Raw genomic sequence first — 1,153,433 nt, forward strand, 5'->3', positions numbered from 1 at the left:
TACTAAATATGAGGGTAACAAAAAAAATGTTGATTATTCAATTTTATAAGTTGTTACAAAATACCAATACAAATATGATCTTTTCTTTTATCACAGAAATAAACAAGAAATACATGTACTCCAGTTACTAAACCAAACAGTAAGTATATTATATTAAGTACAACCATCACAGCAAATCACACCCATAGTGACTTATAACTTTGCTGCCTATAAATTTGATCTTGGCCATACACCCAAGACTATAGACCCTGCCCACAACCACCACAGCAGATCACACCCATAGTGGCTTATAACTTTGTTGCTTATAAATTTGTTCTTGGATCCAAAAGTTATAAGCCACTATGGGTGTGATATGCTGCGGTGGTTGTGGCCAGGGCACAGAGTCTTGGGAGCATGGCCATATGTGGCCATGCTCCCAAGACTCTATGCCCTGGCCACAACTGCCGCAGCATATCAAACCCATAGAGTCAAACATTTTAACTATGCCATATGGACACTTTTAATGACCGCGGACATTGTGAGTGTTCTTAGAACAGTTTCAACGTACCTACGAACAGTACGGACAGGCATAGCATCCTAAGGACACCCCCATTTTGTTTATTTATGAACATCCCAGGACACATAATGTGCTCTAAGAACACTTTCATCTTGCCAGCGAACAATACGGACAGATTCCTCAGGACACCCTTCATCTCGTCCATTGACGAACATTTCAGAACACTGCATGTGTTATTAGAACAGTTTCAACTTGCCTGCGAACAAAACAGACAGGCATAACGTCCTCAGGACACACCCATTTTGTTTATTTTTGAACATTTCAGGACACCGCGAGTGTTCTTAGAACAGTTTCAACTTGCTTCCGAACAATATGTACAGCCGTAGTGTCCTCAGAATACCCCCATTTAGTTTATTTACAAACATCCCAGGACACTTCAGTGTTATCAGTGAATCTCCCAGTGGTTCTTGGCTTCCTGTTACAGAAGGTTGACTACTGCCAGGAGTGTCCTTATCTAGTTGGGCATGGAGTTCTTCTTCATGTTGCTGTTCATTGTGCAACATTGTTTTGTACTGTGTAAAGTTTACATCAGTTATAGTGCTTTCATTTGCTTTGAAAACGTCTTCATAGGAGTCATAGTTATGTAGTATTTCTTCTTCTTTTCTCCATGGTTTAAAGAGTTGTAGCAGGGACATGTAATATAGTTCTTTATGTTATGTTGAGGAGTCTTTAATGACAATTTGATATGATTAATTTGGTTTGATGAGTTTTACTAAGCTGCCTTCACAATTTGTCACTCTGTATTTACCTTTCCTTTCATCAGGTTTTATATTATTTTTGTATGTGAAGTTTTGGGCTATGTGGTATAGACAAATGGTACTTCTTTTTGGGTAGTATGTGTTCAGTAAATTGTTTTTTAAAATGTCTTGGCTGTTGGGATCATGTTTGGCTATTGTCTCTATATCTTCACATGATTTTAGAACTCTTTTTCAAGATTTAGCTTGACCAAGACTTAGCCATACTATATTTTCAGATTTTCCATATAAAGCAGTACCAGTTAAACAATCTGCTGCGTCATAGGAGCCACATTCTCTTCGGGAGAGCATTTTTATGCCCAAGCTCTATAATTTCTGAGACAGTGTTTTATCTGATGACAGGTCATTCCAGAGGTTTTGGAGCTCTGTATTTCTGCTTTGGTTAAGTATGCTCTAACATATTGTGCAACTCCAGTGGAATTGTCTGCAATGTACTGCACACCTATGTTTGCATTCCATAAGTGGGCAATGATTGCATTGTAATCATTTATATATTTTTCTTCTTCTGTTCTTTTTATGTAATATGTATTTTTAGGTGCTTTACCTTTAACACTATGTCTAACTGAAGACATGAAGTTGTTCACTTGACCTGTTTTGGTAACCGGTCTAGGGAAACCAAACCGGCATTTGGTGTAGTATTTCCCTTTGTTTTTGTATTAGCGACGACAATATTTGCCACATTTGTGTCTTTGAAATTGTAAAATTTGTGCATGAAAATCACTATTTGTTGCTTCTGATGGAATTTCACAAGTGACATATTTTTCAACAAATTGTTATACAGTGGCGTCATTGTCTTGACCAAATTTAGGAGCATCTTTAATCCATAAAAGCATGTGGATATGTGGTGCTCCTCTGGCTTGGTATTCTTTTCTCCTAAAGAAGTGTTGCACTTCTCCAAGGGGAGGACAGGTTTATTACAAATAAAGTGTAGCATAGCAATGAAGCGATGGTGAAAATATCTTGAAACATTAACAGGATCTAGAGAACAAAGTTCTCCAGGTGTTAGTATATCTATGTTTGTTTTGTTTTTGTTTGATATGCATAGGAAATCATGTAAATCTTCCCATGCATATTCTGCACAACTTAATGTAACAAACCAAGTGGGTAGGCCAAGGTTTCTTATCATACAACGTACATCTCTGTGACGTCGAAACCAGATTTTTAATGTTTGATTGTAAAACCTCATCTTTTTGTTGCACTTTTTGTAATAATTGTGTTGCTGACATATTTTGAAAGTGGGATCCTGATTTTAATGTGTGTGCAACTCCGTAACATAAAGTTGCTAGTTCACTTTCAAAGAGTAGGTGGAATATGTATTACACATTTTGTCTAAATCTGGGATCTTCAGAATACATCCGTAATGAGCAATATTCTGATGCTGTTATTTGAATAGGTCTATCATCGTACCTTCCTCCTTTGCCAGTAGGAAAAAGTAGAGGAAAAGCATGTGCTTCTATACTTTTTTCCCATATGCTGATTGGTGATTGTTTTGTTTGACGCATTTGGTACGTTTCTAGTGCATCTTCTATGGTGTCATTAGAATGCAATGGGTGAATTGTATAATGGTCTAAAGTATTGGATATTGTAGCAGGGTCTAGGTGCTCAAATTGACCAGCTTCTTGTGTCTCTTGAATTATTTCCGTGGTATCCTTCAAGTTTTCTTCAATATTAATTTCTTTGTAGTATTCATTACTGTCTTTTAGATATTGCAAAGCTTGTCTAACTTTATGTAAATCTACCAGTTGTTGCCAATTTTTTTGTCTTTTGTAGGTACACCATTTACACCAGTTACTGCACTACAAACCAAACTCCTTCACGTGCTATCACAAATAATTTGGAATTATTTCCACTACCAAAACCCCTACAACAACTCAATTTATATGAGAGCATCATAATTCAAACAGTGCACCTCTTTCAAGCAATAATACGCCTTCAACCAAAAACAGCGAAATTACCTCCCTCTGAATTAGTGAAAGGTATTCGTGGATAAGTAGTGTATTTACCATTAGATCTAAAAGAAAATGTGCACACTCTAGGAGTGCAACGTCCAATAAGCAATCTTTAATTATCTTAGTAAATGGTGTACCTACAAAAGACAAAAAAATTGGCAACTAAATGGACAACGAGCATGGGATGAACTGATTTGCATTTACTTTTGAGAGACAGCACATTCACAGCATTGCATGGATATGGTGATGCCAATAAATGAATTGTTGTACTGCAAATGAAATAATGGATGTCCACTCATGTATGTTTTTTTGTAAATGATGATATATTGATGAATTAACAACAGGGAAGGAGGTGCAATGGTTAGGGAAGCTGTACAGCCGTGCCCACCCACCACTCAAACGTACCCACCCCCAACCAGGCCCAAATATTCAAACCCCCTAATTGACCTCCCCCACCACCCACCCACCCATCACACCCTTCAAGTCCACATGTGTCCTTCAGTGCCCGACACACATGCCATCACTTCCATGTGCGCTTCTGTGCTTGTGCATCCTTGCCCGAGAGCCCTGTTAGCCGACTCGAGCGCCTCAGTGGACTGGCAGTGGTGGAGATGGATGGGGTGGTGGTATTGGATGGCACAGAATCGGGAATAGGTGGCATATGTGCAAGAGTTACCTGTTGGCCAATAAACATGGACTCAATGAGCCTGGAGGTGTTGTCATTGCCCTCCCGCACATGGCGTGCGAGGGTGACTATAGTGCTGGCAAAGCATCCAATGGACCTTGAGAGGCAACGTACTGATGTGCTGTAGCACTCCCTCTGCAGCCTAGATTCCTCGAGCTGCCTCTCCACCAGCTGGGTGAGGGTAGCCTGCTGCTCCTCCATCCGCTGTATGCAGGAATTTAGCTTTGCCATTGAGAGGGTAGGTGACCTCATGGGACTTCGTAGTGATGTGGAGCTGAACTCCAGCTGATGGAAGGATTCCAAGTCATCCAATGTGGGCATCCCCCCCGGTGGCCCTGTATCAGACTGCACTGCCGGGGCACTGTTGTCACTACATGCTGCCTCCTCTGCAGTGCAGCTGCTTTCTGTGGTGGGTTGGGTGGGCATGACGGGTGCCCGTGGCATCTGTGTTGCATCAGGCAGCATGGAGACGGTGGGGATGTTGGTGATGGTGGCCGGCACGTGTGTTGCAGTTGCTACTGGGGGCAGAGATGCCGAACTGCTGGCAGCATCCTCCTGTGCAGGGGCGCTGGCTTGGACCTGTGCCGGAGCTGATTGTCTGGGCTGTTGTGCAGTATCATTGTCACTTGATACGGCTGTGGGAACACACAGGACATGCAATTAGTTATGTGGTGGTGCCTGATGGGTGCATCGCATACATCATACAGGTTGATCATTTAATAGTGGCATTTACATGCATCTGCTTTTTGGCGAAAAAGCATTGTAGTGATATTGTTCACCATATGGCTCATGATGGGTCCTTTGGCCCAGTCATGCACTGCCTGGGGGCAGGGGGGGTTGTTAATGGGTCCTTTGGCCCAGTCATGCACTGCCTGGTGGGGTTGTTAATGGGTCCTTTGGCCCAGTTATGCACTGCCTGGGGGGGCTTGTTAATGGGCCCCTTGGTCCAGTCATGCACTGCCTGGGGGGGGGGTGGTTGTTAATGGGTCCTTTGGCCCAGTCATGCCCTCAACATATACTCAGATGGCATTCATGTTTGCACACTTACCAGCATCTGCAGGTGGGTTCACTCCTGCCTCAGCCTCCCGATCCCATGGATGCCCTCAAGGTGGAGGACACTGCTGCAACGCTCCTCCCATGCTTGTAGCCTCAGTGGGGAAGGGGGTCCTCCGCCTGTTCCACTGCTGCGTTGGAAGTGTGTGGAGATCAGGTTCTGCACCCTCAGCCTGAGGTCGTCCCACCGCTTGTGGCAGTCTTTAACACTCCTCACAGTCACTCCCACAGCAGTGCACTTGCGTACTGCTTCCGCCCACACTTCCTTCCTCCGCTGCTGTGTGGCACGCCGTTGATCGGCACTGAACAGCATCCCAGCATGCTTCACTATATGCTCGACCAGAACAGTTAGCTACGCCTCACTAAAGCGCTGTTTGTGCTGCCTCTGGGCAGGAATCCTGGCAGACATGCTGGCGGTCCCTTTTTGCTTCTCACAGTGTGGATTATGCTTGTGCTGACTCTGGATGGCAATGGATTGTGCTTTACATGATGGCTGTCTCTCTGTTTCCGGTTTCGGCGATCATGGCAATTGTGGTTCTGTGTCCGTGGCGATGGTGGCGGACATGGGTTTTGCGCAACTTGCGGCACCGCGATGTCCATTTCCGTGGGTATTTCTGTGACGCGGTTACAAGATGTCCACGTCCGTGTGGTGTGCGCGACTGACAGCACGTACTCGGACGGTCTTTCCGCAACCTTGCCGATGCGGAAACTTTGTTAACGCCGCCGCGGAATCAATGTGGTCCGGACCAGAAAAGTTGTAATGAGGCCCCTTGATTTTTTTAATTGACATTGACCCTCAGTGCCCTCCGCAAAACCATGAAAACTATCTTATTCACATAAGATGCGTCGCACCATACATATGGTTGAATACATATCATATGTTCTTAATGCATAAGCTGTATTGTAATGACTAACTGTACCAATCAAAATATCAGTTCTATGCCTTGTGGAATTCATAATGTACCACTGAATGCCACTATTCCTGTAACTAAGCTTTTGCAAGTAACAGCGCCTCAATGCCCATGGGCTGCTTGCACGCTATATAAATATAAATAAAGAAATAAATACATTTTCATGTTTTTGTACAAGTATTGTTGTTTGATATTTGAACATACTGTGTGCATGCAATTTTGTTACAGTATGTTAACTCTTTATATTGCACTTTAAATATGTTAGTTCAACATGCTTTGCAAATGTGTGTGTAAAAAGAAATTAAATAGCAGATAGGTTTGGAAGTGACAGTTGATTATAGGAGATGGAAAAATGACAGTAAGTTCATTTTATAGGTTATACAAGCTAAAAGTCAGTTAATCTGTTCATTTGAATCTATAAGAATTGTACATGTACTGTACAGAAAATATGCATACCTGTAGTTTGTGTTCATGCATATGGAAATGAATGCAGCTGCAAGAAGACATTTTGGAGACTTGTACAGTATTTCTTGTAGAAGGTGCTTTCCAATGATATGACACTTGTACTCAGAGAGATTAACAGTACATTTGAAGTGGTGATCTATGATGATGCAGTTAGATGTAGAGGTCTTGGATGTGATTGATAGATGGTCGTGTGACTTCTTAGCTATATCCAATGAGGGAATAGCACAGAAAATGAAGTGAATATGGAAAAAGGACTGTCCATGTTACGATATGTCCACGGACATGGCTGTAGTCCGCGGACATTGCGTGTTACATCTGGGGATTTTGGGGTGGGGAGGCATGCAAATGAGAATGAGCAGACCAAGAGATTGGTCAGTAAAGTTTAGTGGGTGTGTTGTGTCAGGAGAGAGTTTCTCAGATACTCTTTTTGCTGAGAGAAGAACAGATAGCTATGGCTGTGTGTTTCAGAAAACAGATTGTTTGGATTTTGGGAGACTTGGGGATACATTGGTTGAAGGTGCGTGCAGAAAGCTGTGGAGTAGCTGTAGATCTTGGATTCCCACATGTGGAAGTGCAGTGGCATGGAGTATGTGGAATGATGTGGTTGGACTTGCTACCTCTCTGTGCTACTTTGGAGACAGAGCAACATCCAGACATAATTGTAATTCATTGTGGAGTGAACAATTTAGGACATGTGTCTGGAATTTCTTTGCAATTTGCAATGAAAGAAGGACTTGGGAAGGTCATGGACATGTTTCCAAATTCACAAGTAATTTTTTCACGGATTGTGCAGAGACAAATGTGGCTTTGTTCTTCTTTATTTGGTCCACAAATGGAGAAAGCAAGGCACAATGTCAATAAAGCTGTTTGTGCCTTTCTAAGAGATTTTGGCATGTCCTCTTTTCACACTGAAAATATTATGTTTCGTAGCACATTCATTTTTCGCAGATATGGAGTACATCTTACTTATGCTGGCAATCAGATTTTTCTGAGAAATGTACAAAATGCATTGCGACCTTTTTTGGAATTACAGCGTCCATTTTGTAGTAGGTGTTGAGCATTTCAAATTTTTTCAAACACAAACAAACACAACCAAAAGGCTTTTTTCAGAGCCACCACTTCCTCTCAGACAAAACTGCAATGGTTATGATAGGGCAGCACCCCAAAATGTTAGATGTTCGCGGACTGTCCGCAGACTTCTAAAAAATGCACAGGGCCCTGCTTCATTTATTTTCACTTCTATTTTGAAACTGTGAAAGGCGGCTCTGAAAAGAGCCTTTTTTTGTTGATTTTCGTTGTTTTAGATGTTTTTGTTTTTTATACACGACACACTAGGAGAGGAGGGAAAAGCAGAGTAAGGGGGGACACCAACCACGGGGATAAGAAAGGGCGGGTGGAGAGAGGAAGATGTAGAGTGGGTTTTACTTGGGTAGTGAGCAGAACTTCTCGTGCTCTGAGACCAGAGCCTCAAAGCACTTTGAAGTCTCTCCCCCCTGCAGAGTACTGCGTCGCAATACATATACCTCGAAAGGTAAGGGTCATCAGCATTGCGTATGGCCTGTGAGGCAGTTTGAGGAATACGCTGTCACACAGGAGTGTTCCTTGTGGTGACAGGATCGGAAACAGAGGATGAAGTAGAGGAAGTCAACCTACTACGCTCCTCGCGAGGTACAACCTTGCGAATGACCCCAGTGTGGAATGACTTTAGGTGTCGTTTCCTGGTACTTGTCCCAAAGCTGTATGAACCAGGCTTCTGCCGACTGAGTACCATTTTGCACTCTTTGCAGGTGACTCGGTTCGCCCGCGCCTTAGGAACATTACCATGAATGGTAAATAACCGCCACACCCAAGACTCACGCCGAATGCTGCTAGTAGGGAGTCCCTGTACTTCATTCTCGTCATCCTCTTCATCCTCCTCTGCATCCTCACTCCTGTTCCCCTCTTCATCCCCTTGGGGAGGTGGTGGTGGTGGTGGATGTGGTGGGGGTGGTACTGAGGCAGATGTAGCACCAGGTGGCAGTACTGCAGCCATGGATGCCATCAGGTTTCAGATTAAAATCTGGAAAGTTGGCTGGAAAATGTACTGTGTTCTGTAAGATAGCCAGAAACACAATGAGAATGAGCTCTACGGTATGGCCTTTTATAGGGGTGCTTGTGCACGGTTCGCGGACATGCACGCTGTCCGCGAACAGATCGAACACCAAAAAAAGGTTTAAAAAGTCCCAAAAAGTATGTAGAAACTCAGGATTACTATGTGGGACTTGTGCTATGGTGAGTTATTATTGAAAAATATTGTGGATTGCTTGAAAAGGTAGTTTTAAATTGTTCGGGACACGAACATTGTTCGCAGTCAGAACACACGCTCAGCATGGGTGCGGTCATATGATAGCTTCGTGAACATGTCCGCGAAGGGAGCGGGTGTCCGCAGGACATCAAATGCACTGAAACTGTTTTGCGCATGCGCGTTGGTGTTCTATGGACACGGTTCGGGTCCTGAAACTCATTAAAAGTGCATCACAAGTGAAATGAACAATTATGAACAGGCGTTTGTTCTTAGAACAGTTTCAACTTGCTTGCGAACAATCGAGACAGGCATAGAATCCTCAGGACACCACATTTTGTTTATTTGTGAACATCTCGGGACACTTGATGTGTTCTTAGAACAGTTTGAACATGCTTACGAACAGCACAAACAGGTCTAGCATCCTCAGGACACCCCGATTTTGTTTATTTACGAATATTTTAGGACACCGTGTGTGTTCTTAGGACAGTTTCAGCTTGCCTCCGAACAATACGGACAAGTATACCGTTCTTAGGACACCCCTATTTAGTATATTTACGAACATTTCAGGATACTGTCTATGTTCTTAGAACAGTTTCAACTCGCCTGCGATCAATACGGACAGGTCTAGCATCCTCAGGACACCTCCATTTTGTTTATTGACGAACATTTCAGGACACCGCATGTGGTAGTCTGATTGCAGACATTCCGAACACCAGCTCTGTTCTAAGAACAGTTTCAACTTGCATGCGAACATTACGGACAGATATAGTGTAATTAGGATGCTCCCATTTTCATATCTTTACAGACATTCCAGACACCTGCGCTGTCCGCGGACACCTGAACTGCTTTTTAAAAAAAGACAAGAAATTAATTAGGACATAATATAATAATTTTACTTTATTTTATATGGATGTTAAATTTATGATAGAGAAGGTGAGGCGGAAACTGAAACAAAAACAGGCGAATTGGGGGTTTCAGTAGGATTTATATGAGGTGAAGAAGGGATGGAAGTCTCATCAACACATTGTGGTTCATGGAGAGGGTTTGGGGATAATTGACTGCGATATGGTGAGGGGGGACAGGTACATGTGGGACAATGGTATGTAGTTGTTTGTTTCAAGTGATCCTCCACAAAGTTTTTTAAATTGTTAAAATTTGCCATGAGTAGGTCCATTTTTTCTTCTATGTGATGAAGAGTCTTATCCAATACTTTTTTTTCTTTAGTATTTTCAATTTTTGTATGGTCTGTACAAAAAGAAATGTATATGTTAAATGTATATAAAATAATATTTATTAATTGGTTCATATAGTAAAGTGTCTACCATTAGGTTCACTATCTTCAGACATTTCCTCTTGTGGGAAATGCTCCTCTAGCCACTCCAGAGTACTAGACGTTTCTGTGTGAAAAAAACATAATATCAGTTTTTTTGTATCTAATACAGAAAGTTTACAAATATATGAGTAAAATGCAGTACACTTACTAACTTCTGGTAAGGTGTGTTCTTACTGGTCTGTAGATCTGCTGTTGCTCTACGTTGTGGAGTTTCTGTGAGGTAATCATGTTGGAAGACTATCTTTCTTCCTTTGGTATGTTCCATTTTAGAACATATTGTATTTAAATGAATGGTTAATGTGTTATATATGTGGGTTACACTTCTTATTTATTACTACATATAATGTGTATGTGTGCTGGTTTGTGAATTTGTAAAATGTTCATATGTCATGATATAACAATTAAACATACCACCCAGACTTTTTGGGTAGTGGTGCTGTTGTCCGTATATGTCCGCGGACATTAGAAGAGTTCGCTGACATCAAATTCAGTAGAGGGGGTTCAGTATGTTCTATGTTACATGTACATAAAGTCAGAGATATTATTGTTAAGTTGTGCTACTAAAAACCTATGAAATTCATTAAAAAAACATTGTTAAAGGGATGTTATGGATAAATTGCGCTACTAAAAACCTATGAAATTCAGTAAAAAAACGTTTGAAAGCTGTTATTTACCATATGTATATGTATCGCATGATGTGACTGGACCCTAAGGAAAGCAGTGTGAGTACAATGTATACAAATATGAGCATAAACAGGGCAAGTACAGTAATAAAAAAACAACAGAACTATCAGAAAGTGCTGATAACTCTACTGATTATCTTCATGCACAGAAATCATTGCTGTCTTTCAAGCTTGTGTCTTCCCCTATGTATATGTTTCATATGATATGACTGGACACTAAGGGAATTACTATAAGAACATACTTGAAGGATAAGTCTACAAATATAGTACGTTTACAATTTTTAGTTCCTGACTGTTACTGAACAAAACCATGTGGACTAGATATGTCAGTAAAGGAAAAAAGAGGGAGACAGATATGTGATGTCATCAGTGATGTCATCAATGACATTTGTGATGTCATCTTTGATGTCGTGGGTGTTAGTCTTAGCAGTGCACGGTGGTGGCGTGAGTTATGGTTACTTAGCTCAAGGGTTTTTCGGATTTACTTGGAACCACAACGTCGCTTTAACAAAGTTTTTTATTACTGAATTTCATAGGTTTTTAGTAGCGCAACTTAACCATAATGTCCCTTTAACAAAGTTTTAATATATATATATATATGGTAGCGGCCATGTAGTTATGGTTAACTTGCTAATCCCATAGGAAGAGCACTTTTTGGGTGGCTTAGAACTTCGCTCTCCCTGGACGAATCCTCACCAAAAAAGTATATGGCCCACTCTGAATTTGTTTGCACAGTTTAGTGAGGTTGGCTCCGGGGACAGGACACCGATTGGATAATCAGCTTGCATCATGTCCGTGGACATGCAACATGTGTGCTGATTGGCTGGGGTGAAGCGTGAGGTGCATCACATTGATATGATATGATATGATATGATATGGCATTTATAATGCGCCAATACACAAGTGTTTCAAGGCACGACGAGGCAGGGAGGGGGGAACAAGGGGAAGACAGACAACGATCCTACTAGGCCAGGTGTCATTCAGACCGCGCAAGTGCAGGGGAAGGGGGAAGGGAAAAGTGCAAGGGGAAGGGGAGGGGGAAGTGCAGTACAAGTAAGTAGAATAAAGTAAATAAATAGGGCCAGCTGGTGGCAAGTGCAAGGTAAGTGCAGACAAGTGCTGGGAAAGGGGGGGGCTGTAGGGATACAGAAACAGTCCCTCAGTGCAGGGGTTGCCATGGAGGCAGTGCAAGAGGAGAGTGGCTGGGCCCAGGACCGAGGTCGGTGAGAGTGGCCCATTTGCAGATTAGGTGCAGACTCAGTCGAGAATTTAGCAGGGGAGAGGGAGAGAGAAAGCAGAAGCAAAGAAGAAGGTTTTGAGGTGCTTCCTGAACCGGAGCTGGTTCTCCTCAAGTTTCAGGGAGGCAGGAAGGCTGTTCCAGAGGGAGGCTCCTGCCACAGCGAGAGATCTACCCCCAGCTCGTTGCTTCGAGAAGCGGCTGTCCCTGAGGGTGTTGGAGATGGATGAGCGAAGGGCTCGGGAAGGAAGGTATTTAGGCCCCAGGCCCCAGAAGGCCTTGTGGACAATGCAGAGGGTTTTGAACTTAATCCTCGCAGCCACTGGGAGCCAGTGTAGAGATTTCAGTCCTGGAGAGATACGGTCCATGGGAGAGTGGAGGCAGGCAGATTAAGATAGAGGCTGTTACAGTAGTCCAGCTTCGAGAGAACCAGGGCTCGGGAGACAGTGAGCTTCTGGGGGAAGGAGAGGAAGGGAAGAATACCTCTGAGGAGGTGCAGCTGGTAGTGTGACTTCTTATAGATGTCAGATATATGAGGAGAGAAGGAGAGTGTGGAGTCGAAGATGACCCCGAGGTTTTTTGCCTTGCAGGTAGGAGCAGGAGGAGGGCCAAGCGAGGCTGGCCAGGGAGCTACAGGGAAGGAGGGAGTGGGTGTGCCGATGAGTAGAATCTCAGTCTTACTAGCATTAAGACAGAGGTCATTGGCGGCACACCATTCCTGGATGGCAGACAGACAGTCAGAGATGAGGGAAGGAGAGGAGGAGGCCGAGGGTAGCCTGAAAATGAGCTGGGTATCGTCCGCATAGCACTGAAAGTAGGGGCAGAGAGCGGCGATGCGGTGGGCAAGGAGTGCCAGATACTGGTTGAACAGCCAGGGAGAGAGATTAGATCCCTGGGGAACACCACAGGTGGAGAAAAAGATGTCAGAGAGGAAGGACCCAAGTTGGACCTGGGAAGGTCGATTGGAAAGGAAAGAGGTCAGCCACGCCAGAGCCTGACCAGTGATACCCAGGTTATCACGGAGACGGTTGAGCAGGATGGCATGGTTGACAGTGTCAAAGGCAGAAGAGAGATCGAGCAGAATGAGAACACACGGAGTGTTGGAGTCGAGGTTCAAGAGCAGGTCCTCACGGATGTTCAGAAGAGCAGTTTCCGTGCTTCTGGCCGCTCTGAAGCCAGATTGATGGTCATGGAGACTACCAACAGTTTCAGCATGGAGGTTAAGCTGGGAGATGGCCAGTTTCTCCAGGAGCTTGCCCAGGAAGGGAGTGATGGAGATTGGGCGAAAGTTAGCCGGACAGGAGGGGTCGGAAGAGGGTTTCTTGAGAAGAGGGTGCACAAGGGAGTGCTTGAGGGGGGATGGGAAGACTCCAGAGGTGAAGGAGTGGTTGCAAAAGTCAGCCAGGGCAGGAGCCAGGGAGTCGATGTGGTCCTTGATAGTTTTGGAGGAACAGGGGTGAACTTGTTTAGACGAGACTTTCATAGATCGGACTTGTCTGGAAACCTCGTCAGCAGAAAAAAGTGGAAAGGCAGAGAAGGATGGAGGAGGGGTGGCTGCAGAAGGGCCAGAGGAAGAGCCGGGAAGAGAGGGAGGGAGTTGATAGGAGGAGAGTGAGGACAGGATGTCCTGAGTTTTTGAGAAGAAGTGAGAGGCCAGTGCAGTGCAGAGGGCCTGGGAGGGGACAGGAGAGGTAGAGACTGCAGCAGGGTTGGCAAGCTCCTTGCAGATTAAATGGCATTGTTTTGATGTGCCCGCCATTTCAAACAATGTGGCATCGAACAGGGGAAAAATACAATTTCGGGGAGTGTGTTGGTGTGTAGGAGGGCTTGGGGAGGGTGGGGGAGTAAGAGATGGGTCAAATGCTGTATTTGTTTAGGTGGCAGGTGCCCCTGATGTGTTCGCCATTTCCCCGGTCTTCGTGGCTGTCCACGGATGTAATATATGCACTAGTAGCTATTTTAGTTCAGAATGATGTTGGTTTTGCTTTGTTAGTAGAGCATTGATAGTAATTAATATCACCTATAAGTAGCCCATATACCACAGTCAAAAAGTTTGATTCTATGGGTGTGTTATGCCTTCGGCCATGCATCAAAGACTCTAGGCCCTGGCCACAACCACCGCAGCATAACACACCCATAGAATCAGACATCCTTCAAATATCCACAACCCAAAAGTTTGTGTACTGTTTGATTTGTAGAGTTTGTATGTGAAGGTTTGGCTAAGTCATGCAATTAAGATTGTAGAGTTTGTAACAAGCACTGCAGTGCAGCATACCCATGGAAGTAAACATTTTGGATTGTGGTGTACGGTTAGATGTTTCCTTGAATGGTTGTGTTATGCAGCAGTATTTGTGAGTTGAATTATTATATACTTACTGTTTGACTTTTTGTGATTGGATACATTTTATTCATGACGTGGGTAACTGGAGCACATATTCTTTTTCAATCTCTGTGATAAAAGAAAAGATCATATGTTAGTGTAGGTAGTTCACAATGAGCTATTGCATTGCATAATAGACATGTCTGCATTATTTTGAACCTCATATTTAGTACTTTAGAAGTACTATATTTCAAACCAGGTACTGTGCAATTTGCTCAGTTTATGTGTTTGTTTATTATATCATTGGGTCTGTGGGAAAAAATCCATGCTGGATTAAAAAAAAAAACATTTTTGTTATGGTACGATATATTTCTTTCTTTGCTTTCAGTGTTTCTTTGTTGTTTCTTGCTAATCTTCTATCTGTTGGCTTGTTGCAAATTGTTGGGGCAGTTTGATACTTGTTGGTGTATTCTAATTGTTTACTTATAGTTTTACACTAATCTATCTGTTGGCTTTTTTGGGGTAGTTAGATACCTGTTGGTGTATTCTAACTGGTTATAGTTTTTATTTATACTTTCAAGTTAACCATCTAACTGTTGGGTTGTTGCAGATTTTTGGGGCAGTTAGATACCTCTTGGCATATTCTAACTCTTCATTTCTTGTTATATTTTAGTGGTATTGATTTATCTGTTTGGTTGTTGCTGAATCTTGGGGCAGTTAGATACCTGTTGGCGTATTCTAACTGTTTATAGTTTTGTAATTGACGTTTTGTTAATTTTTATGCACAGACTAGTTATTAAATTTTGGTTTTAAGCATATTAAATAAGCATTTACAAGATTTGCTGGTAATCTTTGTTTTAGAGTAATGGTAGTATCATTACATTCAAAGCATCCACATTTCTGTTTTATATATGCAGTGTAGTGGCCTGCATTGGTTGTGGCTCCTGCGTTGTAGATTATACCTGCTGCTGTGAAGGTTTTCTTACCAAGTGATACTTGACCATGGGTGAATCCAGTCAGCTTGCAGTTGTTTTTTGGTACCATCTGCATTGTAATGTAAAAGCATTACTATTACGTATTTACTATGTGTCTGTATTTGTAAGGTGGAGCGATTATCTGAATTGCAGGTAGTACATAATCTGCCATGGTTTGCATTTTGTACAAGTTGCTGAAATGGAATGGATTCACAGTTAGATATGGATACATACACAAAGCGTTCATTAGGGATTTGTTCCTGTGTCACATGGCAGCAGAGAGTGCATGTATGCTTCCAGATGTATGAAATCTGGAAGAATTCATATATAGGTTTGTTTTTGTTTTCCAGTACTTGTATTAAGTACATTAGAAATTCTTGTGGATCTTCCTGTGAGTTTATAGTGAATTTGACCATTCCAGCACAGTAGTCAAATCCTTGTCTTATTCCATGAACACTGTAGGTGTTGCCAGGATTGTTGGTTGCATTTCTATGAAGGACTAACATTTGCAAACATAATTGGTCTGTATTGTGTAAGTAAATGTTGTCAATAATTGGTAGCAATTGGAAAATAATATTTATTGCTACATTTTCATAGCAATTTACACCAGTTGTATTTGAAAATTTGAATGGACCTGACAGTTCTGTGTCCAAGTCATTTGTTCACAGTGTGTGTTGCTTATTTGAAGAAGTTCTTGAGTTACTTTTAGCAGTAGATTCTTCTTTGGTTGTGGTACTTGATGAAGTATTAGCTTCTTTTACTTTCTTTGGAGGAATTGCAGTGAAATCCTGTATCGTTTCAGTTTGAAGTAGTTTTCTTTTACAACGTTTTGCTTTTGTGGAACAGGATAGGTTTTTAGATGGGGGTGTACAGTGAACATAGTCTATTGTATTCTAGAATGCAAAGAATATCAGCTTTTACTTTGCTTGCATCAACGTTGATTAGAAATAGTCTGTCAAGTGTACGTAAGCGTGATAGTGCTACATAGCTCATGCCTTCTTTAAAGACTATGCTGCCAATATCTATCAATGCTTTATCTAGGATAAGACCCTGTGATTTGTGAATGGTGACTGTGTATGCTAGAGTTAGAGAAAATTGTTCTCTGCGTACATACATGTCTTTGAAAAGAAGGAAGCGGGATGTTGAGCGTCCTATCCTTTTAACTTCTGATAGTTTGTCAAAGAGAATATTGACAAACTGAATGTTGTTGTCACGTGGGTATGTTTGAAAGCCAACAACTGTACTAAGTGCTCCATTAACTAGTCCTTGCTCCTCATCAAGGTTACATTTAAGCATTACTCTACAGTTTAAAGATAATTTTAATACTTTCTCCAAACCAGCTGTGTTGGATATAGAGTTTTCCAAGGTATTTAGTCTTGTTGTGGCTTGTTGATGCATGGGTAGTGTCATACCATGTACGTCCAATTTGTCTGTGGAGCAAATTTCAATTATTGGTTGCATTTCTTTTTTCAAAATGGTTTCATTGAATTTTGAACAGCTTGCAAGAGTTGACATCAAGGACATACAATTGACATGTCGGTGTGCTAATTGTTCCATGACATCAGTAGCAAATGAGTTATGGCCATAGAGTGTATGCATGTGCCTGGTTTTTAATATTGCTTGTGCTTCTTGAGATAGTACAGCAACCCTAATACTTTTTAAAATGTTGGTCTGCAGACTGGCAAATGTTTTCTGTTAATTCTCTGTATTGGAAATGTTGCCAAAGGTTGACATTTCCTATGCTGCCAAGAGTTTTATGGCAGAGTTTGTGCCCTAAGGTTTTAAAAATAGGTTCACCTTTCACTGGTGTTAATTGAAGAAGATCTCCGAAAACAATAATGTGTTTTCCTCCAAAGAGCTCTTCATAATCTGTTATGAGTACCTCTTGTAATCTGAGGTGAATCAAAGCCAACATTAGGTTGGAGACCATGCTCACCTCATTTATTAGTAGCATTTTCATTTGTTTTAAAACTCTGTGTAGTTCCATTGCAGCTTCTGTAGAAAGTTTGGAATATTCTAATTTGTTTCGGTGTTCTACTGGAAGGAGTAGTAATCGGTGTAACGTGACACCGCCTATGTTGTAGGCAGCTAAACCTGTGGGGGCAGTTACAACATCTGACAGTTTGTTCTTTGCCAATTGTTGAAGGAACTTGCTGATGATTTTTATTAAGAATGTTTTGCTTGAACCAGCTTGACCACTGACGTATAGCAGTATAGGTCTGTAGTTTTGGCAGGTACAGTTTTTATTTTCATGTTGTGCACCATGTTCAATTTGTTTTGTTACTTCTTGGAAAATGATATGCTGCTCATTGTTCAGTTTTGATTTCAGTACAGTGAAGTCTTCTGTAGCTTGTTCATACTGACACATGGTGTTTTCTACTTCTGTCATAGCTAATTCTGCCTCATTTGCTATTAGTGGGTGTCCCAGTGATTCTTGGCTTCCTGTTACAGAAGGTTGACTACTGTCGGGAGTGTCCTCATCTGGTTGGGCCTGGAGTTTTTCTTCATGTTGCTGTTCATTGTGCAACATTGTTTTATACTGTGTAAAGTTTACATCTGTTATAGTACTTTCATTTGCTTTGAAAGTGTCTTCATAGGAGTCATAGATATCGAGTAACTCCTCTTCTTTTCTCCATGGTTTAAAAAGTTGTAGCAGGGACATGTAATATAGTTCTTTATGTTGAGGAGTTTTTAATGACAATTTGATATGATTAATTAAGCTTCATTTGGTAAGTTTCACTAAGCTGCCTTCACAATTTGTCACTCTATATCTACCTTTCTTTTCATCTGGTTTTATATTATTTTGTATGTGAAGTTTTGGGCTACGTGGTATAGACACATGGTTTCCAAAGTGGTACTCCTGTCTGGGTAGTATTTGTCTAGTAAATTGTTTTTCAAAATGTCTTGGCTGTTGGGATTATTTTTGGGAATTGTTTCTATGTCCTCATATGATTTGAGAACTCTTTTTCTAGATTTAGCAGGACCAGGAATTAGCAATACCATATTTTCAGATTTTCCATACAAAGCAATACCGGTTAAATGGTCTGCAGCTTTATAGCAGCCACATTCTCTATGAGAGAGCATTTTTATGCCGAAGCTGTAACATTTCTGTGACAGTGTTTTGTCAGAAGATAAGTCATCCCAGAGGTCTTGAAGCTCTGTTTTTTCTGCTTTGGTTAAGTAGGCTGTAACATATTGTGCAACTGCAGTGGAATTGTCTGCAATGTACTGCACATCTATGTTTGCATTCCATAAGAGGGCAATGATTGCATTGTAATCATTGATATATTTTGCTTCTTCTGTCCTTTCGATGTAATATGTGTTCTTAGGTGATATACCTTTGACACTAGGGGCCTCATTACGAGGAGCGCGGTAAAAACGGGGTCATTACCCGCATGGAGGCACTAGCGGGTCCGTGCTCGTATGACGCCGCTAATAGCGGTGATTATGAGTGCACGTGCATGCACGAACCCCCATGCCGGTAATGGCCATATCGGCATGCCGCTAAAGGCCCTCCAACCCCCTGATAGCGCCATCACAGGATCCGTCGATACCGCCTCCGCCTAGGAGGCACCCCTTAATACCGACCCGGTAATAACAACATGCTAATATCGGACTCGTAATACTGAACCCGGAAGTAAAGTCATCGCTTCGGAATGGGAAATGCTGTGGCGGCCATCTTTAAAATCACAATCCATTGCCATCCTCCCAAACCACCAGTTGCATTCAGGAGAGACCAGAGGCAATCCCTTCACCATGTCAAAAGCTACCCGTAAAACAACCTCCCGCCTGCGCAAAAAGCGTTTCTCAGAAGCAGAACTTAATATGCTGGCAGATACCCTTGCCGCACATGCTGATGAGATAAATCAGCATAACCTGAAGCGTGAGGCGCAGAAGCGCAAAAAGGAGATCTGGGAGGAGGTAGCCTGCAAGGTCTTGGCTGTTGGACAGTCATTGAAGGATTGCAAAAAGAGGTGGGATGACCTCCGCCTCAGGGTTTGTAATATCCTGGCAAGCAACAAGTGGGAGGCCTTGGCTACAGACAGGGGTCCCCACTCTCCTGCCAAACTGACCAGCTGGGAGGAGACAGCAAGCACGTTCATCATGCCGCCATGCAGCAAATGCCAAAATGCCCCCTCCATACTACCCTGTGTGACACACCTGTAAGATATGAATGCATGATAAATGAAATATTCCTCAGCACCATATAATGCATCTAGCATGTAACACCTTTTGGTCCAACGAGGAATTAGTCTCTCTTAGACGGATCAAAAGATCGCTTGAACACCGCCTAAAGAAAAACCACACCCCAGAAGCTCTGGAAGAATTCACCTCTGCAAACAAAACCTATAAATCAGCCATCATCACCCATAAAGCAGATGCCTTCAATACTAGAATTAGTAATGCGGCCTCCGAAAGCAAAGAGCTATTTACCATACTCAAGGAGCTGGAGAATCCGATCCCCATAATTACCCGAGTCAAACCAAGTAAAGAATGGTGCACCACCATCCAAGATGCCTTGGCCACTAAAATTAAACTATTACAAAACAAAATTATCTCCAAAAGAAACCTCTTGTCCGACAAACACTCCACGACCAACCAGATCTCCACGATTATAGAAAATACTGCCCCCCCTCTTCAACTTCACACCAGTCTCTCATGATAAAGTACTTAGTACTATAGCCAAACTTAAAGCGTCCAACTGCAAAGGAGATAAATTTCCAGCACACCTAATTAAACTCTGTGCCCCCACTCTCACGCCTATAATCACTAACTTTTTAAACACCTCCTTCTCCACAAATCAGGTCCCAGTCAGCATTAAAGCGGCTTGGGTCACCCCTCTACTAAAAAAGCCCACACTAGACCCACTAGTGCCCACAAACTACCGGCCCATAATGACTGTCCCATTCTTACTTAAAATCATTGATAAAATAGCCTACAACCAACTACAAACTCACCTAGAACAAAATAACCTGCTAGGAGCCAGACAATCAGGCTTTAGGCCTAATCACAGCACTGAGACAGCCCTCCTGGATCTTAAAATCCAAATAGACTCTATTAGAGATTCAGGCAAACTAGCCACACTACTGCTACTGGACCTATCAGCAGCATTCGACTTGGTAGATCATGACAAACTATGCAACACTCTAAAAAAATATTTTAATCTTTCCAACAACGCCACACACTGGATCAAATCCTTTCTCACTGACCGTACATCCAGAGTTGCCATTGGAAACTTTGCAGCAGACCCCATAATAGTACCCATTGGAGTCCCCCAGGGATCCTGCCTCTCCCCCACCCTCTATAATGCATATACTAAACTTCTATTCTCAGCCTTAGACGATATGGGTGTCATTTACACCAATTTCGCAGATGACACACAGATCCTCATCCCTATTACAGGCGACTACACCCAAGACACCCTCACCATTAATAAAGTTTACTCCATAATCCAAAACTGGATGTCCCTGAACAGTCTCTGCCTAAATGATGAGAAAACGGAGATCCTCATTGTGGGCTCCCAAAAAAGAATAAGCACCCTCCACCCGGACTACTCTCACATTAATATCGACGGTACCCGGATCCCAGTACTTAAACAAGTCAAAACGTTAGGTGTCTACATTGATGCCAACCTGTCCATGCATAAACAAATAGCAGCCCTTTCCTCGTCCACAGCCTACACAGCAAAACTTATTGCACTCAGTCGCCAATTTCTCCCCCCTGTAAATTGCATCACCCTGGCTAGAGCCCTAATCCTAACAAAACTAGATTACTGTAACGTCCTCTTCCTAGGAACTTCCAAAACCAATTTAAACAAAATCCAATTACTACAGAATAAAGCCCTCAGAGCAGCTTTAGGGATAAAGAAATCTGAACATATATCCAGCACTAGAAGAGAAAACCACTAGCTGCCAATTGAAGCAAGGATCATATTCAAAACCCTTAGTATCGTCTACAAATGTACCACCAACAAAGCACCCAGCTACCTCAACAACTCCATTAAAAAATAAATGTCATGTATGTCGCTGAAATCTAATATTCTGGCCCTCTTAGAAGTTCCTCAATACAAATACAGCAGAGCAGGAGGAAGTAGTTTCAAAGTTCTAGCCCCTTTGCATTGGAACGCACTACCTCTGAGTATCAAAAACGAGGATTCCTTACGAAAATTCAAAAAAGCATTGAAAACCTGGTTATTCAATAAATATTAACCGCTCAAGCCCTACCCTCCCATGACCAACTACACTGCTTCGGGCAGCCGCTGAACTGCAAATAAGGTTGAAACAAAATGGGAAGGGCTAACTGACCAATTGGAATCTGGTATATGACTACATGATATCTTGTAACCTATGTATAAAGAAAAATGTATTATTTGTAATGTAACTGCAACATTGTATAATAATGAGTTTAACTCTCCTGTATCTTTCGCCGTGATGCCCTAGGGTCTGGGCGAGTAACAAATGTAAGAAATAAAAAAAAATAAAAATAAACACCATCACTGATGCCCTGCATCTCTTCTACCCCCCCCCCCCCAGGCACCGATGGAGAAGATGCCAGCCAGGATCCCACCACAGGGGCATCCACATCCCACCAAAGACAACGGCCAGCGACAACACCACCTCTGGGGCAGCCTCACAGCCCACACCAACACCCAGTGTGCCTGACACCGTGGACACTGAGCTGCCTACACCTACACCAGTGGAAGGAGAGGCCGTAGAACCACTGACCAACTTCGATGATGCAGAGGAAGAGTATGTGGACCAGGAAGGACTGACGCATGTGACATGTCCACACTCCCCAGGCCCCGTGACCACCCCCACCCCACATTCAGCCCTCACCCACCTGCAGCAGTGCAGATCCCTGCCTGCACGATTCAGACCTAAGCAGCATCCACGAGAGCAGCACTGCCATTGCAGGCCCTGTCACAGCACCCTCAACCACTGCTGCTCCCACCATCAGCCTTGAGGCATGGCTGGCGAGGGTGGAGGCCAGACAGGACTCTATGTTGGACCTGCTGCGGCAATATATCATGAATGGGGATGACACGAGGCGTGGGATAGCCCAGGCCATAGCGGGCACCACATCCGCCATAGCGGTGAACACAGCCGCCATAGCCGCCAACACAGCCGCCGTCAATACCTCAGCAGTGTTGATATGAGACTGTCTGGGGGCCATCACGCATGTCCTCACATCCATCTTGCTGAACATGCAGCAGCAACCCACACAAGGCGTGCAATTGACCACAGCTTCCTCTCCATCCACCACACCCGCTTCCTCTGCCCCCCCTTCCTCTGGACCCTTCAGCCCTGTGCGTCAAACAAGGCGCAGTGCGAGGCACCCTGAAATGCCACCTCCGGTCCGCAAGAAGTCCCAGAAATAGTGTGGGAGATCTATGGGAGTGGGTCAGATGGTGTTGGCGGTGAATGGAAGTATTAGTGGGAGTACATTGGGGTGTTTCAGAGTTCACTGGAGGTTTTAGGAGTTTACTGGGGGTTTTGGAAGTTCACTGGGGGGTTTTGGGAGTTCACTTGGGTGTTTTGGGAGTTCGCTGGGGGTTTTGGGAGTTCACTGGGGGTTTGTGGGTTGGGGGCTTGCAATTTCTCCACTTGTTATCAATACACCCGTTGTGTTAAAAAAACATTCAATGGCTGGACAGTGTTCATTTTGTGTGTATCCATTTAATTAATGACGGTGTACAGTGCCCAACTCCACACATTCCCTGTGTGAATGTCCACATGGACACAGTGTACAAAGTGTCACTGACACATATCTATCAATGTCCCTGTGAGTCAGAAGTATCCGTCAATCAGTGATTGGCGTACTGCACGGCCATCCTATGCATCACATACTGGCAGGGGTGCTGCTTCCCCTCCATCTTCATCCTCATTATCCTCACACGGTGCATGCATGTCAATGTCAGGTGGCAGTGGTACATTTCGCGCCTTTAACAGGCCAAAGGTCTGCTCAATCACTACACGGGTACGGGTATGTACCCGATTGTACTCCTCCTCATGGTTGTTCCACGGGTTCCACACAGGGGTAAGCAGCCACCGCTTCAAGGCATATCCTCCATCACCTGCAAGCGAATACAGATAGGTCTAGGTGAGTCACTCTGAGCTGCCACCTTCAGGATACACAGTCATGGGCGCAGCTATTTGCTGTTGACCTGCACATGTCCCTGTAGGTATGCACAAATATTGTTCAGATGCATTGTATACTGCAATATGGTGTGGTAGTCTGGATGGCGTTGTCCAGATGATGCAGGGTGAAATCATGCATGCTGATGTGGATGTACTGTGGTTGAAGGACTTTGTTTTGCCTCCCATTTCTGCTGTGTATACTACACTGTGCATGGTCACACTAGCCACATTGGCACAGTTGCAATCCTGTTCAGGCATTGCTTGACATACCCATGGTGGCCAGGTTGTGTGTCTTACATGTTGTCATTGATATGCGTAATTGGTCAAATGTGTGCCAGTGATGTGTCATGTTGGGGGTGGGAGATTCAGGTCAGGAGAGTTTAGCTCTGCGTGCATTCTCCACTCACTGTCAATTCACGCCCAGGTGGAGTATGCATCCCCCCTTTCCCACCCAGGTGGAGTATGCACCCCCCTTTTCCACCAAGGTGGAGTATGCATCCCCCCCTTTCCCACCCAGGTGGAGTATGCATCCCCCCTTTCCCACCCAGGTGGAGTATGCATCCCCACCCTTTCCCACCCAGGCGGTGTATGCATTCCCGCCCTTTCCCACCCAGGTGGAGTATGCATCCCAACACATCACTACCCCAAAGCACTTCCATGGTCCAGTTAGGCAACTCACCAAGCAGCCAGGCACATGGTCCAGCATGTCGCTCCATGTGACGGGGTAGAGTGGAGTTGCGCAGCACCATGGCATCATGTGTTGATCCGGGAAATTGTGCAGCAATGTGTGATGATCTTGCTGGAGTCACATACCATCTGCACATTGATGGAGTGGTATTGCTTGTGATTGCAGTACACCGCCTCTATGGCATTCCATGGGTGCAGTCCAGGGCACCGACACAATTGGGCGGGCATGCCTGTCAGTGCATGGAAGCCTACTTTGGTGTCGGCTATCTCCTGGGCAGTCCGTGGTAGGGATATGTGGGTGCTACCGTGCTTCAGGAGGGCATCCAGCACTTGAAAATAGTTCAGCATGCGTGAAAATAGTGGTTGCGAAATGCCATGCAGCTGGCCCACTGTGTGTTGGTAGGTGCCTGAGGCCAGGAAGTGGAGCACCGACACCACCTTTAGTAGCGGGGGGATGGCAGTGCATATTTCTACGAGGCTGGCAATGTCATTGCCTTTCATGTCCACTATGGTGGTGATGGTGTCCCGGTCCAACCGGTACAGAGTATGGATCTGGTCAGGGGTTAGATTGAATGGACTGGGAATTACAAGAGGGAATAGTGGATGCCTACGAGGTACTACTGGCTGCACTGGTGGTAATTGCTGTGCCTGTCTCACCCTCCTTCTCCACCTGTGTCTCCTCTGTGCTGCCTGTTGCTGCTGTTTGTTTTGTTTTTGTTTGCTATGAGTAGGAAATCATGTAAATCTTCCCATGCATATTCTGTACAACTTAATGTAACAAACCAAGTGTGTGGGCCAAGGTTTTTTATCATACAGCGTACATCTCCGTGACGTCGGAACCAGTATTCTTTTGTACCACGCATGTTTGCCAAAAGATTTGTAATGCACCTCATCTTTTTCTTGCACTTTTTGTAGTAATTGCATAGCCGACATATTTTGAAAATGGGTACCTAATTTCAGTGTGTGCGGAACTATGTAGCATAGAGTTGCTAGTTCACTTTCAAAGAGAAGGTGGAATATGTATTCCACATTTTGTCTAAATCTGGGATCTTCAGAATACATTTGTAAAGAGTGGTATTCTGATGTTGTTATTTGTGTGGGTCTATCATCGTACCTTTCTCTTTTTCCAGAAGGAAAGTGTAGAGGAAAGGCACGTGCTTCTATACCTTTTTCCCATATGCTGATTGGTGATCCGTTAGCTTGTTGCATTTGTTACATTTCCAGTGCATCATCTAGGATGTCTTGAGAGTGTAATGGATGTATTGTTTAATGGTAAAAAATATTGGATACTGCAGCAGGATCTAGAAGTTGAAATTGACCAGTTTCTGGTGACTCATTCATTATTTCAATGGTTTCTCTCAGGTTTTCTTCAATGTTAATTTCTTTGTAGTATTCATTGTTGTCTTTTAGATATTGGAAGGTGTGTCTAACTTTATGTAAGTCCACAAGTTGTTGCCAATTTATTTTTGTCTTTTGTAGGTACACCATTTATTAAGACAATTAATGATTGATCTATTGGATGTTGCACTCCCAGATTGTGTACATTTTCTATCAGATATAATGGTAAATAAACTACTTTGCCACAAATGCCTTTCACTAATTCAGAGGGAGGTAATTTTGTTGTTTTTGGTTGAAGGCATATTATTTCTTGAAATGGGTGCACTGTTTCAATTATAATGCTCTCATATAAATTGAGTTGTTGCAGGGGTTTTGGTAGTGGGAATAATTCCAAGTTATTTGTGATAGCACATGAAGGAGTTTGGTTGTTGTCAAGTTTTGCAGTGGAGTAACTGCAAAGTATTAAGGGGTCAGCAATTATGTATTTGTTTTCTGCTATAAGGTAAAGAGCTCATTCTAACCATTTGGAATCTTCATTGTCTTCTATTTTGTATGTTATGTCTACAGTTTCCGTGCTACTTTTATGAAAAGTTCTGCAGCAACACACACAGACACACACACACATGGGTGGTCATTATGAGTTGGCCGGTAAGGGATTACCGGAAATGGTAAGGAAACCGATGCCTTTAATCCCTTACCACCCAATTCCGAGGTCCCTTAATGGGAACCATAAGGAACATGTGGTCTGACCACACATCCCTTACGGGTCTCGGTAAGTCCATTATTAGTGCCCTTCCCATTCCCATTGAGACCTATGGGGTCTAAAATGGGAATGGGGAATGGTTTGTTCAATGGGGACTTACCGGTCCCTCCAGGCTAGGAATGCACCGGTAAGTCCCCATTGAACAAGACCGGTGCCGGACCCGGTATTGGAGGCAGCCATGGTGCAAATAATGCCATGGCTACCTTCAATCTCGGAATGAGGACCAGGTTTTGGTAGTTCAGCGTATTTAGTTTTACATTTTAGTATTTCTTTTTTGTATGTGTGTAGGAGAAGGTTGCCATCTGTACAATTGTTGCTAGTCTATTGTAAAGTTATTTCATTTTGTAAGTGGCTTTCACTTCCAAAATATTTTCTCTGGATATGCTCTATTTCTTCAAGTAGTTTGTTGGCTGTACCATGTAGAAGATTGTTATTTAAATTGGCTAGTGCTAAAGCAGGACTTTTAGCATAGTACAGTTTATGGACCAGATTTCTTATAGTTGAATGATGTTTGGATATCATTTTGATATGATGGAAGGTGCTTTTGCAAATAGTCCTGAAATGCAGGCTAATGAATGTCCTTGTAGTCCTGAGTATTTGCAAACTGCACAGTTATCTATATGTTGTAGTAGTTTCATTGTGAATGTGTCTTTGCCTTTCACATATCGATTGAAGAACTGGCGTAAAGATTTGAAAGACTTTTTGGCAATATTGCACATTGACTTGCTGTCAATTGTACTCCTACTTTCTTCTAACTTCACCCCTGATCCCCCTCTATCTTCAATACCTTCCTGCTCACCTTGGGGTATCTTTTCCGGTTCAGCTCCGAATCTCCTTTTCCAGACTTCCTGTTCTCTGGTATGATGAGATGACCTACCCCGAGAGGAAGCCACCCTGCCCCTCAAACTCGGGGCAAAAAGGGGGCCCCCGAACCGGGGTAGACCGGTGTAGGGGAAAAAGCCTAAAAGGCACAAAAAACCCCTTCTTTGCAGGTCAGTAGTGGTTCTGGTCAGGACTGCAGGGCATATCAGGAGTATGTCGATAGCGAAGCTTGAGGGGTCCGCTTAATAGGGCAGAGGAAGGAGTGTCTACCTAGGAAGGCAGAACGGCAAGCAGAGAAAGGAGCCCGTAGGGAACGCGACACAATGAGAGAGCATAAGAAGGGGATCCCAGTAGTCAATGAGGGAGAGAAACAAAGGGAGAGGACGAGGAACGGAAGGAGGAACAAGAGAGGGAGGAGAGAAGCAACAGGGGGAATGCGGTGGCGAAAGCCACGGAAAGGAAAACTGCAGCGTACCAACCCGGAGCCTGACGCGAAGGTTGCAACGCGCGGGCTTCCGGGTTGGGTGACGTTACATAGGCTCCGCCGGGGAAGCGCGGAGAAAACTAGACCGCTGGATGTGGACGCCGTCAGCGTGACGGCCAATTCAATGGCCGCCCCATCGCCAGCGTCTCCACAGCCGCCAACGGCGGCCGAGCGTGACAGTATGCCCCCCTCCAAGGCTGGTACCCCCGGGCTTACCCGGATGAGCTCGGTGAAAACTCCTGACCATTCTGGGAGCACGAATATAGGATTTAGGCTCCCAGGAGTCCTCTGAACTAGGGTAGTTCCTCCAGGAAACCAGGTATTCCAACCTGCCTTTGCGATATCTGGAATCACGAATGGCTGATACCTCATATTCTTCGGGCAGGTTCTTGGCATTACTGGACAATCCAAAAGCCTTCTTAACTGAGATATGGGGATCAACAGGCCGAAGGAGGGATGAGTGAAAGACCGGGTGTACCCGGTGCATGGATTTGGGAAGCTGTAATTTATAGGCCACAGGATTGATCTTCTTGATGATCTTATAGGGCCCTACAAATCGGGGGGTCAATTTGGTCGAATGCACCCATCTAGGCAGGAATCGGGTTGATAACCAAACTCGATCACCCTCCTTCCAATCAGGGCAAGGCAAGCGAGACCGATCAGCAAAAACCTTATACCTATGCCTAGTGGAAGCCAAACTCCGTTGAGCGGTAGAATGTGCGGTAGTTATGCGATCCAAGGTAGATTCAATAGTAGGTATATTAGAAGGTGAGGGAAACACAGGAAGTATACTACGAGGGTGAACCCCATAGGAGCAGAAAAAAGGGCTAAGACCCGTAGCCGAATGTACTGTGTTGTTGTAGGCGAATTCTGCCGTGGGCAGAAGGCTAACCCAATTGTCCTGATTCTTGTTGATGTAACACCTAAGGTACTGCTCGAGGGAGGCGTTAATTCGCTCCGTCTGGCCATTGGTCTGGGGGTGAAAGCCAGATGATAAGGCCCTTTCTATCCCTAGTCGGTGGCATAGGGCTCCCCAAAATCGAGATGTGTATTGAGTGCCTCTATCAGAGATTATCTTATCGGGAAGACCATGGAGTCTGAATATGTCCCTAAGAAAAACTTCCGCCATCTGGGGGGCAGATGGTATTCCTGGTAATGCAGAAAAATGTGCCATCTTAGTAAACGTGTCTATGGTAACCATGAGACAAGTCGAACCCTGGGATACTGGCAAGTCTACAATGAAGTCTGTAGAAATTTGAGTCCAGGGTCTGTTGGGTAATTCTGGTTGAGTCAATAACCCATAGGGTTTGCAGGTGGTATTCTTATTCTGTGCGCACACCATACACGTTCTACAGTGCCTTCTAACATCCTGAGATAGTGATGGCCAAAAGAATGAGCGAGAGATCAACTCTGTGGTTCCTTTAACTCCTCTATGTCCAGCTGTCATATGGTTATGGCCCCAATCCAGTACCTTCCGCTGTAGGATTTCGGAGGGAACATACAAACGCTGTCCCACTAGTAAAAGTCCTTCCGACCAACCTATTTGTGGGCGCAGACTCCCAGGTATTGAGGTGACTAAGTCCGGTCTGGTTACCATCTTGATTTCTTGCAGAAAGGAAGAAACTAATCCCACAATCCTGTTTCGAGGAAACAGAGGGTTCCCGATTAGGCGGGTGAGGTTCTCGAAAGACTGTCTTCTGGATAGGGCATCGGCCAAGCAATTCTGAGTGCCTGGTATGTAGGTTATATCAAAATCATACTGGCTAAAGAAATGCGCCCACCGGGCCTGCCTGGAGTTGACACACTCCATACTTCCGAGTACCTTTAGGTTCTTATGGTCCGTGTGTAACACGAAAGGATGGGTACCGCCTTGGAGTAGGTGTCTCCATTCTTCACAGGCGACTTTGAGGGCCAAAAGTTCTTTTTCTATCACAGAGTAATTCCTTTGGCTAGCTGAAAGGGTTTTAGAGAGATAGGCTACGGGATGTTCTGTGCCATCCTTAAGTTGAAGGAGAACAGCTCCCAATGCGTGGGCCGAAGCGTCCGCCTCGACTATGAAGGGCTGGTCCTGATCCGGTTGAGACAGAATTGGAGCGGAGCAGAATCTTCCTTTCAGATCTAAAAAGGCTTGGTTGGCCGATTCCGACCAAAAGAAAGGTTTGGTATCCTTTTTCAGGAGGGCGGTGATTGAAAGCACTATCTGTGAGAAGTGATTGATACATTTTCTATAGAAATTAGCTAACCCCAAAAACCGTTGGACGTCTTTTTGGGATGCTGGAACTGGCCAATCCAGGATGGCAGATACCTTCCTGGGATCCATACTGATTCCTTCTTGAGAGAGGATGTATCCTAAGTATGGAATAGAAGGTTGGTAGAAGAGACATTTCTCAAGCTTGACCAATAGCTGTTGCGAGCGTAGTCGCTGGAATACTGTCCGAAGATGACACACGTGTTCGGAATTGGTCTTTGAAAACACCAAGATGTCATCCAAATAAACTATGACACTACAATATAGCAGATCGGAAAACAGGCGATCCATAAAGCGTTGGAATATGGCGGGTGCGTTTACCAGGCCGAATGGCATCACCCGATACTCAAAAAGGCCAAACGGGGTCCGAAAAGCAGTCTTCCATTCATCCCCATTTCTAATTCGCAGGAGATGATAGGCACTGCGAAGGTCCAATTTAGAAAATATTGTGGAACCCTGGACTGCTTCCAATATGTCAGCTATCAGGGGCATTGGGTATCTGTCTCGAATTGTGACCTTGTTCAGGCCCCGGTAATCAATACAGGGCCTTAGTTCTGAAGTATCTTTCTTAGGTATGAAGAAGAGAGATGCACCTGCCGGTGATTTGGAAGGTCGAATAAGGCCATTAACTAAATGGGAATCCAAATATTTACGAAGGGCCCTCTTTTCCGTAAGAGACAAGGAGAACATGCGACTGAATGGCACCAGGGCATCAGGTAGCAACTCGATGACACAGTCTTCCGGCCGATGTGGGGGTAGTTCCAAAACTGAGTTGTCCTTGAAGAGGTCAGAAAATTCGGTCAATTCTTGAGGAACTTTACAAATCTCGTTTACCCCTTGTTGTAGAGGAGTAAGGACCTGTACCGGCTCTTCTGCGGGATGGATACCGCAATTGTGTTTACAGTATGAGGAAGTGAAGGCCAAAGTGTTCTGTGTCCAATCTATTAGCGGATTATGCATCCTCAGCCAGGAGATTCCAAGTATTACTGGGAAATGTGCTGCTCGAATTAAATCGAACTGTAACTGTTCCGAATGGTGAAAGATGCGAACCATCATGGTTTCGGTGGAGTGGGTGATAGGACCTGATGAAAGCGGAGACCCATCGACTCCTTCCACCTTCTGGACTTCCTCCCTTTGTACAAGTGTTAGCCCGTGTTTGTGTGCCCACATAGTATCCATAAACACTCCTGCAGCGCCACAATCCAACAAGGCCATGGTGGTAAGGACTTCCGTCGGGGTAGTCAATTGGATGGGAACCGCCATAAGACGTGAGTCCAGCGTAGTTGGATGTGACGTCACTGTCACTGTAAGATAGGGACTAAAAGTCCGACCTCGTTCACTCGTCCCCTTTAGTTCCGAGGTCGTTCGTTTCCCGACCGTCTTGGCGGTACTTCTGAGCAATTTCGAAGCAGGTGGGAATCCGAGCCACAATACATACAAAGTCCCAATTCTCTACGGCGTCTTCTCTCTTCGGATGACAAAGGAGTTCTGGTAGACCCAACCTGCATAGGTTCTTCCTTGTTGCTGGGGTGAGCTAGAGAAGGTACCGAATGGGTGCCTTGAGGAAGGCAGACAGGGGACTTATACTTCTTTCTCTCTGCCTTACGTTCACTCAAACGATACTCAATCTGGGTGACTATGGAAAACAAATCCGACAGGGTTGTTGGACGAGCTATTCTTGCCAATTCGTCCTTGATCTCCTCCTTCAGTCCACGACGGAACACAGTATACTGGGCCTGTTCTGGCCATCCTGTGGTGGAAGCCAAGCGCTTAAAAGTGGAGATATACGTCAACAGGTCACTGGAACCCTGGTGAACATCCAATAGCTCTTCTGCTGCTACATGGACTATCTCGTCCTGTTCAAAGGTCTGGCGCAATAAGGTCACAAATCCACCAAAATTACTTATCACAGGATCATTGTTTGACACCAGGGGAGTGACCCAAGCTAAGGCGTTCCCTGTCATGTTGGAAACCATAAATCCCACCTTGGTGTGATCAGTTGAAAACAGACTAGGTCTGAACGTGAAATACATAGAACATGCTTCCAGGAATTCTTTGAGGCGCCTTGGGGTTCCGTCAAACTTGCCAGTAGATAAAGCCATGGGAGGCAAATCATGATCCCTGGGTTCTCGTGAAGTGATCATTTGTCTCAAGGTTAGATTATCAGCCTTAACGTTCTGTAGTTCAACGTTCAAGGCCTGAACTGCGGCCACTAACTCCTGTACCTGTTCAGGGGTGGCCATTGTTACTTCCGGGCGTTGCAATCTGTCAATTGTACTCCTACTTTCTTCTAACTTCACCCCTGATCCCCCTCTATCTTCAATACCTTCCTGCTCACCTTGGGGTATCTTTTCCGGTTCAGCTCCGAATCTCCTTTTCCAGACTTCCTGTTCTCTGGTATGATGAGATGACCTACCCCGAGAGGAAGCCACCCTGCCCCTCAAACTCGGGGCAAAGAGGGGGCCCCCGAACCGGGGTAGACCGGTGTAGGGGAAAAAGCCTAAAAGGCACAAAAAACCCCTTCTTTGCAGGTCAGTAGTGGTTCTGGTCAGGACTGCAGGGCATATCAGGAGTATGTCGATAGCGAAGCTTGAGGGGTCCGCTTAATAGGGCAGAGGAAGGAGTGTCTACCTAGGAAGGCAGAACGGCAAGCAGAGAAAGGAGCCCGTAGGGAACGCGACACAATGAGAGAGCATAAGAAGGGGATCCCAGTAGTCAATGAGGGAGAGAAACAAAGGGAGAGGACGAGGAACGGAAGGAGGAACAAGAGAGGGAGGAGAGAAGCAACAGGGGGAATGCGGTGGCGAAAGCCACGGAAAGGAAAACTGCAGCGTACCAACCCGGAGCCTGACGCGAAGGTTGCAACGCGCGGGCTTCCGGGTTGGGTGACGTTACATAGGCTCCGCCGGGGAAGCGCGGAGAAAACTAGACCGCTGGATGTGGACGCCGTCAGCGTGAGGGCCAATTCAATGGCCGCCCCATCGCCAGCGTCTCCACAGCCGCCAACGGCGGCCGAGCGTGACACTTGCACGGCCATTTGTATACTGGACATTTTGGATTAGTGGAATGGAGAAGTGATACTGAGTTTTCTGGGGATATTTTTGTGAGCAGCATTTCTTGTTCCATTATGGTATTATTAAGTTTTGCATACCCTCGTCCAATGCTATGTATGGCAATTGTGTTTGTTTGCTTTTGTTTGTATGCTTCTTCATTACAATTTGGTTCTGTGCTCGTGGTGTGATTCCATTCACCTCCACAGATATTTAAGAAGTTATTTTTGTTGACATTCTGTTTATTGAGAAGTCTTTTTTGTAGTTTAGTAGTTAGTTTTGTTAGAGGGTACATTCTGTTTAAAACTAAAATAAATAATTTCCTTTTGAGAAGCATTGCACTGTCTATGAGAGCTTCTAAGATTCATTTTCTACGGTTGGTTTTAAGGGTTGTGCATGATTTCTCTCCTGTTCTTATAAGGTTCTGAAGGACGCTGTGGCAGAACATTTTTTGTAAAATACTTTTTTTGGTATGGTTGATTACAACTATATCAAGATTTATAGGTGCAGTGTTAGCAGTAGTGGTAGCTGAATTCTTGTTAATCACTTTATGTTTCATTTTACATTATGAAAGAGTAGGCAAAGTTTCTGTACTGGAAGCTTGTTTTGTTTGAACTTTTTGTACAAATTCTGCTAGAGATGGATGCTTATTTTGGCTTATTTTGGACACTTTTATTTTGATTTGCTCTACTTCTGCACTGCTTTCTACGGAGTTGCTTTTTGGTAGGCATTCTTTGGGGTCTGTTGTAGAAAAAAAGAAAATGTGAGTTCGGCTGTTGTGCAATGTATGTGTGTTGTGTGCATGAGTGTCTGAGTATGATGGTAAGGATGTATGTGGAGGTGTGTGATTGTTCAATGGCCAACTACAACACGTTGGGTATGCTATTCTTGTATTTGTTTGTTACTATACCGGGGTTCAGATGACAATACAAACTAAGCTAGTGGTGAGGGGAAGCACTAATACTGAATCTAATGGTATAGAATTAAAACAGTTGTTTGTTCCACAATACTAACATTCTAGTGTTTTTGAGTAACAGTTAGAACATTATGGTAGAATTGTACTTACTTTTTTGTATGGAAAGAGTAGGTTTCTTCTAATTTGTTTTTCGTACTTCAGATGCTGCTGCTTTTCAGGAGAGTGGACTTCACTGCATTTGTGCATTTGTAAAAGAAAGAAGTTAGTAAATGTGTGTGTTTATAGCACTGTTTTTATTTAGACATTGATTTTATTGTTTGTGTAGTAGTAGTGTATTTGATAACTGAACATAGTGTGAACATGCAGTTTCATTTGCCTATGTGCAGCCTGTATATTTTACTTAGAATCTGTTAATTGAACATGCTTTACAAATAAGTATAACACTAAGTGTATGAAGCTCACTTTGCTTCTTAAGGCTGTGTTATTGGATGTTAGGAGATGAAAGAAATAATCATATACTTGTTTTACTATTTTTTATAGGGTAAATGGCAGAAACTGTATAGAAAAGCATGGAAGGTATGCATTTGTGAAGGTGTGGGTAATAAAGCAGAAGGATTGGTTGTAAAGGCAGTGATGTTGTTTCAGCTGGGAGCCTTTCTAATGATAGTGTTTATCTGTGTGAGTGTATACAGATCCTTGAACTCACCCTGGTTGTGTGTAATTTTATAATACACTTCAAAGTGTTTTTCTACAATTATACTGTTATTTCTACCATCTTTTAATATGAAATTACACTTTTTTAGATAGATGTGTGTGTAAAAAAATTGGAGAGCAGACAGGTTTGCAAGTGATTATAGCAGATGGGAGAAATGACAGCAAGTTAATGTTAAGTAATTATACAGGTTGTACAGGTTAAGTGGCAGTTACCCTGTTTATATGCATTTATTCAAGAGCTGTACATGTACTCTGCAGAAAATATGCATACCTGTAGATTGTGTTCATGCATGTGGATAAGCATGAAGCTGCTAGTAGAAATATTGGAGAGTTGTTCAGTAGTTTTTGTAGTAGGTGCTTTCCAATGACATGAAACTTGTACTCAGAGTAATCAACAGTACATCTGAAGTGCTGAACTATGATGTTGGAGTTATATTTAGAGTTCTTGGATGTGATTGGTGGATGGTTGTGTGACTGCTCAGCTGTATCCAATGAGAGATGGTGCAGAGAGTGAAGTGGAAAGGTTAGAAGGGCTGCCCAAGAGTGACATGCACTGTGGACAACAGGGTGTTAAGGTTGTGGTTTGTGTTGAAAGAGGCTGTGTGTAGTGAAGATGGTAGAGGTGGAGAAAGTCAAGATGTTGGTGGTTGTAGATAGGTTTGTGCAAGGTTTGGAGCAGTATGCTAAATGCAGGAATGTGGCAAACCATTTTGATGTTAAAGGAGTGGTGGTGGTGTGGAGCACTCTGCCTGATTTCAATGTGCAGGGAATTGTACAAGTTTGTGAAGATATGGGCAGGGTGAACAGTCCCCATGTGGAAGTTCTGCTCTGTGGTTCTTTGTATTTGGGCTATGTCAGTGCCCCTGCTTTGTTGGCAGATTTAGAACACTTAGTTCAGGCAGTAATGAAAGTCCTTCCAAATGCCAAAATTATTTTTCTGGTTTAGTACCTAGGGCAATAGGGGACAATAGTTCTGTTTTTTGTTCTCAGCAAAACATTGCTAGGTCTTCAATCAACCGAGGCATGTTTGCTTCCATGCTTAGAGATTGTATGTTCTTTTGTAATAATGAGAACATTGATTCTGGTAATGTAGTTTATTTTAAAGAAGATGGCATTTCTTTATCTTTTTTTGGGAAATGCCATGCTGTTTTGGAACATAAGGGTTGCTTTGGAGAAGCTCATTTGAAGATTTTTGGAGTAAAATAAGAAGAAGCATCTGCAAAAAAACCAATAAAAGGCTCTTTTCAGAGCCAACCTCAAAGGGGAAATGGGGCACACTATTTAAATTTACATTCACCATGCTCAGATTTTTTGATGTGTTCGTGGATACTGCAGTTGTCCGCTGACAATACGTATTACATACGGGGATTTTGGGGTTGAGAGGCATGCAAATGAGACTGAGCAGAGCAAGGGATTGGTCCATAAGGTTTACTGGGTGTGTGTGTAAGGAGAGAGTTTGTCAGAAAGTCTTTTTCCTGAGAGAAGAACAGATAGCTATGGCTGTGTGTTTCAGAAAACAGATAATCTGGATTTTGGGAAACTCATGGATAAATTGATTGGAGGTGCATGCAGAACGCTGTGGAGTGGCTGCACATCTTGGGTTCCCTCATGTGGATGTGCACTGGCAGGGAGTGTGTGGACTAAAGTGGCTGGATTTGGTACTTCTTTGTGGTACTTTGGTGACACAGCGTCATCCAGACATTATTATTATTCATTGTGGAGGGAACAGTTTAGGACATGTGTCTGGAATTTCTTTGCAATTTGCAATGAAAGAAGGACTTGGGAAGGTCATGGACATGTTTCCAAATTCCCAAGTCATTTTTCCCGTATTGCGCAGAGCCAAATGTGGCTGTGTTGTTCTTCATTTGGTCCAAAAATGGAGAAAGAGAGGTGCAATGTCAATAAGGCGTTTGTGCCTTTTTAAGAGATGTTGGCATGTCCTCTTTTCACAATGAAAATATTATGTTTCGTAGCAAATACATTTTTCACAGAGATGGAGTACATCTTACGTATGCTGGCAATCAGATTTTTCTGCAAAATATACAAAATGCATTGCAACCTTTTTTGGAATTACATTAATACATTTTGCAGTTGGTGTTAATCATTTAAAGTATTTGAAACACAAAAAAACACCACCAAAAGGCTCTTTTTAGAGCCACCACTTCCTTTCAGAGAAAAGTGTAATAGTTCTAATAGTGCAACCCCTCAAAAATGTTAATGTCCGCGGACTGGCCGCAAACTTCTAAAAAAAAATGCACAGGGCCCTGCACTATGTATTTGTCACTTCTATTGTTAAACTGTGAAAGGCGGCTCTAAAAAGAGCTTTTTTTGTTTTGTTTTTGTTTTTTAAACACGACACATAAGGAAAGGTGGGGAAAGGAGGGTAAGTAAGGGACACCAACCATGGGGATAAGAAAGGGCACGTGGAGAGAGGAAGATGTAGGGTGGGCCTTATTCAGGTAGTGGGTAGTTCTTCTCGTGCTCCTTGACCGCAGTCTCGAAATCACTCTGAAGAGTCTCCCCCCTGCAGAGTACTGCATCGCAGTACATGCAAAATATTGTGACCCTCGAAAGATAAGGGTCAACAGCATCATGAATGGCCTGCGAGGAACACCAGAAAAAGGCTAAAAAAGTTCCAACAAGTATGTAGATCGCCAGGGACATTGTCTGGGACATGTGCAATGGTGAACTTTTACTGAAAAATATCTTGGATTGTTAAAAAAGGCATTTTTAAAATGTTCAGGGGCCTGGACAGTGTCCGAAAATAAGGACACACGCTCAGAGAGGGTGCAGTCACATGATGACGTTGCGGACACGTTTGCGAATGGGACGGCTGTCCACAGGACACCAAATGTGTGTGATCAGTTGTGCGCATGCGTGCGGGTGTTTATTCCCCGAACTAATTAAAAGTGTGACACATGTGCAGCAGACAGTTACGGACAGGCGCGATGTTCGTAGTATCCATGGGTGTGGTGCGCATGTGCGCAGGTATTCTACGGACAGTGTCTAAGACCCCGAATAAAATAAATGTACGTCATAACATTGCGACAGGTGGACGGGCTAAGTGTTGTACGGACATATCCATTCTGGTTGCGGACATTGCAAACAGGGGGATGTTCTTAGAACACCTTAATTTAAATAATCATGGACATGCAAATGGATGTTGTGTCCTGCGGACACTCCCATTTTAATTACAAACAGTAAGAACAGGCATTGGGTAATTACAGACATCCCGGACATCGAGTGTGTTCTAAGAACACCTCCATTTTGATTGCGGACAGTACGAACAGATATAGGGGCCGATTCATGGAACAAACGTGCGCCGAAAATCTTCGCGCAAGCAGGCGCAAGCGGAAAAAAACAGGTGCACGCGCACGCGTGCGATTCATGGAAGTCCCTGCGCGTGTTCACCTCGGGATGTGCGCCAAACCCGTGCATGGCGCACAAGCCACTGCAACATCCCGAAAGGCGTGCGCGACGCGCACAGTGAAAGCGCACAACCTCGGCGCATACACCAGAAAGTGGGCGGGACACGGGGCGTAACACGCAGAATGGGGAACAACGCGTGAAAATAAGGGCGTAACTGGGGATGTACTGCAGGGAAGCAGACGGAACGCCCACACGCACTCGAACCACACATATTCATGGAATCGAATAGGGCAAAGCCATGCACAGCCAAAGACACGCACAAGCTGAAACACGTCCGACCACACGAAGGCAGGCGGTAGAGTCCCAGCGCATCACAAAAGTGGCAACATACAGCAATTGGGCCTGTGCGAGCGGGGCACGTGTATTGCGGGGGTGCGCGGGAAGCAACACACGCGATCGAGCGGGGTACGTGTATTTCGGGGGCGCGCGGGAAGTTACACACGCAATTGAGCGGGGTATGTGTATTTCGGGGGTGCGCGGGAAGTTACACACGCGATTGAGCGGGGTATGTGTATATCGGGGGTGCGCGGGAAGTTAAATACGTGATTGAGCGGGGTACGTGTATTTCGGAGGTGCGCGGGCAGTTACACACGCGATTGAGCGAGGTACGTGTATTTCGGGGGTGCACGGGAAGTTACACACGTGATTGAGCGGGGTACGTGTATTTCAGGGGTGCGCGGGAAGTTACACATGCAATTGAGCGGGGTACGTGTATTTCGGGGGTGTGTGGGAAGTTACACACGTGATTGAGCGGGGTACGTGTATTTCTGGGGTGCGCGGGAAGTCACACACGCGATCTCATCAGGGTACGTGTATTTCGGGGTGCGGGGGGAAGTATCACACACAACATCAGCAGGGTACGTGTATTCCAGGGGTGCGCGGGAAGTTCCACACGCAATTCCATCAGGGTACGTGTATTACAGGGGTGCGCGGGAAGTTCCACACGCGATATCATCAGGGTACGTGTATTACAGGGGTGCACGGGAAGTCACACACGCGATCTCATCAGGGTATGTGTATTTCGGGGTGCGGGGGAAGTATCCCACGCAACATCAGCAGGGTACATGTATTACAGGGGTGCGCGGGAAGTTCCACACGCGATATCATCAGGGTACGTGTATTACAGGGGTGTGCGGGAAGTCACACACGCAATCTCATCAGGGTATGTGTATTACAGGGGTGCGTGGGGAGCAGCACACGTGAATTGCACGTGTGGGTCCTCCCAGGTGTTCACTCTAAACCCTCCACGGCCTCCCACCACCCCCACCCCCCAGTCACCAGGGGCAGCCTACACCAGGCCCCCACCCATGTCTCCCACCACCCCCACCCCCCAGTCACCAGGGGCAGCCTCCACCAGGCCCCCACCCATGTCTCCCACCACCCCCACCCCCCAGCCACCAGGGGCACCCACCACCAGGCCCCCACCCATGTCTCCCACCACCCCCACCCCCCAGCAGTGCAGGGGCAGCCTCCACCAGGCCCCCACCCATGTCTCCCACCACCCCCACCCCCCAGTCACCAGGGGCAGCCTCCACCAGGCCCCCACCCATGTCTCCCACCACCCCCACCGCCCACCAGTGCAGGGGCAGCCTCCACCAGGCCCCCACCCATGTCTCCCACCACCCCAACCCCCCAGTCACCAGGGGCAGCCTCCACCAGGCCCCCACCCATGTCTCCCAGCACCCCCACCCCCCAGCAGTGCAGGGGCAGCCTCCACCAGGCCCCCACCCATGTCTCCCAGCACCCCACCCCCCAGCAGTGCAGGGGCAGCCTCCACCAGGCCCCCACCCATGTCTCCCAGCACCCCCACCCCCCAGCACTGTGGGGCACCTGCCAGCAGGCCCCCACCCATGTCCAACTCATGTTCCCCACCACCCGCACCCCCCAGCCACCAGGGGCAGCCTCCACCAGGCCCCCACCCATGTCTCCCACCACCCCCACCCCCCAGCCACCAGGGGCAGCCTCCACCAGGCCCCCACCCATGTCTCCCACCACGCCCACCCCCCAGCCACCAGGGGCAGCCTCCACCAGGCCCCCACCCATGTCTCCCACCACCCCCACCCCCCAGCAGTGCAGGGGCAGCCTCCACCAGGCCCCCACCCATGTCTCACACCACCCCCACCCCCCAGCACTGTGGGGCACCTGCCAGCAGGCCCCCACCCATGTCCAACTCATGTTCCCCACCACCCCCACCCCCCAGCACTGTGGGGCACCTACCAGCAGGCCCCCACCCATGTCTCCCAGCACCCCCACCCCCCAGCCACCAGGGGCAGCCTCCACCAGGCCCCCACCCATGTCTCCCACCACCCCCACCCCCCAGCAGTGCAGGGGCAGCCTCCACCAGGCCCCCACCAATGTCTCCCAGCACCCCCACCCCCCAGCCACCAGGGGCAGCCTCCACCAGGCCCCCACCCATGTTGTCATCTCGTCGGGGAGTGAGGAGTCCGGTGCCGCGTCCCAGGCCGCAGCTGCCGGGGGGAGGTCCAAGAGGCGGAGGTTGGAGTTGGACTCCTTGGCAGCAGAAGGGGCCGCTGGGACCCCACAGGGCCCAACAGGGGAAGATGGCACGGAGTCATCCAGGTTGGTGGGGGGTTTGGTGGAGGAGGAGGCCGTGCAAGCACCAGAGACGGGGTCTGGAGGTGCGGATCCCACTGGTGCTAGTGGTGCAGTGCAGGACCAGGGACAGGAGGCAGCACAGGCCGCCGCGGAGGTGCCTGTGTGCATCCTGTCCCTGATCCTGTCACTGCATCATCTTGCACCAGCAGGGATGCCTACGTCCAGACCCGTTTTCAGGCAGGGGATGAGCTCACGTCAACTGGCCTTCCTCTGCCTGCGGACGTGGCTATCCAGGTCCGGGTTGAGCCTGTCCTGGCTGGTGTGGCGTTGCGTCAACGGGCCATGCGAGGTGACCTGCAGTCTTTTCATGAAGAGACTGCAAGTCATCTCGAATGGCTCGTTGACCACGTCAGCCTGCTGGGACAGGTCACCCAGGCCGGATTCCTCCGTCTGATGGGGCTTGCTCCGACCCCCTCCTCAACTGGACCCCCTACGCGCCAGTCGTCCTCTGTGCCATCTTCCCACCCATCAGTCACCTGGGTGCCCTGTGGAGCTGCCTCTGACGGTGCGGCCAGGCTGGTGGAGGAGGCATCCCTGCCACAGTCGGGAGTCGGACGTCCAGCAGGGGTGGCTACATCAACGACTACACCCCAGCCGGCGGAGGATGTGCAGGCAGCAGGAGGCAGTGCACGGGCAGAGGCACAGCAGCAGCAGCAACGTGGTGGGAGCCATGAAGGCTCGGGGCCTTCAACATCGGAGGGGCAGGCATCGGCCGGAGGGCATGAGGACCCAGGACTGAGAGTGTCTTCCGTGTGGCAGTGGTTGGGCCACGCCATAGATGCGGAGCGGCAGCGGGCGGAAGAGGCACGGCTCACAATGGTCAGGGCGGAGAACTCCATGTGGAGGGCCCTGAGGCGGGCCGAGTGCCTCGAGGCAATCCGCAGGGGTTTAGAGGTGGAGACGTCGATGGCCCTGTGGACCCTCGGGGCCATGGAGGAGGACCGCCTCCGGGACATTGAGGAGGAGTTCGATGATGCCCTGACCCGGGACATCCACAAGTGAGCCGTGAAACTAGCCCGCTGCCCTTGTACATAGTTATGTAGGTAGTGTTAGGTTTCATTTTTGTTTTTATTTTATTTGGACCTTTCGGACATTGGCCACATTTTTGTATATAGTTTATTTTATTAGTTAGTGTAGTTAGATAGGTTTCCTTTATTTTGTTGGGATAATGGACCCTGGCTTGTTCCCATGTACATAGTGCGCAGTTGGATTGTATTTTTAACCATGGAGCAATGGCTTTCTTTTTTATTTCCCATTGGATTTTGTTTTGTGGACATTGACTTTGGACAACATTACTTTGGGGGGTGGGGGTGGTGGGAGACATGGGTGGGGGCCTGCTGGCAGGTGCCCCACAGTGCTGGGGGGTGGGGGTGGTGGTGAACATGAGTTGGACATGGGTGGGGGCCTGCTGGCAGGTGCTCCACAGTGCTGGGGTGTGGGGGCGGTGTGAGACATGGGTGGGGGCCTGGTGGAGGCTGCCCCTGCACTGCTGGGGGGTGGGGGTGGTGGGAGACATGGGTGGGGGCCTGGTGGTGGGTGCCCCTGCACTGCTGGGGGGTGGGGGTGGTGGGAGACATGGGTGGGGGCCTGGTGGAGGCTGCCCCTGGTGACTGGGGGGTGGGGGTCTTGGGAGACATGGGTGGGGGCCTGGTGGAGGCTGCCCCTGCACTGCTGGGGGGTGGGGGTGGTGTGAGACATGGGTGGGGGCCTGGTGGAGGCTGCCCCTGCACTGCTGGGGGGTGGGTGTGGTGGGAGACATGGGTGGGGGCCTGGTGGAGGCTGCCCCTGGTGACTGGGGGGGTGGGGGTGGTGGGAGACATGGGTGGGGGCCTGCTGGCAGGTGCCCCACAGTGCTGGGGGGTGGGGGTGGTGGGAGACATGGGTGGGGGCCTGGTGGAGGCTGCCCCTGGTGACTGGGGGTGGGGGTGGTGGGAGACATGGGTGGGGGCCTGGTGGAGGCTGCCCCTGGTGGCTGGGGGGTGGGGGTGGTGGGAGACATGGGTGGGGGCCTGCTGGCAGGTGCCCCACAGTGCTGGGGGGTGGGGGTGGTGGTGAACATGAGTTGGACATGGGTGGGGGCCTGCTGGCAGGTGCTCCACAGTGCTGGGGTGTGGGGGCGGTGTGAGACATGGGTGGGGGCCTGGTGGAGGCTGCCCCTGCACTGCTGGGGGGTGGGGGTGGTGGGAGACATGGGTGGGGGCCTGGTGGTGGGTGCCCCTGCACTGCTGGGGGCTGGGGGTGGTGGGAGACATGGGTGGGGGCCTGGTGGAGGCTGCCCCTGGTGACTGGGGGGTGGGGGTGGTGGGAGACATGGGTGGGGGCCTGGTGGAGGCTGCCCCTGCACTGCTGGGGGGTAGGGGTGGTGTGAGACATGGGTGGGGGCCTGGTGGAGGCTGCCCCTGCACTGCTGGGGGGTGGGGGTGGTGGGAGACATGAGTTCGAAATGGGTGGGGGCCTGGTGGAGGCTGCCCCTGCACTGCTGGGGGGTGGGGGCGGTGGGAGACATGAGTAGGGGCATGGTGGTGGGTGCCCCTGGTGGCTGGGGGGTGGGGGTGGTGGGAGACATGGGTGGGGGCCTGGTGGTGGGTGCCCCTGCACTGCTGGGGGGGTGGGGGTGCTGGGAGACATGGGTGGGGCCTGGTGGAGGGTGCCCCTGGTGACTGGGGGTGCAGGGGGACATGCGTTGGTGGGCAGTAGTGCAAGTTGAAATGTGGGTTGGCTGGGGGTCATGGCCATGGTGGATGGTGTGCCTGCAGGACATGTGCAGGGTAGGCCCCTGTGGTGTGAGCCACCTGCAGGGGCCATGGAGGGTGTAGAGGGAACACCTGGGAGGACCCACACGTGCAATTCACGTGTGGTGCTCCCCGCGCACCCCTGTAATACAGGTACCCTGATGGAATCGCGTGTGGAACTTCCCGCGCACCCCTGGAATACACGTACCCTGTTGAAATCACGTGTGGCACTTCCTGTGCACCCCTGAGATACGCGTACCCCCAATCACGTGTGGAAATTTCCACGCACCCCTGAAATACACGTACCCTGCTGAAATTGCGTGTGGCACTTCCTGCGCACCCCTGAAATATGCGTACCCCCAATCGCGTGTGGAAATTCCCGCGCACCTCTGAAATACACGTACCCTGCTGAAATCGCGTGTGGCACTTCCTGCGCACCCCTGAGATACGCGTACCCTGCTCGCACGGGCCCAATTGCGTCTGGAAATTCCCACGCACCCCTGAGATACGCGTACCCTACGGAAATCGCGTGTGGTACTTCCCGCACACCCCTGAAATACGCGTACCCTGCTCGCACGGGGCCAATCGCGTGAGGTACTTCCCGCGCACCCCAGTGATACATGTAGCCCGCTTGCCGTGCTGGTACAGGGTTAACGCAGCCCTTTGAGCTGGATTGAGTATATTGATGGCTTTTCCCTGCGCGAGAGGCGTTCTTGGGGGCGTAACTGGCGCTGCTGCAGGGTCGCTGCGCCACTGTGCGCCACGGCTGGTTTTGGTGGCTGGAATCCATGAATACGCTGTGCGCGGAAATGGATTTTAGCGCACGCGGCTGGCGCAGGGATTCGCACGCGCACACTGTGCGCCAGCCGCATGCGCCACTTGTGTGCTGAATTCTATGAATTACCCCCATAGTGTCCTAAGAACACTCCTATTTTGGTTAATTGCAGACATCCCGGACATCGAGTGTGCTCTAAGAACAGTTCCATTTTGATTGCGGACAGGACGGACAGGTATAGTGTCTTTAGGACACCTCCATTTTGGTTAATTGCGGACATCCCGGACATCAAGTTTGTTCTAAGAACACCCCCATTTTGATTGCGGTCAGTACGAACAGGTATAGTGTCCTTAGGACACCCCTAATTTGGTTAATTGCGGACATCCCAGACAAGTGTGCTCTAAGAACAGTTCCATTTTGATTGCGTACAGCACGGACAGATATAGGCCCTCATTACGACCCTGGCGGAAAGTAACTGACATGACCGCCATAGCGTAAATAGCGTTTCCGCCATTGCACGATGGAGTAAAGTGCGGCTAATTCTGACCCATCGGGCACGAGCATTACGCCATGGCGGAAGTGCAAAGTCCGCGATGGCGGAAATGACCCCAAACGCCCCTTACCGCCGTCGTACGCCGCCCTAGGTGCAATTCCGCCACCCATCTCAGCGGTCACCGTAATGAGCGGTCAGCGCAAATTACGGTCACCGTAAATATACGGAAACAGAAGTAAAAACATGGGGCCGGAACGGGAAACAGCACGCCGTACACCTATAAAATCAGAATCCCAACACAACCATTAAAAATCCGACCCTGAGACAAATCCCAACCCGTTAGCCACCCCAGTTAAAAAACATAAATATGGGAAAAGTTGCTAAAAAAGCGTGCGATCGCAAGCGGCAGGTCCACTTCTCCCATGAGGAACTCACCGTGCTCACAGAGACCCTCCAGGAGAATGCTGCCGTCGTCTTCTCGACGCAAATGACCAGGACGGCACTTGCGAACAAGAAGGCCATATGGGCCCTGGTGGCACAGCGGGTAAGTGCGGTGGGGACCACACCCCGCAACCCACCGCAATGCAGAAAGCGATGGGACGACTTGCGGATACGTGTCCGGAGCATACTTTCTGCCAACCGAAACATTGCCACAGCTACCGGGGGAGGATCGGAATCACCCATCAAGTTGACCCCCTGGGAAGAAATCTGTGCCTCCACCATTGGAATGGAGAGCATAGAGGGAGTCGGAGGGATGGAGAAAGGAGTGCAGACATCCGAAGAATCAGGTAGGTGGCCCAAATAAAACAATGCTAAATCCACAATGTCCAATCATGTGAAGTACCATGTGTCCCCATAGTGCAATAGAAACACATGTCCAGGAGAACGTCCACATACATTGCCATGATAGCGCCCTTTAAAAGTCAGATTAAATACATAAATAAGTAAAATTCCTAAAAACACCCTCTACATGTGCAGCATGCACACCCTAACTGCAGGCTGCAAAATAACTGCATCCTCAATCCACACAAAAATGAGACCACCTCCAAGGCCCTGACCCAAATCACCCTCAGGTACCACCCCAATGCATGTGATACATTGCCATTCCAATTTCCACAGACCCATAAATAACGCTCGCCCTCCTTTACTCCACCACAGGGTCTGATTCAAACGACGAGCTTCAGGACACCCCTACCAGCACACCTGCAAAGAGGGCCAAGACCAACGGCCAAAGACCCTCCACCTCAGCTGCACGGATCAAGACACGGCAGCAGCACAAATCAAGTGGCAGCATACTGGAGGGGACTTCAACAGGCACCCCAGCAGCCAGCATGTCCACAACAGCAGCACCACAGGTCCCCCCAATGGATGCCACAGAAGGCACTGTTTCTGGTGGCAGCAGCACCATAGGTGACACTGCTTTCATGCCAGCATGCTCCGACACAGAAAACGGTGCTGTCGATGTAGGACCCATCCATGACCTGTCTCAATCCCCCTGTTTGTTTCATCCCGTACACCATGAGGAAACCACGCAGGGGCACCCACAAGACGACGACTGGCCAACCCCCACAAGGCCTGTGGCAAGGCAACATGAGGCGATCAGCCCCTCTGTGACACCACCGCAAATGGGCATGGCCCAGCAGAAGCAACAGTCCCTCGAGCAGATGATTGTGCAACAGCAGCAACTGGCCACGCTCCTCAAGGAGCATGCTGCTGAATGTGGGGGTTCTAAGGCAGCCATTGAAACATCTACTGAGACACTTAGGGCAGAAATGGAGCGAAGTACCGAGACACTAAGGGCACAAATGGAGGAAAGCACCGAGAGCCTGAGGGGGGAACTGCATGTGACGTCCAAAGACGTATGTGGTGAACTTGCCGCTGTGCGCCGTGTGCTCACTGAGCTCACACAAACCCTTAGGGACATGCATGGACGTGAGCAGGCAGAGACATCATCCGTTGCAAGTTCCGTCCAGGGCAGCCCCCAACGTAGATCTGGGAGGAACCTGCGCTCCACAGGCAGGGGTGCCCCTGATACCCGGAGAGGGGGCTTGCAATAGCGTCTGCCCACCTACAATGAGCATCTTTGGACACTGGTGTCCGGGGGGGAGGTAGGAGGGTGGAGGGGGTGTGTTGGGCTTTTTTGGGTGGCGGGTCGATTGGGTGTGTAATATCATTTCACATTTGCCATACATTTCTTCATATTCATCCAATGAGATGTGTGGACATTGATCTTTGTGTACGAGGCCTTTCTTGGCGTACAGTCCACATTGTGCATGTTCCAGACACACACAGTGCCACAAGTCCCGTGTCCATGTAACAGCCACCAGGCGTGAGTGCTAGAAGCATGCATCTATGAGATTCTGACGAATTTCACGGGCCTCCTGTGCCTCGCGGACTCCTTGAGGTGCTGCCACATCCCCACCCTCATCATGACCATCTTCAGGTGCTTGCAGTTCTGCGTCAGGGGGCATGGCCACATTTCTACGTATGCACATGTTGTGTAGCATGACACATGCCATGACCATCTTTGCAACCTTCTCATGGCGGTACAGGAGTGCCCCGCCAGACCTGCTGAGGCAGCGGAAACAAGCCTTCAGTAGGCCGAATGCCTGTTCTATGACTACACGGGTACGTGAGTGGGCATGGTTGTAGTCCTCCTCATGCTGGTTCTGTGGGTTCCGGATTGGTGTAAGGAGCCATCTCTTCAGTGGATACCCGGCATCACCTGTATGTGGGCAATAAAGGATGTTTGTGGAATGACATTGCTATGTACGCATCCCCCCCCCTTCCTGCCAGGTCATTGACGCATCACCTACCCCACATTCTCATGCATTAAATGAGACTCACCGAGTAGCCAGGATCGGTGCCCTGCGTGTCGCTCCATGTAGCGTGGTATTGTAGAGTTCCTCAAGACCATAGAATCATGGGTTGATCCTGGAAATCGGGCACAACAATGTGTAAAGATCCTGTTGGAGTCACACACCATTTGTACATTGATAGAATGATATTGTTTCCGGTTGCGGTACTGGACCTCCATGGCATGTGGGACAACCAATTCCACATGGGGGCAGTCGATGGCACCAATGCAACCCGGTATGCCGCCAAGTGCATGGAATCCCACTTTTGTGTTTGTAATCTCCTGCTCCGAGCGTGGTAAAGAGATGTAGTCGTCTGTGTGCTTCAGGAGGGCATCAAGCACTTGGAATAGTGTCCGTGACAATAGTGGCTGTGAAATGCCATGCAACTGTCCGACTGTGTGCTGGTAGGTGCCTGTGGCCAGGAAGTGGAGTACAGACACCACCTTCAGTAGGGGTGGGATGGCGGTTCGGCTATCTATCATGCTGACAAGGTCAGCGTGTGTCATGTTGACAATGGCGGTTATGGTGTCCCGGTCCAAACGGTAGAGGGTGTGGATCTGCTCAGCAGTGAGGTTGAATGGATTAGCTCGGAGGCGTGGGATTGCGGGCTGCCTGCGTGGTGGTAGTGGCTGTGCTGGTGGGCCTTGCTGCCCCTGCCTTGCCCTCCTCCTCCTCCTCCTGCGTCTCCTCTGTGCGGCCGGTTGTTGTAGTAGTTGGTGTTCGTCTTCTTCTTGAAGTTGGAGTACTTGCAGTGCTATCAGGTCCCCCAGGCCCAACATCGCTAGTCCTGTCGGTAGCATTTTGGAGTGGGTGTGGTTGTGGGAGGGGGTTGGGTGTGCAATTTATGTGTTTTCAGGCTGTATAGCCTCCACCTGTGGTGATTCATTCCACCTGTGCCAGCTGCAGTAACTTTTGGGCGAGCACGTCCCGCACACAACGCTGCAATTTGACGCATGGCATCTTGCAATTACAATCATGTATTTAATCCCGATGGCAGTGAAATATTGGTTTATATGTTAATTCTGCTATGGTCCCATTGTTTCACATACTAAATTTGCAGTCGCGAACAATCTTGTGAAGGGTCAGTGGAATGTAGTACTCGATCAACGGTGGACCCTCATGCAGCACTGTACCGACGTTCACCGACGGGCGGGGAGTCCCATTAGTGATTGAAGCCAGTTACCATTTTCACACACAGCCGCACTACATAGATGTATTTGTGAATTCAAGCGTTCACAGATGCCTTTTCGACGTGATGTTGCAAATGAGGAATTCGAAGGACAGCGCTTTTGGTTTTCAACTAGCGGCGAGGAGACGCCCACAGGTCTGACTGGAAATATAACGTTCTATTGTTGAATGTCCTTGGGACAGGGCCCATGACGAGAATGCAATGATTGATATGAATTGAATGGGATGCGCAATAGCGTAGTGGACGATAAGGCAGGACGTTCCCAAATATATGTTACTTCACTACACTAGAAATCCGGGCAGGAGCACAGTGGATTTTGCAGACTGCATTACGCACAGACTCAATGGAAATTTCAAATGTTATGTGAGTAAATATTCAGGCGTTTTTATACCGGGATGAGGGAATGATGAATGGATGCATGGACAGATGATTTAATTGAGAGTTTGCCATGTGCATGGCTTTTTGGAATCTATCCCCTTCCCCTGCGCTATGTGATGCAAAGCTGCCATAGTGGGACCATCGTCTATCTGCCCTTGTTGAACCCTCCCTGTCTCAACGCGCCTTCAAACACTTGTGTCTATGCACGTTCCTAATCCCATCTCATGGATTCTGTTTTAACAGACGCATGCACACAAACACTAGTTTGTAATAGTGTATTCACCTCGATTTATATCGTTATGATTCGCAAGTGATTTTTGGGTGAAATTAATCCTTTTGAGTGGGCTAGCATGCATATGGTTGTAGATTTAGTGTGTTGGATGAAGTGAGTAATACATATGAAGTTCGGATGCCCATACTATTATTTTTCTTTTCATTTGGGTGACAGGTATCTCCTCCCCTTTTGCCGCTGCCATCTGTACGCCACTCCTGCAGATGGCTTTTACAGTCGACACCTGCAGCTTCGAGTTAATCAGTGGAGCACCATTACGATCTTATGGGACGATCGCCAATGGGCCACATGCCCTTACGCAGTACTAGTGGCTAGGAGCAACATATCAACCATTCAGCTGGACTAGTGCCTACTTCATGGGACGGCCCTGCGGTTCTAGGCGCTTCCATGTTGCCTTTTTGGACGTAAATGTAGCCCCTGTGTACCATGAAGGAACAGGGCATCACACAAGAAGAAGCTGGTCATTTCTTGCGGATACAGCCCACAGTAATGGAAATTATTTGGGAGTTTATGAGCAAATAGCTGTATGGGCTTGGTGATTTTGATGTGCATTAAATTTATATTCAGATATTAACCATGTAGCGTTATTCTTTGCTAGTAATGTAGCATATTCCGATTTGTGGCGCGATGTATTGTGAGATGATCTGCATTGGGTTCCGGCTTCTGAGTAGAGTTGTGTGGTACTGTACTGGCCGCGTTTGCCTACGAAGCCCAGTAAGGTCAGGGATAGGGGCTGCCATTATGACTGTTTTTATGATGTCATGCTCAGGGGCGGGGGATTAGCTTTTGTGCAACAGATGCCGGTCAGCCAGGTGGATTGGTGGAATGATGGGATTATCAGAAAATGCCTGGTCACAGGTGCCTGTGTTTGCGTGCGTTTCTTGGAGGGAGACTGAGGTCAGGTCCATTGGAATTGCTTCTGTATTAGTGCCATCTGTGCCCTACAGCTCCCATTGGCCCCTCTTGAGATGAGCCTGGCTGCTCAGTCACTCTGCCAACTTGTGTGGTACATGCTTATGCTGATGGTTGGTTTGTCTACTGGCAAGAGTACAGGGCTGGTGCAGTCTCCCTCAGGATACTGCTTTGAATGTTGATTTACACTGGTGGCAGGCGATGGGGGACTATTGTTGTTTTGTCTCATGGAATATTTCAGTTCATTTTGGTGTACTTGAACCTTCACATGCCTGTGCTGCATCAGTACGGCAATGGTGACATGCCAAATATGGATGGCCACTCACAAGGCACTTGGAGCCCCTGCATGCATTTGTTCGTTGGCATGCATGGGTGACTTGTACATTTCACTGGTTGCATAGTGTGACTACATTGCGCCTACGAGGAGTTGTGCAATGTAGGCAGGGAGTGGAGTACAGGCACTCAGTAGGGCCATTTACGGTTGGTTCGCGATGCCGTAATTCTCACCATGGCGGAATGGTACTTTCCGCCATGCTTGATGGCGTTAAGTAAATGTCCGCTAGGGTCAGAATTTGCGTACCGTTGCGCCATGGCGGAAATTACGGTTTTGCAAGGCGCGCGTGCGCGTACTTGGTGCAGTTAGCGTTGGCGTTCACTACGGTGTCGCTAATGGCATCGTACTTTACGGTGACGGGTCATAATCGCAACGAGCAGTATTCGATGGCGGTATTACATTTCCGCCATCGTTTTTCGAATTCCGCCAGGGTCGTAATGAGGGCCATAGTGTCCTTAGGATACACCGATTTTGGTTAATTGCGGACATGCCGGACATCGAGTGTGCTCTAAGAACAGTTCCATTTTGATTGCGTACAGCACGGACAGATATAGTGTCCTTCGGATACCCCCATTTTGGTTAATTGCGGACATCGCGGACATCGAGTGTGTTCTAAGAACATTTCCATTTTGATTGCGGACAGTACGGAGAGGTATAGTGCCCTTAGGACACCTCCATCTTGGTTAATTACGGACATTCTGGACACTTGCCCTGTCCGCGGACACCTTAACTGCCTTTATTTTTTAAAATAAGACACAGAGGAATAAAGTAACAACACACATAATATTTTATTATTGTATACAAATATAACATTTATGAAAGAGAGGGGGAAGCAGAAACTGAAACAAATACAGGGGAATTAGGGGTTTGGAGATGATGGATGGGAGGGGATAAAGGGATGGAAGTCTGAACATAGCATTTTTCTTGGTCGGGAGGGTTTGGGGATAGTTGCCTGGGACATGGAGAGGGGGAACAGGTACATACGGGGCAGTGATATTTAGGGGCCGATTCATGGAACAAATGTGCGCCGAAAATCATGGTGCAAGCGTGAACAAGCAAGTGCACGCGCAAGCGTGTGATTCATAGAAAGGCCTGCGTGGCGCACACGTCACAGCAACATCCCGAACGCTGTGCACGACGCGCACAGTGAAAGTGCACAATGTCAGCGCACACACCAAAAAGGGGGTGGAACATGGGGCAGAACTCGTGGAATGGGGAACAACGCATGAAAAAGAAGGCGTAACTGTAGAAGTACTGCAGGGAAATACACAGAACGCCCACACAAACAACACATATTCATGGAATCAAATACGGGAAACCAGCGCACGCCAAAAGAAGTGCACAGGCTTCAACACGTCCGCCACACGAAGGCAGGCGGAAGCGTCCCCACGCGCAGTATAAAAGTGCGCACAAACAACAAACACGCATTTACATCTACGATGAATGACCCATTTGTCGCAGCACTGATCGTGTGACACAGCAGGAGGAGGAGAATAGCCAGGCCCCACATTTTTTTGCCCCTGACCAGCCTTTTTGGGATGCCTGCCGACCAGGTCTATGGCAGTTATAGGTTTCCACCTCGTATCATTCTAGACCTGGTCATGAAGTGGGAAGATGACCTTACATCCCCCACCCTGTGCTCCCAAGCATTGAGCCCCTTGGAGAAGGTGCTCAATGTCCTGCATTTTTTGGCCACTGTGTCATTTCAGCAGACTACTGCCATAGTGGGGGGGTCCTCACAGGCCACGCAGTCACGCTGCCTACACCAGGTGTTTGCAATTATGACTGCGTGCCCCTCAGGCACATGTACATTCCCAGAACACCCGCAGAAAGGCAGGCTGTGGTACAGGCTGTGGTCCAGGACTTTTACAGGCTGGCATACTTCCCCAAAGTGCTTGGTGCCATAGATTTTCCACCTAGGGCCTTTGAGCACATCTATCGAAACCGCAAGCACTGCATTCCATCAACGTGCAGGTTGTATGCGATGCCAAGGGAATCATCACCTCTGTCTATTCAAACTACCCTGGGTCTACCAATGACTGTTTCATATACAGAATGTCTGCCCTCAGCCGGGCCCTGGAAGCTGGGAAGCATGGCGACACATGGCTCCTAGGTGACTACAAATGCCTGTGCACATGCATGCATGCCACACACCGACAAATACACAAACCCAACTAATCACAACCATTATCACCTCCCCAGGGGACAGTGCCTACCCTCTGAGCAACCACATGATGACGCCAATCCGGAACCCCACCACACCACCCCAGGTAAGATACAAGGCTGCCCATATTGCAGCCAGGGGCATAGTGGAGTGCACATTCGGAGTGATCAAGTCACGCTTCCGCTCCCTTGACCGCTCTGGCAGGCAGCTACCATATGCACCCCACTAGTGTGCAGGATCATTGTGGCAGCATGTGTCCTGCACAATATTGCAACACGGCTGGACGTACCGGTGGACATGGTGGTGCCCCCACATCCCCAACCACTGGCACAGGCGCTGCCCATGAGAGGGGAAAGGGCACGTGGGGAGGCAGACCGGACCCAGCTTGTGGCCACATTTATCACCTAAACTACCACCCCTGCGGAGTGCACACAGGCCTGGCACATTCCAGGTGACAATCGATGATGACAAAGAGACAGTCAACTGTCACAACCTCACCACCTTGAAAATGTTGCCACAGAAGTGCTACATTGTGTGCATCCCTAGCTACTTAAACATAACCTATCCTGTGTGACCAAAAGGAACTCATGCAAGGTATGTATCACACCACCCCCCTGCAAAAGAGGCCATGACAATCACTGGTATGTCACCCAAACCCTCCCAACCCACATCACCCTTGTCAGCCACACCATGACATGGCATGCAACAGCAAAAGCCCAACACATGACCAATTATATACGATGTGACATTGATAAATGGAAAGAGGGCCGAGACAATCACACCTGATATGGAAGTAGATGAAATGACTGACCAACAACCTCCCACACATACAAAGTCATACACAAATGCATGCCACCAGTGGTACCATCAACAACACACTGAATGCCTCTTGTCATGCACATTAGCCAAGCCGAATTCGCTAATCCCTAACCCGTGTGCTGTGTGTGTCTCATGCAACACACTGCTCAGAACACAGCACAGTGAGCAGCCATTGTGTTGGCGATACAGCTTGAGCATCATATAAAAAGGACAAGCAACAAAAGTAACCTACTGATGCATGTACACGATCCCCAAATGGTAAGTGATCATGCGCTGGAGGGACATAGCATGCCAGAGAAGGCAATCTGTGTGCACATGTTGGCATGGAAGGGTGGTTGTATCTGTGGTGGAGCATTGTGTAAGTGTGTGTGTCAGTAGGGACATGCACTCAATACATGCATGTGAAATCAAGTGACCCTCAGTGTCCTGTACACATCACATGTGAACATTGCCCATGTGTACACCCCAGCTTGTCAAACCACAACAATCCCCTGACACCTGAAAATTAAACACAACACAGGAACAGCCATTGACCAGCAGAACACATCATGCACATAGTACCCCACAATTTGAATGTCAGAGAGTGCCCAAATACTGTAGCCCAAGCGTACTGTCCCACAGAAAAAGGCCCTCCCTCATTGACACCTCACCATGACCTTCTGAAGAACTGTGCCTGGGGTCTGTTGCCTTCTTCCTTCTAGTCTACCTGGCTTCAGCATCCCCCTACCCCTTGGTTTACATGTTCTACCTTGCGCGTAAATAGGGTCCAGCCCCCTCTGAGGTCACCTTGAGTGGTAAAAATACCAAATCGCAGAGAACTCCAAGGAGCCAAACCCCCAAACCAGGGAAGAAGCCTGTAGCCACAAAAAACCCTGAAAGAGTCCCCAGTAGATGAATAGAATTTGCTGAAAATTACCAAGGACAAGTCCAAGCAGAATGATAGAAGTACAACCCAGGTATCACAGTTCAACAATGGTTCAACAGTATGGGTAGCATTTTCAGTACACAATAATCAATGAGGATGCAACAACTGATGGGTAATGTCACAGCTCCGGTCTCCAAGCGCAGGAGTGGCACGAACCAACCACCCCCACCGCGGTCTGGGCGCCTGCAAGGTTAAACTTACACAGGCCTCTGAGACCCCGGTGGGGAAAGAGGATTAGGGATCCGTTCTTTGGATAGGAATCGGTATTCAGGATAACCAGAAAGAGGGTCAGGAGAGGGGAGGTAGATGGGCAAGGGAAAGTAGGCCAAATACAACTATTGACAATAACACATACTCAATCAGCGAAACCATGTTCTTCATGCATATTATACAAAATGGGATGAATGCAAGCCAAAGAGAGACTTATCTCTGGGGTGAGTGCTGGCCTCCTTCCTGCGCACTCTCAGGTCCGGTAACAGGAGCAGTTCAATGCTACAAAGAGAGTGTGAATTAATATTCTGTGTGTGTTTTCATCACACACACGACACCATTCATGCCTCAAACTTATTGACTCCTCCTCAAAGAAACACTCTTGTCTGCTGCTTTGTTCGTATACTTTTGCTTGCCCCCATGATGGGTCATACACTCTCAATGCAGTAAGGCTGCCGCATGTGTCCCCGTGGTAAATGGAAGAGCAATGTGTCAAGGATCACACATGATACAATGGTCCTCGGGTGAGCTGCCAGACACATGTGGTGAGGTGCGACTTCAGTACAAGTCGTGTTAGGGCAGCGCAAATTTCCATAGGTAGCGCATGTGGCAATTTGCATATGAAAATGATATGCACTGCACTCGAGTCCTTGCTGGGTGCCCCCCGTGCACTGAATAAGTTTCTGGCTAGGAACGCTACTGCGCTAATAACTTAGCTTCTATGGAGCAGAGGGGACTCAAGGATAATGGTGACACCCCCTGTGTGTGCCCCTGACTACTTTGAAAGCTAATTGACATTTGGTGTTCAATGCGGCTTAGCTGTACTGTGCACATCTTCCCCAATGCCTGGCCAAGCTACCCATCACTGGCGCTACTTAGCATGCATGTGTGAGGGGCCTGGAGGAAGGTTGTCTGTGGTGTGGCCCCTTGTGCTGCTCACCTTGCTTGGAGCTTCTGGAAACACGTCTGCTTCTTTCAGACATCTGAGCACAAGCCCCGTGCGTCTTCTTGTGCATGCATGCGCACATGTGCATCACCCAAAGTGGCCAGAGTTTTGTAGTTCTTGGCCCTGTGTCTGCTGGGAAAGGCAGTCGGGATGCTCAATTTCCTGCAGAAAGGGCATACAAGCTTTTAATAAGGCTGAAAATGTTTGTGTGTGTGTGTGTGTGTGAGTGTGTTCATGCTGGTTTTCACTGGGCCATGTCTGAGACCTACATCCAACCTCCCCCCACCATCAGTGTGACTTTGATAGCCAAAGGGTGCAGGCTACTATCTACATCATGAAGTGCATCACGCACATATACAGGCAAAAAAAGAACATATATCAACATCAATAAATGGACATATCAATAATCTACTCACCAACATTGATTGCATACATGCTCTGGAGATAGCATACAAAATCCCCACTAGGGGTGTTAACACAAGTATTACAGCAGCAGACATCCCACAGAGATGACAAAAGGTCAATGCCCTTGTGTAAATGGTTGTAACACCGAACCATCCTTGCGAGCCCATGAATAGGGGAAGCAGGAGTGGCATATGTGAGTCAGGACTCCAAGCTGCAAACACATACAAGAGACAAGCTTGAAGGGCCCAGCTGGAACAGACAGTGGATGCTTTCAAAAGCCACAAAACACCACACTGTCACATAAATGCACAATAGCCAAGCAATTTTAAACTATATTAACTAATTAAACTAACTATAAAAATAGAAAATGGCCACATAAGACCCGGGGGATGGCACCCAGGAGGGGGGAGGTACAGGGTGCACCACAACAACCACATGCAATGATGTCAAGATAAAAAACAAAACTCCCTGGGCTCAACGCCTGCACGGCCCGACCTATGTGGGAGATAAGTCATCGTCCTCCTCACCCTCTGACTCAAAAGGTGGACGTGACACAGTACCCTGATCACTCCTGTGCGCAGCTTGCCCTTCGTAGGCAGCAAGTCTGTGGGACCAGTGAACCTGGTTTTGTGCGGGGATGACTTGTAGGTCAGCATGCAGAACCTTGCGTGATACTCGTGCTTCCTCTTGCAAGGTAGCACGTGTAATACAGAGTTCTTACTGCATGGCCTGGCATGACATCTGGAACACCTCCCAGCAAGCACGTAGCTCAGCCGAGATGGTATTCTCAAGCTGTTCCAACCTCTCCTTTGTCCGCTGCCTCTGGAACATCAAGAGCACACCCAGAGTAGATCGGAGGGATTTATGGTCATCCCTCAGGGGCTCCCTGTGTGCCTCTGCGTGAGCAGCAATTGCGTGATGCAGAGACACCATTTAAGCCTGGTGTGCCCTGTCTGAGGCTGCCATGCCCAGCCTGAGTGAGCGGGCCATGGACAGTGCCGCCCACTGCTGGAGATCCACCTGCCTGGCAGGGGAGCATGGATTGGGCCATACATTCCATGCTCTGAGCGATATTAACAATAGCTGCCCCCTGGTGTTCGGAATTGGCAACCATGGCTTGCTCCCACTCAGTATACCTCGGTGGCACACAGCCACCGCATTGCTGGGATTATCACCCACAGGGCCCAAGGAGCCGCGGTCCATGTTGGGTTGGTACTGCCTGCGACTGCAGGACTATATTCCTCCGTTGATGTGATGCCCCAGGCACATCAGCAACTGGTGTGGAGTGTGACCATGCGTCCCGATCCACCACAGGCGGATGGACATGATGCTCATCCAACTAGACATTGTTGTCAGAGTGATCATCCAGGCTAGACTCATTGCCAGCCCTAGACACGATGGTCTGTAGCACAAGTGGGTTCTCATGGCCTACCACCCCACGACCCCCACTTGTGCTGGGTTGCTGGTGTGATAGCAACCCTGTGTCTGGTATGACATCACCATCCTCTGCCTCCATTGCGTCATCATCTGAAAAGTGGAAAAAACAAACATGAGTTTACATGTCAGAAGCACATAACCCACACACACATAGACATCACATGAAGCAGACATGTCACACACAAATGAGGACCTTGCATGCATCCAGTGGCATTGATATGCAAACACATCCCAAAAGCAGAAATGGATGTGTCTAAATAGCATAACCTACACAAGTACAAAATGTAGTATATCACCTCCATCAGACACCACCTCGGTCTGACACATGTCACAGGTAGAAAAGAGAGATGGCAACAAAGAGATGGCACATACCATAAGCATGTCCTAACTGCAAATCAACCACAGCTGCAAGTGGATCCATACACACAATGACACACGTAATATGCATGTACACATGCATCACTAAACCATCACCACCAATATAGCTTCATCCATCTGCAGCTCGGCCCGTACTGGGTGTCATGGGCCATGTAGATATAGTGAATGTCCCGAGCAAAGCAAGGGCCTGCAACCAGGCATGAGGGACCATAACGGCCAGTACGGTCCGAGCTGCAGGCAATGAAGCCTCCTGAACATGCCTCTGGGCCTGATTGAGCACATTGTGCTATGAATGTGCCCTACTCCAATATTCCGTGTGTAAATTCTGCATGGCCAAGCCCCACCATATCAGCTAAGTGAGCCTGGGCGTACACATAATGCACAACACTGCACCTTAAGGATTATACCGATTGAACATAATATGCGCAATGCTGAAATCTCACCAGCCTTAATGTCAATCAACAACATATCTACTAATAATAATTGTTTGAACATTATAGTTATTTACAGGCCACCGTCCCTAACTTCAGAATTCAATGATGAAGTAATTACTATCCTAAACAACCTTACATCACCTAACACTGAGACTATTCTACTAGGCGATATCAACAGATAGAGGGGTAACCATAAAGACCCAGAGGCTATCAGCTTAGAGGAAGAACTAGAGAACTGTGCCTTCACAATAGTCAACAAAGACCCCACGGCGAACACAGGGAACCAACTTGACTGGATAATCACAAACAAATCCGACACCACACTTCTAGGTACCTACCCATGTGTCTGGACAGGTCATTATAAAATTGAAGTCTTACTTACTCTAAATCAAGAAAGGGCCAAAATAATCAACCCACCCAAAACTGTACTTGATAGGAACTTGAAAAAAATCACTAGAATGATGCTATCAGAAGGAGTAAATTAAATTATGTCTAACACTACTGACGATGACTCATGTGAAAAAAATCATAGTAGCTTACAATCAACACCTAAAAGGCATGCTAGACCTCTATGCCCCTTTAAAAACAAACATGACAGGTCCAATTTAAACCACCAAAAATGGTTCAATTCTGAAGCCATTGAACTCAAGAAAGAGAAACGAAACTTACAAAGGAAATGGTTAAAAGATCCTTCAGAAATAAATAAAACAAACTGGAAAAATGCTGATTGTAGATACAAGACCAAACTCATAGAAATCAAGAAAAATCACTACAACGAACTTATTAGTAAGGCAGCCAATTCTACCGGCAAACTCTTTCAGATCCTGAAAGCGACCGACAAACCTAAAGCACATACCCTGCCGTTCCTACCAAACAAACTAGACTGTGAGAAAGTCCAAACGGCCTTCCACAACAAAATCATTAAGGCCAGACAAGCCATTACAAACTGCCACATTAATAGCCCTTTTACTCCAGAGACACCAAGTAAAATCAAGCCTGAACCCACTATTCATACATTTCAATTCACACCAATAACACTTGATGAGATGAAGAAAATACTCTCCAACACAAGATGCACCTCATGCACAGAAAATGTGTTACCACCAAAACCTATACTCAAAAACATTGACATATCCTCTCCCTTCTTTAGAAGGATGGTAAATGTCATTTAGGGATCAGACTGTACCCTCTCTAATCAAAACAGTTACGGTTACACCACTACCCAAAAAAACAGAACAAGACCAACAGGACCCTGCAAACCTTAGACCAATAACTAACTGCAACTTTTTGTTGAAAATACTGGATAAGGTTGCTACTGAACAACTCCAGAACTATGTGGACTCAAACAACCTCCTACACCCCCAACAATTGGGTTTCAGAACAGTCCACAGTACTGAATCGGCACTGCTAGATCTGCAGACGGAGATGTTAGGTATATTGGACCAGAGCAAATCAGGCCTCCTGATCTTGCTAGACCTCTCGGCAGCCTTCAATCTGCTTGATCACATGAAGCTCCGAGAGGCCCTAGAAAACTCAGGAAACTGCTCACAAGAAGCAACAGAATGGATATCCTCATTCTTACAAGACAGACAATCTAGGGTAGTCTGGGGAAACCAGGCCTCTAAAACCAAACCAGTAGACTGCAGAGTCTCACAGAGAGCCAGTTTTTCGCCCGTGTTGTTCAACCTATATATGCGTTGTCTTTGTACTATGCTGACACAACTAGGCATATTCTTCACTAATTTCGCCGACGATACGCAACTGGTCTTCGAGCTAAGTGGCGATTACAAACAAGATAGCGACAAATTTACATCTATATATAACATCATTGAAGGCTGGATGAAGGAAAACTGGATGTGCCTTAATGGTGCCAAAACGGAATTTATGATCTTTGGATCTGCACTTGCCAGAAAAAAACTTAATCCATCATATTCCTCCTTCAGTATCAAAAACACCCAAATACCAATATCAGAAAAAGTGAAGACACTGGGAGTCTACTTGCAGGCCTCACTAAATTGCCAGTACTACCAAAAACTACTTAAAAAAATTAGACCACTACTCAATCAGAATAATAGCGCCACCATAGCCAGAGCCACAATACTCTCCAGACTGGACTATGGCAATTCCCTGCTCCGGGGCAAGTGGCAAATGCCTGAAGCAGTGTCCGGTGATACAAAATAATGCCATCAGGGCTATCACCGGAAAATCAAGAAGGAAACACATTATGAGCGACAGGAGAGAACTGCACTGGCTGGCAGTTGAGGAGAGAATTACATTCAAGTCCCTGACAATGGTCCATCGATGCCTATATGGCAAAGCTCCAGCTTATCTAAAGAAACAATTCAATTGGCATGAACCAATTAAAAACCTAAGATCATCCAATAAAGGCCTCATCCAAGCTATCCCAGCTAAAAAACAGAACGGTCTTGGCAAGGCATTCTCGGCCAGAAGCATCCTTAAATGGAACGAACTACCTACATCACTGATATTGGAATCAAACTACATACAATTTAGAAAGAAACTAAAGACCCTCCTATTCAAATAAGCACCCGACTAGCCCACCAACTAAAGCACCCCTCAGAACTAATTTATATTGTGTTGTCGTTGTCTCGTCTTAAGTCTTTTTCAAGTCCTGTCTCTTTGGAAATCACTCTGATGCCCGCGGGCTTTAGCGCTATACAAATAAATAAATAAAATAAATTAAATAAAATAAATATCAGTCAGTCAACAAAAAAGCTGCGGAAGACACATGTGTAAATGAACACCTCTTACACACACATAAGTGAGTAGCCGCAATGTTGCACTACACAACATTGAAGCTGCATGCATATGTACATCTGAAAGCGTTCCAAAACACCCCTTTCCCTGTACACCTGTATTGTGAACATGAACAGCATCCAATACAACAAATCAAGCAGCTACAACACTGCTTGCTTTGATGTATGTGAAAGTGTACACATACACATGTGAAGGCAGCTCCACAGTCATCACAAACCAATTTGCAGGCTACATTCAATCTGTGCCCCATACCATTTGGTGCCATGCTGCACATTGACCTATCAACTTAGCTAAACACCCACTAGAGAGTTCCAATACTGAGTACATGTGTCACAGGATGCACCTGTGCCCGTGGCATACATGACAGAGAAGGGATGAAAATCTGACCATACATGCCAGGTCACTTTGACATTGCAGTAGTGAGTAGGCATGTAGAATGGTGTAACACGGCTCAGAAGTGGGTTGATGCAGTGCAGACCATGTGTACCTTACCTACTATCTACATGAACAAGTACATTATGATGTCAATAAATAAACATGAAGGCAGTGTAAGGGCAAGTTCAGGCATCACGTGCAATGTGCATGCAATGGGTTGCATGCCTAAAGGCAAACCCCCCCCCAAGTGAAAATGCAGGGAGGCATTGCATGGCAGCGAAAGTGTGACCAGAGAACTGTGTATTAGCAGATAGTGTTGACTAGCGTCAATTGCATCATCTGAGTCAACTGACAACACAGCATATGAGAATGGGACAGTAAGCAGGGCACATGATGAACCCTCAGTAGTACACCCATGTGTGCAGAAGCCACTACACCAGTTGAACAGAGTCAGGGGGACTGAAACAGGGGGAGGCCTGTGCCCCACACAGACTGTGACACCCTAAACATGTGCATGATGCAGGACTGAGCCAGAGTGGCCATGGAATGGATGATCAAATTCCTTTCAATATATGTCATCCTGGACATGTACTACAATGATCATCCGGGCAAGGACACATAGGAGCATGCATGGAATGCACATGGAGCATGAATGGTCACTCATGTCCCTGCGGAGCATCTGCCATCTTCACATTCCCAGTGAGACACCCTGCATCAAGGACAAAGTATGTAGGCCCCTGTATGAATCTGGCAGGTTGGCAGGGAGAAGTATTCAAGTACACAGGAGTGTTGAACAGGCCATTGCAGTACTCCAACATGACACCCACCAGTGCCATGGTGAAATTGGGGTGCAGTAGGTGGAGGGGCAAGGGAGCATGCCTACGTGGAGTACCCGCATGCAGGCAGTACACAAATGGACGTCAGTCATGCGATGACATAGTCCCAGTGCTGAGTGGAAAGGCACCCCAGGCTACATGCAGAAGGACCAGTGAACTGGAACATGGACTGGAGGGGCAGCCGTGTGACTAGCATGTGAGCAGGGTGCAGGTGTGGTGATGAGGACAGTCACTGTCTGCTCTACATGTCCAGCATCCTGCACAGCAGGCAAGCATCAGTGAAGCATTGCATGACTTACACATGAGAACCATGTACACATAGCATGTAGTGGTAGTCCAGCACAACACATCACACAAGCAAACCCCACATGGTCTGGACAAACACGCGACAACACTCACTCGACGGGGCATCAAAGTCCAGCATCTCTCCCACTCCTTCGTACAATTCTGTCGGTATGAACTCTGCAGCGACTGACTCGTGCAAAGTGAGCTCTTCCTCCTCAGGTGGTGGCCCACTGCCAGTCACCAGAGTCATGTTATAATTAGAGGCACGCTTTTGCGTAGCAGAGTGTCGGAGGTCACCCAACGCTTTTTGCACTCCTGAGCTGTGCACACCTCATGTCCGATTGCACTGACACACTCCACAACATGCTTCCAGTGGGTCAAATGCTGGGCAGTCATAGTGTGATAATTCGGGCCCACTAGCATATCACGGTTGTGTCCCGACACATAGTCCACAAGGAAGTCCAGTTCCTGCATGCAGAAAGGCTTCTTCCTCGACGAGCCAGAGGCCGGAGCCGTGTCTGGGGTTCCAGCATCTGCTGCAGAAGCAACCTTCCTCCTCTTGAGCAGTGGTCCGGACCCTGGCTGGCAAATGCCGCCCTGATCAGTATGGACAGTGGCGCTGGTGGATTGAACAGAGGGAGTGGCAGGTGGAACAAGGACGGAAGTCCTGACTTGTGTCAGTGGCTGCTGGGTGCCCTGGAATGGACCCTGCGCAGCAACATCCGCTGTGCCAGGGTCATTGACCGGGACTGTCCTGGATGGTAGACTCACAGCCGGGGTGGTGTTGACTGCATCTGCCCATGCACTTGCCAACACCCGGCTGCTCGGGGCAGCAGATGACAATAATGCCCCAGGAACACGTGCCTTGGTCAGGGCAGCCCTGCGTGCAATTACGGTGTGCCTCCTAACCTCATGAAAATCATCCTGGGACTCTTCAGGTGCAAACGCAGCATGCGCTGGCCGACCCTGAGCCTGGGTGGTGGTGTCCACAGCTGCACCTGCAGCTACCACTACCCTTGGGCCCACGGCAGTCGATGAAATGGACTGCCGGGTCACATGGGCGCCAGTGCCAGAAGCAAGATTTGCATCTCCTGGAGCCATGAGGGTGGTGGCATGACTGCACCAACACGTGGCACAACATTGTGCCGAAGTGGCGCACCCCTGCTTCTTCCCCCTCTGCAGCCACCCTGGATACCCTGGAGTCCCCCTACTTCCTGGTCACCCCGGCCATGTCCCTGACCATGCCTACCACATGGAGTACACCCAGCTGAGGTGACCCTCACCTTTCGTCGCCTCCCAACCATGGCAGAGATGTAGTAGTGCCGGCACAGATGTAGTATTGCCAATGGGAGGTGTACACGACAATTGTCCTGGGCGATTGGTGTGGAGGGGGTGGGGTACTAGATGTTAACAGCACCCCTGCACCTGCAAGGCTGTATGTGACCCCGGTGATAAAGTGACGGGTCACGCAACGCTAAGGCACCCCAAAACTGCAGTAAAACCTTGCACGCAACCCCCGGTAGCCCACGTGTGTGGAATTAACCTCCCATATTATGTGATGGCACCCAGGGACACATAAAACACATACGCATGGGACAAGCAGGCTACTATGACCTCAAAAACGGGTATGCCATACACAGGGACACCCGCAGTGGGAAAATTAGCGTGCGCGACTCACCATTTGACTAGCGTGATAACGAAAAACACGTGTAGCCAGTACCCCTGCCAAAAAAAGAGATACATCCTTGATCCGCTGTGAAGTTATGATGGTGCGCAAAACAACCAGGAGTAGCAACCTACATCGGTCTCCATGAAAGGCATCTTCAGCAAACTGCTGGCCCCGTTCACCTTTAACCTGTGTTGAGGGAAACGCCTGCGCCCTTTCCTCGTGTTACACGCATTAACACGCGGATGTGCTGTTTTTAAATGTGCTGAATCACTATGCACCCGTGATGAGGGGAACGTCTGCGTGTGTTACGTCAAATACGCGCTTACGCGCTAAGAGCCTTTCCTCGAATTACATGCTGACGTGCTGTTTTTTCACATGCCAAATCACTCCGTATCAAGCTGGCCACACGACAAAACACGGAAGACCACGCTCCTGCCCAGAAGGCCGAATTATTGCCCCCCAGAACCCCGAGCCGACTCCCATCAGCCATCTGCTTCTGCCTACCTGCCTGCTGGCCGCGTACCCTGCAATTTGGTGCCTGCATGTCAGCCATCTGCAGGGGTCCAGTTGCTGTGACCACCCCTGCTAGAACAGAAGACTCCCGACTGAAGTTCCATCGCTCCACAGCCCAGCACCAGGACCCAGTTGCCAACCCACACCTGCCTCGGGGGTCGCCATGTCAGGCGAAACACCATCAGAGACCACTGGCGGCAAGCCACAGCCAGAGAGGCAGAGGGCTACCAGCTTCAGTGCCGCAGAAGTTGGTATCCTGGTGGAGCAAGTCCTGGTGCATTACGATTCCCTCTTCGGAAGACCACGCACCGACAATGAAGGACGGAAGAGGATCCGGAAAGACATCGTGGCTGCCATCAACGTGGAGGGGGTGGCAGCCCGCGACATAGCACTCGTCCGGAAGCGCTGGGAGGACTTCAGGTCCAGGACCCTCAGCAAGGCCCAGCGCCTCTTGGAGGCTGCGCATGCCGAGGGGTGCCGGGTCTGCCTTACAGACAACCAGATGAGGGTCCTGGAACGTATATGCCCAGCGCTCCACCTCCAGGTCCTTGAGAGGCAGACCCGTCTGGAGTCGAGCGGTAAGTGTCCATGGGTACTGATTGGACACAGTGCATGTTAAGGTGTGCCAGGAGTGTGCAGCTTGGACGTATGTCTGGAAAGGCCCATGTATGGATGTGTATGTGCAGGGACATGAGCCTGCTGCATGTGAGTCTAGTCATGTGTGAGTCACATCGATGGTGTATGTGTTCAAATGCATGATGCACAAATGCATGTGGGGATGCACACATGTTTGCATTTCTGTGTATGTACTGTGGCATGGTTTTGGTGTGACACATGGATGCTGGTTCCACCTTCATGTACATGCACGGCATACATGTGCGTGTATGTGTTTGACATGTGTGCGAATGTGATACGCCATGGATGCATGTGACACCGACATGTAGGAGGCTGATTGGCAGATGTGACATAGTTGGCGATGATTTCACTGTGACAGGTGATGGAGATGTACAGATGCATGCATGTCTGGTGGCGTGTGTGCATGTGTTCAGCACTCTGCGTGTTGCATGTGACATCAGGCTAACCTTCGGATGCTCATTCTGTTGTATGTCTATGGATGGTGCTGCTTGCTGCAACATTCCTGTTAATTTGCGCATGTGTGTGGGTTCAAATGATATGTGTGTTGGGGAGTGTGATGCCATCTGTGAAGTTTGACACTGCCACTCATGTGCAACTGTCATGTGTGTATCAGACCATTGTACGGTGTCCTGATGCCTGTGTTCTGTCTCTCCCTGTCTGCAGCATCAACTGATGAAGAGGGCGGAGACGGTGCTGTGGAGCACAGTGGCAGGGATCCCACCACCAGCCGGAGATGCATGGCCCAGCTCTCCTCCCAGGTTGTCATCTCTTCGGGGAGTGAGGAGTCTGGTGCTGCCCAGGGTAGGTCCAAGAGGCAGAGGTCAGAGGTGGACTCCTCGGCAGCAGAAGGGGCAGCGGAGCCCCCACAGGCGTCTATGAAAGAAGATGGCACGGAGTCATCCAGGTTGGTGGTGGATATGGTTGTGGAGGAGGCCCTGGAAGGCCCATGCACAGGGCCTGGAGGAGGGCATTCCACTGGTGCTAGTGGTGCAGTCCAGGGGCAGGGACAGGAGGCAGCACAGGCCACCGCGGAGGTGCCTGTGTGTAATCCTGTCCCCGATCCTGTGACTGCATCATCCCACACCAGCAGGGATGCCTTCGCCCAGACCTGTTTTCAGGGAGGGGATGTGCGAACAAGAACTGGCCTTCCTCTCCCTGCGAACAAGGCTGTCCGGGACTGGGATAAGCCTATCCTAGATGGGGTGGTGTTGCGTCAACATGGTATTCGGGATGACGTGCATGGTTCTCGTGAGGACAATGCACGTCATTTCGAATACCTCATTGACCGCGACAACCTAGTAGGAAAGGTCACCCAGGCTGGGTTCTGGATATTCTAGCGACCCCCTCCTTAACTGAACACCCTATGCGCCAGTCATCCTCCATCCCATCTTCCTGCCCAACTATCACCTGGGCACCCTGTGGAGCTGCCCCTGAACCAGCGGCCAGGCTGGTGGAGTAAACTACCCTGCCACAGTCGGGAGTCGGAGGTCCAGCGGGGGTGGCCACCCCAACAACTGGACCCCAGCAAGAGAAGGACGTGCAGGCATCGACCAGCAGGGCACATGCACAGCAGCAGCAGGCTCAGGGTGGGAGGCATCATGGCTCGGGGCCATCAACATCAGAGGGGCAGGTATCGGCAGGAGGGCAGGAGGACCCTGGATTGGAAGTGTCTTCCGTGTTGCAGCGGTTGGGCTGGAAAATAGATGTGGAGTGGCGGCGGGTGGAGGAGGCACGGCTCACTATGGTCAGGGAGGAGAACTCCATGCGCAGTGCCTTGTGGTAACTCGCAGGGAGTTGGAGGCGGCCATGACTGCATCCCTGCGAGGCCCAGAAAATCAAAGAGTGAGCCGTACGACGTGCCTGCCGCCTTTGTACATAGTTCTTTAGTGTTAGGTTTCCTTTGTTTTTTCTTTTTTTTTGAGTTCATGGACATTGCTCCACTTTGTGTATGTAGTTTTTTCTCCATAGGACTATTTTGTAGGTTTCCTTTTGTTTGTGGATCATGGACCATTTGGACTTTATATAGTTGCAGACTTGGACATTCTTTCTTTTTCAATGTTACATGGATCAATGGTTTTCTTTATTTGGATTATGTTTTTCTTATAGACATTGGCAATGGAACACTTTTTTATTCAACATGAGTTTTTTTTTTTCTTCATTGGATTAACATTTTTTTGTATTATCTGTCATTGTACCTTGATTTTTAAGTTTCATTTCCTCTATGTCAGTTCATTATGTTTATAATACATTTTTGCTATCTTCAAGATTGGTGTTGTGTTCTATCATTGGTTTTGTGCATGTCTCAATGAACATTGCCTCAGTCATGAGTTGCCACTGTGTGGCTCTGTTGTGCATTCCTGCATGGGCATGGTGGTTCATTTAAGACGGTCATGGCATGGGTAATTTGCGAGTGGGTTCTTTGGATGGTGCATGCTGGTACTGGGGGGCAAGGGGGATTAGGGTTGGCATTAGGGACATGGGTCTGTTTTGTTAGGACATGTTGTCCAGGGACGGGGCATCCCTGCTGGTACATGGTGATGCAGTCACAGTGTCAGGGACAGAGACATGCACAGGTACCTCAGCTGCGACCTGTGCTGTCTCCTGCCCCTGCCCCACTTGCACCAGTGCTACCACCCCCACCAGGATCCATATGCGGCTCTGTAGCGGCCTCCTCCTCGTCTATACCCACCATCAAACTGAATGGATCCGCACCATCATCTGCCGTTGCAAGCCCCTGTGGGGGCTCATCCGCCACTTCTGCTGCAGCCGTAGGGGCAGACGCAGCACCAGTCTCCTCGCTCCCATATGATGGTATTCCCTGGGAGGGTGACTGGGCCTTGCATCGCCGGCCAGTGGAGGCATCCCTGCCACTTTCCTCCACAGCACCGTCTCCACCCTCTTCTTCACTCACTGCTGTGTAAAGGGAGACATTGAACATAAGCATCAGGGTACTGAACTATAGTCCCCTAGACACAAAGCAATGGCACATGAGTGGCACTGTCAAACGTCAATTCCATCATGTCCCTCCCCAACACATGGGTCAGTGCAGGCAACACACATGCAGGAACAGGCATGGCACATGCAACATACATTGGCATCCATGTCCAAGGCACCATAGTTGCATCCAATGGTGGGCTGATTCTCACATGCACCATGGGATATGCTGGTCACATGCACCCACATCACCGGAGAGTTATGCATTTGGCCCGGTATACCCCCAGACACAGTGGATACTGGGATGACTAGGCTGTATCATTGAATCAACACATCGTCACAGACATGTGTCATGCATCCATGGTGCACACACTACTCAGACACACGGACATGTTCATGACAGCAGCACACATCTCTCACACCCCAAACATGTAAAATTACAGGCACAGGCATGCATAATGTGTGTGTTCCCCAGGCTGCTCCGCATGATCATTGTAACACATACACCATCCTTGTGGGTCACACCTGACTGGATTCACATGCGGCACCATCATGTCCCTGCACACACACATCCAAACATGACCCATGTCACACATGCAGCCAAGTAGCTAACTACCAGCACATTGCCCTTTTTTTAAATGTGAGTGCATGGACACTTACCGCTCGACTCCAGACAGGCCTGCATCCTGAGGATCTGGTGGTGAAGCACTGGGCGAATGCACTCCAGGACCCTCATCTGCTGGGTGGTATGCTGGCCCCGGTGCCCCACTGCATCCTCTGCTTCCAAGAGGCGCCGGGCCTTCTTGAGTGTCCTGGACTTGTGGTCCACCCAGTGCTTCAGGACGTGTTTGATGTCGCGGGATGCCACCCCCTCCACGTTGATGGCACTCACTATGTCCTTCCAGATCCTCTTCCGTCTTTCCTTGTCGGAGCGCAATGGTGTGAAGAGGGCATCATAATGCCCCAGAACTTGTTCTACCAGGATAACAACTTCCTTTTCACTGAAGCTGGTAGCCCTCTGCCTCTCTGGCTGGGGTTTGCCACTGGTGCCGGAAGGTGTTGTGTTGGACATGGCAACCCCCGAGGCAGGTGTGGGTGCACAACTGGGTCCTGGGGCTGGGATATGGAGTGATGGTACTTGAGTCGGGAATCTTCTGTTCCAGCAGGGGTGGTCACTGCAACTGGACCCCTGCAAATTACAGATGTGCAGATGGCAGATGTGCAGGCACAAAATGGCATGGCATGGTGGCAGCAGACAGGCAGGCAGGAGCAGATTTCTCATGGGAGGCTGCTCGGGGCTCAGTAATTCGGCCTTCTGGGCAGGAGCGTGGTCTTCCGTGTGTTGTCGTGTGGCCAGCTTGATACAGAGTGATTTGGCACGTGAATAAACAGCACGTCAGCGAGTAATTTGAGGAAAGGCCCTTAGCACTTAAGCGCGTCTGTGCTTGAAGGTCCCACGTGGGTTTCCATCGCTCCATGCTCTTCATGGGATGTGGTACGTGTATTACGAGGGTGCGCGTGGACTTTTCCACCCATTTCCGCTGGTGCGAGCAAGGTATGTGTATTCCGAGGGCTGCACGGGGAGTTGTACATGTGTTTTCGCTGGCACGAGCGGGGTACGTGTTTTCTGAGGGGTGCGTGTGGACTTTTACACCCATTTTCGCTAGTGCGGGAAGGATACGTGTATTCCGAGGGGTGCGCATGGACTTTTACACATGTTTTTGATAGCGCAAGAGGGGTACGTGTATTCCGAGGGGTGTGTGGACTTTTAAATGCGTTTTCGAAAGCACGAGCGGGGTATGTGCATTCTGAGCGCTGTGCATGGACTTTTACATGCATTTTCGATAGTGCGTGAGGGGTATGTGTATTCTGAGGGGTGCGCGTGGACTTTTACATACGTTTTGGATAGCGCAAGTGCGGTACGTGTATTCCGAGGGGTGCGTGGGGAGTTTTACACACGTTTTCGTGCTTCAGTGGGCTGTGTGCTGGTCCCCTGGCCTTTGCGCCATGTAGGGGATTTGGCCAATGTTTTTGGCACACAGGCGGGGTTGGGGGCATTACTGGCGCTGCTGCAGGGTCGCTGCGCCTCTCTGCACCACGGCTGTTCATGGATGTTGAAATCCATGAATATGGTGTGCACTGAAATGGGTTTTGGTGCATGCAGCTGGCACAGACTGCCACACGTGCACGATGTGCACCAGCTGCATGCAACAGTTGTGCGCCGAATTCTATGAATTACCCCTTAAATGTTTTCTTTTATGTGGTCCTCCACAAAATGTTATAAAAGATTGACATTTTTCATTAGCATATACAATATTTGTTCCATTTGCTGCAGAGCATTTTCTAATGTCCCTCTTGGTATATTATTTTCACTGTTTGTATGCTCTTTAAAAAAAAAAAAATTGTTAAGTACACATAAAGTAATGGTTATTAATTCGCTCACATAGAGAAGTGTTGTGTCTACCATTAGTATCACTGTCTTCACTCATTTCATCACGTGGGAAATTTTCTTCCAGCCATTCCAAAGTACTGGACGTTTCTGTGTAAAAAAAAAAAAAAATACTTTTAGTGTACCTAATACAGAAAGTTTAGATATATCCAAGGAAAATGAAGTTTACTTACTAGTTTTTGGTAAGTTTTGTTGTTACTGTTGTGTAGGTCTGCTGTTGTTTTTGCTGTGTAGTTTCTGTGAGGTAATTAGGTTGGAGGCATATATATTTTGTTTTGGTATATTCCATTCTGGTGCATATGCTATTTAAATGGACGGTTGATGTCTTACATATATAGTTTCCACCTCTTATTTATTATCACATATAATGTGTTTAGGTGCTGCTTTTTGAACTTATTCAGTGTTTCTATTGCATGATACAACAATGTAAGATACCCCCTGAGTTTTTGGATAGTATTGATGTTGACCACCTCCGTCCGCGGACTAGCTGGGGGCTCCGTATGTTCTATTGTAAGAACATATTTGAAGTATAAGTCTACAAATATAGTACTTTTTGATTTCTCTATTCCTAACTGTTATTTTCGAAGATATATCACTAAAGGAAAAAACAGCAAGTCAGACATGTCATGTCATCAGTGATCTCATCAATGACATTTGTGATGTCATCAATGACATTTGTGATGTCATCTTTGATGTCCTGGGTGTTAGTCTTAGCAGTGCACGGTGGTGGCGTGAGTTATGGTTGCTTAGCTCACCATAACTGGCGAATTTCACGGGTTTTCAGTTTTACTTTGAACCATAACTTCCCTTTAACAACCTTTTTTTCACTGAATTTCATAGGTTTTTAGTAGTGCAACTTAACCATAACGTTCCCTTAACAAAGTTTTTCATTGAATTTCATAGGTTTTTATTAGTGCAACTTAAACATAATGTCCCCTTAACAAAGTTTTTTCATTGAATAAATATATACATAGTGGGAATTTGATAGATGTTTACTAGGATTCCCTTACTTTATATAAATGTAACATAGAACATACTGAACCTCCAGCTAGTGATTTTGATGTCCGCGGACTGTGCATATATCCGCGGACGGATGCGGACAACAGCAACACTACCCAAAAACTCAGGGGGTATCTTAAATTGTTATATCATGCCATATGAACACTGCACAAGTTCAAAAAGCAGCACACAAACACATTATATGTAATAATAAGAAGAAGTGGAACCTATATATCTAACACATTAACAAGCCATTTAAATACCATATGTACTAAAATGGAATATACCAAAACAAGAAAGAAATGCTTTTGACATAATTACCTCACATAAACTGCACAGCTAGGAGCAACAGCAGATCTACAGAACAGTAAGAACACAATTTACCAAAAGCTAGTAAGTAAACTTCATTTTTCTTCTATATTTCTAAAATGTCTGTAATTAAACAAAATGGGGTGTCCTAAGGACACTATACCTGTCCGTAATGTCCGCAGTCAAGTTGAAACTGTTCTATAAACACACACGGTGTGCGGGGATGTTCATAATTAGCCAAAATGGAGGTGTCCTAAGGACACTATACCTGTCCGTACTACCTGAAGAACATCTACGCACATGCGCACCACACCCATAAGTCCTGCGAACATCATGCCTGTCCGTAACTGTCCGTCTCACCTGTGTCGCACTTTTAATTAGTTTCAGGACTGGAACACTGTCCGTAGAGCACCCGCGCGCATGCGCACAGCTGTTCCCGTGCATTTGGTGTCCTGCGGACACCCGTTCCCTTCGCAGACATGTTCTCGATGCCTTCATGTGACCGCACCCACGCTGAGCATGTGTCCTAATTGCGGACACTGTCCGGGTCCCTGAACATTTTAAAAGTACCTTTTCAGGAAATCCACAGTATTTTATTGTAAAAATTCACCATAGCACATGTCCCAGACAATGACCCTGACTTTCTACATACTGTTTGGAACTTTTTGAGCCTTTTTAGGGTACTCAATTTGTCTGCGGACAGCGCGGGTGTCCACAAAGCATGCTCCCGCACCCTTATAAAAGGCCACACCCAAAGCTCATCCTCATTGTGCTTTTGGCTATCTGACAAAGCATTGTCCACTTTGGCTGGTATTTTGCTGCTCTTGCTGCTGCTTTCCATCAGACCTGATGGTATCAATGTTTGCTGCTCCAGCTGGTGCTACATTTGTCTCAGAAAAGCCCTCCCCTCCGCCTCCACCACCTCCCCAAGGGCCTAAAGAGGGGAACAGGCATGAGGATGTAGAGGAGGAAGATGAAGAGGATGACGAGGATGAGGTAGTGGAAGTCCCTACTACCAGCACTCACCGTGAGTCTTGGGTGTGGCAGTTATTTACCATTCATGGTAACGTACCCAAGGTGCATGAAGAACAAGGTCACCTGCAACAAGTGCAATATGGTGCTGAGTCGTGGGAGGCCTGGTTCGTACAGCTTTGGTACGACATCTATGAAGCGACACCTAAGGTCGTTCCACGGTGGGGCCATTCGCAAGGTTGTACCTTGCGATCAATGTAGTAGGTTGAGTTCCTCTACTACATCCTCCGTTTCCACTCCTCTCACCACAAGAGACACTCCTGTGGGAGAGCACATCCCTCCAGCCGCCTCACAGGCCATTCACAATGCTGATGACCCTTACATTCCGAGGGTCACAGTTTTGTGTATGTACTGCAATGCAGTACTCTGCAGGGGGGATAGACTTTGAAGTACTTTCGAGACTGTGGTCTCGAAGCACGAGAAGACCTGCCCACTACCTAAGTAAGGCCCACCCTACATCTCCCTCTCTCCACCTGCCCTTTCTTTTCTCCATGGTTGGTGTCCCCGCTTAACCTCCTTTCCCCTCCTCTCCTAGTGTGTCGTGTGTAAAAAAACAAAAGAAATATAAAACAGAAAAAATCCAAAAAAAGGCTCTTTTCAGAGCCGCCTTTCACAGTCTAAAAATAGAAGTGGCAAATAAATTGATCAGGACCCTGTGCATTTTTTAGAAGTCCACGGACAGTTCACGGACATCTTACATTTTGGGGTGATTCCCTATCAAAACCATTGCACTTTTCTATGGGAGGAAGTGGTGGCTCTGAAAAGAGCCTTTTGGTGGTATTTTTTTGTGTTTGAAAAACTTAAAATAGTCAACACCTACTGTAAAATGGATGGCTGTAATTCCAAAAAAGGTTGCAATGCATTTTGTACATTTCTCAGAAAAATCTGATTACCAGCATAAGTAAGATGAACTCCATCTCTGCGAAAAATGTATGTGCTATGAAACATAATATTTTCATTGCAGAAAGAGGACATGCCAACATCTCTTAGAAAGGCACAAACATTTGTCTCTGCAGAATATGAGAAAAAATTACTTGGGAATTTGGAAACATGTCCATGACCTTCACAAGTCCTTCTTTCATCGTAAATTGCAATGAAATTCCTGACACATATCCTAAACTGTTCCCTCCACAATGAATTATAATTATGTCTGGATGGAGCTCTGTCTTCAAACTAGCATAGAGAGGTGCCAAATCCAACCACTTCATTCCATGCACTCCATGCCACTGCACTTCCACATGAGGGAATACAAGATCTGCAACTACTCCACAGCGTTCTGCATGCACCTCCAACCAATGTATACACAAGTCTCCCAAAATCCAGACAATCTGTTTTCTGAAACACACAGCCATAGCTAACTGTTCTTATCTCAGGAAAAAGATTTTCTTACAAACTCTCTCCTTACACAACACACCCACTAAACGTTACTGACCAATCAGTTGCTCTGCTAATTTTCATTTGCATGCCTCTCCACCCCAAAATCCCTGTATGTAATACGCGGTGTCCGCGGACAACCACCATGTCCATGGACATATGGAGAATCTGAGCGTGGTGAATGTATATTTAAATAGTGTGCCCCATTTCCACTTTGAGGTTGGCTCTGAAAAGAGCCGTTTCTTTTTTTTTTGTTGCAGATGCTTGACAAACACCTGTTATTTTGTATTTTTTTTCTTACTTTACTCCTAAAATATTCACATAACCTTCTCCAAAGCAACCCTTACATTCCAAATCAGAATTGCATTTCCCAAAAAAGATAAGGAAATACCATCTTCTTCAAAATGAACAGGATTACTGGAATCAATGTTCTCATTATTACAGAAAAACATACCAGCTCTAAGCATGAAAGCACACATGCCTTAGTTGATTGCATACCTAGCAATGTTTTGCTGAGGACAAAAAACAGAACGATTATCCCATATTGCCCTAGGTACTAATCCAGCAAAAATTACTTTGCAATTTGGAAGGATGTTCATTACTGCTTGAACCAAGTTTTCAAAATCTGCCAACAAAGTGGGGGCACTGACATAGCCCAAATGGAAAACTCCATAATGCAAAACTACCATATGGGGACTGTTCATCCTGCCCATATCTTTACAAACTTGTACAACTCCCTGTACATTGCAATCAGGCACAGTGCTCCACACCACCTCCACTCCATTAACATCAAAATTATTTGCAACATGCCTGCATTGAGCATACTGCTGTAAACCATGCACAAACATATCTCCAAGCACCAACACCCTGACTGTGTCCACCTCTGCCATCTTCACGACACTCAGAATCTTTCAAGACAAATCCACAACCTCAACATCTGATTGGCTGATCCCTGCCCTCCCCTTTCCATGCTGCATTTGCTGGAAAACCCTGGCTGTGACACGCTGTGTCCGCGGACAGCCGTAGTGTCCGCGGACCGCGTAACTCTTAGGCAGCCCTTCTTTCCTTTTCACGTGACTTTCTGTGCCATTCCCTCATTGGATACAGCTAAGCAGTCACACAACCATCCACCATTCACATTCAAGACCTCTACATCTAACTCCATCAACAGATTTCAGCATTTCAAATGTACTGTTGATCACTCTGAGTACAAGTCTCATATCATTGGAAAGCACCTACTATAAAAACTACTCTACAAGTCTCCAAGATTTCTACTTGCAGCTGCACGCATATCCACATGCATGAATACAAACTACAGGTATGCATATTATCTGCACAGTACATGTACAACTCTTAAAAATGCATATAAACACAGTAACTGACACTTAACCTGTATAACCTATAAAATGAACGTATTGTCATTCTTTCAATCTGCTATAATCAACTGTCACTTCCAAACCTGTCTTCTATCTATTTTTTTTTTACATACACACCTATCTAAAATATTGTAATATTAGAAGATGGAAAAAATAACAATATAATTGTGGAAAAACACTTAGTAGTTGTTACGTGGTACATTTCTGATTCTGCACTTTCTTTTGTTTCTGTATACATCACATCTGAAGCAGGAACACTGGCCTAATGATTTGACATAAGGACTGGCCTAAACATCTAACAGCCATGAAAGCAGATGTCGCAGAGAACCACCAGAGCACAACCAGCCCAGCTAGCTGTGGAATGCCGCAGGCCTCGCAGAGACGGGCATGAACAGCCCTCCCTTCGAGAATGTACACAGTTCGGATGCTGCTGGCTCAAGTCCCAAGGTTGATAAGAGCCTGACTTGCAAAGACAATCTGAAGTTACGAAATGTACTTGATTGCCTTTTCTTCGGCGAAATGAACTATTGTTATGAATACGTACGGCTAATGGGAGGAGATTAATATGTAGCTTTGCATTGTACATAAGTATGAGCCAGGCCTGGGAGGGGGCAGAGTCGATGCAGCCCTCCAGAGCCTGGTGTGTGTGTTAACATTACAGCACTTTTACAACCCCACTTCTGGCTTTGTGGGTTATTTGTGTCCGAGTGCCAAGTGCGTGGAATGCCTGAGACGGTGCGAGGGAGCTGGATTTGCACTAGTATCGGGGAGAGCAGGACGAACGATTGTAACATATGGTGCCGAAACCCGGGAGCTCTTCTGTTCATCAAGTGCACAGAGATAACAGCAATACAACGGGTAAGTGAAAACATTTTCGCGGACCCTGTTGCATGTTGCGGTAGTGGAATTTGGGGAATTTGGAGTCTTCAGGGACTCTAGGAATAATACAAAGATAGGGCAGAGCATTCTTAGGCACCTGTAATACAGTCAGAGCACCGGGGCGTGGAGAGTGGGTGTAGGGTCGATGCTGTAGAGGGCACAGAGTGGGAGGTCTGTCTGAAGGTTGAGTAAAAGAGGAATAAAAAGAGGAATAAAAGAGGGCAGAGCATTCTTAGGCACCTGTAATACAGTCAGAGCACCGGGGCGTGGAGAGTGGGTGTAGGGTCGATGCTGTAGAGGGCACAGAGTGGGAGGTCTGTCTGAAGGTTGAGTAAAAGAGGAATAAAAAGAGGAATAAAAGAGGAATAAAAGAGATTAAAGAATACAGATTACAGAATACAGTTTCAGTGGCAACATGGCAGATGCCGGTCCACTGACAAGGCAAGAGGCGGGTGAAGATCTGTCATATAAGTCGGGGGCAAGGGCTGTGCTGGAAAGGCTGAAGAGCATGTTGCACAATTGGGATGTGATCCCCCAGTCGGTACAAAGGAAGAAGGAGTTTGGGGCTGCCCACGAACATCAGTTACAAAGGGTGGTGAAGGGAATGGACAAGGGAGGAAGTGCTGAATCACAAGAAAAGGTACAGAGTGATCAGAGACGCTCAGATTTTGAAGTAATGCTTACACAAAAGTTCATGATCGGCACAAGATGGCAGCTGCTAGTAGAGATAAGGAGGGTGGTTGAAGGGAATGTGGAGGAAAGGTTAAGATCCGCCAAGGGGTGAGCAGACATTCTGAATGCAGCTGATGACGCATGGCTGAAAATGAAAAAAACAGTGTTAGTAAAGGAGGGGGAGGAGAGAGGACACAAAGAGGGGCAGGAATGTGAGGTGCCAGCACCAGTGCCTTTGGGGGTTGGGGTGGATGACGCACAACGCTGTGGGGATGGCTCTATGTATTTCCGAGAAAGGGAAGGAAGTGGGGGAAGATACCGGAGGGAGGACATTTTGGAAGAGAGAGATGCAATCACTTATTTGGCAAACGGGGTCCTGACAAAATGGGGGAAGGCATGTCCAGACAAAGGGGCAATAAATAAACTGAATTTCAGAAGGACAGGTGACTGTGCAGTGTGCACCTTAGACAAGGAATTGAACAAGATGATAGTGAAAGGTGTAGTGTCAAGCGAATACATGCCAGAGAATGTCAAATCACAACAAGACGCTTTCAGGGCATGTGCACCAGAGAAGCACATTGACAGGCCCACATATGAAGTTGGTGGTCAGTGTCAGCGTCACTTAATAGTGTTTGGGGGGGAAAGAGCAAAGCATGGTGAAGCACAATCAGTGGTGCTGCATCTGGGAAGAAAGATGGTAACTGCATCTGAGCGAGAGTGGCCCGTGGCACCTGACAATGATCCACAGCCAGAGCTAATGGCATCCATAGAAGATAAGGAGTGTCATTTGATGGAGGGGCCACAGCTTGAAGTGGTGGAGATTATCTTACAGAAGAGCAAGAAGCAGGATCAAAGGAAATGTGAGCGCCTCCTGGGTATTTGGAAAGCAGAGGATGAACTAATGATTCAGCTTCTCAATGCAGAGAAAGGGCAAGACAATGCATTTCAGTGCCCGACAGAGAGGGCCTGGGGGCCCACAGCAAAAGATGAGTGGCAGGAGCACATGGACATTTGTGTGGCTCAATGGAAGAACAAACAGAAAGAGGTGCCCAAGAAGGAGCAGTTCAAACAGATGGATGAGAAAGACACACAGTGGCAAGACTGGCTGTCATTTGTTCTCCATGGACTGCTGAGAGAGTTTTCAGCGACCAGGTATTCACCATGGAAGATGCTACTTGGGAAAAATATGACAAGCACTGACAAGTGGCTGCTGACACTGACTGCGGGTGCACCTAGGGAATGGGAGGTACTAGAGGGTTACTATCTATTGGAAAGTAAGGGAGAGTTTGACTTGGACAGTGCAAACAAACATGACAGGCACATGTATGTGGTGTTGCTGAATGTGAGAGTGACAGGGATGCTCAGAGCTGGAAAGGGCGGGACATGTAGTTATGTTTGTTTTAGATGCACTCTAGATTATGGCTGAGGTTAATAGGTGGCAGTGTTTATGCAATACAGTACAGTGAAGGGCTTTAGATGAGTAAAGACATAAATAAGTTGTCTTAGTTTGGTAATGTTTTTTGTTATTTTTCTGCTTCTTTATTGAGTAAGAATAGTTTTATTACAATGTGCTTATGTAGAAGTAGTGCAAGGGTTTTCGTTAGTGATTGATAGATAAAATAAGAAGAGATGAAAAAAAAGTGGGCACATGTTACGTGGTACATTTCTGATTCTGCACTTTCTTTTGGTTCGAGATACATCACATCTGAAGCAGGAACACTGGCCTAATGATTTGACATAAGGACTGGCCTAAACATCTAACAGCCATGAAAGCAGATGTCGCAGAGAACCACCAGAGCACAACCAGCCCAGCTAGCTGTGGAATGCCGCAGGCCTCGCAGAGACGGGCATGAACAGCCCTCCCTTCGAGAATGTACACAGTTCGGATGCTGCTGGCTCAAGTCCCAAGGTTGATAAGAGCCTGACTTGCAAAGACAATCTGAAGTTACGAAATGTACTTGATTGCCTTTTCTTCAGCGAAATGAACTATTGTTATGAATACGTACGGCTAATGGGAGGAGATTAATATGTAGCTTTGCATTGTACATAAGTATGAGCCAGGCCTGGGAGGGGGCAGAGTCGATGCAGCCCTCCAGAGCCTGGTGTGTGTGTTAACATTACAGCACTTTTACAACCCCACTTCTGGCTTTGTGGGTTATTTGTGTCCGAGTGCCAAGTGCGTGGAATGCCTGAGACGGTGCGAGGGAGCTGGATTTGCACTAGTATCGGGGAGAGCAGGACGAACGATTGTAACAGTAGTGTATCATAAAATTACACACAGCCAGTAGAATTTCAGGCATCTTCATACACTCACACACATAGACACTTTCATTGAAATGCTTCCAGCTGCAATAACACAACTACCTGAAAATCACATCCTTCTACTGTATTACCCACACCTTCACAAATACATATATTCCATGCTTTTCTATACAGTTTCTGCCATTTACCTTACAAAAATTGCAAAATAAATATATCATTATTTCTTCTTTCTCCTAACATTCTATAACACAGCTTTAAAAACCAAGTGAATGTCATACACTTAACTACTCATTTACAAAGCATGTTGAACTAACATGATATAAATAAAATATAAAGGCTGCAAATAGTCAAATGAAATTGCATGCATAACTATATTCAGAAATCAAACAAGAATACTACTACAAAGACATAAAAATAAACCTCTCAATTAACACCACTGCTATAAACATACACAATTACTAACTTCTTTCTTTTACAATTGCAGTGAAGACCACTCTCCTGGAAAACAGCAACCTCTGAACTACAAACACCAACTACAAAGAAACCTGCTCATTCCACAAACAAACAATAAGTACAATACCACCTTAGTTTCTCTGCCTAGTCTTTAAATCTCTCCATGATCTTGCTCCCTCTTATCTCTCCTCTCTCCTCTCTTTCAACACTCCCTCCCACTCCCTTTGCTCTGCTGACCACTTTCTTCTCACTGTTCCCCCTTCCCCTTGTGCCACATCCCGGTTCCACTCCTTCCATCTCCTAGCCCCCCTGCACTGGAACTCCTTACCTATCTCACTCCACCCTATTTCTACCTTTTCATCATTCTGCACTTTCCTCAAATCTCTCCTTCTCTATTCCCCACCATGAAACCCCTCCCACCGTCTTGCCCTCTCCCCTCTTGCCTTATCTCCTTAATCATCTACCTCCCTCTCCCCCTCCCCCATCCTCACCCTTAATCCCATCCATTTATCTCCTCCTCCTCTTCCCCATCCCTCCCTCTCTCTCACTTCTACTGCACTACTCTCCTTCTCCCCTTCAGTTTAATTGCTCTACTTACTGTTTTCTTGGTCTGATTCTCAATTTTAAATTGCTTCCACTGGTACTGTTATAATGTTAATTTTTATAGGTATCCTGTGGTTGTTAAAATGTGTTACTGAAACACACTGTGCGCGTGATTCATGTAATTTGTGCACCAAAAAAACAAAGATTTGAGCACCATTCTGCACACAAATCACAATTTATTAAACAGGGATTAGCACACAGAATGGCACACAAATCCCCTTTTTTCAGAGCACAAATAACATAACTCAGCCCCTAGAATATTAGTATTATAAAACAAATAATTGTTTTAATTTTATACAATTTGATTTACTATTAGTGCTTACCCTTACCACTAGTTGACTTTCTACTGTCATCTGAACCGCAGTATAGTAACACACAAATAGAAGAATAGCCTTTCCAACTAATTGTAGCTGCCCAAAGCACAATCACACACCACCAGATACATCCTTACCATCATACTCAGACACTCATGCATATAGCACACATACATTGCACAACAGCCCAATCCATACCTTCTATTTTTTTGTTTCAACAGACCCCACAGAATGCCTACCAGAAAGCAAGTCTGTAGAAAGCAACACAGAAATAGAGCAAATGAAAATAAAAATGTCCAAAATAAGCATCCATCTCTATCAGAGTTTGTACAAGAAATCCAAACAAAACAGCTAATACAGTCATTTAGCAAAACAAAACAATCTTCCAGTACAGAAACTTTGCCTCCTCTATCAAAATGTAAAAGAAAACAGAAAATGATTTACAAGAATGCAGTTACCACTACTGTTAAAACTGCTCCTATAAATCTTGATATTAGGAAGTAACCATACCAAAAAAAGTATATTAGCAAAAATCTTCTGCCACAGAGTCCTTCAGAATCTTATAAAAACAGGCGACAAATCATGCACAACCCTTAAAAACTACCGGAGAAAATGAATCTTAGAAGCTTTGATAGACAGTGCAATCCTTCTCAAAAGAAATTTTATTTTTTTTAGTGTTATACAGAATGAAACCACTAACAAAACTAAGTACTAAATTGCAAAGAATGCTTCTCAATAAACGGAATGTCAACAAAAATAACTTCTTAAATATCTGTGGAGGTAAATGGAGTCACACCGCAAGCACAGAACCATATTTCAATGAAGAAGCATACAAACAAAATCAAACAAACACAATTGCCAACCGTAGCAGTGGACGAGGTTATGAACAACATAATAATACCATAATGGAACAAGAAATACTGCTTACAAAAATATCCCCAGAAAACTCTGTATCAATTCTCCATTTGACTGAACTAGAACGTCCAGTATACAAATGGCCATGCACCTCAATGTGTAACATTGCCAAAAAATCTTTCAAATCTTTACGCCAGTTCCTCAATTAATATGTGAAATGCAAAGACAAAATCAAAATAAAACTGCTGCAAAATATGGATACCTGTCCAGTGCGCAAATACACAGGACTGCAAGGACATTGATTGGCCTGCATTTCAGGACCTATTTGCGAAAGCAGCTTCCATTATATCAAAATGACATCAACGCATCATTCAACTATAAGAAATCTAGTCTACAAACTGGACTATGCTAAAAGTCCTGATTTAGCAGTAGCCAATTTAAATAACAATCTTCTACATAGTACAGCCAAAGACCTACTCAATTAAATCAACCATATCCAGAGAAAATATTTTGGAAGTGAAAACCACTTAAAGAATGAAATAGCTTTACAACAGACTAGCAACAATTCTGCACATGGCAACCTTCTACTGCACACATACAAAAAAGAAATAATAAAATTCAAAAGTACATCCGCTGAAGTACCAAACCATGTGTGTGTGTGTTGCCACAGAACTTTTTATAAAAGTAACACAAAAACTATAGATACAAAATAGAAGACAATGAAGATTCCAAATGGTTTGAATTAGCCCTCTACCTTATAGCAGAAAACAAATATGAAATAACTAACCCCATAATACTTTGCAGTTACTGCACTACAAAACTTGACAACAATCAAACTCCTTCCCATGCTATCACAAATAATTTCGAATTATTCCCACTACCAAAGCCCCTGCAACAACTCAATTTATATGAGAGCATCATAATTCAAACAGTGCACCCATTTCAAGCAATAATACCCTTCAACCAAAAACAGCACCCTCTGAGTTGGTGAAAGGCATTTGTGGCAAAGTAGTATATTTACCATTAGATCTAAAAGAAAATGTGCACACTCTGGGAGTGCAACGTCCAATCAAGCAATCTTTAATTGTCTTAGTAAATGGTGTACCTACAAAAGACAAAATAAATTGGCAAAAACTGGTTGACTTACATAAAGTTAGACAAGCCTTGCAATATCTAAAAGACAATAATGAATACTACGAAGAAATAAATATTGAAGAAAACGTAAGGGAAACAACTGAAATAATTCAAGAGTCACAAGAAACTGGTCAGTTTGAACTTCTACATCCTGTGACAGTATCCAATATTTTAGACCATTATACAATTCATCCATTAGACTCTAATGACACCATAGAAGATGTACTAGAAACATAAAAAATGTGACAAACGAAAGGATCACCAATCAGCAAATGGGAAAAAAGTATAGAAGTACGTGCTTTTCCTCTACTCTTTCCTACTGGCAAAGGAGGAAGGTACGATGATAGACCTATTCAAATAACAGCATCAGAATACCGCTCGTTACGGATGTATTCTGAAGATCCCAGATTTAGACAAAATGTGTAATACATATTCCACCTACTCTTTGAAAGTGAACTAGCAACTCTATGTTACGGAGTTGCACACACATTAAAATGAGGAACCCACTTTCAAAATATATCAGCTACGCAATTACTACAAAAAGTGCAAGAAGACAATGAGGTTTTACAATCAAGCATTACAAATCTATTAGCAAACATGTGTGGTACTAAAGAGTACTGGTTTCGATGTCACAGAGATGTATGTTGTATGATAAGAAACCTTGGCCCACCCACTTGGTTTGTTACATTAAGTTTTGCAGAATATGCATGGGAAGATTTACATGATTTCCTACGCATATCAAACAAAAACAAAACAAGCAAAGATATACTAACACCTGGAGAACTTTGCTCTCTAGATCCTGTTAATGTTTCAAGATATTTCCATCATTGCTTCATTGCTAAGCTACACTTTATTTGTAATAAAACTGTTCCTCCCCTTGGAGAAGTGCAGCAATTCCTTTCGAGAAAAGAATACCAAGCAAGAGGAGCACCACATATCCACATGCTTTTATGGATTAAAGATGCTCCTAAATTTGGTCAAGACAGTGATGCCACTGTGTTACAGTTTATCGAAAAATATGTCACTTGTGAAATTCCATCAGAAGCAACAAATAGTGATCTTCATGCACAAATTGTCCAATTTCAAAGACAAAAATTTGGCAAATATTTTCGTCGCAAATACAAACACAAAGGGAAATACTACACCAAATGCCGCTTTGGTTTCCCTAGACCGGTTACAGAAACAGGTGAAGTGAACAACTTCATGTCTTCAGTTAGACATAGTGTTAAAGGTAAATCACCTAAAAAGACATATTACATAAAAAGAATTACATAAAAAGAACAGAAGAAGCAAAATATATCAGTGATTACAATGCAATCATTGCCCTATTGTGGAATGCAAACATATATGTGCAATACATTGCAGACAATTCCATTGCAAATGTTACAGTCTACTTAACTAAAGCAGAAAAAACAGAGCTTCATGACCTCTGGAATGACCTGTCATCAGACTAAACACTGTCTCAGAAATTGTACAGCTTGGACATAAAAATGCTCTCCCATAGAGAATGAGGCTGCTATGAAGTTGCAGATCGTTTAACCGGTACTGTTTTGTATGGAAAATCTGAAAATATAGTATCGCTAAGTCTTGGTCCTGCTAAATCTCGAAAAAGAGTTCTCAAATCATACAACGACATATGAAAGATTGCCAAAAATGATCCCAACAGCCAAGACATTTTGAAAATCAATTTACCAGACACATACTACCCAAACATAAGTACCACTTTGGAAACAATGTGTCTACACCACATAGCCCAAAACTTCACATACAAAAATAATATAAAACCCGATGAAAAAAGGTAGATACAGAGTGACAAATTGTGAAGGCATCTTAGTAGAACTTACCAAACCAAGTTTAATTAATCATATCAAATTGTCATTAAAAACTCCTCATCATAAAGAACTATATTACATGTCCCTACTACAACTCTTTAAACCATGGAAAAAGGAAGAAGAAATACTAGATAACTATGACTCATATAAAGACGCTTTCAAATCAAATGAAAACACTATAACCGATGTAAACTTTACACAGTACAAAACAATGCTGCACAATGAACAGCAACACAAAGAAGAACTCAATGCCCAACTAGATAAGGACACTCCTGACAGTAGTCAACCTTCTGTAACAGGAAGCCAAGAACTACTGGGACAGTCTCTAATAGCAAATGAGGCAAAATTAGCTATGACAGAAGTAGAAAACACCATGTGTCAGTATGAAGATACAGTGACTTAACTATACTACAATCAAAACTAAACAATGAGCAGCGTAGCATTTTTCAAGAAGTAACACAGGGAATTGCACATGGTGTACAACATGAAAATAAAGAATGTACCTGCCAAAATTACAAACCTATACTACTATACGTCAGTGGTAAAGCTGGTTCAGACAAAACAATCTGAATCAAAATCATCAGCAAGTTCCTTCAACAATTGACAAACAACAAACTATCAGCTGTTGTAACTGCCCCCACAGGTTTAGCTGCCTACAACATAGGCGGTGTCACTTTACACCGAGTACTACTCCTGCCAGTAGGACACCAAAACAAATTAGAATACTACAAACTTTCTACAGAAGCTGCAATGGAACTAAGCAGAGTGTTAAAACAAATGAAAATGTTACTAATAGATGAAGTGAGCATGGTCTCCAACCTAATGTTGGCTTTGATTCACCTCAGATTACAAGAAGTACTTAAAAGAAACTACAAATAGCTCTTTGGAGGAAAACACATCATTGTTTTCAGAGATCTTCTTCAAATGACACCATTGAAAGGTGAACCTATTTTTAAAACCTTAGGACACAAACTCTGCCGTAAAACTGTTGGACCATAGGAAATGTTAACCTTTGGCAACATTTCCAATACAGAGAATTAACGGAAAACATGCAACAGTATGCAGAACTCACCTATGCCAACATTTTAAAAAGTATTAGAGTTGGTGTACTATCTCAAGAAGCACAAGCAATATTAAAAACCCGGCACATCCATGCACTTTATGGCCATAACTCATGTGCTACTGATGTTATGGAACAATTAGCACACACAAATGTCAATTGTATGTCCTTAATGCCAACTCTTGCAAGCTGTTCCAAATTCAATTAAACAATGTTGAAAAAAGAAATGAAACCAATAATTGAAATTTGCTCCACAGACAAACTGGACATTCATGGTATGACACTACCCATGTGTCAACAAGCCACAACAAGACTAAGGGGGTAATTCATAGAATTAAGCGCACAAGTGGCGCACACGGCTGGCGCACAGTGTGCGCGTGCGATAGTCTGCGCCAGCCGTATGCGCCAAAATCCATTTCGGCGCACAGCGTATTCATGGATTTTAGCCACCAAAAGCAGCCGCGGCGCAGAGTGGCGCAGTGACCCTGCAGCAGCTCCAGTAACGCCCCCAAGAACGCCCCTCGCGTAAGGAAAAGCCATGAAAATCCCCAATCCAGCGCAAAGAGCTGTGCTAACCCTGGACCAGTATACAGGGCCGCCACAAAGCACACGGCAAGTGGGGAACATGTATTCCTGGGGTTCGCTGGAAGTTTCACCCGCGATTTCAGCAGGGTACGTGTATTGCTGGGGTGCGGGGAAGTCTAATACGCAATTTCAGCAGGGTACGTGTATTTCTGGGGTGCGGGGAAGTTTAACACGCGATTTCAGCAGGGTACGTGTATTTCAGGGGTGCGCGGGAAGTTCCACACGCGATTGCAACAGGGTACGTGTATTTCTGGGGTGCCGGCAAGTTTAACATGCAATTTCAGCAGGGTACGTGTATTTCTGGGGTGCGGGGAAGTTTAACACGCGATTTCAGCAGGGTACGTGTATTTCTGGGGTGCGCGGGAAGTTCCACACGCGATTGCAGCAGGGTACGTGTATTTCTGGGGTGTGGGCAAGTTTAACACGCAATTTCAGCAGGGTACGTGTATTTCTGGGGTGCGGGGAAGTTTAACACGCAATTTCAGCAGGGTACGTGTATTTCTGGGGTGCGCGGGAAGTTCCACACACGATTGCAGCAGGGTACGTGTATTTCTGGGGTGCGGGCAAGTTTAACACGCGATTTCAGCAGGGAACGTGTATTCCTGGGTGCGGGGAAGTCTAACACTCGATATCAGCAGGGTACGTGTATTTCTGGGGTGCGGGGAAGTTTAACACGCAATTTCAGCAGGGTACGTGTATTTCTGGGGTGCGCGGGAAGTTCCACACACGATTGCAGCAGGGTATGTGTATTTCTGGGGTGCGGGCAAGTTTAACACGTGATTTCAGCAGGGTATGTGTATTCCTGGGTGCGGGGAATTCTAACACTCGATATCAGCAGGGTACGTGTATTTCTGGGGTGTGGGGAAGTTTAACACGCAATTTCAGCAGGGTACGTGTATTTCTGGGGTGCGGAGGAAGTTCCACACGCGATTGCAGCAGGGTACGTGTATTTCTGGGGTGCGGGCAAGTTTAACACGCGATTTCAGCAGGGTACGTGTATTCCTGGGGTGCGGGGAAGTCTAACACGCGATTTCCGCAGGGTACGTGTATTTCTGGGGTGTGGGGAATTTTAACACACAATTTCACCACGGTACATGTATTTCTGGGGTGCACAGGAAGTTCCACACGCGATTGCAGCAGGGTACGTGTATTTCTGGGGTGCGGGCAAGTTTAACACGCAATTTCAGCAGGGTACGTGTATTTCTGGGGTGCGGGGAAGTTTAACACGCGATTTCAGCAGGGTACGTGTATTCCTGGGGTGCGGGGAAGTCTAACACGCAATTTCAGCAGGGTACGTGTATTTCTGGGGTGCGGGGAATTTTAACACACAATTTCAGCAGGGTACATGTATTTCTGGGGTGTGTGGGAAGTTCCACACACGATTGCAGCAGGGTACGTGTATTTCTGGGGTGCGGGCAAGTTTAACACGCGATTTCAGCAGGGTATGTGTATTTCTGGGGTGCGGGCAAGTTTAACACGCGATTTCAGCAGGGCACGTGTATTTCTGGGGTGCGGGCAAGTTTAACACACGATTTCAGCAGGGCACGTGTATTTCTGGGGTGCGGGGAAGTTCCACACGCGATAGGCCCTGTGCGAGTGGGGTACGTGTATTTCGGGGGTGCAGGGGATTCCTACACCCTCCACGGCCCCTGCAGGCAGACCACACCACAGGGGACCACCCTGCACCCCTGGGAATGTCCCGCAGGCAGCCCATCCACCATGGGCATGCCCTCCCAGCCAAGCCACATGTCACCTTGCACTAGTGATCACCAACACATTACCCCCTTACACCCCCACCCCCCAGCTGTGCAGGGCACCTGCCTGCAGGCCCCCACTCATGTCCCCCAGCACCCCCACCCCCCAGCAGTCAGGGGCACCTGCCAGCAGGCCCCCACTCATGTCCCCCTGCACCCCCACCCCCAGCATTGCAGGGCACCTGCCAGCAGGCCCCCACTCATGTCCCCTTGCACACCCACCCCCCAGCAGTGTGGGGCACCTGCCAACAGGCCCCCACTCATGTCCCCTTGCACCCCCAGCACTGAAGGGCACCTGCCAGCAGGCCCCCACTCATGTCCCGTTGCACCCCCAGCACTGAGGGGCATCTGCCAGCAGGCCCCCACTCAGGTCCCCTTGCACCCTCACCCCCCAGCACTGAGGGGCACCTGCCAACAGGCACCCATTCATGTCCCACTAATGTCCCCTTGCACCCCCAGCCCCCAGAAGTGCAGGGCACCTGCCAACAGGCCCGACACATGTCCCCTGCACCGCCACACCTCAGCAGTGCGGAGCACCTGCCAGCAGGCCCTGACACATGTCCCCCAGCCAACACGTCATCACAATCTCGATGCCTGGCCCTTATGGCCAGCCTCCACATGCCAAACACCCACCCAAGTATTGCATCCACCCACATAGAAATGCCAATTACATGACACAACCCCAATGGCAAGTATGTAAATGAAGACATGTCCCTCACACACACACAATGGGTGCAAGTGAATCTCAAAACCCATATCATGACATGCATGAAACCAATGAGATAATACCACACATCGAAGTTTGAAGAAAAAAATGTATTAAAAGCAACATGAATGGAATTAAAATCAAACAAACGACAATGGAAGTTAAAAAAGAAAAGCTGCATGTCTGTAAAATAATGAAAAACAACAAATCATAATCCAAAGGAAAGGTGTCCAAAGTCACAGTTCCAAAACCATTGCTCCATGGGGAAATCCAAACAAAAAAGTAGAATCCAACAGTTAACTATATACAGATGAACAGTCCAGGGTCCATGATCCCAACTGAAGAAATTAAACCTATCAAAAACTCCTACCTAATAAAAAAACTGTATACAAAAATGTGGTCCATTGTCCAAAAGGTCCAAAATAAAGAAAAAACCAAAGGAAATGTAATATTAACCAAATAACTAATTGCAAGGGCAGCGGGCAAGTCCAACGGCTCACATGTTGATGTTCCGGGCCAGGGCATCATCGAACTCCTGCTCGATGTCCCGGAGGGGGTCCTCTTCCATGGCCCCGAGGGTTCGCAGCGACGATGACATCTGGAACTCCAGGTCCTTGCGAATGGCCTCGAGGCACTCGGCCCGCCTCAGGGCCCTACGCATGGAGTTCTCCGCCCTGACCATCGTGAGCCGTGCTTCTTCCGCCCGCTGCCGCTCCGCATCTATCGCATGGCCCAACTGCTGCCACACGGAAGACACTTCCCGTCCAAGGTCCTCCTGCCCTCCGGCCGATGCCTGCCCCTCCGATGTTGATGGCCCCGAGCCATCATTGCTCCCACCTACAGCCTGCTCCTGCTCCTGCTGCTGCTGTCCATGTGCCCTGTCCGATGGTGCCTGCACATCCTCCATCTGCTGGTCTCCAGTTGTGCTATCCACCCCTGCTGGACCGCCAACTCCCGACTGTGGCAGGGATGGGATCTCCACCAAGCTGGCTGTGTTGGTCAGGCCAGGTCCACAGGGGGCCCTTGTGGATTCTGGGCCGGAAGACGATGTGGAGAACGACCGGCGCATAGCCCCCACAGAGGAGGAGAGGTCCACCAGAGTGCGCGTCACATGTAGGAACCCTCCGACCAGGGCCCCACCCAGCAGTGCCACGTCACGACGATGCTCTTCGTGATGGCATGCGTTCTCCACCCAGGAAGAACGCACGTCATCATGAATGACACGCGTGCGCAACGCGACACCCACCAGGATGGATCCCATACAGTCGCAGGACCCCTTGTCCACAGGTAGTGGAGAGGCAGGTGATATGGCACTCTCCCTTACCTGCGGACGGGCCTGGGACGGGGCCTCCCTGCTGGTGCATGATGGTGCAGTCACAGGGTCAAGGACAACGACATGCACAGGCCCCTCCGCAGTGACCTGTGCTGCCTCCTGACCCTGGCCCTGGACTGCACCACTTGCACCAGTGGTACTACCCCCACCAGGCCCCATGTGCAGCTCAGTAGCGAGCTCCTCCTCTTCTGTGGAGACCACCAACCTGGATGTCTCCACACCGTCTTCCGCCATTGGAAGTCCCTGTGGGGGCTCACCCGGCCCTTCTGCCACAGCCGTTGAGGCAGACGCAGCACCAGCCCCTCGCTCCCGGATGATGGTAATTCCTGGGAGGGTGGCTGGGCCTTGTGTCGCCGCCGAGTAGAGGCATCCCCACCGCTTGGCTCCACAGCGCCGTCTCCGCCCTCTTCTTCACTTGACGCTGCGTAGAGGGAGACATAGAACACAAGCATCAGGGCACAGTACAAAATACCCTAGACAGTAAGCAATAACACATGAGTGGCACTGTCAAATGTCACTTCCATCCTGTCATTCCACAACACATGGGTGAATGCACACAACACACATGCAGAAACAGTCCGGGCACCTGCAATCAACATCAACATCCATGATGAAGGGCCCCTGTAAACCAAGATGTTGCCTTCAAAGTCACATGCATCCATGGCCTTTCAAAGTCACACACACACTTCTCAGGCACACACACACACATGTGCACCATACATGTACATGACATCAGCACCCATTCCTCACCCCCCCCTCCATGTCCAGGAACAGAGACAGCCATGCATTCATGTGTGCATTCCACATAGAGCTCCCCAGGTTGCTTTAAAACACATGCACCAACCATGTGGCTCACACATAACTGGTCTCACATGCATGACCATGATGTCCCTGCACACACACATCAATACATGGCCTAGTCACACATACAGGCAAGCATCAGACTACCAGAACACTGCAACATGCCCTGTCTCACACAGCAATGCTTGGCCACTCACCGCTCAACTCCAGACGGGTCTGCCTCCGAAGGATCTGGGCATGGAGCGCTGGGCCTACGCGTTCCAGGACCCTCATCTGGATGGCACTCAGGCATACCCGGCCCCCCTCCGTGAGGCGCCGGGCCTTGTGGAGGATCCTGAACCTAAGGTCCTCCCAGCGCTTCTTGATGTGCTTGATGTCGCGGGTTGCCACCCCTTCCGCATTGATGGCAACCACTATGTCGTCCCTCTCCCGTCCTTCCTTGTTGGCGCGTGATGTTCCAAAGAGGGCATCATAATGCCCCAGGACATGCTCCACCAGGACACCAACTTCGGTGGCAGTGAAGCTGGTGGTCCTCTGCCTCTCTGGCTGGGGGTTGCCAGTGGTGCCAGATGGTGTAGTGCCCGATATGGCAACCCCAGAGGCAGGAGTGGGTGGGCAACTGGGTCCTGGGGCTGGGCTGTGGAGCGATGGAATCCCAGTTGGGAGTCTTCAGTTCCAGCAGGGGTGGTCACAGCAACTGCACCCCTGGCTGATGTGCAGGCAGCAAATAGCAGGGCAAGTGGGCAGCAGGCAGTCAGCCAGCAGCAGATGGCAGGTGGGAGCGCGCTCGGGGCTCTGGGGGGCAGTGATTCGGCCTTTTGGGCAGGAGCGTGGTCTTCCGTGTGTTTTCGCGTGGCCAGCTTGATACGGAATTATTTGGCACGTGAAAAATGTGCACGTCAGCATGTGATTCGAGGAACGGCCCCTAGCGCGTAAGCGCGTCAGGACTCGTATGCGCTTTCATTGGACCAAAGGGCTTTCAAGCGCAAGTGCCTCTGTGACGTGACGCGCGCGGGCGTGCGCAGGCATTTCCCTCGTGACGTTAGCATAGTGGTTCAGCGCGCTTGAAAAAACTGCACGTCCGCGTGTGAATGCGTGTAATCCGAGGAAAGGGCCCATGCGCGTAAGTGACGTGACACGCGCGGGCATTTCCCTCAGCACGGGTTAAAGTTGAGCGGGGGCAGCAGTTCGCTGCACGTGCCTTTCGTGGAGACCGATGTGTGTTGCTGCTTCCTGTTGTTTCACGCGCCATCACAACTTCACAGCTATCAAGGACGTATCTCTTCTTTTGGCGGGGGTATTGGCTACGCGTGTTTTTCTGCATCGCGCTAGTCAGACGGTGAGTCACACACTCTATTTTTCCCACTGCGGGTGCCCCTGTGTATCGCACCCATTTTCGAGGTCGTACTAGCCTGCGTGTCCCACACGTATGCGTTATTCGTGTTAGTGGGTGCCACCGCGTACTGCGGGAGGTTGATTCCACGCACGTAGGCTGCAGGGTTGCGTGCACAGTTTTATTGCAGTTTTGGGGTGCCTGAGCATTGCGTGACCCGTCACTACATCACCGGGGTCACATACAGCCTTGCAGGTGCAGTGGGGCTGTTAACATCTTGCTTCCCACCCCCTTCACTCCAATTGCCGATGTCAATTGTGCTGTACACCTCCCATTGGCACTACTCCATCTGTGCTGGCACTACTACATCTGTGCCATGGTTGGGAGGCCAGCAAAGGTGAGGGGCGCCTCAGCTGGGCGTACTCCTCGTGGCGGGCGTGGTCTGGGATGTGGCCGTGGTGACCAGGGAGTAGCGGGACTCCAGGGTGTCCAGGCAGCCACAGAGGGGGAAGAGGCAGAGGTGCGCCACTTGAGCACAATGTTGTTCCATGTGTCGGTGCAGTCATGCCACCACCCCCTGTGGTTCCGGGAGATGCAGCTTCTGCATCTGGCACTGGCGCCCGTGTGACCCAGCAGTCCGTTCCATTGACTGCCACGGGCCCAAGGGTAGTGGTAGCTGCAGGTGCAGCTGTGGACACCGCCACCCAGGCTCAGGGTCTGCCAGCGCAGGCTGCGTTAGCACTTGAGGAGCCCTTAGAAGATTTACAACAGGCCAAGAGGGAAACCGTAGGGGCATGCAGGGCTGCTCTGACCAAGACACGTGTCCCTGGGGCAGTCATGTCATCTGCTGCCCCGAACAGCTGGGTGTTGGCAAGTGCAGGAGCAGATGCACCCAACAACACCCCGGTTGTGAGTCTGTCAACCAGGACCGTTGCGGTCAATGACCCTGCCACAGCGGATGTTGCTGTGCAGGGTCCATTAGAGGGCACCCAGCTGCCACTGACACAAGTCAGGCCTTTGGTCGTCCCTCCACCTGCCACTCCCTTGGCTCAATCCACCGAACCCACTGGCCATACTGGTCAGGGCGGCATTAGCCAGCCAGGGTCTGCCCCACATTCCAAGAGGAGGAAGGTTGCACCTGCAGCATAGGCTGGGACCCCACACACAGCCACGACCTCCTGCATGTCGAGGAAGAAGCCTTTCTGCAAGCAGGAACTGGACTTCCTCATGGACTACGTGCGTGGCCACAGCCGTGACATGCTAGTGGGTGCCAATAGTCAGACTACGGCTGCCCACCGTGACACCCACTGGAAGCAAGTTGCGGAACATGTCAGTTCATTCGGCCATGAGGTGCGCACGGCGCAAGGGTGCAAAAAGCGTTGGAATGACCTCAAACGCAGCGCTAAGGCTAAGCGTGCCTCAAATTACAACTTGACTCTGGTGACTGGCGGTGGGCCTGCACCAGAGGAGGAAGAGCTCACTCTGCATGAGTCACTCGTTGCAGAGTTCATACTACCTGAATGGTCGAAGGAGTGGGAGAGATGCTGGACTTTGATGCCCAGTCCAGTGGGGGTTGTAATGCGTGTTTGTTGAGGACGTGTGTGTTTTACTTGTGGGATGTGTTGTGCATGATTGCCACTACATGTGACGTGTACATGGTTCTGATGTGCAAGTAATGCAATGCTTCCGTGATGCATGTCTGCTCTGCTGGATGGTGGACATGTGGAGCAGACGGGGACTGTCCGCATCACCACTATTGCACCCTACTCACATGCTGGTTACCAGTAGACCCCTCCTGTCCATGTTCCAGCTCACTGGCCTTTCTGCATGTGGCATGGGGTGACCTTCCTCTCAGCCCAGGCACAATGTCATAGCATGACTGACGTGCATGTGTCCTCTGCCTGCATGCGGGTACTCCATGTAGGCATGCTCCCTTGCCCCTCCTCCACCACTCTGCACCCCAGTTCCACCTTTGCACTGGTCTGCCTCAATCTTGCCATTTGGTACTTTCCTGTTCATGCGTCCGTGTACATGCTAACTTCCAGCGGACAATCTGCCAGACATATGCTGTGTGGTACAAACTTAGTATTTGATGCAGGGTATCTCACTTGTACTGTGCATAGGTCAGATGCCCCGCAGGGACATGAGTGCCCATTCATGTTCCATGTGCATTGCACACATGCCCCTATGTGTCCTTGACTGGATGATCACTGTAATACAAGTCTTGGGTGACATACATTGCATGGCTTCTCATCAGCCTTCCCATGTCAACTGTGGCTCAGTACTTCGTTGCACACATGTTTAGGGTCTGACAATCTGTGTGGGTCACAGGCCTCAGCCTGTTTAATGGCCAATAACTCTGTCTGACTGTTGTAGTGTCTTCTTCACACGTGGGCGGCCTCCAGAGTTTTCATCATGTGTCCTGCTTACTGTCCCATCATCATTTGCAGTGTTGTCACTTGAATCAAATTAAGCTGTTGATGCCAGTCAACACTGCCTGTCAATACACAGGTCTATGGTCTGCCTTTTGATACCATGCTAGGCATCCCTGCTTTTGCACTTGGGTGGAGTGGTGCTTTGCTTGTAAATATGCTACCCATTGAATGCACATTGCACGTGATGCCTGAATTTGACCTTCCACTACCTTCACATTTCCTGACACACACCATGGAGTCCTTGTACATGTAGGTAGTGAGTGACATACACATTTGCTGCACTGCATAGACCCACTTCTATGCAAACTGCCACCTTTCAACAGGTCCGATCACAGAAGCAATTCAAAGTTGACCCAGCATGCATGGCAGGTTCTATTTTGTGTGTCACATGTCTGCCTGATGTGTTTGTTGTCGGTGTGTGTGTGTGTTGTGTGCTTCTGACATGTGTAGTGACCTTTTTTCTCTATATTTTTCAGATGATGACGCAATGGAGCCGGAGGATTGTATTGTCATGCGAGACACAGGGTTGTCACCACTACATCAACACGGCACAAGTGGGGGTCGTGGGGTGATAGGCCACGAAAACCCCCAAGTGCTACAGTCCATCTTGTCTCTGGCTGCCCATGAGTCCAGCTCTGATGATGACTCTGACGTCCATGTTGAGTTGGATGAGCATCAAGTCCATGTGTCAGGGATGTGGACACTCCTCTGTCCGCGACACCTGCACTGAGGGGTCAGACAGTCTTGGTACCTCTGCCCGTGGTGGATCGGGACGCAGGGTCACCCTCCACACCAGTCACTGATGTGCCTGGGACATCACGTCGATGGGGGCATGTAGTCGTGCAGCCGCGGGCGGTGCCAACACAGCGAGGACACCCATCCTTGGGTCCCGCAGGGGTCAAGCCCAGCAATGTGGTCGCCGCGTGCAACCGCAGTATACTGAGTGGGAGCAAGACATGGCTGCCAATTCAGAACGGCAGGGGGCAGCAATGGAGAACATTGCTGAGAGCATGGAGCGTGTGGCCCGATCTGTGCTCCCCCCTGCTAGGCAGGTGCTTCTCCAGCAGCAGGCGGCACGGTCCACGGCCCGCCCGCTCAGGCTGGGCATGGCGGCCTCAGACAGGGCACGCCAGGCTGAAATGTCGTCTCTGCGTCAAGCAATTGCTGCTCACACAATGGCGCACATGGATGCCCTGAGGGAGGAGTATGCTTCCCTCAAATCCACTCTGGGTGTCCTTCTGATGTCCCAGAGGCAGCGGGCAGAGGAGAGGTTTGCACAGCTTGAGCGTACCATCTCGGCTGAGCTACAGGCTTGCCGGGAGGTGCAGCGGTTGTCCAGCCAGGCCTTGCAGGAGGAACTCTGTGTTACACGTGCTACCTTGCAAGAGGAAGCACGTGTATCACTTGAGGTTCTGCATGCAGACCTACGTCACATCGCCACACAGAACCAGGCTCACCCGTCCGGCAGACTTGCTGCCATGGAGGGGCAAGCTGCAGCTAGGCGTGGCCAGGCTACTCTGCCACGTCCTCCTTTCCAGGATGAGCCAGACTCGGACGACCATCTATCTCCCACATAGGTCGGCTGTGCAGGCGTTGAGCCCATGGAGGTTTTTTTTTGGCTCAGCATCATTGCATGTGGGTGTTGAGCAGCACCCTGTACCTCCGCCCTCCTGGGTGCCCCCCCCGGGTCGTATGTGGCCATTTTTGATTTTTCTTTTAGTTTAGTTAGTTAAGTTTCTGTTTCATAGTTAGTTTAATTAGGTAATGTAGGTTTTTCATAGTTAGTGTAATTAGTTCATATAGTTTACAATTGCTTGCTTGTCTATTGTGCTTTCATGTGACAGGGCAGTGTTTTGTGGCTTTTGAAAGCATCCACTGTCTGTTCCAGCTGGGCCCTTCAGGCTTGTCTTGTGTATGTGTTTGCTGCTTGGGGTCCTTGACTCACATATGCCACTCCTGCTTCCCTTAGCCATGGGCTCGCAAGGATGGTTCCGTGTAACAGCCTATTACACAAGGGCTTTGGACTGTCATATCTGTGGCATGTATGGTGCTGTGTAACTTGTGTTAACACCCCTAGTGGGGATGATTATGGTGTTATTGACCACTGTTCTGCTTTTGCTAGATGGGGTGTTTCATGATTAATGTGTACATTCATTGCTATGCATTGTGTATTATGTTTCTTATCTTTACTGTACACGTGCTTGTTGCAATTCATGTGGTAGATAGTGTGTTCCACACTTTGGATGTGAAAGACGGACTGATGGTGTGATTTCTGATGTACGTCTCTGACATGGTCCAGTAATGAGATGCCTGAAGAGACACACACAGATGACTCTAAAGCATTAATCATGTGTGTCATGCCCTTTCTGCAGGGGGATGAGCCTCCAGACCACTTTGCCAGCAGACATGGCCCATTGGACGTCTGGATTCTGGACACGTTTGTTGGTGCCAACATGCACATGTGTGCGCAAGCAGAGGCACAGGGATTGCAGACATACATCCTAGAACTGCTGACGTGTTTCAAGGGACTCCAGGCAGGTGAGCAGCACAGGGGGGCCACAACACAGCAAAGCTTCCACCAGGCCAGTTCCACAGGCAGGCTTAGTAGCAGCACTGACGGTGAGCTTGGACGAATATTGGTGTTGAAGAGCACAATACAGCTCAGATGTGTTGGTGGACTGATGGCTAGTTGAATGTAAGGTTGTCTGGCGCACCTGCAGGGGCAGTGGCATATACCCTCCGGTCCACCATGGGCCATTGAGGCACTTGTATCACCCATGTAGCCTTCTGAGACATGGAAAGGAGCAGCTCACAGGGACATACAGCAAGGGACAGACTCGGGTGCAGTGCATTTCATTTCCATGTACATTTTGAAACATGCACTGCCTATTTTTTTCCGGTCATGGTGGGACACGACTTTTTCTGAAGTCATACCTTGCTATATGCGTCTGTCTGCTTACAAAGGGAACATTGCATGTTGTGTGAATCGTGACACATTGGTGTTCCATTTGCCACGCACCCACCAGCGCCTGACTTACTGCATTGACTGTGTATGAACCATCACAGGGGGAATGTTACGTATGGGTAAGAAGCATCCACACCAGATTGTCTGTTTGTAGAGTAGTTTGTTGCTATGGGGCATATTTGGTGGTGTGTTTGTGTGTTATGGGCACGCACAGATTATTAACTGTGGCTCTCTTTGCAGCATTGAAGTGCTCCTGTAACCGGACCCGAGAGTGCGCAGGCAGGAGGCCAGCACTCAAAACCAGAGCTGAGTGTCTTGTTGTTTTTCTTTCAAACTGCTCTACATAGGCTTGCTGGGGGGTGCACTGATGCATGGATGAATGTGTAATTCAATTTGGTATGGTTTTTTTCCCCTAATCACCCCGAGTCCTATCCAATTCTAAACCCTGTACCCTCTACCCGGTGTTCCTGCTTCCCGTACCTATCCAACCAACGTTCCCTAACCCTCTTTCCCCGCTGGGGTTGCGGATGCCTGTGTAAGCCCCAAGCTTGCAGGCGCCAAAACCCTAGAGGGGGTGGTTGGTTTGTGCTACTCCTGCACCTGGACTCCAGAAGGCCCTGACAATGATGTACACGTTTGTTATGATTGTGTATGTGTTAATGCAAGTACTACATTTTAGTGCATTCCCTACTTTCATGTGTCATTCCTACTCCCCTCTCCTGCCCCTCATTCCAGTTATCCAGTATGCCAACGGCTGTCCCGACTGCATATCCCTGACCCTCCTTCCCCACCAGGGTCTCAGAGGCCTGTGTGAGTTTGACCTTGCAGGCACCCAGACCACAGTGGGGGTGGTTGGTTTGTGCCACTCCTGCGCCTGTACACGGGAGCTGTGACAGTACATATCCGTTCGTGGTGCATCATTCTATGTCATGTACCACACATGGTTCACATCCTGTTGTGACTTTGGGCCACATTACAAATCGCCCGGTATGGAAACAACGGTGGCGGTAAACCAGCCGCCACCATTGTTTCCATGCCGGGCGATCACAAACTCCTGCAGGCGGGAGGTGATGTTCCTGCCAGGTCTGACCTGGCGGGTTTAACACTGCCCGCCTGCAGGCGGACGAGGAAACACTGGCAGCATTACGAGATGCTGCCGGTGTTTCCATGATCCCATAGGACTCAGTGGGAATGTGGATTAACACCATTCCGCCTCCGTGATTCCCGGAAAACCGGGGTTGTAATGCCCCAGTAATTCCGGGAATCACGGAGGCGGAATGGTAATACGAGTCCGGCAGTAACCAGGCGGTTTTACCGCCGCGGTTACCGCCGGACTCGTAATGAGGCCCATTGTTTTACTGTGCTACCTTGGTTGTTACATCATTGTGGTTGTATTTGGACTTTGTGAGGTACTGCTACTTCAAGTCACCTACTGGAGGCTGTTCTGGTTCGTTTTTCTGCCTTGGATTCTGTGTCTTTGCAAATGAAGGTGGACTCTGAGGGTGCAGGCAACTTTTAACACACAAGGTGGGAGATGGTGACGAAGGGGAAGGGTGATCCTGTGGCCAGGTGAAATTGAGGGTTGAAGGCTCCATGACCCAGGTGCAGTTGTTCAGTGGGTCATGGTCATTTGTGAAGGTGGGGGGGGTGTGTTTTGTTGTTGATAGTTGCCTTGCCCTGCAGTGTGATGGGAACCCTGATATTGTAATTGTGGTATCCTATGTACATGATGTGTTCTGCTGATCAATGTATGTTCATGTGTTGTGTTTACCTTTCAGGTGTGAGGGGATAGTTGTGGTTTGACATGCTGGGGTGTACACATGGTGAATGTTCACATGTGATGTGTAGAAGACACTGATGGTCACTTGATTGCACATGCATATGTTGAGTGTATGTCCTTGCTGACCCGCACACTCGCACTATGATGCACAACATGTACAACCACCCTTCGATATCCTCATGTACACTCTGTTTGCCTTCTGCTGCCCACTATGTCCATGCAGCACATGTTCTGTGACCAATTATGGATCCTGTACATGCCTAATTTGCTTTTTGATGTGGTTTGTCGCTTAGATGTGATGCTCAGGGTGTGCATCACACACAATGGCTGTTCACTGTGCTGTGCGCTGAGCAGTGTGTTGCAGGAGTTGGACACAGCACACAGAAGCTGCAGTGTTGATTTTGCAATGCACAATGTGCATGTAGACAGGTATTCATTGTTATGTTGCGGCTACTACTTTTGTGATGACTTATTTTGGGTGGGAGGTTGTTGGTCAGTCATTTCATCTGATTCCATGTCAGGCATCATTGTCTGATGCCAATTTACATTTTTCACATGGCAATGTGTACCGTATTGGTACTGTGTTGGTGTATGGCTATTGTTTGCCATGTCATGTTGTGGTTTGGGAGGGTTTGAGTGACAGAACAGTGATGGTCACGGCCTGTTTTGCAGGTGTGTGTGATTCAGACCTTGCATGTCAGGGTCAGCTGCTTCTAGAAACAACGAGCTGGGGGTAGATTTCTCTCCGCGGCAGGGGCCTCCCTCTGGAACAGCCTTCCTGCCTCCCTGAAACATGAGGAGAACCAACTCCGGTTCAGGAAGCACCTCAACACCTTCCTCTTTGCTTCTGCTTTCTCTCTCCCTCTCCCTTGCTAATTTCTTCACTGAAACTGCACTGAATCTGCAACTGGGAAACTCTCACTGACCTCGGTCCCTGGCCCAGCCTCTCTCCACTTGCACTGCCTCCCTGGCAACCCCTGCACTGCGGGACTGTCTCTGTATCCCTACAGCCCCCCCTTCCCAGCACTTGTCTGCACTTACCTTTGCACTTGCCACCAGCTGGCCTATTTATATATTTTTTACTCTACTTACCCTGTACTGCACTCCCCCCCTCCCCTTCCCCTTGCACTTTTCCCTTCCACCTACCCCTGCACTTGCGCGATCTAAATGACACCTGGCCTAGTAGGATTGTTGTCTGTCTTCCCTTGTTCCCCCCTCCCTGCCTCGTCGCGCCTTGAAACACTTGTGTATAGGCGCGTTACAAATGCCATATCATATCATATATCATATGTGTGCCTTTTGGTCACACAGGATAGCTTGTGTTTAAGTAGCTAGGGATGCACACAATGTAGCACTTCCATGGCAACAATCTCAGGGTGGTAAGGCTGTGACAGTTGACTGTCTCTTTGTCATCATCGATTGTCACCTGGTATGTATTGACCCCTTGATACCTTGGAAAATTCTATCTCCAACACAGCGTGTTTGAGAAAATATTAAAATTATCCTTAAACTGTAGAGTAATGCTTAAACGTAACCTTGACGTGGAGCAAGGACTAGTTAATGGAGCACTGGGTACAGTTGTTGGCTTTCAAACATACCCACGTGACAACAACATTCAGTTTGTCAATATTCTCTTTGACAAACTTTCAGAAGTGAAAAGGATAGGACGCTCAACAGCTCGATTCCTTCTCTTCAAAGACATGTATGTACACAGAGCATATGCAGTCACCATTCATAAATCACAAGGTCTTACCCTGGACAAAGCATTGATAGCTATTGGAAACACAGTCTTTAAAGTAGGTATGAGCTACTTAGCACTATCACGCTTACATACACTTGACGGTCTATTTCTAATCTACTTTGATGCAAATAAAGTAAACACTGATATTCCTTGCATTTTAGAATACAATAGACTACGTTCACTATATACCCCCATCTAAAAACATATCCTGTTCCTCAAAAAGGAAAACGGTGTAAAAGAAAACTAATTCAAACAGAAATGCAACAGGATCTGACTGCAAATCCTCCAAAGAGAAGAAAAGAAGCACATACTTTATCAATTACCACAAATAAAGAAGAACCTATTACTCAAAGTAACTCAGGTACTTCTTCAAAGAAGCAACACACACTCCAAAAAAATGACTTGGACACAGACCTATCTAGTCCATTCAAATTTTCAAATATAACCGGTGTAAGTTGCTACGCAAATGTAGCAATGAATATTCTATTTCAATTGCCACCAATTGTTGGCAACATTTACTTACACAGTACAGACCAATTGTGTTTGCAAATGTTAGTACTTCATAGAAACGCAACAAACAATCCTGACAACACGTATAGTGTTACTGGAATAATACAAGAATTGGACTACTGTGCTGGAATGGTGAAATTGACTATAAACTCACAAGAAGATCCACAAGAATGTATAATGTACTTACTACAAGTACTGGAAAACAAAAACATACCTATAAATGAAATCTTCTGGAATTCATACAAGTGGAAAGATACATGTACTCTCTGCAACAATGTGACACAGGAGCAAATCCCTAATGAGCGCTTCGTGTATGTATCCATACCTAATTGTGAATCTGTTCCATTTCAGCAACTTGTACAAAATGCAAACCATGGTAGATTATGTACTACCTGCAATTCAGTTAATCGCTCCACCTTACTAATACAAACACATAGTAAATACGTAATACTAATGCTTCTACGTTACAATGCAGATGGTACCAAAAACAACTGCAAGCTGACTGGATTCGCACATGGTCAAGTATCACTTGGTAAGAAAACCTTCACAACAATAGGTATAATCTACCACGCAGGAACCACAACCATTACAGGTCACTACACTGCATATATTAAAAAGAAATGTGGATGGTTCGAATGTAATGATGGTACCATTACTCTAAAGCAGAGATTACCAGCAAATCTTGCAAACGCTTATTTAATCTTCTTAAAACCAAAATGTAATAACTAATCTGTACTTAAACATTAACAAGACTTCAATTAAAAAAACTATAAACTGTTAGAATACGCCAATAGGTATCTAACTGCCCTAAGGTTCTATAACAACCAAACAGATAAATGAATACCACTAAATTATAACAAGAAATAAAAAAGTTAGAATACGCCAACAGGTATCTAACTGCCCCAAGTTTTTGCAACAACCAAACAGATAAATCAATACCACTAAATGATAACAACAAATAGACAGTTAGAATACACCAACAGGTATCTAACTGCTCCAAAAATCTGCAGCAAGCCAACAGTACAATAGCCAGAAACAACAAGTGAACACTGAAAACAAACAAACAGACTGTAGCATAACAAAAACAAGTTTTTTTTTTAATCCAACATGGATTTTCTTTTCCCATAGACCCAATGATTTGAAAAACAAACACAGAAATTGAGCAAATTGCACAGTACACTGGTTTGTAATCTACTAAATATGAGTGCCGAAATGAATAAAACATGTCTATTATTCAATGTTATAAGTCCTTACAAACTACCAATACTAACATGATCTTTACTTTTATCACAGAACTTGACAAAGAATATATGTACTTCAGTTACCAAACCAAACAATAAGTATATTACAATAGTTACAACTCATAAATACTGCTCCATAACACAACCATTGAAGCAAACAGTGCATATAACTTCAGTCTTGGGTGCATGCCCTTCAGCCATGCACCCAAGCCTCTAGGCCCTGGCCACAACCACCGCAGCATATCATACCCATGGTGGCTTATAACTTTGGTACTTCTAACTTTGGTCTTGGCCATGCACTCAAGACTGTAGGCCCTGACCACAACAACTGCATGCACCCAAGACTCTAGGCCCTGGCCACAACCACCGCAGCATATCACACCCATAGATCACACCCATAGAATCACACATATTAACTATGCCATATGGGCATTTTTTATGTCTGCACACACTGTGAGTGTCCTTAGAACAGTTTCAACTTGCCTGCGGACAGCACAGACAGGTATTGTGCCCTTAGAACACCCCCCATTTTGCCTGATTACGGACATCCTGGACACTGCTCATGTTCTTAGAACAGTTCCAACTTGCCTGCGGACAACACGGACAGGTACTGTGTCCTTAGGACACCCCCATTTTGATCGATTACGGACATCAAGGACAGCGCAGCTGTCCGCGGACACAACAAACACAACAGACACAACAGGGGTTCCTGCCATCTAAATAAATACAACATTTGACCCATCTCTTACTCCCCCACCCTCCCCAAACAGTCTTACACACCAATACAAGTGGCAGAATTGTATTTCTACACCATTTGTCACTGCACTGTACAAGATGGCGGGCGTTTCTAAAAAATCTGACACACTCCACGCTCTTCACCATCCAATCAGCGAATGCATCACATGTCCACGGACATGACGCAAGCTGATTAGCCAATCAGGACACTGGGCCTCATTCCGAGTAGGGCAGTAAGGGTTAACGGTCACCGGTAACGAGACCGGTGCCATTAAATCCTTACCGCCCTACTATGAGTTCCCTTTGGGGGTCCTTCCTTAATGCCTGCTTTTAGCAGGCGTTAAGGGCGGGACCCGCAAAGGCACTTTAGTACTAATAACGGTACCGTAATTTACAGTACCGTTATTAGCACCTTTGCCTTTCCCACTGAGCCCTATGGGGGCTCAAATGGGAATGGGGAAGGGCCCTGGTGAATGGGGAATGGACCGGTAATTACTCCATTCACCAGGGCAGAGTCAGAACGATTTTGGAGGTAGCCATGCCGCAAATAGCGGCGTGGTTACCTCCAAAGTCGGAATGAGGCCGACTCTCCACGGAGCAAACAGGGAATTGTGTCCGCGGAGCAGACATAGATATCACTCATTTTTTGTGACCTAATTTTTGGTCATTTTTTAAGAAAACTACTGGACGAATTTTCAACAAATTTACAAAAGCACGCTTTTGGCACCAAGCCGCTGCTCCTGCCCCAAATTTGGTGAAAATCCGTCCAGCGGTTTGCGTTATAGGCGTGCACAAAGTTTTTTCCCCATTTACTCTATGGGGAAAAAAAGAAATTTTGGGACCCCCCCTATAACTTTGCCCACCCTGGTCCAAACCTCGCCAAACTTTTCAAAAGAGTGGGCCATATACTTTTTTTGCAAAGTTTGTTGAGGATTCGTCCAGGGAGAGAGAAGTTATAAGCCACCCAAAAAGTGCTCTTCCTATGGGATTAGCAAATTAACCATAACTACACAGCCACTAGAGTGGCTGTGTAATATATATGTATGTATATATATATATATTCAGGGAAAAAACTTTGTTAAACAGGCGTCATGTTTAAATTGCACTAATCAAAACCTATGAAAGTCTTGGAAAAAACTTTGTTAAAGGGACATTATTGTTACAAGTGAAACTGAAAACCCAAGAAATTCATCTGTTATGTTAAGCTATGCAACCATAAAATGCACCACCACTGTGCACTGCTAAGACTAAAACCCAGGAAATGAAAGATGACCTCACCAGACCAGGCATCATTAAAACACTCAGACAGTGTGTGCACACCATCGCACAAGAAAGTCCTTCTACCGTTTTTACTTTTATGTTTGTAACACTCCCTCATTGCCTGCTTTCAAACAGTGACATATCCATACCGCAATCATTTAAAAAAACTCTACATGTAACCCTATCAACATATTAAACTTTCACACACCAATTAAAGTTTTTTTGTTAAAAAATGATAGCTCTTAAAAGAACCTTTTATTTCAATTTCTGCTTTTATATATTTTTGATTATTTGATGGTGTGTACTGAACTAGAACATGTTGTACTGAATTTAATAATTTTTTTCTAACTTTCCTTTTTGTTTACTTCAACTACTAAGACATGTTTTAATCCATATTTACAGGGTAATTCATAGAATTTCGCAGAAAAGTGTCGCAAGCGGCTGGCGCAGAGTGTCCGCGTGCGATTGTCTGCGCCAGGCGCGTGCGCTAAAACCGATTTCCGCGCACAGTGTATTCATGGATTTTAGGCTCCCAAACCAGCCGTGGCGCAGAGTATCGCAGCGACCCTGCAGCAGCGCCAGTAACGCCCCCAAGAACGCCCTCGCGCAAGGAAAAGCCATCAAAATCGCTAAATCATCGCAAAGGGCTGCGCTAACCCTGGACCAGTTCACAGGGCTGCCAAACAAGGAACGCAAAGCGGGTAACGTGCATATCAGGGGTACGCGTGAAGTTATACACGCGATTAGCCAGGGTGCCAGGGTACGTGTATTTCAGGGGTGCGGGGGAAGTTCAACACGCGATAGTCCAGGGAACGTGTATTACAGGGGTACGTGGGAAGTTCAACACGCGATAGTCCAGGGAACGTGTATTACAGGGGTACGCGGGAAGTTCAACACGCGATTGTCCAGGGAACGTGTATTACAGGGGTACGCGGGAAGTTCAACACGCGATTGTCCAGGGAACGTGTATTACAGGGGTACGCGGGAAGTCTTACATGCGATTAGCCAGGGCACGTGTAATACAGGGGTACGCGGGAATTATCACACGCGATTTGGCAGGGTACGTGAATTACAGGGGTGCGTGGGAATTATCACACGCCATTTTGCTGGGTACGTGTATTACAGGGGTGCGTGGGAATTATCACACGCGATTAGGCTGGGTGGGTCCTCACAGGTGCTCCCTGTACACCCTCCACGGCCCCTGCAGGCAGCCCACAAAACAGGGGACTGCCCTGCACACCTGCTCATGTCCCCCTGCACACCCATCCCCCAGCCACCAGGGGCACCCACCACCAGGCCCCCACCCATGTCTCCTACCACCCCCACCCCCCAGCAGTGCAGGGACAGCCTCCACCAGGCCCCCACTCATGTCTCCCACCACCCCCACCCCCCAGCAGTGCAGGGGCCCACCCATGTCTCCCACCACCCCCACCCCCCAGCAGTGCAGGGGCAGCCTCCACCAGGCCCCCACTCATGTCTCCCACCACCCCCACCCCCCACCCCCCAGGGGCAGCCTCCACCAGGCCCCCACTCATGCCCGACTCATGTCTCCCACCACCCCCACCCCCCAGCAGTGCAGGGGCATCCTCCACCAGGCCCCCACTCATGTCTCCCACCACCCCCACCCCCCAGCCACCAGGGGCAGCCTCCACCAGGCCCCCACTCATGCCCGACTCATGTCTCCCACCACCCCCACCCCCCAGCACTGTGGGGCACCTGCCAGCAGGCCCCAACCCATGTCACCCACCACCCCCACCCCCCAGCAGTGCAGGGGCATCCTCCACCAGGCCCACACTCATGTCCCCTATCACCCCCACCCCCCCGCCACCAGGGGCACCCTCCACCAGGCCCCCACTCATGTCTCCCAGCGTGCTACGTGTATTTCAGGGGTGCGCGGGAAGTTCCACTCGCGAATAGCCTGGGCGCGTGTATTTCAGGGGTGCGCGGGAAGTTCCACACGCGAATAGCCTGGGCGCATGCATTTCAGGGGTGCGTGGGAAGTTTTACACGCGATTTCAGCAGGGTACGTGTATTTCAGGGGTGCGCGGGAATTCTCACACGCGATTTGGCTTGGTACGTGTATTACAGGGGTGCGTGGGAAGTTACACACGCGATTAGGCTGGATGGGTCCTCACAGGTGTTCCCTGTACACCCTCCACAGCCCCTGCAGGCAGCCCACAAAACAGGGGACTACCCTGCACACCTGCTCATGTCACCCACCACCCCCACCCCCCACCATCCAGGGGCACCCTCCATCAGGCCCCCACTCATGTCTCCCACCACCCCCGCGCCCCCAGTCACCAGGGGCAGCCTCCACCAGGCCCCCACTCATGTCTCCCACCACCCCCACCCCCCAGCAGTGCAGGGGCACCCTCCACCAGGCCCCCACCCATGTCTCCCACCACCCCCACCCCCCAGCAGTGCAGGGGCAGCCCCCACCAGGCCCCCACTCATGTCCCCTATCACCCCCACCCCCCAGTCACCAGGGGCACCCTCCACCAGGCCCCCACTCATGTCTCCCACCACCCCCACCCCCCCAGTCACCAGGGGCACCCTCCACCAGGCCCCCACTCATGTCTCCCACCACCCCCACCCCCCAGCAGTGCAGGGGCAGCCTCCACCAGGCCCCAACTCATGTCCCCTATCACCCCCACCCCCCCAGTAACCAGGGGCACCCTCCACCAGGCCCCCACTCATGTCTCCCACCACCCCCACCCCCCCAGTCACCAGGGGCAGCCTCCACCAAGCCCCCACTCATGTCTCCCACCACCCCCACCCCCCAGCAGTGCAGGGGCAGCCTCCACCAAGCCCCCACCCATGTCTCCCACCACCCCCACCCCCCAGCAGTGCAGGGGCAGCCTCCACCAGGCCCCCACCCATGTCTCCCACCACCCCCACCCCCCAGCAGTGCAGGGGCAGCCCCCACCATGCCCCCACTCATGTCCCCTATCACCCCCACCCCCTCAGTCACCAGGGGCACCCTCCACCAGGCCCCCACTCATGTCTCCCACCACCCCCACCCCCCCAGTCACCAGGGGCAGCCTCCACCAGGCCCCCACTCATGTCTCCCACCGCCCCCACCCCCCAGCAGTGCAGGGGCACCCTCCACCAGGCCCCCACCCATGTCTCCCACCACCCCCACCCCCCAGCAGTGCAGGGGCAGCCCCCACCAGGCCCCCACTCATGTCCCCTATCACCCCCACCCCCCCCCAGTCACCAGGGGCACCCTCCACCAGGCCCCCACTCATGTCTCCCACCACCCCCACCCCCCCAGTCACCAGGGGCACCCTCCACCAGGCCCCCACTCATGTCTCCCACCACCCCCACCCCCCAGCAGTGCAGGGGCAGCCTCCACCAGGCCCCCACTCATGTCCCCTATCACCCCCACCCCCCCAGTCACCAGGGGCACCCTCCACCAGGCCCCCACTCATGTCTCCCACCACCCCCACCCCCCCAGTCACCAGGGGCAGCCTCCACCAGGCCCCCACTCATGTCTCCCACCACCGCCACCCCCCAGCAGTGCAGGGGCAGCCTCCACCAGGCCCCCACCCATGTCTCCCACCACCCCTACCCCCCAGCAGTGCAGGGGCAGCCTCCACCAGGCCCCCACCCATGTCTCCCACCACCCCCACCCCCCAGCAGTGCAGGGGCAGCCCCCACAATGCCCCCACTCATGTCTCCTATCACCCCCACCCCCCCAGTCACCAGGGGCACCCTCCACCAGGCCCCCACTCATGTCTCCCACCACCCCCACCCCCCAGTCACCAGGGGCAGCCTCCACCAGGCCCCCACTCATGTCTCCCACCACCCCCACCCCCCAGCAGTGCAGGGGCAGCCTCCACCAGGCCCCCACCCATGTCTCCCACCACCCCCACCCCCCAGCAGTGCAGGGGCAGCCTCCACCAGGCCCCCACCCATGTCTCCCACCACCCCCACCCCCCAGCAGTGCAGGGGCAGCCCCCACCATGCCCCCACTCATGTCCCCTATCACCCCCACCCCCCAGTCACCAGGGGCACCCTCCACCAGGCCCCCACTCATGTCTCCCACCACCCCCACCCCCCCAGTTACCAGGGGCAGCCTCCACCAGGCCCCCACTCATGTCTCGCACCACCCCCACCCCCCAGCAGTGCAGGGGCACCCTCCACCAGGCCCCCACCCATGTCTCCCACCACCCCCACCCCCCAGCAGTGCAGGGGCAGCCCCCACCAGGCCCCCACTCATGTCCCCTATCACCCCCACCCCCCCAGTCACCAGGGGCACCCTCCACCAGGCCCCCACTCATGTCTCCCACCACCCCCACCCCCCCAGTCACCAGGGGCACCCTCCACCAGGCCCCCACTCATGTCTCCCACCACCCCCACCCCCCAGCAGTGCAGGGGCAGCCTCCACCAGGCCCCCACTCATGTCCCCTATCACCCCCACCCCCCCAGTCACCAGGGGCACCCTCCACCAGGCCCCCACTCATGTCTGCCAACACCCCCACCCCCCCAGTCACCAGGGGCAGCCTCCACCAGGCCCCCACTCATGTCTCCCACCACCCCTACCCCCCAGCAGTGCAGGGGCAGCCTCCACCAGGCCCCCACCCATGTCTCCCACCACCCCCACCCCCCAGCAGTGCAGGGGCAGCCTCCACCAGGCCCCCACCCATGTCCCCTATCACCCCCACCCCCCAGTCACCAGGGGCAGCCCCCACCATGCCCCCACTCATGTCCCGTATCACCCCCACCCCCCCAGTCACCAGGGGCACCCTCCACCAGGCCCCCACTCATGTCTCCCACCACCCCCACCCCCCAGTCACCAGGGGCAGCCTCCACCAGGCCCCCACTCATGTCTCCCACCACCCCCACCCCCCAGCAGTGCAGGGGCAGCCTCCACCAGGCCCCCACCCATGTCTCCCACCACCCCCACCCCCCAGCAGTGCAGGGGCAACCTCCACCAGGCCCCCACCCATGTCTCCCACCACCCCCACCCCCCAGCAGTGCAGGGGCAGCCCCCACCATGCCCCCACTCATGTCCCCTATCACCCCCACCCCCCCAGTCACCAGGGGCACCCTCCACCAGGCCCCCACTCATGTCTCCCACCACCCCCACCACCCCAGTCACCAGGGGCAGCCTCCACCAGGCCCCCACTCATGTCTCCCACCACCCCCACCCCCCAGCAGTGCAGGGGCACCCTCCACCAGGCCCCCACCCATGTCTCCCACCACCCCCACCCCCCAGCAGTGCAGGGGCAGCAGGCAGTCAGGCAGCAGCAGGTGGGAGCGTGCTCGGGCTCTGGGGGGCAGTAGTTCGGCCTTCCGGGCAGGAGCGTGGTATTCCGTGTGCGTACGCGTGGGCAGCTTGGTACGGAGTGATTTGGCACGTGAAAATCCTGCACGTCAGCGTGAAAACTGAGGAAAGGCCCTCAGCGCGTAAGCGCGTCTGTGACGTGACCCGCACAGGTGTTTCCCACACAGCACGTGATGACAGAGCACAGCACACGTGGAAAGACTGCACGTCAGAGTGTAATCACGTGTGATTGGTGGAAATGGCCCTACACGCAGAAGTGACAAAGCGCGTGATTAGTGGAAATGGCCCTACACGCAGAAGTGACAAAGCGTGTAATTGGTGGAAATGGCCCTACACGCAGAAGTGACAAAGCATGTAATTGGTGGAAATGGCCCTAGCGCGTACACGCCGCGTAAGTGACGCTGGACGTGTGGGCCTGTATAAAAGGTACGTGTAGAACACGTTTTCCTTGTACGTGCTTTTCGTGGAGAGCGAGTGGGTGAATTCTGTACTTCTTGTCGTTTCACACGCGATTTACTTCACGGCGTTTCAAGTTCGTATTCCCTGTTACCTCTGACAGCTTTTTCTCTTTTTTCTCTTTTACTGGTTTACCTGGGCCTGTTCCCTCAAACAGTGTTCCCTTCTACTGTTGTCCTGTCTCCTCAGACAGCGTACAAATCTTCTTTTGGCGGGGGTGTTGCCAACCAAACGTGCTCCTTTTACACGCTCGTTTACCAGGCAGACGGTGAGTCACGCACGTATCTAACATCTGTGCTTGCCCCGTGTGTAGCCTACCCCTTCAGAGGTCATTCTAGGCTGCGTGTGACACGCATACGTTCATTCTTGTGTTACTGGGTGCCACAGCGTAGTGCAGGTTTTTCTTTCTGCACACGTGGTCTAGGAGGGGTTGCGTGCACGTCATCTCCCTTTTTTGGGCCTCCTGTGCGTTGCGTGACCCGTCATCTTTCCCCAGGGGTTACATTCAGCCTTTCTAGAGCACTAGGGTACAATTACCATCTGGTACCCAACCCCTTTGACCCCCAATTGCCCAGGACAATAGTCTACATCCACTCCCATACGCACATTAACATCAGTGCCATGGCTGGGAGGCGAGGATTCCGTAAGGGTGGCAAAGGTGGAAGAGCCACAAGTGGTGGCCGTGGTGGATCCGGTAGGGGACGTGGTCGTAACTTGCAGGGTGAGCCTGTCCCCCCATGTGTGGAGGACCAGTCACGGGCACCCATAATCCCCCCCCCTCCCGTTGAGGCTGATGTGGCTGACACCATCCATGCTCAGCCCTTGTTGGACCAGCCCATTGTGGCACCAGACCTGGCTGACTCCATGGCTGACTTCCAGGTCAGCAGGGCTACGACACGTGCGCTGGTGCACGTTGATGCCATCATGCCACGTGGATCTGGGGCAGCAAGGTCATCTGCTGCACCAAGGAGGCAGGGCAGAGAGGCTGCAGGGGCAGCTGCGGCTCCATCCACCCCAGCCCTCACACACCCAGCCAGGACAGTGTCGGTCCTAGTCCATGCTGCTGACATTCCCCCTGACACCATCACACTAGAGCCAATGCCTGCACCAACTCCCATGCTGAGTGTGCAATCCCACACTCCTGATACAGAGTCCACCAGGGCTCCTGCCCCTAGTGTCCAGAGCGGCGCAGGACACTCAGGATCACCACCACCTTCCAAGCGGAAGAGGAAGAGTGCTCGTCCGGCACAGGCTGATGCCCCAGACACGGCTACACAGTCCGGCCCGTCCAGGAAGCCCAGCTTCACGGATGACGAACTGAATGCACTTGTCGAGTATGTGTCCGGACATGACAACGAGATGGTCATTGTTGCAGGATCCAAGACTGCACCTGCACAACGCCAGGCACACTGGCAGACCGTTGCGGACATCGTAAGTGCCCTTGGAATCGTGAGGCGCACAGCCAATGATTGCTATAAGCGCTGGAATGACCTAAAGCGCAGGGCAAAGAGTAAGCTGGCCTCAAGTCATGCCGCAACTCTAGTGACTGGAGGTGGGTCTCCGGTAGTAGACACGGAACTCACTCCACATGAGTCAGTCGCTGGGACCTACGTCACAGAGGAACAGATCCAAGGCGTGGGAGATCTGGCTGAATACTAGGCATTGTCCGGTGAGTGCACATGCATGTGTGTGTCATCCATGTGCATGGTATGTGTGTGAGGGCTTCTGTTTGTGTGCCAGGTGAGAGTGTGTGCGCCTGAGTGGTATGGGTCAGCCATGTGCTTCATGCAATACTTCCTGCGCAGCTGCATTTGGCCATAGCAGTATCCCTTCTGCCAACAGTAGACATCTAGCCCAACTGCACGCCAGTTGCCCTTGAAGTGTCACCTTGCCACAACATAGTTGCTTATTTTTCACTGTTCATTCAGTCAGATTGTTTGCATTCCCCCACTTTTACTAGCCATGTCGCTGTCCACTAGTCACATGTCTGACATGGCTATGGTGAAGTGGAGTGACTTTGTTACCTGGATATCATTTGTACACACATGTCCCTGTGCAATTGGACCATTTCAGACTGGCAGCTCCAGGTGAAAAATCTGACCTGTTAGAATTAGAAAAGCAATTACATGCGGGAACTGGACTGAATGAATAGGTGCTGCCCTCCTCTCCATCTTCACTCAATAGCAATGGTACATGCCATCTGTGTGATGGCATGTGTGTTTCACCTGGCAATCACAGGTCAATGTGTGATGCCACTGCCAGGCAGCATGCAGAAAATGTGTTCATTTACCATCTTGGTGTCATCAGTGTGTGCCATTTGCCTGCACTTCATACGCAGTGAGGGTGCATGCATGGGAGGGTTTTAGTCATGTGGGACATGTGTCAATCAAGTACTGGTTCTCTTGCTTCTCAGCCCTCATTGTGTGCCATGGTGCTAATGCCTGTTTCCATTTCTTTGTTTTCATGTCTTTGCAGGGGAAGACGCACCTGATACTGCTGGGGTTGTGGAGATGGTGCAGACCCAGGAGGGGTCCGAGGGCCGACCAACCACCAGTGAGGGACGTGGTGTGGTGGTGGGGGAGAACCCACAAGTGCTGCAGGTCGTGCTCTCAAGGGGTGTCTCTGGCTGCACCTCCCCCGAGCTGTACTCAGGTGTTGATTCGGATGAGACCTACGTGCCGTCGCAGGTGAGTGTTCCAGGGAGGGATTCTGTTCTGTCTCACCCACCTGCACCAGGGTCAGAACCCTCCATGGGGATGTCAGTGTTGGCAGCTACGCCTTTGGTGGTTACGGATGCAGGGTCACACTCCGCGACATCTGATCCTGTTCCTGGGCCAGCAGATCAGAGGGGGAATGCAGTCCTGCAGCCTCAGGCTGTGCCGGCACAGCAAGGCGCAGTTCGCCTTGCCCCAGACAGGTGTGGTGCCCGCCGACGTGGTGGCCGTAGGCCACCTGGCAATACCGCATGGGAGCAATCCATTTACGGTATGGCAACCCAACAGGCTGCATCATCCGAGATGATGGCTCAGGCCATGGATAGGGTGGCCACTTCCATTGTCCCCCCAGAAAGGCTGATGGAGCGACTAGAGCAGGCAACCGACTCCATCTGCCAGTCACACAGGGAGGACATGTTGGGGTCCAACAGGGACAGGCGGGCTGCACTGGCGACTCTGCAGGAGGCCATCTCCATTGAGTCCCAGGGCCACAGGGAAGCCCTGAGGCAGGAGCTCCTTCACCTCAGGACGACTCTTGTTGAGCTTGAGGCTTCAACACACCAAAGGCAGCTGGAGCGTCTCACCCATACGCTCTCAGCTGAGATGCAGGCAACGAGGGCGGAGGTCCGGGCATCCCGTGAGTTGTTGCATGGGGACCTCCGCACACTCATCCTCCAGAACCAGACCTACCTCACCCGCATGCTTGCAGCCATGGAGGAGCAGACTAGGGCCTTGCGTGGGCTGCCTCCCATAGTGCAACCACCTCCGGATGCAGCTGCACAGGGTGATAATAGCGACAGCAGTGATACTCCCACAACAGGGTAGCCGTGTGGGCCATGAGCCCATGGAGGTGTTTTATTTTCCCAGGATCCACGCAGGTGGGTTCTGGTGTGCATCCTGTCCTCGGACCTCCTGGGTGGCCTCCCCAACCCCCCCGGGCCCATCAATGGCCATTTTTGATTGTTTCTTATTTTTATTTTTATTGTTATTTATTTTATTCCCTATTTTTTTGGGACGATTTGTTGGCTTCCGTGGTTCCTGTGGGCCTACGCTGCATTGTGGCTGGGCACATGCAGGCTTGTAATGTATTTGGTTCAGATGCTTGGGTTTGAGTCACACACACCCCTCCTGCTTCCCGTTTCCATGGGCTTGCAAAGGGTGTGCCCAAGTGACAGTGAATTACACAGTGACGTTGGACTCCCATGAGCTGTGTGGGCAGTCTGTAGTCAATACTGTGTATACATTCCTAGTGCATATTGCTGTTGTGTTGTACACTGCATGTTGCATTGATGTGTAACTCATCTTCTGTGTCTACCTCCCAATTTGCAGGTCCCTTCCTCATGTCTACACAAGGACCTCTAGTCTGGAGATGGGGTCCATGTTGGCAGCAGTGCACCTACAACTCTACATGGCGCCAACACTGCACAGTTGGTGGTGGTGGGAGTGCAGGCATTTCCAGGTGGTGAGACTAATAATATGTAAAATTTGTGATGTCATGTTAATGGTAGTACGTGCTCAAGTATGTTGTTGGTCCGGCATTGCTGTGAGCATTTCAGGTGTTGCAGGTTTCTAATAGGGACACTGTACATAGTGACACTAGTGTCATGTTGTGGGGATTACTTTGTTTACCTGCAAATAGCATGACATGGTACGGTGTGTCGTGTGGCGGTGCTGGGGTTGGGTTGGCTGACATGGCACTGTCCTCTTGTTGCATTTTGCAAGTGGGTATTCTTTTTAGCTGCTTGAATGTGTAACTCCACAAAACTGCATTGGTGGTGTCTGTGTGGGTAGGGATGCACACATTGTGACACTTCCAGGTGAACAATCTCAGGCTAATATGGTATTCACGGTTCATTCTCCAGACATTCAGGATCAGTGTCAGGTTGAGTCATCATTGATTGTCAGATGGAATGTGCCAGGGCAGTGTGCACTCCACAGGGGTGTGATTTCTAAGTGAAGTAATTAGCCACTAGCTGTGAACGGGCTGCCTCCCCACGTGCCCTTTCCCCTCCCATGCGCAGCAGCTGTGCATGTGGTTGGGGATGTTGGGCCACCACCATGTCCACGGCCAGGCCCCGGCGTGTTGCAACGTTGTGCAGGACACATGCTGCCACTATGATCCTGCACACTACTGGGGGAGCGTATAACAGCTGCCCGCCAGAACGGTCAAGGGAGCGAAAGCGTGACTTTAGCACTCCGAATGTGCGCTCCACTATGCCCCGGGTTGTAATGTGGGCTGTGTTATATCTTACCTCGGGTGGCGTGGTGGGGTTCCGAATTGGCGTCATCATGTGGGGGCTGAGAGGGTAGGTACTGTCCCCTGTGGAGGTGGTGATTGGTATCATTGGTGGGGTTGTGACCTTGCTCAGTATCCAACATGCATGCATGTGCAGTGGCATACATACTCACCAAGCAGCCGTGTATCGCCATGCCGCCCAGCATCTAGGTCCCGGCATAGGGTGGACATTCGGTAAATGAAGCTGTCGTGGGTGGAGCCGGGATAGTTGGCATATACTGAGGTGATGATTCCCTTGGCATTACATACTACCTGCACGTTGATGGAATGCCAGTGCTTGCGGTTCCTATAGATGTGCTCAGATGCCCTGGGGGGACGTAGAGCCACATGGGTGCAGTCGATGGCACCTAGCACTTTGGGGAATCGTGCCACACCGTAAAAATCCAGGGCGGCAGCATGCCTTTCTGCAGGTGTTCTGGGCAGGTATATGTGCCTGCGGACTGATGGGCATGCAGTGATGATGTTCAAGACCTGGTGTAGGCAGCGTGACTGGGTGGCCTGTGACACCCCACCCACTATGGCACTTGTCCGCTGAAATTATCCAGTGGCTAAGAAGTGCAGTACATTGAGGACCTTCTCCAGGGGGCTGAGTGCTTGGGAGCACAGGGTGGGTGATGTGAGGTCATCCTCCCACTCACTCACCAGGTCCAGTATTATGTGTGGTGGAAACCTGTACCTTCCATACACCTGGTCATCAGGCATCCCGAAAAGGCTGGTTCTGGGTGTGAATATTCTGGCCCTGACTATCCTCCTCCTCCTTTGGTAGCCCACTGCCACTGCTGCTAGGAACGGTATGTTCATCCTGGCGTCTGGCTTTTTATTGTTAAAGTGCGCAAAATCATGCTTTGCGCGTGTTCTAGGCGAGCGTGTGACCCGCGCACCCCTGGAATCCAGTTCCCAGTCCAATAGCGTGTAGAAATTCACACGCACAACGGGATACAGGTGCGCTGATGTACTTGCGTGTGTAAGTGCCCGCGCACCCCTGAAATACACGTACATAGGCCAATCGCGTCTACGCGCACTTTTGTCCAATTACACGCGATGACACTCTGACGTGCAGTATTTACACGTGTGCTCCGTCATCACGTGCTGGGTGGGGAACACCCGTGCGGGTCACGTCACATACGCGCTTACGCGCTGAGGGACTCTGGACCAATAGAATCGCGTATGCGTGCTTACGCGCTTACGCGCTAAGGGCCTTTCCTCGGATTTCACGCTGACGTGCCGAATTTTCACGTGCCAAATCACTCCGTATCAAGCTGGCCACGCGAAAACACACGGAAGACCACGCTCCTGCCCAGAAGGCCGAGTTACTGCCCCCCGTGCCCCGAGCAGCCTCCCACGTGCCATCTGCTGCTGCCTGCCTGCCTGCCTGCTGCCACCGTGCCCTGCCATTTGGTGCCTGCACATCAGCCATCTGCAGGGGTCCAGTTGCTGTGTCCACCCCTGCTGGAACTGAAGACTCCCGACTGGGATTACATCGCTCCACAGCCCAGCCTCAGGACCCAGTTGCCCACCCACACCTGCCTCTGGGGTTGCCATGTCGGGCACTTCCACATCTGGCACCAGTGGCAACCCCAGGCCAGAGGGGCAGAGGGGCACCAGCTTCACTGCCACCGAAGTTGGTGTCCTGGTGGAGCATGTCCTGGGGCAGTATGATGCCCTCTTTGGATCGTCCCGCGCCAGCAAGGATGGACGGGAGAGGATCTGGGCCGACTGTGTGGTTGCCATCAACGCGGAGGGGGTGGCAACCCGCAACGTCCAGAAGATCAAGAAGCGCTGGGAGGACTTGAGGTCCAGGACCCTTGTGAAGGCCCGGCGCCTCGTGGAGGGGGGCCTGGGCCGCATGAGTTCCATCCAGATGAGGGTCCTGGAACGCGTACGCCCAGCGCTCCACGCCCAGATCCTTGAGAGGGAGGCCCGTCTGGAGTTGAGCGGTAAGTGTCCAAGCATTACTGTCTGACACAGGGCATGTTGCTGTGTGTTGGGTCTATGATACTTGCCTGTATGTGTGCCATAGGCCATGTATGCATGTATGTGTGCATGGACATCATGGTAATGCATGTGCAACCAGTGATGTGTGACCCACATGGTTGTTGCATGTGTTCAAATGCCGCATGGGGACCCCTCTGCAGATTTTGAACATGAGAGCATGCCAGTCTCTGTACCGGGACATGGGTGGGTGTGAGGGATGGGTGCTGATGCCAGGTACATATGTGGTAGCCATGTCTGTGTGGCTGACCTGCGTGTCTGTGACTTGTGCATGCCATGGATGCATGACACATGTGTGTGACAATGCACAGATTCAGTGAAGCAGCCAAATTGCCCTTGTATCCGCTGTGTTTGTTGTGTTTGGGGCCAGATGGATGTGACTGAGGTGAAGTGTGTGCATGTGAAACGCATGAGCCATGATGCATGTGAGTTCCATATCATTGAATGTTTCAAGAGTCCATTGGACATGCATGGAAATGTCCATGGCATGCAGCATGCCTGTTACTGTGTGTGTTTTGCCTGGACTGACCCATGTGTTGTGGAGGGACATGATGGAAGTGTACTTTGACAGTGGTGGTCATATGCTATTGCTACCTGTCTAGGGGACCATTGTACAGTACCCTGATGCTTGTGTTCTTTGTCTCCCTCTACGCAGCGGCTAGTGAAGAAGAGGGCGGAGACGGCGCTGTGGAGCAAGGCGGCGGGGATGCCTCCACGGCTGCAGCGGAAGGGGTGGGTGAGCCCCCACAGGGGCCTGCTACGGTGGGAGATGGTGAGGAGCCATCCAGGTTGGTGGTTTGCACAGAGGAGGAGGAGGCCGCCACTGGGGCACACATGGGGCCTGGTGGGGGCATCCCTGCTGGTGCAAGTGGTGCAGTCCAGGGCCAGGGGCAGGAGGCAGCACAGGTCACCGTGGAGGGGCCTGTGCATGTCGCTGTCCCTGACCCTGTGAGTGCACCACCATGCACCAGCAGGGATGCCCCGTCCCAGGCCCGTCCGCAGGTAGAGGGGATGTCCATGTCACCTGACCCCCCTCCACCTGCGGACGTGGGAACCCCTGGCCGTGTGGAGAAGGTCCTGATTGGGGTCGCGATGCGCACGGCTGTGATTCGTGATGCCGTGTGTGCTTCCCGGGAGGAGCACGCACGTCATCACGAAGTGCACCGTGCCGACGTGGCCCAATTGGGATCGGCCATCTTCGGGGGTTTCCTGCATGTGTTGGCCAATGTGGCGGCCCTCTCCTCCTCTGTGCAGGCTATCCAACAGTCGTTCTCCTTGCCGTCTTCCAGCCCAGATGCCACCAGGGCCCCCTGTGGACCTGCCCCGACCAATGCAGCCAGCTCGGTGGGGATCCCATCCCTGCCACAGTTGGGAGTCGGAGGTCCAGCAGGGGTGGACAACACAGCAACTGGACCCCAGCAGATGGAAGATGTGACAGCATCATCAGGCAGGGCACGTGCACGACGGCGTCAGTGGTTTCCATCAGCCTGGATGCCATCGTGCTGGCAGAGGCAGTGGCGTCGGAGGCAGCAGCGGGCTCGACGTGGGAGGCATCATGGCTCGGGGCCATCAAGATCAGAGGGGCAGGCATCGGCCGGAGGGCAGGGCAAACCTGGGATGGTGGTGTCTTCCGTGTGGGAGCAGTTGGTCCAGCGGATAGGTGCGGAGCGGCAGCGGGCGGAAGAGGAGCGGCTCGCCATGGTCAGGGCGGAGTTCTCCATGCGTCGGGCATTGAGGCGGGCTGAGTGCCTCGAGGAAGCTCGCAGGGAGTTTGAGCTGAACATGGGGTTATCCCTGCGAGACCTCGGGGCCAGGACAGAGTCCCGCCTCCAGGACATCGACATGGAGTTCGATGATGCCCTGGCCAGCAACATCAACAAGTGAGCCGCAGGACTTGCCCGCTGCCTTTGTATATAGTTATATAGTTAGTTAGTGTTAGGTTTCCTTTATTTGTTTTTATTAATTTGGACCGCTCGGACAATGGCCACTTTTTTGTATATATTTTTTTCATTAGGTGGTAGTAGGTTTCCTTTATGGTGTTGGGCTCATGGACCCTGGTACATTCCTGTATTTAGTTTGTTTTTTGAAGGAACATTTTCTTTTTTTCATTATTGTGTTCACCATGTGGAAATGGTTTTCATTCTTTTCCTTCTACTTGATATTGCTTTGGTCAACATTTGTTTTTGTATTCCTTTTTCTTTTTTTGATTTTTACTTTTGTTCTCCGACATGGACCATTTATTTTGTTATCCACATAGTTGTATGTTTGATTTGTTTTACTTATTTTTAATCTTTAATACATTTTTTATTTTTACTTCCACTTGTGTTATTTTGTCTTTGGTTTCATACATGTCATGATATGGGTTTTGACATTCACTTGCAGCCATTGTGTATGTGTGTGTGACGGACGTGTTCATTTACATACTTGCCATTGGGGTTGTGTCATGTAATTGCATTCACTATGTGGGTGGATGCAATCCTTGCCTGGGTGTTTGTGCTGGGTATGCTGCCCATTACTGCCATGATTGTGTATCGTCAGGACCTGGGGGCAGGGGGACATGGGTGGGGGCCTGGTGGAGGCTGCCCCTGCACTGCTGGGGGGTGGGGGTGGTGGGAGACATGAGTGGGGGCCTGGTGGAGGGTGCCCCTGGTGACTGGGGGGGTGGGGGGTGGTGGGCCAACATGAGTGGGGGCCTGGTGGAGGGTGCCCCTGGTGACTGGGGGGTGGGGGTGATAGGGGACATGAGTGGGGGCCTGGTGGGGGCTGCCCCTGCACTGCTGGGGGGTGGGGGTGGTGGGAGACATGGGTGGGGGCCTGGTGGGGGCTGCCCCTGCACTGCTGGGGGGTGGGGTTGGTGGGAGACATGGGTGGGGGCCTGGTGGAGGCTGCCCCTGGACTGCTGGGGGGTGGGGGTGGTGGGAGACATGAGTGGGGGCCTGGTGGAGGGTGCCCCTGGTGACTGGGGGGGTGGGGGTGATAGGGGACATGAGTGGGGGCCTGGTGGGGGCTGCCCCTGGTGACTGGGGGTGTGGGGGTGGTGGGAGACATGAGTGGGGGCCTGGTGGAGGGTGCCCCTGGTGACTGGGGGGGTGGGGGTGATAGGGAACATGAGTGGGGGCCTTGTGGGGGCTGCCCCTTCACTGCTGGGGGGTGGGGTGGTGGGAGACATGGGTGGGGGCCTGGTGGAGGCTGCCCCTGCACTGCTGGGGGGTGGGGGTGGTGGGAGACATGAGTGGGGGCCTGGTGGAGGGTGCCCCTGGATGCTGGGGGGTGGGGGTGGTGGGAGACATGAGTGGGGGCCTGGTGGAGGGTGCCCCTGGTGGCGGGGGGTGGGGGTGATAGGGGACATGAGTGGGTGCCTGGTGGAGGCTGCCCCTGCACTGCTGGGGGGTGGGGGTGGTGGGAGACATGAGTGGGGGCCTGGTGGAGGGTGCCCCTGGTGACTGGGGGGTGGGGTGATAGGGGACATGAGTGGGGGCCTGGTGGAGGCTGCCCCTGCACTGCTGGGGGGTGGGGGTGGTGGGAGACATGAGTGGGGGCCTGGTGGAGGGTGCCCCTGGTGACTGGGGGGGTGGGGGTGATAGGGGACATGAGTGGGGGCCTGGTGGAGGCTGCCCCTGCACTGCTGGGGGGTGGGGGTGGTGGGAAACATGAGTGGGGGCCTGGTGGAGGGTGCCCCTGGTGACTGGGGGGGTGGGGGTGATAGGGGACATGAGTGGGGGCCTGGTGGAGGCTGCCCCTGCACTGCTGGGGGGTGGGGGTGGTGGGAGACATGAGTGGGGGCCTGGTGGAGGGTGCCCCTGGATGCTGGGGGTGGGGGTGGTGGGAGACATGAGTGGGGGCCTGGTGGAGGGTGCCCCTGGTGACTGGGGGGTGGGGGTGATAGGGGACACGAGTGGGGGCCTGGTGGAGGCTGCCCCTGCACTGCTGGGGGGTGGGGGTGGTGGGAGACATGAGTGGGGGCCTGGTGGAGGTTGCCCCTGGATGCTGGGGGGTGGGGGTGGTGGGATACATGAGTGGGGGCCTGGTGGAGGGTGCCCCTGGTGACTGGGGGGTGGGGGTGATAGGGGACATGAGTGGGGGCCTGGTGGGGGCTGCCCCTGCACTGCTGGGGGGTGGGGGTGGTGGGAGACATGGGTGGGGGCCTGGTGGAGGCTGCCCCTGCACTGCTGGGGGGTGGGGGTGGTGGGAGACATGAGTGGGGCCTGGTGGAGGATGCCCCTGGATGCTGGGGGTGGGGGTGGTGGGAGACATGAGTGGGGCCTGGTGGAGGGTACCCTGGTGGCGGGGGGGTGGGGGTGATAGGGGACATGAGTGGGTGCCTGGTGGAGGCTGCCCCTGCACTGCTGGGGGGTGGGGGTGGTGGGAGACATGAGTGGGGGCCTGGTGGAGGGTGCCCCTGGTGACTGGGGGGGTGGGGGTGATAGGGGACATGGGTGGGGGGCTGGTGGAGGCTGCCCTGCACTGCTGGGGGGTGGGGGTGGTGGGAGACATGAGTGGGGGCCTGGTGGAGGGTGCCCCTGGTGACTGGGGGGTGGGGGTGATAGGGGACATGAGTGGGGGCCTGGTGGAGGCTGCCCCTGCACTGCTGGGGGGTGGGGGTGGTGGGAGACATGAGTGGGGGCCTGGTGGAGGGTGCCCCTGGTGACTGGGGGGGTGGGGGTGATAGGGGACATGAGTGGGGGCCTGGTGGAGGCTGCCCCTGCACTGCTGGGGGGTGGGGGTGGTGGGAGACATGAGTGGGGGCCTGGTGGAGGGTGCCCCTGGATGCTGGGGGGTGGGGGTGGTGGGAGACATGAGTGGGGCCTGGTGGAGGGTGCCCCTGGTGACTGGGGGGGGGTGATAGGGGACATGAGTGGGGGCCTGGTGGAGGCTGCCCCTGCACTGCTGGGGGGTGGGGGGTGGTGGGAGACATGAGTGGGGGCCTGGTGGAGGGTGCCCCTGGATGCTGGGGGGTGGGGGTGGTGGGAGACATGAGTGGGGGCCTGGTGGAGGGTGCCCCTGGTGACTGGGGGGGTGGGGGTGGTGGGAGACATGAGTGGGGGCCTGGTGGAGGCTGCCCCTGGTGACTGGGGGGTGGGGGTGGTGGGAGACATGAGTGGGGGCCTGGTGGAGGGTGCCCCTGGTGACTGGGGGGGTGGGGGTGATAGGGGACATGAGTGGGGGCCTGGTGGAGGCTGCCCCTGCACTGCTGGGGGTGGGGGTGGTGGGAGACATGAGTGGGGGCCTGGTGGAGGGTGCCCCTGGATGCTGGGGGGTGGGGGTGGTGGGAGACATGAGTGGGGGCCTGGTGGAGGGTGCCCCTGGTGGCGGGGGGGTGGGGGTGATAGGGGACATGAGTGGGTGCCTGGTGGAGGCTGCCCCTGCACTGCTGGGGGGTGGGGGTGGTGGGAGACATGAGTGGGGGCCTGGTGGAGGGTGCCCCTGGATGCTGGGGGGTGGGGGTGGTGGGAGACATGAGTGGGGGCCTGGTGGAGGGTGCCCCTGGTGGCGGGGGGGTGGGGGTGATAGGGGGCATGAGTGGGTGCCTGGTGGAGGCTGCCCCTGCACTGCTGGGGGGTGGGGGTGGTGGGAGACATGAGTGGGGGCCTGGTGGAGGGTGCCCCTGGTGACTGGGGGGGGTGGGGGTGATAGGGGACATGATAGGGACCTGGTGGAGGCTGCCCCTGCACTGCTGGGGGGTGGGGGTGGTGGGAGACATGAGTGGGGGCCTGGTGGAGGGTGCCCCTGGATGCTGGGGGGTGGGGGTGGTGGGAGACATGAGCAGGTGTGCAGGGTAGTCCCCTGTTTTGTGGGCTGCCTGCAGGGGCCGTGGAGGGTGTACAGGGAACACCTGTGAGGACCCACCCAGCCTAATCGCGTGTGTAACTTCCCACGCACCCCTGTAATACACGTACCAAGCCAAATCGCGTGTGATAATTCCCGTGCACCCCTGAAATACACGCGCCCAGGCTATTCGCATGTGGAAATTCCCGCGCACCCCTGAAATACACGTACCCTGCTGTAATCGCGTGTGGGAGTTCCTGCGCACCCCTGAAATACACGCCCCCAGGCTATTCGCGTGTGGAAATTCCCGCGCACCCCTGAAATACACGTACCCTGCTGTAATCGCGTGTGGGACTTCCCGCGCACCCCTGAAATACACGTGCCTAGGCTATTCGCGTGTGGAACTTCCCGCGCACCCCTGAAATACAAGCGCCCAGGCTATTCGCGTGTGGAACTTCCCGCGCACCCCTGAAATACATGCGCCCAGGCTATTCGCGTGTGGAACTTCCAGCGCACCCCTGAAATACACGCGCCCAGGCTATTCGCGTGTGGAACTTCCCGCGCAACCTGAAATACACGCGCCCAGTATATTCGCGTCTGGAACTTCCCGCGCACCCCTGAAATACACGTACCCTGGCTAATCGCGTGAAAAACTTCACGCGAACCCATGAAATACACGTAGCCTGCTCCCCCAGGCCCGATCGCGTGAAAAACTTCACGCGAACCCCTGTAATACACGTAGCCCGCTCCCCCAGGCCCGATCGCGTGAAAAACTTCACGCGAACCCCTGAAATACACGTAGCCCGCTCCCCCAGGCCCGATCGCGTGAAAAACTTCACGCGAACCCCTGAAATACCCGTAGCCCGCTCCCCCAGGCCCGATCGCGTGAGAACCTTCACGCGAACCCCTGTAATACACGTAGCCCGCTCCCCCAGGCCCGATCGCGTGAGAAACTTCACGCGAACCCCTGTAATACACGTAGCCCGCTCCCCCAGGCCCGATCGCGTGAAAAACTTCACGCGAACCCCTGTAAAACACGTAGCCCGCTCCCCCAGGCCCGATCGCGTGAGTAACTTCACGCGAACCCCTGTAATACACGTAGCCCGCTCCCCCAGGCCCGATCACATGAAAAACTTCACGCGAACCCCTGTAATACACGTAGCCCGCTCCCCCAGGCCCGATCGCGTGAAGTTGTACCCTGCTGAAATCACGTGTGAGACTTCCCGCGCACCCCGGTATACACGCACACGTATTTTTTGTCAGCGGGTGTCCGTGTTTGTGGGTACCCCTTTGCACGTCATTTGTCCTGGAGGGCCACAGTATAGGACATTCATCATGGCAGTATATAGGTGCTATTTGTTGGCGCACCTTTTGGCGCACATTTCTTACAGCCGCAGAAACGCTACCGCCTGCTTTCTTGTGGCGGTCGTGTTTGTGCCTGTGCGCTGGTTTGAGCGTGCGCTTTTTTGCCCTATTCTATTCCATGAATACGTGTTGTAGGCGAGCGTGTGGGCGTTCCGCGCACTTGTGCCCTGTACTTCCCCCGTGATGCCCACGTTTTTGCAAGTTGTGCCCCATTCCGAGTGTTACGCCCGTGTTCCGCCTACTTTTGTTGCGTGCGCCGCGCTATGTGCGAATTTCGCTGTGGCCTGTGCGATTTTCGCTGTGACCTGGCGCACGCTGTTAGATGGCCTGTGCGCCAACGTGCGCGGCGCACTTTTTTATCGCACACCCGCTGGTTTTCTCGCGCACGGACTTCCATGAATCGACGTGTGCTGCTTTTCGTGCGATTTTCGCAATTGCACTGCGATTTTCGCTATTCCACTGCGATTCGCACGTTTTTGCCCACTTGCGCCGCGCTAATTATTCCATGAATCGGCCTCTTAATGTGTTCACAAAAACTGCTTCAATGCATTTTGTAGGTTTTCAAAAACATTTTGCCCACATCGGTCACATGCAATCCATCTCTTGGAAAAATGTTCACAATATCAAATTTGATACTTCCATTATAAAAAGATCTCTTGCCAACATCCCTTAATAAAGAACATACAACTTTGTTCACATTGCACCTTGCTTTTTCAATGTGTGGACAAAAAATAAAATAAAATTCACTCAAATTTGTCTTTGAGGCATGCGAGAAAAAACAATCTTTACATGTGGAAACAGTTCCATCGAATTCCAAATATATGCTTCTTTGAAAACTGCAACACAATTCCGGTTATATAGCCCAAACTCTTGCCTCCACAGTTAACAGCAATTATCTCTGGATGCTTGAAAATAACCATATTCTCTCAAAATGTGAGCAATTCTGCCTACTTCATTCCTCAATCTCCATACCAGGAAACTTCAAATTCTTGAAATCCAAATTTCCCACATAATCCACACTGCTCACAGTACACCTTTAGCCAATGGAACCCATCATCGGCCGCCAACCAGACACCCTGCTTTCTCAAAGACATAGCTATAGCAATCTTCACAGCACACAACAAAGATACATCTTGCTACCCTTTCTTCCTATACACCACATACAGGAAACCTGATTGGGTGATCCCCCGATGTGCGTAGTCATCTACCTCTGTCCACAGTCCCTGCAGTCCCCTTTCTATGGCAGTCAACCTTAAAAGACCCAGATGGCATGTGCAGGTCCGCGTACTACCTTGGGTTCCACAGATCGCATGTCAATTTGAAGTGGGTGAGGAGGTTTACACACAATTTAAAGAATGTATTCTACAATGGCGCTCTTAAAAGTACCTTTTAGTTTTTTTCAGTTATATATCCTACACCGATTAAAACATGTTTTCCTATGCCCTCCACAGTTTACCATTAATATTGTTCACATTAACTTTTTCAAATCATTTTTAACATTGAAAAGAAAAAAATGATTCCCAGCAATATTTAAATGCACTCCATTGTGGCAAAAAATATTTGCACCATCCAACATGAAAAAAATTGCCAAACCTAAGCCATTTAAAAAAGCACATACACCTTTATTCACATGGTGCCTAGCTTCTTCAATGTGTACACAAAACACATTTGGACATCTCCATATTTCCCTTTCATTGAAAAACAATCTTTGCATAAGGAATTCGTTCCATTAAGCTTTGTAACAAATCCTTTAATGCAATCTGCAAAGATATTGGAGTAGCATAGCTGTTAGGCAGAATTAAATGCAGTACTTTTTGGGAACACCACACACAATTAAGACTACAAGTGACAGTACAAATTCACCTTTGCTAGAAGCCTGTACTACACAGTAAAGTGGTAGTGATGGCTAAGCAGCCAGACTTATCTCAAGAGCAAGTGAGCAGTATCAATAGTTACACAAAGGACAGCAATTACTATGATTCAAACAAACACTGACTCAAGGTTTCTGAGTAAAAGAATATACATTTATTTACACATCAGCTATACAACATTTCACTAAAGTAAAGCAGTTGAGAAATCACACTCTTAGTTCACTACACCAAACCCAATAGATTCTGGACAAGTTAGGCTCAAAATGAAGTATGAGCAAAATGGCAGTAATTTAAAAGGGAGGGAAAGACAAAGTTAGGTAAAAATTGAGCAGCACCAACAGGTAAGTAAGCAGGGCAATCTAGAACGAGGAACTACAGTGATGGAATCAAATCTAAAAGGCTTAGGGGCAAAGTCAATAGGACAAAAGTCTTTTGCTCAAGATCTCACAGTTCAGGGTAGATCGCAGTTAAGTCTTTGACAAGAGCTCTGGACAAAGTTGGTCGGCAGAAAAGTTAGTTTAAAAGTAGAGGAGGACAAGCCCTCGGATTGGCGAAAGGTTTCACACACCTTCACCGCGGCTGGAAGAAACAAACAACCGGATTTGCACGGTACCTTTAAATGGAGAAGAAGCTGTAGCTGAGGCAGACGTTCCTGGCAGGTCCTGCCGACTCACGGTTCCTGAAGCGACTGTCGGACTGACATGAGGTAGGAAGACTGCAGGGTCCTGCACTGCCTCTTTGAAGAAACCAGCAGCAGAGCAAAGCAACAAATAAAAGGTGCGCTCCTTAAAACCCAGGCAGGGTCCGACCTTCCTGGCTATCTGGTTCACTGTAGCTCTGTACAGCAAATTCGACCAGAGGAGGGAGTGCTGGTTTGCAGTTTGGGCGAACTGGTTGGTCCCACCAGCTCTGGGGAAGAAGATTCCTGGTAGATCTTCTCTGTCATTGGAGTCTGAAGATTCGGACCGCAGCACAGCTTCACCAAGCGGTTCAGTCGTGGTAGGGGTCCTCTTCTGTCAGCTCCTCGTTGGTTCTTTCATTCCAGTGGCGACTCTGCCTTTCCAGATCCAGAACCTGTTTTTATGCAGTTTTCCCCCATTCACACAGCCTGGCTGTCAATCACATAGCAGGGTGGCTGTCCCGCCGGGACAGTCACCCCAGCCAATCAGAGCAGAGTACGTCATGGAGTCCTAAACCCTTCCCTCACATTCTGTCCCCCCCAGACATACAGGCGCCTAAGGAAGACTTCTGTGTGGAAGGCCGCAAAAGGACAGTGAACAAAGGAACCAAACTTGGTTTAGCGCACAGAGAAAAACACGAGAAATACTTTTACAAAAAGAAATGGCAAATAAACCCAGCTGGAACTGTATAAAAACGTACATGGTCTAGCGGGTTTAAGTTCGAGGCTACCAAGATAGCCTAAAACAATACCAAGTTTATTTAAGATAACCGCAGTAGGAAAAATAGGGTAGTTACTACTGCCACCAGCCAAGTCTTAATGAAAAGGCAGTGAAACAATGCTCTAAGGGAAACAAAAAGGGATGACTATTAACCCTTTACATTACTCTATGTAAGATAGTTTGTACTGGGTCTGTGGATTTTAAAAGACTAATAAAGTCAATGGCAACTTTACATGTTTCTGAGAGACAGTAGTCAGTCTCAGAAAAAATTGAATCTATGTTGGGAAGTCTGAAAGACAACCCTGTGTCACTGCACTGAAGGTGCTGTGTAACACACAGTAAAAAGATGATGCCTATGGCATAGGTGAGGCTCCAAAGTCCACGAACACAAGAAAATGTTAAATACAAATAGCAAAACACATGTAAGAGTGGGAAAAAAGGCTAACACTCTTACCAGTTGAAAAAAAAATCCTAGAATTCCAGCAAAGCTGCTGAGGGACTCATTAGGTAAGGGAAATTCGCCATTCTTGAGAATTCTCCCTAACAATAGCCCAACTATTTCCTCCGCAATGCACAATAATAATATCAGGACTTTGAATTGAGCCATACTCTGACAAAATGATAATAAATACACCAAGTTTATCCCAGAAACTTCCACTCCCTGCAATCCATTTTAGCAGAAATGGCTGAAGATACAGTATAGCTTTTCAAAAAATGCATCCAACACCCTCCCACCATCCAGACATTCATGTTCTTCCTAGCAATGGCCACAGCCATCTTCCCTGCACACAACAAACAAAACACCTGCTACTCTTTCTTCCTCTAAACCACAACCAGAGCACCTCATTAGCTAATCCCCACAGTGCCCTTTCCATGCCTGGCATCCTCAAAGGACCTGATTAGCATGCCTACTATCTGCAGACTACTGTGGTGTCTGCAGACCTCATAGCACAGGGCAGCCCTTCTCCCCTTTCCACTTTCATGTTTGTAACACTCCCTCATTGGCTGCTTTCAGTCACACATCCATCCACTAATCACATCCAAAAACTCGAACTGTAACCCTGCCATCTGAGTTTAAAACTTCAGATATACTTTTTAACTCTCAGAGTACATGTCATCTATGACTCACAGCCACCTGCATCAAAACCCACTGTAAAACTCTGTAAAATTTCTAATAGCAGATTCAACACCTGCATGTAACACAACATAGTACAGGTATGCTTATATTTGTTTAAGTATTTTTTTCAACACTTTACTAATATACATACATGCAGGGATCCTGCCCCTAAACCTGTCATGAGCTTCTTAATAAGTGCCAGATACTTATAATGGTGTGTGTGTAAACATGTTTTCATGACAGTTAAAACATGCATATGTATATTTACAGCACTATTGCATTTTTTGTAAAAGAATGGAAAAGCAGATTCAGAAGATGTATACAACATTTTTAAATGGCACTTGGTGTGTGTAAGTTTAATATGTTGCCAGTACATCCATGCTGGCCAACAGGAACCATTCCATTCTATAGGTGCAGATCAAGTCTTTGTTGTTTTCTTTGCATTCTGTTACTTGTAATCACACTTCTCTCATTACACAGCTCAGACTACAAGTCCCAAAATGCAACAAATAAAAAAAACCCTGAACTGGACTGGGACATACAAAAGTATGACATTTATATACAATGAAAAATGCAGTGCGTTAAAAATAAATATATTAAGGAGCATTTTCATTCAAGTTAAAAAATGCAAGTATACATTTATAACAGCACTGTGTGTAACTTCTTTGTAAACAAATAAAAAGCAAATGCAAATGCAAAAGATTTGTACAAAATGTACAATTAGTTCCTCTTGTTGGCGTTCATTGTCTAACATGTCTTTATACTGTTTGAAATTGTCATTTGTTATACTTCTTTCATTTGCTTTGAATGCAGCTTCAAATAAGTCATGGTCACCTAATAATTCTTCTTCTTTTCTCCATGCTTTAGAAATTTGCAGTAGGGCCATGTAATAAAGTTCTATGTGTTGCAGAAATTGAAATTATAAATTGATATGACTAATTAGGCTGGGTTTGGTAAATGTCACTAGGCTTCCTCCACAAGTTGAAACGGAATATTTGCGAGTGTCTCCTCTGGTGTGACATTGTTTTTGTTGGAGTAGTTTTGAGCTATGCCGTACATGCACATGTTTTGCAAAGCAGTACTTCTGTTTGGGTAGTATGTGTTTATTAAATTGTTTATTCTGGATGTTGGGATTATTTGTGGCTATTGTTTCTATCTCTTGATATGATTTTAGTACTCTTTTTTTCGGGATGAAGCTCGACCAGGGTTTAGCCATACAATGTGTTCAGATTTGCCATATAAGGCTGTACTTGTTAAATGGTTTGGAGCTTTGTAGCACCCTCATTCTCTATGGCAGAGCATTGTTTTACTGAGATGTCATGCCAGAGGTCTTTTCACTCTGTATTCTCAGCTATGGTGAGATAGACTGTGAAATATCTTGCAACAGCAGTGGAATTGTGTGCAATGTATTGTTTGTCTATATTTGCATTCCACAGGAGGGCAATGATTGCATTGTAATGATTGATGCACTTGGATGCTGTTAGGGAGAATTCTCATTGATGGCTAATTCTTTGCTGGACTTCTGGAGTTTCTTTTTTTGCACTTGGTAAGAGTGAGCTTTTCCCCCACTCTTACCCCCACCCCACAGGTCCTACACTTACTCCTGAGTTTATTGTACTGGAAAAAATTAGACTTGAATTGGAAGTGAAACGTATTGATGCACAAACCGTGCCATGAAACATCAAGAGTTAAGGCTCAGAGAAATGGAGCTGAACCATGAACTAGAAATGAAGAAACTGTCTCTAGAAAATGCTTCTCTCCCAGATTCTTCTATGTCTTCCAGTCCTAAGAGACCCTACATGCCAAAGGAAATTATTGGTATGTATGAGACTAAACTTGATGTTTTGGATTGGTTAGCAATGTTTGAGTACAATCATGGGATTCAAGGTATCTCATGGAATCAGTTGATTCCATGGCTTTTTTCTAGGCTCCCCCCTGTTGCAAGTGATGCTGTAATGGAGTTGGGGGAGGAGGATAAACAGGATTATGAGTGTGTGAAACTAGCATTAATAGCTAGATTTCGGAAGACCCCTTCCCAGTTTCTTAAGTGTTACGGAGAATTCTCTGTTTAGGCTGAATTTCCTAACCTAGTGAGTCCCCCAGCAGCTTTGCTGGATTTCGGGAGTATGTTTTTTTCCATCCTGCCAAGCGTGAGACTCTTTTTCTCCCACTCTTGGACATGAATGTGTGTAATTCCTTGGAATGTCAATGTGTTCTATGGGCTATGGGGTCTTTTACTCCATAGGGTCTCATATGTTTTGCTATATGTGTTACACCGCACCCTACGTGCCGTAACACTGGGGCATCCTAGCGGACCCCCACCATAGACTCCATATCCGGGGACTGACTACTGTCTCCCCGGGCATGTAAAGTCACCATTGGCTTTACTAGACATAAATTTACTAACAGAACTAATACAAACCATCTAATTGTGGAGGTACTAGTAGGGGTAATTCGACTACTCCTGGATCTGTTATTCGAGGGGGCACTGTCCCGTCCCCCCTCGTCGAGTTTTGGCTGGTGGCAGTGGAAACTACTTGTTATGTTCGACCCCGAACATAACCCTATGGGATTCGTCCCATTGTTAGAGATTGATACTTTTTCTCGTTAAATCTCTAACGTACCACCGGTCTACTTATCTTAAATAAGTTTATCGGATGGTATTTTCTGCCAGAACTCGGCTTTTAAAATGGCGTCTGTGTTTGTCTCTGTGACTCCCAAACCAAAGGTTGAGCCCTTTGTTCCACTTTTGGCGGGCCTCTGTACAGAGACCCTCCAAAGTGGTGCCATTCTGTCTGGGTTACCACAGGGGTGTGGGAGGGGGTTTAGGCACCCTGGACCGAGTTGCCTTGCCAACTCCGGTCGCACTCTGGTGTGATTGGCCCAAGTGGTGAGCCTCCCCGCTCACCACTTAGCATGTGTTGATTGACAGCTAGGCTGGATGAATGGGGGTTTTCTGCATAAAAGCAGGGCTTTTGGGACTGGATCTTCAGAAGTCGCCACAGGACCTAAGAATTGACGAGGGTAACGCTGAGCCGACCTGCATGACGACACCTCCGGTGGAGCCCTGCGGAACCGACTCACCACTTCCCGACGACAGAGGAGATCTCCCTGCCGGAGAGTCTCTTCCCCTGACTGGTGGGAACAACCAGTCCCCTTTGCTTTTTATTCACCTCAGGAAGCAGTGGTCGAATTGCCCGTACAGAGTACCTCGGCAACCAGATAGCCACTACCCCTGTACCACGACCAAAAGGTGGTGCCTTGTGACGGAGCACTCCGCGGCTGGTCTCTTCCCTGGTGGTGCACCAGACTTCACTTTTCTTCGACGACGAGATCATCTCTACTCTTGGCAAAGACCCGACGTGCATCCAACACCAGGAACAACTGCCCCCGCCGGAGCTGGCTCACCACAAACAAGGTACTGTGTCCGCCTGGCTTCCCTTTCGATCGGTTCGAGTGAGGTGTCTTAATCCTCTCCTTTCCGTTGGGTCGCCTCCAAGCTTTCTCACGTATTGTTCTGAACTGGTTCAATCTGCCGATAACAATTTGCTACAAAGACTCGAACGCATTTCCACTAAGAGACTTTTTGGGACATATCGCCTTGCCTCTCTCCGAGTGGGCCTGGCCTCTGAACTTTATGATCTATGGTGGTTCTTGCCTTCTTGTCTTGCATTTTTCTCGTGAAGTATTGAACTGTGTTGATTTCGTAACCTACTTATTTTTCTCTCCCGTCCTAACTAATATTAGAGTGCCATCTAGGTTGAGGCATACACCTCTGTCTGTAAATATGTGATGCTGGTAGAACCTAGACTTGTCGAAATATTGTTAGGGGGATTGACCGTTTCTTCTTCGTAGAGTAATTGTGATTGAAGTGTTTGCCGTGATAGTGCCATAGTGTTTTCTATAGATGTTCCGTTATAAATAAATACCTTAATATCTTTACACTGTGCCTTGTTGCGTGTTTGCTTGTCTTACTGTGAAGAATTGCCCTATATTGTATACTCCACATACTGCTTGACTCTTCTTGAGGGAAGTCTGACTGCTCAGCCACAGCTACCAAGTGAATATGTGTGGTACAGACTGCTACCAAGAGGGTTTACTGCCAAACACCTGTGGTCCTAAATCTTTTGCAGTGGTCCCAGAGGGAACTTCACAGGTTTCCACCTAACACTGGTGTACAGCGGTGGGATTTGTATTGAGTATACAGTTTTGAGTGCTTTTCGACACTTTAGGATAACTAACCACAAAACTTAGCACTAAGAAAGCAACTTTCAAAAACATGTCTATGATGGAAACTTACAGTCAAGAAGCCTTGTCAGGTGAAAATACTGAGAGTTTGCGAGCTCTCTGTAGGCAAGAGAATCTTTCTGTAAGAGGCAAGAAGTTAGAACTAATAGAGAGATTGCTGGCGAACCAAAGTCTGGGTACTGGTTCAGAGGAACCAAGTCCTCCAGCAACTGTAGATAACAGTGATGGTGTTGATCTAAATCGTAATTCTGACGATAGCGATGAAGAGACTGACGAGGATGGAGAGGCTAACGAAACGGTCTCCCCTGCTCCTCTACCTGCCTTACCAGCTGTACCTATGGGGCCCATACCAGGTCCCACATGTAACCCTGCTTATTTTGAACTTGAAAAAATGAAGCTCGAATTAGAATACAAACGGTTCTTGGCTCAATCTGAACGAAACCAAGAGCTCGAGTTCAGACGGATGAATGCCCAGGCTGAGCAGAAGCAAGCTGAGTTAAGACTCAGGGAAATAGAACTTAATCACGAGTTAGAGATGAAAAAGTTGTCTATAGAAAATGCTTCTCTCTCCTCTGGTTCCTCTAGGAGCTCCAGTCCCAAAAGGCCCCAGATGCCGAAGGAATTAGTGGGTATGTATAAACCGAGATTGGATGTGTTGGATTGGTTAAAACTGTTTGAGTACAATCATGGGCTCCAGGACATCACCGGGAATGATTTACTTCCCTGGTTGTTCTCTAGGCTCCCTCCTGTTGCGACTGATGTGGTAATGGAGTTGGGGAGGCGGATAAGACGGATTACGAAAGTGTGAAACTAGCTTTGATAGCTAGATTCGGGAATACCCCTTCCCAGTATCTTAAGAGGTTTAGAACCCTCAAAAAGCATGATGGTTCCCCTTGGGCTACCTGGGTGAGTGAAGGGTTAAAAAACTTAGAGGGATGGATTAAGGGTTACAAAGTGAACACTTATGAGGGTATGAGGAATCTTTTTATGTTGGAGTCTATTTATGATGCCTGTTCTCCGGAGCTCAGACAGCACTTGGCTGATTCGAAGGAATTGGATTCCCGGAAGCTAGCTAAGGCTGCTGACTTGTGGGTTGCCAACAGGGCTACTCATAAGGATTCTGGGGCAACTCAGAAAAAGGATGAGGGAAAACAGCCTAAAAAAGACTCAAAAGAGAATTCGAATAACTCAAATTCCAAAGATGGCCCCAAACAAAACCAGAAGGGTAAGCCACCGGGGAAACCACAGCAGCATAGTGTGTCTTCTGGTGCCAAACCGGAAGGAGGTCAGAACAAGCCACCATTCCAAAAAGCATTCAGTAAATGCTTTGTTTGTGGCTCGACTGACCACGTGAAAGGAGATCCCAGATGTAAGGGTAAACCTTCAGGGGTCCAGCTTGTCTCCTTAGCCTTCGCTCCAGAGGAGGAAGTCCAAATGGCAAGTGGAAACTTTCTACTGCTAAATGACGACCCCATTGGAGTCTCAGCCAGCGTTTCTTTAGTATCTCTGGGGTTGTGGGAACAACAGAATTTAGATGTCTATAATTCTATCCCCGATAATACTAAAGAGTATTATAAGGACAGTGTCCAGGTGAATGGTCAGGAGACTCCTGCCATTAGGGACACTGGGGCCAGCATAACTATGGTGGATAAATCGTTTTTTCAGGCTGCAGATGTTGCTAAGGCACCCAAACGCCTCACCAAGTTAGCTGGAGGGCCTGTGCAGATGCTTCCCCAATTACCAGTTCTCATCCAGTGTAACGACATGACTGTGAAGATACCTGTCAGCATACAGAGTGAGGTACCAGGACGCGTACTGTTGGGTAACTATTTGAAAACTCTCAGAGTTGTATCGCATACTCCCAGAACTCCTAGTAAATGGTTACAGGAGCTAACCAGACCCGCAAGAGAGAGGACCATGCGCGGTACTCTCCAGGAGATGATGAAGAAAGAGATCACTCCTGCTCCACTGGAATTGTCGGCAGCTGTCTCCAAGAAATCAGAAGCGAAAGGGAAACCTAAGAATTCTATCTCGAAACCAGCAGCCAGCATTCCAGTGCAGCCAACACGGACTTCCCCGCGGTTGTCCAAAGTTACACCCGTAACTCCACCTCCAGCTGAGGCTGAGAGGGAGGTACAACCCTGTGTGGTAGAATTAGACTCTGAGGAAGGGCTAATGGAAGGCCAGGAACTCATTGGAGATCTGGATCCTGTTGACCATCCTGAGCTGCAGTCTTTACTGGCAGAAGGTGGACCCAGCAGGACAGACTTCAGTAAGGGACAGAGGGAATGTCCAACTCTGGAAGGTCTTCGCCACCAGGCAGAAGCTCAGGCTGAAGGGAAAGAGCCTGGGAAATACAGGTTGCACTGGGAAGATGGCCTCTTCTACAGTGAACCGACCGAGTCTGCACCTGGAGACTACAAACGACTTGTAGTACCCCAAGAGAACAGACCACAGTTCTTGCAGTTAGCCCACGAGATTCCTTTGGCTGGTCACTTGAGTTTCATGAAGACTAAGGAAAGGCTCTCTCTCTACTTCTATTGGCCAAAGATGGGGGCCGAAGTAGATAAACACTGCCGGAGCTGCCACACCTGCCAGACCTCTGGTAAGGTTGGCTCCAAGAATGTGGCACCTTTAGTGCCTCTCCCAGTTGTGGGAGTCCGGTTTGAGAGAGTAGGGATTGACATTGTTGGTCCCCTTGATCCTCCAACCTCCTCAGGCAACAGGTTTATACTTGTTTAGTAGACCATGCTACTAGGTATCCTGAGGCAATTCCTATGAGGACTGTTACAGCTCCGGCTGTGGCTAAGGCCCTCCTTGGTATTTTTACTAGGGTCGGGTTTCCTAAGGAAGTAATCTCTGACAGGGGGTCAAACTTTATGTCCCACTACATGAAAGCCATGTGGAAAACCTGTGGAGTTACTTACAAGTTCTCAACAGCTTACCACCCACAAACCAATGGGTTGGTAGAACGGTTCAACCGAACCATGAAGAGCATGATAGGTGCTTTAGAAGAACCCCTTAAGCGTACGTGGGACCTTCTACTGCCATGCCTTCTCTTTGCTTATAGAGAAGTCCCTCAGGAGGGAGTAGGTTACTCTCCCTTCGAACTACTCTATGGTCATCCCGTCAGAGGTCCATTGGCCCTGATTAAGGAGGGGTTGGAGAGTGCTCCTTCCCCCAAGCCAGTCAGAGTGACTGACTACGTGATAGGTCTCCGGAGGAGAATGTCGCACATGATGACGGAAGCAAGCGATAACTTGAAAGCTGGACAAGCATTGGTCAAGCGCTGGCACGATCAAAAGGCTAACATGGTTGAGTTCGCTCAAGACCAGCTCATTCTCGTTATGATCCCAACAAGGCAGAGGGCCTTGCAAGATAAGTGGATGAGACCCTTCAGAGTTGTGGGTGAACTCAGAGAGGTCAACTATCTGGTGGACTTGGGCAACCCCATGGAGGCTGCGACAGTCTTCCACACCAACCGCCTCAAAGAGTATGTCTCAAGATCCGATGTAGGAGCGTTGCTTCTAGCATCATCCGAGGAAGAAGAAGAGAGTGAAGCTCTTCCGGATCGCCTCAGAGGCTTACCCTTAGATGGAAAAATTGAAGGAGTAAATCTCTCCTCCAATCTGACACCCGAGCAACAAGAAGAGTGCAAATCTATGTTGAATCAGTTTGCCTCTCTGTTCTCGCTTTCACCAGGCTTGACCCTTTGGGGCCAGCATGACATACTCACTGGTGAGTCTCTGCCAGTCAAAAGCAGAGGATACAGAATGTCAGAAAACGTACAAAACCACATCAAAGGTGAGGTCAGCAAGATGCTTGATCTCGGGGTAATAGAGCCCTCTACTAGTCCATGGTCTAGCCCAGTTGTGTTACTACCAAAGGCCGGATCTAAAGAGCTTAGATTTTGCGTGGATTATAGAGCTCTTAACGCAGTCACCAAGACTGATGCCCACCCTTTGCCAAGAACGGATGAGTTGGTGGATAAACTTGGCGCCGCCAAGTTCCTCAGCACATTTGACTTGACGTCAGGCTATTGGCAAATAGCCCTGACAGACCATGCCAAGGAGAAAACTGCATTTTCTACCCCCATTGGCTTATACCAGTTTAAGGTAATGCATTTCGGATTGAAGAATGCACCTGCTACGTTTCAACGGATGGTAAACCAGGTTCTGAATGGGATGGAGGACTTCTGCATGGCATACTTGGATGACATCGCAGTGTTCTGCAATTCCTGGGAAGAAAATGTAACCCACCTAAGAGATGTTTTGCAGGCTCTTGGACGAGCCAATCTGACCATAAAGGCGAGTAAATGACAAATTGGACAGAGTAAGGTAGTCTACCTTGGACATGAGGTAGGAGGTGGAGAAATAAGGCCTTTGCTCAGTAAGATTGAAGCTGTGCAAAATAGGACAACACCTACTACTCAAACCTAAGTGAGAGCCTTCCTAGGCCTCACTGGGTACTACAGGAATTTCATAGAGAACTATGGGACCATAGCTTCTCCACTGAATGTAATCTCCTCGCCCAAATTTCCTAAAAAGGTTAGATGGAACGCGGAGTGCAATCAGGCTTTTGAAAACCTGAAAAAGGCTCTTTGCCAAGCCCCAGTACTCAGAGCTCCTGATTACCGCCAACACTTCATTGTGCAGACAGATGCTTCAAATGTAGGAATAGGTGCCGTACTCAGTCAACTGGATGGGAAAGGTAGAGAGCACCCCGTTTGCTTCATCAGCCGCAAGCTGAAGGATCCTGAAACAAGGTGGGCAACAATCGAAAGAGAGTGCTTTGCTATCGTGTGGGCTCTGAAGAAGTTTAGGCCGTACTTGTATGGTTCTACTATTGTCATTCAGACTGACCACCAACCCTTGAAATGGTTAATGCAAATGAAAGGGGAAAACCCAAAACTATTGAGATGGTCGATCTGCCTGCAAGGGTTTGATTTCACCATTGAGCACAGGTCAGGATGTCACCAACAAAATGCTGATGGTCTCTCTAGGATGTATGTCATCGACTAGAGGTATGAGATTCATCCAGGAGTGGATTAAATCCTCCTGTCCCTTAGTCTGGGGGGGCGAGTGTTAGGGAGAATTCTCTGTTTAGGCTGAATTTCCTAACCTAGTGAGTCCCCCAGCAGCTTTGCTGGATTTCTGTAGTTTGTTTTTTTTCCATCCTGCCAAGAGTGAGACTCTTTTTCTCCCACTCTTGGACATGAATGTGTGTAATTCCTTGGAATGTCAATGTGTTCTATGGGCTATGGGGTCTTTTACTCCATAGGGTCTCATATGTTTTGCTATATGTGTTACACCGCACCCTACGTGCCGTAACACTGGGGCGTCCTAGTGGACCCCCACCATAGACTCCATACCCGGGGACTGACTACTGTCTCCCCGGGCATGTAAAGTCACCATTGGCTTTACTAGACCTAAATTTACTAACAGAACTAGTACAAACCATCTTATTGTGGAGGTACTAGTAGGGGTAATTCGACTGCTCCTGGATCTGTTATTCGAGGGGGCACTGTCCTGTCCCCCCTCGTCGAGTTTTGGCTGGTGGCAGTGGAAACTACTTGTTATGTTCGACCCCGAACATAACCCTATGGGATTCGTCCCATTGTTAGAGATTGATACTTTTTCTCGTTAAATCTCTAACGTACCACCGGTCTACTTATCTTAAATAAGTTTATCGGATGGTATTTTCTGCCAGAACTCGGCTTTTTAAAATGGCGTCTGTGTTCGTCTCTGTGACTCCTAAACCAAAGGTTGAGCCCTTTGTTCCACTTTTGGCGGGCCTCTGTACAGAGACCCTCCAAAGAGGTGCCATTCTGTCTGGGTTACCACAGAGGTGTGGGAGGGGGTTTAGGCACCCTGGACCGAGTTGCCTTGCCAACTCCGGTCGCACTCTGGTGTGATTGGCCCAAGTGGTGAGCCTCCCCGCTCACCACTTAGCATGTGTTGATTGACAGCTAGGCTGGATGAATGGGGGTTTTCTGCATAAAAGCAGGGCTTTTGGGACTGGATCTTCAGAAGTCGCCACAGGACCTAGGAATCCGACGAGGGTAACGCTGAGCCGACCTGCACGACGACACCTCCGACAGAGGAGAGCTCCCTGCCGGAGAGTCTCTTCCCCCGACTGGTGGGAACAACCAGTCCCCTTTGCTTTTTATTCGCCTCAGGACGCAGTGGTCGAATTGCCCGTGCAGAGCACCTCGGCAACCGGATAGCCTCTACCCCTGTACCGCGACCAAAAGGTGGTGCCTTGTGACGGAGCACTCCGTGGCTGGTCTCTTCCCTGGTGGTGCACCGGACTTCACTTTTCTTCGACGACGAGATCATCTCTACTCTTGGCAAAGACCCGACATGCATCCACCACCAGGAACAACTGCCCCCGCCGGAGCTGGCTCGCCACAAACAAGGTACCGTGTCCGCCTGGCTTCCCTTTCGATCGGTTCGAGTGAGGTGTCTTAATCCTCTCCTTTCCGTTGGGTCGCCTCCAAGCTTTCTCACGTATTGTTCTGAACTGGTTCAATCTGCCGATAACAATTTGCTACAAAGACTCAAACACATTTCCACTAAGAGACTTTTTGGGACATATCGCCTTGCCTCTCTCCGAGTGGGCCTGGCCTCTGAACTTTATGATCTATGGTGGTTCTTGCCTTCTTGCCTTGCATTTTTCTCGTGAAGTATTGAACTGTGTTGATTTCGTAACCTACTTATTTTTCTCTCCCGTCCTAACTAATATTAGAGTGCCATCTAGGTTGAGGCATACACCTATGTCTGTAAATAAGTGATGCTGGTAGAACCTAGACTTGTCGAAATATTGTTAGGGGGATTGACCGTTTCTTCTTCGTAGACTAATTGTGATTGAAGTGTTTGCCGTGATAGTGCCATAGTGTTTTCCATAGATGTTCCGTTATGAATAAATAACTTAATATCTTTACACTGAGCCTCGTTGCGTTTTTGCTTGTCTTACTGTGAAGAATTGCCCTATATTGTATACTCCACATACTGCTTGACTCTTCTTGAGGGAAGTCTGACTGCTCAGCCACAGCTACCAAGTGAATCTGTGTGGTACAGACTGCTACCAAGTGGGTTTACTGCCAAACACCTGTGGTCCTAAATCTTTTGCAGTGGTCCCAGAGGGAACTGCACAGGTTTCCGCCTAACACTTAAGAGGTTCAGAACCTTCAAAAAGCATGATAGTACCCCTTGGGCTACCTGGGTGTGTGAATGTTTAAAACTTAGAAGGTTGGGTTAAGGGTCACAAAGTGAACACTTATGAAGGTTTGAGGAATCCTGTAATGTTGGAGTCTATTTTTGATGTCTGCTCTCCTGAGCTTAGACAGCACTTGGCTGATTCAAAGGAGATAGATCCTAGGAAGTTAGCTAAGGCTGCTGACTTGTGGGTTGCCAACCGGGCTACTCACAAGGATTCTGGGGTAACTTAGAAAAAGGAAGAGGGAAAGCAATCAAAGAAAGACAAAAAAGAGAATTCCAATACCTCCCATCCAGAAGAGGTCCCCAAACATATCTAGGATAAGCCACAAGGGAAACCAAATAGGGCTAGTATACCTCCTGGTGCCAAACCAGAGGTAGGTCAGGACACCCCCCCCCATTCCAGAGAGCATTTGATAAATGCTTTAGTTGTGGGTCAACTGACCATATGAGAGGAGATCCCAGAAGCAAGGGTAACCCTGCAGGGATCAGCACTACCTCCTTAGCCTTCTCCCCAGAGGGAGAAGTACAGATGGCTAGTGCCCTCTTTCACCTGTTTGCTGAAGAACCTTTGGCTCTTCAAGCAACTGTATCCTTAAAGTACAAGGGCCTGGGTAAGAAACCACATAGTGATGTGTATGACTCCATTCCTGAAAACTCTAGGGAGTATTATGTGGACAGTGTTCTTGTCAATGGCCAGGACACCCCTGCCATGAGAGACATTGGGGCCAGCAGAACAGTTGTGGACAAAAGATTTTTCAGGCCTGAGGATGTTGCTAAGGCACCCAAATGCCCCACCAAACTTGCTGGAGGCCCTGTCCAAATGGTTCCTATTCTACCAGCTCTAATTCAGTATAATAAAATGGCAGTAAGGACCCCTGTCAGTATTCAGAGTGAGGTGCCTGGGAGAGTCCTGTTGGGCAATGATCTAAAAACTCTAGGAGTAGTATCCATTACCCCCAGGCCTCCCAGTTAGGAGAAGCAGAACCAAACCAAACTGGCTAGAGAGGCCACCTTAAGGGACCACTGTGAGCCTGTGGGAACCTCTACAGAGAACCCCATTACAAGCCCTGATGTTAGTAAGTTGACCTCTCATCCAGGCAAAGTTACGGCTAGGATGTTAGGGGAATGGGAGCCCAAACCAAGGTCCATCATTGTTCCCCCAATTTTAACGTCTTTGACTCCCTCTGCTTCTGAGGAAGAGGTGGATACACCAACTGGACCCCTCTCTAAGCCTAGGAGAACTGGTAATTCTCAGTGCTGGTGGAAAACCAGAAAAGCGAAGTCTAAGGTCAAAAACCTTCAGCCTGTTGGACCTTCTAACGAAGACTCCAACCCAAATCCTAATGTTAGGAGAAACCCTCCTAAGGTAGGTAAGGTTATATCTAAGATGAAGGGGAAGCAGGTACCTTGCTTATCCCCAGCCTTTCCAACCAAGATGCCTGAGACCCAGCCTGCTCCCAAAAGAGAGGTGGTAAAGAACCTTTGAGGCCTCTCTTGATCTAAGGGGGTGTCATGATGCCTACCCCCGGAGCACCAGGCCAGGCCCAGCACCCCCGGAAGCAGGCATCATGCCCTCGGGTAAAAGCCCAGCGGCCCCTTATAAGGGCTCTTTGGACTCAGTCCTGGCGCCAAAGGCGCCAGGCTCATGTTGGACATCAGTCCTGGCGCCAAAGGCGCCAGGCTCATAAAGGGAGGTGTTTTGTGCACTTACCTGATGCAGACCATGCTGCACGCTTCAGGCCTCCCTGAGACCTGAAAGGGACTATTTTTTCATAGGGACTATTTTTCACTCGGGCGTGGCCAGGGAAGGATACATACCTAGTTGGGGAAGGATACATACCTGGGACTTCTTTGGAGGCTATTTAAGCCACGCCCAGACAGCAGCTCATGCTTCGCGTTGTTCTGCTTCCTGCAGCTTAACGCTCACCATGTCTGCTCCTGCTCCTGGACTCCAGCCACGCCCGCCTCGAACCTGGAAGACCTGCAAGGAAGGAAGAGAAGAGAAAGGTGAAAACCAAGGACTATTTTAAACTTCTTACCTGCATCCGGAATCTTCTCGCCAGCATCCCTGAAGAAAGACTTCCATTTAAAAGCATCCCGTTGCTCGCTGCAGCGCCACGCTTCACTCACCTGCACTCGAGACATCTCCCGGCTCCATTGCGGCTGTCAGCATCGGACGACACATCTCTGCACCTAGGGGAGAGAGGAAGAAACAAAAGGTGAGCAGAAGGAACACAAAAGGAAAGCCTGATTAACAGCCATAATACTTACCGGCTTTTCTTCCACATTTCGGGTCGGCGCCGCCCCGTTGGCAGGTACCGTACCCCGGCCCCTATGGGGAAAGGACAAGAGACATTTCTGGGGAATGATAAGGACATTTAGAGGGATCGCCCTCATCACTACTCACCTCGGCAGTTTAACCCCTCGACGCATCGCCTTCATTCTGCACCTGAAATAAAGGACAGATCACAGGTTAGAAAGACAACATAAAGGGGGCCTCACTTGAACTTTGAACTTTCATACTTACGGCGCATCGCACAGGAAAGTCAAGTGAATTTTGCCAGCGCCATTCTGAAAACCAGGGAAGTAACTGGAAGAACGCGCGCCCCTGCACCAGAAGCAGGATGGAGAGTTCATCCTTCCAAACCATAAGGTGAGCTTAAACCGGGGTTTGGAGGAAGTTAGAGAGGAACGAAGTGGGAAAGGGGGGAGCTAGCACACTATTCTGCAGACTGTTAATCCCCTTTCTCATCTGCAGAAGGATATTCCTACGGGCCAGGCAAGCGCGATTTGGAGGTCCTGTCCAATCGGTGTTCCGGGTCCTGCGCATCACGCTAGAAGAGGCCACAGCAATCCAGACTAGACCAGCACCCCCGTGGGAACCAGGTGAGCGTTACAGAATGCGAAGCCTTCCTACAAATTCCCACCCAGGCGCTATGGAAACTTCCGAAACTGACCAGTTGGCCCAATTACTGGGGGAATTACGGGCCGAAGTACACGCCGCTCGTCAAGAGACTAGTGCCCTCAGGAGGGAAGTGATTGTAATAAAGGATAGAGCTGATGACCTGGCTAGACAGCTTTTGCAAGGTCAAGCTGGACAAACTCCTTTACCCAGTTCCGGGGGGAACCCCGCTCCTGTGGTCGCCAGTAACCCGGTGCAGATTAATCTACCTGGAAACATGCCGCTGGCCCCACCTGAACGCTTTCCTGGGGACCCCAAACGATTCGCCGTATTCATGAATCAGTGTTGTTTGCACTTCCTATGCAGACCTGGGGCCTTCCCTAATGATCAGACCAAGGTAGCCTTTGTGTTGTCATATCTCAGCGGCTGTGCTGCCGATTGGTCAGTCCCACTGGTAACTCAAGATGACCCGATTCTTCGTGATTTTCAAGGATTTCAAACAAGCATGGAAAGGTTATTTGCTCGACACTCCCAGGGACAGGCTCTGGATGACAAACTTCTATCTCTGCGACAGGGCAATCAAGACCTTCTATCCTACATTGCAACCTTCAATAGACTAATTGTGGAAACTGGTTGGCCAGAGGATAAAAGAATCACGTTATTCTATCGAGGTCTACGCGGAGAACTTAAAGATGTCCTGGCACAAGTTGTAAATCCGCCGCAAGAATGCACTGAATATATAGACTTAGTGGTTCAATTGGATCACAGGCTGCAAAACAGAAAAGCAGATCGGTCCAAGTTTGAAACCCGGGTGTTGGCCAAGACCCACGCTAACCCCAAGGGGGCTGATGACTCGGAGCCTATGCAAATCGGAGGGGTTAAAGGACCCCTAACTCAAAAAGAACGGGAAAGAAGACGACAGATGCAATTATGCCTTTATTGTGGGTCCTCTGGACACTTTCTACGAGATTGCCCGGTTAAGCCGCCCAAGAAGGTGGTAGGAGCCGCTGATAAAATCCATGGAAACTCTGTATCGGGAAACGACCACGCCCGGCAAGCGTAGGGGTCCGCTTGCCGAGCTTGAAAACTAACTCTCAGACCTCGCATTTCATTGTGCCAATGGTCCTCATAGATCCGGAACAGCCTAAACGGTTGCATGCTATAAAGGCATACATCGATAGCGGGGCTAAAGGAAACTATGTGGATCGAGAATTGGTCTCTAGGATAAACCTCCCTCTGCATCCTAAAACCAACAAAGATGTCATCACCACAGTAGATGGAACCGAAATTGCCTCTGGACCGGTAACACATTCCACGGCTGAGGTGACACTTGTAGGTCCGGATGGCCATCGGGAGGCAGTTGTGTTTGATGTAATCAATGCTCCACAGTTTCAGCTTATTCTCGGAATCCCTTGGTTAGAGACACATAATCCTCGAATTGATTGGCGAGCGAAGAGAATAACCTTCCCGGATTGTGCACAAACCTGCTACCCAGAAAATCCAAAGATTAATCTAGCATCAGTAACCTCTATCCCCGTGCAACTACCTCCAGAGTACCAAGACTTTCAGGACGTCTTCCAAAAGGAACAGGCCAACATGTTACCTCCCCACAGATCGTACGATTGCCAAATCGATCTGGTGCCCGGTGCACAACCCCCTTGTAGCAGGATTTACGCCCTTACTGAACCAGAGAATCTGTATTTGAGACAATATTTAGATCAATACCTCGCCAATGGTTTCATTCACCCGTCAAAGTCCCCGGCATCCTCAGCTTTGTTCTTCGTGCCTAAAAAAGAAGGCGGCCTTAGAACTTGTATCGATTACCATGCATTGAACCAGATAACTGTTAAAAATCGTTACCCTCTGCCTCTGATCCCTGAACTCCGTGACCAGGTGAAGGACGCTTGCGTATACACCAAGTTAGACCTCCGGGGGGCTTATCATCTGGTACGAGTAAAAGAAGGCGACGAATGGAAAACGGCCTTCCGTACAAAATATGGACTATTCGAATACCAGGTGATGCCTTTCGGGTTGTGCAACGCGCCTGCAGCCTTCCAATTCTTCATGAACGATGTCCTTCGGGAACTCATCGATGTCTGTGTTGTCGTGTATATCGATGACATTCTTGTGTACTCCTCTTCGGAATCTGATCACAGAAAGCATGTCAGGGCCGTCCTAGAGAAACTGCGCCAGCACAAACTGTTTGCCAAGCTGGAAAAATGTGTTTTCCATACCACCGAGGTTGAGTTTCTCGGATTCATCCTGACACCTAAAGGGGTCCGAATGGATTCACGGAAAGTGGATGCCATCCTCAAATGGCCATCACCTAGTTCGGTGAAAGGTGTCCAAAGCATGCTTGGTTTTGCCAACTTTTATCGCAGGTTTATCCCGGAGTTTTCATGTGTGGTGCAACCCATCCCTGCACTCTTGAGAAAAAATAAACGTTTTGAATGGACCGAGGAAGCCGAACAGGCCTTTCAGGAGTTGAAAGCTAAGTTCACGTCTGCACCTATTTTGAAGCACCCGTGTCCCGATCTCCCATATATAGTCGAAACCGACACGTCCAGCTTAGCCATGGGAGCTGTCCTGTCTCAGAGAGACCCCGAAACCAACCAACTGCACCCCGTAGCATTTTGGTCCAGAAAGTTCTCGCCGCCGGAGATAAATTATGCAATCACCGATAAGGAACTATTAGCCATTAAGTCCGCCTTTAAGGCTTGGCGGCATTATCTCCTCGGCGCCCGGCATACCATCACCGTGATCACTGATCACCGAAATTTACAATATTTAAAAACTGCCAAGGCTCAATCGTATCGACAGCTCCGATGGGCTTTGTTCTTTGCTGAGTTCGATTTTGTAATCACCTACCGTCCCGGCTATAAGAATGGTAAGGCGGACGCTCTATCCCGAATTGGAATGGAAGAAATAGACACAAACTCAGAACCTGTGCCGATAATTCCCGAACAAAGAATTTTGGGGATAACCACTTTACAAACCCTTGAAGACATTCAAGCACGAGTGAAACAATTCCTGGACTCTTCAGCCTTGCAGGATTGGATCAAAAGGGGGTCTAACTTTTCAGTCAAGGATGGCTTACCTTACTTCCAAGGACGCTTATTTTTGCCAGAAAAGGAATTGCAAGAACTGGTTATTTCCCGTCATCATGATACCCTGATGGAAGGACATCCTGGCATTGCCAAAACAGAGGAAAAGGTTAAACGACAATTCTGGTGGCCTTCCTGGCGAAAGGATATTAAATCTTTTGTGATGTCCTGTGGAGTTTGTGCCCAAAACAAAGGTCAAAAGACAAGACCCGCCGGTCTTCTTCAGCCCTTAGACATTCCACCAGCACCTTGGCACACCCTGTCACTAGATTTTATCACAGACCTGCCCTCTTGTAATGGTTACAATACTATTCTGGTCGTGGTGGATTTATTTTCCAAAATGGCCCACTTTATTCCGTTGAAAGGATTACCTTCAGCCTTTGTTCTTGCCAAGGAATTCCTCGAAAATATCGTCCGTTTGCATGGATTCCCATCCATACTAGTCTCCGATCGGGGAAGCCAGTTTATTTCTCATTTTTGGAAAAAGTGTTGTCAACTGGCACAAATCGACGTAAGACTCTCGACCAGCCACCACCCACAGACCGATGGTCAGACGGAGAGAACGAACCAGACCCTTGAACAATATCTACGATGTATGTTGCACCAATCGGAGGGTAATTGGAAGGACATTTTATGGGTGGCTGAATATGCATACAATAACTCGATACACTCTGGAACTGGTCAGAGCCCCTTTTATACCCTATATGGACATCACCCTCGTACTTCAGACTTGGACTCACCTCTGAGCCTTGAAATGCCCGCAGTGGACCATTTGCATTCTATGATTACTCAAGCCTTCAAGGATGCAACTGCACATTTGCAACATGCAAAAGGGAAATACAAAAAGAATGCGGATCTGCATCGAAGAGAGGCGCCTCCATACCAAATAGGGGATCAACTATGGTTGGCTACCAAACACCTATCACTCAAGGGGCCTCGAACTTTTAATCCAAGGTATTTAGGCCCTTTCTCGATCAAAGCTATAATCAACCCTGTGGCAGTCAAGCTCGATCTACCAGCTAACATGCGGATTCACCCCGTTTTTCATGTGTCACTTTTGAAACCAGTGCACCCAGGAACCAGATTAACAAAGCCACCAGAACCGATTCAGATAGATGGGGAGCCTGAATTCGAGGTGAAGAACATTTTGGATTCTAAGATCTCAAAATCAAAACTTTTCTATCTAATTGATTGGAAAGGGTACGGGCCTCAGGAAAGGTCTTGGGAACCCAGTGATCACGTACATGCACCTTGGCTGGTAAAAAGGTTCCATCGGAATTTCCCAAACAAACCGAAACCTCCAGAAGGAACGACCTTGGGAGGGGCCTTAGGGGGGAGTGCTGTCATGATGCCTACCCCCGGAGCACCAGGCCAGGCCCAGCACCCCCGGAAGCAGGCATCATGCCCTCGGGTAAAAGCCCAGTGGCCCCTTATAGGGGCTCTTTGGAATCAGTCCTGGCGCCTTTGGCGCCAGGCTCATGTTGGACATCAGTCCTGGCGCCAAAGGCGCCAGGCTCATAAAGGGAGGTGTTTTGTGCACTTACCTGATGCAGACCATGCTGCACGCTTCAGGCCTCCCTGAGACCTGAAAGGGACTATTTTTTCATAGGGACTATTTTTTCACTCGGGCGTGGCCAGGGAAGGATACATACCTAGTTGGGGAAGGATACATACCTGGGACTTCTTTGGAGGCTATTTAAGCCACGCCCAGACAGCAGCTCATGCTTCGCGTTGTTCTGCTTCCTGCAGCTTAACGCTCACCGTGTCTGCTCCTGCTCCTGGACTCCAGCCACGCCCGCCTCGAACCTGGAAGACCTGCAAGGAAGGAAGAGAAGAGAAAGGTGAAAACCAAGGACTATTTTAAACTTCTTACCTGCATCCGGAATCTTCTCGCCAGCATCCCTGAAGAAAGACTTCCATTTTAAAGCATTCCGTTGCTCGCTGCAGCGCCACGCTTCACTCACCTGTCCTCGAGACATCTCCCGGCTCCATCGCGGCTGTCAGCATTGGACGCCACATCTCTGCACCTAGGGGAGAGAGGAAGAAACAAAAGGTGAGCAGAAGGAACACAGAAGGAAAGCCTGATTAACAGCCATAATACTTACCGGCTTTTCTTCCACATTTCGGGTCGGCGCCGCACCCAGTTGGCAGGTACCGTACCCTGGCCCCTATGGGGAAAGGACAAGAGACATTTCTGGGGAATGATAAGGACATTTAGAGGGATCGCCCTCATCACTACTCACCTCGGCAGTTTAACCCCTCGACGCATCGCCTTCATTCTGCACCTGAAATAAAGGACAGATCACAGGTTAGAAAGACAACATAAAGGGGGCCTCACTTGAACTTTGAACTTTCATACTTACGGCGCATCGCTCAGGAAAGTCAAGTGGATTTTGCCAGCGCCATTCTGAAAACCAGTGAAGTAACTGGACGAACGCGCGCCCCTGCACCAGAAGCAGGATGGAGAGTTCATCCTTCCAAACCATAAGGTGAGCTTAAACCGGGGTTTGGAGGAAGTTAGAGAGGAACGAAGGGGGAAAAGGGGGAGCTAGCACACTATTCTGCAGACTGTTAATCCCCTTTCTCATCTGCAGAAGGATATTCCTACGGGCCAGGCAAGCACGATTTGGAGGTCCTGTCCAATCGGTGTTCTGGGTCCTGCGCATCACACTAGAAGAGGCCACAGCAATCCAGACTAGACCTACCGCCCCCGTGGGAACCAGGTGAGCGTTACAGGGGGTCCTTTATAAGGGTGTGCAGGTCATATAGCTTACAAAGGAAAACCTTTGGGTGTAACATTGAGCACAGAGCAGGAAGTCACCACCAAAATGCTGATTGTCTCTCTAGGATGTTTGTAACCGACTAGAGGTATGAGGTCCATCCAGGAGTGGATTAAATCCTCCTGTCCCTTAGTCTGGGGGGGCGAGTGTTAGGGAGAATTCTCGTTGATGGCTAATTTCCCTCGCCTAGTGAGTCCCCGAGCAGCTTTGCTGGACTTCTGGAGTTTATTTTTTTTCCACTTGGTAAGAGTGTGAGCTTTTCCCCCACTCTTACCTGTGTTTTGCCAGGTATATTTCTCTGTTTTGTGATTGTGGACTCTGAAGTACACCACTTCAGTAGCCCCCTTCTTTTGTGTGTCACACAGCACCTTCAGTGCCATGGGACAGGGTTGTCTTTGAAACTTCCCCCGACTCCATTTCTGAGGCTGACTACAATCCCCAAGAAAAGGGTAAAGTTACCATTAACTTTACCTAGTCAATCTACCACAGATCCAGTACACCCCATCTTCCATGGAGTACTGGAAATGGTTACTTTGTATCCCTTTTTATCTGTACCTCCTAGAGCATTGTTTCGCTCTTTTAACATTTAGACTTGGTTGTTGGCAGTGGTATCTACCCTAACTTTTCTACTGCGATTATATTAGATAAACGTGGTATTGTTTTAGGCTATTATAAGCAGGCAGAATCAAGAAACACTCAGAGACAGGAGTTCAAAAGTCAAAGGGCCGGAGCCAGGGTCGAAAAGACACCGGGGCCAGTTGCCGAAGATCACACGGTCTAACAGTTCACGATTCAACGGAGCAAAAAGTACTTCGATATTGTCAATGTTCGGAAGAAAAAGTTATAAGAAGGAGGGAAGACAAGGTCAAGCCTTAGAAATGAAGAAAAATGGATTCACCCAGTTTCCTCAACAGAACACAGTACCTTGTTCCAATGGTGCAGCTGGTGCCCTGGCAGTTGTTCCTGTTGGTTTCCCGCAGACCCACGATTCCTGGAGCTTCGTCGAGAAGGAGGACGTCTGAAGGGGGTCTGCACCACACAGGGATGAGGCCGGCAGCAGCGACATTGAATAGAAGGTGTGCTCCTTAAAAACAGGAGAGGCACTACAGGTGGCTATCCGGACAACTACAGCAGTGTGCAGCGATTTCGACCACGGAAGAGGATCCTCTGGCTGTAGAAGATGAGCTGGTTATCCCCACCAAGCTCAAGGGAAGAAGACTCCGGACTGGGTCTTCTCTGAGTCGTTGAAGGGCAGATAGCTCAGGACTGCAGCAGGGCTTCACCGGGACGGGGTAGTTGCAACAGCCGTCATTCTCTCCACTTCTCTTCGGTTCCTTGTAGTTCCAGTGGCAACTCTCTGACTTCTAGCCCAAGAGACCTTCCATTTATGCGAAAAACCCCCAAACTCGCAGCCTGGCTGTCAATCACCCAGCAGGGGGGTTGTCCAGCCCGGACAACTAACCTGGCCAATCATGACAAAGTGCGACTTGGGTTTCCTGGGATACCCTGTGCAGGGGGTGACTAAACCCCTCCCTCACATTCAGCCCACCTAGACACCCAGGCACCTTGAGGAGGGCTTCTGGGCAGAAGCCTGCCAAAAGACAGTGAACAAAGAAGGCATACCTAGTTTGCTGTGCAAAGTAAAACACAAGAAGGACTTTAACAAAACGAAATGGCAAATAAACCCAACCAGAGCCAAAAGAAAGATGATTTGGTCAAGCGGGTTTATGTTTGAGGCTAATATAATAGCCAAGAACAGTACCACGTTTATCTAATATAATCGCGGTAGAAAAGTTAGGGTAGATACCACAGCCACCAGCCAAGTCTAAATGTTACAAGAGCGAAACAATGCTCTAGGAGGTACAGATAAAGAGGGATACGAGTTAACCCTTTCCAGTATTCCACGGAAGATGGGGTGTACTGGATCTTTGGTAGATTGACTAAGTAAAGTTAATGGTAACTTTACCCTTTTCTGGGGGACAGTAGTCGCCTCAGAAATGGAGTCGAGGGAAGTCTCAAAGACAACCCTGTGCCACGGCACTGAAGGTGCAGAGTGACACACACAAAGAAGGGGGCTACTGAAGTGGTGCACTTCAGAGTCCACAATCACAAAAGCAGATAGAAAAACATAGCAAAACACAGGTAAGAGTGGGGGGAAAGCTCTCACTCTTACCAGGTGGAAACAAATAAACTCCAGAAGTCCAGCAAAGCTGCTGGGGGACTCACTAGGTGAGGGAAATTAGCCATAAAGGCTAATGTGATTGTGGACTCTGGAGTACACCACTTCAGTAGCCCCCTTCTTTTGTGTGTCACACAGCACCTTCCGTGCAGTGGCACAGGGTTGTCTTTGAGACTTCCCACCGACTCCATTTCTGAGGCTGACTACAGTCCCCCAGAAAAGGTTAAAGTTGCCATTAACTTTGCCTAGTCAGTCTACCACAGATCCAGTACATCCCATCTTCCATGGAGTACTGGAAAGGGTCACTTCATATCCCTTTTTATCTGTACCTCCTAGAGCATTGTTTCACTCTTTTAACATTTAGGCTTGGCTGGTGGCAGTGGTATCTACCCTAACTTTTGTACCGTTATTATATCAGATAAACGTGGTATTGTTTCAGGCTATTATATTAGCCTCGAACATAAACCCGCTTGACCAAATTGTCTTTCTTTTGGCTCCGGTTGGGTTTATTCGCCATTTCTTTTTGTTAAAGTCCTTCTTGTGTTTTACTTTGCACAGCAAACTAGATTCGCCTTCTTTGTTCACCGTCTCTTGGCGGGCTTCTGCCCAGAAGCCCTCCTCCAGGCACCTGGGTGTCTAGGTGGGCTGAATGTGAGGGAGGGGTGTAGTCACCCCCTGCACAGGGTATCCTAGGAAACCCAAGTCGCACTTTGCCATGATTGGCTGAGGTGGTTGTCCCAGATGCACAACCCCCCTGCTGGGTGATTGACAGCCAGGATGTGTGAATGGGGGTTTTGCGCATAAAAGGCAGGTCTCTTGGAGGCAGGTCTCTTGGACTAGAAGTCAGAGTCGCCACTGGAACTATAAGGAACCGAAGAGAAGCGGAGAGAACGATGACTGCTGCAAAAACCCCGTCCCGGTGAAGCCCTGCTGCAGTCCTGAGCTATCTACCCTTCGACGACTAGAGAAGATCCAGTCCGGAGTCTTCTTCCCTTGAGCCTGGTGGTGATAACCAGCTCATCTTCTTCAGCCAGAGGTCGCCTTCGTGGTCGTAATCGCTGCACATTGCTTTAGTGGTCCGGATAGCCACCTGAAGAACCTCTCCTGTTTTTAAGGAGTGCACCTTTTATTCATTGTCGCTGCTGCCAGCTTCATCCCTGTGTGGTGCAGACCCCCTTCTGACGTCCTCCTTCACCTCGAAGCTTCAGGAACCGTGGGTCTGCGGGACACCAGCAGGAACAACTGCCAGGGCACCAGCTGCACCATTGGAATAGGGTACTGTGTCCTGCTTGAGGAACCACGGTGAACCCCTTTTCTTCATCTTCAAGCCTTGCCCTTGTCTTCCCTCCTTCTTATAACTTTTGCTTCTGAACATTGACAATATCGAAGTACTCTTGGCTACATTGAATCGTGAACTGTCTGACTGTGTGATCTTCGGCAACAGGTTCCCAGTGTCACTTAACCCTGGCTCCGGCCCTTTGACTCTTGAACTCCTGTCTCTGAGTGTTTCTCAATTATGTCTGCCTAACCAAAGTATTGCCTGTGATTTTTGCCTCCAATTCCCTCTCGGTATCTCAGGTGCTAAGTGTGTTTTTGCCCCGGTAGCATTTCATGTCACGGATACGCGTTTCATTATTAGACCGAACTGTCAAAAAGTGATCGCAATTGGCGGTAGCATGTTTTGTTCATAACACCGGTCCATTCAAACACAGGCTACTCACCTTGAGACTTAGTGTACAAAGTGAATTGGTTAGTTGTAGTATATTTTTCGTGTGGTTTTAATCTAATAGAAGTGTTGTGTTTACAACAAATGGTTTAAAAATAAATGTACTTATATTTTTCTACCTGAAACCTTGAGTCAGTGTTTGCTTGAGTCACAGTAATTGTGGTCCTGTTGTGTAATCTCTGCTACTACTCATATACTCTTGAGATAAGCCTGGCTGCTCCGCCACTGCCACCACTCTGACATAGTAGTACAGGCTTGTACCAAAGGTAAAACTTGTATTGCCACCTGTAGTCCTAATTGTGTGTAGTGGTCCCTAAGGGCACTGCACAGGATGTCGTATGTGTTTATAAGGGATTTGCCTTTTACACTGTCTTAAACAGAATATATTAAGCTATTATCTTGACCTTTGCACAAACTGGTCTAAGGAACCCAAATGTGGATGTGTTTGAATTTATTTTGTCCCCAAACTGAGAAAGCAAGGTGCAAGGTCAACAAAGTTGTATGTGTTTTTTTTGGGATGTTGGCATGACAACTTTTCATAAAGAAAATATAAAATGTGATATTGTCAACATTTTTCCAAGAGATGGAGTGCATCTGACTGATGTTGACAATCAGATTTTACTTGAAAACGTTAAAAATGCATTTAAGCAGTTTCTGTGAACACATAAAATATGGATTGAGGTATTGTTTAATAGCTGAAATAAATAAAAAGGAAAAACAGAAAAATAAAGTAGAAGCACTTTTTTGTGAAAGTTTGAAAAAACATTTAAGTTCAGTAGAACATGTCTTAGTTCAGTACATAAAACCAAATAATAAAACATATATAAAACCCAGACAGAGAAAAAAAGGTTATTTATAGAGCCGCCATTTTTGAAAAACAATTTAAATGATTTTAATTCCTCCAGCCCATGCCTGGAATTTTCCAGTCTGAATGCAGGCTGCAGAGGTCCTGTGATTTGTTTTTAGTTCTCTTTTTAACTGTGAAAGGTGGCTCCTGAAGGACCTGTTTTTTTGTATTTTGTGATTTTGTTTGGGCTTTTTGTTTTTAACAGAAGAGGAAAGGTAAGGTGGCGGAAGGAAGGGAGGAAAGGGAGGGAAGGGGCAGCAACCACAGCGGTGGTGGTGTCAGTTGTCAGGGGAAGATGTTGGGCGGAAATTAAATTTCAGGTAGGTCACAGTGTTTCTCATGCTCCTTGACCACGGCCTCAAAACACTTTGAAATAGCTCCCCCATGTAGATCGGTTCCACGCAGTACAAACATAGTAACGTGACCCTCGAAAGGTAAGGGTCAACAGTGTTCTGTATGGCTTGTGAGGCAGTCACCAGGATAATTTGCCCCTCAGAAGTATCCTGTGTGGTGGCAGGAGTGGTTGAGGAAGATGGGCTAGAGACCATCAGCCTGCTTCCTCATGAGAAAGGAACAGCCTGTCTCAGAGCGTCCGGGTGGTTGGGTCTGGTGTGGTGGCAAATGGAAGTGGTCCCATAGGAGTACAGCCCAGGTTTTACACGACTGGGTACAACATTGTACTCAATGTATCTGACATTGGCTGCCTGAGCGTTTGGTACACCCCGAATGGCGGTGAAAAACCACCACACCCATCACTCTGGGCCCTCGAGTTAGGCACTTCCTCTACCTCATCGTACTCTTCATCTTCATCCTTATCTGCATCTCAGTGCATGTTCTCCTGTCAAGGCCCTCCATATGGTTGTTGCACTTGTGGTGGTGGATGCTGGGGAGCAATAATGGCCATAGCAGGTGCCATTGTAGCAGGTTTTGAAAAGTTTGCAGAGCATGTTTTCAAGTGCTCCTGAACTGCCAGATTGAGAATAACTAAAAGTAATGGGTGGGTTCCTTCAGAGGAACTGTCTGTGGACCGCGCAAATGTCCATGGACTACGGGGTAGAAAATAGTTCTTTGAAAGTTGTAAAAAGTAGCAAGATCAATTAAGATTGGGTCTAGGAGCTCTGGAAGTGTGAACTTTTAACTTGAAACACACTCGATTGGATGAACATGTGGTTTAATGTTGTCCGTGGTGACAGTCACTATCCGTGGACATATGGTCAAAACACATGGGTGCAGTCACATGGTGATGTTCGGGGATGTTCGTGCCGCTGAAAGCTGTCCGAGACGCCGGGTGTATGTGCACGGATGTCCACAAATGGGCACGCTGTCCGCAGACTAATTAAAAACCTGTAATGCAAAAAGGGATAAGAAAGGGATGGAGTATCAGAATGGGAAATGGGAGAATTTGGAATTTCTATAAAATGATCATCAGGGGAGGGAGGGAGTGAAGTTTCATCAAAGCCACTTTCATTTATATTTTGGGAATTTGATGGGTGTGATTTTTGGGGGAGAGAGGGACAGGTACACGAAGGACAGAGAAAATCAACCTTTCTAATAACATTATTTTTAAGATAATTTAACATTTTCCTAAAGTTATTATTAAGTTCATGCAATTTTGCAGCCAAGATCATGATTTCATTATGTACAGTTGGGGACATAGATTGTCTTTGTGATTCTTGGGATTCTCCATAGTTAAATTGGGGTGTTTTTTCTTCATGTAAAATATGCACTATAAGAAAAGAAGAAAATATTATGGCACTGATGTCTGTATAAATTGCATTGTTTGTTTATATTGAACTATGTATTTGTTACCATTAGAGTTATTATCTTCACTCATTTCTTCTTTGTGTTTGCCATTTCTGTTAAAATAAAAAAAATAGTGTTTTTTTTGCTTATAAGAAATGTTTATATAATGAATGGTAATACTAGAGATATAAATACAGTGTACTTACTATTTGTTAAGAGGTTGTTTTGGAATTAGCTCCTGCTGTATGTGACTCTGTATGAAGAGTTGTACTGAAGTGATAATATGAGGTGTACAGTTATTGTTTGTGCTGTGTGAATTCCCATATATTGTGTGCTAAATGAAAACATAATTTGTGCATTTTCAAATGAAGATTTGTACAAAAAAGTTTATATTTGGATGTAGTAAATATAAGTAATGTTTTTTTTTATTAATGTATATGTGTTTGTTGGTTGAAGGGTACAGCATTTTCTGTTGTCCCCTGTGCTTCTGGGCTTTGCGAAAGCTACTTGACGTCTGCAGACGTTGGTACTTATAAGGAACATATAGTGAATTAAGGGTGCGCTGCTAAAAACATATGAAAATCAGTGAAAACACTTTGTTAAAGGGACGTTATGGTTAAGTTGCACTAATAAAACCCTATGAAATTCTGCCAAAAAGTTTTAAAGGGATTTTATAGTTACAAGTAAAACTGAAAACCCCCAGAAATGTGCCAGTTCTGGTAAACTATTCAACCATAACTCATGCCACCACCGTGCACTGCTAAGACTAACAGCCAGGACATCAAGGATGGCATCACAGATGTCATTGGTGATATCACTGATGACATCACATAGAAAATACATTTTTATGAAAAGTACCTAGAGTGCGTTATGATTACAATGTTGGTAGCGAGATGTCAGGGGTGATCAGGAGAGCTCTCATGAACTACTTCATGTATTAAAAAATGTACTCATCTAAACAATACTTTATATTGGAATGTTGTTGTTAATACAGGAACCTAAACATACATACACGTAGGCTATGGGTGCAGTATGCATCATAAATGTACAGTATTTTTTATAAGGAAATATTGGCCCTTAAAAGAATAAATACAAACCTATCAGAATGTTGACTAATAGCTAGCAATACAAGACTCACTATGCACTTGTGTTAGTACAAACAATACATATGCAGAGTCACAATGCATAGAAATATGAGGCACATGCAGGGAAATTCCAGTAATGAGGAAAGAAACAGCATCACTAGAAAATGGCAATACCATTAGAGTTGATCACCACGTACACAAATGAATTGTGTGTTTGAGGCCTGCTTATTGGCCTATGTATGTGCACTATAAGCTGAGATCAACTTTTAAAGAAAGTACTTTAAGAACCTATGAGAAGGTTAAAGTGTAGATATATATAACCTTTTGAATTTTTGAAATTCTTACTGTCAGTGAAGAAAACAGCTAGCCTAGATATGTCAGTGAACAAAAATAAGTGGCCCAGATATGTGATGTCATCAGTGGTATCATCAATGACATTTGTGATGTCAGCTCTGATGTCCGGTGTGTTAGTCTTAGCAGTGCACGGTGGTGGCTCAGTTATGGTTGCTTAGCTTACTATAACTGGCTAATTTGTTGTGGTTTTTGCTTTTACTTGTAACCATAACGTTGCTTTAACAATGTCTTTTCAATGAATATATTATATATACAACAAAACTATAGCCTCTTTTGATATTTTGAAGAGTGCACCCGGAAAGCTAAACTACTTTTATTTTCTGACAATTTTGAACTTTTTGACTCTGGCAATTGTGATTGATTAGGCACTAATGGGCTCATGTTCTATGAGAAGGTAATGTAAATGAATGTTGTAAAAGTTTTGGGTAAGGCTTTTACGTCATTCCTTTAGGATACGGCTCATATTCAATCATTTGTATGATGGAAAGGAGGCACAGAACACCTCTATCGCTCTTTGCCATACAAATACTCTACCATTTGCGCCTGCATGGATATGTATGTTGCCACACATGCTGGAGATCTCTAAGGGTTCTGCCAACGTTATGCACCATCAAAAAGTTGGCGAATCCCATATGGATCAATTGTTCACTGCACAACTAAGAGTAAACGTTGCTAGGCTTGCAAGCATGGCAGGCAGCGTTAACTCACTTTGCACTGCAGAATGCGTAAGTGCAGTGCAAAAGGTGGCGTAAACGTGCATATGTGCAAATGACAAACATTTTGTGGAAGGGAGCTGCCTATGTGTATGTCAACACAAAATGCCTGCCCACTGTCAAATTACGCATTTGTACAATATGAATTCCATTTAATTTTGTTAACACGTTTGTATTAAAGGCATGAAACAATACAAATACAACATAGTCTAGAGTAAAATAACAAGGCTCAAACTTTTGTATAATAATCCATTTTAGTAACACAGATTGCTGATATAAGGTATGACACGTTGGGGTTGGACACAGCATGAGTCAAAGTGAAAAGCAATACATCTCTCAATTCAATTTCCCAGCAGTAACAGTTCACAACAAACTACCACCCATGAGAGACAAACCATATCAAAGTCAATGGACTAGAAGAATCTTCAGGGAGCCAGAACAGCCAAAGTCAATTGGAGCACAGTCTATGGAGCTGAGGCACTTCTTAGATTAGAAGACGTCTTGCACAAAATTAGAGAGGTTGTATAAAATCACTTTTAGGGTCACAAGCTGTTAAGCCTGTGCAAAGGAATTTGGAATGAGCTTGAAAGGTAAGGCACTGCAATTCCCAACTGAGAATTACAAAGCAAAAACACAATGAGGAAAGGACCCAAAGCCTAAATAGTACCTCTGGTTTGAAGAAGAGTGGTCCATCTGGATTCTCTCTTGCTACAGCTGTGCAGACCCCATGTTCCTGAGCCTCAGTTGTGGGGACAAGAGAGAGGATATCTGAAGGGCTCCTGTGGCGGTACATGGGAGCAGCTATGGGCTCTTTTTGGTTCAGCGGCACTTCGCGGTTTGAGTGCTTAGCAAACTGCACCATCAAGGATCTCGTATACTGGTTGGGCTTCCTTCACTCCTTGGTTCCTACACTCTGGTGAGGGGACTCATGCTCTGGTTGTCCTGCTTCTGGAGGGCCCTTAGGATACTCCTGGAGCTTCTTGCTGGATTTCAGAAGTTGCACTCAAATATGGATTACTCAACCCCAGACTGTCGGCTCTTGCAGCTGCAAAGAAGTACAGGCAGTCGGGGAAGATGGCCCAGTGGAGTTCATCTCGGGGTAGTTGGTCCCACTAACCAAAGGGGAAAACACGTCCCTTCCGGAGGTTCTCTGTCAAATTGAAAAGTAGTTTCAGCACAGCAGCAGGGCTTCACCTGGCAATTCATAGGTCCAGGAGGAGGCAGCAAGCTTCCTTCATGGTTTCTTTGTCGGGTCTGTCTCCCAGTGGTCGACTCTGCCTCAAGTCCCAAAACCCTCACCTTTTAAGCAGGAGTCTCTTATTCATACACAGCCTAGGCTGTCAATCACACAGCATGGTGGCTGTTCTGAAAGGACAGCCACCAAGCCAATCAGGACTGGTTGCAATCCAGCATTCCTAGAGACAATGGACAGGGGAGTTTCGGGAACCTCCCTCACATCCTGACATTCCAGACACACTGCAGCCAGAGGTGTGGTTCAGTGATGAAGCCCACCAAAGGCAAGACTAACAAAGGGCTCAAATCTGCCTTGACACACAGAGTAAAACCCAAGAAAGACCTCACAGCCAGAAAATGTCACAAAAATAAGACAGAGGCTATTTTTATAAAATAGTCACCCATGGGTGCTGTACTGCAACTAAGGGTTCAGCCTGTGGTAGAAAAGCACAATGGTAGGAAAATTTAAACCACCGCCACCAGCCATTTAAAGTAGTGTGGGAAACATAAATGTTACATGAGAATGTAGGACAAAGGGCTACTACGTAACCCCCTCAGCACTCCAAGATGGTGTGTGCGGGACCTCCAAAGAGAAAAGTTAGGTACAGTTCATTTCACTTTACTATTCTTGGGAACTGTAATCCACACAAGAAAAGGTGGTTAAACGGTATGCGAAATCGGAAAGTATTTTTCTGTGACACTGCACTGAAGGTGCTGTTTGTAACTATACAAAAAGTAGATGCCTATGGAGTTTGTAAGACTCAAAAAACTGTAAAAGCACACAATCCAATGCAGGTCAAAACACATGAAAGAGTGAGAAAAATGTCTCACTGCAGGGTTAAAATTAAAAAGTCATAAAGTCCAGCAAAAGATCTGGAAGTCACTAAGGTGAAGGGAATTAGCACATAAATGAGGATTATCCCTAACATTCACCGTGGAATTCAATAGAAATGATCTGTGACGTGAATGAATGGCATCAAAGCCTTAGACAAGGCTTTCACACCATTCATTTATACTACAGGCGCGTTTAAATTGAGCTCCAGTGAGTTTGACAGAAACACCTTCCATTGAATTCTCCATATGAAATAATAATAGGGATTCTTGGTCAGGCTTTATCCTATCTCAGACTACTCACATACTTCGATCGCTTGAAGGCATATTGTGTTCATCCAGCACCTTGGACTTTTCAGTTGTTCCTGTTGCACCCAAGAGCATAAAGTAAAACTGTGTTGGACTTGGCAAGTGCTCTCAAATGTTGACCAGCAATTCATTACAACTGTTAATTAAAATTGGAATCGATAACTTACTATAATGAACCCTTTTGTGTAAAAAGACAGCATTCCATGAACCCTTCTAAAAGGGCAGAGAAATTACTGTATGTAACCATTATTTGCATCTATATGACATGAACATTGATATTTCGACCCATATCCAGGAATAACATTGAGAATGGAAGCAACGGGGAAGTCATCTCATTGTTATTTCTCCATTGTTAACATAGAGAAAGCTGAGCCTAAACCTGGAAACATTCTCACGTGTACAATTTGCAAAGAAGACTTAGCAGTAAGTCACAACTGTAACTAGCATTTCATTATGTGTAGTAGTTGCTGTCAAAGATGTGCATCTCCTTTGGCATGTACACGGTCGTGGCAATAAATATCAAATGACGATTGCACACACAGCTGTATCTGAAAACTACAGACATTATTAGGGGTCCTTTATTATTATTATTAGTATTAATTATTATGTATTGAGTGTGGACCTAGCTTTGAGAAGAAAAGGAGCGTTTTACAGAGAAATACAACAGTACAGCTGCATAAGGTAAAAACAGAACAGATATACAGTGGGGGTAAGGATACAGAGGGACACAAAGGAGTGGTACTGCTGTACAAGGTGACATGGAGGAAAGGGGTGGACGGCGTCTACCAAGTCAGATGACGTAGGTGGCGACATGATGATGATGTGTTAAGGAGGAGAGATTCCTTGAAAAGGTGGGTCTAGAGTTCTTTTCTGAATTTTTTGAAGTGTGGGGGCAAGGAATGGGGAGGAAGTGCCAAAGTCTTGGGGCATAGGCAGAGAAGGCTTGTTTTCTGGTCCTTTTCCTTTTACAGTGGCAGATTTTTAGTCTCCACATGTCCTGGTTTCTGGTGGTGCACTGTCCACCGGAGATGCTGAGCTTCTCCTCGAGGTAGCTGGACTTGAGAACGATTGCCTTATAGATGATGCATCAAGACTTGAGGGTGATTTGTGCATGCAGTGGGAACCAGTGAAGGTCGCTGAGGGCCAGAATGTTGTTCTATATGCATAGACCCTTGATGAGGCATGCAGCTGCTTATAGGACACTTCTCTGGGGCACAACGGAGGACAACACAATGCCTTTAAGGAGGGCATTGCCCCCATACATGTGGGATAGGACTAGTGCTTGAACGGTGGATCTAAAACTGTCCGGAAAGGAGAGAGGGCTTTGCTTTCCGCAGCAGGGAGAGCTGATACAAAGAAGTCTGAATTTTCTTAGCTATGTGTGTCTTGAAGGAGAGGTCTTTGTCGATGTGGATCAGAGGGACTTGGCGCAGGAGGTGAACTTGGCTGTGAAGCCCTCAACGTTCATGGTTGATAGCCGGTCTGTATGTTTGGGTGTTCGGTGAGAAGTAGGAATTCGGTCTTGCAGGGGTTGACCTTCAAGTATGCACTGGAGATCCAAGACTGGATCAACGAGGGGCAGGTTTTGATTCTGTGGATGTCCTTGATGGAGTCAATCTTGTGGTATAGCTGTGTTTCATTGACATATTGCTGGATGTGGATTATGTGTGTGGCTAGGAGGGCTCCCAGCGGCTCCAAATATAGATTGAAGATCACTGGCAGAGGATGGAGCCCTGCAGAACTCCACAGGTGACGAGTAGCATTGGCGATCTAGAGGAGTCCATCTGAACAAACTGCTGGCAGTTGGTGAGGTAGGACTTGAACCAGTGAAGGACAAGGCCGCTCATCCCCATGCACTGATGGAGGGTTTCCATGATCACCTGGTGGTCTACTGTGTGTAAAGTGGCCGAGATGTTGAGTAGAACCAGGAGGCAGGGGTAGCCATCACCAAGGATGTTGAGGGCATCGTCAACCACCTGTGTGGTTGCCATCTCTGTGCTGCATCTGCGTCTGAACCGGGATTGGTAGAGTTGGAGGAGATTATTGGTATTGATGAGTTGCTGCAGTTGCACGATACCGCATTCTCATTTATCTTACCAAAAAGGGAAGATGGGTGAAGGGGGCATCAGTTACCTAGGTAGTAGGGATCCGGAGTGGGTTTCTTTAGTAGAGGGATGATTTGTCCTGTCTTTAGGGTCAATGCAAAGGTGCCTTTAGTTAGGGAGATGTTGATGATCTCCAGGTAGGGAATAAAAGTTTCTATGGGGAGGGTCTTGAGGATAAATGCTGGGAGGATGCTGTCTTTATGTGATGTACCTTTAAGGGCAGCCAGGGTTTCTACTAGGTCCTCTGTAGAGAGTGTCTTGGATGTTGTACTAGGCGTGGATATTTTGCGAGCTGGTGTCTATGTGCTGGCGAATCTTGGTGATTTTGGCGATGAAGAAGGTGTTGATGGCAGTAGATTTTTCGAGGGAGTGTGGTAGGACAGGATTGGGTGGGAGGTGGACAGAGTTCTGTACTCTGTTGAAGGTGGTCATGCTTTTTGTCAGCTTCTGCTATGATGTTCTGATAGAAGGAGGCCTTGGCTATGTTTATTAGTTGTCGGCAAGTTGCTCAGAGTTCCTTGAGTTCCTTGAGGTGCGCAATGTTGGATGTGGTCCTGGAGCAGCACCACGTTTTCTCTTGTTTCCTGATGACTATTTTGAGTTCTTGCATGTACCAGGAAGCTAACGGTTTCAGTTTGCAGGTGCATTTATTTAGAGGCGTGTGTCGGTTGGTGGAGGCTGAGAGAGTGGTGCTGAGTGATGCCAGTAAAGAGTTGCAGTTCGGTTGTGGGTGTTCAGTCCATGTGAAGTGGAGCTTGGCCATGTGTTCTGTGAGGGCTTTTACTGGGAAGTTCTTGAAGGACCTGAAGGTTTGTCCGATGTATTTCTGCTAGGAGTGCTTGACTGGGGTGGTGTACAGGATTTTGAAAGGCCCAGTCGGGTGGTCAGATCAGACAAGCGGGAGAGAAGAGCTGTAATGGAGGGAAGGCAGTGTGATGATGTTTAGGTCGAGGATGTTACCTTTCTCTTGCATTGGGTCTTTTGTGTGCTGCCTGAGGCTGAGGGTGTCGAGAAGACAGAGAAGAGCTTCCTTCATCATTTTCTTGTTGCCTTGAGAGGTTGAAGTCATATATGAATATGTTTTTGGTGTGCGTGAGGAACATGGAGGTGACCAGTTCGGTGAAGTCTCTGACGAAGGTGATGTTGGGTTTTGGTGGTCTCTAGATAAAATGTAAGGTGACTGTAATCATCAGGGAGAGTGTGAAATGGCAGGAGAGGACTTTGAAGGAGCCAATGTTGTTGACATCAAGTCTGGTGCAGGGCCACAAGGTCTTGTGGGTGACTGAGAGACCTCTGTCTGTCTTGTTCGGCTGGTCTCTGTGTTGGATGCTGTAGCTGTCGGGGACAAGGACATCTAGGATGTAGGTGGATGTGGGTGTCAGCCAGGTCTCGGTAATGAAGATGTCATCATGGTTTTGAGTTGTGATGAGGTTGGAGATGTCTGCTGCAGGGGTGAGAGCTGAGCGGTTGTTGGCGAGCATCCGTGATGTGGATGGTGAGTGGGTGCTGATGGGCTTGAGGCTCATATGGGTGAGGTTGCTGTATTGCAGAGCCCATGTCTTTGGGGAGGGACAATGACGTTGGTGTTGCCTGATGATGGTGGGGATGGCCTGTTTGGACAGAGGGAAAAAACACATATCAGCGCATGCTTATCTGTTGCCTGAGCAGCGGTTTGGTCTCTCGGTCCTCCCCATCCAAACAGGACCAAACAGGAATCGCCCTTCACTTTGGATGCCCTGTTGTGAGATTCCCTTGACCTAAGAATTAAGAGTAGAAAGGAAGAGGCAGGGCTATCAAGGTGGGTTGGGCTTAGGACACGTGATGTAGATCCACTTGCATCTGCTCACCAACTGCAAAAGAAAAGAGGTAGAAGGGGTGCTTACATAAGGAAAAAAGGCAGCAAAACAGGAAGGCACCTACAGTTCTGTAGGTATAAATATGTGTAAGATATATTAACAATTGCACATTTTCTGTTGAACTCAATTATTGCACCATTAAGGTGATTTGAAACAGCCATATCTACCTGCAAAAAGCCACCTAGAAGTCATTGGGCCTCATTACGACCCTGCCGGTCTGGAAAGAACGGTGGGGGTAAAACCGCTGCTACCGTTCTTTCCAGACCGGCTGATTAAGAGTCCTGCAGGCGGGAGGTGTCACTCCCACCAGGTCTGACCTGGCAGGTTTAACACCCCCGGCCTGCAGGCAGACATGGAAAAAACGTCTCTGTCGTAGACAGAACCGGTGTTTCCATTGTCCCCATCCCCATGGAGTACTATGGGGCTCCATTGGAATGGGGACTTACACAATTCCGCCTCCGGAATTCCCGGGTCACCGGGGTCATAATGTCCCAGTGATTCCAGGAATCACGGAGGCGGCATGGTAATACGGGTCTGGCGGTAACCTGCTGGTTTTTCCGGCTCGTAATGAGGCCCATTGGGTTTATAACAGAGGTTTCATCTCTTGTGCTATCCAAAATCCTGTCACATCAAGATGATTTATGATATGATATGATATGACATTTATAACACACCTATACACAAGTGTTTCAAGGAATGACAAGACAGGGGGGGGCAGAGGGAGGGCAGAAATAACGATCTTATTAGGCCAGATCGTGCAAGTGCAAGGGAAGTGGAAGAATTCCCGGAGGGGGAGGGAGGATGGATAAGTGTGAGACAAAGGAAACAACAAAAAGAGTGGACTCAATGGGTGGCAAGTGCGGGTGCTCGGATGTGAAGCTAACAGGTGGATAATAAGTGCAGGAGAGGGGACTGTCGGGTTACAGATACAGACCACAAGTGCAGGGGCTGCCAAGAGGCAGTGCGGTTGCAATTGGACAGGCAGGGACCTGTGCCCATATTCAGAGGGTGGCCAGGTGACCAGTGCATGGATCTGACCAGAGATGAGCAGGGGAGAGGAAGAGAGAAGGGGGAAGCACAGAGGAAGGTCTTGAGATGCTTACGGAACCAGAGATGGTTCTTCTCAAGTTTCAGAGAAGCGGGGAGGCTGTTCAAGAGGTTGCCCCAGTCGAAGAAAGAGATATGCCCCTAACACTTTGCTTGTAGAAGCAACTGACCCTCATAGAGTTAGAGGTGGAGGTGCGGAGGGTTCACGTAGGAAGATATTTAGGTAGAGGGAGTTGGAGTTGTTTCAGTCCCATGCACCAGAAAGCCTTGTGGACAATGCAGAGGGTCTTGTATTAGTTCATTGCTGCCACTCGGAGCCAATGAAGAGATTTTAGCACTGAAGAGATATGATCATTCGTCTTGAGGCCAAGGACAATTCTCACAGTCCTTTTTCTGGATAAGTTGTAGAGGATGGAGTGTAGAGGCAGCTAGATTTAGAAAGAGACTGTTGCAGTAGTCCAGCCTAGAGAGGACCAGAGCTCTGGAGACAGTGAGCTTCTGGAGGGAAGTGAGGAAAGGAAAGGTGCAGCTGGTAGTTTGACTTCTTAAAGATGTCATCGATGTGAGGAGAAAAAAATAATAAAGGGTGCCTGGCTATGCCCTGATATGCCCAGGGGGGTAACTTGGAATATATATATTAAAAAAAAAAACAGGGTGGGAGATCATCACAGCAGGTTCTAGACTGATGAATTCAATATCAAAACAGACAATTGCAAACAGGTATATTTTTACTTTTGACAGATCAACATAAAACGGACAGGTTTTTCACTTTGACAGTCGGGGGTACTGCTAAGTACCATCGTCTTCAATATTGAGGACTTTTCCTTACATTTGTGCACATTCTCTTTCATACATAATACATTTTGATGAAAAAATGAGTAGGTGCTGCCCAGTATGACTCATAGTCCATGGGTTTTCAAAACATAACACACAAAACCATGTGAAACAGAAAGGTGTGTCAAGTCGTTGTGCCAAAAATTGACACTGTGGTGTTTTGGCCAACTATAGCTGTTGATTGGAGCTAGTTGCTGGGGTGGCCTTCTTCAGGATGAGGGCGAGGGGTTGTTCTGTCCATGTGGTATCTGTCAGAGTATAATGAAATGGGGAAGGTTGTTAAGGCTGTGTGTGATCTCTGTGAACATGGTATTTATAATTTACAGAAACTTGTTAGTGGCTTATGTTTGCCCTAAAATACACTAGAAAAGTGTATTATTGTGAAGTTTACCATCAGGAATTGTAGCAGTACATCTTCTGGGACTAGTCACTCAGCTGCTTGTGGTGGTGGCTAGTCAAGCGGTGTAATGACTACACTGCTGACATAGTAGAGGAGTATCTAATTTCACTCTGCTGGTTCTGGACACAATATGTTGGCCAGGGTGTGGCAGTGCCCAGAAATGGCAGATTGAAATCACAGGCCTGGGGAGACAAAGGGAAAAATGCTGTTTTATAATCTGTGAATGCATGCCGAGCTGCATGCTTCATCACTCGGTAGCATTAGTTGCACAATCGAAGGCATGCCTGACTACTCTGCACCGTTTTTGGTACCATTTTCGACCATCACAGGTGCACCTCTCTTTTGACATTCATGAAGTGACAAACAGGATACGCTGATTAATGCGAAGAAAACACACCCATTAATTACCCTGCGCCTATTTGGAACTGACACGGGCAATGCCTAGTCCACGACAGGGTAACAGCTGCTTTTTTTAATATTGCGCATTTCTTGAAGTTGTATTATAAATTTGAACTTGGGTTTGAAATACTTTATCAAGATCTTCACAATATGTCAACCCAGTTTGTCCAATGGCATTTGAAACGTGTTGACTGCATTTATGTATCCGAATTTAGTTCAAGGGAAGACTTTAGTTCTGTGCAGTAGCCATTCACAAAACACGGATTAATGAAGTGCGCCATGCTTTGATTAAACCTGTTCTTTGGGGAATTGATCTCACATCTGCCACTTGGATCAAGGGGGAGACGAGCTAAAATCCAAAGTATATAGTTCTGCTTTTATTGTTGCTGGTTGCTAGGCTGCTATTAAAAAGACACTATGGGGAAATAATGTTAACCGTGATCGATTAATGTCCGTTTGGTTCATTTGAGGTCACTTTCAAGTAACGTCCAATATGCTATATTTTAGAACATTATGTTTTATGTAGCTGCATGTTCTTTCGTAGGCTGAGTAACATGAACCCAGTCTGGTAGGCGTGAATATAAATGCATTGTGTTCCTTATAGGGTGGAATTCGATAACTGACAAAACGCCAGTCCCACGAATGCAAAGGTTACATAAAGGGCCTGTGACGAGTGGGAGGTGAAAGGGTTGATCTCCTGTTTAGCTTTGCTATAAATGACCGATGAATGCGCCTGGTAGAACAAAGCAGCGCACCGTACGTGTTGGACCTATTGTTAAACAGAATCCAGGGTTCGGGACCAGCAAACAAGTGAGCGAATCTTCAATTTTAGAATACAAATGCGTTCTCTTGTACTCAGGGTTGCTCTGGGGGGCTGTGAAGATGCATTATAAAATTGTACCTTACTTTTTTGGGGCTCATTTGTTGCACGGAAAACTATTTCTGCTTGAATTGCCATATATCAGTGTGTTAGGTGTTTTGTATTGAAATGAATACTGCTCCTCTCGTATCAGCTAACTCCAAGGACACGTAGAGAAGTGAACATTTGAAAACACTTGTGCATCCCTTATAGGAACATGCTCAGATACTTCCAAAAATCAAATATAAGGTACACTAAATGCGTCTTAAAACTGCTCTGAAATACATATGGGGCCAGATTACAGAAACTTTGCACCGGTCCAAGTGCAAAGTTTGCACCGTATTAGCACTATGGCAAAGTTTTCTCTATTTTTAAAAACACTGGGACTGATTAAAAAACCATTGCACCTTGACAAGTGCAGTTTCGCATATTAAAAGCACCAAGGCTAAAATTGCCAAAGTGCTAAAAAGATACATTGTTGATGCATTTTTGCATCAGGGCAAAGATTGCCCTAGTGCTAATACCATTCCGTATTAGCACAAAGCAAACCTTGCCCTGATGCAAACATGTGGTGAAAATGCATCTTCTTTGCACTAGGGCAATTTTGGCCCTGGTGCTTTTAATATGACAAACTGTGCTTGTCGAGGTGCAATGGTTTTTTAATGTGTCCCAGTGTTTTTAAAAATAGCGCAAACGTTGCCCTAGTGCTAATACCATGCAAACTTTGCAATTGCACCGGTGCAACGTTTCTGTAATCTGGACCAGGACAAAAATTGTGCTTGGGCAAAAAAGATACAAGTTGACTGCATTATTGAAACGGGGCAAGGTTTGCCCTGGTGCTAATAAGGAATGGTTTTAGCTCTAGGGCACACTTTGCACTGGTAAAACAAAGCATTGAAAATGTATCTTTTTTGCACGATGGCAATGTTTGCCCAGGTGCTAATAACATGCCAAATTGCACTTGTCATGGTGCAATCGTTTTTTAACATGTCCCTGTTTTTTTTAAACCTGTTTTTTTTTAAAAATAGGGCAAACTTTGCCCTTGTGTTAATACCATGCAATTTGTGCACTTGCAGTGGTGTTACAGTTTCTGTAATCTGGCCCCTGAATCACAAATATCGTGTCAGGCATTTACGGAAGAACTGAAGGCTCCGGACTTCAAGTAACCATTTGACTATTTCTGGGTGCCGGTCTTTCACTGTGCCCCATTCTCAACTTCCTTCTCACACGTTGCCGTTCCCCTTATGCCTTTCTCGTCTCATTTTGCAGTCCCCCATCATTTCTCTGACATTATATTACCGATACAAGCAGCACAATTTCCCATCTATATACACAGGTAGAAAGTCGTGTTTCTTTCAGTTTTATACCAGGTATGCTGGGTTCTACTGCGCTTAGGGATTGAGTGGACTGCTGCTCTGGTAGGTGCCAAAAGTTATCCCCATATTCTTTGATCATTAAGCATAAAACTATGTGGCCTCCTGTTGGTGCTTGTCCTTAGAATTTGACAACCCTGTTTGTTTTTATATTTATATTCTGGCCTGAAGAAGCTTGTTTACACAAGCGGAACGCGTGGTGTCTGCCACCCTGTGGGGTGAGTGATTTTGTAACCTGTCTGCCATGTGGTAAGGCTTATTATCTATGCCTGCCTCCGTAATAATAATGTTGTTTGTGTGTGTTGCACGTATTCATGAGAAAATAATGATTGTTTTGCATTGAAAGGTGGCGTGGTCTTGTGTGCAAGGGTATTATATATATATATTACACAGCCACGGTAGTGGCTGTGTAGTTAAGGTTAAATTGCTGTTTCCATAGGAAGAGCCCTTATTGGGCGGCTTATACTCTACTCTCCCTTGAAGAATCCTCAACAAACTTTGCAAAAAAAAAGTATATGGATCACTCTGAATTGTTTTGCAAAGTTTGGAGAGGTTTGGTCTGGGGGGTGCAAAATTATAGGGGGGGTCCCAAAACTTATTTTTTTCCCATAGACTGAATGGGGAAAAAAACTTTGCTCACGACTACAGCCCAAACCGCTGGACACGTTTTCACCGAATTTGGACCAGGAGCAGCAGCTTGGTCCCGAAAGTGTGCTTTTGCAAATTTGGTGAAAATCCGTTAAGTAGTTTTTTAAAAAATGACAAAAAAGTAGGTCACAAAAAATATGTGATATCTGTGTTCGGTCCGCGGACACACTTCCCTGTTCGCTCCGCAGACAGTGTCCTGATTGGCCAATCGGCTTACGTCATGTCCGCGGACATGCAACGTGTTCGCTGATTGGACGGTGAAGAGCATGAAATGCGTCAGATTTTTGGAAACGCCCACCATCTTGGATTTGCGGAGGTCTGCGGACAGCGCAGTGAAACTTGGTGGAAAAATACTATTTAGTAAAGTGTTTTGGTGTGTAAGACTGTTTGGGGAGGGTGGGGGAGTAAGAGATGGGTTAAATGTTGTATTTATTTAGGTGGCAGGCACCCCTGTTGTTTTCGTTCTGACCGTGGACAATAGGGGTTCCTGAAAAGTTTGTAAAATAAACGAAATGGTGGTTTCCTGAGGACACTAAGCCTGTCTGTATGGTTCGTAGGCAAGTTGAAACTGTTCTAAGAACACATCAAGTGTCCTGGGATGTTCTAAATAAACAAAATCGGGGTGTCCTGAGGACGATATACCTGTCTGTACTGTTCGTAGGCAAGTTGAAACTGTTCTAAGAACACATCAAGTGTTCTGGGATGTTTGTCAATAAACAAAATGGGGGTGTCCTGAGGACGCTATGCCTGTCCTGAGGACTCTATGCCTGTCAGTACCTTTCGCAGGCAACTTGAAATTGTTCTAAGAACAATCCCGGGATGTTCGTAAATAAACAAAATGAAGGTGTTCTGGGACACTAGAACTGTCCGATTTGTTCGCAAGCGCGCTGAAACTGTCCTAAGAACACACACAGTGTCCTGAAATGTTCGTAAATAAACGAAATGGGTGTGTCCTGAGTATGCTATGACTGTCCGTATTGTTGGCAAGCAAGTTGAAACTGTTCTAAGAATACAGACGATGTCCTGAAATGTTCGTAAATAAATGAAATGGGGGTGTCCTGAGGACGTTGTCCGTATTGTTCGTAGGCAAGTTGAAATTGTTCTAAGAGCATGTGTCCTGGGATGTTCGTAAATAAACAAAATGGGGTGTCCTGAGTATGCTATAGCTGTCCGTACTGTTCGTAGGCAAGTTGAAATTGGTCAAAGAACACATCAAGTGTCCTAGGATGTTTGTAAATAAACAAAATGGGGGTGTTCTGAGGACGCTATGAAATTGTTCTAAGAGCACATCATGTGTCCTGGGATGTTTGTAAATAAACAAAATGGGGGTGTTCTGAGGACATTAGACCTGTCCGAATTGTTCGCAAGCAAGCTGAAGCTGTCCTAAGAACACACGTGGTGCCCTGAAATGTTCGTAAATAAATGAAATGGCTGTGTCCTGAGGATGCAATGACTGTCCGTATTGTTCGCAGGCAAGTTGAAACTGTTCTAAGAATACAGACGATGTCCTGAAATGTTCGTAAATAAAAGAAATGGGGTTGTCCTGAGGACGCTGTCCATATTGTCCGTAGGCAAGTTGAAATTGTTCTAAGAACACATTATGTGTCCTGGAATGTTCGTAAATAAACAAAATGGGGGTGTCCTGAGGACGCTATACCTGTCCGTACTGTTCGTAGGCAAGTTGAAACTGATCTAAGAACACTTGCGGTGTTCTGAAATGTTCATAAGTAAATGAAATGGGGGTGTCCTGGGGATGCTATACCTGGCCCTACTGTTCCTGGGCAAGTTGAAACTGTTCTAGGAACACTTGTCATGTTCGCAGACATTAAAAGTGCCCATATGGCATAGTTAAAAGGTTTGATATGCTGTGGTGGTTGTGGCCAGGGCATAGAGTCTTGGGAGCATGGGCATATGGTATGGCCATGCACCCAAGACTCTATGCCCTGGCCACAACCACCGCAGCATATCACAGCCATAGTGGCTTATCCAGTGTTGGGTGCATGGACAAGACCAAATTTATAAGCACCAAAGTTATAAGCTATTATGGGTGTGGTATTCTGCGGTGGCTGTGGCCAGGGCCTAGAGTCTTGGATGCATGGTCAAGACCAAATTTATAAACACTGAAGTTATAAGTAACTATGGGTGTGATTTGCTGCGATGGCTATACTTATTATAATATACTTAATGTTTGGTTTAGTAACTGGAGTACATGTATTCCTTGTTAATTTCTGTGATAAAAGAAAAGATCATGTTAGTATTGGTATTTTGTAATGACTTATAACATTGAATAATCAACATTTTTATTTACCCTCATATTTAGAACATTACAAACCAGTGTACTGTGCAATTTGCTCAGTTTCTGTGTTTGTTGCTAAAATCATTGGGTCTGCGGAAAAAAAATCCATGTTGGATTAAAAGAAAATGCTACAATCTATTTGTTTGTTTGTTTTCACTGTTCACTTGTTGTTTCTGGCTAACGTTCTATATGTTGGCTTGTTAAAGATTTTTGGAGCAGTTACATATCATATTGTAACTGTCTATTTTTTGTTAGAATGAAGTGGTATTGATTTATCTGTTTGGATATTGTAAAATCTTGGGGCAGTTAGATACCAGTTGGCGTATTCTAACTGTTTATTTTTTTATATAATTTAGTGGTATTCATTTATCTGTTTAGTTGTTGTAGAATATTGGGGCAGTCTGATACATATTGGCATATTCTAACTGTCTATTTTTTGTTATAATGAAGTGATATTGATTTACCTGTTTGGTTATTGTAAAATCTTGGGGCAGTTAGATACCAGTTGGCATATTCTAACTGTCTATTTTATGATATAATTTAATGTTATTCATTTATCTGTTTAGTTGTTGTAGAATCTTGGGGCAGTTAGATAGCTGTTGGCATATTCTAACAGTTTATAGTTTTTTTAATAGAAGTGTTGTTAATGTTTAAGTACAGTTTAGTTAATAAATGTTGATTTTAAGAATATTAAATAAGCGTTTGTAAGATTTGCTGGTAATCTCTGCTTTAGAGTAATGGTAGTATCATTACATTCGAACCATCCACATTTCATTTTTATATATACAGTGCAGTGACCTGAATTGGTTGTGGTTCCTGCATCGTAGATTATACCTATTGTTGTGAAGGATTTCTTACCAAGTGATGCTTGACCATGTGTGAATCCAGTCAGCTTTCAATTGTTTTTGGTACCATCTGGATTGTAACGTAGAAGCATTAGTATTATGTATTTACTATGTGTTTGTATTAGTAAGGTGGAGCGATTATCTGAATTGCATGTAGTACATAATCTACCATGGTTTGCATTTTGTACAAGTTGCTGAAATGGAACAGATTGACAATTAGGTATGGATACATACACAAAGCGCTCATTAGGGATTTGTTCCCGTGCCACATTGTTGCAGAGAGTGCATGTATGTTTCCACGTGTACGAAATCTGCAAGATTTCATTTATAGGTATGTTTTTGTTTTCCAGTAATTGTAGTAAGTACATTAGAAATTATTGTGGATCTTCTTGTGAGTTTATAGTGAATTTCACCATTCCAGCACAATAGTCCCATTGTTGTCTTATTCCATGAACACTATACGTGTTGTCAGGATTGTTTGTTGCGTTTCTATGAATTACTAACATTTGCAAACAAAGTACTAACATTTGCAAACACAATTGGTCTGTACTGTATAAGTAAATGTTGTCAACAATTGGTGGTAATTGAAATAGAATATTCATTGCTACAATTGCGTAGCAACTTACACCAATTACATTTGAAAGTTTAAATGGACCAGGTAGTTCTGTATCTGAGTGCTTTTTTTTTTAGTTTGTCTTCCTTTCTTGAAGAAGTACCTGGTTTACTTTCCCTAATAGTTTCTTTTTTGTTCGTGGTACTTGATGAAGTATTCGTTTTTTTACTCTCTTTGGAGGATTTGCAGTGACATCCTGTTGCATTTCTGTTTGATTTAGTTTTATTTTACAACATTTTACTTTTTGTGGAAGAGGATATGTTTTTAGATGGGGGTGTATAGTGCACAAAGTCTATTGTATTCTAAAATACAAGGAATATCCGCGTTTACTTTACTTGCATCAAAGTTGATTAGAAATAGACCGTAAAGTGTACCTAAACGTGATAGTGCTACGTAGCTCATGCCTTCTTTAAAGACTGTGTTACCAATGTCAATCAATGCTTTGTCTAGGGTAAGACCTTGTGATTTATGAATGGTGACTGCGTATGCAAGAGTTAGAGAAAATTGTTCTCTGCGTATATACATGTCTTTGAAGAGAAGGAATCGAGCTGTTGAGCGTCCTATCCTTTTCACTTCTGAAAGTTTGTCAAAGAGAATATTGACAAACTGAAAGTTGTTGTCACGTGGGTATGTTTGAAAGCCAACAACTGTACCCAGTGCTACATTAATTAGCCCTTGATCCACGTCAAGGTTACGTTTAAGCATTACTCTGCAATTTAAGGATCATTTTAATATTTTTTCCAATCTAGCTGTGTCGGAGATTGAATTGTCTAAACTATTTAGTCTTGTTGTGGCTTGTTCACACATGGGTAGTGTCATACTATGTATGTCTAGTTTGTCTGTGGCGCTAATTTCAATTATTGGTTGCATTTCTTTTTTTAACATTGTTTCATTGAATTTGAAACAGCTTGCAAGAGTTGGCATTAAGGTCATACAATTGACATTTTTGTGGGCAAATTGTTCCATAACATCCGTAGCACATGCATTATCGCCATGAAGTGCATGAATGTGCTGGGTTTTCAATATTGCTTGTGTTTCTTGAGATAATATACCAACTCTAATACTTTTTAAGATGTTGGCATAAGTGAGATGTTTTTTGTTAATTCTCTGTTTTGGAAATGTTGCCAAAGGTTGACATTTCCTATGCTGCCAACAGTTTTACGGCAGAGTTTATGTCCTAAGGTTTTAAAAATTGGCTCACCTTTCACTGGTGTCAATTGAAGAAGATCTCTGAAAACAATAATGAGTTTTCATACAAAGAGCTCTTCATTGTTTGTTTTGAGTTCTTCTTGTAATCTGAGGTGAATCAAAGACAACATTAGGTTGGAGACCATGCTCACTTCATCTATTAGTAGCATTTTCATTTGTTTTAATACTCTGCGTAGTTCCATTGCAGCTTCTGTAGAAAGTTTGTAATAGTCTAATTTGTTTTGGTGTTCTACTGGCAGGAGTAGTAATCGGTGTAAAGTGACACCGCCTATGTTGTAGGCAGCTAAACCTGTGGGGGCAGTGACAACAGCTGACAGTTTGTTGTTTGTCAATTGTTGAAGGAATGTGCTGATGATTTTGATTAAGAATGTTTTGCCAGAACCAGCTTCACCACTGACGTACAGTAGTATAGGTTTGTCATTTTGGCAGGTGCATTCTTTGTTTTCATGTTGTACACCATGTTCAATTTCTTTTGTTACTTTTTAAAAAATGCTTCATTGCTCATTGTTTAGTTTTGATTCTAGTATAGTTAAGTCTTCTTTATCTTCATACTGGCACATGGTATTTTAAACATCCATCATAGCTAATTCTGCCTCATTTGTTATTAGTGGCTGTCCCAGTGGTTCTTGGCTTCCTGTTAAAGAAGATTGACTACTGTCAGGAGTGTCCTTATCTAGTTGGGCCTGGAGTTCTTCTTCGTGTTGCTGTTCATTGTGCAACATTGTTTTGTAGTGTGTAAAGTTTACATCGGTTATAGTGCTTTCATTTGCTTTGAAAACATCTTCGTAGGAGTCATAGTTATCTAGTATTTCTTCTTCTTTTCTTCATGGTTTAAAGAGTTGTAGCAGGGACATGTAATATAGTTCCTTTTTTGAGGAGTCTTTAATGACAATTTGATATGATTAATTAAATTTGGTTTGGTGAGTTTTACTAAGCTGCTTTCACAATTTGACACTCTGTATCTATCTTTTTTTTCATCGGGTTTTATATTATTTTTGTATGTGTGGTTTTGGGCTATGTGGTATAGACACATGGTTTCCAAAGTGGTACTTCTGTTTGGGTAGTAAGTGTCTAGCAAATTGTTTTTTAAAATGTCTTGGCTGTTGGGATCATGTTTGGCTATTGTTTCTATATTGTTATATGATTTTAGAACTCTTTTTTCTAGATTTAGCAGGACCAAGACTTAGCCATACTATATTTTCAGATTTTCCATACAAAGCAGTACCGGTTAAACAATCTGCTGCTTTATAGGAGCCACATTCTCTATGGGAGAGAATTTTTATGCCCAAGCTATATAATTTCTGAGACAGTGTTTTGTCTGATGACAGGTCATTCCAGAGGTCTTGGAACTCTGTTTTTCTGCTTTGGTTAAGTATGCTGTAACATATCGTGAAACTGCAGTGGTATTGTCTGCAATGTCCTGCACATCTATGTTTGCATTCCATAAGTGGGCAATGATTGCATTGTAATCATTGATATATTTTGCTTCTTCTGTTCTTTTTATGTAATATGTATTTTTAGGTGATTTACCTTTAACACTATGTCTAACTGAAGACATGAAGTTGTTTACTTGACATGTTTTTGTAACTGGTCTAGGGAAACCAAAGCAGCATTTGGTGTAGTATTTCCCTTTGTTTTTGTATTTGCGACGACAATATTTGCCACATTTGTATCTTTGAAATTGTAAAATTTGTGCATGAAGATCACTATTTGTTGCTTCCGATGGAATTTCACAAGTGACATATTTTTTCGATAAACTGTAACACAGTGGCATCATTGTCTTGACCAAATTTAGGAGCATCTTTAATCCATAAAAGCATGTGGATATGTGGTGCTCCTCTGGCTTGGTATTCTTTTCTCCAAAAGAAGTGTTGCACTTCTCCAAGGGGAGGAACAGTTTTATTACAAATAAAGTATAGCATAGCAATGAAGCAATGGTGAAAATATCTTGAAACATTAACAGGATCTAGAGAAGAAAGTTCTCCAGGTGCTAGTATATCTATGTTTGTTTTGTTTTTGTTTGATATGCGTAGGAAACCATGTAAATCTTCCCATGCATATTCTACACAACTTAATGTAACAAACCAAGTGGGTGGGCCAAGGTTTCTTATCATACAACGTAAATCTCCATGACGTTGGTACCAGTATTCTTTAGTACCATGCATGTATGCTAATAGATTTGTAATACTTGATTGTAAAACCTCATCTTTTTGTTGCACTTTTTTTAATAATTATGTAGCTGACATATTTTGAAAGTGGGTTCCTGATTTTAATGTGTGTGCAACTCCGTAACATAGAGTTGCTAGTTCACTTTCAAAGAGTACGTGGAATATGTATTCCACATTTTGTCTAAATCTGGGATCTTCAGAAAACATCCGTAACAAGCGGTATTTTGATGCTGATATTTGTATAGGTCTATCATCGTACCTTGCTTCTTTACCAGTAGGAAAGAGTAGAGGAAAAGCATGTGCTTCTATACTTTTTTCCCATATGCTGAATGGTGATACTTTTGTTTGTCTCATTTGGTACGTTTTTAGTGCATCTTCTACGGTGTCATTAGAGTGCAATGGATGAATTGTATAATGGTCCAAAGTATTGGATATTGTAGCAGGATCTAGAAGCTCAAATTGACCAGTTTCTGGTGACTCTTAAATTATTTCAGTGGTTTCCTTCAAGTTTTCTTCAATATTAATTTATTTGTAGTATTTATTATTGTCTTTTAGATATTGCAAGGCATGTCTAACTTTATGTAAATCTACCAGTTGTTGCCAAAAATGTTTGTCTTTTGTAGGTACACCATTTACTAAGAAAATTAAAGATTGCTCCATTGGACGTTGCACTCCCAGAGTGTGCACATTTTGTTTTAGATCTAATGGTAAATACACTACTTTTCCACGAATGCCTTTCACCAATTCAGAGGGAGGTAATTTTGCTGTTTTTGGTTGAAGGCGTATTATTGCTTGAAAGGGGTGCACTGTTTGAATTATAATGCTCTCATATAAATTGAGTTGTTGTAGGGGTTTTGGTAGTGGAAATAATTCCAAATTATTTCTGATATCACGTGAAGGAGTTTGGTTGTTGTCAAGTTTTGTAGTGCAGTAACTGCAAAGTATTAAGGAGTCAGTTATTTCGTATTTGTTTTCTGCTATAAGATACAGAGGTAATTCAAACCATTTAGAATCTTCGTTGTCTTCTATTTTGTATGTTAGGTCTACAGTTTTTGTGTTACTTTTATAAAAAGTTCTGCAGCAACATACACCCACATGGTTTGGTACTTCAGCAGATGTACTTATAAATTTCAGTGTTTCTTTTTTGTATGTGTGTAGTAGAAGGTTTCCATGTGTAGGGAAGGGTAGGTCAACCCCCCTCCCACTACATGTCCCACCCTGGTTGAGACCCATGACTCGTCGGCAGCCCCCCGGCCTCCCGGGCCTAGGCGGCAGGGCAGCTGCTGGCCGACACGTGGGGCTGCACCATCACGTTATGTGGCAGAGAATAGAGGCCATCTTGTATTAAGCCATCTCCATTTTGCTAGAAACGTGCATATCTAACCCAAGGCAGAAACACTGAATGCTGCAGAGTGACCCCCACCTGACCGCGCTCACAGAGGCCCACACTTCCCTCACCTCCCACTGCATGGCAGATCCGCTGAAGTCTCGTTCTCACGAGTCACCAGACGCGAGCGAACCACAGAATAAAACACTGTAGCTGTTGACCTTCCGCAGTACATCATTGCCCAAGCTATGAACGAGAATACTAGGATGGAACTGAGATCCGCCCAAACCCTGCAGGCCCTGACCCCTGCACCAAGCCCCCCAGCTATAGATGGCGTAGCGCCTTGCACCCCTACCCACTCCACAAGCCCTTGCAATGTGCAGAAACCATTTATGTAATATGTGCCTTGTTGACTAACGTTCGCTGCTGATATACAGGAGAATGGGTAAAGAGAAAGTTGTGCACCCGATATTACATGTAATGAAGAGATATACAAAGACTGGACGGCTGATAACTGTGACCAATAACTTGTGTTGCTCGATTAATACACTCTTTACACACACCTGCTTGACACTTCCTCATATTCGAATGTCAACTGTAAATGTGAAATGCTATGTAAAAAAGTATGACTATCAGCTAGTATCCCATGTAAATACAAATACGAATGAGTGCTTTTAGGAACCCCATGTGTTATTAGTCGCCCCCCACCCATAAGACAGTAAAACCGCCTAGTGCAAGATGCCACGCACAGAGCTGCAAGGCCATTTCCCCCTCCCCCTGCCCAGGCTCTCTCGAGATAGACAGTGTTCAAACAGTAAAGCCTTGCCTTCCCTCCCGACCCTGCTGGAGCCGTTTCAAGCATCCGCCACCCGTCGCTGTGTCAGAGGCCACCACAGCCTGACTCCGTGACTTACGAGCTACCTGGTCCTAAATCCCGCCGCCTTTCAGGCACCGGTCACATGCCCCCCACGGGTCAGTAGTACCTCCATCGACCCCGAGTTAATGGCCCTAGAAAGGGGGGCGACACATGTGTACCAACAGATCATAATAACATCCCTCACCGAAATTGCCAAGGATGGTTAGTCAAGCACCCCCGCCCATGCCCCTGACTATTCCCATGGGACCTGATTGCTTGAACCTAAGGCATTAAGACACTCCAGATCGTGTATCAATGTTCCTGGCTATGTATTAATCTAAGGTCAATGCTTACAAGAGTTGCAACTCAACAGGACACATGAAGTGTGATGAATGGGTGGGAATGTGTGGCCAAAAGGGCAAATGTTAGTTTAGCTATCAATCTTTGTTACAAGGCATGTCCAGCCCAGCGCTACATCCCGATGAGCCCAGCGTGGCGCAGCACCAACGTCCACCAATCCTGGAGAAGAAACTGTATACAATGTATAACACCTAGCCATCACCACCCAATCCCTGAGACTCTGTGGCCCCTATAGCTTACCTCATGAATGACGTGTATTTGTAATATAACTAACTGTCTTTGCTATTGTCAGACAAGCGCTCTCGGAGTTTGCTGAGTCCTTTGCATGCCCTATATTGAATTATATAAAGCTCTTTTGATCTCACCCACACTTGGTCCTGGCCTCATTCCCCTCCTGGGGTGTGTCCATTATTGCCTCTCACTAAAGGGGGTGCGTTTCTGGGGACACTTACATTCACATGCATAGAATTGTTGCTAAAGCTTTTTCAACAATTTCATTCTGTAAGTGGCTTTCACTTCCAAAATATTTTTTCTGGATATAGTCGATTTCTTCAACTAGCTCTTTTGCTGTACCATGTAGAAGAATGTTATTTAAATTGACTAGTGCTAAAGCAGGACTTTTAGCATAGTACAGTTTATAGACCAGATTTCTTATAGTTGAATGATATTTTGATATCGTTTTGATATGATGGAAGGTGGTTTTGCAAGTAGGTCCTGAAATGCAGGCCAATGAATGTCCTTGTAGTCCTATGTACTTGCGCACTGGACTGGTATCCATATTTTGCAGTAGTTTAATTTTGATTTTGTCTTTGCCTTTCACATACTGATTGAGGAATTGGCGTAAAGACTTGAAAGATTTTTTGGGAACGTTCTGATTCAGTTGAATGGAGAGGTAATTCTAAGTTTTCTGGGGATATTTTTGTAAGCAGTATTTCTTGTTCCATTATGGTATTATTAACTTTTTCATAACCTCATCCACTGCTATCTATGGCAATTGCATTTGTTTGCTTTTGTTTGTATGCTTCTTCATTAAAATATGGTTCTGTGCTTGTAGTGTGTAATTTAGTCATTCGTTTTGTTAGTGGTTTCATTTTGTTTAGCACTAAAATAAACAACTTTCTTTTGAGAAGGATTGCACAGTCTATCAAAGCTTCTAAGATTAATTTCCTACGGTAGGTGTTAGGGGTTGTGCATGATTTCTCTCCTGTTTTTATAAGATTTTGAAGGACTCTGTGGCAGAACATTTTTGCTAAACTACTTTTTTAGTATGCTTACTTGGCACTATATCAAGATTTATAGAAGTAGTTTTATCTGTAGTGATAGCTGATTTTTTGTTAATTGTTTTTTGGATTGTTTTACATTTTGATAGAGGAGGCAAAGTTTTTGTACTTGAAACTTCTTGTGTTTCACTAAATGACTGTATTAGCTGTTTTGTTTGAACTTTTTCTGCAAATTCTGCTAGAGATGGATGCTTATTTTGGACACTTCTATTTTCATTTGCTCGACCTCTGTGTGCTGTGTGCATGAGTGTCTGAGTATGATGATAAAGATATATGCGATGGTGTGTGATTGTGCATTGGGCAACTACAACTAGTTGGGATGGGTATTCTTGAATTTATGTGCTACTAAACTGGGGTTCACATGACAGTAGAAAGTAAGCTAGTGGTGAGGGGAAGCACAAATAGTAAATCTAATGGTATACAATTAAAACAGTTGTTTGTTCTATAATATCAAAATTCTAGGGGCTGAGTTGTGTCATTTGTGTGCTGAAAAATTGGAATTTGTGCGCCATTCTGCCTGTAAATCCCTGTTTAACAAATGCGGATTTGGGGAAAGAATGGTGCACAATCTCTGCTTTTAGGAGCAGAAATAGCATGAATTAACCCTACAGTGTGTTTGAGTAATAGTACAAATATTATGGTGGTATTTAACTTCCTTTTTTTGTAGAATGAGCAGGTTTCTTCTTAGTTGTTGTTTGTACTTCAAATTCTGCTGCTGCTTTTCAGGAGAGTGGTCTTCACTGCAATTGTAAAGGAAACAAATTAGTAATTGTGTTTGTATATAGCACTGATGTTAATTTAGACATTGATTTTTATGTTTTTGTTCAAGTATTGTTGTTTGATATTTGAACATAGTGTGTGCAATTTTGTTTGACTATGTGCACTCTTTATATTTTACTTTAAATACGTTAGTTCAACATGCTTTGCAAATTTGTGTGTAAAAAGAAATGAAATAGCAGATAGGTTTGGAAGTGACAGTTGATTATAGCAGATGGGAAACATGACAATAAGTTAATTTTATAGGATATACAAGCTAAAAGTCAGTTAATCTGTTTATATGAATGTATAAGAATTGTACATGTACTATATAGAAAATATGCATACCTGTAGTTTGTGTTCATGCATATGGATATCCATGCAGCTGCAAGTAGAAATCTTGGAGACGTGTACAGTATTTCTTGTAGAAGGTGCTTTCCAATGATATGACACTTGTACTCAGAGTGATTAACAGTACATTTGAAGTGCTGATCTATGATGATGGAGTTAGATGTAGAGGTCTTGGATGTGATTGGTGGATGGTTGTGTGACTGCTTAGCTATATCCAATGAGGGAATTGCACAGAGAGTGAAATGGAAATGGTAGAAGGACTGTCCATGTTACGATATGTCCGCGGACATGGCGGTAGTCCGCGGATGTCGCGTGTTACATCTGTGGATTTTGGGGTGGGGAGGCATGCAAATGAGAATGAGCAGACAAGGGATTGGTCAATAAAGTTTTGTGGGTGTGTTGTGCCAGGAGAGAGTTTATCAGATACTCTTTTTTCCTGAGAGAAGAACAGATAGCTATGGCTGTGTGTTTCAGAAAACAGATTGTTTGGATTTTGGGAGGCTTGTGGATACATTGGTTGAAGGTGCATGCAGAAAGCTGTGTAGTAGCTGGATTGTGGATTTCCACATGTGGAAGCGCACTGGCATGGAGTACGTGGAATGAAGTGGTTGGACTTTCTACCTCTCTGTGCTACTTTGGAGACATTTTAATTCATTGTGGAGGGACCAGTTTAGGACATGTGTCTGGAATTCCTTTGCAATTTGCAATGAAAGAAGGACTTGGGAAGGTCATGGACTTGTTTCCAAATTCTCAAGTATTTTATCTCGGATTCCGTAGAGACAAATGTGGCTGCGTTCTTCTTCATTTGGTCCACAAATGGAGAAAGCGTGGCACAATGTCAATAAGGCTGTTTGTGCCTTTCTAAGAGATGATGGCATGTCCTCTTTTCACAATGAAAATATTGTGTTTCGTAGCACATACATTTTTCGCAGAGATGGAGTACATCTTACTTATGCTGGCAATCTGATTTTTCTGAGAAATGTACAAAATGCATTGCAACCTTTTTTGGAATTACAGCATCCATTTTGTAGTAGTTGTTGAGCATTTCAAGTTTTTCAAACACAAACAAACACCACCAAAATGCTCTGTTCAGAGCCACCACTTCCTCCCAGACAAAACTGCAATGGTTATGATAAGGCAGCACCCCATAATTTTAGATGTTTGCAGACTGTCCGCAGACTTCTAAAAAATACACAAGGCCCTGCTTCATTTATTTTCACTTCTATTTTTAAACTCTAATAAGAATGCATTGCACAGACTTTTTATGAAAAGTAAATGAAAAGTAAATGCACATGTGATGGCATCAGTGATGTCATCAATTACATTTGTGATGTCATCTTTGATGTCCTGTGTTTTAGTCTTATCAGTGCACAGTGGTGGCGTGAGTTATGGTTGTTTAACTTACCATAACTGGTGAATTTCAGGGGTTTTTCGGTTTTACTTGGAACCATATCGTCCCTTTAACAACGTTTTTTTTTACTGAATATATATATATATATATATATATATATATATATATATATATATATATATATATATATATATATTACACAGCCACGCTAGTGGCTGTGTAGTTATGGTTAAGTTGCTATTCCCATAGGAAGAACACTTTTTGGGCGGCTTATAACTTTGCTCCACCTGGACGAATCACCAAACTTTTCAAAAAAAGTATGAGGCCCACTCTGAATTTGCAAAGTTTGGTGAGGTTTGGTCTAGGGGGGGCAAAGTTATAGGGGGGGTCCCAAAATGTCTTTTCTTCCCATAGACTGAATGGGGAAAAATCTTTGTGCACACCTACAGCCCAAAACGCTGCACGGGTTTTCACCAAATTTGCGGCAGGAGCAGCGACTTGGTCCCAAAAGTGTGCTTTTATAAATTTGGTGAAAATCCACCCAGTAGTTTTTTTTAAAAACGATGAAAAAGTAGGTCTCAAAAAATTAGTGATATCTATGACCGCTCCTCGGACACACTTCCCTGTTCGCTCCGCGGGCAGGACACCAATTGGCTAATCGGCTTGCGTCATGTCCGCGGACTGAGGTGAGGGGTGATGAGGATGGGATGGGATATGCCTGCAAGAAGCAAAAAACTGGTGAAAGTCACACAGTACATTTGGAGGTTTTCCACAATATGTCCGTAAAGTACAGGTGAAAAACATTGCATTTTGGCATTCACGGGATGGAGATGTATAATCATGGAATTGTGGACATGTAAATATAGATTGTTGCATCTGCAGTATGCAATCCCAACCTTACCTTGTGGTATTACAGAGTAATAATACATTCCAAATGCCTGTTCCTCTATGTTGTTTATATTGGTTGCCCAATATTTATTAATATTAAATAGAAGCAATTTCGGGTTATTTTACACTCTTAATTAAAACGCTTGATGTTTATAAATTGATGCGATGGTGGTACATCCATAGCGTGGCAAATAAAGGGCTAATGTGTCTGTGTTAAAATGTAATTAAAATAATAATGGAGTCAGACGGGCACCCCTTAGAGCCTAGTATGTCAGGCAGCCACCTGCAGTGTCTGATGGATGCGGATGAGAATAACACTTCTCATGGATGTGGTGAGGCAAGTTGTTGCGAAGTAGGAATGTATTTTGATTCTGAGTGAAGGTCAGCAGCTTTGAATGTTTGGTTGCGAGCTAAGGAAGCCCATGCATCGGACACACAGTATAATGTTCAATTGTTTTTTGACCTTGAGAGAGAGGGACCATTCCGACAGCAATTCAATGAAAGGGGGTTTCTAATAATGGAGATATGAGAAGGTTATGCATTCCAAAAGTGTGTAAGGAACATGTAAATTCAGTGTATGAAGCTTTGTTGGTGCGAATGCAGCGAGCGTTACGGTCTGAGTTACGCCAAGAGAATGGAAATGGTGAATATAATGTAAGTTTGATTTTCGACTATTGCATACTGGAACAAGCATTAACTTATTATTATCTAAAGATTATTTTTGGGTTACATTCTATTCATCTGTTGTGTGTGGCTTATTTCTATTTAACGCAAGTACAATCTTTGTGTGTAGTTGTCTTTTTAATGTGGTTATGGGGAGTTCAGCATCGAGGTGCATGTAGACCACCACTCGGTTCCCCCAGGTTCCGCGCTAATATTTCATTAAAATGTCATGCATGACCATGTCGAATTGTGTATCAGTTTCCACATTGTTTTCTTTCTGTTGAGATTGTTTGATTTCTGTGCTAATCGTTAGTTTAAACTCTATGCCGATTTAATAAGTCAATAGATACATTGTAATCAGGTTTGGGTAGTGAGACACATTTTCTGTTATGTTTTCAAAACAGATATATTCTGCCTTTCTGTGATTGTCATCGATTCCAGATTCCAACAGACAGCTTTTTTAATCAGCAGCCGCAGATTGTTGTAAATAACTGGATCACAGTGACTATATTTTGGGATGATCCCCATGGGCTCATATGTCCTTACGCTGTACTAGCAATTAGGAGCAACATAACATCCTTTATAGTGGTCTAGGCCAAAGTTGATGGAGAAGCACTGGAATTCACTGTGCGACCCAAGCACTTCTTTTACCGAAAATGAAAACCTTGTGTACGCAAAAATAACAACACCTGCCTCACGATAAACATTTTGGATAGCGAGCGAAGAAACAAATTTGTAATTAGTTTGAATGTGGCAATAGTCGGATGTTCTCGGAGCATTTATTGTGAAATAAAAGTACTTTACAAATTGTACAGTGTTGTTGTTTTCTTTCAAAGTACGCTTTACTATTCCGAATTGTGACGTGCTGTGTTGTGAGTCCATGTGTGTTGATTTTCGGGTTCTGCGTCACATCACGTAGGTGATTATTGGCCCGTTTGTGTACGCTGACGAGGAACGTCACTGAGAAAGGTGGAGAATATCACTAGGTTTGGTGATGTGAGGCTCAGGGGCGGGGCATATGATTTAGTAACTGATGATATAATTTCTGGGGAGATGAGGGGTGATGAGGATGGGATGGGATATTTCTGACTTCATTTCGAATGAGTTTACAAACTTTGGTTGTTTTTTTTCAAGAGGGGGCAAAATTAGAGGGGGGGTGCCAAAATAATGTAAAGGCTTATACATGTGGTGCCATTTGACAAATCTACACAAAGCTTTGCAAAAAAGATTATAGATCTATAAATAAATGTTTTTGTAAAGTCTGAATGGATTTTGTGAAGTGGGGGCTAGGTTATATGACGATTGTATGTACATTCATTTGACACTTTTGAAAAAATATAACGTGGGTGGATTTCCAGCAAAATTGCGTAAGGCGCATTGGCAAGGATCTACAAGTATGGTTTTACAAATGTGCCAATGTTTTATTATTTAACAAGTGTCATAATGTAATTCCAAAAAATAGCGGTATACCTTTAGTGACTGAGGGGTAGCATGTAGCCATGGGCAGTGGCCATTTTGTCCTGTTCATGGAATAAGGTCAAAATCTGGACAATCTGGCTACTGGTCATGACCACAAGGGACAAAAGATAGGATTAAAGTGGCCATGTCCACTTGGGACTGGCTTTGTGCTGAAGTTATTCAAAATTAGGATAGATCTGAAAGGGAAGAAAAATTTGTTTGTGGTAATATGGTCATAGGGTTCTCTTTTTGCCTTCTGCAGGCTGCCATGGAAAGTGAGGAGGGCCCTGTATGGAACCCTTGCCTTCTCTTTCCATGGTGGCTATGTTGGAAAATGATTTTTCCAACATAGGCATCCTGGTGTAGCAAACAAAATCCTCTTTTTTAGCACCTCAGGTTTCCGTTTTGGGAACCCAGGCTGCTGATGGCCTTCATCCCCCATTTCAGGGGCTGGAATGGTGGGATAATGGTCCAGAGAACTCGTTATCCACCCTTGCTTCGCTTGGGCTGATAACTTGGGCTGCTGGGCCGGTATCCACCCTTCCAGTCCCTGGAACGGAGGATGAATGACCCAATATTGCCATTATTATAACACAAAATGCAAACGGAAATGTTGGAAAATCTTATGGAGTCTATGGGCCTCCTTCCGAGTATGGAGGTAGTCATGGCGCTATTTGCGCCATGACTACCTCCCATACCGGGTCCGTGTCCGATCTGGTTCAATGGGGACTTACCGGTCCATTCCGACCCTGGAGGGACCGGTAAGTCCCCATTGAAAAATCCATTCCCCATTCCCATTGAGCCCCTATAGGGCTCAATGGGAATGGGGAAGTAGCTAATAACGGTAACACAATTTGTGGTACCGTTATTATGTCTCTGGTCTCTTAGCAGCTCCCGCTAAGGGCGCCTGGTAAAACCAGGTGCCCATTGCGGGACCCGCTAAGGGACCTCTGAATAGGGCGCAAAGGGATTACCGGCACCGATGTCCTTAACGGTGCCCGGTATCCCTTTGCGCCCACCTCGGAATGAGGCCCAATGTACTTTACTGAGAAATATAAAGTAGATGGAGGCTATACGTTTTTGTTTAGTTCGATTTTTTAACTTTGAAAGGTGGTTCCTAAAGGAACATTTCTTTTGTTGTTTTTGGATGTATTATTTTTTTTTTGGCAGGAGAGCTAAGAACAAAAGGTGGGGAGGAAAATGAGGAAAGAGGCACCAAACACTAATATGGAGGGGTAGGTGGACAGGGGAAAATGTTGCGCGTGTGTTATTTCTAAGGTAGGGGGCAGTGTTTCTCATTCTCCTTGATTATAGCAGTGGTGGTGTCTCTTGGGGAGAAGGGATGGCTTTAGCTGATGCCATTTTAAGATAAATAGCAGTTTTGCTAAAAGTATGTAATGTTAATGGAGGAGTAGGAATAGGTGTTGGAGCTGTGCAGGGGAAATTTTGAAGTTGAAAGCACAGATCTTATCGTGAAGTGTGTATGGGTTCTCGGACATGTTATCATGCCACTCGCCAGCATATGGTCATGTGGCACTGTCCGGAACGACTGCAATGAAGTCAGATGTTCATAGGCTCTATGACATTTGTGATCTCATCTTCGATGTCCTGGGTGTTAGTCTTCAGCAGTGCATGCTGGTGGCGCGAGTTATGGTTGCTTAACTTACCATAACTGGCGAATTTCAGGGGTTTTTCGTTTTTACTTCGATCCATAACATCCCTTTAACAACGTTTTCTTTACTGAATTTCATAGTTTTTTAGTAGCGCAACTTAACCATAACGTCCCTTTAACAATGTTTTTTTTACTGAATATATATATATATATATATATATATGTATATATATATATATATATATATATATGGTGAATTAAGAGTTCAGCTTGTGGTGGGAACTCGCAGTTGCAGTAGTTTAGAATGTTCCCTCATTAATATGAATTACTCATTATTTCAATGTCATGACATTATTTTTTCTCCAAATGTCAGTTAACAGATGCCCAAAGCCAACACATGTTTTGACCGTATCTTGGTCTTTCTCAAGGCTCGGCTAATTTCAATAAATTATAGCAAATGAAAATAGCAGTAACTGAAAATATGCATCCATGCAAAATATTTAGATTCATCCACATACATTTTTTGAAAACAATAAGGAATGGTAAATAACAAGAAGGAAAAGGAAACAAATATAAAATATTGAAAGGTAGGGGAGATGGTGGAGGGAGAGGAAAACAGAAAAAGAAAGGCCACATTAATTATATGATGTTGATTCCTTGCAATTAGCAGCTTGTACAGTATAATGTGACTTCAAGTTTCCCCAGAGTTACCTCAGTCTCTACACCATTACTGTTTTCAAACTTTCCCCAAAGTGATGCCGCATTTAAACTGCAGAAATAAGTTGGAGTCCCATTATGAGTGAAGAAAACAGAATTAACCATGTGCTTCTAAAATAGTGAACACTTATTTGGTGTTTGTGTTCTTGAAAACACTAAAAAATATAAATACACCCATGTAACTCAACTATGACTACCACTGTTGGTTTGTTGATTAGTGACCTTGTTTTTGCCCATTTCTGTCAAGCAAGAAGAACATCTACTGCTCACCTTTTCTCTGAAAGAAGATACTGCAGGGATAATCCCCTGCTAAGATGTGTTTAAGTGACTGTGATAAAGGAAATGTCATGCATTCTCAGTTATGTTAGAGAGATTTCCTATCACTTGGGTACAATCAAATGTCCACCACACATGAAGTTAGTGCTGAGATCTTAATTATCTTTAGTCTAAATCAGATGAGGTCCTATTATCAAAGTACGTATATCTGCTAAGAGCTGTATAACCTAAGAGCTTGCAGTTATCATCTATTGGAACATACAATTATCTAAATGTCACATTAAATTCTTAGACTGACACACTCAAATCTTATATTACTGTATCTACATGATTCCACATTACCCAATTAGATTTCAGCACTAGTGTGAGATACACACTATTATATTGCTGATAGTAATATACTAATTGATCTAACCCTAGTGATATTCCATACCCATGTTCAGATTGAAGTTGCAAGGCATTGATTAAATACCTGTTTTAATGATGGCTCCGTTGGTTTTCCCCATGCATTTGCTAGAGTCATCATTTTGGAATAGCCTATTCATACATTGTGACGCCACACACATTGCATGCAACGTCATCCATTAATGAAATCATTTTGCAGGCGCCGTTTTGATCGCACCTTATAGTATATATGTATCTAGAATTAAGGAAATCGTTCCATTTGACAGCTTAGAACAGTTTGTTAAATTGAGATAGTCCTTAATCCATTTTGCCCCTTGGAAATTAAATATTAATGTTACAGCAAAGCGCAATAGATGCACCTGATGTTTTAGCACATGAATAAAAAGTTACAAAGAGTTTCTTAGGCTTATGAAAAACATGCAGCCTCAACTATTTAATTACGTGCTTATTCATGATATCTGTTACCCAAACAGAAAGTCACGAAATCACCAAAACCCCCATACTTAAAGGAGAGCATCCCTGAGGTGTGCCTGTCTAATAGACTTACGTGATGGCCCAACAGCTAAATATTAGCAGATATCTTATATGTCTGCATGTTCTATCATTTATCATGAGCAAAAAACAGTGGTTGTTGCTCAGGCGTAAACCATCTCATATGGCCAATGTATTAGGCATTGCCCATTTGACCTGTTTGTGTTTTAGGGGGTAATTCATAGAATTCAGCGCACAAGTGGCGCACGCGGCTGGTGCACAGTTTGTGCGTGCGAATTTCTGCACCAGCCGCGTGCGCTAAAATCCATTTCCGCGCACAGCGCATTCATGGATTTTAGCTTCCAAAACCAGCCGTGGCGCAGAGTGGCACAGCGACCCTGCAGCAGTGCCAGTTACGCCCCCAACCCCTCCCCGTGCGCCATGCACAGAGCACAAATCCCGTACATGGCGCATAGGCCCCCAACCATGAAAACACCTGTAAAACTCCCCCGCACGCCTCCGAATACATGTACTGCGCTGCACGGGGAGTCTCACACACGATTGGAGCGGGGTACGTGTATAACAGGGGTTCGCGGGAATTTTCACATGCGAACTGCCCTGTGCGAGTGGGGTACGTGTATGCCTGGGGTGCGTGGGAAGTTTCACACACGATAGGCCCTGTGCGAGTGGGGTACGTGTATTCCTGGGGTGCGCGGGATGTTTCACACACGATTGGAGATGGGAACGTGTATTTCGGGGGTGTGTGGGAAGTTTCACGCGGTAAATTCCCTGTGCGAGTGGGTAACTGTATTCCTGGGGTGCGTGGGAAGTTGCACACGCGATAGGCCCTGTGTGAGTACGGTACATGTATTCCTGGGGTGCGTGGGAAGTTTCACACGCGATTGGAGAGGGGAACGTGTATTTCGGGGGTGTGCGGGAATTTTCACACGCAAAATGCCCTGTGCGAGTGGGGTACATGTATTCCTGGAGTGCGCAGGAAGTTTTACACGTGATTGGAGAGGGGAACATGTATTTCGGGGGTGTGCGGGAAGTTTCACACGCGAAATGCCCTGTGCGAGTGGGGTACGTGTATTCCTGGGGTGCGCAGGAAGTTTCACACGCGATAGGCCCTGTGCGAGTGGGGTACGTGTATTCCTGGGGTGCACGGGAAGTTTCACACTGCGATTGAGAGGGGAATGTGTATTTCGGGGGTGCACAGGAATTTTCACACGTGAAATGCCCTGTGCGAGTGGGGTACGTGTATTCCTGTGGTGCGCGGGAAGTTTCACACGCGATTTTGCTGTCAGAGCGGGGTATGTGAATTTCGGGGGTGCGCAGGAAGTCCTACACGTGAATTGGCAGTGCAGGTCCTCCCAGGTGTTCCCTTTACACCCTCCACAGCCCCTGCAGGCAGCCCACACCACAGGGGACTACCCTGCACCCCTGATCATGTCCCACAGGCAGCCCATCCACCATGGGCATGCCCCCCAGCCAAGCCACATGTCACCTTGCACTAGTGATCACAAACTCATGTCCCACAGAACCCCCAACCCCCAGCAGTGAGGGGCACCTGCCAGCAGGCCCCCACTCATGTCCCCCAGCACCCCCACCCCGAAGCAGTCAGGGGCACCTGCCAGCAGGCCCCCACTCATGTCCCACACATGTCCTCCAGAACCCCACCCCCCAGCAGTCAGGGGCACCTGCCAGCAGGGCCGCACTCATGTCCCCCAGCACCCCGATGCCCCAGCAGTCAGGGGCACCTGTCAGCAGGCCTCCACTCATGTCCCACACATGTCCCCCAGCACCCCCACCCCCCAGCAGTCAGGGGCACATGCCAGCAGGCCCCCACTCATGTCCCCCAGAACCCCCACCCCACAGCAGTCAGGGGCACCTGCCAGCAGGCCCCCACTCATGTCCCACACATGTCCCCCAACACCCCCACCCCCCAGCAGTCAGGGGCACCTGCCAGCAGGCCCCCACTCATGTCCCCCAGCACCCCCACCCCCCAGCAGTCAGGGGAACCTGCCAGCAGGTCCCTACTCATGTCCCACACATGTCCCCTAGCACCCCCACCCCCCAGCAGTCAGGGACACCTGCCAGCAGGCCCCCACTCATGTCCCCCAGCACCGCACCCTCCAGCAGACAGGGGCACCTGCCAGCAGGGCCCCACTCATGTCCCCCAGCACCCCCACCCCCCAGCAGTCAGGGGCACCTGTCAGCAGGCCTCCACTCATGTCCCACACATGTCCCCCAGCACCCCCACCGCCCAGCAGTCAGGGGCACCTGCCAGCAGGCCCCCACTTATGTCCCACACATGTCCCCCAGCACCTCCACTCCCCATCAGTCAGGGGCAACTTCCAGCAGGCCCCCACTCATGTCCGCCAGCACCCCCACCCCCCAGCAGTCAGGGCACCTGCCAGCCGGCCCCCAATTATGTCCCACACATGTCCCCCAGCACCCCCACACCCAGCAGTCAGGGGCACCTGCCAGCAGGCCCCCACTCATGTCCCCCAGCACCCCCACAACCCAGCAGTTTGGGGCACCTGCCAGCATGCCCCCACTAATGTCCCCCAGTACCTCCACCCCCCAGCAGTCAGGGGCAACTGCCAGCAGGCCCCCACTCATGTCCCCCAGCACCCCCACCCCCCAGCAGTCAGGGGCACCTGCCAGCAGGCCCCCACTTATGTCCCACACATGTCCCCCAGCACCTCCACTCCCCAGCAGTCAGGGGCAACTTCCAGCAGGCCCCCACTCATGTCCCCCAGCACCCCCACCCCCCGGTAGTCAGGGGCACCAGCCAGCAGGCCCCCACTCATGTCGCACACATGTCCCCCAGCACCCCCACCCCCCAGCAGTCAGGGGCACCTGCCATCAGGCCCCCACACATGTCCCCCAGCACCCCCACACCCCAGCAGTCAGGGGCACCTGCCAGCAGGCCCCCACTCATGTCCCACTCATGTCCCCCAGCACCCACGTCATGACGATCCTCAATCATGGGCCTCATGGCCACCCACATCACACACCAGGCCACCCCAGCCCAAAGACCCAAACAAGTATTGCATCCACCCACAGAGAAATGGCCATTACATGATACAACCTGAATGGCAAGTATGTACATGAACACATGTCCGTCACACACACACAATGGGTGCAAGTGAATGTGAAAACCCATATCATGACATGCATGAAACCAATGAGAGAATACCACACATCGAAGTATGAAACAAAAATGTGTTGAACACAACATGAATGTAATGAAAAAAAAAACCTCAATAATGGGAATAAGAAATAAAATGCAGCATGTCTGGAAAAAAATAAAAAATACGAAATCAGAATCCAAAGAAATCCAAATGAAAATTTTTCTAAAGACTCAGCCAAACAAAGCAAATCCAAGGGAAAATAAATATCTGAAATCCATTGCGCCATGGTGAAATTAAAATAAAAACGAGAAACATCCACTGTTCAACTATATACAAATCACCAATCCAGGGTCCATGAGCCCAACAAATGAAATGAAACTTACAAAAAACACTACCTAATAAAGAACTATCTACAAACAGGTGGGGCATAGTCCAAGCACCCCAAAATAAACAAAAACAGAAAGGAAACCTAACACTATCTAACTATTTACAATGGCAGCGGGCTAGTCCGACGGCTCACTTTTTGATATCCCGGGCCAGGGCATCATCAAGCTCCCGCTCAATGTCCTGGAGGCGATCCTCATCCATGGCCCCAAGGGTTCACAGGGATGACGACATGTTCACCTCCGACTCCCTGCGAATTGCCTCGAGGCACTCGGCCCACCTCAGGGCCCTCCGCATGGAGTTCTCTGCCCTGACCATTGTGAGCCGTGCCTCTTCCGCCAGCTGCCGCTCCGCATCTATGGCATGGCCCAACCGCTGCCACACAGAAGACACTTGAAATCCAGGGTCCTCCTACCCTATGGCCGATGCCTGCCCCTCCGATGTTGAAGGCCCCGAGCCATCATTGCTCCCAGCATGTAGCTGCTGCTGTGCCTGTGCCTGCACCCTGGCTCTTGCTGCCTGCGTGTCCTCCTCCGGCTGGGGTGCAGTTGTGGTGGCCACCCCTGCTGGACGTCTGACTCCCAACTGTGGCAGGGATGTGTCCTCCACCAGCTTGGCCGCTGGGGTTCAGGTGAGGAGGGGGTCGCAAGAAGTTCCAGCACATGGAGGAATCCAGCACCAGTGACCCGTCCCAGTAGGTCAACGTGGTCAAAGAGGCATGCAAGACAACGTGCAGTCTCTCCATGAAAAGACTGCAGGTCACCTCGCATGTCCTGTTGACGCAACGCTATCCCACTCAGGATAGGCTCAACACGGTCCCGGATAGCCACGTCCACAGGGAGAGGAAGGCCAGTTGTTGTGTACTCATCCCCTCCCTGAAAACGGGTCTGGATGTAGGCATCCCTGCTGGTGCCAGATGATGCAGTGACAGGATCAGGGACAGGATTACACACAGGCACATCCGCGGCTGCCTGTGCTGCCACCTGTCCCTGCCCCTGCACTGCACCACTAGCACCAGTGGAATCCCCACCTTCAGACCCCGTGTCCCTTCTGCGGCCTCCTCCTCCACCAAACCCCCCACCAACCTGGATGACTCCATGCCATCTTCATTCGTTGGACCCTCTGGGGTCTCAACTGGCCCTTCTGCTGCCGAGGAGTCCACCTCCGACCTCTGCCTCTTGGACCTACCCTCGGCAGCTGCGGCCTGGGACGTGGCACCAGACTCCTCACTCCCCGACGAGATGACAATCTGGGAGGGGAGCCGGGCCTTGCGTCTCCGGCTGGTGGTGCGATCCCTGCCACTGTGCTCCACAGCACCCTCTCCGCCCTCTTCATCAGTTGACGCTGCATACAGGGATAGATAAAACACAGACATCAGGGAACTGTACAATGGGCTGATACACACATGACAGTTGCACATGAGTGCCAGTGTCAAACTTCAGACATGGCATCACACTCCACGACACACATGTAATTTCAACTCACACACATGAGCATTTCCACAGCAATATTTCACCAGGCAGCAACATCCATACACATACAACAGCATGAACAGCCGAAGGAGAGCCTGACATCACATGAAACACAGGAAGTGCACTAGACATGACCACACGCCACCACACTTACATGCATGTCTACATCTCCTCCAACTGTCGCAGTGATGCGATCGCCATACATGTCACATCTGGTATTCAGCCTTCTATATATAAGTGTCACGTGCATCCATGTTGCATCACAGTTGCACACTTGTCAAATACACACACATGCACATGTACACAGTGCAGATACATGCAGCAGGAACCACCATTCATGTGTGACATCACAACCATGCCAACGTACATACACAGAAATTCAAACATGTGTGCTACCACACCTGCATTTGCACAGCATGCTTACCAACACATAGACCATCAATGTGTCTCACACCTAAGAGGACTCACATGTGGCAGCCTCACGCCCCTGTTTATACACATCCCTACATGGCCCTATGAAACCACATGTGCAACCTGCTCACTACTGGCACACCACCACACGCACAGCGTCCAATCATTATGCATGTACACTTAGCGCTCGACTCCAGACGGGTCTGCCTCTCAAGGACCTGGATGTGGAGCGCTGGGCATTTGTGTTCCAGGACCTTCATCTGGTGGTCGGACAGGTGGCCCCTTGTTGAGGGTTCTGGACCTGAAGTCCTCCCAGCGCTTCTTGACATGTTGTAAGTCATGGACTGCCACCCTCTCCGCGTTGATGGCAGTCACACTGTCCATCCAGATCCTGGTCCGTCCTTCATTGTCGGCGTGCAAACTTCCAAAGAGGGCATCATACTGCCCCAGGACTTGCTCCACCAGGACACCAACTTCCCTGGCACTGAAGCTGGTGGCCCTCTGCCTCTCTGGCTGGGGGTTGCCAGTGGTGCCAGATAGTGTTGTGCCCGACATTGCAACCCCAGAGGCAGGAGTGGGTGGGCAACTGGGTCCTGGGGCTGGGCTGTGGAGCGATGGTATCTCAGTCGGGAGTCTTCGGTTCCAGCAGGGGTGGTGACAGCAACTGCACCCCTGGCTGATGTGCAGGCAGCAAATAGCAGGGCACGTGTGCAGCAGGCAGTCAGGCAGCAGCAGATGGCAGGTGGGAGCGTGCTCGGTGCTCTGGGGGGCAGTAATTTGGCCTTCTGGGCAGGAGCGTGGTCTTACGTGTGTTGTTGTGTGGCCAGATTAATACGGAGTGATTTGGCACGTGAAAATCTTGCACGTCAGCGTGTAATTCAAGGAAAGGCCCTTCACGTGTAAGCGCGTCAGCACACGTAAGCGGTTTCATTGGACCAAAGGCCCTTAGCACGTAAGCGCCTCTGTGACGTGACTTGCACGGGCATTTCCCTCGTGACGTGGGCATAGTGGTTAAGCGTGCATGAAAAAACTGCACATATGCGTGTAATCTGAGGAAAGGGCCTACGCGTGTAAGTGACTTGACGCGCACGGTTGTTTCCATCAACACGGGTGCATGTTCATCGTACACATCCAAAAACTGCACATCCGAGTGTCAGCTTGTGTAATTGGAGATTGGAGGAAAGAGCTTTCCTGTCATGATCCCAGTCAGTGGGCATAGTCCTCATTCAGGCATTAAGGCTAGCCAGGGAACATTAAATCCATCAGCAGGTCAATGGAGGGTGTTAGCATGGCACACAACACCCTCAGGGTCCACTTTGGCATCCACAACGTCCTCAGTGGTTGGTGGCGCAGGAAAGGATTCCCCTCCGACTGTTGTGGGTGTGTGCTGCTGGTCCTGATGTTCATGTACATGTTAGCGCATACACGCGTAAGTGACGCTGTACGTGTGGGCCGCTTTAAAAGGTACGTGTAGGACCCCATTCCCTTATACGTGCTTTTTGTGGAGAGCGAGTGGGTGAATTCTGTACTTCTTGTCAGTTCACACGCGATTACTTCACAATGTTTCAAGTTCGTACTCCATGTTACCTCTGACAGTGTTTTTTATTTTTTTAGGCCTGTTTCCTCAAACAGCGTTCACTTCTTCTTTTGTCCTGTCTCCTCAGACAGCGTACAGTTCTTCTTTTGGTGGGGGTGTTGCCTACGCGCACACGCGCATTTTTTTCACGTTCTTTTTCCAGGCAGACAGTGAGTCGCGCACGCATTTACCAACTGTGCTTGCCCTGTGTGTCGCGTACCCCGTCAGAGGTCATTGTAGGGTGCGTGTAACATGCGTAAGCTTGTTTTTGTGTTTCTGGGTGCCACAGCGAAGTGCAGGTTAATTTTTCTATGCACGTGGTCTACGAGGGGTTGCGTGCACGTTACTTTTTGTTTTTGGGGTGCCTGTGCATTGCGTGACCCGTCATCTTCCCCCAGGGGTCACAGACAGCCTTGCTAGAGCACTAGGGTATGAATTCCATCTGGTACCCTACCCCTTTTACCCCCAATTGCCCAGGACAATTGTTTATTGCAACTCCCATACGCACAACAACATCAGTGCCATGGTTGGGAGGCGACCAAGCGGTAAGGGAGGCAAAGGTGGCTGACCTCCAAAAGGTGGGCGTGGTGGGTGTGGTAGGAGAAGTGGCCAGGATTTGCAGGGTGCCCCTAGACCCCCATGTGTGGAGGACCAATCAGGGACACCCATGCCCCCCGTCCCATGGTTGAGGGAAACATGGCTGACGCCATCCCAGCTCAGCCCTTGTTGGACCAGCCCATTGTGGCACCTGAGCCGGCACAGGATGACTCCCAGGCTGACTTCCAGGTCAGCAAGTCTAAGACACGTGTGCCTGTGCAAGTTGGTATCATCAGGCCACGTGGATCTCGGCCAGCGATGTCATCTGCTGCCCCAAGTAGGCAGGGAGGGGAGGCTGCAGCGGCAGCTGCAGCTCTATCCAGCCCAGCTCTGAGTCTCCCAGCCGGGACAGTGTCGGTCCTGGTCCATCAAACTGACGTTGCCCCTGGCAACATCACACTTCAGCCATTGCCTGCACCAAGACCTATGGTCATTGTGCATTCACACACTCCCAGTACCCAGTCCACCTGCGCTTCTGCCCCTACTGACCAGAGCGGCGCAAGCCACTCAGGCTCTGCTCCACCTTTGAAGAAGAGGAAGAAGGGTGCTCTGGCACTACAGGCTGAGACCCCAGACACGCGCAACACAGTCTGGCACGTCAGGGAAGCCTAGCTTTAATGACCCCGAACTTGATGCACTTGTGAGCTATGTGTCGGCACATAGCCACGGAATGTTGGTGACTGCAGGGTGCAAGACCACAACTGGTCAACGTAGGGCACACTGGCAGACCATCGCGGACCGCATAAGTGCCCTTGGATTTGTGAGGCGCACAGCTGATGATTGCTACAAGCGGTGGAATGACCTGAAACGCAGAGCAAAGAACAAGATGGCCTCAAATCATGCTGCTACTCTGGTGACTGGCGGTGGGTCTCCACAAGAGGACAACAAACTCACTGAACGTGAGTATGTTGCTGGGACCTTCGTCACAGAGGAACAGATCCAGGGTGTGGGAGATCTACCTGATTACGAGGCATTGTCCGGTGAGTGCCCATGCGTGTGTGTGTAATCCATGTGTATGTTGTTTGGGTGACGGGTTCTGATTGAGTGCCAGGTGAGGGTGTGTACTCCTGAGTGTTATGGGTCACCCATTTGCTTCCTCCGATACATTTGCGTGCCTTGGATTTGGGTATGACTGTATCCCTTCTGCCCACAGTTGCCAATTAGGGCCACATTAGTGCACTTTACCTTCAACTGTCATCTTGCAACTACATTGTTCAGATTTTGTAAGTGTTCATTCAGGCTGATTGTTTCCACTCTCCAATTTTACTACGCATTTTTCTGCCCTATTACAACATATGTGATATGCTTCGGTCATTGTTTACAGCCCACACTGGCCCACTATTTTTACCTGGTTATGTTAATGATTACACCATTCAGGTCGATGGAGTATTGGCTACAGAATTTTTTTTATAAGGGCCTGTTTGCATGTGGAACATGACAGATGTTTCCTGTAATGTTAAAGTGACCAACCATTGATCAGCCCACGATGACTGTATTATTGGACACTGGATGTGTTTCAGTGTGTGGCACATGCATATTTAGCAACACTATTCAGCATTAATCTTCGCATCATGTCGATGTGACATGGATGTATGACAGTACTCATTCACTGACATACTGCTGTAGTTTTGTAATTTAACGTGGCTATGCTACATGACATCTATGTGGTGGCATGTGTCATGTATGTATATTGGACATGCCACTCACAGCCTGATGTGTGATGCCAGTGCAACCCAACATGCTGCAAATGTGTTGCTTTTCCATCTTGCTCTCCCCAGTGTCTGCCTTTTTGACTCCACTTCCAACTCTTTGACAGTGCATGCATAGCAGGGTTATAGTCATGTGGGACATGTGTAAATCATGTACTGGATCTCGGGCTTGTCACGGCCTAGGTGTGTGCTATGGTGCTCATGCCTGTTTCCATTTGTTGTCTTTCATGTTTTTGCAGGTGATGACGCACTTGATGCTGTTGAGGTTGAGGAGATGGTGCAGACCCAGGATGAATCTTAGGCACGACCGGGCACCAGTGGGGGACGTGGTGTAGTGGTGGGTGAAAACCCAATGTTACTGCAGACCATACTGTCCAGGGGTGTCTCTGGGTGCACCTCCCCAGACCTCTATTCAGGTGCTGAATCGGTTGATGAGACTTATGTGCAGTCTCAGGTAAGTGTTTATGGCAGGGATTCTGTTCTGTCCAACCCACCTGCACCAGGGGTAGAACCCTCTATGGGGATGTCAGTGTTGGGAGGTCTGCCTTTGGTGGTTACGGATGCAGGGTCACACTCCACAGCATCTGATCCTGTCCCTGGGCAGATCAGAGGGGGAATGCAGTCCTGCAGCCTCAGGCAGTGCCAGCACAGCAAGGTGCAGATCGCCTTGCCCCAAACAGGTGTGGTGCCCGTCGACGCGGTGGCCGTGCGCCACCTGGCAATACTGTATGGGAAAACTCCATGTATGGTATGGGAACCCAACAGGCAGCATCAGTAGAAATGATGGCTCAGGCAATAGAGAGGGTGGCCACTTCCATTATCCCCCCTGAAAGGCAGATGGAGCAACAACAGCAGGCAACAGACTCCATTTGCCAATCACACAGGGAAGACATGTTGGCGTCCAACAGGGACTGACGGGTGGCACTGGAGACTCTGCGCAAATCCATATCAATAGAGTCCCTGGACCACAGGGAAGCCCTGAGGGTAGAACTACATAACCTCAGGCAGACTCTTGTTGAACTTGAGGCTTCCAGTAATTTAAGGGTAGAACAGCAGCTGGAGCAGCTCACACGTTCGCTCTCAGCTGAGCTGCATGCAACACGTGAGGAGATCTGGGCATCACGCGAGTCCATGCGTGCAGAAATGCAGGCAACCCATGATGTGCTGCATGGGGATCTCCACACTTTAATCCTCCAGAATCAGACCTTCCAGACCCGCATGCTTGCTGCCATGGAGGACCATACCAGGGCTTTGCGTGGGCTGCCTCCCATAGTGCCACCACCTCCTGATGCAGCAGCAGAGGATGAGCAGAGCGACAGCAGTTCTCCCACAATGGCATAGCCGTGCAGGCCATGAGCCCAAGGAGGTCTTTTTTTTTCCGCAACATCCACGCAGGTGGGTGTTGGTGTGCACCCTGTCCTTGAACCTCCTGGGTGGCCTCCCCCACCCCCTGACCCCCACATGGCCATTTTTGATTTTTGATTATTTATTTTTACAGTGTGTTGCCTTGTGTGGCTCCCGTGGGCATCCACTGTATTCCGGATGGGCACATGCAGGCTTGACCTGAGTTTGGGTTAGATGCTTGGGTTTGTAAGACACACACCCCTCCTGCTTCCCATTTCCATGGGCTTGCAAAGGGTGTGACCAAGTGACAGTGAATTACACAGTGACGTTGGGCTCCCATGAGCTTTGTGGGCAGTCTGTAGTCAATACTTTGTTGACATCCCTAGTGGATATTGTTGTTGTATTGTATACTGCATGGTGTATTGATATGTGCTTGTGCATCCATGTATTCCTCCTATTTTGCAGGTTCCTTCCTCATGTCTTCACAAGGCCGTCTACTTTGCAGATGCAGTTCATGTTGTATGCAGTACACTGAGACATTTGCATGGCAGCAACACTCTACAGTTGGAAGGGGTCGATGTGCTGGCGTATTCAGGTTGTAAGACTACCACTACTTGAACTTAGTACTGTCATGTTTTTGCATTTTTCCATGGTGCGTTGCAGCATTGTGTTGGTGGTAAGTATTTGGTAATGTGTGCTGTTAGTTATACATTACTGGGAGCATATTGTGTGTGGGCAGTTTCCATTAGGGACGGTGTACTTTGTGACACTTGTGTCAGGTCTTGTGCATTGCTTTGTTTTCTTTCACATTGCATGACATGCCATGGTGTGCTTGGTGGTGGAGCTGGGGAGGGATTGGGTGACATGGTGCTGTTCTCATGTTGTATTTAGCAAGGGGGTAATGAATTTAGCAGCATAGATGTATGTCTTTTGATGACACAGCATTGGTGGTGTTTGGGTAGGTAGGGATGTACACAATGTAACACTTCCAGGTGACCAATCACAGGCTGGTATGGTTGTGACAGTTGACTGTCCCTTATGTCATCATCATTGATTGTCAGCTGGTATGTGCCAGGGCTGTGTGCACTCCACAGGGGTGTGATTTTAGGTGAAGTAATTAGCCACCAGCTGTGTACGGGCTGCCACACCACGTGCCCTTTCCCCTTCCATGCGTAGCGGCCGTGCATGTGTTTTTGGATGTGGGGGCACCACCATGTCCACCGGCAGGCCCCGGTGTGTTGCAACATTTTGCAGGACACATGCTGCCACTATGATCGTGCACGCTACTAGGGGAGCGTATAACAGCTGCCCACTAGCACGGTCAAGGGAGCGAAAGCGTGACTTGAGCACTCTGAATGTGCGCTCCACTATGCCCCGGGTTGCAATATGGGCTGTGTTGTATGTTACCTCGGGTGGCGTGGTGGGGTTCTGAAATGGCGTCATCATGTGGGTGCTCAGAGGGTAGGCAATGTCCCCTGGGGAGGTGGTGATGGGTATCATTAGTGTGGTTGTGACATTACTCAGTATCTTACATGTGCAGTGGCATTTATACTCACCAAGCAGCCATGTATCGCCATGCCGCCCAGCTTCTAGGTCCCGTTTTAGGGTTGACATTCTGTAAATTAAAATGTCGTGGGCGGAGCCTGGATAGTTGGCATATACTGAGGTGATGATTCCCTTGGCATCACATACTACCTGCACGTTGATGGAATGCCAGTGCTTGTGTTTTTTATAGATGTGCTCAGATGCCCTGGGGGGACGTAGAGCCACATGGGTGCAATCAATGGCACCTAGCACTTTGGGGAATTGTGCCACCCCATAGAAATCCTGGACGGCAGCCTGCCTTTCTGCAGGTGTTCTGGGCAGGTATATGTACCTGCAGACTGATGGGCGTGCAGTCATGATGGCCAACACCTGGTGTAGGCAGCGTGACTGCGTGGCCTGTGACACCCCCCCACTATAGCACTTGTCCGCTGAAATGATCCAGTGGCCAAGAAGTGCAGTACATTGAGGACCTTCTCCAGGGGGCTGAGTGCTTGGGAGCACAGGGTGGGTGAGGTAAGGTCATCCTCCCACTGACTCACCAGGTCGAGTATTATGTGAGGTGGAAACCTGTACCTCCCATACACCTGGTCATCAGGCATCCCAAAAAGGCTGGTTCTGGGTGTAAAGATTCTGGTCCTGACTATCCTCCTCCTCCTCCTGCGGTATCCCACGACCACTGCTGCTAGTAACGGTATATTCATCTTGGCGTCTGAGCTTGTTTGTTGTTTGCGTGCACTTTTATGCTGCGTGGGTCCACATACACCTGCTCCCTGCTGGCGTACGTGTTTCCGGATTAGCGCGTGTTTTTTGGTGCACGCATTAGCCCTGTTCGATTCCATGAATACGTGTTGTAGACGCGCGTGTGGGCGTTCCGCGCATTTGCCTCCTGTACTTCCCCCATCACGCCCACATTTTCACGCGTTGTTCCCCATTCCACGTTACGCCCCCTGTTCCACCTACTTTTGTTGTATGCGCTTAGCGCACGCTGTTTGGAGACGTGTGCGCCAGCGTGCGCCATGCAGAATTTTAGCGCACATCCATGGATTTACACGCGCACGACTTCCATGAATCACTGTGCGTGGGTTTCACTGCGATTTATGCACTTGCACAACGATTCGCACGCTTCTGTACGCTTGCGCCGAAAATTTCAGCGCACATTAGTTCCATGAATCGGCCTGTTAGTCTTTTCCATATGTTGATCATCTTCATTCTGCCAATACATACGTAGGTATGATTTATAGGCAATTGACATATCTTACACCTGAATTGGCCTTGTGCTTATCTTGATTATCACTGCAGATCACCATTGGCATACTATCTCAAGCAACACTAATTATTCAGTTTCCCTGACTGGCAGCAAAGGTTAATGTTCAATTGGATAGTTCATAAATATGAAAACAAAATAGATCAATATGTCATAGTTATGAAAACATAGTAGAATACAGGATAAACAGGAGGAAGAATAATAGAAATAACTATCAAATGTGGGTAAATAGTATTAGCAGTACAATGTTATTATTAGTTTACAAGAACCCCCCCATTTTATGATCACTATTTAGATCAAACTCTATTGTCTGCTTTTGCAGATGAGTTTGGATTGTATTTGTCTTAATCTGAGTTCTCGATCTCCTCCCCTCTTGCCCATCGTGGCTTTTTGCAAGTCTATGAACTTGCGACCCCTCTTGTCGTCCATTTGATGCAAGATTTGACAATGTAATGTCGAGGGGAAATTAGGGTCTTGACTCCCAATATGTCATATGCTCCAGAATCTGTATTCTTAGTTCTCTGATAGTGCTGCCAATGCAGACAAATGCAATCACATTTAGACCACAAATTTGTATCTGCAGTTGATCATATCCTTAATGTTCAATTTAACACCTCCTGTGTTAGAAAAATCTTGGGTATTTGAATGCTCAAGTTTACACATAGTGCATGTACCAAATGTTGAAAATCCAGTTCTCTTTGGTTGTAACCAGCTCATGCCAGAGATGGCCTGAGGTTTTGGCAAAAAAGAAGGGTTTAGTTTGGTTCTCAGAGTGGGAGCATTGGTGAAGCAAAGTTTTAGTATTGCACCCAGACAGTTGTTCAAGACCTTGTCTAAATGTAGCAAGTGTCAATGTTTGTGCAAAATCTTGAATATACAGTTGTTGTCCTTAAAATATTGGTGATACATTTAGCAGTCTGTGAATCTTTTCCTGCTTTATTTTTTGTTTAACAAGCTCTTTCTCTTTCTATCCCTTGTACTCTTTCCCAGGCTTTCCATATACAACCTTCTGTCTATCCTCTTTCTCTGAATCTGTTTGTGATGAGGTTGCATTCTTTTTCAAAGATGTCTTGATCCTGGCAATTTCATTGTGATCTTATGAACTCACCCATCAGTATGCAATTCATAATGGTCTTTTAGTGACAGCTGGTAGCATGTAATGTTGAGGTAACTTCTGTGGGTTTTCTATAAGTGCATGTGTTCCGATGTGTACCATCTACATAGATGCGCAAGTCCAGGACATCTATTGTGCTTCCATCACTATGTTGAGTAAATGTGGTTCCAACATTGCTGATATTCAGCCTATTTGCAAATCCATCTAGTTCACTGTGGTCTCCCTTCCATATCATTATGCCATCATCTATGTATCATTGCCACAAGATAACATGCGATTCAATCTAGGATCTTGATAGACATGAACATCTTCAAATTGTCCCTTAAAAAGATTTTCCAAGATGAGTGCATGACCACTCCTTTGGCCTGCTGGTAGTAGTGGTCATTGAACAGGAATTTGTTGTGATCCAACGCACATTTTTAAATTTCTTTTATCGTAGTCACACGTCTATAATGTGAAGCTAAAATGTTCCTGAACATGTAGTCAATTGCTAATATTGCTAAATCATTTTGTATCAGCGTTTAAAGCATCTATACATCTAAAGTCACTAACAAGTATTCAGGAGAGCACTTCAATTCTTTAAGTGTCATTAATATTTGTGAAGTATCCTTTAGGTAGGGTGGTAATACAGAAACATTTGTGCAGATAAGGACATCAAGGTACTCGGATATCTTCTCAGTTGCCCACCCTTTGCCACCAATAATAGGTGTAACCTCAGGCAATTTGTCATAAGGCTTATGTGTTTTCATAAGAAATACATTGTTGCATGGTGGGCTCTTTCACAGTGATAAATGCCTTCTCAGAATCTGTCAGAAGACCCTGTCTGTACCATTTTAAAGTAAGTTCACACAGATTGGATTGAACCTCATTACTCAGGTTTGCTTGTAATTTACAATAACAGCATGTGGTGTCCAGGTGTGTATTTGCCACTTTTATCTAGTCTTCCATATTCATAATAACAATATTGCCCCCGTTATCTGCTTATTTTATGACAATATTCTCGTCCTTTGCCAGATCCTTTAGAATTGTGTATTCAGATGGTTTAAGACTGTCAGAAAAAAACATGTCTGTGTCTGTCCCTGCTTGTCAATAAGTGTATAAATATCTTGAACAACTGCCCAGTGCAAGGTGCTGATGACACTATTAGTCGGTGTTGGTGGAATAAATGCTGATCTGATATTCAATTCATGCAGTATGTCCAACATATGTGTGTTGGTTTCATCTCCAATTGGTAGGAACAGGTGAGTATTTTCAAAATCTTCAAGCATGGGCTCATGGGCATGAACATATTCATCTGGTTCTTCTGCTTGTCATATTTTATTAGCAAATCATTTTTTTAAAGTTCAAGTTTGAGGGTGAATTTGAATAAATCAATTTGTAGATTGATTTAATCACCAGATGGTTGAAGAAACAAATGATAAGCTCTTTTTGAGTACTGCCATTTCAACTTTATTGAATATTCTATTTGAAAGATTGATAGCAAGATTGTTCATTTCCTTCTCAATTGATAACTGGAACTTTCTCTAGTTACCCTCCATGCTTGTTCATCGTGTATGTCTTGGTCTTTTCTGGCCTCGCCTCTTCCATCTTTTCCTCTCCCATGTGTCGGTATATGTTTAGTTGTGTCTAGAAAGCTGACTTTTTTTCAATTTTTTTCCTCAGTTTCCCCTCTTGGATCTTTTTATTTGATTTTAAAAAAAACTTCTTGGCCAGGGGCGTCCCTGCCATTTTATTGTCACTAGTGTTAGCATTCCCTAAGCTGCTTGTCTCACCATCTGATTCGGATTCTATATCTGAAGCGCTTGGTGACGATGCTGGGGTAATATCTCTCGAGTGTGTTCTTGTGTTTTCATTGTATTATTATTATTATTATTATTATTATTATTATTATTATTATTATGATTATTATTATTATTGTATTTATTGATCGCAGAACTAGCTCTGAGAAGGAATGGAGCACTTTACAGAGGTATATAGCAATTCAGTTAGATAAGGGAGTGCTTTAACAAAGTATACAAACAAACACGAATAAAGTTCTCTTAAAACGTGTAAACATGATCCTCCTGTAGTGCTTGTCGTCTCAAAAGAATTTCCTTGATTTTCTGAGCTTGACATCATCTTGGTACTCTTTCAGAATGTCATACATTGTTTAATAGTTTTTGGCCTTAGTTGATTCCAAAGAGTTCATTAGAGAAATGTTGTTTTTAATGCCTTCAAACTGTTCAACTATTCAATTATTCTTTTGTGTTCTCTGTAAGCATGTTCAACTAGAATTTCCATCATAATTTAGGAACCTGTCACATTTACCCGTGTCTCTGCAGGAGCAATGGACGAGCCTCCCTTGACCCCGAGTCTTCACTTCCCCTCTTTCACCTGGAGGAATACCTGTCAAATACAAGGTGTACACTCCATCCTGCATTTGCAGGGGCGCGATTCACTCATGTGATTGGTGCCAAGGTCTGTAGGCTGAGTTCAGATGCCAAACGCTGTTTTATGCCTTCACAGCGAGGCCGAGAGTTCAAGGCACCAGTTTCTTCACTGGCTAGAAAGTCCTTTCCACAAGTGAATGTTGCGCAGAGAATGTTGAGTGTCCAAATTGTCCGTATTGTCTTTGTTTGCCGGTATTTTTGTGGGTTTGTAGCGCTGCTTGTCCGCGGTGAAGGTGTGTGAAACCTTTTGCCAATCCGAGGGCTTGTCCTTCTCTTGTCTTTAAACTAAGTTTTCTGCCGACCAACTTCGTCCGGAACTCTTGGCAAAGACTTAACCGCGAACTACCCTGAACTGTGTGATCTTGAGCGAAAGACTTTTGTCTTATTGACTTTGACTTTGGCCCTAATCCTTTTTAATTTGATTCCATCACTGTAGTTCCTCTTTCTATGTTGCCCTTCTTACTTACCTGTTGGTGCTGCTCAATGTTAGCCTAACTTTGTTTTTCCCTCCCTTTTTTAAATTGCTGGAGTGCAATTTTGCTCACACTTCATTTTGAGTTTAACTTGTCCAGAATATATTGGGAGTGGTGTGGTGTATTGGTAACGGAATTTTTCAACTGCTTTACTAGTGAAATGTTTCACAACTGATGTGTAATACATGTATATTCTTTTACTCAGAAACCTTGAGTCAGTGCTTGTTTGAATCATGGTAATTGCTGTCCTTTGTGTAACTATTGATACTGCTCACTTGCTCTCGAGATAAGTCTGGCTGCTCAGCCATCGCTACCACTTTACTGTGTAGTTACATGTTTGTACCAAAGGTGAATTTGTACTGTCACTTGTAGTCTTAATTGTGTGTGGTGTTCCCAAAGGGTACTGCATATGATTCTGCCTAACATTCTCAGTGGCGGTTGCTTCTGTAGAGTTGCTATCAGCTTTTTTACCTCACAAGCATAATCAGCTTGTGGTCCTACTTTCATTTCTTCTTTTTCTACAAAGACTTCTATAACATTGTGCAATACTTTTACCTACCTGCAAGAATTGCTTCAGCTCACCATGACTTTTGTCCAATTGACTTTGGCCTGGCGTGGCTCCCTGAATAACTCTTCCCCCCTCTGACTCTGTATTTAGCCCTCCTTCCAGGAAGGGGTTAACCTACTTTGCATTGGGGGAAACCAAAATGACTTACCTGCTTTAGAATATTTGTGAGATCTCTTGTTTTATTCTAATAATCTTTTTCTTTGGCATACTCCTAAGTATAGCCCTAAATGCAAAAGTGATATATTAATTTCCACAGTGTTCTAGCTATTGAAGTCACCTGAGGGTGTAGGAAGTGTCTCTGTGCCATTTCAAATGGGTATTTTCTGATTTAGGGAAACTCAGAGTGTGTATTTTGGAGTTCATTTGTGTGTTACTATTATATTGCCCCTTCTGAAGAAGGCTTACTCAAACTGACTGTTAAACAAATTAATAATTGTTTAATCAAGAAACCTTGTGTGTATGAGTTTATTTGAATACTTGGCACTGTGAATCTCTGTGTAACTCCTCTAGAGCTCACATTGACCCCTCTAGAGATAAGCCTGGCCGCTCAACACGCTGCCAACCTGTGTAGTACAGACTAGGTACCCAAAGGTTGGGTTCCTATTGCCAGGCGGTCAGGGTTGTTGCAGTGCACCCAAAGGGTACTGCATACAATCTTGCCTAACAATAGTAATACGCCCAGGTGTTTCTCATCCAATTGTCTATTCTCCAGATGATGTTATCTAGGAATCTGGTTTTGCCACATTCTTCATTTGTGAAATGCTTAGCATAGATGTGACCTCATGAGGCTCAAGGTCATTTTTAACTCCCCGTTTATCATATATTCTTAAAAGTAATAGGCACCAAATGAGTGCAGGTGTCATTTTATATTTGTATTCTCACCCTTTAATTCACAGAATTTCATGAATCAACTAACCTCAAAATGTGTCCATAACCAGACAGTCTGATTTCACAGAGATCACTCAGGTAAGACACAAGCATGATGGAACTATGATTCCCTATGAATTTAGTATATTTATGAACATCATCTGATAAACCCTTCATGCAGGGTTAGATAACGTAAATGTGATACGCTTATAAATAGCAGCAGAGGTTCCCTTTATCTAGGACTGCAAATCAATATTTTCACTTTTTTGCTAGTGATACTAACATAATCATTAGTTTCACTTGCTCTTATGATTGTTAGCACTGTTGTTACTATGTTTTGGAACTGTGTGGGTGCATTCACAAATATCCAAAATGTCTTGGAAATCATTTTCCCTCGTTGGAATACATATAGCAAACAGGATGCATATATTGTCACAATTAGAAGTATTATTGGATATTTTCTGGTGGGACTTGGACTAACATATTTTTCTTTTTCTTTTATTTTCTGCCTTAATTGCTTTCTTTTTTCATATGTTCTTTAATCTGCCTCCCTCCAAAGATCGCATTTAATACTGGAAAATGTCAATACTTAACTAAGCAGCCTTGACGAAAACCTGTGGGGGTTCAAACACGTGTTGACTGTTATTTTTGTTTTTGGCGATTAACATGGCATTAAACGCTTGTTAGATTAAACTCATTCATATAAAAATACGTATTTATTGAAAACTGGAAATATTGAATTTTATTTATTTATTGGATATTTGTAAGGTGCCTATACAACAAATGGTTTTTGAAGGCGTCACAAGACAAGAAACAGGGGGCGGGGGGCAAAGGAGAAAGATAACAATGACGAACCTACATGGCCTTGTGACATTCGGATCATGTAAGTGCAGTAACAAGAAGTGTGAGGGAGAGGGGGGAGTGCAGATCTGCACGAATGCGAAAGAGTAGGGAGGGACGGGAAGTGCAGGGTGAAGAGGAGAGAGTGCAAGTGAAAGGGGGAGAAGGAGGAAGGGGCAAGAGGGTCACATGGGCTAGTAGAGTGATAAGGGGAGGCCAGGAGGGCAAGTGACAGGGATTGCATGGGGTATATGGGATGCTATGGATGAGGGTCCACATGCTAAGTGCGAGGAGGGGGGTGGACTAAGCGGAGGGCCTGGAGCCATGTGGAACTCAGAAGGAACCAGGTAGCCAGTCACTGCGGCAGAAGGGAGTGTTCGCAGGGGAGGGGGAGAGGGAAAGAAGAAGAGTGTTTGAGGAGCTTCCAGAACTTAACGTGATCCGGCTCAAGCATGTGAGGGGCAGGGAGACCATTCCAGACGAAGGCTCCAGCAGGGGAGAGAGATCTACTGCTCACTCTCTGCTTAGAAACACATTTGATCTGCAGAGAGTTGGAGCTAGAGGACCGAAGGGCTCTAGCAGGAAGGGATTTAGTGAGAGAGAGTTGGCTGTAGCGGGGTCCCAGGCCTCAGAAAGCCTTGGGAATGATACACAGGGTCTTGAACTTGATCCTGGCAGTAACTGGGAGCCAGTGGAGAGATTTTAGGGCTGGAAGATGTGATCCCTGGGATTGTGGCCAAGGCTAAGTCTTGCAGCCCTGTTCTGGATTAGTTGAAGGGGGAAAAGGGAGGATATAGGAAGATTGAGGAAGAGGCTGTTGCAGTAGCCCAGCCTAGATAGGACCAGAGCTCTGGAGACATTATGGGGCCGATTCATGGAACAAACGTGCGCCGAAAATCTTCGCGCAAGCATGCGCAAGCATGCGCAAGCGGAAAAAAACAGGCGCACGCGCACGCGTGCGATTCATGGAAGTCCCTGCGCGTGTTCACCGCGGGATGTGCGCCAAACCCGTGCATGGCGCACAAGTCACTGCAACATCGCGAAAGGCGTGCGCGACGCGCACAGTAAAAGCGCACAACCTCAGCGCACACACCAGAAAGTGGGCGGGACATGGGGCGTAACGCGTGGAATGGGGAACAACACGCGAAAATAAGGGCGTAACTGGGGATGTACTGCAGGGAAGCAGACGGAACGCCCACACGCACTCGAAACACACGTATTCATGGAATCGAATAGGGCAAAGCCATGCACAGCCAAAGACACGCACAAGCTGAAACACGGCCGCCACACGAAGGCAGGCGGTAGAGTCCCAGCGCATCAAAAAAGTGGCGCGCGGGAAGTTAAATACGCGATTGAGCGGGGTACGTGGATTTCAGGGGTGCGCGAGAAATTCTACACGCGATTGGCCTGGGTACGTGTATTACAGGGGTGCGCGAGAAAATCTACACGTGATTGGCCTGGGTACGTGGATTTCAGGGGTGCGCGAGAAATGCTACACGCGATTGGCCTGGGTACATGTATTACAGGGGTGCGAGAGAAAATCTACACGCGATTGGCCTGGGTACGTGGATTTCAGGGGTGCGCGAGAAAATCTACACGCGATTGGCCTGGGTACGTGTATTACAGGGGTGCGCGAGAAATCCTACACGCGATTGGGCCTGTGCGAGTGGGGCAGTGTATTACGTGGGTGTGCGGGAAGTTGAAGAGGTGAATTGCCAGTGTGGGTCCTCCCAGGTCTCCCCTCTACCCCCGTCCACGACCTCTGCAGGCAGCCCACACCACAGGGGACTACCCTGCACCCCTGGTCATGTCCCGCAGGCAGCCCATCCACCATGGGCATGCCCCCCAGCCAAGCCACATGTCCCCTTGCACCCCCACCCCCCAGCACTGTGGGGCACCTGCCAGCAGGCCCCCAACCATGTCCCACTCATGTCCCCTTGCACCCCCACCCCCCAGCAGGCCCCCACTCATGTCCCCTTGCACCGCCACCCCCCAGCACTGTGGGACACCTGCCAGCAGGCCCCCAACCATGTCCCCTTGCACCCCCACCCCCCAGCAGGCCCCCAATCATGTCCCCTTGCACCCCCACCCCCCAGCACTGTGGGGCACCTGCCAGCAGGCCCCCAACCATGTCCCACTCATGTCCCCTTGCACCCCCACCCCCCAGCAGGCCCCCACTCATGTCCCCTTACACCCCCATCCCCCAGCACTGTGGGGCACCTGCCAGCAGGCCCCAACCATGTCCCACTCATGTCCCCTTGCACCCCCACCCCCCAGCAGGCCCCCACTCATGTCCCCTTGCACCCCCACCCCCCTGCAGGCCCCCACTCATGTCCCCCTGCACCCCCACCCCCCAGCACTGTGGGGCACCTGCCAGCAGGCCCCCAACCATGTCCCACTCATGTCCCCTTGCACCCCCACCCCCCAGCCAGCCCCCACTCATGTCCCCTTGCACCCCCACCCCCCAGCACTGTGGGGCACCTGCCAGCAGGCCCCCAACCATGTCCCACTCATGTCCCCTTGCACCCCCACCCCCCAGCAGGCCCCCACTCATGTCCCCCTGCACCCCCACCCCCCAGCACTGTGGGGCACCTGCCAGCAGGCCCCAAACCATGTCCCACTCATGTCCCCTTGCACCCCCACCCCCCAGCAGGCCCCCACTCATGTCCCCCTGCACCCCCACCCCCCAGCACTGTGGGGCACCTGCCAGCAGGCCCCCAACCATGTCCCACTCATGTCCCCTTGCACCCCCACCCCCCAGCAGGCCCCCACTCATGTCCCCTTGCACCCCCACCCCCCTGCAGGCCCCCACTCATGTCCCCCTGCACCCCCACCCCCCAGCACTGTGGGGCACCTGCCAGCAGGCCCCCAACCATGTCCCCTTGCACCCCCACCCCCCAGCAGGCCCCCACTCATGCCCCCTGGACCCCCACCCCCCAGCACTGTGGGGCACCTGCCAGCAGGCCCCCAACCATGTCCCCTTGCACCCCCCAGCAGGCCCCCACTCATGTCCCCCTGCACCCCCACCCCCCAGCACTGTGGGGCACCTGCCAGCAGGCCCCCAACCATGTCCCACTCATGTCCCCTTGCACCCCCAGCAGGCCCCCACTCATGTCCCCTTGCACCCCCACCCCCCAGCACTGTGGGGCACCTGCCAGCAGGCCCCCAACCATGTCCCCTTGCACCCCCACCCCCAGCAGGCCCCCACTCATGTCCCCCTGCACCCCCACCCCCCAGCACTGTGGGGCACCTGCCAGCAGGCCCCCAACCATGTCCCACTCATGTCCCCTTGCACCCCCACCCCCCAGCAGGCCCCCACTCATGTCCCCTTGCACCCCCACCCCCCTGCAGGCCCCCACTCATGTCCCCCTGCACCCCCACCCCCCAGCACTGTGGGGCACCTGCCGCAGGCCCCCAACCATGTCCCACTCATGTCCCCTTGCACCCCCACCCCCCAGCAGGCCCCCACCCATGCCCCTTGCACCCCCACCCCCCAGCACTGTGGGGCACCTGCCAGCAGGCCCCCAACCATGTCCCCTTGCACCCCCACCCCCCAGCAGGCCCCCACTCATGTCCCCCTGCACCCCCACCCCCCAGCACTGTGGGGCACCTGCCAGCAGGCCCCCAACCATGTCCCCTTGCACCCCCACCCCCCAGCAGGCCCCCACTCATGTCCCCCTGCACCCCCACCCCCCAGCCCTGTGGGGCACCTGCCAGCAGGCCACCAACCATGTCCCACTCATGTCCCCTTGCACCCCCACCCCCCAGCAGGCCCCCACTCATGTACCATTGCACCCATACCCCCCCACCAGGCCGCCACTCATGTCCACCTGCACCCCCACCCCCCAGCACTGTGGGGCACCTGACAGCAGGCCCCCAACCATGTCCCACTCATGTCCCCTTGCACCCCCAGCAGGCCCCCACTCATGTCCCCTTGCACCCCCACCCCCCAGCACTGTGGGGCACCTGCCAGCAGGCCCCCAACCATGTCCCCTTGCACCCCCACCCCACCAGGCCCCCACTCATGTCCCCCTGCACCCCCACCCCCCAGCACTGTGGGGCACCTGCCAGCAGGCCCCCAACCATGTCCCACTCATGTCCCCTTGCACCCCCACCCCCCAGTAGGCCCCCACTCATGTCCCCTTGCACCCCCACCCCCCAGCACTGTGGGGCACCTGCCAGCAGGCCCCCAACCATGTCCCCTTGCACCCCCACCCCCCAGCAGGCCCCCACTCATGTCCCCCTGCACCCCCACCCCCCAGCACTGTGGGGCACCTGCCAGCAGGCCCCCAACCATGTCCCCTTGCACCCCCACACCTCAGCAGGCCCCCACTCATGTCCCCCTGCACCCCCACCCCCCAGCACTGTGGGGCACCTGCCAGCAGGCCCCCAACCATGTCCCCTTGCACCCCCACCCCCCAGCAGGCCCCCACTCATGTCCCCCTGCACCCCCACCCCCCAGCACTGTGGGGCACCTGCCAGCAGGCCCCCAACCATGTCCCACTCATGTCCCCTTGCACCCCCACCCCCCAGCAGGCCCCCACTCATGTCCCCCTGCACCCCCACCCCCCAGCACTGTGGGGCACCTGCCAGCAGGCCCCCAACCATGTCCCACTCATGTCCCCTTGCACCCCCACCCCCCAGCAGGCCCCCACTCATGTCCCCCTGCACCCCCACCCCCCAGCACTGTGGGGCACCTGCCAGCAGGCCCCCAACCATGTCCCACTCATGTCCCCTTGCACCCCCACCCCCCAGCAGGCCCCCACTCATGTCCCCTTGCACCCCCACCCCCCTGCAGGCCCCCACTCATGTCCCCCTGCACCCCCACCCCCCAGCACTGTGGGGCACCTGCCAGCAGGCCCCCAACCATGTCCCACTCATGTCCCCTTGCACCCCCACCCCCCAGCCAGCCCCCACTCATGTCCCCTTGCACCCCCACCCCCCAGCACTGTGGGGCACCTGCCAGCAGGCCCCCAACCATGTCCCACTCATGTCCCCTTGCACCCCCACCCCCCAGCAGGCCCCCACTCATGTCCCCCTGCACCCCCACCCCCCAGCACTGTGGGGCACCTGCCAGCAGGCCCCAAACCATGTCCCACTCATGTCCCCTTGCACCCCCACCCCCCAGCAGGCCCCCACTCATGTCCCCCTGCACCCCCACCCCCCAGCACTGTGGGGCACCTGCCAGCAGGCCCCCAACCATGTCCCACTCATGTCCCCTTGCACCCCCACCCCCCAGCAGGCCCCCACTCATGTCCCCTTGCACCCCCACCCCCCTGCAGGCCCCCACTCATGTCCCCCTGCACCCCCACCCCCCAGCACTGTGGGGCACCTGCCAGCAGGCCCCCAACCATGTCCCCTTGCACCCCCACCCCCCAGCAGGCCCCCACTCATGCCCCCTGGACCCCCACCCCCCAGCACTGTGGGGCACCTGCCAGCAGGCCCCCAACCATGTCCCCTTGCACCCCCCAGCAGGCCCCCACTCATGTCCCCCTGCACCCCCACCCCCCAGCACTGTGGGGCACCTGCCAGCAGGCCCCCAACCATGTCCCACTCATGTCCCCTTGCACCCCCAGCAGGCCCCCACTCATGTCCCCTTGCACCCCCACCCCCCAGCACTGTGGGGCACCTGCCAGCAGGCCCCCAACCATGTCCCCTTGCACCCCCACCCCCAGCAGGCCCCCACTCATGTCCCCCTGCACCCCCACCCCCCAGCACTGTGGGGCACCTGCCAGCAGGCCCCCAACCATGTCCCACTCATGTCCCCTTGCACCCCCACCCCCCAGCAGGCCCCCACTCATGTCCCCTTGCACCCCCACCCCCCTGCAGGCCCCCACTCATGTCCCCCTGCACCCCCACCCCCCAGCACTGTGGGGCACCTGCCAGCAGGCCCCCAACCATGTCCCACTCATGTCCCCTTGCACCCCCACCCCCCAGCAGGCCCCCACCCATGCCCCTTGCACCCCCACCCCCCAGCACTGTGGGGCACCTGCCAGCAGGCCCCCAACCATGTCCCCTTGCACCCCCACCCCCCAGCAGGCCCCCACTCATGTCCCCCTGCACCCCCACCCCCCAGCACTGTGGGGCACCTGCCAGCAGGCCCCCAACCATGTCCCCTTGCACCCCCACCCCCCAGCAGGCCCCCACTCATGTCCCCCTGCACCCCCACCCCCCAGCCCTGTGGGGCACCTGCCAGCAGGCCACCAACCATGTCCCACTCATGTCCCCTTGCACCCCCACCCCCCAGCAGGCCCCCACTCATGTACCATTGCACCCATACCCCCCCACCAGGCCGCCACTCATGTCCACCTGCACCCCCACCCCCCAGCACTGTGGGGCACCTGACAGCAGGCCCCCAACCATGTCCCACTCATGTCCCCTTGCACCCCCAGCAGGCCCCCACTCATGTCCCCTTGCACCCCCACCCCCCAGCACTGTGGGGCACCTGCCAGCAGGCCCCCAACCATGTCCCCTTGCACCCCCACCCCACCAGGCCCCCACTCATGTCCCCCTGCACCCCCACCCCCCAGCACTGTGGGGCACCTGCCAGCAGGCCCCCAACCATGTCCCACTCATGTCCCCTTGCACCCCCACCCCCCAGTAGGCCCCCACTCATGTCCCCTTGCACCCCCACCCCCCAGCACTGTGGGGCACCTGCCAGCAGGCCCCCAACCATGTCCCCTTGCACCCCCACCCCCCAGCAGGCCCCCACTCATGTCCCCCTGCACCCCCACCCCCCAGCACTGTGGGGCACCTGCCAGCAGGCCCCCAACCATGTCCCCTTGCACCCCCACACCTCAGCAGGCCCCCACTCATGTCCCCCTGCACCCCCACCCCCCAGCACTGTGGGGCACCTGCCAGCAGGCCCCCAACCATGTCCCCTTGCACCCCCACCCCCCAGCAGGCCCCCACTCATGTCCCCCTGCACCCCCACCCCCCAGCACTGTGGGGCACCTGCCAGCAGGCCCCCAACCATGTCCCACTCATGTCCCCTTGCACCCCCACCCCCCAGCAGGCCCCCACTCATGTCCCCCTGCACCCCCACCCCCCAGCACTGTGGGGCACCTGCCAGCAGGCCCCCAACCATGTCCCACTCATGTCCCCTTGCACCCCCACCCCCCAGCAGGCCCCCACTCATGTCCCCTTGCACCCCCACCCCCCTGCAGGCCCCCACACATGTCCCCCTGCACCCCCACCCCCCAGCACTGTGGGGCACCTGCCAGCAGGCCCCCAACCATGTCCCACTCATTTCCCCTTGCACCCCCACCCCCCAGCAGGCCCCCACTCATGTCCCCTTGCACCCCCACCTCCCTGCAGGCCCCCACTCATATCCCCCAGCCCCCAGGTCCTGACGAAACGCAATCATGGCAGTAATGGGCAGCATACCCAGCACAAACACCCAGCCAAGGATTGCATCCACCCACATAGTAGATGCAATTACATGATACAACCCCAATGGCAAGTATGTAAATGAACACATGTCCCTCACACACACATACACAATGGGTGCAAGTGAATGTCAAAACCCATATCATGACATGCATGAAACCAATGAGAAAATACCACAAATGTAAGTAATAAATATATGTATTAAAGATGAAAATGAAGTAAAGAAATAAAACACACAACAATGGGGATGACAAAACAAATGGTCCATGTCCGAGAACTAATAGAAAAAATCAAAAAACAAAGGAATCCAAAAACTAATGTAGTCCAAAGCAAAATAATGGGGGGAAAAATAAGGAAAAACCATTGCCTCATGGTGAACACAAATATAAATCCAACAAATGTTTTCCTAACATCAAACTATGTACAAGAATATCCCAGCGTCCATGAGCCCAACACCATAAATTAAACCTACTACTACTAACTAATAATAAAAATATATACAGAAAAGTGGCCATTGTACGAGCGGTCCAAAAAAAACGTAAAAAATAAAGGAAACCTAACACTAACTAACTAAAGAACTATATACAATGGCAGCGGGCAAGTCCTGCGGCTCACTCTGTGATGTTGCCGGCCAGGGCATCATCGAACTCCATGTCGATGTCCCGGAGGCGGGACTCTGTCCTGGCCCCGAGGTCTCGCAGGGACAACCCCGTGTCCACCTCAAACTCCCTGCGAGCTTCCTCGAGGCACTCAGCCCGCCTCAACGCCCAACGCATGGAGAACTCCGCCCTGACCATGGTGAGCCGCTCCTCTTCCGCCCGCTGCCGCTCCGCACCTATCCGCTGGACCAACTGCTCCCACACGGAAGACACTGCCATCCCAGGGTTCTCCTGCCCTCCGGCCGATGCCTGCCCCTCTGATCTTGATGGCCCCGAGCCATGATGCCTCCCACGTCGAGCCTGCTGCTGCCTCCGACGCCACTGCCTCTGCCAGCACGACGGCATCCAGGCTGATGGAATCCACTGATGCCGTCGTGCACGTGCCCTGCCAGATGATGCCGGCACATCCTCCATCTGCAGGGGGACAGTTGCTGGTGTGTCCACCCCTGCTGGACCTTCGACTCCCGACTGTGGCAGGGATGGGGTCCCCACCGAGCTGGCTGCGTTGGTCGGGGCAGGTCCACAGGGGGCCCTGGTGGCATCTGGGCCGGAAGACGGCATGGAGCACGACTGGCGCATAGCCTCCACAGAGGAGGAGAGGGTCGCCAGAAGGCCACACACATGTAGGAAACCCCCGACCATGGCGGCTCCCAAATGGTTCACGTACGCACGGTGCTCTTCGTGATGATGTGCATGCTCCTCCCGGGAAGCATGCACCTCATCACGAATGCCAGCCGTGCGCAACGCGCCACCAATCAGGACCCTCTCCACACGGCCAGGGGTCCCCTCGTCCGCAGGTAGAGGAGTGTCAGATGACATGGACATCTCCCCTACCTGCGGACGGGCCTGGGATGGGGCATCCCTGCTGGTGCATGGTGGTGCAGTCACAGTGTCAGGGACAGTGACATGCACAGGCACCTCCACAGCGACCTGTGCCCGCTACTGCCCCTAACCCTGGACTGCACCACTTGCACCAGCGGGGATTCCCCCACCAGGCCCCATGTGTGGCTCAGTAGCGGCCTCCTCCCCCTCTGTGGAAACCACCAACCTGGATGTCTCCACGCCGTCTTCCGCCGGTGCAAGCCCCTGTGGGGGCTCACCCACCACTTCCGCTGCAGCCGTGGTGGCATCCCCGCCGCTCTGCTCCACAGCGCCTTCTCCGCCCTCTTCTTCACTTGCCACTGTGTAGAGGGAGACATAGAACACAAGCATCAGGGTACTGTACAATGGTCCCCTAGACAGGAAGCAACAGCAGATGAGTGGCACTGTCATACATCACTTCCATCATTTCCCTCCACAACACATGGGTCAGTGCAGGCACAACACATACAGTAACAGGCATGGCGCATGCCATGGACATTGGCATACATGACCAAGGGACTCATGATTCATACAATGTTGGTTTTAAACTCACATGCATCATGGGTCTTGCCATCACATGCACACACCTCACCGTAGTTCCATCCATCTGGCCTCGTACACCACAGACGCAGTGGATACAAGGATGACTAGGCTGCATCAGTGAATCAGAACATTGTCACAGACATGTGTCATGCATCCATGGCAGTTACAAGTCACAGACACGCAGTTCAGACACACACATGGGCACCATACGTGTACATGGGACCAGCACCCATCCCTCACCCCCACCCATGTCCAGGAACAGAGACTGCCATGCTTCCATTTGTCCATTCCGCACAGAGCCCCCCATGTTGCAATAGAACACATGCACCAACCATGTGGTTCACACATCATTGTACTCACATGCCTGACCATGATGTCCCTGCACACACACATACGTACATGGCCTATGTCACACATACAGGCAGGTATCAGACAACCAGCACACTGCAACATGCCCTGTCTCACACAGTAATGCTTGGCCACTTACCGGCCAACTCCAGATGGGTCTGCCTCAGAAGGATCTGGGCGTGGAGCGCTGGGTCTACGCGTTCCAGGACCCTCATCTGGATGTCACTCAGGCGTGCCCGGCCCCCCTCCGCGAGGCGCCGGGCCTTATTGAGGGTCCTGGACCTCAAGTCCTCCCAGCGCTTCTTGATGTGCTTGATGTCGCGGGTTGCCACCCCCTCCGCGTTGATGGCAACCACTACATCGTCCCAGATCCTCTCCCGTCCTTCCTTGTTGGCGCGTGGTCTTCCGAAGAGGGCATCATAATGCCCCAGGACATGCTCCACCAGGACACCAACTTCCTTCTCACTGAAGCTGGTGGCCCTCTGCCTCTCTGGCTGGGGGTCGCCACTGGTCTCAGATGGTGCTTGCCCCGACATGGCGACCACCGAGGCAGGCGTGGGTGGGCAACTGGGTCCTGGGGCTGGGCTGTGGAGCGATGGTATCCCAGTCGGGAGTCTACTGTTCCAGCAGGGGTCGACACAGCAACTGGACCCCTGCAGATGGCTGATGTGCAGGCACCAAATGGCAGGGCCCGGTGGCAGCAGGCAGGCAGGCAGGCAGCAGCAGATGGCACGTGGGAGGCTGCTCGGGGCACTGGGGGGCAGTGATTCGGCCTTCTGGGCAGGAGCGTGGTCTTCCGTGTGTATTCGCGTGGCCAGCTTGATACGGAGTGATTTGGCACGTGAAAAATCTGCACGTCAGCGTGTAATTCGAGGAAAGGCCCGTAGCGCGTAAGCGCGTCTGCACGCATACGCATTTTCATTGGACCAAAGGCCCTCAGCGCGTGAGCGCGTCTGTGACGTGTCGTGCGAGGGTGTATCCCTCATTGCACGTGATGACAGAACACACGTGGATTTCAACCAATCGCGTGTGAAAGTTCACGGCACCCCGGAACACACGTACCCAGGCTAATTGCGTGTGGAACTACCCGCGCACCCCGAAAAACACGTACCCAGGCTAATCGCGTGTGGAACTACCCGCGCACCCGGAAACACACCTACCCAGGCTAATCGCGTGTGGAAAACTGCACATCCGCGTGTAATGCGCGTAATCGCGCGTGAAAAACTGCACGTCCGCGTGTAATGCACGTATTCGCGCATGAAAAACTGCACGTCCGCATGTGACGTGACGCGCGCGTGCGTTTCCCTCAGCACGGGTTAAAGGTGAGCGGGCCCAGCAGTTCGCTGTACGTGCCTTCCGCGGAGACCGACGTGTGTTGCTGCTTCCAGTTGTTTGGCGCGTCATCTACTTCACAGCTCTCAAGTACGTATATCTTCTTTTGGCGGGGGTATTGGCTACGCGTGTTTTTCTGCATTGCGCTAGTCAGACGGTGAGTCGCAAACGCTCCTTTTCCCACTGCGGGTGCCCCTGTGTATTGCACCCATTTTCGATGTCATCGTAGCCTGCGTGTCCCACGCGTACGCGTTATTCGTGTTACTGGGTGCCACCGCGTACTGCGGGAGGTCAAATCCACGCACGTAGGCTGCAGGGTTGCGTGCACGGTTTTACTGCAGTTTTGGGGTGCCTGAGCGTTGCGTGACCCGTCACCACATCACCGTGGTCACATACAGCCTTGCAGGTGCAGGGGGGCTGTTAAAATCTTGCTTCCCACCCCCTTCACCCCAATTGCCCAGGTCACACCTGGTGTACACCTCCCATTGGCACCACTCCATCTGTGCCAGCACTATTACATCTGTGCCATGGTTGGGAGGCCACCAAAGGTGAGGGGCGCCTCAGCTGGGCGTACTCCTCGTGGCGGGCGTGGTCGGGGACGTGGCCGTGGTGACCAGGGAGTAGGGGGACTCCAGGGTGTCCAGGGCAGCCACAGAGGGGGAAGAGGCAGGGGTGCGCCACTTGAGCACAATGTTGTGCCATGTGTTGGTGCAGCCATGCCACCACCCCCTGTGGTTCCGGGGGATGCAGCTCCTGCATCTGGCACTGGCACCCGTATGACCCAGCAGTCCGTTCCATCGACTGCCACGGGCCCAAGGGTAGCGGTAGCTGCAGGTGCAGCTGTGGACACCGCCACCCAGGCTCAGGGTCTGCCAGCGCAGGCTGCGTTGGCACTTGAAGAGCCCTTGGTATATCTCCAACAGGCCAGGGGGGAAACCACAGGGGCACGCCGGGCTGCTCAGACCAAGACACGTGTCCCTGGGGCAGTCATGTCATCTGCTGCCCCGAACAGCCGGGTGTTGGCAAGTGCAGGGGCAGATGCACCCAACAGCACCCCGGTTGTGAGTCTGCCAACCAGGACCGTTGCGGTCAATGACCCTGCCACAGCTGATGTTGCTGCGCAGGGTCCATTAGTGGGCACCCAGCTGCCACTGACACAAGTCAGGCCTTTGGTCATCCCTCCACCTGCCACTCCCTCGGCTCAATCCACCGAACCCACTGGCCATACTGGTCAGGGCGGCATTAGCCAGCCAGGGTCTGCGCCACAGTCCAAGAGGAGGAAGGTTGCACCTGCAGCACAGGCTGGGACCCCACACACAGCCACGACCTCCTGCACGTTGAGGAAGAAGCCTTTCTGTAAGCAGGAACTGGACTTCCTCGTGGACTACGTGCGGGGACACAGCCGTGACATGCTAGTGGGTGCCAATAGTCAGACTACGGCTGCCCAACGTGACACCCACTGGAAGCATGTTGCGGAACAGGTCAGTTCATTCGGCCATGAGGTGCGCACGGCGCAGGAGTGCAAAAAGCGCTGGAATGACATCAAGCGCAGCACTAAGGCTAAGCGTGCCTCAAATTACAACTTGACTCTGGTGACTGGCGGTGGGCCTGCACCAGAGGAGGAAGAACTCACTCCGCGCGAGGCTCTCGTTGCGGAGTTCATACCACCAGAATTGGTCGAAGGTGTGGGAGAGATGCTGGACTTTGATGCCCAGTCCAGTGAGTGTTGATGCGTAGTTGTTGAGGACGTGTGTGTTTCACTTGTGGGATGTGTTGTGCATGATTGCTGCTACATGTGACGTGTACATGGTTCTGATGTGTAAGTAATGCAATGCTACCGTCATGCATGTCTCCTCTGCCTGCATGCGGGACTCCATGTGGGCATGCTCCCTTGCCCCTCCTCCGCCACTCTGCACCCCAGTTCCACCTTTGCACTGGTCTGCTACATTCTTGCCAATGTGTAGTTTCTTGTTCATGTGTCCTGTGTAGATGCTAACTTCCAGCTTAGAAACTGCCAGACATATGCCGTGTGGTACAGCCTTAGTACTCGATGCAGGGTATCCCACTTGTACTGTGCATGGGTCAGATGTCCCGCAGGGACATGAGTGCCCATTCATGCTCCATGTGCATTGCACGCATGCCCCTATGTGTCCTTGACTGGATGATCACTGTAATATGAGTCCTTGGTTACATACATTGCCTGCCATATTATCGGCCTCCCCATGTCAAAAGTGGCTCAGTCCTGCGTTGCACACATGTTTAGGCAATGACAATCTGTGTGGCTCACAGGCCTCAGCCTGTTCAATGGCCAATGACTCTGTCCAACTCTTGTCGTGTCTTCTTCACACGTGGCTGGCCTCCGGATCTTCCATCATGTGTCCTGCCCACTGTCCCAGCATCATTAGCAGTGTTGTAATTTGATTCACATTAAGCTGTTGATGCCAGTCAACACTGCTTGTCAATACACAGGTGTATGGGCAGCCTTTTGATACCATGCTAGGCATCCCTGCTTTGGTACTGGGGTGGAGGGGTGCTTGGCTGCTAGACATGGTACACATTCAATACACAATGCACGTGATGTCTGAATTTGACATTGCACTGCCTTCACATTTCCTGGCACACACCATGGAGCGCTTGTACATGTAGGTAGTGAGTGGCGTACACATTTTCAGCACTGCATAGACCCACTTCCATGCAAACTGCCACCTTTCAACAGGTCTGATCACAGTGGCTATTCAAAGTAGACCCAGCATGCATGCCAGGTCATATGTTGTGTGTCACATGTCTGCCGGATGCCTTTGCTGTCGGTGTGTGTGTTGTGTGCTTCTGACATGTGTAGTGACCTTTTCCTCTCTATTTTTCAGGTGATGACGCAATGGATGCAGAGGATGGTGTTGTCATGCCAGACACAGGGTTGGTAAGACCACATCAACCCGGCACTAGTGGGGGCCGTGGGGTGGTAGGCCACGAAAACCCCCAAGTGCTGCAGTCCATCCTGTCTCTGGCTGCCTATGAGTCCAGCCTTGATGACGACTCTGACGTCCATGTTGAGTTGGATGAGCATCAAGTCCATGTGTCAGGGGTGAGTGATTCTGATGTGGACACTCCTCTGTCTGCGACACCTGCACTGAGGGATCAGACAGTCTTGGTTCCTCCGCCCGTGGTGGATCGGGACGCAGGGTCACCCTCCACACCAGTCACTGATGTGCCTGGGACATCACGTCGACGGGGGCATGTAGTCGTGCAGCCGCAGGCGGTGCCAACACAGCGAGGACCTCCGGTCCTTGGGTCCCGCAGGGGTCAACCCCGGCAACGCGGTCGCCGCACGCAACCGCTGTATACTGAGTGGGAGCAAGACATGACTGCCAATTCCAAACGGCAGGGGGCAGCAATGGAGAACATCGCTGACAGCATGGAGCGTGTGGCCCGATCTGTGCTCCCCCCTGCTAGGCAGGTGCTTCTCCAGCAGCAGGCGGCACGGTCCACGGCCCGCTCGCTCAGGCTGGGCATGGCGGCCTCAGACAAGGCACGCCAGGCTGAAATGTCGTCTCTGCGTCAAGCAATTGCTGCTCACGCAGAGGCGCACATGGATGCCCTGAGGGAGGAGTATGCCTTCCTCAGATCCACTCTGGGTGTCCTTATGATGTCCCAGAGGCAGCAGGCAGAGGAGAGGTTTGCACAGCTTGAGCGCACCATCTCGGCTGAGCTACAGGCTTGCCGGGAGGTGCAGCGGTTGTCCAGCCAGGCCTTGCAGGAGGAATTCCGTGTTACACGTGCTACCTTGCAAGAGGAAGCACGTGTATCACGTGAGGTTCTGCATGCAGACCTATGTAACTTCGCCACACAAAACCAGGCTCACCTGTCCGGCAGACTTGCTGCCGACGAGGGGCAAGCTGCGGCTAGGCGTGGCCAGGCTACTGTGCCACGTCCTCCTTTCCAGGATGAGCCAGACTCGGACGACCATCTTTCTCCCACATAGGTCGTGCTGTGCAGGCGTTGAGCCCATGGAGGTATTTTTTTTTGGCTCAGCATCATTGCATGTGGATGTTGAGCAGCACCCTGTACCTCCCCCCTCCTGGGTGCCTCCCCTCCCCCCCGGGTCGTATGTGGCCATTTTTGATTTTTCTTTTAGTTTAGTTAGTTAAGTTTCTGTTTGATAGTTAGTTTAAATAGGTAATGTAGGTTTTCCATAGTTAGTGTAATTAGTTAATAGTTGAGTTAGTTTAAAATTTGTAGTCTATTGTGCTTTCATGTGACAGTGCGGTGCCTTGTGGTTTTTGAAGGCATCCACTGTCTGTTCCAGCTGGGCCCTTCATGGTTGTCTTGTGTATGTGTTTGCTGCTTGGGTTCCTTGACTCATATATGCCACTCCTGCCTCCCTTATCCATGGGCTCGCAAGGATGGTTCGGTGTTACAGAATTTTACACAAGGGCTTTGGACTGTCATATCTGTGGCATGTCTGGTGCTTTGTGACTTGTGTTGACACCCCTAGTGGGGATGATTTAGGTGTAATTGTCCACTGTTCAGCTTTTGCTAGATGGGGTGTGTCATGATTAATGTGGACATTGATTGCTATGCATTGTGTATTATGTCTCATATCTTTCCTCTACACGTGCCTGTTGCAATTCATGCTGTAGATAGTGTTCCACACTTTGGAAGTCAAAGACGGACTGATGGTGTGATTTGTGATGTGACTCTCTGACATGGTCAAGTAATGAGATGCCTGATGAGACACACACAGATCACTTTGATGCATTAATCATTTGTTTCATGCACTTTCTGCAGGGGGATGAGGCACCAGAGCACCTTTGCCAGCAGACATGGCCCATTGGACGACGGAATTCCTGACCCGTTTGTTGGTGCCCACATGCACATGTGTGCACAAGCAGAGCCACAGTGATTGCAGACCCACATCCTAGAACTGCTGACATGTTCCAAGGAATTCCAGGCAAGGTGAGCATCACAGGGGGGCCACGACACAGCAAAGCTTGCACCAGGCGAGTTGCACATGCAGGCTTAGTCACAGCACTGAGGGTGAGCTTAGACGAATATTGGTGTTGAAGCACACAATGCAACTCAGATGTGTTTGTGGACTGATGGCTGTTGATAGTAGGGTTGTCTGGGACACATGCAGGTACACCAAGGTTCATTGAGGCACTTGTATCAACCATGTAGCCTTCCGAGACATGGAAAGGGGCAGCTCACAGGGACATACAGCAAGGGACATACTTGGGTGCAGTGCATGTCTATTCCACGTACTTCATGATAAATGCACTGCCAACTTTGTTTTGGTCATGGTGGTACGCAACTTGCTCTGTAGTCATGGCTTGCCATATGGGTCTGTCTGCTTACCCAGGGAACATTGCATGTTGTGTGAATTGTGACACATTGGTGTTCCATTTGCCACGCACCCACCAGCGCCTGACTTACTGCATTGACTGTGTATGACCTGTCACAGGGGTGATGTTATATATGGGTACGAAGCATCGAGCACTGATTGTCTGTTTGTAGAGTAGTTTGTTGCTATGGGGCATGTTTTGTGTTGTGTTTTCGTGTAATTGGCACATACAGGTTGTTGACTGTGTCTCTCTTTGCAGCATTGCAGTGCTCCTGTAACCGGCCCTGAGAGTGCGCAGGCAGGAGGCCAGCACTCAAAACCAGAGCTAAGTGTCTTGTTGTTTTCCTTACAAACTGCCCTGCATAGGCTTGCTGGGGAGTGTACTGATGCACGGATGTATGTGTGGTCCTATTTGGTATGTTTTTTTCCCTAATCACCCGTGATCCTATGCAATTATGAAACCTGTACCCTCTACCCGGTGTTCCTGCTTCCCGTGCCTATCCAAGCAACATTCCCTGACCCTCTTTCCCCACTGGGGTTGCGGATGCCTGTGTAAGCCCCGAACTTGCAGGCGCCAAAACCCTAGAGGGGGTGGTTGGTTCGTACCACTCCTGAGCCTGGACTACAGAAGGCCATGACAATGATGTCCAAGTTTGTTTGGATTGTGTATGTGTTCATGCAGGTTGTACATTTTCGTGCATTCCCTAGTTTCATGTGTCATTCCTCCTCCCCTCACCTGCCACTCATTCCAGTCATCCAGTGTGTCTACACCTGTCCCGACTGCATATCCCTGAACCTCATTCCCCACCATGATCTCAGGGGCCTGTGTGAGTTTGACCTTGCAGGCACCCGGGACATGGTGTGGGTGGTTGTTTCATGAGACTCCCGCGCCTGTACAGGGGACCTGTGACAGTACACATCCATTCATGGTGCATTATCCTATGTCATGTACCACACATGTCTCACATCCTGTCGTGACATTGTTCTGCTGTGCTACCTTGGTTGTTGCATCATTGTGGTAGTACTTGGCGTTTGTGAGGTACTGCTACGTCAAGTCATCTACTGGAGGGTGTTTGGGTTAGTTTTCATGCCTTGGATTTTGTGATTTTGGAAATGAGTGTGGATTCTGAGGGTTCAGGCATCTTTTTACACACAAGGTGGGAGATGGACACGAAGGGTAAAGGTGATCCTGTGGCCAGGTGGAAATGAGGGTTGGAGGCTCCATGACCCAGGTGCAGTTGTTCAGTGGGTCATGGTCATTTGCGCGGGAGGGGGGGTTGTTGTTGATAGTTGCATTGCCCTGCAGTGTGATGGGAACTCTGACATTGTAATGTTGTTGTCCTATGTACATGTTGTGTTCTGCTGATCAATGCCTGTTCATGTGTTGTGTTTTCCTTTCAGGTGCGAGGGGATAGTTGTGGTTTGACATGCTGGGGTGTACACATGGTGGATGTTCACATGTGATGTGTAGGGAACACTGATGGTCACTTGAGTGCACATGCATATGTGGAGTGCATGTCCCTGCAGAACCACACACTTGCACTTGGATGCACTCCATGTACTCCCACCCTTGCATATCCACGTGTACACTGTTTGCCTTCTGGTGCCCACTGTGTCCCGGCAGCACATGTTCTGTGACCTATTATGGTTCCAGTACATGCCTAATTTGATGTTTGATGTAGTCTGTCACTTAGATGTGATGCTCAGGGTGTGCATCACACGCAATGGCTGTTCACTGTGCTGTGCGCTGAGCAGTGTGATGCAGGAGTGGGACACTGCACACATGAGCTGCAGTGTTGATTTTGCAATGCATAATGTGCATATAGACAGGCATTCATTGTGATGTTACGTCTACGACTGTTGCAATGCATTTGGAAACGACTTATTTTGTGTGGGACATTTTGTTGGTCTGTCATTTCATCTGATTCCGGGTCAGGCATCATTGTCCGATGCCACGGTACATTTAGGACATGGCAATGTGTACCTTATTGTTACTGCGTCAGTGTATGGGTATTGCTTGCCATGTCATGTTGATGTTTGGGAGGGTTTGACTGACATGACAGTGATGGCCATGGCCTGTTTTGCAGGTGTGTGTGATGCACACCTTGCATGTCCAGGTCATCCGCTTCTCAGAGCAACTAGCTGGGGGTAGGTTTCTCTCCGCAGCAGGGCCCTCCCCCTGGAACAGACTTCCTGCCTGACTTGAACTTGAGGGGAACCATCTCCAGTTCTGGAAGCACCTCAAGACCTTCCTCTTTGCTTCTGCTTACTCTCTGCCTCTCCCTTGCAGAATTCTTCACTGGAACTGCACAGGAGCTGCTACTGGGACACTCTCACCAACCTCGGTCCCTGGCCCAGCCACTGTCCACTTGCACTGCCACCCTGGCAACCCCTGCACTGCAGTACTGTCTCTCTATCCCTACAGCCCTCCCTTCCCAGCACTTGTCTGCACTTACCTTTGCAGTTGCCACCAGGCGACCAATGTATTATTTTTTTGGCCTACTTCCCCTGTACTGGACTCCCCCCCACCCTTCCCCTTGCACTTTTCCCTTCCCCCTACCCCTGCACTTGCACAATCTCAATGACACCTGGCCTAGTAGTACCGTTCTCTGTGTTCCCTTGTTCCCCCCCCCCTGCCTCATTGCGCCTTGGAATACTTGTGTATGGCCCATGTCATGTCACATGTCATATGTGTGCATTTTGGTTGCACAGGATAGCTTGTGTTTAAGTAGCTAGGGATGCAGACGATGTGGCACTTCCATGGCAACTATCTCAGGGTAGTAGGGTTGTGACAGTTGACTGTCACTTTGTCATCATCGATTGTCACCTGGTATGTGCCAGGCCTGTGTGCACTCCGCAGGGGTGGGAGTTTAGGTGGAAAATGTGGCCACAAGCTGGGTCCGGGCTTCCTCGCACGTGCCCTGTCCCCTCCCATGGGCAGCGCCTGTGCCTGTGGTTGGGGATGTGGGGGCACCACCATGTCCACCGGGACGCCCTGCCGTGTTGCAACATTGTGCAGGACACATGCTGCCACAATGATCCTGCACACTACTGGTGGTGCATAGAGTAGTTGCCCACCAGAGCGGTCAAGGGAGCGGAAACGTGACTTGAGCACTCCGAATGTGCGCTCCACTATGCCCCTGGTTGCAATATGGGCGGCGTTGTATCTTACCTGGGGTGGTGTGGTGGGGTTCCGGATTGGCGTCATCATGTGGTTGCTCCGAGGGTAGGCACTGTCCCCTGGGGAGGTGATAATAATTGAGATTATTAGGGTTGGGATATTTGTCTGTGTGTGACTTGCATGCATGTGCAAGGGCATTTGTACTGACCTAGGAGCCATGTGTCGCCATGCTGCCCAGCTTCCAGGGCCCGGCTCAGGGCGGATATTCTGTATATGAAACTGTCATGGGTGGAGCCAGGGTAGTTTGCATAGACAGAGGTGATGATTCCCTTTGCATCGCATACCACCTGTACATTGATGGAATGCCAGTGCTTGCGGTTTCGGTAGATGTGCTCAGTGGCCCTAGGTGGACGTAGGGCCACATGGGTGCAATCTATGGCACCGAGCACTTTGGGGAAGTGTGCCACCCTGAAAAAATCCAGGACAACGGCCTGCCTTTCTGCGGGTGTTCTGGGCATGTATATGTGCCTGCGGATTGAGGGGCGCGCTGTCATGATTGCCAGTACCTGATGTAGGCAGCGTGACTGCGTGGCCTGTGAGACCCCCCCCACTATGGCAGTGGTCCGCTGAAACGACCCAGTGGCCAAAAAATGCAAGAAATTGAGCAGCTTCTCCAAGGGGCTCAATGCTTGGGAGCAAAGGGTGGGGGATGTGAGGTCATCTTCCCACTCCCTGACCAGGTCTAGGATGATATGGGGTGGAAACCTATACCTGCCGTAGACCTGGTCGTCAGGCATCCCAAAAAGGCTTGTCCGTGGTGCAAAAATGCGTGCCCTGGCTATTCTCCTCCTCCTGCGGTGTCCCACGATCAGTGCAGCAACAAATGGGGCATTCATCGTCGCTGTATATATGCGTTTGTTGTTTGCGTGCACTTTTATGCTGTCCGCGGGACGCCTCCGTGTGGGCGGACTCGTTGACGCCTGTGCACGTCTTTTGCCGTGCACGTGTTTCCTGTATTCGGGTGTCATCGCGTGTGATCGGAGGGGAGCGAGCGTACACGCGATTGGCCTGGGTACGTGTGTTTCCGGGTGCGCGGGTAGTTCCACACGTGATTGGCCTGGGTACGTGTGTTTCCGGGTGCGCGGGTAGTTCCACACGCGATTAGCCTGGGTACGTGTGTTTCCGGGTGCGCGGGTAGTTCCACACGCGATTAGCCTGGGTACGTGTGTTTCCGGGTGCGCGGGTAGTTCCACACGCGATTAGCCTGGGTACGTGTGTTTCCGGGTGCGCGGGTAGTTCCACACGCGATTAGCCTGGGTACGTGTTTTTCCGGGTGCACGGGTAGTTCCACACGCGATTAGCCTGGGTACGTGTGTTTCCGGGTGCGCGGGTAGTTCCACACGCAATTAGCCTGGGTACGTGTGTTCCGGGGTGGCGTGAACTTTCACACGCGATTGGTTGAAATCCACGTGTGTTCTGTCATCACGTGCAATGAGGGATACACCCTCGCACGACACGTCACAGACGCGCTCACGCGCTGAAGGCCTTTGGTCCAATGAAAATGCGTATGCGTGCAGACGCGCTTACGAACTAAGGGCCTTTCCTCGAATTACACGCTGACGTGCAGATTTTTCACGTGCCAAATCACTCCGTATCAAGCTGGCCACGCGAATACACACGGAAGACCACGCTCCTGCCCAGAAGGCCGAATCACTGCCCCCCAGTGCCCCGAGCAGCCTCCCACGTGCCATCTGCTGCTGCCTACCTGCCTGCCTGCCTGCCTGCTGCCACCGGGCCCTGTCATTTGGTGCCTGCACATCAGCCATCTGCAGGGGTCCAGTTGCTGTGTCGACCCCTGCTGGAATAGTAGACTCCCGACTGGGATACCATCGCTCCACAGCCCAGCCCCAGGACCCAGTTGCCCACCCACGCCTGCCTCGGGGGTCGCCATGTCGAGGCAAGCACCATCTGAGACCAGTGGCGACCCCCAGCCAGAGAGGCAGAGGGCCACCAGCTTCAGTGAGAAGGAAGTTGGTGTCCTGGTGGAGCATGTCCTGGGGCATTATGATGCCCTCTTCGGAAGACCACGCGCCAACAAGGAAGGACGGGAGAGGATCTGGGACGATGTAGTGGTTGCCATCAACGCGGAGGGGGTGGCAACCCGCGACATCAAGCACATCAAGAAGCGCTGGGAGGACTTGAGGTCCAGGACCTTCAATAAGGCCCGGCGCCTCGCGGAGGGGGGCCGGGCACGCCTGAGTGACATCCAGATGAGGGTCCTGGAACGCGTAGACCCAGCGCTCCACGCCCAGATCCTTCGGAGGCAGACCCATCTGGAGTTGGCCGGTAAGTGGCCAAGCATTACTGTGTGAGACAGGGCATGTTGCAGTGTGCTGGTTGTCTGATACCTGCCTGTATGTGTGACATAGGCCATGTACGTATGTGTGTGTGCAGGGACATCATGGTCAGGCATGTGAGTACAGTGATGTGTGAACCACATGGTTGGTGCATGTGTTCTATTGCAACATGGGGGGCTCTGTGCGGAATGGACACATGGAAGCATGGCAGTCTCTGTTCCTGGACATGGGTGGGGGTGAGGGATGGGTGCTGGTCCCATGTACACGTATGGTGTCCATGTGTGTGTGTCTGACCTGCGTGTCTGTGACTTGTAACTGCCATGGATGCATGACACATGTCTGTGACAATGTTCAGATTCACTGATGCAGCCTAGTCATCCTTGTATCCACTGCGTCTGTGGTGTACGAGGCCAGATGGATGGAACTACGGTGAGGTGTGTGCATGTGATGGCAAGACCCATGATGCATGTGAGTTTAAAACCAACATTGTATGAATCATGAGTCCCTTGGTCATGTATGCCAATGTCCATGGCATGCGCCATGCCTGTTACTGTATGTGTTTTGCCTGCACTGACCCATGTGTTGTGGAGGGACATGATGGAAGTGATGTATGACAGTGCCACTCATCTGCTGTTGCTTCCTGTCTAGGGGACCATTGTACAGTACCCTGATGCTTGTGTTCTATGTCTCCCTCTACACAGTGGCAAGTGAAGAAGAGGGCGGAGAAGGCGCTGTGGAGCAGAGCGGCGGGGATGCCACCACGGCTGCAGCGGAAGGGGTGGGTGAGCCCCCACAGGGGCTTGCACCGGCGGAAGACGGCGTGGAGACATCCAGGTTGGTGGTTTCCACAGAGGGGGAGGAGGCCGCTACTGAGCCACACATGGGGCCTGGTGGGGGCATCCCCGCTGGTGCAAGTGGTGCAGTCCAGGGCCAGGGGCAGGAGGCAGCACAGGTCGCCGTGGAGGTGCCTGTGCATGTCACTGTCACTGACACTGTGACTGCACCACCATGCACCAGCAGGGATGCCCCATCCCAGGCCCGTCCGCAGGTAGGGGAGATGTCCATGTCATCTGACACTCCTCTACCTGTGGACGAGGGGACCCCTGGCCGTGTGGAGAGGGTCCTGATTGGTGTCGCGTTGCGCACGGCTGGCATTCGTGATGAGGTGCATGCTTCCCGGGAGGAGCATGCACATCATCACGAAGAGCACCGTGCGTATGTGAACCATTTGGGAGCCGCCATGGTCGGGGGTTTCCTACATGTGTGTGGCCTTCTGGCGACCCTCTCCTCCTCTGTGGTGGCTATGCGCCAGTCGTGCTCCATGCCGTCTTCCGGCCCAGATGCCACCAGGGCCCCCTGTGGACCTGCCCCGACCAACGCAGCCAGCTCGGTGGGGACCCCATCCCTGCCACAGTCGGGAGTCGAAGGTCCAGCAGGGGTGGACACACCAGCAACTGTCCCCCTGCAGATGGAGGATGTGCCGGCATCATCTGGCAGGGCACGTGCACGACGGCATCGGTGGATTCCATCAGCCTGGATGCCGTTGTGCTGGCAGAGGCAGTGGCGTCGGAGGCAGCAGCAGGCTCGACGTGGGAGGCATCATGGCTCGGGGTCATCAAGATCAGAGGGGCAGGCATCGGCCGGAGGGCAGGAGAACCCTGGGATGGCAGTGTCTTCCGTGTGGGAGCATTTGGTCCAGCGGATAGGTGCGGAGCGGCAGCGGGCGGAAGAGGAGCGGCTCACCATGGTCAGGGCGGAGTTCTCCATGCGTCGGGCGTTGAGGCGGGCTGAGTGCCTCGAGGATGCTCGCAGGGAGTTTGAGGTGGACACGGGGTTGTCCCTGCGAGACCTCGGGGCCAGGACAGAGTCCCGCCTCCGGGACATCGACATGGAGTTCGAGGATGCCCTGGCCGGCAACATCACAGAGTGAGCCGCAGGACTTGCCCGCTGCCATTGTATATAGTTCTTTAGTTAGTTAGTGTTAGGTTTCCTTTATTTTTTAAGTTTTTTTTGGACCGCTCGGACAATGGCCACTTTTCTGTATATATTTTTATTATTAGTTAGTAGTAGTAGGTTTAATTTATGGTGTTGGGCTCATGGACCCTGGGATATTCTTGTACATAGTTTGATGTTTGGAAAACATTTGTTGGATTTATATTTGTGTTCACCATGAGGCAATGGTTTTTCCTTATTTTTCCCCCCATTATTTTGCTTTGGACTACATTAGTTTTTGGATTCCTTTGTTTTTTGATTTTTTCTATTAGTTCTCGGACATGGACCATTTGTTTTGTCATCCCCATTGTTGTGTGTTTTATTTCTTTACTTCATTTTCATCTTTAATACATATATTTATTACTTACATTTGTGGTATATTCTCATTGGTTTCATGCATGTCATGATATGGGTTTTGACATTCACTTGCACCCATTGTGTATGTGTGTGTGAGGGACATGTGTTCATTTACATACTTGCCATTGGGGTTGTATCATGTAATTGCATCTACTATGTGGGTGGATGCAATCCTTGGCTGGGTGTTTGTGCTGGGTATGCTGCCCATTACTGCCATGATTGCGTTTCGTCAGGACCTGGGGGCAGGGGGACATGAGTGGGGGCCTGCAGGGGGGTGGGGGTGCAAGGGGACATGAGTGGGGGCCTGCTGGGGGGTGGGGGTGCAAGGGGACATGAGTGGGACATGGTTGGGGGCCTGCTGGCAGGTGCCCCACAGTGCTGGGGGGTGGGGGTGCAGGGGGACATGAGTGGGGGCCTGCTGGGGGGTGGGGGTGCAAGGGGACATGGTTGGGGGCCTGCTGGCAGGTGCCCCACAGTGCTGGGGGGTGGGGGTGCAGGGGGACATGAGTGGGGGCCTGCTGGGGGGTGGGGGTGCAAGGGGACATGGTTGGGGGCCTGCTGGCAGGTGCCCCACAGTGCTGGGGGGTGGGGGTGCAGGGGGACATGAGTGGAGGCCTGCTGGGGGGTGGGGGTGCAAGGGGACATGGTTGGGGGCCTGCTGGCAGGTGCCCCACAGTGCTGGGGGGTGGGGGTGCAGGGGGACATGAGTGGGGGCCTGCTGGGGGGTGGGGGTGCAAGTGGACATGGTTGGGGGCCTGCTGGCAGGTGCCCCACAGTGCTGGGGGGTGGGGGTGCAGGGGGACATGACTGGGGGTCTGCTGGGGGGTGGGGGTACAAGGGGACATGGTTGGGGGCCTGCTGGCAGGTGCCCCACAGTGCTGGGGGTTGGGGGTGCAGGGGGACATGAGTGGGGGCCTGCAGGGGGGTGGGGGTGCAAGGGGACATGAGTTGGGGCCTGCTGGGGGGTGGGGGTGCAAGGGGACATGAGTGGGACATGGTTGGGGGCCTGCTGGCAGGTGCCCCACAGTGCTGGGGGGTGGAGGTGCAGGGGGACATGGTTGGGGGCCTGCTGGCAGGTGCCCCACAGTGCTGGGGGGTGGGGGTGCAGGGGGACATGAGTGGGGGCCTGCAGGGGGGGTGGGGGTGCAAGGGGACATGAGTGGGGGCCTGCTGGGGGGTGGGGGTGCAAGGGGACATGAGTGGGACATGGTTGGGGGCCTGCTGGCAGGTGCCCCACAGTGCTGGGGGGTGGGGGTGCAGGGGGACATGGTTGGGGGCCTGCTGGCAGGTGCCCCACAGTGCTGGGGGGTGGGGGTGCAGGGGGACATGAGTGGGGGCCTGCTGGGGGGTGGGGGTGCAAGGGGACATGGTTGGGGGCCTGCTGGCAGGTGCCCCACAGTGCTGGGGGGTGGGGGTGCAGGGGGACATGAGTGGGGCCTGCAGGGGGGTGAGGGTGCAAGGGGACATGAGTGGGGGACTGCTGGGGGGTGGGGGTGCAAGGGGACATGAGTGGGACATGGTTGGGGGCCTGCTGGCAGGTGCCCCACAGTGCTGGGGGGTGGGGGTGCAGGGGGACATGAGTGGGGGCCTGCTGGCAGGTGCCCCACAGTGCTGGGGAGTGGGGGTGCAAGGGGACATGAGTGGGACATGAGTGGGGGCCTGCTGGAAGGTGCCCCACAGTGCTGGGGGGTGGGGGTGCAGGGGGACATGAGTGGGGGCCTGCTGGGGGGTGGGGGTGCAAGGGGACATGGTTGGGGGCCTGCTGGCAGGTGCCCCACAGTGCTGGGGGGTGGGGGTGCAAGGGGACATGGTTGGGGGCCTGCTGGCAGGTGCCCCACAGTGCTGGGGGGTGGGGGTGCAAGGGGACATGAGTGGGGGCCTGCTGGGGGGTGGGGGTGGTGGGAGACATGGTTGGGGGCCTGGTGGAGGCTGCCCCTGGTGACTGGAGGGGTGGGGGTGGTGGGAGACATGGGTGGGGGCCTTGTGGAGGCTGCCCCTGGTGACTGGGGGGTGGGGGTGGTGGGAGACATGGGTGGGGGCCTTGTGGAGGCTGCCCCTGGTGACTGGGGGAGTGGGGGTGGTGGGAGACATGGGTGGGGGCCTTGTGGAGGCTGCCCCTGGTGACTGGGGGGTGGGGGTGGTGGGAGACATGGGTGGGGGCCTTGTGGAGGCTGCCCCTGGTGACTGGGGGAGTGGGGGTGGTGGGAGACATGGGTGGGGGCCTTGTGGAGGCTGCTCCTGGTGACTGGAGGAGTGGGGGTGGTGGGAGACATGGGTGGGGGCCTGGTGGAGGCTGCCCCTGGTGACTGGAGGGGTGGGGGTGCTGGGAGACATGGTTGGGGGCCTTGTGGAGGCTGCCCCTGGTGACTGGGGGGTGGGGGTGGTGGGAGACATGGGTGGGGGCCTTGTGGAGGCTGCCCCTGGTGACTGGGGGGTGGGGGTGGTGGGAGACATGGGTGGGGGCCTTGTGGAGGCTGCCCCTGGTGACTGGGGAGTGGGGGTGGTGGGAGACATGGGTGGGGGCCTTGTGGAGGCTGCCCCTGGTGACTGGAGGAGTGGGGGTGGTGGGAGACATGGGTGGGGGCCTGGTGGAGGCTGCCCCTGGTGACTGGAGGGGTGGGGGTGCTGGGAGACATGGTTGGGGGCCTTGTGGAGGCTGCCCCTGGTGACTGGGGGGTGGGGGTGGTGGGAGACATGGGTGGGGGCCTTGTGGAGGCTGCCCCTGGTGACTGGGGGGTGGGGGTGGTGGGAGACATGGGTGGGGGCCTTGTGGAGGCTGCCCCTGGTGACTGGGGGGTGGGGGTGGTGGGAGACATGGGTGGGGGCCTGGTGGAGGCTGCCCCTGGTGACTGGAGGAGTGGGGGTGGTGGGAGACATGGGTGGGGGCCTGGTGGAGGCTGCCCCTGGTGACTGGGGGTGGGGGTGCTGGGAGGTGCCCCACAGTGCTGGGGGGTGGGGGTGCAAGGGGACATGGTTGGGGGCCTGCTGGCAGGTGCCCCACAGTGCTGGGGGGTGGGGGTGCAAGGGGACATGAGTGGGGGCCTGCTGGGGGGTGGGGGTGGTGGGAGACATGGTTGGGGGCCTGGTGGAGGCTGCCCCTGGTGACTGGAGGGGTGGGGGTGGTGGGAGACATGGGTGGGGGCCTTGTGGAGGCTGCCCCTGGTGACTGGGGGGTGGGGGTGGTGGGAGACATGGGTGGGGGCCTTGTGGAGGCTGCCCCTGGTGACTGGGGGAGTGGGGGTGGTGGGAGACATGGGTGGGGGCCTTGTGGAGGCTGCCCCTGGTGACTGGGGGGTGGGGGTGGTGGGAGACATGGGTGGGGGCCTTGTGGAGGCTGCCCCTGGTGACTGGGGGAGTGGGGGTGGTGGGAGACATGGGTGGGGCCTGCAGGGGGGTGAGGGTGCAAGGGGACATGAGTGGGGGACTGCTGGGGGGTGGGGGTGCAAGGGGACATGAGTGGGACATGGTTGGGGGCCTGCTGGCAGGTGCCCCACAGTGCTGGGGGGTGGGGGTGCAGGGGGACATGAGTGGGGGCCTGCTGGCAGGTGCCCCACAGTGCTGGGGAGTGGGGGTGCAAGGGGACATGAGTGGGACATGAGTGGGGGCCTGCTGGAAGGTGCCCCACAGTGCTGGGGGGTGGGGGTGCAGGGGGACATGAGTGGGGGCCTGCTGGGGGGTGGGGGTGCAAGGGGACATGGTTGGGGGCCTGCTGGCAGGTGCCCCACAGTGCTGGGGGGTGGGGGTGCAAGGGGACATGGTTGGGGGCCTGCTGGCAGGTGCCCCACAGTGCTGGGGGGTGGGGGTGCAAGGGGACATGAGTGGGGGCCTGCTGGGGGGTGGGGGTGGTGGGAGACATGGTTGGGGGCCTGGTGGAGGCTGCCCCTGGTGACTGGAGGGGTGGGGGTGGTGGGAGACATGGGTGGGGGCCTTGTGGAGGCTGCCCCTGGTGACTGGGGGGTGGGGGTGGTGGGAGACATGGGTGGGGGCCTTGTGGAGGCTGCCCCTGGTGACTGGGGGAGTGGGGGTGGTGGGAGACATGGGTGGGGGCCTTGTGGAGGCTGCCCCTGGTGACTGGGGGGTGGGGGTGGTGGGAGACATGGGTGGGGGCCTTGTGGAGGCTGCCCCTGGTGACTGGGGGAGTGGGGGTGGTGGGAGACATGGGTGGGGGCCTTGTGGAGGCTGCTCCTGGTGACTGGAGGAGTGGGGGTGGTGGGAGACATGGGTGGGGGCCTGGTGGAGGCTGCCCCTGGTGACTGGAGGGGTGGGGGTGCTGGGAGACATGGTTGGGGGCCTTGTGGAGGCTGCCCCTGGTGACTGGGGGGTGGGGGTGGTGGGAGACATGGGTGGGGGCCTTGTGGAGGCTGCCCCTGGTGACTGGGGGGTGGGGGTGGTGGGAGACATGGGTGGGGGCCTTGTGGAGGCTGCCCCTGGTGACTGGGGAGTGGGGGTGGTGGGAGACATGGGTGGGGGCCTTGTGGAGGCTGCCCCTGGTGACTGGAGGAGTGGGGGTGGTGGGAGACATGGGTGGGGGCCTGGTGGAGGCTGCCCCTGGTGACTGGAGGGGTGGGGGTGCTGGGAGACATGGTTGGGGGCCTTGTGGAGGCTGCCCCTGGTGACTGGGGGGTGGGGGTGGTGGGAGACATGGGTGGGGGCCTTGTGGAGGCTGCCCCTGGTGACTGGGGGGTGGGGGTGGTGGGAGACATGGGTGGGGGCCTTGTGGAGGCTGCCCCTGGTGACTGGGGGGTGGGGGTGGTGGGAGACATGGGTGGGGGCCTGGTGGAGGCTGCCCCTGGTGACTGGGGGTGGGGGTGCTGGGAGGTGCCCCACAGTGCTGGGGGGTGGGGGTGCAAGGGGACATGGTTGGGGGCCTGCTGGCAGGTGCCCCACAGTGCTGGGGGGTGGGGGTGCAAGGGGACATGAGTGGGGGCCTGCTGGGGGGTGGGGGTGGTGGGAGACATGGTTGGGGGCCTGGTGGAGGCTGCCCCTGGTGACTGGAGGGGTGGGGGTGGTGGGAGACATGGGTGGGGGCCTTGTGGAGGCTGCCCCTGGTGACTGGGGGGTGGGGGTGGTGGGAGACATGGGTGGGGGCCTTGTGGAGGCTGCCCCTGGTGACTGGGGGAGTGGGGGTGGTGGGAGACATGGGTGGGGGCCTTGTGGAGGCTGCCGCTGGTGACTGGGGGGTGGGGGTGGTGGGAGACATGGGTGGGGGCCTTGTGGAGGCTGCCCCTGGTGACTGGGGGAGTGGGGGTGGTGGGAGACATGGGTGGGGGCCTTGTGGAGGCTGCTCCTGGTGACTGGAGGAGTGGGGGTGGTGGGAGACATGGGTGGGGGCCTGGTGGAGGCTGCCCCTGGTGACTGGAGGGGTGGGGGTGCTGGGAGACATGGTTGGGGGCCTTGTGGAGGCTGCCCCTGGTGACTGGGGGGTGGGGGTGGTGGGAGACATGGGTGGGGGCCTTGTGGAGGCTGCCCCTGGTGACTGGGGGGTGGGGGTGGTGGGAGACATGGGTGGGGGCCTTGTGGAGGCTGCCCCTGGTGACTGGAGGAGTGGGGGTGGTGGGAGACATGGGTGGGGGCCTGGTGGAGGCTGCCCCTGGTGACTGGAGGGGTGGGGGTGCTGGGAGACATGGTTGGGGGCCTTGTGGAGGCTGCCCCTGGTGACTGGGGGGTGGGGGTGGTGGGAGACATGGGTGGGGGCCTTGTGGAGGCTGCCCCTGGTGACTGGGGGGTGGGGGTGGTGGGAGACATGGGTGGGGGCCTTGTGGAGGCTGCCCCTGGTGACTGGGGGGTGGGGGTGGTGGGAGACATGGGTGGGGGCCTGGTGGAGGCTGCCCCTGGTGACTGGAGGAGTGGGGGTGGTGGGAGACATGGGTGGGGGCCTGGTGGAGGCTGCCCCTGGTGACTGGGGGTGGGGGTGCTGGGAGACATGGTTGGGGGCCTGCTGGCAGGTGCCCCACAGTGCTGGGGGGTGGGGGTGGTGGGAGACATGGGTGGGGGCCTTGTGGAGGCTGCCCCTGGTGACTGGAGGGGTGGGGGTGGTGGGAGACATGGGTGGGGGCCTGGTGGAGGCTGCCCCTGGTGACTGGAGGGGTGGGGGTGCAAGGGGACATGAGTGGGACATGGTTGGGGGCCTGCTGGCAGGTGCCCCACGGTGCTGGGGGGTGGGGGTGCAAGAGGACATGTGGCTTGGCTGGGGGGCATGCCCATGGTGGATGGGCTGCCTGCGGGACATGACCAGGGGTGCAGGGTAGTCCCCTGTGGTGTGGGCTGCCTGCAGAGGTCGTGGAGGGGGTAGAGGGGAGACCTGGGAGGACCCACACTGGCAATTCACCTCTTCAACTTCCCGCACACCTACGTAATACACTGCCCCACTCGCACAGGCCCAATCGCGTGTAGGATTTCTCGCGCACCCCTGAAATCCACGTACCCAGCCCAATCGCGTGTAGATTTTCTCGCGCACCCCTGAAATCCACGTACGCAGGCCAATCGCGTGTAGAATTTCTCGCGCACCCCTGAAATCCACGTACCCAGCCCAATCGCGTGTAGATTTTCTCGCGCACCCCTGAAATCCACGTACCCAGGCCAATCGCGTGTAGAATTTCTCGCGCACCCCTGAAATCCACGTACCCAGGCCAATCGCGTGTAGAATTTCTCGCGCACCCCTGAAATCCACGTACCCAGCCCAATCGCGTGTAGATTTTCTCGCGCACCCCTGAAATCCACGTACCCAGGCCAATCGCGTGTAGAATTTCTCGCGCACCCCTGTAATACACGTACCCAGGCCAATAGCATGTAGATGAATTGGCCCCTAAGTTTCTGGGGGAAGATGAGGAAAGGGAGAATGACTCTGAGGAGGTGCAGCTGATAGTGGGCCTTCTTGGCAAGGTCAGCAATGAGAGGAGAGAAAGAGAGAGAGGTGTCAAATATAGCACCAGTTTTTTTTTGCCTCAAAAGAGGGTGACGGTAGGGGACCCATGGAGGGGGGCCAGAGGGTTGGAGGGCAGGAGGGAGCTGGGGTCCCAATGAGAAGGATTTCAGTCTTCCTGACATTAAGGCATACATAATTGGCAGCACAACATGCCTGACTAGCAGTCAGACAGTCAGGGATGAGAAAGGAGTAAGAGGAGGCAGTAGAGGTAAGCTTGAAGCAGAGCTGCATGTTGTCTGCATAACACTGGAAGTGAGGAGAGAAAGAGGCAATCAGGTGGGCCAAAGTGGCAAGGTAGATGTTGAGGATCCACAGCGAGAGGATAGATCCTTGAGGAATGCTGCAGGAGAGTGTGATAGTGGAAAGAAAAGGGCCCAGTTGAACCTGGGAAGGTCGGTTGGAGAGGAATGAGGTCAACCAGTCAAGTGCCCGGCTCGTGATGCTTAGGGTGTCACAGAGTCAATTTGTCAGGGCTGCATGATTTACCTTGTTGAAGGCAGAGGAAAGATCCAGAAGGATAAGAATGGATGGAGAGTTGGAATCGAGTTTTGAGAGAAAGTCTTCATGGATGTTCAGTAGAGCAATGTCCATGCTTCTGGCTACTACGAAGCCAGTCTGGTGGTCGTGGAGACAACCAACAGATTCAGGGTGTTAGATCAGTTTGGAGATGACCAGCTTCTAAAGGTGTTTGCCCAGGAAGGGGATAATGGAGATAGGGTGGTAGTTAGCTGGGCAGGAGTGGTCGGCAGGGGGCTTTTTGAGGAGAGGATACACAAGGGAGTGCCTGAGGGGTAGCAGGAAGGAGCCAGTGGCAAAGGAGTGATTATAGAAATCAGCCAAGAATGGCGCAAGGGAGGCAATGTTGTCCATGATCTGGAGGAGCACGGGACGTTCATAGAGAGGACTTGTCTAGAGACCTCTAGAGAGCTCATCCGGTGCTATGGGTGGGAAAGAGGAGAGTAGAAGGGAAAGGGAGATGGGGGCCAAGAGAGGCCTGAGAGCTGGGGAAGGAGGATGGAGAGTACTAATGGAGAGTGAGAACAGGATGTCCTGAGTTTTTTAGTTAAGAAGTAGGAGGCCAGTGAAGTACACATCGCCAGGGATGGAAGGGGAGAAGTAGAGACTGCAGTAAGATTAGCAAGTTCCTTGCAGATTTTAAACAGTTCACACATGTTGTTAGTGGCCCCAGTGGTGCAGGCTTGGATATGGGCGGATGAAGAGTCTGTATTGCCTTGGGAGAAAGCGGCAGGCCATTCTGTCTGAAGGTGTGACTGATTGTGCATGTGCTTAAGAGAGGCTAGGTCAGAATCATACCAGGTGGTGCACTTGAAGGCACATTTCATGTGAATCCTCATGACAGGGGCAAGGATCTCAATGGTGTTGGTGGTAGAGAGGTGAAGATTAGCAAGGGCAGAGTCAGTGTGGAAGTCCATGGCAGGAGTGGGAGGGGGAATGAAAGTGGTGGTAAAAGCAGAAACTGACATTCGCTTCATCGGTCAAATCACGGAGACAGAGACTGGTAGCGCTGGCAGAGGCTTAGCCGGTGGACCTAAGAGATCCAGGTGAGAGGACAGGAGAGCATGGTCAGACCAGGGGAGGGGTGTAGTGAGAGGGTTGGAGATGAGGATGTCTGCTGAGGTGAGAGCATCCAGAGTATGTCCGGCTGAGTGTGTCAGACCAGAGGGATGAATGTTAAGGGAAAGAAAGCCATAGAGGTTGCAGAAGAGTCCAGTGGAAGAATCAGTAGAGTCAAGGTGCATATTGAAGTCTCTGAGGAGGTGAAGCTTGGAGGTGGAAGCAAGAAGAGAAGAGGTGAGGTCAGACCATTCCATGAGGAAGAGGTAGACTGGACCAGGGGTCCTGTAGATGGTGGAGAGAGTCAATGAGAGGGTAAGAGAAGGTTAGAGAGACACCAAACCTGCAGACGAGGCATTGGAAGTATGAGTAGGTCTGAGTGGGTTGGATAGCAGTAGGGAACCATTCAGGGAAGATCAAGGCAACTCTGACTCCAGAGCAGTTAGGCCTGAGTTCAGAGAGGATTTTGTGGCCCTCAGGGAGGGAGGAGTGTGTCAAAAGCAATGACAGAGCTGGCAGTGAAACACGTCTCAGTGACAGTGAGAAGGTCAAGGTCAAAGACTTCAAGAAGGCGACAGATATCAGAGGAGTGTTTAACAGCAGAGCGACACTTGCGGGTAGGGTGGTTAAGCTGGTTGCTACCTTTGAAGGACTTCTGAAGAGGGTTATAGGAATGTTGTATGCCCGTCGGTGGTGGTGGAGAAGGGGTAGGAGGGGTGGTATACAGAGGAGTGGCAGGAGAAGGGAGGTACTTGATTAGAGATGGAAGACGCCTATCAAGAAGGAGGTCAGTCTGAGAGCCCTGGCCCATGACAGTGCCATTCCGATAGACATTAATGATGCACCTAGAGGAAGGAAGCATGCCAAGAGTACTTCCAATCTGGTGCCAATAAATTCTACACGTGATATAGTACCCTTTTCCAAAATTAGAGGCAGAATTCTATCAGGGATTGATAGTTGATAACATAATAACTGTGATATATAATAAATTATGTGTAGCATTGCTATGACATACAATTCATTTAACTGAGCACAATATTCTCACAGTACCTGTTTACAACCCTTTAAACGTTTAGGTGATGTAAAGGCATTGTCACCTAACCTCCTCTCTACACACAGGAAGGTCAATATTATATTGAGTAATGGTACTAGGCGCGGTTAGATAGATGTTGTAGTGCCCTCACCCAGGTTTTGAGTTCATCCATAACAAGCGTTGTCCCTATGTATTCCTCTGCCCCACTCTCACATAAAGTAATGAGTGTCTCAGCACACATTTTACTTCAGCCATTAAAAATAGGTGACATTTAGGCATTGCCTTTTAATTTTTTTATCAATTACAGGTTTTTATTAAGCACCATTAAGGTACTAGTGCATCAGAGCACTGTACAGCAAGCATACACACTATATGATAAAATATAGATGGCAAATAGAATGTCAAGATTAATAGATGCATTCAACAATAACATGTGATTAAAGAACACTGTGCCGTAACCAGCCATTCAAACCTTTTCAAAATGTCAGGTAGTCAGGGATTTTACATAAATCAGAAGGAAAAGAATTTCAATGGTTGCATGTCCATTGATTTTTTTAATCATTTTTTTTTCTTGCTCACTTTTATTAAGGAAAAGCAGGCGTGTTCCATCTGCATCACTCCTCCCAATATTGCCTAACACGAACTTGCCATTTACATTTTCTGGCAAATATTTGAGCAGACAAATTATAGAAAAAAGGATTTGATCAAAAACAAAACAATCAATAGACCTACTTCCATTCCTACAAGAGAGAGCATCACCAGAAAATTAATTTTTAATGCAAGAGTGTCACTGAAACGTAGTCATTTCCAACCGTAGCATCTTCTGATTTCTGTAGAACACTGAACCCCCAAAAATCTTCAATTTGTCCGCCAAATATAGGGGCACTGACAATGCACTTTATGCAGCATTAGTTTAAATGAATTTCTGACTTCTAGAAGAATCAAATTAAGAATTATTTGTATCAGGGACTCCTGATCAATGTCAGTCGTTCAGAAGCATGAAAACCATCCCTTAATGGATCCAAGGTGGATTGAGGGAATTCTCAAAATAAACGTTAGCCAACACTAGCGATTAAACTAATAAATGAACTGAGCAAAAAAATGTTAACAGATTTCACCAAAGCATCTATTAATATGAGGACTAAAATTGATCAAATATGAAATTGGAAATGTAACAGAGGAAGCAAATTCAGATGGAGGTCATAAAATATTAGCCTCAGATAACCAAGTATTAATAGATTGCTGTGGAATATAATAAGGACTACATTAAACACTGTCTTTGAGGTAATTAATTAAAAGCAACAAGAGAACGTTCTAGATTCAATATCCTGAAAACTACCTTGACACAACAATCCCAGCAGCACCAAAAATACTTTCACACTGCACACTCGCTGCTGGGCATCTTAGGGTTTCTACTGTTAATTGAAAAAGTTCAGAAGGCTAACCTAACCAAATGCCAAGCCAAGATTGCAGAGGATCATTATCACTACACCGCATAGGCCAAACTCTGCTATGTCATCCCTTGTGCCTACAAAACAAAGAGGGCCTGATAATGAGTTTGGTGGTAAGTGGATAAAGTGGCAGAACGGAAATACAGCCAGTTTTACCACTTCGCTGAATAATGCTTCCCAGAAAATATGTGCACATTCTGTCGGCAGAATTACCACCAGCAGAAATACTGCTGAGACATGGTGGAATTAGTGCTGGGGCTAATTCCGCTGCCGGAATTTGAACCAGAACAAAAATGGTATTTCCACTATATTGCAAGTGGAAATAATGCTGAAATACTGCAGAAAATCAGCTTTAATTCTGCCAAAAACACAATGCAGTAACATCCACCAAAAAGATGGAGGTAAGTACACACAGGTGATGCACATCAAGTCGCAGGTGCACCCAGTCCACTCAGAAAGAGTACATAAGGCCCTCACCATACCCAAACGCACATCCAAGCAACATGCAGCCACAACCAGACACAAACTATGGGATGCACAACCTGCTAATATTGATTGAGCTACAGCGGCATGCTAGGCCTCAGCAGGGAAGGAGACAGGTCCAACAAAGGCACAGAAGATGTGTGCTGCGGACAGCCAACCATACCATGTGTTCGCCCATTCCCTTGGACACTGACAGACAACCAATTAGTAACACTATCGCTTGTACTGGCACACAACCTCAGACCTGCTGACCTTGATCGAGGCTGATAACCAGAGTACCATCACCATCAGAACTGCCATCCCCCGATAAAGCTCGTGTTCATCCTACACTTTTGTGCCATGCATGGATTTCCAGCACACTGTTGGGCTACTGCATGGGGTGTGCCAGCCAAATTCTCGAAGGTTCTGGTGCAAGTCTTGGATGCACTCATGAGGCATGCCCATCAGCACATTTCCCTGTCCATCAACCAGGTGCAGGTGCACTCTAATGCAGGTTTTGACACTATTGCCCAGTTCCCCCATATCATTGCGGGACTGGATTGCACCCATGTGGCATTGGTGACCCCGCAGGCAGTGGAGCAGACATATTGGAACTGAAAACATTATAATTCCATGAGCATTCAGATGACAAGTGATGCCGATCTCACCATCAGCCACTGCTGTACCTGATTCAGAGGTGGCAAAAATGCACCATGATACTGAGGAACAACACTCTACCAGCTTACATGAACACTCACAGAGGACAGCATACCTTGCTTGTGGGTAAGTAGTCAATCTGCCAATGACATGCCACAGAGAAACACATGGATACTGGAATGAGAACATATGTGAGAAAACAACATGTCCATAATGAATTACTGAGAATACAATGAACGGCCATGGCCCAGACCTGACTTACCACAGAGTACTGCACAGTGACCATAGGTACCTCCAGAGGACATCCTGGCATGCAAGGAAGTAGACACACAATTATTCACAGCAAGTAAGGCCCCTTCCTAATCCAAGAAGCCATTCCCTGACAATTCATGGTCTTAGGGCAGTACATGGCTTAGCGCCATCGCCATAGTGTCAACTGCAGGGGTTATATCAGCAAATAGAAAAACACATGATGAATGATGCTGGACACATTGTGAATGACTGCAAGTGCACCTTACAGGTCTATTCCCCATCACTGCAATTGATGCATGGTGCGTCATCCACATTTACAGATGAGCACACATAGGCCACCTACATAATAGGACAATATACGCGTCCATCAACAGACAAACAGCTATGTGTAACACTGCACATCCTATTTGTTGTAGGTGACTCAGGCTATCGCAGTTACCCTGTTTGAGGACACCTGTTAGGAACCCTCGTACACTGCCTATAATGCGGCACACAGGAGGACCAGGACACACATTGAGAGCACATTTAACTGCTAAAAGCAAGATTTCAATGCATCCACCAGACTTGTCTCTGGAGGACAGCTCAAGGGCAACGTGCTCACCTTGGAAGCTAGACATCACAGAACACCACAGGTTTGATCCCCGGGTCCGCGCTTATAAACCTCTGGGTATTAAGCGTGTTATAAATAACCTATCATATCATATCATGTACAGCCCTGTGAAAGTTGGAAAAATTGTCATGATATGTCAATCCTGCAAAATATGTGCATACGATGGAACATTGAAATGTCTCCAGATGAACACTGCCCCCCCCCCACCTGCCTCTGATAATCAAGAAGTTGCAGGTGACAAAAGGCACACCAGGACATACATGGGGAGGTGAGAAAAGGATGCATTTTCCACCTGGACCTCAAGGATATTTTCTTGTTTTTATTACACACATATGCACCTCTCACACTATTGTTATCATACACTGAATGCACATACCTCACTTAAATTGATTAAACACTAAAAACATTACTGGACTCAACAGTGATTTAATCCATATATAAAAACCCATTTCCCCAACACCATTCCACTCCCCACACCCACATCCCCAATATCATCCTTCTCCCACACCCCCATCCCCATCCCTGTCATGCGACAGGCTACTTACAGAGCCATGTTCATCACCCACTTTGCCCTCTACAAGACAAGAACAGAATACCTTCACCACAAACTCACCGGTTAACAACCTTATAGTTTGTAGTTTGAAGTGTATTTCGCTTCTTTAGCACTTACTCCTAAGCACTTTACAAAAATTAATGAATTGGTTCAAATAAAGAAATGACAGCAGACAGAAATGACAGAGCAAGAACAAGGAAAACCAAACAGAAAGAACATGTAATGTTAATCTGGATCAGGATAATGAACGTCCAGAAAGTCTGCCCATCGCGGGACAAGTGAAGCCATTGCAGCCAGACAAAAAACAGAGACACAACATGGGTGTGAGGCAGGGCTAAACGTCAAAAAGTCATGTCATCCTGACTAGCCAGCTTCAACGCAAGTACTGATCAGCCAAATATGTTTTCCAGCAGAGTCTGTCGTATTGCACTGGAGGCCTGCCCCAAAGCTCTCCTAGGGATTTGAGCATAGGAGCGGAAGGAATTCAAAGTTCCCGTGGAGTTTAAAGGTAAGAGTGCAGCAGAACAGAGACTGAAAGGAAGATGAGAAGCATGTGCGTGCTTCTGCTAATCTGTGCAGCAAGTGGTAGAGCCCAGTTGCTCTTGCGTATCATGACCATACACTCTGCAGAGGTGCAAAATGAGGGAGAGCCACACTAGCCTCGACACTTGAGAGCCAGGTTGCTCTTGCAGCTCCAGCTTCCAAGATTATGAAGTGCTCTAGCCCTATTGCAGCCGTGACGTAAAGCCTAGGAGTGCATGTTCTTCACAATGGAGGATGTCTGGACTTCCAGAACTGAAGTCATTCCAGTGAAATCTAGGTTTAGCAACTCAGGCAGTTTGTCAAAATGGGTATCCATTTGACTTTCTTGAATTGTTCTGATGGAAATCCAGAGCTCCGGTCATCCAACCATTCATGAATGTTATTTTTCCAGGTCACGTTCAGCTCGCTGTAGCACAGAACGTTATTTTGTTCCTACACAGGTGGCATAGACTTTGTGGCCTTGACCCTCACATTTTGAACAGCTTTAGTTCCCAATGACATTGCAGTGAGAGCACCAGTCATCCACATTCTTCATGATTCCTTTGCAGACAGCACATTGCAGCCTTCCCGTTCCCTGACATTCTTTAAAGATTGTTTGTCCCAATCCAAGGCAAATCTCTCAGGCTTTCACAGAGGAGGTGTGCGGCACTTTGACATGTGCTTCTCCATCCTTGAACATTTCCAAAACAGGCACTGCTATATCCCATGGAAGAGGCGCATGACCATCCATTGAATTCACAGACTCTCCGTTTTAAGGGATATTTTTCCAGCTGGTGGTTCTTGCCTCGGTGAAGGTTTCAAGACGATATCTCTGTGTATTGAATGGCTGGAAGTCTTTCAAGAGCATGTGATTGGCAGAGAGGTGTTTGCATACTGGAGGAAGACTTGCTTGGCTGTGTCTTCTGATATGGGGGATATACTCTACTCCACTCCACATAAGGAGTAGGGACATCAGTTAGTGGAGAGGGAACAGGAGGATGTGGTTGCCATTTTCCATCTCTGCTGCTAACAGTAAGCCCTTTGTATCCTGGAAATTGATCAAACATCAGGTTAAGAGAAGGTGCAATAGCAACCCACACCACAGGTGGGTCTCTCATACCAATGGGAGGATACAGTCCTGTTGCAGTCTTAACAGGGGTGGGATACGGCTCTGGTGTGCTTGCATATGGTCCTGGTACACCTTTATGTGCAGGAAAAGCAGGAGCAAGCAACAGGTGACTTTTGGGTCCGTTGCCTGGTTAAGCAGCAGTGGATTTCTGCTCCATTGCTCTTGTGCCAATATAGACCAGTGATCAGGTACTGCACTCTTCCTTGTGATCCTTCCCTTCAAATCTATTAGAAAAGGGGGACCCTCCTTCTATGTCCATGCCCCCACAATCTGGAATGAAATTCCCATTAGCATCCACCACTTAGAGGCCACCGCTTATAGGATCACCTTGCCTTCTGGAAGGCCCTCAAGACCTGGCTTTTCCCCCTGCATCCTGAAGAACACAACCCACAAGTTACTTAACCACCTGTCAGATGGAATCAATTGACCCCTCATGAAATGTACTGAGCAACGGAGAGAATTAACTCCAGCAGACCCCAGGGCATAATCTGTGCCACATCTATGAAACCAAAAAAAAAAAAACAGCCAGGACACATGGGTACGTATTGCACTCCATGTTGATGGAAAATAGCTGAAGGCAGGACCACCCACCCGCACGCATCTGCTATCATGCACTATTTTAAGACATATCGCACAACACCTCAGTCTTAAGAATGCAGCTATATCCCAGGCCAACATTTTTGTCAAGCTGGGCCCATAATAAGTCTGCTGCACTTGCATACTCTACCGACTATCTCAGAGCACCCATCCACATGCCAACTCAACATGGGTAGCTAACAGGGACTTTGACACCCCTACTTACCCTTGTACTGGCTAAAATGCACACACACATTATAAACTCATTTGATGAATTTCCCATACGTTGGACTTCGGACCTCCTAGGGCGTTCACTTATAACGCTTTGATGCTATGCCAATGGGAAAAGGCACTTTACAAATGATAAATTACATTACATTACATAACCATGCCCTCCCCACTCCCACATCCCCAACACAATCCCCATCTCCTCACCCACATCCCCTACACCATCCACCTCACCACCTCACCCTTCCGACACTTGTGTGGTCTCTAGTCTGTCCCCTTTTTGTGTGGGGAAGTGAGCATGACTTGTTTGGTGCTGGGAGCACCTTGACAGAGTGGTAGCCACTGATCCCTCGGTCGGGTGGTCAACCCAAAACTACCAGTATCACTCACTAGAGTTTCTGCAATGTCATGTTGATTGCCCTGGCCATGGTCTCATCTGAGGCCGAGGTTTGCTCAGCCAGGTCCCTCACCCTCTGAATTACTAGGGTGTTACTGGCACTAGATTCTGCAGCACGCTGGCACAGATGTCAAGGAAAGTGGCCACCCAGCTGGTGGCACCCTGAACCACATCAAGCATCGCATTTCAGTGTCCCAAAGTTTCCTGGTAGATCTGATACATTGCCTCCTGCCATTCCTTAATTTGGGTGATGCGCTCCCAGATGGCATTCAATGTCCTGCACTGTCCCAGGAGACATATAGGGCTGCATTCCCTCAGTGCCACCAAGTTTGGTCTCTGTATCATGTACATGGCAATCTGAGTCCTCAGGTGTGTCAAAACAGAGGGCACAGCGAGATGACAAGGCAGAGGGGAGTCCCACATGGGTGATAGGCTTGGTATCTTGTGTGCCTTTTAGGAAACATGAAAGAGTGCATCAATACCTTGATGTACTAGGGTAGGATTTGCTGTCATGTGGTATGTTCACTCTGGGAGGTGTGCCTTGCTTGGACTGTGGAATCATGTGCTTCACTCTCGTACAGGGTCATGTGTGCCCATGTAGGGCAGGACCAATGTGGCTTGTGTATTCTGTTGTACGGTATGCTGATGGGTGCCCTGCTGGCTATTGTGGTGTGGTTGTGACATTAGGTGAGGCACAGTCTTCATGGGGGCATTGCAGCTACTTGTCTGTTGCACTGGTTGTTAGTTTGAGACTAACATCTAGTGGTGTTCATGGTTTGAAATGTGTTATGCATGTGGCACCAGTCTGGTTGATGTGTCTGTACATGGGTCCTTGGCATGCTGCAAAGGGGTGGTGGTAATGTGTCATGCAAATAGGTGACTGTCCTTGTTACTTGCTGTTCCATGTTAGTTGTATCCTACATCATGCCCTTGTCATACTACTTGGTTGGTGTTTCAGAGGGTTCCCACCTTTATGACTCATGATGTACTGACATGCGGTATCACATTGATGGCTGATGCATTCTCTTGGTTACTCTCGCTGGAATGTGTGGAAGTGTGTGTATGTCAACATGTCATTGGGGTTGCTAAGTAAAGGGCCCATAATTCACTCATGTACTCACCAGGGTCTTCCTGGCTGCTGGTTCTGACCTCTGCCAAACCAACACCCTCCTGGCACACCAAGTGGCTGATGTTGCTCACTGTCTCCTCCCATAGGGTCAGCTTATGTGGGTCAACTGTTCCTCCATCTGTGGTTGCTGTCTCCCGACGTTGGTTGGCAATGAGGTTGCAGATGTTTTGAGGTTGTTCCACCTCTTCCGCATTATCTCACTGTCACGTGGGACATGTCCAACAGCCAACACCTTGTCCCTGATCTCCGCCCAGATTGCGTTCTTGCATTGCAGGCTACTCTTTTTTTGTTGTGACCCATATAGCTCCTCTGCATGGGCAACCTGCTCCACAAGAACGGTGAGGAACTGCTCTGGGAACCTTTGTTTCCATTGGCAGATTTCAAGGACCTTCCCATTGCCTTTTCCTCCAGACGTGGTTTGGCTTTCCTCTAGGGATGGATGGCACTCCTTTCTAGTAGATTTTCAATGGATTGTGTTTCTGAAGAGGGCTGCGGTTGTGCTTCTGGTTCTGTCGATTACACTATTTCCACCAGCGGTAATTCACCAATGTTAATTCCGCCGGCAGTAATTCTTCCGACATTTATTCCTCCGGCTGTAATTGCACTGGCGGAATTAATGCTGAATGTGCAGCGGTAACTGTAATTTCCACACAATTCTCACAGAATTGCCATTGAGGTTGAGTTTTCGGTGGAAATTCCACCAGCAAAATTAACATTACTGCAGATGTGTCGTGCCCACCTTCTTATGATTCAGTGGACATTCTGCCGGACACAACAGCGTCATCCTTACCACCGACCTAGTAAATGAGGCACAGTGCCTAACACTAGTTTGGCATTCTTCTCCACCTACAAACCCCATACAATGTTTTATCCTTCATCTAAAAAACACACATGGGCCTAAGACTTATTCCGTGTTTTCCCTCTGACAAAACATACATGTGCCTATCACAGATTTGTTTTTACAAAAAGGAGAAAAGGTACAACAACCTAATCTGGTAAACAACTCATCTGTCTAAGATGTGGTGTTTAGAAATGACCTATAACCATTGGTCCAGAAAAAATAGACTTGGTACACAACATACGTTTGTAAATGTGATCATTGTAATTATCTTTATCAAAATCAATAAACCACTACTAAAGATTGTTTTCTAAAAACCAATAAATCAAAATGTAACCCACATGGTGCGTATAAAATCTACCTATTGGGATAAATTACACCAACAATTCACAACATATAATGAGTAAACAGACACAGGACAATTACAACACATTATGCATTTAAACAAAGTGTCAATTCCCAAAAAAACATATCTCGACATGTTTCAGTTCTTTTACAGCTTCTTAATGCTTGAACTTTCTTCAGGGGAAATGTTACAACACAGCTTTCACCACCATGCTATCACAGATTTGGCATTCACTCTCAACTTTACAGCACACATATATGGGGCTCATTATGAGTTGGGCGGTTTACAATAAAAGTGGGGGCAACTTTTACTGTACCACCGAATTATGACCTAGTGGTAATTCCGCAAGTGCAATAAGCCTTGATGGAATTAGCACCGGCAGAATTACCGCCAACACAGGGCTGAATCAACCCCAGCACTAATTCTGCCAAGGAAATGACCTTCCAAATACAAAACGGTATTTCCACCATTTTACAAGTAGAAATGTGCTGTAATTCCTCAAAAAACAGAGTGCAGTTACCTCCACCATAGAGGTTCCAATAATTACACCACAGGTGCACCCAACCCACTCAAAAAGGGTACATAAGGCATCAACCTTTCCCAAACACAGTTTCCAAGACCCTGCTACCACTAGCTGGTGTTAATTGGGACATGCAGCTACTCCAGCTCCACATTCAGCTGCAGAGGCAGGAAGATCAGCACAGGGTGCAGAGAGGAGGAGGAGATGCCATGTAAGGCAAGGGCCCATACCCCGGGTCAGGCCCTCACCATGGACCTTGACAGACAACCAGCTGATCACCCTGTACCGTCTGAACAGGGAGACCATAATTGAGCTGCTCACACTAAACCAGGATGACGTAGAGAGCAGGATCAACATAAAAACAACAGAACCACAGCAGCTGAAGCTTGTGTCCATCCTAAATGCCTGGCAGCTGGGACCTTCCTCCAGTACACAGTGGGTATGCTGCATGGCATGTCCCAGCCCACACTTTCCAACATTATGGTGCAGGTGCTGGAAGCCCTCCTGTGCCATGGTTCCATGAAGGCACATTTTTAAGAAGTAGCCCACATGCCAAATGTCATTGCTGCCCTGGACTGCACCCATGTGGTGTTGATGGCCCCCTAGACTCTAAAGTGGTATATTGCAACCGGAAGCAGACTCACTCCCTCAATGTCCAAGTCACCTGCAATCCAGACCTCTTCATCACACACTGCTGTGCCCACTTCCCCAGTTCCACCCACAATGACATGGTCATGCAGAACATCACGCTGCCTGGATACAAGGAGAGGCACAGAAGGCATCGGACATGGATATTGCGTGAGTACAAGTGCCATCACACAGTTATCTCACAGACCTACTGAAAAGCTATGTGAAAGTGGGTACATAGCCACAACTGAACAATGCATGCCCTGACAAATCCCTGTACATGCAGGACCTTCACTCACACTGCACAGATGACAGCCTACAACCCACAAGGCTTGGACACGATAGACAATACTATATGAAGTCACCAATGCATATTGCCCAAACAGGATAACAACACACACAAATGACTACATGCACCACAATGCAACATTGCACATCCCTATTCATCAAACAACATAGTTCAACACTGTGCCAAAGGAATGTAACATTGGCAGTAGTAATGCCATGTACTCAGGTACATGAAGCCATCATGCAATAGACACAAACAACACAAACCTGCAGAGGTACAACTAACCAACCATCCGGGGACATTCATGAGAAAAATGCACAGGCCCAACACAAGCATCAGGGCATCCTGCCATGACAAGCACATACCCTGAAATCAACAACTGCTGGCCGTGAGCCGTGTGAATGTGCTGTTACACAACAATGCAAATACTGAGTGATTCCACATATAAGTACTGTGATTATCAGACATGTTGTGGGACAATACTGGTATAATGCATGCCAAGAATGTCTATCAACACGCTGTAAAAGGCAACACATCCACAATGCTCTGTGACTGACACTTATGCCCTTAGCCGTTGCTAGTGCCTCTGGATACCTCCAGCTACCATGGCTAATGACTCCTGTGTGGGTTCCACAGGAGGTGGCCTTCAAAAAGGCACATGTCCGGACCAGGCTCTGCATTAAGCAGACCTTTGGCCTGTTTTAGACGTGTTTTCTGTGTCTTTACTGGACGGAGGGGTATTGATGTAGAGGCCAGAAAAGGTTGAACAAATTATTCTTTTCTGTACCATGCTGCACAGCCATTGCTTCAGGCGGAATGTCCATGTACCCCCTGATACGGACATGCCACCCGCAGAAGAGGAGGAAGCACTGCCTGTGGGTTATGCACTGCCATGCAGTGGGCGGGAAGAGTGCAGGGATGAATGTCTGGTTTGTCAAGAACTGATTGACGATTTTCTATTTAGCACATTGATATCCACATGCTATGCACCACTGTAAATATTGTCAAGTCATTAAATTGAACACATGTACACAATAAGGAATGTCCTAGCATTGTTTCAAGGGGACTGTTATTTAATCTTGAAATGTTCAAACACCCTCCTCCTCTCCTCCCCCTCCCAACAACAACATCCCCAACACACCCTCCCCCTAATTCCCCTCCCCAGAATGCACCCCAAAAGTCCCCCTGCCATGTCTGTGCCTATATACAAATGTACAGTCATTTGCATGGCCTCTTCCCCTTACTAGTCTCCTCCAGCACCTTTAGAGTCAGATTGCGTGTGGAGCGGTGCTGGGCAAACTTCCCTCTGTGGGGGTAAAAGAGATGGACGGCTATGACTCAGGCCCCTGGATGTGTTGCATCATCAAGAGCATGCTGGCCTGCTTTGCCTCAGCAAAGGCCAACATGATCTCTGTCATCCCCGGCACCGTCTGCCCGACGACAGTCAGGTCGGCAGATGTTTCAACTTACTGTCATCTTTCCCACTCTATGGCCCTCACAATCCTCCATGAGGTCCCATGCACACAGTCACTGGATTGCCTGAAGGTGTTGGACCTGTGTGTCTGCAAGGGTCTCGAAGCGCATCTAGTGTGGCTCCATTGTGCGCAGCCGCCTCAACATGGCCTCCTATGAAGTATGGAGTATGGATGGAGGGCTATGGGGAGGACTGGGGCTGGTGCAGGGTGAGCCATGTGACCTGCCATCAGTATCACCCTCTGACTCCTGGCCCTGGAGGCCAAGTGGCTGGGTGTCCCATTAGGGTGATGAGGAGATCTCTTGGGCCAGGTGGGTGGGTGCATGCACAGTGACATCTGCGTCCCTGCTGGCATCTGGCTTTCCTGTCACAACCACAGTGGCCGGCTCTTGGGGTGCAGTTGCAGGTGCAGTACCTCCAGCTGGGGCTTTATCACTGCCATTGTGTGCTGTGCCGGTGCTGGCAGGTGTGGCACTGCTGGGCCCTGGTGTTACAACCCAGCTTGTTCTCTTTCTCTTCCCATGGCTGGGCAGTGCAGGGGTGGTGGTTGTTGTGGTTGCCCTGGAGGCCTGGACATGGGATGTCAATGGGCCTGTATCTTCCTCCTTCTTCTGATTTGCCTGTGAACCTGTTTGAAGAACAATCACATACTGCTATTCATCATGCTTACTTGTATGTGGGCTTGCTAGTAACACACACTATATGGTGGAGGGCCAATGTGTTCTGAAGGATATGGTCATGATGCAGGCCAATGCATATGGCCACAGCAAGGTGGGGGTAGTGTGTGCTGAGGGTCTCAACCCCATTGACATGTGCTCTTTGCCTCTTGTGCTGCCAGGGAGACCTGTACATATGGTTGTATTGGGGATCCATTTTGGCACTTGACCTTTCTTAGCACACATGGGGGCATGTGCTGCCTTGCCCATTCATATTGCTGTGTATGGGTAGGTCCACAGTTGCCTACCTACCCCTGAATGTAGTGCCTGCCTTAACCCTGGCAGCCACCGACTGATGTCCCCAGTGCCAGTGTGGCACAAAATATGTGGTTGCTGTGCCACGACAGCATTGGGCAGCCTTGTAGACCCATGCTGGTGTAGCATGGGTGCCCTATTGCAAAGGGAAGCACCCAGCTCCCCTGCTGGAGTGCGGAGTAGATGATTTTAAATGAGCAATTGTGCCATACCAGCATGGGATAGCCTTGCTGGTATGGCAGCAGTGCTCAGTTGAATCACGGGGGCTGGGTGTTTTCCATTGCAATAGGAAGCCTTCACCATGCCATCAAGGGGGAGCCCTTGTAAAACCACTCCAAGTTGGCGCGTCAGGGGGGCTGTGGTGGCGTGATGGGCAACTGCCCGGATCGTCCATACCTGAACCTGGCCCTGCTTGGATACGCATTGGGTGTTGTTTCCTTTGGGTGCATTGCCATGTGGAGGCATCTCCCCCTGTCCATTGGGGCCATCTATGCTGAGAGACCCATGCTTGGAATGGTCATTTGGTCAGTGCATAGTCAGGGGACGTCAAACTCAAAGTTTGGACTTGGCTGCTGCCTCTGCACTCCCCACTCCTTCAATCCTTTCCATGTGGAGGATGGAGCTGGCCTTCTCCTCCCTCATGGTCAGGACAAGGGAGTCAACGGTGCCACTTCCTATGGCCAATAACTCCTACCTGTGTCTGGTCAGGAGGCTGCATACCCTGGTCTTGAGGTCATTCCACCTCTTCCTGCAGTCCTCCACATCCCGTGGGACTGTGTCCACGTCTGGGACCTTATCACAGATTGCCAACTAGATGGCTGTCTTTCAATGCACCAATGTTTTCCGGTGCTTGGAGGCATATCGCTCATCTGCATGGGTTATAGCCTTGTCAGCAAGGACCTGCAGCCCTGCCTCTCTGAACATATGCTTCCTCAACCTCTTGTCAGGCATCTACCCCTTTGATTTTTCCCGTCACATTGTGCGCCTCTCCTGTGGGTATGGATGGCTACAGGAAGTGGTGGATTAAGGGTGGATTGTGTTTTTGAAAAAAGCCACGGCTATGCTTCCCGTTCCAGCAATAATGCTATTTCCACTGACGGTAATTTTGCCGGCAGAATTTACACTGGTCGGATTTGCGCCAACTGTATGGTGGTAACTGTAATTTCGATGAATACGTGTGGAATTACCATTGTGGACTTAGTTTCGGCAGTAATTACAGTGGACGAAATGACCATTACCGCCATTAGTAAATGTGCTCTCCTGCCAAGTTGAAATACAGCGTTCATTCTGCCTGACACCACAGCGGTAATGGTAACTACTGCTGTATAACTGCCCTACTAATGATAAGCCCCATAGACCCAGCACTACTGTATCATTCTCACCAAGTAAAAACAAACATGTGTGCCTAACGCTGCACTGTCATTCTCACTTGGCTACAAAATTCCTTTGAGGTTATTACTGTTTTGGCATTCTGATTCACCTGGACATGTACCTAACACTGCTTGTTTTCACTGGTTTGGTGTACTCCCTCTCTGCCCACAACTCATGTGTCCTCCTAAAACCACACCTTTGTACTCTAATTCTCTAATTCCCTATCTTTATCTAGGCCCTATTATCAATGTAATTGTACTGTAACGCACACTTTCGCTAATCATAATCCTCAGCTATTATCTTCTCTAGCCAAACAAATTGTCTTCACTAACAAGATATAGGTATAACTCCTACCTCTTCAAACACCAACCAACCAATTAGTTTATCGAGTTTCTAATCAGTTGCCTGAGAATCGAAACTCATTTAAAATTCACAATACAAGCTTGCTCAAACTGAAGTGCAAGGACTTCTTTCCTGCACTGCATTGGAAATGCAGATGTACTGATGTATGTTAGATGGTATTCCAACAGAATGATGGTTTTATACTTTTTGGGGGCCATTATGACTCTGGCGGTAGCCGTGGCGGTAAATACTGGCACGTCTGCCACCGGAGTCATGAATTTTCCGGCACCCAGGAATGGGCAATTACCGGGGCGTTAGAACCCCGGCGGACAGGGTAATGGCCCATTCCCGGGTGCTGAAAAATATTTAAATTGTGATGAAACTCTCCTTCGTACAAATGCGCCAGATTGTATCTATTAATGTATCCAGAATTTAGTTTTATTCTCACATTGATTCCGAACCATTCTTTTTTATATTGTCATATGCCCTTTTTGGTAACGCGTATTTTGGCAAAACAAATTTGCCTTTATCAAACCAGGGCTAAATAATGCATAAACCAATTACAAATGAAACATTATCATTGATGAACAAATCAATTGTTGTGATAGTAAAATATACCATTCATCGTCCAAATAAAAAAAAGAAACATTGTTAAACAACATAAATTTTGATGAGAGACAGAGATTAAGAAGGATGGGTGAAGGTAAAGGAATTTGCAGGAGGAATGCAAAAAAGAGAGACAAACAAAAATAGGAATGAATGCCTTTTCATTCACTTGTGATTTGCTAGAACATACTAATTTGGTATCGGCATATCATCGGTCTCATGTTACTAATAACTGGCATCACATGCTTATCCCAACTGTATTCTGTGAATTATCTGGCTAACACTCTATTGTGTCAGTGAAAGAACCAAGAAACAAAACCATTGGCCCAACTGTCTGTGATTGTGAAGCTAACGTTTTACTATTGGTTGTTCACATGTGATTTGTACATCTTCGTCCCCATGTGAGTAACTAGCACATGCTGATTTCATATCATTATATAATTGATCTTGTGTTGCCAATAACTAGCATCAATTGTTTATCCAAACTTATTCTTAGGTTTCATATGAATTTGTGAATTACGTGGCTAGAAACTACACCATTGTCCCAATTATCAGTGATTGCGCCGCTTGCGCTTTACTAGTGGTGAACCATTACCTGTTAGCTTGATACACATAGGGTGATGAACTTCCGTCTTTCCTTGCCATAATAACTGGGTTAATTATGGGTTAAATCCCTGAAGAAAAAATCACGCCTATTATCTAATATAGCCCAGATATTTTAGTTGTGCGACAGTATAGAACAAACTAATGATCATTAGTATAAGCCTATTATGGACGCATCCAAAACTAATCATACGTCCATAATAGGCATATACTAATGATCATTAGTTTGTTCTATACTTATGAGCCTAACTGGTTAATATTCTAACACTCGTCTTTAGACTTTTCGAAAGATCGCATATATGTCACACTTGAATATTGTGCATGCTGTCTATTTAACTTGCTGTTTTTAAAAAATGTACATGCTCGCGTTTCTTTATGCTTGCACGGCTGTACTGTATCTGCCGTCTTTTTGGTAAACAATTACGTACTTGTTCGCATAGATGGACAAAAGCCAAAAGTAAATCTCACCTTGCAGGTGGGGCTCCTGCGCCTCTTCAATAAACCTGCGCTCTCTTTGAGATGCTGCTTTTAAATGAACCTGAATGGTTTGTTGTTGACCAGCGTCATGGCAATATCTGGTCCTTTCTTTGTTGCTATGATCTTGTCGGCCATCTTTTGGGACGAATAGTATACAAATAGATAAATGACCTTATATGTGGTCCTGTACTCGTTTTTGGCCGGTGCCAAAGATTGATCATTTGCTCTAGTTCACCAACAATGTTTGGTTGTGGATTGGATGGTAGCTTCTCGTAGCAATCTGGGGTGGCTAAGTGTATGACCGTATATGTGGTCCCGTACTCGTTTCTTACAATTAAAGCTCTATTTAACGGAATTAGCTAACAATACATTTATAAATTGATCCTGTTGCTTAAATATTTTGCAACGGGGCATCATATTAATTAACTTCCAAGTGCTTGTAGAATGGATACGCATCGTGCAATCTGTCCATGTGACATGGACTTATTTTAACCTGCTAATTGAGTCCCAATTATGTTGAGAGATATATATTATACCTAACTTTTGATTTGTGTGACTAGGGTACCAGCAGTCATTTCAATAACAGTAAACAATAACAGTAAAAAACATGTTTTGTATATGGTACATTATTTTTGGTTCTCTATTTCTATATTTATTGCTAGTTTTTTCTCCATATTTTCATATTAATGCAATCATAACTACAGCGTGCTGAGAATTATATCCAACATGTTATACTGTCAATGGTGTAGGGGGTGTGTAGACCTGTCACGTGCCCATATAAACAATCATAGTTTGGAACCTATGTTTACTTATATTGTGATTTAATTAAATTGCACATTGTCTTGTTCATAACATTTCACTGTCAGTATTTAAACCAAATTTAAGGGCTTGGAAATGACAAATAAGTCTTGCTTCTGATTGCCGTAATGCCACCTGTAGGTTACCACCTGTCCTGCCAAGCCTTTCTTGTTTCAGACCAATGAATTTGAAGTCTTTTTTGTCTGCCATTTGGTGCTCCTTTTGCCAATGTACAGCTAATGGCAAAGACTGATTTTGGCTGCCAGAGCCTGCTACATGTTCTCGAATGCGAGTCCGGAGTTGTCGAATCGTGCTTCCAATATATATTTTTTGATAGATACATATGATAGCATACACCACATGTTTAGTCTTGCAGTTAATATTTTCTCGGATGGTCATGTGGTTTCCATAGCCATCTTGAAACTTGGTGCTGGTTCATACGCATACGGACACATTGAGCAAGTCCCACATTTTCTGAAACCAAAAATGTCTGGTGTGAACCAATCTGATGACTGGTTTCTGCTTATGTTTGGGAGCAATGACGGATTTACATAATTGCTTAGTGTTTTAGCGCTTGTGAACACTATTTGCGTTCTTTTTTGCGTAGACAAAGTTAGATGAGGATCTAATTGTAATAAATGCCAATTTCAGTTCAGTATTTTCCTGATCTCGGAGTGGTCATGTGAATATGTTGTGATGAACCAATTTTGATCTTGTCTTGAGGTCTATATCTGTCATGGATCTTGGTACCACTTTGAGACAGATATAGAACTCAAGACAAGATCAAAATGTATACCACAGATGGCACCTGAGAATGTTATCGATGTCTCCCATAAAGCGGTCCTCAATGACAAACAACAACTAGCCTGCAAAACCAAAACCAGCAAAAAGACCTTTCATAACCTAAATCAATGGGAAAGAAGGGCATTGGATAACCTGAAGAAAGACAAAAGTATAGAAATAAAAGAGGCGGACAAGGGGGGAAATATTACAATCATGAATCGGTTGGACTATTTAACCATGGCTTATCAACACTTAGCCACCCCAGATTGCTACGAGAAGCTACCATCCAATCCACAACCAAACATTGTTGGTGAACTAGAGCAAATGATCAATCTTTGGCACCGGCCAAAAACGAGTACAGGACCACATATAAGGTCATTTATCTATTTGTATACTATTCGTCCCAAAAGATGGCCGACAAGATCATGGCAACAAAGAAAGGACCAGATGTTGCCATGACGCTGGTCAACAACAAACTATTCAGGTTCATTTAAAAGCAGCGGCTCAAAGAGAGTGCGGGTTGATTTAAGAGGCTTAGGAGCCCGACCTGCAAGGTGAGCTTTATGTTTAGCTTTTGTACATCTTTGCGAACAAGTACGTAATTGTTTACCGAAAAGACGGCAGATACAATACAGCCGCGCAAGCATAAAGAAACACAAGCATGTACATTTTTTAAAAACAGCAAGTTAAATAGACAGCATGCGCAATATTCAAGTGTGACATATATGTGATCTTTCGAAAATTCTAAAGACGAGTGTTAGAACATTAACCAGTTGGGCTCATAAGTATAGAACAAACTACTGATCATTAGTATAAGCCTATTATGGATGTATGATTAGTTTCGGATGCACTTTTCTTTCAAGACCATTTTAACACAGTCGCACAACTAAAATATCTGGGCTATATTAGATAATAGGCGTTATTTTTTCTTCAGGGATTTATCCCAGTTATTACGGCAAGGGCAGACGGAAGTTCATCACCCTATGTGTATCAAGCTAACAGGTAATGATGGTTCAACCACTAGTAAAGCGCAAGCGGCGCAATCACTGATAATTGAGCCAATGGTGTTGTTTCTAGCCACGTAATTTACAACTTCATATGTAACCTAACAATAAGTTTGGATAAACAATTGATGCTAGTTATTGGCAACACAAGATCAATTATATGATGATACGAAATCAGCCTGTGCTAGTTACTCACATGGAGACAAAGATGTACAAATCACATGTGAACAACCACTAGTAAAACATTAGCTTCACAATCACAGAGAGTTGGGCCAATCATTTTGTTTCTTGGTTCTTTCACTGACACAATAAAGTGTTAGCCAGATAATTCATAGAATACAGTTGGGATAAGCATGTGATGCCAGTTATTAGTAACATGAGACAAATGATATGACGATACCAAATTAGTATGTTCTAGCAAATCACAAGTGAACGAAAAGGCATTAATTCCTATTTTTGTTTGTCTCTCTTTTTTGTATTCCTCCCGCAAATTCCTTTCCCTTCACCCATCCTTCTTAATCTCTGTCTCTCATCAAAATGTATGTTGTTTAACAATGTTTCTTCTTTTTATTTGGACGATGAATGGTATATTTTACTATCACAACAATTTATTTGTTCATCAATGATAATGTTTCATTTGTAATTGGTTTATGCATTATTTAGCCCTGGTTTGATAAAGGCAAAGTTGTGTTGCCGAAACACGTGTTATCAAAAAGGGCATATGACAATCTAGAAAAGAATGGTTCAGAATCAATGTGATAATAAAACTAAATTCTGGATACATTAATAGATACAATCTGGCACATTTGTACGAAGGAGAGTATCATCACAATTTCAATTTTTAAGAGGTGGGGGCGTAACCTCTATTTCTCCTGCCAAATGCGACGCAATTAACATTACTTTGCGAATCTAATGTCAGGTCGCAGAATGTGAAGGTCGGCGTCAAACCACCCCATCCAGTTTTCAGCTGAAAAATATTACTCCCCATTCCCATGTGAGTCCCAGTGGGACTCAATTATTGATACACAAAGATGTTGATTCTGTTGTAGAGAGCTGTTAGTGGCTTCTTGTACAGACTGAATATGAATGGTGATTGGTTGGAGCTTTGAGGATTTAGCCGATGACAAGACAGCCCATTTATCTGAAAGGGCTTTAATGCTTATTCTGATGACCTTTACCAGGAAGGGAAGGTTATAGATCAGAATGTAGTTTGAAAGGCTTCTCGGTCTAAATTATTTTGTTTTTAGAAGTTGTATGATAAGATGTCATATGATAGGATATGATATAATAAGTCATTTAAAATGCACCTGTACCTAGTGATTCTAGGCGCAACAAGACAAGGGAGGGAAGACAGAGGGAAGCCAAGACGAATGATCTTAATAGGCCTTGTGTCCTTCAGATCATGCAAGTGTGAGAATGATAAGTGCAGGGGAGAGGCAGGGAGGAGTGCAAGGGATATGGGTGGGGAAAACAGGGCAGCAATGCTCTGAGTAAGTGCAGCCAGGTCAGTGCGGCTCTGGGTAGTGCAAGGAGACAGGGTAACTGTATGGTTACAGTTATAGCCCCTAAGCAGATGGTTGGCCCGCAGACAGTGCAATGGTGACTGATCAAGAAATAGCCTGGTATCCAGTAAGATTCTGAGGGTGGCCAAGCAGCCAGTCGGTACAGCAGACAGGTAGGTCAGGCAGGTCCGAAGGGGAGGGACAGAGAAAAAGCAGAGGGGAAGAGGAAAGTGTTTAGCTGCTTCCGGAACTTCAAGTGGTCTGGCTCAAGTTTGATGGGGGCAGGAAGGTCATTCCAGAGGGAGGCACCTGCAGAGAAGTGAGGTCTACCCCCACTCTCTTCCCCGATAAGCGTTTTGTAAGAGAGCATTCAATGCAGTGCGGGCCCTGGCCCCACTAAGCTTTGTGGACAATGCAAAGGGTCTTGAACTTGATCCTTGCAGACACCGAAAGACAGTGGAGAGATTTTAGAGCTGGAGAGATACGGTCTTTGCGCTTGAGGCCAAGGATATATCTCACAGTCTTGTTCTGGATTAGTTGCAGAGGGCGAAGAGTAGAGGAAGGCAGATTGAGAAAGAGGATTGTGCAGTAGTCTAGCCTAGAGAGAACCAGGACTCTGGAGACAGAGAGCTTCTGGGGGAAAGTGAGAAAGGGAAGAGTCCCTTTGAGGAGGTGCAGCTGGTAGTAGGACTTCTTCGCGGCCTGCAAGATGTGAGCAGAGAAAGAGAGAGTGGAGTCCAAAATGACACCAAGGATGTTTGCTTCACAAGGAAGGCAAAGAAAGAGGGCCCAAGGCGGGCAGCCATAGTGAGAGAGGTATGGGTAGAAACAGGGGTAAGTGCCCTCTTTTTTGTTGTCGGGGGGCCTAACTTGTGAGGGACAAATCAGTTAGAACAAAATGCAGGTGAGAAACAGGCTAGCCCACACTTTAAAATACAGAAATTAATACATACAATACATCACACTTGTACTAACCTCACAAAACCGATGTTTAGTCACCCTTAAAGTGTTTGTACTAGTTGAGTACATCAGAATCATTGTTAAATTTTGTTCTACCTGTTTTAATTTCAGTATATTATGAATAAACATTTGTTTTATCAGATTGTGACTATTACCTGCTGTATAAAGACTGATTAATCAATACATCTGCGCAACTGTGGTTCACTACCAGTACCTAACAGTGTCAAAGGGATGGGCAGCCTGTTTCTCACCTCATGTTGTTCTAACAGAGTGAGAGAGGGACAGCAGGAGCAGGGATCCCAATGAGAATGAGAATGATCTCCATCTTACTGGCATTAAGGCAGAGATCGTTGGAGGCGCACCAATCCTGAATCGCGGATAGACATTCAGGAATGAGTGAAAGAGGAGAGGAAGCTGAGGGGAGCATGAAGGAAAGCTTAGTGTCACCCGCATAACACTGAAAGTTAGAGGAGAAGGAAGAGATCATGTGGGCCAAAGTGCCCAAGTAGAGATTGAAAAACCAGGGTGAGAGGATAGAGACCCGGGGAAGAGAGAGAGATGGTGGAGAGAAAGGGACCAAGTTGGAACTGGGAGGGGCGGTGCAAGAAGGAAGTCAACCAATACAGGTCCTGATTTGTGATGCCAAGGTTCTCACGTAGTCGATTGATCTGTATGGTGTGGTTGACTGTGTCAAAAGCAGAGGAAATATCACGGAGGATGAGGACAGAAGGAATGCTGGAATCAAGGTTAGAGAGTAGATCTTCACAGGTGTTCAGGAGAGCAGGTTCAGAGTGTCTGGCAGCTATGAAGCAAGACTGATGGTCATGGAGACAACCAACATATTCAGTGATGAAGATAAAGCTGAGAGATGGACAGCTTTTCCAAGAGCTTGCCCAGGAATGGAGGGATGGAGATCGGTTGATAGTTTCCCAGGCAGTAGGATCCGCAGAAGGTATCTTGGGGTTTGGCCGGTGTACAGGGGAGTGCTTAGGGGGAGAGGGGAACGTTCCAGTGGCGGAAGAGTGATTACAGAAGTTGGCATATACTATGGATTTTGAGAGATGTATTATTAGCCCCTTATTAGAGTTAAGTGTTGAAGATAAAATATTATGATGGTGGAGGGGAGGGTATCTCCTTCACTTGTGGAATGTGTGAGGATGGAGGATGTTGAGTGTTTTTTCAGTTGAGATTGACCTGAGACCTGACGATTTTGTTACAGCCCATGCAGGGTTTGTCAGTGGTGCAGAGGTAGAAAAGTCATGCAGTCAATATGTGCCCTGGGGTTGGTTTATATTAAAAAGGAAGTTACATATTTTGTCAAATATTTCCAATGATTATGGAATTGGTGGTCCTCTGCTCCTTTCAAAATATGATAGTATGAAAAGAATCACTAAATTGACAATGAAAAGGGTACACATAATTACATGACTGCACAGAGTCAAACACATTTGTATCTATCATCAAATCAAAGAAAACCAGAGAACGTGCCCTGTTCTGAGCTGGGGTTGGCTGACAAAATTGTGTAATTGGTATTTTAAATATCTTCTATGATGCACTACATGCTTCAAAGTCTACCTCAGAGTGTGTGAAGTTGACGTGCTAAACTCAAGCTTTAATGGCAGTGTATCAGTCTCAGCAGAACTTTGATCTCATTAGGAAGTGGCTGGGGTAAGGAGAAGGAAAAGATGATCCAAGATAATATTATAAGCTCCTTATGATGAAGAGTATATCTTTTGAAAAGGGAGCATTCCCTTTCTTTTCTTTATCGTTATGTAGGGTTTTGGCCAATATTTTAAGAATCATCGATGTGCTAGAACTACAAAACTAGGGCATTGTTAACTTGTTGAAACATTACACTTCAAATCTTTGTTTAAGCTGGTATTTTCTGTCCATTTTAGGGCCGGTTTTTTGTAAAGTGAGCTCCAAGATGGAACTCAATACAGTGACGCTGTTACTGCTGATCATCTGTCTATCCTGCGTGATTGTTTTTCGATTAAGTAAAGGGGTGAGCAAACTTGGACAACTGCCACCTGGCCCAACTCCACTGCCTTTTATAGGCAACTTGCTGAATATGAAGACAAACAACATGGTCAAATCGCTCAACAAAGTAAGTCAAATGAAATCTATCAGTTTGTCTGTTGTTTATTGTTTGCCTTTATAATGAGATTTGGAATATAACTCGTTTAATTTCAGTATGGCATTTAATACATCATTACCAACAACCACACTCTCTCTAATGCACAATATAAACCCCAGATTTGAATTTTTTTGTTCCAACCTATATACTAATTTCAATTTAAAAACCTCTCAATTTCTGTTTTCGCTTCCCCTTCCTTTACAGGCCAGAGACCCTGACTAACAAACAGTGTGAGTATCACAAAACATGAATAAACCAGTGATTGCCTGGTCATTAAAAATCCCTCAAACATACACCAAAGGTTTGAGGAGCACAAAATAAACTTCACAGTTCTGAAAGAACCATATTTTCTTTAGACAAACCTACTTTTTCACTAGATAGTCTGCTGTCTGAAGGTTTTAAGTTGTTCACAAAAACAGTTATGGGTGGAGAGCCAGGTTGCTAAGCAATCAATACCATCTAAACAAAACCATATAATACTTCATATCTAACTTCTTTCTGAACCCAAATACAACAATCACTATGATGGATGAATATCATTCCTCAGGCCCAGCAAGATGTTCCCAGATAAAAAGTCAGGACCACTTTAGTGGTTGGCATCCTGAAAACATATCACCAAATCATGCTAGTAGGAGACTACCGGAAAGCCTCTCCAACTTCAAGAAAACTGAAACCTACAATTAAAGCCAGAAACCTGTGATTTAACAGAGACCATAATGGCATGAAAAGACTTAGGTGGGTAATTTACACTAGATGCTAACCGCATTGAGGGGACTACCAACGCTGCACTTTTGTGTGGCTTGAGCCCTGCCTGAAACTTTCAACACTCACAAAGAAGTGTGTAAATGAAGGAAAAGTAAATGAAGGCAGCATTTTCTTTTTTCTTCGCTTTTAATCTCTGCTTTGTGAGAAATAAAACACTTCCTGCAAATTGCACTTTGCAGGCGGTGTTTCATAATGGATTCTGATGGAATCGAATCCTGTTGTTTTATACCTGCATGAAAATCTCATGTAGGCATAACACCGGGTGCTCTTTCAAGATGGAGGAGGAACGCAAAGCGGAGAAACAAACTCTGCTTTGTTTCCCACCTATTCCTTGGAAAGGCACAGAAATGAAATCAAGCACAAAACGAAAAATTAAACACATGTTCACGCTTTGATTTTGCACTCCAATAAGTGTAAAACGGCCCTCATATAGAAAAATGGAATGAAATGGAGTAAAATTCTTTTAGTAAAAGGCATAGGAAAATGCTAATTAAAAAGCCAAAACCCACCACAAGGCTATTCTGAATAGAGAGAATGCTACCAAAATCACATATCTGAGGATAAACATAAAACAGGAGATCAAAATCTACCATGAGCAAGCAAGTCTGTGATTTACTGAAAGTCAACCATCAACCAATGGAGGCTCTACCCTATGACATTGCAGCATTCTGTGTGACCATACTTGACACAACTAAAGAACCTATAAGTATCTGCTGCTTGGATGATGCCATTGAAGCCAGATATGCCTCACTACTAACAGACCTGGGAATGTCGACCCTTTGAACTTCGAGGGAATAGTCGTCTGCAAGAAAACCTTTTCTGTTCAATGACCACAATTTCCGGCTAATATCTTATTTTAAAAGAAAAGTACGTCTTAGCCATTAGTTTAATTTAGTTTCTTTATTAATACCGCACGTCGATCCCTGAGGTAACTGGGCGCAAGAGACTTAAGCAAGTTTAACAGGTTACTTACATTTTCATGGTAGATGGGGACAAGAGAAAAAAGTTAAGTGCCATGGTAGATGGGGACAAGAGAAAAAAGTTAAGTGCAGAGGACCAATGTTACATAATGGTCGCATGTTGAAACACAATGAGGTATAGTACACAATGAGATACAGAAGAGATGTATTAAGCAGACGTTAAGCAATTCTTGTGGGTGAGCCTGTCTTAATATTGGCTCTGAAGGTCCAGAATGATGGTTCCATTCTAAGGTTAAGGGGTAAAGCATTCCATAGTTTGGCAGCTAGGACCAGGAAGCTAAAAGCACTCGCTTTGTTTAAGTTAAATTTAGGTATGGAGAAGCAGTGTGAGTACAGAGTCCTGGCTGGTCTGTCTGATTGACGTTTTGTTAAATCTAACAGCCAGGTACTTGGGAGCTGTGTTCGATAGACACTAAAGGGTGAGGACCAGAGATCTGAGGGTTATTCTGTCTCGTACTGGGAGCCAATGGGTGTCCTGTATAAAGTTGGTGATGTGGGAGGATCGAGGAATATTCAGTGCCGCTCTTAAGGCATTGTTCTGAAGAATCGAGAGTTTGTTCAGTTTGTGCTCAGAGGCGCCTAGGAATAGGGTGTAGTCAATTTTCGAATGCACTAGTGCTCTTGCTAAGGTAATGCAGCTAGTGGGCGAGAAGAAAGACGTGCATTCATTGATCAGCTTGTTTGTGTAAACTGTGGAGGATGCAGTAGCATTCCCTTGTTTTTTTAGCGAGAGAGTCGAATCCAGGTATACACCTAAGGTTTTCATTTCTTTGGACACTTTGATCGAGTTTACATCAATGATGATGGATGCATTACGCAGGTCTAATTTGTTAAGACGTTGTTGAGAGCCGACAATCAGCAGCTCCGTATTTTCATCATAAAGACATAAACTGTGATCTGCCATCCACGCTGGATCTCCAGGTATAGGCCATTAATCAGTTTAGAGTCCTTGTCGTAGCATCCTGAAATTGTGATGAGAACCTGAGTGTCGACAGCATAATTATTTTATGTGACACCCTTGTTGTTGAGACGGTCAAACAGAAGCTTCATAAAAATATTATAGAGGGTAGGTGATACGCATGATCCTTGTCGCATGCCGAAATAGATGGGGATAGGGTCCGCTCATGCGGAGGGTGAGAAGACCCTGGTCGTGCGATTGGCCAGGAAGGATTGTACCCAGGCGGTGGCCTCACTAGAAAAGGCGGCTGCCGACGCCAAATGTTAGGTAAAGCTCCGGTGGTCGACAAGGTCAAACGCTGCTGAGAGGTCAAGCAGCAGGAGTATGGCTAACTTGCCGTTATCCTTCACCTCGTCCATCTGGATTTTAAGTTCCAGAAGGGCCGTTTCTGTTCCGTGCCTTGGCCTAAAGCCAGATTGTCTGAGCCCCAATACATTGTTGTACTCCAGATGTTTCTGGATTTGTAGATAGGCCACTCTATCTACGATTTTTTAGGATGCAGGGAACAGTGGTGATAGGGTTGTAGTTGGTGGGACTGTTGGGGTCTAAATTGTTTTTTTTTAAGAGGGGAATGACCCAGGCCTCTTTAAGGCTGTTGGGTACTGAGCTGGTTTTGAAGGAAGAGTTGATTATGGCTGTTATGAAAGGGCCCAAGTCATTAGCGTCTTCTTGAATGATTGTTGCTGTGCATAAATTCCCTTGGCATCTGGATGGCTTGTGGCCTTTGATGATATTTTCTACGTCTTTCACACAGGAATCCATGGGAGTTGATGGAGACTCAAGTTTCCTAAGGAAATTGAAAACGTTCTTGTGTTCTAGATTTGGCATTGACGATTCTATTGCCATAGGTTTCTTTCTTAGCAGAGAAGATGGCTGATTTGTAAGTGGAAGCGGTGCAGAGAAGCGCTTTTTGTTAGCTGGGGTGGGCGTTTTTCTCCGGGAAGATTCTGCCACTCTTTTGGTGTTCCGGAGGCTTTTCAATTCAGGGGTAAACCATTTCTTAAGATGGGCTACTGGTTTAGCTTTGGTAACTTTAATGGGTGCAACATTGTCTACTGCTGCCTCAAGCGTTTTGTTGTATCCAGATCTATGTAGTTTGCAGGGACAAGGACATTATTGATGAGAGGGCGTAGGATTTGCAATGTTATGTTACGATTGGTCCTGGCAAATATTTGCAGACCTATGGTTGGAATTGAGCTGGTTGGGGCATTGCCTTGGATGGAGAAAGTGATGACGTGGTGGTCGGACCAGGCAGATTGTTCGTTTTTGAGTATGGTAGTAGCACAATTATGGTCTATCAACCAATCCAGTGTTCTGCCTTTATTATGCGTCGGTGCTGTGACGCGGTGCTTGAAGCCGAGTTGAGTGATTGAGTTTTCCAAGGATAAGGCATTTGAGTCCTTGGGATCGCCAAGGCCTAAGTTAAAGTCACCAAGCAGGATGATTTGAGATCCTGGTTTGGTGTTGTTAGTCAGTAGGTCAGATATGTCTTCCTCGAAGGAGGAGATGTGACCCGGAGGCCTGTAGATAAGCTGCATACAGAATATTTGGGATGCTGAAAGAGGGAGCTTATCTGTTAGAAGCTCAGAAGAAGGGAGGCAAACAGACGAGGTGGCTCTGAGGCCTAAGGAGGTTTTAGCTATAAAAGCTACTCTGCCTCCTTTACCTGTGTCTCTATCTTTTCTTATTATTGAATAGCCATCTGGTATGACCAGGGATAGTCACGGGCCTGCTGCCTGGTGCAGCCAGGTGTCAGTAATGACCAGAAAGTGTAGGTCATTAGATGAGGTAAGGTAAGCAATATCGAACGCATGTGCAACCAAGGACCGGACATTGATGAGAGCGCCTCTGATGGTAGGGCGTTCATCAGCTGTATTATGAGTTTCATTTGTATTAGGGATTAGGCTATCTGGTGGCCGGATTAGAGATGAGGACTGGTGGTCTTTTCTAGAGAGTGACCTGCAGAGAGAGAGTCGGTATCTGAGTCTCAAGTTTCTGTCTTTCACTGAGTAAGGGATCCAGGGTGTAGGAGGTGAAGCAAATCAGCAAATCCATTCTATAGGGCTAAAGGGGGAGCTGGGCGCGATGGCCTGTTTAGCATCATTGCGAGACACAGTCGCCAAATGCTTAGGGGGTGGTAGTTGTCGAGGCAGTGATGGTTGTAGTCTAGGAAGGGCGTAGGACGGGTTGATTGAGTTAAATAGTGGTAGAATGGTTGCCATTGTTAGTGTGGTTCTGCAGAAGGCTGCCATGAGAGCGAAGTGGTGTGCTGGTTCACTTGGGCAGAGTGAGCTAAATCACCTAAATACGTTAAGCTGGGTCACTTAGGCAGAATAGGCTGGTTCCCTTCAGTGAGGTATGCTAGATCACAATAGTCTAGTTCACTACGCAATAGGCAGCTCACTTCAGAAGTTAGGTATGCTAGTACGTAATAGGCAGTTCACTTCAGAAGTTAGGTATGCTGGTACATAATAGGCAGTTCGCTACAGTGAGGTATGCTAGTACACACTAGGCAGTTTGCTACAGTAGGGTATGCTAGTACACACTAGGCAGTTCCCTCAGAAGTTAGGTATGCTGGAAGATAATAGGCAGTTCATTACAATGAGGTATGCTAGTACATAATAGGCAGTTCGCTACAATGAGGTATTCTAGTACATGATAGGCAGTTCTCTACAGTGGACTATGCTAGTTCACAGTGGGCAGTTTAGTAAAGGAGGATGGGCCAGATTAGCTTAATGCAAAAGGCTAGATCATATAATGCACATAAAGTGTTTCACCTGCAGTACAGCCCGCTAATAGGACCAGATCTGTTGTCTGTGAGCAAAGAAGCTACATTCTCAGCGATGCAATGCATTAAACAGTTAAAGGTGGCCAACGTGCGTACTAAGAGGGGGGCAGTCCAAATATGCGGTCAGGCACGTACAATAGGGTGGTGCATGCAGCGAGTAGCACCTGCAGTGGGAGATTGGCTGTGGCTGAGGCAGGGGGTTGGAGTGCAGTGGCTGTGCAATGACGCTGTGCGTTGGAGATGGCAGACTGCTTAGAGAGCAAGTGTATGAGCAGGGATACTTAGGGCTGCTCCAGTTTTAGGATATGCTTTCAGCGAGAGAGTCTGTAAGTGGGCACAAATGTCCAAAGCATAGTGCTCAAAGTGCAGTGCTAGTATCAGATTTGCAGGGTAGGAAGTAGATCTCTGCGGAAGGCAAAATGTAATTTGGGCAGGGAGTCGTGGCCCTGGCCACTGGAAGTCTCTGCAGCAGGCACAGGACATACGCCTTTGTGTGCGCCTTGTTGGGGGCCGGCTAACGCCACCGTTGGCCCAGGATAGGTCAAATAGATAGGCGAGGAGGGGCCTTGTTAGGCAGGTCAGTGCTGTGGGCTTCTGGTTCGGGATACGGCATTGGAATCAGGTGGCCATTTTAAAATGGGTTTCTCTCACAACACGGCACAAACAATCAGCAGAGTGCTGGGCATCGCAATACTTGCACTAAACAGTGCGGTCAGGGCACAAGGTTATTCAATGATGTGGACCCTTCTGAAAAGCTCCCGGTTTGCAAGGGGAATGGGGCGGATGCACCCGGTAGCGGTGAGTGGCCACGTGCTTACCTAGGCACAACTGTAGAGAGAGTGAGGAAGTCGTGGGTGGGCTGCTCCAGCAGCTCAAGGAAAGAGAAAGGAGCTCCTGTGCACGCACGCTGATGGATCTCTGCAGCAGGGCACAGCTGTAGAATGAAAGGAAGTCATGGGTGAGCTGCTCGAGCAGCTCATGGAAGGAGAAAGGAGCTCCTGCTCCTGTGTAGGCTGATGGATCTCTGCAGCAGGGCACAGCTGTAGAAATCCTAGCTAACCTTCTGAAATGTCAATACCTGTTACTGTTTAATCTTACATAAAGAGCTGACCATCATTCCTCTGCTTAAAATGTTCAATGTTGATCTAAATTCCCTCTCAATGTACCAGCCTATCAGCAAACAGCAACTAGAAGCTAAACTATTGGAAATAATAGTACTACTACTAGAACACAAGTGAAATGAAATACATGATCTGTTCAGTGAATCCCATTAGGTTTCCACCCTTCCTACAGTCGCCGTATTGAGAAAGAAACTCCTTTGCTTCAGGCATTCTAACCACCTATCTGATGTGTCGACCACTCTATCCTAACCCAAGAATTATAATATGAGATGGGAATCTGAGTTAAACCTTTAATGTGCTTCCTTTGTTGCTGCAGGACAGACCTTATTAATAGAAATTGGGAAATTCCAACTAGGGTCCTGGTCTGCAACCTTCAAAGTTCCTCAAGGATTTGCAATAACCAAATGGATGCATAATTTGTATTTGGGATTCCTTTACCGTAATGGTAAAAATGTATAGCCTTCTGGCACGATTTATTGCCGAGGGCATTCAAATTATGGTCCAAATGGGCCCAAATGACAACCAATCAGAATGTATTGCTTGGTGTGTTGCTGACATCAATCTTTGAACGCCAGTGACTTCTGTGAGAGTAGAGACAAGACTGAAATGATTCTATATGGCAATGCAACACACTCATATTCTCTTGGCCTGAATTGCTAGTCCCTCTCCAAACTTCAACCAAGAAAACCCGAAACCATGATGAAATCCAGAACTTAGACCTGTTTTATGCTACCCAAATGAATTCAGTGGTGAAAAATCTAAGTGCAAAATTCACATGTAAAAACACACTAATCACCTTCTAGAACACAGATTGGAACTTTCAAGTGCTCAGACCGTACAGCATTTGGCTTACTGTGTTGGTATCTACCCAGGAGCTCCACATTTTTAATCAAAGAACTGTAACTGACCAGGAACATAGCTTCCACTACATAATTTGTTCATGTGTTAAGTGTTCTGCTTTCCCTTTACTGTCTGCCACAGATGTGGCCCCTGTTACAGAGTTTATCAATCATTGTAACCCAAACCTCATCCCAACCAGGATCATATACTCATCACCAAAAAGACATATTGCACTAGATGCCGTTCAGGAAAAAGTTGTTTTAGGGTAAACTCTCCACACGAACACCAAAAAGGTGGAATGACCATCGTAAAGACTCAAAACACTCTCCAGAAATGTAGATGTAGGTTTCCCTTTCCCCAGGGAATTCCCAGTCCTACACACATGAAGCACTCTTCAACTGATTGGTTCCAGGATTTTATTCATCCTTCATATAAGAAAGGACTTCTGTCCCTCTTGCTGCATGGTTGATTCCTGAGCGTACATTGGAGTGCATTGGTTTTGCGGTGTTGTGGATCACAGAGTTCTAATAAGATCTAGAGTGACGTGAGTGAGATTGTTGAGAAGCAGTGCACTTGATGCCGCTTGGCAGCTGTGTGGTTGGTGATTAGTGGTGATGTTAGGGATGCGCTGTTGGGAGAGAGTAGTGAAATACATGTTTGAGTAAAGTTTACCTCATGTCAGAGGAGGTGAGTGTCTGGTCATTGATTCTGTGGCCAGAACAGGTCCAAACAGGATTTGCCCATTTCTTCATCTGTATTTGTATTTGTTTATTTATAAAGCGCCTTACGCCAAAGCGCTGTACATGGAACAACAATACATGAAACATGAACGATATAACAGTGAAGCAATTACAATATGAATCGATCAAGCAATAAAACAGTGTGAAGAGCAATTAACTGAGTGGGATAGGGAGGACGGGGAGAGGGACAGGGTAGGGGGGGAGTGGAAGAAGAGGGAAGGAGGAGGAAGGGGGAGGGTGGAGGAGGAAAGGTAGGAGAAGGGAGGGGGGGAAGTTGGGGATAAGAGTGAGAAAGGGGGGGTGGAAGGGGGAGGGATTTCAAGGTGGGGAATGGAGTAGGAGAGATTTAAGGGAAGTGCGGAATGAGGTGAAGATGGGGGAAGAACGGATATCAAGAGGAAGGGAGTTCCAATGTAGGGGTGCTAAGAGTTGGAAGGAGCGAAAACGAGAGGAGGCGCAGGGGGTTGGGGGTGAATTGAGGAGGAAATGGTCAGCGGAATGAAGGGAACGGGAGGGGGAGTAGAAGGATAGAAGGGAGGAGAGATAGGGGGGCAAGACCACGGAGAGATCTGAAGACAAGGCATAGGCATTGGAATTTAAGTTGGGAGTGAAAGGGAAGCCAGCCAAGGTAGGAGAGAGAGGTAGAGATGGAGTCACGGGGGGTGAGGAGACAGAGGGTGCGAACAGCAGAGTGGTAGATGGATTTAAGAGGGTCAAGGTGAGAAGTAGGAAGTCCAAAGAGTAAGTAAGGAAGATCAGTAGAAAAGGCGGGAGAAGATAAGTGAGGAAATAAGAGTTTAGTGGCGTGGAAAGTGAGAGAGGGACGGATTTTGCGAATGTTGAAGAGGTGGAAGCGACAGGTGCAAGAAGTTAGGGAGATGTGCTGGGTGAAGGAGATGGAGGAGTCGAAGAGGACGCTTAAGTTACGAGCTTGAAGAGAGATAGGAAGGTTGGAGGGAGGGAAGTGAATGAAAGGAGGAGGAGAGGGAGGGGGATGAGAGGTAGAGGGAAAGAATAGCACTTCTGTCTTGTCTGTATTGAGAGAGAGAAAGCGGTAAGACATCCAGTTCTTAATGGCAGTAAGGCAGGAAGAGAGTTGTAAGTGGAGGTCAGTAGAGAAGGAGGAGAAAGAGAGGAAGAGTTGAGTGTTGTTGGCGTAGAAGTGGTGGGAGATGCCAAACAAGGAGATAACAGGAGCAATGAGGGAGGTGTAGAGAGAGAAGAGGAAAGGGCCTAGTACAGAGCCTTGGGGTATGCCATATTCAAGAGGATAGTTGGGAGAGGACCAGCCACCCCAGGAGACTGTAAAGGAGCGGGAAGAGAGGTAGGAGGATAACCAGTTGAGAACAGAGCCTTTGAAGCCAAAGGAGAAGGGGGTGATCAACAGTGTCAATGGCTGCAGAGAGATCAAGGAGAATGAGGATAGAGGATTGTTTGGCATGGCGAGCTGTAAGAAGGGAGTTAAGAATAGAGGTGAGAGCAGTTTGAGTTGAGTGTTTGGGACAAAAGCCTGATTAGAAGGGTGGTAAGAGAGAGGAATTAGTGACAAAGGATGAAAGTTGAGAGAAGGCAAGGCGTTCGAGAAGCTTGGAGAGGAATGGGAGAAGAGAGATAGGTCTGAAATTTGAGGTGAGACGTGGGTCAGCAGAAGGTTTCTTTAGAATGGGGATGATAGTGGCATGTTTAAAGGCAGTGGGAAAGGTAGCTGAAGAGAGAAAGATGTTGAAGAAGGAGGTGAGGTAGGGGATAAGAAGAGGGTAAGGGAGAGGGAAGGGAGAGGGTCAGTAGGGGCAGATGTGGGGTGGGCTTTGGATAAGAGGGTGGAATCTTCAGATGGGCAGACGGGAGAGAAGAGGGTCAAGCAGGAAGGGAAGTCAGAGGGAGGGGTGTGCATTTTTTGCCGAAGGGAAACAATCTTAGAAGAGAAGAAGTTAGCGAAGTCAGAGGGAGAGAGAGAGGAATTGGAGGAGGGATTAGGAGTGGGGGGAGAGAGGAGTCGAGAGAGAGTTTGGAAGATACGGCGGGGATGAGTGGCTTGAGATTGTAGTAGATTGGAGTAGTAGGAGGATTTAGCAGAGGTCAAACAAGAGTCATAGATGAGTGGTAAGAGAAGTATGAGGTTTTGTTAGATAGGGAGGGAGTTTTGAGCCATATCTCTCGAGAAGTCTGAGTAGGTGCCTCATAGACAGGAGTTGAGGAGTGAGCCAAGTTTGAGAGAGTTTCCGGGTTGGGCGGAAGAAAATAAGGGGGTAGAGTTGATCAAGGGATGATGAAATAGCAGAGGAAAGGGAGGAAAGAGCCTCATTCGCCGATAATGAGGAAAAGTCATGGAGAGATGGGAGGAGAGAAGAGCAAGAGTTAGTAAAGACGAGGGGGTCGTAGTTGCGGAAGTCTTGCCGTGAGTAGATTGGAGGGGAGGAGTTAGGAGGGAAGGAGCACGGGAGAGGAGAAAGGGAAAAGGAGAGTAATGCATGTATAATAATCTGTGCTTCGCTTTGGATGCCCGGGCAAGAGACACCCTTTATCTAAGAACAGAAGGAAGGTACAGGGCTATGCAAGTGGGTGGAACATAGGTTGCATTAAATAAATCCATTTGCATGGAAGAGATGTGGTCGGGTGGAGCTTTGTTTGGCTAGCCATATAGAACGTGCCGAAATCGGACCTTTCCTACTTCCACCCCAAACACAGAAAAAGAAAGACAAAACAAAGCCTTTGTGAAAGCTCTTTGTTATCATGTTTGTGATTGTTAGTTTTAATAATTCCTTCTACGTATCTCTCCTCCTTTCACCCTAAACCAGTGGTCAAAGTGGGCGGGATCGGTTGGAAGCGGTGATACTCTACTGTTTTTTTTTTTGTATTGCCATTTAAACTTTATTAAACACTTTGCATTATACATCATTTACCAAAGCATTTCCACATAGTCCTATACAGGAAGAAAGATATATTTCTGCATTAAGTTTTACTGTTCCTATACTTTTATTTAAAATCAAACCATTCCAAAATGGTTTTGCTTTAAAATAAAAGTGCAGGAAGAACTTGAAACTTGCACTTTCAGTGCACTGCACTGAACATTCCCTTAAACAGCAGGCGCATGTGTTTTGGGGCTTAAACAGCAGACGCATGTGTTTTGAGGTTTGTATTGTGCATGGGAGTGGGTGTGGTGATGGGGCTTGTGGGGAATTGGGCAGGCCAGTTCCACTTCTTCTTTGTGTACACTTCGACCACTGCATTAAACATAGAAAACAATAATGCGACTAGAAATCCTTATGAAACCCTGCATCTTAGTGCCTCTCACAATTGTTCCCATTAATGAAGGAAAGATGCAAGTGATTGTTTTCGTAGTACAAACATGGGGACACGAGGGGACAAACATGGAGGGGACGGAGAAGGTGTAACATTAAGAGGTAAATGCTGTGCAGGAGTAAGAGCAACAGGAGGAGGTGGATGTAGGGCAGTAGGATAAACATGAGAGGTAGAGGCAGATGAAGGAGGAGAAGAGAAGCGCCAATTGGAGGTTGTACACATTGATGATATATGGCAGGAGGGGGATACGCATTTAGGGCAGGAGGAGAAGTTGCAGTGTGAGGATGGTGAGGAGAACGCTGACAGAGCAAATACTGGTCTATCCAATCATGTTGAGGGGGCAAGGTGTGGCAGAGAATGAGACAAGAAAAATAGTAGTGCTCTTACTCTTTCCACCACCAAAGTAGTCTACTCCAGTGCTGTGGAAAAAGCATCCTCTGCCATGACCATGGCGTGGTGACATATGCGAAAGATGCCTAGCCACAGACAATGCAATATGCCTTTAGTGGCTTTGCTGGCTCCTTCTTCCTGTGTTTCAAATGATTTCTGTGTCTGCATATAGGAGCAGCCAGCATGTGCACCTGTTTGGGCATACTGGCACAAATTGCCTGCATTGCAAGTGGGCGGTCTGCTGGAGGAGGTGGTGGACTGTGCAGTCCAAAATGGGCTGACTGGGGGGCCATCAACTCAATATGTCCCACTAATGTATGTAATGGGGATTACCAGTGGCTCTTTGATGAAATGGGCTATTGGGTAACCATATATTTCTGAAGTTTTCTGTATTTTTGCTGGGACTACTCTCCTCACATGGCTAATTCTACCTATTACCACTCTCCTCCTCTTTGCACCCTTTGCTATAGTAAACTGCCTCCAAAATCTCTATTTCCGTCCCTGGAACTCCCAACACACAAATTCAAACACTTGGACATTTTCCAGCACAGTCTTTCTCATACCTCCTCTTTCTGACCATCGGTGCTATATATGCTGACATTGCCTTGTAAATATTCCTCTATGTTTGTCTGTTTACCTGTTTTCTGTCCCCAGTTTGTGTCCTACCCTTAACTGAGCATCATCAGAGATACCCTAAGAAAGACATTGGGCCTCATTACAAGTTTGGTGGTAGCCTTGCCGGTAAAACCACCAGGCTGCCGGCAAACTTGCAGTTTTTTCTGGCACCCACGAACAGGCAATTACCGGGTCATTACGGCCCAGCCGGACCCGATAATTACCAATTTGTGGATGCCGGAATTAAATGCTCCCCATTCCCATTCGAGCCCCATAGTGCTCAATGGGAATGGGGAAGTCGGAGGCACCGGCACCATTCAGAATGCATTCAGAATGGTGCCGGTGCATCCGACATGCTCTGCTCGCGGGTGCCGTTCCGCCCACCAGGTCCGACCTGGCGGGTGAAAAGGCACCTGAAAGCAGAACTCGTTGTTTGCTGGTCAGGCAAGTACGGTACCGGCAAGCTTACCGGTACCATAGTTACCATACCGGCAAACTTGTAATGACCCCCATTATGTCTGCTTTCTCTGATGTAGAGGGGATAACCTGAACAAATCTCATCATGGTAGTTCTTTGGTAGAGGAGAGGAATAAAAGAATACTCATGTTTTGGCTTTCATCCAGCATGGAAAACCTGAAAAATTGTCATTTTTGGTGTAGTCTGAAGGGAACCACCAAACAAAAATCTCATGTTCTTGGCTCTAGGTCCTGTTGAAAGGAATCTCTCCCCAACACAAAAGGTTTTTTTTTTGTATTATCAGGGGTAGGTCTTGAGAACAGAACAACAGTATCACAAACACCAATGACATTTAATCAGGATTTGACAGCTACACCTCAATCACTAGTAGGCATTCACTGGAGCTATCTGTTTTATAATCACAAACTTCTCCAAACAGCCATGCTCCACTTTTCAGTGCATATTGACTTGAGGCATAAAACAAGTCTTCATCTTTAGAGCAGTAATGTTGGATATGTCTAGGTGTCTTACAGCAGTCTTCCGCAGGTTAGCTGCTCAAAATGGGCAGCTAACTTTTGGCCTGGAATGTGGTCAGATACAATCATTCTGGAAGCACTAAAGTCTCACTCAGTCAGTAGATTATTGATAGGGAGCCCTTTAGGGTTTCTATTGTACCTTTCACAAGATGTTATGGAAAGACAGAATGCTTAATCAAATCAGAACTGTAGTAGATCTTCACCCTACGCATGTTGAATTTGTTAAGTAGATTTGTATCCAACTGATCTGCTGAAGGTCCACTGTATGTCCATACGAAATCATCTACTTTACAGATTCCCAGTTCTATGAGGAAAATTACCTAAAGTGTTTTAGCCTATGCCCATCCTTGATAGTGATCACAGAAGATAGGTGTAATGCATGTGTGAAAATGAGCTAAAACATGGTGCCAGTGCGTGGTCATTTTGGACATCCACTTCCAAACTGCAATGAAATTCTACGTTCCTGTGAGCTCAGTTAGAAGGCAGACAAGAATTCTGCAATGGTTGCAATATTATATTATGAAACAGAGGGGCTCACTATGAAGGATAGTTGCTGTATTGTTTGCTCAAGGACAAGCTGAGAAGGGAGTCAGGGATGTGCAGGTGCATTGCTAAGGGGTGTTGGGAAAGAGCTTGGGAGAAAAACTGGGTTTTTCCCCTACTGTCTGGATTTTTTCCGCTCTTTGCCTCCCATGCTTGCTGTCTGTCCTTCGGTCGGGGACGGTTTTCAATCCATCAGAAGAGAGGTATCCTGATGGTAGAGAGAGAATTGGAACCCCAGGTGATGAGGTCTCGCTTAGAGGGAGGACTCTCCACTCCAGACCCCGTTAGTACGCATGATCTCTCTGCCTTCCTGCTTTGGGACTGGGTTGTGTTGCCGTGGCCAAGATGAAGCTTTATCTTGCAACTGCCCTAACAGTGATGTAGACCTTATTATAACTATCCTTGCTTGAGTGTTTATGTATAACCAATTGAATTCATTCCAATAGTTCTCTGTATGCTTATTACGTGTGAATAAAGGGCTTGTAATGAGGCAATTATATTCCAATTGTTTGTCTAAATGTGTATTATTGCCTTTCTGAGTCCATGAGCTTTTGATCCGTGTAATAGGTTGAGTAGTTCTGAAGACATTACACAGGTTTGAAAAAGCAAAACAATAGGTCAGGTGGTGCAGTGGGAAAGAGCAATGTACTGGGCATCTCTGGTTGTATTTGGAGTGTAGATGTTTTACTTCCTGAATCTGTTCTTTACTCATTGTCATTTCTATGAATTAAATCAGTCTGCATTTGCATATTTGGATCATATCTTGGTTTGAGTTCTCATGAGGGTAAAACACCCACTTTATTCTTGAAATGAGGGTCAAGAATTATTTCTGGAGGTACCCTGTTATCTTTCATTGAGGCTATGTGTGGATCCCCACATGAAGGTGAGAACACCTTCCTCACCAGCTGTGTTGTATCCACTTCACAAACAAAATCATAGGCCCTTTTCAGGATTTACTTTTTGTGACCTCGTCAAAATGGTGTAACATGCTGGAATCATTGATGTCACTGTATTATTCAATCAGCCACTCCTACATGTGCAGAATAACATTTCAATGGGTATCAGTTGTAGTCTTTGGGTTGTGCTGTGGCAGCTGGTAATGGTGAGGCTGGCCTTTAAGTTCCCTGTGTTACCCACTTCTACCTCCAAGGAAATGTGTTGCATTATTGGTCCACAAAAGGAAAAGTTCATTTAGGGTAAATTGGCAAGAGACAAGTCATTTGTCAGTGCCAATAGCACACACACTCCAATCAGCCGATAATTATACCAAGCATGCAAGTGGTGTTATCACATTTCTGTGATACATGATACATACCTTTCCACTACCCAAGTAGGCACCCTGATCACCTGTAACCCCCCTGCATTCTTCTGCACCCAATCGAGATGTTCTTATTAAATAATCCCTAATCCAGAAGGAATGACCATATACAGGGCCTCATCACAAGTTGGGCGGTATGCTGGTGGTATTCTGGCGGTAGATTCACTGCCATACCACCCAATGCAATTACTGTTACCACAACTTTGTCTGGCGGTATCAGCGCCCATTGTTTTTGACCATAGGACTCAATGGGTCATTTGCAGTGCAATTACTGCCGCGTTATTTGCACTGCGGTAATTGCACCGAAAATGGGTGGAAAGGCAGCACATTCACCCCAGCTCAGAGCTTTCCTCCAAACTTGTGTTTGGGCCAAGCATTAATTTGGCAGCAATAGTGTTACTGCCACCTTTTTACTTTTACCGCACCACCCAACTGCTGATGAAGCCCAAAGTATTCCTCTGCTTCAAAGAAAGAAGCAAAGGAAAAGATCCCAAACAAGGACAAATCAAGGCCGCCTTCAAGCAAACTATTAAAGGGGAAATCTTAACATTTTAAATTGACATTTCAATTTGGTGGTGAATGACAAGGATTACTCTGGCCTGATGATGTGAAAAACATAATCATCCCAAAAAGTACAAAATGTAAAAATAGAGAATTGTGGGAGGCACATTGAAATATATGTTTTTGATGCTTAGGGGAATAATTTGCCTAAGGGTTGATTGTGCCAAACACCTGAAATGTGTCAAAGCGCTTTTGTCTATTAATTGTGTGCTTTCACCCCAGACTATCGTCAATAGTGATTGAGACGGTGTTAACAATTTTACCACTAGGTGGGGTGGCTCATTGTCATTAAGAGGTGGTGAGAGTGCCTGCTCCTAAATGTACTGTTCCTGGACATAGGTGGGTTTGATTTTAAAACCTGGTGTGCCGTGATGGATTGGGGACCAAAGTTCAATCTGGAGGGAACCCTATCAATTGGGAAACACCTCATCAATTGGATGAATTAGCTGAGTTAGAGGATTTGATCGCTCCACTATCTCTACTTCTTTTGCTTACATTAATTTATTTATTTTATGCCTTTATTTTTAGATTGGGCCATGCTTTTTACATGTGTTTTTATTATAGAGATTCATATTTACTTATTTGCTACCATATCGTGTATACTCTACATGTCCACCTAACCTGCTGACAACACATTCAACAGTAGTGAGAACTAGCTTTAGTATGCATATTTATATTTGTATTTTTTATATATGATTCAGAATTGACATGGATTGCATATGTCCCACTTGAACAAACCCAGCCTACAATATGGCACAAGAAACAGGTACTTTTAATCTGAATAATTTGTTTCATTTCAAATGAAATATCACATATTTAAAGGCAGTCTCTGACCTTACGATGCAGGTGAAGTCACCCACAATACTTCAAAGTAATGTAGACAGCTTGACTAAAGAGAGGAAATTATAACCTGACTGATGTTGTCTCTCTAATGTTTTCATTCCAAACATAATATCAAGCTTATTTTCCATAATCACTCTAACAGCCATACATAGAAAACAATATTCATGTCTATGCTAGAAAAGAGGCTCAAATACTTCACAATGTAGAAAAAGACACTGACATTGTTTGATATCACTTTGTGAAACTATCAATCTATACTATAACACAGTTCCTACCCGAAACCCCTCTCACATGAAATAGAAATATGAACCAGTTTCCCAAATAAAATGTGAAACAATGTACTAATCTTTCTCAGAAAACAAGAAAACATTAGCAAGCATTAGCATCATAGACATGTGTTGCTCTGATGTATATATAAAACCCATTGTTGGACTGAAGAACCGGACACTATCTGTGACAAAGCAGTGCTTCCTAACTTGGGCATTGTTACTATTTGATACCTTTTATGACATTTCATGGTTTTCAAATATTTGTAAAGTACTGGATTTCTCTGGGTTTCTGTTGCTTTTGGAAAGATGTGACAGTGCTCCTAATTCACTCTCTGTTTTCAAGGAATTGGGTTCACCCTCACATCACTGCAGCTCTATGTGTTCATTTAGGAATATATGTTAGCCATTGTATCGACAGTGACAGACAGCAATCAAATGTACTGTCATTCCACATTTCACATTTGAGATGTCTCATGCATCCAGAGCTTCCGAATTGCAGCAGAACATTCCTGCTATGATGATGCTACTTATGGTTTCAATTTTAAATATGCATCACAAATTGATACACCTTGCATTGTATCCCCCATTCAAGTGATCTAACTTTTAAACAGGATTCCTGAAATCTGTCTTCATCCTACCTGGGGTTTAATTAAGTCTTGGGGAAACTGTCTATATATTCTGGAGTAATATTGAAAACCTTCTTTGATCTCTTTCAAGGGACAAGGGCAGGTAGGGATGCTAAGTGGACTCAGGCAGTTCTACCAGGAACGTGTTTTCTTTTAGTCTGTGCACCTGTCCCAAAATACCTTTCAGCTAATCTGGTCCTGCCTTGGGAAAGGCCTCTGCATTCAGTCATGCATGGCAAGAGGCCTTTCTAAAGGCATATGCTCTTGAATTAAATCTAGCCTATATCTTCTGTCAGGCAGCCACTGTTAGGGAGAATTCTCCAGAATGGCTAATTTCCCTTACCTGTTGAGTCCCTCAGCAGCTTTGCTGGATTTCTAGGATTTATATTTTTCACCTAGTAAGAGTGTGAGCCTTTTTTTGTGTGTTGTACATTGTTTGCTCATGGACTATGGAGTCTCACCCAATCCATAGGCAACATCTTTTTACTGTGTGTCACACAACACATTTAGTGCAGTGACACAGGGTTGTCTTTTAGATTTCCCACTTTAAACTCAATTTTCTGGGACTGACTACTATCTCCCAGAACTTTTAAAGTTGCCATTGACTTTACTAGTTTTTTAAATTTACAGACCCAGTACAACCTATCTACCAATAGAGTACTGGAAGGGTTAATATTTATCCTTTTTTGTCTGATTCTCATGGAACATTATTTCATTCCCATTTAAGACTTGGCTGGTGCCAAAGGTTGCTACCATTTGTATCCTACCGCAAGCTATGAAAATAGCCTCGGTAACATTAGAGGCTATGGTGGTAGCCTCAAACTCTAACCCACTGGACCCCATTTACATTATTTTGGTTCCGGTTGGGTGTAACGGAATCTCGCGAATTGTAACACTACCAATGTAGTTTACCAGATCCAATGCCCATGCAATAAAAGATACATTGGGATGACAACCAGGGCTATTAAAACACGGATCTGTGAACACAGATCCAACATCAGGACAAAAAGACGCACAGCCCCACTTGTAGAACATTACATCACAATGGGTCATTCAGAAAACGATCTGGCATGGACAATACTGGAAAAAAGTATTAATACCTAGAAGAGGTACTCTTATTGAAGAGAGAACAGATGTGGATCTTCCGATTACAAAGCCACAAAATTGGCCTAAATGAAGAAATTTGCTGGCAGGCTCTGGCAGTACAATGAGTAGTCACTGCAGATGTAGCACTGCCAATACTATAAGCTGTTGCCCAGTACCTTTAGCTGGACATATTCAGGCAGAGCTAATCTTATCCCTGGTACCACACTTCCATTTGGATTCAGGATGTCACCTTTTTCTAAAAATTGTCTTACAAAACATTTAGACTTTAAACGGTACCTAGTGTACTGTCAATGACTTACACGTGCTATAATTGTGCACAGGTAAATTGAGTGGTAATGCAAGTGGACTCACAAGTTTAAAACAGCAAGCTCAGGATGGTGGGCCACAAGTAGAATAATATACCAGAGGGATAACATCAGGAAATCAAGCGCCCCGGATCCTCCAGACAGTGGACTTTATTACTATTGCCCGTTTCCAGCAAGATAAACAACAGAAAACACTATCGTAATAATAATAATAATAATAATAATAATAATAATAATAATAATAATAATAATAATAATAATAATAATAATAAAATAATAAAATAATAATAATAATAATAATAATAATAATAATAATAATAATAATAATAATACTATTAATGACAACAGATACATAGGACAATTACATATGCAGAATTTGACAGATTTAGGTCATTACAGGTAAGGGTATGAGTTCTAAAATATTGCCTTACCTGCCTTGATCAAGCACTTAAGAGGCTGATGATGCCCCATCTGTCTTTTAACCCTATAGGGCCTGGACATTTATCCTACATGCCCATCTGGAAACCCAAAGATTTCCTCAAGACATCCCTAGAAAGGAGAATTGTAAAGAAATTGTAGATTTTGCGCAGAATATATCAATATCATACCTGTCCTGAAGAAAGCGGCAACTAACTGCGACTGCTGAAACCGGTTGACTTCTAGTCTTGGGTTTATGACCCTGACTCCAAGACCCACTATACATGTGATAATAGGGCTTGAATAACTAAATAAATGAATATATAGAGAGCATTTAAGTGTCCCATTCAGCAACCACAAATGAGACACTTACAGTTTTTAGTTATGATTCGACCAGTTTTTTGTCGAAATTATATTTCATTTATTTTTTATTGATAAGACACAAACATTGGAGGAGGGAATATTAAAGCCAAAACCGACCACCAATATATGTGCACTTTACCTTTTTAGTATAGGAAAGTAGTGAAAGAGGAAAGGGAAAGGTCCTCTACATTCCATTTGTAGTCATCACAGCAGCAAATCCTATGGCTCATATGACAACTACATATGTAGACTAGTGACACAGAGCAAACAAGTTATTGCAAAGGGACTTAGACTGAGGAATAACTCCCTACTAATTAAATACTTCTGTCCATTATGTGCTGTGAACTTTTGGGTATAGGCAGGAGGCGATAGCCCCTTGAATCTATTTGTATCTATTCAATTCTTGTTTGAGAATGCCATAGTGGTGATTGTGTAATAAGTAGCCTTGGCTTCGGATATCAGGATCCGCCATTTGAAATGTAAGGCCTTGAGGTATAGAATACCCTTTGATTTTTTGGTCTTTTGCCTGCATTCAAGGGCTTTGATGTACCATTTGTTGATAGAGATCCCTGGAGTATAATAGGGGGTGGACAGTGGAGGAGGCCAGATATTTCCAGAGTGAAAATATCGGCTAACTCCTTGATGTCTGGCAAAAGGTTTGTAAAAAAGAGGTGAGGATAAGAGAGTAAAATGTATGCAGAGAGTTAAATGTATACTGTGCTTACATCGATTTCTCTGCCACATTTGACTCGCGTCTGAGGGACCGGGTATGGCACAAACTAAATACACGGAAGATCCCTAAGGGTTTACTTAAAATGCTAATGCTGCTATACTCAGATACCTATGTGCGAGTGTGTTTGGATGCTATGGGCAACTTATCTGCATTGTTGCCAACCAGTAATGGAGTCAAGCAGGGTTGTATAGTGGCGGCAACCCTGTTTAATCTCTACTTGGCTGATATGCAAATGGCCTTTGCAAATCTTGATTCAAATCCAGTAAAGATAAGCATGTCTGTGGTCGGTTGGCCTATGCCGATGACTTTTTAATATTGGATTATTCTCCCATAGGCCTACAGAAGATGCAGAATGCCTTGGCTGCCTATGCGAGTCTAAACGGTTGACTACAAACATTGAGAAGAGTAAGGTTATGGTTTTCCCGGTTAAAAAACCACCCAGGAAATATGTATGGGTATTGAATAATGAGAGACTTAAGCAAGTGTATACCTATGAATATGTTTGTATCATAGTAGATGCCAAGCTTAATAGTGAAACACTCTGGATGTCATTTAAGACCAATTGTTTAGTCTCAGCCAACGCCCTTAGTGTCTTCTTAGGAAGAAATGCTGGTTATTCAATGCTTGCTATACTATTGATATACACAACCAAAATAAGAGCAATTCTCCTGTATGGTATTGAAATTTGGGGGATAAATATAGTGCCCGTTTGAAAGTGTTTGAATCCAAGTTACTCTGCAAATTGCTGCGATTGCCTCAAAATGTCTCTGTCGAATATTTATACCTGGAGTTTGACTTAAAAAGTTTGTTTGTTTGTTTGTTTATTTATTCATTTATAGTGTGCACCAGACCCAAGGGTATCAGGGAGCAAAAGGCATGAAGAGGGCTGTTAAGCTTTGGTTACAGTACAGTAAAATATCATACATTATTTACACATTGTAGCAGAAAGCATCAAAAGACAGTTATATACAGTATGAACGATGAGAGACAGTTATATACAATATGTGCAAGCAGGGCAGAAGATGTAGTGAAAGTATGGTAGAGAGTCAGATCTCATGTTCCTTGCTCCAATGAATGGGGTTGGATCTGATGTCTGAATAAGGTAAGTCTTCCCTTAAGGTAGGTGGGAACGAGTTCCAGTATTGGGCAGCTTTGACCAGGAAGCTGCTTACACCAGTCATTGTGCATTTAAATCTAGGCACCTGTAGGAGATTGGCATTGGCTGTTCTCGCAGGGTGGTTCGAGGATTGTCTTAAGAATCTGGAGGTGCAGTATTGTGGGGCTGCTTGGTGTAGGCATTTGCATGTCAGAGAGGCTGTTTTAACGAGAATGTTGTCTTTAGTGGAGAGCCAGTTATAGGGTCTCCTGAGGTCAGATATATGGGCTTTCTTGGGAATACTAAGGGCTGCTCTCAGGGCATTATTTTGCAGAATCTGGACCCTTATTAGTTATGTATTTGATACTCCGACATATAAGGCATTGCAGTAATCTAGTTTGGATAAAACAAGTGCTCTTGCTAGGGTGATGCAGTTGTTGGATGAGAGGAATGGTGTGGCTTCTCTAATTAGCTTGCAAGTGTAAGCCGTAGCTGAGGCCATGGAGTTCACTTGTTTTTGAAGATTAGATTGGAGTCTAAGTAGAAGCCAAGAGTTTTAACTTCCTTGGCTACTGTGATCATATCATTGTCAATTTTGAAGTTCAAATAGAGGTGGCCTAATTTGTTAAGGTTAGCAGGGGTGCCAAGGATGAGGAGTTCCGTTTTGACATCATTCAGGCATAGTCCATGGGAAGCCATCCATGCCTGGATGATGAGGTACACTCTGTTCACAAAGGCCAAATCCTTGTTATAATCTCCCATCAACGGGATGAGGATCTGAGTATCATCTGCATAGTTAGTGTAGGTGATACCCAGGCTGTTTAGACCATTAAAAAGGGACTTTGTAAAGATGTTGTACAAGGTGGGTGAGACGCAGGAGCCTTGGGGCACACCGCAGGTGATGGGTATGGGGTGGCAGCTGCTAGAGGTGAGAAGACCTGCATTGTTCTGCTGTCCAGGAAGGATTGAATCCAACCTATGGCTTCTTGTGAGAAGTGGGCAGCTGAGTCCAAGTGGTTGCAGAGAATCTTGTGGTCGACCAAGTCGAACGCCGCAGAGAGATCAAGTTGCAGTAGTAGTGCTGTTTTACCGTTATCTCTAAGGGTATCTATTTGTGCTTTATGGTCGATGAGCACAGTTTCTGTACCGTGTAGAGGTCTGAAGCCTGACTGACATACTCCTAAAAGGTTGTTGAATTCCAGAAATTGCTGAATTTGGAGGTACGCCATCTTATCTAAGATTTTTAACAGGAAAGGAACTGTGGTAATGGGGCAGTAATTAGGTATAGATGGGTCAAGAGTTTGTTTTTTAAGAAGTGGGAGGACCCACAACTGTTTCAGGTTGTTAGAAATGATGCCCGTGGAGAAGAAGGTGTTTATGAGTTTAGCAATGAAGGGTGAGAGGTCACGTGCAGCATCCTTTATAATTTGTGCTGGGCAAGGGTCGCCGTGGCAGTTGGACGGTTTGATTGTTAGGATGACTTTTCCAACTTCTAAGATAGATACTTTCTTAAAGTTGAAGATGGGAGTAGGTGTAGTAAGGGGAGTATGAGGTAGGGCGGTCAATGGCGAGGGAGCAAGGATTTTATTTGGAGTTGTGGCAATGATTTTAGTATGGGAATGGGAGAGGAGGAGTGTTTCTTTTTTATTATTGATCTTAATCTGGAGTGCCGTTATCTTATTAGATAGGGCACTCTGTATATTACTACACCAGTTTTTGTCCTTGAGGAAGGTGTCAGGGCAGGTGTCAGGGGCTTGGATGGGCGTTTCTATTTCTGTGAGGATTGTGAACAATTCTTTGGTGTTAGAATTGGATTGGGAGATGCGCAAGTTGTATGACTCTTGTTTGGCAAGGATGATTTCTTTTTTGTAGAGGGATGCTAGTTTGTTAAGGTTGTTTTTATTAGTGTCAGACGGCTCTAGTCTCGAGGTTTGTTCGCATTTGCATTTCTCTAGTCTGATTGCTTTTAGGTGAGGAGAGAACCATGTATTAGCATGTTTTTTTGGTTTTCTCTTTCTGATTTTCGATGGTGCTATGACATCTAGCACGGATAGCATTACTTTGTTGTATTCTTCTACCAAGGTAAATGGGTTAGTAAAGGCAGGAAGAGAGTTTAGAGTGGGAAGAATGAGAGGAATGAGTTTGTCAACTGTAATGTTCTTTTTGTTTCTAGTGTGGATGGCAGGAGCTATGTTGTCGGCGTGTGAGGGAGCTGTAGCTTCTATGGAGATGGAGATCAGGCGGTGGTCGGACCAGGGTAGTGCTGTTATACATGTAATGGAAGTCTGACAATTGTGCTCTGCTATCCAGTCAAGGGTCCTGCCTTTGGTATTGGTTGCACCTGTTACCTTTTGGGTAAACCCTAATTCCTCGAGGGAATCATTGATCTGTGTAGCGTTAGGATCTGATTGGTCTTTGAATCCAAGGCTAAAGTCTCCTAAAAGGAGGCATAGTGAGGAGATTTTAAGGTTATCAGAGAGGATATTGGTCAGATCTACTTCAAAAAAGCCAAGAGGGCCCGGGGTCTGTAAATAAGGTGGATGGATAAGGTCTGGGTGTCTGAGATGGTCAGCTTTGCAGTGAGGGATTCACAAGAGTCTACATTTAGTGGAGGGGTGAGTCTCAGTGCTAGACTAGATTTTGCAATTATGGAAAGGCCTCCGCCTCGGGAGGTTGTGCAATCTATTCTTAGAAGCGTGTAGTCCTCGGGAATGGCTAACATGATCGCTGGGCCAGCTGCTGAGTGAAGCCAGGAATCAGTAATGGCAAGGAAGTGTAATATTAGCACTTTGGGAGCGACACAGAACGATCATGAAGGTCTGATGCCAACCGTGTTGGAGAGTCTGATAACACAATTGGCGCCATGCGTGGGAGGAGTAGTTCAGATACAGGGGCAGGCGTGGGGCGGCAAATGGAATGGATTGTTAGATAGACTCCGTAAGCTTGTGCTATGCATGCGGGTAAGGTAGAGACATTTTAGTATTATGCCTTGTAGATACCAAAAGTTAGTATTGGGCAGGGGCATTACTTCAGAGCTTGCAGGAGTTCAATGTACAAGTTCTAAGGTCGCGCCTAGTGCAGAAAGTAGATAGTGTCTTACCAGAGGGGCGGCAGCGTGCAGGGGCCCAGGGCCCATACGGCTCCAGGCAAGCTCTCGACAGGTTTGTGCCTAAGTGGGTGCCTTCGTGAGGGCCGGTTCGAGCCTGCTGGCACATGATTGGCTAATAATGCAGGTTTGTGGACCAATAGCAAGGGGCGGTGTTGCCAGGTGGGTGCTTCACAACACTGAAGGTGATGCAAGATAGTGGGCGGCCATGTTGAAATGGCATTCGCCTCATGGCTACTAATGGCGATTTTAGCAGCGGAGTGGATCCAGGCTGATAGCTGCAGTCTGGAAGGGTTGAGGGGCCAACCTCAGGATGCGGGCAAGATGAGAGCACCCATGAATTCTGGGCTAATTTTTAGCAGTGTAGGGCGGCGGGCATCTGAGTGCTGCTGAAATCGGCCGGCAGCTTATGCACCATCCCAGTGTAGAACTGTGTAGTGTAGGACAAGAAAAGTGTAGAACAAGAATACATAGGCAGATGTGTAATGTCCTTTGATAATCATTGTAAATTGACGAATAACACCATTGTAGTTGACTATGTTCAAGCGTTTTTGAGGTTGGATGGGTGTTAAATAACATCTATCGAAAATATACTCAAGATTTTGTCTCAAATGCAGCCCGAAATAGTCAGTTGAAGTCTTGGCTAAAAAAGAAATTAACTACCTACAGTTATGAACAACACATAGTCGATCTGGCAACAAAAGCAGATAGTGGACCCTATTGTCAATCTAGGGTAGCTTGGACAATGCCAACTAAATATATAACGGCATATCCCCAAGACTGTCCGAACCTACCTCCTGATGAAATGTAATACCTCAGAGGCCCCTGAGACTATGGGAGCAAGGTTGTGCTTGTGTCGCCTCTGTGGCTGCAAAGAAATTGAATCACTAAGGCATACAATAACAGAATGCGATAGCCTATCAGAGTTACGGTACAAGCTTTTAAAGTCTTACAATAATGCAAGTGATTTTAATGAGATCACTGATTTATGGCAAAAATGTATGATAGGTGATGATATCAACCTTATGTATTTTATCGTGTCATTTTATCTGCAAGTTGTTGACATTTTTAAATGCTTAGTATGATGGCTATGGCTTTGTCTATAGCTGTTTTAGTGATTGTTAATTTTAAATACTGCTACGAAATGAAATGATATGTAATGTAATTTTATGTTGTTTGTATATACAAAGCCATTTAGACTAAAAGTATATTAAATACAACTAAAACTAAACTATAAGAGAGGTCATATTCTAGGTCACATTCCAGGTTATACCCTCATCAACCTATCGCCATCTGTTCCTTTGAAAGTTGAAATTACTGATTTAGAAAGCATCTATCAACCTATTTCAATGGTGGGCGTATAGATTATCTAAAAAAAGACCAGTACATTTGATTTTTCTGATGGAAAATGCTAGCATTTAAATGTATTTTGTTTATTCTGGAAACAGAGCCTTTGTCTTGAGTACACATAGCTGCTCAGCATATATTGTTCTACTGACGTTACTGATGGGGCATGGACATTCTGGCTTTACAACAGAGATTAATGTTACTGTTGTTTCTGGCTGGCATGTCCAATTTGGGTCATTTTAAGCTCGCAGCTCACATTTATACTCACAGTTTGAAAACGAAGTGTGATTGATACATACTTTCCCATGCATTAAAAAAAAGTGAATTTTAAATTGTTTTTGCATGTAATACCAACATGACAGTAGGTTGTTCTCAAAACAGATCAAGACATAGTACACATTCTAACTTTATGAATTACTTACTCATTCCCATTTTCTCTGTAGAGCACTACAATTCAAGTTACACCATTTACCATTTCTCAAATGTCAGCACAAATGCAGAAGCCCCTTTAAGTTCATTTTTTCTGTGATTAAAGCATAGATATATAGCAAGTATTTCCTTACAAAAGTGTGAATGGTGAATCTGTATTTTTATCGGTTTTGTTTGTAGAACAAACATTACTGCTTTTTCATTAAAAAGTATCCTTGTGACCTCAAAACATGTCATAGGGAGTATCACATTCAATCAGAAAATACCTCAAGTACCTACCTCATGACTGCTTTTCTGCATGGAAAACATTAGCTGTATGGAATTAACTGAGCTCTCTGTATTTTGGATTCCCAGTTGAACTACTGAGAAAAAGTGGATTTTTATTTTAATATTTTTTCTATTAATGAAAAAGGTCCTTTTGGTTTTCCTCATGTGCAGTTGATATTAAACTTGTCCTTCTGCACAGAGTTTCTAGATCTAGGTCCTCTTTATTTCTTCATCTAGTCTCGATTTTTTCCATGAATCCCACATCGCCTTCTAGAGTTTTTGGTTTGGTACATCTGGCAGTGCTGGCTGCTGCATTTTTCTTCTTTGTGGTTTGGGACTTCCAGAAATATTCTCCATACTCACAAATCCTTTCACCAGGTTTGTAAAACTGCCATGTATTCTGCGACTAGAGAGGGGTAGAAAGGCTGATTTATTGTGGATATTAAGGTTACCTTTGTGTCCTAGTTGTAATTGCAAGTAATTGCAACTCTACTCTGGTGAACAGATATTTTTAGGAGGCCATCCATGTTAGTGAAACATGGAACACTTCTGTGAAGTTAGCCAGGACAATTTAAGGTAGCTTGGAGAGCAGTCAAGGCTAAGTAACAGGAGTAGTGGGGGTGATCTGAGGTCTTGGATGAGCACACCAAATAGTATATGAATGAACCTTACACAGGAGTATATAAATAAATATGCAATGTATTATGCACAGAACAAAATAAATTGAATAATGGCAAACAAAGTAAGTAACTACTCAAACCCAGTCTATGTAAAACATATGTACAATCACTTTTCGGTCAATGCAGTAAAGTGCAGATTCCTGGTAAAACCTCTGATGAGGGAAAGCAAACACACTTTATCGGACATGGATATCCCTAACATAAGAAGTCCAGCCCAACAAAGATTTGAGCCCTGTGCTCAATGTTATGTTTGTGCATAAAAGTGTTTGTCGATGCATAAAGCTTACAAAGGAAAACATTCAATGGGAAGGAAAAGTTATAAGAGGATACTGGAGTGTGTAGAATTTGGTTCAGAGAGTTGGGGAGGATCTGCTGTGGAGGACAAAGCTGTCCCCAACTTTCGGACAGCTTGAGGAAGCAAGATCTACCCAAGCAAGGGATCCTTTGTGGCTTACAACTGGTTGGAGGAAGTAGGGGCCACCGGGAAGTGGTATGACTACTCACCACACTTAGCTCACTCCAGGTTCAAACTTGACTGGTTTGAAGATGGTCAAATTGAGTGAGAAAAGTCCTCCTTGGTTAAGCTACAGAGTACAGAGGCGATGCGGGTGCAGATGTGGGTCTGATTAACAACTGGAGCTGGATCTCTCATCACAAAAGCAGGACAATGAAAGCACCAATGCAGCTAGTCCCTTGTTGAGGGACGTCTCTGTAGGCAAAGACCATGGTAAAAGGATATCCCACTTTCATCTCTGGTGCTCCTCAAGAGCTCCAATCATGCTTTTGGGAGTTATATTAAACCTCTCAACTAAGCCATTTGTTTGTGGATGATAAGCTGATGAAAACTTATAGGCGATCCCAACTCCTTCTACATGGCCTGAATATATTTCGACATGAAGTTGCTGCCTCTGTTTGGCCTTCCAAAGATGGGCACTCACGTTGGGCCTTACTGAACTCTTCCCTAGGCATGTCCTTTTCCTCATCAGGTACAGGAGCTGGGGTAGGTGAGTTGGGGGGATAGTCTCTGTCCCTACCCTTTGCTGTTTGACACCTTAACCTCAGGTTTTCCCTTTGGATTTGGCTCAGCCTTTGACCTTGCCAGTTATCCTTAATACTCCACCATTCACAGCTACCGTTACAGGCATAACTGGAAACTTGTGAGGGGTCCATCAGCCAACATAATGGGCACCAGAGGGGCTCTGAATAGCTCCTTGTGCTTTACCAAAGTGGTATCCACTACAGTTCTTATGGCCCAGTGTCCCTGGTAGGAGAGGTTTCCACACCATCTACCATGACACTATCCCTGCAATAATGCTTGGTATTGTCAGGAACAGACGCATGTGCCAAAACCCTTGAGGAGGGAAAACAAACACACTTTATCACAATGGCCAACTCCAGAAATTGATTACCCTAACTTAAGAAGTCCAGCCCTATGAAGATTGGAGCCTTGTGCTCAATGTTGTGTTTGTGCGTAAACACATTTGTCGATGCATAAAGCTGACAAAGGACAATCTTCAATGGGAAGGAAAAGTTAGAAGAGGATACAGGAGTGTGGAACATTTGGTTATGAGTCTCAGGGGAGGATCTGCTGCAGAGAACAAAGCTGTCCCCAACTTTCAGACAGCTTTAGGAATCAAGAGCTAGCCAAGCCAAGGCAAGGACGACAAGGGATCCCTTATTGTTAAAAACAGTTTGGAGGAACTAGAGGCCACCGGTAAGTGGTATGACTACTCACCAACCTTAACTCACTCCAGGTTCAAACTTTCCAGGTTGGAAGATGGTCACCTGAAGTATGAAATCCTCTCCTTTGTCAAGCTACAAAGTGCACATGTGCTATAGGTGCAGATTAAGGTCCAGTTTACAACATGAGCTGGATCTCTCATCACAAATGCAAGACAAAGAAAGCACTGATGCAGCTGGTCTCGGACACTGGAAGAATGGCGGGAAAGTCACCAGCAGCAACCGCCACTGTCACACAGTGACACCTACGGCCCCCAAATCTCACGGAATGACACATACTTCTCTCTCATGCCCCAAATCAGTAGGGATGATGATATTTGGCAAGAAGATTCTTTGCTGTTGAAACTAGAATTCCCCCAAAGCTTGAGTGAAAAGTCAATGGAGAAACACTCCAGCACGGGTGCCAAGTTACAAGCTGGTCAGTCCATTGGAGGGCCCAAGGACAATTCCGAGAAGCCTTGTTTGCAGGGCACTCAGGAGACATGTAATGTATTTGGTCGCAGCACTCCAAGGGGTTCAAGCACCTTTGCAGGTCATCTGAGATTGAGTGCAAAGCAGGACTCTACCGGGACAACAGCAGGCTCAGGTTGCACTACCTTCCCTGCGCGGTTCCAGATAGTCCTTGGATCTGCTTCACTTCTCTGGGTGCTGGGCTCCGCTTATATGTCAATTCGACCTTTGGGAGCTCTGTGGGTCTGCAATCAGGACCCCTCCTCATATCCAATGAGTCGATCTGCCCACTCATGCCCCACCAACAGTGGCCCATTCAGAGACCACTGAGGTTCGCATGTACACAAGCACACCAGACATCAAGGCACCAGTAGTGTGGATTGGGACCATACAGTCCCAGCAAACATCCTGGGTACCCACACACGTGACATGCCTTAGCCCATGAAAAGCACTGGATTTTACAAGTGATTGCATGCCCAAATAAGGTTTCCCTGGGGCACAAAGATCAGTAGGAAGGCCAAGGGACAAAAGGAAAAAGGGAGAAACCAAAAGTCCTTGTGGCATAGCCATGATGGACACAAGCCACTGTCATGAGCCAAATGTGGTAAGCATGGTATGACTTGGTAAAAGCTAATAAAAATACACAAAAGAGTTTTGCTGCGAGCAGTCTACTCCTAGGCATAATGTCCAGCTACCAAAAAATACTTAAGGGATGTCTAGAGCCCTTAAACGCAAGGACCCAATGCACGGAACAGTAATGTACTTTGCAGACTGAAATATTGCCAAAAGTGGCAACAAAGTCAAAAGTCTAAGGGAATAAAGTTTCCCAGTACTTACTGTCAGGAGGACAAGTCAGTTTCCTCATAACTATGACCGACAGTCCAGTGGAGTGCAGCTGGAGTCTGTGCTCCACTGGCAGAAAGTTAAGACAGGAGGCTGAAATAAAAGACAACAGTTGGGGAAGTTTTATCTAACACTGTCGGCTTGCTCTTTGCCTTGATTACTAGTTGTCCTTTTTATTTACTTACTTTAATTCATATGAAACATATTTTTATTCAAAGCGCTGGACAGTGAGAAATGCATTACATTTAATAGGGGAAATTGACTACATAATCCAAAGCACAACAATGAAGTTTACTGAAAAATATTACGAGTAGACAGAATGTTGGAAATTACATTTCAGTCGCTTTTTAATCTGGGAGAGGGTAGGGCAAGCAGGAATATGAACAGTGAAATAATTTCAAAGTAGAGGAGCAAGACGTTGGAAAGAACGGAAATGAGAAGAAGCACAGGACAGAAAGAGGAAACTGAGAGGAAGAATGAAGCTTCTATCTCTCGTTCTTTCACCTTTTCCATTGGTTTTCTATTCCTCTTCTCGTCTTCCCATATGCCTATGCTATTTCCATTAATAACATTGTTCCTGCCAGAGGCCACAGAGTTTGGTAGTGGGGTGAAGATCAGAGCGAGCACAGTCCCGTGGAGGTTATCAGTCAGGGGAGCGCGAACCAGGATGCTTTATTGTTGTCCTGGATTGAAGATTGTGTGGGTAATTTGGCATAAAGAAAGTTCAGAGTCCTGACAGCGAGGGGGCACATGCTTCTGGATCCAGTGATGCTTGCATGGTCATGTGCTTCAGGGAGATGAGACCTTTGTGCAGGAGTTGTACTCCAGTTTTAACCAACGGATCAGGTGAAAGAATTGTCACAGAGGGTTATTTCTAGTCATCTGGGATTCAGGGGTTCATTGCCTTTTCTTCAGAGCATCGAGGGGTGCTGGTGCAGGATTTTGGTCCTTCTTTGAGCCTGAGGATGGATGGTTGAGGTATATTGTATTCTGAGGGACTAAAGTTGAAAGGAATTGTATTTATTTTATTTCATGTTTTATTTATTGCACATTTGTGTGGTGCCTATACAGCAGAAAGTGTTTCCAGAGGTCAAATATGATTTAAACGAATGAAAAAATAATGAAAACAAAATATCTATTTTTTTTTAATTGGGGAGACAGGCCCACCAAATGCCCCATTTCCCCACGCTTCCAACCACACCCCACACCATTTAACCCTTTACCCCCATGCCCTGTATTTATATTTTTGGAAATGTTGTCATTATTATTTAATTTGTTATTTTTCTTTTTTTTAAATCGCTGATTACCGTTCCCAGATCGAACAAGACTAAGTGGGAAGGGAACAGAGTAGGAGAAAACAACAATAAAGAGTCCTACTAGGCCTTGTGACATTCGAATCGTGCAAGTGAAGCAACAGGAAGTGCAGATGTAGTAGAAGAGAAGGATGAGGGCTATATTGTTGTATTGCAATAGAGGAGAATGCAGAGCAGAGATGTATTGCAGTGAAATGAGTGATGGACGGTGGAATACAAGTCAGTATGGTTGCTAGATTCGGCATGTGAAAGCCATTCTTGAAAGAGCTAAACCACAGTCATAATAGTAGATGATGTGTCAAGCAGAACCAGGTTAGAAGACTTGGCACGGAGTGAAAGGATATTGGCTGGCACACAGACTAAAGCTTGGAAAGCTGTTCATATGCTACATCAGGCTCAATCCAGGGCTCAGACGCACCCAGTTTCATAGCTCAACGTCATCATTGAAGGCAACCTATACTCTGCCAAGAACCAGAACCAGAACCAGAATCACGTGGGCACTGGATCGTGGATCTGCCTGTATTACATAGGATGGAAAGATCTACTAAAGGTGGTAGACCATGTGTTGCACTTAGATGGATTTTGGGGATGGGCAATGTGTTGCATTGAGATGGACTTTGGGAGAGGGCAATGTGTTGCACATAGATGGATTTTGGGGGCGGGTTATGCGTTGCATTTAGATGTATTTTGGGGGCATGTAATACATTGCACCTAGATGCATTTTGGGGTGGAACTGGGCCATTCATTGAGTATAGCCATTACATTTAAACCTGTTGCAGTCCATGCTTATGGAAGTCTAGCCGCAGGAACTGCCACACACCTGCACGCATCCAGCCCAATACACCAACTAAAACACAGAGCACACCATCTCTACCAGAAGTAAGCAGCTACATTTCATGGCAAGAAATTCAAATTGTTATAGCTACACACACAATGACTATCTCTTGCATAACTCTTCCAGACTACCTCTCTATACTCCCTCTTCCCACCCATCCACATGCCAATTTCACATGGATGGATAGCAGGGACTTGCCCATCCACTTTTATCCTCACATTGGGCCTCATTACACGGATGGCGGTAAGGGATTACCAGCACTAGTAAGGGCACCGGTGCCGGTAATCCCTTACCGCCCTACTATGAGGTCCCTTTGCTGGTCCCTACCTCAACGGCTGGTTTTACCAGCTGTTATGGACGGGACCCACAAAGGGACCTTGGAGGCAAATACGGTACCGCAATTTGTGGTACCGTAATTTCCGCCTTCCCCATTCCCATTGAGCCCTATGGGGGGCTCAATGGGAATGGGGAAGGGCCAATGGTGAATGGGGAATTACGGCCCCGCCAACCTTGGAATGTGGCGGTAATTCCATCATTCACCATGGCGGGATCGGTAAATTACCGGCGGCAACCATGGTGCTAATAGCGCCATGGTTACCGCCTGCCATGTAATGAGGCCCATTGGCTATAATGCACACACGCATACTAGCATCTCCTCGAATTTCCCATACCTTGGACTCCCTCCAAGGGCCTTAAAACTACAGTGCATTGTGACCATTGCTTTGGTGAAAGGTGCTATACAAATGACTTCATGAATGAATGAATTAATGAATGCAAGATCTTCATCTTCAACTATGTACCCTTAGTTCTTTTGACTGATCTTCTTTAGGTATTTCTTTTGTAGGCAACCCGAGATATCGTGTCTATTATTTCAAAGTCTCTTTTCCTTGGAAAGTTATAGACGTATACTCAGCCACCTACTTCACAGTCCCGTTTCAGGTTGTAATATATAATCGAAATGACCACAGACTTCTCCACATTTTATTTGAAATAGGGAAATGCATGTTGCAGGTGTTTTGAAGATTTTTGACATACTCAAGGCCTGGTCTTGTCTTCAGAATAACAGATTCCGAGGTAATTCCATTATTTTCCTGGTCATAAACTGAAAAAGAGACATTTGGATGCCGACTTAAGGTTCAATGTCAGATCGATTAGAAGTGGTGGCAATCGTAAGTCGCAAGTGGTTCCAGAATTGACCACAGACTTCTTTAGAACGACCACAATTGTCTTTCTATATTGCTCTTACTCCTGCTAGATGCTGGACGGGAATGTGTAATTTCCTCTTTTCTCCAAGAATTTCCTGTATCGTAGTCATCACTTCTCTGATAAACTGACTACCCTAGTCCGACTAAATTCTTTGAGGAAGGCTGGAAAATATTTTGTTGGTCAATAAAGTGGTAGTGGTCTTCACTGTAAGATGTAAGCAGAGTGCACAGAAAAGCAAAGTGCAGTCAACTGGCAGCTGGAGGTTGTGTGAAAGACTTGAGCTTGTGTTTCCAGTTGGACCAATGTTGGTGTTTACAATAAGCTATTGTCAAGTTGCGAGCCTGGGGTGGTGTGCACAGCAGAGTGTAGTAAACTGGCAGTTTTAGGTGGCATGAAACAAATATTGGTGTGCACAGCAACCTACATTGAAGTTGGGATCCAGGGCGTGTGTGCCGTGTGGAGTGCACAGCAGAGTGCCGTTAACTGTCAGTCAAAAGCAGTGAAAGGTGATTTTCAGCTGCTTTACTCCCCCTTTACTGCCCCTTGCTGCTCATTCAATGTATGCTCACATCCTTATTCAGGTAAGCGTGAATACATTATATTTTTGCTGCAGGAATTTTGGTGGGCTCTTAGTTTGGGGTTAACAGTTGTGAGCCCAACATCTATGTCTTAATTTGAATGCCTACTTCACTTCCATTCAGGATAAGTACTCTGCTGTCGAGAGTAATGTCTATGTTAAGGAGGAAAGTAACGGTGGAACACAATGTGAAGCCAATAAAAAATATGACAAACCCTCTTAGTGTGAGTAGGGAAACCCATGAAATTGGCTCTTAAGATGCCCAGAGCCTTGCCCGAGTGCGAGTGAAAATGATGGGGGTTCTTGCAGAAAAAAAGGGGAGATTGCAAATTAACCATCTGACGTAGAATTGCTATTGTTCGAGTAACCTATGAAGGACTTAAAGAGCAATATTGGCACAGACTCATCAGGGGCACTTGAATCTGATGAGGTTTTTCTCAAAAGTTAATCCACTCAACTTCATGAGCCTCCCTCGATGATTGGTGATTTTTCACTGCAAGTGCCACCGGTCATTAAGCCTACCCTCCATTCCGGCCTGAAGTTTAAAGACTCCAAATGCATTTTTAATACAATAAGTGCAAAGTAAAATTGTCTTGAAGCCTATAGTTATGACAGAGTCATTGTGAATAATTAACATAATCGATGAACTCAATTGGAGACTAATAGCCAAATCAGGTTGCTTCTCAATGTATGGGGTAGAGACAAACAAATTAAAACACAGAGCAAATATACTTACTAAGAAAATTAAAAACATCAAAAATACAAGCGCTAGGAAATTCCAGCGAAAGGCAATATGTTTTGCAATGTAACAAACCCAAGGCTAAGCCATCACCCATCCATCAAATAAAAAGAGAAAGAAAACCCAGTGCACGAGTTACCAGTGACTGCTCAAGAGAATAATACACCTGAAATGGCAATAAAAAACAAGCACGCCTTGAAAAATGGTCGACCCAATTTGGTCGAAAGACAAATGGTCGAATTTTTTTTTTATTTTTATATATATTTTTCAGGTTTTCGTTTAGGAAAAAAAAGGGTTTTTAAGCAAAAAAAGGGAGTTGTGGGGGGACCCCCCCAAAAAAAAAAAAAAATGTGAATTACTAGACTGTCAATGGAGATGTTACTTGAACAAGTGTAATCATTTTGTTCTCAGTGGTATGATGGTTTCAGGAGGTACAATAACAAAATCATTGGTAGTGGCAAGCCAGTCCTTAGCTCATCTGATCATGTAAAAAACACCTCACTCTAAGCGGGTGGCCGAAGAGTTCTATATCAAGGTGAGGATCAGAGGCCATGGAAAGTTTCTCTAATTGACTCAAAATGGCTGATCCAAACTTGGAGGGACAGGATTGGCTGTGGCTAGCCTGCATGTTACCTCACAATGATTTCTACTCTGACCACTTTAATGTGTGTTCGAGCACAACTGTGTATAAAGCTGCTCTCATGGAACACTTGGGGCCATTCTCACTGTTCAGACTCTGCAATAATGGTCTTTGCCTCAGAGGTTTTGACATTATCTCTGGCAGGAAACACGGTTGACGGTCAAACCTTTGATGGATGGTTATGACCTCTTTCACACTCCCACACAACTGGGTTCAAAAGGCTGTACTTATGGTGATCTAATAACTACCATCCGCAGCAATCTTAACAAGACCTATGTACAGTGGGGGTTGACTTCACAGTCATTCTAATGGTTAAAATATTTTAGGTTGATCTGGGAATTTCAAAGAAATGTGGATGTCTTTTGGTGAATGTTTACTAGAACCCACTGAGAGCTTCACAAACATCATTCTTTAACAAACTGACCAGTATCCTAGAGGGCTGGTATTAAGGACATTTGCTGAAAATCTTGTAAGTTGGGGATATTAACTATATGAGACTCTTCTATCCTGCAGTGATGGGCACATGCTGGAATGCTGTGATGAATATGTTGTGTCTTTAGAGAATAGGCAGGAATCTTCATCCTGAAATTCCACCTCATGACATTCCACCATCACCCCAGTGAGTCTGTATGTGCCCCCTAAGACCCCCTTGCCCCGTGAGTCAGTGTGTGCCCCACACCCACCCCCTTACCCTGTGAGTCTGTATGTGCCCCCACCTATTCCTTTGTGCACCACGTTTGTTTGTATGTGCTCCCACCCACCCCCTTGCACCCCGTGAGTTTGTATGTGAACCCCACCCACCTCCATTCCCCTAGTGAACTGTCTTGGTTGCTGCCTACTTCCCCTGACCTTCCCTCCCCCTGTTAACTTCAGGCACTACCTCAATTGCCTCCAGGCATAGTAATCATAGCCACCTGTCTTTCGCAGCCTCCTGCCCTCTCCTACTCACCCCTCCATCCCCTCTGTTGTTAAAGTCAGGTGTTAGCCCAACTGCGGTCAGGCATAGTAATTGTATCCACCTATCTTTCACATCCACCCTTCCCCTCCTCTCCTTTCCCCTCTATGCCGTTCTTGCAGCCACCCCCCATTTAAATGTCAATTAGCACTTAGTCTTCCATTTGTCCCTTGACCTCTGATAGCAGCTTGTCTGTCCCCTCCTTCCCTCCTTGTTTTCTCCTTCCACTCCCCCCTAGCACTAATCTGAATCGTCACTTGACCTAATATGATAGTCACTTTTGTGTTCCTCTCCTCCTCTCTCTCTCCACACCCCCACTTCCTCCCATCCCCCTCCCCCTCCTCTTGTTACTCATGCACTACAACAATTGCCATCAGGCAAAGTAATGTTACTGCTGGTTTGTCTCTTTCTTCCTTCCCCGTCTTCACCTTAACTGTTCCTTGCACTTGCACTATCTGAAATGTTGTCAGGCTGATTATGATAGTTTTTTTTTTCTTCACATTCTAATTGTTTCAAGGACTGTAAGGATGTAATTGTATTTCTCCCATGCTCCCTCCCTCCTTGAAGTGCTTTGAGACACACTGTATGTAGGGCCTATTCAAATAAACAATCAAATCAAATCCCACATGGAGGAGAGGGCTACAGTACCCGACATCTTTACTACTCTTTGATACTTGTATTTCTTTAACATGTTTGAAACTCAGTTCACTGATCACGCAACTCTGCAGCTTCCCTTTGCATTAAACATAGGATTAAAAAACATCTTCCTAAATACTGTTTCCCTTGCTGGTAAACAACTCAGCTGGGAGATTAATTTGGAGGCCTAAGCACGTCGGTAGGTTCAATAAAAATAAAGCTGAATGTATACAGTGCAAAGCTCAAATAGATATTAGAAGGATTATGTCGATGCACAGCTATTTTCCAACTTCCTTAAAAACGTCACAGCTGGTTTAGTGAAAGATATGTATCTACACAAAATGCAATTCATGTTTCACAAAGTGGTTTATTGGAGGAAAAAAAACGAAGTCGTAGCCTTAATCGCAATCGTAGCCTTAATCGCAAAAATAAAATGGATCTTGAGTTCCTTAACAAACAAAGAAAACGTAAACATACAAAAACAGGTTACAATCTCACAAACAAATGATGTTGCAGGTTGATGCTGAATTCCTTTTGCATTCTTTTATCCGTAATCAAAATCACACCTTCTGGAGTTTGACAATTCAATCACATAATGGCTTTCAACACTTTTCCTGGTGGAAGACATCAATATATAATCCTGGTACACAATTCAACAAATTATCTTTTTATCGTACTTCTTGATGTCTCCAGTAAGATTTTCTTGGCACTGGTCATAAAGGAACTGAAAGGATGGACTGATTATCTACAGAGTATCTACCTATTAAAAAAACAGGGAATTCTGACAAAACAGCCAATTTATAATACCCTAATACACCCTAATACAACTATGGCCTCTGACAGGGTAAACTGGGAAAAGCTTTGTCCTAAGCTATTAAAATGGGGTGTCCTATTGCACTCCCAAATATGCTCACACATATTCACCTAGACACACCGGTGCAGGTTAGACTGGATAGAGAGGGTAAACTCACAAAATCAATTTTTACCGACCAAGGTCTACCTAATGGATGTGTTCTTGTGCCCTCACTTTTTAACCTGGAAATGGCCAACTTGGGGAAGCATCTGAAAGGGATCAACGCCTTGTCACCTTGTCTAAGTTCAATTGCAATACAGCATATGGCATATGCCCACGATTTGTTTCATTTTGGACCAGACCCTGATAGAACTACAGCACTCTATTGACACATTGATTTCCTTCATAAAGGGACTTGACACAGAGATGAACCCAGTGAAGTCTAAGATCTTAATTTGTAATACCGCACAAAACAAAAAACGAAATATTCAATGGCATATGGAGAAAGCAGTGTTAGAGATTATATCAATGTGGAAATACCTGGGCTTTATGATTAAAGAGAGGCATAGTAGTGTTTATGAATTGGAGGACATGAGTCCTTTGATCACTGTCGATGCTACAAAAATGAAATAATATAACCAGAGAACACCATTCTCAAAATATTATAAGGCAAAGGTCATATCATCCCTGTTATATGGAGCGGATTTGAAATGTGTAGATTGCCCCTGGTTTAAAGTTAAAGAACAATGGTGGTGTCAGTGCTTGCATTTGCTAACTGGGGTGCCAATTTCCTTCATTATGATCTGGGCTTATTATCAATGCAGGCAATAGCAAATTGGAAGAGGCAGTCACCATATGCTAAACTATTGGGCCATCATGAGAATTCACGTTGTATGGACTTGAATAGGATGGTGATTTAATCCTTACGTCCAGCGCTTAATTGCTATTTTATTAGATGAAATAAACAAAAATAAAGGTGACCTAAGATATTCTAACACAACAACATAAACAAGTTATGGTTACATGATTGCATCACTACTGGAATATCAAAATGTATATATATTCTAACACAACAACATAAAAAAGTTATGGTTACATGATTGCATCTCTACTGGAATATAACGATGTATATATAAGCTATTCTATTATTTAAGTTTCAAAAGTAACCCAATAATTTGATAATATTTCCAAACGAGCAGTGGAGATGAAGTTTAATGTGTTGCTGACTTTGAAAGTTTTAGGCAACAAACGCAAGTTGGCTAACATGAGGCGCAGATGGTTTTTAGGGATTGACCAGCAAGAGTCGGGAGCCTTTATTTACATAATACCTAATGTTACAGTCATAAAGAGAAGTACATTTCACAAGATTTGTGTTTAATACAATCAGTATACATACCATATAGAAACACATTTTAAATGTGAAGCAAACATCATTAACCACTGCAGCCATTAGGTATGCACAGCAACTATTTGGTGACTGGGATTCATTGAGTGGTTATTCATGGAGCGGTCAGAGCTTTTTCACTTATGGTTACTTTGATTAAGGTTTTTAGTCTAAAGATAAATCTTTGCATTTGATTTACTATGCTCTATTTTAGTATTGACCTGATTGATTGAATTCTTTTTTAGAACTTGTTAAATGTGTTTTTCTCTTTTTTGTTGTATTTGTGAAAGGTTTGTAGAAAACCATTCACAATAAAAGCAACTGTAGTCATTCATTCCACTTTGTAAATAGGCAAGTGACTGTTATATGTACTTGTTGTCACACGTGGAATGGATCATGGGTGCAATGAAGTCAATCTATAGACTCTATGTTGTCAATGTTTTTTTGTAATTCTCTTTATTAAAATATTGGACTTTGACAGCACAATCCAACACCGTGGTTGTACTAAAATTATCGCATGGGTTTTTACACTGCAAGCACCATCAAAACAGAGTTATCAGAGGAAATTGAAGGCGAACAGCAAAGCTCCTCAACCCATGAGGACTTACATAAGAAGACTGTGCCCAATGTGTCATGGAACCTGTAACCACCCACTCCCTAGATGAATAGGCAAGAGTCATAATTCCCTAGGTTTGGACTAGAAGCCCTCTTGATCATGTAGTTCTGGTAGAGTTCCGAGAAGTCTTTGGGTCTTGCCGAAAGTGGTTATTGTCCTGCGGTAAATGCCCTCCATGTCTTAGAAGAACATGATATCCTGCAGCTAATTTTGGAATGACAGTGGGAGGGGTGCTTGCTGCGGGTCCTGGCAAAATAAGGACTAATAGAAGGCCAGAAAATCTCCTGCCATGCAATGAAATATCGTTTGTATCACCCAATAGAGCAATCATTGTTGACAATTCCATTTGCATATATACTGCTGTAATGTAATGTAATGTAATGTAATGAAGATAACTGTATTGAGTGCAGACCAAGGTCAAAAGGCAGCTGAGCGCTAACCACTAGGCAGGAAAATCCTACAAAATCCACACTCTTCTCAAAACAAAACGGTCTTAAGAGTTCTACGGAAGTACAAACGACCTGAGATTTCTCTCAGGAAAGCTGGAAGGGAGTTCCACAATGTCAGAGCAAGCACCAAAAATGTAGTGCCCTCCAGCTCGAGATTTTGCAAAAGTACAAATTGTCAGAGGCTGACTGCAGAGAACATCTGAGAACGTAATGAGTCAATTTGGACTGAAAGAAAGAAGGCCCAGTGTGAAATAGATCACAATGTGCAATGCAAACTGCATTAAATTGTATATGGTTTCTGACAACAAGCCAATGGATTTGGGCTAGTAACAAAGAGACAGAGGACCACCTCATGGTGTTCAGCACCAGACGTGCCAGACGTGCTGTAGTATTTTGCAGGATTTGGAGTTGATGGACCAGAAATTCAAGTTGACCTAAATAAATGCCACTGCAGTAGTCCAGCGTGCCCATAATAGAGGTTGTGACTACAGTAGCGTGGTACTGCAAAGGAACACATGGCAGTCCCTTTTTGATGTGTCTCAAGTTGAAGAAACTGTACTGAAAACTGCAGCTATCTGCCCTTCTCTAGAACCACAGAGGAGTAGCTTGAACCCTAAGATCTCATAAAGGGGATAGAGGCAGGACAAGGTCCCAAAGATGCAGGCCAAAAAATGGAATGCAAAAAAGAATTATCATTAGTGGGACCAGCTACCATAATCTCTTTTTTATCACTCTTGAGCCTCAACCAGTTTTGAGACCTCCAGCGTCTGATCTCAGACAAGCAAGACGTTAATTTGAAACGTGGGTCAGATACCAGGGAATTTAATTTGAAATTAATTGTGTATCATCAGCGTATGTATAAACGCCTATGCCAGATGATGCAATTAGATTCGCCAAGGGTCGCAGATATAAGTTAAACAGTAAAGGGGATAAAGAGGACCCTTGTGGCACACCACACACAATAGGCGTGGGGGTGCACAGAAGTCTGATAAGGTAACTGTGTGCATGCTGTCCACCAGGAAAGAAGAAAACCAAGCCAAGACAGGAACTGCCAGACCTGATTGTTGTTCAAAATATTGCAGAAGAATTTTGAGGTCAATAGTATCAACTGACACAGAGAAGTCAATCAGAACCGGAACTCCGACCTCCCCGTGGTCTTGCAGCAAAGCCAAGTCATTCAGGATTGATACAATCACTGATTACGTCCCCATAAGTGGCCTAAAACTAGAATGAAAAGAGTGCAGCCACCCATTTTCTTCCAGGAACCTTGAAAGCTGAGGAGTGACAATGTCTTTTGTCAGTTTCATGATAACTGGAATAAGGGAAATAGGGCAGTAGCTGGCTGGGGACAGGAGATCCAGTGAACATTTCTTCAGCAGTGGCATAACTATTGCATACTTCAAAGAAGCTGGAATTACCCCACCTATCGAAGACTGGTGAAGCGTGCTAGTAAAAAGTGCAATAGTATCCAGAGGGAGGGACTGAAGGAGCTGTAATGGGATGGGGTCAGAAGAAGCTGTTGAATTTTTCTTACACATAGCAGCCAATACAATCACATCAGAAACAGGCTAAAAGCAGGTACAAGTCACATGGTCACCACTACTAGGGGAGCCGTGGAAACAGATTTCACTATACCCAGTCCAGTCGACACAATCATCTTACTGATCTTGTCAATCTTATCTGCACAAAACATTGCAGGTATCTTGAGAGTGAGAAGGATCAAAAAAGCCAGGAAGGAGAGCAGAGAGTTACTTTGTGACTCTAGACAACTCAAGAGTTGCACAAGACACATCACATGCTAGACTTTGCATACTTCACTGCCAATTTATATTGAGATAAAATCTGTTCATACTCTGCTTTGGCTTGTATCTCACAGCAAATTTGCTGATTGCCCTCTGCCCAGTGACACTGCTGATTCCTAGCTCTCAGGTCCAGTGAAAAGCAGGGGGCTGAGGGTTTCTGATGACATATTCCTCGCTTAAGAGATGCCAGCAGTTCAGCGGGGAGGGACATTGCCTTTATTACAGCTCCACACTAATCAGCCTGATTCACCAAGAGAGTAGTATGAACACTGTGTTTCAGAACCTCTGTGAATTGCCCAGAAGGAACATTAGCCCAGTGACATCGGCTGGCATGAGCTTTGTACAATGCCTGACTGCAGCGTGCAGGTAGAAGAAGAAATTGGAGGAGAAAATGATCTGACCAGGTAACTGGTAATGGGTGAAATGTCACAGAGAGAAATGTATCTGAATAAATCAGATCAAGAATGTTTCCTCTGTTATGGGTCAGAAGGTAGTTACACAGATGTAGTTGACAATACGAAAACCTGGCAATTAAATTGACCACATGAGTATCAGTTACGCCATTTTGCCAGAAATTAAAGTCACCTAAGAGAATCAAATTGGTGTGAACAAGAGCCAGATCAGCTATCAGTCAGGAAAAACAATTGATGAAATCATTAGTCAGTTAAGAAGGTGGATGATACACCAGCAGTAAGTGCACTGATACATTACTTGAAGGCGTGAGCCGAATCAGCAGCAACTCACAAGGAATATCATAGATATGGGAATTGTTGAATACTTCAGTGATGCTAAATGAATAAGGGCAAGTCCACTGCCCTGCAAAGAGATTGACCGGTCAGCTCTAAGTATTTAAAATGAAGGCGACAGGTGCTGGACTATGTCAGGACCAGATGAATCTGGAAATCACATTTCAGTCAGCCCCAGAATGTCCCGTTGATACTTCACCAGCAGGTAAAATATCTCTTGGCTGTGTGCCACTGCTGAACAAGCATTAATCAGAAAGCTAGACAACAAGGAATCACTACACTCACCCCTATACCCAAGATCAGCCACAATATCAGAAATAGTGTCCTCAACTGGCTCTACACATGGCAGGCTAGTGGGAAGACAAGTGCCCTCAGGGGCTATCTTCAGCAGCTCAGCCTGGGAAAACCTAATAATATAGTTTGAGTGCCCACCCCCTATCGGGGCCTTAACATGGAAGGAAGTTATTCTACTTTATTCTTGACACTTGTTTATAGCCCAGGGCCCAGATGGGACCTGGATGGGGACAGGCAGCCTTGGCATAAGCTCGTCTTTAGCGCGCATCAAGCACACACGCAGCGTCTGTCGGCTGTGCTGACTGGTCTCTCGGCACATATGTGCAAAGTGGGAAGACCAGCTGACCGGTGACGCAATCGACCGAGTAGGCAGTGCAAAAATACTGCCATGGAGCTCAGTGGTCCCCAACGTGGTGAAAAGGGAAAGAAAACCAATAGTTGCACACACACTTCTTCCAAAAAAATTTGAGGTAGGAGGAAACACACCCCAAATTTAAAAAAAAAGACTAAAATCAGGCAGCAAACTGTAAACACCCCCCTCTAACTTAATAGCTCACATTCTGGGAGCATCCCAACAGTATTAGATGAGTGCATATTTACTCCTTTGTAGGATCTGCGTTTTTGTGGTACTGAATGGACAGAATGAATACAGTTACAAACAAAACAAGGTTGCACTAAGGACACCCCCCTCTTACTTGATAGCTGCCAGCCAGCGGGTCTCCCGGCACATATGTGCAAAGTGGAAAGATCAGCTAACTTGTGAAACGATCAACCCAGTAGGCAAGGAGAAAATATTGCCGTGAAGCTCACTGGTCTGCAGAGCAGTGAAAAAAGAAAGAAAACCAATACTTGCACATACGCTTCTTCAAAAAGTTATTTGGTGTAAGGGGAAATACAACTCAATTTTAAAAACACTAGAATCAGGCAGCACATTGTAAAAACAGCCCCTCTTAATTAATAGCTCACTTTCTGGGAGCATCCCGCCCGTATTTGATGAGTGCGCATTTACTACTATGTTGGAGCTGCGTTTTTGTGGTACAGAATGAATACAGACAGAACAAGGTTGCAATGGGGATGGGCCTTGTCGAAATGCATCAGTAAACCTTGTCTAGGATGTATCGTGTTCCTCTATATTTGCATTAAAGAATCTGTCCACTTTGTATGTGCAATATCATTACTTATTTGAAACAACACAAGTACTAATGTCTTAATGTGTTGTGAACTATGCTACACATTGGTTGAGCAGGCTCTTTCTTAGGACAGGTGTCCTTAGATTTCAATTTTATTTCCACTTGCATCCCCACAATTTTGCTGACAACTTCCAATACTTTGATCCTGAACTCTGAATCTCAATGCATTCCCATGACAGGTAAATTAATGTAGCTGCCTATGCAGGATAGTGTATATACATTAGGGCTGTACCGAATAACATATTTAGTATTCGGCCGAATACCGAATAGTTTGTCAACTATTCGGCCGAATATGAAGCCGAATAGTTGCTTTATTTAATAAATCATGTTCCAAACTTGAAAAAAACACACTTATTAAAGAAAACAAATAAAGGACCATTTTAAATGCATTCTATGTGTTTATTTCTCTTCATTGTAATTAATGTAGCATCTTTATTTAAAGTATAAAAGCCAGAAATGGAGCAGATTTAACCAAAATGAAGGGACCAAATGTACAGAAGATTGTTGCATATTCATTGCCAGTTAAAGTAGGAGGCTTCACAAATGCAAAAGGACTGCCTTTGTGAATCAGATGCATTGCCTTCTCTACCCAGTTGCAAAGTCGATGCGGTCGAGTTTCGAAACAAACTTCTTTGCAGTTCACATAGAAATGTATAAAATGGTTGATGCAGGACACAAGTCAAGAGGAAATCTGAAATCTGCGAACTCCATCTCACAACTATTCACCCCACCCAAACAAATGCTGCTCACTTTTCACTTATCCTAGCCACTCTTTCTCACCAATACACAAACATATGCAACTTATAATTCCTGATAAAATATCAGATAATGTTAAACTCAGGACTCAAGTCCTTAAAAAAAGAAAAGGGGGGACTATGACATACGCAGTGGGAAGTGACATGACCGGAACTGAAAGTATCTGTGCACATTTCTTTCAGTTTGTTTTTTCCAACTAAAAAAAGTGTGCATTGCATATGATATGATATGATATGGCATTTATAATGCGCCTATACACAAGTGTTTCAAGGTGGGACGAGGCAAGGGAGGGGGAACAAAGGGAGGACGGACAGCGATCTTACTAGGCCAGGTGTCATTCAGATCGCGCAAGTGCATGTGAAGGGGGGGGACAGTGCAGTACAGTGCAAGGGAATATATAAACATTGCCAAAAGAAAAGATGTTCCTGTATTGTTGCAGGCTAAGTATAAAAGATTAGCACCTTTTTTGTCTAAGAATCTGTAACAAAACATGCCCTAAAGAGCAGATTACAATATAAGATATTTTTCAGCTGTGTAATAGCAATTTTTCTGGTCTAATTCTATTCAGTTTTGCAAACTGAAGTCTATATTTGCCTTTCTGAGTTCATGTTGCATTTTATTCAAATGAGAATGTCAAAGTATTCGGCAAGAGCTAAATAGCAAGAAACTATCTGGCAGGAGCCGAATAGCTTTTTTTCAGCTGGAATTCAGCCGAATACTTACATATATATATATATATATTTATATATATATATATATATATATATATATATATATATATATATATATATATATATATATATATATATATATGGTTAAGTTGTTCATTGCATAGGAAGAATACTTTTTGGACAGATTATAATGTTGCTCCCCCTGGACACACCCTTACCAAATTTTTCAAAAAAAATATATGGCCAACTCTGAATTATTTTAGCAAGTTTGGTGAGGTTTTGTGAAGGGGGGAAACGTTATAATAGATAGTGGAATAAAAATTGCTCATGCCTACAGCCCAAACCGCTGAATGTATTTTCACCAGATTTGCGGCAGGAGCGGCAGATTGGTTCCGGAAGTGTGCTTTTGTAAATTTGGTGTATATCTGTCCAGTAGTTATTTTTAAAACAGGCAAAATGTAGGTCACCAAAAGTTTGGAATATCAGGGTCCCTCCATGGACCCATTTCTCTGTTTGTGCTGCGGACATTACTCTGATTACTCCGGAAGGCCGTGTAATGTCTGCAGACAATGAACGCGCCCACTGATTGGCTGGAGGGAAGCATCATGTGCATCATATTTTTCCAAAACGCCTGCCATTTTGTATGCACATATATCCATGGATCACGCTGTGGGGTACAGGGTTCGGAAACATGTTTTGGGGCATTTGGTGTTGGGAAGAGGGGCTGGGAAGTGTGGGGGAGTGTAAGATGGTTGATATGATGTATTTGTTTAGGTGGAAGAAGACTGTGTGGTGTCCACGGCGGTCCACAGACACTGCAGTAGTCCGCGGACAGGTCCTGCATAGTTGTCCGATTCCTGCCTTATTCCTGAGACACTGTAAGTGTTGTCAGGATTTTTTGTTGCATTTCATTGAAGGAGTAGCATTTGCAAACACAACTGGTCTGCACTGTTCAAGTAAATGTTTTGAACAATTGGTGGCAATTGGAACAGAATATTGATTGCTAAATTTTCATTGCAATTTACCCCAGTTGTGCTGGAAAATTTGAATGGACCTGGCATTTGTATGTCTGAGTCATTTGCTGGAGCACCACTTGTTTTTTTTTTGAAGACATACTTCTCTTTGTTTGTGCTGTTGGATGTGCGTTTGTGCTTTCACTAGATCATTTTGTGTTTGTGCAACTTGATGGAGTAGCAGCTGTTTTCAATTTCTTTGGTGGTACTGTTGGGAGACCTTGTATAAGTTTGGTTTGCATTAATTTTCTTTTAACAAAATTGACCAGAAATAGTCTTTCTAGTGCACGTAGCTGTGACAGTCCTACGTAACTCATACCTTCTTTGAAGACTGTGCTGCCAATGTCAATCAATGCCTGATCTAGGGTTAGACCTTGTGATTTATGAATAGTGACTGCATATGCAAGAGACAGAGAAAACTGTTTTCTGCTTACGTACATGTCTTTGAAAATAAGGAATTTGGCTGCTGAGCATCCTATCCTTTTAACTTCTTAACGTTTGTCAAAGTGGATGTTAATAAACTAAATGTTGTTGTAATGTTGATATGTCTGGAAGCAAACAACTGTGACAGGTGCTCAATTAACTTAACCTTGCTCCACGTCAAGGTTACATCTTAGCATTACTCTACAGTTTAAACGCAATGTTATCATTTTCTCCAAACCAGCTGTGTTGGAGATAGAGTTTTCTAGGCTATTTAGTTGTGCTGTGGGTTGTTGACGCATAGGCGGTGTCATACCATGCACTCCCAGTTTATCTGTGGAGTTAATTTTAACTATTGGTTGTATTTCTTTTTTAAACATTGTTTCATTGAATTGTGCTAATTGTTCCATGACATCAGCAGCAGATGTGTCATTCCTGTATAGCTCATGAATGAGTATACTATTTAAGATAGACTGTGCTTCCTTAGAAAGCACACCAATCTGAATGTTTTTCCAAATGTTAGCATAGGTGAGGTCTGCAGACTGACACATGCTTTGAGTTAGTTCTCTGTATTGGAAATGTTGCCTGAGATTTACATTTCCTATGCTGCAAAGTGTGTTATGGCACAGTTTTTGTCCCAAGGTTTTAAAAATATGTTCACCTTTCACTGGTGTTAATTGAAGAAGATCTCTGTAAAAAATAATGTGTTTTCCTTCAAATAGTTCTTTGTAGTTCGTTGTAATAACCTCTTGCAATCTAAGCTGAATCAAAGCCAACATTAGGTTCTAGACCATGCTTACCTCATCTCTTAGGAGCATTTTAATTTGTTTCAGAACTATGCGTAGCTCCATAGAAGCTTCTGCTGAAAGTTTGTAGTACTCTCGGTTGTTTTGGTGTTCTACTGTAAGGAGCAGCATCGGTGTAAAGTAACACCACCTATGTTGTAGGCAGCTAAACCTGTGGGGGCTGTTACAACAGCATAAAGCATGTTGCTTTTTCAATTTTCAGAGGAACTTGCTGATGATTTTTTATGTTTTGCCTGAACCAGCTTCACCACTTACATACAGGAGTACAGTTTATAATTTTGAGAACTACGCATGTCAGTTTTGTGCTATACACCACATTCAATTTATTTAGTTACTTCCAGGAAAATGCTACATTGTTCATCAATGAGTAGTGATTTCAGTAGAGCAAAGTTTTCTTCAGATTTCTCATATTGACAGATGGTGTTTTCTACTTCAGACCTGGCTAATTCTGCTTTATTTACTATGAGTGGCTCTCGAAGTGGCTCTTGACTTCCTGTAACATAAGGTTAATTGTCCTCAGGAGTGTCTGCATTTAGTTATGCTTGAACATCTTCCACTTGTTGGCGTTCATTGTCCAACATGTTTTTTTACTGCTTCATATTTATATCTGTTATACTGCTTTGACTTACATTGAAAGCATCTTCATAGGAGTCATGGCTGCTCATTAAATGTTATTCTTTTCTCCATCATTTAAAAAGTTGGAGTAGGGACATGTAGTAAAGTTTTCTATGTTGAGGAGTTTTAAATGATATCTTCATATGATTATTCAGACTAGATATGGTAAGTTTAACCAGGCTGCCTACACAACTTTTGACTATGTATTTACCTTTTTTCTCATGTAGTTTAATATAATTCTTGTATGAGAAATGTTGGGCTATGTGGTATAGACAAATGGTTTCCAAATCAGTACCTGTTTGGGTAGTATGTGCCCAATACATTGTTTTTCAAAATGTCCTGGCTGTAGGGATCGTTTTTGGCTTTTGTTTCTATGTCTTGGCACAATTTGAGCACTCTTTCTCTGGATGCAGCAGGACCAAGCCTTAGCCACACTATGTTTTCAGATTTCCCATATAAGGCTGTGCCTACTAAACGGTCTGCAGCTTCGTAGCAACCATATTCTCTATGGGAGACCATTTTTATGCCAAAACTGTATAACATTTGCAACAGTGTTTTGTCAGATGGTGAGTCGTCCCAGAGGTCTTTCAGATCTGTTTTCTCAGCTTTGGTTAACTAGGCTGTGAGATATCGTGCAACAACACTGGAATTATCTGCAATTTACTCAACATCTATGAAACTGGCCTAGGGAAAACAAAGCAACATTTTGTGTAGTATTTGACTTTGATTTTATATCTGCGTTGACTATACTTGCTACATGTATGTCTTTGAAACCACAAAATGTGGGCATGTGGGCATGTAGCTCACTATGTGTGCTTTCTGAATGGATTTTGCAAGTGACATATTTGTGAATGAACTGCAAAAAAGTGGTATCACTGTCCTGAACCAATTTAGGAGCATCTCCTATCCACAAAAGCATGTGGATGTGTGGTACTCCTCTGGATTATTATTCCTTTTTTCCAAAAGAAGTGTTGTACTTCTCTGAGGGGGGAACTGTTTTATTAGAGATGAAGTGCAGCATGGCAATAAAGTAGTGATGGAAGTACCTTGAGACATTTACCTGGTCAAGAGGGCAAAGAGTAGAGGAAAGGCTTGTGCTTCCCATATGCTGATTGGAGATCCTTTGGCTTGCCACATTTTATATGTTTCCAGTGGATCATCTATGATGTCTTTGGAGTGCAGTGGGTGAATTGTATACTGGTCTAAAATATCAGATGCTGTAATAGGATCTACAAGTTCAAATTGCCAGTTGATGAGGAATCCTGAATTATTTTGGTGGTTTTTCTCAGGTTCTCTTCAATGTTTATTTTTTTGTAGTATTCATTGTTCTGTTTAAGATATTGTAGGGCTTCCGTAACTTTGTTTAAATCTACTAGGTGCTGCCACATTTTTTTGTCTTTCGTAGGTACACCATTCACTAGGATAATCAAAGATTGATCTATTGGCCATTGCACTCCGAGAGTGTCTACATTTCCTTTACGATGTAATGGCAAATTAACTACTTTGCCAACAAATGCCTTTTAGTAATTCAGAAGGTGGCAACTTGGCTGTTTTAGGTTGAAGGCATATTATAGCTTGAAATGGGTGTACTGTTTGAATTATAATGCTCTCATACAAATTAAGCTGTTGGAGTGGTTTTCCACGTTATTAGTGATAGCCTGTGTTGGCATTTGGTTATTATCAAGCTTTGTAGTGCAGTATGTGCAAAGTATTGAGGGGTTAGCAATTTAGAATTTGTTTTCTGCTATTGGGTAGAGAGCTAATTGGAACCATTGGGATTCCTGATTTTCTATGCTATATATACATTTTTGGTGCTCTTTGTATAAAAGGTTCTGCGACAACACACACATACTTGGTTTGGTACTTCAGTAGATGTGCTTTTAAACTTTAATATTTCTTTTTTGTACGTGTTTATTGGAAGGTTGGCATCTGTCAGGTTGTCGCTACTCTTTTCTAAAGTTACTGGATATCGTAAATGTTCTTCACTACCAAATTATTTGCTTTGGATGTAGTCTATTCCTACCAGGATGGGTGTGCCATGTAGGAGAATGTTATTAATGTTCCAGTTCTAAAACAGGACTTTTTGCATAGTACAATCTCTGGACTAGATTCCGTACAGTGGAATGGTGTGTCACTAACATTTTGATGTGGTGGAAGGTGCTTTTGCAAGCAGGTACTGAATGTTCCCACACTTTGTATATTTGCTCATTGGACAGGAGTCCATGGTTTGCAACATTTTCATTTTCTTTTTTTCTTTTACATAGTGATTGAGGAATTGCCATAAAGATTTGAAGGAATGTTTTTGTATGTTACACATTGAGGTGCAGGGCCATTTGTAGACAGGACAGACTGGTTCGGTGGAATGGAGAGTTGATTGTAAGTTTGTTGGGGATATTCTTTCAATGAGCATTTCTTCAGCTACAATAGTGTTGTCTACCATTGTCAAATGCAGAGTCTTCTTCACTGTAATCACTTAACACCAGACCCCCTCCTCACCTGTGCCCACTAATGCTGATTTCTGTTGTTTCTTCTTCCTTTTATCGATTTTTATTTTTGTAGAGGTACGACCTCCCATGGATTGTAGCCACTCTGCCGCCTGTACAAACAGGACCAGCAATGGACCCCCTTCCACGAACGTCAACAAGAGGAAAAAAGCCCAAGGCAAAAAAACCTCTTAGCCAGTACGGCATGTAAACTGCAGTCGAATTTGACAGAGTTCCAATGGATGGTAGTTTGAACAGTCCTTTTGCGATAATTCTTGGTTGGATGACTCCACAGGTAAGGTACAGACCATAAAGATGTAATGGACACCCAAAGGCAGGGTGCTTCTGGTACAAGGGCTGCAATAATAGCAGCGCCACTGAAAAAAGGAAGCAAAATTCCCTGCAGCACACTCAGTGGCACGGAGCAGAAAGGCAGTAAGGCCACTCAGGTAAAGATCGTGGATAAAGGACCAGGACGGTAAGTAAAACACCAACACTGATGGGACGTCCAAAGTAGTGAGGAAGGAAAAGAAAGGGGAGCAAAAGGGACAAAAGGAGACGGGTGAGCAGAGATCGAGATAGAGAGACCAACAAGTGGATGAGCGAAAAACCGGGACGAGACCAGAATTTTTTTTTAGGAAAACCCTGCTCATAAATCTAGTGGGGAAAGCAGGAAGAAAACACAGAGACAAGAGAAGTACGCTAGCGTGTTAAACCAAGAGCGGAAACCAAAGGGGTTGCAACGTTCCGAGCGGCACAAAGGGGCATGGCTAAATACAGAAGAGAGGAACAAACACAGAAAGACTAGAGCGAGCAACAAGGAAGTGGAAAACTAATGGTGGCACAGCTTAATGGTGGTGCAACCTCCAAGCGCTCCATAGCCGCCATGAAGGCATGCAAGGGCATGCAAGGGAAACGCATGACAGTATGTCACCTTCCTAAGGCCGGTCCACTGGGCTTATCCTGGTTCGACGATGGAACTGACAAACCAACTTGGGGGCATGAAGATGAGCCACAGGTTCCCAGGAATCTTCCGAATGACCATAGCCCTTCCAGTGAACCAGGATAACTCCCACTTTGTACTCCTCCGTGGATGTATCCGAAACTGGAGGAGAAGCAGGCAAGGATCGGTGGTACCAGTCATCCCTGTATTCTTTGAGCAGAGAGGAGTGAAATACAGGATGAATCTGCCTCATATGGTGGGGTAGTCGTATCCGGTAGGCAACTGGATTAATATGGTCCAGAATAGGATAAGGGCCGAGGAACCTTGGAGATAGTTTGGAGGGACAAACCCAGCGGGGGCAGATATTTAGTAGAGAGCCAGACTTTTGTGCCCTTGTCCCAAGAGGGTGATGGCAATCGACGTAGATTAGCCTAAGCACTAAATCTGCGCTGACTGTCCAGTAGACCTTCCTTAGCAAAATGGTGGGCTTCAGAAATATTGGCTAAAACAGCATCTACAGATGGAACCTGTGAGGTAGAAGTGACCTGAGTAGGTGGAAATCCTGGTGGAAAGCTGTAGGAACAGTAAAATGGGCTAAGAGTAGTTGTGCTGTGCTGCGTGTTATTGTAGGTGAATTCAGCTGGGAGCAGAAGAGCGACCGAGTTGTCCTGCTGATGGTTGATATAACAGCGTAGATACTGTTCAAGGGATGCATTAAGGCTTTGAGTCTGACCGTTAGTTTGAGGGTGGTAACCTAAAGACATTGCAAGCTCTATGCCAAGACCCTTACACAGTTCTTTCCAGAAGCGTGAGTTATACTGTCTTCCAAGATCAGATATTATCTTATCTGGTAAGCCATGCAGACGAAAGCCATCTCTAGTAAAGACTGAGGCCATATCGGCTGCAGTGGATAACCCTGCGAGGGGGGAGAAATGGGCCATCTTTGTAAAGGTATCCACTGTCAACATGATGCAGTACAACCTTCAGAGGGAGGGAGTTCCACAACAAAGTCTGTTGTGAGCAGACTCCATGGTCTGGTTGGTGGTGGTTCTTGATGGATTAAGCCTACTGGACATTGTAGATTGTATTTGGCATGACAACAGACTGGACAAGTACAAACATACTCAATGACTTCCTTGGAAAGATATGGCCACCAGAACTGTCTTTGGATAAGGTCAAGAGTGTTCCGGGTTCCCCCATGACCGTCATGGCACCATTTGAGGACATTGTGCCTGGAAGCCAAGTCTGCCAGGAAAAATTGATTGTTTATCTACCACAGTTTATCCTTTTCAAACCTGACATCATGTGCCCTTCCTTTATGTGGAGACTGAAGACCACTGGTGGCATGTTGTACCCCCTTCAAGAAAGAGCATACCTGACTGTTGATCTTCTGTAGAGGAAACATTGGATTCAGTGGGTTATCCAAAACAAATAATTTATCAGGCATCCTAGAAAGAGCATCAGTCAGAAAATTCTTAGAATCCGGTAGGTATGATAGAATGAAATCGTCCTGTGAAAACAAATGTGCCCACCGGGTTTGGCGCAAGTTGACACACTCCATCCGCTGTATAAGCTGTAAATTTGTGTGGTCTTTGTAAAGCAAAAAAGGGTGAGCAGCGCCCTGCAGGAAATGACGCCATTCTTCACAGGTAATTTTCATAGCCAATAATTCCTTTTCTATCACAGAATAGTTGGCCTGACTGGGGGTAAGAGTTTTAAATACATAGGCCACAGGGTGCTCAATACCATCATAATCCTGTAACAGCACCGCACCTAATGCTGTGGCAGATGCGTCAGCCTCTACTATAAAGGGTCGATCTTGATCAGGCTGGCGTAAAATGGGTGCACTGCAGAACAGTTCTTTAAGCTGATGAAAGGCTTTCTCTGCCTCCTTGGTCCATGAGAACGAGGTGGCTGGGTTCTTTAGCAGTGCTGTGATTCATAGTATGTTAGTGGAAAACCTAGAGATGAATTGACAACACAAAACCCAAATAAGGTACAGAGGTTGCGTAAAAAACACATTTGTCCGGGTTGACCAGGAGGTGGTTTTCCTTCAGACGCAACAGGACTTAGGTGTATTTCGTGAAGTTGGCGAGAGGCAGAGAAAGTAAGAATATTATCCATGTAGACTATTCATTCACAAGGCCGAAAGGCATCACACAATACTCATAGTGCCCGAATGGGGTACAGAAGGCAGTCTTCCATTCAACCCCCCGAGCGGACCCAGAGAAGATGGCAGTTCCCAGTTCGTAAAATATCACAGCTCCTCGAACTTCTTCAAGGACATCTTTTATAAGAGGCATCGGGCACCGGTCTCTTATAGTAACACGGTTGAGACCGCAATAATCGATGCAAGGTCTGAGCTCCTCCGTATCCCTTTTGGGGACAAAAAATAAAGATGCCCCTGCTGGTGAGCGTGAAGGTCAGATTAGGCCATTTCGTATGTTGATATCCAGGTACTGTCTGAGTACCTCTTTCTCTTTGAGTGAGAGGGAGAAAATGTGGCCAAATGGCATGAGAGAATTGTTTTCTAGTTCTATAGCGCAGTCCTCAGGTCGATGTGGTGGAAGTTCTTGTTGGTCCTTCTCCATGAAAACTTTGCTAAAGTCACATAAAAGAGCAGGGATAGAATGAACTCCTATAGTTGAAGGCTGAGAAGTTGAAGCAGTCGTGGTCTTAACGTTAGTAAACTGATTCCATGGGAGGCAAGATTGAAGACAATGGTCGGATCCGAATGACAACTTGACAACTGGTTATTCCTCCAATCAATGGTGGGGTTGTACTTGCATAACCAGGATATACCTAAGATCACTGGGAAGTGGGCCCCCCTGATGAGGTCGAACTGTATGGTTTCTGAGTGTTGTATGATGGTCATGATAAGCTTGGTGGAAGTATGGGTTATAGGACCAGAGCTCAAGGGTTTGCCATCTACTCCTTCGACCTTTTGATCTTCTTCCTTTTCTATGCGTTCTATCCCTGATTTGCTGGCCCAGATAATGTTCATAAAACACCCGGCTGCTCCACAATCAATCAGAGCCAACACATTGACATCCTTTTGCTTGTTCTCCAGTTGCACCAACACCACATGAGACGATTATCCTAAGAAGGCGTGATTGAAGTCACTGACATGGATACATAGGGACTGGGTAACTCCGCTCAGAAATGTGTCCCTACTAATTCCGATGGTGAGCGTTTTCCAGCCGGCATAGAGGAACTTCGGGGCAGTCTCTCAATAGGTGTCTGTCAGATCCGCAATACATAAAGAGATTGTGATCCTTACGTCTCCTGCGTTCATCAGCAAACGGAGGACCTCAGATGGTTCTGATTTGCATAGGCTCTTCTTTAAGCTGCTTTGGTGAGAAGGGTGTAAGTATTGGTGATTCTGGTGGGAACAGTGTACTGCGGCCTTTCCTCCGTTCGGAGCGTCTCTGCGACAGGCAAAAGTTTATTTGTAGAACTGTTGTAATAAGTTCAGACAGCGTTGTGGGCCGTAAAACCCTGGCTAATTCATCCTTCAGTTCTTCACCCAAATATCTGCGGAATATGGTGTACTGGGCATTCTTGGCCCACGCAGACTCTGAAGCTACCCACTTGAACGTAGAGATGGATGTCTGGAGATCTTTTGTTCCTTATCAGATATCCAATAATTCTTCGGGGGCAGATGGAGAGAGGAAGATGTTGGGTGGGCATCATGGAAAAAGGGGACACTGTCCCTCAAGCTCCCGGACCACAGCCTCGAAAGCACTCCGGAGTTGCTCCCCCCTGCAGAGTACTGTACCGCAGTACACACACAGGAAGGTGAATCCCAAAAGGTAAGGGTCTGCTGCAGTGCATATGGCCTGCAAGGCCAGTTCAGGGATCCACTGTTCACAGTAGTGTCCCTTGTGGTGACAGGAGCAGATGTGGAGCATGCGATAGAGGAACTCAACCTGCTGCCTTGATCGGAGGGGTTGACCCTCCAAACTGCTGCCTTGTAGTTCGACCTCAGGTGTCACCGCATGGAGGTGGTCCCGTAGCTGTACAGCCCAGGCTTGCTGCGACTGAGAACCATACTGCACTCAGTGGAGCGAACCTTGGCCACACGTGCCTTGGATATCCCTGAACAGTGGTAAACATCCTCCAGCAGCAGGTAGTGGGGACTTCCACTACCTCAGCGTTTTTCACTTCTTGATCCTCCTCTGCATCATCACACCTGTTCCACTCCCCAGGCCCTCCAAAAGGTGGTAGTGGTGGTGTTGGGGGTGGTGCTCAGGAGCCAGGAGCCAGCAGCAGCCATGCTTGCCATTTGGATCAGCACACACATCACAGCACAAAAGGAATTCCTGCAAGGAGCCAAAAGGAATTCCAACAAGGAGCCAAAAGCAATTCAGCAAGGAGCCAAAAGCAATTTCAGCAAGGAGCCAAAATGAAATTCAGCAAGGAGCCAAAAACAATTCAGCCATGAAAAATAGGGTAGTAGGGTACAGCCATTTATAGGGGTGCAGGGCAATGCTCCATGAACAGTAGCACGCTCCCCTGACACTTCGAACTCCAAGCTGGGGTCAAAAAGTTGCAAACATCTCTAGATTAAGCAGGGCACGGTCTAGGACCTCTGCAAGCCAGAATATCAGCTCATAACACCTTGGATTGACCCCCAAAATATTTGTTTACTGTTTGGGGCACGATCCGGACCCTCGAACATTGCAAAAGTACTGTTTTCTGCAATGTACGGAGTGGTATTTTGGAAGTACACGCTTACAAACACCCCACAGTGTGCCATTGCACATGTACCTCTTTGTTTGAATGATTTAGGCCTCTTTTCCAGTTGCAAGGGCTCCACAGCAGTCCTGCAAAATGCTACATCCCAGAGCTGCTCAGCATTCTGTTTTTGGGTTTGCAGAGCAGAGTAGCGGGCAACATTGCTTTGTGCTGGAATTGCTTTTGGAGAAATTCTCTGAGCTATATTACCTTTGCAACTAATGGCAACCATAGCTGCTGCCTCAATGCCAGCAGCACCCACACCCTCCCCCTCACCACCACGTCCTTCCGAAGGGCCTGGACAAGAGAACAGGTGTGCTGATGTACATAGGGATCAAGAGGAGTTCTAGGATGAAGTTGAGCAAATCCCCAATGTCTGCAGCCGGTGTGACTGCTGGGTATGGAAGTGGTTTACCAGCCTAGGAGATGTGCTGAAATGTTGTGCTAACCAGTTGAGATGCACTTATTCAGCTACGACACCACCTCCATGCGATGACACCTCAAATCGAAACACAAGGCAGCAGTGCGCAGGGTACTGCCCTTCCAAAAATGCAGTAGGTTACTTTCCTCTACAGCATTCTCTGCATCTTCTCCTGCCAATACCAAGGACACTCCTGTAGGGCAGCAGATGCCTAAAGCATCCTTGCAGGCCATATGCTGCACAGCAGACCTTTACCTGTCAAGGGTCATTGTATTGTGCATGTACTGCAACACTGTACTGTTCAGGGGGTATCTACTTTGAAGTGCTTGCGAAGGGTTGGTCCGGGACCATGACAATGACTACCGCCTACTTAAGTGAGGGCCACCCAACATATTCCTCTCTCTGCACTTACCCTATCTTATCCCTTTGGGTGCTGCCCCTCTCCGTACCCTCCCTTCCCTTCCTTTCCTTCTGTGTTGTGTGTTACAAGACCAAGAAAGATACAAAACGTAAAAAGTAAACAATTAAAAATGGAATTGCCAATGAAAGGATGCAGGCCACCGCACAGCCTATACACTCCACAGATTGTGTGGTGAATAATGTGAGGTATGGCTCAATGAAAAACATTGCAGTCGGTTTGAGTAGAAAGAGCTGGCTGTAAAAAGAGGCTTTTTTTCGTGTTTGTTCGCGTTTTCGAAGGATTGAAGTGTGCAACACCTACTAGAAAAATGCTTCCTGTACTTCCAAAAGGGCAGCTATGCATTTTAGATAGTTCGCAGAAAATCCTGATTGACAGGATCAGTAAGATGAACGCCATTTGTGTGAAAAATCTTTGTGCTATTAAATGCACTATGTCCATTATGATAGTAGGACATGGCCACATGGCGGAAAAAGGCAACAATAGCCTTCTTGACGATGTGCCTTACTTTCTTCATTTGCAGACCAAATCAAGAAGAATGCAGCCACATCTGTATCTGTGTTATGTGACAAAAAAGTATGCAAGAGTTCGGAAACATACGCATGACTTGGCCAAGTTCCTCCTTCATCGCAAACTGCAGAAAAATTACAGTAACATGCCCTAAATGTTCCCCTTCACAATGAAGAACAATAATATCTGGGTGATCCCATGGCACAAAGAGGAACCATAATCAGCCACTTCATTGCACATACTCCATACCAGTGCACATCCACATGATAGAATCCAAAATGAAGCCACTGCATACAGTGTTTTGCACATTCAGCTAATGTGTCTAGGACTGCCCAAAATCCATACAATGTGCCTCCTAAAACACACAGCCATAACAATAGGCTTCTGAATTCCTGTCTACAAATACAGCCTCTACCACAATCTCTACGTACATATCATACCCACAAATCTTATTGAGCAATCTCGTAGCCTCCACAGTCCCATTTCCATGCCTGCCATCCTCAAAAACCCTGGATGCGACACGTGCAATCCTGGAACTACTGCATTGTCTGCATCCGTGGTGCATGGTGTGGGAGTGGGAGGATACATTTCAACCAGGGTAGAGGATTTCGTCTTTAGTGGTGGCTCTGAAAAGAGCCTTTTTTCGTTATGTGCTTCTAAACAAACACCTTTGTTTTTTGGTTTTTATAGGGGTTTTTATTTTCTTCTCCTCCTCACATTCTTACATTCTCACATTCTTACAATAAACTCTTCAGGACAGCCTGTATATTTTAAAACAAAACACCATTTCCAATAGTGGACAAAGAAATGTAATTTGCATTGAAAAGGCACACAATCTTGAGAATGAATGCTGTCAATGTCACAGGAGAACATCCCAGCAGCACACAAAAAATTCCACATGTTTCCGTTGATAAGACACCTTCCGACCTCTGACTGGGGACAAAGTACATTGGGATAGTCCCATACTCTTCTTGGTTCTTGGTGGTATGGATGAGAAATCCACCTTGGCAGTGAAAAAAAACACTTCACTGCTTTCATCAACTACTTTAGTTGCCGGAACATGTGTGAACAAGCCATGTAACCCAAAAGCAGGGCTCCGTAATGCACCACGAAAACATGGACAGTAGCAAAAGTGACGACTTCTCTGAAAAGGTCAAGCACAACGCCAAAACTGCACATATCGACGCTGCACCACAAAGCCTTCACTCCTTTCAAATCGAAATTGCCATCAAAGTCTCTTTCCAGGGCATATCTGTGCAGATCTAGCACAATGGCATCACCCACGAGCAACACTGTGCGTCTCTCCATCTCTGCCAGCCTCCCTACACAGAGTAATGAAAAAAGTATTACCTCCCCTTCCTGTGAAGAACACCCTCAGCACCTGATTGGATAATCCCCACATTCCCATTCCCATGCTCAGCATGCTAAGAAGGGCAGGATGTGGCACGTGCGCTTCCCCAACTACCGTGAGGGCCATGCCCCAGTAAAGCAGGATCAGTCCTTCTTCCCTTTCCACTATTTTTTTCCAGCACTCCCTTATTGGGTACTGTTAAATAGTCACACACGGATCCACCGATCACATCCAAGACCTTTGCATGTAACACTGTCAGTTCTGTATAATACTCCATATGTACCGATACATATCAGAGTGCAAGTCTCGTGTGATTTGAAAGCACCACCAGTAGAAAGTTATGTGAAACAATGCAAGTTTTCTGCATCCAGATTCATCCACATCGGCACCCATCAACGCAAAGCATTTTTACAACTCTGTTATAAGTGCCTCTGAGCAGGGTATCTGGCACTGAACCTCCACAAGGTACTGAAAAAGCACACTGGCATTCCTCCCATCACCTACAATCAAGGCCCACTTCAATGGCATGTGCTTTGAAAGTTTTCATTTACCCATATCAGCCATTGTTATATCCAAACAGGAACTCTCTTCTTTCCTTCTGACAATGGTACCATTTTCTTTCCGCACTAACGCATCTCGTACAAAATTCGTAAGTTATCGCAAAAAAGCAGCACTGAATGTATTCTGCCAACCTAAACCAAGTACATACATTGCATGCATAAAACCAGGGTGCCTGCCACTTACCTTTCACAGAATGTAACATTAGTTAGAAAGGCAAAGAAATGTATTTGTACATTGGCAACAGTACCAATCGTAAATGTGGATTTATAAATCCAAGAAGTGTAATAATTGCTGTACTCATGTAGCAAGCATATATGTGCAGAAAAGTTAATGGAATGCCACACACAGACACACTTTGCTTTCCAAACTGTACACCTTTCCCAACCTTTTTCTCACCCTTCCACAACTAGAAATAATCAATTTGCAAAGTAAATAGTCCTACTCCAATGCACACAATAGCTAAACGGCACATCATATGGTACACTTACAAATGAACCACATACCCCCTTACCAACAATTCTGATTCTCCCAAATCCCCATTCATATACAAAGCCATGCAATTAAAGACGCACATTAAGGGCATCATTACACGTAGTGCAGTAAGGGTGTACCGGTAAACCCTTACCGCCTTACTACGAGGTCCTTTTGTGGGTTGGTACTTTAATGCCGCAAAGGGACCAGGGTGCTAATTACGGGGCAAAAATGGGAATGGGGAAGGGCAATGGGGGAAGGGGAAATTACCGCCCCGCCAACCTTGGAATAGGGTGGTAATTCCCCTTTCCTCCCAAGCGGTACCGGTATTTTACCGGCATGGACCAAGGTGCTAATAGCACCTTGGTCCTCTGCCTACCGTGTAATGAGGCCCTAAGTCTTCCTGCCAACACATCCCCCTACCCTTTTATCTAATGCATTCTCCAAATGCAGTCAGTATGCCCTTAAAAAACAGATTGGGCCTCATTATGAGGTGGACACAAAAGACATACCTTTAATGTCTCTATCAAAATGTAGAAATGAAAATACATTTTGTGAAAGGTACTGAAAAGAGTGCAACTGTCACTGCTGGTAATGGAGTTTGTGCCAATGCTAATCACACCACAAGGAAGCATTCCAAAAAAGTATTTTTAAAAACAAATCTCCACCACAGAGTTCTTCAGAACAAGAGGGGAGAAATCATGCTCAACCCTTCAACCCAACCGCACAAAAGTAAACGTGGAAACTGTTGTAGACAGTGCAATGCTCTTAAAATGAAAAATCTTTCAATTAACTTTAATGAGAATGAAGTCCCTAACAACATTACTCTGTAAACTACCATCACTATTTAGAAGCAAATGCAATATCAGAATAGATACCTTCACAACATCAGGACAGGTCAGTGGAGGCACACCACCAGCACAGAGGCATACTTCAATGAGAAATCATAAAAACAAGAGCAAAGAAATCAAATTACCATACATAGCACTGTACGAGGGTATGACAAGGTACACATTAGCATAATGGAAGAAGAAACACTGCTTTCACAAATATCCCCAGCAAACCTACATGCCACTGTCTATGGTGCGGAAACAATGTGGGGCATCTAGGAATGGCCTTGCACGTCAATTTGTAACAGTCGCCACAACTCTATGAAGTCATTGCAGCAGTTCTTCAAGCACCATGTAAAAGTCAACAACAACAAAAAAAATAAAATTCTATAAACTGTGAACTCTTGTCCAGTGTGCAAATGCACAGGGGAACGCATTCGTTAGCCTCCATTTCTAGACCTGCTTGCAAAAGCACCTTCCACCATGTCCTAATGTTAGCAACACACCATTATACTGTAAGAAATCTCGTTTACAAAATCTACTGAGAAAAAAATACACAGACACAAAACTGCCTGGTCCATTAAAATTTTACTACACAAGTGATTTCAATTAGTATGCAAATGTAGCAAGCAATGGTGTATTGCAAATGGTACTAATTGTTCAAAACATTTATTAAAACGGCTCAGACCAGTTGTGTTTACAAATAATAGGCCTGCACAGAAATGATGCACACAATCCTGGAAATACTTACAGGGGCTCAGGAATAAGGCAGGAATTGGACTACTGTGCTTTAATGGTACATGCACGTTAAATAGACAAGTAAATCCACAGGACGTGTTAATGTACTTAGTGCAGGTATGGGAAAGCAAAAACATACCCATGAAAGAAATCTTTCAGATTTGTCTCAATTCATGCGTTCCACTGAAGCCTATTTTACAATGCGCTCTTCCCCTGTTGATAGAGAGGTATGGGAGGTTTCCATTTCCATGTGGCTACAAAAAGAAAATCAGATGGACAAGTGTTACCATGTTATCGTGCATTTCTGATGCCAAGTACTCCAGCTATGTACACCTTCCTGTCCACTGGTTGCAAGTAGGTTTCACATTGTTGCCTTGTGTGTGTGCTGTGTCAGGATTTTGTACATATTGTTGGTTGAATGGGTGTGGTGATTGTTGTTCCATCCGAGTATGTACTTCTATACACACAGATTACATAGTACTGCACAGTACTATGATGTAGTGGGTCTGTATACTTAATAAACTGCTGGGAGCAAGGGCAATGTTCCGAAGAATTGAAAAGAAAATACATGTAACAATATCACAGTGTTGGTATGCATGGCTGCATAACGTTGTGGTGGGTGTAGCCAAGGTCAAGGCTCTTGGTTGCAAGGCCTACGTCCTACAACCTTTGGCCATGCACCCAAGAGACTAGGCCTTGGCCACACCCACCACAATGTTATGCAGTTATGCAAGAGAACATGGCACCAGGTACCACAACCCAAAAACACAATACAGCCATCAGCACTCCTACCCAACCTCCACACCATGATACAGCCATCCATGCAAACATGTAGGTAGGTAGCAAAATCCACAAACATAAAACAGCCTCCAGCACCTCGACCCACTTCCACTCACATACTATTTTTCTACTGTCATCAAAACCACAAAATCTTCAGAACATTGCCCCTGCTCCCAGCAGTCTATTAACTACACAGAACTAATACAGCATAGTACAGTACAGTACTCAGTAATGTGTGCAATGGGCACAACCTTCAGAACATTGCCCCTGCTTCCAGCAGTGTATTAAGTACATAGAAGCAATACATCATAATACACTGCAGTACTCTGTAATCTGCGCTATGGCCACAACCCAACCACATAAAACATCCACTGGAACCCTTTGCACTTCTATACACAAAGTAATCCAACACATCACCCAGTGGACACTGTTAAGGAGAATTCTCCAGAATGGCTAATTACCCTTACCTACTGAGTCCCTCAGCAGCTTTGCTGGATTTATTTTTTTCACCTGGTAAGAGTGTGAGCCTTTTTTCCCACTCTTACATGTGTTTTGCTGTGTGTGTTTAACATTTTTGTGTCATAGACTGTGGAGCCTCACCTACTCCATAGGCATCATCTTTTGTCTGTGTGTTACCTTAAGTGCAGTGACACAGGGTTGTCTTTTTCAGACTTACCACTGTAAACTTCATTTTCTGGGACTGACTACTGTCTCCCAGAACATGTAAAATTGCCATTGACTTTATTAGTCTTTTTAAATGCACAGACCTAGTACAAACTATCTTACATGGAGTTCTGGAAAGGGTTAATAGTTATCCCTTTTTGTCTGTCTCTCATGGAACATTATTTTGTTCCCCTTTCTTTAAGATTTGGCTGGTGGCAGTGGTATCTACCCTATTATTCTTAGCACTGTCTATTTAAATAGCCTTCGTACTGTTTTAGGCTAACTTAGTAGCCTCCAATTTAAATCCGCTGGAACCCATTTACTTTTATTTGGTTCCGGCTGGGTTTATTTGCCATTTCTGTTTGTAAAGGTCTTTCTCTTGTTTTACTCTGCGCGCCAAACCAGGTTTGGTTCCATTGTTCGCTGTTCTTTGGAGGCCTTCTGCACAGAAGCCCTCCATAGGCACCTGAATGTCTGAGGGGGACAGGATGTGAGGGAAGGGTTTGAGACTCCCTGCACAAGGTCTCCTTGGAGACCCATGTCGCACTCTGTATGATTGGCTGTGGTGACTGTCCCGCCAGGTCAGCCACCCTGCTGTGTTATTGACAGCCAGGCTGTGTGTATGGGGGAAAACTGCATAAAAAGCTGGTCTCTGGGACTGAGAAGGCAGAGTCACCACTGGATTGAGAGGACCTCTACCATAACTAAACCTCCCGGTGAAGCCCTGCTGCGGGTCAGAATCTCCAAACTTTGATGACAGGGAAGATCTGCAAGGAATCTTCTCCCCTTGAGCTGGTGGGACCAACCAGTTCGCCAAACTGCGAGCAAGGCCTCCCTCCTCTGGTCGAATTCGCTGTGCACAGCTACAGTAAACCGGATAGCCAGGAGTACTGGACCCTGCATGGGTTTTAAGGAGCGCACCTTTTATTTGTTGCTTTGCTCTACTGCTAGTTTCTTCCCTGGGCAGTGCAGGACCCTCAAGTCTTTCTACTTCATGTCAGTCCGACAGTCGCTTCAGGAACTGTGAGCCTGCAACACCTGCTAGGAACTTCTGCCTAAGCTACAGCCTTCTTCTTCATTTAAGGTACTGTTCTAACCCGGTTGTTCATTCCATCCGACCGCAGTGAAAGTGTATGAAATCTTTCGCCAATCCGAGGGCTTGTCGTTCTCTATTCTTTAAAGTAACTTTTCTTCTGACCAACCTCGTTTCGAACGCTTGGCAAAGACTTAACCGCAAACTACTCTGAACTGTGTGATCCTCTGCCGACAATTGACTTTGGCTCAGGCCTCTTGATTTGATTTCCTCACCGTAGTAGCCTTTTTCTAGATTGCCCTGCTTACTGACTTGTTGGTGCAGCTCAATTGTTGTCTAACCTTGACTTTCCCTCCCTTTCAAATTACTGGAGTGCCATTTTGCTCACACTTCATTTTGAGCTTAACTTGTCCAGAATCTATTGGGTGGTGTGTGGTGTATTAAGAGTGTGATTTTTCTACTGCTTTACTTTAGTGAATTGTTTTACAATTGATGTGTAAATTAATGTATATTCTTTTACTCAGAAACCTTGAGTCAGTGTTTGTTTGAATCATAGTAATTTCTGTTCTTTGTGTAACTACTGATACTGCTCACTTTACTCTTGAGGTATGTCTGGCTGCTCAGCTATCGCTACCACTTTACTGTGTAGTACAGGCTTGTAGCAAAGTGAATCTGTACTGTCACTTGTAGTCTTACTTGTGTGTGGTGTTCCCAAATATGATTCTGCCTAACAGACACACTGCAGGACTGTTGACTCTGTCATGGCCAGCCATGCACCCAAAACTGTAGGACGTGCTAACAATCACCACACCCATTCAATCAACAATATGTACAATGCTGACACACCACACACACAAGGCTAATGTGAAACCTACTTACAACTAGTGGACATACTTTTTGGGGCAATGCCTCCAGCCATCCATTCAAGGTGCTAGGGGCTTACCACACACAACACAGCCTAGTACACCGTATGGGAAAATGCCCATGTCATGTGCAACCCACTCCCCATCTGCAATTGAGCCTGCCAGCACTCACCACAGAAATAGGTTCCCTCAGGACTTATCGTGCCATAGTGAAGGCTGCCTTCAGAAACCATACAAGCTAGTTGCCTGAGAAGATACCTGCAAATTGGCACAGTACGCATGGATACACTCACTTACACTTTCCATCCCCTCTCGCCATCACCATATGTCGGAATGCATGTTTTGCAGCCCCATTTGGCACCACGCTGTCCTCTGCTACAGCATGGCGGCATTCCCAAACTTATGACACACATCACGCTTCCCTCCAGCCAACCACTGGGTGCATTCGATCTCTCCCGAAAGCATTCCAAACTCTAGGCCAATCAGATTTTGACTGCGGAGCGAACAGGGAAATGGGACCGCAGAGCGGAGGCAGATAGCAGTAATTTTTGAGATGTACATTTTACCTGCTTTTAAAAAAGTACAGCACTGATTATCACTAAATTCACAAAAGCACACTTTCGGGACCAAGCCGCCGCTCCTGCCGCAAATGTCATGAAAATCCATCCAACGGTTTTGGCTGTATGCGTGTGCAAAGTTTTTGTCCATTCAGTCTATGGAGAAAAAAAAAATTGGCCCCTCCACCTGTAAGTTTGGCCCCCCTATACGAAACCTCACCAAACCTCCCCAAAAAAATCAGAGTGGACCATATACTTATTTTGCTAAGTTTAATGTAAATTCGTCCAGGGGGAGCAAAGTTATAAGCTGGCCAAAAAGTGGTCTTCCTATGAGATGAGCAACTTAACCATAACTACACGGCTGCTACTGCTGGCCGTGTAATAGAAGCCGGCATACATTATATCTGGTGTAGAGGTTTAATAACAACTCCAAATCTCACTGCTGCAGTAAGTTTTCCCACATTCTCTGTGCCACCCTGGCCACCCCAAAGTGCCCTCAATAAGCTTAGCCTAAATTCTGGCTGTTAGCTTACCCTCACCTTCCGTACAAATGGTTCTGTTTAGTAACTCTGATGTGCGCGGCTTTTTTGAGAAATGCATCAGTTCATTCAAAAAGATACATGATACATTACATACAATAGTCTGGCATTAAACTAGACCCAAACCAAGGTAGTCCTCTCCCTTTGGGGATTTCTTCCTCTGAAAATAAGTCATTCATATTTTGATCTATCAGCTTTCTTAATTTCCTGTGCAAGAATACATCTTTTAAATGGTTCTTTTAACACCCCAGCATCACTTTTTTCCCATTACTTCTCAATTAAATCCCATATATGAGAGATCAAACTCTAAAATCTAAAGTTTTAAATGGATAAACTAAGGAATGTTCTCCACTTTCTGTATCCTTTATAGTTCACATTCATTGTCACACTGCACTCCTGCCAAGGCATTGAACCACATCGAAAGCCAAGAGAGGAGTTGTTTAAGAATAATCCCATCACCAATACGGGTAATTTATTCTCAGCTACCGTTCATTTTTGCGGGTAGGCAAACAAACACAGTCCTGCCTCATATGTGGCTGCAAACACAGCCATTTAACAATGCATCTACTCATACACTCATTCTTGGGCACCTGAATGTGTGGGATCATGACAATTCTGATCTGACTCTCGGGCCTCCTTGTTGAGAGATTCTCTTGGAAATATTGGTCAATGAGTCAACTCTGTTGCTCATGTAAAAGGCTATATTTTAGACTGCCTCCTGAACCTTAATCTCACTGTATCTTCTCCTACTATTGAGCCATGCCCTTGGTCTGACCATTTTATTGGCCTGACCATTTTTACATCTTGTTCGACCTGAACACTCCATGCTATCTGTAAAGAAGTTCCTCTTAATCGGTAATACTCAACTAGAAATATAAACAAATATGCCACAGTCTGATTTATATGCCTGCATCTCAGACTCACTTGGAACATACTTGTGGCTCAAACAATGACATCAGTTTACTGGTTATACAATTTACTGATACAACCTCATCAGCTATACACATGCTTGCCCCTCTTTTATTAAAAAAAGAAGACTGTAGTATCTTCCACTTATATTATCTTCACTGATGATTTATTAGATGCTAGGAAACAGAAAAGTTCACTACAACGAACAAGGAGGAAAAACCCATGCCCTGATTCACATGACAAGTATAAAGATGGAGCCCTTCACTTCAAGAAAGTGTTGTTCTCGACTAAGAAATCATATTTTGAAACCAGAATTGCAAATGCCAAATCTGACAAGAAATAATTGTTTAAAGATTTAAGGAAGCCTGAAGGTAAGAAAGAAAAAAACAACCCTGTTCAGGTCAGCAACTCCTGGTGAACTCTCACTATCCTCTGAAGACGCGATTAGAAAGATCGTCCTAGAACTTAAGCCCACATCATGTCCCTCAGATTTCTGCCCTTATAGTATTATTCAAGACTCTGTACATCTTCTTCTCCTTCAAATGGTAAGCTCCTCGTTTAATACATCCTTTGTTCCTCCCAGCCTGAAGGAGGTTTGGATAAAACCTATCTTGAAAAAGCTCACATTGTACCCCAGCAATGTCAATAACTATCGTCCCATTACCAATGTGCCATTTATATAACAAATACTGTATAGGATTACCTATTTACAATTTCAAGATCACATTGAACATTACAGCTTACTTAGCCCCTGTCAGTCATGCCAAGTACGGCACAGAAACTGCTACGATTGATCTGCACTCAAACCTCACAGAAATAGTTGAGAAGGGCAAGCTAGCTCTTTTGATTTTACTTGACTTATTGGTTGCATTCGACTTGGTGGACCATTCACTCTCACGGGGTCGGTTGAATCACCTAGTCAAATGCTTGGACTCTACAACTCTTGGTTTGCCTCATTTATTGGTATTAGATCAGCACGTGTGGTCGTTGGTAACTTTAAAGCCCTTTCGGATACCCTCCTTTGTGGATTACCGAAGGGCGCTTGGCTCTTGCCCACTCTATTCAATATATACACTTGTCTGCTGTTTGACATGCTTGATAGAGCCAGTAGCATGTATACAAATTATGCGGACGATACTCAGATTGTCTTGAAACTTAGTGGAGACTACAGTTCTAGCATATCTCTTGTTAATAACATCTATGATATCATACAAAATTGGAAAATTCTGAATTTGCTTCCACTGAAGAATGATAAAACAGATCTCAAGATGTTAGGCTCACCACAGAGAGTATAGAAATTGGATATACAGAATTCTCACTTTCTTATTTCAAATTGTCTCATCACGGTTAGTTCTCATCTAAAAATGCTTGGTGTCATCTTGGATTCTGGTTTAACTATAAACCAACATGTTGCTCAAATTAAATCCTCCTGATTCTATACTAACAGCCTTTTGAGGCAAATTAAACCCTGTCTGTCTTCTGAACACATTGTGCATCATTACAGGTCCAGCGGTAACTCTGCCGGTGCTACTGGCCGGTTGCTGCCGGACCCGTAATAATTTACCGGTGCCGGACTTCCCGGTGCCACTAGGCTATTACAAGACCATTGGCCGTGAAGTCAGGCGCTGTTACATTTGTTAATCCACACGGAATCTATGGGAGTGAGGAGACGGGCGCACCGGCACCATTTGCAATGGTGCCGCTGCTCCCGTGACAAGTCTGCCTACCGTGTCCGCTGCGCCCGGCAGGATCAGACCTGCAGGGCACAGCAGCTCTGCCAGGCAGCCTTGTAGTTTGCCTGTCCGGAAACAAAGGTGCCAGTGAGCTTACCAGCACCCTTGTTTTCCAGACCGGCAACATTGTAATGAGGCCCATTGCCTCCTTAGCAACCGTGTTAGTCAACTCTCATCAATATTACTGGAATGGTTTACTTGCAGGCACAACGAAAAATAACCTTCACAGTCTGCAAGTAATTCAGAATAATGCAGTCAGGACAATGGCCCTCATTACGACCCTGGCGGAAAGTGACTGACCGGACCGCAACAGCGTAAATAGCGTTTCCGCCATTGCACGAAGGAGCAAAGTGCGGCTAATCACGACCCATCGGGCACGAGCATTACGCCATGGCGGAATCCGAAAGGCTGCGATGGCGGAAATGACCCCAAAACGGCCCTTACCGCCGCCGTACGCTGCACCAGGTGCAATACCGCCACCCATCTTAGCGGTCACCGTAATGAGCGGTCACCGTAACGAGCGGGCACCGCAAATTACGGCCACCGTAAATATACGGAAACGGAAGTAAAAGCATGTGGCCGGAACGGGAAACAGCACGCCGCACAACTATAAAATCCGAATCCCAACACAACCATTAAAAATCCGACCCTGACACACATCCCAACCCGTTAGCAACCCCAGTTAAAAAAATAAATATGGGAAAGGTAGCCAAGAAAGCGTGTGACCGCAAGCGGCAGGTACACTTCTCCCGAGAGGAACTGACCGTGCTCACCGAGACCCTCCAGGAAAATGCCGCCGTCGTCTTCTCCAGTCAAATGACCAGGACGGCCCTTGCCAACAAGAAGGCCATATGGGCCCTGGTGGCACAGCGCGTAAGTGCGGTGGGGACAACACCCCGCACGCCACAGCAATGTCGCAAGCGGTGGGACGACCTGCGGATCCGCGTACGCAGCATACTTTCTGCGAACAGGAACATCGCCACAGCTACCGGGGGGGGTTCAGAGTCGCCCATCAAGTTGACCCCCTGGGAGGAAATCTGCGCCTCCACCATAGGAATGGAGAGCATAGAGGGAGTCGGAGGGATGGAGAAAGGAGTGCCGACATCCGGAGAATCAGGTAGGTTGGCCAAGAGAAACAATGCGAAATCCACAAACCACGAACATGTGCAGTACCATGTGACCCCATAGTGCAATACATACTTTGCCCTGACAGCGCCCTCTAAAAGTCAGAATGAACAAACAAATCAATCAAGATGCCATAAACAACCCCTACATGTGCAGCATGCACCCCCTAACTGCAGGCAGCCAAATGAATGCATCCTCAATCCACACGAAAATGAGACCACCTCCAAGGCCCAGTCCCAAATCAGCCTCATGTACCACCCCAATGCATTTGATACGTTGCCATTCCAAATCCGACAGACCCATAACTAACGCTCGCCCCTCTTTACTCCACCACAGGGTCCGATACCAACGACGAGCTGCAGGACACCCCTACCAGCACGCCTGCAAAGAGGGCCAGGACCAACGTCCCAAGAGCCTCCACCTCAGGTGCAAGGATCAAGACACGGCAGCAGCAGGAATCAAGTGGCAGCACACTGGAGGGGACTGCAACAGGCACCCCAGCAGCCAGCAAGTCCACAACCCCAGCACCACAGGTCCCCCCAAAGAACGTATCTGATGGCACTGCCTCTGGTGGTAGCAGCACCATAGGTGACACAGCTGTCATGCCAGCATGCTCCGACACGGAAAACAGTGCTGGCGACGTAGGTACCATCCATGACCTTTCCCAATCCCCCTGCATGTTCCATCCCCTACACCATGACGAAACCACGCAGGGGCACCCTGAAGACGACGACTGGCCAACCCCCACAAGTCCTGTGCCAAGGCAACATGTGTTGAGCAGCCCCCCTGTCACACCACCGCAAATGTCCATGGCCCAGCAGAGGCAACAGTCCCTCGACCTGCTGATCGAGCAACAGCAGGAAGTGTCCACGCTACTCAAGGACCATGCAAATGAATGCGGGGGTTCCAGGGCAGCCATGGAAACATCCACCGAGACACTCAGGGCACAAATAGAGAAAAGTAGTGAGAGCCTCAGGGGAGAAATGGAGAGAAGCACCGAGAGCCTGAGAGCACAAATGGAGAAAAGCACCGAGAGCCTGAGAGCACAAATGGAGAAAAGCACCGAGAGCCTGAGGGTGGAACTGCATGCGACGTCCAAAGACGTTTGTGCTGAACTTGCTGCTGTGCGCCGTGTGCTCTCGGAGCTCTCACAAACCCTCAGAGACATGCATGGACGCGAGCAGGCAGAGACATCATCCGTGGCAAGTTCCGTCCAGGGCAGCCCCCAACGCAGATCTGGCAGGAACCTGCGCTCCACGGGCAGGGGTGCCCCTGATACCCGTAGAGGGGGCTTGCAATAGCGTCCAACCACGGACAGCATGCATATTTGGACACTGGTGTTGGGGGGGGAGGTAGTAGGGTGGAGGGGGTGTGTTGGGCTTCACTGGGTGGCGGGTCCATAGGGTGTATAAATCAAATCACATTAACAATACAGCATCTCATAATCATCCAATGACATGTGTGGACATTGATATTTGCGTACGAGGCCTTCATAGGCGTACAGTCCACAATGTGCCTGTACTACACACACACAGTGCCACAGGTCCCCTTTCCGTGTAATAGGCACCATGCGTGGTTGCTAGAAGCATGCATCTATGATGCTCTGTCGGATTGCACGTGCATCCTGTGCCTCATGGACTCCTTGAGGTGCCTCCACATCCCCACCCTCATCATCATCATCATCTTCAGGTGCATGCAGTACAGCGTCAGGGGGCATGGGCACATTCCTACGTATGCACATGTTGTGCTGCATGACACATGCCATGACCATCTTAGAAACCTTCTCATGGCTGTACATGAGTGCCCCGCCAGACCTGCTGAGGCTGCGGAAACGAGCCTTCAGTAGGCCGAATGCCTGTTCAATGACCACACGGGTACGTGAGTGGGCATGGTTGTAGTCCTCCTCATGCTCGTTCTGTGGGTTCCGGATTGGTGTAAGGAGCCATCTCTTCAGTGGATACCCGGCATCACCTGTATGAGACGAATAAAGGGTGTCAGTGGAATGATAGTGCTAAGTAGCCCCCCCCCCTCCTGCAAGGTCATTGACGCATCAAATGGGCCACGATGTCATGCATGGAATGAGACTCACCGAGTAGCCAGGATCTGTGCCCTGCGTGTCGCTCCATGTAGCGTGGTATTCTTGTGTTCCTCAGGACCATAGAATCATGGGTAGATCCTGGAAATCTGGCACAACAATGCGTAAATATCTTGTTGGAGTCACACACCATTTGCACATTGATTGAATGAAATTGTTTCCGGTTGCGGTACTGGACCTCCATGGCATGTGGGACAACCAATTCAACATGGGTGCAGTCGATGGCACCAATGCAACCCGGGATGCCGCCAAGTGCATGGAATCCCACTTTTGCGTTGGTAATCTCCTGGTACGTGCGTGGTAGTGTGATGTGGTCGTCGGCGTGCTTCAGGAGGGCATCGTGCACTTGGAAGAGTGTCCGTGAGAACAGTGGCTGTGAAATGCCATGCAACTGTCCCACTGTGTGCTGGTAGGTGCCTGTGGCCAGGAAGTGGAGTGCAGACACCACCTTCAGTAGGGGTGGGATGGCGGTTGGGCTATCTATCATGCTCACGAGGTCAGCATGTGTCATGTCCACAATGGCGATTATGGTGTCCCGGTCCAAACGGTAGAGGGTGTGGATCTGCTCAGCAGTGAGGTTGAACGGATCGGCTCGGAGGCGTGGGATTGCGGGCCGCCTGCGTGGTGGTAGTGGCAGTGCTTGTGGGCCTTGCTGACCCTGCCTTGCCCTCCTCCTCCTCCTTCTCCTCCGTCTCCCCTGTGCGCCCGGTTGTTGTACCTGTTGTTGTTCGTCGTCTTCTTGTAGTTGTAGCACTTGCAGTGCTATCTGGTCCCCCAGGCCCAACATCGCTAGTCCTGCCGGTAGCATTTTGGAGTGGGAGTGGTTGTGGGAGGGGTTTGGGTCTGCTATATATGTGCTGTCGGCCTGTATGGCCTCCACCTGTGCTGATTGAATGATTCTGTGGCAGATGCTATCCCTTCTGGCCGAGCACGTCCCGCACGTAAGGCTGCATTTGGCCGCATGGCATCTTGGGATTGGAATCATGTATCTAATCCCGATGGCAGTGTGATGTACTTTGACTGATCTTCATGGTATGCTCCCATTGTTACACATGCTATGATTGCAGCCGCTTACATACCTGTGAAGAGTCAGTGGTATGTAGGGCTCGATCGATGGCCGACCCTCATGCAGCACAGTAACGTACTTCACCGACGGGCGTGGCGTCCCATTTGTGATTGCAGCCAGTTAGCATCATGACACACAGCCGCACTACATTGATGTAATTGTGAATGCAAGCGTTCACAGAAGCCTTTTCGACGTAATGTTGCAAGTGAGGAATTCGAAGGCCAGCATTTTGGGTTTTGAAGTAGCGGCGAGGATACGCCCACAGGTCTGGCTGGAAATGTAACGTTCTATTGTAGAATGTCCTTGGGACATGGCCCATAACGAGCAGGCAATGAATGATATGAATTGAATGGGATGCGCAATAGCGTAGTGGACGATAAGGCAGGACGTTCCCAAATCCATCTTGCTTCACAACACTACAGATCCGGCCAGGGGCACAGTGGTTTTTGCGGACTGCATTACGCACAGACGCGATGGAAGTTTCACATATTATGTGAGTGAATATTCATGCGTTTTCATTGCGGGATGAGGGAATGATGAATGGATGCATGGACTGATGATTCCGTTTAGGGTCTGCCATGTACATGGGTTTTTTGATTCACTCCCCTTCCCCTGCGCTATGTGATGCAAGGCTGCCATAGTGGGACATACGTCTATCTGCCCTTGTCGGATCCTCCCTGTCTCGACGCGCCTTCATACACTTGTGTCTAGGCACGTTACTAATCCCATGTCATGGGTTCTATCTTGACGGACGCATGCACAGTAACCGACGTTGCCAATGGTGTATTTAGCTCGATTGATTTCGTTATGATTCGATACTGATTTAGGGGTGTGTATATTCCTTTGGAGTGGGCTAGCATGCATATGGGTGTGGATTTGGTGTGTTGAATGAAGATTGTAATGCATCATGAGTCCCGTAATGCAATCGGTTAATTTGTGTTTCTTTTGGGTGACAGGTATCTCCTGCCCTATTGCAGATGCCATCTCTACGCCACTCCTCCAGATGGTTTTTACTCTCGACTCCTGCAGCTTCGGGTGAATCAGTGGAGCACCATTTCGATCTTATGGGACGATCGCCAATGGGCCACATGCCCTTACGCTGTACTGGTGGCTAGGTGCAACATTTCGGCCTTTCAGCTCGACTAGTGCCTGCCTCATGGGACGGACCTGCGGTTCTTGCCGCTTCCATGTTGCCTTTTGGAACGTTGATGTAGGCCCTGTGTGCCATGATGGTACAGGGCGTCACACAAGTGGAAGCTGGTCAATTATTGCAGATGCAGCCCTCGGTGATGATGGTTGTTTTGGTGGTATTTTGCAAATTGCTGTGGGGCCTTTGTCATTTGGATGTGCATTTAAATTGTATTCCGATATTTGTCGTGTTGCGTTGTTCTTTGCAGGTGATGTGGCGATTTTCGCTTTGTGGCGGTATGTATTGCGAGATGATCTGCATTGTGTTCCGCCTTCTGAGTTGAGTTGTGTGGTACAGTACTGGCCGCGTTTGCCTACGTAGCACAGTATGGTCACGGATAGGGGCTGCCATTGTGACTGTTTACATGATGTGCTGTTCAGGGGCGGGGGATTGGCTTTTGGCCGACTGGTGCCTGTCAGCCAGGTCGATTGGTGGAATGATGGGATGTTCAGAATGTGGCTGGTCACAGGTGACTGTGTTTGCGTGCGTTTGTTGGAGGGGGACTGGGGTCATGTCCATTGGAATAGCTTCTGTATTGATGCCATCTGTGCCCTGCAGCTCCCATCGGCCCCTCTTGGGATGAGCCTGGCTGCTCAGTCACTCTGCCAACTTGTGTGGTACATGCTTCTGCTGATGGTTGGTTTGTTTACTGGCATGAGTACAGGGCTAGTGCAATCCCCCTCAGGATGCTGTTTTGGATGTTGCCTTGCGCTGGTGGCAAGCGATGGGGGACTACTGTTGTTTTGTGTCATGTGTTCTTGATTTTCATTTTGATGTATTGTACCTTCACATGCCTGTGCTGCGTCAGTACGGCTATGGTGACATGCCGTACATGGATGCCCACTCACGGGGCGCTTTGAGCCCCTGCATGCTTTTCTACGTTGGCATGCATGGGTGAATTGTGGATTTCACTGGTTGCATAGTGTGAGTACATTGCGCCTGCCAGGAGTTGTGCAATGTGGCCAGGGGGTGGAGTACAGGCACTCAGTGGGCCATTTACGGTTGGTTCACGTTGCCGTATTTCTCGCCATGGCGGAATGGTACTTTACGACGTGCTTGATGGCGTTCAGTACATGTCCGCTAGGGTCAGAATTCGCGTACCGTTGCGCCATGGCGGTGATTCCGGTTTTGCAAGGCGCGCGTGCGCGTACTTGGTGCAGTTAGCGTTGCCGTTCACTGCGGTGTCGCTAATGGCATCGTACTTTACGGTGACGGGTCATGATCGCAACGAGCGGTGTTCGATGGCGGTATTGCATTTCCGCCATCATTTTTCCATTTCCGCAAGGGTCGTAATGAGGCCCAATGTGTAACTTAGGCCCCAGAACCATACCACCCAGTTAAGACTTGATTTACATTGTTTGCCTCTTCACCACGCACCTCTTATAAGATTCTAACCTCATCATACAAGTGTCTTTCTAATTAATCTCTAAGCTATTTGACTGAAAGAATAGCCAGGTCTACCAAACAATCTTGGCTTCTTGTTCCTCGGTTCAAGATAAGAAATGTTGGTGGCCGATGTTTCTCTGTTCAGACTCCAACCTGTCTGTAATGCATCTTGCCTATCAAACTTTAAGAAATTTGTTAAGACATTTCCCTTTAAATCCAATGATTAGGATAATCTCAGTGCGCTGCTGTTTTTCATGGTGACAACTCCTTGGTTTTCTTTCCCCTCTCCAGATCTCTGAGGCATTCAGGCATGCTGTGCTCTATAATGAATCAATAACAATAACAAATGTCCTTATATGAAGTGAGCTGCAACCTGACAATTAAATACGAAGATACCCCAGCCAAACTTCAAAAAATAGCACTGTTTGTGTTGAGTTGATCCTCCCACGGCAAGATGCTGAAAACCAAAACACCTATGTAATTAAACATGGTTATCCTTTTCACTCTTATCCCCTCTATACAAAAGCCTCGAGAACTTGTTGCATTCATACACCAGGCTAGAGCCTTTGTTTTGGCTACATTCATTTTCAGGTCCACACCATAGCAATAATCTACAAATGCAGCAAGACTTCTAGTACAGGCAAATTCTGTCCTCTGCAGAATAATAGCATCACCTGCAAACAGTAAAACAGGAATTTGGTGGCCATGTGTGGGTATAACTTTCCCTCCCTTTAATTAAATAGAACATTAATCCCGCTAACCACTATTTCCCAGAAAAGCTTGATATTCTTGCTACAGATCACCTTCTCTGATTTCTCCCATATCAGATCCCTTGATTCATTTTTCTTGTCCTTAACAAGCCTTGGATTTGAGTGTCTAGCTTATCAAATATTTAAGGAGCTTTCTCCACCTCCCCACATTTTTAAACACTCCATATTTTAAAAATGGTTTTCATTAGTTTCCAGGATCAATAACAGTTGTTTTTGTTTGTTTTACTTGGAGTTCAGCAGCATAAAATACAGCCGACCAAAACACTTTTGCAGTATTTTTAAAATCCATCATGTTTCCCCTGATTGTGGACCAACCTATTAATGAAATCCAAATTAACTGCTGATCAATGCAGCATATATTACTGACATATAAATACAGGATAACGTATTTTACCACACAGCAATTATGATTTAATGAATTACATTTTTTGGTTCCAGTTATGATCTGCAATATACACATGCCAGTAGTCAGATATTTTGAATCTATTGTATTACGCACAGATTCCCATTTGCCTAGCAGGTTATATTTTGGAATTTGTGCCTCTATTTGTAATTGTCTGAGCAGTTTTTCACCGATAAAGCCTCTTGCTTGAGTCAAAAAGATGTTTGAGAGAACCTAATTTGTACATCCAGTAATTTGAATGATGCAGAGTTGTACGGGAGATATGCTGTGTATTGTATCTTCTGAATTATCCATTGGCTGACTTAGGCCCTCACTGGATGTTTGCTATGGATACAACTTGTTCATGTCTAACTCATTGGGCCTCATTCCGAGTATGGTGGTAAGGGATAGCTTCCACCGCTAACGAGACCGGTGGCGGTAATCCCTTACCGCCATACTCCGAGGTTCCCTTTGCGCCCTCGCCCTTAACGCCTGCTTTGAGCAGGTGTTAAAGTCGTGGGCGCAAAGGGGCCTCCAAGCCAATAACGGTGACCGTAATGAACGGTCACCGTTATTTGCATCTTCCCCATTCCCATTGAGCCCTATGGGGGCTCATTTGGGAATGGGGAAGAGCCTTGGTGAATGGGGAATTACCGCCCCGCCAACCTTGGAATGGGGCGGTAATTCCGCCATCCACCAAGGCGCTGCCGGTCCGGGTACGGCGTCAACCAAGGCGTTAATAGCGCCATTGGTTAGCGCCGTACTCGGAATGAGGCCCATTGACTCTAGATATTGTAAATTCCTTTTAATGAATGGACAGTTCTGAATCTATCTTTCTCATGTTTGACGTGTGATGAACTTGCTAGACCTTGGGCTGCATCATGTGGACATCTTCCCCAAACCCATGTTCAAGTGGCTTGGCAAAGGACTCTATAGGACTAAAATGTGTTTCCTTATCACATATAGAACATGGACTTACACCCTCTATTTATTTTCCAGGTCACTGCCGTTGTTTGGTGTACTGTCTCTGGAAAACATTTTAGTTTCTAATTTGTGTGTCTTTTTGCTAGAGGATTCTTATTGAATCTCATTGCTTTTCTTCATACCATTTGTTACACTGTTTTCTCTTTTATTTGTTGTCCTTTTGGAGGAGGCCATCCATATTTGAAAGATAACATTCTTGACTCAGACTCCTGTTTGTGAACTGTGATTATCACATTGTTCTCCTTGCTGAATTTCAAGTTCCTGTGTTTATCTACTTTAAACTAAAGGGATAAGGAAGTGTCTTTATTGGTCGAATTCAATCTTTCCGCAAACTCAGAGGTGTTTTCTTTCCTACCAAATCCACATTTTACTCTCTTCGATTGCATTTGAATTCAAAATATGCTCCTCCTGTCATTGTCCACTGTGGTCTTTTGATTCGATTTGACAGTGTGCCTATGGTCATTAGTATTTTTCCCATTTAGAACTTAACATTTCACTAATTCTCTCAGTCAATTGATTGACCTCTCACTCCAATTCAGAAAACATTTCTGTGGTGGCCTGTGCTCATATCTCTTTTTCTTCCTCAGAACATAAGTATCTCGTTTTTTGCAGTAATTATGTTAATTTGGATAACTACTGTTGAATGTTTTGCTTGTGCTCCACTTATCCTGAAACTGGAATCTATGACCTTGGAATCTAGGAGGAGCAGTAGGGTGAAAGCTGTCTTGGTAGTTGGTTCTAGGAGTAGATGATTGGTTTCTTTCCCAAGATAAATTATGATTTGGATGCCGCTGGGAACCTTCCCATGGATCTTGAGTGTCTCACTAAGGTGGGGGAGTGTGTTTTTAGCACGGAATAGGCTGCATTCCTAAGTACCAGGAACCTATGTAAGTATTAGTATTCAGTTTCATGTGATGCTTATTTTGCAGGTCAGGTAGAGAACTAATCTTTGTGCTTTGAAAAGAGGGTCTTCGCTGCCTGTTAGTATCTTTAATAGGAGATGAGTATGCCTCTAAGTTCAACAGAGGGTTACTCTTCACATCAGCTTCCTTGTTATGCAGCATCTGTTTGCGGCTCATTTCTTCATTTTATTTAGTTGTTGGGTTCTGTTCCTCATTGTCCTTGTAGCTTGGGTGATAACCCAGTCCAAGGACCTAGAGTCACAAAATGTGCAGGATTAGAGTTGCTACCTATTTCAGAAGGGCGTGGAAGAGTTTAGGTTCATATTCAAGAGCTTTAGTATCAATATGTCAAAATATTTGGAAAATGCACGTTTAAGTTTTTGAGAAAACTCCAAAGGAGATAGATCGTCAGTGCACATTCAGTTATAGGCTGTCTGAAAGGATTTGTAGGGGTTTCCATGTGTTCAAATATTGTAAAATGGCTGCTGCGTAAAATGATTATATTCTTTGAGTCCATAAAAGAAACTAGAAATATCTGGGGGGAAAGTACATTTTGTGTTATCAGTACTGTTTTCTTCTTTTTCCTTTTTAACCCAAGTAATGACAAAATCTGTTGGGACAATTATTTATGTTTCAAAACAAAATAGTTCACATTCTTATGGTGGGAGAGCCTTGCACTATTGTATGGCCTTTAACGGTTTGTTTGAGTCATTCACAAAAAGTTTTTGTGGATTTCTTTTTCTATGTTTTTTAGAGGTCTGTTAAGAATTCCCTATATCGTAATAGTAAAAACTGTAATAATACACAACGTGGTGACATCTGAATGATGAAGAGCACACCAAGGCATGCCTGAAATATTACTGACTGCTGGTCTGCCATGAAGTCTGATAATTTCCCACATGAAAGTTACTAATTTGCTCAACATGAGAAGTATTAAAGGCTGAGCTATTATTACCCAGATTCAAACCTGTGACCTGCAGGTTACCCATACATCTCTGCAGTAGGTGCATTCATCTACTGAGATATCCTACTATAGAGTTGAATGTGCTGTCCTACTTGAATAATATTCAGGCATGCAAAATACATCATTTTTCTAACCCAGCCACACCCAATTACTAACACGCTGCAGCCTTTTCCTCCATTCCATGAGCCTTTTCAGTTAGTTTGTGTATTTTTATAACTGGAATAATCTTGAAACTGTCTGAATTTCTCAGAAACTTCCTGAATCTTATCTAGAGATTCATATAAGACTGTGGGTCACTGTTGAGAAAGTTCACCCATGCTTACAGGCCTCCTCCTTCATTACCTGCCTAACAGAGTATGGAGTGCCTTATTTGTAAGCGCCTTTAGAAAAGTGCACTACTTATTACTGTCATGAAATAGTTCATCAGATTTCAGACATGTCATTTACAAATTAACATTCACTTTTCCCAGCAATTGATTACTGATCCATTTGGGAATGTGCAGGTATCATTATAACTATAATTCAATGTACATTACTTGACACTATTTTGCTAGTGGAATAATCAGTACTAAACTGTTTAGTGGACTGGGTAAACCATGTTCGGACAGTACCCATGTTCTGGTCCAACTTACTGTTAATAATTCCTGTACTGTAGTGTCAATTGTATCCAGAAAAAGTGTAATGAATCTACACTATTTACCAGAACCCTGGTAAATAGTGCACATTCCCTACCTACTATTTACAAGGCCACCATTGAAACAGCTGTGCGGGGGGTCTTTGAAGGGACCTAATACTGCAGTAATGATTGTCTTGGTTTATATAAAGAGTTTGTATTGCAATGTAACAGGACAATGGGTCAAGAGCGCCATGTCTCTACAATTTGCTAAATCACAGGCTAAATAAAAATCTGATTCTCTACTGTTTACCAGGGCAAATGGTAAATAGTGCAACATTTCTACTATTTACAAGGACAGAGAATAAATAGTGCTTATTCCTTACTGTTTCGATAGGGCCACGTAAGCAGCTCTGAAAGGGTCTTAGAGGGAAGCTAGTCAGTATAGTAGTGTCATTGGGCCTGATTATGACCCAGGCGCTAATGGGTTAACGGCGCCGTGAAAGGCTGCAGCGCCGTTAACCTATTAGCGCCTAATTACAAGGTCCCTTTGCGGGACCCGACCTTAACGGCTGGTGTAGACCAGCCGTTAAAGTAGGGACCCGCAAAGGTACCTTGGTGCTAATTACAGTGCCGCAATTTGCAGCACCGTACTTAGTGCCTTCCCCATTCCCATTGAGCCCTATGGGGCAAAAATGGGAATGGGGAAGGGCCATGGAGGAAGGGGGAATTACCACCCGCCAACCTTGTAATGGGGTGGTAATTCCCCCTTTCTCCATGGCGGAGTCAGTAACTAACCGGCATGGATCATGGTGCTAATAGCACCATGGTCTTCCGCCAGGGTTGTAATGAGGCCCATTGTCCTGTTTAATAATAACATGTTACTATCACGTGCTGGGGGAAGGCTAAATAGTGCACAATTTCTACCAATTACCCGTACAAAGGGTGAACGTTCTCTACTATTTACCATGATGTCATTAAAGGAGCAATAGTATTGTCTTATAGGGAAACTAGTCATGAGTACAGAGCAGCCCTCCAATCAAAAAGCATACCTGTATGTTTTATTCCCTTAGATTTGGCAAATACTCCCCGCCTAAAAAAACATAGAGGAACTGATGAGAAGGTGTATCACTTGTTGTTGCCTGCACTGCTGTATTCATCTGATCAGACCAAGGGCATCAGCAGGGCGTGCTACAATGAGGACCTCTACTATTGTGGCATGTCATATGAAGAGGCACATAAGAAAACTACATCATAAAATTGCCATATCCTTTGAAGAAACATCATTGTCCCAATGAGGTACTGCTTCGCTGGTGACTTCATTTTCTCTTCAGTATAGAATGGCACATGAAACCTGACATTTCAGGGTCAATGGAGATTATGGGCCTGATCACGATTTTGGAGGAAGCCATGCCCATAACAAGGGCATGGCTGCCTCCAAAATAGGGTCCGGGTCCGCGTTCCTTCAATGAGGAATTACCGGGCCATTCCAACTTTGGAGGACTCAGTAATTCCTCATTCAATTTACCCGTCCCCATTCCCATTTGAGTCCCCATAGGGCTCAATGGGAATGGGGAGGGACCTAACATCTAGGCCCGTTAATAACAGGCCCGTTGTTAGCTCCCTGGTCCCCTCTGACCAGACATCCTTTCCGGGTCCCGCGAGGGAACCTCGTAATAGGGCGGAGTGGGTTTAACGGCACTGGCACCATTACCGATGCTGTTAAACCCATTCCGCCTGCCTCGTAATGAGGCCCTATAAGTCAGTGTATCTGTTATCTAATACATCTACATGTTTGTGTGCTTTAGATATATATAAAACAACTGTGCACACAAATATTCATAACGTATTCCATATATTACAAATATAAAATAAAATATAAAATAAAAATAAAAATAAAACTCCTCCTCCTAAAATAACTATAAAGATCCCAGTTAGACACCCATCAACCGATTTCAAATTCAATGGAACCCCTTGATGTCATTCCTCAGTTATTTCTTCAATATCTATGATGTCCCGTCAGCTTTATACAATCGCTTTGCACTTCATTCCATACTCTAACTGTTGCCAAGACGTGCACCATTCTCTGTTCAGCTAATGTTCTGTACCAGAATTCATCAGCTGTTATTGCACCGATTTCAATTACACATTTTCCACAGTAGAGTCTGTTAATATGTATCATATCACTATATTCTGTTAGCAGATGTCTACGACACCAGTCGGCCTTGGATATCAAAAGAAGCATCTGTAACTGATGCTGACAAGTTAAAGAGGCTTTTCTAAGGTACAAGCAAGAGCTAAATACCTCCCAGTTGCCATCAATTCTGAACACTGAATTGCAAGTGAAATCCTAAGCTTTCTGAAAGCTATGTCTCAGAGACTGAAAAGAACCAGACCAAGAGAGAGGCTGGAAGAGTTTGGTGAGAGGCACAGACACGATGAATTGCAAATCCAGGATAAATCCTGCAAAGAAAATAAGCCAATACAACTTTCATAGAATGGGAGTTGTTTGTTGATCTCCTAGTTGTGTTTGCAAAGATTCCTGCAGTGACATTAATCATAATCTGGAGGCTGCTAGTCGCAGATACTACTAGCAACAGGGAGTTGCAAAAATTGACACTTCAGCCTAATATTGCAAAGGCAACTTGACCTAGGTGATCTTGGATTAACACTGGTTTTACCTGACAGAGAAGCATGAAATGGTAGGCAGTAATAAACATTATTTGAATCCACTATGAGCTATAAGAGTTCCTCATCCACATCCTGACAGTTCATAAAAGCTTCTGCACTTAATGTAGTATCCTGTCAATACTATCTCCGCACATAGTCAACTACCCACAATGACACAACGTGTTTGTTCCTGTACTATGTGTAATATCTGAAACCCATGTTAACCTCTTAGAGTGTATTATGGTAGTAGGTAAACACATATAATCATTTTCTGTTAAAGGGTTTTGTTCAGGGTCTATCAAATGATTATAATAGATTCCCAAAATTTGATCATCCTTGTGTGCCCCAATCAGCTCTTGGTCTAGTGTAGCATAACTCCATTGTGCTACTGGTTGATCTACCTCCTTTGGTACTTTAGAAGGTGTTACTGCATCAATTTGTATTTCACCAAATAAATGTTCAATAGGTAGCAATTCTCCCATCACAGCCCCAATTTTAGCCAGGTCATCTGCCTTATCATTTCCCTCCTTATCCTCTCCTGGAGTTTTTAAATGCCCACAAATTTTCCTCCAGTATATTGTTAAATCATCCTCTGACACCAATTTGTCTATGGCTTGTATCATTTAACATGTTTAGGGGGCTTTTTGTTGTATGTAATCATGCCTCTCGCTTTCCAGCCAGGTAGATATTCCACAAAGCTATTTTGTGCATAGTCAGAATCATTCACCAGGACAATTTCACAAAATGTATTATCAACTGCAGTAGCAATTGCTTTATAAATGGCTGCCAATTCCGCTACTTGACTGCTCCTAGCTCCAATTCTCATCCCTATACTGGGGACGCCTTCACATTTCAACCAGACATTTCCTATTCCTGACACTAATTGTTTATTACTGTCATTTTCAATGTGAAAAGCACAACTATCAACATATACAGTTGGCAAATCCTTGCTTGTCTTTTCATAAAAAGCTTTGTGTGGGGATTGCCCACAATCCTGTAAACTAGATTCCACTTCTACTCCATTTGATACATGTTCAGTTGCACAGTCATGTAGATCTGCTAAACCTTGAGCAACTGGGCTTTTTTTATTTTGGCCATATCTCACTTCTACAGGAAAACCTTGTAATGCTAGCGTCCATGAAGTGATTCTGGACTGTGCTAGGTTACCTGACCTGATTCTTTTACTCTCTAAAAACTGCAATGGTTGATGATTGGTCTCAATAATTACCTTTTCTCCCTGAACAATGGGGCGGAAATGCTGTAGCGCCCACACAGTGGTCAAAAGGGCCTTTTCACATTCACTGAATTTAATTTCAACTTGGTAAAACACCTTACTTGCATAGGCAATGGTTTTGTGATTCAAATCATGTTTTTGTAATAGCACTGCTGACATACACTGTTCAGAGAAACCTATTTCTATAAAGAAATCCCTATCCTTTATGGGGTATGCTAAACATGGTGCCTTTACAAGACATTCCTTTAATTTAGCCACTGCCTCAGACTGCTCTTTTTCCCGTTTCCAGGGTGTATTCAGCTTTAACAGCTTAGTTAATGGTTGAGTAATTTCAGCATAATTTTCAATGAACTTTCTGTTATAGCCCGTCATTCCTAATAAACTTTTTACCCCTTTCACATTTTTAGGGTCTTTTAGTTTTTGTATAGCCTCCAGTTTCTTCTTTTGTGGGTTTAGTCCATGTTCAGTCACTTCATGGCCTAGAAAATTCACCTTTTTCTTGCATCATTGTGCCTTTTGTAAAGATACTTTGGCACCTGCTTTCTGCAATTGGCCAAGTACATGTCTCACTTCATCAAAATGGTTTTTCAAGCTTTCATTTTTTATCAGTACATCATCCACATAAACTATGGTACCTCTTTCCGCTGCATCAGGCATGGCCTTTCTCAAAAATATTCCAAATTCACTCCCACTATTGACATACCCAAATGGAACTCTAACCCACGCGTATTGCGTCTTATCAAATGAAAATGAAAATAAATTCTGAATCTCCTCTGCCAATGGCACGCACCAATATCCAGAGGTGAGATCTAACGTTATAAACACTTTTGAACCATCTACCTGAGCTAGGCCCTGATCAATGAATGGCAGTGGCCATCTGGATACTGGCACTCTTTTATTTAACTCCCTCAAATCTGCACATAGCCGCCATTGACCATTTGGCTTCAATACACCTAAAATAGGTTTGTTGAATGTGCTATGAATGGGCCTGATGATTCCCAGAGACTCCAAATTTTTAATAATCTCTGCCAATGACTCTAAACATGCCAGTGTTAATCTATACTGGCGCACAAATACTGTGTCTCTCTGTAACGCTGCCACTTTTAAATGTTTTGGCATATCAGCTTCCACTTCAATGGGCTGATTTTCTATTCCATTTTCATTTAAGTTAAATGTTATGCAATCCTCTTGATGATGGCACACTGTCTCATTTGAATCATAATGGTACACAGAATGAATTTTAAATATTCCTTTGGGCTGAGAATTCAGATGTTCTGGCAACTCACCCTTGGCATCTACATACTTTTCAGGTATATTTCCAATCACCATGTTATTCAGATCTGCAGTATAATGTGATTTTTTTATGGCCATTCCTAATGAGGAGTTTTCCTCTAAATGAATATCTTGACAACTTTTATTATTCACCATGATTTTTACAGACCCTTCACCAATATCTACCAATGGAATGCATTCATAATCCAGGCCTTGCTGTTTCATGGATTCATTCAAGCACACAAATGCATCAGAATCTTTTATCTGCTGTCCATTTTTGCACTTCAGTGTTATTGCAACCTGTTTGGTGAATGCAGGGATAATAGTATCCTTCTTCATTTGTAATTCAATTGCATATGGGACCAGCTGTAAGCAATGATAAGCCCTTCTTCTGTCTTCAAATTCAGGTGCAGGTCCACCTATGCGTGACCATATTTTTTGATTAAGGAAATCTAACACCATACACATTCTGTGCATGATATCATTGCCCATGTAAAAGTCATTTTGTGTTCCACTCACTATCCATACATTATGGTAAATTGTTTTCTGCCCAATGCTAATTTTTAGCATACATCTTCCTGCAATTCGGTTTTCAAGTCTGGACTGTCCAAACCAGAGACATATTGGTTTTTAAACCTAAATTTCTGGATCTCCTCCCTCTCCATTATTTTTTGCAACAATTTCTCATTAATGAAACTCCTTCCCTGTTCAAGTGCTAAAGTGGCTTTTGTTGTTTTAGAATAGTCATTTATACCAATGTAAACCCATTGGTTGCTCATCTTCCATGTGTATTTCAGCAAGAGTGGTGAGGTGTTTTTCTGAATCTGCTTTAGGAGCAATATTCTGTTTGCATGTTTTCTCTTTTAAATAAAAGCGTAATGTGTGCTCATCTATGGCAGTTTGTCATCTTTTCCTTGGGTCCCAGTACATCTGTACAGATTGTTTCTCATTTTCACTCTGCATTTTATCTTGGCACATCAAAATGACAGTGACGCTAGGTATACAGCTATTCTGGAGATATAGCTCTACTGCATCATTTGGTTTGGCAACTGTGTGACATTCATTTATATTGCTGTTTTGTGATTTTATTTTCTTAGGTCTCAATGATTTTTTGGTTAAGGACCACAGTACTCCATTCACCGCATCTATGAGAGGAGACAATCTTTTCAGGCAATCTGTTCCCATCAGAAATGGAATATCACAAATGGATGTGACCAATACCTCCTGTTTCATTCTGTCTTTACCTATCTTTAAGTCAACCTCGGTGACACCTATAATAGGCACCTCCTCCCTGTTAAAATTATGCACTGGACCTTGATTTTCCCTCACTATGATCTGATTCTGTGGGGATCTCCCTTCATTGATACTCTTTACCAATTCTTTAGACATAATTGTGGCCTGTGCACCAGTGTCAATCATTGCAAATGTATTGCATTTTTCTTCTACAGTGATGGGAGCATAATACCTGTCTTCAACTTCCTCTAACACACATAGGAAGTGCAAATTCTTACTGATTTCAGGGATCACCTATCTCAGTCCTTTTTCACTTTTGGCTAAGCACATTGGTAAATGGAAAGACATTTTTCCCTCCTTTTTGCCCATTTCTGTGTGAGAGACTTTATTCATTTCCCCATGTTCAGAGGTTTTTTGGAGTGTGGCCACGGTTCGCCCATCCATCCAGGTATCATCAGAGACCACATTACAACCCTCCAACGGAACATGTGTAACAACACCACTTGGCAATTTGTCATTGTCTCATTCTATGCTTTTGTGATCATTTAGTGTAGTACTAGCCCTTTTAACCTCTTCAAAAATATGTGGCTCAAAGAATTCTTCAGGTGATTGACATGTACCCTCCTTTTGAGTATTTCTTTTTACTGCCTGTGTTTAGTTATTGTTCTGATTGCCCAGGGAAGGAGTTATAGCATCGCCACTTGCTCCCTCTTCACTGGTATTCCCCATGCATGAGTCATTTTTCTTAAATCTGTCTCTTTGTTCCTTTGGAATTTCAGGTGTTTCTTTTTCATTTGTACAAATCTCCAATGTCTGATTTAGCTCTAGGTTAAACCGAACTTCTCTCTTAGAAGTACTTGCGCTTTCTGTTACATGTTAATTTACTGATACTTTCACTTTTAAATCATTAGGCATCTCAAAGTCATTATGCAAAATTACATCAGACCAATCTGTCTTTTTGGCACTGCCGGTATCATAAGTACTAAGTCACTTTTCAGAAACCCTCCGGTCATTGCTAGGGCCTTCTGCCCCCTCCTTGGATGACTGTTTTTGCACAGTACAGCGCTTTCCTATTTGCTCAGCTAACATTTTCACTTGGGCCTCGAGGCACTGGAACATTTCCATCTCTCTAGAATCCTCTCTCTGTGGCCTAGATCAATATTGGTTGTTTTCCCCCTGATTGGATCTATTCTGATACCTCTCAGGTGAGTGATTTATGTTGGGATGGTTCCTGAACTCTGATTCATTTGTGGAGGGGAGCGGGGTGCACCCATCCTTTGGTTGTAATCCCCTGGTGGGGAATCATTGTACTGACGTGGAGTGTAGTTCATGTTCTGCCTCATGTCCTGTCTCTCAGGTTGTGGGTACTGGCCCCTATGTTGATTCCCATTATCAGCAGATCGATCCACATATCGGGGTCTATCCTGATTACCATATATCATGGTATTGGGGTCAAATCTGCTCTGTGTCCCCAATGTCTGATAGGGACCATCATTTCTTTGATCCTGACTTTGTCTCTTGTTATTTTTCATACCTGACATATCAGGCCGATAGCCTGCCCGGGGCCTATCTCCTAAATACCTGGGGCTGATGTAGCTCTCCCTATTACTAGGATCATGTGATTGAAACATTGGTACAGGGTGTGTTGACCTTTGTTGATTACCCCTTTGTTCAGGTGCCAAATTATTTTTCCTTGGACTTTGAGCAGACTCAAGGGACATTTTGGCTGACCTGGTTTCCATCACTGTTGCTGAGGGTTCTTTAGATGTTGGTCTATTGTCTTTCATTTTATCACTTTCTCTACTCTGACAATAGAGTACTTCATATAGTTTTGTGCTTTGGTGCACAATCTACTCAAGGGACTTGTCACAATCAAATTCACGGACCAATTGTGATGAAATGTCTTTCTGTAACCCATAGAAGTATGCAGTTTTAAACTCATTAGAATTGGGGTCAAAAGATACATCAAAGCGAGAAAATTCTCTTTTTAAGTCTTGTAAAAATTGGCGAGGGGATTTATTAGGCCCAGCAGTGATTGTGTAAGTGACTTTCTTTGCCTCCTGCAATGACTGGAAAGGAGAAAGATGACGCCTACTCTCTTTTTCAAACTCTGCCCATGTCATATTCTGCTGTTCATTCAATTCTCTTATGATACTGGCCGTTGGAGCATCTAAAGTTAAATGAAAATACTGCCTGTACTGTTCCTTAGGTATTTGGAGGGCTTTAAAAATGTCATGAACCGCATCTAAGTGATCCTCTATGCAGCATTCCCCTCCCTTTTTAAATGGTTTGATCAGGGCTTTAATGGATTTCATTATCTTTATGGGGCTACTTGTTGCAATGCATGGAATTGCACTACTTGGTGACTCAACCCTGGTTCCAGGTGTATGGGATTGGTGTCGGCCCCTAATGGGACTATCAAATCCCCCAAGGGCGCTGCAACCAAGTTCAGTCACCGGCCCAGTCACTGGGGCACTAGCTCTTTGGGTAGAAATAGAATTCACCTCAACTCCATTGAATGCGGGGCCCTGCCGCCTCTCCTGGGAATGCACATTTGCTGTTCCAAGTCCTTACACTTTTTAAGGAGCCTGTCTGCTTCGTTTTGCAAATAGTTGTTTTCATCACTCATTTTATTAATTACCTCCTGCATGTCGCACATTTGCATTTGGCATTCATTAAATTCTTTGTTTCTCTTGTCTCTTTCTTGACACATTTTAATAATTTCCTGTTCTGCATTTTGGAGATCACTTTCTTTTTCATAATGTTCTTTTTGTAAAATCTGCATTTCTGAAACCATCTCATCTTTATCTTGTCTAATGTGATCCACCAATGCCTTTAAGTGTACCAATTCTTGTTCAATGTCCTCAAACTGTTTCTTGCTTTTGGACAATTGAATATCAAAATCTCTGTATTTTAACTGCATGTCTTTCTGACATCCTTCTAATTCTGCTCTTAACATTTCCTCCTTTTTGCTTGCCCCATCTAGGTCGGCTTTTAACCTGTTAATCAGCTTAGTATCATTTTCTTGCATTCGCAGGGACCTATTCAAAATAAACCAGATCTTGGCGCATAGCCGTATCAGACAATCTTTCTCTGCATGTTTATCAGTTGCATTTAATAACCTTAGAAGGCAGACCTGAATTATGCTACCTTCTGGAAAAATATTGTCTAGTTTTTCTTTCTGCACCTCACCATGAATGCGGTCATGCCATTCTGAGGCACTGTTCGATGACCACGTCCCATGTGCATATAACTTTGCCTCTAAATATTGCACTAGCTTTGGGAATGTGGCTTCCATTTGAGACACTCTGAAATTCGCTTTTAGTGACACACTGTTATTATGAAATGGGTTCCCTTTAATGTGCAGATGGCAGTGTGAGACACACTTGCCACGCCCAGTAGGTGCTCTATGATCACTTTCCCGGCCAACGCACCATAACTATGTAGGGTATTTTGTGTAGATTTGGGGCCTAGCAGTATTTTCTTACCGCCAAAAACAAAGGTAATTTAGCAATAACTACTCCTTGCATTTAGATTGGGTTTGTCTTTATGGTGGTATAGTGATGGTGCATTATTTCAGTACACAAATACATTTTGTTGGTATGCATTTTGTTGTGGTATAATGATGAGCATAGCTTTCTTTTTATATGTGGCCCTAATATACAAAACCCCCTTCTTTTGTTTACACTGTTCTTGTGATCTCTAGAGGCCTCAGACTTCTACATTATTCAGAAACAACACATTTTCATATGGCATGCCATCTACGGCTGTTATCACTGATTTATCTACACCAGTGAGCTATGTTTCCATAAATCATTCACAATAACATGTGGTATTATCACTAATTTATTTACTTTAGTGAGACTATGTTTCCATAGGCCTCTCTCTGCTGATTCATATATGCTCAGCAGACTATTGCATTATATTCCACTCAGAAGCCACATACACATACCCTGAGTGGAATCACGCGCACAACTATTTATAATGGCTCATGACATTGCTTCATCTGTAAAGGAAACTTGGCACATTAAACATCATTCCCTCTCTTGCAGAGTATTGTTTTTAGAGACACCAAATGAAGAACAGAAGCAGAACACTCTTAGGCAGACTGTGTGTTATCACAATTTCATTTCAAAATGATACATTACCACTCTGGTGAGACAATCCTTTCTGAAATAAAAAATAAGAGAAACAAATACAATAATACCACGAATTTCATTTTACATTTTCAACAAGAAAAAGAAAGATTACATCATTTGTCTTGCAACAGTATAACGTGGCAGTTAAACACAGGAGAATTCCCTATCGCTGCACTGCCTGCCTAATAGTAGATCATTCATCCGGCAGTCACAGCAATCTCACTCCATTTGTATATTTACCAGCTATTTGTAGCTCTCCCACATGCAATCTCCCTTGGCCAGTCGCCTTCGATGAATGAACCCAGGGTTTTCTTTGTGTTTGAAGTTTGAAGTGCACAGCGAGAACACAGAGTTCTCAAGACGGTGCCAAGTGACTAGGAAACCCCAGTCACAGAAGGTCAGCAATGCAACTTGGACGACCCCTCCCAGCAGCCCAGCCAGGCGATCTCACAGCAGCTCCAGCCACGCGACCTCACTGTAGCTCAGCAAAATGTCTTCTCCCTGTAATTCTGTCAGAGACACTCCAAAAAACCTCTGTTACCTCCCCTAAGTTTACGTAGCACCAATCAAAATTCATAGATTGCCTCCTCCTTCCTCAACAATAGCTTCCTTTTACAGAAAGCAACTGTTTCTAACTGAGTTCCTGGCATTGGAATTTTGCTTCCTGCAAAGACAGTGAACAGGGCAAAGAAAAATTGCACGTTTAAACAATGAATCTCAGCCTGCCTCATTTTGCACATGGAGTACACATTATAATGTTATGGAGGCAGAATCATGTTATTATTTGTTAGTTAAGTTAATTAATCAAATATCTAATGTGTCTCCTGTAGGCGAGGCATTTCAAGTGAGAGAAAAAAAATGGTGTGCTTTTAAATAGGTATTGAGAAATAAAATGGTGTGCTTTTAAAATAGATAGCCCATGCAGTGGCGCTGCACTCCAAAACACGCTAAATTATACTACAAATCCCAGGTGTGAAGGATACTCTACATCCACGAGCACTGTCACTTTTTGTTCAACACCTGCGTGGCAGAAGCCACGATGAAGAGTTTACCAAGTGTGCTAAGGGTTTCATGTCCACTCCTCTTCTATGTTATTTCCCTACAAGGGTCCAACATACCCACTTAAGAACTATTTTGTGATTCATGTATTACCTTGTGAGATGCAGTCTCTCATCTCATGTAAAGGCCAATGGGGTTGTCACTAGTCACAGGACCTACCTGCTACCATCTACAGAATTAAGTTTGGAATGGCAGAGGTAAATGGGGATCATCCTTTCCCGCCCACCTATTAGCAGGATTATATTGAAGCAATAGAAGCCTCAAAGGGGCGCATTACTGGTCTGGTCATGCCTCCAGGGTAATAGTTACAAGCCTGGACAATCCAAATTCACATTGGGCAAGTAATTGCACACACGTCCGCCCATCGAGAGCACACACAATGCTTAATAGATACAAAAGAAAAACTGTCAGATGGAGAAGTACCACTCAGCATGTCTCACTGCTTTAAAAGTGTTTGCCACAAATCTGCAGCAGCACAGCATGCAGAAGACATGAGACCCTGTATCAATTAGGCTCCCGCCAATCCCCTCATGACTCTCATTAGCGCAGACAGGTGTATTCGCTCATGCATAGAATGGTCCCAGGAGAGGGCAAGGTGTGTATTAAATCTGCCAGCATTTGGATGCTGGGGTGGGTGGCAGGTGGTGGCAAACAATCAGTGGAGACCAGGGGCGTACAGAGGAGACTACAGAGTTGCAAGTTACTAAAGAAGACTGAAGAGAGATTAAAGTAGGACGTAGGAGAAATATTATAGGGCGAGGGATTAAATGAAGAGGTTGGTGAGAAATTAATGGAGTACAATGGGGAAAGATTAAAGGAAGAGGTTCAAGTGTGGTAAAAGGAAGAGGTTCAACACACACTAAGGAAAAGAAAGAAGGACCATTTTGGATTAGAAGAAGAGTTAAGAAGAGTCACAGAGATGTTTGTGTGAAGGGTAGAGCTGAGAGTAGTAAGAGGCAAGAGAGGAGGGAGTAGTAAAACCTACTGCAACTTCAACAAGACAAGAACATCAGGGAGAATAAAAAGGAGTGGAGGAGGAGAGAAAAAATGAAGACGATGATAGAGAAAAGAAGAACAAGCAAGAAAAAAGAAAGAAGATATGTGGGTGGATTTAGGAACAAGGCAGTGCAGAATATTGTGGAGGCTGTAGAAGAGGGAATAAAGTAATAAGCAGTAGGCACAGAAATGGCACCACCTCATGAATGAGCACATTGCAAGCAGTTCAGTAGGTTGGCAGAGAGGAGATCTGGAAAATAGCTCAAGGACCCTCAAACCAGAAGGTGCTGACAGAGTCAAGGAAAATGCATGAGTGCCAGACATCTCTCTGCTCCTGGTGGAATGCTTGAGTCAAGAAAGTCTTTCCTGTACCGACCTGGAGGAGAAGAAACCAACAATTTGAGGATGAGAGCAGTAGATGGCACACCATGACCCTATACGTGCAAATAACTGTGGGAACACTTAAAATCCAAGCACTATGACTGATTGTATTTGTTACCCACTAGAAATGAAGGAGCCTCAAATGGACAAAGGACAGAGAAGCCCAATTAAGAGGTAAAGTGCCCTATCACTTCTTTAGAGGCACCCAGATAAATGAACAGGAATAACCTGGTGTCCACATCTTTTCTGCTAGCAAGAACACACCTGAGAGTTGTGTTTTGTCTTGATTAACTTATCTAACTATTCCATATTTGAAATTATCCCACATAAATATATTTTAATTGTGATACAAGTGTCTGGCTCTTGTGCTGATCTCAAGAACCTTTGTGACATCTACCAAAAAACAATGCAGCCTCTCTGTGAAGATCAATGTAAAGTGTTGTCAATTACCCAGAGACAATAATGTAACAAATAGGATGCACAAAACCCAGAGAACATACTGTGGGATTATATCAATGTTAGGATATTTGAAAAACAGGAAGATGACTATTAATGGAGATCCACAATGACTCATCTAAAAGTAAGGAATGCCCAGCTAGGCATAGGAAGGAGATTTGGGATCAAAACATAAAGCAAACCCCAGACTTTATTAACTTCCATCAGGGGTTGACTCCAGAAGTCATCTGTGCAAGCCCTACTCCCCGTTCATCCATATAGTTCATTGAGGTCAGGCAAGATCATTCAATAATAACTGTTTTACTTAAGGTGAAAAACAGTATCCCATGCATTGTAAATGCCAACATGCAATCTTTAGAATATGTGCAGGAGGATCTTCACCATCACTGACTTGAAAAAAACATAAAAGTGATCCTAGTGATTCACTTAAAAATATGTCATGGTTACAGAAAAAAACACAAAACCATCTCTTAAGTAAATGTCTTGAGATCTAGGCCCAAAATGAATTTGTTAGCCTGTAAAGGTGTGCCACAATGTTATTCAAACTAGCAGAACAACACGACTCTCTTGCCACTAGCCCTCAAGAATACTCTATGAAAATTGAAAATATATACATTTGGAATTGAGAAACCCAACATTATGTCATCCAGTCCTTGTCCCATATTTATGTTCCCACTTTGTCCTCGTCATTCTAGCTAAACCACTTTTGTTAGGAAATATTCTATTTTTGCACCATTCCTTCCATCCATTCCTATGAAACCTCAGTCGTTTTACTTGTTTTTAACACTGCCCTGATTTTTTGGAGGTCAGATAAGCCTTCTGCTTTACTTCTCTTGTCTGTCTTGCTCATTCTTGCTGGGAAACTGACTTGGCCCTGAGACTGTCAGGACTGAGAGACTAGGAGCATGCCGATCCAGAAAAAGGTGGCGGTAACAACTGTTACTGGCACCTTTTCCAGACCGACAGACTCTGAGTCTGCCGGTAGGGGCAGTGAACTACCGGCAGGCCTGACGTGCCGGTAGTTCAGGCCCCTGCCAGCAGATAATTCACTGAAGCACCGGCACCGTTAACAATGGTGCTGAGGCTTCGGTGGTGTCCATCCGACGGGAATGGGAACTTACCATTCCACCGCTGCCCTTAATATCTCAGTAATACCTGGATATCGGGTGGTGGTGGAAATGGTAAGCTGAGGTTGCCGGTAAGCCGCTGCTACTGCCAGTAAGCCACCAGTACTACTGGCAGTTTACCAGCAAACTCGTAATGAGCCCTATGTCGCTATTCATGAATTATGGTATTTTTAAAACTGCAAACTTTACCTTACAGTGAAGTACAGTTAGAATACTTTTGTATTCTTATAAATTTGTACATAATGGCTTTTTGGGTACTTTGATAATGAACCTAAGACAAGCTGGTGGTAGCTGTTTGGTTTTTACAATTTTTCTGATATCTTTCTTGTGCACTTTTGCATTTACTGCAAATGGCTACTAAAGGTGGCTAGCATCCTAGGACAGCCGTGCCACTAGATATTTTGCTTCTTCTTTGGTAATGTTGTTCTTTGGCTTTCTTTATGCTTTTTCAGGTCAGGAATTGCTTATATGGAAATCCATTTCCTGGCAAAGCTGCTTCTTTCACGGGCAATGGGGCTTTGTGTGTGTGAGACAGAGGAGGGTTCTGAGTCTATCTGGACCCAGTCCACATCCTGTGGCTCAAACACATAAAGCCAAAAGTCTTTTACTGGATGGATGTGATGACCAGTGGTTGTCTAGGATTGGACAGCCCCTGGATGTTTGAATGGTGCAGAAACTTACCAGTGGGAGCTTGCTCCGAGCTTGAGTCTTGGTTATAAGGAGGGTTCCTGCTTCTGTGTAACTGGTCATTGTTGGAACCAAGACTTCTACAAAGAAGATTAGCCCAATGACGACCCATGGACGAACCCTGCAGCTGACTAGCATTGACTCCAGTGATTGGCCCAGTGAAGCCCAGATCTTGTTATTTCAGAAGACTTGCATTGGTGCTTTGACTATTGGACTGGTGGGAACATCCATTGTTGACCCCAGCTCAAGTAAACATCCCTTCTGAGCCTTTGAAAGTGACCCCTGACTTCCGCTGGATTGAACAGCTCTTTCCTCGGGTACCTCGCTGCTACTGTTGTATTTCCGGGTTGAGCATTGGAACTTGTCAGATCTTAAAACTATGCCAGTCACAGGTTCTCACAATTTCAGCTGTCTCACTCCAATAGAGGTTTTGCTAGGACTACTTCTGTGTTTGCCTCTGTACAATTGCCTGTCATTGCCTGGCCATGGTTACCTTCATTGGAACAATTTCTCAACTACCTTACCTGCAGAAGGTATGTTTTGGAAGTTATGACTTTTGGACAGAATGCCCCAATATCATCTTATGGTTGGACTTTATAGGATTGAGGGAAACTGTAATTGTGCTTCTACTGACTATTTTTGTCTGTTCTTCTTGCATCTGACTGCTCACCTATTTTATCCTGGTAACTGATTCACAGGCAACTCCATCCTCCTATTGGTGAATGTGTATATATGTCATGCATAGATTTGATTGGCTATACTTAACTGTGATTTTTTTTTTGTATGCTCTTGGATAACTAAAGGCCTAATAAATGACTGTGTTTTGATATACTTGCTTCTAATTAGAAATATAAAATAGCGCTGTGTGTGGACTGATTTTAGATCTAGACAATTCAAACTTTTCCTGGACTAAGCTTTGAATGCATGCTCACCTAACTTGAATTGGGTTTTGGCTAACCTCTTAGGGTCTTTCCTGTTTGCCATAAATGTGGTGGCATCCAAAAATCCTCCCACCTGGTCTGATTTTGGAAATTCAACTTATCATCTTTCAATCCAACATTGTCTTTTTGTGAAGGCACCTTTGCCAAGGAACACCTCAGTTCTCCATTATTGCCTACATTGCAAACGATATCTGATTGAAAAGACACCCTTTTCTTCTATAAATACAAAGTCAAGGCTAAGATTAAATGACCTCATGAAATTAGAATACAGCATAGAATCCAGGTAAAGGAATACAACTCTTTAGTAGTAAGTACTTTATTTCGGCTTGCAGCATTTACCAAATAAACTCTTCATACAAACACTAATCAGACACATTAAAATAAGCGATATGTTAGCTTAAAATGTGCTGAGAGCACCATAAAAAGTCCTGCAAGTAAAAATGGAATTCAAGTCTGCTTTCCAAATATGTAAACGAAGCAGAGACATATTGACATACATGAGTTAAAATATGTACATCAACACAAGGCAGAATTAAAACCATTGCAGCAGAGACTGACCTAATAGTATTAAAAATAAAATGCTTTCTCAGCCACTTCCATCTTAGATCTAATAATTTTGTGCACATTAGCAAATAATGAGGTGATCCTCAATTACACCGCTACCACAGGAACAATGCCTAGTCTTAAATTGCTATGACATCCAACCCTTTAATGACAAGACATTTCATCTTTACTTCAACTCAATTCATCAATATGACTGATGAATGACCTGGTCCCTCCTATCGAGGTACCACGATGTCGTCTTCCTTTTGTATAAAAAAAATATATTTTATTAACATTGACAAAGCTAATCAGTTCAAGATGCTTAATACATCAATTAGCATAAGGATTCAAAATCCCCTCCTAGTTTAACTTTCAAAAAACAAATACGTCTTGCTTCGATGCCCCAAAGGGATTTACAATACTCTCCTTTATACACTTCACAGAAGAGTGTTTTAATAACCAGAAAATTAGTACTTCCCACAACTATGCATTTTATAGAATACAAATTTAAATCATAGTTCCATGTCGAAAGCTCAACCACACCAGGAAACCCTCTGTTTTCTTAGTGTGGTGCCTGTACTGGACACCACACTATACATTTCGGGGCCTGTTTCCCCTTGTTCAGGTGTAACTGCTACACATAATCATGGGCTGTCAAAAACAAAAACAAAAAAGTACCCATAAGTGGGATATTCTGTCTAGTTAACATCAGCACTAAACGTGTAAATTCCCAAACTTGTCTGTTCTCTTAGTCTCATTTCTCTCTTTCTGCTTGTTCTTGATCATCACCAGTTATGGAAGCTGTAAGGGAGATGAGGTATGTATTTCAATAATCAGTGCTACTTAAGCTGTGATATGTACATACATGAATATCATGAACACTAGTCTGGTCAAACTGCAGAGACTGGAGCTTTTTTATAGTTGCACATGATGGTCCACTGCTTTTTGCTCCATAATATAAATACAAGGGGGAATTCATGAATCTCATCAATAAATCAAAAACATGGTAGTTGGGGCACTTTTCCAAAATGCTCTTTGACTTTTAAACTGACTTTGCCAGACTTTTCAGAAGTCAGAGGGCAGGTGATTGAGTTACTTTGCAACCTTAAGCGGTTACCAGATGCAGAATGAATTTTAGGTAGCAGGGACATTTTGGTTTTCTGGGCTGCAGGACTGATGCAAGAAAGAATGAGTCATCTAGTAAAAAGGGTCAGTTTGTGAAGAGGCCTAAGGTTTATGATTGAAGAGTTCAGAAAGGGAACAGATGTAATCGTGCTCATTGCATTGAAGTCGCGTAGAGGGGGTTGATCATTGGCTTAGACCGGCAATAAAGTTAAGGCCAGGTTGAAACTAGAGTCTGTATGTGCTGGACTACTGGTCGCATAAATAAGCATATCTTAAGAGGAGCCAGGAGTATGGGGCAGATGAGATCGCAATCAGTAGTTCGAAGAAAAGCTGTTATTCACGCCTTCCCTCTATTGCTAAAATATTAAAGCAGACCATATGAGTTGTTACTCAGTAATGAATTATGTTATATGTTAATGTTTCATTGTACCATGATGTTACCTACCATGGACCAATTCCCCGCAAAGGCGGACTTCAAACGCGAGCTGAAGATGGTCGTAAAGATTGTCAGTGGCCAATGAGAAAGAATTAATTTGTGGAAGATGTAACTCTTTTTGTAAATGTTTTGACCAAACATATTTGGGCGGTGGATTGTAATAAAATATCGGGGAGTGTTTTAACTGTTGCAAACTTGTATTAAAGATGTCAATTGATGTTGTTTGTTTAGATTTGGGTTAGTTTGGTCATACAACACAATCTAACTGCTCTCCAGAAAATTGTACAATGCACTTGTGTAATGTACAAAGCATGCACTCATCCTTCAAGTGGTGGGCCCGCTTGGGTTTTGGTGATTAAGGGGCCCCTACAAATCTTACATCGTCATGGCCCTTGATCCCTTTGCTTGAGAGTGAAAAAATGGATTACAAAAACAAAAATTAACATTACAGCCCTTGAAAAACATGCAGTCAGATAGAATAGAAACGTTTGAAACAATTTAATTTAAAAGAGATGTCATTAACACCCACAACGTCAGACAGAGCATTAACTAAAGCTATTTTATAAGAATTCGTATTTCCATATGTGAGATCCTTACAACACGAATTTGAATTGTTTTCCCTCAAACCTGCAAGTCGATCTTCTCCCAGAACAGTCCTTTTTGTGATATAATTGTTCAGTCTCTTTGTTGAGATGGCATTGAATGCATTCACTGCCATAAGGACAGGGATTGTGGAAGCCACAGAGATACCAACGCCAGCAGCTTTCCTCCCAACTTTTTTGAGGATAAGAATCAGTGTGTCCATCAGGGGCTAAGTCCAAACCTGGCCCTACTGGTGCTGCAACAAGGTCACCTTGAGCAGCCTGGACTATGCCTGCACCTCCTGTCACCAGTGGATTTTCTGAGCATCCGCGCTGGGAGGTTGTCTTAATTGAGGTGCTTGCCACCCTAATGTTCTCCAGACAATTCACGTTGGCCTTGAGAGCCACATCTCTGTCCAATGCAGGTACCTGATCTGGTACCCTGGTGTAGGCTGTGTTTTGGCCCCCTTCAAAAGAAAGATCAGAGAACCAGTTATGTCTAGTTATGATGCAGCATCTTTTGTTCTCAAGTAAGCAAGAACATACTCATCTCAGCATAGGCATTTGTAAGCCGGTTGACACAGTCGACCAGAAAGCTTGAGTTACCCACTCTTTAAAATTAGAGACTGCATACATGTTTGATGTTATAAGGCCAACCTTCAGCAATTCCAAAAGTTTAGCCACATTTACAATGGACATGTTTGCAGTCTGTGAGGGGAATAAAGAAAAAGTTTGGTAATACGAATGTATAAAAGTACATGACCAAAGCACATATCCATGTCTCACCATCTGAGTTGATATTTCTATTTTGATTTATTTCCTTTTCAAAACTTGTATTTTTAGTTCATGTCACGTCCAATGCATACATCCATTGCTAATATGGAAACCAATATCAAATCAGCTAATAGCTCCAATCTCCTTGCTAAATAATCATTGTTTAGTCTCAAGTGACCCTTATAATTCCAGGTCAATATCTCAGCTCCAATACCTAAGAAAGTTAAGGCAGACGATAGTCCTCTCACAAGTGCAGAGGTTCAGGGGATTCTGTCCTCTTATATAAATCCCAGCTGGAGTGCTGACCAGGATGTAGAGCACGATAGGTCACTCTGGCAGCCCTGAATAACTTCTGTAGGATGGTGAATATCAATGATTTCTGGGCCTTGAGTCTGTTAGATATTTCAGCAGCCTTTGACACCATGATCATTCCATCCTACTGGTCAGACATTAGACATATCCCTGGTTGGGAGTGATTATTGTTTGACAAGGTCAGTACAATCACTGGCTAGGCATCTCTTTCAATAATCTCTCGTGTCTGTCACCTCGGTGTGTTCAATGCTCATATTTAAGCACTCCTAAATTGAATCTGTGCCTGAGATATCTTGACTACCTTGTTTTGTGTTATGGCCGCCTCTATGGATGCTGATTACGCAAAGGCCAATTTATTTTTGAGAAAGCAACTTTGGGGTTACTGGGCTTTATTTAAGGAGATAAATGGAGGAGGTTTGCCTATGGATGGAATGGACTACATTACAAATAAAATCCCTCAAAAAGTAAAGTTCTCTTGTGTAAGTCCAATAAATTAGATAGTGTACATTCTAATGATTGGGGAACTTGGTTCTCCAATGTTTGCCGTCTGCTTTTAGAGCATTGGTCAACAATGGTGACAAGTGGGGAAGCTTCATGTACTTGTTGATTCATCTTTATCATGGACTCAACATAAAACACAAATCTATTGGGTCTGCTTCTTTCATTGGTAGTGGTTACAGTGATTCTTGGGCTGGTTCTCCTACACACGAGTCCAAATGTTCAACACCTTTGTGTCCAGTTCTCTTGATTACTGCAATACTGTAGATGTGAGGCTTCCTAAAGTAACCAACTTCATTCAAATCACATCTTTCCATATGTGATGAGTCTCCATTGACTGCCTGTAGAAGATAGGGTGTGTTTCAAGTTTATCTACCCAGTAAATTGGGCACTGGAACATCTGCTTCATCACTCCATCCAGAAGTCAGCTATTTCTTATATGCTATCTAGGTCACTTAGATCTGCTACGTTTGCTCTAGTGAGTGATCATAAAATTGGTCAGGTGGTATGGGGGATCTTTTTCCAGTAAAGCGGTCCACTATAACTGTAAGGTGCATTTAGCCACAAACTTGAAACCCAACTATTTCCCTGCTAGCTTGTTTCACACTGAGCAAAGTTAAAGTTGTAGGGCCTTGAGAATTTTCAGAGTGAATGTGACTTTTTATAGAAATCTCTATGATACCATACCATACTACTTGGGTGATCCCTTAATGTTGAACTCTTTATTTATGCTCCAATGGAGCATTGTTATCGTATGCGGCTATTCATTTTCCAAATTCCCTTTCTCCAGAAAATTTATATATTTTTCTGAAGGTACGCACAATAAGGGAATTATTGAGCATAAGTACACATATTTGATGTCAACATATAAAGATGGACATTTAAGAAAGTGGCAGATTATATTAGAACTGTGGAAACTATATGACTAAGTAGAAGGGGATTTAAAGAATATAAATGAACAAGGGGAAAAAAACATCTGTTGTAGCCACAGCCCCACCCTTCCGAGAGACAGTACCAGCGCAACCCAGACCCCAACACCTGCACAGTCACCAGTCCCGCCCCTTTCGGAAGAAAGCACCAATTTGGCACAGGCTCCAATGCCTCCACACACGCAGGATCCCGTACAGACTGCCGTTGTACATACACATCCACGGTATAAACCTGAATGCAGAATCAAAACTAAAAGCATCATGGGCAGGCTGCAGCAAATAGCTTAGTTCCAGAACCGATTATAGCGTGTGTGGCTCTAGAAGCAGCTGGTCAAAAGATGGAAGAGGAGTTTCACAGGGTAACTAAGAGAAGGAAGAGGGAAGGACCATGCCCAATGATAAATGCTGATACGTGGACAGCAAGGGGAGACTCTGCTAAAAATGAAAAGAGTGGTGGTTATGGATGTTAAGCTAGAAACAGACAATGGGATGAGAGAGGGAAGGAGAAATTAAGAGGAAACACTACACAGGGACCAGAAACAGCAAATCTTTGGTTATGAGTCTGAAGCTTCAGAGAGTGAGGGAGTGCAGGAGGAGGACAAGGAAGACTGGGACTCAGAGGAACAAGTGCAATTAGTGCATTATTGTAAGCTGAAGCATGAGAAAGAAATGGAGAAAGAAGAAAAAGCACAGCGAACAGAAGCAACGTTAATACAGAAAAAGTTAGCTAAGGTAAGCATGGAAGGCGGGTGGGTTACTAGTGCCACAGATGGGTGACTTCAACAAGAGCCGCCACAAGGATGGTGCAGTTAGCAAGAGGTAACTTCCAGAGAGGATGCGGAGGGGGATTTGGAGGATTTGGACCATGATTCGGGCAACCTTGTTGGTCATGTGGGAAAGTGGGACACATGGCACGAGATTGTCGAAGCAGCCTCCCATACAGTATCATCCAGGTGCACCCCCAGACCGGTATTTGGCCTATATCCCACCAAGGTACCATCATACACCATTTATGCCCCAGGTTCCACATCAGCACCCAGACCCATGTATTCTCCAGGGTCTGCACAGCCATAGAACTCAGGTCCAATGCAGATAATGGCCCCCACACAAGGGTAGCCCATAAAGTATCTGAAATAAAGTATCTTCTGTAGCCTTCTTTAGCTTCTTAACACAGCTTTATCACAGGTTACAACAAGCTGTTAAGTACAGAACCACTGGGTCCCATCACCCAGGCTCAACTGACCTAAGCTGGAACCCTGACACTACTTTCAACACCAAACATTCCACTACCTCACATCAGCATTCCATACATACAGATAAAGTACTTCACAACACATCTCCCTCTTTTCCAACAACACCAAAATCACATGAAGCACATCATAACACATCTTCCTCTGCACACACACAGACCCACAAGAGGAAACTCACACTGAGCACACTGGACGTTTCTTCTTTTTAGTGAGAGATCCAACTCATAGATTTCTGTCTTCCTCTGTTGGGACGCTATCCATACACTTAACTTCACTTCACTATACTACTCCGGGAAGGCGCTACCTTCCTCTATTGGGACAATATCCCTGCATTAAACTTCAGACTTCACTACACTGGGAAGGCGCAACCTTCCTCTATTGGGACAATATCCCTGCATTAAACTTCAGACTTCACTACACTGGGAAGGCGCAACCTTCCTCAATTGGGACGGTATCCCTGCACTTAACTTCAGACTTCACTACACTAGGAAGGTGCTACCTTCCTCTATTGGGACGATATCCCTGAACTTAAGTTCAGTCATATCACGCTTCTGACATTTGTATTGTCCTTAACATCTCGAGAAAACCCACACAACACAGAATAAATACATTAAATTGTCACACTCTATAAGTCCATGTTGCCTTTTTTACTTAAATCTGCAATGCCTCAACAAGTTATAACTAGCCCACTAACACACATGCTCTTACTTCATGCCCTACCAGACATACGTCATGCAGTTCCTATCGTTACGCTTAAAACGTTAACTGTATTCTTATAATGTCCAAAAGAGTCCATATGTGCCTGCAATTCCTCAAAAGGTTACACTTAACTTCTGTGCACTGACCTCTCATATTCAAACAATTGCATTTAGCCACTTCACACATTGCAACGACTACTTTTGCCATTTTCCTGCTTACATTTAGACTGCTTCACATACATGAGCTCACATAAAACCAATAAAGCTTCCCTTCTTTCGAATGCTGTTACATCTGTAAAGGATACATTTCCCGTGGCTCGGGCACAATTGCATAGCACACTCTGCCGTAGGGCATCTCCACTTCTTGTATCCTCACCGGCATACTACACAGCAGTCTCAGCAGCCGGGCCTCTTCACTTCTCGTATCCCCGCTGCGATGACATTTTCCAATCTCTGCCATAAGGCTTCTTTGCTTCTTCTATCCCCCTTGTAATGCTTCACATGACGGACTGCACTGGATAAATAGGGGAATTTCTGTTCATTCCCAATCTTCTCTGCCTCACACAAATCACCAACTTTACTTCCCCCACTTAAAACTCCTTTTCTTCCTGCTTTCGGCACACATTGAGAAACGTAGCGGGTCCATTCCTCAGAATCTGTTTTGCCATCAGCAGATCGCGTAATATGCAGCTGCTGCTCTTTTCTGCACCAAGAGTTCTGTGACACTGTCTTGGGAAGAACGTCCATTCGAGCATGACCTGCACTGATGTTTGTCATTCACTCATCAGTTACAGTCATCACCTTACTCATGACTTAAACAAACTGCACTCCACAAATCATCTGTCTTCAAAGTATACATTTCCAAGCACTTATGCTTCTATCTTCAAACACGTGTATATTTTAAACATCAATAAGTCTCACAATTCTTTGGAAAACAACTCTCAGGAGCCATACTTCCTTTCCTTTTTATGAGGCTCTGAGACTGACTAGTTCCCCTTCAATCTTCTCTGCCCCTGAGATCAGCGCAATTGCTGATCTTGTCTCTGTCACTAGAGCTGCTCTGGCATTATCTCTGGACACTATACTTCTCATTGTACTGTCCCCCACCAGCTCATGGGCACCATATCTTCTACGGTTTCACTTTATGGACCAAAGTTTTCCTCTACTTCAAAAGTTCTACCTTTGGGAGGCTGCTTCAATATTGGGGTGTTTTGCCTCTTCTTCATACGTCTACTTTTGGGGGCCTGCTTCTCTCTTGAAGCGTTTTGCCTCTGCTTCTAGCTCCTACTTTTGGTGCCTCACTCATGGGGCTTCACTTCACTTCTGGGGCTTCACCACACTTCCCCATTCAGTTTGCTTCTGACTGTACCTCAAAATATTTGCCCCATGTCTCTGCGCAGGTTCTTCCCCCTTCTTAGGTGATGGGACTTACTTCTTGTTCTCTGGGGGGCAGTGGTTCCTCTTCTTCTTCTGCTGCTCCCCCCTCAGCAGTCTTCTTCTTGGTTTGTCTAGGAATAGAAGCACATTATGTGGGAGCAAGTATCCTGGGGGCAACTGTTACCCACTCCCAGGGACACATATGCACCCACAATAAGATAGTCCATAGTGAACCCTGGCTTGTGGGGTCTAATCAGTCACCCTGAACCCAGAAAAGGAACCCACGGTTGGAGTGAGATTAGGAGATAGGATGTTCACCTCCATGGTGGATACAGGGGCCACCATGTCCGGTATAAGGGAACAAAAGTTTCTTTTAACCAACAGAAACATTGACATGCATGGATTCTGTGGTGCTATTACTACAGTTCCATTCACATACATTCTATTCACAGAAGATCTACACATCACCATAGTGACACAGAATGTGTTATCACCATTATTATACAGTACAGAGACACCCACACACTTATTGAGAAGACATCTCTTGAGCAAATTGAATATGACTATTTCATTTACAGAGAAAGGGATAGTGTGCTCCACACCAGGCATGCACTACACCAGAGCAGCAGCAGTAGTCCAAGCGCTATGCAGCACCAGCGTGGTTGGAGAATTACACATAAACAAACAAATGTTCATGTATACACAGTCCTGATAGGATGGTTTCCTGGGGTGCAAAACATGATGTTCCACCTGCACACATAATGTGTATTCAGACCGGCTGTCCCACAGCAAAAGGCACCATGAGTTATGTTTACCCTTCACATAAAAGCAGTGATCACCAGAAAAGACACAATCATTCTAACAGGCACAGAGGAAGAGAGAATAGAATGGTGCACGGTATTGTGTATAGACCCCACATTGCCACTAAGAGAAATAACTGAAGAGAAATTGTTCACAGAGAGGGGAGTCGAAGAGGACATATTGTTTGAGATATACATACATTATCAAACGGCTATACAACATAGAGAAATACCACTAACAGTATTCACTGCCACAGCACCACCATCACGATTATATGAGGACAATGCAAAAGTGCCCAATTGCCTATGGGTTGACAACCCCATGACGTAAGGTTACTGAACAGCATCGGAACAGTGCGAATCAAACTCAAACCAGTTGCAATACTCCCTAGAGTGAAACAATACTCATTATCTGAAGAGGCAGAAGCAAGGAATACATGAAACCATTACAGCACTGTTTGAGCAAGGCATCCTAGAACCACCTACTTCCCCATGTAACACACTTATCTATCCTGTGAAAAAGCAAAAGGCTTATCATGGAGGTTCATACAAGATCTCTGCCCTTTAAACAACATAGTGGAAGCAGAATATCCATTTTTGCCCAATCCAGCCTCAATACTCTGTGATATACCCTCGATTCAGTTTATTTCAATGAGATTGATCTCAGAAATGCATTTTTTTCGGTGCCATTCCATTCAGATTCTAAGTATCTCACCATGTTCACATACCTCGGACAGCAATACCAACACCCCCATTTGCCATAAGGTTACTGTAATTCCCTCAGTGTCTTCAAAAGGGTCCTTCAGATGGACTTAGGAAACATACAAAACCTAGCATAGTGCTGAAGTACATAGATGATTTGTTAGTTTGCAGCACAACAGAAGAACAGTGTAGGGAAAACACTACAGAGCTCCTAAAACTCCTCGTAGACATGGGGTACAAAGTTGACAAAGAGAAGTTTAAGTTTGGCCAAAAGGAGGTTGTGTACTTGGGAAAGATACTATCTTTAGCAGGGAGAATAGTAACCCCAGACAGAGCCACAGCAGGGCGAAAGTCAGCACTGCTGGGTACAGTCAAGGAGACACAGCAGTTCCTAGGGTTGTGTAACATTGTCGGACATGGATTCTTGACTACTCCACATATGTCAGGCCCTTACTGCAATCACTAACATATGCCCAAAAAAGGTCTTGAATGGACAGACGAGATGACAGAATGTTTTGAATATATTAAGATAGCAATCAGCAATGCCCAGTTTCGGCAACGCCAGATTACAACAAGCCATTTTAATTATTCTCACATTTGAATGGACCGGTAATGACAGCAGTTCTCACACAATGATCATCCCTGAAACATAAGCCCTTGGCATACTACGGTGGACTTTCAGACCCAGTAAGGCAAGGCCATTTCCCATGCGAGCAGGCTCTGGCAGCCGCTGCATTTACAATTCAGAAATCTGTCTGTAACAATATATGTTGAGCATGCAGTTTTTACCATTCTGTAAAGAAACAAGTCAACACTCACCACACAGAGACCATCTTGGTATGAGGTAATATTGTCCAACCCAGCAATTACCATAGTTAGATGCTACATTGTGAATCCAGCAACATTTGTAGCAAAACCTGTTGAGTCACAAGATCAGATACAAAACTCTGCTGTGTATGAGGGAACTTCTGAAGAAAGCAGCAGAGTGAGTGTGGATACAGTAGATACAGGAGAGATACTTTGCGTTGATGGGTCATCAATAATGAATCAGGGGTGTGGTCAGGGGCACACAGGTGCTGTAGTGGTGAGATATGTGAACGGTCAGGAAGAAGATTATCAGACAATAATGCAAAAGAGATTACCGTCTCACTATTCAGCACAAGTAGCAGAGCTCATAGTACTGATAGAAGCACTTAAGGTATCATCGGACAATTACATCACTATATTTACTAATTCAGCATATATAACATCAACAGTACAATCAGGTCTATCAAGATGGAAAAGTAGAGGATACAGAAGGTAAGATGAGATGGGTCCCTAGTTCAGCATGCAGCACTGATATCTAGACTAATAGATATTCTCAGAATCTATCATTGGAACTTTCGTGACTATGCAGGTGTCCCCCTCCGACTCCTCAACTGGTTCTTCTGGGAAGTCATCTGAGGACAGGTTCTTCTTCTTTCCCCTCTGAGGTACTGTCTTCTTCTTTCCCTTCTTCTGGAAGAGATGAGGGCGGGCTCCCCCAGAGGCCACTTTGCATAATAAGCTGTCTGTCAGGCAGTGGGGACTCTGAGGAGCCAACCCCAGTCCAGGGAAAAGCTGTGAGGCACAAACATGCTTGTGCCCTTAGAAGGTGCAGACAGATTCTGCTTGGTAGGTTGGTAATCCAAGGTAGCAAAGTACCAAAGAATCCAGTGATGGTCAGGTAGGAATTCCACAGGTAAGTACTGCAGCGGGATCAGGATTCAGTTCAATCAAAAGGGCAGAGAACTAAAGGACTCCAGGTACCGGAATGCAACAAGCAGGTAACCCAAGGTCATGTAAGTGAACAATAGTCAAGAAAAAGGAAATGAAAGTGGTCCGGGAACGTACAGCTGATCAAAAAGTATGTTGGAAAATGGGAGTCCACAAAGGCAGAAGGAGAAACAGAGAACTGCCAACAACGGGAATGAAGCAACATAATGCTGAATGTGGGAGGCAACAGAGAAGTGCAAGGATGCGCAAAAGCGTTAGAGGAGAGAGAGCAAGAGGATACCATTAAGCAAAACAACTAGCATCTCTCCTAGCAGTAGAGCAGGGTTGCAACGTACTGAGGCAATCCACTGATGCCTGGATATACATGGTGGAGGCCATGTTGCTGGAACACTAGACCGCAGAGACAAGTTCCAATGGTAACCTGTCAGGACCATAATGGAGTCTTCCAGCGATCCCATACCTTACAGGACCACTTCATGACAAATATATTGAAAGCAATTGTGAAGTGCACAGCACACAATTTAGGAACAGATCCAATTTCACATGGAAATGGAGCTGCGAATACAGTTGCCAAACATGCAGCTTATGTATCCTTTCCAATTGAAAGCAAAGTGCCTGACACAGCAGTGCAGCAAGAGCAATTACCAGAATCTTACAACTCACTGTTTAAGGCGCACATTGTAGAGTTGCAGGAAAGAGCATCACTCCAATAGAAAGCATTATGGGTGAAGCAAGGGTGCACATTATCAACCACTGATATGGTATGAAGACAGGATGTCACAGGTAAAGTAGTGATACCTTTAGAATTACTGTTTGGGTGGTCGATAAAGGGCCCATTGAGAAAGAAGGGTTCATGTTGCGTGCGTCATATTGGTGACTGGGGGAATGGCGATGTTGACGCAATGTTGCGATATAGTATGTATCTTGTGTAGTTCACAAGGAAAGGATAAGTGCTACTTTTTTGTGTTACTTTGTGTTTAAGTTGATACATTTTAGATTTGCACACACGCAGCAAAATGATGTCAAATTTTATGATGCAAATAGAAACAGTGTAAGGGTGTGGTGTGCCTCATAGCACCGAAAAGGTGGGCAGTGAGGAGCTTCATATGCACATGCGACATTTGCAATGGAGAAACCACTGTGAACATACATGCACAGACATATATACATCTGGGTCTTTAGTGACATGTGTTCAGGATGGTTGGGGGTACATGGTGAATATCCAAATATGTATGCGGTAAGTCCTCTCATAGCTAAAGTTTGTGCAGGCCCAGAAGCCTGGGTTGGTGAGATGAACTCTGTGTGACTGGGAAAACTGGTTTAACAAGGTTGAGGACTGAGGAAGGGCAACGGGTGGCTGCAATGATTTCAGATGGTCTGCTACAGCCAGGCTCAGGTTTGTATGACTTGGTTCTAATGCAGGGTGGAGATTCAGTCTTTTTGAGTACATGGGCATCTGTTGTTTGTTGTCCATGGAAGTCCGGCCAACTGGTGGAGTTAGTTTGAGACCAAGTAATACAGCCGGTGTGAAGGGACATTTAAGGGCAGAATGGACAGATGGTTTATGGGTTTAGATCAGGTTCTCAGCATGTGCCCAATGGCCATGCATGCTCAATTGGTAGTTGTATAGATTTGTCTGAATTAGGAACACCACCAAGACTTTGGTGGATAAGATATTTATCAGCATTTCAAAGGGAACTTGATTTTTTCTTCCCCTCTTCCTATCCCTTACTTTGTGTTAAGTTGATCAGCGGTCCATCCGCACATTGTTAAACATTGCCTTAGAGCATCTTCACTACTCTACACATGCACCCAAGCATCATATCGCTGCTGATGTCAGCCAAGATTGGTTTGTTCTATCATCGAGCATGTGGACACATTTGCGGGCAATTGTACAACATGCCACATGTTCAGTCCTGGCCACAAGTTGAAAACACTGAAAGCAACATTAATGCACCCTTCAGGGCCCTTCAAGGAACTCTATGTTGGCTTCAATGACATGGCCAGCAGGTTAAGTCATTTTTCTTACATGATTGTAATAGTATGCCCATTTTCTCGATGTATTGAGGCATATCCATGTGTACACGCTGATGCAAGTCTGTAGCCAAATGTTTGATCAGCAAGGTATTTCCAATGTGGGGAATATGTGATAACCTGAGGTTCGGTAATGGCCCTGATTTTACAAATTAACTCTTCTGTGAGATAACAAAATTACATGGAATCAAACGTAAGCTTTGCACAGCATACCATCCACAAGCCAATGGAATAGTGGAAACTTTTGTTGAAGAACAAGTAAGCAAAAATGCAACACACTGAGGAGGAGCTGGCTATATTGCCTGCCTATAGCACTGCTCATTTTGCGTAACCAGCCATGCAAGGACCACCACTTGTCACTGCAAGGTGGTGACAAATGGGGTACTACTGCCTTAAAACAGAGAATTCTGAATCTTCAGGCATTTTTTTTAATTCACAGATATGTATTTACCATAAGCAGTAACACAAACCCCTAGATGTACCTTTTTTCTTGCAAGATGTGGCTCACACGGATTTTTGTTTTTTTACACACAAACAAGATCACTCAAACACACAAACACATGCTGAGCAAACAACGATTACAGATGCAGCCTTATTTTCCCCATTTTGATTAAAAGCCTACAATTACCAGCATGCAAATTAATGGTAACCAAAATAAATCTAAAGAATCACAATGAAACTAAAACGTTCACAAAGCCAGCTATGTTTCACTTGCCATGCAGATTTATAAATTTATGCACCCTTTCCGTTTATAATCAGCCATCATTTGCACCTCTGGTGACAATGGCCACAACCCACATATCCCATTTACTTTTGTTACTGATTTTTAACCCCTTGTTGGGACACTGCTTGACCCCTTCAAGACCAGATGCAACACATCCTCTGACCATGCACACATCTTTTTATTGTTTGCTTTGCAAGAAGAACAGAGGGAGAGTGCAAGGGAAGAGGCCCAGGGACTACAGACACCACAATAAATACACAGCGCTCCTTCTGGAGTCTGATACGAGGAGCTACCAGTGGTTCCAGATCTACTGGTTGGAGAACCTGGGTATAGAGCCTCCAAAAATGATAAAGTGTGCCACCTGACTAACCATGATCCATCAGTCAGTCCTTACACCAGTTCTTTGCTCAGTCAGTCGTATGGATTGTACAATCTGCATATAGCTTTGCTTTCCCTTCTGAAATCTACCCTCTGTTCATAACCAACATTCATTGCTTTTCTCAGTTTAGTGAAAAATATGGCCCTGTCTACACCATTTATTTGGGCTCCAAACCTACTGTGGTGTTGAATGACTACGCCGCAATAAAGGAAGCGCTAATTGATCAAGGAGATGATTTTAGCGGCCGCGGAGACACACCTATGTTCCACCGATTTACTCAAGGAAATGGTAAGAATATCAATCTCAGATTTCTGTATGGAAAAAACATATTTAACTAAAACTGTTTTTGGAAGTTTCGCAGGCGGTTAAGGAAATGATGCACTTTACTCAGAAAGGGACCTTTGGAAAAGCATTGTGGTTGTAATGGAGTATACAGAGTGTTCTATGCAGACTGTATAGGGCATTCTTTGTAAGTGGAGTTTCCTCAGTAGTTTTCTCTATAAAGTAAGTGGAAAGTGGAAAAAGTATCTCAACATTAGCAGAATCTTTAACATCATTCCTCCTTTTTGTATCTTCTATAGTTCTTAACTCGGAAACACTTTACAATAGTTATTGAAATTGTATATCTAGTAGGGATATCACAGAAAAGATAAACGAAAAAGACAAACATGCATAATAATGGTCCTGAAAAAAGCAAACATTGCAGGAAACAAATGAAGCCAGCCCACTGGTGTTAGCAGTGTGGACATCACCGTTCTTATTCCCCTGGGTTTTGAGAAATTGCATGGAATGGAGTGCCATTCACACAATTGAAAGTGCTGTTGAGCTACACCCTTAATTTGATTTGATAAAAGCAAAGGGTTCTTGGCTAACATCACTTTGGTATTCCCCACATTACATTGAGATAGCTCTCGATTTTTAGTGTGAAGTATTCTGAGTTTGTAATTCAGTTAGTGCTGCTGAAGTGTTATACCAATCAGTTCTGCATTGCTGCTTGGTGGTCTCCTCTGTTGGAATGGCCACCCGAATGTTGGATAACTGTGAACATGAGAGTGCAAGTGATATCCCATTGTGTAAGTTTGTTTTCTCAGCCATAACCCTACTTCTTGTACTATTCTCTCTATGCAGGTCAATGTCCTAAAGTAAACATTTATTAAATAAATTGTTTCAGGGAAACAAATACACCCTGTAAGATTTATCAGCATGCTGCAGCCCATCTAGTCACAGGCATTTGGTAATACAGCCACATCATCCCATCCTTGAAAGAGCTACACTGTGTACTCCTCCACCCTTAAACCATCGTGCATCAAGGTGAAGGATTGACATCTAGGAAGGGTGTAAAAAGCCCTAGCTTTTTTGATTCTTATAAATAATAAATTGACATTGCTAATCCATTTTATAACAGGTGGTCTGCTAGTTTCCTGATCTGAAATCACTGTTCTCCAGTGGCACTGAGAAGCTTCAGGGGACACAGGTGTCCTGTTTGACAGCTGCTGTGACAGCCAGGTCACTGAAGTGCAGCGGTTGCTTTAATGTCTACGCCTCTGTTACAAAACCATCATAATTATGATAGACTTTCCACCTGATAGCAGGATAATCTTGCAATATGAGCAGTGCCTATTTTGGGTTGGTGGTTGTTTATTGACATAATTAATAAAGCCACTTCAGATTTGTAGTATACCAGTGCCATTCCTGTGAGCTATGGCAGCTATTGGAGGATATGTGGATTCAAGGCACTTGGCTTAGTGAATTCTAATGATTGGGACAAAAAGCAGGAAGCATTCCCCTGATGACTATCTGGAAGGAAAGGTGACACCTCCCTTGCCAGGACTGGAATCTCCCAGCTTGAGATGCTCCTGAGAGCTTGGCTTCAAAGAGGCAATTCCATGACAAAGGCCTGCCTCATAGTAGTGGGCTGTACACCAGAGAGCCTGTAAAGCTGCAAGCTGGGCTAGGGGTGCAGTAGCAACAGTAAGAGAGCACAAGTGGAATTGAGGAAGGATGACTCCATCTTACTCTTCTGTGGGGTTTTCTCTGCTTACTGCCCAACACCTCCGGCACAATAAGGCCCTCTGTGTATGGCATGTGAAGGCAAGGGTTACTGTCACAAGGACAGATCAGCGGTAATTCTGCCAATGTGGCTGTTTTTGGGCAGTAAGGCAGAGGAATTACCTCCATCATTCTTCTAGATGTTTTCCTACCACCTTTACTCCAAACTTCGGCAGTGTATACCATCATTTGTGGCCAAACTGCCAAACTCATTATAAAGCCATTTGTCTGTTCTCTGGAGCTCTTGTGTTTAGACTTCTCTTTCTGTGCCCCAAACTGAATGATTTCAGTCAACTTGTTGGATGAACTCCATGTTTCAATTCCATGTGTGAAACAGTTCAACTTTGTATGCTTACCCATTGACTGGCAGAGCTTCCCATTAGAGATTACAAAGGTAAATGATGTGTTCTGTGACACACAAGCTCTTTAAAGACCAATACCAGAAACAAAGTAGCACCATTTATTGTAATATCTCATGATGCTAATATAGCGGAAGCATATTATATACCACTTCTACTACTAAACATGCCTTTGTTGCTTTCTGTTCATCTCAGACATTTTAATTGGTGGCTTTCTAGTCTGCATAAAAGGGTATGCTCTTCTTGCTACATGTTGTCTGAAAATGGGTATTATGTCAGAAATGTATGAGGTGAGGAAACCTATATTCTAGGTCTACATTGTCGGCACTATGTAATTGTCAACAATTTCCCCCTCATGTTGTATTCAAAAGGATTGATTCTCACTGGGAACCTTCTGTAAGAATACACACTCCTCAATGAGTCATACAGTACAGCTATACATCATGTTCTTAGCCCATAAAAGCACATATTGATGCAAAACAGAAAGACAATTATCATGAGAACAATATATAAAAACACAAGATAAGAGCAACCATTCTTCAATAAAACCATCTGCTTTCCTTGTTTCATGATTTAATAAAAAAAACTAGAATCTAGAGTAATTACTTCATGATGCATGGTTCCCTTCCCTCCTACAGTGAAAAAAGACATACTTGTCTAAGGCCGTCATATTTGGGACAATATAATGGAAAATTATCAACGGATGCCACCAATTGTGGGCCAGATACTTGTATTTGATGATGGCCAATCACTTGTGAAATCAAAAATTGGAAGGACATTTGAGTCTTCAAAATAAGGTTCAGGTTAACCACAATGTTAAAGAATACATAACTTAAAACTTTGACAGATTTTTGATGGAACTGATCACTGAATCGGTAATCACCATACAGTCATCAAAGAGATGGGAATAGCAAATTACATCCAAAATAATTGCTATGTGCCGTAACCATTCTCAGGAGAGGCTCCCGAGGGTGGAGGTTAAATCCACACATTACCTCACTATACCCTTTCCAATTTGAAGTTTTAGGGGGAAGAATCCAATAACCCATTGGTTTGGTAAGAATATTATACCTTACAGATGTATGGTTTGATTATAAAAACAGTGATGTCGGCAAACTCAAAGGGATCCCAAAGATCTGTTTTACAAATGTATTTTCAGTAAGCTGTAGGGTTGTTTTATTTTTAAATCACCAGATTTTAAAACCATACAATGCAATAGGCAGAGCTTCCAAACTATTAAGCTAGGAAGTGGGAGCACTTTTCCTAATTGGAAGGTCAGTTGAAGCAGTGCTCATTTTTGTCCTTGATGAGGTAAGTTGCTGTTGCTAATTGGCTGCGAACCAACACTTATTTGTCTGGAAACTAACTCTCAGGTAATCAAAGGAACTCCCTCCTTCATAGATTCCCCTTTTTCCGGAAAATGTTAGCTTTAATAATTTTAGATACCTGGCAAGCCATTACCATTGTTTTCAATGTAGTAATCATCATTTCCCTTTTTTTGTAGAAAACAACAACTAGCTGAAGCCGTTTCCTTAGGCCTACCCACACTTTAGAGATAATTACTGTATTTTTGCCATACAATAGAATGACAATCTTTCTGTTAGCAATTTTAGGGCCATCAGCCTGGATATTCTAACTGCTAAATCATTAATATACAGCAGGAATAAAATTGTCACCAAGACACATTCCTGTTGTACACTAATATAGGGAATGGGCCTATTCTCTCACCACCTTGCCCCTACCCCACAACTGCGGTCTTGTGCTCATATAACCTTATTATTGGGTTTAGAATGTCTAACTGTATTTTTATATCAATTAGGATTCTCCATGAAATGCCCCTCTCTACACTATGGAAGGCAGTTTTAAAAAAGAATACATGCAATAAATAGCATTTCTTTCCTTAAGGTCACAAGCTTTTCAAGGAAAATTAAAGATCCTGATGTATTTTTCCCAAACCTTTTTTAAAGCCTGGCTGGAAATAGGAGAACATTCTTTCATCTTGACCCAATTTTCAAGATGCTGTAAAAGGTTCTTTCCATACAGCTTAGAGTGGCTATCAATGGAAGATATCGGTTGATAGTTCCCAGGGGATTGATACTCCCCTTTCTTGAAAATCAGAACAATTTCTGCCTGATTAGAACTGAAAGGTACATAACCTACATTATTCAACACATTAAAAAAAAAGAACATTAGAATGGACAACCGGAGCTGGGGCTCTGTATTGAAAATGGCAATAGGCAATGTGTCCCCTCCTGGGGCTTTACTGATATTTGAGAATTCAATGCAGAACTCACTTCAACCTCTGCAATAATTAAGGGTACTGAAAGATCTTTTAAAATATCCTCACAAATAAAAAGGTTCCCATTCAGAAACCCACAGAGGTTACCAAAATGCTTGAATCACGTTGACCTGGTAATGGTCAATTCAACTTTGTGCTAGTAAAATAATTATTGGATTAGAGCTCAGAAATGGTTTGCCAAAAGGTATGATGTAATTATTTTTTGATGACTTCCATTTTTCTGATTCAGATGCGTTTTTCTTTTTGGTAAACATCTCTTTGTAAGTAGCTCAAAGATTAGGGAAGCAGGCGGACCTGAAGACATGTGTAAGCGCATTTAAGAGCTCTGATTTTACAGATTGATATTCCTTGCATTACCATGAGCTATGTGTCTGATCCTTTTCCTTAACAACCTTCATTGGTTAAGTAACACATTTACCCCTAGCAGTTAGAGGGATTGATAGATGGATTGTACAATGTGTTTATTACTATCTCTTTCTAGTAAACACCTCTCAAGAAAAGGACAATAGAACACAAACTTAATGGAGCATTAGATGTGACTCATCTACTGTTATTTTAGAGCCGAATAGCTGTGCATAAACTGTCATCTATGTATTTGGAAGACTTACAACTATTGAGGAAAATGATCACTCACAACTCTGGTCGAATGGTGAACACTTCATTAGTACAAAGCAGTGATAGCACAAACCCAACAGCAACACAAGACAAACATTTCTGAGCGTCACCTTCCCTCTGATCCCCCAGGGTTGATGCTTTCCAATGTAATGGTCTTTCCCAACAGGTCATGTTTGCATACTAAATTCATCCAGCTAGCAAAGAAAAAAGCCTCATTATATCAGCCTTTGATACCATTTCAGTTCTTTCATGTACGCCACTGTTGTCAGTGAGTTCACCCGGTCGTAACTCAGTCAAGGTGCCTACACTCCTTAAAGTTTCCCAAACACGTTCAGGCAAGCAAGAGTGTTAGAATGTGGTGGCTTCTGCTCTCCTGTGCTTCTTTTCTTAAGAAAGTGAGAGCCTAGATCCTGCTTGAATATGCCTAATGGAAAACATGCCAGAAGCGAGAGATGAGACAGAGAGCATTCCAACAAGCTAAGCAAGAGGCCTTCATTGCAAAGGCATGGGCAGTGCATCCTACAGTCTCTACCTCATGAGCAATACATGTTATTTGAGCACGGCAGATTACAGGGCATAGTCACTATAATACTGCAGTACCAGGCACAGGGAGTGCATCATATTTTCATTTCCAAATGTTCCTCCACAGTCCCATCCTATGAGACCTTCACTCAGTCTCATTACAATCATCTCCAGAGGGACAAACATCACATTCCAGCAGGTCATAACACTTGATATCTTCTTCAACCTGACAGTAAAGCACTGGTTTTGACACTTCAGAATAGTTGTTACATAACCGATAGTAAAGGCGTTTGCCCACCATTGACAGACAAGACTGTCCCGAGATTATGACAACCACTATGAGCAGAATCTGTCTGATAGGTGCCCCCAGGGATACCAGTTGCTCCTCAATCTACATCCCGAAGGATCAGGATGCCTCCGGCCTAGTGTGCAGGAGGCTTAAAGTGTGCCGAATGTTTGTAATGATGCCAGAAATATTACTTGCATGTTCTGGTATAAAAGTGCAGCACTCACTCTTCGCAACTGCACAGATGTCTCCCTGAAAGGCCAGAACCATTTCTAATGTCATGCGATTCTGACGAACCATGTTTCGGAGGGCCACCTGTTCCTGGTACAGCATATATAAGGAGGAGGCTATCCTATTTGCAATATGCTCTACCAACAGTGAGAGATGTGTTAACCAATTTCTGTTTATCTTAATCCTCAGTGCTTGGTATCAGGTAACCCTGAACTGCAATGAAGTCCTCCTTTGAAAAGCTTTGTTTAGGATGAGCCAGTGCGGGGAATGTAGAGGTATGATGCACTGCAGGCAGAACATATACCATGTAGCAACTCCGTCCCCACTGAATCAGTAACTATGGGTATGCCTTATCTCCACAGGTGAAAAATGTTCTGGGATAAGTAGCATCCCAGGGAAATGTGAAATTCTAGCCGAAAGCAAATATAAAACATTATTAATTACCAAAACAGAATAAGTAGACAGATAATATTGGAATCTTCTGGTTCCCATGAACACAGTGAAGTGCATCACATTTTCATTTCCCAATGTTCTTCCACAGTGCCATCCTATGATACCTCACTCCAGTCTCATTATAATCATCTATAGAGGAACAAACATCATATTGCAGCAGGTCATAACACTTGATATTTTCTTCAACATGACAGTAAAGCACTGGTTTCGAAACTTCAAAAACTGTGTTACATAAACAATAGTAAAATCTTTTGCCCACCATTGATAGCAAGATGGTCCTGAGATTATGACACCACTATGAGCAGTATCTGCCTGATAGATGCCTCTAGGAACCCTGGAAATATCTGACACTGGCACGCTCTTGGCGGCTTCACTGTCAGTGGTGTCGGTGGTCGTGGGAGAGCTGGAGCCAGTCTGTGGAAGATCGTTTGGCGGTGAAATGAAACCACCAACTCGGGAGGCTACCGTGCACAATGTGTCACATGAATCCAGGCCGGATGCTGGCACACTTCACTGCTGAGTCGGTGGTTACCAAAACTTGAAAGGGACCAAGCCATCTCCATTGAAGTGCAGACTTTCTCTGTTGAAATTTCCTTAAGACCCAGTGTCTTGGGTGCAGAGGGTGGCAGGGTCCCTTAGCTGGTTCATGCAGAGCTGCCCAAACCTGGGCATCAAGAGATCAACCACCTATAATTAGCGTGCTACAATACTTCATCAAGGTATCATCTTCTAATGATAGGCTTGAGACAGCTGGAGGTGCACATCCCTCCTGATAGGGCGACCACTAAGAATCTTGAGGAATGACAACCTATATTTATGCTGGGGATTTTTTCTCATAACAAAAAGAACCAGGGCAGGGCAGGGAAGGGCAGGGCATGGGGCCATTTTAACCTATTTTCCATAAACACTTTAGAAAGCCTTTACTTGAGGTCACCATTTCGGCATTCTGCATGTGCGCTAGACCGAGGATGATATGAACAATGTCTTATCCCTAAAGCTTATGAGTAGTGAGTGTGCACAACCTCTTTTTTCTATTCTCTTCTGTTTAGGTTTAGAAGTGATAGTATTTACTCTGTATGAGGTGAAAACCCACTGAAAATGTGCCTCTGTGAAGGGCACTACAAATTCAAGCAAAAACAAGACCTTAGCTACAAAGCCAGTGGTATGGACTGCACTCCCAAAAACCACATAGTGGTATTTAATTATATTTGTGGGAGACTCAATGAAAAAACACATATAGGTTCAAACAAATATTTTTTTTCAGTTTTCTTTTATTCACAATTTATCTTTAAATATAATGTCATCAGTGGTCTGCAGGAGCATATCAGAGCCAGGGCCTATGTATTTCGGCCGATGACATCCTTCTTCAGGGCGAGTACTGTCTATTCATTAGGTCAAAAATTAGAGTTGGTAGTCCATTGCCAAACAACATTTGATTGTATGATGCACATTGTAAAACCCAAATTCAAGTTCATGGCACTAATGGTATATCACGGATGCTTAAATCCTTGAAGCATCCGTGATATACCATTAGTGCCATGATATTACCAGATGTCAACAGATATTCATTTGTATTGAAAACAGATATGTATGACCATATTTCCAAAATATATATGTACGTAAAGTTGAGTTGCATGGGTAGAAAAAAGTGAAATAAAATAAATAAAGAGCACAATTGTGTCAACTCGTATGAAACGCAATATGTCATCTTACTGTGTATGAGCTGATGTGGTCATGTTCTAACCTGATACTGTTTGCAACTTCGATGTCCCTGTAAGGTAATTATAACTATATCGTCACTTTGATGTGTTGGCACAAGATATACCATACAAGTGAGTATATACAAAATACAATGATTTCTTTCCTATTCAACTTGCAATTGAAAGAAAACGCATTGGAAAAGTAGAGTTTTGTGTCACTCAGTAAGAACTTGAATCTCTGTTAGGAGATGCAGAAAAAATTATAAGGATCGTGTGTTGATTATACTAAAATGACCTAGCGAAATGACTAGTATTACTGCGCTTGTGTGGTTCGCCGTATCTCTTACCTGTGAGGCGGTCAGTGTACGCCCTTTGAACGCCATGGAGACGCATTGTACGAAGCATTAGTTATTCGTTGTTGCAATGCGTTGTCATAGTAACTGTGTTGGTTTTCAACACTGCACACGGTCGGCCATCTTGGAATGATCAGTGTATGCCTCTACTCCGTAGGTGTGTTATAATAATGGGAATTGATTACTGTTACTGGATCTCTAAATCTCTCAATTGTTAATGATTTGAATAACTGAATAGATAACTCCTTGTGATGCGGCGATATAAAAAAAGATATCAGCAGTCGGTGTAAGACACGGTAGTGCCTAATTAAAATGTGTCTTGCGTCTGCTCGTCGTCAATGGAACTCATTCTGCAATGACAAATATGGATTCGAAGTATGTAAATAAAGGGGCTTGCTGAGATACTGGTATTGGCTGATTTCTGAGCTGTGAATCACATGTTGATGAGCAACCATAGTAACAGTTGTAACAGTGAAACAGGTTGCAAATGTTATTGACCGAAGTTCTAAGCTGTGTATTCCATGTTGATAAGCAACCATAGTAACAGTGTTATTAACCGAAAATGTAAGTATGTTTGAACAGCATGAATTTCTTATACAAAAGCTGATGATATAGTGGTCTTGGTTGTGACATTAGTAGTATATAAATCAGTAAACAAAAGATCTTGGTGTTGCTGATTCAATGCGACTGCATTAGTCGTGATGCTTCGATGATTTTATAGGAAGCAGCTCAAATCAAATTCTTCGTTGATTCCACCAGGTAAGAGAGCAATTAATCTCTCAATCCAGAAAGCCTCTTTTTGTGCTTGTATTTTTTTAATGTCTGTGCTGTAGCCTCTAGTTTATACTGTTTCTAACACCATAAATTATAATTGTATTCTCTCACAAGTTATTGGGTGTGACACTGTTTCGCCCTTAATGATGTTATGGCAATTCCCAGAATTGAGGCATGGAAAGGTTCTTGGATGTTTATCTGGTGTTTTGAATGTTGTTCTGTCTCGGGCAGCAACTAACATATTTCAAAGGTTGTTGCTTTTCAGATAGACAAATGCTGGTGGACGTGAAAACAAGTCCTTTGTTCTACTTTTGCTAGTCAAAATGCTCCACCGATTTAGGATGCTTTGCTTAATTTGCAGACAAATCTGGGCTCTCTTGGTTTAGTGTGTTAAGTAAAAGATTGTCACATCCTTTGCATATATACAGATGATGTGGAACGTGTAAATAAAGTCTATGCAGTGATCCAATATTGGATAGCCAGTACTGGGATGTGTTGGAATTCCACCAAAACCGAGCTCGTGCCATTTGGCTATCCCCAGGCCAGATCCAAATTGGATAGTCACCATGTGGGTTTTTGCATTGAAAATCACTTTATCAAAACTGTGGTTAAAGTTAAAACATTGGGCGTGACTTTTGAGCCTTCTCTAAACTCAAACTTGCACATTGAATATGTCTGTCAAAAAGCTCAATATTTTCTTATGCTGCTTAGGTGAGTCAAACTGTATGTTACAGAGGCTAACTGTGCGATTCTTGTGCACGCTCTGATAATGCTGAATATTGACTAGTGCAATGCTTCGATGATCGGGGACAGTAGGAATTGTGCTAGGTGTCTTCAAGTCCTGCAGAATGATGCAGTACGGATTGTTAAAGGGACACCAGACACAAGCCTACTTCCTCTCACACGAGGATGTTACATTGGCTTTCTTTGGAAGTGTGAATTCACTTTAAAACTATGACTATTGTCCACAAATGTTTGTGTGATAAAGCTCCTGACTATTTTAGAGAATGTGTCAAAGTTCAGCATCACTACAGATCTACTAGAGGTAGTGATTTGGTTTGTGTCTCTATCCCTAGGAGTAGACAAGCAAGGGGTATGGGCAGATCTTTCACTGGCCGTACTGTTACTCTTTGGAATCAATTGCACAAGGAGCTGCATTCAAAAACGGATTTATTGAAATTCAGGAAGGGGCTGAAGACTAACCTGTTTGAATAATTTTTTTTGTTGGTATTAAGCCTATATCATCTCTGCTTTCTTCATTCCTGTTAGGGAGAATTTGCCAGAACCTTTGCTGGATTTCTAGGATTAATTTTTTTCACCTGGTAAGAGTGTGAGCCTTTTTTTCCCACTCTTACATGTGTTTTTTTCCTGTGTGTGTTAACATTTTTGTGTTCATAGAATGTGGAGCCTCAACTACTCCATATGCATCATCTTTTTACTGCCTCTCAGAGGATGTAAAGTTGCCATTGACTTTATTAGTCTTTTTAAACTCACAGACCCAGTACAAACTATCTTACATAGAGTTCTGGAAAGGGTTAATACGTATCCCTTTTTGTCTGTTTCTCATGGAACATTGTTTTTTGTTTCCTTGGCTGGTGGCAGTGGTAACTACACTATTTTTCCTACCTCGGTTATCTTAAATAGCCCTGGTATTGTTTTAGGCTATCTTGGTAGCCTTGAACTTAAACCCGCTAGACCATGTACGTTTTTATATGGTTCCGGCTGGGTTTATTCGCCATTTCTTTTTGTAAAAGTCTTTCTTGTGTTTTACTCTGCGCGCCAAACCAGGTTTGGTTCCTTTGTTCACCGGCCTTTCACAGGCTTCTGCACAGAGGCCGTCCTTAGGTGCCTGAATGTCTGAGGGGGACAGGATGTGAGGGAGGGGTTTGAGACTCCCTGTACAGGGTCTCCTTGGAGACCCATGTTGCACTCTGGTATGATTGGCTGTGATGACAGTCCTGGCAGGATAGCTACCCTGCTTTGTGATTGACAGCCAGGCAGGGTGAATGGGGGAAAACTGCATAAAAAGCCGGTCTCTGGGGCTGGAAAGGCAGAGTCGCCACTGCATCGAGAGAACCAAAGAGAAGCTGACGGAAAAGGACCTCTACCACGACTGAACCTCCCGGTGAAGCCCTGCTTTGGGTATGAATCTTCAAACTTCGACGACAGGGAAGATCTGCAAGGTTTCTTCTCCCTTTGAGCTGGTGGGAACAACCAGTTTGCCAAACTGCTCGTCAGGCCTCCCTTCTCCGGTCGGATTTGCTGTACAGAGCTACAGTGAACCAGATAGCCAGGAGGAATGGACCCTGCTTCCGTTTTAAGGAACACACCTTTTATTTGTCTTCCTCCTTCTTGTCAGTCCACAGTCGCTTCAGGAATCATGAGCCTGCAGGACCTGTCAGGAACGTCTGCGTCAGCTACAGCATTCTTCTGCTTTAAAGGTACTGTGCTATCCCGGTTGTTCGTTTTGTCCAGTTGCGGTAAAAGTGTTTGAAATCTTTCGCCAATCCAAGGCCTTGTCGTTCTCCATTCTTTCAAGTAACTTTTCGTCTGACCAACTTCATTCTGAACTCTTGGCAAAGACCTAACCGCGAACTACTCTGAACTGTGTCATCCTCTGCAAAGACTTTGGTCCATTGACTTTGGGCCAGACCCTCACTGTAGTTCCTTTTTCTAGATTGCCCTGCTTACTTACTTGTTGTTGCTGCTCAATGTCTGTCTAACTTTGTCTTTCCCTCCCTTTTAAATTGCTGGAGTGCCATTTTGCTCACACTTCATTTTGAGCCTAACTTGTCAGAATCTATTGGGTGCGGTGTAGTGTATTGGTAACGTGATTTTTCTACTGCTTGATAATAGTGAATTGTTTAATAACTGATGTTTACATAAATGTATATTCTTTTACTCAGAAACCTTGAGTCAGTGTTTGTTTGAATCATAGTAATTGCTGTCCTTTGTGTAACTATTGATACTGCTCACTTTACTCTTGAGATAAGTCTGGCTACTCAGCCATCGCTATCACTTTACTGTGTAGTACAGGCTTGTACCAAAGGTGAATTTGTACTGTCACTTGTAGTCCTAATTGTGTGTGGTGTTCCCAAAGGGTACTGCATATAATTCTGCCTAACACTGGTGTACAGCTGTGAGGATCAAGTATAGTGATTACACTTAGTGTGCTGCTATTACCTTGGATCAACTAACCACAAGTCTACACATCACTCAAAAGCAATATTAATCATGTCTGATATGGAAAGCTACAGTCAGGAGACCCTCCTTAGTTACACTGTGGATTATCTGAAAAGTCTGTGTAGAAAAGGAATCTCTCTATTAAAGGCAAAAAGTATGAATTGATTGAAAGGTTGTTACAGAAACAAAGTCTGGAGGGTGGGTCTGAAATACCTGACCCCTCAGCAAATGTGGAAAATAATGCGGATGATAACATGTCTATTATTTTTGAGTTAGAAGAAGTAGATGTGTCTCATAACATAGGCCTCACTGCTCCATTACCTGCTCAACAACCTCAACCTTTTTCCACTGGGACACCACCAGGTCCTACACTCAGTACTGAATTCATTGCTCTAGAAATGATGAGGCTTGAATTGGAATTTAAACGTTTAAATGCTGAAGCTGAACAAAAGCATCAAGAACTTAAGCTCAGAGAAATGGAGATGAACCATGCCTTAGAAATGAAAAATGTGTTTTGAAAATGCTTCTCTCCCAGAGTCTTCTAGGTCTTCCAGTCCTAAGAGGCCCTGTATGCCTAAAGAAATTGTGGGTATATATGAAGCTAAGCTTGATATTTTGGATTGATTGGCAATGTTTGAATATAACCATGGGATTCAAGACATTACAGGGAATCAGTTGCTTCTTGGCTCTTCTCTAAGCTACCCATTGTTGCATCTGATGTTGTGATGGAGTTGGGGGAGGTGGATAGGATGGATTCTGAGTGTTTGATGCTAGCTTTAATTGCTAGATTTGGGAATACCCCTTCTCCGTATCTTAAGAGGTTTAGGACCCTCAAAAAGCATGATGGTACCCCTTGGGCTACCTGGGTATGTGAATGTTTGAAAAACTTAGATGGTTGGGTTAAGGGTTACAGAGTGAACACTTATGAAGGTATGAGAAATCTTGTTATGTTGGAGTCAATTTATGAGGCCTGTACTCCTGAGCTGAGACAGCACTTGGCTGATTCTAAGGAGATAGACCCAAAGAAGTTATCTAAGGCTGCTGACTTGTGGGTTGCCAACAGGGCTACTCACAAGGATTCTCGGGCAACTCAGAGGAATGACGAGGGAAAGCAGCCAAAGAAACATAACAAGGAGAATTCAAATACCTTCAATCCAAAAGAGGGCCACAAAGAGCAACAAAAGGGTAAACCACAAGGGAAACTGAATCAGGCTAGTGCACCATCTGGACCCAAACCAGATGGAGGTCAGAAAAAAACCCCATTCATCAAGACATTTGGGAACTGTTATGTTTGTGGGTCAACTGACCATGTGAAAGGGGATCCCAGAAGCAAGTGTCAACCTTCAGTGGTCCACACTGTCTCCTTAGCCTTCTCCCCAGAGGAAGAAGTCCCTATGGCAAGTGGAATCTTTCACCTACTGGCTGATGTACCCATGAGAGTCTCAGCTAGTGTTTCTTTAGTGTCCCTGGGCTTGTGAGAACAACAGAATTTAAATGGCTAACATTCCATCCCAGATAATACTAAAGAGTTTATAAAGATAATGTTCTTGTGAATGGCCAGGAGACTCCTGCCATCAGAGACACCGGAGCCAGCATAATTGTGGTGGATGAATAATTTTTCAAGGTGGATGATGTTGCTAAGGCACCCAAACGACTCACTAAGTTAGCTGTTGGCTCTGTGCAAATGCTTCCCCAGTTACCAGCTCTCATCCAGTGTAAAGACATGACTGTCAAAATACCTGTTAGTGTGCAGAGTGAAGTGCCTAGGAGAGTCCTGTTGGGTAATGACCTGAAAACTCTTGGAGTTGTGTCCAGTACCCCCATGCCTCTCAGTAAAACGAAACAGGAGCTCACTCGGCCCGCAAGGGAGAGGACCTTGAGAGGCTCTCCAGAGGAGATGATAGAGAAAACTATCACTCCCACTCCACAGGAGTTGCTCACTGCTATTCCTGGAAAGAAAGAAGCAAAGGGGAACCCAAGACCTCAAGGAAAAAGACAGACAGCACCCCTGTGCTACCAACAAGTACATCCCCAAGATTGTCCAATGTCACGCCTGTGACTCCTCCACCTGCTCAGGCAGAGTGTGAGGTACAACCATGTGTGGTTGATCCAGTTTCCAAAGCATCAGATCTGGAGGAAGACACTGTTTTGGTGGCGTTGGTGGAGATCTTGACCCTGTTGACCATCCTGAGCTGCAGTCTTTCCTGAAAGAAGGTGGACCCAATAGGGCTGACTTCAGCAGTGGACAAAGCGAGTGTCCCACTCTCCAAGGTCTTCGACAACAGGCTGCTTCTCAACTTGATGGGCAAGAAGTTGGAAAGCATAGGTTGAGCTGGGAAGATGACCTCTTCAACAGTGAACCGACTGAGTCTATCCATGGGGACTGCAAAGGAATTTTAGTGCCCCTAGCAAACAAACTCCAGTTCCTACAGTTGGCCCATGAGATACCTTTCGCTGGTCATTTGAGTTTCAAAAAGACCAATCGAAGGCTCTCCTTATACTTCTACTGGCCTGAGATGGGTTCAGAAGTTGACAAATTCTGTAGGAGCTGTCACACTTGCCAAACCTCTGGCAAGAGTGGAGACAAGAATGTGGCACCCCTGGTGCCTCTCCCAGTGGTGGGAGTTCCTTTTCAGAGGGTGGGCATCAACATTGTTGGTCCACTTGACCCTCCCACATCCTCAGGGAACAGGTTTATCCTGGTTGTAGTAGATCATGCTGCTAGATACCCAGAAGCAATACCTATGAGGACTGTTACGGCTCAGGCTGTGGCTAAGGCTCTTCTTGGTATTTTTAGAAGAGTAGTGTTTCCTAAGGAAGTGATATCCGACAGGGGATCCAATTGTATGTCCCACTACATGCAAGCCATGTGGAAACACTGTGGTGTCACTTACTTTTTTTTTTTTATTTGTTTTGGCTTAAGCCTTTACAAAGATGATACAAAATATTTAGTAAAAAAACAAAAGCACATAAAAGTTACATTACATGTCATAATTTTCCACCAGCCCTGGCATTTTTCTGTTTTTTTTTTGTTGAATCTATGTTTTGAGTACATTTGTCCTTTACTTTATCATGTTAAATAATCAATCCACTTTCTGTTATCACCTGGATGGCTGCAAACGTCAAAGCTGCATTGCTTCCTGAGGTAATTCTGTCCCAAAAGAAGTCTGAAATTATATCTTCCTCTCTCCATACAAAGTCTCTGAAAAGTCTTAGTCGTTGAAGCCATGTACCTTCACATTCCATTAGAACATGTCTTAATGTTTGTTTGGCAGGATTGACACAGATTGAGCATAGTTTTTTTGCTACATCCCCTTGGTTGCGCTTTTCCAAAACAGCCCCACACTGGACAAGATTCAGTCTCATTCTAAGAAAGTCTGAGCGCAATTTCCTGTTTGGGGATTTTAGTAGATAGCAAGAGAGACACCCAAGTTTCTTTTCTCCCTTCAGAAATGGGTTTTGAATTGGTGCTTCTCTTACTCTCTCTACTGTTTCAATCCAATCCCGTTGTTCTAATCTTCTTTTCACTTTGAGTGGGTTTAGGACTAAAGTCTCTTCGTTCATATCTAAAGTCTTCAGTCTTTCCAATGTTTTTGCCTCTAATAGGGTGAGGATAGTTGATTTCTTTAGCAGTGTTTCATGTCTGAGGTCTCCATATAGTGTTGAGTCTTTGCTTGTTGTTATTTCTCGAGACAGTGAGATGAGCTTCCAGTCTGCCATACAGTTCAATGATTTTAGACCTAACTCGGATCTCAAACTTTTTAAGGAGGCACAGTTTGGGAGGCCCAGAGCTTTTTTCCATATGCGGCCCTCAAAATTGTCCCAGTTTATGGACCAAAGATCGGGTTTGGCTTCTAGACCGTACAGAATGACTGGGACAACTTTGGCGAGGTAGAACTTTACCAGTGGGAGAATGGAAAATTTACAAAATTTATAATTTAATTTGATCATTTGTGATGTGAATTGTGTCACTTTAGCCATGATTTCACTTTCTGTTTTGTGATTTGCTGGATGGGCATAGATGTTATATCCCACGTATTTTATGGTTTCTACTGTTCTTATCCGTTCTCCTCCCATATTCCAGTTTAAACACTTTATTTTTGAGAGCGGATGTTTGAAAATCAAGATATTTGATTTAGCCGGATTTACTGTCAATTTGTTTAATCCCACATACTCGTTCAGTTTGTCGAGTAAGTGTTGTAAGCCAATTGATGTTCTGTCCAGGAGAACTATATCATCCGCGTAGGCGAGCCAACATATTTTTCTCCCATTTAATATTGGACTTACCAAAGCAGATGGTTGCAAAAAAAGGCCCATATCTGCTAAGAACAGGTTGAAGAACAGAGGTGCTCCCAAGCATCCTTGTCTTACCCCCCTGTTAACTTCAACCAGTCTTGAGAGGTGTCCCATTGCTTCGAGCCGTACTCTCAAATTGGTTTCTCTATGTAATTCCACTTGGATGGACAATAGTGGTTCTGGCATTCCCCATTTCCGGAGTTTCTCCCAAAGTAGACCTTGTTCTATTTGGTCGAAGGCTTTGGACAAGTCTATCCAGGCTCCGTACAATGCTTGTTTTTTCCCCCTTCTTTTTTGTTCACTTAAGATGTTTAAGATCAGGCCATTAAGAGATGTTTAATGGCCTTTACGGAATCCTGTTTGAAAGCGTGATAGAATATTGAAGTCTTCCACCCATTTTAAGATGTGATTTAGTAGAAGTTTCATAAAAATTTTGCTTTCAATATCCAGCAATGCTATTGGTCTGTAGTTCATTGCTACACGGCGATCCCCATGTTTAAAGAAGGGTATTATGAGGGCCGTTTTCCAAGATGCTGGGAAAGTCCGTTTTTTTAATATTTCTTCAAAGAGAGCAGATAAGAGTTTTGACCACAACACAGGTTCGCTTTTCAGTGCCTGATAGGTCAAGCCGTTTAATCCCGACGCTTTAGATGTTGAGGAGTTGATTATGATTTCATGCATGTCCTCTTCATTGAAGTTAAGTTGCCAACGGAGTTCTGGCATGCCACTAATTTCATGGTTATTATCGCTCTTATATGTCTCTGTCAAGTACCTCACCCAGCCTTCTTCTGACACTAAGTTACATAGTGATTGGGTGTAATCCCCTTCAAATTGGTTCATTATTTCCCAGAAGTTCTTGCTGTTGTTTTCTCTGAGGGTTCTTAGTATGTGCTCACCGTCTGTTTGCATCCGAATAGCTTTATGTGAGATTGACCATGATTTATAGTTTGCTTTTTGGTTTTTTATCTCGATTTGCATTTTTTCAAACGAATATCCTGCTTTACGAATGTCTCTCAGAGCTTTTCTATGCTCTCTTTTCCTCCTTTGTGTAGGTTCATCAAAGGCATGTAGATGTTTCTGTTTTGTTTCTCCCGCTAAATATTTGGGCGCTAAGGTTGCCCATAGAAAATTGGTGAATCGGTCTGGGTTACATTGTGTTTTCCAGATGTTTTCAGGAATCCTTTTGAGCTTCCCATTCAATTTGTCTCCCCCATCTTTGTATTTGACAACTCTGAGTTTTCCTTTTTTTTCTTCTAACAGTTGTAGTTCTCTCTCAGTCTCTGTTGTTAAGATGTTTTCAAATAGCAGCTCCAATCTGCTGTGGTCACTGCCAATTTCCTGTTTTATTGTTAGAGTGGAAGGCATAGCCTGCAGGGTTTTTGAAACAAAATGAAGTCTAGCGCAGAGGATGAGTTCCCTCTTCGCCAGGTTATGTATGGTTCACCCTCCTGCGTGCCAACTACCATGTGAAGATCCCATTGTTCCATAAATTCATGCCACTTTTTTCCCCTGCTCATTTTTCTGTGGATTCTTCGATCTGAGTCTCCTTTCTGTGGATGTGAACAGTTCGAGTTGAAGTCTCCTGCTACCACAATTTTACTGGATGCTGAGGTAGTTTTCAAAAATTCAAATAGTAGTGCTAGGTCTTCCAAAAAACAACTTAGTTTTGATGTCACTGGGTTCCAATAAATATTTACAAAGATACAGGTATTAGTGGTTTCTTGTAAGTTTATTTCAGCTCTACATGCCTGGATACCATGGGGACTTTTCCATATTTCTGTAGCATTTTTAAAAACTTGGTTTTTCAATGCTATCAATAAGCCTCCTGAAGGACGACCTAATGGTTTTTGCGCAGCTGATAAACATATGACTGTATAACCTTCAATGTTTAGTGGATTTACCAGCCAGGTTTCTTGCAACAGAATTGCATCTCCCTGATTGAATATATATGTCTGTGTTTCTTTATCTCTGATGACACTAGAGCCTCTTGTGTTCCAACTAAAGATACTTATATTTTTCCTTCTAAAGTCGCTGACTGCCCAGCCCCAGCTTCTGTAGTACTTCTGTCAGTATTTCTGGAAGGAGCGCGAGGGTATTATCTTTTGTCTTGGGATCTCTTTCTGAGTTTCTATTCCCTGCGAGGATCGCCTCATTTTGAGATGTTCTTCTTTTGTTTGGGCATACAGGGTTATGGTGTTCGCTCATGATGTTTTTTTCCCTATCATTGCATTAGACTTCTAATCCATAGGATTCCAATTCAATTGAATTTTGGTAGGTAGCATTTTTTGCATTTTCAGACGTCAATATGAGTTCTACTAAAAATGGGTCATTTGACATTGGAAATTTCACGTTCTCAATGTTACCGGAATCAAAGGAGTGCAGATTTTTGATTTTATGCATTATGCCTAAAATTACTCCTCGATTCAAAGCTTTATGTTGCCTATAGTTTGAGCGCAATCTCAACCAGACTCTTTGGATGGTATTTTCTATTTGTATGCTTTGGGTTGACTGAACACATACTATAGAAGGGGTTTGAGTGTCTGAAATGTTCTGCTCACGGTTTGAAGGAATGACAAGTCTCGTAAATTTCCCTTCTCCATTTTGAGTTTTGTTATCATTTGTTTTAGATATGTTTTTTCCCACCATGTTTGCTAAGACATTTGGATTAGGGGAGATTAGGCTTGGGTCTTTGGCGGCCGCCTGTTTCTTTAATAGGAAGATAGGGGCGATTTCCTTGTTCTCATGTTGGCATAGAGCAATGGCTTTCCCATTGGATTTATTTGTTTCGAGCTGGGGGCTTTTTTTTTTTAGAAAGATAGGGGCCCATTTTTCTATTTTTGCTGTGGGCTCCTTTTGAAATTTACCATTTGAGTTGTTTTTCGCTGATAGTTTATCTGATTTTGGCTGCCCTTTCAGATCCTTGTCTGCCTCTTTGTTTTCCTCTTTTGGATTATCCTTTTGCTCTGTCTCCTCCTCTGTTTGCAAGCCGATGCTTGCTTTTGTTATTAAAGCTATGTCATCCAGTTTGTTCCTTTCCATTATTTTGATTTTCTTAGGGATAGCAGTCTTATGCTTCTGGTTTCCCTTTTCTGCAATAGATTTATTTACTTTTGTGTGGTTTTGCGGTACTTTAAAATCGCCCGTAATACTCTCTTGTTCCTCACTATACTCATTTGGCTGTATTATATGATATATTTTTCCATTCTCTTTGTCGGCTTTGTCGCATTTCCGCCCTCTGTCTTGTTTTTTTTTCCTTTAGGGTGTATAGATTTGGATCTCCCTCTCCTTGCAAGACGGTTCCATCTTTTTCTTCTACCTCTTGATGTTTGCTCCCCTTGTCCTTGCCTTTCTTTGGGTTCACCCGTTGGTATGTTTTTTCGTTTATCATATTCTGTTTTTTGTATGTTTGTATGTTTTTTCCAGTTTCTATATCTTCCTCCATTACGGTAGCAAGTCTTAGAAATTCTTCCATTATCGAGTCTGAGAGCGGTGTGTCATCAAGTGAACACTGGGGTTTTCTCTGCTTGGACTAGGGACGGGTGTCCTTTCAAAGTTGAGAGAACCTCTTGCAACAATCTATTATTAAGGTTACCTATTTCATTTTTTTCCTTCAAAGATTGCTGGATGGAGGAGATGTCAAGTCCTTGCTTTACAATCTCAAGGTTTAAAGCCTGGATTGGAGTGCTCAATTTTGTGTTAATAGCATTTGCCAAACCCACTATAGTAGAGTCACATATTGCAATTTCTTTTGTCATTTCTAACAATGTCCCATTTTGCGATTGAACCTCTCCTTTTAACATCTCGAAGACTGAAACTAAAGAGTTAAGAACGAAATTCAAAGCTTTCAATGTATCTGTATTTAACTTTGTTTGTGTCTTCTCATCGTCTTTGGGATCTCTTTCACTTTGTTCCTGAAAAAGTTTTGTAACATTTTTTGTTGGTTGTAGGTTTTTTGGCGATGGAGGAATAACATTATCCTCCTCAATTTGAATGGGGACTTCTTTTTCCAGATTTGTTGATGTGAAATGTATTTCTGTGCTAGAAGCCGGGGTTTGGGAAAGCCTAAGGTCTTCCCATAGGATGAGTGATTCTCCTTCGATGTCACTGTGACTTTTGTATCGTTTTTTCCCAAAGTGATTTTCTATTTTACTTTGTATCCTTTTTGTTGTGATGGTATATTCTAAGCCCCGCTTCCAGTTGTTCACTATTGCAGTATTTGGATCTTTCTCCATGGTGCTTTTTAGTGGGGTGCTATGAGTTTCTTCGGCATGTACCAGTGCTTGGATTTGTTGCACGGTATTTGAATTTATATTCTCCTGTGCATGTTGCGCAGTTGTTATACTTGCTTCCTGATTTTTACTTAAATACGATCTGTCCCCTGCTCCTTCCATTTCTTTTGTGCTGCGAAGTTTCATTCAACTCTTTTTTAGGTTACAGAGCACTCTATAATGTGTGCACTGTGGAAAAAAAAAAAAAAGTGCAAAATAATGTGTGTACAGTAGCTTGAAACCTAAGTGAGATGGACACTTACTATATCAGAGATACTTATAGTCTAGGATGTGTATATCCCGCTGATCTATCAATGAACCCCTTATGAAGTTCAGAGAGGTAAATGGGTCCCAAATCTTAATGGGTAAAACCAGCGTGATCCAAGGAAGAAAATATCCCGCAGTCTCGCGCGGTAAACAAGCTGAAGTACGATAGTGTACAGGTATCGTACAGCCCCTTACCTCAGTTTCACTCCACCTGTTGTTGGATAGTACAGGCTCTGTTCAATTCCCAATGTGGATGTGCTGAGTGGACCTTTATAGGGCCAAATGCGCCCACACGCCAAACAGCCGCACAACAGCCAACGCCCTCCACCCCGACCGGGCTCAACGCCGCAAGGGTGAAAGCGGAAGCTTTTTCAGTGTGTTTTGGGTCACGTGACTCCTCATGTGAGCAGAAGCAAGGCTCCGCCCCCTCCTGGGAACGAAGCGACACGCTGCCGATATCAAAAACAGCTGATGCTGTAAGTTTCGCCGTGCAGCTTCTATTTCCTGGGTCTCTGTTGGACAAGCAAGGTCCTCAGCACAGGCAGCACAGACAAGTTCTCTACAGCCTACCATCCACAGACAAATGTACTGATAGAGAGGTTTAATCGAACTATGAAGAGCATGATAGGTGCTTTAGAGGAACCCCTTAAAAGAAAGTGGGACCTTCTACTGCAATGCCTTCTCTTTGCTTATAGAGAAGTCCCTCTGGAGGGTGTTGGTTACAGTCCCTTTGAACTTCTCTATGGCCATCTAGTCAGAGGCCCCTTGTCCCTGATTAAGGAGGGGTTTGAGAGTGCTCCTTCCCCCAAGCCAGTCAGAGGGACTATGTGATAGGTCTCCGGAGAAGAATGTCACACATGATGGCAGAAGCTAGTGATAACTTAAAAGCAGGTCAGGCTCCGGTCAAACATTGGAATGACCAGAAGGCCAGCATGGTTGAGTTTACTCAAGACCAGCTTGTATTAGTTATGGTTCCAACAAGGCAGAGGGCCTTGCAGGACAAATGGATAGGACCCTTCGAGGTTGTGGGCAAACCTGGAGAGGTGAACTATTTGGTGGACTTAGGCAGACCTAAGGAGGCTCCCAGAGTCTTTCACACCAATTGCTTAAAGGCATATGTCTGGAGACCAGAAGTGGGAGCTTTGCTTCTAGCTTCAGCTCAAGAGGAGGAGGAGAGTGGACCGCTATCTGACCTTCTCAGAGGCTAACCTTTGGATGAGAACATAGGAGGAGTCAATCTCTCTTCTCAACTGACTTCTGAACAACAGGAGGCATGCAAAGTTTTGTTGAATCAGTTTGCCTCCCAGTTTTCACTTTCACCAGGCTTGACCCCTTGGGGCCAGCATGATATTCTCACGGGTGACTGTTTACCTGTGAAAAGCAGAGGTTACAGAATTTCAGAATATGTGAGATCCCACTTCAAAGGAGAGGTCAACAATATGCTTGATCTTGGGGATATAGAGCCATCTACAAGTCCATGGTCTAGTCCATTTGTTCTAGTACCAAAGGCAGGATCCAAGGACTTGTCATTCTGTGTGGACTATAGAGCTCCAAATGCAATCACTAAGACTGATGCCCATCCTTTGCCAAGGACAGATGAACTGATGGATAGACTTGGTTCAGCCAAGTACCTCAGTATATTTGATCTGAAGTTAGGCTATTGGCAAATAGCCTTGAAAGACCATGCCAAGGAGAAAACTGCATTCTCAAACCCAGCAGGCCTCTACCAGTTGAAGGTTATACCTTTTGGACTAAAGAATGCACCTGCTACATTCCAAAGGATAGTCAATCAAGTTCTGAATGGGATGGAAGACTTCTGCATGGCATACTTGGATGACATTGCAGTGTTCAGCCCTACATGGAAAGAACATGTTGATCACTTAGGATATGTTTTGCAGGCTCTTGAGCAGGCCCATATGACCATAAAGGCAAGCAAATGTCATATTGGTCAGAGCAAAGTGGTCTACCTTGGTCATGAGGTGGGAGGAGGTGAAATAAGGCCATTGCCTAGCAAAGTACAAGCTGTACAAAACTGGGCCACCCCTACTACTCAAAACCAAGTGAGAGCCTTCCTAGGTCTCACTGGGTACTACAGGAATTTCATAGATAACTCTGGGACCATAGCTCTTCCCTTGAATGTGATCTCCTCTTCAAAATTCCCTAAAAAGTTTAGATGGAATGAGAAGTGCACTCAACCCTTTGAAAACCTGAAGAAAGCCCTTTGTCAAGATCCAGTCCTAAGAGCTCCTGATTATCACCAACCCTTCATTATGCAGACAGATGCATCCAATACAGGTATAGGTGCAGTCCTTAGTCAACTGGATGAGAAAGATAGGGAACACCCCATTTGCTTCATCAGTAGGAAACTGAAGGAACCAAAAACAAGGTGGGCAACCATAGGGCGTGAATGTTTTGCCATTGTGTGGTCTTTGAAGAAGTTTAAACAATACTTGTATGGATCTACTTTTGTGATTCAAACAGACCACCAACAATTGAGATGGTTAATGCAAATAAAAGGGGAAAACCCAAAACCTCTAAGATGGTCAATCTGCTTACAAATGTTTGATTTCACCATTGAGCACAGAAAAGGATGTCACCACCAACATGCTGATGGTCTCTCTACGATGTTTTTGACTGACTAGAGTGAAGAGATTCATCCAGGAGTGGATTAAATCCTTCTGTCCCGTAGTCTGGGGGAGGGAGGGGAGGGCGAGTGTTAGGAAGAATTCTCCAGAATGGCTAATTTCCCTTACCTACTGAGTCCCTCAGCAGCTTTGCTGGATTTCTAGGATTTTCTTTTTTTACTTGGTAAGAGTGTGAACCTTTTTTCCCACTCTTACATGTGTTTTGCTATGTGTGTTTAACATTTTTGTGTTCATAGACTGTGGAGCCTCACCTACTCCATAGGCATCATCTTTTTACTGTGTGTTACACAGCACCTTCAGTGCAGTGACTCGGGGTTGTCTTTTCAGTCTTCCCAACTCCGACTCCATTTTCTGAGACTGACTACTGTCTCTCAGAACATGTAAAGTTGCCATTGACTTTATTTGTCTTTTTAAACTCACAGACACAGTACACACTATCTTACATAGAGTACTGGAATGGGTTAATATTTATCCCTTTTTATCTGTTTCTTATGGAACATTGTGTTGTTCCCTTTTCATTAAGACTTGGCTGGTGGCAGTGGTAACTACCCTATTTTTCCTACCGTAGTTATCTTAAATAGCCCAGGTATTGTTTTAGGCTATTTTGGTAGCCTCGAACTTAAACCTGCTAGACCATATATGTTTTTATATGGTTTTGTCTCGGTTTATTCGCCATTTCTTTTTGTAAAAGTATTTCTCGTGTTTTACTCTATGCGCCAAACCAGGTTTTGTTCCTTTGTTCACTGGGCTTTCGCGGGCTTCTGCACAGAAGCCCTCCTTAGGCGCCTGAATGTCTGAGGGGGACAGGATGTGAGGGAGGAGGTTGAGACTCCCGGCACATGGTCTCCTTGGAGACCCATGTCGCACTATGGTATGATTGGCTGTGGTGCTGTCCTAGCGGGACAGCCACCCTGCTGTGTGATTGACAGCCAGGCAGGATGAATGGGAGAAAACTGCATAAAAACAGGTCTCTGGGGCTGGAAAGGCAGAGTCGCCACTGGATTGAGAGAACCGAAGAGAAGTCAACAGAAGAGGACCTGTACCACGACTGAACCTCCCGGTGAAGCCCTGCTGCGGGTCCAAATCTTCAAACTTTGACGAGAGGGAAGATCTTCAAGGAATCTTCTCCCCTTGAGCTTGTGGGAACAACCAGTTTGCCAAACTGCTCATCAGGCCTCCCTTCTCTGGTTGAATTTGCTGCACAGAGCTACAGTGAACCGGATAGCCAGGAGGAACAGACCCTGCTTGCGTTTTAAGGAGCACACCTTTCATTTGTCGCTTTGCTCTGCTGCTGGTTTCTTCCCTGGGCAGTGCAGGACCCTCCAGTCTTCCTCCTTCTTGTCAGTCGGACAGTCGCTTCAGGAACCGTGAGCCTGCAGGACCTGCCAGGAACGTCTGCCTGAGCTACAGCATTCTTCTGCTTTAAAGGTACTGTGCTATCCCGGTTGTTCGTTTCGTCCAGCCGCAGTGAAAGTGTGTGAAATCTTTTGCCAATCCGACGGCTTGTCCTTCTCCATTCTTTAAAGTAACTTTTCGTCTGACCAACTTCGTTCTGAACCCTTGGTAAAGACTTAACCGCAAACTACTCTGAACTGTGTGATCCTCTGCAAAGACTTTGGTCTATTTACTTTGGGCCAGGCCCCTTTAATTTGATTTCCTCACTGTAGTTCCTTTTTCCAGATTGCCCTGCGTACTTACTTGTTGGTGCTGCTCAATTTCTGTCCAAGTTTGTCTTTCCCTCCCTTTTAAATTGCTGGAGTGCCATTTTGCTCACACTTCATTTTGAGCCTAACTTGTCCAGAATCGATTGGGTGCGGTGTAGTGTATTGGTAACGTGATTTTTCTACTGCTTGATAATAGTGAAATGTTTAATAACTGATGTGTAAATACATGTATATTCTTTTACTCAGAAACCTTGAGTCAGTGCTTGATTGAATCATAGTAATTGCTGTCCTTTGTGTAACTATTGATACTGCTCACTTTACTCTTGAGATAAGTCTGGCTGCTCAGCCATCGCTACCACTTTACTGTGTGGTACAGGCTTGTACCAAAGGTAAATTTGTACTGTCAATTGTAGTACTAATTTTGTGTGGTGTTCCCAAAGGGTACTGTATATTATTCTGCCTAATAATCCCACCCTTGTTATCGGGTTCTTTGGCGCCCTGTTGTCTGTGGGCTTTGGCACCTTATAAATGCACAAAATGAAAAAATAATAAATAAAATAATATTTGGGAAAAAATGATAGGAGCTCCACGTAACCCCATTGGAAGCCTTGTGAACATTTACTGAGTCAATTTATGGGTGAATGCAAAAAGAATCTGACTGTCAGGATGTATAGTTATAGAGGAAAATCCTGAATGCAAATCCACAATCGTAAAGTATTTGGCTGATTACAGAATACATGACAAAATTGTAGCTGAATTGGGAACAACTGGAAACGACGGCAACACTGCTGCATTAACTGCACATAGGTCCTAAATAAAATGATAAACCTCTTTGCCTGGTTGCTTAGAGGGTAAAATAAAAGTATTACAGGGGCTGTAGTTTGGGACAATAATGCTTTACAAGAGAAGAGATTCTATCACAGGACGAATACCCTCTTCAGCCTTTCAGGAAAGGGGATACTGCAGTCAAAGGGCAACGGTCTGGCAGGGCTCAGGGTAATTTTACGTGGTTATGCATTGACCATATATCCAGAATAATGTGCATGGGTTGACCATCATTTGATTGGGAACCGATTGAACTGAGCCTGCCTCAGACAAGAGGTGGCAGGCCGGCCTCAGAATCCAAATGGGTGATCTCCTGCAAAACTGGCAGCACCTGGTACACTTTGTGAGGTGAAATGTCAAAGTATACGCTATCCATGGTACAGTAAATAGAGCAGCTCAGTTTACATAACATGGCACATCCAAACAAATTCACTAGGGAACAAGGGCTCAACAAGAAAGTTTGTTGGTTGGTTAAGGGACCTATCCAGTGGAGTAACTTTGCTGAAAAAGTTGGGGGGGGGGACATGACATCTGAAGAAAAGTTGCCCCAGCCAAATGAATGGGTACAATATGGTGTGCCATGAAGTTGGGAAGGACAAACACTCCTGTCCCCCCCTAAAATTATGCCCATGGACCTATCATAAACTTAAGCAGAGTGGGCATAGGGTGAGGTATTGGAGTCCCTGCCTAATTAACTAGTTCAGAAGAATGCATCATTTGTGTAAACTCAGAAGCTTTTAAAGTGGAGTGTGTCAATGAGAAATGACAACAATACAGTCAACAAATGGGGCAGAAGGATCAATCTAAATGAGTGGTGCAGCAAGTTCAGGCACCCCATTGGCAATACTAAACATTGATCAATAGGGCTGGTGGTGGAGACAAGAACCTTGCCATCTTACTTGGTGCCGTTGGCTATTCACCTCAACTATCATACTGAGGCCGATGTGAACACTTGGTTTTACAGTATATGAATTCTGCACAATAGTTGCATTGGTCGCTATATGTGTTAGTGCAGTACCTTTCAGAATTTTGCCCTGGCTGAAATGACTGTGACCCTCCTGTCCCTCTTCCTCATCCTGCCTTGCACACCGAGAGTGGGGAAAACCATCCCCCTTTCCAAGTGGAGGTTGCAACCTTTGTATTTGCAATGCCATTTACTTGGATTCAGAACTTTCTTTTTGTCTCTCAACCTACTCATGAAAATGTTGTGCGGCCAGCCAGAACTTCCACTATTCCCTTTCCTTCCCATTCTATCAACGCTTCCTTAATTCCTATGGCACATGTTTTACTGCAATGTCATCACAAACTGGGCCCCCACAGTTTCATCCGCAATCCCAGAATACTGTTCAAAGTATCTCTTCAGATGTTCAAGATATTCTGACAGATTTTCTTCATTCGCTTGCGCACATGAATTAATCTTTGACCAATCAGTCTTTCAAGAACAATAATATTTTGCACCAGCCTATCAGTAAATGCTTTCAAATCTCCAGCCGTAGCCAATTCTTCAGTTGGCCAATGTGTGCATACTTTAAGCAACATGAATGTATCTGTGGGCAGCACTGCTCATAACAACTGATGCAGATCGACACAAGTGGGTGATACCAGTTAATAATGACCTGCAATTCCTCTTGAAATTTAACAGGGTCTTCTCGTATCTTTGGAAATCTTTGAACAATGTTATACAAATCAATATCTGTCCATGGGGCATGTACGATCAGTAGGGTATCTCTCCCTTCCGGGAGCTGTCTGACCGGGACTATATCAGTGTTGGCATTTAGCGTTGTGTTAGGAAATCCTTCAAACAACCCTGCGGAGGGGGAAAACAGGTTAGAGATCTGAGCTCAAAGCTTATGAGTGAATGGGCCAGCCGTAACACTTATTGGAGTGGACTGGAGATAGGTCGGCGGTTGATAGTAGTCCAGGCTAACCTCTCATCTACTAGGTGTTACTCTAAGAATAGCCAGATTATGCTGTCCAAAATATCTTCAGGACTTTCTTGTACCGGGGACACTGCTTGAAGTACGTTATATAATCATTTATACCCAGCATTGTGGGCTAGTACCTGCAGGTTTTATTGCTCATTTGTCCCAACTTTTACTTGATCCTGGAGATTCTTTTGAGTGTCTTTTGATGCCCGGGTCTTAGACTCAGCCTGCCTCTTGATGGCTTCAGTATATCAGTCAAGATAACTGTCAAATTGACGTTGGTATAAACGTGCACCTCCCTTTTCTAGTACCTTCCGCAAATTCAGTATCCTGTCTAAATCAAATATACCTTCCTGTGGAAAGTATCTAGGTGACACAGTCTGTGTATATTTGTGCCATTATTCGAGGTACTTACATGCTTTCGGCGAATAGTGAGCAAACATTGACAGGGTAATTCATAGAATTTCGCAGAAAAGTGTCGCAAGCGGCTGGCGCAGAGTGTCCGCGTGTGATTGTCTGCGCCAGGCGCGTGCGCTAAAACCGATTTCCGCGCACAGCGTATTCATGGATTTTAGGCACCCAAACCAGCCGTGGCGCAGAGTATCGCAGCGACCCTGCAGCAGCGCCAGTAACGCCCCCAAGAACGCCCTTGCGCAAGGAAAAGCCATCAAAATCGCTAAATCATCGCAAAGGGCTGCGCTAACCCTGGACCAGTTTACAGGGCTGGCAAACAAGGAACGCAAAGCGGGTAACGTTTATATCAGGGGTACGCAGGAAGTTTTACACGCGATTAGTCAGGGTACATGTATTACAGGGGTACGCGGGAAGTTTTACACGCGATTGGCCAGGGTACGTGTATTACAGGGGTACGCGTGAAGTTTTACACGAGATTAGCCAGGGTAAGTATATTACAGGGGTACGCGGGAATTATCACACGCGATTTGGCTGGGTACGTGTATTACAGGGGTACGCGGGAAGTTTTACACGCGATTTGGCTGGGTACGTGTATTACAGGGGTGCGCGGGAACTATCACACGCGATTTGGCCAGGTACGTGTATTACAGGGTATTACAGGGGTGCGCGGGAATTATCACACGCGATTTGGCTGGGTACGTGTATTACAGGGGTGCGCGGGAAGTTACAGACGCGATTAGGCTGGGTGGGTCCTCACAGGTGTTCCCTGTACACCCTCCACGGCCCCTGCAGGCAGCCCACAAAACAGGGGACTACCCTGCACACCTGCTCATGTCCCCCAGCACCCCCACCCCCCAGCACTGTGGGCCACCCTCCACCAGGCCCCCACTCATGTCCCCTTGCACCCCCACCCCCCAGCAGTCATGGGGCAGCCTCCACCAGGCCCCCACTCATGTCCCCTTGCACCCCCACCCCCCAGCAGTCATGGGGCACCCTCCACCAGGCCCCCACTCATGTCCCCTATCACCCCCACCCACCAGCCACCAGGGGCAGCCTCCACCAGGCACCCACTCATGTCCCCTATCACCCCCACCCCCCAGCAGTGCAGGGGCAGCCTCCACCAGGCCCCCACTCATGTCCCCTATCACCCCACCCCCCAGCCACCATGGGCAGCCTCCACCAGGCCCCCACTCATGTCCCCTTGCACCCTGTAGGGGAGGACTGGTCCAAGAAGACCCCCCTCGCCTACGCTTTCTCCCCAGGTGAGGACTATGGGTCCTTTGGGCGTCCCCTCATGCCACCCGGGCCCAGGTGGTGGAGGGTTCACCCACTGGAGACATTGCCCGCACGTATTAATTGCCCACATGTATTAAAATTCAGCTAGGCCCAGAAACCATTTTGTCTGGTAAAGATGGTGTGAGCTCAGCACACTGTAGTGCGGCCCCCACCCTTGGAGGGTTTCAGATTATCCTTGTTGCCGCAGCACCCTGGCAGATCCGCTGCGAGCACGTTCCCACGAACAAGACGGACATGAGCTAGCGTAATACACTAACATTGTAACAGTTCACCTCCCGCAGTGTTTCATCGCTCCCAGCATGACCCGGCCAGCAGGCCTAGGCAAATGAAAAGAACAGTAAACTGGTTGTTATATGACAGACAATCTTTGTATATTAATGTTGAGACCACTTGCAAAGGATGCGTTTCTTCCATAAAATCCCTTATATTACAAAGCCTGTAAGATGTATAATTACAAGAGATCATGCTCCCATGACATAAGCGATGGTGAGCATATACCATTGCAGTTGGGTACTAATAATAACGGAACGCACAAGGAATCTGTTTGTTACGTGTATGACTGGAAAACTTACACCCCATGGGCTCGCGCCATAACTGAACTAATGCTGCTAGAGGACACAAGAAAAACGAATGTAACCATACAAAGGGCCCATGTGAAGAACGCACGAGAAGGCACATGTCATGTGTGCATGTCTAGGCCCCACATGCGCCACCACCGTCACGGACAAGTGGCGGGTTACTTTCTATGTTCTCCACCAATCCTAATTCTACCTCACTTATTGCATATAAGTAAATGCTGTACTTATTAAAATATAATGTATGAATAAGGCGCTCAGACTGGGTATAATCGAGACACATCCAGCAAAGCTTGAAATGCATGTTTTGTATTGCTTACAATAAGTATTATAGAGTGTTCAAATGTTTGTGATGTTTTTACCTAAATCGGCAACACACGAGGGAGATACCTTTGGGAAATACGTGCAAGGCCATTCCCCCTCCCACCCTGCGAAGGCTGCCAAGGCATGAGAGCAGAGACCGCGCCGCGCTGCTTTACCTCCCCCAACCAGACTGGAGCCGCTTCAAAGACTTGTAACCCCCTCTGTAGCACCCAAGGCCGCCACCCGCCACCTGCATTATTTACAGCGCAGCAGTAAACCTCTGCCTGAACACACGCGCCCCCTCGTAAACATCGCAACCCACCGGACCATCCTAGACTTATGGCCCTGTGCAATCAGGACACCCAACACTTTGACAACACACAGCGGAACATACATTACAACTTCTAACAAGGCAGTAAGACATGTACCGCCCGTCCCAGGCCCTGAAGCTTAGCCCCTCGACCTATGGCCCAGGTCAACAGGACACTGGTAACCATGTCCTGACGTATTACCTCCAGACCCCTCACAAGATACATTCCTCCTGTGTTGCATTAACCTGTTGTATAACCTATTGAAAGATTTACTAAAGAAGATAATACCAGAATGTTTGAATGACTGCGGTGTGCACGGCTTAGGGCTAACAAGTCAGGAAAAGACATTCATCTCTGCCACTGGCCGCGATGGCCCCACAACACCGCCTGGATGAACTCTGCCACCCTGCCAGGCCCAGCCCAACCCACGAGGCTGACCAGTGACGTCCACCAGCCAAAGCCAACCACATCGCAGCAGCACCTATAGTTAGTCGTCGCCACCCAATCCCCTTGAACTTGTGCCCCCTATAGTGTGTAGGTTCTTATGATGTTTTTTGTAAATATATACGCCTGTCTTTGCTATTGTCAGACAGAGCGCTCTCGGAGTTTGCAGAGTTCTTTGCATGCCCTATTCTGATTGATAAACTCCCATTTACGCTCACCCGCACTCTGTCTTGGCCTTATTCCCATCTTGGGAGAGTCCTTCATTGTCTCTCATTGCGGGGAGGATCGTGCTGTTTGGGGACGCTTGCCTTCAGTGGTGACCCCGATAGCGTGATATTATTTCTTCCTAAACTCGTTATAACCGTCCCCTTTTGGCACGAGAATCTCCGGTCGAAAAGGGATACGCACGGTGAGCCGGCTCCGGGAGGCTGCCCGCCAACGGCGACCGGTACACTAAGAAGTGCGCACTCATTAGAGAAAGGGTACGGGATCCCGGTTGAAAAATCCCCTTTGAGTACCGCTCGCCGGAGTCGGGGCTGACTGTTGAGCTGACGGCGACACTGCCTGGACGGACCCAGTTTCGGAGACTATCGGTTCAAGACGGGCACGTGAGTACTGAGTGTGAGCGATCGTAAAGAGAGCGGGGAAAGAAGTGTAGGACTGGGAACGAAGAGGGGGTACGGAGATATACTAAATATCATTCTAAAATTTCCTTTCTTTTTCTTTGCATATGGCCATTAGGATTACAAGGTGAATAAGAGATAGAAGTGACGGGAACCTAGCTCCGAAAGGGGGTGGAAGGCGGCGCCGCATAGTGCTATATTGACTAGTGCTGGGAATATATGACGAAGTGAAATATAAGATAAAAGTGTTCAGCAAAAGGGGGCACTGAGAATATATTAGTGATCGCTATTACTTCTTTCTTTTCTTTTTCTTTAAGGGTAGGGGGAGAATAAAAACCAAGATTAGCACGAAACTGGGAAGAAAGTAAGAGAAAAGAGGGCCTACTAGAAGGGGGAGAGCAGGTTAAAACATATAAACATATGCATATGCGCATTCATCTATCTAAGTAAGACAGACAAGGACAGCCGGCTAGGGAGGAAAGGGAAGGCAGCGTGAATGGTGTGCTGAGTGTTACCAAGAGGTGTGTGCACCTCGTATGTGTCAGGGGACAATTTGAGGTTGCGAATGTGTAAAACGGCTATAAATGTATAATTGTCAAATGGTCATGATAAGTGTAACCGGATGAAACTTTTTTGAAGGCAACGGTGATACAGTGACGTGAGTGGGTACCTTTTAATTTCCGGGTTGCTATTGTCAAAATAAATGATGGGTTGCTCTTGTATGTGTCCCCCAAAGAAAACAAAGTAGACATTGTGTACAGCCAGTTTTGTATTGTGCAGCCAAGGGAGGGAAAGCCCAACCGAGCATAACATTGAATGTGAAGTAGAACACGAAAAATAATATTGATACTACAATCACATTGGAGTTGCAGAGACACAGAGACACATAAGCACTAGGAGGGCACACAGAAATGGGGGCTGAAACACCCTTATCACATATTTGTAAAAGTCTTCCAGGGTACGCGGAGCGGATTAAGAAGTATCACGACCAATGGGTAACTGAGTTGAAGGGAGAGGGGCTACCCCAGATATGGCCAGAGGGAGGGTCATTTGACAAAAGCGTTCTGGATATGGTGATGACATGCATTTTCTTGAAGTACCGAGGGAAGCACAGTCTAGGTGACCTAGGTGACACAGTCTGTGTATATTTGTGCCATTATTCGAGGTACTTACATGCTTTCGGCGAATAGTGAGCAAACATTGACAGGGTAATTCATAGAATTTCGCAGAAAAGTGTCGCAAGCGGCTGGCGCAGAGTGTCCGCGTGTGATTGTCTGCGCCAGGCGCGTGCGCTAAAACCGATTTCCGCGCACAGCGTATTCATGGATTTTAGGCACCCAAACCAGCCGTGGCGCAGAGTATCGCATCGACCCTGCAGCAGCGCCAATAACGCCCCCAAGAACGCCCTTGCGCAAGGAAAAGCCATCAAAATCGCTAAATCATCGCAAAGGGCTGCGCTAACCCTGGACCAGTTTACAGGGCTGGCAAACAAGGAACGCAAAGCGGGTAACGTTTATATCAGGGGTACGCGGGAAGTTTTACACGCGATTAGTCAGGGTACGTGTATTACAGGGGTACGCGGGAAGTTTTACACGCGATTGGCCAGGGTACGTGTATTACAGGGGTACGCGTGAAGTTTTACACGAGATTAGCCAGGGTAAGTATATTACAGGGGTACGCGGGAATTATCACACGCGATTTGGCTGGGTACGTGTATTACAGGGGTACGCGGGAAGTTTTACACGCGATTTGGCTGGGTACGTGTATTACAGGGGTGCGCGGGAACTATCACACGCGATTTGGCCAGGTACGTGTATTACAGGGTATTACAGGGGTGCGCGGGAATTATCACACGCGATTTGGCTGGGTACGTGTATTACAGGGGTGCGCGGGAAGTTACAGACGCGATTAGGCTGGGTGGGTCCTCACAGGTGTTCCCTGTACACCCTCCACGGCCCCTGCAGGCAGCCCACAAAACAGGGGACTACCCTGCACACCTGCTCATGTCCCCCAGCACCCCCACCCCCCAGCACTGTGGGCCACCCTCCACCAGGCCCCCACTCATGTCCCCTTGCACCCCCACCCCCCAGCAGTCATGGGGCAGCCTCCACCAGGCCCCCACTCATGTCCCCTTGCACCCCCACCCCCCAGCAGTCATGGGGCACCCTCCACCAGGCCCCCACTCATGTCCCCTATCACCCCCACCCACCAGCCACCAGGGGCAGCCTCCACCAGGCACCCACTCATGTCCCCTATCACCCCCACCCCCCAGCAGTGCAGGGGCAGCCTCCACCAGGCCCCCACTCATGTCCCCTATCACCCCACCCCCCAGCCACCATGGGCAGCCTCCACCAGGCCCCCACTCATGTCCCCTTGCACCCTGTAGGGGAGGACTGGTCCAAGAAGACCCCCCTCGCCTACGCTTTCTCCCCAGGTGAGGACTATGGGTCCTTTGAGCGTCCCCTCATGCCACCCGGGCCCAGGTGGTGGAGGGTTCACCCACTGGAGACATTGCCCGCACGTATTAATTGCCCACATGTATTAAAATTCAGCTAGGCCCAGAAACCATTTTGTCTGGTAAAGATGGTGTGAGCTCAGCACACTGTAGTGCGGCCCCCACCCTTGGAGGGTTTCAGATTATCCTTGTTGCCGCAGCACCCTGGCAGATCCGCTGCGAGCACGTTCCCACGAACAAGACGGACATGAGCTAGCGTAATACACTAACATTGTAACAGTTCACCTCCCGCAGTGTATCATCGCTCCCAGCATGACCCGGCCAGCAGGCCTAGGCAAATGAAAAGAACAGTAAACTGGTTGTTATATGACAGACAATCTTTGTATATTAATGTTGAGACCACTTGCAAAGGATGCGTTTCTTCCATAAAATCCCTTATATTACAAAGCCTGTAAGATGTATAATTACAAGAGATCATGCTCCCATGACATAAGCGATGGTGAGCATATACCATTGCAGTTGGGTACTAATAATAACGGAACGCACAAGGAATCTGTTTGTTACGTGTATGACTGGAAAACTTACACCCCATGGGCTCGCGCCATAACTGAACTAATGCTGCTAGAGGACACAAGAAAAACGAATGTAACCATACAAAGGGCCCATGTGAAGAACGCACGAGAAGGCACATGTCATGTGTGCATGTCTAGGCCCCACATGCGCCACCACCGTCACGGACAAGTGGCGGGTTACTTTCTATGTTCTCCACCAATCCTAATTCTACCTCACTTATTGCATATAAGTAAATGCTGTACTTATTAAAATATAATGTATGAATAAGGCGCTCAGACTGGGTATAATCGAGACACATCCAGCAAAGCTTGAAATGCATGTTTTGTATTGCTTACAATAAGTATTATAGAGTGTTCAAATGTTTGTGATGTTTTTACCTAAATCGGCAACACACGAGGGAGATACCTTTGGGAAATAGGTGCAAGGCCATTCCCCCTCCCACCCTGCGAAGGCTGCCAAGGCATGAGAGCAGAGACCGCGCCGCGCTGCTTTACCTCCCCCAACCAGACTGGAGCCGCTTCAAAGACTTGTAACCCCCTCTGTAGCACCCAAGGCCGCCACCCGCCACCTGCATTATTTACAGCGCAGCAGTAAACCTCTGCCTGAACACACGCGCCCCCTCGTAAACCTCGCAACCCACCGGACCATCCTAGACTTATGGCCCTGTGCAATCAGGACACCCAACACTTTGACAACACACAGCGGAACATACATTACAACTTCTAACAAGGCAGTAAGACATGTACCGCCCGTCCCAGGCCCTGAAGCTTAGCCCCTCGACCTATGGCCCAGGTCAACAGGACACTGGTAACCATGTCCTGACGTATTACCTCCAGACCCCTCACAAGGTACATTCCTCCTGTGTTGCATTAACCTGTTGTATAACCTATTGAAAGATTTACTAAAGAAGATAATACCAGAATGTTTGAATGACTGCGATGTGCACGGCTTAGGGCTAACAAGTCAGGAAAAGACATTCATCTCTGCCACTGGCCGCGATGGCCCCACAACACCGCCTGGATGAACTCTGCCACCCTGCCAGGCCCAGCCCAACCCACGAGGCTGACCAGTGACGTCCACCAGCCAAAGCCAACCACATCGCAGCAGCACCTATAGTTAGTCGTCGCCACCCAATCCCCTTGAACTTGTGCCCCCTATAGTGTGTAGGTTCTTATGATGTTTTTTGTAAATATATACGCCTGTCTTTGCTATTGTCAGACAGAGCGCTCTCGGAGTTTGCAGAGTTCTTTGCATGCCCTATTCTGATTGATAAACTCCCATTTACGCTCACCCGCACTCTGTCTTGGCCTTATTCCCATCTTGGGAGAGTCCTTCATTGTCTCTCATTGCGGGGAGGATCGTGCTGTTTGGGGACGCTTGCCTTCAGTGGTGACCCCGATAGCGTGATATTATTTCTTCCTAAACTCGTTATAACCGTCCCCTTTTGGCACGAGAATCTCCGGTCGAAAAGGGATACGCACGGTGAGCCGGCTCCGGGAGGCTGCCCGCCAACGGCGACCGGTACACTAAGAAGTGCACACTCATTAGAGAAAGGGTACGGGATCCCGGTTGAAAAATCCCCTTTGAGTACCGCTCGCCGGAGTCGGGGCTGACTGTTGAGCTGACGGCGACACTGCCTGGACGGACCCAGTTTCGGAGACTATCGGTTCAAGACGGGCACGTGAGTACTGAGTGTGAGCGATCGTAAAGAGAGCGGGGAAAGAAGTGTAGGACTGGGAACGAAGAGGGGGTACGGAGATATACTAAATATCATTCTAAAATTTCCTTTCTTTTTCTTTGCATATGGCCATTAGGATTACGAGGTGAATAAGAGATAGAAGTGACGGGAACCTAGCTCCGAAAGGGGGTGGAAGGCGGCGCCGCATAGTGCTATATTGACTAGTGCTGGGAATATATGACGAAGTGAAATATAAGATAAAAGTGTTCAGCAAAAGGGGGCACTGAGAATATATTAGTGATCGCTATTACTTCTTTCTTTTCTTTTTCTTTAAGGGTAGGGGGAGAATAAAAACCAAGATTAGCACGAAACTGGGAAGAAAGTAAGAGAAAAGAGGGCCTACTAGAAGGGGGAGAGCAGGTTAAAACATATAAACATATGCATATGCGCATTCATCTATCTAAGTAAGACAGACAAGGACAGCCGGCTAGGGAGGAAAGGGAAGGCAGCGTGAATGGTGTGCTGAGTGTTACCAAGAGGTGTGTGCACCTCGTATGTGTCAGGGGACAATTTGAGGTTGCGAATGTGTAAAACGGCTATAAATGTATAATTGTCAAATGGTCATGATAAGTGTAACCGGATGAAACTTTTTTGAAGGCAACGGTGATACAGTGACGTGAGTGGGTACCTTTTAATTTCCGGGTTGCTATTGTCAAAATAAATGATGGGTTGCTCTTGTATGTGTCCCCCAAAGAAAACAAAGTAGACATTGTGTACAGCCAGTTTTGTATTGTGCAGCCAAGGGAGGGAAAGCCCAACCGAGCATAACATTGAATGTGAAGTAGAACACGAAAAATAATATTGATACTACAATCACATTGGAGTTGCAGAGACACAGAGACACATAAGCACTAGGAGGGCACACAGAAATGGGGGCTGAAACACCCTTATCACATATTTGTAAAAGTCTTCCAGGGTACGCGGAGCGGATTAAGAAGTATCACGACCAATGGGTAACTGAGTTGAAGGGAGAGGGGCTACCCCAGATATGGCCAGAGGGAGGGTCATTTGACAAAAGCGTTCTGGATATGGTGATGACATGCATTTTCTTGAAGTACCGAGGGAAGCAGCTGCAGAATAGGAGGGAAATATTAGATCTTTGGCGGTTATTTGAAGAAGTACCACCGCCTAAAGCGCCAGCACCAAATCCTGATCTCCCATCCACTACAGACAATCCACTGATGATACATAAAGATATCAAAGAAGTGCCAAGTGTAGCGCCACCAGTAGAAGTAATAAGTTTATATCCGATATTAAAGAAACCTGTACCCGCAGAAGGATACAGTGATCCAACGTATGTACCTCCCCCGACAACTACTACACCCCACCGGCCCACTGCACCCCCACCATATGAAAGTACAAGGGAGCGAGGCCAGGCGAGTACACAAAGGGGGGACATAGAGAAACTCACAGATGATTTACAGTCAAGACTCTCAATAGCAAAAGATGAGCTTTCAAGAATAAAAGACATGTGCGGACAAACAGCACTTAATGCGACTAGATCAGGGCGCACGTCTAGAGCGCCAGGCGAGACAAGAAGAGCTGAAGAGGGGTGGAAGAAAGGTGAGATACTGTTCAGAATTGAGGAAGAACCAACCCGAATAATTGAAATAGAGACACGTGAGGGAGATCCTGACAATGATGAAAGGCCTATGGGGGATAGAGAGGAATTACTATGCAACATAAGGGACGAGTTAGAAGAAAGTGACAGATTGAGCATGGCTATGGGAGAGGGAAGCGAAGGAGGGGATGGCACATGTTCAGTGAGAACACTGGACGACGAGTGGTCGGGACGACTAAGGAACAGAGTGGGAAAAATGGCATCACTAGAAACATCAGCATCCAAATCGGGTCCGGGTGCTATACAGAAAGGGAAGCTACAGCTCCCGTTGATACACAGAGGAGGAGGGAGACCTAACTATATCCCATGGGCACAAATGGACAAAGCCAACTTATTAAAGTTATTGCCCCCGTTATCAGGAGGGGCAAGTAAGTGGATATACGCCTTTGAAAAACATACTGCTGGGGTACCCCTAGCTATAGGAGATGTAAAAAGTCTGCTCGTGTCAGCGGTGGGCGATCAGGCTGAAAGAGTGTGGGGTAAAGCCGGTTTCCCAGGAGTTACGTTAGATTGTGACCGCCATGATGGGGCCTCCTTCAACACAGTACGGGCTAGGGTGTGGGACGCCTTGCGCGAAACATTCCCAGATACGCCAGACTTGCAGTCGGTGATGCAATGTACCATGAATGAGGGGGAGGAGGCTATGGATTACATTTTTCGGGTTCAAGAGATGTGGAGAGCGGAGACGGGCACGCCCTGGTATCAATCGACATCTTTATTTTACTTCATTATAAAAAGAGGGCTCCCCAAGGAAGTGCAGAAAGCGCTCGACAAGATTGCAGGCGTTGAAGCAAAGGGATGGCCAGAAATACAAAGCATAATAATACACCATTGTAAAAGAATAAAGGAGAGGGAGAAGGAGGTGGCACAGAAAAGGTTGGCAGACGAGGCAAAGTTAGTACAGACAAAATTGGTGAAGGTCGCAGCAGCAGTAGCTGCACTCCCACACAGCAGGGAGGGAGAGGACGAGGAGGAGGGGCTGATAGCAATACAAGGAAGGATGGCAACTAATTGGGCGGGAACAGGACAGCGGCAGTGGAATGAGCAAGAGCAAGGTGGAGGTCCGCAGTGGCAAGAGTGGACCCCTCGAGGGGGAAGAGGTGGGTACAGGGGCCGAAGAGGAGGCGGAACGGGGTATGGGGGAATGGGAGGAAATGGATGGCAGGGCCCTAGAGGTGCACAAGGAAGTTGCTGGAACTGCGGGCGATGGGGCCACTATTCTAGAGAGTGCAGAAGCAGACCCAATAACGGGTTCCAAGAGGTAGGACAATATGGCCATCCCCACCCGGGAAGCCCATATGGCCTCCCAATGGGGCAACAACAATTAAGAAACCCAAGCCAAGGTAATGCCGGCCAGCAACAGGGACCCCAATATAGAACACAGAACCACCCACAAAACATGCAAAACAACGACAGTATGCAATACACACCAGGCAACCCTTTCGCGACAGCAGCAAACGGGGCCCCCGCACCAGCACCTTACAACGGCATGTCAGTAGTCTCAGGTAACTTATTCAATGAAGGGGGGGCGATGAGACACCCCGCATAGGACAGCCCACAGAGAACACTTGCGTGTCCAGTTCCACAGTGCAGCAGAGGAACCATTGGTAGGGGCGCAGATAGGAGACAGGCAATTTGTATTCATGGTTGATTCGGGAGCGGAGAAATCATGTGTCAGGGAGGGCCGGTTCCCGTTATCTAACAGGAAGTTAGAGACGCAGGGGTTCTCTGGGGCTGTAATTGAAGTTCCTTACACAGAAGTTTTAGATGTAACCGTAGGAGGCAAGACTGTAAAGGCACCCTTACTGTATTATGAACAGTCCCCTATAAATTTGTTGGGAAGGGACCTTATGAGTAAACTTAACATGACCATATCATTTACCGAAGGAGGAATAGTGTGTTCTACACCCGGGATATGCCCCTTGCGCGCAATGTTGGTAGTGCAAGCCTACACAACCACACAGGAAATACGAGGGCTGCCACAGAATGAAGAGATGTTTATTGAAGGGCTAAAGACTTTGGCCCTTATAGTTCCCGAACTAAAAAGCATGGATTGGAGGATTCCAGCAGAGTTCCTCTTCCGCCCCATAGTGTGTCCAAACGCAGCACCAGGATCAGTGGTGTCGTTGGATTTGCACGCTGTGCAGGTATCAACGAAACGGATCGCTGTGATTGGAATGGACAGAGAAGGATGTGAGTGGCGCACAGTGCTGTGTACAAACGCCAACCTCGCCCTATGCGAGGTAACAGATGAGGATCTCTTTTCAGACACAGAAGCAGATGGTGAGATAGTAATGGAAATAGCGATGCCCTGCGACATTTTGATCCAAGCCAGAGAGATCCCCGTCCAATTGATGGCAGTGGTAGGAACACCACCGTCATTTTTTGATGACGACATGAGGTTAGTACCAAACAATTTATGGACAACAGGCCCCCATGATGTAGGGCTGTTGCATGGAGTACAACCTGTGATAATAAAACTAAAACAAGGAGCTATCTTGCCCCGAGTTAAACAGTATCCATTGTCCCGTGAGGCTGAAGAACGGATAAAAGAAACGATAAATGCACTACTAGTACAAGGGATAATAGTGCCTTCAAACTCACCATGTAACACATGTATTTATCCAAGTAAAAAAGCGAAAGGGGGGTCTTGGAGGATGATACAGGACTTACGCCCCCTCAATGATGTAATACAGAAAGAGTTCCCTCTAGTCCCGAACCCTGCATCAACACTATGCAGTATCCCAAAAGCAGCATCACATTTTACAGTAGTGGACTTGAAAAACGCATTTTTCTCAATACCCCTGGCGGAAGAGAGTAGATATCTTACAGCGTTTACACTGGGGGGAAAGAGATATGAACATTGCAGACTGCCACAGGGATACTGTGAGACCCCGAGCATATTCAACCGCATATTGCATGAAGACTTGGGAAACCTATCCGTAGAGAGTACGATTATTCAGTACGTGGATGATTTATTGGTGTGTGCACAAGACGAAGCAACATGTAGAAAAGATTCAACAACGCTCCTGACTTTACTGGCCAACAAAGGATACAAGGTAGACAAGGAGAAGTTACAGTATTGCTTGACTGAGGTCCTATACCTGGGACAGCTCATATCAAAAGATGGAAAGAGAATAATTCCTGACAGGGTGGAGGCAATAAGGTCAGTAGGAGAGCCCACGACAGTGAAAGACATGCAGAAATTCTTGGGGATGTGCAATTACTGTCGAGCATGGATACTAGACTATGCAGCATACACCAGGCCCCTCCTACAAGCACTCAAAGAAGCACAACAGGAGAATGGAAAAATAAAATGGTCAGAAGAAATGAGCATATCGTTTCAATCACTGAAAGAGCTAATTTCAAGCGCTCCAGTACTAGCAAACCCTGATTATGGACATGAATTTTACCTATTTTCCCATTGCAAAGGAACACTTATGACAGCAGTACTGACACAAAAAACATCCTTAGGACACAAGCCCCTGGCGTACTATAGTGGTACTTTGGATGCCGTGATGCAGGGTCATTTCGCGTGCGAACAATCGCTCGCAGCAGCCGCATTCGCGATTGAGAAAAGTGCCACAATAGTAATGGGATGCCCTGTGACATTGTTTGTGGAACACTCATTATTTGCAATACTTGAAAGATCGAAAAGCACACTGACCACACAGCGGGCAACAGCATACGAGATCATATTGTCCAGCGCCAACATCCACATAGTGAGATGTAAAACAGTGAACCCCGCCACATTCATCACAGAAGCGTGCACGTTAGAGGATATGCAAAATCACGACTGCGCAACCCACACAGGAGAAGGAGGGGAAGACACAGTGGTGTGTGAAAACGCTCTCAGCGAGGGGGAAGTGTACTTTGTGTATGGGTCCGCATCAATTGATATGAACACGGGAGAAAAACACGTTGGCATGGCGGTAGTGAGATTAGAGGAAGGTGAGTTTGAAACATTAGTACAGTACCGCCTCCCGTCGCATTACTCTGCACAGGCAGCAGAACTGATTGCGCTCATAGAAGCACTACATGCAGCAAAAGGATGTGCAGTAACAATATACACAGACTCAGCTTACATGACGACAACAGTACATGGAGGTCTAGCAAGATGGGGCCGTAGGGGATTCAGAAGGGCAGATGGAACACCAGTGCAGCATGCAGAATTGTTGAAAGAATTAATAGAGGCCCTACAAAACCCTACTGCTGTAGCAATAGTGAAGTGCCAGGCCCATACATCCAACACAGACGTTGTGTCTTTAGGGAACTCGGCAGCGGACGCTGCCGCCAAGGAGGCTTCCTATTTTCAGAAATACGACACAGGTGAGTTTATGATCAAGACCACAACAACCGAAGAACTATCAGAAGGTTACAACATGATGTCCTTATCACAAATACTAGAATTACAGCAAGGAGCGAGTGCAGAAGAAAAGTTGACGTGGACAAAACGGGGATGCAGCCAATCAGGAACAGACCTACTATGGCGGCAAAATAACTCAGGGAAAGTGGTAATGCCACTGCAGTTACTAGAAGTTGCATTTCAACAGCTGCACTTCCCAGCACATAACACTAAACAGCACATTACAGCAGAAATACAGGAAGAATGGTTTGTGCCCTGTCTCCAGGAGCATGTGTCTCGATTGACAATGGAATGTACAACATGCCAAATATACAACTCAGGAATGACATTACGCACACTCCGGGGAACAATTCCAAAACCCATTGGCCCCTTCAGAGAACTACATATAGATTATGCAGACATGGGAGAAAGGTGTAATGGCTCACGTTACATGATTGTGGTGGTGTGCCCATTTTCAAGGTGGGTGGAAGCGGGACCATGCGCGCGACCTGATGCCAAAAGCGCCGCCAAGTTCCTAGTAAGAGAGGTGTTCCCGCGCTGGGGAATTTGTGACGTGATTCGCTCAGACAACGGCTCTCACTTTGTGAATGAACTCTTCAAGGAAGTGACCACATTACTGGGTATAAAACATAAATTATGTTCGATTTATCATCCCCAAAGTAATGGCGTAGTGGAAAAGATGAACGGCCTGTTAAAGGGCAGGTTATCAAAACTATGCTTCTCATTGAAGAAAAATTGGATTTACTGTCTACCCCTAGCGCTATTTGAACTCAGAAATCAGCCAAGCAAAGACCACCATTTGTCCCCGCACGAGATCGTGACTGGGAGACGAATGAACACAGCACACTCTCCACTGCGCGAACACTCAGATGCTCACAGAAGCGCCGCAATATTGGGAGATGAGTTCACAGACTATCTAAGAAAATTAACAAGGGCAGCGCGCGCAATATCAAAGCAACTCTCCCCACCCTTCACTAGAGAAGAGGGAAACATAACAGGACCTGTCACGGAACCAGAGCAACAGCTACAGCTGATGCCAGGGGACTCAATTTATGTCAGAAGCTTTGTACGTCGGTGGAATGCACCACGATTCCATGGTCCATACGAGGTAGTATTTTGCACGCCCACAGCAGTGAAGGTAAAGGGCTTGCGGTACTGGGTGCACTTGACCAACGTACGAAAAGCATACAGCAATGTACAAGAGGAGATAGATGAGGAGGCACAGACAACAGCAAACGATGCAAATGAGTGAGATGTCTAAATACCGACTTGTGTGTGTGTGTCAGCACTGGACTTCAATGGAATAATGACTGACAAGGATATTACGAAAAAAAAAAAAAAAAAAAATGTGTGTGCGTGTGCTTTCTTTTTTTTATCTTGTTGAGTGGTATGTAATTAATGAAATAATAATATTATAACGTGTATATACCCTTGTCTGTGAATACCCCTCCCCCGCACCCCCACCCGCTTCCATTCCCCGTCAAATGTATTGGCACAAATGGTGCCAACAAAACGTTTACATGCATGCACTTAATGCACTTTTATATCTCAAACAGGAGCTTCCATGGCATCTAACGGGCAGCCTGCAACGGATAGAATTAATAGAATGAGAGAATTAGTATATGAGAGATGTAGATATTCGTATGAGTGTGGATTATCAGTATGCATCACATTGTTTTTTATGATAATGTTTGGCTTGGTTACATATTGGTTTATAGCGTTCATCTCTATCGAGATGTACGAGCGGGGAGGCAACACAGTCTCTCCACCAGAGGTATCCACTTACAATGCCCACAGTCTCAATGACCGAAACCCGTCTGCCATATCATGGTTATATAACACCCCCACCAGCCAGCTTGCCCCCACCCCAGAAAACAATCTGCCAGATAACATCAGGAAAGAAAACGATAAGCTACTAGCAATGCACGAAATATTATATGATGAATGGGCCAAGGGGGGCGGGAATGAGAGAGGGGGGTCTAGTTTGTCCACTGCCCAGGGGGGTGGGAAGTACATGAGTAACAAGAACAACAGACGAAAGAGAGAAGCAGGGAGGAGAAAGTACGATGAGTACTATGGGCTAGGTCTAGATGAGATGGAAGATCCACGACACCCCATCAAACAAATAAGTGGTATGCAGACATGAGTGCCACAGCTAAACAGACCACAAACGAGAGCTGTTATGTCTGTTCCCTCATCCCCCATGCATCAGGTACACCCAAAGTGTTGTTACCTAAAGAGTTGCCTATTGTGGATGCCCAATGGCTCCTTCATCTCATGTTATGCAGGATTAAGAACACCTTCCAGGCACACAAAGTGACTTTTCAAATGCTGCAGAACGAGAAAACGTGTTACCCAAAAACGGCAGGAGTAGTATGTTTGAAAGAACCATTTTTCGTGATACAAGGGACACTTTTTTCTGACAACAAGCGGAAGGATGAAGAAGTACTGTGCAAAGCGGAGGCACTAAGAGGTGTGACGCCGGATAAATTGCAGTGGATAGAGGAAACATGCACACCAGTATGGAGAGAACACATCTCAAAGCTAACTTGGGTAACTGCCATTGAAAAGCCGTTCAAACTGCAGAGCGAAATGGACTATAAACTGTGCTTTAAAGGAGGAGGGAGAACCCCCATGGGAACAAATAAGAACTGCAACAAGACCCTCACCATCCCAGACCTAAGGAAAGGGACAGCGGCCCTGATGGACACGTACTGGGTGTGCGGCAAACAGGCATACCTGCACCTCCCCCAGTCATGGAGTGGCAGCTGCTCAATGGCCACTCTGCACTCAGCCCTAATGGTGATACCAGAAAGCCACGTCAATGGGACACAGGAACGCATGCAGAGTGTGGCTCAACCAACTGCAGAGACACAAATATATGTCCTGTCGTCTGGAAACAAGGAAGAAGTGCTGACCCGTAACAGGCGAGCATCAAATTACATATCAAAGGCATCATCAGAACTATTGGCTCAGATCCCAGACAAATATCGATTATTCAGCTCAGCAGAAACATTTTTTGCCTCACTCGTCTCAAGTGTCCAAGCAAGGGCAAACGCAAAATGGCTCCAGATAACACGCTGGGAATTGATTCAGCTGGCGAACGACACTGAAGAAGGATTCAATATTATCAAAGTGGAACTAAGAGCTTTACGACTAATGACCATGCAAAACAGGTATGTTCTGGACCTGTTGACGGCGATGGACGGTGGTGTTTGCCGAAAAATAGGAAGTGCCTGCTGCACTTTCGTACCTTCTGAAGACGCAGAGAATGGCTCCCTGTCCCATGTGATTAAAGCAGTCCACAACCTAGGAGAAAAAATGAAAATGTAAGGCGGAGCAGAAGCAAGTACATGGTTCGACAACATCTTCTCCTGGGTTCCCTCATGGCTTGGAACAACTGTGAAATTTTTAATACCAGCTGTTGTGTTCCTCCTTCTACTTTTTTGCCTGTGCCAGGTGGGTCTTCGAGTTTGTACTAACGCAGTACCAAATGGTGCAATGATGATGGTGACAATGGGCAACTCACACGGTACAATAAAAACGATGCAAGAAGCACAAGTGCAAACAGCAATAGATAACGAGCCCAAGTACCAACTGGTGCCTATATACCACGATAAAGATATTGTAGATAAGTTGTGGCACACCACCATCAAAGAGCCCCGTATACTAGAATGGTATGAGGAAGTCTGGGTAGATTTGGAAGGAGATGGTGGGTGCATATATCTAATGTGTACCCCAGATGAATATGCCCGGAGAGGTGAGAGCTTAAGGGGGGTGTGCAGAGCATGGATGCCCATCAAAGGAACTCCTGCATGGGATGAGGCGGTGATGGACGAAGCAGAATGTAGGAGGATAGAGGATTTAAAGAATTTGTTACTTTAGTAACGAAAGGGGGGAAATGTAGGGGAGGACTGGTCCAAGAAGACCCCCCTCGCCTACGCTTTCTCCCCAGGTGAGGACTATGGGTCCTTTGGGCGTCCCCTCATGCCACCCGGGCCCAGGTGGTGGAGGGTTCACCCACTGGAGACATTGCCCGCACGTATTAATTGCCCACATGTATTAAAATTCAGCTAGGCCCAGAAACCATTTTGTCTGGTAAAGATGGTGTGAGCTCAGCACACTGTAGTGCGGCCCCCACCCTTGGAGGGTTTCAGATTATCCTTGTTGCCGCAGCACCCTGGCAGATCCGCTGCGAGCACGTTCCCACGAACAAGACGGACATGAGCTAGCGTAATACACTAACATTGTAACAGTTCACCTCCCGCAGTGTATCATCGCTCCCAGCATGACCCGGCCAGCAGGCCTAGGCAAATGAAAAGAACAGTAAACTGGTCGTTATATGACAGACAATCTTTGTATATTAATGTTGAGACCACTTGCAAAGGATGCGTTTCTTCCATAAAATCCCTTATATTACAAAGCCTGTAAGATGTATAATTACAAGAGATCATGCTCCCATGACATAAGCGATGGTGAGCATATACCATTGCAGTTGGGTACTAATAATAACGGAACGCACAAGGAATCTGTTTGTTACGTGTATGACTGGAAAACTTACACCCCATGGGCTCGCGCCATAACTGAACTAATGCTGCTAGAGGACACAAGAAAAACGAATGTAACCATACAAAGGGCCCATGTGAAGAAGGCACGAGAAGGCACATGTCATGTGTGCATGTCTAGGCCCCACATGCGCCACCACCGTCACGGACAAGTGGCGGGTTACTTTCTATGTTCTCCACCAATCCTAATTCTACCTCACTTATTGCATATAAGTAAATGCTGTACTTATTAAAATATAATGTATGAATAAGGCGCTCAGACTGGGTATAATCGAGACACATCCAGCAAAGCTTGAAATGCATGTTTTGTATTGCTTACAATAAGTATTATAGAGTGTTCAAATGTTTGTGATGTTTTTACCTAAATCGGCAACACACGAGGGAGATACCTTTGGGAAATACGTGCAAGGCCATTCCCCCTCCCACCCTGCGAAGGCTGCCAAGGCATGAGAGCAGAGACCGCGCCGCGCTGCTTTACCTCCCCCAACCAGACTGGAGCCGCTTCAAAGACTTGTAACCCCCTCTGTAGCACCCAAGGCCGCCACCCGCCACCTGCATTATTTACAGCGCAGCAGTAAACCTCTGCCTGAACACACGCGCCCCCTCGTAAACCTCGCAACCCACCGGACCATCCTAGACTTATGGCCCTGTGCAATCAGGACACCCAACACTTTGGCAACACACAGCGGAACATACATTACAACTTCTAACAAGGCAGTAAGACATGTACCGCCCGTCCCACGCCCTGAAGCTTAGCCCCTCGACCCATGGCCCAGGTCAACAGGACACTGGTAACCATGTCCTGACGTATTACCTCCAGACCCCTCACAAGGTACATTCCTCCTGTGTTGCATTAACCTGTTGTATAACCTATTGAAAGATTTACTAAAGAAGATAATACCAGAATGTTTGAATGACTGTGGTGTGCACGGCTTAGGGCTAACAAGTCAGGAAAAGACATTCATCTCTGCCACTGGCCGCGATGGCCCCACAACACCGCCTGGATGAACTCTGCCACCCTGCCAGGCCCAGCCCAACCCACGAGGCTGACCAGTGACGTCCACCAGCCAAAGCCAACCACATCGCAGCAGCACCTATAGTTAGTCGTCGCCACCCAATCCCCTTGAACTTGTGCCCCCTATAGTGTGTAGGTTCTTATGACGTTTTTTGTAAATATATACGCCTGTCTTTGCTATTGTCAGACAGAGCGCTCTCGGAGTTTGCAGAGTTCTTTGCATGCCCTATTCTGATTGATAAACTCCCATTTACGCTCACCCGCACTCTGTCTTGGCCTTATTCCCATCTTGGGAGAGTCCTTCATTGTCTCTCATTGCGGGGAGGATCGTGCTGTTTGGGGACGCTTGCCTTCAACCCCCACCCCCCGGCAGTCAAGGGGCACCTCCACCAGGCCCCCACTCATGTCCCCTTGCACCCCCACCCCCCAGCAGTCATGGGGCACCCTCCACCAGGCCCACACTCATGTCCCCTATCACCCCTACCCCCCAGCCACCAGGGGCAGCCTCCACCAGGCACCCACTCATGTCCCCTATCACCCCCACCCCCCAGCAGTGCAGGGGCAGCCTCCACCAGGCCCCCACTCATGTCCCCTTGCACCCCCACCCCCCAGCAGTGCAGGGGCAGCCTCCACCAGGCCCCCACTCATGCCCCCTTGCACCCCCATCCCCCAGCAGTCATGGGGCACCCTCCACCAGACCCCACTCATGTCCCCTATCACCCCCACCCCCCAGCCACCAGGGGCAGCCTCCACCAGGCACCCACTCATGTCCCCTATCACCCCCAGCAGTGTAGGGGCAGCCTCCACCAGGCCCCCACTCATGTCCCCTATCACCCCCACCCCCCAGCCACCAGGGGCAGCCTCCACCAGGCCCCCACTCATGTCCCCTATCACCCCCACCCCCCAGCACTGAGGGGCAGCCTCCACCAGGCCCCCGCTCATGTCCACTTGCACCCCCACCCCCCAGCAGTCATGGGGCACCCTCCACCAGGCCCCCACTCATGTCCCCTATCACCCCCACCCCCCAGCCACCAGGGGCAGCCTCCACCAGGCATCCACTCATGTCCCCTATCACCCCCACCCCCCAGCAGTGCAGGGGCAGCCTCCACCAGGCCCCCACTCATGTCTCCCACCCCCCACCCCCCCAGCACTGAGGGGCTCACTTCACCAGGCCCCCACTCATGTCTCCCACCACCCCCACCGCCCAGCAGTGCAGGGGCAGCCACCATCAGGCCCCCACTCATGTCCCCTATCACCCCCACCCCCCAGCAGTGCAGGGGCAGCCTCGACCAGGCCCCCACTCATGTCTCCCACCCCCCACCCCCCCAGCACTGAGGGGCACCCTCCACCAGGCCCCCACTCATGTCTCCCACCCACCCCACCCCCCAGCACTGTGGGGCACCCTCCACCAGGCCCCCACCCATGTCTACCACCACCCCCACCCCCCAGCAGTGCAGGGGCAGCCTCCACCAGGCCCCCACTCATGTCCCCTATCACCCCCACCCCCAGCCACCATGGGCAGCCTCCACCAGGCCCCCACTCATGTCTCCCACCACCCCCACCCCCCAGCAGTGCAGGGGCATCCTCCACCAGGCCCCCACTCATGTCCCCTATCACCCCCACCCCCCAGCCACCAGGGGCAGCCTCCACCAGGCCCCCACTCATGTCCCCTATCACCCCACCCCCCAGCACTGAGGGGCAGCCTCCACCAGGCCCCCACTCATGTCCCCTTGCACCCCCACCCCCCAGCAGTCATGGGGCACCCTCCACCAGGCCCCCACTCATGTCCCCTATCACCCCCACCCCCCAGCCACCAGGGGCAGCCTTCACCAGGCACCCACTCATGTCCCCTATCACCTCCACCCCCCAGCAGTGCAGGGGCAGCCTCCACCAGGCCCCCACTCATGTCTCCCACCCCCCACCCCCCCAGCACTGAGGGGCTCACTTCACCAGGCCCCCACTCATGTCTCCCACCACCCCCACCGCCCAGCAGTGCAGGGGCAGCCACCACCAGGCCCCCACTCATGTCCCCTATTACCCCCACCCCCCAGCAGTGCAGGGGCAGCCTCGACCAGGCCCCCACTCATGTCTCCCACCTCCGACCCCCCCCAGCACTGAGGGGCACCCTCCACCAGGCCCCCACTCATGTCTCCCACCCACCCCACCCCCCAGCACTGTGGGGCACACCTCCACCAGGCCCCCACCCATGTCTACCACCACCCCCACCCCCCAGCAGTGCAGGGGCAGCCTCCACCAGGCCCCCACTCATGTCCCCTATCACCCCCACCCCCAGCCACCATGGGCAGCCTCCACCAGGCCCCCACTCATGTCTCCCACCACCCCCACCCCCAGCAGTGCAGGGGCATCCTCCACCAGGCCCCCACTCATGTCCCCTATCACCCCCACCCCCCAGCCACCAGGGGCAGCCTCCACCAGGCCCCCACTCATGTCCCCTATCACCCCCACCACCCAGCACTGAGGGGCAGCCTCCACCAGGCCCCCACTCATGTCCCCTTGCACCCCCACCCCCCAGCAGTCATGGGGCACCCTCCACCAGGCCCCCACTCATGTCCCCTATCACTCCCACCCCCCAGCCACCAGGGGCAGCCTTCACCAGGCACCCACTCATGTCCCCTATCACCCCCACCCCCCAGCAGTGCAGGGGCAGCCTCCACCAGGCCCCCACTCATGTCTCCCACCCCCCCACCCCCACCCAGCACTGAGGGGCACACTCCACCAGGCCCCCACTCATGTCTCCCACCACCCCCACCCCCCAGCCACCAAACTTGCATGCATGTGTACACCTCCGCCAACTGTCACAGTGTTTTGATCGACATCCATGTCACACCTGACAATCATTCCTCCACATCCTGTGCCATGCAAGCCCACACACACAAGCACCATCCATGTGTCACACATGAGACCCCTCGCATGTGTCACCCTCACGGCCCTGTACACCCCCCCTACTTGGCCACATAAAAATACATGTTCAACCTGCACACTCCTGGCACACCACCACACGCACAGCTTACAATCAGTATGCATGTACACTTACCGCTCGACTCCAGACGGGTCTGCTTCTCAAGGATCTGGATGTGGAGTGCTGGGGATATGCGTTCCAGGACCCTCTTCTGATCTTCCGACAAGTGGCCCCGGCGCCCCTTAGCATCCACTGCCTTCAGGAGGCGCCGGGCCTTGTTGAGGGTCCTGGACCTGAAGTCCTCCCAGCGCTTCCTGACACGTTCGTAGTCGCGGACTGCCACCTCCTCTGCGTTGATGGCAGTCACGATGTCCATCCAGATCCGAGTCCGTCCTTCCTTGTCGGCGCGAAGAGGGCATCATACTGCCCCAGGACATGCTCCACCAGGACACCAACTTCGGTGGCAGTGAAGCTGGTGCCCCTCTGCCTCCTTGGCCGGGGGTTGCCACTGGTGCCAGATGTTGCAGTGCCCGACATGGCAACCCCAGAGGCAGGAGTGGGTGGGCAACTGGGTCCTGGGGCTGGGCTGTGGGGCGATGGAAAAGCATTCTGGAGTCTTCGGTTCCAGCAGGGGTGGTCACAGCAACAGCACCCCTGGCTGATGTAAAGGCAGCAAATGGCAGGGCACGTGGGCAGCAGGCAGTCAGGCAGCAGCAGATGGCAGGTGGGAGCGTGCTCAGGGCTCTGGGGGGGCAGTAATTCGGCCTTCTGGGCAGGAGCGTGGTCTTCCGTGTGTGAACGCGTGGCCAGCTTGATACGGAGTGATTTTGCACTTGAAAATCCAACACGTCTGCGTGTAATTCGAGGAAAGGCCCTTAGCGTGTAAACGTGTCAGCACACTGTACATTCATTGGCCCAAAGGCCACCAGCGTATGCGCGTCTATGAAGTCACATGCACGTTGAATAGGGCACACGTTGGAAATGTTGCGTGTTAAAAAAATGAAAGACACGTCCGAGTGTCAAAGCTGTAATTGGTGGAAATGGCCTTAGCGCGTGCGGAAGTGACAAAGCGTGTAATTGGTGGAAATGGCCCTACACGCAGAAGTGACAAAGCGTGTAATTGGTGGAAATGGCCTTAGCGCGTACACGCAGAAGTGACAAAGCGTGTAATTGGTGGAAATGGCCCTACACGCAGAAGTGACAAAGCGTGTAATTGGTGGAAATGGCCTTAGCGCGTACACGCAGAAGTGACAAAGCGTGTAATTGGTGGAAATGGCCTTAGCGCGTACACGCAGAATTGACAAAGCGTGTAATTGGTGGAAATGGCCTTAGCGTGTACACACAGAAGTGACAAAGCATGTAATTGGTGGAAATGGCCCTAGCGCGTACACGCCGCGTAAGTGACGCTGGACGTGTGGGCCTGCATAAAAGGTATGTGTAGAACACCATTTCCTTCTACGTGCTTTTCGTGGAGAGCGAGTGGGTGAATTCTGTACTTCTTGTCGTTTCACACGTGATTTACTTCACAGCGTTTCAAGTTCATACTCCCTGTTACCTCTGACAGCTTTTTCTCTTTTTTCTCTTTTTCTGGTTTTCCTGGGCCTGTTCCCTCAAACAGTGTTCCCTTCTACTGTTGTCCTGTCTCCTCAGACAGCGTACAAATCTTCTTTTGGCGGGGGTGTTGCCAATCAAACGCGCTTCTTTTTCACGCTCTTTTTCCTGGCAGACGGTGAGTCACGCACGTATCTAACATCTGTGCTTGCCCCGTGTGAAGCATACCCCTTCAGAGGTCATTCTAGGCTGCGTGTGACACGCATACATTCATTCTTGTGTTACTGGGTGCCACAGCATAGTGCAGGTTTTTTTTTCCGCACACGTGGTCTAGGAGGGGTTGCGTGCACGTCATCTCCCTTTTTTGGGCTTCCTGTGCATTGCGTGACCGTCATCTTTCCCCAGGGGTCACATTCAGCCTTGCTAGAGCACTAGGGTACAATTACCATCTGGTACCCAACCCCTTTGACACCCAATTGCCCAGGACAATAGTTTACAGCCACTCCCATACGCACATTAACATCAGTGCCATGGTTGGGAGGCGAGGATTCCGTAAGGGTGGCAAAGGTGGACGAGCCACAAGTGGTGGCCGTGGTGGATCCGGTAGGGGACGTGGTCGTTACTTGCAGGGTGACCCTGTCCCCCCATGTGTGGAGGACCAGTCAAGGGCACCCATAATCCCCCTCCCCCCTGGTTGAGGCTGATGTGGCTGACACCATCCATGCTCAGCCCTTGTTGGACCAGCCCATTGTGGAACCAGACCTGGCTGACTCCATGGCTGACTTCCAGGTCAGCAGGCCTATGATACGTGCGCTGGTGCACGTTGATGTCATCATGCCACGTGGATCTGGGGCAGCAAGGTCATCTGCTGCCCCAAGTAGGCAGGGTGGAGAGGCTGCAGGGGCAGCTGCGGCTCCATCCACCCCAGCTCTCACACACCCAGCCAGGACAGTGTCCGTCCTAGTCCATCCTGCTGACATTCCCCCTGACACCATTACACTTGAGCCAATGCCTACACCAACTCCCATGCTGAGTGTGCAATCCCACACTCCTGATACAGAGTCCACCAGGGCTCCTGCCCCTAGTGTCCAGAGCGGCGCAGGACACTCAGGATCACCACCACCTTCCAAGCGGAAGAGGAAGAGTGCTCGTCCGGCACAGGCTGATGCCCCAGACACGGCTACACAGTCCGGCCCGTCGAGGAAGCCCAGCTTCACGGATGCCGAACTGAATGCACTTGTCGAGTATGTGTCCGGACATGATAACGAGATGGTCATTGTTGCAGGATCCAGGACCACACCTGCACAACGCCAGGCACACTGGCAGACCATTGCGGACATCCTAAGTGCCCTTGGAATCGTGAGGCGCACAGCCAATGATTGCTATAAGCGCTGGAATGACCTAAAGCGCAGGGCAAAGAATAAGCTGGCCTCAAGTCATGCCGCAACTCTAGTGACTGGAGGTGGGTCTCCAGTAGAAGACATGGAACTCCCTCCACATGAGTCAGTCGCTGGGACCTACGTCACGGAGGAACAGTTCCAAGGCGTGGGAGATCTGCCTGATTATGAGACATTGTCCGGTGAGTGCACATGCATGTGTGTGTCATCCATGTGCATGGTGTGTGTGTGAGGGCTTCTGTTTGTGTGCCAGGTGAGGGTGTGTGCGCCTGAGTCGTTTGGGTCACCCATGTGCTTCATGCAATACATTCTGCGCAGCAGCATTTGGCCATAGCAGTATCCCTTCTGCCAACAGTAGACATCTAGGCCAACAGCACGCCAGTTGCCCTTGAAGTGTCACCTTGCCACAACATTGTTGCTTATTTTTCTCTGTTCATTCCGGCAGATTGTTTGCATTCCACCACTTTTACTAGGCATTTCTCAGTCCTGTAGTCACATGTCTGACATGGCTATGGTAAAGTGGAGTGACTTTGTTACCTGGATATCATGTGTTCACACATGTCCCTATGCAATCAGACCATTTTGGACTGGCAGCTCCAGGTGAAAAATCAGACCTGTTTGAATTAGAAAAGCTATTACATGCGGGAACTGGACTGAATGAATAAGTGCTGCCCTCCTCTCCATCTTCACTCAATAGCAATGGTACATGCCATCTGTGTGATGGCATGTGTATTTCACCTGGCAATCACAGGCCAATGTGTGATGCCACTGCCAGCAGGAGCTCCTTCACCTCAGGACGACTCTTGTTGAGCTTGAGGCTTCAACAAACCGAAGGACAGAACAGCATCTGGAGTGTCTCACCCGTACGCTCTCAGCTGAGATGCAGGCAACTAGGGCGGAGGTCCGGGCATCCCGTGAGTTGTTGCATGGGGACCTCCGCACACTCATCCTCCAGAACGAGACCTACCACACCCGCATGCTTGCAGCCATGGAGGAACAGACTAGGGCCTTGCATGGGCTGCCTCCCATAGTGCAACCACCTCCGGATGCAGCTGCACAGGGTGATAATAGCGACAGCAGTGATACTCCCACAATAGGGTAGCCCTGTGGGCCATGAACCCATGGAGGTGTTTTTTTTCCCAAGATCCACACAGGTGGGTTTTGGTGTGCACCCTGTCCTCGGACCTTCTGGGTGGCCTCCCCAACCCCCCCGGCCCATTAATGGCCATTTTTGATTTTTTTTTTTCTTTCTTTTTTTTTTGGGACAATGTGTTGCCTTCCGTGGCTCCTGTGGGCATATGCTGCATTGTGGCTGGGCACATGCAGGCTTATCATGTATTTGGTTCAGATGCTTGGGTTTTTGTCACATACACCCATCCTGCTTCCCGTTTCCATGGGCTTGCAAAGGGTGTGCCCAAGTGACATTGACGTACCTGGTGACATTGGACTCCCACTACATGTGTGGGTAGTCTAGTCATTACTGTGTATACATTCCTAGTGCATATTGCTGTTGTGTTGTACACTGCATGTTGCATTGATGTGTAACTCATCATCCGTGTCTACCTCCTAATTTGCAGGTCCTTTCCTCATGTCTACACAAGGCCCTCTAGTTTGGAGATGGGGTCCATGTTGGCAGCAGTGCACCTACAACTCTACATGGCGGCAACACTGTACAGTTGGAAGTGGTGGGAGTGCAGGCATTTCCAGGTGGTGAGACTACTAATTCCTTACATTCGTAATGTCATGTTAATGGTAGTTTTGAGGGTCAGTGGCTGATAAGTGTTATTGCTAAATACCTGCTCAAGTGTGTTGTTGGTCCTGCATTACTATGAGCATTTCAGGTGTCGCGAGTTTCAATTAGGGACACTGTACATTGTGACACTTGTGTCATGTTGTGGGGATTACTTTGTTTACCTGACATAGCATGACATGGCACGGTGTGTCGTGTGGCGGTGCTGGGGATGGGTTGGGTGACATGGCACTGTCCTCATGTTGCATTTTGCAAGTGGGTATTCATTTTAGCTGCTTGAATGTGTTTTTTCACAAAACTGCATTGGTGGTGTCTGTGTAGGTAGGGATGCACACATTGTAACACTTCCAGGTGAACAATCTCAGGCTGAAATGGTTTTGACAGTTGATTCTCCAGACATTCAGGATCAGTGTCAGGTTGAGTCATCATTGATTGTCAGATGGTATGTGCCAGGGCAGTGTGCACTCCACAGGGGTGTGATTTCTAGGTGAAGTAATTAGCCACTAGCTGTGTACGGGCTGCCTCCCCCCGTGCCCTTTCCCCTCCCATGCGCAGCAGCCGTGCATGTGGTTGGGGATGTGAAGCTTCCACCATGTCCACGGCCAGGCCCCAGCGTGTTGCAACGCTGTGCAGGACACATGCTGCCACTATGATCCTGCACACTACTGGGGGAGCGTATAACAGCTGCCCGCCAGAACGGTCAAGGGAGCGAAAGCGTGACTTAAGCACTCCGAATGTGCGCTCCACTATGCCCCGGGTTGCAATGTGGGCTGTGTTATATCTTACCTCGGGTGGCGTGGTGGGGTTCCGAATTGGCGTCATCATGTGGGGGCTGAGAGGGTAGGCACTGTCCCCTGTGGAGGTGGTGATTGGTATCATTGGTGGGGTTGTGACCTTGCTCAGTATCTGACATGCATGCATGTGCAGTGGCATTCATACTCACCATTCAGCCATGTATTGCCATGCCGCCCAGCTTCTAGGTCCCGGTTTATGGTGGTCATTCGGTAAATGAAGCTGTCGTGGGTGGACCCGGGATAGTTGGCATATACTGAGGTGATGATTCCCTTGGCATTACATACTACCTGCACGTTGATGGAATGCCAGTGCTTGCGTTTCCTATAGATGTGCTCAGATGCCCTGGGGGGACGTAGAGCCACATGGGTGCAGTCGATGGCACCTAGCACTTTGGGGAATCGTGCCACACCGTAAATATCCAGGGTGGCAGCATGCCTTTCTGCAGGTGTTCTGGGCAGGTATATGTGCCTGCGGACTGATGGGCGTGCAGTGATGATGTTCAAGACCTGGTGTAGGCAGCGTGACTGCGTGGCCTGTGACACCCCACCCACTATGGCACTTGTCCCCTGAAATGATCCAGTGGCTAAGAAGTGCAGTACATTGAGGAGCTTCTCCAGGGGGCTGAGTGCTTGGGAGCTCACTCACCAGGTCCAGTATTATGTGTGGTGGAAACCTGTACCTCCCATACACCTGGTCATCAGGCATCCCGAAAAGACTGGTTCTGGGTGTGAATATTCTGGCCCTGACTATCCTCCTCCTCCTCCTTTGGTAGCCCACGGCCACTGCTGCTAGGAACGATATATTCATCCTGGCCTCTGAGCTTGTTATATTGTTTGCGCGCAAATTCATGCGTCGCGGGTCGACGTATGCCTGCTTCCTACTGGCGTACGTGTTTCTTTGCGCGTGTTGTAGGCGAGCGTGTGAAATTTCCCGCGCACCCCTAGAATCCAGTACCCAGGCCAATAGCGTGTGGAAATTCCCGCGCACCCCGGTATACACGTGCGCTGATGTACTCGCGTGTGAAACTTCCAGCGCACCCCTGAAATCCAGTACCCAGGCCAATAGCGTATGGAAATTCCCGCGCACCCCGGTATACACGTGCGCTGATGTACTCGCGTGTGTAAGTGCCCGCGCACCCCAGAAATACACGTACATAGGCCAATCGCGTGTACGTGCACTTTTGTCCAATTACACGCGATGACACTCTGACGTGCAGTCTTTCCACGTGTGCTCCGTCATCACGTGCTATGAGGGAAACACCCGTGCGGGTCACGTCACAGACGCGCTTACGCGCTAAGGGCCTGTGGTCCAATAGAATCGCCTATGCGTGCTGACGCGCTTACGTGCTAAGGGCCTTTCCTCGAATTTCACGCTGACGTGCAGGATTTTCACGTGCCAAATCACTCCGTATCAAGCTGGCCACGCGAAAACACACGGAAGACCACGCTCCTGCCCAGAAGGCCGAATTACTGCCCCCCAGTGCCCCGAGCAGCCTCCCATGTGCCATCTGCTGCTGCTGCCTGCCTGCCTGCCTGCCTGCTGCCACCGTGCCCTGCCATTTGGTACCTGCACATCAGCCATCTGCAGGGGTCCAGTTGCTGTGTCCACCCCTGCTGGAACTGAAGACTCCCAACTGGGATAACATCGCTCCACAGCCCAGCCCCAGGACCCAGTTGCCCACCCACTCCTGCCTCAGGGGTTGCCATGTCGGGCACTTCCACATCTGGCACCAGTGGCAACCCCAGGCCAGAGGGGCAGAGGGGCACCAGCTTCACTGCCACCGAAGTTGGTGTCCTGGTGGAGCATGTCCTGGGGCAGTATGATGCCCTCTTTGGATCGTCCCGCGCCAGCAAGGAAGGACGGGAGAGGATCTGGGCCGACTGTGTGGTTGCCATCAACGCGGAGGGGGTGCCAACCCGCGACGTCCTGAAGATCAAGAAGCGCTGGGAGGACTTGAGGTCCAGGACCCTCGTGAAGGCCCGGCGCCTCGTGGAGGGGGGCCGGGGCCGCATGAGTTCCATCCAGATGAGGGTGCTGGAACGCATACGGCCAGCGCTCCACGCCCAGATCCTTGAGAGGGAGACCCGTCTGGAGTTGAGCGGTAAGTGTCCAAGCATTGCTGTGTGAGACAGGGCATGTTGCGGTGTGCTGGTTGTCTGATACTTGCCTGTATGTGTGACATAGGCCATGTATGCATGTATGTGTGCAGGGACATCATGGTAATGCATGTGCGACCAGTGATGTGTGAGCCACATGGTTGTTGCATGTGTTTAAATGCCACATGGGGAGCCCTATGCAGATTTTACACATGAGAGCATGCCAGTCTCTGTTCCTGGACATGGGTGGGGGTGAGGGATGGGTGCTGATGCCAGGTACATATATGGTAGCCATGTCTGTGTGCCTGACCTGCGTGTCTGTGACTTGTGAAAGCCATGGATGCATGACACATGTGTGTGACAATGCACAGATTCACTGATGCAGCCTAGTTACCCTTGTATCCGCTGTGTTTGGGGTGTAACGCAACAAAAGTAGGCGGAACACGGGCGTAACACTCGGAATGGGGAACAACTTGCCAAAACGTGGGCGTCACGGGGGAAGTACAGGGCACAAGTGCGCGGAACGCCCACACGCTCGCCTACAACACGTATTCATGGAATAGAATAGGGCAAAAAAGCGCACGCTCAAACCAGCGCACAGGCACAAACACGACCGCCACAAGAAAGCAGGCGGTAGCATCTCTGCGGCTGTAAGAAATGTGCGCCAAAAGGTGCGCCAACAAATAGCACCTATATACTGCCATGATGAATGTCCCATACTGTGGCCCTCCAGGAAAAATGACGTGCAAAGGGGTACCCACAAACACGGACACCCGCTGACAAAAAATACGTGTGCGTGTATACCGGGGTGCGCGGGAAGTCTAACACGCGATTTCAGCAGGGTACGTGCATCACAGGGGTTCGCGTGAAGTTATTCACACGATCGGGCCTGGGGGAGCGGGCTACGTGTATTTCAGGGGTTCGCGTGAAGTTTCACACGCGATCGGGTCTGGGGGAGCGGGCTACGTGTATTACAGGGGTTCGCGTGAAGTTCCTCACGCGATCGGGCCTGGGGGAGCGTGCTACGTGTATTTCAGGGGTTCGCGTGAAGTTTCACACGCGATCGGGCCTGGGGAGCGGGCTACGTGTATTACAGGGGTTCGCGTGAAGTTCCTCACGCGATCGGGCCTGGGGTAGCGGGCTACATGTATTACAGGGGTTCGCGTGAACTTCCTCACGCGATCGGGCCTGGGGGAGCGGGCTACGTGTATTCCAGGGGTGCGCGTGAAGTTCCACACGCGAATAGCCTGGGTGCGTGTATTTCAGGGGTGCGCGGGAAGTTCCTCACGCGATCGGGCCTGGGGGAGCGTGCTAAGTGTATTTCAGGGGTTCGCGTGAAGTTTCACACGCGATCGGGCCTTGGGGAGCGGGCTACGTGTATTACAGGGGTTCGCGTGAAGTTCCTCACGCGATCGGGCCTGGGGTAGCGGGCTACGTGTATTACAGGGGTTTGCGTGAAGTTCCTCACGCGATCGGGTCTGGGGGAGCGGGCTACGTGTATTACAGGGGTTCGCGTGAAGTTCCTCACGCGATCGGGCCTGGGGTAGCGGGCTACGTGTATTACAGGGGTTCGCGTGAAGTTCCTCACGCGATCGGGCCTGGGGGAGCGGGCTACGTGTATTCCAGGGGTGCGCGTGAAGTTCCACACGCGAATAGCCTGGGCGCGGGTATTACAGGGGTGCGCGGGAAGTTCCACACACGAATAGCCTGGGGGCGCGTGTATTCCAGGGGTGCGCGTGAAGTTCCACACGCGAATAGCCTGGGCGCGTGTATTTCAGGGGTGCGTGGGAAGTTCCACACGCGAATAGCCTGGGCGCGTGTATTTCAGGGGTGCGCGGGAAGTTCCACACGCGAATAGCCTGGGCGCGTGTATTTCAGGGGTGCGCGGGAAGTTCCACACGCGAATAGCCTGGGCGCGTGTATTTCATGGGTGCGCGGGAAGTTCCACACGCGAATAGCCTGGGCGCGTGTATTTCAGGGGTGCGCGGGAAGTTCCACACGCGAATAGCCTGGGGGCGCGTGTATTTCAGGGGTGCGCGGGAAGTTCCACACGCGAATAGCCTGGGCGCGTGTATTTCAGGGGTGCGCGGGAAGTTCCACACGCGAATAGCCTGGGGGCGCGTGTATTTCAGGGGTGCGCGGGAAGTTCCACACGCGAATAGCCTGGGCGCGTGTATTTCAGGGGTGCGCGGGAAGTTCCACACGCGAATAGCCTGGGCGCGTGTATTTCAGGGGTGCGCGGGAAGTTCCACACGCGAATAGCCTGGGCGCGTGTATTTCAGGGGTGCGCGGGAAGTTCCACACGCGAATAGCCTGGGCGCGTGTATTTCAGGGGTGCGCGGGAAGTTCCACATGTGATTTGACAGTGTGGGTCCTCCCAGGTGTACCCTGTACACCCTCCACGGCCCCTGCAGGCAGCCCACACCACAGGGGACTACCCTGCATCCCTGGTCATGTCCCGCAGGCAGCCCACCCACCATGGGCATGCCCCCCAGCAAAGGCACATGTCTCCTTGAACTAATGAACACCAACTCATGTCCCCTTGCACCCCCACCCCCCAGCACTGTGGGGCACCTGCCAGCAGGCCCCCACCCATGTCCAACTCATGTCTCCCACCACCCCCAAACCCCAGCAGTGCAGGGTCACCCTCCACCAGGCCCCCACTCATGTCTCCCACCACCCCCACCCCCCAGCCACCAGGGGCACCCTCCACCAGGCCCCCACTCATGTCACCCACCACCCCCACACCCCAGCAGTGCAGGGTCACCCTCCACCAGGCCCCCACTCATGTCTCCCACCACCCCCACCCCCCAGCCACCAGGGGCACCCTCCACCAGGCCCCCACTCATGTCACCCACCACCCCCACACCCCAGCCACCAGGGGCACCCTCCACCAGGCCCCCACTCATGTCACCCACCACCCCCACACCCCAGCCACCAGGGGCACCCTCCACCAGGCCCCCACTCATGTCACCCACCACCCCCACCCCCCAGCCACCAGGGGCACCCTCCACCAGGCCCCCACGCATGTCTCCCACCACCCCCAAACCCCAGCAGTGCAGGGTCACCCTACACCAGGCACCCGCTCCTGTCTCCCACCACCCCCCAGCCACCAGGGGCACCCACCACCAGGCCCCCACTCATGTCACCCACCACCCCCACACCCCAGCAGTGCAGGGTCACCCTCCACCAGGCCCCCACTCATGTCTCCCACCACCCCCATCCCCCAGCCACCAGGGGCACCTTCCACCAGGCCCCCACTCATGTCACCCACCACCCCCACACCCCAGCAGTGCAGGCGCAGCCTCCACCAGGCCCCCACTCATGTCACCCACCACCCCCACCCCCCAGCCACCAGGGGAACCCTCCACCAGGCCCCCACTCATGTATCCCACCACCCCCAAACCCCAGCAGTGCAGGGTCACCCACCACCAGGCCCCCACTCATGTCTCCCACCACCCCCACCCCCCAGCCACCAGGGGCACCCTCCACCAGGCCCCCACTCATGTCACCCACCACCCCCACACCCCAGCAGTGCAGGGTCACCCTCCACCAGGCCCCCACTCATGTTTCCCACCACCCCCACCCCCCAGCCACCAGGGGCACCCTCCACCAGGCCCCCACTCATGTCACCCACCACCCCCACACCCCAGCCACCAGGGGCACCCTCCACCAGGCCCCCACTCATGTCACCCACCACCCCCACCCCCCAGCCACCAGGGGCACCCTCCACCAGGCCCACACTCATGTCTCCCACCACCCCCAAACCCCAGCAGTGCAGGGTCACCCTCCACCAGGCCCCCACTCATGTCTCCCACCACCCCCACCCCCCAGCCACCAGGGGCACCCTCCACCAGGCCCCCACTCATGTCACCCACCACCCCCACACCCCAGCAGTGCAGGGTCACCCTCCACCAGGCCCCCACTCATGTCTCCCACCACCCCCACCCCCCAGCCACCAGGGGCACCCTCCACCAGGCCCCCACTCATGTCACCCACCACCACCACCCCCCAGCCACCAGGGGCACCCTCCACCAGGCCCCCACTCATGTCTCCCACCACCCCCAAACCCCAGCAGTGCAGGGTCACCCTCCACCAGGCCCCCACTCATGTCTCCCACCACCCCCACCCCCCAGCCACCAGGGGCACCCTCCACCAGGCCCCCACTCATGTCACCCACCACCCCCACACCCCAGCAGTGCAGGGTCACCCTCCACCAGGCCCCCACTCATGTCTCCCACCACCCCCCACCCCCCAGCCACCAGGGGCACCCTCCACCAGGCCCCCACTCATGTCACCCACCACCCCCACACCCCAGCAGTGCAGGGGCAGCCTCCACCAGGCCCCCACTCATGTCACCCACCACCCCCACCCCCCAGCCACCAGGGGCACCCTCCACCAGGCCCCCACTCATGTCTCCCACCACCCCCAAACCCCAGCAGTGCAGGGTCACCCTCCACCAGGCCCCCACTCATGTCTCCCACCACCCCCACCCCCCCAGCCACCAGGGGCACCCTCCACCAGGCCCCCACTCATGTCTCCCACCACCCCCAAACCCCAGCAGTGCAGGGTCACCCTCCACCAGGCCCCCACTCATCTCTCCCACCACCCCCACCCCCCAGCCACCAGGGGCACCCTCCACCAGGCCCCCACTCATGTCACCCACCACCCCCACACCCCAGCAGTGCAGGGTCACCCTCCACCAGGCCCCCACTCATGTCTCCCACCACCCCCACCCCCAGCCACCAGGGGCACCCTCCACCAGGCCCCCACTCATGTCACCCACCACCCCCACACCCCAGCCACCAGGGGCACCCTCCACCAGGCCCCCACTCATGTCACCCACCACCCCCACCCCCCAGCCACCAGGGGCACCCTCCACCAGGCCCCCACTCATGTCTCCCACCACCCCCAAACCCCAGCAGTGCAGGGTCACCCTCCACCAGGCCCCCACTCATGTCTCCCACCACCCCCACCCCCCAGCCACCAGGGGCACCCTCCACCAGGCCCCCACTCATGTCACCCACCACCCCCACACCCCAGCAGTGCAGGGTCACCCTCCACCAGGCCCCCACTCATGTCTCCCACCACCCCCACCCCCCAGCCACCAGGGGCACTCTCCACCAGGCCCCCACTCATGTCACCCACCACCCCCACCCCCCAGCCACCAGGGGCACCCTCCACCAGGCCCCCATTCATGTCTCCCACCCCCCCCACACCCCAGCAGTGCAGGGTCACCCTCCACCAGGCCCCCACTCATGTCTCCCACCACCCCCACCCCCCAGCCACCAGGGGCACCCTCCACCAGGCCCCCACTCATGTCACCCACCACCCCCACCCCCCAGCCACCAGGGGCACCCTCCACCAGGCCCCCACTCATGTCACCCACCACCCCCACCCCCCAGCCACCAGGGGCACCCTCCACCAGGCCCCCACTCATGTCTCCCACCACCCCCAAACCCCAGCAGTGCAGGGTCACCCTCCACCAGGCCCCCACTCATGTCTCCCACCACCCCCACCCCCCAGCCACCAGGGTCACCCTCCACCAGGCCCCCACTCATGTCTCCCACCACCCCCAAACCCCAGCAGTGCAGGGGCAGCCTCCACCAGGCCCCCACTCATGTCACCCACCACCACCACCCCCCAGCCACCAGGGTCACCCTCCACCAGGCCCCCACTCATGTCTCCCACCACCCCCAAACCCCAGCAGTGCAGGGGCAGCCTCCACCAGGCCCCCACTCATGTCACCCACCACCCCCACCCCCCAGCCACCAGCGGCACCCTCCACCAGGCCCCCACTCATGTCTCCCACCACCCCCAAACCCCAGCAGTGCAGGGTCACCCTCCACCAGGCCCCCACTCATGTCTCCCACCACCCCCACCCCCCAGCCACCAGGGTCACCCTCCACCAGGCCCCCACTCATGTCTCCCACCACCCCCACCCCCCAGCAGTGCAGGGTCACCCTCCACCAGGCCCCCACTCATGTCACCCACCACCCCCACACCCCCAGCACTGTGGGGCACCTGCCAGCAGGCCCCCACCCATGTCCAATCCATGCCCCCCTGCACCTTGGTCCCAACATTCCCCAATCATGTCCGTAATGCCCATCCTCCCCTGCCAAAAGGCACAACCAACTATCACACCCACCCACATATCAAAGGCAATTACATGTTACACCCCCAATTTAAATAATGCAATTGAACACATGTCTGTCACACACAATGGCTGCAAGTGAATGACAAAACACCCAACATGACATGCCTGAAAGCAATGAGATGATACGACACATTGAAGAATCAAAAAAAATATGTATTGAACAGCAAGTAGAATGGAAATGAAATAAGAAAAAACACAAAGCAAATCAAACAAAACAAGATGAATGTCCAAGAAAATAATCTGAAAAATTAAAATAAGCCAATGAAGAACCATGAAGAAGATCATCCTGGGTCCATGAGCCCAACTAAATTAAACCTAACTATGACTACTAACTAAAAACTGAACTATATACAAAAAAGTGGTGCATTGTCCAATCGCAACCAAAAAAAAATCAAAAAAACAAAGGAAACCTAACCCTAACTATACAACTATATACAAAGGCAGCGGGCTATTCGGACGGCTCACTGGTTGTTGTCATGGGCCAGGGCATCATCGAACTCCTGGTCAATGGCTTGGAGGCGGGCATGTTCCCTGGCCCCGAGGTCCCGCAGGGATAACGCAGTGTCAAGCTCAAACTCCCTGCGAAGACCCTCGAGGCACTCAGCCCGCCTCAGCGCCCTCCGCATGGAGTCCTCCGCCCTGACCATCGTGAGCCATTCCTCCTCTGCCCGCTGCCGCTCCGCACCTATCCGCTGGCACAACCGCTCCCACACGGAAGCCACTCCCATTCCAGGGTTCTCCTGCCCTCCGGCCGATGCCTGCACCCCTGATGTTGATGGCCCCGAGCCATGATGCCTCCCACGTTGAGCCTGCTGCTGCCTCCGACGCAACTGCCTGTGCCAGCACGACGGCATCCAGGCTGATGGAAACCACCGACGCCGTCGTGCACGTGCCCTGCCCGATGATGCCGTCACATCCTCCATCTGCTGGGGTCCAGTTGCTGTGGTGTCCACCCCTGCTGGATCTCTGACTCCCGACTGTGGCAGGGATGGGATCCCCACCGAGCTGGCTGCATTGGTCGGGGCAGGTCCACAGGGGGCCCTGGTGGCATCTGGGCTGGAAGACGGCAAGGAGAACGACTGGTGGATAGCCTGCACAGAGGAGGAGACCCCCGAACATGGCCGATCCCAATTGGGCCACGTCGGCACGGTGCACTTCGTGATGATGTGCGTGCTCCTCCCGGGAAGCACGCACGGCATCACGAATCACAGCCGTGCGCATCGCAACCCCAATCAGGACCTTCTCCGCACGGCCAGGGGTTCCCACGTCCGCAGGTGGAGGGGAGTCAGGTGACATGGACATCCCCTCTACCTGCGGACAGACCTGGGACGGGGAATCCCTGCTGGTGCATGGTGGTGCACTCACAGGGTCAGGGACAGCGACATGCACAGGCCCCTCCACGGTGACCTGTGCTGCCTCCTGCCCCTGGCCCTGGACTGCACCACTTGCACCAGCAGGGATGCCCCCACCAGGCCCCATGTGTGCCCCAGTGGCGGCCTCCTCCTCCTCTGTGCAAACCACCAACCTGGATGGCTCCTCACCGTCTCCCACCGTAGCAGGCCCCTGTGGGGGCTCACCCACCCCTTCCGCTGCAGCCGTGGGGGCATCCCCGCCGCCTTGCTCCACAGCGCCGTCTCCGCCCTCTTCTTCACTAGCCGCTGCGTAGAGGGAGACAAAGAACACAAGCATCAGGGCACTGTACAATGGTCCCCTAGACAGGAAGCAATAGCAGATGAGCACCACTGTCAAAGTACACTTCCATCATGTCCCTCCACAACACATGGGTCAGTCCAGGCAAAACACACACAGTAACAGGCATGGTGCATGCCATGGACATTTCCATGCATGTCCAATGGACTCTTGAAACATTCAATGATATGTAACTCACATGCATCATGGCTCATGCCTATCACATGCACACACTTCACCTCAGTCACATCCATCTGGCCCCAAACACACCAAACACAGCGGATACAAGGGTAATTTGGCTGCTTTACTGAATCTGTGCATTGTCACACACATGTGTCATGCATCCATGGCATGCACAAGTCACAGACACGCAGGTCAGGCACACAGACATGGCTACCATATATGTACCTGGCATCAGCACCCATCCCTCACCCCCACCCATGTCCAGGTACAGAGACTGGCATGCTCTCATGTCCAAAATCTGCATAGGGCTCCCCATGCGGCATTTCAACACATGCAACAACCATGTGCATCACACATCACTGGTCGCACATGCATTACCATGATGTGCCTGCACACATACATGCATACATGGCCTATGGCACACATACAGGCAAGTATCATAGAACCAGCACACCGCAACATGCCCTGTCTCACACAGTAATGCATGGACACTTACCGCTCAACTCCAGACGGGCCTCCCTCTCAAGGATCTGGGCGTGGAGCGCTGGGCGTACGCGTTCCAGGACCCTCATCTGGATGGAACTCATGCGGCCCCGCCCCCCCTCCACGAGGCGCCGGGCCTTCACAAGGGTCCTGGACCTCAAGTCCTCCCAGCGCTTCTTGATCTTCAGGACGTCGCGGGTTGCCACCCCCTCCGTGTTGATGGCAACCACACAGTCGGCCCAGATCCTATGCCGTCCTTCCTTGCTGGCGCGGGACGATCCAAAGAGGGCATCATACTGCCCCAGGACATGCTCCACCAGGACACCAACTTCGGTGACAGTGAAGCTGGTGCCCCTCTGCCCCTCTGGCCTGGGGTTGCCACTGGTGCCAGATGTGGAAGTGCCCGACATGGCAACCCCAGAGGCAGGTGTGGGTGGGCAACTGGGTCCTGGGGCTGGGCTGTGGAGCGATGTAATCCCAGTCGGGAGTCTTCAGTTCCAGCAGGGGTGGACACAGCAACTGGACCCCTGCAGATGGCTGATGTGCAGGCACCAAATGGCAGGGCACGGTGGCAGCAGGCAGGCAGGCAGGCAGGCAGCAGCAGATGGCACGTGGGAGGCTGCTCGGGGCACTGGGGGACAGTAACTCGGCCTTCTGGGCAGGAGCGTGGTCTTCCGTGTGTTTTCGCGTGGCCAGCTTGATACGGAGTGATTTGGCACGTGAAAATCCTGCACGTCAGCGTGAAATCCGAGGAAAGGCCCTTAGCGCGTAAGCGCGTCAGCACGCATACGCGATTCTATTGGACCAGAGTCCCTCAGCGCGTAAGCGCGTCTGTGACGTGACCCGCACGGGTGTTCCCCACTCAGCACGTGATGACGGGGCACACGTGGAGATACTGCACGTCAGAGTGTCATCGCGTGTAATTGGATAAAAGTGCGCGTACACGCGATTGGCCTATGTACGTGTATTTAATGGGTGCGCGGGCACTTACACACGCAAGTACGTCAGCGAACCTGTATCCCGTGGTGCGTGTGAATTTCCACACGCTATTGGACTGGGAACTGGATTCCAGGGGTGCGCGGGTCACACGCTGTATCCCGTGGTGCGTGTGAATTTCCACACGCTATTGGACTGGGAACTGGATTCCAGGGGTGCGCGGGTCACACGCTCGCCTAGAACACGCGCAAAGCATAAATTTGCGGACTTTAACAATAACAAGCTCAGACGCCAGGATGAACATACCGTTCCTAGCAGCAGTGGCAGTGGGCTACCAAAGGAGGAGGAGGAGGATAGTCAGGGCCAGAATATTCACACCCAGAACCAGCCTTTTCGGGATGCCTGATGACCAGGTGTATGGGAGGTACAGGTTTCCACCACACATTATACTGGACCTGGTGAGTGAGTGGGAGGATGACCTCACATCACCCACCCTGTGCTCCCAAGCACTCAGCCCCCTGGAGAAGGTCCTTAATGTACTGCACGTCTTAGCCACTGGATCATTTCAGCGGACAAGTGCCATAGTGGGTGGGGTGTCACAGGCCACCCAGTCACGCTGCCTACACCAGGTCTTGAACATCATCACTGCACGCCCATCAGTCCGCAGGCCCATATACCTGCCCAGAACACCTGCAGAAAGGCATGCTGCCGCCCTGGATTTTTACGATGTGGCACGATTCCCCAAAGTGCTAGGTGCCATCGACTGCACCCATGTGGCTCTACGTCCCCCCAGGGCATCTGAGCACATCTATAGGAACCGCAAGCACTGGCATTCCATCAACGTGCAGGTAGCATGTAATGCCAAGGGAATCATCACCTCAGTATATGCCAACTATCCCGGCTCCACCCACGACAGCTTCATTTACCGAATGTCCACCCTAAGCCGGGACCTAGAAGCTGGGCGGCATGGCGATACATGGCTGCTTGGTGAGTATGTATGCCACTGCACATGCATGCATGTTGGATACTGAGCAAGGTCACAACCCCACCAATGATACCAATCACCACCTCCACAGGGGACAGTGCCTACCCTCTCAGCCCCCACATGATGACGCCAATTCGGAACCCCACCACGCCACCCCAGGTAAGATATAACACAGCCCACATTACAACCAGGGGCATAGTGGAGCGCACATTCGGAGTGCTAAAGTCACGCTTTCGCTCCCTTGACCGTTCTGGCGGGCAGCTGTTATACGCTCCCCCAGTAGTGTGCAGGATCATAGTGGCAGCATGTGTCCTGCACAACGTTGCAACACGCCGGGGCCTGGCCGTGGACATGGTGGTGGCCCCACATCCCCAACCACATGCACAGCCGCTGCGCATGGGAGGGGAAAGGGCACGGGGGGAGGCAGCCCGTACACAGCTAGTGGCTAATTACTTCACATAGAAATCACACCCCTGTGGAGTGCACACTGCCCTGGCACATTCCATCTGACAATCAATGATGACTCAACCTGACACTGATCCTGAATGTCTGGAGAATGAACCGGGAATACCATGTCAGCCTGAGATTGTTCACCTGGAAGTGTCACAATGTGTGCATCCCTACCCACACAGACACCACCAATGCAGTTTTGTGAAGTTACACATTGAAGCAGCTAAAATGAATACCCACTTGCAAAATGCAACAAGAGGACAGTGCCATGTCAGCCAACCCAACCCCAGCACCGCCACACGACACACCGTGCCATGTAATGCTAATTGCAGGTAAACAAAGTAATCCCCACAACATGACATCAGTTTCACTATGTACAGTGGCACTATTAGAAACCTGCAACACCTGAAATGCTCACAGCAATGCCGGACCAACAACATACTTGAGCACGTAGTACCATTAACATGACATCACAAATGTTACATATTAGTAGTCTCACCACCTGGAAATGCCTGCACTCCCACCACTACCAACTGTGCAGTGTTGTCGCCATGTAGAGTTGTAGGTGCACTGCTGCCAACATGGACCCCATCTCCAGACTAGAGGTCCTTGTGTAGACATGAGGAAGGGACCTGCAAATTGGGAGGTAGACACAGAAGATGAGTTACACATCAATGCAACATGCAGTGTACAACACAACAGCAATATGCACTAGGAATGTATACACAGTAATGACTAGACTACCCACACATGTAGTGGGAGTCCAATGTCACCAGGTACGTCAATGTCACTTGGGCACACCCTTTGCAAGCCCATGGAAACGGGAAGCAGGAGGGGTGTGTGTGACTCAAACCCAAGCATCTGAACCAAATACATTACAAGCCTGCATGTGCCCAGCCACAATGCAGCGTATGCCCACAGGAACCACGGAAGCCAACAGATCGTCCCAAAATAATTGGGAATAAAAGAAATCAAAATAAAAATAAAAATAAGAAACAATCAAAAATGGCCATTGATGGGCCCGGGGGGGTTGGGGAGGCCACCCAGGAGGTCCGAGGACAGGATGCACACCAGAACCCACCAGCGTGGATCCTGGGAAGATAAAACACCTCCATGGGCTCATGGCCCACACGGCTACCCTATTGTGGGAGTATCACTGCTGTCGCTATTATCACCCTATGCAGCTGCATCCGGAGGTGGTTGCACTATGGGAGGCAGCCCACGCAAGGCCCTAGTCTGCTCCTCCATGGCTGCAAGCATGCGGGTGTGGTAGGTCTGGTTCTGGAGGATGAGTGTGCGGAGGTCCCCATGCAACAACTCACTGGATGCCCGGACCTCCGCCCTCGTTGCCTGCATCTCAGCTGAGAGCGTACGGGTGAGACGCTCCAGCTGCTGTTCTGTCCTTTGGTGTGTTGAAGCCTCAAGCTCAACAAGAGTCGTCCTGAGGTGAAGGAGCTCCTGCCTCAGGGCTTCCCTGTGGCCCTGGGACTCAATGGAGATGGCCTCCTGCAGAGTCGCCAGTGCCGCCCGCCTGTCCCTGTTGGACCCCAACATGTCCTCCCTGTGTGACTGGCAGATGGAGTCGGTTGCCTGCTCTAGTCGCTCCATCAGCCTTTCTGGGGGGACAATGGAAGTGGCCGCCCTATCCATGGCCTGAGCCATCATCTCGGATGATGCAGCCTGTTGGGTTGCCATACCGTAAATGGATTGCTCCCATGCGGTATTGCGGTATTGCCGGGTGGCGTACGGCCACCACGTCGGTGGGCACCACACCTGTCTGGGGCAAGGCGAACTGCGCCTTGCTGTGCCGGCACTGCCTGAGGCTGCAGGACTGCATTCCCCCTCTGATCTGCTGATCTGCTGGCCCAGGAACAGGATCAGATGTCGCGGAGGTCTCATCCGAATCAACACCTGAGTACAGCTCGGGGGAGGTGCAGCCAGAGACACCCCTTGAGAGCACGACCTGCAGCACTTGTGGGTTCACCACCACCACACCACGTCCCTCACTGGTGGTTGGTCGGCCCTCGGACCCCTCCTGGGTCTGCACCATCTCCACAACCCCAGCAGTATCAGGTGCGTCTTCCCCTGCAAAGACATGAAAACAAAGAAATGGAAACAGGCATTAGCACCATGGCACACATTGAGGGCTGAGAAGCAAGAGAACCAGTACTTGATTGACACATGTCCCACATGACTAAAACCCTCCCATGCATGCACCCTCACTGCGTATGAAGTGCAGGCAAATGGCACACACTGATGACACCAAGATGGAAGATGAACACATTTTCTGCATGCTGCCTGGCAGTGGCATCACACATTGGCGTGTGATTGGCAGGTGAAACACACATGCCATCACACAGATGGCATGTACCATTGCTATTGAGTGAAGATGGAGAGGAGGGCAGCACCTATTCATTCAGTCCAGTTCCCGCATGTAATTGCTTTTCTAATTCTAACAGGTCAGATTTTTCACCTGGAGCTGCCAGTCTGAAATGGTGTAATTGCACAGGGACATGTGTGTACAAATGATATCCAGGTAACAAAGTCACTCCACTTTACCATACCCATGTCAGACATGTGACTAGTGAACAGCGACATGCCTAGTGAAAGTGGTGGAATGCAAACAAACTGACTGAATGAACAGTGAAAAAGAAGCAAATATGTTGTGGCAAGGTGACACTTCAAGGGCAACTGGCGTGCAGTTGGGCTAGATGTCTACTGTTGGCAGAAGGGATACTGCTATGGCCAAATGCAGCTGCGCAGGAAGGATTGCATGAAGCACATGGCTGACCCATACGACTCAGGCGCACACACTCTCACCTGGCACCAGAACAGAAGCCCTCACACACACACCATGCACATGGATGACACACACATGCATGTGCACTCACCGGACAATGCCTCGTAATCAGCCAGATCTCCCACGCCTTGGATCTGTTCCTCCGTGACGTAGGTCCCAGCGACTGACTCATGTGGAGTGAGTTCCATGTCTACTACTGGAGACCCACCTCCAGTCACTAGAGTTGCGGCATGACTTGAGGCCAGCTTACTCTTTGCCCTGCGCTTTAGGTCATTTCAGCGCTTATAGCAATCATTGGCTGTGTGCCTCACGATTCCAAGGGCACTTACGATGTCCGCAACGGTCTGCCAGTGTGCCTGGCGTTGTGCAGGTGTGGTCTTGGATCCTGCAACAATGACCATCTCGTTGTCATGTCCGGATACATACTCGACAAGTGCATTCAGTTCGTCATCCGTGAAGCTGGGCTTCCTGGACTGGCCGGACTGTGTAGCCGTGTCTGGGGCATCAGCCTGTGCCGGACGAGCACTCTTCCTCTTCCGCTTGGAAGGTGGTGGTGATCCTGAGTGTCCTGCGCCGCTCTGGACACTAGGGGCAGGAGCCCTGGTGGACTCTGTATCAGGAGTGTGGGATTGCACACTCAGCATGGGAGTTGGTGCAGGCATTGGCTCTAGTGTGATGGTGTCAGGGGGAATGACAGCAGCATGGACTAGGACCGACACTGTCCCGGTGTGTGAGGGCTGGGGTGGATGGAGCCGCAGCTGCCCCTGCAGCCTCTCCGCCCTGCCTCCTTGGTGCAGCAGATGACCTTGCTGCCCCAGATCCACGTGGCATGACGGCATCAACGTGCACCAGCGCACGTGTCGTAGCCCTGCTGACCTGGAAGTCAGCCATGGAGTCAGCCAGGTCTGGTGCCACAATGGGCTGGTCCAACAAGGGCTGAGCATGGATGGTGTCAGCCACATCAGCCTCAATGGGAGGGGGGGAGGGGGGGGATTATGGGTGCCCGTGACTGGTCCTCCACACATGGGGGGACAGGCTGACCCTGCAAGTTACGACCACGTCCCCTACCGGATCCACCACGGCCACCACTTGTGGCTCTTCCACCTTTGCCACCCTTACGGAATCCTCGCCTCCCAGCCATGGCACTGATGTTAATGTGCGTATGGGAGTGGATGTAGACTATTGTCCTGGGCAATTGGGGGTCAAAGGGGTTGGGTACCAGATGGTAATTGTACCCTAGTGCTCTAGCAAGGCTGAATGTAACCCCTGGGGAAAGATGACGGGTCACGCAACGCACAGGAGGCCCAAAAAAGGGAGATGACGTGCACGCAACCCCTCCTAGACCACGTGTGCAGAAAGAAAAACCTGCACTACGCTGTGGCACCCAGAAACACAAGAATGAACGTATGCGTGTCACACGCAGCCTAGAATGACCTCTGAAGGGGTAGGCTACACACGGGGCAAGCACAGATGTTAGATACGTGCGTGACTCACCGTCTGCCTGGTAAACGAGTGTGTAAAAGGACCACGTTTGGTTGGCAACACCCCCGCCAAAAGAAGATTTGTCCGCTGTCTGAGGAGACAGGACAACAGTAGAAGGGAACACTGTTTGAGGGAACAGGCCCAGGTAAACCAGTAAAAGAGAAAAAAGAGAAAAAGCTGTCAGAGGTAACAGGGAATACGAACTTGAAACGCCGTGAAGTAAATCGCGTGTGAAACGACAAGAAGTACAGAATTCACCCACTCGCTCTCCACGAAAAGCACGTACAAGGAAAACGTGTTCTACACGTACCTTTTATACAGGCCCACACGTCCAGCGTCACTTACGCGGCGTGTACGCGCTAGGGCCATTTCAACCTATTACATGCTTTGTCACTTCTGCGTGTAGGGCCATTTCCACCAATTACACGCTTTGTCACTTCTGCGTGTAGGGCCATTTCCACCAATCACACGCTTTGTCACTTCTGCGTGTAGGGCCATTTCCACCAATCACACGCTTTGTCACTTCTGCGTGTAGGGCCATTTCCACCAATCACACGCGATTACACTCTGACGTGCAGTCTTTCCACGTGTGCTCTGTCATCACGTGCTGTGTGTGAAACACCTGTGCGGGTCACGTCACAGACGCGCTTACGCGCTGAGGGCCTTTCCTCAGTTTTCACGCTGACGTGCAGGATTTTCACGTGCAAAATCACTCCGTACCAAGCTGGCCACGCGTACGCACACGGAATACCACGCTCCTGCCCGGAAGGCCGAACTACTGCCCCCCAGAGCCCGAGCATGCTCCCACCTGCTGCTGCCTGACTGCCTGCTGCCCCTGCACTGCTGGGGGGTGGGGGTGATAGGGGACATGAGTGGGGGCCTGGTGGGGGCTGCCCCTGGTGACTGGGGGGGTGGGGGTGATAGGGGACATGAGTGGGGGCCTGGTGGGGGCTGCCCCTGGTGACTGGGGGGGTGGGGGTGATAGGGGACATGAGTGGGGGCCTGGTGGGGGCTGCCCCTGCACTGCTGGGGGGTGGGGGTGGTGGGAGACATGGGTGGGGGCCTGGTGGAGGCTGCCCCTGCACTGCTGGGGGGTGGGGGTGGTGGGTGACATGGGTTGGGGCCTGCTGGCAGGTGCCCCACAGTGCTGGGGGGTGGGGGTGGTGGGAGACATGAGTCGGGCATGAGTGGGGGCCTGGTGGAGGGTGCCCCTGGATGGTGGGGGGTGGGGGTGGTGGGTGACATGAGCAGGTGTGCAGGGTAGTCCCCTGTTTTGTGGGCTGCCTGCAGGGGCCGTGGAGGGTGTACAGGGAACACTTGTGAGGACCCACCCAGCCTAATCGCGTGTGTAACTTCCCACGCACCCCTGTAATACACGTACCAAGCCAAATCGCGTGTGAGAATTCCCGCGCATACCTGAAATACACGTACCCTGCTGAAGTCGCGTGTAAAACTTCCCGCGCACCCCATAAATGCATGCGCCCAGGCTATTCGCGTGTAAAAATTCCCGCGCACCCCTGAAATGCATGCGCCCAGGCTATTCGCATGTGGAACTTCCCGCGCACCCCTGAAATACACGCGCCCAGGCTATTCGCGAGTGGGACTTCCCGCGCACCCCTGAAATACACGTAGCACGCTGGGAGACATGAGTGGGGGCCTGGTGGAGGGTGCCCCTGCACTGCTGGGGGGTGGGAAGGGTGGGAGACATGGGTGGGGGCCTGGTGGAGGCTTCCCCTGGTGGCTGGGGGGTGGGGGTGCAGGGGGACATGGGTGGGCGCCTGGTGGAGGCTTCCCCTGGTGGCTGGGGGGTGGGGGTGGTGGTAGACATGGGTGGGGGCCTGGTGGAGGGTGCCCCTGGTGGCTGGGGGGTGGGGGTGATAGGGGACATGAGTGGGGGCCTGGTGGAGGGTGCCCCTGCACTGCTGGGGCGTGGGGGTGGTGGGTGACATGAGTCGGGCATGAGTGGGGGCCTGGTGGAGGGTGCCCCTGGTGGCTGGGGGGTGGGGGTGATAGGGGACATGAGTGGGGGCCTGGTGGAGGGTACCCCTGCACTGCTGGGGGGTGGGGGTGGTGGGAGACATGAGTCGGGCATGAGTGGGGGCCTGGTGGAGGGTGCCCCTGGATGGTGGGGGGTGGGGGTGGTGGGTGACATGAGCAGGTGTGCAGGGTAGTCCCCTGTTTTGTGGGCTGCCTGCAGGGGCCGTGGAGGGTGTACAGGGAACACCTGTGAGGACCCACCCAGCCTAATCGCGTGTGTAACTTCCCACGCACCCCTGTAATACACGTACCAAGCCAAATCGCGTGTGAGAATTCCCGCGCATACCTGAAATACACATACCCTGCTGAAGTCGCGTGTAAAACTTCCCACGCACCCCTGAAATGCATGCGCCCAGGCTATTCGCGTGTGGAACTTCCCGCGCACCCCTGAAATACACGCGCCCAGGCTATTCGCGAGTGGGACTTCCCGCGCACCCCTGAAATACACGTAGCACGCTGGGAGACATGAGTGGGGGCCTGGTGGAGGGTGCCCCTGCACTGCTGGGGGGTGGGGGTGGGGTGGTAGACATGAGTGGGGGCCTGGTGGAGGCTGCCCCTGGTGGCTGGGGGATGGGGGTGCAGGGAGACATGAGTGGGGGCCTGGTGGAGGCTGCCCCTGGTGGCTGGGGGGTGGGGGTGCAGGGGGACATGGGTGGGGGCCTGGTGGAGGCTGCCCCTGGTGGCTGGGGGGCAGGGGTGGTGGTAGACATGGGTGGGAGCCTGGTGGAGGCTGCCCCTGGTGGCTGGGGGGTGGGGGTGGTGGTAGACATGGGTGGGGGCCTAGTGGAGGGTGCCCCTGGTGGCTGGGGGGTGGGGGTGCAGGGGGACATGAGCAGGTGTGCAGGGTAGTACCCTGTTTTGTGGGCTGCCTGCAGGGGCCGTGGAGGGTGTACAGGGAACACCTGTGAGGACCCACCCAGCCTAATCGCGTGTGTAACTTCCCACGCACCCCTGTAATACACGTACCCAGCCAAATCGCGTGTGATAATTCCCGCGCACCCCTGTAATACACGTACCTGGCCAAATCGCGTGTGATAATTCCAGCGCACCCCTGTAATACACATACCCAGCCAAATCGCGTGTAAAACTTCCCGTGTACCCCTGTTATACACCTACCCAACCAAATCGCGTGTGATAATTCCCGCGTACCCCTGTAATACACGTGCCCTGGCTAATCGCGTGTAAAACTTCACGCGTACCCCTCTAATACACGTAGCCTGGCCAATCGCGTGTTAAACTTCCCGCGTACCCCTGTAATACACGTACCCTGGCTAATCGCGTGTAAAACTTCCCGCGTACCCCTGATATGAACGTTACCCGCTTTGCGTTCCTTGTTTGGCAGCCCTGTAAACTGGTCCAGGGTTAGCGCAGCCCTTTGCGATGATTTAGCGATTTTGATGGCTTTTCCTTGCGCGAGGGCGTTCTTGGGGGCGTTACTGGCGCTGCTGCAGGGTCGCTGCGATACTCTGCGCCACGGCTGGTTTGGGAGCCTAAAATCCATGAATACGCTGTGCGCGGAAATCGGTTTTAGCGCACGTGCCTGGCGCAGACAATCGCACGCGGACACTCTGCGCCAGCCGCTTGCGACACCTTTCTGCGAAATTCTATGAATTACCCTGTCAGTGTTTCCAGTTACAAGATATGGGTTAAGACAATACAATCATGGGGCTCTCATCCAAAATATTTCATTTGCTCTCATCCAGAACACATTCACCCCAATCCCTGATCGGTCCTACACTACTAAGACTGATACTGCAGTCTCATGTTTTCTTATGTCACTAGGGAGCATGGATGTGCTGATTTTAAACTGCGGCGGCCAACTGCTATTATCATTTCCTTCTTCAGATTAGCAGTCCAATAGGCAGGGTACTTTTACTCCTGTATCCTCGGGTAATTGCACCAGATTCCTGGTATTTCAATTTCGATTCTAACAACAAAGATCAACCGCCCGTTTCAGGCCCATGTTCACCAATCCGCATTTTTCCAGTCGTCTCTTTTTTCCACGCCTGCTCTGGCGGCCCTCCTTGGGACAGTGGACACTCTGTCCAGTTCACCCCTCTGACGAAATAATCTCTATTTGGCCCACCGTGATCACTGGGAAATGTGCCCACCAGGGACGGCATTTCACCAAAATGCCAGGGGTAGCGGAAGTGACATCACATGACCCTTGACCCCCTGATGACATCACAGGAAGTGATGTCATTTGACCCCACCCCAAAGTGATATCACGGGAAGCGATGGAACACGACCTTTCACCCGTTGACAAAACAGGAAGTGGCATCACATAGCATTGTACACTATGAAAAATATGGTTACGGCATCACTATAATGTGATGTACATTTCATACCTGAATGGATCGCCATATGTATCGTTAAGATCAGTGTGTAATAGCCCATATTACCAAATTACTGTGATTGTAAGCAGACATCCATGACCAAATGATAATGATGTGTTATTATATAGCAGTTACGCATAAGCGCTTTACATAGAAGAAATATACACCCAATATCACCCAACCTGTACACCCAATATCACCCAACCTGTGTTGGTACCCATTTATCGACCTCAGAAGGATGAAAGGCTGAGTTGAGGCGTTTGAGGACAGACTAAATGAGTGACTCACCCCCTGAAGTGTGCCTGAAATAAACCTTTAATGAGTCTAGCAATTATTGTATAGAATTCCAGAAAGACACATTTTTTGGCATTCCTCTTCTTTCTTATTTAGGTTCAGTGCTGAAAGTGTTAGACTTGTGGCCCTCATGTTCTCTTTCTTCTTTTTTTAAGAGGCCTGAACAAGAAAGCTAGCCACTCCAGAATTAAAGAGGCACATGGAGCTGGCCACAGCCCAGGACCTTGCATTGCAAAAAAAAAAATATATGTATATATTTTTTAGAGATCGTAAGGGAGACCTCAGAGGTCGCACTTGCGACCTCTGGCGACCCACAAATGACATCCCTGGCGCCCACCAGCCCCCAGACCTGGCCACAGAGCAGTGGGAACCTGATGTCTAACATCACCAATCTTGTGGAAAAGGATCACTCACATCTCTGGTGGATTGAGACACTTTATTAGTAGAATTCAATGACAGGACGAACCCAACATCAACACAAGACAAGCCCCCTTCTTTTATTCCCACCAGAACCCATGCTTTCCAGTGTAAGGGGTAGTACCAGCAGGTCAAGGTTGGACACTAAATTCATCTCATTAGATCAGCCTTTGACACCAGCTTTTCTCTTTCACATAAACCAGTGTTACCAGAGAGATAACTCTGTGGAGTCTCAGTAAAACATCAGAAACGAGAGATGAGACGGAGAGCATTCCAAAAAGCTAGACGGGAGGCCTTAATTGCCTACATTGCAAAGACATGCGCAATACTTCATACAGTCTCCACCAAGAACCTTTGCTTAAACCTGACAGGTTACACCGCGTAGTTGCTACAATACTGTAGTGCGAGGCACAGGGAGTCTTTTCCCAATTTTCCGCCACTCAACCCTCAATAGATATAATCAGACAGACACAGTCATTGTCACTCTCATCACATGCAATACCCCTTAGAGACTCGGAACATTCCCAAAAAGGCAACGACAACCACTATATAGTCTATATGATTGATCTGTGTAGCCGTTCTAAAGGTTGGAGCAGCAACTGGTGCCTGGCTGTGGGCTGGCATTACAGCTCCTCATGCCAAAAGTAAAAAGAACATATGACAAATCAAGAAATCAGGAAAGTTTCTGTTCTCATGTTTCGGTATGTCAGTGTCCATATCAGATATTCCCCAAGATGTAGATTCCGCCAGAATCATATCGCTAAGAGCTTTCAGGTGTTCGGAATTGAGGTTAAAATCACCAGCTATGATTGTTAAGGATTTTTTTTCAGCCTTATTCTTATCTTCTTAAGTGGTGAATAGTTTTTCAAGATTGCATTGTACAAAATCTACTTGGTCAATTATATTTGGTCTCTGATAAACATTAGCTAACAGGATTGGCATTCCCTCCCAAAAATGCTATTTCAAGGCATATCATATCCCTGTACTATGTTTGACCAACCTTAACATGCAAGATTGGGTCAACCCATATAAACAACCCTCCACTCAGCTGCCCACCTAGGCCCTGTTGAGCATTCACATAAAAAATGGCACAGCCAGATTTGGTTAAATTATCAACTAATCTAATTTCTTGAAAACAGATAACATGGAAACGTTCCACAAACAAGTGCGACTCTTGATCTTCTAGTTTGTTATTTAGTCCTACTAAGTTCCATGATACTTTGTGGTTGTTGGAAAACGTATTTAATGAGGTATTCCTTGTCACATTTGTGGAAACGTTAAGATAATTATTACAATATAAGTCTTGTGGGTAAACATGGCTTACATGGATATGTAGACCTGGGGAGGAAAGGCCTACAAACAATTATAACAAGGCCATAAACAATTTTTGAATTTTTCAGCTTCAGTCTAATAACATCTTTATCTTTATCGAAAGGATCCTGCAGTCTTTGGGCTTCCAAAATGTCACCACTGATGATAGATGAGCAGCCTTGCTTATGATGGAGCCAACTATACTTGATTGTTATATTTCCTTTACCAATATTTGGGAAGTTAATCATCAGAAAGGAATTAGTAGGTAATTGATCAAGTGAAACTGAAGACGAATTGGCAATTGTTGATTCTGAAGGGTCTAATCCTATCAAAATCCTACGGGAGTGGGAACAGATGTTGCCTAAGATGCTAGCATATTTTATAGAACGTTTGGGTGAACTGGCCCTTTCAATCTCATATTGTTTTACAGCAATTCTTTTTCTTTTATGATACCAGTGATCTCCAAGTGGGGAGCAAAGGTTACCCCAGCATTGTCGTTAGTGTGAACAGTTGGCCCTTCCTTTAAGACTGCACCAATAGTGCAGCCTGTAGAGCTAAGTGGTTTTAGGAGGGATTCAACAATTTATCTTGTGGCAATACACCAGACAAGGTCTAACTTCCACTTCGCTTGCAAATATTACCACTGCTCATTGTGTTAATACATGTTTAAAGTACCCCTCTTGATCTTGGAGAATGCTGCTTAAAGACTGGTTAAAGTAAGCATACAAGACACGCTGGGAGCAATAATAACTGTATCACAACTCTCTTTCACTGATATGATTCTTGTTAATGAAAACGTGCTTCAGAGCAGCACTTTGTCCACGATTATCACTTGAGATTGTTCAAACAACTCAACTGATAGTTATGAGTTCCCCCATATATCAGTGTTTGGGAAAAATCCATGAGTATAGATTTTTCTAGGTAGTTTTTATATTGGGCCCTTTTCCTTGTGGGCCCAGCATGGTGTTGCATAGCAAGATAATTAATCAGAATCAGGAAGTTTTTCTAATAAACAAGAACAGTGAGGTCTGCTGAAGTTTAATTTTGACTGCTTTAAGAACATTTGGTTCTCTGTATTCATGCCAGGTATAATGCATCATTTCCTATTTGGGTTGCTATCAAAAGCATTCAGTAAAACTTCGATTTGATTCATTAAATAATGTCCCTGCTAGATATGCATCAAAGAGAAAATTTACTTTTATTTCAATCAGGGGAAATTCAATCATACTTGCTTTACAGCCATTGCAGGAAAGTGCAAAGTTGAGGCGGCACGCCCAATGAATTGCGAGACAACCTCAGTCTAATACCCTTTCCCCCTACAATCTGTGTTATTCTCATGGAGATAACCTGTGAAAATACCTTTCTTCTGCAGCAATGCGGGGAACCCAATTCTTGCCTCGCAGAATAGACATGTTTGGTTGGTACTTTAAGCATTGACAAGTATCAGCCTATCAAACCTACTGGTGGAATCTCAGATGAACTAAATTACAACTCGATGCACCTTGTGCACTTCACGTAGACAGACCTTTCTAGTTCTGTCTAGCTGCTCTCAATTTGGGCTTGCTGTTGGCCACTCTGCTCCCATGTTTTGCCAGCAAAAATAAATTCCTCCTATCTTCTCCAAAATCAAAAACATTCTATCAAATAATACCGTATTTGTAGACCATTAGAAGGTAGCATCATTCAATGGTGCAGTGAAAATGTATGAATTGTTATAATTGTACATGCCCAACCGATGAGGTCCCAGCATTATATAAGAAAACTGTGCTTTAAATTCAGAAGATGAATCTGAACATGGAACTTTGCAATGTTCCAAATGGGGGTTGTTAATTCATCTGTACTGGATTTGTTTGTAAAACAAAACGTATCAACCTATGTGACAAAACAGACATGATCAGCCATGTCAAACAATTCTATCATGATATCAGGTTTTAATAGAGTTCCTTGGGTAAAAGTCTCAGGTATGCCCTTAATATGTCCTTACATACTTCGGCAACAAGGACACTACGAGAAAACAGTGACTCACCTATCTCAGATTGTATGTGGATGAATTTGCATGGTACAACCACTCTATGTTCTGAATTTCTTTTACCCAGATCAGACCCGAAGAAAGTGGGTGAATTCTTACGGTTCCATGGACTGTCTCCTGCACACCCCTCTTCTGAAGTGTATTAGGGTAGGCAGAAGCCAAAGACACCGGACTACTAGAACTAGGTGTTGCTGTCCAAAATCAACCATAGTCCCAAAAATGTTCTTCTTTCGTCGTCTCAGGATTTGTTGCAGGTGGTATGTGAAAACCGTGTTCCTTTCACCAGGTCTGAAAGAGTTTCTATTGACTGTCGACATTGGATGATTCTTCCCATTTTCCTTCATCATTAACCCATTCCCACCTTTGCGTGCCTGCTGTCCAAGTTGTGCAAGAAGAAAAGTGCTCCAATTTGGGTACAGTTGCGTAACCATTTGGATCTGCTTTCAGGTGGTGAATTGAAACCTGCAAATTAACAAGGGGGGTCCTGTGAGTCTCTCTCCCAGACATTAGTCCTGGCTACGAGAGACTTACCTAGAGTCTTTAGCTCACTATCTTTCACAGAGAAGACATTTCCCAAACATATCAGTCTTTGTCCTGCCCTGGGGCAGTCCAGCACCGAAATGCTAGGCAATTCTCCTCTGAACAAGAGTACCAACAGAAACCCCAGACACGTGTTTCGGTCTGGTTGGACCTCATCAGTAGGGTGGATCTGTGCCTCTCTAAGAATAGTGAGCAAGGGGTCCACGTCTGGATTCCCCTAGTAATTTAGGGTGAGACCCAAAGTTACTTAAATATGCAAATTAACAAGGGGGGTCCTGGGAGTCTCTCTGCCAGACATTAGTCCTGGCTACGAGAGACTTATCCAGAGTCTTTAGCTCACTATCTTTCACAGAGAAGAAATATCCCAAACATATCAGTCTTTGTCCTGCCCTGGGGCAGTCCAGCACCGAAATGCTAGGCAATTCTTCTCTGAACAAGAGTACCAACAGAAACCCCAGACACGTGTTTCGGTCTGGTTGGACCTCATCAGTAGGATGGATCTGTGCCTCTCTAAGAATAGTGAGCAAGGAGTCCACGTCTGGATTCCTCTAGTAACTTAGGGTGAGACCCAAAGTTACTTAAATATGCAAATTAACAAGGGGGGTCCTGCGAGTCTCTCTGCCAGACATTAGTCTTGGCTACGAGAGACTTACCCAGAGTCTTTAGCTCACTATCTTTCACAGAGAAGAAATATCCCAAATATATCAGTCTTTGTCCTGCCCTGGGGCAGTCCAGCACCGAAATGCTAGGCAATTATCCTCTGAACAAGAGTACCAACAGAAACCCCAGACATGTGTTTCGGTCTGGTTGGACCTCATCAGTGAATTGAAACCTGACATTCTTTTTTGGAGGTGGGTAGACCTGGTAGGACTGCTGTTCTTCTACCTAACAGCCCTCATTTAATGAAGACCTGAGTCTTTTACTTAACTCCTCCAATCGTTCAAACTCCTCTATTATACTCTTAGGCGATTTGAAATGGTGGCAAGGGGATGCCAAGGAAAAAGAAGCCCTTGAGCTAGAACAACTTCTTACAAACGCAGGACTAACAATACACAATGACAAACCGACCCGCACATGAGGCCATATCCTGGACTGGGTGGCAATCCGAAATATGGCGATGCACAACTTTAACACTAACCCTTGCATGTGGGAAGACCATTGCAAGGTCAAATGCTTAATTTGTCTACTTGCACCCAAGATATTTTTTCGTACGTTACCAAAGAAAATTCTAAACAGAATTATTACAAATTCAAGACAGGAGACCTAGAAACTTGTATGCCGGCTGTCATGAATGAATCGTCGGACTTAGATCCTCCAGACAGACTTGCAGAAATTTACAAACTTCAAATCACTCAACTACTAGACAATGCTGTGCCATTAGAGACAAAGACAATCAGGGAGTGCCCTAACCAACAAGAATGTTTTACTGCAGACTTAAAGATCTTAAACAGGAAAAAATACACTCAGAGCATGTATAGGCAAAAAATCAGAATACTGAGAATAGAAATAAATGGAAAATTATAGAAAGAAAATACAAGACCAGGATTCTACAGTCCAAAAAAGCCTACTGTGATGCACAAATTGTACAGGCTGAACACAATACCCAAAAACCTTTTGAGCTATACATATCTTTGGAAAACCCCACTGCCCTCACTCAAGGCATTAATCCTAATAAGGAAGACTGTGAAAATGTGCAAAAGGCATTTCAAAACAAGGTCCTATTAGCCAGCGAAAACATTTAAAACTCACAAAGTATCATAAAGACACCTTCAGAATAAGAGATGGAAACCCACATCGAGAACACCAGTACCATAACCAAATTTGGCTTTCAAACTAGGACTATTGTCGAGACTACTCAAATGCTAGCAAACATTAAGCCTACCTCCTGTATTGGGGACCTCCTTCCATCCAAGATCATACTTAAAAATAACAGCATCTTTGTCCCTTTCTTTACACGATTCATAAATACTTCTTTTTTACATAAGAAAGTTCCCACGTCTATTGAAGAAGAAAGTTACACATATTGCTAAGGACCCAGCAAACTTGCGGCCAATAACCAACACCCCTTTTTTACTATAAATACTGGACAAGGCAGCGACTATCCAACTACAGGCTCACTTTGAATCTGCTGCCAATTTTCATCACAAACAATATGATTTCTGTACAAATTAGGGAACAGAAAGTGCATTACTAGACCTGCAGATGCAAATAATAAAAAGTATAGATGAGGGTAAAATGGGCCTACTTATTTTATTAGTTCTCTCTGCGACATTCGATATCCTAGACCACGCCAGACTACTGGCAACACTGGTTGATATCGGTCAATGCTCAAGCCATGCCGTAGAATGGATTAGATCCTGTTTGAGTGAAAGAACATCCAATGTGCTGGGGTACTGCTTGTTCAGACCCCATCTCCATCAAATACGGCGTGCCACCACGGACCTCTATTTCCCCAATCCTATTTAACATCTACATAAGGCTCTTATGTGATAAACTTGAAAGTATGGCCTTTCATTTCACCAACTACGCTGACGACTTCCAGTTTATCATGGATCTTAGTGGTGACAATGCAAAAGACACAACAACTCTCAATCACGTATACTCAATCATCCAGGAGAGGATGATTGAAAACTGAATGTGCCTAAACAGCTCCAAAACAGAGCTCATGATCTTTGGAACAAGTCAGGCCAGAAAGAAGTTGGACCAAGTGTACACAAACTTTACTTTAGACACCTGCACCATCAAGGTGCTTGAAAAAGTTAAAAGTCAAGGCACAGTATTTGAGGCATCCCTCAATGCAGATGAGCATGTCAACTATGTGATTAAAAATGCACACTATCATCTTAAAATCTTAAGACAGATAAATCCCTTGGTATGACGTAAAAACTGCTAAACACTAATTCAAGCCATAATCATGCCCCAGCTGGACTATTGCAATGCCTTATTATGCGGAGCAAGCAAAAAGAACATTCAAAAGCTACATACTGTTCAAAATGACGCTATCAGGATAATCTACAATGCTACTAGGAAAGAACGTATCTCACACTACAGAAAGGAGCTTCAATGGTTGCCTGTAGAGAAACAAATTCAATTTAAGATGTTGGCTCTGGCCCATAAATGTCTATATGGAGAGGCTGCAGACTACCTAAAGCAAACACTAAGAAAATACTCCCCAAACAGGACTTTGCGCTCAAGTGCCACACACCTCCTGGCTATACCACAAGCTAAATGAGCTTGAGGAAAAGGTAGTTCTTTCCCTCTTAAAGTGGCAAGTAACTGAAATAAACCTCCTATATCTCTGCGATCAGAGGAAAAATGTGAAAACAACTCTGTTCGAATGAACTAGTCCCCTTCAGCCATTTAGTTTGTACGCTCTCTGTTTTGCGCCCTGATGACTGCGGGCTATAGCACGGTAGAAATAAATAAATAAATGATAACCTCCCCTGGTTGCCTATAGCTAGGACCAAAAGTGTCTCTATCATTGAGCTTCTCAAAAACCCATGTACCCTGCATTTTAATACTCTCTTCAGTTAGGTGTTTTTTCTCCACTTTCAAAGAGGCTCCCGGTCATGTGATGACAAGCACTTGATCTGGCATTGTGAGAGGACTGAAATAAGTGTACATTGGCATGCCATATAGCATTTCATATGGTGTCTTACCATCACATTGTTACTGATGTATCAAATTATGTGTCCCCATTACAAAAGGCAAATGATCTACACAGTTACCAACAGAAGAAAAGATGCATTTCTCTCAGCATGTTTATTAATCCTATTCCCTGTCCAACAATCCCTTTGGAATCTGGCCAAAATGGGTTTGAGAATTGCAAAATGCCTCCCCAGCAAGACAGGGCATTTCTTAAAGGCTTTACCTGCAAAGGCTGGCCAATTGTCAGCTTGGAGTTATGTAGGTGCTGTTTTAGGAGATCACACACAAAGTATGACTTCCTTGCAAGAAGCTGCTTCGATTTTGGGATTAGTTCAGGTGAATCTAGTACATGAGAATACAACAATTTACAAGTAATATTATTTCTTATTTATTTCTAAGAGACCTATGTGAACCATGAACATGTGTTCAGCATGCTTTTGAGAGCATAACCTAAACAAGATGATTTACCTCTTTGCATTTCCTAATATTTTGCTAATTGTTTTCCAGACATTAGTGGTTTCAATTCAGAATCTTTTAAATCATGTTGTACCCACTATTCTAGGTCCAGATTATATACCATTGATCACCTGTCCTCAATCAGAGTCAATAATGATAAGCTTGTCTGAAACATCTGATTGGAATGCCAGGAGAAGTTCTGGTAACTCAGCTGTCTGTGATCATGCGTCTCTTATGTTTTTTTGATTTTTTGTCTATACATTGAAAGACGTTGGGGGTCCTTACGAGTTTGCAACCTTGGAGGACCCGGTAAATCCGCATTCAGAAAACCATTCCCCATTCCCATTAGAACCCCCTTAGGGCTCAATGGGAATGGGGAAGAAGCAAATAACGGGCCCGCTAATAGTGGGCCCGTTATTTGCTCCAAGGTCCCTTAACGGGTCTCGCTAAGAATGGCTGGTTAGACCAGCCGTTCTTGGTGGGACCTGCTAAGGGACCTCGGAATATGGCGGTAGGGGGTTAACGACACCGGCATCCTTACCGGTGCCGTTAACCCCCTACCGCCATACTCGGAATGAGGCCCATTATTATGGTAGAATTTGCCTTCAACTGAAGCACATGTGCTGAGGTAATTTGGCATTGCCACAATGGCTGGAATTGCAGAGCCATCTTTGTAAAATATTTCTGAAAACATCCACCATGGAACGTTTGGTACTATCGGGGAATACACTATTGTACTCCCCTTTTTCTATCACCATAACAATTACAATGACACTCCAATCATGTTACCTTTTTGGTTTTTATCAGAGAAGGTGCATCACATGGATAACACAAAATATCCGATGTTTTTAATCATACAAAAAGAGAAAACACAATAAACATGAACCAAAGTTGATTCAGTAGTTAGTGCATCAAAGGGAGAGATGAATCCTTCACTGTCATTCTCTAACAGACAGTGGGCCTCATTACACGGTAGGTGGTGAGCCATGGCGCTATTAGCGCCATGGCTCATGCCGGTAAAATACCGGCACCGCCTTGGTGGTAAGGGGATTTACCGCCCCATTCCAAGGTTGGAGGGGCGGTAAATCCCCCTTCTATCATTGCCCTTCCCCATTCCCATTTCTGCCCCATAGGGATCTATGGGAATGGGGAAGGCGCTAATTACGGCACCGCAATTTTGCGGTGCCGTAATTAGCTCCGAGGTCCCTTTGCGGGTTGGATTTTAACGCTTGCAAAAAGCAGGCGTTAAATCCCCCAACCCGCAAAGGGACCTCGTAGTAAGGCGGTAAGGATTTACCGGTACCGGTATTTTACCGGTACCGGTAAATCCTTACCGCCATCCGTGTAATGAGGCCCAGTGTCATACAATGAAAACATACACAAATACAGCGGCAACACAACAAGTAACAAAACTCTTTCAAAAGACAGTGACAATATACTGTGGTTAAAAATACGTCTACACTGTGGTGTTTCAGCCGTCTATAAGGGCTAAATGTGCCTCATATCTGACACAGCCTTCTTCAGGACAGGGGGCTGTATAATATGAAGTTTCTTAGAGTGCTGAAAAGGGGAGAGAAGGGAGAGTAATCAGGAGATAGCTCAAGTGGTACTTGATTTACCATGAATAAAGCAAGAGCTGAGCTATGTGACAATCTTTTAGAGGAAACATAGCTTACCTATGGAAGTAAATAACCACAGGCACCTTTGAAGGGACACAATCTCATCTGTGGAAGTTCCAAGGGATCCTATTTGCAAAAAGAGAGAGTTGACATATTTTATTCAGTCTCCTCTATCTCTAATATTTAATGGTAGAAGCATGAACAAATCTGCTGCCAGTATATAACTAAACTGTGCACTAACAACAGAGGTTGCTGACAGATTTAGCTCAGTTTACCTCTAAATTGGGCTTTGATCTTGCAGCAGAGCGTACTTCTGTGCCGGCCTCATTGGAAAAATGACGTCCTAGAAAAGGACATTCAGTTACTTGCCAGAAAGTATTAGTGTATAGCTAGCGTAATGAAAAGGTAGGTGTGCGCTCCATACCTTTATTTCATTCGTTGCTGCGCAGCGCTCGCAGGCTGCGTTTGACAGGCTCAGCGTTGTAGAACTCAGCGTAAGTTGCTGAGTCACTCTGACCGCTCGTAGACCTGGAAACACAGCACTGCTAACACCGTTGCTAGGTCTGAGGTTTGAGCAGGATCTGATGTTCGTTCTAAATCTTTATCATTGTACAGGGCTTGAGGTGAAATGCTTTGAGTCATTTGATTGTGAAAGTGTTGCTCTGCTTTACAATCCAAAATGATAATGAGACATAGGGCCTCATTTCGACTTGGGCGGTAAGGGATAATGGTCATTGATAAGGAGACCGGTGCCATTAAACCCTTACCGCTCAATTCCGAGGTCCCTTAGCGGGAGCCGCAAAGAACGTGTGGTCTGACCACACGTCCTTTACGGGTCCCGCTAAGGGACCAGGGCACTAATTACGGGCCTGCTATTCACAGGCCTGTAATTAGCGCCTTACCCATTCCCATTCAGCCCTATGGGGGCTCAACTGGGAATGGGTAATGGTTGGTTGAATGGGGTCTTACCGGGTCCGCACAGGTCGGAATGTCCCGGTAAATCCTCTTGAACCAGACCAGACCCGGACCCGGTTTTGGAGGCAGTCATGGCGCTGATAGCGCCATGGCTACCTCCAAACCCGGAATGAGGCCCATGGTTTATTTTTCTTAAACTCAGGATCCTCCCTTGTCTAGTGTGCTCTCCCATTTAGCAGAGAAACAGCCATCTCTTTCTCTTCACATGATATTATATAGGAAGCAGAAAAGGGCTAAGTGTTATTTGAATGGGCTTCATGAAGACTCCTCCGTCTTCTAAGTGCTGTATTTAAGGTGTTGTTATTGCTCCATTTTGAACAGTACTTGATTTATCATCCTTGGATGGAAATTGAGTTTCACTAATCCATAAAGAGGTGTTAGCAATGAGGCATAGTTAGGCTCATAAGTAGACATGTGATAGAGTAATGTTTCAAGCTTTCTGAATAAAGAAGGAATTTGACAGTGCACACATTTATATAGAAATTGTGAGGTGAGCTCCCATTCCTCATATGACAATTCAAATCCCAAATGTGTAACCTCTGTTTGTGCTATATTGTAAGTTTGTAAAACTCAATATAAATCCTTTTGAAGATTCATTCCGAGTTAGCCGGTAAGTAATCCTAATTACCGGCTTGCCGGTGCTACCATGTCCATGATCTCCAGCTGCCTGAAACACCAGCTGATTACGTGCTGGCATGCACACGCATTCCGGTTTGCCAGATAAGGGTGCACCGGCATGCCAGTAATTCCAACAACCCTCCCCCAAAATGCCAACACTGGCATCACGCTCCCGTGTCCACCGGCACTGGTAACAACAGTGTCACAGTTACTGTGACCGGAAATACAGTGATGCAATCGTCAGAGCACAGGACACATAACCATATCGTGAGTACATATTTTGCTAATTGAAGAGGACATCAAGAGTCACTGTAACCTGGAAGCACAAGCCATGCTTTAGCGAGGCCGAACTAAACATGTTGGCGGACACCATTGTGGAACATGCAGAACAACTCTTCTGCACCGACCAACACAAGTAGACACAGAAAGAAGACCATCTGGGAGGAGGTTGCACAGAAATAATCAGCAGTTGGCACAACCCCCCACACTCTGCGTGACTGCCACAAAAGGTGTGATGACCTGCGTCAGAGGGTGTGCAACCTCCTGTCGGCTCAGCGCAGCCAGGGCATGGCCACAGGTGGTGGCAGTGCATCCCCCATTCACCTGCAGCCCTGGGAGGAGACGTGCAGCAGTGTGCTCCACCTCAAGTCAATTTAAGGTGTTGGTGTTGCAGAGGTCGGAGCCATGACATCCAAGGAGCCTGGTGAGTACACGTACCCCAATGTCACATCAACATCCCTGTCCACCCTGCACACATTACAGCTGCAAAACACGTCAAGTGCATTATGCACAACACCAATACAGCCCTACCACCCCCCCACCTGAAACCTGGTTGCACACAACGACATACTCCTTCACCTCAAACCTCACTCACACCCCAACCACAATTGTTTCTGCCGTGCTAGTCCAGGCACAAAGTCACGCCAGTGCAAAGCACCTACACCACCCACAAATGACCAGCGTCACACACCAAGGAAACATGTGACTCTCTCATCCCAGCCATCTGGACCCATATGCACAAATGTCCACCAATGGCTACAAGTGCTGCAGGCAGCAGGCACATGGGGACCCCATCCATGGCACAACCCTACACAAGATGACATCACACAGCTTGGTGCCACTCCCCTAACACCCTACCCAGAAATTGCAAGTACACCACAACAGTATCTCCGGCACACCACACACCATGTGGGTACATCACACATCCACCCGCACAGTATCCATGACACAAGAATGTGTGCACCATGCCATGTGCCCCGCCATGTCCCTGACACAGCACTGTCATTAAAAAGCCAAAGCATTCATGTCTACCTCATCAATCCACATTCTTCACTGATACCCTGTCTTTCTGACTCCCTCAGGCACATTGTCTGCTAATCAGGATGCCCATCACAATACACCAAGGGGCACCAGGTGTCTATGCCGAAGGACCACCACCAACTTCAACCCAGGAATCCACAGCCTCAACAGGCAGACTTGCAGCTGCAACCCCAGCTGCATCCATCCAGCAACCGCAGTCCCATGTGGTCCCCCCTGCACAGAAACTGCAGGCCCCTGTTGTCCCTCATGCACAGCAACCGCATGCCCCTGTGGTCCCTCCTGCACAGCAACTGCAGGCCCCTGTTGTCCCTCCTGCACAGCCACTGCAGGCCCATGTGGTCCTTCCTGCACTGCCACCACAAGCCCCACAAGCTGCACCCACCGCAGCAGCCCCTGAAGCAGCAGTGCCGCCACCACCACCACTGCCACAAGGCCATGCACATGCGTGCATCGTAGATGATACAGTAAACAAGGATGTCTGGAAAGTGGAGACACAATAGACCAGAGCATTGAGGAGCCCCTGCTCTTCAACCCCATGAGCTCAGTTAGCCCCCCACATCCGCTCTTCCCCAGTGTGAGGGATATTGATGGCTGCCTCACCAGGTTGGAGCAACGGCAGGATGCACTCATATCCCTGGTGCGACAGCACCTTCAGAAGGCCCAGTTTATGCAGGAGAGTGTGCAGGCCAGTGGCAGACATAATGCGAGTGCACTTGGTCGATGCACACGTGCTATTGTCCAGATGTCACAGAGGATAAGGGAGGGCAACAGCATGATTTCTCCCATTCCCGAAACAATGCCCATGTTGCTCCAGGCCTTCCTGGACCGATGGCCCATGGCACTACCACCCGCTACACCTACAAGCACAACATCAGGTAGTTCTGTGCAGAGCAGCCCAAAGCGGCAGCCCAAGGCGGCTCTGGTGTACAGCATGCAGCTGCACACCAGAGCCTAAAAGGGGACGCAAGTAGGCTATGGATGCATACGTGCCCTGTCTGTGACTCATGCAATTGTACATAGCAAAACATGACAGGAGTTGGCCAAAGACATTTGGGGAGGGGGAGGGGGAGTGGGAGAGATAGTTGGGGAGGGGGTGTGGGAGGGATAGTTAGGGAGGAGTAGTGGGTAGGGATAATTGGGTGGAGGAGTGGGTAGAGCTAGTTGGGGAGTGGGGAGGGATAGCTGGGGAGGGGGAGTGAGGAGGGATAGTTTGGGAGGGGGAGTGGGGAGGGATTGTTGGGGAGGGGGATTGGAGAGGGATAGTCGCGGTGTATAGCATTGGTAGTTAAGTCATTTCACATTTGTATATATTTTCTTAGCACAAAATATAGTTGGTGTTGAAAAAAAATAATTAATGGACATTGATTTTTCAGTGTGCGTGATTTCATTTATGTGCAGTGCTAGTTCTAATGAGATGCATGTGTGAATGTGTGGTTCTAACAGGCAGGGGACCTGCCAAAGTGGTGTGCAGATAAATGGTGTTATGTGGGTGGGAGCATACGTATTCTCTGTCTGTGCATCAGGTGTTGTGGTTTGCTTGACTGTTTTTTTTGCTTCTTGTTGTCACTATGGGTTGGTGCATTCTGGTACATGTAGTTCTTTTGTTCATTCACGTTGACATGCATGCACTGCATTTAAAAAAAAAAAAAATGAGACACGCCTGTCAAGACCTTGCACTCAGGCATGCTATTACTGTGTTGCACCTTAAATAACACCTCTACACTTGCAAGTTTGATGCACTCACAACACAAAGTAAGTTTGTCTGCCCTTAACTTTTGTTACTTTACTTGTTGTAGTATTGTTGCAATTGATGATCCTTGCTCTTATTCATGGTCTACCTTCCCCTTTAAACTCCCTATTTTCCCTCTGTGCACTTTCATGGTGTTTTCGTTATTTTATGTGCACATAGAAGTAGGATGAATAATGGATTGATACATACATTGTGCATAGTCACTGGTGATGGGTGTTATACATGCCCGTAATACAACAGCGCACATGTTCTTGTAGTTAGACTCACCCAACAGCCAGGTGAGCTATGGTGTTTTCTGCCCCCACCCAATTCAACAGTGCACATGCCCTTGCAGTTTGACTCTCCCAGCAGCCAGGCGCGATCTGGTCTTTTCTGCCCCCCCCCCCCCCACTCAACAGTGCAGATGCCCTTGTAGTTAGACTCACGTAGCAGTGAGGTGAGCTATGGTCAATTCTGCCCTTCTGCCCCAATTCAAAAGTGCACATGCCCTCATAGTTAGACTCAGCCCAGCAGCCAGGTATGCTGTCCACCATGACGTGCCATGTACTGAGGCAGGCTGGAGTTGCGCAGCACAATGGAGTCATGGGTAGAACCAGGAAATCTTGCGCAGCAATGGGAGATGAGGTGGCGTGTATCACACCATCTGCACGTTCAGTAAATGATAAAGTTTTCTGTTGCGTTACACTGCATCCACAGCATACCTGGCCACCAGCTCCACATGTGTGCAGTCCAAAGCACTGCTTACGTTAGGCATGCCTGCAAGGGCATGGAAGGCTATTTTCGTGCCATTAACCTGGTCAGTTATCCTGGGTAGGCTGATGTGGTCTCGAACGTGATGCAGGGGTACATCAATGACCTGGAACAGGACACACGACAAACAGGGTTGCAAGATCCCATGCAGCTCACCAACAGTGTGCTGGTATGTTCCTGTGGATACATAAATGTACAACAGACACTACCTTGAGCAAGAGGAGGATGGCTGTACGGATATTTATGAGGCTGACCACGTCGTCATGGATCATTTCCACTATTGCAGTGATGGTGTCCCTAAATTGGCACAGGGTGTGCATCTGGCATTGGCTTAGATTGAAAGTTGTGGCCCTTAAGCGTGGAATTGGTGGCTGTCTGTGTGGTGCAACCTGCTGGACATTTGGGTTTTGCTGGCCCATGATGGCCCTCCTTCTCCTCAAGCGCCTCCGCTGCTTTCGCTCCCTCCCTGCCTCTTCAAGTAATAGGCCTGCATGCATGGCCTCCAGCTAGAGTACTGTGACTGCTAGCATTGTGGTGTTGAATTGGGTGTTGGGTGTGGGAGTGGTCCTTTTGTGCTGTAGCGCTGTTCAGTGGGACCACCTGTGCTGCTTTTGTGCACCTGGGGGATGTTTCTACACACCCGAATTTACTTAACACCTGGTCTGCGATGCCAGTGTTTCCGGCATCGTTTTTATGTTGCTACCGGCATGGCCATGACGGTAATTGTGTTTCCATGCAGCTCGGAATGTGCACTTACTAACGCCATGCCAGTATCTCAGGCACAGCTGCCGCGTCCCTCCACAGATTCCAGTGCCAGTGTTACCGGCATTGCAACTCAGACTAAGCCGGCTCAAATCTACCGGCAACGCTATTTCCGGACTGGCATACTTGTAAAGAGGCTCAAAGCATTTCTTAATTAAATCTACCTGTTCTAGGTGAGTATTCAAATAACCATCTGCACAGCAGATGTCATCCACATACTGCCAACAATTCAGTATGCCTTCTAACAGGCTCTGTATTCTACTTGGGAATGTTCCTGGGCTGTCTTTTCCAGCTCTGAGGAATTCCTTTGAAGCAGAAGTGCCTCCCCCTGGAAGTTGAATTCAGCACATTTGAAACCCTCAATGTCTAACACTGTTTTGTATTTCCACCTGCGGATATTACTCAACAATCCAGAACTCTGCATACTTTGAACTGTATTAGTAAAGATGTGTGCATTGAGAACTCTGAAGTCCAAAACTAAATGGTCATTTCCATCTGACTTACCCAATGGAACAATTGGTGCAGTGTATGAACTTGTCTATTGTTGGTTTAACAATTGCTCTACCATAGGGCCTACTATATATAAAGGATAGGTTTTGCTGTAATGAGGTATTGTTTCTGAGCACTAGATGAAGAGTATGCCAGTATATTCTGTGGTTTAAATTCAATAGCACGGCCTACAACGGTCTTGAATTGTTGAACTGCTCCTACAGCATCCCCTACTCTGCAAAAGAACATCTCACCAATCGCTGATCACCCCACTTAAGCCCAATTATCTGCCACTGGAGCTCCCCCCTCCTTGGGCCTGCATATCCATTCCAGCTACTTTGCTACCCCCATACTTTGCTTATAACCCTCTTGGAGTGCCCCCATGTACAGCCCTCTTGCTTCCCAGCTAGGTTTACACTGTAGAAATTCTATGCGCACATACATAGAAGTGGAATACATTTTATTCAATTTTTGAGCAAAAGGGGCATAAATTAACTGGGTCACTAACGATTTTGCCATAATGTTTTCTACAGTGGCAGAATATTACATCTAAAAGGGGTCAACCACTTCCTTCCAATGAATTCTGGTATTCATAGGAGGTCATGTTCAATCCTCCCCTTGATCTTACAGGGATAGTGAGCCATTCTTTTATTTTCATTAAGCTCAGGATCCTCCCTTGTCTAGTGTGACCTTTCGTTTAGCAGAAAAACTGCCCTCTCTTATCTCCCCAAATGATATTGTGTATGAAGTAGAAAAGGACTAGGTTTTATTTTACAGTGCTTCATGCAGACTCCTCCACCCTCTAAGTGCTGTAATCCAGGTGTTGTTATTGCTCCATTGTGAATGGTACTTGATTTATCGACCTCAGAATCATGAAAGACTAAGGAGGCCCTGCTGCAGTGTTTGAACTTGTGAAGTGCAGGCTCCCCTTCTGTCTGAGACCAACACTTTACCTGTGTAGCTATTCACTCTCAATAAAGAATATGCACTTTCCAGATTCCCTAAGCATCAGTATTAGAACTAGCTACTGGGTTTTGCAGGCAATGCATTCTCAAACACTGGTGCAACCCTGTTGAGGACACCTAACGCCTGCACCTGAAGAAAGAAAATTAGTAGTGCTTTAGAGCTAGCATCATATTTCAATGCATTTCCCCCAATATTTATATTATCCCAACCCTAAGACTAAACTGCTTTCTTAGCTGAGCTTTTAACTCATGGAGTGTGTAACATATGATCCAGTAAATGGCAGATGAGATCATTGATATGGTGCGAGGAACAGATCAACATGGTGTTGTGTTTGGTTCTTCCAGTAACCCTACATGTGCTTCAAGCTTTACCTCTAAAAGAGCAGCTAGACAGCAACGGTGGTGCTGACTATATGGACCACTGAATGAAATGGAGAGCGTCTTTCTGGTTTTCTGATAGTAAGTTGTAAGAATGCTGTGCATAGTTTTAGAAGACCCTCAACATAGTCCCCGAAATAGATGGAAATGTGGGTTAGCAAATTGGGCTTCAGATAACCCAGAAGATTCTTCGTGATTGTTCTGTTAAGATAATTCAACACAATATATTTCCATAAATGCTTCTCATTTTACAGTATAAAACAACTGATTTTTCTATGTTCACTTACATCCCACTCTCTATTTATGACAGGAATTGCTTTCAGCAATGGAGAAAAATGGAAAAACCTTCGCCGATTTGCTTTGCTGACATTGAGGAACTTTGGGATGGGAAAAAGAAGCATTGAGGAGCGAATTCAGGAGGAGGCCCAATATCTAGTTAAAGAATTCAGAAACACAAAAAGTTTGTATTTTATAAATCAAGTGTTAAGTCTGGGATTTCCCTTCGCTGTGAATAGTGAGAGTTGGATGTGAACTAAATATTGCATTTTTGTAGCACCCCACGTTTTGATTTTAACACATTACTTTATATTTCACCATTAAAGATCCCTACTTTCAGTAATAATTTCGTTTTTAAAGCCCAGGTCTAAAGCTGCACAGAAATATCTTTGAAGAGTAATGTGTAATTTGGGACAACATAAAAGACCCACCTGTCTCAAAGTCTTGTTTTCATTACCTATACCATATTCTAGCCCATAGTCTCCTGATTCAAATCACTGAGTGCAATGAAGCAGCCTGTTCCCTTACAAAGACAATGGGCCTTATTACACGGTAGCGCTAAGAGATTACCGGCCACGGTAAGTTCACCGGTGCCGGTAATCCCTTAGCGCCCTACTACGAGGTCCCTCAGCGGGTCCCGTCCTTAACGCCTGGTCTGTCCAGGTGTTAAGGACGGGACCCGCTGAGGGACTTCAGAGCTAATAACGGTACCTCAAATTGCAGTACCATTATTAGCTCCTTTCCCATTCCCATTGAGCCCTATGGGGGCTCAAATGGGAATGGGGAATGGTATTTGGAATGGGGACTTACCGGGTCCTCCAGGGTCGGAATAACCCGGTAAGTCCCCATACCGCCTACCCGGTCCCGGTATGTGGTAAGGGAGTAGCCATGTCGCTAATAGCGGCATGGTTACCTCCTACTCCTACCGTGTAATGAGGCCCGATGTTACTTATGAGGACTCTGCACATCAAGGATAATAACAATATATGGATAAAATGTTACTTAGTACCTAGAGAGAAAGGTATTTTTAAATATTTAAGATTCTAACGGGACGATTGTTAAAACATCATTTTGTGCAAGTGATGAGATAAACTGGCGCATTTCATTACTTGCATCAAAAAGGTTTTACTCTATTCACACAAGTCGCCTAAAAGTGTGCATCATAGTACCCACATTAAGATGCACTTTTAATCAATTGTGTGCATTTCCTCAAATAAGGGGAAAGCTCAACATATTTCAATGGTCATCCCGAATTCAAAAAGGGGTTGATCCTTAAAATGTGCAGGAAACAAATATTCATCTGTGCCTCTTGTTAAACAGTAATGGAAACGTGAAATACATGAAAAGCAGAATACTCTTCAGGAATTTCTGGGGCCCATGATACAGACTCCTTTGGGGCCCCGTTGTGAACCAAAGAAATGACAGGATTCAGAATCTCTGGTCGTTCCCCCTCTTTCAAGATCTCAACCCCTAGCTCGATATTCCATCCTGCAGCAGGGAAAATATGATTGACTACTCCCTTCTGGGCCCATTTCGCTCTTCGGACTTGCCAGATTCAGAATATTAAACAAGCAGCATTTGAGCATTTTAAGGGCAGCATGCCCAGTCTGTAAAGGCACGTTGCCACAATTAATCCAAAAAACTATTCAAAGTAGTGAAAAATGGAGTGTACAAGTTGCAAGAAAAAATACATGTTTTATTAAACGAAAACAGCTGGGAGAAAAGAAACAGGCAGCTCTATCGAACTGAACTGGAAACCATGTTTTCAACAGTATACTACAGATTTAAAAGCAAACAATTATAGCAATGAACATAAATCTAACATGTTGAATTGTGTCTGGAAATCGGGCCATGAAGGAATGCTATGAATTGACAAATCTAACTGTAGTTTCCTTTCTCGTGATGAATAAACATATCACCCCTTCAACATTACCTAATGCGATAGTCATCGCAAAACTCTGCACTTGGCATTGTTCGAAGTGCACGTTGATAGAATGCTGGGTGCTGATTGGACAGTTATGTTGGAGACAACATCAGACAATAGTATCCATCGAGAAGGACCAATGACCTTATTAGTGGAAATCAGTGAGGGTAAAACTTTGTTACTTTCCCCAGAATACTGCTACCCCCTAGCCTTGATTGGATTCCTTAGGCCCTCGCCGCTGCACGCCCTTGCTCCCCACCACCTGTATCGATACATGTTGCCAACTCTGGACCCAACCTTCTAGTTATCTTCTCACGATGAACAGCTGCATGAAAATAATGTGTATGCGGCCCAAAGGCTAGAAATTAATTCCTTCCATTTATTTGTTCTACCACACATGTTTATTCCTTATCTACGCACCCTGCGGTCAATGGGGGCGTTTTTGCTCCCCTCATGTGTTCTATTTTGGTATTGCCCCAATCTGAGCCCCCTCATGCATCATACTGCGTCCTTCACAATCAATGTCTATTCATGAGTTTATTGTTTGGGAAGTCTAGAGAGCAACTTCATGTCCATGGGAAAATACTCCATTGCAACAATTAATTGGACTTTGCTTGTCATCCCTTTCCATCATGACCTTCACTCCATGAGCTTCTCTGCTGAACAGAAATAATAAAATTCAATTAAACGGATACTGCAGGTTTCTCTAAACCATGATACTCTGCAGCTTTCAACAGTCACTGGCTCTATGACTGGTACCAATATGGACATCCTCTGGCTCCATGTAGCAAATAGCAATGCAACTTAATACAATTCAGCCTACATAATAAAAAGAAAGTGCCACCTCCCTACCCTTTTACCTAAAGCTATAGATGTACTGACCCTTGTCCCCTCTAAAACTACCCCTCTGCCCATGTGTTTTTCTGTACCTCCCCAACCTAACAGCTCCCTTTTGTCTGGCATCACTATATGTATATTCTAATTACCATATGATGATACCAAACCAGGTGACCACCATGTCACTACCCAAGCCTAAGGCCTTGCTAAACTAGTTTTCGTAGCCTGTATTTGAGCTCCCCTTTGGGACGCTAGATTTGCATCTTTACACAATGAGATTACTTGTGTTCAAGCGTAGGTACAAGACACATTTTAACAATAACATGCATGAGAAAGATGTATTTCACTTGCATGGCACAGATAAATAGCACAGAGCCAGCATAGAGATACGGCTCAGATTAGCAGTCTCCCTAAATGTTAAAGCGCTCAAGCATGTACACAGATTGCAGAGCTTTTGGATACAAATTAGAGCTATGGTTTTCAAGTGCTAGTGCTATTACTCAGCTAAGAAACAAATGACTTTGTGGTGTGCAGTATATCAATGGTCATTATTATTAAATACAATGCATTACTGTAGCCAATTATACTATGAGAGGGACTGTTTTAAAGATCATACCCTCAGAAATAAATTACTTTTAGGGACTGACAATTGTTAACATTTTATACTGGCAATTTTGATAGTTTTGACAAAAAAAGATTAAACGAGTAGCCTGCGATCACACCTGTTGGTTAAAAGGTGAATCTGACATTTGAACCCAATCAGAAATGTCTGCACTTGTCCACATTGTTTCCCAGTTTTTATCATAGAACAAGGTGCAAATATTTGTAAATATTTCACTTCAAAAAGTCAAATAAACCACTATTGGTTTAAGAACTGACTTGAAAAACTGCACGAATAACATAATAACCCAACATGACATTTGTTTAAAAAAATTCAACTAAGCATTTTATGCAAAAGGACAATGATTATAGCTACATTTTCACCATCGCAATGGCGACGATCATATTAAGTAATGTGAGCCTAAAAAGGTTTAATCATGGATTTTTGTTTGCATTCTAAATCTCTAATATGACCCGAGACACATATTTGAGAACTGCTATTTATGATGTGCAGAGGTACCTTTAAAATTGTATAAGAAAGCAGATTTTTGCCAAATGAGCAGACCTGAGAACTCACCAGAGACCTGTGACATTTGGTTGGCTCTCTTCTCTCTAGAACCCCTTGCACTCATACGGCCTACATAAAAATAAAGATCTGGCAATAGGCTAAGCAATGCCACCAGTAAGTCATGGTAGAGAGCACAGTGCTACATAGTGACATAAGATGGTTTGTACAGGACCAATGTATAGTCCGCTGGCAATACCGTGATGTGAGCCTCAACATTTTACTTCCAGTGTCTCGAATCTGACTACCTAATCACCTCTCCCTACTAACATTGTATGCTTCTCATTGGAGGGGTTGCTGCCAGTTATAACAAACCTCATTTGGAGGGAAAGAGCTCAAGACCAGACTGATGCTATGTCCTTTTTATATATATATATATATATATAACTGGTGCGTTAAGTTTCTGTCAGAACAGTATATTACAAGGCCCGCGGTAGTGACCGTGCAGTTATGGTTAAATTGCTAAACTTACAGGAAGAGCACTTTTTCGGTGGCTTATAACTTCGCTCCCCGTGGAGGAATCCTCACTAAACTTTGCAAAAAAAGCATATTGCCGGCTCTGAAGTTATTTGCCAAGTTGGGCGAGGTTACGTGCAGGGGGGACAAGTTATAGGGGGGATCCCAAAAACATTTTTTTTCGCTTAGACCGAATGGGGAAAAACTTTGTGCACAGCTACAGCCCGAACGGCTGAACGCATTTTCACCAAATTTGCGTCAGGAGCGGGGTTTGGGCCAGAGAGCGTGCTTTTGTGTGTTTGGTTGAAATTGGACCAGTAATGTTTTGCAAAATACTGAAATGCACGTTCCAAAATATTTGTGATATCTGGGTACACTCTGCTGACCCATTTCCCTGTTCGCTCCGTGGGCAGAAGTGTAATTGGATCGCGGTACGGCATGGTGTCGGAGAAGTTTGGACGCGGCTGGTGGTTGGCTGGAAGAAAGCGTGCTGTGCATCCACATTTTTTGGGAAAGCCGCCATGGTGTATCAGAGGACAGAGTGGCGGGGGAATGGTATGGAAAATGTACCATACGCATTGTGTTGGCGGCAATAAGGGAGGGAACGGCTGGGGTAGTGAGAAGTGGTTCATGTGACATATGTAGGCAAGTATTTTCTGATTGGAGGCAGCTGTCGTAACCAGTCCCATAGCTTCTGCCGCGACCAGTTTGCTGCAACCTCTCTTCGTGGTGAGTGGTGGCAGGTCAATTGCAGATGGTGAGTGAATTGCACATGACATAGGTTGGGTGGGAGTGCAGGTGGCGGTGCGCTGTGGATGGATTGCGGTAGTTGAGCACATGGAGGCATGCATGGGTGATTAAAGGTGCAGTGGGTCTATGGAAGGATTACATTATTGGGTGCATGGCCAAAGCTCATAGGCCGTAGGCTGTAGGGCATGCACTCAAGAGTGTAGGACTGCAACATACCCACCGCAGGAAGGCATGTTTGACTCTGTATCTGGTACAGGGTGGCGCTTGCATAGTGCGGTGTGTGTAGATTGGTTGCAGTGGGTCAGTGTTGCAAACTGAATGTGGGAGGTTGGCAGTGACAAAGTACTTTGTGAATGGGAGTGGGTACACCCATAGTATGTGAATGAAAGTGCATAGGGGTGCAGGAGAGAGTGTTTTGTTTGTACATTGTGTTAACTGTTTCAATGTGTTGCTGCATACCTCCATGGTGGGGCGCAGGCTGGGTAGGACTGCTGGTGGCAGTGGTGTGTATGTCGATGGTCGTAGTTGGTGACATGGTGACATGCAAGGTGGCATTACGTTATTGTAGGTGTTTTCAAGGCCTATGCTGTGTGCAGATTTGTTGAAGTAGGCCCAATGTTGTGAAAATGTTGTGGTTAGTGACATTTGCGAATGGCTGTGGATAGGGGTGGTGGAGGATGTGGTATATTTGTGCATTCTGGTAAGTGCAACCTGTTTTTGTGATTGAGTGTTTCAAGGTACGGGGGAGTTGGGGTGAAGTGCTGCTACCTACGTATGGCATGTTTGTGCAAAATGTTAGCTGGCCACATGTTGTTAACTGTTGCAATTTGTTGCTCCGTAGCGCCATGGCAGTGTATATGTTGGGTAGGAGTGTTGGTGGCAGTGGTGTGTATGTGGATTGTCATAGTTGCTGATATGGAGACATGCATGGTGGTATTACGTTGCAGTGAGTGTGTTGAAGGCCTAGACTATTGGGTGCATGGCTGATGGCTGTAGGCCATGCATTCAAGAGCCTAGGCCTTGAGGACACCCACTCAGTAATGCATTTTTCAATGTGCATCAGTTAGAGGGTGGTGACATGTAAGGAATGGGTGTGGAGCACATTTAAGCCGTTATAGGCCACTGTTGCAAACAGATCATGGGTAGGTTGGCAGCGGCACAATACTTTGTGAATGGTAGTGGGTACGCCCATTAGTATGCTATTGAAAGTGCACAGGGATACAGGAGAGTGGGCCTCATTACGACCCAGGCGTTAAGGGGTTAACCGTGCCGTAAAAGGTTGCAGTGCCGTTAACCCCTTAACGCCTTACTACGAGGTCCCTTTGCGGCTCCCGACCTTAACGGCTGGTCTGTACCAGCCGTTAAGGTAGGGACCCGCAAAGGGACCTTGAAGGTAATTACGGTACCGCAATTTGCAGTACCGTAATTACCGCCTTCCCCATTCCCATTGAGCCCTATGGGGCAAAAATGGGAATAGGGAAGGGCCAATGATAAATGGGGAATTACCGCCCACCAACCTTGGAATGCGGTGGTAATTCCCCATTTCACCATGGCGGATTCGGTAAGTTACCGGCGTTAACCATGGTGCTAATAGCGCCATTGGTTAACGCCAGGGTCGTAATGAGGCCCAGTGTCTTGTTTGTACATTATGGTAACTGTTGCAATTTGTTGCTGCATACCTCCATGGAGGTGCGCTGTGGTTGGAGATCCTACAGTGAAAAGTCACGCACTGTGGGCCCTGAGTGCAATGCTTGTATACTGTCAGCATGTTACAGGGTATGGTTGAAGGGCAGCTTATATGTGCATGGACAGTGTGCTGTGTGCACAATGCTTGCAGTATGGGCAATGTTGTTAACATGTTGTGGTAACGTTGGCAGTGAAACAATCCTTTCTGAGTGGAAGCGGGTAAGACAATAATAAGTGAATGAAAGGACCTAGGGGTGCCGGAGACAATGTAATGTGTATACATTATAGTAACATTTGTATGAAACGATGTGCAACCCCATTGCGGTGTGGAGGTTGGTTAGGAGTGCTGGTGCCAGTGGTGCATATGTGCATAGTGGTAGTTGGTGACATGCTGACATAAATGGTTGCATTACGGTGGGCGGAATATGTGCATAGAGCACACCCACTGGAGCAATGCAGGAGATGCCTTCAAGAGCCTGGGCCTTGAAGACACCCATGGCAGTAATGCATTTTTCAATGTGCATCAGTTAGAGGGTGGTGATATGTAAGGAATGGGTGTGGAGCACATTTAAGCCACTGTTGCAAACAGATTGTGGGTTGGTTGGCAGTGGCACAATACTTTGTGAATGGTAATGGGTACATCTATAGTATGTGATTGAAAGTGCACAGGGATGCAGGAGAGAGTGTCTTGTTTGTACATTATGGTAACTGTTGCAATGTGTTGCTGCATGGCTCCATGGCGGTGGGCTGTGGTTGGAGATGCGGCAGTGAAAAGTCACGCAATGTGGGCACTGGGTGCAATGCTTGTATACTATCAGTATGTTACAGGGTATGGTTGAAGGGCAGCTTACATGTGCTTGGATAGTGTGCTGTGTACACAATGCTTGCAGTATGGGCAATGTTGTAAACATGTTCTGGTTACGTTGGCAGTGAAACAATCCTTTCTGAGTGGAAGCATGTAAGACACTAGTATGTGATGAAAGGGTGTAGGGGTGCCGGAGACAGTGTAATCTTTATATATTATGGTAACAGTTTTATGTAACGATGTGCATGTCCATTGCGGTGTGGAGGTTGGTTAGGAGTGCTGGTGCCAGTGGTGCATATGTGCATAGTGGTAGTTGGTGACATGCTGACATGTATGGTTCCATTATGGTTGGGGGAATGTGTGCAAGGAGCACACCCACTGGAGCAATGCAAGTATGGTGGTGTATGAGGCACACGGTGGTGATCTTTGGAGAATGCGTGTGGAGCACATTGTCGACGTGCTGCAGCAGCACAAGTGAGTTGCAAAGTGTTTATTGTGCATTCTATGGTTGTGGTGATAGTTGGAACCTGCTACAGTATTTGGTGTGCGGCAGGAGATGGTGCAGTGAGAAGTTGTGTAGTATGGCCACAGGGTGCAGTGTGTACGTAATGTGAGTATGGAAGTGGGTATGGTTGAAGGGCAGCTTATATGTGGTTGGTTACTCTGCTGTGTGCAGATTTATTTAAGTAGGCCCAATGTTGTGAAGCTGTTCGGGAGGGACTTTGTATCAAGCTCCTTTTATGAGCCTGGCTACTGCTGAGCGTTCTCTTGCCGGCATGCCCTCTACTGGTAAGTGGCCTGCTGAGATGGCTGACCTGTAGACCCCAATCGTCCTAAAGGCCTTCCCATCCCGTAACAGGTGTGCCAGAAAATTCAAAATTGCAACTATAGGTGCTGAAATAGGATGAACATTTCTCCCTCTGCACCATTTTGTCCACTTGGCCCAAGCCACGTCGTAGCTCCTCCGGGTGGAGGGAGCCCAGGTTTCCGCGATAAGCTCTGCAGCTTCAGTCGAAATGCCAGGCAGTTCCCAGTGTCTCCTGATACTCTGCACGCTATCAGCGGGAGCGTCCCCCTCACTCTCATAGGGTGAAATGATCCCGCTGGGTCCATGAGCAGGTGCTGCCCTTCCGGAAGCAACAGAGGCGTGTCCGTGGTCATCTCCATCAATGTCGGAAACCACACTTGCGACTTCCACATCGGGGCTATAAGAGTCAACTCCGCTCTCTCCCGGCGACACTTCGCCAGTACTCTGCTTAACATCGCGAAGGGAGGAAACACATAATGTATCTGCCCTGACCACGTCTGGAGAAAAGCGTCCGTGCCCTGTGCGGCTGGGTCCAGCCTCCAGCTGAAAAAGCTGTTTGTCTGTGTGTTGAGCCGTGACACGAATAGGTCGTAGTGCACCGGACCCCATCTCTGGTTCAGGTGGCGAAACTCCTCCGGCCCCAGCATCCAGTCGCTGGAGTCTGTCAGATAACGCAAGTTCCAATTGGCTCTCGCGTTGAGCTCTCCCGGTAGGTACTCTGCTGTGACCGACATTCTTGACTGGAGGCACGAGTGCCAGAAGCCCTTTGCCAGTTCTGCTAACAGTTTGGACCTCGTACCGCCCAAGTGATTTATATATCTCGAGGCTGATATGTTGTCCATTTTGAGGAGCACGCAGGAGCTCACTCTCTCCTTGGTGAATGCCTTGATGGTGAATGACCCTGCCAGGAGCTCCAGGCAGTTTATGTGGAGCTGAAGTTCTTCCTCGCTCCATTTCCCTCCGGTTTCCAGGGACCCGCATCTCGCTCCCCAACCTTGATGACTTGCGTCCGATTCTATCACTAGATCTGGTTGGTCTCCAAAGATGGCACGCCCATTCCAGGCATCCATATTCTTCAACCACCACTCCAGTTCTGTGATAGAGTCCTGGTCTGGGGACACTCTCTGGTGGTATCTCAGACCCTGTTGAAGGTGTCTGATCTTCAGTCTCTGCAGGGCTCGATAGTGTAAGAGCCCAGGGAAAATAGCTTGGATCGATGCTTCTAGAATCCCCACTATCCTCGCTAGTCTCCTGAGAGAGATCTCTTGCTCTTTTAGGCAGTCTCGGATCTCCTTTTTGATATCTTTGATCTTTTTGTTCGGTAATTCCAAGGTTGCTTTTCTGGTGTCTAGGATGAACCCCAGGAAGTCTAGCCTTTGCGCTGGCTTGGTCTGTGACTTCTCTCTCTTCACTATGAAACCCAACGATTGTAAGAGCTCCTGAACCCAGGAGGTCTGATACATCAGAGTATTCTGATCCTGGGCTAGAAGGAGAAGGTTGTCCAGATATATAATCATTCGAATACTCTTCTCCCAGATCGCTGCTGCTACTGGCTTCATCAATTTGGCGAAGACCCAGGGCACTGAGGCTAGCCGAAGGGCATTGTGCTGAAACGCCACAGCTGCCCCTTCCACCAGAATTCTAGGTAGTCTCTGAACTCTGCCTGCACTGGCACAGTGAGGTAGGCATCTTTCAGGTCTATCCTGGTTTGCCAGCCTCCCTCTCTCAGGGTGTCCCAAAGCTGGTGTATGCCTTCCATTTTGAAATGCCGGTATACCACCCAGCTGTTCAGTTCCTTTAGATTTATGATGGGTTGCACTTTTTCTTTCCTGTGAACCAGGAACATAGGACTGACAAAGCAAGGGTTTGCCTCGCAGATCTCTATGGCACCTTTCAGCTGGAGTTGCTGAAGCTCGTGATGTAGCTTGTCCCGGCCTGCTTGTTGCAGGTTGATCTCTGCCGGGCGATATGCTTGCGCTGGCGCTTGGATGAAGTCTATGTGTAGCCCTCTTACTGTCTGCAGAACCCATGCATTGGAGGAAATCTTGGTTCTCCCCCCCACTGGAGGATAGTACCATTCTCTCACCTGGTGTAAAGTTCTGACCATGGCCGGCTCCTCTTCCTCTGCGACCTCCAGGGAAGCGACCTCTTGATGGGAAGAAAGAGTCTTGCTGTTTCGACTCCCAATACTGCGCTCTTGAATTCTGGGGTTTTCTTCCTCCTTGGTGGCGACTGGCCGATCGACCCCGATGGCGGCCGGTGCCGGCAAAAACTCTGCCAGGAAATATCCTGCAGATGGATGCCTGAGCCTTCTCTAAAGAGGTGTAAGCGGTAACAAATTTGCCCATCTCCTTGCCGAAAGTATCTCCAAATAGGAGTCCTTGGGCCGCCTCCCCTGCTTCGTAATTCACCAGATCACTTAACTTGGCATCAGTCTTGCGTAGAAGGACTCATCTCGTCTCGGACGAAATGTGCAATTGGCATTTCCCAGCAGGAATACCGCCCTTTGGGACCAGTTCGCTAGGATTTCAGGGTCGATTTCCTCTCCCGTGTCTCTGGCTCTCTTGGCCAGGTCCATTATCTTAGCCAGGGGTCCTGCGATGTCCAGGACCTTCTCCTGACAACTCCGCCAGGATCTATCAATACCCTTCCTCGGGGCTTTGCTTGTTTTAGCTACAAAAGTCAGCATCTTTGGATCTAGATCCGGCGTCTCTGCTACTTTGCCTGGTAAGTCTGGGCGAGGGCATTCAGCTCGTAAGCGCTACCTCACTTCTTTGTCTAAGGCTTTTCTTAGCCTGGCAGTCATATATTTAGTCACTCTAGGAGATGGTTGCTAATCGGAGGTTTTCGGGTTCCTAATGTTATCGGGATAAAACATATCGGAATCCTCCTCTAGCTCTTCGCCCAGATGTTTTTCTTTGCGGGTTCTCTTGCCGCTGGGTTTCACCCATTCCTCCTCCTTCTCATCTCCTTCTAGCGAGGATCGTTCATCCTCTGCTGGCTCTTCTTCTGAGCCTAGGTCTACGGTTCCCATATTCTCCTCCCCTGGGTAGGGGGTCTCGAGGCTTGGCACAGCCAATCGCTGTATAAAAGCTTCCTTAAGCTTGGAGAAGGCGTCGGCAGGCTCTGGGGCCTTATCAGGTGTTACAGGTTTGCGTACTCCCCTTAGTTTCTGTAGTTTCTGTAGGCGTGCTGCTCTTTTTCAATGCACTCTCCCTGGGCTGGGTCAGCATAGACTCAAGGGTCTCCAGCTCTCTTGAAGGGGTTTCACCCCCTGTGCCACTGTGTCTGCCAACAAGCTCCCCAGCACTTGTTTAAAACTGTCAGCGAGGTCCAGGGACTTCTCCTCCTCCCTCCATTCAAGCTCAGACATTTTAATAGTGCTGTGTGCCTAATACCTCTGCGGTGTCTATTGCATGCCCACAGCTTTGTTGGTTCAGCACGGGCAAAGAGGATTATTCTTTAATATCCTTCTATGCCCCAAACTCCACAATCCCCCCAAAACGGTAGGGTTGTTTATTATAAAGTAATTATATATATATATATATATATATATATATATATATATATATATATATATATATATATATATATATATATATATAATTATTTTTTTTTTCTTTCTTATATAGCATTTCTTTTTTTTTTCTAGTGGCTGGCACCTGTGTTCTGCTGACTGTCTGTGTACTCTGGTGAGTATTAGTGGCTTCCTTGATTGCAGTTTATGCTGCTTTCTCCCTGCAGAGCCCCTTCTCTACTTTCATCAGATTGTGGGCTTTCTGTCTCCATGATATCACTTGCAGTGCAGCCCTGCTGGTCGGGCTTTACTCCGCTTGTTGATCCGCGAGGATCGAGTAAAAGCTGTTTTTTGTTCTATATTTAGAACATTGGGAATGGCACTTAAATCGTGTTGTAATGTGTTGTAATCTCCAAAGGAGGGGGCTGCCACGTCGCTCTCTTCAATCGCTCCGCCCCTCCAAGGGTGGGGGCTGTAGCATACTGCCCGGAAAAGGAAGAGCGAGCCCCCGGGCGTGTCGTGAATGCGACACAGGGCTTCTCTCCCTTCCAGCCATCCAACGAAGGCTTTCTATGCCTTGTATACTACCGCGACTCTCAGTGCACGCGCACGCGCGGGCTGGTTAAAGCCCTTGATAAGGTAAATTACCTGTGACAGGCCCAATCATTACTTAAAATTTATAAATAAACTTGTAAATACTTGCGCGCTACCTGAGCCATATCTCCTATACGTCTAGGATATGATCTCCACAATGTAATCCTCGTTTTAGCTATCTATGTATCTAACTATACCAGCAAAGATCGGGGTAATCATAAAATGCACTTATCTGCTTGAAGAGCAGGAAAAGAAGAGGAGGATCCTAATGGAGAGGATGTGGTCATAGCAAGGGACAGTGCTAGATGGACTACAGATATCTTGGAACTTGTAGTTTTGTTATGGGAAAAAAGAAAAGTGCTGAACACAAAGACATCTTTTTCTGTTTTCCTTATGTTATAGTTGAAACTGCTGAAGAGTAATAAAAGAAGTGAACGCATAATGCTTGCCTCCAGTCTTGTCATAGAATGCAACATTTACCACACCCACGTGACACTGCAGGTTGCTGTTCCTTGTTTATCAGTGGGCGTTATACAGTTAGGAGTACTTTAACCACACATTGGTAGGTTTGCACAGCCACCCACGAAGTAAAGCAGCAGTACTTTAAATGTGGTAGTCTTCTGCATGAATCTGTAAGGCTAGCGACAGGGGCGGTGTTACCAGCATACAATGGATGGTATATGCATGGGTCTAGGCGTGGAACGGAAAGACGTGCCCTTCCACAACTACTTACAAGTGCATTTGAAGATGCGGAAATGCGGCCACTAATGGAGTCCCACGAATAGTTGCAGTGTGATTGCACATACGACAACTAGGTGCAGTGTCCCTAGGAAACATCCATATTGCTCATCTGTAGTTATCTCGGCCAGTAGTGTGCTGTACAGATTTATCATGCACTTTTAACAAAAAAAGAGAACCTTCTGACACACTAAACAACATTTACTATGTACATCTGTAATTGGCACGATACACCAACTCAATTCGGAAAAGGAAGGGGTAGCGCAAATGGATACATAAACCAGACAATTTGCCCTTTTCACACGTTTATCATGAGGGCAGGCAAGGAATCAGTAACAAACTGTTGTTAACGGGATGTTATGGTTATGTTGCCCTACCAAATACCTATACTCTCTACAGAAAACGGTACGCTAAAGCAACGTTCTGCTTACAGTACCCTACTAAAAACCTATGTAATTCATTAACAAATACATTGTTAAAGGGACGTTATGGTTAAGTTGCACTAGCAAAAACCTATGAAATTAAATGGAAAAACAGTGTTCTTGGGATGTTATGGTTACAGGTAAAACCGAAAAACCTACGAAATTCGGCAGTTATGGTAAGCTAAGCAACCACCATGTGCACTGCAAGGACTAACACCCATGACATCAAAGATGCCATCACAAATCTCATTCATGACATCACACATGACATCACATGTGTATGTACTTCTCATGAAATATGTGTAGAAGGGATTCTTATTATGTTGCGAAAAAAGTGTCAAGAATCATTGCAAGAAATATACCCTAATAAGTGCATTGAACGATGCATTGATATAAATAGCATCCTATTATGGGGTTCTATCTAGTATACTAAGCTACTCATACAGAAACATAACATTGTGTGCAGCGTACAAGATGAAGGTATGATATTCGTAATGTTAATATGTTGAATAATGAAATGATGATTGTTTTCTTAACAGATTTTTGTGTACTGTGAAATATGTAATAAGTTTGAATGTAATAATTTGACTTTATATACATGTCATATGGAACTGACTAGATCTCTTCTTATGAACTTGATGTCCGCAAACTTATTTAATGTTCGCGGACATGTTCGGAGAACAGTACCACTACCTTAAAAACTGTGGGGGGGATGCGGTGGGGGGGGGGTATGTTTGATTGTTATATCATAATATAGGAACATTTAACAAATTCAAAAAGCAGCACACAAACACATTATATATAGTAATACATAAGAAATGTAAGCCATATATGTAACACACTAACCATTCATTTAAATACAATATGTTCTGAAATGGAATATACCACAAGAAGATAAATTGGCTTCCAACATAATTACCTCACAGACACAACAGAACTGAGAACAAGACCATACCCACTGAATACATAGGACTTATCTTACCAGAAATAGTAAGTGTACTTCATTTTACTCATATATTTATAAACTTTCTGTATTAGATTAAAAAATATATTATCTTTTTTTTTTTTTCTCACAGAAATGTCTAGTACTCTGGAATGGCTAGAGGACAATTTCCCACATGAAGAAATGTCACAAGATAGTGAAACTAATGGTAAACACTTTATAATATAAACCATTTATTTATCATTTTTTTTATATACATTTAACATATATATTATTTTTTTGTACAGAGCATACCAAAATAGAAAAAAACTTCAGAAAACCCTGTTATGGATAACAGTCTTCACAATACAGAAGAAAAAATGAATGTATTGTTGGCTAATTTTAATAATTTAAAAACTTTTGTAGAAAATAATTTCAAACCAAAAACCTCGTACCATTGCCCCACATGTACTTGTCCCTCCTCACCATATCCCAGTCAATTATCCCCAAACCCTCTCCATTATCCAAAACGTTTTGATGAGACTTCCATCCCTTCTTCACCTAATACCAATCATGTTGAAACCCCAAATTCTCCTGTTTTTGTTTCTGTTTCTGCCTCACCTTCTCTGTCATATATTATTAGTATATGTTAAATAAAGTTTCATTTTTATACTGTATTGTGAATAGTTTCTGTTTTTTTTTTAAAAACAATAAAAGTGTCCGTGGACAGCGCGAGTGTTCTGAAATGTTTGTACATAAACGAAAATGGAGGTGTCCTGAAGAACACCACACCTGTTCGTACTGTTCGCTAGCAAGTTGAAACTGTTCTAAGAACACACGTGGTGTCCTGAAATGTTCGTAAAGAAACAAAAATTAAAGTGTTCTAAAGAACACTATATCTGTCCGTAATGTTCGCTATCAACTTAAAACTGTCCTAAGAACACAATTGGTGTCCTGAAATGTTCGTAAATAAACGAAAATGATGTGTCCTGAACAACAGTACAACTGTTCGGAGTGTTCGCTAGCAACATGAAACTGTACTAAGAACACACGCGGTGTCCTGAATTGTTCGTAAACAAACAAAAATTAAAGTGTCCTAAAGAACACTATACCTGTCCGGTATTGTTCGCTAGCAAGTTCAAACTGTTCTAAGAACGCTATTGGTGTCCTGAAATGTTCGTACGTAAACGAAAATGGAGGTGTCCTGAAGAACACTATACGTGTTCGTAGTGTTCCCTACCCAATTGAAACTGTTCTAAGAACACAATTGGTTTCCTGAAATGTTCGTACATAAACGAAATTACACGTGTCCTGAAGAACACTATATCTGTCCTTACTGTTCGCTACCAAGTTTAAACTGTTCTAAGAACACACGCGGTGTCCTGAAATGTTCGTTTCACGTGTGACACACTTTTAATTACTTCAGAACCCGAACAGTGTCCGTAGGACATCAATGCGCATGCGCTAACCAATCTCCGTACACTTGGTGTCCTGCGGACAGGCGCTTCCTTCGCGGACTAGTTCGCGAACGGATCATATGACCGCACCCACGCTCATTGTGTGTCCTGAAATGCGGACACTGTTCGTGTCCCCGAACAATTTAAAAGTACATTTTCAGTTAATCCATAATATTTTTCAATAAAATCTCACCATGGCACAAGTCCCACATAGCAATCTTGAGTTTCTATATACCTTTTGAAACTTTCCGATCCTTTTTTTGTGTTCGCTCTGTCCGCGGACAGTGCGCATGTCCGCGAACCGCGCACCGCGCACAAGCACCCCTATAAAAGACCACGCCCAAGAGCTTATTCCCATTGTGTTTCTGGCTATTCTTCAGAACACAGTGATTTTTGCTGCCACCTGCAGACTACACCATCATCGAGATGGCATCCTTGGCTGCTGAACTGCCACTTGGTGCTGCACCTGCTTCAGCACCACTCCCACCCCCTCCACCACCACCACCTCCCCAAGGGCCTGAAGAGGGGAACAGGAGTGAGGATGCGGAGGAGGAAGAAGAGGATGATGAGAATGAGGTAGAGGAAAACCCTACTACCCGCACTAGGCGTGAGTCTTGGGTGTAGCGGTTATTTACCATTCATGGTAATGTTCCTAAGGCTCGTGTGAACCGTGTTACCTGCAATGAGTGCAAAATGATACTCAGTCGCAGGAAGCACGGTAAGTACAGCTTTGGGACCACTACTATGAAGCGACACCTGAGGTCATTTCACTCTGGGGCTATTCGCAGGGTTGTACCTTGCGAAGAACGTAGCAGGTTGATTTCCTCTACTTTATCCTCTGTTTCTGATCCTGTCACCACAAGGACCACCTCTGTGGGACAGCGTCTTCCTCAAGCTGCCTCACAGGCCATACAGAATGCTGATGACCCTTACCCTCGAGGGTCACAGTTGTATGTATGTACTGTGACACAGTACTCTGCAGGGGGGAGCGACTTCGGAATGCTTTTGAGACTATCGTCTCAGAGCACGAGAAGACCTGCTCACTACTCAAATAAAACCCACTCTACATCTTCCTCTCTCAGCTCGCCCTTTCTTATCCCTGTGGTTGGTGTCCCCCCCCCTTTACCCTCCTTTACCCTCCTCTCCTAGTGTGTCGTGTCTGAAAAACCAAAAAAAATACAAAATTACAAAAATCAAAAAGAAATAAGGCTCTTTTCAGAGCCGCCTTTCCCAGTGAAAAAATAGAAGTGAAAATAAATGAAGCAGGGCTCTTTGTATTTTTTAGAAGTCTGCCGACAGTTCGCGAACATTAAAAAAATTGGGTTGCTACTCCATCACAAACATTGTCATTTTCTCTGGAAAGAAGTGGTGGTTCTGAAAAGAGCCTTTGGGTGGTGTTTGTAAGTCAAAAATTGTAAATGCTTAACATCTACTTCAAAATCGTTGTTGTAATTCCAAAAAAGGTCACAATGCATTTTGTACATTTCTCAGAAAAATCTGTTTGCCAGCATAAGTAAGATGGACTCCATCTCTGCGAAAAATGTATGTACTACAAAACATAATATTTTCATTGTGAAAAGAAGACATGCCAAAATCTCTTAGAAAGGCACAAACAACCTTATTAACATTGCGCCTTGCTTTTTCCATTTGTGGCAAATGAAGAAGAACGAAGCCACATTTGTCTCTGCGCAATCCGTGAAAATATCACTTGAGAATTAGGAAACATGTTCATAACCTTCCTAAGTCTTTCATAGCAAATTGCAAAAAAATTCCAGTCACATGTCCTAAACTGTTCCCTCCACAATGAATTACAATTATGTCTGGATGTTGCTCTGTCTCCAAAGTAGCACAGAGAGGTAGCAAGTCCAACCACTTCATTCCACGTACTCCATGCCAGTGTACTTCCACATGTCGGAATCCAAGATCTACAGCTACTGCACAGCTTTCTGCATGCACCTTCAACCAATGTATCCACGAATCTCCTAGAATCCAAACAATCTGTTTTCTGAAACACACAGCCATAGCTATCTTTTGTTCTCTCAGCAAAAAGAGTATCTGAGAAAATCTCTCCTGGCACCATTTAAATTCTCAAATATAGTTGGTGTAAGTTGCTATGCAAATGTAGCAATGAATATTCTATTTCAATTACCACCAATGGTTGACAACATTTTCTTACACTTTAGAGACCCATTGTGTATGCAAATGTTAGTACTTCATAGAAACGCAAAAAACAATCCTGACAACACGTATAGTGTTTATGGAATAAGACAAGAATTGGACTACTGTGCTGGAATGGTGAAATTCACTATAAACTCACAGGAAGATCCACAAGAATTTTTAATGTACTTACTACAAGTACTGGAAAACAAAAACATACCTATAAAGGAAATCTTCCAGATTTCATACATGTGGAAACATACATGCACTCTGTGCAACAATGTGACACAAGAAGAAATTCCCAATGAACGCTTCATATATATATCAATACCAAATTGTGAATCCATTCCATTTCAGCAACTTGTACAAAATGCAAACCATGGTAGATTTAACTCTACCTGCAATTCAGATAATCGCTCCACGTTAGTAATACAAACATATAGTAGATACGTAATACTAATGCTTCTACGTTACAATGCAGATGGTACCAAAAACAACTGCAAGCTGACTGGATTCACACATAGTCAAATATCACTTGGTAAGAAAACCTTCACAACAATAGGTATAATCTACCACGCAGGAGCCACAACCAATTCAGGGCACTACACGGCATATTTAAAAAAGAAATGTGGATGGTTTGAATGTAATGATAGTACCATTACTCTAAAGCAGAGATTACCAGCAAATCTTACAAACGCTTATTTGATGTTCTTAAAACCAAAATTTGATAAATAAACTGTATTTAAACCTTTAAGTAAATTTGTGTTAAAAAAAAAATAAACTGTTAGAATACTCCAAAAGCTATCTAACTGCTCAAAGATTCTACAACTAATCAGATAAATGAATACCACTAAATTAGACCAAAAAATACACAGTTAGAATACGCCAATTGGTATCTAACTGTCCCAAAATTATAAATTTGTGTTAAAATAATATAAACTGTTAGAATACTCCAAAACCTATCTAACAGCTCAAAGATTCTATAACAACTAATCAGATAAATGAATACCACTAAATTAGGCCAAAAAATACACAGTTAGAATACGCCAATTGGTATCTAACTGTGCCAAAATTTAACAATATCCAAATAGATAAATCAAAACCACTAAAATATATTAAAAAAATAGACAGTTAGAATACTCCAATTGGTATCTAACTGCTCCAAAATTTTATAATATCAAAACAAATGAAGAATCTGTTACTGCTCCAAAAAAAATACAACAAAGCAAAGTATAAAGCATTAGCCAGAAACAACAAGTGAACACTGAAAACAAACAAACAAATAAACTGTAGCATAACAGAAAAAGGGTTTTTTTTAATCCAACATGGATTTTTTTTTCTCCCACAGACCCAATGATTTTAGCAACAAATACAGAAACTGAGCAAATTGCACAGTACTCTGATTTGTACTCTACTAAATATGAGGGTCGAAAAAAAAATAAAAGTATATTGCTTATACAATGTAATAAGTCATTACAAAATACTTATACTAACATGCTATTTTCTTTTATCACAGAAATGAAGAAGAAAAACATGGACTCCCATTACTAGACCAAACAGTAAGTATACAATAATAAGGACAACCATAGCAGCATATCACATCCATAGTATCTAATACCTTTGTTCCTTATACATTTGTTTTTCACCCAAAGTTATAAGCAAATATGAATGTGATATGCTGCGGTAGTTGTTGCCAGGGCATACAGTCTTGGGTGCATGGCCAAGTGGCCATGCACCCAAGACTCTATGCCCTGGCAACAACCACCGCAGCATATCACATCCATATAGTCAAACATTTCAACTATGATCTATGGGAAACTTTTAATGTCCGCGAACAATGTGAGTGTTCTTAGAACACTTTGAATTTGCCAGCGAACAATACGGACACCGTTTTCAGGACACCCCCTACGAACATTTCAGAACAACGCGATAGTTCTTAGAACACTTTCAACTTAACAACGAACAATACGGAGCATCCTAAGGACACCCCCTACGAACATTCCAGAACACCGGGAGTGTTCTCAAAAACGTCTTCAGAACACCCCCATTTTGTTTATTTGCGAACATTTCAGGGCACCGCGGGTGTTCTTAGAACACATTCAACTTGACCGAGAACAATACGGACAGCGTCCTCAGGACACCCCCTACGAACACTCCTGGACACCGCGAGTGTTCTTAGAAGCGTCTTCAGAACACCACCATCTTGTTTATTTGCGAACATTTCAGGACACCGCGAGTGTTCTTAGGACACATTGAACTTGACAGATAACAATACGGACAGCGTCCTCAGGACACCCGCTACGAACATTCCACGACACCGGGAGTGTTCTTAGAAGCTTCTTCAGAACACCACCATCTTGTTTATTTGCGAACATTTCAGGACAGCGCGAGTGTTCTTAGGACACATTGAACTTGACAGAGAACAATACGGACAGCGTCCTCAGGACACCCCCTACGAACACTCCCCGGACACCCCGAGTGTTCTTAGAAGCGTCTTCAGAACACCACCATCTTGTTTATTTGCGAACATTTCAGGACACCGCAAGTGTTCTTAGGACACATTCCACTTGACAGAGAACAATACGGCCAGCGTCCTAAGGACACCCTCTACGAACATTCCAGGACACCGGGAGTGTTCTCAAAAAAGTCTTCAGAACACCCCCATTTTGTTTATTTGCGAACATTTCAGGGCACCGCGGGTGTTCTTAGAACACATTCAACTTGACCGAGAACAATATGGACAGTGTCCTCAGGACACCCCCTACGAACACTACCAGGACACCGTGAGTGTTCTTAGAAGCGTCTTCAGAACACCACCATCTTGTTTATTTGCGAACATTTCAGGACACCGCGAGTGTTCTTAGGACACATTCAACTTGACAGAGAACAATACGGACAGCGTCCTCAGGACACCCCCTACGAACATTCCAGGACACCGGGAGTGTTCTTAGAAGCTTCTTCCGAACACCACCATCTTGTTTATTTGCGAACATTCCAGGACACCGCAAGTGTTCTTAGGACACATTCAACTTGACAGAGAACAATACGGACAGCGTCCTCAGGACACCCCCTACGAACATTCCCCGGACACCGCGAGAGTTCTTAGAAGCGTCTTCAGAACACCACCATCTTGTTTATTTGCGAACATTTCAGGACTCCGCGAGTGTTCTTAGGACACATTCAACTTGACAGAGAACCATACATTTGTTTTTCACCCAAAGTTATAAGCAAATATGAATGTGATATGCTGCGGTGGTTGTTGCCAGGGCATAGAGTCTTGGGTGCATGGCCAAATGGCCATGCATCCAAGACTCTATGCCCTGGCAACAACCACCGCAGCATATCACATCCATAGAGTCAAACATTTCAACTATGATCTATGGGAAACTTTTAATGTCCGCGAACAATGTTAGTGTTCTTAGAACACTTTGAACTTGCCAGCGAACAATACGGACACCGTTTTCAGGACACCCCATACGAACATTTCAGAACAACGCGATAGTTCTTAGAACACTTTCAACTTAACAATGAACAATACGGACAGCGGCCTAAGGACACCCCCTACGAACATTCCAGGACACCGGGAGTGTTCTCAAAAACGTCTTCAGAACACCCCCATTTTGTTCATTTGCGAACATTTCAGGACACCGCGGGTGTTCTTAGAACACATTCAACTTGACAGAGAACAATACGGACAGCGTCCTCAGGACACCCCCTACGAACACTCCTTGGACACCGGGAGTGTTCTTAGAAGCGTCTTCAGAACACCACCATCTTGTTTATTTGCGAACATTTCAGGACACCGCGAGTGTTCTTAGAACACATTCAACTTGACAGAGAACAATACGGACAGCGTCCTCAGGACACCCCCTACGAACACTCCCCGGACACCGCGAGTGTTCTTAGAAGCGTCTTCAGAATACCACCATCTTGTTTATTTGCGAATATTTCAGGACACCGCGAGTGTTCTTAGGACACATTCAACTTGACAGAGAACCATACATTTGTTTTTCACCCACAGTTATAAGCAAATATGAATGTGATATGCTGCGGTGGTTGTTGCCAGGGCATACAGTCTTGGGTGCATGGCCAAATGGGTGTTCTTAGAACACATTCAACTTGGCAGAGAACAATACGGACAGAGTCCTCAGGACACCCCCTACGAACACTCATTGGACACCGCGAGTGTTCTTAGAAGCGTCTTCAGAACACCACCATCTTGTTTATTTGCGAACATTTCAGGACACCGCGAGTGTTCTTAGGACACATTCAACTTGATAGAGAACAATACGGACTGCGTCCTCAGGACACCCCCTACGAACACTCCTTGGCCACCGCGAGTGTTCTTAGGAGCGTCTTCAGAACACCACCATCTTGTTTATTTGCGAACATTTCAGGACACCGCGAGTGTTCTTAGAACACATTCAACTTGACAGAGAACAATACGGACAGCGTCCTCAGGACACCCCCTACGAACATTTCAGGACACCGGGAGTGTTCTCAAAAACGTCTTCAGAACACCCCCATTTTGTTTATTTGCGAACATTTCAGGACACCGCGGGTGTTCTTAGAACACATTCAACTTGACAGAGAACAATACGGACAGCGTCCTCAGGACACCCCTACGAATACTCCCCGGACACCGCGAGTGTTCTTAGAAACGTCTTCAGAACACCCCCATTTTGTTTATTTGCGAACATTTCAGGACACCGCGGGTGTTCTTAGGACACATTCATCTTGACAGAGAACAATACGGACAGCGTCCTCAGGACACCCCCTACAAACACTCCCCGGACACCGCGAGTATTCTTAGAAGCGTCTTCAGAACCCCACCATCTTGTTTATTTGCAAACATTTCAGGACACCGTGAGTGTTCTTAGGACTTATTCAACTTGACAGAGAACAATACCGACAGCGTCCTCAGGACACCCCGTACGAACACTCCCCGGACACTGCGAGTGTTCTTAAAAGCGTCTTCAGAACACCCCCATTTCGTTTATTTGCGAACATTTCAGGACACTGCGAGTGTTCTTAGGACACATTCAACTTGACAGAGAACAATACGGACAGCGTCCTCAGGACACCCCCTACGAACATTCCCCGGACACCGCGAGTGTTCTTAGAAGCGTCTTCAGAACACCACCATCTTGTTTATTTGCGAACATTTCAGGACACCGCGAGTGTTCTTAGGACACATTCAACTTGACAGAGAACAATACGGACAGTGTCCTCAGGACACCCCCTACGAACACTCCCCGGACACCGCGAGTGTTCTTAGAAGCATCTTCAGAATACCACCATCTTGTTTATTTGCGAACATTTCAGGACACCGCGAGTGTTCTTAGGACACATTCAACTTGACAGAGAACAATACGGACAGCGTCCTCAGGACACCCCTACGAATACTCCCCGGACACCGCGAGTGTTCTTAGAAACGTCTTCAGAACACCCCCATTTTGTTTATTTGCGAACATTTCAGGACACCGCGGGTGTTCTTAGGACACATTCATCTTGACAGAGAACAATACGGACAGCGTCCTCAGGACACCCCCTACAAACACTCCCCGGACACCGCGAGTATTCTTAGAAGCGTCTTCAGAACCCCACCATCTTGTTTATTTGCAAACATTTCAGGACACCGTGAGTGTTCTTAGGACTTATTCAACTTGACAGAGAACAATACCGACAGCGTCCTCAGGACACCCCGTACGAACACTCCCTGGACACTGCGAGTGTTCTTAAAAGCGTCTTCAGAACACCCCCATTTCGTTTATTTGCGAACATTTCAGGACACTGCGAGTGTTCTTAGGACACATTCAACTTGACAGAGAACAATACGGACAGCGTCCTCAGGACACCCCCTACGAACACTCCCCGGACACCACGAGTGTTCTTAGAAGCGTCTTCAGAACACCCCCATTTTGTTTATTTGCGAACATTTCAGGACACCGCGGGTGTTCTTAGAACACATTCAACTTGACAAAGAACAATACGGACAGCATCCTCAGGACACCCCCTACGAACATTTCAGGACACCGGGAGTGTTCTCAAAAACGTCTTCAGAACACCCCCATTTTGTTTATTTGCGAACATTTCAGGACACCGCGGGTGTTCTTAGAAGACATTCAACTTGACAGAGAACAATACGGACAGCGTCCTCAGGACACCCCCTACGAACACTCCCCGGACACCGCGAGTGTTCTTAGAAGCGTCTTCAGAACACCACCATCTTGTTTATTTGCGAACATTTCAGGACACCGCAAGTGTTCTTAGGACACATTCAACTTGACAGAGAACAATACGGACAGCATCCTCAGGACACCCCCTACGAACATTCCAGGACACCGGGAGTGTTCTTAGAAGCTTCTTCAGAACACCACCATCTTGTTTATTTGCGTACATTTCAGGACACCGCAAGTGTTCTTAGGACACATTCAACTTGACAGAGAACAATACGGACAGCGTCCTCAGGACACCCCCTACGAACACCCACCGGACACCGCGAGTGTTCTTAGAAGCGTCTTCAGAACACCACCATTTTGTTTATTTGCGAACATTTCAGGACACCGCAAGTGTTCTTAGGACACATTCAACTTGACAGAGAACAATACGGACAGCGTCCTCAGGACACCCCCTACAAACACTCCCTGGACACCGCGAGTGTTCTTAGAAGCGTCTTCAGAACACCCCCATTTTGTTTATTTGCGAACATTTCAGGACACCGCGGGTGGTCTTAGAACACATTCAACTTGACAGAGAACAATACGGACAGCGTCCTCAGGACAACCCCTACGAACACTCCCTGGACACCGCGAGTGTTCTTAGAAGCGTCTTCAGAACACCCCCATTTTGTTTATTTGCGAACATTTCAGGACACCGCGAGTGTTCTTAGGACACATTCAACTTGACAGAGAACAATACGGACAGCGTCCTCAGGACACCCCCTACGAAAACTCACCGGACACTGCGAGTGTTCTTAGAAGCGTCTTCAGAACACCACCATTTTGTTTATTTGCGAACATTTCAGGACACCGCAAGTGTTCTTAGGACACATTCAACTTGACAGAGAACAATACGGACAGCGTCCTCAGGACACCCCCTACGAACACTCCCTGGACACCGCGAGTGTTCTTAGAAGCGTCTTCAGAACACCCCCATTTTATTTATTTGCGAACATTTCAGGACACCGCGGGTGTTCTTAGAACACATTCAACTTGACAGAGAACAATACGGACAGCGTCCTCAGGACACCCCCTACGAACACTCCCCGGACACCGCGAGTGTTCTTAGAAGCGTCTTCAGAACACCACCATCTTGTTTATTTGCGAACATTTCAGGACACCGCGAGTGTTCTTAGGACACATTCAACTTGACAGAGAACAATACGGACAGTGTCCTCAGGACACCCCCTACGAACACTCCCCGGACACCGCGAGTGTTCTTAGAAGCATCTTCAGAATACCACCATATTGTTTATTTGCGAACATTTCAGGACATCGCGAGTGTTCTTAGGACACATTCAACTTGACAGAGAACAATACGGACAGCGTCCTCAGGACACCCCTACGAATACTCCCCGGACACCGCGAGTGTTCTTAGAAACGTCTTCAGAACACACCCATTTTGTTAATTTGCGAACATTTCAGGACACCGCGGGTGTTCTTAGGACACATTCATCTTGACAGAGAACAATACGGACAGCGTCCTCAGGACACCCCCTACAAACACTCCCCGGACACCGCGAGTATTCTTAGAAGCGTCTTCAGAACCCCACCATCTTGTTTATTTGCAAACATTTCAGGACACCGCAAGTGTTCTTAGGACACATTCAACTTGACAGAGAACAATACGGACAGCGTCCTCAGGACACCCCCTACGAACACTCCCTGGACACCGCGAGTGTTCTTAGAAGCGTCTTCAGAACACCCCCATTTTATTTATTTGCGAACATTTCAGGACACCGCGGGTGTTCTTAGAACACATTCAACTTGACAGAGAACAATACGGACAGCGTCCTCAGGACACCCCCTACGAACACTCCCCGGACACCGCGAGTGTTCTTAGAAGCGTCTTCAGAACACCACCATCTTGTTTATTTGTGAACATTTCAGGACACCGCGAGTGTTCTTAGGACACATTCAACTTGACAGAGAACAATACGGACAGCGTCCTCAGGACAACCCCTACGAACACTCCCTGGACACCGCGAGTGTTCTTAGAAGCGTCTTCAGAACACCCCCATTTTGTTTATTTGCGAACATTTCAGGACACCGCGAGTGTTCTTAGGACACATTCAACTTGACAGAAAACAATACGGACAGCGTCCTCAGGACACCCCCTACGAACACTCCCCGGACACTGCGAGTGTTCTTAGAAGCGTCTTCAGAACACCACCATCTTGTTTATTTGCGAACATTTCAGGACACCGCGAGTGTTCTTAGGACACATTCAACTTGACAGAGAACAATACGGACAGCGTCCTCAGGACACCCCCTACGAACACTCCCCGGACACCGCGAGTGTTCTTAGAAGCGTCTTCAGAACACCCCCATTTTGTTTATTTGCGAACATTTCAGGACACCGCGGGTGTTCTTAGAACACATTCAACTTGACAGAGAACAATACGGACAGCATCCTCAGGACACCCCCTACGAACATTTCAGGACACCGGGAGTGTTCTCAAAAACGTCTTCAGAACACCCTCATTTTGTTTATTTGCGAACATTTCAGGACACCGCGGGTGTTCTTAGAACACATTCAACTTGACAGAGAACAATACGGACAGCGTCCTCAGGACACCCCCTACGAACACTCCCGGGACACCGCAAGTGTTCTTAGAAGCGTCTTCAGAACACCACCATCTTGTTTATTTGCGAACATTTCAGGACACCGCGAGTTTTCTAAGGACACATTCAACTTGACAGAGAACAATACGGGCAGCGTCCTCAGGACACCCCCTACGAACATTCCAGGACACCGGGAGTGTTCTTAGAAGCTTCTTCAGAACACCACCATCTTGTTTATTTGCGAACATTTCAGGACACCGCGAGTGTTCTTAGGACACATTCAACTTGACAGAGAACAATACGGACAGCGTCCTCAGGACACCCCCTACGAACACTCCCCGGACACTGCGAGTGTTCTTAGAAGTGTCTTCCGAACACCACCATCTTGTTTATTTGCGAACATTTCAGGACACCGCGAGTGTTCTTAGGACACATTCAACTTGACAGAGAACAATACGGACAGCGTCCTCAGGACACCCCCTACGAATACTCCCCGGACACCGCGAGTGTTCTTAGAAGCGTCTTCAGAACACCACCATCTTGTTTATTTGCGAACATTTCAGGACACCGTGAGTGTTCTTAGGACACATTCAACTTGACAGAGAACGATACGGACAGCGTCCTCAGGACACCCCCTACGAACACTCCCCGGACACCGCAAGTGTTCTTAGAAGCGTCTTCAGAACACTACCATCTTCTTTATTTGCGAACATTTCAGGACACCGCGAGTGTTCTTAGGACACATTCAACTTGACAGAGAACAATACGGACAGCGTCCTCAGGACACCCCCTACGAACACTCCCCGGACACCGCGAGTGTTCTTAGAAGCGTCTTCAGAACACCCTCATTTTGTTTATTTGCGAACATTTCAGGACACCGCGGGTGTTCTTAGAACACATTCAACTTGACAGAGAACAATACGGACAGCGTCCTCAGGACACCCCCTACGAACACCCCCCGGACACCGCGAGTGTTCTTAGAAGCGTCTTCAGAACACCCCCATTTTGTTTATTTGCGAACATTTCAGGACACCGCAAGTGTTCTTAGGACACATTTAACTTGACAGAGAACAATACGGACAGCGTCCTCAGGACACCCGCTACGGACACTCCCCGGACACAGCGAGTGTTCTTAGAACCGTCTTCAGAACACCCCCATTTTGTTTATTTGTGAACATTTCAGGACACCGCGGGTGTTCTTAGAACACATTCAACTTGACAGAGAACAATACGGACAGCGTCCTCAGGACACCCCCTACGAACATTTCAGGACACCGGGAGTGTTCTGAAAAACGTCTTCAGAACACCCCAATTTTGTTTATTTGCGAACATTTCAGGACACCGCGGGTGTTCTTAGAACACATTCAACTTGACAGAGAATAATACGGACAGCGTCCTCAGGACACCCCCTACAAACACTCTCTGGACACCGCGAGTGTTCATAGAAGCGTCTTCAGAACACCACCATCTTGTTTATTTGCGAACATTTCAGGACACCGCGAGAGTTCTTAGGACACATTCAACTTGAGACAGAACAATACGGACAGCGTCCTCAGGACACCCCTACGAATACTCCCCGGACACCGCGAGTGTTCTTAGAAACGTCTTCAGAACACACCCATTTTGTTAATTTGCGAACATTTCAGGACACCGCGGGTGTTCTTAGGACACATTCATCTTGACAGAGAAGAATACGGACAGCGTCCTCAGGACACCCCCTACAAACACTCCCCGGACACCGCGAGTATTCTTAGAAGCGTCTTCAGAACCCCACCATCTTGTTTATTTGCAAACATTTCAGGACACCGCAAGTGTTCTTAGGACACATTCAACTTGACAGAGAACAATACGGACAGCGTCCTCAGGACACCCCCTACGAACACACCCTGGACACCGCGAGTGTTCTTAGAAGCGTCTTCAGAACACCCCCATTTTATTTATTTGCGAACATTTCAGGACACCGCGGGTGTTCTTAGAACACATTCAACTTGACAGAGAACAATACGGACAGCGTCCTCAGGACACCCCCTACGAACACTCCCCGGACACCGCGAGTGTTCTTAGAAGCGTCTTCAGAACACCACCATCTTGTTTATTTGTGAACATTTCAGGACACCGCGAGTGTTCTTAGGACACATTCTGTAAAGACCGGTGGGGGGGTCTGTACTTCTGCTCTCTATATGGTAGAGGAGAGGCACAGAGGACCCCAGCCAAGATTCTCTAATACGGTAGCTATGGGCGAGCAATCAAGGCCTAGCTTCTCAGGAGGTGATGCAGGCTGGTTCTTAAGTACAGTGTATCCCCAAGCCCCCACAAAGGAATGTCCACACACTGTATTACTGAAAACACCGTCTTTATATAATTAATATTCAAGGGTTATGTACACTTATCACAATAACGCACTTTGTGCTCAGGAAAATCAATAATGGTAAATATCTACAATTCTAAAGTGGTACCACTAATATTAGACCTCATTAAAGTGCATTCATAATACTGTTAAAATGGCACACAGATCAATAAGAAGGAAACCAGCAATAGAGAGAGGAGAGATAAAAGATGGTTGAAACAATAGGCAGAATACTGGCCCCTACCACTGGACACAGTTCTGTGTGGAGATCCCCCCACCTGGGCAACCTGTAAAATAAAGAGATATAACACAAGCCCAGTCCATATATTGTTCAATAGTCTTATTCTCTCCTGCAATGTTTTTACCCCCCCAATGTACCTGGTGGAGTCGAGTTCTTCGAAGAGGCGTCGACAGATCCTTCTTGAATGACCCCCTTTAAGGCAGGAGTCACGGATCGTCGAGTGGCGTCGAGAAACGTCGAAGACCTCGGGGTTCGGCGACGGGGAATCGACGGCCCTTCTTGAATGCCTTCCCTTTCAAGCGGGAGGCACGGGGCGTCGAACGTCCGTCGACAAACGAGGTAGAACGATGTCAGAGAGGCGGCAGCTTCGTCCGAGCGGTGCTCGTCGGCGTCGGGGCGTCGGCGTCCTGCAAGGCGGAGGTGTGCGGGGCACCTCGATGACAATAGTTCTGGACCGCAAAGATTGTAGAGACGGAAGCCCAGCAAGGGCGTCGAGTCGCTCGAGTCTTTGGGGTCGTGAGGTGGCGGGAAACCCACCGGCGGATTCTCCTCGGCGCGTTGGTCGTCCTCGACTTTCTCCGGCGGGACAAAGCGGTCGACGATGCGGACGAGGGAGTCCTTCAAGGCAAATGTTCTTAGGCAAGGAGCGGACGGCTCCGGTCGTCGGCGGCACGGCGTCAAGTGGTTCCCACGGCTGGGCAACACAACTTCGACGGGCCTCCAGCGGTTACACAGACCTGCGAACCCTGGTCGACGGCAATGGACTTCGACAGCGTCGATGTCCGGGTGCTTCACTTCGATCTCCTCGGCGGTCCCGTCTCGGGTCGGCAGCCTTTCGAGGGTCTGACTTCCAGGGCGCTTTGGCGAAGATTCAGCGGTGCTCGATGGTCCCTCGGAGCACGGGAAGAGGGCGCCTTACCAGGTCCTCTCTCGGGTCAGTCCTCGACGATTTCGACAACCTTCAGTTTCGGTCGAAGCAAATGCCACAGCAAGTCTTCTTCTTCCAGCTGGACGTCGAGGATCAGCAAATCCAGTTACTCTTGAGTGGAGACTCAGCTTCTGAATGCTTCTGAACGTTCCTGAACGTTCCTGAACAATCTCCAGTGGTGAGAGGTCCCCAGATATACTATTCTGTCTCTCATCCACACTGCTGGCACACACACAGCAGCCAATCACACAGAAGGGCATTCATGCAGTCAGTCAGCCAATCAGGCACACAGTGCATTCAGGCCACACTCCTCCCTTTCAGACACTCACAACAAGGAATGTGGATTGGGACAAGTACCCAGCCATTCAACACTACACACTGCATTCAGGCCAGTTTCGGGCAGGGCTGTCTCAGTCTTTGTCTCACATGCCAGAAACCAGACAACCACAACAAGAAGTGTATATTGGTCACACACTCCATTCACCCAGGTCCCACCCACAGGAGGTACCCACAACATACAGTCAAAGGGGAGGCTCCAGTCAGTCTAGCTGGGCCTTCACAACAACACCATATATGGAACTTCCACCCAAGAGCCAGTCAGGGGGAAGGTACAGAGTCAGGGCTTCCCAGGACTTTGGGAAAAACAAGACAACAGGCCATAGAAAGCAAGAGGCCACAGGGGCCATCTTGTTTTCTATCAGGAATCAACTGATCCCAATGGCAGGGCCTGGGTATCCCAAAATGGAGGACACCCAGAGCACCTGTCCAATTCAGCATGGAGCTGCCACCAGCCCATACCCTGCTCTGTGGGCCACCCACAGGTGCCCAAAAACATACACTAGGGGCACAGGGTTGTACCCCTACCCAGGGGTGCCATAAGGGTATCCCATGGGTCTGTTCACCAAACCAAAAGAGAGAGCTGCACTGCCAGGAGTCGCAAATGGACTCCTGGGCAGAAAACATAACAGAACACACGATAAAAGGCAGAAAAGGACAAGGATTCAGAGGCCCTGTCCCTCTGATGCATTTCCAGCATCACACATTCAACTTGACAGAGAACAATACGGACAGCGTCCTCAGGACAACCCCTACGAACACTCCCTGGACACCGCGAGTGTTCTTAGAAGCGTCTTCAGAACACCCCCATTTTGTTTATTTGCGAACATTTCAGGACACCGCGAGTGTTCTTAGGACACATTCAACTTGACAGAAAACAATACGGACAGCGTCCTCAGGACACCCCCTACGAACACTCCCCGGACACTGCGAGTGTTCTTAGAAGCGTCTTCAGAACACCACCATCTTGTTTATTTGCGAACATTTCAGGACACCGCAAGTGTTCTTAGGACACATTCAACTTGACAGAGAACAATACGGACAGCGTCCTCAGGACACCCCCTACGAACACTCCCCAGACACCGCGAGTGTTCTTAGAAGCGTCTTCAGAACACCCCCATTTTGTTTATTTGCGAACATTTCAGGACACCGCGGGTGTTCTTAGAACACATTCAACTTGACAGAGAACAATACGGACAGCATCCTCAGGACACCCCCTACGAACATTTCAGGACACCGGGAGTGTTCTCAAAAACGTCTTCAGAACACCCTCATTTTGTTTATTTGCAAACATTTCAGGACACCGCGGGTGTTCTTAGAACACATTCAACTTGACAGAGAACAATACGGACAGCGTCCTCAGGACACCCCCTACGAACACTCCCGGGACACCGCAAGTGTTCTTAGAAGCGTCTTCAGAACACCACCATCTTGTTTATTTGCGAACATTTCAGGACACCGCGAGTTTTCTAAGGACACATTCAACTTGACAGAGAACAATACGGGCAGCGTCCTCAGGACACCCCCTACGAACATTCCAGGACACCGGGAGTGTTCTTAGAAGCTTCTTCAGAACACCACCATCTTGTTTATTTGCGAACATTTCAGGACACCGCGAGTGTTCTTAGGACACATTCAACTTGACAGAGAACAATACGGACAGCGTCCTCAGGACACCCCCTACGAACACTCCCCGGACACTGCGAGTGTTCTTAGAAGTGTCTTCCGAACACCACCATCTTGTTTATTTGCGAACATTTCAGGACACCGCGAGTGTTCTTAGGACACATTCAACTTGACAGAGAACAATACGGACAGCGTCCTCAGGACACCCCCTACGAATACTCCCCGGACACCGCGAGTGTTCTTAGAAGCGTCTTCAGAACACCACCATCTTGTTTATTTGCGAACATTTCAGGATACCGTGAGTGTTCTTAGGACACATTCAACTTGACAGAGAACGATACGGACAGCGTCCTCAGGACACCCCCTACGAACACTCCCCGGACACCGCGAGTGTTCTTAGAAGCGTCTTCAGAACACTACCATCTTCTTTATTTGCGAACATTTCAGGACACCGCGAGTGTTCTTAGGACACATTCAACTTGACAGAGAACAATACGGACAGCGTCCTCAGGACACCCCCTACGAACACTCCCCGGACACCGCGAGTGTTCTTAGAAGCGTCTTCAGAACACCCTCATTTTGTTTATTTGCGAACATTTCAGGACACCGCGGGTGTTCTTAGAACACATTCAACTTGACAGAGAACAATACGGACAGCGTCCTCAGGACACCCCCTACGAACACCCCCCGGACACCGTGAGTGTTCTTAGAAGCGTCTTCAGAACACCCCCATTTTGTTTATTTGCGAACATTTCAGGACACCGCAAGTGTTCTTAGGACACATTTAACTTGACAGAGAACAATACGGACAGCGTCCTCAGGACACCCGCTACGGACACTCCCCGGACACAGCGAGTGTTCTTAGAAGCGTCTTCAGAACACCCCCATTTTGTTTATTTGTGAACATTTCAGGACACCGCGGGTGTTCTTAGAACACATTCAACTTGACAGAGAACAATACGGACAGCGTCCTCAGGACACCCCCTACGAACATTTCAGGACACCGGGAGTGTTCTGAAAAACGTCTTCAGAACACCCCAATTTTGTTTATTTGCGAACATTTCAGGACACCGCGGGTGTTCTTAGAACACATTCAACTTGACAGAGAATAATACGGACAGCGTCCTCAGGACACCCCCTACTAACACTCCCCGGACACAGCGAGTGTTCTTAGAAGCATCTTCAGAACACCCCCATTTTGTTTATTTGCGAACATTTCAGGACACCGCGGGTGTTCTTAGAACACATTCAACTTGACAGAGAACAATACGGACAGTGTCCTCAGGACACCCCCTACGAACATTCCAGGACACCGGGAGTGTTCTTAGAAGCTTCTTCAGAACACCACCATCTTGTTTATTTGCGAACATTTCAGGACACCGCGAGTGTTCTTAGGACACATTCAACTTGAAAGAGAACAATACGGACAGCGTCCTCAGGACACCCCCTACGAACTCTCCCCGGACATCGCGAGTGTTCTTAGAAGCCTCTTCAGAACACCACCATCTTGTTTATTTACGAACATTTCAGGACACCGCGAGTGTTCTTGGGACACATTCAACTTGACAGAGAACCATACATTTGTTTTTCACCCAAAGTTAAAAGCAAATATGAATGTGATATGCTGCGGTGGTTTTTGCCAGGGCATAGAGTCTTGGGTGCATGGCCAAATGGCCATGCACCCAAGACTCTATGCCCTGGCAACAACCACCGCAGCATATCACATCCATAGAGTCAAACATTTCAACTATGATCTATGGAAAACTTTTAATGTCCGCGAACAATGTGAGTGTTCTTAGAACACTTTGAACTTGCCAGCGAACAATACGGACACCGTTTTCAGGACACCCCATACGAACATTTCAGAACAACGCGATAGTTCTTAGAACACTTTCAACTTAACAACGAACAATACAGACAGCTTCCTAAGGACACCCCCTACGAACATTCCAGGACACCGGGAGTGTTCTCAAAAACGTCTTCAGAACACCCCCATTTTATTTATTTGCGAACATTTCAGGACACCGCGGGTGCTCTTAGTGTTAGGCGGAAACCTGTGCAGTTCCCTCTGGGACCACTGCAAAAGATTTAGGACTACAGGCGTTGGCGGTGAACCCACTTGGTAGCAGTCTGCACCACACAGATTCACGTGGTAGCTGTGGCTGAGCAGTCAGACTTCTCTCAAGAAAAGTTGGGCAGTATGTGGAGTATACAAAATAGGGCAATTCTTCACAGCAAGACAAGCAAACACGCAACAAGGCTTAGTGTACAGATATTAAGGTATTTATTTATAACAAAATGTCTATGAGAAACACTAAGGCAAATCACGGCAAACAAATCAAACACAATTACTCTACGAAGTAGAAGATCAATCCCCCTAGCAATATCGACAACTCTAGATTCTACTGGTACCACTTATTTTCAGACAGAGGTGTACACCTCAACCCAGATGACAATGGAATATTAGTTTGGACGGGAGAGAAAAAGATAGGCAGGTTACGAAATCAACACAGTTCGATCCAAGCGGATAAAATGCAAGGCAGGAAGGCAAGAATCACAATAGATCGTAAAGTTCAGAGGCCAGGACCACTCAGAAAGAGGCAAGGCGCGATGTCCCAAAAAGTCTCTAGAGGAGATGCATTCAAGTCTGTATTGCAAATTGTTATCGGTGGATAGAACCAGTTCAGAACAACGAATGAGAAAAGCTTGGAGGCGACCCAACGGAACGGAGAGGATTAAGACACCTCACTCGAACCGATCGAAAGGGAAGCCAGGCGGACACAGTACCTTGTTGTGGAGGGCAGCTCCGGCGGGTGCAGTTGTTCCTGGTGTTGGATGCACGTTGGTTCTTTGCCAAGAGTATAGATGATTTCGTCGTCGAAGAAAATGAAGTCCGGTGCACCACCAGGGAAGAGACCAGCCGCGGAGTTCTCCGTCACAAGGCACCACCTTTTGGTCGCGGTTCAGGGGTAGTGGCTATCCGGTTGCCTGGGTGCTTCTGCACGGGCAATTCGACCACTGCGTCCTGAGGCGAATAAAAAGCAAAGGGGACTGGTTGTTCCCACCAGTCAGGGGAAGAGACTCTCCGGCAGGGAGATCTCCTCTGTCGTCGGGAAGTGGTGAGTCGGTTCCGCAGGGCTCCACCGGAGGTGTCGTCGTGCAGGTCGGCTAATCGTTACCCTTGTCGGATTTTTTGGTCCTGTGGCGACTTCTGAAGATCCAGTCCCAAAAGCCCTGCTTTTATGCAGAAAACCCCCATTCATTCAGCCTAGCTGTCAATCAACACATGCTAAGTGGTGAGCGGGAAGGCTCACCACCTGGGCCAATCACTCCAGAGTGCGACCGGAGTTGTCAAGGCAACTCGGTCCAGGGTGCCTAAACCCCCTCCCACACCCCTGTGGTAACCCAGACAGAATGGCACCACTTTGGAGGGTCTCTGTACAGAGGCCCGCCAAAAGTGGAACAAAGGGCTCAACCTTTGGTTTAGGAGTCACAGAGACGAACACAGACGCCATTTTACAAACCGAGTTCTGGCAGAAAATACCACTCGATAAACCTATTTAAGATAAGTAGATCGGTGGTACGTCAGAGATAAATGAGAAAAAGTATCAATCTCCAACAATGGGACGAGTCCCATAGGGTGATGCTCAGGGTCGAACATAACAAGTAGTTTCCACTGCCACCAGCCAAAACTCGACGAGGGGGGACGGGACAGTGCCCCCTCGAGTAACAGATCCAGGAGTAATCGAATTACCCCTACTAGTACGTCCACAATAAGATGGTTTGTACTAGTTCTGTTAGTAAATGTAGGTCTAGTAAAGCCAATGGTGACTTTACATGCCCGGGGAGACAGTAGTCAGTCCCTGGGTATGGAGTCTATGGTGGGGGACCCGCTAGGGCGCCCCCGTGTTACGGCACGTAGGGTGCGGTGTAACACACATAGAAAAACACATGAGACCCTATGGAGTAAAAGACCCCATAGCCCATCGAACACATTGACATTTCAAAGGAATTACACACACATTCCCGTCCAAGAGTGGGAGAAAAGAGTCTCACACTTGGCAGGATGGAAAAAAAACAAACTCCAGAAATCCAGCAAAGCCGCTGGGGGACTCACTAGGTTAGGAAATTCAGCCTAAACAGAGAATTCTCCCTAACACTCGCCCCCCCCCCCCCCAGACTAAGGGACAGGAGGATTTAATCCACTCCTGGATGAATCTCATACCTCTAGTCGATGACATACATCCTAGAGAGACCATCAGCATTTTGGTGGTGACACCCTGACCTGTGCTCAATGGTGAAATCAAACCCTTGCAGGCAGATCGACCATCTCAGTAGTTTTGGGTTTTCCCCTTTCATTTGCATTAACCATCTCAAGGGTTGGTGGTCAGTCTGAATGACGAAAGTAGAACCATACAATTACGGCCTAAACTTCTTCAGAGCCCACACGATAGCAAAGCACTCTCTTTCGATTGTTGCCCACCTTGTTTTAGGATCCTTCAGCTTGCGGCTGATGAAGCAAACGGGGTGCTCCCTACCTTTCCCATCCAGTTGACTGAGTACGGCACCTATTCCTACATTTGAAGCATTTGTCTGCACAATGAAGTGTTGGCGGTAATCAGGAGCTCTGAGTACTGGGGCTTGGCAAAGAGCCTTTTTCAGGTTTTCAAAAGCCTGATTGCACTCCTCGTTCCATTTAACCTTTTTAGGAAATTTGGGCGAGGAGATGACATTCAGTGGAGAAGCTATGGTCCCATAGTTCTCTATGAAATTCCTGTAATACCCAGTGAGGCCTAGAAAGGCTCTCACCTGGGTTTGAGTAGTCGGTGTTGTCCAATTTTGCACAGCTTCAATCTTACTGAGCAAAGGCCTTATTTCTCCACCGCCTACCTCATGCCCAAGATAGACTACCTTACTCTGTCCAATTTGGCATTTGCTTGCCTTTATGGTCAGATTGGCTCGTCCAAGAGCCTGCAAAACATCTCTTAGGTGGGTTACATGTTCTTCCCAGGAATTGCTGAACACTGCAATGTCATCCAAGTATGGCATGCAGAAGTCCTCCATCCCTTTTAGAACCTGGTTTACCATCCGTTGAAACGTAGCAGGTGCATTCTTCAGTCCGAAAGGCATTACCTTAAACTTGTATAAGCCAACGGGGGTAGAAAATGCAGTTTTCTCCTTGGTATGGTCTGTCATGGCTATTTGCCAATAGCCTGACGTCAAGTCAAATGTGCTGAGGAACTTGGCGGCGCCAAGTTTATCCACCAACTCATCCGTTCTTGGCAAAGGGTGGGCATCAGTCTTGGTGACTGCATTAAGAGCTCTATAGTCCACGCAGAATCTAAGCTCTTTAGACCCGGCCTTTGGTACTAACACAACTGGGCTAGACCATGGACTAGTAGAGGGCTCTATTACCCTGAGATCGAGCATCTTGCTGACCTCACCTTTGATGTGGGTTCGTACGTTTTCTGACATGCGGTATCCTCTGCTTTTGACTGGCAGACAGTCACCAGTGAGTATGTCGTGCTGGCCCCAAGGGGTCAAGCCTGGTGAAAGCGAGAACAGGGAGGCAAACTGATTCAACATAGATTTGGACTCTTCTTGTTGCTCGGGTGTCAGATTGGAGGAGAGATTCACTCCTTCAATTTTTTCATCTAAAGGTAAGCCTCTGAGGAGATCCGGAAGAGCTTCACTCTCTTCTTCTTCCTCGGATGACGCTAGAAGCAACGCTCCTACATCAGGTCGCGAGACATACGCTTTAAGTAGGTTGGTGTGAAAGACTGTCGGAGCCTCCTTGGGATTGCCCAAGTGCACCAGATAGTTAACCTCTCCGAGTTTACCCACTACTTGGAAGGGTCCCATCCACTTATCTTGCAAGGCCCTCTGCCTTGTTGGGATCATAACGAGAACGAGCTGGTCTTGAGCGAACTCAACCATGTTAGCCTTTTGATCGTGCCAGTGCTTGACCAAGGCTTGTCCAGCTTTCAAGTTATCGCTTGCTTCCGTCATCATGTGCGACATTCTCCTCCAGAGACCTATCATGTAGTCAGTCATTCTGACTGGATTGGGGGAAGGAGCACTCTCCAACCCCTCCTTAATCAGGGCCAATGGACCTCTGACGGGATGACCATAGAGTAGTTCGAAGGGAGAGTAACCTACTCCCTCCTGAGGTACTTCTCTATAAGCAAAGAGAAGGCATGGCAGTAGAAGGTCCCACTTACGCTTAAGGGGTTCTTCTAAAGCACCTATCATGCTCTTCATGGTTCGGTTGAACCGTTCTACCAACCCATTGGTTTATGGGTGGTAAGCTGTTGAGAACTTGTATGTAACTCCACAGGTTTTCCACATGGCTTTCATGTAGAGGGACATAAAGTTTGACCCCCTGTCAGAGATTACTTCCTTAGGAAATCCGACCCTAGTAAAAATACCAAGGAGGGCCTTAGCCACAGCCGGAGCTGTAACAGTCCTCATAGGAATTGCCTCAGGATACCTAGTAGCATGGTCTACTACAACAAGTATAAACCTGTTGCCTGAGGAGGTTGGAGGATCAAGGGGACCAACGATGTCAATCCCTACTCTCTCAAATGGGACTCCCACAACTGGGAGAGGCACTAACGGTGCCACATTCTTGGATCCAACCTTACCAGAGATCTGGCAGGTGTGGCAGCTCCTGCAGTGTTTTTCTACTTCGGCCCCAATCTTCGGCCAACAGAAGTAGAGCGAGAGCCTTTCCTTAGTCTTCTTGAAACTCAAGTGACCAGCCAAAGGAATCTCGTGGGCTAACTGCAAGAACTGTGGTCTGTTCTCTTGGGGTACTACAAGTCGTTTGTAGTCTCCAGGTCCAGACTCGGTCGGTTCACTGTAGAAGAGGCCATCTTCCCAGTGCAACCTGTATTTCCCAGGCTCTTGCCCTTCAGCCTGAGCTTCTGCCTGGTGGCGAAGACCTTCCAGAGTTGGACATTCCCTCTGCCCCTTACTGAAGTCTGCCCTGTTGGGTCCATCTTCTGCCAGTAAAGACTGCAGCTCAGGATGGTCAACAGGATCCAGATCTCCAATGAGTTCCTGGCCTTCCATTAGCTCTTCCTCAGAGTCTAATTCTACCACACAGGGTTGTACCTCCCTCTCAGCCTCGGCTGGAGGTGGAGTTACGGGTGTAACTTTGGACAACCGAGGGGAAGTCCGTGTTGGCTGCACTGGAATGCTGGCTGCTGGTTTCGGGATAGAAGTCTTAGGTTTCCCTTTCGCTTCTGATTTCTTGGAGACAGCGGCCGACAATTCCAGTGGAGCAGGAGTGATATCTTTCTTCATCATCTCCTGGAGAGTTCCGCGCATGGTCCTCTCTCTTGCGGGTCTGGTTAGCTCCTGTAACCCTTTACTAGGAGGTCTGGGAGTATGCGATACAACTCCGAGAGTTTTCAAATCGTTACCCAACAGTACGCGTCCTGGTACCTCACTCTGTATGCTGACAGGTATCTTCACAGTCATGTCGTTATAATGGATGAGAACTGGTAATTGGGGAAGCATCTGCACAGGCCATCCAGCTAACTTGGTGAGGCGTTTGGGTGCCTTAGCAACATCCTCGGCCTGAAAAAACGATTTATCCACGACAGTTATGCTGGCCCCAGTGTCCCTAATGGCAGGAGTCTCCTGACCATTCACCTGGACACTGTCCTTATAATACTCTTTAGTATTATCGGGGATAGAATTATAGACATCTAAATTCTGTTGTTCCCACAACCCCAGAGAAAGAAACGCTGGCTGAGACTCCAATGGGTTTGTCAGCTAGCAGTAGAAAGTTTCCACTTGCCATTTGGACTTCCTCCTCTGGAGCGAAGGCTAAGGAGACAAGCTGGACCCCTGAAGGTTTACCCTTACATCTGGGATCTCCTTTCACGTGATCAGTCGAGCCACAAACAAAGCATTTACCAAATGCTTTCTGGAATGATGGCTTGTTCTGACCTCCTTCCGGTTTGGCACCAGAAGACACACTATTCTGCTGTGGTTTTCCCGGTGGCTTACCCTTCTGGTTTTGTTTGGGGCCCTCTTTGGAATGTGAGTTATTCGAATTCTCTTTTGAGTCTTTTTTAGGCTGTTTTCCCTCATCCTTTTTCTGAGTTGCCCCAGAATCCTTATGAGTAGCCCTGTTGGCAACCCACAAGTCAGCAGCCTTAGCTAGCTCCCTGGAATCCAATTCCTTCGAATCAGCCAAGTGCTGTCTGAGCTCAGGAGAACAGGCATCATAAATAGACTCCAACATAAAAAGATTTCTCATACCCTCATAAGTGTTCACTTTGTAACCCTTAATCCATCCCTCTAAGTTTTTCAACCCTTCACTCACCCAGGTAGCCCAAGGGGTACCATCATGCTTTTTGAGGGTTCTAAACCTCTTAAGATACTGGGAAGGGGTCTTCCCAAATCTAGCTATTAAAGCTAGTTTCACACTTTCGTAATCCGTCTTATCCGCCTCCCCCAACTCCATTACCACATCAGTCGCAACAGGAGGGAGCCTAGAGAACAACCAGGGGAGCAACGCATTCCCTGTGATGTCCTGGAGCCCATGATTGTATTCAAACAGTTTCAACCAATCCAACACATCCAATCTCGGTTCATACATACCCACTTATTCCTTTGGCATCCGGGGTCTTTTGGGACTGGAGCTCCTAGAGGAACCAGAGGAGAGAGAAGCATTTTCCATAGACAATTTTTTCATCTCTAACTAGTGATTAAGTTCTATTTCTCTGAGTCTTAACTCAGCTTGCTTCTGCTCAGCCTGGGCATTAATCCGTCTGAACTCGAGCTCTTGGTTTCGTTCAGATTGAGCCAAGAACCGTTTATATTCTAGTTCGAGCTTCATTTTTTCAAGTTCAAAATAAGCAGGGTTACTTGTGGGACCTGGTATGGGCCCCGTAGGCACTGCTGGTAAGGAAGGTAGAGGAGCAGGGGAGACAGTTTCGTTAGCCTCTCCGTCCTCGTCAGCCTCTTCATCGCTATCATCAGGATCACGATTCAGATCAACACCATTACTGTTTTCTACAGTTGCTGGAGAGATTGGTTCCTCTGAACCAGTACCCAGACTTTGGTTCGCCAGCAATCTCTCGATTAGTTCTAACTTCTTGCCTCTTACAGGAAGATTCTCTTGCCTACAGAGAGCTCGCAGACTCTCAGTATTTTCACTTGACAAAGACTCTTGACTGTAAGTTTCCATCGTAGACATGTTTTTTGAAAGTTGCTTTTTGTGCAAAGTTTTGTGGTTAGTTATCCTACAGCGTCGAAAAGCACTCTAAACTGTATACTCGATACAAATCCCACCGCTGTACACCAGTGTTAGGCGGAAACCTGTGCAATTCCCTCTGGGACCACTGCAAAAGATTTAGGACTACAGGCGTTGGCGGTGAATCCACTTGGTAGCAGTCTGCACCACACAGATTCACGTGGTAGCTGTGGCTGAGCAGTCAGACTTCTCTCAAGAAAAGTTGAGCAGTATGTGGAGTATACAAAATAGGGCAATTCTTCACAGCAAGACAAGCAAACACGCAACAAGGCTTAGTGTACAGATATTAAGGTATTTATTTATAACAAAATGTCTATGAGAAACACTAAGGCAAATCACGGCAAACAAATCAAACACAATTACTCTACGAAGTAGACGATCAATCCCCCTAGCAATATCGACAACTCTAGGTTCTACTGGTACCACTTATTTTCAGACAGAGGTGTACACCTCAACCCAGGTGACACTCGAATATTAGTTAGGACGGGATAGAAAAAGATAGGCAGGTTACGAAATCAACACAGTTCGATCCAAGCGGATAAAATGCAAGGCAGGAAGGCAAGAATCACAATAGATCGTAAAGTTCAGAGGCTAGGCCCACTCGGAGAGAGGCAAGGCGCGATGTCCCAAAAAGCCTCTAGTGGAGATGCATTCAAGTCTGTATTGCAAATTGTTATCGGTGGATAGAACCAGTTCAGAACAACGAATGAGAAAAGCTTGGAGGCGACCCAACGGAACGGAGAGGATTAAGACACCTCACTCGAACCGATCGAAAGGGAAGCCAGGTGGACACAGTACCTTGTTGTGGAGGGCAGCTCCGGTGGGGGCAGTTGTTCCTGGTGGTGGATGCACGTTGGTTCTTAGCCAAGAGTAGAGATGATCTCGTCGTCGAAGAAAATGAAGTCCGGTGCACCACCAGGGAAGAGACGAGCCGCGGAGTGCTCCGTCACAAGGCACCACCTTTTGGTCGCGGTTCAGGGGTAGTGGCTATCCGGTTGCCTAGGTGCTTCTGCACGGGCAATTCGACCACTGCGTCCTGAGGCGAATAAAAAGCAAAGGGGACTGGTTGTTCCCACCAGTCAGGGGAAGAGACTCTCCGGCAGGGAGATCTCCTCTGTCGTCGGGAAGTGGTGAGTCGGTTCCGCAGGGCTCCACCGGAGGTGTCGTCGTGCAGGTCGGCTAAGCGTTACCCTTGTCGGAATTATTTGGTCCTGTGGCGACTTCTGAAGATCCAGTCCCACAAGCCCTGTTTTTATGCAGAAAACCCCCATTCATTCAGCCTAGCTGTCAATCAACACATGCTAAGTGGTGAGCGGGAATGCTCACCACCTGGGCCAATCACTCCAGAGTGCGACCGGAGTTGTCAAGGCAACTCGGTCCAGGGTGCCTAAACCCCCTCCCACACCCCTGTGGTAACCCAGACAGAATGGCACCACTTTGGAGGGTCTCTGTACAGAGGCCCGCCAAAAGTGGAACAAAGGGCTCAACCTTTGGTTTAGGAGTCACAGAGACGAACACAGACGCCATTTTACAAACCGAGTTCTGGCAGAAAATACCACTCGATAAACCTATTTAAGATAAGTAGATCGGTGGTACGTCAGAGATAAATGAGAAAAAGTATCAATCTCCAACAATGGGACGAGTCCCATAGGGTGATGCTCAGGGTCGAACATAACAAGTAGTTTCCACTGCCACCAGCCAAAACTCGACGAGGGGGGACGGGACAGTGCCCCCTCGAGTATCAGATCCAGGAATAATCGAATTACCCCTACTAGTACGTCCACAATAAGATGGTTTGTACTAGTTTTGTTAGTAAATGTAGGTCTAGTAAAGCCAATGGTGACTTTACATGCCCGGGGAGACAGTAGTCAGTCCCCGGGTATGGAGTCTATGGTGGGGGACCCGCTAGGGCACCCCCGTGTTACGGCACGTAGGGTGCGGTGTAACACACATAGAAAAACACATGAGACCCTATGGAGTAAAAGACCCCATAGCCCATCGAACACATTGACATTTCAAAGGAATTACACACATACCCGTCCAAGAGTGGGAGAAAAGAGTCTCACACTTGGCAGGATGGAAAAAAAACAAACTCCAGAAATCCAGCAAAGCCGCTGGGGGACTCACTAGGTTAGGAAATTCAGCCAAAACAGAGAATTCTCCCTAACACTCGCCCCCCCCCCCCAGACTAAGGGACAGGAGGATTTAATCCACTCCTGGATGAATCTCATACCTCTAGTCGATGACATACATCCTAGAGAGACCATCAGCATTTTGGTGGTGACACCCTGACCTGTGCTCAATGGTGAAATCAAACCCTTGCAGGCAGATCGACCATCTCAGTAGTTTTGGGTTTTCCCCTTTCATTTGCATTAACCATCTCAAGGGTTGGTGGTCAGTCTGAATGACGAAAGTAGAACCTTACAAGTACGGCCTAAACTTCTTCAGAGCCCACACGATAGCAAAGCACTCTCTTTCGATTGTTGCCCACCTTGTTTCAGGATCCTTCAGCTTGCTGCTGATGAAGCAAACGGGGTGCTCCCTACCTTTCCCATCCAGTTGACTGAGTACGGCACCTATTCCTACATTTGAAGCATCTGTCTGCACAATGAAGTGTTGGCGGTAATCAGGAGCTCTGAGTACTGGGGCTTGGCAAAGAGCCTTTTTCAGGTTTTCAAAAGCCTGATTGCACTCCTTGTTCCATTTAACCTTTTTAGGAAATTTGGGCGAGGAGATGACATTCAGTGGAGAAGCTATGGTCCCATAGTTCTCTATGAAATTCCTGTAATACCCAGTGAGGCCTAGGAAGGCTCTCACCTGGGTTTGAGTAGTCGGTGTTGTCCAATTTTGCACAGCTTCAATCTTACTGAGCAAAGGCCTTATTTCTCCACCGCCTACCTCATGCCCAAGATAGACTACCTTACTCTGTCCAATTTGGCATTTGCTTGCCTTTATGGTCAGATTGGCTCGTCCAAGAGCCTCCAAAACATCTCTTAGGTGGGTTGCATGTTCTTCCCAGGAATTGCTGAACACTGCAATGTCATCCAAGTATGGCATGCAGAAGTCCTCCATCCCTTTTAGAACCTGGTTTACCATCCGTTGAAACGTAGCAGGTGCATTCTTCAGTCCGAAAGGCATTACCTTAAACTGGTATAAGCCAACGGGGGTAGAAAATGCAGTTTTCTCCTTGGCATGGTCTGTCATGGCTATTTGCCAATAGCCTGACGTCAAGTCAAATGTGCTGAGGAACTTGGCGGCGCCAAGTTTATCCACCAACTCATCCGTTCTTGGCAAAGGGTGGGCATCAGTCTTGGTGACTGCATTAAGAGCTCTATAGTCCACGCAGAATCTAAGCTCTTTAGATCCGGCCTTTGGTACTAACACAACTGGGCTAGACCATGGACTAGTAGAGGGCTCTATTACCCTGAGATCGAGCATCTTGCTGACCTCACCTTTGATGTGGGTTCGTACGTTTTCTGACATGCGGTATCCTCTGCTTTTGACTGGCAGACAGTCACCAGTGAGTATGTCGTGCTGGCCCCAAGGGGTCAAGCCTGGTGAAAGCGAGAACAGGGAGGCAAACTGATTCAACATAGATTTGCACTCTTCTTGTTGCTCGGGTGTCAGATTGGAGGAGAGATTCACTCCTTCAATTTTTTCATCTAAAGGTAAGCCTCTGAAGAGATCCGGAAGAACTTCACTCTCTTCTTCTTCCTCGGATGACGCTAGAAGCAACGCTCCTACATCAGGTCGCGAGACATACGCTTTAAGTCGGTTGGTGTGAAAGACTGTCGGAGCCTCCTTGGGATTGCCCAAGTCCACCAGATAGTTAACCTCTCCGAGTTTACCCACTACTCGGAAGGGTCCCATCCACTTATCTTGCAAGGCCCTCTGCCTTGTTGGGATCATAACGAGAACGAGCTGGTCTTGAGCGAACTCCACCATGTTAGCCTTTTGATCGTGCCAGTGCTTGACCAAGGCTTGTCCAGCTTTCAAGTTATCGCTTGCTTCCGTCATCATGTGCGACATTCTCCTCCGGAGACCTATCATGTAGTCAGTCATTCTGACTGGATTGGGGGAAGGAGCACTCTCCAACCCCTCCTTAATCAGGACCAATGGACCTCTGACGGGATGACCATAGAGTAGTTCGAAGGGAGAGTAACCTACTCCCTCCTGAGGTACTTCTCTATAAGCAAAGAGAAGGCATGGCAGTAGAAGGTCCCACTTACGCTTAAGGGGTTCTTCTAAAGCACCTATCATGCTCTTCATGTTTCGGTTGAACCGTTCTACCAACCCATTGGTTTATGGGTGGTAAGCTGTTGAGAACTTGTATGTAACTCCACAGGTTTTCCACATGGCTTTCATGTAGAGGGACATAAAGTTTGACCCCCTGTCAGAGGTTACTTCCTTAGGAAATCCGACCCTAGTAAAAATACCAAGGAGGGCCTTAGCCACAGCCGGAGCTGTAACAGTCCTCATAGGAATTGCCTCAGGATACCTAGTAGCATGGTCTACTACAACAAGTATAAACCTGTTGCCTGAGGAGGTTGGAGGATCAAGGGGACCAACGATGTCAATCCCTACTCTCTCAAATGGGACTCCCACAACTGGGAGAGGCACTAACGGTGCCACATTCTTGGATCCAACCTTACCAGAGATCTGGCAGGTGTGGCAGCTCCTGCAGTGTTTTTCTACTTCGGCCCCAATCTTTGGCCAACAGAAGTAGAGCGAGAGCCTTTCCTTAGTCTTCTTGAAACTCAAGTGACCAGCCAAAGGAATCTCGTGGGCTAACTGCAAGAACTGTGGTCTGTTCTCTTGGGGTACTACAAGTCGTTTGTAGTCTCCAGGTGCAGACTCGGTCGGTTCACTGTAGAAGAGGCCATCTTCCCAGTGCAACCTGTATTTCCCAGGCTCTTGCCCTTCAGCCTGAGCTTCTGCCTGGTGGCGAAGACCTTCCAGAGTTGGACATTCCCTCTGCCCCTTACTGAAGTCTGCCCTGTTGGGTCCACCTTCTGCCAGTAAAGACTGCAGCTCAGGATGGTCAACAGGATCCAGATCTCCAATGAGTTCCTGGCCTTCCATTAGCTCTTCCTCAGAGTCTAATTCTACCACACAGGGTTGTACCTCCCTCTCAGCCTCGGCTGGAGGTGGAGTTACGGGTGTAACTTTGGACAACCGAGGGGAAGTCCGTGTTGGCTGCACTGGAATGCTGGCTGCTGGTTTCGGGATAGAAGTCTTAGGTTTCCCTTTCGCTTCTGATTTCTTGGAGACAGCGGCCGACAATTCCAGTGGAGCAGGAGTGATATCTTTCTTCATCATCTCCTGGAGAGTTCCGCGCATGGTCCTCTCTCTTGCGGGTCTGGTTAGCTCCTGTAACCCTTTACTAGGAGGTCTGGGAGTATGCGATACAACTCCGAGAGTTTTCAAATCGTTACCCAACAGTACGCGTCCTGGTACCTCACTCTGTATGCTGACAGGTATCTTCACAGTCATGTCGTTACACTGGATGAGAACTGGTAATTGGGGAAGCATCTGCACAGGCCATCCAGCTAACTTGGTGAGGCGTTTGGGTGCCTTAGCAACATCCTCGGCCTGAAAAAACGATTTATCCACCACAGTTATGCTGGCCCCAGTGTCCCTAATGGCAGGAGTCTCCTGACCATTCACCTGGACACTGTCCTTATAATACTCTTTAGTATTATCGGGGATAGAATTATAGACATCTAAATTCTGTTGTTCCCACAACCCCAGAGAAAGAAACGCTGGCTGAGACTCCAATGGGTTTGTCAGCTAGCAGTAGAAAGTTTCCACTTGCCATTTGGACTTCCTCCTCTGGAGCGAAGGCTAAGGAGACAAGCTGGACCCCTGAAGGTTTACCCTTACATCTGGGATCTCCTTTCACGTGATCAGTCGAGCCACAAACAAAGCATTTACCGAATGCTTTCTGGAATGATGGCTTGTTCTGACCTCCTTCCGGTTTGGCACCAGAAGACACACTATTCTGCTGTGGTTTTCCCGGTGGCTTACCCTTCTGGTTTTGTTTGGGGCCCTCTTTGGAATGTGAGTTATTCGAATTCTCTTTTGAGTCTTTTTTAGGCTGTTTTCCCTCATCCTTTTTCTGAGTTGCCCCAGAATCCTTATGAGTAGCCCTGTTGGCAACCCACAAGTCAGCAGCCTTAGCTAGCTCCCTGGAATCCAATTCCTTCGAATCAGCCAAGTGCTGTCTGAGCTCAGGAGAACAGGCATCATAAATAGACTCCAACATAAAAAGATTTCTCATACCCTCCTAAGTGTTCACTTTGTAACCCTTAATCCATCCCTCTAAGTTTTTCAACCCTTCACTCACCCAGGTAGCCCAAGGGGTACCATCATGCTTTTTGAGGGTTCTAAACCTCTTAAGATACTGGGAAGGGGTCTTCCCAAATCTAGCTATTAAAGCTAGTTTCACACTTTCGTAATCCGTCTTATCCGCCTCCCCCATCTCCATTACCACATCAGTCGCAACAGGAGGGAGCCTAGAGAACAACCAGGGGAGCAACGCATTCCCTGTGATGTCCTGGAGCCCATGATTGTATTCAAACAGTTTCAACCAATCCAACACATCCAATCTCGGTTCATACATACCCACTAATTCCTTTGGCATCCGGGGTCTTTTGGGACTGGAGCTCCTAGAGGAACCAGAGGAGAGAGAAGCATTTTCCATAGACGACTTTTTCATCTCTAACTAGTGATTAAGTTCTATTTCTCTGAGTCTTAACTCAGCTTGCTTCTGCTCAGCCTGGACATTAATCCGTCTGAACTCGAGCTCTTGGTTTCGTTCAGATTGAGCCAAGAACCGTTTATATTCTAGTTCGAGCTTCATTTTTTCAAGTTCAAAATAAGCAGGGTTACTTGTGGGACCTGGTATGGGCCCCGTAGGCACTGCTGGTAAGGAAGGTAGAGGAGCAGGGGAGACAGTTTCGTTAGCCTCTCCGTCCTCGTCAGCCTCTTCATCGCTATCATCAGGATCACGATTCAGATCAACACCATTACTGTTTTCTACAGTTGCTGGAGAGATTGGTTCCTCTGAACCAGTACCCAGACTTTGGTTCGCCAGCAATCTCTCGATTAGTTCTAACTTCTTGCCTCTTACAGGAAGATTCTCTTGCCTACAGAGAGCTCGCAGACTCTCAGTATTTTCACTTGACAAAGACTCTTGACTGTAAGTTTCCATCGTAGACATGTTTTTTGAAAGTTGCTTTTTGTGCAAAGTTTTGTGGTTAGTTATCCTACAGCGTCGAAAAGTACTCTAAACTGTATACTCGATACAAATCCCACCGCTGTACACCAGTGTTAGGCGGAAACCTGTGCAATTCCCTCTGGGACCACTGCAAAAGATTTAGGACTACAGGCGTTGGCGGTGAACCCACTTGGTAGCAGTCTGCACCACACAGATTCACGTGGTAGCTGTGGCTGAGCAGTCAGACTTCTCTCAAGAAAAGTTGAGCAGTATGTGGAGTATACAAAATAGGGCAATTCTTCACAGCAAGACAAGCAAACACGCAACAAGGCTTAGTGTACAGATATTAAGGTATTTATTTATAACAAAATGTCTATGAGAAACACTAAGGCAAATCACGGCAAACAAATCAAACACAATTACTCTACGAAGCAGACGATCAATCCCCCTAGCAATATTGACAACTCTAGGTTCTACTGGTACCACTTATTTTCAGACAGAGGTGTACACCTCAACCCAGGTGACACTCGAATATTAGTTAGGACGGGAGAGAAAAAGATAGGCAGGTTACAAAATCAACACAGTTCGATCCAAGCGGATAAAATGCAAGGCAGGAAGGCAAGAATCACAATAGATCGTAAAGTTCAGAGGCTAGGCCCACTCGGAGAGAGGCAAGGCGCGATGTCCCAAAAAGCCTCTAGTGGAGATGCATTCAAGTCTGTATTGCAAATTGTTATCGGTGGATAGAACCAGTTCAGAATAACGAATGAGAAAAGCTTGGAGGCGACCCAACGGAACGGAGAGGATTAAGACACCTCACTCGAACCGATCGAAAGGGAAGCCAGGCGGACACAGTACCTTGTTGGGGAGGGCAGCTCCGGTGGGGGCAGTTGTTCCTGGTGGTGGATGCACGTTGGTTCTTTGCCAAGAGTAGAGATGATCTCGTCGTCGAAGAAAATGAAGTCCGGTGCACCACCAGGGAAGAGACCAGCCGCGGAGTGCTCCGTCACAAGGCACCACCTTTTGGTCGCGGTTCAGGGGTAGTGGCTATCAGGTTGCCTAGGTGCTTCTGCACAAGCAATTCGACCACTGCGTCCTGAGGCGAATAAAAAGCAAAGGGGACTGGTTGTTCCCACCAGTCAGGGGAAGAGACTCTCCTGCAGGGAGATCTCCTCTGTCGTCAGGAACTGGTGAGTCTGTTCCGCAGGGCTCCACCGGAGGTGTCGTCGTGCAGGTCGGCTCAGCGTTACCCTCGTCGGATTTTTTGGTCCTGTGGCGACTTCTGAAGATCCAGTCCCAAAAGCCCTGCTTTTATGCAGAAAAACCCCATTCATTCAGCCTAGCTGTCAATCAACACATGCTAAGTGGTGAGCGGGAAGGCTCACCACCTGGGCCAAACACTCCAGAGTGCGACCGGAGTTCTCAAGGCAACTCAGTCCAGGGTGCCTAAACCCCCTCCCACGCCCCTGTGGTAACCCAGACAGAATGGCACCACTTTGGAGGGTCTCTGTACAGAGGCCCGCCAAAAGTGGAACAAAGGGCTCAACCTTTGGTTTAGGAGTCACAGAGACGAACACAGACGCCATTTTACAAACCGAGTTCTGGCAGAAAATAGCACTCGATAAACCTATTTAAGATAAGTAGATTGGTGGTACGTCAGAGATAAATGAGAAAAAGTATCAATCTCCAACAATGGGACGAGTCCCATAGGGTTATGCTCGGGGTCGAACATAACAAGTAGTTTCCACTGCCACCAGCCAAAACTCGACGAGGGGGGACGGGACAGTGCCCCCTCGAGTAACAGATCCAGGAGTAATCGAATTACCCCTACTAGTACGTCCACAATAAGATGGTTTGTACTAGTTCTGTTAGTAAATTTAGGTCTAGTAAAGCCAATGGTGACTTTACATGCCCGGGGAGACAGTAGTCAGTCCCCGGGCATGGAGTCTATGGTGGGGGACCCGCTAGCGCGCCCCCGTGTTACGGCACGTAGGGTGCGGTGTAACACACATAGAAAAACACATGAGACCCTATGGAGTAAAAGACCCCATAGCCCATCGAACACATTGACATTTCAAAGGAATTACACACATACCCGTTCAAGAGTGGGAGGAAAGAGTCTCACTCTTGGCAGGATGGAAAAAAAACAAACTCCAGAAATCCAGCAAAGCCGCTGGGGGACTCACTAGGTTAGGAAATTCAGCCTAAACAGAGAATTCTCCCTAACACTTATAACACATTCAACTTGACAGAGAACAATACGGACAGCGTCCTCAGGACACCCCCTACGAACACTCCCCGGACACCGTGAGTGTTCTTAGAAGCGTCTTCAGAACACCACCATCTTGTTTATTTGCGAACATTTCAGGACACCGTGAGTGTTCTTAGGACACATTCAACTCGACAGAGAACAATACGGACAGGGTCCTCAGGACACCCCCTACGAACACTCCCCGGACACCGCGAGTGTTCTTAGAAGCGTCTTCAGAACACCACCATCTTGTTTATTTGCGAACATTTCAGGACACCGCGAGTGTTCTTAGGACACATTCAACTTGACAGAGAACCATACATTTGTTTTTCACCCAAAGTTAAAAGCAAATATGAATGTGATATGCTGCGGTGGTTGTTGCCAGGGCATACAGTCTTGGCTGCATGGCCAAATGGCCATGCACCCAAGACTCTATGCCCTGGCAACAACCACCGCAGCATATCACATCCATAGAGTCAAACATTTCAACTATGATCTATGGGAAACTTTTAATGTCCGCGAACAATGTGAGTGTTCTTAGAACACTTTGAACTTGCCAGCGAACAATACGGACACCGTTTTCAGGACATCCCCTACGAACATTTCAGAACAACGCGATAGTTCTTAGAACACTTTCAACTTAACAACGGACAATACGGACAGCGTCCTAAGGACACCCCCTACGAACATTCCAGGACACCGGAAGTGTTCTCAAAAACATCTTCAGAACACCACCATCTTGTTTATTTGCGAACATTTCAGGAAACCGCGAGTGTTCTTAGAACACATTCAACTTGACAGAGAACAATACGGACAGCGTCCTCAGGACACCCCCTACAAACACTCCCCGGACACCGCGAGGGTTCTTAGAAGCGTCTTCAGAACACCACCATCTTGTTTATTTGCGAACATTTCAGGACACCGCGAGTGTTCTTAGGACACATTCAACTTGACAGAGAACAATACGGACAGCGTCCTCAGGACACCCCCTACGAACATTCCAGGACACCGGGAGTATTCTTAGAAGCTTCTTCAGAACACCACCATCTTGTTTATTTGCGAACATTTCAGGACACCGCGAGTGTTCTTAGGACACATTCAACTTGACAGAGAACAATACGGACAGCGTCCTCAGGACACCCCCTACGAATACTCCCCGGACACCGCGAGTGTTCTTAGAAGCGTCTTCAGAACACCACCATCTTGTTTATTTGTGAACATTTCAGGACACCGCGAGTGTTCTTAGGACACATTCAACTTGACAGAGAACAATACGGACAGCGTCCTCAGGACACCCCCTACAAACACTCCCCGGACACCGCGAGTGTTCTTAGAAGCGTCTTCAGAACACCCCCATTTTGTTCATTTGCGAACATTTCAGGACACCACGGGTGTTCTTAGAACACATTCAACTTGACAGAGAACAATACGGACAGCGTCCTCAGGACACCCCCTACGAACACTCCCCGGACACCGCAAGTGTTCTTAGAAGCGTCTTCAGAACACCACCATCTTGTTTATTTGGGAACATTTGAGGACACCGCGAGTGTTCTTAGGACACATTCAACTTGACAGAGAACAATACGGACAGCGTTCTCAGGACACCCCCTATGAACACTCCCCGGACACCGCGAGTGTTCTTAGAAGCGTCTTCATAACACCCCCATTTTGTTTATTTGCAAAGATTTCAGGACACCGCGGGTGTTCTTAGAACACATTCAACTTGACAGAGAACAATACGGAAAACGTCCTCAGGACACCCCCTACGAACATTTCAGGACACCGGGAGTGTTCTCAAAAACGTCTTCAGAACACCCCCATTTTGTTTATTTGCAAACATTTCAGGACACCGCGGGTGTTCTTAGAACACATTCAACTTGACAGCGAACAATACGGACAGCGTCCTCAGGACACCCCCTACGAACACTCCCCGGACACCGCGAGTGTTCTTAGAAGCGTCTTCAGAACAGCACCATCTTGTTTATTTGCGAACATTTCAGGACACCGCGAGTGTTCTTAGGACACATTCAACTTCACAGAGAACAATACGGACAGCGTCCTCAGGACACCCACTACGAACATTCCAGGACACCGGGAGTGTTCTTAGAAGCTTCTTCAGAACACCACCATCTTGTTTATTTGCGAACATTTCAGGACACCGCGAGTGTTCTTAGGACACATTCAACTTGACAGAAAGCAATACGGACAGCGTCCTCAGGACACCCCGTACGTACACTCCCCAGACACCGCGAGTGTTCTTAGAAGCGTCTTCAGAACACCCCCATTTTGTTTATTTGCGAACATTTCAGGACACCGCGGGTGTTCTTAGAACACATTCAACTTGACAAAGAACAATACGGACAGCGTCCTCAGGACACCCCCTACGAACACTCCCCGGACACCGCGAGTGTTCTTAGAAGCGTCTTCAGAACACCACCATCTTGTTTATTTCCGAACATTTCAGGACACCGCGAGTGTTCTTAGGACACATTCAACTTGACAGAGAACAATACAGACAGCGTCCTCAGGACACCCCCTACGAACATTCCAGGACACCGGGAGTGTTCTTAGAAGCTTCTTCAGAACACCACCATCTTGTTTATTTGCGAACATTTCAGGACACCGTGAGTGTTCTCAGGACATATTCAACTTGACAGAGAACAATACGGACAGCGTCCTCAGGACACCCCCTACGAATACTCCCCGGACACCGCGAGTGTTCTTAGAAGTGTCTTCAGAACATCACCATCTTGTTTATTTGTGAACATTTCAGGACCCCGCGAGTGTTCTTAGGACACATTCAACTTGACAGAGAACAATACGGACAGTGTCCTCAGGACACCCCCTACGAACACTCCCCGGACACCGCGAGTGTTCTTAGAAGCGTCTTCAGAACACCCCCATTTTGTTCATTTGCGAACATTTCAGGACACCACGGGTGTTCTTAGAACACATTCAACTTGACAGAGAACAATACGGACAGCGTCCTCAGGACACCCCCTACGAACACTCCCCGGACACCGCGAGTGTTCTTAGAAGCGTCTTCAGAACACCACCATCTTGTTTATTTGTGAACATTTCAGGACACCGCGAGTGTTCTTAGGACACATTCAACTTGACAGAGAACAATACGGACAGCGTTCTCAGGACACCCCCTATCAACACTCCCCGGACACCGTGAGTGTTCTTAGAAGCGTCTTCAGAACACCCCCATTTTGTTTATTTGCAAAGATTTCAGGACACCGCGGGTGTTCTTAGAACACATTCAACTTGACAGAGAACAATACGGACAGCGTCCTCAGGACACCCCCTACGAACATTTCAGGACACCGGGAGTGTTCTCAAAAACGTCTTCAGAACACCCCCATTTTGTTTATTTGCGAACATTGCAGGACACCGCGGGTGTTCTTAGAACACATTCAACTTGACAGAGAACAATACGGACAGCGTCCTCAGGACACCCCCTACGAACACTCCCCGGGCACCGCGAGTGTTCTTAGAAGCGTCTTCAGAACACCACCATCTTGTTTATTTGCGAACATTTCAGGACACCGCGAGTGTTCTTAGGACACATTCAACTTCACAGAGAACAATACGGACAGCGTCCTCAGGACACCCCCTACGAACATTCCAGGACACCGGGAGTGTTCTTAGAAGCTTCTTCAGAACACCACCATCTTGTTTATTTGCGAACATTTCAGGACACCGCGAGTGTTCTTAGGACACATTCAACTTGACAGAAAACAATACGGACAGCGTCCTCAGGACACCCCCTACGTACACTCCCCAGACACCGCGAGTGTTCTTAGAAGCGTCTTCAGAACACCACCATCTTGTTTATTTGCGAACATTTCAGCACACCGTGAGTGTTCTTAGGACACATTCAACCTGACAGAGAACAATACGGACAGAATCCTCAGGACACCCCCTACGAACATTCCAGGACACCGGGAGTGTTCTTAGAAGCTTCTTCAGAACACCACCATCTTGTTTATTTGCGAACATTTCAGGACACCGCGAGTGTTCTTAGGACACATTCAACTTGACAGAGAACAATACGGACAGCGTCTTCAGGACACCCCCTACGAACACTCCCCGGACACCGCGAGTGTTCTTAGAAGCGTCTTCAGAACACCCCCATTTTGTTTATTTGCGAACATTTCAGGACACCGCGGGTGTTCTTAGAACACATTCAACTTGACAGAGAACAATACGGACAGCGTCCTCAGGACACCCCCTACGAACATTTCAGGACACCGGGAGTGTTCTCAAAAACGTCTTCAGAACACCCCCATTTTGTTTATTTGCGAACATTTCAGGACACCGCGGGTGTTCTTAGAACACATTCAACTTGACAGAGAACAATACGGACAGCGTCCTCAGGACACCCCCTACGAACACTCCCCGGACAACGCGAGTGTTCTTAGAACAGTTTCACTTTGCTTGCGAACAAAACGGACACATATTGAGTCCTTAGAACACCCCCCTGTCAGGATCTCTGCTTCCAAAAGGTCAGGGTTTTCCCAACTCCCTTGGAAGCAGATCCATAACCCAGGTTCTGAGTGCCAACCAGTCCCAATTGGGACCTTTTGGACCCAGTCCTGGCGCCAGTGGCACCAGGCTCATAAATATGCCCAGTCCCAGCGCTGGAAGCGCCGGGCTCATAATGCTTGGGTGGACTTACCTGCAGCAGACCATGCTGCTTACTTGCCTGCCAGTTGAGTCTCTGATCCTCTTCTGTTTGGAACTACTTTTCCTGTTGGGTGGGGCAGGAGCCACTCCCTAGATTCAGAACACTGGAACTCTTCTGGAAAGCAGGAACTCTTTTCTTACCTAGGCGTGGCTGTGGAAGGAGACACCTAAGCACTACAGGAGGCTATTTAAACCACACCCGATGGATGAATCTTGCTTTGCGTTATTCTGCATCCTCAGCAGCAGAACGCTCATCGTGTCTTCTGCATCTGATCCTGGGCCTAAGGAAAAAGGCTTACCATTCTGAATCCAGTCTTCAGCAACACCTATAAAGACAAGAAAGAACAGGTTAGCATTACGGTCTTCAGTGACAGCTCTTCACTTACCTGGTCCATCGGCTGTCACCAACGCCTCGCGCTGCATTCCGGCATCTGAAAGACAAAGGCTTACCTACTCTTCGCGCGCTCCGGAGGTCTTCACACTGCATTCCGGCATCTGAAAGACAAAACAAGGTGCGTTTAAAGACATTGGGGAACTTTAATACTCACGTGCCATTACTCCTTTCCACATCTAACCCAGTGGGTATTCCAGCACCCTGCAGCCGCCCCGAACTTGTACCTGCAAAATAAAAAGACAGTTAGAGCGCATCGTGAAGCAGGCAACAAGCGCTTACTTACGTGCTTCCAGGCGCTTCTATTCATCACACGGGCTCCATCTTCAACTCACTTCAGCCCGCCATCCGCCATCGCCGGAAACCTGCAAAACAAGAGACATCATTACTAAAGACTTTAAAGACATTAGAATTACTCGAAACTTACCGTTCGTGCAGTAAACTACGGACAGCAGTCCTCTGAAGTCAAGAGGCCTGCTCCCCTTATCCAGTGAAGAAACTGGTTACAGCACCCTGCCTCGAGGCAGATGGAGAGCACGGCGTTCACTTACCTAAGGTGAGAGCGTTAACCTTTGGGGTTCTACAGGAGAAGAGAAAGGGAAGAAGAGAGAGACATTCAATAACCCAGTTCATTAATCCCACATTTTCTATCTGCAGACATCTTACCCTTCGAGCCAGACATACAGTGCACAGAGGTCCAGCCCAAAGAGCCAGCCGTGTGTTACACATCACCTTTGAAGATACGGCATATGCCCAGTCAAGACCGGCGCCTCTACGGGAATCAGGTGAGCGTTACACCCCCAGTCAGTTTATTTAGAACATTTCAGAACACCCGTGATGTCCGCAAACAAATCGAACACAAAAAGAACATCTAACACATAAAAAACACAACTTTCATCCTATCTCATACACTCCCGCCCTCCCCAAACACTCCTACACACCAACACACTCTACTAAATACACATTTACACATTTTGAACAAAGTTTCACCGCGCTGTCCGCGGACGTCCGCGAATCCAAGATGGCAGGCGCTACCGAAAAATCTGACGCGCTTCAAGCTCCACGTCGTCCAATCAGCGAACACGTTGCATGTCCGCGAACATCACGCAAGACGATTGGCCAATCAGGACACTGTCCGCGGAGCGAACAGGGAAGTGTGTCCGCGAACCGAACACAGATATCACTAATTTTTTTTACCTACTTTTTGGTCATTTTAAAAAAAACTACTGGACGGATTTTCACCAAATTTGCAAAAGCACGCTTTCGAGACCAAGCCGCTGCTCCTGGTCCAAATTTGGTGGAAATCCGTCCAGCGGTTTGGGCTGTAGGCGCGAGCAAACATTTTTTCCCATTCAGTCTATTGGGAAAAAAAAGTTTTGGGACCCCCCCTATAACTTTGCTCCCCCTGGACGAATCCTCACCAAACTTTGTAAAAACATTCAGAGTGACCCAAATACTTTTTTTGCACAGTTTGGTGAAGATCCGTCCAGGGAGAGCGAAGTTATAAGCCACCCAAAAAGTGCTCTTCCGATGGAAACAGCAACTTAACCATAACTACATGGCCACTACCATGGCCATGTAATATAATATATATATATATATATGCACGTTTATCCACCTCAGAAATAGGAAAGGCTGAGTCAACCTTGCTTGAATTTGGTATGGTGATCTGCCATTTGAACACAAATCTCTGTAATGAGTGCTTAACAAACTGATCTATCTTCTGAACAATCATAGCACTCAAACATATCAATATGCATTTCAACTTTCAGTATGGCTTATTGTAATGTGGATGCTGCACTCCCAGGCTTTCCAAACCAACGATATTAATCACCTCTCCCCCTCTTTTCTAGTACTGAGAAGAGGAAGAGGGATGCAGTAATAAGGATGACTAAACACTGCAAACCAATGCCGCGTTCTAGTCATTGGAAACTAGTAAGTGAGACCAGGATAGTCAAAAGAAACACAGCTGAAGAACCAGTGAGAGCTAGACAGAGTCGACAAGTGCATCCGACTTGTTCTGGTGCTGTTTGGGACACAGGAGACAAGCAGATTGCAGAGAGTAGCTCAGAAGCTGAAGGAGACGGCGTGCAGTGTGGACAAGCCAGAAGAAGTTTGCCGCATCGCTGTCACAGGCAGTTGGATCTGCCAGACATAGAGGGAAGCGGAGCAGGAACGAAGCGGCTCACGAAAGGCATTGTCGGTCAGCGGGTGAGATGCAGAGAGGAACGGAAAAGCGTGACAAACGTCGGACACGCAGAGAAACACTGTTAAGCCCATGTAAGGCAAATAGGTTACTGCGGCCGCTTCAGGGTGACTGTTGCATGTCAGTCCCAACTCGAGAAAGACCAAACAGAGAAAGCAACATGATTGAGACAGACACTTGAGACAGACACGGGTGAAGGCAATAGAATTGAGACAAGCAAAACTAAAAGCCCAAAGAAGGCCATACAAGTAATTCAGAAATGAACATGTGAAATGTCCAAGTAAAGGCAATAGAATTGAAGCGAACATTGCAGATAATATAATGAAAATGAAGACAAACATTGCACAAAGCCTAAGTGAAGGCCACAGGTTTGATACGAAAATTGGGAAAAATCTAAATGAAGGCTGCAGAACTAATATAGAAACAAACAGTGTTGAAATGCCAAATAAGGCTTTGCTCTTCAGGAGAGTCTGACCCAGTGATGAAGCATATTAAACAACAATAGTGTGGTAAGTGCAAACCAAATAAGTGTCCAATCAATGTTCTATAAAAAATAGGACTTTAATTAAACTAAACGGATCGACAAACTATTAAAAACACCAAAAACCCACCCCTCAAGTGTGACATAGAAATAATTCAGACTTTGGTAGCAAAGGGAAATCTGGGTATTAAGGAATAGTTGCATGAAGGTAAATAGTCTGTAAGAAAGTCAAACAAAGTTCAAGAGCATGTGTTTAAGGCATAGGGTGTGGTCTTAACTGTCAGTAGGGCATATCGAACAAGGCCAAAAAGACAGTACTACTGATGTATACCTTTTATATTCTTTTAGGGGCAAATAGCATGAAGCTCGACTTCTGAGTGCTTTCCTGTGCCATGAGTCAGTTTGAGGTGGCAAGCCGGCATAATGATTGTCTAGAGCACACTGTAGTTTAACAAGCAGCAGTGATGTATGGTTCAAAGAACCCTGGCACAGAAAAGCATTGGATGGATGGGGTCTCAGTGTGAAGGAAAGTTGCAGTATGTGCATCTATCTTCTCAAATGACATGAGAGCCTAGGCTCGTTATGTCACCAAGCCATTGAACCTGTGCGCGCATGCAGCAAGGGAGAATGCAAATGGCGTTCAAAGAGAAACAGATACATTGAGCTGATGGCCGGTGGGGCTTTATATTCGCTCTGTCTCCTGTATCATATTTATGCCCACTTTCAACATATATTTATATAAATAAAAGTCAATTGTTAAATCTGACCAGTCATTGATATATTTTCCTCACCCACTACAAGTGACGACGAGGACTGGTCTCAAGCCCCACCACTCCCCGCCCCCTCTTCTAATACAGCTCACCTCTCAGCGTTGCAGCTGCTGCCGCTCCGCTCCTTCCAGCTTCCAGCCACTCGTTTTGTGAGGAGCTGACCTTTTCAACCCGTCTTGGAGCGTTGCAGTGGCCCCTGCAGCTCTGCTCCTTCGGGCTTCCAGCTCCTCCTCTCCTGGCAACGTCTACACCCTGCAGGTACCGTGCGTGCATGTATTCCCTAATTTTGTACAACATACGCTAGGCGGCGGATTAACACCGCGCCACAGCACGTCTTCTATTTTCACTGAATCAGTCCATTTCTTCTGTCCGCTCATGTGCATTCATTACCCATGAGCTTGTATAAATTTAAAGGGACACTCACAACTTTATACAATGCTGATCTCATGCTTGCAGCAGATACTTGTGACATATATTAATGTACACATATAACTCTGTGCAGGAACCTGTGCAATGGGGGTTTGACACCACTCTAAACAAGTGTGTATAAAAGAAAAGAAAGACCATTTTTTTTTCTCTCTGCATGAACGCTTACAAGTGTTTCACCTTCACCCCTGACAAGTATTGCGCTCAATCTTGATAATGTCTTTCAATAGTGTGCCCCCACGCATGTTTTTTCTTCCAGAGGTTGGTGAACCAACAACACCGTGGAGAAGATGGATCAAATCCTTTGAACATTATGCAGGAGTTGTATGTGTTCAGAATTGTAGAGTGGAAAAGAGAACATCGCTATTATTGCATTGTCTGGGCCCAGCAGGGCAGGAGAAATTTGAAGATCTGCCAGATCTGCCTCCTGATGAGGATATTGATCTGAATGAATATGAACGTTCCGTAAAGAAAATGAGCAAACACTATGAAAAAAAGTTAAGCACGATCCTAGAACGTTACAAGTTCGGGAAGAGAGTGCAAGAGGAAGGGGAGAGTGTTGAACAATACATAACTGAATTGAGGAAATTAGCTAAAATGTGTAATTTTAAAACTCAATTGGATGAAAGACTGAGGGATCAATTCATGTTGGAGTGCAGAAGCAGTAAAATCAGGGAAAGATTATGGTCAGAAGATGACCCACCCTTAGATGCAGTTTTACGTGTTGCCAAGGAGGTAGAGCACACAGAAAGATGTGTTAAAGAATTAGAAAACAGAGTTCAGACGGTCGAGATCAAACATGAGATCCCAAAAAATAATATCACAACGACAAATGTAAGCAAGAATAATGAATCAATAAACCAAGTGGCCGAAATGGCAGGTAGTTGGAGTGTTCCTGAGAGAAATCGCAGGCCACCATGAAATGAAGACAAGAGAAATAGAATATTTTCCAGATCGCAAAATATTAATCCCAGGAGGAAAAGCCCACGCAGACACAGAAACAGTCCAAGGAGGAGGAACACTGGCAGATGTTTTAGGTGTGATAGCACAGATCATTGGGCTGACAACCTGGAGTGTCCTGCTCTCAAAACTATTTGTGGCAAATGCAAAAGTTAATGACATTATGCCAGATGCTGTAGGGTTCAAAATACCTTGACTAACTGGATAGGAGATGATAACTACAGTGATGAAGATGGAGAGGAATGTGTATGTGTTGTGACAGACAATGACAATGAAGAGGAACTGGAAAGTCCCAAGGCCACAGTGTGTGTTGATGGCATTGACATGCATATGATGATAGACTCTGGTGCCAAATACACTCTTGTACCACAGAATTTGTGGAACAAAGATAAACATGAATATTTACATGAGCCAGATATACAACCCAGGGCTTATGGAGGAGTCAAAATAGACATAAAAGGGTGGTTCTGGGGCACACTAAAGTTCAAGGATGGGAAAGCAAATGGGAAAATATACATTACGAAGGCAGGTCGAACAACTTTATTGAGTTAGACTCACCAAAGCAAACTCAAAGTCAAGTTAGATGCTTGTCCCAGCAAATCAGTGTTGTCAATTGAGAATAATACAAGTAAACTCAAAGAATATGATGAAATGGTAAAAGGTGTTTTCAGGGAGGAAATTGGATGTCTTCACAGATGTGTGCATGAAATCAAGATGAAACCTGGACATAAATCCATTTCACAAAAATTCTGCACTATTCCATTATCCATGAGGGATGAAGTGAAAAAGGAGATCAAAATTCTGGAAAGCCAGGGTATTATAGAAAATAAAGATGCCAGCGAGTGGGTCTCAACATTAGTTGTCCACTGGAAGACATCTGGTAAGCTGAGAATATGTGTGGACATGCGGGAACTTAATAAGTGTGTGGTTCCTGACAGACACCCACTTCCGAACATCCAAGAAATTGTGTCCACTATAGGTCCATCGAGATACTTTTCCACTCTTGACTTAATTTCAGCATACCACCAGGTAAAACTACATAAGGACTCCAGGAAGATGACAGCATTCATCGCACCAGATGGTTTGTACCAATATAAAAAAATGCCCTTTGGGTTAATATCCGCTGCCTCAGTCTTTCAAAAAATTATGCACAAACTTTTTGAAGGCGTTCCAGGTATCATTTGCTTCCAGGATGACATTTTAGTACATGCCATTGACCAGAAAACACACGATGAAAGACTACAATATGTGTATAAAAAGTTGTATGAAGAAGGCATGACTCTAAGTAGAGACAAGTGCAACATTAACCGTCGTGAAATTGAATATATGGGTCACACAATTTCAGCTGAGGGTATACGACCAAAAAAGCAATGGCTGATGTTATAAGGAACAAGCCAAGGCCAAAGTCCAAGGAGGAAGTACGCACTTTCATTGGGATGGGAGAATACTATTCAAAATGTATACAAGATTTTGCTCTTCACACTGTTCCTTTGCGTGAATTTTAAAAAAGAAGGCATTTGAATGGAGTATTGAATGTGAAGAAGAATTTGAATTGATCAAACTGGCTCTGACAAAAGCACCATCTTTAAAGAATTTCAGAAGTGGCAAGAAAGCTATTATTACTACAGATGCCAGTAACTTAGGTCTAGGTGCAGTTGTCACTCAAGAAATCGACAGAAAAGAAGTTTTGATGGTTTCGCATCCCAACTACTAAAAGGTGCAGAAAATCTTATGCTGCCATAGAAAAATAGACATTGCCCATTAAATGGACAGCAGAAAAGTTCAGGAACTTTATTTGTGGTATAGAGGTAGAATTCCGCACCGATCACAAACCATTGTTCCATGTCATCATGAATAAAGGGTTGGATAAAGTGTCCAATCGTATAAAGAGATGGGTAATATTCTTGCAGGAGTAGAATTGCACAGTACGATATGTACCAGGTGTGAGAAATCATGCTCCTGACTGATGATGGGAATGAATGGGAATGAAACAAACTCAGAAGTTGTCTTAAACATAGAAACTGTACCTGTATCCAAAAAGGAATGGGAAGAAGCGGAAGAACAAAACATTTTAATGATGAAGTTGACACCAACAATTCAAAGTCAAGATTCCCTAAAGAAGACAACATTTGAAGAAATGGGTCTTGTGGAGTATTGGAGAGTTGCTAATGAACTGAATGTGGAGAATGATAGAATCAGAAGAGGTGACAGAATCATTCCACCTGCAAGTATACGACAGAGGATTATTGAATTGGGTCATGAATTGAATTTGGTCATGTTGGTCATCAAGGGATAGTGAAGACTAAGCAAAGAATACGTGACGATTTTTGGTGGCCGCAATGCGACCTACAAATCGAGAGATTCATCAGAGACTGTATCCTTTGTAATGAAAGTGATAGAACATATATGAGTGTGAAATATCCTATGGTGGTGACGAATATTTCAAAGAGAGTCAGGGAAGAATTAGGCATGGACATATTAGGCCCAATTTATAGCGATGGCAGGCAAACATTTTGTCTAGTAGTCATTGATCTTTTGACCAGATGGGTAGAAATTTTAATTAAGCCATGCATGACTGCGAAATTTGTCACAGATTTTCTGTCTGAAATCTGTGCAAGAGAAGGATTTTCAAAAAGCATCATGACAGATAATGGCGTTCAATTCCGTTCAAAAAAGATGCAAAACTTTTGTGACAAGAACTCCATTGTGCACAAAAGGAGTGCCATTTACCACCCACAGACGAATGGAGTAGTTGAGCGATTCAACAAAGTACTCAAGGACGCCATTCGCTGGGATTGGGCAAATGGATTGGAATGGGAGGAAGCAGTTAAAAAAAAAATACTGCCTTACTGCCCACCGTTTCACCCCGCATTGCACAATGGGGTTATCCCCGTTTGAATTTAGTAGAGGACACAAAGCAAATACAAAATTAATGCCACCTTGGATGGAGAGAGTAACCACTGTAAAGAAAGATTTTGGGGATGTATGTGAGAACATTAGAAGCACTCAGTTAAAAAAACAAGAGAGCTCATGACAACTCCTTGTAAGATAGAAAATAGAGGATATCTCCAACAGTAGGGGGATTAGTGAGAATCAAACTTCCCCCTGTAATAAGAGATGGGCTATGTAAGTGATTGAAACCAGTAGGAGTAGTTGACGTTTTTAGGCATGCAGTGAGAGTTGTGGATGGAAGAGTTTGGAACATGGAGAGGGTGTGTGTGGTAAGACCGTTCTTATGAGAGAACCCAGTGGTCATGTTTCGAAGAGAAGAAAAGAATGCAGAAGGTGGTGTGAGCACAGAGAGGAATGAAAGAGGTACCAGGTAAGTGGTGAAAGAACAAAAGATGTCAAAATGTTCCTTGCCAAAACATAAACCAGATTTGTCACATGAGTAAAGGCCAGGGAGGACCATTCGCAGATCCTACCAGATGGAAGATTATGGCCCTCATTATGACCCCGGCGGTAAGTAATGGACATTACCGGCATGGCGCAACTAACGTGTCCGTGCTGGCCTGAAACCGTTAAAAGCGTTAAATTACGACCTCTCAGGCACGAGCATTGCGCCATGCCTGTAATGTAATCTGCGCCATGCCGTTAACGTCCCAAAAATGTCACCTACCGGCATTGTATGCCGTGCAAGCTGCACCACGGCCACCCTACCCACCGATATTAGCGATCACCGCAAATAGCGGTGACCGCTATTAGCGGTGACCGTAAAGAAGCAGATCCGGAAGTTACGCAATCGCACCGGAACGGGAAACAGCACGGCGGCCATCTTTAAAAACACAATCCATTGCAATCCTCCACAACCAGTGCACATCTGACCCCGAGACCCGCCACAAACCTTCACCCACATCCACCCATCGTCAGAATGCCGAATGTTGTCAAAAAATCTTGCGATCGGCTGCGGCAGGAGAGCTTCAGTAGGGAAGAGCTCACATTGTTGGAGGAAACCCTACTGGAAAACGCGGACATCGTATTCTCCACTGAAATGACCAGACCGGCAATAGCACAGAAGAAGGCCATATGGGACCTAGTCGTACAGCGGGTCAGTGCAGTAGGAACAACACCCCGCACCACAAAACAGTGCCGGAAAAGGTGGGACGACCTCCGTCTCAGTGTAAGGAGCATACTGTCTGCCAACAGAAACCTGGACATGGCGACTGGTGGAGGAGCAGAGTCACTGATTAAAATGGAGCCGTGGGAGGAGATATGTGCCACAACCATTGGCATTGAGAGCATCGAGGGGGTAGGTGAAATGGAGAAAGGAGCCCCAACATCAGGTGACGCAGGTAGGTGCCTCAAATTAAGCCATGCTAAACTTCCTGAAGTCCAGTTTCATGGGAAGCACAATGTTGCCTAATAGGGTTAACGCAACACATCAGCAGAAGACTGCCAACAGGCTCATTGACCTACACCCTGTACACATGCAGTATGCACACTCTCACTGTAGGCACCCACATTCCTGCATGCTTCTCCCACAAAAAAGGGAGACGACCTGTATGCCACTGCCTCCAAAGTGCACCATCTAGTCATCAAAATCATGGCAGTCATCACAATGCCTGCTCAATGTCCGCAGACCCATCAATAACACCACACCAACCCTCCACCTCTGCTGGACCAAAAAAACCCACAGCAGCCAAAATCGACTGCCACAACACAGGCCTGGGCAACGATAAGCACTAAGGCAAACAGCACGGTACCACCAGCAACAGACATCCAACAACTGGTGGCCACTGATGGAAGCAGTACGATTGGGGAGACTGCTGCCATTGCAGCTTGCTCTGATAGTGATGTGGGGAAGGATGATGATGTCATAGAATGTCCCCCGACTGCCCACCCTCATTCCCCTACCTGTCCCCATGTAGCCTGCATGCTGATAACACAAAGGGGCTATCCCCTGATGACTCCTGGCCAGCCACTCACTGCCCAGTGGAATGTGTGGAGGAGGGGAGTAGCTGAATGAACGCGCCAATGGCATCATCCAATGCCCAAAAATACCAACAGTCGCTGGACCAAATATTAACAAGGCAACACCAACTGTCCTCACTCCTCACTCAGCATGTGGCCGAATGTGGAGGTGCAAGTGCTGACATGCAAAAATGTGCAGAGACTGTGAAGGCAGCCATACAATCCTCCACCAAGGATATCTGTGTCGAATTTGCCGCGGTGCGGCACATGCTCTCGGAGTTTGTACAGACAATGAGGGACATGCGTCCTAGTGAGCAGCCGAGTACCTCCTCCACTACCAGTTCTGCCCCAAGCAGCCCCGTCCGCAAGTCGGCCAGGAACCTGCAGAGTACAGGCAGGGGTGCCCCGGGGGCCGGCAGAAGGGGCTGCCAATAGATGCTGCCCAGTGGAACAATTCCACATTAGGCACTTCAACACAGGCATCCACGGACTTTTGCGGGGAGTTGAGGGGGGAGGGGGGAGTGGGTGTGTTGGGGAGTTGAGGGGGGAGGGGGGAGTGGGTGTGTTGGGGAGTTGAAGGGGGAGGGGGGAGTGGATGTGTTGGGGAGTTGATGGGGGAGTGGGTGTGTTAATTGAATTCACATTTACAATACAATTTTTGCTTGCTCACAAATCACATGTGTGGACATTGCTCATTGCGTATGTGTGCTTTATTGGTGAACAGTCCACAGTGTGCATATCCCAGACACACACAGTGCCCCAATTGCCATCTCCATGTGACACCCCCCATCCGTGTGTGCTAGAAACATTGGTTGATCAGAGTCTGACGCATGTCACGTCCCTCCTGTGCATCGCTGCCTCCCTGAGGCGCTGCCCCATCCCCACCATCCTCATCTTCATCGTCAGGTGGTTGCAGTTCAGCGTCAGGGGGCAGGGGCACATTCCGTCTGATGCACCTATTGTGTAGCATGACACATGCCATGATGATCTTTTCCACCTTCTCATGGCGGTACAGGAGTGCCCCACCAGACCTGCTGAGGCAGCGAAACCATGCCTTCAATAGGCCAAATGCCTGCTCAATCACCAAACGAGTTTGTGTATGTGCACGATTGAAGTCCTCCTCATGCTGGTTCTGTGGGTTCCGGACTGGTGTAAGGAGCCACCTCTTCAGGGGATAGAATGCATCACCTGTATGTGGGCAACAATGTATGTGTCAGTAATTATATCAAATCTCAAATCATGACGTGCCACCATGACATGCATTCAACTGTTACTTTGTACCACTTTTACATGCACAAATGGATTAACACTATGTGACCGGTATATGTGTATTCCTCTCATGGACTGTTTTGCATGCCATCAACCAATGTATGCAGGGGGGTCCAGTGCCTTGTGAGTGCCCATCCACTGTGTTTGTTCATGGTGTTTGTTTTGGTGATATGGCAGGTGTCCTGTGATATCAACGCTCTCATCATGGCAACATTGCTGTCAGCCTCATGATGACCCCACTGAGCACTACTAATGTTGATAGGCAAATATTGTGGGCCTTGATGTCTGTGTAGTGGTGTATTGATGTTTTTGTCCGTCATGTGCCTCCTTTGTGCGCAGTTATGGGGGACTGGCCTTTCAGTTGATGGTGTTTGGTGCCGTGTATTGGCTGAAGTCATTGCATGTAGGTGCGTTTCGTTGAGGTCAATGTGGTCCGAATCGGTACAATGCACTTGAAGATGGTTGTGTCATGGTTGGGACACACCTTCATTCACATGGTAGGGCTGCTTACATCGGGCATTATGTGTACAGGTGTCAGTTGACGTTTGGGCTGCTTTAGGGTATGAGCTGTCTCCATTGGTCGGTAATGATGCAATGCCGCTAATTGCACTTTCACGGGTCATGATCTGACCTAGCGGTAAGCGATGGCGGTAAACATTTACCGGCATCATTTTACACTTACCGCCGGGGTTGTAATGCGACCCCGGCTGTAAGTGAAAAACGATGCCAGTAAATGATTACCGCGGTCGCTTACCGCTAGGTTCGATCATGACCCGTGAAAGTGCAATTAGCGGCATCGTAGTTAACGGTGCTGCTAACAGCACCAAGCTCGCACGCATGCGACCTTCCACGCCGTAAGTACCGGCATCGCGCAAAGGTGGGCAACTCACGAACCAAGCGGACATGCTCTTAACGCCATCGTGAAGGCCGTAAAGTACCTTACCGCCATGGTGCTAATTCCGCCATCGCGAACTAACCGTAAATGGCCATGTGCAGTGTTCCCAGATGCCACAGGTGCACATAATCAGCACAGATGGAGGCAATACAGACTCACCAAGTACAAAAAGATCACACCCTACCCCTTCCCACACCCAGTCACACTCCACAATGATTCCAATACGACTAGCAATGTTGGGGCTGGATGACCTGATTGCAATGCAAGTGCTACAACTACAGCAACAACAACAACAACAACAACAGGCAGCGCAGAGGAGACGCAGGAGGAGAAGGAGGGCAAGGCAGGGCCAGCAAGCCCCACCAGCAGAGCCAGTGCCACCACGCAGGCAGCCCCCAATCCCACGCATCCGAGCCAGTCCATTCAACCTCACCGCTGAGCAGATCCATACCTTGTACCATTTGGACCAGGACACCATCACCACCATCGTTGACATGATACACAACAACATCGTCAGCATGATAGAAACACCCACCGCCACCCCCCCCCCTACTGAAGGTAGTTTCCGTGCTCCACTTCCTGGCCACAGGCACCTACCAGCACACAGTGAGGCACTTGCATGGCATTTCACAACCATTATTCTCACGTACACTGATCCAAGTGCTCAATGCCCTCCTCAAGCACACAGGCGACCACATTTCCTTACCACGGTCTGCCCAGGAGATTGCAAACACCAAAGTGGGTTTCCATGCACTAGCCGGCATACCTGGTTGCATTGGTGCCATCGACTGCACCCATGTGGAATTGGTGGTCCCACATGCCATGGAGGTAGCGTACCGCAACCGTAAACTATTTCACTCAATCAACGTGCAAATGGTATGTGACTCCAACAGGATCATCACACATTGTTTTGCCCGATTCCCCGGATCAACCGATGATTCAATGGTCCTGGGTAACTTGACAATACCACACTACATGGAGCGACATGCAGGGCCAAGATCCTGGCTACTCGGTGAGTCTCATGTCATGGCCATGGAAATGTGAAGTGGGTAGGTGATTGACGTAACAATGCATACTTTACCTGGCTGAAAGCGGGGGGGAATGATGCATACTTTACCTGTCTGAAAGGGGGGGGTGAATGATGCACACTTTACCTGGCTGAAAGGGGGGGGAATGATGCATACTTTACCTGGCTGAAAGGTGGGGGGGAATGATGCATACTTTACCTGGCTGCGAGTACCAGAGGCAATGGAGCCATCTCATACCCTAAAGCAGCCAAAACGTCAACTGACACCTGTACACATAATGCCCGATGTAAGCAGCCCTACCATGTGAATGAAGGTGTGTCCCAACCATGACACAACCATCTGCAAGTGCATTGTACCGATTCGGACCACATTGACCTCAACGAAATGCACCTACATGCAATGACTTCAGCCAATAAACGGCACCAAACACCATCAACTGAAAGGCCAGTCCCCCATAACTGCGCACAAAGGAGGCACATGACTGACAAAAACATCAATACACCACTACACAGACACCGAGGCCCAAAAAATGTGCCTATCAACATTAGTAGTGCTCAGTGGGGTCATCATGAGGCTGACAGCAATGCTGCCATGGTGAGAGTGTTGATATCACAGGACACCTGCCAGGTCACCAAAACAAACACCATGAACGAACACAGTGGATGGGCACTCACAAGGCACTGGACCCCCTGCATACATTGGTTGATGGCATGCACCACAGTCCATGAGAGGAATACACATATACCGGCAACATAGTGTGAATCCATTTGTGCATGTAAAAGTGGTACAAAGTAACAGTTGAATGCATGCCATGGTGGCACGTCATGATTTGAGATTTGATGTCATGACTGACACATACATTGTTGCCCACATACAGGTGATGCAGGCTATCCCCTGAAGAGGTGGCTCCTTACACCAGTCCGGAACCCACAGAACCAGCACGAGGAGGACTTCAATCGTGCACATACACGAACCCATGTGGTGATTGAGCAGGCATTTGGCCTATTGAAGGCACGGTTTTGCTGCCTCAGCAGGTCTGATGGGGCACTCCTGTACCGCCATGAGAAGGTGGCAAAGATCGTCATGGCATGTGTCATGCTACACAATATGTGCATCAGACGGAATGTGCCCCTGCCCCCTGACGCTGAACTGCAACCACCTGACGATGAGGATGAGGATGGTGGGGATGGGGCAGCACCTCAGGGAAGCAGCGATGCACAGGAGGGACGTGACATGCGTCGGACTCTGATCAACCAATGTTTCTAGCGCACACGGATGGGGGGTGTCACATGGAGATGGCAATTGGGGCACTGTGTGTGTCTGGGATATGCACACTGTGGACTGTTCACCAATAAAGCACACATACGCAATAAGTAATGTCCACACATGTGATTTGTGATCAAGCAAAAATTGTATTGCAAATGTGAATTCAATTAACACACCCACTAGCCCCTCCCCCCTCAACTCCCCAACACATCCACTCCCCCTCCCCCCTTGACTCCCCAACACACCCACTCCTCCCTCCCCCCTCAACTCCCCGCAAAAGTGCGTGGATGCCTGTGTTGAAGTGCCTAATGTGAAATTGTTCCACTGGGCGGCCTCTATTGGCAGCCCCTTCTGCCGGCCCCCGGGGCACCCCTGCCTGTACTCCGCAGGTTCTTGGCCGACCTGCGGACGGGGCTTCTTGGGGCAGAACTGGCAGTGGAGGAGGTACTCGGCTGCTCACTAGGACGCATGTCCCTCATTGTCTGTACAAGCTCCGAGAGCACGTGCCGCACCGCTGCAAGTTTGGCACAGATATCCTTGATGGAGGATTATATGGCTGCCTTCATAGTCTCGGCACATTTTTGCATGTCAGCACTTGCACCTCCACATTCCGCCACATGCTGAGTGAGGAGTAAGGACAGTTGGTGTTGCCTTGTTAATATTTGGTCCAGCGACTGTTGGTATTTTTAGGCATTGGATGATGCCATTGGCGCGTTCATTGGGCTACTCCCCTCCTCCACACCTTCCACTGGGCAGGGAGTGGCTGGCCAGGAGTCATCAGGGGATAGCCCCTGTGTGTTAACAGCATGCAGGCTACATGGGGACAGGTAGGGGAAATGAGGGTGGGCAGTGGGGGGACATTCTATGACATCATCATCATTCCCCACATCACTATCAGAGCAAGCTGCAATGTCAGCAGTCTCCCCAATCGTACTGCTTCCTGCAGACACAGTGCCTTCAGTGGCCACCAGTTGTTGGATGTCTGTTGCTGGTGGTACCATGCTGATTGCCTTGGTGCTTATCGTTGCCTTCACCTGTGTTGTGGCAGTCGATTTTGGCTGCTGTGGGTTTTTTTTGGTCCAGCAGAGGTGGAGGGTTGGTGTGGTGTTGCCTCGGGCCTGGCCATCTTGGAAGGTGTGGTGCCAGTCTCGTCCTCGGCAAGGTCCGAATGGGAGCCTGTGGTGGAGCAAAGAAGGGAAAGTGTTATTGATGGGTCTGCGGACATTGAGCAGGCATTGTGATGACTGCCATGATTTTGATGACTAGATGGAGCACTTTGGAGGTAGTGACATAAAGGTTGTCTCCCTTTTGGGTGGGAGAAGCATGCAGGAATGTGGGTGCCTACAGAGAGAGTGTGCATACTGCATGTGTACAGGGTGTAGGTCAATGATGCCTGTTGGCAGTCTTCTGCTGATGTGTTGCGTTAACCCTATTAGGCAACATTGTGCTTCCCATGAAACTGGACTTCAGGAAGTTTAGCATGGCTTAATTTGAGGCACCGAACTGCATCACCTGATGTCGGGGCTCCTCTCTCCATTTCACCGACCCCCTCGATGCTCTCAATGCCAATGGTTGTGGCACATATCTCCTCCCACGGCTCCATTTTAATCGGTGAGTCTGCTCCTCCACCAGTTGCCATTCCCAGGTTTCTGTTGGCAGACAGTATGCTCCTTACACGGAGCCGAAGGTCGTCCCACCTTTTCCGGCACTGTTTTGTGGTGCGGGGTGTTGTTCCTACTGCACTGACCCGCTGTGCGACTAGGTCCCATATGGCCTTCTTCCGTGCTATTGCCGGTCTGGTCATTTCAGTGGAGAATACGATGTCCGCGTTTTCCTGTAGGGTTTCCGCCAACATGGTGAGCTCTTCCCTACTGAAGCGCTCCTGCCGCAGCCAATCGCAAGATTTTTTGACAACGTTTGGCATTCTGACGATGGGTGGATGTGGGTGAAGATTTGTGGCGGGTCTCGGGGTCAGATGTGCACTGGTTGTGGAGGATTGCAATGGATTGTGTTTTTAAATATGGCTGCCGTGCTCTTTCCCGTTCCGGTGCCATGGCGTAACTTCCGGATCCGCTTCTTTACGGTCACCGCTAATAGCGGTCACCGCTATTTGCGGTGATCGCTAATATCGGTGGGTAGGGTGGCGGTGGTGCAGCTTGCACGGCAATCGATGCTGTTAGGTGAAGTTTTTGGGACGTTAACGACATGGCGCAGATTCCATTACCGGCATGGCGCAATGCTCGTGCCCGAAAGGTCGTAATTTACCGCTTTTAACGGTTTCAGGCCAGCACGGACACGTTAGTTGCGCCATGCCGGTAATGTCCATTACTTACCTCGAGGGTCGTAATGAGGGCCTAAATCTCCTTTGGTCAGCAGGAGGCTAGGAAAGGGAGATATGCAGTATGTGCATCTATCTTCTCAAATGATATTAGAGCCTAGGCTCGTGATGTCACCAAGCCATGGAACCTGTGCGCGCATGCAGCAAGGGCGAATGTGAATGCCGTTCAAAGAGAAACAGATACAGTGAGCTGAAGGCCGGTGGGGCTTTATATTCGCTCCGTCTCTTGTATCATATTTATGCCCACTTTCAACATATATTTATATAAATAAAAGTCAATTGTTAAATCTGACCAGTCATTGATATATTTTCCTCACCCACTGCAAAAGTAGATTTTTGGCTCCATTGCTTCAGAGTTTTGAGTTGGATCAAAGTGGCGATCAGTCAATGTCTATAGTTTGGTGTCTTGATGATGCTCTCAGCAGTGACTCCAATGAGCTCTACGTGCTTGAAGTATCCCACATCATTAGGGACTGCCAAAGTCTTGTCTAGTGGTCTTTGCGGTGCTATGGGGCCCGCTTTGGGTTCCTGAGGAAATGTGAGTCTGTCTTCTGCCTTTCCCAGCAAAGAGGTTGCCAGGGATACTTAGGGGGCTGCTACTTCAGCTGGCAGATTCCTTCTAACTTGTTTTCATCAGCATTCAGACTATGCTCCACCAGGTCACCTCAATTGTTACCCACAGGTGGTTAGAGGAGAGTCTGGTTTATCCCTGAAGTCCTTCTTTTCAAATAATCAATGGACATTTGTTCAACCTTTGCCCAAACAAGGTCCAAGTTGTTCTGAAGCTATTTTATTTCCATCTCCCAGTGTGTCTTGTTCGCAGGAAGTTAGCAGGCTCTCAAGAAGAAAGTTGGGCCTGGGCATATGTAAGATGGCTGGCACTTCTCTATTGTGTGTGTCCTCTCCCAGCTACACTGCACTTCCCCCGTTCCCTGTATGCCTTAGACCAAACATACTCCAGTAACTATAACTGTGTTCTGGGTTCCCGAATATTTTGTTGAGGCCCCTTTGTAGCTCTTAGTGGATGCTCCTCATGTTCTCCAGGGAAATATTACAAGGGTTCCCAGTAGAAGACAAAATACAACCTGGTTAGGCCTGCCATCTGTTGCAGGTGACACTCCCAGTGCCAGAAGCACATACAACAATGTCTCTCCAGCAGAAGGTTACAGTGCAAACCAATTGGATACAATAAATAACTTCAGATTGGGTTTTGGCAGTATAACTTTATTTTCTCATATGCCAAGTTATCTAACTAGAAATAGTTTATATTTATTTTTAACCAAAACACTTGAATTAGACAAATGAAGATATCCATCTGTCAGGTTCTCGAGCTGTGTCTTCAGGGTCTCCTCTAAAGAGAGTAACTTTCCTTCTGAATGTATCACCCCATGTTAGAAAACAACACAGGAAGCAATGGGTTCAGACAAAAAGGCAGAATGCAGACTGTCTGGGAATCCAGGATGTGGAAGAAAAGAAACACAATAGGTTAGACCGAGTATAGGTACGCCCATTCACTACGTACTTACCCCCGCAACCCCCCGCCCGATTCCCTTGTCATACCTAAGCTCTCTGTTTTGATGGAGGTTGCACTTCGGAAGCCAGAAATCCCTCCATTTTATAACACAGTCCATAGAACAGACAACTGGCCATCGCCATTGAGGATGCGGGTTGCTGGGATAGTAGTAAGTAAACGTCTGCAAGGACATAATCTGAGCGGCACGAGTGCACAACACTAAAGGAGTAAGAAAAGCTGTATTAGAATCCTTGTGGATAATGGTGTCTGAAGTCAAGTAAATCCAAAGCAGGGTCCACGCAGAACAAGTTTGATTAGCAGGACTGCAGAAACAACCAGTTCACCAGTACAAAATCTGTTAGACAAAAGGGAATCCAAAAAAACAGACGAATTCGAAGGACCAGAAAAGGGCAAACAAAAGGTAAAACAAGCAGTGAGCCAATTCCAGGATTCATGCTGTCAGAAGCTGAAAAAACAGAAACCACAAGCGCCAAGCAGGAAGGGAAAAGGCAAGAGATGCAGTCGAGACAGGTTGCCAAACGGTCTGGTAATCACAGGACCAAATAAAGGACAGAAATGTCCAGAAAAACGAAACACAGGAACATACTTGGTTTGAGAAGCAGCAGGGAACTGTTCCGTGCCGATTCCATCTTCTACAGGGGCACCCGAGCGCAGCGCTCTGGATGACATGATGACTTGACATATTGTTCCGGCATGTTATGTGATGTTTGTCGTGGCTGCATGGGCATCCGTTAGACAGTCGACACTGTCACCATGGCAACCTCCAAACCAGGTGTCTGCGTCGAGTATGAACAGGGGCCATGGCAGCAGTTAAAAGTCATTTGACCAGAGCGGTCTGTACTATTAGAGGCATCTCATGGTTGTTGGTGTAACTTTGATGTTAGGAGACTGTTTGAGGAAGGTACATGTTATACTCTATCTACCATGTGGCCAAGTCACGCTGCATGTGCTGGCATGTCAGTAGACAAAGCCCAGCAGAGTACACAATTGTTCATTATACTTTTTACCATGTACATTAGACACTGAGCTCTGTTTAGCAGAGCACACCTTCTTCAAGAGTAATTTTTTTCCTCATATGTTGTCACTTGCAGTTTGTGCGACTCCTGCACCAAATATGATACGATAGATTCTTAGTTTTTTGATTCATAGGTGATTTTATTCTTCATGTATTAGTTTCATACATTCCAATCATCTAAGTTTACATTCTTCAAGAGTAAACCTCCATTATTTCACAGAATATATATCAAAATCTGCTCTAGATACCCTGTTACGAAAGAGTGTGTTTAGGCAGTTCTTCCTCATCCTTGGTGCCAATCTTATGGAATGCTGTGCCGGAAAACTTGTGCATAATGATCAACCATGTACGGAGGGTCTAAAACATTTCTGGTTTAATGACTCCTCCTCATTGTCGCCTTCTCCTGTTCTCCTGCTTTCTCTTCCTACTGCTTTGATGCCCTGGGGCCTTAGTTTGCACTGTACAAATACTTTATACGCGCATACATACGCTCTCTCACAAATAGTATTTCGTCACTTGTCTCCATCCAAAAACCAGTGAGCAAAATACTTCTATGAATCTGTCTTATCATCTAGTTAGAAATCTCACCTGAGGCCATCTGTTTTGGAGTGTTGAGAACCAGGCTTATGCTGGATGTCTACCTCTCTGTAGGGGTGTGGTGCAATACAAAAGCTTTGGATTCTCCTCATGCCTGTGTTCTGTTTGGACTTTGAAGTAAGACCCTAAACTGTACATTTTTAACTTGTGCATGGCCCACACCACAGAAACCTCTCTTTCTCAAAGGTGGCCCTTTCTCTTTTCAAAAGCTGCAATCAAATGTAAGCAACAGGTTTCTTTCCCCCTAGCTGCACTACAACTGCTCAAATTACAAATGCACAGGTGTCTGGATGATGAATTCCTGTCGATAGTCTGGAATCTTTAGAACTGGCGCTTTGCAAAAGACATTTTTAGGCTCTCAAACTCTGCTTAGGAGGAAGGGATCAGATTTCTTCTCTATGCCATATATTTGAATGGCCAAAGGATAAACCAATGTTCCGTGATGAAAGACCAATAATACCAAGAGAAACCAAGGAATTCACCTACCTGTGTCTGAGTTGTAGGAATCCGCTAATAAAAAAAACACTATCACTTTTGCCTGGAGAGGCAGTTTCTTACCACCACCCACAGGGTGTCCTAGGTATGTCACAGTACCCTGCTCTATCTGGCACATGGATGCCTTGAGAGTCAAGCCTTCAACAACTCTTTAAGGGATGATGGATGGTCTGTGAATAAATACTGCAACTATGTCTACATAGGAAATGCTGATTCGACCAACCCAGTGAGGACCTGGGTCACAATCCTCTGAAAGTTGCAGGCACAACAGTAGAATGTGTGCAGTTCTGGGGTGGAAAAGCTTACCTCTCTTTTGCTCTGTCGGTCATTGCCGACCTGTCAATAATCAGGACCTATTGGTGGGACAAATCCCCTGATTTTATAGCAACTCAACAATAATTCTATATGTTGCCAGAGGTTACTCAGCCTCAAAAGGATGAGATTTCAATGCATACAATTCAAAAGCATATTAATACAGCGAGGAGGTCATTAACCCCATCAATGTGTGCAATCATGAGAGCCTATACCAAGAACGGAAGTTCTAGGGAGTGAGAAATGTCTTAATCTTACGGAGCTGGTTGATCTATTACCATGGGAGTGCGGCTTTCTTTATGATGTGCTGCTGAAAGGAGATGTTGCTGTTCACAATGAAATCAAATGATTTGGCACACAGGCCAAGTTGGGGTGTTAATCCCTTATGCTCCATCTTGTTCAGCTGTCCTTGGATTGTTTCCTATTTGGAGAGGTAGGTCGAGGAGCACACATTTCATTTTGGTTGGGATGAGTTTTAGGTATGGCCCTGTCATCCATGTCTGAATGCATGGCAGAGTTATACCATGGGTGCAGTTTCCTTTAAGGTACCACTGGATTTCACCCAATCACTGGTGTTGACAAATGAATAATCAAGGCATAATACCACCAGTACCAAGTATGGACTAAAGATCAACAGGGAGACAATTGAGCCCAGTGGTCCTCTGGTAGATAACCGGGTGGTGGTAAGTTCTGATGGCAACCATTTGGACAGCCTGATACCTGTTTCTCTTCCCACAAAACCTAGTCTTTGTGGAGAAGGCTGATCAGAGTCTGGTTATCCACCATATAGAAGGCAGTGGATATGTCCAGGAGGACTAGGAGGCAGGAATCCCCCGTGTCCATGAACTGGAGTAGAGAATCAATGACATGGATGGGTGCTGTTACGGTGCTGCATTTAGAATGGAAATCAGAATGGTTATCCAGGAGCAATGCTGACCAGTTGATTTGTTCATGAAGTTGATTCACCACTGCTTTCTCAAGGATTTTACAAACAAACGGAAGGCTTGTGACTGAACGGTAGTTGCCAAGGTCTTTTTGGCCCAGTCTGAGCTTTTTAAGGAGTGGGTGGACTATTAGAGGGAGCCATTAACAATCTGAAGGTGTGTGATGAGAGCATGGCCCAAGATCTCTTTTAGGAAGGTAGGATACCATCAGTATAGGAGGCTCCCTATAGTGACACAATTGTGTCAGGGACATATTTCGTGGTAATAGAGGTAAAGTCCCGGCGGGGTACTGTGTCCTAGAGTGGGATAGATAGCAGAGGTGCAGATGATTTGGAGGCATCATTTTGATGTCTAATACTGTCAACTTTTCTAATGACGAACATTGATGGCATTGCATTTCTCTAAACAACTCTGGTATTTCTGGGTCTGGTGAGCAGTTTGCACAGCGCTTTACTGTTGTGAAGAGGGATTTGCACCTATTAGAGGCTGCTGTCGTTTTTGAGGTGTAGTAGGTGCTTTTGGCTCCAATAATCAGGGCCCAGTGTTTTGATTGTAAGTCCTTAAGTCTGCAAATTTGTATATGTTGTACTAATATCTTTTATGTCCTCTGAATTTTCTCTCTGGTAATTCCTGTGGGCAGCATGGGGTGGTGGTTTGACTCCGATGTGCCATATTTTTAAAGGGGCATGTCTGTCAACCAACTTCTTGGATGTTTGTTTGATGGTTTCCAATAGGTAATTTACATTTAATGTGGCAGGTAGGTTGGTCAGGCTGATTCCCAATGCATCCACAGAGATATTTTTGAAGCAGCATCATGGGACATGGTGTGTTTGGCTTGTTCTTTATGGGAAGGGAGGGTGTGTGAAATGGTGAAAGTGATTGTCTAACAATTCAAGTGGGATGGGGAAGAAGCATTCATTGATGGGGAAGAGGAGAAGAAAAATGTCAAGTATATTTCCCATGATATGAGTGTTATGTGCAGGAATCCTGTTATGCTGAGGAGCGAATCTCCAGTGTTTTTAGTTGACTGAGTTCTGTGAAGGTTAAAATCCCACAGGAAGGGGGAATAGCTAAGATGGCCAATGGACAGAGCACTAAACACAACCTCAGTGCCACCATTCCCTAATGTAGTAACAAGAGGCTGCTTCCTCCGCCTGTGGGTGCTGGACTTGGACAATGGACCTGAGGAGAATTTGGTGCCCCTCTCAGAGCAAGCGAGTGAGGACTGGGGCTGCAAACACGGTTCTTTCTCTGCCGGCGCCTGGCAATCCCTGCTGGAACAAGGCTTAAAATGCTGGACTGAGGGTCAGAGACAGAGCCAGAAAATTTCACAGAGGTCCCCCACTCTGGCTGGAGGCTGTGCCTGATGCTGGATCCGACCCACCTTTCGTTGGAGCTGCGTGGAGAAAGGGGAGATTGAGTCACAGTATACTGGGCTCAGGACTCAAGATGGCAGATGTGGGTGCAGCGCCACAGCCTCATAGCCCAGCACAACAGCAGTAGTGAGTCCTACCAGAGACTTGATACGCCAACGTATATTCCCGCAGGCCAAATGAGAGACCCAGGGCCACCGGGGCTCGAAAGTGATCAGAACGGGGGGCTCTGTTGAGCGCTGAACAAGATGGCCGCCTGAACGTATCTCTCCGTGGCTTGCAGATCCCACGATCCTTCTTTGGGCATTTTCCCGTTCTGGCACCTCGCCCTGGAGGGCACGACTCATCTTCTGAGGTGAACCAGCACCACTTGATCCCACTCCCGTCTGGATTGGAGCCGGGGATCCTGAGATTCGGGCGCCCCTTTGCCCTTCCCCCACCGTCGGCACGGCTTCGCGCCAATACCGGGCCTGGCTGGGGAAGACATGTCTGCCTCCTTGCGCTCCTGAGGCTGCAATCCGCTCCGGAGAGGGCCTGCGGTACGCCCCGGGCCCCTGGCCCTCATCGCCTGTTCCTGTCGGCCCCACCATGCGGGGCCGTGCCCCCCTGGGGCCGTGGACCCCTCGCTTGCCCCGGGGCCGCCCCCTATCGCTACGGGGGTGCCGCGGCTGTGCCGCTGCCGCTGGGCGGCTCTTCGTCCCCACTGGACTGTCGGCCCCCCACCGCACATCATGGACTGCCGACCGCTCTGGGGGGGCCCGGTGCTGTGATCCGTGGTCCCGGCCCCCACCACCTGCTTCCACCTGGGCCCATCCTGCGTGAGCGGACCCCCTGGAGCCGCGGCCCCGCGCTGGCCCCTGGACTGCCTCCGGCTGCTGCGGGGGTGTCGCGGCTGCGGCCGCTGCTGCGTGGCGGCTTGGGCCTCCCGGAGGGATTCCCTTGGCGCTGCCGTGGCCTGGCCTCCTCCGATCTTGGGCCGCATCCTGCTGGTGGCCCCCCTCCCACGGTTGGATCCCGGTGGCGGGGTGGTGCCGCGGCATGCCCCTGGACGTCGGGTGCCGCGCCCCCCTGGGGGTTTGTGCGACGGAGCCAGAGGAGATAAAGGTACGTCAAGGGGGGGTGCTGCTACGCGCCCCCCCGCTCAACTCTGAGACTCTGGGGCAGCCACTGACACAGGCCCCTTCCTGTGCTGTCTGTGCCTGGGCTTTGGGCCCCGCTGCATCTTCACCGGACCACCCTCCTGGAGGCACCCCAATCCTTGTTGGCCGCCCGCATCTCTGCACTGGGGGATCTCCTATCTCCTGGGTGGGCCTGGGCGCTCCTGGAGCCACCACTTCCTGCGGGATCTGTCATTTACTTGGGGCCTCACATCGCTGACTCTGGGACCGCGGACATCGCCGCCCCCGCCCCTTGGGTCTCCTTCATCTGTGCTCCCCTGGCATTCTCCCCCGGCTCTCCCTGGACTTGCTAAGCCGCCACATTCTGCTCTGGCAGCCGTATTATCTTATTTTCTCTGACCCACAGCCTCTGGTTTCCACGTGCTACCTCCTCTTTTCACACCATACTCTGCACACTGTGTCACGAGGTACAAGACCTGAGTTCCCCTCGCCTTCTCCCTGGGCTGCTGGGGATCCCCCCTCTCTCCGCCCGACCTCCGACGCCGCCGGGATGACCAAGGGGGGCACGAGGAAACAGAGCTCCATCAACATGTTTGTGAAGGCGGCGGTGAGATTGCCAGAGGAGGCTGCTGGACAGGCCCCTGCCACCTCATCTGAAGCAGCCCCGGAATCCCAAAATATTATGGACTTTATCCGGGAGGGCTTCACTACACTTCACTCAAAACTGGACGACATGAACGGCACTATATCCTCCATTAAGGCCCACATCGAGAGGACGGACAGCCGAGTGTCAGAAGTCGAGACACGGGTCGGCTCCGCTGAGGATGCGCTGGGTGCCCTGAGCTCCGAGGTTGTTGCTCTCGCCAGCGAGTCCTCGAGGTGGAAAAGAAGAACGAGGACTTGGAATCCCGCTCAAGGCGCAACAACCTCCGCATTATCGGGGTTCCCGAGAATGAAGTCCATGAGCCAATGGAAAACTTCGTTGAGCACACATTGCTGTCGCTCCTTGACTCACCCGAGCTCTCCCCGCACTTCGCTATTGAGCGGGCACATCGCGCCCTGACAGCTAAACCTAAGCCCGGTGCTCCACCTCGGCCCATCATAGCTCGTGTGCTGAACTACCGCGACCGTGACGCCCTCCTCAGGGCCGCAAGGCTCAAGGGTGAGCTACTACTGGGCGGCGCAAGGATTCACCTTTACCCAGACTTTTCAACAGCCGTCCAACGGGACCGCAAGACCTTCCAGGCGGTGAAACGAAGGCTGCGAGACCACTCAATCAAATACGCTATGCTCTACCCCGCCAAACTTCTCATAGAGCACGCGAATCAGGTGTTCTTCTTCACAATCCCTGAGGAGGCCTCCAAGTTTATAGACAAACATTTCCCTGGCTGATCCCCCTCCTCCGACCATGGTTCTACAGTTACCCTTTGGGCCCGACGGGGAGAGGCCAGGCCCAGCCGCCTTCCCGTTTCGGGCCATATTGATCCTCTATCCCGTAATCGACTTGTTCTGCTCATTCTACAAACACGTGCCTTACCACTATGTGCAAGTACTTTGCCCAAGTTACATGTTATTCCTACTGCGGGCACTTTTTGTTCTACTGGATCTGCTGTAGCCCGGAGTGACGCGGTCAGCCCGGCCCGCAGGTCCCCAGGCGCTGATGCCTCTGGTTTGGTTTTGGTTGAGGGGAATTGGGATTGTCATCCCTCTGTTTGGGGGGATGTGGGTGGGGGTGGGACTTGTTTGGGGGTATGTTATTAAAAAGTTGGCGCTGGCAGCGAAGGCAGACTGTGGTGTGGCACTCAGGAGCTGTTGCCGCAGGGCTGCGAATCTCACCCACTGGTCATTGACATTTTCTCTGCTTCAAACGCTACTACTTCTGTGATCGAGAATGACTTGACCTTTATGAGCTGGAACGTACGGGGGTTGGGTAATTATAAAAAGATGAGGTAGCTCCAGCTGCAGGCCGAGCGCCACGGGTCCAAGATTCTTTTCTAACAAGAGACACACGCTTGCACGGAACAGTGCATGCGTTTCACCAGAACCTGGGGCCCCCATAGATTTTCCACTGATTACTCTACTCAAAGCCGTGGGGTCATGAGCCTCATTCACAAGAGTCTCAAGTTCACCCTCATTTCCTCACAAATTGACCCCTGAGGCCAGTATGTACTGCTTCATGCCATGCTCCAACACAAGGAAGTGGTTCTGCTGAACATATACGGTCCTAACATAGACGACCCAGATTTTTATGTGCAGGTCACGTCCCTCCTTGAAGGCTTCCCCCTTGTCCCCATCCTCTGGGGGGGTGATTTCAACACGATTTTTGATGTAGCCCTCGATAGATCTGGGTCCAAGCCCCGCCATCTCTCCAGGGCTGCTTACGCTGCACTATCATCCCTACCCCGCCTGGCCATGGTAGATGCGTGGAGGTTCTTTTACCCGGATTCCCGCATTTACTCTTTCTACTCCTCAGTCCACGATTCCTATTCCCGCATTGACAGATGGGTGATCTCCAACGAATTGGTTAAGAACGTCACACGGTTAATGATCTTTCCCAGGACTCTGTCTGACCACTCTCTGGTTACCGTTGCCATCGGCTGGGGTCCTGATCCCGGCCGGACCCGTAGCTGGAGGTTGAAACCCCTTTCCCTTCTGGACCCGGAGTTCTGCTCCGAGCTCGAGGTGTCGATTGAAGAGTTCTTCGAGACAAATACGGGCTCGGTAACATCTCAAGCCACTTTATGGGAGTCCTTTAAGGCTTATATTAGAGGGATTGCGCTGTCCAAGGAGAATGGGGTCCTTAAGTCGATCTGGAGAGATCTTGCCGTGAGTGAATCCAGGCTATCGACCCTGGAAGCTACATGCTCACTTCACTCCACCCAGAGTAACCTGGTGGACATCGGGATGGAACTGGACACGTTCCGATACCTTGTGGATCGTAAACAGAGGTTTTTGGATAATCCTGGCATGGCGAGGAGATACGGGGATGGTGAACGACCTGGTCGATTTCTGGCGAGACTGATCTGTCACGAGACGGGGTCCCCACACATACTTGGCATTGAGAGGCCTGACGGCTCCATGGCTGTCTCCTCGCAGGACATTAACAGGGAATTTTTCCCATTCTATGAAACCCTATATTCTAATTCAGACGAGGTGTCAGTGGCGGAGATCGATTCCTTTCTCGATGCCCTTCCTCTGTCAACCCTATCTCCGGAGACCGCGGGTTCCCTTGAATCCCCACTCACACTTGAGGAGCTGTCAGCCGCTATTGACTCCTTATCCTCGGGGAGAGCCCCTGGCTCGGACGGTATCCCGGTCGAATTCTATAAACATTATAAGTCACAGCTGCTCCCTCACTTGCTGGCCCTTTGGGAGGAGTCGGTGGAGGTCGGTGTATTTCCCTCTTCACTCTGAGAGGCCACAATCACGGTATTACTTAAGTCTGGTAAATTCCCCTCGCAATGTGCTTCATATCGCCCGCTCTCACTCATAAATTGTGATGTCAAAATATACGCCAAGGCTCTGGCGCTCCGGTTGGTTCCCTTTTTGCTATCTATCATCCATCCAGAACAGACGGGCTTCATCCCAGGTCGCTCCACCTCCCTGAACCTGAGGCGACTATTTAACATAATTAACAGAATCAGCCCCGAGACGCACGCAGTGGCCGCCACACTCGACATGCAGAAAGCATTTGACTCAGTCTCATGGCGGTATCTATGGCGGGTCCTCGAGAGTTGCAAATTCGGCCCCTCCTTTCTTTCCTGGGTCAGATTGCTTTACTCGGTACCCGTGGCTAGGGTCCGCACCGACGACCTTTGCTCCCCTCTCTTTGAGATCGCCAGGGGGACGAGACAGGGGTGCCCCTTCTCTCCCTTGATCTTTGCTATAGCAATAGAGCCCTTTGCTGATATGCTCCGCCAATTCCACGCTCATAGAGGCCTCCGTACAGCGGGCCAGGCGGACATAGTGTCCCTATGCGGATGACGCACTGTTGTGTGTACGCTCTCCTTCCATCAATTTACCCCCAATACTGGAGGACATCATTCAGTTTGGCCGGATCTCGGGCCTTAAAGTGAATTGCTCGAAATCCACTCTCTTCCCATTTACGGAATGCACTTCCCCCCTCCTGACACCCTGGGTTTCACATGGGCTCAATCCACATTTACCTACTTGGGGATAGAGGTAACGCGCCAGCAAGCACTGACCTTCAAGGAGAACTATCTGAAGTATCTTACACACCTGACAGCTAGGATCCGGGTCTGAGACAAACTCCCGATCTCCCTCGCAGGCAGAATAGGGCTGTTGAAGATGGTGGTGTTGCCCCAGCTGCTCTACAGGTTCACTTATGTACCCTTGTGGCCAGGGGGGGGCGTCTTCCGAGAGCTGACTCGTACGGTTAATTCCTTTCTTTGGCACTCGGGTGCGGTCCGCCTAAAAATCGATACCTTGTCTACCCCCATGACTAACGGGGGCTTCGGTGCACCTGACTTTCTTAAATACTGGCTGGTATCCCAGATCCAATACATTTCCTACTGGTTTAATACAGCAGACCCTCCCCCACATGTCAGACTTGAGAAACTTGCGGTCTGTGATCGCGTCATCTGCTCCTTGGTGATACAACCTGCTCCACTGGCACTGGAGTCACAGAACCCGGTCGCCTGCACGTCCCTCGCCTTGTCGAGGATGTGGAGGCTGACCGGAACTGCTCACGTCTTCCATGGCAACCTCCCTCTTTGGAATTTCCTCCCAGGGGTCCCACGAGTTCCACCGGGCACGGTTCGTCGCTGGGCTGATGCTGGCTACGAGTTGTTGCGTGATGTGTTTGACCAAGGTATATTTGTTGAATGGCCGATCTCCCTCTGCCCTTGAGGAGTGACCAGAGTGTATGGCTCCAATATTCATCCCTCCGCAGGACCCTTAAGCGTAATTACCAAACGTTCCCCGCATTACCACCTGACGACCCTGCCATCGAGGAACTCACCTCCCCCCTGCCCATGAGGGGCAAGATTTCCAGGTTATACTCTATGTTGCAATCCAGATCTGTCCCAGACTTCGTTAAACTGAAGTGCGCATGGGAGGTAGACCTTGGTGTTGAAATGTCAGATGAGCGCTGGGCACACCTATGCGAGCGCACGCATCGAGTGTCCTTCAACTCCCGGTTTAAACTTATTCAGTTCAAAGTATTACACAGGTTCCATTACACCCCGATCAGATTGCACCGCATGTTCAGGGATCACCCTTCTAGCTGCCCTAGATGCGGTCAAGATGATGCGACTACATTCACATGATTTGGTCATGCCCCGCTTCTCACAGTTTTGGGAGGCAGTTTGCTTGACGGTGTCTGCTGTGCTCGACCACCCCATTGTTCCTTCCCCGGTGTTATGCCTCTTCCATGACCTCCCAGGCCTCTCCCGGAACTCCAAAAACTAGCTGGCCTCTGCTTGCTTCTCGCAGTGCGATCCATCCTGCTCTGCTGGCTTCGCCCCTCACCTCCCACACACGCCCAATGGTTAAGAGCGGTCACGTGGGCCTCGGACTCCGAGGAAGCCTGGTCCCATATGCAACCCACCCATTCCAGACCTAGGAACATCTGGCTCAGGTTCAGCTCTTACATGTCCGATCTCAACACGACAGCGGAGGCCTCTCCCCCACCTGCTCCCCTCCACCAGCTCGGATCTTCACCCCTATCATAGATCTCTGTTGCCCTCCGCATGTTGTAAATGTGCCTATTGATTGAGTTGTTATGTGAAGCAACCTCTGCGCACCCTCACTGTGTACATTGTATTCATATTGTAACTGCTTGTCGCTGTTCGCCTGTGTTTTTTTGCCACGCTGAATGATAAAAAGAAGTTTAAAAAAAAAAGAAAGTGATCAGAACAAGTCATGATTACACCGAGGGAGTCCAGGCAGGGGAAGGGAGCCGAGGCAGGGGTGATGCACGATGAGTCCCAAGGTGAGATTTAGCACAGACATGAGCGAAATTGACTAGGACCTGAGGTGCTGATGATCAGGAAGTCCGGAGATGCGCTCTGTCCACCGTGGTCTGAGGGGGATTGAAGCACACCTACTGAAACATGGATAGTTGATACCCCAGGTTTTTCCCCTCCACGGGCCATATATGCACAAGGCAGCTCCTCATCATCATTGAATAGAGGGAGACCCTGTGAGTGAAGACATAGTGGGAAATTGGTTCCAGATCGGCACCACAAAACGCAAGTTGAGATTACTAAGCATTATTCCCTGAGGACCCTCCTTTGGGTTTTTCAGCACCCCACACAAGAGGAAGAGTCAGGGCAGGATCCACCACAACAGGAGTGAAGGCAGGTGGGTCAGCCAGGACACTAACCTAACCGCCCAGTGAATAGAGCGGTGGACTCAAGCACAGAGAGGTTGGTAAAGATAACTGAACGGAAGGGAGAGGTGCCCAATATGGCAAACGCAAACAAACAGGTCAATGTGGCAATGCTCAAAGCCTTTCTGCAAGGCAGTCCTGCAGCGGACAGAGGTCAATGAAAAAGGAAGCCAGCTGAGGGCGCAAAAATCGATGACAGCCCGCTCACCCACGGCTTGATGATATCCATCATTACCGATCACAAGGTGGACATATCCACTCTTCTCAGATCAGAAATAGTTTACATTAAGGATGCATTTACAAGAGCATTAGCGGACAACAAGACGGAGATTGGGAACTAGGAGACCTGCTATCAGCAAATTAAAGGGCTATTGCTACAATGGAGACCATCATCGGCCAAGGGAGCCAAGATCTATAATCCCTCTCCAAAACATGCTATGTCCTGCAGAACAGATGCAATGACCTGGAAAATCATTCCCGCTAAGACAACCTGATGATATCCTGGCCAGGCTCCATGACTTTACGACAAAAGAAGCCCTGCCTGGGGAAGATAGGAAATGGAGCCCCATAGATTTTAAAAGATCTAAGGTGCAACTCTTTCAGGATGTCACACAGCGTACCCTGACAAAGAGAAGAAGTATAAAGCCGATAACTGAGAAACTATTGCAGATGGACATCAGGAACTGTTAGACTTATCAATTTTGCCTCCAATTTACACCAAAGGAAAACATCTTCATGATATTCAAAGTCGAGGAGGGAGCAGCTCTACTGGGCCTTGTCTTCGGGGAGAACACAGAGGGCGATAGCTCCTAAAGGCCTAGCCAGATCCGGGAGGACGATGGCGGGAGGAGAAGACTGAAATGCAGGCATCAGTAAGTGTCCATGGGAAGACGAGCTGTAAAATTGGAGAAACGTCTTCAACCCCGTTCTCTGCTCAAGGGTCATGAGCCTTCTGGCCCGGAAACACTGTATATGTCTCCATCAATGGAGTATCTATCGTGTGTGGGGCATCCAAGCATTTGAATCCCATGAGGGAGAGGGGGAATGGGTTACTGAATTGTTCTTGTAGTGTTTACTATTCTTAGTTTTTCAATGGGGGATGCTTTGGGAGGAGGAGGCAGCAATATCAAAGCTTTGAAGGGTAAAGGGATTATTGTTTGTGTGAGGGAATGTGTAGAGCACACTTGTACTTCCTTTTTGGAGAGGTCAGGGTGGGATAGTTTGTGTTGGGAAGGGTAAAGAGGTCCACCACACCAGTGAATAGAGGACCACACAAGGACCTCACAAGCAACAAGACACTACAGGTCAAACTTCTGCTCATGGAGGGGCACAGCAATCTGATTAAGAGAATACAGTTGTTGTAGGAGTTGAATTAGGAAAGGATAGATATAGTGGCTCTCCAGGAGACTCACCTTCTTCGCCAAGAGCAACCACGACTGCGCAGCAAGGCTTAACCTATACAAGTTCACTCACACAGCTCCTTAAAAAGAGCCGGGGAGGCACTCCTTTTCCACAAAAGGCTCAACTTCACAATGCTGAATATTATTAGCGATAGAGAAGGGAGGTATGTGATTGTGAAGGGCACAATTGGAGGTCAAGTTTTTACAGTTGCCTTTGTGTATACACCAACTAGGGGGTAAGAGCAATTCTACCTCCACTTTCGACAAACAATAGGGGTATTAGGGAAGGGGAATGCCATATGTCTGGAGACTGGAACTGCAAAATGGATTTGGAGTGGGATAGATCATGCACATCCAAGGTTCCACTAGAGAGCACATCTTCTAATAAAATTAAAGAGGGCATCACTGAGACAGGTCTGATAGATTGCATCGCATACATACACGGGTCCGGATTACACCCAGTACTTGGCGATTCACAAGTCATATTCTTGCATAGGTAATATTTTCCTACTGGCATCTTCATTACATCACATAATAAATCTGGATATAAGAACTGGGGGTCATCTTTGACTCTACTCTATCCTTCTATTCTCACATCTCAAACATGTCCAAAAATGTCCACTACCAGCTGCACCTCCTCAGAGGTAGTCTGCCTATTCTCACCTTCCCCCAGAGGTTCACTGTCTCCAGAGCCCTGGTTCTCTCCAGACTTGACTACTGTAACAGTCTCTTTCTCAATCTGCCTACTTTTACTATCCGACCTCTTCAACTTATCCAGAACTGAACCGCAAGACTTCTCCTTAGCATCAAGTCCATGGAGCGCATCTCTACGGCGCTGAAATCTCTCCACTGGCTCCCTGTGGCTGCAAGGATCAAGTTCAAAACCCTCTACATAGTCCACAAGGCTTTCTGGGGCTGGGCCCCTGACTATCTACAGCACTCTCTTCCCAAGTACTCTTCTTCCAGAGCCCTTTGCTCTGCCTCTTCCAACTCTCTGTGGGTGAGCCGTTTCTCCAAACAGAGATTTGGCAGTAGCTCTTTATCCTCGGTAAGTGCCTCCCTCTGAAACAGCCTCCCTACCTCAAGTTCCGTAAACTCCTCAAGACATTTCTCTTATCCTACACCTTCTTTCCCCCTCTTCCCTGCTAACCCCTTCTTTCCACCTCTTTCTCATCCACCCGGCTCAGTTAGCTGACTGGTTGCCTGGTGCAACCCCAGAACCTCGCCAGTCCTGCACTTGCCTCTGGGCCTGACAAGAGTGGTTAAGAACTGCTTGGTGGTGTTGAAAGGAAGGAGGTGCCTGATTTCCCTAAGCCACTGTTATAGTTTTAGAAATGAAAGTCGAGAAGGGTCATAGATGATGCCAAAGTTTCAGATGGGAGAGATGAGAGAGAGTTTTTGGCAGGGAAGAAGAGCACCTCCGTTTTGGTACAGTTTAGCATCAACGAGTGCAAATCCATCCAATATTTAATGGCAGAGAGCCGGTTTGAATGTTTGATGGAGAGATCAGAGGAGAGTAGAGGAAAAGAGAAGATGACTTGGGTGTTGTCTGTGAAGAGCTGGTATGAGAACCCAAAGGAGGAGAGTAGTGCCCCAAGAGCAGAGGTGTAGAGTGTAAAGGGGATTGTTCTCAAGACATAGCCTTGTGGAACACCAACAGTTAGAGTAGTGAGTTGAGAGGTGCTATTGCTGCAGGAGACAGAGAATTGGTAAGGTGCAAGGATTGCTTCAATCCAGGCAAGGGCTAAATTGCAAATCCCAAGAAGAAAGAGAGAATTAAGGAAATAAGAGTGATTGACAGTGTCAAAGCCAGCAGATAGTGCAAGGTGAATTAATATAGAGGATACATTGGACTGTGTTATGATGTGTCTAGTGTCCTAGTACGTGAGCGTGTGCAATGTGGAGTGTGGTGACATCATGGTGTTCGAGAGAGTGGTGGTTGACATCTGTACTGGCCGGATGGGACGCCGGTGCTCTCGCACAAGGCTTACGCCGTTATCTAATAAACATACTTGAACCTACTGAAGGCTGAGTGTGACCACCATCCTTCATCATCCTTCATTCTAACACGGGCGGCGAGGATGGGATTGCTGCTGCGGAGGGGGTTGCAAAATGTGTGGGGACATCACCCTCCTTGCCACCTGTCCCATCCGGCAGAACAGGGCGCTTGAGCTGGCGTCCACGGCAGAGTAGCGGTGCTGTGTAGTTTGCGACTAACTAATACATGAACCCCGGTCACAGCCTATACCACCCCATGTGACTCCCGGTCACAGTCTCTAACTCCACGTGACCCCAGATCACAGCCTCCAACTCCACATGACCCCAGGTCACAGCCTCTAACACCAACACCATGTGACACCAAATCACAGCCTCCAACCCACGTAACCCCAAGTCACAGCCTCTAACTCCACGTGACCCCAGGTCATAGCCTCAAACTCCACGTGACCCAGGTCACAGCCACCAACACCATGTGACCCTAGGTCACAGCCTATACAACCCCACATGACCCTAGGTGACAGCCTCTAACACCATACACCATGTGACCCCAACAAATGCAACAGGACACGGCCGAAACCCTGTCACACTGCAGGACAAACAGCCCGCTCATAACTCAACACCATTGAGCCAGCCCACTCCTACCACAACATCACACACAATCATATACCTCACACCTCGCCACATACATCAGAGTAGCGCACTTCACTGCATACCACTGCGCACTGCAGCACGTAACCGCAACCCACACTCCTGCTCCATGACGATACAAGGAACAATATTGGTTTGCATTACAATAAACTGAGACCAGTTGAACTCACACAGCATTACATAGTCAATACTTGCTGCCCTCTCCGAAACCCAGGAGAGGATGTAACAGTGTCACCCTGGAAGAAACCCACCCTCAAGTCTGTCCCCTTAGGGGAACACCACAGACCTTCCTCACCAAAAGGAGAAGTCTGTTGAGGTATAACCCACCGTCAAGTCCTTCCCATCTGCAGGGACTCGGAAATTACAGAACAATTGTGTATGTAATCCGTCCCACCTGAAAGGGAAAATGCCATAACATGACAATAGAACTACATCATCAGCTCGTTGTCCCGGGTGGGGGGGAGGGGCAGCTCGAGGCAGAAGGAAGAAGGAAGTCTGTGCATCAATGGTTTGGCGTGTTAGTTATGTTGTCGTTGACGGGAGAGTAGTTGTGGCAGGCCTAGTTCTGAGGGGCAGCACAGAACCAGTGGATGTGTGTTTTGTTGTTTTTCGGTCTCAGGGGATTTGGAGTCCTGTTAGGCTGTATTGATGAGGATACAGGTTAGGTTTTAGGGATTTGGTCATGCTGGTTAGACTTTTGGTGGTTGAATTTTCATTGTGTAACTTTCCATGTGGGCTCTGTGTGGTAATCGCTGTTCTGGAGGGCTCTGTGTTGTAACGCCGTTCCCAAGGGCTCTGTATTGTAATGCCGTCCTGGTGGGCTCCATGCTGTGATATCATTTTGGGGCTGTGGTCTCCTTACGGGGGGAGAATTGTTATGATGTGTCTAGTGTCCTCGTGCGTGAGCACGTGGAATGTGGAGTGTGGTGACATGTTATGTTATGTTATTTTGCATTTATATAGCGCCTTATATACCATTGGTATGGTCTGAAGGCGCTGGTAGGTTGAACGCCCTTGGGAACCGAAGTTCAGATCAGTAGAGAGAATAGAGAGAGTCAAAAGGTGCGTGTGAGCACCGAGTATGTGTGCAGCTTGTGCGATATCCATGTAGTAGCTGCTTCTTAGCGGTAGGTGTTGTGATTGAGAGATCAGGAGAATGTGTTTGTTCAGGCAGGTTTTATCCAGAATGGCTGCAGCTGCGTTAGGCCTGAGGAGAACGCCTGGCTGGGGGTGTGAGACCAGCAGCGTCAGCTTAGAATGATGTGGAGTGAGCGGCGGATGTTTCTATGAGAACAGTTATACCGAATGGTGTCATAGTATCCCTGTGTTCTAGTTGAGTGGTGATGTAAGGGAGAGGGTAAGCATGGTGGTGTGCTATGATGAGTTATATGCTCTTTCAAGCGTTCTTAGCATTCTAAACCATACTATATACGTCACGCAATTCGATGCGTTCCAGTCCGTACCATGGATGGACACCTATCCATTCTATGTACTCCAGTCTGGTCTAATGCACTCTGGTTCGCGGTCTAGTCAACTCTGTGCATGTGTTATTGTCCGCCACACGACTGTCCACTTGTCTATCCCACGCATGTACTCTTAATAGCGCCAGGCATACACTCTTGACAGCGCCAGGCATGCACTCTTGACTGCGCCAGGCATGCACTCTTGACTGCGCCAGGCTTGCACTCTTGACTGCGCCAGGCATGCATTCTTCTTTGTGCCAGGCATGCACTCATGATTGCTTCATGTTCTACGCAATTTATTAGTTCAACATACTCATCCATTCTACGCACTCATCAGTACTGGATGTATCAGTGCTCATTCGTTCTACGTACTTGTTGGCTCTGTGCGACGCGTCGGTTCATTCTGAGCACTCGATCGCTCCAGGCACTCGTTCGCTCTAGGCACTCGTTCGCTCTAGGCACTCGTTCGCTCCAGGCACTCATTCGCTCCAGGCACTCATTCGCTCCAGGCACTTGTAAAATTATTATTATTATTATAATAATTTTTTTCTCTCGTGCATGCTATGCGTTTTATGTGTTTTACGCACTACCTCCTCTACGCACTCACCCCCTCTACGCACTCACCCCCTCCACGCACTCACCCCCTCTACGCTCTCACCCCTCTACGCTCTCAGCCCCTCTACGCTCTCATCCCCTCTACGCTCTCATCCCCTCCACGCACTCATCCCCTCTACGCTCTCACCCCTCTATGCTCTCACCACTCTACGCTCTCATTCCCTCTACGCTCTCATCCCCTCCACGCACTCATCCCCTCCATGCACTCATCATCTCTGCATGATGTTTTAATGAACATGAACATCATGGTGTTCGAGACAGTGGCGGTTGACATCTGTACGTGCCGGATGGGACGCCAGTGCTCTCGCACAAAGCTTACGCTGTTATCTAATAAACATACTTGAACCTACTGAAGGCTGAGTGCAACCATCATCCTTCAATCTAACTGAGTGCTTAGCAGTGACGATGAAGTTGGACACATTCATGAAAGCAGTTTCCATGGAGCGATAGGAGCGTAAACCTGCTTGTAGCGGGGCTTGAAAGCTGTGGATGTCTACGAAATTGGTAAAACAGTTGAATATAACCCTTTCGAGCATGATAGAGTATTGCGGAACGAGAGACACATGGCGAAACGTAGCTGGTAGATGTGGGTCAGCCCATCGCTTTTTTAGGAAAGGGATGACCTCGGCTGTTTCGAAAACAAAGTGAAAGCAATTGGAGTTGAACGACAGGTTGAAGAGTTAAGCTAGGTGAGAGGCAACTAAAGGGACAATAGGTTTGACTAGCTGTTGAGCAAGAGGGTATGATGGGGCACACAAGGGGTTAGTTTTCATCAGTAGAGATATCACTTTGTCAGTATAAGTGTCACTAAAGTGAGAGACATAGGCAGAGGATGATGGTAGAATAGGCATGGTGCAAAAGATAGATGGAGGGAGTGTGAGGAAGGTCAGGAGAGAGTCTCTAATTCTGGAAATGTTTGCAGTGAAGTATTCAGCTACCTCATTAGCTGTGAGAGTAGAGTTGATAGTCATACATGTAGGAGTGAGTTTAGGGTGCCATGTAGCCGGCGAGGATGGTTGGAGTAATAGTCAATTCAGGTTAGGTATAATTTCCTTTTCACTCTATCAAGAGATAGAGTTGTTGTGCTAATGTGATTGGGTATGCCTAAATTTGCACAGCAGCGAATGCATATGTATGAGGAGAGAGCATATGAATGGGGTGACCCAGCGCTGAGGATGATGAGACTTAGCGGTGAAAGTAAGCAGTGGTAAGAGAGAGGAGAATGGGTCATATAGTAGGGATGGGAAGCTAGACAAGGTAGTATTGATGGAAGAGGCATCAGGTGTGAAGGAGGAGAGTGAGAACTGTAGGTCGGAGAGAAAGGAGGGAATGGCAGATGATTTAAATTTCATTTTAGTAATAAGTGAAGCAAGTGGTGAGGAAAGGTCAGAGGGTGGAAAAGAGATGGTGGTGGAAACAATTGAGTGATCAGATATGGATGGTGTGACAGTAGTATAAGGGAATGAGAGAGAAGTGGAGATGAATAAGAGATCCAAAGAGTTACTCCCATTGTGTGTAGGTAGGTTATGAATAGAGTGGATAGTGTGGTCACTAAGAATAGACTGAAGTTCAGATTTCTGAGATTTGGTTGGAGAGGGAAGGTTAAAGTCACCAAAGAACATGAGGTGATGTTTAGTGGAAAGAGAATAAAGGAGTTGCCCAGGATCATCAAAGAATGGTTCAGTGGGACCAGGAGGCGGAATAGATGGACATGATGTGAACCGAATACGGCAAAGCAATGGTAGGGATGGTGAATTCAAAAGAGGTATGAGAGGACGTGGCATTGGATATTTGTGAGACATTGAGGTGGGTAGAGAGTAGGTGTCCAACGCCTTTACCTTGACCAGTCAGTAGAGGAGAGTGAATGAAGGATAATTTGGAGTCATGTAGGGCCATCAAAATGGCAGTGTCAGATGGAGAAATCCAGGTTTCGGTTACAGCAAGTGGGTCTAGGGGAAGAGAAATGGAATGAAAGTAGCCAGTGAGAAAGGACATTTCCTTGCACACATGCTGAGCATTCCATAGTGCAATGTTCAGTTGATGAGGTGAGGAGGATTATAGAAATTGAGTCACAGAAGAAGAAAGGCGAGGTGGATAGATGTTATAGGAGGTATGGTTAGCTTGTGGGCTTTCTTTGTTGGAAGGAGGTTGAAGAGAGATGGAGTAGTGGGATTTTCGAGATGTGAGTTTTATAAAAGGATTAGAAAAGGAGGAAGTTGTAGCATGATTGTAGAAAGCGGAGAGAGAGTCGAGTAGGAGGAGCAGCAGGAGTGAATGCTTTATAGGTGAGTAGCACAATATAGATGGACAGCACTGTAATTAGGAATCTAGGGGTACTTGCATGTGCAGGTGCATGCAAATAGTTGTTTTAATGGAGTGCTGGAGTTAGATTTGAATGCTGTTTTTGTGTTTTATGTAAGGCATTTTGTGGTAGCCTGTGGCAAACAAGGGCTAACAGAAAATATAAAATGAAATAGAGGAAGGATATAGTAGCAACCCTTAGCTGTGTCTTCCCTCTGTCTTCTTCATAGTAAGTGCTAGCCCCACTAAGCAGCTGACCCAGCCAGTGCTAGGGTGTGTCATAAACACTCCCTGGGCCAGCTGCAACCAGCTTCCAGCCCGGGGGAGCCTTTATAGGTCCCACCGTGCCAGAGAAGATCTCTTCTTTGGTGGCTAAAATGCGCGACACCCACCCCCTCCATGAAAAAACAGGATGCATGTGGGCACTTTGGGTATGTTTTGATCACCAATTCAGAGACATTTCTGGCCTCTTGTTCACTTTCTGCCTCTTCTCCTCAGAGGAGATTCCAGAAACAGAAAGGGCAAAGCCCTCTCCTGGCCTGCTGGAACCAGCTTCTGACCTGCAGGGCCTTTACATGTCACGGCCACACCAAAGAGGAACCCTTTTTCTAAACACAGACACGATAAAACACTGCTATATCTATAGCCTCTGCAGCCTCAACATTAATGCATGTGTTTCTCATTCTGTGTTGCTATATGATGTTTCAATTATATGGCAAAACTAACTGCAAGTGTTACGTGCACCTTCTGCCATGCAAAACTCAAACTGATCTCACTGTGGCCCTTACTAATAGGTTTTTCTCGGCCCAAGCAGTTTTACCTGGCTGGGACGCCGTACGTGTATCCCATCATGCATCCCAACAGAGGGCACTGTGATGAAGCCGATCGAGACATCATTGAACACTGGTTAAAGTCCCCTCCAATTTGGCCAGGGGAAAGCAGCCGCTACCTGATCCTGACCTTGGGTGGTGGTATTATGAGGGAGGATCACAGGGGAGGAGATGGCTGTCACAGAGATGATGTGACTCCATTAGAAGAGAGGCAGTATTCTCCCCTTCTCTGTGAAGAAGAACATAGAATTCCAGAGTTGCTAATGGCATGATGCCATATCTGAACCCCTCTAGCTGTGAAACCTTAAAGCCCTTTTTTGTCAGACATCCTAAACAAAATTCCACTCACACTTCGTATGTGCATAACACCCACATAATATCTTATCTCTCTGGTGTTTGTGATTTAAGGCCAGATATAAGGAAATATAACTTTAAAAGATTTGAAACTCCTATGCACTCCAACTTCCATAAAGCCTTAAGTACTGAGACGAGGAAGAGGAGGAAGGAGTCAATGTGGAATCAAAGAAACATCAAACTCAACATGCAGACTAGTTATTATACTGGTAATTTAAACCTGATGAAGAACTTTAATGGAGGAAAGGAGAAGAGAGCTGCAGAGCAGGTAATGTGGGAAGTGTGACCAACAGCAGAAGGAGAGGGGGACACAGACAAGCCGCACTGGGAGAGCTAAGCGATTGCAGGAAACCACCTGAAAGCCTGATTCACCAAAGGAATGGGAGACCGTTGAGAGAGCAGCAAGAGAACTAGTCTTGTGGGACTGCCTCGGTTCCATCGACGAGGATTTGGGAAGCCGACGTGGGAACCAAAAGAGGGTCTGCACAACCACAGAATCTTTCCCATAGAAAGAACTTTGCTGGAGCCACACGTTACACCGGAGAGTCGACCCAGTGAAGTTGGGGCTCCTGGGACGTGTCTGCAAACTAACAAACAATTGAATAGTCAATTTGAATACCGACCGAATAGATTGGAAAGGCAAAGATTGTACAAGTCTACTGATATTAATGTCAATTTGGGGAAAATTGGAACAAGCATTGCCACCAGCCAAGAGTTATTAATGAAGAAGTTGAAAGGCAAATGTACAAATCTTCTTATATGAAATGTCAATTTGGGGAAACGTGGAACACGCTTTGCCACAAGTCAAGAGATGTTGATGAAGAGGTTAACACAAAGAACTTGAAAAAATAACTATATATGAGATGTCAATATGGGAGAAGTTGAAACAAGCAGTACCTGAAGGCAAAGATGTATAAGCAGTGAAGGAGTGTAACTTTGTTATACTTAGAAAGAAACTGAACATTGTAGAAAGACTTGGTGAACAAAGCAGATCAGGCAGTGAACTCTTTTTGGAGAAATATACCTAGCAGCAGACTGCATTAGGGTATCTGCAAATTCCAGAAAGGGGGATTCATGGCAGGGGAGTATGTATACCAGGTAATCCATAGAGCATATGAAATGGACATATTGAATGATACAGGATAGTATATCAGGATATCTAAAGAGTCAAACGAAGAATTACTGGCAAGGAGATTATACTAGGAAACCATCCTTGGAACAGTAGTGTGAAGGAGACATTTTGCCATCCTGTCATTTATGAAGTAGTTATGAAAAATAGACAATTTTTCTATCCTTTGCATTTGAACAAAATTATTTTGCTAACCTCCAAACAGTGTTCTGGGAAAATAAATGTTATGCTATTTCTGAGGAATCATTGTTTCAAAAAAAGACACTTTATGCCATGCTTAAGAAAGTGCTTCATGAAAGAAAATTTCCAGCTACTATTAAAGACTCAGACTTTGAAGAATTATTTGGTTATCCTGCCTGAAATATTCCAGGAGAAGTGGACACCTCCTGGATTCAAGGATTATTTGTTGCATTGTCATACTTGATTTCTATACACATTTTATTAAGTAAAATGCACATTTACCTTCTACCTTTGTTTGTTTAAGTGTGAGGGTCAGATTGTTAGGGAGAATTCTCTGTTTAGGCTGAATTTCCTAACCTAGTGAGTCCCCCAGCAGCTTTGCTGGATTTCTGGAGTTTGTTTTTTCCATCCTGCCAAGAGTGAGACTCTTTTTTTCCCACTCTTGGACATGTATGTGTGTAATTCCTTTGAAATGTCAATGTGTTCGATGGGCTATGGGGTCTTTTACTCCATAGGGTCTCATATGTTTTGCTATGTGTGTTACACCGCACCCTACGTGCCGTAACACGGGGGCGTCCTAGCGGACCCCCACCATAGACTCCATACCCGGGGACTGACTACCGTCTCCCCGGGCATGTAAAGTCACCATTGGCTTTACTAGACCTAAATATACTAACAGAACTAGTACCAACCATCTTATTGTGGACGTACTAGTAGGGGTAATTCGATTACTCCTGGATCTGTTACTCGAGGGGGCACTGCCCCGTCCCCCCTCGTCGAGTTTTGGCTGGTGGCAGTGGAAACTACTTGTTATGTCCGACCCCGAACATAACCCTATGGGATTCGTCCCATTGTTGGAGATTGATCCTTTTTTCTCGTTAATCTCTAACGTACCACCGGTCTACTTATCTTAAGTAAGTTTATCGGATGGTATTTTCTGCCAGAACTCGGTTTGTAAAATGGCGTCTGTGTTCGTCTCTGTGACTCCTAAACCAAAGGTTGAGCCCTTTGTTCCACTTTTGGCGGACCTCTGTACAGAGACCCTCCAAAGTGGTGCCATTCTGTCTGGGTTACCCCAGGGGTGTGGGAGGGGGTTTAGGCACCCTGGACCGAGTTGCCTTGCGAACTCCGGTCGCACTCTGGAGTGATTGGCCCAAGTGGTGAACCTCCCCGCTCACCACTTAGCATGTGTTGATTGACAGCTAGGCTGAATGAATGGGGGTTTTCTGCATAAAAGCAGGGCTTTTGGGACTGGATCTTCAGAAGTCGCCACAGGACCTAAGAATCCGATGAGGGTAACGCTGAGCCGACCTGCACGACGACACCTCTAGTGGAGCCCTGCGGAACCGACTCACCACTTCCCGACGACAGAGGAGATCTCCCTGCCGGAGAGTCTCTTCCCCTGGCTGGTGGGAACAACCAGTCCCCTTTGCTTTTTATTCGCCTCAGGACGCAGTGGTCGAATTGCCCGTGCAGAGCACCTCGGCAACCGGATAGCCACTACCCCTGTACCGCGACCAAAAGGTGGCGCCTTGTGATGGAGCACTCCGCGGCTGGTCTCTTCTCTGGTGGTGCACCGGACTTCACTTGTCTTCGACGACGAGATCATCTCTACTCTTGGCAAAGACCCGACGTGCATCCACCACCAGGAACAACTGCCCCCGCCGGAGCTGCCCTCCACAACAAGGTACCGTGTCCGCCTGGCTTCCCTTTCGATCGGTTCAAGTGAGGTGTCTTAATCCTCTCCGTTCCATTGGGTCGCCTCCAAGCTTTGCTCGTTTGTTGTTCTGAACTGGTTCAATCTGCGGATAAGATTTGCTACAAAGACTTGAATGCATCTCAACTAGAGACTTTTTGGGACATCGCGCCTTGCCTCTCTCCGAGTGGGCATGGCCTCTGAACTTTACGATCTATTGTGATTCTTGCCTTCTCGCCTTGCATTTTATCTGTGAAGTATTGAACTGTGTTGATTTCATAATCTGCCTATCTTTTTCTCTCCCGTCCTAACTAATATTAGAGTGTCATCTAGGTTGAGGTATACACCTCTGTCTGAAAATAAGTGATACCGGTAGAACCTAGACTTGTCAAAATATTGCTAGGGGGATTGATCGTTTTCTGCTTCGTAGAGTAATTGTGTTTGATTTGTTTGCCGTGAATTTGCCATAGTGTTTTCGATAGATGTTTCGTTATAAATAAATACCTTAATATCTTTAGACTAAGCCTTGTTGCGTGTTTGCTTGTCTTGCTGTGAAGAATTGCCCTATTTTGTATACTCCACATACTGCTCAACTCTTCTTGAGGGAAGTCTGACTCCTCAGTGTTAAGGAAAATTCTCTGTTTAGGCTGAATTTCCTAACCTAGTGAGTCCCCCAGCAGCTTTTCTGGATTTCTGGAGTTTGTTTTTTCCATCCTGCCAAGAGTGAGACTCTTTTCCTCCCACTCTTGGACATGTATGTGTGTAATTCCTTCGAATGTCAATGTGTTCTATGGGCTATGGGGTCTTTTACTCCATAGGGTCTCATATGATTTTCTATGTGTGTTACACCGCACCCTATGTGCCGTAACACGGGGGCGTCCTAGCAGACCCCCACCATAGACTCCATACCCGGGGACTGACTACCGTCTCCCCGGGCATGTAAAGTCACCATTGGCTTTACTAGACCTAAAGTAGTACCAACCATCTTATTGTGGACGTACTAGTAAGGGTAATTCGATTACTCCTGGATCTGTTACTCGAGGGGGCACTGTCCCGCCCGCCCTCGTCGAGTTTTGGCTGGTGGCAGTAGAAACTACTTGTTATTTCTGACCCCGAACATAACCCTATGGGATTCGTCCCATTGTTGGAGATTGATTCTTTTTCTCTCGTTAATCTCTAACGTACCACCGGTCTACTTATCTTAAATAAGTTTATCGGATGGTATTTTCTGCCAGAACTCGGTTTGCAAAATGGCGTCTGTGTTCGTCTCTGTGACTCCTAAACCAAAGGTTGAGCCCTTTGTTCCACTTTTGGCGGGCCTCTGTACAGAGACCCTCCAAAGTGGTGCCATTCTGTCTGGGTTACCCCAGGGGTGTGGGAGGGGGTTTAGGCACCCTGGACCGAGTTGCCTTGCCAACTCCGGTCGAACTATGGAGTGATTGGCCCAAGTGGTGAGCCTCCCCGCTCACCACTTAGCATGTGTTGATTGACAGCTAGGCTGAATGAATGGGGGTTTTCTGCATAAAAGCAGGGCTTTTGGGACTGGATCTTCAGAAGTCGCCACAGGACCTAAGAATCCGACGAGGGTAACGCTGAGCCGACCTGCACAACGACACCTCCGGTGGAGCCCTGCGGAACCGACTCACCACTTCCCGACGACAGAGGAGATCTCCCTGCTGGAGAGTCTCTTCCCCTGACTGGTGGGAACAACCAGTCCCCTTTGCTTTTTATTCGCCTCAGGACGCAGTGGTCGAATTGCCCGTGCAGAGCAACTCGGCAACCGGATAGCCACTACCCCTGTACCGCGACCAAAAGGTGGTGCCTTGTGACGGAGCACTCCGCGGCTGGTCTCTTCCCTGGTGGTGCACCGGACTTCACTTTTCTTCGACGACAAGATCATCTCTACTCTTGGCAAAGACCCGATGTGCATCCACCACCAGGAACAACTGCCCCCGCCGGAGCTGCCCTCCACAACAAGGTACCGTGTCCGCCTGGCTTCCCTTTTGATCGGTTCGAGTGAGGTGTCTTAATCCTCTCCGTTCCGTTGGGTCGCCTCCAAGCTTTGCTCGTTTGTTGTTCTGAACTGGTTCAATCTGCCGATAACATTTGCTACAAAGACTTGAATGCATCTCCACTAGAGACTTTTTGGGACATCGCGCCTTGCCTCTCTCCGAGTGGGCCTGGCCTCTGAACTTTACGATCTATTGCGATTCTTGCCTTCTGCCCTTGCATTTTATCCGTGAAGTATTGAACTGTGTTGATTTCATAACCTACCTATCTTTTTCTCTCCCGTCTTTTTCTCTAACTAATATTAGAGTGTCATCTAGGTTGAGGTATACACCTCTGTCTGAAAGTAAATGATACCGGTAGAACCTAGACTTGTCAAAATATTGCTAGGGGGATTGATCTTTTTCTGCTTCGTAGAGTAATTGTGTTTGATTTGTTTGCCGTGAATTTGCCATAGTGTTTTCGATAGATGTTTCGTTATAAATAAATACCTTAATATCTTTACACTAAGCCTCGTTGCGTGTTTGCTTGTCTTGCTGTGAAGAATTGCCCTATTTTGTATACTCCACATACTGCTCAACTCGTCTTGAGGGAAGTCTGACTGCTCAGCCACAGCTACTAAGTGAATCTGTGTGGTACAGACTGCTACCAAGTGGGTTCACGGCCAAACGCCTGTAGTCCTAAATCTTTTGCAGTGGTCCCAGAGGGAACTGCACAGGTTTCCGCCTAACATCCACATACTGCTCAACTCTTCTTGAGGGAAGTCTCACTGCTCAGCCACAGCTACCAAGTGAATATGTGTGGTACAGACTGCTACCAAGTGGGTTCACCGCCAAACGACTGTAGTCCTAAATCTTTTGCAGTGGTCCCAGAGGGAACTGTTTCCACCTAACACTCAGCCACAGCTACCAAGTGAATCTGTGTGGTACAGACTGCTACCAAGTGGGTTCACCGCCAAACGCCTGTAGTCCTAAATCTTTTGCAATGGTTCCAGAGGGAACTGCACAGGTTTCCGCCTAACACTGGTGTACAGCGGTGGGATTTGTATTGAGTATACAGTTTAGAGTGCTTTTCGACACTGTAGGATAACTAACCACAAAACTTTGCACAAAAAGCAACTTTCAAAAAACACGATGGAAACTTACAGTCAAGAGTCTTTGTCAGGTGAAAATACCGAGAGTTTGCGAGCTCTCTGTAGGCAAGAGAATCTTTCTGTAAGAGGCAAGAAGTTAGAACTAATAGAGAGATTGCTGGCGAACCAAAGTCTGGGTACTGGTTCAGAGGAACCAATCTCTCCAGCAAATGTAGATGACAGTGATGGTGTTGATCTGAATCGTAATTCTGATAAAAGCGATGAAGAGGCTGACGAGGACGGAGAGGCTAATGAAACTGTCTCCCCTGCTCCTCTACCTGCCTTACCAGCTGTGCCTACAGGGCCCATACCAGGTCCCACAAGTAATCCTGCTTATTTTAGATCGAACTAGAATACAAACGGTTCTTGGCTCAATCTGAACGAAACCAAGAGCTCGAGTTCAGACGGATGTATGCCCAGGCTGAGCAGAAGCAAGCTGAGTTAAGACTCAGAGAAATAGAACTTAATCACGAGTTAGAGATGAAAAAGTTGTCTATGGAAAATGCTTCTCTCTCCTCTGGTTCCTCTAGGAGCTCCAGTCCCAAAAGACCCCGGATGCCGAAGGAATTAAATGGGTATGTATGAACCGAGATTGGATGTGTTGGATTGGTTGAAACTGTTTGAATACAATCATGGGCTCCAGGACATCACCGGGAATGCGTTGCTCCCCTGGTTGTTCTCTAGGCTCCCTCCTGTTGCGACTGATGTGCTAATGGAATTGGGGGAGGCGGATAAGACAGATTACTAAAGTGTGAAACTAGCTTTAATAGCTAGATTCGGGAAGACCCCTTCCCAGTATCTTAAGAGGTTTAGAACCCTCAAAAAGCATGATGGTACCCCTTGGGCTACCTGGGTGAGTGAAGGGTTGAAGAACTTAGAGGGATGGGTTAAGGGTTACAAAGTGAACACTTACGAGGGTATGAGGAATCTTTTTTATGTTGGAGTCTATTTATGATGCCTGTTCTCCTGAGCTCAGACAGCACTTGGCTGATTCGAGGGAATTGGATTCCAGGGCACTAGCTAAGGCTGCTGACTTATGGGTTGCCAACAGGGCTACTCATAAGGATTCTGGGGCAACTCAGAAAAAGGATGAGGGAAAACAGCCTAAAAAAGACTCAAAAGAGAATTCGAATAACTCACATTCCAAAGAGGGCCCCAAACAAAACCAGAAGGGTAAGCCACTGGGAAAACCACAGCAGAATAGTGTGTCTTCTGGTGCCAAACCGGAAGGAGGTCAGAACAAGCCACCATTCCAGAAAGCATTCGGGAAATGCTTTGTTTGTGGCTCGACTGACCACATGAAAGGAGATCCCAGATGTAAGGGTAAACCTTCAGGGGTCCAGCTTGTCTCCTTAGCCTTCGCTCCAGAGGAGGAAGTCCAAATGGCAAGTGGAAACTTTCTACTGCTAGCTGACGAACCCATTGGAGTCTCAGCCAGCGTTTCTTTAGTATCTCTGGGGTTGTGGGAACAACAGAATTTAGATGTCTATAATTCTATCCCCGATAATACTAAAGAGTATTATAACGACAGTGTCCAGGTGAATGGTCAGGAAACTCCTGCCATTAGGGACACTGGGGCCAGCATAACTGTGGTGGATAAATAATTTTTTTTCAGGCTGAGGATGTTGCTAAGGCACCCAAACGCCTCACCAAGTTAGCTGGAGGGCCTGTGCAGATGCTTCCCCAATTACCAGTTCTCATCCAGTGTAACGACATGACTGTGAAGATACCTGTCAGCATACAGAGTGAGGTACCAGGACGTGTACTGTTGGGTAACGATTTGAAAACTCCCGGAGTTGTATCGCATACTCCCAGACCTGCTAGTAAATGGTTACAGGAGCTAACCAGACCTGCAAGAGAGAGGACAATGCGAAGTACTCTCCAGGAGATGATGAAGAAAGAAATCACTCCTGCTCCACTGGAATTGTCTGCCGCTGTCTCCAAGAAATCAGAAGTGAAAGGGCAACCTAAGACTTCTATCTCGAAACCAGCAGCCAACATTCCGGTGCAGCCCACACGGACTTCCCCGCGGTTGTCCAAAGTTACACCCGTAACTCCACCTCCAGCCAAGGCTGAGAGGGAGGTACAAACCTGTGTGGTAGAATTAGACTCTGAGGAAGAGCTAATGGAAGGCCAGGAACTCGTTGGAGATCTGGATCATGTTGACCATCCTGAGCTGCAGTCTTTACTGGCAGAAGGTGGACCTAGCAGGGCAGACTTCAGTAAGGGACAGAGAGAATGTCCAACTCTGGAAGGTCTTCGCCACCAGACAGAAGCTCAGGCTGAAGGGCAATTGCCTGGGAAATACAGGTTGCACTGGGAAGATGGCCTCTTCTACAGTGAACCGACCGAGTCTGCACCTGGAGACTACAAACGATTTGTACTACCCCAAGAGAACAGACCACAGTTCTTGCAGTTAGCCCACGAGATTCCTTTGGCTGGTCACTTGAGTTTCAAGAAGACTAAGGAAAGGCTCTCTCTCTACTTCTATTGGCCAAAGATGGGGGCCGAAGTAGAAAAACACTGCAGGAGCTGCCACACCTGCCAGACCTCTGGTAAGGTTGGCTCCAAGAATGTGGCACCTTTAGTGCCTCTCCCAGTTGTGGGAGTCCCATTTGAGAGAGTAGGGATTGACATCGTTGGTCCCCTTGATCCTCCAACCTCCTCAGGCAACAGGTTTATACTTGTTGTAGTAGACCATGCTACTAGGTATCCTGAGGCAATTCCTATGAGGACTGTTAAAGCTCCGGCTGTGGCTAAGGCCCTCCTTGGTATTTTTACTAGGGTCGGGTTTCCTAAGGAAGTCATCTCTGACAGGGGGTCAAACTTTATGTCCCACTACATGAAAGCCATGTGGAAAACCTGTGGAGTTACTTACAAGTTCTCAACGGCGTACCACCCACAAACCAATGGGTTGGTAGAACGGTTCAACCGAACCATGAAGAGCATGATAGGTGCTTTAGAGGAACCCCTTAAGCGTAAGTGGGACCATCTACTGCCATGCCTTCTCTTTGCTTATAGAGAAGTCCCTCAGGAAGGTGTAGGTTACTCACCCGTCGAACTACTCTATGGTCATCCCGTCAGAGGTCCATTGGCCCTGATTAAGAAGGGGTTGGAGAGTGCTCCTTCCCCCAAGCCAGTCAGAGTGACTGACTACATGATAGGTCTCCGGAGGAGAATGACGCACATGATGACGGAACCAAGCGATAACTTGAAAGCTGGACAAGCATTGGTCAAGCACTGGCACGATCAAAAGGCTAACATGGTTGAGTTCGCTCAAGACCAGCTCGTTCTCGTTATGATCCCAACAAGGCAGAGGGCCTTGCAAGATAAGTGGATGGGACCCTTCCGAGTAGTGGGTAAACTCGGAGAGGTTAACTATCAGGTGGACTTGGGCAATCCCAAGGAGGCTCCGACAGTCTTCCACACCAACCGACTTAAAGCGTATTTCTCACGACCTGATGTAGGAGCGTTGCTTCTAGCATCATCCGAGTAAGAAGAAGAGAGTGAAGCTCTTCCGGATCTCCTCAGAGCCTTACCTTTGGATGAAAAAATTGAAGGAGTAAATCTCTCCTCCAATCTGACATCCGAGCAACAAGAGGAGTCCAAATCTATGTTGAATCAGTTTGCCTCTCTGTTCTAGCTTTCACCAGGCTTGACCCCTTGGGGCCAGCACGAGATACTCACTGGAGACTGTCTGCCAGTCAAAAGCAGAGGATACCGCATGTCAGAAAACGTACGAACCCACATCAAAGGTGAGGTCAGCAAGATGCTCGATCTCGGGGTAATAGAGCCCTCTACTAGTCCATGGTCTAGCCCAGTTGTGTTAGTACCAAAGGCCGGATCTAAAGAACTTAGATTCTCCGTGGATTATAGAGCTCTTAATGCATTCACCAAGACTGATGCCCACCCTTTGCCAAGAACAGATGAGTTGGTGGATAAACTTGGCGCCGCCAAGTTCTTCAGCACATTTGACTTGACGTCAGGCTATTGGCAAATAGCCCTGACAGACCATGCCAAGGAGAAAACTGCATTTTCTACCCCCGTTGGCTTATACCAGTTTTAAGGTAATGCCTTTCGGACTGAAGAATGCACCTGCTACGTTTCAACGGATGGTAAACCAGGTTCTGAATGGGATGGAGGACTTCTGCATGGCATACTTGGATGACATCGCAGTGTTCAGCAATTCCTGGGAAGAACATGTAACCCACCTGAGAGATGTTTTACAGGCTCTTGGACGAGCCAATCTGACCATAAAGGCGAGCAAATGCCAAATTGGACAGAGTAAGGTAGTCTATCTTGGGCATGAGGTAGGCGGTGGAGAAATAAGGCCTTTGCTCAGTAAAATTGAAGCTGTGCAAAATTGGACAACACCGACTACTCAAAACCAGGTGAGAGCCTTCCTAGGCCTCACTGGGTATTACAGGAATTTCATAGAGAACTATGGGACCATAGCTTCTCCACTGAATGTCATCTCCTCGCCCAAATTTCCTAGAAAGGTTAAATGGAACGAGGAGTGCAATCAGGCTTTTGAAAACTTGAAAAAGGCTCTTTGCCAAGCCCCAGTACTCAGAGCTCCTGATTACCACCAACACTTCATTGTGCAGACAGATGCGTCAAATGTAGGGATAGGTGCCGTACTCAGTCAACTGGATGGGAAGGGTAGGGAGCACCCTGTTTGCTTCATCAGCCGCAAGCTGAAGGATCCTGAAACAAGGTGGGCAACAATCGAAAGAGAGTGGTTTGCTATCGTGTGGGCTCTGAAGAAGTTTAGGCCGTACTTGTATGGTTCTACTTTTGTCATTCAGACTGACCACCAACCCTTGAGATGGTTAATGCAAATGAAAGGGGAAAACCCAAAACTATTGATATGGTCGATCTGCCTGCAAGGGTTTGATTTTACCATTGAGCACAGGTCAGGGCGTCACCACCAACATACTGATGGTCTCCATACCCGGGGACTGACTACCGTCTCCCCGGGCATGTAAAGTCGCCATTGGCTTTACTAGACCTAAATTTACTAACAGAACTATTACCAACCATCTTACTGTGGACGTACTAGTAGGGGTAATTCGATTACTCCTGGATCTGTTACTTGAGGGGGCACTGTCCCCCCTCGTCGAGTTTTGGCTGGTGGCAGTGGAAACTACTTGTTATGTCCGACCCCGAACATAACCCTATGGGATTCGTCCCATTGTTGGAGATTGATCCTTTTTTCTCGTTAATCTCTAACGTACCACCGGTCTACTTATCTTAAATAAGTTTATCGGATGGTATTTTCTGCCAGAACTAGGTTTGTAAAATGGCGTCTGTGTTCGTCTCTGTGACTCCTAAACCAAAGGTTGAGCCCTTTGTTCCAGTTTTGGCGGGCCTCTGTACAGAGACCCTCCAAAGTGGTGCCATTCTGTCTGGGTTACTCCAGGGGTGTGGGAGGGGGTTTAGGCACCCTGGACCGAGTTTCCTTGCCAACTCCGGTTGCACTCTGGAGTGATTGGCCCAAGTGGTGAGCCTCCCCGCTCACCACTTAGCATGTGTTGATTGACAGCTAGGCTGAATGAATGGGGGTTTTCTGCATAAAAGCAGGGCTTTTGGGACTGGATCTTCAGAAGTCGCCACAGGACCTAAGAATCCCACGAGGGTAACGCTGAGCCGACCTGCACAACGACACCTCCGGTGGAGCCCTGCGGAACCGACTCACCACTTCCCGACGACAGAGGAGATCTCCCTGCCGGAGAGTCTCTTCCCCTGACTGGTGGGAACAACCAGTCCCCTTTGCTTTTTATTCGCCTCAGGACGCAGTGGTCGAATTGCCCGTGCAGAGCACCTCGGCAACCGGATAGCCACTACCCCTGTACCGCGACCAAAAGGTGGTGCCTTGTGACGGAGCACTCCGCGGCTGGTCTCTTCCCTGGTGGTGCACCGGACTTCACTTTTCTTCGACGACGAGATCATCTCTACTCTTGGCAAAGACCCGACGTGCATCCACCACCAGGAACAACTGCCCCCGCCGGAGCTGCCCTCCACAACAAGGTACCGTGTTGCCTGGCTTCCCTTTCGATCGGTTCGAGTGAGGTGTCTTAATCCTCTCCGTTCCGTTGGGTCACCTCCAAGCTTTGCTCGTTTGTTGTTCTGAACTGGTTCAATCTGCCGATAACATTTGCTACAAAGACTTGAATGCATCTCCACTAGAGACTTTTTGGGACATCGCGCCTTGCCTCTCTCCGAGTGGGCCTGGCCTCTGAACTTTACGATCTATTGTGATTCTTGCCTTCTCGCCTTGCATTTTATCTGTGAAGTATTGAACTGTGTTGATTTCATAACCTGCCTATCTTTTTCTCTCCCGTCCTATCTAATATTAGAGTGTCATCTAGGTTGAGGTATACACCTCTGTCTGAAAATAAGTGATACCGGTAGAACCTAGACTTGTCAAAATATTGCTAGGGGGATTGATCGTTTTCTGCTTCGTAGAGTAATTGTGTTTGATTTGTTTGCCGTGAATTTGCCATAGTGTTTTCGATAGATGTTTTGTTATAAATAAATACCTTAATATCTTTACACTAAGCCTCGTAGCGTGTTTGCTTGTCTTGCTGTGAAGAATTGCCCTCTTTTGTATACTCCACATACTGCTCAACTCTTCTTGAGGGAAGTCTGACTGCTCAGCCGCAGCTACCAAGTGAATCTGTGTGGTACAGACTGCTACCAAGTGGGTTCACCGCCAAACGCCTGTAGTCCTAAATCTTTTGCAGTGGTCCCAGAGGGAACTGCACAGGTTTCCGCCTAACACAGATATACAGGGTAATTCATAGAATTTCGCAGAAAAGTGTCGCAAGCGGCTGGCGCAGAGTGTCCGCGTGCGATTGTCTGCGCCAGGCGCGTGCGCTAAAACCGATTTCCACGCACATCGTATTCATGGATTTTAGGCTCCCAAACCAGCCGTGGCGCAGAGTATCACAGCGACCCTGCAGCAGCGCCAGTAACGCCCCCAAGAACGCCCTCGCGCAAGGAAAAGCCATCAAAATCGCTAAATCATCGCAAAGGGCTGCGCTAACCCTGGACCAGTTTACAGGGCTGCCAAACAAGGAACGCAAAGCGGGTAACGTTTATATAAGGGGTACGCAGGAAGTTTTACACGCGAATAGGCATGGTACGTGTATTACAGGGGTACGCGGGAAGTTTCACACGCGATTAGCCAGGGTACGTGTATTACAGGGGTACGCGTGAAGTTTTACATGCAATTAGCAAGGGTACGTGTATTACAGGGCTACGTGGGAATTATCACACGCAATTTGGCTGGGTACGTGTATTACAGGAGTGAGCGGGAATTATCACACGCAATTTGGCTGGGTACGTGTATTACAGGGGTTCGTGGGAATTTTCACACGCGATTTGGCTGGGTACGTGTATTACAGGGGTGCGCGGGAATTATCACACGCGATTAGGCTGGGTGGGTCCTCACAGGTGTTCCCTGTACACCCTCCACGGCCCCTGCAGGCAGCCCACAAAACAGGGGACTACCCTGCACACCTGCTCATTTCCCCCAGCACCCCCACCCCCAGCAGTCATGGGGCACCCTCCACCAGGCCCCCATACATGCCCCCCTGCACCCCGACCCCCCAGCACTGAGGGGCACCCTCCACCAGGCCCCCACTCATGTCCCCTTGCACCCCCACCCCCCAGCAGTCATGGGGCACCCTCCACCAAGCCCCCACACATGCCCCCCTGCACCCCCACCCACCAGCACTGAGGGGCACCCTCCACCAGGCCCCCACTCATGTCTCTCACCCACCCCACCCCCCAGCACTGTGGGGCACCCTCCACCAGGCCCCCACTCATGTCCCCTTGCACCCCCACCCCCAGCAGTCATGGGGCACCCTCCACCAGGCCCCCACACATGTACCCCTGCACCCCCACACCCCAGCAGTGCAGGGACACCCTCCACCATGCCCCCACAGATGTCCCCATGCACCCCCACTCCCCAGCAGTCATGGGCACCCTCCACCGGGCCCCCACTCAGGTTCCCCTGCACCCCCACCCCCCAGCAGTCAGGGGCACCTGCCAGCAGGCCCCCACACATTTCTCCCACCACCCCCACCCCCCAGCACTGTGGGGCACCCTCCACCAGGCCCCCACTCATGTCTCCCACCAACCCCGCCCCGCAGCACTGTGGGGCACCTGCCAGCAGGCCCCCACACATTTCTCCGACCACCCCCACCCCCAGCACTGTGGGCCACCCTCCACCAGGCCCCCACTCATGTCCCCTTGCACCCTCAGCCCCCAGCACTGTGGGCCACCCTCCACCAGGCCCCCACTCATGTCCCCTGCACCCCCACCCCCAGCAGTCATAGGGCACCCTCCACCAGGCCCCCACTCATGTCTCCCACCACCCCCACCCCACAGCACTGAGGGGCACCCTCCACCAGGCCCCCACTCATGTCTCCCACCCACCCTACCCCCCAGCACTGTGGGGCACCCTCCACCAGGCCCCCACTCATGTCCCCTTGCACCCCCACCCCCCAGCAGTCATGGGGCACCCTCCACCAGGCCCCCACACATGTACCCATGCCCCCCACCCCCCAGCAGTGCAGGGACACCCTCCACCAGGCCCCCACACATGTCCCCCTGCACCCCCACCCCCCAGCAGTCATGGGCACCCTCAACCAGGCGCCCACTCATGTTCCCCTGCACCCCAACCCCCCAGCAGTCAGGTGCACCTGCCAGCAGGCCCCCACACATTTCTCCCACCACCCCCACCCCCCAGCACTGTGGGGCACCCTCCACCAGGCCCCCACTCATGTCTCCCACCCACCCCACCCCACAGCACTGTGGGGCACCTGCCAGCAGGCCCCCACACATTTCTCCCACCACCCCCACCCCCAGCGCTGTGGGCCACCCTCCACCAGGCCCCCACTCATGTCCCCTTGCACCCCCAGCCCCCAGCACTGTGGGCCACCCTCCACCAGGCCCCCACTCATGTCCCCTTGCACCCCCACCCCGCAGCAGTCATGGGGCACCCTCCACCAGGCCCCCACTCATGTCTCCCACCCACCCCACCCCCCAGCACTGTGGGGCACCTGCCACCAGGCCCCCACTCATGTCCCCTTGCACCCCCAGCCCCCAGCACTGTGGGCCACCCTCCACCAGGCCCCCACTCATGTCCCGCTGCACCCCACCCCCCAGCACTGTGGGGCACCTGCCACCAGGCCCCCACTCATGTCTCCCACCCACCCCACCCCCAGCACTGTGGGGCACCCTCCACCAGGCCCCCACTCATGTCCCCTTGCACCCCCACCCCCCAGCAGTCATGGGGCACCCTCCACCAGGCCCCCACACATGTCCCCCTGCACCCCCACCCCCCAGCACTGAGGGGCACCCTTCACCAGGCCCCCACTCATGTCCCCTTGCACCCCCACCCCCCAGCAGTCATGGGGCACCCTCCACCAGGCCCCCACACATGTCCCCCTGCACCCCCACCCCCAGCACTGAGGGGCACCCTCCACCAGGCCCCCACTCATGTCTCCCACCCACCCCACCCCCCAGCACTGTGGGGCACCCTCCACCAGGCCCCCACTCATGTCCCCTTGCACCCCCACCCCCCAGCAGTCATGGGGCACCCTCCACCAGGCCCCCACACATGTACCCCTGCACCCCCACCCCCCAGCAGTGCAGGGACACCCTCCACCAGGCCCCCACACATGTCCCCCTGCACCCCCACCCCCCAGCAGTCATGGGCACCTGCCAGCAGGCCCCCACACATGTACCGCTGCACCCCCACCCCCCAGCAGTGCAGGGACACCCTCCACCAGGCCCCCACACATTTCCCCCTGCACCCCCACCCCCAGCAGTCATGGGCACCTGCCAGCAGGCCCCCACACATTTCTCCCACCACCCCCACCCCCCAGCACTGTGGGGCACCTGCCACCAGGCCCCCACACATGTCCCCCTGCCCACAGGCCCTGACAATCCTCAAGCATGGGCCTCATGGCCAGCCATCACAGCCCAAAGACACAACCAAGTATTACATGCGCCCATGATACTACTCCAATGGAAACAATGTAAATGAACACATGTGTCTCACACACACACAATGGTTGCAAGTGAACCTGAAAACCCATATCATGACATGCATGGAAACAATGAGATGAAACCACACATTGAAGAATGAAAAAATCAAAATAATGTATTAAAACAGTAATGGCAATCAAAATTAAACAAAATACACAAGGAAAAAAAAAAGAAAATTAAGCTAACTGTCCCTTTTCAAATTAAAATCAATAAATGATAATCCAAAAAAATGTCTCCCAAAGTTCCAGTCCATAAAAAGTAAATGAAGGGAAAAAAGAAATAGAAAACCATTGCTCCATGGAAAAAAATATTCATAGTAAAAAAAATATCCAAATGCAAATCCAAATGCAAAGTCAAACTATGTACAAAGTATTCAGGGTCCATCATCCCAACAGAAGAAATGAAACCTACCAAAAAATGGAACTATATACAAAAGGTGGAGCAGTGTCCGTCGACTCCAAATCAAAATGAACAATAAAGGAAACCTATCACTAAATAACTATATACAATGGCGGCGGGCCAGTCCAGCGGCTCACTCAGTGGTGTTCCGGGCCAGGGCATCATCAAACTCCTCGTCTATGTCCCGGAGGCGGTCCTGTTCCATGGCCCCGAGGGTCCGCAGGGACTCAGACATGTTCACCTCCAACTCCCTGTGGATTGCCTCGAGGCACTCGGCCCGCCTCAGGGCCCTCCGCATGGGGTTCTCCGCCCTGACCATCGTCAGCCACGCCTCTTCCGCCCGCTGCCGCTCCGCATCTATGGCGTGGCCCAACCGCTGCCACACGGAAGACACTTCCCGTCCTGGGTCCTCCTGCCCTGCGGCCGATGCCTGCCCCTCCGATGTTGAAGGCCCCGAGCTATCGTGGCTCCCACCTACAGCCTCCTGCTGCTGCAGCTGCTGCTGTCCATGTGCCCTGTCCGATGGTGCCTGCACATCCTCCTCCAGCTGGGGTGCAGTCGTTGATGTGGCCACACCTGCTGGACGTCCGACTCCCGACTGTGGCAGGGATCTGTTGTCCACCAGCCTGGCCGCACGGTCAGAGGCAGCTCCACAGGGCACCCAGGTGACACATGGGTGGGAAGATGGCATGGAGGACGACTGGGGCATAGGGGGTTCTGTGGAGGAGGGGGTCGGAACAAGGTCCAGGAAATGGAGGAATCCAGCCCTGGTGAGCTGTCCCAGTGGGTCAACGCGGTCAACGAGCCATGCGAGAAGACTTGCAGACTCATCATGAAAAGACTGCAGGTCAGCTCGCATGGCCCGTTGACGCAACGCCACCCCACCCTGGACAGGCTCAACCTGGTGCAGGATAGCCACATCCGCAGGGAGAGGAAGGCCAGGTGTTGTAAGCCAATCCCCTCCCTGAGAACGGGTCTGGAGGTAGGCATCCCCGCTGGTGCAAGATGATGCAGTGACAGGAGCAGGGACAGGATTGCACACAGGCACCTCCGCGGCGGCCTGTGCTGCCTCCTGTCCCTGATTCTGCACTGCACCACTAGCACCAGTGGAATCCCCACCTCCAGACCCCACCTCTGTCGCTTGCACGGCCTCCTCCTCCTCCAAACCCCCCACCAACCTGGATGACTCCGTGCCATCTTCCTCCGTTGGGCCCTGTGGGGTCCCAGCTGCCCCTTCTGCTGCCGAGGAGTCCAACTCCAACCTCAGCCTCTTGGACCTCCCCTCGGCAGCTGCGGCCTGGGACACGGCACCGGACTCCTCACTCCCCGACGAGATCAGAACCTGGGAGGGGAGCCAGGCCTTGCGTCTCCGGCTGGTGGTGCGACCCCTGCCGCTGTGCTCCACAGCACCTTCTCCGCCCTCTTCATCAGTTGACGCTGCAGACAGGGAGAAATAAAACACAGGCATCAGGGCACTGTACAATGGACTCATACACACATGACAGTTATACATGAGTGGCATTGGTAAACCTCAGACATGGCATCACAATCCCCAACACACATGTAATTTCAACTTGCACACATGAGCCATACCACAGCTATATTGCAACAGCCAGCACCATCCATTCACATACAACAGCATGAGCAGCCAAAGGTCATCCACACATCACATGCAACATAGGGAGTGCACTACACATGCACACACACCACCAAACTTGCATGCATGTGTACACCTCCGCCAACTGTCGCAGTGTTCCGATCGACATCCATGTCACACCTGACAATCATTCCTCCACATCCTGTGCCATGCAAGCCCACACACACAAGCACCATCCATGTGTCACACATGAGACCCCTCGCATGTGTCACCCTCACGGCCCTGTACACCCCCCCCTACTTGCCCACATAAAAATACATGTTCAACCTGCACACTCCTGGCACACCACCACACGCACAGCTTACAATCAGTATGCATGTACACTTACCGCTCGACTCCAGACGGGTCTGCCTCTCAAGGACCTGGACGTGGAGCGCTGGGGATATGCGTTCCAGGACCCTCATCTGATCTTCCGACAAGTGGCCCCGGCGCCCCTTAGCATCTGCTGCCTTCAGGAGGCGCCAGGCCTTGTTGAGGGTCCTGGACCTGAAGTCCCCGCAGCGCTTCCTGACACGTTTGTAGTCGCGGACTGCCACCTTCTCCGCATTGATGGCAGTCACGATGTCCATCCAGATCCGAGTCCGTCCTTCCTTGTCGGCGTGCAACCATCCGAAGAGGGCATCATACTGCCCCAGGACATGCTCCACCAGGACACCAACTTCGGTGGCAGTGAAGCTGGTGCCCCTCTGCCTCCTTGGCCGGGGGTTGCCACTGGTGCCAGATGTTGCAGTGCCCAACATGGCAACCCCAGAGGTAGGAGTGGGTGTGCAACTGGGTCCTGGGGCTGGGCTGTGGAGCGATGGAAAAGTAGTCGGGAGTCTTCGGTTCCAGCAGGGGTGGTCACAGCAACAGCACCCCTGGCTGATGTGCAGGCAGCAAATGGCAGGGCACGTGGGCAGCAGGCAGTCAGGCAGCAGCAGATGGCAGGTGGGAGCGTGCTCAGGGCTCTGGGGGGCAGTAATTCGGCCTTCTGGGCAGGAGCATGGTCTTCCGTGTGTGAACGCGTGGCCAGCTTGATACGGAGTGATTTTGCACATGAAAATCCAGCACGTCTGCGTGTAATTCGAGGAAAGGCCCTTAGCGCGTAAGCGCATCAGCACACGTCTGTACATTCATTGGCCCAAAGGCCACCAGCGTATGCGCATCTATGAAGTCACGTGCACGTTGAATATGGCGCACGTTTGAAATGTTGCGTGTTAAAAAAATGAAAGACACGTCCGAGTGTCAAAGCGTGTAATTGGTGGAAATGGCCTTAGCGCCTACACGCGGAAGTGACAAAGCGTGTAATTGGTGGAAATGGCCCTAGCGCGTACACACGGAAGTGACAAAGCGTGTAATTGGTGGAAATGGCCCTAGCGCGTACACGCGGAAGTGACGCTGGACGTGTGGGCCTGCATAAAAGGTACGTGTAGAACACCATTTCCTTGTACGTGCTTTTCGTGGAGAGCGAGTGGGTGAAATCTGTACTTCTTGTCGTTTCACACGCAATTTACTTCACAGCGTTTCAAGTTCGTACTCCCTGTTACCTCTGACAGCTTTTTCTCTTTTTTCTCTTTTTCTGGTTTTCCTGGGCCTGTTCCCTCAAACAGCGTTCCCTTCTACTGTTGTCCTGTCTCCTCAGACAGCGTACAATTCTTCTTTTGGCAGTGGTGTTGCCAACTTGCACACGCGCTACTTTTTCACTCTCTTTTTCCTGGCAGACGGTGAGTCACGCACGTATCTAACATCTGTGCTTGCCCCGTGTGTAGCCCACCCCTTCAGAGGTCATTCTAGGCTGTGAGTGACACGCATACGTTCATTCTTGTGTTACTGGGTGCCACAGCGTAGTGCAGGTTTATTTTTCCGCACACGTGGTCTAGGAGGGGTTGCGTGCATGTTATCTCCCTTTTTTGGGCTTCCTGTGCGTTGCGTGACCCGTCATCTTTCCCCAGGGGTCACATTCAGCCTTGCTAGAGCACTAGGGTACGATTACCATCTGGTACCCAACCCCTTTGGCCCCTAATTGCCCAGGACAATAGTTTACAGCCACTCCCATACGCACATTAACATCAGTTCCATGGTTGGGAGGCGAGGAATCCGTAAGGGTGGCAAAGGTGGACGAGCCACAAGTGGTGGCCGTGGTGGATCCGGTAGGGGACGTGGTCGTTACTTGCAGGGTGACCCTGTCCCCCCATGTGTGGAGGACCAGTCAAAGGCACCCATAATCCTCCCCCCCCTGGTTGAGGCTGATGTGGCTGACACCATCCATGCTCAGCCTTTTTGGACTAGCCCATTGTGGCACCAGACCTGGCTGACTCCATGGCTGACTTACAGGTCAGCAGGCCTATGACACGTGTTCTGGTGCACGTTGATGTCATCAGGCCACGTGGATCAGGGGCAGCAAGGTCATCTGCTGCCCCAAGTAGGCAGGGTGGAGAGGCTGCAGGGGCAGCTGCGGCTCCATCCACCCCAGCTCTCACACACCCAGCTTCACGGATGCCGAACTGAATGCACTTGTCGAGTATGTGTCCGCACATGATAACGAAATGGTCATTGTTGCAGGATCCAAGACCACACCTGCACAACGCTAGGCACACTGGCAGACCGTTGCGGACATCGTAAGTGCCCTTGGAATCGTGAGGCGCACAGCCAATGATTGCTATAAGCGCTGGAATGACCTAAAGCGCAGGGCAAAGAATAAGCTGGCCTCAAGTCATGCCGCAACTCTAGTGACTGGAGGTGGGTCTCCAGTTGAAGACATGGAACTCACTCCACATGAGTCAGTCGCTGGGACCTACGTCACCGAGGAACAGATCCAAGGCGTGGGAGATCTGCCAGATTATGAGGCATTGTCCGGTGAGTGCACATGCATGTGTGTGTCATCCATGTGCATGGTGTGTGTGTGAGGGCTTCTGTTTGTGTGCCAGGTGAGGGTGTGTGTGCCTGAGTTGTTTGGGTCACCCATGTGCTTCATCCAATACATTCTGCGCAGCAGCATTTGGCCATAGCAGTATCCCTTCTGCCAACAGTAGACATCTAGCCCAACACCACGCCAGTTGCTCTTGAAGTGTCACCTTGCCACAACATTGTTGCTTATTTTTCTCTGTTCATTCAGGCAGATTGTTTGCATTCCACCACTTTTACTAGGCATTTCTCAGTCCTCTAGTCACATGTCTGACATGGCTATGGTATAGTGGAGTGACTTTGTTACCTGGATATCATTTGTTTAGACATGTCCCTGTGCAATAGGACCATTTTGGACTGGCAGCTCCAGGTGAGAAATCAGACCTGTTTGAATTAGAAAAGCTATTACATGAGGGAACTGGACTGAATGAATAAGCGCTGCCCTCCTCTCCATCTTCACTCAATAGCAATGGTACATGCCATCTGTGTGATGGCATGTGTATTTCACCTGGCAATCACAGGCCAATGTGTGATGCCACTGCTAGGCAGCATGCAGCAAATGTGTTGATCTTCCATCTTGGTGTCATCAATGTGTGCCATTTGCCTACCCTTCATAAGCAGTGAGGGTGCATGCATGGGAGGGTTTTAGTCATGTGGGACATGTGTCAATTAAGTACTGGTTCTGTTGCTTCTCAGCCCTAATTGTGTGCCATAGTGCTAATGCCTGTTTCCATTTCTTTTCTTTCATGTCTTTGCAGGGGATGACGCACTTGATACAGCTGGGGTTGTGGAGATGGTGCAGACCCAGGAGGGGTCTCAGGCCCGACCGACCACCAGTGAGGGATGTGGTGTGGTGGTGGGTGAAAACCCAAAACTGCTGCAGGTCGTGCTCTCAAGGGGTGTCTCTGGGTGCACCTCCCCCGAGCTGTATTCAGGTGTCGATTCGGATGATGAGACCTATGTGGCATCGCAGGTGAGTGTTCCTGGGAGGGATTCTCTTCTGTCCGACCCACCTGCACCAGGGGTAGTACCCTCAATGGGGATGCCAGTGTTGGCAGGTCCGCCTTTGGTGGTTACGGATGCAGGGTCACACTCCGCAACATCTGATCCTGTTCTTGGGCCAGCAGATCAGAGGGGGAATGCAGTCCTGCAGCCTCAGGCAGTGCCGGCACAGCAAGGCGCAGTTCGCCTTGCCCCAGACAGGTGTGGTGCCCGCCGACGTGGTGGCCGTACGCCACCTGGCAATACCGCATGGGAGCAATCCATATACGGTATGGCTATCCAACAGGCAGCATCATCAGAGATGATGGCTCAGGCCATGGATAGGTTGGCCACTTCCATTGTCCCCCCAGAAAGGCTGATGGAGCGACTGCAGCAGGCAACAGACTCCATCTCCAGTCACACAGGGAGGACATGTTGGCGTCCAACAGGGACAGGCGGGCGGCACTGGTGACTCTGCAGGATGCCCTTTCCATAGAGTCCCAGGGCCACAGGGAAGCCCTGACGGTGGAACTCAGTCAGATCAGGACGACCCTTGTTGAGCTTGAGGCTTCAACACACAGAAGGACAGAAGAGCAGCTGGAGCGTCTCACACGTACGCTCTCAGCTGAGATGCAGACAACTCGGGCGGAGGTCCGGTCATCCCGTGTGTTGTTGCATGGGGACCTCCGCACGATTATCCTCCAGAACCAGACCTTCCACACTTGCATGCTTGCTGCCATGGAGGAACAGACTAGGGCTTTGCGTGGGCTGCCTCCCATAGTGCCACCACCTCCTGATGCAGCTGCAGAGTCTGAGGAGAGCGACCACAGTGATTCTCTCACAATAGGGTAGCCGTGTCGGCCACGAGCCCATGGAGGTGTTTTTTTTCCCCAGAATCCACACAGGTGGGTTCTGGTGTGCATCCTGACCTCGGACCTCCTGGGTGGCCTCCCCCACCCCCCTGGCCCATTCATGGCCATTTTAGATTTTTTTTTTTGTTTTTTTTTAAAAATTCATATTTTTTTTAACAGTGTGTTGCCTTGTGTGGCTCCCGTGGGCATCCGCTGTATTGTGGCGGGGCACGTGCAGGCTTGTCCTGATTTTGGGTTAGATGCTTGGGTTTGTGAGACACACACCCCTCCTGCTTCCCGTTTCCATGGGCTTGCAAAGGGTGTCCCCAAGTGACATTGACTTACACGGTGACGTTGGACTCCCACTACATGTGTGGGTAGTCTAGTCAATACTGTGTATACATTCCTAGTGCATATTGCTGTTGTGTTGTACACTGCATGTTGCATAGATGTGTAACTCATCATCCAAGTCTACCTCCTAATTTGCAGGTCCTTTCCTCATGTCTACACAAGGCCCTCTACTTTGGAGATGGAGTCCATGTTTGCAGCAGTGCACCTACAACTATACATGGCGGCAACACTGTACAGTTGGAAGTGTTGGGAGTGCAGGCATTTCCAGGTGGTGAGACTACTAATTTCTTACATTCGTAATGTCATGTTAATGGTAGTTTTGAGGGTCAGTAGCTGATAAGTGTTATTGCTAAATACCTTCTCAAGTGTGTTGTTGGTCCTGCATTACTGTGAGCATTTCAGGTGTCGCGAGTTTCAATTAGGGACACTGTACTTTGTGACACTTGTGTCATGTTGTGGGGATGACTTTGTTTCCCCTCACATAGTATGACATGGCATGGTGTGTCGTGTGGCGGTGCTGGGGATGGGTTGGGTGACATGGCACTGTCCTCATGTTGCATTTTGCAAGTGGGTATTCATTTTAGCTGCATGAATGTGTCTTTTCACAAAACTGCATTGGTGGTGTCTGTGTAGGTAGGGATGCACACATTGTAACACTTCCAGGTGAACAATCTCAGGCTGATATGGTTTTGACGGTTGATTCTCCAGACATTCAGGATCATTGTCAGGTTGAGTCATCATTGATTGTCAGATGGTATGTGCCAGGGCAGTGTGCACTCCACAGGGGTGTGATTTCTATGTGAAGTAATTAGCCACTAGCTGTGTACGGGCTGCCTCCCCCCGTGCCCTTTCCCCTCCCATGCGCAGCGGGCGTGCATGTGGTTGGTGATGTGGGGGCACCACCATGTCCACGGCCAGGCCCCGGCGTGTTGCAACGTTGTGCAGGACACATGCTGCCACTATGATCCTGCACACTACTGGGGGAGCGTATAACAGCTGCCCGCCAGAACGGTCAAGTGAGCGAAAGCGTGACTTAAGCACTCCGAATGTACGCTCCACTATGCCCCGGGTTGCAATATGGGCTTTGTTATATCTTACCTCGGGTGGCGTGTGGGGGCTGAGAGGGTAGGCACTGTCCCCGGTGGAGGTGGTGATGGGTATCATTGGTGGGGTTGTGACCTTGCTCAGTATCTGACATGCATGCATGTGCAGTGGCATTCATACTCACCAAGCAGCCATGTATCGCCATGCCGCCCAGCTTCTAGGTCCCGGCTTAGGGTGGACATTCGGTAAATGAAGCTGTTGTGGGTGGACCCGGGATAGTTGGCATATACTGAGGTGATGATTCCCTTGGCATTACATACTACCTGCATGTTGATGGAATGCCAGTGCTTGCGGTTCCTATAGATGTGCTCAGATGCCCTGGGGGGACGTAGAGCCACACGGGTGCAGTCAATGGCACCTAGCACTTTGGGGAATCGTGCCACACCGTAAAAGTCCAGGGGAGCAGCATGACTTTCTGCAGGTGTTCTGGGCAGGTATATGTGCCTGCGGACTGATGGGCGTGCAGTGATGATGTTCAAGACCTGGTGTAGGCAGCGTGACAGCGTGGCCTGTGACACCCCACCCACTATGGCACTTGTCCGCTGAAATGATCCAGTGGCTAAGAAGTGCAGTACATTGAGGACCTTCTCCAGGGGGCTGAGTGCTTGGGAGCACAGGGTGGGTGATGTGAGGTCATCCTCCCACTCACTCACCAGGTCCAGTATTATGTGTGGTGGAAACCTGTACCTCCCATACACCTGGTCATCAGGCATCCCAACAAGGCTGCTTCTGGGTGTGAAAATTCTGGCCCTGACTATCCTCCTCCTCCTCCTTTGGTAGCCCACGGCCACTGCTGCTAGGAACGGTATATTCATCCTGGCGTCTGAGCTTGTTAGTTTTTTGCGCGCAATTTTATGTGTCGTGGGTCGACGTATGCCTGCTTCCTGGGTGACATGAGCAGGTGTGCAGGGTAGTCCCCTGTGGTGTCGGCTGCCTGCAGGGGCCGTGAAGGGTGTACAGGGAATACCTGGGAGCACCCAGCCAAATCGCGTGTGGAAATTCCCGCGCACGTACCCGGCCAAATCGCGTGTGGAACTTCCCGCACACCCCTGAAATCCACGTACCCTGCCAAATCGCATGTGGAACTTCCCGCGCACCCCTGGAATCCACGTACCCAGCCAAATCGCATGTGAAACTTCCCGCGCACCCCTGAAATCCACGTACCCTGCCAAATCGCATGTGAAACTTCCCGTGCACCCCTGAAATCCACGTACCCAGCCAAATCGCGTGTGGAAATTCCCGCGCACGTACCCGGCCAAATCGCGTGTGGAACTTCCCGCGCACCCCTGAAATCCACGTACCCTGCCAAATCGCGTGTGAAATTTCCCGCGCACCCCTGAAATCCACGTACCCAGCCAAATCGCATGTGAAACTTCCCGCACACCCCTGAAATCCACGTACCCGGCCAAATCGCATGTGGAACTTCCCGCGCACCCCTGAAATCCACGTACCCAGCGAAATCGCGTGTGAAACTTCCCGCGCACCCCTGGAATCCACGTACCCAGCCAAATCGCGTGTGAAACTTCCCGCGCACCCCGAAATACACGCACACGTTATTTTTCAGTCAGCGGGTGTCCGTGTTTGTGGGTACCCCTTTGCACGTCATTTGTCCTGGAGGGCCACAGTATAGGCCTTCATCATAGCTGTATATAGGTGGTATTTGTTGGCGCACCTTTTGGCGCACATTTATTACAGGCGCAGGGACGCTACCGCCTGCTTTCTTGTGGCGGTCGTGTTTGTGCCTGTGCGCTGGTTTGACCGTGCGCTGTTTTGCCCTATTCTATTCCATGAATATGTGTTGTAGGCGAGCGTGTGGGCATTCCGCGCACTTGCACCCTGTACTTCCCCCGTGACGCCCACATTTTGGCAAGTTGTTCCCCATTCCGAGTGTTACGCCCCGTGTTCCGCCTACTTTTGTTGTGTGCGCCGCGCTATGTGTGATTTTTGCTCTGGCCTGTGCGATTTTCGCTGTGACCTGGCGCGCGCCGCGCACTTTTTTAGCGCACATCCGATGGTTTTCTCGCGCACGGCCTTCCATGAATCGATGTGCGCTGCTTTTCGTGCGAATTTCGCACTTGCACTGCGATTTTCGCTATTCCACTGGAAATCGCACGTTTTTGGCCACTTGCACCGCGCTAATTATTCCATGAATCGTATTTATAGTTTGGACAGAAGGACTGTTTATTTAATTTTGATGACAATACACAGTCGATCTTTAGCTTTAGTTTCCTAGGTAGGTCATCCAACCCCTTTAAGCTTATAAAATATTACCACTTTGTGGCCACCTCTCATTTTTTACCCCTCAAAGTGCCCTATAACATTTACACCAGAATTGACTTTGTTAGAGGTACACCGAGGAGAAGAATGGGAAGGTTTGGAGGTACAAATCAGTGTGCTCAAGGCCATGTTGTTAGCTGCCAAACTGATAATAACTTCGATATGGTGCAAAATAAAGCTTCCTTCAACAGCACAATAACTGAACAGACTCTGGTAGATAGCTGCGATGGAAAAACTAATGGCTCTGAACAGAGGCGCATCGGCAAAATATGAAGCGACATGGGGATCCTTGATTCATCACTTATCCTCGACAAGCTTGAGCTACTTTAAACCTATACCTATGCGGGCGATCTTCCAAATGTCCACCTATGGTCCCGTATTACTGTTCTGGTGTGGTAAAGGCCACACATATGATGGTGTAGGTCGTCAATGCTGGATGAAAGAAACCTCCCACAGGATTATGTTGGTAGAGAGTGTGACTGAGGCAAACGAGAGAAGGTGAGAAGGTTGGTGATTTCATCCATGAAGGTGCCACACTTATAAGGTGATTGGTATACAAGATGAAAAGGGGTGGACTGCTAATGTGAAAGTGAGATGTAACATGTACTGAGCTCCATAGATTCTAATGCCATTTGGCTGTGCAAATTGAATGGACATTCGGTCTTATAGATGACTGCTGCAACTCCCCCAATCCTCCCTGACCAGTCAGCATGTTCTATGATGTATATAGGTGGGACGAACATGCCGAAGGCATGTGAGGCAGTGGGAGAAAAGTCAGATTTTGGCAATGAAAATGGTGTCTGTCTCATGACTGGATGAGCCCATTGATGTTGACTGCCTTCAAGATGGCAACATTAGCATTAATAAGCATTAGGGCACTTAAGCAGAGTTGGGCAGATGCAGCGGTGGTGATAAGGGGAGCTTGAATGAGATTTGTGAGGTTGGGTGGTCGGTGCTGGCAAGCTTGTTTGTGGGATCTAACCCTAACGAGCATTGAGATTGTGGTTTAGAAGACAACTGGTTATGTTGTATTGGCTTCTGTGGTAAAGCAAGTCAGGCCCTTTGGCTCTGCCAGGACGTAACAGGAGGAACCCTTCCACAAGGGAACATTGTGACATATGAATATTAATAGTATTTAGCTCAGGGTTAGTTAGATGCTTCAGGGATAATGGAACTGCACCCTTTAAAATATCTTATCTAAAGACAGCATTTGTTGATTAAAGAATCTTCTCTTTATAAATTCCCCCTTTTCACTCCCAATAAAGCAAGCTCTTCTGTGATGTGTAGAAGTGTGTACCATTAACACAAGCTCCATCCCCAGCACTCAGTAATGATACAGAGTGGGATTGAAACAATAAGACCCTCTTTATCACAGCAAAATATTATTCCGGCAGGCCCTGAAAACCTCTGTGTCTATGCTAGCAAAGGCCAGCACCTATCTATAGGATAATAATCCCCAGGATACCATGGAAAAGGAACTTATCGCATCACTTGAGGCCATTAACTTGCAACAAATAGTTTGTAAACCCACCCACAATACTGGTAATACACTTCATTGGATTTTAGTCAAAAATCAAAAAATAACAGTTACATCAATCTCTGAATGCGCATGGTCTGGCCATTTTATGGTTAACTTTACATGCCATACTGTCAATAGACAGATACAGCCCTCTAGAAAAACTATATCTGTGGTGACTTGGCGTAATAGGAAGGCAATAACCAGCGAGAATGTTAAGGATAAGGTTTGCCCTCTCCTGCCATCGTTAAACCAGTATATACCGCTAGACTCCTTCACTCAGGCCTTTAGAAAAGCCGCTAATCAAGCCTTTGAAAAACTGGCACCTCTAAAACAAACAAAAAAGTAGCAAATATACCTCATTGAATAAATGGTTTTCTAGTGACATCCTTGAAGCCAGAAGAGCCAAGCGTAAAGCTGAACGTCTCTGGAGGAAAGATCAATCCGAGTCATCATTGGCACTTTATAAGCAAGCAGTTAAAGCTTATAAACTGCTTATTTTTCAAACCAAATCAGAACACTTTAATAAAAGGATCCAATATGCTAAGTCACAATCGAAGGAAATCTTTTCTATCCTCAAAGAACTGAAAGACCCCCCTATTACATTCGCTGATCAAGAAAGCGACAAGTGGTGTCAAGATATCCATGTAGGCTTCACTGAAAAAAACAATAAACATCAACAGGCGATCAAAGTACAGAAAAAACAACTATCAGAATGCAAGGAAACCCTCCCATTAATACTGACAAATAAGAATAGCCCAATGAACCACCACTCAAATCTTTTTTCCTTTGAAAAAGTCACACTTGTTGAGATATTGGCGGTTATACATAAACTAAGGCCATCTTCGTGTCAGGGAGATACTTTCCTCGCTAACCTATTCTAGGAGTATGTGGATACCTTAGCTCCTTGGGTAGTACAATTTGTCAATCATTTGAAGAAGCCTATGTTCCTGCTCATTTTAAGGAAACTTGGATTACACCTCTTATTAAAAAAAAGAAAATTTAGATCCATCAATACCGAATAATTATAGGTCTATAACTAATGTTCCGTTTTTACTCAAAATTATTGATACGATTGCCTACCTGCAGTATCAGATGTTTGTGGATGCAAATGAAATACTGGCAAATGAACAATCCGGATTTAGGGCCAATCATGGAACGGAGAATGTGCTCTTGGATTTGCAGGTTAACATTGCTAATATCATTGAAAAAGGAAACGCTGCTTTACTTATGTTACTCAATCTTTCTTTGGCATTTGATCTCATAGATCATACTTTCCTGGCTGAGAGATTAAGAAGAACGGGCAAATGCTCCTCGTCAGCCATAAACTGGTTTAAATAATTTCTGGGCCCAAGTATGGCTGCTGTCGTGAAGGGGAATTTCAGCTCCCTGAAAACGTTGTTGACATGTGGCATCCCGCAGGGATCATGCTTGTTGCTGTTACTCTTTAATATTTTCTCCAAACTCTTATATGACATGCTCAAAAATATGGGTGTTCAGTGTACAAACTACACTGATGTCACCCAATTGGTTTTTGAACTGACAGGTTCATACGAAAAGGATGTGCACAGAGTTAACAAAGTGTTTAACGCCATAAAAAAATTGATGGCCAACAACTCCCTTGCCCTTAATGAGGCAAAACCAGAACTGTTAATTCTTGGCACTCCTCAGAAAATAGATTAATTAAACCAACATATCAAAAAAATTAAGATTAATAATAGCTTCATTGAAGTTTCAGGGCATGTCAAGACCTTGGGCATTTTTATGGATTCTCACCTCTCTTATAAAAGACATGTCTCCTACCTAAAATCATCATGTGCATTTCACACAAATTTCATCTGGCAGATTCAACCTTTCTTATCTGAGTAAAATCTAGCACTGATCGTAGGAGCAATAATCAATTCAAAATTGGATTATTGCAACAGGAAAAGTGGTTACCAACCCCATTGACATCTTCGCTCATGACCAGGTCAGCACTCAAGAGAAGGCTAAAGGAAATAACTGCCAAAGAACTACATGTACTAGAAATAGGCAGCAGACATTTTAATCACTAGGACCTTCACTTGTCTGTACGCCCTAAGATAAACTCTTTAACATGTATGTTGAGTGGTGAATGAATGAAAGCTGAGGGAGCTGACACCCCCACTTTGTGCTGGAAAATGGCAGGCTTCCGTGGTAAATCTTTGTTCCTTGGGGTGATTTTAGTGAGTGCACCGTGAAAAAGAGGAGATGGATGGAGCTTTTGGTGCTCTGTGTAGGCATGTCTGGCTCTGTTATGCCAGCTCAGATTTTCAGAACTCCATTCCAAAGTGACTCAACTAATTGTAATGCTTCATTGAGCACCTAGAAGCAGTGGTGTCTCGTGAATTTATGAATGTGAGGGACGTAAATCTATGAGTCTATGAGGGAGCAACCATGGGAGCCAGAAGCAAATGAGCTGGGTGTCAGGGAAATCCCCTCAAAACGATTCTTAAAATAAAGGTTTAAAATTATGATTTTTACAGCACACTCTGTGGAAAGTTGGGTAGAAAGCCACACAGCTTACAATCAATTGTGTATGGTAGCACATCTAACATAGTCACCAACAGACCGCAGGACAATTTTTCAACTCATTTTCATTGTTAAGTGACTTCAATAAAGCAGTCCAACTAAGTCAATGCCTGGTCTGGGATGCCCAAGGGAAGCCCTTATTTATATATTTTTATGACAAGTTATAATCTGGATGATAAACCCTTATATAACGCCCCTCTCTTTGAATCCCCCTGACCTCACTGAGCCAAGAAGTAGGTTTGTTTTGCAAATTAAAAGATTTATTGAAAAATTAAACAAGATATATATCACACTTTTATAAATAAATTAATATTTGATAGCACACTTATGAATATGACAGTGATCAACAATGGATAATATTACACTAGCACACTTTTTTAATTACTTAGGAGTTGGTATAGAGAGGATAAGGTAGCTGAGAATGCTTTCATGGTTTCAAGGAAATGCAATGATGGAAAAGAATGCAGCACAGGGATAAACTGATATGGTTTCAACAAGAGATAATATAATCACTTTTCCCCTTGTGGCAATTCTCTCCCCCCTTATGTAATATAAAGAGATGGAAGGAGAGCACACAATTTTCAGGAACATAATCAAATGCAATACAAATTCCAGTTCCCCCTAGCAAGCTTAGAGCAACTGGTATGCTTTTAAACAGGCAAAAATATTTGTACATGTGATATGCAAAGAAGTGAAAAATATGCTAAAAATTATTTTAATTCCCTATAGGAGATTCAGGGAAGGTGATAGCTACTTAAGATTGGTTCAGGTCAACACTATATTACGTTCTTAGCTTTAAAATGAAAGTTAAATCTCGCTCCTAGAACATGCGGTTCAAAAGATAGGGACGATTTAGTGGAGGTAGATTCTCAGAAATAAAGTAAGATTCAAATAACAAATGACACTTTCATAGGTTTGAAATGACAGAATGGACACACGATTTCTCTGCAGTTCTAAATAGGTGGAAATGGTTTGAATTAGAATATTTTAAACTAAGAGATTGGTTTTGCACAGCTCTGGCTGGATACTCACTCCTAATTTTGGAAGGAATGGGCCTCGTCACAGATCTGGTCAACAGGTTTAGCTGTGGTTCTCTCTGCTCTGTGGGTCTGGATCTCTGGTTCTGCCAAAAGTTCTTGGCACTGCACAGCAGTCTGGTCTGCGGTTCTGGATACAGCACTGCTCTCTGGGTCTGGTTCTGGCAAAAGTTCTTGGCTAGAATCAAACAGCACAGCCCGGCTATTTTATTCTGATGTGCCCCTTGGAAGTCTGGGGTAAATCAGTTTGCAAAATTGTAAGGCCAGCTGAGAATACTTTTAGCTTGCAGTAGGCCTTCTGTTTCAAAGTTCTGGAGTCTGGAGTCTGGTTTTCTAAGTTCTGGTCTCTGGATAGTGCCTGAATTTGGATGTCGGCCATCAAAGTGCTTTGCAAGAAAGTGGAAAGTCAATCCCTACCTGGGTCTCAGTGGCTCTTTTTATGTCTTTTGAAAGTGGGTGGGAAGGCTAACTTTCTATGCCCAACCCTCTGAGGATCCTGATAGGCTAGAGGATTCTCTGTCGCCCGACTGGGGAACTGAGTTGTGAGTCAAAGTGATGCCACCATTTTACAATCTATTGAAGAAACACCCCTTTGCTTTTACTTAGACCCCGATTTTTCATAATCAAACATGTTTCCCCATTATACAAGTGGTTCATGATACATGTACACATCACAGATGAATTAAGACCGGTCTCTGTTCAAGCCTCATGTTCCTGCGAGCTTGGGTTCAGAAACGACAGCATTTTGCACTTTTAGTGGGTTTTGCCATGTTGGTTTTTCATCAAATCTTCCACAGAGGTACACCCCCTCCCTACGCATATTACAGCAAGTTTTCATTTCTCTAGCATAAACCCTGTGTCTGCAATATTGATAAATCCTGGGGTTTAACCTCAGAACATCCCACAACCTTGAGCTTAGTCTCAAATTGTAGGTACATTTTTCATATTAAGAATCTCCAAATTGTACATTTCTGTCAGCTTCATACAATATTTTATAAGCAATTTAATAAAACATACATTTGCCTCTCCTTCAGTACACCCATTTGCTTGTCCCCGTCCCCAGGAACTTGGCTTGACTCAGAGATCAAATGTCTTTCCTTCCGCCGGAGCAACTGTTGACAAGTACACCTCAAATCAGCATATCAAATTCAGTAGAAAGAGTCTTATGTGTTGACTGAGGTCCGCAGACCAGGGTGCCACTCTGCATCTAGTTAACATGACCATGTGATCTCCTGTGCTGTTGCTGGTAAGGGCAGGTGTGAATGTTTCCCATGGACAGAGGCCTCTTGAACTTTTAATTAAATCAGACTGCCTTCTAGCATAGGGCCCGGGAACAGTAGGTGTTAAGAATTCTCATTAACCAGCAAGGCTTTGAAGTTTCCAGCTATCTCAGGTTCCTTTTCAGCTCCTGAAATACCGTTCTTGTGTCAGAGTTTAGATTGCTAGCGCCGGTTAGTGTCAAGCGCCAGTACTGCACCCATTTTTGGGAGCTGTCTTGAATTAATACATTTCAAAAAGGGGATTTTACTTGATAGCATATGATCCTTGCTAACATTGTATTAATGTGGATTCTGCAGTAGAGTAATGTAGAACTCCCAACCAGAAGTTGGATTTTTTGTCTGGTGGTTTTGTGCCCATGATTTTAGCCATTTTTGATATTATTAAAACAGATTTTGAACAGCACCCTATTCCTTTGTACTGATTTCGCCCATGGCGCTTGTGGCCCATCACGCTCGCACTGGTGGGTGGCAGGTCAGGCAACCATTTTGGTGTGCATAAAAACTGCGCAGTTTTCCTGGGTTTTGGCGCAAATGTGGGCTTTTCGGCCATCTTGGATTTTCTAAGCCCACAGCACCAAATGTTGCAGCATAATAACTTGAACGTGGGTCGATAAACCTGACAAGCCCCCCGCCTGATTGCACTTTGATTTCGAGTCGAGAAGGAGTCGGGTGCACAGGATGTTTTGATCCACGCGCTGCGATTTCCGCATCATCTTCTTCTGATTCCGCAGATGGCAACGTTCTGCATCTTTTCCTCCATCAGGGTGGATTGATCGGTTCTCCTCGCCGGTCCTGATGGGAGTATTGGGCGGTACCCCGGGCCCCTCGGATCTTTGCTCCCAGTCCCCGGGTCGTCCTCCTTGGTCAGTCTCCATGGTTTCATCTCTCCTAGGATGACAAAGCAAAAGCGGCAGAAACATATTCGTAGACATTTCTCCACCACTATTAATGGTGGGGCGAACATATACATTTTATACATCAGGAGACCTTTGCATTCAATTTTATAGACTATATGTGAAATATTTTAGGGTTGGACTTGTATTAATCTGGAGCTGTCCCCTTAGGGATTGCAGAGGACTCCACCAGTTGCTGCAGAGTGTACCTGGGATGGCAAAATGTTAGTTGATTTATATGGAGCCACTTGTCTTCCCCTTCCACCAAACTACCCTTGGGGATGCAGATCTTGTAGGCGACTGGGGAGATCTTGCCTACAATTTCAAAAGGTCCCTTCCATGTTGGCAGAAATTTCCGCTGTTTGGCCTGGTTCCTTTGGAAATTGTATAGATAGACCCGGTCTCCCACATTGTATTCTTTCCTAGTAGTCTTTAAATCATAATGAGTCTTCATGCTATCGGCTGATCTTTCTAGGTTTCGCTGAGCATAGGCAAAAGCATGTTGAAGGTGCTTCCTTAAATTTTCAACATACTCGTGAGTTGTGGAGGCATTGATCAATGTTTGCTCTTGGGTCCTGTGGAGCAAATGCTGCGGAAGCACCATCCTGTGTCCAGTCATCAGCTCAAACGGTGACATTTTAGTTGCAGATGAAGGGGTAGATCTGATGGCCATTAGGACCAGGGGTAATCGGATATCCCAACTTGGCCCAGAATCTGCCAGAAACTTTTTTAAGATGCTCACAATGGTTCGGTTGTAACGTTCTACTGCACCAGAAGAGGCTGGCTGATAAGCACTGTGTAGCTTCCTTTTAACCCCCAGTATCTCCCACATCTTTGTCATTACTTCGCTGGGAAAATGGCTACCTCTGTCTGACTCAATCCTTTGGGGTAGACCAAAACGGGAAAAGATGTGGTTGATCATCAGGGCAGCTGCTGTTTCTGCCATGCAGTTTGGGGCCGGGAGACATTCCACCCATTTAGTAAATAAGCATGTCACCGTCAACATGTACTTATTTCCCCTAGAGGAGCGAATCACGGGGCCTATGAAGTCGACTTGCAAATCAGACCATGGCAGTTTCATCCCCCTCTTTTGGAGAGGTGCACAGTGTGTGAGGGATGCTGGCTGAAATTGTGCACACACAAGACACCCCTTCAAGTATTGGTCGGTGCCTGCCCCATGTGTGGCCAGTATGCAACCTCTCTTAAGATCTCAAGTGTTGTATGAAACCCCCTATGACCGGTGGTGGCCGCATCATGGGCGTGACTTAACATCAGGCTTCGGAATGAGGTAGGAACCACCCACTGATCATGGCCAGCTTGGGATTTCCTTACCAACAAACCGTCTTGGATTCGGAAAATTTTTGGACATTTCATCAACACTCTAAGGTCCTCTTTCCCAATGTAATCGGTATCCGTCAGGGGAAAGTTCTCAGGGTCCTCAATGTGTTGCAAAACTTACCAATTATTGGATCCCCCTTCTGAGCTGTAATCAAATCAGCATCTGGGGTCTCCTTACTCTATTGTGCAGTTGAAAGATCATTGTGAGCATTTGTCTGGGACCTAGTGATAGCAGTGACCTGGATTTCCCCAAACAGGTAATCAATGTCTATTAGATTCCTTTGGATGGCCCCGGTTTTGGCCAGCTGGTCAGCTAAGGCATTTCCAGTTTTGTCTGGTCCCTCTACTTTGGAATGACCCTTGATCTTTTTCCGGTGGATGGTCATCCCATTCACGGTGACCAGATCATCAATGTTTTGAATTAACTTCCCATGTTTCAGGGGTTTGTTATTAGCACATATCATGCCTCTGGTTTTCCAATTGACCAGGTGCTCCACGAACCCGTTCCGTACATAATCCGAGTCTGTGATTATGACCAGTTTGTAGAGTTGATGTTGGACAGCAGTGAGGATGGCTTGATGCACAGCCATCAACTCTGCCACCTGACTACTTCGGGGACCAATCTTGTACCAAGTAGAGGGTTCTGGGGGCTCATTCACCCATGCATTCACTATGCCGGCCACAAGTTATTTTTCCCCCGTTGTTGTCAACATGGTAAGAGCATCCGTCCACATAGACAGTGGGCATTCCCTCACACTTGTCTTCTTCAAAACTTTGTGTGGGGAATTAAGGTATGCCTCCATGATGTCCTTGATTTTTAGACTTTCGTCCTCAAGACAGTTTTCTCTGGCACAATCATGCAAGTCAGCCAGACCTTGCGCGAGGGGACTCTTCTTGTTTTGGCCATATCTGACCTCCACAGGAAAGCCTTGCATTGACAGAATACAGGAAGTAATCCGGGAATTACTCACATTTCCAGCCCGGATTCTGTCACTTTGGAGATATTGCAGAGGCTCGTGTGGGGTCTCCACTATGATGTGTTCCGTCTGGATAAACGGGCGGTAATTCTTCAATGCCCACACCGTTGCCCGGAGTGCCTTCTCACAATCGTTGAATTTCTCCTCCACGGAGGATAAAGTTTTACTCGTATAGGAGATTGCTTTATTGACCTTGTCATGCTTTTGATATAATACTGCAGTCAAGCATGTATTAGAGAACCCTGTCTCCAAGAAAAACTCCTTGTTTCTGACAGGGTAAGCTAGGCAGGGTGCTTGTGAGAGGCTTCTTTTGAGCTGTCTTACTGCCTCGGATTGTTCTGGACCCCATTCCCACTTGACCCCCCCTTCAAGAGATGAATCAGGAGTCTGGTGATGTCTGCGTAGCCCTCAATGAACTTTCTGCTGTAATTAGTCAGTCCAAGGAGGCTCCTTAGTTCCCGCAGAGTTGTGGGGTCTTTCATTTTCTGGAGTGCTTCCACTTTCTTTTCCTGGGGACATAGACCCTGAGGAGTAATCTCATGCCCCAAGAAATTAACACAGGTTCTACACCACTGTGCTTTCTGAAAAGTTTGCTCCGGCGGCCCTCAACTGTGTCAGAACATAACGGATCTCTGCTATGTGTTCCTCCATAGATGAACTTTTGATGAGGACATCATCTACATAAGCCAGGTTACCCCTTCCACCCAGGTCGGGCATGGCCTTGTATAGGAAAATGTTGAATTCATTGCCAGAGTTGAGGTATCCGATGGGAGTCTGGGTCCATGTGTACTGCTGGCCCCCAAAGGTAAAAGCCAGCTTGTATTGGTCCTCCCTACTGACAGGCACAGTCCAGTATCCATTGGTCAGGTCTATTGCAGTGAATAACTGTGACCCCTGGATCTGGGCCAGCCCTTGGTCATTGTAGGGAAGAGGCCATCGGGAAGTATGGACTCGTTTGTTGAGCTTCCTAAGGTCGGCACAGAGTCTCCACTGGCCGTTTGGCTTCAATATTCCCAGCCCCGGATTATTGAAGGGCTGTGTACTGGACGGATTATTCCCCGGGACTCAAGGTTATTAATTATTTCAGTAAGGGACTCCATGGATGCGAGAGGCAAGTGATATTGCTTCACAAACACTGGAGTCATTCCAGGGTCTGTGGGAATTGTTGTGTGGATGTCGGTGCGACCACAGTCATATGGTGTACCGCAAAGAGATCTTGGAAATCCAAGAAAACTTGTTTCAACTTTTGCTTCTGTTCCAGAGTCACACAGGCATCAGCTAGGTTGACTCTGTCTTCCACCATCTGCCTGAAGCCTAGAAGGACTTCTGGTTTTGCTATCTCAGCAAGTCCCTGGTCAGAGTGCTGATTTGGACTGATGGCTGCAAGTGGGAGAGGCAGCCCTCATGGACCTGGAAAATCACCTCATCCCTTCTGAAATCACATCTTCCTTACCATAAGGGCAGGAAGTGTCCACCAGGAAGTTCCCCCCATGCCGGGTAAAGATCCTGTCTGGTGTTGTGTTGTCATCACTGTCACTGTCAAAACAGTCCTTCTGGATTGGTCCTAACAGTTCATTTTCTAAATCAATGGAAAAATGTCGGTCATCAACCGCCATTCCAATAATGGTGCCTGCGGCTAGATTAATGCTCTTTAAGTCGCTGTTATCCACCTCTATTGGAATGGTGTCATGTTGTATGTTGACTAATGGTGTTGGGTTTACCCCCAACCCTTGCTGTTGGAGAGAAGCATTTAGATGAATATAAGCATCAGGGTTTTTCAATTTCTGTCCTCTTTTAACTTTCACTTCCAGGGAGAATTGTCGGGTCCTTTCTGGGATGGTGAATTCCTCTTTAATCTGAATTTCAACTGCATAAGGTAGCAATTGAGCTGACCTAAATGCCCTTTCTGGATCATCAAAGCCCATGGGATTATCCGCTAATCGGGACCAAGCTTTGAAGTTTATTAGGTCCAAACTAATGGCAAAGCGATTGAGAATATCACTGCCTAAGTAAAAGGCGGCAGTGACGTCTCGCACGACCCAACAAATATGGACTATGTTCATGTTGCCAATCGAGATTTTGAGCATACACCTGCTTGGCAGGAGATGTTTGGAATTGGGTGCTTCCAGGTCCATTTCCCATTTGTCTATCAGTTTGAATGTGGGAATGGCTGCATCTTTTGGGAGTTGGCGGAACATGGCTTCGCTGATGAAGCTCTTACCGTTATTCACACACACTCGGACGAGAACAGAGTCCTTCCCATCATTTAACTGAACAGGGATGAACAGCTGCTCTCCAATTCGCTGAATATCAGCCAGGCTCTGAGCTGATTTCACATCTTTCTGGACTATTGGAGTGGGAATGTCTGATTGTGGATTAGTAAAGAATTTCAGAGTGTTTCCTTCCAGTGTGGAATACCACCTTAAACTGGAAGGAAGGTTGATTTTCAGAAATAGAGAGGACGCCCATCACCGGTCTGTTGTCCTACTTCTATTACTGTCACGTCTGGAATTTGGTTGTTCTGGAAGTGAAATTCTACTTGGTTAGATTTTTGTTCAACCATGTGGCATGTGCCATTTAAACTAACTTGGTTGACACTCTGTTTTAATTTTATTGGCTGGCTAGTCTGGGTCCAGAGGACCTTGTTTACGCAATCTAGTAGGGGTGAAAACCTTCTCAGGAGGTCATTCCCTAGTCAACAAGGGGTGCCCTCTGGAGTCACTACTATGACCGGGTGTTTCACCTTGTGTCACCCAATTTTGATGTCCAAATCTGCAGTCCCCTCGACAGGAATTTCCTTCCCGTCAAAGTTCTGAAGTTATCCAGGAAGAGAGGTGAGAGGAATTCGGTAATTCTCCCCCTTCCTGCATTTAGTTCATCAAAGGCCCTTTTGGACAGAAGGGTAGCTTGGGATCCAGTGTCCACCAGTGCCAAAATTGTACCCCACCCCTGCACTTGAAGCGGGGCATAGTATCTTCTCAACTTCTCCTCGAAGGGGCACAGATAATGCACATTTTTGGACAACTGGTGGGCTAATTTTTTAGTTTTGGACATTGCGAGAGAAGAGATCTGGTCAGAAATCTGTGGAGAGTCATGGGAATCTGCAAGAAAAAGTTGGCAACTGGAAATCAGAGCCATTGTGGGTTCCCCTGGTTCGGGTTCTGGGCCGCCGCCCCCTCAACCCCCCTTTATGGAGGCAGTCACCAGAATGGGTTTGAACCAGGGGATTTTGAAGCTGTTGGTTCTGGGATGAGATGATGGGCGGCACTAGATCAGTCCCCACATCTACCCAGTCTGGATTTGGATCCCTTGGGACCCATTTTTCTTTGGGAGGAGTACCCCCATCTCTGAAGGAGAAGATCCATTTCCCAGGATCCTCTGAGGATCCCTCTCTCTCAAATTGGAAGATCTGTACCTCCTCCACAAAATGGGTCTGTTTGGTTTCTCCTACCTCCTCTCTGCTCCTTGGGTGGCAGACTTTCAGGGGTAGGAGATTTTGTTTCTGGTTCCTGGGTTTCCAGGGGCTGTTTACAAGTGGGGAAGGAAGCTTCCTCCAAGGCTTTACACCCCCCTTCCCCTTGTGCCTCCTCCCTGGGAACTGGTGGGTTATCGGGGTGCTGCCCCCGTCATTGTTCTGGAGCACCAAGCCCAGAGTTTGTGGCATTCTGCACCGGCATGCTCATCTGAGGGTTCTGTTGGGCCCTCAGCATGTGACCCAGATCCCGTGCCATATTTTGGACCTGGCGCTCTAACTGTGAAACCCGCTCAGGCTGATACAGGGTTCGTTTTTCTCCCCTGGGCTGATCCTGGGAAGGTTAGCTATCCCTTCTCTGCTAGTACCCTGGGTTGGGAAGATTTGGGTACCCCTCCACCCTTGGCCTCCCCTCTCCCGGATTAAGTGGTCTGGGCTCAGGGAATTGGGGAAAGAAGGATGGATGATTTTGGGGTTGGAAGTTGGGTGGATACCTGGGAAAAAAGTTCTGCCCAGTATTTGGGGAATTTCTGCCCTCCTGTGGGAAGTTAGGAGGGGAGTTCGCTGGGTTAGGTTCTTGGCTGGATCCCCCCTTGGGCCGGAGGAGTCCACACATAACCCAGGATGTGTCGGTTTCCCTTGTAACGGGTCTTACATAATCAGGGGAATGAGGGATCCCATTTGTGGGACTACCTCCTTGACTCACTGTTTGTGACTGGCCCGAGGGCCTTCTGGGCTTAGAATTAGTCTGTGCAGGCAAGTTTTTAGGCCCCCCATATCCAAATCCAAAATGGGGGCAACCTTTATCTCTGCCACTTTTGCAGCAGCGGGGGTGCTGTTCGGTTTGGGGCTTTTCTGCGCATTACTTTAATTTTCTATGGGCTTCTGCACCTCATAGATTCAGGTAGCCTGTTCAATGACCCAGTCTAGTGACCTTTTCTCATGAAAATCTCTCACTCGCTGGGTCATGATGTATTTGGGTGGCATGGAAAAAAGTGTTAACAAATTCTTTGCAGTCCGTGCTCACCCTTCTGGTAGTCTGCCCAAAGGCACGCTTCAATTCCTGCACACATTATTGTGGGGCCTGATCCTCCCCACATTGCAAATTGTAGGCTGCCTTGCGAGCCTCTTGGGGATTTCTGTGAACAGAAAAATATTTCAAGATGGCCACCCTATATGTGGACCATCTTGAATGATTTTGGTCCTCCAGCCCTGCAAAGAAACTGGAGTATTCTGGGGAGAATGTCCATTTTACATACTGAATGCAGCTCCTGCTGTCTTTCAGGTGGAAAGTCTCCATCATTTGCTCGTAAAGCTCCAAGTGTTCCCAAACAAAATACTTGGCGTTCTTGTGATAAGGGGTGATGACACTCCTTATTGCCTTAATCTGTTTTAAGGGGGCCTTAAGCAAGGCCCTTTTTGCCTTATTGGCCTTTTTGGTTCGGGTAGCCCTGGTCCATTCATCCTCTGACTCAGAAGCATTGCTCCCAGAGGTGCCCGTCTGATCTTCCAGGTTTCCCCGGATTCTGCAAGCCTGGGAATGGCTGGCAGAATTTGGGGACCTGGTCTCTTGTGTCCTGTGACGCTCAGAGGAGTCTTCAGATCCCTCCTTGCTGCCAGGATTTGAAGGGTACCCCCCACTGACCTAAGTGGGCAGAGGTTTTCAAGATGCCCTTAGTGGGCCTACTCTGCTGGGGTTCCCCACTAAATTGCACTGTACTTAGGTGCCCATACCCGGATGCCCGCCCATCAATTCCTGGGTGGTACTGGCCTATGAGCCCCATACTTTTGGCTGGATAGTAATCTGCCATCCCTGTGGCCCTGTGCTCATGTGCGCCAGGAGACATGGAGGTGGCAGAGTCCAGGGACTGGGAGAGGTGAAGGCCTCTGGTACTAGGGCTCCTGAGGTTATGCTCAGGTGTTTCCCTTTCCCAGTGAACCTCATCTCTATCAGCCCCTGCTCCCTGTTGCCATGCAAGAGCCTGTGCTTTCAGTTCCTCAGTCATGGCCTTACTAGACTCTATCAGTCTCTCCTGCGTGGCTACCTGTTTCTGCAGCCTATCATTGTCCTGGCAGAGAGCCTCATTCTCTCTCTGTGCTTCCTGGTTTGTCCTGGAATACTGGCACTCAGGAGAGGGTTACCTCCTGAGTCCCATCTCTACTGGCCTGCTCCTTTCTTGCCAGAGCATCTTCCACCCTCCTGGTGTGCTCCAACAAGTATTGATGCTCTTTTTGGAGGTCACCCAGTCCCTGGATGGCCAGGTGATTTTCTTCCATTTTTCTTTTTAAGTGGCAGAGTTCCTGGCCTAAGGTGTCCCTTTCGTGGCTAAGAGCCTGCCTCTGTGCCGCCAGGTCATCCCTCTGCCTTTGAAGGGCACCAGCTTTCTGGCGCTCTTCCTCAAATTCTGTCTGGGTATCCAGGTCTTTCGGAAATCAGTTTGTTGCTCTCTGCCTTCTCCCTATCTAGGTGGCTTTGCAGGGTGACTACCTGCTCTGTGCATGCCCTATTGAAGTCCAGTTGTTGCTCCAGCTTTTTCTGGCTCTGCAGTAGGGTGTCCAAACCTTCTTGGTACTCCTTCTGCAAGGCCAGAAATCTGGTATCCTGGTCAGACTTTTCCTGTTGCAGGATACCCATATCCTCTTTGATTTTAATGAGATAGTGTCTACTCTCATTTTCTGACTCCTGGCTCCTGTGCAGCCTCTACTCAGAAGAGACCAGGTCAGATTGGGCCTTCTCTAATGCCATCTGTTGCCTATTTGCCAGATCTTGGCCTTCAGAACATTTGTCCTGTATGGCTCCCATATATAAATATAAATATGCCACTATACTGACAATCTTGTCGTGCTCATCTTTGGCTTTAGGGGCCATATATAGTTCACTCAGGGCCACATGTAATGGACCCTGATCTCTCCATGTGTCTGACCCTGTTGCAGTGATCTGGGGTGCGATTGCTGCAACCACACCGTCTGGTCCTGTTCCGTCCATTCGCCTCTCACAAATAGCTTATGTAAGAGGTGCTCTCCTGCTATTTTGATATCTACCAAGGTCGTCATTCTGGAAATTGATTTCCTTCCTGACTTACAGAAGTTAGTATTTTATTTTGCAACTAAGACCGTCTCCTTAGAGCATCCTTCTTTTGAGGGGTGCTTTTACAGTGTAACACAGCGTGGTGATCCAACAGGATTTATGTATCCTGTCAGTTAGCACACTGTATTAAGCTGCACAAGTAGTAGATCTAATCCAGACGTCCCGGCTCGAGCCCCCACTCTGTTAAGTGACTTCAATAAAGCACTCCAACTAAGTCAATGCCTGGTCTGGGATGCCCAAGGGAAGCCCTTATTTATATATTTTTATGACAAGTTATAATCTGGATGATAAACCCTTTTATAACGCCCCTCTATTTGAATCCCCCTGACCTCACTGAGCCAAGAAGTAGGTTTGCTTTGCAAATTAAAATATTTATTGAAACATTAAACAAGACATATATCACACTTTTATCAATAAATTAATATTTGATAGCACACTTATGAATATGACAGTGATCAACAATGGATAATATTACACTAGCACACTTTTTTAATTACTTAGGAGTTGGTATAGAGAGGATAAGGTAGCTGAGAATGCTTTTATGGTTTCAAGGAAATGCAATGATGGAAAAGAATGCAGCACAGGGATAAACTGATATGGTTTCAAAAAGAGATCATATAATCACTTTTCCCCTTGTGTCAATTTACTCTCCCCCCCCCATGCAATATAAAGAGATGGAAGGGGAGCACACAATTTTCAATCATTATAATCAAATGCAATGCAAATTCCAGTTCCCCCCTAGCAAGCTTAGAGCAACCGGTATGCTTTTAAACAGGCAAAAATACTTTTAAATGTGATTTGCAAAGAAGTGAAAAATATGCTAAGAATTATTTTAATTCCCTACAGGAGATTCAGGGTAGGTGATAGCTACTTAAGATTGGTTCAGGTCAACACATCAGTGATTCATGAATGACTATCAGGTTGAAAACGAAGTTCAGCAGCTGCAAGCAAAAGGACAGCTATTTTTAACGTGTGGTAAAACTTGAGTCATCGATGGCAATTAAGGAAGAACCATAAGGAGTAGAAAGTAGGTTTTGGGCTTGTTGAAAAGATTAGGTTCTTAGCTTTAAAAGGATATGCGGTTCAAAAGATACGGACGATTTAGTGGAGGTAGATTCTCAGAAATAAAGTAAGATTCAAATGACAAATGACACTTTCATAGGTTTGAAATCACAGAATGGACACACAATTTCTATGCTGTTCTAAATAGGTGGGAATGGTTTGAATTAGATTATTTTAAACTAAGAGATTGGTTTTGCACAGCTCTGGCTGGATACTCACTTCTAGATTTGGAAGGAATGGGCCTCGTCACAGATCTCGTCAACAGGTTTAGCTGTGGTTCTCTCTGCTCTGTGGGTCTGGATCTCTGGTTCTGCCAAAAGTTCTTGGCACTGCACAGCGGTCTGGTCTGCGGTTCTGGATACAGCACTGCTCTCTGGGTCTGGTTCTGGCAAAAGTTATTGGCTAGAATCAAACAGCACAGCCCGGCTGTTTTATTCTGATGTGCCCCTTGGAAGTCTGGGGTAAATCAGTTTGCAAAATTGTAAGGCCAGCTGAGAATACTTGCAGCTTGCACTAGGCCTTCTGTTTCAAAGTTCTGGAGTCTGGAGTCTGGTTTTCTAAGTTATGGTCTCTGGAAAGTGCCTGAATTTGGATGTCGTCCGTCAAAGTGCTTCGCAAGAGAGTGGAAAGTCAGTCCCTACCTGGGTCTCAGTGGCTCTTTTTATGTCTTTTGAAAGTGGGTGGGAAGGCTAACATTCTATGCTCAACCCTCTGAGGATCCTGATAGGCCAGAGGATTCTCTGTCGCCCGACTGGGGAACTGAGTTGTGAGTCAGAGTGATGCTAACATTTTACAATCTATTGAAGAAACGCCCTTTGCTTTTACTTAGAACCCAATTTTTCATAATCAAACATGTTTCCCAAACATACAAGTGGTTCATAATACATGTACACATCACAGTTGAATTAAAACCGGTCTCTGTTTAAGCCTCATGTTCCTGCGAGCTTGGGTTCAGAAACGACAACATTTTGCGCTTTTAGTAGGTTTTGCCATGTTGGTTTTTCATCAAATCTTCCACAGAGGTACACCCCCTCTCTACGCATATTACAGTAAATTTTCATTTTTCTAGCATAAACCCTGTGTCTGCAATATTGATGAATCCCGGGGTTTAGCCTCAGAACATCCCACAACGTTGAGGTTAGTCTCAAATTATAGGTACATTTTTCATATTAAGAATCTCCAAATTGTACATTTTTTGTCAGCTTCATACAATATTATATAAGCAATTTAATAAAACATACATTTGCCTCTCCTTCAGTACACCCATTTGCTTGTCCCTGCATCCCAGGAACTTGACTTGACTCAGAGATCAAATGTCTTTCCTTCCCCCAGAGCAACTGTTGACAATTACACCTCAAATCAGCATATCCTATTCAGTAGAAAGAGTCTATTGTGTTGACTGAGGTCAGCAGACCAGGGTGCCACTCTGCATCTGGTTAACACGACCATGTGATCTCCTGTGCTGTTTCTGGTAAGGGCAGGTGTGAATGTTTCCCATGGACAGAGGCCTCTTGAACTTTTAATTAAATCAGACTGCCTTCTAGTATAGAGCCCGGGAACAGTAGGTGTTAAGAATTCTCATTAACCAGCAAGGCTTTGAGGTTTCCAGCTAACTCAGGTTCCTTTTCAGCTCCTGAAATACCAGTCCCCTGTCAGAGTTTAGATCGCTAGCGCCGTTTCTGTCAAGCGCCGGTACTGCACCCAATTTTGGGAGCTGTCTTGAATTAATACATTTCAAAAAGGGGATTTTACTTGATAGCATATGATCCTTGCTAACATCGTATTAATGTGGATTCTGCAGTAGAGTAATGTAGAACGCCCAATCAGAAGTTAATTTTTTGTCTGGTGTTTTTGTGCCCAAGATTTTAGCCATTTTTGACATTAATTAAAACAAATTTTGAACAGCACCATATTCCTTTGCACTGATAACAGTAACTGTGCATCAAGGGTAGAGCAAACATGACAAGTTTTGACAATGGCCTATATTCAATGTAGGCCAGCCTAGCAAAGTAATAACACTTATCATGCTTGCTTTACCCTTGATTCACACTTACTATGCATCAGGGGTAAAGAAAAGATCAGTGTTATTACCTGGCTAGACTGACCTACATTCAATGTAGGACACTCTAGTCAGGTAATAAAATGTGTTGTGTTTGCTTTACCCTTAATGCACAGTAAATCCAACATAAGTGTTATTACTTGGCTAGAGTGGCCTACATTCAATGTATTAACTTGTATCACGTTTGTTTTAGCCTTGATGCATAGTAACTGTGTATCAAGGGGAAAGCGAACCTAAGTATTATTACATGCATAGACTGGTCTACATTCAATGTAGTCCATTCTAGCAATGCAATAGCATTTCACTTACCATTTGTATTTACATTTGATGCATAGAACTGTGCATCAAGGGTAACGCAAAAAATAATGCTATCCCCCAAAAGCTCCCACTGCTAAATATAATAGACACTAACACTTTCACCCGTGCATTTACCCATCATTCATGCATCTTCTTGCATGCACATTCATAAAAAAGCACCCACATACATACATGCATACAATCCTGACATACATACTTATATATACATATTACATAAACAAAACACTCACCTTACCTGCCTGCACCCTCCACACATGCCTGCATCACCACAGGGAGGACTGGATGGCTCTTCCCTCCTCTTTGTGACATAAACATGCTGACTAACAGGAGCAGAGTCTTCTCATGTCAGCACCTTCAGGTTGCGGGTCTCTACAACACAAACATGCTGACTTACAGGAGAGGACTCCTCTCCCGTCAATCATTGTGTTGATGCTGATATCGCAAAATGAGAGATGGGGGGGGGGCAGTCTTCTGATGCGCCAATGCAATCTAATATTATGCACTACATTCCTTGCAGAGTCGAAATGCACTGCAAACAAAACTCATGCGTAAGTGGGTCGAGCCACTGTAAATACAACAAATTGGGGATGATGATGCTTACCATTCATGCAAGAGGGTGACCTGCCATTCAGGAGAGGGGCCAGCATACCCCTGCTCATAGTGGTGGGCAGCCAATGCCCGAAGGATGAGACACAGCTCCAACCTGGCACCCTGATGCTTCACCAAATGTTAGCTTATGACACGGCCTTAGTTTTGGGAGTTACTGGGTGCTCCTTGTGCATCTGTACACTAAGCACATAGATGCTGCTGACCACCTCCTACACTTGCTGACAACTGAGCATCATGCTCCGCAGTGGCATTTCACCACACCATTCTGTCCTTCCATACTACTGATGGCCGGCACAGTCATGTCCTGCCGCAGTCCCAGCAGCATGTGCAGCACTGGATCAATGCCTGGGTAAAAGTGCTCCTATGCTGGTGCACACACAGGCCCCGTGGCAGCAGTAGCTGGAGGTTGAATGGCCATGATAGGAGGAGGAATGTAACTGGAAATTAAGAGGATATCTTCGCACAGCGACAGATGGGGTTGAGCATCCAGCATATGAAGGAAGGATCAGTATTTCGCCCAGGAAAGCCATTGAAGTGCACGCTTCTAACATAGCACCTGATCGGCACAATCATCGAAAAATACATTTTGCCTTTTCAGATTCATATCATGCATTGTCATTGTCCACGACAATTAGATATCCTTTTTCTTAATAACCCGTTTTCCTTTCTACACTCAGTGTTGTTTGCACATAAATGGTATTAGCAGCACAAAATGAGTCAAAACCAAAAATGTGACAACTTTACAATGTTGGGTAGATGTAATAATTGAGCATCTTCTAAATAGGCCACACCTCATAATCAGGTGAGTAGTAAACAGGGGGCATTTGCAAATGCTGCCTGATTTTATTGTAAGGAACAAACTCATGCAACATTGTGTTGCTTATTTACTATATTTACCAGTAACATCACAAAGCTGATCTTTGAGTGTGTGTGTGTGCGTGCGTGCGTGCGTGTGTGTGTGTGTGCACGTGTAAAGTCTATCAGAACAATTAAGCACGGCCAATTGACCACAACAAGTAGTTATTTCTTGAGGTAGTTAGGTGCATATTTACAAAATCTGAATGGAGTGGAAATGCACCAAAATGTCGGCCAGGTAACTGCGACTTCGGTGTATTTCTTTTTACTGAATCGCATTACTGCACCCAAGCAGAGCGTGGGTTTCGGTGGTGTCTCCCATAATCTTTGGGTGGAGTAACGGGAGTCAGGGGTTGCAACGTTCCCCCCCGCTTAGCATTCTGGTAAGCGGGGGACAAGAAAGTTAAAAAAACAAAGTGACCATTTGCGTTATGATGGTATAATCACACCAATTTTGAACAACACAACTACAAATTATATTATCATTCAGACAGAGCGAAAAGAAATGTCACCATGTATTTTTATCTTAATTCAGGGTTTGCGTATGTTGCACTTAAACTTGATTGATTCTCTTAATTGATGCTCTTTTCTGAGTTTGTTCGTTTGCATAAAGCTTTGTTACTGCCTGAGTAAAGTGTAACAAATGTGCGTGTGTTTATTGCAAAAGTCAAATGGCAGGAAACATTAGCTGCATTAAAGACGTCTGCATTGAGGGAATAAATAGCCTAGAATAGCCCAGTGTCCATGGCGAATCAATAGAGAATATAGAAAAACTAACACATGCATGTATTATATCTAAACTGAATTGCATAACTGTATTGTATTGTTTTGTATTTTATTTCTATAGTGTGCCAAGCCTTATGCATCTGGGCACATTTCTTAAAAGTATTTCAAAAAAGGTAGCAGGCGCTCCTCTCCAGAAAGAACATGGCATGAAACCTGTTCTGAGATGAGAGTTTGCAGCACACGCTTTTTGCTCACTGTACCTTTCACATTAGGGAAATTATTATTTGCATATCAGTCTTTGTCCCACCCACATGGGCAGTCCAGCACCGAAATGCTATGGAAATTCCTCTCTGCACAAGAGTACCAACAGCAACCCCATACACGTGTTTCAGCCTTGTTGGGCATCATCAGTGAGGTGAAGCTGCGCCTCTCTAAGCACAGTGAGCAGGGAGTCCACGTCTGGTTGCCCCCAGGTAACTCAGAGTGACCAACCCCAAGTTCCTTGCAAATATTTCAAAAAAGGTAGCAGGCGCTCCTCTTCAGAAAGAACATGGCATGATAACCTGTTCTGAGATGAGAGTTTGCAGCACATGCTTTTTGCTCACTGTACTTTTCACAGATGGGAAATATCACATTTCTTACAAGGTTACATAAGTCGCAACAACATTAGTACAAATTACCATGAATATATAACATATATTAGTACCCGGCGAGAGTCAAGCAGAATGTAACACGCATTCCGATTGGCTCGCTGGAAGCCTCCCTGCGGCTGAGAGGCTGCTTGGCCCCCCCGCCTGGGACTCGGGTAAGTCTTTTTTTTTTATTCCCTTTCCTCCCTCCTCCCTCCACCCCCACTTACCTTCTTGCTGCTGCGTCCCAGGCGGGGGACGATGGCAGCCTCCAGCCGTGTGGAGACTCGGAGTGTCTCCACACGGCTGGAGGCTTCCCTTGTCCCTTGCTGGGGACGCAGGTACGTTTTGTTTTTGTTTTACTTTTTATTTATTTTTTTGGACCCCACTTACCTTCTTTTTGATCCTTTTTCAGAAGTGGACGCGCTGGGAACACTTGTGTTCCCAGCTCGTTCCCTCCCGATAGCCGCTATGGAAAGGGAAAATGGACTCCATTTTCCCTTTCCCGGTTGCCATCTTCTTGGTCGTTTCTCTTTTTTGTTTTTATGTCCCGAAACGCTGCAGCGTTTCGGGCTAGAACAAAATGATTTTAGTCCCCCAGTCATGCAGATATTGTGGGCCGGGGTAATAATAGCAATATGACCCTCACAGCGGGGGCATTACCGACTCAGGTAATGCCCCAGAGCCGCGAGTGAAGGCCCTCGCTTCGCTTGGGCCTATAACTATGAGCCCCGGGGCATTACCTGCGTCGGTAATGCCCCCGCCGCTCGGGTCATATTGCTTAAATATAACATATAAATTCAATGGTGAAACAGTCTTTCTATTCTTAGTTGTCATTCGTAAAAACCTCCAGGGGTTTGTAACATGGTATATTTGCACGTGCTCAAAAGCTGTTAACATTGTCTGTGCCCTCATCAATATTACCCTTGTCCAACGAGCCCTGTCGCTAGTAGTGTTCACCTCTTCTAACCCAATTACTTTCTTTTTAATGCAGCTTTTAAAAAATGTCCACATTACATTACATTTTTACATACATGTCTCTATGTGTTGTCCCGTTTCAGTGTTGCCCTTTGATCCCACATTATACCTCAGTCGAGCTGTCTCCAACGTCATATGCTCAATTGTCTTTGGTGATCGATTTGACTACGAGGACGAGAAGTTCTGCACTTTGCTCAGACTGATCAACGACAACTTTAAAGTCATCAGCTCTCTTTGGGGGACGGTAAGAAAAGTGATTTATCTGATGTAGTCTGAGTCACTAAACTATTAATCCTTTTAATGTATTTAAATTAAAGAACAATAGTCAATAGTTCATATGTAATATTCCACTATAATTTGCTGTACATTTCAATGAGTGAGTATAGTTTGTTATCTGGATTACACCTCTTTTTAGCTGACCATACACAGACGGTAGTTGAAAATAATAACATACTGGGTTGATATATACCCCTCAAAATAGACGACTTTGGCATTTCATGGCTGTTGGTCTCCAAAGACTCCTAATGTTGTTCATATTACGCGATTGAACATTTCTTAAAAACACTCAAAACGAACATCTTTGTAATTAAATCTTCATGTAAAGTGATAGACCATAAATGGTGAGACATGCAAGTCTCAAACCAAAACAATTATCACAGACGTCGGAAGCAGTCGCTCTCAGTATGATTCTCGACTGATGCGCAGTGCGGCTTGATGTTTTGAGGTCCTTTCTTCAGATTGCTTGACTGGGCTCAATTCTCGTGTGTAGTGTATGCAGCGTGCAAGTGTGCAAGCATGGCATGGTACGGTATAGCGGGTGGCGGCTGCGGTGGTGGCAAAAAGCGAGTACCCACAGTGACAAGCAGCAGTGGTGACAAGCATAGTCCTCTCCCCAACCCAAGCACAAGAAAGAGTGGAGTGGAGGAGAGGAGCAGAGAGTTTTTACCCCGCCAAGAGACTTGCTTTTACCACGCCAAGAGACTTTCTTTGTCTTACGAACCTGGAGAGCCGGGGAGCCAAACATACCGACCATCACCCTGTTAGCTCAGCAGTTGTGGGTGGGGAGCGCAAGCCAAAACGAGCCAAATGGTTAGGTGAATGCTGAGTGTCTAAACTACTTAAAGTTTTATGTTCAAAGCACATTCTCTATGTACAAATTTGGTGTGTCTTATGAATCTAGTAACTCGCATTCAATAGCTTGTGGATACATGGTCTATTGTGTTTATTGCTCCTTAATTGTTCACTTTTGCTGAGGGGAGTGGTTTTCTTATACTTGTTATTTATTGCAGCCTGAGTGTGTTAGCCAATTGCCACCTATTGCTATTGGTTTAAAGAACACAAGCAAAGTGGTGAGAGGAGCGGTTTGGTGGTGGTCTGACAGAGGCCGTAGGAGCTGGAATTCTTGCTCATTTGTAAAACTGTGTGCCATATAAAATATGTGATTTTACAAAAAGACAGTGGCAAGCTATCATTTTTTCACTACCATTCTGCACAGCAAGTAGCTGCTGTTCTCAAAAGCTTTTGAAACGTATTTCCCAACAAATACATGAACACCAAATCGTCATTGGGCAAACCGCCACTACCACAAGCTGTCATGGTAAGCTATTGAGGAGCCAAACCAAACGCTATATAGTTCCTCAACGCAAAATTAAATCAAGCATACGTACTACAAAGATGGCAACTAAGTCCATAAATATCAGAACATCAAAGGGGGGTATTACTGTTATTGACATTGCAGCAGGCCAGGCTAGTGGAGCCAGCAAAATTGGAAAAAGCAATGTTACAGGATTTTTCTTGCCAGCTGTTGCGGTTACAGGACATACTCTGGATGAAAGGTGCATATCCAATGCAGCCAGCTCACCTTTATCAAATAACAATATTGATAATAACAACTCTTTGTTAAATCTGTGCTTGGCTTATGTTCAACTTCAGCGCACAAACAACAGTCCATCAAACATATAGTAGCCAAAGTAGTTGATATTATATTGATCAACAGTACAAGTCCAGCACCTGGACCATTGTCTTCTCTGAATGATGAGGGGATTGCTTCCTCACCTGGATGGCCGATTGCCAATTTAAGTATGTTAAATACTCCACCCTCCATGTAAATGCAATCTCAGATGCACGTCAGTGGCATCCAAAATGTAATTGTCGAGGAAATTATTATCCTTCGGCAGAAGACTTTGCACGCATCAATTACCATTTTGAAAGCAAAGCAAGATGGCCCACACTAAATTAAGGCACAGACACAAAAGACAAAACAGCAGGAGAAACAAAGCTCGTAAGGGGAATGTTTCAAGACCCCTGGCAAATGATGGTAGTTTAGCTAATATTGCAAATAGGAAAAGGGTCGAGGCAAACACAGGTTTTGAAAAGGCCAAGACCCAAACACTACAGTCTCTGCCTATTGATCCAAATGCCATACCAGCAGGCACCTTCGACAAATGGTTACAGGTGCCTGTCCCTTCTAATATGGTTTTATCATCGATTACGCCACCTCAGATTCAATTTTAAAATCTAGTGCCCGTCAAGCACGTGCCTACTTCTGTGACTTGGAAACACAATGTGAGAAAGTGGACATTTTGGCCAGTGAAGCAAATCTTCACATGAGCCTAAATAAATAAACCAAGGGGCCTTTATGCCCACACCTTGTAAACTACCCATTTGAGGATGGCAAACAAAGTTACCAATATTGTCCTACAGGCAACGATGCTGACAAACTTCAGAATACTTGAGCATTAAGTCATGTTGTGGATATTACTACAGATGCAAGGCCCTTCTTAAATTGGCCAAATTTAATATGATTGTTCCAACAAGTTCCCAATTTGAGGATTGTGACTACGAACGATATTGTCAGCATAGTATTACCCTATGTTTGCTCTACAAGCAATTGGGCAACAGTGACGTTTGTTTCCCAGGTGGTCATAGACATGTAGTGGCATCGGCAGACCAAATAATACATCTTGGCTACGAATTGCAGATACAGCAGCCACAGGCCAAACAAGCGAGCACTACCTCCACATTAGGCGTAACAGAAGAGAAAGCAAGCTACTGCACCTAGACCTTATTATACAGACAAAGTAGATGAAGGACGTTGGTGCTGCGAGTGTACTCTTTCTGATGAATGTGCAGATTGACAGAGCAGTATTTCTTCAATTCTGCTTTTAATGTCGTGGAACACTAGAGCGTACAGCTCTTTACTCATGCACCCAGGGTTGAAGGGTATATGTGCCTGCAATATATTTCTTTTACAGGAAACTTAGCTGATGTCTTCTTTCATTCTTGATGGTTACCAGGTGTTTACACAAGCACCCAGTAAATCCAGCAAGTTCCGACCAAAAGGAGGAATTTGCATAGCTTTAAAAGTTTGTTTTGATGTCGACAGCTATGACGTTGGTACAGCCAGTACTAATTGTATGGAGCAGTGATAAAAAAAATCCCACGGATGACGCAGACACTTGTTCTGAACATTTACGATGCTCCAGATGGTGTCCAGACCAGAGCATTGCTTACCAAAGTTATTTAGATCTTGAAAGGTTGAGAGCTATTCTCCGGTGGAAACTAATAATATTGACAGGAGACCTAAACGCTCATTGCATTTGTATTGAGGGCAAAATAAGGCTGGAAAGTGGGGAAGATGTTCTTAATAAACATATTTTGGGGTTGCTTAGCAAGGGATGTAAATGGTTTGACATTCTCTTGAGTTTTGGCCTTGAACCTCCCTTGCCTTCAGATTGTGATACTCTACTCCATGTAAAGACTAGAACAGCAGACGCAAGTGCCACTTTTCTCAATAGTGTTTTTGCTACACAGTCCATACACAGTTTAGTTAGAAAACATGTGATTAAACACACTACGCTTACTGACCAGACAATGTTTGCAGGTGACTCAGGACCTCGCAATACTCAGTTGACAAGTGAGTGAGTTGGCCAGCACCACTTGCAACGTGCAGGGAAATCGCATTGTATGGACAGAAGCAAACATAAGAAAAATAAACACCTTAGCATTGGCTAGTCCTTATACTCCAGCCAAGTAATTGCTGGCTGCAAACGGAGATATGGCAGTACTGCTATCATTATTATGGCCCCAAACCTGTTGGACATAAGTCAAGCTGACACAACACCCTCCTGATATTTGACATGGCCATATATGCTCAAAAAGCAAAACTTCACTTGGCCATCACAACTATGAAGGGAGAAAGATCTTTCTCATTGAAAATTTTGAAATTGGAAACTGCCAAACATATAACAGAGAATAAAAACTGGTGAAGGCTGCACAATCAGAGTATTTCCAATTCAAATTGGAAGATGATGTTTGTGTGAATAAAAACCCACGACTCAAGAACCTTCTCGGCACTTTCAGTAAAAACGCCACTAGAACTATGAAACATTTCAGAGCAGGTTTGGAACATCTACATTAAACAACTACACTTAGACCCAGCTTGTTCCAGCAAGGAGGAAAAGTTACCAAAACCAGATTCTTGCATGGGGTGGGGGACTGCAGTTCGAACTACTTGATGTAACCATTATAGCAAATATAAAAGCATCAAGAGCTCCTGGTCCGGATGGGTTGGCCAATGTTGTATTAAAATGCCATCCACCGTTATTGGGAAAACCTGTTGTTAGCTATGTTCTAAGACATTAGTAGAGCTGGCACTGTACCAAGTAGTTGGAGATGTTCACTATTAATAAGTGTGCACAAGAAGGGTAGCCACAATTTGGCTGTAAACTATTGATAATAGCAATGTTAGATAACAGCAGCAAATTATTTGTGACTATCCTCTTGAGATTACTCACAAAGTAGGCAGAGGTAGCCAACATTTTAAAACCCCAACAAATATGTTGTAGAAAAGTAAGGTCAACAACACATGCGCTCCAGCTCTTATCTGTGGATATACTACGTGGCACGGACAGAGGGCTATATATACACTTCATTGACTACACTGCAGCATTCAACAGCATCTGAAGTCCTCAGTTATGGGCCAAACCCAAGCGCTGGGATGTAGATACCACTTCGCTGCACTACGTTAAGAAGTTCTATACTAATACGACAGTGACCAACACGCTCTCCCAGGATGAAACATTTCTGCACCAATTACTACGAACAAAGGACTCAAACAGGGCTGTGTTTTAGCACCTCTCTTGCTTAACCTCTATGAGGCTGATATGGCCTCAATGTTGTTGGGGTGCAAAAACGCCCCCCCTAATAAAGGTGGGAAGCTTACCTCTTGGATTTCCTTTGCCGATTACACAGTTTCGTTTCATTAGATAAGACGCCCCTCTCTTCAGCACTCAATTGATGCCATGTATTCATATGCATCTGAAAATCATTTGCAAATTAACAGAAATGAATCAAAGCAAAACAAAAGAACTAAATGGGCCATGTTTGGCATATGGGTGGTGAGCGAATGCATGTTGTAGACCAATACTTCCTAAGGCTTCCCTTTTATTGTACTGCTAGTGCCCAGCAATATCCGCATTACATTTCGCTTTAAGCCATGCTCAAATGGCAAGTAATTACAAATATCATAGCAAGCACAGCGGGTGGGTCTATTGCAAGATTTGTTGTGATCTATAAGAAAGGAGTAGTTCCTGTATATTATATGGGGTGGGAATCTTGGCAAATCTTCAGGTGAAATGGTTACAATTTACTGAAGGAAAGTTGTTTAGATCCTTATTTGGATTCCCAACAAAGGTCCATCTCGTGGGTACCATCATTCAGCACTTTGATAAAGGATAAAATCTTTCTCTTGAAACTTAAGACGATATTTTTAGCCTGGGACCGTATAACCTCTATTGAATATCTCACACTAGAGAAATGCTATGTATTGTACACAACCCAGAGTTTTCTGGGTAGCAAACCTCGTAGCTATCTTACAAAAATCTGTAGTGGTAAACTCAAAAGAGTCATTCTACATCTGCGACTGAATCTACTTCCTGTGCTAGAGGCCATGGGTGCCTTGAAACAAACATTTTGTGGACAACGTTTGTGCCACTTCTGTAAAAACACCATTGAAACTAGTCGCCACATACTACTGGTTGCCCTAATTGATTAGACTATTATGGTCAAGAGCTATACTCAATGTAGCACCATTGAAATAATTGGCTTAGATTAGTTTTGGTCAACTAGATACTCTGCTCATTCACTGGTGATCGTCGCCTCGGCCATGCACATTTGGGAAATAGTTTTACTTAAAATTATTGCGCTTCAGACTTTGGAAATTTGAAGCAAGATTTCTTATCTACAATATGTGTTTTATTGTATTTATTCTATCCTTTTTTTAGATTGTGGAAAGTTTTTGGATTTATATCGGTTTTATTGTTTCTTACAAATCTTGTGGTAAATGTTGTAATCTTATAATATGCAAACGGATAGATCATTAGCAAGAAGCATTACATAAAAAACAAATTAAAAAAAGTTTACATCTGGCTATGTTTACAGCACAAAGTGGATGCTCTGGCCGCCCTCATGTAAAATTAGCAACACATTTGGTACATTTAGTTTGAAGCCTTTGACTAAGTTCTTTTAGCAGAAGGTCATACCAAAGTTGATGTATGGTTTTGAGCTAATACAGTTCTCCATGTTTGAGCATTTGGGAAAAATGGAGCAATTGACTGTTGTTGAGTGGATTTTGCACCCCGCTCAACATAGCTGTTTTGAAGTTCCTGGCACATGTCAAGTTGTTATAATTTTAATGGATTTCCAATTTGATTTTATTAGTTATTGCGTGGATGAATTATTTTTGATTGAGATTGTTTGTTGTAATCAGATTGTATTATGTACTGATGTGTTTTTTTGTAAAGGTTGATTGTATTAACCAATACAAAAAAGAAAAATGATATATATATATTAGCGGCCTTGTAGTTATGGTTAAGTTGCCAAACCCATAGGAAGAGCACTTATCGGGCAGCTTATAACTTCGCCCTCCCCCCCGGATAAAACCTCCCAAAACTTTGCGAAAGACGTATATCGCCTGTCAGATCGATCCTGTGAAGTAAGGTGAGGTTTTGTGAAGGGGGGCAAAGTTATAGGGGGGTCTCAAAATTCACGGTTTTCCCATAGACACAATGGAAAAAAAATATTTTGCTCACGCCTACAGCCCAAACAACTGGATAGATTTCCACCAAATTTGTGACAGGAGTGGCGGCTTGGTCCCAAAAGCCTGCTTTTGTAGATTTGGTGAAAATCCGTCCAGTAGTTTTTTTTTAAATGACTAGAAAGTAGGTACAAATTATTTGTAATATCTGGGTTCGGTCAGCAGACTCATGTCCCTGTTCGGTCGGCGGACGGGCCTCTGATCAGTCCAGGGGCCGACATGGGGTCCTCAGCCATCGGATGTGCTGTATGATTGGGTGGTGAAGAGTGTTAGGACCGTCATATTTCTGGAAACGCCTGCCATGTTGGATTCAGGGACAGCGCCCGTAGTCTACAAACTGTGCACTGGGGAAAAAGTCTGAAAAACACATTTTAGGTTATTAGGTAGTGGAAAGAGGGGCTGTGAAGGGTGGGTGAGTGGAAAAAAGATGATATGGCACTGTTTTTGCAGGTTGAAAAGGCCAGGGAGGTGTCGCAGCTGTCTGTGGACACTGCAGTCGTTCACAGACAGCACCGTGGACAACTGTTTTTATAGGTGAAAAACCAGTTTGGAAAGGCTGCTGAGTCTGCAGTCAATTCCAGTGTCCACAGACATCATTTTGATTGCAGTGGTGTCCGTGTGAGTTGTATTACTTGATGGAGTATGGTACGTACTTCTTATATAGTTTATTGCATTGTGGTGGTTGAGGCCAGCGGCTAGATTCTGGGGGGCATGGCCACATGCCAGGGCAACACGAATATGTGCACTGGGCACAACCACCACAGCAGTATAGTAATTATATATATATATATAGTACATGGCCTGCGGTAGAGGCCATTTAGTTATGGGGAAGTTGCTAAAGCCACTTTATAGGCAGCTTATAACTTTGCTCCCCTCAGACAAATCCTCACCACACCTTGCAAAAAAAGTCTGGTGAGGTTTGGTCAAGGGGGTGCAAAGTTGTAGGGGGGTCACAAAAGTTATTTTTTCCCTTAGACTGATTGGAGAAAAAACTTTGCTCACGCCTACAGCCCAAACCGCTGGACGGATTTTCACCAAATTTGCGCCAGGAGCAGTGGCTTGGTCCCAAAAGCGTACTTTTGTAAATTTGGAAATTTGGAAATCCGTCCAGTAGTTTTTTTTAAAACAACCAAAAAGTAGGTCTAAAAAAATGTGTGATATCTATGTCCGCTCCGCGGACACACTTCCTTGTTCGGTCCGCGGACAGGACTCCGATTGGCTTAGAGAGCAATGTGGTGTCAGCGCACATCTGACGCACCCGCTAATTGGATGGTGAAAAGCATGAAGTGCGTCAGATTTTTGTAAATGCCCGCCATCTTGGGTTCGCGGAAAGCGGCCGGTGTCCGCGGACATCGCGGTAAAAACATATAAAAAAAGACAACATTGCACTTGTCAAACCTATCAAATAATCTCTGGGGAGGTGAGAGGTGATGAGGATGGGATGGGATATGGCTACAAGAAGCAAAAAAACAGGTGTTTTTTTCCATGAAAGTCCACGAACAGTTTGGATGGTCGCAAAAAGTCCTGAGAAGTTCGTGGACACCTCTGCATTACAGGGTTGTTGAAAAGCATTTCTTGGATGGCTTATAAGCTCGGCGCCACTTAATGAAACTTCATGAAATTTTCCAATATGATTACTGACATGATTCTGAATGAGTTTGCAAAGTTTGGTGGGATTCTGCCAAGAGGGGGCATAATCAGAGGGGGGCATCAAAATAATTTAAAGGCTTATACATGAAGTGCCAGTTGGCGAATCTACACTTCCTTTGGCAGACTGATAACAGATCTAGATATAAATGTTTTTCCGAAGTTTGGTGGGATTTGTCAAGAGGGGGGCAAAATTAGAGGTGGGGTCCCAAAATAATGTAAAGGGTTATAAATGAGGTGCCATTTGGCGAATCTACACTTAATTTGGCAAACTGATAACATGTCTAGATATAAATGTTTTTCAAAGTTTGGTGGGACAAGAGGGGCAACATTAGAGGAGGGGGTCCCAAAATATTGTAAAGGCTTATAAACGTGGTGCCATTTGACAAATCAACGCAAAGGTTTGCAAAAAGATTATAGATCTAGATATAAATGTTTTCGTAAAGTCTGAATAGATTTTGTCAAATGGGTGCTAGGTTATATGACTATTGTATGTGCATACATTTGACACTTTTGAAAAAATTAAACGTGGGTGGATTTCCAGCAAACTTGTGTAAGGAACATTGGCAAGGACCTGAAAGCATGGTTTTGCAAATTTGCCATTGTTTTATTTTTTGAGAAATGTCATATTCTAGGTACAAAAAATAGTGATGTACCTTTGGTGACTGAGGTGTAGCCTGCGGTCATGGGCAGTGGCCAGATTGTCCAGGTCATGGAATAAGGTTATGACCTGGCCACGAGGGACAACACATGGGGTTAAAGTGGCCATGTCCACCTGCGACAGGCATTGCAGTAAAGTTATTCAAAATTGGCATAGGTTTGAAAGGGAAGAAGAATTTGCTCGTGGTAATGTGGTCATAGGGTTCTCTTTTCGCCTTGTGCAGGCTGCCATGGAAAGCGAAGAGGGGCCATGTACGGAACCCCCCCTTCCCTTTCCATGGTGGCCATCTTGGAAAAGGATTTTCCTTCCTACACTGGGACGCGGCAGGTGTCCCAGTGTAGGAAGAAAAATCCTTTTTTTAGCACCCTGGGTTCCCGCTTTGGGAACCTAGGGTGCTAACGGCCTTCATCTCCCATTACAGAGGCTGGAATGGGGGAAACATGGTCCAAAGACCTCGGTATCCACCCTGCTTCGCTTGGGCTGATAAGTTGGGCTGCCAGGCCGGTATCCACTGTTCCAGTCCCTGGAACAGGGGATAAATGCCACAATATTTCCATTAGCATAACACAAAATGCAAATGGAAATGTTGGAAAATCTTATTGAGTCTATGTACTTTACTGAGAAATATAAAGTAGATGGAGTCTATACGTTTTTTTAGTTCTATTTTTTAACTGAACGGTGGTTCCTAAAGGAACATTTATTTTATTGTTTGTGGATGTATTTCTTTTTTTTTTGGCAGGAGAGCTTAGAACGAGAGGTGGAGAGGGAAATGAGGGAAGAGGCACCAAACACTAATATTGAGGGGCCGGTGGACAGGGGAAAATGTTGCGCGTGTGTTATTTCTAAGGTTGGGGCCAGTGTTTCTCATGCTCCTTGATTACAGCAGTGGTGGTGTCTCTTGGGGAGGAGGGATGGCAGCTAACTGATTCCATTTTAAGATAAATAGCAGTTTTGGTAAAAGTACGTACTGTGTACCAGATTGTTAATGGATGAGTAGGAATAGGTGTTGGAGCTGTGCAAGGGACATTTCGAAGTTGAAAGTTCCTAGATCAGTATAAAATGCAGTTCCGAACTGTCCGCGAAGTAGGAATAGTACCCATGACATCCAATATGACATCACAAATATGATTGATGACATCACTGATGGCCTCACATGTTCATTTACTTTTCATAGAAGTCCCTACAAGGGGTTGTGAATGTAATGTTGGCAAAAAAGTATCAGAGGTCATCTGGAGATGTGTGATGAACTACATACTAGATTATGCAATGTATTGCTCCAAAGAACATTCCATTGCAGGGTTGTTTCTAGTACAGGAACCTACTCATACAGAAACATAGGCATTGGCTGCAGCATACACCATAGAGATGTAATATTTCTAATTTTCCAATGTTGGATAGTAAAACGGGGAATGCTTCTGTAGCACACTTTTGCGTACTGTGAAACATATACTAAGTAGGTAATAATGCATCACTTACTACATACTTGTATTACTACACACAAAACATTAAGAGACCACAAAGTATACAAATATGGGTCTTATACAAGAAGAGTGAAGTAAGTAAACAAGAGGCAGTATCATGAGCCGCTGTGTATAACCAACATGATTATCTTTATACATAGAAATGATTGCTGTGTATCAGGCCTGCTTCTTCCCCTATGTATGTGCATCATAAGATGTGATTGAATTCTAAGGAAAGTACTGTAAGAACATTTGAGAATAGCAACGTCTACAAATGTAATACCTTTTGAATTTTATGTTTTTGACTGTCAGTGAATAAACTCACCTGGCCTAGATATGTCAGTGAACAAAAAAGAAGGGCCTAGACATGTTATGTCATTAGTGATGTCATCAATCATATTTGTGATCTCATCTTTAATGTCATGGGTGTTATTCTTAGCAGTCCACGGTGGTGGCGCGAGTTATGGTTGCTTAGCTTACCATAACTGCCGAATTTCAGGGGTTTTTAGTAGCACAACTTAACCATAGCGTCCCTTTAACAACGTTTTTCATTGAATTTCATAGGTTTTTATTACTGCAACTTAACCATAACGTCCTCTTAACAAAGTTTTTTCACTGAATTTCATAGGTTTTTGTTAGTGCAACTTAACCATAACGTCCCCTTAACAAAGTTTTTTCATTGAATATATATATAGGAGTGAGTGCATTATGGACGATTCCACTACCCATTATAGCAGAGATGGACTAAGAAAAGGAAGGCCTTTTTCAGTGTGTCGCAGTTTAGAAAGCAATTGAATTAGAGGAGTGAATCTCAGAAGGGCGAGGCTGGACCAGCCCCAAGAAGCCTTGGATGTATCAGGCTGGGATGAACAGATATTAGTTACAATCGTGTGAAAGAACAAAACTCCTGTTCAGAAGACATGCACGAAAACGAGGAAGATGTCAGAGGTTATTTACATAATAGCATTTTAAATGCACCAGCACTCAAATTTGTGGTATTCAGTCACGTGAAGGGGTGAACATTGACAATCATGACAGACCACACCTAAGCAAGGAGACAGAGCGTGCCTCCAATCCCTCGTTTTCTCCAGAGCAAAGAACATTTTCAAGGCCAAGTTCAAAGGCTTAACTGACATGCAGACCACTTAGGTGATGATAGATGATATGCTAATTGGTAGGAAGCTATGGTCAAGATCAAACCACCAGCACCTGGAGACCAGCCTGCGTGCTGCTAGCGTAGGTTGAAAAGTACTGACGGATGTAAGGGTGCCAACCAATTATAGGGGACATGTAGTTAAGGGCCCTATAGCTTGTATAACCAATGGGATGTCATGTATTTAGTGACGTTCATAGTGACCTGGTTGAGGGGAGGGCTTAGTTGCCCCACGTGATGCTAGAGACCCTATCACTTTCTTAGACTAGTATGGAATGTATACCTAGATGTTCCCTCTAAGCCTATCACATTTACTGCTAGGTTTTTGTAGTTTGCCACGTAGGATGACGTTAACAAACATGTAGGTTGCTATAAAAGTCATGTTTTTTATGATCTTCATTGAGATCATGCTGTGAGACATCCGTTGATGTCCGTTGTGCTCCCTGTTTTAGATAATTGACATTAAAACAGTCAACTTTGCCAACTTTCGGAGGTGTTTTTATTATTGATGTATGAGTATCTTCTGCATCCCCATTCATCTCAAAGTATTGCTACCTCGTCTTAAAGGGCTCGGTTGGTTAAGTGCCCTATAGCTTGTATAACCAATGGGATGTCATGTATTTAGTGACGTTCATAGTGACCCGGTTGAGGGGAGGGCTTAGTTGCCTAACCTGATGCTAGAGACCCTATTACTTTCTTAAACTGGTATGGAACGTATACCTAGATGTTCCCCCTAAGCCTATCAGATTTATGACTGGGTTTTTGTAGTTTGCCACGTAGGATGACGTTAGCAAACATGTAGGTTGACGTCGGCAATGACAAGTTTTTGCTATAAAAGGAATGTTTTTTATGATCTTCATTGAGATCATGCTGTGAGACATCCATTGATGTCCGTTGTGCTCCCTGTTTTAGATAATTGAGATTAAAACAGTCAACTTTGTCAACTTTCGGAGGCGTTTTTATTATTGATGTATGAGTATCTTCTGCATCCCCATTCATCTAAAAGTATTGCTACCTCGTCTTGAAGGGCCTGGTCGGCTGTCCCGGTTCACAGGGTGTAGCTGTTCTGAGGAGCTTTAAGTGCAATGTAGAATAACGGTTTGCGTTCTTGATGATAGATAAAATACAATAGTTGCCAAGGACATATTTTGGTGTGAACGAAGCCTTGGATGAACCCGTTGCTAAAACTAGATTATGATCATCTGCCCACTAGGGAGCGTTGGAACAATTTGCTCTGCAATAGAATGGCTGGGTAGATCAAATAAATAGGAAAAATGTATTCCCAAGGAGTGGAGCCTCAGTTACATTTTTTTATCAAGCCACCTGGTTCCCAAGAGATATCCAGAAGAATGTGTGCTAGTGAATGCAACATGTTTCAAATGTTTCAAAACAGGAGTTGCAAGAAGTGTTGCAGAGTAAACTTCCACAAGGCCAGAAACTGCCTTGGTTTGCCAAATTGACTGAGCTCATGGGTAAGTATATTACTTTGTCTAATTTGTTGACTTGACTGTTCACACTCACTACATAATTGGGTCATTTTGGTGGGACTGCACATCAGACGTTACAAGAACTTGACTCGACCAATGAGGGTATTCCATATTAGTACATGTTACATGTATAACTTTAGCAAATCAGGATGAAGTATTTTCTGCTGACTACACAGCTAGGTCATTCATAGGGGGCTGCACTCAGGATGGTAACAAATGGGGGTTACTAATGTATATTGTGTTTAGATTTCCCTATAGGTTGGAGCCAATAGGGTGTGTAGGTTTAACATGTAATTCATATTTTTATTTTTGTTTTATTGTTTCATGGTTATACATATTAACCTTTAGCATTCAATTAACAATTAAGAGTATTATTACATTGTCGGTAGAGCATTAAAAGAAAAAAGTCCTCAATTATCCAATCACTACATTAATTTCATCATTAAAATATGTTTATACATCTGATCTAAATGCCAGCACATCAAGATAACCAAATCCAAAAAGCATTATCAATCAAGAAATACACCTAATACCAACATAAGATTTTCAGCCATGTTTTAGCGGTTCCAAGTGCAAAGATTGTAAAAACCCAACCACTGGCAGTGATATTGATGTTGTATGGCCAGCATGGCAACTATACCAGAAGTGTTCCCGTTTTCCCAAAGTGAAAAGATTGTGATACTTTCTGAATTATGTCGACCACTTACATTGTAAAGCATTGCAAAAGACCAGTAAATGCTTCAAGGTTTCAAGTTTAGCCCCTCATTACAAAATCTACAAATCATTGTGTCTGTGTATGCCATGATATCATATGGTATGATATTTGATTTGTAGCTTGCCCATATACAAGTGTTTCAGGGAGTGACAAGAAAACAATGATCTTACTAGGCCCAGTGACATTGAGAGCGTGCAAGTGCAGGGGAGAGGGAAGAGGGAAAGTGCAATATCTATTGCCATATTTAACCAAGATATCCTTTGTAGGGGAAAAGTTCCATCTAAATTAAGAGGTTGGTCATCACCAAGAAGACTGACTCATACTTCTTAGACCATGCTAGATTTTCCACAAATTTTAAGAAAAACCGATTTAACAATGTTCCCATGTGCTTCCTAAAGCTGGTCTGTAGCCTTCCTGTATCTGTTTCCCAGGTTACAAGATGACCCAACAGCAGGGTTGCAAGCATCTTGCAGTCGGCATCAACAATGGCTAAAGGTCGCTTGTTGACAGGATTTGAACGGGAGCCCTTCTTGTAAATAGGAACAATGTAGGCAGCAGACGATGAATTAGGAAAAGTGAATGTATCTGCCCCATGCTTAAAGACAATAGATAATATAATAGCACAGAATTCCGGATCACCCTTAAATAAAACATTTGATAACTTATTGGGGCCAGCGATTCGTGATCTGCTAATCTTCATTATTGCTGCTTCGATACTTTCACAGTCTATGTCAGGCTTCCAGTTCTCATTTAACTCCCCCAGATTAAAACCCTGCAAATGACATAGAATACATTTATTTAAAATGGGCTAATCACTTATGCTCAGACACTGGATTAAGTGGCTGAGCTGACTGTGACACCTCTACATTATTAATTAGCCTCCAAAAGGTTGAGAGTTTTTATTTTGCAAGGTTAGTAGCATACATTTGGCATCCCTTTGGTTCGTGAGCACACAGATTTCTCTCAGCCAATTTCTATAAACTAACTTTACATTTTTTATTTTAATGGAGGTTTCTTTCAAATCAAGGCCCCCTTTTGTTTTTTTTAAATATCTAAACTGCACTCTGATGTCCTTCTTCTTAGCAGCAACCTCCACATTTTAAGCACAGGGATGTAATTTCACCAAAATGCTAGGGTTAGCAGATGGAAGTGGAATCACACGACCCTTGACATCTGATGACATCAGCGGAATTGATGCCATCGACGCCACACTGAAGTGACATCACAAGAAGCGATGGAACATGGCCCTTCACCCCTTGAAAAAACAGGAAGTGGCATCACATAGCATTGTTTCTAAGTACACTACAAAAAATATGGTTACAGTATCACTGTAGAGTGATATACATTTCATACAAGAATGGATCACCATATGTATAGTTAATTTCAGTGCATATGGGTTCATATTACCAAATTGCTGTGAATGCAAGCAGACGTCCATGGCCAAATGATAATGATGTGTTATTATATAGCATTTACACTGAAGCGCATCATGTAGAACAAATATACATAAAATATCACCCAACCTTTGTTGTCAACCTCAGCAGGATGGAAGGCTGAGTTGACCTTGTCGGGAGTTGAAACTGCAACCTGTATATCACACATACATTGCAGCAGTAAGTGGTCAACCCACTGAGTTATCTTACAGGCTATAGCTATCAGAAAACCAGCCACTACAGAAACAAAGAGTCACATGCTGCTGGTCACAGCCCAGGAGCATCAATTTAAAAAAGAAATATATAAATATATATATTTTTTAGGGGTAGCAAGGGAGACCACAGGAGTAGCAAGGGAGACCTCAGGGGTCACATGTGCGACCCCTAGCGACCCGTACTTGATGTCCCTGTGTAAGCATGTAGATGCTTCTTAATTGAAAGGTTTTAGAAGATTTGGAAATAATCTTGGTCAATTTTAGGGTATCTTCCATTAAATGATCTAATTTATCTATTGGGATTCTTAGACATTTCCAATAGAGCAATGAAGTTCTGAGACAGCTTGTCAGGGTGTCATTAACGCGATTCACTGAACATGCGCTCCATATCGATCTATTCCCTGCTGGATTGACCATTAAGTTGCAGGGACCTTGTCCAAATTCGTTCTCAACTCGTAAATCAAATTCTGCCATAAGAAGACAATGATCATTCCACTCATTATCATTGATCTTAAGGGATTTGTATTTAACGAATAACCAATTAACCACAAACATACCAATAATAGTAGGATGGGAGGACCCATTGTGCCAGGTATAATTACTTGGAACATCTCCTTTAATAGCCCCATTCAGCATACAAAGGCCAGGGCCGCACACACCTTTTAACCAAAGCCACCCATGGTGTAGCTTGGAGCTCTTTTTTCCTCTGGTTTGCACCCTATCATCTGCTAGATCCACATCTATACATGCTACATTTAAGTCACCAGACAGGATGATTTGGCTATCTAGTGTCACATTACTCTAGTCATTTATATGTAGTAGAATGTGGTCTAAACATTTGATTGTCAAAACCGATGTACCAGTGAACATTCAAGATCAATACATCTAAGACACTTGACTCCAAAGAGAATTTAACGTAGGTAGATAAAACACCTGTACAGCCTTTTTTAGAGTCGATATCCAGAGAGGCGACCTAAACATCCCTTAGTGGCAGACTGAAAGATTGGAACATAACCTTCCAAGGAAGGAGTGAACATTAACCATGTCTCTTGTAAAGAGATAATACTATGTTTCTTCAAGACGAGACCAACCAAGGGGTTGGTAAATAAAATATGGTTTTAGCGTGTGTTCCACGACACAAGGTTAAAGCAGTCATCAAAAGTAGAGCCACTAAGAAGAAAGGGTACTATGCTCACGATTCAAGGAGCAAAAAGTTCCCGATATTCAGGACCTATCACTAGTTGGCTCAATGACTGAGGACTTGCTCTGAAACACTTGAATCTCATGGGCATATCTAAAGCCCTGATCAACTGAGATAACTATCTGCCTTGGAAGCGGTTGTTCAAGAGGTCTTTTCTCTTGAGATTTACCAAAGGGGGAATTCAGAGAGTGGAAAGATAGATCAATGCCAAATGCTCTCAAGGATTGCAATTCCTTCATAATGGACTTGACATTTTTTTCGAATTTCTGCATCTAAGCGCTCAATCTGTCCCACATAGATCAATGAAATCTACACGCTCTATATCTTTTGTGGAGATTGCCCATAGATTAGGGATTTCTCTGAGTAGACTAAGAATATTCAGGCAGGTTAGCACTTCAGTTTTGTTTTTAGGCAGTACACTTTTCAATAGGATTTTGAACAATTGGGCAGAATTGGAACATCTGCAGTTGATGCAGTTTTCCATAGTCAAGCTCGGTGCCAGGGCCGAGGGAAAGCGAAAGCTGAAAAGGCCTATGTCAGTTTCAACACCCTCACTACCATTTAAGACTCTTTAGACTTGATTACTGCTTTTAATTTTAACGCCTGCACCCTCTTGCCAAAAGTGGACATTATGAATGCTTCCCAACTGGTTATTTTCCCCTGCCTTCCCACATAGTAGGGAGGCACCCAGACTGGGGTTCAGATTTCTGGACTCAGATGAGAAGAAGACTCCCGGCTGCGGGTGTTGAACACGTTGGTGTTCTTCCTCATGATGATTATACATTTCGGAAAATCTGCACCATTGGGGGGGGTGGCAGTTTGCATAGAGTACGAGAAAAGAGTTTTGTCCCCCAGGAGAAGGGGAACGAAAGACATAATCATGACTTAATTATCCTGTGATCGACCTTCAGAGATCAACCTTCAGACTCTCTGGGCGGGCTTTGTTGATTTAATTGTTTCTTCACTGATGCCTTCTCCTGGACTGCTTTACATTTGGGTTGCCTGGTTAAAGAAAGCACCAACATTTACAATGCCTGCCCATTAGTATTTCAGGAAGACTTCTTTTTAGATTTTTCTGGCCCGATTGGTTTGTCTTTCGGGCAGATTTTTCAAGTTAATCTTATTTCTGCCCATTTTTCACGAAACTGCAGGTAATTCCTCATTGAGACCGTTTGATCCAAATCAAGTTTCTATGACAGCAACGTCAAACAAAGTTTGACTTTTCAGGGACAGATTTTTATTCTGGATACAGTTCAGAATCGAGATTTCGGCACCCGCACGAAACGTTGGATCATGTGAAATGGAAATGGTTTTGCCTTGGAGAATGGGAGGAAGAAAGGGGGTGTCTTCATCTGAACCACACCGTGTCGGGAGAATTCACAAGTGGGGTCTGGATCAGCCCCACACTTGTTCCTCATATTAGCCCTGGGGGAGGTCACCCTCTTCAAATGACTCATGGGGAAAGACACCCCTTCAAATATTTCCCACAGGTCCCTGGGTATGCCTCTGGTTGTGCAAACATTCTTATAATATATTATGCACATATATATTTTCAAATTAAATAAAAGGGATGCCAACTGAGTCAAATACATTTGAGATTCCACTTCTAGTCCTTTACAGAGGGAAACCAGCACACATTCGACTTGATTTATATCCAATAAAACATCATTATGGCCATCAGACAACTTAGTACCCACTTGTCTTAATGCTGCTGACAACCTCTTGGCAGGCACAGACACTGGTGTCGAGGCAAATGATGAAATAGATGTATCTTAGTCACGCAATATACCCTCCAAAAGGTCGGGAGGCATATCAGGTGAGAGTGAGACATTCCCCTACTGTTCTACAAGGCACAGAGCTGCAACAGTCACTTTACCAATGTCATTGACATTAGGGATATCAGGAACGCTTAGCAAAACATTGTCTTGGATTGATGAACTCCTAGACACACTCCCGATATCACTGCAGGTCTGACTCTATGATCCCACCTCCGGTAACGGTTGAAAAGCAACTGAATTGAAAAAGGAGCTGATATTTGGGGACTTCGGACATTTTGAATTGGTCACAGATCCCTAGGGATTGCGGCAGGGCTAGAGGATGACACGTTTGCAGGTCCTACCAACGTGCCCTCCCCAGGAGATAAGGGCAATGGAATTTGGACAGCCATTTCCACTGCTCTCTCACAGACCACAGTCATTCTTGGTAAATTGGTTTTGCTCCTTAGATTGTACATCCACCTTACATCCATGGGCTGAGGGCAAGCTGGTGCAATCGCTATAGTGCACGGCGAAATAGATAGGAAAGCATTCTCTCAATCACCGGGGGAGTTGAAGGTGCGTGTAGTCAGAGTGCAAGAGTCAAGTGCAGAGTTTGTGTCGAGCGCCACCTGCAGGCTAAGAGTAAAGATGGATAGAGCCGATGACTGGATGATGACCCTCTAGGCATCAGTTGCTGAACTGCAAACTGTATCGCACAGTGCCCAGTGTCGGGTGTTTTGAAAAAGAAAGTCTGCCAACAGACACAGTAGAAAGACTCCTGGGACAGAGAGGATCCTCAGCCATTGCCACTGCTGCTGCAAACTGTACCTATCACACACTTCTACACAATATACTTGATATTTGCAATGTATTATAATTTTGTGATTTTTGTCCACAAATACTGTAACTCAATGTGGGTGGATCAAGAGCGTTTTCAGTTTTCAGTTCTATGGAGATGAATGACCCTCCAGGCCCTAATTTGCATGTATTAAAACCTGTTTCCCTTGTAAATTGTGCACTCCATTATTGCTTCCTTGGATAGATTTTTTGCGATCGGTTTTTGGGCCTACCGTACACAGTCTACCTAAAAATCCCCCATCTATTATTTTTTGTTTCTGAAAACAGATTAGATAAATGTCCTAGAAAACAAAAGGGCTTTTAGGTTCCACTTCAGTAGGAGCATCAGGAGGAAACAGCCCATAAGTAAAAGCTAAATATGCGGGGCTTGAAACGCTGAGTGGGTTCATTAGCTCTCTGCGTGGGATAATCATCCGTTTGGTCAGAATTAGTGGTTGACGACAGGGATTGGTTACTGGCCCTTTCAGAAATATAAACCGGAATGATGAGAGCTATATTGGTGGGTGAGATGTCCTTGAAGGGGGTGCCTCCTTGTGTTTGATGATCCCATTTGAGTGTACATAACTATGCTATATATTGTGCAGTGGGTAAGGGAATTTAGAAGAGACCAGCGCCAAGAGTGCTGCTCTTGTGGCTAATACGTTGTTTCAACCTATATTGCATTTAGGATTAGAGCATCTAGGTAATGTACACTTATGACATGGCTGAGCGATACCGTATAGAACGTTGGTGTGAGTGTTCTAAATGTGACACTTGAGTGCTGGAGCTGTCTGGTAGTGGGTGGGTGTTTTGACTTATTATTATCTCCATGTTCTCTGGCATGTGCACCATGAACACATATTTTGACTTTGGTAATCTTGCCTTCTTTTCATTATGTAGAAGGTAGATGTTTGGCAGCCTGTGTTCAAGTGTTACTGTGTATTCAGTACTTTTTTGTTTGTGGTGTAAGGAGGATGGGCCTCATTCCGAGTAGGGCGGTAAGGGTTAACGGTCACCAGTAACGAGACCGGTGCCGTTAAACCCTTACCGCCCTACTACGAGTTCCCTTTGCGGGTCCTTCCTTAAGGTCTGCTTTTTGCAGGTCTCAAGGACGGGACCAGCAAGGGGACACCTGGGTCAATAACGGTACCGTAATTTACAGTACCGTTATTACCGCCTTCCCCCTTCCCATTGAGCCATATGGGGGCTCAAATGGGAATGGGGAATGGCCCTGGTGAATGGGGAATTACCGGTCGCTCCGACCTCGGAATGGACCGGTAATTACTCCATTCACCAGGCCGGAGTCTGGACGAGTTCGGAGGCAGCCATGCCGCAAATAGCGGTGTGGTTACCTCCGAACTCGGAATGAGGCCCATGTGTTGAAACCTTGCATGAATGTTGGATATTAGCTGCTGAGTGATATAAGTGAAGGTCATTCGTCCTACTTTCCTGACATGTTCAGTTTTCCTGTAACTAAACAGAAGTAAGAATACATTCAACCAACCTTTTTACATCAGTGTCTGTGCTGTGCTTCATTGAACTACATGTTCATATAACAACAGAACGTCATATGGATATTAGTTTGTATCAAACAACATGGGTTATCCCTCTGTAGTAGCTAGGAGGGTTACCTGTGTACTTATAGTGTCTTATAAACCTTCAAAACGGTTTGAAGCTGGTATTTTCTATCCAGGTGTCTTTGGAAATTCGAGTTTCCTTGTTTGGCCTTTGGCACGAAAATATCCTGGTGCAAACACAATTGCGTAGAAATGGTTTCTTTTTCCATGTGTTTTTCACAATGACTTTGCGGAGTACTTTTCCCCCGTGGCCTTGTACTATTCCTACTTTAACGAGGACACTTACCCTACTCAGCAGAAACAGGTCCGGAGAGCCCATTAATTTAGCAGTTAACGTAACAGCCTAGCTATGAGTAGCTACTATATACAGTAGTGGTAAGAGGGTAAACACAGGAAGAGATGTGTGCTTAGTGGGCATTGTACACACATACAAAGAGTAGAATGGGGTAAGGTCATCAATGTGCAACATCATTTTTCTTTCATGCTTTCAGATGTACAATATCTTCCCCTCCGTCATGAAGCACTTGCCGGGACCACACAACAGAGCTTTTGCAAACTTTGAGAAGCTAAGATGTTTTGTGTTGGAAAGAATAAAAATGCACCTCGAATCGTATGACCCCACTTGCCCACGGGACTTCATTGACTGCTTCCTCACCAAAATGAAGCAGGTAGGTGTGCATGGCAAGAATCATTGATGCAATTGTGGTAGACATTTTGAAAATCCTGCTTTTGTTATTTTCTACTAATGGCCTTATAACTTCTTGTGATATTGTGTGTTAGTGGAATCCTAGGTCATATGATCATTGAGATATCGACCGTATGTGATGTAACATGCTTTAGTTGCCATACTGCAATACAATCAGCCAAGTTGCTCAAGTGACATGCAGCATCCTATAGTTTGTGCTCATAGGTGTGTCAAAGCCACATCTAGTGTAGTGAAAAACTGATGTTATGGCTAAGAAGACGGGTGATGGCATTCTCCAGACGGGTGATGGCATTCTCCAGACGGGTGATGGCATTCTCCAGACGGGTGATGGCATTCTCCGATAGATACATCTATGCAAATGCGTTGGCCTTGACCACACTATGTCCACACTCACTGAATGCAGGCATTGGCGGTCCATGTTTCAGCAGGACATGGCATTGACTAGTCACGCATTATTTTCAGATTTAGCAATTGCAAGGTATTTTGTAAGAGAACACAAGTGGAGCGCCAGCAACAACCTTCTGATATCTGCCTCATTATCTTGATCTATATCTTGCAAATTGCTAGGATACATCTTACCTGTTCAGTGTGTTTTTTTGAATAAAACCGCCTTTTTGTTGCTTTGTCTAATGGCGTTTAGTGATACAAAACATACCGAGGAGACAAACAGCATCTTGAGAAATTAGGTATTTTCAGTGGCTTTTTGATACAAAATAAATAAGGCACATAAAAGAAACGAAATCATATTCAGGATTGCAAGAAGATAGGCAGTGCGCCCACAATGAACAGAAAAAAGAAGGTCATATATTGGGGTTACATTGGGCCATATTTACCAAAGGAGCTACTACTTTCCTAGCTGGAAGGAGAGACCTGTGTAAAAGATACATGTTTGACTTAGGTCTCAGCCAGCTCCACTAAACTAACAATGACATTCCCATCTCTCCAATTCAAGTTTTAAAATGATTGTGTACGTAATTGCTGTCATTAGAAAATAAAACAGCGTTAATTCAAGCAAACCTGCATTCCATATCTTAAGTTCCTCTAGTACAGTAGAAGAGACATCTCTGTCATGCCAGTTATGTATTTCTCGCGGAGAGAGTGTGCTGTGGATGTTTCCTGTTTTTTCTTGGACAATCATCTCCAGAGTAATTATTACCTAATAGCATGGAGAGAAAAATGTATACTATGACATCATTGGTGTGGAGGCTGATACACACACACTGGTGTGCTGCTTGCTTGTCAGACTAGTGTTACACACGTTTCTTCAACACATGCTTACACTATTACATGCACCAGGATGCTTAAGTGCCTGAGAAAGGTGTGCACATGTCTTGTGGACAGCGAATCATGTGCAACCAGTGAAAGATGTGGTGAATGACAAGGGCAATAGTGCAGAAACAGTTGACCAATTCTGCATCAGCCGTTTTTCAGGGATAGTTTTGGTCCAAAATAGAGGGAAAGCGTGTCAATGAAATCGCCATTTCTGGTGAACAAAATGTGATATGTCCCAATGTTTCACCTATGAACAGTAGCATATCATACTTTGAAGTCAGCCAATCATACTTGCTTCCTCCCATACTCACCTGAAGCTCAAGGCCCATCAATCAATGTAATCACACTTGGTATTATTGGGCAACTCTGCAGTTAGGAAACACAAGTGCCAGCATACATTGATAAATTGTCAATTAGTCCTTATCTTCCGCGGTCTCTATGCAAAATGAACATCTTAAATTAGCCTGCTTGAGCAGGAAAATATCTCTGGATCATTAGCTCAAGGAGGCCTGTCCTGTGGGGATGTTGAACGCGCACCAAACTGTTACCCAGAACCACCTAGACATGTTTCCATTTCTACCCATGCCAAGGCTCGGATTTCACATTGGCAATGATAACTTACTGGATTCATAAAGGGTAAATATACAACACAACACATTTTGTATAAAGGCATTTGACCAATTAAATATTTAGGTATCATAACAATTGAGATCATTAAAAAAAGTTTATTTGGAAAAGCAAAGTATAAGACATCAGATAAAATAGCTAAAGGCTCTGGAGCCAAATCTGGGCATACTGGTCCCACTTGGAAAATCATTTGCTAAACTGAAGGTTGATGGCTGGATGTTTTCTGTGTTGCATTTGTCACCCTAATATGGACGGGTAGGCCCAGAGGTATTTCCCTCACCGGCTGTGCCTAGAGACTCTATATTCACCCAACGGATAACACCTAAGGATTCCCAATGGGGCGGAAACATGTTTGGGGTTTCTTTTGGCTTCATGCAGAAGGGATTTGACCTACCAGATTTGCATATCGCAGAGTTCCTAAGAGAAATAATAAACGTACACCGCCCAACAAGGCCTCTCAGATCCAGCAGCGACATCTGTTTGGAACCAAAACCATAAAACAAATGAACTTTCAGAGGATCCTCTTTCTCTCACCTCGCCCCAAAAACCTGGAACGAGCTACCAAAGAACATACATAACACAAGAGATCACCTCCTATTCAGAAATATACTCAAATCTTGGCCCTTTACCAGGGATAGAGGTGTACCAAAAAAGTAGTGGAACTGTGACTCCGGCAGGAGACAGAGTAGGAAGGAAATAAGCAATACACGCCTCAACCTGGTACACAAAGATCATAAATAACACAGCTGAGAACTTGCCACGCCATCCCTCCTAACAATTAGACGGACAGGAAAGAAAAAGGGAAAGAATATGCCTACTCCATAGTGCAACTGGATACATAGGAAAAGAATTCTAAGGACTCAGAGAAATATAACCCAAAAGCTCAAATTTCTGCATACTTAACTCACACAAAAATCCACACAACCACCCTCTCGAACAGCTAACTGTACCCACTTCACCACACCGCAACAACAAACAAACAACATATAACTCGCACCAACAGCACATAAGGACTCACATCGATCCGATATTCACACCCAAGCTCAGCGCACAGAGAAAACCGAACTGGAGCTGCCAAAGGGCTATCACTTTTCTCAATTTCCTACTCCCTTTTCATGCGATTAACCCCGCCGCCACCTTCTTGTTTGAAGATCCGCCTGAACGCCTGGGGACCAATTCCATTGGTAACAGTGCGTGGTACAAATACCTTTAACATTAACATTTAACATTAACATATGGTCGTTCTCATTTTGCATTGGCAATGCGACTTAAAAACAGTGACCTGAAGGGTTTCACAGAGCAAAGACAGAGGTTCAGATTGATTCACAACCTTCAAGCTAGAGACCTCTAAGGAGGGGTAAAGGGGTGCGTGACCCAGAACCCTACTTTGGAGGGGAGTCCCAAAAGGCTTCCTGATCCAAAGAAGTCTGTTTCCATTGTTAATCAAACATAAATAGCACATGTCAGGAGATTTTATGGCATGCTGCTGAGGCTAAACCTATCGCCTGTATGTTATTGACAAGCACATTCTGCTCTGATTAATTCATCATGTGATGCTTTCTATGTTCACTGTGATATACATGGAGTGTGCATTCACTACTTCAAAACTCCTGCAGCATTCTCCCCTGAGTTGCTCAGAAGATAACTCAGTATGTAAAGCACTCATTTTAGGGATCTATGTTCATATGCAGGATTACAAAACCAAATTCCAGCAAGGCCGACTCAGGCTTTCATATGTGTGAAGTTGATAAACCTGTATGTATATGAACTTTGTTTTGCAGCACATCAGGTGCTATTATCAGCAATGTACCTGCACCAGATAGCAGTTGCTGTAAATACAAACATAGCATCAGTATGGTGAAGGACTAGAAATCGTTTCTTCAAATGGGAGGGTTGTAAAACCTAGGCAGTCACCCCTAATGATGAGCATAATGTGTTAGTCTGGAGAGGTGATTAGGTAACCAAATTCAAGACTGTGGAACCAAAGCATTCATCCTTGTAGGCAGGCGTTAAAGTGTTCCTGGATAAATCATCTTATATCACTGACAGTACTGTGCTGCATTCTATGAAAAAGATTGCCTCACATGTTGCTGGCATTATTTAGCTCATTACCTGATCTTTCTTTTTATATAGGCAATTTGGGCGCAAGGTGTTTTAGTCATAAGGCAGTGGACCAGATATTGCAGGGCTCTGGCAAGCATATTTTAAGATCTGCTCATTTTACACAAACAACGGTCTGCTTTCTTGTAAATTAAAAGTTGTATCTACACGTTTATAGATAACAATTTCACAAGCCTGTGTTTTGGGTGTATTTAAAGCTTCAAAATACAGATAGAAACCCAGATAAAATCGTTTAAGTTCACATCAATTAGAATGCTGATTGTTAAATACTTCCCTTGATGATGGGGACAATGAAGATAGAATAATTCCCATTTTGCATAATTTGCTTCTATAACATTTTGTTTTTAAAAATGGTATTGTTGGGTTATGTGAATGGTATACTTTCACAGTGAGTTCTGTGACATTGGCTTATGGTAAGAACTGGAAGCAAATGTGGTAAAGTGCAGAAATTGCTGAGTGGGCACAAATCCCAGCACAACCTCTTAAGCAATGCGTGATCCTCATCTTATTTAATCTCGTATTGCCTGAACTTTACAATTCCCTAAGCCTTTGAAAATGTCGCCCTTCACAGTGATTTAGTTCTCAAGACATGGCCTTAAAAAAACTCACTTGTGTTTTTACTGGCTCTGGTGTTTTTTTCTCTATAATAATAGAGAGCCTTGATATATTGCACACCACATGCACTTGCCTTTGCTCTCTAATGAAAACACTACTTGAAAACCATATCCCTCTTCCAATCTTAGTCTATCTGGACATGATCACTCTCCTGGTATCTTCTTATCGTCGTCCACTAAGTATGCTTTGGTATGTGCAGCTTTCTCCTTACTTCCAATTGCTGTCCTGCATCCATGCTTGAGGACATTTTCTTCTGTGACACAGATAATCTGAGTCATCTGTCTATTCTGGATTATGTGCACCTTTTTCATACGATCTGTCTCCTGTATTTATACAATGGAGTTTGTACCTTCCTCATTACTGCTATCGATGAAAGGTGGCCTGCTTTTATGCTAGAACACAGGCACCCTTATTGTGGACTGCTAATGTTATCCTTGAAATGTTACTTGTTTATCATTTTGATTACAGCAAGAATGAAGAGGCTAATGGGACTGAAAGGGAGTACCCATGCTTATTTTGATTGCTGCAAGTCAACATATCAAGCTTTGGGATGATATTGCAATGATGGGGGCTCAACCACATATTCAGATCCCTTAATTCCTTTGTTCGGTGGAGGTGGGGGGTGAATGTGTCCTTGCACTGGGCCCCAAAGGTGTTTAAAATGGCCCTGCTTACAGCCATCAACCTTCTTTTGAGATATTGCTTCTGATGTCTTATAATTTGCTTTTCATAATACCTCCAACACTATGTGTGTGATTTATTCCAAGCATTCAAGCAGTTGCCCTTCAATGTTTTATTGTATACATGAACATATCTTCAAATATAACCTATATACAGGAATTACATATCATTAGTTAAAACAACAATTTTGAAATACAGCCCATATATGCTTGATTCAGAAATGCAATTGTTTTGAGGTGAAGATAGAAGCCTCACTGCCCACATGTGTATCTATAGATATAGTGAATATGATTAAGTAGCTAGGCATTGGTTGTGCATCTATCATAAAAAAGTGCAGATGCCACAATTACAAATCTTCTCACTGCATTCTCTACCAGAGACATGTAGTTAAACTGTAAAACAGTCTCTTTAACTGCAGTGATTGGTGCATTTGTTGTAATACAAATGTAAACAGTCAATTTGGAGAATAAAGACCAGTTTACCTCTCATGCCCTTTGGAATACCCTCATACATGATAGATGATAGTCTCCAGTTAAGGTCTGGGAAGAAGTTACTGCCTGTCTCTTTCAATAACGGGATTACCATGGTGCAGTGTGCCGCAACTTGCTTAGCAAGGCCTAGGGCAGATCAGTGGAGGTTCCCCTGGCTTAGCCCGCAATGCCCCAGATGTATGGCAGGGGCTCATCACACTAAACAAAAACATGCCCCAATACCTTTAAGGGAAGCTTCTCATTGTAATACACCCTATCCTATTAAGGAGCAGCGAGGCCAAAATTATGATCAATACTGAGTTAGTAAAATTCACATCCTCCAATAAAAGTTCCAACAAACAACCTCAGCTTATGGGATCATCATATCACAAGTGCTAAGGAATCGGGGATCACAATTTTCTATTAATAAAGGCAGAATGTATTCAAAAGAGAACACAAGACCCATAGACATAATACTGAGTAGGACCACCAAAGTACCTATGTGAGTTTGTTTTTGTTTTGTTTATTTGTTATGTATTTGTTAGATGACAGCCCCTTACCTGTCTTGGATTGCCAAGTGTCTCGTTCCAGAATCGTCTGATATTTTATGTTATGTGCCTGTCTTTTTGTGGCACCCCGATGCATGCGGGCTATCGGTGCCTAACAAATAAACAAAACAAACACAACCAGTAATAGTGTGCAGACTGTGTCCGACTGACTAAGAGAAACTAAAACATGAACTGCTGTGTTGGGTATGTCCTAAGAGTCAGACCTGGCAAAATACTACATTAGTAAGCCCTGTGACTGTCCCTCTAGAACCATTCCTAGGAATATTACTGTTGTGCCCTAGCAACATTGATGGCTTCCGTTTGTGTAACTCCAAATCCATGGCCCACTGAGAAAGGGATCCTGTTGTGCATGAGTACATTAACCCACTACATACATTTTTGTGAATGCATTGACAGTGATTTCACTCATGCTTGCCATACCCACATGCATAGTCATTCATGATGCTGTGACACAGGTGGTACTTTAAATTAACACTCATACAACTTCTCTTACATCCACTCTTACTGCATTCTCTATGCAGGCAAACCCACCCAGAACATTCAAACACACACTATCACATTCCTCCTCATTCACCCACCAGTCACTCACGCATACACCTTATCTTACATCCACTGTCACTGAATTCTCTACAAAGGCATGCACAAAAACATTCAAAAACGCACTATAACATTCCTACTCGTTCACCCACCAGTCAGGCACTGATAAACCTCTTACGTCCACTCTCCCTGAATTATTCACACAGGCACACACCCACCCACCCAGAACATTCAAACACACACTATCACATTCATACTCATTCACCCACCATTCACTCACTCATACACCTTCTCTTATATCTACTATCACTGATTTCTCTACACAGGCATGCACAAAAACATTCAAAAACACACTCTAACATTTCAACTCATTCACGCACTATTCAGTCACTCATAAACCTTCTCTTACATCCACTCTCACTGTATTATTCTCATTCCCCCACCACTCACTGACCCATTGCACATAAATACATATGATATGCAATTCACACATGCAAAATATACATCACATTTTTAAATGTTGGGTGTGGACTTGGTCAGTGCCTGCCCAGACCTGGTTTGTCGGGCCCCCGCTACGCAAGGGCTGTGGGTCCCACTGCTATGCCAGTTTTCCCGCAACTTTTTTCCCTGGCCTCAATCTCAGATTGGAGCTTGTGTAAGACTCTGTATGAGGGACTGCGAATGGGGGGACTTCCAGCATGGATTGGAGCCACAACAGGATATTAGGCTGCCCTTGCTGCCAACCTTTTCCCAGGGGTCCTGCTTATCCAGCCACATGCCCTGATCTCTTCATTCCCTGGTGTCTTTCTTCAAGTCTTATTTCTACAAAGGTTAGCGTTAGATTGTCTGTCTTCCTACAGTGGTACCTTTGGTGCCAGGTTTCTCTACCTCCTTTGTAACTATATTCCACTCCACCCCGTTCTCTACCCCTGCTCCTCTAGTCCTAATCCTTTTATGCTCCACCACTTCACCTATTCACTACCTCCTCCTTCACCTCTTTGATGTTACCCAACTTTCATGTAGGTTAGCAGCTTGAATGCAATTCAAAGAGGTTCACATGAACGGTAAACACTGTTGTGATAGACAAATGCACATTGGGCCTCATTACGACCCAGGCGGTAAGTTACCGCCTGGGTCGTACCTTTACCACCATGGCGTAAACTACGTTTACGCCATGGTGGTTGGCGGACTTACCGCCCCATTCCGAGGTTGGCGGGGCGGTAAGTCCCCAATCCCCATTTACCCTTCCCCATTCCCATTTTTGCCCCATAGGTCATAATGGGAGTGGGGAAGGCGTTAATTACGCCACCGTAAATTACGGTGGCGTAATTAACAACAAGGTCCCTTAGCGCCATGGATTTTAACACCTGCTAAAAGCAGGTGTTAAATCCTGCATGGCGCTAAGGGACCTCGGAATCAGGCGGTAAGGGTCGGCGCTGTTTACGCCGCCGTAAACCCCTTACCGCCTGGGTCCTAATGAGGCCCATTGTATTGAGTTTGTATGGAAACACACAGTTACAGGGAAAAATTACAGTTGCAAAACAACACGTTTTTTTTTGGAAGGCTACATGTATTGTAGCAAAGCAATTGTTGGCTCCTTTTCCTTTTGCTAAAGCTGACATAAGGTAGGTAGGCTTTCTGGATTTCAGAAAAATCACTTTATCTGAAAATGTCCCCTAGATGGCAGCACTGACTTCGGTAGACGTAATACCTTGCTGATGAGGTTTGGAAATAGAGTTGAACTTCAAACAATGGCTACTGGGTGAGGTTGTGGAATGTGTGACTTAGCTTAAATAGAGTATTCTACTTTTGCATTTAAATGAAAATTCAAAGCAAGGTCAGAGCTGCCATCAAGTGGACATTTTGAAACATTTGCATACTGACTATGATCAAATGTGATCAAAAGTGAAATAAGTCATAGTATACACTTCCATTAATAATTATCTATTGTTTGTGCCATGCACTTTAAAAAAGTAAGAATTTGGAGTTAATTATTTGATTTCAATGCTGAAAATATTCAGCTAGAGAACAGTCAAATGTACTATTTGATCAAATGGTGACTTGTGTTCCAAAAATCGTCTTTCAAAGACTAGTTGATTCAAGTTCATTTACTGCAATGAGCCAAGGAAAGGTCACTTCTATTTCTATATTGCAAAGCTTTTAGCAAAAAGTTATTGGACAGTCCAGTTAAAGAATTTGCATGATTATGTGCAGCATTTTCAATTCCTAATTCCCATCTAATTTAATATACAGCTGTTTTTAATGGCTCCAGATTCTATGTAACTTTTCAATTAGTAAATATGCAAATGTTCTTTTTTTTTTAACAGCGCTCCATTGTTATCTGTGTGATGAGACGATTAGTTCCCATAAGTGTTTTAATTTGTTTTAAAGTTGTTCAGGTCTTTGTCCTGCATGCCGTTTTGAAAATGAATATACAGATACACCTGCCTCTGTCCTTCCTCTTTTGAACACCATGGTTTATATCAACTTTGATTAGTGCATGTATAAGGGCTCATTGAAAAATGATTCTGGTTCTTACCTTTACCCATGTGAGGTAACTGGCGCCCATGACATTTTAATTTGATTATTTGCATTTGAGATATCAAGGACTGCATCACATTAATCTCTGATTGTTTTACTTCAAAATAATTATTTATAATATACAGACAGCAATCAAAGATACATGTTTGTCTACACTTAAAAAGAAAACACTTGCCTGCGATTTCATTGAGGGAACTAATGAGTAAATCCTGATAAACACAGATTTTGAATAAAAATGTGAACACCCTGGAAGAACACCAGAAGAATTGGAAACTATGAACAATGAAAACAGGAAACCCTAAATATAACTGAGCAGAATCAGCACAATAAAAAAACGTGCATGCGTTAATTATGCCGATTATATATAGAGAAAAAGATAAGTCATAACATTGCCCATGAAACGGAGTGTTGGACCAGTTGCAGGGCAGAAGTGAGTAGAGGGGAATTGGAAAATGGTTTATCTAAAAACCTCTAAGAATAGGAGGCAATCTGCACTTTCAGTGGAACTGCACCAAATGTGTGCAATTCTAGTGGATCCATCTTCTAGCTTCAATTCAACAAAACGAGATCCTAAATAGTAGGTCAGTGGCCAATTACTCACGTGTGCCACACTGCTACAGTAATAATCTCGTTAATCAAACTGTGGTACCTTTTAGATACACATTCATTTAATTGGTTATAATATGGCCACAAAGAACAGGAGACATAGATCTCTTGGGGAGACATATGCAGGGCCAAATTGTGACATAATTTGAGATTTATTCATGTATATACATTGTTTTGTTAAAGGGATGTTATGGTTAGGTTGCACTAATAAAAGCCTATAAAATTCACTGAAAAAACCTTGTTAAAGGGACGTTATTGTTACAAGTGAAACCGAAAAACCTCAGAAATTCAGCAGTTATGGTAAGCTAAGCAACCATAACTCGTGCCACCACCGTGCACTGCTAAGACTAACACCCAGGACATCAAAGATGACATCACAATTTTCATTGATGTCATCACTGATGGCCTTATTGTTAGGGAGAATTCTCTGTTTAGGCTGAATTTCCTAACCTAGTGAGTCCCCCAGCAGCTTTGCTGGATTTCTGGAGTTTGTTTTTTTCCATCCTGCCAAGAGTGTGACCCTTTTCCTCTCACTCTTGGACATGTATGTGTGTGATTCCTTTGAATTGTCAATGTGTTCGATGGGCTATGGGGTCTTTTACTCCATAGGGTCTCATAAGTTTTTCTATGTGTGTCACTCCGCACCCTACGTGTCGTGACACGGGGGCACCCTAGCTGGTCCCCCCACCATAGACTCCATACCCGGGGACTGACTACCGTCTCCCCGGGCATGTAAAGTCACCATTGGCTTTACTAGACCTAAATTTGCTAACAGAACTAGTACCAACCATCTTATTGTGGACTTGCTAGTTTGGGTAATTCGATTACTCCTGGATCTGTTACTCGAGGGGGCACTGTCCCGTCCCTCCTCGTCGAGTTTTGGCTGGTGGCAGTGGAAACTACTTGTTATGTTCGACCCCGAGCATAACCCCATGGGATCCGTCCCATTGTTGAAGATTGATACTGTTTTTCGGTAATCTCCAACGTACCACCGATCTACTTATCTTAAATAGGTTTATCGAGTGGTATTTTCTGCCAGAACTCGGGTTGTAAAATGGCGTCTGTGTTTTTCTCTGTGACTCCTAAACCAAAGGTTGAGCCCTTTGTTCCACTTTTGGCGGGCCTCTGGACAGAGACCCTCCAAAGTGGCGCCATTCTGTCTGGGTTACCTCAGGAGTGTGGGAGGGGGTTTAGGCACCCTGGACCGAGTTGCCTTGCCAACTCAGGTCGCACTCTGGAGTGATTGGCCCAGGTGGTGAGCCTTCCCGCTCACCACTTAGCATGTATTGATTGACAAGCTAGGCTGAATGAATGGGGGACGTCTGCATAAAAGCAGGGCTTTTGGGACTGGATCTTCGGAACGACTGGACCTAAAGAATCCGACGAGGGTAACGCTGAGCCGACCTGCACGACGACACCTCCGGTGAAGCCCTGCGGAACCGTCTCACAATCTCCCGACGACAGAAGAGATCTCCCTGCCGGAGAGGCTCTTTCCCTGGCTGGTGGGAACAACCAGTCTTCTTCTTCTTTGTGCTTTTTGATCGCCCTGGACGCAGTGGTCAAATTGCCCGTGCAGAGCACCCGGCAACCGGATAGCCACTACTCCGGCATCGTGATCGAAAGGTGGTGCCTTGTGACGAAGCCTCCCGCGGCTGGTTTCTTCCCTGGTGGTGCACCGGACATCTTCTCTTCGACGACGAGAGCATCTCTTCTCTTGGCCAAGACCCGTCGTGCATCCACCACCAGGAACAACTGCCCCCGCTGGAGTGGTCTTCCACAACAAGGTACCGTAACCGCCTGGCTTCCCTTATCGATCGGTTCGTGTGAGGTATCTGATTCCTCTCTGTTCCGTTGGGTTGCCTCCAAGCTTTATTCACTCTTTGTCCTGAACTGGTTCAACCTGTCGCTAACCAAACTGCTAACTGAGACTTGAACGCATCACCCATAGAGACTTTCCAGGACATCGTGCCTTACCTCTCACCGAGTGGGCCTGGCCGCCGAACTGTATGATCTAGTGTGATTAATGCCTTCTTGCCTTGCATTTTTACCTGCTTCAGTACGAACCGTGTTGACTTCATTACCTGCCTATCTCTTCTCTCCCTTCCTCACTAAATATTCGAGTGTCATCTGGGTTGAGGTATACACCTCTGTCTGAAAATAAGTGGTGCCGTAGAAACCTGGAGTTGTCGATATTGTGTTTCGGGGGATTGAGCTTTATTCCATTCTGCAGAGTAATTGTATTTTGATTTGTTTGCCGTGGTTCGCTTTAGTACTTTCCGTAGATGTTCTGTTATTAATAAATAACTTGCTACCTTTATACTAAAGCCTGGTTGCGTGTTTACTCATTTTGCTGCGAAGAATTACCCTATCTTGTATGCTCCCTATACTGACCAACTTTTCTTGAGAGAAGTCTGACTGCTCAGCCACAGCTACCAATTGAATCTGTGTGGTACAGACTGCTACCAAGTGGGGTCATCGTGACACCTGTAGTCCTAAATCTTTTGCAGTGGTCCCAGAGGGAGCTGCACAGGTTTCCGCCTAACACTGGTGTACAGCGGTGGGATTAGTATCGAGTATACAGTTTAGAGTGTTTTTCGACGCTGTAGGACGACTAACCACAAAACGTTACAAAAGCAACTTTCAAAAAACATGTCTACGATGGAAATTTACAGCCAAGAGTCTTTGTCAGATAAAAATACTGAGAGTCTGCGAGCTCTCTGTAGACAAGAGAATCTTCCTGTAAAAGGCAAGAAGTTAGAACTGATAGAGAGATTGCTGGCGAACCAAAGTCTGGGTACTGGTTCAGAGGAACCAAACTCTCCAGCAACTGTAGATAACAGTAATGGTGTTGATCTGAATCGTAATTCTGATGATAGCGATGAAGAGGCTGACGAGGACGGCAAGGCTAACGAAACTGTCTCACCTGTTCCTCTACCTGCCTTACCAACTGTGCCTACGGGGCCAATACCAGGTCCCACGAGTAATTCTGCTTATTTTGAACTTGAAAAAATGAAGCTCGAATTAGAATATAAACGGTTCTTGGCTCAAGCTGAACGAAACCAAGAGCTCGAGTTCAGACGAATGAATGCCCAGGCTGAGCAGAAACAAGCTGTGTTAAGACTCAGGGAAATAGAGCTTAATCATGAGTTACAAATGAAAAAGTTGTCTATGGAAAATTCTTCTCTCTCCTCTGGTTCCTCTAGGAGCTCCAGTCCCAAAAGACCCCGGATGCCGAAGGAATTAGTGGGTATGTACGAACCGAGATTGGATGTGTTGGATTGGTTGAAACTGTTTGAATACAATCATGGGCTCCAGGACATCACCGGGAATGCGTTGCTTCCCTGGTTGTTCTCTAGGCTTCTTCCTGTTGCGACTGATGTGGTAATGGAATTGGGGGAGGTGGATAAGACGGATTACGAAAGTGTGAAACTAGCGTTGATAGCTAGATTCGGGAAGACCCCTTCCCAGTATCTTAAGAGGTTTAGAACCCTCAAAAAGCATGATGGTACCCCTTGGGCCATCTGGGTGAGTGAAGGGTTGAAAAACTTAGAGGGATGGATTAAGGGTTACAAAGTTAACACTTACGAGGGTATGCGAAATCTTTTTATGTTGGAGTCGATTTATGATGCCTGTTCTCCCGAGCTCAGACAGCACTTGGCTGATTCGAAGGAATTAGATTCCCGGGCTCTAGCTAAGGCTGCTGACTTGTGGGTTGCCAACAGGGCTACTCACAAGGATTCTGGGGCAACTCAGAAAAAGGACGAGGGAAAACAGCCTAAAAAAGACTCAAAGGAGAATTCGAATAACTCACATTCCAAAGAGGGCCCCAAACAAAACCAGAAGGGTAAGCCACCGGGAAAACCACAGCAGAATAGTGTGTCTTCTGGTGCCAAACCGGAAGGAGGTCAGAACAAGCCACCATTCCAGAAAGCATTCGGGAAATGCTTTGTTTGTGGCTCGACTGATCACCTGAAAGGAGATCCCAGATGTAAGGGTAAACCTTCAGGGGTCCAGCTTGTCTCCTTAGCCTTCGCTCCAGAGGAGGAAGTCCAAATGGCAAGTGGAAACTTTCTACTGCTAGCTGACGAACCCATTGGAGTCTCAGCCAGCGTTTCTTTAGTATCTCTGGGGTTGTGGGAACAACAGAATTTAGATGTCTATAATTCTATCCCCGATAATACTAAAGAGTATTATAAGGACAGTGTCCAGGTGAATGGTCAGGAGACGCCTGCCATTAGGGACACTGGGGCCAGCATAACTGTGGTGGATAAATCGTTTTTTCAGGCTGAGGATGTTGCTAAGGCACCCAAACGCCTCACCAAGTTAGCTGGAGGGCCTGTGCAGATGCTTCCCCAATTACCAGTTCTCATCCAGTGTAACGACATGACTGTAAAGATACCTGTCAGCATACAGAGTGAGGTACCAGGACGCGTACTGTTGGGTAACGATTTGAAAACTCTCGGAGTTGTATCGCATACTCCCAGACCTCCTAGTAAACGGTTACAGGAGCTAACCAGACCTGCAAGAGAGAGGACCCTGCGCGGAACTCTCGGGGAGATGATGAAGAAAGAAATCACTCCTGCTCCATTGGAAATGGCGGCCGCTGTCTGTAGGAACACAGAAGTAAAAGGGAAACCTAAAACTTCTAAACCGAAACCAACAGCCCACATTCCAATGCAGCCGACACGGACTTCCCCGCGGTTGTCCAACGTCACACCCGTAACTCCACCTCCAGCTGAGGCTGAGGGGGAAGTACAACCCTGTATGGTAGAATTAGACTCTGAAGAAGAGCTAATGGAAGGCCAAGAACTCATTGGAGATCTGGATCCTGTTGACCATCCTGAGCTGCAGTCGTTACTGGCAGAAGGTGGACCCAGCAGGGCGGACTTCAGTAAGGGACAGAGAGAATGTCCAACTCTGGAAGGTCTTCGCCGTCAGGCAGAAACTCAGGCTGAAGGGCAAGAGCCTGGGAAACATAGGTTGCACTGGGAAGATGGCCTCTTCTATAGTGAACCGACCGAGTCTGCACCTGGAGACTACAAACGCCTTGTAGTACCCCAAGAGAACAGACCACAGTTCTTGCAGTTAGCCCACGAGATTCCTTTGGCTGGTCACTTGAGTTTCAAGAAGACTAAGGAAAGGCTCTCGCTCTACTTCTATTGGCCAAAGATGGGGGCCGAAGTAGAAAAACACTGCAGAAGCTGCCATACCTGCCAGATCTCTGGTAAGGTTGGGTCCAAGAATGTGGCACTGTTAGTGCCTCTTCCCGTTGTGGGAGTCCCATTTGAGAGAGTAGGGATTGATATCGTTGGTCCCCTTGATCCTCCAACCTCCTCAGGCAACAGGTTTATACTTGTTGTAGTAGACCATGCTACTAGGTATCCTGAGGCAATTCCTATGAGGACTGTTACAGCTCCGGCTGTGGCTAAGGCCCTTCTTGGTATTTTTACTAGGGTCGGATTTCCTAAGGAAGTTATCTCTGACAGGGGGTCAAATTTTATGTCCCACTACATGAAAGCCATGTGGAAAACCTGCGGGGTAACTTACAAGTTCTCAACGGCTTACCACCCACAAACCAATGGGTTGGTAGAACGGTTCAACCGAACCATGAAGAGCATGATAGGTGCTCTAGAAGAACCCCTTAAACGTAAGTGGGACCTTCTATTGCCATGCCTTCTTTTTGCTTATAGAGAAGTCCCTCAGGAGGGAGTAGGCTACTCTCCCTTCGAACTGCTCTATGGTCATCCCGTCAGAGGTCCATTGGCCCTGATTAAGGAGGGGTTGGAGAGTGCTCCTTCCCCCAAGCCAGTCAGAGTGACTGACTACGTGATAGGTCTCCGGAGGAGAATGTCGCACCTGATGACAGAAGCAAGCGATAACTTGAAAGCTGGACAAGCATTTGCCAAGCACTGGCACGATCAAAAGGCTAACATGGTTGAGTTCGCTCAAAACCAGCTTGTTCTTGTTATGATCCCCACAAGGCAGAGGGCCTTGCAAGATAAATGGATGGGACCCTACCGAGTAGTGGGTAAGCTCGGCGAGGTTAACTATCTGGTGGACTTGGGCAACCCCAAGGAGGCTCCGACAGTCTTTCACACCAACCGACTTAAAGCGTATGTCTCACGACCTGATGTAGGAGCGTTGCTTCTAGCATCGGCCGAGGAAGAAGAAGAGAGTGAAGCTCTTCCGGATCTCCTCAGAGGCTTACCTTTAGATGAAAAAATTGAAGGAGTAAATCTCTCCTCCAATCTGACACCCGAGCAACAAGAAGAGTGCAAGTCTATGTTGAATCAGTTTGCCTCTCTGTTCTCGCTCTCACCAGGCTTGACCCCTTGGGGCCAGCACGAGATACTCACTGGTGACTGTCTGCCTGTCAAAAGCAGAGGATATCGCATGTCAGAAAACGTAAGAACCCACATCAAAGGCGAGGTCAGCAAGATGCTTGATCGCGGGGTAATAGAGCCCTCTACTAGTCCATGGTCTAGCCCAGTTGTGTTAGTACCAAAGGCCGGATCTAAAGAACTTAGATTCTGCGTGGATTATAGAGCTCTTAACGCAGTCACCACGACTGATGCCCACCCTTTGCCAAGGACAGATGAGTTGGTGGATAAACTTGGCGCCGCCAAGTTCCTCAGCACATTTGACTTGACGTCAGGCTATTGGCAAATAGCCCTGACCAACCATGCCAAGGATAAAACTGCATTTTCTACCCCCGTTGGTTTATACCAGTTTACGGTAATGCCTTTCGGACTAAAAAATGCACCTGCTACGTTTCAACGGATGGTAAACCAGGTTCTAACCGGGATGGAGGACTTCTGCATGGCATACTTGGATGACATAGCAGTGTTCAGCAATTCCTGGGACGAACATGTAACCCACCTGAGAGATGTTTTGCAGGCTCTTGGACGAGCCAATCTGACCATAAAGGCGAGTAAATGCCAAATTGGACAGAGTAAGGTAGTCTACCTTGGGCATGAGGTAGGCGGTGGAGAAATAAGGCCTTTGCTCAGTAAGATTGAAGCTGTGCAAAATTGGACAACACCGACTACTCAAACTCAGGTGAGAGCCTTCCTAGGCCTCACCGGGTATTACAGGAATTTCATAGAGAACTATGGGACCATAGCTTCTCCACTGAATGTCATCTCCTCGCCCAAATTCCCTAAAAAGGTTAAATGGAGCGAGGAGTGCAATCAGGCTTTTGAAAACCTGAAAAAGGCTCTTTGCCAAGCCCCAGTACTCAGAGCTCCTGATTACCGCCAACACTTCATTGTGCAGACAGACGCTTCCAATGTAGGGATAGGTGCCGTACTCAGTCAACTGGATGGGAAAGGTAGGGAGCACCCCGTTTGCTACATCAGCCGCAAGCTGAAGGATCCTGAAACAAGGTGGGCAACAATCGAAAGAGAATGCTTTGCTATCGTGTGGGCTTTGAAGAATTTTAGGCCGTACTTGTATGGTTCTACTTTTGTTATTCAGACTGACCACCAACCCTTGAGATGGTTAATGCAAATGAAAGGGGAAAACCCGAAACTACTGAGATGGTCGATCTGCCTGCAAGGGTTCGATTTCACCATTGAGCACAGGTCAGGGTGTCACCACCAAAATGCTGATGGTCTCTCTAGGATGTATATCATCGACTAGAGGTATGAGATTCATCCAGGAGTGGATTAAATCCTCCTGTCCCTTAGTCTGGGGGGGGCGAGTGTTAGGGAGAATTCTCTGTTTAGCCTGAATTTCCTAACCTAGTGAGTCCCCCAGCAGCTTTGCTGGATTTCTGGAGTTTGTTTTTTTCCATCCTGCCAAGAGTGTGACCCTTTTCCTCTCACTCTTGGACATGTATGTGTGTGATTCCTTTGAATTGTCAATGTGTTCGATGGGCTATGGGATCTTTTACTCCATAGGGTCTCATAAGTTTTTCTATGTGTGTCACTCCGCACCCTACGTGTCGTGACACGGGGGCACCCTAGCTGGTCCCCCCACCATAGACTCCATACCCGGGGACTGACTACCGTCTCCCCGGGCATGTAAAGTCACCATTGGCTTTACTAGACCTAAATTTGCTAACAGAACTAGTACCAACCATCTTATTGTGGACGTGCTAGTAGGGGTAATTCGATTACTCCTGGATCTGTTACTCGAGGGGGCACTGTCCCGTCCCTCCTCGTCGAGTTTTGGCTGGTGGCAGTGGAAACTACTTGTTATGTTCGACCCCGAGCATAACCCCATGGGATCCGTCCCATTGTTGAAGATTGATACTGTTTTTCGTTAATCTCCAACGTACCACCGATCTACTTATCTTAAATAGGTTTATCGAGTGGTATTTTCTGCCAGAACTCGGGTTGTAAAATGGCGTCTGTGTTTTTCTCTGTGACTCCTAAACCAAAGGTTGAGCCCTTTGTTCCACTTTTGGCGGGCCTCTGGACAGAGACCCTCCAAAGTGGCGCCATTCTTTCTGGGTTACCTCAGGGGTGTGGGAGGGGGTTTAGGCACCCTGGACCGAGTTGCCTTGCCAACTCAGGTCGCACTCTGGAGTGATTGGCCCAGGTGGTGAGCCTTCCCGCTCACCACTTAGCATGTATTGATTGACAAGCTAGGCTGAATGAATGGGGGACGTCTGCATAAAAGCAGGGCTTTTGGGACTGGATCTTCGGAACGTCGCCACTGGACCTAAAGAATCCGACGAGGGTAACGCTGAGCCGACCTGCACGACGACACCTCCGGTGAAGCCCTGCGGAACCGTCTCACAATCTCCCGACGACAGAAGAGATCTCCCTGCCGGAGAGGCTCTTTCCCTGGCTGGTGGGAACAACCAGTCTTCTTCTTCTTTGTGCTTTTTGATCGCCCTGGACGCAGTGGTCGAATTGCCCGTGCAGAGCACCCGGCAACCGGATAGCCACTACTCCGGCATCGTGATCGAAAGGTGGTGCCTTGTGACGAAGCCCTCCGCGGCTGGTTTCTTCCCTGGTGGTGCACCGGACATCTTCTCTTCGACGACGAGAGCATCTCTTCTCTTGGCCAAGACCCGTCGTGCATCCACCACCAGGAACAACTGCCCCCGCTGGAGTGGTCTTCCACAACAAGGTACCGTAACCGCCTGGCTTCCCTTATCGATCGGTTCGTGTGAGGTATCTGATTCCTCTCCGTTCCGTTGGGTTGCCTCCAAGCTTTATTCACTCTTTGTTCTGAACTGGTTCAACCTGTCGCTAACCAAACTGCTAACTGAGACTTGAACGCATCACCCATAGAGACTTTCCAGGACATCGTGCCTTACCTCTCACCGAGTGGGCCTGGCCGCCGAACTGTATGATCTAGTGTGATTAATGCCTTCTTGCCTTGCATTTTTACCTGCTTCAGTACGAACCGTGTTGACTTCATTACCTGCCTATCTCTTCTCTCCCTTCCTCACTAAATATTCGAGTGCCATCTGGGTTGAGGTATACACCTCTGTCTGAAAATAAGTGGTGCCGTAGAAACCTGGAGTTGTCGATATTGTGTTTCGGGGGATTGAGCTTTATTCCATTCTGCAGAGTAATTGTATTTTGATTTGTTTGCCGTGGTTCGCTTTAGTACTTTCCGTAGATGTTCTGTTATTAATAAATAACTTGCTACCTTTATACTAAAGCCTGGTTGCGTGTTTACTCGTTTTGCTGCGAAGAATTACCCTATCTTGTATGCTCCCTATACTGACCAACTTTTCTTGAGAGAAGTCTGACTGCTCAGCCACAGCTACCAATTGAATCTGTGTGGTACAGACTGCTACCAAGTGGGTTCATCGCGACACCTGTAGTCCTAAATCTTTTGCAGTGGTCCCAGAGGGAGCTGCACAGGTTTCCGCCTAACACTTATAAATCTGGCCCACTTGGTTTTGTTCACTGACAAATGAAAGCCAACGGGTTTTCTGCCCTGAATGTAAGAATGTTTAAATTGAAATGTTGTTATTTATGTTGTTATTTTATGTTATTTGGCAGCCCTCAATATAACATTGGTATGACCTCAAAGAGCTGGTAGGTTGAACACCCTCAGGGGCCGAAGTCCAGGTCAGTCGAAAGACTAAGGTGTCATAGGGTTCTTGGGTGCAACAATTTTGTGTGCAACTGAAGTGATTGCCTGATGGTAGCTGCATCCTAGCATTAGGTGTGATGGTATTTGATATCAGTTGAATGTGTGCAGTCTGGAGGATGTTCACCAGAAGTGGGTTCTGGCTGCGTTAGGCCTGTGTATGTCATGGCCACTGGTCAATGGCAAGTCACTTCACATCCTGCAGGGTCTCAATGGACCCAGTCTTGGCGCCTTTGGCACCAAGCTCATTATAAAGTGTGCTTTGCACACAGACTGTTGAAGGCACGTGCATCTGGGCAGGGCAGGGCCCTAGTAATGCATGGAAGGCACGTGCAGAAGGCAGGATGAGTGGCAAGGTGGGGCCTCAGGGCAGGGCCTAAAGGTAGTGGCTGGGGCCAGGCTATATAAGCCGGCCCCACCCGCATGCTGGTGCTTCGCGTTAGTCTGCTAGAGCAGCGTAATGCTTACTGCCGTTCAGAAGACCGTACCAGTTTCAGCACATGTATCCTCAGTCTCATCTTACCTGAGTCAGCCGCACCTTGGCTGGAAGCACTGACATCGCTTCCCCTTCTGCAGCCACGTGCATATCTTACATGGATCTGCAGCCCCTTGCGGGTGCTGCCTGGCATCTTTACCGCCCATCAAGCACCGATCAGCTGCACCTGCAAAGGGAAAGGAAACACAAGGTTAGCAAATTGCATAGACTTTCATACTCTAAGCAGCGAGCTTCAGGTAGAGGCCCCTTACCTCTGGTAGCTCCTCCGGAGTAGACTTTGTCATCACACGTTCCTGGGTCATCTTCATACCTAAGCGAGAGAGACAGGACAATATAGGGTTACTGACAATTATCATGGAGGAAGATTAACACAATCAATACGAACAATAATCATAGTTACAAAACTTACCTTCAAGATGGAATGGTTGCAGCCGGTCTGGACCTTCACGCCAAGAACCAATGACGCAACTAGGTCCATCTACAGCACCCTTGCTGGAAGAAAGCAGGACGGATAGGTAATCTTTCAATCAAAACAGGGGAGCCTGCATGGGCAAACTCTTGCTCACACCCTTCTGACACGAAAGGGTTGAGGGGAATCCCAAAGTCACCACGCCATTTTCACTGTCTCTCATCTTATCTCAGGAGCACAACCAGTATCCTGGGTCCTTGATAACGCAGTGGCTAGGGGAGAGAGCTGAGCCGTGGGAGCCAGGTCCAGGGACGGCTCCAACCACACCTCAACGCCCCCACGGAGACCAGGTGAGCGTAACAGTGTAGGACACTTATGTGTGCTGCTAGGCTGATTTCCGTGGGGTATAGCTGTGTTTTATCAGAATGTTGAGGGCTTCATGAAGTATTGTTCGTATGTGAGCAGCTAGGCTGGAATTGATTGAGGGGTGTAGCTGCGGTCTAATTGTGTGTTGGTGTAGAGAAGAGAGTAAGCATAGTGATATGAGAGGTGATTGTCTGGGAGGAGGATTTGATCTAACAAGCTCATTATTTCGGATTACAAGTCCGTGTTTGAGATTGCTGCATTCAGAGTAAACGTATTTGTGACTTGGTAGGCGCATTGTAGAAGAGGTTAACCTTCTTGTATATTGTAGAAGTAGTTACCTTAGGGTTTGGTGTCAGCGCAGATATAGGCCAATAAGTAGGCCATACACACACAATGCATTTGAGTACTTGATGATGAACTATAATTTTATTGACATTTTGTATGATGTTGTTTCTGTCTTCTATACTGTAGTTTGCTGGTATGTGTCTCTAATTTGTACGCAGTGTGGGTCTTTATATGCATTGTTTGTACTAACACACATATGTAGTAAGTCTTGACTTATTATGTATGTATTCCATGCTAACATTACTGATATGCAAGGATAACTTTGATTATTTTACAAAGCAAAATTACCAGAATAAAGATATTTTACTTCTACAGTGTCTGCTGCACCCATTAATTATGTGTATATATGATTAGCTTCCTGTATTAAGAACAACACTGTAATATGATGTTTTCTTTACATAGGTATATTAGTTCATATGTTTAGTAGTTTTGCATGGATCTCCAAATCACCCCGAACACCTTGTTACAAACATTATAAACAGAACCCCTTCTAAGTACTTGAAAATTGTGATGTCCTCTTTGATGTCCTGGGTGTTAGTCTTAGCAATGTAAGGGGGTGGCACGAGTTATGGTTGCTTAGCTTTCAATAACTGATGAATTTCTGAGGGTTTTCGGTTTTACTTGTAACCATAATGTTGCTTTAACAAAGTTTTTTATTGAATTTCATAGGCTTTTATTAGTGTAACTTAACCATAACGTCCCTTTAACAAGTTTTTTCAGTGAATTTAATGGGTTTTTACTCATGCATGCTATTTTCCTACAATTAATTAATATCATTCTTACCCCAATATAGCAACATTTTTGTCCAATTTACAATTTTTCACCTTAAAACTCTGCCATTTCCCAGCTTCTAGCATCATTTTTAACACTTCTATAGACGTTTTGCAACTCTGTCCACTTTTTTTGCATCCGTCGACATCCGCGAAAATCTGACATCATCACAGAACTTCCAGACAGTGCCACATGAGCATGCACTCGCACGCGGCACGTTGAGGCATCCGAGAACGCGTCCGCACTTTGCGATCAGGCCGTGCTTTGAGGACAGTTTGGAGGTTCATTTTCTACTGATCTAGGATCTTTCAAGCTCAAAATGAACCCTTGCACAGCTCCTACATCTATACTTTCTCATTATTCATTAACAATCCAGTACAAAGCACAAAATGGCATTATGTATTGCCAGCCCTCCTCCCCAAGAGCCACCACCACCAGCTGGAGGTCCTACACAACAAAAAAAGTGCAGTACTTCCAAAGACAATGAAGAGGACGAAGAAGATGAGGTAGAGGAAGTGCCTACCTCTAGCACCCAGAGAGAATCATGGGTGTGGCAGTTCTTTACCACTGTTGGGAATGTACCAAAGGCTAAAGCTACCAAAGTGAAATGCACTCATTGCAAGTTTGTACTCAGTCGCAGACTTCCTGGACAGTACTCCTACGGGACCACCTCCATGCGCCGCCACACCAAATCCAACCACTGTAATTCTCTGAGAAAGGTTGTTTCTTTCTCAAGTAGTAGGTTCTCTTCCTCCACCTCATCTCCCTCAAGAAATACTGTAACCACACAGCCTACTTCTGTGAGACAAAAAATCCCCTCTGCTACCTTGCAAGCAAGAGGCTGTTGATCCATATCTTTTGAAGTCAACAGTCCTCTGTATATACTGCAACAGACTACTCTGCAGGGGGAAGCAATTTTGAAGTGCTTTTGAAGCTGTAATCAAGGAGCATGAGAAACACTATCAGCTGCCTTAGGAGTAAGAAACGTGCAACATCCTCCCCTGTCCACCTGTCCCTCCATATTATTGATTGGTGCCTCTTCCCTCATTTCCCTTCCCACCTTACGTTCTAACCTCTCCTGCAAAAAAGAAAATAAATCAAAAAACATCAAACCCAAGGTTGCTTTAGGAACCACCTTTCACAGTTAAAAAATATAACTAAAAATAAATCTTATAGACTCCAGCTACTTTACATTTCTCAGTAAAGTACATGGACGCAATAAGATTTTCCAACATTTCCATTATCATTTTGTGTTATGCTAGTGGGAATAATGTGGCGTTCCAGGGTCTGCAAATGGGATAACAGCGCGGCACGCCATGTTATCGGGTCAAGTGAAGCGAGGGCAGATAATGAGTGCTCTGGACTCTTATCCCCCATTCCAGCACCCACAATGGGGGATGAAGGCCATTAGCACCCCGGGTTCCCAAAGCGTGAACCTGGGGTGCTAAAAAAAAGGATTTTTCTGTACATAGCCCGTCTTCCCTTTCCATGCCAGCCTGCAGAAGGTGAAGAGAGAACCCTATGACCATATTACCAAAAGCACATCATTTTTTCCCTTTCAAACCTATCCCACTTTCAAACAACTTTACCACATAGCCGTTTTCAGGTGGACATGGCCACTTTAACCCAATTTGTTGTCCCTCGTGGTCATGGCCAGTAGCCAGATTGTCTCGGTCATGACCTTATGCCATGACCCGGACAATCTGGCCACTGCTCATGGCCACAGACTACACCTCAGTCACCAAAGGTATACCACTATTTTTTTCTACCTACATTATGACACATGGGCACATTTGCAAAACCATGCTTTAAGGTCCTTGCCAATGCTCACTACATGAGTTTGCTTGAAATCCAAAAATCCATTTGTGATGTCATATTTGATGTCATGGGTGTTAGTCCTTGCAGTGCACAGTGGTAGCGTGAATTATGGTTGCCTACTGTACCAAAACTTGCACATTTTGGGTTTTTTTAGGTTTTTACCTGTAACCATATGATTTTTCCATCAAATTTCAGAGGTTTTTTAGTAGTGCAGCTTAACCATAACGTCCCTTTAACAAGGTTTTTTGTAAGTGAATTTCATAGGTTTTTAGTAGGGCACTTTAACGATAACGTTGCTTTAGGCTACTTTTTTCAATAAAGGGGAAATGTTTTTAGTAGTGCAACATAATCATAACGTCCCTTTAACAATGTTTGTTGTTAGTGAATTTCATAGGTTTTTAGTAGGGCACTTAAACCACAACTTGTGTACATTATAGTTTTTTTAGGAAGGGTGCTAGGGTTTCAGTTGCACAATTGAACCATAGTGTCCCTGTAATAATGTGTCTTTCATATATTGCATTCGTTTTTAACAGGATACGGTTAGTTTTCTAAGATGTACTGTACAACATAACGAAGACATTGGCTCTAAAGGAATAGGCTAAAAGGTTGTGAACAATGCATCCGTTTGCGGACATCGTGTGGAGTCCAACGTGGCCAGAAAGGGAGGGGTGGTCATAAAAAGAGGTAACATACAGCAAAGACAAAAAACAGATACAAATAGCAGCAAATGCGTAAATGAAAAGGGAAAATGTCGTAGCTGTACACAATCTGTACTTTTGCAACAAAGTGCACAAAGGCATGGGCTATGCAGCATAATGGAAAGCACCAACAAGAGAAGTAGCGTTTGCCTTCATCAATGTAACCGCACACCTGCTGCACAATCGAACAAACAACGAGGAGGCAGCGGTACAAAAGGCAACTATAGAGAACAGAGTGTCAGTGCAACGTGGTAAGTACACAAAAGTTTATGTTGTAATTGAACAGGTCCTGTAGTGTACAATAGTAGCAAAGCATGATGTTTTCTGTTTGTGTTCAGCAATGGCTTCCGCACTTGAATGACTGGAGGAGAATTTTGCCCATCAAGAAATGATTGAGGATGGTAGGCCCATTGTTACCGGCCACACTGAGGAAACGGAAAGTGTGCCTGCAAGGGCAAGCAGCCTTGAGTGGCTGGAGGAGAATTTCATGCATGACCAAATGAGTGAGCATAGTAACCCCATAGGTAGGGAATGCAGTGGCAAGATGAACACAATTGCAATGTAAAACTGCATGTGAAGTAACCACGTGTTGTCTTTCAACAAAACATACCGCTATGCAAAGCAGTACACCAGGAGCGGCACCTTTTCCACAAGAACATACGGTGACCGCAACTGAAGTAGACGCTGGGCATATACAAGTAGACCGCCTGAATGCCAAAATCGATGAAATGCTCCTCCAATTTGCTGCCTTGAGAAATTTTGTACAAGAACATAAAATGGGGAAAATAAGATATCACTGGCCAATTTGCACATGCCCGCCTTCCCCATTTCCCGGCCCCGCTTCCCTGCAACTTGAGTGTCATGAGAGACGGTTCGATGAGACCTCAATCCCCTCTTCCCTTCAGCAGCAGCTTGTTGAAATGGGAAAATCCTTAATATATGTATCTGTTTCTGGACCCCCTTTCCGAATAGTCGCTATATCTGTGTGATAATAAAGAATGATATGTTAATATGCAGTAATTGTGTATGTCCTTTTTTCTTTTTGTTTAACAAGGCTATTGTAAGTGTGAAGGTGCACAGCAGGACTGGGGATGATTGCCCATGAGAAAAAAGGGGAAGGCGGATGACCGACGCACCTTGGAGCCCTATGTGCAATAACAATCAAAGCATCCGTGCGACGCCACTACGGGACGCATATTTGCATGCACACAACCGGCTCTTAATATTGCTGGAGGGTCCGTTTATCAGTGGCACAACTGCTCACATGTGTATATTGTCCAGTGACACCTGGTTACACTGTCCCTGGTAAATATATGCGAATAAACTTATGATGTAGTTCTAGCAGCTGGAACCGTGCACCCACGTCCTGTGAGTACTTTTGCACGTAAACATTCCACCTACTGTGTCAGGCTCACAGAAAATGTGCAACGTACGTCTGCCATACGTTTAAGTAGTCCGGGCATGGCTAGAGTATCCGTAGGAGAACTATGCACGTGACCAAAAGCTATAAGGGACAAAGTACATCCGGCAGACAAGCATGTAATCGGAGAACAATGGCAACGTCACCATGGTAATGGATCAACGGTGCGCCTGGTCCCTTATTTGGCAGTTGCATCCCAGACCTGTACACATCGGAAGAGGACATTTGAACAGTGTGTAACAGTGATAGTGCACCCTTGCAGAGATCCTACACTCCTCCTTCTACATATAGATATTGTAGGGAAACAGTTACTACCATGTTGCAGTGTCACGTGCTCCACAACAGCCCTATAAAAGGGCACACCCCACAAGTTCTATGTTGGGCTTTCTAGCGAAGAGCACCAGTGCACATTGGATCGGGCAGAAATAGCTTTCTCACCAATTGTGTGCCTGCAAAGTACTTCTCCAAGTAATGGCCAACAGAGCTTGTGCTGGTACCTCTCACTCCGGAGAACCCACACCCTCACCACCAACACTTCCTTGTAAAGGTCCTGAGCAAGGGGACAAGTGTCAGAATGTGGAGGGACATCAAAAAGGAAACGAGAATAAAGTATAAGGAATCCCCATAGCCTGCATCCACCGTCAATCCTGGGTATGGAAACTATTTAGGTTCATTGTAGATATGCCAAAATCATGTGCAAACCAGGTGCAGTGCACTGAGTGCAACATAGTACTCAGTCACGGAAAACCAGGCTTGTACAGCTATGGCACCACCTCCATGTGGCAGCACCTGAAAGTGAACCACCAGGCAGCCATTCAGAGGGTTGTCCCCTTCCAAGCAGGCACTAGGTTATTGTCCTCTTCAGCATCTTCCGCATCAGCTCCTGCCACCACTTGGGGCTCTGCAGTGGGCCACCGCGTACCGCAAGTAACCTCAGAGGACATATGCAGTGCAACAGACCCTTATCTTTCATATGTCAAGATATTGAGCAAATACTGCGATGCAGTACTGTGTAGGGGAGAACATTTGCAAAGTGCTTGGGAGGCTTTTGAGGCTTCGGTCCGGGAGCATGACAAACACTGCTCCTTACTCAAGTAAGGGGTACCCTGCATCTTGTGCTCTCCAGGTACGGTTTCTTATACCTGTGGTTGGTAACTTTTGCCAAATCTCCCTTGCGCTGCTGGCTTTTCTGGCGTGCCTTATAACAACAGGAAAAATATTACACAGCCAGAAGGTCGGGGAACCAAAAAGTCTCTTTTCAGAGCCAATTTGCACTGTTCAAAAATAGAAGTTCAATGTAAGCATGCAGGCGGTGATGCTGCCTATAAGCACTATGTGCAAAGATGGCAATAATGGGTGGTGAGACGCCATCAAAAGCATTGCACGCATTTGAAAGAAGAAGTGATGGCTCTGAAAAGAGCCTTTTGGTGCTGTTTGCATTTTCAATGTTAAAAGTGGTGAACAACGACAGGGAAAATGCTTCCTACACTTCCAGGAAGCACGGCACAGCATTTTGGATGTTATGTAGAAAGAGCTCATTGCCAGCATCAGCCAGATGAACTCCATCTGAATGAAAAATGTTCCTACTACGAAACGTAATGTTGTCATTGTGGAAGGAGAACATGCCAACATCACGCAAAAAAGTGCAAAAAGCCTTATTCACATTCCTTTCCTCTCCTACCCCCAGAAGGTCCGTGTCCCCAGAGCACTGTTTCTCTCTAGGCTGGAGTATTGCAACAGCCTCATTCTAAATGTGCCTACTTCTACTCTCTGCCCTCTGCAATTCATCCAGAACAGGACTGCAAGACTTGTCCTTGGACTCAAGCCAGGGTTCGTATCTCTCCAGGACTGACATCTCTGCATTGGCTCCCAATGGCTATGAGGATTAAGTTCAAAACCCTCTGCATTGTCCATAAGGCCTTCTGGGGCCTGGGGCCTCAATATCTTCAACTCTCTCTTCATAAATATCTTCCTTCTCGAGCTCTTCGCTCATCTGCCTCCAACTCTCTCAGGGTCATACACTTCTCCAAGCAACGAGTTGGTGGTAGATCTCTTTCTTTGGCTGGGGCCTCCCTCTGGAACAGCCTCCCTGCCTCCCTGAAACTTGAGGAGAATCATCTCTGGTTCCGTAAGCACGTCAAGACCTTTCTCTTTGCTTCTGCTTTTTCTCCTCTTCTCCCCTGCTGACTTCCTGGCTGTTACTGAAACAGCACTGGTTACCTGGCCACCCTATGATCTTGGGTCTGGGCCCCCTCCCCTGCCACTCACACTCCTGCACTGCCTTCCTGGTAACCCTCTCACTTGGGAACAGTTTTTTTATGTATCCCTACAGTCCCACTACCAGCACTTGACACCTGATGTCTGCACTTACTCTTGCACTTGCCACCTGCTGGCCGTACTTTTACTTGTTTATTTATCTTATTATCCCATGTATTGCACTGTCACTCCCCTCATCCCCCTCCACACTTTTCTCCCTCCCCTTCCCATGCACTTGCGCGATCTAAATGGCACCTGGCCTAGTAGGCTCGTTCTCTGTCTTCCCTCTGTTCCCCCTCCCTTGCCTCATTGCACCTTGAAACACTTGTGTATAGGTGCTTTATTAATGCCATATCATATAACATCATTATAACATATCATATCATATAATTGTGCCGCACTTTCTCCATCTGTTGGCCACAGAAGGAAGAACGCAGCCACACCTGTCTCTGGGCAATGCGAGAAAAAATGATGTGTGATTTTGGACACATTTCCATGAGTTGTCGAAATGTCTCCTTCATTGCGAACTGCAGTGAAATGCCAGTAAGATGCCCTAAACTGTTCCCTCCACAATGCACAATAATAATGTCGGGATGAGCAAGCGTCACCAAACTGGCACAAAGAGGAGCCACATCAAACCACTTCATCCCACGTTTTCCGTATCAGTGCACGTCGACATTATAGAAACCAAGGTGTGCTGCGAGTGCACAATGTTCTGCGTAAACTTGTACCCAATGTATCCACAAGTCGCCCAACAGCCATATAGTCTGCCTACTTAACGGCACACCCATCCTCGTAGCCATGTCCACTCCTATTGGCAAACAGACGTTCTGGCACAATCTGTTGCTGTACGCCACACCCACAAATTCATATTGACCAATCCCAACTCCTACAAAGTCCCATTTCCATTGCAGCCACCCTCAAAAGACCCGGATGTGGCATGCACGCACCCCCAAAAGGAGCGGCTTTCGCTAACATATTGCCCTGTGTACAGGGCTGCACCAACACATTTTAAGCGTCATAGAAAGTGGGTATCTTTATAGAACTTGTCAAAGGTTTTTTTTTCTTCGAATGTTGCTAAAAGGACATGTAAAGTAACACCTTTTGCTGTGCTCCTCGTTAGAGTTTGGTCTCGGCCTGTCCTCTGTACATTAGTACACATGTATATGCTGCATACATTGTACATACGGCAACAAATTACTAATTGCAAGAGGGGGAAAAAATTCACCACCACTTACAAACTTCGCACTATAAGAACCAATGTTCTCATGGGCACAAAAGAACATCGTAGCATGGAACACAAAGGCAGACATACATGTGAATCGCTAAACAGTAGTCCCATTTCCATGGCATGCACATTAGGAAAGACAGTATGTAGCATGTGCTATTTTCCCATCTACCTCGAGGGTAGGGGCCCAGTAAAGCAGGTCTGGTCCTTCTCTCCTTTCAAGCACTCTTTTAGCAGCACTCCCAGATTGGCTACTGTTAAGGTATTACATAGGCATCCATCAATTACATCCAAGAACTCTGCATGTAATGCTATCACATCTATTTAACAGTGAATAACAACCATTAAACACGCAGATCTGAAATAGCCTGTAAATGTAAAACACAGCCATTGGTGTCCGGAAACGGTTACTCTGTTCTATTGTTCAGTCATTTTTACAATGGTTTACCCCATTCAAGCACGTCCTATCAAATATGTTCTAATTGCACACAAAGTTATCCTGCAGTCTTTAGGCCCACACTATGCAAAGTGCATACATTTCAAGCTCAATGACAGATTCCACCCGCACGTCATACATAAGAACATCAGTTAAGCAATACAAAAAGTTATCTCCACATTCACAACAGCAACGTTCCTAAATGTGCATAATAAATTGAAACCCAGAAGCAATTCCTGCACTAATGTAGTAAGCATACATATGCAAAGAACTCCATACAAATCGATGCCCAAAAATATTGTGCTTTGCACTCTGTACATCTTTACACACCTTTTGTGTCATCCTTCCACAATGCGCGGTAGTGCACTTTTGTTGTACTGTAGCATATAGATGTGCGCCCATTCACCAGAATTTACTTCATTGTTAATGATCACAACTCTACGGTTGCTTAGAGTAATGCCCACATATTAACATAGTGTCCACAGCTTAAATGTACAAACCACTGCACAGCGACAAACTTGCAGTGAAATGGCTGCCTACCCTCCCATTAACCCACTCATGCACATTGCACCTATATACATGTAAAACTGTGCACACCCACACTTCCCTTTCTTTGCCAATGTCTACTACATAATGCCTATCAAACGGCAACTCCGTAGAAAGCAACGCAGAAAGATAGCCACACAACCTAAAAAACACAGAAAGTAGGCATCCACTGCAAACTCAAAATGAACACAAAGGTGAAGGAGAAGAGGTAATTCAGTCAATGAGGAAAACAGAAGCATTTACCACTAAACACAGTGCACGTGATCTGGTAAAAGCTGTGAATTAAAAGAAAACCACTAAGTGCAAGGCAACACACACTGCTGCTAAGGCAGCACATACAAATGGTAATGTAATCACAACCAAGCATTCTAAAATAGTAATTTGACAAAAAATTTCCAGCACAGAGTCCTTTAGAACCTCACAAGTATAAGGCAGAAATCACGCTCAACCCTCAAAACCTACCGCAGAAAACTCATCCTAGAAGTTCTTGTTGACAGCGCTATAAGTGTAAAGTGGAAATTGTTTATAGTAATTTTAAAGAGAATGAAACCACTAACAACATTAATTTGTAAATTGCAAGCAGTACTTCAAAACAATTGCCATGTCAGCATAGATACCTTTGACCACATCTGTAAAGGCGAGTGGAGTCGCACCACCAACACAGAGCCATACTTCAGGGAAGAAGCATACAAACAACACTAAACTAACCAAATTGCCTTACATCAGAGTGGACGAGAGTATGAAAAGATACACAATTCCATAATGGAACAGGAAACAATGCTTTCAGAAATATCCCCATCAAACTTAGATGTCACTCACCAATCCACCAAACCAACACGCCTCACCTACAAATGGCCTTGCACATCAATGCGCAACATTCGCCATTGCCTAATCAAAAATTTGCAGTAATTCCTCAATCAGTATGTCAAAGGCAATGACAAAAAAAAATCAAAATACTACAAATTATGGATTCCTGTCCAGTGCGCAACCACACTGGAATACAAGGTCATGCCTTGGCCTGTTTTTCTGGACCAGCTTGATAAAGCACCTTCCACCGCATTAATATGTTAGCAACCCACCATTCAACAATCCGAAATCTAGTTTACATACTGTACTATGCAAAAACTCCAGCTTTAGCACTCCAACATTTAAATGATGTTCTCCTACACGGTACAGCCAAACAAGTGCATGAAATTGAGCACATCCAAATGAAATACTGTGGAACTGAAGAGCACTTACAAACTCCAGCATTTTCATGGAACAGTACTGAGAACAATGCAGCTACAGAAAAGAAATACAAAAGTTCAAAAGCACTTCAGCTGAAATTCCAAACCAAGTATCTGTGTGTTGTCGTAGAACTTTCTACACAAAAAGCATAAAAAATGTAGACTTAATGCAGAAAATAGAAGACAATGAGGAATCCCAATGGTTTAAATTAGCTCTGTACCTTCTAGCAGAAAACAAGTACAAAATTACCAACACCTCCATACTGTGCACATACTGCACTGCAACACTTGACAATAACCAAAGGCCTTCACGGGCAATTACTAATAATTTGGAACTATTTCCACTGACAGACACACTGTGGCAGCTTAATTTGTATGAGAGCATTATGATACAGTGTACCCATTTCAAGCAATAATACGTCTATAACCGAAAACTGCAAAATTGCCTCCCACCGAATAACTAAAAGGCATTTGTGGTAAAGTAATATATTTACCATTAGATCTGAAAGAAAATGTAGACACTGTGTGAGTGCAAAGGGCAATACACAAATCTTTGATTATCCTGGTAAATGGTGTACCTTCAAAAGACAAAAATATGTGGCAACACCTCGTGGACTTAACCAAAGTTAGAGAGGCATTTCAGTACCTAAAAGAAAACAATGAATACTCCAAGGAAATAAGCGTTCAAGAAAACTTGAGAGAAACAACGGAAATAATTAATGACTCCTCGACAAGTGGCCAATTTGAACATCTAGTTCCTAGTGTTGCCTCCAATATTTTAAACCACTATACAATTCACCCACTTTACTCCAAAGACACCATAGACGATGCACTAGAAACATATCAAATGCGGCATGCCAAAGGAGCGCCAATCAGTATATGGGGAAAAAAGTGTAGAAGCACAAGCCTTTCCTGGGTGGGTACATCTACCCACCCCTGGAAAATCTATCTTCCCCACTGGAAAAGGTGGAAGATATGATGAAAGAAGCACACAAATAACAGCATCCGAATACCGCTGTTTACAACTGTATTCTGATGACCCTCGATTTAGACAGCATGTGGAGTACATATACCACCTGCTCTTTGAAAGTGAACTAAGAACACTATGTTATTGACTTGCCCACACATTAAAAACAGGTTCTCATTTCCAAAACTTGAAGGACGAAGTTTTACAGGCTAGTGTTACAAATCTCTTGGCAAACATGCGTGGCACGAAAAAATACTGGTTCTGACACCATGCAGATGTGCGGTGTATTCCACGCAACATTGGCCCACCCACATGGTTTGTCAATTTAAGTTGTGCTGCATGGGAAGACTTGCACACTTTCCTACCCATAGCAAACAAAAACAAAAGAGGTGTAGACATGAAAACATCAGGAGAGCTGTGCTCACTTGATCCAGTAAATGTTTCACACTACTTTCATTATCGCTCCCTTGCCATGCTGCACTTCATTTGCAATAAAATACTTCCTCCCCGTGGAGAAGTGGAACACTTCTTTCTGAGAAAAGAATATCAAGCCAGAGGTGCACTACACATCCTCATGCTTTTGTGGATTAAAAATGCTCCTAAATTTGGTAAGGAGAGTGATGAAACTGTTTTGCAGTTCATTCATAAATCACCTGTGAAATCCCTTCTGAAAGTACCCATAGTGACCTACGAGCACACATTTTGCAATTCCAAAGACACAAGTGTGGAAAGTATTGTCAATGCAAATACAAGAAGAGAGGCAAATACTACACCAAATGCTGCTTTGGTTTCCCTAGACCAGTTTCAACAATAGGCCAAGTAAACAGCTTCATGTCTTTGCTTCGACACAGTGCCAAAGGAAAATCTCCTAAAAACACATACTGCATAAAAAGGAGTGAAGCATCCAAGTACATCAATGATTACAATGCAATTATTGCCCTCTTATGGGATGGCAATGTTGATGTACAGTACATTGCAGACAATTCCACTACTGTTGCATGGTATGTCTCTGACTACTTAACCAAAGCAGAGAAAACAGAGCTCAAAGACCTCTAGGATGACATATCCTCTGACAAAACACTGGCACAAAAATGTTACAGTTTTGGCATTAAAATACTGTTCCATAGAGCATGTGGCAGCTACAAAGCCACTGACCACTTAACCGGCATAGCCTGATCTGGGAAATATGACAGCATCGTGTGGCTAAGCCTTGGCCCGGCTGTATCCAGAAAAAGAGTACTTAAATTGTACAAAGACATACAAACTTTAGCTAAAAGCGATCCCAACAGCCAGGACATTTTAAAGAACAACTTACTGAACACATAGTACCCAAACAGGAGTACTGCCTTAGAAGCATTGTTCTTGTACCAGGTAGCCCAAAACTTCTCATACAAAAACAACATTACACCAAATGAGGAAAAAGGTAGATATAGAGTGGAAAGTTGTGAAGGCAGCTTTGTGAGACTAACCAAATGCAGACTAATTAACCTAATGAAGTTGTCCCTAAAAACTCCTGAACACTAAGAACTGTACTACATGGCTCTACTGGAACTTTTTAAACCATGGAGAAAAGAAGAAGATTTATTAACCACCTACACCTGCTATGAAGATGCTTTCAATGCCACTGAAAGTACAATTACAGATGCAAACTTTACACAGTACAAAACCATATTGGACAGTGAACGCCAACAAGAAGAAGAACTTGAAGTACAACTAAATGTAGACACTTCTGAAAGCAGTGAACCTTCGCAAACAGGCAGCCAAGAACCACTTGGGGAGCCACTCCTAGCAAATAAGGCAGATTTAGTCATGACACAGGTAACCACCACTATGCTTGCTGCAGTATGAGCACTCTACAGAAGAGTTTGCAGTACTAAAATCCCAACTAAACAATGAACATCAAACCATTTTTGTAGAAGTAAGTAAAACTATTGAACATGGTATACAGCACAAAAGTAAAACTTGCACCTGTGACAACTACAAACCTATACTGCTGTATGTAAGTGGTGAAGCTGGGTCAGGTAAAACATTCCTAATAAAGATTATCAGTAAACACCTCCAACAAATAACAAACAACAACTTTTCTGCGGTTATAACCACCCCTACAGGTTTGGCTGCCTACAACATAGGTGGAGTCACTCTACACCGATTGCTTCTCCTTCAAGTAGAACACCAAAACAAATTGGAGTACTATAAACTTTCAGCAGAATCTGCTATGGAACTACGCAGAGTTTTGAAACAAATGAAAATGCTCCTAGTAGATGAGGTGAGCATGGTATCCGACCTAATGTTGGCTTTGATTCACCTCAGATTGCAAGAGGTACTCAAAACAGAATAGGAAGAACTCTTTGGATGAAAACATGTCATTGTTTTTGAAGATCCCCTTCAATTGACACCAGTCAAAGGGGAACCTATCTTTAAAACCTTAGGACACAAACAGTGCCATAAAAGTCTAGGAAACATCTGGAATGTATATCTTTGGACTTTGGCAACATTTCCAATACAGAGAACTACTAACTCAAAACATGCATCAGTCTGCAGACCTCACCTATACCAACATTTAAAAAAACATACGGATTGGTGTACTATCAAAGGATGCGCAGTCTACCCTCAATAGAAGACGCATCCATGAGCTGTACGGGCGTAACACAAGTGCTACTGATGTGATGGAACAATTAGCTCAGAAAAATGTAGGCTGTATGGCCTTAATGCCAACTCTAGCAAGCTTTGCACAATGTAATGCAACAATGCTGCAAAAAGAGAAACAACCACTAGTAGAAAGTCACACCACAGACAAACTGGATGTACACGGTATGACAATATTTATGTGTCAGCAAGGCATAGCACAACTACAAGCCTTAGAGAACTTCATCTCCAACACTGCTGGCTTGGAGAAAATGTTAACATTGTGTGTCAACTGTAGAGTTATGCTAAATCATAACATTGACGTAGAGCAAGGTTTAGTTAATGGAGCACTTGGTACAGTTGTTGGCTTCCAGGCATACCCATGAGACAGCAGCATTCAGTTTGTAAACATAAAGTTTGACAAGCTTTCATAATTCAAATATATAGGACGCACAATGGCACAATTCCTTCTTTTCAAAGACGTATGTACGTAGAGAACAGTTTTCTCTGTCGCTAGCTTATGCAGTGAATATTCATAAATCGTAAGGTCCCACCTTAGATCAAGCATTGATTGATATTGGCAACACAATCTTCAAAGAAGGTATGAGTTACGCAGCACTGTCGCGGATACGTACACTGGAAGGACTGTATCTAGTAATTTTGATGCAACTGCAGTCAGTGCAGACATTCCTTGCATCATAGAGTATAAGACTACGTTCACTGTACACACCCCATCTAAAAATGTACCCTATTCCTCAAAAACCAAAAGGTTTGAAAAGAAGGATCATTCCATCAGATGTACTAAATGCTTGGGCCACAATACATCAAAGCAATTGAAAGAAACTCATACTACATCAACTACCAAAAGCACATAAAAAAGGAGTAAAATATTCAAACCATACCCAACTCCACCCACAAAAAAACATGCCTCTGCAAAGAAACCACGTACCCTTCCATCAAAGGCCTCAGACACAGAAGTACATGGCGCATTAACATTTTCCAATACAACAGGTGTTAATTGATAGGCAAATGTAACAATCAATGGTCTATTCCAAATACCAGCAGTGGTTGAAAACATTTATTTAAATGGTGCAGACCAGTTGTGTATGCAAATGCTCGTCCTTCACAGAAATGCAGCCATTTACAGTGTCTCAGGAATAAGGCAAGAATTGGACAACAGTGATGGAATGGTGAAATTCACATTAAACCGACAAGAAGATCCATAGGAATCTCTAATGTACCTACTACAAGTACTGGAAAGAAAAAAACATAATTATAAATTAAATCTTTCGCATTTCCTACATGTGGAAACATACATGCACGCTGTGCATCCATGTCATTCAGGATCAAGTCCCTATGGAAGCCTTGCTGTATGTACCAATACCTAACTGTGACTCCATTCCATTTCAGCTACTGGTGCAAAATGCAAACCATAGCATGTTCTGTACGTCGTGCAATTCTGATAATCATTCAACGCTACATATACACTCACATAGTCAATATGTGATATTAATGCTCTTAAGATACAATGCAGACACTACCAAAAACAACTGCACATTTACTGCCTTCACACATAGACAGATATCACTTGGCAATAATTACTTCACAACTGTAGCCATAATCTACCACACAGGGGACTCCACCAATGGAGACCACTATACTGCATACATTAGAAAGAAATCGTCATGGTGGGAATGCAATGATACTTCCATCAGTCCAAAGCACAGACTACCTGTAAATCTTGCAAATGCCTACTTAATATTCTTGAAGTCGAAATGTACTCATTGATGCACAAACGTACTATACTTTACTCCCCAGCACCAACAAGTACCTTCATAAGTGCACAAACATACGAAACATTTTTTTGCTTCCGCACTAGGGACATAAAGTAATGTACTATACTGAAAGCATTGATGAAAATGCACTACAGTGTGTGTTGGACAATTCTATTCCCAATAAATCCAAAGAGTACAGACACACAAGCAGTACGTGTACACCAAGCACAGTACCAGTATTTTCCACTAGATATATGCCAGGGAAATTTCTAAGTATGAGGGTTCAAAACTATTCTCATTATCAGACAGTACCACTTCAAAATGTACACAAATGTTCAAATAACCACAGGAATGCACAAGGTTCTCTACATACCCTTTACCAATGGGACACTGTAAACAGTTACAATAGGCCACCTGGTATCTAACTGCAAACTGAAGACAACAATGTTATTTACAGCATTACAACTACCCAACTCAACCTTCAAGAACTACTGTGCTACTCACATATTGTCTAACACTTCCAAAGTATCAGCAGTTACAGTGAGCCAACAGGTACGTAACTACCATCACAATTCTGCACTAGCGCAGAACAATGCCATAATACTTGCAAACCACCATCAGCAACCAAACGCATAGACAAAAAGAGGTGCAAATAAGAAATCAGGAAAACATTTACAAATCACCACCTGATATACAACGCCACCCATCCTACCAACATGTATATGCCAAATATCGTACACCATTACATTTCCTCCTACTTGAAGAGTTCACCTTAAAAAGTGCTGCAACCAGGGCAAACGTCACTGTCTTTCATTGCGCACCATAGTAGAAAAGAAATTTAGAAATGTTTCTTTTTAATCCAGCAATTATTTTTTTTTCCACAGACCCAATTATCATGCAAAGAACAACAAGAACTGCGCTGATTGCACTGTACACTGGTTCAAAGCATAGTACTTAGGGGTGTACTAGTTATGAGGGTCCAGAAAAAAAGAAATGTATGCTATGTAGTGCACTGCTAGGTAACGAAATACCTGCACAAACATATTCTGTTCTCTTTTCCCACAGATAATGCAGCAAACAGTACTGCAACATTTTACACTCCATACACAAAACACAGTGCAGGCCTTCCTCAATCCAAACAGTAGGTCTGCAGCCATTGCTATTATACTTCTCTACAATGTCCACAGTGCAATGTGTGAACCTATTTCTGCTATGCGCATACCAATACCACCATTTACAATGCACACCTACATTAGCTTTTGCCTACGCCCTACACGCTCCACTACACCCTGTACATTGTAGGGCCTCCAGCCATACACTAAACATTGTACACCCTCCCCACTATTGCTGCTGCACTGCAGAACTATACATACAAATATCTATTCACGTACCACTAACCCCACACATAACACAGCCACCTACCCCTTAGCCACTGCAGTTCACATTGACTGCTATTTCATCCACACAATACATAACCTGTTTCCTACGTGCACTGCTCTCCTGGGCCTATGATAAGTGCACCCACTCAATTAACACTGCTATATTATGATATGAAAATATGATATCATGTGGCGTTTATAACACACCTATACACAAGTGTTTTAAGGTTACCTACCCGACATAGTGCACAATCACAACAATACAACTTCATACATGCATCAATACATTTTACGTAAGTCTCGTAACTGCTGCAACATTTGGATCCTTGCTTTCCACTAGCACCGTGTAGACCATTAGGTCATTTTCATTGTTATGTACACCAATTTCAAAAACGTGTCCAACTCATATTTCACTACAGCGCATAGATCATTGCTCCTCAGCCATATTGCAACCACTGCCTTAGTGCTTCACTTTTTAAACGTCTGTTTACCTTTTTTATTGTATAAAGGTAACCCCATTTAAACCCCATAAGCGCCTTACAATGTTAGACAAACATACAAAATAACTCCTTTCCTTCCCTGAACCATATCTCTGTGTACTTGGCACTACCTTCACCATAAAGCCACTACCAACATTCGTAAATACATGCTACAATCGAAACACGTTGCTGGCTGATTCCTTTTTTTTTCATCTCCGGAAATCAAAACCTAACATACCTCTCCTTCAAAAGGACAACGCTCATTACAAAACAGCCTTGAGGGAAAAGCATATTTCGCTCCAAGGTCACACATTGTATAGAGCTCTAGCAAACAAAGTTGCATAACATACAATGCAGTTCCTCTGCCCATGTGCCGCACAGCTAGTCTGCAATGATCCCATAAGCCGGACAGTGCACTTTCTCGCCCACCCAATAGAAGCATGTATTTTGCCGAAATTATGTAAGTACACCTTTACATCACATGTGTATTACGATTAACCTTTAATAACGTCCTCCTCAGTATGCATATTTACAAATGCACTCTACCGCTCACTTTCTCTCTGTACATTACACAGAGCTTTGTGACAGCAGTAAAAAAACGCTGTTACAGTGCCATATCTCCACCATTTCCCGTAAATTGCAACTGTTATTGTACTGTCTTGTGCTGTTATTCTTACCCACCACCTCCAAATGCAGATGTACAAGGCAATATGAAAATGGAACTTAAGCCATTCACTAAAGCACCACACTTTCTGCGCACTCGTACACTGCTAAATTCCCTGTTCTACCCTTATTATGCCCTTCCTCACATTTACTACATCTACCCACCCCCAGTGTACTGAACATTATAACGGCCATAGGTGCATGCAGCGGTCAACCAGCACACAATCATCTACAGCTCACATTTTATTGAAGTACTTCTTACCAAAAGCAGCTCCTCCATTCTCCAGCAATCCAAGGTCACCCCCATTACGTTTCTTGTATTACTTTCTTTGCACACACACACATTGTGCCGTGGGTCCAACAACACTAGGTTCCACTAACAAGTTTTCTACTAAAAAAACACATGAAAACAGTGTCTATTCCAAATGGTTCCAAGACATGTTCTTGTGTGCAGCCATACAATCACAGTATTACATAGCTCTCAACCTCTCAAGTCACAAGGGCGGGGAAAACACATAATTACGTTTTAAGCGGTTGAGAGTCCATTGAAGAGAATGGATGGATCAGGAGTTTAGCGGGTGAGTAAACGCTTTCTGTGGCGGGTGGCACATGCCAAATGCGGGTGAGTTGAGAGGTATAATACTACAAACCAGACACCAAGGCAGTGGGTTAACATATGATGCTATGCACTAACACACAGTTCATGGTCCATCAGGCAGGCAGCTATCACTACATTATCCTTCGCGCAAACTTTTGTTCTGTACGCTGCAACTAATACTGGCTACTTACATCTACTCTTATTCCTCTTTCTGCTCAGATGTCTTTCACATTACTGCGCTTTCCACACATTCCACATTCGAATGGACAGCTGGTGGACCAAGCATTTGAACATTATCATAAGCAATTTCTTCTCTGTCGTTATTATCTGGGCCGACCGATATGGCCCGGTATGTCCATTTGCGGTTCCTGCTATAGGAGACAACCTGCAAAACTGTCTTCTATAAGGCATCTTAAAGGCACCAGATACTACCTTCTCTACCTTTCAAACAAAATGTGTTCCTCCACACGGCCCACCAACCACCTCTACCTACTCCTTTTTGCACTTTACTGCACAAACACAGAAGCACAGAAGTGCACAAATGGCATTGGTCACTGGATTTTGTTCACTAAATAAAAGAGCAGTGAATGTAGCCAACTGACACATTGTTGGTTACATTGTGTGGCAAAATAATGCACTTCCAACCTTTCACTGTAGTGTTACTAAACTATGGAATGTTCTGGAGCCGCATACTCTGTGTGTGCATGACCACCTTTGCTTTTGTTTATGTTGTTCCTTTCCAGAGCTAAGTGCTCACATGACACATCGGGCTACGCTTGGCATGCACATGAAATAAACATCTCCAGTGCACGTCATGAGGAACGGCTGTCGACAAGTGAAGTCACTGATGCCAATGACTGCCGTGATGGTGTATGCAGCACACAGGCATATATAACGGAACCGGTGCACCCATTATAAATGCGCATACTAAAATCTCCAACCGCTTCTGTTGCCCATCTGAACAAGTATGCCAAACAAAGGTAACAGTCAGATGGCCTGCCCTCCTGTGTTTGGTTTGACTGCATTTAATGGCGTTCATAAAGTTGTTGGCTGGAGTGTGTGTTGGACAGTACAGTATCCATACTTTACATGTGTATTACTTATTAGCTCAAGTCCTGTTGCATCTTCCTTCGCTCTCAAAGTACACAGTATTATGCCTGATACACCATACTGTACATTAATTGTGGCATCTCAATCCGTGAATGCCAACAAGGCCAATAACTTACACCATATTCAAGTGCAGTCACTGCACCCCACCTCTACTAGTTTACCAACTGCAAAATGTCCTCCACAACCGTGCTGTGACAGTTAGCACTCACATGACATATATTTATTTCCAACAGTGTACGCTGGAGTTACATATCAGTATAAGACCTGACCCAAAGAAGGCATCGTTCTCAAACCTACTTTCGAACAATGTCCAAATTCCAACGTCAAAGACCAGTAGACATCCATACACGCCAGTAGGCGTATGCCATTCCAAACACATCATAGTACACCGATTACAAAAATCCCTCAATAATCTGCAGTACACTCCCCATCCCGAATGGCCTCTTAAGATAGTCGCCAGCGCACCTACCCCACAACGCTTCATATGTTTATATCTGCGTACATGGGTCATGGCGCAAATATTATGCAGTAAAACAATCCTTTCATCACCCACTTTCCAACTACACTCCCTGATCCAAAACTGTGTTCACAGCCACACTACTCCTAAAGCAAATGGTGTCTTATCTCACAAATGCTGCTGTAGAAACTCACCATGTCCTCCACAGTGATTCTGCAATGGTGCAGACTTTACTACACTTACATATTTACTAATGTATATTATGCCACAAGGCATGCTTGTAATAAGTTATGCAAATGACCTAACTCAAACTTCAAGTACTCTTTCTACATATGTGTGCATTCCACATATCAATATGACAATACTCCCATACATGGCAACATTGCATTGCGGTTTTGTTGCCAACAGCCTACTCCTTCACCACAGCCACTGCAAAGCAATAGACCCATTCATAGAAACATGTCACCACTTAACTTTCCTGTCCACAGGTACATATTGGTACAGTAGTGAACCCAATCAAAACAACATTCTATAACCTACCTCCATCCAGTAGCCACCCTGTTATGTCCAGGCACAACGCAACATAGCACTCCGACTGCAAATATCATCATCATGTCTCGAATGCACTCCCCATCCCCAATGGAGTCTGCCTCTACTCACCAAAAATTGATAGTCACCTCGACAATTGACCACCAATAAAGTATATGTGAGTACCTGCATACAAATTCATTCCATGTGCCTATGCCTCATTGCCCTCTCTAACGCAAGGCCTATGACCTTCGCCCATGAACCCAACAGCCTAGTCCTTCAACACACCTAATCCACATACCAACATCACAGTACTCCCATACATAGCAGCATTGCATTGCGGTTTTGTTGCCAATAGCCTACTCCTTCGCCACACCTAATGCAAAGCAATATACCGATGCATGGAAACTTGTGACCACTTACCTTTCCTGTCCACAGGTACATATTAGTACAGTAATGCACCCAATCAAGGCAACATGCTGTAACCTACTTGCCAAGAGCCCCAGCCATGCATACAAGCCATTTGGGTTTTTGCAGGCACAACACAACATAGCACCTGGCCTACAAATAGCCTCATATTATCTGCAATGCACTCCCCATCCCCAGTGGAGTCTGCCTGCACTCACCCAAAAAATTATAGTCGCCTCTGCAACTGGCCATTGTTACAGTATATGTGCGTACCTGCATACAAAATTCTGCCATATACCAATGCCTGGCTGCCCCCTTAAAGGAAGCCTGTGCCCAAGCCATAGGCTCTTGGGTACATAGGCCAAGGCCATTTCCCTGTTTGCACCGCGGACAGAAGTGTCATTGGCTTGCGGTTCGGCGTGCTGTCGGAGAACTTTGAACACGGCCGGTGGTTGGCTGGAGAGAAGTGAGATGTGGTTCATGTGACATATGTAATTAGGTGGAAGAAGATGGAAGGTGCCTGCAGTATTCGTGCATTTTGCGCCAATTCACGGGTACCTCGACAGGTGACTACCTTGTGTAGTGAATGGAGGCAGATATCGTAACAGCCTGATAGCTTGTGCGGTGACCTGTTTGTGACAACGTCTTTCCGTGGTGATTGGTGGCAGGTGAATTTCAGAACGGGAGTGAATTACACATGACATAGGTTGGGTGGGAGCGTGAGTGGCTATGCTAGGTGGGTGTATAGAGGTAGTTGGGAATATGGTGGCATGCATGGATGCATTACATTGCGGTGGGTGTATTGAAGGTCTAGACTATTGGGTGCATGGCCGAAGGCCATAGGCCGTAGGCCATGCACTCAAGAGTCTAGGGCTAAAAGAGTTTAAAGGTGCTTCACAAAAAAAAGTGTATTTGGTATTTTTTAGTTTTTTATTAATCTTCCTTTCCTCCTTATATCAGTCTCTGAACAGCATCCTACAGATTCTGGAAAAACAAGCATTACCCAGAATGGCAATGACTCTCCGTCAGCATTAAAATAATAACAATAAACAGTAAGAGAGTCAATATTGTCATTGAAGAAAAGCAACATATTTACACGCTGCATAACTACACCCATGCCTTTAGTCACATGGCACCTTCAAAGATTTTGCTGTGGATTCAACACATTTGGTTTGTTCTATTGTGTTCTCTGCAATATTTGAAAAAACACCACTGTTGCTAATGGGAACATTTGCATTTGTCTCTCCATGAGGACTTCAACAAAGGAATCAAACTTGGGGCACTGATGTACACCAAATACTCTCCTCCACAGTACACCAACAAGATATCTGGATTACCAAAAGTAGAAATGGTTCTACAAAGAGAAACCAGTGCCCCCAAATTGCATCCATGCTCACTCCACCACAAAATATCCATGACTGGAAATCCAAAATCTCTAGAAACAACTCTTGATTATGCATATGTTTCCAATTCAGCAACAAAAATATCTCCATCTACCCAGACACAAACGTCTGCCATCTTCACCATAGAATCAACACAGCAATGAAAACAAGTATAACCCTCACTTTCTGTAAAGCACACCCATAACACTTGATTGTCTAATCCCTACAGTACACTCCAATTTCCATGCCAGCCATGCTGGGAAGCCCCGGATGTGACACTCCTTGTCCGTGGACTACCGCGGTGTCTGCAGACCCCGAAACACAGGGGCAGCCCTTCTTCCTTTTCCACTTCACTTTCTGCAGCACTCCCTCATTGGCTACTGTTCAGCAGTCACACAACCATCCACCAATCACATCCAAGAACCCTACATCTAACTCTAACTCTGTGATCACAGTTCATCACTTTAGATCTACTCTTCAACAATCTGAGTACAAGTCTCCTGTGATTGCAAAGCACCTCCACAAAAAGTACTGTAAAACTGTCCAAGATTTCTTCTTCCAGATTCATCCACATCTACATCCATCAACACAAAATACAGGTATGCATATATTTTGTAGGCTACATTTGCAACTCTTTTACAAATGCATATGAACAGGTTACCTGCCACTTAACATGCATAATGTACTCAATAAGCATACTGTCATGTGTCCCATCTCCTACCATCAAGTGGCACTTACAAAGATATGTGCTTTCACAGTTTATTCTCGTCTTTCCTTCTGTCATTTTTATAACCACTTCCCCCACTAACATACCTACTATAAAATGCCTAGAATGCACACAGAAAAGGAAAACTGCATGTATTTTACCAGAGCATACCAAGTACATAGATTGCATTCATTTGAACAGGGTGCCTGCCACTTACCTTGCATAACCTACTAAACAATCATACTGTCATTTACCCCATCTCCTAACATCAAGTGGCACTTACTTACAATACTATGTGCTTGCACATTTTTCTTGGAATGCCCACTTGCATAACTGTTTTAAACCTATTTTATTCCATTTTATCACCACTCTCTTTCAGATGTATTTGTAAATGAAAAAAGAAAACCCCATTGGAAACATTTTTAAAGAAAATGTAGGTGGTAGGTCCTACGTGAATGCCCAGAAGGCACACAGAAAAGGGAAACTGCATGTATGCTAAGAAACCATAGCAAGTGCATATTTTACACAATTGACAAAACTCACCATTGCTTAAAAAGCAAAGAAATGCATTTGTGCATTGGGAACGGTGCCATTTGTAAATGTGGATAAATAAATCAAACAACAGAAAGGATTTCTGCCTTCTTGTAGCAAGCATCTATGTGCGGAAATGTTAATGGACTTCCCCACACGGAAACCTTCTCCTTTCCCATCTGTTCATCCATTTCCAAACCAAATAGTACAACATCAAATCACACACTTCCAAAAGTGCACCTCATAGGAAAGACTTATAACTACGCCACTGGCCCCCATAGCAACGATGCTGATGCTCCCAAGTCCCCATTCATATACAAGGCTGTGCAATTTCTCACACACACACACACACACACACAAACACACACACACACACACACACTAGCTCTTCCTACCAACAAATCCTCCAACTATTTTAAGAAATGTATTCTCAAAGTGCAATTACAGTGCCATTAACACACATTTGTACTAACTTCCTTCTTTTGCAATTACAGTGAATAACAGTCTCCTGAAAGCCAGTGGCGTCTCAAGTAAATAGTACAACCCAAAAGAAACCTACTCTTCACATCCAACAAAGTGCAATACTGTCATAGTATTCTGCCTGTTACTGAGACAGTGCAGTGTTGTTGTACTGTAGGCTACACAACTCTAGCAACCCAACAGCATTTGCTTCACTCTTGCAGGTGCACACTTTGTATTGTCATCTGAACGCCAGTATAGTAACACACAGATACAAGTACAGCCTTCCCAACCTGAAGTAACAGCCCATTCCACAATCACACACCTCAATATATCAGCCTACCCTCATATTCAGACACTCATACACAGTGCACACATATACATTGCACAACCTCCAACCCCACATTTTTCTTTTTTCTCCAACAGAAACTAAAGAATGCCCACCAAAAAGCAACTCGATAGAAAGCAACACAGAAATGGAGCAGATCAAACTAAAAGTATACAAAATAGCCATCCGCTTCTAGCAGAATGTGTACAAAAAGTTCAAACAAAACAGCTACTATAGACACTGGCCAAAACTAGAGCAGCTAGCAGGAAAGGAAGTGTGACTCCTCTTTCAAAATGTAAAAACTAAAACGAAATATATTAAGAAGATTACAACTATCACTAGTGGTAAAACTGCACCTACCAATGTTAATGTACCCATAAGTTAGCATTCCCAAAAACATATTTTACACAAATTGTTCCACCATAGGATCCTTCATAATCTTATAAAAACAGGGGAGAAATCATGCCCCACCCTTAAAACATACCACAGAAAACTCATCCTGGAATCTCTCATAGACAGTGCAATCCTCCTCAAAAGGAAATTATTTATATTAGTTTTAAACAGAATGAAACCATTCACAACATTAATTATCTTTGGAAATATCTAAACAGATGAGTGGAGTCACACCAACAGCAGGAGCCATATTTCAATGAAGAGGCATACAAACAAGAGTAAACAAACACAATTGCCATACATAGCAGTGGCTGGGGTTATGAGAAGGTTGATAATACCATTATGGAAGAAGAATCACTGCTGGCAAGAATATCCCTAGCAAACTTAGCATCAACTCTCCATTCCACCGAACCAATACATCCTGTCTACAAATGGCCGAGCACATCAATGTTTGAAGTGCTCAAACAGTATTTCAAATCTTTACTGCAGTTCCTCAATTAGCATATGAAAGCCAAAGACAAATTCAAAATTAAAATATTACAAACTATAGACCCCTGTCCAGTGCGCAAATACACAGGACTGCAAGGACATTCATTAGCCTGCATTTCTCGACCTGCTTGCAAAAGCACCTTCCACCATGCCAAAATGCAACACACCATTGCATTGTACGAAGGCTCTCCTTCACACACTGTACTATGCAAAAAGTCCTGCTTTAGCACTGGACCATTTAAATGACTTTCTCCTACATGGTACAGCCAAAGAGCTGATCAAAGAAATAGACCACATCCAAACCAAATATTTTGCAACTGAAGGGCACTTAAAAGTCCAGTAACTTTATAAAAGAGTAGCAACAACCTTGCAGATGTCAACATTTTTATTACACATGTACAAAAAGCAAATAGCAAAGTTTAAAAGCACATCTGTTGAAGTACCAAACCAAGTATGTGTGTGTTGCCGCAGAACTTTTTATAGAAAGAGCATCAAAACTGTAGATCTAATGGACAAAATAGAAGACAATGAGGAATCCCAATTGCTCCAATTACCCCTATATCTTATAGCAGAAGACAAGTACAAAATTACTAACCCCTCAATACTGTGCACATACTGCATTGCAAAACTTGACAATAACCAAATGCCTTCACGGGCTCGCACTTATAAATAGGAAATATTCTCACTGCCAAAACCACTCCAACAGCTTACTTTGTATGAGAGCATTATAATCCAAACAGTACACCCATTTCAGGCGATAATACGCCTTCAGCCAAAAACAGCGATGTTGCTGCCCTCTGAATTACTGAACGGCATTCGTGGCAAAGTAGTTTATTTACCATTAGATCTCAAAGAACATGTAAAGACTTTAGGAGTGCAATGGCCAATAGATCCATCTTTGATTATCCTAGTGAATGGTCCACCTACAAAAGACAACAAAAATGACAGTAACTAGGAGACTTAAACAAAGGTTAGAGAAGCTCTGCAATATCCTAAAGACACCAATTAATACTACAAAGAAATAAACATTGAAGAAAACCTGAGAGAAATCACCAAAATAATTCAGGATCGCCCAACAACTGGCAAATTTAAACTTCTAGATCCTACCGCAGCCTCCAATATTTTAGACCAGTATACAATTCACCCACTCCACTCCAAAGACACCATACACAATACACTAGAAACATATAACATTTTGCAAACCAAAGGATCTCCAACCAGCATATGGGAAAACAGTGTAGAAGCACGAGCCTTTCCTCTACTGTTTCCTACTGGAAAAGTTGGAAGGTACGATGAAAGATGCACACAAATAGCAACATCAGAATACCAATCTTTACGAATGTATTCTAAAGACCCCAGATTCAGACAAAACATTGAATACATATTCCACCTCCTCTTTGAAAGTGAACTAGCAACTCTATGTTACAGAGTTGCACACACATTGAAAACAGGTTCCAATTTTCCAAACATGTCTGCTACGTAGCTACTTCAAAAGGTGAAAGAGAAAGATGAAGTTTTACAATCAAGTATTACAAATCTCTTGGCAAACATGCATGGTATGAAAGAATACTGGTTCCAACGTCACGAAGATATATGGTGTATGCTACGCAACTTTGGACTGCCCACATAGTTTGTCACTTTAAGTTGTGCAGAGTATGCGTGGGAAGACTTGCATGGTTCCCTACGCAAAATGAAAATAAAGCAGGAACAGACATGAACACACTAGGAAAACTTGCTTTATTGCCATGCTACACTTTATTTGTAATAAAACAATTCCTCCCCCTGGAGAAGAGGAACACTTCTTTTGGAAAAAAGAATATCAAGCCAGAGAAGCACCACACATCCACATGCTTTTGTGAATTAAAGATGCTGCTAAATTTGGTCAGGACAGAGATGCTACTGTTTTGCAGTTCATTCAGAAATATGTCATTTGCAAAACCCCTTCAGAAATTGCACATAGTGACCTACACGCACACATTTTGCAGTTTCAAAGACACAAATGTTGCATGTATTGTCGGTGAAAATATAAAAACAAAGTCAAATACTGCATGAAATGCCGCTTTCGTTTCCGTAGACCTGTTTCAGCTGCAGGACAAGTAAACAGCTAGGCAAATCACACAAAGAACACATACTACATAAAAAGACCCAAAGCATCAAAGTGCATCAATGATTACAATGCAATCATTGCCCTCCTATGGAATGCAAACATAGATGTGCAGTACATTGCATACAATTCCAATGCAGTTGCACAATATGTCACAGCCTACTTAACCAAAGCAGAGAAACCAGAGCTGAAAGACCTCTTGGTTGACATATCATCTGACAAAACACTTTCACAAAAATTGTACAGCTTTGGCATAAAAATGCTGTCCCATAGAGAATGTGGCTGCTACGAAGCCACAGACCATTAAAATCAGCACCTCCTTGTATGGAAAATCTGAAAACACAGTCTGGCTAAACTTTGGTCCAGCTGCATCCAGAAAAAGAGTACTCAAATCATACCAAGACATAGGGCCTCATTACACGGTAGGCGGTGAGCCATGGTGCTATTAGCGCCATGACTCATGCCGGTAAAATACCGGCACCGCATTGGCGGAAAGGGGATTTACCGCCCCATTCCAAGGTTGGAGGGGCGGTAAATCCCCTTTCCGCCATTGCCCTTCCCCATTCCCATTTCTGCCCCATAGGGCTCTATGGAAATGGGGAAGGCGCTAATTACGCCACCGCAATTTTGCGGTGCCGTAATTAGCTCCGAGGTCCCTTAGCGGGTTGGATTTTAACGCCTGCAAGAAGCAGGCGTTAAATCCTCCAACCCGCAAAGGGACCTCGTAGTACGGCGGTAAGGGTTAACGGTCACCGTTGCCATTAACGGTGACCGTTAACCCTTACCGCCGTCCGTGTAATGAGGCCCATAGACACAATAGCCAAAACCCATTCCAACAGCCAGAACATTTTGAAAAACAACGTACTGGACATATATTACCCAAACAGGAGTAATGCTTTGGAAACCATGTGCCTATACCACATAGCCCAAAACATCTCATTCAAAAATAATATTAAATCCAGATGAGAAATAAGGTAAATACATAGTCACACATTGTGAGTGCAGCATGGTTAAACTTACCAAACATAGTCTGATTAATCATATGAAGCTATCTTTAAAAACTCCTCAACATAGAGAACAGGACTTCATGTTCCTATTGCAACTTTTTAAACCATGGAGAAAAGAAGAAGATTTATTGGACACCCATGGCTCCTATGAAAATGTTATCAATGCAAATCAAAGCACTATAACAGATATAAACTTTGTGCAATACAAAAACATGTTGGACAGTGAACGCCAGCAAGAAGAAGAATTTAGAGCTCAAGTAATTATAGACACCCCTGAGAGAAGTCCACCTTCTCTTACAGGAAGCGAAGAATCACTTGGACAGCCACTCACAGCAAATGAGGCAGAATTAGCCATGACTGAAGTACAAAACACCATGTATCAGTATGAGAAATCTGCATACAACGTTGCTCTACTGAAAGCACAACTAAACAATAAGCAGCGTAGCATTTTCTTAGAAGTAAGTAAAGAAAATGAACATGGTATGCAGCATGAAACTAAAACGTGTACCTGTCAAAACTATAAAACTATACTACTGTATGTAAGTTGTCAAGCTGGTTCAGGCAAAACATTCTTAATAAAAAATCATCAGCAAGTTACTCCAACAATTGACAAACAACAAGCTTTTTCAGCTGTTGTAAATGCCCCCACATGTTTAGCTGCCTACAACATAGGTTGTGTGACTTTACACCAATTGCTACTCCTTCCACTAGAATGCAAACTACAAACTTTCAGCAGAAGCTGCTATAGAGCTATGCTGAGTTTTATACCAAATGAAAATGCTCCTAATAGATGAGGTGAGCATGGTGTCCAACCTAATGTTGGCTTTGATTTACCTCAGATTGCAAGAGGTCCTTAAAACCGACTACAAAGAACTCCTTAAAGGAAAACATGTTATTGTTTTCGGAGATCTTCTTCAATTAACATCAGTAAAAGTTGAACCTATTTTTTAAATCTTAGGACACAAACTGGCAATAAAACTCTTGGCAGCATAGGAAATGTAAATCTCTGACAACATTTCTAATACAGAAAACTAACTGAAAACATGCGTCAGTTTTCAGACCTCACCTATGCCAACATTTTGAAAAGCATTCAGATTGGTGTACTTTCTAAGGAAGCACAGTCTTTCTTAAATAGCAGACGCATTCTTGAGCTAAACAGGCATAACACATGTGCTACTGATGTCAAGGAACAATTAGCACACAAAGTGTAAACTGTATGTCCTTAATGCCAACTGTAGCTAGCTGTGGACATTTCAATGAAACAATGTTGAAAAATGAAATGCAACCACTTGTGCAAATGTACTCCACAGACAAACAGAGGTGCACGGTATGACAGTACCTATGTGTCAACAAGCCACAGCACGAATAAATACCTTAGAAAACTCTATCTCTAACACCGCTGGTTTGGTGAAAATGTTAACAATGTGTTGAAACTGATGAATAACGCTAAAGCGTAACCTTGACGTGGAGCAAGATTTAGTTAACGAGCACTTGGTACAGTTGTTGGCTTCTAGACATACCCACGCGGCAACAGTATTCAGTTTGTCAATATTCACTTTGACAGACTTCCAGAAGTTAAAAGGATATGAAGCTCAACAGCCAGATTCCTTCTTTTCAAAGACATGTATGTAAGCAGAGAACAGTTTTCTCTGTCTCTAGCATGTGCAATCATCAGAAGATCTAACCCTATATCAAGCATTGATTGATATTGACAGCACAGTCTTTAAAGAAGGCATGAGTTACAGAGCACTGTAACGCCCACGCACACTTGAAGGACTATTTCTAGTCAATTTTGATGCAAGTAAAGCCAACGCTGACATTCCTTGCATCGTAGAGTAGAATAGACTACATGTACTCTACACATCACATCTCAAAATGTACCCTGCTTTTCAAAAAGGCAAACATTGTAAGAGAAAACTAGTGCAAACTAGTGCAAACTCAACTTATACATGATCTCAAAACAGTACCACCAAAGAAATTGAAAGCAGCTGGTACTTCATCAATTCACAACCACAGAAGGATGTATTGAAAAGACAAATGCATACCCAACTGCACAAACAAAGAGAAAAATAAGCATGTGGACTTTCATGAAATGACTCAGACACATAACTGTCTGGTCCATTCAAATTTTCCAATACAACTGGTGTAAATTGCTATGTAAATGTAGCAATCTGTGTTCTATTCCAATTTACTTAAAAGGTGCAGTCCAATTGTGTTGGGTGGTTGGAGCTTAATGGAACTGTGTATTTCTGTGCTAACATATGCCCTTTAATTCATCCATGAACTGGTGGTTATTCTTTGGCTTGTTATCTTTCCTGCTGCCTGTATGTAGGGTTCCAAGGGACAGAGCTCCTGCAATCCATATTTTGGAGAAGTCGGTTTTCTATGGGGTTGGAACTCTATTGTACAGTGGTGCTGGATCCGGTGTTCACCTGTTTCAATTTAGAATAGTCTAGTTTGATTCATCAAAGTTATTTGACACCATTCTTTGTTTTTATTTTGCCTGAAGGTAAAATGCATGTTTAGTCAGGTAGTATTTGTCACGTTGTGACATTCATGTTAGTGTTGTAGGAGATTGTTGTCTGTGGGGCAAATTCCGGATTTGGCGGTATTTTAATACCGTGGTATTTTGGCAGTAAATTGGCCTTACCTCATTTGGTGGTAATTCAGTATTATCCTATTTTGGTGACAGTTTACTACGATCTTATTTTTGTGGTAATTTGGTGTTCGCCTACTTTGGCAATATTTCTTTGTTTTGGTGGTATCTTATTTTTGTGGTATAGTGGTAATTTTAGTGGTGACCATACCTTCCATCATACAGCCCTGTGATAAGACAAACGTTCCCTCTTTATAATTATGACCCCCCTTTGGCTTACGACAAAGAACCTTTGGATCTGTCACCTTTTCAGGGAACCCAGTAAGATGATACAGAATGCCACTAATTGCATGTATCTCATGTTACTGAGTTATTTACATCATTAACCTATGTGCCTTGGAGGGCACCACTTTCTCTTCAGCATGCAGAGAACAGTCCATCCACACACACGCACAACTTTCTACCTTTCATATGTATATTCTTCCTTGTTTACTAACTTTAACTTGGGCGGTAGCAAAAGTGGTAAAGATTTTCTTACCGTGGTGTAAACATCAGTACCTCCCAGTTATTCCTTCCCCTTGAAACAGTGACCAACAGACGCATGAAATGAGGTACACAAATCAAACCTCAGTCTTATTTCGGTAATTTCAGATGTTGTTATTATTTGCCTCACATTATGTATTACACAACCAAAAATAATAATGTTTCATTACTTGATATTACAATTACATGTTCTTACCAAGAGTGGATACAGCTTCAAGCCTCTAAAAGATAAGAGAAAACAAACACATCTCAAAATGGGAGATATTTTGAATGTGGTGCGCAGCTCTTTTTACCCAGTGCAGACATGCAGAAAGAAAAACATGACACTTTTGTTTTCAAACCTAACTCACTACGCTGTCATCCAATAAATACAATACATTCCATACATTCTCACGCGCTCCTCAATTATGACCTAACTTACAAGAGCTAGTGAAGTCTGGATCTCTTGCTGCGGGATCTTATCTGTGCGAGCCTCACACAGCCCAAGGGCACAGACTTTGGAATTCCAGTCACTCCGATGCCAGCAACATGACACCCCCTCTGCACTGCTTTCAAGCTATCTTCAATGATGCAGCCTTGGAGTCCAGCATCCCAGGGAGGCACAGATAGAAATTGAATCTCAGGAAGCACTCACTACACCCCCAGCTCAGCTGCTTAAATTTCCTCTGCCTGTCGATCACAATTTAACTCAGCCTTCACTGACGTGGTTCTGACACCCCCAGACTTCTACCAAACACATTACAAGAGCTGTTATGTAACAACGTATTTCCTGCCAGAACAATGGAAGCTTTGTTGTACAAAAGTCAGCTATTCATCTAGTTTCCTACTGTGCATATTTTCTCTTCTCCATAGAAGAGCACTAAAAACGAATTAATTTTCTTCTGTATTTACCAACTGCATTACAATGTTAATTTGGGAAAATTAGTTGGTTACTAGGCTTTTGGTTAGTATATTCTGTTATATAGGTTATTTCCACAATGCAGTTTGTCACAGATAGCAATACTTAATTTGTAAATATGCACATAGAAACCCTGTCTTTTTCTGCATTCTGTTTTTTTTTTTTTTTATGTAAACCTAATGTGGCATTTCACCTCTTCCTTATAATATCCCATCTCTTCTCTACCTTCAGGCTAATTCCATTACAATGCTCAACTGTACCCCTAATGTGCACCCACTTTAAAATTACTGCCTTTTCATTTGGTATTTCTAAAAATGAACATCCATCTTACTGGCTGCTACCGAAAACATTTTACTGAGTGTTTTTTTTTTTAAATAAACACTCATTTTACTAGCTGCTGCATCTTAGAAAAGCTGCCATTTGCACCCATTTCGAAATGGCTGCTTTTAAACACTGCCACTGAAACACCCATTTTGCTTCCCTTGGAACATGTACACATGTGCTGTTATTTGCATGAATTAGCACCCAAATATCCATACAGTGTACAGATTATCAGACTGGTTTCTAAGCTGATTGCTTATACTTTCCGTGGCAACACGTGTTTCAACCATAGGATTTTCTCAAGGCTGTGCAGTTTTGTGATCTCGGTGCAATTGTGCAGAGATTGTGACAGGTAAATGCAATTTTTATGATCAGTTTCATACATGTTGGGAGACCAATTTGATTCATATTTACATTGGGTACATGTTTAAAGTACATTGTATGAGGTATACACATTTTAATAAATATTGCAGTATTGTATAAGCAATGAAATCAGAAGTGGTGAGTCGTGAGTGTGGCATGCACAGTGTTGCATGTGAGTGAAATATAGTCATGTTGACAGTTGGTTATTAGTTAGGTAATCATTTACATATATATATATATATATATATATATATATATATATATATATATATATATATACACAATAGAATTAGTTTAAATACAATCCAAGGTAGAAAGGGAGAAAGCGGGACATGGTAAGTATTGATCCTTAGTCAGGTACATAGCGGTAGTCGGTCAGATTAGTTGGTATGAGAGGTGCTTACCCAGAACATGTTTGTTTGTTGTCCCGAGTGGGTTTGGTTCAGTTGTAGGTCCTATATTAGTGCCACAATAGCGTCTGTGGAGAACATAGTGCATTTAGAGATTGATGGTATTCATGGCAGGTGCCTTGGGGCCACATGCCAGTGTTGCTGCTATAGCATTTAACCGGCTTGCTGCGGATCTGCTTTCAAGGTGGCATGTTAGTTCATGCGCTATCTAATTGGTGTGAAATGATGGGTGTGTGTGAGGCCGCAGCTCCGGGATGTGTTTGCGGTGCCCAGGACGTGGTTGAAGGGATGGATTTTGCCATTGGGGCCGTGTTTGGATACATGGGCTTGTGCGGTTGTGGTTGGTATTGGCCCAGTGTTCCCTCATGTCCATGGTGTCATGGTATGTGTGGGGTGAAGGTGTTGCTGTGACACCTTTGTGACCAGAGTCCGTGGGGGCCAGAAGATACAATGATATGTGTAAGGTGAATCATATTTTGAGCCATGCGTGTCCAGTTGGACCGGCAGCTGGTTTGGTCTGTGTCATGGTGAAATGGTGGAAGCTGCAGTGCGTTAGTGGCAGAGGGCCTGTCAGGGTCGCCGTCAATGGTTCCTGCTCACCTCTCATGTCCATAGGGGTCATGCTATACGTATAGTATATAAGTATACGTGGAGCGTCTGGGATGCATGTGTCTGTTGTTGTTGTCGACGAGTGATGGTAAGCTATTGGGGTTGCTGTGTGAGCCGTGCGGGGACCGCCAAGGCATGTCCCGGCTGTTCCGGTTGTTGGCTAGGCGTGGGTTGCTAAAGTATGTCTTGGGAGTGGATGAGAGTGAAGGGCTGCATGCGGACTGTGTATGCCCTGGTTGCCGACCCGTAGTGGATATGGTGGCAGGGTGGGTGGGTTTAGATCATGGTTGAGCATTTTCCCTGGTGTGGTTGCATATTGCCCTACGTGCGTCAGGTTCCCTGGATAAGTTATGTCCTCAAGGTAAGGCAAATGGAGGGGAGGTCGGGAGCGATTCATGGTGGGTGCACTTATCAGAAGAGAGAATCACCTGTTCCCTACTGAGTGTGGGGCGCGCTGGTGGTCTCTCGGGTTTTGGTTACCCTAATTGTGAGACGGATGAATTAGTGTGCCTCGAGTGGCAGTACCGTAGTTGTTGAGACATCGTGGGGTAGTGGAGGGTGCTTCCTAGGGGGTGCCAGTAACTGTTAGGGGACTTACCCATGCCTGGATGGGTGTTGTATGTGCTTCTGGTCGCTCTGTGATCATCTGGTTAGCGATCCCGTTAGACATTTCCTGGTACCTATAATAGTTTGATTCCTATCAGCTGATACCAGCTGACTGTTGATAGGTTGTCAGCTGGGTGATGTTTAGCAAGATCATTGGCCTATCTAGTCATAGGATTCAGATGTGGTAATGTATTGCTGTGTTGGGAAGTAGTCCCATTAATGGTGTATAGTGCCACATTAAGGTGGCGCAGTGGTTGCAGTCTGCGGATGTGAATGGCATTACTGCGCATGCTGTTGATGTTAATACAAAGATTGGGGTAGCGGTCTGGGAGAGGGTGCATATTCCAATTGCAAGGGGAATTAATTGCTGCATTGTTTGGCTCAGTCCATTGTGTTGTGATGCACAGTTTATGTGCGCGGACGCATTTATCAATAACATTGGGATGCTCCCAGTGGTAATTCTAAGGCTTGTATGGTCTGTCCAGTGGTTGAGAGTGCATGTATAGCAGACTGCACATTGGTCCATTAATAGTAGCGGTTGCCTTTCTCGATAGGGATTGACGTGCATGGGCAAGAGTTAGAAAGAGTAGGGCGTGGCACCATGGATCTCCGAGTTTTGTTGTTAGGTTACTAAGTATGTTGGGATGGTGTTGCTCAGATGGCTGCCACCCCAGGTGACTGGGCTAGGGAGTTCCCTCCATATAGTCTCTAGCAAGGGTGATAGTTGATGTTCCCATTGAAAGTCTGAGTATGGTAGATTGAATGGGGTGGTGTACCTTCCTGTGTGCCTTGGGGGTTTATCGTGGATGCATCGTATTGTCATGTGAGTCAGTGCCTCTGGTGGAGCGTCCCCTTAAATGGGAGTCTTTTCTCAGTGCGTGTACTTTGTCTGGTTGGTCTGTCGTTATAGTATATTTTCTCTAATGTTGGGTATGGTATGACAGGATGTCCATATGCTGGGATTGGCTGTTGGCTGCTGCTTGGCAAGTACTGGGTAGGAGTCATAACTGGTAGGGGACCATCATTTTGGTCATATGATATGACTAACATGTGTGGTATGTTTTCATTCCCATGCTATGACTATTTACAAAATGACATTCAATTTATGATCAGATTTAAGGCCAAGCATTACATTCCTGTATTTGCATATAAGTTTGGCCTCCCTCTGTCTGAGGCTTAATTATCTGTCACCACCACTTGTTTCTCCCTTGATAACTTTGCGTCCCACAAATCTCATGTCCTCTTTTCTTTCCCATTGATGCTTCTCCTGCCAATGTTGAGCGACTGGGTATTTGGTGTCCGGAGATTTGAGTGATCTGAGATGCTCCCAGATTCCCGTACGTAATTCTCTGACAGTACTGCCGATGTACAGCAGTTTGCATGTACAAATAATTACATATATTACATATTTGGACTTTCAATTAATAAAGTCTGTGATTTTGTGGTGGTGATTATCTCTAAAGGTGCGAGTCTTAGTGTCTGGTGCATATCTGCACATGGAGCAATTTCCACATTTGTGAAAGCCCAATGGTTTAGCCACAGTGAGCCAGTATTCCGTAGTCAGTGTCTCTGATTTCATAAATGAGGGACTGAGCAAGGTCCTTAAAGTTGGTGCCTTGCTGTAGGACACCAATTTGTGATGTCTTCATTGATCTTTAGTAAGTGCCAAGGTCTTGCCAGTATTTTTGGGATTTTGTGACTGTCCTGTTGGTATCCAGTGACATATCTTATTTTGTTGTCTGTGTTGTCCAATCTTTATCTGTACTGCAGTCTCTTTGAATGAAGCGATCCTGAAGGAGCTTGCATTCTCTGTTGAATTCTCCTTGCTGTTGCAGTTTCTGCCAGCCCTGATGAATTCCCCTTTGAGGATGTTGTTTATGACTGATTTGCAGTGACAACTTTGTGCATAGAGTACTGAATTAACTTCCGTAGGTTTTCTGAAGGTCCAGGTCTCTCTTCTACCTCCATTGATCGAGATTGCAATGTCCAGAAAGTCTATCCTTTGGTCACTATGTGTCCCTGTGAACTCTATGCCAAAATTGTTAGTGTTCAGGTATTCCTTACCAAATCATTAAGACGTCATCTATGTATCTGAAACACTTGTGTATTGATGGCGTGAAGTCCTTGTTTGCAAATGCATGTACCTGTTTGTAGTGGTTCATAAACAGATTTGCTAGAGAGTGGCATATGTTGCCCCCATCGCATTACCTTTCATTTGTCGATAACATTTCTGATCAAACAGAAATATTGTGCTGTTCACGGAGAATTCTAGAAATTACTTAGTTAGTTCCACATGAGAGAAGAAGGATGCCAATGTCTTTGCAAATGTGAAGTTGTCTGCCCTTAGTGCTAGTGCATGCTCGAATAAATGTATAGAGAGCTTTGACATCAAGTGTTACCAGTAAATATTACTGTTTCGAGTCAAGTTCAAGTAGTATAAGCAGGGTATGCATGCTGTCTCTCATATATGTGGGAATTTGTATCACTTCAGGCTCCAGTACATTGTTGATGTATTTGGTGAATGCTTCTGTGACCCATCCTATGGCACTTAGTATGGGCCTCCCTTGAGGTATTGTGTCATAGTTTATATGTACCTTGGGCAGAAAGTAGATGGTTGGTAATTTAGGATGTCTAGGTTTCAAGTTTCATGTTCCTCCTCTGTAATTAAGCCGCGTCTGTGCTGCCTGGTGACCAATTCCTTGGCTTGGTTTGTGATGGTTGTTGTTGGGTTGTTTGTTAGGGTTTTGTAGCAGCCTGGTGTCTGAAGATGGTGGGAGGCCATTTGTATGTAGTCAGATCTATTTAAGATGACAATGTTGCCCCCTTTATCCGCCTTCTTGATGATAATGGTTTAGTTTTTTTGGAGATTGTTTCGAGAGCTTTAATTTCCTGAGGTTTAAGATTTTGCGAGTTTTGGTACTTCTGATGTCTGGCTCCATCCTCAAGAGTGTGAAGGTCTCTGGTGACTTCTTGGTAAAAGATGTCAATAGCATTGTCCCCATAGATTGCAGGGGTACATTTTGATTCATTGCATAGTTCTGGTATATCCATATTGTGTTCTTCTATGTTCACGTCTTTAATGACTTCTTCTCTTGTACGACTGGTGCTAGTGTCATCTGATTCTAGGTTCACTAACAGATGTGTGTAATCCAGATTTTCCAAAATCAATGGTACTGATGTTGGGGTTCTCAGTTGTGGCTGTACACCAGTTTACTTGTTTGGCAAAGAATTGTTTTAATTTAAGTTTCCTGGTGAATTTAAAGTGGTCAATGTGAGCTTCCACATGGTCCATGGTAGAGTTAGGGGCAAAATGTAGCCTTTTGTTCAGTATGTTTTGTTCCATCAGGTGGTTGGTTGGAAAAGTTCAGTACCAGGTTTATCTCGTGGGGTCCCTTTGCTGTAGTAGAGTTTGGGATCTGTTAAGTCTTATGGCACTTTCGTGTTTGATGCTCATGCTTCTTGGTCCCTCCGCTGGTACCTCTCTTGGTTGGCATTTTCTTGTTTGTCCCCTACCAAGTGTTCTTGGAAGCATACTTTCTTGGTGTTTTGTGTTGTCTTGTATCCGTTTTTTTTGTAGCATTTTATTTCTTCTAAAAAAACTGTACTCCTTTTCTTTCTTGTTGTTGCCTCCATGGTTGCCTCTGTGGTTTTTTCTTCCATCTGATTAGTATGGTTTGGTGTTGTTTCATTATCACTGTCTATTTCTGAGCTTGCAGGTGAGCTATTTGGCGTACTTTCTCGTGAGTTGGCTCGGTTGCTGTTGTTGCATTTGGGTTGGAACGTATATACACGGTTGTCTCTGTAGTCTCGTTCATCCCTGGTGAATTTGCAACATTTTCTCAGTTTGACCTCGTCTTGATGGTTTTAGAAAATTTTGTACATGATTTTGTAGTTGCGTTCCTTACTGTTGGTTAGTGCATTACAGTTGTCTATTTCTGCTTTGAGGCGGTCTACCTCTATTGTGAGTTTATGGAGTTCCCTTTCAGCATACTCAATCAGAGGTTTGAGCATGGTTCTTGAGCCATGTATTAGGTTTTCCCTCCTATTGCGTTGCCAAGTCCGCGTCTTCAGGGTTGCTGAAGTCTAGAAAAATGATGATTCTAAGACCTCTGTGTATTTTCTCTTGTTCTATATAAGTTTGCAAGGTGAAGATTTCCCAGAATGTGTACATTTTTTGGTACAGCATCTCTCCAATTTTATAATTTTTTGACATAAGTTCTCTGGCAGGCTTGGTTTGGGTGGGAATGCATGTTCAGTGGAACCTCTTGGGGTGAAGAGTTTTTTCTATGTCATCTTTCCTGCGTAGGAGATAATCAGCCATCTTTGACTGTTTACCTACAGAAGCAGCAGTGTTCCTGTTCCTGTATTAGTTATGTAGGGTGGTTGGAGCTTAACGGAACTGTGGATCTTTGCGCTAACATATGCCCTTTAATTAATCCTTGAACTGGTGGATATTCTTTGGCTTGTTATCTTTCCTGCTGCCTGTATGTAGGATTCCAAGGGACAGAACTCCTGCAGTCCCTGTTTTGGAGAAGTTGGTTTTGTTTGGAGAGTTGGAACCCTAATGTACAGTGGTGCTGGATCCGGTGTTCACCTGTTTCAATTTAGAATACTCTAGTTTCATTCATCAAAAATATTTGACACCATTCTTTGTTTTCTTAGAAAATACTTTGGGCCTCATTACGAGGCTTGCGCTCCCGTAATGAAGGGTGCCGGTAAGGGACCGGCACCATTCATTACGAGATGCGCAATTACGAGGTTCCCTTTGCGGGACCCGGTAATGATGCCTGGTAAAACCAGGCGTCCTTAGCGAGTCCCAAAAGGGGAACAGGGAGCTAATAACGGGCCGTTATTAACGTGCCTGTTATTAGCTCCCTCCCCATTCCCATTGAGCCCTAAGGCGGCTGAAATGGGAACGGGGATGGGTTCCTTCAAGGAGGAATTACTGGGTCCTCCAAAGTCGGAATGACCCGGCTATTCCTCATTGAAGGAACTCGGTACTGGGACCCGGTATGGAGGCAGCCATACCCTTATTAAGGGCATGGCTGCCTCCATACTCGTAATAAGGCCCTTTGTGTTTATTTTGACTGAAGGTAAAATTCACGTTTTGTCAGGTAGTATTTGTCACGTTGTGACATGCATCTTAGTCTACAGATTATCAGACTGGTTTTTAAGCTGATTGCTTGTAGTTTCTGTGCCGACACTTGTTTCAACCATAGGTTTTTTTCAAGGCTTACAGTGTTTCTGGAATAAGGCAGGAATTGGACTACTGTGCAGGAATGGTGAGATTCACTATAAACATACAAGAAGATCCACACGAATTTCAAATGTACTTACTACAAGTACTGGAAAACAAAAACATACCTATAAATCGATTCTTCCAGATTTCATACATGTGCAAACATACATGCACTCTCTGCAGCCATGTGATGCACGAACAATCTCTAAGAAGCACTTTGTGTATGTATCTATACCTAACTGTGAATCCATTCCATTTCAGCAGCTCATACAAAATGCAAAACATGGCATATTATGTACTACTTGCAATTCCAATAATCGCTCCACCTTACAGATACAATCACATACCCAACACGTAATAGTAATGCTTTTAGGATACAATGCAGATGGTACCACAAACAACTGCAAGCTTACTAGCTTCACAGATGGGCAAGTAGCACTTGGCAAAAAAACCTTCACAACAGTAGGCATAACCTACCACATGTCACCACAACCAGTGCAGGTCACTATTCTGCATACAGTAAAAAGAAATGTGAATGGTTTGAATGCATTGATACTTCCATTACTCTGAAACAGGGATTACAAGCAAATCTTGCAAATTCCTACTTAATATTCTTGAAACCAAAATGTACTCAATGATCTACAAAAGTAGAATAACTCACTGCCCAATACCAACTATCACATATGTAATTGCAAAAGGAAAATAACCTTCTACCCTGTGAAACTGGAACTACAACTATCCAATAAAGACATCAGTTGCGCTGATATACATTTTTATTCCCAATGCCCCAATGATTACAGTCACAGAAACAACAACTGTAGAAAAGACACGCTAATATTGTTTCCACTATAGTACTTAAAAAGAAAAGTATGAGTGTCTAGAAACTGTCTTCAATAACCTCTGAAACCACAAAGTGCTAGAATAAGGCAGCAATTATCTAACAAAGCCCATACCAATGCAAGAAATACGCAAATACATGTAACTCCACCCATTGTGCTTCAAAGACACTTCACAATAATGAAAAATGTAAAACCACCAACAAGAATGAACGTGCCTGAAGACATACCCTGCAAAACTAAGAAACTGTAAACAGAATACGCCAACTGGTATCTAACTGCAACCATAATACTTCAATATTACTTCCCATTAGTACACAATTTGAAATCCACCACCAAAAATGAAAGTTATTCTGAGGAAACCCTTCAACACTTCTTAAGTATAAACAATCAACATACAAATGCTGGTATCTTACTGCACCCACAGTACTGCAATATTACTTTTAGCGGTCAAACTGCCAAAATCAACTGTCAGCAACCACAAACATACCCTCAACAACGTTCAAACTATCAACAGTTAGAATATGCCAGCAGGTATTGTGTGGCCCACTCCCCGTCTTACACGTACAATGCAAAGAAATAAGACACACCCTAACGGGGAATGAGACTAAGAGAACAGGCTGCGAGAGTTAGGTGTCTTTATGTAAAATTGGCATCCAGAGAACTCTGCTGCCCAAGAGCGCTCTGGGAAACAATACACGTACAATAGATTATATGAGCAAAAAGCATCATCAATGATGTCAGGAAGAAAGATTACTAAATATGCTGTGGTTGGGCACATGTTCGCGTTGCCTATAGATGTGTAGGTGTTGCTCCTTCCGGATTGGCTGTTCGGTTGGCGGGAGGGTGAGCATCACAAGGTCCATCTGCCTGTGTCCGGGCAGGGTTAGGGTCATGTCGCGATGAAGCAGGGTGGACACTAACTAAGCTAACATGAGATACTATCATTAGGCATGCACTAAATAATAATCACTACAGCTCCTTTGAGCAAATCATCATAAACTTATAAATTTCATATACACGATCACACCATCACTCATTAAGACTTATACGGAGTACTGGGCTTGGGGGCCTTGGCAGGGTTGATAACATTGATCATGGGGTGGGTCTGGACGCATTAAAGAAACTAGGGGGCATTCTGACATTTGTTAGTTCTAGAGTGCAATATATTGTGACAGAGGTCTGATTGTGGTTTGGGGCACACGGAGGTGGGCTTCATGGCAGGGTCGCGTATCTGGTACATTAAGAGAATACCTTGCAGGGACACAGGGTTATACTGGCAGTCATTTTCCAAAAACGGAGGTAAGTGGGCACAGGCAGGTTTGTGGAGATGGACGAGCTACAAGGCATGGATCAGGCCGGTTCACACATGGGGCAGTGATCTCAGTGGAAGGATGAGGCGTTACATTTATTTTGTTGCAATTACCTCCAGCTCAGGCATGAGAATGGAGTTGCGAAGCGTTCAGACAAAATGAGAAAATTGTGGAGGCCAGGAGCGCGGTGAGCGCAGCGCTGCAGAGGGGAGAGAGACCTTTCCATATTATCGCAATGAGGCCTAGTCCAAAATGGAGTTGAGGGTACACAAAAATGGAAGCCAAGTGTCTCTGCAACAGTCCCACCTATGTCATCGTCAGCACGAGGGCTGGTTATGAACATAAGGACAATGGAAGCGTCCCCCACTGTTGGTCGGGCAAGTGATGCACCTTGTGCTGAATGCATGAGGGGGTCCAAACGACCCCTCACTCCAACACATTCCCCCCTCTTGTTACCTCTAAAGTAACAAACTACTTTTTATTATTATTCTCATTTCGATAATACTCTGCTTCTGCTATCGCTTCATCCCACGCAGGTGTACCTTTTATTGGCATCCAAGCCCGACATACACTTCCCAGGCTATGGCAATTTCTAGCATACTCGTCAGGAGTGCATGTCATGTATATTCCTCCATCCCCATCCATGTCCACCCACACCTCTCTAAACCATTGAAACTCCCTTTGTTCTTTTATGGTTGTGTGATATAAAGTATCCACCCTATCCTCATTCTGGTGGTAGACAGTTGTCATGCAATACTGTGGTGGGTTTGATTCTCCAGTTTGCATTTGTGCATCTATCATGGTGGCTACCGTTGTCTGTCTGCCCATTGTTTCCATCATCATTGCTGAATTAGGCATAGATTTTGCACAACATCAGAGACCTAATTGGCACACACAGATAAATAGTAAAATAAAAACGATGACTGGGACAAAAATCTTCATCATGATGCTGAACCAGGATGGTATCCAATTGAACATGTTGTCAAACCAGTTGCTTGGCTCTATTCCTCCTTCTTCCCGCATTCTTTCCCAGGGACTGTGTACTGCTGAGATGGCATGGGAAAGGGTCCTATTATCTGTGTCTTCAGAAGGTACGAATGTACAGCATGCGCTCCAGATTTTTCGGCAAACACCACCGTCCATCACTGTGAGGAGGTCTAGGACGTACTGGTTTTGCATTGTCATTAGAAGCAAGGCGCGAAGTTCCACCTTGATCACATTGAATCCCTCTTCAGTGTCGTTGGCCAGTTGGATCAGATCCCAGCGGACGATCTGCAACCATTTGGCGTTTGTCCACGCCTGGAGTCCTGGCGTTAGGAGGGAGGCAAAGAATGTTTCTGCAGAGTTGAAGAGTTTGTACTTCGCTGGGATCTCCATGAGGAGATTTGTTGACTCATCAGAAATATAGTTTGATGACCTCTTTTTGCGGGGCAGTCTGTTTTTTAAGTCTTTCATCCGATATGCCAGCCGATCCTCTCCCCCCATGGATATTGCTTTTGGGTATTACCATCAGTGCGGACTGCAGTGTGGCTAGGGCGCAAGTGCATCTCCATGATGCTGGCAGATGCATGTAGGCTTGTTTGCCACACACCCAATACATGTCCATGAGCGCGGCTGTACCTTTTATAATATCTGGGATAATTATCGTTTTGTTGCTTCTCTTGTTGGCCCCCATTGGCACTTTCCCCTCTCCATGGAAACAAAGTTCATGTGATATTTCTTTTTGCGTTTTGATAGGTTTTTCGAGAGCAGTAACCCATGTGAGTTTTGCAATGTGTTGGGACCAGACGGGAGCACATGTTTCTTTGACCCTTTCAACGTTTTCTTCAGTTAGTCCTCTAAGTGCTTCAGCTTTGCACTCGATTGTCTCATCATGCCATTTATTGTCTGCAAATCTCGTTCCTAATATAACGAAAAAAGGTTATTTGATGCAAATCACTCCTTGTCACTTGCTTGTGCTAGTTTTCGTGTTCTGCAACATTTCTATAGTCACTGTGTGTGCCTGGAAGGTGCTCCGAATCCTACACAATACGAGGTGAATCAAACAGTGGGAGTCTGACAAGGGCACTTCTTGGAGTATGAGTATTTTAGGTGTGCCAGATGTGTGCAGAATCATAGAGCAAACATATCAGCTCTCGTTTGTGGCTTGTTTAGCTGTTGTACTCATGTCTGAGTACCATTTGTTAGACTGGTCGGGGTGGCGGGGTTCTTCTATTTCATCTAGTCCCAGGCCGTGGTAAATATATCTTTTCCCTCCTGCCCTCCTTTTCCGTCTCCTCCTCCACCCTTCCCCGTCATTTATTGTTTTAACTTTTTGATAGTGTATGGGAAAGACTCCTGCCCATGCTGTGTCATTTCGTTCATTAGCAGCTTGCCAGGCCTGTGGGTCTGGCGTATCTGATCTATTGGTGGCAGGAATATTAAAGTGCAGTATAATGCCTCGTGAGGTAGGTTCTGTGGTTGCTTGTACATCACTATCTATTGACTCCGGCCCACCCTCCCCAAAGTAGTCCCCATCCTACTGATTGATTTCATTCACATTATTTGGCCTGCTAGCAGCAAGTGGAAACAGGGGGGCTGTTGTTGATCAGTTTTTATGTAACATAGTGAGGTTTGCAGTGGCAAAGGTATTATGTCTCCACATGGTTTTTACACCCGCCCAGATGAGTGCTGAGCCTTCACGTATTAGGTTTATCACAATCCCCCCTTTTTTCATACATCCTATAATGAAAGACACAGTATAATACCATGCCATAAAACATAATATTGTAGCAAACAGTATTGCACAGTACTTTATCCCACATTCAATGTTATAATATTTGTTAGCTCTACTAGCTACCCTATTGCTTACTAACATGGTGCCGTCATCGGTGATTGCACTCCTTTCTGCCATTGTTTCACCTGAAGGGGCGATTAAAATTGTTAAGTAACATGCATACATGTGTTTCTATTTTACAGTTAATATTTTTCTACTACTCTAGTACTTTATATATGTTATATATATTTTTTTAAACTGTACTGATATTCTCTTATATTTTCTACTTTGCAATCTACTTTGCAATCACCAAATACTCTTTTATACACATAGTCAATCGTATTGCTTTTCATTGATCAGGAGAGAGAGAGAGAGAGAGAGAGAGAGAAAGAAAGAGAGAAAGAGAGACAGTTCAACACAATTATTTGTCACTCTTTTATTTTTAAAAAATTTTTTTTTTTTTTTTTGTTTAATTCCTGTCTGCTTTTTCATAGTGTTTTACCTTTCTTTTACCCACTTGCAACTTCACTGGTGTCATTGTTTTCATTTTCATTGATTGCACTGTCACGTGTCCGTCTCACATCAGACAGATGCACCCAATATTTCAATCCTTTAACTTTTATTGCTGTGGGTGTGCAGTAAATCACTTGGTAAGGGCTGTGAAATCTTGGAGAGTTCCATCCCCGCACAAACCTTCTCACATATATATATTTTTGCCTGGCATTAATTGACCCTTTGGACTGTCATTTGCTGGTATTGTAGTGTCTGTTGCAGCATTTTCTGTAATTGGTGGTGCAATTTGTTTTGCTATGTTTCGCACCGCTCGTGTCAGGTGGGTGAGATATTCCTTAAACTCATCCCCCAGTACTGTGGCAGCTCTGTGTGCATCTGAAGCTCCTCTCACAGGAGATAATGGCATGTGAATGCACCTTCCTGTCACTATTTTGTGCAGGCTCAAATGATAGTCCTTACTTGGCTGTGTTCTGAGTTGGAACAGTGCTAGGGGCAAGCAGTAAACCCAATTCTTTTTCAGTGTATTGCATAGTAAATGGAACACAATTTGTGCTTGATCCCTAGTAACAATGTTACTTCCTTGAAAAGGTAATTCACAAAGTGTGTGCCATTGTCTGATCTTTTTACGTCACATATAACCCACCTAGAGAAAACTTCCTGCACCAAGAACCTTGCAGCATCTGGGTGCAGGCAGGGTCCAACTTCCACCCACCTTGAGAAGGGGCACACTATCACAATTAGGTACGTCACATCGCTACATCTTTCCCCCATATCCTCATAGTCTATGTGGAGCTCCCTGAATTGACCCACAGGGCATGGTAATGTTCCTCTCAATGTCCTTAATGTCATTCCTGAGTTGTATGTCTGACAGGTTGCACATTCTATTGCGAATTTTGACAGCTGCACCTGCTGGCTTGGGACAAACCAATGTTCCTGTATCTCTGCTGCAATGTCTTCCTTCGTTACATGTGTTGGGAAATGCAGTTGTTGAAATGCAATTTCTAATAATTCCATGGGTATCACTACCTTTCCTGTTAGTTCTTGTCTCCATATTAGATCAGTTGACGACTGTTTGCACCCTCTCCTTGCCCACAATTCTTGCTGCTATGCAGGTGCACGTTTTTGTAACTCTATTATTTCGGCAATTGGTGTGTGACTGTATCCTTCTTCTAATGTGTCTGTGCTTGGTGTTTTTACAACGCATTCTATTGTGTGAGGAACATTGAAATATGCTGCTTCTTTCGCTGCTGCGTCTGCTGCCGCGTTTCCCAATGAGATTGCATCTGTGTTGTTGGTGTGTGCTTGGCACTTCACCGAAGCTACTACTGATGGTTAAGCTAATGCTTCTATCAAGTCATTTAGTAAGGCAGCATGTTGTACTGGCGAACCATCTGCCCTTCGGAACCCTCTGTGCCACCATCGTGACAAACCGGAGTGTACTGTTGTGGTAGCATATTCTGAGTCAGAATATATTGTTACTGCACATCCTTTAGCAGTGTGTAGCGCTTCAATTAGCGCTGTCAATTCCGCTACTTGAGCTGAGTTATGGGAAGGGAGGTGCTTTTGTACAATAATCTCATACTCTTCTTCTTCCATCCTCACAACTGTCGCCCCCACGTGCTTTTCTCATGTTTGATTGTCTATCGATGCTGACCCATCCACAAAGTATATCTCTCCTTCCTGTAATGCATTTTCACCAACTTTGGGAATATCATCTTCCTCTCCCTCGTACGTGGCACAGTCATGTGTTTAGATATCTTCAACTGTGCATGGTTCTGTGATAAATGTGGCTGGGTTCAGTGTCTTGCACCTGACCACATGAACGTTTGGGCTCGAGATTATTATCTCATAGGCTATTGCCCTCTGTGTTGTCAGTGTTGATTTGGACCTTTCTAAAATTGCAAAAAGTGAATGTTCTGCGTACAGTGTTACTGAGCATCCCTTGATGATCGTGGCACTTTTTTCTATTGCAAAGGCTGCTGCAGTGAACTCCCGGTCATAATCAGGGTTCGCCAGAATTGGTGCGTGTGTGTTGGCGTCCTGTAGTTTGAAGAATTTTGCCATCATTTCATCTGACCATTAACAGTAACAGTGGGCGTGTGTTTGCTGCATAATCTAGTATCCATTCACGGCAGTAATTACAGATGCCGAGAAATATTTGCATGTCCTTCACTGTCTTTGGTATGATCACGTGGCGTATTGCTGCTGCTCTGTCAGGTAAAATTCTTTTGTCGTCCCTAGAAATCAACTGTCCTAGGTAGAGCACTTGTGCTAGGCAATATTGTAGTTTGCCCTTGTCCACCTTGTATCCTTTTGTCGCCAACAAATTTAACAATGTTAATGAGTCTGCTCTACACTGTTCTTCACTTTTACTGCAGACAAGCAAATCATTTACGTACTGTATTATTGCGCTTTCTACATCAATGTTGCAGAGATCTTCATGCAAAATTCTATTAAAAATACTGGGGCTCTCACAATATCCTTGAGGTTACCTACAATGTTCGTATCTGTTCCCACCAGCATAAATGCTGTGAGGTACTGGGAGCTTGGGTAAAGTGGTATTGAGAAGAAGGCGTTCTTCAAATCCACTGCTATGAAACATGTGGCCTCTTTAGGTATGCAGCACAATATTTAAGCGGGGTTAGGCACTAATGGGAATTCTTTCTGTATGATGTCATTAATTGGGCATAAATCCTGGATCCCATTCCAAGCCCCGCCCTTTGCTTTTTTAATTGGAAAAATCTATGTGTTGCATGGTGAGTTTGATGGCACTATTATTCCTTGTTTTAACAGTGCATTTATTGTTTCTCGTATTCCTTCTTCCGCCTCCCTTGATAGTGGGTACTGTTTTACTCTTGGGGTATGGCACCTGGCTTCAGTTTTATTCTAATGGGCGTAACCTCTTGTAGTAGCCCTATATCAAGGGGGCCTATAGTCCATATTTCTGGCCGGACCTTTTCCATATCTCCCTCAAGTTTGGTGGGTAGTACATTAACACTGGCCATGAGGGGGTTGTGTATCTCCCTGTGTTAAATCATGATGTGACATGGTAGACTAATTTCCATTATTATTTCCCCATCACACTCGTCAGTAAACAGGTCTTCATCAGTTAAACCGCGCAACATTATGTTTGGTCTATGCACAGCACAGTTCTCCACTTGCATCCATGCGTGTCTAGTCCTATCACTGCAATACGCTTACTTGAAACCTGTACCCCTTCCAAATCAATGGACAAAATTGTTCCTGGTACAATATCTGTGTTCACAATTCAGCGGAAGACAAAATCTGGAGGAACTTTACACTCTCTTCTTGTTATCTCAGGCACCACTCTTGCCAACACCATGATGCCATAAATAAACATATCCATGTCTATGGGCACCCCTCTTACCGCAACTTCATTTGTCATCGTGATAATCATCAACATTGCCCGCACGGGGCACACTCCTAGGGGAAGAGAAAACTATTCCCCGCTCAGTAAACTATATGGTCATATTAAATTTACTCAGGAGGTCTCTTCCCAACAAATTTATTGGCAAGTCTTTGTGATACAGTAGAGGTGCTCGCACTGTTTTTCCCCCCACCGTTATGTCAACGTCTTTTGAGTAAGGAACTTTTAAAATAGCCCCAGAGACGCCTTGCATTTCCAAATTTCTGCCCGAGAGTGGGAACCGGCCTTCCATGAGGCACGATTTTTCAGCTTCCGACTCCACCATAAAGAAGAACTGTTTGTTGCTTATCTCTGGCCCCACTAGTGGTTCCTCTTCTGCACGTAGGGTAGTTGATAGGACTGGACACGCAAGTTATGTCTGTGGGCTGTCCTAATCTGCATAAGTCTCTGTTCCTGGAACAGAGAATACATTATCTCCCACCACCGCTACACCACGGAAAGGTGCCGGTGTGCCATTTGCAGATGTTGCGAAAATATTAGTGTTTGCATGGCCATAGTGTTCTGCCTTGCCATTTGTTGTGGCATACCTCTCTGCTGTGGTTGTTGTTGAGGCTGCTGTCTTTGTTGCATTTGTGGTTTGTTATAGCATTGCTCGCTCTGCATATTCCCTCCCATCGTTAATCCATAAGGACTGCCTGGGTGTGGGTGACCATACTGTTGTTCATTTCACATGGGGGGCTGCCCTTGATAGTATCCCATAGGTCGCATTCTACATTCGCTTGAATAATGCCCCCACTTCCCGCAGTTCCAACATGATCCTTGTGGTCCTCCCCTCAACCCAGGTCCTCCGAATCCTCTGTTCCCCATTCCTCTGAACCCTCCTCTTGGTCCTCTGTACACACACGTGCTCTCGTAGACCTCCCTTGCCACTGTGGCCCTCTGTACTGTTCCTCTCCATCCCACTGCACCTGCCCATTTCCTGTCCATGTTGCAGCCATCCTTGCTGGGCTATTTCCTCTCCCTTCTTCTCCTTCACCCTGTCTGTCTGTTGATGTTGTGGCATTCAGCGCTGCGACTGTCACTAATTTATTTTGCACTAACTTTGCCTCGTCTGCCAACCTTCGCTGTGCTATCTCCTTTTCTCTTTCTTTGATCCTCCTACAATGGTGTACAATTATGCTCAGAATCTCAGGCCAGCCCTTGGCTTCTATCCCAGCTATTTTATCCAAGGCCTTCTGTACTTCTTTCGGGAGCCCCTTTTTTGATTATAAAGTAGAACAAGGTGGTAGATTGGTCCCACTGCATACCGGTTTCACTTCTCCACAGGTCTTACACCCGGAGGATGAACTGCATAGGCTCCTCCTCCTCTACCATCGTGCATTGCATTACTAAATGTAGATCTGGAGTGACTGGAAACATTCTCTGCAATACATCCCATACTTGAGCTCTAACGTTATTGAATGCTGACCCATTATGGTGGTCACAATTCGTAGTCACTCCCGGGAACCCCGCCTTCACCCACACTGCATCCGCTTGATCACCAACAGCTGACACCAACAAACTCTTTACGTCCCTTATAGCTAGAGGGACCCCTGCTGTGTGCTTTTCGAATGCATGTATCCACTTCCTCACCCCAACCTAAAGTGGAGGGAGTAGTTTCAAGTTATTCTTGTCCATCTGTGCCCATTGTATGTAGTGGGGCTTTCCGGTTCCCTTGTGTATCGGGGCATTTGTAGTTTCGCTTTTCCTCCTTTCTTAATTACCGTTCCCTTCTTTGTTTACTCACCAGCATGTTCCATACTCTTTGTCTTAATCTCCCTTGCCATCTTGGTGCAGTCCCTTCATCCTCCTGGTCAAAGTGGAATGGCAACGGAGATCCCACGGCTGCCGCTCCCTCTTCTTATTCATCTAGATCACTCCATACTTCTTCTACATCTTCCTCTGACTCCCTTTCTCCTTGCCCCTCCCCTCTCTTATCTGGGGTTGCAGGTCGTATTATTTTTACATCTTTGCTATTCGAATGAAACAGGAACTCACCCGATTGCCACTCTTGTTCCTGACCTTTTGGGATTGGCGGTGGCGGCCGCAGGGACGTTGTAGAGCCCCCTGCAATGCTCGGCAGAGGCCACCCGTTGTTAATGGTGGTACTTCCCCTCCCCCTGGCAACATTTGGCACCTGTCACACAATGCTCTTAACCGTGTTATCTCCATCTGTGCATGTACAAGCTGTTTAAGTCCCCTGTTAACCACGCCACATTCACTGGTGGGGCACTAGTTGGTCCATATAGCCCTCCTGTCTCATAGGGAGGCGGGCGGTGGCTGATGCTGTTGTCCTGGGCGCTGGTGTGGTGCACGCTGGAACATACAGGGGCTCACTGTAACCTACTGCAGGCCTTGTCAATAATCGGTAAATTTGCGTGGGGTAATTTTCTGTTGTTAGTGTTACGCAATCTCCCCCTGCAGACCCTTCTCCTTCCTCCAGTTTCTCCTCTTTTCTGATTATCACATCTTTACTTACCTCACCACTAGGTGCTATCTCTTTGAACATTCGCCACAAATCTAGCACCTCCCTTCTGTTTTGCAACTGCTTTCCTCTATATTTTACCAGCACGTGTGTCGATACTAGATCCAGTACCCTCTTATAAAATTACCCTCCCTCTGGCCGTATAGGCTGTATGCTGTCACCTTTTATTTCCACCACCCACTAATCATGGTACTTTAGAATTTTTTCACTAAACAGGGGGAGATGTTGACAAATATGTGCTAATGGTGTGGTCCCTCCCATAGTGACGTATGTGTTCCTCTTACTCGTGTACACCTCTTTTTTTCTCCAAATTAACATACATTCTCAGTTACTTAACACTCCTTATACCACATCTTACCCAACTTTCTTTAACTCTTTGCACCAAAACATGTCAACAATCTTTTCACTTACATCCCTTTTGCTGGATCCAAATTATATCAACATTTAATATGAATTATTCTTCAATACTCAAAACATTTTTGATCATAAATCACAGTTTTGTCAGCACTATTTCTTGTTAATGCTTATATTTGTTAAATCACAGATACAAAGGTACTCACTGACAGACCAACATGTAACACTTCGACACAAAAAAAACACAAAGAACATGTAACATGAATTACCTTCCCTTTGTTCCCTTTTTTACTTATTTTACCTTATCGTCCCTCACTCTTGCTATCTCATGCACTCCCCACCTGTGAACCCTCAGGTTACCTCTCCAAGAGTTCTGCTCACACGGAAAAAGAATAATCTAAATTACTACTCCGAGTCTACTAAATATATGAGACTCCTACTTTTTCTCTTTATCTTCACTTGTTACCTGGACTGGATGAGACAATGCTACGCAGCGCCGCCTTCTACCCATTCGGGCTAGGCTCCCTTATTTCTCTTTACCTCTTTTTACCACAAAACCTAATGGCCATATAAATGATAGATAAGAAAAAGCCTCAGTGACATTCGCACAGACCCTAAACTTTATCCCAGCTTTTATATTTCTACCCACTCCTTTATCTGTTCCCCTTTTTTCCAGACCCTCTTCTTTTCTCTTAAAGGTCTCACAACCAGTACTCACATGTTCAGTCGGGTGGTCTGAGAGCCACCATTCACGGTCTATCCACAATCTGGTCCGCACTCCAACCAAGCCGTGGCCCACCTTGGCGAGCAGTTTTTTGTTGGGTATTTTGCAAGTGGGAACCCTTTGATCCTCTCTTTTGTGTGCACAAACTGGTCGACCGTGGAGGCGATGGTTTTGATGGGGGGCATCCCGGATCTCGCCACACGGCACGGGGTCTCGGGGCACCTTTCCCAATCACATCGCGGGGGTCACCAAAATGTGTGGCCCACTCCCCGGCTTACACGTGTAATACAAAGAAATAAGACAGACTACAACAGGGAATGAGACTAAGAGAACAGGCTGCGAGAGTTAGGTGTCTTTATGTAAAATTGTCACCCCAGAGCACTCTGGCAAATAATACACGTGCAATAGATTATATGAGCAAAAAGCGTCATCAATGATGTCAGGAAGAAAGATTACTAAATATGCTGTGGTTGGGCACACGTGTGCGTTGCCTATAGATGTGTAGATGTTGCTCCCTCCGGATTGGTTTTTCGGTTGGCGGGAGGGTGAGCGTCATGAGGTCCATCTGCCTGTGTCCGGGCGGGGTGAGGGTCAGGTCGTGATGAAACAGGGTGGCCACTAACAAAGCTAACATGAAATACTATCATTAGGCATGCACTAAATAATAATCACTACAGCTTCTTTGAGCAAATCATCATAAACCTATAAATTGCATATACACAATCACACCATCACTCATTAAGACTTTTACGGAGTACTGGGCTTGGGGGTCTTGGCAGGGGTGATAACATTGATCATGGGTGGGTCTGGACACATCAAAGAAACTAGGGGGCATTCTGACATTTGTTAGTTCTAGAGTGCAATATATTGTGACAGAGGTCTGATTGTGGTAGGGGGCACACAGAGGTGGGCTTCATGGCAGGGTCGTGTATCAGGTACATCAAGAGAATACCTTGCAGGGACACAGGGTTATATTGGCAGTAGTTTTCCAGCAGAGGGGGTAAGGGGTTACAGGCAGTTTGTGGAGATGGATGATTTACAAGGCATGGATCAGGCCGGTTCACACATGGGGCAGTGATCTCAGAGGAAGGATGAGACGTTACATTTATTCTGTTGCAATTACCTCCGGTTCAGGCATGAGAATGGCTCTGCTAAGCATTCAGACACAGTGAGAAAAAGGTGGGGGCCATGAGCGCGGTGTCCGCAGCGCTGCAGAGGGGAGAGAGACCTATTCGTATTATCGCAGTGAGGCCTAGTCCAAAATGGAGTCGAGGGTACACAAAAATGGAAGCCAAGTGTCTCTGCAACAGTCCCACCTATGTCATCGTCAGCACGAGGGCTGGTTATGAACATAAGGGCAACGGAAGTGTCCCCCACTGTTGGTCGAGCAAGTGATGTACCTTGTGCTGAATGCATGAGGGGGGTCCAAACGACCCCTCACTCCCACACAGTATTTAACTGCCCCCATAATTCTGCAATATTACTGTTCAATACCACAGTACTTGGAAAACATCAACAGCAACCAAATGCAGAAAGAAATACTGCTAAAAAGAGGAAACAGGTAAACAGTTAGGATGCACCAACTGGTATCTAACTGCAACCATAGTACCACCACTTCCAAAACAAAAATCAAACACCATTTAAATTACTCCTACTACAACAGTGCACCTTAAACGTTGCTGTAGGTAGTGCACATGTCACCAAAACAGACTGTGCCATATAACAACAAATAAACGTAGTCCTGCATGTTTTATTTTCCCACAGATCTAATGATTATGCAAAACAAACACAGGAACTGAGCACATTGCACAGTACACTGGTTTAAAGCATAGAACTTGTGAAGTATTAATTATGAGGGTCAGGGGTGTTGCTAGGTCTGGAAAAGATCAGGGGCTAAGTTCATGACGGGACTTGCGGGACTCAGGGCTAGGTAGCATTTTGGCCGTAGAACCTGAGCTTCTATCCAGGGCTACAACCAAAAGACCCAGGGCTATAGCCCCGTCAGCCCTCCTAGCATGGCCACTGATGAGGGTCCACAAAGTACACAGATATCTGAAATGTGATGCAATAAGACATTACAAAGTACCTACCCTAACATGTTATGTTTGCTTTTATCACAGAATGAAACAACAATTTGCAAGAAATGGAGTAAGAAATGTAAGAAATCGCACATAGCCACAAGAAAAAAGTTGAAGCAGGCGTGCTCCCCAAACCGGCAAGGCAGCCCAAGACAGACTCTGATGGAATAGAGTGACAGAATGCTGCTTCCGATGAATTTGTAAATGTTTTAGAAGAAACACATACTAAAATCAGAAATTAAGTATGCTAGGGTCGAGCATGACAACGATAATGTAAGAAAGTTTCCAAATGTTTTCTAAAGTTTGTATAAACTAAATGAAAAAAAAAAAAAAGAAAAAAAAAAGAAACAACAATTTCTCATACATTTCCACATAACAGGCAAAACAATTGCACAGGGCCTCAACAATACACACAGTAAGTATAGCATTATTGGTGTCATACTTCTTTCTAATCTGAAAATTGCATTCTGTACACATATTTGTGCAATCCATACACCAGTATCACAATGGTGAGTGCATGGCTGTATCATGCTGCAGTGGCTGTGGCCAGGCCCTAGACTCTTGGGTGTATGGCCTGCGGCCTTTGGCCTCTGGCCATGCACCGAAGAGTGTAGGGCCTGGCCACAACCACCACAGCATAATACAGTTATGCATGTAAACATCTGCCCACTGACCACAACTCACACACATAACACAGCTGCCTGAGACCCTATCCACTTTAGTTCACATACTGTTACAGTACTTCCAGCCAGTGGACAGACTCTTGGGTGCACACCCAAGACTCTACTAACTGCCCATAACCAATACAGCATAATACAGTGAAGTACTCAAGAATCTGCCCAGTGGCCACAACCCAGACACATAACACATCCACTTAAACCCCTGTCCACTTCACTTCACATACTATACCATTACTCCCACCCACTGCACAGACAATGATTCACCCAAAAAACGGAGGGCAGTCTAACAAGTAACCTGCCACAGACCCTATCCACTTCTGTACACATACTATTACACTTCTTGCAGCCAGTGGAAAGACTCTTGGGTGCATGGCCTCCATGCACCCAGGAGTCTAGTAGCTGACACACTCACCACACCATAATACAACCATGCACCCAACAATCTGTACACTTGCCACAACCCACGCACATAAGCCAGCCGCCTGAAGCCCTGTCCACTTCTGTAAACATAGTATTGCAGTACATGCAACCAGTCAGCACACTATTGGGTGCACTAAGCAAGCCACCTGAGGCACCGTTCACTTCTCTACACATACTATTGCAGTACTTCAACCCCTATCCAGTTCTGTACACATAATATTACACTATTTACAGGCAGTGCACAGATGATCCACAATAGCTGGCCACAATTACCACAGCATAATACAGCCTACCCAAACATCCTCATATCATCTGCATTCCACTCCTCTACCCTAATAAAGCCTGCCTGTAGTCACCACATAAGCTGCTCACCTGACAACTTACCGGCGAACTGCTGCAGTGTCCAGGGACAGCCCTCACACAACAATCTTCTTCAACCTCAACAAATACATCATATAAACGTTCTTCCACTCCCCCACCCTTTGCAGCCCCTCTACCCAATGGCAGATGCCCCAAAACATGTTTTCTAGGCGTTGTCACTGCTGCGCTATCCACGGATATCAACGGATACATCCTGGCGGACATTTTGGAAAAATGGGACGCACATCGTGCTTCCCTCCGGACAATCAGCGGGTGCGTTGCATTTCACCGGACATCACGTTGTCCCCCGGGCCAATCGGAGTCCTATCCGTGTAGCGAACAGGGAAATGGGTCAGTGGAGACCTACATTTTGCCTTTTTAAAAAAATACTACTCAATGGATTTTCATCAAATTTACAAAAGCACGCTTTCGGGACCAAGCCGCCACTCCTGCCAGAAATCTGGTGAAAATCTATCAAGCGCTTGGACTGTAGGCGTTAGCAAAGTTTTTCTCCATTCAGTCTATGGAAACAATGTTTTGGGGACCCCCCTATAACTTTGCCGCCCTCTTGACGAAGCCTCACCAAACTTAGCAAAACAAGTCAGAGCGGGCCATATACTTTTTTGCAAAATTTGGCGAAGATTCATCCAGGGGGAGCGAAGTTATACGTCTCCCAAAAAGTGCTCTTCCTATCAGATGAGCAAATTACCGTGTAATATATATCTGTTAGGAGATGCATTTCCTGAGAAGAAACATCAAGAATTTAAAAAGTTAAATATTATGTGGTGGCAATCTTTGTCAGTTAAAATACTTGCAATTCCCTGGTGTAGAGAGTACAATTAAGAAACTGTCATAGGATGGCCATGACTATGAAGCTATATCCAATATAACTCCCTCTGGGAAAGCGCAGATTACAGCTGATTGCAGGTTAATAGATGCACAACTAGAAAGAGATGAAGTACTAATTTAGCAATTCTGAGTTTGGAAGAAGGCCTTGATGAACGAACGTCGATGGATACATTACTATTATATATCCCGCAAATTTGAAGGATACAACTAATGTGTCTGCAGAAGTCCCTGGAGCAGCAGGTCTCACAGTTTGGAACAAATATGAAGAATACAGTACTCTATACCACACATTTTTAGGATATTGCAAGTCACCGAGGAGTGCCATAACAAAATAGAGGAAGGTGGCCAACGGTTGAGTTGCTTTATAAAGTCACAGAACTCTGAGGTTCTTTCCTTACCTGTTTTATTCCTTGTTAAATATAACACACACACTGTCATCCCTTTAAATATCTGGCCTCTTGCTTAACCCGCTGGTACACAATTGTTAATACATACAATCAGTGTAGCATTGGTTCAGATCCAGAAAAAAAGAAAAAAAACACATTCAATTTATAATCTGTTGCAGAAAAAAACAGTTTTAGCAGTTTAATTAATTAAATCTAAAACTGTGCTCTGCTTCAAAGTATTAATAGGCAGATACATTCTGGATCCCAGGTATTAAACTCCAGCAATGCGTAACATTAACATAGTACCATAAACAAACCCATACCAACTAATATGTGCAAGTGTCGCCGAAAAATATTTCAAAAGAAAGGAATTTGAATAGTTTGTCATTGCTTTAAATGTGTGCTTCAGTGACTTTTGGAATTCCACTCTCTGCTGGCTCCAGCAGCGGGCATTGTGACATCATAACAAGTGTTATAAATGATTGTAGTGATTAGTGATGTCATTTTCTTAGTACAAGTCAGTAGCAATGTCACAACGAGCCTGTAATAAGAACACTATTTGCATCTTTTCTGCAGGCTGTCATGTATTATACAAATAACAACCCGAGCTCATTTTCTCCTGAGCTGTACATAAATAGATCATGCATAAACATCACATCTTATTTTCGTCCATTTGTATGGCGGAGAGGAGGGGTGGACCTTAACTTGCATTTCTGGCGCTTCCCTTTCTGTCCACTATACAAATGTTCCAGCATTTGAACTGGCATGCATTTCCATGCTAGCCCAGATGCTTGGGATCGCAATGGGGTCCACTGGCTTTATGCACCAGCAAAAAGCAGGCGGACCCAATAGGGATTCATTGTAAATGCTGCCTGCCATGCGTGCATGATGGGAGGCATTTACTTTATTTGCTTGTTCAAGTGCAAACGTGCAGATCAAAAGGGAGAGTGCATGCTCTGCAAATGACCAGTATGGAGCGTTGTGGACCTGACTTTTTGTATGAGTATGTGTACTGTTGGGAAGAAGATGTTCCTATGCCACCCCCCTAGTGCCCCTCTACAGTATTCAGATTATGTGTTGGCCAAGTGGGGAGACACTCCCCCCCCAGCACTAGTGTTTCATAATATAACATTGAAATGTGCACAGTAATGTAATTCTTGTCCCAAGCCCTAGACACCATTCTGTACAACCACATCCGCCATCTTTTCAATAAGCCCAAAAATCACTCCTCTGCAAAGCCATCTCTCCCATTCCCAGTGCCGCGCACAGAGAGCCCACAGCCCGCCACCCTCTGCCAGCTCTGTGCGAGCCTTGTTCTCACAGAAGTCCAACCATTTATTGTTGCAATTGTTTAGTATCATTCCCAATGAATGTGCTCTCTGCAGATCATGAGACCAGAACTGGCCCAGGTCTGAGTGCTCATCCATCTCCACTAACTTGCCCATACCCCTTTGACCCCCTCCTCACCAGGCCCTCCACTCTCTTTCATGTAGACAAACACTTGCCCCTTGATCCCTGTGTACTGACCATTCCCGGACCACTGCTGTGAGCTTAATCCTGTATTGTAATATTTTGCCCACTAATACTAACACATGTCCGCATACATCATGAGTCATCAGGTAGATCAAACTCCTCAAGGAAAGCACATAGGAGGGTGATTCAGTTATCAACGAGACCCCAAAAATGCAGTGGTTGGAATGTCTGTAAATTAGTCTGTGGTCTCAAAGGGACCTCCATGTAATGATTTTTATGTCTGCCATTATTAACTCATTATCTGGTCCTGTTGTTTAGCTTAGTTCGTTTTGTAGCTCCTCTTCCCTGACCTTCACTGTGAAGATGAGCCCAGCAGACCCACATGCCATCACACCAACTGGGAAGCAGATGGAGCAGGCTGCATCTTAGTATCCACCCAATCCACATTGTAATTATCGACTGCATGTGATTGATATAACAAATGATGACATTTTGTCTTATAAGGTGCTGCCCGTGTAATTTTTGGCAGAGCGCTCTCGGGCAGCAGATTCCTTTGCTTGCTAAATTTATTCTATATAAAGTCTGTTGACTCTTGCAATTCACCTCTTAGTCTTATTCCCTTATGGGGTGTCAATTTCATTTTTCTGGTGAGAGGACATATGCTAATAAGGGTGTTGGTGCCTTCAGTAAACATAACAGGTCTTTGTTGCTGCATTACACGGTTCAGTAAAGTGAGCTCCACAGTGTATTATTTGCAAAATAAAGTCTGAATTTCATGGAAGGATCCACCACCATGGCACTTATGTGCATTTCAGTCCTCTTATTTCAATGTTAATGCTTGCATGTGATGCAGGGCTTGCATTGTGTTTCTTTGCACTTCGCAGTGTAAAGACGTGTACATGCACAAAGCATTATATGATCAAGACTGTAAAATGTGGTTCCGCAATTGCAGGCTATAACGACCAGTACTTGAATTGAGAAAAGCGCCCAAGGCTTTCTTTTTTCTGTGGACTTCTAAGAATATTAAGGAGACAACCAGTCTTCTCATATGTCTCCATTATGGCCACATGGTTTATTTTACATGGAATTTTTTACTCTTGCACAGCGTTTCTTTTCTGTTTCAATTGTTCCAACTCCTCATTTGTTAGCTAGGTGTTGTATAAAGCAGTTGAAGAGGACCAGGACACCAGCACCATGGCCGGTGTAACTCTGATGAGATTGTAAGTTGCTGTTATAGACTGAAAAAGTACATGCAAATGATGTCTAGCCATTGTGTCTGTTGTACTAAGGGCCCCCAGAGGCAAGCCAGTTTGATCAACGGGGCAAGTGAGTTGGATTCTGTAACAGAGAATTATATAGCATTATCAAAAGGAGGCAGTCCTTGTCTGCTGTTTCTTATTTCAACCAATGCTGCATTTTCCATGGTTTATGTGCACATAGCTCTGTGTCTAAAGAATAAAGGGATTGACATTGGCACTTTAACAGAAGCTTGTGTTTTGTGTTTGGAAGACCTGGACATTCGACTTGAGCGCAGATGGCAGTCACACTTTGATTGTTTGCATCACAGATCTGAGCAGGTGGCTGACTTGCTCAGTCAGCGTAGAAAGGATGTGCTTGTTTGGAAATAGGGTCACAATGTTAGATGACATTGTGACATTGAGAAAACGCGTTTCTAGCATGCAGACCATAGATAATGTTAGTTGTGTAAACCTGCCTCTTGACATGACTACCAACCAAGTTGTATGATGAATAGCAGGAAGACCTTTAAACACACGCATTCAGCTCTTAAGACTATAAACAGGCTAATGTTGTAAACGGGATTATTTTGTATGTGATATATATTTGTGTATGTACGTAAATTGTATAACAGAAAACTAAAATAAATCTTATTACATTCACGTGTTTTCACATTGTTTTAAATGATAATTCTGAGGCTTCTTGCATGTCTTTAGGAGGAGCAGAACCCATTGACTTCTTTCCATACCGAAACTTTAGTGATGACAACACACAACCTGTTCTTTGGTGGGACGGAGACTGTCAGCACAACCTTGAGATATGGATTCCTGATTCTCATGAAGCACCCGGAAGTAGAAGGTATGATATAGTATGGTTCTAAAGCACGAAGGGCGCCCAGGGATAATACATTGGTCAGGAAATAACTCCAACTCTGAATTCATTTATGCTTCTGGATAATAACAGACGCTGCCTGTCAATGCTTCTTCTTCAGAAGTTTACCATCCAACATAGGAGACCACTTCTCACCAGTAACAATATATTATCCCGGAGTAAAAAAAATAAAAAGAAAACGAAACAAATATATATTCCCATTGATGTAGATATGTTTACACAGGATCTTAGTCGAGATTAATTTATAAAATGTTGTAACAGACCTAAACTGTGGGCATAAAAAGCGTGAGTTGACATTCAAAACTGGATGGAAAAAAAACGCAAACGAAAATGGACACCAGGAGAGTGCCTTGACAATGTTGTTACAGAATTATGTTTTCTAAGCAGTATACCGGTTACTGCACTGCTAATTAGATGCTTCAAAATGAATGATAACTAATTTAATGAGCTGCATATACAAGTGGGATTGCACACTATCCATGTTGTGGCATCTGCCCATGTTACTGAATTAGGTACTTGTATGTGCATTTTTGGGGAGGCTATTGCCCTGCACCCTTTATTGATTATTTTTCAAGTGAACCCACATATTGGATATATGCCATGCAGGAACAATGATTATAATGATACACATATTTAATAATAACAACAAAACAATGTGAGCAAAACCATTATAACATTTAAACAATGTTCTTGTTATGTGGTAGGCATTCATAAAATGAGTAAAAGTGAAGGGGCTGGTGTAAGAATAATTAGAGCTGATGGGTGGCCAGTGTCTTGCACTTAGCTCATTCTCATGGCTTAAAATTATGTATGGCTGTTTAGATATTCCTTATTTTGATAGTCCTAAACTCTATAACATCCTTGATGGCTTTGAATCTTGTGTTATTTCTATGCGTATTTGTTTCTAGGCCGTCAAAATGATAATAGCTTGTATCCTTTTCAAACTTGATTTCCATAAAGTAGATTTAATTTAGCTTATTTACTTTGCTCCTAGGACACATGTTACCATGCCGACAGTTGCAGCTTAATTGCTAAGCAGCTATTGCTGTGAGCACCAACTCGGTCTCCACACTACAGTGCTACCAGGAGTACACTGCTTTCACACTTTGACAGAGATGAACCTGCCACTCTGTCATATTATGCAGCATTGCAGCATGTATGTTGCATCTGTCACACAGGCGGGCCAATTATAATCTTCCATCTGGCTGAATTGCAGTGTCCATGAACTCATCTCTGTAGAATTTAGCAGTCCAATCATCTAGTTACACTTCAATGTTTCAAAAGATCTCCTTGATTTCTGAGATCCTTAGAACAGCATTGACAGATCCTGTGTGAACATCAGAGAATACAAAATATAATGGTGCTGAAAAATTAGCTCTGAGCCATCCATCATGTTTTTACTCAGGCCGCCAACATCATGACCACAGTCACAGCAAGCTACCTCAATCAGTCAAGGCACACCCATATCTCTGCTCTGTACACCATCAATCTTTTTCCATAAACTCATGCCTATTCCCTGCTTACCCTCATCCGTGACCTGCACACAAAACAATACATGCTGTAAACCTGTAACCACACTGGTCATAAAAAAGCCCTAACCTGCACACTCCCGACTGCAGCCTGCACACCACTGTTGTGCCAGACCTGCTGCACACCTTCGATTCTACCCTGCGTAACTTAGCTGATCTAATGTGTGATTCATTTCTGTTCTTGAGGTGGTCCTGAACAGAGAGGTGCACATGTCAAACACCATAGGTGAAAAAGTACATTCATTTTGGTTAAACCTGCCCGCCTATCAGCAGTTGGAGATTACAGGTTTCTTGATATTCTGTATATCACACCCTTTACACAGACCTGATGAAGACTGACTAAAAGACATGATCAACAGTGTACAACCACAGAAGCTATGTCCTTAATCTGCTCTCACCTTAACCATCAGTTAACATATACTAACGGCATTTGCATTGTCTCTACCGGGCTACCTAAAGTTCAGAAGTGAGCCAACCTGAAATATAGGAGGAGCCTGGGCTTAAGGCCAAACAGATTTTGTTTTTTAAACCTGTTTTTGATTTGTGATTTACCTATAGGTCTGTCTGGCAAATGCCCCTGTGTGTCTACTCGGTGAGACTGAGATCATCAGGCTTGGGAGGTGTGGCTGTTTGTGGAGAGGTGCCTTCACAAACCATACATTAGAAATTGCAATCAAAATGAATATCAAACAAATAACAATAAATGCTGTATACATTTAATACATTGCCAATTACACATCCTTCCATGTAACAATTCTTGCATTTCTTATGTTGATACAGACATAACATACACTGTCCAAGCATCGTAACTTTATTCAGCTAAATAACCAATGAGTTAACAGCTTTTTGAATCATGCTAGATTCTTTTTTTTATGGTTATTTGCTTAAAACAAATTAATCTTTAACATTTTATACCACATGAACCAAAGTAGTTAATACAAGAAAGATTACACATTCAGGTAATTTTGCAGCCACTTAAAACTATATATGCATAAAATATAACATAAATATATATCACATAAAATATACAATTTCATGTAAATATCTAAGTGTATAAAATGATGACCTTTCATATTCATACCATCAAAATTCAATACTGCAACCTGGCCAGAGCCCTGTCTTTCGTAAAGAGCAACACCTATACATAACAACTATCTAACAAATTAATGGACCTCAGGAAACCAACCACTGCAATCATGTCAGAGGTTACATTGCCACCAAACATCTGCCCCAGAAATATTGGAGATCAACCCATTCCAAACTATGGAAAAAGTGTTGGAAGTATTTTATTCTGATTGATTGCAGCTGAGGACACTCTACTACCAGATGTTTAGTGGTTTCCAAAATGTCTGCCGTCTTGAAGGCACTACAGATCTTTTCGTCTCAATCTATTTTATTGTATCTGAGGAGAATTATTTTGATGGAATTAAGTTCCAGCTAAATTTTAAGAAATTACTCCTCACAATTCTACTCAAATAAATGGAAACAAGGGGCCAAGGTTCCCACGTTCTTATGTGCTCCTGACAGATAAAACAATGAAGAATAACAATGCACTTTTTCTATGGCAGAATACCAGTCCCAGGTACCTAGATACTTTTTAGTGCTTTTTAGATGAATTAATAGCTCTTCATGACTCAACCCAATATCCAATAGCATTCTGTCACAAAATACATACAGAGATTTCAGCAAACACAAACCTCTCTGCTTTACACCAGAATTCATCACCTCATTTAGGTCCCGGTAAAGAGTACCTTCTTCTTCTTTCAGAATTTGGAATAATACATTTATGATTGTCCATATTCCCCTGCTTCTTAGCGACCAAATCCCAAATTTATATCTAATTACAGCGATAGGGATCGATTATGGCCCTTGTAATACCCTTTGCCAAATATGCCCTTCAATTATTGGAAAATACTGTAAAATAGTCATGTCATAGAATTCTATGCCATAAGTAATTTTGGGGCTAATTTTCCCCTCATAGAATCTTAGAGCCGGAATAATTGAACATTTGCCATATTTGCCATCAACCTTGTTGATCTGATTCACAAATTCAGAGGATTTCTTTAAATATATATATTCCCTCATGGCTGATTTGGCCAGATTATCAAATACTGGCAAGCCCAAATAAATGAAGCGATCAACCATCTCCAGTCTTTGCACACCACACCAAAAGGATGGAGATTTGGCTTTCTTTTTAGCTTTGAATTGAATCACAACAGGGATGGAAATGCTTTTTTTTCCTGATCACTTGATCTTTGACATGCACTACCAGCAACCACATGGTTGCTGGGAGCCTTTCATAGGCCCAAAACTAATGTATCCAAGGACGATGGCCAACGCCTCTTTGCACCACTGTCCAGCTCCTGCTGCAATACTCAGATCACCTTTTTGAAAAAGGTGACCTGAACATTTCAAAACAAGAGCGCAAATGAAATGAGCAAATTTTCTGTGCTCCTTTCATGTATGGATTTTTTTTGTCAACCTGGTCCAAAGTCTTCATCCACCAATTGGACTTCAATCACACAACAAGCTACACTATGGAAGCCTAGACATAAGTGCTCCAGGAAACAGGCTAAGTCCTAAAATTCCTTGCAGGATGCTGTCTCAGATATTCAGTGTCTAGAAAATCATGCATTATAGAGAGGTTTCTATGCTATTACACCTTCAATGAGCTACTAAAACAAAGCATCGACTTGCTTATAGATGTCATTTTAATTATGGTTGGCACACTGCACCATTAATCTATATACAAGAAGAAATGACCAACATGCTTCTGCATATCTTTCAAAAGTGACTGCCTTGCTAGAAACACTCTTAAGGGGTACTCCAGATTGGAACTCACTGACTTTATCATTCAATTTACGGAGCATGATTTGTGTACACAAGCAAGAAATAAGGTCCTAACGGACACCATTTAATTAATTCATTAGTTAATGTATATACAGCAAAGAAACAATGTTTGTTTGATCACATAAGAATGTACATAGATGAGAAATCAGATTTGATGGGAAGCAGTGCGTTTCTTACAATGGGGTGAGATCTAGTAACTAGGGAGAATTCTCCAGAATGGCTAATTTCCCTTACCTAATGAGTCCCTCAGCAGATTTTCTGGATTTCTAGAATTACGTTTTTTCACCTGCTAAGAGTGTGAGACTTTTTTCCCACTCTTACATGTGCCTTGCTGAGTGTTTTACATGTGTGTGTTCATAAACTGTGGAGACTCACCCACTCCATAGTCATCATTGTTTTACTATGTGTCACACAACACCTTTAGTGCAGTAACACAGGGTTGTCTTGTTCAGACTTCCCACTCTAAACTCCATTTTCTGAGACTGACTACTGTCTCCCAGAACATGTAAAATTGCCATTGACTTTATTAGTCTTTTTAAAACCACAGACCCAGTACAAACTATCTTACATAGAGTGCTGGAAAGGGTTAATAGTTATCCCTTTTTGTCTGTCCCTCATGGAACATTATTTTGTTCCACTTTCATTAAGATTTGGCTGGTGGCAATGGTATCTACCATATTTTTCCTACCAAGGTTTATTGAAATAGCCTTGGTACTGTTTTAGGCTATCTTAGTAGCCTTGAACTTAAACCCGCTGGACCACATTTACTTTAATTTGGTTCTGGCTGGGTTTATTCGCCATTTCTTTTTGTAAAAGTCTTTCTCGTGTTTTACTCTGCGCGCCAAACCAGGTTTGGTTCCTTTGTTCGCCGTCCTTAGGTGCCTTAATGTCTGGGTAGGGCAGGATGTGAGGGAGGGGTTGTAGGACCCCTGCCACGGGTTCCCTTTGTAACCCAAGTCGCACTCCTGTATGATTGTCTAGGTGACTGTCCGGCCAGAACAGCCACCCTGCTGTGTGATTGACAGCCAGGCTGTGTGAATGGGGAAAAACTGCATAAAAAGCAGGTCTGTGGGACTAGGGAGGCAGAGTCGCCACTGGATCGAGAGAACCAAAGAGAAGCTGAAGGAAGAGGACCACTACCACGACTGAACATCCCAGTGAAGCCCTGCTGCGGGTCCGAATCTCCAAACTTCGATGACAGAGAAGATCTGCAAGGAATCTTCTTCCCCTGAGCTGGTGGGACCAACCAGTTCACTAAATTCCAAGCATGGCCTCCTTCTCCTGGTCGAATTTGCTGTGCACAGCTGCAGTGAACCGGATAGCCAGGATGCTCAGACCCTGTTTGGTTTTCAAGGAATGCACCTTTTATTTGTTGCTGTGCTCTGCTGCTGGTTTCTTCCTTAGGAGTGCAGGACCATCCAGTCTTCCTCCTTCATGTCAGTCTGAAATCTGGTCTTCGTTCCGTCTGACTGCGGTGAAAGTGTTTGAAATCTTTCTCCAAGCCAAGGGCTTGTCCTTCTCTACTCTTTTAAGTAACTTTAGCTCTGACCAACTTCTTTTCGAGCTCTTGGCAAAGACTTAACTGCAAACTACCCTGAACTGTGTGATCCTGATCAAAGACTGTGACCCATTAACATTGGCCCAGGCCTATTGATTTGAATCATCATTGTAGTGAGCCTTTACTAGATTGCCTGACTATTCACTTGTTGGTGCTGCCTAATTTTGTATAACCTTGTCTTTCCCTCCCTTTTTAAATTGCTGGAGTGCCATTTTGCTCACACTTCATATTGAGCTTAACTTGTCCAGAATTCATTGGGTGTGGTGTAGTGTATTAAGACTGTGATTATTTTTTCTGCTGCTTTACTTAGTGAATTGTTTTACAACAGATGTGTAAATAAATGCATATTCTTTTACTCAGAAACCTTGATTCAGTGTTTGCTTGAACCATAGTCATTGCTGTCCTTTGTGTAGCTTCTGCTACTTCTCACTTTACTCTTGAGATAAGTCTGGCTGCTCAGCCATCACTACCACTTTACTGTGTGGTACAGGCTTGTACCAAAGGTGAATTTGTACTTGCACTTGTAGTCTTAATTGTGTGTGGTGTTACCAAAGGGTACTGCATATGATTCTGCCTAACACTGAGGACAATACATGGGTGGCCTTACAAGGATTAAGGACAATCAAAATTAGACATTTTTAAGTGCAGATAGTTGGCATGGCCAGCTGTGTTAGGGTTGTGACCATGATGGATGAAGTGCTAGAGTGGAGCCAGAGATGATTAGGGATAGAAGCATGTCAGAGACAAGGGAGAAATGTTAGTTAAAAGGCAGATGAAAAGTGCTTGAACATTCCAGTAGTACAAACGATCACTCTGTTTTGACATGCAGTACAATCCTGGGACATCCTACATCAAGTAGTGAAACACTGGCTAACGACTTCCTATGCAATTCCCTACACATATGCCTATGAGGCACAGGTGGATTCAGGCATCAGCCAGTATGCCCTTTAAAATGTTTTTGTCCCCTCGAGGTTAAGTGCCTAATCATCACATGAATACATCTCTGTGAACTGTCCTCAACTTCTTTGGTCAGCAAAATGAGTGCATAAGGGTTGACCAATTTGTGAGCAGCTCTTACTTGCTACTCAATGGTGTCTACTTTGTCCAATTCACTACAAAATTCGGTGTGTGCCTGTGAGAATTGGTAACCTGATCACCGTCAACCATGTAGTCAGCACTGCATGCTGAACCAGTGCACCTTCAATTGCCTGAATCCAAAATATCAGTCATCCCCAGGTCCCATTACTGTAGCTGAGGTTGGCACACATCAAGGACTACAAAGCAACATTTGGCAGCACAATTTAGACATTTCAAATCCCAGCTGAGAAAGTGAGGTACCTGAGAAAATCTCTTCTGGAGAGCACTCCAACCTAGTTAGATGGCACAAGTCAATCCTGGAAGATCTACCTTGCCTGGAATCACTTCAGTTCTTGGAACAGCAACACATTGAGTCATGGACAGGGATGCCATTTGGGGGTCACCAGGGGTCACAGTTGCAACCCCGGAGGTGTCCTTTGCTACCCCTAGAAATAAAATGTAAATTTATTTTAAAATGTTTTTAAATGTAAACTCCTGGGCTGTGACCAGTGTCATGTGGCTCTTTATTTTTGGAGTAGCCTCTTAAAAAAACAGGGGGTTCCAAAAGTGTAACACCTTGAGCAGTGAACTAAATTAGAAAGAATAGGAATAACAAATAATTTGTCTTTCTGGAATTCTATCCAATAATTGCTAGACTGATACAGGCTTATTTCCAGGCACACTTCAGGGGGTGGTTCGCTGATTTAGCCTGTTCTCAAACACCTCAACTCAGACTTTCACCCTTCTGATGTCGATAAATGAGTACCAACAACACAGGTTGGGTGATATTGTATGTGTATTTGTTCAATGTAAAGCGCTTACGCATAAGTGCTATATATTAAAACATCATCATCATTTGGCCTTGGACATCTGCTTGCATTCACAGTAATTTGGTAATATGGGCCTAGTCACTCTGATATTAATGATGCATATGGTGATCCATTCTTGTATGAAATGTATATAACATTATAGTGCTATTGCAAGCATATTTTTCATAATGTACTTAGGAACAATATGTGATGTCACTTCCTGTTTTGTGAAGGGGTGAAAGATTGTGTTCCATTGCTTCCCATGATGTCACTTCGAGGTGGGGGGTCAAATGACATCACTCTCTGTCATGTTATCATAGGTCAAAGTGTGTTATGTCACTTCCGCTACCCCTGTCATTTTGGTGAAATGACATCCCTGGTCATGCACACTGTATTCAATAAAGGAGCAGGCCTACTTGACTTCCTGTCAATGCTTGGCACTGACATTTAACCTTTGCTTATCATTATAGCAGGTGTAGTAATCCTGGTTATAAAAACTGAAAAATAGCAAGGCAATTCTACTACAGGTTTAGGTACATCTGCAAAGACAATGTAAAATCCCTCTCTGCTGTACTCACATCTGCAAGCTAATGTGAGAACCAACTCATCTTTCCTTATCTCCAACTCTTTTGAGCAAAAAATATAAATTTTTGGTCCAAGTAAGATGACTTTAGCAGCACCAGGACTGCAATATATTGTACCTGGAAGACATCCAGGTCCTCCTGTGTGCCTCCAACAGAACACATCTCTAGATGTTCTTCCCAACTGATTGTAGACCATAGGAAGACACTACCACACAAGTCAAAGCATGGACTGAGGAAGAAGATTTATATGTGACAATAACACTGATCCCTCATCATGCACAAATGAGCAGTACTGGGTGATAAACTATCGCAGGTCATCCTCTTCCACTGGTGCCAGAAGGATGCATTTTTCCTACTAGCCACCTTTTGACAGAGCAGAATGTTCATGAAAATGTAATACTTTTTTACCTTGGCAAGCACTGTCCTTGATAATGAAATCTCTTGGCTGTTGTATATGCCATCAGAGTCACAAACTGGACAATCATCAGAATCTTCTAAACAAGAGACTGGCAAGGTGGCCACAACATCCATTCTACTTACCACCATCTTGAAGAGACTAGGTACTTTTTGGTCATCTTCCTTTGCAAGGATCCCAAACAAGAACACTCCTGTATGGACAACAAAGAAGAGAGAATCAGTGTTGCTGTTTCTACAGAGGCACTCTTGAATAGTTTTTCTGGAGAAATTCTGAAACAAGGCCCAACAAGAGGCACCAATTAATGTTTTTCTGAGTAGTTGATGGTAAATCTCCATGAAAGGATGTCGTAAACAGCATAAATATACCTGTGATTTAAGCAGTTTACTATCTAAGGCAAGCAATATTTGCCTGGAACCTGCCTATTGACTTGGACAAAGGTTTGGTAAAACACATGGAGAGATGCACATTCACATATGTGTATTCAGACATATTGGATTTGATAGTTTTTCCTTAAAAAGGTAAGCATACACAAACCATTAGTAAACCATTTCAACAACCTTATATAGGACACCTGTCTTCATTACAAGTGACATGGGATGAGCTAGCAGAGCCAAACAATCTCTGTACATATTTTTCTATGCAAAAAGCACAGAACGTGAAGAAACATGAACATATACATTCATATATTTTATTTGCATATAAATAAATTTGTTAAAACATTGTTTCATATTTGGCAAAAATAACCACACATAGTAACTTCACTGTTGTTTATCATGACAATGTGCCTCTGAGAGAATTGATGTTCCTCATCACTTACATATTTTCCATTTTGAGCAGAATGCAGAATGTCACCTTGATCTTGATGAAACATCCACTTTGAAGGTGCCTTCCATAAATGCTTGGCAATTTAAAGCAATTGCAATTCTTGAAGGGACCATTTCCCTCTTGTGGCTAGAGTGCAGCACCTGGCTCCCCATCCTTCCATGCTCGCATCCAATTCTGTTAATACCTTGTAGCAGATACAAAAATATCTCTGGCACTTAAGGCCTCCATGTGCTCCTAGCAACCAGTGTTGTTCTACTCTCATCTCTTCTGAGGGGATCACAGGCTGTGAATATGTGAGAATTCACATCAATTGTAAGTTCTTCAATTTCTGCAAGGCACGGTAAAGTAAAGGACTAGAAAATATATCCTCAATGAAGGATGTTAAATGTATGGTTACCCTTGCTAACTCTGACGAGCACCTGTTCTATTCCCAGGAGGGCTCAAATCACCCTATTGATTCAAATAAAATGTTATATCAGAGGTTTTGGGGTGGCTCCTACTGTATTCCCCGAAATCCCCTGAAACCCCCTGAAACTCTATCACATGGGAGGTAATGAGATATGATTTTTCCCAAATTATCAGGAACTCCAAACTCTGTAATAAATCAATCATCATAGCTGCATGTTCCTATAACTTGATTTGCATCCTAGGAGATGATTATCATATCATCCAGGTATATGTTGAGCCTCAGACCTTTGTTTCTGAGCTGAGCCACAACTGGTTTTATCAGCTTGGTGTTGATAAAAGCTTTATGAGCAGAGTTGGACATTCCCAGAACTGGCCTGCCCAATGGAACTGGAGGACACATATGTGTGGTTTAAAGATTGGAATTGACAAATAGCACACTTCTGATCCAAACGATACAACAAATCCTTGGGAAGCAAGATGTCTCTGAGGCTGTGATTGTCTTCTTTCATAACCTGAGAGCATATAACAAATCCACTGAACTCTCTGAGGTTGATCACAACCTCACCCAAACCCTTTCCTTTACAAGTAATGCATTTCTGAAAAATCCATAAGGGTAGTGGGAGGTGGCATACGCAGCTCATTTGAATGCCAACTTCACTACTTATTTGCTCATTACTTCTTGTCTTCTGTGCAACATGGCTATATGCCAGTAGTTTACTGGCCCAGTGAAGAATTCTACGTGGGAGCCTCTGACTGTTCCAAATTCAAGCATCACCTGAATATATATCCCAAGCACATGGAAGTATTGCTATCCTGCCCTCCACTAGTGATGCAGTGCTGCACTAAGGACATCCATAACAGAGTTGCATGTATTTTGCTTTGCTGGTCATCTTCATCCATGACCTCTGCCCCCTCAACCTCTGGCTGTGAAGACGTTATGTACCTTCTGCCTTTGCCACTAGTGTCCAGTGTTCAGCATACAAAGGCCAGATGAGTGGCACCTGTATCTTATTCCCATTGTGAAAGAGTCATAGATAACATTCTCATTACTTAGAATTGTTCCTTTTTGAAGGCTGTATACGTGCCTGCAAATGTTTCCATTTTTTTTGTAAAGAGATCTACAAATAGGTGCCCTTTAACTACTGGACCAGCCTCTGGAGAGGATAGCGTTCCATGCTTACAATCTGTTTTGATGAGAAGGTTTTTATGCCTTTCTGTGTAGATTATTCATTTGCCATCTCCACAGAATCATATGGCACTCTGCACCCAACCAGCCATGACTTGTGGGTCCACTGAAATTCCCATGTCTGACGCCATACCAGCGAGGCCAGGGATCCTTGCTAGCTTCCTTGCGACAAACAAGAGTTTATTTTGACATGACCACCAGGCTTGTGCCAAACCTTTTTCAGGAACTTGTGTGGCCTTTTACAACATCTCGCCTTGGTTTTGATGTATTCTGCTACAACAGGGAAGGTGTCCAATGTGAGGAGTTTGGGGGACCAAAATCCTTAGACCAAACATTAGCTTATATGTCTCTGCCTCTGTCATCTGTTTCAACATACCCAGATGCCACTCTTCTTCAGCCAAGCACTCTTGTGGAAACTGCCCGTGGGGGTCAAATGAGTAATCCATCATCCTGTTGCTCACTAGGGATGAGCTATCAACTATCAACATGTTTGCCCAAATCAACCACCTCTGGTAGAAATAGTCTGTTGTCAGGATGTTCTCCCTTTTTTCCAATAGTTTTTCCTGAGCATGTCAAAGTCATCTGAGACAAGACAGGAACACGCCCTGGATCAAAATAGTTGGCCTATCAAACGTGCATGGCCCAGGGCCACACACTCACACATAATTCTAAAATGAGAGCTAGATAAGTGAAATAGGTCCATTACATAGGCAAAACTCAATAAAACCTAGATCCTTAAAATACTGACCCTAAGAATAAGATGCAATAACAGTCTTTTTGATGATTGAGGTATTGAGATATCATTGATTGCATATTTGATTTTCAAGTAGCTTAGAAAGACGACACAGAGAAGAACAGGCCATTTGTATGCATGCTGATTTGAGGAGTGAAGACAGATGTCACAAGACTAGTGTATTACCGTTTTTTTCAGGGATTGATGTGAGATCTTTTATTTTTATATGAGATGTTGTAATTTTTGACATTTTCAACAACATTTTTTTTTTTATAGTTGGTTTAAAACTTGCTTCCTGAACCTCTTGAATAAAGAAAGTGAAGGATAATGCTCGTCTCTGTGTCTTTCATAGAAGCATTGATTCTATGAACGACAGAGGGGAGCATTATCCTACAGCAGAGGCGTTATCATCATTATCACGTATTCCCTAAGCTATCTTCATCATTCTTCAGAAAAAATGTCCTACTAAAACAACCCACTTTCACAAAATTCATAGCATGTCATTTTATTTCACCCACTTACTGTCTATTTACTTCACAAGCTTGATCGAGAAGACGGTTAATGTACATAATATTATATGATAATATATTATACATTATGCAATGTTCTAAATATAAGTATATAATTCTTTCGTGGGATTTTCAAAAAAGACTCTTATGCGTTAGGAAAGTGTGGGCCTTGCATACCATTTTAGGACAATGTTTACAAAAGATAAATATTGATGGATTTTTGCTGATTATTGTAAGAACCAGTCGACATCAGCAACCCAGGAGGTTCAAATTTGTATGAGGCTAGTGACCCTGGAGAAGAGGGACGAGGATCTATGAAAACAGGGAAAGGAGGAACAACCTCAGATTTTTCGGTGTCCCTGAAACGGAGGGAGAAACGGAGAGAGACTTAATTCGAGTGGTGAGAGTCATTATTACCCTCCTGTTTGCAGAAGAGATGACCAGAGAACTCACGTTCCACCGGGTGCACAGGGTGGGGGGAAAGGCGGGGAACCCTCGGTCGGTCCTGGCCCCGTTCCACTAATACACGGAAAAGGCAAAGGTGCTGGAAGAAGCGAGGAAGGTGGGGGAGATTACCTACAACAACGCTCAGATCACAATTTTCCAAGATCTTTCCGCCTACACTTTGGCCAAACGCAGAATGTGCCACCCCTAACGCAGCTACTAAAGGAGAAGGGTGTACGCTACAGGTGGGGGTACCCCTTCTCCTTGGCCTTCGGATATATGGGCCAACAGACAATGCTGGTCATGGAAGAGGACATAAGGGGAGCCTTCCAGGACTATGTGACGGAGCCGACCCCCGGGAGGGGCCCAGTTGGCCCAGTGGCAGTCGGTGTGGGCGTTTCTGGCCAGTTGGGTACCAGGAGAAGGAAAACCAGCACGAGGAAATTTTAAAAATTTAACACACCGCTGCCCGCAACGACTCGGAGGGCTGACGAATGGGGTGACCCGAACAGCGGCAGATCGAGAATGGAAGTTCTAGAGTTTTCACTGAAAGTTGAGTCCCCTTGAACAGCAAGTATAGCAGGGGCTACCAAAGGGACGAAGCGGGGGGGCTCAAAGAAACAAGCATTGCACTGAAAGCCTGGCCGAGGAGGGCAGGCTGGTGGTCCGGCCAAATGCCAGCAATGGCAGAACTAACTGGCTGGACGCCAGGAAGGGAGGAGGGAGGTCACAAGTTAGTTGGGGTTGTTCTTTTAGGGATAGGGATCGGGGGCAGTTGGGGGAAAGTTTAAGGCCCACCCAGGGGGAAGGAAAGGGGAAGGAAAGAAATCAAGAGTCGAGACAAAGGGAGCAGGAAGGGAGCAACAATGTGATGAAGTTGACCAAGAGAGAGGGAAACCTAGATTATGTCTGATAATTTGCCGGCCCTGCGAGTGGGTACCCTGAATGTGCGGGGTCTGAACACCCCCACTAAGAGGTCTCTGGTTTGTAGAGAATTCAGGAGGGCGAAACTGGACCTGCTTTTCTTGCAAGAGACACATTGGGCACGGGGGAAGGAAGCCAAAATGCGGGAGGGGGAATTGGAGAGGTTCTCTGCGCATCCCGCAAGACAAAAAAAGGGGGGGTGGCCATCGTATTAGCAAGGGACATAGGCTTCGAAAAGGAGGCCATACTGAAGGACCCCGAGGGCCGCTATTTGTAGGTAAGAGGCTCCCTACAGGGTGCCCCCCTAACTCTTGAAGTAGTATACAGCCCGAATGAAGGCCAAGCTCAATTCTGGGAAGAGGTGAGAGGCAGGCTCAAGCTATTTGTGCAGGGCATGGTGGTGGTGGGGGGGGACTTCAACATGGTTCTGGACCCGACCACAGATAGAAAGCAGGTAGGTCCCCAACCCAAAGCATTAGGTCCACAGATGAAGCCATGGAACGAATCTTCCAGAGGGTTAACTCGGAGCCGGGCCTGGTGGATACAATCCCGACCCCCAGGACGGACGACCCCTTATTTACATACTATTCTGCCATCCATACCTCGTATTGAAGAATAGATTACATCCTAGTGGATGAGACCCTCTGCCCATATATCACTGGCCATAGGTCGACCCTGTCCCCTGGTCGGACCATGACATGGTCCACGTGACCATAGCGGAGGGATGGCGTAAAGACCGCAGAGGACGCTGGAAATGTAACAATGACCTATTAAAGGATGAGGTCCATGCTCAGGAAGTGTTAGATGCTATAACGGAATTCTTTGAGCTAAATGACAATGGGGAGGTTGGCACACACACATTGTGGGACGCCTTCAAGGGACCCTACGAGGAGTTCTCATCAAAATAGGAGCCCAGAAAAAAAGGGAGAGGGAGGCCCAGCAGAAGACCTTGAGAGAAAAAATAGTCCGACTCCAGCCGGGGGGTCCCTCGGATCAACCCCTCGGGCGCGACCGGGTGGCCACCCTGGAGGACTACGGGCTCCAGCTAAAGGACCTCCTCCTACACAAAACAGAGAGGAGTCTCCAGCTGGTCAAGCAAAAATATTACGATAAAGGGGACAAAGCGGACAGGATCCTAGCCTGGAAGCTGAGGGAGTGGAATGGTGAAGGCGGTGAGGAATGCCCAGGGATCAATAGGTTACGATACTCTGCACATAGGAGAGGCCTTCCGCCAATATTACGAAAAATTATATTCATCAGAATATGACGGGGGCGACCCCCAGATAGAAGACTTCTTGAGCTCCAAGTCCCGGCCCTGATGAGGGAGATGGTGGAGGGGTTACCGAGGAGGAGGTAGATAAGGTGATTAGTGGGATGAAGGTGGGAACTTCCCCCAGGGAAGACGGCTTCACAGTGTACTTTTACAAAAGGTTCTGCTCTACCCTAGCCCCGCACCTAGTGAGGGTTTTCAATTCCGTGCTGGAGGGGGGCATTCTCCCCGAATGCATGATGGGGGCCATAATAGCAGTGCTGCCCAAGGAAGGTAAGAACCCTGCAGAATGTTCTTCCTACTGCCCCATATCATTGTTAAACATAGATGTAAAGATCTTGGCTAAGGTGGTGGGGAGGCTGATGGGAGGGATAATGCCGAAGCTGGTCCATGGGGATCAGGTGGGTTTCATAAGGGGAAGGCAGGGGTCGGACAACATTCATAAAACAATAGATCTGTTTCATTACGCTCAAGAATCTGAGCTTGATGCATGTGTCCTCTCCTTAGATTCAGAGAAAGCCTTCGACAGGGTTGAATGGAGATACATGGAACTCCTCCTCCAAAAAATGGGCTTCTGGGCACACATTAGAAACTGGGTATCCGCACTCTACAGAGCCCCCACAGCAAGGGTCCAAGTGAAAGGGAAGTTGTCAGAGTCATTCCCCCTCTCCCGAGGGACAAGCCAGGGCTGCCCACTCTCTCCCTTGATATACGTCCTTACGATGGAACCGCTAGCTATAGCGGTCAGAGCACACCCGGATATCAGTGGGATTAGAAGAGGTGAGGTGGAATTTAAGCTTTCCCTGTTTGCGGATGACATCTTAGCCTACCTCATAGAACCCGGCTCCTCGCTCCCCCTTTCTTGTCCTTGGTGCCTCGTTTGGGTGCTTCTCGGGGCTGAAAATCAACACAACGAAATCAGTATTACTCCCAATGAGAGCACGAGTCCCGGAGCTAGACCCCCTGGATAGGTTCAATGGGATCGCAGTGGGGAAGGACTCTATACAATACCTGGGCGTCCTTCTTACCAGGGACCTGTCAAAACTCACCACCACCAACTATGACCCCATAATGGCAGGGATCACATCAGACCTGAGGAGATGGGGCAAGATGATTCTGTCCTGGTATGGCTGGATGACGGCGGTAAAGATGAATGTACTGCCACGGCTCCTGTACCTCTTTACGGCACTCCCAACCAGCGTCCCCGAACAAACCGTTGGGGATCTACAGAACGCAATACGAGACTTCATATGGCAAGTGAAACCCTGAGGACCGGGACGACCATCCCAACTCTACCAAAGGAGGAGGGAGGGTTTGGGTTACCGGATTTTCAGCTTTATTTCTGCGCCGCCCAGCTGCGCGTCCTCCTGGAACATATGAAATAAGCGATGGGGACATACTGGTCATATTTAGAGGACATGGATGCCCACTCTCTAAAGGTTTGTGACCTCCTGTGGGCCCCGCGCAAGACAATCCCGAGAAACCTGAAAACCCACCCGACCTTGGGAGTTCTTTGGGAAATCTGGAAAGAGGGCCCACAGACTGGTAACCTTACTTCATGGCCATCCCCGATGACCTCTCTTTAGGGCCACCCTCTCAAACTGGGTAGTAGGGGGTTCCGGTAGTCCCAGACCTGGTGAGACATGGGAATGGAATGGGCGGGGCAGATGTTCAGAGAGGGCGAATTTCTAGCATACGAGGAACTGAGCGACACTCTCTGTCATGAGTCTCTTTCTATCTTCGAATACCTCCGCCTCAAGGGAATTCTCTGCAACCAGTCATGGGGTCAAAACCTGAGGAGACAGCTGACCCCCTTTGAGAAGCTCCTGGACACGGCGACTTCAAGGAAGGGGGCTGTACCTAGTATGTACAAAATCTTGAACACCAACAACCTTCCGGGAAGGAGGAGTTTCCGCTCATTCTGTAACAACCTGGCAGGAGAGGATATTTCAGAGGACGCTTGGTCAAGGATATTCAAAATAGCATTCCATGGGAACTTATTCACCTCGGACATGGAGCATAATTTTAAGATTCTGCAGGGGTGGCATAGAGATCCAGTGAAACTGTCAAAGATGTTCCCAGGGGTGTCACCAAAATGCCCAAGGGGATGCGGCCAGGTGGGCACCAGGAACCACATGTGTTGGCACTGCCCAAAAGTCCAAGACTTCTGGGGGAAGCTGATGAACTTCTCCCACTAAACCCTCTGACGATGCTGCTGGGGCTCCCCCCAGAGGAAACAGAAATTCATAGGTACCCAAGGATGTGGGAAACAATGTTGAGGGAGGGGCAGGGTGGCCCTGGCGCAGAAGTGGAAGAGCCCGGAAACCCCCAAGGAAGACTGACTGAAAAAAGTGAAGAACATGTTCCTGATCGACAAACTGACTGCAATGGTGAACAACGATTCTGGTTCATTCCTAGCGAACTGGTATGGGGTGCAGCAGACCTGGAGATGGGATGTTCACTGACACCAAGGCGAGGCCCTGGCATGAATGGGGGGACGGCGTCAGAGATGTGCAGTAAACAAACCGGATGCCCACGGCCCGGGGGACGGCAGCCTCAACTCAGCAGGCAATATGGTCACCAATCACATCATCTCCTAAGTACAGGATTCGAGGAGAACATTTAGAGTATCCCAAGATCAAAGTTCTTGTTTGGGTGCCAGGATTGGGGGGAGGGTCGGTGTTGGGGCACGGGGATAGGGGGAGGAGGGGGATGGGTTTAATGGGCTAGTTGAATGTATACACTTCAAATCTGCATTGAATCTGTTTGTAACATTACGAAAATGTGAATAAAACCAAAGTTTTAAAAAAAATGCTGTTTCAAAAGTGTTCTGTTTTTTTTTATATCTTTGAATGCTTTTGTGGCAAATGCCAAAATAAATCATATATCATTTAGATGCATTGATTTTCTTGTAGCACCATTAATATTCTTGGAAGCCAGACATAATCAATGTGAAGTCGAGAGATGCCATATGGAGTTCCCTAATTCTTGGTTATTCTACATTGCAAACCATGTGTAGTAGTCCTGCCCTGTGAAAATTTGAGGCACTCACACATGCCATCTCAGCGCCTGCTCTAGTTTTTATAAGGATCAACAACAATCCATCAATATTTATTATACCCTTAAACATTGTCCTAAAGTAGCATGCATGGCCGATACCTTTTTGACTTTCTGTTTTGACCAACATCCTAAAAAATGCATATTGATATTTAGGACAGTATATTCAAAACAATATAACTGGCTAGCATTTCTTATGTAGGACTACGTACTGTATTTTCCCATTCATCAAATTAAACAGGACAAATATAATTGTAGATTCATGTACTTAGGGGAAAATGCTTAGAATGTATCTATCCAATAGGCTTGTCTTTGCTGTAACATTTTCAACATATACCCACCGCTTTTCAGTAAATTATGTGGTTTCGGTATAATATCTTTCACCTGTGCTATATTATGTCTCGCTTGTACAAAATATACTGCTATGGGTAATTGGACATTATTTGTTCTCACATTAGATTTATGCTCTGACTATATCCCATTTAGCCCTATGAGACGCCATCTCCACTTAGCAAAATGCAAAGGGAAATATTATTGCATATATTACATTATTCAAATTGCATGTGTTAACTGAAGCAGTTTGATCACCTTTACTCAATATGGAGTATGTATTAGGTCTTCCTTAATTGGGTTCATACAATTTTGACAACAAAGACAAGGATGGGCCCCTTATTTCTGAAGTGTCGAGTGACAACTAAGGTTGGCAAAGTCTTTTCAGCTCTTACTAGATCATTCTATGAAGATCAACCTCATCGGATGGTTTATTCAAACTGCTTTCTGGGTTCCTTTATGCCTGAGTCCTACAATATGGGTTGCATGAAAGAAGCTCCCACAGCACCTAAGGATATATTTAACAAACACAAAAGGGCAAACTACATCCTAACAATGTCTGGATGGTGGAGTACATTAAATCAGGTAAAAGGAACATAATCTAAGAGGATCTATTTTAAAATATCCAACAACCAATTCCATATTCTAAGGCACAAAGATCCAGTTTGTTTCAGCTGGGAAAGCATCCTTCAGTACACATTTGAAATGTAAAGTACCCCAGAACACTTCTTCACCTGGGCTTTGCAGATAATCCCAGGAATACGCTGTCCTTTGGGAATCTGTAGTTAGGAAAAATGTCTACTACCCAAACAACCCCAGAGGTGAGGGCTGTATCATGACTGCCTCACGCTTCTCAGGATAAAAAACTGCCATTCATTCCTCTTGCCTTCCTTTGACTCTACACCATGACCCAATAGCCTAGCAATGGGCACAATCGAATGAAAGACAGAATAAGATGTAAGCTTGTATACATCAACCAGAAATAATTGATCAATGATTTTGGAAGCATGGATGCACTCTTAGTGTGCTTTCAAGAAAACTGGGCCCAGGAGCTATGGCTAAGAGTTAAAAGCTCCAGAATCATAACATCAAACAGAAAGGGAATTATTTGACAAATCTATGCTGTATTTGTGAATGTTATGCTCAGTCTTTACTGTGACATGAACTACTGAATCTGAATGTTAAATCATTGACTGTGGGGCATTAGTCTGACACAGTGTGTACTCCATTCCCCACCTGGCACAGCAGATCGCACCACTGTGACACCATTAGCGAGGGCCACAGGCCTTAACGTGCCCAAAACAGCTGTTATGGCAGACCTCAGATCTCTCTACCCAGAATTAGCCCACTTCTCAGTAAAGCAAGTTTATTGTACAGAAACGGCTGGGAGGGGCTAGATGACTCCTTAGAGACATAACTAACCCGCGTTTCCTCGAGCCATACAAAAGATACACTTTACATACATTGTTACAACATTTAACACACTACCACATATTTTGTTAGAAAGTTATTCCTGCAAATCTGATTGGCTAACCATATACAAGGAAATCTAATCCCCTAAATTCCCATGCTCTTATTGGATATATTCACCTAAACACCATCCCCTTCAACATATGTTTACATTAGATCATATTTATGAGTACAACCCCTTTTGGGCTCTTTCGATACTTGATCATGACATCATCCCATGATTACTCATTCACCTACAACAATCCTGATTTATTACAAATTCCATTTGGTCAGGGAGTTCTAACTCCGGGTGTGATGCACATGGCTTTTACAAGAATACTCCTTCAATATGACGAGGGAGAGAAATAAACATGTTTCCATTGAATCAGCAATAAACATCTTGTCTTCCCAGACTTGCTGGTGTCCCGGCATTTATCGTTTCCTGCTTATTTGTTGCAACTGCCATTTCAGCGCACAATGCCTATAGTCCACATCCTAGTAATCTTCCTGAAAACATAATTGAACCCCATATACCATTTGCCACCTCTGCCCTTAAGCACCTCTTGCCCCTTGTTTATTAACTGGCCCCAAGTTGACCCTGCCATGTGGCCGGACTTCCCTGGTCACTGAATAACAAGTATCCATGTTCTCAGGAAGATTATATCCCTTATCCACAATGACACCACGTCATAAACCTATGACCAACTAGCACTTCATTGTATCCTGCTCTCAAATGACCATTTGATTCTATCACAACTGGTCAAATGTACTTAGATGCCTTCCTCCTTCCTTTGACACCAGTCAACAAACTCTCCAGTCACACAAAGTTTATCTCACCAACTCAGGCTTCTGCGGCCTACACAAACCCCAGATATGAGAGACCTGCTGTATATGACCTTCCCATGTATTCACAATACACCCCTGTTGTCCAAATGTCCCAAACAAATCCCTCTTGAAAACCCCAGAAACCTATGAAATTTAGTAAAACAACTTTGTTAAAGGGATGTTATGGTTAAGTTGCGCTACTAAAAACCTATGAAATTCAGTGAAAAAACTTTGTTAAAGGGATGTTATGGTTCAAAGTAAAACCGAAAAACCCCTGAAATTCGGCAGTTATGGTAACATAAGCAATCATAACTCGCGCCACCGTGCACTGCTAACACTAACACCCAGGACATCAAAGATGACATCACAAATGTCATTTATGGCATCACTGATGACATCACATGTGCATTTACTTTTCATAAAAACTCTGTACAAGGGATTCTTATAATGCTGACCAAAAACTGTCAAGGATCATTGGGATAAATATCATGAGCTAATTAGTGCATTAAGCAATGCATTGATATAAATAGCATTCTATTATGAAGTTCTATCCAGTATACTAAGCTACTCATGCAGAAACATAGGCAGTGTGTGCAGCATACATGATGAAGGTGCCATATTCATAATCTTGCCATGTTGAATACTGAAATGATAACTGCTTTCTTATTAGAGTTTTGCGTACTGTGAAACATGTAATAAGTAGATAATAAAACCCACTGAATACATAATTATTACAGACAAAACACAAAGAGACAACAACACATACAAATATGAGTATATACAGGGACAGTGAAGTAAATAAAAAAGCAGAAGTAGTAGCAGAAAGAGTTCATAACCTAACTGATTGTCTTTATGCAGAGAAACTATTGCTCTGTTGCAAAGCTGCTACTTACCATATGTATGTGTATCACATGATGTGACTGCACCAAAAGGAAAGGAGAGTGAGTATAATGTATACAAATATGAGCATATACAGGGAAGGTAGAGTAATAAAAATAAAACTATGAGAAAGTGCTGATAACCCTAATGATTATCTTCATGCACAGAAAGGATTGCTCTCTTTCAAGCCTGTGTCTTCCGCTATGTATATGTTTCATATGATGTGACTTGACCCTAAGTCTACAAATATAGTACCTTTTCAATTTTTACTTAATGACTGTTACTGAAGAAAACTATGTGGCTTTGTCAGTAAAGGATAAAAAGGGAGAGCCAGCCATGTGATGTCATCTTTGATGTCCAGGGTGTTAGTGTTAGCAGTGCACGGTGGCGTGAGTTATGGTTGCTTATGTTAACATAACTGCCGAATTTCACTGGTTTTTCGGTTTTACTTTGAACCATAACGTCCCTTTAACAAAGTTTTTTCACTGAATTTCATAGGTTTTTAGTAGCGCAACTTAACCATAACGTCCCTTTAACAAAGTTTTTTTACTGAATTTCAAAGGTTTTTAGTAGCGCAACTTAACCATAACATCCCTTTAACAAAGTTTTTTCACTGAATTTCATAGGTTTTTAGTAGCACAATTTAACCATAATATCCCTGACTTCATATACATGTAACATAGAACATACTAACCCCCTCGTAGTGATTTTCATGTCCGCGTATGACCGCCATGTCCGCGGACATATCGAAAATCTGAGCGTGGTGAATGTAAATTTAAATAGTGTGCCCCATTTCCCCTTTGAAGTTGGCTCTGAAAAGAGCCGTTTTTTTTGTTTTTTTTACAGATGCTTGACAGACACCTGTTATTTTGTATTTCTTTTCTTGTTTTTTTTCTTACTTTACTCCTAAAATCTTCACATAAACCTTCTCCAAAGCAACCCTTACATTCCAAAATAGAAAGGCATTTCCCGTAAAAGATAAAGAAATGCCATATTCTTTAAAATTAACAGCATTACTGGCATCAATATTCTCATTGTTACAGAAGAACATGCCAGCTCCAAGCATGAAGGGACACATGCCTCGGTTGATGACACACCTAGCAATGTTTTGCTCAGGACAAAAAACTGAACTATTGTCCCATATTGCCCTAGGTAGTAAACCAGAAAAAATTACTTTCGCATTTGGAAGGATCTTCATTACGGCTTGAACCAAGCGTTCCAAATCAGCCAACAAAGTAGGGGCACTGACGTTGACCAAATGGAAAGCACCATAGTGCAAAACTACCACATGCGGACTGTTCATCGTGGCCATATCCTCACAAACTTGTACAATTCCTTGTGCATTGCAATCAGGCACAGTGCTCCACACCACATCCACTCCTTTCACATCAAAGTTCTTTGCAACATGCCTCCATTGAGCGTACTGTTGTAAACCATACACAAACATATTTCCAAACACCAACACCCTGACTTTCTCTACTTCTGCCAGCTTCACCACACACAGTCTCTTTCAACACAAATCCACAACCTCGACATCTGATTGGCTGATCCGTACAGTCTTCTTTCCATGTTGGATTTCCTGGAAAAACACGGATGTAGCACGCCTTGTCCACGAACAGCCGCGGTGTCCGCGGAAGGCGTCCACTTTACTCTCTGTGCCATTCCCTCATTGCATACAGCTAAGCAATCACACAATACGAATAACGTCCTCAGAACACCCCCATTTTGTGAATTTTCGAACATTTCAGCACAATTATCATTTAATTATTCAACATATTAGCATTACAAATATTATACTTTCATCTTGTACTCTGCACACAATGCTATGTTTCTCCATTAGTAGCTCAGTATACTAGATAGAATCCCATAATACAATGCTATTTATATCAATGCATCGTTCAAAGCACTAATAACGGTATGATATTTATTGCAATATCCTTGACACTTTTTTCGCAACATTATAATAAAAATCCCTAGTACATAAATTCCATGAAAAGTACATACACATGTGATGTCATCAGTGATTTCATCAATGACATTTGCGATGTCATCTTTGATGTCCTGGGTGTTAGTCTTAGCAGTGCACGGTGGTGGTGCGAGATATTTTTCATAGTTTACCATAACTTGCGATTTTCAGGGGTCTTTCGGCTGTACTTAGAACCATAACGTCCCTTAAACAAACTTTTTTTAATATCACGCAAACAATATACAAAAATGGCGTGCAAAAACCAACTTCTCACAGATGGCTTTACACAGAATGTTGCAAAGTAAGAATTTATGCTCGTTCACAGTTAAGGTCAGCTGCTTCCATTTTTTTCTCGGTCCCCGGAGAGGCTCACGAAGCGGACTATAAGGTTGTATTGTGTTTTGACCTTGACAGACAGAGATTGTGATGAAGGACTTCTCTTGAAGGAGTGTTGCTAAAACGTAAGAGAAGATAAGGATGAAATTTCTGAAACGAAACCACTTTTATATATTATACCACTATGCGAAAGATCGTTCGCACACGCGGAGTCGTATTTTGGGACTTCACTACTCGTAGACAATGGAAATTGCAATTGTACTGTAAGTAACCCTTTAGATTATTTTATACCAAATATAATTACAATAGCGTAGCATTAAAGACCGCTCAAGTTGAAGTTGTTCGTTGAAAGTGGCATAATGTTTTCTACCGCGCACTATCACCGCCGAATTGATCCCCTGTCGTTTAGAGGGCTCTGAAAAAGGCAGACGACACAGGGTGGGTTAATAGAAATAATTTAACTGGTCTATAGGCGGTCAAGCGCTCTACCCGCTGTGCCACTTCACTGTAGCCTGTCAAGTGGCACAGCGAGTACAACGCTCGCTTTGACATCCGTGCACAGCTTGCTAATGCAAGTACGAATCCCGGCAAGGCCAAACTCAGCCTTTCATCCTTCCGTGGTCGATAAATGAGCACCACACACCGTGGTTAATAATAAGCACCGCTTAGATACCTCACGGTTCTTAGCGCTATATGAATGGGAAAATATTATTATTTTATTATTAACATACTCCGTTGCACGATCTTCGATAGCAAATAGTTTCACGTCCTAATAAATAAAATGATGATTTTTAATGAAGATCGGCTGGTGAGACAAATTTATGTTTTTTAAAACAGCTATGTGGCCCAATTTTGCCTATGTCACGATTTACAGACTCCAGCGGATGGGGTCTTCAACTGCCAGGTGCAGGTCCAAATATGCACCTTTATGACCCTCACCATTTTATGGGACAATCACCAAGGACCAATATGCCCTTAGGCAGTACTAGCGGCTACAAACAACATACCAACCAATAGGGTAGTCTAATGGCTTGTTGTTGGAGCAACCTTCCGATTATCAGAGCGACCATTTACTGCTTTTATCATAAACTAACAGCCTATCTACCTCAAAGGAACAACACATGGCTCAAAATAAACTTTTGCTGATCGACAGCAGAGACAATAGGAAATCGCTGAATATTCGCTAAACATTTCATGTGAAATAAATGTACTTTACCAAATGTACAATCCTGCTGTTTACTTTTAAACCACAGTTTCATATTCCGAATTGTGGCGCACTGAGTTGTAAGCTGATCTAACACCCTCTGTACCGCAAAGGAACATCGCGTGCCTCAACAAGAACTTTTTGCGGATCGACAACAAAGACAAATGCAAATTGCTGAATATTCTGTAAACATTTGATGTCAAATAAATGTACTTTACAAAATTTCCAATCTTGCTGTTTGCTTTTAAATCACTGTTTCATATTCCGAATTGTGGCGCACTGTGTTGTGACATAATATGTGTTGTCTTCGGGTTCTGTGTAAAGTCACTTAGGACTGCAGAGGTCTGGGTGCGTTTGATGACGCACCCTGTAACGTCACGGAGAGAGGCGGGGAATATGAATGCTTTGATAATATCAGGCTTAGGGGCGGGAGATATGATTAAGTGTCGCAAAAGCAAGTCAGCCAGGTCAATAGCGCCAGTCATAGGATTATCACATAATGTCGGCGCACACCAGCCGGATTTATCGTTTCTTTAGTGGACAAAAAGTCGGTTAACGCCCATAGGAAATTGTACTATTAGCGGACAAAAGGAGTGGTCTTAAAACACTTTCACCCTGACAACGAACAATACAAACAACGTTCTCAGAACACCCCCATTTTGTGTAATTGCAACCATTTCGGGACACCGCGAGTGTTCTTAGAACACATTCAACTAGACAGATTACAATGCGGACAGTGTCCTGAGGACACCCCCAGTTTGTGTATTTATGAACAATTAAGTACACCGCGAGTGTTCATAGCTCATTTTTACCTTCCTTGCGAACAAAAATTACACAAACTCCGTCCTCCAAACACCCCACCATTTAGTTTATTTACAAAATGTCAGAACAGCCGTGTTCTCCGCGGACAAATCGAACGCAACAAAAACGTCTAGCACATAAAAAAACAAAACATTGAACCTATCTCATACTCCCCCACCCTCCCCAAACACTCTTACACACCAACACACGGCACTAAATACAATTTTTTATCCACGTTTCACCGCGCTGTACGCGGTCGACGGCGAATACAAGATGGCGGGCGCCACAGAAAAACTGACGCGCTCCACGCCCCTCGCCGTCCAATCACCGAACACGTCGCATGTCCGCGGACATGACGCAAGGCCATGGGCCAATCGGGGTGCTGTCCGCGGAGCGAACAGGGAAGTCCGTCCGCAAAGCGAACACAGATATCACTAATTTTTTTGCCTTACGTTTTGGTCATTTTATAAAAAACTACTGGACGGATTTACACCAAATTTGCAAAAGCACGCTTTCGGGACCAAGCCCCCGCTCCTGCCGCAAATTTGGTGTAAATCCGTCCAGCTGTTTGGCCTGTGGCCGTGCGCAAAGTTTTTTCCCATTATGTCTATGGGAAAAAAAAAAGTTTTGGGACTCCCCCCTATAACGTTGCCCTCCCTGGACGAATCCTCACCAAACTTTGCAAAAAAATTCAGAGTGACCCAAATACTTTTTTTGCAAAGTATGGTGAGGATTCGTCCAGGGAGAGCGAAGTTATAAGCTGCCCAAAAAGTGCTCTTCCTATGGAAACACCAATTTAACCATAACTACATGCCCACTACTGTGGCCATGTAATATATACCTGGGGTATATATATATACATATATATATATATTCACTGAAAAAACGTTGTTAAAGGGACGTTATGGTTAAGTTGGACTCATAAAAACCTATGAAATTCAATGAAAAATCTTTGTTAAAGGGACGTTATGGTTAAGTTGCTCTACTAAAAACCTATCGAAATCAATGAAAAAACTTTGTTAAAGGGACGTTATGGTTACAAGTAAAACCGAAAAGCCCCTGAAATTCGCCAGTTATGGTAAGCGAAGAAACGATAACTCGCGCCACCACCGTGCACTGCTAAGAATAACACCCATGACATCAAAGATGACATAACAAATATGATTGATGACATCACTGATAGCATCACATGTCTAGCCCCTTCTTTTTGTGTTCACTGACATATCTAGGGCAGGTGAGTTTATTCACTGACAGTCAAAAACTTAAAATTCAAAAGTTATATCAGCCCAAGCAATCATTATCCCCCCATTCCAGCCCCTGTAAGGGGGGATGAAGGCCATTATCACCCTAGGTTCCCAAAGTGGGAACCTGGGGTGCTAAGAAAAGGATTTTTCTTCCTACACCGGGACGCGTTTAGGAAGGAAAATCCCTTTCCAAGATGGCCACCATGGAAAGGGAAGACGGGGTTCCATACAGGGCCCCTCTTCACTTTCCATGGCAGCTTGCAGAAGGCGAAACGAGAATCCTATGACCATATTACCACAAGCACTTTACCACAAAGCCTGTCCCAGGTGTACATGGCCGCTTTAACCACCTTTGTTTTGTCCCTCATTGTCGTGGCCAGTAGCCTAATTGTCCGGATTAGGACCTTATTCCAAGACCCGGAAAATATGGCCACTGCCCATGGCCACAGGCTACACCCCAGTCACCAAAGGTAAATCACTATTTTTTGTACATACATTATGACACTTGTCCATTCAGACTTTAAGAAAACATTTATATCTAGCTTTATAATCTTTTTGCAAATCTTTGTGTACATTTGTGAAATGGCACCATATTTATAAGCCTTTACAATATTTTGGGACCCCCCTGTAATTTTGCCCCCTTTTGACAAAATCCCACCAAACTTCGTAAAAACATTTATATCTAGATCCACTATCGGTTTGCCAAAATAAGTGTAGGTTTGTCAAATTGCACCTCATTTATAAACCTTTACATTATATTGGAACCCCCATATAATTTTACCCCCCTTGACAAAATCGCACCAAACTTCGCAAAAATATTAATATCTAGTTCTATTATCAGTTGGCCAAATTAAGTCTACATTCATCAGATAGCACCTCATTTAAACGCCTTTACATTATTTTGAGACCCCCCCTCTAATTTCGCTCCCTCTTGACAGAATCCCACCAAACTTTGTAAATACATTTGGAATCAGGACGGGAATAAAATTGCAAAATTCCATGCGGTTTCATTGAGTGGTGCCAAAGTTATATGCCATCCAAAAACTGTCCCCAAACATCTGAAGTGCTTCTTGCAGCCATATTCCATCCGGCCCCTAACATTCCCAGAGATTATAGGATAAATTTGACAAGTGCAATGTTGTGTTTTTTAATCTGTTTTTACCGCGATGTCCGCGGACACCGGCCGATATCCGCGAATCCAAGATGGCGGTCATTTCCAGAATTCTGACGCACCTCACGCTTCACGCCAACTAATCAGCGAACACGTTGTGTGTCCGCGGACATGACGCAAGTCTATTAGCCAATCGGTGTCCTGTCCGCAGAGCGCGCAGGGAAGTGTGTCTGTGGAGTGGACATAGATATCACTAATGTTTTTGTCTTACATTTTGGTTTAAACACAAAAAAAACTACTGGACGGATTTACACCAAATTAACAAAAGCATGCTTTCAGGACCAAGCCGCTGCTCTTGACACAAATTTGGTGAAAATCTGTCCAGCGGTTTGGGCTGTAGGCGTGAGCAAAGTTTTTTCCCATTATGTCAATGGGAAAAAAAAAAAATGTTGGGATCCCCCCTATAACTTTGCCCCCTCTGGACCAAACCTCACCAAACTTTGCAAGAACATTTAGAGTGGGCCATATACTTTTTTTTGCAAAGTTTGGTAATAAGCCACCCAAAAAGTGCTGTTCCTATGGGATTAGCAACTTAACCATAACTACATGGCCGCTAGCGCAGGCCATATAATATTTGTGTATGTGTGCTCAGGACTACCGTATCCCCTCACAGTGGCTTCCCTATCTGTGGATTTCCCCTCTCATGTGTGCGCATAAAGCTCCTCACTTTCCATCTTTATGCGCTATGTTGTACGCCAAACAACTAAATTGTATTCAAACTGTACCGGCATAGTTGTCATTATGTTGCTGCGTGTATGCAAACCCAAAATGTATCAAACTACACACAAAATAACAATGATAGTAATACTCATCACATTCCAACTAACTATACTAGATACATACCAGATTGGAACATTGCGCCAACATCGCGTCTACCCCAATCAACAATGTGGGGTGTGCAATGTAAACCTTTTTTCTACATTGATATCAATGGTGAACGTCCCAACAAAGCCTTCATGCAAAGACTGTTTAGGCATGTTTGAGGCTGTCTGCAGTTGGGTGGGGGGTTCTACCCATTGGTCTCGGACTCTGGGCATCTGTAAGGCAGTGAGTAGTATTCCAGGACCAATGACTTCTAACGCAATCATTGGGGGCAGAATGTATAGTAAATCTATTCTAATGGAGTTGAAATTAAAACCTGGCCAGATCACGCTTCAGACCTTAAAATGAATTTGTGAGTTAGCGCTGGAGGAGAAGAAGCACATTATCTCAGCTAGGGATCTAGTGCTCTCCTCCCATGTTACACTTAAGGCTGCCCTAATTAATGCTGATCGGTGGTGCTTCATGCTGTCATAATTCATGAGAAGAACATGGGCTCAACATTTTTTTTATTACTGAAACTTGATTCAATGATGTGTCCCATGCTATGCTCCATATACTATTTCCTAAAGGCTATTTAATCCAATGTATTAACCACCCCATGAAATGAGGAGGTGTTATAGCCGTTATCTTTAAAGCTGGCTTAAAGGTCTCCCAACTAGGCCCTCTTAATTGGGATGACATGTCTCAGGTGGGACATTTGATAATCTGTCTTCTTCCATCAGTTTCATACAAGATCTTACTGGGACACAGCCAAGTGTTTTCTGGAAATGTCTTAGTTATGTCTCTCTACTACAGGAATTAAGCATTGTGAGTTGGTTTGCATTGGTAATTTTAACATCTGATTTGACAATTTAAATGCTCCATACTCTAAGGAGTTCTGGGAGGTTTTGAAAAGTAATAGCCTGAAGCACTTGGTGCGACCCGCTTCCACTTATAGGGGCACTGTTTTGACCCTATTTTGGTTCATAGTGCAGGAATAACCATGATTAACATCTTGCCCACCACATGGTCAGATCACTTTATCAGGTTGTTTTCTTTTGACAGTATGGAAAGAATATGCACTCCCACCCCTGCTTGCACGGTTATGCGTCACAGGACTAAAGGTCTGTTGAATATACCAGGCCCTGCTTTATGGGAGGCTCTGGAATGCAAAGACTTGTCTTTGAAATGTGATGATTATTTCAAACAGGGCACCTCAATTATGGACGCGGCATGCACCAAATCTGCACCTCTTGTATTGCAATTAACAAACCAAAAATATATCTTTGGTTTTCTCACAGTCCTGCTTTGTTGATATCAAATGACAGAATACTGGAAACTCAGAACAACAGACTTGACTTTAACTACTAAAAGGGCTTTGAAAGAATATAAGGAGCTAATCTTCAAAGCCAAATCAAACTTTTTGCATAATAAGATTGTGTCAGGCAATAATCATCTCAGAGAACTTTTCCCAGTTATTGCACATTTTATTTAGCCTGGCAATATCTCTATGTCTACCGACCCTCCAATTAACAAAGTTAGTGTGTTCAATTGGTTATTTTCAAGCCATTCAGGAGAAGATTGTGCAAAAATGACAGCCTGAAATCAAAACATCATTACACCTGACCTTGAGTCTAAAGGTACCACACACCAATATTCTCAAGGTCTGTACGATTTTAAAATATTTTCAAAGGACTTCATTCTAAATCTGATAAGTACCCTCAAACCTACCAATGATTTGCTATTTGATTTACTGGCATGCACCGTTCATGACCCTATTTGTTAATGCCTCTCTTTCTCAAGACATACTGCCTTCTACTCTAAAACATTCCATTGTAACACTGCTGTTGAAAAAATCTAATCTGGACCCAAACAACATACAGAATTTTCACCCGGTTGCAGGACTTTCCTAACCAGGCAAAAACCTGGAAAAAGATGTCACAGTTCAGCTGCAGGATCATGTTGGAAAGAGTTCTCTGCTCGTCCCTTATCAATCTGGGTTTCGACTGGGATGTGGCACTGAAACAGTGCTGATGGCAGTTTGGGACAAACCTCTTTGGGTATCTGATGAGGGCAGGATTTCCTTGTTAGTTATGCTAGACATGTCTGCAGAATTTGTCACCGTAGACCATAGCATTATCTTGGAACATTTAAGGAAGGTTGGGAATGTTTCAGACCATGCCATTAAATGGTCTGTATCTTTTCTGAACATCGACTGCCGGTGAATTTAGGTGGTTATATGTCAGACTCTCTTCCTCAGGGGTATGGTGTACCCCTCTAACCCCTGTTGTTCAATCTATGTATACAGACTGTTATGAGCATTTTGAGGAGTCATGGGTGGGTTTTCTATCCTATGCTGACAATACCCAGATATTTCTGACACTGGGTTACTATAGGGACTCATTTCTCAAAGTTGGGTAGTGCCTGTGAGATGTTGGAAACTGTATGTCCTACAATTGGCTCCAACTTAATCCCAGTAAAACAGAGGTGTCCCTGTTTGGGCCAAAACATCTCCTGTCAGATAATGAGAAACCCACCCATGTTTCATTGGTTCTTACTTGAACCTTGCTTCTAAAATCAAAATGTAGGCTGAATTTGGCAAGCCAATTTAGGATGCGAGAAACAGGTAGGAGCAAAACTCCAATCAGTGTTTTACTCCTTAGAGCCTCTTCGGCTCGCCCTTACATATGTCCCATCAAATGATCATGCCGGTGTGGTTTGAGCACTGGTTACCTCCCAACTGGATTATGGCAATGATCTGCTGTCTGGGATCCCTCACAAACACTTGCACCGGCTTCAAAGGGTGCAAAATGTGGCACTGAGTTTGATTTTCAAAGTCCCTAAATCTTCTCACATTTCTGACCTGTGTTGTTCTCTTCATTGGTTGCCTGTTGGAGACAGAATCAACTTTATAGTCCTCTGTCTGATTTATAAGTGCCTAACCAATATGCCACTGTCATACCTGACAGATAAACTAATGTGATAATAACTGCCCCATAAGCTATTTTCAGCTGGTACACTACTGCTGGTGGTACCATTATCCTGCTATGTTTCCAGGGGAGACAGACAGTTAGCACTACACAGACCTCGGCTATTAAATTGCCTTCCCTGGGAGATCAGAATGGAGGGCTCTTATCTAGTTCTGTAAAGGATTTGAAACATTTTGCTTCAAATAATTCTCCCTCGGTTGTGTTTGGAATCTGCGCTCATGTGTTACCGTCTTGAAGCATATTGCCCTTTTTGCCTGGTATCATCTGCGCCTAGATGCAGTTAATTACACTCAGTTCTTGCATTACAAATGCTTCAAAATCAAAATGAAATCAAAGTTAAACAAGCAGCTGCCTCTAGTAACAGAGGTGGTGAAAGCTGAGTATCCTGGGCAAACTCTGATACAAAATGACATGCAAAAACAGGAACTCTGCCATAAATAATGACAAAGAGGACATTATTGAAAAAGCCTTCAATGTTTGGAAACATTGATGGTTTAAACTCAATGCACTTAAATGTGGGTCTCATTACGAGTCTGGTGGCAATTCGGCAGTAAATCCAATGTCGTTATCGTCTGAGGACAAACAGAGGTACTCAGCGGTATAAATCCCCATGTATTGACTCCATGGGACTCCATGGGGAATTTTGGAGGATTTACTGCCTGTGGTATTACTGAGCATTAAATCTGCCGATTTTGAAGGAAATCTGGAGGACTTCCATCAAAAAGCTGGCGGTTTCCTCCAAAAAATCAGCAGATTTACTGCACAGTAATTCCACCGGCAGTAAATCTGACAAAACCTATAATTTGGCCGTGCAGCAAAAACGGTGGTAACTCTGTGACAACCAAAAGAAATGGCGGTAATGGAATTACTGGCACTTTTTTCCCTCACCAGCAAACTTGTAATGAGGCCCTGTATATTATCTTTCTCATAGAATATTACTACTGATCTTGTCCCCATAATACATTTCTGCTGCAATCCCCTTGCAGAAAGCATCAGTTGGACTATTACTATTTACATGACCTATTTCTAAATTACTGCTAAATTGGGGAGGGTTCTCATGCAGTAAGTTCAATGTCAAAGTATTTCTGTGGTGTAAATTAAGTTTATCACTTTTCTCCCAACAGTCAAATTACATGAGGAAATTGACAGAGTTATTGGCCGAAACCGCAGTCCAACTATCAATGACAGGAGCGGGATGCCCTACACCGATGCAGTGATCCATGAAATTCAGAGATTTGCTGATATCGTCCCTATGAACCTTCCACATGCAGTGATTAGACACACCCAGTTCAGAGGATACACACTCCCTAAGGTGCAATAATTGATTACTTTTACAGTTAATGCACTCTATGCTTTATTTTTTTCATTAATGTGTAACTTCTGTAAAACATACCATGTTTTCCTTTTTTTAAAGATCTTACATTTTTCAGAGACATCCAGTACAATCAAATAGAGTGCAAGTGGATCTACAAATGTGCATGAAATTCACCAGGTGAACCAGCTGCAGTTTCAGGGCATATAGGTGTGTGGTATGGAATGCAACTATACTCAGCAATAGAAAGTGCACCATTGTCTGCAAAGTTGAAAAATAAGTTAATAAAGTCGAACGGAGGATAGCTTAGGGGCAACGTGCTCGCCTTGGAAGTAGACGACATGCAACAACACAGGTTCGATCCCCAGGTCCGTGCTTAGAAACCCCTGGGTATTGAGCGCGTTATAAATAACCTATCATTTTATAACAAGGAGTAAAGTAGTGAATCTGAGTGAAATGTATTAATCTGGAATCAAAAGTAAGGAGTCTTATTGTTGGCCAATCAAAGGTCATGGCTGCAAAGTTATGACTTGCAATATTGTTAAAGTATAATATGAAGACGGAAATCCTATTAATTATATTCCTCATGTTAAAAGATATCTGATAGTTTTCATACCGAGCTTGCAAAACTCTGCCATCTGAGAATGGATCTCTTCTGTTATTATTTTGACATAGATGGAGGAAAGCACATTCTGTATTTGAAATAGGAGAGACTTTTTTTAAAATGCATCGATCCACCACTGAATCTAATGTTAATCCAATGTTAAGATCAAGTGGGCGGCATAAAGATGAAGTCAATATTGTATCAGTGCTATGTAATGTCACCTCATATGATCCTCTTCAGATAGTCTCATAGGAACACAGTACTTATATATGAGAAGTTGGCATTTTGTAATTGACAGCCTAGTGCATATGGTGTGCCCTCAGTGGAGAGTGGTTAATGCCTTACAACATGAATATACACCAGACACAATTATTGCTGTTGTTTGTCAAGTGCAAATCTAGATTATTTTAACATGCTTGAAACAAGCTTCAAACAAGCTTGAAATATTCTCTACCTAAATATATCACATTTGCTTCAGTGCTAGGCACATTTCAGCCTGTGCTCAATATCATGTGTATCTGTTATTTAGCCAGGAGTAGAATGCCAAAAAATGCTCATATCAGCAACTAGGAGGGATAATCCCCAAAACTTGGCGGGGATACTGTTAGGGAGAATTCCCCAGAATGGCTAATTTCCCTTACCTATTGAGTCCCTCAGCAGCTTTGCAGGATTTCTAGGATTTATGTTTTCACCTGGTGAGCGTGTGAGCCTTTTTTCCCACTCTTACCTGTGTTTTGCTGTGTGTGTTTAACATTGTTCGTGTTCATAGACTGTGGAGCTTCACCTGCTCCATAGGCAACATCTTTTTACTGTGTGTTCCACAGCACCTTTAGTGCATTGACACAGGGTTGTCTTTTTCAGACTTCCCACTTTAAACTCAATTTTCTGGGACTGGCTAATGTCTCCCAGAACATGTAAAGTTACCATTGACTTTATTAGTCCTTTTAAAAGCACAAACCCAGTATAAACTATCTTACATAGAGTACTGGAAAGGGTTAATAGTTATCCCTTTCGATCTGTCTCTCATGTAACATTATTTCGTTCCCCTTTCGTTAAGATTTGGCTGGTGGCAGTGGTATGTAAATAGCCGTGGAACTGTTTTAGGCTAAGTTAGTAGCCTCAAACTTAAATCCGCTTGACCCCATTTACTTTTTTTTGGTTCCGGCTGGGTTTATTTGCCATTTCTTTATGTAAAGTTCTCTCTCATGTTTTACTCTGCCTGCCAAACCAGGTTTGGTTCCTTTGTTCACTATCCTTTGGAGGGCTTCTTCACAGAAGCCCTGCTTAGGCGCCTGAATGTCTGAGGGGGAAAGGATGTGAGGGAGGGGTTTGAGACTCCCTGCACAGGGTCTCCTTGGAGACCCATGTCACACTCTGTATGATTGGCTGTGGTGACTGTCCTGCCAGGATAGCCACCCTGCTGTGTGATTGATAGCCAGGCTGTGTGAATGGGGGAAAACTGCATAAAAAGCAAGTCTCTGGGATGGCAGAGTCGCCACTAAAATGAGAGAACAGAAGAGAAGCTGAAAGAAGAGGACCATTACCATGACTGAACCTTGCGGTGAAGCCCTGCCGCAGGTCCGAATCAACAAAATTCGATGACAGGGAAGATCTACAAGGAATCTTCTTCCCTTGGCTGGTGGGAGCAACCAGTTTGCCAAACACCAAGCAAGGCCTCCCTCCCCTGGAAGAATTTGCTGTGCACAGCTGCAGTGAACCAGATAGCCAGGGGGACTGGACCCTGTTTGGGTTTTAAGGCACGCACCATTTATTAGATGCTTTGCTGCTGGTTTCTTCCCTGGGCATTGCAGGACCCTCCAGTCTTCCTACTTTGTGTCAGTTCGACAGTTGCTTCAGGAACCGTGAGCCTGCAGGATCTTCCAGGTACTTCTGCCTCAGCTACAGCCTTCTTCTTCATTTAAGGTACTGTTCTAACCCGGTTGTTCGTTCTATCCGACCGCAGTGAAAGTGTTTGAAATCTTTTGGCAACCCAGGGCTTGTCCATCTCTATTCGTTTAAATAACTTATCCTTCAACCGACTTCTTTTCAAACTCTTGCCAAAGACTTAACCGCTAACTCACTATGATTCTGCCTAAAACTGGTGTACAGCGTTGAGGATCTAGTATAGTGATTACACTTAGAGTGCTGCTATTACCTTGGATAAACTAACCACAAGGCTAAACATCACTAAAAAGCAATTTTAATCATGTCTGATATGGAAAGCTACAGTCAGGAGACCCTCCTTAGTTACACTGTGGATTATCTGAAACATCGGTGTAGAGAAAGGAATCTTTCTGTTAAAGGCAAAAAGTCAGAATTAATTGAAAGGTTGTTAGGGAAACAAAGGGCATCATTACGAGGAGTTCGGTAGGGGGTTAACGGCACTAGTAGAGCTGCTGATGACAGGAAAAAGGTTTATCCTGATTGTAGTAGACCATGCTACTATGTATCCTAAAGCAATACATATGAGGACTGTTACGACTCAGGCTGTGGCTAAGACTCTACTTGGCATTTTTACCATAGTAGGATTTCCTAAGGAAGTGATATCCGACAGGGGATCCAATTTTATGTCCCACTACATGCAAGCCATGTGGAAAAACTGTGGTGTCACTTACAAGTTCTCTACAGCCTACCATCCACAGACAAATGGACTGGTAGAGAGGTTTAATTGTACCATGAAGAGCATGATAGGTGCTTTAGAGAAACCCCTTAAAAAAAAAGTGGGACCTTGTACTGAGATGCCTTTTTTTTGATATAGAGAAGTCCCTCAGGAGGGAGTTGGTTACAGTCCTTTTGAACTTCTCTGTGGCCATCCAGTCAGAGGTCCATTGGCCCTAATTAAGGAGGGGTTGGAGAGTGCTGCTTCACCCAAGCCAGTCTGAGTGACTGACTATGTGATAGGTCTCCGGAGGAGAATGTCACACATGATGGCAGAAGCTAGTGATAACTTGAAAGCAGGTCAGGTTCTGGTCAAACATTGGCATGACCAGAAGGCCAGCATGGTTGAGTTTACTCAAGACCAGATTGTACTAGTTATGGTGCCAACAAGGCAAAGGGCCTTGCAGGACAAATGGATAGGACCCTTCAAGGTTCTGGGCAAACTTGGAGAGGTGAACTATTTAGTGGATTTAGGCAGACCTAAGGAGGCTCCGATAGTCTTTCACACCAACCGTTTGAAGGCATAGGTCTTGAGACCAGAAGTGGGAGCTTTGCTTGTAGCTTCAACTCAAGAGTAGGAGGAGAGTGAACCTCTAACTGACCTACTCAGAGGCCAACCTTTGGATGAGAACATAGAGGGAGTCAATCTCTCTTCTAATATGACATCTGAACAACAGCAGGAGTGCAAGATTCTGTTAAATGAGTTTGCCTCCCTGTTTTCACTTTCACCAGGCTTGACCCCTTGGGGCCAGCATGATATTCTCACTGGTGACTGTTTACCTGTGAACATCAGAGGTTACAGAATGTCAGAACATGTGAGATCCCACATCAAAGGAGAGGTCAAAAAGATGCTTGATATCGGGGTTATAGAGCCCTCTACAAGTCCATGGTCTAGTCCAGTTGTTCTAGTACCAAAGGCAGGATCCAAGGAGTTGAGATTCTGTGTGGACTATAGAACTCTAAATGCAGTCACTAAGACTGATGGCCATCCTTTGCCAAGGACAGATGAACTGGTTGATAAACTTGGTGCAGCCAAGTACCTCGGTACATTTGATCTGACGTCAGACTATTGGCAAATAGTCCTGACAAACCATGCCAAGGAGAAAACTGCATTCTCAACCCCAGCAGGCCTCTACCAGTTTAAGGTTATGCCTTTTGAATTAAAGAATGCACCTGATACATTCGAAAGAATGGTCAATCAACTTCTGAACGGGATGGAGGACTTCTGCATGGCATACTTGGATGACATTGCAATGTTCAGCCCTACTTGGAAATAACATGTTGATCACTTAGGCTATGCATTGCAGGATTGTGCGCAGGCCCATCTGACCATAAAGGCAAGCAAATGTCAAATTGGTCAGAGCAAAGTGGTCTACCTTGGTCATGAGGTTGAAAGTGAGAGTCCCCCAAAAAGACAGTTAAACTCTACAATGAGAGGCAACAATGGACATACCCCAACAGGGAATGAGACCAAGACCAAGTGCTGGTGAGATATAAAAGGCTTTATCTAAATCAATATAGGGCATGCAAAGGACTCTGCAAACCCCGAGAGCTCTCTGTTTGACAATAGCAAAGACAGTCATATTTATTACAAAAATACGTCATGGATGAGGTAAGCTATAGGGTGCACATAATCGTGGGGATTGGGTGGTGAAGACTAGCTTCTATGTACAATGTAGGTGCGGTGCTCCATGATTGGCAGAGATCCATATGGTGGTATTGTGGAGTGCTTGGGTCAGCTGGGCTCATTGGGGTGGAGTATCGGTCACGAGCTGTCCATGTGGATACATTGCTGCTGCACTACCCTTTTGCCCTTGTGGCCACACATACACATTCATCACTAATTTCTATGTCAATTTAACATATAAATCCTACAACTCATTAATCTAATACCATAAAAGAGACAGAGAGAAACAGTATACAACTCTGCTCGTTCGAGGGGCTCTCTTATTGTGGTGTGATACAATCTGTCCACTATATCCCTGTCATAGTACAATGCCACCATTCTATATTTAGATTTAGGGACCTCACCTGTTTGTACCTGAGTAATCTGCACTGCTCCTTTAGCATTGCCCTTTGTCACCATCATCATTGTACCATTAGGAACCGAGTTTGCGCAGCACCGAAGATCTAGCTGGCACACACAAAAAATCAGGAGCAAAAACACGATGATGGGTATCAGCATTTTAACAGTCATTCCGAGCCAGGAGCCTACCCATGAAAAAATGTCGTCAAACCAAGAGCTTGGTTCCACACCTCCTTTCTTCTTCATCTGCTCACCCAGGTTGTGCTCTGCTGTGATAACATGAGGCAATGTTCCGTTTCTGGGTCGCAGAAGGCACGAATGTGCAACATGCACTCCCGATTTTTTGGCAAACACCTCCATCCATCGCCATTAACAGGTCTAGGACATACCTGTTCTGCATTGTCATTAGCCACAGGGCCCTTAGCTCCACCTTGATCACGTTGAACCCCTCTTTAGTGTCATTGTCCAGTTGGATCAGCTCCCAGCACGCGATTTGAAGCCACTTTGCGTTGGCTTGCGCTTGGATACTGGGGACGAGGGAGGCGAAGAATGTTTCAGCGGAGTTAAATAGCCGGAATCTGTCTGGAATTTGTGCTAAAAGTTCTGTGGAAGCTTTGGATATGTAGTTGGATGACCTCCGTTTTCTTGATATCGGGCTTTGCATGTTGTCCGCGGATAGGGCATATATTGGCGTCTCATCTGTTGTTTGTGGGTGTTCTGGAACTTGGACGGCTTGCAGTCCCTTTCCCCCTTCGATATGACTCTCCGGAACCACCATCAGGGCGCAGTGCAGCGTTGCCAAAGAACACGTGTCTCTCCAGGATTGTGGAAGGTGCAAGTATGCCTGTTTACCGCAGACCCAGTAAGTATCCAACAGGGCGGCTGTCCCTTTCTTCATATCTGGAATGATTAGTGTTTTGTTACAGTTCTTGTTTGTGCCCATGTTATGTTTCCCTTCACCGAGGAAGCACAGTTCATATGTAATTTCTTTTTGCAGTTTCAAGGGTTTTTCCAGGAGTGTGACCCAGGTGAGCTTTGTGATGTGCTCGGCCCATACTGGTGCGCATGTTTTCTCGACCCATTGCAGTTTTTCTGCTGCCAACCCTCGTAGTGCTTCTGCTTTGCATGTCACTTGTTCTTCTTTCCATTTGTTTTCCAAAAACAGTATTCCTTTAATCACCAAAAATGTTTCCTTCAAGCATATCACTCCTTTAGGTCTCGAGTAGCACGTTTTTTTTCATTCTGCAGCATTTCAAAAGAGACTGTGTGTGCCTGGAAGGTGTTCTTTATTCTACATAGGGTGAGATGAAGGAGACACTGGGTGTCTGCAAGAGGCAGTTCTTGGGGCAGGAGTACCTTAAGGGTACCTGAGGCGTGGGGTATTAGAGAGCATACGTAGCAGCTCCCATTGGTCGTTTGTTTGGCAGTGAAACTCATGTCTGCATACCATTTGTTTGACTGATGCGGGTGTCTGGGGTCTTTTATCGTGTCTAGCCCCAGCCCGGAGTACTTGTCGTATTTTCTCCTCCAAACCTCCCTCCTTCTCCGATTGCTTCTGGGGTGTACGCTCTCATATTCTAATGCATGTTGTATTGGAGGAGACTCTCCTGCCCCCGCCTTTTCCCACTCGTCATACAGGGCAAGAAATCTTTCACTCATTTCCGAAATTACCTTCCTTTATACCTATGGGGGATTCATACCTTATAGATGTTTCAAATTTTGCTGTGACAGCGGTGGTGGTGACATCATACAACCAGGATAAAGCAGAAGGATTTCGATCATTTAACTCATAAACACTATATTCAGAGGCATTGTGTGGGGAAATAGGACGTGGGGTTACTCTCTTATTGTCTGTATCATTTAAGTGTTGTGTACCATCGTGGTGGGTGTCATGCCCCCATATGAGCTGGAAGTCGTCCCATATAAGATAGGCTCGTTGTTTGATCATACTTGTCTGTTCCCTCCCCCTCATTTATATCGATATACATAAATGTAACTGCCCAATATAAAACTAGGCCAAGCATCAGTGTGAAGAATATTACAGCACATACAAACAGGCCACACTCATACGAATATCTACGTAAGTCAAAATTAATGTTCCCACGTCTATCTGCTCTAACAACATTCGTGGGGGGTCCCGTCTGTTGCCATCGTTTCTCCTACATGGTGAAAAATAAAAGTGCATTAAGCATCCCAAAGCATCAAAATACATTTACTATTAACATGTTCATTTGTCAATCTGAGAGAGAGAGAGAGAGAGAGAGAGAGAGAGAGAAGTGGTAAGAAAACCATGAAGATGGGGGTACAGAGAAAGAGAGAGAGAATAACATTTTTGCAGTTCATTATCATTATTATGTACATCACATGGGTACTGGCAAGGAAGCAAATATTTTCCCTTTCATTATCACGTCTGTGTTTCCTCCTCGTCCACTTTCCCTTCTTGTCCTTGTGTGACACTATCGTACGCTTTTCATAGGTCTGTCAAATGTATCCAGTATCTCAGGCCTTTACCTTAACTGCTGTTGGTGTGCAGTACACTACCTCATACGTGCCATGAAATCTTGGAGCATTCTACCTATGAACGAAACACCATCTCCCCTGGTATCAGCTGTCCTGTTGGGCTGCCTACTACAGGTGTTGTTGTCTCACTTGATTCCTCGCATGTAAATGGGGGTGCTAGTTGCCTTGCTATCATATGGGCGGCTTTTGTGAGCTTTGTCAAGTATTCATTGAATTCTTCCCCTAGCACTGTAGCACTTCTGTGGGTGTCTGAATGTCTGTGGAGTGGGGAATTTGCAGTATGCATGCGCCTTCCTGTTACAATTTCATGCAGGGACAAGTGATGGTCCTTGCTGGGTTGATTTCTCAACTCAAACAAGGCCAGAGGCAAAAAGTACACCCAATTTTTCTTGAGTGTAAAACACAACTTTGACAACCTCCCTTTAAGAAGGCCGTTGATCTTCTCAACCACGCCATTACTTTGCAGGTGATAAATAGTGCACAGTTTATGTTTTATTCCTAGCAGGGCAGTAACCTCCTTGAACAGATCATTGACAAAATGCGTGCCATTATCAGAGCGAATTACATCACAAATTCCCCAGCGCGGAAACACTTCCCGCACTAAAAACTTTACAGCGCACTTCGCATCCGGGTGGGCGCACGGTCCTGCCTCTACCCATCTTGAAAATGGACAAACCACTACTATCATGTAGCGTGACCCATTGCACCTTTCTCCCATGTCTGCATAATCAATATGCAACTCTCTAAAGGGGCCTGGTGGTTTGGGCAATATCCACCGCAATGTTCTCAATGTCATTCCTGAATTATATATTTGACATGTTGTACACTCCATTGCAAGTTTTGAGAGTTGTTCTGGCAACCCTGGGATGAACCAATGTTCTTGTATTTCTGCGGCAATGTGCTGTTTTGCATGGTGAGCTGGCAAGGGAAGCTGTTGGAATGCTATATATAGCAGCTTGCGGGGTATCACTACCTTACCTGTATTATTCTGGCACCAAAGGAGGTCCATGGACGACTGGCTGCACCCTCTTTTCTCCCATAGCTCCTTTTGCTCATCTAACGCCCCATTTTGTAGTTCTAATATTTGAGATATGGGCATTGAGTTATACCCATCTGGGGGATCCTCTTCCACGCTTTTCTGTGTCAAGTACTCACCTGTTCTCTCTTTTGTTAAGTAGGATGCTTCCTTTGCTGCCGCATCTGCTGCCGTGTTTCCCAAAGAGATGACGTCAGTATTGTTTGTATGGGCCTGGCATTTTACTATGGCTACAATTGTAGGTTCTTTTAGTGCCTCTATCAATTCCTTAAGTAACTCTGCTTGTTGCACAGGGGACCCATCTGCTCTGTTAAATCCTCTTCTCCCCCATCTAGCCAACCCCCCGTGTACTGTAGTAGTCATATAGGCTGAGTCTGAATAGATTTTGACAGCACAACCTTTGGCCTCATGTAAGGCTTCAATGAGTGCTACTAGCTCTGCTGCTTGTGTTGAATAATGTGCTGGTAATCGTTGCTGGACGAGTACTTCATATTCACCTTCCTCTAATCTCACAACAGCTATTCCCACATGTTTTTCTCCTGTTTATGAGTTTATTGATGCTGAACCGTCTATGAAGTATATTTCTCCTTCAGCCAGTGCATTTTCACTTACTGTGGGCATATCTCCATCCTCACCTCTGTATGTTGCACAATCATGCATTTGCATGTCTTCCACTGTGCATGCTTCTGTGATGAATGTGGCAGGGTTGACTGTTTTGCATCTCACTATGTGTATGTTGGCGCTGGGCAGAATAACTTCATATGCTGTGGCTCTCTGAGTTGTTAATGTGCTTTTTGATCTTTCTAATATGGCGACTAATGAATGTTCCACGAACAGTGTCACAGAACACCCCATCACAATTGTTGCACTTTTTTCAATTGCAAATGCTGCGGCTGCGAGAGATTGCTCGCAGGCGAAGTGTCCTTGCATCACTTCATCCAGTGTTCCAATGTAATAGGCCAATGGTTTGTGCCCCAGTGATGTTTTTTGTGTCAAGACTGCCGCCATGAGTGTCCCGTTGCAATGTGAAAATAAATAAAACTTGCGTTCGTAGTCTGGGTTTGCGAGTACTGGTGCTGTTGAAATTAGCTCCTTAAGTGTTGTGAAGGCCTCATCTATTTCTGCTGTCCATTGTATTTCTGTGTTTTCTCTTTGCGCTTCCTTGAGTCCCTGCAGTAATGGCTTTGTATATCCTGCATATTCTGAAATCCAGGCTTGGCAGTAGCTACACCTGCCGAGGAATTTCTGCATCTCTTTCACTGTTTTTGGTTTAATTACTGCTTTGATGGCAGCTACCCTGTCTGGTATGATTCTTTTACCATCCTTTGAGATCAGTTGTCCCAAATACAACACTTCTTGTTGACAGTATTGTAATTTTTCTTTGTCTACTTTGTAACGTTTGTGGGCCAACAATGTCAAAAGAGTAATAGAAACCTTCCTGCACTCTTCCTCATTTTTTCCACAAATCAGTAAATCATCCACGTACTGAATAATTGTGCTTTCCGTGGCAACATTTCCTAGATCTTTGTGCAAAATCATATTGAATATATTTGGTCTTTAAGTGGGCGTAGGTCCCGGATCATCCTCCAAGCCCCTGCCTTGTGCTTTCTTGATCGGGTAAATGCAGGTATTGCATGGTGAATTAGATGGCACTATTATGCCCTGTGCTAACAGTGCGGTAATTGTTTCTTTTATCCCTTCGTCTGCTTCCCGGCACATGGGGTACTGCTTTACTCTGGGTGATAATGCTCCATGTTTTATTTTGACTGGTGTCACCTCATGCAACAGTCCCACATCATGTGGCCCGGTGGTCCACAGGTCAACTAGCACTGATTGCATGTCATTGTCAAAAAATGAAGGTGGCGCTCCTACCACTGCCATCAGCTGCACTGGTACCTGTCTTGTCTGTATCATGATATCACAGGGGATTGCTATTTCCATTATTATTTCCCCATCGATGTCTGAATCTGTGACAAGGTCTTCGTCTGATAAATCTCGCAATGCAATGTTAGCATTGATGCACAATACTGTGCGCCACTGGCAGCCATGTGTGTCCATTCCAATAACCGCTATCCTTTTCGCTGATACCTGTACTGCATGCAAATCTAATTACATCACTGTTCCTGGCACTATCTCTGGACGTGCTATAGGATGGAAAACAAACTCTGCAAGCACCCTCCATTCCTGGAGTTTCAACTCTGGAATCATTCGTGCCAGTGTTTTCAACCCCTGAATAACATATCTGGGTCCACTGGTACGCCGTGTATTGCTGGCGCTGTTGCTCGTGTGTGCACTACCAACAGGACTCGCAATCGGCAGATCCCCGTGGTTGAGCAAACTATTCCCCTTTTGGTAAAAAAAATAGTCACATTGAGTTTGCTGAGGAGGTCCCTCCCCAGCAAGTTGATTGGAGATTGTTCATAGTACAGCGGGGGAGCTTGTACTGTTTTGCCCCCCACTGTTACATCCAAATCATCTGTGTAAGGAACTTCGACCACCGCCCCAGAGAACCCCTGCATCTCCAATTTACGATTAGATATTGGAAACTTGCCTTCTCATATGGATGACTTTTCAGCGCCTGAATCTACCATAAACATGAATTGTTTGTTCCCTATCTCCGCCCTCACCAATGATTCCTCTGCTGCATCAAGGGTCGTTGACAGTACTGGACACGCAAGTGCTCTCTGTGGGCTGTCCTATGCTGGCTGCCTCGTGGTACCCCCATGGTCGAAAACATTTCCTGATACCATGGCCACCCCTCCAAAGGGTGCAGTTGCACCATTTGCGGTTGTGCCGAAAGGGTTCCCCTGTGTGTGTGTCATCTGCTCACGGCATTGTGGGTGTTGCTGAACATTATGCATTTGCACCCTATGTTCCTCTGGGCACCTCTGATCTTGCTGTCCTCTTCCCCCTCCACCGTCAATTGGCAGCCCATATGGTCTCCTTGGGTGGGGGTGGCCAGACTGCTGTTCATTTTGATAAGTATTCATTGGCCTGATCCTACACTCCCGTGAGAAATGCCCTCACCTCCCGCAATTCCAACAATTCCCTTGTTCCCCCCTTGGGCCTGGGCCTCCATACCTGCCATTCCCTCTGTACCCCGGACCACCACCTCTGTGCTCTCTGTACCCACCTCTTCCTCCCCAGGTGCTCCACAATTGCCACTGCGGTCCTCCGTACTGCTCTTGTCCGTTCCACTGTGATTGCCAATTTCCCACCCAATTGGCTGCCATTATCCCTTGTATTGCTACTGACCCCTCCTCCTTCTCTGCTTCTCTATCTGTGGGGAGCCTTCAGCAGTTTCGTTTGTATTAATTTTGCCTCGTCTGCCAACCTTTTCTGTGCTATCGCCTTCTCCCTTTCCTTGATTCTTTTGTGGTAGTGTACTATTATGCTTTGTATTTCTGGCCAACCTTTTGCTTCTATTCCTGCTATTTTGTCGAGTGACAAAATAGCAGGAATTCTTTCTGAACTTCTTTTGGGAGCCCTCTATTCATTATAAAGTAAAACAAAGATGTTGATTGATCCCAGTCCGTACCCATTTCCGCTCTCCACATCTCCTGCACTCGTAAAATGAAACCCATGGCATCTTCCCCATCATTCATTGTACATTGCATTACTGACTGCACATCTGGTGCATCTGGGAAGGTGTCTCTCAAGGCATCCCTGGTTCTCGCACGTACTGTATTGAAAGAGGCACCATCATGCTGGACAATGTAATGTTATTCCTGGGAATCCGGCCTTTGCCCAAACCCTGTCAGCTTGATCACCCACTGCAGATACCAACAAACTTTTAACACCACCAACAGCTAGCGGAACCCCTGCTGTGTGTTTCCCAAATGCATATATCAATTTACTTGCTCCTCCCAACAGTGGTGGCAATAATTTCTACAAGTTGGCCTTATCCATCTGAGCCCAGGGTATATAATTTGGCCTCCCTCCTCCTCTGTGTATCAAGGGCAGCTGTAGCCTACTCTTTGTTCCTTTCCCAATGCTCACCTTTGATCCTTTCTTTCCCAATGCTTCCATACTTCCCACTCTACTCCTTAATCCCCCATTCCATTCTTCCTCCATAGCCCTCCCCAGAGGTATTTCATCTAACCTCACTGGCGTCCCTCCTGCCGCGAACCCTATTCTTCTTCCTTATAACTCATCTTCCTCTATGTCACACCACAACTCCTCCACCCCTCCAGTGGCCATTCCTTCTTCACCTGTGCTTCCCTCCAGCGTATGTTTTTCTAGCTCTATTATTCTGGTCGGCTCATCCTGTATTCGGAATAGCTCCTTCTTCCACCCTTCTTCTATGGATCTGTCAGGCGTCTGCACCCTCTGTGTTTGCTTGATCCTGGAAGTGCCCGATCCACTTTGTTCACATATATCTCGTAGTCTAGACAATCCATTTCGGGCTCTTGATAGTCTGGAATCTAAGTCTTCTGTGAATTTTTCAATGTCTATTGTTGGGGTTCTCACCTGTCCACTTGTTCTAGGAAAATCATATGGTGGGGGCGCAGTGGGTTAGGGTGCATTTACGGGAGTTGGTGCAGACACACACACTGGGTCACTGTATTCCTCAGCAGGCACTGGATTATTCCAAAGGGGATACAATCGTATTAGCTCTACTGGCCCTTCCTTTCCTTCACCCTTCTTCTCGCTATCCTTCTGTTGCCAGGGGAGAGGTAGTCTGTTCTTCTGCTATTTCCTTTCTTTGGATTGGGGGAACTTCTTCAAATCGCCTCCATAAGTCTAATATGTCCCTTCTATTCTGCAATTGTTTTCCTTTGTACTTCGCAAACAGGCATTTGGCCACCATGTCGAGCACGCTTTTGTCAAATGACCCTCCTTGGGGCCATACCTGGGGTAGCCCTTCCCCTTTTAATTCCGTGACCCATTGGTCATGGTATTTGGTTATACGTTCCGCATAGCCTGGCAAATTTTGGCAAATATGGGGTAAGGGTTTTTCAGCCCCCATGCTGTTGCCCCGTCTTTCACCCTCTTGTGTCACCCTACGTTGATCGGGGTACCTCATGTGCACACCCCTAGTGATGGCAGTTCTTAAATACTAATGTATCCATGTTATAGCCTGTGTACTAGATCTCTAGAGGTCACACTTACACTGACCACTTTTCATCAAAGCCCGATACAACCAACTTGTCACTTTGTCACAACATTCCAGTCACAAAAGAGGCATGACATATTCAATAAATGACGTCAATTTGACAAACGTTTTGCTTACAACATATAACATATACCTCTCTTTCCTTCCTTCACTGTTCTTTATTCAAATGGTCCCGTTTTTTCTAACCCGTCACACCCTTTAACCCTTAAGTTGTCGGAATATCCCTCATAGATTTTTAGAAAAGATAAAAAGAAAAAAGCATTTTCTAAATTATACTCCGAGTCTTCTACTCAGCTGAGACTCTTACTTATATTTTTTCTGTTTTACTTATTCCCAGTACTAGTCAAGATAGCACTATGCGGCGCGCCTTCTACCCCTTGCAGAGCTAGGTTCCCGTCTTCCATTTTCACCTTGTAATCTCCTTAACTTTTCCTAATGTCCATGTGCAACAGAAAGAGAAAAGTATGAAAGCACCAATTAGTTTACCCTTGAAAGAGCCCCCGTTTTAACTTAGCTTGAACTCGTACACGCTTATCTCTATCCGACTCCTTTTAATGTCGCTCACACTTAATACTCACGTGCCTGTCTTGATCTGAGACCCTCCGGACCCGGTTCGTCCAGGCGGCGCTGCCCTACGCTCAACGGCAGCCCCCGGCGAGCGGTACTATGGGTTTTTTGAAGTGGGACCCGTACCCTCTCGCCCTACTGCGTGCGCACGTCTAAGCATACCAGTTGCCGTAGGCCGGCAGCCCTCTTGAGGGGGCGCACCATGCGTCTCTGCTGTGGCCGGGGGCGTCTCGTGCCAAAAAGGCTCAAAAAGAATACAATCGCCTCGAGGTCACCACTTGAAAGTGAGAGTCCCCCAAAAAGACAGTTAAACTCTAAAATGAGAGGCAATATTGGACACACCCCAACAGGGAATGAGACCAAGACCAAGTGCGGGTGAGATATAAAAGGCTTTATCTAAATCAATATACGGCATGCAAACTCTGAGAGTGCTCTGTCTGACAATAGCAAAGACAGTCATATTTATTACAAAAATAAGTCATGGATGAGGTAAGCTCTAGGGGGCACATAATCGTGAGGATTGGGTGGTGAAGACTAGCTACTATGTACAATGTAGATGCAGCGCTCCATGACTGGCAGAGATCCACGTGGTGGCATTGTGGAGTGCTTGGGTCAGCTGGGCTCATCGGGTGGAGTATCAGGTCACGAGCTGTCCATGTGGATACATTGCTGCTGCACTTACATTTTGCCCTTGTGGCCACGCATACACATTTATCACTAATTTCTATGTCAATTTAACATATAAATCCTACAACTCATTAATCTAATACCATAAAAGATACAGAGAGAAACAGTATACAACTCTGAGCTTCCTTAATACATCATCATAAAACCGCTGTTAACAGAGGACCCAGTATCATGAGTCCAGGTGTCTTATCAGGGGGCACGGGTTAGGGTACCTCTATTATTCTACTCTGTTAGATTTAGTAAGAGACAGCTTTACGGTATGTTAGTACAATAGTGAGTAATTGCCTCCATGGTCAGTCGAGGTTAGGGTGAACTGAAATACCATTGGGTCAGAGGTGCACATAGCTGGCACCTCAAAAGGCGGGGGGCTGTGGGGCCGTGTTGCTCATAATTCTTCTTAACCAGGGCATGGTGGTACACAGTGTTTTTATGGTGGCATCAGGTGTCAGGGGGCATGGGGGAGGGTGAATACTTAGTGCAGGCCCAACATGAATGCAGGGAGGTGTAGCTGTAATATTCTAACATCAGTAAACCAGGGACCTTCAAGCCCCAGCTGGGCCTTGGAGAGAGGAGGGTGGGAGTTGAATACGTGGCTCGCTAGGAGGAGGGGGAGATGGCCTTGTAATTTTTCACGGGTCTACATTTATCAAGTAGTATGCACATCATTATAGAGACGGAAAACTGAGGTATGTCAGCACAATTGCATGTTTACATATATGTATTAATCTATCGATGTATCGTATGAGTTTATGGGCACTATTTATTTTACACTTCTTCGTAGTTCATAAGTAATGTGTTCACAGAATCAATAAAAAAGCTTTTGTTAACATCACATCATTCACATTTCTTCTTTTTGTTGTGGAGGCACATGGGGAAAGCTAGCATAGAACGTGAGGTAGGACCAGGTTGATGTATATGTCAACATCAGTGACAAGTTACAAAGTTATACTTATGATTGGACTGATGTACATGCTCAAGGGTAAAAACAATTACTTCAAACGACATTCCATTTGACAACAGGTGGGGTGTGTTACTTTAAACAGCTTGTATATGTTACAACACTTGAAATCATATCATGCATGGAGATGTTTTACATTAGCCCTCATTACAAGTCAGGCGTTTAGGGATTAACGGCGCCGTAAAGAGCGTCGGCGCCGTTAAACCCTTAACGCCTGATTCACACTTTGACACCTCCTTTTTGCAGGCGTTAAAGTCCAAGGCGCTAAGCGACCTTGGTGCTAATTACGGCACCGTAATTTACGGTGCCGTAATTAGCGCCTTCCCCATCCCCATTATGCCCTATTGGGCAAAAATGGGAATGGGGAAGGGCAAATGGTGAATGGGGAATTACCGCCCCACTCACCTTGGAATGGGGCGGTAATTCCGCCATCCACAATGGCGGAATCCGGTATGGACCATGGTGCTAATAGCACCATGGTCCACCGCCTGACTTGTAATGAGGGCCATTGCCTTTTAAATATTGCACAGTAGCAATGACCTTTGGTTGGTGATAACAGATTCGAATATACATATGTTGGTCAACTTTACATGTAGGTGTGCTGGGATAGACAAGGGTTGTTCCATTTTAATATGAACATCCATTTTAATATGAAAAATCAACATTACGAGTTTTGAACCTCCTCGCAAATGGCTTAGCAGCATGGATAAGACTGGGTGGCACACAGGTTTAACATTCTGACACTTCAAACGGGGAACAGGGTTGGGGTTATGCACAACATATATCATGGATGTGGGGGTCTGTGGGAGGTCAAGGCATGTTTGACAGGGACAGCTTTGTTTTTTCACAGACCTCAACTTAAGGTCTGGTCACCGCCAGGGCAATGATGTACTGCGGAAGGTAAATGATACAGGGCCTCATTACGCCCAGGCGGTAAGGGGTTTACGGCAGCGTAAACAGCGCCGACCCTTACCGCCTGAGTACGAGGTCCCTTAGCGCCATGGAGCTTTTAACACCTGCTTTTAGCAGGTGTTAAAATCCATGGCGCTAAGGGACCATGGAGTTAATTACGCCACCGTAATTTACGGTGGCGTAATTAACGCCTTCCCCACTCCCATTATGCCCTATGGGGCAAAAATGGGAATGGGGAAGGGTAAATGGGGATTGGGGACTTACCGCCCCGCCGACCTCGGAATGGGGCGGTAAGTCCGCCTACCACCATGGCGTAAACGCAGTTTACGCCATGGTGGTAAAGTCACGGCCCAGGCGGTAACTTACCGCCTGGGTCGTAATGAGGCCCACAGTGTTTGTTCTGTTACTTGTTCGCGCCTAGTTGCTCGTGAGAACAGGCCTTCAGTGGAGCCGCAATGCGGAGCAGGCTGGGGCAAGTGCGGGCTCGCTGTGCATGATCAAGAGGGGGAGAGCTGCAGCTCTGCAGGCTGCTTGTTCCACGGAGTCCTGAATTAGTGTACTGAAAATGGAGTCTAAGTGTATTACAACATGGAGTATGCATCATGCTACAAGGTGAGTCGTGCATCTCGTGCGTCAGCCTTAGCCCTCCTGCATCCTGGGCCCAGGCACATGGATGGCTGCTGACGAGTCATAAGCCTCACGTAGGAGAAGAGTGTAGGGGGAGGGCGGTCCTAAAGCCCTTTCCTCCCATACAAGGTAGGAGGAGATGAAATAAGTCCATTGCCTAGCAAAGTACAAGCTGTACAAAACTGGGCCACCCCTACTACTCAAACCCAAGTGAGAGCCTTGCTAGGTCTCACTCGGTACTACAGGGATTTCATTGAGAACTATGGTTCCATAGCTTCTCCTTTGAATGTAATCTCCTCTCCAAAATTCCCTAAAAAGTTTAGATGGAATGCAGAGTGCACTCAAGCCTTTGAAAACCTGAAGAAAGTCCTTTGTCAAGCTCCAGTCCTAAGAGATCCTGATTACCACCAACCCTTCATTGTGAAGACAGATGCATCCAATACAGGTATAGGTGTATTCCTTAGTCAACTGGATGGGAAAGGTAGGAGCACCCCATTTGCTTCATCAGTAGGAAACTGAAGGAATCAGAAAAAAGGTGGGCAACCATAGAGCGTGAATGTTTTGCCATTGTGTGGTCTCTGAAGAAGTTTAGACCATACTTGTATGGATCTACTTTTGTGATTCAGACAGACCACCAACCGTTGAGATGGTTAATGCAAATGAAATTGGAGAACCCAAAACCTCTAAGATGGTCAATCTGCCTGCAAGTGTTTGATTTCACCATTGAGCACAGGTCAGGATGTCACCACCAAAATGCTGATGGTCTCTCTAGAATGTTTATAACTGACTAGAGTGAAGAGATTCATCCAGGAGTGGATTACATCCTCCTGTCCTGGTCTCTCTAGAATGTTTATAACTGACTAGAGTGAAGAGATTCATCCAGGAGTGGATTACATCCTCCTGTCCCATAGTCTGGGGGCGGCGAGTGTTAGGGAGAATTCTCCAGAATGGCTAATTTCCCTTACCTACTGAGTCCCTCAGCAGCTTTGCTGGATTTCTAGGATTGTTTTTTTCACCTGGTAAGAGTGGGAACCTTTTTTTCCCACTCTGTGTTTTGCTGTGTGTGTTTAAGATTTGTTGTGTTCATAGACTGTGGAGCTTCACCTACGTCATAGGCATCATCTTTTTACTGTGTGTTACACAGCACCGTTAGTGCAGTGACAAAGGGTTGTCCTTTTCAGACTTCCCACTTTAAACTCTGTTTTCTGGGACTGACTACTGCCTCCCAGAACATGTAAAGTTGCCATTGGGCCTCATTACACGGACGGCGGTAAGGGTTAACGGTCACCGTTAATGGCAACGGTGACCGTTAACCCTTACCGCCGTACTACGAGGTCCCTTTGCGGGTTGGTGATTTAACGCCTGCTTTTTGCAGGCGTTAAAAACCAACCCGCTAAGGGACCTCGCAGCTAATTACGGCACCGCAAAATTGCGGTGCCGTAATTAGCGCCTTCCCCATTCCCATAGAGCCCTATGGGGCAGAAATGGGAATGTGGAAGGGCAATGGCGGAAGGGGGATTTACCGCCCCTCCAACCTTGGAATGGGGCGGTAAATCCCCTTTCCGCCAAGGCGGTGCCGGTATTTTACCGGCATGAGCCATGGCGCTAATAGCGCCATGGCTCACCGCCTTCCGTGTAATGAGGCCCATTGACTTTATTAGTCTTTTTAAAAGCACATGCCCAGTACAAACTATCTTACATAGAGTACTGGAAATGGTTAATAGTTATCCCTTTTTCCTGTCTCTCATGGAACATTATTTTGTTCCCCTTTTGTTAAGATTTGGCTGGTGGCAGTGGTATCTACCATATTTTTCCTACTGCAGTCTATGTAAATAGCCTTGGTACTGTTTTAGGCTACGTTAGTAGCCTCAAACGTAAATCTGCTGGACCCCATTTGGTTCTGGCTGGGTTTAGTCACCATTTAATTTGTGTTAAGGTCTTTCTCGTGTTGTACTCTGCTCGCCAAACCAGGTTTGGTTCCTTTGTTCATCGTCCTTTGGCAGGCTTCTGCACAGAAGCCCTCCTTAGGTGCCTGCATGTCTGAGGGGGACAGGATGTGAGGGAGGGGTTTGAGATTCCCTGCACAGGGTCTCCTTGGAGACCCATGTCACACTCTGTATGATTGGCTGTGGTGACTGTCCCGCCAGGACAACCACCCTGTTGGGTGATTGACAGCCAGGCTTTGTGAATGCGGGTAAACTGCATGAAAAGCAGGTCTCTGCGGCTTGGACGGCAGAGTCGCCACTGGATCAAGAGAACCGAAGAGAAGCTGAAAGAAGAGGACTACCACCACAATTGAACCTCCGTTGAAGCCCTGCTGCAGGTCCAAATCTCCAAACTTACACGACAGAGAATATCTGCAAGGAATCTTCTTCCCTTGAGCTAGTGGGACCAACCAGTTCGCCAAACACCAAGCAAGGCCTCCTTCCCCATGTCAAATTTTCTGTGCACAGCTGCAGTGAACCGGATAGCCAGGAGGACCGGACCCTGTTTGGCTTTTAAGGTGCGCACCTTTTATTCGTTGCTTTGCTGCTGGTTTCTTCCCTGGGCAGTGCAGGACCCTCCAGTCTTCCTACTTTGTGTCAGTCCGACAGTCGCTTCAGGAACCGTGAGCCTGCAGGATCTGCCAGGAACTTCTGCCTCAGCTACAGCCTTCTTCTTCATTTAAGGTATTGTTCAAACCCGGTTGTTCGTACCATCGACCGCAGTCAAAGTGTTTTAAATATTTCACCAACCTGAGGGCTTGTCCTTCTCTGCTCTTTTAAATAACTTTTCCTTCGACCAACTTCGTTTCGACCTCTTGGCAAAGACTTAACCAGGAACGACTCTGAACTGTGTGATCCTCTGCAAAGACTGAACAATTAACATTGGCCCAGGCCTGGTGATTTGTATCCTCATTGTAGCAAGCCTTTTCTAGATTGCCAACCCTGCTTACTTGTTGGTGCTGCTTAATTTTGTATAACCTTTTCTTTCCCTCCCTTTTAAATTGTTGGAGTGCCATTTTGCTCACACTTCATTTTGAGCCTAACTTGGCCAGAATTGATTGGGTGTTGTGTATTATATTAAGAGTATGATTTTTCTGCTGCTTTATTTAGTGAGCTGTTTCATAAATGAATGTGTAAATAAATGTATATTCTTTTACTAAGAAACCTTGAGTCAGTGTTTGTTTGAACCATAGCAATTGCTGTTCTTTGTGTTACTATTGATACTGCTCACTTTACTCTTGAGATAAATCTGGCTTCTCAGCCATCACTACCACTTTATTGTGTAGTACAGGCTTGTACCAAAGGTGAATTTGTACTGTCACTTGTAGTCTTAATTGTGTGTGATGTTCCTGAAGGGTACTGCATATGATTCTGCCTAACAGATACTATTGACCATTGGGGATGGTTACCCACTATGCATTACTATAGCTGCAAAATAGCAGAAGCAAGACTCAATAACAGAATAGCAGTAGCACAAACACGAATGCCATATCATACTATTACAGTCAGTCACCAATACATTCAGTCTTTAGAGGTATGGTACGGCAACACAGTAGGCTAACAGTACAGGTTGGGTTTGGTCTGGGGACTGGCTACTGCTCAGATCAATGCAGTCAAGGTTGTCTGGGTTCATCACTGGCCAATGCACAGTGTCACATGATACAGCACTGAAAGATGTGGCATTCAGCTTGTCCTGGACTTTTCCCCTACATATATATGTATTACACAGATAGCAGTTGACAAGATAATGTTGTTTGCCATTTATGAAAACATTCCATATAAGACAATGTATTTCTGGGGCACAACATCTCCAACTCATACTTATTGGGCTATGAAGGTGGTGGTGGGGAAGTCGGTGGGCTGAATTTAACAAACTAAGGTCTGGAATTAACAGATCTCACAGGCTATTTTTTAAAGACTCTGGACAAATGTGGAAGAGTAGTTTTGTCTTTCCCCTCTGTTCCTGTATCTGTGGCATTTTCCTCCTTTCTACTGTGTAGTAGCACTGGTTTCTACAATGTCTGTGGTGCCCTGGATTCAGATGGGTCATATTTGCCTTTCTCAGAACCATTGTTTTTATTAGAATCATTAATGGAAGACGAGGAGCTTCCCATATCCGGCACCTATTCATGGTGTGTTGATTCACCAGGGTGATAATTAGATATATTATGAAAGTCTTCTCTGCCTTCTGCAACTAAGACACAGGACTGAGCCTACCTTTTTAAGACGTTTTCCTTGAAACCAGTAGCTTCTTATCACAGATAGATGGCACACACAGTTACAAAGGCTAAACACAACCTCCTCTTACCTTAAAGGAATTATAAGAATGTTTTCTATAATCAGAATTTTGTGTTCTCACACAACTATGGCACAACTAGTTACATCCACGCAATTTAATTCCCTCCTGTCTCCAATTCCAAGACTTTTTATTCACTGCTAATATTTCCTCTCATTCATCAATAAAAGTTGTCTCACCCTATAAAACCAATGAATCTATTTGTAGTTCTGGACCAAACTGCTATTGGCCTACAACATAGCCTAACACAATTAGATCAGTTCTCGACTAATGATGGTCTTCTTATTAATTTCAGTAAAACTAAAATTATGATCATTAAGGTTAATAGAAAAAGAATAAAGAGATATAATTGGGCAATTGAAAATGCACCATTACAGGAAGTATCTTCTTATACGTATCTTAGTGTTTTAATAACGAATAAACTAGATAAAGTGGCATTAACTAATTTCATAATAAAAAAGACCATGGTGTGGTTTTTGGCAATTAAAGCTTATATTAAAAAGGAGTTGGACAATTTATTGAGGGGTTACTGACACTATAAAGATCTTGTATTCCACCCAGTATCTTATATGGCCTTGAAATCTTTACAGTCAAATAAGTAAAATGGCTAAGTATTTTAGAGGGGCATCTTTGGAGGAAGGCATTAGGTCTCTCCAATTCAGGCCATGTAGAGGCCATCTGCAATGAATTAGGACTTATACCGTTGGGCACACGAAAGAAGATCTCTATGTGCATCTTTTATTTTAAGATTTCTGAACATTTTAATAACTGGCATTCTATGTATTCTTGTTTTGTAAATCAAACTCGTTTTAAGTGAAATGCTTTAGCATTAAATCCATGGTTAAAGGACAGTTAGAAATGTTTGGATGAAATAGGTTGTGCTTTTACTGTTGACAATAATTTGGCAGTTAAATGTAGAGCGATAAAGAAAAATGCTGCTTTATGGATCAAGGTTTTAGATCTGTCAAACTCTCAGAAAAAACATCTTTTTCTACTTATATTTTATAAAGCTTTCCTGGGGATGCACATTGCACGTACCTAACAAACATACAAAATAAGAAGGTAAGATGCTTAATAATGTCCCTTAGATTAGGACAGCTCCCTACTTTATCACGGATAGGTGCATGGCAATCTATTCCAATGTCAGAACGATTATGTAGACTTTGTGGTTCTGAGATAGAGACTTCACTTCATCTTTTAATGGACTGTAAACTCATAGCTGACATCTATGAAAAGGGTTATGGAAAAAAAGTTACATGATCTGCGTTCTGTGGACAGTGATCAGTTTTGCGCTCGACTATATGCAGGAGATAATCTAGTGATGAATTGTACATTTTTTTTACATTTGGCAAGACATCCTCTAGAAATTAATATAAATATTGCCAATTGATGGATTTTATTGTGAATATATTATGTATTTATGTATGCTTATTTTAATTTTAATGTGTACTTTTCGTCTGCATTTGTTTTATAAGGTTATATCTAACCAATACAACACATACAAAAAAAATATGTTTAAGTCTTTTTCTTCACTTATAGTATGCTGTCCCATCAACAAAAGTAGCACAAAACGTTTCAGAAAATGAATATAATGTCCTTCTTCTGCAACATAATTCTGAGAATGTATTTTGCATCTAGTATTTAGTATGTAGAGAATGCGCAATAGCAGGGGAGAGTCCAAAAACATGTCAGGTCAAAGTAAGCATAGAGCCAAGCAAAAATGCAGGAGAAAAAGTGGAGTCGGGAAGCAGGCATAATTTTGTCTCTCACAAAAAGATAGCACAGTCAAGTTTAAGACAACTAATATGTTCTCTCATCACACCAGTATGCATATTTATTTAAAGCCAACACATGTTATCTGCTCCTGTCACAAAGACATCAAAATATCTTTCTTAAAAACTCGTATTGTGTAACATAACCAAAAGCTGGAACATTCAGTTAGCAGGAAGGCAGTAAAACAAGCGTCACAGCAGAAGAGCAAGCCAAAAAGCAGTCAAAGAAACAGAGTTAAAGGATCTGGTGCACGAAATGGAATAAAGAAAATAGCACAGGGTAAAACACAAAGGGTCTCTTTACGATTGTGGCGGTGAGGCAACAACAGCACAGGTAGTACTACCGGCGCCGTTGTTACAATACCGCAACATTACGATCTATGAATGGTACCGCTGCTACCCTATGGGGGCTCAAATGGGAATGGGGACGTACCGGCTCCGGTTCCCAGGCAACAGGAATTGCCAGCCCCACCGAGGTCGTAATGGGCCGTTAATTCCACTTTCGCGGGACCCTGAGCCGGACCCAAGTTTGGGGGTAGCCATGCCAGTAAAAACAGCATGGCTACCTCCAAACTCGTAATGAGGCCCAAATACTTAACTAGTTTGATAAGTTGTGGCAACTGTCTGTGTGCAGCCTGCATCTTTTCAGTGGGCAGCCATGAACAGCATTCTGGGTTGCGTGATGAAATCACACGACATTGATGCTTGGCGTATTTCGTTTTGATCTGCACTCACAGTAAGCCTGCTCCATGGATAGTGCTGGTGAAGTTGCCTTAGCAACTGGCATGTGGTGCGACTTCACAGATCATGACAAGAATATGACAATGCATCATACTTGGGCCTACCAGTATATATTCTGAGAAAACTACAACATGCCTTGAAAAATGAAGCTATTAGACAAACCCTACAGTACAAATAAATCGCCCATATTATGTTTATTTCTTTAGGAATTGCCTTATCTATAGGTCCCCCCATTTATTGAACTCTCTCCTTTAGTTTAATGTAAACAATGAACCTTCTAGATTCTACAAAAGAAAACTATAAATGCATTTGGTATTCTACTTTGGAGTCACTCAATCCCACGTTTCTATTACTGACAGCTTAGAGCTAAGAGGACATGTTTTTGTCATAAGTGCACTGTACCAAAATCAATAATATAACATAACATAGTATAGACCATGCTTTTGTGACTACCACTTACTGAGAACAAAGAAAATCAAACTGAACACCTTGCTTGACATCGGCACATGTAACCTTTCATATCAGTGACTAGGAAGCAAGTGGGATATATCTGAATTGTTTGATATAAAGAAATAGACTACATTTAACATTTCTTTTGTGATGAGAGAATATAACAGCAGCAATGGAAATGTCCCTTAATTGGTTGGGGGCAAGATATTATTTTCAGTGGATGCACAGTGTGTGCCAAATGATAGATCTGAGAAAATAGTTGTTGCAAAAAGAATGTCTTTGAAGTGTTTGAAGGTGCTACAGCACATTCAATGGTTGCACTAGGTGTGAAATGTTTTCATTGTGGATGAGAGAAAATGCTAGTTGTGAAAGAAATGTATTCGAATTCGTTGTAGGCATGAGCAAATTATAATTTAGTGCTGTAACCAAATTCTTGTAATGAAAGAATATACTGATTTTGAAAACAAATCTTTGGAAGCATGACAGTACATTCCACAGTTATACTGGCTGTGCCAGGTGAGAGAAAGGACTGCTTGTAAGGAAACAAGTATTACCATTTTTTGTTTGCAGGAGGCATTTATGCGAAGTGCATGTAAATTAAAATGCTATGAATTTAGAATGAGATAGAATTTTCGTTTTGAACAAAGCAATTCTTACATTCTGTAGATGAAGTTGTAGGTGAATGACCCAAAACCCGAACAATAAAAAAAACAATTCCAAGTAGGCCAAAAAAATTATGCACCGTTTGCAAGGAAAACAAGGTTTTATCACATGCATAAAGTATCAGAAGGTCCAGCAGTACCGAACTAACATGGATCTCGCCCCACGCAAAGGAGTTACATCTTTTATAGCGGAAAATCGCAAATTAACAAAACCATGCATAATGAAGATTGCAACATGATCCTTCACTCCCCGTTGGCTAAGACCTACATAACATTCTAATTATCCCCTATAGTCCATTGCCACACATTATTTAAAACACATTCCCCTAAACATGTGACCTATTACATCATCACTACGAAACGCAGGAGTTGATTGACAACCAGGTACATTGTTGTCATAATGTATTTTTCCAATGAGTAACTATTGCCAACCATCATGTGATATGCACCACTCCCTCAGAGCCTGAATAAAGTGTGAATAGAGAGGTAAACTCTGCTTGGAAAATACAATGGGCCTCCTCATTATACTAGACACTGTTGTACACACAGACAGCTCTCTGACCTTGTAGATAAATGTAATGCATCACCTCTGCTCCTGCTATCCAAAATCACAGTACAGCCCTAGGACGTCTACCCACTTATCTCTTGGGAACCTAGATGGCCATGAATGACATGATTAGGGCACCATTCATAGGTTTGAATGTTGTTTATTTATTGATACCTTGAGCTCAGCGCCTGCAGTTCAAATAGGATGACTGTTTTTCGGTTGAGGGCAGTAGTGCTCCAAATCTTCACCAGGCATCTTGGCATCACAGACCCCATGCCCTTCTCACATGAATTCAACCTTCAAAGGGCGCATCCCCACCTTTCCTCCCTGGAAATAAGATTGCTTTCCCAGCTCCTCCAAGCTCTGCAGCTGCACTCAATTAGATGTTATCGTCACAGCATGACTGCCTATGTCGTTGGTGGCATAACTTCACTCTACGGAGGATGCAAGGTCTCTAGATCAACTGGACAGAGCCGCAGCTCCATGTTAGGCCTGTTTCTCATACTCCTATAACCACACCCTGCAACATTCCCTAAAATCCAACATGGTGGAACTCCTGCTACCTTAGCCCATGGACCTCGCCTTTACCTCAACACGTCTCTGACTCCATCTCACATGCCTAACTATGACAGCTACCTACTAGCACATCGTTGAAAACATAACACTGTACACTTTCACTTAATGCAAAATACATCACCCTATCTTTAACCCCTGCATCCCTAACATGAATACATTGTTGCTCTTTCTGTTTAGCTATATGGTATTTCTAATATGTGTCAAAGTGGATTCATGTGCATTCTGTCATGGCCAACGAGAACTACTAACACTATTCTGCCTGCAGATATGATTTGCGCAGTCTAAATCTCTTTACCTGCCTGGGACATTGCACTTGCATCCCAACAAAGTAAAGTATGTTCGGGGGTCAATTGTGAGACAGATGAGTGTAAATCCTAGATAAAAAAAATGAACTTGAATAGTTCTTTGGAGGCAGGGATAAATCAAATCTCGTAACTGAATGTTCCAGTTTTTGGTTATGTTACACAGTACGAGTTTTGAAGTAACATATTTAGATGGCTTTGTGACAGGAGCAGATAATATGTGTTGACTTTAATTAAATATGCATACTGGTGTGATGAGAGAACACAGTTGTCATAAACATGAGTGTGCTATCTTTTGTGTGAGTCAAAATTCTGCGTGCTTTCTGACTCCGCTTTTTCTCCTGCATTTTTGCTACTGTCTTGGTTCTATGCTTAACTTTGACATGGCATGTTTTTGGACTCTCCCCTGGTATTGCACATTGTATTTGTGGAACTGAGCTTTACTGGAACCTTTGTTTGTTTGTGTGATGCCCCTGCATAATACTTCAGGTGCCTGAGTTCTCTGGATTACTGGATTTGTATTTATCTGTTTTTATTTCTCCAGAATCCTCTGGTTTCCCAAACAACCTCTCTGGAAGACCTTTGCTGATTTTGTTACCCCTTTAGTTGTCGGTCCGCATGCTGCCCGGGCCACGTCCTTACAAACTTGTACCAACATTATCCTTGTGATCTCTTGGCCCTAAGACGTCTGACGGTTCCCTCAGGGGTGGATGGCAGTGAATCCTTAGACCCTCCTTCATCTATTGTGTGTCTTTGTTATCACAGGCTGGAAAAACCAGGCATGTGTACCCCAGCTTCTCACCCATAACCATTGTCACCCCTGTTATATCTTCTACCCGGAAATGGTGGTCTAGGAAGGAAAGTCACCCTCCATTGAGTAGACCATGTAGAGAAGTAGTTCACGAGATCCTGAAAATTCTATTATTGACATAAGCGATGGTATGAAATTTCAAGTTCTATTTTACTGATTAATATGCAGGAACATTTGTTTTAGAGTGTGTAAATAAATAAAAGATCCCGCATATGTCACAGGAATCACTTATGCTTTGAGATAAAGCTTCTAATTAGCAGAACTCCTAGGTAACAGACGTTGTTGCCACAGTCGGGTGAAACATTGAAGTTGGGCGGAAGTAGAATCCCATGGTTGTTGTTCTGGAACTACATTTACTCTTCAACAGGTTGGCTTGCATGTATGCTTAATGGTGAGGAGCCATGATGGAAGTGTAATATGACTGCATAGTTATAGCATTCAAAACCAAATACTCTGATTAATTCTAAGAGAAGTTACAAATCAAATTGTAAAAAGCAACAATACTAATTAGGAATCCAGTGGCACCCCAGATTTCTGACTGTGATATCAAAATCGAATTTCCCAGGAATATGACTACAACTTAATTTTCCAATATAAGGTTTATCTCTGTCTTCAAAATTATGTATGCCAGAAGTATGATTATGTGTTTTCATTTCAATCTATATTGTCTCTGTTTGTGGTTAAAACGCTGTCAATTTGTTAAGTTTGTGGATAGTTTCACCAGTTATATTTCCATGTTCTACCTCTCCCTCAACCTAATCCTATTTAGGTTTCTCCCTCGTAACTAAAGCATATTTTAAATGCCTAACCCCCTCAACTAACACTGATTTTAATGGTCTTCGCCCTCAAATAAATTCTGCATTAATTTTCTACCTTTCCCTCAGCAAAACCATGTTATTATTCAACCTCTCTCGCTTTCACGTCAACTGCTCTAACAGCCTCCAAAATCTCAGATGCCATTTGTACACCCTTTTGGCCCAAACTCAACAAATCTCCTTGTCCATACACCAGATAAAGTTTGGGCAAGCTCTAGTACCCAATGTTTGGGTTTTGTCAATCTGCCCATATATGTTTGCTTAGGCTAATTTTGCAGATTATGACAAGACACCATAATTACCCTTTTTGATAATGATCATAAAATTAGGAATAACTAATATATTCACACGTTGTGTTAAGTCTGATCCTTTCATTTGACATTATCACAGTGTTCTTACAGTATTTGTCATCATTATTTTATATTTGTATATATTTGTAATGTCCATTTATGTTGCCCATCTTGAATTGTGGAGTAATTTATGATTAAAGAAAATGTGATGAAAACAATTGGTGCAGACACATTTAGTATGGTGTCTTTCATCTCCTTGCCATTCTTACTGGTTGGCTTTTTCTTTCAGGGCACCCACATTATTCCTGTTCTGACTTCTGTGCATTTCGACCCAATACATTACAAGGACCCTGCAAGTTTTAACCCACAACATTTCCTGGATGAGAATCAATGCTTTAAGAAGAACGATGCCTTCATGCCTTTCTCTTCAGGTATTCTTTAATGTTCAAAGTGTTTGATTATTGTATCACTATTATGTGGTTTATTTCTACAGCAAACCATGCACACCTATTGTAGATCGGGTAAGTATTAGCCATGCACAGCTGCTGTCTTTTAGGAGTCCAGGCTTACCTTTACATTATACTACTTAAACATCAACAGCAGCAGCATCATGTCATTCCAACAGAAATCATCCTTACTGTATTTCAGTGAAGATCCTTTTTCTGGCATTACTGCACAGTACTCATTACTGGCTTGCTCTTAGCTAATCAGAACGCTTGCAATGCAGACCGTATCATCAGATGTAGACTGCATTTCAAATAATTTGATTTTAGGAGCAGACAGGGTGGAAACAGAAAGCATGTGCTGCATTGAAGAACAAAAGTGAAATGTCACTGAAAGATTACTTCCAACAACAAACTCCCTCTCTGGAAGGATTTCCTTTCTTACTACTCAAACATGGAAACATTATTTAACTGCAAAGAAACCATCTACTTTTGCATTACACCTAATGAATGCTTATGTTAAAACCTTTCCCATTCAAACAAGTTAATGTAAAACATGTATATTTATAAAGGCCGCCATGCTATTTAAATACTGCAATATAAAACAAAAGTCAATTTACTAACATGTTTTCTCTGCTTACCTCACTTTCTATAAAACAAACAAATATGTTTTAGTTCACCACGCCAACTCCTAAACGGTCCTTGCTGTTACCACTATGTGCTGACAGCCATTTAGACCTACAAAGGGGTATTATCATTTGGAGTAATGACATGGTCATTAAAATATTGACCTTTCCTTTGCCTCAGGCCTTAAATTTAGGGGCAGGACAGTCGTCCTCCCTCTCTCTATAAGGGTTAAATATTAACTCTTCGTCAGCATCCACTAACTCAAAACACTTAAATGTATATCACGCCCTGTTATAAATTACTAGAACATGTTCAATGCGAATTACAGATAAGCAGTGTCTGCGTGTTGAGAAGTTCAAAATGTGATACCTATCCAACATTTCGTAAACTAATGATACAGTTCTTCCAGAATAAACATGCCATCCACCCCCTATTTGCTGGCAAAAGCAGTGAAATAATTACACATTTGTACCTAAACCCACAAGCATTATGGCCTCTTATATTGCTGCAAGCCGAACTTATGGTCAAGTATGTGTGCTGCCACTGCCAAAAAATATGTTTTGAATACAGAGCTTTGGGCGGGGGAAATTCAGACTACCAGGAAAAATGCTGGAATCCTGACAGGTATCAGGATCTACTGCTACTTTTGTGAATATTGCCTAGAATCCCTTGGTTCTGATTGGCTGTTTGTATTCCAATATCCATGCCCAGTTGTTAATGTGGCAATAAGCCCCGAGACTGTAGGCCATTACTGCCTAAGGTAATGGCCCCAAAGTTACAAGGGCCCAGGGCATTACTGTATGTGGTAATAGCCCGCAGTTGAGGGCTTATTGCCATTAGTACCAAGGCCTGTTAGACCGGGGTACTAAAAGCATTTTTTTCTGTTCTGAAACGCTCCAACATTTCAGAACAGAAAAAATATAATGTCAAAGAAATGGCCGCCGGAGAAGGGAAAATTGAGTATGTTTTCCCTTTCAATGGAGACCATTAAAAAGATAGGAAAACATGTATACAAATAAAATGCCCACCATGGGAAGGGAGAAGGGACTACACGTTGGGTCAATACACTCGGCATTTACCTGGAAATTAATCTGAATATGAAAAAACATGCAGGACAGGTTAACGTTTCCTGTGCCTATACCACAAGGCCTATTAGACAAATAAAGCCTTATCTATCTGAATCTAACCCTGCTTCTCTTGCTACTGCTCTTGTAAATTCTAGATTAGACTACTGCACTTCTAGCCAATACCTCTAAATCTAATATTGCCACAGGCACAGCCAAATATCCATGCACCATAGAATGCAGTTATGGCTATGCCATTCCGGTCTATCACCACACACACTCGTCCACACTGAAACCCCTGACATACCTCAACACCTCTGTCACTAGCATACTGCGACTACCAATAAAAAGAAAATTTGGTATAGATGGGCACACAATGAATCTTCAGCAAAAGCACTCTATCCTAAACCACCAACAGCACCCACCCACATGCCTGAGCTTTGGGCAGCCAGCCATCTAAGTCCTAAACCAGTGTAAATGCACAAAAGCATCTCTTAATCTAAACTCTTAGAACCTCCACCACATTGACTGTGGTCACCGAGGGTGTTCCAATCACAATTCAAATTGAGGCCATACAAATGGGAAAAGAGCACTATATAAATATCCAAATACAATACAATACAATATTACAAGTAGCCCAAAAGAACACAGAGTGAGCTCTATGTGTCCTTGCTAGAACGGACTATGTTACTAATGCTTGTAGATCTTTGCAACGGCTCCCTGTTAAATAACGCATTACTTATAAGTTGTTAACCTTGACTTATAAATGTCTTGCGACCAATGCTCTGGGATACTTGATCAAGAGGATGCTGCATGCATCCTCCAATTGCTACCTCTGCTCCAACTGTTCTAACAAACATTTTCAACCACGCTGCAAGCTGGATAGTTTTGGTGGAACAAGTTTTGAAATAGTTGCTCTACGTATATGAAACATGATGCCAGGTGAACTTAAAAGTTGCTCAGACTTCTTACAGTTTAATAAACCTTTAAGGATCTTTCTCTTTAAAACTAATGACTAGCCTGTGTCTCGTCAGTGCTCCCCTGGCTTGACCCTGTATTTCTTCTCTTCCCTCTTACCTGTGCACTGAGGCTTGAGGGCTTGTTGCACATTATAAATAATTGTTAATAATTTGACCCACCTGATCTCTACCTTCTCTTCTATCTTTCAGTGTTATGCGGGTGAAACTCAGCTCTCTTCCAGGCTTACCCCAGCCTCCTCTCCCTCCTCGCTCATTCCTGACAGTCTATCTGTGATTAGGATTGGTTCGCCTCCAACAATCTCTGCCAGTAAGAAAGAGATCCTTCTCATTGGGTCCCCTGCTCCCACTTTCCCTCTGTCACTCTAGCTGTCACTCTGGCCACCCTCCTTGGGCCCTCTATCCTCGCTCTCCTGTGAGGAAAAATACCTTGGTGTCATCTTCGACTCCATGCTCTCCTTCTCTCTTCTCATCACAGACCTTGTCAAGAAGGCCCACTTCCAGTTGCACCTCCTCAGAGGTATTGTACTTTTCTCACCTTCCCCCAGAATCTCACTGTCACAAGAGCCCAGGTTCCCTCCAGACTGGACTACTGCAATAGCCTCTTTCTAAATCTGCCTAATGCTACTCTTTTCCCCTGTAACTAATCCAGAACAAGATAGATGCAGTCCCTTGGCCTCAAGCCCAGGGACTGCATCTATCCAGCCCAGTGGCTGCAATGATCAAGTTAAAGACACTCTGCGTCATCCACAAGGCTTTCTGGGCCTAGGCAGCAATATATTCAATTCTCTCTGCCTAAATACCTCCCTACTAGAGCCCTTCACTCAGCTACTTCTAATTCTCTGAAGATCAAATGCTTCTCCAGGAAGAGTGAGTGAGAGGGATATCTTTCTCCTCTGCAGGTGCCTCCCTCTGGAATGCCCCTCCTGCCCCTATCAGACTTAAGCTCGACCACCTGAAGTTCCTGAAGCAGCTCAAGACATTCCTTTTCTCCAATGCCTTCTCTCTCTCACTTCCTTGATAACTCCTGTCTGCTGAATCGACTGATTGCTTTGTATCCTCAGAGTCTCAATGGGTACCAGGCTACTCCATGACCAGTCCTCCTTGCACTGCCTCCTGGCCTACCACACACTTAGGGACTGTAACTAACCCTTAAAGCCCCTCTGCCTCCTGCACTTACCCAGAGCTGCAAGAATCCAGTTCTATCAGCTCAGCTTCTTCAACTTTTGTTCAGTTTGACTTTTTTGCCTTCTTTTTGCACTTTTTCTGGCTTTATGGGACATACCTTTGGGGTTAATCAAATCAGCCTCTGAAATTTCATCAGAAGAGCCATTAATTTCCAATGCTGCAACAGTGTTTTGGCTTTTATTATATTAAGCTGTTTTGAGTGCCAACGTTCTCTCCTGGTTATAGAAATGTTACAATTCTGTCTCCCACATTCAGTTGGTCTGAGTCCAACTTAGTAGACTCCAAATCGTGTCCATTATGTCCATCTCTTCTCTCCTAAGTGTCAATAATGGTCAAAGTGTCAAATTCAAAGCATTATACAGGCACACACTTATCAGCTGCAAAGGTAGCACTGCAAAAGGGGAGGGGGCTCTTCCTGATATCTGTGAAAGAGAACCCATAATAAAAATGAATCCATGAATACAGGGGCAGAGGTAAGTATAATCAAACTTAGTGGTAGGACAAAATGTGGTAAATAGGTCTTAAAAGCTTGCTCTCGTAGAAAATGGGTGTTAGCCTTTTGTGCGCAGATAAAGCTGCAGTGGTTGGTGATTTAGTGCAGAGTCTGCGATCCCAGGCCAGTGCTGAAAGAAGTATAGCACAGTTGTTATTTTTAGAGGTGACAGATTGGAGCTTGCAGGTTCCTCCAACGAATAATGAATGCATGACTATTTTATCAGATTTTCTAAAGGAGATGAAAAGAACCACAGCAGTTTCAAATTGCCCTGTAGTACATTTTCCTTGGAAAATGGGTTAGTGTGTCCCCGATATGCAACATTAATGTAGCAGTGTGCCCTAGGTTCAAGGCTCTGGCGGTGACATGGTGGTAAGCTCTTCTCATGTGAACAGAGATGAGGCGACCACGGCAGATGAGTAAAGTTCCACTGGTCATCTCAAATGTTTCAATGAATGAATGAACTTTGTGCTGTGGGAATTGGGGGGTTGTGATGTCACATGTTTTAATTGAGGGAGTTTGGGAAGGTTTGTAGACCCCATTGTTGAACATAATGTATGCTTTTCTACAAGATTTCAAAGTGCAAACACAAATCAGCCCCGTGTGCTGAGATTTTTTCATGTTGCCCAATCACGAATACTGATTTGTTCTAGATTTAGGAGCATTTCTTTGACAGTGCCTTTTCATGCAGTTCTGTTCCGCAATCTGTTTGAATTTTCTGTCCCAGCTGCGTCTTGGGCCCTGAATAAAATGGTGTTACTTCTTGGACGGTGTACACTCCTGTTTGACTACTTTTGTAATATTTTGGCGAGTTTTTTGAAGTGACCCCTGACACAATACCCCCCTGTCTTTCACACGAAATTGGTGGGTCAATTAGTCTCAATGGGTCCATCAACTGAAGGTAGCACATTTCAGTGTTGCATAACATGTCCGTATATAACAGTACCATTTCATGTATCTTGACGGAGGGTTTTAGTGCGAACTGTATGGTTGCCTTATGGCCTCTGTCAGTAGTCGCACTATCCGCCAAGATATTAACTGCAATATTAACATCAAACAGTTTGGGTTTGCTGAGGTTGGTATGTGGCCTTTATGAGTACTGCACTATTGAGGTTTCTTTAAACCAGCATGGCTTATTGTCACGGCCAGTACCAGCATTTAGGGGAGTCAGACAGGGGTGCGTTTTTGCCCCTGCCTGTTTAACATATACATGGCAGACATTGATGGGTACCTCCAGCCTAAAGCCTTGATAACTCTGAAATTCCATGATCTGCATCAACTTTGTCTTGCATATGCAAATGATTATCTGATATTTGACAGGACCCCCCCAAGGGATTGCAGCATCTCAGAATTTTGCTAAATTGTATTCGTAAGCCATTACTCCCTCTAAAACCAAGGTGATTATCATGGCTCCTTGTAGGAAAAGGAAAATGTAGACATGGCATTTGGGCACAGAGCTCTCTGCAATATCTGAGCTTCCTTATCACAGCAAATAAAGACAAACAATTGATCTGGTCTCGGCTTCTTGGGAAAACAAATAAGCTGACCAATCAATTATGTAGAGTGGACTCCAGATTTGGGAAATTATCCATCCTGCCTACGATAAGATATTATGAAGCAAAATGTGTGCCAAAATTACTATATGGGATAGAAATGTATGATCTGGCTCTAATAGATCATACATCTTTTTTAGAGGCCAGGATGTGGCGGAGAATTCTTTGTGTACCAAACTCCTTTCCACATAAAGTAATAAGATATGAACTAGGTATTGTGTCAATGAAGTCAATTGCTCAATGGAGGTATTTAACATTATATCATAAAATTCAACTCCCATTGAAGGATTCACTCTTTGAGGATCAAAAAAAAAATTACTATTGAAAGTGGATCACAAATACTGACTGAACTGGCTCAGTCTTGTACTGACCTATGAAATAAATGTGGCTCTGACCTTCTAGAATTGAACAGTAATCCCTGCAAGGTGAAGAAAAGCTTGCATGGCTTGGACTGGATATTGACCCTGGGGGGACTCCACCAATACACAGCATTGTCACACTTGCAAGGTTATCATAAGAGAAGAGTTGTAGTGGCTCCCTTCCACACGATTTATACTGATAGAGATGTGTGTCAATCCTTTTTGAGATTTAGGTGGAATCTTATACACATAAAAGAAATTCTAAGAAAGTATGGTCAGGCAGAGTACCTGATGTTAGGTTGTAGATGTTGTCACATGAATGACTCAGAGGAAACATTGAAACATATTTTATTGTACTGTCCTAATTTACAGGGTTTGCATCTTAATATTTTTGGGAAAAATTGGTTTGGTCTAGATGGTTTTAGTTTAGAGACTATATGGAATAGTTGCTTATCTATATCTCTGACATCTGTTGTTTCTAAAATTGTAATGTTTTTAGGGCTTTGAAAATTGGAAGATTGAATGTTGAAGTCTTTCTTTAGTTTTTTTTTTCTAAATAATGAATGTAATCTGTTATCAGGTTTGTATGAAATGTTTTTTTTAAATTTTGTACAAAATGTAAAAGGTAAATTTGATAACCAATAAACATTGAAAAAAATAATTAACAGAGGTATCATCTACCTTCTCATTGAACAGCCCTGGGGTAGCCGAGAGGCTCGAGATGTCTCTCTGTACTTCCTCAGCCCCACCCTCAGGAGCAGGTATCGGACAGCATGTGTAATTACCATGCTACATTCCTTTTGTAGAGAATAATAGAGATTTAGCAACACATTGTTGTCAATGGGGCCATATGTAATTGTGTATTGGATGGAGACTTGCAGGCTGCCTGCTTCTACGAATGGAGACTTGCTAGTATTCTCTGTGACTGCTATTGGGAAATACATTTTTATTTTGTTTACCAATGACTTAGGATCAACCTGGGTCTGCCCTATTTGGTGTTCTGGGGATTGATCTGTACCCACACCCTCTCCAATATTGAGGCAGTCCATGACCCGAATGTTTCTAAGGCAGTTTCTTTTTAGCCAGCATCAGACAAACTTAACACAGTCTGTGTGTCTTGCTGTATTAGTATATAAGGAGAACGTGGACTAACAGCAGACAATTTGATATAAAACAGCATATCCCAACATGTTTAGCTCCTTATCAGACAACAACTATTCTATGGAACTTCTTCAGGGGACACAAGGTAGGTACAACTTTCCAATCATAACTGACAAAACTGATTTCACTTTTACACTTGGAAATATATAATGTGTTAGATTGGTTATCACCTACATTTAAATATTTCCTTGTGGTCATTGAATTCTTCGGTCTCATCAATTGACGTATGAGCGTCCTCTCGCCTTAACCAACCACCTATTAAACAACATATAGCAAGTATATCAAAAAAGGTAGCTGGCGCTCCTCTCCAGAAAAGAACATGTCATGATAACCTGTCCCAGCTCACTGTGCTCAGAGAGGCAAAGCTTCACGTCACTGATGAGGCCCAACAAGGCTGAAACACGTGTATGGGGTTGCTTTAGGTACTGTTGTTCAGAAAGGAATTGCCATAGCATTTCGGTGCTGGACTGCCCATGTGGGCGGGACAAAGACTGATATGCAAATGAATATTTCCCATCTGTGAAAGGCACAGTGAGCAAAACGTGTGTGCTGCAAACCCTCACCTCAGAACAGGTTATCATGCCATGTTTTTTCTGGAGAGGAGCGCCAGCTACCTTTTTTGAAATATTTGTAAGGAACTTGGGGTTGGTCACCCTGAGTTACCTGGGGGCAACCAGACGTGGACTCCCTGCTCACTGTGCTCATAGAGGCAAAGCTTCACCTCACTGATGAGGCCCAACAAGGCTGAAACACGTGTATGGGGTTGCTTTTGGTACTCTTGTTCAGAGAGGAATTGCCATAGCATTTCGGTGCTGGACTGCCCATGAGGGCGGGACAAAGACTGATATGCAAATGGATATTTCCCATCTGTGAAAGACACAGTGAGCAAAAAGCGTGTTCTGCAAACTCTCACCTCAGAACAGGTTATCATGCCATGTTCTTTTTTTGAAATATAGCAAGTATAGCTGTTTTGTGATAAGGAAAGAAACTTGTTCGGATATGCTGTTTAACATCAATGTGATCATCATGAACGAGTGTTTGATGAAAGTAATAACACACAATTTCTACAAAATAATTGTCATAGAATTGCAAGCACTAAATTTGTTTCAAAACTGCATCAGTTTTCCTCACTGAAATTAAATTGTTTTTAAACTTGATCAGACCAAGTTGAAATTAAATCATAATATGTTTGATGTTTTCGTGTTAATTTGTAAATCATATTGAAATCTAGGGAGTCAGAGGTATAATATTGTCTATAAGTGTTGTTTATTTGTTTGCACTTGTCACTTTTGTATTTAATGAAATCACAGCCATTTTAAATTATTGTAAAAATGAGTGCACCCTGTTTAAAAAAATGAATGAATACAATTGTATTGTTTGTAGTTTGACCAATCACCTGGGGTTAATCAATGCAAAGCCTTCTTATGTATAGATGTTATGAGTCTAGGAGCAGCCCTTTCATGAATCACACTAGTGTCTCGCTTTTGATGAGAGCACACCAAGATATGTAATGTTGGTGGTATGACATCACCACCAATCACCCCCAACAGTTTGTGGGGCATCACCGCCAGAATATCCTGTCACTGGCCACAGTTGCTAGCCATATTGATGCCAGTTGTCAGCTGAATTGGCAGGGATGTTACCAAGGCATGTCAAATGCTTTAGCGATGCTTCCTCCCAGCCCTGGGACATGCTTGGACCCTCCTCCTTTCTACCACTGGAGGTGACGTGGTGTTTGCTGCATGGTCACCCTTCTCTGAGGCATGTACGTGGGGAAACCTCCTGTGCCAATGGCACAACAGATTCCATATAATTAAAGACTCCAAGCCACAGACCTTCATGCCACGTGACTTGTGCCCAGCTTAATAATTTTTTTCATATCGTTCCATCATGAATAAACCTCAAGCCCTTCTCCTCTGAGGATCTTCACTATGGGCAGGTCAACATAGTCACAAGACCAGGACCCAATGGGATGTGTAGGGGATATCAATGTCACTGATCACCAGGACTACTCTTGGTTTTTCACCTCCAGCACAGCACAAATATACTATTCCATCTCTGCCTCTTCCTGTACCTGCCACAACTCCTCCCCTTGAGATACCCTACCTTCTGCTGCAGCACTATCACAGACTGGTCTCCTACCTGAACCCCCTAGACAGTTATTTCCCTCATCCACAGCATCACCCTCACCCTGTTGGATGGAGGCAAGGTTCTCCTCTATGCTGCCCACCTATTTAGGATCCAAACCAAAAACTCCCTCCAGGGTGCTAGAACCCCGTGATCTTAAATGAAATATATGTCTACCTGCTCTTCCAATGCATCAATAGGTGCATCAGCATGAGGCCTTACCTCCCCACCTTTCTGCCTTTCTCTATTGGGACCTTGTCTAATGTCTACACCCTGTCTCCCACTGCTGATGTTTCCCACAATGCCTCAGCCTTCTCCACTCAGAGGATCAATGCGGGCCTGTGTCCCAGAAGAATGACACAGTGCCCACAAAAAGCACAGAGGTTCTCCCTCTTATCAATCAAGGGAACTCCTATTTCCCCTGTAAGGTGAAATGCAGCTTCTTCTCCTTCCCAGGCATTGTCCCTTTTCAGTTTTAGTTTTGCAGGCATGCCATGACATCACAAACACTGAGAAATATGAATATGTGTTAATCTTAGGGCCCACAAGTATGTGAGAACCAGCACAACTACAAGTCTACAAACAAATGAACAAACAGAACTTAAAACCACCCCAATCTATAACCTACAATTTACAATTGCAAATACTGCAATCCAATACGTACCATGCAATAACACTGCACACAACAAAGAGGATCAAATGTATTTTTATGTGGAGAAGCAAATAGCTCTGTGGAACTGTTTGGGGTTTTATAGCTTTTAGAATTGAACACAAAAGGAGAAAAGTACAAGATGAAACAAAGCAGAACAGAATGTCTTCCAACACACTAAACAGGAAGGTACTACAAAAGGGACCAAAACTAACAAAAATGACACCTCTAAACTCAGCAAAAGGATTCTCCCAATACTCCAAAATGCCAATGACCCTCCAATCGTTAGTCTGCCCTGTGTATCACCCTCCCTCATTTCCTCATAGAGTATATTACACATGAAGGAACTTGGAATGAGTGGAGTGTTGTATAAGGGAAACATTTTGTTTGGGGGATGTGTGGCCTCTAAATGGAAGCACAAATACATTACATGTTTTCCCCATGTCTGCCCATATTAGTCATGCTTAAAATGGCATGTGGTCTGAGCCGCAGACCAGACGTTCTTCCTAAATGCATAGTCCAATAAAAACACTGTCATATTTAGTGAAATGCAACCTGTGAAATTTAGTTTTGCATGTTGCAATATTATTGTACAGTACAATACGTTTTTTGTTTCAATAGCCTTGTGTTGAACGATTGTCCATGGCTAATATTTACACAAGAAAAGTGTTGTTCACTGAACACTTTTGTTGGGATAATTCCTAGTGCTGAATGTCCTTGATATTTTTGTTTAATACAATGTTCAGTGCTGGTTCAATATTGGTGATTCTAGGCGTGGAATAGGGACTGCCCAAAAAGGTATAAATAGTGAACGCTTGGCCCTTGCACACGGCTGTTTGGGTAGCGGAAAAGCAAGACCAAGAGGCAGATGACTGGAAGGAGAGGAAGAACAGTGAGTTTTTCCAGATGGGACGGGTCAACTCCCTGATAATTTATTTTCTGGATTTATTTTCGTTTAATAATTTTTATTATTAATCATGTTACGTAGATACAGAAAATGTGACAAGAGACACAGGAACAACATTCAACCAATTAATAATTAAAGGAACAATTAATATTGGCTGCACTGTTTTACATATACAAAATAGCAGTAATGGCAAATTAATATTATGTGATATACAAGGACACACAAGGGAGACAAACAAGACATATACGGAAGACGATAGGAAAGATAGTTGAAGGAGTAATCGTTCCCAGCAGGAACCATCCACAGCAATGCTGTTCACTATTATTAAGGTATAACATGAAGACATTCCATTACTTATTGAATGTTTGCTTAGAATTAGAAAAATAGGCATGGCATTTTTCAATACGATGAGTAGAGCAGATGAAATTCCACCAAGCAGAGAAATACAATCTGGAGAAGTCTTTCCAATTGGAAGTAATATTATGAAATGTGATAAACAAATTATATAAAGAAGGTGATTCAATTGATTGTAAATATGGTTTGACAATAGTTCCAATCATAGGATTGCATTGTGACAATGGGCCTCATCACGGCTTCGGCGGTAACCCTTAAATCCGGCGGTAGCGCTATTACCACCGGATTTAAGGGTCCGCCGAATCAGGGCTTTGGCGGATTTCGCCCCAGCTCTGAGCCTGGGGGAAATCCGCTGAAAATGCGCGCTATTACCGCCGGCGTGAAATCCGCCGGCGGTATTAGCGCGAAGATTCCCCATTGAGCCCAATGGTTAATGGGGCATTCCCGAATGGGCTCAGTGGGGAATGGGGCATTCCCGAATGGGCTCAGTGGGGAATGGGGACTTACATTACTGCCGAACTCGTGATCCGGCGCTATTAGCGCCGGGGAGTTCGGCGGTAGAGCTAATACCGCCCGTGCTAATAGCGTTACCGTTACCGCCCAAGTTGTGATGAGGCCCAATGGCTCTCGAAACTGAAAAAATCTTTTGTACACATAGCCAAACTTTTGTCCAAAAGGAATGTACAAATGTGCAGTTATATATTAAATGAAGGAAGTCGGCATGTGGCAGGACCAACAATTGTTGTGCAAGTTAGTACCAATTTTTGCAATTCTTGAAGGGGTCAGAAATGCACGGTGTAGGATAAAATAGTTGTTTGAGTTAAATTAGCTGCCGCAGATGTGGAATAGTATCATTTCCAGATTTCGGAACACGTGTCTGGAGAGGGTTGGAAGTTCCATTCTACTTCGGATTGCCTAGTGATATTGGAGCTAATTAAATTGCTAGATGAATTGTCATTTAAGAAGGTATACCATTTGGCCACTTTGATGGAGGGTTTATAGATTAATAAAGCTAAAAGAGATGATGGGGCCTGTTGAATCAATGTATTTAGTGATTTTGTTTGATGAAAAAGGTAATCAGTTTCAGGGAAAAGATATTGGTGATTAAGCTATTCGAAAGATATTTCTATAAAGTTATGGAATATATGTTTAATAAGCTTGACACCTGATGAGTACCATCTGTTAAAGTTGTTAAAATTTGATTTGATTGGAAGGACTTATTAAACCCAAATGAATGCTGTCCATATCCACTGAAAAGAAAGCCTTGCAGGTAACTTACCTCAAATGGATTTAAATAAATGTAATGAAGGGTAAGAAGTGATTTTAGGCAAAGTGGAAGAGAGTAGAAAATTAGAACGAGAGAGAGGGACAATATTATTAGCCTCAATATTTTTCCAAGTATGCTTCAATATAAAGGCTTTATAATACAATTGAAAGTTGGGAAATGTTACTCCACCAGCATGTTTACAAATTCTTAGTTCATTGATGGCAATTCTTGGAGTTTTTTTATTCCAAATAAATTTAAGAAGTAATGAGTCCAGTTTTATGAAGAAGTTGACATGAAAACCTATGGGTATCATTGATAGAAAATAAAATACTGTAGGGCTAATCATCATTTTTATAGAGTCAAGACATTCCCACCATGACAAAAAGAGTGGAGTCAAACCAGAAATCATCTTGGTAACCTTCTCTAAAATGAAATTAGTGTTTGTTTGTTTGTTTATTTTATTTGTATAGCGCTCCAAGCCCTGGGGTAGGAGGCTGCTTAAGAATACAGTTATAGCGTTGAGAAGTATCTTTGTGTTGCATACTTCGTACATGCTTATAATACATACATGTACATACAGTTATCAATATCCAATACACATACAATACACACAATATACAATTTACAATATAAATACAGTCCATAAACCAGTTGCCGCACAGGGGGTGTAAAGGTCTGGTGTTAGTGGGGCTACTCTTTGTTTAGGAGCCAGCTGATGACCTTCTTCCTGAAGATCTGGAAGAACTCGATAGTTTTGATGTTTAGAGGTAGGGTGTTCCAGAGTTGGGGGGCAAGTACTGTGAAGCTTGCCCCTTCAGCTCTTATTTGGTGGAATCTGGGCACTGTCAAGCATAGAGTATTGGAGGATCTGGTGGATCTGATAGCAGGTTTCAAGGTGAATTTGTTAACTAGATATGGTGGTGCTAGATGATTGAGGGACTTGTACGTGAGGCAGATGGTTTTTAAGTCAATTTTCTGGCGTATGGATAGCCATTTGCAGGCTTTCCTAGTAGCGGGATATGTTCTCGTCTGGGAATGTTGAGGGCTGCGCGTTAAGTTTAACAGTAGTATGGATATTTTTGGCAATATGAAGACCTCACTATTTAGTAGTGAGGCTTTCCAGATGGGATGGGTCAACTCCCTCCTAATTCTTTTTGAACTGCCAAGCTGGATTCTGGCTATTTTGAAACATTATTTAAAAGAACTTGAATTCTTTTTGAGCTGCTTGGGGAAAGGGATTTGCTACCCACCCCCTGACCCCCGAAAGCTTTTCATTCTGGATTGGCTATATGCTCACACCGGTAAGCATTTTATCCTATTTGATGCATTTATTATGAAAGGCTCATAGTGCAGTAATAGGTTGCTTTTTATAATGTTTTCTAATTATTCACATTTTTTTAAATTTTTCAATTTTTTCCTGATTTGTGAAATGTTCTATGCATCCAATCCTGTCCAGTCCTCATCTCTCTATCCTCTGCAGTTATTGAGTTTGAGGTTGTTTGTTTTGCCCTTCATTTGATATCGCATTGAGAAAGGTATTGAAGTATTGATTGAGACAGAAGTCCCTATGAGTTTGCCTTTCATGATTTGGTGAGGCAGATGCTAGATTGCCTAGCATGATTTGTGAGGTTGACTATCACAACCTGGTGAGGCAGATAGTTGGTTTTTAAGGTGACTGATTCCTTGGAGAAGGTTGATCAGTCTTAGTTTTGATTTGGGGTAGAGGCAATGACAATGGTTCAGCTTTTCAAATAATGATGTGTTACATTTTTAAGTGTGTTGTTTATAGTGATGATAACAATGGTAATGTTTCTTTGTTACACATTTCCCATAGTTAAAAGATGTACTTGTTACAGGAGAGTGTAAGAAGCATTCTTTGAGTGTTCATTACTGAGTGATAAATATTTGAACATGAATTTAAGGAATGATGCATCTATCTAAATACATTGTGTATCGATATGTTATGAATGGTACATGTCTTTTAATACACATATGAAGGGTTTCCAGATGGTGTGACGAGTGGACTGTTAATACAAATATATGTAACATTGGTAAACCTCTCCTCTGTTGGCAATTGAGAGCAGCTGCCTACTGCAGGGGTTGTTGCCTGCTCTCTTTACTGTTGCACAGTGACAGGTACATGATTTTCCTTACCCCTACTCCTACCACAGCTGCTGTTGCACGGGGCGATGGACACTCCTTAAGGTAGAGGGAAGACTCTAGAGGTAGCGGTGATAAAGATCATGTCATTCAGACTGACTCGACAAATTAAAAACCAAAAGAGAGACCTATAATAACAGAATACAAAATGCTAAATCAGGCACAAAGGAGCTCTTCGCCATACTCAGGGAGTTGGAGATTCCTGTTCCACCCATAGATTCCTGTTCCAAAGGTGCCTCTTGGTGCGCTAATATCCAAAAAGCCCTTTTGCTGCAATCCAAAATAGAAGCCAAAAAGCAAAGTCTGACCCTGAGCACTAACATCAGCAAGCCTCATGACCCACCACCTAGACTGGACCACCCTTTTAATTTCTCCCCGGTCTCCTCTAAGGAGGTAGAAGACTCTAATAGCTAGTCTAAAACCTTCTAGATGGCAGGGGGACACTTGCCCAGCTACTGTCATAAAGGAAGGAGCAAAGGAACTCGCTCCATTCATTACTTCCCTGATTAACGCATCCTTTGAAACCAGCATAGTCCCAAACAATCTCAAGGAGGCTTGGGTCATGCCACTCCTCAAATACCTAACCTTGATCCTAATACCCTGTCCAACTACAGACCTATAACTACTTTACCATTCCTCCTGAAATCCTTGATTGAGCAGTGTATCTCCAAATACAAAAGCACCTTGAAGACAACAACCTCCTAGGCCTGCATCAAACAGGGTTCAGGCCTAGACATGGCACTGAGACGGCCCTCCTCGATCTAAAAATCCAAATGGATGAATCTAAAGATAGAGGAATACTGGCCATCCTCCTTCTGCTCGACCTCTCAGCAGCATTTGACTTGGTTGACCACGCAACCCTCACCAAACATTTGACTATGGCAGCCTCTTTCTCCCCAAACGGTGCAGCCTGGAATCAATCCTTCTCAGCAAATAGGACTATGAGGTTTATTTGTTACTACTGACTCAGCCAAACCAGTTCATATCCTCTGCTGAGTCCCTCAGGGCTCCGGTGTCTCCCCCATGCTATACAATATCTTTATGAAGCTCCTACTCGACCACTTGGACGACCTGGATGTCACCTAAACCAACTATGCAGATGACACCCAGGTCCTCATCACTCTTATGGGTTGCTATGACAAAGATACGAAAACATTGAACAAAATCACTTCACATTCAGGCATGGATTGCTACCCATGGCCTCTGCCTGAATGATGACAAGACTGAGCTACTTCTTATAGGCTCTCAATCTCTTCTAAACAAGCTTGACCCTGATTACAATGTTTTCAACCAAATCAAAGTCTCCAGCGAGGTCAAAACCCTTGGCATCTACCTATACTCAACCCTCTCCCTCACAAGGTATGTCACTGCAACTCCCTCAGCAACAGCTTACACTTCTAAGCTGAATAAAGCTTGCAAACCATTTCTGTCTACCAACAGCTGCAGAGCTATGATCATATCCATGCTGGACTATTGTAATACCCTATATCTAGGTTCCAACAAATGCAACATAAATAAATTACACATGCTCCAAAATAATGCACTTAGATCTGCCCTTAGCATACCAAGAAATAACCATGTCTCAGAAATAAGACTTGACACAGAGTGGCTTCCAGTGCAAGATAGAATTACCCTTAGAACCCTAGTAATACCGTGCAAATACCTCTCTAACACTGCTCCAAAATTCCTAGTTGATAAATTCATCAGGAATCAATCTTCCATACCTACTAGGACAAATTACTTACACTGCCTCACCGTTCCTAAATATAAAATACAAAAATCGGGAGGGTCCATTTTCCCGGTGCTAGCAGCCAAGCTCTGTAACTCCCTGCCTACAGCACTTAGAGCTGAACCATCCTTTTGGATCTTCGCACAGCAAAACTAAATCCAAAACTTACTAATTGTCTGACTAAATCATCTGACTAAATGACTAGTTCTGTATCATCATGCTTTTGTTAGACGTATCACTTTAACACTAACACCAAATCACATTATCCTTTATCAGTACTCTGTATTTTACTGTAATAGTATCATGTGCATCTCTCTGGCATGTGTACTTGATATGTAACACAAGTCAACTGCCATATATTTTGTCTTTGTAACAACTGTTTTTATGTTCAAGTAGAAGCGCCCCGATACCTCAGGGTTTGGTGCACTCTATAAATAAATAAACTAAACTAAACTAAACAAATTCACTGCAGATGGCACTTATTGGCTAGACGATCCCGATGAATATACCTGTTATTAAGCATGAGATTGTAAACTCTGATTTGAACAATTAATCATAGAGCAAGACCTAGAAGCCCACCACATATCATTGTGGGTTCATCTGTGACTTGTCAGCAACCAAGGACCCGCGCCTTTGGTGATTCAGTGGCTAATCTTCTCTTAATGATGTGTCTGCTACCATGGGTCCTTTTTCAAGGTATTTGTGCAGACCTTATTCAGAGGCTGGTAAAATGAGCCCTTTTAGATGGTGTAACTATGTCATCTGTTATCATTACCTATACATAATTCATTTAACATAGCATGCTGTGGTAGTCTTAATTATTAACAGTAAATTATTTGTTTAAGTTAACATTGCTTGATAAAGTTAAATGACTGGAGCAAGGCTTTGATTGGAAAGTCAAAACACATGCTTTACAAGAACGGTGATTTTGCAAAATGCTTTTTCAATGTAAATGTTCTTGTTTTCATTCTTCTAGGAAAGAGAATATGCCTTGGAGAGAGTCTGGCCCGCATGGAGCTATTTTTGATGTTTGTCACCATCCTGCAAAACTTCACCTTGAAGTCTCTAATTAGACCAGCAGAAATTGATCTCACAGCATCAGAGAATGGTTTGGGGAAGGTCCCATGCCCTTATCAGTTCTCAGTGATACCGCGCTAGCAACGATCAGGAAAATCGCTGCATGCATGTTATGCCCGATCTTCATATTCGTTAATCATCAGTTAAATAAGGGAATTAAACGGATAAAGATGTCTGTAAATAGAAACCCATCGTTGGATATAAACCTGTGTGTTTCTTGTAACTCCCTCGAGAGCTGAATGTTTTAAAGTTAAAGTGTATATTGTTGATTGTATATCCTTTTAAGTAGTGGTGTGTCACACATGCATGTTGAACCTTGTCCCCTGTTAGAACGCTAAACATCACTGCTGAGCCTTTAATCAACCCTCTCTGGGTCTATTTGCTTGTGTGGTTATTATTGCAGTATGACTCTGTTTAGCCAATAACTAATCTATGTTGCTGGAGATTCACTTCTTTGCGATTAGCTGTGGTTGGGATGTCAGTGGTAAGTAATTTTGCACTTTGCATGGCATACAGCTGCACTTCAATTATGGCATGAGTAAGAACTGCTTGATTTCACAAAATGATGTCACAATCAATAGGTAAAGCACAAAGCATAGTGGGCAGTGGAGTGGGTTCCATATTCTACATATTCTACTACCCTTCTTGAATCTATACAGCTTCCTTAAAAGTGGTAATATTACCTAATGGCATGCCCACTCCTCAGAGGACCATCAGGCACTGTACTGTAAGTGAATGATGAAGCTGTCTTCCTTTTTACTACAGTTGGAGTTTGGTGGTTAATAGTTACTATGGAACTGTGGTGGCTGTGTTTGAGCTCATTTTTTAGTTAGGCCAAGCAAAGGATATGCTGGGTGACTTTGATCACTTTCTGGATTGGTCTCTAATGTGTTGTTACAAATTATGTGGTATCAAATTATTTCTTGGCCCAGAATTATGGGAAAACAATAATTTGCTTTCACGGGAGAACATCTTCCAGATATGTATTCAACACTTCACCTGATTATATGAATTATATTGAAGAAAACCACACATTGCCCAAGAGCAGGGCACATTGTGATGTCTAAAACTCTAGTCTTGGAGTAGTCAGGTAATGAGAGTGTCATTAAGTCTACTGGAATGACCCTGTCTATTTGACTGAGGGATTGTAATGCACCATCTAGACTGATTTCAGCAAGAAAGCTCATACACAAAAAAACAACATTCAACGAAGTAATGACTTAATTTGCCTAATACAATTGTGCAAAATACATGAAGATGAGACATGAAACATCTTGCCTACTAGAGACTATTTAGCCATGTCCCAGACAACAGCAGCCTCTGAGCGACATTGCTGCTTCTGTAAAAATCCGGAGACATTGGAAACAATATTCCATCTACTAATGATATGTCCTGAATTCATGGAAAAGAGATTGACGATTTGCTCACACTTCAACATCTCATCGAAGCAAATGGATGCTGAAACACGATGGACACGATGAACGGACAAGAAAACAAACTCATATTTTTAGTTGTCCAATTTTTGCAGAACGTTCTAGAACTAGCGAACAGACTTGCTAGAAATGGTCTAATGATAAATAGACATACTAACACAAGAAAAGCTGAAAACATAGCCAGAAAGAGAAGTGTTGAATTATGCAATCCTCTAGGTTCGATAAATGAAAAGTTTATAATAAACTATACTATTTTAGTAAATAAAAAATGTTTAAAAAATGTCCATATGATATTATGCCTGTGGCTATTTTTGATGACCCTGATTAGCTCTTTCTAAATCCCCAATTGTGGAACAAATTCTGAAATCTCAGGAACAAAAAGACATTTCCAGGAGACGTAGGGCAGTAATGATTTTGCAGCAATACAATTATAAAGATATATTGATTAAGCATTCACTCTCAGGCTTTCCTTGTGATTATCCTGTTTCATTATGAGTGTCAAAAGAGAAAAGCGTTGTATCAACAGATGTTTCTTTTTCACATTTAATTTAATAATTAAACCTAGATGTCTTTTGTTTTGCGGGTAGAAGAAGATGTCAGATATTGGAACCTGGATTGCTTGTGGCTAAAAACATCTGCTCATGTGAAATACATGTTCACAAATGTAGGGCAATGTTGTTGCTCATATCATTACATAGTGTACATGTTATAGCCTCCTTTTTAATTAAGCATTCATCTCTCTTCATGTCTCTCCCGCTCAGTCTCATTTTGGATTGGATTGAATTGCATAGGCGGAGCAGGGTATAGAGCAAACAATACTCCCCAAATGTCCACTTTGCATGCAGGAAATCTACCAGCAACTCTACCATAATTAACATTGATGCGAGTAGGGGGACGGGTCCTTAATCGACAGTGTTTCAGGCCATCTTTGAACACATTTAAACTGAAGACAGAGTACATGGCCACTACAAGATGGGTTGTTGTCTCAACATGTTCTCTTTCAGAACTATGCAGGTGACACCCACATAATCTTTCAACAGCCTAGAGATGACAAGAATAATTTCAAGTACATAATAATTATCATTCTAAATATTGAAGAATGGAAGGCTCAAACTGCCTTAGCCTGAATGCCTAATTGTCTCCACTGTTTTTTTTTTAAGATGAAAAAATAGACTACAAAGTGATGCACCTACCACATGCCGATATCAACCACTATAAGTGAAACAGAATTGAGGAATATATTTGGATTCTACCCTGACTATGGTTCAGCGAGAGAATAAAGTGTTGGGTTGCATCCGATTATTGTTTGGTGATCCTCAGACACAATATTCCCTTTCCCTAAGAAGATCAGAGTGCTACTGAAGCCAGAACTAGTATTAGCATGCATATCGATTATGGACATGTCTACTACTTGTGGAATATGCCATAGATGGTCTTGAAATATTTCAAAATGTGTCTGCCACAATAATTGTCTGCACCCCTAGAAAATCACATACAACTTCAGTTCTTCTAAGATATACTGGGATACAGTATCAGTCACAGTGAAATAAAAAGCACTGCATATTGTTTCGAAAGCCTTACATGGAATAGGTCACAATATCTTTAGCAGAGTCTCAAATCTTTAGCATAGACATACATTTGCTTCTCCAAATAGACCACTATGTTCTGTTGGCAACAACATCCTTTGCTCATAATGTTAAAAAAAGATCTAGATCATGAGGGAAGTTGTTCAAGTGTTATTATCCTCACGACAGAGAGAACATTGTAATATCAGCACATTCATTCCATTAATGCATAAGCTCAAAACATGAAGACTCAGGGGTAGCCCTCACTGACAAACAGTGGGAGATGATATGTGGTACCACACACTCAGGTGCTTTTTTGCTCCTGGCTGCAGCAAATTCAACTTAAGACCCTCCACAGGGCATACATCACGCCTGCACGCATACATCAATATGACAATACCAAACCCGGCAATTGCCCGAGATGCAGAACAGATCCGGCGTACTTTGTGCATATTCTGTGGTCATGCATTACCTTGCAACCCTATTGGGAAGAGGTGATAGGGGTCATGGCAGAAATGTTGGGGCAGAGTATTCCTTGTTCACTGCTGTGCTGCATGTTTGGGTTTTAGCCGGGGGGTACCTAAGCAACACCAAAAACTATTAGCAACCTTCATGATAGCAGCTAGAAGGTGCATCCTTATGAAATGGACAAGCGCAACCCCGCAGGGGTAAATAAGTGGCTGAAGGTCTTAATCCGGCTCAGTGATACAGACAGTGAATATGCAATCCTCTGCAGAATGCAGAACTGACCTAAAAACATTTGAAATCCCCTCAGAGTGTACCTGGTGACCCAAGAGGACACCCTGAACTGACCACACAGGGTATGGGAAAAATTAGGACTCTACTGCACATTCCACATCAAGATGAGAGTGGGGCGTTAGGGCTAGAAGACGTGCTCGCAGGTTGTGCCCGACATTGTGTTTCCACTACAGTGTAATTTGCCAACTGTTTAATGTTTAATGTTATGTGCTATGATATATATGTATGGCTGATGATGGATTGATGTGAACCAATCAATAAAGAAATGTTTAAAAAATAGTACCTTCATTCACATTAATTTCTTTGCACTTTATTTACTTACCAGCCTCGCCAGGTGTGTCTGCTCCAGCCTCGACTCTGCCTATCCCCTCAATTCCTTCAAAGTGCAGCACACTGCTACACCTCTCCTCCCATGGTTGCAGCATCAGTGGGGAATGTGGTCCCTCTCCTGTGTCCCAGCTTTGCTCTCTGTTGGCTGACAGTATGTTCCTGACCCGCAGCCGCAGGTCGTCCCACCTTTTGTGGCAGTCCTTTTCTGACTGCCTGGTCGCTCCCACAGCTGAGACCTTCTGGGCAGCCTCAGCCCATATTGCCTTTCTTCTATGCTGCGTGGAGCGCCTCTGGTCTGTGCTGAACAGTTCGCCAGCATTGTCGACTATGTGCTCGACAAGCACGCGAGTTCCGTCTCATTGATGCAAGGTTTCCGTTGCAGGCTGAGTAGGACCCTTGATGTCATGTTCCTCGTGGTTTTGATGCAGACACAGTAATTGTGGGCCTTGTAGTACCAGAGGATTGCAGTGGATTGTGATTTAAGTAATGGCCGCTGGTCTCTTTCTGGTTTTCGCAATTATGGTATTTCCGGCACCAGTGTTTCTGTCTCCGCTAATGGCTGAGGTGGATACGGATGTACTGCAGCCATTTGGCCCGGTGCATCCATCTCTGTGGGTGTTACCGTGATGACGGTGGCACCGGTTCCGCACTGTGCTGAGGCGCGCGCCCGCCAACCCTTAATTCTACCTTATTTCTACATCCATGCAGTCAGAGGCACTGTTAGCAAGGGGGGTTAAGGGGGCTATAGCCCCGGATTCTTTGGTTGTAGCCCCGGATGGAAATCAGGGGGCTACAACCAAAGGCTAGCCCCGAATATGCCTGGACTCACTCACTTGCTCACTGCGCACTGCACTTGACTTGTTTCAGAAAATAGTTTCTATGGTTATTCTTGGTTTAAATAACCACAGTAAAACACGAGTACGATTCTCATTATCGTGGCCACCAAAAAGCCCTCTCCGACATTATAGCGAACATGCACGCCAAGCCACCCATCAAGACCACGTCATCCCCGATGTTCGAATTCAAAGACATCACTGGGCAAGAGGTCATCACCCTGCTCAAATCTATCAAACCTTCAAATTGCAAAGGTGATGCCTGCCCAGCCAGCCTCATCAAAGACTCTGCACCTACCCTAGCCCCTTTCCTGACTGCCTTTATCAACTCCTCCTTCCAATCAGGCCACGTCCCATCAGGACTCAAGGAAGCGTGGGTACACCCACTCCTCAAGAAACCCTCACTCGACCCAACCGTCCCAGGGAACTACAGGCCCATCATGACTGTACCATTCCTGCTCAAAATTTTTTTGGACAAAGCAGCCTACCTGCAAGTCCAAAAGTTCCTAGAGGACAACCGTCTCCTCGGCCTGCGGCAATCTGGGTTCCGGCCCCGACATGGCACTGAAACGGCCCTCCTAGACCTAAAGAACCAAATGGATGATCTCAGAGATGCAGGCAAACCTGCCCTCCTACTGCTCCTGGACCTATCCGCAGCGTTCGATTTGGTTGACCACAACACCCTGTGTCACCATCTAGCCACCAAAGCCAACTTCTCCCCTAAAGCTTGCCAGTGGATCACCTCCTTTCTCCAAAAAAGGGCCATGAAAGTCTTTTCTGAATTTGCCGCCGCCACCTCTAGCCTCCTCACTTGCGGTGTCCCTCAGGGATCCTGCATCGCACCCACACTCTACAACCTCTTTACTAGGCCCCTTTTCAGCATCCTGGACTCCCTTGGTATCTCATATACCAACTATGCGGACGATACGCAGGTACTCATCCCACCTAGCAGACACCAACACCCTCACCTCTATCTACTCTACCATCCAATCCTGGATGGCGGAGAATTGGCTTTGCCTCAATAGCGAAAAGACCGAATTCCTCCTCATTGGGTCACCCTTCACTCTGGGTAACCTCGGAGATCAGTACGCCTCCTTCACCATCGAACCATGTTAAGACACTTGGAGTCTACCTTGACTCCGACCTGTCAATGAATAGACAGGTCAATGCTATCGATGCATCCTCAGCCTACTACTCCAAAGTCCTCAACGCTGCCAGGCCCTTCTTGGCCCGTCAAAGCTGCCTCACAATTGCCAGGGGAATTATCGGATCAAGATTAGACTACTTTAATGCCCTTCTCGTGGGGACAACCAACAAAAACCTGGCCAAACTGCAGCTAGCCCAAAACAATGCACTAAGGGCAGCCACCGGCACCGCAAGAAGAAACCATATCTCCGAAATCAGAAGGCAAGTACACTGGCTCCCTGTCAAAGAGAGAATTGTCTTTAAAACTCTTGCTCTCACCCACAAATGCCTTCACAAACTTGCCCCACCCTACCTGACTAACAGAATTACCAGGCACACTGCCACGAGACCTCTCAGATCCCTTTATGCCAACTCAATTGTCAATTGTCACGCCTACTACGCGTAAAGTGCGCACTGGTGGCTCCAGCTTCCCCACCCAAGCAGCCACGCACTGGAACGCTCTGCCACCTCACCTAAGACTCATTGGGCCTCATCACGACTTTGGCGGTAACCCTTAAATCCGGCGGTAGCACTATTACCGCCGGATTTAAGGGTCCCCCAAATCAGGACTTTGGCGGATTTTGCCCCAGCTCTGAGCTGGGGGGAAATCCACTGAAAATTTGCGCTCATACCGCCGGCGGGAAATCCGCCAGCGGTATTAGCGCGAAATTTCCCCATTGAGCCCAATGGGGAATGGGGCATTCCCGAATGGGCTCAATGGGGAATGGGGATTAACATTACCGCCGAACTTGTGATCCTGTGCTATTAGCGCCGGGGAGTTCGGCGGTAGGGCAGATAGCGCCGGCGCTAATAGCGCCGGCGTTACCGCCCAAGTCGTGATGAGGCCCATTGTGTCCCACCTAGCCTTTCGTAAGCAGGGACGTCATTTGGGGGTCACCAGAGGTCGCAACTGCGACCTCTGAGGTCTCCCTTGAGACCTCTGTGGTCACCTTTGCGACCTCTAGAGAAAAAAAAATATTGTTTTTTTTTTAACTTTTCTTTTTTTTTTGTAATGCAAGCTCATGGGCTGTGGCCAGCACCATGTGGCTCTTTAGTTTTGGAGTGGCTGGCTTTCTTGTTAAAGCCCCTTAAAAAAAGAAGAAAAAGAAGAAAAGGATTGACACAAGTCTAACACTTTCAGCACTGACCCTAAATAAGAAAGATTAGGAATACCAAATAAAGTCTTTCTGGAATTCTATTCAATAATTGATACTCATTAAAGGTTTATTTCAGGCACACTTCAGGGGGTGAGTCACTGATTTAGTCTGTTCTTAAGCGTAAGTGCTATATAACAACACATCATCATTTGGTCATGGTGCTTGCATTCACAGTAATTTGGTAATATGGGCCTATACACACTGATCTTAACGATACATATGGCGATCCATTCTTGTATGAAATGTACATCACATTATAGTGATATCGTAACCATATTTTTTGTAGTGTACAATGCTATGCGATAGCACTTCCTGTTTTGTCAACGGGTGAAAGGTCGTGTTCCATCACATCCCGCGATATCACTTTGGGGTGGGATCAAATGACATCACTTCCTGTGATGTCACCAGGGGTCAAGGGTCGTGTGGTGTCACTTCCGCTACCACTGGCATTTTGGTGAAATGAGGTCCCTGTTCGTAAGGCTACCAAAACAAGACTCTTTGTCTAACTTGAATCTGTATCATCATCCACTTCATATATGCCTGCCAATCTGTAACTAAGAGCCCTCCTGCCACCTCTCTGTAATCCCAAATCTGCGTATCCTCTGTAACAGCGCCTCGATGCCTTTTGGCTGCAAGTGCGCTTAACAAATGAAAATAAATAAAATAAAATAAAATAAAAATTATCAGTACAATCTAGGATGGAAGGGATCACTAGTAACTGAACATTGTCAAATTAAAACAAGCAAGTGTACCTAGCACAATTAAATAATTTCCTTTTTTAAAAAAAAATAAGGAGTTCCTTTTGCAACCACGTGTCTCCCAAAATGTCCTTTCTTCATGGAAAGGTATGTGCACAGATGCAAACGATCTCTCTCTTCTGTGAGCATCACAGCAATTTTTGTAATTTCTGTGCTGGCATCTGATTGGTTAGTAGTGATTCGGGAGTCAGGACGCATGCAGCTCATAGGTACAAAGGAGCTGGCCTTACTCCATTCCAGTACTGACTCAGTGGGAGCAACGTTTGCTTTCAAACAGGTTATGCTGGAAACGGGCAAAAGGTTGTGGAATTTGAATGAGTCTGTACAGCTACACTTCTCAAAAAAGGCCCTGTTCCACCCCAGTGAGCCTCATTCTCGCCGTGCCCCCGAAGGGTGAGAGGGCTGGAGCCCTTCCCTCACCGCCAAGACCCGACCGACGTGATCCCTGCCACTCGACCAGCACGTGATGCCTGACCCCAGCAGACTAAGCATGCAGCTTACTCCACGCACATGGTGAGGCCAATCTGCGCCCATATAGGCCACTTGAAGCCAGCAGCACCTACAAGCTGGTCTTTTCCCCTGCCAGATTTCTCCATCCGTGCTTTTGCACACCTTTGCACCGGAGGTCCACCATCTTTGTCCTCATTTCCGGCCTGACCCCAAAATGGCGGTCGCATCGCGGCGCCGAAACGAGGCTGCCAATAGTTGCTGAGCAACTAGCTTGATCCGTGCCCAATCCGCAACGCCGGCAGGCGGAAGCCGGCTCCCGGAAGAAGGCCCGTGGAAAAAGGCCCTGTTCCACCCCTGTTCGCCCCGGGACGCCACGGCCTGCGGCCACATATGCTCGAGCAGCCTCCACCAGCCCATATGCTCGGACACTGACTACTCCCACCCTTAATGCTCTGCACTGCTTTGCAAGACCGTTACGCACAGGGGTCAGAGCAGGAGCTCCCCCACAGCAACCCGCACTGCAGGAGCAACACAGAGTCACCCTGTCCCTTGACCTTTGTCCTATAAGGTAAGCCTGCGGGCTTTATCTACCCCTTACACTATCCCCAGACATGCATGTTACTTCCATATGTGCCGCCCAAAATGCCATAGTCATACTATTAGCTACGCACTCAATGCATATGTACCTTGCTAGCCACCCCTTGTCCTGCCCAGTCTATGCCACTAAAAAAAAAATTATTTCATTATTTTACCCTACCTCGAAAAAATTAGCCCTCATTCCACAGTGTGCCCATGCAAATTCGAATCTAGCCATTTTGATGTGATATTCTGCCATTCGAATCTAGCCATTTTGATGTGATATTCTGCCATTCGAATCTAGCCATTTTGGATGTGATATTCTGCCATTCGAATCTAGCCATTTTGATGTGATATTCTGCCATTCGAATCTAGCCATTTTGGATGTGATATTCTGCCATTCGAATCTAGCCATTTTGATGTGATATTCTGCCATTCAAATCTAGCCATTTTGGATGTGATATTCTGCCATTCGAATCTAGCCATTTTGATGTGATATTCTGCCATTCGAATCTAGCCATTTTGATGTGATATTCAGACATTCGTTTCTAGCCTGCTTAGCGGCCCTGATCCACTGCGTAACTGCCTGCCCTAGCGGCCCCGCTCTATTGTGTCATTGCATGCCACTAGTGGCTCTGCTGTACATCTCTTGTCTACAAATGCAGCCCCCCGGCACACACCCCAAAGCGCCTACACACCTCCCTTCCTCTCTATCCCTCTCCTTCACAGCCCTCTCCCTTCTGGCCATCTACAGCATGACGCACCCAGACCGGAATGCCCACCCATGCCTTACCCCACCATCTGACCTCATACACACCACAGCGCCGTCTGCACTCCACTCCACACTCAACTACCCCACCAATCCGACCGGACATCACCCACTCCACCTCAGGCTCCACAGACTAAGAACACGCACCAAACACCTCCTAACTCTCCGCAGCACTCCACACTCCGCACTCCTTAGGAACAACAGACTCAGCTCTCGCACCCATACATCAGCCGCCCAGACTCACCCCTCTGTCCACGCTCACTACCCTAGCACCCATCACGCTGCACCTATCACGCCCCAGCTTCACACCCCCAAATACACATCGCCCACCCCCAACACCACCAACGCCAACACTCACACCCTACGACCAGACTTAAGATGCGCTCTCATCAATGCTCGCTCTATCCATGCCCATGCCATTGAAATCAATGACCTTATCACCACCCACAATCTCGACCTACTTGCCATATCCGAAACCTGGCTCCACGAAGCCTCCAGTCCTTCCATCCACCTCGCTCTCCCTCAAAACTATACCATTCTCAGACAGGACCGAAAAAACTCCAAAGGTGGTGGCGGCGTCGCCCTCATCTTTAAAGACACCCTCTCCCTAAGAATGTGTAATCAACAATGGGACAACAACGCTGAGCTACTCACGGCTAAACTAGCCCTCTCACCTAACTGCACCATAAACTTCTTTATCACCTACAGACCACCAGGATCACCCCTAGACTTCCAAAAACAACTCCTCCTAAACATAGGCAACAACCTCAAAAGCACCACCAAAAGCATCCTTCTAGGGGACTTTAACCTTGGTTTAGCTGACCCAAAGGACAAAGCAGCCGCAAATCTAGCCAAAGAACTATCAAACATGGGGTTCGAACACAAAATTACTGCCCCCACTCATAACAAAGGCAGATCCATTGACTGGCTAGCGGATCACAACTGCTCATCTGCAATTACCTCCATCTCGGCCCTCCCATGGACGGACCATTACCTCATTCAATTCTCCATTCCTACCACGCCTACTCATAAAACCTTAACTCATGCCCCACCCGCTAAAGTAAGAAGCTCCAAAAAACTCACTGCTTCCAACCTCGCCCCTCTCCTCGACATCCCTGAACTCAAGCCTCCTTTCATCCATGACCCCACCTCTCTAGCCAACATCTACTCCAGCACACTCACTCAAGCCATCGATCTCATTGCCCCTCTAGAAGAAAAAAAAGGAAAAAAATCAATGCACTGCAATTCATGGTTCACTGAAGAACTATCTGACCTTCGCACCAAGAAACGCAAAGCCCTATCCAGATGGCAAGCAGCACCTAATCAATCCTCACTTAAAGATTTTAAAGAGATCTCCTTGACCTACAAAAAAGCCATATTCCATGCTAAATCCGAATCCTACAATCAGAGAATTATTAATGCCAGCTCCAAATCAAGAGAAATATTTTCCATATTCAAAGAACTCTCCACACCGGCCTCCGTCCCAGATGAAATCATCAAGGATGAAGCCTGGTGCACAGGCATCCAGGCTGCCCTCCTCAATAAAGTTAAAACTCTCCAAGACAAAATAGCCTCACAACGCAAAGCCCTCAACACCCCCACCTGCTCACCCACACTCTCCACCAATAACGCTCTCTCACAAACACCCCTCTTTGCCTTTAGAGAAGTCTCAGAAACGGAAGTTAAAGACCTCCTCAAAAAAATGAAACCTTCCACCTGCAAAGGGGATATCTGCCCACCTTCACTAATCAAAGAGTGCTCAGAATCCCTCACCCCCATCATTACAGCCTTCATCAATGCCTCCTTCGCATCTGGAACTGTACCACATTGCCTAAAAGAAGCTTGGGTCCGCCCGCTCCTGAAAAAACCCTCCCTCGATCCTTCCTCCCCTAACAACTATCGCCCCATCACCACCGTCCCCTTTCTCCTCAAAATCTTAGACAAAGCCGCACACAATCAAATCCAACACTACCTGGAAACCAACTCCATCCTAGGCAAAAGACAATCAGGCTTCCGCAAAGGCCATGGGACGGAAACTGCCCTTCTAGATTTAAAAAATCAAATTACCAAAATAATGGACACAGGCAAACCTGCTCTCCTCCTTCTGCTCGACCTCTCTGCAGCATTTGACTTGGTCGACCACAGCATTCTCACATCTCACCTCCTCAATGCTGCACACTTCTCTCACAAGGCTACCACTTGGATCACATCCTTCCTTGAAGGTAGGGCCATGAAAGTGTACTCAGACCAGGACAGCGCCCCCCCCACCACTATAAACTGTGGTGTCCCACAAGGATCCTGCACTGCTCCAACCCTCTACAACCTATTCACCAAACCCCTCTTTGACTTACTGGACTCCCTCAACATAGCGTACACAAATTACGCAGATGACACGCAAGTTCTCCTCCCCCTCTCCGGAGACTACGACCTAGACTCAGAAGCCCTCCTCAAAATCTACTCGACCATCCAAACCTGGATGGCTATCAATGGTCTCTGCCTAAACGGAGACAAAACCGAAATCATCATCCTAGCCCCCAACGAAACACTAACCAAACTTAGCCCCAACTATTCTCACATGCTCATCGACAATATTAGCATACCTGTCTCCTCCACCGTCAAGACCCTAGGAGTCTACATTGACGCCACACTCTCAATGACAAGACAAACCAACGCCATCGCCTCAGCTTCTGCTCTGACTACCAAACTCATCTACGCCATAAAACCCTACCTCACCACGCCTAACTGCCTCTCCATAGCCAGAGCTACCATAGGAGCCAGATTGGACTACTGCAACGCCCTCCTGGCAGGCACATCGTCAAAGAACCTAAACAGACTCCAAATAGTGCAAAACAATGCCCTCCGCGCTGCACTACACATTCCCAAAACTGAACATATTTCACAGGCCAGAAGACTTGTCCACTGGCTCCCAGTTAAGGAAAGAATCAACTTTAAAATCCTTACTCTCACACACAAGTGCATCAATCATACAGCACCCCCCTACCTATCTGAAACTATAACTAAGAACTCTTCCACCCGTCCCAGAAGAAGCCACCATGCCAACCAACTCCGAGTACCCACTGTAAAAAGAGCCAAAGCCGGCGGCATTGGTTTCCCACACATAGCTCCCAAGCTCTGGAATGCCCTCCCTAACGCCCTCAGAGCAGAACCCTCTCTGTACTCCTTTCGCAAATCTCTCAAAACCACTCTATTCAACTAACTCCATCCTTCCTTCACCCACTCCAGCTCGCACACGTCTGTTTCGAAATATGTCTGATACGTAACGTGCAATGTAATGAAAACTGCTTTGTTGTAACCACCTTCCTTCTACGGTAACCAGACTATGTATGTCCTCATGTAACAGCGCCACGATGCCCCCGGGCTGATGTGCGCTCTAAATAAATCCGAATAAATAAATAAATAATAAATAATGGATGTTTATCGCACATAGAATTAACACTGTTCAGGCTCTGTCAACGTCGTGCATACTTCATATAAGGGTGGACAGCAATGGAGAGTGACCCAGGGACAGCGGTCTCTATTACCAAAAGAAGAACTTTTAAAGTGAGTAAATCAACCTCAATCTGTAAATAAATCATCCACAATTGTTGTCAAGGTCAACTTAAACTCTCTTTAGAGGTCATTTAGGGTTTTAGTTCCCCTGCCCGCTGGCTTTCTTTCGTCTTCCATGCAGAGGCCAATACATTGGTCTGGTGATAGACTGCAGCCAGTTGCCTCCTCCGTCATTACTTTATCTAAGAATTTGCCACAGAATTAAGCCCCAAAGTGGAGCGGATGGTCTGAGCATATTTGGAACAGAGGAATCATTGTTCCAGAGGCGTCGCTAGGAGGATCTGGGGGGGCTATAGTGCTGGATCCTTTGGTTGTAGCCCCAGATGAAAGTCAGGGGGATACAACCAAAGGCTAGCCCCGAACATGCCTGGACTCACTCACTTGCTCACTGCAGGGACACCATCACGGCATCTTGCTGATCGTCGATCCAGTTTGAGACTTCATGAATAATACACACGGGTAGATTCGTTGCAGGCAGCAACGTTTGTGAACAAGATTACATCCCATTTAATTTAATAAATAAATACATGGGAACGAACACACAAACGTCGTTGCCTGGATCTACCCGTGCCATCCGCGGCAGCGCCTGCTCCTTGTGAGGGGGCAGCACCGGGCCTCAACCGCACGTGCCCATGCTCTCTCGCATGTGCAACAACAGGTGCCTGCCAGTGCACTCTGAGAGACTGCCACACTCGGCGAGCTGCCACCCAACCTGCCCTGGTGTGACCACCGTACCGTGTAAAGAATCTAATTTAGCCTGGCCCTTCATGCACACCACCTGCTTTGCAATACAGTAGGTGATATTTATATGATGGCATTATTTATTTATTTACTATCAGTGTCTGTGTCTCCATTCCCGGCATCTACCCACTGTAATGTGCAAAAGCTGACATTTCTGCCTTGTTCTGGGGACTGGGATCACCTAGCCGGTCCTGTCTGCAGCACACTTTACTGAATTCTAAAAGTAGATGACAATGCAGAGTTGGGGCCATGGGGAGCGGGCAGGTGACGGGAACTGGCTCCTGTGACAAAATGTCACTTATAAACCATGGAGAGAGGGGTCTGTGGCCTGTTGGGACATTTGGAAACTCACAACCACACTGTACTAGGAGCCAGGTTAGTAGATAGAACAGTTTGGACTGGAGGCCACCAGGGGGCGCACAGGCAATGGCTGCCTGAGTGTGTAGCTCCCGCCATGACCGGGCTTCGGCAAGGGATTGAGCCCCCCCCCAAACTCCCCCGGCGGGCCCACCCCAACGATTTCGCCGGGCGCCCCCCCCCGAGCACCTCCTGGGCGAAAGAGCGGCTTTCGAGGCCCCCGGGAGACAGAAGATCAGGACCCGGGATTCCCCGCACTGGGTGAGGAGCGCGGCCCGGAAGGCCGCGGAGACGGAGGAGAGGTGGGCCCCTCCCGCAGCCAGACAGGCATATAGCCCGGCCCGCCCTCCCCCCCCCGACTAGCCTTTTTTCCCCGACCAGGGGCGGGGACCGGGGCCGCGGCGGCCCGAAGACACCACTGTGGTCCGGGAGACGCGCTCCCCCCTCTCCACGCGCTTCACCCCGGCCTGGCGGAATAAGCCCAGGGACCCTCCCCCGAACAGAAGACGGCGGGACCCACCCGAAGTCCGGGGGCCCGTGGCGGGCTCTGGGGACCCGTGCCTCCCCCTCAGCCCACGAGGATCAACCGAGGCAGACGGAGCGAGTCGGGGTGGGAGGCCTCCCCTCCCCCCTGGATCTTCAAACGCAGGCTGCCACAGCCCAACGAAAGAAGAAGGCAGCAGAATCTGAGGAGGCCCGGGGACCGCTCCCCGCGGGCGTGCGGACCCCCGGAACACTCTGGAGGTGCGAGCCGCCCCCCCACTCCCCCCAACACAATAGCACCATCAGACAGGGGGGTTACCAGGGTGTGAGGCCCCCGCCTGTCGAAGGTGGGGCGTGTGCCCGCCCGGGGTTGCCCTCCAGAAAAAGCAAGCCACGGACAAACAGCTAGGTCACCGCTGGTCGGGCGCTGGTTCTAGATCGCCCCCTCCCCCCTGCAGAATCTAAGAAGTCCACGAAACTGGACCTATAGGCTACCGGACCCCCGGCGTCCCTCCAAGGGGTACCCAGCAGAGGCCCCGATCCCCCACGGAGAGTCTGGACAGGGTGTGAGGCCCCCGCCAGGTGACGGTGGGGCGTGTGCCCGCCCCCCCTGCAACGTTCTACAACCCCGGCTGGTGCCGGCCCGGGACGGGTCTGCCCCAGTGGTCGGTCCCTCGGCCCCGGGGCCCCCCCCGCGGACGTCCCCAGGAGAACGGTCTCCCCGCTGGGGACATTGAGGCCCAGACAGTGGACCACGGGAAGGCACCTGATGAGCTGCCGGGAGTCCCTGAAGGAATATCGCTTCCAGGAGGGCAAAAAAGGCGACAAAGGTACAAACCTGAAAAGAACCATGGCCCAGTCGGAAGACACACCCCCCTCCTCCTCAGCCATGGAAAGGGGCTTCGCCTCAATTTTGCAAGAAATCAGGGACATGCGTTCTGATATCGCACAGAAATTTGAAAAAATGGACCAAAGGGTGGAAAATATTGAGGATAGATTGCTTCAGGTCGAGATGCAGCAAACAACCTCGGCACCCCAAGAGATTCAACTCAACATGAGGCTGGAAGCCCTGGAAAACAGGGACGAGGAGAGAGCCCGCCAGATGGACGATTTCGAAAATAGGGAGAGGAGGAACAACCTCAGGATTTTCGGGGTGCCCGAAATGGAGGGGGAAACGGAGAGGGACGTCACCAGAGCGGTGCGGGACATTATCACTCTCCTGTTTGCGGAGGAGATGACTACAGAGCCTACATTCAACAGAGTGCACAGGGCGGGGGGCAGAGCGGGGGGCCCCCGTTCGATCTTGGCCCGGTTCCACTACTACTCGGAAAAGACTAAGGTGCTGGAGGAGGCCAGGAAGGCCCGAGAAATCACTTATAATAATGCCCAGGTCTCCATATACCAGGACCTCTCCGCATACACGCTGGCTAAGCGGAGAATGTGCCGCCCCCTCACGCAGCTGCTAAAGGAAAAAGGGATACGCTATAGATGGGGCTATCCCTTCTCCCTGACATTCGAATACATGGGCCAAAGATCGACCCTGATCACAGAAGAAGACATCCGCGGTGCGACCCAGGAATACGTGGTGGACACGAACCCCCGGAGGGGCCCTTCTGGCCCAGGGGGGGGCGAACCCGGGGACCCCGGCCCATCGAGAGACAGGAGAAAGAGAACCGGGACGTGGAAATTTAGGAAAATGAACACTCCATCTCCAGCAAAGGAAGGCAGTCGGAACGGTTCCGAGGACTGAGAACGGACTCGATCTGTTATGATCTAAAATGGCACTTGGAGGAGTTGGAGGTTTATTCACTATCTGCATCCCCACGAACTAGGAAGACAAAAGAAATTAGGAAGACAAACCAATACCCTGCTGTAAGATCCAAAGTGGTAAATATCTTTGACCATTGAATCTGTGCAGAGCCTTGATCAATAAATAGATGTGGCCAAATTGACACAGGTACCCTCATGTTTAATTCTCTCAAATCTACACACAAGCACCATTGATGATTGGGCTTTAGCACACCTAATATGGGTGTATTTGAAGTACTGTGGATAGGTCTAATGATTCTTCTGGATTCTAAATGTTTAATTATTTCTGCTAGGGACTCCACACAGGTCAAGGGCAGCCTATATTGTCACACAAATACAGGCTCCCTATCATGTCCTTCTGGTAGTGTAGCAACATGTAAATCAGTAAGCCTGCAATCAGAGGCATCTTTGGCAAATGCCTCTTCGAACTGCATGAATATTTTTCTCAACCGGTTTCTCTCTTCTTCATTAGTGCAAGCATCTGCAGCTTCAATGTGTTCCTCCACCAGTTTATAGAATTCTGGAAACTCCTCTAACAGAGGGACTTTTGTGCTTTCCTCTAGTTGTATGGGAGTGTCTCTTTGGAGAGACCCACACCTTCAACTATCTTGGCACATCATCTTACATTTCAATTTGCTGTACTTCAATTTACTGTTTATATTTTCAGATTCACCCGCTTTAAATAGGATGCTATTATCCTGATGTCAACAAATCAAATCCTTTGATTCTTAAGGGTATACAGACTGAATTATGTGTATCCCATTTGGTGTAGAATCTAAGGACTCGGGAAATTCATGCTGTGAAGTAACATAGCTTTGATTAGATCAGTTGTGTATCCCTAATGTTGTACCTTCTTACAAATGAATGCCTTGGCACCCCTTGTTATTCACCAGTATTCAAATGGGGCCATCCTCAATATACCCCTGCTGTCCTCAGGGGAGGAAGGATAGCTCAGGTGCACTGCATTTGTATTGGAAGCTAGACAACACTGTGCACCACAGGTATGAATCCTGATCCTGCACTTAGAAACAACTTTCTGATATTTAACGCATTATAAATTAACAATAAAATAAAAATCAAGTAAATGGATTCATTGAGACACATACTTGCATGGGGCCCTTTTTATCTGTTGTCCCTTTCTGTACTTTAATGCTATTGCAAATTGCATTGTGAAAGCAGGAATAATAACATCCTTCTTTACTTGAAGCTCAATGGCATATGGCATCATTTGAGTACAATGATAAGCGTATCATCTGTCCTCAAATTCATGTGCTTCTCCCCCCAGCCTCGACTAAACCTTTTGATCAAAAAAATCTAAAACCATACACATTCTGTGCATGACGTCATTTCCTAGACAGAATTTACTTGTGGTTCCACTTACAGTCCATACATTGTAATGAATGCGTTGGACCATATTGTGATTCTCAACATGCATTGTCTCACAATTTGTTGCCCCAAGTTAGTGTCATGTAGGCCAAAAATATGTTGATTTTTGTACATTTTGAAACTTGGTATCTCTTTTCTGTCAAGCATTTGTTTAAACACATTTTCCTTAATGAAACTGTTCCTGCTCTAGGGCCAACATTGCTTCAGTTCTTTCTTGATGCCCATTAACAAGCACAGATATCCAGGCCTTACCTTCTTTCATATTTATTTCTGCAATTATTGAAATATATTTTTCCTGACCTGACTCTGTAGTAATATTTCGTTTACAGTTTCCCTCACTTAGATAAAAACGCAATGTGTTTCCATCTATCTGTTTTTTCCAGTTTTTCTTGGGGTCCAAGTACATCTCTAAAGATTGGTTTTCTTTTTCTCCTTGTATCTCTCCTAGCCGGTCAGATAGCACAGCATGCAAAGCACTCGCTTTGACATCCTGCATAATCTTGCAAAGCCGGTCCCGGCAGGGCCAATCCTTTTGAGGTTGATAAATGAGCACCACACACAGTGGGTAATAATAAGCAGTGCTCAGATGCCTGAAGGTTTGCAGTGCAATATAAATGCAAATTATTATTGATTATCATTATTTCACTCTGGCACGTGAGGATGACAGTGACAGTGGCTACATAACCATTCTGAAGATTCACATCCACTGCACTCTGTGTTCTAGCAATGGTGTGGCCTTCTTTTGCACACCCTTGGGACATTACTTGTTTAGGTTTCAGTATTTATTTGGCCAAAGACCACAACACCCCCATAAGGGAATTTGTCCCTAACAGGAATGGTGTCTCTTAAATGGGTTTCACCACCATCTCCTGTCTCTTCCTATGCTTCCCTGCATTGATGTACACTTCAGTGACACCTTGCACTGGTATTTCTTCTCCATTGGTATTATGCATGAGGCCTTCAATTTGTCTCAACTTCAACATGTCTTGTGGGTATTTCCCTTTGTTTATGCTGTCCAATAATTTCCTTGACATTACGGTTGCCTGTGCACCAGTTTAAATCATTGCAATTGTATTACACCTCTCTTCCATAGTAAAAGGGGCATAACACCTGTCCTCGTATTCTTTAAGCATGCAAAGGAAATGTGAATTGCCCTGATCACAGGGCTTATTTTCTTCAGGCTTGCGGTGCTTCTTGTGTGGCAAATTGGCATATGAAATTACATTTTACCCTTTGGGACCACCAGTGTTCTTCCCCCATTCCTCATCTGTTTTTTTTCCCATTGCCTGATCTCTTTCTCTTACCTCCACTCTGTAACCAAATTGTTCTGTATTTTCATAAGCATCATGTGGCAGAACATCAGTTGTTTCTTGTGTCCAACACTTACCTATTTCTTGTACCGTACCAGTTATTTTTCTCTCATGGAACATCTGTGGCTCGAAATATTCTTCAGGGAGTTCATTTTCATCTGATCTTTGTAATATTTCAATTTCTTTTGGGACATGATCACTATTAGAACTGTCAGGCAATGCAATCTCCACATTTGCTTTAAAGCATCACCTACACCTCCAAGCACTCTAATCCTTCCATATCCCTAACCTCATCCCTCTGTTCACAAGGACAGTTCTGGTTGAATTCAACCTGATCACGCTTGTTTTGGCACTTTTCAGGAGACTGGTTCCTGTTTGTTTTCCCTGATTTGCCAGGGCACAGGAGGTGGGGAGCATGGGGTGACTGTCCTCTGACCATGGTCAACCTGTGGAGAGGACTGAACAAAATGATGAGGTGCATAGTTCACATTATGTCACTCATTTTCCATAAATCGTTCCCTTTGTTGATTTCGATTTTCACTTAGCTTATTTACATACCTTGGTCTTGCCTGATAGCCATATACCATTGTGACAAGGTCGAACCTACTCTGGCGCCCCAATGCCTGGTATTGTACATTATACATATGACGTTGGGTGTTATAAAGCCCTGACATATCATAGTGAAATCTCACCTCGGGACGAATTACCAAGATACATAGGACTGATGTAGGAGCTTCTGTTGCTGTGATCTATGGATTGGAACACAGGTGTTTGGGGTGGTGCTGCCTTCCCTTGCATGGCTATGCCCCTCTTATTATGTGGTGGGTCATTCTTTGTTTGAATTTGAGGTATCTCCAATGGCATTTCCCAAGACTTTACTTCTATTACTGCAGTGGTAGATTTGTTAGCTTTTTGGGGTCTGGGTTCCTTATTTCTAACCTCCCCGTCTCATGAATGATTATTTCATAGGTTTTAGTGGTTTGTTCAATAATCCATTCTAAGGTGGGATCCCTATTTAATTCAGGGGCCAGTTTTGAAACTGTATCCCGCTGCAATCCATAATAAAACGTTGTTTTGAACATTGCTGAATGAATGTCACATGCCACATCAAAACAAGTAAATGCTTTTTTCAGGTTTTGCAAAAACTGACGCGGCAACTCATCTAATTAAGCCGTCGTACTGTACGCTGTCTTCTTGGCATCCTGGATGTAGCTATATGGTGAGAATTGTTTCCTAATGTCTCTTTCAAAATAATCCCATGATAAATTCCTCCGCTCCTTTGAAGCTAGCAGAGGCGGGGTCCATGGTGAAGTGGAAGAATCTACCATATTGGGTTTTAGGAATTTCAAGCGTCTCAAGCTCAGTCACACTCTCGAGTTGTTCTTCTTTGGATATACCTAAATCCTTTTTGAATGGTTTGAACAAACTCTTGACTTCATTATTTTGAGTGCCTTGCACAATGCATTGCAGAATAGATCATTCTAACCCCCCCGCCCCTTATCTGCTATGGGTAAGCAGACTCAGCCTTGAGTATTGGAGAGCAACCAGCTCCTGCCGAGTGAACAGTAGCTGACACATTTTCTAGACTGCAGTTACAGGACAAGAATAGCTCTGTATTCCTGATACCCCTACACTGTGCCTGGAGGTCTTGTGTTACACTGTAGAGTGCAGCATTTTCTTTCCTTAGATTGGCTATTACCTCATTCATTTCTGTAATTTGCATTTTAAAATGATCAACTGTTTCCATCATTTTATCATTCTTATCCATGAACCAACAAATGTGAATCTTCCATCACCTGCTGACTGCGATACTTTCGGTATGCCTCTATTTCTGATAATGCAATGTCTCTATCTTTTTAAAAACTCTACAAAACAGTTTTGAAATGTTCAATGTATCCTTCACTCTAAGGGAACTGTCTTTCTTCTGTATCAAGTGTGCACTTACATCATCATACTGGGCCTGTACCCTTGCACAATGCTCACCCTGTTTCAATTTCTCTACTAAATTTAAAATGTCCTTTCGCATAGCTGGCAGGTCTGTGTGCAAGGCTGCAATTATCTCATTGTCCTTCGCTCTCAGTTTACCTAATTTATGTAGATTAAACCATGACTTCGCGGTCAGGCGAATCAGGCATTGTATTTGTTCTTTTTAATATCCTGAATTAAAGAGTCTCAACATATATGTTTGTAACACACTTCCATCAGCAAAAATCTACTCAGAAACGTCCTTGTCAATCTCAGAAATGTTGCGTTCCCACCAATATGCCGGAAGATCATGTTGCCAGTGCGTACATCTTTGTCTTTGTATAAGTGCAAAGGTCAGTAATCCCAACTTCTGTTATGTTACAGTACACTAATGTACACACTATGCCACAGCAGTAAATGCATTGTCACAACACCACCCAAGTGCACAAACAATTACTTGTACAAAAGCAATTTAAATAGAAGGGAAAACATGGATTTTAAAGTGCACCCAGCACCATCATTATCCTAAACACAATGGGCCTCATAACGAGTTTGGAGGTAGACGTGAGGTTTTTACCGGCATGGCTACACCAAACTCGGTTCCGGGTCCCGAAAAACCACTGCCCCTAGTTTGACCAGCCCTTCAGTATGTTTCCAGAAGCCTTTCAGCTACTTAACAGTCACCTTTGTACAGCATTGATTCTCCAGGCCCAGATTAACATGCAGCATTTTCATCCTGTTATCTGCACAAACAAAGACCATTTACAAAATGCATTCTGCTGCCTACACTGCAGTTCAGCTTCAACTTTAGTTTGTTAAGATTAATGGTTAATGGTTACTACTTGGGTTAACTGTTAGACCCTACACTAACACTACACTGTCATGCTATGCTATGCTATGCTATTCAATCAATTCAAGCTGTGCTACGCTCACTCCTTTCTTTGGTTTGAATGAGTCTCATCAGTGACTCACATCAGTTTTCAGCCACACACTGGCTGGAACGTTCTATATGAGTCTGAGGTCCCGCTAAAATTGTTTCATGGTTGAAATTCACCCTACTTATTCCTACAGACCAACATAATCAAGTTCTTTAATAATCATTGTTTGCCATTAAGACTATTACAATGAGTTATCCATATAGATTCAGCCATCAGCTGAACTTGAAGATAATTTTAGGTGAATTTGTTAATCAGAGATCAAAATGATCGCTCATTATTTTGCAATGCTCTAAACATTTCTTCAGCATATCGATGTAAAATGAAGAATTTGTGAGCTTCCATCACAGCGACGTATTTACAATAAGTCCAACTATGTCCTGGCCCAGGATGCCAAATTGCCACTGAAGCAGCATTTTTTTAGTAGTTTATTTCAATTAACTCTTAAAATAAAGTTACTAGTGTGTCTGATCATGACTGAGTTGTTAGCAGCGATTGCACCCTGATTTCTGAAGTATTGTATATATGCTTGATATTTACAAAACCTTTATTGTTATGGTGACTTTTGTTGATGTAAAAATAAGGTATGAGTACCAAACCCATCTTGCATTAAGTATTTAGTTATTCAGTCATAGAACTCTCATGGAAATATATGAGAGATATGAAGCTCTTTGATACTTCTTATGTTCCTAAAATGCTTCTTAATATGCAAATCAACCACGACCCCATTGATTTTCTTGTTGCTACTACCCATTATCACTGGAGGTAAAAATAACTTTTACGTTAAAAAAGAAAACTGCATGATATACATTTTTTAAACCATTGCAAAATGAGTGGTTTCTCTCCAGAAAAGTAAAGGTTAACAATGATGCATCCTTTTACAATATTAATTGCATGCCTATGCTTAAGTCAAGTAACGAGTTCCCACAGGTGGGCACTCGAATGACATTCAGAAGCAAGCAATACTTTCACTCCCCAGTCTTACATTTCAATGGTCTGTGGCTGCCCAAAAGATGCAAGCATGAAATAGATTGTACAGAAGTTAAAATGGAGAAGATTACATCTAAATGCATCAAAAATCCTGTTAAATGATATATTACATAAGTCATATATAACTCGCCTGTACAAAAATGTTTCTTGGTGAGACAAGACAAGGAAGGAAAGACAGAAGGAGGACAAAACAACAATCTTACTCTGTCTTGTGTCATTCAGATCGTGCAAGTGGGGGGCGGGTGAAGAAGTGCCAGGGGGGGAGAAGGGAGGTCGGAGGAGGAAAAAGAGGACAAAGGAACTCGTAAGTGTTACCAGGGAGGTGGCTCATAAGTGCAGAGAGTCGGGGGACTGTAGGGTTGCAGATACAGTCCCTAACTGTTTGGAAGGCCCAGAGGCAGTGCAAGGGCAACTGGTTGTGCAAGAGTCTGGTCAAGTAAGTTCAGATGTTGGCCAGATAACCAGTATGTGCAGCAGACAGGGAAATCAGCATGGGAGAGGAGAGAGAAAGCAGAAGCGAAAAAGAAGGTCTTGGGTTGCTTCAGGAACCTTAGGTGGTCCTGCTCAAGTTTGAGAGAGGACAGGATTGCTGTTCCAGAGGGAGGCCTCAGCCGAGGACAGAGATCTACTCCCCACGCTGTGCCTGGAGAAGTATCTGACCCTCCGAGAGTTGGAGGTGGATGAGCGGAGGGCTTGTGAAGGAAGATGCTTAGGAAGAGAAAGTTGTATACAGTGGGTCTTGAACTTGATCATTGCAGCCACAGGGAACCAGTGGAGAAATTTCAGGGCTGGAGAGATACAATCCCTGGGCTTGAGGCCAAGGACAAGTCTCACAGTCCTGTTCTGGATTAGTTACAAAGGATGAAGTGGAGAGACAGGCAGATTTAGAAAGAGGCTGTTGAAGTTGTTCAGCCTAGAGAGAAGACCTGGTCAGTGAGCTGCAGGGGGAAAGTGAGAAAAGGAAGAATACCTCTGAAGAGATGCAGCTGGTGCAGGAGAGGGCGGAGTCGAAGATGACACAAAGGTTGTTAGCCTCACAGGTAAGTGCAGGTAAAACAGCAAAGGGTCTGGACTAATCAATGAATGTAAATCCAGTGTTAAAAGCAACACTGTGAGGAGGACCCATAAGATCCTATAAAAGACGAAAAACAAGTGCTACCACAGGCACACATACCTCACATGTGATTCTATCTGTCATTACAGAACATATTCTAAGCCATGATATTTGTATATTGTATGATGATGGAATTTGCCAAGTCCGAACTTCATATTTTTCACATAAAAGCCCACACAAACCAGTATAAAAAACAGCTACTATTTATAAGTGTTTGTGCTGGCCATCCTCATAGACAATAATCTGCTGTATCCCCACTTTACTCAATCCACACGACAGCCTGTTATACTTAAAGTGAAAGATCACAAATGCACATGGGTCAAATATATCAGATTGTGACGGGGTGCTGCTGTATCTGCAAGCGGGCCAGTCAGTTAGAGGTGGCACTCAGTGAAATACTGATATCACACTCTAGCAACTGTTATACTTAAAGATCCTATATAAAGCAGCTTCTAAACCATTGCAATGATGCAATAGATACTCAACATACCACTGCTCTCTTCATTAAGGACATGGCAGGATTTCACAAATATGTGTCACTGGACAGTGGGATTGCGGGTTTGATCAAAAGGGCAGCATGCATAATTTTCTCTTCTAGGAGAAAAATTGAAGAAACTTCTAACTAATGGCATGGGCATTAAATCAGAATGTACAAGGAATGACTTTAATGTTGCCATTCCTTGTAAATTCACTTCACTTTCAGATTTCACCCAACTTTAAATTGGCTTATTCAGAGGCCCAGCAAATAATCAATGATGAATATGCAGAGATTAGAGCAACAACCGAATTGGCACAGCCACAAGGGTTTAGGTTCACAGCAAAAATGTTTAAAAACAAAAGTGCATTTTATTTAGGGCTCATTTAATGATACACGTTTCACACAACATATATGAATTATCATGTCTTTGTGTGCCACATTGTTCCAATTGTGTCCTAACAAAGAGTTGAAGTTATCCATCACAACACTGTAAGCTTTTTTCGAGAAGCATTTCAAGCCAAAAAGGTCCTGGCATCCCATCAATGCGTTATTGTGGTTCACCTGCCAGGGCACTATTTTGAAAGACCTGTTGTAATGTATTATCATAATCATCATCATAATACATACAGCTGTACGATGTCTGTGCGACTAGGCATTACATCGGCTAAAATAACACCATAATAAGCTTTTTTATTGCTTCATTAAAGCTCTCAACTATGGATACCTTGATAACAATGCATGTGACTGTGTGATGTATGTGTACTTTCTTTGGAAACAATATAATGACTTGTTCAATAACTCTTTACCATGTCAGTCTTTAGTTTGACAGGTTTTTGAACGTTTTTGAAAATTAATTTATAAGCATTACTCTTTGGAAGGATTTTCACCAAATATGTGCCAGAGTGGCGGCTTGGTTCCGAAAGCATGCTTTTGTAAATTTGGTGTAAATCGTCCAATCGTTTTTTTAAAAACAACCAAAAAGTAGGTCCGAACAAATTAGTGATATCTGGGCTCGGTCCGCAGACTCACTTCCCTATTCGGTCCGCGGACACCCTCCTGGGCCAATCAGAGAGCAGTGTGATGTTCACAGACATCATACACACTTGCTGAATGGTCAATTAAAATTGTGAGGTGCGTCAACATTTTCAAAACAGACGCCATGTTGGATTCGCGAATAGTGCCCATAGTCCGCAGACATCGTGGTAAAAACATATTTAAAAACACAACATTGCACCTGTCAAACTAATGAAAAAATCTCTGGGGAGGTGAGAGGTGATGAGAATGGGATGGGATATGGCCATAAAAAGCCAAAAACAGGTGTTTTTTTCTTCTATGAAGTCCACAAACACATCTGATGTTCAGGGGCATCCATGCATATTTCTGCATTGCAGGGTCGGTTAAAAGCAGTTTTTAGATGGCTTATAACTTTGGCGCCACTCAATGAAACTGTATGAAATTTGCCAAGAGGCAGCAAAATTAGAGAGGGTGTCCCAAAATATGTGAAAGGATTATACATTTTACGAATCTGCACAAAAGCTTGTGAAAAGATTTTAGACCCAGATTTGAATGGTTTTACAAAGTTTGGTGGGATTTTGTCAAGAGGGGTAAAAGTAGAGGGGGTCTCGATCATATAACTTTATTGTCGTTTGATGAATGTGCACAAACGATTTCAGAATGATTATAGACCCAAACTTGAATGTATGTGCAAAATCTGAATGGATGTTTTGAAGTGGGGTCTAAGTCATATGACTATTTATATACGTACATTTTGACACTTTTCAAAAAATAAAACATGAACAGAACAGATTTGCAACAAACTCGTGCAAGGAGCATTGGCTAGCATGGTTTTGCCAATATGTCTGTGTTTATTTTTTGAAAAAGTGTCATAATATACGTACCCATGACCACGAGGGACCGGCAATGGGGTTAATATGAGTGTGCCCATCAGAGACAGGCTATGAGGTAACGTTTTTCGAGAAGTTTGAATGGGCAAATAAATTCTACACATGCCTACAGCCTGAAGTGATAGACAGGATTGCATCAAAAAGATGCTGTGACCGCCACTGCATACACTGCAAGCCTCAATGGGCTTTGAGACTATGCTAATCAGCAGATAATTACCGAGCATGTCAAACCAGGCACCCACCTGGTCACCAGGAACCCCTCCAAATCATTAACCACCCTTATTGCTGTCCACAGAGGGACAAGATATTGGGATTGCATCTCAGACTAATTTCCACAACCTCGCAAGTGACTGGCATACGCCTAGAGGGTCAAAAAATGTGTCAGCTGACTTCTAACAATAAATATAGCACCAACAATTGTTTTCAAGACTGCTTTATTACAGCAACAGTTACTTATTGAATAACCCAGCACTCGGGTGAACAGGGCTCACTCTCCTATTCGAAACCTAACACTTGAATAAGGAAGGGCACCTTCACAAAAGGACCCCATCACCAGCAGCAGGGTAATCCTATTAAAGTTCTAGATCAAGCACAGTGATCTACCCATCCTACCGCCTTGCATTCAATTCATAATCGTGTACTCTGATTTGATTACTGGGGCATGCAGCATGGATGGAGAACTCGGTTTGAATGGGAAACAATATTCTGCTTGCGGCTACAGATTGAAGAGATGGACTGGATTACAACAAACCTGCGCGAGGGGCATAAGCAAGGAGCTGTAAGCATGCTTTTGCAGATCTGTCTGATGTTATATTTTTACAAAGTGTCCAAATGTAAGTACAAACAATAGTGAAATAACTTTGGTGCATGGACAGTGGGCCTTGCTCTCGGCAAGAATGCCACTACAATGCCTTCAAACCCTTCAGAATGCAGCAGTGTGTCTCGCTCTTAGAGACCCCAGACTTGCTCACTCTCAAGATCTTTTAGATCAACTAAACCGGCTTCCTATTAGAAGCCGAGTTAGGTTTGAGGTACTCTGTCTCCTTCAGCATGCTACTCACAATGTCGGGGCAGAGTTCCTGCGCTCTGAACTTGTGCTCTCCATTCTGGGGCGTTCATTGCTCTCAATTTATCAGTCTTTTTTATGCGTTCATAGATTTTGACGTGCCAGACTGGGAGGGAGAACTTTCTCAGTTCTTGCCCCATTGCTTTGGAACGCCTTATCGCTGGACCTTCTTAATCTTCAGGAGTTTCTCTCTTTTCGAAAAGGCTCTAAAAACCAACCTGATTTAGCCTGCCTGCCCAAATGTTTCCCTCTCACCATCAGCGCTTTGATGCTTTGCAGTCTTTGTGCACTCTGCAAATACCATATAAAATACAATGCAAGGACGAATGCCTAGTCTGATTTACTTATTGGGGCATGTGGCATGGACCAAGCTGTAGGTTTAAATGGGAAAAGTAATTGTGCTTTTGGCAGCTTGAACTGCTGGTGCAAGGAGCATTGGCAAGGACATCAAAGCACAGTTTGGCAAATGTGTCTGTGTTTTATTTTTTGAAAAGTGTCATAATGTAGGTACAAAAAATAGTAATATATCTTTGGTGACGGAGGTATAGCCTGTTACCATGGGCAGGGGCTAGATAGTCCAATTCATGGCTGAAGGCTATGACCCGGGCAGTGTGGCTACTGGCCATGACCACAAGGGACCGGCAATGGGGTTAAAGTGGGCATGGCCATCAGGGACCAGCTGTGCGGTAAAGATTTTCGAAATCTGGATAGGTTTGAATGGGAAAAATAAATTCTGTTTGTGGCTACAGCCCAAAGTGCTGGACAGGATTGCAGCAAATAATCGCGAGGAGCATCAGCAAGGACCTCAAAGCACGGTTTTGCAAATCACTCCTGTGTTTTATTTTTGTACAAACAATTGTGATATAACTTTGATGCCTGGGCAATGGGCCTGCCCCAGAGCAATGACAAATGGGTATTCTGATTTGCTTATTCGGGCATGAGGCATTGCCGAAGCTCTAGGTTTGAATGTGAAAAAATATTCTGCTTGCGGCTACAGACTGAAGAGCTGAACTGGATTACAACAAACTTGCGCGAGGAGCATAAGCAAGGACCTGAAATCATGCTTTTGCAAATCTGTCTTCTGTTTTATTTTCCCAAAGTGTCCAAATGTAAGTACAAAAAATAGTGATATAACTTTGGCGCATGGACAGTGGGCCTTGTCAGCAAGGACAAATGCCTAGTCTGATGTACTTATTGGGGCATGTGGCATGGCCGAAGCTGTAGGTTTCAATGGGACAATAAATTCTGCTTGCAGCTGCAGCCCAAACTGCTGGTGCAAGGAGCATTGGCAAGGACCTGAAAGCATGGTTTTGCAAATGTGTCAATGTTTTATTTTTTTGGATAAGTGTCATAATGTAGGTACAAAAAATAGTAATATACCTTTGGTGACTGAGGTATAGCCTGTTGTCATGGGCAGTGGCTAGATTGTCCAGTTATGGCCAGAGGCCATGACACTGGCAATTGGGCTACTGGCAATGATCACAAGGGGCCGGCATGGGGGTTAAAGTGGGCATCGCAACCAGGGACCAGCTATGTGTTAATGTTTTTCGAAATCTGGATAGGTTGGAATGAGAAAATAACTTCTGCTCGTGTCTACAGCTCGAAGTGCTGGACAGGATTGCGAGGAACATCAGCAAGAACCTCAAAGCAATCTGTCATATATTTTATTTTTTCTAAAGTGTGAAAATGTAAATACAAACAATTGTGATATAACTTCGAACCGTGGACAAGCGGCCTTACCCTGAGCAAAGACAAATGTGTACTCCGATTTTCTTATTGGGGCATGCAGCATGGCTGAGGCACTAGGTTTGAATGGGGAAAAAAAATATTCTGCTTGCAGTTACAGCCTTAAGTGCTGGACTGGAGTACAACAAACCTGCACGAGGAGCATCAGCAAGGAAATGAAAGCATGCTTTTGCAAATCTGTCTTGTGTTTTATTTTTCCAGATTGTCCAAACGTAAGTACAACACATAGTCATATAACTTGGGCGCATGGGCAGTGGGCCTGGCCCTCGGCAAGGAAGAATGCCTACTCTGATTTACTTATTGGGGAATGCGGCATGGCCAGGGAACTACGTTTGAACGGGGAAGACATAGTCTGCTTGCGGCTACAGACTGAAGAGCTGGACTGGATTACAACAAACCTGCACGAGGAGCATAAGCAAGGACCTCAAAGCATGATTTTGCAAATCTGTCTTGTGTTTTATTTTTACAAAGTGTCCAAATGTAAGTACAAACAAATAGTGATAGAACTTTGGTGCATGGACAGTGGGTCTTGCTCCTAGCAAGGACGAATGCCTAGTCTGATTTACTTATTGGGGCCTTTGGCACGGCCGACGCTGTAGTTTTATAAGAGACAATAAATTCTGCTTGTGGCTGCAGCCCGAACTGCTGGTGCAAGGAGCATTGGCAAGGACCTGAAAGCATGATTTTGCAAATGTGTCAGTGTTTTATTTTTTGAAAAGTGTCAAAATGTAGTTACAAAAAATAGTAATATACCTTTGGTGACTGAGGTATAGCCTGTTGTCATGGGCAGTGGCTAGATTGTCAGAGTTATGACCAGAGGCCATAACACTGGCAATCGGGCTACTGGCCATGACCACGAGGGACCGGCAATGGGGTTAAAGTGGGCATGGCCACCAGGGACCAGCTATGTGTTAGCGTTTTCCAAAATCCGGAGATGTTTGAATGGGAACAGGCCGAAGATCTGGACAGGATTGCAGCCAACATTTGCGACGCGCATCAGAAAGGTCCTCGAAGCATGGCTTTGCTAATCTGTCATTTGTTTTATTTTTTCTAAAGTGTCAAAATGTAAGTGCAAACAATTGTGATATAACTTTGATGCATGGACAGAGGGCCTGGTCCTCAGCAAGGAAGAATGACTAATCTGATTTACTTTTTGGGCATGCGACCTTGCCGAAGCTCTAGGTTTAAATGGGAAAAATATTCTGCTTGCGGCTACAGCCTGAAGTGCCTGACTGGATTACAACAAACCTGCGCAAGGCGCATCAGCAAGGACCTGAAAGAATGCTTTCGCAAATCTGTCCTGTGATTTACTTTTTTGAAAGTGTCAAAAACTAAGTGCAAAAAATAGTGATATAAATTTTCTGCCTGTGCAGTGGACCTGGCCCTCGGCAAGGACAAATGTCTAGGCTGATTTGCCTAATGGGGATACGGCATGGCCGAAGCCCATGCCACATGGATTGAGGAGACTGGCCATGCAAGCCCTGAGCACTGGCCATTGGTCACATTATGAGGGTATAGTGGACACTGAACTAGGATGCAAGGTAGGAGCAGTGGATAATGGTGCTGGGTTTGTGGGGCTGGGGTCATGGTTGAACCTCATGCCCCAGGAAATTCAACCATGACTTGCATCCCCAGCATGCAATGCTGATAACAACACATATCAGTATGCGTTGCAAAAGAAAATTTTGTTAAAGGAAGTTTTATAGTTCTTTCATGTATGTTAAAAGAGGAATTATCAATAACTTATATCCAGTGATGTAACAATCATGACACATTTTCACTCATAAAAACCTATGAAATTGAGTTACAAAACTTTGTAAAAGGGACGTTATGGTTAAGTTGCACTAATAAAAATCTATGAAATTCAGTGAAAAAACATTGTTAAATGGACATTATTCTTAAAAGTAAAATCAAAACTCATACCACCAATGTGCTCTGCTAAGACTAACACCAAGGACATCAAAAATGACATCACAAATGTCATTGATGACATCACATATAAAATTCATTTTGATGAAAAGTCCCTGCCAGGGGTTGTTTTTAAAATGTTGGTGACGAGATGGCAGGAGTGATCGGAAGACCTATCATAAATTACTTAATGTATTAAAGAATGTACTCATCTAAACAAAACATTATATTGGAGTGTGATTGTTAAAACAGGAACCTAATCATGCATACACATAGTCAATGGTTTCAGCATGTACAATAGAAGTACAATATTTTTAATCTGGTAATTCTGGATAGTAAAACAATGAATGCTACCTTATTAGAGTTTTGAATAATGTTAAATATGTAATAAATATCTTATAATTCAAGACTTACTATATATTTTTTTATTTATAATGTTTTTCATTTTCATAGCCTGCACAAGCCCTCTGACATCTGGACGTTAGAGTGAACCAGTTACATGACGCCCGTAGGCACAGAGTGATATCATACATAGCAGAGTTACAATTAGCAGGTACTGCAGACTCCCTTGAGCAGCTCAATTACATAGCCTTGTTTTAAGAGCTTTACGGAAGGACAGTAGAAGGCCTCTGTTCTTAAATTGTGTGGGATGGAGTTCCATTGTTTCGCTGCTATAACTGGGAATCTCATTCCACCCGTTTTAGTATGTTGGAACTTTGGTTGAATTAGTCTTTAAGTATATGGTGTTCTGATAGGCCTAGTCGAGGGAGATTTGGAGATTCTTTGAGCCAGATATGGTGGAGCCGCTTTGAAGATACATCTGTGGGCGATGGTTAGAGTCTTGAATTCAATTCTTTCCCAGATGGGAAGCTAGTGTATTGGCTTGCGGGCAGCTGATATATGTTCTGATCTGGGAAGGTTTAGAGCCACTGGTAGGGCATTATTTTGGATGGTTTGGAGTTTCTTTATATTGTGAGGTGAGGTGTCTGCAAATAATGCATTGCAGTAGTCTAGCCTGGCACTCACTACTGTGCGGGCAATTGTCAGGCAGCTGTCTGTCGATATAAAAGGGTCTGAAGGTGTTTAGGAGTTTGATTACATAGGACTGCTGAGAAAGCGATGGCGTTGACATGTTTGGATAGGAATAGTGAAGTGTCCAACTAGACGCTGAGGGATTTGACAGCAGGAGAGACTGAGATTGATATGCCATCAATAATGAAGGCCGAGTATGCAGATTTCCATTTTTAGGGCAGCTGTGTGACCAATGATGAGCAGTTCTGTTTTCTCATTATTCAGACAGAGGCCATGGGTCACAATCCATGCTTGGATGATGGAGAATGTAGAGCTTAACGTGGAAGTGTCATCAAAGTATGTGCCAGTGAGGGGGAGGAGAATTTGTGTGTCATCAGCGTAGTTTGTGTAAGCTATGCGGAGGGAGTCCCGGAGGTCGAATAGGGGTTTCGTGAATATATTGTAGAGAGTCCGCGAAACGCAGGACACTTTTGGTACACCACAGCTGACGGGTGAGGGTGTCAAGCTGGCATTCTCTGAGGAAATGTTCATTATTCTTCCTTCTCGGGAGGAAGCGATCCAAGAAGCTGCTTACGGTGAGACGGAGGATGAGTGGGTGAGGTGACTGCATAGAATGTTATGGTCAAATAAGGCGAATGCTGCAGACAGATATAATAGTAACTGTATTGCAAGTTTGTCTTCATCCCTGATGTCATCCATCTGATTTTTTAAGTCAAGGAGAGCTGACACAGTTCCATGTCCTGGGCGGAATCCTGATTGGCAAACACCTAGGATATGGTTTGCTTCTAGGTGGCCATGGATTTGGTCAAAACCTGCTCTGTCGAGTATTTTTAGCAGAAAGGGAACAGTCGTGATGGAGTGGTAGTTGTTTGGTGAGGCCAAGTCGAGGGTATTTCTTTAATAGTGGTGAGGCCCAAGCTTCTTTGAGGCTAGAGGGTGCCTGTTTAGAAAGAGGAATTCATGATTGCTGTGATAAAAGGACCAGTGCAACGGTGCAGTCTTTAATTAAGGGTGCTGTGCATACATCTCCTTTACATTTAGAAGGCTTTAACCTCAACAAACTAGACCTATGCTAATCCTCTCTCGTAATTGATGATAATAAGATCACTGTAGCCAAGGAAGTCAAAACCCTTGGCGTCTACTTAGATTCCACTCTCACCTTCAAAAAGCAAGTTAATGCTATGGCTTCCACCACATCTTACACTTGCAAACTTATCAGAGCAGCCAAACCATTCCTTTCTCCATCTAACTTTATCAACCTAGCCAGGGCTCTGATCCTGTCCAAACTGGACTATTGCAATGCGTTATATGTAGGTTGCAACAAATATATCACAAACAAAATTAAAATCCTACAGAATAACGCCCTAAGAGCGGCCATTAGCATCCCTAAGAAAGCCCACATTTCCGAGACTAGAAGATCTGTCAATTGGTTATCTACGAAAGATAAAATCTTCCTCAAATCTGTCTCTTTGACCCACAAATGCCTCGACCAAGCAGCCCCTCAATACCTTATAACTAAATTCACCAGACCAGCTTCTTCCCACCCCACTAGATTGGTTAACTCCAATCTCCTCCATGTGCCCAGATTTAAACGTACAATGTCGGGTGGGAATAGCTTTCCTGTAAAAGCAGCGCAATTTTGGAATTCGCTACCACCGACCTGCAGGGAGGACCTCCCTTACCGCCAATTCAGATCGAAGACCATTCAGTGGCTCAAGGAACGTGATATATAACGCCTGCCTGCTGCGCCACACTACTATGACTGTAAACTTGTACACATTGGTGTTAAACTGATCTGCGTAGACACAATTCATGATATAACCTGATTTTGTATCTGTATATTTTTCCGTAACTTATGCCTCACCGGCTTCAATTGTCTCTGATGCTCCAGTAATGTAACCTCAGCTGGACTTCATCCTTCTGTATGTAACAAGCTTCGCAATCCAATTGATGTCTCTGCGCCTTGCTACCCCTGGGTTAGGTGCGCACAATCAATAAATAAAATACTAAATGTAGAGTTTCCTGGTGGAGATTGTGTTGAAGCTGAATAAGGGGGAGTTGGAGTGTTCAGAATAAGAGTGGTGGTGACCTTTGAATCAGGATGGGTGCGATTCAGGGTGGCTTGTATGGCGAGGATTTAATTTTGGAGCATGCCCATTTTTTGCAACTTGCCATTCCGAATGCTGTCACACCAAGCACTGTCTTTGGTCAGAGTGGAGGCTAGGGGGGACAGGGACTTTTAGTTCCCTGAAGATGGAGAATAATTCTCTAGAATTAGAGGTGGTGTTAACAATTCTGGAGTTCAATGTGTTAGCTTTGGCTTGGATGATTGCAGTTTTATATTTCTTGGAGAGGTTTAAAAACTCCTGTGTGAGTGCATCAGAGGGGTGGTTTCTCCAGGAGTTTTCAGTACATCTTTTTTTTACTCTGAGTGCTGGGAGGTCCTGGGTATACCAGGAGTTCATGTGAGCTAAATGTCTTGCTTTTTTTAGAGCTAGCAGAGTGATAGAGTCAATCCCACCAGTCAGGGTATTGATGTAGAGGTCCACAAGATTCTTTGTGTTAGAGATCTCTAGGGACTCAGGATTGAGGGCATCAATGAATGGCAGGAGAATGTCTTTGGTTAGCATGTGGGAACTGCAGGTTAGGGAGAGGAGCAGCATGTTGGTGGGTGGTTTGGCATGTAGTTCGAGGGGGATGGTGAATGTAATGACATGTTGGTCTGACCATGGGCATGGAGTACTGGATATGAGGGAGGTGTGGCAGTTGAGGACAGCTACCCAGTCTAAGGAGTGCCCTTTATTAGGCGTAGAGTTGTGGATGCAATTAATAAAGCCAATGGCCTATAGAGAATTTGCAAGTGAGATGGCTGGTAGGTCGTTTAGGTCATTGAGGCCGACGTTTACATCCCGCATGTAGATCACTTGAGAGGAGGGCTTAGTGTTCTCTTCTAAGGTCTGAAGAAGGTTCTCCTCAAATGTGAAGCTCGGGCCGGGTGGATGGTAAACCAAGTGGACAGTGATCATTTTGGTAGAGTATGTGGGCAGTTTTAGTGACAAGATGTCACAGTTATTGTTCAGTGAGGTGTTAAGTTGTCTAATACGTAGGTGATATTTGCTGAGGAGGGTGACTCCGCCGCCTCTGGCATTCGATATATCACTCTTGAAGATAGTATATCCTGGTGGGGTGGAGAGGGAGAGAGCAGGCCCTTTAGCAGTGTGCAGCCAGGATTACGTGATCGCAAGGGCATTGAGGTAGTTGAATGTGAGGAGGTCGTGAATGTCTAAAGCGTGAGCTAACAGGGATCGAGCATTGATTAAGGCTAGGTTAAGGGACGGAATCACTGGTATTGGACACACATGTAACACTGGTAATGGGCATACAGGCATAAGTGGTAATGGGCACACTGGTATCACTGGTAATGGGCACACCGGTATCACTGGTAATGCGTACAGAGGCATCACTGGTAATGGGCACACAGGCAGTAGGGGGAATCTCGGTGGGGTTGTGGGGCTTATAGCTTCGTTTCACAGGTCTACATAGATATTTGTTTGTTGCAGTTGTTAGTTCTTAGGAGTCTCGCAAGTTGGTTGTTGTTGCAGGAGCAATGGGTTGAAAGCTGTAGGTTTCTTGTTGGAGTATCAAAGGGTTTGAAGGCGTGATCGAGTCAGGCTACAGGAGAGATGCTAAAGGATCCCAGTGAAGAGATGGAAAGCGATCTCGCTGTAATTGGAGGCAGGAATGATGATGGTGGAACGCCAATGTGCACAGGTAAGGATTTAGACATGTAAAGTGTGAGGACATGTTTACAACCCCGAGATGGTACGTACCATTGTGGTGCTGCGGACATCCAGGACCTCTCAGGATCCTGAAAGGTCCCAACAGGAAGACTCTGGAGCCTTGTTTGAGGGCCTTTGGTGGTAGCAGGCTACGCCTGCCTGCTAACAGGATATCCGGGAGTATCAGGCCCATGTGGCCTATCAGCATTTGTCAGAGGCGGGCATAGTGCAAGGCTCAACGCTCTGCCCAAGTGTGGCACCACAACAGCAGCCATCTTGGAGAATGATTGTGCTTCATATCTGCAAAGCCAAGCAGGGCTTCCTTCCATCACTGGTGCATCGTTACCCAGTTGGATTGGGTGGTGTGGGCACTCTGGTGCCTTCAGGGTAGTACTGGTCCCGACAGGAAAGTTCTGGGGCCTTGTGTGAAGACCCACAAGGCATACAAATCAGAGGCACATGCAGGGAAACTCAAGCAAGGATGAAACAAAGTAAGCAAAGAATCAATATCACCAGAAAATGTCAATAACATTAAAGTTCATCATCATGTATACAAATGAATTGTGCGTCGGAGGCCTGATTATTGTCTCATATATGTGCACCTTGAGCTGAGACCACACCCTAAGGAAAGTACTTTAAGAAAATACAAGATGTTTAATGTCTAGATATACAACACATTTCAAATTTTCATATTCTGACAAAACCAACCTGATCTTGATATGTTAGTGAACAAAAACAAGTGGCTCTGATATGTGATGTTATCAGTGATGTCATCAATGACATTTGTGATGTCATCTGTGATGCTGGGTGTTAGCCGTAGCAGAGTACAGTGGTGGTGCGAGTTATAGTTGTTTAGCTATGACTGGTGAATGTCTGGGGGTTTTTGGTTTTACTTGTAACCATAATGTGAGTTTAACGTTTTTTCACTGAATTTCATAGGTTTTTATTAGTGCAACTTAACCATAATGCCCCTTTAACAACGTTGTTTCGTGAATTATTGCATATAGTTGAATGCATCATCATTGAAATGGGCTGCATGAATCAGCCTACTGTAAATATGTATTTGGTTGTCCAGGCAGCTCAGAATGTCACTATGGTTGTTTGGGTAATGGCATCCTTGCAAAGTGTTCCAAGCAGGGGTATTGTTAGGGAGAATTCTCAAGAATGTGCTAATTTCCCTTACCTTTTGAGATCCACAGCAACTTTGCTGGATTTCTAGGATTTTATTTTTTTACTTGGGAAGTGTGTGAGCCTTGTTTCCCACTCTTCCATGTATTTTGATGTGTGTTTTACTTTTGTGTTCTTTGAATATGGAGTTTCAAAACGACTCCATAGGCATCATCATTTTCTATGTGTCATAGAGCACCCTCAGTGCAGTGGCACAGGGGTGTCTTTCAGACTCCCCAAGGTTTAAATACCTTCTCTGGGACTGACTAGTGTCTCGCAGAGCATGTAAAGTTAAATTGACTTTACTAATCTTTTTAAATTTACAACCCAGCACACACTATCTTCCTATGGAGTGCTGGAGGGGTTGCCTAGCTACCCCTGAGTCAAAACACTTATGTAACAGTCAAATGTGGCAGTGGTTTTAAAAAAACTACATGATTTTTCCTAATAGCTAAAAATCGGGTCAGCCATGTTTTCCAATATGGCGGCCAAGACCAATCTGTAAAAACAAACACCTTTTCATTTTGGAAAGGTCCTTCTTGTGTTTGTCTCTGCATGCCAAACCAGGTTTGGTCCCTTTGTTCATTGGCCTTTGGCGGGCTTCAGTGCTGAAGCCCGCCTCTGGCACCTGAATGTCTGGGGAGGACAAGATGTGAGGGAGGTGACTGAAAATCCCTTTGCTTAGTCTCCTAGGAGAACTGAATGCACTCTGATGTGATTGGCCGGCTGTCTGTCCAGCAAGGACAGCCACCCTGCTGTGTGAGTGATGGCCAGGCTGGAATGAATGTGGGAAAACTGTTTAAAAGCAGGTCTCTGGGACTTGGAAAGCATTGTCGACCACTGGAACAAAAGAACCAAAGACGAGCTGAAGGAAGACCACTGCTGCAACTCCTGGTCCACCGGTGAAGCCCTGCTGCAGGTCTGAATTGCCTGAAACTCCATCGACAGAGAAGCCCATCAAGGTTAACTTCTTCCCTTGAGTGTAAGCCACCTGGACACCGTCCGCATCCTGGTCGAATTTTCTCCAGAGTGCTGTTGAAAACTGGATAGCCAGTGGGAAGGATACGAGTTTGTGGTCTTTAAGGCACTCACACCTCAAACTAATGTTTTGCCAAGCTGTTGGCCTCTTCCTTGCGCTGTGCAGGAACCTCCCGATGTCCTCCTTCTTGTCCCCGCGACTGAAGCTCAGGAACAGCAAGATCTACAGGAACAACTGCCTCAGCTACAGCTTTTCTTCATTTACAAGGTACTGTGCAAGTGTGGTGCAGAACTCTGTTCGGCCGTGGTGAAAGTTTGTGAAACATTCCTGATGTTGAAGGCGTGTCCTTCCCTAAACCAACACCTAACTTTTCGTCTGACCAAATTCTTCTAAGATCCGTGGCAAAGACTAAACCGTTTACTACCAGAACTGTGCTATCCTATACAAGACTCTGAACCATTGACTTTGGCCCAGGCCTATTGAATTGAATTGCTGGTTGTAGTGAACTGAAACCATTTGCCCTACCTCTAAAAGTATTTGTGCTGATGATTCTTACAACCTTGTCTTTTTTTCCCCTTTTTAAAGTAACTGAAGTGCCGTTTTGCTCCCACTTCAGGGAGCGGAACTTGTTCAGAAACTGATTGGTTGTGTATTGTAGTGTATTAGATTGTGATATTGAGCTGCTCTTATTGGTGGAATGGTTTCCAATGGTTTCCAAAGGACTGTTTGAATCACTGTAATTGCTAGTCCTTTGTGCAACCTATTGTACTGCTCACTTTACTCTTGAGATAATGCTGGCTGCTCAGTCACTGCTACCACATTACTGTGTAGTACAGGCTTGTACCAAAGGTGAAATTGTACTGACACTTGTGGTCTTAATTGTGTGCAGTGTTCCCAAAGGGCACTGCACATGATTCTGCCTAACACTGGTGTACAGAGGTTGGATAAAGTATAGTTGTTACATTTAGAGCTACTCTTACCTTTGTTCAAATAACCTTCAAAAGGCTAAGCACCACTAGAGAAGCAATTGTTTTACCGTGTCTGATATGGATAGCTACAGACAGGAGACCCTAGTCACTTTAACAGTTGATCAATTGAGAGAAATGTGTAAATCTAGGAATCTCACTGTAAAAGGCAAAAAGGCGGAACTGATAGAAAAATGTTTGGAATATAAAAGACCGAGGAGTGGTCTGAAACACCTACCCCTACAGCAAATGTGGAAAATGTTGATGATGATGATCATATGTTATATGTCTGAGCCAAACTATAATGTTATTGATGAGTTAGATGAGGCAGAAGAGTCTCAAAATGTAGGCCCTGTTTTACCTCAATCTGTTCATAGGCCTCAACCTTTGACTCCAGGGACCCCATCAGGTCCAACACTAAGTCCTGAATTTGTCTCTCTTAAAAGGATGAGACTAGAATTGGAATTTAAAAGAATCCAAGCCCAAACTGAAAGCAAACATCAAGAACTTAAGCTCAGAGAAATGGAGTTGTTGACTCATGCACTTGAAACGAAAAGGTTGTCTCTTGAAACTGGTTCTCTCCCAGAGTCTTCTAGGTCTTCCAGTCCTAAGAGGCCTCACATGCCCAAAGATGCAGTAAATATATATTAGGTTAAGCTTGATATTGTTGGATTGGTTGGCTGCTTTTGAATATAACCATGGGATTCAAGACATTACAGGGAATCAGCTGATTCCTTGGATTTTTTCTAGGCTACCCCCTGTTGTAACTGATGTGGTAATGGATTGGGGGAAATAGACAGAAAGGCGTATGAACGTGTGAAACTAACTTTAATAGCTAGGTTTGAGAAGACCCCTTCCCAGTATATTAAGAGGTTTAGAACCCTCAAAAAGCATGATGGTACCCCTTGGGCTACCTGGGTGGGTGAATGTTTGAAAAACTTAAATGGGTGGGTTAAGGGTTACATAGTTAACACTTATGAAGGTTTGATATCTCTGTTTTTGCTGGAATCTATTTATGATGCCTGCTCTCCTGAGCTGAGACAGCACTTAGATGACTCTAAGGAAATTGATCCCAAGAAGTTAGCAAGGGCGCTGCTGACTTGTGGGTTGCCAACAGGGCTACTCACAAAGATTCTGGGGTAACTCAGAAGAAGGATGAGGGAAAGCAGCACAAGAAAGACAACACAGAGAATTCTAATACCTCCACTCCAAAAGAGGGCCACATACATAACCAGGGTAAGCCCCCTGGGAAACCAAATCAGGCTAATGTGCCTCCTGGTGCTAAACCAGAAGGAGGTCAGAAAAAAAACCCATTCATAAAGACATTTGGGAAATGTTATGCTTGTGGGTCACTGACCATGTGAAAGGGGATCCAAGAAGTAAGGGTAAATCTTCAGGGATCCACACTGTCTCCTTAGCCTTCTCCCCAGAGGATGAAGTACCAATGGCAAGTGGAAACTTTCACTTACTGGCTGAGGAACCCATGAAAGTCTCAGCCAGTGTTTCTTTAGTATCCCTGGGTCTGTGTGAACAGCAGAACTTAGATGTCTACAATTCCATTAAAGACAATACTACAGAGTATTACAAAGACAGTGTTCTTGTGAATTGTCAGGAGACCCCTGCCATCAGAGACAATGTGGCCAGCATTAAGGTAGTGTATGAATCGTTTTTCAAGGTAGAGGATGTTGTTAAGGCACCCACATACCTAAGCTTGCTGGAGGCCCTGTCCAAATGCGTCCATAGTTACCAGTTCTCATCCAGCGCAATGACATGACTGTCAAGATACCTGTAAGTGGGCAGAGTGAAGTACCTGGGAGAGTCGTGTTGGGGAATGACTTAAAAACTCTTGGAGTTGGCCTCCCAGCGAAAAGAAGCAGGAGCAGAATAGGAAAGCCAGAGAGAGTACCTTAAAAGGCTCTCAAGAGGAGATTATAGAGGAAACTATAACTCCCAGTCCACAGGACTTACTGACTGCAATCTCTATGAGAAAAGAGGAAAAGGGGAAACATAAAACCTCCAAGAAAAAACCGGCCAGCCCTCCTGTGCTGCCAACAAGGAAATCCCCGAGAGGACTGTCCAAAGTCACACCTGTGACTCCTCCACCAGCTGAGGCTGAGTGTGTGGAACAAACGTGTGTGGTTGAATGAGCTGCTGAGGAATCAGAGCTGGAAGAGGACCTTCCTCCTGTTGGAGATCTGGATCCTGCAGACCATCCTGAGTTGCAGTCTTTACTGGCAGAAGGTGACCCTGTAGGGAAGACTTCAGTAGAGGTCAAGGAGAGTGTCCTACTCTTGAAGGTCTTTACCAACAGGCAGCTTCCCAGCTGGATGGGCAAGAGCCAGGGAAGCATATGTTGTACTGGGAATATGGCCTCTTCTACAGTGCACCGACTGAGTCTATCCCAGGGGACTACAGAACACTTGTAGTGCCTTTAGAAAACAAACTCTAGTTCCTACAGTTAGCCCGTGAGATACCTTTGACTGGTCACTTGAGTTTCAAGAAAGCCAAGGAAAGGCTCTCTTTGTATTTCTACGGGCCTAAGTTGGGGTCTGATGTAGATAAATTCTGTAGGAGCTGTCACACTTGCCAAACTTCTGGCAAGAGAGGGGCCAGGAATGTGGCACCCTTGGTGCCTCATCCAGTGATGGGAGTCCCTTTTGAAAGGGTAGAAATTGACATTGATGGTCCCTTAGACCCTCCCACATCTTCAGGAAACAGGTTTATCCTGGTTGAAGTAGACCATGCTATTAGGTATCCTGAAGCCATACTTATGAGGACTGTTGCAGCTCAGGCTGTGGATAAGGCCCTACTTGGTATTTCTACCAGAGTAGGTTTTAATAAGGAAGTTATCCCTGACAGGGGATCTAATGTTATGTCCCACTACATGCAGGCCATGTGGAAAAACTGTGAAGTAACTTACAAGTTCTCAACTGCCTACCATCCTCAGAGAAATGGTTTAGTAAAGAGGTTTAATCGTACAATGAAGAGCATGAAAGGTGCTTTAGAGGAACCCCTTAGAAGAAATTGGTACCTTCTACAGCCATGCCTTCTATTTGCTTATAGAGAAGTCCCTCAGGAGGGAGTTGGATTTAGTCCCTTTGAGCCATGGCCATGCAGTAAGAGGCCTCTTGGCCCTGATTAAGGAGGGGTTGGAGAGTGCTCCTTCCCCCAAGCCAGTGAGAGTCACTGACTATGTCACACATGATGGCAGAAGCATCAGATAACTTAAAAGCAGGTCAGGGTCTGGTCAAACATTGCCATGACCAGAAGGTCAACATGGTTGAGTTTACTCAAGACCAGCACATTTTAGTTATGGTCCCTACAAGACAGAGGGCTTTACAGGACAAATGGATAGGACCCTTCAAGGTTGTGGGAACACTTGGAGAGGTCAACTATCTGGTGGACTTAGGCAATCCCAGGGAGGCTCCCAGAGTCTTTCACACCAACCGTCTAAAAGCTTATGTGTCAAGACTAGAAGTGGGAGCTATGCTTCTAGCTTCAGCTCAAGAGAGGAGGAGAGTGAACCTCTACCTGACCTACTCAGAGGCCAGCCTTTAGATGAGAGAATGGAAGGAGTCAATCTCTCTTCTACTCTGACACCTGAGCAACAGGAGGAGTGCAAGTTTCTGTTAAATCAGTTTGCCTGCCTGTTTTCACTATCACCATGCTTGACCCCTTGGTATGATATTCTCACTGGTGACTATTTACATGTTAAAAGCAGAGGTTACAGGACGTCAGACCATGGAAGAACCCACATAAAGGAGGAGGTCAAACAGATGATTGATCTCGGGGTAATACAGCCATCTACCAGTCCATGGTCTAGTCCAGTTGTACTAGTGCCAAAGGCAGGATCCAAGGAGTTGAGATTCTGTGTGGACTATAGAGCCCTTAAATGCAGTCACTACGACTGATGCCCACCCTTTACCAAGGAGAGATGAACTCGTGGACAAACTTGGTTCAGCCAAGTACCTCAGTACATTTGATCTCACTTCAGGCTATTGGCAAATAGCACTGACAGACCATGCCAAGGAGAAAACTGCATTCTCAACCCCAGCAGGCCTCTACCTGTTTAAGGTAATGCCTTTTGGACTAAAGAATGCACCTGCTACATTCCAAAGGATGGTTAATCAAGTTCTGAATGGGATGGAGGACTTCTGCATGGCAAAATTGGATGACATTTCAGTGTTCAGCCCTACTTGGAAAGAACATGCTGACCACTTAGGAAATGTGTTGCAGGCTCTTGAGCAGGCCCTTCTGACCATAAAGGCAAGTAACTGTCGAATTGGTCAGAGTAAAGTGGTCTACCTTGGACATGAGTTAGGAGGAGGTGAAATCAGGCCATTGCCTAGCAAAGTACAAGCAGTACAAAACTGGGCCACCCCTACTACTCAGACACAGTTGAGAGCCTTCATAGACCTCACTGGTTACTACAGGAATTTCATAGATAACTATGGGACCATAGCTTCTCCCTTGAATGTAGTCTAATGAGGAGTGCACTCAAGCATTTGAAGACCTAAAGAAAGCCCTTTGTCAAGCTCCAGCCCTAAGACCTCCTAACTATAACAAAACCTTCATTGTGCAGACAGATGCTTCAAATACAGGTATAGGAGTCAGCTGGCTGATAAAGGTAGGGAGCACCCTATTTGCTTCATCTGCAGGAAGCTGAAGCAACCTGAGACAATGTGGGCGACCATTGAACGTGAATGCTTTGCTATTGTGTGATCACTGAAGAAGTTTAGACCACACTTGTATGGATCTACTTTTTTGATTCAGACTGACCACCAACCCTTCAGATGGTTGATGCAAATGAAAGGGGAAACCCCTAAACTACTGAGATGGTCAATCAGCCTGCAAGGGTTTGATTTTTCCATTTAACACAGGTCTGGGTGTCACCACCAAAATGCTGATGGTCTCTCCAGGATATTTAGGATGTTTGAGTGACTGGAGTAAGGAGATTCATCCAGGAGTGGATTAAATCCTCCTGTCCCTTAGTCTGGGGGGACAGGTGTTAGGGAGAATTCTCAAGAATGTGCTAATTGCCCTTACCTTTTGAGAACTTTGCTGGATTTCTAGGATTCAGTTTTTTACCTGGGAAGAGTGTGAGCCTTTTTTTCCCCACTCTTCCAAGTATTTTGATGTGTGTTTTACTTTTGTGTTCTTTGGGTATGGAGTTTTGAAACAACTCCATAGGCATCATCTTTCTCTGTGTGTCACACTGCACCCTCAGTGCAGTGGCACAGGGGTATCTGTCAGACTCCCCAAGGTTTAAATACCTTCTCTGGGACTGACTACTGTCTCCAATTGCATGTAATGTTAAATTGACTTTACTAGTCTTTTTAAATTTACATATCCAACAAACACTATCTTCATATAGAGTTTGGAGGGGTTGCCTAGCTTCCCCTGAGTCTAAACACTCATCTAACAGCCAATTGTTACCCTTTCCCACTTGAAATGGCTGGTGGCAGTGGTTTTAAACAAACTACCATGATTTTTCCCGACTGTGAACGCCGGTAGCTAAAAATCGGGTCAGCCATGTTTTCCAATATGGCGCCCAAGTCCTATCTGTAAAAACAGACTCCGGTCAACTTTTTTCCCCATTTCTTTTTGGAAAGGTCCTTGTGTTTGTCTCTGCGTGCCAAACCAGGTTTGGTCCCTTTGTTCGTTGGCCTTTTGGCGTGCTTCAGTGCTGAAGCCCTCCTCTGGCTCCTGAGTGTCTGGGGTGGATAGGATGTGAGGGAGGTGCCCGGAACTTCCAGTGCTTAGTCTCCTAGGAGACCTGAATGCACTCTGGCGTGATTGGCCTGCTGGCTGTCCGGCAAGGGCAGCCACCCCGCTGTGTGCGTGACAGCCAGACTGGAATGAAAGGGGGAAAACTGTTTAAAAGCAGGTCTCTGGGACTTGGAAAGCAGAGTCGACCACTGGAACGAAAGAACCGAAGACGAGCTGAAGGAAGACGACTGCTGCAACTCCTGGTCCACCGGTGAAGCCCTGCTGCAGGTCCGAATTGCCTGAAACTCCATCGACAGAGAAGCCCTTAAAGGTTAACTTCTTCCCTTGAGTTTGGTGGGAGCAACCAACTCATAAGCCACCTGGACACCGTCCACATCCTGCTCGAATTTTCTACAGAGTGCTGTTTAAAACCGGATATCCAGTGGGAAGGATACCAGTTTGTGGTCTTTAAGGCACTCACAGCTTAAACTGACGTTTTGCCAAGCTTGTGGCCTCTTCCCTGGGTAGTGTAGGAAACTCCCAATGTCCTCCTTCTTGTCCCCATGACTGAAGGTCAGGAACAGCGAGATCTGCAGGAACTGCCAGGAACAACTGCCTCAGCTACAGCATTTCTTCACTTACAAGGAGCTGCGCAAGTCCGGTGCAGAACTCTTTTCGGCCGCGGTGAAAGTTCGTGAAACTTTCCCTACTTTGAAGGCTTGTCCTTCCCTAAACCAACATCTAACTTTTCGTCTGACCAAATTCTTCTAAGATCCCTGGCAAAGACTTAACCGTTTACCACCAGAACTGTGCTATCCTGTACAATACTCTGAACCATTGACTTTGGCCCAGTCCTATTGAATTTAATTGCTGGTTGTAGTGAACTGAAACCATTTGCCCTACCTCTAAAAGTAGTTGTGCTGTTGATTCTTATAACCTTGTCTTTTTACCCCTTTTTAAAGTAACTTAAGTGCCATGTTGCTCCCACTTCAGGGAACTTGTTCAGAAACTGATTGGTTGTGTATTGTAGTGTATTGGATTGTGATATTGAGGTGCTCTTACTAGTGGAATGTTTTCCAAATGACTGTGTAAATAAATTTATATTCTTTTACCAATAAACCTTAAGTAAGTGTTTGTTTGAATCACTGTAATTGCTAGTCCTTTGTGTAACCTGCTGTACTGCTCACTTTACTCTTGAGATAAGTCTGGCTGCTAATCCACTGCTACCACATTACTGTGTAGTACAGGTTTTTACCAAAGGTGAAATTGTACTGACACTTGTAGTCTTAATTCTGTGCAGTGTTCCCAAAGGGTACTGCACATGATTCTGCCTAACAGGTGTAAAGGGCTCTGCCCAAGGAATTTGACAGAGTTGCCTAGCCCAATGGTGCTGGAGGGCTTTTTGCTGTTAGCTTAAATAAAGGCATTTGGAACTCTCACCTGTCTCCAGTTTTTGGATCCAACATATTTGGCGACAGGTTTGTGGAACCCCAGAAGCCCTCCTGCCAGGTTTTGTTCCTTGATGTCTCCTGGTTGTGGGATCAGTGCAGCTCCTCGCTGAAGCCAGGAGGGTCCTGGCTGCTTGTCGCATTTTCGTGTGGATAGCCGAGTCCCTGCTGCTAAGGATCGCTCAGAGTGTGCTTGGCTCGGTGATACAGTGATGATCTAGCCGCTAGTGGGAGGCACTCCATCCCCAGTGGAGCCTTGCACAGGTGCTGAGGACTTCCCAATTATGCACAAGTGCTTCCTAAGTACACGGATTGTGCTACGCACACACGGGTGAAAGTGTCCCCTGCACGAGGTCTCAGCGCGAACGTTCGCTTCAGCTGCAGAAGCCTATGTGGCTGCGTGTACACGTTGTGCATGTTGTTGCCTAGCAACATAGTAGGCATTGGGAGTTTGCTATGGATAGCGTTCTGTGTCTAAGCAAACGCAGGAAACTGACAAGTCTTCTTGATTGTTGGTGCTTGTGTTCATCTCAGAATTGGTGCTTCTACATCCCAGTAATTTTTGTTGTACCAGTGTGTGCTTTACAGAAGTGAATATGGTGTAATTGACATAGCTTTTTCATCATAAATAATTTCCCTGGACAATTCCTGCCGACGCCAGGGTGAGCTAACTGTCAAATGGAGTGCCTGCAAAAAGGAATTCTGGGCTACCTGTTGGCAATCCATTGACCCAGTTATAGCATTGAGCGTTGAAGAGTGCTTCTGATGCACTCATTGGGACATGAGGGCAGACACATATTCCGGATTCTCAGATTACCGGTTCTGGTGCTGGAGAAGGTGACGATATGCTTAATTCTTATGAGGTGATAATGAAAAAGATGGATTTATTCAATGAAAAAAAAAAATCTGCATCATATTGCAGACTTCTCTTCTCCACTAGAGACCAGGGTGATGATGAGATTATAGAGACTTTTGTGACTGCGCTCAGGGAGCTGGCCAATAAATGTAACTTTGGGATGACATATGGAGAGAGTATCAGGGACCATTTTAAATTGGAAAATAAGGAAAACAAAATAAGGTAGGGAAATATGGGCTAAAGTGGATCTGACCTTGGAGGAGGTGCTGGATCTGGCAGAAAGGATTGAACATATGATATCTTGTGTGAAAGAGCTAGAGAGAAAAGAGCAAAAAACACCAGTCTTGTCTCATGAAGCGCAAAAATATAACAGGACCACTTCTGCAGCAAGAAGGGGTTGGCGGTGTGAAGCCAACTGCTAGAGGTGATGCTTTCAATGAGGATAATAAACATGAAGCACCCAAGGGCATACCCACTCCAAAAGTGAAAGCATGTTATAGGTGTGATAGTGTTTCTCATTTTGCCAGTAACGTAGTATGCCCAGGACACAAAGGGCCTCATCACAAGTTGGGCGGCAACGCCGGCGCTATTAGCGCCCGCGCTAATAGCCCTACCGCCAAACCCCCCAGCGCTATTAGCGCCGGATCACAGGTTTGGCCAAACAATTAATGCCCATTCCCCGTTGGGCCCAATCGGGAATTCCTCATTCTCCATTGGGCCCAATTGGGAAAATTTGCGGATTTCCCACCGGCGGTAATGGCGCCGAAAATTTGGCAAATCTGCAGTGGATTTGCCCCCAGCTGATAGCTGGGGGGAAATCCGCCAAGCCCATGATCTGGTGGACCCTTAAATGCAGCGATAATAGCGCTACCACCGCATTTAAGGGTTACCGCCAAACTCGTGATGAGGCCCAAAGTTTTGTGTGGACAGTGTGGCAGGAGAGGGCATTTTTCAAACTGTTGCCAAAGCTTTCAACTAAGGCGAGTCAGAAAACTTAATGATCTAGGAGAGTGTGAAGTAGTAGTGGATTTCTGTGCAGATAAAGAGGATGTAGGCAATTGCGGGTCAGTGAGTGAAGTGGGGCCTGAAAGAGGTATGGATAGAAAACCCCATGAAATGATTGTGGTGAACGGTGATGGAGTTTGCATGCTGATTGACTCAGGATTGGACTATACGATAATTAATAAGGAAGTGTGGCAGAAAAGGTTTTCCAGGACAAGTCCCTTCCCAGCAAACATCAAAGCGAGTGAGTATGGGGGAATTCATACTGGCTTTGTGGGTGTTTCATGGCCAAACTGGTGTGACAAAACAGACAGACTAAGGCAAAGGTATACGTGTCTGAGAAAGGAGGATGTCTTTTATGATGGTATGAAGAGCCGGACATGGACATAGTGAATGATCCTAAGATTCCAGGACACATAGCTGTGGCATTGGATTGCAGTGGTGCGAGGCCTGGGTATAGATTTGGTAAAGTATTCATTGAAAGTCTGGGTTGTCTGAGGGGTCGTGTATAGCAAATACGATTGATGAAAGGAACAACACCCATAGTTTCAAAATGCAGATGTGTGCAGTTGACATTGAGAGAGGAGGTTTCAAAGGAAATGAAGAGTCTCATGTCTGAAGTCATTGAACATTTAGCAGCTTCAGGGTGGTGGCCTCCCATGGGTGTGGTAGGGAAGGGTAGTGGAATGGTTTGTTTGTGTGTAGTCCTTAAGGTGCTAACAAATGTCTGAATGTGGACCGTTTTCCTTTACCAACCATTGGGGAATTGCTTGGTGCTGTAGCGGAAGCTAAGATATGTTCCTCTCTTGATCTCACCTCAGCATATCACCAGTTGGTCTTGCACCCTGATTTGTGTAATCGTACCACTTTCTTTACATATGATGTGGCCTTTTGATTTAAAGGAATGCTGTTTGGCTTAGTTTCAGCTATGGTGTTCTTTCAAAGAGTGATGAACTCTATTTTGGAAGAAATAAAGGGGATTGCTTTTTATCATCAGGATGACATTCTGGTCACAGGTACAGAAGAAGTGGGTCATGATAGGAAATTAAGTATAGTATTGAAGAAGTTACGAGAAGCAGGTTTAACATTATACAAGGCGAAATGCAAGTTCACAATGCTGAAAGTCCCAAAGAGAGTTTAGTAAAAGCTTTTTTAAAGCCAGAGTCTTCCAAAAGATAAACAGGGTGTACTCTCTTTTATCAGAAATGTTTCTGATTGCTATGGTAATAGCAGAGCTTTATGTAAGAAGGATGTGATTTGTGAATGGACAGAGGCTTGTGAAGGTGAGTTTAACTACATCCATTCTGTCTTGTTTTGATACCTGCAAGGAAGTGTGTATCATGACCGATGCCAGTGCCACAGGGCTGGGCACTGTGTGCTACAGAAGAACAATGCAATTGAGAGAGTTGTCTTTTTTTCCTCGAGGGTGCTCAGGAATAGAACTCTGCTATTCTGTAATAGAGAAAGTTTTTGGGGTTCTGTGCGGGAGTAACACGTTCAGAGCATTCACGTGGGGGAGGAAATGTTTAGTTTTAAGTGATCATAAACCATTAGTTACGTATCCAAGGGTTTGGATGGAATATCCAGAAGAATGACAAAATGGCTTACTACATTGCAAGGGCATGCATTTGAAGTGCAATGTGTACCAGGCAAGGAGTATTTGTCACGAAGCAATGTGGGTAGTAAAAGTAACTGAGGAAACGGCAGAGTCCTCACATACATTTTTGTGGTATGTGAAGGAGTCATAACGAGAGAGGAAAGGGAAGTGTCTAGTAAAATACAGAAAGTAAGAAACCTAGTGGAATGTAACTGGTCAGGCTGGAATAAAGAAGTCTAGAGACATTTCATTGGGTCAAGGATGACTTACGTGTAGAAGGTGGATTTCTATTGCGTGCAGGTCGGATTGTGCCACCATCAGGTGTGAGGAAATGGTTACTAAACGAAGGGCATGCTGTTCACCTGGGTATTGTGAGGTGGATAATCTGGTGCAAGCTGTGTTCAGCCTCAGATAAACTACTCAAAACTCAGGTTCTGCCTTTGAGGCCCCTGGAATTTAGCAACCTACTATGGGAATTTGTGGCATTGAACCAATTGGGTCATTTCCCAAGGAAGGGGCATAAGAAAGTGTTCTTTGTGTTGGTGGACCTGTACTCAAAGTGGGTAGTGGTGAAGACAGTACAAGTAGGAGACTCTAGGGCTGCTGTGCAATTTCTGGATAAGGTGTTTCAATGGGAAGGATTGCCAAGGAAAACGTTGACAGACAATGGGGTTCAGTTTACCTCGAGAATACTGATGGAGTTTCTAAGGGACATTGGAGTAGAACATCACAAAACCTTTTTGTTCCATCCTGCTATGGATGAAGTAGTAGAGAGATTCAATAGGACGTTAATGCAGAGCATCAGAATGGCAGTACAAGGTGGCAGTCAGTGACTTGGAGCAGAGTATAAAGAAGGCAGAGTATACGTACACAGTGTTTCTCTCTGCCACGATGGGGTTCATACCCTTTGAGGTGTTGAGGAGGAGAAAGGCTGCCACCTGTGTGTGTCCTCCATGGCTAGGAAGTATGGCATTTGTAATATGAGGCGAAGAGGTGTTGAGAGGGAGAATGGTCAGCGAGAAAGAGATGATCAAGGAGAGATATGACTCTGAAAAGAAAGCGAGTCTCACCAGGGTGGAGGAAGGTGAGAAGGTATTGGTTTGCAGAGCCTGTAGTGTGTCAAAAAGAGAGAGTAAATACAAGAGGCCATTGGAAGTAAGGAAGGTGTTCAAAGATGGGGTACAACTAGAAGATGGCATGGTGTGGAATAAGAGTATGATTGCCAAGAGAAGTGAGAGGGGTATCAGAATGTGATAAGAGTGTGGGCCCCAGTCTCTTATGCTTGAGGATGTTGTGAAAACTTGGATTTTTTTTGCATTCCAAATACTTATTTCTCAAATCCTGTGAAACAGCTTTTTCAAAAATATCGATATCATTGTCTGTGGCGAAATGTGGGATAAATTTGGACTTTGGTTTCAACGTTGCCTCTTCTGTCAAACCTGCATCGAATACAGTCTATCACACAAAGAAAGATCAGCCATTAAAGAATTGAGACACAATGATGACATAACCGTAAAACAGGTAGATAAAGTAGGAAAAATGGTCCTTTTGAAAACAGAATACTATGTTACCATGACATTACACCACTTAAATGATGACCAATGTTATGAGAAACGTAACCCCTTAACTGCCAAGGGTGTTTCACCCCAGTGCCAAAACCTTTTTTGGTGATTTTGTTATGTTGCCATTCAATCCCTTGTTACCTTTTTGTTACATGAGATATCTCGGCCAAATTTGGCCTCTTTCGTCCCACATGTAGGCGGTCATAACGCCACCAAGGAATCTTTGCTTTAGGGGGGTGAGAGAAAATAACCAAAAAGTGAGAACATTTGTTTTATTTCTGAAAATGCCAATAAAATGACCTATGTTTTTTTTCTTTGTAAACGCTAGTAACAAATAGTCTGTGTGCTGATTTAGGCATTTTCCAGGCTTTCAAGAACAGGTTGAGTGGAAACCCCAAAAACATATTTTGATATGGTTACCAGCCGTTTTGTGAGAGGTAAGCGATTTTGGCCTTTTTTTCCAATAGAACATATGTGGACGGAATGGAAGAGGAGGGTAGGAAAGCTGAATGGGAAGACAGAAAGGCATACATTTCTGAAAAGTAGACAAAATTCCAAGTTTAAGAAGGGGTGATTTGCGGAGGTCAGACAACAACTATGTAAGGGAAAATTCCATTGTTTGGGTAAAAATTGGGGAAATGGCAGAATAAAGGGTAGGCGCTGGACATAGTTGGCCCGGTAAGGAATCCTAGTTTGTTGTAGGGGGGGAGGAGGGTGAGAGAAAATAACCAAAGAGGGAGAACATTTTTTTTTTCAGAAAATGCCAGTAAAATGATGTACAAAGAAACCTATGTTTTTTTTCCTTGTAAGAGCTAGGAACACATAGTTTGCTTTACTGAATTCGCCATTTTCCAGACTTTCAAGAACAGGTTGAGTGGAAACCCAAAAAACATATTTTGATATGGTTACCAGCCGTGTTGTTAGAGGTAGGTGATTTTGGCCTTTTTTTCCAATAGGACATAACGTGGACGGAATGGAAGAGGAGGGTAGGAAAGCTGAATGGGAAGACAGAAAGGCATACATTTCTAAAAAGTAGACACAATTCCAAGTTTAAAAAGGGGTGATTTGAGCAGGTCAAGCAACAACTATGTAGGGAAAAAATCCATAATTTGGGGAAAAATTGGTAAAAGTACAGATTAAAAAAAGGTATGTGGTGGACATGGTTGGCCCGGTAAGGCAATGACTTCAGCGAATTTTGAGAGAAGCAATGCTCCGCTACATTCCCCTGTCTATTCCAGTTAGGAAATCACACATTTTTTCTAATGTTTCACAAAACAAGCAATAGCACAAGCCAAAAACTGAGCCATGTTACAGAGGCTTTTTAAGCATACGGCCTGAACAGACGAATTTCGCATGAGTAAGTAAGGAAAACAAATGTGGTGAGGAATGGGACGCATACATTTTTTGAAAGACCACAGGCAGATCTTTTTAAGGGATAGCCGACTTGTGCAGGTAACAAAAGTGTATAGTGCCTAAAGCAGCAACTAAATGTAGGTCACATTTGAGAAATCAAAGGGTTGTGTGCCAAAGTGGAGCAGCAAAGGTTCACAAATGGTATGAAAACCACGCAAACACAACAAATGTCCTACCTTCCTGCATTTCCACAGGTGTCCTGATGAAAATGGTACCTCACATGCGTGGGTAAACCTGCCTGGGTGCAAAGGGAAAAGGCTAAACCACTGGTAACCCAAGTGTTTCGGCAGAGCAGATTGTGCGGGAATTTGCTATTGTGGACAACCTACAGATTTGGGCCTGGGGTGTCGCAGCCACCAAGTAAAACAGGGAACCCCATGCATTTCCGAAAAGAAGACACCAGCAGGAATCTACAGAGGTCTGGCTTGCACGAATTGCCCCACAATGTATCACCCACAATCCCTGGCAAAATCTGAAATTTGGTGAAAAAACACAATTTTCAGATATTTCCCAACGCCGACCCACCGAAACACGGAATCAACAATGCATTTCCTACCTTCCTGCGTTCCCACAGGTGTCTCAATAAAAACGGTACCTAACATGTGTGGGTGAACCTACCTGGGTGGAAAAGAAAACATTTTGACTGTCTACAAGTCCAACAGCAGTCCCAGGGAGCCTCAGCAGGGTCCCCGACCTTTCCCGGGGGGAGAAGCCACAACGCAGCCCAGCCAGAGCTCCAGGATAGTTGGGGGTAATGTCCCTGGCCTTGGTGGGCTGCCTCCAATATGGAGCGACCATCCCCAAGAAGAGCAGCTGTCGCAGAGAGCCCTGGCAAGGTCCTCATCCCTTCCCAGAGGGACATTCTGTAATGCAGTCGAGCCAGAGCTCCAGGATTTCTCAGGGGTGATGTCCCTGGTCTTGGGTGGTGGTCTCCCATGTGAGTCGACAGTCCACACGTCCAGTGGCAGTTCCAGCAGGGTCGCATTCTTCTCCAGAGGAAATGCCTGTAACACAGCCCAGCCAGTGCTCCAGGCTGGGCTTGGGTATGGCCGACCCACATGGGAGATGGGTACCCAAGGCCAAGGACATCACCCTGACCATCCTGGAGGTCTGGCTGGGATTTGTTATAGAAATTACCTCTGGGAAGGGAGGGGGACCCTGCCAGGGCTCCATGGGACTGCTGCTGCACTTGAGGATGGTCAACCCTCATGGGAGACGGGTGCCCAAGGCCATGTACGTGCTCCCCAGCCATCCTGGTATTCGTGCTGGCCTGCGTTACAGCTTCGCCCTCTGGGAAAGTACGGGGATTGTCCTGGTGTCTCCCGGGAACTACTGCTGGGCTTGGGGACGTTCAAACCACATGGGAGTTAGCTAACCAAGGCAAGGTATATGACCCCCTACAGCTCTGGCTGGGCTGCGTTACAGCTTCTGCCTCTGGGAAAGGACAGGGACCGTGCCAAGGCTCCCTGGGATGGCCGCTGCTCTTGGGGATGGTCAACCCACATGGGAGACAGCCACCCTGACCATCCTGGAGCACTGGCTTGGCTGCATTACATAATTTCCCTCGGGGGAGGGAAGGGGACACTGCCGGGTCTTGCTGGAGCTGCCTCTGTGCTTGTGGTTCGAGGTGATGTCCCTGGCCATGGGCATCTGTTTCCCATGTGGGTGTACCGTCCCCAAGCACAGCGGTGTTAGGGAGAATTCTCACTTATGGCAAATTTCCCTTACCTATAGATTCCCCCAGCAGCTTTGCTGCATTTGAAGGGTTCATTTCTTTTTACCTGCTAAGAGTGAGACTCTTTTTCCCACTCTTAGGCATTTTTGCTATGTGTGTTCTAGGCTATTTTTGTGTTTAATGCCTATGGGACCTTTTCTCTCACCCATAGGAACCATCTTTATGCACATGTGTCACACAGCACTCTCCATGCAGTGACACAGGGGTGTCGTAGCGACCCCCAAACATAGACTCCATTCCCTGGGACTGACTACTGTCTCCCAGGGCATGTAAAGTCCCATTGACTTTACTAGTCAATCTCTATGAACTAAACCAGTACACCCTATCTTAATATGGAAGTACTGGAAGGGGTTAATAGTTTTTCCCCTATGTTCATTTTCGAGAGGGTACCTTAAAGTCCCCCTCTACAAAGTTTCTGGCTGGTGGCACTGGTTACTACCTTTTATATTCGACCGCAAATATTTTCCTATGGGATTTTCCCATTGTTCGAGGCTAATACTTTTACTGATAGCCTCTAACATACCGCCAGTTTATTTTATTATTGACTTTACTCCGGTAGGTTTTATTTGCCAGAACTTTGATGATACTTCTTTCTCGAGTCTTACTCCATTTTCCTAATCCAGGTCAGTGATACTTTGTTCGCTCTTTTGGCTGGCTTCTGCCTAGAAGCCCTCCTTTCGGTGCCTCAGAATCTGGGGTGGGTCTGTTGTTTGGGAGGGGAAGTAGAACCCCTGGACAGAGTTGCCACAGCAACTCAGGTCGCACTCTAACCTGATAGGCTGGAGGGTCTCCCGCCAAGATGACCACTCCACTGTGTGAGTGACAGCTAGTCTGTATGAATGGGTCTCTTTCTGCATAAAAGCACGATCCTGAGGACTGGAAGAGCAAGGCGTCACCACTGGAACTACGAACCGAAGGGGAGAGAAGCCAGAGACAACTTCAGCACCTACACCATCGGTGAAGCCCTGCTGGATCGTCTCACCACTTTTCTTCCACACGACGAGAGGAGATCTTCAGCAAAAGAGCCTCCTTCCCTTGAGCTGGTTGGGTCAACCAGTTCACTAATCACTTCCTCGGACCTGCCTTGGTCGAATTGAAAGTGCCCAGCACTTGGAGACCGGATAGCCAGGCAGCTATCGACCCGGACCGCGATTAAAAGGAGCGTACCTTTTAAACTTCGTTTGGCAGCACCACGGCTGGTTTCATCCCTGGGTAGTGCAGCGACTTGAATCTTCCTCCACGACGAGAGCCTCTCTTCCTCTGTTGGATCCCTCGACCTGCAGGAACTACCAGGAACAACCACCACCGCAGGAGCTACTTATTCACGTTCAAGGTACATTGTTCCGCCAGGCCGCCCTTTTTCTGTGGTAGCCCTAAAGGTGTTTTAAATCATTTAGCTACTTGTGGGGTCAGCCGCCCTCTCTCTTAACATTGTCTTTCACCTCGCATCTACCTCTTCAACAATTTTCTACTAAAGACTTGACTGCAGCTACAAGAACATTTTTGCTCCTAAACTCCTGGTCCTGTACCACTGACTCTGGCTCAGGCCTATGGACTCTGGCTGATTTGTTAGATCTGCTCTCACTAGATTAGTTTTCAATGAGAAATGTGTGGATGCACCTAAATCTTCCAAACCCCTCTTCCTTCCTACTGTTTTAACTTGTGGAGTGCCATTTTGCTCAGTTTTCATTCACTTATCTTTTGGCTAAAGAGTTACTGTGCATTACTTGTTCACAAAACTTCAGGGCAGTGTTGCTAGGGGGTGTCTGAAGGTATTTCAGTTTAACTTGTGCTTTCCCTCCCTTTCGGTACATTGTTAGAGTGTCATTTGTAGTTGGTTTGTTGTTGTTCTAGTGGTCTATACCTCCAGGTGGGTTGAGGTAACCGCTCTGGAGACAGTTACCACGGAAAAAGTGGTGGATTTCCTGAGAAAAGTCTTTGACAGAGAAGGGGTGCTGGCGGGCATTGTTACCAATAATGGAGTGCAGTTTATTTCAAGCCACATGCAAGATTTTTTAAAGAACATGGTTATACGGCATCATAGGGTCTCCTTGTACACCTGCGGCCAATGGTCTTGTGGAAAAGATGAACAGATTTCTTAAAGGTGCGATTCAGCTAGCGGTGCCTAATGGTCTGTCATGGAAGAGTGTGATCTCTGAAGCGCTTACGGTGTATAGGTACACCCCGTCTGCAATTACTGGTTGCTCTCCATTTTAACTTATGCACAGAAGAAAACCAGGCACTAAACTGAGGGTGTCTGCATTGGGGGGGTGGCACCCATTCAGGGGTGAACATGCAGGAAGTGTTGGAGCGGGTGGTAGGAAGCAGGATGTGGTCAAGGAACGGCAGGCGTGTAGTAAGCCCTTAACTGGGGTGTAGGTGACCGTGTTCAGGTTAAGAATCCTAGATGTGTGGTTAAGGGTTGCAGTGTATTCATGCAACCTCAGGTGGTGCTGAAGACGGGTCGAGGATATGTCAAGTTGGATGATGGGTCTATGCGTGGTTCCAAGGGAAGGTACCTGCGTTGATGTGGGGTGAATGTTCTGGTGTTGAGGGTTTGGACTCAACTGTTTCCGTTGGTGAAGTTGATGGGGTGTGGCAGAGCTATCACCCTGTGTGGGAGAGTAAGATGCCTGCCAAATTGAATGACTCTGTTATAGGAGCTATTGTAAAGTAGTACTTCCTTCCTCCTATTTTGTTGTGACTGCATGGTGGCTGAATGGGGATGCGTAGTGTATGAGTGAGTCTTCCATGGGGTATGTGTTAATTGTCTGTTATGCAAAATAAGGAACAAGTGTGTTATTATGTTGTACAGCTGCTATGTAAAGTATTAAAGGGGGAAGAAGTATTACAATGTAAACTGGGGCTTACCTGAATTCTCTTAACCCAGCGTTCTACCTGTGCTGATGTATCTCTCTGTTTACTAGTGGAATGGTGCCACATTCCTCATAACAGCAGTTGGTTGGTGATGGCTGGAGAGTCCTGCTGGACTCAGGGTTGCTGCAATAAACATTCTTCCCTAATCACCCAGTGTCTTCTTTACTACACCGTGCCTGTATTACAGGCACGGCTACGGCCAATGTCATAATGAGGGCCAGAGACAACGATCTTACTAGACCAGGTGTCATTCAGATCGCACATGTGCATGGAAAGGGGAAAAGTGTGGGGACAGTGCAGTACATGGGTTAAATAGAAAAAATAAAACAATAAGTAAAAAGGATAGCCAGCTGGTGGCAAATGCAAGGGTAAGTGCAGACATCAGGTGTCAAGTGCTGGTAGGGGGACTGTAGGGATACAGTAAAAAGTCCCCAAGTGCAGGAGTTTCCAGGGAGGCAGTGCAGGTGTGCAACTGGTGGGTGAGGGGCCACGGGCAAGAGATCAGAGTGTGGTCAGGTAACCAGTACAGTTTCAGTTTCAGCCAGGAATTCAGCAGGGTAGAGGATTAGAGAAAGCAGAAGCAAAGAGGAAGGTTTTGAGGTGCTTTGAGAACCTGACATGGTTCTCTTCAAGTTTCAGGGAGGTGGGGAGGCTGTTCCTGAGGGAGGCCCCAGCTGAAGAAAGAGATTAACCACCAACTCGTTGCTTGGAGATGCCACTTACCATGAGGGAGTTGGAGGCGGATGAGCAAAGAGCTCATGAAGAAAGATATTTAGGAAGAGAGATTTGAAGGTATTGAGGATCCAGGCCCTACAAGGCCTTGTAGACAATGCAAAGGGTTTTGAACATAATCCTCACAACCACTGGGAGCCAGTGCAGAGATTTCAGTCCTGGAGAGATATGATCCCTGGGCATGAGGCCAAGGACAAGTCTTGCAGTCCAGTCTGGATGAGTTATAGAGGTCAGAGAGTAGAGGCAGGCAGAATTAGAAAGAGGCTGTAGCAAAAGTCCAGCCTGGGGAGATCCAGAGCTGTGGAGACAGTGAACTTCTTGGGGAAGGAAGAATACCTCTGAGGAGGTGCAGCTGGTAGTGAGACTTATTAGAGTTGCCAGAGATGTGAGGAGAGAAGGAGAGTGTGGAGTTGAAGATGGCCCTGAGGTTGTTGGCCTCACAGGTGGGAGCAGGAAGAGGGCCAAGAGAGGCCGGCAAGAGAGAGAAAGGAAATGAGGGAGCGGGTGTGATGATGAGGAGAATCTCAGTCTTACTGACATTAAGGCAGAGATCATAAGGGGCACACCACCCCTGGATAGCAGACAGACAGTTGGAGATGAGAGAATGGGATAAGGTGGCTGAAGGAAGCCTGAAAATGATATTAGTGTCATCCGCATAGCACTGAAAGTTTGGGCAGAGAGCAGCAATGCGGTGGGCAAGAAGTGCGGGTATTGGTTGAACAGCCAGGGAGAGAGATGCTAGGCAGAATTATATGCAGTACCCTTTGGGAACAGAACACCACACACAATTAAGACTCCAAGTGACATTACAAATTCACCTTTGGTACAAGCCTATACTACACAGTAAAAGTTGTAGCGATGGCTGAGCAGCCAGACTCATCTCAAGAGTAAGTGAGCAGTATCAAATATTTACACAAAGGACAGCAATAACTATGATTCAAACAAACACTGACTCAAGGGTTCTGAATAAAAGAATTTACATTTATTTACACATCAGTTGTATAACATTTCACTAAAGTAAAGCAGTTGAAAAATCACGTTACCAATACACCACACCACTCCCAATAGATTCTGGACAAGTTTAAACTCAAAACGAAGTGTGAGCAAAATGGCACTCCAGCTATTTAAAAAGGGATGGAAAAACAAAGTTAGGCTAAAATCGGGCAGCACCAAAAGATAAGTAAGCAGGGCAATTTAGAAAGAGGAACTACAGAGATGGAATCAAATCAAATAGGCTTAGGGCCAAAGTCAATAGGACAAAAGTTGTTTGCTCAAGATCACGCAGCTCAGTGTAGTTCGCGGTTAAATCTTTGACAAGAGTTCCGGACGAAGATGGTTGGCAGAAAAGTTAGTTTAAAGAGAAGAGAAGGACAAGACCTCGAATTGGCTAAAGGTTTCACAAACCTTCACCGTGGCTGAACAAAACACTAAAATGGATTTGCACAGTACCATTAAATGGAGAAGTAGCTGTAGCTGAGGCGGACATTCCTAGTAGTTCCTGCAGGCTCACGGTATCTGAAGCGACTGTCGGACTGACACGAAGTAGGAAGACTGGAGGGTCCTGCACTACCCAGAGAAGAAACCAGCAGCAGAGCAAAGCAACAAATAAAAGGTGCGCTCCTTAAAACCCAAGCAGGGTCTGACCTTCTTGGCTATCCGGCCAACTGTAGCTCTGTACAGTGAATTCGACGAGAGGAGGGAGTCCTGGCTTGCAGTTTGGGCAAACTGGTTGGTCCCATCAGCTCAGGGGAAGAAGATTCCTGCAGGATCTTCTCTGTTGTTGGAGTTTGAGGATTCTGACCTGCAGCAAGGCTTCATCGGGTGGTTCAGTCATGGTAGGGGTCCTCTTCCATCAGCTCCTCATTGGTTCTTTTGTTCCAGTGGTGACTCTGCGTTTCCAGACCCAGAGACCTGCTTTTATGCAGTTTTCCCTCATTCACACAGCATGGCTTTCAATCACACAGCATGGTGGCTGTCCTGCCAGGACAGTCACCACAGCCAATCATTTAGGAGTGAGACATGGGTCTCCAACGAGACCCTGTGTTGGGAGTCCTAAACCCCTCCCTCACATGCTGTCCCCCCCAGACATAAAGGCACCTAAGGAGGGCTTCTTCATAGAAGCCCGCGAAACGACGGTGAACGAAGGAATCAAACCAGGTTTGGCACGCAGAGTAAAACACCAGAAAGAGTTTTACAAAAAGAAATGGCGAATAAACCCAGCCGGAACCGTAATAAAACGTATATGGTCTAGCGGGTTTAAGTTCGAGGCTACCAAGATAGCCTGGAACAATACCAAGGATATTGAAGATAATCACGGTAGGAAAAATAGGGTAGTTACCACTGTCATCAATCAAGTCTTGATGAAAAGGGAGCGAAACAATGCTTCAAGATAAACAGACAAAAAGGGATATGTATTAACCCTTTCTAGTACTCAATGTAAGATGGTTTGTACTGGATCTGTGGTTTTACAGAGGCTAATAAAGTTAATGACACATTTATGTGTTTCTGGGAGACAGTAGTCAGTCCCAGAAAATGGAGTCTGAGTTGGGAAGTCTAAAAGACAACCCTGTGTTACTGCACTGAAGGTGCTGTGTAACACGCAGTAAAAAGATGATGCCTGTGGAGTAGGTGAGGCTCCACAGACTATCAACAACAATATTATAAACACACACAGCAAAACACATGTAAGGGTGGGAAAAAAGGGCTCAGACTCTTACTAGGTGAAAGAAAGAAATCAAGCAAAGCTGCTGAGGGACTCAGTAGCCAAGGGAAATTTACCATTCTTGAGAATTCTCCCTAACAAGAGGTTAGACCCCTGGGGAACACCCCAGGTAGAGATGGAGATAGAGGAGAGGAAGGAATGCTTAATGATAATTGAAATGATTAATTTCACTCTTCAAAACAATATCTTCTCATTCAATAATCAGATTTACAGACAAAAACAAGGGACTGAAATGGGTGCGAAATTTGCCCCACATATTTAAATCTGTATATGGGCCATTATGAGCTGGAACATGCATGGCAACAATCATCATTTACAGTTGACAAGCAAATCATTGATTGGGGTCGCTTCATAGATGACATTATAGTTATATGGAATGGAAACAAGGAATCACTTCATGATTACCATAAACACCTGAACAACAATAACTACAATTTGAAACTAACCATGCAAGAAAGCAATGAAAGAATAAGCTTTCTAGATCTGGAACGCTATAGAGAAAACAATATAATACAAACAACCTTATATGTCAAACCCACATCAGGAAACAGCATTTTGCATGCCAGAAGCAATCACCCTAACCATGTCACAAAAAATATACCATATGGAGAATTCTTAAGGATAAAACAAAATTGCACACAAAATCAAGAATTGAATGTACACGCAGTACTAGCAACACAAAAGTTAAAAGAAAGAGGATATGATACTCGACAATTGAATCAAGCATACAATAAAACAATGCTGAAAACAAGAACAGATTTATTACAAAATAAACCGAAATTAAGGTCAAGAGATGGAGCAAACAAAGTAAGGTTCATAACTACTTATAGTTTGGAATCCAACAAAATTAGGAACATTGTGACAAAACATTGGTGGATTTTATGGTTAGGTGATGACCTACTTCCATACTTGGATGAAACCGCATGCGTAACCTTTCCACAAAACCTCTCAAACAATTGCTAAGTCCATCACACTTTCAGGATAACAGAAAAGATAGTGGCATACCCCAGATGTGGCAAGAAACAACCCTCAAGGGAAACTATAAATGTGGCAAGTGTGATCAATGCCCATATTCGGAAAATGGGAAAACAACAATTTTCATGCCAAATGGAACTGCATATCATATTACAGAATTCATATATTGCACACACAAGGTTTGTAATTGATGGGATAAAATGCATGTGCTCAAAAATTGTATATTGGAAGGACAATCCATTCCTTAGAAAATAGGATTGCAGAACATCTAGGATCAATTAGAGGTAACGAATTAAGATATCCATTGGTGTATCACTTCTAAAAAGAACATGCACATATGGATGGTATAAAGCCCTTCGGCTTGGAAAACATCAGCATGCCATTAAGAGGCAACCGATACACTTGAGACAACACGAAGCAAATTGGATTTGATTAATGGACAGCTGCATCACAGTGTTAAATTTGGATTTAGAAATGAGCCATTTTTTGTGAATATGTAAAAGGTCAGAAGTCATCTTGATCAAACTGTTTTGATATAATTGTAATGTTTGGTTGTATTGAGTGTAAAAACATTAATAATTTCATTTAGTTCAGACTCATTCATCAATAAGAAACATATCACTGGTTTGGGCAATTCTAGAAAAGGGTCACAACATTAATTGCAAAAAAAGCAATTACAAGACAAATGTTCGGGTTGTGCGATAGTACAATAGAAAGGTGAATGCCCTTGCTTTAATTCCCAAAGCAAGATGGTGGTCAGCGTGATGACCCTAGTGCGTAATTGGGGGCGCGTCCAAGTCATCACGCTGACTATAAAGAGTGGCCATTTTCTATTTGAAAGTGGTTATCATGCCACGAGGTAAACGCTATGGTTAACAAAAAGGAAAAAACGCTTTTTACAAAACAAGTAAGCAACAAGTAGAACCTTACCATAGTGGAAGATAGTTTGTGTCAGACTCTAGACGTTAGAACAATTGGATACTAACCAATCTAATTTCATTACAATAGGTACCACCCTGTAAAAGAGAAAGAGTTTGACTCTTAATAATATTACGGCCAATTGCCATCTCACGACCGCTACTATCAGATGTTTTGCAATAATGCACCTATCTTACAAAGGCAAAAGGAGCAAAAGTGAGTAGCGAATAACCTTTTGTCTTCACTTCGTTCATATAAGAGCATTGAAAACATACATTGCATAAACCAGCATGGTATTTTTAAATTGACCACAAGGGTAAGGAAATATTCAATATGTTGTTCTTTGTTTATTAAACGTAGATCCAAAAATCATGTATCCCTCCTGATGAACCATTATAATGAAGAAACACGTGTCGAGGGAACTACTAAGTATATCAACTAAATACATTGTAATTGCTATATCATTTGAAGATAAGAATCACTTTTGAAATTGACAAAATAATCCGAAGTCGATGTACCATTTAAAGAGGAAAGAATCTTGAAATTTGAGAATTTAATTTGAAACTGAAATAATTGCTTGATCACTATATCATAAGCCTATAAAACTTTGGTGCATAACAGAGAATGCCACCATGGTTGCCTGGGTAGTGGCATTGTTGCAGAGTGTTCCAAGCAGGGTTATAGAGGGCCCTGCCCAGGGAATGCGACACAGTGGCGTAGCCCATTGCTGCAGGAGGGTATTTTGCTGTTAGCTTTAATGGAGACATTTGGAACTCTTACCTGTCTCGAATTTTTTGATTCACCAATTACACAGATCATCATCTTGTCTTTCATACTTAGATAAGACATCAATGACCAAAGTTACAACAGTTATTATTTATTGAGATTGATTAAATCAGTGTGTCATTGAATATTTACATTTTCGGTTATTGTGGCACTTCGGGGGTGATGTGGGGGGTTGGTGTAATGCTGTTTAGTCAGGTCATTTACAGTGTGAATAGCCCCCTCTATAACGACTGTAGCTCATGCTCTCTTTTATTATCGTTATATCAACAACCTCAGCCATGTTATAAAAGGGTCTGAAGCGACCTACAACCCCCCTCATCATAGTAGATTTTGCATAACAGCTTGTCCGGAATGTTGCCCTCCCAGAAATACAGCCACAAAAGATGTTTCAAACACAAAGGGCCTCATTACGAGTTGGGCACAAAGGGTTAACGGGCACCGGTTAGGACACTGGTGCCGGTAATCCCTTTGCGCCCTATTCCGAGTTCCCTTAGCGGGTTCCTTCCTTAATGCCTGGTTTTACCAGGCATTAAGGACGGGATTCGTTAAGGGACTTTAGAGCTAATAACGGTACCGCAATTTGCCCATTTGAGCCCCCCACGGGGGCTCAAATGGGAATGGGGAATGGCTTTTTCAATGGGGATTTATCGGGCCCGCAAAGGTCGGAATAGAACGGTAAGTCCCCATTGAACCAGGGCGGACTTGGTACCGGTATTGGAGGTAGTCATGGCGATAAAAGCGCCATGATTACCTCCATACTCAGAATGAGGCCCATTGAAAGACCTATATATATATGTATGTTATCTATTAACTTTGGTAGGAAAAAAACCCATTGAAAATACCATTCCCCATTCCCATTTGAGCCCCCTTAGGATTCAATGGGAATGGGGAAAGTGCAAATAACGGTACCGCAATTTGCGGTACCGTTATTTGCTCCCTGGACCCTTTGCGGCTCCTGCTAAGGCCGCCTGGTAAAACCAGGCGGCCTTAGCGGGACCCGCAAAGGGACCTCGGAATAGGGCGCAAAGGGATTACCGGCACCGATGTCCTTAACGGTGCCCGGTATCCCTTTGCGCCCACCTCGTAATGAGGCCCATGTGTTACCGTTCTGGGTTCTAAACATCTTCTGCACATCTTGCATGCGTATGCCATAAACCACATTCAGCATTTTGGACCTCATTACGGGTTGGGTGGAGCAGTAAAAATGCAGCGGTAACCCTGTTATCGCTGCAGTACTGCTACGTAGTATGGGCGGAAAGATGCAAATACATGCCTCAATGACTCACACCTGCCACACATAGGACTCTATGCAGCTTTTTGCCCACATTTATTGGGCGCAAATTGCGCTGGGGTACATGCATCGAAAATGGATGGAAAGTCTGGCTATAATGTGGGATGGTGGTATAATTACTTTGAGCCTCTGGACAGCAAGGAAGAAGCCCACAGGGCACTCAGCATTTGTATGATTGTTTTGTATCTGCACTGCCTGTCGGATTTCGACCAAAAATACTATTTTAAAGAGCTGGCGAGGTCCCTTAAATATAACTTTTAGTGCCACCTTGGAGCCTCAACACCCCTCCCGAATGTTCTGAAAACGTTTGGTTCACTCGTGGCTGAACATAAATATGAGTGCAGCGCCTTTGAAGCTATTAGATATTGTCCCCAAAGTATATGATGGCATTACTGAGTTGTTTGAGGGTGCACTTGAATTGTATGATTGCAGCAGAAAGTCCATGCCAAAAAAGTATGATTTGCCAGGCACTGCGTGGCTTTGGATTGCCCAATGATTGTGTGTTTAAACCTCGGACGTTAACGTTTTTCTTCCCATCCTATGATAAGTGGCATTCTGACAAAGTATGTTTATGGGGTCACTGGCCTAGAGTTCTATTTACATTTAAATGTTTTTCTCCAAAAACATATTAAATGAGCCAAAAGCAGGTCCTTGTACTCTTAACGAGATATCATTTGGGTTGCCGTCATTAACTCATTAAACAACCAACAATTTCATCATCGGCACGTCGGTCATGCCAGTCGAGTTGCCAGAAGCGCAGATTGCATTCTAACCTTTCAACTAACAGGCAAACAACATATTTGCTGCCACCATATCCTTTACAACGTATGCTCTGTCGGGCTAGTTCCATATTTAATATTAATATTATGGTATTTACTTGAGCGTGGACCTAGCTTCAAGAAGTAACAGAACACTTTACAGAGCTGTACAACAATACAGACACATAATGGAGCAATTTACAGAGGCATACAACAGTACAGATGCATAAAGGAGTGCATTCTAGAGGTGACAACAGAACAGATATACAATGGGGTAGGATACAGAGTGGCACAGAGGAAAGGTACAGCTGCACTGGGTGGCGTGGGGGCGAATCTGATGCTGACAGGGAGGTGATAACGTAGTGTTGGGGCGTAACAAGAGAAGGCTTGTTGTCCAGTCCTTTCCTTTTTGCAGTAGTGGATTTTAAGTCTGTACGTGTTCTGGCTTCTGGTGGTGCGCTGTGCACTGTATATTCTGAGTTTCTCTGCAAGGTGGCTGGGTGTCTTGAGGGTGCCTGCCTTATAGATGAGGCAGCAGGCCTTGAAGGTGATTTTTGCATGCAGCGGGAGCCAAGTGAAGGTCAATGAGTGCCGGGATGTTGTGGTATGGTATGAGGTGGCATTTATAATGTGCCTGCACACAAATGTTTCTAGGCAGTAGTATGTATCTTCGTAGACCCTTGATGAAGCGTGCTGCCTATGCAACATACTTCTCAGGGGCATAAGGGTGGACAGCGGGAGGCCTTTGAGAAATTCATACATACATTTTACATTTTTCCATAGCTCATCAAAATTAATCCAGTGACAGGCTTGTCCTGCTGAGACTAGGCACTAACTTGGCACAATGAGAACTCAATGAGCACAGTATGTAATTGGACAAAACAATGGTGCACAACCAGAGCTCAAACTGAACATACCAGCAGCACTGTATCTCTCTGTTGATTCCTTGCATCAGTATCCTCTTATGGTTAAAAGGGCCTTGTGGGCGGCAGATTGGACGGATACAGAAGCTGAAAGATCTTCCTCTAAGATTCATATGTTATCAAGAAATCTCCCCAACCTTCTCAACATCACTCCAGAGTATTTGAAAAAAAATCTGCAAATCCAAGATCCAGAGATCTTTTTATGAGATTCCGACTCAATGTATTACACACAAAAGTTACATTACACGGCCATGGCAGAAGGGTCAAGGATAACACATGGTGACTATGTAATACTCAGGAGGAAACACAGCAACATCTGGTCGCCCGGAATTGAGAACGGAGAGAACCCTCTTGCTGTATGAGAAGATGAAGAACACCCTAGTCACGGACGCTGATGTGTGTTGGGAGACACTCTATGGGGGCGTAAGCGCATCAGTAACCAGGCATTTGGTTAACTTCCTAGAGAGGGTCTTTTCGAAGAAATTCAAAGCACTTCCACTCGAGTAACATATAACTGATGCCTTGATGGCTGTTAATAATGTCAAGAGGTGACTCTTCCAGTGGTAGAAATCCTACTGACCGCCAGTAAAGGATCCGGCAAAAATAATAATAATAAAAACGAAGATTGGCTTGTCCCGAAGAAGGACTGCTGGAAGTGACCCATAGTTCGATGAACTTTGTTCTTTTGGTCCTTGGAAGGGGGCCTTTATTCTGCTTTTGATTTTGGATATTGTTTATTTTTTTTGTTCCTTTAAATAGTACTGTTCACTAGGGAATGTTGTGCATAGCAAAAGGTTTTTATTGTAAAACTGAACGCTCCTACTCTTCAAATGACTTTGCCCTGCTGCACGAGGAAGGAAAAAGCCCACAGGACAGCCAGCATTTATATGATTGTTTTTTATTTGAATTACCTGTTGGATTTAGACAAAAATACTATTTTAAAGAGGTCGCTTAAATATAATTGGTTGAGCCACCTTGGAGCCTCTACACCCCTCCAGAATGTTCTGAATACGTTTGGTGCACTCGTGGCTGCACGTGAATGATTGCATTTTCATTGGTGTCCGAGACAATTGTATGTCCCATTCCGACCCTGTTAACAAGCAGATATACACTTCTTTTACATACGCCGGAATCTAAATCATGAATAGGCCTAGTTTGGTACTTTAGAGTTAGTGGTGCCTACAGGAATTCTTTACTATTTTCTTTCCAACAAAGAGTGGCTCCGTTAGTTTACATTTCCCCCCAGAAGAATGAAAAAGACAAATTGAATGGAAGGAACAAAACAATCTGGAGGTATTGTAATGGGTGGTTAAAAATTAGCAGGATACAATAGGATTCAATGCAGGGGAGTTGGTGTGTCCTGATTGCAGCCAGTGTGACTAAGACCATTTAATCACCCCTGCAGAGGACTGCCTGACAATTATACCATAAATGAGTTATTGGACCAAAAAGAAGATCCTGCTCTTGCTCCGGGTCCTTGTGTCTTACAATGAGTGGCGGGGTGAGGGGTGGGGGGCTGGGAAGATTATAGGCATGTGCAGAAGGAGACTCGCCAGTAGTAGTCCTTGACCTCTGACGAGGCAATTTGGCATCTCTCAGCATGGTTTGTTGCTGAAAGTGGAGATGGCACAGCATAGTTTTAGTGTCAGAAGAACATTTATTAGGTGTGCACCTGCAAAGTGTGTGCCCACAATCACTGTAGAAATTCTACATGCTCTTGATTCTGGACCCTTTCAATCCTATTTGAAAAACATCACAGCCACCTCTGAGAAAATAGAAGAGGGTGCCTTGAATAGCCCGCTTTCCTCCTCATAATTAATTCAGTATTGTTAAGATGGATTTCTGAACTCTGACCTGGAGGGGCAGAGGTTCAGAAGGCCAGCCTAGTTTCTTGGAACAGGGTAACCTCTGGACAAGCCAGACCAATCAGGGTAGCGATGGCGGCGGTCAAGACTAAGTCTCAAGAGGGGTGAGGGAGACGGAAAGACCTCAACGAGCACACAAAGCAAGGACACTTACAAATTACTCCAGACAGGTGTTATATTAAAAATATAGGCACATTTATTACGAGGCCTTTGTAACATCAACCATAGCAAAGAATCACAATAATACAAAAGTAAACCAACACATCACAATTAATACAATATATATGCAAGACCGAGGGGTCTAAGGAGTTATGAGCACGTAATATGTAGACCACCTAGATGGGGAGGAAAACAGGCAGTGCAAGTAATCATTAGACTCAGTTCGACAACAGAAACACACCTAACTAGGAGGAGGTATGAGCCCTACGAAGAGAGGAGCCTTATGCTCAAAAGTACCTGCACGCGCTTGTGCCAATGGACAAAATAACGTCTCTTCAAGGATCTCGGGCAGTTCAGGAAGGTGAAGGAAGCGATGAAGAACAAGTTCCCACTACTCAAGCAAGGACTCCACTTGTTGGCAGAAGCAGGGTGAGAGTGCGGGATAGAGTCGCTATTTCGCTAAAGCGGTAGAAAAGAAACGGGCTCCTGCGCGAGGGGCCACCAGTTGGGGTATGGACTACTCACCGGTCCCCGACGCAGGCAGACCCAGATTTCTCCAGTTCAGTTCACGTTGCTGGCAGGTTCAGCTGCGATGATCAGGATGTCTTGACACCTTGTAGATTCTGTGTAGCAGGATGCAGGGTCGAGGGTGTCCCAAATGCAGCGGACGTGCACAGGTTGTTACTGCAGCAGGGCAACACGGCAACCGTGTTTACTCTGGTCCGGGTGCACTCGTCTCACTTCAGACCTGGGAATGCCAAGTGTACGAAATTCGGTGTGAAGGCGCCGTGGACGCAGAGCAAGCAGTAGACCAAGTTTCGAGGGCTTCCCCAAAACAGCGGCAGTGACAGAGCAAAGCGTCCTGCGTAAGCTGGTCAGCCCACTGGTTGGCCCAGGGACACTTCCGAAGAGGCTTACTTGCAGGGTTTGATGAAGGTGCCGGGAATAGTTGATCGCACTATTCCAATTGGTCGAAGCGCCTTCACAGACCTTCTAGGACGATCAGATGCAGAGGGGTCTCGTAGGACGACAGCAGTTCAGGGTGCCAAACCTACAGCGGGTCACCAGTAGTTCCTCGACTCAGCTTCTTGTTGCAGGATACTTGGCTCCTTATCCCTTGTTCGGTGTGAACTCAGGAGATCGACATGGTAGTGGTGTTTTCAGCCTCCTCTTATCCAAAGTTCCCTTTGCGCCAAAACAGAGAGGACCCAATGGGAGATCTGCTCACAAACGCTTACACCATATGTGGACCTATCACGGACCACGGTGGTCCCAGGCATTCAGGACACTCTAGACTCTCTGGCACCCAGGATGCGTATTGGGAACAGACATCTCAGCCCACATACTGAAGGCACACAGAAGGCATGCAGAAGCCCGCGAAAGCGTTGGGTTTTGCGGGAAAGTGCATGACCAAATAAGGATGGACCCGGGTCGGCTCGACCTGGGGAAGGTGAAGGGGCAAGACAGTCAGAAGACAGGACAAAGAACCTCGTGGCATGGCCATTTTGGAGCCAAGCCACTCATTTGTGTCAAATGCAGTAAGTGCGGATAACATGGCGAAAAAGGGTTCAAAACACAAGAGAAATGATAGATGCCACCAGTCCTGTCTGTGACACACTTGCACAGTTCATAATAAGTCCAGTGAGAGTTTCTAGGGCCTTTGGAATGACTAGAGACCCAAGAGCGCGGTAAAATAAGATACAGTGCACTCTTGTTTCGTGTTACACAACAGCTACAACATGAGGAAAGGACTAAGGGAAACAAAGTCTCCCAGTACTGACTGTCTTAAGGGCATGTCGGTTTACCCATAAGAATTGAGCGAAAGTCCAGAGGAGTGCAGCAGAAGGCTGCGCTTCTCTGGCAAAGTCTAGATCAGGGCGTAAAACAACAGCAAAAAGTTTGGGGGTTGCCACATGGAGGGAAAATTACATACACTAATGAAATCTTTCCTGACAAGTATCTAAAGACATCTCCTCTTTTTAATCTAGGCAGTGTAGACCTTTACCAAAGCCGTAATGTTCAAAGATGTCGGTGCTATCAAAGCTTAAGAATACATGAGATGAGGTTAGAGGTGACGTCTGGTTCAGATGTGCATCATGTTGAAGAAGGAGTAGGGCAAGTGAAGAGTGGATTACGTTTTTATTAAATCAGCAAATGAATGAATGTCAACATGTTTGATGTCCATATGAAAATATAATAAAGTAAGATTTCAAAATGTTGTGAAGGTAAACCTTTTTCAAATAATCATATGATATCCGCAGATGACATAACAATGATCATCAGGGGCAGTGTTGAACGCATTAGACCAAATGCATCATGGAATGATGTGCCCCTGACTGGTTTACACAAAGGGTATTCAAACTTTGACTGAATGTGAAAAGGAAGTACCTCCATGAAAATATCAGAATGTTATCATCCAAAGAAGACAAGTCATGTGCAATAGGTGTGGGAAATGTGGCATGGAATTGAGGAACGATGCTGGTTTGCAGAAGCATTAATATGCCTTAATATTGTGGAAAATGGGGAGACTGCGTGTATGAAATCATGATGGATAAAAGGATGGCCAAGCATGTGGACATCATCCATCTCCTGGGCAATATTGCAAAAACACAGGTGGATCAGGTTTCTCTGTTTGCATATAGGCTATTTCATCCATTATGCCAATTCAATGTCCATTGATAATTATGGATTAACTGAATATACATAAAAAGTTGTGGTTAACATGCCAAAGATTCTATGACAAGACCGGAGGCGAGCATTATGCTTTTTCTTCTTTAATACTGCCAAATCAGAGCTTTTAAAATATTACATGAATACCTCATTATTATTTCTTTTAAACAGTAAACCACTGACATAAAAGACAACTTTAACACACATGAGTCTGTAATCCACTTCGAGATAGTGCTCCACTACAACTTCCATGAGGCCTTAGGTGGCCAGTAGTCTTAGCCTCCTTCTCGTCCTCCAATGAGGCTTCCCCTGCTAGTATAAGTCTCTCTATCCTGAAGGTGCCTTCCTCTTCTTTTTTGCTGCTTATACAGCTAAGTACCTTTCTACCATTCTAAGATTGTTGGTAATGTGATTAATATCAGAGTTGTGATAGAACATGTCATGAATACAATATTTGCGCTTATTTAGCAAGGATTACTTAATACGCGACGGTGCAGCGCGTATATAGGCGCTCATGAGGTGTTTTTTGCTTCGGGCGTTTATTTCAATGTAATTGCTCATCAGCATTGTATGAAGGAAGGAAATGGCCCGTGAGTGTAATCGCTGGCATTAGGGCTCGTCTCCTCCCGTAATTAGACCGTAAACGTTCTTCGGAGCTACAAGCTCATGAATAATGCTGTGGCGACGGCCAGATAGGCTCTGCGCATGCACGCGCATGCTCTAAAAAGCTTTTACACTTCTAACGGTCACGGAAGCTTCAGAAAAGATGTTCTTCTCGGTCCTAAGGCTCAGAAGCCCGCGGCAAACACCGTTTCAGGGGAATTAAGCTCCTTTCCAGAGGCACGCACTGCTCAGAAGAGCAGGATAAAAAAAAATATCTTTTATACTTTACATATTTGAAGATCATTACTTCAAAGACAAGACCAAGCTTGCTATTTCAGCACAGGTCTAAAATACAATCCTCCTATCATAAGTGACACAGTTCCCCCTCAGAGGATAATAATGGCATCTGACAGGGGTGATGAAAATTGGGAGGAATGTGAGGAGCAGGACACAGAGCAGCAGGAAGAAGAAATGGACCTTTCACTCAGTTTTAAGAGAGTGTTTGGGGATTCCCTGGTGAGAGCAGTTGCCCAGGGAGTTCAACCCATACAAGAGAGGCTATTAGCCCTTGAAAACTTATTGGGCACAAAGGCTGGCTTGCAAGAAGATCCAGGTGAGGGACCTTCACTGAGCCTCTGGAGAATGCTAATAGGGGGTGTAAAGTGGCCCGGAAGAGAAAGCACTCTTCAACCCTCCCCCCCCCGGGCTCTATTAAGGGGATAAGAGAGAAGCCCCAGGAGGTAGCTGATGCTTTTAAAAGTTTGAAAGAGGCTTTCCTTTCAAAATCAGCAGTGCCCTGCCTCATACCCCCTGCCCCAGGGGTGGATAACATGGGGGATGCCATTTCATCATCCAAAGAGTTTGGACAAGAGGAGGAAGAGGATGATGAAAGTTTGAGCATCAACAAGGTACCAGAGCAAACCACGACAGCCGGTACCAATAACGCCAGCACAATGGAGTGTACCCCTAAGGATGACATATCCGATATGTTCGAGCTGGAAACTATTCGTCACCCTAGGTCCACAGAAAGGACCCTGTCGCCGAGTGTGGCGACATATATGGCGCAGAAGATTAGAAAGCCATTAGAAAAAGAGATTAGATTTTGCCTTAAGTCAGAGTGCCCCAGGCCAGAGCTTAGTGGCAAAGTATCTGAGAACTAGACCCTAAGATGCTCACCTTCGTCACCAAAGCGAGCAAGGATCTCAGGAATGGCATGGACGGTGCATGGAGATCCTGCCAAGACACGATGCTAGACTTGACAGGGCCCTTAGCAAAGATCAAGGACCTTGGGGAGAGAGCCAAGGAAACAGGAGAGCCAGTGGATCCATTCATATTAGCAGGCTGGGCACAAGGTGCCGTATGTTTGCTGGGCAACACAAACTCTGCCATTTCAGCAGAACACAGATGGTCAATGCTGCTGAAGGTAAATGCGAAGATAGACACGAAACTGGGTGACTTGGTGGGAGAGGGTGGGAGAGGGCGCTCAGAGTCTGCTCTTCGGAGACCCCTTCATCAAGGAAATGAGCATATTCGTAGGAACGTATACAGCACGGGAGAAGGCACAAGCTTCGATTAAGAAGGTGTTCCCCGGATGGGTTTTTGCCAGGGCCTGTCTATACAGAGGGCGCTCGACCGGCGGTTTTAGCTCGAAAAGAAGGCCCCAAGGACCGAGAGCCCAATACTGGGAGATGTGTCAGCAAGATGCCTTCTTTCCCAACAGAGGCAGAGGCTTCAGAGATAGAAGAGGCAGAGGATATTTCAGACACCAGAATAATAACTTAGGTGACAGAGCGCAAAGCAACTTATGGGAGGCAGGACTTTGCTATTTATACGCAATTGGCGCAAGCTTTCATCAGACGCTTGGGTACATCAGACGGAGCAGGTTTACCAGCTAGATTTCCTTTGCCTCCCCAGTCAACAAGTCCCCCTCCACGCATACACTGCTCAGAGGCGGAGAAAGAGTTATTAGACAGGGAGATTCTAGCGCTAGCCAAAAAGCATGCCATTGAAAGAGCTCACCCCGACTCTGTAGGTTTTTTGAGCAACATGTTTTTATTGCACTGAAAAGGAAAGGTGAGGCCTGTTATCAACCTGAAGGAATTAAACAGCTGGCTAGTCTACAGGCATTTCAAGATGGAGGGAATCCATCTACTAGCGGACCTTCTCAGGAAAGAAGATTGGTTAGCACGCTTAGATTTAAAGGACGAGTATCTGACGGTACCCATCGCACATCAATGTCGTCACTTTCTACAATTCACATGGAAGGAGCAGAGATGGCAGTTCAAGACTCTGCCGTTTGGCCTAGCATCCGCCCCATGGGCATTCACCAAGTTACTCAGCCACTCACTGCAGCTTTAAGAGAAGAAGGTCTTCGAATGGTCATCTAGTTAGATGACATTCTGTTTATGGCCGAGGACAAGGAAAGGTTACAACGGCAAGTCCAATGGGCAATGTCTTTGATCTCAGGGCTAAGATTCCTGATCAATTCAGAAAAGTCAGCACTAACGCCGTACAAAAGAATAGAATTCTTAGGCTTAATAATAGACACGAGAAAGGCCACTTTGGAACTCCCTATGCCCAAGATTAGAGCGATAAAGAGAGATCTGAAATCAGCTCTTGAAGAGACTGGCTATATCGCTTCGGAATCTAGCCAGGATAGTTGGTCTTCTGGCGGCTTCAATACAGGCAATATTTCCAGGTCATCTACATTATCGAGCCCTTCAGAGGCTCAAAATGTAGATACTTGCCGAAGGGGTGGAGATATCATCACCTAGTCCCACTAGACCAGGAGAGCAAGTCAGAGGTTCAATGGTGGCTCGGCAACATGGAGGCCTGGAATGGTCCTGACATATTTGGAGACCTACCAGAGATGATTATAGAATCAGACGCCAGCAGATCGGGCTGGGGAGCAAGATGTGGTCTCGTAGAGACAGGGGGAAAATGGTCTCAGGACGAACTAGAATTACACATCAACTCCCTAGAGCTCCTAGCAGGATCATTTGCAGTCCAAGCATTTATCAGAGAATGGGCAAAATGCTGTATGCTTTTAAGGATGGATAACATCAGTGGTTTGATATATCAACAAACTAGGGGGCACAAAGTCCAAGATATTGGCAGAGCTTGCTAAGGACTTCTGGCATGCCTGCATGGAGAGAGAGATAGCAGTCAAAGCGGAATATCTTCCGGGAGCGAAGAACACAGTAGCAGACTGGAACTCCCGGTATTTAACAGACTCCAGCGATTGGAAGCTGCACACATCAATCGTCGAGAAGTTACAGAGAAAGTGGGGCCCTTTCAATACAGATCTATTTGCTTCGAGACTCAATGCCCAACTACCAAGATACTTCAGTTAGAGGCTGGATCTAAGAGCGTCAGGGACGGATGCGTTCCTGCACAGCTGGACAGATCACCCCTATTATGCCTTTCCCCCCTTTGTGATGCTGGCGAGGGCTCTAGCAAAGGCCCGCAGAGACAGAGCGGATCTAGTGTTAGTGACACCAGAATGGAAATCGCAAGCCTGGATTCCAGTTCTGATGGAGCTTTCCATGGATTTTCCGCAGAGGATTGCCCATAGGGTGGATCTCCTTCTCGATCCAAGGGGCACTCCTCATCCTCTGATTCAGAACAACTCTATGAACCTAATAGCCTGCAGAATTTCAGGCGCAGGTGGTGCTTGCCAGGCCTTTCAGAAGAAGCTACAGAACTTATCAAGGTATCATGGGCCCCGTCCACAATTCAGAGCTATAATTGCACTTGGCAAGCCTGGAAGTTATGGTGCAGGGGGAGGAGTATTTCGCCCGTTTCAGCCCCTATAGAACACAAATGGAACTTCTTAGCATCCCTGACCTCTAGCGGGAAGGCTTTTAGGACAGTGGCAGTGTATAGATCAGCCATTTCAGCCGGTCACGACCAAGTGGATGGAGCACCAGCAGGAGAACACCCAGCAGTTTCGCGGCTGCTCAAGGGAGTTAAAGTGACAAACACCCCATTACCCAGATATTCAGTCCTCTGAGACGTCAACAAGGTTTTACAGTTTTTTGAGCAATGGCCAAGAAATGACCCATTGTCGGGGAGGCAGTTATCTGGAAAGCTGGCTACCTTACTCTGTTTAGTTTCATGCAGAATGGTATCTGATGTTAAGGCACTAGAGATTGACAGAAAGATTTTCTATCCGGAAGGAATAGCGTTTAACCTAGCGCAACACACTAAGACTAATTCTAAAGTGATCTCCTATCCCTATTTTCCTGATAACAGCAAGCCTTGCGTAGCACAATGCATCAAATGTTATGAGGCAGCGACCGCATCAGTAAGGCCGCAGAATATCACGCAGCTGCTCATAGCACGCAGAAAACCTTACAAGGCAGTAGCCCCAGCTACTGTAGCGAGATGGGTGAAAGAGGTTATGGAACAAGCGGATATAGACATTTCTGTCTTCGGATCTCATTCAACCAGAGGATCTATGGCTTCCGGAGCTTTTGCAGCAGGATTTCCGATGCAGGAGATCTTGAGGGCAGCAGACGGGTCCAGTGACTCAGTTTTCAGAACCATCTATTTTAAGCCCGTAGCGAATATTGCAATGGCAGTAGTACAAAGCTTTGAACAAGCATAATGGTCGCCTCCGGTCTTGTCATAGAATGAAGATTGCCAAAGCGCATAGCGCAGGAAGTCTTGATTCTATTAAAGATACGGAGGCGAGCATTATCCCTCCCAGGAGGAATGTCGCTGGGGGAGAGATGTTATCTTCAACTGTGTGTTTCTGGTATGGATATGTTGTTGAGACCAGCGAATTCCCCTCCCTAACAATCTCATTCTCTTTTTATTCAAGGGGAGGAGCAGAAAAACTCCAGAGATTAATTGAGAGGCAGACAGAGAGTCGGTAGAAAATCTTCAGAAAGTAAAGAACAGTGAGGAATCAGCTGCAGTTTATGGTTAGAACAGGACATGGAAAAGTTTCAGTTTCAACAAAAAAGAAGAGGAACGCACCTTCAGGATAGAGAGACTTATACTAGCAGGGGAAGCCTCATTGGTGGACGAGAAGGAGGCTAAGACTACTGGCCACCTGAGGCCTCATGGGAGTTGTAGTGGAGCACTATCTCAAAGTGGCTTACAGACTCATGTGTGTCAGTTTTCTTTTATGTCAGTGGTTTACTGTTTAAAAAAATAAATAAATAAGGTATTTATGTTATGTTTGAAAAGCTGTGATTTGGCAGTTTTAAAGAACAAAAAACATAATGCTCGCCTCTGTGTCTTTAATAGAATCAAGACTTCCTGCGCTATGCGCTTTGGCAATCTTCATTGCATCTTCCGAAAGGAGTGCAAATCAACTTAAGTAAGGAATCACCCCGCTATCGACAAGCTAGTAGACACCATAAAAGTCCAAAGGATCTAATTGAATCTACAAACATTGTGAAAGGACAAGAACGCATTACATGAATTCATAACTAACCCTCCTGTTGAACCATTTGATTGTTACTGAGGAACACGTGGTAAGGGAGTTGTAAACCCAAGGATATTGTGAAAAACTGGAGATTGTCAAAAACTGGAAATTCTTATCATATTATAATGTGAAGTAACATTATATTATTGAAATTGAAGACAAAAAATAAAACAATACTCAATTTAAATGTGCAAACCAAGCGGTTATTTTTTTAAATAAACTGAGGCACAAGAACGCAGGTGACTCTAATAATTATATGAATATACATAGCAGGGTCTTAGGTAGCAGCATTTAGTGTTGGATAAATGCGTTTTTCCATGAGAGGAGAGGTTTTGGTGGCTTCTACCTTTGGCACCATTTGATAAATCCATATGAAACGTTGAAAAATAAAATAAAGACAGGACTCTGAATGATTTCGAAATGTTTGGTGCAATTTTGTCATGGAAAGGCAAAGTTATAAGGGGAGCCACAACATTTGTAAAATCTGGATGGACTTTAATGTCACCACATTTTTCTCATGGCTAAAGCCCGAGCCGTTGGACGGATTTGGACCAAGCGCGCTCAAGTATTGGTGACCTGGTCCTGAAAACATGATTTACACATTTGATGTTAATCCGTACAGCAGATTTTTTTTAAAATGTAGGACTAATAGGTTAAAACGATAGTGCTGTCAGTTAAGGACAGCAATTGGTTAATGAAGCAACACAAGGTTCATCAAAATTATTTCAAATGTGCTCCAAGTTGGGTTTGCGATCCATACTGTTTGTCGGCTGACAAAGCGGTAGAACAAATTGTAAAAACGCACATTTGAGTTGCTCATTAAAGTGTTCTTGTGCCTTGGGGTGAGTAGGAAGGTGTAGAATATATGTTTTCATTGCACATAAACACTGTTATGTTTTGTGCAGTGTCCCCAGTCTATGGGTCCTGGTCACAGACATTGGAATACGTCCGTGGGCTAATTTGTTGTCCACAGACATCACTGCATTAACTATGGTCGGATTCTTATTCCAATGCGATTTATTTGACGTATATTGATTGTATATATGGCGGAGTGGGTTTTATTATATTGCATTTACAGCATGCTGGGCTCAGTTTTATTAAGGAGGTGCAAAGTTTCCTTGTGACCATAATCAGTAGTCAGAGTGTTTGGTGCGGGAAGGGGGTGCAAAGTTGGCCTGTGGCTGTGGCTAATGGGCAGGTTATGTTGGGCATGCCTGAACAATGTGGCCACTGGCCATGGACCTCAGGAATGATATTTGGGATGAATTTGCCAGTAGACCCATCCTGCTGGAAGGGCCATTGTGGACTGTGACATGATTAGTTAGGGTGGACAATATGGGCTGAAACAGTCCCTTGGGAAGTGAGGGGTGGGTAAGAAGGTGTTGAATATATGTTTAATCACGCAAGAAAACAGCATTATGATTTGTGTGACCTTTGTGGTTATGGGAGCATGTTCATAGACATTGGAATACGACAGATGACTAATTTTCTGTCATCAGATATCACTGCATTAACCATGGTGGGAGTCTTATGCCACACTTGTGGTCATTTGTTTAATGTATGTTGGTTGTCTATAGGTTGGGCAGGGTTTAATTATATTACATATAGGGTAAACTGAGTGTGTGGCCCAGTTTTGTTAAGGGAGTGCAAAGAGACATTGTAGTCATATGATGGCAGTACTTGAGGGGGCTGCCTGGAGTTGGATGTGGAGGTCAGTGGGGGTAGTGGGAAGAGCGCAGACTAGCAGCGGGCTGGATGAGAATGGGGCAGAGGTCAATGGCGGTAGTGGGAGGTGGCAGGACTTGAGTGGGCTGACTGGCGTTGGGGTCGAAGATCAATGGGGGTAGTGGGAAGTGGCTGGACTTGAGGGAGCTGCCTGGCATTGGGCAGATGTTAATTGGGGTAGAGGGAGGAGGGCGGACCAGCAGTAGGCTGCCTGGGGCTGGCGCGGAGGAACAGTGGTGCTAGTTGGAACCAGCATAACTTGAGGGGTCTGTCTAGTGTTGGAGCAGAGGTCAATGGGGGTAGTGGGACGAGGGTGGACTAGCAGGGAGATGCTTGGGGTTGGGCTGATGGTCAGTGGGGGTAGTGGGAAGTTAAGGAATTGAAGAGGCTTTCTGGGGTTCACGTGAAGGTCAGTAGGGGTTGTGGGAGGCTGTAAAAATGTAGGGGGCTGCCTGTGCTTTGGGACCATGTCAGTGGGGGTAGAAGGAGGTGGGTGAACTAGCAGGGGTTTGTCTGGGTTTCTAGGGAAGGTCAATGGGCATAGTGGCAGGAGGAAGGACTGAGGGAGCTGCCTGGGGTTAGGGCAGAGTTCAGTAGCGGTAGTGGGAGGATGGTGAAACTTGCAGTGGCATGCCTGGGAAATGGGGGAAGGTCAGTGGGGGTAGTGGAAGGTGGTAGGACATGAGGGGTTGCATGGGGTTGAGTCAGAGGCCAGTGTGGGTAGTGGGCGGACAGCAGACTAGCAGGAAGCTGAAAGGGGTTGGTGCAGTGGCCAGTGGGGGGAAGTGGGAGGTGGCAGGACTTGAGGCAGGCCCGGCTTCAGTAGGGGGGCCAGGGGGATGAGACCCCCAAGACCTCCCCTTGCCCTGCTCTAGAAAGGAGGCCTTTAATGTGGGTCACAAGGGAGTGGGGGCGTTGTGTGTGGAAGGTCATTTTGCACTAAATGTGCATCGGGCACCTCAGAGGGATTGGAATTCTGAGAGGCTGCACTGCAGTAGACACAGCCAGGATTTGTTTGCTTGGCCTGGACAATGATCTATGCACCACAGCCCTGAAAACACAAATGACCAGGGAGATGAAGGGCCCTTCACACCTCTAAGTGAGGTAGCACACTTAATCAAGCACACTTACTTGAGCAGGCCTACAACTATTTTCTCAAACCTTAAATCACAAAGTTGGTTTATGTAATTTAAAGTATGTTCATTTTTTTTGGGAATATACTGGTTTCTGACATCATGCTTAATAACATGCTTAACTATATCAAACAATAAATGATACATGATGTGGCTTGCACACAGATGTCTGCAGAAGGTACATCAATCGACTGGAGCCTGTAAGGGTTTTGAAGAAGGAAGCTGAAACAAAAGTGGAATGGTGGTGGTTATAGACTTTTATTTGTGTATAAAAAGACCCTCCCTATCCCTATCTTTGTGGTTTCCCTGAATCAAATTTAATACTAAATGGTCCATCAGAATGTCTGTCAAATCAAACTCCACCATCCTGTGTCACAACCTACTTCTATCCCTCACACTACAACTAAAGGATAATCTAACAGAAAGTTCCTTCTCCAGTGAACTGTCTCCATTCTCCTTATGCTCAGATACAGTTTGAAAAGAATGTTCTCTTGCAACAAGAATGCCTTCCCCTGGCTTGCTAATTTCACACAGCCTATATATCATTTCAATGTACATGAAAATGCCTTCCTTCTCCTGGTATAGGTCTATACAGTTTACATTAAATCCATATAGAATGACTCCCTTCCCCTGGCCTCTCCAGCAGAACTCTCAGTTTGGCAACCAGGAGAATGACTCCCTTCTCTTGTATTTATTGGCACAGTTAACAACAAAGTCAGAGGGAATGACTCCGTTTCTCTGGTGTCTTAAGAGTTTGTCACAAGAACTTCACACCCTTCCCCAGGGGATTGACTCTCTTTTCCTGGTGTCTAAAACGTTATTTCTCACAATCTTCAACTTGATTTGCACTTTGCCACTCTGTTTTGGTGTTAGGAAAGTCCCAAATCCATCTTGGTTGATCACTGGTCTTAGTGTCACCACTGAAATGAGAAAGTTCTCCTTGCTTGCTCAGTTCCTTTTTGTTGGGGTCCCAGACCCTTCACTGGGCGTCAGTGGGCTTATTACTGCCACTGTGACAAGGAAGCTTTCCTCTAATGCTTGGTTTCCAATACTTGGAGTCTCTGACCCATCTCTGGTGGTTAGTGGGCTTATTGTCACCACTATGTTGAGGAAGCTTACCTTCGATGCTGGTGGTCATTGGACTTGTCTCCATTGTGACGAGGGAACTCTCCTTGTGTAACGCTAACCTGGCTCCCACGGAGGTGCTGGTCTGGGTTGCTGTGGCCTCTTCAAGCGTGATGCGCAGAATTCGGACCACCGATTGAACAGGACCCCCAAATCTTGCTTGTCTGGCCCGTAGGAATATCCTTCTGCAGATGAGAAAGGGGATTAACTGTCTGCTGAATAATGTGCTTGCTCCCCCCTTTGCCCCTTCGTTCTTCTCTGACTTCCTCCAAAACCCCTGGTTTAAGCTCACCTTATGGTTTGGAAGGATGAACTCTCCATCCTGCTTCTGGTGCAGGGGCGCGCGTTTGTCCAGTTACTTCACTGGTTTTCAGAATGACGCTGGCAAATCCACTTGACTTTTCTGAGCGATACGCCGTAAGTATGAAGATGCAAAAGTTCAAGTGTGAGCCTCATTTTATGTTGTTTTTTCTGTCCTTTATTTCAGGTGCAGAACAAAGGCGATGCGTTGAGGGGATAAATTGCCAGGGTAAAATCAGGTGAGTTAGTGATGAGGGCGACCCCTCTAAATGTCTTTATAATTCCCCAGTAATGTCTTTTGTCCTTTCCCCATAGGGGCCGGGGTGCGTTACCTGCCAGAGATGCTGCGCCGACCCGAGATGTGGAATGGTTCACCAAGAATAGCCGGTAAGTAATATGGCTGAAAATTCGGCTTTCCTCTTGTGTTCCCTTGCTCACCTTTTGTCTCTTCTTCTCTCCCTTAGGTGCAGTGCAGAGATGTGGCGACCGGCACTGAGAGCCGCGATGGAGCCGGGCGGCGTCTCGGGAACAGCTGAGGAAACCACAGCGCTGGAGCGAGCAACGCAGGGCTTTTAAATGGAAGTCTTCCTTCAGGAATGCTGGCGTGAAGATTCCCGATGCAGGTAAGAAGGTTGAATAAGTTCTTGGTTTTCACCTTTCTCTTCTCTTAATCCCTTGCAGGCGTTCCAGGTTCGAGGCGGGCGTGGCTGGAGTCCAGGTGTGGCTGTCCGGGCGTGGCTTAAATAGCCTTGGAAGAAGTTCCAGGTGAGTATTCTTCCACAGCCCCAACCAAGTAACAAAATAGTTCCTTCAGAAAAATAGTCCCTCCTAAGACTCATTTGGCTTGGTTCTTCATGCAGCATGGTCTGCATCAGGTGAGTGTGCAGCATGGTCTGCTTCAGGTAAGTGCACCAAACACTTCCCCTTATGAGCCTGGCGCCTTTGGCACCAGGACTGATGTCCAACATGAGCCTGGCGCCAACAGCGCCAGGACAGAGTCCAAAGAGCCCCTATAAAGGGCCGCTGGGCTTTTACCTGGGGGCGTGATGCCTGCTCCCGGGGGTGCTGGGCCTGGCCTGGTGCTCCGGGGTTAGGCATCATGACACCTTGGATGCTTGGTTTGTATTGATCAGAGTCTCCGACCCATCACTGGTGGTCAGTACACTTATTGTTGCCACTGCAACGAGGAATCTCTCCACATATGCTTGGTTTTGTACTGGTTGTGGTTTTTGACCCATTTCGGGTGGTCATTGGGCTTACTGTCACCACTGCGAAAAGGAAACATTCCTCGGATGCTGGGTATATAAGTGTCACCAACCCGTCTATCTTCCAGCCTATTACCCCTGCGGGTCTCTCGCAATTCCTGTTACCTTTGAGGGATTTTGGAATGCCACTGGGACTTCCTGGGACTGGGGTTCTTCACTCCAATGCACTGGGCTTCTCTCTCTGGTTTCCACAGCACGGCAGCAGCTCCAGGCTCTGGTATGCTGCTCAGCTCCTCGCTCCTGCTTTGCGTTCATGTCTGCATCAGCCCAACCCACGGAGAACTCCTTCCACACTTCGCTGACATGCTACGCTCTGCTCCGAATCTGGCCTGCCCACAGCTTTTGAAACTGCTGCTGGTTTCTGCACTTGTTGCCTCTCCTGGCTGGGTTTGACAACAAGGTAAGCGCTTCTTCCATTTCTGGAGGAGTTTTAATCTTTGGAGAATTACAAGAGTCTTTTGTCTGTTTTCCTTAGGCGATCGCTATGCCTCCTAGGGGCTTCCTCGTCCTAGTACTACTGGACCACAACAAGTTACAATATAGCATCTGAGTACAGTGAGGCATATCTTGTGGTGTACTGGCATGCTGGATGATGGGGCTATTAGGGGAATGTGGTGGTTGTGGCCCAGAATATACATCCTCATCCCCAAGATGGGAGCCCTCCTGTGGAAGGTCCTCTCTCTTGTTACCACCCCTATCGGGGATTATTGGTTAGTGGCTGCACCACCCTAGCCTTAGAGGGATCGGATCCCCCATGTGGAGAATTGATGTTATTTCCAAGATTTTTCACAGGGCCCTTACAAATTGCATTGAAAATATATATTCTGCTACATTAACAACTTAAGCATAAGTGAAAAAATAAGGTTGGTAGTAACAAACTTTTAATTCTGGAGTGGAGAGTAGTAAAATCTAAAAGTGATAGCTGCAAGGATTTCAATGAAACATTACCACTATCATTACTCTGCAACACATTCCATGCCATAATTCTTTAGTATGTCTGTGCATTACAAAAGGGGACAAGCCATTAGCAAATTACTCTTGGTCCTGCCACCAAAAGGTGCAGATCAGTCTTGGATGCTAGGCAATGTACCCTCTACACTGGAACACAAGCAACCACAGACATGTTTAGGCATTGTGGTCTAGCAGTTTAGCAGGGCTGCTCACATAGTGGCAGGGTCAAGGCTGATTTGCAGACAGTAGTATGGAAGGCTGACCAGCGCAATTCTGGTAGTTATGATTGATTTGAGACTTACATTCTTTATAAGTTTTGCCTACTAGGTGTAAGCCAGAACTTTTGCAGTGGAACACAGATAGGATGGAGACAGGTTTTGAGGAGAAACACACATCCTACGGGCGTGCTTGGTCTTTTAATGACCCAATGACTAGCCATGGCTATGTGAATGCCAATGGCATTACTTCTTATTTCCAGCTACTCACTGCCAAAACATACCCCCTGGGAACTCTTTGAGAAATCTATATCACAAAGTAACACCAATCTTTGTGCTGTACAGGACCTGGCAGTGTTATATCTAAGCAATCTTTTGAGTGTTTAATTACGTAATTGCTTCTGTAAATGAGCTGCTGTTGTGATACACATCTCTTAATGTGTGTCTTCAGCCAGTTGATTTTATAAGCAATATCTGTGTCAATGCCTCTGTTCCTTGCACAGGAGCCCTGTCTAAAACAATCAATCGCTAAGCCAGCAGTTTTGTCTTCTGTATAGGTATTAGGTATTAGACAGACATTTGCCAGGCAATTACATCATATGCCCAGGTACTCACACAGTTCCCCTGCTGTTCCCACATTATGGCCAGGTGATACCCTTGTGGCAGTGCCTGGCAAATGCCATCCATGCCTAATCAAAAGCCGATGCTGTTGGATTTTTGGCCAATGCATGTTGTTTTCACTTTGTCTGCCAGAACTTTTAATGATTTAAACTGATAAGTACAGAATTGATAACCTCATACTGTTTGAGTAACTTAACAGTTTTTGCATGCAAACAGAATATATTGTGTGTATTCTGGGTCTTGTTTGCAAAGTATGATGCTGGGTGTTTAGGCAGTGTCCTAAATTGAATTCATTTAATGTGGTTCCCCACCAGTGATGAGGAGGGAAGTGGCTTGGGAGGATTGTCCCCACCCCGCAATAAACATTTGCCTCTCTGAAGATTGGAAAATAACACAAGAGAAGAGTGTTTTCTTTAATGTTGTGGGCAAAGTATAAACGAGACATATTTTAAATCCAAAAACAGTATTTAAATATGTCCTAAAGAATGCAATCAAAGGTCGATTTGATATTTGAACAAGGGACAAATGCCATTGACCCCTCCCCCTGCTCTGCCTCTTCCCCCTCAAACACAAACAGTGAGGTCTTATCGTTTTAATGTGTCTGAGACGCAAATTATTTACAACAAGATGTGATTAGAGATGCAAAATGGGATTTTTGGGTGATTAGAAATTAAGGGGACGCAGAACAAGCTGTGTGAAACAATGACCTGGTCATGCATTTCATTTCACTTTGTCTCTTATGACCTTTTGTATACGTTCTCATTATTTTCTATGCTGGAGCTTGTAGGCTCCATTCAGGATGAGGAAAATAAAGATACAATCATGGGGGTGTCTTTTTCCAAAGGAAGCAGAGTAGAAAAACTGGTGGTAAAAGAATTAATCACCACTTGGTATGCACTGCAGGATTTTGCTTGATTTGACAGATAAAGTTGGAGAACAGATCAGACTTAACATGTTTGCCTGTTCTTGCATGTCCCCCTGCCAAATCTGATCGTTTTTCCACCAGCATGTATTTTTATGTTGGTGAACACTAATGGATTTCTATGGAATCCGCCTGACTTTTACACCCTGGTAAAAGCAGGCAGAGTCAAAAAGAAACCACAATGGATGGCTCCCACAATCGTTAATTGTGGGATGGATTTACACTTTCCCAGACAGGTAGTGGAAAAGCAAAGATCTAAGGTGATATTTACCAGTGTTTTATGCTTTGGTGGAAACAATTCAAAAATGCATGATGGGGCACTTTTGCAAAAACCTGATAATATGAGTGGCTCCCTCTGTGCAATTTAAGATTCAAAACCAATTGACTCCATTACTCTTTTTCATCAAAACATTTCTGCAATGATGTATCCTTTACCAGGTTGGTTTATCATGTGATTTGTAAGTGATTGTATACAATTGAGTATTATTTTTGGTATTCAAAACCAAACTCCAACACATATTTTTACCAACTTGAGCTTGGAAGATGCATGGTCAAGGATCTAAAGATAGCCTCAAGTTCTTGCTTTACCAAAGTGTGTTATCCTGGGCAAATCATTTAATCACACTGTCCTCTAGAAGTGATTTAGTTCACAGTTAAAGCTATTTTTTTTAAAAAACCTTACTCATGGTTTAATAGATGGGCAGTGCATGTTTCAGGACATGCCAAGAATACAAGCACACAACTTTCTTTGAAAATATCAGGCCACAATATTGAAAAAAACACATCAACCATAAAGCCATCATATTATAACCAGTATATAAACAGTATTACCGGACAATGATGTACAGGGGCAATCGCATGGGAGCAAGGCCCTCTCCTCCCTGCCAAGCCCCACTGGGAGTGATACCAGGAAGCCAGAACCCCTTCAACCTGCACTGTCTGCCTCCTGATCCAAGCCCGCCCCACCACCTCCCACCCTGCTCTCTCCTGCATGCTAGTACTCCCTTGTACACTCAGCTCAATTAAAATGTTCTGCAAAAATGCAACAATATAAAACAATTGAGTGCTTCGAATTGTCATTTTGTAAGAAACTAAATTTCCTATCCCTTGCATCAGTATTCAAGACGGGTGGGGGGGCTGTCTTTTAAACCAACATGGCTGGGCTACAAGCACCTCCACCGGGGGCCTGTTGGGAGTAGCCACTGATTTCAGGGTGGCATTGCCGAGCGCACACCATCTGAGATGGAACAAAGACTGGGGGCCTCGCTGCTCAACCCTCACAGAGGAGGAGAAAGCATCACCCGCAATTCTCCCCAACCATGCCAAGAAAGGCATGGTGTGGGTGTCTGGGGTAGGTGGGATTGGAATGGTGGTCAAAGGGTCCTGACCTGATGGAAGGTAACTGGGGGGGTGAAAGGTAAAGGAGAAGTAGATATAATAGAAATGGGATGAGCAGATGGCAAGGGAAGATAAGAAGATTGATGTTGCCACACTCTTTTCCTTGTTTCTCTTTGGCTCTAGACTTTTTTTTTTATAGAGCTGAGCAAATGTATTTTCCAGGTCTTGGAAGGCATTTTTTGCTGGATCACGGATCTGGGAAATCTAGATTAATGTCAGTCCTTTGTTAAGGGTACTCAGAAACTTACACCAAATGGAAATTGGGCCCCCCTGATCACAAATCTGGCCCACCCAGATGAGAATTCCTGGGGCTGGGCCTGACTTGAGGAGGCTGACTGGGGTTGGAGAGGAGGTTAGAGGGGGTAGTGGGAGGAGTGCAGACTAGTAGGGCGATGCCTGGGGTTTGCGAAGATGTCAGTGGGCGTATTTATTTATCGTATTGTTAATTTATAAGGCGTTTAATACAAGTGAGTGGTTTCTAATTGCAGGATCCGGATTCAAACCTGTGTTGTGCTGCGTTGTCTTGCTTCCAAGACAAACAGGATGCCCTGAGCTATCTTTCCTTCCCCAGTAGTGAGTAGTGGGAGGTGGCAGGACTTGATGGGGCTCCCTGCAGATGGGACAGAGGTCAGTGGGAGTAGAGGAGGAGAGCTGGTCAAAATAGCATGGAGCTGCCTCGATTTCGGTTGAGGTCAGTGATGCTCGTGCTAATTGGCAGGACTTGATGGGGCTGCATGCAGTTGGGGAAGAGTTTAGTGGCGGTAGTGGTAGAAGGTGGTAGGGCTTGAGGAGCTTCTTGGGATTGGGGCAGAGGTCAGTGTGGGTAGTGGGAGGATGGCAGACTAGCAGAGGGCTGCCTGGGGTTGAGGTAGAGGTCAGTGGGCGTAGTAGGAGGTGGCAGGACTTGAGGGGGCTGACTGGGATTGGGGGCAGAGGTCAGTGGAGTTTGAGGGTGGAGGGAAGACTAGCATGGGTCGGCCTAGAGTTGGGGCAGCAGAACAGTGGGGTTATTGGGAATTGGCAGGAAATGAGAGGGCTGTCTGGGGTCGGGCGAGGGCAGTGTGGATAGTGGGAGGTGGCAGGACTGCAGTGGTTTTACTTATGTTGGAGATGGAGATCAGTGGTGGTAGTGGGATGAGGGCAGACTAGCAGGGAGCTGCTTGAGGTTCGACTTGGCGTGGCTTCCAGGGGATGAGGCCGAGGTCAGTGGGGGTAGTGTGAAGTCACAGAAATTCATGGGGCTGACTGGGGTAGGAAAAAATGTCAGTGGGGTAGTAGGAGGGCAGCGGACTAGCAGGAGACTGCCCAAGCGTTGAGGCAGTCCTTCAGGTGGTTGCCTGCAGTTGCTGGCAGAGGTCAGTGGGTATAGTGAGAGGAGGGATGACAAAAAGGGGGCTGCCGGTGGTTACGGGAGAGGTCAGTGTGGTTAGTGGCAGGTGGCAGAATTTGAGGGGGCTGCCTGGGGTTGGGGTGGAATTCATTGGGGGTAGTGGCAGGTGGATGTACTGGCAGGGGCCTGCCTGGGGTTTGGGGGAAGGTCAGTGGGGGTAGTGGAAGGTGGTAGGACTTGAGGGGGCTGCCTGGAATTAGGATATAGGTCAGTGTGGGTAGTGGGAGGAGAGCAGACTAGCAGGGGGCTGCATGGGGTTGAGGTACAGGTCAGTGGGGGTAGTGGGAGGTGGCAGGACTTGATGGGCTGTCTGGGATTGGGGTGGAGGTCAGTGGGGTTGCAGGGAGTAGGTCAGACTAGCAGAGGGTGGCCTAGGAATGGGGCGGAGGAACAGTGGGGTTAGTGGGAATTCTCAGGTTTTGAGAGGGCTCCCTGTGTTTTGGGCGGCGGTCATTCGGGCTAGTGAGAGGTGAAAGGACTTGAGGGGGCTGCCTGGGGTTTGCGAAGATGTCAATGGGGGTAGAAAGAGGAGGGAAAACTAGCAGGAGACTGTCCAGGGGTTGAGACGGAGGTCATTGGCGGTAGTGGGAGGCAGGAAGACAAACAGGGGGCTGCTGGTGGATTGATCAGAGGTCAGTGCAGTTAGTGGCAGGACTTGAGGGGCTTGGGGTGGAGTTCATTGGGGGTAGTGGGACGTGGGTGGACTAGCAGGGGCCTGCCTGGGATTTGTGGGGATATCAGTTAGGGTAGTGGAAGCTGGTAGGACTTCAGAGGCTTCCTGGATTGAGGTCAGTGTGGGTATTAGGAGGTCGTCAGACTAGCAGAGGGCTGCCTGGGGTTGAGCTAAAGGTCAGTGGGGGTAGTGGGAGGTTTCAGGACTTAAGGGGGCTGTCTGGTATTGGGGTGGAGGTCAGTGCCGTTCGAGGGAAGAGGGAGGACTAGCAGGGGGCAGCCTAGCGTTAAAGCGGAAGAACAGTGGAGTTAGTGGGAATTAGCAGGAACTTAGAGGGATGCTTGGGTTTGGGGCAGAACTCAGTGGGGATAGTGGGAGGTGGCAGGACCTGGGGGGTCTGCCTGCAGTTGGGTGCAGACATCAGTGGTGGTAGTGGGACGAGGGAAGTCTAGCAGAGAGCTGCTTGGGGTTAGGGTGGATGTCATTGGGGGTAGTGGGAGGTGGCAAGACTTGAGGTGGCTTCCTGGGATTAAGCCAGAGGAGGTCAGTGGGGGTAGTTTGAGGAGAGCAGAATAGCAGTGGGCTGCCTGAGGTTGGGGCATAGGTCAGTGTGGGTAGTTATAGGTGGCAGGTCTTGAGGGGCTGACTGGGTTTGGGGCAGTATTCAGTGGCTTAGTGGGATGTGGCAGGTCTTAAGGGGGTTGCCTGCAGATGTGGTGGAGGTCAGTGGGGTTAGTGGGAGGAGAGCAAGTTAGACTATCATGGGGATGCCTGGAATCAGGCCTGAAGCCACTGGGTGTAGTGGTCGTGGGAGGACTTGAGTTTGCTTCATGGGGTTGGGGCAGAGGTCAGAGGGTTTAGTGGGAGCAGGACAGACTTGCAGGGGGCTGACAGGGGTTGGGTCGGAGGTCAGTGGGGGGAGTGGGAGGTGACAGGACCTGAGGGGGTGCCTGGGGCTGGCAGCGGAGGTTAGTGTGGGTAGTGAGATGGGGTTGGACTAGAAGGGGTATAACTGGGGTTGTGGCAGAGGTCAGTGGGGGTTGTGCGAGGTGGCAGGACTTGAGGGGCCTGTAAGGGTTGGGGCAGAGGTCAGTGAAGGTAGTGGCAGGAGGGCTGACTAGTATGGGGCAACCTGGTCTCGGGGTGGTGGTCAGTGAGACAGAAGTCATTGGGGGTAGTGGGAGGAGGCAGAACTTGGGGGGGCTGCCTTGGGTTGCAACAGAGTTCTGTGGGGGTAATGGGAGGAGAGTAGGGCATACTAGTAGGGGCTGCCTGGGGTTGGGCTGGAGGTCAGTGGGGGTAGTGGGAGGTGGAAGGACTTTAGAGGGCTACCTGGGATTGGGGAGGAAGTCAGTAGGGGTAATGGGAGGAGGCAGTACTTGAGGGGGATGCTAGGGTGGGTCAGAGTTCAGGATTAGTGGGAGGTTGCAGGACTTCTGGAAGCTTATTTAATATAGCAGATGAATGTATACTTTTACAATGTGTGGGTGCTGCTTTGAGGTAGTGGTGATGTGTCACAGTTTTACCAGGGAGTTGCTTTGAGTTACGGGGTACAGGCAGCAGTTTTGCCAGGGTGTTTCTTTGAGTTAGTGTTGATGATGCAGAGAGTTGCAGGGGTGCTGCTTGAGTTAGGGCGTACTGGTTGCAGTTTGGCCATGTTGCTGCTTTGACTTAGGGGGTACCGGCCACAGTTTCACCATGGTGTGGCTTTACGTTAGGGGGGACGATATGCAGTTTCACCAGAGTTGTGCTTTGAGTTCGAGGGACAATGCGCAGTTTCACCTGGGTGCTGCTTTGAATAATGGGGCTACAGGCAGCAGTTTTGCCAGGGTGTTGCTTTGACTTTGGGGTTATGGCCTGCAGTTTCGCTGGGCTGCTGTTTTGAGTTACAGGGGCTGGGGTTGCAGTTTCACTGGGCTGTTACTTTGAGTTGGGGGATGATATGCAGTTTTGTGGCAGTGCTACTTTGTGTTGGAGGGACGTGTCGCAATTTTGCCAGTGTGCTGCTTTGAGTTAGGGGGGCGGTCTGCAGTTTCGTCAGGGTACTATTTTGAGTTAGGGGGACCGGCCACAGTTTGGCTGGGGTGATACTTTGAGTTAGTGGGGTTGGGCCGCAGTTTCACCGAGGTACTGCATGGTGGTGTAATGGTGCTTACATGTTGGTATTGCTTGATTACTTATTGACATTTGCCCGACGCAAAGATTGTTTGATAGCGCTAGTTTTTGCTTCCATGGGGGTGTGCTCTGGGCGTTCCAGGTGCAACCCATTAGTCTTTGTACTGCAGGTTACTTTGCACTTCAGAATCCATGACTCAGTGCCCAGCAGTAAACCTTTTGTATTCTCAATGTTCTTTATAGCGCTGACTTAGAGCTTTTTCTATGAATCGTCCCTTGTGAGTAGAAAGAGAAGGGGAGACATGATAGGGTGAGAACATACATTCTTTAAATGTAACGGGCTGTGCAAATTGTTCATGTCTTCCCCGGGACTCACTTTGCCAAGAAATGACTGTGACCTTTGACCAATTTCTGTAGAAAATCAATGTTATTTTTCTCTCACTGCACCTGCCCCTCCGACCTGCTGATCTTGCTATCTTGCTTCTATTTTCTGCCAATTATTATGAGTACCTGGCCAGATCCAACCTGTTTACATGACCTCATCATGGTTGATTGTAGCCAGCATCCATTTTATGATCTGAAAATAAAAATATTTGGTTTTAATTGCTGGCTGTTTGATGATTTATATGGTAATCAACATTGCCATCGTTTAAAACAGGTTGGACAGCTAAAGATTGTCTTTATCATTTGATGAAAATATGTATCTACTTGAAAATTGTACGTTCGTTGAGAAAAGTTGATTGCAGTGCTTTCTAGAAATATATTGGGTTTTCTTAGAGGAACAATATTTCCTCTAGATGCACAGGCAGCGCACCTGATGATAGGAAAGGGACAGGGATGAAGAGCCACAAGGTGGGTAAGAAAGTAGTTTTATTAGCAGCCCGAAGAGGAAAGCTCTTCTGTGGCTGGCTCACATCAACAGACAGCAATTCAAAACGGCACAATTACCAGATTGGAATCGGACAAAGTCACATTGCATGGAATTTAGACATAACATATCTTCTCCCCTAAATGAACAACCACATAAAAGACAACCAACGCACGTCCTTTCACTAAATGACACTCATCAAACATTTTCTTAATGTACTCCTGTCCCTTCTCCACCATTCTCATGATTTCTTCACGGTCCACACAAACTGAGCCCATCCACCCATTACATCTTTGGTCCCCGGCTCACAACCCTTCATAGAACCAAAAGGAGACACCCTTGTCACTGTGTGTAGCATTGTGCAGTACCCCCAAACCATCTGTCTCACGACAGTCCACCAGAGTAAAGCAGACCTCAGGGCCAATTGAATACCACCCTTAAAAAACCTGTTGACCCTTTCCACTAAACCATTCGCCCTGGAATGATATAAGGCTGTGCGTACAAGTGAACTGGAATATACTTTTGAAAACATCTTCAGCATTTCCGAAACAAACTGACTTCCATTGTCAGTAACTAACACTTTGCGAAATCACTCTTGGAAAAACACATTCTGCAGAAACCTAATCAATTCAGTCGTTGTTGCTTCTCTTGCAACTCCCCACTCCCCCCATTTCGAGTGCTAGTCTACCAGAACAAACAATTACTTAAAATAATCACCTAGTCTTTGAATCAGCCCCATCACGTCCACAGCAATTCTCTGCCATGTTTGATATGGAATCTTTACAGGAATTAAAGGCTTCTCACGCACCACCTTAATTTTGTTGCTCATTAAACATTCTACACACTCTCCCACTTGCTTCTCCACTGCCCCATCCATGGTAGGCCAACAATAGTTCTGGCGCAACCTCCTTTTTGTGCTTTTAACACCCAAATGACCTTGGTGGGCCAGCTCTGTTAGCTTCCCCATAACATTCTCCGGAGGCACGATTTAGTACCTCTTCTCACCCTCGACCCCACTAAGGATCGTTCATCTTTGATCTCAAAGTAACGTTTGAACTTGCTGTCCAACACATCTGTGTTGGGCCATCCAATAACAGTCCGTTCAACAATCGCACTCAACACTTCATCCTTCACAGCTGATGTTCCCATTCTTCCTCACTAATTGCTCCTCTCTTGGTGCTTGCCACAACCAACAATGTTCCCTTGTTACATTCTTCTTGATCAGAAGAACCAACAGGCAACCTCGATAATCAGTCTGCTACTGGATTTCTTTTCCCAGGCAAATAGCACACACAAAAATCATGTCCTTGAAGACCCAACAACCATTTTGAAATCCCGGGAGAGCCATTGCTCCATCCCACACTAGACATCATCTGCACAAGAGGTTTATCGTCTGACCTTACAATAAAGCGCTTGACCTACAAAAATAATTTGAAATGTAAAATTGCCCAACATATACAGCCAAAGCCTCTCTCTCAACTACAGAATAGTTTTACTACGCACTCTATAAAGGTCTGGAGGCAAACACCACCAACGGTTCTTATCAATTGCTGTCACTCTCAGTCAAGAGGCACCTAAACCTAAAATAATGGTGTGAACAGTAGGGAAGGTGCTACTCATACGGCAACATTTTCCCAAGGAGGGGGCATTAGCAATAACTTTCTTAATCTTCTCAAAAGCCTCCTTACATTCATTGGACCACATATACCTCACATCCTTTTTGAGTAATGATCGAAATGGCGCAATTCAAGAACTGGAATCCAACCAAGTCACACTGCATAGAATATGGATATAGCAGACAGTAGGTAAACTTAGATTATGTAAGGAAAAACATGCAGTATCATTCTTGTTCATAGGCGAACAATGTCAGTGAGTCATAACAGATGTGACAGCTGATGGCAAAATCAAAATAATCTGCTAATAAAATGCTCTATACTCAATGGCCCATTCACCAGGATATTACAGAAACCATCATGAATTTAAAACGGGTAATCAAGTCTTACAATGCCAAAGAATAATGCAAGTGTTAATGGGGAAATATCCATTTATATTGGGACATTGAAGGAACATTTGCAAGCAGATACACTCTTCTTTCACATCCTCCCTAACCTAAATACCACTACTGACTATTGTTGGGGAGAAGAAAGCCCATCACACCCCCCTAGGCACTTCAAGGTGAGAAGAGCCACATTCAAAGAAATATAATAGGCCAGGGTGTAGCGGGCATCCTAAAAGTTCCCACATGTACATAATATTGGAAGCAACCTAGACATTTGGACATAGTGCGGATATGTAAATGAACACCATTTTTGTAGACATTAGCAGCAATAATGAAAGCATAGGGCCTGCACAGCCATGCAGTATTTAGTGTGTTTGACGCAGGCCACAAACATGAAAGGGAAATCTGGATAGGCCCAAGCTCTGATGAGAGAGACCCACAGCGCCAATTTCCACAGAAAGCATTCTTTGTTTTAAGATTGTTGCCAATATGTTTGTTCTAAAAAGAATGTGCACTGCAAGGCCACGAGTCAGAGCTGGGCGCCTTGGTACACATGTTATCACAAACAAGCCAAAGCTTGCCTTCACCCCCCACACATCAAACTACGAGTTATAGCCCCTACAACTGCCCTAATCCAGAGACCCCAGAATTCCAATATACCAGTTGACCCCAGACCACCGACCATAAACCAATCAACCATAAACGACCTGAGAGCATGGTCGCCCCACCGTCATTGTATAATAAATATAGTTCAAAAGAGCGGATGACGCAATCAGGAGCGAATGAAGGATGTGTGGGTCAGTTTGATCTTGAGACTCCCCTTGTGCCAGTCTTCGAGCCTGCTAGGTGCATTGTATAATGATAGAGTAGCATTGTTCACAAATGTATTTAATTGCTTCTTCAGCCTTGATTCCCTGGAGATGATGAGCCCTGCAGAACCCACGTGATAGAAGACGGACGAACTGGGCTGGGACCAATGATCTAGCATCCTCTATCGAGCAGGACTACCATGTATATGGTCGCACCAACCAGCCACGTGGGTTTCCACTGTATATGATGATGTCACTTATGATGCTCCATCTCCTTATAAGATTCTGCTTGTACAGTTGTTGGCAGAACGTACCGTGGCAGCAGTGTTCTTTGCTGATGCACCTATTTTTGTAGAAATAAATGCTTGGTATCCTTGCAAGAGTTTCTTAGGTCTTTTTCACTATCAAGTTGTATTTTTTCTGGTGTGAGAGTTTAGGGGCGTGCCTTCACCATGCGTATTCTGCTACTTTAGAGTCAGTGGTGCATGCAGGAATTTTTGACTATTTTCTTTCCCTCAAATCGGAGCATAAATGCATCCATGAATAATTTAAGCAGATTTGTCTCTTCTCTTATTTTAACAAAGAGTGGCTCTGTTAGTCTTCCCAGAAAGACGATATGGAGCAACACTGACTGGGTCCCCGGTTCGTACTTAGAAACTGGGTATTAAGCGCGCTATAAATACCCAATTACAATTGCAATTGAATGGAATGTACAAAACGAACTGGAGGTATTTTAATGGGTGGTTAAAAATAAACTGAATAAAATAGAGCGCAATGCAGTGGGTTTGGTGTGTCCTGATTGCAGCCAGTGTGACTAAGACAATTTAATGTTCCCTGCAGAGAACTGCATGTCAATTATACCATGAATTCTTATTAGGCCAAACGAGGCTCCTGTTCTTGCTCTCGGTCCTTTTGTCATACAATAAGTGGAGGGGTGGGTGGCTGGGAGAGATTTTTGCCTGTGCAGAAGGAGACTCACCAGCAGTTGTTCTTAACCACTGGTAAGGCTCTTTGGTATCTCTCTGGATGGTCTGTTGCTGAAAGTGAAGATGGCACAGCATAGTTTTAGTGTCACAAGTACATTTCTTAGGTGTGCCCCTTCAGAGTGTGTGCCCACAATCACTGAAGGAAACTCTACATGCCCTTGCTTTTGGAAACTTTCCATCGTACTTGAAAAACCTCACAGCCACCTCTCAGGAAAAAAAGAGAGAGTCCCGCTTCCTCCTCAATAATTAATTCAGTATCTAAAGACATCTTATCTTTTCATCTAGACAGTGCAGACCTCTTTGCAAAGCCATAGTGTTCAGGCATGTCTCCATTCTCAGAGATTAAGAATAAATGAGATGTGGTTGGAGGTGCCTTCTTGTTCAGATCTGTATCATTTTGAAGAAGGGGTAGAGCAAATTGTGTCATCCACAGAAGACGAGGATGTACAATAGGTGTGAGAAATGTGGCATGGAATTCAGAGGAACTATGCTGGTTTGCGGCAGCACTAATGTGTCTTAATATTGTGGAAAATGGGGATACAGCATGTATGAATTCCTGATGGATACAAGGATGGCCAGGCACTTGGACATCATCCATCTCCATGGGCAATATTGCGAAAAAAAGGCGATTCTGAGTTTACATAAAGGCTATTTCATCCGCTGTGCCCATTCAATGTACATTTATAATTAGGGATTAACTAAATATACATTGCAGGGTCGGAGGAAGCAACCCTGTAGTGGTGGTTAAATAGGTTTTTCCATGAGAGGAGAGGTTTTGGTGGATTGTACCTTTGGTGCCGTTGGACGAATCTGCATGAAACTTTACAAAAATAAATAAAGACAGGACTCTGAATAATTTCACAATGCTTATTGCAATTTTGTCTAGAAAGGGCTAAGTTATAAGGGGATACAAAAAGGGCCAGATTCATGGAATTATTTGAGTGGTCAATATAGGCTTTGCGTGCCAAACTGCGTGTAAAATCATATTTGCTGATTCATTGAATCGACTGTGTGGCACTTTTTCATACTTTGCAGGGACTTTGCAAAGGCTTGTCATGTCTGTGCGAGCAGTCGAGTACCTTGCGCGAGACACCATGTAGACCAGGGATGTAGCTTGCGCAGAGGGCAGCGAAAGGAGTGGAACTCGCAAAATGAGGAAGAACAAGGGAAAATGGGGGCGTTATGAGGGACAGCCTACAGGCAGTCCATCACATGGCCACTATTGTGCGGAACGATACGTATTCATCGGTCCGACCGTGCAACCTCTCAGCGGAGAAATGGGCACGCAAAGCACTCAATCTATCTGCCACCCGAAGGCAGGCATACAGACACTTGCACATAGGAATCACCACGCCGAGGTAAGATTGGGTGTCAGATTTAGGGGTGCTTGTATGCAGCCAGGATTCCGATCTAATTTATGGGTGCGCATACGCAGTTAATCGGGGTGCAGGAACAGTTTACGGGTTTTCGCACGGAGATGATCCTAGTTTTATCCAAGTTATGATGAACCGTACGCATTTTGTCATGGTGCAGGAACAGTTGCGGTGGACCTTCCTTCACTGTTTTAAGGGTGCATGTTGTTTTCAAGCCCGGGGAACACATAAGGTAGCTGTTTCTGGCTGTTTTTGCTTTGCGCGGGGGCATGTCGGGGGTGTTCCGGCCGCGACTTACGTGTATGGTTACTTTGCATGAACAATTCCATGAATACCTGAGTGCACAGGAAAATGTCTGTGCACAGGCTTGCACAGAGTCATTCTCGGTCCGTGGCCTTTGTGGGATCTTTGTGCACTATTCCATGAATCGGGCCCAAAATGTGTGAAATATGGATATACTTTCATGTGACCATATTTTCCTCATAGCTAAAGCCGGAGCCATTGGACAGATTTGCACCAAATATGCTCAAGAATTGGTGGACTTGTCCCAAAAACATGCTTTGCAAATTTCATGGTAATCCATACAGCAGATTTTTTTTTAAATGTGGAAATAATAGTTGCACATAATAGTGCTATCAAATGAGGGCAGCGATTGGTCAATGACAGAACACAAGGTGCATCTAAATAATTTGAAATGGGTTCCTATTTGTGTTTTCGATCCTTTCAGTTTGTTGGCTGACAAAGAGGTAGAAACATTTGTAAAAACACACATTTGTATTGCTCAATAAAGTGTCCTTGGGGTGACTTGAGATGGGTATGAAGGCGTAGAATATATATTTTCATTGCACAAAAAAACACTGTTATTTTTTGTGAGGCATTCACGGTCTCTGGGTCCTGTTCATGCACCTTGGAATTTATCCATATACTTACTGTTTGATTTTTTTGTGTTTGGATATATTTTTTTCATGAGGTGGGTAACTGGAGCAGATATTATTTTTCAATTTCTGTGATAAAAGAAAAGATCATGTTAGTGTACGTAGTTTATAAAAACTTATTATATTGCATACACAAGATTTCTGCTTTATTTGGACCCTCATATTTAGAATTTTACAAACCAGTGTACTGTGCAATTTGCTCCTTTTCTGTGTTTGTTGCTTAAAACATTGGGTCTATGGAAAAAAAAGAAAATCCATGTTGGATTAAAAAAAATATTTTTTTTATGGTACAGTACATTATTTTCTCGGTTTTTAGTGTGTACTTGTTGTTTCTGGCTAATGTTCTATCTGTTGGTTGTTGCAGATTGTTAGATACCTGATGTCGAATTGTAACTAATTATAGTTTTTTATTTATATTATTAACTTTGCTAATATACCTGTTGGGTTGTTGCAGATTCTTGGGACAGTTAGATACATGTTGGTGTATTCTAACTGTTTATTTCTTTTTATAATTTAGTGGTATTGATTTATCTGTTTGGTTGTTGCAAAATATTGGGGTAGTTAGATACTTGGTGTATTCTAACTGTTTATTTCTTCTTATAATTTAGTGGTGTTGATTTATCTATTTGGTTGTTGCAGAATTTTGAGGCAGTTAGATACCTGTTGGCGTATTGTAACTGTTTATAGTTTTCTAAATGAAGTTTTATTAATGTTTATGAACAGATTAGTCATTAAATGTTGGTTTTAAGAATATTAAATACGTGTTTATAAGATGTGCTGGTAATCTTTGCTTTAGAGTAGTGGTATTATTATTATATCCAAACCATCCACAATTCTTTTTTTATATATGCAGTGTAGTGACCTGCATTGGTTGTGGCTTCTGCATGGTAGATTATACCTATTGTTATAAACGTGTTCTTACCAAGTGATACTTGACCATGTGTGAATCCAGTCAGATTGCAGTTGTTTTTGGTACTATCTGCATTGTAACCTAAAAGCATTAGTATTACGTATTTACTATGTGTTTGTATTTGTAATTTGGAGCGATTATCTGAATTGCAGGTAGTACATAATCTGCCATGTTTTGCATTTTGTACAAGTTGCTGAAATGAAATGGATTCACAGTTAGGTATTGATACATACACAACGAGTTCATTAGGGATTTGTTCCTCCAGAGAGTGCCTGTATGTGCCTGTATGTTTCCACATGTATGATATCTGGAAGATTTCATTCATAGGTACATTTTTGTTTTCCAGTACTTGTCTCAAGTACATCAGACATTCTTGTGGATCTTCTTGTGAGTTTATAGTGAATTTCACCATTCAAGCACAGTAATCCAATTCGTGTTTTATTCCATGAACACTGTAAGTGTTGTCAGGATTGTTGGTTGCCTTTCTATGAAGGACTAACATTTGCAAACCCAATTGGTCTGTATTGTGTAAGTAAATGTTGTCAATAATTGGTGGCAATTGAAATAGAGTATCAGAGTTACTTTGAGTAGTACATTCTTCTTTGGTTGTACTAATTGATGAAGCATTCGCTTCTTTTAGTCTCTTTGAAGGATTTGCAGTGAGACCCTGTTGCATTTCTGTTTGAAGTAGTTTTTTTTTATAACGTTTTGCTTTTTGTGGAACAGGATAGGTTTCTAAATGAGGGGTGTAAAGTGAACGTAGTCTATTACATTCTAAAATGCAAGGAGTATCAGTGTTTACTTGCATCAAAATTGATTAGAAATAGACCGTCAAGTGTATGTAAGCGTGATAGTGCTACGTAGCTCATGTCTTCTTTAAAGACGGTGTTCCCAATATCTATTAATGCTTCATCTAAGGTCAGACCTTGTGATTTGTGAATGGTGACTGTGTAGGCTAGAGTTAGAGAAAATTGCTCTCTGCGTACATCCATGTCTTTGAAAAAAGGAATCGAGCTGTTAAGTGTCCTATTCTTTTTACTTCTGGTAGTTTGTCAAAGAGAATATTGACAAACTGAATGTTGTTGTCACGTGGGTATGTTTGAAATCCAACAACTGTACCAAGTGCTCCATTAACAGTCCTTGCTCCACGTCAAGGTTACTTTTAAGCATTACTCTACAGTTTAAAGATAATTTTAATATTTTCTCCAAACCAGCTGTGTTGGAGATAGAGTTTTCAAAGGCATTTAATCTTGTTGTGGCTTGTTGACCCATGGGTAGTGTCATACCATGTACGTCCAGTTTGGCTGTGGAGCAAATTTCAATTATTGGTTGCATTTCTTTTTCCAACATTGTTTAATTGAACTTGGAACAGCTTGCAAGAGTTGGCATCAAGGACATACACGTGACATTTCTGTGTGCTAATTGTTCCGTGACATCAGTAGCACATGAGTTATGGCCATAAAGCGCATAGATGTGCCAGTTTTTAATGTTGCTTGTGCTTCTTGCGATAGTATACCAACTCTAATACTTTTTAAAATGTTTGCGTAGGTGAGGTCTGCAGACTGGCACATGTTTTCTGTTAATTCTCTGTATTGGAAATGTTGCCAAAGATTAACATTTCCTATGCTGCCAAAAGTTTTATGGCAGAGTTTGTGTCCTAAGGTTGCAAAAATAGGTTCACCTTTCACTGGTGTCAATTGAAGAAGATCTCTGAAAACAATAATGTGTTTTCCTCCAAAGTGCTCTTGGTAGTTTGTTTTGAGTACTTCTTGTAATCTGAGGTGAATCAAAGGCAACATTAGATTGGAGACCATGCTCACCTCATCTATCTATTTTTTTGTTTTTACACTCTGCGTAATTCCATTACAGCTTCTGTAGAAAGTTTGTAATATTCTAATTTGTTTTGGTGTTCTACTGGAAGGAGTAGTAATCGGTGTAAAGTGACACCGGCTATGCTGTAGGCAGCTAAACCTGTGGGGGCAGTTAGAACAGCTGACAGCTTGTTGTTTGTCAATTGTTGAAGGAACTTGCTGATGATTTTGATTAAAAATGTTTTGCCTGATCCAGCTTCACCACTGACATATAGTAGTATAGGTTTGTAATTTTGGCAGGTACATTCATTATTTTCATGTTGTACACCAAGTGCAATTTCTTTTGTTACTTCTTGAAAAATGGTATGCTGCTCTTTGTTTAGTTTTGATTGTAGTACAGTTAAGTCTTCTGTATCTTCTTCATAATGACACATGGTGTCACTACTGTTCTACTTCTGTCATAGCTAATTCTGCTTTGTTTGCTATTAGTGGCTATTCCAGTATTTATTGGCTTCCTGTTACATAAGGTTGACTACTGTCAGGAGTGTCCTAATCTAGTTGAGCCTGGAGTTCTTCTTCGTGTTCCTGTTCATTGTGCAACATTGTTTTGTACTATGTAAAGTTTACATCATTATAGTGCTTTCATTTGCTTTGGAAGTGTCTTCATAAGAGTCATAGATACCTAGTATCTCTTCTTCTTTTCTCCATGGTTTAAAAAGTTGTAGCAGGGACATGTAATATAGTTTTTATGTTGAGGAGTTTTTAATGACAATTTTATGTGATTAATTAAGTTTCATTTGGTAAGTTTCACTAAGCTGCCTTCACAATTTGTCACTCTGTATCTACCTTTGTTTTCATTGTGTTTTATATTATTTTTGTATGTGACGTTTTGGGCTATGTGGTATAGACACATGGTTTCCAAAGCGGTACTTCTGTTTGGGTAGTATGTGTCTAGTAAATTAAAATGTTGTGACTGTTGGGATCATTTTTGGCTATTGTTTCTATGTCGTTGTATGATTTGAGAACTTTTCTTCTAGATTTAGCAGGACCAAGACTTAGCCATACTATATTTTCAAATTTTCCATATAAATCAGTACCGGTTAAATGATCTGCAGCTTCATAGCAGCCACATTCTCTATGGGAGAGCATTTTTATGCCTAAGCTGTACAATTTCTGAGACAGTGTTTTGTCCAATAATAGGTAATTCCAGAGGTCTTGCAGCTCTGTTTTTTCTGCTTTGATTAAGTAGGCTGTAACATACTGTGCAACTGCAGTGGAATAGTCTGCAATGTAGTTCACATCTATGTTTGCATTCCAGACAGGGCAATGATCACAATGTAATCATTGATATATTTTGCTTCTTCTGTTCTTTATATGTAATATGTGTTCTTAGGTGATTTACCTTTAACACAATATCTAAATGAAGACATGCAGTTGTTCACTTCACCTGTTTCTGTAACTGGTCTAGGGACAACCAAAGCAGCATTTGGTGTAGTATTTCCCTTTGTTTTTGTATTTGTGACAACAATATTTCCCACATTTGTGTCCTTGAAATTGTAAATGTTGTGCATGAAGATCACTATTTGTTGCTTCTGATGGAATTTCACAAGTGACATATTTTTCGATTAACTGTAAAACAGTGGAATCACTGTGTTGACCAAATTTAGGAGCATCTTTAATCCATAAAAGCATGTGGATATGTGGTGCTCCTCTGGCTTGGTATTCTTTTCTCCAAAAGAAGTGTTGCGCTTCTCCGAGGGGAGGAACAGTTTTGTTACAAATAAAGTGTAGCATAACAATGAAGCGATGATGGAAATATCTTGAAACATTAACAGGATCTAGAGGGCAAAGTTCTCCAGGTGTTAGTATGTCTATGTTTGTTTTGTTTTTGTTTGTTATGCGTAAGAAATCATGTGAATCTTCCCATGCATATTCTGCAAAAATTAATGTAACAAACCATGTGGGTGGGCCAAGGTTTCTTATCATAAAACGTACATCTCTGTGACGTCTGAGCCAGTACTCTTTAGTACATGCATGTTTTCTAACAGATTTTTTATGCTTAATTGTAGAACCTCATCTTTTTCTTGCACTTTTTTGTAGTAATTGCGTAGCTGACATATTTTGAAATCGGGTACCTGATTTTAATGTGTGTGCAACTCCGTAGCATAGAGTTGCTAGTTCACTTTCAAAGAGTAGGTGGAATATGTATTCCACAGTTTGTCTAAATCTGGGATCTTCAGAATACATTCGTAACAAGCGGTATTCTGATGCTGTTATCTGAATGGGTCTATCATCGTACCTTCCTCCTTTCCCAGTAGGAAAGAGTATAGGAAAAGCACGTAGTTCTATAGAATTTTCCCATATGTTGATTGGTGATGCTTTGGTTTGTCGCATTTGGTACATTTCTAGTGCATCATCTATGATGTCACTAGAGTGTAATGGATGAATTGTATAATGGTCTCAAATATAGGATAGTGTAGCAGGATCTAGAAGTTCAAATTGACCAGTTTCTGGTGACTCTTGAATTATTTTAGTGGTTTCCTTTAAGTTTTCTTCAATATTCATTTCTTTGTCATATTCATTATTGTCTTTTAGATATTGCAAGGCTTGTCTAACTTTATGTAAGTCTACGAGTTGTTGCCAAATACTTTGGTCTTTTGTAGGTACACCATTTACTAGGATAATTAAAGCTTGCTTTATTGGACGTTGTACTCCCAGAGTGTTCATATTTTCTTGCAGATCTAATGGTAAATAAACTACTTTGCCACGAATGCCTTTCACTAATTCAGAGGGAGGTAATTTTGCTGTTTTTGGTTGAAGGCGTATTATTGCTTGAAATCGATGCACTGTTTGAATTGTGATGCTATCATATGCATTGATTTGTTGCAGGGGTTTTGGTAGTGCAAATAATTCCAAAATATTTGTGATAGCACGTGAAGGAGTTAGGTTGTTGTCAAGTTTTGTAGTGCAGAAAGTGCAAACTATTAAGGGGGCATTTATTTCATATTTGTTTTCTGCTATAAGGTACAGAGGTAATTCAAACCATTTGGAATCTTCATTGCCTTCTATTTTGTATGTTACGTCTACAGTTTTTGTGTTACTTTTATAAAAAGTTCTGCGGCAACACACACACACATGGTTTGGTACTTCAGCGGATGTACTCATACATTTTAGTATTTCTTTTTTTGTATGTGTGTAGTAGACTGTTGCTATCTGTACAATTGTTGCTAGTCTGTTGTAAAGGTATTTCACTTCCAAAATATTTTCTCTGGATATGCTCTATTTCTTCAAGTAGGTCTTTGCTGTACCATGTACACGATTTTTAGCATAGTACAGTTTATAGACTAGATTTCTTATAGTTACATGATGTGTTGATATCATTTTGATATGATGGAAGGTGCTTTTGCAAATAGGTCCTGAAATGCAGGCTAATGAATGTCCTTGTAGTCCGTTGTGTTTGCGCATTGGACAGGTATCCATATTGTGTAGTAGTTTCATTTTGATTTTTTCTTTGCCTTTCACATACTGATTGAGGAACTGGCATAAACATTTGAAAGATTTTTTGGCAATGTTACACAATGACGTGCACAGTCATTTGTATACTGGACGTTCTGGTTCAGTTGAATGGAGCGGCGATACTGAATTTTCTGGGGATATTCTTGTAAGCAGTATTTCTTGTTCCATAATGGTATTGTAAAGTTTTTCATAGCCTCTTCCACTGATATGTATGGCAATTAAGTTTGTTTGCTTTTGTTTGTATGCTTCTTCATTGAAATATGGTTCTGTGTTGGTGGTCTGACTCCATTCACCTCCACAGATAGTTAAGAAGTTAATTTTGTTGACATTCCGTTTATTAAGACGTTTTTTTTGTAATTTAGTAGTTAGTTTTGTTAGTGGTTTCATTCTGTTTAACACTAAAATAAATAACTTCCTTTTGAGAAGGATTGCACTGTCTATCAAAGCTTCTAAAGTTAATTTTCTACGGCAGGTTTTAAGGGTTGTGCATAATTTCTCTCCTGTTTTTAGAAGATTTTGAAGCCCTCTGTGGCGGAACATTTTTTCTAATATACTTTTTTTGGTATGTTTACTTGCCACTACATCAAGATGTATAGGAGCAGTGTTAGCAGTAGTAGTAGCTGAATTGTTGTTAATCACTTTTTAATTTGTTTTACATTTTGAAGGAGGAGGGAACGATTTTGTACTGGAAGCTTGTTTTGTTTTGCTTAATAACTCTATTAGATCTTTTGTTTGAACCTTTTGCACAGATTCTGCTAGAGATGGATGCTTATTTTGGACACTTTTATTTTCATTTGCTCTACTTCTGCTTTGCTTTCTACGGACTTGGTTCTTGTTAGGCATTCTTTGGGGTCTGTTGAAAAAAAGAAGGTATGGGTTGGGCTGTTCTGCAATGTATGTGTGCTGTGTGCATGAGTGTGTGAGTATGATTGTAAGGATGTATGTGGTGGTGTGTGATTGTGCATTGGGCAGCTACAACTAGTTGGAATGAGCAGGTTTCTTCTGAGTTGTTTGTACTTCAGATGTTTCTGCTTTTCAGGAGAGTGGTCATCCGTGCAATTGTAAAAGAAAGAAGTTAGTAATTTTGTGTTTTTATAGCACTGATGTTAATTTAGACATTTTATGTTTTTGTAGTAGTATTCTTGTTTGATAAGAGAACATAGTGTGTGAATGCAGTTTCCTTTGACTATGTGCAGGCTTTATATTTTACCTACAATATGTTAGTTCAATATTCTTTGCAAATGAGTAGAATATTAAGTGTACAAAACTCACTTGGTTTTTTAAGGCTGTGTTATGAATGTTAGGAGAAATGATGAAATAATTATTTTGCAATTTTTATAAGGTAAATGGCAGAAAATGTATAGAGAAGCATGGAATGTATGCATTTGCGAAGTTATCGGGAATACAGTAGAAGTATTTGATTTATAGGCAGTGGTGTTATTTCAGCTGGGAGCTTTTCAATGATACTGTCTATCTGTGTGAGTGCATGAAGATGCATAATCTTATCCTGACTGTGTGTAATTTTATAAGTGTTTTTCCATAATTATATTGTTATATCTCCCATCTTTTAATATTATACTTTTTTTTAGATAGCTGTGTGTGTAAAGAAAAAATAGATAGCAGACAGGTTTGGAAGTGAGAGTTCATTATAGAAGATGGGAAAAATGACAGTAAGTTTTTTTTTATAGGTTATACAGGTTAAGTGGCAGTTACTCTGTTTATATGCATTCATAAGAGTTGTTCATGTACTGTGCAGAAAATATGCATACCTGTAGTTTGTGTTCTTGCATGTGGATATGCCTGTAGCTGTAAGTAGAAATCTTGGAGACTTGTACAGTAGTTTTTGTAGTAGGTGCTTTCCAATGATATGAGACTTGTACTCAGAGTGATCAACAGTACATTTGAAGTGCTGAACTCTGATGATGGAGTTAGATGTAGAGGTCTTGGATGTGATTGGTGGATGGTTGTGTGACTGCTTAGCTGTATCCAATGAGGGAATGGCACAGAGAGTGAAGTGGAAAGGGTAGAAGGGCTGTCCAAGAGTAACGTGGTTCGCGGACATCGCAGCTGTCTGCGTACAGGGTGTGCCACTTCCGGGGTTTACCTGCAAATCTAGCATGGAAAGAGGACTGTAGGGATTAGCCAATCAGGTGTTGAGGTTGTGGATTTGTGTTGAAAGAGACTGTGTGTAGTGAAGATGGCAGAGGTGGAGAAAGTCAGGGTGTTGGTGCTTGGGGATATGTTTGTGCATGGTTTATAGCAGTATGCTCAATGAAGGCATGTGGCAAACAATTTTGATGTTAACGGAGTGGAGGTCTTATGGAGCACTGTGCCTGATTGCAATGCACAGGGAATTATACAAGTGTGTAAAGATATGGGCAGGATGAACAGTCCCCATGTGGTAGTTTTGCACTATGGTGCTTTCCATTTGTGCTATGTCAGTGCCCAAACTTTGTTGGCAGATTTGGAACACTTGGTTCAAGGAGTAATGAACATCCTCCCAAATGCCAAACTTATTTTTTCTGGATTAGTACCTAGGGCAATATGGGACAATAATTCTGTTTTTTGACCTCAGCAAAACAGTTCTAGGTGTGCAATCAACTGAGGCATGTGTGCTTTCATGCTTAGAGCTGGTATGTCCTTCTGTAATAATGACAATATTGATTCCAGTAATGCTGTTTATTTTAAAGAAGATGGCATTTCTTTATCTTTTATGGGAAATGCCATGCTGTTCTGGAATGCTGGAATATAAGGGTTGCTTTGGAGAAGGTTATGTGAAGATTTTAGGAGTAAAGTAAGAAAAGAAAATACAAAATAACAGGTGTCTGTAAAGCATCTGCAAACCCCCCGTGCCCCCCCAAAAAAACTGCTCTTTTCAGAGCCAACCTCAAAGGGGAAATGGGGCACACTATTTAAATTTAAATACACCACGCTCAGATTTTTTGATATGTCTGTGGACATGGCGGTAGTCCGCGGACATCGCGTATTACATACGGGGAGTTTGGGGTGGAGAGGCATGCAAATGAGAATTAGAAAACGAAGGGATTGTTCAGTAAAGTTTACTGGGTGTGTTGTGTAAGGAGAGAGATTGGCAGAAAGTCCTTTTTCTGAGAGAAGAACAGATAGCTATGGCTGTGCGTTTCAGAAAACAGATTATATGGATTTTGGGAGCCTCATGGATACTTTGGTTGGAGTTGCATGCAGAACACTTGGAGTAGCTTCAGATCTTGGATTCCCTCATGTGGAAGTGCACTGGCATGGAGTGTGTGGAATGAAGTGGCTGGATGTGGTACTTCTCTGAGCTAGTTTGGAGACAGAGCATCATACAGACATAATTACAATTCATTGTGGAGGGAACAGTTTAGGACATGTGTCTGGAATTTCTTTGCAATTAGCAATGAAAAAAGGACTTTGGAAGGTCATGGACATGTTTCCAAATTCCCATTAATTTTTGCTCTGATTGCACAGAGACAAAACAGGCTGCGTTCTTCTTTATTTGGTCCACAAAAGGAGAAAGCCAGGCACAATGTAAATAAGCCTGTTTGTGCCTTTCTAAGAGATGTTGGCATGTCCACTTTTCACAATGAAAATATTATGCTTCGTAGCGCATACATTTCTTGCAGAGATGGAGTTCTGCTGGCAATCAGATTTTTCTGAGAAATGTACAAAATGCATTACAAGCTTTTTTGAAATTACAGCCATCCATTTTGCAGTAGGTGCTGACCATTTGAAGTTTTTCAAACACAAACAAACACCACCAAACAGCTCTTTTCAGAGCCACCACTTCCTCCCAGACAAAAGTGCAATGGTTATGATAGGGCAGCACACCAACATTTTAGATGTTCGCGAACTGTCCGCGGACTTCTAAAAAATGCACAGGACCCTGCATTATTTATTTGTCACTTCAATTTTTATACTGTGAAAAGTGGCTCTGAAAAGAGCCTTATTTTTTGTTTTTTTTTGTTGTTTTGTATTTTTTTTTTTTACACATGATACACTAGGAGAGGAGGTGAAAGAGGGTAAGGAAGGGACACCAACCACAGGGATAAGAAAGGGCAGGTGGAGAGAGGAAGATGTAGGGTGGGCCTTATTTAGTTAGTTGGCAGACCTTCTCATGCTCCTTGACTGTAGTCTCGAAAGCACTCCGAAGACTCTCCCCATTGCAGAGTACTGCATCAAGGGTCAACAGCATCGTGAATGGCCTGTGAGGCAGCTGGAGGGATACGCTGTCCCACATGAGTGTCTCTTGTGGTGACAGGAGCCGAAACGGAGGATGTGGTAGAGGAACTCAACCTACTATGTTGATCACAAGGTACAACCTTGCGAACGGCCCCACCGTGGAATGACATTAGGTGTCGCTTCATAGATGTCCTACCAAATCTGTACCAACCAGGCCTCCCACGACTCAGCACCATGTGGCACTGATATCAGGTGACCTTGTTTGCACACGCTGTTGGAACTCCACCCTGAATGGTAAACAACTGCCACACCCAAGACTCACGGCGATTGCTGGTAGTAGGGAGTTCCAGTACCTCTCCTCTTCATTCTCTTCATCCTCCTCTACATCCTCACGCATGTTTCCCTCTTCAGGCCCTTGGGGAGGTGGTGGTGGTGGAGGAGGTGGGGTTGGTGCTGAGGCAGATGTAGCACCTGCTGGAGCAGCAAGCATAGATGCCATCAGATCTGATGGAAAGCAGCAAGAGTAGCAATATCAGGAATTAGCAGCCAAAGTAGACAATGCTCTGTCAGATAGCCAGAAGCACAATGCGGATGAGCTCTGGGGTGTGGCCTTTTATAGGGGTTCAGGTGCGCACTCCGCGGATAGATCGAAGACCCCAAAAATGCTCAGAAAGTTCCAAAAAGTATGTAGAAAGTCAGGGTCATTGTATGGGACATGTGCAATAGTGAATATTTACTGTGAAATACTTTGGATTGCCCAAAAAAAGTACTTTTAAAATGTTTGCGGTCCCGAACAGTGGCGACAATTCAGGACACACGCTCAGCGTGGGTGCGGTCACATTATGATGTCGCGTACACGTCCGTGAAGGGAACCGGTGTCCGCAGGACACCAAATGCACATGTACGGTCCTGCGCATGCGTGCGGGTGTTCTACGGACACTGTTCGGGTCCTCAAACTAATTAAAAGTGCGACACAAGTAATACGGACAGTTACAGACAGGCGTGATGTTCGTAGGACTTATGGGGGTGGTGCGCATGTGTGCAGATGTTCTACAGACAGTACGGACAGGCAAAGTGTCCTAAGAACACCTCCATTTTGGGTTAATTGCAAACATTTCAGACACCCAATGTGTTCTAAGAACAATTCCATGTTGCTTGAAGACAGTACGGACAGATATAGTGTCCTTAGGACACCTCCATTTTGGTTAATTGTTGACATTCCGTACACCTAGTGTGTTCTAAGAACAGTTTCATCTTGCCTGCGGACAGTACGGACAGGTATACAGGCCGATTCATGTAATTCCTATCAAGTGTCGCACGCGGTTGGCGCACAGCGTGCCCGTGCGAATGTCTGCGCCAGTCGCGTGCGATAAAATCAATTTCCGCGCAGAGCGTATTCATGGATTCTCACCTCCAAAAGCAGACGTGGCGCAGAGTGGCGCAGCGACTCTGCAGCAGCGCCAGTTACGCCCCCAAGATCGCCCTCGCGCAAGGATAAGCCATCAAGATCGCAAAACCATCGCAAAGGGCTGCGCCAACCCTGCACCAGTTTACCGGACTGGCAAACAGCAAACGTAAAGCGGGGAACGCATATTACGGGTGTCGGGAACACGCGTGCGCGAGAAGTTTCACACGCGATCTGGCCAGGGGGAGCGTGTGCGTGTATTTCAGGGGTGCGCGAGAAGTATTATACGCGATTGGCCTGGGCGCGTGTATTTCAGAGGTGCGCGAGAAGTTCCACACACGATCGTGCCTGGGGGAGCGTGTGCGTGTATTTCAGGGGTGCGCGAGAAGTTCCACACGCGATTGGCCTGGGCGCGTGTATTTCAGAGGTGCGCGAGAAGTTCCACACGCGATCGGGCCTGGGGGAGCGTGTGCGTGTATTTCAGGGGTGCGCGAGAATTTCCACACGCCATTGGCCTGGGCGCGTGTATTTCAGAGGTGCGTGAGAAGTTCCACACGCGATCGGGCCTGGGGGAGCGTGTGCGTGTATTTCAGGGGTGCGCGAGAAGTTCCACACGCGATTGGCCTGGGCGCGTGTATTTCAGAGGTGCGTGAGAAGTTCCACATGCGATCGGGCATGGGGGACCGTGTGTGTGTATTTCAGGGGTGCGCGAGAAGTTCTACACGCGATTGGCCTGGGCGTGTGTATTTCAGAGGTGCGCGAGAAGTTCCACACGCGATCGGGCCTGGGGTAGCGGGGTACGTGTATTTCAGGGGCTCGCGGGTGGTTTTACATGCGATCAGGCCTGGGTGCGTGTATTTCAGGGGTGCGTGAGAAGTTCCACACGAGATTGGGCTGGGTGTGGGTATTCCAGGGCTGCACGGGAAGTTTTACACGCTCGCCTACAACACGTATTCATGGAAACGAACGTGGCCAATCCGGAAACACGTACGCCAGCAGGAAGTAGGCGTACGTCCACCCGCACAGCATAAAAGTGCACGCAAACAACAAACAAGCTCAGACGCCAGGATGAACATACCGTTCCTAGCAGCAGTGGCCGTGGGATACCGCAGGAGGAGGAGGATAGTCCGGGCCAGAATTTTTACACCCAGAACCAGCCTTTTTGGGATGCCTGATGACGATGTGTATGGGAGGTACAGGTTTCCACCTCACATAATACTCGACCTGGTCAGTGAGTGGGAGGATGACCTCACATCAACCACCCTGTGCTACCAAGCACTCAGCCCCCTGGAGAAGGTCCTCAATGTACTGCACTTCCTGGCCACTGGATCATTTCAGCGGACAAGTGCCATAGTGGGGGGGGTGTCACAGGCCACGCAGTCACGCTGCCTAAACCAGGTCTTGGCCATCATCACTGCACGCCCATCAGTCCGCAGGCACATATACCTGCCCAGAACACCTGCAAAAAGGCAGGCTGTTGCCCAGGACTTCTACAGGGTGGCACAATTCCCCAAAGTGCTAGGTGCCATTGATTGCACCCATGTGGCTCTACGTCCCCCCAGGGCAACTGAGCACATCTATAGAAACCGCAAGCACTGGCATTCCATCAACGCCCAGGTAGTATGTGATGCCAAGGGAATCATCACCTCAGTATACGCCAACTATCCAGGCTCCACCCACGACAGTTTCATCTACAGAATGTCTACCCTAAACCGGGACATAGAAGCTGGGCGGCATGGCGATACATGGTTGCTCGGTGAGTATAAATGCCACTGCGCATGCATGCATGTCAGATACTGAGTAATGTCACAACCCCACTGATGATACCCATCACCACCTCCCCAGGGGACAGTGCCTACCCTCTCAGCACCCACATGATGACGCCAATTCGGAACCCCACCACGTCACCCCAGGTAAGATACAACACAGCCCACATTGCAACCTGGGGCATCGTGGAGCGCACATTCGGAGTGCTCAAGTCACGCTTCCGCTCCCTTGACCGTTCTGGCGGGCAGCTGTTATACGCTCCCCCAGTAGTGTGCAGGATCATAGTGGCAGCATGTGTCCTGCACAACGTTTCAACACGCCGGGGCCAGGCCGTGGACATGGTGGTGCCCCCACATCCCCAACCACATGCATGCCCACTGCGCATGGGAGGGGAAAGGGCACGGGGTGAGGCAGCCCGTACGCAGCTCATGGCTAATTACTTCACATAAAATCACACCCCTGTGGAGTGCACACAGCCCCGGCACATACCAGCTGACAATCAATGATGATTGTAACTGACACACAATATGCCCACATAAATGTAGAAACAACAACACACATGACCAAATACTTACCACAATACAATCGATATAGCATAAACATGACAGTACTAAGGTAAAGGATACGTAGTCTTACAACATGAGAATGCCAGCACATCCACCACCTCCAACTGTACAGTGTTGTTGCCACGCACATCTGGAAGTCCACTGCTCACAACATGAGCTCCATTTCCAAAGTGGACGGCCTTGTGAAGACATGAGGAATGAAACTGCAAATTAGGAGGGAGACATGGATGCACAAGCACACATCGATACACCATAGAGTGCACAATACAACAACAATATGCACTAGGAATGTATACACAGTATTGACTACAGACTGCCCACACAGCTCATGGGAGTCCAACGTCACTGTGTAATTCACTGTCACTTGGGCACACCCTTTGCAAGCCCATGGAAATGGGAAGCAGGAGGGGTGTGTGTCTCACGATCCCAAGCATCGAACCCAAACTCAGGACAAGCCTGCATGTGCCCAGCCGGAATAGAGTGGATGCCCACGGGAGCCACACAAGGCAACACACTGCAACAAAAAATCAAAAATCAAAAATCAAAAATGGCCATGTGTGGGCAAGGGGGTGTGGGGGAGGCCACCCAGGAGGTCCGAGGACAGGGTGCCCACCAACAGCCACCTGCGTTAATGTTGCAAGGAAAAAAACACCTCCATGGGCTCATTGCCTGCACGGCTACTAAATAGTGGGAGATTCACTGCTGGATTCGCTCCCCTCAACCTCTGCTGCTGCTTTCACAGGAGGTGGTGGTGCTATGGGAGGCAGCCCACGCAATGCCCTAGTTTGGTCCTCCATGGCAGCAAGCATGCGGGTGTGGAAGGCCTCGTTCTGGAGGGATATGGTGCGGAGATCCCCATGCAACACCCGGCGTGTTGCCCGGACCTCCACCCGAGTTGCTTGCATCTCTGCTGAGAGCATACCGGTGACGCGCTCCAGCAGCTGTTCCGTCCTGGTGACAGTGGAAGCCTCAAGGTCCACAAGAGTCTGCCTGAGGTGCCGGACCTCTCCACTCAGGGCTTCCCTCTGTCCCTGGGCATCTATAGAAATTGATTCCCTCAGATTGTCCAGGGCCGCTTGTCTGTCTCTGTTGGACGCCAACATGTCCTCCCTGACTGATTGGCAAATGTAGTCTGTTGCCTGCTGTAGTAGCTCCATCTGCCTTTCTGGGGGGACAATGGAAGTGGCCACCCTCTCCATGGCTTGAGCAATCATTTCTGATGATGCTGCCTGTTGGTTGGCCATACCGTAAATGGATTGCTCCCATGCGGTATTGCGTGGTGGCGGACGGCCACCGCGTTGGCGGGCACCACACCTGTCTGGGGCAAGGCGAACTGCGCCTTGCTGTGTCGGCACTGCCTGAGGCTGCAGGACTGCATTTCCCCTCTGAACTGCTAGCCCAGGAACAGGATCAGATGTTGTGGAGTGTGGCCCTGCATCCGTAACCACCACAGGCGCACCTACCAACACTGACATCCCCATAGTGGGCTCTACCCCATGTGCAGGTGGGTTGGACAGAACAGTATTCCTTCCATGAACACATACCTGCGAATCCACATAGGCCTCATCCGAATCAACACCTGAAAAGAGTTCTGGGGAGGTGCAGCCAGGGACACCCCTGGACAGTATGGCCTGCAGCAAGAGAGGGTTCTCCCCCACCACCAAACCACGTCCCCCACTGGTGCCAGGTCGTACTTCAGATCCCTCCTGGGCCTGCACCATCTCCTCTCCCTCAACAGCATCAGGTGCGTCATACTCTGCAAAAACATGAAAGACAAAAAATGGAAACAGGCATTAGCACCATGGCACGCTATTAGGCCAGACAAGCTACAGTACCAGTACTTGATTTACACATGTCCCACATGACTATAACCCTCCCATGCATGCACTGCCCATGAGTTTGAAGGGGAGGAAAATGTCAGACACTGATGACACCAAGATGGGAGAGCAACACATCAGCTGCATGCTGGCTAGCAATGCCATCACACATTGGCCTGTGAGTGGCATGTCCAATACACATACATGACACATGCCATCACACAGATGGCATGTACCAAAGGCATGTCATATATGTGACAATAGGGCAGAGTGATGCGCAGTAGAACCAGGTGAATTCCTACAATCAGCCCGAATGAACACAGATAACTAGGCTGCATCAGTGAATCTGAACATTGTCACAGACATGTGTCATGCATCCATGGCATCCACAAGTCACAGACACGCAGGTCAGAAACACAGACATGGACACCATACATGTACATGGCATCTGCACCCATCCCTCACCCACACCCATGTCCAGGAATAGAGACTGGCATGCTCTCATGTGTCCATTCCGCATAGGGCTCCCCATGTTACATTTCAACACATACACCAACCGTGCTTCACACATTACTGGTCTCACATGCATGACCATGATGTCCCTGCACACACACACGCGTACATGGCCTATGTCACACATACAGGCAAGTATCAGACAACCAGCACGCTGCAACATGCCCAGTCTCACACAGCAATGCTTGGCCACTTACCGCTCGACTCCAGACGGGTCTGCCTCTCAAGGATCTGGGCATGGAGCGCTGGGCGTACGCGTTCCAGGACCCTCAGCTGGATGGTACTCATGCTGCCCCGGCCCCCCTCCACGAGGCGCCGGGCCTTCATGAGGGTCCTGGACCTGAAGTCCTCCCAGCGCTTCTTGACTTGCTTGATCTTGCGGGTTGCCACCCCCTCCACGTTGATGGCAACCACAAAGTCGTCCCAGATCCTGTCCCGTCCTTCCTTGTCGGCGCGTGGTGATCCGAAGAGGGCATCATAATGCCCCAGGACAAGCTCCACCAGGACACCAACTTCCTTCTAACTGAAGCTGGTGGCCCTCTGCCCCTCTGGCGGGGGGTCGCCAGTGGTCTCGGATGGTGTTTGCCCCGACATGGCGACCCCCAAGGCAGGCGTGGGTGGGAAACTGGTTCCTGGGGCTGGGCTGTGGAGCGATGGTATCCCAGTCGGGAGTGTTCTGTTCCAGCAGGGGTGGACACAGCAACTGGACCCCTGCAGATGGCTGATGTGCAGGCACCAAATGGCAGGGCACGGTGGCAGCAGGCAGGCAGGCAGCAGCAGATGGCTCGTGAGAGGCTGCTCGGGGCTCTGGGGGGCAGTAATTCGGCCTTTTGGGCAGGAGCGTGGTCTTCCGTGTGCTTACGCGTGGCCAGCTTGATACGGAGTGATTTGGCACGTGAAAATTCTGCACGTCAGCGTGTGAATCGAGGAAAGGCCCTTAGCACGTAAGCGCGTCAGCACGCATACGCGATTCCATTGGACCAAAGGCCCTTAGTGCGTATGCGTGTCTGTGACGTATCGCGCACGGGCTTTGCTTTTCGTGGGGTGCGATGCATGTGTCTTGCAGGCGTTGGGGTTCACACGCTATTACTTCACAGCGGGTGGGTGTTGGCTAGGCGTTCTTCTACACGCAAGGCAGACGGTGAGTGGTACCCTGCTCCCCCAGGCCCGATCGCGTGTATAACCACCCGCGAGCCCCTGAAATACACGTACCCCGCTCCCCCAGGCCCGATCGTGTGTAAAAACACACGCGAGCCCCTGAAATACACGTACCCCGCTCCCCCAGGCCCGATCGCGTGTAAAAACACCCGCAAGCCCCTGAAATACATGTACCCCGCTCCCCCAGGCCCGATCGCGTGTGAAAACACCCGCGAGCGCCTGAAATACACGCGACCAGGCCAATCGCGTGTGAGAAAATTCTAGCACACCCCTGAAATACACGCGCCCAGGCCAATCGCGTGTGGAACTTCTCGCGCACCTCTGATATACACGCCCATGCTCCCCCAGGCCAGATCGCGTGTGGAACTTCTCGCGCACCTCTGAAATACATGCGCCCAGGCCTATCGCGTGTGGAACTTCGTGCGCACCTCTGAAATACACGCGCCCAGGCCAATCGCGTGTGGAACTTCTCGCGCACCCCTGAAATACACGCGCACAGGTCAATCGCGTGTGAAACTTCTCCCGCACCTCTGGAATACACGCGCCCAGGCCAATCGCGTGTGGAACTTCTCGCGCACCTCTGTAATACACGCACATGCTCCCCCAGGCCCGATTGCGTGTGAAACTTCTCGCGCACCTCTTTAATACACGCACACGCTCCCCCATCGCGTGTGGGCTTTCTCGCTCATGTAGGACTTTGGCGCACATTTTTTTCCTGCGCAGGGACGCTACCGCCTGCTTTCGTGTGGCGGACATGTATGGGCCTGTGCGCGTCTTTGGCCGTATGCTGTTTTTCCCTATTCGATTCCATGAATACGTGTTGTAGGCGAGCGTGTGGGCATTCTGCGCACTTGCCTCCTGTACTTCCCCCGTGACGCCCACATTTTCACGAGTTGTTCCCCTTTCTGCTTGTGACGCCCCGTGTTACGCCTACTTTTGTTATGTGCGCCGCGCTATGTGCGAATTCGCTGTGACCTTATCGCACGGCGTTCGATGACCTGTGCGCCAGCGTGCGCCCCACACTTTTTTAGCACACATCCCACATTTTGCGCGTACACGGACTTCCATGAATTGATGTGCAATGTTTTCTGTGTGATAATCGCACTTGCACTGCGTGCACCGTTTTTTCGGAGCACATTAATTCAATGAATCGGCCTGATAGTGTCCTCAGGACACCCCCATTTTGGTTAATTACTGTAATTCCAGAACACCTGCGCTGTCCGCAGACACCTTAACTGCCTCTTTAAAAAGAATAAGACACAAAGGACTGAATTAAAAGACACATATTATTTTTTTTAATTATATACAGATTTACAGGCCGATTCATGTAATTCCTCTCAAAAGTGTCACATGCGGTTGGCGCACAGCGTGCCCGTGCGAATGTCTGCGCCAGCCGTATGCGATAAAATCAATTTCCGCGCACAGCGTATTCATGGATTCTCACCTCCAAAAGCAGACGTGGCGCAGAGTGGCGCAGCGACCCTGCAGCAGTGCCAGTTACGCCCCCAAAAATGCCCTCGCGCAAGGAAAAGCCATCAAGATCGCAAAACCATCGCAAAGAGCTGCGCCAACCCTGCACCAGTTTACCGGACTGGCAAACAGCAAATGTAAAGTGGGGAATGCGTATTACGGGTGTCGGGAACATGCGTGCGCGAGAAGATTCACACGCGATCTGGCCTGGGGGAGCGTGTGCGTGTATTTCAGGGGTGCGCGAGAAGTATTACACGCGATTGGCCGGGGCGCGTGTATTTCAGAGGTGCGCGAGAAGTTCCACATGCGATCGGGCCTGGGGGAGCGTGTGCGTGTATTTCAGGGGTGCGCGAGAAGTTCCACACGCGATTGGCCTGGGCGTGTGTATTTCAGAGGTGCGCGAGAAGTTCCACACGCGATCGGGCCTGGGGGAGCGTGTGCGTGTATTTCAGGGGTGCGCGAGAATTTCCACACGCGATTGGCCTGGGCGCGTGTATTTCAGAGGTGCGTGAGAAGTTCCACACGCGATCGGGAATGAGGGAGCGTGTGCGTGTATTTCAGGGGTGCGCGAGAAGTTCCACAAGCGTTTGGCCTGGGCGCGTGTATTTCAGAGGTGCGCGAGAAGTTCCACACACGATCGGGCCTGGGGGAGCGGGGTACGTGTATTTCAGGGGCGCGCGGGTGGTTTTACACGCGATCAGGCCTGGGTGCGTGTATTTCAGGGGTGCGTGAGAAGTTCCACACGAGATTGGGCTGGGTGTGGGTATTCCAGGGCTGCACGGGAAGTTTTACACGCTCGCCTACAACACGTATTCATGGAAACGAACGTGGCCAATCCGGAAACACGTACGCCAGCAGGAAGTAGGCGTACGTCCAACCGCACAGCATATAAGTGCACGCAAACAACAAACAAGCTCAGACGCCAGGATGAACATACCGTTCCTAGCAGCAGTGGCCGTGGGATACCGCAGGAGGAGGAGGAGGATAGTCCGGGCCAGAATTTTTACACCCAGAACCAGCCTTTTTGGGATGCCATCATCACTGCACGCCCATCAGTCCGCAGGCACATATACCTGCCCAGAACACCTGCAGAAAGGCAGGCTGTTGCCCAGGACTTCTACAGGGTGGCACAATTCCCCAAAGTGCTAGGTGCCATTGATTGCACCCATGTGGCTCTACGTCCCCCCAGGGCAACTGAACACATCTATAGAAACCGCAAGCACTGGTATTCCATCAACGCCCAGGTAGTATGTGATGCCAAGGGAATCATCACCTCAGTTACGCCAACTATCCAGGCTCCACCCACGACAGTTTCATTTACAGAATGTCTACCCTAAACCGGGACATAGAAGCTGGGCGGCATGGCGATACATGGCTGCTAGGTTAGTATAAATGCCACTGCGCATGCATGCATGTCAGATACTGAGTAATGTCACAACTCCACTGATGATACCCATCACCACCTCCCCAGGGGACAGTGCCTACCCTCTCAGCACCCACATGATGACGCCAATTCGGTACCCCACCATGCCACCCAGGTAAGATACAACACAGCCCACATTGCAACCTGGGGCATCGTGGAGCGCACATTCGGAGTGCTCAAGTCACGCTTCCGCTCCCTTGACCGTTCTGGCGGGCAGCTGTTATACGCTCCCCCAGTAGTGTGCAGGACCATAGTGGCAGCATGTGTCCTGCACAACCTTGCAACACGCCGTAGCCAGGCCGTGGACATGATGGTGCCCCCACATCCCCAACCACATGCATGCCCACTGCGCATGGGAGGGGAAAGGGCACGGGGTGAGGCAGCCCGTACGCAGCTCATGGCTAATTACTTCACATAAAATCACACCCCTGTGGAGTGCACACAGCCCTGGCACATACCAGCTGACAATCAATGATGATTGTAACTGACACACAATATGCCCACATAAATGTAGAAACAATAACACACATGACCAAATACTTACCACAATACAATCGATATAACATAAACATGACAGTACTAAGGTAAAGGATACGTAGTCTTACAACATGAGAATGCCAGCACATCCACCACCTCCAACTGTACAGTGTTGTTGCCACGCACATCTGGAAGTCCACTGCTCACAACATGAGATCCATTTCCAAAGTGGACGGCCTTGTGAAGACATGAGGAATGAACCTGCAAATTAGGAGGGAGACATGGATGCACAAGCATACATCAATACACCATAGAGTGCACAATACAACAACAATATGCACTAGGAATGTATACACAGTATTGACTACAGACTGCCCACACAGCTCATGAGAGTCCAACGTCACTGTGTAATTCACTGTCACTTGGGCACACCCTTTGCAAGCCCATGGAAATGGGAAGCAGGAGAGGTGTGTGTCTCACGAACCCAAGCATCTAACCCAAACTCAGGACAAGCCTGCATGTGCCCAGCCAGAATACAGTGGATGCCCACGGGAGCCACACAAGGCAACACACTGCAACAAAAAATCAAAAATCAAAAATGGCCATGTGTGGACAAGGGGGTGTGGGGGAGGCCACCCAGGAGGTCCGAGGACAGGGTGCCCACCAACAGCCACCTGCGTGAATGTTGCGAGAAAAAAAACACCTCCATGGGCTCATGGCCTGCACGGCTACTAAATAGTGGGAGATTCACTGCTGAATTCGCTCTCCTCAACCTCTGCTGCTGCTGCCACAGGAGGTGGTGGTGCTATGGGAGGCAGCCCACGCAATGCCCTAGTTTGGTCCTCCATGGCAGCAAGCATGCGGGTCTGGAAGGCCTCGTTCTGGAGGGATATGGTGCGGAGATGCCCATGCAACACCCGACGTGTTGCCCGGTCCTCTGCCCGAGTTGCTTGCATCTTTGCTGAGAGCATACGGGTGACCCGCTCCAGCAGCTGTTCCGTCCTGGTGAAAGTGGAAGCCTCAAGGTCCACAAGAGTCTGCCTGAGGTGCCGGACCTCTCCCCTCAGGGCTTCCCTCTGTCCCTGGGCATCTATAGAAATTGATTCCCTCAGATTGTCCGTGGCCGCCTGTCTGTCCTTGTTGGACGCCAACATGTCCTCCCTGACTGATTGGCACATGGAGTCTGTTGCCTGCTGTAGTAGCTCCATCTGCCTTTCTGGGGGGACAATGGAAGTGGCCATCCTCTCCATGGCTTGAGCAATCATTTCTGATGATGCTGCCTGTTGGTTGGCCATACCGTAAATGGATTGCTCCCATGCGGTATTGCCTGGTGGCGGACGGCCACCGCGTTGGCGGGCACCACACCTGTCTGGGGCAAGGCGAACTGCGCCCTGCTGTGTCGGCACTGCCTGAGGCTGCAGGACTGCATTTCCCCTCTGAACTGCTGGCCCAGGAACAGGATCAGATGTTGCGGAGTGTGGCCCTGCATCCGTAACCACCACAGGCGCACCTACCAACACTGACATCCCCATAGTGGGCTCTACCCCATGTGCAGGTGGGTTGGACAGAACAGTATTCCTTCCATGAACACATATCTGCGAATCCACATAGGCCTCATCCGAATCAACACCTGAAAAGAGTTCTGGGGAGGTGCAGCCAGGGACACCCCTGGACAGTATGGCCTGCAGCAAGAGAGGGTTCTCTCCCACCACCAAACCAGGTCCCCCACTGGTGCCTGGTCGTACTTCAGATCCCTCCTGGGCCTGCACCATCTCCTCTCCCTCAACAGCATCAGGTGCGTCATCCTCTGCAAAAACATGAAAGACAAAAAATGGAAACAGGCATTAGCACCATGGCACGCTATTAGGCCAGACAAGCTACAGTACCAGTACTTGATTTACACATGTCCCACATGACTATAACCCTCCCATGCATGCACTGTCCATGAGTTTGAAGGGGAGGAAAATGTCAGACACTGATGACACCAAGCTGGGAGAGCAACACATCAGCTCCATGCTGGCTAGCAGTGCCATCACACATTGGCCTGTGAGTGGCATGTCCAATACACATACATGACACATGCCATCGCACAGATGGCATGTACCATAGGCATGTCAATAGGGCAGAGTGATGCACAGTAGAACCAGGTGAATTCCTACAATCAGCCTGAATGAACACAGCTGAATACGGAACAATGTGCTAGCAAGATGCCACTTGAAGGGCAACTGGCGCGATGTAGTGCAAAACGCCTACTGTGGCCAGAAGGGATATTGTAATACCCAAATCCCAGGGCACAGAATGCATTGGATGAAGCACATGGGTGGGCCAAAACACTCAGGCACGCACAACCTGACCTGGCACTCAACCAGAACCCCTCCCACAAACAACATACACATGGATCACACACACATGCATGTGCACTCACCGGACAATGCCTCGTAATGTGGCAATTCTCCCACACCTTGGATCTGCTCCTCTGTGACGTAGGTCCCAGCAACATGCTCATGTAGAGTGAGTTCTATGTCCTCTTGTGGAGACCCACCTCCAGTCACCAGAGTAGCAGCATGACTTGAGGCCAGCTTTTTCTTTGCCCTACGCTTCAGGTCGTTCCAGCGCTTGTAGCACTCAACAGCTGTCCGCCTCATAAACCCAAGGGCACTTATGCTGTCCGCGATGGACTGCCAGTGTGCCTGACGTCGAGCAGGTGTAATCCTACACCCTGAAGTGACCAACATTTCGGCGTCATGTTCGGACACATACTGCACAAGTGCATCCAGTTCGGCATCATTGAAGCTAGGCTTCCTTGGCGTGCCGGACCGTGTAGCCGTGTCGGGGTCATCAGCCTGTACTGGACAAGCACTCTTCCTCTTTCTTTTTGTGGGTGGTGGGGATCCGGAGTGCCCTACGCCGCTCTGGACACTAGAGGCAGGAGCACCGGTGGACTGTGTAGTAGTAGTGTGCGATGGCACACTGACCACATGACTTTCTGCAGGCATTAGCTGAAGTGTGATGATGGCAGGGGGAACCTCAATCTGATGTACCGGGACCAACACTGTCCTTGCTGGGGGAGTCAGAGCTGGGGTGGACGGAGCTGCAGCTGCCCCTGCAGCCTCCCCACCCCGCCTACTCGGGGCAGCAGATGATATGGCTGCTCCTGTACCACGTGGCCTGGTGACACTGGCTTGCGCCGCCACCCGTGGCCTAGACTTGGCGACCTGGAAGTCAGCCTGGGAGTCACCCTGTGCTTGGTCAGGTACCACAACGGGCCGGTCCAACAAGGGCTGAGCAGGGATGGTGTCAGCCACGTTTCCCTCAACCATGCGGGGGGGATGTGTGTCCCTGACTGGTCCTCCACACGTGGGGGGCTAGGGGGAGTCTGAAAATCCTGGCCACGTCCCCTACCGTGCCCACCACGCCCACCTCTTGAGGCTCGGCCACCTTTGCCAACCTTACCGCTTGCTCGCCTCCCAGCCATGGCACTGATGGAGTTGTGCGTATGGGAGTTGCAGTGGACAATTGTCCTGGGCAATTGGGGGTCAAAGGGATAGGGTACTAGATGGAATTCGTACCCAAGTGCTCTAGCAAGGCTGTATGTAACCCCTGGGGAAAGATGACGGGTCACGCAACGCACAGGCACCCCTAAAACAGAAAATGACGTGCACGCGACCCCTCGTAGACCACGTGCGTGAGAAAAGGAACCTGCACTGCGCTGTGGCACCCAGAAACACAAAAATGAACGTATGCGTGTCACACGCAGCCTACAATGACCTCTGAAGGGGTACGCTACACACGGGGCTAGCACAGTTGGTAAATACGTGCACGACTCACCGTCTGCCTGGGAAAAGAGCGTGAAAAATACACGCATGTGCGCGTTGGCAACACCCTCGCCTAAATAAGAATTGTACACTGTCTGAGGAGACAGAACAAAAGGAGAAGTCAACGCTGTTTGAGGAAACAGGTCGGAGAGAAAATCAGAAAAATACTGACAGAGGTAACAGGGAGTACGAACTAGAAACGCTGTGAAGTAAATCGCGCGTGAACCGACAAGAAGTACAGATTTCACCCACTCGCTCTCCGCGGGAAGCACGTACAAGGAAATGACGTACTACACGCACTTTTTAAACCGCACCACACGTCCAACGTCACTTCCGCGTATACGCACTGAGGCACTATCCTCCAATTACGCGGGCTGACACTCGGACGTGCAGTTTTTGGTCTTGTAACATTCCCCCGGGTACAGGGACACGCCCGTGCGTGTCACGTCACAGAAGCGCCTGCGCTGTCAGGGCCTTTGGTCCAATGGAATCGCGTACACAGGCCAATCGAGTGTGGAACTTCTCACGCACCTCTGGAATACACGCACACGCTCCCCCAGGCCCGATATCGTGTGAAACTTCTCGCGCACCTCTGAGATACACGCACACGCTCCCCCAGGCACGATCGTGTGTGTAAACACCCGCGAGCCCCTGAAATGCACGCGCCCAGGCCATTCGCGTGTGAAACTTCTCGCGCACCCCTGGAATACACGCGCCCAGGCCAATCGTGTGTGAATCTTCTGGCACACCTCTGGAATACACGCGCCCAGGCCAATCGCGTGTGAAACTTCTCGCGCACCCCTGGAATACATGCGCCCAGGCCAATCGCATGTGGAACTTCTCGCGCACCCCTGAAATACACGCGCCCAGGCCAATTGCGTGTGAAACTTCTCGCGCACCCCTGAAATACACGCGCCCAGGCCAATCGCGTGTGAAACTTCTCGCGCACCCCTGAAATACACGCGCCCAGGCCAATCACGTGTGAAACTTCTCGCGCACCTCTGAAATACACGCACACGCTCCCCCATGCCCGATCGCGTGTGGAACTTCTCGCGCACCTCTGAGATACACGCTCACGCTCCTCCAGGCCCGATCGCGTGTGGGCCTTCTCTGGCGCACATTTTTTTCCTGCGCAGGGACGCTACCGCCTGCTTTCATGTGGTGGACATGTATGGGCCTGTGCGCGTCTTTGGCCGTGCGCTGTTTTTCCCTATTCGATTCAATGAATACGTGTTGCAGGCGAGCGTGTGGGTGTTCTGCGCACTTGCCTCCTGTACTTCCCCGTGACACCCACATTTTCACGAGTTGTTCCCCATTCTGCGTGTGACGCCCCGTGTTACGCCTACTTTTGTTATGTGCGCCGCGCTATGTGCGAATTCGCTGTGGCCTTATCGCACGGCGTTCGATGAACTGTCCGCCAGCGTGCGCCGCGCACTTTTTCAGTGCACATCCAACATTTTGCGCGTGCACGGACTTCCATGAATTGATGTGCAATGTTTTCTGTGCGTTAATCGCACTTGCACTGCGATTTTCGCTATTTCACTGTGAATCGCACATTTTCGCACGCATGCGCTGTTTTTTCGGCGCACATTGATTCCATGAATCGGCCTGTTAAAATGTATGAAAGAGACGGGGAAGCAGAAACTGACATAAAAACAGGGGAATTAGAGGTTTGGAGAGGATGGATGGGAGGGGATGAAGGGATGTATGTCTCATCAAAATGTTTTTCCTGGTGTTGAGGGTTTGTGGATAGTTGACTGGAACATGGAGAGGGGGAACAGGTACATGTGGGACAATGATATTTATTTTTATTCTTTTATGTGGTCCTCCACAAAATATTTCAAAAGATTGAAATGTTCCATAACCATGTCAATTTTTTGTTGTATGCGCTGCAGAGTATTTTCTAATGTCTCTTTTGGTGTATTATTCTCAATGTTTGTATGGTCTGTTAAAAAAATATATGTTAAGTACACATAAAGTAATGGCTATTAATGTTTCTTTTTTATATAGAGAAATGTCTACCATTAGTATCACTGTCTTCATACATTTCCTCACGTGGGAAACTTTCCTCAAGCCATTCCAAAGTACTGGACATTTCTGTGTAAAAGAAAATATATTACTTTTAGTGTACCAAATACAGAAAGTTTAGAAATATATAAGAAAAATGAAGTTTACTTACTAGTTTCTGGTAAATTGTGTTCTTAGTGTTGTGTAGGTCTGTTGTTGCTCTTAGCTGTGCACTTTCTGTCAGGTAATTATGTTGGAGGCATATCTTTTCTGTTGTGGTATGTTCCATTTTAGTACATATGGTATTTAAATGGATGGTTGATGTGTTACATATATAGGTTCAATTTCTTATTTATTATTACATATAATGTGTTTATGTGCTGCTTTTTGAACTTCTTTTTCAGTGTTTATATAGGATGATAGAACGATCTAAGATACCCCCTGAGTTTTTGGGCAGTGTTGATGTTGTCCGCGTCCGTCCGCAGACATTGGCGCAGTCCGTGGACATCAACATCCCTAGCAGGGGCTTCAGCATGTTATATGTATATAAAGTAAGGGAATCCTAGTGAACATCTATCAAATTCACATATGTTTGTTCAGGAAAATAAAACTTTGATACAGGGACATTATGAACAAGTTGCGTTACTTAAAACCTATGAAATTCAGTAAAAAAAATTATTAAAGGGACATTATGGTTCCAAGTAAAACCGAAAAAACCCTGAAATTCGCCAGTTATGGTAAGCTATGCAAACATAACTCACGCCTCCACCGTGTATTGCTAAGACTAACACCCAGGAATCAAAGATGACATCACGATTGTCATTGATGACATCACTGAAGACATTACATGTGTATTTACGTTTTATAAAAACTCTGTACAAGGGATTCTTATCATAATGTCAACAGAAAAGGTGTTAAGGATCATTGGAATAGATATCTTGAGCTATGTAGTGCATTAGACAAAGGCATGTTCATTGGCATTGGAATAAGTTAGATATCACTGCATTAACTATGGTGAGAGTCTTATGCCACACTTGTGGTCATTTATTTAATGTATATTGATTGTCTGTAGGTTGGGGAGGGTTTTATTATATTACATATAGGGAAAAGTGAGTGTGTGCCCCAGTTTTGTTAAAGAAGTGCAAAGTGTCATTGTGGCCATGTCTGATAGCACGATTGCTTGGAAAATGGGAAGGGGTGCAGAGTTGTTCTTTGGCTATGGCTACAGGCCAGATACATTTTGGCTATGGCCATGGCCACTAGGGACTTATTGTGGGGTCAAAGATGCTACTGGTCCAGGTTTGGTACTTCTATATTCTGACATGGTACTGGTGTATAGAAAGTGGGTGAAGGCCACACTCCAGGGATTGTGGAAAGTGGGCATGTCAACAAGCAATGGAGAGTGGAGGATGGCTATATGAGGCGGTGTAGTGGATGATAGAGGAGGCTGAAGGATAGGTCAATTTGATATTGTGTATGGCTTGCAGGTATTGAAATAGAAAGTGTCTTGGGAAGATATTTTATCATATAATTAGGGCCAATGAATAGTGAGTTTGGGGTGTAGTTGTAGGGTAGCTGCCCAGACAATCTTTACCTGGTCCTGTTATTGGTGTAGGTTTAGTGCAAGTATGAAATTGTTAGTTTCAAAGCTTAACATTTAGGATACTGATGATGTTGAAATCTCTGTTGGAACCTGAGTGATCTTTTTGGATGATATTTATGGAGCTGTTATAGAATGTCTGTAAAGACAAGAAAACACGTGAAATAAGAGATGGAGAATATATGTGCACATTTCAAAAACTTTTTTGAGACTCATAGGTAGTACATTGTATGTACTAAGTTTTTTACAACGTTTGTGTAGTGTACTGTGTTTGTGTTCACAAATTGCACATTACAATAATTGGGTCATGGGAAAACAATCTGAGGTGGATAGAAAAAAACAATATGGTAGTATACTATGAGCTTCAATATTCAATCTGTATCCTTGCACAAGTTCTACTAACAGTTCCAGTTATGCTCTCCACTTTGTTGAACTTGTTGAACGTGTCTTGCTTTGTTCCAGCCTGCAACTTTTGTAGAAAGTTACCAGAAATTGGGGAAGTATGTAAAAGTATTTTTTTATTCATGATATAGCTAGATAATTCTAACCTTACATAAAAATGAATAATAGCCATTTAAGCACTTTTTTCCAAATTGTTTAAAATGTAATGTATGTAAAAGTATTCCAAATGTTATAATTACATTAGCATGTCATGTGAAATTATAACTGGTTACTTATATTGTGTTACTATGTAACTGTGGAACTACAAGCTTGCAGTTATCCTTTTTAATACAGTTATGTATGCATCGTTTTAGTTCCATGTCAATATTTATTTCATGGTAATTTTTAATAATTACAATCATTTTGGTTTGCACATGTTATATAGTGGATACTGTGGTGGAGTTTCCACAGTTGTCAAGGATATGTTCTCTTTTATAATGAGTTCTACAAATAGACTCTTGAGAATGTGTATCATTTGTAATAAAAGTATTTAATTTTGCTTAAATACTTTTTTTAATCGGTTGTTCATATCAAGCACAAATGTCTTTTGTAATGTTTGTAAACTGATCTTTCAATGAGACTTTGTTAATATTGGGAATATCGAAAAGTGGATTTGTTTTGCATAAACCACACCCTTTGTTGTTGACACACTGCAGACCCCCACAATCTTACGGGTTTCCATGATGAAATAGTCGTGTCTGCCCAAAACAACACCTTTAGAAGGCCTGTCTAAGAGTGGCAATGAGTGTCTGCACAATAACCACTGTAACTCATCTGTCTTTACCTAACTCAAACACACACAAGACCCCCAGAACACACACCTCACAACATCACTACGAAGAAACAATATACGGACTACATGCAGGGCCATCATCACAAAATCAATTTTCCATACAATAACAACACCCCCACCACCACGCAGAAATCTTACAAATCCAAATACATCAGGAGATGACACAACACAACCAACACTTGATGAACTCACCCACACAAACCCCACGATACACATTTGATAAACATGGAAATGAATAAACATAACAACACACCAAAATGAAAGAGGACTATTAATGATTGTGAATGCCAATAACCTGCACCGATGTAGCAAATGGACAACAACATCCCTTGGTGTGAAGTAACAGTCCACTCTTGTGACAGAATGTGAGCACCTGTGCCTGCAGATGCCAGATCATAGCCACACCTATGCCATGGAACATCACTTTTACCAGTAAGAACATAACTGCATGACCAAATATTTTGGCCACAACAAACGCAGACCGCATCACATATACAACTCTTAGTGAAAAACTGCACTGTAAAAAAAATGTATCACACCAGAAGACATCACAAGCACCAACCTTACTAAAAACACAATAACAGAGACGGCCCACACTAATACAATTCAGTAGAGGCAACTTGTCCGAAGTCAATAAGACCCACCCTCCTGTGGTTCATGCTAGACTGGGAGGTCACTCACATTACACAGTGACAACGTCCAATCTTCCATTGCCAAAGCAACAGGTGACATGGAGGCATGAAACAACCTGCCAATAGCACCAATGTCCGGGTGGATGATTTGTCTCAATGCCACACTGCTCGAGTGCAGGTCCTCCCTCAATTCACAAATCTCCAGGCGAAGATCCCCAAAGCCTGCTACAACTAAATTGCTCATCTTGGTCATATTATGAGAGACTCCTGCAAGATGTGTCCTGTCTGCTACATACATGAAGCTATCCTCCCATTCAGATAGCCTGGCAGGCAATTAGCCTCCATGTGTGCATCGCCTATGGAGGTGTAATGAATTTAGTCTGCCCTGTTGTGATGAGCCAACATCTGTGGAAGACATCCTGCTCCTGATCGACCAGGCCCACCCAGCACTGCCGACTTCACAGAGGTTTTGTTGGTAATGGTGCTAGCTTAGATGCAGCCCCTGTAGCTGTGGAAACACGAGACATCTTAACCCACATGTGCCCCAGTGTCCTTAGCACCACTAGCAGGTGTCAGTTGTTGTGCTATGGTCACACCAGACAAGGGAAAGGTCACCTGGGTCTGTCACTCTGACTCGTCTATTGACATGAAGAGGAGGGACTCCTCCTCATCCTTGCTGGTGAGCTCAGGCCCAGGCATGAGTTCACGAAATATGTCATCCACATCAGTAGCCATATTTTCTGAGGGGGAAGCCTCATCAGGCCAGCATGCAAGGCTCATGTTCTGATCCAGACCTCCAACATTCAGTGGACATGTGGTGTGCAGTGAAATGTCCTGCCATGCCATATCCATTGCACATATGCCAAGGACACAATGACACTGACAACCATGCATGATCCCTAATTTCCATCTCCTCACTTGATGCTCACCCCGTCTAAATCATATTCCCCTGCCATCCCTCAGCCGATACTCAGCTCTCCTTTTCACAACCCACCCAGTTGCTCCCAGTGCTTAATTTGTGGGGGTGTTTTCCAGGGCTCCTCCCTGGTACTTATTTTTGAGCTGCAGCACTTATTGTCCCAGACTCACCTTAGTTATGAGGTGGTGATAATCAATGCATCCATAAACCACAATGAGCAGGTGTGAGCTGTAGTGTAACCCCAAATATGTCAACACTGTGGGGAGCCGCTATGGGTGGCAGCAGCAGTGGTGGGGGACTGCCCACCCGCAGTGTCACAGGAGTGCTAGAAAATATTTAGCACTGCCACTTATTTTTATACAAACTAAGCACTGGTGGCCCCCTGTACAAAGACCACCCTGTGGCCATCACCCTCATGTTTAGGATTCAAGAGTTAATGACCACTATCTGCAGATTTATATGTGACATTCCCTAATTGGCCCTTTGGAAGACAATACTATTAGAAGCAGTGTATGCTGAATTTCCTGAAATGCCCTCTGCCCCTAACCAACCCAGCCTTGCTCATGTGATAGAATACATGTGCTGAACACACCAAAGTCAGACACACAGCTACTCAGTAGCCATTCTGGATTGTGGCTACCCTGTCTAATGTGTTTACGGTGACATGCACATTTGATATGAGAACAATGCAACAAAGGTCAAAGAAGTAGTATTGGTTATGGAATAACATGGCTATATGATTGTTGCAAACCAAGTTTAGTAATAACGGTGACACTGACTGCTTGTCTAAGCAGTCAAATTGAAAGAAGTTGTCCGGAAACCAGCATAACTAACTGTGTTATGTGATCTAACGTGACCTAGCATGAATAAATGAGAGATCAATTTGAGTAAAAAGGCTACCCCAAGCAATGTATTGATATTCTCACAACATAGTCTTAAACTTGGTGTGAGTCAATACTTTAGTTGCTAGACTGTAAACAATCAACCCATTGCACAACGGTATTAGATTCCTGATTTCATATTGCATAGACAGCCAATGGATGCACAAGATCCTTAGAAAACATTGGTTTCTCCTGCTGATAGACAAGGATATTTATAGCCACCTTGACAGAACTCGAAAGATTATCCACACAAGAACACCTTCTCAATTTCAATTTGACTTCCTTTGTCTTGTCTTTAAATCTCTTCTTGATCTTGCTCCCCCTACCTTTCCTCTCTCCTCTCATTCTCCCTCTCCCCCCTCTGATCTGCTGATCTCTTCCTACTCACTGTTCCCCCTCCTCCTTGTGCCCCTTCCCATTTCCGATCCTTTCAGCTCCTTGCCCCCTACACTGGAACTCTCTACCTCTCTCTATCCGCTCCATTTCCTCAGACCCCTACTTGTGTTCCTTCTTGAAATCTCATCTTCTTCATTCCCCATCCTGTTAACTTCATCACTTCTCTCTTACTCTTCCTCTGTTCTGTTTCTCTTTTACAGTCCTAGGTAAATTCTTCTATATATTTTTTGATGGTTTGTCTCACGTTTTGCATGTATGCTTCAATTTATTCTATGGTATTAAGTTGTTGTAATGTAAAGCACTTTGGATTAAAGTGCTCTATACATTTAATAAATACAAATCCAAATCCATCTGGTGCTGCATGCATGTGTGGGATGGTGGCCATGATTAGCTGTGAGAGGTAAATGTGACAATTTAGATTGACCCACAAGTAAATACATTGCATGGATGGCTATATTTTGTATTAGATTCCAATGTCAGGATGACTTATTATTCTCCCTTGCTGTGTCTATGTTTTTGCCATAAAGCAGAAATAACACTTTTCAGTTTCTAAGACACCATGGTGACCTTTAATGTTTGATGAGAATATGCTGAGCAGTTAGGTACCCCTTCATTCTGCATATAGTGCTTACCCTGGGTGGTATCCCAGAACCATTGATAAAAATCACTTCAGCAGATATACAAACAATATCTGGTTTTATTTGATTACAAATTTAAACGATATTACCAAATTATTTTCATTAGTAGAAACATTAGATATTGAAAATACTTTTAATCATACTCTCCCATTCTTCCTCTCTCCATTCATCCTGATTATTGAAAATAATGTCATTTGCAAACTCATTGGTTACAAATATGTTGTATGAGGAAGTGTTTTTCTGAGCTTATATAAAGAACCAGCAAAAACTCGTATTTACACCAGCTCTAATTTCTTGAATTTGATTAGTCCATTCTTTCTTATTTTTTTTACAGAAAATATTATACTGCCAGAGGCTCAGCTTCTCAATTGTTGATGCATCTATGAGTCATGCTCTACATAACGTGTCATGTTTCTGCTCTGAATGCTTAAGATGCTGAACACTCCTCAGGAGCAAACATAGGTGTAGAAAGCTGCGGGTGTCATATCATAGCTGCAGGTTCTTAGGGATTCATCGTCCTCTAGAACCCCATCTGCAGAGACGTACCCCACAACAATTACCATATTGCAATGTGGTAGGATGAACAACTTGAAATCTGATGTAATTTAACATAAGGATGATTACCTTCAATGCATTAACTTTGTGTGATGATTGTTCTTTAGGATATTTCAAATGTGGCCTGGTTTCTTTATTATCTGTAGGGAACACCACAATACAATTTGGAGCTTTTACAAATGAATACATAGGGAGAAAGATTGCTCTCAGTGAAAGATGGTTAACATCACTTTCCCTTTGTAGCAGTTTAGATAATCATGTGACATTCCAGTCAGTGTTGGGACAGGTCCTGATTACTCTTGATTATCTGGTCTGTGATGTCATGCTTTATCCCTTTTGTGAAAAATATTATAAAGACCTTTTACAGCGATGTTGCTCTTCTCGACGCCATTCATGTATTAATTCCTCCCACTACATGTATTAGTTACCTTGTTATTTATACATTGTGGGTAAACGCTTACCTGCAATGGCAGTGCTGCATCATCTATTCGATGGTCGCTGCCAATTAGGCATGGGGCTCCCTATATGTGGTTACTGTAATGTGAAAAGCCATGTTTGAGCATTCACTTAATTCCCTTCCTCAAAACGTCATCACATAAATGCTCATCCGTAAGGACGATCATGCAGAATAGCTTTTTAGCTTTCTCTGGTGTGTGATTCGATACCACCTTAAAGCAAGTGGCCACACCTCAGATCGTATGGTGATTGTACAGTCTTTAATAACATGAATGTTACTATAATGTTAACAGCCCATAATTAATCTGTGCCCATCATGCAGAAGTTCTTATTGTCCATAAATTCTTGAACCTTTAAAAAAAAATGTATAACTCATAGATTGCATTACTATTAATCACTAATGAACAGCGGTGGCTTCTTCATACCAAGGGAAGTGCCATGTTTAAATAATCATTTATTATTGTCGTATTTGAAAATAATCACATATTTGTCCATGACCTGGATCGTATGGAGATATTAAGCTTCCTCTATTGTGTTGTTCTTCACCATCTAGGGGCAACTTACCCCAACTTTGAGCGTATGGTGGCTCAAGGTCTAAAGTTCAATTAGCACCCTTTGCAGGTGTGGCAGCCAGTCAAGTTGCTCCAAACCTGGTCTGAATCTACTGATGCAAGCCCAGGTCTGGAGCAACCCGATTGGTCGCCACAACCAGCGCTTCTGTTTTCCTTCCTCCCCTGCCTCTCACCCCTAAATCCACCACCTCAACACCGCCCCCATCAACGCCTTACCTGAAACAGTCACCTTCTGCTATTAGCACCTAGAGGGTTTGCCTCATTGTGCTTGTAGCAATAATACTGCTATTCTGCGGCTTCATTGGCCCGGTAACGGCACCAGGGCCCGGTGTTAATACCCTTGCTCTGCTTGGGCCTCGGACGATTACCGGCTGATGAAGCCCACAGAGCACAGTATTATTGCTTAAATAGTGTTGTTCAAACCCTAATAAATCAAAGTACAGTCCCAACCTACCCAGGCAGGGAGCTTCTTAATTGTTATCCATGTGTTTTTATTCTGGTACAATAGAACATTTTTAATGTATGTATATAATTAAGCAATATGACCCGAGCGGCGGGGGCATTACCAACTCAGGTGATGCCCCGGGGCCCATAGTTATAGGCCGAGTGAACCGAGGGCCTTAACGAAGGCCCCGGGGCATTACCGGAGTCGGCAAAGCCCCCGCCGCGAGGGTCATATTGCTATTAGTACCCCAGCCCGCAATATATGCGTGACCGGGGCACTAAAAGCATTTTATTCTGTCCTGAAAAGCCACAGCGTTTCGGGACAGAAAAAAAAACGACCAAGAAAATGGCCGCCGGGAAAGGTAAAACGGGAGTCTGTTTTCTCTTTCCATGGCGGTCTTTGGGAGCAGACGTGCTGGGAACACAATTTCCGCTCCCGAAAAAAAAAGTAGCAGAAGGTAAGTGGGGTTGGGAGGGCGGGAGGGAGGGGAAGAGGGTAGAGAAAAAGGGGAACTCAGGAGCAACAAGGTAAGTGGGGTGGGGTAGGGAGGAGGAAGGGAAGGGGAAAAAAAAGAAACAAACGCTTGGCTGAGTTCCCAGCGGGGGGCGAAGGCAGCCTCTCAGCCATGGGGAGGCTCGGAGTGGGGATGGCCCCGCTTCGAGCCTCCTCATTGGCTGAGCGGGTGCCACGCCCCCCCCTGCCGAGGACAAGGCTTCTGGAATCCAGGCTGAGAATCAAAGGATTCTCGGCCGAGTAAGGACCCAGCGAGAGCCAATCAGAATGCGTGTGCATTCTGCTTGTCTCTCGCCGGGTACTAATTACTATTAGTCAATGAGGAATTAGGAGGGATACTTTCTTCTTTTTTTGTATCGTTCTTTCATTGTTTATATCTGTATACATTTCTATGCCATACTTAATGCACTGTAAATCACATATTGACATATAGAACGATGATACATCATTTACAAATCGGCTGATCTATCAGATTTAGTTTTATGCCACTCAATCGCTTAATTTAGCCCTTCTGACAAGCTTCTTGTCAGGAAAATTAATTATTGTTCATGTTTAAGAAGTTTAATCTCGATTTCCTTTATTGAAACCCCCTTTTAAAAAAAATAATAATATTGTCCAGTAAAAATCTTTGTGGCAATGTCACTTTTCTATGCAGTGCTTCACTAGAGGGGCCTTTTCAACTTTTATTTTTATACAGCTTTTATGTTCAAAGATGTGTGCCTGGATCGTTCTGCACGTTTTCCCTACATATGTGAGACCACACGGACATACACTTAAATTCTATGTTCAGAGCCACAATTTGTGAAACAGTTTTGAATCCAAGCGTTAGATAACCATAAATCTAGCTCTTTGTCCTTTTAGTGAGTTTTTGAATTCCACATTTCCCACACGGGTGTTGGCCTATGATGGGGCCTAGGCCCCGTGCTGTAGTTAGAGTTTGCATTGTATTATGACTGCTTATTAGACTGTTTTTACCTGTACGGTTCACACTAGTCTTGCTCTTTTTTATGGCAAAGATTGGTAGTGTGACTGATTCACCTTCTCTATGGAACAGTTTCCATTGTTTACATATTATATTTTTGATCATCAGCCTTAGGTCTTTGAAGATTGTGATATGCAACAACTTATTTTCTGTGTCATTTTAAATTACATTCTTGGTTCAAGCAAAGCGTCTCTATGGTTATTAAATGCTGTCTTTGCTGACTTTCTAACTAGTTTCTTGCGGTAACCACGATGTCAGAGTTGTTGTGATAGAAGCACTGCTTCTTCCGCAAAGTATTCCTTAGTACTGCTATTTCTTTTGATTCTTAAAAAATTACCTTAGGGTAGGTTATGCCTTAAATGTGTGATTTTATGAAACGGTTTAATCAAAGGTTTCCCTCGTTCATGATAAATAGTCATATCCAAAAAGTTTATCTGTTCTCTACTTGAACCATATGTACCAGATGTACATTTCAGATGTCTATTTTGTTTATTCAACCATGTTATGGAAACAGAAGTTCCTACATCTATGCTTGACCATATCACAATGATATCATCGATGTAACACTTCCACCTTTTTACGTTGGAGCTCAAAGGATTAGTAGCAGGATATATGATAGCTTTTTCAAAACGCTATGCATAGAAGTTGTCTAGGCTGGGAACCATGGAGACCTTTCGTGTTTGGCATGGAGGGACTTCAAGTCTGCCATCTGGCATTGACTCTTTCCAAATATCGAGTGTTATGCATACAGTTCTCCAAGACTGCTGAGATGCTCAGAGCAAGATAGACAGACATCACTCCATGAAATGGAAGTCAAATGTGTATCTGGCTTTGCAGATAACTATTTGGGAAATGCATCTGTTTACAAAGAAATGTGCACATATTGTTTGGTGTAATGCCTGCATGGTCACAGATCACAGTATTCTATAGACATGTGCAGGGAGCATCGGAACTTACACTAACATTTTGCTAAGTAACTATTGTCGAGTAAGCAATGGTGTGCTGTGTGTTTGTGTAGAATTTAGGTGATAAGTGATTTATTATGGATGGCTAGTAGCTTGCGTCTTGATGTTTTTTACCCCTGGATATATTTATACATGTCATGTTTTTCTCTTGTCATTCTTATCCAGTGTCTCTAGCAGCTGAAGATGAACCCATGCCTGAGGAGGAGCTGCATGCCAAGGACAAAGCCTCCAGATGACATTGTAGACCCAAGCCACTATTTGAGACATCTATCTCCAAGGAAGGGCATGTGTCTGGGTTTGTGGTGTCATCCAATAGCATAGCTGCTGAGAAAGACGAACAGGAGAGGTTATTGTTGTGCATACATCAGCAACAGAGAGACAGGGATATGCTTCCCAGGCGACAGGGGATCCACACATCCCGGTGACCTGCTTTGTGCTGTCAGGGCTGCATGTGGCGGAGGAGGTCATTAGGTCCTGCCCTCTGTGACTGGTGGAGGATCTGAGGTGGCTGTGCATACTGAAGATATGAGCGTGATACTGGAAGCTGTGAAGGACAAGGTGAAGGGGCCAGCACATCCTCATGTCCCAGACTTATCAGTTACAGTCATACATGCCTTCTCTGATGCCTCCACCCAGGCAATGGACGGTCCTTTGGCAGACAAGACAATCCAGGCCACAGTGCTGCCACTGGTGGTGGGTGGATTGCATCAGACTAATGCTCTATGTGATGTTGTGCTTGCCACTAAACAGCAGACTTCACAGAATCACAAAGAGGTGGCCATACTCTTCACTCACCTGGCAGGAGAACTGAACAGGCATAGTCTCTTTTATCAGGCCACTCCAATGGCCCTCTCCTCCAAGTCTACATCTGGGCCCCCAGACTACCTCAAGTTAGGCCTCTGTGTGTGACCATTGCACTGGCTCCTCTGTTGGAGTCCCGTCATCAGCCAGTTTGGATGTGCCTTTGTCCCTGGTGGAAGATGAGGTCCATACCATGTCAGAAGAGGTGCCCATGAATCGACTGCAGGGAGAGGTGCAGTCTTCTGGGCCTGCATGGTACCCAGTGGAGAACAGGCTGTGGTGGCCCAAGAGTAATTTCAAGAGAGTGATAGCATTGGTTCCTCTCTTTGCATCTGTGTGGAGGGAGAAGCAGTAGTAGGTAGTTGGAGGTGCTGCATCACAGGAGGTGTGAAATCATCATCAAGGCAGATTGAAGGGCGCAACAGATCTGCAACATCACCAGTGCAAGGCAGAGTTCAGACTAAGTGTGAGCAAAGAGGTGGCACACATGAAGCAGCAGGAGGAGGGGTGGTGCATAGCCACAACTGCGGCATGTGCAGTTGCTATTTCCAGAGCCAGGCCTGAGGTGGAGGGCATCATAGTCATGCTCAGGCTTCAAGCATGGAGGAGTCTCTGAGGACTGCCAAAGACATTGAGGCATGGATGAGGAAAGTCATAGAGGGAAGCCCAATTGCGGGATTGCAGTGAGCAGGCACAGTTGGCATTGTCCAGGGCATTGGCGGTAATTCAGGAGGACAGTGACAACTGATCATTGTGTATAGTTGTGTGTGGGTTTATTCCTGCTTTGGGAAGGGTAGTTATATGTTTATTTAGCACGGTTTCCATTTACTTTTGTACATATATTCCAATTGTACTTGTCTTGTCTGTTTATTTGTTGCATGTCTTACTTTTCTATGACAATATCTGGTTTTGCATTGTTATTAGAGAATGTGGTAAATATGTTTGCTTGCTGCCAATTGTGAGTCTGTGTGAGTTAGTATACATGTCGCTATGTGTTTGTCTGTGTTATGAGTGTCCCAAGTTTAGATGCAATACTCTGTGGTCAATCCATTATAGGGGTAATTCGGCTCAAAATGTTATTGGCCTAATGGATAGGACATGTATTTCATCGCATACATCAATCGTTCTTAATTACATTTCCAATGCAACTTACCCGAGTTCTTCTCACTTTAACACATGCGAAAACGACGGCTCAGGTACCGCCATCATGTGCCATTCTTATCCATTATTCTATCGCCTCAAGTTCAAGTGCCCTTGCGGCACTGATTCGGATCACCTGACCCTAGCGCTGACATCACTAGACACTCCAAATGAGCTCCACCTATTCCAATGACGTTAGTGGGCAGCATAGTCAAACGCGCACTGTCATCAACGTCATAACGTTATCCAATGCAGAACCAGGAACTTAAACACACACATCCACAAAAAATGTTAAACTTTTGTTTCTTTTTACAAAACTGATAGAAACATTTTATTTTGAGTAAAACAGCAATAGTCGGGAGTGTAACATTGCACTTTTTATTTTGACAGAACGATGAAGAGAGTTAAGTCCATGAAAACTTTGCAAAGTTTTTCAAACACAATTCTTCATAGCTAGCGAACTTCGCATAGTTTTAAATTTTGGTGTGATTGTGAACGCTGATCTTCTAATGCCGAATCCGATCATCAATCGATTAATCCAAGTCTTTCTGTTCTTCACAGAAAGTTATGTTCGATGACCGATGACTATTCTACGCACGTGGCACTCCATTACAGAGGAGAAATGTGTGATTTAAAATTTCTAGAACCTACAGGCTGCCATGCTGCTCCTTTCTACAGCAAACGCGAAAGGAAAGATTGTTATCTGGTGATCATCGCAGATGATGGTTATAATATATTTGTAGTTGATCATCATTGTCCACATATTGTTGAAAAAGCCGTCGGCAGTTAGGCTGTACCTGTGACAGGCACACATTGGGATCAGATAACTATGTAAAATCAAAAATGCACTAACATATTTAAGTACCCACTTCATAATTGAATATACAAAGTACATTCTTATGTTGGATATATGTTTAAGTTACAATTAACAAGCACAATGTCTAATCTTTGTGTCAAATTGACCATTACTCCATCACAATGTTCATCATGTAGCACAGAGCACACTTTCCATACACACATGTATAAACATTGTTTAAAATGTTGCTTACATTTGTGTTTTGATATTCCATACTTTCGATGTGATGGAGGCCCAACCGCTTCGAAAGATAGTTTTCTAAAATAGAACTTTACTTTCCGGCGTAAGCTTTCAATATAGGTACGGCAAGATACAGAAGGGGAAGGCAAAGGGGAACAGAACAAACGATCTTACTAGGCCTTGTGTTCTTCAGATTGTGCACGTGCAAAAGGGATAGAGAGGAGACGTGCCAGGGGGAGAGTGCAAAATGCTAGCTCAAGTAAGTGCCATCGGGGTGGCCGGCTCTAAGTAAGTGCAACTAGGGAGGGGACTTTGGTGATGGCAGATACAGTCCATAGTGTGCCGTATGGCCTGGGCCCCATAAGCTGTGGAACTGCTAGCACTATGGGGCATGCATTGCACATAGTAAATACATAACACAACAGGCGGAAACTTGTTTTGTGTTGGCAATAAAAAGGCTGTGGTTTTTTATTAAACATAATGCTACTTAAAACATAATTTAGTATTATGGGTATTCCCCAACAACATCCGTGCAGTGCTTTCTTACTTCTGTAGTTTTGGGCACTTGTGCCAGGAAATGGAAGTTGCCCTTCTTTGCTGACAGGGTGTCGCCAGTTTAAGCTCCCAGGTCTGTGTGTCTGGGACCTGCAAATTGTCCGGTGAGCACTCCTGTGGCTGATGGCAGTTTCCTTCCAGGCCCATGCAACCTTCCCATCTCTTCTCTTTCCATTACTTTCATGCAACAACCGTTGTACTGTGCTTGCCTAAATGTACCTTTTATTGGTGTGGGTGAGATCCAGGCAAATCAGAGGCTGGGTCTGTGAATGCAGAGCCCTGATACACTTGGGTCTGAGTATTCTGTCTGCTATTCTGCTCCTGCATCTGTTCCTATATAGGGGAAATGTGCCCTGGGCCATGCCAACATATTGTTACTGCCCCGTCCCCCAAGAAATGGCTGGCCTGTCCCGACAGCCACTTTGCACCTATGTTTGTGGCTTCCTGCCTTTCCACTCTCATATTGCTAGAATATTATGTCCATCTTTGAAGAGAGTGCAAGACACTGGGGGTTTTGGTGTAGGCACAACATGACTGATAGCATATTTTGTTATGGCCTGAGTCCCCTCCCTGTCTGGCTCTTCCTGTGAGTCCAGCTTCAGGAGAGAACAGGGAGGGGGCAAGGGGAGTGTGTTGCCTTATGGTTGCCTTTCTTGCACCCCCTTCCCCCTCAGTACCTCATGGGCTGCTCCCAAGCTTAAGGCCCTGTGCCCTTGTGCTCCATAGGGTGTTCCCCCTTATTCTGCGGCACTGGTTATACATTTCAGAGGGTGGCCAGGTAACAAGTTAGCACAGCCGAATGAGAACATCAGCAGGGCAGAGATAGAAAGAAAGCAGACGAGTAAAGGAAGGTCTTCAGTTGCTTCCAAAACCTGAGGTGGTCCTGCTCAAGTTTGAGAGAGGCAGGGTGACTGTTCCAGAGGGAGGCACCAGCTGAGGAGAGGGATCTACCACCACCCGAAGCCTGGAGAAGCGTCTGACCCTCACAGTTGGAGGTGGATGAACAGCAGGATCAAGAAGGAAAGTGCTTAGGAATAGAGTGCTTGTTGTAGTGTTGTCCCCGGCACCAGGCTGTCCCAACAGTATAGGCTACAGAGAACTAGGGCTCTGGAGACAGTGACCTTCTGGGGGAAAGTGAGAAGATGAAGAATAACTATGCAGAGGTGCAGCTGGTAGTTGGACTTCTTAGACACATCTGTGATGTGGGGAGAGAAGGAGGGGTTGGAGTCGAACATGACTCCAAGGTTTCTGGCTTGAGCGGAAGAGGAGGGATAAGATGCCAGGCAGGGTGGCCACCGTTAATTGAGGATAGATTGGACAGCCGTCCTAATTGAAAGGATCTAAGTCTTGCTGCCATTGAGGCAGAGCACATTCAAGTGAAACACTTTAAATAATCATATCAGCATTTATTGTTGACAAATAAATAATTTACTTCACAAACAGTAATTCATTAAAAAGCACATTGTCTTGTCAATTACATCTCAAGTCACTTACTATTTCATTTCTTGTACAATGAAAACTGCTTGCAGGCACTTTGCATTAGCTTGAAACAGACAGCCTTTGTCAAACATGGTAAAGATCAGCACACATCATTTAAATCTCGAAGTAAACCTTTCAGTTCAGGTTTTGGAGGGCAAACCTCTTTTTCAATGTTACGAGGCACAACCTGGGTCCTAGAAACAAAATCTGGTTCAATTACATGCGTTTGTATGACCAGCACATTCAATGTAAGATATTTTGCAAATTCAAAATACATCTGCTGGAAGATTGACTTTGCCAGCCACTGTTTGCTTCTATCGGTATGCTATGTGTTGTAACGAGGAATATCAAACATTCCTGCAGTTTTTGCTTATTGCCATACAACGATTTTGTTGTGTGCAAGTACAGCCAGCCTTGTTCTGGCCTCCATACTGTCTATGCTGAAATGTAACCTTTTAGGCCTGTACTTTAGGCACATATTGTGGGTACACCTCTAAATCTCCAGTGTGGCTGAGTCCCCTCATGTCTTTTGAAAGCATTTTGTTGCAAACAATCTTCTGAAGTGCTGCGTGAGTCGTTCTATGAGCACATTCATGGAAATGTATGTTTTCTTGCCAAGAATGTATGTTAGAACAATGCCGCATCTCTGACCACCATTTTTCAAATAGAATATCAACAGATCCTTGACAAGTTTTTGAGCTCCACCAAAAATTGTTGCTTACAGACTGTGACCAATTTAAAATGTTTTCTCTGGCCTTTTTTACCAGTAGCTGAATTTTTTTTAAAAATTGATTTTGCTATGTGCCATACATCTTATTGATGCTTCAATTCTGGAAACTGCTCTCGCATGCCCCTGGCAACTGAAACATGCTTGCCAATGGCTATCAGGTCTATGTGCAGTCCACTCTATTGCAGAAGTTTAATGGATTTGATGAAATCATATTTTTCAATGTCAACAGAAGAGGTACATTCAGTTACTTGCACAACCACCAAACTCACTACTGTTTTGGTTTCCATGTCTTGTAAGTGTTAAGTGCAGTATTTAGCAGAAAAACCAGGACTGTCGCACTGTCCAACACCAGCAAGGCAGAGCCTTTTGCCAGTCAGAGCATTGTAATAGGGGGAACAAGAAATTCCTCTGATATTTGTAGTATTGGGTTTTTGAAAGAAACTGGAGACCCACAAGTTAGAAAAACGTGAAAGTGTACTGAACGTTGATCCACAAAACAACATTTCCAGCAGGCACTTTTCCAAGTATGGATTGAGCAGACAATGAAAGTGAATTATGGTGGTGTAAACAGCTACTCTTGATCTGCATACTGGTGCTTTTAACTAAACAATTGAACTCCACCAATGGCTCCCCACAAATACTCTGACACAATTTATGATTGCATTTCACCATTTTCATGATCTCGATCAGGCAGCAGTAGAATACAACGACTTTTGGTTCCTTTAGTAGCCAATCGTCTAGAGTTACAGTGGATTGCGATTCTATTGAGGTGGATAAGTCCTCAACACTAAGAAGAGTGTAGTCCACATCACAAGCACAATCATCAATTAGTGGTGATTTGGTTATTTATGCGTGTGATACTTCCGATATTTCCACATCTATTGGGGAAACAGGTAACATATTCAACTTCCAAGAAATCATTTGTTTATAGGGTGTTCATTGTGTGGGTAGCTCAGCAAGCGAGTCATCAACACCTGCTGTGTTGTCTGTCTCTTCTGTTTGATGTTATGTGGTGTAACAATGATCAAGGCATACTTTCCATGGGTCACTGCTGACATTTTATTTGAATTCCGACCATTGGGCTGCTGCATCACAACACTGAATCTTGTGTGAACCATGCTCAGACTAAACATGTATCTGCTCCCAAGTCATGTCTGTTTGGCAACCAACATCATCGGTAAGTCTAGTTGCCTGAGTATTTATGCTCTTCCTCGTCCCAGGCATCTAATTTAAGAGAAAATAAACATGTTTAATTCATAGAACACGTACAGAATAGATCAATTCCAACTTGAAAATGTAATATCAATGGAGTTAGTCCTAAACAACTTATTTTTGTTTAAAAACCTTTATGTTATGCAGCCTTTTTTTGTGGATTTTCCTTGGAACTGTCTAATTAGATTTGGCAACCAACTGACCAAGCTGAAAAACAACATTTTGAAATTGTATTATCCTTGATATTTTCTCTTACACGGAAATAATGATTTATCCCCATATCAAAATATAACAAAATGTCATTATGGAAGCAACTAGAACATATTAAATATTACTGTACTGTAAAAATGGATGATAAATGATATTTTACAATATGTTACGTATACCTTTTGTCCTTGTGTGTCTTCAATTTCAGCCACTTCAGTAGCACAGTCCTTGTACATATTAAATTCAAATAAAATGTAATAAATATTCAAATAATGTAATGGTAAAAGCTTCCAATCACACAAACTACATCTTGAGAAAGTGGTTTTAATGATTGTCAACCTTGCTATATGAGTTAAACTCTCTAAAAAAGTATGTTTCCACACCCAATGACCATTTTTAAATTAATAATAATGTCGACTCAAACAATGGTGTATGTGTGATATTTTTAAAATACATATATGAAAACTATAGCTTGTAACCTTCAGAGATGTCACAGGGAGTTGGTTTGACTTCACACTGCAAAAAATATTGATTAAACTGTGTCCCTTTAATGTCATGCAATGTTATTTTGTTTCATCCATTCCATTTTTCGCTAAACAGCTAAAGTTTCTGAACTAACAGAAACACAATTAATATGATGAAAGGGGTGAATGTTATTCAGTGACATAGTACATGTTTCTGAAGGTTTACTTACATAGGTGCATGCGTTTCTGTGATAAATACAGCAAGGTTGTTGATGTAATACTTTGCAATTTGCTGACAGTATTGCAAATCAGCACAAAACAATGGCAACTTAAATGTAAAAAACATATTGTTAATCTATCACCATTGGTATAAATCAATACATTTTCACTTCTATTACCTCATCCTCCTGACCAGTTGCAGTAGAAGAATAGTACTCCGCCTATGTAATGAAAATACAAAAGATGTAATAGCAAAATCCCAAAAAATTACATTGAAAAGGTCTTTATTGACAAAGAAGCCTAAAAGTTAACATTATACAAAATATGAATCAATGAGTTTTTGGTTGGAATCAGAACAAATACATATTTTGTATAATCGAATGTGAAGGATTGTTCTAAAACATTTACTTGAAAGGTGAGTGAGGTCGTTGTGGACTCCGGAATAGTGATCAATGTAGCATCCTGGTCCTTTATCGATTCAAATAGTCAGAACATTGTTCGTTAGAAAATGTACATTGGTATTGTAACTAAAACCAAAAAAGAAGTTTGTGTGTAAGTCTCACAATTAGGATTTGGACCTGTCTGTGGTTTCCTCCATGCTAACAGTCTTTACTTCCATCTGTGCGGTCTACGTAAAGACAGACATGGTAATTTACCAAAAAAGATGACATAATATTAAAAAGATGCAATGGGTGTGTGTGTTTGGTAAGGCTCCCATTGTATAGATCTATTTGAGTATCTCACAAAGTAATTTGAAGGTACAAATGTATAAACCAAAGAAGATTGTGTCAAGAAGAAAAAACATGCAATGAAATATCAATTGAATTAGTCTGCAAAAATGGAAATACTTTTTATAGTACCTGCTCACTGACTATTTCCATATGAGCGTTCACTTCAAATACGTATTATACCTGCAAACCTAGAAAATGGTAAAATACTTTTAAAAATGTAGCATCCACTACTCACCTGGGTCAGCGTGAGCAAAAATATAGATGGTAATTCATAGAAAATTGCACAAAAGTGGCGCACGCGGCTGGCGCACAGTGTCCCCGTGCGATACACTGCACCAGCCGCGGGCGAAAAATCTTTTCATCGCACAGCGTATTCATGGATTTTAGCCTCCGAAACCAGCCGTGGTGCAGAGTGGTGCAGCGACCCTGCAGCAGCGCCAGTTACGCCCCCAAGAACGCCCTCGCGCAAGGAAAAGCCTTAAAAATTCACAAATCATTGCAAAGGGCTGCGCTAACCCTCCACCAGTTCACAGGGCTGCCAAACAGCAAACGCCAAGCGGGGAACGTGCATTTCAGTGGTTCGCGGGAAGTTTCACACGCGATTGTCCTGGGTACGTGTACATCAGGGGTGCGTGGGAAGTAAAACACGGGATTCCATCAGGCAAGTGTATTCCAGGGGTGCGCAGGAAGTATCACATGCGATTCCATCAGGATATGTGTATTCCAGGGGTGCGCTGGGAGCACCATACGTTATTGCATGTGTGGGTCCTCCCAGGTGTTCCCTCTATACCCTCCACGGCCCCTGCAGGTGGCCCACACCACAGGGGCCTACCCTGCACATGTCCCGCAGGCAGCCCATCCACCATGCCCATGCCCCCCAGCCAACCCACATGTCACCTTGCACTACTGCCCACCAACGCATGTCCCCCTGCACCCCCAGCCCCCAGGGGCACCCTCCACCAGGCCCCCACTCATGTCCAACTCATGTCTCCCTGCACCACCCAGCATCCAGGGGCACCCTCCACCAGGACCCCACTCATGTCTCCCATCACCCCAACCCCCCAGCAGTGCAGGGGCAGCCTCCACCAGGCCCCCATTCATGTCCCCCAGCACCCCCATCCGGCAGCATCCAGGGGCAGCCTCCACCAGGCCCCCACTCATGTCTCCGATCACCCCCACCCCCCAGCAGTGCAGGGGCAGTCTCCACCAGGCCCCCACTCATGTCTCCCACCACCCCCACCCCCAGCAGTGCAGGGGCAGCCTCCACCAGGCCACCACTCATGTCTCCCACCACCCCCACCCCCCAGCAGTGCAGGGGCAGCCTCCACCAGGCACCCACTCATGTCTCCCACCACCCCCATCCCCCAGCAGTGCATGGCACCCTCCACCAGGCCCCCACTCATGCCCAACTCATGTCCCCCATTACCCCCACCCCCCAGCAGTGCAGGGGCAGCCTCCACCAGGTCCCCACTCATGTCCCCCAGCACCCCCACCCACCAGCATCCAGGGGCAGCCTCCACCAGGCCCCCACTCATGTCTCCCACCACCCCCACCCCCCAGCAGTGCAGGGCACCCTCCACCAGGCCCCCACTCATGTCCAACTCATGTCTCCCATCACCCCCACCCCCCAGCAGTGCAGGGGCAGCCTCCACCAGGCCCCCACTCATGTCCCCCAGCACCCCCACCCACCAGCATCCAGGGGCAGCCTCCACCAGGCCCCCACTCATGTCTCCCATCACCCCCACCCCCCAGCAGTGCAGGGGCACTCTCCACCAGGCCCCCACTCATGTCTCCCACCACCCCCACCCCCAGCATCCAGGGGCACCCTCCACCAGGCCCCCACTCATGTCTCCCACCACCCCCCAGCAGTGCAGGGCACCCTCCATCAGGCCCCCACACATGTCCCCCTGCACCCCCACCCCCCAGCATCCAGGGGCACCCTCCACCAGGCCCCCACTCCTGTCTCCCACCACCCCCATCCCCCAGCAGTGCAGAGGCAGTCTCCACCAGGCCCCCACTCATGTCAAACTCATGTCCCACAGCACCCCCACCCAACAGCATCCAGGGGCACCCTCCACCAGGCCCCCACTCATATCTCCCACCACCCCCACCCCCCAGCAGTGCAGGGGCACCCTCCACCAGGCCCCCACTCATGTCTCCCACCACCCCCACCCCCAGCAGTGCAGGGCACCCTCCACAAGCCCCCCACTCATGTCCAACTCATGCCTCCCTGCACCCCCACCCCCCAGCATCCAGGGGCACCCTCCACCAGGCCCCCACTCATGTCTCCCATCAACCCCACCCCCCAGCAGTGCAGGGGCAGCCTCCACCAGGCCCCCACTCATGTCTACCACCACCCTACCCCCCAGCAGTGCAGGGGCAGCCTCCACCAGGCCCCCACTCATGCCCCCCAGCACCCCCACCCAACAGCATCCAGGGGCAGCCTCCACCAGGCCCCCACTCATGTCTCCCATCACCCCCACCCCCCGGCAGTGCAGGAGCAGCCTCCAACAGGCCCCCACTCATGTCTCCCACACCCCCCACCCCCCAGCAGTGCAGGGGCAGCCTCCACCAGGCCCCCACTCATGTCTCCCATCACCCCCACACCCCAGCAGTGCAGGGACACCCTCCACCAGGCCCCCACTCATGTCTCCCACCTCCCCCACCCCCCAGCAGTGCAGGGGCACCCTCCACCAGGCCCCCATTCATGTCTCCCACCACCCACACCCCCCAGCAGTGCAGGGCACCCTCCACCAGGCCCCCTCTCATGTCCAATGCATGTCTCCCTACACCCCCACCCCCCAGCATCCAGGGGCACCCTCCACCAGGCACCCACTCATGTCCCCCAGCACCCCCATCCACCAGCATCCAGGGGCAGCCTCCACCAGGCCCCCACTCATTTCTCCCATCACCCCCACCCCCCAGCAGTGCAGGGGCACCCTCCACCAGACTCCCACTCATGTCTCCCACCACCCCCACCCCCCAGCAGTGCAGGGCACCCTCCACCAGGCCCCCACTCATTTCCAACTCATGTCTCCCTGGACCCCCACCCCCCAGAATCCAGGGGCACCCTCCACCCGGCCCCCACTCATGTCTCCCACCACCCCCACCCCCCAGCAACCAGGGGCACCCTCCACCAGGCCCCCACTCATGTCTCCCACCACCCCCACCCCCTAGCATCCAGGGGCACCCTCCACCAGGCCCCCAATCATGTCTCCCACCACCCCCACCGCCCACCATCCAGGGGCACCCTCCACCAGGCCCCCAATCATGTGTCCCACCACCCCCACCCCCCAGCATCCAGGGGCACACTCCACCAGGCCCCCACTCATGTCTCCCACCACCCCCATCCCCAGCATCCAGGGACACTCTCCACCAGGCCCCCACTCATGTCTGCCACCACCCCCACCCCCCAGCAGTGCAGGGGCACCCTCCACCAGGCCTCCACTCATGTCTCCCACCACCCTCACCCCCCATCAGTGCAGGGCCCCCTCCACCAGGCCCCCACTCATGTCCAACTCATGTCTCCCTGCACCCCGACCCTCCAGCATCCAGGGGCACCCTCCACCAGGCCCCCTCTCATGTCTCCCATCACCCCCAATCCCCAGCAGTGCAGGAGCAGCCTCCACCAGGCCCCCACTCATGTGTCCCACCACCCCCACCCCCAGCAGTGCAGGGGCACCCTCCACCAGGCCCCCACTCATGTCTCCCACAACCCCCACCCCCCAGCAGTGCAGGGGCAGCCTCCACCAGGCCCCCACTCATGTCTCCCACCACTCCCACACCCCAGCATCAAGGGGCACCCTCCACCAGGCCCCCACTCATGTCGCCCACCACCCCCACCCCCCAGCAGTGCAGGGACACCCTCCTCCAGGCCCCCACTCATGTCCCCCAGCACCCCCACTCACCAGCATCCAGGGGCAGCCTCCACCAGGCCCCCACTCATGTCTCCCATCACCCCCACCCCCCAGCAGTGCAGGGGCAGCCTCCACCAGGCCCCCACTCATGTCTCCCACCACCCCACCCCCCAGCAGTGCAGGGCACCCTCCACCAGGCCCCCACTCAAGTCCAGCCCATGTCTCCCATCACCCCCACCCCCCAGCAGTGCAGGGGCAGCCTTCACCAGGCCCCAACTCATGTCCCCCAGCAACCCCACCCACCAGCATCCAGGGGAAGCCTCCACCAGGCCCCCACTCATGTTTCCCATCACCCCCACCGCCCAGCAGTGCAGGGGCACCCTCCACCAGGCCCCCACTCATGTCTCCCACCACCCCCAACCCCAAGCATCCAGGGGCACCCTCCAGCAGGCCCCCACACATGTCTTCCATCACCCCCACCCCCCAGCAGTGCAGGGGCACCCTCCACCAGGCCCCCACTCATGTCTCCCACCACCCCCACCCCAGTAGTGCAGGGGCACCCACCACCAGGCCCCCACTCATGTCTCCCACCATCCCCACCCCCCAGCATTGCAGGGCACCCTCCACCAGGCCCCCACTCATGTCCCCCAGCACCCCCACCCACCAGCATCCAGGGGCAGCCTCCACCAGACCCCCACTCATGTCTCCCACCACCCCCACCCCCCAGCAGTGCAGGGGCACCCTCCACCAGGCCCCCACTCATGTCTCCCACCACCCCCACCCCACAGCAGTGCAGGGCACCCTCCACCAGGCCCCCACTCATGTCCAACTCATGTCTCCCATCACCCCCACCCCCCAGCAGTGCAGGGGCACCCTCCACCAGGCCCCCACTCATGTCTCCCACCACCCCCACCCCCCAGCATCCAGGGGCACCCTCCACCAGGCCCCCACTCATGTCCCCCAGCACCCCCACCCACCAGCATCCAGGGGCACCCTCCACTAGGCCCCCACTCATGTCTCCCACCACCCCCACCTCTCAGCTTTGCAGGGGCACCCTCCACCAGGCCCCCACTCATGTCTCCCACCATCCCCACCCCCCAGCAGTGCAGGGCACCCTCCACCAGGCCCCCACTCATGTCCAACACATGACTCCCTGCACCCCCACCCCCCAGCATCCAGGGGTACCCTCCACCAGGCCCCCACTCATGTCACCCATCACCCCCACCCTCCAGCAGTGCAGGGGCAGCCTCCACCAGGCCCCCACTCATGTCTCCCACCACCCCCACACCCCAGCAGCGCAGGAGCAGCCTCCACCAGGCCCCCACTCATGTCCTGCAGCACCCCCACCCACCAGCATCCAGGGGCAGCCTCCACCAGGCCCCCACTCATGTCTCCCATCACCCCCACCACCCAGCAGTGCAGGAGCAGCCTCCACGAGGCCCCCACTCATGTCTCCCACCACCCCCACCCCCCAGCAGTGCAGGGGCACCCTCCACCAGGCACCCACTCATGTCTCCCACCACCCCCACCCCCCAGCAGTGCAGGGGCACCCTCCACCAGGCCCCCACTCATGTCTCCCACCACCCCCACCCCCCAGCAGTGCATGGCACCCTCCACCAGGCCCCCACTCATGTCCAACTCATGTCTCCCTGCACCTCCTCCCCCCAGCATCCAGGGGCACCCTCCACCAGACACCCACTCATGTCTCCCACCACCCCCACCCCCCAGCAGTGCAGGGGCACCCTCCACCAGGCTCCCACTCATGTCTCCCACCACCCCCACCCCCCAGCAGTGCAGGGCACCTTCCACCAGGCCCCCACTCATGTCTGCCACCACCCCACCCCCCAGCAGTGCAGGGGAACCCTCTACCAGGCCCCCACTCATGTCTCCCATCACCCCCACCCCCCAGCAGTGCAGGGGCAGCCTCCACCAGGCCCCCACTCATGTCTCCCACCACCCCCACCCCCCAGCAGTGCAGGGGCACCCTCCACCAGGCCCCCACTCATGTCCCCCACCACCCCCACCCCCCAGCAGTGCAGGGGCACCCTCCACCAGGCCCCCACTCATGTCTCCCACCACCCCCACCCCCCAGCAGTGCATGGCACCCTCCACCAGGCCCCCACTCATGTCCAACTCATGTCTCCCTGCACCTCCTCCCCCCAGCATCCAGGGGCACCCTCCACCAGACACCCACTCATGTCTCCCACCACCCCCACCCCCCAGCAGTGCAGGGGCACCCTCCGCCAGGCCCCCACTCATGTCTCCCACCACCCCCACCCCCCAGCAGAGCAGGGGCACCCTCCACCAGGCCCCCATTCATGTCTCCCACCACCCCCACCCCCCAGCAGTGCATGGCACCCTCCACCAGGCCCCCACTCATGTCCAACTCATGTCTCCCTGCACCTCCTCCCCCCAGCATCCAGGGGCACCCTCCACCAGACACCCACTCATGTCTCCGACCACCCCCACCCCCCAGCAGTGCAGGGGCACCCTCCGCCAGGCTCCCACTCATGTCTCCCACCACCCCCACCCCCCAGCAGTGCAGGGCACCCTCCACCAGGCCCCCACTCATGTCTGCCACGACCCCACCCCCCAGCAGTGCAGGGGAACCCTCTACCAGGCCCCCACTCATGTCTCCCATCACCCCCACCCCCCAGCAGTGCAGGGGCAGCCTCCACCAGGCCCCCACTCATGTCTCCCACCACCCCCACCCCCCAGCAGTGCAGGGGCACCCTCCACCAGGCCCCCACTCATGTCTCCCACCACCCCCACCCCCCAGCAGTGCAGGGGCACCCTCCACCAGGCCCCCACTCATGTCTCCCACCACCCCCACCCCCCAGCAGTGCATGGCACCCTCCACCAGGCCCCCACTCATGTAAAACTCATGTCTCCCTGCACCTCCTCCCCCCAGCATCCAGGGGCACCCTCCACCAGACACCCACTCATGTCTCCCACCACCCCCACCCCCCAGCAGTGAAGGGGCACCCTCCGCCAGGCTCCCACTCATGTCTCCCACCACCCCCACCCCCCAGCAGTGCAGGGCACCCTCCACCAGGCCCCCACTCATGTCTGCCACCACCCCACCCCCCAGCAGTGCAGGGGATCCCTCTACCAGGCCCCCACTCATGTCTCCCATCACCCCCACCCCCCAGCAGTGCAGGGGCAGCCTCCACCAGGCCCCCACTCATGTCTCCCACCACCCTCACCCCCCAGCATTGCAGGGGCAACCTCCACCAGGCCCCCACTCATGTCACCCATGACCCCCACCCCCAGCAGTGCGCAGTGCAGGGGCACCCTCCACCAGGCCCCCACTCATGTCTCCCACCACCCCCACCCCCCAGCAGTGCAGGGGCAACCTCCACCAGGCCCCCACTCATGTCTCCCAGCACCCCTACCCACCAGCATCAAGGGGCAGCCTCCAGCAGGCCCCCACTCATGTCTCCCATCACTCTCACCCCCCAGCAGTGCAGGGGCAGCCTCCACCAGGCCCCCACTCATGTCTCCCATCACCCCCACCCCCCAGCAGTGCAGGGGCAGCCTCCACCAGGCCCCCACTTGTGTCTCCCACCACCCTCACCCCCCAGCATTGCAGGGGCAACCTCCACCAGGCCCCCACTCATGTCTCCCATGGCCCCCACCCCCCAGCACCAAGGGGTACCCTCCACCAGGCCCCCACTCATGTCTCCCACCACCCCCTCCCCCCAGCAGTGCAGGGGCACCCTGTACCAGGCCCCCACTCATGTCCCCCAGCACCCCTACCCACCAGCATCAAGGGGCAGCCTCCAGCAGGCCCACACTCATGTCTCCCATCACCCCCACCCCCCAGCAGTGCAGGGGCAGCCTCCACCAGTCCCCCGCTCATGTCTCCCACCACCCCCACCCCCCAGCAGTGCAGGGCACCGTCCACCAGGCCCCCACTCATGTCCAACACATGTCTCCCTGCACCCCCACCCCCCAACATCTAGGGGCACCCTCTACCAGGCCCCCACTCATGTCTCCCACCACCCCAACCCCCCAGCAGTGCAGGGGCAGCCTCCACCAGGCCCCGACTCATGTCCCGCAGCACCCCCACCCACCAGCAACCAGGGGCAGCCTCCACCAGGCCCCCACGCATGTCTCCCATCACCCCCACCCCCCAGCAGTGCAGGAGCAGCCTCCACCAGGCCCCCACTCATGTCTCCCACACCCCTCACCCCCAAGCAGTGCAGGGGCAGCCTCCAGCAGGCCCCCATTCATGTCTCCCATCACCCCCACCCCCCAGCAGTGCAGGGGCACCCTCCACCAGGTCCCCACTCATGTCTCCCACCACCCCCACCCCCCGGCAGTGCAGGGGCACCCTCCACCAGGCCCCCACTCATGTCTCCCACCACCCCCACCCCCCAGCAGTGCATGGCACCCTCCACCAGGCCCCCACTCATGTCCAACTCATGTCTCCCTGCACCTCCAGCCTCCAGCATCCAGGGGCACCCTCCACCAGGCACCCACTCATGTCTCCCACCACCCCCACCCCCCAGCAGTGCAGGGGCACCCTCCGCCAGGCTCCCACTCATGTCTCCCACCACCCCAACCCCCCAGCAGTGCAGGGCAGCCTCCACCAGGCCCCCACTCATGTCCAACTCATGTCTCCCACCACCCCCACCCCCCAGCATCCAGGGGCACTCTCCACCAGGCCCCCACTCATGTCTACCACCACCCCCACCCCCCAGCAGTGCGGGGGCACCCTCCACCAGGCCCCCACTCATGTCTCCCACCACCCCCACCCCCCAGCAGTGCATGGCACCCTCCACCAGGCCCCCACTCATGTCCATCTCATGTCTCCCTACACCCCCACCCCCCAGCATCCAGGGGCACCCTCCACCAGGCCCCCATTCATGTCTCCCATCACCTCCACCACCCAGCAGTGCAGAGGCAGCCTCCACCAGGCCCCACTCATGTCTCCCACAACCCCCACCCCCCAGCATTGCAGAGGCAGCCTCCACCAGGCCCCACTCATGTCTCCCACCACCCCCACCCCCCAGCATTGCAGGGGCAACCTCCACCAGGCCCCCACTCATGTCTCCCATCACCTCCACCCCCAGCAGTGCAGGGGCACCCTCCACCAGGCCCCCACTCATGTCTCCCATCACCCCCAGCAGTGCAGGGGCAACCTCCACCAGGCCCCCACTCATGTCTCCCACCACCCCCACCCCCCAGCAGTGCAGGGGCAGCCTCCACCAGGCCCCCACTCATGTCTCCCACCACTCCCACCCCCCAGCATCAAGGGGCACCCTCCACCAGGCCCCCACTCATGTCTCCCACCACCCCCAGCCCCCAGCAGTGCAGGGGCACCCTCCACCAGGCCCCCACTGATGTCCCCCAGCACCCCCACCCACCAGCATCAAGGGGCAGCCTCCACCAGGCCCCCACTCATGTCTCCCATCACCCCCACCCCCCAGCAGTGCAGGGGCAGCCTCCACCAGGCCCCCGCTCATGTCTCCCACCACCCCCACCCGCCAGCAGTGCAGGGCACCCTCCACCAGGCCCCCACTCATGTCCAACTCATGTCTCCCATCACCCCCACCCCCCTGCAGTGCAGGAGCAGCCTCCACCAGGCCCCCACTCTTGTCCCCCAGCAACCCCACCCACCAGCATCCAGGGGCAGCCTCCACCAGGCCCCCACTCATGTCTCCCACCACCCCCACCCCCCAGCAGTGCAGGGCACTCTCTACCAGGCCCCCACTCATGTCCAACACATGTCTCCCTGCACCCCCACCCTCAGCATCTAGGGGCACCCTCTACCAGGCCCCCACTCATGTCACCCATCACCCCCACCCCCCAGCAGGGCAGGGGCAGCCTCCACCAGGCCCCCACTCATGTCTCCCACCACCCCAACCCCCCAGCAGTGCAGGGGCAGCCTCGACCAGGCCCCCACTCATGTCCCGCAGAACCCCCACCCACCAGCATCCAGAGGCAGCCTCCACCAGGCCCCCACGCATGTCTCCCATAACCCCCACCCCCCAGCAGTGCAGGAGCAGCCTCCACCAGGCCCCCACTCATGTCTCCCACACCCCCCACCCCCCAGCAGTGCAGGGGCAGCCTCCACCAGGCCCCCATTCATGTCTCCCATCACCCCCAGCAGTGCAGGGGCACCCTCCACCAGGTCCCCACTCATGTCTCCCACCACCCCCACCCCCCAGCAGTGCAGGGCACCCTCCACCAGGCCCCCACTCATGTCCAACTCATGTTTCCCATCACCCCCACACCCCAGCAGTGCAGGGGTACCCTCCACCAGGCCCCCACTCATGTCTCTCACCACCCCCACCCCCCAGCATCCAATGGCACCCTCCACCAGGCCCCCACTCATGTCTCCCACCACCCCCACCCCCCAGCAGTGCAGGGGCACTCTCCACCAAGCCCCCACTCATGTCCCCCACCACCCCCACCCACCAGCATCCAGGGGCACCCTCCACCAGGCCCCCACTCATGTCTCCCACCACCCCCCCCCCAGCAATGCAGTGCACCCTCCACCAGGCCCCCACTCATGTCCAACTCATGTCTCCCACCACCCCCACCCCCCAGCAGTGCAGGGGCAGCCTCCACCAGGCCCCCACTCATGTCTCCCACCACCCCCCCCCCAGCAGTGCATGGCACCCTCCACCAGGCCCCCACTCATGTCCAACTCATGTCTCCCTGCACCTCCACCCCCCAGCATCCAGGGGCACCCTCCACCAGGCACCCACTCATGTCTCCCACCATCCCCACCCCCCAGCAGTGCAGGGGCACCCTCCGCCAGGCTCCCACTCATGTCTCCCACCACCCCCACCCCCCAGCAGTGCAGGGCAGCCTCCACCAGGCCCCCACTCATGTCCAACTCATGTCTCCCACCACCCCCACCCCCCAGCATCCAGGGGCACTCTCCACCAGGCCCCCACTCATGTCTGCCACCACCCCCACCCCCCAGCAGTGCAGGGGCACCCTCCACCAGGCCCCCACTCATGTCTCCCACCACCCCCACCCCCCAGCAGTGCAGGGCCGCCTCCACCAGGCCCCCACTCATGTCCATCTCATGTCTCCCTGCACCCCCACCCCCCAGCATCCAGGGGCACCCTCCACCAGGCCCCCATTCATGTCTCCCATCACCTCCACCCCCCAGCAGTGCAGAGGCAGCCTCCACCAGGCCCCCACTCATGTCTCCCACCAGCCCCACCCCCCAGCATTGCAGGGGCAACCTCCACCAGGCCCCCACTCATTTCTCCCATCACCCCCACCCCCAGCAGTGCAGGGGCACCCTCCACCAGGCCCCCACTCATGTCTCCCATCACCCCCACCCCCAGCAGTGCAGGGACAACCTCCACCAGGCCCCCACTCATGTCTCCCACCACCCCCACCCCCCAGCAGTGCAGGGGCAGCCTCCACCAGGCCCCCACTCATGTCTCCCACCACCCCCACCCCCCAGCATCAAGGGGCACCCTCCACCAGGCCCCCACTCATGTCTCCCACCACCCCCACACCCCAGCAGTGCAGGGTCACCCTCCACCAGGCCCCCACTGATGTCCCCCAGCACCCCCACCCACCAGCATCAAGGGGCAGCCTCCACCAGGCCCCCACTCATGTCTCCCATCACCCCCACCCCCCAGCAGTGCAGGGGCAGCCTCCACCAGGCCCCCACTCATGTCTCCCACCACCCCCACCCGCCAGCAGTGCAGGGCACCCTCCACCAGGCCCCCACTCATGTCCAACTCATGTCTCCCATCACCCCCACCCCCCAGCAGTGCAGGGGCAGCCTCCACCAGGCCCTCACTCATGTCCCCCAGCAACCCCACCCACCAGCATCCAGGTGCAGCCTCCACCAGGCCCCCACACATGTCTTCCATCACCCCCACCCGCCAGCAGTGCAGGGGCACCCTCCACCAGGCCCCCACTCATGTCTCCCACCACCCCCATCCCCCAGCAGTGCAGGGCACCCTCCACCAGGCCCCCACTCATGTCCAACTCATGTCTCCCATCACCCCCACCCCCCAGCAGTGTAGGGGCACCCTCCACCAGGCCCCCACTCATGTCTCCCACCACCCCCACCCCCCTGCATCCAGGGGGACCCCCCACCAGGCCCCCACTCATGTCCCCCAGCACCCCCACCAACCAGCATCCAGGGGCAACCTCCACCAGGCCCCCACTCATGTCTCCCACCACCCCCACCCCCAGCAGTGCAGGGGCACCCTCCACCAGGCCCACACTCATGTCTCCCACCACCCCCAACCCCCAGCAGTGCAGGGCACCCTCCACCAGGCCCCCACTCATGTCCAACACATGTCTCCCTGCACCCCCACCCCCCAGCATCCAGGGGCACCCTCCACCAGGCCCCCACTCATGTCTCCCATCACCCCCACCCCCCAGCAGTGCAGGGGCAGCCTCCACCAGGCCCCCACTCATGTCTCCCACCACCCCCACCCCCCAGCAGTGCAGGGGCAGCCTCCACCAGGCCCCCACTCATGTTCCGCAGCACCCCCACCCACCAGCATCCAGGGGCAGCCTCCACCAGGCCCCCACTCATGTCTCCCATCACCGCCACCCCCCAGCAGTGCAGGAGCAGCCCCACCAGGGCCCCACTCATGTCTCCCACACCCCCCACCCCCCAGCAGTGCAGGGGCAGCCTCCACCAGGCCCCCATTCATGTCTCCCATCACCCCCACCCCTCAGCAGTGCAGGGGCACCCTCCACCAGGCCCCCACTCATGTCTCCCACCACCCCACCCCCCAGCAGTGCAGGGGCACCCTCCACCAGGCCCCCACTCATGTCTCCCACCACCCCCACCCCCAGCAGTGCATGGCACCCTCCACCAGGCCCCCGCTCATGTCCAACTCATGTCTCCCTGCACCTCCACCCCCCAGCATACAGGGGCACCCTCCACCAGGCACCCACTCATGTCTCCCACCCCCCCAACCCCCCAGCAGTGCAGGGCAGCCTCCACCAGGCCCCCACTCATGTCCAACTCATGTCTCCCACCACCCCCACCCCCCAGCATCCAGGGGCACTCTCCACCAGGCCCCCACTCATGTCTGCCACCACCCCCACCCCCCAGCAGTGCGGGGGCTCCCTCCACCAGGCCCCCACTCATGTCTCCCACCACCCCCACCCCCCAGCAGTGCAGGGCCGCCTCCACCAGGCCCCCACTCATGTCCATCTCATGTCTCCCTGCACCCCCACCCCCCAGCATCCAGGGGCACCCTCCACCAGGCCCCCATTCATGTCTCCCACCACCCTCACCCCCCAGCATTGCAGGGGCAACCTCCACCAGGCCCCCACTCATGTCACCCATGACCCCCACCCCCAGCAGTGCGCAGTGCAGGGGCACCCTCCACCAGGCCCCCACTCATGTCTCCCACCACCCCCACCCCCCAGCAGTGCAGGGGCAACCTCCACCAGGCCCCCACTCATGTCTCCCAGCACCCCTACCCACCAGCATCAAGCGGCAGCCTCCAGCAGGCCCCCACTCATGTCTCCCATCACTCTCACCCCCCAGCAGTGCAGGGGCAGCCTCCACCAGGCCCCCACTCATGTCTCCCATCACCCCCACCCCCCAGCAGTGCAGGGGCAGCCTCCACCAGGCCCCCACTTGTGTCTCCCACCACCCTCACCCCCCAGCATTGCAGGGGCAACCTCCACCAGGCCCCCACTCATGTCTCCCATGACCCCCACCCCCCAGCACCAAGGGGCACCCTCCACCAGGCCCCCACTCATGTCTCCCACCACCCGCTCCCCCCAGCAGTGCAGGGGCACCCTGTACCAGGCCCCCACTCATGTCCCCCAGCACCCCTACCCACCAGCATCAAGGGGCAGCCTCCAGCAGGCCCACACTCATGTCTCCCATCACCCCCACCCCCCAGCAGTGCAGGGGCAGCCTCCACCAGTCCCCCACTCATGTCTCCCACCACCCCCACCCCCCAGCAGTGCAGGGCACCGTCCACCAGGCCCCCACTCATGTCCAACACATGTCTCCCTGCACCCCCACCCCCCAGCATCTAGGGGCACCCTCTACCAGGCCCCCACTCATGTCACCCATCACCCCCACCCCCCAGCAGTGCAGGGGCAGCCTCCACCAGGCCCCCACTCATGTCTCCCACCACCCCAACCCCCCAGCAGTGCAGGGGCAGCCTCCACCAGGCCCCGACTCATGTCCCGCAGCACCCCCACCCACCAGCATCCAGGGGCAGCCTCCACCAGGCCCCCACGCATGTCTCCCATCACCCCCACCCCCCAGCAGTGCAGGAGCAGCCTCCACCAGGCCCCCACTCATGTCTCCCACACCCCCCACCCCCAAGCAGTGCAGGGGCAGCCTCCAGCAGGCCCCCATTCATGTCTCCCATCACCCCCACCCCCCAGCAGTGCAGGGGCACCCTCCACCAGGTCCCCACTCATGTCTCCCACCACCCCCACCCCCCGGCAGTGCAGGGGCATCCTCCACCAGGCCCCCACTCATGTCTCCCACCACCCCCACCCCCCAGCAGTGCATGGCACCCTCCACCAGGCCCCCACTCATGTCCAACTCATGTCTCCCTGCACCTCCAGCCTCCAGCATCCAGGGGCACCCTCCACCAGGCACCCACTCATGTCTCCCACCACCCCCACCCCCCAGCAGTGCAGGGGCACCCTCCGCCAGGCTCCCACTCATGTCTCCCACCACCCCAACCCCCCAGCAGTGCAGGGCAGCCTCCACCAGGCCCCCACTCATGTCCAACTCATGTCTCCCACCACCCCCACCCCCCAGCATCCAGGGGCACTCTCCACCAGGCCCCCACTCATGTCTACCACCACCCCCACCCCCCAGCAGTGCGGGGGCACCCTCCACCAGGCCCCCACTCATGTCTCCCACCACCCCCACCCCCCAGCAGTGCATGGCACCCTCCACCAGGCCCCCACTCATGTCCATCTCATGTCTCCCTGCACCCCCACCCCCCAGCATCCAGGGGCACCCTCCACCAGGCCCCCATTCATGTCTCCCATCACCTCCACCACCCAGCAGTGCAGAGGCAGCCTCCACCAGGCCCCACTCATGTCTCCCACCACCCCCACCCCCCAGCATTGCAGAGGCAGCCTCCACCAGGCCCCACTCATGTCTCCCACCACCCCCACCCCCCAGCATTGCAGGGGCAACCTCCACCAGGCCCCCACTCATGTCTCCCATCACCCCCACCCCCAGCAGTGCAGGGGCACCCTCCACCAGGCCCCCACTCATGTCTCCCATCACCCCACCCCCAGCAGTGCAGGGGCAACCTCCACCAGGCCCCCACTCATGTCTCCCACCACCCCCACCCCCCAGCAGTGCAGGGGCAGCCTCCACCAGGCCCCCACTCATGTCTCCCACCACTCCCACCCCCCAGCATCAAGGGGCACCCTCCACCAGGCCCCCACTCATGTCTCCCACCACCCCCAGCCCCCAGCAGTGCAGGGGCACCCTCCACCAGGCCCCCACTGATGTCCCCCAGCACCCCCACCCACCAGCATCAAGGGGCAGCCTCCACCAGGCCCCCACTCATGTCTCCCATCACCCCCACCCCCCAGCAGTGCAGGGGCAGCCTCCACCAGGCCCCCGCTCATGTCTCCCACCACCCCCACCCGCCAGCAGTGCAGGGCACCCTCCACCAGGCCCCCACTCATGTCCAACTCATGTCTCCCATCACCCCCACCCCCCTGCAGTGCAGGAGCAGCCTCCACCAGGCCCCCACTCTTGTCCCCCAGCAACCCCACCCACCAGCATCCAGGGGCAGCCTCCACCAGGCCCCCACTCATGTCTCCCACCACCCCCACCCCCCAGCAGTGCAGGGCACCCTCTACCAGGCCCCCACTCATGTCCAACACATGTCTCCCTGCACCCCCACCCTCAGCATCTAGGGGCACCCTCTACCAGGCCCCCACTCATGTCACCCATCACCCCCACCCCCCAGCAGTAAAGGGGCAGCCTCCACCAGGCCCCCACTCATGTCTCCCACCACCCCCACCCACCAGCATCCAGGGGCAGCCTCCACCAGGTCCCCACTCATGTCTCCCATCACCGCCACCCCCCAGCAGTGCAGGAGCAGCCCCACCAGGGCCCCACTCATGTCTCCCACACCCCCCACCCCCCAGCAGTGCAGGGGCAGCCTCCACCAGGCCCCCATTCATGTCTCCCATCACCCCCACCCCTCAGCAGTGCAGGGGCACCCTCCACCAGGCCCCCACTCATGTCTCCCACCACCCCACCCCCCAGCAGTGCAGGGGCACCCTCCACCAGGCCCCCACTCATGTCTCCCACCACCCCCACCCCCAGCAGTGCATGGCACCCTCCACCAGGCCCCCACTCATGTCCAACTCATGTCTCCCTGCACCTCCACCCCCCAGCATACAGGGGCACCCTCCACCAGGCACCCACTCATGTCTCCCACCCCCCCAACCCCCCAGCAGTGCAGGGGCACCCTCCGCCAGGCTCCCACTCATGTCTCCCACCACCCCCACCCCCCAGCAGTGCAGGGCAGCCTCCACCAGGCCCCCACTCATGTCCAACTCATGTCTCCCACCACCCCCACCCCCCAGCATCCAGGGGCACTCTCCACCAGGCCCCCACTCATGTCTGCCACCACCCCCACCCCCCAGCAGTGCGGGGGCTCCCTCCACCAGGCCCCCACTCATGTCTCCCACCACCCCCACCCCCCAGCAGTGCAGGGCCGCCTCCACCAGGCCCCCACTCATGTCCATCTCATGTCTCCCTGCACCCCCACCCCCCAGCATCCAGGGGCACCCTCCACCAGGCCCCCATTCATGTCTCCCACCACCCTCACCCCCCAGCATTGCAGGGGCAACCTCCACCAGGCCCCCACTCATGTCACCCATGACCCCCACCCCCAGCAGTGCGCAGTGCAGGGGCACCCTCCACCAGGCCCCCACTCATGTCTCCCACCACCCCCACCCCCCAGCAGTGCAGGGGCAACCTCCACCAGGCCCCCACTCATGTCTCCCAGCACCCCTACCCACCAGCATCAAGCGGCAGCCTCCAGCAGGCCCCCACTCATGTCTCCCATCACTCTCACCCCCCAGCAGTGCAGGGGCAGCCTCCACCAGGCCCCCACTCATGTCTCCCATCACCCCCACCCCCCAGCAGTGCAGGGGCAGCCTCCACCAGGCCCCCACTTGTGTCTCCCATCACCCCCACCCCTCAGCAGTGCAGGGGCACCCTCCACCAGGCCCCCACTCATGTCTCCCACCACCCCACCCCCCAGCAGTGCAGGGGCACCCTCCACCAGGCCCCCACTCATGTCTCCCACCACCCCCACCCCCAGCAGTGCATGGCACCCTCCACCAGGCCCCCACTCATGTCCAACTCATGTCTCCCTGCACCTCCACCCCCCAGCATACAGGGGCACCCTCCACCAGGCACCCACTCATGTCTCCCACCCCCCCAACCCCCCAGCAGTGCAGGGGCACCCTCCGCCGGGCTCCCACTCATGTCTCCCACCAACCCCACCCCCCAGCAGTGCAGGGCAGCCTCCACCAGGCCCCCACTCATGTCCAACTCATGTCTCCCACCACCCCCACCCCCCAGCATCCAGGGGCACTCTCCACCAGGCCCCCACTCATGTCTGCCACCACCCCCACCCCCCAGCAGTGCGGGGGCTCCCTCCACCAGGCCCCCACTCATGTCTCCCACCACCCCCACCCCCCAGCAGTGCAGGGCCGCCTCCACCAGGCCCCCACTCATGTCCATCTCATGTCTCCCTGCACCCCCACCCCCCAGCATCCAGGGGCACCCTCCACCAGGCCCCCATTCATGTCTCCCACCACCCTCACCCCCCAGCATTGCAGGGGCAACCTCCACCAGGCCCCCACTCATGTCACCCATGACCCCCACCCCCAGCAGTGCGCAGTGCAGGGGCACCCTCCACCAGGCCCCCACTCATGTCTCCCACCACCCCCACCCCCCAGCAGTGCAGGGGCAACCTCCACCAGGCCCCCACTCATGTCTCCCAGCACCCCTACCCACCAGCATCAAGCGGCAGCCTCCAGCAGGCCCCCACTCATGTCTCCCATCACTCTCACCCCCCAGCAGTGCAGGGGCAGCCTCCACCAGGCCCCCACTCATGTCTCCCATCACCCCCACCCCCCAGCAGTGCAGGGGCAGCCTCCACCAGGCCCCCACTTGTGTCTCCCACCACCCTCACCCCCCAGCATTGCAGGGGCAACCTCCACCAGGCCCCCACTCATGTCTCCCATGACCCCCACCCCCCAGCACCAAGGGGCACCCTCCACCAGGCCCCCACTCATGTCTCCCACCACCCGCTCCCCCCAGCAGTGCAGGGGCACCCTGTACCAGGCCCCCACTCATGTCCCCCAGCACCCCTACCCACCAGCATCAAGGGGCAGCCTCCAGCAGGCCCACACTCATGTCTCCCATCACCCCCACCCCCCAGCAGTGCAGGGGCAGCCTCCACCAGTCCCCCACTCATGTCTCCCACCACCCCCACCCCCCAGCAGTGCAGGGCACCGTCCACCAGGCCCCCACTCATGTCCAACACATGTCTCCCTGCACCCCCACCCCCCAGCATCTAGGGGCACCCTCTACCAGGCCCCCACTCATGTCACCCATCACCCCCACCCCCCAGCAGTGCAGGGGCAGCCTCCACCAGGCCCCCACTCATGTCTCCCACCACCCCAACCCCCCAGCAGTGCAGGGGCAGCCTCCACCAGGCCCCGACTCATGTCCCGCAGCACCCCCACCCACCAGCATCCAGGGGCAGCCTCCACCAGGCCCCCACGCATGTCTCCCATCACCCCCACCCCCCAGCAGTGCAGGAGCAGCCTCCACCAGGCCCCCACTCATGTCTCCCACACCCCCCACCCCCAAGCAGTGCAGGGGCAGCCTCCAGCAGGCCCCCATTCATGTCTCCCATCACCCCCACCCCCCAGCAGTGCAGGGGCACCCTCCACCAGGTCCCCACTCATGTCTCCCACCACCCCCACCCCCCGGCAGTGCAGGGGCACCCTCCACCAGGCCCCCACTCATGTCTCCCACCACCCCCACCCCCCAGCAGTGCATGGCACCCTCCACCAGGCCCCCACTCATGTCCAACTCATGTCTCCCTGCACCTCCAGCCTCCAGCATCCAGGGGCACCCTCCACCAGGCACCCACTCATGTCTCCCACCACCCCCACCCCCCAGCAGTGCAGGGGCACCCTCCGCCAGGCTCCCACTCATGTCTCCCACCACCCCAACCCCCCAGCAGTGCAGGGCAGCCTCCACCAGGCCCCCACTCATGTCCAACTCATGTCTCCCACCACCCCCACCCCCCAGCATCCAGGGGCACTCTCCACCAGGCCCCCACTCATGTCTACCACCACCCCCACCCCCCAGCAGTGCGGGGGCACCCTCCACCAGGCCCCCACTCATGTCTCCCACCACCCCCACCCCCCAGCAGTGCATGGCACCCTCCACCAGGCCCCCACTCATGTCCATCTCATGTCTCCCTGCACCCCCACCCCCCAGCATCCAGGGGCACCCTCCACCAGGCCCCCATTCATGTCTCCCATCACCTCCACCACCCAGCAGTGCAGAGGCAGCCTCCACCAGGCCCCACTCATGTCTCCCACCACCCCCACCCCCCAGCATTGCAGAGGCAGCCTCCACCAGGCCCCACTCATGTCTCCCACCACCCCCACCCCCCAGCATTGCAGGGGCAACCTCCACCAGGCCCCCACTCATGTCTCCCATCACCCCCACCCCCAGCAGTGCAGGGGCACCCTCCACCAGGCCCCCACTCATGTCTCCCATCACCCCCACCCCCAGCAGTGCAGGGGCAACCTCCACCAGGCCCCCACTCATGTCTCCCACCACCCCCACCCCCCAGCAGTGCAGGGGCAGCCTTCACCAGGCCCCCACTCATGTCTCCCACCACTCCCACCCCCCAGCATCAAGGGGCACCCTCCACCAGGCCCCCACTCATGTCTCCCACCACCCCCAGCCGCCAGCAGTGCAGGGGCACCCTCCACCAGGCCCCCACTGATGTCCCCCAGCACCCCCACCCACCAGCATCAAGGGGCAGCCTCCACCAGGCCCCCACTCATGTCTCCCATCACCCCCACCCCCCAGCAGTGCAGGGGCAGCCTCCACCAGGCCCCCGCTCATGTCTCCCACCACCCCCACCCGCCAGCAGTGCAGGGCACCCTCCACCAGGCCCCCACTCATGTCCAACTCATGTCTCCCATCACCCCCACCCCCCTGCAGTGCAGGAGCAGCCTCCACCAGGCCCCCACTCTTGTCCCCCAGCAACCCCACCCACCAGCATCCAGGGGCAGCCTCCACCAGGCCCCCACTCATGTCTCCCACCACCCCCACCCCCCAGCAGTGCAGGGCACCCTCTACCAGGCCCCCACTCATGTCCAACACATGTCTCCCTGCACCCCCACCCTCAGCATCTAGGGGCACCCTCTACCAGGCCCCCACTCATGTCACCCATCACCCCCACCCCCCAGCAGTAAAGGGGCAGCCTCCACCAGGCCCCCACTCATGTCTCCCACCACCCCAACCCCCCAGCAGTGCAGGGGCAGCCTCCACCAGGCCCCCACTCATGTCCCGCAGCACCCCCACCCACCAGCATCCAGAGGCAGCCTCCACCAGGCCCCCACGCATGTCTCCCATAACCCCCACCCCCCAGCAGTGCAGGAGCAGCCTCCACCAGGCCCCCACTCATGTCTCCCACACCCCCCACCCCCCAGCAGTGCAGGGGCAGCCTCCACCAGGCCCCCATTCATGTCTCCCATCACCCCCAGCAGTGCAGGGGCACCCTCCACCAGGTCCCCACTCATGTCTCCCACCACCCCTACCCCCCAGCAGTGCAGGGCACCCTCCACCAGGCCCCCAGTCATGTCCAACTCATGTTTCCCATCACCCCCACACCCCAGCAGTGCAGGGGTACCCTCCACCAGGCCCCCACTCATGTCTCTCACCACCCCCACCCCCCAGCATCCAATGGCACCCTCCACCAGGCCCCCACTCATGTCTCCCACCACCCCCACCCCCCAGCAGTGCAGGGGCACTCTCCACCAAGCCCCCACTCATGTCCCCCACCACCCCCACCCACCAGCATCCAGGGGCACCCTCCACCAGGCCCCCACTCATGTCTCCCACCCCCCCCCAGCAGTGCAGGGCACCCTCCACCAGGCCCCCACTCATATCCAACTCATGTCTCCCACCACCCCCACCCCCCAGCAGTGCAGGGGCAGCCTCCACCAGGCCCCCACTCATGTCTCCCACCACCCCCACCCCCCAGCAGTGCATGGCACCCTCCACCAGGCCCCCACTCATGTCCAACTCATGTCTCCCTGCACCTCCACCCCCCAGCATCCAGGGGCACCCTCCACCAGGCACCCACTCATGTCTCCCACCATCCCCACCCCCCAGCAGTGCAGGGGCACCCTCCGCCAGGCTCCCACTCATGTCTCCCACCACCCCCACCCCCCAGCAGTGCAGGGCAGCCTCCACCAGGCCCCCACTCATGTCCAACTCATGTCTCCCACCACCCCCACCCCCCAGCATCCAGGGGCACTCTCCACCAGGCCCCCACTCATGTCTGCCACCACCCCCACCCCCCAGCAGTGCAGGGGCACCCTCCACCAGGCCCCCACTCATGTCTCCCACCACCCCCACCCCCCAGCAGTGCAGGGCCACCTCCACCAGGCCCCCACTCATGTCCATCTCATGTCTCCCTGCACCCCCACCCCCCAGCATCCAGGGGCACCCTCCACCAGGCCCCCATTCATGTCTCCCATCACCTCCACCCCCCAGCAGTGCAGAGGCAGCCTCCACCAGGCCCCCACTCATGTCTCCCACCAGCCCCACCCCCCAGCATTGCAGGGGCAACCTCCACCAGGCCCCCAATCATTTCTCCCATCACCCCCACCCCCAGCAGTGCAGGGGCACCCTCCACCAGGCCCCCACTCATGTCTCCCATCACCCCCACCCCCAGCAGTGCAGGGACAACCTCCACCAGGCCCCCACTCATGTCTCCCACCACCCCCACCCCCCAGCAGTGCAGGGGCAGCCTCCACCAGGCCCCCACTCATGTCTCCCACCACCCCCACCCCCCAGCATCAAGGGGCACCCTCCACCAGGCCCCCACTCATGTCTCCCACCACCCCCACACCCCAGCAGTGCAGGGTCACCCTCCACCAGGCCCCCACTGATGTCCCCCAGCACCCCCACCCACCAGCATCAAGGGGCAGCCTCCACCAGGCCCCTACTCATGTCTCCCATCACCCCCACCCCCCAGCAGTGCAGGGGCAGCCTCCACCAGGCCCCCACTCATGTCTCCCACCACCCCCACCCGCCAGCAGTGCAGGGCACCCTCCACCAGGCCCCCACTCATGTCCAACTCATGTCTCCCATCACCCCCACCCCCCAGCAGTGCAGGGGCAGCCTCCACCAGGCCCTCACTCATGTCCCCCAGCAACCCCACCCACCAGCATCCAGGTGCAGCCTCCACCTGGCCCCCACTCATGTCTCCCATCACCCCCACCCCCCAGCAGTGCAGGGGCACCCTCCACCAGGCCCCCACTCATGTCTCCAACCACCCCCACCCCCCAGCATCCAGGGGCAGCCTCCACCAGCTCCCCACACATGTCTTCCATCACCCCCACCCGCCAGCAGTGCAGGGGCACCCTCCACCAGGCCCCCACTCATGTCTCCCACCACCCCCATCCCCCAGCAGTGCAGGGCACCCTCCACCAGGCCCCCACTCATGTCCAACTCATGTCTCCCATCACCCCCACCCCCCAGCAGTGTAGGGGCACCCTCCACCAGGCCCCCACTCATGTCTCCCACCACCCCCACCCCCTGCATCCAGGGGGACCCCCCACCAGGCCCCCACTCATGTCCCCCAGCACCCCCACCCACCAGCATCCAGGGGCAACCTCCACCAGGCCCCCACTCATGTCTCCCACCACCCCCACCCCCAGCAGTGCAGGGGCACCCTCCACCAGGCCCACACTCATGTCTCCCACCACCCCCAACCCCCAGCAGTGCAGGGCACCCTCCACCAGGCCCCCACTCATGTCCAACACATGTCTCCCTGCACCCCCACCCCCCAGCATCCAGGGGCACCCTCCACCAGGCCCCCACTCATGTCTCCCATCACCCCCACCCCCCAGCAGTGCAGGGGCAGCCTCCACCAGGCCCCCACTCATGTCTCCCACCACCCCCACCCCCCAGCAGTGCAGGGGCAGCCTCCACCAGGCCCCCACTCATGTTCCGTAGCACCCCCACCCACCAGCATCCAGGGGCAGCCTCCACCAGGCCCCCACTCATGTCTCCCATCACCGCCACCCCCCAGCAGTGCAGGAGCAGCCCCACCAGGGCCCCACTCATGTCTCCCACACCCCCCACCCCCCAGCAGTGCAGGGGCAGCCTCCACCAGGCCCCCATTCATGTCTCCCATCACCCCCACCCCTCAGCAGTGCAGGGGCACCCTCCACCAGGCCCCCACTCATGTCTCCCACCACCCCACCCCCCAGCAGTGCAGGGGCACCCTCCACCAGGCCCCCACTCATGTCTCCCACCACCCCCACCCCCAGCAGTGCATGGCACCCTCCACCAGGCCCCCACTCATGTCTGCCACCACCCCCACCCCCCAGCAGTGCGGGGGCTCCCTCCACCAGGCCCCCACTCATGTCTCCCACCACCCCCACCCCCCAGCAGTGCAGGGCCGCCTCCACCAGGCCCCCACTCATGTCCATCTCATGTCTCCCTGCACCCCCACCCCCCAGCATCCAGGGGCACCCTCCACCAGGCCCCCATTCATGTCTCCCATCACCCCCACCCCCCAGCAGTGCAGGGGCAGCCTCCACCAGGCCCCCACTCATGTCTCCCACCACCCCCACCCCCCAGCATTGCAGGGGCAACCTCCACCAGGCCCCCACTCCTGTCTCCCATCACCCCCACCCCCAGCAGTGCAGGGGCACCCTCCACCAGGCCCCCACTCATGTCTCCCATCACCCCCACCCCCAGCAGTGCAGGGGCACCCTCCACCAGGCCCCCACTCATGTCCAACTCTTGTCTCCCTGCACCCCCACCCCCCAGCATCCAGGGACACCCTCAACCAGGCCCCCACTCATGTCTCCCATCACCCCCACCCCCCAGCAGTGCAGGGGCAGCCTCCACCAGGCCCCCACTCATGTCTCCCACCACCCCCACCCCCAGCAGTGCAGGGGCAGCCTCCACCAGGCCCCCACTCATGTTCCGCCGCACCCCCACCCACCAGCATCCAGGGGCAGCCTCCCCCAGGCCCCCACTCATGTCTCCCATCACCCCCACCCCCCAGCAGTGCAGGAGCAGCCTCCACCAGGCCCCCATTCATGTCTCTCATCACCCCCACCCGCCAGCAGTGCAGGGGCACCCTCCACCAGGCCCCCACTCATGTCTCCCACCACCCCCACCCCCCAGCAGTGCAGGGGCACCCTCCATCAGGCCCCCACTCATGTCTCCCACCACCCCCACCCCCCAGCAGTGCAGGGCACCCTCCACCATGCCCCCACTCATGTCCAACTCATGTCTCCCTGCACCCCCACCCCCCAGCATCCAGGGGCACCCTCCACCAGGCACTCATCCATGTCCCAAAGGACCCCATCCACCAGCATCCAGGGGCAGCCTCCACCAGGCCCCCACTCATGTCTGCCACCACCCCCACCCCCCAGGCAGTGCAGGGGTACCCTCCACCAGGCCCCCACTCATGTCTCCCACCACCCCCACCCCCCAGCAGTGCAGGGCCGCCTCCACCAGGCCCCCACTCATGTCCATCTCATGTCTCCTTGCACCCCCACCCCCCAGCATCCAGGGGCACCCTCCACCAGGCCCCCATTTATGTCTCCCATCACCCCCACCCCCCAGCAGTGCAGGGGCAGCCTCCACCAGGCCCCCACTCATGACTCCAACCACCCCCACCACCCAGCATTGCAGGGGCAACCTCCACCAGGCCCCCACTCATGTCTCCCATGACCCCCACCCCCAGCAGTGCAGGGGCACCCTCCACCAGGCCCCCACTCATGTCTCCCACCACCCCCACCCCCCAGCAGTGCAGGGGCAACCTCCACCAGGCCCCCACTCATGTCTCCCACCACCGCCACCCCCCAGCATCAAGGGGCACCCTCCACCAGGCCCCCACTCATGTCTCCCACCACCCCTCCCCCCAGCAGTGCAGGGGCACCCTGTACCAGGCCCCCACTCATGTCCCCCAGCACCCCCACCCACCAGCATCAAGGGGCAGCCTCCACCAGGCCCCCACTCATGTCTCCCACCACCCCCACCCCCCAGCAGTGCAGGGCACCCTCCACCAGGCCCCCACTCATGTCCAACACATGTCTCCCTGCACCCCCACCCCCCAGCATCTAGGGGCACCCTCTACCAGGCCCCCACTCATGTCACCCATCACCCCCACCCCCCAGCAGTGCAGGGGCAGCCTCCACAAGGCCCCCACTCATGTCTCCCACCACCCCAACCCCCCAGCAGTGCAGGGGCAGCCTCCACCAGGCCCCCACTCATGTCCCGCAGCACACCCACCCACCAGCATCCAGGGGCAGCCTCCACCAGGCCCCCACGCATGTCTCCCATCACCCCCACCCCCCAGCAGTGCAGCAGCAGCCTCCACCAGGCCCCCACTCATGTCTCCCACACCCCCCACCACCCAGCAGTGCAGGGGCAGCCTCCACCAGGCCCCCATTCATGTCTCCCATCACCCCCACCCTCCAGCAGTGCAGGGACAACCTCCACCAGGCCCCCACTCATGTCTCTCACCACCCCCACCCCCCAGCAGTGCAGGGGCAGCCTCCACCAGGCCCCCACTCATGTCTCCCACCACCCCCACCCCCCAGCATCAAGGGGCACCCTCCACCAGGCCCCCACTCATGTCTCCCACCACCCCCACACCCCAGCAGTGCAGGGTCACCCTCCACCAGGCCCCCACTCATGTCCCCCAGCACCCCCACCCACCAGCATCAAGGGGCAGCCTCCACCAGACCCCCACTCATGTCTCCCACCACCCCCACCCCCCAGCAGTGCAGGGGCAACCTCCACCAGGCCCCCACTCATGTCTCCCACCACCGCCACCCCCCAGCATCAAGGGGCACCCTCCACCAGGCCCCCACTCATGTCTCCCACCACCCCTCCCCCCAGCAGTGCAGGGGCACCCTGTACCAGGCCCCCACTCATGTCCCCCAGCACCCCCACCCACCAGCATCAAGGGGCAGCCTCCACCAGGCCCCCACTCATGTCTCCCACCACCCCCACCCCCCAGCAGTGCAGGGCACCCTCCACCAGGCCCCCACTCATGTCCAACACATGTCTCCCTGCACCCCCACCCCCCAGCATCTAGGGGCACCCTCTACCAGGCCCCCACTCATGTCACCCATCACCCCCACCCCCCAGCAGTGCAGGGGCAGCCTCCACAAGGCCCCCACTCATGTCTCCCACCACCCCAACCCCCCAGCAGTGCAGGGGCAGCCTCCACCAGGCCCCCACTCATGTCCCGCAGCACACCCACCCACCAGCATCCAGGGGCAGCCTCCACCAGGCCCCCACGCATGTCTCCCATCACCCCCACCCCCCAGCAGTGCAGCAGCAGCCTCCACCAGGCCCCCACTCATGTCTCCCACACCCCCCACCACCCAGCAGTGCAGGGGCAGCCTCCACCAGGCCCCCATTCATGTCTCCCATCACCCCCACCCTCCAGCAGTGCAGGGACAACCTCCACCAGGCCCCCACTCATGTCTCTCACCACCCCCACCCCCCAGCAGTGCAGGGGCAGCCTCCACCAGGCCCCCACTCATGTCTCCCACCACCCCCACCCCCCAGCATCAAGGGGCACCCTCCACCAGGCCCCCACTCATGTCTCCCACCACCCCCACACCCCAGCAGTGCAGGGTCACCCTCCACCAGGCCCCCACTCATGTCCCCCAGCACCCCCACCCACCAGCATCAAGGGGCAGCCTCCACCAGACCCCCACTCATGTCTCCCACCACCCCCACCCCCCAGCAGTGCAGGGCACCCTCCACCAGGCCCCCACTCATGTCCAACACATGTCTCCCTGCACCCCCACCCCCCAGCATCTAGGGGCACCCTCTACCAGGCCCCCACTCATGTCACCCATCACCCCCACCCCCCAGCAGTGCAGGGGCAGCCTCCACCAGGCCCCCACTCATGTCTCCCACCACCCCAACCCCCCAGCAGTGCAGGGGCAGCCTCCACCAGGCCCCCACTCATGTCCCGCAGCACACCCACCCACCAGAATCCAGGGGCAGCCTCCACCAGGCCCCCACGCATGTCTCCCATCACCCCCACCCCCCAGCAGTGCAGCAGCAGCCTCCACCAGGCCCCCACTCATGTCTCCCACACCCCCCACCACCCAGCAGTGCAGGGGCAGCCTCCACCAGGCCCCAATTCATGTCTCCCATCACCCCCACCCTCCAGCAGTGCAGGGACAACCTCCACCAGGCCCCCACTCATGTCTCTCACCACCCCCACCCCCCAGCAGTGCAGGGGCAGCCTCCACCAGGCCCCCACTCAGGTCTCCCACCACCCCCACCCCCCAGCATCAAGGGGCACCCTCCACCAGGCCCCCACTCATGTCTCCCACCACCCCCACACCCCAGCAGTGCAGGGTCACCCTCCACCAGGCCCCCACTGATGTCCCCCAGCACCCCCACCCACCAGCATCAAGGGGCAGCCTCCACCAGGCCCCCACTCATGTCTCCCATCACCCCCACCCCCCAGCAGTGCAGGGGCAGCCTCCACCAGGCCCCCACTCATGTCTCCCACCACCCCCACCCGCCAGCAGTGCAGGGCACCCTCCACCAGGCCCCCACTCATGTCCAACTCATGTCTCCCATCACCCCCACCCCCCAGCAGTGCAGGGGCAGCCTCCACCAGGCCCTCACTCATGTCCCCCAGCAACCCCACCCACCAGCATCCAGGTGCAGCCTCCACCAGGCCCCCACTCATGTCTCCCATCACCCCCACCCCCCAGCAGTGCAGGGGCACCCTCCACCAGGCCCCCACTCATGTCTCCAACCACCCCCACCCCCCAGCATCCAGGGGCAGCCTCCACCAGGCCCCCACACATGTCTTCCATCACCCCCACCCGCCAGCAGTGCAGGGGCACCCTCCACCAGGCCCCCACTCATGTCTCCCACCACCCCCATCCCCCAGCAGTGCAGGGCACCCTCCACCAGGCCCCCACTCATGTCCAACTCATGTCTCCCATCACCCCCACCCCCCAGCAGTGTAGGGGCACCCTCCACCAGGCCCCCACTCATGTCTCCCACCACCCCCACCCCCCTGCATCCAGGGGGACCCCCCACCAGGCCCCCACTCATGTCCCCCAGCACCCCCACCCACCAGCATCCAGGGGCAACCTCCACCAGGCCCCCACTCATGTCTCCCACCACCCCCACCCCCAGCAGTGCAGGGGCACCCTCCACCAGGCCCACACTTATGTCTCCCACCACCCCCAACCCCCAGCAGTGCAGGGCACCCTCCACCAGGCCCCCACTCATGTCCAACACATGTCTCCCTGCACCCCCACCCCCCAGCATCCAGGGGCACCCTCCACCAGGCCCCCACTCATGTCTCCCATCACCCCCACCCCCACCCCCCAGCAGTGCAGGGGCAGCCTCCACCAGGCCCCCACTCATGTCTCCCACCACCCCCACCCCCCAGCAGTGCAGGGGCAGCCTCCACCAGGCCCCCACTCATGTTCCGCAGCACCCCCACCCACCAGCATCCAGGGGCAGCCTCCACCAGGCCCCCACTCATGTCTCCCATCACCGCCACCCCCCAGCAGTGCAGGAGCAGCCCCACCAGGGCCCCACTCATGTCTCCCACACCCCCCACCCCCCAGCAGTGCAGGGGCACCCTCCACCAGGCCCCCATTCATGTCTCCCATCACCCCCACCCCTCAGCAGTGCAGGGGCACCCTCCACCAGGCCCCCACTCATGTCTCCCACCACCCCCACCCCCAGCAGTGCATGGCACCCTCCACCAGGCCCCCACTCATGTCCAACTCATGTCTCCCTGCACCTCCACCCCCCAGCATACAGGGGCACCCTCCACCAGGCACCCACTCATGTCTCCCACCCCCCCAACCCCCCAGCAGTGCAGGGGCACCCTCCGCCAGTCTCCCACTCATGTCTCCCACCACCCCCACCCCCCAGCAGTGCAGGGCAGCCTCCACCAGGCCCCCACTCATGTCCAACTCATGTCTCCCACCACCCCCACCCCCCAGCATCCAGGGGCACTCTCCACCAGGCCCCCACTCATGTCTGCCACCACCCCCACCCCCCAGCAGTGCGGGGGCTCCCTCCACCAGGCCCCCACTCATGTCTCCCACCACCCCCACCCCCCAGCAGTGCAGGGCCGCCTCCACCAGGCCCCCACTCATGTCCATCTCATGTCTCCCTGCACCCCCACCCCCCAGCATCCAGGGGCACCCTCCAACAGGCCCCCATTCATGTCTCCCATCACCCCCACCCCCCAGCAGTGCAGGGGCAGCCTCCACCAGGCCCCCACTCATGTCTCCCACCACCCCCACCCCCCAGCATTGCAGGGGCAACCTCCACCAGGCCCCCACTCCTGTCTCCCATCACCCCCACCCCCAGCAGTGCAGGGGCACCCTCCACCAGGCCCCCACTCATGTCTCCCATCACCCCCACCCCCAGCAGTGCAGGGGCACCCTCCACCAGGCCCCCACTCATGTCCAACTCTTGTCTCCCTGCACCCCCACCCCCCAGCATCCAGGGACACCGTCAACCAGGCCCCCACTCATGTCTCCCATCACCCCCACCCCCCAGCAGTGCAGGGGCAGCCTCCACCAGGCCCCCACTCATGTCTCCCACCACCCCCACCCCCAGCAGTGCAGGGGCAGCCTCCACCAGGCCCCCACTCATGTTCCGCCGCACCCCCACCCACCAGCATCCAGGGGCAGCCTCCCCCAGGCCCCCACTCATGTCTCCCATCACCCCCACCCCCCAGCAGTGCAGGAGCAGCCTCCACCAGGCCCCCATTCATGTCTCCCATCACCCCCACCCGCCAGCAGTGCAGGGGCACCCTCCACCAGGCCCCCACTCATGTCTCCCACCACCCCCACCCCCCAGCAGTGCAGGGGCACCCTCCATCAGGCCCCCACTCATGTCTCCCACCACCCCCACCCCCCAGCAGTGCAGGGCACCCTCCACCATGCCCCCACTCATGTCCAACTCATGTCTCCCTGCACCCCCACCCCCCAGCATCCAGGGGCACCCTCCACCAGGCACCCATCCATGTCCCAAAGCACCCCATCCACCAGCATCCAGGGGCAGCCTCCACCAGGCCCCCACTCATGTCTGCCACCACCCCCACCCCCCAGCATCCAGGGGCACCCTCCACCAGGCCCCCATTCATGTCTCCCATCACCCCCACCCCCCAGCAGTGCAGGGGGAGCCTCCACCAGGCCCCCACTCATGACTCCAACCACCCCCACCCCCCAGCATTGCAGGGGCAACCTCCACCAGGCCCCCACTCATGTCTCCCATGACCCCCACCCCCAGCAGTGCAGGGGCACCCTCCACCAGGCCCCCACTCATGTCTCCCACCACCCCCACCCCCCAGCAGTGCAGGGGCAACCTCCACCAGGCCCCCACTCATGTCTCCCACCACCGCCACCCCCCAGCATCAAGGGGCACCCTCCACCAGGCCCCCACTCATGTCTCCCACCACCCCTCCCCCCAGCAGTGCAGGGGCACCCTGTACCAGGCCCCCACTCATGTCCCCCAGCACCCCCACCCACCAGCATCAAGGGGCAGCCTCCACCAGGCCCCCACTCATGTCTCCCACCACCCCCACCCCCCAGCAGTGCAGGGCACCCTCCACCAGGCCCCCACTCATGTCCAACACATGTCTCCCTGCACCCCCACCCCCCAGCATCTAGGGGCACCCTCTACCAGGCCCCCACTCATGTCACTCATCACCCCCACCCCCCAGCAGTGCAGGGGCAGCCTCCACCAGGCCCCCACTCATGTCTCCCACCACCCCAACCCCCCAGCAGTGCAGGGGCAGCCTCCACCAGGCCCCCACTCATGTCCCGCAGCACACCCACCCACCAGCATCCAGGGGCAGCCTCCACCAGGCCCCCACGCATGTCTCCCATCACCCCCACCCCCCAGCAGTGCAGCAGCAGCCTCCACCAGGCCCCCACTCATGTCTCCCACACCCCCCACCACCCAGCAGTGCAAGGGCAGCCTCCACCAGGCCCCCATTCATGTCTCCCATCACCCCACCCTCCAGCAGTGCAGGGGCACCCTCCACCAGGCCCCCACTCATGTCTCCCACCACCCCCACCCCCCAGCAGTGCAGGGGCTCCCTCCACCAGGCCCCCACTCATGTCTCCCACCACCCCCACCCCCCAGCAGTGCATGGCACCCTCCACCAGGCCCCCACTCATGTCCAACTCATGTCTCCCTGCACCTCCACCCCCCAGCATCCAGGGGCACCCTCCACCAGGCACCCACTCATGTCTCCCACCACCCCCACCCCCCAGCAGTGCAGGGGCACCCTCCGCCAGGCTCCCACTCATGTCTCCCACCACCCCCACCCCCCAGCAGTGCAGGGCAGCCTCCACCAGGCCCCCACTCATGTCCAACTCATGTCTCCCACCACCCCCACCCCCCAGCATCCAGAGGCACTCTCCACCAGGCCCCCACTCATGCCTGCCACCACCCCCACCCCCCAGCAGTGCGGGGGCACCCTCCACCAGGACCCCACTCATGTCCATCTCATGTCTCCCTGCACCCCCACCCCCCAGCATCCAGGGGCACCCTCCACCAGGCCCCCATTCATGTCTCCCATCACCCCCACCCCCCAGCAGTGCAGAGGCAGCCTCCACCAGGCCCCCACTCATGTCTCCCACCACCCCCAACCCCCAGCATTGCAGGGGCAACCTCCACCAGGCCCCCACTCATGTCTCCCATCACCCCCACCCCCAGCAGTGCAGGGGCACCCTCCACCAGGCCCCCACTCATGTCTCCCATCACCCCCACCCCCAGAAGTGCAGGGGCAACCTCCACCAGGCCCCCACTCATGTCTCCCACCACCCCCACCCCCCAGCAGTGCAGGGGCAGCCTCCACCAGGCCCCCACTCATGTCTCCCACCACCCCCACCCCCCAGCATCAAGGGGCACCCTCCACCAGGCCCCCACTCATGTCTCCCAACACCCCCACCCCCCAGCAGTGCAGGGGCACCCTCCACCAGGCCCCCACTGATGTCCCCCATCACCCCCACCCACCAGCATCAAGGCGCAGCCTCCACCAGGCCCCCACTCATGTCTCCCATCACCCCCACCCCCCAGCAGTGCAGGGCAGCCTCCACCAGGCCCCCACTCATGTCCAACTCATGTCTCCCACAACCCCCACCCCCCAGCATCCAGGGGCACTCTCCACCAGGCCCCCACTCATGTCCAACTCATGTCTCCCATCACCCCCACCCCCCAGCAGTGCAGGGGCAGCCTCCACCAGGCCCCCACTCATGTCCCCCAGCAACCCCACCCACCAGCATCCAGGGGCAGCCTCCACCAGGCCCCCACTCATGTCTCCCATCACCCCCACCCCCCAGCAGTGCAGGGGCACCCTCCACCAGGCCCCCACTCATGTCTCCCATCACCCCCACCCCCCAGCAGTGCAGGGCAGCCTCCACCAGGCCCCCACTCATGTCCAACTCATGTCTCCCACAACCCCCACCCCCCAGCATCCAGGGGCACTCTCCACCAGGCCCCCACTCATGTCCAACTCATGTCTCCCATCACCCCCACCCCCCAGCAGTGCAGGGGCAGCCTCCACCAGGCCCCCACTCATGTCCCCCAGCAACCCCACCCACCAGCATCCAGGGGCAGCCTCCACCAGGCCCCCACTCATGTCTCCCATCACCCCCACCCCCCAGCAGTGCAGGGGCACCCTCCACCAGGCCCCCACTCATGTCTCCAACCACCCCCACCCCCCAGCATCCAGGGGCAGCCTCCACCAGGCCCCCACACATGTCTTCCATCACCCCCACCCCCCAGCAGTGCAGGGGCACCCTCCACCAGGCCCCCACTCATGTCTCCCACCACCCCCATCCCCCAGCAGTGCAGGGCACCCTCCACCAGGCCCCCACTCATGTCCAACTCATGTCTCCCATCACCCCCACCCCCCAGCAGTGCAGGGGCACCCTTCACCAGGCCCCCACTCATGTCGAAAACCACCCCCACCCCCCAGCATCCAGGGGCACCCTCCACCAGGCCCCCACTCATGTCCCCCAGCACCCCCACCCACCAGCATCCAGGGGCAACCTCCACCAGGCCCCCACTCATGTCTCCCACCACCCCACCCCCAGCAGTGCAGAGGCACCCTCCACCAGGCCCACACTCATGTCTCCCACCACCCCCACCCCCCAGCAGTGCAGGGCACCCTCCACCAGGCCCCCACTCATGTCCAACACATGTCTCCCTGCACCCCCACCCCCCAGCATCCAGGGGCACCCTCCACCAGGCCCCCACTCATGTCTCCCATAACCCCCACCCCCCAGCAGTGCAGGGGCAGCCTCCACCAGGCCTCCACTCATGTCTCCCACCACCCCCACCCCCCAGCAGTGCAGGGGCAGCCTCCACCAGGCCCCCACTCATGTTCCGCAGCACCCCCACCCACCAGCATCCAGGGGCAGCCTCCACCAGGCCCCCACTCATGTCTCCATCACCGCCACCCCCCAGCAGTGCAGGAGCAGCCTCCACCAGGCCCCCGTTCATGTCTCCCACACCCGCCACCCCCCAGCAGTGCAGGGGCAGCCTCCACCAGGCCCCCATTCATGTCTCCCATCACCCCCACCCCCCAGCAGTGCAGGGGCAACCTCCACCAGGCCCCCACTCATGTCTCCCACCACCCCCACCCCCCAGCAGTGCAGGGGCACCCTCCACTAGGCCCCCACTCATGTCTCCCACCACCCCCACCCCCCAGCAGTGCATGGCACCCTCCACCAGGCCCCCACTCATGTCCAACTCATGTCTCACTGCACCTCCACCCCCCAGCATCCAGGGGCACCCTCCACCAGGCACCCACTCATGTCTCCCACCATCCCCACCCCCCAGCAGTGCAGGGGCACCCTCCGCCAGGCTCCCACTCATGTCTCCCACCACCCCCACCCCCAGCAGTGCAGGGCAGCCTCCACCAGGCCCCCACTCATGTCCAACTCATGTCTCCCACCACCCCCACCCCCCAGCATCCAGGGGCACTCTCCACCAGGCCCCCACTCATGTCTGCCACCACCCCCACCCCCCAGCAGTGCGGGGGCACCCTCCACCAGGCCCCCACTCATGTCTCCCACCACCCCCACCCCCCAGCAGTGCAGGGCACCCTCCACCAGGCCCCCACTCATGTCTCCCATCACCCCCACCCCCAGCAGTGCAGGGGCACCCTCCACCAGGCCCCCACTCATATCCAACTCATGTCTCCCTGCACCCCCACCCCCCAGCAGTGCAGGGGCAGCCTCCACCAGGCCCCCACTCATGTCTCCCATCACCGCCACCCCCCAGCAGTGCAGGAGCAGCCTCCACCAGGCCCCCGTTCATGTCTCCCACACCCGCCACCCCCCAGCAGTGCAGGGGCAGCCTCCACCAGGCCCACATTCATGTCTCCCATCACCCCCACCGCCCAGCAGTGCAGGGGCACCCTCCACCAGGCCCCCACTCATGTCTCCCACCACCCCCACCCCCCAGCAGTGCAGGGGCACCCTCCACTAGGCCCCCACTCATGTCTCCCACCACCCCCACCCCCCAGCAGTGCATGGCACCCTCCACCAGGCCCCCACTCATGTCCAACTCATGTCTCACTGCACCTCCACCCCCCAGCATCCAGGGGCACCCTCCACCAGGCACCCACTCATGTCTCCCACCATCCCCACCCACCAGCAGTGCAGGGGCACCCTCCGCCAGGCTCCCACTCATGTCTCCCACCACCCCAACCCCCAGCAGTGCAGGGCAGCCTCCACCAGGCCCCCACTCATGTCCAACTCATGTCTCCCACCACCCCCACCCCCCAGCATCCAGGGGCACTCTCCACCAGGCCCCCACTCATGTCTGCCACCACCCCCACCCCCCAGCAGTGCGGGGGCACCCTCCACCAAGCCCCCACTCATGTCTCCCACCACCCCCACCCCCCAGCAGTGCAGGGCCGCCTCCACCAGGCCCCCACTCATGTCCATCTCATGTCTCCCTGCACCCCCACCCCCCGCATCCAGGGGCACCCTCCACCAGGCCCCCATTCATGTCTCCCATCACCCCCACCCCCCAGCAGTGCAGGGGCAGCCTCCACCAGGCCCCCACTCATGTCTCCCACAACCCCCACCCCCCAGCATTGCAGGGGCAACCTCCACCAGGCCCCCACTCCTGTCTCCCAGCACCCCCACCCCCAGCAGTGCAGGGGCACCCTCCACCAGGCCCCCACTCATGTCTCCCATCACCCCCACCCCCAGCAGTGCAGGGGCAGCCTCCACCAGGCCCCCACTCATGTCTCCCACCACCCCCACCCCCCAGCAGTGCAGGGGCAGCCTCCACCAGGCCCCCACTCATGTTCCGCCGCACCCCCACCCACCAGCATCCAGGGGCAGCCTCCCCCAGGCCCCCACTCATGTCTCCCATCACCCCCACCCCCCAGCAGTGCAGGAGCAGCCTCCACCAGGCCCCCATTCATGTCTCCCATCACCCCCACCCGCCAGCAGTGCAGGGGCACCATCCACCAGGCCCCCACTCATGTCTCCCACCACCCCCACCCCCCAGCAGTGCAGGGGCACCCTCCACCAGGCCCCGACTCATGTCTCCCATCACCCCCACCCCCCAGCAGTGCAGGGCACCCTCCACCAGGCCCCCACTCATGTCCAACCCATGTCTCCCTGCACCCCCACACCCCAGCATCCAGGGGCACCCTCCACCAGGCACCCATCCATGTCCCAAAGCACCCCCATCCACCAGCATCCAGGGGCAGCCTCCACCAGGCCCCCACTCATGTCTGCCACCACCCCCACCCCCCAGGCAGTGCAGGGGCACCCTTCACCAGGCCCCTACTCATGTCTCCCACCACCCCCACCCCCCAGCAGTGGAGGGCCGCCTCCACCAGGCCCCCACTCATGTCCATCTCATGTCTCCTTGCACCCCCACCCCCCAGCATCCAGGGGCACCCTCCACCAGGCCCCCATTCATGTCTCCCATCACCCCCACCCCCCAGCAGTGCAGGGGCAGCCTCAACCAGGCCCCCACTCATGTCTCCAACCACCCCCACCCCCCAGCATTGCAGGGGCAACCTCCACCAGGCCCCCACTCATGTCTCCCATGACCCCCACCCCCAGCAGTGCAGGGGCACCCTCCACCAGGCCCCGACTCAGGTCTCCCACCACCCCCACCCCTCAGCAGTGCAGGGGCAACCTCCACCAGGCCCCCACTCATGTCTCCCACCACCGCCACCCCCCAGCATCAAGGGGCACCCTCCACCAGGCCCCCACTCATGTCTCCCACCACCCCCTCCCCCCAGCAGTGCAGGGGCACCCTGTACCAGGCCCCCACTCATGTCCCCCAGCACCCCCACCCACCAGCATCAAGGGGCAGCCTCCAGCAGGCCCCCACTCATGTCTCCCATCACCCCCACCCCCAGCAGTGCAGGGGCAGCCTCCACCAGGCCCCCACTCAAGTCTCCCACCACCCCCACCCCCCAGCAGTGCAGGGCACCCTTCACCAGGCCCCCACTCATGTCCAACTCATGTCTCCATCACCCCCACCCCCCAGCAGTGCAGGGTCAGCCTCCACCCGGCCCCCACTCATGTCCCCACCACCCCCACCCCCCAGCAGTGCAGGGCACCCTCCACCAGGCCCCCACTCATGTCCAACACATGTCTCCCTGCACCACCACCCCCCAGCATCTAGGGGCACCTCTACCAGGCCCCCACTCATGTCTCCCACCAACCCAACCCCCCAGCAGTGCAGGGGCAGCCTCCACCCGGCCCCCACTCATGTCCCGCAGCACCCCCACCCACCAGCATCCAGGGGCAGCCTTCACCAGGCCCCCACGCATGTCTCCCATCACCCCCACCCCCCAGCAGTGCAGGAGCAGCCTCCACCAGGCCCCCACTCATGTCTCCCACCACCCCCCAGCATTGCAGGGGCAACCTCCACCAGGCCCCCACTCATGTCTCCCATCACCCCCACCCCCAGCAGTGCAGGGGCACCCTTCACCAGGCCCCCACTCATGTCTCCCATCACCCCACCCCCAGCAGTGCAGGGGCACCCTCCACCAGGCCCCCCACTCATGTCTCCCACCACCCCCACCCCCCAGCAGTGCAGGGGCAGCCTCCACCAGGCCCCCACTCATGTCTCCCACCACCCCCACCCCCCAGCATCAAGGGGTACCCTCCACCAGGCCCCCACTCATGTCTCCCACCACCCCCACCCCCCAGCAGTAGGGGGGCACCCTCCACCAGGCCCCCACTCATGTCCCCCAGCACCCCCACCCACCAGCATCAAGGGGCAGCCTCCACCAGGCCCCCACTCATGTCTCCCATCACCCCCACCCCCCAGCAGTGCAGGGGCAGCCTCCACCAGGCCCCCACTCATGTCTCCCACCACCCCCACCCCCCAGCAGTGCAGGGCACCCTCCACCAGGCCCCCACTCATGTCCAACTCATGTCTCCCATCACCCCCACCCCCCAGCAGTGCAAGGGCAGCCTCCACCAGGCCCCCACTCATGTCCATCAGCAACCCCACCCACCAGCATCCAGGGGCAGCCTCCACCAGGCCCCCACTCATGTCTCCCATCACCCCCACCCCCCAGCAGTGCAGGGGCACCCTCCACCAGGCCCCCACTCATGTCTCCAACCCCCCCCACCCCCCAGCATCCAGGGGCAGCCTCCACCAGGCCCCCACACATGTCTTCCATCACCCCCACCCCCCAGCAGTGCAGGGGCACCCTCCACCAGGCCCCCACTCTTGTCTCCCACCACCCCCATCCCCCAGCAGTGCAGGGCACCCTCCACCAGGCCCCCACCCATGTCCAACTCATGTCTCCCATCACCCCCACCCCCCAGCAGTGCAGAGGCACCCTCCACCAGGCCCCCACTCATGTCTCCCACCACCCCAACCCCCCTGCATCCAGGGGCACCATCCACCAGGCCCCCACTCATGTCCCCCAGCACCCCCACCCACCAGCATCCAGGGGCACCCTCCACCAGGCCCCCACTCATGTCTCCCACCACCCCCACCCCCAGCAGTGCAGGGGCACCCTCCACCAGGCCCACACTCATGTCTCCCACTACCCCCACCCCCCCAGCAGTGCAGGGCACCCTCCACCAGGCCCCCACTCATGTCCAACACATGTCTCCCTGCACCCCCAGCATCCAGTTGCACCCTCCAACAGGCCCCCACTCATGTCTCCCATCACCCCCACACCCCAGCAGTGCAGGGGCAGCCTCCACCAGGCCTCCACTCATGTCTCCCACCACCCCCACCCCCCAGCAGTGCAGGGGCAGCCTCCACCAGGCCCCCACTCATGTTCCGCAGCACCCCCACCCACCAGCATCCAGGGGCAGCCTCCACCAGGCCCCCACTCATGTCTCCCATCACCGCCACCCCCCAGCAGTGCAGGAGCAGCCTCCACCAGGCCCCCATTCATGTCTCCCATCACCCCCACCCCCCAGCAGTGCAGGAGCATCCTCCACCAGGCCCCCACTCATGTCTCCCACCACCCCCACCCCCCAGCAGTGCAGGGCACCCTCCACCAGGCCCCCACTCATGTTCAACTCATGTCTCCCTGCACCCCCAGCATCCAGGGGCACCCTCCACCAGGCACCCACTCATGTCCCAAAGCACCCCCATCCACCAGCATCCAGGGGCAGCCTCCACCAGGCCCCCACTCATGTCTGCCACCACCCCCACCCCCCAGCAGTGCAGGGGCACCCTCCACCAGGCCCCCACTCATGTCTCCCACCACCCCCCAGCAGTGCAGGGCCCCCTCCACCAGGCCCCCACTCATGTTCAACTCATGTCTCCCTGCACCCCCAACCCCAGCATCCAGGGGCACCCTCCACCAGGCCCCCATTCATGTCTCCCATCAACCCCACTCCCAGCAGTGCAGGGACAGCCTTCACCAGGCCCCCATTCATGTCTCCCATCACCCCCACCCCCCAGCAGTGCAGGGGCAGCCTCAACCAGGCCCCCACTCATGTCTCCAACCACCCCCACCCCCCAGCATTGCAGGGGCAACCTCCACCAGGCCCCCACTCATGTCTCCCATGACCCCCACCCCCAGCAGTGCAGGGGCACCCTCCACCAGGCCCCGACTCAGGTCTCCCACCACCCCCACCCCTCAGCAGTGCAGGGGCAACCTCCACCAGGCCCCCACTCATGTCTCCCACCACCGCCACCCCCCAGCATCAAGGGGCACCCTCCACCAGGCCCCCACTCATGTCTCCCACCACCCCCTCCCCCCAGCAGTGCAGGGGCACCCTGTACCAGGCCCCCACTCATGTCCCCCAGCACCCCCACCCACCAGCATCAAGGGGCAGCCTCCAGCAGGCCCCCACTCATGTCTCCCATCACCCCCACCCCCAGCAGTGCAGGGGCAGCCTCCACCAGGCCCCCACTCAAGTCTCCCACCACCCCCACCCCCCAGCAGTGCAGGGCACCCTTCACCAGGCCCCCACTCATGTCCAACTCATGTCTCCATCACCCCCACCCCCCAGCAGTGCAGGGTCAGCCTCCACCCGGCCCCCACTCATGTCCCCACCACCCCCACCCCCCAGCAGTGCAGGGCACCCTCCACCAGGCCCCCACTCATGTCCAACACATGTCTCCCTGCACCACCACCCCCCAGCATCTAGGGGCACCTCTACCAGGCCCCCACTCATGTCTCCCACCAACCCAACCCCCCAGCAGTGCAGGGGCAGCCTCCACCCGGCCCCCACTCATGTCCCGCAGCACCCCCACCCACCAGCATCCAGGGGCAGCCTTCACCAGGCCCCCACGCATGTCTCCCATCACCCCCACCCCCCAGCAGTGCAGGAGCAGCCTCCACCAGGCCCCCACTCATGTCTCCCACCACCCCCCAGCATTGCAGGGGCAACCTCCACCAGGCCCCCACTCATGTCTCCCATCACCCCCACCCCCAGCAGTGCAGGGGCACCCTTCACCAGGCCCCCACTCATGTCTCCCATCACCCCACCCCCAGCAGTGCAGGGGCACCCTCCACCAGGCCCCCACTCATGTCTCCCACCACCCCCACCCCCCAGCAGTGCAGGGGCAGCCTCCACCAGGCCCCCACTCATGTCTCCCACCACCCCCACCCCCCAGCATCAAGGGGTACCCTCCACCAGGCCCCCACTCATGTCTCCCACCACCCCCACCCCCCAGCAGTAGGGGGGCACCCTCCACCAGGCCCCCACTCATGTCCCCCAGCACCCCCACCCACCAGCATCAAGGGGCAGCCTCCACCAGGCCCCCACTCATGTCTCCCATCACCCCCACCCCCCAGCAGTGCAGGGGCAGCCTCCACCAGGCCCCCACTCATGTCTCCCACCACCCCCACCCCCCAGCAGTGCAGGGCACCCTCCACCAGGCCCCCACTCATGTCCAACTCATGTCTCCCATCACCCCCACCCCCCAGCAGTGCAAGGGCAGCCTCCACCAGGCCCCCACTCATGTCCATCAGCAACCCCACCCACCAGCATCCAGGGGCAGCCTCCACCAGGCCCCCACTCATGTCTCCCATCACCCCCACCCCCCAGCAGTGCAGGGGCACCCTCCACCAGGCCCCCACTCATGTCTCCAACCCCCCCCACCCCCCAGCATCCAGGGGCAGCCTCCACCAGGCCCCCACACATGTCTTCCATCACCCCCACCCCCCAGCAGTGCAGGGGCACCCTCCACCAGGCCCCCACTCTTGTCTCCCACCACCCCCATCCCCCAGCAGTGCAGGGCACCCTCCACCAGGCCCCCACCCATGTCCAACTCATGTCTCCCATCACCCCCACCCCCCAGCAGTGCAGAGGCACCCTCCACCAGGCCCCCACTCATGTCTCCCACCACCCCAACCCCCCTGCATCCAGGGGCACCATCCACCAGGCCCCCACTCATGTCCCCCAGCACCCCCACCCACCAGCATCCAGGGGCACCCTCCACCAGGCCCCCACTCATGTCTCCCACCACCCCCACCCCCAGCAGTGCAGGGGCACCCTCCACCAGGCCCACACTCATGTCTCCCACTACCCCCACCCCCCCAGCAGTGCAGGGCACCCTCCACCAGGCCCCCACTCATGTCCAACACATGTCTCCCTGCACCCCCAGCATCCAGTTGCACCCTCCAACAGGCCCCCACTCATGTCTCCCATCACCCCCACACCCCAGCAGTGCAGGGGCAGCCTCCACCAGGCCTCCACTCATGTCTCCCACCACCCCCACCCCCCAGCAGTGCAGGGGCAGCCTCCACCAGGCCCCCACTCATGTTCCGCAGCACCCCCACCCACCAGCATCCAGGGGCAGCCTCCACCAGGCCCCCACTCATGTCTCCCATCACCGCCACCCCCCAGCAGTGCAGGAGCAGCCTCCACCAGGCCCCCATTCATGTCTCCCATCACCCCCACCCCCCAGCAGTGCAGGAGCATCCTCCACCAGGCCCCCACTCATGTCTCCCACCACCCCCACCCCCCAGCAGTGCAGGGCACCCTCCACCAGGCCCCCACTCATGTTCAACTCATGTCTCCCTGCACCCCCAGCATCCAGGGGCACCCTCCACCAGGCACCCACTCATGTCCCAAAGCACCCCCATCCACCAGCATCCAGGGGCAGCCTCCACCAGGCCCCCACTCATGTCTGCCACCACCCCCACCCCCCAGCAGTGCAGGGGCACCCTCCACCAGGCCCCCACTCATGTCTCCCACCACCCCCCAGCAGTGCAGGGCCCCCTCCACCAGGCCCCCACTCATGTTCAACTCATGTCTCCCTGCACCCCCAACCCCAGCATCCAGGGGCACCCTCCACCAGGCCCCCATTCATGTCTCCCATCAACCCCACTCCCAGCAGTGCAGGGACAGCCTTCACCAGGCCCCCACTCATGTCTCCCACCACCCCCACCCCCCACCTTTGCAGGGGCAACCTCCACCAAGCCCCCACTCATGTCTCCCATCACCCCCACCACCCAGCAGTGCAGGGGCACCCTCCACCAGGCCCCCACTCATGTCCCCCAGCACCCCCACCCACCAGGATCCAGGGGCAGCCTCCACCAGGCCCCCACTCATGTCTCCCATCACCCCCACCCCCCAGCAGTGCAGGGGCAGCCTCTACCAGGCCCCCACTCATGTCTCCCACCACCCCCACCCCCCAGCAGTGCAGGGCACCCTCCACCAGGCCCCCACTCATGTCCAACTCATGTCTCCCATCACCCCCACACCCCAGCACAGCAGGGGCAGCCTCCGCCAGGCCCCACTCATGTCCAACAGCAACCCCAACCACCAGCATCCAGGGGCAGCCTCCACCAGGCCCGCACTCATGTCTCCCATCACCCCCACCGCCCAGCAGTGCAGGGGCACCCTCCACCAGGCCCCCACTCATTTCTCCAACCACCCCTACCCCCCAGCATCAAAGGGGCAGCCTCCACCAGACCCCCACACATGTCTTCCATCACTCCCACCCCCCAGCAGTGCAGGGGCACCCTCCACCAGGTCCCCACTCATGTCTTCCACCACCCACATCCCCCAGCAGTGCAGGGCACCCTCCACCAGGCCCCCACTCATGTCCAACTCATGTCTCCCATCACCCCCACCCCCCAGCAGTGCAGGGGCACCCTCCACCAGGCCCCCACTCATGTCTCCCACCACCCCCACCCCCCAGCATCCAGGGGCACCCTCCACCAGGCCCCCACTCATGTCCCCCAGCACCCCCACCCACCAGCATCCAGGGGCACCCTCCACCATGCCCCCACTCATGTCTCCCACCACCCCCACCCCCCAGCCGTGCAGGGGCACCCTCCACCAGGCCCACACTCATGTCCAACTCATGTCTCCCTGCACCCCCACCCCCCAGCATCCAGGGACACCCTCAACCAGGCCCCCACTCATGTCTCCCATCACCCCCACCCCCTAGCAGTGCAGGGGCAGCCTCCACCAGGCCCCCACTCATGTCTCCCACCACCCCCACCCCCTAGCAGTGCAGGGGCAGCCTCCACCAGGCCCCCACTCATTTTCCACCGCACCCCCACCCACCAGCATCCAGGGGCAGCCTCCCCCAGGCCCCCACTCATGTCTCCCATCACCCCCACCCCCCAGCAGTGCAGGAGCAGCCTCCACCAGGCCCCCATTCATGTCTCCCATCACCCCCACCCGCCAGCAGTGCAGGGGCACCCTCCACCAGGCCCCCACTCATGTCTCATACCACCCCCACCCCCCAGCAATGCAGGGGCACCCTCCACCAGGCCCCCACTCATGTCTCCCACCACCCCCACCCCCCCAGCAGTGCAGGGCACCCTCCACCAGGCCCCCACTCATGTCCAACTCATGTCTCCCTGCACCCCCACCCCCAGCATCCAGGGGCACCCTCCACCAGGCACCTATCCATGTCCCAAAGCAAAACCCATCCACCAGCATCCAGGGGCAGCCTCCACCAGGCCCCCACTCATGTCTGCCACCACCCCCACCCCCCAGGCAGTGCAGGGGCACCCTCCACCAGGCCCCCACTCATGTCTCCCACCACCCCCACCCCCCAGCAGTGCAGGGCCGCCTCAACCAGGCCCCCACTCATGTCCATCTCATGTCTCCTTGCACCCCCACCCCCCAGCATCCAGGGGCACCCTCCACCAGGCCCCACTCATGTCTCCCATCACCCCCACCCCCCAGCAGTGCAGGGGCAGCCTCCACCAGGCCCCCACTCATGTCTCCCACCACCCCCACCCCCCAGAATTGAAGGGCCAACCTCCACCAGGCCCCCACTCATGTCTCCCATCACCCCCACCCCCCAGCAGTGCAGGGGCACCCTCCACCAGGCCCCCACTCATGTCTCCCACCACCCCCACCCTCCAGCAGTGCAGGGGCAGCCTCCACCAGGCCCCCACTCATGTCCCCCACCACCCCCACCCCCCAGCATCAAGGGGCACCCTCCACTAGGCCCCCACTCATGTCCCCCACCACCCTCACCCCCCAGCAGTGCAGGGGCACCCTCCACCAGGCCCCCACTCATGTCCCCCAGCACCCCCACCCACCAGCATCCAGGGGCAGCCTCCACCAGGCCCCCACTCATGTCTCCCATCACCCCCACCCCCCAGCAGTGCAGGGGCAGACTCCACCAGGCCCCCACTCATGTCTCCTACAACCCCCACCCCCCAGCAGTGCAGGGCACCCTTCACCAGGACCCCACTCATGTCCAACTCATGTCTCCCATCACCCCCACCCCCCAGCAGTGCAGGGGCAGCCTCCAACAGGCCCCCACTCATGTCCCCCAGCAACCCCACCCATCAACATCCAGGGGCACCCTCCACCAGGCCCCCACTCATGTCTCCCACCACCCCCACCCCCCAGCAGTGCAGGGGCACCCTCCACCAGGCCCCCACTCATGTCCCCCAGCACCCCCACCCACCAGCATCCAGGGGCAGCCTCCACCAGGCCCCCACTCATGTCTCCCACCACCCCCACCCCCCAGCCGTGCAGGGGCACACTCCACCAGGCCCACACTCATGTCTCCCACCACCCCATCCCCCAGCAGTGCAGGGCACCCTCCACCAGGCCCCCACTCATGTCCAACTCATGTCTCCCTGCACCCCCACCCCCCAGCATCCAGGGACACCCTCAACCAGGCCCCCACTCATGTCTCCCATCACCCCCACCCCCCTAGCAGTGCAGGGGCAGCCTCCACCAGGCCCCCACTCATGTCTCCAACCACCCCCACCCCCTAGCAGTGCAGGGGCAGCCTCCACCAGGCCCCCACTCATTTTCCACCGCACCCCCACCCACCAGCATCCAGGGGCAGCCTCCCCCAGGCCCCCACTCATGTCTCCCATCACCCCCACCCCCCAGCAGTGCAGGAGCAGCCTCCACCAGGCCCCCATTCATGTCTCCCATCACCCCCACCCGCCAGCAGTGCAGGGGCACCCTCCACCAGGCACCCACTCATGTCTCCCACCACCCCCACCACCCAGCAGTGCAGGGGCACCCTCCACCAGGCCCCCACTCATGTCTCCCACCACCCCCACCCCCCAGCAGTGCAGGGCACCCTCCACCAGGCCCCCACTCATGTCCAACTCATGTCTCCCTGCACCCCCACCCCCCAGCATCCAGGGGCACCCTCCACCAGGCACCCATCCATGTCCCAAAGCAAAACCCATCCACCAGCATCCAGGGGCAGCCTCCACCAGGCCCCCACTCATGTCTGCCACCACCCCCACCCCCCAGGCAGTGCAGGGGCACCCTCCACCAGGCCCCCACTCATGTCTCCCACCACCCCCACCCCCCAGCAGTGCAGGGCCCCCTCCACCAGGCCCCCACTCATGTCCAACTCATGTCTCCCTGCACCCCCACCCCCCAGCATCCAGGGGCACCCTCCACCAGGCCCCACTCATGTCTCCCATCACCCCCACCCCCGAGCAGTGCAGGGGCAGCCTCCACCAGGCCCCCACTCATGTCTCCCACCACCCCCACCCCCCAGCATTGCAGGGCCAACCTCCACCAGGCCCCCACTCATGTCTCCCATCACCCCCACCCCCCAGCAGTGCAGGGGCACCCTCCACCAGGCCCCCACTCATGTCTCCCACCACCCCCACCCTCCAGCAGTGCAGGGGCAGCCTCCACCAGGCCCCCACTCATGTCCCCCACCCCCCAGCATCAAGGGGCACCCTCCACCAGGCCCTCACTCATGTCTCCCACCACCCCCACCCCCCAGCAGTGCAGGGGCACCCTCCACCAGGCCCCCACTCATGTCCCCCAGCACCCCCACCCACCAGCATCCAGGGGCAGACTCCACCATGCCCCCACTCATGTCTCCCATCACCCCCACCCCCCAGCAGTGCAGGGGCAGCCTCCACCAGGCCCCCACTCATGTCTCCTACCACCCCCACCCCCCAGCAGTGCAGGGCACCCTTCACCAGGCCCCCACTCATGTCCAACTCATGTCTCCCATCACCCACACCGCCCAGCAGTGCAGGGGCAGCCTCCACCAGGCCCCCACTCATGTCCCCCAGCAATCCCACCCATCAACATCCAGGGGCAGCCTCCACCAGGCCCCCACTCATGTCTCCCAACACCCCCACCCCCCAGCAGTGCAGGGACACCCTCCACCAGGCCCCCACTCATGTCTCCCACCACCCCCACCACCCAGCATCCAGGGGCACCCTCCACCAGGCCCCCACACATGTCTTCCATCACCCCCACCCCCCATCAGTGCAGGGGCACCCTCCACCAGGCCCCCACTCATGTCTCCCACCACCCCCACTCCCAGCAGTGGAGGGGCACCCTACACCATGCCACCACTCATGTCTCACACCACCCCCACCCCCAGCATTGCAGGGCACCCTCCACCAGGCCCCCACTCATGTTCCGCAGCACCCCCACCCACCAGCATCCAGGGGCAGCCTCCACCAGGCCCCCACTCATGTCTCTCATCACCGCCACCCCCCAGCAGTGCAGGAGCAGCCTCCACCAGGCCCCCATTCATGTCTCCCATCACCCCCACCCCCCAGCAGTGCAGGGGCATCCTCCACCAGGCCCCCACTCATGTCTCCCACCACCCCCACCCCCCAGCAGTGCAGGGACACCCTCCACCAGGCCCCCACTCATGTCTCCCACCACCCCCACCCCCCAGCAGTGCAGGGTACCCTCCACCAGGCCCCCACTCATGAACAACTCATGTCTCCCTGCACCCCCACCCCCCAGCATCCAGGGGCACCCTCCACCAGGCACCCACTCATGTCCCAAAGCACCCCCATCCACCAGCATCCAGGGGCAGCCTCCACCAGGCCCCCACTCATGTCTGCCACCACCCCCACCCCCCAGCAGTGCAGGGGCACCCTCCACGAGGCCCCCACTCATGTCTCCCACCACCCCCACCCCCCAGCAGTGCAGGCCCCCCTCCACCAGGCCCCCACTCATGTCCAACTCATGTCTCCCTGCACCCCCACCCGCAGCATCCAGGGGCACCCTCCACCAGGCCCCCATTCATGTCTCCCATCACCCCCACTCCCAGCAGTGCAGGGGCAGCCTTCACCAGGCCCCCACTCATGTCTCCCACCACCCCCACCCCCACCTTTGCAGGGGCAACCTCCACCAAGCCCCCACTCATGTCTCCCATCACCCCCACCACCCAGCAGTGCAGGGGCACCCTCCACCAGGCCCCCACTCATGTCCCCCAGCACCCCCACCCACCAGGATCCAGGGGCCGCCTCCACCAGGCCCCCACTCATGTCTCCCATCACCCCCACCCCCCAGCAGTGCAGGGGCAGCCTCCACCAGGCCCCCACTCATGTCTCCCACCACCCCCACCCCCCAGCAGTGCAGGGGCACCCTCCACCAGGCCCCCACTCATGTCCCCCAGCACCCCCACCCACCAGGATCCAGGGGCAGCCTCCACCAGGCCCCCACTCATGTCTCCCATCACCCCCACCCCCCAGCAGTGCAGGGGCAGCCTCCACCAGGCCCCCACTCATGTCTCCCACCACCCCCACCCCCCAGCAGTGCAGGGCACCCTCCACCAGGCCCCCACTCATGTCCAACTCATGTCTCCCATCACCCCCACACCCCAGCACTGCAGGGGCAGCCTCCGCCAGGCCCCCACTCATGTCCAACAGCAACCCCACCCACCAGCATCCAGGGGCAGCCTCCACCAGGCCCCCAATCATGTCTCCCATCACCCCCACTGCCCAGCAGTGCAGGGGCACCCTCCACCAGGCCCCCACTCATGTCTCCAACCACCCCTACCCCCCAGCATCAAAGGGGCAGCCTCCACCAGACCCCCACACATGTCTTCCATCACCCCCACCCCCCAGCAGTGCAGGGGCACCCTCCACCAGGCCCCCACTCATGTCTTCCACCACCCCCATCTCCCAGCAGTGCAGGGCACCCTCCACCAGGCCCCCACTCATGTCCAACTCATGTCTCCCATCACCCCCACCCCCAAGATCCAGGGGCACCCTCCACCAGGCCCCCACTCATGTCCCCCAGCACCCCCACCCACCAGCATCCATGGGCACCCTCCACCAGGCCCCCACTCATGTCTCCCACCACCCCCACCCCCCAGCCGTGCAGGGGCACCCTCCACCAGGCCCACACTCATGTCTCCCACCACCCCCACCCCCCAGCAGTGCAGGGCACCCTCCACCAGGCCCCCACTCATGTCCAACTCATGTCTCCCTGCACCCCCACCCCCCAGCATCCAGGGACACCATCAACCAGGCCCCCACTCATGTCTCCCATCACCCCCACCCCCCAGCAGTGCAGGGGCAGCCTCCACCAGGCCCCCACTCATGTCTCCCACCACCCCCACCCCCTAGCAGTGCAGGGGCAGCCTCCACCAGGCCCCCACTCATGTCCAACAGCAACCCCACCCACCAGCATCCAGGGGCAGCCTCCACCAGGCCCCCAATCATGTCTCCCATCACCCCCACTGCCCAGCAGTGCAGGGGCACCCTCCAACAGGCCCCCACTCATGTCTCCAACCACCCCTACCCCCCAGCATCAAAGGGGCAGCCTCCACCAGACCCCCACACATGTCTTCCATCACCCCCACCCCCCAGCAGTGCAGGGGCACCCTCCACCAGGCCCCCACTCATGTCTTCCACCACCCCCATCCCCCAGCAGTGCAGGGCACCCTCCACCAGGCCCCCACTCATGTCCAACTCATGTCTCCCATCACCCCCACCCCCAGGATCCAGGGGCACCCTCCACCAGGCCCCCACTCATGTCCCCCAGCACCCCCACCCACCAGCATCCATGGGCACCCTCCACCAGGCCCCCACTCATGTCTCCCACCACCCCCACCCCCCAGCCGTGCAGGGGCACCCTCCACCAGGCCCACACTCATGTCTCCCACCACCCCCACCCCCCAGCAGTGCAGGGCACCCTCCACCAGGCCCCCACTCATGTCCAACTCATGTCTCCCTGCACCCCCACCCCCCAGCATCCAGGGACACCATCAACCAGGCCCCCACTCATGTCTCCCATCACCCCCACCCCCCAGCAGTGCAGGGGCAGCCTCCACCAGGCCCCCACTCATGTCTCCCACCACCCCCACCCCCTAGCAGTGCAGGGGCAGCCTCCACCAGGCCCCCACTCATTTTCCACCGCACCCCCACCCACCAGCATCAAGGGGCAGCCTCCCCCAGGCCCCCACTCATGTCTCCCATCACCCCCACCCCCCAGGAGTGCAGGAGCAGCCTCCACCAGGCCCCCATTCATGTCTCCCATCACCCCCACCCGCCAGCAGTGCAGGGGCACCCTCCACCAGGCCCCCACTCATGTCTCCCACCACCCCCACCCCCCAGCAGTGCAGGGGCACCCTCCACCAGGCCCCCACTCATGTCTCAAACCACCCCCACCCCCCAGCAGTGCAGGGCACCCTCCACCAGGCCCCCACTCATGTCCAACTCATGTCTCCCTGCACCCCCACCCCCCAGCATCCAGGGGCACCCTCCACCAGGCACCCATCCATGTCCCAAAGCAAAACCCATCCACCAGCATCCAGGGGCAGCCTCCACCAGGCCCCCACTCATGTCTGCCACCACCCCCACCCCCCAGGCAGTGCAGGGGCACCCTCCACCAGGCCCCCACTCATGTCTCCCACCACCCCCACCCCCCAGCAGTGTAGGGCCCCCTCCACCAGGCCCCCACTCATGTCCAACTCATGTCTCCCTGCACCCCCATCCCCCAGCATCCAGGGGCACCCTCCACCAGGCCCCACACATGTCTCCCATCACCCCCACCCCCCAGCAGTGCAGGGGCAGCCTCCACCAGGCCCCCACTCATGTCTCCCACCACCCCCACCCCCCAGCATTCCAGGGCCAACCTCCACCAGGCCCCCACTCATGTCTCCCATCACCCCCACCCCCCAGCAGTGCAGGGGCACCCCCCACCAGGCCCCCACTCATGTCTCCCACCACCCCCACCCTCCAGCAGTGCAGGGGCAGCACCAGGCCCCCACTCATGTCCCCCACCACCCCCACCCCCCAGCATCAAGGGGCACCCTCCACCAGGCCCCCACTCATGTCTCCCACCACCCCCACCCCCCAGCAGTGCAGGGGCACCCTCCACCAGGCACCCACTCATGTCCCCCAGCACCCCCACCCACCAGCATCCAGGGGCAGCCTCCACCAGGCCCCCACTCATGTCTCCCATCACCCCCACCCCCCAGCAGTGCAGGGGCAGCCTCCACCAGGCCGCCACTCATGTCTCCTACCACCCCCACCCCCCAGCAGTGCAGGGCACCCTCCACCAGGCCCCCACTCATGTCCAACTCATGTCTCCAATCACCACCACCCCCCAGCAGTGCAGGGGCAGCCTCCACCAGGCCCCCACTCATGTCCCCCAGCAACCCCACCCATCAACATCCAGGGGCAGCCTCAACCAGGCCCCCACTCATGTCTCCCAACACCCCCACCCCCCAGCAGTGCAGGGGCACCCTCCACCAGGCCCCCACTCATGTCTCCCATCACCCCCACCCCCCAGCATCCAGGGGCACCCTCCACCAGGCCCCCACACATGTCTTCCATCACCCCCACCCCCCAGCAGTGCAGGGGCACCCTCCACCAGGCCCCCACTCATGTCTCCCACAATCCCCACTCCCAGCAGTGGAGGGGCACCCTACACCATGCCACCACTCATGTCTCACACCACCCCCACCCCCAGCATTGCAGGGCACCCTCCACCAGGCCCCCACTCATGTCCAACTCATGTCTCCCTGCACCCCCACCCCCCGGCATCCAGGGGCACCCTCCACCAGGCCCCCACTCATGTCCCCCAGCATCCCCACCCACCAGCATACAGGGGCAGCCTCCACCAGACCCCCACTCATGTCTCCCACCGCCCCCACCCCCCAGCAGTGCAGGGGCACCCTCCACCAGGCCCCCACTCATGTCCAACTCATGTCTCCCATCACCCCCACACCCCAGCACGGCAGGGGTACCCTACACCAGGCCCCCACTCATGTCTCTCACCACCCCCAACCCCCCAGCATCCAAAGGCACCCTCCACCAGGCCCCCACTCATGTCTCCCACCACCCCCAGCAGTGCAGGGGCACCCTCCACCAGGCCCCCACTCATGTCTCCCACCACCCCCACCCCCCAGCAGTGCAGGGCACCCTCCACCAGGCCCCCACTCATGTCCAACTCATGTCTCCCACCACCCCACCCCCCAGCAGTGCAGGGGCAGCCTCCACCAGGCCCCCACTCATGTCTCCCATCACCCCCACCCCCCAGCAGTGCAGGGGCACCCTCCACCAGGCCCGCACTCATGTCTCCCACCACCCCCACCCCCAGCATCCAGGGGCACCCTCCACCAGGCCCCCACTCATGTCTCCCACCACCCCCACCCTCCAGCAGTGCAGGGGCAGCCTCCACCAGGCCCCCACTCATGTCCCCCACCACCCCCACCCCCCAGCATCAAGGGGCACCCTCCACAAGGCCCCCACTCATGTCTCCCACCACCCCCACCCCCCAGCAGTGCAGGGGCACCCTCCACCAGGCCCCCACTCATGTCCCCCAGCACCCCCACCCACCAGCATCCAGGGGCAGCCTCCACCAGGCCCCCACGCATGTCTCCCATCACCCCCACCCCCCAGCAGTGCAGGGGCAGCCTCCACCAGGCCCCCACTCATGTCTCCTACCACCCCCACCCCCCAGCAGTGCAGGGCACCCTTCACCAGGACCCCACTCATGTCCAACTCATGTCTCCCATCACCCCCACCCCCCAGCAGTGCAGGGGCAGCCTCCACCAGGCCCCCACTCATGTCCCCCAGCAACCCCACCCATCAACATCCAGGGGCACCCTCCACCAGGCCCCCACTCATGTCTCCCACCACCCCCACCCCCCAGCCGTGCAGGGGCACCCTCCACCAGGCCCACACTCATGTCTCCCACCACCCCACCCCCCAGCAGTGCAGGGCACCCTCCACCAGGCCCCCACTCATGTCCAACTCATGTCTCCCTGCACCCCCACCCCCCAGCATCCAGGGACACCCTCAACCAGGCCCCCACTCATGTCTCCCATCACCCCCACCCCCCTAGCAGTGCAGGGGCAGCCTCCACCAGGCCCCCACTCATGTCTCCAACCACCCCCACCCCTAGCAGTGCAGGGGCAGCCTCCACCAGGCCCCCACTCATTTTCCACCGCACCCCCACCCACCAGCATCCAGGGGCAGCCTCCCCCAGGCCCCCACTCATGTCTCCCATCACCCCCACCCCCCAGCAGTGCAGGAGCAGCCTCCACCAGGCCCCCATTCATGTCTCCCATCACCCCCACCCGCCAGCAGTGCAGGGGCACCCTCCACCAGGCACCCACTCATGTCTCCCACCACCCCCACCCCCCAGCAGTGCAGGGGCACCCTCCACCAGGCCCCCACTCATGTCTCCCACCACCCCCACCCCCCAGCAGTGCAGGGCACCCTCCACCAGGCCCCCACTCATGTCCAACTCATGTCTCCCTGCACCCCCACCCCCCAGCATCCAGGGGCACCCTCCACCAGGCACCCATCCATGTCCCAAAGCAAAACCCATCCACCAGCATCCAGGGGCAGCCTCCACCAGGCCCCCACTCATGTCTGCCACCACCCCCACCCCCCAGGCAGTGCAGGGGCACCCTCCACCAGGCCCCCACTCATGTCTCCCACCACCCCCACCCGCCAGTAGTGCAGGGCCCCCTCCACCAGGCCCCCACTCATGTCCAACTCATGTCTCCCTGCACCCCCACCCCCCAGCATCCAGGGGCACCCTCCACCAGGCCCCACTCATGTCTCCCATCACCCCCACCCCCCAGCAGTGCAGGGGCAGCCTCCACCAGGCCCCCACTCATGTCTCCCACCACCCCCACCCCCCAGCATTGCAGGGCCAACCTCCACCAGGCCCCCACTCATGTCTCCCATCACCCCCACCCCCCAGCAGTGCAGGGGCACCCTCCACCAGGCCCCCACTCATGTCTCCCACCACCCCCACCCTCCAGCAGTGCAGGGGCAGCCTCCACCAGGCCCCCACTCATGTCCCCCACCACCCCCACCCCCCAGCATCAAGGGGCACCCTCCACCAGGCCCTCACTCATGTCTCCCACCACCCCCACCCCCCAGCAGTGCAGGGGCACCCTCCACCAGGCCCCCACTCATGTCCCCCAGCACCCCCACCCACCAGCATCCAGGGGCATCCTCCACCAGGCCCCCACTCATGTCTCCCATCACCCCCACCCCCCAGCAGTGCAGGGGCAGCCTCCACCAGGCCCCCACTCATGTCTCCTACCACCCCCACCCCCCAGCAGTGCAGGGCACCCTTCACCAGGCCCCCACTCATGTCCAACTCATGTCTCCCATCACCCCCACCGCCCAGCAGTGCAGGGGCAGCCTCCACCAGGCCCCCACTCATGTCCCCCAGCAACCCCACCCATCAACATCCAGGGGCAGCCTCCACCAGGCCCCCACTCATGTCTCCCAACACCCCCACCCCCAGCAGTGCAGGGGCACCCTCCACCAGGCCCCCACTCATGTCTCCCACCACCCCCACCACCCAGCATCCAGGGGCACCCTCCACCAGGCCCCCACACATGTCTTCCATCACCCCCACCCCCCAGCGGTGCAGGGGCACCCTCCACCAGGCCCCCACTCATGTCTCCCACCACCCCCACTCCCAGCAGTGGAGGGGCACCCTACACCATGCCACCACTCATGTCTCACACCACCCCCACCCCCAGCATTGCAGGGCACCCTCCACCAGGCCCCCACTCATGTTCCGCAGCACCCCCACCCACCAGCATCCAGGGGCAGCCTCCACCAGGCCCCCACTCATGTCTCTCATCACCGCCACCCCCCAGCAGTGCAGGAGCAGCCTCCACCAGGCCCCCATTCATGTCTCCCATCACCCCCACCCCCCAGCAGTGCAGGGGCATCCTCCACCAGGCCCCCACTCATGTCTCCCACCACCCCCACCCCCCAGCAGTGCAGGGACACCCTCCACCAGGCCCCCACTCATGTCTCCCACCACCCCCACCCCCCAGCAGTGCAGGGTACCCTCCACCAGGCCCCCACTCATGAACAACTCATGTCTCCCTGCACCCCCACCCCCCAGCATCCAGGGGCACCCTCCACCAGGCACCCACTCATGTCCCAAAGCACCCCCATCCACCAGCATCCAGGGGCAGCCTCCACCAGGCCCCCACTCATGTCTGCCACCACCCCCCAGCAGTGCAGGGGCACCCTCCACGAGGCCCCCACTCATGTCTCCCACCACCCCCACCCCCCAGCAGTGCAGGCCCCCCTCCACCAGGCCCCCACTCATGTCCAACTCATGTCTCCCTGCACCCCCACCCCCAGCATCCAGGGGCACCCTCCACCAGGCCCCCATTCATGTCTCCCATCACCCCCACTCCCAGCAGTGCAAGGGCAGCCTTCACCAGGCCCCCACTCATGTCTCCCACCACCCCCACCCCCACCTTTGCAGGGGCAACCTCCACCAAGCCCCCACTCATGTCTCCCATCACCCCCACCACCCAGCAGTGCAGGGGCATCCTCCACCAGGCCCCCACTCATGTCTCCCAACACCACCACCCCCCAGCAGTGCAGGGGCAGCCTCCACCAGGCCCCCACTCATGTCTCCCACCGCCCCCACCCCCCAGCATCAAGGGGCACCCTCCACCAGGCCCCCACTCATGCCTCCCACCACCCCCACCCCCCAGCAGTGCAGGGGCAGCCTCCACCACGCCCCCACTCATGTCTCCCACCACCCCCACCCCCCAGCATCAGGGCACCCTCCACCAGGCCCCCACTCATGTCTCCCACCACCCCCACCCCCCAGCAGTGCAGGGGCACCCTCCACCAGGCCCCCACTCATGTCCCCCAGCACCCCCACCCACCAGGATCCAGGGGCCGCCTCCACCAGGCCCCCACTCATGTCTCCCATCACCCCCACCCCCCAGCAGTGCAGGGGCAGCCTCCACCAGGCCCCCACTCATGTCTCCCACCACCCCCACCCCCAAGCAGTGCAGGGGCACCCTCCACCAGGCCCCCACTCATGTCCCCCAGCACCCCCACCCACCAGGATCCAGGGGCAGCCTCCACCAGGCCCCCACTCATGTCTCCCATCACCCCCACCCCCCAGCAGTGCAGGGGCAGCCTCCACCAGGCCCCCACTCATGTCTCCCACCACCCCCACCCCCCAGCAGTGCAGGGCACCCTCCACCAGGCCCCCACTCATGTCCAACTCATGTCTCCCATCACCCCCACACCCCAGCACTGCAGGGGCAGCCTCCGCCAGGCCCCCACTCATGTCCAACAGCAACCCCACCCACCAGCATCCAGGGGCAGCCTCCACCAGGCCCCCACTCATGTCTCCCATCACCCCCACTGCCCAGCAGTGCAGGGGCACCCTCCACCAGGCCCCCACTCATGTCTCCAACCACCCCTACCCCCCAGCATCAAAGGGGCAGCCTCCACCAGACCCCCACACATGTCTTCCATCACCCCCACCCCCCAGCAGTGCAAGGGCACCCTCCGCCAGGCCCCCACTCATGTCTTCCACCACCCCCATCCCCCAGTAGTGCAGGGCACCCTCCACCAGGCCCCCACTCATGTCCAACTCATGTCTCCCATCACCCCCACCCCCAAGATCCAGGGGCACCCTCCACCAGGCCCCCACTCATGTCCCCCAGCACCCCCACCCACCAGCATCCATGGGCACCCTCCACCAGGCCCCCACTCATGTCTCCCACCACCCCCACCCCCCAGCCGTGCAGGGGCACCCTCCACCAGGCCCACACTCATGTCTCCCACCACCCCCACCCCCCAGCAGTGCAGGGCACCCTCCACCAGGCCCCCACTCATGTCCAACTCATGTCTCCCTGCACCCCCACCCCCCAGCATCCAGGGACACCCTCAACCAGGCCCCCACTCATGTCTCCCATCACCCCCACCCCCCTAGCAGTGCAGGGGCAGCCTCCACCAGGCCCCCACTCATGTCTCCAACCACCCCCACCCCTAGCAGTGCAGGGGCAGCCTCCACCAGGCCCCCACTCATTTTCCACCGCACCCCCACCCACCAGCATCCAGGGGCAGCCTCCCCCAGGCCCCCACTCATGTCTCCCATCACCCCCACCCCCCAGCAGTGCAGGAGCAGCCTCCACCAGGCCCCCATTCATGTCTCCCATCACCCCCACCCGCCAGCAGTGCAGGGGCACCCTCCACCAGGCACCCACTCATGTCTCCCACCACCCCCACCCCCCAGCAGTGCAGGGGCACCCTCCACCAGGCCCCCACTCATGTCTCCCACCACCCCCACCCCCCAGCAGTGCAGGGCACCCTCCACCAGGCCCCCACTCATGTCCAACTCATGTCTCCCTGCACCCCCACCCCCCAGCATCCAGGGGCACCCTCCACCAGGCACCCATCCATGTCCCAAAGCAAAACCCATCCACCAGCATCCAGGGGCAGCCTCCACCAGGCCCCCACTCATGTCTGCCACCACCCCCACCCCCCAGGCAGTGCAGGGGCACCCTCCACCAGGCCCCCACTCATGTCTCCCACCACCCCCACCCGCCAGTAGTGCAGGGCCCCCTCCACCAGGCCCCCACTCATGTCCAACTCATGTCTCCCTGCACCCCCACCCCCCAGCATCCAGGGGCACCCTCCACCAGGCCCCACTCATGTCTCCCATCACCCCCACCCCCCAGCAGTGCAGGGGCAGCCTCCACCAGGCCCCCACTCATGTCTCCCACCACCCCCACCCCCCAGCATTGCAGGGCCAACCTCCACCAGGCCCCCACTCATGTCTCCCATCACCCCCACCCCCCAGCAGTGCAGGGGCACCCTCCACCAGGCCCCCACTCATGTCTCCCACCACCCCCACCCTCCAGCAGTGCAGGGGCAGCCTCCACCAGGCCCCCACTCATGTCCCCCACCACCCCCACCCCCCAGCATCAAGGGGCACCCTCCACCAGGCCCTCACTCATGTCTCCCACCACCCCCACCCCCCAGCAGTGCAGGGGCACCCTCCACCAGGCCCCCACTCATGTCCCCCAGCACCCCCACCCACCAGCATCCAGGGGCATCCTCCACCAGGCCCCCACTCATGTCTCCCATCACCCCCACCCCCCAGCAGTGCAGGGGCAGCCTCCACCAGGCCCCCACTCATGTCTCCTACCACCCCCACCCCCCAGCAGTGCAGGGCACCCTTCACCAGGCCCCCACTCATGTCCAACTCATGTCTCCCATCACCCCCACCGCCCAGCAGTGCAGGGGCAGCCTCCACCAGGCCCCCACTCATGTCCCCCAGCAACCCCACCCATCAACATCCAGGGGCAGCCTCCACCAGGCCCCCACTCATGTCTCCCAACACCCCCACCCCCAGCAGTGCAGGGGCACCCTCCACCAGGCCCCCACTCATGTCTCCCACCACCCCCACCACCCAGCATCCAGGGGCACCCTCCACCAGGCCCCCACACATGTCTTCCATCACCCCCACCCCCCAGCGGTGCAGGGGCACCCTCCACCAGGCCCCCACTCATGTCTCCCACCACCCCCACTCCCAGCAGTGGAGGGGCACCCTACACCATGCCACCACTCATGTCTCACACCACCCCCACCCCCAGCATTGCAGGGCACCCTCCACCAGGCCCCCACTCATGTTCCGCAGCACCCCCACCCACCAGCATCCAGGGGCAGCCTCCACCAGGCCCCCACTCATGTCTCTCATCACCGCCACCCCCCAGCAGTGCAGGAGCAGCCTCCACCAGGCCCCCATTCATGTCTCCCATCACCCCCACCCCCCAGCAGTGCAGGGGCATCCTCCACCAGGCCCCCACTCATGTCTCCCACCACCCCCACCCCCCAGCAGTGCAGGGACACCCTCCACCAGGCCCCCACTCATGTCTCCCACCACCCCACCCCCCAGCAGTGCAGGGTACCCTCCACCAGGCCCCCACTCATGAACAACTCATGTCTCCCTGCACCCCCACCCCCCAGCATCCAGGGGCACCCTCCACCAGGCACCCACTCATGTCCCAAAGCACCCCCATCCACCAGCATCCAGGGGCAGCCTCCACCAGGCCCCCACTCATGTCTGCCACCACCCCCCAGCAGTGCAGGGGCACCCTCCACGAGGCCCCCACTCATGTCTCCCACCACCCCCACCCCCCAGCAGTGCAGGCCCCCCTCCACCAGGCCCCCACTCATGTCCAACTCATGTCTCCCTGCACCCCCACCCCCAGCATCCAGGGGCACCCTCCACCAGGCCCCCATTCATGTCTCCCATCACCCCCACTCCCAGCAGTGCAAGGGCAGCCTTCACCAGGCCCCCACTCATGTCTCCCACCACCCCCACCCCCACCTTTGCAGGGGCAACCTCCACCAAGCCCCCACTCATGTCTCCCATCACCCCCACCACCCAGCAGTGCAGGGGCATCCTCCACCAGGCCCCCACTCATGTCTCCCAACACCACCACCCCCCAGCAGTGCAGGGGCAGCCTCCACCAGGCCCCCACTCATGTCTCCCACCGCCCCCACCCCCCAGCATCAAGGGGCACCCTCCACCAGGCCCCCACTCATGCCTCCCACCACCCCCACCCCCCAGCAGTGCAGGGGCAGCCTCCACCACGCCCCCACTCATGTCTCCCACCACCCCCACCCCCCAGCATCAGGGCACCCTCCACCAGGCCCCCACTCATGTCTCCCACCACCCCCACCCCCCAGCAGTGCAGGGGCACCCTCCACCAGGCCCCCACTCATGTCCCCCAGCACCCCCACCCACCAGGATCCAGGGGCCGCCTCCACCAGGCCCCCACTCATGTCTCCCATCACCCCCACCCCCCAGCAGTGCAGGGGCAGCCTCCACCAGGCCCCCACTCATGTCTCCCACCACCCCCACCCCCAAGCAGTGCAGGGGCACCCTCCACCAGGCCCCCACTCATGTCCCCCAGCACCCCCACCCACCAGGATCCAGGGGCAGCCTCCACCAGGCCCCCACTCATGTCTCCCATCACCCCCACCCCCCAGCAGTGCAGGGGCAGCCTCCACCAGGCCCCCACTCATGTCTCCCACCACCCCCACCCCCCAGCAGTGCAGGGCACCCTCCACCAGGCCCCCACTCATGTCCAACTCATGTCTCCCATCACCCCCACACCCCAGCACTGCAGGGGCAGCCTCCGCCAGGCCCCCACTCATGTCCAACAGCAACCCCACCCACCAGCATCCAGGGGCAGCCTCCACCAGGCCCCCACTCATGTCTCCCATCACCCCCACTGCCCAGCAGTGCAGGGGCACCCTCCACCAGGCCCCCACTCATGTCTCCAACCACCCCTACCCCCCAGCATCAAAGGGGCAGCCTCCACCAGACCCCCACACATGTCTTCCATCACCCCCACCCCCCAGCAGTGCAAGGGCACCCTCCGCCAGGCCCCCACTCATGTCTTCCACCACCCCCATCCCCCAGTAGTGCAGGGCACCCTCCACCAGGCCCCCACTCATGTCCAACTCATGTCTCCCATCACCCCCACCCCCAAGATCCAGGGGCACCCTCCACCAGGCCCCCACTCATGTCCCCCAGCACCCCCACCCACCAGCATCCATGGGCACCCTCCACCAGGCCCCCACTCATGTCTCCCACCACCCCCACCCCCCAGCCGTGCAGGGGCACCCTCCACCAGGCCCACACTCATGTCTCCCACCACCCCCACCCCCCAGCAGTGCAGGGCACCCTCCACCAGGCCCCCACTCATGTCCAACTCATGTCTCCCTGCACCCCCACCCCCCAGCATCCAGGGACACCATCAACCAGGCCCCCACTCATTTCTCCCATCAACCCCACCCCCCAGCAGTGCAGGGGCAGCCTCCACCAGGCCCCCACTCATGTCTCCCACCACCCCCACCCCCTAGCAGTGCAGGGGCAGCCTCCACCAGGCCCCCACTCATTTTCCACCGCACCCCCACCCACCAGCATCAAGGGGCAGCCTCCCCCAGGCCCCCACTCATGTCTCCCATCACCCCCACCCCCCAGGAGTGCAGGAGCAGCCTCCACCAGGCCCCCATTCATGTCTCCCATCACCCCCACCCGCCAGCAGTGCAGGGGCACCCTCCACCAGGCCCCCACTCATGTCTCCCACCACCCCCACCCCCCAGCAGTGCAGGGGCACCCTCCACCAGGCCCCCACTCATGTCTCAAACCACCCCCACCCCCCTGCAGTGCAGGGCTCCCTCCACCAGGCCCCCACTCATGTCCAACTCATGTCTCCCTGCACCCCCACCCCCCAGCATCCAGGGGCACCCTCCACCAGGCACCCATCCATGTCCCAAAGCAAAACCCATCCACCAGCATCCAGGGGCAGCCTCCACCAGGCCCCCACTCATGTCTGCCACCACCCCCACCCCCTAGCAGTGCAGGGGCAGCCTCCACCAGGCCCCCACTCATTTTCCACCGCACCCCCACCCACCAGCATCAAGGGGCAGCCTCCCCCAGGCCCCCACTCATGTCTCCCATCACCCCCACCCCCCAGGAGTGCAGGAGCAGCCTCCACCAGGCCCCCATTCATGTCTCCCATCACCCCCACCCGCCAGCAGTGCAGGGGCACCCTCCACCAGGCCCCCACTCATGTCTCCCACCACCCCCACCCCCCAGCAGTGCAGGGGCACCCTCCACCAGGCCCCCACTCATGTCTCAAACCACCCCCACCCCCCTGCAGTGCAGGGCTCCCTCCACCAGGCCCCCACTCATGTCCAACTCATGTCTCCCTGCACCCCCACCCCCCAGCATCCAGGGGCACCCTCCACCAGGCACCCATCCATGTCCCAAAGCAAAACCCATCCACCAGCATCCAGGGGCAGCCTCCACCAGGCCCCCACTCATGTCTGCCACCACCCCCACCCCCCAGGCAGTGCAGGGGCACCCTCCACCAGGCCCCCACTCATGTCTCCCACCACTTCCACCCCCCAGCAGTGTAGGGCCCCCTCCACCAGGCCCCCACTCATGTCCAACTCATGTCTCCCTGCACCCCCATCCCCCAGCATCCAGGGGCACCCTCCACCAGGCCCCACACATGTCTCCCATCACCCCCACCCCCCAGCAGTGCAGGGGCAGCCTCCACCAGGCCCCCACTCATGTCTCCCACCACCCCCACCCCCCAGCATTCCAGGGCCAACCTCCACCAGGCCCCCACTCATGTCTCCCATCACCCCCACCCCCCAGCAGTGCAGGGGCACCCTCCACCAGGCCCCCACTCATGTCTCCCACCACCCCCACCCTCCAGCAGTGCAGGGGCAGCACCAGGCCCCCACTCATGTCCCCCACCACCCCCACCCCCCAGCATCAAGGGGCACCCTCCACCAGGCCCCCACTCATGTCTCCCACCACCCCCACCCCCCAGCAGTGCAGGGGCACCCTCCACCAGGCACCCACTCATGTCCCCCAGCACCCCCACCCACCAGCATCCAGGGGCAGCCTCCACCAGGCCCCCACTCATGTCTCCCATCACCCCCACCCCCCAGCAGTGCAGGGGCAGCCTCCACCAGGCCGCCACTCATGTCTCCTACCACCCCCACCCCCCAGCAGTGCAGGGCACCCTCCACCAGGCCCCCACTCATGTCCAACTCATGTCTCCAATCACCACCACCCCCCAGCAGTGCAGGGGCAGCCTCCACCAGGCCCCCACTCATGTCCCCCAGCAACCCCACCCATCAACATCCAGGGGCAGCCTCAACCAGGCCCCCACTCATGTCTCCCAACACCCCCACCCCCCAGCAGTGCAGGGGCACCCTCCACCAGGCCCCCACTCATGTCTCCCATCACCCCCACCCCCCAGCATCCAGGGGCACCCTCCACCAGGCCCCCACACATGTCTTCCATCACCCCCACCCCCCAGCAGTGCAGGGGCACCCTCCACCAGGCCCACACTCATGTCTCCCACCACCCCCACTCCCAGCAGTGGAGGGGCACCCTACACCATGCCACCACTCATGTCTCACACCACCCCCACCCCCAGCATTGCAGGGCACCCTCCACCAGGCCCCCACTCATGTCCAACTCATGTCTCCCTGCACCCCCACCCCCCGGCATCCAGGGGCACCCTCCACCAGGCCCCCACTCATGTCCCCCAGCATCCCCACCCACCAGCATACAGGGGCAGCCTCCACCAGACCCCCACTCATGTCTCCCACCGCCCCCACCCCCCAGCAGTGCAGAGGCACCCTCCACCAGGCCCCCACTCATGTCCAACTCATGTCTCCCATCACCCCCACACCCCAGCACGGCAGGGGTACCCTCCACCAGGCCCCCACTCATGTCTCTCACCACCCCCAACCCCCCAGCATCCAAAGGCACCCTCCACCAGGCCCCCACTCATGTCTCCCACCACTACCACCCCCAGCAGTGCAGGGGCACCCTCCACCAAGCCCCCACTCATGTCTCCCACCACCCCCACCCCCCAGCAGTGCAGGGCACCCTCCACCAGGCCCCCACTCATGTCCAACTCATGTCTCCCACCACCCCACCCCCCAGCAGTGCAGGGGCAGCCTCCACCAGGCCCCCACTCATGTCTCCCATCACCCCCACCCCCCAGCAGTGCAGGGGCACCCTCCACCAGGCCCGCACTCATGTCTCCCACCACCCCCACCCCCAGCATCCAGGGGCACCCTCCACCAGGCCCCCACTCATGTCCCCCAGCACCCCCACCCACCAGCATCCAGGGGCAGCCTCCACCAGGCCCCCACTCATGTCTCCCACCACCCACACCCCCCAGCAGTGCAGGGGCACCCTCCACCAGGCCCCAACTCATGCCTCCCACCACCCCCACTCCCCCAGCAGTGCAGGGCACCCTCCACCAGGCCCCCACTCATGTCCAACTCATGTCTCCCACCACCCCCACCCCCCAGCAGTGCAGGGGCAGCCTCCACCAGGCCCCTACTCATGTCTCCCATCACCCCCACCCCCCAGCAGCGCAGGGGCACCCTCCACCAGGCCCCCACTCATGTCTCCCACCACCCCCACCCCCCAGCAGTGCAGCGGCAGCCTCCACCAGGCCCCCACTCATGTCTCCCACCACCCCCACCCCCCAGCATCCAGGGGCACCCTCCACCAGGCCTGCACTCATGTCTCCCACCACCCCCACCCCCCCATCATTGCAGGGGCACCCTCCTCCAGGCCCCCACTCATGTCCCCCAGCACCCCCACCCACCAGCATCCAGGGGCAGCCTCCACCAGGCCCCCACTCATATGTCCCATCACCCCCACCCCCCAGCAGTGCAGGGGCAGCCTCCACCAGGCCCCCACTCATGTCTCCCACTACCCCCACCCCCCAGCATCCACGGGCACCCTCCACCAGGCCCCCACTCATGTCTCCCACCACCCCCACCCCCAGCAGTGCAGGGGCACCCTCCACCAGGCCCCCACTCATGTCCCCCAGCACCCCCACCCACCAGCATCCAGGGGGGGCAGCCTCCACCAGTCCCCCACTCATGTCCAACTCATGTCTCCTTTCACCCCCACCCCCAGCATCCAGGGGCAGCCTCCACCAGGCCCCCACTCATGTCCAACTCATGTCTCCCTGCACCCCCACCCCCCAGCATCCAGGGGCACCCTCCACCAGGCCCCCACTTATGTCTCCCATCAGCCCCACCCCCAGCAGTGCAGGGGCAGCCTCCACCAGGTCCCCACTCATGTCCCCCAGCAACCCCACACACCAACATCCAGGGGCAGACTCCACCAGGCCCCCACTCATGTCTCCCATCACCCCCACCCCCCAGCAGTGCAGGGGCACCCTCCATCAGGCCCCCACTTATGTCTCCCATCAGCCCCACCCCCAGCAGTGCAGGGGCAGCCTCCACCAGGTCCCCACTCATGTCCCCCAGCAACCCCACACACCAACATCCAGGGGCAGCCTCCACCAGGCCCCCACTCATGTCTCCCATCACCCCCACCCCCCAGCATCCAGGGGCACCCTCCACCAGGCCCCCACACATGTCTTCCATCCACCCCACCCCCCAGCAGTGCAGGGACACCCTCGACCAGGCCCCAACTCATGTCTCCCACCACCCCCACCCCCAGCAATGCAGGGGCACCCTCCACCAGGCCCCCACTCATGTCTCCCACCACCCCCACCCTCCAGCAGTGCAGGGGCAGCACCAGGCCCCCACTCATGTCCTCCACCACCCCCACCCCCCAGCATCAAGGGGCACCCTCCACCAGGCCCCCACTCATGTCTCCCACCACCCCCACCCCCCAGCAGTGCAGGGGCACCCTCCACCAGGCACCCACTCATGTCCCCCAGCACCCCCACCCACCAGCATCCAGGGGCAGCCTCCACCAGGCCCCCACTCATGTCTCCCATCACCCCCACCCCCCAGCAGTGCAGGGGCAGCCTCCACCAGGCCGCCACTCATGTCTCCTACCACCCCCACCCCCCAGCAGTGCAGGGCACCCTCCACCAGGCCCCCACTCATGTCCAACTCATGTCTCCAATCACCACCACCCCCCAGCAGTGCAGGGGCAGCCTCCACCAGGCCCCCACTCATGTCCCCCAGCAACCCCACCCATCAACATCCAGGGGCAGCCTCAACCAGGCCCCCACTCATGTCCCCCAGCACCCCCACCCACCAGCATCCAGGGGCAGCCTCCACCAGGCCCCCACTCATGTCTCCCACCACCCACACCCCCCAGCAGTGCAGGGGCACCCTCCACCAGGCCCCCACTCATGCCTCCCACCACCCCCACTCCCCCAGCAGTGCAGGGCACCCTCCACCAGGCCCCCACTCATGTCCAACTCATGTCTCCCACCACCCCCACCCCCCAGCAGTGCAGGGGCAGCCTCCACCAGGCCCCTACTCATGTCTCCCATCACCCCCACCCCCCAGCAGCGCAGGGGCACCCTCCACCAGGCCCCCACTCATGTCTCCCACCACCCCCACCCCCCAGCATTGCAGCGGCAGCCTCCACCAGGCCCCCACTCATGTCTCCCACCACCCCCACCCCCCAGCATCCAGGGGCACCCTCCACCAGGCCTGCACTCATGTCTCCCACCACCCCCACCCCCCCATCATTGCAGGGGCACCCTCCTCCAGGCCCCCACTCATGTCCCCCAGCACCCCCACCCACCAGCATCCAGGGGCAGCCTCCACCAGGCCCCCACTCATATGTCCCATCACCCCCACCCCCCAGCAGTGCAGGGGCAGCCTCCACCAGGCCCCCACTCATGTCTCCCACTACCCCCACCCCCCAGCATCCACGGGCACCCTCCACCAGGCCCCCACTCATGTCTCCCACCACCCCCACCCCCAGCAGTGCAGGGGCACCCTCCACCAGGCCCCCACTCATGTCCCCCAGCACCCCCACCCACCAGCATCCAGGGGGGGCAGCCTCCACCAGTCCCCCACTCATGTCCAACTCATGTCTCCTTTCACCCCCACCCCCAGCATCCAGGGGCAGCCTCCACCAGGCCCCCACTCATGTCCAACTCATGTCTCCCTGCACCCCCACCCCCCAGCATCCAGGGGCACCCTCCACCAGGCCCCCACTTATGTCTCCCATCAGCCCCACCCCCAGCAGTGCAGGGGCAGCCTCCACCAGGTCCCCACTCATGTCCCCCAGCATCCCCACACACCAACATCCAGGGGCAGCCTCCACCAGGCCCCCACTCATGTCTCCCATCACCCCCACCCCCCAGCAGTGCAGGGGCACCCTCCATCAGGCCCCCACTCATGTCTCCCACCACCCCCACCCCCCAGCATCCAGGGGCACCCTCCACCAGGCCCCCACACATGTCTTCCATCCACCCCACCCCCCAGCAGTGCAGGGACACCCTCGACCAGGCCCCAACTCATGTCTCCCACCACCCCCACCCCCAGCAGTGCAGGGGCACCCTCCACCAGGCCCCCACTCATGTCTCCCACCACCCCCACCCCCCAGCATTGCAGGGCACCCTCCACCAGGCCCCCACTCATGTCCAACTCATGTCTCCCTGCACCCCCACCCCCCAGCATCCAGGGGCACCCTCCACCAGGCCCCCACACATGTCCCCCAGCATCCCCACCCACCAGCATCCAGGGGCAGCCTCCACCAGACCCCCACTCATGTCTCCCACCACCCCCACCCCCCAGCAGTGCAGGGGCACCCTCCACCAGGCCCCCACTCATGTCTCCCACCACCCCCACCCCCCAGCAGTGCAGGGCACCCTCCACCAGGCCCCCACTCATGTCCAACTCATGTTTCCCATCACCCCCACACCCCAGAAGTGCAGGGGTACCCTCCACCAGGCCCCCACTCATGTCTCTCACCACCCCCACCCCCCAGCATCCAATGGCACCCTCCACCAGGCCCCCACTCATGTCTCCCACCACCCCCACCCCCCAGCAGTGCAGGGGCACTCTCCACCAAGCTCCCACTCATGTCCCCCCCACCCCCACCCACCAGCATCCAGGGGCACCCTCCACCAGGCCCCCACTCATGTCTCCCACCACCCCCACCCCCCAGCAGTGCAGGGCACCCTCCACCAGGCCCCCACTCATGTCCAACTCATGTCTCCCACCACCCCCACCCCCCAGCAGTGCAGGGGCAGCCTCCACCAGGCCCCCACTCATGTCTCCCATCACCCCCACCCCCCAGCAGTGCAGGGGCACCCTCCACCAGGCCCCCACTCATGACTCCCACCCCCCCACCCCCCAGCATCCAGGGGCACCCTCCACCAGGCCCCTACTCATGTCCCCCATCACCCCCACCCACCAGCATCCAGGGCAGCCTCCACCAGGCCCCCACTCATGTCTCCCACCACCCCCACCTCCAGGCCCCCACTCATGTCCAACTCATGTCTCCCACCACCCCCACCCCCAGCAGTGCAGGGACAGCCTCCACCAGGCCCCCACTCATGTCACCCATCACCCCCACCTCCCAGCAGTGCAGGGGCACCCTCCACCAGGCCCCCACACATGTCTCCCACCACCCCCACCCCCCAGCAGTGCAGGGGCAGCCTCCACCAGGCCCCCACTCATGTCTCCCACCACCCCCACCCCCCAGCATCCAGGGGCACCCTCCAAAAGGCCCCCACTCATGTCTCCCACCACCCCCACCCACCAGAATCCAGGGGGGGCAGCATCCACCAGTCCCCCACTCATGTCCAACTCATGTCTCCCTGCACCCCCACCCCCAGCATCCAGGGGCAGCCTCCACCAGGCCCCCACTCATGTCCAACTCATGTCTCCCTGCACCCTGTGGGATGTATTTACCCATGCATCCGGGCCCTACCTCAAAACTGTGCAGTACTGGCATTGAAAACATCATAATGGCCAGAGCTCCCCAGAAAATGCACAGGAAAATCCCATTTTGCCTATATTGTGAGTTCAGAGATGCAATGCTGATTGCCAAAAGCAAACCCATACTGTTGGGAATTCATTTTTCTTGAATGTCAAATATGGCAAAATCATGGGCACAGAATTACTTTACTGCAGAAACACACCAATGCCATGTCCTGAACATGGACAATCTACTCCATATAATATCACTTGCTGAAAGGAATCAATCTAAAAAAAAAAAATCCCAAAAATGGGTGCAGTACCAGTACTCACCACTATCCAAAAGCCGGCATTTTAAAACAACACCAGATTTTACTTTTTGCAAAACTGAATAAATGAACCCAAAGCAAGCGAAAGAAAGACTTACTGAGAGGTGGATCCAATGTAAAGTTATATTCTGAAGTGACTTGAAGGTGTATAACAAGACTGGCTGAGCTGTGGATTTCAGCAGTTTAAGTAAATTTGGACTGAAAGACACTAAAAAAAATCTAAATGTTTAAATTGACTGAGTGACCTACTTTTGAGTGTCACATAGGTTGCAATTGTTTAAATGTCATAGTTTAAACTTAGAATCAGCATTCTAGCTGCATGTGTAAAATTGCAAGTTAATTTAAAAAGCAACAAAAAAACATGACAGTTAGCTGAAAGTCTGGCTTAAGGAACTGAATTCTGCCTGGCAACTACCCCCATCAGGAGTGAAACTTGAGTCACAACTGTGTTCCCAGGCCCATCTGCCTTTTTGCTGGCCACACTAAGGATATGCCATCTATCTGATAATTGAATTACCTGTGCTCTGCAGGAAAGTGAACAAAGCCCTGTCCTGGCTCAGGCAAAGGTTTTATTGGCAGGAGTCGTAAATGGTCGTAAAAAGTGGCTTCCTCCTGAGGAAAGGGGAGGAGCACTGCCTGTGAGAGCAAGCTGGCTTGGCAGAACTGGAAAAACCAGAAATTCAACCTTGTGCTGAGGGTAAACCACACCCCTTTGGAGCCAGAACATAACTTTAAAAAGATGAATAACTCATAGAGCGGACATGTGAAAATTTTATAAATGATACCATAATTCTTGTGATTTTTCTGCCCACAGTTTAAGAGGTTTTTAGAACCGGTGGTATGTTCAGGGGGGTGTCAGCGGAAAAGTGGATATAACTCTAAATGTATGCATGTTAAAAATCTGAAACTTCATCAGTTAATGTCCATACTCCCTGCGCACATGTATGTAAAGTTGGGTCAATGTCAGAAATTGAAAAATCAATTAAAAAGTGAAATATGTGCCATTTCTGAATGCAAGCTCCCAGGAAGAGCAGAGTTTGAACAGGGGATACCTCCTGTAATGCATGATGGGTGCATATGATTTTAAAACAATATGTAACTCTGAAAATATGTATTTGTTTCAAATCTAGATTTGTGTGTAAGTTGACAGGAGGAGTGGACTTTCTGCAGGCTGTAAAATGACATCACTCTGACCCAACCTAGCTCCCCCAATCAAATGATAAATGGAAGTTTGACCAATTAGAAGCTGAGAGAGAGGTAGGGTCAGTGATGCTAGAACACACCCACATTCTAAACACATAAAAGCAGACAGACAGGACAGATAGGGACTTTCAAATCCATCTGCCGCTGGAAGCTCTGCCGGAAAAATCCATACTTTACCTCCATCAAACCTCCAGAGAGCCAAACTAGAGACTTCAATCTATCCAGAACTAGAGACCCAGACCAGAGAACCAGAGAGAGCTGACCCAGATCACTGTGAAGTGCAGAGACCAGAGGCGAATTTAAAACCTGACCAGATCCATAGCGAGGCCCATTTCACTCAAGAATATAGTGTGAGTACCTAGAAAACTGTGCAGAACCAATCTCCTAGTTAAAATAATATAATTCAATCTATTTAACCTAAGTAGAACTGCCTGATAGATCCAAATCTGTCACCTGTCATTCTAGCTGCAAAATTTGTCACTTGTCATTTTGAGCTTTTAAAATTTGCAAAACCAAAAACGACCTCTATTAAATCGGTCATAACTCTGTAACCGTTTGGGCTAGAGACTTGCAGTAACTTTTATCTGAAAGCTTAGAATCGTGGCTTTCCTATGAACCTAGAACCGCATTCCTACCCCTTATAGTTTTACCGCAATCGCGGAACACGCATTCGCAAATTTTACCGCGATTTGCAAATTTCTTCACATGTAAAAACTGCTGCTGCTTGCCTTCCATTTGCCAGAAATTCGTTTAACCTGCTAACTATCCCTGCATCATTGCTAGTGTGAGCCTGGACTAATATTAACTAGATACCACTCACCCTGAACCTCTGAAAGGGGATTAAAAGCATTTCCAGCATATTTCTCATCCATTGCTAGCACATATCAAAGCATTTTGCCTGTGTTTTCAAACTTCTGTAGTCTAAGCTTGCTGGGGTGAACTGAATCACATTTGATTGCATTTCTGAGAACTGTGTGTTTTCCTTCCATTTCCTTGCCTTGCATCAAGGGGGGGAGGGGATTGCCAGAGAAAAGTGATTACATTGTTTTGTTGAAATCATATTGAGTATTTTCTATACTGCATTTCATTCATTCAACCTTGCATTTCCTTGAACCCTATAAAGCATTCTCTACCACATTATACTTCTGTACCTATTTACCACTGTGCTACCTTATCCATTTCATGTCAACTCCTTATTGATTATAGAGAAGCGTGTTAGTGCCAGATTCTCCGTTGTTAATCTTTATCATATCAGATTAAGTGTGCTATTCAATTATTAATTTATTATAAAGTGTGATCTATATATCTCTTGTTTAAATTATCAAATAAACCTTTTAACTTGCAAAACAGAACTACTTCTTGGCTCAGTGGGGCCAGGGGGATTCCAAGAGAGGGGTGTTATATAGGGTAGTCATCCAGAACGCATGAACTGGACATAAAGATATATCAATAAGGGTTTCATTCAGTATTATAGACTAGGCGTTGACTTAGCTGTAGTGTTGAATTGAATCCTCTTACAACCCCCACCCCCCAGCATCGAGGGGCACCCTCCACCAGGCCCGCACGAATGTCTCCCATCACCCCCACCCCCCAGCAGTGCAAGGGCAGCCTCCACCAGGCCCCCACTCATGTCTCCCACCACCCCCACCCCCCAGCAGTGCAGGGGCAGCCTCCACCAGGCCCCCACTCATGTCTCCCTTCGCCCCCACCCCCCAGCAGTGCAGGGGCACCCTCCACTAGGCCCCCACTCATGTCTCCCACCACCCCACCCCCCAGCAGTGCACGGGCAGCCTCCACCTGGCACCAACTCATGTCTCCCACCATCCCCACCCCCCAGCATCCAGGGGCTCCCTCCACCAGGCCCCCACTCATGTCTCCCACCACCCCCATCCCCCAGCAGTGCAGGGGCACCCTCCACCAGGCCCCCACTCATGTCCCCCAGCACCACCACCCACCAGCATTCAGGGGCAGCCTCCACCAGGCCCCCACTCATGTCTCCCATCACCCTCAACCCCCAGCAGTGCAGGGGCAGCCTCCACCAGGCCCCCACTCATGTCTCCCACCACCCCCACCCCCCAGCAGTGCAGGGCACCCTCCACCAGGCCCCCATTCATGTCCCCCAGCACCCCCACCCACCAGCATTCAGGGGCAGCCTCCACCAGGCCCCCACTCATGTCTCCCATCACCCCCAACCCCCAGCAGTGCAGGGGCAGCCTCCACCAGGCCCCCACTCATGTCTCCCATCACCCCCACCCCCCTAGCAGTGCAGGGGCAGCCTCCACCAGGCCCGCACTCATGTCTCCCACCACCCCCACCCCCCAGCAGTGCAGGGGCACTCTCCACCAAGCCTTCACTCATGTCCCCCACCACCCTCACCGACCAGCATCCAGGGGCACCCTCCACCAGGCCCCCACTCATGTCTCCCACCACCCCCACCCCCCAGCAGTGCAGGTGCACCCTCCATCAGGCCCCCACTCATGTCTCCCACCACCCCCAGCAGTGCAGGGGCACCCTCCACCAGGCCCCCACTCATGTCTCCCACCACCCCCACCCCCCAGCATCAAGGGGCACCCTCCACCAAGCCCCCACTCATGTCTCCCACCACCCCCACCCCCCAGCAGTGCAGGGGCACCCTCCACCAGACCCTCACTCATGTCCCCCAGCACCCCCACCCACCAGCATTCAGGGGCAGCCTCCACCAGGCCCCCACTCATGTCTCCCATCACCCCCACCCCCCAGCACTGCAGGGGCAGCCTCCACCAGGCCCCCACTCATGTCTCCCACCACCCCCACCCCCCAGCAGTGCAGGGCACCCTCTACCAGGCCCCCATTCATGTCCAACTCATGTCTCCCATCACCCCCACCCCCTAGCAGTGCAGGGGCAGACTCCACCAGGCCCGCACTCATGTCTCCCACCACCCCCACCCCCCAGCAGTGCAGGGGCACTCTCACCAAGCCCCCACTCATGTCCCCCACCACCCCCACCCACCAGCATCCAGGGGCACCCTCCACCAGGCCCCCACTCATGTCTCCCACTACCCCGACCCCCCAGCAGTGCAGGGCACCCTCCACCAGGCCCCCACTCATGTCCAACTCATGTCTCCCACCACCCCCACCCCCCAGCAGTGCAGGGGCAGCCTCCACCAGGCCCCCATTCATGTCTCCCATCACCCCCACCCCCCAGCAGTGCAGGGGCACCCTCCACCAGGCCCCCACTCATGTCTCCCACCACCCCCACCCCCCAGCATCCAGGGGCACCCTCCACCAGGCCCCCACTCATGTCCCCCAGCACCCCCACCCACCAGCATCCAGGGGCAGCCTCCACCAGGCCCCCACTCATGTCTCCCACCACCCCCACCCCCCAGCAGTGCACGAGCACCCTCCACCAGGCCCCCACTCATGTCTCCCACCACCCCCACCCCCCCAGCAGTGCAGGGCACCCTCCACCAGGCCCCCACTCATGTCTCCCACCACCCCACCCCCCAGCAGTGCAGGGGCAGCCTCGACCAGGCCCCCACTCATGTCTCCCACCACCCCCACCCCCCAGCATTCAGGGGCACCTCCACCAGGCCCCCACTCATGTCTCCCACCACCCCCACCCCCCAGCAGTGCAGGGGCACCCTCCACCAAGCCCCCACACATGTTCCCCAGCACCCCCACCCACCAGCATCCAAGGGCAGCCTCCACCAGGCCCCCACTCATGTCTCCCATCACACCTACCCCCCAGCAGTGCAGGGGCACCCTCCACCAGGCCCCCACTCATGTCTCCCACCACCCCCACCCCCCAGCATCCAGGGGCACCCTCCACCAGGCCCCCACTCATGTCCCCCAGCACCCCCACCCACCAGCATCCAGGGGCAGCCTCCACCAGTCCCCCACTCATGTCTCCCACCACCCCCACCCCCCAGCAGTGCAGGGGCACCCTCCACCAGGCCCCCACTCATGTCTCCCACCACCCCCACCCCCCCAGCAGTGCAGGGCACCCTCCACCAGGCCCCCACTCATGTCTCCCACCACCCCCACCCCCCAGCAGTGCAGGGGCAGCCTCCACCAGGCCCCCACTCATGTCTCCCACCACCCCCACCCCCCAGCATTCAGGGGCACCCTCCACCAGGCCCCCACTCATGTCTCCCACCACCCCCACCCCCCAGCAGTGCAGGCGCACCCTCCACCAAGCCCCCACTCATGTCCCCCAGCACCCCCACCCACCAGCATCCAAGGGCAGCCTCCACCAGGCCCCCACTCATGTCTCCCACTACCCCCACCCCCCAGCATCCAGGGGCACCCTCCACCAGGCCCCCACTCATGTCTACCACCACCCCCACTCCCCAGCAGTGAAGGGGCACCCTCCACCAGGCCCCCACTCATGTCCCCCAGCACTCCCACCCACCAGCATCCAGGGGGGGCAGCCTCCACCAGTCCCCCACTCATGTCCAACTCATGTCTCCCTGCACCCCCACCCCCCAGCATCCAGTGGCACCCTCCACCAGGCCCCCACTCATGTCTCCCATCACCCCCACCCCCCAGCAGTGCAGGGCACCCTCCACCAGGCCCCCACTCATGTCCAACTCATGTCTCCCATCACCCCCACCCCCCAGCAGTGTAGGGGCAGCCTCCACCAGGCCCCCACTCATGTCCCCCAGCAACCCCACCCACCAACATCCAGGGGCAGCCTCCACCAGGCCCCCACTCATTTCTCCCATCACCCCACCCCCCAGCAGTGCAGGGGCACCCTCCACCAGGCCCCCACTCATGTCTCCCACCACCCCCACCCCGCAGCATCCAGGGGCACTCTCCACCAGGCCCCCACACATGTCTTCCATCACCCCCACCCCCCAGCAGTGCAGGGGCACCCTCCACCAGGCCCCCACTCATGTCTCCCACCACCCCCACCCCCAGCAGTGCAGGGGCACCCTCCACCAGGCCCCCACTCATGTCTCCCACCACCCCCACCCCCAGCATTGCAGGGCACCCTCTACCAGACCCCCACTCATGTCCAACTCATGTCTCCCTGCACCCCCACCCCCCAGCATCCAGGGGCACCCTCCACCAGGCCCCCACTCATGTCCCCCAGCATCCTCACCCACCAGCATCCAGGGGCAGCCTCCACCAGACCCCCACTCATGTCTCCCACCACCCCCACCCCCCAGCAGTGCAGGGGCACCCTCCACCAGGCCCCCACTCATGTCTCCCACCACCCCCACCATCCCAGCACTGCAGGGCACCCTCCACCAGGCCACCACTCACGTCCAACTCATGTCTCCCATCACCCCCACACCCCAGCAGTGCAGGGGTACCCTCCACCAGGCCCCCACTCATGTCTCTCACCACCCCCACCCCCCAGCATCCAAAGACACCCTCCACCAGACCCCCACTCATGTCTCCCACCACCCCCACCCCCCAGCAGTGCAGGGGCACCCTCCACCAGGCCCCCACTCATGTCTCCCACCACCCCCACCCCCCAGCAGTGCAGGGCACCCTCCACCAGGCCCCCACTCATGTCCAACTCATGTCTCCCATCACCCCCACACCCCAGCAGTGCAGGGGCACCCTCCACCAGGCCCCCACTCATGTCTCCCACCACCCCCACCCCCCAGCAGTGCAGGGCACCCTCCACCAGGCCCCCACTCATGTCCAACTCATGTCTCCCATCACCCCCACACCCCAGCAGTGCAGGGGTACCCTCCACCAGGCCCCCACTCATGTCTCCCACCACACCCACCCCCCAGCAGTGCAGGGGCACTCTCCACCAAGCCCCCACTCATGTCCCCCACCGCCCCCACCCACCAGCATCCAGGGGCACCCTCCACCAGGCCCCCACTCATGTCTTCCACCACCCCCACCCCCCAGCAGTGCAGGGGCAGCCTCCTCCAGGCCCTCACTCATGTCTCCCATCACCCCCACCCCCCAGCAGTGCAGGTGCACCCTCCACCAGGCCCCCACTCATGTCTCCCACCACCCCCACCCCCCAGCATCCAGGGGCACCCTCCACCAGGCCCCCACTCATGTCCCCCAGCACCCCCACCCACCAGCATCCAGGGGCAGCCTCCACCAGGCCCCCACTCATGTCTCCCACCACCCCCACCCCACAGAAGTGCAGGGGCACCCTGCACCAGGCCCCCACTCATGTCTCCCACCCCCCCACCCCCCCAGCAGTGCAGGGCACCCTCCACCAGGCCCCCACTCATGTCCAACTCATGTCTCCCACCACCCCCACCCCCCAACAGTGCAGTGGCAGCCTCCACCAGGCCCCCACTCATGTCTCCCATCACCCCCACCCCCCAGCAGTGCAGGGGCACCCTCCACCAGGCCCCCACTCATGTCTCCCACCCCCCCACCCCCAGCAGTGCAGGGGCAGCCTCCACCAGGCCCCAACTCATGTCTCCCACCACCCCCACCCCCCAGCATCCAGGGGCACCCTCCACCAGGCCCCCACTCATGTCCCCCAGCACCCCACCCACCAGCATCCAGGGGCAGCCTCCACCAGGCCCCCACTCATATGTCCCATCTCCCCCACCCCCCAGCAGTGCAGGGGCAGCCTCCACCAGGCCCCCACTCATGTCTCCCACTACCCCCACCCCCCAGCATCCAGGGGCACCCTCCACCAGGCCCCCACACATGTCTCCCACCACCCCCACCCCCAGCAGTGCAGGGGCACCCTCCACCAGGCCCCCACTCATGTCCCCCAGCACCCCCACCCACCAGCATCCATGGGGGGCAGCCTCCACCAGTCCCCCACTCATGTCCAACTCATGTCTCCCTGCACCCCCACCCCCAGCATCCAGGGGCAGCCTCTACCAGGCCCTCACTCATGTCCAACTCATGTCTCCCTGCACCCCCACCCCCCAGCATCCAGGGGCACCCTCCACCAGGCCCCCACTCATGTCTCCCATCACCCCCACCCCCCAGCAGTGCAAGGGCAGCCTCCACCAGGCCCCCACTCATGTCTCCCACCACCCCCACCCCCCAGCAGTGCAGGGGCAGCCTCCACCAGGCCCCCACTCATGTCTCCCATCGCCCCCACCCCCCAGCAGTGCAGGGGCACCCTCCACCAGGCCCCCACTCATGTCTCCCACCACCCAACCCCCAAGCAGTGCAGGGGCAGCCTCCACCAGGCCCCCACTCATGTCTCCCACCATCCCCACCCCCCAGCATCCAGGGGCACCCTCCACCAGGCCCCCACTCATGTCTCCCACCACCCCACCCCCCAGCATTCCAGGGGCACCCTCCACCAGGCCCCCACTCATGTCCCCCAGCACCCCCACCCACCAGCATTCAGGGGCAGCCTCCACCAGGCCCCCACTCATGTCTCCCATCACCCCCACCCCCTAGCAGTGCAGGAGCAGCCTCCACCAGGCCCCCACTCATGTCTCCCACCCCCCCCCACCCCCCAGCAGTGCAGGGCACCCTCCACCAGGCCCCCATTCATGTCCAACTCATGTCTCCCATCACCCCCACCCCCCAGCAGTGCAGGGGCAGCCTCCACCAGGCCCGCACTCATGTCCCCCAGCACCCCCACCCACCAGCATCCAGGGGCAGCCTCCACCAGGCCCCCACTCATGTCTCCCACCACCCCCAACCCCCAGCAGTGCAGGGCACCCTCCACCAGGCCCCCACTCATGTCCAACTCATGTCTCCCATCACCCCACCCCCCAGCAGTGCAGGGGCACCCTCCACCAGGCCCCCACTCATGTCCCCCAGCACCCCCACCCACCAGCATCCAGGGGCAGCCTCCACTAAGCCCCCACTCATGTCTCCCATCACCCAACCCCCCAGCAGTGCAGGGGCACCCTCCACCAGGCCCCCACTCATGTCTCCCACCACCCCCACCCCCCAGCATCCAGGGGCACCCTCCACCAGGCCCCCACTCATGTCTCCCACCACACCCACCCCCCAGCATCCAGGGGCACCCTCCACCAGGCCCCCACTCATGTCCAACTCATGTCTCCCTGCACCCCCACCCCCCAGCATCCAGGGGCACCCACCACCAGGGACCCACTCATGTCTCCCACCACCCCAACCCCCAGCATCCAGGGGCACCCTCCACCAGGCCCCCACTCATGTCTCCCACCACCCCCACCCCCTGGCAGTGCAGGGGTACCCTCCACCAGGCCCCCACTCATGGCCCCCACGCACCAGCATCCAGGGGCACCCTCCACCAGGCCCCCACTCATGTCTCCCACAACACCCACCCCCCAGCAGTGCAGGGCACTCTCCACCAGGCCCCCACTCATGTCCAACTCATGTCTCCCTGCACCCCCACCCCCCAGCATCCAGGGGCACCCTCCACCAGGCCCCCACTCATGTCCCCCAGCACCCCCACCCACCAGCATCCAGGGGCAGCCTCCACCAGGCCCCCACTCATGTCCCCCAGCCCCCCCACCCACCAGCATCCAGGGGCAGCCTCCACCAGGCCCCCACTCATGTCCCCCAGCCAACATGTCATCACAATCTAGATCCCTGGCCCTTATGGTCAGCCTCCAAATGTCAAACACCCACCTGAGTATAGCATCCACCCACTTAGAAATGGCAAAAACATGATAGAACCCCAATTGCAAGTTTGGAAAAGAACACATGTCCCTCACATACACGCAATGGGTGTCGGTGAATATCAAAACCCATATCATGATATGCATGAAACCAATGAGATGATACTACACATTGAAGTTGGAAGAAAAAATATGTATTAAAAGCAACATAAATTGAATCAAAAATAAACAAACAATAATGCAAATTTAAAAAAAATAAACCAGTAGGTCCGTGAAATAATGCAAAATCACAAATCATAATCCAAAGGAAAGGTGTCCAAAGTCACTGTCCACAAAAGTAAATCCAATGGAAAACTTAAATCGAAAACCATTGCTCGATGGGTAAATCATTTAAAAAAATGAAAATCCAAAAGTCAACTATATACAGATAAACAATCCAGGGTCCATGATCCCAACCGAAGAAATGAATCCTATCTAATAACACTACCTAAAAAAAAAATATATATACAAAAATGTGGCCCATTGTCCAAAAGGTGCAAAAAAAATGCAAAACCAAAGGAAACCTAACACTAACTACAGAACTATTTACAAGGGCAGCGGGCTAGACCGACGGCTCACTTCGGGATGTTCCGGGCCAGGGCATCATCGAACTTCTGCTCAATGTCCCGGAGGCAGTCCTCCTCCATGTCCCCGAGGGTCCGCAGGGCCGTCCACATGTTCACCCCAAACTCCCTGCGGATTGCCTCGAGGCACTCGGCCCGCCTCAGGGCCCTCCGCATGGAGTTCTCTGCCCTGACCATCGTGAGCCGTGCCTCTTCCGCCCGCTGCCGCTCCGCATCTATGGCGTGGCCCAACCGCTGCCACACGGAAGACACTTCCCGTCCTGGGTCCTCCTGCCCTCCGGCCGATGCCTGCCCCTCCGATGTCAAAGGCCCCGAACCATCATGGCTCCCACCACGTTGCTGCTGCGCCTCTGCCCGTGCACTGCCTCCTGCTGCCTGCACATCCTCCGCTGGCTGGGGTGTAGTCGTTGACGTGGCCACCCCTGCTGGACGTCCGACTCCCTACTGTGGCAGGGATGCCTCCTCCACCAGCCTGGCCGCACCGTCAGAGGCAGCTCCACAGGGCACCCAGGTGACTGATGGGTGGGAAGATGGCATGGAGGACGACTGGAGCATAGGGTGTTCAGTTGAGGAGGGGGTCGTAGCAAGCCCCATCAAACGGAGGAATCCGGCCTGGGTGACCTGTCCCAGTAGGCCGACGCGGTCAACGAGCCATTCGAGATGACGTGCAGTCTCCTCATGAAAAGACTGCAGGTCACCTCGTATGGCCCGTTGACGCAACGCCACACCAGTCAGGACAGGCTCAACCCAGACCCCGATAGCCACGTCCGCAGGCAGAGGAAGGCCAGTTGTCGTGAGCTCATCCCCTGCCTGAAAACGGGTCTGGACGTAGGCATCCCTGCTGGTGCAAGATGATGCAGTGACAGGATCAGGGATAGGATTGCACACAGGCACCTCTGCGGCGACCTGTGCTGCCTCCTGTCCCTGGTCCTGCACTGCACCACTAGCACCAGTGGAATCCCCACCTCCAGACCCTGTCTCTGTTGCTTGCACGGCCTCCTCCTCCACCAAACCCCCCACCAACCTGGATGACTCCGTGCCATCTTCGCCCGTTGGGCCCTGTGGGGTCCCAGCTGCCCCTTCTGCTGCCGAGGAGTCCAACTCCGACCTCTGCCTCTTGGACCTCCCCCCGGCAGCTGCGGCCTGGGATGCGGCACCGGACTCCTCACTCCCCGACGAGATCACAACCTGGGAGGGGAGCCGGGCCTTGCGTCTCCGGCTGGCGGTGCCATCCGCGCCGCTGTACTCCACAGCACCTTCTCCACCCTCTACATCAGTTGACGCTGCAGACAGGGAGAAATAAAACACAGGCATCAGGGCACTGCACAATGGACACATACACACATGACAGTTTGGCATTGGCAAACCTCAGACATGGCATCACAATTGGCAACACACATGTCATTTCAACTTGCACACATGAGCCATACCACAGCCACATTGCAACAGCCAGCACCATCCATACACATACAACAGCATGAGCAGGCAAGGGTGAGCCAGACATCACATGCAACACAGGGAGTGCACTACACATGCACGCACACCACCACACTTGCATGCATGTGTACACCTCAGCCAACTGTCGCAGTGTTCAGATGGGCATCCATGTCACATCTGCCAATCAGGCTTCCACATCCCGCTGTCACATGCATCCATGTTGCATCACTGTTGCACCCTTGTCAAATACACACACATGCACATGTACACAGTGCTGATACATGCAGCTGAAAACAACATACATGTGTGACATCACAAACATGCCTCCTTACATACACATTCATCCAAACATGTGTGTCCACACAACTGCATTTGGCATGCAAGCCTAAACACACAAGCACCATCCATGTCTCACACATGACAGCCCTCGCACGTGTTAGCCTCACGGCCTTGTACACCCCCACCCATACTCGGCCCCATACAAACAGATGTGCAACCGGCACACTACTGGCACATCTCCACACGCACAGCTTACAATCATGATGCATGTACACTTACTGCTCGACTCCAGACGGGTCTGCCTCTCAAGGACCTGGACGTGGAGCGCTGGGGATATGCGTTCCTGGACCCTCATCTGATCTTCCGACAAGTGGCCCCGGCGCCCCTTAGCATCCGCTGCCTTGAAGATGCGCCGGGCCTTGTAGAGGTTCCTGGACCTGAAGTCCTCCCAGCGCTTCTTGACATGTTGGAAGTCGCGGACTGCCACCCCCTCCACATTGATGGCAGTCGCGATGTCCGTCCAGATCCGAGTCCGTCCTTCCTTGTCAGCACGGGAACTTCGGAAGAGGGCATCATACTGCCCCAGGACTTGCTCCACCAGGACACCAACTTCCCTGGCACTGAAGCTGGTGCCCCTCTGCCTCTCTGGCCGGGGGTTGTCAGTGGTGCCAGATGTTGCAGTGCCCGACATGACAATCCCAGAGGCAGGAGTGGGTGGGCAACTGGGTCCTGGGGCTGGGCTGTGTAGCGATGGAATCCCAGTCGGGAGTCTTCGGTTCCAGCAGGGGTGGTCACAGCAACAGCACCCCTGGCTGATGTGCAGGCAGCAAAGGGTAGGGCACGTGGGCAGCAGGCAGTCAGGCAGCAGCAGATGGCAGGTGGGAGCGTATTCGGGGCTCTGGGGGGCAGTAAATCGGCTTTCTGGGCAGGAGCGTAGTCTTCCGTGTGCTTACGCGTGGCCAGCTTGATACAGAGTGATTATGTGTAATTCGAGGAAAGGCCCTTAGCGCGTAAGCGCGTCTGCACGCATACGCAATTTCATTGGCCCAAAGGCCCCCATGCGCAGCTATGACGTCACGCGCATGGCCGTAGAGAATGGCGCGTGTAAAAAAAAAGATACACGTCCGAGTGTCAAAGCGTGTAATTGGTGGAAAAGGCCTCATCGCGTATGCGCGTCTGTGACGTGTGTATAAAAGGTATGTGTAGAACGCCATTTCCTTGTACGTGCTTTTCGTGGAGAGCGAGTTGGTGAAATCTGTACTCCTTGTCGGTTCACACACGATTTACTTCACAGCGTTTCAAGTTCGTACTCCCTGTTACCTCTGACAGCTTTTTCTCTTTTCCTCTTTTCCCTGGGCCTGTTTCCTCAAACAGCGTTCCCTTCTTCTGTTGTCCTGTCTCCTCAGACAGCGTACAATTCTTCTTTTGGCGGGGGTGTTGCCAACGCGCACATGAACATATTTTTCACGCTTTTGTTCCTGGCAGATGGTGAGTCGCGCACGTATTTAACATCTGTGCTTGCCCCGTGTGTTGCATACCCCTTCAGAGGTCATTCTAGGCTGCGTGTGACACGCATACGTTCATTCTTGTGTTTCTGGGTGCCACAGCATAGTGCAGGTTTATTTTTCCACACACGTGGTCTAGGAGGGGTTGCGTGCACCTTACTTCCCTTTTTTGGGGTGCCTGTGCGTTGCGTGACCCGTCATCTTTCCCCAGGGGTGACATACAGCCTTGCTAGAGCACTAGGGTACGATTACCATCTGGTACCCAACCCCTTTGACCCCCAATTGCCCAGGACAATAGTTCACATCGACTCCCATACGCACAATAACATCAGTGCAATGGCTGGGAGGCAAACAAGCCGTAAGGGTGGCAAAGGTGGCCGAGCCCTAAGTGGTGGCTGTGGTGGATCCGGTAGGGGACGTGGCCGTGACTTGCAGGGTGCCCCTAGCTCCCCATGTGTGGAGGAGCAGTCAGGGACACCCATGCCCCCCCCCTAGTTGAGGGTAACGTGGCTGACACCATCCATGCTCAGCCCTTGTTGGACCAGCCCACTGTGGAACCAGACCTGGCACAGGGTGACTCCATGGCTGACTTCCAGGTCAGCAGGTCTAGGCCACGTGCGCCGGTGCACGTTGGTGTCATCAGGCCATGTGTGGATCATGGACAGCTAGGTCATCTGCTGCCCTGCGTAGGCAGGCTGGGGAGGCTGCAGGGGCAGCTGCGGCTCCATCCACCCCACCTCTCACACACCCAGCCAGGACAGTGTCGGTCCAAGTCCATCATGCTGACATTCCCCCTGACACCATCATACTTGAGCTAATGCCTGCACCAACTGCCATGCTGAGTGAGCAATCCCACACTCCTAGTACAGAGTCCACTGGGGCTCCTGCCCCTAGTGTCCAGAGCGGCGTAGGACACTCAGGATCCCCACCACCTTCCAAGCGGAAGAGGAAGAGTGCTCGTCCAGTAGAGGCTGATGCCCCAGAGACGGCTACACAGTCCGGCCCGTCAAGGAAGCCCAGCTTCAATGAGGCCGAACTGAATGCACTTGTAGAGTATGTGTCCGCACATGACCGCGAAATGGTGATTGTTGCAGGATCCAAGACCACACCTGCACAACGTCAGGCACACTGGCAGACTATCGCGGACATCATAATTGCCCTTGGAATCGTGAGGCGCACAGCTACTGAATGCTACAAGCGCTGGAATGACCTGAAGCGCAGGGCAAAGAATAAGCTGGCCTCAAGTCATGCCGCAACTCTAGTGACTGGAGGTGGGTCTCCAGCAGAGGACATGGAACTCACTCCACATGAGCAGGTTGCTGGGACCTACGTCACGGAGAAACAGATCCAAGGTGTGGGAGAACTGGCAGATTACGAGGCATTGTCCGGTGAGTGCACATGCATGTGTGTGTCATCCATGTGCATGGTGTGTGTGGGAGGGCTTCTGTTTGGGTGCCAGGTGAGGGTGTGTGTGCCTGAGTGGTTTGGGTCACCCATGTGCCTCATCCAATACATTCTGCGCACCAGCATTTGGGTATAGCATTATCCCTTCTGCCAACATTAGACATCCAGCCCAACACCACGCCAGTTGCCCTTGGATTTTCATCTTGCCACAACATTGTTGCTTATTTTCCTCTGTTTATTCAGGCAGATTGTTTGCATACCACCACTTTTACCTGGCATTTCTCAGTCCTATTGTCACATGTCTGACATGGCTATGGTACAGTGGACTGGCTTTGTTTCCTGGACATGATTTGTTTAGACATGTCCCTGTGCTATAGGACCATTTTGGACTGGCAGCTCCAGGATAAACATTTGAACCATTTCAATGAAAAAATCAATTTCATGAGCAAACTGGACTGAATGAACAATTGGTGCCCTCCTCTCCCTCTTCACTTTATGGCTAGGGTACATGCCATCTGTGTGATGGCATGTGTATTTGACCTGCCAATCACTGGCCAATGTGTGATGCCACTGCTAGGCAGCATGCAGCAAATGTGTTCATCTTCCATCTTGGTGTCATCAATGTGCGCCATCTGCCTACCCTTCACACGCAGTGACGGTGCATGCATGGGAGGGTTTTAGTCATGTGGGACATGTGTCAATCAAGTACTGTTTCTGTAGCCTCTCAGCCCTAATTGTGTGCCATAATGCTAATGCCTGTTTCCATTTGTTTTCTTTTATGTCTTTGCAGGGGATGACGCACTTGATACTGCTGGGGTTGTGGAGATGGTGCAGACCCAGGAGGGGTCTGAGGCCCGACCGACCACCAGTGAGGGACGTGGTGTGGCGGTGGGTGAGAACCCACAACTGCTGCAGGTTGTGCTCTCAAGGGGCGTCTCTGGCTGCACCTCCCCCGAGCTGTATTCAGGTGTCGATTCGGATGATGAGACCTATGTGCCGTCGCAGGTGAGTGTTCCTGGGAGGGATTCTGTTCTGTCCGACCCACCTGCACCAGGGTTAGAACCCTCAATGGGGATGTCAGTGTTGGCAGGTACGCCTTTCGTGGTTACGGATGCAGGGTCACACTCCGCAACATCTGATCCTGTTCCTGGGCCAGCAGATCAGAGGGGGAATGCAATCCTGTAGCCCCAGGCAGTGCCGGCACAGCAAGGCGCAGTTTGCCTTGCCCCAGACAGGTGTGGTGCCCGCTGACGTGGTGGCCGTACGCCACCTGGCAATACCGCATGGGAGCAATCCATATACGGTATGGCAACCCAACAGGCAGCATCATCAGAGATGATGGCTCAGGCCGTAGATAGGGTGGCCACTTCCATTGTCCCCCCCGAAAGGCTGATGGAGCGACTACAGCAGGCAACAGACTCCATCTGCCAGTCACACAGGGAGGACATGTTGGCGTCCGACAGGGACAGGCGGGCGGCAATGGCGACTCTGCGGGAAGCCATTTCCATAGAGTCCCAGGGCCACAGGGAAGCCCTGAGGCTGGAACTCCTTCACCTCAGGACGGCTTTTGTTGAGCTTGAGGCTTCAACAAACAGAAGGACAGAACAGCAGCTGGAGCGTCCCACACGTACACTCTCAGCTGAGATGCAGGCAACTAGGGCGAGGTCCGGGCATCCCGTGAGATATTGCATGGGGACCTACGCACAATTATCCTCCAGAACGAGACCTACCACACCCGCATGCTTGCAGCCGTGGAGGAACAGACTAGGGCTTTGCGTGGGCTGCCTCCCATAGTGCCACCACTTCCTGATGCAGCTACAGAGGGTGCAGAGAGCGACAGCAGTGATTCTCTCACAATAGGGTAGCGTGTAGGCCATGAGCCCATGGAGGTGTTTTTTTTTCACAAGATCCACACAGGTGGGTTTTGGTGTGCACCCTGTCCTCAGACCTCCTGTGTGGCCTCCCCCACCCCCCTGGGCCCATTAATGGCCATTTTTGATTATTATTATTATTATTATTATTTTTTTGTTGGACAGTGTGTTGCCTTGTGTGGCTCCCGTGGGCATATGCTGTATTGTGGCTGGGCACATGCAGGCTTGTCATGAATTTGGTTCAGATGCTTGGCACACACCTGTTAGGGAGAATTCTTGGTTTAGGCTGAATTTCCTAACCTAGTGAGTCCCCCAGCGGCTTTGCTGGATTTCTGGAGTTTGTTTTTTTCCATCCTGCCAAGAGTGAGACTCTTTTTTTCCCACTCTTGGACATGTATGTGTGTAATTCCTTTGAAATGTCAATGTGTTCGATGGGCTATGGGGTCTTTTACTCCATAGGGTCTCACATGTTTTTCTATGTGTGTTACACCGCACCCTACGTGCCGTAACACGGGGGCGCCCTAGCGGGTCCCCCACCGTAGACTCCATACCCGGGGACTGACTACTGTCTCCCCGGGCATGTAAAGTCACCATTGGCTTTACTAGACCTAAATTTACTAACAGAACTAGTACCAACCATCTTATTGTGGGCGTACCAGTAGGGGTAATTCGATTACTCCTAGATCTGTTACTCGAGGGGGCACTGTCCCGTCCCCCCTCGTCGAGTTTTGGCTGGTGGCAGTGGAAACTACTTGTTATGTTCGACCCCGAACATAACCCTATGGGACTCGTCCCATTGTTGGAGATTGATACTTTTTCTCATTTATCTCTAACGTACCACCGATCTACTTATCTTAAATAAGTTTATCGAGTGATATTTTCTGCCAGAACTCGGTTTGTAAAATGGCGTCTGTGTTCGTCTCTGTGACTCCTAAACCAAAGGTCGATCCCTTTGTTCCACTTTTGGTGGGCCTCTGTACAGAGACCCTCCAAAGTGGTGCCATTCTGTCTGGGTTACCACAGGGGTGTGGGAGGGGGTTTAGGCACCCTGGACCGAGTTGCCTTGCCAACTCCGGTCGCACTCTGGAGTGATTGGCCCAGGTGGTGAGGCTTCCCGCTCATCACTTAGCATGTGTTGATTGACAGCTAGGCTGAATGAATGGGGGACTTCTGCATAAAAGCAGGGCTTTTGGGACTGGATCTTCAGAAGTCGCCACAGGATCTAAGAATCCGACGAGGGTAACGCTGAGCCGACCTGCAACGATGACACCTCCGGTGGAGCCCTGCTGAGCCGACTCACCACTTCCCGACGACAGAGGAGATCTCCCTGCCGGAGAGTCTCTTCCCCTGACTGGTGGGAACAACCAGTCCCCTTTGCTTTTTATTCGCCTCAGGACGCAGTGGTCGAATTGCCCGTGCAGAGCACCTCGGCAACCGGATAGCCACTACCCCTGTACCGCGACCAAAAGGTGGTGCCTTGTGACGGAGCACTACGCGGCTGGTCTCTTCCGTGGTGGTGCACCGGACTTCACTTTTCTTCGACGACGAGAACCTCTCTACTCTTAGCAAAGACCCAACGTGCATCCACCACCAGGAACAACTGCCCCCGCCGGATCTGCCCTCCACAACAAGGTACCGTGTCCGCCTGGCTTCCCTTTCGTTCGGTTCGAGTGAGGTGTCTTAATCCTCTCCGTTCCGCTGGGTCGCCTCCAAGCTTTGCTCATTCTTTGTTCTGAACTGGTTCAATCTGCCGATAACAACTTGCTATAAAGACTTGAATGCATCTCCACTAGAGACTTTTCGGGACATCGCGCCTTGCCTCTCTCCGAGTGGGCCTGGCCTCTGAACTTTATGATCTATTGCGATTCTTGCCTTCCTGCCTTGCATTTTATCCGCGTAGGATTGAACTGTGTTGAAGTCATAACCTGCCTATCTTTTTCTCTCCCTTCCTAACTAATAGTCGAGTGTCATCTAGGTTGAGGTATACACCTCTGTCTGAAAATAAGTGGTACCAGTAGAACCTAGAGTTGTCGATATTTTGCTAGGGGGATTGATCGTTTTCTACTTCGTAGAGTAATTGTGTTTGATTTGTTTGCCGTGCTTTGCTTAGTGTTTTCCATAGATGTTGTGTTATAAATAAATACCTTGTTATCGTTACACTAAGCCTTGTTGTGTGTTTGCTTGTCTTGCTGTGAAGAATTGCCCTATTTTGTATACTCCAAATACTGCTCAACTTTTCTTGAGAGAAGTCTGACTGCTCAGCCACAGCTACCAAGTGAATCTGTGTGGTACAGACTGCTACCAAGTGGGTTCACCGCCAACGCCTGTAGTCCTAAATCTTTTGCAGTGGTCCCAGAGGGAACTGCACAGGTTTCCGCCTAACACTGGTGTACAGCGGTGGGATTTGTATCGAGTATACAGTTTAGGGTGCTTTCGAAACTGTAGGATAACTAACCACAAAACTTTGCACAAAAAGCAACTTTCAAAAACATGTCTACGATGGAAACTTACAGTCAAGAGTCTTTGTCAGGTGAAAATACTGAGAGTTTGCGAGCTCTATGTAGGCAAGCGAATCTTTCTGTAAGAGGCAAGAAGTTAGAACTAATAGAGAGATTGCTGGCGAACCAAAGTCTGGGTACTGGTTCAGAGGAACCAATCTCCCCAGCGAATGTAGACGACAGTAATGGTATTGATCTGAATCGTAATTCTGATGATAGCGATGAAGAGGCTGACGAGGACGGAGAGGCTAACGAAACTGTCTCCCCCGCTCCTCTACCTGCCTTACCAGCTGTGCCTACGGGGCCCATACCAGGTCCCACAAGTAACCCTGCTTATTCTGAACTTGAAAAAATGAAGCTCGAACTAGAAAACAAACGGTTCTTGGCTCAATCTGAATGAAACCAAGAACTCGAGTTCAGACGGATGAATGCCCAGGCTGAGCAGAAGCAAACTGAGTTGAGACTCAGGGAAATAGAACTTAATCACGAATTAGAGATGAAAAAGTTGTCGATGGAAAATGCTTCTATCACCTCTGGTTCCTCTAGGAGCTCCAGTCCCAAAAGACCCCGAATGCGAAGGAATTAGTGGGTATGTATGAACCGAGATTGGATGTGTTGGATTGGCTGAAACTGTTTGAATACAATCATGGGCTCCAGGACATCACCGGGAATGCTTTGCTTCCCTGGTTGTTCTCTAGGCTCCCTCCTGTTGCGACTGATGTGGTAATGGAGTTGGGGGAGGCGGATAAGACGGATTACGAAAGTGTGAAACTAGCTTTGATAGCTAGATTCGGGAAGACCCCTTCCCAGTATCTTAAGAGGTTTAGAACCCTCAAAAAGCATGATGGTACCCCTTGGGCTACCTGGGTGAGTGAAGGGTTGAAAAACTTAGAGGGATGGATTAAGGGTTACAAAGTGAACACTTATGAAGGTATGAGAAATCTTTTTATGTTGGAGTCTATTTATGATGCCTGTTCTCCTGAGCTCAGACAGCACTTGGCTGATTCGAAGGAATTGAATTCCAGGGCACTAGCTAAGGCTTCTGACTTGTGGGTTGCCAACAGGGCTACTCATAAGGATTCTGGGGCAACTCAGAAAAAGGATGAGGGAAAACAGCCTAAAAAAGACTCAAAAGAGAATTCGAATAACTCACATTCCAAAGAGGGCCCCAAACCAAACCAGAAGGGTAAGCCACCGGGAAAACCACAGCAGAATAGTGTGTCTTCTGGTGCCAAACCGGAAGGAGGTCAGAACAAGCCACCATTCCAGAAAGCATTCGGTAAATGCTTTGTTTGTGGCTCGACTGACCACGTGAAAGGAGATCCCAGATGTAAGGGTAAACCTTCAGGGGTCCAGCTTGTCTCCTTAGCCTTCGCTCCAGAGGAAGAAGTCCAAATGGCAAGTGGAAACTTTCTACTGCTAGCTGACGAACCCATTGGAGTCTCAGCCAGCGTTTCTTTAGTATCTCAGGAGTTGTGGGAACAACAGAATTTAGATGTCTATAATTCTATCCCCGATAATACTAAAGAGTATTATAAGGACAGTGTCCAGGTGAATGGTCAGGAGACTCCTGCCATTAGGGACACTGGGGCCAGCATAACTGTGGTGGATAAATCGTTTTTTCAGGCTGAGGATGTTGCTAAGGCACCCAAACGCATCACCAAGTTAGCTGGAGGGCCTGTGCAGATGCTTCCCCAATCACCAGTTCTCATCCAGTGTAACGACATGACTGTGAAAATACCTGTCAGCATACAGAGTGAGGTACCAGGACGCGTACTGTTGGGTAACGAGTTGAAAACTCTCAGAGTTGTATCGCATACTCCCAGACCTCCTAGTAAACGGTTACAGGAGCTAACCAGACCCACAAGAGAGAGGACCATGCGCGGTACTCTCCAGGAGATGATGAAGAGAGAAATCACTCCTGCTCCACTGGAATTGTCGGCCGCTGTCTCCAAGAAATCAGAAGCGAAGGGGAAACCTAAGACTTCTATCCCGAAACCAGCCGCCAGCATTCCAGTGCAGCCGACACGGACTTCCCCGCTGTTGTCCAACGTCACACCCGTAACTCCACCTCCAGCCGAGGCTGAGAGGGAAGTACAACCCTGCGTGGTAGAATTAGACTCTGAGGAAGAGCTAATGGAAGGCCAGGAACTCATTGGAGATCTGGATCCTGTTGACCATCCTGAGCTGCAGTCTTTACTGGCAGAAGGTGGACCCAGCAGGACAGACTTCAGTAAGGGACAGAGAGAATGTCCAACTCTGGAAGGTCTTCGCCATCAGGCAGAAGCTCAGGCTGAAGGGCAAGAGCCTGGGAAATACAGGTTGCACTGGGAAGATGGCCTCTTCTACAGTGAACCGACCGAGTCTGCACCTGGAGACTACAAACGACTTGTAGTACCCCAAGAGAACAGACCACAGTTCTTGCAGTTAGCCCAGGAGATTCCTTTGGCTGGTCACTTGAGTTTCAAGAAGACTAAGGAAAGGCTCTCGCTCTACTTCTATTGGCCAAAGATGGGGGCCAAAGTTGAAAAACACTGCAGGAGCTGCCACACCTGCCAGATCTCTGGTAAGGTTGGATCCAAGAATGTGGCACTGTTAGTGCCTCTCCCAGTTGTGGGAGTCCCATTTGAGAGAGTAGGGATTGACATTGTTGGTCCCCTTGATCCTCCAACCTCCTCAGGCAACAGGTTTATACTTGTTGTAGTAGACCATGCTACTAGGTATCCTGAGGAAATTGCTGTATTGTGGCTGGGCACATGCAGGCTTGTCATGAATTTGGTTCAGATGCTTGGCACACACCCCTCCTGCTTCCCGTTTCCATGGGCTTTCAAAGGGTGTGCCCAAGTGACATTGACGTACATGGTGACGTTGGACTCCCATTCGATGTGTGGGCAGTCTGTAGTCAATACTGTGTATACATTCATAGTGCATATTGTTGTTGTATTGTACACTGCATGGTGTATTGATATGTGCCTCTGCATCCATCTCATCCTCCTAATTTGCAGGTCCATTTCTCATGTCTTCACAAGGCGGTCCACCTTGGAACTGGAGTCCATGTTGTAAGCAGTGCACCTACACTCTTGCGTGGCGCTAACACTGTATACTTGGAAGTGTTCGAAGTGCTGGCATCATCAGGTAGTGAGGCTACCAATTTTTTAAGTCTGTAATGTCATGTTTAAGGTAGGTTGGAGTTTGTGTAGGTGATTGGTATTCTTGGTAAGTATTTGGTAATGTGTGTTGTAGGTCCTGCATTACTGTGAGCATTTCATGTGTGGCCATGTTTCCATTAGGGACACTGTAGTTGGTGACACTTGGGGCATGTTGTGGGGATTAATTTGTTTGCTCTCACATTGCATGACATGCCATGGTGTGTTGTGTGGCACTGTTCTCATGTAGTATTTTGCAAGTGGGTATTCATTTCTGCAGCATGGAAGTGTGTCTTTTGATGACACTGCATTGGTGGTGTTTGTGTAGGTAGGGATGCACATATTGTGACACTTCCACATGAACAATCTCAGGCTGCTATGGTTCTGACAGTTGACTGTCCCTTTGTTCGTCATAATTGTCAGGTCGAGTCATCATTGCTTATCAGATGGTATGTGCCAGGGCTGTGTGCACTCCACAGGGGTGTGATTTCTATGTGAAGTAATTAGCCACCAGCTGCGTACGGGCTGCCTCACCCCGTGCCCTTACCCCTCCCATGCGCAGTGGGCGTGCATGTGGTTGGGGATGTGGGGCCACCACCATGTCCACAGCCAGGTCCCGGCGTGTTGCAACATTGTGCAGGACACATGCTGCCACTATGATCCTGCACACTATTGGGGGCGCATATAACAGCTGCCCGCCAGAACGGTCAAGGGAGCGAAAGCGTAACTTGAGCACTCCGAATGTGCGCTCCACTATGCCCCGGGTTGCAATATGGGCTGTGTTGTATCTTACCTCGGGAGGCGTGATGGGGTTCCGAATTGGCGTCATCATGTGGGTGCTCAGAGGGTAGGCACTGTCCCCTGGTGAGGAGGTGATGGGTATCATTAGTGGGGTAGTGACATAACTCTGCATCTGACATGCATGCATGTGCAGTGGCATTCATACTCACCAAGCAGCCATGTATCGCCATGCCGCCCAGCTTCTAGGTCCCGGATTAGGGTAGACATTCGGTAAATGAAGCTGTCGTGGGTGGACCCTGGGTAGTTGGCATATACTAAGGTGATGATTCCTTTGGCATTACATACTACCTGCACGTTGATGGAATGCCAGTGCTTGCGGTTCCTATAGATGTGCTCAGATGCCCTGGGGGGATGTAGTGCCACATGGGTGCAGTCAATGGCACCTCGCACTTTGGGGAATTGTGCCACACTGTAGAAATCAAGGGCGGCAGCCTGCCTTTCTGCCGGTGTCCTGGGCAGGTATATGTGTCTACGGACTGATGGGCATGCAGTGATGATGTTCAAGACCTGGTGTAGGCAGCATGACTGCGTGGCCTGTGACACCCCACCCACTATGGCACTTGTCCGCTGAAATGATCCTGTGGCCAAGAAGTGCAGTACATTGAGGACCTTCTCCAGGGGGCTGAGTGCTTGAGAGCACAGGGTGGGTGATGTGAGGTCATCCTCCCACTCACTGACCAGGTCCAGTATTATGTGTGGTGGAAACCTGTACCTCCCATACACCTGGTCATCAGGCATCCCAAAAAGGCTGGTTCTGGGAGTGAAAATTTGGGCCCTCACTATCCTCCTCCTCCTCCTTTGGTAACCCATGGCCACTGCTGCTAGGAACGGTATATTCATCCTGGCGTCTGAGCTTGTTTGTTGCTTGCGTGCACTTTTATGCTGCGCGGGTCATCGTACGCCTGCTTCATGCTGGCGTACGTGTTTCAGGATTGGACCATTTATTTTTCGGCACGTTGTAGGCGAACGTGTGAATCTTCCTGCCCACCCCAGGAATACACGTAACACGCTCTCCCAGGCCCAGTCGCGAGTAAATATTCCTGCCCACCCCTGGAATACACGTACCCCACTCTCACAGGCCCAGTCGCGTGTGGAAGTTCACGCGCACACCGAAATACACTTAGCCTGCAAAATTGCGTGTGAAACTTCACATGACCCCGAAATACAAGTACCCAGGGCAATCGCGTGTGGAACTTCCCGCGAACCCTGTAATACACGTAGCCTGCTGGTATCGCGTGTGGAAGTTCACGCGGACCCATAATACATGTACCCTGATGGTATCGCATTGGGAGCCTACCCGCGCACCCCAGGAATACACGTACCCAGGCAAATCGCACAGCTGGGGTGTGGGGGTGGTGGGAGACATGAGTGGGGGCCTGGTGCAGGGTGCCCCTGGATGCTGGGGGTGTGGGTGCAGGGGGACATGTGAGGGGCCTGGTGGAGGGTGTCCTGCACTGCTGGGGGGTGGGGGTGGTGGGAGACATGAGTGGGGGCTTGGTGGAGGGTGCCCTGCACTGCTGGGGGGTGGGGGTGGTGGGAGACATGAGTGGGGCCTGGTGGAAGGTGCCCCTGGATGCTGGTGGGTGGGGGTGCTGGGGGACATGAGTGGGGGCCTGGTGGAGGGTGCCCTGCACTGCTGGGGGGTGGAGGTGGTGGGACACATGAGTGGGGGCCTGGTGGAAGGTGCCTCTGGATGCTGGTGGTTGGGGGTGCTGGGGGACATGAGTTGGACATGTGTGGGGGCCTGGTGGAGGGTGCCCCTGGATGCTGGGAGGTGGGAGTGGTGGGAGACATGAGTGGGGGCTTGGTGGAGGGTGCCCCTGCACTGCTGGGGGGTGGGGGTGATGGGAGACATGAGTGGGGGCCTGGCGGAGGCTGCCCCTGCACTGCTGGGGGGTGGGGGTGGTGGGAGACATGAGTGGGGGCCTGGTGGAGGCTGCCCCTGCACTGCTGGGGGGTGGGGGTGGTGGGAGACATGAGTGGGGGCCTGGTGGAGGGTGTCCTGCACTGCTGGGGGGTGGGGGTGATGGGTGACATGAGTGGGGGCCTGGTGGAGGGTGCCCCTGGATGCTGGGGGTGGGGGTGGTGGGAGACATGAGTGGGGGCCTGGTGGAAGGTGCCCCTGGATGCTGGTGGGTGGGGGTGCTGGGGGACATGAGTTAGACATGAATGGGGGCCTGGTGGAGGGTGTCCCTGGATGCTGGTGGGTGGGGGTGCTGGGGGACATGAGTTGGACATGTGTGGGGGCCTGGCGGAGGGTGCCCCGGCACTGCTGCGGGGTGGGGGTGATCGGAGACATGAGTGGGGGGCTGGTGGAGGCTGCCCCTGCACTGCTGGGGGTGGGGGTGGTGGGAGACATGAGTGGAGCCTGGTGGAGGCTGCCCCTGCACTGCTGGGGGGTGGGGGTGGTGGGAGACATGAGTGGGGGCCTGGTGGAGGGTGCCCTGCACTGCTGGGGGGTAGGGGTGATGGGTGACATGAGTGGGGGCCTGGTGGAGGGTGCCCCTGGATGCTGGGGTGTGGGGGTGGTGGGAGACATGAGTGGGGGCCTGGTGGAGGGTGCCCCTGGATGCTGGTGGGTGGGGGTGCTGGGGGACATGAGTTGGACATGAGTGGGGGCCTGGTGGAGACTGCCCCTGCACTGCTGGGGGGTGGGGGTGGTGGGAGACATGAGTAGGGGCCTGGTGGAGGGTGCCCCTGGATGCTGGGGGGTGGGGGTGGTGGGAGACATGAGTGGGGGCCTGGTGGAGGGTGCCCCTGCACTGCTGGGGGGTGGGGGTGATGGGAGACATGAGTGGGGGCCTGGTGGAGGGTGCCCCTGGATGCTGGGGGGTGGGGGTGCAGGGGGACATGAGTGGGGGCTTGGTGGAGGGTGCCCTGCACTGCTGGGGGGTGGGGGTGGTGGGAGACATGAGTGGGGCCTGGTGGAAGGTGCCCCTGGATGCTGGTGGGTGGGGGTGCTGGGGGACATGAGTGGGGGCCTGGTGGAGGGTGCCCTGCACTGCTGGGGGGTGGAGGTGGTGGGACACATGAGTGGGGGCCTGGTGGAAGGTGCCCCTGGATGCTGGTGGTTGGGGGTGCTGGGGGACATGAGTTGGACATGTGTGGGGGCCTGGTGGAGGGTGTCCCTGGATGCTGGGAGGTGGGAGTGGTGGGAGACATGAATGGGGGCCTAGTGGAGGGTGCCCCTGCACTGCTGGGGGGTGGGGGTGATGGGAGACACGAGTGGGGGCCTGGCGGAGGCTGCCCCTGCACTGCTGGGGGGTGGGGGTGGTGGGAGACATGAGTGGGGGCCTGGTGGAGGCTGCCCCTGCACTGCTGGGGGGTGGGGGTGGTGGGAGACATGAGTGGGGGCCTGGTGGAGGGTGCCCTGCACTGCTGGGGGGTGGGGGTGATGGGTGACATGAGTGGGGGCCTGGTGGAGGGTGCCCCTGGATGCTGGGGGTGGGGGTGGTGGGAGACATGAGTGGGGGCCTGGTGGAAGGTGCCCCTGGATGCTGGTGGGTGGGGGTGCTGGGGGACATGAGTTGGACATGAATGGGGGCCTGGTGGAGGGTGCCACTGGATGCTGGTGGGTGGGGGTGCTGGGGGACATGAGTTGGACATGTGTGGGGGCCTGGTGGAGGGTGCCCCTGGATGCTTGGGGGTGGGGGTGGGGGTGGTGCGAGACATGAGTGGGAGCCTGGTGGAGGGTGACCCTGGATGCTGGTGGGTGGGGGTGCTGGGGGACATGAGTTGGACATGAATGGGGGCCTGGTGGAGGGTGCCCCTGGATGCTGGTGGGTGGGGGTGCTGGGGGACATGAGTTGGACATGTGTGGGGGCCTGGCGGAGGCTGCCCCTGCACTGCTGGGGGTGGGGGTGGTGGGAGACATGAGTGGAGCCTGGTGGAGGCTGCCCCTGCACTGCTGGGGGGTGGGGGTGGTGGGAGACATGAGTGGGGGCCTGGTGGAGGGTGCCCTGCACTGCTGGGGGGTAGGGGTGATCGGAGACATGAGTGGGGGGCTGGTGGAGGCTGCCCCTGCACTGCTGGGGGTGGGGGTGGTGGGAGACATGAGTGGAGCCTGGTGGAGGCTGCCCCTGCACTGCTGGGGGGTGGGGGTGGTGGGAGACATGAGTGGGGGCCTGGTGGAGGGTGCCCTGCACTGCTGGGGGGTAGGGGTGATGGGTGACATGAGTGGGGGCCTGGTGGAGGGTGCCCCTGGATGCTGGGGTGTGGGGGTGGTGGGAGACATGAGTGGGGGCCTTGTGGAGGGTGCCCCTGGATGCTGGTGGGTGGGGGTGCTGGGGGACATGAGTTGGACATGAGTGGGGGCCTGGTGGAGACTGCCCCTGCACTGCTGGGGGGTGGGGGTGGTGGGAGACATGAGTGGGGGCCTGGTGGAGGGTGCCCCTGGATGCTGGGGGGTGGGGGTGCAGGGGGACATGTGTGGGGGCCTGGTGGAGGGTGCCCTGCACTGCTGGGGGGTGGGGGGGGTGGGAGACATGAGTGGGGGCCTGGTGGAGGGTGCCCCTGGATGCTGGTAGGTGGGGGTGCTGGGGGACATGAGTTGGACATGAGTGGGGGCCTGGTGGAGGGTGCTCCTGGATGCTGGGGGGTGGGGGTGGTGGGAGACATGAGTGGGTGCCTGGTGGAGGGTGCCCCTGCACTGCTGGGGGGTGGGGTGATGGGAGACATGAGTGGGGGCCTGGTGGAGGCTGCCCCATGCACTGCTGGGGGGTGGGGGTGGTGGGAGACATGAGTGGGGGCCTGGTGGAGGCTGCCCCTGCACTGCTGGGTGGTGGGGGTGGTGGGAGACATGAGTGGAGGCCTGGTGGCGGGTGCCCTGCACTGCTGGGGGGTTGGGGTGATGGGTGACATGAGTGGGGGCCTGGTGGAGGGTGTCCCTGGATGCTGGGGGGTGGGGGTGGTGGGAGACATGAGTGGGGGCCTGGTGGAGGGTGCCCCTGGATGCTGGTGGGTGGGGGTGCTGGGGGACATGAGTTGGACATGAGTGGGGGCCTGGTGGAGGCTGCCCCTGCACTGCTGGGGGGTGGGGGTGGTGGGAGACATGAGTGGGGGCCTGGTGGAGGGTGCCCCTGGATGCTGGGGGGTGGGGGTGCAGGGGGACATGTGTGGGGGCCTGGTGGAGGGTGCCCTGCACTGCTGGGGGGTGGGGGTGGTGGGAGACATGAGTGGGGGCCTGGTGGAGGCTGCCCCTGCACTGCTGGGGAGTGGTGGCAGACATGTGTGGGGGCCTGGTGGAGGGTGCCCCTGGATGCTGGGTGGTGGGGGTGGTGGGAGACATGAGTGGGGGCCTGGTGGAGGGCGCCCTGCACTGCTGGGGGGTGGGGGTGATGGGTGACATGAGTGGGGGCCTGGTGGAGGGTGCCCCTGGATGCTGGGGGGTGGGGGTGGTGGGATACATGAATGGGGGCCTGGTGGAGGGTGCCCCTGGATGCTGGTGGGTGGGGGTGCTGGGGGACATGAGTTGGACATGAGTGGGGGCCTGGTGGAGGGTGCCCCTGGATGCTGGTGAGTGGGGGTGCTGGGGGACATGAGATGGACATGTGTGGGGGCCTGGTGGAGGGTGCCCCTGGATGCTGGGGGTGGTGGGAGACATGAGTGGGGGCCTGGTGGAGGGTGCCCCTGCACTGCAGGGGGGTGGGGGTGATGGGAGACATGAGTGGGGACCTGGTGGAGGCTGCCCCTGCACTGCTGGGGGTGGGGGTGGTGGTAGACATGAGTGGGGGCCTGTTGGTGGCTGCTCCTGCACTGCTGGGGAGTGGGGGTGGTGGGAGACATGATTGGGGGCCTGGTGGAGGGTGCCCTGCACTGCTGGGGGGTGTGGGTGATGGGTGACATGAGTGAGGGCCTGGTGGAGGGTGCCCCTGGATGCTGTGGGGTAGGAGTGGTGGGAGACATGAGTGGGGGTCTGGTGGAGGGTGCCCCTGGATTCTGGTGGGTGGGGGTGCTGGGGGACATGAGTTGGACATGAGTGGGGGCCTGGTGGAGGCTGCCCCTGCACTGCTGGGGGGTGGGGGTGGTGGGAGACATGAGTGGGGGCCTGGTGGAGGCTGCCCCAGGATGCTGGGGGGTGGGGGTGCAGGGGGACATGTGTGGGGCCTGGTGGAGGGTGCCCTGCCCTGCTGGGGGCGGGGGGTGGTGGGAGACATGAGTGGGGGCCTGGTGGAGGCTGCCCCTGCACTGCTGGGGGGTGGCGGTGGTGGGAGACATGTGTGGGGGCCTGGTGGAGGGTGCCCCTTGATTCTGGGGGGTGGGGGTGGTGGGATACGAGTGGGGGCCTGGTGGAGGGTGCCCTGCACTGCTGGGGGGTGGGGGTGATGGTTGAAATGAGTGGGGGCCTGGTGGAGGGTGCCCCTGGATGATGGGGGGTGGGGGTGGGGGGAGACATGAGTGGGGGCCTGGTGGAGGGTGCCCCTGTATGCTGGTGGGTGGGGGTGCTGGGGGACATGAGTTGGACATGTGTGGGGGCCTGGTGGAGGGTGCCCCTGGATGCTGGGGGGTGGGGGTTTTGGGAGACATGAGTGGGGGCCTGGTGGAGGGTGCCCCTGCACTGCCGGGGGTGGGGGTGATGGGAGACATGAGTGGGGGGCTGGTGGAGGCTATCCCTGCACTGCTGGGGGGTGGGGGTGGTGGGAGACATGAGTTGTGGCCTGGTGGAGGCTGCCCCTGCACTGCTGGGGGGTGGGGGTGGTGGGAGACATGAGTGGGGGCCTGGTGGAGGGTGCCCTGCACTGCTGGGGGGTGGGGGCGATGGGTGACATGGGTGGGCGCCTGGTGGAGGGTGCCCCTGGATGCTGGGGGGTGTGGGTGGTGGGAGACATGAGTGGGGACCTGGTGGGGGTGCCCCTGGATGCTGGTGGGTGGGCGTGCTGGGGGACATGAGTTGGACATGAGTGGGGGCCTGGTGGAGGCTGCCCCTGCACTGCTGGGGGGTGGGGGTGGTGGGAGACATGAGTGGGGGCCTGGTGGAGGGTGCCCCTGGATGCTGGGGGTTGGGGGTGCAGGGGGACATGAGTTGGACATGAGTGGGGGCCTGGTGGAGGGTGCCCTGTACTGCTGGGGGGTGGGGGTGGTGGGAGACATGAGTGGGGGCCTGGTGGAGGCTGCCCCTGCACTGCTGGGGGGTGGGGGTGGTGGGAGACATGAGTTGGGGCCTGGTGGAGGGTGCCCCTGGATGCTGGGGGTTGGGGGTGCAGGGGGACATGTGTGGGGGCCTGGTGGAGGGTGCCCTGTACTGCTGGGGGGTGGGGGTGGTGTGAGACATGAGTGGGGGCCTGGTGGAGGGTGCCCTGCACTGCTGGTGGGTGGGGGTGCTGGGGGACATGAGTGGGGGCCTGGTGGAGGGTGCCCCTGGATGCTGGGGGGTGGGGGTGGTGGAAGACATGAGTGGGGGCCTGGTGGAGGGTGCCCTGCACTGCTGGGGGGTGGGGGTGATGGGTGACATGAGTGGGGGCCTGGTGGAGGGTGCCCCTGGATGCTGGGGGGTGGGGGTGGTGGGAGACATGAGTTGGGGCCTGTTGGAGGGTGCCCCTGGATGCTGGTGGGTGGGGGTGCTGGGGGACATGAGTTGGACATGAGTGGGGGCCTGGTGGAGGCTGCCTCTGCACTGCTGGGGCATGGGGGTGGTGGGAGACATGAGTGGGGGCCTGGTGGAGGGTGCCCCTGGATGCTGGGGGGTGGGGGTGCAGGGAGACATGTGAGGAGGCCTGGTGGAGGGTGCCCTGCACTGCTGTGGGGTGGGGGTGGTGGGAGACATGTTTGGGGGCCTGGTGGAGTGTGCCCTGCACTGCTGGTGGGTGGGGGTGCTGGGGGACATGAGTGAGGGCCTGGTGGAGGGTACCCCTGGATGCTGGGTGGTGGGGGTGCTGGGAGACATGTGTTGGTGATCAGTAGTGCAAGGTGACATGTGGGTTGGCTGGGGGGGCATGGCCATGGTGGATGGGTTGCCTGTGGGACATGAGCTGTGGTGCCGGGTAGTCCCCTGTGGTGTGGGCTGCCTGCAGGGGCCGTGGAGGGTGTAGAGGGAACACCTGGGAGGACCCACACGGCCAAATCACATGTAGCATTCACCAGCACCACCGAAATACACGTACCCTGCTGAAATCGCGTGTGAATCTTCCCGCGCACCTCGGAATACACGTACCCAGGCCAATTGCGTGTGGAACTTCCCACTCACCCGAAGTACACGTACCTAGGCCAATCGCGTGTGGAACTTCCTGCGCACCCCGAAGTACAAGTACCCAGGACAATCGCGTGTGGAAATTCCCGCGCACCCAGAAACACATGCACAAGCTATTTTTCACACAGCGGGTGTCCGTGTTTGTCGGTACCCCTTTGCACCGCATTGGTCCTAGAGGGCCACTATATGGACCATTCATCATGACTGTATATGGGTGCTTTTTGTTAGCGCACATTTTGGTGCACATTTATTTCAGGCGCAGGGACGCTACCGCCTGCTTTCTTGTGGCGTACTTGTTTGGCCCTGTGCGCGTCTTTCACTGTGCGCTGGTTTGCCCTATTCGATTCCATGAATACGGGTTGTAGGCGAGCGTGTGGGCGTTCCGCGCACTTGCCTCCTGTACTTCCCCCGTGACGCCCATGTTTTCACGCGTTGTTCCCCATTCCGAGTGTTACGCCCCGTGTTCCGCCTACTTTTGTGATGTGCGCCGCGCTATGTGCGATTTCGCAGTGGCCGTGGCACACGCTGTCGGAAGACCTGTGCACCGGCGTGCGCGGCACACTTTTTCAGCGCACATCCAATGTTTTTCTCGCGCACGCACTTCCATGAATCGATGTGCGCTGGTTTCCCTGCAATTTTCGCACTTGCCCTTGCGATTTTCGCACTTTTACTGCCAATCGCACGTTTTGGCACCTCTGCGCGGGAATTTTCGGCGCACATTAATTCCATGAATCGACCCCTTAGTTGAAACTGCATTGGGCAGTAGTTTTTGACGTAGTCTGGGTGGACGCTTTTGGTGCACTGTGATTGCTTGTACATCTCTTCAGGGAAGTGCATACTGCAAACGTGGAATCGATTGCCCCTGACGTCATCCAAGAGATCCTTGGCTCTGCTTTCAATGTCGGACACTGAAAATCTTCAGTTGGAGAGACACGTTCATATTAAATTTAAATCATTTGGATAAGGACTGTACTATCAGTTTTAGCATGGCTGGTATCACTGCAACTGAAAACGATACATAAAGGCATTGTTTGAATGCACTTGTGATCTGTTAAAGAAATATAAAAACATATTAGTATTAAAAAAGTATCAGTGGGTAAACCAAACATCTCATCCAACTGATAATAACAATACACTGAATGTATAGAAATTGGCAACGAAAGCACATAGAAAACATGCTGTACTAAAAATGTTATCTAAAAACAATTCTCTATAATGGCATGTCCTAATTACAGAGATAAAAATGATTATGCCGGTTGATAATGGTGTATACCTTTTAAACAAAACAAAGTGAGTATAGGATATACATTGCAGTATAGAGCAATAGAAAGTGTTCTAGTGGAGATCGTTGACAATACAGAAAACTACAGTGAATGTTGACTAATAGTTACTTGGAACAACAGATGAGCCGATCCAGCGAGTAAGGTAAGAAGTGGAGAGATGCCGATATCCATTGTGGATTTCACAGATGTTCTCTAGGTAACTTTTAAAGTGTTTAGAAAGGCTACAGAAGTGGGCGTGTGTATGTAAATGTCTGACGTGTTCTTTTGCACCCACCAGAGCTCGATGACAATGTTTGACCTTGTGAATCCTGCCAGTGCAGCACCCTTGCGAGTGCACGCCCACAGGTGTGAACTGTCATTGATAGCCATTGGGGGATGGATGTGGATGAGGTGCGACACAGGGATATGTTGATTGCAGGGATGGGGTCTTCAAAGGGGAGTCTGCAGACACTAAGTCTGGGGAGCCCATGTGGACAGTGGTCGCAGTGCGGAAGAACCCTTTGTGGCTTACCTGGTGTTCGGCACCATGAGCGTTCCCATCCTCTGAGCCCCCTTGTGAGCGCACACCCACAGGTGCGATCTGTCATTGATAGCGGATGGGGATGGATGTGGATGAGGTGAGCGCAAAAGATCCGGAACAATGTTCAAGGGACACAGGGATATGTTGATTGCAGGGAAGGGGTCTGCAGACACCAGGTCTGGGGAGGCCATGTGGGCAATGGTTGCAGTGCGGAAGATGCCTCAGAGGTGTACATGGCATTTAGCACCTATCCAACCAGCCCCCTTGGGATCGGACGCTCATAAGTGCTAGCTGCCATTGATATTGCTGGGGGTGGATGTGGATGAGGCAAGAGCAAAAGGCCCAGAACAATGTACAAGACACAGAGGGATATGTTGATTGCAAGGGCGGGGTCTTCAAAAGGGAGTCTGCAGATACTGGGTCTCGGAAGGCCATGTGAACAATGGTTGCAGTGCAGAAGAACCTTTGTGGTGTACATTGTTACTTATTGTTATTTATTCTATTATCTCATGTACTGCACTGTCCCCTCCCTCTTCCCCCGCCCTTTCCCCTTCCCATGCACTTGCGCAATCTGAATGACACCTGGCCTAGTAGGATCGTTGTCTGTCTTCTCTCTGTTCCCCCTCCCTTACCTCGTCGCGCCTTGAAACACTTGTGTATAGGCATGTTATAAATGCCATTCATATCATATCATACATGGTGTTCTACACCTTGAGCATTCTCATCCTCCCAGCCCCCTTGTAAGCACACACCCACAGGTGTGAACTGTCATTGATGGCGGCTGTGGGATGGATGTGGATGAGGCAAGTGGAGAAGGCCCCGAATAATGTACAAAGGACACAGGGATATGTTGATTGCATGCGTGGGGTCTTCAAAGGGGACTCTGAAGACACTGGGTCTGGGGAGTCCAAGTGGACTTTGTTTTCTGTGCGGAAGAACCCTTTGTGGTGTACATGGTGTTAGGCACCTTGAGCTTTCCGACTGACACAGCCCCCTCGTCAGTGCATGGCCAGAGGTGCGAGGTGAAATTGATACTGGTGAGGGATGTATGTTGATGAGGCGAGAGTAAAAGGCCTGGAACAATGTGCAAGAGACACAGGGATATGTTGATTGTAGGGATGGGGTCTTCAAAGGGGAGTCTGCAGACACTGGATCTGTGGTGGCCATGTGGACAATGGCCGCTGTGCGGAAGATGCCTTTGAGGTGTACATGGTGTTTTGCAGCTTGAGCCTTTCCATCAACCCAGCCCCCTCGGCAGTGCATGGTCATAGGTGTGAGCTGCCATTGATACTGTCGGGGGATGGTCGTGGATGAGGCGAGAGTAAAAGGCCTGGAACAATGTACAAGGGACGCAGGGCTGTGTTGATTGCAGGGATGGGGTCTTCAAAGGGGAGTCTGCCGACACCAGGTCTGGGGAGGTCATGTGGACAATGGACGCAGTGCGGAAGAACCCTTTGGGTATACATGGTGTTGGGGAACTTGAGTGTTCACATCCTCCCAGCCTCCTTTGCAAACGCACACCCACAAGTGCAAAATGTCATTAACAGTGGATGGGGGATGGATGTGGATGAGGCGAGCAGAGAACACCCGGAACAGTGTTCAAGGGACACGGGAATATGTTGATTGCAGGGACGGCGTTTTCAAAGGGGAGTCTGCAGACACCAGGTCTGTGGTGGCCATGTGGACAATGGTTACTGTGCGGAAGATGCCTTTGACGTGTAGATGGTGTTTGGCACCTTGAGCCTTCCCATCCACCCAGATCGGGAGCGCCATTGGTCATAGGTGCAGCTGCCATAGATACTGTGGGGGGGGTGGATGTAGATGAGGTGAGAGCAAAAGGCCCAGAACAATGTTCAAGGGACACAGGGATATGGTGATTGCAGGGATGGTGTCTTCATGCCGAGTCTGCACACTGGGTCTGGGAAAGCCACGTGGACAATGGACGCAGTGTGGAGGAACTCTTTATGGTGTACATGGTGTTCGGCAGTGTACATGGTGTTCGGCACCTTGACTGTTCCCATCCTCCTAGACCCCTTGCCGAGTGCACGCCCTGTGGTGCATGTGCAAAAATTAGCTAAACGACATGGCGCTGATACACGGCCATTTTGGACATTCATTCCATTACCGCAATGAAAACCTACGTTTTCGTGAACTCAGTAAGCTAACGAGATTTCTGCAACAGTTCCAAGGTCATATAATGATGTCAGATGAACTAACCATGGAAAATAGTTGTTGTATTGTCCACTGAATGATGAGCCAAGAAGGGAGTCAGAGCCTTGCAGGTGCACTGATAAGGGGTCCTGGGAACAAAGGCGAGGGAGTGAAGCTGGGTTTTTCCACTTCTAACTGGAATTTTCCACTCTTTGCTCCTCAGGCTTATTGTCTGATCTTTGGCCGAGGGCAGTCTGTTAACCACTGAGGGGCAGGGAATCCCCCATAAAGAGAAGGGGTATTCCTCTTTGGAAGCCAGAGAGAATTGGACCCCCGGGTGATGCAGTCTCGCTGAGAGGGAAGACTCTCCGCTCCAGACCCTGTTAGCAACAGTGATCTTTCTGCCTACCTGCTCTGGGACTAAGCAGTGTTGTGGTGGCCGAGATGAAGGTGTGTTCAGCAGCTATACTAATGGTGAAGCTCTTTTTCTATGTTTATTTTATGTATAATTGACTTGTTTAACTGCAACAAATCCACCTTGCAGGGAGGTGAATCACTAATGCCCCCTGCTCTTGTATCTCAGGGCAATTGTGCACTGTGTTACTCCTAGATTACTTCTAAATTACTCCTATGGACACACTAACATAAGACACAAAGAAAACACATGAATTGATTCAACAATAGAAACACTTGTATTCATACATAGCAATGCATGATGCAAACACTACTATAATGTAAATCTCAAATTTGCATCTTTTATGCTTTTGGTGAAAATCTACTAGCAATGCAATAACTATAAACATTGCAGGCATCTAATGCAAGCAATCTAATAGCAACTCCAATCCACAGCATTCCTCTCCATTCCACATCATATTTCACACTCTCTCTCTTAGACAAACCCTGTCACACTCTCTCTCTTAGACAAACCCTGTCTGATTATCCCATCTATGCTCTGTGTGAGTGTCTGTTCTAAATCCTTGTGCATGTGTATTATTCAATACTCCCTTCTTGCCATGTGCAAGCTCTGTCTCTCCTCTCCAGCTTACTCTGCAATCAGCCTGTCAGTCAGGGCCTCTCCTTGGCCTCTCTCTGCCATATCAATCTGCATCAGCTCTCATCAGAATGCTTCCCCAATGCTTCCTCAATCTCAGAGTCATCCTAAAGTCTCTCAATCTCTCAGTCTCTCACAGTTACATCCAAAACTCTATCTACATCTAGAAACTTCAATCTCCCTCAGCTCTGGTTATACTATTCAATGATGTATATACATCCCTATGGTTACACTCGTTCTCTCTCTAAGCTAAATGCCTCTCTGTCTGTCTGTCAGCAGTTCTAAATATGTGCAGTGCATAAAAGTCTGTGATGCATGTACTTGTACTTTTCAATCACTGTGTGTTCTGGTCATTGTGGCATTTGTCATCATATCTATACCATATCTCCTCCTGTCTGTGTTCCATCCTACCATCATATTCCTCCATTCACTCCACTGAAATCCCTCTCTCCGTGCAAAAGCTCTCCCTGCATGGTACTGCCTACCCCCACCTTCTCTCTCTCTGGGAAAAGAGATGCATGTAGCTGGCATGCATGGAGTTGTGTTATCTGTCTGCCAAGCAAACTGTTTACGCATACTTTCTTCACACTAATTCATAACAACTTCTCCACTGACCGAACAGCTTCTGAATGGCTTCAGAGCCAGCTACATGCATCCTCTATAGTGCTTAGCACATTCACTCACTCAAACCAAGCGCTATCTATAATGCAAACTTCATACATATTCTAACTGCACACTCATACGTGGTGTCTCTACAGTTCATACATAATACATAACAACATATCTCTACATGTATCTACATGTCTCTACATAGCACTTCAAATATAACAGGCCTCATTCTATAGCAAATTTCAAATGCATACAAAGTGGCAGAATAATGTGGATAGTCTAATGTCACTATTTCATGTCACTACTAATCAGTACTAATCAGAATGTATGATGGATAACTAATCCACAAATGGGTAATGATTCTCTAATAATGGTTAATGATTCTGTAATGATAACAAACCAGGCTTCTCCATACTATCAGGTTTCACAGACTAAATATTATGTTTTAGTTATGTGTATGTATATTGGGTGTGAATAAAGGGACTATCATGAGCTGTTTATTTTCTTCTAAACCAGTAGTCTGAGTGTGATTCATTGCCTCCTTGGCTCCAAGTACTTGCTTTTGGTCCGTGTAGGAGGGTGCAGGATTCTAAGGCCCTGGTGTGTGACCAGAAAAGCAATACACGCCCACAGGTTTGAACTGGAGGGATGGTGGATGAGGATGAGGCAAGCGTGATAGGCCAATACACGTGCTACTGCACACCAATATCTTACGATACTCATATATTTGGACTTGTAGTGGATTTAAAAAAACATTTCTCACAACTGTTGTGCTTGAATTATTTTGTATGGATTTATTTAGTATGATGAAGTGGATGTCAATGCCATTACAAATTATACTATTGCGGTCGAGGTAATAGCTGCATAAAATCCACGGTATTGACCGATGTCACTGGGGAATTCAAAACGAATGGCTCAAACCACACAGACAGATATTACTCTTCTGACACGGAATCCTAGTGTTCCATGAACTAGTGTGTAAAATGTACGGCATTGTTTTGATCTAAAAACTAGCTTTTCATCTTTGACAGTAATTGTGATTTCAAGTATGGATCACTTACAAATGTGAACGTACATTAAAGAACAAACATTTTTGGAAATATTTAAAACTGAAAAAAAAGATTAATTATTTGGATGATAAATCTGCATTGGAACACTTTATTTTTATGTTTATTTTCACAATGAGTAAATTATTCAGTTTAAAGAAACATTCTCGCATCAGGGGAACAACTGATTATGTTATCCATCTGTATTGAGAAACAAATAAGATATATGGTGCCTTTAGCGCCATGGCTGCCTTCAAACCCGTGTCCAGTTCCGGGTAGTCGGTATGGGGACAAACCGGGTCATTCCAACCTTGGAGGACCCGGTAAATCCCCATTCTGAAAACCATTCCCCATTCCCATTCGAGCCCCCATAGGGCTCAATGGGAATGCGTAAGGAGCTAATAACGGGCCCGCAAATAGCGGGCCCGTTATTAGCTCCATGGTCCCTTAGCGGCTCCCACTGAGGGCGGCTGGTAAAACCGCTAAGGGACCTCGGAATGCGGCGGTACGGGGTTAACGGCACCAACATCCTTACCGGTGCCGATAACCCCCTACTGCTGTGCTCGTAATGAGGTCCATAGAGTACACTTACACGTTACTTGGTTTACGTGAATGAACTGTGGCTAGCAGTTTGTGTATAAGCAACATCATCATTTTCAGCATGGATCTTGTAAGGAGGCTTGGTAATGCATAGTAGTGTTGTGTCTTCTGCAGCAAAGTAGGCCAAGCAGCCAGAGGTTTCTCTGTAGCAGCAATTCACCACCAGAATAGGCAAACGCTCACAATGAAAGCAGATACACCAGGTGGAAACGTCTTCCATGCGACTGGGTTCAGGCTCAGGCTCCGGTGTTCGATCCTCATGACTTTTATCTGATTCCACATCGTATCCATTTTTTCTCTTTCAACGATCTCCTCTTCTGAGTATTCAGGATCATACAAGTAGGGCTGAATTGTTGACGTAGATTCTGAATAGTGAAGAAGAATAGAATCAATAGAGAGGAAAATAAATGCCTTTTTGTTTGTGTAAAGCAACACAAAGAGGTTTCCCATTAACATTGCATGTTAAAAAAAGGCAAATGAAGAAACAACCAATGCCACATAAGAAAATCATGAAAAGGCAAGAATAGTAGTCTCAAATTGTAAAAATTCCCATGGACACATTTTTTAAATATCAGTTTGGAAAAGACCTCGGTTCAGAATAGAAGAAATGAAAAGTGAATACTATTCTCAGTGTGTTGTCCTTGGCAGAGAGCTGAACAGAGCAGAAATAAGGCGGGGAGGCTCTAAATGAAATACACTGACATAAAGGAAAAATACACTGCAACGATATGTGATGAGAAAGGGTCTCTTTATTGAGGAAAGAGCCCTTTTGCCATTTGCATGGAGACATGTCAATAGATTGCGCACAGAGGATGTTGACATGAGACGTGCATTGGCACTGTGAAATGGGGTGTGACCATCTAGTGATGTCAGCGATTGGGGCAGGCGAATCTGTGCATCAAGGGCACTTGAACTTAGGGCGATAGATCAACGGACAAGAATCGCACAAGATGGCGGTACACAAGCCTTCGTTTTCGCATGTGTTAAAGTGAGAAAAATGTGTGTAAGTTGCATTGGAAATGTATTTAAGAGCGATGTATGCTATGAAACACATGCCCGATCCATTAGGCCAATAACATTTCGGACCAAACTACCCTTTAAGTGATATGTTCTGGCAGGCCATATGCCCATGGGTGATGGCACAGTGTAGGTATGTATCAGTGTATCAGTGTACAACTGTATGTAGATTGCCACCGAGTAGTGTAAGTGGGTAACATGTTCACAGTGTTCACATATTTGCATCTCTGGGCAACAAATATATTGCATTGCACCTTCAAGGGTTTGGCAGACAGGAAGGCAGTTCATTCCTATAAGTGGTTGGCGGGTGGGTAAGGAGGTAATGTGGGGAGGTGAGATGTTTTTAACATGTATTCCTATTGATTAAATGTGTGCGTTTAATGATGGTGGACCTTGCTTAAAGAAGCTACGGTGCACTTACTTGATCATATGGTGATGTGCACATCTATGGGAGAAGTTGGCAATAGATCAATGGACGGGTGTGGGTAGGTTACCATGCGGTGTGCTGCCAAATGTGTAGCTAGGTATGTAAATGAAACCAGTTGATGTAGCATGAGGATGACAGGGTGACATGGCAGGCTAGGTGGGGAGTTGTGGGTTTATGAAGGTGGGTATTATGGAGCAGCCATTCCTTGTGGAAGAAGGAATTGGGTTAATTCCGGAGAGGTTGGAGCATGATGATGAGTTAGATGTTGATGGCAAGGCTCTAGCAGGGTCCCTGGGTATGGACAGAAAAGGCCTGTGTGCCCATTCCTTCCTTCCTAGAAGTGCAATGATGCAAGGTTTGTAAGCATGGTGGATTGTGGTCTTGCAGGAGACAGTCTTGTAGACTGTGCACGCTATTTAGAATTTGGGGTGTTTTCGAGGTGGGAGCCATTGGTATTCAATGAGCGTTGTTTATCTGTGACAGACTTAGCAATTATTTGATTATTAATGCTACTACATGTAGGGCACCTTTTAGGTGTGTCACAGTCATGTAAATGAGGTCTGCCTGGGGGGCATGGACCCCATCCAGATGGGAGGGGTCAAAGATGTTGATGGCAGGTATGACATATTTACCTGAGATGAAGGCTTTTTCATTATGGGTGTATGTTAGCAGTCATGTTTTTACTGGTTCATTGTGATTGTGGAAGGGAAGTGCCATTGTGCAGTGGTTGTATGTGATGTGATCTCTGCCACACAGACATCTGGGCTGCCATGTTACTTATTTTTCTTTTCTTCACAGTTATGTCACTGCCCATCCCTTTCCCGGTTTTCCTAAAGGTCGTGCAGACATGCCACAGGCTAATTCCCATGTCCACCTGTTTGGACCAGAAAGAAATAAAACCACATCCCATGATCCTCAGACATCAGACACGCTTCCTGTAAAGATTTCAAAAGTTTCCTCTCTCCCTCCAGCCCAGACACACATTTTCGACTCATTGGTGATGTCTCTGGTCACAGGCAATATTGATGATATGGCATTATGCCTACCACACACATGTAACCATAGGGCCCATCACCACTACAACTGCTACCAGCGCATGACGAGTGATGTTCCCATACAGGCACTGAACTATCTAAGATGCACCATACATGTCAAGCTAAACACCACAAACATTTTTAGACCTTATTCATGGTTGACAATTGTATGTAACACAACTACTCCCAAATGTCAGTGATCCTCATGCACAATGCTTACAACGTACTATGAAGATGGTGAGAGGTGTCCCCGTCATTCACTCTGGTTCATGCACATGCCTCATTTTGGACCTGAACATCATTGGCTGATTGTGAGTACTGTATGGCAACTTCCGACTTTCATCAACAGACACAGTCAGCATGATCATCATGTGAAACCCACCCAAGAACTATCAATGGTCTCCGGATGATAGCTCAGTGGCAATGTGCTCACATTGGAAGCGAGACGACATGGAGCAACACATGCTCGATCCCCAGGTCCATGCTTAGAAACCTCTGGGTATTACGCATGTTATAAATAACCTATCATGTCATATCATATCATTACAGACTCTAAACACCTTCTTCTTAAGTATGTTGGATCCTCCTGTCATTCCTGGTTAATATTAGCTGAAGGAAGACCACTCAGAAACAGAAATAGAACACATTAGAGGCAGCACCCATGAAGGATGTTTTGCACTAGTCATCATGTACACCATACACACCCTTTGTCATGGTTGTCTAATTGCACTGTATTTGTTGGTGAATGTGACAATTGACTTTCACATTGGTCACACCAATCAATTCACCCACATCCTTGGGTAAAGAAGCAGACAGACTTTCAGATCATTCAGTCACTTTCCTGTGTGTGCTATTAGGGTATACCTCAGTGACTGCCTGCATATGGCCCTAAATCAGGGAAAGTTCAATGACTGCAAATTACTTATCCAAATATTGTTATAAAATCTTGCTGCAGCCTTGACATTCCAGGGCCTGATACAATGAAGGCCTCAACCTCTATAATCTTGGCATCAGTAGCAAATGAGTGAGTTGCACAGTTTCTCATACCGCATGCATGCATGGGCAGGTCATGCCAAGGTGCACCACACAGAAAACTGATGACTTGTTCAAAGGTCAACATACACATACTAGATAAAGAGAACATAGGTAATTTGGAGTAAAAGAGTTGATGTTAGTAATGTTAGTAAGATATGCATTTACTTGTTTTAACATTTCTATTAGTTCTTCACATGCATATTATGCATAACTTAAATGTACAAATTACACTGGTGGGCCAAGGTTTCATAACATACAATTCATTTCAGATAAATGTCTATACCAATGTTATCTTTTGCGCAGCATATGTGCTAAAATGTTTGTAAAACTTCCTTCCACAACTTAATCTTTAGCTTCAACTCTTTGAACAAGTGTAGATGCAGCCATATTTCAATAAGCTCTCCCTGTATTAAGGTTATGGTCAACTCTACAAATTAGTGTTGACAATTCACTTTCATACAGTAAGTGAAACATATATTCATGATTAAATCTAAATCTAGGATCCATTGAATACATGGGACTTGCTATATATTCATAAACTCATATTTGTACTAGTTTGTCCTCTAATCTTCCCCTGTCCTGTTGAAAACAATTTAGCACACTGTTTTTATATCATACACTCAATAATATAACCTTTGCTTGTCTCCTTCTAAAAAATGCCGTCAAATCACCTGAAAGCTCTTGGGAATGTAAAGTGTGGATTCCATATTCTTCAAGTTTTCTTTATTTCAGAGTAAAACGTTTTCACATTGTGGCTGTTTTTCATGTATATCTGCAAGGTTTTAATTCATATGTTGCTCATTATTTACATTTGCAAAATGTTTATTGTTTGCTTTTTATCATGCTAAACATTGTTGGAATTTATGTAAATCACCACAGTCTTGCCATACGTTTTTACTCTTTTTTTGGAACTACATGAATTAATACCAGCATTGTCTTTTCAGTAGCATGACCTACCCCTAAAGCTTCTTGTTTAAAAGAAGACGACTGCAGACACTTCAGGTAAGTTACTGGTAAGTACCTTTATTCAGTTACATTGTAAGTCCATATGATCTTCCGAGAGGAACCCACTGGCTCCCTCCACCCATGCTACATCTTCCAACTGCCTGTGGTGAAATGCCAGTGACATAACATTTTCCCACTCATATGTACACATTCTTACATTCCGCCATTATTACTGACCTCATGAATTCCAGACTAGCATGCACCCATCCACAAAGCAAAGCACTTCACAACACAGTTTCCTTCCTCACAAATGCACACACACACACATCATCCACACTCACACCTCCAATTCCAAGCCTCAAATTGACAGAACCTTTGGCCTACACCAACTCCACTGCAGCAACCAAGACCAAGTGGAAGCCATATACTCTCAACTACATTCACTGGTATGAAGGACCCACCCAAAGGTTTAGATATGCCTCCCATGCTACATTACAAATGAAACTCAAAACACCCATATACTCACATCTATCATCACTTACACTAAGAGAGCAGTTATGCTCTGTAACCACATAGCATAACCATGATGCCTCCAGACCCACCACAAATGTAGTCCTAACACATTAAATCTGAGAGCACCCATGCTCAATGAAAGCTGGCATACACACACTGGGGGTCACTACGAGTTTGGAGGTAGCCATGGCGCTATTAGCGCCATGGCTGCCTTCAAACGCGGGTCTGCGTCCGGGTAGGCAGAATGGGGACTTACCGGGCATTCCGACCTATGCAGACCCGTTAAGTCCCCATTCCAAATACCATTTCCCATTCCCATTTGAGCCCCCATAGGGCAAATTGCCGGCCCGTCATTAGCTCCAAGGTCCCTTAACAGGTCCCGCAGAGAACAGCTGGTCAGACCAGCCGTTCCTGCTGGGACCCGCTAAGGGACCTCGGAATAGGGCGGTAAGAGATTACTGGCATCGTTCTCCTTACAGGTGCCTGTTAACCCTTACTGCCCAACTCGTAATGACACCCACTGCTTCCAGACCCACCACCACGTGTAGTCATAACTCTGCACTAATTCCAAGAGCGTTACTGCTCTTTAATAGCTGGAATGCTCCAAATGTCTCCAATCCATTTAACCGGTACCACACAGTAATATGACAGCTCTGTACCCTTTAATCTGTACATCTGGGACCACGCAGTACTTTATTAACATGTTTTATTCCAATCTATAGATCCAGTAACACACAGGCACTACACTAAACTCATTTGCTATCACTCCATACACCGACATCCACACAAGCTTGAGGCCCAATAACACTAATAATGCCAAAAACAAATTACTGCAGGCACTGAGTTGGCAACCTCAACAACAACATCTAACCAGAACAGTGAATTAACCCCAGGCATGCATTTTAGCGATGCTGAATACCCATCCATAAACCATTTAGAACAAACCCAGTTTAGCGTACCTAAATTGGCATGGGCAAATTAGGGATTACAGCCCTCCCTATTTTCATCCTAAATGTTTTATAAATAAAATGCAACTTACTTTTTCCGTTTTCCTAAAAGTCCTTGCGGCCCTTCTAAAGCATTACCTGCACATTCTTCCAAAGGTTAATACCACAGTATACATTGCCCTAACTCAAGCTTACTTTACAGTTTCTCACAACTACAATTAGTAAAACAAAACTAGCTTTTATACTAGCCACAGAAAAGTACACAGTACTTTTCCAAAGACATTTAAGACACCCATTGCGAGAAGCCACCTCAACTTCCACATAGGCTTTACTCTAAATGTCCACATTGGAGTTCCACATTGCTACACTCAGAAACAACAATATTGCAATGTATCCCAAACAGTAATAAATCTGTACAACTCCCTATCAATGCTCTCCTACACAAATACACAAACTACTAACAAAACATTAATGCCAATCTCAACGTCAATGCCAACTGATGCTACATCCGCTATACCATCCATGTCCATCTGCAGATTCATCTACCATAAATTCCCTCTGGACGTGGCTTAACCTGCACCAACGGTAACTGTAGAAGCTCTCTCTACCTAGACCTGTCCAATTGTGGCCATATCAAATGGTGCATTGCATGCTCATGCTATCACGTGCGTGAACCCACTCCATGGTCCTTTCCTCTAGCCCGCCCCTGAGGTCTTTACTAGCCTGATCATCTGTGCAAGTCACCAGCTCCTCATTTCCTCAGCATCCTCCACATCATCATTTAGAGTTTGGCTACCATCACAGATATAGCTCCATTTTACTAATGGCCCCTTTATTGTCATGGCCAGGAAATACTGGTCATACCTACCACACGGTCCCCAGGAGGTCCAGACTCACCAAGGAACTCCAAGACACATGACATAGGGAATGCAGCACTCCTCCTCCAATGCTCTGCCTCCTCAATTCGTCAAAGGCCAGACAGCTATGTCATCATCAACACCTCCCTGAACCAGTTAAGGCAGTATCAGACACGTCACCTTTTAACGCTTAGACTACTCCAACATGAGCAGGCTAGCACAGGTAGTGCTTCCCACCATTGGCACACCGCCAAGTACAAAACTAGTCAAAATCTCCTTCAGTTCCCCAGGTATATACAGTACATGTTCCCTCTTATTTCAGTTCCTAGTCCTTTCCAATTGTCTGTCTCATATCCGTACCTTTCCTGTTTGCGCAGCCTACCATTCTCCTACAGGGTACACTGAGTGATGGGACCTTATTTGTGGGGCAGTGGGCCCTCACTGGCTGCACCCTCTGCAGCAGATACCTCATTTTCATTTTCCTTTAATTTTCATTTGGCACACTAGAGTCTGTTTTTATGATCACAGGGAAGACCAAATCCTCGTCATTATTGTGATGAAGATCAGCGGCAACTTCTGGTAAGTTACATGTATTTTCCTTTATCCAGTTCAATTGTAAGTCCTTAAGATCTTCAGAGAGCAACCCACTGACAACAACCACCCAGGCTTCATCTTCCAACTGCCTGTGGTGAAATGCTAGCAACATAACATTCATTCACTCATACACACACCTTCTCACATTCTACCATTCTCTCTGACCTCAAGCAGTCCACACTAGCATGAATCCATTCACACAGTGAAGCCCTTCACAACACCCATAGAGTATCATGTGTATTTAAGGTAAGTGTACCACTTTAGCTATTAAGGATTCAGTCAATTCTTTAGGTGGTCTTTTTCCTGACTTTGGGCCTCATTACGAGGTTGCCAGAAAACCCACCAGTAGGCGGTGGGTTTCCAGCAACCCCGTAACATCCGTACTGCAGCCTGATATCCCGGTACCACCTGGGTGCCAACGGGATATCACAAATGAGCGCTGTAACGATTACTCCCCACTTCCATGGAGTTGAATAGGATTCCATGGAAATGGGGTCACTGAAGAACCGGCACTGTTGCTAACGGTGCCGGTGCTTCAGTGAAAACAATGCAGTTCGGGGCCTGAATTCCCAGCAGGTCAGGCCTGCCATTTGATCCATGCCGTACCAGCGTCGCTGTAGTATGGCAGTCCAGAAAGGGTGCCGGTACATTACATATTTCTGGACCGCCATACTTGTAAAGAGGCCCTTTGTTTTTAAGCATATCATTGTGTGAAAAGGACATATTGATTGGGAAATTATATGTCCTTATAAGTTTAAGTCTTGCAATATTTCTGGAATAGGTTGTGATTTCATATCATGCACAATGGAACAAACAGGACGTTTTTTCTCGTCTCAATATTGGCAACACCATAACAACATTTCAACATGTTCTTTCTGTGGTATTTTTTTTCTTTAAGAAATAAATACATTAGAAGACCAAGCCCCATTGTATTATTATTGTCACTGGTTTCTTCATCTACATTTACAAATGTAATGTATTTTTTATAGTGTGTGTGTGTCCATAATATTCAAATACATATAAGGGATGTTGGTGAAATGCTAATTTGTACATTTTTACTCGTTTATTGTTTTGAAACTTCCTTGCGTCTTGCATGGATATTGTAGGTCAACTTCTAAGGTATTCTTTTCATTTGTTTCTTCAGAACATTCTACTATAAATCACTGGCGTAACAGGGCCACCTGCAGCCCAGTTCAAGGGGCCCCTCGACCACATGTCCTTGTAGGGGGGCCCCAATTGCAAAAAAAAAGTCTTTTGTGACATTCCCAGGCACTTATCCACTATTGTGTGTGAGAGTATTTGAGCACTAAATATTCCACATGCACCCCTGACAGGGTCGGAAAAATGTAAATCCCCATTTCCATTTGAGTCTGAATGGGAATCGGGATGACAGAAGGACCAGTACCATTAGTGCTTCCCGGAAAGTCTGTGGGCGGATGCCGTCGCGCCCACGAGGTCAGACCTGGGAGGCGGGATGGCAGCCACCCGCTGACTCGGAGTGTGCTGGCCCAGTAACAATAGTGCTAGTAGGCTTACCGGCGCCATTGTTACTGGACCAGCACACTTGTAATGAGGCTCTTAGTCTTTTGTGACATTCCCAGGCACTCATCCACTATTGTGTGTGAGAGTATTTGAGCACTAAATGTTCCCCATGCACTTCACTCATTCTTTATAATTGTGTGCTTGTTTCTGGTTTATAGGCTGCATGGTCATGGATTTTTGGAGGTGCTGGCCCACCTCTCTTGTGAATTGTGATTGGTTTGTACTCAGATACCTTGCGCTAATTTGAATAGATGTCACATCATCACACATGATTCATACAGTGAGGTTTATTTGATTCTTGGGTGATCAGCCAACACGTGTTTCGACCCTTCAGGGTCCTTATGAAGGCTATGGTGTTTAGGGCTTGAGGCCAGGTCATTGAACTGTGGCCTATATGGATTTGTGGTGGCCTGCATGGGGTATGGTCTGCTCTTGCGGTCTGTGGTGGATTTCAAAGTCTCATCCGGACAAGACCGTGAAATCCACCATCTATTCAAGTTAGAGCAAGGTATCTGGCTACAAACCAATCTCATCCACTATTGTGATTTTAATCCTAGGCATAATTTGAGAACTTGGTCCTTCATTCTAGTGTTACTTCCAAGTACTACCTTATCATAGTCATTGTCCTTCATTTTAGTCCTCCTTCCTTGTCCTAGTGCTAGTGTCTCATCCTGGTCCAAGTCACTCCTCTTAGTCCTGATAGTGCATGCTAGATCCAGCCCTAATTAATCTTCCAAGCCCCTCACCTAATTATTTTGATCTAGTCCCATGTACTAGTACCACATTCTGGTCACTTGCCATTTCCCTTCATCCAAGTACTGCATCCTAGACATTGCTCCTCATTATTGTCCATCACCCTACTCCTAGATCATACTTCTAGTTCAAGCATCCCATCATAGGGCTATCCTCTGTCACCCTCCTAATTCCTAGTCTCTCAGACTATTCGCTCTCCCTAGTTCTAATCTATCATCCTAATCCTAGTATCTCATCCTGATCAACCAACCTAGTCCAAGTATTTAGCTATAATTGCAGTTCTAGTCCATTGTCTAGACTCTGATCCAAATTCAGTACGTGCTTTTTTTTCCCCTAGCCTCTTCTCTTAGTCACTTGTCATAATCCTTGGCCCTCTTCCTAGTGTAATATCTTATTCATTTATCCTAGAAGAACTCATTCAGGGTAATTTCAAGTTTGCTAGTATTCTGCCTGTAATTCTGGTGGGACACCGGCAAACTAACATACCATTTCTGTCAACTGATATCCCGAAATTACCAGGATAATACAGGTGGTGGAAAGGGCAGTGAATCCACATTCCTTGGACTCCTGCAGGGTATTGCCAGTATTTACGAACCGGTAATTCCAGTGCCGGATATAAAGGTATTTGCTGGAGGTAAATCAGTAACCCACACCAGCAAACTTGTATTCTGCCAGTCTGGGAAAATTGCTGGTCATGGAATTACTGGATGTTTTGCCAGCAACCACCAAATGTGTAATGAGGATACTTGTCCAGGGATGTCATTTCACCAAAACGCCAGGGGTAACGGAAGTGACACCACATGACCCTTGACCTCTGACATCACATGAGTTCACTAAAGCAACATCACGGGAAGCAGAGGAACACAACCTTTCACCCCTTGACAAAACAGGAAGTGGCATCACATAGTATTGTCCCTAAGTACACAATTCAAAAATATGGTACGATATCACTATAATGTGATATACATTTCATACAAGAAGGGATCACCATATGTATCATTAATATCAGTGTGCATAGGTCCATATTACCTAATTACTGTGAATGCAAGTAGGCGTCCAAGCCCAAATGATGCGTTATTATATTGCACCTACCCTTAAGCACTTAATATAGAACAAATATACATTCAATCTCAACCAACATGTGTTGGTAATCATTTATCAACCTCAGACGGATGAAAGGCTGAGTTCAGGTGTTTAAGAGCAGGCTAAATCAGTGACTCACCCGCTGGAGTGTGACTGAATAAACCTTTAATGAGTGTAGCAATTATTGTATATAATTTCAGAAAGACAAATCATGTGTTATTCCTATTCTTTTTTATTTAGGGTCACTGCTCAAAGTGTTACACTTGGGGAACCCCCTGTTGTTTTAAGAGACCTGAACAAGAAAGCCAGCCACTCCAGAAACAAAGAGCCGCATGGGGTTGGCCACAGCCCTGTAGCTTACAATAAAACAAAATTTCTTTTTTTAAAGATGTATTTTTAGGGGTAGCATGGGAGACCACAGGGGTAACAAGGAAGACCTCAGTGGTTGCAGTTGTGACCACTGGTGACTCCCAAATGACGTCCATGCACTTGTCTCTTGTCCCAGTCTCACATTAAATACCTTGCACCACTCTCTTGCACTCAATTCTTGTTTTAGGCTCTCACAGCAGTCTTAGGCTGTTATCCCAGTTCATCCGACCTTCAACCTAATATTAGCCTCTTGATTTAGACCCTCATCCTAGTCCCATTTGTAAGCCTCTTTGACTCTTCCTAGTCCATCATCTTAGTACTAATACTCTTTTTTTCATAATACCTCTACCTAATCCTAGTCCAAGTCTTTTGTCCTTACTCATCTTCCTAATCACTCATCCTAGTTCATCCTTCCAGCCTTTCATTCCTTGATCTCATACTATTACCTCATATAAATGGTAGGCTCCTCTCTTAATCCTAATCCCTCATCAAAGTCCCTGTCAAAGCTTCTCTTTGTATGCCTATATTCTCCTTCTTGCCTTTTGCGCAAGTTCCATGTGCTAGTCTCTCTTCCTGGTTCATCCTAGTTTTAGTTTCTTCTACTAGTTCAAGCCTCATGTCCTAATTTCTCATCCTACTCCATCTTCTGAATCCTAATTATCATCTTTCATGCTTAGCCTAATCTATCATATCTTGGGAGTCCCTTAGTCTCTCATTCTAGTCTTAGGCTCTCATGATTTTCTCCCATTTTAGACATCATCCTAGTCTCTTTGTGGCTGCTTGCCCTAGTCCTTTGTGCTAGTCATAGTCTCTTTTTCTAGTACCTCGGCCTAGTCCTTTTCTAATCCTAGTTCCCCATAATAGCCACAGTTTCCGAACCCAGACCTAATACAAATCTCTCATCCTAGATTCTCTGCCTACTTAATTCTAGTCCTGAGTCAAATCTTTTGGATGTTTCCTTCATGCTAGTTCCTAGTCCTGCTCCCTCATCTTAGTCTTTAACCTAGTCGATATTCTGGTTTTTGACAGGGTCTTTTATCCCTCATTCAAATCCCACATCCAAGCCCTTAGACCTAGTGCTTCATCTCTCATCGTTGTCCCTCAGCCTAGACCAGTATCCCTAGGCCTTCCTCGCTCATCCTACTCATTCAGGTTAGTCCTATTCCATTCTCTCATACTATTCCCTCCTCATAGCTTTAATAGCTCAGCCAAGATTTCCATTCTAGTATCTAACCCAAATCTTTCACTCTAATCCTTTGGCACAGTCACGGTCCCATGCTTGGTCCCTTGTTTTTTAATCCTTGCCCACCTTCCAATGTTAATATTAACCCCTAATTCTAGTCTCTCATACTAGTCGTTTGTCCCAGGTCATCATCCTAGTTCTCTCCGTAGTCCTAGTCTCCCATCCTAGTTCTAGCCGCTCGTTCAGGTCCTAGTCCCTTGACTTAGTTTATCATCCTAATCATGGTTTCTCGTCCTAAACCTATTATTATAGTCCCTCATTTTAGATGTAATAGTAGCTTCTTATCCTTGATGATTATCCTAGTATCTCATACCAGTCCTAAAGCTAGACTCTTGTCTTAGTATTTTGTCACACTACTAATCCAAGTCTTTCATCCTCATACCTTGTCCTGTCCCTTGCCCACATGCCCTCTTTTTTCTTCCTAGGACCACCTACTTGTCCATGACATCAGTTATTTAAACCTTTCTGGGATCCTAGTCCTACATTCTAGTTCCTCACCCCTAGCCCCTTCTTCTTTACAATATTCTGTCCACCTAGTCTACATCCTCCTTGTCTTGTTCTTGGCTTCCATAATGTCTGAGACTCTCATCCTAGTCGCTTGCCCAAATAGTATTCTTTTTTCCCAGTCCTAGCACCTAGTCCTAGGCCATTATCCACTATTGGGATCTTAATCATAATCATAATCATTGACCTGGCTTTAGTCCATCATTTTATTCTTGCATACTAGTCCCTCATTCTAGTCTCCTGTCATAATCATTGTCCTTCATCTTAGTCCACCTCCCTTGTCCAATGCTAGTTTTTCATCAGAGTCCAAGTTGCTCATTTTAATTCTGAAATTGCATGCTAGTCCTAATCCTAGTTTCTCATTGCATTCCTAGTGGTAGTCTCTCATCCTAGTCCTAGACTCTTCTAGCCTGTCATCCTAATTTCTCTTCCTGGTCCTAGTTTCCATCCCTTTTCCTAGTCAGAGTACTTGTCCCTCGTGTTAGCCCTAAATCATCTTCCCAGTCTCCCATTCAATTATTTTGTCCTAGTCTAACATCCTAGTCTTTTGTCATTTTCCATCATCCCAGTACTTAAACCTAAACATAGCTCCTGATCCTAATCAATCAGCCAACTCCTAGACCCTCATTCTAGTTACAGTCTCCCATCCTAGTTATATCCCCTGTCCCTCCATTGAAGCTTAGACTCTGAGACTATTCTCTCTCCCCAATCCTAATCTATGCCCCTGACCCCAGTCTTTATCCTGGTCACTCATTCTAGTCCTAGTTTCTTGTGCATGTCTTTATCCATAATTCTAGTCCTAGTTTGATGTCTAGTGTCTCATAAAAATCCTGGTCCTGTATACCATTCTTTTGTCCTAGTCACGTCTCCTATACACACTTGCCCTAATCCTAGTCCCTCATTCTAGTCCCACGTCCAAGTTATTCATCCTGGTCAAACTCATTGTCTCTTGTCCCAGTCCCTCCTTCTAGTCCTAGTACAATGTCACACTCATAGTCTTTTATCTTATATTCCTGACCTAGTCTTTCAAACTAGTTCTAGTCACGCATTCTAATCCTGTATCCCAATCCCAGCCTCTTGTCCTAGTTCTTTTACCTTGTGTAAGTATTTTGTACTACTCCTACTTCATTTTCCTAATATATTCTCTTGTCCTAATCCCTCATTTTAAATGTAATCCCTTTTTCTAGTTCTAGATTCTCACCCTAATCGTTCATTCTATTCCATTGTCCTAGTCCTTCATCATAGACATAATTATGCTCTCTGGTCTGAGTCCTAATCCTAGTCTCTCATCCTAGTCAGAATCACTTTTCCTAGTACTAGTTTATCATCCTAGTCCATCAGCCGAGTCAATTAGCCAAATCCCAGATCCCAGGCCTCCATCCTAGTGTCTCATTATAGTACTAGACCCTCATCTTTATCTCTCATCCTAGTCTTTGTCCATCATCCGAGGCATACTCTCTCATCTCACTCCATCATCTCAGTCACTGAATCATCTAAGTGCCTTTTCTTATTGATAATATCAGTTTCTTACCCAATATGTTTTTCTAGTCCCTCATATTTGTGCTAATCATATCGTTTCTTCCTAGTACCTCATCCTTGGCCAAATCTGAGTCTCAATTCTTCGTCCCACATCTTTTTCTCATATGTTAAAATTTTAAGTGTAAATCACAATTCAGTCAACCCCCCATGTACTTCAGATAGAGAGCCCTACCGCATCTCCCCCACTTTCTCTCTACTGTAGTGTAAATAGTTGGTCATGTTTGAGGCTTCAGGAGACTGCCTGTGTGGTACAGCTCACACCTTGTGTATATCCTAATCCATAACAGAGCATCTCTACCTTGGGAGGACAGCCCTTAAAATCAGGATAAATAAAGCACGGCTATTTTGCCATGGTCGCATCCTTCATCTGTGGCAGAAGTAAAGAAATCCCATTGAAAGACTCTTAGCTAGCAAGGGGCCAGAGAGACTGCACATGAGAGATTGCAGCCTTATTTGAAAGTCGGCCACATACCCATGCCCAAAATCCATCTACCACTGCCATCTAACTGGTCTTTACCATCCTGCATCAATTTCACTTCCTTGTACCTTTTTTATGGAAAGTTGTTGCACATTGATTTGTTTTTTTTAATGTTTTTGAGGAATCCCTGCTCCACCTTTCCATCTTTTCTGCTCCTAGTTTAATCATGAACAAACCTGTGCTGGGTTGCAGCATCACTCTGATATTGAAGGAACGGTGCTATGTCAAAACCTGGTGAGATATGGCTGTTGTGGGTTTCATTTTTGCACAATGTGAGACAGCAGGAGAGAACTCTGGGCAGGCATTCCGGCTCCTGCTCTGACCAATCTCCCGACAAATACCTGAGGAACGCCTTGCCCTGCCTCAATGGGCACAAGTCCCAGCAGGCCACTGAGCATAGAACCTGAGCATGCTAGAGTAAGGTTTGAGACATCTTTCAGCCTGCCAATCAACATGCCAAGGACAGTGAAACAGGTGACTGTGGTCATCACATTTCTAGCTTCCCTTCCACTGAGCCTTAGGTTCTTGCCTCCCATAAGTCTCCCAAGTTTAGAATAATGTCTGATTTTCCACACACCCCATTCCCCTCCAATGTCAACAATGTGTGGATGTTTGTTTTTGTTCCTTTTGCGGTCTGAGACAGAGAAATAGAGAGAGAGAGTGAGAGAGAGCGGTGGCATTGGGAGAAATGGAAACTGTCTGCAAAGGCACATGGGTAAGAGAGCAGGGTAGCCAGTGCTATTTCCTTGTTGGATTACTCCCGCTTTCCCATGAGTAACATTTCCTCCTCTAAGATCTCCTACCACCTTACACTGCACACAAAAACCTCCCTCAGATTTCAACCACAGGATTAGGCCGTAGCAGACCAATACTAACCATGCCATGACTAAGCTCTTCTTTTTGCCCTGTCACACTCTCCCACATCAGCAGCTGATGAGACCCAGAGTGCTGTAATCGATCAGATCTTGGGCTCTTCCATATAGATGACATTCTCCCGAATGTCTGTGCCAAAACCATACAAATAATTTTGGCCCTCAGGAAACAGGTGCATCCGACCTACATCCATCAAGACCACAGGCTTTGCATCTGACTTTCCTATGGTCCCACTAATGAATGCCCCCTTTTGTCTTACAGCGCCAAGTGCAGTCATTCCACTCTTAGTGCCAGTGGGGCACCATACAAGCCCACTTACTTTACGTTACATAATACCCATGTAAAAGCCCAAACATTTGCCTTTGTTAATACTTGTGTTTTACAGGACCGAAGTGCAAAGAACAGATGCAAGAGCACACATTTCCTTTTGTTCCACAACCGATAGAAAACAACTGAGTGCCGCACAAACCCTGGGCCAGCTGTCACTGACATAGCTGCCCTCTCTGTGCCTGAACACACTGCTTTAGCATGGCTTATATCATGACTTTAAACTAGTCACCTCTGCTAGTAATTGAATAGTCCTCTAAATAATCATTACTGTTCACGTGCAATGTAATGCTCTTTTATTCTCATGTTTGCACAGACTACAGTCTAAAGATAGGCCTTCCACCCCTCAGTGCAAATATCAAATATCATAACAACCAGAGGTTCCACATCCTGGTTCTTCACCCCGGTCTGCATCCCTTGCCCTTATCCTAGTTCATCATCCCTAGTCACCCATCCCTAATCCCTCATCCTAGTCTGTAGTCCTTATCACCTGCCTGAATCCTAATGTTAAATTCTCATGTTAGTCGTTTGTCCTAGTCCTACTCCCAGTACTTTTTGCTCATGCCAGTTACTCATCCAAAATCGAGTCTTTTGTCAAAGTGTTGAATCCCAGCCTCCTGTCCTAATACACGCCTCTCATCCTAGAACCTGATCATAAATCTGTTTCCTTTTACAATCACAGTCCTTATTCTTGTCCTATTACTTGTCCCACATACTAGTCCCTCATCGTAGACTCTCGTCCCTCATTCTAGTTCCCTCATCTGAATCACAGTTCTGGATCTTTATTGCTGCCCCTCATTCTTGCTATATTGCCAGACTCTGTGACCTGGTCTATCATCCCAGTTCTCTTCTTGCATCCTAGTTTCCCATCCTGCTCTTTGTCTCGTATCCCTAGTGCTAGTCTCAGTCTCTCGTCCCTCATCATAGTCTTAGTCCCAGCCAATCATTCCAATTCTACTTCAGGTTTCAGTCCCTGTTCTAGTCAGTATCTCCATCACACCCACAGTCTCTCTCTTCCACTCAGGTTCCCTCTCACTCTACGCCCATATACCTTCATCTACCTTGTAATGTTTTCCTGCTCCATTTGTCCTACTTTTTCTCTCTTCGAGTCTCCCTTTCACTCTTGTTTGCTCTTTCTATTGTTCTCTTTCTCTCCTTCTAAATGGGGAGTTTGGCATCGGTTCACGTGGAAATGTTTCACAAGAAAGAAAAACAAGACTTAAAGACTGCATGGAGAGTTTTGAAGGGGTTTTATGGTCAAAGGATGCAATGTGATGTAATCTATGAGACATTTGCCCTGTTAAGCTTCAATAAAAAAAACACTAAATCTGCATATGAATTTACATTCTTTACTTCTACAGCTTACCAATAAGTGACTTGCTTGGCTGGAGTGTTTAAACTAGATATGTATGAACCTTAAACTGTTATCAAGCACTGCTAGCAAGAACCGAGTAGAGCAACTACTTCAGTTGTCCCTGAAGAAAATGGTACAATATAAATGGTGCTCACATTTTTCTCAGCCAAAAATTGGCGTATGTCCTTCTCGGTATCGGATCTCGCTTAAATCAGTTGAAACTAGCATGCTCACATGGATAATGCTCCCCTCTTTGCCTGGGAATGGTCCAGTGACATCTTTTCTTTGTACTGTAAACTACAGGCGTCTGTACGACCTGGTCCGATAGCACAGGAGTAGAGCTCTCGCTTTGACATCTGTGCAGAGCCTGCTGACAGCCAAACTCAGCCTTTTATCCTCCCGAGGTCGATAAATGAGCACCACACACCGTAACCCTCAGATACCTGAGGGTTCGTAGCGCTATATAAATGTTAAATTATTATTACAGTTATTAGGTAGTACATGCCCTATAACGCAGGGTCTCACATATCACAAATACCTGCCCTTTATTTTAGGTTGGGAGTTTCCTACTTTCTGGCACTGTACTATATTGATTAGTAGGGGTTACACTCTGCTGTACATCCTGTATGGCTCTGGGTAATAGAGCTAAAATATGCATTCGAACAATTTTGATGATCTTATGCCAGAAGGTGTAGAGACCAAAAGCATATTATGTGTCTTTGCAGCAGGCTGAGTAAGCCGCAGAGTTCACGTCTCATTTGCCAGTGTAAAATGCTATAAGTTCTTGATCAGCTGGAAGAGAATAACTAGTAACTCCTCATGTAGTAATAGTCACTTAATAGTAGACCCTGAAGCTTGCATGTTTTTTTGTTGCTGCGCCAGTTATTTATGAGGCCAACACCCATGGGATGGGAAACATGTGATGAGCATACAGAATAACATGAGACAGGATGGGGAATGCATATGCAGAGGCATGCTGAGGGGAGAAGATTGGGGTGCAAGAAGAAAATGGAAAGTCTCCTCAAGATCCAGTGATGGGGAAATGAAGACCACGCGGCCGAGTGGCTGGAAAGGGTGACTGAGCAGCTACTAATAGAGGGTTTGAGAGCATAGTTAAACTCACAGAGAGAAAGGGCAACTGATATGCTGGGCACAGTAATCTTTTTATAGCTGCAAAATACAGAAAACAAAGAAAACATACCTCCTTGCTTATCTCACATTTAAGGAAGAATACGTGAAAGAAAACAGATGTTTTTAATAGATTAAGGAATTTAGTTCCTTTATCTAAACATGACAACCGTGCAAGCTTATGTCTACATTAATAATGTGCATGAGCACACTTAGGTAGCCCTGCCCAATATTTGACAATGAAAGTTGAATAGCGATGCTACAGAGTATAAGGTTCCCATTAAGCTCCCTAATCTTTTAAATATTATGAAACAAGCAACACAATAAGCATACTTAACAGAATATGTGCTAAAGGATATCATTGCATGCCAAGTATTCTCTCAGCCCCAGGGAAGTTAAGCAGATAGATTTGCTTCGTAGTCTCCCATTATGTTTTCATTCATTTAATTGACAAAAGCATTGTGAACACCAAAAAAGAACTTTCTTAATTTCAAGCAATGGAATGAAAAATAGATTTTATTACAGTTAGTAGTGAAAGACAAATGGACAGCATCCAGCATTAACCGTTTCACCACAAATTAACTCGCTCCACTCCTTACATTCACTACATATACTGAACCCCAAGTCTTCAAAAGGTACTTACCGGGCCTTCTGGCATACTATTACCAGCCTTCCCTATTAAAATGAAGGTATCTGTCTTAAGGTATTTTTCTACTCTGTATGTCTTTGTACATAAGCCATCAAGTGATTGACCCCTTCCGATGAATTATAACGGCACATATGTACTTCCAGTCACTTCCTCAGGTGAGGGGCTTATGCAGTGCCATCTTAACCACTTGCCCTGGGCACGGACATCTTTGGGGCCCCCTGCAATCAAACCAAAGGAATCAAGTGATCAAGAATATCTGGTTGCACCCCCTCGTCCTGATCACAACCTATAGGCTGGTATGCCGCCTCGCAGCATTCAAAATAAGCATGTTTACTCCCTGTAAGTCCCCTTACCCTCTTCATTCTTGCTCTAATCAGAATAATAAACAAGTAGCATTTGAAGACCGCCATTAGTAGTCTACGAAGAAGACGTTACTTCTGTTCTAGTATAGATACAGGATACATTTTATCAGTAGCATCCAGGAAGGTATGCAGCCTGCACTGTTAATGCAGAACCGTATGTAAAAGATGTATGCAACCCAGAATAGACAGAGCACTATATAGAGCGTTATATAAATGCCAAATAACATAGCATAACATAGAACTCAGATTAGCTGCCTCACAGAATGCAAAAGTGCTCAACATGGATAGAGGAGACCAATTGGAAGAAAGGTGAAATCTGCACATACCATGGCATGGATAGTGGATGTAGATTAGAAGCTACCAGGAAGGTCTCTGTATCCAGGCAGACTGATATAAGAAGTGGGATATGGTTTTCAAATAGTGTTGCCATCAGGGATCAAAGGAACCAGTGCTCCAGTGCTGTGGTGTGCAATATATCAATGCTCACTGTTATAGTGGAAGCAACACTATAGACTGTGAACCTATGAGTGAGGCTTTTATGAATAGCATACCCTGTGAAGGAAATCAATCTGAAGGGCTGACAATTTTGAAAGGTTTAGGGACTGGCAATTTTGAGAGGTTAGGCAATGCAAGATTAAATGAGATGCCCAGGATCACACATTGGTTAAGGAGTGGATTTGTGCCAACTCTGCAATTTCTGCATTTGAATACTTTATTTTCCAGTTCTTATCATGAACTAAAACAAAATTATTTTATAAATGTACTTGGAAAGTACACAAATCACATTACCAAACATGACCATTTGTAAAAACAAAATATTATAGAAGGGTGTTACGCAAAATGTCTAAGGCCTACATAAGAAGGAAGATCAAGTAGTGGGCTAAACAATGCCACTGCTTGCAAGAAGGCAAACCTCACATAAGACAGCACAGTAATATAAAAGATATTAGATGATTTGACCAGGATCACTGTATCGTCTGCTGACAGAGCCAGGATACAAGCATGAACGCTTTTGTTCTTGAATTTGGATACTTTTTGGAGGTGATTGCCTAGGTTTCACAACACCCCATCTGAACAAACCAATGTCTAGACCTTCACCATACAGATGATATGTAAGTTCTTATAGGAACCCCTATCTGGTGCAGGTACATTGCTGATAATAGCACCTGTTGTGACCAAGCAAATATGCAGGTACGTTTATAAACTGCAAACATAGGAAAGTCTCAGCCAGCATTGTGTTGGAATGTGCGATTCTAATCTTGCATATGAACACATAGCTCTGCAATGAGTGCTTGACACATTGAGCTAACTTCTAAACAATTATGGCATTCAATTCATCAATATGCATTTCAACTTTAGCTATTACACCGATAAACATAATTCCCACAGGAAGGAAAGAATGCCACAGAGTTGTGCCGTTAGGAACACACATACTCTGTATACCACAGTGAACACAGAAGGCATTACATGATGAGTTGATCAAGGCAGAATGCACTTGTCAAAACAGCCAGGCAACTGGCTTAGAACCTCAGCAGTATGCCATAAAATATCCTGACACGTGCTATTTAAGTCTGGTGAACTATGGAATCTTACTTCTTTAGATCATGCCCCCTTGTGGGGCCCCCTCCAAGGAGGGGGGCCTGGGCAAGTGCCCCTTTTGCCCTCCCATAAAAACGTCTCTGGGTTTATGGCCTCCACCTACATTACAGCTTCCAGCACTGTGGAACAGTAAATTGTTAGATCTGGTTCAGAGCAGCATGCTCCATTGGCACAAAACCTGTGTCATTGACCTGGTCACGAGAGGCAGGCCAAATGTTGTAATCAGCAGATTAGACACACAAGCAGAGTGCAGATAATAAAACAGAAACGATTGGTGAATTTAGGGACATTGACACCCTAACCAATGCCCACTAACTCTTAAGGAAAAACAGCAAAACATTTGGGGTACAGGTATAAAGGTGATGACATGATGGAGCAAAAACATCTTATTTCTCAATGTTTGTTCTTGCAGAGAAATCTCCCTATCCTGACTCTTCGTTTCATAGTCATCACTGTACCCATGATCTGCATGGCATTTTATTATTTATTTATGTTTCTACTCAACTGGGGACTGTGGGTGTCCACATCATTCAAACTTCTCTTTTGTTTATTGCATTGCATTTGTGTATTTTCCGACTTTCATCAATTAACCTAATTTCCCTTGCTTAAAATATCATTTAAGCATGTCTCACGGGTCTAGTCAACAGCACGTCCTAAAAGTCAAACAAATGTGGGGCTGTGCAAAGTTGCATGGCAGAAGATGTGATGATTTTGTGAAGTTTATTCCACAGAAATGGCCACTGGCACGATTAAATGCCTGCAGATCAGTCTTAGTGGGCGTATAAATATGCATATGTGACTATTAGTATTATGAACCATGCTCTGGAGATGCTTAATTTTACCCCGCTGCCAACAACTGTAACGTAACAACAAATCCCACTACCGGTAAATGCCAAACAATGGAATTGGGTGGGTGTGGAAATAGTCCTGCAAAAAACCTCTGTAATGATTTCTCACATAACAATTAATTCTAGGCCAAAAGGATGAGAGAATCGAGCTTACATGCACTTAAGGGAGAAAGTATCTAGGAGGCTAAAACTTCCCTCCCTATTGTTCTCCCCTGGCTGTCATCGGGGCTGTCATCGGAAAGAGAAAAACTATGTCCACATGACTGGAAGAATCTTAATGCAGTTCATGTTCTGCTGCGCGAGCCTCACAATTTGTGCATACTAAAACACAAGTACTTACTCAAGCCTGTAATACATATTTGGAGATTCACTGGTGAACTTTCTTTTTCTTTTATAAAGTTTTTCACAGGGGATGGAATGACGGTGAAGGTGGAAGAGGTTAGGGCTACAAAAATGTTTTTCTAATGATCAGCCTTATTACGAGTATGGCATTGTGGGAAAATTCCTACTACCTTACACTACACACAGACACCTCCCACAGACTGTTATCACACCAATGCTAACCATGCCACGACTAAGCTCTCCTATTTGCCCTGTCACACTCTCCTCCATCAGCAGCTGATGAGACCCAAAGTGCTGCAGTCGATCAGATCTTGGGCTCTTCCCTGTGGATAGCATACTCCCAAATGTCTGTGCCAAAACCATAGAAAAAAGATTGGCCGTCAGGAAACAGGTACTTCCAACCTGCATCCATCAGCATCACAGTCTTCGCATCTGCCTTTCCTATGGGCCCACTAATGAATGTCCCCTTTTTTTCTTACAGCGCCAAGTGCAGCAAAGCCACTAATAATGCAAGAGGGGCACTATACAAGACCACTTACGTTACGTTACATAATACCCATGCAAAAGACAAAACACGTGCCTTTGTTAATACTTCTGTTTCACAGGTGTTAAGTGCAAAGAACAGATGCAAGAGCAGACATCTCCTTTTGTTCCACACCCTACAGAATACAGCTGAGCCCCACGAAAAATGTGGTCCAGCTGTAACCTACATAGCTGCCCTCTCTGCGTCTGAACACACTGCTTGGCATGGCTTATGTAATGACTTTAAACTTGTCGCCTCTACTATTAATTGAATAGTTCTCCACATTCTCATTACTGTTGACATGCAATGTAATGTCCTTTAATCTCATGTTTGCATGGACTACAGTTTTCTGAAGGGCCTTTGACCCCTTAGACCTTCATAGGTATAACAATGGCAGCAAGTACCATACAAATATCAAATATTTCATAACACAAGAATCAGAAGTCCCACATCCTGGTTCCTCTCCCTAGTCCCTCATCCCTAGTCCCCATGCCTAATCCCTAATCCTAGTATGTAGTATTTATCACTTGACTGAATCCTAATGTTAGTCTTTCAAACTAGTCCTATGTCCTTGTCTTACTCAAATTACTTATCACTCATCCCAGTTACTCATCCAAAAAATGTGAGTATTTTGTCAAAGTGTTGCTTCCCAGTCTCCTGTCCTAATACACGTCTCTCATCCTAGACCCTGATCATAATTATGTTTCAGATTATAATCCACATTCCTTATGCTAGTCCTTCTCCCAATCCTTATACTAGTCGTAATCCTAGTCCTGGATACTTGTTCCTCATTGTAGACTCTCATCCCTCTTCCTAGTTCCCTCATTTCAGTCACTGTTCTGGATCTTTTTTCTAGTCCCTCATATTTGCGATATAGTCCCCGGCTCTGCGTCCTGGTCTCTCATCCCAGTTCTCGTCTTGCATCCTAGTTTCCCTTCCTGCTCTTTGTCTCGTATCCCTAGTGCTAGTCTCAGTCTCTTGTCCATCATCATAGTCTTAGTCGTAGTCAATCATTCTAATTCTACTTCAAGTTTCAGTCCCTATTCTAGTCAGTATCTCCATCACAGTATCTCTCCTCACACCCACAGTCTCTCTCTTCCACTCACGTTCTTTCTCACTCTGTGCCCATATACCTTCATCTATCTTGTATTTTATTCCTGCTCCATTTGTCCGACTTTTTCTCTGTTCCAGTCTCCATTTCACCCTCACTTGTTCTTTCTATCTTTCTCTTTCTCTCCTTCTAAATGGGGAGTGTGACACAGGTTCACGTGGAAATGTTGCAAAAGACAGACAAAAAAGACAAAGTCTGCATGGAGCGTTTTTAAGGGTTGTTATAGTAAAAGCATACAATGTGATGTAATCAACGAGGCATTTGCTTTGTTAAACTTAACTACAATCCACTAAATCTGCATATGAAATTGCGTGCATCACTTCTACATTTCACCAATGAGCGACTTGCTTGGTTGAATGGTTTAAACTAGATATGCATGGACCTTAAGCTCTGTTATCTAGAACTGGTGATGAGAACCAAGTAGAGCAACTGCTTCAGTTGCCCCTAAAGAAAATGGTACTACATAAATATTGCTCAAATGTTTCTCAGCCAGAAATGGGCATGTGGCCTGCTCGTCATCAGATCTTCCATACATCCGTTGCAACTAGCATGTTGACATGGATAATGCTCCCCTCTTTGCAGGGGATGTCTACCAAACAGGACCTGGCCCTTGGTTCAGTGAAACATTATTTTGTACTGTAAACGTCAGTTATGAGGGAGTACATGCCCTGCAATATATGGTCTCACATACAAAATGTTGATTTTTAGGGGTTACCAGTGCTTCATTTGTGGAGGGGGGGGTGTTGCCAGGGCTGGGCCCTGACACTTATTTTCGAGCGCCGGCACTTATTGTCTCAGACACATATCGACTATGAAGTGGTGACAGCCAGAGCATCCATCAACCCCAATGAGCAGTTTAACCAGTATCTGTGGATGGGGGCTGCAATGGTGTGGAACTGGTCGCCCGCTGTATCACAAGCGTGTTAGAAAATATTCGGGCCCTGGCACTTATTTTCTTACAAATGAAGCACTGAGGTCAACACAAATTAATTCCTATTCATGTAAAAAGCAATGAACAGCTGCAAATTCCAAAGCTATCGGTTTACCAAACACGCAGTTTGAACAGAAAGGAAAGGTATACACGCATTTCACTGGAGTATTTTTCATCGCGTGTTTTTTTCATTGCTGTTTTTATTTTTTAAAAAAAAACTCGTTTTTTTTTTTTGGGAGGGGTTAAAAAATTAAATATATGGTTGTGGGTGTAAGGGAATAAAAAAAAGGGGGGGGTTGGGGGGGTAACCCCCCCTAAAAATAAAACAAAAAAAAGATGAGTATTTCGAGAAAAAAAAACGGCGATGAAAAAACCCGCGATGAAAAACACTGCGGCGAGTTAACGTAGAACCAAAGGAAAATGAGAATCGGATCGGAAGAAAGTGATGAACATACATAAACAGCATGGGAAATAAATCTGCAGAGGCATGTCGAGGGGAGAATATTGAGGTACATAAAGAAAATGGGAAGTCACCCCAAGATCCAGTGATGGGGAATTGAAGGCCACAACAAGGTTCAGTGGCTGGAAGAGGTGGCTGAACAGCTAATGATAGAGGACTTGGGTGCATAATTACACTCACAGAGAGAAAAGGCAATTGATATGCTAGGCGCAGGAATCTTTGTATTGCTGCAAAAAACAACAAAAGAAAGAAAACTTACCTCCTTGCTTATCTCACAGTTAAGTAAGAATGCATGAAAGAAAACAGATGTTTTTAATAGTTTAAGGAACGTATTACCTTTATCTGAACATGACAACCGGGCAAGGTGTTGTCTAAATTTGACAATGAATGTTTAATAACGATGCTAAAGAGTATAAGGTTCCCATTGAGTTCCTTAATCTTTTAAATATTATGAAACAAGCAACACAATAAGCATACTTAACAGAGTCTGTGCTATAGGATATCATTGCATGCCAAGTATTCTCTCAGCCCCAGAGAAGTTAAGCAGACAGATTTCCTTTACAGTCTCCCATTATGTTTTCATTATTAGCATTGGAAAACGCATTGTGAACGCCAAAAAAGAACTGTCTTCTTTCAAGCAATGTAATGAAAAATAGAGTGTACTACCGTTAGTCTTGGAAGACAAATGGACAGCATCCTAGCATTAACCCTTTCACCGCCCTTTAACCTCCACTCCTTAAATTCACTACATATGCTCAACCCCAAGACTTCAAAAGGTACTGACCGGGCCTTCCGGCACACTATTCCCAGCCTTGCCTATTAAAATGGACATATATATCTTAAGGTATTTGTCTTAAGGTATGTGTCTACTCTTTTTGTCCATGTACATAAACTGTCACGTGATGGACCCCTTCCGATGAATTATAACCGCACATATGTACTTTCAGTCACTTCCTCAGGTGAGGGGATTATGGTGGCCTTAACGCCCATTTCAGCTTCCAGCATCGAGGATCGGTCCATTGTTAGATTTGGCTCAGAATAGCATGATCCATTGGCACAAAACCTGTGGCATTGACCTGATCACAGGAGGAAGGCCAAATTAGGCACACATGCACAGTCCGGATAATAAATCAGAAATGACTGGGACAATAGGGTCATGGACACACTAACCAATGTCCACTAAGATTTAAGGAAAAATAACGAAATAGTAGGGGTGCAGTTCATTTTTACTCTACCAGAGACATCTCCCAATCCTGCCTCTTCATTTCATACTCATCCCTGTCCCCATGATCGCCATAGCATTTTATTATTTGTTTACGTTTCTACACAACTGGGGGCTTCGGGTGTCCACAGCATTCAAACATATCCTGTTTATTGTGTTGCACATTTGTATTGTATTATTTTCATCAATTAACCGCACTTATCTTACTTAAATGTCAACAAAGTATGCCTCACAGGTCTAGTCAACAACACCTCCTAAAAGCCATACAACTTCAGGGCTGTGCAAGGTTGCATGCCACTACAGTTGATGAATATCTGAAGTTTACTCCCAATAAATGGCCACTGGCATCATTAAATGCCTGCAGATTAGACTTTGCGGGCATATAAATATGCATATGCTACTATTAGTTCTATCAAGCATGCACTGGGGTGCTTCATTTTTCCCCTCTGTCAACATCTGTAACCTAACAAGACAAATCCCACTACCAGTAAATGCCAAATGAAGGAATTTGGTGTGTGGGGCGATAGTTCATCAACACACTTCTCGAATTATTTCTCACGTACCAATCAATTCCAGGCCAAAATGATGATAGAGACGAGCTTACATGCACTTAAGGGAGAAAGCGTCTAGGAGGTTTAAACTTCCACTTACAATTTTCCTTTCATGTCTGACCTCGGAGTGAGAAAAAGGATGTACACATGACTAGAAGAATCTCAATGCAATATATGTTCTACTGTTCGAGTCTCACATTCTTTGCATACTAAACCACAAGTAATTACTAAGGCATGCAATAAATATTTGGAGATTTATTTGAGAACTTTCTTTCACTTTTATAACGTTATTCACAAGGGATGGAATGAATGGTGAGGGTGGAATAGTTTAGGGCAACACAAACTTTCTCATTATGAGTATAGCATTGCTGGAAAATTCAGTGGTAATGTGGCGGTAATTCTGTTAACGCTACATTACTGCTGCCCCCCCACACCTCCATACTATGAGTTTGACCGAGAGGATTAACATCCAACTAAGAGCTGGAGGTATATCTGCCACCTTTCCGGCAAAAAACCCAGCTAAATCCTCATAATTTCCACCAGCGCTAATTCTGCCAAAATCCCCATGGAGTCCTATGGACTGCAATTAATGGGGACAAACACTGCCTACCAACACTTGTAATTCGGCTGATATGGTAACTCCTTGGGGTGGTATCTCAGCAGAATTACCAAAGAGATACCACCAAACTCGTAGTGAGGTCGTTTCTGTCTCCATAATATATGATTTCTTTGTGTGTGTACGTGTACAGCACAACAGAAAAGGTAGACTGGGACTGAGAGTGCAGGTATGGGGCACAGGGGATCATTCTGAATTGGATTTACTGGAGCTGGAAACAGTTTCCTTTTTTCAGCCATTTTATTGTTTGTGGTGCTGGCAGGCTACCCATTGCCAGGCCCTTTGTTATCCGTTTGGGGTGCTGAGGCATGGGGCTTGAAAATAAAGTACATATTTTAAAATAATTATTAGAGGATGTAAAACAAAGAAACACATTGAAATGTATGTCTTAGTTGTAGAATGATTTTAATTATGTAAAACACAGTATGTAAACCATTTACTTTTTATTTAAACTGCATAGCTTTCTCAAAATGTTTCAAGGGTTTATTAAGCTAACTTTACCACTTTGAAATAATCTTTTGCAATTTGATTGTACATCTAGTTTGCAAGGAGTTTTTGTAATTTGATTATCAATGAAATGTAAAAAATATATATTGTGTTTCTCATGTATTATTAATTATTCATTCTTCATTAGTTTATTTTAAAAACAATAATTGTGGAAATTGTTATATTTATTTTGCATTCATACTATTTTTCTTGCAAATATTTGCCATTACTGGCCTTTTCAACATTTATTTGAGCAAAATTACCTTTTTTTGGGTCACTGTGGTATTTTTCAAAAATTGCTACTACACCTCGATAATTATTGTTTCTGATCAATTTTGTAAGTTAAGAATCAAACACTAGCAGGGTAAATTGCAAAATGTTATGCAATGATTGCTGCATCAAAAGTGAGAAAGGAGACCACCAGGGGGCTTAGAGCAGTATGGCTGCATAAGCAACAGCTCCTGTCCCCCGGGACGACAAGAGATGAAGATATGATGAGCCAACCCGCCCTGTAACCAAGAAGTAGTGCAGAAGTGCGGTGAGGGAGGTGTTGGACCCTCGGATGCAATATCATGGACAGGGCCCGGGCAGGGGCTGTAAATGGTGTAAGGGCCCACCCGGACCCAACTAGCAGAGACAAGCAGTGCCGGAGACCCTGAAGACAACCGCTGGGAGACTCCTGCAGCCCCAGACTAAGAGTGAGGCGTTGCGTGTGAACCAGTGCCAGAGCCAGGAAAGAGAGAGGCAGAGAGGCGGGCACCTCCGTGTAAATCAGATCACCGGCTGCAAAGGCTGGAGAGTCCCTGGCAAGTAGCGGACAAGAAGAGGCATACGCAGTGCCTCACCCTGGGGTTGGCCCGACCTGGCCCGGGCCTGCACAGAGTGTCACGTGGCGATGGGGGTTCGCTCACTCGTGGCATTTCCCCCGGTGTATATCATTGAGCCCGGTGGGTGGCAGTGACATTGAAGCCCAACCCACATTGTAGATCCCGGCAGGCGGCAGTGATATAAAGGAGGAGTGGAGTGACTGGAGACCTGGGGCCTAAGGCAGTGCTTTTGTGGCATAAGACAGGAAAAGGCAGGCCCGCCTCCCAAGGGTGCAGCAGCACATCAAGTGAGAAGACAGGGTGGGGGAGGCTCCATCGGCAGACAGGGCAGAGGGCCTTTAACAGGAAGTGAGAGGCGGGTGGCAGTCAGATGCAACCCTGCCCATGAGACAGGGCATACCTGGAGGGGGATAGCAGATGCATCACTGGCACTGAAGATTCCCAAGAAGATGGATCATAGTGCTGGTGTCTCAACTGTGGAGTAGGGTGGGAACCCAAAAGGCCTTGTTGAAGGATAGGCATGTGGCCCTGCAGTTTTGGGAGCACAGTGGTGGATGGTGCTAGGCCTGTAAGTGAGGATCCATTGACAAATAGACAGTAGTGGGGCCATTGTCTGATGATTGGGGTGGGGGGGGCACAACAAACAGGAGCGGTGGAGTGAAATTTGCCCGATTGCAGCCTGAGGGGAAACACAGACCTGCAGAGGGGGAATTTGCAGAGACTGAGGCCATAACTGAAGGCCCAAGTTTGGAGAACCAGATGTGCTTCACGGTACTGTGGGGCAATGGGCGGTGGTGAAAACCTGCACAGTCGGCATTCCCACTGAAGAGGCACCCGGGAGGGAAGGTTTTGGACACCTCAGTTAAGGTGTATGGACTGTTCTGTTGCAGAGTGTATCAAGAGACAGTGGATTAAGAGCCTGGGCTCACTGGAGAGGAAGGGCACTGAAGCAGAGGACAGTAGTGGCCGTCATTATGAGTTCGGCGGTAACCATGCCACTATTGGTGGCATGGCTGCTGCTGAAATCGCATCGGGGTCTGGGTCCTCGTAATGAGGACTTACCGGGCCATTCCGAGTTCGGAAGTCCCGGTAATTCCTCCCTCCAAGGACCCGGACACGGTCCTTCCCCATTCCCATTTCAGCCCCCATATGGCTCAATGGGAATGGGAGAGGGAGCAAACAACGGGCCATTACGAGATGGCCCGTTGTTTGCTCCCTCTTCCCCTCACGAGACCCGGTAAGCACGCCTGGTTTTCCCAGGCGTGCTTACCGTGTCCCACGAGGGGAACTCGTAATGCGGCGGTACGGAGTGAACGGCGCCGGCACCTTTTACGGCGCTGTTCACTCCGTACCGCCAGGGTCGTAATGAGGCCAAAATGTCTTTGGGAAGGCCTGGAGGAGAGACAAGAGGGCCTCAGGGGGGGAGTATACTAGGCAGGGTTTATGTGTCGAACTTTGCTATGAAAGAGGACATTGGAAGTATCTTGACAGAAATTAAGGCACTTCGAGGAGACCTGCAGGCATTCCTAGATGACCTAATTGTGAGGGTGAGCACAGTGGAAAATAAGATAGAGGGCCTAGAAAATAACCAACTCAATGCAGATATGGTGGACATGTACCTGGATGCCCGTATGACAGAGCTGGAGTTACAGGAGGAAGAAGTCACTGTGAAGATAGATGATCTGGAGAACAGAGAAAGAAGAAATAATATACGGATACCGGGCCTGAAGGAAGCAGATGGAGAAACCCCCACCCAAATGGAGCGGAGGGTGGCAAGGCATTGTTCATTTGCTCTTCCAGGTGGAGGGGGGTAGAGTGATGCTATTTGAAAGGGTGCACAGGGGCGGTAATCCGAATGACTGTGGTTCGAATACCTACTGAAGAAGCTACAACGGATCCAAAACACTGCAGCCAGACTACTCCTCAAACTATCCAGAAGAGACCACATCACCCCGGCCCTAAAAACACTACACTGGCTCCCAGTAAAACAGCGTATCATCTTCAAAACAATGTGCATAACGCACAGGGCAATCAGCGGACAAGGAGCTGAATTCCTACAAAAAAAAATAACAATCTACAAGCCAACGAGACCACTCAGGTCAACCAACGAAATCCGACTGGAACAAAAACCTTGCATCAAGAAGAAACTCGGAGGCACCGCTTTCTACCACCTAGCCGCGAAAACCTGGAACAACATCCCAAAATTAATAAGGAACACCAAAGACCACCTTAAATTCAGAAAATTACTAAAAACCTACCTCTTCAACACCGGAGAATAAAACCAAAACAACAATAAGACAAACGAATCATCAAAAAAGGACAGTGACAAACCGCTAGAACCGACAGAAGTACCCGGGGCACCAACAGGGCTGACGCTGGACACAGGGGTCCACCCGCGAGACACAGAGAAACGGATACAACTACTCCAGCCAACCCTTACCATCCCCCACCGCCCTTACAGCCACAACTAGGTCCCACGAGGCTGTGGAACAGACAATATACCACCAATCACCACACAACCGGGTGTATGGACACTAGCAGCGGCGCTAGTCATGTGGAGGGGGGGAGGAGCATGCAAGGTTATTAAGGGAGCGGGCGGAGGGGGCAGCTAGATCCTCAAACGGCCTCGAATGGAAAATCGGGCACATACCTCCTGAGGCTCAGGGTGTACAAGCATCCCGTCGGGTAAGATTACACGGTTCAGTCCAGGATAGAGATGACTAACGAATACCATTAACAATTTCCTTCTCTGCATACACCTCTCAAACTCCAAACCAAACACAACCACAAACCTCTAGCGCAGCAAACCGCACGAACTTCACTACACTGCAACAACAAAACAAAAAAACCACATAGACTCGCACATCAGCACACGACGACTACCGGCCGCATACACCCCAGGCCCAGCCGACGGAACCACCGGGCTGAGGCTGCCAACAGCACATCACTGCAATCTTGCACTTTTCCAGCCTCCACCCACTAACCCACCATCCCCCCCCTCTTTCAGAGCCGCCAGAGCGCCAGGGGACCACTCCGGTGGTGATAGTGCGCGGTACAAATGACCTTTAACATTAACATTAACATTAACATTAACATTAACATTAACATTGTTCAAAAAGAAAGAAGGGTGGGCACAGCTTCTTCTCAATTATATTCAAAAATAAGATCAAGGAAAAAGTCGCAGAATTCTGATGGGAGCGCACCCTGTTGCCTTGGCACAAGGTCACTATATACAAATCCCAGAAGAAGAAACAGAACTACAAATGTTCCTGAGTGTGCTCACTCTTTGCTCTCCATCCGGAGTAGCTTATATCTCTAGAAATATTTTTATGTGAACTTTAATAAGTAGACACACTTCAATTCATCATAAGTTGTGGTAAACCCACATTTCACTTTAATTATTCCATTATTAATAATATTTGCCTGACTAGTCAGTGTCCAAATCAAAATTGCCAATGCATTTCGGACACAAGTCCATTGTTAGGGCTTTTGGGCACTATTCAACAGTTATCAAAAATCAATTCACCACATGTCAAGGCATATTCAATCAAGGTAACCCGGTAAACAGCATGTCGTAAAGCATTTGTGAAGAATTCAATGATGGTGTAAAAGTTCAAAAAACAGTGTGCAATAAATAATAAACAAACATAAATCGATTTCAACCAGAGAAACCATATTTGAAATCAATTACATACCCATTGTCCATCATTAATATGTATAGGTATTGTGGATATCCAAACAGGGAAATAAAGAAAATAAAACACATTTTTTTAGCAAATTGAGGCTCTAGTAATTTCTTGGAGTTCACTAAATCATTGATATGTAATGAAAATAATGAATATAGTACCTGAGAAGCTTGTCACCACACATGGCTACAATAATTTTTCTATGTTCCATCAACGTGCTAAATTAATAAAGCAAAACCACAATCATGTGTATCTCAACATATCATCAATAACATTCTTAGTGCATCTTTATGGGCTAAAGATGTGCCTACCTGCATTTTTAGCAGTAAACTCATACAACTCACAGTTCTGCAAAAATACAAGTAATATAATGTCTGATTTCATTCTGATCAGTTTAAAGACTAGAGCATAATAGTGATACCATGTCTATTGCTTACCTGTGTACTCCTCCTAATCGGACGAACATGCGCAGCTCATAGCAGCCGACTTTCAGTCCGTCCCACCTTTGAATACCACTGTTCTACTCTTCACGACTAGCGCATGTGCATGACCCGCGCAGATGTAGCGATCCATTGTCGCCAGATTTACGAGATACAAGGACAAGATTGAAGTGCTGGCAAGAGCCCGTATGAGACAGGATCTGTAGTATGAGGGCTCTCGTATTGCAATTTACCAGGACCTGTCCAACCTGACACTGTCTCGCAGACGGGACTGCTGGCCACTGATGAAGTGGCTGAATGACAAAGTGTTTAGGTACAGGTGAGCCATCCTGTTTGCTCTACAGTTTGAAATGAATGGTATAGGCTATAAGAATACATCGCCAGAAGAAGCGGAGCAGGCACTGCGCCACCTGACATCGGACATGGAACCGGAGCTGGGTGAAAAGGCAAGCCAGCCACTAAGAGAGTGAAACAGGACTTGCGGGAGAACCTCCCTCGATGCCAGGGGGTTAGAGTGGGTGCAAATATATGCGTCTGAATGGCCCAATCCCGCAAAAGACTCCTTAAGTGTTACTGTGAGGAGGAGGTGGGGAGAAATATGCACTGCTGCCGTCATGTGGACATGTGAAGGGCATTCTTGGGGGTGTCTTGTTAATTTTTAATTATATTATGCTCGAGGGGGGGTGTGGATCCTCTCTCTAGGTGGCCCTCAGTAGAAAGGAGGGTGTCTCAGGAGCGCTTGCTGATGTTTGCAGCTTGCACTATATACAGTTTATACAGTTAAAGGTTTGGGCGAGGGAAATAGTTTTTAGGGCAGAAGGGCAAGCGGTTAACATACTCAAAGGACATACAACATTTTTGGGCCAAAGTAATGGGGGAGCACTGGCTGTGTGCATGGGATGGGAAGCAAAGTTAGGGAGTGCGGCTGATGGGGACTGATTGTGGAGTGAGGGGTTTGGCGGTGGGGACACTGAATGTCAAAGGATTAATCTCCCCAACAAAGAGATCTCTGGTAGCATGTGAATTCCAAAATGTTTTTACAAGAGACCCAGTTGGTGGAGGGGGATGAGAGAAGGCTGCATGGAGCAGTAATTTGGCAGGTGTACTGGGAATCAGGTACAGCGAAGCAGGGAGGGGTGGGAGTCGTATTGCATATGCAGCGCAGATGGAGAACGTAGTAGTAGTGAAATTGATGGAGGAGAGATTGCTTATAATATTTGGTGATATGGATGGGATGAGGGTGTTGTTGGCGGCGCTGTATTCCCCAAACCAAGGCCAAGCAGTGTTCATTCAGGGAGCCTTGTATGTAATAATGGCCACCAAGGGAGACCCGTACATTGTGAAGGGAACTCTAACTCTTGGACAGATGAGTTATTGGATAGAAGGTCTGCAAGGGACCCCCCTGCTCTTGGGTGGTGGGCGGTAGGAAGACATCTGGGTTGGTAGAAGTGTGGAGAATGATGCACACAGGCACTGAGGGGTATACTTTTTTCTCAGCTTCCCCACACCACCTATACCAGATTGACTACCTACTTTTGAACAGGGACCAATGGGGGGAGAATGCTTAGCAGTGCCATTTACCCTGCGGGATGGTCAGACCATGATATGGTATTAATGAAGCTGGACATAAGGGGGCTTAGTACAGCAGACAGTAGATGGTGGTGCAACGAGAACCTGTGGTGTGACCAGCCCTTCGCAGAAAAGTTTGAAGAGGGAATTGTGGCATATTTTGAGATTAATGTCACAGGAGAGGTGGGTGTCAATGTGGTTTGGGATGTGGGGAAGGCCACCTAGTGGGCACTCTTAATGATGAGAGAGGGGGCACGCAGAAAGAGAGAGCGAGGTCTGAGGCAAGAGTCGCTGAGATCTGAGATTTTGGAGGGGGTGTTGCAGATGCATGTAGAGGGGCAATATGAGGGGGTGGCAGTGGATGCAATGCAAAAAAGAAGGTTGAGTTGAAGGGACTTCGGATGGGGGATACCCTCCAAAAGCTACACTGACGGCCTAATCTTACCGAAAATAAAGATATCCAAAGCGGGCGGTTCAAGTTTCCCCTACCTAGCAGCTAAATTATGGAACTCTGTCCCCCCTCTCTGAGGGCAAAAAAATCCTACTGAGTGTTCCACAAAGTGCTACAAACTCTTCTCCTAAATCTGTAACACCCTGATCTTGCTACACTACTGTGCTGTATGACAATGTGACAACTGTGATAACCTGTACGTGTGTTACCCTAATGTATTGTTCGATGAAGCCACTGTGAGATCATGTACCTGTAACAGTGCCTCAATGCCTCTGGGTTGTTTGCAAGCTTTGCACGCTATACAAATAAATAAATAAATTAATTAATTAAACTGCACGGTACATTTTTTTACAACATCTAGAACTTCTCCCATCATTAGATATATTTGACTTAGAACCAATAGTCAAACTGAACTCATGTCTAACAATAATACAAGGAATTGACAAAGGAAGGCCATACATCTGATTCCAGATTGTTGCTTGCAAAGAATTTAAGTAAGAACCCAAGTCCACTAACATGATCCATAACCCATAAATTAAGGTCGGAAACTATTTTCGCTCAATAGAACTTGCAAAGAGGGATAAGAGAGAATTTGCACAAGTTTAAGTGAATCTCCTTAAGTTGAACAATCAGGGTCAATGGTGAGACTTAACTCTCAAACACTCTCTTACAGCTAATTGCAGATCGCTATAAGCTATGACAAATCTCAGTATCTTATGGATTGTACACATTCTAAAAATGTTTTACCCACTGATCATAAGATGTTTTTTTTTAATGTTTTTTAGAAAATATCACAATTTTGGACTTAGTCCCATTCACTAGGAGGTTGTTCACTTCCGTACAAAGTGTTGAAAAGTAGATTGTTTTCTTTGTAGCCTGATAGGCGTCAGGTCGAAAAGAAATCACATCATCAGCAAATTCAAGCCAATTTAGTGTTAACACACCAAGTCTTACTGGAAAACAGTTATGGGAAACCCATAATTGATTAATATCAGAAATATATATTCACAAAAAAGGGGGGGCAAATACTAACCCATGTCTAAGTCCTAAGAGGGTTTGAACAGGTCTAGACAAGAAACCATCCCTAGTCAATCTCACCTTTATGTACGCAGTGGAGTACAGTAAGGAAATTATCTTTACTCATTGAGCCTGAACACTGCATGATAGTAACTTGGACCATAGCCTTTGCCTATTTACCATGTCAAATGCATAGAACATATCCATGGAGGCAACATAAACCATCCCAATAGTGCATTTTTTAAAAGATGCTCGAATACGTGACAAAATTGTGCCATTGAAAGTAAAGCCCAAGCGTTTGTGGAATCCCACATGGAATGCACTTAAGAAATTAAATTTGTCAACCCATTCTTGTAGTTCCTGCAATATTATAGATGCAAAGATCTTGCTTTTTCACATCTAATAAAGCAATTGGTCTGTAATTCGCAAGCTTTGATTGATCCCCCTTTTTTAAATATGGGGATTATAAAAGATATGTTCCAGGTGGGCAGCAGCAAACCTGTGTAAAGGATTTAATTAAATAGGTTATACAAAAGAACTGAGTCTTTTTTTTTAAAGTGATCAGGGCTAGATTATCAGGGAGTTCTCGATGATTTGGTCTTAGAAATAAAATCAATGATGTTCTCAACATCCAGAGGGTATATGGTCAAAGCCTCCAAAATTTCATCTGGAAGATGTACAACAGTAGATCCATTCAAACTTGCATAGGTTTCAGCACAATATTTGAAGCATGACTATTGCCCAACAGTGCTGACATCTACAGCAACCTTAGAGATGTGTTTTGATTAATTCAATATTTTACAGTCTTTTGACTATGAGTCATTATTATTTGTAGCTTTATTATCTTTGTGAAATTCCTATGACATTGAGATATTCTTTTCTTGTGGCCTCCGTATTCATTCATGTCTAAGGAGCTTTTTCGAATATCTCTTATTAAACATGTTTTCTTTCTTTTAGCATTTGATATCCTTGCATCAAAATTAGGGTAAGCGATTTAGGGATTTCTGTAGACATTTATCAAAAGTGTAATTTATCAAATAAACTGAAAATAAGCCTTTACCATTCCTAGTACTTAACAACCTGTCTACGTCCCGGGTGAAGTTCTTTAAAATCAATTGATTGTACCTGACCCTGTAGCTCTTCCATACAATTCTAAAAAGACATCCATGTGCATATCTCAATGGACTCAGTGAATATAGAAAGAGAAAATGAAAGCAGGGAATGGCCACTAGTACCTATTGGCATTGTTCTTAGATCAGTGCAATTGGGAAACAAGGATTCAGAAATAAAAATGTAACCGATCCATGATTTTGCTATACTTATTTCCCACATGAATACATTTGATAAAGAGATGGTATCGCATGGAAGTAACCCCTCCCCTCCTCTTGGAAGGTTGCACTTACGTTGTTCTCTTATTAGCACTTCACCCCAAGCACTTCTCCATGAGCATCACAGCACCTATCCCATACCCCCATCCCCTCTGCACTTGCACGTTCTGAACACGCACAAGGCATAGTAGGTTCATTATTTGTTCGTACTATTAATGCAATTATGTATTTTGTAATTTACTGTCTGCCTTCCCATTCCCCCACCCTGTTGCCCTGTGGGCACCTTGAGACAGCTGTTGCTAATTGTGTAAGCGCCTACCAAATGACCAATAAATAAATAAATAAATACAATATTCCATGTTCTTAAAACATCTCTCCATGCCCTTTCCACCATTCAGCTCACAATGATCCTTTCCCAATTTGAGGCAGATGATATTGTTCATATAAACATGTCACACAAGCTGAATTAAAGTCTCCACACATTAATATATTATCATTATGATCTTTCCGCAGCCAATTTTCAATTACAGCCTCCAAGCTTGCAATTAAGGTTAATCAGTAGCATTTCCATCTTCTGACCATTAAACTGCACACCATTAGAAAAAATACCTCTGGTTGTGGAATGGAAAAGATAAGCATTGATCATCAATGAAATATCATTTGCTACTGCCAAACCCCCATGAGGCCATTCAGAGGTACCCCCTTTAGCCTCTTTTGTCAATACCTGGTACCCATAAAGAACTAAAGGAGAAGTTAACCTATTTTTTTGTAATATGTATATATCATGACCCTAGATAGAGGATTCACAGTTGGCCAACTCTGCAATGCTCTTATAGCCACAACTATTCCATGACAACATTTTTAAGGATCTCCATTTAAAGACCCATTAAACGTTCCTTAGGAACAATTCTCTTACAAATGACCAATATTAGCCAAGACCAATCAGTCACAGATTTCTTTGGGATGTCAATTGTTTCCCCCTTGGAACTGTCTATGTATGAATTAATAAATAAGTCCATACGATTGACACCTGAAGTCGAGTCTGCTTACGTAGTGGCTTGTTGGTCATCTGAGATCCTTAAAATTGAGGAAATAAGTCTTCAATTATTGAACGTATAATGTCAAAACCCATTGATCTGAAGGTATCCATTTGATCTCAAACTAGTTTAGCAACTAAATGATAAATAAATGGGCCACTAACTATTGCTGTCAGAGTCTGGGATTTCTACCAGATCTGGATCATCCAGAAGCAAAGGATGCAAAGTTGGTATGTTTGAGAATATCAGTTTTGACCTATTCAATGCCAGTAAATCGTTGATTTGGGTAAGAGGCTCAAAACCCATGATTCTCTCGTCGAAATCAAAAGACTCTGTTATGTTTAAAGGAGATGTATGGCTGAGTCTTAGACTTGCCACCCCCTTCCCTTTGGGCTCCAAGGTGATTGCCTAATCATTATTAACAATGACTAGTACAGAAGGGATTTGGACATGTTGGAAATTCAGTTACTGATTGAGCCGAGCCGCCCTGAACTAAGCAAGTGGAGGTGGTTTCAGATGGAGATGTCTCTTCATCCTTCATCAAGGAAAGAAATGTATTTATCTTTCCTTGTGCTGTTTTCTTTGCTTTTGTCTTGCTTTTCTTATATTAAAATTCATTTTCTGCGATTTTTAGTAAATCCTCTTCCTCAAACACAGTTACCTCTGCTTGAATATTGAGATCAATAACTTTGTCGAGGACTGGCAAGGAGCGCAATAATTACATTGAAGATCTCCTTCTAGGTCTATTTGTCTTGGTAAATTCTTTAATTTCTTTCTTTGTTGAGTTTTTGATCCTCTTTATTTTGTCCAGGAAAGTGCAAAGGCTTTAGGTTCAGTAGTATTTCATTTTCAGGTAGTAATTCCACTGCATCACTATGTTGAACACTATCTTGAATGCAGAACAACTCAGGTGATGCACTCAATCTGGTCATATTTATCAAAGGAAGAGATTGTGTAGGTTCGAAGAATGGGGGCCTGTGTGACTCCAAAAGGGAAGAATCTAAAGTAAGGGCTCTTGTTGGAGAAGCAATATCATGTAGTAGGCTGTTTGATGTTCTCTGCTGGCCTAATGCGTCTAAAATTAATTTCAGACGACCCGAATTCCCAAATACTGTATCTTTTCTGTTATCATAAAGGCATAAAATATATTTCAGTAGCAGGTATAGTGCCGACACTGAAGATGGCTCCAGTGTATCAATGTTGGATATTATATGATTTCCAATTTCCTGCTGCATATTTATAGATGTCACAAATATGGCTTACTAGGTTCAATTGTTTATCACTGATAATATTGTTCAATTTTATCTGCGATTCGGGTTCCTCGTGTTGTGATTATCTTTAAGAGGATTGTCACACATTTTCTGGCACAGTTTTAAAAAGGATTCATTGTATTGTATTGTATTGTATTGTAGTAGGTGTCATGTCTCGCTCATGCCGCTGGTCTTTGTGACGCAGGTGGGCCATGTTATTTCCTACCAACATGGTGCTGGAAGGAGCAAACATAATTGCAGTCGTTCATTTGGGATCCTTGGTCTGGTCTCCGCCCCCAGTTACTGCAAGGGCTCATCTAGCCACTGGTGCAGAGCAGCCGTGCGTTGCTATGTTTGCTCAAGCTACGCTCATAAATTCATTTTGTTCCTGTCAGGGAGAATTCTACAGAATGGCTAATTACCCTTACCTACTGAGTCCCTCAGCAGCTTTGCTGGATTTCTAGGATTTATTTTTTTTACCTGGTAAGAGTGTGAGCATTTCTTCCCCTCTCTTACATGTGTTTTGCTGTGTGTTTTACACTTTTGTGTTCATAGACTGTGGAGCCTCACCTACTCCATAGGCATCATCTTTTTACTGTTTGTCACACAGCACCTTTAGTGCAGTGACGCAGGGTTGTCTTTTTCAAAGTTCCCACTTTAAACTCCATTTTCTGGGACTGACTACCGTCTCCCAGAACATGTAAAGTTGCCATTGACTTTACTAGTCTTTTTAAATTCAAAGACCCAGTGCAAACTATCTTACATAGAGTACTGGAAAGGGTTAATAGTTATCCCTTTGTGTTTGTCTCTCATGGAACATTATTTAGTTCCCCTTTCTTTAAGATTTGGCTGGTGGCAGTGGTATCTACCATATTTTTCCTACCGCGGTCTATGAAAATAGCCTTGGTACTGATTTAGGCTATGTTAATAGCCTCGGACTTAAATCTGTTGGACCCCATTTACTTTTATTTGTTTCCGGCTTAGTTTATTCGCCATTTCTTTTTGTGAAGGTCTTTCTCTTGTTTTACTCTGTGTGCTAAACCAGGTTTGGTTCCTTTGTTCGCCGTCCTTTGGAGGCCTTCTGCACAGAAGTCCTCCTTAGGCGCATGAGAGTCTACGTAGACAGGATGTGAGGGAGGTGTTTTAGGCCCCCTGCACAGGGTCTTTTTGGAGACCCAAGCCGCACTCTAGTTTGATTGGCTAGGTGACTGTCCTGCCAGGACAGCCACCCTGATGTGTGATTGACAGCCAGGCTGTGTGAATGGGGGAAAACTGCATAAAAAGGAGGTCCCTGGGACTTGGAAGGCAGAGTCGCCACTGGATGGAGAGAACCAAAGAGAAGCTGAATGAAGAGGACTGTTGCAACTACTGAACCTCCCGGTGAATCCTTGCTGCGGGTCCAAATCTCCTAAACTTTGACGACAGAGAAGATCTGCAAGGAATCTTCTTCCCTTGAGCTGGTGGGATCAACCAGTTTGCCAAATACCAAGCAAGGCCTGCCTCCCCTGGTCGAATTTGCTGTGCATCGCTGCAGTGAACCAGATAGCCAGGAGGACCAGACCCTGTTTGGGTTTTAAGGAGCTTTTATTTGTTGCTTTGCTCTGCTGTTGTTTTCTTCCCTGGGCAGTGCAGGACCCTCCAGTCTTCCTCCTTCATGTCAGTCTGACAGCCGCTTCAGGAACCATGAGCCTGCAGCATCTGCCAGGAACTTCTGCCTCAGCTACAGCATTCTTCTTCTTCTAAGGTATTGTCAAACCCGGTTGTTCGTTCTGTCCGACCGCGCTGAAAGTGTTTTAACTCTTTCACCAATCCGAGGGCTTGTCATTCTCTACTCTGAACCATCAACATTGGCCAAGGCCTATTGATTTGAATCCGCATTGTAGTAAGCCTTTTCTAGATTGCCCTGCCTACTTACTTGTTGCTGCTGTTTGATTTTGTATAACCTTGTCTTTCGCTCCCTTTTTTAATTGTTGGAGTGCCCTTTTGCTCACACTTCGTTTTGAGCTTAAGTTGTCCAGAATTAATTGGGTGTTGTGTAGTATATTACGATTGTGATTTAATAATATCGAATTGTTTTACAACTGATGGTGTAAATAAATGTATATTATTTTACTCAGAAACCTTGAGTCAGTGTTTGTTTGAACCATAGCAATTGTTGTACTTTGTGTAACTTCTGATACTGCTCACTTTACTCATGAGATAAGTCTGGCTGCTCAGCCATTGCTACCACTTTACTGTGTAGTACAGGCGTGTACCAAAGGTGAATTTGTACTTGCACTTGTAGTCTTAATTGTGTGTGGTGTTCCCATAGGGTACTGAATATGATTTTGCCTAATAGTTCCTCATATTGAATTCCAGCTACCTACTGCCCTAAACTTCCTCTCTTACTCCTTTTTCCAGTCAAACCCTGAACTGTCTCTCGTATCACCTGGCCTTCCCACTCACTCCTGTCAGTTCCTTCCCGACTCGGAACACGCCCCTTTGATCCCGATCCCTCTCATCTGTGCTGACGCAGAACAAAGGAGGAAGCCTGTCTTTGCAGGAGAATGCTGGCAGTTCCTCCCCACAACAAACCTCCCCTAGTACATGTCTTCTCCTTACCTTTTCCTTTGTTTTGTGGTTCAGAGGTTAGAGATTAATTTTATACCTCCCCAGGTCTGGTCCTACTTTTTCGTATCTTCACCGTACCCGAGAAGATCGGCGTCCCTGCCGGTGAACAAGGGCCATCTCTCCTGAACCTTGCAGCCGATAATCTTCCGCTCACCTGCAGCATGCTACGATTTCTGTTATCAAACACCATACCGCACTCCCCAACTCCTGCCGCTTTCTCCATTTTTACTTTCCCTCATTTCTTTCATTCAAGAGGCTACTTGGAATCGTCTCATTCATGGAGATGACCTGCTAGTGGCAGTGCACATCTAACACTGAGTAATCCTTACCATATTCCTTATAATAGAAACCCCTGCTCCATTTACAAGGCTAATTGTTTCTTTTCATTATAGTCCAGTCTGTATCTTCCGGCCACCACCTCTTTGAGACTTCCTGTACTCCCTCCACTGAAGTCTTTCCTGCATTCAGAAAGACAACATCATCCTAACAAGAGCAGGGTTTTCTTCCCCTTGAGGGTTTCCATGGGAACTGGAGACTTTAGAGTCTTGGGGCTGGAGAAGGCGACCAGGTATTCCCTTGCTGCGTCTGATTCTGCGGCATCTGATCCAGATTGGTTCTTTTACTGTTATAATTGCACTTCTGCTACGATTGGGCAGTGGTAATTACAGTAGGACTTAATAAAGCTAGACCAAGCACAATAATGCATCAAGGCGCTAGAGGAAAAAACGAGAGGAGGGAGAAATCCAGGGAGACTTCAAATAGAAATGTTTTTAGACGATTACGGAAATAAATAATGTGTGCAACGTTACGAATCTCAGCAGGAAGGGCAGTCCACCGAGTAGGGCCTAGCACAGAGAAAGATCTTCCTCCGGCACAAGACAATAGAAATGTAATTAAATATCGGCCGAGCCGATAGCTCTTCTAGGTCTGTAAGATACCAGTTTGGATTGAAGGAACTTCACCCCAAAGTTGTAAAGAGCTCGGTGAACAAGACAGAGAGCTTTGAATTTGATACAGCTTTTGACAGGGAGCCAGTGGAGCTGGCGTAGAAGCTCCTTAGAGTGAGTCAGTCTGGGGGCATTCAGAGCAAGGTGGGCAGCCGAGGTTTGAAGAATCTGCAAGTGATGAAGTAAAAATTCAGGTTGGCCAACGTAAATGCTGTTACAGTAATCAATAGTTCCCATTATAGAGGCTGTAACAATTTTGAATCTGGAGTCAGTCGGAAGGAAGGGAAGAACCTTTTTCAGTAGTTTAAGTTTGGCAAACCCCTATTGGCAGATGGCCGACACTTGAGCTGATCTAGACCCAGAAGACATCATTTTTATGCATAGGCTTTTAACAATAGAGATAGGTTCAAGACATGGGCCAAAAGAAAGTGGGCCAATAGTTAGAAGTCCTGGAGGAACTTGGGTGGGTAGAACTGACCAATAAGATCTCGGTGTTATCGCTGTTAAGCTTGAGCCAGTTATTAGACATCCAGTCTGCAACTTCAGAGAGACCGTTTTTTAGCTTATGAGGAGGGTCAGTGGAGGGAAAATTAAGATGAAAAATGAATCTGTGTGTCATCAGCATAAGATAAAAAGTGGATGCCATGACTAGAAATCAGTTTTGCAAGAACAAGCATGTACAGATTAAACAAAAGAGGAGAAAGAGCTGAGCCCTGCGGGACCTCACAATCCAAAGTGCTAGGAGGAGAAGAGAAAGGAGGGAAGGGCACCATCTAAACTCTATTAGAGAGAAAAGATGAGAGCCACTTCAGGGGGATGCCAGAAATTCCTGCTTCATGGAGACAGTGGGGAAGTCTGTAAAGGTCAACGGTGTCAAAGGCTGCAGAGAGATCAAGGAGAATAATAGCACCAGTCTCTCTGCGATCCTGAAGTAAAGCAATGTCATCAAGTAGAGAGAGCATGTCAGACTCAGTGCCTATGCCAGGGCAAAAACCTGCCTGAAACTTGTGGAGTAGCAATAGCTTCAATCAATTTCATAACAACAAGAAGAAGAGAAATGGGTGGATAGTCTTCCACAACAGCAGGATCTAGGTGTGGCTTCTTCAGTAAAGAAGAGATCACGGTTCCATGTGATAATATCGCCGCAAAAATATCGCCATACAAAACTTTTGCCATATTTTTGCAGCGATATTACCCCATGGAACCTGCGGGGGACACCCCCGCAACCCCCATATATTTTAAAAGGGAGCGGGGGACACCCCCGGAACCCCCCCATCCATTTACCCCCAAAATTATCCCGACCAAAAATATCGCCTATGGCCGTTCCCGACGACCATATGTACGGCGATATTTTTGGTGGGGATAATATTACATGATACCAAGATCACAGCGTGTTTAAGTGAATCAGGAATATAGCCAGTAGAAAAAGAATGTTGGAGAGCTGAGGTGAGGAGAGGAACATGTTTATGAGAGAGGATTTGCAGGATACAAAGTGGAATAGGGTCGGTGGGAGAAGCAGACTGAAGCTTAAGGAGGGCATTAGAGACCATAGTATCCATCACAGTCACAAACTCAAAGTGAATGGGAAAAGGGAAGCATTAGGGGGATGTCATTAGGTGTAAATCAGCTCCCGAATTGTTCTTTAAAGAAGAGTGCAATCCGGTCGCAGTGTGTTTTTGTAAACAGAATAGCCAGGGGGCGATGGGGTGCCAGGTAGGAGTGGTCAGTTCCTTGGCCACCCGAATTAGTTCCTTGGAGGAGAAGGTAGCATTCAAAATACAGTCAGCAAAATAATGGGCTTTAGTGTTTTTAATAGCGCCTCGATAGGTGTTACGTGCTTCAGCATAAGCCAATTTAGTAGAGAAATCAGGAGAACTGTGCCATCTGCGTTGAGCTTGTCTGCATCTTTGATTCAGTATCCGCAAGTTGGGGGAATCTCAAGGGGCAGATTTTTTTGCATGAGTGTTGGAAAGTTTAAAGGGGTCCAAGGAATCTACAGTGGATTGCAAGGCCTCAATCAGGGAGTCACGCATATCAATATCCGTAAGAATGCCTTTATGGTTAAGACTTTTAATAGACGTAGCAATATTTTTAGAAGAAACGTCAACTCATCCATGTTGGAACTTGGCTAGAGGGGTCCGCCTGGTTCTAGGCTGAGCGGCAGGGATAGAAAAAGGCACCAGATAGTGGTCAGACCAGAGCACTGGCAGAGGGGAGAAAGAAAAGAGGTCAGGAATATCAGAGAAAACAAAATCAAGCTGATTACCAGCCGAATGGGTGGGGCTGTGATTTCTGAGGTGCAAACCACTAAAAAGCGATATAAGTTTAGTAGCTTGTTGATCAAGAGGATTGTTTGGGTGAAGATAACAATCACCCAGAATTACTATTCCAGGGTGTGTCAGAGAAATGTCAGCCATCAGTTGAGTGAAGCTGTTAAGGAAGCAGTAAGTGGCGTAGCCAGAAGTGGGGTAAACAATAGGAAAGTGCACAGACTGTTCAGGGGAAACCTGTAATCTTATAAGGATAAGTTCACAGGTAGGTTTGTGGTTGAGTTCAACAATGGTGCAGCTGCAGCTCAGAGTTTTTCTGAACACAATGGCAACTCCACCACCTGCTCTGAGAGTGGGTCAATCTAAGTGAAGAATGTCATACTGGGAGGGAAGCATATGAACCATATCAGGCCCAGAAGCGTCATTAAACCACGTTTCAGTAATGCAGAGGGCATCAGGTGTGAGCGCATCAAGAACAGAGAAAATATCATCACAGTGAGCCACCGCGGACCGTGCATTAATAAGAAGACACTTAAAGTAGAAGAAGTGATAATAACTTCTTGTGTGGTCGCCAAGAATGAGACATTAAAACCATTCAATCAGAGCCTTTCAAGAAGGGTAATCAAATAGAATGAAAGTCACGAGCTGCAATTGAAGGCACAATAAGTAAAAAGCAAAGTGCTCTCAAGATAATACATACAGTAAAAAGAATTAAAATATGGTAAAATTAGCAGCGATGGGAGTGGCTTTAAACTGGAAGTCCCATTGGGAACAATCGCACCTCTTTGGGAGGGCATCGGTATTTTGGATTGGCAATGCTCTGTTATTTTAATTTGTTTCTGTTTTGCGAATGGGTGCTGTTGTTGAACCACTCACATGCACTTCTAATGATACAATATTTCCAATTGATGATGGCAAGGTGGGAACCTCTAAAGTGTTAGATGGACTCATAGAATCAGTCATAGTAGTGGCTGAGGTAGCACTTCTCATATTATATTTGGAAGCGTGAGAGGCATGTGAGAAAGAACAAGGAAGCATGTGTAATTTCTAGGAGCCTTTGACTGTTAACTGTGAGCACAATTCACAATTACTCGAAGAAACTAACCTTAGTACAACCATAGCTCCCACAAACAACCACAGACCACTTCATCTCGCTTACACACCACTCTGCGCACAGTTTCTGAGTTTAAATATGCTTTACTGAGCTTCAGGCTAACACAGTAGACTTCACCTTCAAACGGAACAAAACTATCAAAAACACACACTGCCCACTTTGTAATTAATAAAATAAATAGTGTGATCCCCCTTTCGTATCACTGATGGAAAGGCAACACTGCAGACAAACCAAAAGATAGTATGCCCCAGGTAAAATGAAACAAAAGGTGTGAGCAAGGTATCACTAAAACATTGTTGCGCCACTAAGCATACTAGGTCTTAATAGCTCTAAGCACGAGGGGGCCCCAAGGCTAATCTGCATTTGATCCTCACAGCCAGTGGGCCATTTGTCCCCAGCACCACTGTAGATACTATGAGCTTTTCCCTTCAGCCATGTTGTGACCTCCACATCCAGTGCCCCATTGTAGCTGCAGTCAGGGACGACACATGACAGGCCTCAGCTATCTGGCCACGGAAATTGGCACAGTCCACTTTCCCTTATTGTGCCACATGCAGCTCTCAGGATTCCACAGTGGTGGTGTGAATAGAAAGAGTGAAGAGAACCACTGCACGTAACAGTGTGTACCAGTACAGGCGATGACATTATGATCAGACCAAGGGCACAGGGTATTGGAGATAATGTGGGTTTTACCATTCATATCTGCCAACCACTCTAGAGTGTGGCCATTGTTATGCATAGGGCAGGTGAATCCCAGAGATTCTATCATGTTGGTTAAGACCTGGGCATTTTCGTCAGTGGGGTCATTGAGTCCTAGATTAACGTCACCCATGAGGAAGATTCTATCAGAAGGTTTGGTGTTGTAAGAGAGGAGAAGAGCCATGTCTTCAACGAAGGAGAGTAAAGGGCCCGGTGGCCTGTAGATAATATGGATTGTTAGTTTGGCAATGTTAGAGGATGATAGTTTGATCGAGAGTAGTTCTCCAGAGTGGAATGTCTGGTTGGGCAGTTCTTTAATAGACAAGCGCATATTGGATATGAGGCTCACACCTCCCCCTTTGGTGATAGGTCTGTCTTTCCTGTAGATGGTATAACCATCCACGATGGCAAGGGAAATGGACGGGCCCACAGCTCCATGTAGCCATGTTTTTGTGATAGCTAGTACATCCAATTTATTATGGGAGATGAGATCAGAAATATTGAGGGCATGGGCTGGGAGAGATCTAGCATTGATCAGTGTTCCTTGGATATTTGCAGTTATGGCACTGTTGGTGGTTGCAGCTCTAGTTATACTGTTGGCAGGCGCTAGGGCCAATGGGTTGTAGGCAGCAGCTTTTTAGAGGCAGAGGCAACATGATAAGTCATACATCATGATTGGTGGGGTCATGTGTCTCCTGGTGTGGCCAGTTGTCTCCGGTGTGCATGTGACATTGGTTGGGGAGGGGGTAGCACGTTTAGAGTTATGCATCAGCAAAAGGGGAACTGGCTCCTGGGTGGTGACAGGCTCTGTGTTACGCTCAGCTGATTCCCACGGGGGCTTCGATCTGGACTGGCCCGCTGTTGCTTCCACCAGAGTAACACGTAGAGCCGAGATGACAGACTGGACAGAACCACTTAGCTTTGTTTGTCGGGCTCGTACGAATATCTTTCTGCAATGGAGAAAGGGAATTAACCTCCCGTAATCTGAGCATTAACCCGCCTTCCCACTCCCCTTGGCTGCCCCTCAGAACACTCCTGAAGTCCCCTCTTAATCTCACCTAATGATTTGGAAAGATGAGCTCTCCATCCTGCGTTGAGCGCAGGGGCGCGTAGACGACCAGTTACTTCACTGGCATGGAGGAATTGGTGAGTTCCAGTATTGACTCTAAAGTCCAATTGTTCGTAAGAGTTCAAAAGTCTGATCTTCACTCTGCCAGATTCCTTGCAGGTTGCAGATTTAAACCACTAGAAGAGTTCCAAGTGGCAATTGGTAAGATCCTGGTAAGTCTATTGTGGTTCTCCCCTTTGGGGCCGGGGTGCAGCGATGATGCAGAATTAACTGTGCCGACCCGAAATGAGGTGAGTACCCCCCTGTGGTAAATCAGGTAAGTCTTTGGGGTTAGGTTGTATTGTCCTTGTTTTCCCCTTAGAGGCCGGGGTGCGGCGGTGATGCAGAATTGACTGCGCCGACCCGAGATGAGGTGAGTACCCCCCTGTGGTAATCAGGTAAGTCTTTGAGGGTGGTTTGTATTGCCCTTGCTCACCTATTTGTTCTTGTCTCCCCCAGGTGTTGAAGAACGGCCTGGAGATGCTGGGTTCGCGATGGAGTAAAGGAATGCAGCCCCGGATGGTGAGTTCAGCGCTGCACCGCGAGATGCGTGGCAATGCACCTGTGAAGACTTCTCTTTTCCAGATCGACGATGTGCTGGATCAAGGACTCAGGTAAGGGTTTGTTCTGACCTCTTCTCCTTCTCCTTTTCTTGTTCCAGATGTTCCAAGGCTGAAGCGGGCGTGGCTGAAGACTGGAGCTGCTGAAGACACGGTGAGCGTTACGCTGCAACAAGCAGAATAACGCGAAGCACGTGTGGCTGTCCGGGTGGGGCTTAAATAGCCCTGCAAGAAGTCCCAGGTAAGTATTCTTCCACAGCCCCACCCGAGAAGAAAGGAGTCCCTGAGGTAAAATAGTCCCTCTAAGCCTCATTTGGCTTGAGGCTTCGTGCAGCATAGTCTGCATTAGGTAGGTATGTATGCAGCATGGTCTGCATCAGGTAAGTTTTCTGTAATGAGCCTGGCGCCCATGGCGCCAGGACTGACTTTATTCTTATGAGCCTGGCGCCATAGCGCCAGGACTGTAGCCAGATAGCCCCTAACTGGGGTTTTTGGGCATGCTTCAAGTGGCATGATGCCTGCTTCCGGCGTTGCTGGGCCTGGTCTGGCTTTCCGGGGGCAGGCATCGTGACAGCACTCCCCCTCAAGGCCCCTCCTAAAGTTGTTCTCCCTCTCGGCCTCAGTTTGTCTTGAAATTCTTGGTGGAACCTTTTCACTAATTGAGGTGCATGCACATGGTCACTAGGCTCCCAAGATCTTTCTTGTGGACCATAACCTTTCCAATCAATGAGATAGAAGAGTTTTGATCTCATCCTTTTAGAGTCCAAGATATTCTTGACTTCGAATTCGGGTTCCCAAGTCTATGAGGATAGGTCCAGGTGGGGTGGTTAGCCTAGTTCCTGGTTGCACAGGCTTCAAAAGAGACACATGAAAAACGGGATGAACACGCATATGACCAGGCAGGTCCAACTTGACGGCCACTGGGTTAATTATAGCCTTAATAGAATAAGGTCCTAAATACCTGGGGTTAAAAGTCTGTGTTCCCTTGAGTGGTAAGTACTTGGTGGCTAACCATACTTGGTCCCCTACTTGGTATTGCGGTGTTTCACTCCTGTATTGATCAGCATCCTTCTTGTATTTATCCTTAGCCTTTTGTAAATGCGCAGTCACGTCTTTAAAGGCTTGTGTGATAACAGCGTGGAGATGGTCCACCGCGGACATCTCTAAATACTGGGGAGAATCTAAGTCTGAGGTTCGAGGATGGTGACCATATATAGTAAAAAAAGGGCTTTGTTTAGTTCCTGAGTGTACAGAATTATTGTATGTATACTCGGCGATCCAAAGAAGGTCTTTCCAATCCCCCTCAGATTGATGTAGCATACAACGTAGGTATTGCTCAAGAGTCTGGTTGTGTAACGCCCACCTGGTTCCCACGGGGGCGCTGATCTAGTCTGGATTACTGCGGCCTCTTCTAGCGTGATGCGCAGGACCCGGAACACCGATTGGACAGGACCTCCAAATCGTGCTTCCTTGGCCCGTAGGAATATCCTTCTGCAGATGAGAAAGGGGATTAACAGTCTGCAGAATGGTGTGCTAGCTCCCCCCTTCCCCCCTCCGTTCCACTCCAAACCCGGTTTAAGCTCACCTTATGGTTTGGAAGGTTGAACTCTCCATCCTGCTTCTGGTGCAGTGGCGCGCGTTCGTCCAGTTACTTCACTGGTTTTCAGAATGGCGCTGGCAAAATCCACTTGACTTTCCTGAGCGATGCGCCGTAAGTATGAAAGTTCAAAGTTCAAGTGAGGCCCCCTTTATGCTGTCTTTATGATCTGTCCTTTATTTCAGGTGCAGAATGAAGGCGATGCATCGAGGGGTTAACCTGCCGAGGTGAGTAGTAATGCGGGCGATCCCTCTAGATGTCCTTATCATTCCTCTGAAATGTCTCTAGTCCTTTCCCCTTAGGGGCTGGAGTACGGTACCTGCCAACGGGGCGGCGCCGACCCGAAATGTGTATGAAAAGCCGGTAAGTATTATGGCTGTTAATCAGGCTTTACTTCTGTGTGTCCTTCTGCTCACCTTTTGTTTCTTCCTCTCTCCCCTAGGTGCAGAGATGTGGCATCCGATGTTGACAGCCGCGATGGAGCCGGGAGATGTCTCGAGGACAGGACAGGTGAGTGAAGCGTGGCGCTGCAGCGAGCAATGCAATGCTTTTAAATTGAAGTCTTCCTTCAGGGAGGCTGGCGAGAAGATTCCGGATGCAGGTAAGAAGCTTGAAATAATCCTTGGTTTTCACCTTTCTCTTCTCTTCCTTCCTTGCAGGTCTTCCAGGTTCAAGACGGGCGTGGCTGTAGTCCAGGAGCAGGAGCAGACACGGTGAGCGTTAAGCTGCAGGAAGCAGAACAACGCAAAGCATGAGCTGCTGTCTGGGGGTGGCTTAAATAGCCTCCAAAGAAGTCCCAGGTATGTATCCTTCCCCAACTAGGTATGTATCCTTCCCTGGCCACGCCCGAGTGAAAAAATAGTCCCTATGAAAAAATAGTCCCTTTCAGGTCTCCGGGAGGCCTGAAGCGTGCAGCATGGTCTGCATCAGGTAAGTGCACAAAACACCTTCCTTTATGAGCCTGGCACCTATGGCGCCAGGACTGAGTACAAAGAGTCCCTATAAGGGGCCGCTGGGCTTTTACCCGAGGGCATGATGCCTGCTTCCGGGGGTGCTGGGCCTGGCCTGATGCTCCGGGGGTAAGCATCATGACAGTACTCCCCCCCAAGGCCCCTCCCAAGGTCGTTCCTTCTGGAGGTTTCGGTTTGTTTGGGAAATTCCGATGGAACCTTTTTACCAGCCGAGGTGCATGTACGTGATCACTGGGTTCCCAAGACCTTTCCTGAGGCCCGTACCCTTTCCAATCAATTAGATAGAAAAGCTTTGATTTTAAGATTTTTTAATTTTCGAATTCTGGCTCTCCATCTATCAGGATTGGGTCTGGTGGCTTTATTAATTTGTTCCTAGTTGTACTGGTTTCAAAAGAGACACATGAAAAACGGGGTGAATCTGCATGTTGGCTAGTAGATCGTGCTTGACTGCTACTGGGTTAATTATAGCTTTGATTGAGTAAGGGCCTAAATACCTTGGATTAAAAGTTCGAGGTCCCTTGAGCGATAAGTGTTTGGTAGCCAACCATACTTGATCCCCAATTTGGTACGGAGGCGCCTCCTTTCGATGTAGATCCGCATTCTTTTTGTATTTCTCTTTCGCATGTTGCAAATGTGCAGTTGCATCCTTGAAGGCTTGAGTTATCGTAGAATGCAAATGATCCACTGTGGGCATTTCAAGGCTCGAAGGTGAGTCCAAGTCTGAAGTACGAGGGTGATGTCCATATAGGGTAAAAAAGGGGCTTTGGCCCGTTCCAGAGTGTATCGAGTTATTATAAGCATATTCAGCCACCCACAGAATATCCTTCCAATTACCCTCCGATTGGTGCAACATACATCGTAGAAATTGTTCAAGGGTCTGGTTTGTTCTCTCCGTCTGACCATCGGTCTGTGGGTGGTGGCTGGTCGAGAGTCTTACGTCGATTTGTGCCAGTTGACAACACTTTTTCCAAAAGTTGAGAAATGAACTGGCTTCCCCGATCGGAGACTAGTATGGGCGGGAATCCATGCAAACGGATGATATTCTCGAGGAATTCCTTGGCAAGAACAAAGGCTGAAGGTAATCCTTTCAACGGAATAAAGTGGGCCATTTTGGAAAATAAATCCACCACGACCAGAATAGTATTGTAACCATTACAAGAGGGCAGGTCCGTGATAAAATCTAGTGACAGGGTGTGCCAAGGTGCTGGTGGAATGTCTAAGGGCTGAAGAAGACCAGCGGGTCTTGTCTTTTGACCTTTGTTTTGGGCACAAACTCCACAGGACATCACGAAAGATTTAATATCCTTTCACCAGGAAGGCCACCAGAATTGTCGTCTAACCTTTTCCTCAGTTTTGGCAATGCCAGGATGTCCTTCCATCAGGGTGTCATGATGACGGGAAATAACCAGTTCTTGCAATTCCTTTTTTGGCAAAAATAAGCGTCTTTGGAAGTAAGGTAAGCCATCCTTGACTGAAAAGTTAGACCCCTTTTTGATCCAATCCTGCAAGGCTGAAGAGTCCAGGACTTGTTTTACTCGTGCTTGAATGTCTTCAAGGGTTTGTAAAGTGGTTATTCCCAAAATTCTTTGTTCGGGAATTATCGACACAGGTTCTGAGTTTGTGTCTATTTCTTCCATTCCAATTCGGGATAGAGCGTCCGCATTACCATTCTTAGATCCGGGGCGATAGGTGATTACAAAATCGAACTCAGCAAAGAACAAAGCCCATCGGAGCTGTCGAGACGATTGGGCCTTGGCAGTTTTTAAATATTGTAAATTTTGGTGAGCAGTGATCACGGTGATGGTATGCCGGGCGCCGAGGAGATAATGCCGCCAAGCCTTAAAGGCGGACTTAATGGCTAATAGTTCCTTATCGGTAATCGCATAATTTATCTCCGGCGGTGAGAACTTTCTGGACCAAAATGCTACGGGGTGCAGTTGGTTGGTTTCAGGGTCTCTCTGAGACAGGGCAGCTCCCATGGCTAAGCTGGACGCGTCGGTTTTGACTATATATGGGAGATCAGGACGCGGGTGCTTCAAAATAGGTGTGGACGTGAACTTAGCTTTCAACTCCTGAAAGGCCTGTTCGGCTTCCTCGGTCCATTCAAAACGTTTATTTTTTCACAAGAGTGCAGTGATGGGTTGCACCACACGTGAAAACTCCGGGATAAACCTGCGATAAAAGTTGGCAAAACCAAGCATGCTTTGGACACCTTTCACTGAACTTGGTGATGGCCATTTGAGGATGGCATCCACTTTCCGTGAATCCATTCGGACCCCTTTAGGTGTCAGGATGAATCCGAGAAACTCAACCTCGGTGGTATGGAAAACACATTATTCCAGCTTGGCAAACAGTTTGTGCTGGCGCAGTTTCTCTAGGACGGCCCTGACATGTTTTCTGTGATCAGATTCCGAAGAGGAGTACACAAGAATGTCATCGATATACACGATAACACAGACATCGATGAGTTCCCGAAGGACATCATTCATGAAGAATTGGAAGGCAGCAGGCGCGTTGCACAACCCGAAAGGCATCACCTGGTATTCGTATAGTCCATATTTTGTACGGAAGGCTGTTTTCCATTCGTCGCCTTCTTTTACTCGTACCAGATGATAAGCCCCCCAGAGATCTAACTTGGTGTATACGCAAGCGTCCTTCACCTGGTCAAGGAGTTCATGGATCAGAGGCAGAGGGTAACAGTTTTTAACAGTTATCTGGTTCAATGCGCGGTAATCGATACAAGTCCTAAGGTTGCCCTCTTTTTTAGGCACGAAGAACAAAGCTGAAGATGCCAGGGACTTTGACGGGCGAATGAAACCATTGGCGAGGTATTGATCTAAATATTGTCTCAAATGCAGATTCTCAGGTTCAGTAAGGGCATAAATCCTGCTACAAGGGGGTTGTGCACCGGGCACCAGATCGATTTGGCAATCGTACGATCTGTGGGGAGGTAACGTGTTGGCCTGTTCCTTTTGGAAGACGTCCTGAAAGTCTTGGTACTATGGAGGTAGTTGCACGGGGACAGAGGTTACTGATGCTAGATTAATCTTTGGATTTTCTAGGTAGCAGGTTTGTGCACAATCCGGGAAGGTTATTCTCTTTGCTCGCCAATCAATTCGAGGATTATGTGTCTCTAACCAAGGGACTCCGAGAATAAGCTGAAACTGTGGAGCCTTGATCACATCAAACACAACTGCCTCCCGATGGCCATCCGGACCTACAAGTGTCACCTCAGCTGTGGAATGTGTTACCGGTCCAGAGGCAATTTCAGTTCCATCTACAGTGGTGATGACATCTTTGCTGGTTTTAGGACGCAGAGGGAGGTTTATCCTAGAGACCAATTCTCGATCCACATAGTTTCCTATAGCCCCGCTATCGATGTATGCCTTTATAGCATGCAACCGTTTTGGCTGTTCCGGATCTATGAGGACCATTGGCACAATGAAATGCGAGGTCTGAGAGTTAGTTTTCAAGCTCGGCAAGCGGACCCCTACGCTTGCCGGGCGTGGTCGTTTCCCGATACAGAGTTTCCATGGATTTTATCAGCGGCTCCTACCACCTTCTTGGGCGGCTTAACCGGGCAATCTCGTAGAAAGTGTCCTGAGGACCCACAATAAAGGCATAATTGCATCTGTCGTCTTCTTTCCCGTTCTTTTTGAGTTAGGGGTCCTTTAACTCCTCCGATTTGCATAGACTCAGAGGCATCAGCCCCCTTGGGGTTAGCGTGGGTTTTGGCCCACACCCGGGTTTCAAACTTGTACCGATCTGCTTTTCTGTTTTGCAGCCTGTGATCCAACTGGACCACTAAGTCTATATATTCAGTGCATTCTTGGGGCGGATTTACAACTTGTGCCAGGACATCTTTAAGTTCTCCGCGTAGACCTCGATAGAATAACGTGATTCTTTTATCCTCTGGCCAACCAGTTTCCACAATTAGTCTATTGAAGGTTGCAATGTAGGATAGAAGGTCTTGATTGCCCTGTCGCAGAGATAGAAGTTCGTCATCCAGAGCCTGTCCCTGGGAATGTCGAGCAAATAACCTTTCCATGCTTGTTTGAAATCCTTGAAAATCACGAATAATCGGGTCATCTTGAATTACCAGTGGGACTGACCAATCGGCAGCACGGCCGCTGAGATATGACAACACAAAGGCTACCTTGGTCTGATCATTAGGGAAGGCCCCGGGTCTGCATAGGAAGTGCAAACGACACTGATTCATGAATACGGCGAATCGTTTGGGGTCCCCAGCAAAGCGTTCGGGTGGGGCCAGCGGCATGTTTGCAGGTAGATTAATCAGCACAGGGTTACTGGAAACCACAGGAGTGGGGTTCCCCCAGGAACCGGGTAAAGGAGTTTGTCCAGCTTGACCTTGCCAAAGCTGTCTAGCCAGGTCATCAGTCCTTTCCCTTGTTACAATCACTTCTCTTCTGAGGGCATTAGTCTCTTGACGAGCGGCGTGTACCTCGGCCCGTAATTCCCCCAGTAGTTGGGCCAGTTGGTCAGTCTCAGAAGTTTCCATAGCGCCTGGGTGGGAATTTGTAGGGAGGCTTCGCGTTCTGTAAAGCCCACCTGGTTCCCACGGGGGCGCTGATCTAGTCTGGATTACTGCGGCCTCTTCTAGCGTGATGCGCAGGACCCGGAACACCGATTGGACAGGACCTCCAAATCGTGCTTCCTTGGCCCGTAGGAATATCCTTCTGCAGATGAGAAAGGGGATTAACAGTCTGCAGAATGGTGTGCTAGCTCCCCCCTTCCCCCCTCCGTTCCACTCCAAACCCGGTTTAAGCTCACCTTATGGTTTGGAAGGTTGAACTCTCCATCCTGCTTCTGGTGCAGGGGCGCGAGTTCGTCAAGTTACTTCACTGGTTTTCAGAATGGCGCTGGCAAAATCCACTTGACTTTCCTGAGCAATGCGCCGTAAGTATGAACGTTCAAAGTTCAAGTGAGGCCCCCTTTATGCTGTCTTTCTCACCTGTGATCTGTCCTTTATTTCAGGTGCAGAATGAAGGCGATGCGTCGAGGGGTTAACCTGCCGAGGTGAGTAGTAATGAGGGCGATCCCTCTAGATGTCCTTATCATTCCTTTGAAATGTCTCTAGTCCTTTCCCCTTAGGGGCCGGGGTACGGTACCTGCCAACGGGCCGGCGCCGACCCGAAATGTGTAAGAAAAGCCGGTAAGTATTATGGCTGTTAATCAGGCTTTCCTTCTGTGTGTCCTTCTGCTCACCTTTTGTTTCTTCCTCTCTCCCCTAGGTGCAGAGATGTGGCATCCGATGTTGACAGCCGCGATGGAGCCGGGAGATGTCTCGAGGACAGGACAGGTGAGTGAAGCGTGGCGCTGCGGCGAGCAATGCGATGCTTTTAAATTGAAGTATTCCTTCAGGGAGGCTGGCGAGAAGATTCCGGATGCAGGTAAGAAGCTTGAAATAATCCTTGGTTTTCACCTTTCTCTTCTCTTCCTTCCTTGCAGATCTTCCAGGTTCAAGACGGGCGTGGCTGTAGTCCAGGAGCAGGAGCAGACACGGTGAGCGTTAAGCTGCAGGAAGCAGAACAACGCGAAGCATGAGCTGCTGTCTGGGCGTGGCTTAAATAGCCTCCAAAGAAGTCCCAGGTATGTATCCTTCCCCAACTAGGTATGTATCCTTCCCTGGCCATGCCCGAGTGAAAAAATAGTCCCTATGAAAAAATAGTCCCTTTCACGTCTCAGGGAGGCCTGAAGCGTGCAGCATGGTCTGCATCAGGTAAGTGCACAAAACACCTCCCTTTATGAGCCTGGTGCCTATGGCGCCAGGACTGATGTCCAACATGATCCTGGCGCCACAGGCGCCAGGACTGAGTCCAAAGAGTCCCTATAAGGGGCCGCTGGGCTTTTACCTGAGGGCATAATGCCTGCTTCCGGGGGTGCTGGGCCTGGCCTGATGCTCCGGGGGTAGGCATCTTGACAGGTTGGTTCTTTCTGTTTGACCGTCGGTCTGGGGATGGTGGCTGGTTGAAAGCCTAACATCAATTTGTGCCAGCTGGCAGCACTTCCTCCAAAAATGTGAAATAAATTGACTTCCCCGGTCTGAAATTAACACGGAAGGAAAGCCATGTAGGCGGACAACATTTTCAAGGAACTCCTTGGCCAGGATTGAAGCTGAAGGTATTCCTTTTAAAGGAATGAAATGGGCCATTTTAGAAAAAGATCTACAATAACTAGAATGGTGTTATAACCATTGCACGGGGGTAAATCCGTGATAAAGTCTAATCACAAGGTATGCCAAGGAGTAGGTGGTATGTCTAATGGTTGTAATAATCCACCGGGTTTTTTCTTTTCCCCTTTATTTTGAGCGCAAATGCCACAAGACATGACAAACAACTTGACATCTTTTCGCCAGGTGGGCCACCAAAACTGTTTCTTGATTTTGGCTTCAGTTTTTGCAATGCCAGGATGCCCTTCCATCAAGGTGTCGTGGTAATGAGAAATGACAAGTTTCTGTAGTTCCTCTAGTGGCAGAAATAGCCGGCCTTGGTAATAAGGTAGATTGTTGGTGACAGAATACTCTAGACCTTTCCTTGCCCAGCCCTGTAAGGCATCGGAATCAAAGAGTTGATGGACCTTTTCTTGAATGTCCTCCAGAGAGTGTATGGATGTCAGACCAAGGATCCTCTGTTTGGGAATTATGGGTACAGGTTCTAAAGCTCTTTCTGTTTCTCCCATTCCAATTCGGGACAGGGCATCATCTTTTCCATTTTTACAACCTGGTCGATAGGTTATTACAAAATCAAACTCGGCGAAGAACAATGCCCAACGGAGTTGGTGTGAAGATTGGGCCTTGGCTACCTTTAGGTATTGTAAGTTGCGGTGATCAGTGATGACCGTAATGGTATGTCTGGCACCCAGCAGATAGTGCCGCCAAGCCTTAAAGGCGGACTTGATGGCCAACAGCTCCTTGTCGGTTATGGCATAATTTAATTCGGGAGCCGAAAACGTTCTTGACCAAAATGCCACTGGGTGCAGCTGGTTAGTTTCGGGATCCTTTTGGGAGAGCACTGCTCCCATAGCTGAACTGGATGCATCTGTTTCCACTATGTAGGGAAGCTCTGGGCACGGGTGTCGTAATACAGGAGCGGACGTGAATTTCTTTTTTAACTCTTGGAAGGCGTTCTCAGCTTCTTCTGTCCAGGCAAAGCGTTTATTCTTTCGCAATAGTGTTGTAATGGGATGTACAATGTGTGAGAAGTCCGGGATAAACCTGCGGTAGAAATTGGCAAAGCCGAGCATGCTTTGAACTCCTTTGACTGAGCTTGGCGAAGGCCAATTAAGAATTGCATCCACCTTACGTGTATCCATCCGGATTCCTTTCGGGGTCAGAATAAATCCAAGGAACTCTACTTCCGTAGTGTGAAAGATGCACTTTTCCAGTTTAGCATATAACTTATACTGGCGTAACTTCTCTAGGACTGCTCGGACGTGCTTTACATGATCGGTTTCTAATAGGGAGTATACTAAGATATCGTCGATGTAAACGACTACACAAACATCGATGATCTCTCGGAAGACATCGTTCATGAAGAACTGGAAGGCTGCTGGTGCGTTACACAGTCCGAAAGGCATCACCTGGTACTCAAATAATCCGTACTTGGTGCGAAAAGCAGTCTTCCATTTCGTCACCCTCTTTGACGCGTACCAGATGATATGCCCCCCGAAGGTCTAGTTTTGTGTATATACAAGCGTTCTTTACCTGGTCTAGTAGTTCAGGGATCAAAGCCAACGGGTATCGATTCTTGATAGTTATCTGATTCAGCGCGCTGTAGTCAATGCATGTTCTAAGGTCGCCTTCTTTTTTAGGCACGAAGAACAAAGCGGAAGATGCAGGGGACTTGGACGGGCGGATGAAGCCATTAGCAAGATACTGGTCTAGGTACTGGCGCAAGTGGAGATTTTCAGGTTCCGTGAGGGCATAGATTCTGCTGCAAGGTGGTTGTGCTCCCGGTATGAGATCTATTTGACAATCATACTATCTGTGCGGTGGTAAGGTGTTTGCCTGCTCCTTTTGAAAGACATCCTTGGTATTCAGCAGGTAATTGTATGGCAGCTGGGATTATTGGGGCCAGTACTGAATTTAGAGTTCTCTTTGGGTAACAGGTGTTAGCACATTCTGGGAAGGTTAGTCTCTTCTCTCGCCAATCAATACAGGGATTGTGTTTTTCCAACCAAGGGATTCCCAATATCAGTTGGAACTGTGGAGCCTTGATTAAATCAAACACCATAACCTCTCGGTGTCCATCCTGACCCAGCAATGTCATCTCAGCGGTGGAATGAGTTACGGTCCAAGAGGCAATTTCAGTTCCATCAACAGTGGTGACGACATCGGCAGTGGTCTTTCGGGTGAGAGATAGATTCATCCTGGAAGCCAATCCGCAGTCCAAATAGTTTCCTATGGCTCCACTATCTACGTACGCCTTTACCGCGTGCATGCGTGATGGCTGCTCTGGATCTAAAAGGACCATGGGTATGGTGAAATGCGAGGTCAGAGTGTCCTTCTTTAAGCTCGGCAAGCTGACCTCTACGCTTGCCGGGCGTGGTCGTTTCCCGAGTCAGATTTCAAGTGGTTTTCGTCTGCTGCTCCTATAGTTTTCTTGGGTGGTTTTACAGGACAGTCCCGAAGGAAATGACCAGTAGCTCCGCAATATAGACATAATTGCTGTTGCCGTCTTCTTTCTCTTTCCTTCTGGGTTAAGGGTCCTCTAACCCCCCCGATTTGCATGGGTTCTGAGGCATCTACCCCCTTAGAGCTTACGTAGGTTTTAACCAAGACCCAGTTTTCAAACTTGGTTCGATCAGCCTTTCTGGTTTGAAGTCTGTGATCTAACTGGACCACAAAATCTATATATTCAGCACAGTCTAGAGGCGGGTTCACGACTTGGGCTAAAACATCCTTGAGTGCTACCCGAAGCCCTCGATGGAATAATGTAGTTCGCTTGGCTTCTGGCCATTCGGTTTCCACAACTAATCTATTTAAAGTTGCAATGTAAGATAAAAGATCCTGATTACCTTGCCGTAAGGATAAAAGTTTGTTATCCAAAGCCTGTCCTTGGGATTGTCGGGCGAACAGTCTTTCCATGCTTGTTCGAAAACCTTGGAAATCTCGAAGAATCGGGTCATCCTGATTTACTAGCGGAATGGACCAGTCCGCTGCACTGCCGCTGAGATATGACAGTACAAAAGCTACCTTGGCCTGATCGTTTGGGAAAGCTCCAGGTCTACATAAAAAGTGTAAGCGACATTGATTCATGAATATAGCAAACCTTTTTGGGTCTCCGGCAAAGCGTTCAGGCGGAGCCAAGGGAAATGCTCCAGGAAGGTTTACCTGCACCGGGTTACTCGGTGGCACCGGAGCTGGACTGGCCCCGAGTCAAGCTAGAGGTGTTTGTCCAGCCTGGCTTTGTAATAACTATCTGGCCAAATCATCAGTTTGTTCTTTTGATACTATCAATTCCCTCCTGAGGGCATTGGTTTCTTGGCGGGCGGAATGCACTTCGGCCCTTAGTTCCCCTAATAATTGGGCCAACTGACCAGTTTCCGAGGTCTCCATGACGCCCAGGTAGGTATTTGTGGGTAGGCTTCGCGTTCTGTTATGCTCACCTGATTCCCACGAGGGCGTCGATCTGGACTGGCCCGCTGTTGCTTCCACCAGAGTAACACGTAGAGCCGAGATGACAGACTGGACAGACCCACCTAGCTTTGTTTGTCGGGCTCGTACGAATATCTTTCTGCAATGGAGAAAGGGAATTAACCTCCCGTAATCTGAGCATTAACCCGCCTTCCCACTCCCCTTGTCTGCCCCTCAGAACACTCCTGAAGTCCCCTCTTAATCTCACCTGATGATTTGGAAAGATGAGCTCTCCATCCTGCGTCGAGCGCAGGGGCACGTAGACGACCAGTTACTTCACTGGCGAGGAGGAATTGGTGAGTTCCAGTATTGACTCTAAAGTCCAATTGTTCGTAAGAGTTCAAAAGTCTGATCTTCACTCTGCCAGATTCCTTGCAGGTTGCAGATTTAAACCACTAGAAGAGTTCCAAGTGGCAATTGGTAAGATCCTGGTAAGTCTATTGTGGTTCTCCCCTTTGGGGCCGGGGTGCAGCGATGATGCAGAATTAACTGCGCTGACCCGAAATGAGGTGAGTACCCCCCTGTGGTAAATCAGGAAAGTCTTTGGGGTTAGGTTGTATTGTCCTTGTTTTCCCCTTAGGGGCGGGGGTGTGGCGGTGATGCAGAATTGACTGCGCCGACCCGAGATGAGGTGAGTACCCCCCTGTGGTAATCAGGTAAGTCTTTGGGGGTGGTTTGTATTGCCCTTGCTCACCTATTTTTTCTTGTCTCCCCCAGGTGTTGAAGAACGGCCTGGAGATGCTGGGTTCGCGATGGAGTAAAGGAATGCAGCCCCGGATGGTGAGTTCAGCGCGGCGCTGCGAGATGCGTGGCAATGCACCTGTGAAGGCTTCTCTCTTCCAGATCGATGATGTGCTGGATCAAGGATTCAGGTAAGGGTTTGTTCTGACCTTTTCTCCTTCTCTTTTTCTTGTTCCAGGTGTTCCAGGGCTGAAGCAGGCGTGGCTGAAGACTGGAGCTGCTGAAGACACGGTGAGCGTTACGCTGCAGCAAGCAGAATAACGCAAAGCACGTGTGGCTGTCCGGGTGGGGCTTAAATAGCCTTGGAAGAAGTCCCAGGTAAGTATTCTTCCACAGCCCCACCCAAGAAGAAAGGAGTCCCTGAGGTAAAATAGTCCCTCTAAGCCGCATTTGGCTTGTGGCTTCGTGCAGCATGGTCTGCATCAGGTAGGTTTGTATGCAGCATGGTCTGCATCAGGTAAGTTTTCTGTAATGAGCCTGGCGCCCATGGCGCCAGGACTGACTTTATTCTTATGAGCCTGGCGCCATAGGCGCCAGGACTGTAGCCAGATAGCCCCTAACTGGGGATTTTGGGCATGCTTCAAGTGGCACGATGCCTGCTTCCGGGGTTGCTGGGCCTGGTCTGGCTTTCCGGGGGCAGGCACCGTGACCCTCTGGGATGCTTAAGGCAGCAAACTTTAAGATACACAGGGCATAAATAGTAGTGGCAAGAGGCTCTGATATTCATTGGGCATGCATAGTAGTGGCAACAGGCTCTGATATACATTAGTGTTGACAACAGGCTCTGATATACTTGGTGCATACATAGTAGTGACAACAGGCTCTGATATACATGGAACATGCATAGTAGTGGCAACAGGCTCTGATATACATAGGGCATACATAGTAATGGCATACATAGTAATTGCAACAGGCTCTTCCCGTTAGATAGTATTTTAAATGATTTATGGCCCACTTGATGGCAAGGGCATCTAATTCTAGAGTAGCATAATTCTTCTCCACATCAAATAGTTTTTGATTTATTTAAAGGTTTGGATGTCCTATCCGATCATGTAATTGAGATAACACTGCTCCTAAACCAATATGGGAAGTGTTCATTAGCAAAACAAATGGTGATTAAAGCCAGCTACTTTTAAAACAGGTTTGCTACATAATATCAGTTTCAGTTTGTCAAAGCACTTTTGATCTTCTGGCTACCACTGTAGTCTTTGATGGGCTAAATTTTTAAGTTCATCTGTAAGAGGGCCAGAGATGGAATAAACAGTTGGAATAAACCTGTGATATTAACCTACAAGCAAAAAAAAAGCAGGTAACTTGTTTTTGGTTTTAGGTGGCGAAGGTTCTCAAGACGGCCTTCGCTTTACCTTGTTGGGGTTGTACCAATCCATTCCCAGCAAAGAAACCCAGATACTTAACTGCGGAACTAACAAGGTGAAATCTGTTTGGGTTTGCTGCTAATCTTGCTTTTCTCAACTCTCTGGTAACTTGATACAAATGGAAAATATGTTAAGACCATGTTTTACTGTATAAAATGATGAGACCAATATGAGTCCCACAGAAGGACGATCACAGTCTTCAGACATGATCCATTAATATCTGTTAAGCAGCAGGTGCCCCATGAAATCCAAATGACAATAATTTAAATTGTAATAGTCCAAAAGGTGTAAAGAGAGCAGTATTGGGTTTATCAGTTGGATTTACAGGAATCTGCCAAAACCCTTTGTGAGATCAAGAGTGCAAAGATACATGGCATCACCTAAATTATCAATTAGATCATCTATTCTGGGCATTGATAGTTCTCGAATTGAAACACTTCATTCACTTTTTGGAAATCTATAGAGAACCTCCAAGAATTATCTGGTTTTGCTACTAAAACAATCGGGTAATACCATGGGCTTTGTGAGGGTGCAATTACATTGGCCTTTAGCATAGCGTCCTCCTCTTCCTGAATGGTTTTTATCCTACTTTCTGGAATTCAATCAGGTTTTCGATGTACCGCCTGTCCTTGAGGGGTGCATATTTATTGGTGTTCTCCTTTTACACTCCCTGGTTCTCGTCTAAACGCATCAGGAAATGGTATGAATTGATCCAATAAATCTTGCTTTTGATTTTGATGTAACTCAGGGAATATTAATTGATTCTCTGATAATAGACAATATGAATATAAGGTCCTATCTGCTCCAGAACTTCATAAGGACCGTAGCATCTGGACAACATTTTATTGTCAGAGGAAGGAAGAACAACTAATACCTTTTGCCCTATGGAAAAAGATCTCAGTGTGGGTTTTCGATCATAACATTCCCTTTCTTGCTCTTGTGCTTTTACCATATTTAAGTGAACTATTTTCCTTACTGCTGCCATTTGTTCTTTTAATATTTGGGCAGTTTGAGAAAAGGGGATAGTGGCCCTCTCCCTCTCTTCCCATGTCTCTTGTACCATATCGAGTACATTTCTGGGTTCCTTCTCATACAACTCAAAGTGGAAAACACAAGTAGATGACTGAGGAGTTTTCCGGATAGCGAACAAGCCCCATGGTATCATCACATCCCAGTTGTTCCCATCTACTTCAACCAACTTCTTCAAAATATGTTTAATGGTTTCATTGAACCTTTCAACTAACCCATCTGTCTGTGGATGATAAATTGAGGTCCAGAGTGTTTTAATCTGAAGAATGTCTTTTACCTCAGACATAGGTTTACTCATGAAAGTTGAACCCTGGTCAGTTAGAATCTCCTTTGGAAAACCTGTTCAAGAAAAAACAGTAATAAATGTTTCAAGATTTGTTATTATTCCTTAAAGGGAAAACCTCAGTATACTCTACAATTACAAGAATATATTGATGACCTAGTTTTGTGGTTTTCAAAGGTCCTATTATATTTATCTCAAATAATAGTTGAAGGTTGTAAGGGGGCAGGAGGAGGTATTTCTGTGCTGGTCTTTGACAAAGTTTACAGGTGATTATAAACATTTTAATGTCAGCATAGAGCCAATAAAACCTATTCACAATCTGGGCTTGGGTTTAATGGGTTTCTAGATGTCCCCCGGTCAGATGAGCATGAGCCATTTCGAATACTAAAGGCCTCATTACAAGTTTGCCAGGCCGGTAACAACGGTACCGGTAAGCTACCAGCACTGTTGTTACTGGACCGGCAAACTATGAGGTCTGCTCGCAGGTGCCTTTTCGCCTACCAGGTCTGACCTGGTGGGTTGACCGAGCAGACCATGTCCGATGAACCAGCACCATTCAAGAATGGTGCCGGTGCATCCGGCCTCCCCATTCCCATTCAGCCCAATAGGGCTGAAAGGGAATGGGGAAGAATATTTTCCGGCGCCCGGGAATGGGCAATTACCGGGTCCACTGGGGTTTTAATACCTCGGTAATTGCCCATTCCCTGGTGCTGGAAAAAAACGACTCTGGCAACAGCCGTGCCAGTTTTACCGGCACAGCTACAGCCAGAGTCATAATGAGGACTGTCTTTATGGCTATTCGGTACTACAATCTGTGTTCGAGGCTTACCAGATGGATCCAAATTTTCTGATCCAGTGACCCATTCTGCTGGAGAAAGAAAATGGGGCCCTTATTGCTGTGCCATCCTTTTCGTTGGTAACTTGTTTAAAGGCTTCTGCTAGCAAAGGTTTGTTAGGCTGAGCAAAAGCTAATTCAGGCATAATTCCACATTCCTCATCTAAATTTAAGGGAAGTATTGCTTTATCTGCTTACAATTCAATTCAATTCAATTTATTAATATACAGATAGCTGTCAAGCTTTGTATATACAACAGTTAAAAACATCACAATTACAAAACATGCAATCCATAAAAAGTAGAATATTCATATTTCAATTATACATTAAATATCAGAACTCAATACATTTAAAAATCTCTACTACTCTCAAATAAAATTTAGCAAAAAAGTATATTAAATTAAGATTGTCTCCTTGCATAAACGATATCCACAAACTCTCTGTCATACTAATATCAATCTGATTGTTATATGATTTAACAGTTAAAGCTCTCAACACTTGAAGACTTTCACAGCATATGAAAAGGTGGTGTAATGATTCAATCTCTAAACTGCCACACAATCTACAGAAGCGTCTACTTCACTCTATACCAAACCATGCAACCCTTGTCTCAAGGGCTATGAACCAATTGAACTTCATTATAAGATAAGTTCTAAACACATAAGGACTTGGATATGCCTTAATATATTCAGGGAGTTGTGCGTGATTCATATAATACTGACAAAAGTTACCACTATTTGCTTTAGGGGCCAATGGATCGCTATTTTTCTCCTAAGCCACCTCAAATTAATTCACAGGAACATACGTGGACAACAATTGAAAGCCTATCTTCCAATGCTCATACATAGACATAACTCTTCCCAGGACTCCCAAGTGATTATACTTATGTAATTTCAAAAAGGCACACATATGGGCTACCACAATGGTTCCATTGTCGAGTTGGAGAAGCTTTACGTAACTCATCACAGTTCTATTCAAATATTCTGCCTTAAAACACTTCATGTTGAATTCAAGGTAGAGGTAGTCAACTGAGGTATGACTTGGAAGACACATTAATTTTCTCAATATAAATGCTTCCAAATTAATTAGACGAGACAAAAATATATGTCCCCATACCTCAATTGCATACATAAGCATTGTGCGTACCTTTGCCGTATACATGAATCGAACTGCTGTCGCTGAGAATCCTACATTAGATCCTATGAAAGCACTAATAGCATCCGTAGCTGTTAGACAACGTGCTTTAACAGACGACCATTGGTCTTCCCAATCTAGTTTACTATCCAGTAAAATGCCCAGGTACTTGTAGCGACTTACTATCTCAAGCTCAATGTTATTAAGGTGCCGAACATGTTTTTTAGGAAAATGCTTTGCTGGAAAAACCATTATTTTGCTTTTTTCTATGTTGATGCGTAACCCATTCTTTTTAGAATATGCTTCTAGTGCATCTAATAACTTTTGAAGGCCAACTGGAGTGTGGTCTAAAAGCAACAGATCGTCAGTATATGCCAACCACCCTACTGACGATTCACCACATTTTACATCATATGTAGACACTAGGCAACTAAAATCCTGTTCCATATCTGCTAGATACAGGTTAAACAATGTAGCCACTACAATACAACCTTGCTTAACCCCACAACATGTAGGTATTATAGCAGATAAGTTCTCCTTTGCATCAAGTCTTATTCTTACAGTCGTATTACTATATAACAACATTAGCATCTTAAGTAATACTCTGGAAATATTCCAAACTTGAAGCTTCAGCCACAGACGGTTTCTCAGCACAGTATCAAAAGCGGCTGAGAAATCAATCAGGGCACAATAAATATTTAGGTTTCTACGTTTTCCTGCATATTCAATACTAGAAATTAATACCATAATATTATGGTTTGTGCATGCTTTCTTCTTAAAACCAATTTGATTTGGAGGTAGGATTTTCTTAGTTTTAATCCAGGAATTCAGTTCCACTAAGAGTACCCGTGCCAGTATTTTTGAGGGAATATCTTGCATTGCTAACAGTCTAAAAATGTTTTGCTCGGCCCAAGAACCTTTTTTGTATAATGTCAAAATGTGGCTTGTGTGCCAAGATTCTGGAATTATGCTGAATTTGCCAATGTCTGTAAACAGTAACAGGAAAACTTCATCCCACAGATGAGGATTACGTTTAAACAAAAAGTTACATGACCCATCTGGTCCCGCGGCATGATAATTTTTCAGGTTGGCAATTATTGATGCTATATCCGATAAAAAAGATTTACACAACCATACATCCTTTGGTAAAGAAACTCTCTCACTAATCATTTCAATACAGCCAATGTAGATTTAATATAGGAACGCCATACTTCCTCTGATATACAATTTATTGTAATATCCCTTTTCTTATTTTTCCTAATGACGTCCCATATCTTAGAAGAATTATTTGATTGGGCCAACAGTGCAATTTCCTTCCATCTTGCATTTTACAAACTTTTCTTATAAGCACTAAACCAAAGACAATATTGCTTCTTAATACATTTAACTTTAGTGGATAATGGATGTACCTCAGGCACGCCCTCGCATACAACCAATGCTTACTCAAACCCTTGAGTTTCTCTTTCTGTTGCCCCTGAAATTTTAACTTCTTAAGTTTTGGGAACAGAGCAAATTCTAAAATACCTTGTGCTTCTCTTTCCCAAGCTTTTACTTGGTATGCTTTCTTTCTATTATTAGGACCTTTGTATTTTTCTAAGAATTGTGTATTTTATTGAAAGAAAAATGTGCAAATAAATCCTTGCTAAACCTACTCTAGCAGGAGTTTTCCTACCTAATCTAATAATGAAGGAAATCACTCCCAACAGGAACACATTGGCTCTCACACTAAACAATAAACACTATATAAAGCAATGGCCAACAGCATAAATAAACGAATAAAAAAAAAACAGTAACTTGTTTTTTTTTAACTTTGTTTTAAGATGATAACAGTAACAAATACAAAACATTTTAAAGAAACAACAATATTCAAAAAAACACATTAGCTCACAGCATGTAACCTGTACATATTTACAAAAAACCTCCCCCCCCACCCACAACCAGGGTTCACATCAAATCATCAATTAGAAATCAATACATGGCGAGGAATTTCCCCCATATGTTCTCAATTTGGATGACTTTCACATGCCCTGGGTAAATCCCTTCCCCAGGATTATTTAGTTAGTTTCTCCAAATGTTCAAACAAATGGATAAAATCTTGAACTAGTTCTTGTAAATTCCTAAGAAAATATAAATGCATCAAACAAAAATCCACAGTTAGCAGTTTGTCAGCTTTCAGTTGAAACGGTCCCCTTACTATGGAAAACCAACTCTTTGGTTCCACAGTATGCCACTACTACAAACAACTTCAATTTGGCATCTACTGACAGTAGTATACGAAACCACAGTTCTGGCACTTCTGCTTCAGCTTTATGTATGACAATGGGTAGGAATTTTAAAGGCAAGTCACTTCGACCTCAGCAGGTAGGAAAGGTAACTTAATGAGGAAAGAGTGATGAATGTAGCTAGTTGGGGGTGTGCTTATTGTAAATGTCAATTTTAAATGACTGCGATATTATTTTGCAAAGTGTGTATTTGTGTAAGGTTCATTTGTAACCAAGAACACAAAAAAAGAAAAAAGACCTCTCTCCAAAAATGGGCAATGTACTGCACTTTCCAAACCTCTTTGCCTCAGTCCCTCATACAATTCCCTGTCCCTGTTCCCAACCCCTAGCCCTGTCGTTTGTCAGAGTCTCTCATTCTAGTCCGTTGTCAAAATATTTAGTCATAATATATCCTATATTGTCTACTAGAATTATCTTATCCTAGTCCTAGTCTCTTGTCCTATTACTATTCTTTTTTCCTAGTCTAAGTCTCTAATCAGAAACTCTCTCAGTCACAGTCTCTCTCAAGTCTCCCCTTGAGGACTGCTTCATTTAGCTTTTCTTCTTTGTCCATCTTGGTCTCACTTTCACTCGCAGTCTCTCTTTCTCGTTTAATTGCTCTCTTTCTCCTTCCTTCTCACAGGGGTATGTGTTGCTTGGAAGAGTGGAAATGTCAGGAGAGAAGGCATAGTAAGAATTAAAGGCAGCAGGCTGTAACATGAAAGAATAATATGCAATGTAACCTGTAATTTTTCAAAAATTGCTATGTTATGCTGAGACCTCCAGCCTGCATGTGGGTGTGCATGTGGCATGTCTACAGTTAGCAAGTGGAGCCCTCATTTGGAGGGTTTAAAGTGTGCATAGAAGTTAAGCTCTTGTATTATATGTGTCACCTGCAAGCAGGCATTGAGTAGAGCAGCTGCATTAGTTGACTTGTAGTTAAATGATAGTCCTGAATGCTTCTCCTGTTTCTCATTCGGCCTCTAGGCTATCAGATCTTCCTTGCATCATTTATAACAAGCATGTTTAGATGAATTCTTCCCTCTTTGCCTGGGCATGGCAGGTAAATTGATACTTGATCTTATGCGCTCAGACACACACATACATATGGTCCCATCTTTTACACCAGACAAATCATATATTTTTGTGTCCTTGTTAACAGAACAGAGTCGGTCTACATCTACACACAGAACATACGTCTGAGTGTGATCCAGTGTATCCAGCTTCCCAGCAGCATAGTGGGGCTATGTGGAAAAGGGCATATTCACACAAAGAATTGGGTAAATAGAGAATGCATCCTCCAGTGCATGAGCGGCCGCTATAGACCCAGGGGTCTAAACTCTCTCCCTGGCATTTCAACCAATACCTGGCACTCCTGGCCCACCACATCGCCACTCTCTGCCACAACTTTCAGTGTTATGCAGATGACACCCAGCTCATCTTCAGGCTACCCTTCTGCATCCTCCTCTACTTCCCTCATCTCTGACTGTATGTCTGCTATCTAGGAGTGGTGTGCCGCCAATGACCGCTGCCTTAATGCCAGTAAGACTGAGATTCTCGTCATCGGCACACCTGCTCCCTCCTTTACTGCAACTCTCTGGACAGACTCTCTTGGCCCTCTTCCTATTCCCACCTCCAAGGCTAAAAAGCTCAGGGTCCTCTTCGACTCTACATTCTCCTTCTCTCCTCACATATCTGACATCCCTAAGACATCACACTACCAACTGCACCTCCTCAGAGGTATTCTTCCTTTCCTCTCGTTCCTCCAGAAGCTCACTGTCTCCAGAGTTCTGGTTCTCTCTAGGCTGGACTACTGCAACAGCCTCTTTCTAAATCTTCCTGCTTCTACCCTCCGTCCCCTACAAGTCATCCAGAACAGGACTGAGAGACTTGTCCTTGGCCTCAAGCCCAGGGATCGTATCTCTCCAGGACTGAAATCTCTGCACTGGCTCCCAGTGGCTGTGAGTATTACGTTCAAAGCCCTCTGCATCGTCCACAAGGCCTTTTGGGACCTGGGGCCTCAATACCTTCAACTCTCTCTTCCTAAATACCTTCCTTCTCGAGCTCTTCGCTCATCTGCCTATAACTCCCACCGGGTCAGTCGCTTCTCCAAGCAACGAGTTGGTGGTAGATCTCTTTCTTCAGCTGGGGCCTCCCCCTGGAACAGCCTCCCTGCCCCCTGAAACTTGAGGAGAATCATCTTCGGTTCTGGAAGCACCTCAAAACCTTTCTCTTTGCTTCTGCTTTTTCTCCTCCTCTCCCTTGCTGATTTCCTGGCTGACATTGAAATTGCACTGGTTACCTGGCCACCCTCTGATCTCGGGCCCAGCCTCTCCCCCCCCCGCTCCAGTCACACTCCCACACTGCCTTCCTGGGAACCCCAGCACTTGAGGACTGTTTCTGTATCCCTACAGTCCCACTACCAGCACTTGACACCTGATGTCTGCACTTACCCTGCACTTGCCACCGGCTAGCCGTACTTTTACTTATTGTTATTTATTTCTTATCCCTTGTACTGCACTGTCCTCCCGCCCGTTCCCCCCTTGCATTTCTCCTCCCTCCCCTTCCCATGCACTTGCGCGATGTGAATGACACCTGGCCTAGGAAGTTCGTTGTCTGTCTTCCCTCTGTCCCCCTCCCTTGCCTCGACGCGCCTCAAAACACTTGTGTATAGGCACATTATAAATGCCATATCATATCATATGATAAGCAGGCATTAATAGCTTCATGTAACAACAGAGCTATGCCACACATTTCTATCTCTGTATTCGTTTAGACAGGTCATGAACAATTCACAAATTTGCAGGTTGCTGGTGATTTATTTAGAAACTCATCTTCACACCAGATGAATTTTTCAATATACTTTTGAAAGACAACCACTTAAGGTAAGACTGTCATTTATAGTGGTTTTCCCTTAGACACAATATAGTTTCGAAATATATGCTATGTCCACCTAATATGCAAGCTCCTCCCCCTCCATTCAATGATACATACATGTGATTTTATTTGTTTTAGGCACCCTGCACTACCAAAATAGTACAGCCCCTGAAGAAAATCCCAGCAAATATATGGGGGATTGAAACATGTCAGGCAGCAGTCTAGGAATCGTCATTACAACTATTAGTGTTGAAACCATGCACTACAGGTCCTATTTTTTTTAAAGTTAGACTAAAGTGTATATGTATTCATGTATACATTTTTGTTGCTAGGTCCACATTTGCGGGTTGTATCTGTGTAATTCTCAAGGATTGATCTGTCACAGGTGTCTCGCATCACATTTATTATCGTTGATGTATGTCTTAACAATACATTTTTTTGCGAAAATGAAGTATATTAACATGTATTTATTAAAATAATGTTTTATCAGAATAATTGAGTAGCAGTCCAATACTTACATGTCCCAAGGTACATATGGTTTTCTTAGGACACTTTTAGAAAGAAAGGGAAACTAATAGTAGGAACTTGGCAATTACTAGGCTCATTGTTCATTTTGTTCATACTTGGTCTTAGTACAGCACAATATTATCATCTTACTGCAAGCAATTAACAAGTAGGGCATGGCCTCCTCCACATGGGATCATATTTTACCTATGTCTGCATTCTATTTCAGACTAGTACAGCACATGTTTTGGCCCCATAGCAAACACATTAGGGTTTACACCATACTTTTAGAAATCCTTTATGGCCTGTGTAATTATGACTTGAAGGTTTGCTTTAAAACAATTCCTTTTTTTCTTTATTTATTAGTCTTTTTGGTTTAGACATCAAATGTACAAACCTTTTACTACTGGTACAAAAAGGACAAAGATAAAAAGACATCCTAATCCATGTTTACAGTAAGTTTCTCACAAGTGCATTTAGGTTTACAAAAACAATTAAAAGAACAATTCATAATACTGTTCATTGGAGAATAAAGTTTCAGTTGATTATTGCCTTAACTCTGCAATTTCTTTCATTATTAGGGCGAGAAACCCACAAAATGCAAGAATTGAACTCTGCCGTTGACCTCCGATAAAAACAGCCCACATCAGAACATTTACTATTACAGTCCCTCGATGTCTTTTTCTTTCATCATTCAGTGCCGGACATATTACTAGATGTTTAATAGTCTCTTTAACAACCAAATTAGCACAAAATCTACGGGTCTGGTTACCCGGACCCAAATCCCATCTGCTTGTTCTTTCTAGCGTCAGAATTTGGTTTAGTCTGAAACAGAGATAAATTGTCCTTAATTTTGGACAAGGAAAGATGAGAATATACTTTGGAAACTCTTCTCTCGTAGAGTGGAATTTGGCATATTCGCCACACAGGAAATATGTTCCCATCTGATAAGAGTAAACCGTCCAGTCATGTTTAAAGAACTTCTTCTTTACTGTGGCCAAATTATAGGTATGTTCTTCTTTAGATGAGCCAATTGAAGAGAATGTTTCAGTCATTTGCTCTTTGAATTTGGTAATGCTAGCACCAGATTCCCTGGATTTGATACTCACCCCAGCTCTGATAAAGGGACATGAGAAGCAGATTTAACAGTTTAGCATACTCAGCCATCTTTCTCCACTTGGCTCTAGTTGCCATCGAGATTAAGCTGAGCGCTTGTCTAATAAATGAATTTGTGATTGAATTTGCAAGTCCCAATGTTTTCTTCCAGAACATTCCCTGAACCAAACTTAGGTAGTCCCCCAAAACGTTCAGGGAAAGGTCCAGAACATGTAGCAATACTGCCTCCACACTAGACAAATAGTACTGGCCCAAAGGTTTCAGCGAAAGGTGACACAATTGAGAATAAACCCTCTTCATTTTTGCCAGCAAAGGCGTGCACTTCCCCTTAATCAAGAGTTTCCAGCTTTCCTTGGCTCTCGTTAGAAATGGGGTACCCCAAATATCTAAGGGATTCTACCCTTTCTAGGAGATTGCCTCCTACTAGTCATATCATAGATCCGGCCTGCATTTTATTAGAAAAAATGATGACCTTAGACTTTTGTCCGTTTATTTTAAGATTGTTTTGTGCTGCATAATCAAAAGAAAAGAGTCAACTTCCTTTGCAGCCAAATCGGTGTCAAATCAAACAAAACAATATCATCCGCAAATGCAATCCAGTCCAAGGATACTGACCCCAACTTAACAAAGTTGGTAGTAGCTACATACCAGTTATTTTTGAGGTGTTCAAGGTAGAGGTTGAACAGGGTGGGAGCGACAACGCATCCCTGCTGCAAACCCTCATACATAGCAATAGGGTCCGCCATGGCTCCCTCCCTACTCATCTTCACCCTAAGTGTTGTGTCCATGTGGAGCAATGCCAATAACTGATCCAAAGTCAATGGCAGATTTGTGTCCAGAAGTTTCCTCCAGAGCCTCCCTTCCCTTACCGTGTCAAAGGCATTAGACATGTATATTAACGCCACATATACTGTACCCGCTGATTAATTTCTAATGGCTCCTAGCAGATGTGACATAATGAGGTTGTTTAAGGAGGTTCCCATACCTGCTTGAAACCCAATTTGATACTGAGAATACAGGCCTCATTAGGTAGTTTGTGCCTTAAGTTCATTTAACAGGAGCATTCCAAATATCTTACTGGAAGAGTCCAGAAGAGCTATAGGTCTAACATTGTTTGGATTCTTCCTGTCTCCTTGTTTGAAAATTGGGATAATCAATGATTCTCTCAGTGTACATGGAACCCTCAGGGTTCGGATCATGTAGTTAAATAAATCCCACAAAAGAATAGCCCCGAGCTCTGGGTTGCTTTTAATTAGAGCAGGAGTTATGTTGTCAGGGCCCAGAGCCCTCAATGGTTTTGTCTTGCCGATTGCCCAGATTATATCATCAATCTGCCATATGAGTGCACTATGTTTCATTCTCAACTTGGTTATTGGGAATTGACCCTCAACACCTTCTGGCATGGAGTATTTTTCAAAAATGTAACCTATCCACTCCTGTGCTGTGATGTTGCATTCGATGCAGTGCTGCACACCCTTGGTAACTCCCCCATTTCTTTCCAACAGTTCACACTATCTTTTTGAATGAGGACCAACAACCTCTTAATTTTGTTCTTTAAGTTTTTCCCGACCAATAAGTTTGAGGGAGAGCTTATGCTTTCCCACAATCCTTTACTTAGCCTCTAAAAATGCAAATCTGTCAGCAGTCATTTTAAGGGAGATTCTAATGGCTGGCCTTTTGGCTTGTTTCGCCTCCTTCACCTTTAAGTCAAAGAGGTGATTATGATGTTTGCCTCCAGTTATTTGACTCCTTTTAGAGAGAAGCTGTATACATTCAAGTAGGCTATGAGTATAATTATCCATTCTGACTCTCTTCCTCTCCATTTTCAGCATTTCTTTTTCCCATATAGTGGTGAAGATTCTATATGCTTTGGAGTTCCCTTTCATGGTCAGAACCCCCCACCCCATCTTATGTAAGGAATGCTGTGCTGTACTGCAGGTGGCAAAGTGAGTTTGGTAAACACATGGAGAGGATTATAGGGTAGTGTCACTGCCCCAAGTGTCCCTTCTCGCCCATGGATCACACAAACATCCCAATTACTCTGACACATAGAAATTGTCAATTCATTACTTTTTTGCCCCTCTTCTCCATGTAAAGAAAGTTTTCAACTCTAGTTCCACTGGTAAACATACATGGAGGTCCCACACTGCAAGATATTGGTCCCAAACCTCCCCCTGCCACACCATTTGGGTAGAGAACCTCTTTGCACAGTGTGGTCCCCCTGTAGTTTGAGGTGGAACACACATAGAATTAAAATCCACACCCACAACAAGGTACTGTTTTTCACCTTTGCCTACCCACTCAAAAAGGAGATCTAATTCCTGCTTTAAATCTACCAGTTTGGTATCAGTGTGGTTCCAGTAAACATTTACAATCAACATATTTGCGTTTAGACTGGGTAGATAGAGATTGATTGCCATCAGACCTTTTGACTTAATCTTTAACTCACAATGTGTGGAGTCACAATTTAAATCTACTGCAATTTCAAGGCCACCTGTTGGTCTACCTTGTGAGCCTCTGATTGCTGGCTTGCAGTACGAGTGGAACCCTTCCAGTTCAAAAATGTTTGTAGCCTCCGTCTCTTGTGTCATTAAAACAGTTGCTGTCTTTAGGTCTGACCTGAGTGGCCGTCCAGTTTATGGTAGCCACACACGTTCCATGACATCAATTTCAGGCAGCCTCCCTCAAAGGTTCAACTCGTTTGCTTTAGACATTTCGAACATTTCAATTTCAGATTCCAAACAAGCCCATTTTTCTAAGTCCGGTCTTATCCCCATTTGAGTTACAGGCTTTTTTATCATTATGTTGTCAGAAAAAGTCATTGGCAGTACAGGGGCTAAGAAAGCCTCAACCTCTGATGTTTAATGAGCCCAGTTGGTAGCCAAGAGACTTGAGAGCTTCTCGGTTATTCCAAATGATCTGTGCAATGAAATTGAAGGCGTAGTAGCAGACAGACCTCTCAGCAAATTTTTGAGCAATGCAAACCTTTGAATGTTGTCAGATCTCAGGGCCTGCAACGGTGGAATGGCCTGGAAACTTTAATTGGCCCCTGTTTATGTGAAGGGACCCACATATTTGTGCATCGATCTGCCAACTCATCATTGTACCCTGGAGGATCGCTGATTCAGGTTTCTGCACAAATGAGGAAGAACAGCAGCAGCCACCGTTTCCACTGTGCCCTGGATGACATTCACCCTCAAGAGGGGCACAATACTTGTCTGATCAGCTGAAGATAGCTGCACATCTGCCAAGGCATTTGTAGTAACCACTTCTTGAGAGGGCATATCAACGTTGGGAGTCTCAGTGTTCTCCAGTTATACATTTATTTTAGGTTGTTTTTTTTGTTTTTAACAGCCACATCTTTATTGACTACGGTGCTTGGTTTTTGGTTTTGTTGTGACTTATTTTGCACTCACGCCTCACCTGACAAAGCATTAATAAACTGTCTGGAGTTGTTTAGTTTGTTAACATTTAAGGCTGGCAGGTTTTTAGGCTTTTTTTTTCTTTTGAAGGTTTCCTTTCCTTGTCTATTAAGCCATACTCTCATCTCCTGGTGAGTCATCAATTGTATGTATTTCCTGCACCGGGCAAGATTCCTTTAAGACAGTTTGCCTTTCCCTAAGGCATATTTGAACAAATGGAGTCAAACTGTCTGGCGATTCCATGTTTGTTCTCACTGATTGTTCTAAGTTCTCTTGGACAGTCCTCATTTCCACCTGTGCCTCCTCTGATGGTTGGTTCTCAGTCGGTTTTTGGTACTAATTCGCCCTCTCCTACTCTGGTTTCAGGGTACACATTCACTATCTTACACTAGCATGCATTTTCCAACTTATTTACCAATAGTTTGTTCAACCCTTGATCCAGGGAATTTAACTTTAAGGCGTTAACTTGAACCAGCTCTTTTACATTATTGTACAGCCTCAATAAAGATTCCAGCACTAAATGAAGTGCTGAGATTGAGGCAGGGCCAAAGGTTTTCAACTGTGGCATAATGTTAGAGTCCCTCCTTATTGTGATGTTTTTGGGGTGAAATAATGTTAATTTAATGGAACAAACTGTCTGAATCCTCGTAGATCCCGGTGCTCTATTAGTGAGCTGTTTAGAGGACTCACATCATGATCAGGACCCCTTCCAGATCTTTGGTTTTCTATTTCACTGTACAGACCAGTTTCTTTAGTTGTTCAATGGGAATGTTCCCTTATTCCCTCCATGTCGTTACAGAGTTTCTCAAAGGATTGATCCAATATACTCCCATGTTCATTACTTGTAGTGCAGATTGCCCTATTGTTGTTTTCACCCCGGGGCTCCCTATTCTGCACTGTTAGGCTAATGTGTGTCTCGCATTTACATTGTTCGATGTAGGTCTTGGGGTAGCAAAAGTTACGTGGGTTTTACTCATTAGGTGGACTCCTTTATCCATGGAGAGCAGATCCTTACTTATTGATGACAACACTTTGCCGATTTGCCCCATAATCTGACCTTGGATATCCTCATGGGAGCCATAGCCATCTCCAGAGGCTTCAGAGTACAGACTGGGAGTTCAGTATACTTCAGGGGCCGACTTCCATGCAATTCCCCTTTATCACCCCTGTCTTCTGTGGGTGGCAACTTGGGTGTACTTTGTTGCTCCCCCATGGGGAGTTCCTCTTCACTAGGAACAGCTTTGGATTCTACATTTAATTGGACTTGCAGTGCAATGCGCCCCTTCTCTGTTATTTTCAGCTTGCCATTACGAAGCTTAGACATTTTAATTATAATCCGCTGTTTTTTAGTGCGATTAGGCACACACTGACAGACAGGTGTTGTACTTTGCTCAAAGGGTACAGGCCTACCCCTCAGTCACCCAGGTCACACACAACTTCTTTTGCATTGCTATTGATGCGGTTGAATACACACTGCCCGACAACACCCCCTCGCTTTTTTCAAATTTTCTTTTTTTTGGTACAATTGAACTGGCACTACCAGGCAACTTATTCCAATTTCCTTTTAGTGGATCCGCTTTTTGTCTCAAAGGGTAATAAACTATCCAGTCACCCAGCTCACAAGTCAGCAAGGAATGGAAGTTCTGCAAATTGTGGAAATTCAACCCACTACTCCAGCACAGTTGCAAGTTACTCTGACCCAGTTTACGGAGGCCCGTAGAGTCCAGAGATTCACCCGGGTTGAATCCTTCTTCTGTCCCAATAATGATGTTCTTGCAAAAAGAAGTCTCAGGTAATAGAGCACACACCTTCTCCAACCTTGCCGCCTTGTCTGGCTGGCCGGCCTGCCAGACTGCTTCACTCGCTGCTCACTCTCCGCGTTGGAGGTGTTTTAAGCCACCAGCTCCTCTTCCAAGACAAATGAAAATGGTGAACAGACTGTGGGGGACTGCCAGACTGCTTCATTCGCTACTCACTCTCTGCTCTGATTGTAGAGATTTACAGTTCCCAAAATAATAGTCACATGATGACTGGCCCTTCATCTTGCATTTTCTTTGAGAAATGGCCCCTTCTTAATGGGTCAAAAAAATAATTCATGAAATAAAGTTTGATTGTCTGCAAATGTCTGAACTATTGGCTTTCGCAAAACTTGCTTTCTTGCACATTGGTATAAGAGTGGGGAAGGCAGAGTAAGTTGGGGAGGGAGCACCTGAATATTATTTGCACTAAAGGCTAAGCTGAAAATACTCTGCAAGGGGGTAAAACTTTACTGGAGCATACAACCAAAACCTACTGAAAAGAGCCCAGCACCTTGCTGAAAATGTGTGTACAATTCTGTCATGAGTCCGAATATGACAGCAACACCCTTCATAATATCCCTGATAAATGGTGTGTGTAAATAGTATGTATTTAACTACAAACATAATTGGTGATACAACCACATAATCTCAAATAAACTGACATTTAGCAAAAGAAGAAAATCTAATGTTTACAATTGCTTGATTACTTTATAGAAAATAGCTTCTCTGGAACTCCTCTACAACAAGTAGGATTAAAAGAAATGTATCTGCCGCCTCCTGGACTTGCACAGTGGCTCCCCCCCCTCTTTGCTTGGCAGGTTTCACCATCAACCCCTGCAGATCTGCATTTAATTGGATATTCCTACAGCCTGTACTTCCCGAGTGAAAACTGTTAGTTCTCCTTTTCCAGCAGTCTCAGGGGCTGCCAAAGCTCAGCTACATTCGTATGATGAGAAGATGCCCACTGTGCTCCCGCAAGACCCTTGGAAAAGAGATGGCAAAATGCATTCAGTCATACAGTTCCTACTGCCCAGAGACAACTGAGCAGTGTTATAGCCACTGTTACATAACAACCGTTAGGGAGACTATAACATTCCATAAAATATGATTTCCGCCCAAAATAACAGAGAAAAATGTGAAGCCCATGTAAAATACACAATCAAAACCCATAAAACAACTATAAACCATCACCTCTTGGGTGGTAAATCTTTTCCACTTGAGGAAGGCCAAAACAAGACAACATGTTCCACAGTTCGATATGAAATCTGCAAACAGTACAGACCAGAGGAAAGGTATCAGATTACCACTACCTTCCATTGAGAGTGATTATCTTCCATTAATTATCAAAGTACAAGGAAAAGAACACAGGGACACATATTTATTTAGGTATCTGCACCAACTACCCAGACTCAAAAAATGTTAATCCATAACACAATTTTTGGTGCATTCTCTCGGTTTCCTACAAATGGTGCTCAGCCTAGATGGCATCTCAGTACCACTCTAAAAGTTACTTCAGCAGATATAGAAAATTATCCAATTGTATTTTATACAAAAATATAACATTTTGTTTAATGAGTTTCATTGCTGCAAATACAATTGTATTTCCTTTGTCTATCGACTTCATACCTTCACATTCTTCCTTTTTCCATTCTTCCAAATGGCATTAAAATGTAGCTTCTATCATTCTCAATTTCATCAGCTACATATATAATTTTTCTCAAAAAGTGGTTTGTTTGAGTTTATATAAAGAACCAGCAGCACATATTTTCCACGAGCACCGTAGTTGCTTATGCATAGACTGATTCATCAATCTTAATTACTATATAGGGGTCATGCCCACATTGGCTGACCTCATCTGGGATCGTATCTCTCCAGCTCTGAAATCTCTTCACTGGCTCCCAGTGGATGCAAGGATTACATTCAAAACCCTCTGCATTGTCCACAAGGCTTTCTGGGGCCTGGGTCCAAAATACCTTCAGCTATCCCTCCGCAAATACCTCCCCTCTCGAGCTCTTCACTCCTCTATCTCCAACTCATTCAGGGTCAGTCGTTTTTCTAAGAAACGAGCTGGGGGTAGATCTCTGTCTTCAGCTGGGGCCTCCCTCTGGAACAGCCTCCCTGACACTCTAAAACTTGAGGAGAACCATCTCCGGTTCCGGAAGCACCTCAAGACCTTCCTCTTTTCTTCTGCCTTCGCTCCCCCTCTCCCTTGCTGATCTGTTCCCTCTTGGCACCGTGCACCTGGCCACCCTCTGTCTTTTGGGCCCAGGTTCCTGCTCATCCTGTCACCCTCCTGCACTGCCTCCGAGCCACCCCTTGCACTGGGCTCTGTATCTGTACCCACACAGCCCCCCCTTTTTCTTCCTGCACTTATCAGACCTACCCTGTTTGCTGCCTTAAACCTAGCACTTGCAAATTGCTGGCTGCATTACCACTGTTTGTTCCCTTTATTATTTAATTTATTGTTATTGATCTGTTTCTCCTCTGCTTTGCACTTTCCACCTCTCCCCCCTTCCATGCACTTTTCCCCTCCCCCTTCTCCCATGCACTTGCGCGTTCTCAATGTCACTGGGCCTAGTAAGATCGCTGTTTTGTTATCCCCTGTTCCACTCCCTTGCCTTGTCGCGCTCTAAAACACTTGTGTACGAGCGCAATAGAAATAAAATATCAATCAATCAATCTAATTGCTGGAATTGGCTCAGCTCATCTGGTCTTGTTGCATCTATAGGTCATGCAACATCAGCTCAACATGTCATGTTTCTGTTCTTGATGCTTCAAATGCTGAGCATTCCTCAGGTGCAAACAATCTATATGTAGAGATCTGTCATTCTTATATAATGATTTGTTATTTAGGGTACACCATCTGGCTAGGGGCCATCTGCAGGAATGTAGACGACAAAAAATCTCATTACTTCAGTGTGGTAAAATGAACAAATTTACAAATCACATATATTTCAAGGAGCATTAGCTTCATCAGGCAAACTTATTGCAAATGTATCCTGATTTCTTTTTTGTCAGTGGAGAACACCAAAATAAAATGTTAAGTGTTCAACTCTTGTTCGTATATCTGAGAGAGCACAAAGTGCATATAACAACCAAATTCTGTATCAAACTCAAAAGAGGCATATGACGCTTGTCACTCAAAGTAGCTTGAACGTTCTTGTACATCATCCAATCTGCGGGGGGATGTATTTAATTATTTCCTGCTGCCTGGAGTATTACCAGATGTTTGTGTTACTGTAGAAAACATCAGATAGAACTAGTGTGATAGAGTTGCACAACTAGGGTCTCTAGTGGTGTGTGTTCATCGAAATGTCCTATATTGACTGCGCTGAAACTTGTAAGCTGAAAACACACACTTACCTCCAAGCACTACTGCTTCTCCTCTGCCGATCGTTTGGTGGAAAGGGTCATTGGGACAACTAATTTATTGTGCATGGCTTCCTCATATGGGCACCATGTTTAGACATGTTTAGAGTATTCATGAAACACTCTATGCGTCACCACGTAAAGAATCATACATGAAAAAGAATGTCCTCGGGTGGGGTTTCCCTTACTATGGTGTATGTCAGGCACCATCTTGAAACAGTAAATCCAACCGTAATTCTAACTAGCACATGGTGTTGAAAGATGTATTATTCTTTTTCATCCTCAAAGTATTTACTTCCCCTACTTCATATACAGCACTTTAAATACATTTTGTGCCCGAAATCCACAAACTGTTATGTATTGTCATGCACAGCATTTTAAATTAATTTTGTGCCTGAAATCCACATATTGTTAACATAGGTTTACCATACTTGGATTCAAACCTTGATGTTATGCCACTCAATTGCATCATTCAGCTGTTTTTCAATAAAGTGCTTCACTAGAGGGGCTTTTTCCACTTTATTTGTAACACAAATTTGGTGTTCAAAGATGAATGTCTTGATCTTTCTGCATGTTGTGCTTATGCATTTACAGCAAAAAGGACCGACTATTAAATAGCTAACATTTTTTGAGTCACAATTTGTGAAGCTTTTTTGAATCCAAGGATTGGAAAATCCTAGGTCGACATCCTTCGTCTTCTTTGTAAGCTTGCAAATTCCACACATTTCTCATTTGGCCAATGACCCATAATGGGGGTCAAAACCCATGCTGTCGTCAGAGTGTGCACTTTACTTTGACTATACATCAGTCTATTTTTTATCTATGCAATTTGAAATGTTTTTGCTCTCCTTACAGGCATAAAGTGGTCGTTCTACTGGCTCTCCTTCCTTAAAAACTGTTTCCAGTGTTTTCATATTATGTTCTTAAACTGGAGACTAAGGTCCGGAAACATAATTACACAGACCAGCTTATTTTCTAGATGTCGTTTGGTTTTGGGTTCTAACAGAGCTTCTCTATGATTATTAAAAGCTCTCTTTGCTGATCTTGTGACTAATTCCTTTGGGTAGCCTCAATGGTGGAGTTTTTGGGATAACAACTCTATTTCTTTCTCAAAGGACTGCTTAGTGCTACTATTTCTATGTATCTATAAGAATTGACCAAAGGGTATGTTATCCCATAGGTGCTTAATGTGGTAACCATTAATATAGCACTCTTATTTGTGGTCTTGTGGAAAGGTTTAATCAGGAGTTTCCCTTGATTGTGATAGATCGTAACATCCAGGAAATTAATGTGTTCTGTGCTCCTGCTAGATATAAATTTCGGATGGCAGAGATGGCAAAAAGCATGCAATCAGTCGGTTCGTATAACCGAGGGCAAACTGTGCAGTGTTACAGACACTTTACATGCCAAATGTTTAGTACCAGTTCATAAAAAATGAGTAAAATCTTTACAACTCAAGTGAAGTACACAATCAAAGGAGATATAAAACAACCATAAACCATTACCTTTTGGTCAGTGCATCTATTTGCGTTACTGAAGGTCAACATTTGAAAACATCCAGAGTTTGACATTAACTTTGCATGCAGTAACTACAGATCAGAGGGAATGTAATATAGTACCACTCCAACCCATTCAGAGTGATGTTGTCATTTAATCTTTCAAGTTGCAAACATAACTCCTTTTCTTGCTGTCCATTAGCAAGTTCAAGAAACATTATTAGGACAATCGTACACCACCTCCTCCATGCAAACATAGATGGAGTATCTTGAGGGTGCTTCAAAGAGCTCAAATAAACAATACTGTCCACCCCAGTATATTAACCACAGATTGTTTTTGGCTTGCTAAATGAGTTTTTTTTTTATAATTGAACTTTATTGACATTTCAAATAATACACTACCTACAGTGCCAAAAAGACACGCCTAAAAAACCCGCCCAATATACCATCCCTCCCATCAATTGGTCACCCCCCTCCCCACCACCATCAATGCAGCAGTTGGCAATCAACTCTGCTATGATCATATCGAGGGTAGCAACCTCCTCCAGATAGGACTATTTCAAGGTCCTTGGGCCGGCTGTGCAGCTATTGCGTAATGTGTCACCCTCCCCAAATGTCGTCCATGGCCGTAGGTTGCTGCTAACCAACATCTTCACACTCCACCCATGCCGCTCATCCCGGACTCTGTACTGTTCACCGGCCATATTTCTCAAAAAAGGACACACATAAGCCTTTGATATTGGACCGGGACTCGCCCAAAAGATGCGTAAGGAACTCCAAATCTCGAACCTTCATCATCCATTCGCTTTCCACAGGCACACAGTGACTCTTCCTCAACTGGGCGAGACAACTAGCCTCCACCAGCATCACCCTTACCATGTGCCCGTCCTCCACCTCGTCTTCCTCCTCTAGCCACACCCAGAAGAGGAGAAACCATGGTGAGAATCCTGTCCACCCCCTTGATCCACGACAAAACCTCCCTCCAGTAAACCTGCACTCTAGAGCAATGCCACTACATATGACTGTAGCCCCCCCTCAGCCGCTGGCACTGCCAACAGTGTGAGTCATACCCCTACACATTTTAGCTATCACCATTGGAGGGTAGTGCCATCTATGTAACAGTTTCAGGGCATGATGTCAATACTGCAGGGAAACTGTTGAGTAAGAGACTCTTCTACACATCAGCGACCATAGGGCATCATCAAATAAAATCCCCCCCTTCCCACATTTGACTAGCCCTGCTAAACCCTGCTTTGTACCAAAGCTGAAAAGCCAGTGGCTCCACAACCCCATCCTGCAGTGGCACAGCCCAGATACAACTTAGGGGCAACAGCCATGTAGACAGGCACCTATACCCCCACTCCTTCCAACAGGACCACAGGACTTCTAGGACTGGGTCGTACAACATCCTCCTCGGGATACAAGATCTAGGCACCTACAACCATTCCCCCAAGGAGGCAGGGGCCAAGACTCATTGTCCATCGGCACCCACTGCTTGTCAGTGAGTGGGTACAGATGGTCCACCAAGACATTTAGCTGAGCTGCCCTGTAGTAGGTCGAGAGATCAGGGAACCCTACGCCCCCCTCCACATTTGGTAGAGTCAATGGCCCTCATTACGAGTCTGCCGGTCCAGAAAGAACTATGGCAGTAAACCCGCCGCCACCGTTGTTTCTGGACTAGCAGATTCTGAGTTCTGCAGGTGGGTAGTGTAACTCCCGCCAGGTCTGACCTGGTGGGAGTAACGCCACCCGCTTGCAGCCGGAAATGGAAACACCGGCTCTGTCATAGACGGAACCGGTGTTACCATGGTCCCCATTCCCATAGAATCCTATGGGACTTAATGGGAATGCGGAACAACACAATTACTGCCTCCAGAATTACCGGCACCCAGTGTTGCAATACCCCAGTGTTACCGGGTGGTCCGTAGGCGGTAACTGTTTACGGGTCTGGCTGCTACCTGACGGTTTATCCAGCACGGTTACTGCCGGACTAATAATGAGGCCCAATATCTTTTGGGCGATTCTGTGCTTAGCCCCTGCCCAGAGAACCTTCAACAAGGCCACCTTAATATCATCAGGAAACTACTGCTGGACCAACAATAGGAATATCTGGAATAGGAATAATAACTTAGGTAACACCACCATTTTGATACAGTTTAGCCACGCCACCCACAAACGCTTCAACCTCGCCTATGTCGATATGTCCTTCCGCACTGCAGACCATAATGGTAAGTAATACTTAGGAAAGAGATCCCAGTATTGACGCGTCGCCTGTACTCCCGAAAAACAAATGGCCGAGAGGACCTCCCCCACAAAAGCCCAACTCACACGATCGAAGGCCTTCTTGCCATCTAAGGCCAGGAGCAGGGCCCCCTCTCTCGCCACTGCTGGTGTGTTGAGAATGTGAAGCATCTTGCACAAGTTGTCGGCACTCTGCCTGCACATGATAAAACCTGTCTGGTCCATGTGTATCAACCGGTGGAGGCAAGACTCTAGGCATGATGCAAGAACCCTGGCAAAGATCTCAGCATCCACACTTGGCAGGGAGATGGGCCTGTATGAGGCGCAGTTGGCGAGGTCCTTCCCCACCTTTGGGATTACCGCTATGAAAGCCTGAAGGAATGTCGGAGGCACATTGTCTTCCCCAACAATAGAGATAAACATCTTGGCCAGGGGCACCACCAGGAGGGACTTGTACTGTTTATAAAAATCCATGGCAAACCCATCCTCCCCTGGGGCTTTGCTCACCTTTAGCTTTTGTATCACCCTCGACACTTCTTCCCACATTATTTCCCCCTCAAATTCCTCACTTTCCTTCAGTGTAATTCTGGGGAGCTGTACTCTGTCTAAATATTGACGCATTTCCTCTCCCAATGCCTCCACTGGTCTGTGTAGAGGTCCCGATAATATGCAGCAAACTGAGCTGAAATATCCTCCCCTCTATCCACCATGGTACTGTCAGCCCTGCATACCCTGTCTACTCTCCTCTCCATCCTGCTTCCCCTCACCCTTTTAGCCAAGAGCATGTCAACCACATCACCCCGTTCATCATATCTTTGCCGTGCATATCTTGTCCTCTTCACCACCTCGCCTCAGACACATAGTGGAGCTCCTGCCTCTTGTCCCTCATCTGGCCCAGGTGCCTCTCACTGTTGGCATCCATTTGGACCAGCTGAGATCTTAAAGAGTTCAGCTCCTACCAGAGTCTAGCCTCAACCAGCCCCCTCACCCTTTTCTTCCATGCCTCCTCTGCGATGAGTAGTCCCCTGAAAATTGGCTTTAGCTGCCTCCCATACTGTGTCTATGCTCACCTACTCATTTTCATTAGTTTCAAAGTATGCCTCTATCTCCTTCCCCAAGAACTCCTGGAACACCTGTTCCCTCACCAGCGTGTTGCTGCACTATCAGCACGGCTACCCCCGAGGTGGCTTCAGTAGCCTCCACTCTACCACCACCAGCTTGTGGTCAGACAAGGTTATTACCTCAACTTTAGATCCCTGTACCTCTCCCACCTGCAGGACCAAATGTAGGCCTATCCTCTTAAACGACTGGTGCATGGGGGAGAGGAATGTACAGCCCACTGGCCCTGGGAAGTGAGCCCACCGGACATCTGCTCAATAATAGTCTTGCATGAGGTTCTTAAAGTCTACAATTTCTTTACCCGCTGCCCTCGGTTGACCTCCCTTTGCTGGCTACCAATCCAGTGCTTGGTCAGCTACTAGGTTAAAGGCACCACCTAGGATCGTGGTCTCCTCTACCCATCCTTCCATCATCTTAAATATCTGATCCAAGAAGCCCACTTGCCCTACATTGGGTCCATACAGTGTGGCCAGTATGACCCTTTCCCCATTGTATAGGCCCTTTATCCCCAGGAATTGGACTCCAAACCCTCTATTGATCTGGACCTCATTCATCCTAAAGGCCTTCCCTACTAAAATACCTACCCCCTTCTTCTTCTGGGAGGCCGAATAGTTCTTACCTATGTCCTTTCCTTTTATTGCAGATTCTGCCCCTTGTCTATAGTGGATCTCCTGGAGAAAGAGCATCACCAAGCGCTGCTTGTGGAACATATTACTGGTTAGCAATCTCTTATTTGGGGAGTTCAACCCCTTTACATTTAACGTGGCCACCCTCAACTCAGCCATAGCTCTTCTTTGTTTTCCGCTGAATGTCCCCTTGCCCGCCCAAACAACCTACCCTTCCCTTCTGTGTTAACCACTGCATGGGGTCCCCCCTTTACCCTTTCCCCTCACCTCCCCGGCCCCTCAACCAGCCTTACCCTGTCCCCCTAACTGAGGCATTCGACAATGTGTCCTGATCATCCCAGCCACACCAGCTGAACCACCAGGGATACGCCTCCCACCCTGGCAACACTACCCCGCCATCACCACCAGCCACATCCCAACTCCCACAGGGCAGTCCTTGTTCCTCCCAGAGCTAAATCCCAACAGAGCCCACAAAACCCTAAACCCCCCAACTCCCGGTTCGACCCTTCTCACCCCCCACCCATTTCAACTCCCCAAACTCCCACACCAGAAAGCAAACCCTGGGTTTCAAAACAAACAAGTGCCCCTCCCTTCCATCCTTCCACCCACCCTCCCCTTTAACCGGATGGAGAAGGACACTAAGGGAGAGGTTGGGGCCATAAAAAGACAAAGGAAAACAAACAGGGATCTATATAACTCTCTGCACCCCCTTTCATGTGTCATCTCCTCAGGGCGATGAGGCGTTAAGTTTCTGATACAATGGATTTGTGCACCTTCCCAAAGCAGTGTTAGGTCCTCTGGATTCTCAGCAAGGGTTAACTCCACTGTCCCCCTCTTCTTGAAGAGTTCCACTCCTGGCCCCCATCAGGTCCTCCATGGTACACATGATCTCCTCCCCCGTGCCTAGGTGGTATCAATGCCCCTCCCTTTCAAACATCAATGCAAATGGACAGCCCATTTATACTTCACCCCCTTCTCCTGGAACCACCTCGTGAGGAGCTTGCCCTTCCTGCATCTCTGTAGCGTGTGGGCTGACAAGTCCTAAAAATTGGCCACCTTGGAGTCCCCATACTCAATGTCACCCAGACGCTGTCCTTCTCGAGGATTCTCACCTTGTCACCATAGTAGTACAACCATGCAGGAACTGAGCACAGTCCTCTGCTCCCTCCCTTGGAATGGTGCACTCTGTCCAGGGTCACCCGTTCACCCTCTTTGGAGCCCAAGACTATTCCTGTTATTTCTTGGATCTTCTGTTCCAGGCTGTGGGGATTCCCCTTCTGTCTCTCGCAGCCCAAAGAACCGGAGGTTGTTCCGCCTCTCTCGGTTCTCAATGTCATCCACCTTGACACGCAGTTCCCCCTCCCTTCTTTCCACCTCCAAGAAACAGCCTCTGTCTGCACTCCCAGAATCCACCTGGGATGCTTAGTTGGCCTCCAGCCACTCTCAAGAGGGGCATCAGGCCTCTAGGTTCTCCTATATTTCGACCCTGCTTTATCCGGCAGCCTCTTTGCTGGGGTTCTCATAACCTGTCTTTCTCCACAGGCTCTTTTTTCCAGTCTGGCCTTCTACCTGGCCCGCTGCTGAACTAGGATGCTCTGCTGCACCACTGGCCCGGGGTTTGGCCATTGCTCTCCTCACCGTCAGGGCTCTCCTGCTGTTCACCACCACCTTACCTCCTCTTCAGGCAGCTCTCACCATGTGCTACTGAGTTGACTCTGTCAACCCACCTGGATTGAGCCTCTGCGCAGTGCCACTGCCCCCCGGCAGGTGCCCAGGGCTGTCTCCACAGCAGGTCTCGCATGATACTCCCAGTCACTTATGGCACATGACCAAGACCGCCTGGCACGTGCAGCAGCTGTTGCTGGCCCCAGATGGGGTAGGTGGCTGTGCAGAGGACTACTCACTGGTGGGGTGTTGGTGCTCTAGTGGCTTCAGTGCTCTCTTCTGACCTGTAGGCCAGCACCCTTGGTCCCTCAGCCCATTGAGGGCAGCCACCACTGCAGGATTTGGATTGTCCATCACTTATCATGGCCTCCGGGTCTGACAGCCATTAGGGCATTGTCCTTCCTACTGCCTGTCTCACGGCAGCCACGCACACAACCTTTCAGGCAAACCTGCCCCTCTCCCTGTGTGGGACTGATAGTCTGAACCATAGAGCAGTGCTCCCCCGGTTCAGTGCTGTGCCCTTCTCCTCTTCCGGACCACTGGGGACCACATCCCCGAAGCAGGGTTTCAGTAGCGCAACGACACCCCTCATGCAAAGCATGTCGATGTCACGTCACTGTTGTTTCCTTGACTGCAGAGATCAGTGTGCGTTGGATCATTCGGAAGGAATTGTAAGAGGTAAAATAATCACAGAACCTGCCACTAAGTACACACTTATGATTTTTGCCACCCTGGAACTTGTCCTCTAAAAACTAACAAAGCTCTGCAAGTTCCTCTCCCCTCTTCAGGGATGGTGGACAAAATTAAAAATTCTTCCAGCACAGTATACTGGGATGTATTCTCCCCTCGCTTTAAAGTGACATAAATACATCTGTAGGCTGCCTGGGAACTAAAATAATGGAAAGCTTAGCTTTGGTTATTGCTAGTCACTATTGAACTCTAGGCGAGGAATGTCTCCTACCCAGCCACACCACTGCCTTCATCTCTTAGATAGCCAACACATTGAAGGGTAACAGCGTACCCATAAAGTAGATTGTTTCAAAAAAGTAAGTAAGTCTGCAGATAGATTCTCCTCTGGGGTGAGGAATCTAACAGTCATTGCTGCAGACAAATTGGAAAAAAAGATGCTGGCAATGAATACCTTCCGCCCAACAATCCAGACTTATGTGTTGTCCCTAGAGAGCACCTATCCATATTGTCTTGGAATACACGTGGTCTTACGCATTATAATGAAGAGGGGGTTTGTTTGCTAATCTACCCAGTTATAGTGTGAAAGCACTACAAAAAAAAAATGGATGAGTCAAGTTTTTGGTAGATATACGAATCATGCTTTAACATGCAAAGGAAACAAAGATAGGCCCTAAAGGGGTCTACTGCTGAGTGTAATTAATTTGGTGAATTTAGCCCAGTTGGAATTAGAGTCAACTATGTATTGGCAGCTATTATAAGGTGGAGAACACAGGACAGTACATTTTTATCCATGATGATTATTGATCTATACGACTCTCCAACTAATAATGAATATCCTTTGTATTATATCTACTATTGACAAATTGTTAGATTAATATAATACCAATCATAACACTAGCGTATTCTATTGCACGTGTACCAGTTGACTCTGACATTCTGGATATGAGCATGTGAGACTCAAAACCATTCATGTTTTCAAAAGTCCAGAAATTGTGATAAAAGGGGCCTTGAATGGCCAATATATGATACTATCATGTTTTTTTTTTTAGGCTGACTGGGCATTATAACAGCGACTCACCAGCACATTACACTAGGACTGTGGGGAAGAGCACTACCACCATAAACGTATTTGCACATCATTTGTTAATCATTAAAGTGGTGGTCATGAAAGTGATTGTAAGAGAATAAAGTTAACCCTATCCTCTCTTGACCTTACTTGACAAGGAAATGCATATGAACAAGCCTGATAAGGCTGGTAACATACCTTTTCACGGTGGTACAAATCAAATAAATTGGTGTGATCATAATATAGATAAAGCAGCTCACCTAATTCATAATAGGCAAGGGGAAAACACTGGAACTTCGAAGCTGGTTGGGTAACCTATAAGACAAAGCAGTTGTATTTCCAAAGCCTACATAAAAGACTATAACCAGACCATCTATGGTATTGTGTCTGGTATCATTTTTATTAACAAGGATGACAAACATAAGGCAATAGCATCTAACAACATTGCACATCGCAACTAATACGATAGACTGGCAATGGTCACCCAGGACAGGAAGGCAGATTACTGTAAGTGGCCTAGAGCACACAAGTGGAACATGAAGAGAGAACACTGGAAAGCTTTGGCGTTCTTTGCGAGTATGCAAAGGGTTGTTTTGGAAGATAGTGATGCAGCCATGGCCGTCAACTTAATAAATGGGGCATCCGTGAATTCTCGGGTTACCTACATTGTTAGCACTACTGACACTTCTAAAGTCTATGCTAGAAATAATACATGGCACTAGACTTGGCATGTACAGCAGATCGTAGAATTCATCACATGTATTAAACAGTCACAAGCACCAGGGCCTGAAGGTTTATGTAACAACTTAATCATCTGAAAGGGTGGGCTAATATCCTGCACAGATAATTTCAAGTAATTAGCTACACAGAACAGCTCTCTAGATTTTGGACTCATGGCATAATTGTGCCTGTCTATAAAAAGGGCAAGAGGGACGACCCAAGAAATTACAGGATACTGGCTATTCCTAGATGCACACGCCAACATGTATGCCAGTTTTCTCCTAGTCGAGCTCACCAATTGGATCTCCACCAATGACATAATGCCACCAAATCAAATGGGATTTAGGAAGATGTCTAGTTTTAAATAAAATGCTTTGGACACCAGGTGAGCAGTTTCCCGCTTTATTGCTCATAAGTATCTGCACTGTGACACTCTGCTCCCTGGCCCCACAACTCCAGCAGGCACCTGGCACAACGTTCTCTGTGCTTCAAGCACAAACATTCCAACAGAATGTGTTGGTTCCGTGTAGCTATGGAGATGCATCATAACATATCTACTTTCCTCCATGTTTTATGTTATATTTTTATGCAATTCTCCTTTGTATCACAGCAACTCTACTCAGATTCCATACGTTTCCTCCATGCACTCTCACCGCTCCCTTCAAGAATACAGTCACCTGAACAGGTTCTGAATACAACTCTCCTTTATTTTTCACAATGCCAGTCTTTATTCCCTTGCACATAACTCCACCACTCTCTGGCCACTCCTCTCATTCTGCTTCCTCACCCACACCTCCTTCTTTTTTTATCAATATCCCTTCTAAGATTCCCTACCATACAATCCGATTCTCTAGCTCTTCCAGGCCAGGGTGGTGAAATCTTGGAATTTCCTTTCCTCCCTCTCATGAGCTCAAATGGGCTAAACTTAGGCAACCTGTATATACTGCATTGTAGAGTTCAGCCCAGGGTTTGACACTAAAACCAAGGTGTTGATGTTTCACCCTTGGCAACATCGGATCTATGTGAATCCCAAAATACTGTTTATTTTTTCTTTCACCCCATTTCACAGCATATATGCAGGGGGAGACTACTGCCGCTCCCCCGCATGCCCCTCCACATTTTGTATTAACGTTACCCCTCCCCCCACATACATATCCAGTGAAATGGTACAAATCCGAAATTCAGTAATTTGACATTCAGCATTTTTTGCAATGCAATTATGGGGTGATATCACATGATGGTGGCAATGGCTATAAGGGGCTACTTCACAGAGGAAAAGTGTAGAAGGTCTCGCAATACCAGTATCCGGGTGTGGTTATTGATGAAAAGCTAAACTAACTAGAATTAAAACGCTACTAAATCAACTTGGTGAACTCAGTGCTTTTGCACTTACAAATGGGGGCTATTCCATGGAAGATGTCCTTGGAGTTTACAAAGCAAACATCCTAGCTTCCATTGTTTACGGAGTTGAAATTTGGACACATAAACTTTGCAGGAAACCAAAACGCAGTGCATGTAGCTCATCCTGTGGTATATCTGGACCCAGAGGTCAGAGCCCTCCACCTCTGTTACCGCCACAGAGGGCTCACAACCCAGCACCCCAAAGGCACTGCTCACAGCGCCATCTGACTCCCAAGGTGCTCGAGCAGGCTCTAGGCCCAGGAGGCCCTGGAAGTAACTGTCGGACACTGCAAGGGTGTTTTTGGAATGGTGAATCTAATTGTGGGTCATTGCTTAAACAAATGCGCCTTATAGAATTTAATTACAGAAAGCCGAGGGAAAGCCTTTTCAGACATGACACAGTCTAGAGAGCTACACAATTTAGACTCCGTATGCATGCAACAAAATAGGCCACCGACATGGGAACGTGCTGACTCGCGTGCCACAATCAATTACATCATTGTTTCAAAACCCTTGCTGCAGTTGACAACCTCGTTTGAGGTTTTGCAAACAATTGCCAGTGATCACAATCTACTGGAAATGTCTGGAACATCCCCTGCAGGAAAAACGAAAGGATGAATATGCAAATTGAGACCAACATGCAAGGATCTTGAATTAAACTAAATGCAAACGCCATTAAAGAATTGAAAACAAAATAATAGTCTTGTGGGGAAACAGAGGAAGTAAAATCAGTTGATTACCAACCATTGCTCATGTCGTATAAACACCAATTAGCAAGTAAGAAGTACTCCCATACACAGAGAAATCACTCTTACAATAGAGAGCTTGTAGAAAAGAGACAGGAATTTAGAAAAGCCAAGAGAATG

General features: G+C 47.6%; 1 protein-coding gene and 1 pseudogene across 1 annotated transcript; one reads left to right on the top strand and one right to left on the bottom strand.

Annotated features, from left to right (window-relative positions):
- Positions 1–248,233: 248,233 nt before the first annotated feature.
- Positions 248,234–248,801, bottom strand: LOC138567793 (protein SSUH2 homolog; annotated as a pseudogene).
- Positions 248,802–266,830: 18,029 nt separating this feature from the next.
- Positions 266,831–808,611, top strand: LOC138566785 (cytochrome P450 2F2-like). The gene is made up of 9 exons (XM_069644435.1): positions 266,831–267,010; positions 379,285–379,447; positions 476,851–477,000; positions 623,221–623,381; positions 644,868–645,044; positions 727,774–727,915; positions 761,250–761,437; positions 790,685–790,826; positions 808,430–808,611. Exons 1-9 carry the CDS (start codon positions 266,831–266,833, stop codon positions 808,609–808,611), a joined length of 1,485 nt encoding a protein of 494 aa, XP_069500536.1.
- The last annotated feature ends 344,822 nt before the right edge of the window (positions 808,612–1,153,433 follow it).

Source organism: Ambystoma mexicanum, chromosome 2p (assembly GCF_040938575.1).
Source record: "Ambystoma mexicanum isolate Mex_15411 chromosome 2p, UKY_AmexF1_1, whole genome shotgun sequence".
NCBI lineage: Eukaryota > Metazoa > Chordata > Amphibia > Caudata > Ambystomatidae > Ambystoma > Ambystoma mexicanum.

What these genes read in the sequence shown, in the direction of transcription:
- LOC138566785 (XM_069644435.1), top strand. Translation starts at nt 266,831, where the DNA reads ATGGAACTCAATACAGTGACGCTGTTACTGCTGATCATCTGTCTATCC. An exon ending in TGGTCAAATCGCTCAACAAA is followed by an intron (nt 267,011 to 379,284) that starts GTAAGTCAAATG and finishes TGCTTTTCTCAG; the next exon opens with TTTAGTGAAAAATATGGCCC. An exon ending in GAAGCACCCGGAAGTAGAAG is followed by an intron (nt 727,916 to 761,249) that starts GTATGATATAGT and finishes TTCTCCCAACAG; the next exon opens with TCAAATTACATGAGGAAATT.